This window comes from Lemur catta, chromosome 25 (assembly GCF_020740605.2).
Source record: "Lemur catta isolate mLemCat1 chromosome 25, mLemCat1.pri, whole genome shotgun sequence".
Lineage (NCBI taxonomy): Eukaryota > Metazoa > Chordata > Mammalia > Primates > Lemuridae > Lemur > Lemur catta.
The window spans coordinates 4,469,118-5,592,804 of record NC_059152.1 but is presented as its reverse complement, the minus strand read 5'-3'; the positions used below and the strand labels follow the sequence as shown (position 1 = coordinate 5,592,804).

General features: G+C 39.4%; 6 protein-coding genes, 2 long non-coding RNA genes and 1 pseudogene across 30 annotated transcripts; 3 read left to right on the top strand and 6 right to left on the bottom strand.

Moving 5' to 3' along the window:
- Positions 1–20,171: 20,171 nt before the first annotated feature.
- EXO1 (exonuclease 1) lies at positions 20,172–41,911 on the top strand. Of its 2 annotated transcripts, none has more exons than XM_045537019.1 (15): positions 20,172–20,263; positions 20,703–21,180; positions 22,116–22,289; positions 23,809–23,928; positions 24,559–24,682; positions 26,161–26,298; positions 26,761–26,973; positions 28,984–29,171; positions 29,879–29,975; positions 31,726–31,951; positions 34,503–34,746; positions 35,657–36,221; positions 38,273–38,374; positions 38,546–38,739; positions 41,633–41,911. In XM_045537019.1, exons 3-15 carry the CDS (start codon positions 22,129–22,131, stop codon positions 41,766–41,768), a joined length of 2,508 nt encoding a protein of 835 aa, XP_045392975.1. In that variant the 5' UTR covers positions 20,172–20,263; positions 20,703–21,180; positions 22,116–22,128; the 3' UTR covers positions 41,769–41,911. The 2 variants fall into 2 exon arrangements, with proteins under 2 accessions (XP_045392975.1, XP_045392974.1); XM_045537018.1 differs by having other exon boundaries at positions 34,500–34,746.
- LOC123627463 lies at positions 22,652–36,180 on the bottom strand. Its single transcript, XR_006731299.1, has 3 exons — positions 36,111–36,180; positions 35,628–35,733; positions 22,652–22,737 (listed from the first exon to the last, which is right to left on the bottom strand). It is a non-coding gene; the product is annotated as an uncharacterized LOC123627463 (long non-coding RNA).
- A 34,265-nt stretch (positions 41,912–76,176) lies between the features above and the next one.
- On the bottom strand, positions 76,177–84,901 carry MAP1LC3C (microtubule associated protein 1 light chain 3 gamma). Of its 2 annotated transcripts, XM_045537021.1 has the most exons (5): positions 84,876–84,901; positions 77,864–77,949; positions 77,707–77,762; positions 77,437–77,543; positions 76,277–76,499 (listed from the first exon to the last, which is right to left on the bottom strand). In XM_045537021.1, exons 2-5 carry the CDS (start codon positions 77,919–77,921, stop codon positions 76,277–76,279), a joined length of 444 nt encoding a protein of 147 aa, XP_045392977.1. In that variant the 5' UTR covers positions 77,922–77,949; positions 84,876–84,901. The 2 variants fall into 2 exon arrangements, with proteins under 2 accessions (XP_045392976.1, XP_045392977.1); XM_045537020.1 differs by lacking the exon at positions 84,876–84,901 and having other exon boundaries at positions 76,177–76,499; positions 77,864–77,993.
- A 19,942-nt stretch (positions 84,902–104,843) lies between these two features.
- Positions 104,844–298,645, bottom strand: PLD5 (phospholipase D family member 5). Of its 2 annotated transcripts, none has more exons than XM_045536959.1 (10): positions 252,706–252,834; positions 227,260–227,396; positions 189,643–189,811; positions 177,955–178,066; positions 164,383–164,510; positions 126,202–126,399; positions 117,843–117,979; positions 113,941–114,109; positions 111,339–111,453; positions 104,844–105,985 (listed from the first exon to the last, which is right to left on the bottom strand). In XM_045536959.1, exons 1-10 carry the CDS (start codon positions 252,706–252,708, stop codon positions 105,729–105,731), a joined length of 1,425 nt encoding a protein of 474 aa, XP_045392915.1. In that variant the 5' UTR covers positions 252,709–252,834; the 3' UTR covers positions 104,844–105,728. The 2 variants fall into 2 exon arrangements, with proteins under 2 accessions (XP_045392915.1, XP_045392914.1); XM_045536958.1 differs by lacking the exon at positions 252,706–252,834 and adding an exon at positions 298,457–298,645 and having other exon boundaries at positions 105,207–105,985.
- Positions 298,646–499,239: 200,594 nt separating this feature from the next.
- CEP170 (centrosomal protein 170) lies at positions 499,240–590,278 on the bottom strand. 16 transcript variants are annotated; one of them, XM_045537219.1, is made up of 20 exons: positions 589,934–590,215; positions 569,966–570,111; positions 566,757–566,846; positions 559,212–559,290; positions 554,981–555,039; positions 554,727–554,889; positions 552,905–553,039; positions 545,585–546,061; positions 540,618–541,261; positions 530,362–530,511; positions 527,786–527,912; positions 522,613–524,442; positions 515,239–515,473; positions 513,310–513,487; positions 510,966–511,136; positions 507,595–507,683; positions 504,569–504,662; positions 503,462–503,513; positions 501,421–501,546; positions 499,240–500,947 (listed from the first exon to the last, which is right to left on the bottom strand). In XM_045537219.1, the coding sequence occupies exons 2-20, from the start codon at positions 570,068–570,070 to the stop codon at positions 500,937–500,939; spliced, it is 4,815 nt and encodes a 1,604-aa protein (XP_045393175.1). In that variant the 5' UTR covers positions 570,071–570,111; positions 589,934–590,215; the 3' UTR covers positions 499,240–500,936. The 16 variants fall into 16 exon arrangements, with proteins under 16 accessions (XP_045393175.1, XP_045393176.1, XP_045393177.1 ...); XM_045537220.1 differs by having other exon boundaries at positions 499,240–501,546; positions 540,618–540,911; positions 541,098–541,261; positions 589,934–590,211; XM_045537221.1 differs by having other exon boundaries at positions 499,240–501,546; positions 513,340–513,487; positions 540,618–540,911; positions 541,098–541,261; positions 589,934–590,211.
- A 599-nt stretch (positions 590,279–590,877) lies between these two features.
- SDCCAG8 (SHH signaling and ciliogenesis regulator SDCCAG8) lies at positions 590,878–794,406 on the top strand. Of its 4 annotated transcripts, none has more exons than XM_045537208.1 (18): positions 590,886–591,116; positions 599,266–599,418; positions 600,148–600,233; positions 603,208–603,321; positions 607,241–607,366; positions 613,398–613,538; positions 621,097–621,161; positions 623,804–623,992; positions 629,093–629,231; positions 638,460–638,612; positions 646,245–646,379; positions 649,540–649,656; positions 680,510–680,652; positions 712,103–712,230; positions 714,342–714,450; positions 724,343–724,474; positions 779,255–779,381; positions 794,071–794,406. In XM_045537208.1, the coding sequence occupies exons 1-18, from the start codon at positions 591,050–591,052 to the stop codon at positions 794,098–794,100; spliced, it is 2,154 nt and encodes a 717-aa protein (XP_045393164.1). In that variant the 5' UTR covers positions 590,886–591,049; the 3' UTR covers positions 794,101–794,406. The 4 variants fall into 4 exon arrangements, with proteins under 4 accessions (XP_045393165.1, XP_045393166.1, XP_045393164.1 ...); XM_045537211.1 differs by having other exon boundaries at positions 591,060–591,116; positions 599,253–599,418; XM_045537210.1 differs by lacking the exons at positions 714,342–714,450; positions 779,255–779,381; positions 794,071–794,406 and having other exon boundaries at positions 590,881–591,116; positions 724,343–724,428.
- On the top strand, positions 614,768–616,612 carry LOC123627407 (annotated as a pseudogene).
- A 1,647-nt stretch (positions 794,407–796,053) lies between the features above and the next one.
- AKT3 (AKT serine/threonine kinase 3) lies at positions 796,054–1,011,157 on the bottom strand. Of its 2 annotated transcripts, XM_045537212.1 has the most exons (14): positions 1,010,957–1,011,157; positions 996,849–997,006; positions 887,077–887,202; positions 868,497–868,608; positions 864,869–865,013; positions 861,740–861,871; positions 853,482–853,547; positions 852,031–852,099; positions 839,618–839,740; positions 832,243–832,371; positions 821,237–821,451; positions 814,663–814,750; positions 806,020–806,122; positions 796,054–799,640 (listed from the first exon to the last, which is right to left on the bottom strand). In XM_045537212.1, exons 2-14 carry the CDS (start codon positions 996,892–996,894, stop codon positions 799,555–799,557), a joined length of 1,440 nt encoding a protein of 479 aa, XP_045393168.1. In that variant the 5' UTR covers positions 996,895–997,006; positions 1,010,957–1,011,157; the 3' UTR covers positions 796,054–799,554. The 2 variants fall into 2 exon arrangements, with proteins under 2 accessions (XP_045393168.1, XP_045393169.1); XM_045537213.1 differs by lacking the exons at positions 996,849–997,006; positions 1,010,957–1,011,157 and adding an exon at positions 949,383–949,433.
- Positions 1,011,158–1,096,136: 84,979 nt separating this feature from the next.
- LOC123627564 lies at positions 1,096,137–1,120,604 on the bottom strand. Its single transcript, XR_006731349.1, has 3 exons — positions 1,120,589–1,120,604; positions 1,108,067–1,108,516; positions 1,096,137–1,096,651 (listed from the first exon to the last, which is right to left on the bottom strand). It is a non-coding gene; the product is annotated as an uncharacterized LOC123627564 (long non-coding RNA).
- Positions 1,120,605–1,123,687: the final 3,083 nt, after the last annotated feature.

Below are 1,123,687 nucleotides of genomic sequence, written 5' to 3'. Positions count from 1 at the left end.
CAGTCATCTTAGTTTGGCCTAAGAAAACTATTGCCTAGACAAATGCATTTTCCCATACAAATATTCAACAAAAGTAGCCCACATTTTTATCTCAGGAATCCAGTTCATCTGTATGGATCATAGAATTGAGCTGTAAAGATAGGTTTTATTATTGTGCTTCCAGATTTGTTGCAGAATGATTCAACTGAGTTTGTAAAGACATATCTGCAGGATTAGTCATTTATTCAATAAACATTTTCTGAGCTCCTACTTTAGGCCAGATGCTATGCTAAAATAGAAAAAAATCTATTATAAACATTGAAGATAAGCTCTTTCATAGCTAATCAAGCAAAGAAGGCACAGAAGCATAAATAATAATTCTAATACATCAAGTGATAAGGGGGGAATCTAAAGGTGTTACAATATCACCACATACCAAGTAATAAACTCTTTGGGGGACGGGGTGGGGGGTGCTGAGCAAGGCAATGGGAAGAGGAGAGAGAAGCTATTGAGTTGAGATTGCAATGTCTTGAGACACCCATTGGGAGGTACTTTCAAGTGAAGGTCTGGAACTGGAGACATATTTAGGGAGCTGAGACTGTCAGGGAAAATAAATGGAATGGAATGAGAAAAAGAGAAGTGGGGGAAGTGAAGGGGGAGAGAACTCTATGGAATCCTCAACATGCAAGGGGCAGGTGAAACAAGAAGAGGTAGTCAGTGAAAGAGCCTGGGGATGAGGGGAGACAAGGCAGGGTGTTGGGCAGAAGAGAACCAGGAGAGACAAGAACTCGCAGGGAAAAGGAAGGAGAGGGTTTCAAGCAGGAAGGACTGGTTAACACCATGAATTTTCAAAGGTCAAATATTTAAGAGCAGAAAGGTGTCCTGTAAGTTCTGAGAACTAAGAGAAATTTAGGGATCTTAACAAGCAGAGCAGTGTGGGCAGAAGCAAACCGCAGGGACTGAGGAGCAGTGAGTAGGAGGTGAGGAAGCAGAGGAAAGGGAGGAAGGCAACTCCTTCAAGCTGCTTTACCAGAAAGAGAAAGAGGGAAAGGAGACTGCAAGAGTGATGGGCAGACAAGGTGCAGAGAGCGGGCTTTTTTGTTCTTGCTTTTGTTTTGGGATAGAGGGTTGAGGGTTGAGCAGTTCTATCTCATTGAAAGAACTGCTGCACGGAGATTCCAGAAAGTCTGGGCACCGTGAGGATGCTGAATACCAGTAAGGCATTGGGAATGGACATGCCAGAGAGCACAGGTTCGGAAAGACCTCATTTCAAATCCTGACTAGCTACTTTACCAGCTGTGTGACAAAGCAAACGATTCAAGACTCAGTTTACTGGCTTATATCCTATATCAACAGAATCTCCCTCACGGTTTGTGGGACAAGTAAATAAACTAAGGTACATAGAGTGCCTGCCATAGTCCCAGCCAGTTACAGATGTTTCCCTTCTTTTTCTTTTGTCCTAAGCAAAAGAAAGAAATATTTGTTTTAAGCCGAAGGAAAGCTATTCTCCAATTTTTATAGGAAAGACATATCACATTAAAAGCAGGAAGACAAAAATAGTGCATATAGGGGTCAGCAAGATTTAGAAATACAGATGGGTAGAGATGAAAGGAACCAGCTGAAAGGATTCATGTTTATATAACCAGTCCCAATTTTTCTATTATTAAATAATAGATGATTGCATGTTGTATCTGAGTCAAAATAAACTTTAATTTACAGCCATACCATCTGTACTACTTACTATTTCTATTATAGCAACTTCTTTGAAGAAGGCATTTGATTTTAAAAGGAATGTCATATCTACTTTTAGAAATTTTTTTCTAGAAAAAAAGGCCATAGATTGGAAGAAAGCGCAGAGGCACAGGTGGCTAAGTAAAATTTTTCAATGAATAGCAATGAGCTAAAAGTTTCTAACATTTCCTTAAAATGTCTTATGATGTCAGAACAAATTGAACGAATGAGTTTATATGTTGCTCATGCAGACACATAATTTATTTGTGGTATAATGACTCAGTTGCAGTGTTTGGCTAGTAAATTCCACTTTTGCATTTCTATTCACTGCCTAGAAATATTATTTTTTCTGCCATACTGACTTAATCATTCATGGATAAAAAGACATCGAGCACATCTGAAGAAGATAAAAATAAGAGGTTTCTGCTACATGAAATAAAAGATCTTTTTATTAGAACCACCTTATAGACAGCTAGCCATGTATGGGGAAAATTATATGCCAAAGCAATAATTAAAACAAAGGGGTTCATCAATTTTAGTACTTTACACCCTTCTGAAGATAATGGCAGAATGGTAAGGAATACTGCCAGCAGTTATTTGCAAAACTAGATCAGAAGTCAGATCAATAGAGAAAAATGTATGCTTCAAGTTCTCCTGTGCTGTATAATAATTTTATGGTGTCCACAAAATAGTCCAATTAATAGAATCCTCCTTCTCTTCAAATGGCTGGGCTAATTCAGTTCAAACCCAGAATTTCTTTTAGATCTGGGGTTCCAGAATTGTCTCTGGTTCTTCCATTAGTTCTTGCAGAGGGGACTGACCAACTGGAACTACTCTAATCTGAAGATCATACTGGCCACCCACACTTTCCTTGAGTGGCACCGAATCCTCAGGGAAACTCCCTAAACTCTCGCTCTTCACAATTCGCAAAGCTAAATCAGATTTATCTTTGTGGTGAAGAACACAGGCTCTGAAATTAGCCTCCCTAGATTCAAATCCTGGCTCCCTATATACATGGTTTGAGAAAGTTATTTAAATTCTCTGTGCACAAGTTAACTCATCTATAATATGAAAATTATAATACAACAGTACCTATATCATTGGGTTTTTACTGAAGATTAAATAGTGCATATAGAATACTTAGCAAAATATATATTACACATATATTTATTTAATGTATATTTGTGTATCTATAAATATAAATATATATATGCATTTGTATTTTTTCAGCTTCATTTCACCTAGGCATTTACCCCACTTTGTTCTTATCTTGCAAATGTTATAGAAAAAACATTTGCTGACATTTGCCCCATCCCTGTTCTCCATTCTATGCTGTCCTTTGCCAAATGAACACAACTAACCTAACCATAAAGAGAGAGGAAAAAAACCAAACCTTACATCCTAGCAACTTTCAAGTTTTCACCCATATCGGTTCTTCTGACATTTCCCCCACTGCTTACAATAACAGAAATATAAAATAAAAATTGCTTGGGCAACTGAAAATGTGCTTTCTCCATCATCAATTATTGCTCTTTTTTTAAGATACAGAAAAGTAAAATTTATTTTATCCTTTAGAAGGACAGAGATAGAAAGAGAGAGGGAGAGAAAAGGGGGGCTGTAGAGAGCAGGGAGATGGGCATGGTATCCCAAAGAAAGAGAAGGGAAATGCCAGCTACCACTTAATATTCTGAGACTCTGTCTAGGTCATATGGGAGGAGCAGCTTCAGATGTGTTTTCAGAAAACAGAAATAAACCTACATAGCACGCTGCCTGGAGAGAAAATCCTTTCTCCCATGAATACTGATTCAGTTCAAAGGCAAGCCTAACTCTAATCCAAAATAGAATAGGATGAAAAGTTCCTTAGAAGAGAATCTAAACAAGAGATTGGGAGGGGGAGAGGGAATAGTGACACACTAAAAGTTTATTCTTGCATGTGTCTTAACACCTTCCTAGGAAATAACTTAGGTAACAGACTTGAAGAAATGAACAATCACTAAGCTGAATAGGAAAGGCAGACATGGAACTGAACCTCAGGCCACCTAATTTTGCATTCAGTTCACCCAATCTCCACTGTAGCTACTTCCTACATCATCAAAGAGCACAGTAGGGCTGAAGATCCTTAGCAGGGTAGGACCTGCAATGTGATGTTTTAAGTAGGGTAAGCCTGCTGGCCATTTTGTTTGCTTATAGGCCTAGCTTCAAGAATGAGACAAGGACTGGATGTCTTAGGGCTAATTTCTGGTTCCAAAGCTAAAAGAGTCCCTCCAGGGCAGTTGGGAAATAAGAGCCCTCTCTCCCCACAGCATCAAGCCACCCAGATAGAAGAGCATCTAGAGCATTCCAGGAACAAAGAGGCTGGGGAGTCTGTGTGGAACTTTCCTAAACACTGCACATCCAGTGTTACTCAAATTGTCTCCCAGCCTAGCCCCAGCGAGAACATGATTCCTTGGTTCCTCCTTAGGGTTGCTGGGTAAAGAATCCATTTGCATGGATTCCAAAAGGCAAGTCTAGAGAAAGCTGTCGACCACCTACAAGTGCTATAGAAAACAGGGATCATGAGACTAAAGAAAATGATGGCAGAGTTTAGCACAGATGGGGAAAAGAATACTTCCCATTTTCTTCCCAGCACTTATTATGACTTCAACATGAAAATCTGCACTGGCTGATTCTACCTGCAAGCGTCCCATCAGGGTTTACTTCAAGGAACCATTGAAAGAGAAGCAATGGCACTCCATGGGAAAAGTAGTCTTATATTCACGTTTTTTTCACCTTCTTACTGGGGCTGGTGGTGAACCAGTGGTGCCAGGAGTTGCGATTTGAGGGAATGGAACTAAGATGTGACCTGCCTGAAGAAGCAAAAGTCAGGAAAGCACATAAGGGCAAGTCCAAGCCATTAAGAGTATCCAGCTTAGCGGAGACAAATACCATCAGGAGGCTAGAAGCACCACTGGAGCCAGAGTTCAAAGATGGGGTAAGAGAGCAAGGCAAGGGAGGATCAAATGAGAATGGGGCAGGGGGATTCCTAGGAAGTAGCTAAGCTCCCTTTCCAATCAAACAAGCTATTCAAGGCTTCCATGCCCAACAAAACTACAGAACTAGGAGAAAGGACATATGGGGGGGAGGGGCGCATACGTCCCTAGGTGGGCATATGGGAGAGGGATAGGGTCTATGCTTAGCCACAGGGTAGAAAGCCAGTAGAGACCCAGGAGTCAAAGACAATTTGAATGGAACATTAAATTCAAAGGGTGCATGAGATGATGCCTGGGGTTTGCTTCAAAATAATTGAAGGAGGATCCACAGTGCATAGATGAAACAAAACCGGCCCTTGAACTTCGAACAGTTCAGTATAAATAGCTATTTTTTTGATTCAGAACACTTCATTCTGAATGGAGATGACAGTGGCTAGAAATTGAAAACAACTTTCATGAAGAGTACCAGCTACTACTGTTAGTGAAGAAGGAAATGTCTCATCCTGTAACTCAAAATTTCCTTTCTATTTACATGTAAATAGGAATAGGAGAACATTCAAGAAAGAGGGATGTGTGAATGTCCTTTATGCAGTGTTTGAGAGCAAAATTAAATGATGTTTCTTTCCTAACGTTAACATTTTCAAATAAAGAACAATTCTACCCTTAAAAACTAAGGTCTCATTTTTACAGCTTTTGTTGTTAATATTTTATTTATATTATCTTATATTATCTAGAGAGGCAGAGCAATACTACTTACTATGCTTATTGTATTATTGATACTTGTCCAAACCCAACACCCTTCATTAATGAAAGAAAGAGTCAGGACTTTGAGTCTAGGTCTTCTAACTCCAAACTCAAACCCTTTTCACTATTTTGGGCTACTCAGCCCCATTTCCTGTGTGTCCTCTAGTTGCCAGTGTGGTATCCCAGCCTGGTAATTTGCCAGTCTTTCTGGCCTTGACTTAAAAAACAAATGAAATATAATTTTGCAGTACTTTGGTATTGCAGAATATTATGCTATTTTTAAAGAACCAAGTATTTTCTGATATTTTTCTTGGTATAATATCATTATTTCATTATTCCAAAAATTTACACTCTGAATTATGTGCATTGTGAGATATACTCAGAGAGTTAAATACTGCATTTAAATTTCACATCAAATAAAGCTGCTCTTGACTAGAAAGCATTCTGACTACATCACTTCCCTTTTAAAATTTGTTCAAAATGTATCTGGTATTAATTCCAATTTCCTAAATCACTAGTGAGGCTAAACATTCTTTTTCTTACAGCATTTTTATTTCCCCCAGAGTCAATCTGAACCCAGTTAATTTCCAGAAGTCCTTAATGGAATTTGAATGAGGTGGGGATAGTGGATTAGGAAGGGAACTCTAAGGAAAATGAAGTAGAACAGACATGTTAGGAAGAGGAAGGGAAGAAAAAAATGAAGAAGTTTCTAGATTAGTGGTTCTTCTTTCCTTATTTCCTGAGAGGACCAAATTCATTTTTTTAGAAATAGACCGTTCTCCCATAGGATAATCTATTTTAACTTCTTCCCCAAATTATCCCCGTTAGAGATATTTAGGCTAGAAGAGCAGAAGCACAACAGTCCTCGGCCTGGCTTTCTCTCAGTTTCACTATTTTCTCAGGAAAAACTGGAGAAGATGATAGCATCATGATCAAGGTAACTTTTTATAAAATACTGCTAGTAATATCAGCATTAGTGCCAGGACTTCAGGATTATGAAAATAAATAGAACCATTTTCGTCATTTTGTTCCAACGTTACAGTTACTAAATCTGACCATTTGAAGTTAAAAACCAACTACTGTGGCTTCTCTCCAGGCCTCCTCTTGTGTCAGCCCACTCACCAATGCCATCAAAGCCAGACTTTGATGGCCCTCATCACAGCTCCCAATCCAAATGCCACAGGGTGCATCCTGCTCCACTACGAGCTTTTCTAGCGCTGGGTAAGACACAGATTCTGGCGTTACTATCCTCATTCTGAATTCTGGCTACCTACCATAAGTTAAAGGGTGTTAAATATAATTCAATGAATTCCTTCCTTTCCAATTTGGATGGCTTTTATTTCTTTCTCTTGCCTAACTTCCCTGGCTAGGACTTCTAAAGTACTTTGTGGCTTTTATTTCTTTCTCTCGCCTAACTGCCCTAGCTAGGACTTCCAGTACTTTGTTGAATACAAGTGACAAACATGGGCATCCTTGTCTTGTTCCAGATCTTTATATAGGAGCTGTAGGTTTGTTGTACATGGCTTTTATTGTGTTGAGGTACATTCCCTTTATACCTAATTTGTTGAGAGTTTTTATCATGAAGGAATATTGAATTTTGTCAAAGCTTTTTCTGCAACTATTGAAATGATAATATGTTTTTTGTCCCTTACTCAGTTAATGTATTGCATCATATTAATTGATTTATGTATGTTGAAATATCCTTGCAACCCTGGGTTGAATTCCACTTGATGACAGTGAATGATCTTTTTAATGTGCTAAATAATTTGGTTTGTTTGCTAGTATTTTATTGAGGATTTTTGCATCTATGTTCATCAGGGAGATTGGCCTGTAGTTTTCCTTTTTTGTTGTGTGCTTATCTGGTTTTTTGGTATCAGGGTAATGCTGGCCTCACAAAATGAGTTTGGAAATATTACCCTTTTCTTCAATTTTTTGGAATAGTTTGAGAAGAATTGGTATTGGCTCTTCATTAAATGTTTGATAGAATTCAGCAGTGAACCCATCAGGTTCTTGGCAAAAGTTTGAGGGGAAAATTTTTATTACTTATTCAATCTCCTTAGTCATTATTGATCTGGTCAGATTTTCTTTGTCCTTTAATGATTCAATATTGGTAGGCTGTATGTGTGCAGGAATTTATCCATTTCTTCTAAGTTATCCCAATTTGTTGGCATATAATTGTTGCTCTTATCCTTTGTATTTCTGTGGTATCAATTGTAATGTCTCCTTTTTCATCTCTGATTTTACTTGAGTTTGTGCTCTTTTTGTTTTAATCTGGCTAAAGGTTTGTTAATTTTGTTTATCTTTTTAAAAAAGCAACTTTTAATTTCATTGACATTTTGTGTTTTTTTTTGGTCTCTTTCATTTATTTGTACTGTGATCTTTATTATTTCCTTCCTTCTACTAATTTTGGGTTTATTTTGTTTTTATTTTTCTAGTTCCTTGATGTGCAATGTTAGATTGTGTATAACTACAGGAAAAAAGAAAATACTTAGGAATAAATGTAACCAAAAACATGAAAGATCTCTACACTGAAAACTATAAAACATTGTTAAAAGAAATTGAAGAAGACACAAATAAATGGAAAGATATTCCTGGCTCATGGATTGGAAGATTTAATATTGTTAAAATGTCCATACTACCCAAAGCAATCTATGCATTCAATGCAATCCCTGTCAAAATTCCAATGATAGTTTTTACAGAAATTTTTTAAAAATCTAAAATTTATTTGGCACCACAAAAGATCCTGAATAGCCAAAGTAATCCTGAGCAAAAAGAACAAAGCTGGAGTATAACTGACTTCAACATATACTACGGAATAAAAGTAACCCAACCATGTAGTACTGGTATAAAAATAGACACATAGACTAATGGAACAGAATAGAAAGCCCAGAAATAAATTCATTCACCTATAGCCAGTTGATTTTCAAAACGTGCCAAGAACACACACTGGAGAATAGATAGTCTCTTCAATAAATGGTACTGGGAAAATTGGATATTCACATACAGAAGAATAAGACTGGACCTTTTCTCTCACCATATACAAAAATCAATTAAAAATGAATTAAAAAGTTAAATGTAAGACCTGAAATGATAAAACTAATAGAAGGAAACATAGAGGAATGCTTCATGAGATTGGTTTGGCAAGGATTTTTTCAATAAGATCCCAAAAGCACAGGTAACAAAAACAAATATAGACAAAGGAGACTATATCAAAGCTTCTGCACATCAAAAGAAACAATCAATAGAGTGAAAAGACCAGCTATAGAATGGGAGAAAATATTTGCAAACTATGCATCCAACAAGTGGTTAGTATCCAGAATATATAAGAAACTCAAACAGCCCAATAGTAAAAAAAAACAATCAGATTTAAAAATGGGCAAAAGACCTGAATAAACCTTTCTCAAAAGAATATATACGATTGGCTAACAGGTATATGAAAAAATACTCAACATCGTTAATCATTAGGGAAATGCAAGTCAAAACCACAATGTGATATTACCTCACCCCAATTAGAATCACTATAATAAAAAAGACAAAACATAATAAATGTTGGTGCAGATGTGGAAAAAGGTGAATGAACTCTTCCACACTGTTGGTGAAAATGTAAATTAGTACAGTCATTATGAAAAACAGTACAGCGTTTCCCCAAAAAATTAAAAACAGAACTGTCATACGATTCAGCAATCCCACTACTGGGTATATAGCCAAAGAAAATGAAATCAGTATGTTGAAGAGATATCTATCCTCCCATGTTTACTGCAGTACTATCCACAATAGTGAAGATAAGGAATCAACCTAAGTGTCCAACAACAGATGATGGAATAAAGAAAATGTAGTATATATACATAATAGAATACTATTTAGCCAAAAAAAATGAAATCCTTTCTTTTGTGGCAACTTGGATGAACCTAGAGGACATTACAGTAAGTGAAATAAGGTAGGCACAGAAAGACAACTACTACATTATCTCACTCAAGTGCGGAAACTAAAGAAGTTGATCTCATAGAAATAGAAGAGCAGAACAGAGGTTACCAGAGGCTGGGGAAGGTAGGAGGAAGGTGGGGGGATGGAGAGAGATTAGCCGAAGTGTACAAAGTTACAATTAGATAGGAGGAATAAGTTCTGATGTTCTATTGCTCAGGAGGATGACTACGATTAGCAATATTGTATTATTACTGTATATCTCAAAATATCTGGAAGAGAGGATTTCCAATGTTTCTACCACAAGGAAATGATAAATGTATGAGGTGATGGATATGCTAAATACTGATTTTATTTTTATACAATGTATATATGTATTGAAACATCATACTGTATCCCATAAATATGTACAATTATGTGTAAATTAAAAACAATAAAAATAAAATAACTTCAAAAAAGGGACAAGTCTGAACAATATTTCTTGTATGAGCCCATTTATGTAACTAAAATTCCATAAAACTGGTATCCGTCTGTCTTCTATCTAGTTGGTTGTCTCTACGTCTATATGAAAATGAATAAAAAGAGGTCTGGAGAATTTATTGGACTGACTAACAGAAAAGCTTAAATGCTCACAAAGTATAGTTAGCACTCAAATAGACATATTTAGCATCCAATTCTTTTAAGTGTAAAAATAAATTTGGAAGCAAAATGTGAATGGAATGCAAAATACTTTTGCAGGGAAAGAGGTGAGCAGGCTGCCTGCCAATGCGGTAATACCGATCTAAAGCAAGCCAGCTAAGCTGGGGGGCCCTCTCAAAGAGTGAGGCAAACTGCCTGGCCCATTAGAAGGTGATGCTTCCCAACAGTGATGAGACGCTCACCCTGACAATAGCAAAGCGGTTGTCATCTTCTGCTAACAGTCAGTCCATTACTGAGTCATATTCAGTTGAATTCAGCAGTGCTCACATACCTTTTTTTCCCTTCCTTTTATTAAGAGTCAGTGAGAGTCCTTTTATCTCTGGCTGCAGAGAAATAAGAAGCAGGCCAGAGTGATCACTGTTCATTAGCAGCAGCTTTGCTGGCAGAAAAGGGGACAGAGGTCCTCTCTTTTCATTAGCTGCTGCTGTAGCAGGTTCAACAGAAGTGACCACATAACTTGACTGTTGTCAGTTGCAATTTTAAGGAGATTTAGCCTGAAAGTTCATTGTGGGTACCATAATATAAAAGATTTAACAGATGCTAATGCCCATAATGTTCATGTTCACTCTATGAATTTGATTATTAACTAGGTTTTCTAATTTTCTTAATGACTGCCAAGAGTTCACCATTTTTTCTGGTAAATTCTCTCTCTCTCCCTCTCTCTCGCTCCTCTGGTTATTTTAAAATATATCCAACCAACCTTTACTCTATATTCCAGATGTTTATTTTGTAAATAACAGTTCTATGTCCAAAAATGATAAGTCGTGTAATTTTTTTTTTTTTAGTATATTCTTACTTTACTTCTTAAAAATGAAGACAGGAAGTTTTAAATGGTGTTATTCTCACATGATGTGATTGTGTACCTGGAAATCCCAAGAGAACTCAAAAGCCATTATAAACAAGAAGAAAATTGTTCAGCAAATTGGCTAGGTCCAAAATTAATGTAAAATAAAATCAATAGTTTTGCAATAGACAAATAATAAATATAATGTAAGAAAAGATATATACAACAATAGTTAAAATATTCTTAAGAATATATTTAATAAACATGTAAGATTTGTGTTAAACAATTTTAATGCTACATTAAAAAATTTTAAATCTGTATTAAAGATTTTTTTAATTTAAAAATTTAAACGGAGATATGTAAGACTTCAGTAAAACTTAATTTAGTTTTGGCTCAGAAGTTTCAGAATTACAATGACAAAAATGCTCCTTAAACTACTAGATAAATTTTAAATGATCAATAAAAATAGCAAACATTTTTTCTGAGTAAGCTGTTTTAAATTTCATGGGGGAAAAATAAAGATATTTATATGATTCAGAAAAAAATTCTAAAAAAAGAGGACTAGCCCTTTATTAAATATATTATATAATATAATATATTCATTATATATTATATATTATAAAATATAATATATTAAAACATATTATAATGCAGTAGTAATCAAAATAGTCTGGTACATGCACATAAAGAGATGTAGAGATCAATGAACAGAAGAGTCTAGAGACAGACAGACATGCATATGGGAAGGCAGGTTATGAGAAATGGCCCTTTCAAATTAATGGGCAAAGATGACATTTCAAACATAAATTGGAGACTGTTAAGGAGCCATCTGGGGAAAAAATAATACTAGATATCAACCTTATTTTTTTTTTTTTTTTAGATAGGGTCGCACTCTGTCACCCAGGCTGAAGTGCAGTGACACAATCATAACTCACTGAAGCCCAACTCCTGGGCTCAAGCCATCATCTTGCCTCAGCCTTCCAAGTAGCTAGGACTATATGGCTTGCATCTGTAGTCCCAGCTACTCAGGAGGTTGAGGCAGAAGGATTGTTTGAGCCCAGCAGTTCAAGAACCAGACTCAGCAATCTTCGCAATATAGTAAGACCTCATCTCTAAAAGAAAAAAAAAAAAAAATTAACTGACCTGAAATGAAGAGCAAATCATGTTATGTTAAGTGGTTATTGTTGTCGGTGGTGGTGTTTTGAAAAGCAAGATGTGGAACAATCTGCATGGCATACTACCATTCCCGTTAAAAAAAAAAAATGCGTGCATATCTATAATGGTAAGACACTGGCAATAATAGCTACCTCTGGATGGTGAGACCGGGAGACCAGGGGGTGGGGATGGAGATGGTAGAGCAGCATGCTTTTCAAAGAAAACCCCTTTGTCATATTGCATTTTCTACCTTGTGCACATATTACCTATATATAAATGTCAATTTAATTGATTAAAAGTTAAATAACTAAACTTTGTGAACTACTTTATGGTATTTCTTAGTCTGCATTTGTAAATGTGTTCTTTCTGATGTACGTACTCAAGTTTTTATAGGTACTAAGGTAAAATCCTGCAGAAAACATGCCAATTTGGAAGTTCTTTATAATGTAATTTGGAATGTTTAAGGTGGGCTTTAGTTGCTTTTGAAAAACTTTACCTTGTCGTATATACAAACGTAAACCTTTCATGCATTTGTTTCCATTGACGTCAAAATAATTTCTTTTTATAACATGGGCTTTTATGTTTGATATGATGTAGCTGCCCTACTTACGAAAGGGCACGCAAAAGTCAAGTTCCAAGCTGGTATTTGCACCTTTTTAACAATAATAGTATCTTGCCTTTTACAGTGTTTTGCCTGTGGGCTGTCATTTGATCTTGATCAGTTTTTTTCCAGGTCTAAATATAAGCAGCCATCTATATGTAAAGAACTGTTTTTAGTTGTCCTTTTGTGTTTTCAAAGATAAGAGAATTGTAGTCTTGCTGGTTGGTCCCGCCCTCCCTTCTTCTCTTCTTTCTTCCTTCTTCCTTCTTGCACCCTCCCTCCCTTTGTGGATCCCTCTGCGTTTGAATGATAAACATGATTTTAAAAATGTTACCATGACTCAGGGAGGGATAACGTTTCAGTAACTGTTTGGGGACCAGCATGGTCCTTTCCTACAGATTGCCTCATTTGAATTAAAACAACTGATTTTTTCAGTTTGCAAACTGTTTTCCACTCAATTATCTGCAGCAACTCTACAGAATATGGGAGGCAGGTTAGCCCCACCTCCTGGCCTTTTAGAGCAAAGCGGAAAACAGAGAAAAAGCCACGATTGCAGTTTCTTGTTATGTACTTCTTATTTAATGATGCTTTATGTGGATTTTGAGTAGAAGCTATTCCTTTTTTATTTCTATTTCAGTTTTCTCTTGCTTCTAAGTTAAATTTTTAAAAAATTTTAAACTGTTTTATTTGTATTTTCTGCTTACATTGTTTCCACTAAGAAACAACTTAGAATCCTCTTTATGTAACTTGTTGCCTTTAATAATGGCCTTTTATTTTTGTCTGGACTCTTCTGTATCATTGCCATTCATCTAATTTAAACGAAAATTACTTATTTTCAGTAAGGCTTCCTTCAGCCAGTTTATTCTCTTCCACAGAGGAAAAGATAGGCATTTTAGGAAGATACATCAGTTTCTTTCAAGCAAGTGTTGGCCCCTAGTGGATCCAAAGTGACAACACACTTTCTGTCAACTTTGGAGGACATTCTGGGTAGAAATCTTTATTTTGGGAAAGCAATAAAGCAAATTACTAGTGCAGAAGAAAAGAAAGGAAAACATTCATTTTGTCAAATAGCACACATGCATTGGATGAAATCACAAAATAATATTAACAGAATTGACTACATGATAACTTTAAAATTTAGAAATGAAAGAAAATATCTTTCATTATTGGGGAGGATATTTAAAGGGGCACTAATAAAGAGCTGCTAGTTTAAATTGGGAATCCTTTTCCGAAGGGCAATATCAAGATATAGATGATCAAGATAAAGATGATCAAACCCTTTAACTCTGCAATTCCTCTTCAAGGAATTTATCCTAAGTAGGTCATTGGATAAGAGGATAAAGATGTAAGTATGTCCACCATTCACAAAGATAAAAACTAAACATCCAACAATAGAAGAGTTAAATCATCATGATACATCCATAATGAAGGAATAAATAATACAACATGTTCAAAGAATATTTACTGCACAGGAAAACACTCGTGAAATAATGCTATATGAGAAAATATACAAAATTTTGTTTATATATACTATAAAGCCAAGTTTATTTTAAAAATTCATACCCACCCATGCACTAAAAATACATATCAATATTATGTTAATAGCAGTCACCTCTCAATAGTAGTATTGCAGTAATATTTCTGGGAATTTTTGTTTCTTCTTTATACATTTCTGTATTTTCCCACAGTCATTACACAAAGTATATATTTCTAATATGATTAGAAAATACATATTGATTTAGGAGGCACGGGGGCATCTTGACTTGCGATGAATGGGTAATTTGAGAAAGAAGGACGTGACATTTGGTCTCAGCAGAAATATTACCTAAGGATGACAAAGTAATTGCTAGGAGCATTAGGAGTCAGACCTTTACCAAATACACAGGAGACAAGAAAGGTGGGCAAGGCCCGGGTTTTACCAGGCTCCCACTGCTACAGCCTGATCCTGTAGAGCTGCAGCGTGGGAGCAAAACAGAAGCCATAGATGGTCTGAGTTCTGCTCACGTTCAATCTCAAAAGGTCACCTCAACCCGAGGAATTTTTGACGAATAGAGCCAGTGCCCTTTTCAAGCCTAAAGGAGCTTTATACAACTACAGCTTCCACCCAAGAAAGGGATTTCTGGGTAGTTCTGATAATTTCTAGGGAGCTCCATAGCAGCATTTCACCAGTTTCCGTTATCCATACACTTGAAGGTCCAAAGTTTCAGAAAAAGTCATTATACCATTTGAAGAGTTATTGAAGATAGGCTTATAAAGGTAAAATGGCATGGAGACGAAGGGACTTAAATTTGGGTTATGCAAGCCCAGAAATGCTTTTGCCAAAGAGGATTTACAGACCTCCACACGGCCTTATAGGAATTTTGATGTGGAAAACCTAAGTCCACGCCTGCTGGAGACAGACACACAGTGGAACGTGGTGGGTTCCCTGTGACTGAGACACTGCTGGGCCCAACCCTCTGTCGCTGAGGATCTAGTCTCCAGTGAGCAGAAACATCTCAGCCTAGAGAGACCAGCTATATAGATGGTATGTATGGAAAAGAAATACAACTCCTAAATAACTCTGATAGTTAATGAACTCAAATTTTAATTTTGGAAAAGTAACTGGGTTTGTGAGCATGGTGGTGAGCAAGGGTCTTACCAACAGGGATGCTGGACATCACAGAGGTACAGCTGAGTGGGGGGCATCTCTTAGATGAAAAAGAGAGAGTGCAGAAAGTAGGGGAGGGAAGAGCAAGGAACCCCGGAGGGGATTGGTGTGAAAACACGTCAGCCAATCTCACTTGTCTTGTGTTAAACTTGATCATCAAAAATCAGTATTAATAGAATAGAAATGAAAAATACACATCACATTATATAGACTGGGACCCAAAGATTTCTGGAAACCTACATATTTTATAAAATCATCACTTCTTTTTATTTCTGAAAACTAATCAATCAGAGCTCTATCATGACCTGGTAAGACTTTTTTGAAAGCTAAATGAAAGAAATGTTTAGAAAACAAATTTCTATTAATATAGGGAGATGATTCAAAATGAAACAGCTAAAAAGACCAGAAGAATGTTGTTCAAAGTTTAGAGGAAAAGACAGTGCAAACTTCAGAGCTACGAGTCCCCCCGTTTGTAAATGTGACGAAAGCAAGTGAAGTGGAACCTTGGATGTATTGACTGACCCTGGAAATGGACACAGAGCTGGAGGCCCAGGACCTGTGAAGCAAGACCACGTCCCAATGACATTTAGCCTCTTCAAACAAGACCCACTTTCACTCTTTTAATCACTCACTCCATAACTATTTAATAAACTTTCCATGTTCCAGGCTCTTTGCAAAGTTTAATAATATCACTATTTCCCAGTACTCTGATGTTCTAATTTGACACAAATGTAAGAAAGGCTTCAGTAAAGATTGTGAAAAAACCTTTCCCAAACCCCCTTTTGATAATGGGTCCCCCTTCCTGACAAAGCAGATTTAAATATTTTCATGGTATTATATTCCTATTTCATAGTAAGCTGTTTGGTGCTTTGAGTCTATCTCCCCACTGGTCTCTGAGCTCCTTGGACACAAAACAACATTCATCCTTGTATTTGTAGCAGTAGGGGGCATGTTGCATGCTGTAAGCACTCTGTAATTATTTGGTAATATTCAGCACTGCCAAGTCTTATGTCTCTTCACAAAATCGTCTTCTCTCTCTGTGTGGGTCTGTGTCCAAATGACTCCTTCATATCAGGACACCAGTCATATTGGATTAGGTCCCCCCTACTGATGACCTAATTTTAACTTGATTACCTCTATAAAGATCCTGTCTCCAAAGGGTCACATTCTGAGGTTCTGGGGTTGGGGACTCCCAGGTATTTTTAGAGGGGGTGGGAGATGAACACCATTCAACCTGTAACAGGGGGAACGAATTCTCTTTTTACAAAAGCCAATTTGAATTGGGTTTCTGTCCTTTACAACCAAGACTTCTGCTTAGTAAAATTTTATTTTCTTTCCTTAGGTAACTAAAATTTATTTTAAATCCCAGCAATCAATGATAACATGCATGGGCACAATTTTAATTTAATCAATCCCGTTCCTTCTGAGTCATTTCTGAGGGACAAGACAAGGGCTCTAATTTTGATTCTTCCGTTATGAATGAAGTTGGCCAAATCAATTACAAAAACAAGAAAAAAAAAAGGAATTTCATTTTAAAGGAAAGTAGCATGATATTGTGAAAAGGAGATTGTGTTAATCTAAGGATGAAAATAGCTATTTATATAAAAGATTCTGACTCTACCACTTGCTCTGTGATATTGAGTGAGCCACTGAATGGTGCTGGAGGTCTCATCTTTCCCATTTGTAACAAACTGGCCTGGCTCATTAGGTCCTTGTAAAGACCAAATGAAAAATGTGTGGGAAAGCTCTTGGCAAACCACAAATCACTATACTCAACTAAGTATTGTGGGCTTTTAGTCACTTAACTGATATTGAGTGTCACAATCCAAACACTGTATTATACATACAGTATCTAATTTAATCTTCACAATCCTATGAAGCAGTTCTGTTAGGTCTATTATTCATCCCAGTTTTCAGGTTAAAAAATGAAAAATAAAGAGATAAATTTTTTCTAAGGTCAGCAAATGAACAGACAGCTAATAAATTACATAGCCAAGATTTGAATCCAAGTAATGTATGTCCAAAGCTTAAGATCTTAACCAAGTGAGGTAGAAGATAAAGGAAAATAGAAGATATCTATGGAGACATAGATACAGATATGCAAATAGATGTACAAAAATAATGGAAAAACTGGCCACAGGCTTTTGGTAAAAATACTTATTAGATTTTAAATGGTGGGATTAAAGCATGTGCTTATCCTCTGCTTCTGAAAATAGAACTGCTGGCTGAGTAAGGTCCCCTGGAGGCCAAAAGACCAATAAGTGGACAGAAATTCATTACTCTTTGATTCTGACAGCAGCTGCTTCATGCAGAATCTGGCACTTATACACAAGGACCACTCTTTGGCTTACAATCAATGAGACTCCTTTGTTTAGCTAAGCCTCTTCATCTTGTATTTCTCCTCAGTAAGCATTCGGTTGCTGGTTGTTTTTCTCACTCGGTTGATGTATGAACGTCTGTTTCATTGTTCCAGGTTATATTTCACTGAGTTTTCAATAGAAATGTCCCTTCTAGCTAGCTATCTGCTGAGTGAATGTCCTTCCTCAGGCTTCCCACCTTGGAACTATAATTCTGATATCCTGTTGCAAGTCACGCTTTCCCAATACAGTCAAAAGAAATATATCTGTTTTATGCCAAGGACTAAGTCCCAAGAAAGTAGGTAGCATTCTCTGAAACTTTTTGTATTTGTAATTTTTCAAAACACCAAACCAAAAAATTGAAGCACTGATATGAATGAATTTCCTTGGACCATGAAAAAGTCATGGTCAGACCGAAAATTGTGAGAAATGCAAATGCCACTCCAACAGTAGAAAGAGGAATTTCTTCAGTCTGAACCACTGGGCCCAGGATGTATGATTTATTAATATAAAAGATCTCATACAAGAAGGAAACATGGGTCTGGCTATGTCTGCAAAGGCTCTCTCCCATTCATTTACCTTGAACTCACCTGAGGGTGAGCTTTGAAGGTCAGGGTCAGAAAAATGTGTCTGTGGACCCAGGAATTCTCAGTTGGGATTGTGTCTACTGTCCTCCTGATTCCACAACCCCTTAACAGCCTGCTACCAGCAGGAACTTTGTATTCCTCCTCCTCTCTGGATCTTCACTATTCACCGGGTAGCACCTGTTCTTCCCCCAGCCAGGTGTCATAGTGAAGAATACAGGCTTTGGGAGCCAGGTCTAGTTTGAATCACGTTTGAGTCACATCACATAGTAGTATTAGGACTATGAGAGCATTACCTATTTCTCTCTGCTTCAGTTTTTTTTTCCCCTTCTGTAAATGAGGTAATGATAGTTACCTTCCAGAGCTATTTGAGAGTGTATAAAAGTTATTCCTGGCCAGGTACAGTGGCTCATGCTTGTAATCCTAGCACTTTGGGATGCCAAGGAAAGAGGATCACTTGAGGATAGGAGTTCAAGACCAGCTTGAACAAGAGTGAGACCCCATCTCTACAAAAAAATAGAAAAAATTAGCCTGACATGATGGTACGCACCCGTAGTGCCAACTACTCAGGAGGCTGAGGCAGGAGGATCGCTTGAGCCCAGGAACTTGAGGTTGCAGTGAGCTACGATGATGTCACTGCACTCTTGCCCAGGCAACAGAGTGTGAGACCCTGTCTCAAAAAAAAAAGAAAAAAAAAAAACGAAAAAACAAACCAACTATAGGTTCTCTCAGTAATATGGATGAATCTCACAAACACAATGTTGAGTAAAAGAGGCCAAATGCTAAAGAATGAAAACTGCATGATTCCACCTGTAGAAATTTTAAAAACAAAGTAAATCCGATATACGCAGCAATAAGACAGAGTAATAGTTATCTTTGGGGGGACAGAGATCTGTATGATTGGAAAAAAGAGACAAAGGGTCTTCTGGGAGGACTGAGTAGAGGTAATACAGCATGTTCACTCTGTGATAACTCACTTAGCATTTGTGCACTTTTCTGTATGTACATTTTGTTTCAATTTAAAAAAAAGAAAAATTATACAATAGTAAATGGAAGAATTTAAGATTTTCCTTTTCCACAATTTTTAAGGTAATGTACTGGCGTGATGGATGTTAGACTGATCACGAAAAGACTTCAGAAGAAGCATGAAAGAAACACGTAGAGAAGATAATCAAACGGGGAACTGTCTGAATTATTAGGTCATCCCTGCTGATCTCTGGGTCCAGAGCGTACTTTGTGGTCTGGCCTAAGGTTCTTTCCAAATTTTTTTCACCACAACATTCCTATGAGAAGAGAACGGCAACAGGTCTAGGTATTATGAGGCCTAGAAACTCGGCCCCAAGTGGCCACCAAAGTCCACTCGAAGGCCCATTTCGTCAAGATTGTTACATAGGTAACATTTTCCCTGACTTCCGTCAAACATCAAACGAAGCCAGCTCCTGGGCAAAGCGGTAGGGACCGGTTTTAACCAATAATAAAGTTGCAATAGGACAAAGAGCCCAGCGTGAACTGAACTCCATTTCAAGTTGTGCAGAGATGACTGGTCTTAGGTTTTTAGGCAGAACGAGGGGACTGGGTGGAGCTGAGGGTGCCGAGCGGGACTAAGGGACGAATTCCAGCAGGGCTCCTTTGCCCGGCTTTAGAAACCTCAACACAAACACCTGACGGCGCTCGCGCGACTTCAGCCTCCGGGAGCGGAAGCTGCGGTCCGAGGGGAACTACAACTCCCGGCAGCCCTGGCGAGAGCGACACCTGCCAACTTCCGAGGCGTCACTGCCCGTCGACCTGCAGCACCGGCTCTGCCCGCGCCTTCACGAGGCTGCACAGCGCTCGTGCTGGCAGCTGCGACCGCAGTCGCAGCGCACCCGGCCGCTGTCACGCCAGCGAGGCGGAGGGCTCAGGGCCCCCGAGCTGACGAGCCGGAGGCCGCGGGGCGAGGGGGAGGAGCCAGCGGCGCCGGATGCGCGTGACGTCACATCCGGGGGCGGGACCGCGGGCGATCCCGCGCAAATTGAAGGCTCCGGCCCTTAGAGAGCGGCCGCAGCCGGGTTGCGGGTGTTCTGTGCCGCCGGCCTCGGTTGCTCCGGCCACAGTGAGTGGGGGGCGTCGGGGGCGGGTTTCGGAACCCCCGTCTGGCTGCCCTCGGGCCGACGGGGAGAGCCCTTCTCGGAAAGTGGGGGAGCGTGCTGTGCGGAGGCCGGTGGGTGGGTTCCCGCTGGTTCCCGCGGGGGGCGGCCTGCGGTCACCTGCGTCCCGCCCGTCGGGATTCAGGGTCTTCCGGGAAGGGGAGGGGAGGGTCCGACTTGGTCACTCCGAGCGCAGTGTGTGTCGTGTGGCCGGGCTAGAGCTGCAATTCGGAGAACGGAGGGGGCGTCCGCGCTCATTAAGCATCAGGCGGTTACCTGCTGCAGCTGGCGCCAGGGTTGCGGGACTTCTCCCGTGTGTCCGCACAAGCTGGCAGCCCGGTTTTTACATGCAATCCCCCCACTTTTGAATGTTGACAAGTACACTTTTCCCTTCATGTTGTGCAGGCCAAAGGAAACGTGTTGTCTGGAATGGGCTTACGGGTTACGCCTGCACGTCTCCGCGAGAAAGGAGTAAAGTGATGAAGTTGCTGCTGTTACTGTTACTTCTCGTGCCACATGTGACCTTGAGATATGTACCATAAGGCACTCGGTCATTCTTACTATGCTAAAGAGGAAATACTTATTCGAGGATGTATATTAATACCTGGCCTAGAAGAAACTTGTTTATGTAAGTTTCATGAACTGTTTATTACGTCCGTTTTCCTCAGAGTGAAAGAAAACACTTTTTAGACATTATCTGCAGAGTAAGAGAGTGATTGCTTTCTCAAACTGTGGCCTGAGGACCACCTGCATCGAATTAAATTTAAAATTGAGTCCCTAGCCTCACTCCAGAACTAGTGAATCACAAGTCACTGGGAGTGGAGTTGAGAATCTGCCAACTTCTGAAATTGGAGAACTGCTGGACTACAGCATTAGAGCTCCGGTAAGGGGTCAACAGGGTAAGGCTGACTTCTGATCCTCTACTTTCTTTCTTGCCTTTCTTCCAAGCTTGATGTTTGGTAGGAGAGGTTCCTGTTATGAAATGCTAAGCAACTGCTCGGTGCCCACTGCTGACTTTTTATCATAAAGAGTGGGGGGAAGTAGTTTCTTCAGAAAGGGCTTAGGTGGCTGCAACTTGAATGGAAGGGAGTGGGGTTAAAGTACTTGTCTTGAAGCTGTATTTGCAAAGTGGGCAGTTTCACATTTCTTTAGGGGTAGCTTTGGAGAGTCTGATGGAATTGCCCCTAGACACCACCACTACTTATGACCGTAATGTTTATTGCTTGGAATAATGCATTTTGGTGGCAGTGAATTTCAGTCCTAAAGAAGTACAGATTCATTTCTGTAATACTGTTTGATTATTTCATTTGTTTTATTTTTAATTGAAATGCCTACCTTTCTACAAAGTGTTTTGAGTTTCTGCTATGTGAATTTGCATGTTGGCTGGCCCTTGTAATGGCTTTTGTAGAGGTAGTGTGATGCCATAGCATGCACAGTTTTGTAGGTTTGAACGATGCCTTTCTGAAGAGAGGAGAGACTTTTTTGAGCACCTTCTGTGCACCTGGCACTGTATTAAGAGTTTGGAGCACATGTGATGATGCTAAGTGTGAAAGTACTTTGGAAAGAATAGCCATTAAGCACCTGTTAAGTGGCATTAGAGGTAGTGTTAGTGATTAATGTAAATTCTAGACTATGGAAATTGTTTGACAGGGAGGAGCCCAGTTAAAATATTGAAGAGCAATGATTGTCAAATATCTAAACAACAGCAGTTTCTATATCGAATTCTAAGTTTTTTCCTTTTATTTTTCTCCAACTTTCTGATAAATATATTTTGCTTTAAATATCGCTGTTTTCCCTTTCTCCTTTTATATCATGTAGTTAATTTGGCACTATGGGGATACAAGGATTGCTGCAATTTATCAAAGAAGCTTCTGAACCCATCCATGTGAGGAAGTATAAAGGGCAGGTAGTAGCTGTGGATACATATTGCTGGCTTCACAAAGGTGCTATTGCTTGTGCTGAAAAACTAGCCAAAGGTGAACCTACTGATAGGTAAGCTTGGCCCTTATATATTCTTTGATAGTTAAGAATGAGACTTACAGTGCTGTTTTTCCAGAAATAAATTGTTTTCACTCCGTGCAAGAATTTATCAAGAAGTGAGAGTGTGTGTCTTACAATATTGCGAAATCAGAGATGACTTCCACCTGTGAATAGGCCTACTTTTCATTCGTTGTAATAAGCAGATGGACAAAGACCAAAGATAGTTTCGTTTGTTCTTTATATAAGACAAACTTTTTAACAATGTTTTAAAAATCCATGATGATTTCAGGCATCCATTTTTGGGTACAGAAAACACACTGCTAATCCCTGTTAGCAAAGAAAAAATAAATGTCCTTTAAAATTTCATTACAATTGCATATTTGCTTTCTCCTAAATTTTCCTTGATAATCAGCAGGTCCCAATCACTGTTCTATGCCGGTGCAGGTTCATCGTCACTGATCTATAGCAAATAGAAAAATAAAGATAATATAGTGAGTCATTAAGAAGAGCGTATTTGATTTAAAAGGTTATCTTTTAAGATTATGTTTTTCCGTTTCTATTTTTTATTTTGAGCACATGTATATATATATATTTTTTTTTATTTCAGCATATTATGGGGTTACATAAGTTTAGGTTACGTATATTGCCCTTGCTCGCCTCCCCCCCACCCCCGTTTCTATTTTTGAACTAAAATATCCTTTATTAAATGATGGGTGTTATAAATGCAGCTGTTTTTGTTAATTGACTTGTCAGATTAAAAAAAAAAAACTGAATACAACATGTGATCCTTGATTAGATCCTGGATTTGGGAAAAATAGTAGCAGTGGCATGCTGGAGCCAGCTCGTATGAGCTCGCTATACACCATCTCTCCTCAACCTGGCTTTCATTGACTCCTTGTTGGTCACTTATCACCATTGTGGAATATTCATGTCAGGAAAATCAGGCATCCCTTCCCCCAGAACTACTTGTTAGACATTTACCAGGATACTATTGGATATAAGAAACATTACTGGGGCAATTGGGCAAATTTTAACACAGGCTGTGTATTAGATAGTATTGTGTCACTGTTAAATTTCCTAGGTGTGATATGGTACTGTTGGAGGAATCAGGTGACACTGATTCTTTCAACTTTTTGATACATTTGAAATTTTTTTATTGTACTATTCTTTCAACTTTTTGATACATTTGAAATTTTTTTAAATTAAAAAATGGGGGAAGAAGACCAGATTTGGAACCAGAAATGACAGAATTAGAAGAGATGTCAAAGCTCTTTAATCTGAAGATAAGGAAACCATGGCTTGGAGGGTCGAATAACCTACCGGACATTACATGGCTCATAATAATATCCAAGGCAGGATTTGAACCCAAGTCTAATAAATTAGAATTTCCATTTCCTTTGAAAACATTTACTTAAAAAACAAAATAAAAACCTCATTTGGAATTGTCTTATCTAGTTTAAAATAGAGCGAAAGTTATTACTTTAAGAAAGACAGAACATTTACATGCATTTTTCTTTTTTTTTTCCTGTAGGTATGTAGGATTTTGTATGAAATTTTTAAATATGTTACTATCTCATGGGATCAAGCCTATTCTCGTATTTGATGGCTGCACTTTACCTTCTAAAAAGGAAGTAGAAAAGTCCAGAAGAGAGTAAGTTAATTCTCTACTTAATCTCTAACTTAATTGCACTAAGGTCAGATGTTGTAGTCTGTAGGTTACCAATTTTTTTAAATTTTAAGCTGAGCATAGTGGTGCATGCCTTTAGTCCAAGGTACTCAGGAGGCTGAGGCAGGAGGATAGTTTGAGCCCAGGATTCAAGGCTGTAATGTGCTACGATGGCACCTGTAAATAGCCATTGCATTCCAGCCTGACATAGCGAGACCCTGTCTCTAAAAATAAATAAATAAAATTTTAATTTGTGGAGGCTTATTTTATAGCCTAGTACATGAACCAATTTCCTTGAATGTTTTGTGTGTACTAGATTGTTTTCACTAGTTTTAAAAATGTCTTAGTTACTGCATTTTCTTTTGACATAAAGCATTGCTGTGGAAAAATCTATCTTGTGTGTGTGTGCATGTGTGTATCATAAATCACTTGTTATTTTTGCCTAGAAGCCCAAAGCATCTGGATTAATATTCTCAAGGACCTGGTGTGCACTTTCAAATGAGCCAGACTTTTTTAATTCTAGGAAAATTTCTTGAATTACGGTTTTATTACAGTTTCTTGAGTCAGCCTCTTAATTTTTTTTTTTTATATTTAAAAAATGTTCTTGCCTTACAGAAGACGACAAGCGAATCTTCTTAAGGGAAAGCAGCTTCTTCGAGAGGGGAAAGTCTCAGAAGCCCGAGAATGTTTTACCCGATCTATCAATATCACACATGCGATGGCCCACAAAGTAATTAAAGTAAGTGAATAAAAAATGAAGCCAAAGGAACAAATGGCTTAGTTTTGTAAGTTGTTTATTAATAGGAGAGTGAGAAAATCAGAGGAGGAAAATTGTTCTAGACCTAACCTCAAGTAAAGGGCATGTGTCCAGGGAAGAAGGAAACAGTACCATTAGATAGTGGAGTCCAGCAATTTCCAATGCCGAAATCCTAAGGAATGAGTGAGGCTCTTCCTTTTGAGAAGAGTGACTTGAATAGATAAACTCTGTTGGCATGTTCCATAGAGACGAAAGGGACAAACTCCTGGAGGTTTCGGTTTCACCCCACTCTCATGTAGTCTTCAACACTTACTGTAACCTTCACCCTCAAATGAGGGTTAGAGATCTGTCGAACCATCCCCGTGGCCTCAGGAACCCTACTGCTGCATAGAAGCTTCTTTCTGTATCACTGTAAACCTTAATGTCAACACGCCCATAGTCCCAGCCCTCACTTTCTGCCTTTTAGAGCCTGTGTTCAAACTGCTTCGTAAAGACATGATGATAAAGGCTTTTTTTTTTTTTTTTTAGCTTACAGTTCTTCCATTTGGTTCCTGAGTTAAAAGAAGCATTAAAATTCATATTTGGGCTCTTTTTCATGTGGCTATTTCTTTGCTCTTTCTGTATGGGTCAAAGTCAAAGGAAAGGATGGGGTGCTGGAGGTGTGAAGTATGAGGGGAAACGTGTGCTCTGTTTAGCCGCAGGAAGAGAGGCTGCACCGTGTGCGGAAGGAGAGAAGAAACCCCAGTTGTACACAAATAGTGGTGTGAAGGGTGAGAGCAGGACACTCTGCTGGGCAAACAAAAACCGAGAAAAATAGCAGATTGCAAGTTGTCACCAGTATTGATAGTAGCAGGATCTTGATACCTCTTTCCCCATGTTTTGCTTCCCAAAGCCTCTCCTCAGGCCTTGGGAACTATTCCCCATGACTTGGGACAAGGAAATTCCTGTTCCAACTGCCTGGATTTTGAGACAGAGACTGATTTTCTCGGCAAGGTTATTTTAAAAGTATTTGCCCACGGTGCATTGGTTCAAGCATAGTGATTAGGGTCTGTAATTTTATGGATACGGTGTCAGACAGACTGACAGGACAACCTGTTAATTTTATGGGGAAAATATATTCAAAGCTCCTAACAAATATCTTGTATACTTTTGGAACGTAATCATTCTTAAGATGGAAGCTTTCTATAATATGAAATAATTTTGTAGCTTGTAGGGTTTTTTTTTCCCCTGAATGTGTAGCAATATTTCTTGTCTCCAAACTTATAAATGATTTTTTAATTTAATGGCTACAGGATTAGTTCAACATATACTAGAAAAACTCTACTTCAAAGGCAATGATTTTTTGAAAATAATATTAGCGTGTGTATGTTGAGGTTAGTAATGAAGTGGTTTTGAAACAGGAAGTTGTTTAGTGCTTTCCAGATGCTGAGCTGGAGATTCACTGTGATCCTCTCTGACAGGCTGCTCGGTCTCAGGGAGTAGACTGCCTCGTGGCTCCATATGAAGCTGATGCGCAGTTGGCCTATCTCAACAAAGCTGGCATTGTCCAAGCTATAATTACAGAGGACTCTGATCTCCTTGCCTTCGGCTGTAAAAAGGTAGTTAAGTGTAACCACTACATATTACTTTTCTATGTAGATAGAATTAGTATACATAAATCAAGGAACTGAAGTTTTTCCTCTCCTGGAATAATTATTAAATATCTATAATTACCGTCTGTTTTTATAATGTTAATTATTTTGTTTAAAATGAAAAGAATGGTTTTTGCTGCTTGACTTTTACATAATCTGTACATTTTTTCAGAGTAAGCCCCTAAGGGGCTTTCTTTATATCAGACTTGGGACAATCGAGTCCTGGCTGTATCTCCTTGTCCTAGTCATATTCTATGCTTTAGTTTAATTTATGTGCAAATTTAGTAATCATTAACATGCCAACCTATAACTCCTATCTCTCAGTGTTAACAGTGAAAAACAAGAAAGATTTCTTAGAATTATTGTCATGGATTAATGACAAATAAAAGTGGCCCTTCCAGGTAGTAACAATTTCCCTTCCTTTTGAAGGTGATTTTAAAAATGGACCAGTTTGGAAATGGACTAGAAATTGACCAGGCTCGGCTAGGAATGTGCAAACAGCTCGGGGATGTGTTCACAGAGGAGAAGTTCCGATACATGTGCATTCTTTCAGGTTGTGACTATCTGCCATCCCTGCGTGGAATTGGATTAGCAAAGGCATGCAAAGTACTAAGACTAGCCAATAATCCCGATATTACAAAGGTAAGGGTGATCTTTACTAATGGAATGAACCACTCAGAATATGGATTTTAAATATTCTGTTACGTCGATAGCCTATATTATGTCATTACAAGGAGCAAATGACTAAAACACCAGAACTGTGCTCCTAGCAACTAACAAACATTGGAAGAACCATGTATTCAGCAATCAACAAAAAAGTAGTAGTGATTTCTGAAATGAAAATGAGGATAAAGAGACATAAGGGCAAAAGATTCTGGGGTCAAATTAATGTTAAATTCAGTCCTTTGATTGGTTCTCAAACTTTTTGGTCTCAGGATTTACCGTTACACTCCTAAAAGCTCTTTGTGGTAATAATTTTTGTTTATGTGGGTTATAACTATTGATATTTACCAAATTAAAAGTTAAAACAAAAATTTAAATGATTATCAATTCACTTAAACTTTATAATAAACTCTTTACATATTAAGAGTTACATACTCTTAACATAGCATGTTTTTATGAAAAATAACTATTTTTCAAAACAAAAATTATGAGAGAGGAATTGTATATTTATGCAAATCTCTTTAATATGGCTTAATGGAAGACAGCTGGAGTCTCAAACAGGTTGAACATCCCTAATCTGAAAATCTGAAGTGCTCCAAAATCTGAAACTTTTTGAGCACCAGCATGATAAGTGGATGTGAAGGTTGTACAAAATTATTAAAAACATTGTATAAAATTATTTTCAAACTACGCGTATAAGATGTATATGAAACATAAATGAATTTTGTTTTTAGACTTGGGTCCCATCCCCAAGACATCTTATTATGCATATGCAAATATTTCAAAATTCAAAAAAAAATTCAAAACCTGAAACACTTCTGATCCCAAGCATTTTGGTGAAAGTATACTGAATGTGTATGTATCTACTTCCTCATTCAGTCTCATTTGATATCTTATGTCATATATCCTCTGGAAAATTCTGACACTCCATGTATCACTACTGTGTAGTTTTTCTTAAAAAATAAGTATACATTAATCCTAGCACTCTGGGAGGCCGAGGCAGGCGGATCGTTGGAGCTCAGGAGTTCGAGACCACCCTGAGCAAGAGCGAGACCCCGTCTCTACTAAAAATAGAAAGAAATTATATGGACAGCTAAAAATATATATAGAAAAAATTAGCCGGGCATGGTGGCGCATGCCTGTAGTCCCAGCTACCTGGGAGGCTGAGGCAGGAGGGTCGCTTAAGCCCAGGAGTTTGAGGTTGCTGTGACCTAGGCTGATGCCACGGCACTCATTCTAGCCCGGGCAACAGAGTGAGACTCTGTCTCAAAAAAAAAAATAAGCATACATTAAAGAAGCTCATTTTCCCCCTGGGTAGGTCTCTAACACCCTCAGAGTTTGCAGAGCAGAAATTCCATTTTCTATTTCTAAAAGTAGAAAGCATAAGTCCTCAGGGCTAAGGGTGATGTAATATGATGGAAAGATCTCTAGGTTGGGAGATAGTATCCCAGCTGGGAATATCGCCACATGCCCTAACTAGCCTGTGACTCCAGAATTACTTCAGTTCTCTGGGTCTTCCCTTCATGCATGAGTTTAATGTATAATATTTAAGATCCCTTCTAGCTTTAAGCGTCTGTGACTCATCGGAGTCAGAATGTCAACTTAGTTTAAAAATATGATCTAAGAATATTTGTGTTTTTTTAATTCTCAGGTTTTATATGTTTATTTTTTGCTTTCTGGATGAAAGGGACTTTGAGAATAAAGAATGTGTGTTAAAGTTACACCTAGGAACATAAACTTGATGTATAATTGAATTTTTGGTCCTTTGGATTAATAGTAGAAAAACCAAAGAAAATACTAGTTATGAGACTTAGAATTTTAAGTGACATGACATGATTGTGTTTGCTGGCAGAGTTTTTTAACGTTTATGAAAGCCATTAATTTTTCAGTCCCTCTTCATTGCTCCTTTAATGTAAACTGATTAGTCTTGAGGATAACATGTTCCCTGTTCTTTAGTTGCAGATAAAGTATTTTTGTATCCATTGTTAGATTATCAAGAAAATTGGACATTATCTCAAGATGAATATAACAGTACCGGAAGATTACATCCAAGGATTTATTCGAGCCAACAATACCTTCCTTTATCAGCTAGTTTTTGATCCCATCACAAGGAAACTAATCCCTCTGAATGCCTACGACGATGACATTGATCGTGAAACACTAAGCTACGCTGGGCGGTATCCTTTCTGAACCAGAAGGGTAGAATTTTGTGCTTCTTCAGTATTTTAATGGTGATATTTTTCATGAGACATTCAGGAAAAAGCTTGCAAATTGTTTTTTGCTATCTTTTTTATAGTGAAATATGTATTTTGTTCATTTTAATCACCATGGTAGTGAAAATTTAGAATAGCTTTTTGTTTATAAATCTGAGGCTCATCTTCTGCAGCATGCTGATTACTTAGATTGACTGAGAGGAGCATGCACAGGGTCTGTCACTTATGGTACACATTCCCAAGGTAGCATTTCAGAGAACCCCTTGTGGCTAGCAAGCTCGGTTTGTCAGGAAGAGCATTCTGGGTATGTGAATGTACGGCGAGAGGATGTCCTTCCTATAGCTGCTGGCCATGTGCACTCAGGCAGATGCAGAGCCCCGAGTCACTTGGATGGTGGCTGGGACTTTCCCCCCCACCTCCCTTGAAAGAGAGGGACTTAGTGATGACTTGGGGCTTTGCTTCACAAGCTGTTCAGCTCCTGCAGAGACAAATAGACACTAGCAAACTACGCCTGTGGTTTCCAGTAATGCCGATGTGGAAAGTAAATAGGATCCATTTAAGTCATAAACCTGAAGATTTTCTGTGACAATAGAAAACATTTTTCTATCTTAGTACAGTATCGTTTGATTAGTTGTTAATAAAGGCATTTTTCCTTAATCTTACCAACCTAGGTATGTTGATGATTGTGTAGCTCTTCAAATAGCACTTGGAAATAAAGATATAAATACTTTTGAACAGATCGATGACTACAATCCGGACACTGCCACGGTAACATTTTCATGACTGCTGTGTAAAATCATGCGTTAGTTATGTCTCAGGAACTGCGATTAAAGGCAAATCTTGATTTGCCAAACATCTTTTAAGCATTTCTATATCCAGGCACTATGCAGAGTGTACACTGAAAACAACTTGATCCTAGAGAAATTACATCTCTTAGAACATAGGTATACTGGTTAATTTTTTTTAATTAATAAGTAACCACATATATTATCAGACTTTTATACTTAAACATTTCATTTGAATGTACTAAACATGTGATGCTTTTTTTTCTCATCTCACCCCCTTCAGCCTCTGTGGCATTTGGCATTGTTGAAGGAATATTACCCTTTGGAGTAAAAGCTGTTTTTTACTCATTCACAATTTAGCAAATATTTTGTGCACCCCTGCTGTTTGTCTTTGATCCTTGGCTATTATCTTTTACTTTTTTTCCCAATTGTATATATCCCTTAAGATACTGTCTCCTGCCATTCTCTTCTTTCTCTTCGTTTTTCTTTTCACCCTCTGTTCTCTTTTTATATTTCTTCCTTAGATAAATCCTTAGGACTTTATCCCATTTATGCGGAGAACACACGTATCTCCATCTTTACCCCAGCCTCTCGCCTGTGCACCAACCACAGAATTTTCCATGTCTAACGTATCTCTACATAAAGGATTTCCTGTAGCCTCAAATCTACCCATAGTCAAAACCAAACTCTTCATTGTTTATCAGCTTTCCTTAATAACATTTCTTTTTCTTGTTTAGCACTTAATTACTATGAAACATTATGCTTTTATTTTATTATCTTCTGATACTTCCAAATAGAATGTAGTCTTCATAAAGGCAGGACTTTGTGATCATCACTGTTACATTTACCATGTTTCTCTGTTGAATGAGCGAATGTCAGTTACATGATCTCTTTCATTTTCTCTGACTAGAAAACTTAGAAATTAAAAAAACCTAAATTTTGCCTATTTGTTTTTTCAATTAAACAACATCAATGGGGTCTAATGCCATGAGCCGTACTGCTAAAACTTGATCATTGTCTTCCAAAATATGTCGTGATTGTGAGTAACTTACATTAGCATTAAAAGTGATTATTTTCCAATACTAACTGACATTAAGCCCTTTCTCAGAGCAACTTTTTTGCAAGACTCAGTATAGACCAAAGTAGATTTCTGTTTCTCTGTGTTGTCCCGTAAAGATGATACCAGGTATCAGTCTTAATAGAAACTAGTATTTTGTAACTTAAGATTGTTTTGCTTTGAACTCAACCAATTTCTAGACATAGAATAGTTGATTACTTTAAATGCATAATATTATGGTTTTAACTCAGGTACATTTTAAAGCATTTATAAATGATTATTTAGAGGCATACTGATAGATAATTAAGGTAATTAATATTGTCTGTAGAAGAAATACTCAAATTTTAAAGGCATTTTATTCCTAGCCACATTTCATTGATTGCAGTCTCCTTTCTCTGTTCATCTTAGGAAGATTTATTTTTTATTTCTTAGAAATAAACTGCCAAGGTTGCTTGACTTTCATTAGACGAGAAACAGGCCTAAGAATACAAGACACATTTAATGAAAAGTATAGGACCGACCAGCAAAGTAAGAAATGTTATTAGAGGACAGATATTTTACCAAATGCTTTTCTTTTTAAGAGTAACTTAGTATGTTTGTTTATAATTTATGTTGCTACACAGGGAAATGGATTATTTTCCTATTTAAAGTAACCTTTTTCTTTTTCCTTTTTTAGCCTGCCCAATTAAGAAGTCATAGTTGGAATGACAAAACATGTCAAAAGTCATCTAATGTTAATAGCATTTGGCATAGGAATTATTGTCCTAGACTAGAGTTGGATATTGTTTCAGATACTACACCATTGAAGAAAAATTCAAGTACTGTGGGAATTGAACAAGTCATTAGTACTAAAGGATTAAATCTTCCAAGGAAGCCATCCATTGTGAAAAGACCAAGAAGTGGTATGTATTTCATTTTTGCAAAATGCTACTTAGTATTGGTGATATTTAGGAAATCTTTCCCAAACCCAAGCTCACTAAGATTTTTCTCCTGTTTTCTTCTAGAAATTTTATAGTGTTAGCTCTTACATTTAGGCCTGTGGTCCATTTTGAGTTAGTTTTTTTCATATAATGTGAGGTATGGATCAAGCAAGGTTCCTTACCTTGCATGTGCCAATTCAGTTGTTCAGCACCATTTGCTAAAAGGTTTTCCTTTCCCCATTTAATCGCCTTGGGACATGTGAAAATGAGTTGACCACATGTACATGGGTCTTTTTCTGAACTCTGTTATTCTGGACCATTGCTCTCTTTATCAGTCTTTACGTCAGGCGCATTCTTGACTAATGCAGCTTTATAGTAAATCTTGAACTCAGGTAGTATAAATCCCCTTTGTTTTTTTTGAAAAGCTGTTTTGGATATTCTGTGTTCTTCACATTTACACATAAGATAACATATAAAAGTATCTGGCATATAACAAGTACAATATATGTGTTAGTTCCTTTTCTTCTACTACCATCAAGACATGCTGATCACCTTACGTAGAGAGCTCATTATCAGTAAGTTCTTTATGTCAGACTAAGTCTACTTTTTTATAACTACCACTTATCAATGGATTTTGTCCATGGGCACACAAGAACAAAAACAAAACCAAAAAAGCTAGATTAAATTTAATCCCTATTTTATATAACAGTCCTTCAGATGTTTAGAGACAGTCATTGTGACTCTCCTAAATTTCTCTTCCAGGTGATAGTTCCTTATCTATTTAGGTTGGGCTTTGTTTTTTACTAACTGTGTAATTGTTCCAGTGAGTATGATTGTTGAAATATGGTTTACTTAGCACAGAATGGAGTAAATATTTAGAACTGTGGCACTATTTCAGTCCTTCATCCAGAGACTGTGCTTTTATTTTTACAAACTAAGATTGCATTAGCTTTTATTAGCATTCGTGCCATTTTGCTGGCATTTGCTGAGTTGATAATTGAAATCTGCCAAGTTTATAATCGAAATTTGCCAGTTGCTGTTAAGTCAGGTACAGTTTATATTTTATATTTAAATGTGGGTTAATTTATCCCTGTTGCGGTAATCTTAATTCATTTTAGTTCATTGTTCTGCCTGTTAATTTTTTTTTTCTGTTTTGAATCTTTGTAATGTCTTCTAATAAGTGGGTATTATCTATGTCTTCTGGAAATTAAATTAGTATGGCTTCCTACATCTTAAAGTTTTGGTTAAAATGTTTTTGCTTATATAATATTTACCTGAATCAGAGCAAGTACAGAAATCTAGAGCACATGAGACAGACTTCCTTTCAGACTAACACTCACCAGTAGTCTTTGAGGGCTGTACAACTTGCTGCAAATCCACATAACTAATATGTGATAGATATTGCTCTGCATGGTCTGCTAGGATAATACGAGAGACACTGAAGCATCCTACTGAATTCAAGGTAGACTCAATGTGCGAATTCCCCTGAATGGCCATGCTAACCACCTCATCATTAAAAGAAAATGAGGTTAGTCTGGTGTGGCTTCTTGGAGAAGGCTTGCTGGGGATCCTAGAATACTTGTTTTTTCTTCTGTAAGGGTTCGCAGTTTTCCACATAATAAAACAGATTTAGTTTTTGCCAGGAATCAAAATCTAGTTTACTGATAGAGCTTTGTAAAAATCTGTGCCTTTTCAAAATGGAGACATCATCTTGTCTCTAGTATTCTTATACCCCCCACCTATCTCACCAACTCCTTAAAGATTTACAATAGTGTGCACTTATGCCTCTGCAGGTCTTACCAACTTAAAGATTACAATTGTGTGTGCCTATGCCTCTGCAGGTCTTACCAACTTAAAGATTACAATTGTGTGCACTTGTGCCTCTGTGCAGTGGAAGCTGTTCAGATTCAGAATTAGTTGAACTAATTTAAAGCACCTTAGTGTTCTTGCCTATCTCAAGCTTTAACCTTTTGTATTATTAATATTTACTTTTATGGTTTATTCTAATGCCATGGAATGCATTTGACACACAGCAATCTTGGGTCTAATAGTGAAGTAGTGATCAGAGCTAGAGCACAAATACTTTTGGCTACATGACAGTTACATATCAAAAACCATAACACATGGATAGTGTGTATAAATAGTTGCTGGGTTTATTGGAACATTTTAAAAATCAATCATTAATCACATATTTACATATAAATTTCCCTAAAATTTTTTACATTTGAAATTAGGCCTTTATTTTAATGAATATATAGCTATACAGAATGATTAGGCCCTGAAATTTTGATTTGGGTAATTTCATATAAAATTGCATAAATAATTGATATTGAATCTTAACTAATTCGTGAAATTATAAAACGTAGCAAAGGGAATTTTTTTTTTAGTCATCCCTTTGTTTCCTTTTATGAGGCATAGTTGAAAAAAGTAAGACTTTATCTTTAGGACAGTATGATATAGACTATGAGGTTAAGGCCAAATCTAACTACAAATGAAACAAAGATTTACAGATGATTTCGTTTTTATTTAGAAGAGCCGTCAGAAGATGATCTGTTGAGTCAGTATTCTTTTTCGTTTACAAAGAAGACCAAGAAGAATAGCTGTGAAGGTAATAAATCATTAAGCTTTTCTGAAATGTTCGTGCCTGACCTGGTAGAAGGAACTACCAACAAAAAAAGCTTAAGCACGCCACCGAGGACAAGAAATAAATTTGCAACATTTTTGCAGAGAAAAAATGAAGAAAGTGGTGCAGTTGTGGTTCCAGGAACCAGAAGCAGGTATAGTTATATCTGTAGAATGTTGATTATCTATTGTATTATGTACTGTTTTGATGTTTATTTTTGTCTTGAATAAACATTGAATCTAGAGGGAGGTGGGTGTAGGACCTTTTAATCTGATTACAGTTCTAGCACATATCACTTTAGTTCTGACCTAAATGCTTCACTGTTCCTTTAACCTCTATTACTTTTGTAATCTCTCCATACAGAATCAAAATAAAACAGGGTTGTAGCCCCTATTGTTACATTTTGCATTTATAGAAATTCTGTTATTTTGGGAGTTTCTTCCCTCTGCCTTTTTCGTTTCTACTCTATAGTTTCTCTGAGGCCTTATACGGTTTTGCAAAGTATTTTCAGAAATATATTCAACTATAGATGACTATAGAACTGTAATATTAATTGAGAACCTCAAAGCATGCTAGGTGCTATGGTCACAAAAAAGAGAAAGACCTAGTTTTATTTTTGAGAAGCTTGTAGTTGGAAAAATAAGTACATAAACCAAGTCTTTCCATACAGTGTGGTAAGTACAGTGGGAAAGCTGTGCATAGGGTGTTTTGAGGACAATCAAGGGGCATCTACTGCTGGGGCAATGGTTGGAAAGGGTGAGAGGGAAGGGACGAGTGTTGGGTGTCTCCCCCTAGTCTATAAATACATGTGTATATGGATGATGACTTTTAGAAAGTCCAGTCTAATAATTCATTGTGTAAATAATTTTTAAATGTGTGAATTTTGGCATAATCAAAATTTAAACTATGAATAAAATTCAAGATCTTTATGACTTTCTTTGTGAAATTATACATGTATGAGACTTTTTTCAAAAGAAACTGGACCATTCTATTTTGAATCTTGACACCCTTTTGAGAAAACTCTAAAATACTTACCTATTCCTTCTGTTGTTTCCTTCTATTAGGTTTTTTTGCAGTTCTCTGGATTCTGCTGACTGTGTATTAGTCAGTAAAGTGAGCAGCCAGCCTCTAGGTGAAACTGCTGTCAAGGATAAAGAGACCAGTCTGAATGAATCAGATCATCTAGGCCTAGAAGGCAAGAAACTGGTTGACACAAATGTAGCACATGACGCAAGTGATCAGATTCCAGATACCGGAACAGTGTTTGTTGATGAAGACTCTCAGTCTTTTAAGACCAGCAACTTCACAAGGACCATTTCACCACCCACTTTAGGGACACTACAAAGTTGTTTTAGTTGGTCTGGAGGTCTTGGAGAGTTTTCAAGAACTCCAAGCCCCTCTGCAAGTGCAGCATTGCAGCAGTTCCGAAGAAAAAGTGATTCCCCCACCTCCCTTCCTGAGACTAGCATGTCTGATCTATCTCAGCTGAAGAGTGATGAGTCAGGGGATGAATCTTACCCCTTCCATGAAGCGGGGTCTTCACAGTCCCAGGGAGGTGTAGAATTATCACTGCACAGCTTAAATGCATCGAAACTTTCTCAGTCTTCTAGTAAGGATTCCGATTCAGAGGTAAGTCAAGTTATGAAGACTTTGTTTTTAAATTCATGTGTAAAAGAAAATAGGGTGTTAAACAGGTAATTGAGGAAATCTTGCCTACATTATGGAAATGACTAGCTGTCTTAATTTTTCATTCTAAGTCCTGTGTAGAAAAGTTCACGTTTTATGCATGACGTCTGCACAAATGTCTTTATGAATGACTTCTCTCTTGCATATTTTAAACTCCTGTACATTAAATATCTAACTCTATACTTCCTGAATCACTGCATTCCATTAATATGTGTCTCAAGTTATGGCACAGTTAAGACCTAAGCAGAATGACAATCTGTGAAATGAAAAATTATTATAAATTTACTTTTTAAATCCTTAATATACTTTTGAATTCAGATAACATTGAAACCTTTTAAGGACATGGCTCTGTCAATGTGATGGCATCTGTCTTAAGTTTTAGGACTTCAGAAATACATTTTCATTTACTCTTTTTATTCCTGCTAAACTACAAAACAAAGTAGTAATACCAGTGATTTTATGTTATTCTGTTTTAAATTAATAAAAGCATCTGTAACCACTTTTTTCTCCCATATAAAATATCTTTTATTCTGACATAAAATCAAAACTCTAAATAAGTACAGTCATGCACCACTTAAAAACAGGGATACAATCTGGGAAATGTGTCATTAGGTGATTCCCTCATCGTGGGGACATCACAGAGTGGGCTTACACAAACCCAGATGGTGTGGCTTCCTACACACCTAGGCTGTATGGTTGGCCTGTTGCTCCTGGGCTACAAACCTGTACAGCATGTTACTGTGCTGAGTACTGTACGCAAGTGTAACACAATGGTAAGTGTTTGTGTATCTAAGCATAGAAAGGTACAGTAAAAATATGTTATAATCTTGCAGGACTACTGCTATATACGTGGTCCATTTTTGACCACAGTGTTGTTACGCAGCACATAACTGTACTGCTCATAAGATTCAGTAACATATTTAGAAATGACATGATGGCATAATAGCTTTCTTTAAATATTAGTTATCTCAAATATGCCAATATAACATACTTTACCAACCATAATTACCAAGTTGTAAGAACGATTATAACCACAGTAATATTTGACAGAACTTTGATGTCTGGTAATCCCAAATATTGAACAGCATCTAGTAAATCAGTATAGCTTGTATTTATCAAAAAGAAAATAGTTCATTCAAGTTCCCAAAGGAAACCTGAGTTGTTATCTTTTTCATTTTTCACCTCATACTGCATTTTTCTTGGTGCCATTTGGGTACCACCACAGTTGCTATCTCTTGAACATCTTTCATAAGAACATCACTGTCTATTTGTGAGGATATAAAGTCTTCTGAGCTCCTCTGGGGCATTCTGGATCCTTGAGGGCAGCCCCTCAACTGAATCCAAACTTCAGAGAACAAATCCCTAGAAGGATTTATTCTGTAAAATGTGGATTCAGTCAAAAGGTGGCATTCAAGGATCCAGAAGCCCCGATGTGGCCCCAGGGCTGCAGGTTCCCCACCCCTAACTGGGTAGAATCCCAAGATAAATATTTAAAAAGAAAGAAAACTCCTGGAAAAAATGCAGAAGTATAAAGTTTTCTGAATTTCCATTCAATATTGTCCTTTTTAATTTGACTTTCATGGGAATACAGAGTATAAGAGAACTCTCCATCTATAGAAAAATCTTACCTGATGGAATTAGAGGCAGAGGATAGCTCTTAAACTCATTGCTAAAGGTAAAAGGGCATTTGATATAATACTACGCCATTTCTTGAAAGTAGATGCCATTTTTCTCTTTAAAGTTGAACATGTTAAACAAATAAAGAGGGATGTGGAGCTGCACCGGCTCAATAATTACTTCTCCGGCTGAAACGTCTTGCCGGCTTCTTCAGCAAAACTGGCAAACGTTATCCTTTCTGTATTGGATTCTTTTTCTCTTATTAATTCTATCCCATGTTTTTACTCATTTTCCATTTTGTTGAATATTGTTTTGTTGTAAAAATTCGATAGCAAAAAATCTGATTTTATTTTATTTTTTTGATTTGGGGGATCTAGGGATCTGATTGCAATATTACATCACCTGATAATCAAGGTAATCAGGCCTCCAAGCTACATTTATCTCATTTTTCGAGAAAAGATCCAACTCTAAGGAACAAGGTAAAACACTTTAACATTTTTTTAATTTCAGAAGCAATGCATATTTATTATTAGACAATGAGAAATATAAGCAAAATTAAAATGCCTATATTTTCATTTATACAAAAATATCTATTTTCAGACTTCAGTTGTTTTAACAGAATGGTCTTAAAACAGGCATTTATTCTTCAGGTTCCTGGGCTATATAAATCTAGTTCTATGGATTCTCTTTCTACAACCAAGATCAAACCTCTAGCACCTGCCAGAGTCAGTGGGCTGAGCAAGAAGCCAGCAGGCATCCAGAAGAGAAAGCACCATAATGCTGAGAACAAGCCAGGATTGCAGATAAAGATCAATGAGCTCTGGAAAAATTTTGGATTTAAGAAGTGAGTTGCCTTTACCTTATTCTGAAATAGGATTAACTATTCTTTTCCATAATCTCTCTTTCTCCCAGCTATGAATCAATTTGTTTCTCTCACCAAAAGAGAATTATTTTTCTGTATTCCCTTTAGCCAACTCTTTTTTTTTTTTTGAGACAGAGTCTCATTCTGTTCCCTGGGCTAGAGTGCCATGGCGTCAAACTCCTGGGCTCAGGTGATCCTTCTGCCTCAGCCTCCCGAGTAGCTGAGACTACAGGCATGCACCACCATGCCTGGCTAAATTTTTTGTATATATTTTAGTTGTTTGGCTAATTTCTTTCTATTTTTAGTAGAGACGGAGTCTCGCTCTTGCTCAGGCTGGTCTCGAACTCCTGAGCTCAAACGATCCCCCCGCCTCGGCCTCCCAGAGTGCTAGGATTACAGGCTTGAGCCACCACGCCTGGCCAGCCAACTCTTTATAAGTATATTTAATTTCAATTTCTATATCTTGTTTTCATAAAAAGATGACAAACTAAAAAAAACAGTTTTCAGTCTGGCTTTGGGGTCTCTGTTGTTAAGCAAATTACTTTTCCAGGCTGGAAGTGTCTTAGCTTTCTTTTCTTCTTATCTTTCAGGATTGTAATAAGGATAAAGTTTTAAACAAGGGGTAGGAGCACAGTGCTATATCATATTCCCCTAAATTATCACATTTAAAATGGGGATTACAATTATGGTAAAGATAAAAAAAAATGGGGAGAATCATTGAGTTTATATGATGAATTTAGCAGATTTCTAATGTATGTGGCAACTGTTAATACTATTTTAAAAGAATTAATCCTCTATATAGCTACATTTTTTAAGCATAATACTTCCGTTAGACTGCATAATTAGCCACAGAGTAGCATTGGTTTATAGTTAGTTTATTTTCTTGTTCTACTCAGTAAAGCAAATGTGCTGAGTTTAATGAACGTGTTTTTTCTTTAAGTTATGTGGGGTGATAGGAAACCTTACCTAATAGAAATATTGTCCCAGTTTGATGAGATGGTATGAGTGGAAACACTTTGTAAGTAAGTAAGTGCTGGACAATTGTTTCTTAGTTTACATTGTGTAAAGTCCATCATTAAAGCATTTAGCAGCAGTTCTCAATCTTACTGTTTTCCGGAACCCTTTACACTCTTAATTATTGAGGGCCCAGACTACTTCGGTTTATGTGAGTTATACTTGTTAAGACTTAGCCATCATAGAAATTAAAATAGGCAATTGAAAATATGTACTTATTTTAAAATAACAATAAGTCCATAACATAGGAATGTAAGTAGTATATTTTTAAGAAAAATGGCTATATTTTCCAAAACCAAAAAAAGAAAAAAAAAAGGTAAGAAAAAGTGGCATTGTTTTTACATTTTGCAAATCTTTACTGTCTGGTGTAATAGAAGTCAGCTGGATTCTTATATCTGCTGCTACATTTGATCTCATGATTTAGTGTTTTGTTTGATGAAGGAAATGATGGAAATTTGGCTCTACACGTATTTGTAGTTAGAAAGTGTGTATTTTAATAACCTTTTTATATAATTGTAAATTTTATTCTTTGCTATTACTCCAAAATTCAACAAGTGGTAGTTTCTTAAGGTTAGTTACAATGTAGAATATGAAACCGTATCAACTGACCTTTCATACTCTGTGTTGTTATAATCCACTGATGCACTTTTAATGCATCTTTTACTTGTGCATGACAGCGTAACATCATGCATTGGTAATCTGGAAAATATTGCTTCATTGAGTTGTACTTCTTTTTCCAATGTTGACATATTTTATTATAGAATATAAGGAAAAAATCACAATGAGCAAAGCCTTAAATATTAGAAAGCTGTTGAGTAGCAGATACAGGTTTTTCAAAATTCTAATTTTCACTTGAAAGCTTGAATGTTATCATTGGCAACAAGTCTCAAAATACTGTTAGTATTTTAAAGTAACAGGCACTCTATTGATTTTTGAGAGGTCCTTTGCCAAATACCCAAATTTGAATGCCTGTAGTGTCACACGGGCTTTTCCTTGAGATGACTTTGATATGAAATATAAGTGCTTTACGTATACTTCCCATTTTGTCATAGAATATTAAGAAGTGTACCAAAGGGTTGGGATTTAATAAAATTAATGATTTACTGCTTCATCAGAAACATTGAGACTTTTTTTGTAACTGTAAGTGCATGGAGGTGGAAAATACCAGTGTGCTACTAGTTACTAGTTACAAATACCAGTTTGATGTCACTGCCCGGGTCCATGCTGACTCACCAGCAGTTCCACCCAGTTCTGCCTTACCATCATCAGAACAAATGTCAGCACAGCGGAAAAGGCAAATAAAGTCCAGATATTTTGTGAGAATAGTTTTTATCTTGGAAACTCCATGAAAGGGTCTTGGGAATCTCCAGAGGTCTGTGGAACATACTTTGAGAACTGTTGATAAAAAGAAATTAAGGATGCAACAGCATTCTTAAATGCCTTTTGGAAGATAGGACTTACGTTTAATTTTTGTTGACAGGAGATAGAATTACCTGTGATATTTTCATAATAGGATTAAATTTTTTAGAGTTTCCTTCCAGCAAAAAGGGGGGGGGGGAGAGGGAAGGAGGGAATAAAAGATAAGGCTTAATCATTTGCTTGTGCTTCATTTACATTGCTTCTTAGCCACCTGCATTGAAAGGTGATTTTGAAAGCAGGAAGGGGCACTAAAACGCAAGACTCAAAATTTACTGGGAGCACTCAGAGGAGAACCTGAATGTGTTGTATAATGAATTGAAACAGATTAGACAGTAAAGGATCTTATCCTCTTCACATACCTCTGTTTTGTCCAGGTAGATTATTTCCTCTATAATATCTAGTACTCTGAAAACATCAATTTTACTTTTATTATATTTTGCAGAGACTCTGAGAAGCTTCCTTCTTGTAAGAAGCCCCTGTCTCCAGTCAAAGATAACATCCAACTCACTCCAGAAGCAGAAGAGGATATATTTAACAAACCTGAATGTGTGCGTGTTCAGAGAGCAATATTCCAATAAACGCAGACGCTGAGAGGCCACTGTCCACGAGAGACTCTTATCAATTTGAAGTCCCTATTTGGGAATGAGGCAATTACCGGCCTGAAAGATTTGTTCTTAGATCTATACCATTTTTAAAATAGAATGCATTTTGTATATTAACTATCTAATTGTTTCTTTTGCTCAGCTTTTTATATTTTTGTAAGAAGCTAAATAGAAGAATAATTTTATCTTTGACAGTTTTTTGGAAGTTTTAATGTTAATTGGGCAAATCCCCTGACATTTATAAAAATCTACTCTGAAGATTTCTATATAATGTTGTCAGATAGAAGGGTAGTAAGTGGAAAACCACAATCCTAGGGGAAATCATTGTATTTCTCCAGGCTTTGAGTTTTCCATCTGCCTTCTCTATCGTTTAGGGTTGAATTGAAAATAAAGTTGCTGGGGTGGGAGGGATAGTTGGAAGGGTTAAAGATCATTACACAAATGGGGCAGTGCTCTGTTATTCCTGAAGAGTTTGGTTGCATTACAGGCTGACACTGAAGGAAAACTGTTTTCAGCCTCATATGAAAGGAACTACCTCTTATATCATTAATATTCTTAAACTTCAGAATAGCCTCAGTTTAAATATATATTTTTTGAAATGTGGGCTAAAAATTCCTTGAAATATAAAACTAGTGCCCTAAACACTACGTAAGATACTAAAGCTGCAGGGTCTGTGATATGTACACTTTGCAAGGAAGTAGGCAGATGTCTGGAAAGAGAAGTAGCTACACAAGTGAAGTTCCGAAGTGACAGGAAGTAGAGGAATTATAAAAGTATTTGTGATATAGAGGATGAAGGAAAGACAGCCAGAGTATTTTAATTTTTAAGTGAGACTTAGTGGTGGACCCTAGGAAAATTAGATTAGAATGGGAAAAAAAAAGAACATAAGCAAAACTGTAAAAAACAAACAAAACATAAAAACTGAAAAACAAAAAGGCCCAATCTGGAAAAGACCTAATCCAGTGAACAAAGCAGATGTGAATTCCCAATGAATGTTTTCTGTTATGAAACAAATTAGGAAGGTGAATCAAATATTATCTACAAATATTTATCCTCAGCCACTAAAAATGCCACTTAAATGGTGGGAAATGAATAAAACATATCCCCAAGGGATAACAGAATGGAAGAGGAGACATGAGGCAAGGAAACTGATCCCTGAGTGGTAAATGATTTAGCAAAGAAATATTAATATTTCTAGTGGCAGACGCCAACAAGAGGTAAAAGTCTAGATGGAAACATCATTGCAGGTTCCTCTGAAGCCAGAGGTGCAGAGTAAGGCTGAAATGGGATTGGTTTTGAAACCCTTTAAAAACGGTGGGAAAAGGGGAAGGTGGTAGAATTGCCATAGCGTTCAAATCTTCAAATCCCCACATAACAGCAACTGGACAGCAAAGTCAAAAATCTGTAACAATATTTACAACAAATTTGGGTGATTTTGTATCTTTAAATCCCAAAATATAAGTGGGTGAAGACAAGCCACCGACAGCTGCCAGAACACAAGATGGTATTGGCATGTGTTCAGGTGAAGCAGAAGAGAGGAAACAGGGCATCTAATGACCCGAGAACAGAGCTTCAGAATAACCGTCGAAACACAGCAGGCCAGGTTGCAGACAGCAGTTGACACTGCGAGAGGCTTTGCCCACTTCAGTGGTGGATCTGTGCGCAAGGCATGCACTGCTGTCTGCAGGACTGAAGCGCTAGCCCCTAGAAGTATTGATGCTTCACCAAGTTCATCCGGGCTCCCTTCCAACACAGCATCCAACAGAAGAGAAACTGCTGGGATGAAGCCAAATTGAGCAAGAGAGGAGCAGAAGGTTGAAATACAAGTAGAATAAGGAACAGTCAACAAAATCCTCAACAGAATACCTTTTTTTGAACACTTAAAAAAAAAAAACCTCCAAGAAGCTTCTATGAATCATGCTTCCTTTTCAAAGTTGAGGAAAACTAGTTTTCCTTAAAAAGAAACCCCAGAAAAGTTTTTAGATCAATCTTATACAAATTTACTTTAAAAAATCAAGAGCAGAAATAACATCTTTACAATGAAAATCTATCAGAAAGAGGCCCACAGAGCAGATCAAAACTAGTTCATTGGAAAATGTCCTAAAAGATATTAAGAAAATGATATAAAAATATGAAGGAAATTTAGAATTGGAAAAATTCAGAAATAAGATAAACTCGGGAAGGCATTGGAAATAAAAACATTTCAGAAATGACTAGAAAGAATGCAAATGAAGACTACAGATAATGCTTTAAATAAGAGGTAAAAATACAGATACGGGAAAATTTTTTAAAAATTAGGAATTGGCAAATAGGGAAAGAAGGTTCAACATGTAGATAATGGAAGTCTGAAACAACTATAGTTCCAGAAAACATTAATGTTAAAAAATAAATGAAACAATATTTTTAAAGTGCAATAAGGAAGCAAAGACAAATGATACATTAAAACATTAGGCAATCATCAGGCTTCCACAATTATGCTTTATGTCTGAAGAAAATGAAGTAACATTTCTAAGATAAGGAAAAATGTGAGCTGAGGTTTTTATATCCAACAAAATTAACTTTTAAGTATTAAGCACAAGCTTACCCAACAAACAAAAACTGGGGAAAAATATTGTTCCCTTTAGCTCTTCCTCAGTAATATACCAGAAAATGAGCTGCAAGTAACCAAAATAGCTAGAAAAATAGTGATTTAAAGACTGGTGGTGGGCATTAAGCATGTTGCTTATACAATTAAAAAGAGTATAGTATGCAAAAACATTTGGTTTAGCTGATGGTAGTCTGATATATTTATGGGATACTTTAATTCATTTTTTTTTTTTTTTTTGAGAACCAGCATTCTTAGTGTGGGAAAAAGGAGATACAGCCGTAAAACAGAACGTGTAAATTTTTTTTAAAATATCCTGGTAGTAATGAATTTGAATTGGACATGCTGGTATAAGTTCACGAATGTATACTAAATATACTTGTGTATATATGTGTATACGTGTTCATAAGTTTGTACCATTCATAATAGGATTGCTAGCACATCTGTTTGGTTTTAAAATGCCATTTTTTTTTCCACTAAAAGAAACCAGGACTTGGGAAACTAATCTGTGGCAGGAAACATAAAAGGTAAGCCTAGGTAGGACATCTTAACAGAACAAGTAGACATTGTCAAAAGCTGCTAGGTAATTTCAAAAAGATTCAAGAGCCAACTTAAAGGGGCTCCCACTGTCCAAACATTTGATCTTCAAAAAAGATAATTACAATTTATTAAAACCCATCATAAACATATTAAAAATGATTGGTCACCGTTGAAGGACGATGGAGTATTCATTATTTTGAAAACTGAAAAGGGAAAAAAGTATTTTTTTTTTCTCTTTCCTCTATTAACTGCCCAACTCTTTGAACTGTACAACTGAGCAACCAAATGGTAGATGAAGGGAGGAAGATGTCTCTTTTTAGCGTTTTAATAATAAATAAGATTATATTGCCATTTTGCAACCTCTAGTGGATTAATGGATTTAGACTGTGAGCATCAACTGCTATTAACATCACAGAAAGAGAGAAAACCAGACATTTTATGACTCCCAATGAAAGCACTCTACCTCACCTCTAGTTTTGCCGAAGGGCTTAGAGATGAGTCTGATCATGCCTCTGGGTCCAGCTGTCTGCCAAATTGCAGGAGATACAGGGGACATGTTGAACTGAAGCGTGAATGTGCAATTAGCAAAATCCAAACTATGGGAAACTACAGGTTACATGTGACAAAATTCAGACTCGGGAACTATAGGTTAAGTGCTCTGTGATTTTCAATAGATAAACTGTACGGAAAGGGATGGGAAGGAAGTTCCACATTATAAAATCGGCAAAACTAAACTAGATTATTTAGGGATGCACAGTCCGGTGATAATAAAGATATACAAGGAAGTGATAACTATAAAAGTCAGAATAGCAGAATAGTGTTTTACTCTGGGGGAGGAGGAGTGGGAGAGCATTGATATTGGTTAGGACAAGGCACTTGGAGGGGATTCTAGAGGTAGCTAGCAAAGTTTTTTTTATGATCTTGGTGGTGTTTATGGGATATCTGCCTTATGATAACATAATAACTTATTAAGCTATTATATTATCACCATATTATAAGACAGGTGTTGGCTTATCATGACTTCTTAAGCCATGTAGTGATTGTGTATAGTTTTCTGTATTGCCTGTTTTACAATATATTTTTTAAAGTATTAGTATTTTGGTACTCTATAATGCAACTTACAATCAATGACATCTTCAATTTAATGTAATTGATTGTAAGTTGCATTATCATTTTAGGTACCATTGAAAGAAAAGTCCATTTAATGACACTCCATCAACTTTAGCACATATTCTATTTTCAGAAATTGGAAAATGTTTACCTTAGAACAAATGATATGCAGTAAGTACACACCACAGATCCTGTTCCTTGTGCACAAAATCAGACAACTATCCTCACCCCCTAAAAACTGTAGTTTACTCCCTGAACAGTTGGCACCAAACAGCTGCTGACCTTAAAAGACATGAAACACCATGTAAGGAAGGATAAGGCACCAGGCTGAAAAGAAGGGATAAAATGAAAATATACTAAACAGTATGATTCCCAATCCCATTTCCCCATTTAACTCTTACTCTCTCTTCTTTCTGAGATTCCAATTATACATATGTCAGACAGTTCAAAATTGTCCCACGGCTTTTAGATACTGTTATGCTTACTTTCTACTCTTCTGTGTTTTTCAGTTTGGGTGATTTCTGTTGACTTATCTTCAAGTTTACTGATTCCTTCTCTCCGTTGCATCTAGTGATGAGATCATCAAAGGCATTTTTCACCTCTGTTGTATTTTGTTTTAATTTTTAATTACACATACTAGTTATACACATTTCAGGGGTACATGTGATATTTTGACACATGCATATAATATGTAATGATCAAATCAGGGTAATTGGGATATATGAAAAAATGCTCAACATCACTAATCATCTCTTACGTATTTTCTTTCTAGCATTTCTGTTTGACTGTCTCTTATAATTTCTGTCTCTCTACTAACATTCCCCCATCTGTTCATGCATATTGTCTGCTGCCTTTTCCACTAGACTTTTAACATATTAACTATAGTTGTTTGAAATTCCTCATCTGATAGTCCCAGTCCCAGTATATGAGTCTGGTTCTGGTTTTTTTGTTTGTTTGTTTGTTTTTCTTGGTGTTTTTTTTTTTTTTTTTTTTTTTTAAGACAGGGTGTTGCTCTGTTGTTCAGACTGGAGTGCAGTGGCACAATCACAGCTCACTGCAAGCTCCAGCTCTCAGGCTCAAGTGATCTTCTTGGTTCAGCCTCCCAAGTAGCTGAGACTACAAGTGCACACCACCACACCTGGCTAAATTTTTTTAATTTTTTGTAGAGATGGGGTCTCAATGTGTTGCCCAGGCTGGTCTCAAATTCCTGGCCTCAAGTGATCCTCCTACCTCTGCCTCCCAAAGTGCTGAGATTATAGGCATGAACCACTGTGCCTGGCCATGTCATGTAGTTTTTGATTGAGTGCCATACGTTGATGTAGAATAGTAGTGATTGAGGTAAATGATATTTCTGCCTAGAAGTGGACATGCCTCTTCCACTACTAAGTATTAATAGTTAGAGCAGAGCATCGGTAAGTCTAGTTAGGAGTTTAAGTGGATTTAGGTTTTGTTTCCATGATCATCATAACTCGGTTGTCTCCACCCAGTGTCATTCTTAGACATGCCCTGTGTCCCTGGCTTCTGGTGGTGGGGCTTTCTCAATTGCTCTGTTCCTTCTCTCTTGGTAGACTTCTACTGGTGTAGGCCTGTAACAGTTTCCTGCCCCTTTCCCACAGATAGATTTGTTCATTTATTTATTTTACTTTCCGTTTTTCCAGCTGCAATGAGTTTTCACTGTGTCCTGAAAAAAATGAGGTTTGCTGTTCTTCCCCCAGCAGTTTAAGGCTTTTGTTTTGCAGGGCAAAATAGTCCACTGTGCCTGCACCCCCAGAGAGGTTTTTCTGTTCTTCTGCCCTGCCCACAGTTTTTATTTTAAGTACCTGCTGAAGTTCCATGGAGAAGTCTGCAAGTGGGTGCAATTCCCCTTGTGCTATCCTTTAGCAATTCGTAAGAAACGTCAGCAGAATTTTTACTTTGTTGTGGGAAGGCCCCCTCTCCCTTCCATGCTCTGTCACAGGCAAGCCAGTGTTGGCACCTGCCCCTCCTGCAGTCTCCCGTCGGTCCTTGGAGTTCAGGATGCTTTTGCCCTGCAGTCTTAGCCCTCTGATGATTTAAAGAAAAGTAGATTATGCAGTTTCTCTTCTTATTAATGCAAAAGTGAATCTCTTTCCAGCTTCCCCCATCCTAGGCAGAAACAGAGCCCCAAATCTTTATTTTTTGACTGGTCATAGAGGACCTATTTCCTCCTCCCATTCATCCCCTGATCATCTCAGCCTAGACGTGTCTAGAGACAGAGCCATATCATGACCAGAAAAATTAACGGGGCCATTGCATAATTATATATTTAAAACAGCTGAGTCACTTGTGGCCAGAGGCAGATCGTAGTCACTCCCTGTTCCACCCCAATACTCAATCTGTTACATTGAGATACTGCTTTGTGACTAGATGCAACTTTGAGGGTAATGCTCTTATTAAATGTGTCAATTAGATTAAATGTTATAATCCACTGCACCATAAAAGCATTATCCATCCTTGTTTCTCAAACTCTCAGCAAGATCCTGGTGATATGGTCAGCCTTTCACATTCTTATTATTTTTGTTTGTTTTGTTTTGTTTTGTTTGAGACAGAGTCTCGCTCTGTTGCCCGGGCTAGAGTGCCATGGCGTGAAGCTCACAGCAACCTCAAACTCCTGGGCTTAAGTAATCCTTCTGCCTCAGCCCCCCGAGTAGCTGGGACTACAGGCATGCACCACCATGCCCGGCTAATTATATATATATATATATATATATATATATATATTTTTTTTTTTAGCTGTCCAGATCATTTCTATTTTTTTTTTTTTTTTTTTAGTAGAGACGGGGTCTCACTCTTGCTCAGGATGGTCTCGAACTCCTGACCTCGAGTGATCCTCCCACTTCAGCCTCCCAGAGTGCTAGGATTACAGGCGTGAGCCACCGCGCCTAGCCTCACATTCGTATTATTTAGTGACTTCTAAATGCCAGGTACTGTATGTTGTATAGCACCTGAAGTCTTTCTAAACACATTCCAGTGTTTACTTAGCGCTTCTTGGCTTTCCGTTTAGGAGAGGCAGAAGAATAGTGGAAAGTTGCCTAAAACTCTAAGTTATCTTGGGGAAGCCACTGAAAAAAATTGGTTGTCTTCTTTTTTCTCACAGGACAAACATGAGGGGTTGACCTCTAACTCTGAAATTGCCACTCCACAGTTTAGTGAATGAAATAGTAAATTCTTTGATTTACAACCATTTAAAGACTATTCCAAAAGCTCCACAAGAGGGCAGCTCCTCCACACTTTAATGGCTGAAGAGACGTTCCAAGCACCTTTGAGATTATTATGAAACCACCTTTTTATACAATATTTTATTTTTATTTCTTTTAATTATACAAGTAAGACACAAATATATTCCCATTTATAAAAAATTCCAACATTACAGATCAATTTCAAGTTTCTTTTGATTAGGATCCCTAATCCTAGTCCCTTCCACTATTATCAGATTGGAGAGTATTTTCTTTTTTCTTTTTCTTTCTTTTTTTTAAGACAGGGTCTCACTCTGTTGCCCACTCCAGAGTGCAGTGGCATCATCATAGCTCACTGCAGCCTCAAACTCCTCTGGGTTCAAGTGACTCTCCCACCTCAGCCTCCTAAGTAGCTGGGATTACAGGGAGGACTTGAACTCCTGGCCTCAGGGGATCCTCCAACTTTGGGCACCAAAAGTGCTAGGATTATGGGCGCGAGCTACTTGCGCCCGGCCTGTATTGTTTTTGTTATGAAGTTTTGTTTTCTGTGACTTTTTAAAAACAGGATTTCTGGCCAAGTGCAGTGGCTCATGCCTGCAATCCTACCACTCTGGGAGGCCAAGGTGGGAGGATCACTTGAGGTCAGGAGTTCGAGACCACCCTGAGCAAGAGCAAGACCCCGTCTCTATTTAAATAAATAAATAAATAAATAAATAAATAAAACGTGATTTCTGTAACTTTTTTATCCACATGTAATTTGAACCTCTTTTTCTGTTAATGCACATAGATTACACTCTTTAAAATGCATGTGTCATAATTTACTTGTTTCTTAATGACATTTAGATTATTTTCTATTTTTTTTTTCCAAAATTCAAACATGGCTGCGTTGAATATTTCAGTACTTCATTTTGAAAAAAACCAAAGAGCCTCACAAGATTTCATGGTAATTGAGATTTTAAAGCTAATTTATTAATCCAAAGTTGGAGAATAATTTATGTAGGCTGGGCACCAGTTCTCCTTTGTAGGTGTGGAAAAATTCAGGTGTGAACCCATCTGGTCCAGGGTTTTTCTTTTTGGGAAGGTTTTTTATTGCTGTTTCCATTTCAGTTCTTGATATTGGTCTGTTCAGGAATTTCATTTCTTCCTGGTTGAGCGTAGGAGGCTCTGACTCGGGGGGGGGGGATGGGAGGAGGCATGGGCACTATACATAACCTAGACTTTTGTACCCCCATAATAAGCTGAAATTTAAAAAATGCAGCTTGAAATTCCCCTCGATTCTTTATGTGAACCGTAAAGCCAGTGCCCTTGTCTTTGTGAGCGTCGCCTTCCCATCCAGGTGTGAGCCACATCTGGCCTGGAGGGTCCGGCCCCTGCCGCAGTGGCCGTCCTTCCTCAGACGCTCACATCTCTCACACCCGGCTCTGACACCAGTCAAGGTCTGCAGAGGTTTATAAAAAACACGAGACCTTCTGAGCTCCATAAGCCAGTGCAGCCTTGAGTTTTTTTTAAATTACGGTATGATATATATCACGCGAAGTTTACCATTTTACCCTTGTTTTTTTCAAGACAGAGTCTTGCTCTGTCCCCCGGGCTAGAGTGCCGTGGCGTCAGCCTAGCTCACAGCAACCTCAAACTCCTGGGCTCAAGCCATCCTCCTGCCTCAGCCTCCCTGGTAGCTGGGACTACAGGCATGCGCCACCATGCCCGGCTGATTTTTTTCTATTTTTAGTAGAGACGGGGTCTCGCTCTTGCTCAGGCTGGTCTCAAACTCCTGGCCTCAAGCAATCCTCCTGCCTTGGCCTCCCAGAGTGCTAGGATTACAGGCATGAGCCACTGCACCCGACCTATTTTACCCTTTTTAAGAGTACAGTACAGTGGCATTAAGTATGTTCACAGTGTTGTGCAACTGTATCACCATCCAGCCCCAGAACTTTTCATCTTCCCAAACTAAAACTCCGTACCTCTTAAACACTAATTCTTCCTCGCCTCAGCCCTTGGAAACTTCTACTTTCTGTCTGTCTCTGTGAATTTGACTAAGTACCTCATATAAGAGGAATCGTATGGTATTTATCATTTTGTGACTGATTTATTTTTCTAAGCATAATGTCTGTTGCGTTTTTTTTAAGAGGGTCTCACTCTGTTGCCCAGTCTGGAGTGCAGTGGTGCAATCATAGTTCACTGCTACCTCCAGCTCCTAGGCTCAAGGGATCCTCCTGCCTCAGCCTCCCTAGTAGCCAGAGCTACAGGCATGCACCACCACGCCTGACTAACTTTTCTTTCTTTTTAAAATTTTTTTTTTTTTAGAGATGGGATCTCACTATCTTGCCCAGTCTAGCCTAGAACTCCTGGCCTCAAGCAATCCTCCCACCTTGGCCTCCCAAAGTACTGGGATTATAGGCGTGAGCCACCACGCCCAGCCTGTCTTCCAGATTTATCCACAATGTACCTTCCTGGGACTGAATAATGTCCCATGGTATATATATACTACATTTTGTTTATCCATTTATCTGTTGATGAATATTTGGGTTGCTTTTACATTTGAGAGATAGTTGAATAATGCTACTATCAACATGGGCGTACACAGCCTTGACTTTGCTTCAGAAAAAGTCAGTCGTGCATATCAAAGGTAGATTTTTGTTATTGTTTAAATGTAAAGTCTCTTGGCCGGCTAAGGAGGAAGCGCCCACTGGGTAGAAATGGAAGGTCAAGACTTTGGGAGAAGCGCAGTGGCAACCCTCTGGACTCCAAATAAAGGTTCTTTTTTTCTTCTTTTAATGAGAGGATGACAGTCATTTCAAACGTTAAGGAATGAGAAGCAGACTGAGGAGATATGGGGAGGTGCTGTTGAGATTTCACTGCTGACTTTGACAAGAGCCACTTTAGTCCATTCATTGTGGGCACAGACGCCCGACTGCAAAGGTTTAAGGAGCGTGTGATGAGGATTTGGAGACAGTGAGTACAGGTTCTTCTTTCGAGAACTCTCAAGGAGCCTGAGAAGGAGCCAGCCCGGTGGCAGCCATGCAGGGGACAGGCAGAGTGAGGACACTGTTCTGTCTTCTCGACATCATCTTGCTGAACCACTAGGGCTATTTTTTAAACTTGGCTTCTGTCTCATTCATTCCCAAGTGAAGAATCTGAGCATCAAAGGATTAAGTCACTTGCTAATTAGGCAAGATTAGAACCCAAAACTGTCTGACTCCAAAACACTGTATCACACTCCTGGAAGAGCCAAGGGCAGGCAGTTTGCTTTAGGATGGGGGAGAGGAAAGACGATGGGCTGACGGGAGCAAGCCCTCCACTGTCTTCATGTCACATGTCCCCGCATCCCCACCACTTTCTGCAGTTACTCATCGGGCGTCCTGACACCCTCGCTCCAACAATCCTTCCATCCCACAGAAACCAAAGTGCATTGATCTGACCCTACTACCTTTTCCCTGTCTCCCCCACCCCGTCCTTTCTGCTCGGCAAGCATTGCAGGCAACTCCCTGGCCACCCCCCTGCACCATCCCCTCCCTCATCCCCCTGGTTCAGTCTTGCTTGCTTGGCAACACCCGTGCGGCTGACTGAGGCTGCACACCCAGTCCTGGCAGCGAGTGGCAGGGGGGCCTTTCCACCTGACCAGCAGTCGTCCCACTTATCTGGTCTCTTCCCTCTCCTGGGTGACTGTCACGGGCAGTCTCTTCTTACCCACCCTCATACTTGTAGCTGAAGTCCTTGCTTCCCGTTCCCTGAGATTAAGTATATTACAGCAACACAGATAGCATTGGTGACCTTGATAGGAGTTTCTAGGGAGTGGTGAGAATAGGATTAGGGTGGGTTTAAGAGAGAAGCGTGCAGAGGGATTGGGGACAGTGAGTGGAGACAAACCTTTCCCAGTGTTTGTGGCAAAGGAGCCCAGGGAGATGAGCAAGTTTGGGAAGAGAATTGAGGGTCAGGATAACCATCTAGATGCTGGTGCTACTGCAGTGCACAGAGCCCTGTGCCACACACTCCACTCCACAGAGCCCCCCGTCTCCGCCCCTCCTCTGTCCCCCGGCAGTGAGATCTGGGAATGGGAAACAGCTCCAGGCACAAGAAGGGATTTCCTTTCTGTCCGAGAGCCACACTCCCGCTCCACCTATTCCTCCACCGAAGAGGGGCTGCACGGAGGCACTGCGGAGTGCCCTGGAGGCGTTTGCAGTTGGAAAACCCAGCTTCTGACATAATTCCCACTCCCCTTGACCACTCTGCTCCCTTAGCCTGTCTGACACACGGTCCCCATGGGCTGCCTCAAACACAAAGCCAGGCGCGGCGTGGATTTTGTCAGGTTTTAGTGGAGAGGTCATTAGAATAAGGCACAGCCATTAGCAGGGAATTTACTTTGCCAGTCTACCCCTGCCCCAACAGATGAATCAGGAATCAAAAGTGACTGCGACACTTAAAGCAGTTCCAACCTCATTCTGCTGTTCTGCCTACTCCTCTGGAAGATGGGTAGAAAAGATAGATGTGAGGCCGGGCTTGGTGGCTCACGCCTGTAATCCCAGCACTCTGGGAGGCCGAGGTGGGCTGATAGTTTGAGCTCAGGAGTTCGAGACCAGCCTGAGCAAGAGCGAGACCCCGTCTCTACTAAAAATAGAAAGAAATGATCTTGACAGCTAAAACAGCTAAAATTATATATATAGAAAAAAATTAGCCGGGCATAGTGGTGCATGCCTGTAGTCCCAGCTACTCAGGAGGCTGAGGCAGGAGGATCGCTTAAGCCCAGGAGTTTGAGGTTGCTGTGAGCTAGGCTGACGCCACGGAACCCTAGCCCAGGCAACAGAGCAAGACTCTGTCTCAAAAAAAAAAAAAAAAAAAAAAAAAGAATACTACGGGAGCAAAAATACATTACTTTTGTACAGTTTGAGTCAAAGTTATAAGTGTGTCCATCCCCCAGATAGTGTGCACTGTACCCATTATATGTGAATTTACCCATCCCCTCCTCCCCCCTCCTCCCTGCTTGATTTTTGTTGACTTTTACTATCATATGTGCACATGAGTATTGATCATTTAGTTCCAATTTAAAAGAGAGTACACGTGGTATTTGTTTTTCCATTCTGCAATATTCCACTTAGAAGGACGATGGTCTCCAGTTCCATCCAGATTGTTACAAAAATTATTAGTTCACTATTTTTTATGGCTGTGTAGTACTCCAAGGTATACATATACCACATTTTATGAATCCACTCATGTATCAATGGGCACTTGGGTTGTTTCTACATCTTTGTGATTGTGAATTGTGCTCCTATAAACATTTGGGTGCAAGTGTCTTTTTTAGAAAATGTCTTTTTTTTCGGGGTGGTGGTGGTAAATACCCAGTAGTGGGATTGCTGGATCAAATGGTAGGTCTACTTTTAGTTATTTAAGGTACATCCATACTACTTCCCATAGAGCTTGTACTAGTTTGCAGTCCCACCAACAGTGTGTAAGTGCTATACATACGATAAAGGGCTAAAAACCACAATCTACAAAGAACTCAAGCAAATCAGCAAGAGGACGTCAAACAACCCCACATCAAAAAAGTGGGCAAAAGACTTGAACAGAAGTGTTTCAAAAGAACATAGACTAATGACCAATAAACATATGAAAAAAATCCTTAACATCTCTAATCACCAGGGAAATGCAAATCAAAACTACAGTAAGATATCACCTAACTCCATTGAGAATGGCTTTTATCCAAAAGTTCCAAAACAACAGATGCTGGCATGGATTTGGGGAGACAGGAACACCTCCCAGTGGTTTTTGAGGTTCAGATAGGATACTGGTAAGAGCTCACACACCATGAGGGTGACATGGGTTAAATGGTTGAAGCCTGCAGTGGAGGGTGACCAGTGGAAAATGTGTTTACTCAATACAGCCACGTTCCTCAGCATGTGGTCCAGAGTAACACAACAGCCTGATGTCCTTAAACTTGTGAGTGCAGGGCTATTCCCCATTGGGCAGTGGGTGCTATTGGCACGCTGCGTCCTGCTGGATTCTGGGGGAAGCAGGCTCTGTGACTTTCCACCCCTTATCGTGGTCTCCTGCTTAGCATGAGGAGTTGGGTCCTCTTGCATGAGTTTACTTTACACTCTACCCAGGAGGTCAATACTTGCAGGTTAGAAGCTCAGAGGTTTCTGCTTTAGAGCAAGTATCTCTGGCCAACACAGGTGCTTAATAGGGTAGTTGACCGATGGACATCAATGCATCTGTAAAGGTTTTTCTTCACTTTGTATTAATCTTATTATGAAGCCACACTTCTCAGCCTCTGGCTGAGCTGATGGTAAAATATATTGCTCCAAACTATTTTACTTTGATTCATTAATTAAACAAATATCTTTTTCATGTGTGCCCATTATGTTACTGTGTGATAAAGGGTATTAAGTGTGTCACAAGAGCAGAGAGCCTAAATTTGGAGGTCAGGGAAGGATTCCTGGAGGAAAAGACCTCTCCAAAACGTCCCTGAGTCAGTAACAGGAGCACCCTCCAGTTGACTGCAGTGCCCCCACGCCTTCCCCGGTGACTCAATATCCCCAGAACCTGTCGAGCAACCCAAATGTGAGAGGCGACCCTGCAGTCAGTCGGTAAGGAGACAGATCGATTGTTCAAAAAGCATAAAACAATAACCCTGTTTGCTATGAAGTTAGCAATGAGCCCAGCCCTAAAGGATGAGTACCAATTGGCCAGGTAAGGGGGGAAGGAGAATGTTCCAGTTAGAGGAAACACAGATGCGGAAGAGCTGAAATGCAGTTTTCCTGCAGGAACTCGGAGGGGCTCCGGGGGGAGGGCAGCAGGGAAATGGAGAGAGAAGCCGGATAGATGCCCCCGGGGCCTTGGTGCCCGGGTTAAGATGCTGAGACTTTATCTTAAGGTAAGACAAGGGCCTTACACATGTTAAAGGAGGGAAGAGCCATGATCAGATTTTAGTTTTACAAAGATTGCTCTTAAGGTGAGCCTTGGAAATGCTAAAGGAGGAAGGTGAGATGATCCGATTTTCCTTTCAGAGAGAACCTGAGTCCACTAGGGGCTAAAGGAGGTCTACAGGCAAAAAAGGAGGGTCCCACTCACTGCAGGGTTTTAAGTGGGAGAGTGACAAAACGAGATCTGCATTTTAAAAGAACCACCCTTCTAGAAAGAGCTTAAAAGGTATAAAATGGCAAGCATCTGGGGAGACGGAGGAAACTTAGACTCGAGGCAGGAGTCGAGTCCTCCGCCATGTCTTCCCTCCGCTTCCTTTGCCAGCGCTGCAGCCAGCCCCTGAGACCGAGACCCTCGGCGGAGCCCGAGGACGCCCCAGCGCAGGGGGAGCCGGGGGACCCCCAGGAGGCCAGTGCCATCTCCTGGGAGGGGACAGAGAGTGAAAAGCTACAGGACAGCGCCTCTAGCGCATCCCTCCTTGCAGATGACGAGACGCCCAAGGACAACGCCGACCATTTCACCCTGCTTGGGAAAATTGACCCCATGCGAACTCTCGGTACCATCCAGAAGGCGGCTGGGGACATTTTTGACATCCTCTCTGGCGAGAGGGTTGTGGACCACCCCCTGTGCGAGGAGTGCACCGACCGGCTTCTGGAGCAGCTGGACAGCTCGCTCTGCCGCACTGACCTGGACTGCGGGAACTACCGACGGCGTCTGCGGAGCGCGGAGCTGGCGGGCGAGGACGAGGGCCGGAGGGACGCGCTGCGGGCGGCGCTGCGGGACCTGGAGCAGGAGGAGGCCCGGCTGGCCCGGGAGCTGGAGGACGTGGACAGGGACCGCGCGCGGGTGGCGGCGGGTCTCGAGGCCGCCCGGGCCGAGACGGCGGGGCTGCAGGAGCGGGAGCGGCGGCACCGCAGGGACTACAGTGCGCTCAAGGGGCAGCAGCTGGAGCTGCTTGACGAGCTGGGGAGCGCGGAGAACCGGCTGCGGCGCGCCCGGGCCCAGCTGCACCGGCTGCAGGAAATCGACGTCTTCAGCACCGCGTTCGAGATCCAGGCCGAGGGCCCGCTGGGCGTCATCAACAACCTCAGGCTGGGCTGCCTGCCCAGCGTCCCCGTGGGCTGGAGCGAGATCGGCGCCGCCTGGGGACAGGTGGCTCTGCTGCTCCTGGCCCTGGCCAACGCCGCTGGGCTGGCGTTTCGGAGGTACCGCCTCGTCCCCCGCGGAAACCGCTCCTACCTCAAATCTTTAGCCGGCGACAACGCGGAGCTGCCACTGTATTACCAGGCCGGGCAGAAAGCTTTCTGCGATGACAAATTTGACAGCGCGATGGTGGCCTTCCTGGACTGCATGCAGCAGTTCGCGCGCGAAGCCGGGGAGGGCGCGCGGGGCCTCCGCCTGCCCTACCGGATCCACGCGGAGAGAGGCGTGCTGGAGGACGCGGGGGGCGGCCGGGAATGCTATTCCATCAGGACCCGATCGAACACCGAGGAGCGGTGGACCAAGGCGCTCAAGTTCATGCTTATGAATTTCACGTGGAGTCTCGCCTGGGCCTCCTTAAGGTATCGTCGAAAGTAACTTTTGGGCGGTAAGGTGGCTGCTGCCTGTAATCCCAGCGCTTTGGGAGGCCCAGGCGGGAGGATCGCTTGAGGCCAGGAGTTTGAGACCAGCCTGGGCAACACTCTGATCCCCTCTCTACAAAAACTTTTTGACAATTATTGGGCGTAGTGGTGCCAGCCTGTAGTCCCAGCTACTGGGGAGCCTGGGGTGGGGGGTGGGGAAATCCCTTGAGGCCAAGAATTGGAGGTTGCAGTGAGCTCTGATCCGTCCTGGGCAACAGAGCAAGACCCTGTGATGTAGAGTGTAAACCCCTCCTTCATCCCTGAGAAACTTTCAATAAATTTCTACACATTCTTTAATGTTTTAAAGTGAGAAGTGTGTCTTATTGGGCTGTTTATATTGAGGTTAACTTTGAGGTGAGCCAGGCGGAGTGGCTCACACCTATAACCCTAGCACTTTGGGAGGCCTAGGAGGGAGGATTGCTTGAGCCCAGGAGCTGGAGGCTGCAGTGAGCTATGATGACACCACTGCACTCCAGCCTGGGCAACAGAGCGAGACCCTATTAAAAAAAAAATCGGTGGGGAAAATTATGATTGTTCCATGACCCTTTTGAATATCTGCTGGTACCATAGAAATAGCTTTGAGATGAGGGGTTGGGGTGTCAAAAGAGTGGTTACATAGGCTGATAGATCAATTAAGGGGTCACAGAAAACTGAAGATTAAAAAAGAGCCAGCCAGAAGAATTTTCTAAAATGCAGGTTGTACCATGGCATTCCCCTATTCTCCATGACTCTCCAAATAAAATCCCAAGTCCTTACCCTGGCTGTCAGTCCTGGGTGATCCGTCCCTGCCTGCCTCTCCAGGCTCCCATTAGACCTCTCCCAGCTCTTTTCCGTTCTAAAACATGCAATTGCTATTTGCATATGGCATGACATGAAAAAATCAACAGATAAATGATTAGAATTAATAAGTGAATAAAGAAACTCATTGCAAAGTCAATGCAAAGATCAAATGTGTTTCTCTATATAAGCAACAATTAGAAGAAATTAAAAGCAGCTTAAATTATAAGAACAATCTGACAAAAAGCCCTTTGCACAGAAAATTGTTATCAATTGCCCCTAGATGAGTGGTTAGCAAACTTTCTATAAAAGGTCAAATAGTAAATATTAATTTTTGAAGAATGCAAATGTTTTATATATTCAAAAAATTTTAAAATACATAGAGTAAAAGCAAACCATAAAACAATAATGGAAACAAACCAAATATATCAAAATTTAATGTAATGGCATTTTTAAATGGATTATTTTAAATACTCTTAAAAATAGTAATCTTAGAAAATATATTCTAGGGTAAAAAGTACTACAATAAAATATTAAACATTGGTTAGTAGTTCTACCATTAGGAGTAACATGTATTTTTAATTTTTAATTATTTTATGCATATTATAGGATAAGGCTATCAACATTTGAATTAGAAATATTGGTATGGATTTTTACATGCAGTATGTGTAATTATTTGTTTTCTAGCTTTGTTTACTGAAAGGGCCTAGGAGCAATGACATTCCAGTAACTATAAACATCCCCAGTAATCAGATCTTGGTTTCTAAATACCACTCCCCACTTAAGAAGCTTCTTAGAGAAGTGGCTAATTCCAGATTTGGGTGGTGGGGTGGGGTGGGTGAAGTATAAGTGAGCTGACATTATGTTTTGCCATAAATTAAGGAATCTATTAAAGATTAATGTGGCATTTCAGGAGAAAACAATCATCAACTTGAAATAGCTCCCTGGTCAAATTTGGGGGACAATTTGAGTATCAAAAAGGATAATCATAACTGCTTATAAAACATTGAACAAACAAAAAAATCCATGAATCCACAGTGATACTAAGAATGGAGGACACAAAACATTGATTTGTCATGATAGAGGTGACTCATATGGCTAATTCTTACCTTAAAATTCAGCATTGAAAGGGGAAATTATGACGCCTGCCTTGCTTTTTTAGGATAAGCTACAGTTGATCCCCAGATGACAAGGAAAAATTCTCCTTTATAGAAAAATGCCACCTAATAAATACAGAAGGAACAATAGAAAGTAACCCTTTTGCAATCCCTGATGAAATGACTGATTTGGGTAAAGACCATCACAAGCAGCTGAAAGAGGACCTCAGGGAAGAGGATATTTATTTGCACAGTATCAAAATGTCCCACAGTTGAATGGCTGTCCCACTGACATTCCTTAATAATGAAGAGGTTTGCTGTCAATGCTTTAACCAGGTTAGCCAATTTAACATTACTGATAGTGAGACAATGTAACATTATATGCCTCCTGATATGATATATTAACCTCATGACATCACTTATAAAGTATTGCAAAAAAAATTAATTTAAATCTTACCAAGCCCTTAGACCTATTTTCCAGTTTACGAGAACAAGTTAAATGCCATCCCCCCAAAATAAAATAATAATCAGATTAATCCAGAATGTGAAATTTTCTATAAGAACTATAATAGTTTTCAAAAAGTCAGTTTGTTTTTTTTTTAAAGTAGGAGAAATGTATTAAGCAGACAAGACATAACAACCAAATAGAATGTGAACTTTGAGAAAGAAAAAAAGCAGCCCCTGACTTCTGTAGCTGAGCTGGCCCGGCTCAAAGAGCAGGATCATGGAGTCCTACTCAACATAAATCACGTCACAGAGCACTAGAATACAAGGTCACTCTGTGGCCTTTATGGAGCAAGACAAAAACAAGACCACTCTGTCATCCTGTCTAAGAACAGACAAAAACAAGGACATTGTCCAAACCACAAAAAAAGGCTAAACATTCCTCTTTCCTGCCTTGCTCCTTGTGCTTCTAGATAAAAATTAAGATAATCATAGAATTCTTGCTTTTTGACAGCAAGCAAGCCAGAGCAAAACCACTGCTTCCTTGCCTCTTCTCCCAAATCAACTAACACAAGCCAAAGTCCTATGACAAAGCCCCCGACACCTGAAGGAGAGGCCTCCTTCACCCCGTCCCCTAGGGTGTGTTCCTTCCCTCATTGCAAAGAGCCAACAAATCTCCCTTTGTTCAAAGGATGCTTCTGCAAAGTCTTTGGCTGGAGGGCATTAGCAACTTTAATTTAACCCTGATTTGAAAAAAGTAAAAGACAACCGTAAGAGACATTTTGGGGAGAATTATGGAAATTTAAATATAGTCTGGGATTGGGTGATATCAGGGAATTTTGAATTTTCTTAGGTGTGAATGGAACCTCTGAAGTACAGGCAGGCCCCTCTTGCCCGTGTTTAAGGGTTGTACCACGTTTATCCATTTATATTCTTTTAAAAAATTTTTTTCTTTTTTTTTAAGCATCAGTTTGGTCAAAAATCAATTTAATATTCTTATTAAAAGTGCCTGTTCCATCACATCGTACTTAACACTGGAGAGTATCAACATTTAAACATATTTACTAATCGACTACGTGAAAAAAATCTCAGTGTTGTTTCAACCTGCATTTCTATAAATACTGTTCAACATTTTTGTTCAACAGCTCTGAGGGCTCCACTTCCACCAACTACAATGAGCATAGACAACTCTGGAATTGTGCAACATGGCACCCCTGGATATGACATAGTGTTGGGGGAAAAGTAGCTAGGAAAATTAAGAATATTAACCAAAGGGCATCTGAATGGTTGGTCAGCTCAGAATGCTTAACCGCTGAGATGAGGAATGCAAAAAAAAGAATCTTCATAAAGGAAAACACAACCTCCAAACCCCTCATACTGCCATGGCAACGGGAGCTCGTGAATGATGTCATTGTAAAGGCAGCTGGAGACACACACATATGACTGTTGGGAGCTTGGGCTGGGGGCGGAGGGGGGAGTGAGGGCAAGATCCCACCATGAGGGAAATGGAAACCAGGCAAGGGAAAAATGTATGCTAATCCTGGTAACAAAAATAAAACCAGTCACAGCTGTTAGCTGTAAGAGAAGGGAAAAGGGAGTGAGCATATTTTACTTGTGCATGATGTCTTTCCTCAGATATTATTAAAACACACTTCACTATCATGAATTCATTTCCCCAGCACCACGCTGAGGGTGCAGTTACCCCATTTTATAGGCAATATGGTCAGCTCAGTGACTCATGGTTAGGAGGAAAAGGAATGGTAGAATAAAATGTTCCACAGCTTCTAGCCACAGTACTAAAACATTGCAAACTCATCTCGACTCCAGGTTCTTCTTGACCAAAATTTCTCTACCCTTGCTCATTAAAGTTTAACATTAAAAGAAAAATTTGCTCTCGGAATGGAGCAAACTGAAATCAATTAGTGAATCTTGGTAAAGGTCATGGAGAAGTTCCTTGGACTAATCTTGCAATTTATCTCGTTAGAAATTCCATCAAAATGCAAAATTACAACAAAATAATTAGAATCTATGTGGCAGGTGCTCTACGAGGGAGGGCTTTCTGGCTGTTGGGTTTGTTCATTGCTAGGGTCAGTGCCAAGCTCAGGGCACTGCCCACAATGGGTGCTCAATCAGTGCTTGTTGCGTGACAGCGGCACTCCGTGAATGGTGGCAGCTGTCAGCCACGCTGGCTGGTCAATTCCATTTCAGTTAAGTACCAGCTAAGCAACTCCAAGTCCTGTGTTGTGGGACATTCTCCCATGACTTCCTTGGTCAGTAATATTCTTTCATTCGTTCTGCATGTATTTTCCAAGTGCATTTAGGTGCCGGGGGCTGCACCAGACGCTGGTTGTCCGGACTTGTGGAATATCCAGCAAATGCACTTGTTGACTTTAGTCTGGTGGAAGAAACAGATGTCAAACAAACCACTCACAAGTGGGGATTAAATTTACAATGGTGATAAGGACCATGAGAGAGCCTGGGGCAGGGAAAAAAAAGAGAATAGGAAGAGTGAGCCCCAGGTACCGGAGCAAAGCAGACAGGGGTATAGAGAACCCAGAGAAGTGGGTGGAGACAGGCCATGCCAGGCCCTGTAGCTGGAGTTTTGGATTTGAGCTTCTTTTTTTTATTGTGTATATTTAAAGTATCCAACATGATGTCTTTATATACATATACATAGTTTAAATGATCGCTAGAGTCAAGCCAATTAATGTATCCATCATTTCACAGTTACCTTTATTGTGTGTGTGGTAAGAGCCACTCAAATCTACCCTCTTATCCAGTTTCCAGGATACAGTAGAGTATTATTAACTACAGTCTTCTATGTACATTAGATCTCTAGACTTATTCATCCTACATAACTGCAACTTTGTACCCTCTGACCTACATCTCCGCATTCTTCCCCTCACACCAACATCACCCCCACCTCTGGGAACCACCATTCTACTCTTTTTCTATATATTCAACTTTTTTTTAGATGTTACATATAAAAGAAATCAGCCAGTATTTTTATTTCTGTGTCTGGCTTATTTCACTTAGCATGACATCCTCTGGGTTCATTCGTGTTGTTACAAATGGCAGGATCTCCTTTTCAAAGGCTGAATAATATTCCATTTTCTTTAGTCATCTGTCAATGGACACTTGAGTTGTTTTTGTATCTTGGCTACTGTGAATAAGGCTGCCATAAACTTGGGTGTGCAGATATCTCTTTGAGATACTGATTTCATTTCCTCTGAGCACATGAGCTTTCATGTCAGAGCAGTGGAAACCACAATGGACCCCAGCCTGAGGAACAGACTCTTAGGCTATTGTCAAGGTCCCAGGTTTTTTTCCACATGCCACATTCTTTGAAGGAACAAGAGTGGAATTTTATAAAACTAACATCAAATAGGCTGGATGAGCGGTGGCTCACACCTGTAATCTTAGCACTTTGGGAGGCCAGTGTGGGAAGATCTCTTGAGGCCAGGAGTTCAAGACCAGCCTGGGCAACACAGCAAGACCCCATCTCTAAAAATTTTTTTTTTAAAAATTAGCCAGGCATAGTGGCATGCACCTATAGTCCTAGGTACTCGGGAGACTGAGGCAGGAGGATCACTTAAGCCTAGGAGTTTGAGGCTGCAGTGAGCTATGATCGCACTAGCACGCCCACTCCAGCCTGGGGAAAAGAGCCAGATCTTGCCTCTAAAAAAAAAAAAAAACCACTGATAGTAAATAAAAAATAGCCTCCATTTATAACAGCAGCATGAGTCAGTCATACATATGGAAACACTGCACATGCTAAGCACCTAACAATGGTGGCTAATGTTTATTTAGTGTTTAATCTGGGCAGGCATTATTTTAAGCTTATTACACATATTGACTCATTAAATCTCCAATAAGTCTACAAGATAGGTGCTATTTTTATCTCTATTTTTATAGATGGGGGTTGACAGAGAATTTTAAGTAACTTTACCAAAGTCACAGAGCAAGTGTGGGAAACACAATCACGTCCCGACAGGCTGGCCCCCAAACCAGTGACAGGAACTAGGATGTCACACCAAAATATGCCAGATTGGCATAAAGATTATTTTGAGTTGAAGCACTTGAGAATCAACAGATGCAGGATGAGTTCTTATGTGCCTACGAGCAGGGCATAAATTTCTCATTGCGAAGGTTCCCCGCCCCAGCCCTGGAGCTACTCTGACAGCCTTTATCTTTCACTAGTCTCCCTGTTTATTTCCTAGTCTCTTTCCACAATTTATTATCCTTCAAGCCCCAAACTCCTTTCTTTTGTTAAAATAGTAGTAACGGGAGTCTAGACCACAGAGGGATTGGTCAGGCCACGAGACTACATGGCTGCCCTAAGATTCAGATACATGGCATCCTGGATCCCAAACCACTATGAAAGCACTTTGGTGACAGAAAATGACCACCAAGTAAAGCAGACCTCAAACACAATTTAAAAACAATCCCCTTCAAAACCTACTTGCACTCTGTTCTCAACTCTAGTTTTTCTTTTTCTTTTTTCTTTTTTTTTAAATTTGAGATAGAGGCTCATCTGTTGCCCTGGCTAGAATGTAGTTGTGTCATCATAGCTCACTGCAACCTCAGACTCCTGAGCTCAAGTTATCCTCCTGCCTCAGCCTTCCAAGCAGCTAGGTCTATAGGTATGCGCCACCACACCCAGCTAATCTTTCTATTTTTTGTAGAAACGAGGTCTTGCTCTTGCTCAGGCTGGTCTGGCTGGAACTCCTGAGGCAAGCGATCCTCCCGCCACTGCACCCAGCCAACTCTAGTTTTTCTTGTCACTGGTGAAGAAAGGTCCTGCAGAGATCAAGGAGAGCTTGTTCCTGGCCCCCCACACACCCCGGATCCTCGTCCTTACAGGGCATGCCCCATGCCCTTCTGGCATGTTGAGCTGGCACAGCCTTGAATCCAGAGCCCAGGACCTAACCCCAGGCCAGGGTTAGTCCCTTCACTGGCACTCCCAGGAGTCCCAGCCTCCCCCAGAATCTGCTTCTTATTCTCTTTATGGACCTGCCGCTTGGCCTGATGTGAATACTTCTTTTTGTCTTGCCTGCCTTGTCCCGAGGCACCTCTGATGGAGCCCTGACTTTCTGTACCACAGTCACAGCTGATACAGGATGAAGAGAACACCTGTAAGTCATTATACCACAGTGATTGTCAACAGGGCTGAAACCTCAAGCTCTTGAATGAAACAATATGGCGGCCTCTATAGAGTTCTAGGCCAGCAGTTCTCCAAGTGTGGCCAGGCCTGCAAGGACAGGCCACCGGGGAACTCGTTAGAAATGTTCAGGCCCCACCCTAGACTTCCTGACTCAGAAACCTTTAGGGTGACCCCCCTAAGTGATGCTGCTGAGTGCTGATGTTTCAGCCACTGATCCAGCCAAGCTCTGCAAACGGTGGCCTAGGGGCCAAATCCAGCCTACCACTTGTTTTTGTACAGCATGCAAGCTAAGAATACCTTTTATATTTTCAAGTCATTGGGGAAAATCACAAGAAGAATAACACTTTGGGACATATGAAAATCTTTTTAAATTCAAATTTCGGTACCCATAAATAAAGTTTTATCCCACACCCATTTATTTACATATTGTCTCTGGCCCCTTTTGAACTACAATGTCAGAATTGGTGAGCTGTGGCAGACACCTTAGGGCCTAATATATTTATCATTTCTCTGGCCAGAGCTGTTTTGAAATTCACAATGTTGAGACTGGATGAGGAAGAGGAGACCTGACCAGAAGAGGAGGAGACTAGACGGGACAAGGACAAGGAGACCAGCCCAGAAAAGGAGGAGCAAACAAGACCGGAAGAGGAGGAGGAGATGAGACTGGCTGAGGGCGAGGAGACCAGACCGGAAAAGGACAAGGAGATGAGACCAGATGAGGAGATGAGATCTGATGAGGAAGAGACAGTACAGAAAAAATTAGACCAAATAATATTCATCTATGAATAAAGAGGTATTTATATTAGTGAAACATACGAGTACATTTCTAGCTCCACCATGAATCAGTTCACAGAAATTTGATGGTTCTCGAATCTCGAATTTCTTCCAGTGGTATTCATGCTGTCCTCATGATTTGTTTCATAAGAGTTCCACAAGTTATACTTTTTTTTTTTTTTACTTCCCATGTGAACCTGGGTGATTTATTAATCTGTGAATATAAGGTTCTTCATATACAAATCAAAGATAACATTTACCTTATAGGGTTGCTTAGAGGATTAAAAGAAATACATCTAGCAAAGAGAATTTCTCTCAGTGTACATTTAACAATGTCAGTTTCTTTTCTCTTATTCAATTTTTTTTCAGGGTATTACGGGGGTGCAAATGCTTTGGTTACATAAATTGCCTTTGCACCACCTGAGTCAAAGCTATAAACATGTCCATCCCCCAGAGAGTGTGCACTGCATATGTTAAATTTGAATTTACCCATACCTTCCACCTGCCTCCCACCTACTTGATACCCTATGAATGTTACTTCCCATATGTACACCTTAGTGTTGATCAATTGGTACCAATTTAATGCTGAGCACAGGTGATACTTATTTTTCCATTCATGTGCTACTTCACTTAGAAGAATGGACTCCAGCTGTATCCAGGATAATACAATAGGTAGTTCACCATTTTTTATGGCTGAGTAGTACTCCATGGTATATATATACCACATTTTATTAATCCACTCATGTATTGATGGGCACTTGGGTTGTTTCCATGTCTTTGCAATTGTGCATTGTGCTGCTATAAACATTTGAGTGCAGATGTCTTTTTTACAGAGTGTCTTTTTTCCTTTGAGTAAATACTGAGTAGTGGGATTGCTAGGTAAAACGGTAGTTCTGCTTTTAGTTCTTTGAGGTATATCCATACTACTTTTCATAGAGGTTGTACTAGTTTGCAGTACCACTAGTAGTGTGTGAGTATTTGTATCTCTCCACATCCACACCGACATTTGTTGTTTTGGGACTTTTTGATAAAAGCCATTCTCATGGGAGTTAAGTGATATCTCATTGTGGTTTTTATTTACATTTCCCTGGTGATCAGAGATGTTGAGCATTTTTTCATATGTTTGTTGGCTGTTAGTCTATCTTCTTTTGAAAAGTTTTTGTTCATATCCTTGGCCCACTTTTTAGTGGGGTGGTTTAATTTTTTCTTGCTGATTTCCTTGAGTTCTGTATAGATTCTAGTTATCAGCACTTTATTGGACATATAGCATGCAAATATTTTCTTCCATTCTGTAAGTTGTCTATTTGCTCTAATGATAGTTTCCTTGGCTGCCTAGAAGCTTTTTAATTTGATCAGGTCCTATTTATTAATTTTTATTGTTGCTGTGGTTGCTTTTGGGCCCTTATTCATAAATTCTTTGCCTAGGCTGATGTCTATTAGAATTTTTCAACATTTTCTTCTATTAATAGAATTTTTATGATTTCATGCCCTAGGTTTAAGTCTGTTATCCATCATGAATTGATTTTTGTGAGAGGTGAGAGGTGCAGATCCTGTTTCAATCTTCTACGTGTGGCTATCCAATTTTCCCAGCACCATTTATTGAACGGGAATTCTTTTCCCCAGTGTATGTTTTGTCTGCTTTGTCAAAGATCAGATGGCAGTATGAGGATGATTTTATATCCAGGTTTTCTGTTCTAATTTGTTGGTATGCTGTTTTGGTTACTATAGCCTTGTAGTATAGCTTGAAATCTGATAAATTGATACCTCCGAATTTATTATTTTTGCTTAAGGTTGCTTTGGCTATACAGGGTCTTCTCTGGTTCCATATGAACTGTAGAATTATTTTTTTCTAGATCTGCAGAAAATGACATTGGTATTTTAATAAGGATTGCATAGAATCTGTAGATCACTTTGGGTAGTATAGACATTTCTTAACTTTTCTCAGTTTCACTTTTGATTTTTATAAAATCTGAGTGGAGCATACCTAATTGACAGAGCTCTTTTAAGGATGGTGTGAGTTAATATATCGCAAATAAATAATAGCTGACATCTCTGCACCAGGATTTTACATATGCCAAGTCTCCAAAATCCTTTAAGGCAGATTGTATTATTATCCCCAATTTACAAAGGAGAAAATAAAAAAGAGGTCCTGAGAGAGAGGACTTTACCAGCCACCAGCAGTGGCATATTCTGTCATTGAGGCAATTTAAACTCCCTACTTAGTTAACTTTTTTTTTTTTTGAGACAGAGTCTCACTCTGTTGCCCGGGCTAGAGTGAGTGCTGTGGCGTCAGCCTAGCTCACAGCAACCTCAAACTCCTGGGCTCAAGTGATCCTCCTGCCTCAGCCTCCCAGGTAGCTGGGACAACAGGCACGTGCCACCATGCCCGGCTAATTTTTTCTATATATTTTTAGTTGGCCAGATAATTTCTTTCTATTTTTAGTAGAGACGGGGTCTTGCTCTTGCTCAGGCTGGTCTCGAACTCCTGAGCTCAAATGATCTACCTGCCTCGGCCTCCCAAGTGCTAGGATTACAGGCGTGAGCCACCACGCCTGGGCTTGCTTATTTTAATGAGCCTTATTTGTCATCCCTCACTTCCCCACATGGCACTTACTTTTCTCCTCGCAGAGTCATGGAGGTTCTGTCGCCCAGCAAAGGGTAAGGGAGCCAAGAATACAAAACCTGTGTCTCCCTTCCATCTGTGTTCTATTTGGCCATTCAATTTACTCATTCTTAACAGCTGTGTGGTCTGAGGCTGTGATTTCTAACCAGCCAGTATTAGAAGCTCTCTTAATCCCTTTTAATTGCCTATTCTTGGGAGGATGTGCATGGGAGTTACTAATAAGACTATTATTTTTCTACCTTTCTGTAGTGTTTTGTAATATAAATTTCAATTTCCACATGCCCTGCCATACACTGAAAATGAGCTAGGTAAGTATTATTATCCAGATTCACATACTGAGAAAGTTGGGTGTGAACGACTTTCTAAGATCTCCAGCTGGTAATTAATAATCAGCACTCAAACCTGAGTCTTCAAATGCCCCGTCCAGTGCTTTAGGCAACATATAACGATCAGAGAGAAATTACTATAGTTTTGTGTCATTTATTCTTTAGCTTCCCTAAATAATGTTTGAATAACTAATTTGTAAAGGAAAATAATCTCCTGGCATTCTCCTTAAAAAAAAAAAAAAAAAAAGGTAACCATAAGACAATGTTTTTATATTGTTTTATCTTAAATTTTAAAGCAAAATAAAATCAAAGGGTACTGTATAAATAAAAAAAGAAAAAAGAAATGCACAGTGTTCGCTGAGGTATGGCAGCTGTCAGCTGCGCTCCAAACACAGGCTAGTTACACAGAAGCAAACAGTCATCCCAGGCTTCGCTTCGTAGAATCCATTTCTGTGCTACCAAGTTAAATTATTTTGTGTCTCTCAAAGATGCTAAAAATGGCACTGGGATTTAGAAAAATTTCCAAAGGCCCATCTAGTCCCGTAGCCAAATAAATAAATCTCATTTCTGCAACCCACAACTTTTACTTTCATTGCTAGAAACTTTACCAGATGTGCCCGGCCGGTGTTTACCTATGTCTCTAGAGGGCAAAGACGGGCAGGGAGCTGAATTTTCTCAGGCTAATTGGGAGTGTCTTTGGGAGAGGACTTGCAAGAATGGGAATTCTCGGGGTTTCATCTGAGGAATGTTAAGCTTGGCTTGAGCTAGAAATGTACAACTTATCTACTGCTGTTTACACATATAAATTTAAGTGAATTCATGGAAAATTTGTTCTCACCCACCCCGCACTCAGAACTGCTTAGTTGATGGGATTAGAGGTAAGAGCTTAAATTCATGTTTCTTATACTCTGATCAAGATTCTGACCATATCTGACTCTTCTATTATTTATTTGATATTTGTATATAAACTCTATTTGTTTTTTCTGGGCAAACCGGGGTCTCAGGTTGGTGAAGCGTGTTAAGCCTGTGTGATCGCAGCAGCAAGCGGTGTGGCCATATGGGGGGGGGGGTCAAGCCCTGTGTCTGTCCCTCACTCACTCAACACCAGGGCCAGCTTTGGGCTCAAGGGAGATGAACAGGTCCCTCGTCCTTCTTTTAGGTGGAGGATCCTACTTCATCATCACAGGAAGTGAAAAATGGACTTAGTCACTCAATAAATATTTATTGAGTACGGACTATGTACCAAGCTCATACCTACAAGGAGAATTTACACAATGTTTCACATTAAAAGCTGAATTGCAAATTTCATTTCTTTGTGTTTTGGTTCCACTGAGTCTTGGGTATGCTACTTTCAACAGGACAATAGCAAGCTATCTGGATAGAGGAGGTTGGAGGTGGTTTTCTTGACAGAGCTATGATTCTCTTTTTATTTTATTTATTTTTGTTTTGAGACCAATTCTCACTCTGTTGCCCGGGCTAGAGTGCCGTGGCATCAGCTTAGCTCACAGCAATCTCAAACTCCTGGACTCAAGCGATCCTCCTGCCTCAGCCTCCCAAGTAGCTGGGACTACAGGCATGTGCCACCATACCCGGCTAATTTTTTCTATATATTTTTTAGTTGTCCAGCTAATTTCTTAACATTTTTAGTAGAGACAGGGTCTCGCTCTTGCTCAGGGTGGTCTCGAACTCCTGAGCTCAAACAATCCACCGGCCTCGGCCTCCCAGAGTGCTAGGATTACAGGCGTGAGCCACCGCGCCCGGCTGAGCTATGATTCTGGTTTCCACTTAAACTCAATCTGCTTTGTTAACCATGGGCAATATCACGGAGTAAGGAATAAAATTCTGTATCTTTCCAGTCTTTGCCCTTAAGGACTGCAGACTCCAGGTTAAAAATATCCCAGATAGCCTGAGCAAGAGCGAGGCTATCTCTACAAAAACATGGAAAAATTAGCCGGGCGTGATGACGTGCACCTGTAGTTCCAGCTACGTGGGAGGCTGAGGCAGGAGGATCACTTGAGCCCAGGAGTTTGAGATTGCAGTGAGCTGTGATGATGCCACTGCACTCTAGCCTGGGAGACAGAGTGAGAACCTGTCTGAATAAAAAAAAAAAATTAATATACACAGACACTTGCCTATAGGCTCTTTCCCTGGAAGAAAGCATCCCCCACTCAAGCCCGGGGGGCAGTTTCTGGTTGACTCCTGGAGGTTTCACTGAGAGCCTCAGTTTTCCCCAAAACTGCCTCTCTGTGTTACTATGGAGACCGGTGCCTGACCAGAGTTTCACTCACTCTCCTGCCCCTCCCACTTAGTCCATTTATCCAAGCTGAGTTCAGTGCAGGCTGGGTCAAAGCCTCTGAATGACCAGCCCATCCAGGCTAAAGTCCCCTAGTTCTTACAATAAAGCCACCAGGTATGGTCTAGGGACGACCTGACTGAATGTTTCTGGGCAATTTTTAGCTCCAGGTCAAACACCTGCTGGTTACAAAAAGAAGGATGCCGAACTGGCTGAAACAAAGTTAAACTAAATCCCATTTGTCTGAGTCAAGTAAAATGACAAACAGTACTTAAAATGGTCCCGAGATCTGGGAAATGCTTCCAAATTGTGTCCCAGATCATCCAGTCCCTTCTCTCTCTCGACTGAAACAAAATGACCCACTCAAGACTTTCACCACTGCTGGGGGCCCGGCTCTGGCCAGCTGGGGCATCTCTGTGGCCCTGGAGGGTGGCACTGGCAGAGAGATGACAGTGACTGAGCCGAGTGGCAGGAAGCATCGAGGCTGGGAGACGTTCGCAGCCGATTTGAGGGGAGCTGGAGTTTTCCTGAGGTTGAGGGTAAAGCGATAGATTTTAACCGCTGGGCCATTTAAGGAATGACAGGCCCATCTGGAACCTGGATTCAAAGGGCCCCTGAGACCCGCAGCTTCCTTTCTGATGTTTTCGTTCTGTTCAAAATCTCAGCAGTGCTTTCTCGTGGGCTAGTTAGAGTTCATGTCGAGAGGACACATTTAATGTTCTGTCTACTTTCCCCTGACATTTAAGTATGATCTTCCTTTTGGGTAGGGCTGGTCTTCTCAGAAGTTCCATTATGTGAACTAAAATAAAATTTTAAGGCTCACTGCCCACCCTCCACCCCCCCCCCCCCACTGGCTGACTAAATGGACCCCCTCGTGGCCAAAGGAATATCCTAAAACTAAGTTGCCTGCCAGGGGGAGGGAGGTCAGACAGGCCTCATCATGCCCCCCTCCCTTCTTGGGGACATCGTTTGTAACCCATTAACAAGCCTAAGGGTACGCAAGACAAACCTGCAGGTCCTCAATTTACACAACAAATCTAGGTCCCGTGGCTTATCTCTGATAAACAGTAACCATGCTAAAACATTTCAAGCCTTTAGACAAAGCTTCATGTCTTTAACCAATTACAAGCCAAAGAATCTTTAAACCCACCTATAACCTGTAAGCCCCCGCGTCGAGATGGCCCACCTTTTCGGGCCAAACCAATGTATGTCTCCCACGTATTGATTTATGACTTTACCTGTAACCCCTGTCTCCCTAAAATGTATAAAACCAAACTGTGACCCAGCCACACCGAGTCCACTTGCTCAAGGCCTCTTGGGCGTGGCTCCGGGTCATGGTCCTCAAATTTGGCTCAGAATAAACTTCTTTAAAATTGTTTTACAGAGTTTGGCTTTTTTCCGTTGACAATTAGGAACTTTAAAATTTGGGGAATTTGTGTTTACTGGGCAACAAAGTGCTTGGCTATTCCTAAACCCAAGGAAGCTACATTGTGGCCACCTGTTGGTATTCGTCTGCTCTGACTTAGATGTCACCTGAAAGCACTTGGGAACCAGAGGGTGGTTTCCCAGCCTGACCCAGTCACTGAAAACAGCCACTCATACCAAAATCCAATGCTTTATTTTCTCCCTCTGAGGTTGACATTCATTGTGGGTTCTCTAATTTATCACCAAGTATTAACTACCTAAGATGTACTTAGCATTGCTGGGAGCCAGGAGGATTTTTTTTTTTAAAAAGTCACAATCCATGTTCTTAAGGAGTTTTCTTGGTGTTATCATAGTGTAAAGACATAGATAGACACACAATCACAGAAAATTCAAACATCCGTGGAGAGATTATTCAGTAAATGCATGCGTGACAATAGGTTAGGCATTTGGAAAAAATATGGAAACTGTGTCCTATATTCTGTTACCAAAATAAATTCCAGTTGGTTCAAATACTTTAGTGCAAATATATTATAAGCGTGGTGTGAGAAGTATATACAGGATGAGGATATACTTTTTATAACCTTGGAGTTGAGAGAGTCTATTCAAAAACATGGACCTCAGAAACCACAAAGGAAACCACATAAAAATACAAAGCATCTATTAATCCATGAGAAAATCTGCCTTAAACAAGATCAAAAGGAACTGGGTGATTATTTTTCATACACATGGCATGCAATGAGTTAACTACTCAATAATCCATAAAAAATTATGAATAACCTAAAAGAGAAGTAGTCATAATTCGCAAAAGTACAAATCACCAATTAATTTTAAGTACCTAAGTAGATGTTAAAAAAAAAAAAAAAGACAAAAAATCCAGACTAAAAATGACTGAAGGCCAGGTCAGTGGCTCATGCCTGTAATTCTAGCATTTTGGGAGGCTGAGGTAGGAGGACGCTTTAGGCCAGGAGTTTGAGACCAGCTTGATCAAGAGCAAGATCCTGTCTCTACAAAATATTTAAAAATTAGCCAGGCATGGTGGTGCACACCTGTAGTCCCAGCTACTCAGGAGGCTGAGGCAGGAGGATCCCTTGAGCCCAGGAGTTTGAGGCTGCAGTGAGCTATGATGGTGCCACTGCACTCTAGCTTGGGAGACAGAGTGAGAACCTGCCTCAAAAAAAAGATTGGAATCCATCACCAATTGACACTTCAGCTTCTGTCCTGGTTTCTTGAGTCACGTGTTCTCCAGCTGCTCCTTCCAAGGAGCTCCCTGGAACCCAGCCGTCACTCTGAGAAGCCATTTGGAGTCCCGCCAGTCTTCCGTCCCAGCTGGGCCCAGGCTTGAGTCATCCCATCCCAGGTGCGAGACATGGGAATGAAGAAGCCTCCAGACGATCCCAGCCGTTCCAGTCACTCCCAGCCTTTCAGGTCTCCCCAGCGGAGTCCCCAGACACCACGGAGCAGAGACAGACTGTTGCCACTGTGCGTTTCCTGAAATCCCCTCACCCACAGGCTCCATGAGCATAAAAAAGTGGTTGTTTTAGGCACTGAGTTTTGGCTGGTTGTGGGACCAGCCCCACCCTAAACAAGGCAGCCGAAGAAGCCACTGTTAACCTCCCTGGTTAATGTACGAGGGGAAGCTGCATCGGGAAGGATCTTGGAGACCAACAGAGCACGAGCTCACCCAGCTACACACCCAGGGGAGGACCCCGTTCTTGCAGTGTGGTGACAGCCTTAGCCACCGTGAGCCAAGAAAGACCAAGCAAGCGGGGAAGGCAGAGAGCAGGAGGAACAGCGCCAGAGCATCCGCGGCCAAAGACTCTCCTTAAGTTCAAAGTCAATCCCAGGAAGCAGATGTATGTGGGGAGAATATTCATTGACCAAGGCGAAGCAACAAGGACCTATCTGGAGAACGAGTCCGGGAGACAAGGTTTTTGCTCAGTAGGTGGCAATGATGACTTGAAGGATGTGAGTTCGAGGAAGCAACGGGAGGTGGCAAGTCAGGAAGGGGAAGGACAGCCGCAGGCAGGAGAGGGGGCAGGCTGGCCCCAGGAGCAAGCCCAGGAGACCTGCCAGGGCCAGCACTGCTGAGGCACCTGAGGGACATCACGCCTTCTCGCAGCCTCACTTTCTTCCGCAAACGCTCTCTCCCCAACTAGAACGCCGCCTCTTTCCCGTCCTCTCCCTCCCCCTCACTGGCTGCACCCACTCTGCAATCCTGTTTGTAAAACTCTTACACCTTAGGAGCTTCTGCTCGGTCCCCTTTCGCCCTGGCTGGCACGTTCAGCCTCCACCACTCACTTCTTGTCATCGTTCTGGTCCAAGCGAAAGTAACTCCCCGTCTGACCACCCTGGAGAGTGGATTCTATCTGCCAACCACTCTGGATTTTTTTCCCTCTTCTTTTTTAATTATACTTAACAAGTATCTGAATATTGTCTTTCTTCTTTTGCTAGCGTTAAAGCGGGCTCCATAAGCATTGGGAACTTGCCTATCTCGTTCAGTGTTGTATTTTCAGGACCCCAAAGTAGACAGTAAGTGCCCAATTAATGTTTTCCGAATATGAATAGATAAAACTCCTTCCTGGACAAACTCTTATCCATACTTCAAAACCCAGCTCACATTCAACTTCCTGTAAAATCTTTTGTGACCAACGCCCTCCAAGCATGGCTGGAGTTCTTGCTCTTGTACTGCTGCTGAAACACCCCACTGTTAATGCATTCATGGGGTCCACTGCACCCCTAGTTTACATCTGTCCCCCTCAACACTGCAGCTCAGGGACCCAGTAGGTAGTCATTGAGCAGAGTTCCCCCTAGTTAGGGAACCTGGCAGGGCTTCTAAATCCAAAGTCCCCGATGTCAGGTCCTGGTAGCCCATGTTGTGTGAATCTGGAAAATGTCCCTTTCTGGGCCTCAGTTTCCTTATCTGCTACTCGGTAATAGAAGTTAACCCCAGAAAGCTGTGATGAGGAGCCAAATACACGTAGGTTGCTTAGAACAAATCTTGGCAGTGGTTTCAATGACTTTATGCTGAGAAGTCACAACTTTGGCACAAATGTGTGTGACATCGACAGATGAAAAGGGGATAAGAGGAAATAAGCAAGTAGAGTGAGTGCTGGAGAATTAGGATAGTCTCTCTAATGACACAGGTAAGGGCACCTCCAGGTGAGCTGACCGTGTGGTTCCACACGGATCAGCCTACAGGCCAGAGGTTCTGTAGGACCGAGCCATGGATGGGACCCCTGCCCACGTGCAGGGGGGTGACGCCAGCTCCTCAGGGTCCCGCCCACCCGCAACACGAAGGACACTTACCGTAGTATCTCCAGCTCATCACGCAAAACCATCACACAAGCTAACCATTTCTGATTCAGAAGAAAGTCACTAGGTACAAAACTTCCAAGAGCATTTTTCTTGGAGAACACAAGAGCGTGGAGCACAAAACAAGTAAAGCAGGACAAAGCCCAGCTTTGCTGTCCCCGGTTGGATCTGATCACCCCAGATATCCCTGCTTCCCCGGCACCTCCAGGGTCCACAGGAGAAAACCAGCCCCTTCTGCCAGTGTCTGACACATCCGTCAGAGGACAAGTTCTCCCTGACAAGGGCTAGAGATGATTGCAGGGTCTGTCCCCGAGGAGGCCCCCAGCCCGGGGGGCTGCCGACCCCATGCAGCCAAACATCTCCTGGGAGGCGTAGGTCATGTACACGAAGCCGTCCTCGTCCTTGTAGTCCCTGTAGATCTCCGCCATGGTCACACTCATGCTGACCAGGCTCTTGTTGTTCACCAGCAGGTACAAGGCCTCAGTGGCCCTCAGCACCATGCGGCTCCTGGGACGGGGAGGGGGGTGGTGAGGGGCCGGCCTGGGAGGCAGCCCAGGAATCTGCAGGACCCTGGTGCTCGGGGGAGCCTGGACTGCTCCCTCCTCCTTCCCTGGAGACTTGGGAACCTCAGGGCCTCCGAGTTAACTAGGAGACTCCGTTGTTAACTAGCAGCAGTTGCGCCAACACCAAAACGCTAAGCAAATAAGCCCCGGAGGAGAGGAAATCAGAATACTCTTAACTCATTAAAACAACATAAAAAGATAGACATGCATTCGTAGAGAATTTGCAGAGAAACAGTCTGCAGCAGCTACACAGCTTCCAACGGGACTTTTCAACCCTGTGAAGACATACCCACCGGGTCGCTTTGCTTTACTCCTAAATCATTTTTTACTGAATCCACACATCAAGTGACTCCCTTTAACCCTCTTAAGCTTTCAAATAGCGGCCTTTCCTTGGCGGTACCTCTGCCTGAACCCAGGGGAGCAGCGTGTTTGGGGGATGGCTTCCCTGTCTCTCCTCTCAGTGTTCTGAGCAGGGAGCTTTTGCTTTTTTGAAGAGGTCCCCACCCCCAGGTGTGCACACACTCAGAAAAGGTGCTGGTCACTCCGCTGAGGACAGACAGATGAGGTTTCAGGCAGGATCTTCTGCACTAGTTTTAGAGCTAAGACCACATTCAGAAATTCTTAGAAATGTTGGCAGCTCTTGCTCTCTTTTGATTTGCTGTCTGAGAGGTTCTTCTTACCAGTTTAAAATAGAAGAATTCTAACAGTGGGTGCTTACAGAATCTAAAAGATGAGTCACAAAAAAAAGTTCTCTTCCCTTTCTTCCCCTGGAATGCACCCACCCCCTCCTCCAAAAAAAAAAAAAACAAAACCACCAAAGAAAATAGAAGCCCAGGTACACGCAGCACACCTTCCCCCCCCAACGTGCTCGTGTCACCTACCGGATGATGCTCAGGAACTGAGTCATGGTGAGCTCCTGCGGGACCAGGAACTTGGTTTTGTCCAGCAGAGGCAGGAACTTCTCCCGGGGGTAGCGCTCCACTATCACCTGTCAAGAGTTCCCACCCTTAATAATGGGACTCAGAGTTCTGTCTTAGGAACTTGGAATAGAGAGAGGCAGGTTATTGGCTGGTCTTTTTTTTTTTTTTTTTTTGTCCCCCATAGAACAGGATCCCAGCCCTCCCCCCTAAGGAACTACAGTGGAGTCTTACCGGGATCTTGTTTGGGAACTTTGCCCGGATTCCAGCAACTTCCTCCTGTCTGGTTGCTGCGAATAGTGCAAGTCCAAAAGCATAAACAGACAATAAGAGAAGGCTATATCTTCTTCTCTCTCTCAAGTCACCCAGAAAGCTACCCCAAGGACTTTACCTAAGCTCTTCCTCTGCTTGAACGGTCTGAGACTTGGGATTTTCTGTGGAGGCGGCATTTTACTCAACAGCTGTGTCTGTGTCTGTCTTAAAAATGCAAAAAAGAAAAAAAAAAATCCCACAATCAGGACCTAACTCATTCCACCAGCTGCTTCAAACTGCCTGCAGGAGCCTAAAGGAGGCCCTTATGTAGGGCTGAGTGACATCAGGCCTCTCCCAACCCGCCCTTCTCCCCACTCCCCCTCCCTGGGCAGCAGGAGGTCAGTGCTGAGGATGGAAATGGAATAGCCACCTGCTTGTTGGTCAGAGAGAGTCACTCTGCTCATGAGCAGTTCAAGATTGTTTTTGCTAAAGAAATCAGGGTTCATAATGAAATCATTGGCTCTGTAACGGAGGGAAGGGCCTGAAGAAAAAAAAAATAAAGATTTTCCGTCTCTTTAAAACTTAACCCCACTCTTATTGGGACCTGTAGCCTGGCCTTAAGCCCTTTGTTAAAAGAGATAACTCCCAGGTGATGCCAGCCCCCCAGGTGGGTGGCTGGCAGAGTTCACGGGCTTTGTCTATGATTAAAGTAATTAACCACAATAGCCTAGAACTGAGGGGCCCTCCCTTTAAAAGTTCTGTATTTCTGCCTATGTGCAGGGAATTTGGATTTTGAGATGAGAAGTTCTGCCATTTTTCCTCCTTTGCTGGCAAAGTAATAAAAAAGTCTCTTTCTTCCTCCCCAAAACGCTCGTTCTTATTCTGATGTGGCCTCGAGGACAAGGGCCGAGTTTTTGGTAACAGCTATGCACTCCAACAGCCTAGATCTAGGCCAAGGATTTTGGAGACGTAAACACTGCCTGTGCTAAGGACGTTGTTGTACTTCTGCAACAAACCATCTTGAGGGAAGCTCGAGATGGATCCACTTCACCCTGGAACGTGCTGTATAATTCTCACAACAGGCCTTGCCATTTTTCACAGCAAGAAACCTATATTCAGAAAGGTTAAGTGATTTTGCCCAGGGTCACACAGCTAGTAAAAGAGACAGTTGGGATTAAAACCCAGAGGTGTCACAAGGTAGTGCAGGCACGACACTCTGGTATGTGCTAGAAAGAGGCAAGACGCAGCTCTGCTAGTTCCCAGGGTCCACGAGTGGCTTCCAGGTGCTTGTGCCCACCCAGGTCACCCTCCAGACTCTGAGCAAGCAGAAGGTTTACGTTTCCTGCATTGTTAACAGTACATACCATGATTTCCCAGCAGTCATTTAACAGCAAAGATTCTTGGAATGAATAAAGAACGATGTAGAAGAAGGAAGAGTGTGTTCTCCACATTTTCTGGTTGAATTGAAGGGTTTGGATCTCAAAGCTTTAGGTCGATGATCAGAGATGGCCATCAGGTGATTAAATGATGGCTCACTGAGGAGAGAAGTGGCCACATCCTCTTTCTGAAACAAGTGGGGTTGCCCTCAGGTGTGATGGATGCTCTGCAGTCCAGCGCCTTTCAAATCTGCAATCTCATTTAAACCTTCCCAGTTGCCTTGTGGGTGGGAAGGGCAGGTGGGATGTTTCCTTTGCAGAGGTCAAGGCCACTCAGCCAGAATGCGCTGAGTTGGGACCCATCCCAGACCGTCCCAGTCCCAGGGGTAGGGCCAGACTCCAGAACCAAGCAAAGCGGGTTCCAGGCCTGACCCTCCTACTTATTCACTTTGATCTTGGATAAATGACGTCACTTTACTAAGTATGAGGCTTTTATTCTTTTTTTAGAGGGCTTCTTGAAGGAAACTAAGTATGGTTTTTAATGGTTATGCTAATCCATAACTCAGAGTGGTTATGTGCAGCTTAAATGAACTGGTTTATGTAAGGCAGGCAGCACACTCCTTGCCACCAAATCTGGTCCTCACATATGCACTTCCCCCACGTCCCCAAGCCATGCCTCTGCGAAGTCCCCACAATCCCAGGAAACATTACGTGCATTCAGGTGTGGAGACTGAAGGCAGAGGTAGAAGGAAATAGCACTCAGCTGGGGCCAGGAGAAAATAAATTCCAGCTGCAGCTTAGGTCAATCATTACAAGGGCTTCGAGATGTTTCCCACCTGCCTTGCATTTGACTTTCTGAGCTGGGGTGTGGGGATTACTAGACCACGCTGGCTACCTCTCAGGATATAATGGAGGTGAGGGATTACAGCATAAAGCACTTGAAGAGACATGAAATGTAGCAATACTCACAGGACGCATCATCATTCAGGCAGAGGAACAGGCGACTATTTTGTTGAAAGGTGTCTCTTCAGGGGAGCAGAGTGTCTGGGGTGCCGTGTGACTCCATCATGCTCCTGGCGGTGGGGACCTTTTGGCTAGGAGGTGACCAAAGCCACACAATGTTGATGCCTTATGGATCGTGAGGAGGAGAGTCGGAACAGCTCTGTGCAAAATGGCTGGAATAAGCGTGCCCTCGCTTAACCCAGAGCCCCAGCTACTGATACTGTAACAAACAAAAAACTGACCCTGCTCACGATGTACATCAAACACGTAGGAAATATCGCACTTCGCAGAGCTTTACCTGTCCTGCAGACAAAGCATGTCAAACGAGAGCTGGCTGAGGTCATTTGGATTTCCACTGACCCACACTCTCACTCCACCCAGTCCCACCTCTGTCTTCTCAGACCCAAGCAAGCCCAAGAACCAGAGAGAGCAAGCTGCAAAGATCAGAAACGGCAGAGAGGAGGATGTATTTATTCCTTTCTGCTACCAACATGCTCAAACCTCCCTTTTCTTAAAATAACAACCAGTTAACCCTCCCTTGACTGTACTAGGCGTTTATCTGTCATGGAAAGAACTTTGGAAACAGACTTGGGTTCTAACTCTCGCTTGCCATGAACTTCTTTGAAACTCATTATTCATTAGCAGGATGGATATGCTTTCACTCGTCCCATGGAGTTGTGAGAGGATTAAGTGGGGACATCTATGTGATGCACACACACAGATGGGATGACTCTCACACTGCTCACGCCCCTGTAGCTGGGAGCGCAGCCCACTCTGCCCACACCTCCTGGAGCCTCTGAAAACGGTTGTCCCAGCTCACTCCGCTTAGCTCACCGCCTCTCCACAACTCCTGCCACCTGGCGTCTGTCCCAACACTCCTGCGATGCTCCTGGGAGGTCAGCAGTAACACACACAAGCACCTCTTGTTAGTCCTTATCTTATGTGATCTTTGATCCTTCAACATTTGCAGTTGACCATCTTCTGCAAACTTTCTTTTGGATTCCAGGATGCCACATTCTTCAGATTCTCCCCACTTCCCCTGACCTTCCGTCTTAGCCCCGACTGCCTCTTCCTCGTTCACAGAGCCACTGCTCCTTAGGGCCCCCAAGACAACCCAGTTTCAAAATTGACGTCCGACAGGTGCAATGAAGACATGTCCTCACTCTTCTGAAATGTGCACAGAAACCTTCACAAAGCTCCTCTGCATTTTCCTCCGCAGCGTGCAGTCTTGCATAAAAGCTGCAGACTTGGTATGCAAACGGAGTTGAAGATGAGGATCTTAAAGGATCATCATTTCTTCCAGCCTCATCGCTGCCCCAGCCCTTGCTAGGTCGAGATTTCAGCGCTGCGAACGCCTCTTCTCCTGCCTCTTGACGGTGGCACCGTCCCAGTTTCACCCCGATCCTCTTCTTGCTCTCTGTGCTCTCCTCCACTCCCGAGGAGTTTCCTCAGGTGACTCAGTTTTTGCAACGGGATTAAAAATAGGCCTGCCTCTTGGCAAGTGTGGGTGTTTGGGGCTGAGGGAGTGACTCGGATAGATCAGTTTTGCTCCCCGTGGCTGCTGTCATTCATTCTTCCTGGCTACAAGCTCTGATGACAGTGGGGAACAAGTGTGGAAAGTTCTAACACTGTGGAAGTGAAGTGCGTGCATCTAAAATAAGAGGCAGCTGCCGCTGAGGGCTGAGCAGAAGGAAGACTTCGCCAATGTGTCTGTTCCGGAAAGAGGGTCCCAAGGCCGCCGCGGGATGTTGCCTGACCATTAAACCTTCCCTGGTCCTTGTGGCTTCTCAGAGTGGGGGAGATTTGAGACGCAGAGGGGGATTCTGCTATTACAGAGAGGCCCTGGGACCTCCCGGCCTAGATGAGACTCTCAGGATGGGAAACGTAATGCTCACAAATTCAAGGTCGAAAGCTGAAACTCTGGCTGGGTGTGGTGGCTCACACCTGTAATCCTAGCACTTTGGGAGGCTGAGGTGGGAGGATCACTTGAGCCCAGGGGTTCGAGGCCAGCCTGGGCAACACAGCACATGATAGCTGTTAAGTGACTGCAGGTGAGACCCTTTCCTGTCTGTGCATCCCCAGTAGCTAGCACAGAGCCTGGCACATAGTACGTGATCTGTAAAAGTTAAATAGATTAATCTGCATGCAACTTGCTGAGGACGAAAACTGCCCAGCTACAGAGTAGTATTGCCTGAAACTCTGCAGCCAAGAAAGGCAAATTCAGATCCAGCATACATGTTGTTTACACTCAAAATGAATTGCAGCCCCTTCTGGGGGCAAAATGCCAGTGTTGCCTACTTGCCACTGAGTGGTCTCTTTGAGGACTGTGTTATATCAGGGCCTCAGCACTGGTCTCTGTGATTGGCCATCTGGCAACGGTGCTAGCCAGATCAGAGCTGGTGAGTCGGGGTCCATGCTGCTGAACCCACGCATAACCTCCATCCTCCGCCGTGCATATGTGTTCATGTACTCATCATTCCAGTCTTGAGAGAAGGAGGTGATCAGCTAGCCAGATCATTCTTTTGGGTTCTTTAGTGTCTCCTCAGTGTGCATGTTCTCTGGGGACATTAACATGGGATACATAGATCTTCACACTTCATGTCTACACTCGTAGATTCACACTCATGTCCCTTTCCCAGACTCTTTGGTCCCCTAGTATCAAGATTTTCTTCTATCAGCCCAGGACCACTCAGCCAAGACATTTGCGACTGCCCATGAGTCTGTGTTTACCCAAGCGAGTGACTGTGTGTGCTGCCCAGAGCTCTGCCCCATGGCAGGACTTCCCCTCGCCACTGTGTTTCAGGGCCACCTTGAGTGGGGCTACCATGCGGCCACAGCCCATTCCTGGCTGGCACCACATACTAAGCTTGCCCCTTTGTGGATTAAGTTCAGCCCTTTTCTTTCTCTGTTGGGTGATCACAAGGGACCCTTCCCTGCAATAGCCGTTAGTGAACAACGGAAGGGACTTGGGTGTGACAGTGGTGGGTTACATGGGTGTGTGGGCCACCTGATCATGCAGTCTGCCCTTGGGTTTGCACGTGTCCGATCCTACAAGTACCACTTGCATTTTGTGATGTATTGCCGCTGCTAATGACTTCATGGGTCTGACAAAATCTGGCTCACAACGGCCAGTTCTGGCCACATTGCCTCTTCATGGCCCAGGGTCAGTGAATTTCTGAAAGATGAATCATGCTCTGCTGCAAATGTCATGGCTTTGCTTCTGAACCCTGGGCATCTACGTTGTGATTCTTCGATTGAGGTTTGCCATAAACCCAACATGGCATCTGATACTTCTTTTTATTTTATTTTTATTTTATTTTATTTTATTTTATTTTATTTTATTTTATTTATTTATTTATTTATTTATTTATTTATTTATTTATTTATTTATTTATTTATTTATTTATTTAGAGACAGAGTCTCACTCTGTTGCCCAGGCTAGCTGGTGTCAGCCTAGCTCACAGCAACCTCAAACTCCTGGGCTCAAGGGATCCTCCTGCCTCAGCCTCCCGGGTAGCTGGGACTACAGGCATGCAAGCCCCTGAGTCATTGCAAGATTTCTGTCCCCTCTCTACGGTGCATGTGTCTTAGCAAGCTTTCCAATGGGCTTGTCACTTTTTGCTCATTTGATTGGATCAACGTGACATCATTAATAGAGTGGACTGATGCCATGCTATTTGGGATGTTCAGACAATCTATTTCTCTTTGGACTATAATACGACAGAGGGTGGGAGAATTAACATAGCCTTGGAGGAAGTCCATTAATTTATATCATTATCTGTCCGGAATAAATGCAAACTGTTTTTAGAGCTTTTTGAAAGGGATGAAAAAGAATGCATTTGCAAGATAAAGGGCCAGATGTCATGCATCTGAGGCTGTGTTACTATCTCTAGCAGATCCTACATCTGGCAGAAGCAGCTGCAACTGGGACTACAACTTGGTCGAGCTTCCAAGAGCCACCCTGGCATCATATTAGCAGCAGCATCGTCTAAACTCCTTGCCAGGACATAAAATCCATCTACTGGGAAAATGCTCCTATATCAAAAACTTCTCCCTTATCTAACTTTATGTTCCAGGCCTTCTCACTGTACTCATGCCTCCCATCTAGCACATTCAGAATCCGGATCCATATGTTCTCTCTTGGGTCCTCAGGGTGCATGTTGGCCCCCTCCTGTAGCTCCTCTGAGAGGAGGACAGGCCCCCTCTCTTCTACTGGCCATTATGCTAATGACCAGATTTAGATCACAGTTCACCCAGCTGGGATATGTCATAACCTAAACCTAGTTATTAGCAGAATGGCCAGCAGGAGAAGCAGGGCATGTCCTGAGCAGGAACACGTGTTATCTTGTAAGGCAAACACGTTTGCATGATCTTCAGTCAAGGTGGAAATACCAGCATTTACCTGGGAAGAACAGATCGGATCTTTCAAGGGGCTCAAGATTTTCAAGTGCATTGATCCAAACGTATCCATCCCAAATCGTAGGTTCCAATACTTCCCAACCAGGGCTCTGATCTTGACATAGCAAACATGCCTAGATTGAGAACCCGACCTTCTCTGGAGTTCTATTACTCCTAGAATTACAATCTGGCCCCTATCCTTAGCTTTTTCTGTCCTAGAGCCATAAGACATGAGAGTCTCTGCCAAGGAGGCCCTCCGGGTTTCATACTCAGCTTTTAATTGGTGATTAATCATTTTCAGGCTTTCATGGACTTTCTGGAAAGCATCAGTAGCCCCAAGCAATAGCTGTGAAATTCTATAATCCTTATAATTACCCTTTCCTCTATGGTTCTCAAGCCGCTAGTGACTTCCTTCCAGCGTTTACCACTCAGTTCACCAGTACCCCACAGCTGGGGGGATCAGCACTTCAGTCCTGGACAAGGCATATGGGCACCCCACTGGAACCATAATGGGTTTGTTGCCCAATGTGTGCTGCAACTCAGTACGCTCAATACCAGGTTGCAGCAGGGAAAGGTTTAATCCTAAGGCCGCTGAACAAGGAGACGGGAGAAAACCTCAAATCCACCTGCGGGAAGAGTTTGGGGCTGGGGATTTTAAGGGGTCTGGAGTGGGCTGAAGTGTGGAGGCTGTTGACGGGGTGCAGGGGGAAGTCATGGAACGGCGGTGGAGAAAGTGCATTCTCATGCTGACTCGCTTCCTCTGTGGGATCTTCCAGCTGTTTGGCGTCAGCCGGAATTAGGATCTGAAAAACATCTTGAGCAATTAATTCTTAAACAAAAGCCTCATGATTCTAACATCAGAAATCCTATCTATAGGAAAATGGAAATGTATCATCAGAATCTAGTTCTACTGGCCTTTCTTTTTTTTTTTTGAGACAGAGTCTTACTCTGTTGCCCCCATGGCGTCAGCCTAGCTCACAGCAGCCTCCAACTTCTGGGCTCAAGCAATCCTCCTGCCTCAGCCTCCCTAGTCGCTGGGATTACAGGCATGTGCCACCATGCCCGGCTAATTTTTTCTGTATATATTTTTAGTTTTCCATATAATTTCTTTCTATTTTTAGTAGAGATGGGGTCTCGCTCTTGCTCAGGCTGGTCTCGAACTCCTGACCTCGAATGATCCTCCTGCCTCGGCCTCCCAGAGTGCTAGGATTACACGCGTGAGCCACCGCGCCCGGCCTACATGCCTTTCAGTTACAAGGAAGTGGGCCAAAGTGCAGCCTGATTAATGCTTAATTATAACTATATTTCTGTCTAGAAGCCGCCATGTAATTCTTCTTAACCCTGTGAGGACGGTTTCACTAACTCAGCAGCCACCAGTCTTCATCATTGTCATCGTCTTCATTCGTTAAATTATGTCACGTGCAAGTCATTGCCTGGGGGTGGAAGCTAACACTGATGAAGTCCATATGCATGTTAGATACTGGGAAAATTAAGCCACTTTCTTATTTAATCCTTCTGGGGGGAAAAAAAAAGACACCTGAAACTCAGAGAGTTGATGTAATTTGCTCAGGATCCTCCAGGTGGTGCTATTTAAGCCTGTGACTATAGGCCACCAAAAGCCATTGTGATACAATGCTTTCCATTCTAGAATGTTAAAAGTTAGCTTAAAATAGAACCATCGTTGTCACAGGGAAAACACTTCCTGAAACATTACCGTAGCAGCTTGAGGGTTAGGGCTGTGCATGCACAGAACTTCTGTCCCTTACGCTGCAGGGATCCCCAAGTTCTGATCAAAACGGACTGTGCATCTGAGGTTCCCCCCAAAATACAAAGAGCCCAGTTCCTGACTAACCACCGTTCGCATAGGTGCAGACACTGGAAATAAAGGCAGAGCAGCCCGGCTGTGGCTGGGCAGGCTGTTTCCAGACCCTCTGCTGGCAGGAGAAATGAGCCGGGGGGCTGCTGCAGAGCCCCTGCAGCCCCCTGCCAGCAAGCCCAGCCCCTCCCTCTGCGTGACTCAACCTTGCAGGTGTTCGCCTCCCCCCCACGCCACACCCCCACCCGGGATGAAAAACGATGCGCTGGCATCTGGAGACATTCCATGGCTTACTAATCCCTTAGACACAGAAGAGGGGGAAAAAAATCTAACATGAAGGGGGAGGGAATCTGGCAGGTGTCTGGGGAAGGACCGCAGGCCTTCCTGGAGGCAGCCAAAGAAGGCGTTGTCAAGCTCCTTTTTCCAAGAGCCGGAGGCATTTCTTGTTTTCAGCATCTGTTGCGCTCAGGGTCTGCCTGGCCCCGAAGGAAACTGGGCACTGGTCCTGCTGTCTACTAGGAAAGCCACTTTCAGCATCTTGAGAGGTCGGAGGGGGACGTAACAGGGGCTTCCCACAAAGGTCTGCTGCTCAGGAGCCCTGGGGGTGCACCGGGTGTGACCCAGCCTCAGGACAAGATGAGTCAGCCGAGTCTCAGCACCCTGATTCTGGAAGTTTACTTTTTGTCAGCAAGCTTTAGTTTTCTTTTGTTTTTCTTTTTTATTTCTTTTTTTTGGGAGATAGAGTTTCGCTCTGTTGCCCAGGCTAGAGTGCCATGGCATCAGCCTAGCTCACAGCAACCTCAAACTCCTGGGCTTAAGCAATCCTCCTGCCTTGGCCTCCCAAAGTGCTAGTATTACAGGCATGAACCACTGCACCCAGCCTGGGCACTTTAGATATAGTATTCTTACCCCAGTTGACAAGGACCCAAGTACCTTCATGCCCCAATCTCTTTCTAACTCTTCTATTCCCGTGTGCCCTTCCTGACAGAACAAGCAGGTTCTCAACCTGCAGACTATGATGCAAGGAATAAAAGGTAACCCAGGCATGGAGAGAAAGGGGAGAGCAGGACAGTTTGGGGAAAAGGGTTTTTTTTTCAATTGTTGACATCACCACATCTGATTTGGCCTTGTCTGGTTCACCAGGAGCCTCCAAGATTCTCTCTATGACAAGGAAAGGATTAAATGTAAAGGAGGAATGGAGTGATTTAGAGATAGTTCCATCCTTGAAATATATTCTGTCTACTCAGTCCGGGCCATCACACCCACCACACTGGAACAGTAAAATGAGGGATAGCGAAGGGAGAAGAAACCTAATGAAAAAATAAATAAATAAACCAACCCCTAACTATGACTCCTTCCACCTAGGGTCAAGTGCAAACCCCGGGCAGGACCCTTCAGGGTCTGATCCCAATCCCTCCAACTCTCATCCTCGCCAGGAAACCCTCCAGCCCGGCTCCTCCCTGCCCACGAGCATCCATTCCTATTTCCTTCTCCAGGCTTTGCATGTTTATCCCCATATCTTAAACGCTCTTGGCATATTTCCTTTCAATCTTGCACTGACCACGCTCGAGGGAGTATCTTTTCTCCTAAAATATCTCCTGTAATTACAGTGTTGCCAGGTGCATTTATATTTAACTTCGAATGTGCTCACGGGCTCAGTAAATATGAATGGATTTGGCTTATTCCCAACCAACAGTTAGTGAGATTCTGGGAGCTACAAAGATGCGCTTGATAACAGCACTTTCCGCATGGGGAAGGTGAGAGTGGATCCCTTCTCTGTTTGTGTCCTCGAGTGTCCTCGTTTCCAAGCCTCAAGAGCTCTGTTTAAGCCAAGGACACAGCTGGGAATGTTCCCCTCCTGGGTAGAGAGCATCAGAGAATGATTCAGATCGTGGAATAGGGTGAACTTAAAACTGTCCAAGGGCTGCCAGTCCACCTTTATCTTTTTAAAACCTTAGCTTTGGTTTATATATTTTTAGCAAGTAAAATTACTAACACATCTACTTTGGACTGATACCTGAGATTAGAAATTTGAATTGCCTTGAAATTTGATGGGGCCATTCACTTACAAAAAAAAAATAGTACTTAAGTATTTAATATATGACTACTAAACTGCTCCTTTGTGCACAACCAGTGAGTAAAACCTGGCTATGCGGAGGCCATTGACTCTTTGTCGCCCTCTGCTGGTCCTCGCGATACGCACACCCAGTTACACGAATCAGTTTGAGAGCAAACTGCAAATTTATTAAATGGCAAATCACCACATGTATTAGTTATTATTCCCTGACTGTAGTTTTAACAGCATTGACATAAATGTTCAATTTTCAGTCATTGAAGATAAAATTCTGAACATTAAAGTTAATACATCTAAAAACTGCCACCCAAATTGGTAAAAGTTCTAAGAAGAAATTTGTTACGAAATGAAACATTTCCATTACATTTTCCAACCTAAAATTCGGCATTGAATATGATAGTATTAATTCCAAATATCCATTATTTCTTTTAGAATTTTTAAAGTATTTTTCCATTTTTTTTTTCAGAACACAAACATTTTTTAATATTATTTTGTCAACTTCTCAAATGTTAGGTTAGGCTTATATTTTTTAAAATTTTCCTGCAATACCAAGTTTAAAATAAAATAATTTTAAATTAATAATATACTCAAATTAAAATTTAAAATATATTCAAATTAAAAATTTGAATATATTTTAATTATTTTAAACGACTTGATTTAGATAAATCAAACTTTAATTTTTTTATTTAAAAGCCCCCTAAAGAAATCAGAATTTAAAATTAAATTTAATTTTAATTAAGCTAAAATTAGATTCAAAATTATTGAGGAAAAAAATATCAGAATTTGCTAAAACTATCTCATCACTTATAAAGTGGTGAAATTTGGTTTCAAGCAAGAAGCACATAAAATAGTACAGACTGGTCATTTTTGCACAAAGATTTTGATGAATCAGTAAAAATATTCAAAGAAGCATGAAGGAAAAGATCATAATAAACTCAAAGAGTAGTAACTCAAATTTGAAAAACAATAGCTATAAACATACCATTGAGAGAAGAACCCAAAATGATTAGGACCCAAAACTCACAGAAAACTTGCCCAAATATTGGTAAATCAGAAATTAACATAATGATGAATTTTAAATAATAACAAACTGAAAATTTTACGTCTGGAATGCTGAACTTACAAAAATGTATTAAAAATTCAGCAAGAAATATTTATAATTACCTGCAACCAAAACTGACAAGAGTTAAAGCCATTTTTGGTAAGTTGATATACTTGACCAGGAGGGTCTTCCTGTGCAGCCCCATAGCTAGCCGCAGTTCTGAGTTATGATTTGAGGAGTTTAAGCATTTTCTTTGTACACTATGCCTCATGGCTGCTCACTTAATACAGACACGTTATATGAGTATGGTAGTTGATGGCTTAAAAAATCTCTTTCTCACACATTATCTCAGTTAATCTGCACAGAATTTCTGAAAGGTGGTGTTTTTATCCTTAAACCAATTGGGCAAGCATCTCAAAGAAGATAATCAATTTTCTCAAAGGCGCCCAATTTAGAATGTTAGAAATACCCAAAGCTTATATTTCAGCCATAATAAAATGAATAATGGCACTCTAGTTGCATGATTGGCTAGCTCGCGGTACTTATAAAATGAATACTTGTTAGCACCTCTCATTTAACTCTTCATCAATTTGTCACACCCAAGAATTTCCATCCAGTAGTACTTGAGATTCTCCTGGGGTTCCTCCATTTGCTGTCACAGCATTTGACACTTCTGATTGAATGTTTTTGAATATTAGTGAATATTTATTGAGCAATTACTCTGTACCAATCACAGTGCTGTGTTCCTGTCCATTGTCCACACTCAAGTCTCTTTTTTCTTTTTTATTCTTTCTTTTTTTTTTTTTTTTTTGAGACAGAGTCTCATTCTGTTGTCCAGGCTAGAGTACCGTGGCGTCAGCCTAGCTCACAGCAACCTCAAACTCCTGGGCTCAAGTGATCCTCCTGCCTCAGGCTCCCGAGTAGCTGGGACTACAGGCATGCACCACCATGCCTGGCTAATTTTTTCTGTATATATTTTTAGTTGTGCATATAATTTCTTTCTATTTTTAGTAGAGACGGGGTCTTGCTCTTGCTCAGGCTGGTCTCGAACTCCTGAGCTCAAATAATCCACCCGCCTCGGCCTCCCAGAGTGCTAGGATTACCACAGTGAGCCACCACGCCCGGCCCCACACTCAAGTCTCAACAGTAACCTGCTCACTGATGAATCCCAAACCTACATCTCCAGCCCAGGCCTCCCTCATTTCCATCTGGTTGCCAAACACCCACTAGAAGGTGGAGGTAGTCATAGCGAGCCCTACGACCATCCGCCCAGTAGTAGAATATCTAAGCACTTGTTTTTCTTTCCATCCTCTACTGAGTCTGCAAGTCTGCTCCAAAAGGAACAGAGGCAGGACATTTTTCATCTTTGAATCCTCCTTCAGTCCTTTGCTTAACATTTTACACACAGTAGTTGCTCAACATTTATTGGCTTCAAGGTATCGTTGTATCTCTAGTTCGTCTAAATCAAGCCAAGCAGGAAGAAATGAAATTGGCAGCTTTGGCCACTAGATGTCACACCACACCTGAGGGTCAACAGAAAACTCCTGACCTGTTATTCCAGATTTCACTTAGATTTTAGGATGAAAGCAAATCTTGTTGCTCTAGTCACTCATCTCAACCATTTGAAACAAAGTAGCAACTACGCTTTTCTTGGTATTGGTGTCAACTATTAATTACTCATTTATATGGGAAGAGAGAACGTCTGGGGACAGTATGCAAATAATTTGTAGTCGATTTTAGAATTTATCATGTGATATTTTCCCAGTCTGTTTGCCTTTTTTGTTGTCTCTGGTTAATATTAATTTGCATTTCTTAGTATTGTGTGAGATAAATTAGGGTGGAGTGAGGTAGGGAACTAATCTGAAATGAATAATTGTATTTTAAGCAAAATTTTATCGATGCCATCCTCAGACTTAAGGTCTTAAGTGGATTCCCACTGCTTTTATTTTATTTTTATTTTTTTGAGACAGAGTCTTGCTCTGTTGCCCGGGCTAGAGTGCCGTGGCGTCAGCCTAGCTCAGGGCAACAGAGACTCTGTCTCAAAAAAAAAAAAAAATTGCTGACAGCCACTAAAAGCTGGGAGAGAGGCATGGAAAGGATTCACCCTCAGAGGCTCCAGAAGGAACTTAACCTGCCAACACCTTGATTTTGGACTTGTGGCCTCCAGAACTGTGAGAGAGTAAATTTCTGTAGTTTAAGCCACCCAGGTTGTAGTACTTAGGAAACTGATACACCTGCAGTCTATTCGCCTGACCGAGCAGGAAGGGATTTAATCAAGAGTGTCTCATGATCAGACTTGGAAATGTTAATTCAGCAAATACAAACTGCACAACTATTATAAGGCAGACGATGACCCTGGTAATGGAATCCAAGAGGGAATAAAACGCATTTGATGGGAAGAGAAGGCAGTAGGATGGGAAGAGCCAGGAGGTGTTGCACAGGCCAGATCTTGCATGGCCTTTGGAGCCATGTGAACATCTAAAATTTATCCTTAGAGTAGTTTATGGGGCCACTGAAGGTTTTATGCAGGGGAGTAACATAATTAGAGTTATGTTTTGGAAAGATCATTCTGGCTGTGGTATGGAGAATAAATCTGAAAGTCTAAGACGAGGGGCAGGGACCAGCTTAGAACTTGCTGGAAACGTCTGAGTGTTGGATGATGGTGGGATTACACTATGGTTGTAGAAGTAGGAAAGGAGAGACATGAGGAGATTGGAGAGAAATTGAGGAAGTGGAATCCATAGGTCCTAGTGACTGCAAGTTTGAGGGAGGGAAGAGAAAGGGCGAGGAGTGAGGAAGATACGCACATTTCTAGCCTCAATAATTAAGCAGAGATGATAACGAAGGAGTTGGTGATGAGGGGAGGGGGATTCACTTCTGGAGGTTTGAGGTGCAGATGAACATCCAAGTGGAAATACTCAAAAGGAAATGGAGGCCAGGCGCAGTGGCTCACGCCTGTAATCCTAACACTCTGGGAGGCCGAGGTGGGTGGATCACTCGAGGTCAGGAGTTGGAGACCAGCCTGAGCAAGAGTGAGACCCCATCTCTACTAAAATAGAAAGAAATTATCTGGCCAACTAAAATATACATATAGAAAAAATTAGCTGGGCATGGTGGCGCATGCCTGTAGTCCCAGCTACTCGGGAGGCTGAGGCAGGAGGATCGCTTGAGCCCAGGAGTTTGAGGTTGCTGTGAGCTGGGCTGACGCCACGGCACTCACTCTAGCCCGGGCAAAAGAGTGAGACTCTGTCTCAAAAAAAAAAAAAAAAAGGAAATGGCATATGAAGGCCTGGAAATATCGTTGAAACCAGGAGAGTGTATAAAACTGCCTAGAGAGAACGAGTCAAGTGAGGAGAGCTGGGAAGAGAAGAGCAAGCTGGGGGAGGAACCCTGAGAAGCATCAGTATCTTAGGGAGGGAGTAAATTCATCTTGTAAAGGAGCCTCAGTGGCAGATCAGCCACCGAGTTAGGAACATCCAGGGACTGGCAGTGTGGTGGAGACCAAGAGAACAAAGTGTTCCCAAGAAGAGAGTAGTGGATTTTGTCAATGCCATCAATAATTTGAGTAAGATAACACCTTTTAAAAAAAAAAGGGAGATGCTTTGTGAAACCGGTGGCAGCAGTTTCGGTGGAGTGGCCAAGATTGGAAAGCAGCGATACCGTGGGTGGAGAGTGAGTGGCCGCGGGGGACGTGTGTCCTTAGACATTCGGCTGGGAGAAAAGAGAAGAGCTAGAGCGATCGGTAGAGAGAAGATGGAATTGAGGCATGGGGTGAACCCGTGTGTGTCTACATGCCAAAGGCGGAGCCAGTGCAGAGGAGGAGGATGAAGAGAGAGGAGAGAGGGCAAATATTTAAGGCCCACCAGGAGGATGGGCAGAGTCCGGTGCACTGATGGAGGCTCGGCCTCAGTTAGCGTGAGGTGAAGAGGTGGGATTAGAGTTTTGGGAGGGTAGAGGAGGTTTGAAGTGGTCTCTGTGGAGAACAGGAGCAAGAGAACTACTAGGACCGTTGAGGCTGCAGCCAGCACCGCTCCTGTCCCAACCTGTGACCTATGTAGCTGCCTTGTACTAAACCTCCTTTGGGGTCCACTTCTTTCCTAGCTGTGTCTCAATCAGTTTGTGCTGCTATAACAAATACCAGACGCTAGGTGGCTTAAACAACAGACGTTTCTTTCTCATAGTTCTAGAGGCTGGAAGTCCAAGGTCAGGGTACCAATATGGCGGGGCTCTGGTGAGAGCGCTCTTCCTGGGTATGGAGAGGGGAGTAAGTGATGACTCAGAGGTCAGCCGGGGTCCCCTGGCAAAGGGCTCTCCAAGACTCCGGTGGATTCCCAGGGGCTCATATTCTCAAGGTCACCTCTGGCTTTAGGCTTCTGCTTTCCCTGAATTAGACTGTCTCAGCACACTCATCTATGAGTGTGGATGATTCACTGAAAACCTACGGCCACAGAGAGATTTATATCACAGCAACACAAACAACTGAAAATGCACTGTTAGCTATTTCTCTCTGGAAATCCTTCAGCCATATCTGAAATAGTAACCCTTGCCAATTTCCGTGCAGTCCAGCCCTCGTCTCTCAGATCTCCCTGTCACTCGCAAATTCCCACTTGTATCCCATATGCAGAGGTTTGGCGCTCTCTTTTGTTGTCTTGACTTCTGCTGAATTGTGTCATCAGGGTCCCATCTACCTCCTTGCTGCTCATTAAGGTATATTTTCCTAAACAAAAATGGTTCCCCCCAGAGGAGAAATTCTGGCTCCCGCTGCTAATATAATACATTTTTTATCCTGATGCACAGTTTTGAAAAAGACTAAATCCTCTGGACCCTGCTGTGTCACCATCAACCCGTGTCCTCTCCACATCCACCTGAAGGCATGATCAAGAGCAAAGACCACATCCACCGTCTGTAGGGAGAAGGGGACTCTTCTACCCTCCTGGCCCTGTGCAAACACGAGTGCCTTTTTTAAGCTTAATGGTGAATAACGTTTGTTTAGGATTTTCAAATGCATCATCTCGTTTGATTTTCACAAGAACTCCATGCCAGGCAACACAGGCATTAGTCCCTCTGTGCAAATGACGTAACTGGGGCTCAGAAAGAACTGACCTGCCATTTGGCACCCAGCTGGAAAAGCAGCTGGGAGAGTGTCAAAGGTGCATCTTGCCCGGCACGGCCTCTCCTCTTTCTGCCGTAGCAGGACGCCTGTTTGGTTTTCAGAGCTTTTATTTCCCAAGTCCAAGTCTTTTCCGATACTGTTGCTTAATTTTGACGATTTCATGGGCTCCTGCCCTCTGTAACCACATTGTGATGCTTGACTTCCTACCTGCAGTGGAATAATGCTTGCTCTCATGAGCTGTTTGGGTTGACTTTTTGGGTTTTCTAGATCTCCTACCTAAAATTCACAAACACCATGAAATAGCCACTGCTCTCCAGCTTGGGCAACGTAACGAGATGCTATCTCTAAAAGAAAACAAACAAAAACAAGCCACGAAAAATAAATAAATAAATAAAATTCACAGACGGTTCACCAATCTTGCACGCTCTACTTTAAAGGTTATTTTGTGGAGGGGGAGGCCTTAGAGGGTAGGAGGGTCTTCCCCTCAGTTCTCATTTCTGCAGTAGTGGATTTTCCAGGGCAGCACTGGTCAATACTGGCCGAGTTCAGAATCTGTTTTTCACCCAGCACAGATTTCCTTTGCCGACTCACTCTCAGAATGTATCACACAGACCCTAAGCGTCGTTTGCCATTTACAGAGTGGAGACTCCAAGGAGAGAAGCCAAGAGCATTTAAACATTTGTCTGCCAGCCCTAATGTACTGGCCTTTGTCTCATCCATCTTTGTTAGGGATCGGGCAGGACATCATAAATTGTTTCTGCTCTAATATTTTTTTCTTTAAATAACATAACATAATGAATATTGATGCAGCCAAAGAGTTCAGTGAGTAGGTGGGATGGATGGTTATTAGGAGAAAAAAAAAAATCAATGCAGTGTAACCTCAAGACTCACTTTGAATTCCACTTTGGGAACCTGTTTTGTGGTTTGGAAAGAAATGAATTCAACACCAGCTGTTTGTGACTTGACAAGAGAAAGAGATCTGACAGTTCTGTTCAAAGGGTGAAATTTCAGACAATGGAAGGTGGAAATAGTTCAATCTCCCTGAAGCCTGGATGGGGATGTGATAGCGTTTGAGACAGATGCTTCCTCCTGCAATGCCAGATCCTTCTAGCAATGAGAGAATTCACAGTGAGAAGCTGTGTTTTAGGGGACAAAGCACGGGCTTGGAAGTTAAAGCAGGATTTGAATCCAGCATTGTTGAACCGCTCTGAACCTTACTTTCTTATCTCAAAAGTAAGGGTACTAATGTCTACCTTGTAGCTAAAGATTAGCAATAAAGCCTGTGCAGTGTCTGACATGTGCATGTGCTTAAGAGCAGCAATTATTCTTATACTTCATACCATGGGATTGTTTTGTAGTTAAATAAGTTGTTACATCATTTTCTGTTTGTTTCACAAATATTCACCTGAATATTTTTGAGTATGATTTACTCCAGAGTGAATAGTGTTATTTAAAAAGTCTTCACATTCTTCCTCTTAATTAAATTCCCAGAGATCCCTGGTCTTAATCTATAAAACAGTAAGACTAATGCTAATAGTAACATCCTTCTTTAAATACATACCGTAGATTGCTAGGAGAACAATTGAGATAATATATGTAAAAATACTTTGCAAGATGTAAAATGTGTTGCAGTAGTATTTTTAGGCTTCTTTTCCCCAGTTGAATATTATTAGTATGCTTGGGAGACTCAACCTTCTGGAGCATGCAGCAAAGCAGATATGCCTTTTCCTACATATGTCCTGTGGAGCAAACCCCAAACCAGTATAGGTGAGGGACAGGAAAAGGCATTTCTTGAAGGAATTTGTCCTGTCTGACAAGCAGTCTTTCTTCCCTCATTTGTCTTCTAGTCATTCTAAGTACACAGCTGTTGCACACCATTAAGCAGTGGAAATACAAACCTCCCAGGAGAATAGCTAATAATAATTTGGGTTGCTGGTGATGGAGAAATGTCAAGCCAAAAATCACAGGAGCAGAGTGGGTACTTCCTTTTCCCTAAGCAGCATCTTACAGGTTTGGGGCTTTTGTTTTTAAGTGGTTATGGTGGTGGTGGGTACAAGTATCATATGCACGTGTTATAAGAAGCCAAATAATACAAACGTGCATAAGAAAAATAAATGCTCTTCCCTTCTCCGTCTTTTGTATTCCCAGCTTTCAGAGGTACAGAAAGTTGACAGTTTGATGTGGGTTCTTCCAGATACGAATGCATTTTCCAGCCATGAACAATGGGAGAAGCCATCAGTGGAATGACTTTGAAAGTCAAATCAATATCTGTATCCTTGAGAAATAGAACCTCCTGCTATCTGGCTTTCCAGACAGTCACAAGCAGGTTATCTTGAAGATAAATAAAGTCTTAGAAACTGTTTAAGAGAATGCAAATAATTCTTTTGCCAATGACATAGTCCCACTGATACACACGAATGGATAATATAATTTAGAACCTGATCATGGCACATTCCTTTGCCAGAAAAATGAGTAGAACATTCCCTACCCTAATGCCTAAAAAAGTCTTTACTCCTTAGCATTGAATTCAAGATTCTTCTGATTTAATCCAAGTCTCCTTTTCCAGTTTCATTTTCCCCCACACACAACACTCTGGGTTTAGAAACTTCAAAAATCATCCATCCACAGCAATGCTTCTCAAACTGTAACATTCGTTATCCCTGGGGACTTTGTTTGTTTATTTATTTGTTTGTTTATTGACACAGGGTCTCACTCCATTGCCTGGGCTAGAGTGCAGTGGTATGATCGTAGCTCACCGCAGCCTCAAATTCCTGAACTCAAGTGATCCTCCTGCCTCAGCCTCCTGAGTAGTTGGGACTACAGGCCTGCACCACCATTCCTGGCTAATTTTTAAAAAATTATTTTGTAGAGATGGGGTCCTGCTATGTTGCCCGGGCTGGTCTTGAACTCCTGGCCTCAAACAATCCTCCTGCCCTGGCCTCCCAAAGTGCTAGGATTACAGGCATGAGCCACCGAGTCTGGCCTAGGCATGTTGCTTAAGTGCAGATTTTGATTTAGTAGCTGGGATGGAGTCTGAGTTTCTTCATTTCTAGCAAGTTCCCAGGTCTACACTCCACATACTGAGTCATAAGGATCTCCTTATGACGTTGTCTTTATCAGTTCCCTGCCACATTTGTGTTCAGACTGTATCTGAAACTCTCTTAGGACAGGGCCTCTTACTTTTCATAATAGGCTTTACATTTTAGAGCGATTTTAGGTTCACGGCAGTATTGAGCAGAAGGTACAGAGATTTCCCTTGTAATCCCTGCCCGGACACATGCATAGTGTCCCCTATTATCAAAATGATGCACTAGAGTGGTACATTGTTACAGCTGATGAGCCTATATTGACACATCGTTATTACCCAAAGTCCATAGTTTACATTAAGGTTCACTCTTGATGTTGAACATTCAATCAATTGTCAATTGTTTTGACAAATTGCAGTATCATGCAGAGTAATTTCAATGCCCTAAAAATCCTGCATGTTCTGTCTATTCATCTCTCCCTCCCCGCAACCCCTGGCAACTACTGATCTTTTTACTGTCTCCATGGTTTTGCTCTTTCCAGAATGTCATATAGTTGGAATCACACAGTATGCAGCCTTTTCAGATTGGCTTCTTTCATTTTGTAATATGCATTTAAGATTTCCTCCATGTCTTTTCATGGCTTCATAGCTCATTTCTTTTTAGCACTGAATATAGCACAATTTACCCGTTCACCTACTGCAAAACATCTTGGCTGTTTCCAAGGTTTGGCAATTATAAGTAACGCTGCTATAAATATCCGTGTGCAGGTTTTTGGGGGACGTAAGTTTTCAACTACTCTGGGTGAATACTAAGGAGTACAGTTGTTGGATCATATGCGAAGAGTACGTTTAGTTTTCTAAGAAACTGCCAAACTGTCTTTCAAAGTAGATGAACCATTTTTCATTCCCACCAACAATGAATGACAGTTCTTGCTACTGCACAACATTGTCAGCATTTGGTGTCATCAGTGTTACAGATTGTGGCCAACTGAATAGGTGAACAGCGGTAGCTCATTGTTGTTTTAATTTGTATTTCCTTGATGGCATGTGATGTAGGGCATCTATATGTCTTCTTTGGCGAGGTGTTTGTTAAGGTCTTTGGCCCATTTTTCAGATGAGTTGCTTGTTTCCTTATAGTTGACTTTTAAGAGTTCTTTGTATATTTTGGATAATATTCTTTATCAGATGTGTCTTTTGCAAATATTTCCTCTAGTTTGTGGTTTGTCTTTTCATTCTCTCTCTCTCTCTTTTTTTTTTTAGAGATGGGGTCTCACTCTGTCACCCAGGTTAGAGTGCAGTGGCATCATCATAGCTCATTGCAACCTCAAACTCTTGTGTTGTAGTGATTCTCCTGCCTCAGCCTCCCAAGTACCTGAGACTATAGGTGCATGCCTACATGCCTGGCTAATTTTTCTATTTTCTGTAGAGACAGGGTCTTGTTCTTGCTCAGGCTGGTCTTGAATTCCTGGCCTTAAGTAATCCTCCCGCCTTGGCCTCCCAAAGTGTGAGGATTAGAGCTGTGAGTCACCGCGCCCAGCCTTCTTTTCATTGTCTTGACAGTGTCCTTCACAAAGCAGAAATTTTTCTTAATCAAGTATAGCTTATCAGTTCTTTCTTTCATGGATTGTGACTTCAGTGTTGTATTTAAAAAGTCATTACCAAACCCAAGGTCATCAAGATTTTCTCCTATATCATCTTCTAGGACCTTTATAGTTTTGCATTTTACATTTAGGTCTGTGATCTATTTTGAGTTAATTTTTGTGAAGAACGTAAGGTCTGTGTCTAGGTTCTTTTTTATTTTTATTTTCTTGCATGTGGATGTTCAGTTGTTCTAACACCATTTGTTGAAAAAAACTACCTTTTCTCCATTGTGCCTTTGTTCCTTTGTCAAAGATCATTTGGCTCTCTTCACATGGGTCTATTTCTGGGCTCTCTATTCTGTTCCATTGATTGATTTGTCTGCTTCTTCATAAATATCACAGAGTCTTGATTACTGTGGCTTTATAGTGAGTCTTGATGTCAGACATTGTCAGTCTTCCAACTTTGTTCTTCTCCTTCAATACTGTATTGGGTATTGTGAATCTTTTGCCTCTTCTTATAAACCTTAGAATCAGTTTGTTAATATCCACAAAATAACTTGCTGGGGTTTTGATTGACCAGCAACATTTGCTCTGTCGGTTTGGGCCCCTGAGTGTCCACAACAGCAGAGCACCCCTGCTAACCCGGGAGCACTGTGTAGTATGAGCAAAAAATAACCCTTCGTGGTCTATCAGGAAGGGTAGGTTGGAACTCTCAGGGCAGGAGCTGATACTTAGAGTCTACAGGTGGAATTTCTTTTTTATTTTAATTTTAATTTTAATTTTTGATATTATAATGATGAGTTTATATACTATAGGTCTGCATTTTTTTTCATTGAGGACAGCACAGCTATCTTTCTATGGTTATACACACGTTTACAATTACTTTCTCAACAGCTGCATAAAGAATTTCTTCTTCGGGGGGAGCCTCAGTTCTGCTCTGAAGGCCTTTCCGTTGATTGACACAGGCCCACGCAGATTATTGAGGATGATCTTCTGTACTTTAAAAAAATTGATGATAGACTTTAATCATCCACAAAATGCATTCACAGCAGCACCTGCGTTAGTGTGTTATTGAATAACTGGTGACAGTAGCCTGGACAAATTGACACATGCAACTCACCGTCACACTGTGGCATAAAATAATCAGGCTACCCGGAACGGTGTGAACATGTAACAATTCAGCAATGTATCACTGCAGTGTATATTCGTTGAGAGATAAGACTTTGCCTTAAATCCAAATGACTTTAGTGAATCAACAAAATTTTATCCTGTGTGCATATTGTAAAAGGCACTGTACTAAACACTCCAAATTGTTTAGCTTGAGTCAGTTGTCAACTTCTGAATGGCCACACAGGGAGGAAATGTGTGCATTTGGAAGAGCTGGTGTAGATGGCTGTTTAACTTATGCTCCACACCTGAGATTCAATGTGGGTTTGTTGAGAAGAGACCACCTGTATTTGATTATGGATTCAGCTATAGAACGTATTAAGCATGGTGGGTAAGTCCTAGAGGCAGTGCCTGGTATTCACAAATACTTTTTCTGTTACCAGGCCAAGGTGTACAGTGGGGTCTCTACAATTATTTCTTGCTTCACTAAAAAATGATCACTTATTTACTCAAAATCAACATATACTGGAAACAAATGTCTTTAACAGAGAGCTAGGAATAGTGCTTCAAAGATGCCTCCTTGTGTGAATATACAAAAGAGTGAGCCTGTAGCCCACTGGACCAGCAATTCACCTTCTCTGTCACTTATCATAGTACAGCTTGGCTACTGATGAGAGACTGGTTTGTTTCTGAAATCCAGTTGAGGAGAAAAAGAAATCCCTCATCTCACAGTGTGAAAAAGCCAGGTAATATTTACTTCTGAAAAAATCGAGCATCTGGTTCATATGAAAAGCTTGAGAATTTTAATGATTTCCCCAAATTCAGCCCTTGATCACACCAATTTATTTAGGGATCTTAAGGTTAGTAATATAGATAATGTCCAGGTACAAGTTTATCCTATTTACATAAAGGAATATTAAAAATTCAAGATACCCTTTGTAACAGAATTAGAAGTTTAGTAGTTGAACACAGCAAAAGAAAATGCATAATGGCCCATTAAATCTCACATTTCTTTTTGTCAAATTCCCAAAAGAAACATAAGTGATCAGTGAACTCTTAGAACTGTAAGTACAAGACAGCTAATGGGTCAAAAATAAGAAAATTCCATTTTTACAATTTCAAAAAACTTCTGAAGAATATTTATCTCATCACCATAAACAGCAATATATTCATAATTCAGCCAAATATGGGAATTCTCTCAAATGGGAAAGAGAGGCTATGAACTGGGGTTGACTTAAAGGCTATTAAACTTCCACCAATTTAAATCAATAAAGTAAAAATGGTAAACAGTTATTTTGTTAACAACATGTAGAAGGAAAAGGAAAGATGCTAATTCACATCAAATGAGAAAATGTTGAATATGGATTAATTTATCTAATTTACCTTGGGCCATGGAAGTTTTATTAATCTTTCCTTTAAAAGACTTACCATAAAGTGCACCAGTTTATTGGGAATAAGTACTGGGGAAAAAAAAAAAGAATGAAACATTCATTCACAATATCTGGGGCTGTTTGTAAGAGACTGAATTTGAATAACCAATAGCAAAGTATCTTTCATGACAGGAGATGACTGTCCTTTTGCAAATAATGGCAGCTTTTTACATTCCTTAAACATTGAAAACCATGGAATGAATTTTGAACAGAGAAATGCACACCAATGTTCATACATATGGAAAAAAAGGGGCAGATTTAGGATAGAATTCCTGAGACAGATGGACCCTGGATCTGATCTTATCAAGAAATTCTTATAGTCTTTCTCTCCCCCCACCCCCCGGAATTTAGGTCACTAAAAGTTTCTAAAAACAAACAAAAAACTCAGAATGAATTGAAGTCACTTGAGAATAGCCATAAGGTGATGGGAAATGAGGTTCTGTCAGTCCCAGGTTCATCGAGGCACTTTTAACAAACCAGTAACTGCGTTAACAAAACATTTTTCAAAGGGTGTGACCAACCGAAAATGTGATCAGACCCATCTCGCTAAAAGCAGAATCAGACACGAGACTAAGAACAGACACACCCCACATGGGGAAGGTGATGCCCAGAGTTAGACAGATGCAAAGTATTTCCACGGATATTTTGTTTCTTTAACCGAGTCTGCTTTGACTTTTTAAAGATAATAGTTTTCATTCTATGTTCCACAGGCCCTTGGAAGTCTGTGAAGCATCTCTTACAAGGTTTTTTAAAGTCAATGGGGACATTTTCAACGTGCCTTGCTTCTACCATTTTGAGGTACCCAAAGCATGATGTTTACAGAGCATTAATATAATCTCAGAATGTTCCACTTCCTTTCCAAAGGTTTTATAAGCTGTGATTCAATTATTTGATACACTGGTGGCCAGTGACAATGCAGTGGAGGCCAATAGTATTGATATTTGACAGTGTGTATCGCTGCTTTGATTTGGGGGTGATAGAAGTGACGTGTCTGGGGAAGAGAGCAGGCTGTCTAAAAACTGTTGATGCTCATATGCAAGTTTTCAACTGGGTAGGCCCATCGGAAGGTCATACTGGACTCCACAGGAAGCAGAAGTGTTCTCAGAGTGAATCGCTATTTAAAATCAACACTTGACAATAAAGAAGGCACTAGGGGTTAGTGTTAGCAGCACAGAAATCCAAAATATAGTCTCAAATTGTGTTTGTTTTCCTTTTTTGCCTCTTGGGAAATAATTCCTGGAATGTTTATGGGAAAATAAATGGAGGCTAGTAGTCGTCCCTCCCACCCATAATTTCTAGCATGGATAGCCATCAAATTAGAGTGTTTTTATTTTTTGTTCTTTTCCTCCTAAAAAATAATTCCTGGGATATTTTGGGCTGGGAGGAATGCAAGTTGGTAGTCTGTTTAGCGCAGACACAAAGTCTAAAAGAGAAGAAGGCCACCTTTAGAGAGGTCCATAAAATGTCCAAATGAAAGAGAAAGCTCTGCAGAATGAAATGTTCTCTTAGGAGATGGACTCGTTTATGACACTCTGCACAGGGGTCATTTTCCTGGCTGCCACAGAAGGACAGTGTTGCCTCATGGGGTCAACACTGCTGCCCAGGCTGCCCTGACGAGGTGACTTGCTGTGTCCAGCACAGCTCTGCTGCTGCTGGTGCTTGGCAGAAAAGCCTGGGACCCAGCTCCTGGTGCTACCTTTTTGATGGGGCTCAGAGGGAAGTGGCAACGATGGCCACTCCATAAAGGATGACATTGTCTTTACCTGCCATGTGCAAAAGACAGTGACAGTGAAGGGACTGTATGACACCAAGCCTACGCTTGTCCCATGGCTGTGGACAAATACTTCTGGAGACAACTTGAGAACTAACAAGGATGCAAACATTTTTTCTCCCTTTAGATGTTCTTTGCAAATTCAACCCATGTTGCTTTTACTTGTCCAAGGGTGACCTTAGCAGGTTTGTTGGTCTCCATCCCTATTCTTTCTTTCTTTCTTTTTTTATTATTTACTGAGATAAGTCCCAACTCAAACAAGGATTGGTTATATGGTAAACATTTAGTCTTACAGGTTGGCCGTTACTGATAAAGAATTTCACTGGGAATCCCCCATCCATCCTAATAGTGTACTACCCTTAAAAACTCAGCTCTCTTCCCGCTCTCTGGACGGAATGGTGAACTATCCAGTGAAGCAATACTTGGAAACAAGAAAGGAAGTTACCTGATCGCTCCCTGATCAACCACAGCCATTCCACATTAAGTAAATCCATTGAATAAGATTCATAAGTCCCTCCATCACTCTTTCTGGCATATTAAAAACCAAGTCTCTAGAAATGAAAAAGAAGAATTGAGATTGTCTTTAAAAACACATGTATATGCATTCTGGTCCTAAAGAACGAGCCCTAGCACAATGTCTAGCTTTGTGTTCATGTTATTTATGCCAAAGCAACCCAACAAAATGCTCGGCTGCCATGCTGATAATCCCGCTCTCCACAAGGCTTTCTGTGCTGGGTTCTTCTCATCCGCGTTTGTGACCAGAAGCTGTGCATTTTGTTTGCTCTTCTGGGTTCTCAGGGGGGACCTGGTGCCAACTCTATCAGGATACCACAAAGATTATTTCAAGAAAAAGATTATACATTATAATGCTTAGCATTTATATAGGTTCTTTTGATTTCAAAACAAGTTATAAATATTTCCTACCGTGACAACATTCTTGCGAGGTAGGTAAGTATTACTGTCTACATTACCAAGAGAAACCCAAGGCCAAAGAGCAAAGAACTTTGTTCTCAGCCACAGAGTCAGGAAGAGCATCGGAACCGGGCATCCTGGCCCCCTGCTCTGGGCTCTGAAGAGCTCATGCCTCTCTCTAGTGTAGCGACAGTCTCCACTAGTATAGGATTATATATCGTATAGATATAAAAACAACACACAATGACATTATAGAACAATAATTCAATATTTCTGTTTCTTAGTAAAATATGTTAAGCACAGTATTTAAATTGCATTTCTCTGAAAAGCATTTGGTATATTAAATAGCAGAAGGTATATTAAACAGCTCTATAAACGTTTGCTGGCCTACTCTTAACAGCACAATTATTCTAAAGAAATTAAAATCCACTGACGCAGAGAGATCTTTATAATACCATAAACTAAACAAAAAATGTGAAAAACTACTTTATTCTCAAAATGCAGACTTCATAGCTTGCTGGATATTAGCAGGTGGCTACATAATTTCTCTGAGTTTGAGACAAAGGATACATATTGCTGACTGTGATTTAAAAATACCAATCCGGCAGGGGAAAAGATGCAGTTGAAAGGTGAAAATTAAAGACCGCTATTTCCATTTTGCATCCATTCTGAGAAATTGATACCTTTTCAAAAGATGTTACCATACTTAGGGCTAATGTAGAGGTGAATATAGGCACGCTATCAAACAGGAACATTTTGTGAGACGAGAAAATGATACTAAATAAAATCTATGGTATTAGAAGAAAATGAACAAGATGACAGAAAAGGCTATTTTTCAAGAGTGTTAAAAGCTGGCATGAGATGTAAGCTGTTCATGCTTTGATGACTGCATAGGGCTTGGAGATAGTTTACAAGGATAAATACTTGGTTTATCAGTCTCTTCTCCAAGGCAAAACCCTCAAAACTTCCTTCTAAATCAGTTCTCAGAATGGCGTTGAAGAGCTCATCTCATGCTAAGCTTCCTAGGAACTGACCGGCTGGGGTCAGCAGAAAAAGTTCTAAAACTAGAAAAGAACAGGAATCGAAGTCTTAAAATTTGTATGCAAACGTAAAAACTAACTTCTCAGCCAGAATGAGATTCTCCGTCAGAAGTTAACAAATACAAAAGTTCTTACTTTTCAGTGTGCAGGACGCTAAGATAGTGTTGGATAGATATTATGTGTCGTTCGGAGAATATTTTTAGAAGTGTGCTTTTTCCCTAAAAAAAAAAAAGACATATTAAATTGGTTTTCTCTCCTCAAGTCCTTTATATATAAATATGAAATACGGAGCTGTCCCCATCAGTTTGTTTGATCACATTATACACTCCAGGGCTCCTTCCCATTCGCGTTGGAGGTGGCAGTTTTGTTGGCGAGGGGTCTGGGTTTGAACAGGCTGGAGCAGTTCGGCTGTTTGGTTGGCTGTAAGGTTTTGGCGTAAGGTGAATACCAGTCCCTTTCAAACACATCTTTCAGTTGCTTAATGATGCTCCTGTTGTTCCTCACATCTGCCTGGTTGATAACGAGGCCAGTGCCCGCGTTGTGGGTAAAATCATTCCCCACCCAATCAAAATTTCCTGTGCACAAACAAAGAAATAAAAAGGTGAGGCGTTAGGGTCCACTGGGAATAGTTCCAATAAAATGAAATACAGAGAAGATTTTATTAAAAAAAAATCATAAGCACCCAGGAATAACAACAGAGAGGCTGAATAGTTTTGACGGCTCCAAAAAAAAAAAAAAAAAAAAAATGGAAAAAGAAAAAAAAAATCCTTCCAAGAAACCTTGCATATGGCACATTAATATTTGCATATTATTTTGGCATTTTCTTCAGCTTTGCTCAAGTTGAAACTCAAAACAAGGAATCTGCTGTTCTTTTTTGTAAATGTTATTTCTTATTGACATTCACAAGGCACACTAAATACAGCAACATTTAAAACATATACGAAGATACTTAAAAGTCCTGTGAACAATTACTACCTTCTCTAAGAGACAACGTCTAATCCATATGTACAAATGAAGGATTCTAATTTTAATGATGTGAAGCTTTCATATCAAAGAAAAAGCGGAAGCCAGAGGAGAACCAGTTCCTGAATGAGTACCTAAACTGTCCTTGATTGGACTGTAATCATTTCCCAGTCCCAGGGCCAGGCTCCTTGGCCCGGGAATCAGGGCGGTTGCTGTGAGGACAGGCTCTCAAAGATGGCTGCCTGGTGGTAGGTGGTATATTTGTTTTCTAGAGCTGTTGTAACGAAGTGCCACAGACTCGGTGGCTGAAATGACAGAATTTTATTGTCTCACAGTTCTGGAGACAAAATCAATATGTCAGGAGGATTTGTTCCTTCTGAGGACTGTGAGGGGAGGCTCTGTTCTGGGCCTCCGTCCTTGGTTTGTAGGCCGCCATTTTCTCCCAGTGTCTCTTCACGTTGTCTTCCTTCGATGCATGTCTGTGTCCAAATTTCCCCTTTTTATAAGGACATCAGTCATACTTGGTTAGGGCCCACCCTAATCACCTCTTTTTAACTTGATTATCTCTGTAAAGACACTAATCTCCAAAGAAGGTCACCTTCTGAGGTACTGGGGTTAGGACTTCAACGTAGGAATTTTAGAGGGACAGTGCAGCCATGTCAAGTAGTAAGGCTGGGAATGGCCCTAGAAGAGGCTAATAATGTCTGCACCACTCTGTTGTAGTCCTTCATCAAGGTGAGAGTAGTTAAAGGGGCTGGACTACCCCAATCTCCCACATGAACCTCTTACCTTTGGCATCCAACAGGGACAAGGTTCCAGCAGGAGAACAAAGGTTTCTCCTCAGAAGGATACAGTAGTACCATTTGTGTGTTTGTTCTTCTTTGCTCTTCATTTGATGCATATCTATTGAGTGCCTGATGTTTACCAGGTGTTACATTAGGGGTTGTGAATATAACCCTGAAAATGGAAGTCCCTGCCTTCAAGGGGTCCAGGAGGGAATATTTACAATATTACAATACAAAGTGTATGAGATTCTACAAGAGATGTAGGTATACAACGCCACGAGGGCCGGGGAGAAGGAATTTCTAATTCTGGCTAGATGCATCAGAAAAGGAGCATTTCGTTGAGTAATGAGAGACGTATAGAAGCTTAGTTAAGAAAAGGGAGAGCCACATCCCAAACGGAGGCTGGCATCTTAGGGACAAAAGATATAGTTAGGATATTGAAACATGAAGGGGAGGAGCTGGGGGTGAGGTCTAAATATAAGGGCCTTTGCGGATAGAGAAATTATCATTTATTAAGTGCCCACTATTAACAAAGCATGATACTTGGTATTTACATACATTATTTCATATGGTTAAGATTTACCTCCATTTTACAGATGAGGAGTGGGAAGCTTAAAGAGGAGTAAATTTGCCCAGTGTCACATGGCTAATCAATGGTGCAGCCAGTTCCACCAGACTATCACAAATCAAGAATTATTCTCACCAAAAAATAATTAGCCACATCAAGACTTACAATATTATTTTGCAGATTGCTACCAGCTCAGGTATGATCTAGGCACTCAGTTCTGTTCTCCTCTTAGGTTAAGAGCTGGTTTCAGCCCTGGAACTGAGGGCTTTTTAAGTGTAGAGCTCAACTTTCTATTCCCTCATCAGTAAGACAGGTATCGCTGCAGAAATATTTGCTGAATGAGACGCTGAGACCATCTGTCCTTGGGCATCCTTGACCCAAAGCCCTGTAGCCATCTATGGGAGAAGTTGCTGGAAGAAGGCACATCCACAGAGAGAGCCTATATCCGTTCCTTTACAGCTTTCATCCCTTGGTCCCTGTTCTGCTCTCTGGAGCCCCCAAACTTATCCACTCCCTTTCCCTCATTGCACCCTCTGGAATATTGGAAGGCAGTTCCTTTGTCTCTTGTTTTACTCCTTAAGTTTACTCCTCACAGTGTAAGAATACCAAGTCCCTAAATCAAATATTATAGGCACAGAGAGGGATCTTCTCTCTTTCTCTCTCTCTCTCCTCTAAGACTTTTATATGTCTTAATCTCTGCGTGAGAAATCTTTCTCCACCGGCGCCCTGAGCACCTACCAGGCTTTCCACCCTAACACACACTGGGAAGGGGGATGACCCACCAGAGCCTTTCAGTGACTTTGGCAAACTCAGTGCCCCTTGTCAGCCCTCCACTGATTCAAACCATCTTCCAGACAAGTTCGTGGAGCTCAGGAGATTTTAAAATTACAGAGATGACATGGTTTGGGGATTCCTCTGTAGGTCTTGTGAAAATGTAATGGAGCTATATTTCCATGCAAGGTCTAGTGTGGATTTTTCTTAATTCTGCATTCTCAGTGAGTGTCTGAGAGATGACTTAGGAGATTCCAGAACATGCTGTTAATTATTTAAATTATCAATGAATTTTCTCTCGGTTTTTTTTTTTTTTTTTTTTTTTTAGACAGCCACAGAAGCTGCGATCCCTTGACGTTCTTTGAATATCTTTACACCAGAACTATGTTTCAGTTTAGGGAGTTAATGTTTTGCTAAAATGTTATGTTTAAAATGAACTCATTTAAAATGTACCACATAGGGAAGAGGAAGGGAGAGGGCAAGGAATCAATACTTTTTAAGGATAAAGATAGATCAGAGACAGCGTTCGGAGCTTTTCCTATGTTATCTTGTTTAATCCTCATAGCACCATTACAGGGCTGGTGCTACTATCCTCATTTCACAGATAAAAACCAGAGGGTTACAGATTATATGATGTTCTACCACTTCCCAGGCTGTACGTGCCAGAATAGGTTTGTCTGACTCCAAAACAACTTACTCAATTCATGGAAAGAACATCTGGATAGATGTACAAGTCACTGCCGGGTGTGCACACAACACCTTACTTTAAGTAAACCCTCCATGTAAAATATCCAGATTTGAGTCCCCAAATCCTGCTGCACCTGAAACCTGATCCATCCCTGGGTTTCCCAATAATTAAGCCAATATTTCCCATTTTTTTATTAAATGATTTTACGGCATTTCTTTTTTTTTCTTTGTCACTTTAGAAAAAAGCTGATTTCATTCCACTCTCTGTAAGTCGATGAACATGAGAAGATCCAAATAATCTTATCCTGGGTCACAGAGAGGGATGACAGGAATAAAATAATATGCTCGTATTCCAGAACAGCCAGAATTAAATATATTTTAAAATACCCCAATATTTTCTCCTAATCATGTGACAGTATAAACTATTAAAAGTGGAAAAAGGCACAATGCCTTCACACTGAGCCAGGAGTTAGTGACTGTCCACGTGGCCAATGGCAGCGTCTGCGGCTGAGGGTCGCGGGGGATGGGATGACCGGGTCGGTGCCCTGGATTCTAGATCTAGCTCCTTCCTCTTACATCTGCACGTCTCAGTCACAGGGCCCAAGATTCCTTATTTCTAAACTGCAGATGATTAAAGATGCCCTCCCCACGGGTGATGTTGCTAAGAGAACCATGCAAGATAAAGCAAATGCTTTCCAAAGCTAAAAGGGTATGCTTTTTGCTCACTCACTGAATTTGGAAAGAAGAAATTGATACACATTCCACATTCCTGCATTCCACAAACATGTGAAGGAGCTTAGGAAATTTCCCCCCAAAATATGACTCCTTGGTGTGAAGAGTATTTTGAATTCAAGGCTCTCAGAGATCAGCAGGCCTTGGAAGGGGCTTCCCCTCTATCTGCATAAACCAGACAGACCCATCAAAAGAACAACTGACTTCCCTTCCCCTCCCTGTTATCTCAATATATTGCAGGAAAGAAGATCAAGAATGCAACCAGACTTGGCCCAAATCATTTTAACCGTAATACCTGTCTCTCGGGTTACTTTACAAGTCAATCTGTTTTCCCCCATCCATTCATTCTGCCAAATATCTACTCATCCTCCCTAGCGACCATTTATTGCCCCAAACAGAATTACCCGTATTCCTCATCTCCCCATCCCCTCTAGAAGGAGGGTTTAAAAATATCTGGATCCCACTAGGATACTGGCTAATCACTTTGTGATTCTCCCAGTGAGAGCAGAGTAAATAAAACTCTTCCTCTTATTAATCTGTCTTAATTGTGAGTTGATCTTTCAGTTAACTTTGGGGGGAAAGGGAAGCTTTCCTTCACCCCCCCACTTCATCTGCACAATGTAACAACCACACTACTGCTTTCAGATTTGTCTTCTTTTTATAGGTAATTTCAACTCTGTCCGTGACGGTACCATTTAAAAGGTTACCCTGGACTCACAGACATCATGAAAAATTAGAATAGATTTGATACACTAGTGAATAATTCCACCAGTATATAGTGATATCGGCATCTGGAGTTCTATTGCCCTCATAAAGCAGCTCATATTAATTGGGTATTATCTATGTGCCGGGTGCTTTGCATATACTATTCCATTTAAACTTCGTCCAATAAAGTAGAAACTGTTATTAGCCCTATTTTACAGATGAGAAAACTGAGGTTTAGAGAGCTCAAAGGAATTGTCCAAAGTTGGACATTTGGGAAATGGCAGGGAAGGGACAATTGACCGGGCAGTGTGAGTTTTGGCACTGCACAACTCCAATGTCCGCCTCGCCGTCACCAACGTCCGGTTGGCTTGAGTTGCTGTGGGCAGGGGAACGAGTGCTGTGTTCGTTCCAGCGCCAGGACGCACCTTCGATGAGCCATTTACCTCCTTCCCTAGACAGTGAGGCAAACGGACCAGAGAATTTCCGCAAAACATTTATGAAAAGACATCTTATGTGGTCTCCTAGTATATGAAGCAGGTCATAGAGGAGATGTTTGGTTGAAAAGCTCTCTGCCCTCACTGTCCTGTTTCCTGACCTCCAAGTCCCCCCAATATCCAGCAGTGGCTCCTGAGACCCATGGTGCTCCGGGGGGTACCGTGGAGCACAGCTGAGCCACCTGCGTGACTCCCTAAGGAGACTTACAGCCCTGACACCTACCGATATAAGCTGCTCCATCTGTCACCATGTACTTGTTGCGATTTAATTTAGGAAAGGTATGATTCTTTTGTTCTTTTGTGGCACAAGCATTCTCTCTTTCCAGATCAAAAAATTTCTGTAAGACAAAAAAAAAAGGAAACAAAAAAAAAAAAAAGCAGGTGAATAGAGAACATTTTGGGTCTTGTTCGAGAGCACAAAAGAGTGTATTATCCAAATATCCACAATAGACCTCATATTGAGTTATTAAAACCACAATCTTGTTGCTTCGTATAGATGAAGCTATTTTTGCTCTCAAATCTATATAGGCAACAAGAGAGAAAATCAGCGTGCTCAACTGGGTCTATAATTAACACTTTTAAGCTTCAAAATGAACACAGAATTCATTCGTGCAACAGGGTGAGGGCCAGAAGGTTGTTTAATTTCATTGTCTTATTCACCAGGGTGCACTGGCATTTGAAGCATGCCTCAGGGTGCTTTCTGTCAAGCATGCCAATGAACTAAATGAATATTCTTAAATGTTGCATACATTATGTCAATGACTAGCTGATTAAACTGGGGATTTGCAAAGGTCAAAACAGATTTTGCCACAGGAACAAATACTTTCCATCTAAACACCTAAGTCTACAAGCACTTTTAAAAGGCAACTAAAAAAAAAAAAAAATCACAACGTTGAACCACGAATCCCGAATTTCAACCTTCATGTGACACAAAGAGCAGCATTCCAGTTCACCCAAGGGCAGGGATGGGGGGCTGGCCACAGGGGTGGCAGGCCTGTGTCCCAGGGGTCTGGGGAATCTGCTAAGTTCTTAAGTGAAGTTTAAGCTGTGGCTGAGCTCATAGGATTCCGTGACCGAGTTCTCAGGAAAACGTCAGTCAAAGGTGAAGCTGAAGGTCTCCTCCGCATTAGAAAATGCCAAACATTTTCACAACTGCGTGGACTCTTTCCAGAATGTCTTACAGCTGTGAAATCATGTGTGTTTAAAGGAAAGAAGAGGCAGAGAGGAAAATGGGATGATACCTAGAAAAGGAAGCATCGTTTATAGTTCCAAAACTGTAAGTGTTCACATTTGGTTTGGGGAAATAATGAGAGTTGGTCTTCCCCTCGCCCCCAGGGTGGGTGGGGGGAATGAACAAGGTGATCACTACACTGTACGCCCTCCCAGCCCCAAGAATTCTATTCTGATTTTTTTTTTTTTTTTTTGTAAAATTCTTGAGATCCATGGTACAGAGACCAAAATCTACTACCCAAGAACTACCTATTCCACAATACAAAGGAACATTCTCCCAGGTCCATGTCACCAAAATTATAGGCAAGGCTACCTGGTTGACATTTCCTTACTTCCTGTCTTCTGCAAAATCTGCATCAGTTGGCGGACTCTTCAAACTGACTTAATCCCCTGTGAATGCTCTTAAGTCATAGTTACACATTCATGAGGTCGTGTGAGTGCTGAGGGTGTCATCACTCGGTTATAGCCAGCAGTCAGCTCTCACAGACATTCTATCACAGCACACGTCCCCCATTTGACTGTTTCCTTTCCAGAAAGATACTCTTGTAGAATCAAGATGGATTTAAAAACAGATAAAATATACATCCTTAGTTAACTCAAAGATGGAGTCACAGCTTGAGGCTTTAGTAAGAACCCATTTGCTCTAGAAAAATCAAAGATGTCCCTAAGGAAGAGGGGAACAGCTTTCTCTGGGAGGCTAAAATGACAGCAGAAATCAGATTTTATTCAGTGGCATCACTAGACACCTGATATGCTATAGGTGACAGCAAAGACATTTTAAAAGTGATCCATTCATTTATGAAAAATAATAAAAACTCAGCCAACTGGGACAATCTCGTGAGTTGCAGGCTCTTCCCATGAGCCCTTCATGGCCATAACCCCCATCAGGGCTGGAGGTGAGAGTGCCCACGCCTCTAAGGGCAGAGTTTCCCCGTCTTGTTCCCAGGCCATCTGCTTTATCAGTGCTCTGAGGCCTCTGAACACATGCTGTGTGCAAGTTTCAAACGCCCACTTTCCTTGGAAGAGCTCGTGCACGGCCGCTATTTTACAAAATGGCCAGCAGTAAGCTATTCGTGTTTGGTGTATTTAAGAAAGGTGACCATCTGTGTTCAAAAAGAGGAAGCTGATTAAGTACCGTAAAGGTTAAAATGATGGATTCTACTTTCCTTGGAATTTTTTTGCAAGTCTCAAATGAGCATTTAACATTTCACACCCTGGAGATTTCAACCGTGGGTGCCTTAGTCGGAGGTGGGCTGTCAGGTTAGGAAGCCGTGGGTGGGCAGGGACTCCTGATTGGGCTGAGGGGCAGTTGAGAGAGGAGATAGGAACAAACCCACCACACCATGTGTCAAAGGCTCCAGACTCTCCTCTCTGCTCCTGCTAGACACTGCAGACCCTCAGGGTCCTACTCTCCCTTTCTGTGTGTGATTGTTCGGAAAAATGACTTACCCTACCTTTGGAAGTATTTTTCACTATCACAGATTGTTATTCTGGCTCTCGTCGCAAGTTTACGCGCATGTGTATGCTTACAGCTTTCACGGACACGCAGAGGGAATACATTTTTTATTTAATAACAGCGTAAATACAATACTTACAACTTTCAAACTGCAGTTGGCTATTTCAGTGCAAATAGCTTTAAGAGATGAAATAAAGTTAAATGTGAGGGGATCCGTTTCCTTCCAGAAGCTTATAAGGAGTCGGACTTTAACGCTTCGTAAAACTAAGGCTTCTCTTATTTTCCCGTCCAAGTCTGGCCAGTAAGTCCTGCAGAAATTACATCCATATAGATCGAAATAAAGAAACTGAGTTAGTTATGGAAAAGAAATTTAGATGACAGAGAACATTTGTATTACTCTGATCATTATTCTGTAATATATAAATAACCCTGCAGGACAAGCTGAAAAAAATGGAAACTTTTTGGGTTAGGGACCAAGAGATGATGCTTTACTGGGACGTGTCCCTGCCTAGAAGGAGGTTTCCTGCCATGAGGGCCTCCAGCTGCGTGGCTTAGGGAGTGGACAGACTGACCGCCGCCATGGGACACCCTCACTATACCTCTGTTCTCCCTGGGCCTTCGTCCATTCATGCACCAAGAATCAACTTTCCAATAGAACTTCAGTAGGAGCCCTGAGCACCTGCTCTGAACCCAAATGCCACTCAAACATCTCTTCTTTGGTAACTTCTGCTCTGGTCCTCTGAGCTTCCCCGCACTCTCATTCCCAGACTGTCCTTAGCGTCCTCTCTCCTAACCAAGCTTCCCAAGACTCCCCTGCCTCCCACCTTTTCTGCCGGGCAGTTGGAATCTCCCATACTTTTTTTTTTTTTGGGACAGGGTCTTGCTCTGTCACCCAGGCTGGAGTGCTTCCCAAGTAGCTAGGACTACAGGCACATGCCATCATGCCTGGCTAATTTTAAAAAATTTTTTGTAGTGACAAAGTCTCACTATGTTGTCCAGGCTGGTCTCAAACTCCTGGCCTCAACTGGCCCTCCTGCCTCCACCTGCCAAAGTGGAGGAGGGATCACAGGCATGAGCCACCACGCCTGGCTGCTTGGCGAGATCTAAACCATGGATCAGTGCTGTAATTCTCTTCGTCTACTTCTATACACACAAAGCTGAGGACTGTGGGGAAAAATCATCTCAGCCTTGTGCTCCACGTTGGTTTCTCTGTCCCCAGCCAAGTACATCCTCCATGACTCCCCAAAGCCACATGGCTCCTCAGTGGTCAGACCTTCCAGTTCCTGGTCCCTACCCATCTCCAGCTGGGTCTCTCACCACCTTCCCTTGGGCTCTATGGTTCAGCACTGAACCTGCTAGGCTATCTTTTTCTCCATCTGAAATTTTGCTCATGCTGTCTCTTCTACCTGGAAAATTCCCTTTCTCATTCTTTTCTCATTCCTGAATATTTGGAAATGTAATTCAGGTAACTTCTTCCCCATAAGTTTCCTCTAGCCCTGAAACGGTGCCATTGGTATTCCCTTACCAAGTGTCAATAATATTCTGTACATATATCTATTGTTCCATTGACATCACTGTGTCCTAATAATCCCCTCTGTGCCCATTTGCCGTTGCTGGATGGAGTTCCTGGGACTGTACACTGTTTATACTTTAATGACTGGCACACAGTGCTCAATAAATATTTGTTGAATGACTACATGAACGAAAAATACTAACACCTCGAAGACTAATCAGGCTACATTTTTATTAGTTCTCCATACATCTACTGACTTCCTTCTGAAATATATATTTGTGTGAATGAAGAAATAAATAATGAACAACTCAAAACTGAAACCTAAATAATTTAGTAACTTGATTAAAGAAAGAGAGCTTGATTGCAAAATCAGGAAGAAGTGAAATAGGGCTTGTGACTTTTTATTGCAGGATTTATTAAGTCACACATCCATTGTTTCATTCCCTTCCTACTACCTTGAAAGTAGAAGTTACTTCCAACACTATTACTAAATGGTAGAGTAGTATATATTTTTTACATGCTGTCAACTATTTCTATAATTTTTCTCTTTCATTTGGATGTTTGGCAATGTGTAGACTAAAAAGTTAAGTCTGTCAGATATTAATTAGTGCCATTAACACATTGAAATTTGATAGTACTTACTTGCTTGTTAAAGCTGAATTCATTCCTGAAAATCTTTTCCAAGACGTGATAAAGACGAGTAACCAGTCTGACTGTTTAAAAATAATTCATTCATGTGATTGAGAAGAACTTAATTATAACTGGTATGTTTGGACTACTTCTTGGGTCTCTTTGATGACTTTTCATTTAGAAAGCTAAGAGCATTTATAGGTTTGAAATTTTTAAAATACCATAAAAGAAATACTTTTTAAATTATAGCTGAAATGATAGATTAACAAACCAAAATGCAAAATTTCAGGTGAGGCTAAAGTTCTTTAACATTCTTTAAGTCTTCTCTAATTTAGATTTCTGATATATTTGAGATTCCCCCAAGCTAATTATTTTGCCCTTGACCATGACGGATCTCAATATTGTTCATGGGAATTCATGGAACAAAGGTTTTGTCAATCCTGAGAAATCATCACCCCATCCTAACATATAACTCCACAAACTTGACATTATTTTCCTCCTCAATAACAGGAAGACCAGGCAAAACCTATTATGTTTCAAAATCTTTTCAAAGTGAAGCTGAAGTGTAACACTAGATCTAAAACCAAATATATAACAAATGGGAGAAACATAAAAAGGAGAGAGAGAAAAGATGTGAAAGTGTGTGGAAAAATCTATGAATGTTCAAAGGATGCACAATATTTGAAAGTAAACACATTTTAATCATGTTCACCTTGCAGCTAACAATGCTTTTCCACTGCCTGTCATTGGCAGCAATCATTTTCTGGGAGAAAGACTCTTTTGTAATCGTATAGTCATTTGCATAAAGAAGTTGCATATTATGCATACATGGGGTTGGCAACACGAAAAATATTCAAGCAATATAGGACACACTTAATCATTTAATGTCAGTAGATGCTTATTCTGAAATTGTAATTTTCCAAATTAAAAAGGTCTTGGGTTGCATTCCCAGAAATATGCACTTTGAAAATATTTCCTGGGTTAAAATAATTATTCAACCACCTAAATCTCTGAATTCCCAGGAAGAAAACAAAAGTGGAACTACCTGAGCATGGCCATGCATTTATGCAGGCAATGATTTTCCAAAGAGTTTGTCATAAATTCCACCCCTAAATTTATTCCAAGGATTTGCATGCTTAAATAATGATGAATTATTGAAAAGGCATTCCATTTTTAAGATGTTCTCTTTGTCGCACAGAGGGATGGATCAACTGAAAATGTATATATTTTCAGTTTCTTTCTCCTTTACGTCGGGAAGATATTATGAGAATTTAGCATTTAGTGAAGATTGTTGGGCCGGGCACGGTGGCTCACGCCTGTAATCCTAGCACTCTGGGAGGCCGAGGCGGGTGGATCGCTCGAGGTCAGGAGTTCGAGACCAGCCTGAGCAAGAGCAAGATCCCGTGTCTACTAAAAATAGAAAGAAATTAGCTGGACAACTAAAAATATATACAGAAAAAATTAGCCGGGCATGGTGGCGCATGCCTGTAGTCCCAGCTACTTGGGAGGCTGAGGCAGGAGGATTGCTTGAGCCCAGGAGTTTGAGGTTGCTGTGAGCTAGGCTGACGCCATGGCACTCTAGCCCGGGCAACAGAGCTAGACTCTGTCTCAAAAAAAAAAAAAAAAAAAAAAGAAAGAAATAAAATAAAGAGTTTCTTTCCTCATGGGCTAGTGCCATGGTAGTGGCTTCTATGCGCATGGGGCAGCAAGCCCATTGATTGCTTGGTAACATGCATAATGGGTACATTGCAAATGCACACCAGGCAGAATTGAGAGTTGTGTTCTTCCCAATGTAACCTGATAGCATCTCGGTGTCTAAGCTGGCTTTTCCTGTGGTCCCCAGCTTAGTGCCTGGCCCCGGAGCCTGGGTTCTATCTAGAGGTTGGGCATTCACTCACCTTTTGGTGCTTGTGCTGGAGATGGGCAGGTAGTCCATGACGGCGATGTACACATACTGCTTGGCGTCATCGATCACACTGTAGATGGCGTCTATGTCAAAGCTTCTGTTTTTAGGGCAAAAGAGTTTGGGAGAATTCTGTGAAGATACAAAAGCCAAACTTTTAGAGTATTAATTTTTTGGCATCTGGGGATTTCTTTGTTTTCTTTATTTGTTTTCATGGGTCTAGGCTTGTAACTATACTTTTGCAAACCTACTTTCTGGTTCTTGGTCAAAGTAGACAAGGATATTTTCAGTCTTACCATAGCTGAGTAGAGAACAAGGTGTGGTGGGATGGATCTCAAGTCTGTTCCTAGCGTCTGTTTTAGGATAGAATCCTTGCTTTGGGTACTGACACCTCTGCTTTTTGGAGGACACCCAGCTCCAACCTTATGTGATTCTATTATACATCCCTGTCACTCATAGCTGTTAATTTTCTCAGGTATTAACCACATATATATACATGCATAGCAAAGCCATTTACCCCAGAACTCATTTCATTTGAAAGCTGATGTGGCTGTGAAAATGTTCAAGACACAAAATCTAAAAATCTTGGAGTTTTTTTTTCCCCCAAATCTCTCATTGAATCAGGAAGAGGAGTGTTGATTGTTGAGAAAGGGCCATTAATAATTCTACAGTAAAAACTGGGTGAGTTATTAACATGCCTGAATTCATTAAGGGAGTCAGAGAAGAAGGATGTTCTGAAAGACTTATGCAAAATGAAAAAGGAGGCAAATTCTGCTTGAGGTGGTTTTCATCTTATAAAAAATGATGTTTTTAGATGCAGTTGCCAAAAGGGAAAGAGGTGCTTGGTTTTCTTATTTTTCCACTGGACAGGACTGGAAACAGTGTTTCTCACAGTTCCTGTCTTACTTTGACAAGTGATACACTATGGCAAGTCTAGGAGCACAAATAATGCAAAGCTTGCTTAATACCAAAAGGCTGAATAGACAGTTTCTGGAACTGTCTGGAATGAATGGCAGTGTTGGGTGGTCAGAGTCCCTCCGTACCAAGTCCTGTTCTGGAATAACTTAGAGGGTAGTGAAATGAAGCTCTTGGGTTAGATGCCCACCTAGAAAACACAGGAGGTTAAGGAAGGAGCATGCTGAAAGAAACAAACCCTCCAGGTGTCCCTGCCCAGAAAGTCCTCTTGGCAGGGTAAGTTTTTGATCGTTTCTTTTCACTTTGGAATTAGGATGAGCTTCATTGCCTTATCTCCAGGATGTTTGAAAAATAAAGACGTGTCCCTTCCAGGATGAACTGAATCCTGGTCTCTCGGAATCCAGTCCGAACGCATTGGATCCCTCTGGTCCCCTGTCTTTGCCTGACTTATTTCCCGGCTACCATGCTGTCTTTGCCCCCAGACTGAAATAATCACTGGTCTCCGGCTGTTCCCTCATTTTGTCTGTCTCTGGGCATTTGCTTATGATGCTGGCCCCTGCGGCTGATACGTTCCCTTCCTTTTGCCTATCAATGTCCTATTCGTTCTGTCCTCTCAATTCCGGCTCAAACATTATCTCCTCCATGAAACTTTAGAAATATCTCCAACCAGAGGTCTCATCCCTGAATTCCCATACTATTTATTTCTTTTTCTTTTTTTCTTAACAAGTTTTAAGTGTACAGTTCAATGGCATTAAATACATTCCTATAGTCTTACAACCATCACCACCATCCGCCTCCAGGACTTGTTTATTTATTTTTAGCATTTCCAAATTTATTCTAATTACTTGCACAGGCCTCATCTCCTCAGTTAGACTGTTATGAGCTTGACTACAGGGGTCGTATTCTATTCATTTTCCGATACCATTAAAAAATTAAATATTCAAATTATTTAGTTATCTCAGTCTGTTGAGTCTGCTCTAAACATGCTTTGGGTTAATGCAGAGAAGATGAGGATCTTAGCTCTGGATGGTCTCTAGGGAGCCCAACTCTGAAACGTGTCCAATCGCTCACCTTTCGGTTTCACTTAGGAATTTCCTGAATCTCACTGCATGTTCCCAAACTGGATTTTGTTTTGGGGGAGGTACAAATTTCAGCAAAGAGTTGTTGGTGGCCTCTTTACATTTGCTACTGTCCTACCTGTTTGGACACCATGCCAGTAATCTATAGAAAAGAGCTGGGGTTTTAGTGACACAGGTCAGATTCCAGCTCTTGGAACCTGAGACGTCTAGGCATGCCCCTTACACTTTTGGAACCTCTGTTTCCTAATGGGGTTGATAACAATAACACACTTTTCACATTGGTTTGCTTTGGGGCTCAAATAAGAGAATGGCTTGTTCCCTGGCTGGATTCTGTGCCCTTCTTCTGTGCTTGCTTTCATTTAATCAGCAAATATTCCTAAGTGCCTGCCATGTCCAAGGCTCTGGTCTAGGCACTTGGCACACATAAGTGATCAAGACAAGATCTCTGCTTTGTGGAGCTTCATTCTAGCACATGTTATGTGGCATCACATTCATTTGTCTACGGTGTTTATCCACTTGATTGTGAGTTGCCTGGTGGTATATCTCTTGCATCTTATGCCAAAAACACATTATATGCTTAATAAATATTTGTGGAATGAATGTGAAAGTATGTCATAAATTCATAAGTGCTGGAGATTTCTTTGACCTTCGACCTCCACTTCTAGTTGGAGTTGCTTCAATCTAGGCATAGCCAAACATGTGTGAACAGATCTTTATTGGCACTTCCCTGCCTTGTTGTTTCCTATGTTCCCATTGCCTGCCCCAGTGCCTTGACCATGGCAACGAGCGCTCTGTGTTTACCAAGGAAATGAATGATTATCTGTAATAGTCCCCTTCTACCTGGGGACTTGCTGATACTTCACTATGTGTTTCAGAGTCCTCTACCTTTAAAAAACAGTGCCTAGACATACTAATGGCTTAAAAATGTTAGCTCAAAGTATAAATGAATGAATAATAACACAAAAGAATAATCTGGCAGAGGAAGTTAACTAGTTCCAACTATTTAATTAGAGAGGAAGCTGGTAAGTTTCCCTCTTAGCACTCCTGAATTAATTTTCTGAGCCTTGCACTGTGTACTTCTTCATTCCACAGTAAAGTAGGAGAGGGAAAATGTAGATCCTTTTCTATATTCCAACTCTGTGATAATCTTTTACCAGTCAAGAGCTCTTGAGGCACCTGGCTTCTAGGTTAATCTAGGTTTGTCTCTTAGATCCATAAGTACCTTATATATGCGTATAATTTGCTTTGCATACTCATTATATAGTTGCCTTGTAAAGACCTTAGCAGGTTTCTCATTCATTTCATAAGTTTCCTGGTTTTTAAAAAGTCTAAGTCCATATCCAATTTTTAGAATATACATGTTAAAATGCAATTAGATATGAAAAGACAACCCATGGAATGGGAGAAAGAAAATATTTGCAAATCATATATTTACACTGGGTGCTGTGGGCGTGCCTATAGTCCTAGATACTCAGGAGGCTGTAGCTAGAAGATCACCAGAGCCCAGGAGTTCAAGTTCAGCCTGGGCAATATAGCAAGACCCCATCTCTAAACAAAACAAAACAAAAAACCAAAACAAAAATGTCACATATATCTGATTAAGGGACTTGCATACAGAATGTATAAAGACCTCCTACAACTCAATTAAAAGAAACCCTAATTTAAAAATAGATAAAAGATTTGATAGATATTTCTCCAAAGAAGATATACAAATGGCCAATAAGTACATTAAAAAGATGCAAATCAAAACAACGATGAGATTCCATTTCACACACACGAGGAGGGCTAAAATAAGACAGAAAATAACAAACGTTGCCAAGGATGTGGAGAAATTGAAACTCATATATTGCTGGTGGGATCATAAAATTGTGTAACCAATTTGGAAAACGGTTCAATAGTTTCACAAAATATTCAACTTAGAGTTGCTACATTACCCAGACATTCCAATCCTAAGTATAAACCCAAAAGAATTTAAAAATAGATATTCAAATAAAAACCTGTACATGAATATTCATAGCAGCACGATTTACAATAGCTCAAAAGCAGAAACACTCAAATGTCCATCGACTGATACATAAGCAAAATGGGGCGTAGCCATACGATGGAATATTATTATATATGGCTATAAAAAGGAATGAAGGAAATAGTGATCCATGATACAAACACGGATGAACCTTGAAAACATTATGGTGGGTGGGAGAAGCCAGTCACAAAAGACTACATATTATATGATTCTATTTATATGAAATATCCAGAAAAAGGCAAATCCATAAAGAAAAAATAGATGAGCGGTTGCCAGGGACTGAAGGAAGGGAAAAATAGACAGTGACTGCTAATGAGTATGGGGTTTTTCTCTGTGTCCCAAAAAATGTTCTAAAATTATATAGTGGAGATGGTTGCAAAACTGTGATTATACTCAGCCGCACTGAAGGGTGAATTTTATGGTATGTAAATTGTATCTCAATAAAGCTGTTAAAAATATAATTAACAATATAGGCTGGATATTCTAATGAGGAACTCAATGTGGTATTTTTCCATAGCAGCACCAAGTTCTGTCCAATGTCTGCCCTCACTCACTAAATATATCAGTAAATATGACTGATGCGTGAATGGACTGAACAATGGACAACAAGAAAGGAAATCTGACACCCAGATCAATAAAAACAGACCTTGAACTAACCAATCTTTATCTTGGAAACCAAATGCACATCTTAAGGGCTCTTAAAAAGAAATCTACAAGACAGAAATTCTGACAACTGTTGTTCCCATCTTCTGATTTCAGTGGGAAGTGTAAGAAAATTAGAATTATTTGACCCTAAGTTACTAGAAATCACATACTTAAAAGTCTAACCAAGTGTCTATTTGTGTTCCAAGAGAAAATTAGAAATAATCTACATTTATATCATAAATTAAAATTCATATTTAACTATGGTAAGTTATTAATTTTCTATAATAAAATCTAATTTGGGGAATGGTTATTCTTTAAATATTCTTTTTGTATGTGCTCAGTTTAGTCTTGGGACTGTCAGCTTATAAAAATATAATATATTATTTTAAGATTTTTTACAACAAACATTGCGTTTAAATAAATTGGTCTTGTCATTTGTTTGGCATATATTACTGAAAAAGCTGTATGCATTCTGGAACTTTCTGTTAATATTACTGCTAATAAAACCAATCCAACATTTATTGCTGCTTTCAGAGAGCACTGAGTGAGGTGCTGGGAATACCAATGATGAAGAGAATATATTAATAGTATATGATCTCCAGAATCTAATAAAATAGTGGGAAAGATGATTATAAACAAATAGGTATAAAAATGTGATAAATGTTATAATAGAGGTGAGCTCAAGGAGCTCTTTCTTTCTTTTTTTTTTCTGAGACAGAGTCTCCTCTGTTGCCAGGGCTAGAGTGCTGTGGTGTCAGCCTAGCTCACAGCAACCTCAAACTCCTGGGCTCAAGCGATCCTCCTGCCTCAGCCTCCCAAGTAGCTGGGACTACAGGCATGCGCCAGCATGCCCGGCTAATTTTTTCTATATATTTTTAGTTGTCTGGTTAATTTCTTTCTATTTTTTAGTAGAGACGGGGTCTCGCTCTTGCTCAGGCTGGTCTTGAACTCCTGACCTGGAGTGATCCTCCCGCCTCGGCCTCCCAGAGTGCTAGGATTACAGGTGTGAGCCACCGCGCCCAGCCAAGGAGCTCCTTCTGAATGATACCAATATCCCAATAGCAGGGCTTTCTCCTTTTTTCTACTTACAAGATTTTATACCTCTTCAAAAATGGTGTTCAATCAGTATCTGCTGGATTGAAATTCAAAGGTAGGCTTGATATCATTAATAGGCAATAGAAAATAAAATAGTAAGTTAAAATAAATAAATAGCAAATGGCATTATGTAGTAAAAGGGACTCCTCTTTTTGGCCAGAGGGTCCCCAGAAATACCCTAATGCTGAGTTGCTGGCTGTGAGAAGGGAGGTCAGGCTTGCCTTGTCATGCCCCCTCCCTTCTTGGAGACCCCCTTTGTAACTCGTTAACAGGCTTAAAGCTATGAAACACAAAGCTTAAACCACACCTGCAGGCCAGCAATTTACTCAACAGATGACTCGTCATGTGCCTTGTCTCTAATTAACAGACATCCTTATCTTAAGTGAAAACATTCCAAGCCTGTAGGCAAAGCTTCATTTCTTTAACCAATTACAAATCACAGAATCTTTAGACACACCTATAACCTGTAATGCCTCGCTTCCAGATGTCCTGCCTTTTCAGACCAAACCAATTTGTATGATGTACGCCCTCCATATATTGACTTAGGGTCTTAACGTGTAATAACTGTCTCCGTGAATGTGTAACAGCAAAGTTAGCTGATGGGCACATTTTCTCAGGACCTCTTGAGGCCATGTGCTCCGGGCTGGTCACACACATTTGGGTCAGAATAAATCTCTTTAAATTATTTTACAGAGTTTGGGTTTTTTTTTTTTTCCATTAACATTTGTCTATTTCTTGCTGCTTCCAATTTATTCTACTGGACCTGCCTGACCAAGTGTCCTTTGCTTGGGGTGTCATGTTGCCCTGTTACCAGCTGGATTAAATGTTCTTTGGCAAATTTTCTGTCGCTGTTCATCTACCAGTTGGGAGTACTAGCTGATCTTCTGGTCTTACAGGGTCATTTCAAAATGAGATGAAAATGTACGTATGAAATAATTTTGTTAGGAAAAAGCCCTATGCAATATGCTACTTGTTACTTCATTCTACAAAAACCAAAGTTATTTTAGCTCTGCTTGATGAAAATCCTTCATAGTCTATTTTCTGTAATTCATGTTTATGTGATTCTCTTAAGACAAACAACTTCCTCTTTTCCTTCTATCATTACATTTCTAAATTTTCAGATTGTACTTTCCTTTAAATAGGCAAAAACGATACCATTCACTGTTCAATAAATGCTCTTTAGGGATGTAAAAGTTATTGGCATAAAAGCACTGATACCAATCAAGGGAGAAATAGTGATTTTAAATGGGAAGCCTGGTTTAGAGAAGTTTGTCTGACCATCCGGTTCAATTCAGAAGCTTGATTCAAATGAAAAATCTAAGGTCTCCTCCCAGATGCAGTGGATCAGATCCTGGGTGGGGCATGGGAGGATTTTAAATCTGCATTTCAAACAGGCTTCCTACCTGATTCTTATGTTTCTACAGTTTGAGGACTAGGGTTGTGGGTCCACATATTTATGTTGCCCGTTCCCAGTAACTGTGGATAGCTGTGCTGTGTGGGCAGCTGGGAGCTTAACTGGGGAGGTGAGGGTGGGTGTGGGCTGTGGCTGGTGGTTTTCAGAGGAGTCAGAGGCCTGGAAACCCTGCAAGGAGCCTTGTCCTGTTGGGTGGGCCTCTTGCCCTTCAGCCCCCATCAGGTACAGCAGCTCTGCTTTTGTCTGTTCTCTACCCTGGGATTCGCTCAGGTTTGTCTCATCCACAAGTTCTACTTTTAAAAACAAGTCTGCACAGCACAGTTCACAAATGCAAAGATGTGGAATCAACCTAAGTGCCCTTCGATTCATCAGTAAATAAAGAAAATGTGGTATATATATACCACGGAGTACTACTCAGCCATAAAAAGGAATGAAACAATGTCATGTGGATGGAAATGGAAACCGTTATCCTAAGTGATGTATCTCAGGAATGGAAAACCAAACCATATGTTCTCACCAACAAGTGGGAGCTAACAGATGGGTACACACGGGCACAAAGTGATATGAAGGACGCGAGAAACCAAGGAGGGAGGGTGGGGGGGGTACAGGATAAAAATTCACGTATTGGGTACAATGAACACCATTCTTATGATGGGCACACCAAAATCCCTGACCGAAGCATTATCTAAGATATCCATGCAATAAAAACACTTGTACCTCCTTAATTAATATTTTGAAATAACAAAAATATCTGAAATCATGGAGGTAGGGCCTCGATAGTAGGCTGATGTCCTATTTTTTGGTGTCAGATGACCTGGGTACCGGTGCTCTCTCGGCACGTCCCATCTGATGGACTTTGTGCTAGTGGGTGAGCTTCAATACCGCCATCTTTGAAAGGGTCACAGTCCCATGCCTGCCTCCCAGGGTGACTGGGGGAATCAAATCAGGTAACCCGAAGTATCTGACAAGAGGAACGATTATTAAGACTTATTATTGTTATTACTGGGAACAACGTATGATTGAACATAAGAGTGGATACATTTTCACTCTTCAAGGCATGGGATAGAACCAATCTAGTTCATCTTTCTCCAATACAAGATCATACTCAAACATTCCAACTTAATAAAGGGCCTTTGGAGGAGGAAGGAGAGGAAGAGGAGGAGAAAGAGGGCAAACAACTCACCGACACAAATGCTTGAGATTTGGTTTCATTCAGCTGAAGTTGCAATTTCTTTTCATTGTCATAGACTCCGTAGAGTCTCTTGGACCAGGTTTGAGGTACTCTACTCTTGAATTTTAATGAGCTATATAAAGCAAATATCCTCTGCAAATCTAGGACCAGGCAGCTGCAGTTGTAGAAGATGACACCAAGTTCTTTCATCTGTGAAATTAAAATTGAAACCATCAATGCCATGTGCTTCTGATGGTGTGATTTGCAGAGAGAGAGAGAGAGAGAGAGTAAAAAAGAATGCAGTAGTTACGACATCTTTCTTCTTGCATTTGTCGTTACACAGAAGTATGTAGAAAACAGTCACATCATGGAATGACAGCTCTTCCCTGCGCAGGAGGCTCAGGAAGGAGAGGGACCAACATGACCTAATTAGGACACAGCAATTCTCTCCCCTCCGTCTCCCGGAATAGGCTCTGGAGACAGATGAACTTCACCTCTTCACTTTTCCACGTGAACGTGGGCATACATCACGGGAATGCTACGAAGAACAGATGAAAAGGGGCAGGTGACATTAGCTCAGTGCCTGTCCCAAACTGCGTTAGCTAATGAAAAAACTGGAAGCATGACATCAAAATGCTTACTTAATGGCACCATAATTCTAAGTGATTTTTGTCCCTTTGGGTAGGCTCAGATGGAGGGAGGCATATTTATGGACACTCTCAGCATGTGTCATCCCCAAGGCTCTCCAGTGGACCATTTGTCACCGTCAAGACGCGAGTGGGCACCGTCTGTGAGCACTCTGTCTAGATTTTCTCCAGCTCTTTCTAATTTCTAGTAACTCTATTCTAAACAGAGATTTAGTGTTCCTCTCCCCCTCTTGTGTAAACTAAGCTGCTGACAACAAGCTTTTATTTACAATCCCTGACATCACTGGAGTCTGTGGCTGGTTGCAGCTTTAGTGTCTGAAGGCAGTGGAAGCAGCCAACCTCTGCTCTCTAGAGACAGAGAGAGAATTAAACTTCCTCTGAGTAGCATCCTCTCTACCCTAGCATGACTCAAGTCCATTTCTAGTGATACACTATTGGTTCAGCCTGCTGTTGGAGATGGAAAACAAACAACTGGATTTTGTTTTGCAGATTTTTCACCCAGAGCAAAAGATTCAGGGCAGCTTTATGATAAATCTTCCTAAAATGTTGGCAGTGAGAAAAATGACAGAAATTTGGGGTTCTGATGAGTTTCCATGTCCAGATTATCAAAGTGAAAAAAAAAAAAAAGGTAAAGGTCCAATTGATTAGCTAAGGCGTCCTTCAAGTTGCTTTAGCCGTAAGACAAGGTTAGCTGCCAGAGATCGCCCCTGCCTGGTCATGGGCTGCTCAGCCCTGCCCACCTGCAAGGGAAGGCCACAGGCCGCTGGCCATCCTGCTGGGCCACCCTGACTTTTTAGTTCAACCACACAGTTGATTTATATAATTGAAAATAAGTTAAATTGACTGATTGAATGGTCCAACTGTTTGAATAAAATCATCTTGCAAAAGTTGGAGATTTATCAGCTAATTATTATTTAGAAAAGATTGATTATTTTTTCCACAAAGTGGGCATAGTGTTAGCAATGACCCATGGAACTAAGAGAGGTGTAAGACCTCAAACAACTGGAGTAATCTGCCAAGGAGCTGTGATCAGGGTCATTATTTTATTTAAAACTCAAGTTATGTCCATGGCCCCATTTTGTCCCTTGCACGAGGACGTTATGAAGTGTGGGAGACTTTGCTAGGAGTGTTTGGGTTTCATACAATCCAGGAATGCTATCAACCTGCTTGGTAGGGAGAGAGAACAACAACAGCAATGCTAATTTATCAGAGTGCCCACTGTGCCCCAGGTACTGTTCTAAATGCTTTATATGTCTATGTGCATTTAAACATCACGACAACCCACTTCACAGGTAAGGAAACCGAGACACAAACAGGTACATTTGTACCAGCTGGGTATACATGCCTGGCTAGAAAGCAGGAAAGGTGGGATTAGGATACTCAAAGACCAGTTTAATATTTTATCATCAGGGAGGGTTACTTGCAAAGTGAAGTACTTATAAGAATGGAAGTTTCCTTTGGGCGAGGACCAAGTCCTACTGATTATGTGTATGTCCTGTTTTTTTCCGCATTAGTTGTTTCGGGTTTCAAAGCAAATTAACAATTAGGGGAAACATGTAATTACACCAGAAAAATCTTTTTATTTATTATTTTCTTAAAATTAGTGGAAGGTGGATACAGATGGGAATGAGGTGAGTAGGAAAAAATAAAGAATTTTTTTTTTTTTTTTTAGCTAGGTCGTGAGAGGCAGCAAGCAGGGAGACAGGCTTGCTTTGGTGGGTTTCTTTGGCGATGCAGAAGCCAGAGTGGGTGTCTGATGAATGCTCTTGTCAGCAGAGCAGGGAGACGAGAGACATTAACATCGTTCTTTGCTGTAATTCTCAGAATAATTAATACCAGTTAGCCTAACCACAGCTCAATTTATCATTTACAGATGTCCGGTTTGTTGTTTTCACGAGTTTATAGAAATGTGAACAAGTAATTCTTTAATTTTCTTGACAAAGACAAAGGAACCTGCAACTCTGGGGCAACCAACATGCGTCCAGTTAGCTGCTGATTTATATTCCGAGTTACTGCGGGGAAATTTAATTACCGGGAGCTCTAACTTGATTTTGCTTCTGCCCTCAAGGTGAAATTTTTGTTACTGGGGATAGGGAATAAAGAATTGAATCTGGGGAGCTCAAAGACATCCTCCTGCTCAGAAATGTGCTTACTCTCTCTCCCACAGTGGGTGGCTTACACCACTTAACTTCCTGATGTCTTACTTTCCTGTGTCTGAGAAGTGGGAAGAATGATGCTTGCCAGAAGGAACGTGGTTAACCGAAGAGATGGGAGAGAATGCAAGAATCTTACAGAACAGCTCCTTCAACCTTATTTCAAAATCAAGGACACTGAGACCCCAACAGGGGACATGACTTATAAGATCACAGAATAATGTCCTGTGATTTTGGGTCCTGGTCTCCTTCGCCCAATAAGGCTTTGCAAATAGCATATAGTGTTCGGTTGTAGGATGAATGAGGAATATTGCTTTTTTCTCCTTCCTTCCTTCCTTCCTTCCTCCCTCCCTCCCTCCCTCCCTCCCTCCCTCCCTCCCTCCTTCCTTCCTTCCTTCCTTCCTTCCTTCCTTCCTTCCTTCCTTCCTTCCTTCCTTCCTTCCATCCCTGCCTCCCTCCTTTCCTTCCCTTCTTCCCTCCCTTTGTTCCTTCCTTTTTTCCTTCCCTCCTTTCCTTTCTTCATTCCTTTCCCACTAATCAATGCTTCATCTTTTTATAAGGATCTGAAAACTTTCCAAAGTACCATTATTCCTTCCGCAGCTTTGACTTCTGGCTCTAGGGGATTCTCATAACAGTTTCTTGGTTTTATCAGGGCAAAGGGAAATCGATAGATAAAACCTTGACTAGAGAGATTAGAGAATATTAATGGGAGAGATCTTAAAGGAATGGGGCCTTTTAAGAGCCTGGAATGGGATGAAACAAATTGGAAACACATTTCAGGAATTTTTTTTTTTTTTGGAGTCCTGTAACTTCATCTTCCTTCTTCAGGGGAGTTGAAAATGATTGCAAAATGCCACCATGGCTCCTCCTATATGTATATGATCTGCTTGGGACCATGTCCACCACACAGAATGACAAGTGTTTGTTATTATCGTCATCAGCAGCAGAAGCATTATCATTACAACCAACCAGACATCAGAAGGAGTTACGCCGAGACACAGCAGTCAGAACACACGCTGCTGCCCCCTGACACTCTTCAGGAAAAGGCTCGAACACGCAGTGACCTGCCGCACCTTGCACAGGAAAATCACAAATGCACTTGCCAGGCTCTGCTGCTGCCTGCCTCAAACAGCTTTCCCTTCCCTCCCTTCCTAATTTCAAGCAGAGAACCTGCCCATCTACATAATGTCCCTTTCTCAGTTTATCAGTACTGCATGCTAGCAAGACAAGAACCTTGGAGAGGCGTCATAGGATTACCGAGGGAAAGATGCTGGAGGTATGAAGTTATCTTTACTTGCATTGGGATGGGCCATTGACATAAAATAGCTAATAAGGCTGTTCAAAATATAAACCAGAGTCACGACTGAATCTCAGACCATGAGCTCCACATTGCGAGCTGGTGTCCCTTGTCGCCATCATGACCTGGAAGTCCATCCTCTCCCTCTCCTGGGATTCCTACCTTGCCCAAGGCTTTGGTCCAAAGATTAAGAGCTTCCACCCATTTGGAAAGTATTGAAAAGTACAACTTCTACTTTCTTTCTACCTCTTATTCACTCACTCCTCTCATGGTGGAAAGACTGACCTCCCCTTAGTGAGACTAGAAAAGTGACTTCAGCATGCACACTGCTGGCTCTTCCTCTCATTCAGAGCTGCCTGGTGTGCAGATGTTTTGCTCCTGCCCTCCAATAGGAACGCACAGCCTGCAGATTTGCAGCTGCAATGCCTTTTAACTTGGCCAAGTTCAACTGTGGGGAAAGTAGTAGGAGGCCCAATTTTGACCACATATCTAAACTGCATTTTCCATTCTGACTTCATTATTAATTAACTGATAGTTTGTTCACTATCTATCCAATTCCCAGAGGTATTTTTAAAAATGCTTAATCACAAGCATCCTCATCGTTGGCTGCAGTAGACATCTGCTGTAATTGATTGACCGGGTTTCATGAAGGTAAGCTCATGAGGGTCAGAAAAGAATGTTATTTACTGACTTCCTGAAAGTCCAAGAGTGAAATCCCACATCGAACATTCTCAACCGTTGTCCTATGGCCGTCGCTATGGATCTGAATCAGGTATGAGCACTCTAAGCATTAGCCACCTGGCTTTCCATAAGCAAAACATTCAGTTAGCATTTTGAAAAGGTGCCATTCATCCTTGTGCTGTGCCATGATGTACTCTTGACTTACCCCTTAGATCTGGCGTATTTTTCATCTTAGTATTCACCACACCCTCCCCACCATTGTGCTTTAAATGCAACAGCTGCTCAAGGTATTCCAACGTTGCTTAAAAAGTTGATATCCTAGCCTCAAAGCATGGGCTGGACTATGAGAATACAACTGAGGTGAACCAACTCTTTGTCTGATGCTTTAGTTAGTCCTAGAGCTTAACTCCCACAAAATACTGAAAGTGCTCCTCTGTTGGGGTGTCATGTTTGTGTCCCTGAGGTGCATCTGACTCTTTTTAATACATAGCCAACCAACATCATTCTCAAGCTTGAGATGGGAATGCTAGAGAAAGTGTCAGTATCCAAAATTGGGTAACATTTGAAATCTGGGAACCTTATCATGTAACAATTTCACACTGATGGCATCAACGTTATTTGCAAAGTGTTTGTCTGAAATCAATTTTTCAACTCATGGAAGGACGTCATCTTAAGGATCTGGGGTAGGGAAACTCTCCCTGAGGGGGCGGGAGGTGGTCCAACAGCTGCTTGGTAAATAGTTGGCCAACAGCGGTAAAACAGGGAACATTTCACTGGGCTTGATCAAGGATAGGTGTGTGGGACTAGAAACATGTACTGCAAATCACTTAATATTGTTTCCCCATGAATATAACCAACATCGTATTTGAAAAAAACAGCCACAAAATAAAAATAGGTTTTAGAGGTATTTTAAATGGAACCAGACTGGCAATCTTATTGGGTGCAAATGCTTCCAACAATCTTATAGGAGCAAATGTCTTGAGGACTGTCCATGAGCCGGGTGTGGTCTGAACGTGCAGGACTCTTCAGTGCTGAGAACCAACACACAAAGAACAGCCAAGTCTAGCACGAGCAGGACAGCAACCGGATCCCATCAACCACTGGGCTCGGGCTGAGAGCATCTTCAAAAATGCATCAGAACCACAGAGACCACAAATACCAAGGGCAGAGAAAGCTGGTCATAAGTATCACCCGACTGAAGAAATTAAAGTAATACCACTGACCGGGGTTGGGGTGGGGGAAGGCCAGATGCTTTGTTTGCCAATTTCAAAATTCTCATTTAGACCTAAAATGAAAGTTGAATTATTCAATTCTTTCCCCATGTTTATGGGTTATTAAGACATGGCTGTCATCAATAATTCAAGTGAACTAGACGTCCGAGGGCAGTTATAGCACAGAAAACAGTTAAGCAATCAAACACTACTAGAAAAATGTGTTTGTCCCCTGTATAATTATGAGATTAATTCCCCTAATCTTATAAGCAATGCAATTTTTGTAAAAAGGTGACCACTGCATAGTGAGCTCATAGACTAGTATCCGTAATTTATAAATAATTCAATGCAAACTGATGATTAAATACTGAGCACCTCTTACATATAGGCTCTGTATTAAGAAGCAGGATACACTGTGAGCAAGTCCTGGCCCCTGATGTGTACAGATGTGCACAGGGTGGCCGGGGGAGGCAAGAGTGGTGGCAGTTGGGAGAGGAGAAAAAACAAGCATAAAATGAGCTCTGAGAAAAGGCAGGATCTGCAAATAGCACCAACGTTTTGTAGGATTCAAGTAAAGGAAATACTGCATCGGATTAGAATGGTTTATTTTTATTTCTTGAGTCACACTCTTTATTAGTAATAGAAGTACCCTCCAAGAACGCTGGAAAAAAATATATCATAAAAAACAGGTTTTCAGGTAGAATACTATTTATCACCAACTACAGCGATTGCAAGAGATTTTGCAAAGGTCTGACACAGAAACAAGGCATGTGTTTTCCTGTAAATGTATCACAGAATGCCAACAAATATGATTCAGGATTCAAATGATAAAATGAAACCTCTCCCAACTATAGTCCAGAAAAAGGCCAGTCTGCTCACCTGGGGGCTAGATCTCATGTACTCCAAGAATTAGCCCATTTGTGGAAATGCCAACATCCATTCCCCAGGGATGATGCTCTGGGGAAAGATTCCTCACACACAACGGAGGACCACACAGCTGTGCCTCTTACTTCTACCTGCCAAAAATGCCTGACAGTATTAAATCTCTCAGAACCACCCAGGCCTGTGTAAAATGTAAACGATTTGATATTATGAGCAAAGTTTGGTTTCCCCATCTCGAATATCATACTTTTTCTATTTTCCATGATAATCAGTTTAGACTTGCTGGTTTTAGCATCTCCTGTCAAATCTGACTCAAACAAACATCATTTTTTGCAGACCTAAATATTGCAGAGGGATAGTGCAACTCTCAGTCTTTAATAATTCACGTGACAGCACAGTGGAGGTTTCCTGATTTGCATACCTACTATGGATATGTTCAGTACCTGACGGTAACTCCACGTCAGTCTGCAAATCCTTCTCTGTTATTTCCCAAAGCAGATTTTTAAATGTGAAAATAGGGTCTGAAATTTGGCTTTTGTTTTCAGCTTGTTCTTTTTTTCCCCCCGCAACACCCTTCTCTTCAATTAGTAGCCTGGCATAAATTGCAACTTGTTCTTTTCTCAAGAAATGCTTCCAATTCAGAGAATAGGTCTCTCCTCCAGTTTTCTACCTTCTCAGTCACTTCAAAGGAGTTTGAAACGTGCATTTTACACTCCATTTCAGCAGCTCCACCTTGCTTTTCAAGGGCGCAGTGTAGCTTTTGGGCTTCCTCCTGTGACTAGTTGCAGCTTGCTCAGTGGGCATCAGGCGGTCATCCGGGGGCTGGAGGAGACCCCCACACTGGGGATGTAACAGCTCCAGGTCCTTGCCACAGAACAGGGCCAGCACCTGCTGTGCTCCTCACACAGTGGCTCCTCTTCCTGGCCTGTCCTCTTGCTCTCGTGGCGGGAAGCCGCTGACAGTATCAGTCATGCGGCATAACTGGGTGTTCCGCTTCAGGCTCTTGTCATGGCAGTGGTAGAGGCGGACAGGACAGGGGAAGACGGCCTATTAGAAATATATCTGGAACCCTGGATGATTTCTCAGTCAAGACTAAGGTCACCGAGGTGCCCGCACATAGGAAGTTGCAGCTGCCACAGCAAAGCAGAAGGACAGATTCCCACTTGGGTTTATGCCACGGGTCCTCGCAAGCTGAACGTCTCAGCTGCTCGACCTTGGCAGTGGAGGGAACACTGTCGTCTTCTGCACGTTTCAAAGGCTAGTTGTTGCCTACTTGGCAGGCAAGAAATAAACATTTGGCATAATTAAAAAATATGTATATGATAAAATGAATCGAGTCAAGAAGATGAGGGTATTTATTCAATTAATAAGTTGGGACTGGAAGCTAAATTCTCCTTTAAATATTATGCAAAATTAAATTTCCAAAGATTGACATCCCAGAATGAAGGAACCCGGAACACGGGAAGTGTGAATCTTTGTTTTTTATTCAATAGAAAGGAACATTTCTTTCTCCTCCAGAGAAACTGGATGCTCTTTGCTGAGCATTGTCACCACTAAAGTGCTTTTCCATTGTTATCCTCCATCAGTCGTTTTCCTTGGCAGGGTACTACTAATTTATCATTTGAAAAAGCCACGAGACAATGACTACAACCATTACCTAGGAAGCAGGTCAATATGATCATTGTCACTCGGTAACTGAGAAAACTAAAATGCAAAGAAAATTGTCTAGCCCCAAATCCTCAGGAAGCCAGTGTCTGCATTTATTTCCTAGACTTAGCTATTTCCTTTTCTTGGTCCTGTAGACACCTTTAATGGATGAGACCCTAGAGATCAGTTATATAGGATGTTACTGCATGTTGGTTTGAATGTTTCTAACAAACATTTAGTTATAGCTTCTCTTTTGGGATCCAGCCTGCAGTGCTAAAACTCTACAAGGAGCTTTTCTCTGGCTCACTTAGAGTAAAAAAACCTTGAAAAATAGGTTCTGCTACATTAGAAAGAATAGACAACTTAAGCAGTACCGGAATCATAAAGCATGTGCATTATTCTTAGGTTAGAAATATTTGCAGGGAGGTAGATGGTAGCATGGCAGCAAAATCCTCTCTAACCTGGCAAGATGAACAAAAGGCATCAATGTCCCTCATTTTTGTTCTGAATACAAAAGAATCGAGTCTAATACATGCAAAAAAGAATTGCGTTATCATTAATCAATACCATCCTTCCCCCAAATCATAGTCAGAAACCTTGCAGCTTTCTGACCCAACCCATCCTCATTCTTGTACCCACTGATGTTTATCAGATGTGTTTTGGTCTGAATGCCATAAACATCTTAGGACTATGCAAAGAATTCAGGAACCCATGGAAATATAAGCAAAGAAAAGGAAAGAGGAAAATACTTCACTCAAGTCTTAATCGTTGTCATTGAGAAGACAGAATCTTATGTGGATTTTATTTTAATTGAATTTGAATTCAAAGAATAAGAAAAGAAAGAAAGAGAGAGAAAGAGAAAAAGAAAAAAGAGAAAAAGAGGTAGTAAGGATACTCAATCAACATGTCAGAAAAGTAAGGAAATTCTTTCTCATAAATTTGAACTTGGACAATGACATCACTTACTCTTAGTATGTAAATAATAAGAAACTTGCAGTTCATTCATTCTTTCTCCCAGCATTTTTCCCGTGTTTTTTTTTTTTTTTGAGTGTGTGTGTGTGTATGTGTGTTTGTGCCTTAAGAACTTGGGCTGGGTTGAAATTGCATTCTTCATAACTCAGCAAAGGAAGGAGAGTAAGAAAAAGGTGAAAAAAGATGATAAAAAAAAAGAGAAAGAGGAAGGAAGTACAAGAGAAAATGACCAAAGAATGGAAGGAACAGGGAGAGGGGGACAAAAAGGGTCAGCTCTCTTCATTTAAGAAAATAAATAATATCTTTATTTCTTTTGGAACCTTCTAAAAATACTATATATATATATATGTATATATATATACACATACATATATAGTATTATATATTTATAGTATTATATATACGAAGTATATATATAAATTCCAGCAAATGTGAATAAGCCTCCAGCTGTCTGTGGGTAATTTCATCTTTCAATTCCTCAACGCTGGCAAAGCTTGCGGCTTTTCAGGGAGCCAACTGAGAAGACCACACATATGCTGAGGTTAAGAGATTGTCTGTAAGAGCCATTATTACTATTATTATTTTTAAACAGGCATTTGGGTAAAGGAAGTAAAACCCTCAATACCCACACATCGGCCATGCATCTGAAAGCAGGAAAAAAAAAAAAGAAATTCACGTAGTTATGGGCGATTATGGAAAGTATAGAAAAAACCATCTGTTCTTGGAAACAAAATCTCCCTCAACCCCACTGGATGTCAAAAACCTAAGTGAATGTGGGGGAAGTGAGTGTTAAGACTAATTTTGTACGTGAAAAGTGTCTATACTTTATGCAAATGAATCTATACACCCCTGGAAGGTTCTATGGAAGGTTTCCAGTGAGTTGGCAAATGTTTTAGAAATTAAAAACACTCTCCAGGATTGCCCTTGAGGCATGCCCACTCTCCAGATCCATGATGTCTTGCAAACATTGAGCCACGTCCATCATCAGTACATGGGTATTGCATTTGCAGACGGAATTCAAGGCAAGGGAAAAACTCTAGAAGCCCAAAAGGGGAGATTTAGAAATGGCTTTCTTGAGAACCCAAATACACATTCATTTCTCTGTTTTTAAATGTAGAAGCAAATCAAGCATCCGATGAGCTAATAAATCTATTTGACAGATACAGTGGATTTACGATGGGTGTGGCTAGAAAGATTCTTAACACCTCTATATTATTCCAGGAGGCCGTTCATTTCCAAAACCTTCATTATACTACTTTTGCGAAGCCCTGTGTGTGATCGTACTTGAGCCTCCAATTCTATCTACAACTTAGTATGCAGCTGCTTAGCACTTGTGTGCGTGATTTATACATGATTAATTTCCAGGTGTTTCTATGTTAACTGTATATCTTGGACAGCGCTTTTCTTTTACCCATGTCCTGCTGCTCTACCTACAAGGCCAATTCTGTTTATAACCTTCCAGAGATCCCATGTCTGGCTGTTTTACCACCTGCCGGCTTCAACCTAGCTTTAATAGAAGATTTATTTTCCTACAAAGGGCTCTTCCATAAGGAGGAATAAAAACTCCATAGGGGAGCGTATACTAGAGGTGAGAGGTCTTTCCCAGTTGAAATAGCTTTCCACCTCTTCGCATTCTCGCCTTCACTTATATTCCTTTCACGGAAGCATAATACTCTTTTTTTGAGAGGGAACAAGAACAGGGCTTGATACTTTACTTAAATAAGAAAAACAACAAATGGTGGTGGTCTGAACTGTGCCTGTCATTATGCAGCAATATTTCTAGGACAAGCTGCTTTCCCTATTTTGAGGCTCCAATGACCTTTTCCAAGAAGGTGCCCCCAGTGCAAGCCATAATTTTGATTTCTGGAAAATTAAGAAAAGTCTGTTCACATCCTTAGTCTGATAAATAGGTTATGTGTAGCCTTAAAGAAAGCAAGTGTCTGCCAGCAACCAGCTGGATGTGAAATATAGGCTGTGTGAAAAACCGTCCTTCAAATCTTCCCACCGGTAAACACTTGGGAACCAATGAGCGACCCTTAGATTCTTACCTGGCGTGTGATTAAGGAAAAGATTAAAGTGAATGCTATTTTAAAATATACTTGTAGTGAATTCTGATAATTTGAGGTTGCCTTGGCATCCATTTTGAATGCAAGTTTAACTTTCTCATACCAGAAAAAGTCACCCTGGGTACGGTCTCCAGTTCCATGCCACACCCAAGTGGCTCCAGCCAGTGGCCAGGGAGAACTTAGAGGTATCTCCCCTGCTTGCAGACTGGGCTCCCTGCTTTCCCAGAACTTCCTTTAAATGCACCATTCGGGCATTTGCCTGTGAACTCAAGTGACCAACACGCTATTCCCTTATGTACATTGCTGGTTGCCACACGTTCTCTGTCTCCCATGACTCTTCATTCCTTCCTCGAATGACCCAGGGACGGAGGACCACTCTCCTGAACCATCATGCTCTCTTTGCCTACGATCTGTAGTTGTATATCTTTGAACTTGCTTCCTGTTCTGGTGGTGTATTGAATTTGAAGAACCAGGGGCTACCCTAGGCCAGATTGTCCCCGGGAAGCAGGGGGAACACCAGGTCAGGCTGCTGGTGCCAGAGCGGTGGCCAGACAAGAGCCACGAGGGCGTCTGCCAGAATAAACAAGTTCTCTGTGTGAGGGACCCTCTGGTGGCGGGTTGGACCGTGGGGCATTTGCCATCCACCCCAGGAATGGCTATGGGATAGGCAAAAGAACTACCCCACAAAAGGCACGTGGTAAGCACCCATGTCCAGCTGCCCTTCCTTTCCCCTAAGGGCAGTGTTGCTAGCTGCTCTGGTATTGGAACCCCAATTCAGCTGGAGGCTCTCAGAACAACTCTTGCCTCTATTCACCCGTGCTCTGTACAAGTGCACACACACTTGCACATACATGTGAGCACACACTCGCACATACAGGCCTGGATGGGCGCTGAATACCACCAGGCTTTTCTCTTTGGTGCAGACGCGGCATTAAATCCTCAACCCCCCCATTCTCCCAAATCCCAAGATTATTAAAAGTGAACATGTCAGGGAAGATGCTGATTTTATTCAGCAAGTGATTTTCCACGTCTTCAGTTACTAAAGGATTTTTGAAACCCTTCCCCAGTTTCTTTTCAGATGGAGAGAGAAAATTCGTAAGGTTTCCTCAAGGAATACATTTCCCTTGAAGTTACTGACTAAATAGGTGTTGACTGATAACATGGCTATTCAGGAAGGAAGCTAACTTGGGGAAAAAAATGGAAGAATTCATCCTTCTTTAAAATTCGCAGCCCACTGGTATGTTTTATGAGCTACCGTGGCCAGCGGTCTGATGTGCTTGCATGTCCACTGAATTGTTAGTTGTACATATGACTCGTTGCTGATAAAATGAAAGTGCCAAAGAATGAAACATAATGTCGCTTTATAAATTAGAGTGGATTTACGATTATCCCTATTATAAAGTTGTGGTCACTCACTTGCTTTCTGGTAGCCTTCTGAGAGTGAGAGGCAAGCCAAGGTGGCTATACAACTAGTTGGCGAGAGCAGGGTCCTGGGTAGGTGCAGTGACAATAATAGTGGCACTCACGGTGACAACGGTAATAACTAATATTTGTGGAATCTTTAACAGGATTTCATTGAATCCTCTTAACACTGTGAGGTAGGTGGTGGGTTTTCATCCCCGTTTTACAGATGAGACAATCAAGGCACAGAAAGGTGCAGAAACTTACCCCAAATCACACATTCAGTAAATATACCCCTAGGTGTGGATTGCCTGTGTGAAAGCAATCTGTGAAGTGTATCGTGACAGAGATAAAAACAAAATATACTTTGTGTTTGTGCTTTTGTGAAAAAAAGAAAAAAAACAAAACCAAAAAATTTGGCATATATCAGACACCCATTTGTATAAATATTTAGGGGGGTAGTTTGCTCACACTTTTTTGCCAATCGGCAGTTTGACTTTGAAACATTCTAATAATTGTTTACCCAATCCCTACTGACGATAAGGAGGTAAAGTTTACATGAGTTTATGTTGCTACGTATAAATGTTGAATGTGTGTTTGAGGAGGAGGTGGTTCTTCACCAGGGTGCACAACAAAATACACTGATCAAGCATTTTCAAAATGCACATGCTAGGGCACAAACCCAAATAGATGGACCCAGAATCTCTGGCATTTGCAAAACCAAAATAGCCACCCAGTGATAAACGATGCAATCCTTAATTACGAACGGCTGGTCTTTTAATAATCTTACACATGTTTGTTTATCCATGTTATTATCATGGATAATTGAACAATAGCCTTTTAAAAAAGCGTTTGATTGAACACAAAAAATATATTAATTGGGGCAAAAAGTCAAATAATACCACTGTGATATGAACATGTCACTGATGAAAAGAAATTTCAATTTTTTTGTTTTTCACTTGATGAACAATTTTTTTTGCTGAGAATATAGTTTGTTGTCTATGAACATATCAAAGAAGATGAGAAAAGAAGCACTTTGAAGCTACAACTCCACTGCAGCCGACGTAGAGGTGAGACAATGAAAATACTTGGCCAAAATATAATAGTTTTGGGAATGAGAGCTTTTCAAGTCCAAGTTTATATCAGTAGGACATATGCAATAATTCCTTATTAATTTTAAACAACACAGATTTAAGATTACAGTAATTTGACTGGAATTACAGTCTATTTTTTTCACTATTTATGAAGTGAGAGGATTTTAAAGGTTTTGGGGAGCGCGTCTTTAATCTAGTTAAATGTACCGATGTATTTTGAGTACCGCTGATGAGGTGCAAACCAAGCTGGTTAAGAATGAGTTATTGGCTCATTAAAGCAACAATCTGCTGCTAAACATCTGCTTGACAATTGCATCTGTAGCTGGTTTGATGTGGCACAACATAAGTCATTAAAAATAATAAAATAGCACATCTTTAAATGTGTTCTATACATTAGACTTTACTCATTCACAGAGTCTTGAATTAATGAAGTTTTATAGAATAAACTTCTAGCTCTCTGCTACTTATAAAAGCCAAAGGGAGATGGGAAGAGGCCCTAATGAATTTAGACCCACAAAATGAGTGATAAAGAATTTCAAACCACTCCATGTGGCTGGAAGTGCTTTAAGTCCCTCATAAAAATGTGTATTAAGACTGGAGGGACTTTCCTAATAGACACCAAAGCTTCCTTTCTTGACCAACCATTAGCAGCTCCAAAACCAATAAATAATTCCAACTAAATGGTTTTAAACTAGAGCAGGTAAATCTAATCAGTTTCCTCTTTTTCTGACTGGTGACTCTTGAGAATCTCATAATTTTCCAGGAAATCTATGAATAAATATTCCTCTTTCAAGAATAGTCCAGACCCCCTCTACAGGAATCGAGAATCCAGTAGCTCATGAAGCCTCAGGACAGGCGATTTCCACTGATCCTTTGTTACTACTTAGCCCAAAAGAGCTTGGGCAGAGATTTATCACACAATCCTCCACAAAGAATATAGATCTGTCTAGAAGACATGACAGGAATCAATGAGGGACAGTCTGGCGCATACAAACATTTAGGCTCTGACACTGGGGATGCAGACAGGACCTGAATAGCTAGCTCTTTACCACCAAACTGGTGCCCATGTCTTGAAATTGATGCTAATCAACTGTATCTAGATAAAATGGGTTGAGGACAAATGTAGGTATTCTCTGAGCTTTCCCTGGTGCTGATCAATGCTTTGAACCAGGCTTTCAGGTTAAAGTTTATCCAGTGTCTAGACCTATCTTCCCCCGGTCTCTATGTACTGAAACGCTATTGTGGTTGCCCATGTTATAGACTTGCTGTATACATTCATTATAAATCCCCAAGTCTCCCACTTTGTGTGAATATTGGTATTATTGGTGCCCTAGCCTATCTGGTGTTCCAACTTCCAATGTTCAGCTGGAGGCAGAGCAGAACCTTCCCCATTTATCATAATTTTGTAAGTCCTAGTGCAACACACCTGCACTGCTCTTATCTCTGGGGTCCATCACTGTGTCTTGGAGAGAAATGAAGCTTGTAAAATGGGAATTTTTCTTCACTGACCCATCCTAGGGCCATCCTTTTCTTTCTAGATCCTTACTTTCGGATTACTGTAATACTATAGTCCTGAATTTCCCAGTCTATTTTTAACTCAGGTTTGCGGGAAGACAAAATGCTGTTGTTTCAATGATGCTCTCTGTTTAGAGAGTAGGATGTTCATATTCTGCCGCCAGCTACGAGTGCATTAATTATCACTCAAATCAAGACAGAATTACAAGCTGCTGCCATGCTGCAGAATGTGTTATTATAGAATGAAATAAAAATGACTGACTTTAGAAAATAAGTATTAAATCTGACTCTTATCAAGAAGCCACTGAACTGTCCATATGCGTAAAATGGATAGAAACATGTTATAATTAAGAAAAATGGCTTGCTTTGAGTCTTTACATTCTACTTCGGTGCAAAGATATTTTGCTGTGGGATTGAAAAAAATTGAGAGGATTTGTCAGAGTTCTCTTCAACACTTCAGTATATCCAGAAACTACCCAGGGAACGTGCAGACTGCTGCCAAGGTCGAGGCAGATATTCAGTGGACCCTGCCTTTGGCATCAGATTGACCTGGGCTGGATCCTGGCTCTGTTGCTGACCAGATGCAGAGCCTTGGGACCCTCACTGTGAGATGTGGGTATTCCTGCCTACTTGGCAGAGAGTTGGAAAGGGAGTCAGAAGGAATATGTATAAAATATCCTGTTTTTTAGCCCCATCTCTCTAAAATATTTCTTTGAGTCAAGGTCAAAAATCTTCAGTGACCTTCCACTGCTTAAAGAATAAAACCAAAACTTTTAAATTTAGCATTCCAGGCCATCCATAGTCTATCCAGTTTTCTTTTCCAACTTATGTATAATTGCTTCCCTAAAGACAAAGCTCAAAAAAAATTTGCTGTTTGATTAATGATGATTTTAATCAATATTGAAACAAGTGGATTTCTAAATCGGCCTTGCCTAACATCTGTCTCTCCTCTTACGCAGTGGCTCATCTGCCTGTCTTCTCTTGCAACTGCTCTAGTAGGTCAGAAAGCCCTAGAATTCTGGGAGCTAATGAATCCTCCTCCGGAGGCATGAAACTCAAAGCTGCTCTGTCATGCTGGTTAAACTCAAATAGCTGAACTTTTGACACTGGGCCATGGGTGTCCCTAAGACTCCAAAGAAATTTACTGAAGTTCCCTAAGGGAATTCTCCAAATGTGTGTTAAGTTTTAAGTATTTTTAAAAGTTGTTGACTTTTTAAATATGCTGAGATATCTATATCTGTATCATCTCCAGAGTTTATTCCTATCTTCCCTTCCACCCTTTGATTACACATCATCTTCACTTTGTGATGGTTTTTGTTCCCAAATTCTCAAACACAATCAAGGGCTAAGAGAAAGCAAACCACAGTACCATCTAAGTGGGAGGGATAGTGAAGATATTATTTTATTTTACCTTAACTTGGATCAGGAAAAATAGCAAAAGGAGAGTTGAATATTAATATAATGCCCATTAACTCCATCTCTAACTCAAGTATTCATTTTTAAACATAATTTGTAATCTTCCCCTATTAAGTACAGCTGGTGATAAATCATAGTATGTTTTGCTTTACTAGAGCTTGAATGTTTTATTAAGACATCATTCATTGTTAAATATTTTTAATGTTATCAAATGACTGTCTAGACTGGATGGACTAGTTGAACTCCAAGGAAGAGGTTCCCAAACTTTCTTGGATCATAGTACCCTTAGTGTCTCAATAATCATTTCATGGAACCCCCAAGCCAAAACAAACACCTAAGAGTTTGATTTATTAAGTACTTAGGTCCAAATGACTTTATATTTGCTTATATCCTAACAATTTAGTAGCTGTTTGAAAAAACTGTACATAAAAATTAAAAGAAAAAATTTCTTTTTCATTCCTAAAGAACCACAATTACTTACTAATGGGAGGTGTATTCCTGTTTGGCATTGTACAACCTCTCAAACTTTGTCATCAGATTGGACAATGCCTCATTTCCTGTCCCACAAAGATTTTGTCCAACATCTGCTTTTTATTACAGCAACCACTGAAAACCTAGTTTCACCAAGAACACTGAAATTATGAGCTACTTCAAGACAGTAGCTTCTGCGATAACCAGAGCAACAGATTTTGCTGTCTTTGCTTGGAAAATTTAAAATATCCTACAGCACTTCTGAGAATTTGCTGCCGTGCCCCAGGGTGCCTCAGTGCACAGTTTGGGAACCACAGCTGTAAGTTATCTTCTGACCCTGAGAAGTTAAGACTTAAGGGATTTTTGAACTTGAAGCTTGAAACTCCTTACTCTTTATTGTTGGGACTCAAGACTCATCACGCTGTCAGAGAAAAGCAAAGGTGTCAGAAAAGAGTATATAAAAGGGCAGGGAGCATTGAAGTGCTTAGCTATTCTTCCTGTGGGACAGGAGAAGTGGATTCCTGAGATGAAGGGCAATCAACAGATGCAATCCAAGAATCAGAACCCTGGGATGGACCACCAGAGCTTTCCTCCCCCAATTCCTACTTTTCCTTCTCCACCTTTTTGCAGGCTTCATAAGCAAGGGAGTTTCACTGACTTCCTCAGCATCACATTGCATGCAACAATGATTGAAGACTTGGGCAATGGTGGCTTACTAAGACAACTGGCTGTCTATGTGTAACTCATTTGGAATCCCCCTGGGAACACATTTGTCACAGTGAGTTCCTGAAATGAATGAGGCTAGATCCCAACTGGCCCCATATAATCAAAGCAGCTCAGCACCACATGGCTACCATAATGAATAACTCTTCATTTGCCAAATGCAGTGGGAACCTACCATGCTCCAGGGAGTTTGCAAAAAAAAAAAAAAAAAAGAACTAAAGAAAGAAAGGGAGAAAGAGACTGAGTAAAAGTAATTATCGATATATCAGACTGGAAACTTCTAAAATGGAATAACCAGATGCATGTATTATTTGAGAGAATTATGACCAGGAATATTAATAAAACTGTGAATAATGTGTATCCTTTTTCATAATTTTGATTTGGGGAGAGGAGAGCAAAAAATAACTGTAGCTATGTTCTAGATATGGCTATAAACAAGATTCTGTTTTATTTTCAGATAAGACAAGAACAATCATAGGACAGCCCGCAAGGCTTGCCTGGGGCATGGAGATATTACGGAAGGGAGACTGGTTATTTGTCAGGGAATCGTATTCATGATTTCCTTAGGGATCTCTTAACTCCCCTAATTGGAACTTTAATAGGTCTCTCTCTTCATTTTCCAGCATAAGTTTCACTGGCTATATCATAGAAATGCAGGAAAAAGCCTCTCTGCTAATTCTTTTTTAAAGGTTGGCATTTTAAATTTAACTTGAGAGTCTTTTTACTTTTTTTTTTTCTTGAAAAGAATGAAAAAGCTTCACAGCTTGTGGAGCTGACAGTATTCCAGAAGACCCAAGACCCCTGTGGCTTCTTGATGGCTATTGTGGAACCAGCATCTGTCAGCAAGACTCAGAGTGATTACCCATAAATAGGTGCTTGGCCACCATCCCAATTCGTTACCCACGTGATAACCCGGAGCGTGGAGGAAACAATGATATTTATCAGTTTCTCGGCAATTATTTTGTGAGGGATAATTCAAGTATTTTTCAGTAAAATTTCAATTCAATTTTAATATATTGGTTAGTCATATACTATGGGCTAGGCACCATTCTGTAAGGAATTAAAAAAAAATAAGATATAGTCACTGGCCTTTATAAGGAAAAGCTGAGAAATGAAAAACTACATAAACAGCTAAAATAAATGGCAAAATACAGGTAACATGAGAAAGATACAGTATTTCAAGAATTTGCAGGAGGAGAAAGAGAAGTAGTTGTTGACAAGAGGCTAAGTCCTGTCTATATTTTCTCATTCAATTTCATGTAATCTTCACAAAAGCCCCATAAGATACTACAATCACCATTTTATAGATCCAGAAACTGAGGTTTTCAAGGATTATGCAGTTTAGTCAGGGGCGCCCGAGGAATTTGATCTCATGGTTTTCCAACTCTAAAATCTATCCTCTTTCTACATACTATTTGAGGTAAACAAACAAACATATGATCCACTTATTAACATGAAGGCTTTAAAGAGGAGATAACATTTGTGATGAGACAGGTAGTTTCTTAAATTTTTCAATTTTTCACTGATATAAAAGTAACACATGTATATCATTCTAGTGTCAAAGGAGATGAAAATCAATCCTTAAATTAATTTCCCAGGCATATCCACTATGGCAGACAACATCGGTTGGTTGACTAGTGTCCAACTGCAACCTCTTCTTCCCAGCTAGGGATGCCAGGTGGCAGGCGATGAGAGGTAAGAGAAGTGCCCAGGGGCATGTCCTTTCTCCTAAATAAAGAGTCAAACCCTAAGCAGGAAAGATTGCTTTGCCCTCTGCCTTTTGTACTGTCATCCTTCCTACTCCTGCTATTTGGAACACAGATGCGAGAACTGTGGGTTTTCAGCCACTTTTCCATCACGCTGCAACAATCATGAGGATAAAGGCAGAGAGACAGAAAGACCCAGGGCCCTTAGTGGTATCATTGTGTCACCATATCAGTCCCAAACTGTTTACCCATAGACTTTTTGTTGTGTAAAACAACCAAACTGATCTATTTAAGCCAGTGTGAATTTTTGTTATTTGCAGAGAAGCATATTCACAACTGAAATATACATTCCTAATATGCATATATTAAACCACAAATAGAATTTGGCAACTTGCTTTTTTCATTAAATATTTCTTGAAGACATAATATTTATTGCCTGTGTCACAATTCATTAAATGCATGTAGCATAATTTTACCATTCTATTGTTAGATTTGTGAACTAAACTAAAATCCGAGGCAACCTCCCACCCCGATGACTGAAAAGACCCCCTCTTGGCTAAGGGGATCCCAAAGAAACCTTAAAACTGAGTTCCCAGCCATGATGGGACAGGTGGTCAGACATGCCTCATTATACCCCCTCCCTTGCTAACAGCCATCAGGCTTTTTTCCTTAAGGGCGAAATAGAAACCAATCTTGTGATCTACCCCTCCCTATTTGCGGTTTTGGCATTACAACTAACCAGAATTCTTTCCTGATAAGAGACCACCAACCACGGAGTGGCTTTACCCAGTCTATATAGTGTGCACAGAGAGGGTTTTCACGTCCTCTGCTTCGCTTTTTGACATCAGAGGGACACCATTTTCTGAACAGGGACCCTATAAAGGGACATAAAGCTCGACTGAGCATGCATATGTTTTCTCCTTTCATAAATATGCATGACTCCTCCTATAGCTCGATAAATATGCATCTCCATTGTCCCTCCCTCGAAGCATGTGTTTCTGGCTTCTGGCTCTGCTTCCCAGCCTGTTGGAATGGACACCCCCAGGCTGCAGCCCTTTCTGAGAAATAAAGCTCTCCTTTCCAAATTTATAAGCCTCATCATTTCTTCAGGGAACAGATTCACAGGTTGTTCCCCTTTCTTTCCTTTTCAGCCATGATAAACAAATCTTTCTCTGTTTTTCACTGTTTACCTCTCTGAGCATGTAATGGGTGGAAATGCCACCAGGTGACATGAGAGAGGAAAGCATTCCGTGTAGAGAGAAGAGTATGTGCCTCCTCCGAGCCATCACGCTTGGCGACCAATGCCTCCCTTTCCCCAGCCCAGGCACGCAGTGTCAGCGGGTCCTTCTGATGATGCTGCCGCCGAGGCAGGCTGCCAGCCCATTCTCTGTCCCCCCCATCCGCTGTCACCACGCTGGCGAGGTTCTCCTCACTGGTCACACCTCCTTCCCACTCTTGCCCCCTTCCCCATGCGGAGGCCAGAGTGATCTTCTCCCATGTGATTCTGACACTTCTTGACTCTGACTCAAACCCTTTGTTGCGCTTCCAATAAAAGCTCTAAGAAGGATGGCTTGGGGGGCGGGGAAATGAAGCTAATAAACCCCTACTGTGTCTGGGAAAAAAATTCCTCCAGAAAGTAGGAAAAGGTTCCTAAGGAGCCAGGCAAGTGAGAAAGGAGGGTGGCTTTAACTCTAGACCCCACACCGCAGACAGGAACACTTAGTGGAACAGAAAAGGCGATCCGATGTGTTGCCTGAAACACTGACTATGCTGAATTCCTTGAGCAGGAAGGACGGGATGGGATGAAAGCCACAGAATCGCAAAGAGGTAAAAGAATTCAGAAGAGGGAATGCATGAGATCTCTCCCTGCCCCTCCAGCCTGTTTATTGGTCTTAGCCACATGGGTCTTTTTTAATCAGTTCTGGGATAAGTCAAGCTGGGACATTTCTGTGGACCTTCTGCAAGCCATTTATGGATTCTTCCTGTCATCATTTATCACATCACCCTGTTTATTCTCTCAGCATCTACCATTGGACTTCTTTTCTCTATTTGTTTTGTAATCTGACTCTCCCTTCAAACTGTAAGCTCACTGAGGGCAGGAGCTTTATTTTCTTATTGGCATATTTTTATCTCCACGGTCTGGCACCGTCTAAATAAAACGCGTCAATAAATCAAGGAAGAGAATGTAGAGAAAAGTAGACATAATTTTTCATGACTTCTCCCTTCTAGAAATTCTCCTAAAACATCACATTGTTTTGGGAGAGTTTGAGAATTCAAGCAGGCTTTTTTGTTGGCTGGGTCCCTAGGATGGTGAGAGAGAAGTTGAAGGTTAAAAGTAGCTGCTAGAGAGCGAGACAAAAATCCCACGGAGGAGGGTGGCGCGGCCGGGGGGATCTCTCCACCGAGGGTCTCACCCTGCCAGCGGTGCATGGCTGGGGGCTGCAGCTACGCAGAGTGACAGCTTTGGGGCTTGGGACCAAAGGAGGTAATCGCCTCCCTGTTCATTCCTTGTAGACCATGTTCGGTCATCACAGCAGTAAATCACTACTCTAAGGGCCATTCATCGGGCTGTCGCCGGTATGAGGAGCACCAGGTTCATTTTCCATAGAGGAGACCAGAGCAGTCACCTTGGTTTAGTTACTTCCTAGCACCAGGTCCCTGGGCTGGGGATTCAGTGTTGCTGGATCTCAGTCCCACAGCTGTGGCCCCGGGAGCAGTAAAGGTCCCTGTCTCCTTCACAGGATAGAGGAGGATCAGATAAATTAATGCAAAAGAAAAGTATTTTATAAACCGAGTTTAGACCATTGACTGGGATCATTATCCTTCCACAGTCTTCACCGTCGGGATAGTTGCTGTAAAAGTATTTCACCTCCATAAAATGCGGGAGTTAACAAGCTGTGAAACTACTTAGAAAAACAAAATAAATCTCTTGACTATTTAACCAAAAATAGCTCCTCAACGTATCGTGCAGGGGGTTCTGGTCTTAGGGATAGAAGGCCGCACTCTGGACGTGGCAGGAGCAGGGAGGAGAGCAAGCTCCCGGTCCTGCCTGGTGTCCCCAACCTAGGGGGTCACCCTAGCAAAGCCTGGCCCCAAGGCTCAGGGTTCTCACATTTCTGTTTTCTGATGGAGTGGGCACTCGATACTCACACGTTTTTAAGTGTACGCTGACATCATTTTGCCAGGGCCTGTGAGCATGTGTGTTCCAGACCTTGGATCAATGGATGGAAGGTTTGGGAGGCAGATTTGGGATCAACATTGATGAAGACTTTTCTAATGAAATCGAAATTTAGGAACAAACTGCCTAGGCAGAAGTGAGCCTCCCATCACTTAACTGTGCTAGCGAACACTTGTCACTGGTGAGGGATGCTGTCCAGGACAGCTCTGCATCCGGAGTTTGTTCGTTCATTCATTCATTCACTCATTCATTCATTCATTCATTTCCTTTCCCACCTCTGAGAGATCTGTGCAGGGTTTTTGGTCCAAGGAGGCAAAGAGAGGGGAGCTCCCCAAAATGCATTTCTTTCCCTCAGAAAACGTTCCAAGGCCTTGCCCGCCTGTCCTTTAGTCTCTTCGACTTTGTTGCTTATACGATAATCGATGAAATACGTCTCGTCTTCAGCAATCGCTCCTACTTTTCCCTTAATGCTGCATGCAAACGTCAAGTGACACCGAGAAACTGACAATACCAACCAAAAATAACTTGAAAATAAAAACATGTAAGGCTGCCTTAATCATGGCATTTCCCATCTGTTGTAGAAGCAATCTCCGAGACTGTCTGGCAGGCAGTCTCAGAGTTAGAGAAGGATCCAGGGCCAGCTTCCCAGCGCCCCCACACCTGTGTCTCTGCATTTCCAGGAAGATTCCATTGGGGGACCCCGACCCAGCAGGGAGATCACAGGGACTCGTCTCTCCCACCAAGAAAAACGTCTCTGAGAAGATGACGGGAGGTGAAATAAAGGGAAGAAGAGTAATCATCTTGTTACAAGTCCTACCCTTTGCTCAAGGATTCTAGTTTAGAAATGGATAAATAAGGATTCAAAAGCAAGAGTTAACCCGTGTCACCCAAAGATGGGTCGAAACCCAAGTGACCAAGTCAAGAGGCCTAGAGAGAGGAAATTTGGAAAAGGAAATTTGTCTTTTGTGAGGGGGATGGACAGAAATAAATAAAAACCACATAAATAAGAAATAGTAAGAACCAAATAAATAAGCTTGAAGGTAGAGAATTAACATTCAGTAGATCGTGAAATGGTCCGGGCTGTTGCTGTTGCTATTTACTTGGTTTGGAGTGAGGGTTGGCAAAGGGCAAAAATGTTACCTGGACAGAAGGAAGTGAATGAAAGTGAATCTCACCCCCACATTTAAAAAGCAATAGCTAGAAGGCAAGTAAAACCATTTAATTTTTGTTAAGGAACAAATCTGAATATTTCGCGTCCGTGTTTATGTACAATGAAAGCATTGCAAGAATTCCCATGGAATCTTGTCCTCATGCACTGTCAGTAAGTTACAGAGGGTGGGGAGTGACGCTCTTTACAACTGACACCCAGTAGGTTCAGACCTGGGCAGAATTACTGGCATCTGTTATTTAGGGGCTCAAGAGATTAGAAAGATCTTTGATGATGGGCCCTAAAAACTTCTCATTGGCAAGTATAGTTTTGTCATGGTCTCTCTCTCTCTCTCTGTCATGCATACACACACACACACACACACACACGTATATGAGCACAAGTATACATACAACACACACATATAAATATATATATACACACAAACTATATATACATGTACTATACACACATATACTAAATACTTATTATGCTCTATATAATTTCAAATATAACTGCATTTAAATATCTATGTTTACTGTATGCTTACAAAGGAGTATTCAAGCAATGTGCTGTCTCTAGAGTAGAAAGTGGAAGCCCTTCTTCACCCTGTCTCTGCTCCCTGCTCCAGAGGTGCTGACTTTGAACCGTCTGCTGTGGATCCTCCCAGACTCTCTTCTGTGTGCAGCTGTGTACATGCACATGTGTGTGCGTGTGCTCCTATATTTAGGGGATGTCTTCGTTTACAGAAATGGGATGGGGTTATACCCCTGCAAGTGGAGGCACGTGGGCTACACTGATCCCCTCGCTCGGAGTCTTGGGTTCCTCTCAAAGGATATGGGACAATGAGGAACTTGAAGATGAGACCAGGCTATGGCATGGCCAGCCTGAGGGAGACTGTCCCTCCTGCCCTTCCTCACTGCCACTGACTTAGTTCAGGAGCTCACCCCCACCCCACCCCATTTCTGCAACAGTTTCCCAAGTGGTTCCCTTATTCTAGTCTCTGCCTGTTCCAATCCATTTCCCTACAGCTGTCTCTTTTCTGCCTAAATCTTTTCAAAGGTTTTCCAAGAACTTCAGGCTAAGTCCATGCTTGTCTGCATGACGCCAGATGCCCAAGACCTTGCTGTCTTCTCTCTCCACTCACAGCTGGCGTTGGATGTCCCAGCCACACACACAACTGACTGCCTTTCCTCTGAACCAGACATGCCTTCTCCCACCTTGGTACAAAGGAAAACATTTCTCCCCTTTCTTCGCCCAGCTTCTTTCCATGAATCCTTCAAGCTTCAGCTCAGGTATCACATCCTCTAAGAAACCATCCCTGATCACCCCCTGATCTGAGTTAATTACATACCCATCAGGTTGTATTATAAATATTTGTTTACTTGCTTATCTTCTTGGTATAAGACGAGCTCCTTAAGGAAAAAAGCCCAGCCTCTGCTTCAGGGTACACCTATTGTTTTCAGTAGAGCCTGGAACAAAGTAGCTGCTACACAAATCCTTGCTGAATGAATGAATGAACTAATGCAAATAACAGGGAAATGACACTTGTACTTTGCAGCAGGCCAAGTTTGTTTTAGAGATGTCCTCTGCTAAAACTTCTTGGCAGATACAGATGATGAGTATTTGATTTCTGAGAACGACGTCAAAATCATTTTATAGGGAGGCAGAGTCTAGTCTGTAAGTTTGGAAGTAAAAATAAGCAATTTACATCAGTGCCATTTCTTGAATGGCACGAAATGCTTTTGCAGCTTTCAAAGTCCTGAAACTCTTTGAGAACCACAGACACCTGACTTCTGCAGGGCAAGTAACTCTCCGCTGACCAGTCCTTCCTGCTATAAAACTTGCTGTTCAGAGTAAAAACCTTAACTCTTTGGGTTTGTGTGCTAAATTAGAAAAAAATATATATATAGTCTACTTCCTCCTGAGAGAGAGTAAGAGAGAGAGAGAGAAATAGAGACAGAGACAGAGACAGAGAGAGGAAGAGAGAGAGATGGATCCTAGACCTGTGCCAACAAGATTGCCACTCGTCACAGGTGGCTACTGAGCCCTTGAAATGTGGCCAGTCTGAACTGAGCAGTGCTGTTGAGTGTACAGTATCCGCTGGATTCTGAAAACTCATTACCAAAAAAAAAAAAAAAAAAAAAAGTAGACTATCTCATTATTAGGTGTTTTATATCAAAGGCGTGTTAAAATGATGATATTTGGGATATACTAGATTACACAAAGTATTATTAAAATGAATTTCACCTGTTTCGTTTTGCATTTTTATGTGGCTATTGGAAATTTTCAGATTACATATATGGCTCACATACTTCCATTGAACACATATTTCTATTGCCCTTGCATAGAAACAGGATCTTGCTCTGTTACCTAGGCTGGAGGGCAGTGGCACGATCACATCTCACTACAGCCTTGAACTCCTGGGCTCGAGGGATCCTCCTGCCTCAGCCTCCCAAGTAGCTGGGACTATAGGTATGTGTCACCGTACCTCGTAAATTTTTTTATTTTTTGTAGATATGGAGGTTTTACTATGTTCCCCAGGGTGCTTTCAAACTCTTGGGCTCAAGTGATCCTTCCACCTTGGCCTCCCGAAATGCTAGGGTTACAGGTGTGAGCCACCACACCTAGCCAATGTGTTTTGTTTACCTTATTCTTGCTTTATATTAATAATAAGGTGTGATTTTCCCCACAGGTTTCTGAGGATGAATTCAGACCCACCATATCTAGAACAAACATACCTAGCACCTCAGGCAGTTCAGAAGTAGAAGAGTATTTTTAGGCAGTTCTTAAGGTCCAAATATGGTACTTTCAACTTTGACTAAAACAACATAGAGATAATTTAGCGGGTTGTGGGTGGGGGTTAAGAAGGCCATGTTAAAACGGAGCAAGGCAATGAAGCTAATTTTCTGCACATAGTTTGCTGAGGGAATTAAAGCTTCAGAAAAGGTTTTAAAAAATATGACAGAACTGGTGTTGGTGAAACCCAACAATAAAGAACTGAAGTGACAGCTAATTATAATAATAGATGCTTGAGCTGTAACAGTTGACGAATGCAGAGTGATTTATGGATATAAGAGTAATATTCCTGCAAGTCATTGTATCAAAGATGATAGATTCCAATTTTTTCCAATTAAAATGTGAAAGCCATGAAGTAAGAAAAATAGGGCAATAAAAATTCACCTAAGTGCATCTTTGTTAATATCGCTGTTAAAATAAATGCATTTTCTGGTCTGACTGAGCCCTCAAAGAAATGCAGTTAAACGTTTTTAATAAACTTTTATTGAAGGAAACAAAATCTGTAGGTATGTATTCAACAAGCTTTGCCAATTAGAATTTTACCTCCACAGTATTAAAAAATTCCATGATATAAAGTGGTATTTTTCTGCATTATTTTCATCATGGATGGCGTGTTCTGAACCATCCTGAGGGCCATGTCAGACGTGTTACTAAATTGGTGTGGACCCGCTTTTAGGGGAGGTCACTGCTCTGTCACCAAGCCCAACGTAAAAAGAGTGAATGTGTGTGGCCAGGTTCTTTGATGTACGTACATCGACACTGTGGTCTCTAAGTCAAGGTGCGGAAATAGAGGTGTCCTGATCCCTCCCTGACACGCGCTAGCAGGTTGTGAATAATAGTGATGATGATGATGATAACGATGATGTTGGCTCACATTGATTGAACTTAGCAATGTGAAGCTTTGATGAAGAAACCGCAGCTACTTTAACTCTTGCATCTCTTCCTACCCTCAAACATACAGCCCAGTAATGCTGAGCCATTTTCAATGCAAGAACAGTCCCTTCTCGGATTCCCAGGGAGGTGACAATCCAGGCCATGCCTGTGACAGGGAACTAACTCTCTCACAAGGCTGGCCTGCCCATCGCTGGGTGGCTTTAGGTAGGCAAATTCTTGCTTACATTGATGCAAACCTTTTCTCTTGCAATTTCCAATCTTTAATTCCAGTTCTCATATGACATGACTTTGAGACTTACAAAGTTACTGAACACACTTTAGTTTGTTAATTCGTGCATTCATTTAATAAAAAATTTTAAAAACATCTAATATGCGCTAAGCACTGAAGCAAGCACTGGGATTTCATGTAATTAACCCAGAGTCGGGTGACACCCCATCCAGGTTCTTAATATGGGCTCCCAGACACCCAGCTGGGATTCTAAAACCAGGCTGTGGAAAACCAGGTGGGGGTGGGGTGGGGGAGGTTTAAGAGGAGGGCTTTGTTCACCCCTGAAAGGCTGAATACACAAATGGAAAACAGCCAGACCATATACGAAAACAGAACTCTGACCCGCAACCTACTATCTGCAGCAGTCATTCCAGGGAGCCAAACAATAACCCTTGCAGCAAACTGCCCCAAATGGCCAGGACTTGACTGATAACTTCCAGTGTCCCTCATATTTGTCCCTGCTTCTGCTCAGCCCACCTACAGCCTCCAATCGGGCCACACCTGAAGCCTTCCTTTTTTCCACTGTGAAGCTTTCCCACTCCCCTGCCTACCTCTGAGTCTCTGCCAAACTCAAGTGACAGTGGCTGACTCCCTTGCTATAGCAAGCTCTAAATAAATAGCCTTTGCTTGTTCTCACGTGAGTGGTCTTCATTTACTGTCACTCCTTTCAATTTCCTCTTGTTAGCATTGATCTGATTAATGCACTGAAATCTCTTTAAGTCTTGTTTGTAAAAACCAAAGTGTTAGTTCTCTCTCCCAGATTTATGTCACTTATAAATTTGGTCAATTGGCTTCAAGGTATCACCATTGATAACAGCAAGGTTTAGATCCAGAACTTAGTCTACATCTACAAGATACAGAAGAAAGCTCTACGGCAAGACATTAAAGACCTCCCTTCAGAGGGATATGGCCACTAGTCCATGCCCCTTGGGTGTCACTGTCCACCTTGCTATACTGTCAACCATGCCACGTGTTTGTGGGAAAACTAGGGGGACGTATGCAATTTTTGTCAAGGACAATAAATAAACATTCCCCTCATCCGTTGACCTAGACAATTTATTAAGGCAGGAAAAAGTTTCCTTGTCATCAACTTGAATGGCTACAATTTATCGAGTAGTAACCGTGCAGCAGGTATGATGCTAGGTGCAATTTTAGTATCTCATTTGCTCTCCTAACAATTGCACGAGGATGGTATTATTAGCCCAGTTGTAGAGATGAACAAATGGAACTCAGGGAGGTGACATAATGTGCCCATGGTCACAGAACCATAAGGTGTAGAAAAAAAATCGATTCAGTTCTGACTCCAACCACTATGTTAGATTGCCAAATAAAGAGCTTAGTAACAGACCAAAATGATAATAAAAATAATAAGACTGGAAAAACAGCCAATCTAGATTTAGCCTCTGTTTTCAGAAGTATGGTGTTCATATGACTTTTGAAGTATCATATTTGAATTTTGGGCATCATATTTTAAGAGAGACTTTGACCAAGTGGACTACTAATACATCTAGAAAAAAAAGTGACCAAGGTAGAGATCTTGAGACGAGTCACATAAACATGTTTCAGACTGTTATGTCATTTATAACAAATTCAGGAAGCACGGATTGGAGGGACAAATATGGGAATATTCTGGAAATAAGTTGCACTTGGGAATGACCTACTGACTAACTCTCATCTTTCAAAAGGTGAGCAGGAGAGGTTAAACGATGCTCTTATTTCTTCAGGGAATTGTATAAATTTAGACTACCACAGACAATAATCTGGCTTTGTAAGAACGTCTTCCATGGGAGACTAGGAAAGAGAATTTCTTATTTATGCCTATTTTTAGCAATATTATTTGCCAAATTGTCACTTTAAAAACTGTAGAAAATATGCATGACTTTGCTATTGAAAATGAGGCCTGCTAATACATGTTTTGTAAAAAATAGAGACTTTCACCCCCTCATTTATTTTAAGATGCATATGCAAACAAAAATGTCCTTTCTGAACAGCCCAGGTAATCTTCTAAATCAATACAGGGAGGATTAATCATTTGTTTTCCCTCCTTGCATGATTCCTAAGGAATATTAATTATCCTCTGTTGTATTTACAGTCGAATTGCCTTTTGCTTTGCTTCATTTTCATTTTAGTTCTGATATCTAGTTACCTGTGTTGCCAGTGAACCACTTCCCCGGGAGATAAAACATGTCTTCCGAAACTCATAAATTCTGAGAAAATGTCAGTTCAGTACTCGCAGTGCACAGCGATGATGGACGGGCCATGCAACGGTGACCTCCTCCTGCCCGCTGACACCCACCGGGTCTTCAAAACTCTACTTCAGTCTTCTGTTCTTTTAATTGAAAGAAAAGGGGACACGAAGAGGAAATCAAACACACTGGAAGCCTCAGTGCCCTTTCTCGTTGTTAATGTCGGGCTGTGACCTCAACCCACAGGGACCCCTGAAAGAAGGAACAGGGCTTGGGGAGGCAAAGAGACGGTGACTCCTGTTATTGTCCCACCAAATGGTTATTGTCAGAAATAGCAGCTACGAGGAAAGCGGTAGCTTCAGGTTCAGTAAAGAACCATCACTATGCAATGCTTGAGCTGTTAGATGAAAAACATCCACCATAATTTATCTCTTTGCTGTTTCTCCAGCTGTGCACGGGACATCAGAGCTGCCCCTTCCTCCTCACATTCTCTGTTTCTGGTGACAGGGTGGTCCTCCTGCCACTTGCTCCAGCTCCAGATGCTGCAAACAACGTCAACTGCTCCCTCTGGCTTGGTCCTCAGAGCCATCAGTCACTGTCACGCAGCTCTGCCAGGTCCCTTCCCTCCCGTCGTCCTTCCAGTTCTCACAGATCCTCTGTGTTAGTCAGGGGTCTTCAGAGGAACAGAACCAACGGGACACATATACACACATACAGCCGACCCTCGAACAGTGCAGGAGCTAAGCGTGTTCAAACTTCGCACAGTCAAAATCCCAAGTGTAACCTTTGATTTCCCCAAAACTGACCTACTCACAGCCCACTGTTGACTGGAAGGCTTACTGATGACATAAACAGTCAATTAACGTATATTTTGTACGTTATATGTGTAACATATTGCATTTTGACAATGAAGTAAGCGAGAGAAAAGAAAATGTTATTAAGAAAATCACAAGGAAGAGAAAACATATTTACTATTCGTTAAGTGGAGGTGAATCTGAATGATCATGAAGATCTTCATCCCTGTCTTCACATTGGGGTAGGCTGAGGAGGAGGAGGAAGAGGAAGGGTGGGTCTTGCTGTGTCAGGGGTGGCAGAGGCAGAAGAGGTGGAGGAGGGGGAAGGGCAGGCAGGAGAGGCAGGCTCACTCACTGGGTGTTACTTCTTTAGAAGAAAATCCACATATAAGTGCACCTGTGCAGTTCAGGCCTGCGTTGTTCAAGGATCAGCTGTATATATAAATATATACGTAAAGAGAGATTTGTTTTAAGAAATTGGCTCACACGATCGTGGGGCCTGGGAAGTCCAGAATCTGCAGGGTGGGGCAGGCAGACTGGAAACTGAGGCAGAGTTTCTATGTTGAGTCTTGAGAGAATTCCTTCTTCTTTGGGAAATCCCACGCTTTGCTCTTAAGATCTTCCACTGATTGGAGGAAGCACACTCCCATTATGGAGGAGAATCTGCCTTACTCAAACTCTCTTGATTTAAATATGAATCGCATCTAGAAAATACCTCCATAGAAACATCTAGACCCATGTTTGACCAAGTAACTGGACACCAGAATCTAGCCAAGTTGATCACATCATCATAGTTCATCCCTGTCACTTCCCTCTGTTGTCATGGCCACAGGCTCTCTGTCTCCCATCTTTCCTCACTCCTCACCTGTGCGCTTTCTCTAGGTTCGTTCCGGTGTTGTCAATTCCCATCTCTGGTTACAGATCGTCAGTGGTACCCGTGGCCTACAGGAATAAGTGAGCGCACACCCTGCCCAGACACTCCCATCCTTCCCAAGCTGATGCTGGCCTTCCCAAGGTTTATGTTCCAAGGTCCTCCAACTGGGACGTTTTGCTTCTGCAAGAAGTTGCTCACTGATCTTCCAACAAACCACGCGAGTCCCAAATATGTGTCTTTGCTTGCTCTGTTCTTTCCATTTAAAACACCTTCCTTTCTTCAGCTCATCCACACGGGTGAACTCCCCCAGCTCACTCATCCTTTAAGACTCAGCTCAAATTCCATCTTCTCACCGTGACTCCCACTCTTTAGTCTGCGGGGATTTTCCTCTTCCCAAGTCCCAAAGTACTTATTGCCGACGCCACATTTAGCACCAGCACCGGCTCCATGGACATGGGAGCTGTGTGGTGGCCCAGGACTCTGCACTCAGAAAGACCCCATGCTTGCCTTTATGCTCTGCTATCACCATCTTGAAATTCTTGGATTTTTTTTTTTTTTTTTTAACAAGAGGCCCCTGTCTTTTCATTTTGCATTGGGTCCTCCAAATCTTGTTACCAGTTCTACTGGGCACCTATTTTGCCTGGTCATGTTCACTTTAAAGACGGCTTGAAGATTTTCGTTTTCAAACTGGACTGTAAATTTTCCTGGGCTTTTGTCATTTTTTTTCCAAACCCTCTACCATGATTATAATGTGCAGTTCTCTGAAGATAGTAAATATGCAATAAATATCTTTTGATTATCTTTACCACATGAGACCAAGCCCTGGCCTGCCAATTGTCCAGTTGTTTTGTTGCTAAGGAGACAGAATCCTGTAATCACCGGCTTTGCAATCACATGTTTTTCTGAAGGCAGCATGTTGTGAGAAGAGCATCAACCCGAGAGTTCTGAAACCCGAGGGTCCTGACGCTGACATACAGGGATGATGAGGGGACGTGGCCCAGCGCCCCCTCCCCACACCCCCACTTCTGCCACAATGTTTGCATCTGCGAACAGGGAGGGCCTGGCTCAGATCAGCATTTGTGGGAAAAAGTAGGCTTCAAGGAGCACTTCACCCATAAAATTAACCATGCAGAGTATTTCATGGTTAACCAGGCTTGATGAATGCTGCCCATTCTCCACCTTCTTAGGGATTCACAAAGCACATTAGCATATTAAAGGCCCTGAGAAGTCCTGAGGTGAAAAAGCCCATTTAAATTAAACCAATAGTGTCCCAATCTTAGGCAATGTAAAGATTCCTTTCTCAGGGAATGGCCGTGACGATCTTGCTGAAATAGCATTTCATAAAACACACCTAGAAAAATACTACACTGCACTGGTCATTCTCTGATGGAATTTCCAGTTCAAGATTAAACGCATCAGTCATTCCAGATAACAAGCCCACCCGGGGTTGGCTGGTCAGTTTGTTCTTCCCACCCAGGTTGCAAGAAAAGGTCTGAGCTGGTTGCTATTCAGGAGCCACTGTGTCGCCCCAGCTGGGGTGGCCACACGATTTGATCATCACCATCGTGTCACCAGTGGGCTCATGCACCCCCAGATCTGGCCTGTTTGTATGTATACCTTTCAGTCCTTGTCACAATAAAGGCAAATTAAGATTAAAATACACATCAGCAGAGTTTAAACAGGCCTATTCCTCTTTGTTCTAATTATATTAAAAGACAACATTTTAAAAATCTCCACTCTCCAGAGTTGCCACATTCCTGAGACCAATGAACTGACTGAATCCCATCTTCCACTCCAGGCTAATTGCTCATTGTTCATTTAAGAGGATTTGTTCAAAAAATTATTAATGTAACTTCGTCTAAAACATGATTTTCACGGTTTCCTTCCAGCTTCTCCTATTTCAGCGTCTTGTCTCCAGAGCCCTGTGGTTTGAAGACCTCTGTGCCCCTTTCTCTTAGCTTCACGCATGGGCTCGTTTCTGTCTGCTTTGTTAGAGCTGCATTTTTTGTTCCCTCTGTTGTGTTTTCAGAAGCTCTCGAGATTCACAGATCCAGACCCCCGTGTGGAGAGCCTGTGGGGGTTTCTCTTTCTTCCCACAGGACTCCCTGCAGCCAGGAATTCTGGAGGAGCACCTGATTCGTTTTAGTGTGCTGTGCTTTACTGAGCTTGACAGATGTTGCAATTTTTACAAGTGGAAGGTTCGAGGCAACCTGCGTCAAGCACGTCCATTGGCACCATTTTTCCAACTGCATGTGCTCACCTTGTGTCTCTGCGACACATTTTGGTAATCCTCACAGTATTGCAAACATTTTCATTCTTATTATTTGTGACAGTATCTGTGATCAGTGACCTGTGTGATGTTACTATTATAATTGTTTTGAGATGCTACAAACTGCGTTCCTATGAGACGGCAAACTTAGTGGATAAATGTTGTGTGTTCTGATTTCTCCATCAACTGCCGGTTTACGCCCCAACCTTCTGGGTCTCCTTATTACCTGTGACGCACAATATTAAAATCAGGCCAAATAATAACCCTAGAATGGCCTCTAAATGTTCAAGTGAAAGGAAGAGTTGCACATCTCTCGCTTTAAATCGAAAGCTAGAAATGAGAAAGCTTAGTGAGGAAGGCATGTCAAATGCTAAAACAGGCCAAAAGCCAGGCCTCTTGCACCAAAGAGTTAGCTAAGTTGTGAATACAAAGGAAAAGTTCTTTAAGAAAATTAAAAGTGCTACTCCCGTGAACACATGAATGATAAGAGAGCGAAGCAGCCTATTACTGATACGGAGAAAGTTTTAGTGGTCTGGATAGAAGATCAAACCAGTCACACACTCCCGTAAGCCAAAGCCCAATCCAGACCAAGGCCTCACCTCACTTCAATTCTATGAAGGCTGAGACAGGTGAGGAAGTTGCAGGAGAAAAGTTGGAAGCTACCAGAGATTGGTTCATGAGGTTTAAGGAAAGAAGCCATCTCCATGAAAAGTGCAAGGTGAAGCAGCAAGAGCTGATGGAGAAGCTGCAGCAAGTTATCCAGAGAATCTAGCACAGTGTCTGGTACATAAATAATAGCCTATTGGTAAAGATTTCTTCCCTCTGCTTTGTCCCAATTCCCTGACCCCCAGAAATTTTAACTTACTATTAAATTTACAACCAACAGAAGAATGCAGATTTCTACAAAAACAGACCATATGGGAAGTCCCATATGGCTTGAAATCACTGATGATTTAAATGTTTCCCACCGATGTATGTGTTTTATTCAAGCCTTCTGCCTTTTCTCCACCAACCCCAGGTTACCCTCCCCCAAGCACAGTTTTCATTGATTAGCTGGTGAATATGACTCTTCACTTGTCTTCTGTTTAAGAGAATGTTTGGAGTGGTTAGCGCTTTTTCATGGTTTTCTTATTCATGAATTTACGATGAGTCATAAAATAAGTTTATTTTTAAATTCCTCTATTACACATACTCCATACTTAAGGAATAGTAGGTTTTTAAAAGTAAAACTTTGTTGATATATTCGAGCATAAGGAGAGAAACCTAAAAAAAAATCCACTCTGTTTATTATTCTCGTGTGTGGCTTGGCTAGACAGATCTGCAGGGACCAACTCCATGCTATGGCATAATCAAGAGGTTTAAATTCTCCAATTTCTATGGAGAATGAGGTTCAGTGACTCACAAGGAGTTGATTGGCTCTCAGGAAAGAAGCTTAACTGGTTGGGAAACAGAGAAATGGGTCCTGGTGCTTCCTCACTTCTTCCTTTGACTTGTAGACAACTCTGGTCTTCCCTATAATAGTGGGGAAACCAGCTAACATTTGGGCAGGTACAAGCAAAGACAGCAGAAGAGGGCTTCGATTCTTCATTTGAATAACAGGAAATAACTTGCAGCTTATGCTTACTCCGAATTTACCATGTTTATAGTGGGGGGAAAATGTCACACTTCACAACGAGGATCCATTAAAAAAATAATATCCAAATGACTATGTAGGTAAAGAATGAACATTTAAAAGATCAACCTACTTTTCTACAAAACAAACAACAACAAAAAGCAAACAGAAAGGAATAGTCTTCAAGCAGAGAAACCAACACTTGAATACATGTAGTGTGTCTGTCTAAGGAAAAGATTAATAAGAAATGAAGGAAATAAAGACAATTTGCTCCTGAATTTGGAGAAAAATGTCACAAAACCTCAATCATTCAAACCCCATTCAGATGGAATTCACAAAACTTTAGACCCTATCAATTAATATCAGTTAGTAATAACATAAATAAAATTTGGTGGTGGGAAAGTACATTTTCTTAAAAAAAAAAAACAAACTATTGCTCAAGTGAAAAAAATACTTGGCAGGATTTACATATAATCAATATTGTTATAGAACCAATTTTATGTATTTACTATGAGATCCAGCTGAAAATTAGTGGGTAGAAGATATCTACTGATGAGCTCTTTGTAAGTACAAAAAGAGCAAAGGATGAACTGAGATATTTCCGTTAGTTAGACTAGTTTCTCCTAAATACTTTAATGAGGCTTTATACTATTATTGCCTTACTTCTTGTTTCTGAAGCTGGCCAAAGTTGTTGTAATAAATATCTCTTATATGTATATTTGAAGGGCCATCAGACATGAGATGTACAGAGTCAAAATTTATATTTTTCACATCAAAATTAATATTAGAAGGTGCAAGCTTTAAAGAGTCAACATTGAAACTCAACTCTGGGCTCAAGTCTACTTATCTATCAAATGGAGATAATAATAGTATTTATCTCATAGGACCACTGTGAGGTCTGAAATAAGTAATTTAAATGGCTTAGAATAGCACCTGGCATTCAATATATGCTAGTTATTGCTACCATTATTGTTATTATTTTGTTCATGATCATTTTTTAATCTGGAGATAGCACTTTCTACTTTCCTTAGCAAATATAGAATAAACAATGTTTTTTCAATCATTGACAGTGTCTTTATCCCCAGAGAATCATAGAATTTTCTTTCACTGGTTCCCCCTCTTTGCTGGGGAGAGAGACTGTCTTATTAGAAACAACAAGTATTTGACCCTTGAGACTGGATTTGTCTACCCTTTAAATATCAAACTAGAAAAATACCACCTTGGGTTAAGTTTTACTTTTGCTCTACACCGTCTATTCAGTGGAGAGGGAAAGAATTGGATTTTTAGAATTTTAGTTTCCCCTTTGTATATTTCTTTTACCCTGAGCACTCTGACCTGCCTCACCATTAAAGAGGAAAAATAGATGAAGTAAGTGTGCCCAGAAGGGAGCACTTTAAGAAGAAAAAAAAAAAGTGGAAATTGGGAGGCAAACGGTTAAATGTATGATGCTAACATTGTGAATATGATGCTACCATCTTTCAGACTTTATCTAACATGGTGTTGTCCTTCTCTACAGGTTACAGTGGGAGATGTCTCTGCACATCAACGCCTTCTTTCTCATAAGAGATAAATGGAAGTGCAGCGTAACTCACTCGGTGAGCTCAGTGACCTTAATGTCAAAGAGCTCAGTTAGAACGGAGTGCTGATGAGCCCTGGAGCACGCACAACCGATTGGCCAGGCTGCCCAAGCACCCAAGGACCAGAAACTTCCCGCCACTGGTTGATCAATGGAAAGATGGTGATTTTGTAATCCTCTGCAGATTGCCTTTGGCACAAACAAATATATGAAAGTTAAAAGACTGTCTTCATGTATTTTCAAGACACATGAAGTTAATCATTTGCAAACAGAAAGATGATAACATCTTCATCTTAAGATTTACTAAAGAAATAACTCAAATGATGACTATCCTAAAACATGCTATCCTATACTGAAATTCTTTGTTTTCCTCTGTCTCATAAATTATGTGAAATCATCCTGAAAATTTAGGTCTGGGTAACATAAATTACGGACCAACCTGCTTTAAAGAATCTGGACGCAGCAGATGAATTACAAAAGCATTGAAACTTTTCTTGCAGCTTTTTCTTTTCTTTTTGGTAAGATGATTCTGACAACGAAAGGTTTATCACTCCCCAATAAATGAAAGTGAACTTCTCAAAACCACACAATTAAAAATAATAAATGCCATAAGTTTTAGTTCCTTCATCCACAGGAGAGGTGGCCGAGCACTTTATGAAGGCGGTCATTTGGATGCTGATAGAACTCTGAGTTTAGATAATGTGGAAAGGTTACCTGTCCCAGGGACTGCCAGTCCAAGCCGGCACTGCCGATATAGACGTGCTGTTTGTCCACAATCCAGAAGGAGGACTGCAGCCGGCCCTTGTTGTAGGCGGTCATGTTCATGTACGTCACCTCGGCTCCTAGGAGTTCAAGGAGATCCCGGTCAGCCTTTGCCTCAAGGCCCTGCACTGGCTATCAGTCACCTACCAGCAGCGGGACAAAGGGTTTGCCATTTGTCACAAGTGACATTTAAGGAAGTCAAATATTTACATTAGTTTGGTGTAGAAAAGGTACCCAAGGTGCTACTTTGTATCCCCCCTACACGCCATAAAAAAAAAAAAGACTACAAGAAAAAGAAAATGAAAAAGAAAGACTTTTCTTATGGACATGCAGGGAAGACTCTGTTCATAGTGACAAGACTGTGGCTTCCCAAGTCACAGATCTGCAGCAAAACCCTGGCTCTCCAACTGACCATCTGGATGGTGAGATAGGGACACCATACTCCTTTCTTTTTCTTTTGGAATAATTTTAATACAATTTTGCAATTAATAAAACGATCAGTCTTGTGTAGTCTTACAGCTCTCCTCAAAAAGCAATTGGCCTTCTTACGCTTTCTATACATTATTTCATCCTTTTACCCTTTCATTTGCCTTTATTGCTTCTTTTTCCACCTTTATTATTATGTTTGGATTTTGTCTCTTCTTGGCCTTTTCTGGTACTCTGCATCTTAGCAAATTTTTAGCACTGATTATTCAAGCTTTACTGAAATGCAACCTTGAATGGTTAACGAGGTCACGCGGACTATGGTCAATACCAAAAACACATTTGAAGAGCTGAATTTGACCAATGGTTTTAAGCTTCATGCGGTGGGATCCCCTGTCAAGCCTTCGTGTATTGCTGCCTCAAATGCAATCATGGCCTCAGAAGGAGCAGACAATTCATTCAATGCAAGGCCATTTAAATAAATTTCTGCTAAAGGTCCATTCTCTTTAAAAGAACATAACTATATTTAACAAACTAAGCTATTCTGTCATCAGAAACTCATTATTAATGGAGATAATAGATTCCAGTGGTATCTTCACTGTCAGATTCTTCATTATCAGAGGAATACACCACACTGTGTGCAGAAGGATACATTTTAGGGCATTAGAACGGACGGGGAATGATTAACACCCTGCACTTAACCCCTATTTCCTGGGATTGCGATGCGAACCATGAATCTGGGCTCCTGGTGGAGGAGGATGAAAAGAGAGGCTGTGGGGTTTACAGAGGCTCTGGGGGGAAGTGAGCACCGGGAAGATCTTCTCTGAGGGTGGAAAGTTTCTTTATGCTAGAAGTTAGGGCCACGTGTTGATCCCAGTGGAGGAATCACTGGGTATCGCAGAATCTGAATGTCCAAAGTGGGGAGTTACCACGGCAATTATGGAGAGACCTGAATCTGCGTGGAGGTGCAGTGGGTCCCAGAGGGGCAGCTGCATTTGGCCTTGGAGACTGTATTTATTAGTTCTCTAGGGCTGCCATGACAAAGGCCCACAAACAGGGAGACTTAAAACAGAAGAAACTTAAAATTCTCTTAGTTCTGGAGGTTAGAAGTCCAAAATCAAGGTGTCGACAGGGTCACACTTCCTCTGAAACCTGTAGTAGAGAATCTTTCCTTGCCTCCTCCAGTGGTGGCCGTCAATGTCTGGTGTTCCCTGTCTTGTAGCCCTCCAACCTCTGCCTCCGTTGTCACCTGGTGTCTTCTCCTCACGTCTTTGTTTTCTCTTCTTACCAGGATGCTACTCAGGTTGGATTAAGGGACCACCTGCTACAGAATGACCTCATCTTAACTAATTACATCTGCCACGGTCCTATTTCCAAATAAGACCACGTTCTGCAGTACTGGGGGTTAAGTCTTCAACATATCATTTTTGTTATTTTATCTTATTTTATTTTTTTGAGGCAGAGTCTCACTCTGTTGCCTGGACTAGAGTGCCGTGGCATCAGCCTAGCTCACAGCAACCTCAGACTCCTGGGCTCAAGCAATCCTCCTGCCTCAGCCTCCCAAATAGCTGGGACTACAGGCATGTGCCAGCATGCCCGGCTAATTTTTTTCTACATATAATTTTAGCTGTCCAAATCATTTCTTTCTATTTTTAGTAGAGACGGGGTCTCGCTCTTGCTCAGGCTGGTCTCGAACTCCTGACCTGGAGCGATACTCCCAGAGTGCTAGGATTACAGGTGTGAGCCACCGCGCCTGGCCAAGAACAATCTTTTATATGTGGGAGGTATGGTTAAATTAAACTTTAAAGATGGTCCTGTTCCAAGCCAAATTCATAACAAAAGGAAAAATTATGCAGTTAGACAGGACTTACTAACATGACTTAAACAAAACTCCCAAATGTTAACACACTTGTTCTTTCCTCTGAGAACCAATAATTTCAACATTTATTCAACATTTATTCTTCCTTTTCCAGAAAAAAAAAATGTTGCAATGTTGTCTTCTATTCCAAATGAGATAGGAATTCGTTTCTTGATTTACCAAGTTATCACAGAACTCAGAGGAGGGGAAAGAAGGAGGGTTTATTTTCAACGTCCATTATAGCCAAGCTCATATTCAATGACTCTAGGGCCCCTGAGTTCTTGCTAGCACTTCTTCAGTCTTAGGGTCCAGCAACTTTCCAACCCAACCAATGGCCATCAGATCTCACCACTCCTGCCAAGCCCTTGCTTCAGGGCAAGGACAATGGCATTGAACTTCTTTAGTGGGTAAAAGTTAGACCACACATGAGACAAGGACAAGGTAAAGAGGTAGGTACAGGTGTCACCAGGAATCACAGAGCTGAGTGGGACACAGAAGCCAAGTCCAGTATCTGCGGAGGCAGATGATGGAGCAGGAAGTGAGAACACAGGGAGAGGACTTGGTGGCCTGACCCAGCACCTGGAGATGCCATCTGCTGGGGAGTCACGGGTCCACTCAGGTTTTCCTGATTCTTGGTGGCACAGAGAGGCATGTGCTCATCTTCCTAGACATGCCAGCACCGGACAGTCCCTGATTCCTTCTCTGGTTTGGTCCCTTCTCAGCCTCCAATTCCACCGATAAACCCAACTGGGGATGGAAAGGGAGAAACAGAATGCAAGGAGGTAGAGGAAGGTTGAGAGGAAGGCTCCAAAAGAAAAATTCTATGGCAGGCATCTTTAATTAGTCTCTGGTGTAAACTTAAGGGTTTGAAGTCAGACTTCCTGGTTTAAATTCTGCATATGCCACTTCGTAGCTGAGTGTCCCTGAGCAAGTCATTTAGCTTCCTGTGCCACGGTTTTCTCCTTGATGACATGGGAATGAAATAAGAGAGGATGTAGGTTGCAGAGCTGCTGTGAGCTCTGAAGAAGTTAATAGATTGAGGCACCTACATGAGCAAAGTGCTCATGAACGTGAATCTCTGTGCAGTTCCCTTTTGTAATCACTCATCTCAGAGTTGGTTCTTATTTAGCATTTGTCCTTCCTGCTAGGTTATAAGCCTCATGAGGGCAACAACAGGGTTCTGACTTGGCCACACCCAGAGACATTCAATAAATACCTGTTAAATGCATGAACCACCCTCAGACATGGTTTTCCTTCTTAAGTTACCAAGAAATAAAACAACTCACTTAATAAGCGCATAGCAAATCAATCAGGTAATAGAACCAGAAGAAAGTCTTCAGTTTTGTAAAATTAAATTCTTCTTGATTAATGTTGGTGCTCTGTACCCAGCAGGAAACAAACGTGCGTAACCTAATGAGGCCCCTAAGTCTTCATTCAGCCTGAGAAACTCAGACATTCAAAATGGGAACTGCTCTCAGGCCATGGAAAGGAAGAGAATGGCAAGAAGAAGGTGACAGCATCAGGACTGAGGGGAGCGGGAGAGAGAGCACCTGTGAGTATGTTATGAAGGAAAACAGAGACACCTTAAGAGAAGCAGGTTCTCTAATTAACACGAGGAAAAGCTTCATGCCAGGATCACATAGGAAGCTAGAATAGCAACCTGCCATGCTGTTGGTGATCCTATTAATACTTTCTCTCAAGGAAGGGCTACGCTGGCCCAGAGATCCTTGTCACACCCCTTGCAGATAGGTGCGTTGTCAACAACACACTTTACCTGGGATAATATTTTAGTCCAGTTTCCCTTGTGGTTACCAGTGCAGAGAGTGGGAGCAAATTCTTCAGAAAACCCCTCCTGCCTCCCTGTTAACTGATTTGCATGGAAGAAGTATTTAAACTGAGCTTCCATGTTGCATAATCGTGACTTTCAGCTCGCACATGCCCAGGCGACCGTGGTGGGTCCCATGGTCTGAACGTGTGCGTTCACGAGAGGTGCAGAGCACTCATGAATGGGATCAGTGTCCACACAAAAAAGCCCTGAGAGAGAGACCCCTAATCCCTTCCCCCACATGAGGACGCAATGAGAAGACAGCTGTCTATGAACCAGAAAGTGGGTCTTCGCCAGACATAGAATCTTGCCAGCACCTTGATCTTGGACTGCCCAGCCTCCAGAACCGTGAGGAATAAATGCTATTTGTAAGCTACACAGTCTATGTTATTTTGTTACAGCAGCCTGAACAGACTAAGGCAGCAGGTTAAAAGAAATGCTTTTGAGGGCTTCCAGTCTAATCCAAGAGCTGCCAGGAACTACGACCTACCCTGAAAAACTGACTGAATTCTGTATCTATTTTCACAAGTTTCTCAATAGGCCTAAAGTTTTATGTAACTGTCTTTTATATCAAAGTCTGTCTAGTTAGTCAAGAATATAAGTGGTTTCTCCCCAGTGTCCAGCAGGAATTACTTTTGCTTTTGAAAAAAAGAAAAACTTACAAGGCTTATAGAAGCTGGTAAAATGTAAATACTATCGAGAGGTTATGTACCATGGGAAATCTTTTGTTCTGTAACAAAATAGAGTTTTTGAATAGTTTTCATAAACTGTTCTATCACGAAGATACAATACCCTGGAGGGAAAAAAAATCACCTGCTTCTAAACATATGGGTTCACCATCAGTAGGGAAAGGGGGAAGGTTTGGCTAAGCTAACCTGTACATATGTTCTGGGGGCCATTCCTTTTTCAACTTCAGAATTCTTCCATTTCTAACCTTTTTGTTAGAAAACTGTAATCACAGCTTAAATCGTCCTCTGGGTTGAAACCTGTCAAGAAAGAATTTACCTCACAACTGACTGAACTTTCAAGCTGACAGCTCTAATGCCCCAATTAAAAATAAAAAAGAACCCAGAATACTGAAAAGCTGTTGTTCTTGTTCCTTTCACAGAGACAGGCAATGGGTAAACAACCCTCGCCTTGGGTACGCCCTTACCCCTAGGGTAACATACAGACTTTTCTTAGAGTCACTTTTAAATCAGAGATAAGTAGTTCTTTATATTAAATTTCCCTCAGTTTAAGTTGCCATGTGGTTTCTACCTCCCGACTGGACACAGACTGGCACATTTCACATTCAGGAGAAAAGCTTTCTGCCAGGTACTTTGTTAGTGAAGAAATACTAGGCATGTCCAGGTATGATCACAAAAGAAATGTCTGATCGTGACAATACAGAATCCTGAAAATAACAAAGCATCTAATGCCAGCAGCTCTTCAAATTCAAGGGCTCAGGATTTGTAGCATGAAATACGTGCTACATTCCCTTCCTGCACTTCACAAATACTCCACCTCCATTGTGCCTTTGGCCCAGCTCTCCTGATTGTTGACTGCAGCGGCATCTTGCAGTTGGACAAAGGGCTGAGAATATGTCCCTTGTTAGAAGGGGGGCTGGCGGTCCTCCTTGGATAGTGACAAATCCACCTACATGGTACTATGGAGAGGTGTTCAAGACATGCTACAATCCATTTGGGGAGTTTCCGTGATCTAACTACAAGAATGGGAAGTTTGGGAAAAAAGAGATGAACTTTGGAGAGAACATTAGTAGTTGGAAACATTTTGTGTAGGAAACCAACATTTTTTTTTTTTTTTTGAGACAGAGTCTCGCTCTGTTGCCCGGGCTAGAGTGAGTGCCGTGGCATCAGCCTAGCTCACAGCAACCTCAGACTCCTGGGCTTAAGCGATCCTCCTGCCTCAGCCTCCCCAGTAGCTGGGACTACAGGCATGCGCCACCATGCCTGGCTAGGAAACCAACATTTGAGGGATTGAATTCTCTGGGGAAATAAAACTTTTTGAAGTCACAGAATCCTGATATTTTAAAACATCAATCCTTGAAACATGAGCAAGCACAAAAGTTGAATGATAAGGCTATTTGAGCCTTATATATACTGAAGATACGTTTTATTGTCTTGGTGAATATTTTGACAAGTAAAAGAACTTTTGGTAAATCATTTTATTACCTCTAGTTTGGAAATTTTATAGCAAGTTGATAGTTGAATACATATCCCATCTGTTGACATCTGTAGGCAGGTTTTCACAACTAGAGAGTCTGTGTCTTACCTCTCTCTTTAGTCCCTTAAAAGCCCCTTCCCCACTTCTTTCTGCCACAGCAAGGAATGAACATAAATGTAACAAAAATGGCTTCTCAGGCAATTTTATCTGAAGAACTAAACAGAGTCCTCAAATGGTAAAAAACGAGGAAAGGTGGCATCTGGGGCTGCCAAATAGACAGCTTGCTGTGCCACAAATGGTGGATTGGCACACATTTCACACATATGCCGGGGCCTGCTGTGACTTAGGAGCCTAAAGGCTGAGCTGAGGAGGTGAGGAGGGGGAGGCTTGGGAGGAAGAAGGCAGGGTAAGGAGAGTCCGACCAAAGTGGTCAGAGAAGAAAGGGCCTAGAGGGTGTACAACTCCTTCCTGGAATCCAGAGACAGACATGCCATTCTCAGTTTCTCCTTAAGGGAAAATAAAATGAAGTGGGTATAGAGGGCACACGGTAGGAAGAGCTTAGAAATGTACCAGAGGGCAAGAAATACCTATGCATAATTCAGGAGATGTGCATTACCAGAAGAGCCCACTCGCAGCTTAGGAGCGATAAAAATCCAGTCTCCTCTGGAAACTCAAGTCAGTAAATATTTATTGAGCACTGGTAGCTCTATGTACATAGCAGAGAATTCAATTCAATTGAACCAATGCAGTGCCTTCTAGTTCAGGGTACTGGGGAAGAGATGATGGAAGAGGGACATGGAGCTTGGGGAGCTCTTTTTGAGCTGGTTTATGTCCATCCTGGGTCTTCTACACACAGAGATCTCTCTGCTGCCCATGAAGTCAGGGTGCCCATGTCAGAGCTCGGCCTAACCTGCGGTTTAATGTGACGATGTATCCCTGCAGAAGAGCCTCACCACCAGGCACTTAAGCTGCTCCAAAGTACTCATGCTACGGCAGAGGTGATCCAGCAAGACTTAGCCCCTGCTCATGGGAACAGGTGACAAACACGGGGACAAGTGGGAGACAAAACAAAGCAGCGTCTAATTAAGTTGTAGAATACATGATGCACATTAGATACTGATAGAAATTTATTATTTAAAAATTCACTGACTACTTGAGCTAGGGGGAACAGATGCACCCAGCCAAGTGTTGGCTTTAAACGAGTGCGAAATACATAGAAGTCTCCTGCAGAGGCGTGAGTTCAGAGACGATTGAGAGGGCAGGTATAACCAGGGTGTGATTTCCACCTGCCATTAGGAAACAAAGCATTGGGAGACAGGGTTACTTCTTTGTGAAGAATGCACTACCAAAAATTCAGCATAGCTCACCATTGTTCTGCGATTTCAGGGGCCATGACCTCAGTTTCTCATGATGCCTTAGTAGGTGGTCAACGATTATCTGTTGAGTGTATATAAACTTCTGAGTCATGAGCAGTCCCTAGACAAAGACACCTTTTCCCAAGTGTGATCTCAGTAATAACCGATCAGAAAGTAAAGTCCCAGCTGAATTTCCAAGTTAGACTAAGATGAATGCCAAACTCAGAAATTCAAATGGAACTCAGAACCTTAATCAGCTCCAGATTACTTCTAAAATGCTATTGAGTTATTTTACAATCTTAAACTAAATCATGTAAAACTCCGCTCAGCTTAGGAACAAGTTTTGTCAATACTGATTATTTTAGGAGCCTCAGAAATTGTTCCAAGTCAATTACCACCATGCTGTTGTTTTTCCAATAATATATAAGACACTCCTGGTTTTCAAACTTGAACCACTATAATATTGACTTATGTAGGTTAGAAAAAAGAAACAAACAAACAAACAAAAAAAAAGAAGGCTTTTAGAGAATGTTGATTTGAAAGATAAGCATAATTTGCATTTAAGGAGACATAAAGCCAGAGTAAAGGTGCCACTCTTTCAATAACACCTTCCGCAAACTGAGGCTCGAACAAGCTTTACTCAGGCATAATTACAGGAAATTTGCTTAAGGGAACACAGCGGCATAGACTACATTTTCAAAGGCTGGCATTTGCCTTCTCATCAGCTTTGCTTTGTCAATAATTAGATTCATTCATCAGCCTCTTTGTTGACTGCCACAGCCTGAAATCAAGAGCTGCCTGCTCTGCACAGTGTGTGGGGACTCAGTGGGGCAGGCTCCCCGGGGAAAGCAGACGTTTGGCTTCATGGGGAAGCACAGACCCATTCTCAAGCCTGTGGGGATGGGTTGGACCCTGTCTCTGCACACCTCCCCCTCAGAACCGCATGAAAGATTGAGTCTCCATTGGCAGTTTTAACTCACTCTCATGCAATATTTATAAGTGTTGGCATTTTCAGCTGAGAAGCCCTTTGGGACGGAAGTGAGGGGGATTTCCTTGGGAGAATAGAAGGTAGGGATGGGAATTTGTTCTTTAGGCCACTTGACCCGAGTACGGACTAGCTGAACCAGGGAATCTGTTTCGGTCCCAGGGGTGCCTGGCACCGTGGCCCCTCACCATGCGGAGCCTGCTGCCGGGGCCTGTCTTAAGGCAGCATTTATGGAACGAACTAAATATCCCACCGCTTCCTTCCTCCCTCTTTCCTTGCTTTCTTCACAGCATTTCCTCCTTTAAAAACCATGCTCAAGTATTTTTGCAAAACGTTTTAAAGAACCTGTTATGTGCCAGGTACTATGTTAAATACTTTCTATGGATTAGCTCATTAATCTTCAGAATGACCCTATGCAGTAGCTACTACTACAGAAATAATATAGCCTATTGTAGAAATCAGGAGACTGAGGTTTCCAGAAGTTAAATAACTCACAGAGGTCACACAAGTGTCAAAGCCAGGGCCATATTCCCAACTGCATAATTTGAGCTTTTCATCTACATCCTATACTTGCATGGAAAAGATACTACAAATGCACATAAACACACAAACACACACAGAGAACAAAGAAAAATCAATATAATCTCATCACTTGAGGATGACCCCTATTAACACTTTAGAGTAGGTCTTTTCATGTACATAAAATTAGATTACTTTGCATGAAAATGAAACAACACAGCAGCTTTTATTTTGTAGCCTACTGCTTTTCACTTAGCAATATCATCTGAACATTTTATCCCACGTTGGTGGCTGCTCCCCCTCAACATGATTTTTGGAGGACAACTGGTATTCCATCGTATGGATGTTCCCTTGTTTACTCTTTTTAATTCTAGGAACTGTGCTGCAGTGCACAACTTTGTACATAATCGTTGTGAACCTAACTCTGAATAGCTGCTGGGGCAACCTGAGGGTTACGGACCTGGGGAAAAAGGGGTTGGTGGCTGCAGCAGGATCCCATCGCAGCTGAGTCCTGCCCCCCCAAATCCCATCCCAACTGAGTCCCACCTCCAGAAAATCCCATCCCAGCTGAGTCCCGCCTCCCTGAAATCCCATCTCAGCTGAGTCCCACCTCCACAAAATCCCATTCCAACTGAGTCCTGCCTCCACTAAATCCACCCCAGCTGAGTCCTGTCTCCACCAAAGCGATGACCATCCACTGGCACAAAGCCCACCATGACTCACAGCACCTCTGGTCTTGCTGCTTTTTATCAGGTTGGTATAACTATTGTTAAACCACACATTGAACTATTGTCTTTGGTTTCATACCGTTATATACTTATCAATGTTAGGCAGTTATTTTATACTTATTAGCTATTTTACATTTTTGTTTATAGTTACTTTGCATGTGCCCTTTGCTCAAGAGGAACCATAATTTATCATTTTCCTTAATAATTCTACAAAATCATGCATCTCTACAATTCCTCTGCTATGGTTTGAATATGTCCCCTACAAAATTCAGGTGTTAAAACTAAATGACCAACATGATAGTATTAATAGGTGGGGCCCTGAAGAGGTGATTAGACCACGGGGCTCCTCCATTGTGAACGGGATTAGGTACATTATATTAACTGAAGAAAATGACGAGGTTCTTAAAGTTGGAAAGGAGAGCTTCATTTCTCATGAAGGGCTGCAGCCTGTGGGTGGCCGTTCCAACAGGCTGGGAAGCAAGAGTTTTGGCCAAAAGCCAGGAACACGTGCTTTGAGGCAGGGACAACAGGATGAGGAATTTATGCTGAGCAGTATGGTCAAATATACATATTTAACAAGCTATAGGAGTCGTGAATATTTATGAAAGGAGAAATGTGCCCGCACAATCGAGCTTTATGCCCTTTTATGGGGTCTGTGTTCAGAAATGGCAGTCCTCTTATGTCAAAAGGTGAAGCAAGGACATGAAAAAACCCTCTTTGCACATGCTTTGTAGACTGGTTAAAACTACTGCATGGTTGGTGGTTTGTAACAAATGTTGGTTAGTTGTAGTGCCGAAACTGCAAATAGGGAGGAATAGATCATAAGATCGTTTTATGTTAAGCCCTTAAAGAAAAAAGCCTGATGGCTGTTAGCAAGGGAGGGGGTATAATGAGGTGTGTCTGACCTCCCATCCCATCGCGGCTGGGAACTCGGTTTTAAGGTTTCTCTGGGGTCCCATTGGCCAAGAGGGGGTCCGTTCAGTCAGCGGAGGACTTAGGATTTTATTTTAGCTCACACTTTATAAAGGGCTTGATGGAGGGAGTTGGTTCTTTCCTTTGTCCTTCTGCCTTCTGCCATGGAATGAAGCGACAAGAAGGCTCTCACCAAATGCCGGCACCTTGATCTTGGAATTCCCAGCCCCCGGAACTGCGAGAAGTAAATTTCTGTTCTTTATGAACTACCCAGTCCCAGATATTCTGCTATTGCAGCACAGAGCAGACTAAGACATCGTCAAACTCTCTTTCAAAGAGAGCTGAAAAAGAGTCAGCAAAAAAAAAGAGAGGGATAGTCAAACATTAATAGTCTTAACTTTCTGTCGAGAAGTAAATCACTTACTGTCTCTGCCTAAGTTTGGGTTAATTAGCCATATGGATGAAGGAAGAACTTAGAACACCTCAGCAAAGCACACAAGCTCTTCTAAGTACCACTCCCTACCCGCTCCTCCAACTGGGCAAATGACCATGTATAAAAGAACATTCAGAATAACGTTCCTACCTCTGATCGCCACAGGAGCTTATTAAAGGAACAGAAACACAAACCAACATATTTTGAATTATATCAACCCTTCATTGCCATTTTCAGTGCCATTTTCAAATGCTATTTTCTATTAGGAAAAAGGCATTATGTAAATTTCCATGAAAATTAGCATTTCTATGGCATTCCATACTTTCAAAATGCTTGCACCAGCGTTTACTGATTAACATAACATTTGAGAACCATCAAGTTTTAAATACGGGGAAATTCCTTTTTAGCACACAGCTCTCTTAGTACAGAGAAAGTTATCCCTTCGCCACCCTTGTCTTAACCAAGTCAGACAAAATTGTCCAGCTCCTCTAAATCTCCTGATTTTAAATTTAGCAACTTGCCACATTGCCTGGTCTCTTCCACAGAAAAATAGAATAATGTTATAAAAACCGAGACTCGATCTGAAATCCGGAAAATTTGGAACGTGCTCTATGTAATGCTTCAAAGCCCAGAGCTCCTGCTGTTTAGTCAACAAACATTTATTTATTGACTACAGGTGCCAGGCATCCAGTCTCCAATTTGCCCTCACTGAGGTTAAAGTTTAGAAGTAGAAGTGTGCATTACAGCGTGGTCAATGCTCAGAGAGAAGGAAGCCCTGGGGGCTGAGGGAGCTCAGAGGAGGGGCAGAGGGCTTTGTCTATAAATTTGTTAATATCTATTCCCTATTTAGGGAGCCAAATATTTATCAGTTCCTAAGAAAGTCTGGTCTATACCCTAATATCTCCCAGTTTTGACTTTTGGTTGAGTTTACAAGATTTGCACGGGCTATGGCAAGGAAGAGATTCGTGTATGTATAGCCAGGAAGGAAAAACTCTCAGGCTCCCTCACTCCCTTCCTAACCCAACTGCTTTTTATTCTTCCAAGATAATCAAACCCAAAGGAGATGCTGATAGACTCCATGAAAAAAATCATCTGCAAATACGGACACCCTCAGTCAACCAAAAGTCATCCATTCCTAAAAAAGGTATTGGCTGACAAATTCTCCGATAGTGGGAACCCAGTTTCACGTTTTTTTAAAATAGGAAAGGTAATAATATATTTCTAACCCATGATGTATCTGTCAATTTATTGAATAGATAACATCGAATTTGTCAAAAATATTATGCTGCACTGAAGTAGTATACTGCAGTTTTTTAGGCATACCAATATCTTGTACATTTTCTTTATTTTCCTATGCATAGAAAAACATAATACGCATGACGATAGGTACATGTGCATGGCCAAGCTCATGTCTTCTACATGTTTACGACTTTCAATATACTTTATCCTGTCCAACTTCTCTCCTTTAGGAGGAAAGGCTACTTGGGCTCACTTGTTTGTTTCGTAGTCTGTTCCATTTTTGGAAGGCATGTTGGTCACTTCAAAATATGGGGAAGAAGACAAGCAAAAACTCACAGTATGTTTAAACAGCACAATTGTGAGATATGATGATGGCTTCAGGTGAAACATGAGATCCACAGAGGCCAATGCCCCATCCCCTCCCCAGGACACTCGGCAGCTCCATTTCACCAGCTCAAATACGCAAATTCTTCATAGAGGCTTAGAGTTTGGATAGTAAATTCCAGGTAACAATTTTTACAAGTCAGTAAAAACTATATGGAGGTGAGAGTTCATTTCAGTTAAAGAAGATTACAACATAATAAAGTTATTTGAGAATTATTTTCAGCCTAATGAGATTGTGAGACAAATTGCAAAATGGCTATAGAAATGGTGTTCTCCCGTGGAACTAGACTTCTAGACTTGACTATATGATTCTAAAAAATATACAGCACGAGGAGGATTTTCACTTGATGGGCAAGAGAAAAACAGAGATCCAGTGTTTATTCTGATGAGAAGTGGCTCTTTAATCACATCATTGAAGTGTTCAGAGACGAAAGGATTCTTCTTTCTAGTTAATTATTATTTACTAGCCAGTGGATTATTTTGCATAAATCTATATGCAACAATACTATTAAAAAATCCCAGCAGTATTGACTAATTAGTTTTCTCATTTAAGAGCTTTAATCAGGCTATTTTTCAAAGGAGAAATAAGAAGTGTTCTAAGCAAAATGTATTGATTATAAAGAAATTATATATTAAGTGAAATTAAAGGTATCTTAACAGAATGCCCAGTGGTAGAGTAGCATATCAACCTTGGCCTTACCCTTTAATTTCAAGGCTTCTAATACCTTTGAATCAGCTGTTACATCACTCACTAGCTTGATTTCAATATCTTGCGAAGTCAGTTGGAGCAACTTTTCAAAAAGACGTTGACCCTGGAAAAAATATTCAGAGATAAGGAAATCAGAAAACCTACATGTTGGCTATTTTAAATAGCTATAAATGAGCTCATTAAAAATTAAAACTATTCATTCAAATTTTAAAAGGCAAGCACTTCAACAATTGGTATTCAGGGAAGATTAATGAAATTCTTTCAAAAGAATTTATATAAATAGGGTAGTAGCACAAACACAGATTCCATTATGTCTTTTTGAATACTGTGCAATTAAACAATTGTTGCAGTAATAATTTCATTGCAATCTACCCTTCTTTCACTTTTTACATCTGCAGTTATCTAAACACAAAGAGGCAACAGCAAAGATTAAACAGTTGCTAGTTGTAGCCCAGAGAGACCTGGAGTCCAGCCGGCTTTCCAGTTTACAAACTATGTTTGTTAACCTCACTAATCTCCAGTTTCTTCCTCTGCAAAATGTAGATAATGTTAATATTTACTTCCAAAGGTTTTTGTGAAATTGGAGGCATTAATAGTCGGTAAGTACCCTTTAAGTATTAGCTATTCCGAAGAAAATCACAGCTACTAATCAGTGACTTGTATGCATTCATCCTATTGTTTAAATTTATTGTACTGAATTCAATTAATGTTCTGCCTAAAAATAACTGAAATAAGAACAAAATCAAAAATAAAGGCTTTCCTCACAAGATTTTCAAAAGCCTACCATTTTTATAATAAGTTTTATTCTCAGAGAAACTGAATAATGGCGGGTCTGCAGTCCTTGCATTATCTACGGTAATTGGATTACAGCATCACCCTGTTTATTTTCCCTTGTGTGTTTTGATAGACTTCCTCTCCTTATTATCATAAAAGGGAAATAGTCTTCTTTTACTGATTTTTCCGTTTTTTTGCTATTGGGCCACAAACTTAAATGCCTTCAGGGGCCCGACAGACAATAAGACATTGGCCCCTATGGCCCCCAAGTGGCAAAATCTCATCTTGCTTTGACAAGAATGGACTGTGAATAATGATTATATGGAAAGGGTTTGGAGCGTTAGGTGTGGGGAGCTGGTGTGCCCATGCGTGGGTGACAGCTGATAGCAAGAAGGAGTGTCCTGCACAATCTAGCAGGGCTCTAGCCTGGAGCTGGTCAGCACAGCCAACGTCCCATAACCCCCGGGTGTTGGAGGGTGGAGTAGAGGCTACACCCCATGTCATGCATGGAGGCTCCTTTTCGTTTTAACTAAGTGTAGAAATAAAAGTGGCCCAAAGTGGAGCTCATCGAAAACAACCAAATTCCTCTGCACCCCCTAAGCCTAGAGGCAGCCTCACCACAAACCAGGTATTTCTGTGCAGCAGGTTGAGTGAGTGCATTGGACAGGTATAAACTGCTTCTTTAAAAAAGAGGAAGGAGGGGAAAGGGTGGGAGAGAGAAAGAGAGACAGACATACAGAAAGACAGAGATAAGGACGGGAAAGAAAAAAACAGGTGCTGATTTATTGACTTCAGTGTCTCTATCACAGCATCTATCTCAATTTTCAATTTACTATGGAGAGGTGCAGGCTTGGATGGTGAGAGGCTCAGGGCTTTGAGGTTCTTCCCCAGACAGAGTCAACACCAACATGACTTTTCTTGCCAGCTGTGGTACTCCTCCAGGACGGCCACTGTACCCTTACTCTGCGGAAGGTCTAGTGATGTCTGCACAGCCCAGATCTCTAGAGTCAAGACTTTGGTCATCACATATTCATTCGCTGTTTATATTTTTCCCTTTTAGGCAGAGCCATACTTTGTGTGTTTCATGAGACTCCCCCTCTCCTAGTTAGTGGGCCAGTATTTTTAAACAAATTCATTTATTTTTCCTCTTAGTTAACAGAATATATCTAGCCCAAATGAAATATAAGAGAACATCTAACCTATCTGTGTTTCTGGCTCCGTGCCTTAAATTGATTCCCGCTGTGTTATTTTTGTGGGGTTTAAGACAAAGAAGACCAGAACTCTCAAAATATGAATGAAAATAGAAACTGTGAAATGTACAGATACTGGGAGACTGTCATTAAATAAAGCTTATTTTTACTTTTAGTATGTGCCCATTGCTTACGCCAAGGAATCCTAAAGTTTTTAATCATAGCGCTCGCTGTAATGAACGTAGGCTTAGGTAGAACTTCCGTACCTGGGCTTGAGGTGGAACTTCTATTAAATCTCTCACGTTCAGCGTGTTACCTCCCCATCCAGTCATTTTCATTAAGATAGTCAAAATGTAATAATTTCCAAAGACATTAAACAACCTATTTTATGCCAAGTTCTGCAGTAAGGCCTAGTGCTTTCTGAGTTAAATTTTCTCATTATTTTTTAAATGAAGAAATAGGAAAAAGCCCCCTGGCTTTTAAACATCAGCAATTTAAAACCTTGCCCTTTCTGGTGAAAAACATTAGCCAATATTTCAAACTTAAATAAATCATCTCAAAGATAGTGTCTCAGGGATGCTGACCGACTTTAAGCCAATTTTTAATGAAGTCTGCGAAAACCTTATGACGGACAGTACAGTCCTGTGCAGGAAGCTGTACCCCAGGATAGGGGCTCAGCTCAGCCCCATGGCGACTTTGAAGAGGCCGTTGAATGCATGAGGCCCTTTTGATTTTGCAGGAAAGGAAAAAAACCTGTTTCTCTACTCTCCTAGGTTCATTGGCTGGGGGCCCATGAATCAAACTGATAAAAAACTAATAAGAGAAAAACCAAAGTTTTAATTATACACACACAAAGTTTTAATTACACGCAAACAACGGAGCTCCACAAAGAAATGAGGCTCAGGGTGGCCGGATGACTAAGGTTTATATCCCATCTCAGGCTAAACAGAGGAAAATGGGTTTGGAGCTTCTGGGTGAGGAAGGTAAAAGGAGAAACTTTATGGAAAATAAGGGCTGTCTTATCATGTAGCTAAGAGTCTTTCAAGTGGGAAGAGTTGCCTCCAGGAGTAGCTCTCTTCCTGGTATGGAGATGCCTTTTACTAATAGAAATTTCCTTTATAAATAGGAATTTCCTTTACAAAATGGGAAATTTATGCTCTATTTTTAGGTAATTAGAGAGTGGTAAAGAACTTTTCCTGCATCTGCTGGTTCTCAAGTGCCTTTAGCTCAAAATAATCCATATGCCAAAGAGGCATATTTTGTGTGGTATATTCATATTCTGGTACTGGGGATTATAAATACTGCTTGCTTCTGTTGACTGAAAACAACAGGATGAAATGCCCACATATCATATGAAGGAAATAAGCAAAAATGCTAAAGAGAAACCAAAAGAAAAGTCATGCTGGATGAACTTAATTCCGGGGATTATGTAGACTATGGTGGTGGTTTTCAAACTCATTTTAGCAGTGGAACTCTTTGTTCACATGAAAACTTAAGCTAAACATCTCCTCCAGTTCCTTCCTTCCTTCCTGTACAGAATCTGCCCCCACGCCCCCCGGGCTCCACAGAACATGTTGGAAAACCACTGAATTTTACTCCTCATCATAACAGGAACCTTCAGGATATTGAGATTTCCTACAAACTGAGAACCTGGGGCTGGGAGTATGAGGTATTGAGGGGACAGAAATTCTTTGGTTGCCTCAGAGGGGAACTGGTAAACCATCTAATGCTGCACCCCTAGTTTTCGCCTTCCTTCCCATGAAAGGAATAAGCCACCCATAGTCTGATAAAGTCAAGTATCAACACATTCTTGTGGGGACCCAACCACAAGAGGGAAGATGCTTGAACACCATGGGCACCTGCTGATACAGGCTAATGGAGAAGACAAGAACTGGGGCTAAAACACAGCATGAACACTCAAGGACAGTCACATGTGGCTGCTGCTAATACTTTATGATTTTACAACTAACTTCGAGGAGTAATTAAAGAACAGTATGGCCATTGTTGAGGCCTGAATTAGTGGCCTGAAGACAAAATGGAAGAAATTTATCTCAAAGCACACAATGCACACACACACACAGAGAAAGCATAAGAGGAATTAGAGGAAAGGCTGAAAGATAAATTGAGGAGCTATAACATGTGGCTGATAGAAGTACTGAAAGAGGAAAAGAAGCAAAAGAGAATAAGTTTGCAAATAATAGAAAAAAAATTATCCACATTGAGTGAGGAAAGACCTAAATCTACAAGTTGAAAAGATACCTGAAGATGGAGGTAAATTTCATGTTGAAAGACATATCTAGGCACATTCTATAAAATTGTTGAACATCAGGGAAAAAGACAAATTTTGGTCAAAAAATGAAAAAAGTAACCCATCCAGGAAAACGGAGCAGACAACTGGTATGGAACTAACTGTCTGCAAGGACATGGTGGCTACGGACTATAGGAGACAAAGACTGAAGTCAAAGAACCCTTTACCCACTCAAGGATGTTACCTGCCAGGGTGAAAAAAATATTTGCTGATACATATAACTTAGAGACCATATTGCCTACATCACCCATATGAGGAAGATGTTCAAAAAAGGACTTTAACTGAACAGTACATAACACTGAACACCATCAAAAAAAACAAAATGAAGGGGAAAAGAAAGAGTGAGGAACAATACAAGAAGTGTGTGTGTTTAATGCATTTGCTAAATATGGATTTTTGAAACAGAAAAGACACATTGTAGAAGGTCTACCGAGAATCTATTACAGGCATTCTCAATGGGGGTGATATTGCCCCGAAGGGGCTGAGATTGGTTCTTGGGGGAGGCTGAAATAATGTTACACTTTTTATGACTAATACACAGATACACACACAACACATATATAGTATATCTGTGCTATTAAAATTTCATGGAAGGGGCAGGATTAAGAAAAAAAAAAATCTAAAAATGCTCCTAAGTAAGATGATGATAAAAAACAAGATGAGAAATGCTGACCTACAACCAACCAGATAAACAATCTCAGTAAAAATTAAACTAAAAATGGGGGAGGGCTTAAACGCACTAGATGGGAAAAAGTAAGCCATTATTATGTAATGGCACAATTTGTGGAGCTATGATAGCTACAATCTGAGATATACCAAACAGCATAGCAGCTAAATACATAAAGCAAAAATGAATAGAAATGTAATTAATATACTATCACAATCTAATACTTCAAAATACATTTTTCAAAATTGGGCAGATCTAACAGAAAGCAAATGAGGACATATGAAAATTAAATATCATCAATCACCTTGATTATATTATGCATTTTTATATATTTCTCATTTTATATTAGCAAATCCCCTCAAAACAATTTTTGTTTGTTTGTAAATATCTGTGAAAATCTATTCTGTAGCTGCTGTTAAAAAAACCTGAACAAAAGTTATAATGGAATATTCTATAGGCTTCATTCTCTGATCATAACCTAATAAAATGAGTAACAGATCATTGAGGTATAATTCATAAAACAAGCCTTATCTATTTAGAAATTTTAAAACTCCCTCTTAGATTATCCTTACACCGAAGGAGAAAAGAACAGTAAATTTAAGTATTCTCTAGAAAGCTATGAATAGATGAGTGCCTTACAGCAAAACCACGAAATGAAGCAATATCTGGTGTCAGAGAGAAATTTATAACCATAAGTGCCTTCAGTATTATTAAAAAATACTATAAAGTCATAGTAATCATATTAATATGGTAGAGGCATAAGAATGGACAAATAGATAAGGGAATTTAGTAGCTAATCCAGAAATGGTAGGCGCAAGATTTTTTGATCAATAACAAAGATGATATTTCGATTCAGTTTGCAAACGTTAAAAAGGTTTAATCTGGCACAAGTGGAAGGACCCTTATATGATATCACATAGAAAACATTGTTCTCAGAATTAGTACTTACTAATACTTTCAAGAAAATCCAGGTCCCTACATGTACCATCTTGGAGTGGGGGAAACTTTAACCAAGTTGTAGTAGGAAAATAACAGCCCCAAAGCTATCAGGGCTAATCTCTAGAACCTGTCAATGTACCTTATTTGGAAATAGAATCTTTGCAAATATGATTAAATTAAAGATCTTATGGTGGGGAGATTATCCTGGGTTTTCTGAGGATAATCCTAAATGCAATCACAAGTGTACTTATAGGAGACAGGCAGAGCGGATTTGACAGAACTACAGGAACAGGCAATGTGGAGAGGGGGCAGGGAGAGATGTGTATTTGAAGCAAGACACATGCCTTGATTTTTTTGTTTTTAAATTTATGACTTAAGAGACAAGACCATATATACATATGAATCCCCTCTGGACTCAATTCATTAGTTTATTTAATTAACCAATTAGTTTCAATCTGCTATAAGAGTGACATCTCATCGATTTATGCTTTGCTGAATTTTCCAGTGTGTACGATACGCAAAGTTTGCCAGGGATATGTCAGTGTCAATGTTTATTCTCAAATATTCCCAGGACCATGTGAAGTGTCTTTTAAGCAAGGGACTTTACGTGTCAGGGACCTTGGAAAGTGCTGGAGATAGTGAGCAAACCATGCAGATGATAAATAAGCAAAGGGGACACAATGTGCCAAATTCCAGGATGGAGGATGTCCAGGTCTAGGGGGAAACATGCAGGGCACTAGGAACCATAGCCTAAGGCACTCAGGGAAAGTTCCCCAAAGGAAGGGAGGGAAGAAAGAACGTTCCAGGTGGAGACCTCCAGTGGAGAGTCCAGGAAGCAGGCAGGAGACAAGGCTGGGGAGATGGGTAGGGACACATCATGAAGGGTCTTGTAAGACAGGTGGGAGGGTTTGGATCTCATCCGGGAAGCAGTGTGGACCCTCTGAAGCATTTTCCGCAGGGAAGGATGCAATCAAATTTTCGTTCTACAAGAGAACTCTGCAAACCGGAGAACGACCGGTACAGGGCAAGATTGGAGGCTGAAGGAGCAATTAGAAGGTGTGGTTTGGTGGGAGATCACACACCCCGGGCTAGGGACGTGTCCATGGCCACGCAGGCCCCGCTCCTTAGTCGAGAATGCCCCCTTTTTGGCAACGAGCGACAAGGAACACGGCTTGACAGCAGCACAGATACGCGCTGCGGAAGCGTGCAGGCTGCCCACCCATTCATTACAATTGTAACAGGCACCGTCTCGTTACGGGATTTAATTATTCTGAACAGTTAATCATCGAGACTTTGCCTAATGATGGTTATCTCGATTATGCACCCCGTGGGCATGAACAGAGCCGTCCCTGTCAGGGGCAGATGAAGAGAGATGACTACGCTCATCATGCCAATAATGGGCCAGGAAACTGCAAGGGACTCATATTGGGAGAAGAGAGTTGGTCACCGAGCCCTGGGCAGATGGAATCCTGCAGTAGCTGAACGGAGCTGCCTGGCTGCCCAAGCGTCCGCTCCAGCTGCAAAGGGCAGGCGGACAACGCTACCCTGGCATGGCCATTTAGCAGGGTCTGGGAGACCACAGCATCCACAGCCCTGCCCCATCCCTTGGCTCCAGAGGAAAGTGAGATTGGGGCAAGACAGGAACACCAGGACCTGCCAGACCCCCAACGCTTCCACAACCCCTCATTCTGAGTGGGCAGAGGGTCCCACACAGAACAAAGCAAAATTCCTTCAAAATCTCACTCTGGGGGGGCTTCAGCAAAGCCAGGGAGTAACCATGAGAATGCTCCATGTGCCCCCTGAAGATCCCACAGCCTTAAGAAAGCAACTCAGACTCTTTAGTCCTCTTATTCTACATTTGAGAATTGATCTTGAGCAAATGAGTAAAAAGAAAAAAAAAACCATTTTGCACAAAGCTATTTACTGTAGCAGCATTTATGCAGAAAAAGGGGAAAAAAGAGATATAGCTTAAAAGTCCAACCAATAGAGAGAAATGGATACACGAATTTAATCTGGTGGATCCATTCCATTGCATATTTTGCAGCCAATTAAAAAAATGTTTGCCACAATTTCTAATAAAATGGAAAAGTGCTTATGTTGTAATGTTAAATTCAAAACGAAGATATAAATTTCTTTATATAATATGAGCCTATGTATGTAAATTATGCACAAAATATCAAACTGTCAAAACTTTTTTTTTGTTGATGGCCATATGGATGATTCGGTTTCTCTTCCATTTCTTTGTAGTTTCCAATTTTTTTATGGTGAGAGGCTACTACTATTATACTGAGAAAAAAAAATCCAATCTATTCTATTTAAATGAAAGTACCAAAACGACAGATGACCACAGGGAAATAGGAAGGCTAGAGATGAAAGTACAGAGAGAAAACAAACAAGCATACGAGCAAACAAAACTCAGACAAAACAATCTTGAAGAAAGTAATTATTTAATCCAAATAATTGGAAAGAATATCTTGGGATCATGATTTATTCATGTCTAGATGACTGGATTGAAAAGGAATCACAGAGGTCAAACTCTTGCTAATGACAGTGCTTATGAGTTTACATCAGAATAAGGATTTCCCTTGAAAATATATTGGAAAGCAAGCAAGAGCGTGCGCAGGATTACTCAACAGATGGGGAAATGGAAGCAGGATGAAGCAGCGGGAACTTACGAAGAAAGAAGAGGACTCAGGAAGTAACAGAATCCACCAGAGCCTGGGAGCCCCGAGCTCTGCTGAACAGCCAGGAGCGGAGGTAAACTCTACACCAGCCTGTCTGCTGACAGCTCCTTTCACTGTGGTTCTGCTACTCCGTATTCTGCTAAGTGGTTGGTCTGTCTCTCTCACTATGCTTTGAGCTCTATGGGGGTAGGGACCATAGCTTATTTGATTTTGTATCAGCACCTCAATAAATGTCTGTTCAATAAAGGCACCTTCGAAATCATTTTGTTGCCACAGTTTGAATGGGAGAATGTTAATTTAATAAATAAGCATTTTCTGAGTGTTCATTTTGTAGAGCAAGGAAAAGATGCTATTTTGAAACAGGGGACACTCTTTCCATAAGGTTATGCTATTTTTATGCTGACACTGCACCCGGAGTTCTACCGAAGTCCTATTTAGCCTGGAGAGGAGAAGAGCAATCTACTGTTTCAAATCAACAGGCGATCGCTGAGCTCCCTTCTCTTCCTGGTCACACCGGACAATAAAGTCACTAGAATAATACAACAGGGGTCTAGAGTCCAAGACTACGGGAAATACTCAAATACAAGCTGTTGCTCATTTATAGCACAGCTATGGGAAAAAACTGCAATAACAGGATTAAATTGAAACAGGCAAAATTAGGTTAACAAACCAGGTAGGGAAGATGGGGCAGGGGCCAACCTGGCCCTGTTTTTCAATATATGCAAACTGTACAGTGTTTATTAAACCGGGGTGGTTTATAGCAGTAATTCTCAATCCTGGCTGCTCCGTGGAATCCCATAGTCATTTTTAAAAAGTATCAAAGCCTGGGCCCCTTTCCAAGAATTCTAACTCAACTGGTGGTCTGGGGTGGGCATGGGCATCAGTATATTTTAAAAGCTCCTCAGGCTGGTTCGACTGTCAGGCACGGTTGAAAACCATCACATTGGCTTGGATCTCTGGGCCGTGGTCTCGAATATTTGGTTCAGAATAAACCTCTGTAAATTAATTCACAGGGTCTGGATTCCTTCCCATTGACATCTTTCTTGCACCAGAAAGTCTGAACACCTAGGAGGGTTTACTGAGTTCATAGAGCAAAGGGTCAGAATTGTTTAGTTCAACACTTTTCAGACTTTTTAAAGCAAGCCATAAAGATTCCTCTAGGAGGGGACCCTCCCCGTACCAAGCCCTTATCACCATGGACCGGAAACTGGGGGCTGCAAGGGACCTGCAGAAATATACTTAACAAAGTAACCCTTACTTTCCACTAGCTTTAACCCCCTACCCCTATAACTTCTAGTGATCCCCCTAGAAATTCGCTGCCCCTAGCCAGATCCCCTTTGTTCTGTCATTTCTTCTCAAATTTATCATTCTTTGTCTAGAAAGTATAAAAGCATTTTACTTTTTACCTTGGTGACTTCTTTGGACTTCACTCTCTTGTGAAGATCTCCATGTAAAACCAATAAAATTTGCATGCTTTCCTCTCGTTAATCTGCCTGGTGTGACTTTGGTTTCTAGATCCAGCCAAATAACCCACTAAGAGCTAAATAGGGTTGGAGCTTATCTCAGGCTTCCCCGCAGAGCCTTTGATGTAACGGGATTAAGTTTTAATGAACAAGGTGAATGTATTTGGCACGTAGAAGAGATGTGAATTACTATGGCCAGAGAGTGGCTTGTGCTATGTCATTTTGAAAGATGACTGTCAACAGTTCTTCTCATTCCTGTACAGGGACGCTACTCCTCCCACCCTGGACTTGTGACTTACTTCGAACAGTGGAATAGGCTGGAAGCAACATTCTGGGATTCCAGAGCCCGGGTCTTAACAGGCCTCATAGCTTCTGCTTCCGCCCTCTTAGGATCCAACCACCATGCAATGAGCTTGGGATACCTTACTAAGTGATGAAAGAAGCCACAAAAAGAGAGATCCAACCACCTCCAGATGGCCCAGCCACCCCAGTTGAGATACCAGATATGTGAGGAAAGCCATGTTGGGTCCAAACCACCCCAGACAACATTACGCCAATCAAAGATGAGTCCACCTGCCAAACTCTGCCCAGAATCATTCATAAATAAACGATTGTTACTTTTTAAACCACCAGTTACAGGATGATACATTATGCAGCAACAAATCCTGAAACACCTACTTAAACAGTAGAGATGGGCAAATGCCGAACACAATTAGAAAATTCATTCAATTCTTCTTTAGCATGGCTTTGTGTTTTTTTTTTTTTGGTTGGTTGTATTGTACCGATTTTCCAGTAACTTGACTTTAAAATAGTATAAATGAATAGAGTCAATTACATGTTGAATAGATTCAACAGATTTCAAAGTACCAATGAGATAATGGTTATGGGTTTAATGCCAACATATTTTGTCTACAAACAGACAAAACTGATTGTACCCATGATGCATATAGGACATACAAGCAGAGGCCAGTGGTCACATGCTTGCACAGGACAGCTCAATGCAAACTGTAATGGTTGTACCAATACCAAGAAAAACACACTAAAGATGACCAGGATCATTTTCCTACAACCAGAGCATTGCATTCAGAAATCATTTAGATCATTTAGTCAGTTTTTTAAAAGCTGTTCTCTGTAATAAGCACATTGCTTTTGCCCACACACCCAAATAGGATAGAGTCAAGAATAAATAATTAACCTGGGACGTTTGACTGCACTATTACAAAAATTGGGCTCTGGGGCCTAAAGGTGAATTATAACACAAATTAACCAAATCAATGCCTCAGCAAGCAGTTATGGGATTACAACTATGAACATGCACGTTGTGCAAAGCAGAATTCTGGGCCACGCCATTGACAGAGGTAGCATGTAAATGGCATCCCCCCTAAGTTGTTCAACACAGCAATGCTGTACAAAGAGCCTACTGCAGGCAAAGATGAAGAATGATTTTGCCCTTGAAAACTTGGCATTCTAGTAGGAGCTGAGCGACATATGATTAACAACGGCACATATACATAAACATAATGATATACATGTACGCTGGGTGAAGGTAGACTAAGAAAAATGAGCTTGAGCTTGAGAAGCACAGGACTAGAATGCTAAGGAGGGTAAAATGCACATAAGTAAAATCATCACACACAAAGAGGATGCAGCTTACCTGACATGCTGATGGATGAGTGTGGTTGAGATCCCAATGGGAAGACACTATGTCAATAGACTTTTTGGCCATGTTGAGTAAATTCATCCAGCCTTGGAAAAGTGATAAGTGAAATGGTGCATTTTCTGAATAGTTAAGGCCTTCAGGAATATTTTCCACCAGGGCAATTCTTAGAAAAGATTTTGAAAAACAAACAAACAAAATCTAGTCAAATTTGAAGCCACAGATCTTTTTTATACATGCATATAGAAACATCTGAAAAACACTCTGAAGGTATATCTCCCTCATAATTTACATTTTTCCACCAAATGCCTTTTACATCTCCCCTTTGCTAATCTATTGTGTTCTGAGAATTTATGCTCTGTTTTTCCATAGTTAGTATCTGTGTTTCAGAAAAATCATGGTAAATATCCCTAATGCCCAGTTTCAAACTAGTCTTGAAAAAAGTTCAAAACTTCCTATATAATTATCTTCTTCTAGTAATACATTTCCTTTATTTTTTCTCTGCAGCAATGCAATTCTTTTGTAAGATACTACTCTGCAAGTTACTTGAGACCATAAATTAAGTTTTGCACATCTCCAGTTTCTAATACAATGTTGGGCATATACTAGAACTCAATAAATGTGATTATTATTGCTTAACATCTCTATAATACTTTCCAGCCTAGGGTGGAAAGTATTTCTGGGAAGAAAGTTATAAAACCCGCCTGTGTAGAGCTTTATTAAAGTCAGAGGCAAGGAATTAAAATGACAGTAATAATCAAGCCCTAAAGTAACTGCAATCAGAATTATCCTAATAAGTTTGTTTTTATACTTTTTAAAAAATAGTGACAATGTATCCATTGTGACTGGCTTTCCTTGGCATTTCAGTGACGGCTGCATTTTTTCACTTTTGAGGTAGGTGACACATAACTTCCTAACAAAGGAATGAACAGTTTTTTCCCCCAGTCTAAAAAATGCATATCCTCCTGAAATTCTCGATGGAAAGACCCCAAACCCTTAAGAAAATACCTGTTAAACACTTCCCAAACAAAAATCTCTCTTGTTCATAGTTGAATGCCCAGAGTCATAATTAGAGCTCAATAAATGCTTATAGAATGAATTTCAGCTTTCATCGAAGAATTTAGCACTTCTCAATAATACTGTTAACTGTTACTCTTAATGATGCTTGTTTCATTTAGCTTGCTTTAGGAAAAAAAAAAACTACACTGCTGATAAAATGTTCTTGTGTATTTGAGGAACCTAGACTATTATAGTCAGAATGGAGTTTGGGTATGTGGCCCAGAGACATTTACAATTTTGGGGTCCAATCATACCACCACCACCAGCCCTTATAAGCACAGGACAACCAAATTACTATGACTATGACAAATCTCCCTAGTCCTCAGAAACTTATAACCAAGCGGAAAAGCCTGTCTTGTACATACTGATTCAAAAAGGAGGCAGAATCTAATAAATGGTGAAATAAGTAAAAATAATTAGATGGATAATTCATCACCTAAGAATCATTGGAACATGGCAAGAAAGGAAAACTTAATTGTGATTGGGAATATCTGGAATTGAAAAAAGCTGGACTTGAAACTAGTCTTCAAAGATAGAATTTTTTTTATGAGTGAGCTGAAAGAGAAAGATACTCTAGTTAAAAGGGAGGAGTTTATAAAACATGATGTGTGTAGATATTGGTGAGTAGGTAAGCCAAGGGGAGCATGAGGCAGGTGGTTGTGACAATGGGGAAACAGGCAGCATCTGTAGGGACCACACTGTGGAGGTCCTGAACCAGGGGAAGAGGTGGGCTTCATTCCGATGCATTTGGGAGCAACCAAGTGTGTTTTAGGGCAATAACTTTGACAGCACACCTGTATGCTAGTGGGATAGAGAAAAGGGAGATAAAAGATGAAAAGTCAAGAGAGAGTGGAGGCTGCTGCAATAGTCCAGGAAAGAAAAACAAAAAGTATGAATTAGGTCAATGAGAATAAAAAGAGGCAGCAATGGACATTTTAGAAACCAAATTTTAACCATTTAGTGCTTGACGGGTATGAGGAGCAAGAAAAGGAAACAACGAGGACTCTCAGATTTCCTTGCAGAGGCATCATTCTGTCTCTTAACTGGGCTCTATAACAACTTCCAATGGTCTCCTTGCATGGATTCTTGACCTTCTCCAAAACATTTTCCATGCTGCAGCTGGATTAATCTTTTAAAAATGTAAATCCTAACACTCTGCCTGCTGCCTAACTAAACCTTGCATGAACTTCCCCACCATCCTTACGATGACATGCCCTCATCCCACTCCAGCATGGCTGGCAAGCATTTACCCGTCTGTCCTGTCTGTCTGCAGCTTCACTGGCTCCAAATTCCCTCTTTGGATTTTACACCACAGCCACACTTGACATCTTTTCCTCCTTCCCTGCTATTCTCTCTAGACTTTGGCATTTCATGTGCATTTTCCCAAGCCCAATTCCTACACTGGTCATTGAGCTATCTCCCAACTAACTTTCAAAGTTCCAGTGAAAACATCAATTCCCCTGATAGGCTTCCCTGTGCCCCTAAACCGGGCGAGATCCACTTATTATCAATTTCCACAGTGACCAGCTCCTCCCTTTTCAACCAACTCATCACTCTTGAAATTCCTTGCTCAAGGTTGACTTTCCTTGATGGGTTTCAGGGTGTGTGAAGGCAGGAACCTACTCCATTGGCCCCAGATTTTATCCTCAGTGCCTAACATACTGCATAGTAAGTGCCCAAAGAATTTTTGCTGAGTTTCATTGAGATCAGAGCTGGGAAGATGGGGACTAATGCCCATTAAAACTGACAAGGAACATGGGAAAGATTGTAAATTGGGAATTGGGAGAGATTATTAAGGAAGAAAAGATGAAGACAAAACCCACCCAAAGCCTAATGTAGGGGAAATGCTTACATTTTTCAGGTTAGTAGGGTGGGAAACAGATCAGAAGATTCAGAAAGGACTATTACAGAAGAAGGAAGGCAAGAGAGGTTTAGGAGAAAGCAGGGTTCAGGATGCCAAAGTCAGAGAGGGTTAAAAGATAGAAAGGGGGGATTATTTTATCTCCTTCAAAACCTTCGAAGGCAATAGAGGCTGACATTGGATATTTTAATTCTGTCCACATTTAGAGCCTAATTATCTATGTTGATAGAAGCTAGACATAACACAAATAAATGACCCCAGATAATTAGCAGTTTCTTCCTCCCCTACCACCCATGAATATATTTAAAAACAATCTGACAAACAAACAAACAAAATTCTCCCCGACAAAACAAAACCAAAACACCACAGCTGCCAAGACATAGAAGAACTGACTTGTTTTAATTTCACTTTGATATAAAAGACATACTGAGAAAGACAAGAGGAGATTCAAGAAGCCCAGATAAACTAAACATATGAATCGAGGGGTTTGGAGAAACTGTACAATTATATTAATAGATGCCTCTGTACCAACCCTTTCTTCACGATCTCCCGTATGGCTTCTGCTGGGCACACAAATAAGCCAGAAGTCCCAATCTCCTTTGGAAATCTTTAGGCCAGGTGTTCTTAACCTTGAATCTATGGGTACAATTCAGGGGGATCTACGAGCTTGGCTTTTACATCTTTATTTTCCCTAATCTCTCACTAAAATTTAACATTCCCTTCAGTTATGAACATAGATAACAAACCACAGGAATATTAGCAGAACTCTCTATTTTGTCTCCATTAAGAATTTTTTTTTTTTTTTAAAAAGAAAAAGAAAACATAAATAAATCTTGTACTGTGGTACGGTTATAGCCAACATTTCCAAGTCTTCACCACTGTTTTGATATTGTTATTTCATGACTATGCTGGGCAAGATATACATGACCATATCATGAATTTGATTTTCAAAAAATATTTTGATAGCTTTAACATTTTTGGTTTCCTTTGCAATCTTTTCTGTTTTATAACAACTTATGGATTTAAAAACATTATTCAGGGAAGGATGCACAGGCTTCATCAGACTGTCGAAGGGGTCCACGGTAAGCAGCTTTCATCAGATGTATATTGCAACATCTGTTCCTTTTTCTTCCATTTCACACATACTCGTATGGATTTTAAAATAAGTTTTTTATTTTTAATTATTATGGGTACATAATTGTATATATTTACAGGGTACGTGTGTTTTGATACAGGCATACAATGTGTAACCATCAAATCAGGGTGACTGGGGTGTCCATCACCTCAAGCATTTATCTTTGTGTTAGGAACTTTCTAATTCTACTTTCTTAGCTATTGAAAAATACACAATAATTCATTGTTGACTATAGTCACCCTGTTGTGCTATCAAATACTAGATCTTGTTCATTCTATCTATATTTTTGCACCCTTTAACAATCCCCGCTTCATTCCCTGCTCCCCAATATCTTTCCCAGCCTCTGGTAACCATCATCCTACTCTATTTCCGTGAAATCAATTGTTTTAATTTTTAGTTCTTATGTATGAGTGAGAACACGTGAAATGGGTCTTTCTGTGGTTGGCATTTTTCACTTAACATAATGTTCTCCAGTTGCATCCATGTTGTTGCAAATGACAGAATTTCATTCTTTTTATTGCTGAATAATATTCCATTGTACATATGTATTTTCTTTATCCACTCGTCTGTTAATGGACACTTAAGTTGATTCCAAATCTTGGCTATTGTGAATAGTGCTGTGATAAACACTGGAGTGAAGATATCTTTTCAATATACTGGTTTCCTTTCTTTTGGATATATACACAGCAGTGGGATTGCTAGATCATATGGTAGTTCTATTACTAGGTTTTTGAGGAGACTCAATATTTTTTTCCATAGTGATGGTGCTAATTTACATTCCCACCAACAGTGTATGGGGGTCCCCTTTCTTCACATCGTCATCAGCATTCTTTATTGCCTGTCTTTTGGATAAGAGCCATTTTGACTGGGGCAAGATGATATCTCATTATAGTTTTGATTTGCATTTCTCTGATGTCCAATGATGTTGAGCATTTTTTCACATACCTGTTGGCCATTAGTATGTTTTCTTTTGAGACATGTCTGTTCAGATCTTTTGCCCATTTTTTAAATCAATTATTTGTTTTCCTATTTAGCTGTTTGAGCTTCTTACATGTTCTAGTTACTAAGCACTTGTCATATGAATAGTTTGCAAATATTTTCTCCCATTCTATAGGTTGTCTCTTCACTTTGTTGATTATTTCCTTTGCTGTGCAGAAGCTTTTTAGCTTGATATGACACCATCTGTCTGTGTTTGCTTTGGTTGTCTATGCTTTTGAGGTATCACTCAAGAAATCTTTGCTGAAACCAATGTCCTAGAGCGTTTCTCCTATGCTTTCTTTCAGTAGTTTCATAGTTTCAAGTCTTTTAATCCATTTTGATTTGATTTTTGTATACAGCAAGAGATGGGGGTCTAGTTTCATTCTTCTGTAAATGGAGATCCAGTTTTCCCAGCACCATTTATTGAAGAGACTATCCTTTTCCCAGTGTTTGTTCTTGGTACCTTTATGGAAAATGAATTCACTATGAATGTGAAGAATTTTTTTCCTTAGCAATTGAAGCCTTAGAAGTGGGTAGGATTATCAAGAAATCTTTCCAAAAAAATGAAAATTTGGTCAAAGTCAAATATGGGAAATATCCAATCATTTCTGGTTGGCAGAGAAAGTGGGGCAAGCAAAGAATACAGAGAAAAAAGTACTAGAGAAATTGGAAGAGAACGAAAGTGAAATTCCCTGGAAGCCAAGGAAGACCAAATTTATTTCAGTAGCTCCCCCTTAGCCTAGGTTTCCCTTTCCACGCCACGGTTTCAGTTACCTGCGGTCAACTGAGGTTTGAAAATATTACATTCAATAACGTATTTTGAGAGAGAGAGGGGGAGGGAGAGAGACCACATTCACATAACTTTTATTACAGTATTTGTTACAATCATTCTATTTTATTATTGTTTTTGTTATATCTCTCACTATGCCTGTTTTATTAATTAAACTTTATCATAGGTATGTATGTATAGGAAAAAATGTAGTACATATAGGGTTCAGTACTATCTGAGGGTTCAGGCATCCACTGGGGGCCTTAGAATGTATCCCCCGAGGATAAGGGGCGATTATTATATTGCTATTATTTGGTTCTTACTAAATATCAAAATAAACTATGAATTTATGGTACAAATAAAAATAGAGACAGCACTCATTTCTGGAGATCACATTTTTACTTGGGTAATGAATTCCGGGGAAGAGCCCCAGAATAATGTCCCTGCTTACCTGTTCACTTTCTTCCTCTCTTTCTTTACCTGGAGATTTTAATTGCTCCTTCTGCGACACACGGCTATTTTCTATGCTAGAAAAGGTCTCTAGGAATCAGCTTTGAAATGACTTGATTTATTCCCATGACCTATCCTTTTATTTCCTTTAACAGCTAACAGCTGGATACTCTATAGGGACCTGATCTAATTAGCATAGGAGCAGAACTCATTTACATGCCATCCCAGCCCTGGCTCTACTCTTACTTCCCAAGCTAGGAGAGAAAGCAGTCGGCAGATCTCATTAAAATTCACCTTTGGGCAAATCCCTGGAATGCCTACTTGCCATCTCTAAGAGAACTCTACCCAGAGGCTGGAGCACTATTTCTGACACCTAATAACTAGGGGAAAAGCTGAGTATACAGGGACACAATACAGCAAAAATCTCTTTATTCCTCTTTTCAGGGTACTTTAAGATAAATTACAAATGATCTGAACGGAGTCCAGGGAGCTTAGGGGGAATAAATAGAAGAAAAAGCTTTTTACATTGTTAATAGATTTTAAAATGGAATTCCAACTGTTCGTATTATTAGTATGTATTTATTCTTCAAACTTAATGTGATCAAGATTTCTCTTTCAATCCAGGAAAAATACTGCACCTCTGAAAGAAATATTTGTAATTTTCCTTTAATAAGCTACTGAACAATGAAGTCCATGCATTTGCGTGCTTTAAAAAGTGCTGTGTGTGTGTTCGTGTTTTGGTAAGTACAAGAAACTTTACAAAATATGATATTTTCACCCTTGATTTTGGTATTATTGTAGAGAAATGTTTAAAAGGAAAGAAATCGAAATAATCGGGACAAATCCCAGCTCTGCCAGTTAAGAGCTGTGTGACCTTTAGCAAATTACTAACCTCTTGAAACCTGTTCTTGCTTCTGAAAAGAGAAGAGGTTTTTACAAAGATTAGAGGAGAGAATCTCTGTGACGTGCTTTGTTCAATGCCTGTTTCGCGGTAAGTGCTACATACAAGACATTATTTTTAAAAGTAACTTACAGTCTGAAAACTTATAATTTAAAAACATTTTCTCCAGGTTTTCACATTGACACAGAACAGTTACTAAGAAGGTTCTACAAATATTGGCTAAATGGAGACACAAACTGGAACCTACATGTGAGTTTGCTTTTATAGCCTAATGCAATGGATTGGGTATTACGACTTGATCTTACAGAGGTGGCTGGCAGTCAATTCATTGACATTGATTCTCTAGATCTTGGTTCTCTGTTGGCATTAATCAACAAAGCTGAATGGATGACCTCAGCTCATCAATACAATTAGATTTTCATTTAAAGCAAAGTGATCGCTTTTGTATTTGTACCCTCATTGGGGCCATATGGCTAGAATTAAAGCCCAGGATTGACAAGACAAAGGTTAACCTTGCAGAAAGGATACTGGAATCTTGGACACTGAAGTAGAAGATGACTTGCTACTCCTGTGGCAGATTCACTAACCACCTCTGGACATGGAAACAGTTGACACAGACCTAATGACCTTGTTTTCATTCAGCTGAGATATGTGTTACATTTTTTCTCAAGAATTTGGGTCAGGTTGAGCTTACTTACGAAAGATAGCAGAAAGCATATCAGCAAGGCCTGGCTAGCTAATAGTAGCCTGATAATTCTTAATCTGGCATAGGGAGGAATATTGTTTTATATTAAAGTAATTAAGGATTTGCTTTAACCATTTTTTTTTAAATAGAGACAGGGTCTTGTTCTGTCACCCAGGCTGGAGTACAGTGGCCCAACCATAGCTCACTGCAGCCTCGGACTCCCAGGCTCAAGCGATCCTCCTGTCTCAGCCTCCCAAATAGCTGAGACTACAGGTGTGTGCCACCGTGCCTGGCTAAGTTTTGTAATTTTTTTATTTTTGGTAGAGACAGGGTCTGGCTATGTTGCCCAGGCTGGTCTCAAACTCCTGGCCACAAGCAATCCTGCCTAGGCAACCCAAAGTTGTAGGATTATAGGTGTGACCCACCCCACTGGGTCTTGTTTTTTTTTTTTTTTTTTTTTTTTGAGACAGAGTCTCACTTTGTTGCCCGGGCTAGAGTGAGTGCCGTGGCATCAGCCTAGCTCACAGCAACCTCAGACTCCTGGGCTTAAGCGATCCTACTGCCTCAGCCTCCCGAGTAGCTGGGACTACAGGCATGAGCCACCATGCCCGGCTAATTTTTTTGTATATATATTTTTAGTTGGCCAGATAATTTATTTCTATTTTTGGTAGAGACGGGGTCTCACTCTTGCTCAGGCTGGTCTCGAACTCCTGACCTCGAGCGATCCACCCGCCTCGGCCTCCCAGAGCTAGGATTACAGGCGTGAGCCACCGCGCCCGGCCTGGGTCTTGTTTTTTAATTCAAAATGTTATAATCTGCTATTGTCATTATTCATTATTCAAATTGTTCCATATATTGCCAGTAGGAGCCCTTGTAAATTGTATCTTGTGTTCTTTTGATATATTTCTTTCAATTTTTAATACATTCTTATTTTTCTGTCACCAGATGTTTCCTTTTTTTCATTTTCTTTTTTTGAGACAGAGTCTCACTCTGTTGCCCAGGCTAGAGTGCCGTGGCATCAGCCTAGCTCACAGAAACCTCAAACTCCTGGGCTCGAGCAATCCTCCTGCCTCAGCCTCCCGAGTAGCTGGGACTACAGGCATGCACCACCACGCCCGGCTAATTTTTTCTATATATTTTTAGTTGTCCAGATAATTTCTTTATTTTTAGTAGAGACAGGGTCTCACTCTTGCTCAGGCTGGTCTCGAACTCCTGAGCTCAAACGATCCACCCGCCTCGGCCTCCCAGAGTGCTAGGATTACAGGCGTGAGCCACCGCGCCCGGCCAAGATGTTTCCTTTTTATTAATTTATAAATTGACTTTTGTAGATAGCAGCTGCGGAGAACAAGACGGTGAGTTGGAGTTGGCAGGAGCAGATCTCTGTTTCTCTCCCCATACATGATTTAGGCAGACGAAGGCCTCATTCATTCCAGGTCTACAATTGTATTAAGTGAAGAACAGCTGTGGTTTTCTTTTTGGAGAGAGGCAATATGGCAGCAAAGGAAGTATTATAACTGTAACTATGATTCTTCGTTTGCATATTACAGTTTAAGAGTGAGTTTGCAGCTATTGTTACACAGCATTGTGAACAACCCTGTGAGAAGGGATGATCTCAGTGTGGCAGACCAACAGGGCAAGGCTCCCAGGGCCAAGTGTCCTCCAGCTAGAGAGAATGCTACAGAGCTGGGATTTTAGCTCAGGTTTCTCTGAGCTCATGTGCATTTGACAACAATAGATTCAGTCCAAGCCTTATCTTACAGGGTTTGCCACAAGCACACACTGGGTCCACGGAGGGACTAAGTAGAGTAACGTCAGACAGCAGAAACTGTTGCCCTGGAGGGGAAGGTCAGCTTGGACTGAGATTCCAATCATATCAGGACAAGAGGAGAAGGTACAAGTGGCAGCTCTCCCATCCTCCTCCTCCACACTGACCAGGAAATCTATGGGGACAGGAAGGCACATTTTTTTCTTGGCTTAATATTTCCAAATCCTGGCCCGGAAAGGAAGGAATAGTCAGAGGAGAAAGAAGTCCAAAGAGGATGAAGAAAAGAGAAGACGAAAACAGTGAAACTCAATGCTCCTACTTTGTGATAGTTTACTAGTGTAAGATATGAACAGAGAAACTGGGAACTCATTGATAAAAAGATTCTGACGCTATTCTCCAAGAGCTAAAACACATAGTAGGAAGGCAGGTGATTGGAAAACAAATGGTTAAAATTTACAAGGTCTAACGGACAAACAGATTTGCATTCAAGGTAGTTATCACCCTCTGACATCTGGCAAAATAGTAATTATACTATTACTGCTTTTGATGAGCATTTATTGAGTGCTTATTTTATGTCAGGCACTATGTTAAGTAGATTTACTGACTATATTAATTAATGGTTACAATAATTCTCAGAAGTAGTTACTGTTGTTATTCCCACTTTATGGATGAGGAAACTGAGGCATGAGGAGCTTACGTACCTTGCCCAAGGGCACAGACAGCTAGGGAGTGACAGAGCCCAGATTCAAGCCTAACAGTGTGACCCCAGAGTGTCACCTCTTAATCACCACACTCCCTTGCTTTTTGCAATTTTCAAAGCAAAATATTCAGGCAGGGGTACAAAATTCTGTTTTTTTCCCCAAGTCCTCTATATCGTCAATGAATAAGGTCCACGAACACCCTGGGCATTATGTCCATGACTATGAATTCTAGATTCACTAGCATAGTCACCTTCTGTTAAGATTTTTTTCTCTATCAGTTTTTTTTTTTTTTTTTAAGACACAATTGCTACTTCACGACACTTTTCCCCAGCCTGACCGTGACCTTACAGTCTCAGCCTAGAGCTCTAGGCAGCTACTAACAACTGAGGTTACCCATAGGATGAAATCGAAGTTACAACTTTGAGGCAAACGAGGAAATTGAGCTACGCGCATTTTCTAATTAACCTAGACTTACCCAGAAAAAAATTTCCATTTCGACTCTTGTTAAAAATATTTCTAAAATATACAAATAACTATTTTCTAAAATTTGAATTATGATTTCAGAGTTTGCCTTAGGCCCTCCAAACTCTATTGGGTAGAAGACACAGGAGGTTGGGTCTATCTGCAGATTCAGGATTTATTCTGGGACTTATTTATTTATTTATTTAAAAATAAATTCTTGACTCAAACATTTTTGGGGGGGGTTCAAGTTGTCTCTTTGAATGAAATTAAAGCACAGTGAAATTTCTGGTAATAGAGGACTTACCATCAACTATTGCTAGTATTTATTTTCAAAGTAAGGGGCAGGAAAAAGATAGGAGAGCTGACTCAAGTTCTTAGCAGCAGTTCTTACCCAGTAACTACAAAGCAATTGAGCTTTGCCCTGGCATTGGTCAGGGCTAGTGGTAAGTGTTTTTCCATGACCAGGAGATTATATGTGATTTTTCTTTTTTCTTTCCTTCCCTCCCCTGACTTGAATCTCAGCAATTCTCAGAATTTGAGGTTGCACTAATTAACAAATCCCACTGTTTGGCAAATTCTTTGCTGCCCACCATCGGCTATGTCAGACTGACGTGTACCCCACTGACACCAGCAAGATGAGCAGCTGATTGTGGCCACTGACAAGAGCCCAATACTTTGTTTGGGGTCACTTCTCTAAGCCTCAGTAAGACTCCTCAAAACCTTGAAAGAAACCAGATCCGGGAAGGACTCCTTGGAGGAAAATAGCAGCTTCTTGTTTAGGAAAGATGTACACAGCTGACACTACCTCCAGAACCAAAGAATGATTTTTCAAAAGCAGGGAAAGTGTCACCTAAGTGACCCAGCTGGAGCACAGTGACCGTAAATCACAAGGTGTCTCAGGGGTCCTCTACAGTGGGCTCTCCTCGCCCCAGACTGTGGCCACTCGGCTCAGAGGACAGTTTCTGCTGCTATATTTCAAGTCCACCAAGGCTGATCAGCATCATCTGGTAAAACATGTGCCGTTTCCAGAGGTTTAAAATAGTTTTGCTAAATGTGTCTTTTCACAGTCCGAATATGGCTTAAGTTTCTCCCGAACTGACACCGTGGAGGGGATGAGCCGATTCTGTAATGAGTGAATCTTGCTGGATAATCAAATAAATTCTGCACATTGATTCACCGGCAGACCCCCAAGAATACCACATAAGCCTGCATGGGAGTATCTCCCTTAATGCAGTAAATTCGTTGCTACAGGAAACATTCTATGCATACGGAATTTTAATCATTAAATTTCAATGTACTGTCAAAGTTTTAAAATCCAGCATTATTTCATTTTATTAGTTTCCTAATAAAAAAATATGAGGGAAAACTTCAAATGCTCTCGGTGGAACAAATTTCCAACAAACTCCTGGTCGCTGTGCGTTCCAGTTCTCTGCTCCAGAGTGGACAACTGGTACCAGTTGCTATTTTCTGGAGCCGAGGGGTTTCTAGTACACACATGCATTAGCTAATCTATTTTCTGCTTAAATACTTCCTGCACTCATTCATTAACTTGCCTACCTTCCACGTTTGGATCTTTCTAAAGCTTGCTGGATAATGTATGAAGATATGCATTTCCTTCATTTCTTCATCTCAAGGAAGACAGGACCTCAGAAGAGGTTTAGTTGAGCCAAAAGCAGCGACTGCCCACAAGTGGCTTCCATTTCTATATAATATTTTGTTTTCCAAGATCCTGAGCTATGCATGAGATGCCATGGGGTGTCTGGAGTGGAAGGAGAGACAGGAGTACCTTTAAGAAGCACCAAGGTAGACAAGAAAGAGTCCCCATGACTGGAGAGGGGGAGAAATCCATGGGTCTTGTGGGCAGCAAAGGCCCTGCCTGGGAAACGACAGACTCTCAGAGGTCAGAGGTCATGTGTTGCACCCAGGGGCCTACAGCTTTGCCAGTCTCAAGAATTCAAGGGACATGAGGCTGTAATGATGGATCTAGAGGTAACTAGCTCGGACAAACACACATAACCAGAGGGGCCTCTTGCTGCTGGGAAAGACTCCAGGGTTTTGTACAACCTTGGGCATCCGCTGAGACTGAATTCCTGCCAGCCATCATCTGGGCAAGTAAGTAAGGATTCAGAGTCTGATTTAAGCTGATTTAAAGCCAATGAATGGAATTTCTTTTCAATCTGAGTTTCTGGGCTGAGATTTATACCTGCCACACAAATGTGGTGCTTGGTCTTCTAAGGATAGGGCAGGTGAATACTGTGATCCTGAACCTCCACTCCTCTGCTCCAGCCCAGCGAGAGTACGACCGAGGAATTCCCTGTCATTCATACGGAACAGCCTCTGGCTGCAAGTGACTCATTCTGGCAGAGACCAGACACCAAGGTGCAAAACTGTTCCAGAAGCAGAAAGTGGTAGTCTCTAGCCAGTGTTATTTTTGAATATAACCTATGCCCGTCTGCCTGCACAAAGAAGCATTTGCTCCATTCTAAGACAAAGGAAAGAACATACAAAATCAAAATTCAGAGTTTTTCCAATAAACCAACTCACCCACCATGCAACAAACAGAAAACTCCACTCATATCACCAAAGAGGGCCATGCTGAGAAAGGGAATATGAATTTGTTAAAACATACAAACACTTACACAAGCATTTTTGAAGTATAGACCAAAAATGGGAAATCCATGTAAAGTGTAACCCATCCCAAGAATACATATGACATCACACACTCACTCCCATGCCAGGAAATGGCATTTTCCATTAATTTCTGATAGAGAAATTACACTAAGCTTTCCAGAGGAGGAGTCAGAGTTAAGAGATGCATGTCAGGCTATGCTATGGTTTGTTCATGTCATTTTATCAGTTTGTAGGGCAAAGTTCATGCAATGGCTTAGTCCTTGCTGGTGAGAGATTTAAAATGTCCCTGGAAAGGAAATCTCTGGGTGTTAATGATGCTTGAGGTCTGGACACAGAATATTAAGTTGGATTCTCCTATGTTAGCAGCATGCAGCACCGTGTGAAGCTGAACACGCTTCCAGATTATATAACTGATCTGTACCTGTCAAAGGACACTGTTGCTTAACTTAGAAGAGGGTGAAATCAGGAAATGGCAAAATCATGAACATCACAAACTATTCCTGAAAAACTGCACATAAATACGCCTGCAGCCATATACTTCAAAGTAGCAAAATAATGATAATGATGATAGTAATGGCTGCCATTTATTGAGATGGCCATGTGCCAACTACTTTGCAGACATGATCACGCTACCTTGTGACACATTCCAATTTTCAAGATGAAGACAATGAGGTCTGGGGCAATAGTGTAATGTAATAGACTTAAAGTCACAAGTTAGTAGCAAAGCCAGTTTTCAAATCTTGTTCTGTCTGGCACCAAAATCTGCCCCACTCAATACATCCCCCTTGGAAACGTCTCTGATTGTGCGTGTGTATATAACCACGTTAGGATGACAGTACAGAACCAGCCATAGTGTGGACCGGGTAAGGATACCATTGTGAGCACTAACACTAATAAACATTTGCAAGCCAGGTTTTCTCCTTTGTTCTCCTTTTGCTATATAATAAAACTTGTTTATTGCCTCCACCAATAATTATCTGCAGTCCATTAATATCTGGATGGATTTTTAATCATGAAAGGACCATATTAATTAGCCAAATCTAGCTTCGTTTTTCTCCAGCAGCTGTTATCAGTCCTTCAAAAGAGTGTTCAAAGCTCCAAGGGGTATAATTTCTCTACTCGATGTCTTGATGGATTTTGATATATTTTAAAACTTAGGAACTCTATTATACAATATAATAGAGTTATTAGGCATTATGCACAAGAAAAATTAACATCCAAATGCTTTCCATAAAGTTTCTTATAAATATGTAAATATTTTAAATAATGAGCAATAAACTTTTCATTCATATTCACATTATAATTAACTTTTTAATTTAAGTAGCATCCTAGGAGCTATAAATTTGGGCTGCTGATTCACTTCCAATCACCTTCTAATTTATATTTGCTCTCATTACAACTAGTCTATGAAAAACTTCAATCTTGCAATTCTCTAATCTTGGAAGTTTAAAAATTCATAAGATATAATTAGAATCTGCGTAGGAGACATTAGGGTTTAGTCAAAGGAAGGCTGAACTAGGAGTCACAGGAACTTGATTCCAGGCTAGAGTCTGTCTCCTACTGAAATCAAATAATTTCAAAGAAATCTTTGAAAACCACTTTACTCACCTATAAAATGATGAGGGTATAAAAGACCCTTTTCAAGGTGCCTTCTAAAGTTAAGATAATAAATTATACATTTTTTAACTCATAAAATTATTCAAACTCATTAAAATGATTACAAATCAAGCTGTATATATATATATATATATATATAGAGAGAGAGAGAGAGAGAGAGAGAGAGAGATGCATGGGAGCATTCACTTATGTCTGTATAGCTATTATATATATTAATAATATCAGAAATAATTTGCACATATAATGAAACCACAGTTAAATGTGAGCGATATGCTTTCAGTTTAAAATATATCAAATGAGAAAGAAGAACATTAAATTCTACACATCTTAATGTTTTCACACTATTACTACCGGGAGTCACATAATTAGTCTTTCTTAAGTATATAAAACTTTTTAACATACTGTTTAATCTTTATCCTAGGGGGAAATAGTAATAGTGTAATCACTCCAATTTGGGGAGAATAAAAGAGTCATTCTCATTCTCTCTTGCTTACCTCTGACCACCACTCTTAAGCTTGGACATGCTCTGTATCCTCTGCTGTATTTGTTATTTTGGGATGCAGGGGGGAGGAAGAGGAGGAAAGGGGAGAGAAGAGATGAAAATGCAACTGGGGGAATTGACGGAACACTGGGACGCCCATGAGAGGGGAGGACAACATTTAGCAAATGGAACCTTGAACCAAGGGAAAGGATTAATTAAGGAAGAAGAGTCTACAGAGAGCATCGTAGACTGTTTTCTATAATTCAAACTTTACCACAGGAGACACTTCCCCTCCCTCCAATTTTTCTCCCCTACATGATTCCCTAATTGGAATTCAATCAGTCATTTCTGGTCAAGTTTAAGGATGAAAATGGAAATTTTCAAGGCTTTTTAAATTGCTCAACATGGACATTTTGAGCAAGTTACTGTCTGAATGGAATAAATAATTTATTGGGTTTTTTTTTCATTATTCTTATACCATGGAACAATATTTTACCTGGAGGAGGTCAGAAAGAATACCTTGTCATAATAAAAGGCAAAAGGTGGCATGCAAAGTTTCAATCAGGATAACAACTCATTCAACAGCGGGCTCTTTCAGTCTTCACACTTAAATGCCAAAGCTTACTTGGTTATAGGATCAATTTTTTCTTTTTTTTCCAGCAAAAAGTCACCCTCAGCAGGGGCTCTACATGAAAATTATTCTTGCGTGGCTGGGGCATACGTCAGCAGCAGCGATTGTATAGCAAGATGCTATCAAGATGTAGAGACTCCATCCCAGGCAGGGTTTCAGCCCAACCCCATGTTCCCTAACACACATGCTGTGAGCAGATAGTCTATAGCGTTGGCTCCTGTTTCACTCCCTTTCTTCCACAGGCTGTGGACACACATACGTGACTCCTCTCTCTTGGATATCTTCCCAGAAAGACCAGTGGGATTCCTTTATTTCTCTTCCAGAATACTTAATGGAATCAAATCTTCTTGAACTTAATGAGTAGTAAAAAAAAATTGTCACATCTGTTCCTTAGGCTCCTCCATAACACAAATAACAATGATTGAGTCTTATGGGGGGAACGTTCCTTTTTTCAATTTGTATGAATAAATGAGGTCAGAACACGCAGATTCTTTGCGCCAAGACAAGGAGAGGCAGGTGGACAGCATCTTGTATAAAGTGAAGAGTAATTTGCAGATGAAATAATAGGATTAAGGAAAAGCATTAAGGCAAAGAGAGAGCTCATTGCTTTACGTGGGAGACTTGGGTCTGGCTTGAACTCCGACTTTTAGAATCGCAGCCCAGTGATCTTTATTTACTGAACTGATGCACAATCCTTTATGTGAGACTTTTAGGGCCATGCATGTTTATACTGCATATACTAGAAACAAAAAACCCTCAGCAGACTCTATAAACACATTAATATTTTTACTGTGAAACATGAATATTCACACTATGCAGGATAAATAAGACCCTGAGTAGCCAATTGTTAGTTTAGTAAGATTTTGGCACCACAAATGATTTATTTTATTTATTTTTTTTCGGTGTTCATGGCGTTTTGCATCTTCAGACTTGGAGATAATTGGTTGTGGTTTTACAGCTATGCTTCTCTTATAAGAAATAGGAGGAAAAATCCTCAAGCATTTTAAAGCAGTACATCCACTGCAGTATAATGGCTAAGAGGAGTTCAAACATCTAGAATCCTTAATCAAAGAAAGATTGCTGCACTCCCCCACCCAGTGCCTGATTCAGGAGGTCTGGGGTGGGGCCTGACAATTTTTTATTTCTAACCAGTTCCCAGGAGACCCTGATACTGTTCGCCCAGATAAAAAACGTACTTCTTTTCAGGCTTATTCAATTATCTAGTCTGGGGAGAGCCCTCGACACCCTGGAAGCTCTAGGATTCAGTGTTTCTATTATTGAACAATAATATGGTTCCATTGGAAACTGGGATTCTTGTGTCCTCCATTGTGGCTGCCTTGATAATTTATTGCAGGATCATTTAACCTTCTGATGTTCTCTGCCGCTTTCAGGTTGAGTTACTGCAGCACAAAGTGCAGGCTTTGGAGTCAGAGGGGTCTGCTCTAAGATTTCACTTACCTTGGGGAAATTACTGAGGTAAGAGAGCCTCAGTGCTTCTTTGGCTGTAGGGATTCAGCATGTACCTAATAGGGATGAACTGAAAACTACAACCAGTGGCTAAGAGCTTGGGCCCTGAAGTCACACGGGCCTAGGCTTGAATCCTGTTTCATTCACTTTCCACCAGGGTACGTTATTTAACTCCTCTAGGCCTGTTCCTTGCGTGTAAAAAGGGGAAAGAATCGTATTCCACAGAGTTTATGTAAGGAGTGAATGCCATAGTGGGTGTAAAGTGTTTAGCACAGTGCCTGGCACAGAGCAATCATGTCATATATACCAGCTACCATTAGCATTTGAGCATTAAATGATTTACTGCATTTTAAGCACACAGCACACTTAAAATCAGTGCCTACTTTTTTTAGTAGCAAATTCCAAAGATGCCATTTTGTCTTTAATATACTTTATAACACAGGCGTCCAACAGTGGAGCTGGGTCCTTCAGGAAACCGTGTGCTTTGTCACTGGAGGGACATTCTTGCCTTTCAGCCAAGCCTGGGGTACACCTAGGTCTCCTGCACTGGGAGGAAGGTTACACAGATGTCTCTGAAACTCCTCTTCAACGTTAGTTTTTCTTGCTTTATGCTTCGCATTTATCTCTAGTTAGAAACGCTACTGCTAATTAACATTGAGGCAACTTTAATACATTAACTGCCATGTGAGTTGTATTTAACTCACAGTTTTAGCCCAGGGCCTCGTGAAGCATATGTAACTCATGCGTCTCTTTTACCTTGGGAGCCACATGAACTATTTTTCAAACTGCATATAACTCACGCATGGAAAACAATAAAAAATAATAAATTTTTCATTAAATTAGAAAGGATCATTTTGTTTTCAAAGTTTTTATTCTGTTTTCTTAATAAAACCACCATGGCCCCAAAGAAAAAAAAATTTTTTTTCTAGTGTGGCAGTCAATGTGTTAAATTATTAATTATTTAACATAAAACCTTTATTTTTACAAAAGAATCTATAATTAGGAAATATTCAAGAATTTGTCAAATACTTTTTCTCCAGAAAAATACAAGTCCATCCTCCTTCCTACTTCTCTGATTGTAGCAATTACAAAGAGAAGTTCCAATCAAAGCCAGTTGTCTCGTCTCAGAATGAACTGTTATTTCCTTTTAAAGCCTTCATAGCCTATTACTTTTTCAATCTCTTGAAGCAAGAAGCATGTTCTGTGTTAGTTCTGCTTCTGGTGATAATATTATGAACTAGGTCAGAAAGTAGTTAGGAAAAGAAATAGGTCCATAGCTAAGAATCTCATTTCAAAAAAAAAAAAATCTTGACTCTGTTCCAGGTTCATGTTCAAAATAAACTCTATTCTCTATTCCAGGAAAATCATGCGATTTCTGAGAAAAATGCCAAAGGAATGTTCCGTGGAGAGAAAGAAGAGTTAAGAGCCTGACAACCCGACCACGGTGTCATCCCCTTCAATGGGGGTCAGTGGCAAGTCCCTTTCCTCTTGTCTCTCAATACTCTCAATCCTGTTGCTTGTGGGAACACAGTCCTGGGCACCTGGTCGGGAAGGCACAAAAAGGCTTTGCTTATACTGGTGCATTTATCTGCAGCCTGAAAGGGGAGGTAGCTTTGGAATGGGGACTTTGGAATAGTCTTGAAAAGTGGTTTGCCTCCGAAGAAAAACAAGAAAGGGAGCAACAGTGTCACTATGTAGGACAAAACAATGTGCCCTGGGGCTGCGAAGGAGAGTGTGAGTGAAGAGGAAAGGGTAGCTCAGACAGGCTGGGTTTGAAACCCTCATTTGCCCAGGTGACAAAGAGGACCAGGGCAGGGGCTCTACAGAGAGCACATTCTCCTACGAGGCTGCTCCCCGGAGTCCTCCCCGTCCGTGTTCCTCCTGGAGGAGGGAAGGTCAGCTTTGTTGTTTTGCAGACTCCTCTGCTGTCACACCTGCCAAATGCTGCCAGCAGGCACTGCCAGGCCCCGGACAACCCTGGGCCAGTTCCCAAACAAGTGTGCCGAGGGGCAGACAGAGAGAGCCGCCATCAGCCGCCCTCCTCTGTGTCAGGCAAAGCGCTTTATTACTTTGCAGTCTGGTTTACACGGAACTATTCTGTACATCGTGAACCCCAAGAGGGGTTGTGGGATTTGTAGGATCCCTGCCACAGGGAAGTGCGACGTGCACTAGTCAAGGAAAAAGAAGTCTGCAATTTTTTTTAAATTGTGGGAATGTTGGTTTTAATTAGAACAGGAGGAATTGGGCACCAAGAAAAGGGAAGAAAAGGATAAAGAAAAGTAATGTTTTTTAGCATAGAGGAAGGAGAGATTTAATTATGAAATCACACGTAGAGTCGGACGTCCTGGAAAAGGGGTGGAGGTGACTGACTCTGTCTTCTTGAGTCACCTGTTGTCCCTGAGGGGCTCAGACTATGACCTGAGGTGGGGCCAGGGGGCTCCAGAGAAACCCTCCTGCAACCTGGGAGTTTCCAGCCCTAACTTGGAGTCCCCACAGTTGTTTTCCTTATTGTTGTTGCTGTTTTTATATTTCACGGACCAGTAAAATTATAAAAAAAAAATACCTTGGGATAACATTGAATTGCCCATTTTTATTTTGCCAAGGGGAAAAAAATCCCACAATTTCAATTATAGCGTCATCAATATACCATCATTTTAAAATCCCTCACCCCCCAAAAAAGAACATAATCCCAGGATAAAAATAGTCTTTCTGAAGGAAGTTCAGCTGATCTTCAGACTGATTATTTGTAATGATTACGTAGAATCACTATAAATATACACTGATACATATAAATACATCTACATAAGTATATATGTAATGATTGTGTGTATCTATACACACACACTGATATGTATGGATATGTTTGTTAAAAAGGTAAATACAAAAAGATTTAGCATTTCATTTATTTATGGCATTTCATTGTAGGTTTTTGTTTTTTTGTTAGTATGAGTGGGTCAGTTAGGGGTAAACTTGTGGACATTTTTAATACACACCTGTACACAGGCCTCCTGGTGAAACCGGAAGCGTTAGGGTTAACTAACGTGAAGACAGCAGTGGGGGCAGCTGGGCAGAGCTGGCCAGGATGTCAGGAAAGGGCTGTCACTGCCTTGAAGAGTTACACGCAACCCTAATATTTATCCGGAATTATTTTGATAAAAAAGAGAACACAACAGATCGCTCTGGTCCCTTTTGTTGACAGAGCCTACAGCCTTTCCCAAATTCCTTAGGTGTGCTGGAACTGCTGTCCCCATTCAGAATTTTGCATGCAGGCCTGTAATCTCCAAAATCCTTACTTGGCAGGAAGCGCATTTAAACGTTTTATTTTCGCTCCCAGTGTAGCAGCAGAAAAAAAAATTTACATTTTTACAAGATTTCCCCTCTTTTTGCACTGAAATGTTTCAATGGACTCTGCACATAAGATCAGAGGTTTCCCGGAGGGTCAGAAGAAGTTGATTATGGTAGGCAAAGTGCAGGCAGAAAAGCCACAGATGACTTCGATGAAACAAGAAGTAAAGTTGACAAATGTAGTTTGCTGAAGGCAGGACACTGAAATCATTATATTTTCTACAAAGGGAGTAAGTACATCCCTGCAGAGTCAGATCTTTGCAGTCAAACATTAAAATCTTTATCTTCACCAGATGCATAAAATGGAAAATAAAAAATTTTGACAGAGAGAGAGGGAAACATGACCAACTTCGGTTTCACCCCCCACTTTACAACAAAGCAATTTAAAGAGGCAGCCCGTACCTCTACCTTTAGGCAAATGAGCATCAGTGAAGAGCTCTCAGTCCAAATCCAAGCTATGGGAAATAAATCTGGATAACGTCAAATCAAGTGAGTAAAAAGCAAGATGCTTTCATTAGAATGATCAAAGGCAGTATTGAATTTCTATTAAGAAACGAATTTGCATGCTGAGCAAAAGCGATTCAAATTGCTTTTTGCTAAAAACAAAGCAAGCGAATTTGTGGAGAACGTGCTCAGTGCTGATGAAATGTTTATTGAGCATAAAGTTACACCTCTAGGAAGTGCTCCTAAGTCATCCATAAAAATAAGCACAAACTCCAGTTTATTATTTTCCAACCTGCTCTATGTGTAATGGAGGAAAAGGTCTGAAAAAGGGCAACGAAACCTTTCACGACTTGTCTCTGAAGCCCCTCCCTTTCTGGGAATTAAAACCTGCAGTCCTTCCCCGGGCCAGTGCAAAGAAACAAAAAATGTTCTTTGCTGTTTGTTTCCTGTTATCCTAAACTACAGGAGATGGCTCAACAGAATTGTCCGGACAAGGGTCACAAGATCATTGTCACTGCAGATAAGGCCTCAATAACCCAAGTCCATAGCCACTGATTACAGGTAAGCAACAACAGCCCGAAGCTGTGACATGGGACACTGGTCACATGGTCACCTAGACCAGAACCCACCTGCTGAAACCCCCACCCCCTGTTTTTCTGCTTAAAGGGATGGTGGTCTTGGAGATGCCAGTCTACCACCCTCTTCATTTGCTGGCAAATTAATAAACTTCTTTTTCCTTTTTCCTCAAACCACTTGTTCTCATTCTTCATTTTCATTGATTCAACCTCAGGGACAAGTACTGAGCTTTCAGTAACAGATGTTCAGAATTAACTCTCTTTATACAGCAATTATAAAGCAGGGGTCTATGGGATGGCCTGCCGGATGGTATTTAAAAAAAAAACAAAAATGAGAAAACTCTGAATTTGAATCCTTTCATACTAGTAAGCACAGGCTTTGGTCCTCTATAAATTCCATCCCTTGCTCGGGCTGATACATTTCCTCAAGCCCGGACTCTGAGGCTTTTGTGACCTAGAGTCACCACAGTGACCCAGAGATCAGTGGGCGGAACACACCCCCACAGGCTTGCAGCTCCCGGCCTCCCTGCGGCTCTCAGAACTTACGAGCAGCTCTTCTGAAATTACTAATCAAAGTGTGGAAAGAGATTGTTTACTGAAAGTTCCTGACATGCACTTGAAGGAAATTAGAAATATTTCACCTCAGCATATGGCATTTTGACATACTTGATGGACAGAAGAAGCCTCAGGGTCTCTCCTACCTCCCCCAAACCCCACCATCGACTCTCCCCAAATCAAGGAAGTTTCTTTATCTGCCTGAGGTCCAGACCCATCTAGAAGAATATCTGTTCTTTTCTTTCTCTCCCTGTAAGACCAGGAGGAGTGTGACCACACCTGGACAGACTCTTTAAGATCACGTCCAGCATCTCAGACTCATTTAAATTCCAAAGAGAACTATTTACCAGTTAACCTTTGTTCCGCATCATTCATCCTCCCTACTAAGCCTTTATTGCCCCTCAACAGAATTCCTCGTTCCCCCCCCTGCCATAACCCATTTTATCAGAAACGCATATGAGCTTCTAAACTCGGTTGGGGAGTTGAATCTTCATCCTGAGCCTTCCCGTGTATCCACGTTAAATACCTTTGTGTCTTTTTCCTCCTGTTAATCAACTTGCCTCATATCAGTGATTTTTCAGTGAATTTTAGGGCGGCAAGGGACTTGCAACCTACACACTCATGTTAGATAAATGTTAGATCCTAACCCATCCCTTCTTCTGGCTTGAGGGAAAAAAAAACCAAAAACTAAAATATACATCCTATTCTCTGCTTGAAACTTTTACACTGTTGGAAAAAGAATCTTGACATTTGCTTATATTCTCTTTTGGTGATTAGCCCTTTCCATCTTTTATACAAGTTTTTTTTTTTAAAAAAAGACTGCATATAGCTCATTTGATACAAGTATTTTTTGAGTAAATAAGTGAGTAAATAGGATAATCTTTTGACAATATGAGCTAGAGTTCTTTGATATCTATCATTCTAAACCTGAAATACAGGGAATTGTAATTCCTTGTATTAGCCCTAGAACAGAGCAATGTGCTGCACAGTCCCTCGGTATTTAACAGCTTTAAACGGAGCTAATTCGGAATAATAAAACTCAGGACAGGAAATCGCAAACATGCTGACTCCTTGAAAATGTTACAACAAAGCTACACATTTCAAATCTACTAGGAGGCAAAAAAGATCACCCTCAAAATACAAAGTGCTGAGTTTTAACAAGCTGTGTAATTGTCATAGCCTCTGCGTGAAGTTCGGTGCACTTGAATTTTAACTTTTGCAATGTGAATTCCTTCATCCCCAAATGTTCTTACTCCAGAGAATAATACCTTTCCTCATATTAAAAACTCTATCAAAGGATAAAGATGTAGCTGGGTAGTCAATCATTAACAGCTAACTGGAAAGGAAACCATTAGGAGCAGGTGTTGGTTTCTGTACTAAAAACTGTATGACTCTCCCAAGCACACAACCTTTTCTAGATTATCAGTGATGTCAACTCTGGATAAAATAGTTCTTTAAAACAAGAGATACTTGGAAGTATTTAATACTCAAAGAGTAGTAAACAACCGCTTTCTGCCTCTGAAGCTTTATTGGGCATCTCAGGTGAGAATATAAAGCCAAACATAGCAACGTTTCTCCAGAATCAATCTACCATCCAACCACCTACCATGGCCACAGTACCCACCATGGGTAAGACAGGATTTCTGCTTTAAAGCAAGTCCAGTCTCAGCTGATTTTACTGTGGCATTTGACAGTCTCTTTTTAGTGTATTTAAAGTAAAACCCTCTCCTGGTTCTCTTCTTACTCCCATGTCTTTTCAATTTCCTTTGCTGGATTTTTTTTTTTTTTTTCCTGAAAAACTTTAAAATTTGGTGTCGACATGGAGGTGAGTCATGGGGCCTCTTTTTATCCTCCCTCTCCTGCCTGGGAGAGTATGCCTTTTTCACCTACCACTGTGACAGCTCCCTCTTTGTCACCACATCAGGCTTTATTCTAAGCCCTTGTCCACGTTCAGCACTGGCTTCTAGACATCTCCACCCAGAGGATCCACGGACACCACCATGTTCCACACAGAATGCTTCCTCCAGCCATGGTTTGATACAACCAGCCATCTGAATTAAAGCCTTAAAAATCACTTAGGCAATTGAATATTCTCTCTTTCAGAAATCTCTTAAATTTATCCTCTTTTTTTGTACCTTCACTGCCACCGTCTTAGGAGAAGGGGAGCTAACCTTTTGTGTAATTCCTACTGGTTTGGTTCCAGATCATCTGGGGAGTTTCTCAAGTCCTCTATACCCTATCCTAGAATCTTGGGGAGTACACAGTTTAAATAAGTTCTCCAGGTAATTCCATTGTGCCCCTAAATCTGGTAATACAATATTAGGTGCTTTATATATATTATCTTAATTAATCCTGACTGCAATCCATGGGGCAGGTACTTTTAAACCCATTTATAGAAGGGAAAACTCAGCCTCAGAGACACTGAATAACTTGGCTACGATGAAACAGCTGCTAAGGAACAGCACTAAGATTCAACGTTTACCTGACTTCAAAAATCTGTGTTCTCCAGAGTTTCCTGCCACTAACTCTCCACTCACTTGCCCCGTGGTTCCCACACTTTAAGCTGCATAAGTTGTAATAGAGTTGTTGTTGTTTTTTTTTAATGCAGATTTCTGAGCCAAACCCACAGAAATTCTGATTCTACTGAATTAGATTGAAACCCAGGCATGTGCATTTTAACAAGCACCTCGGGGGATGCTCAAACAGGCATCTAGGAATATGCTTTGAGAAAAAATTCATCAGCTATATTATTATTAACATTTTTTCCCTGAAATGCAAATAGAATCATGTCCATATTCTTGTGAACTATTAATATTTAATGGCTCCCAATCAGTGTCAAAATAAAGTCCAAATTTTTAAGCCTGATGTGAACAACCTTCACATGATGGTCACAGTCTTATCTATGTCATCTCTTTTCTCTCCCTCCTTTGCATTCTGTGACAAAGTCGAGCCTTTTCATATTGTCAAGTCTTTGTACGTGCTGTCGCCCTTACTTGGAGAGCCTGGAATTATTTAAATCCGGTCACCTGCTCTGTCATCCCCCCAACAGCGAGGCAGTGGCTCCTTCCTGTGACTCTCTAACACTAAGGACATCCCTCACTGTGGCATTTTTATGCTGCAGTGCAGCTGTTTGTTAACCCACCGATCTCGCATATTTTTTGTGGTCAACACTGATGGTCATTCCTCTTTGCATCTCTAGCTTTAGAACAGCCTTTATGCAAAGTAGACCCTTATTAAATATTGGCAGATTGAAAAAATATGCATCAGTCCATTGAACTTTGACGGATAATCCTAAAAGCTTAAACATTCTGTGGATATATCTGAGCATTTTTCATACATGTTAATGAAATATCATCACCTATTCACCCATCTCAATCTTTCGGCATTTCGTGGACTTAATATAACTTTTAGAGGAAGAAGGGATTTTGGAGGTCATCTTAGATAATCTCCTCATTTTGTAGATGGGAAATATAAACAGGGAGAAATTAAGTGAGTTTTCCAAGTTTACTCAGCGGGTTACGTGGAGATTTGAAAGCTTTTCTTTCCCTGGTCTAGTTCTCTTTGCTCTACCCCATACCACTTCGTTTTTCTTTTTCTTCCGTTATCCCAGTGTAACATTCATTTGGGTTCCCGCTCTGGCTGAGGCACTACTGGGCCAGATACGTCACCTCTGCATTACATTTCTTCATTCCTACTGTCATCAGCACTTGAGCAGGTGACATGCGCTGGCACTGTGCCAGCTGCCAGAAACGCAAATGTTAATAAGACAGAGTTCCCAGCCCCAACAAGCTTACAGCCCAGAAGAGAAGATAGTTTGCAGGCAGGAATTAAGATGTGGTTTCTCAAGTGTTTGCATTACTGGTCTAACCAAACGTACACCCCAAGACATCAGCAAAAGATCTTGCCCTTCATGGCATCCGGGGATTAAACACAGAATGGAAAACTTGATAATAATGTAAACAAAGGACAGATGTCACTGCTCCCTTCTTTACCAAAGTTGTCACAGGGAAGAAAGGCTCACTCAGGAAAAGGATAATAAAGCACACACTTGAGAAGGCTTGTCCTAACTCATCTGTCATGGAAATACCTCCCCCCACCCCAAAAAAAGAGTACCCTCTGGAAGGGTTCTTTAATATTCCCTGACTCCCAAGAGAGAATAAAAATTGAGGCCTCTGACAGCATAATTATTAACGCCCGAACCTGGAAAGAGATGCAGTAGATACAAAGCAACATAATTAACCTTTAATATCACATTTCCAGGCTAGGCCAAGTCACACATAAATAGCGTGTGTCTTAGATTGTTTAACATACCCTTTGATTCAACCTTCATTAATCTCAGACCAAAGTCCAAACTCAATACTTATTTGTCTATGAATATTTTGAGAGATATATGACATTTGATGTTAATGCAGCTCTAGAATGCCCCGTGCCCAATATTCCTGATATGTTAAAACTAGGGGGGTGGGTAAAGTCCCTCTCTTAGCTACGCCTCCCTTGCTTTGTAACAACACTATGCAAAGAAAGACAAGCAAACTCACAAGACGCCCTTACATAAAGTAGCTCAGCTCAGTATTATGGACCGAGTTAAAGTCTGAAGTGTTTATAGTCCACATGTCTAATGGGAATTCTCAACGACTTCAAGATAAACTAATTTTGTGAAATAAGCTTCCTGTGGAGGCTGGTTAAATTACTGGAAAAATACTTGGTTTTCACCAGTAGATAACAAGCATTGGAACAGGGGTCAGCTCTGGGCAGCGTAGTAGCACCCAGGACAGCGACCTTACAGTGGTCAAGGTGAGCAGAGCGGGCCTCCTGCAGGGCTGACTCAGGTAAAACCCAAGAGACAGAGACCAGAGGGAAGGTTGTGCCCTGCAGAGAAAGCGAGTGACACAAAGGCTCAGCCCTGGGAGAGCCTGGCACTTCTGGGGCCTAGGAAGACATGTGGACTCACTACAGCATAGGGTGGAAGTTGCTAATGGAAGGGACATCAGGAGATGGAGCTGTCCAGCCAGGCGGGGGACCTGAATCTCACATGCGCAGAATTCTGTGCATAACTACGCAAAGGCTCCCTCAGGGTCTCTAAGAAAGCCGACCTCTACCTCATGCAGAAAAACAATCATCTGATTCAAGCTTCAGATGAATTTGGGATAAAAAATAAATGCAGTACAAGGATGTATATCTTAAAGTTTTGCAAAGTTCAGAAACAGAATCTGTTTTTCTTTTGTTTGAGTTGCGAAATCAATGGAAAAGTGTCAACAGTCAGCGATACATTCACTGAAAAGGTCTCTGTCCTCCGGGTGACGCCTGTGACTGGCGGGTCCTGGGGGAAGCAGGAAGCCCGCTGAGACCCCAGAACCGTGGGCTCCCGGGAGGACGGGGCCAGGAGCGGACCAGGGGCTGCTGAGGGGAGAGTTTCAAGGTGGGGAAATCCAGAGGGAAGTCCAGCTATGGACTGGGACACAGTATCATGTGGGCAAGATTTGCGAGGGCTTGTAGGGATTTGGAATCCACATGTCTTTCTGAGGCTCATTTCTGAGACATGAGATACTTGGTCTAAAATGAGAAAACCTTAATCTAAGCCTACTGTACACTTCCTTCCCACCCAGCAGGCTTGGGAAACGAAGATGGATGTGCGCCAACAGCTGAAGGAGAGTGATGGAAGACGCTCATGTGCTGGCAAAAGCAGAGGCAGAGCATCGAGGCAGACGGGGTTGCAAGGCAGACACTAGAGGAAACACAGTGACACGGGCTCACGCAGACTGCAGAGGGGACAACGTAACAAATGTCATGCATGGCATTACTTCCTCCCCTTTGGTGGGCAGCCCTGACTTGGCCCCTCCCGGCATAAAAATAAGGAGAGTCAGCCACACCTGGATTTGAACTGAAAGGAATCAGAATGTCCCACCCCAAATAGGCCATTCTGGCATATGGACTATTTTGAGCTGACGGCCATTGAGAATCAACAGATGCAGAAAGAAACCTTCTTGGAACTCCCCTTATCTGCCCGTGAGCAGAAACTTCTGAGAGATGAGGACTGCCACGACTCCTTCTCCCTGGGGAATTTTATGGTCATGAACAATAAAGAAAGTTGGTGCTGAGATGGGCCTATAGAAATAAACTTTACTAAATAATATTTATCTTTTATCAGTTTCCCCCATATATTAACCTCCCCACAATTTACTGCCCCTAGAAGTTCAAAACCCTTTGTCTTTGTCTTGTCACTTCTCCAAAAATTTATTGTCCTTTTTTGAAATTGATATTTAAGTCTCTGGGTCTGATACCTCTCTGGGGTTTTTGTTTAATTCTGTGAGCCCCACCCATGTGCAAATGACAAAAACCCTTTTTCTCCTGTTCGTCTGTCTTCTGTCAGTTCAATTTTTGAGGCTTCAGCCACTGAAACGAAGAGGGTAGAGGAAAAAGTTTTTTCTTCTCCAATGAAACCCAGCTTGATCTCTTACTAAGTGGGTAGGTTATTTAATAATTTTCCACCTATCATTTTATCTGTAAAATAAGGATAACAACATTTGCCTTATTGTAAGAACCTTGAGAAAATGTTAGGTCCCGTATATGGTAACTGGCATATTATAGATACACAATAAATGACAGCTGCAATAACACCAAATAATAGCCAAAACTGGTCATTTGTCAGGGGCCACAGTACACTCCACCTGGAGATCTAGTTCTAGATCCTTCTGGTAGTAAGAATTGACTACTAGGATATACATGGAGACCAAATAATGTCATCATCAAATTAAAACACAACAGCCAACTTTAACTTCAGTTACTAGACATAGCTTCACTGAGAATTGCATGGTAAAGACAAGAAAGCATTTATGTGCATAATAGCTAGAAAGACAAATATCCCAGCCTGCAATATTTCCAAAAGAGTGCTCAGAATTAAGTACTTCATTTATAATAAAGGACAGGAAAGGCCAAACTTATATGGTGAATGTCACAATTATTGAAGCAAAGAAATCACAGTGAAAGTTCATCTTATAGATGCACAAATGATCAATGTTCTCTGGAAGTAAACACATTAATAATTACTTATGAATATCTCCTACAATTGGATATTTCTAATATGATGGAAAAGAAAGGCCCCCAAATCTCATTATACCTCTCTGATAAATTAGATTTGCTCTGTGTGATGTCATTTATTTTGTTGCTATTAATATTACAATTATTATTATGATCGCTGAATCAGTCTCAGATACTTTGTTGTGTTCTGCTGGATCCTCTATCAAGCCATGCTTGTCCTGACTATGTTACGAAGATGCAAGTCACAAAGAGGAAGACATGGCTCTTTAAAACATGTGGAGAGAGTTTCTGTATCACTCATAATTAAAAAATAAAATAATAAAATACCACTGTCTTTCTTTTATCAGATTAGCAAAGACAAATAATTTGATAATACTCAATGTTGGCAATAGTGGGGAAAGCAAATAATCTTCCATCTTAATGACACAGGCTCTTTGTAATACAATTTGTACTATCTATACAAACTTAAAATGCATCTGCGCTTTGGCCTAGAAATTCAATATTTAGGAATTTAAAGATGTTCTACTACTTATGGCTAAATGTGTTTATATAAGGATGTCCATTGGCAGCACTGCTTGTTACTATAACAATAAAACAGTGTCAAGAAAAACCCCAAGGTACCTAAATGTCCTACAGGTCAGTAAAGGACTAGTGAAATTAATTATATTACATTCATACGATGAGTGCTATGCAATCACCATGGATCTATATGTCTTAATATGTAAAGATGTCTGGAAAAAATTGTTCATGGTACAAAATCATGTCTATATGCTCCCATTTGTAAGAAAAAAATTACAGATATGTAGATACACAGAATACAAATATCCATGCCCATATATACATATATAAGGTCATAGTTCTGAAGGATATACAAGAATGTGTCAACAGCATTTGCCTCTGGGCTAGGGGACCCACGGTCTGCAATGGGAAAGGGGTCATGTTCCATTGTAAGACTGCATTGGTTATATTATTGTCATCTGCATATATTAGTTTTTCAATCGCATAAACACTTGTTTTAAAAGGCAAGGATCTAATGGAGTAACTTGGAAATACAAGTGTGATAAAATAAGCAAAGTTAAATGAGGTAAATCTAAGACGAAAGATTAATCTTGAGGGAACCTGTATGTTTTTCCCTTTTAGTCAAACAAGTTACACATTTTAATTCATTTATTTTTTACAAAACGCTATAGAATATGTACTAATATGGTCACCATCCTTCTACACATGAACCCAGACAGGCCAAACAGCCAAGTTCACACAGGCGGCAGCCGGGCTGAGATGCACACTCAGTTCTCTCGGGCATTTCTCACACACTGCACCTTGACCTCTGCTGCCCAGTGAGGGCCGGGGCTCCAAACCCTCTCCGTGGCTTGTTAGGGCTCTGGCAAACTGCAATTTCTATTTTCGTAAAAATGTAAGCCTTATGAGGCTGTGGTTTATATTTTTAAAAAGTGACATTTCTGGCACTGGACGATATCAGTCTTTGGTGAGCGTGGTTCAAAAATTAAGTGAATCATATAATACCTCCCTTTGTAAAGAAGTTTGCAATAGTCTACCAATGCATTATCTTATTGTCTTCTCACAACAGCATGGAAGGAAGAGTGCCATCAATTTATAAATGAAAATACTGAGGCTGCGTTTAGATGACTTCCTCAGCTGTCCCTGTGAAGGCAGACAGGAGACCGACTCTAGGTCTTCTGAAACTAAGCGATGTTCCAGACACACCCCTGTACCAAGTGCAAGTGACATCTGAAAACTAGCTCCAGATTTGCAGCTGCGGTTTGTCTGTGGAAACCTGTATTGCTCGCAGCCATGGCTTTTAGACTCACAGTCTAAAGTTTCTCCTCTGAAACATGACCCCATTCTCAAGCACTGCATTCCAAATCTGCAAGCTGTTCTAAATTTCCAGGTTCTACGGTTTTGGAAGCTGAGCTCCCATGAATTCTTTAATAAATTTTTCTTTTAAAAACTTTCTTTTTCTCGCTGATTTTCCTGAGTTCTATATAGATTCTAGTTATCAACGCTTGATCGGATGTGTAGCATGTCGGGCAGGTGGGAGGCGGAGGAGGGGATGGGTATATACACACCTAATGGGCGCAGCGTGCACCGTCTGGGGGATGGACATGCTTGAAGCTCTGACTCAGATGGGACAAAGGCAATATATATAACCTAAACATTTGTACCCCTGTAATATACTGAAATGAAAAAAAAAAACCTCGTTTTTCTCAATATAGTCTTTGTGATCATGGCAATTATTTTAACTGAAAGTTCTAATTAGAAACAGTTTCTAATTAGATGTCTAGAAACAAAATACAAGAATATCTGGGGGCACATCAGCCTAGGATTTCTTTCTGTTTTTCTCCCCTTGGTCACTGTTCCCACTGCATCAGGTTAAGGGGTGGGCTGTCCTCTGTTACAAGGAGAATGATCATCACAGGACCCTTCCCGACAAGGTGGCTGACACAGGCTGTCTGTACCTTCTGTCCCCAACACAATCCCTGATTATCAGATATAGCTGTGCCAGTAAGGGCTTGATGAACTTTTCGAAAAATATATATCACATTCAAATGATCTTTTGGAGGATAAACGTGGCAACAGGAAATGTCAACATCATTAATCGTATATTAAGTTTCATTAAGATCAGAACTTTGAAATAATTAGCTTCTGCTGCTTCGCGAAGTAGCAATCACAGACCATCAGGAAGTGTTACCCTCTCCCAGATTTCCTCCTACGAACATTGAATTCTACAGACAAAACATTATTTTTAAAATAACCTTTGAGATTTTTTAGTTGTGGGACTATAAACAATACTTTGTGGGTAAATCTTTCCTAATTCAGGAAATTTGAATTTTACTGAACTCAACGGTGAAATGAAAATGTCAGTAAGCCCTTGCGGTTTCACACGAGTAGACTCAGAAGCATAAAAATATCTGTATTTCAACGTGTTTGGGGATGTCTCTTTTTCTTCATTTAAAATTAAGCTATCTTCCATTCTCAATTATTTTTAAAAGTTATTTATTCGATGCTAGTGATAAAAAATATAGTAGGAGATTATTCTACTTTAAGCAATTCCTCTGCAAATTGCTTTTTGTAACTTATTTCCATGTGATAGTCTTGAGATAAATACTCTATAAACTTTTGTATCTTTTCTCATAATCTTCGGTTATTGCCCCAAAGCAAATTATACTATGAAGAAATAATAAAGTGATCTAGTAGTACACAGTATCTACCCCAACAAACAGTATTATTCCTGTAATTTATACTTGTGCTTACATGGAAATTACTGCCTACTGAAAAACAGTAGCTACTCAGTCCGCAAGTGTGAGACACTGTGCAAGACACAAAGAGAGAAAGACGATGGGTTCCTGGTTCTCAGGGAGTTTTTGATCTAGTCAGGAAAACAATGCAAACATTGAAATACTGAGAACATTGATAAAAAGCCAAAGTTGCCCTTACAGAAATGGCCTGTGTTTGTAGAAAAGGGGTAGAGAAGTGACAAATCGAAGAGGGCTGACCATCATCTCAGGTCTCTGGGAGAATGCAGACTTCTTTAAAAAAAAAGCAGAGGCTCAAGAGAGAAGGAAACAGGTCGTGTTCATTTTTCTCCACTATAAAACGTTCCCAACTCCTCTGCCAGCCCTTGAGTCTCAGCCAGAACCCGAGTGACGGGGGTTGAGTGCTTTGCTGCAGCAAGCTCAGAATAAATAACCTTTGCTTTTCTCGTGGGGTTGGTCTTCACTTATTTCCGTGGGATCCGGCACATAGCCAGTGGGGTTAGCTTTGGAAAGGGCTTGGGACATCTCTCCCTCTGAGATAAACATGGGAAGAAAGAAGGACGGATGAAGATACTTTGGCGATTCCCAGTTGGGAAGAAAGCCGAAGGGGTTATATCTGGAGGATGCCATCTTCTTAACTAACGCAGTCTCCAAACAGAGGCTCGGGGGAAGTCAGGTTAGGGTTATAGGAAAGCGGAAGGAATTTAGAACTGGGGAAAGGCAAGAGGAAGCCAGTAAGAAGTAAAGCAAATGGCTCACTGATGTTTACTAGAGTGGATTAAACACAAGTGTTTATCTCTTCTCTTTCTTCAGATCCTAGAAAATTCTGGAAGAAATAGATACTGGCACTGATAAAAGAAACAATACATTAAGAAAATTACAAAGCAAATAGGTTTATTATTGGCTCAAATGGAGCAAATGGGAGATGATGTAAAATAAAAGGCTCTAGAGCCAGTTTTTGCCTTTATTCTACCTTTCATCAATATTATTCATTTAGTGCATTAGAAATCTATTTGTAGTATCCGGTACTCTAGGCTTTTAGATTCTTTGGTGTTCCAACGGGAGTGAGGGGTGTAGGTTAGAGCTTCTCTTTCTCTTTAGTCAGAAAAGTACGCAGATATCAAAGAGCCAAAAACCAAATGAAGTCTTCTAAATTTTGGAGCAACACTCTAATTTAAAAACAGGGTTGTGTTTGTCAATATAAAGCATAGTAGATCAAAGTTAATGTAGATAAAGGGAAAAATACATAGTTTAAGAAAACGATGAGAAATGATCATAAGCTCTTCCTCATTTTGGAGCAAAGTAAGATGAAACCCAGAAGGAAACTGCAAATGCCTGCAACGAACTTATGTCCCTTAATGAAAAGAACAGCTAAGATGTATTGAACATTTATTGTACAACAGACATTATTGCATTAACACATTTAGTCCTTACAGATATCTTTCAAGTAAGACACAATAATTGTCTTCATTATACAGATGAAAAAAAAATACGGCACAGTAAAATCAAGAAATTTGACCAAGATTGCAAAGCTCCTAAGCGGTATGGCCAGATTCAAACCCAGGTAATATGGCCCTGCAGTCTGTGCTCTTACATCTATAGTATGAAAGAATGAAGGGAGAGATGGAGGAGGCAGAAAGAGAGGGAAGGAGGGAGAAGTATTATTCAATCATAAAAGTATTGTAGTTTAAAGAACCTCTCCTCTGGTATCATTGTGTCTATCACCAATACCCTTGAGGGACAATGTAAGGACACCCTTAGAACTTAGATTTCGGTCTTTAATATTAATAGAAGTCTCCATGAAAAGGAACCAGAGCTCATTGGAGAGTAAATAATACCACGTCCCAAAGCAAGAAAATTTACGATGTCACTAGAATAGCTTGTTGTTGCCAGAAATCAAGGCTGCTCTCAGAGATATATAGAATAGTGTCAAAAAGTACAAAAGGTGGCTCCCACTGGTCAAGTAGTGACAATTTGGGCATTAAAAGGGAAAACAATAATTATAGTCTATTGGAGCAAGTTGAGTCTGTTAAGACAGCTCTAAGGTCATAGCACTAAAGGGAAAAGTGACAAAACACTAGGTCTACGCAGGTCATTGTCCCTGCATAAAGAGGTCTCCCCAGGCACTCCTCTAGGAAGGGCATAGATTGATGAATCAAATTATACATGTCCTACATCGAAGCTGCAGCTGAGTTATTAATACAAATATAGATATGTCTGCAGATCGAGTTTTTATCTTAAGTAAGAAAATGATGGGACAGAGGGAGAGATTCAGAAAACAAAGGATGTGACAAATATAGAGAAGTCAGTTATTTAACAGAGAAATCTGAATATTTAGAAAGGAAACATAAAAAGTCTGTGTGTGAAGGGGTGGCACATTACAAGGTGAATTTGGCTCTTGCTATACTTTCTGGGACCAAATTTTGGTAGTCCAGGCAAATCCTTACTGGAGAACCATCATGGTAACTTACACATTGGTATAATATATAATGCCAGCCTGTGATGTTACATGGGTCCCCTTTTGTACAGACCCAAGTCCACTCATTTTAGGATGAAAGAAAATTCCTGGATTCAGGAATAATGGGAACTAGATAGATATAGATATGGATATCAATATAGATATACACTGAGTTGGTCCCTTCCCTTCATGCTTCAGATCAAGCGAAAATGGATATGAAGATTTGTGGGAAAGAGACAAACCAGACCAGCAGCCGCTCAGCCATGGTGGCTGATTCAGGAGGAGGAGGGGCAGGAATATAATGACCCAGATAAAATGGGTGGCACATGCCCACCAATACGATTATATGGCAATGCTAAGCCACCCAAGATTGTATGTTTACTCAGCTTATTTAATGATATTTTTGCAAAAATTCATCCTCCCATTGTCATGAGAATTGGGCCTGGGGCGGGGGAGGAGCAGGATGCTGAGGGGTTCTGTGTGCATTTAAGGTAACAAAAGTCCCTCTTCTGGTGGGGGCCAAAGAGTGTCGCTGATAAGTGGGCAAGTAGGAACGAGAAACGACTGGTAGAGGATCGATCACCCCAGTAGTAGGGCTGGGTGGGGCGGCTGGTGAGACAGGTGCAGCTACACACACAGCCTCTCACCTGAAAGGGTGAAAGCTCCGTGCGAGAGCAGGTGTTCTGCACACAAACCGCACCCGGAGGTTGGCTCCAACGTCTCTGCTGGTCCCCGAGGACATGACGTGTAGGAAACTTCACAGCATGTTACAAGACTGGGGTGCAATGATAACCACTACTGAATCACAGCTAGCCAGGTCACAGGATGTGTGCACCCTGAGCTGGCAGTTGAAGCTTTCCCCACCTGGTCAGTGATTCCCCAGAGCCCATGGAGATGTAGTTTCCTAGCAAAGCTAGAAAACTTGCCGTTCACTCCCTCAGGTCGTCAAGTGACACAGAGGTTTAAAGTTATAGGGGCTGAATCAACAATTAAAAGCACATTGGAAAATGCACAGAAATCCAGTACAAAGAGACAAAGAAACAGGTCACAGTTGTTCACTGAGGTCAAAAGATCTTATTTCTGGACCTAACAATTGAGGTTGGTGTTTTGTTTTGTTCTGTTTTGTTTGAGACAGGGTCTCCCTCTGTTGCCCAGGCTACAGTGCAGTGGTGTCATCATAGCTCATTGCAGCCTCAAATTCCTGGGCTTGAGAGATCCTACTGCCTCAGCCTCCCGAGTAGCTGGGACTACAGGTATGGGCCACCAAGTCTGACTAATTTTTCTATTTTTTGTAGAGATAGAGTCTCACCCTTGCTCAGGCTCATCTTGAACTCCTGGCCTCAACCCATCCTCCCACCTTGGCCTCCCAAAGTGCCAGGATTACAGGTGCGAGCCACTGTGCCCAGCCTGAGACAAAATATCCAGGGGAAAGCTCATAGACACACGACCAGGTTGCTGATTTTAAGCTGGAAAAGAGAGGCTCTTAGCCTAATGCTTTCCACAGGAAAAACAATTACAATTTAAATTCATTATAAGCTCTAATTCATAATTACTGCTGTAATTTTGTGGCCCTACTTCAGCTTTGCAGCAATGCATATGTAAAAATAGATGTCTTGTCTACCTGCTTTCTCTTGGTATTTTTCTACATTTTCCTCCTATCCTCCCCGCCCCCAAAAAGTAGCAGCTCAGGGAAGAATTTGATAAGGAGATTTATGGGGTTGACACCATGCTGTGATGGCTCTGCCAGTCAGGAATGGCCCCAGGGAAATGTCATTTAATGGAACTGAAGCAACATAATTCATAAATATAATGGTAAAGCTGTCAGCATTTCTAGATTAAAAACTGTGTGCTAAATTGAGACAGAATGAGGAGGCCTATGTCTTCTCACAGACTTGCCTACTTCTTTAATCCCTAACTTTAAGTTGGAATTTTTCCTGAGATGTGCTTCTTTCAGCTTCCATTTGATACAACAACCAGCACGGTGCTCTTTGTCCACCGGGACACTCATTTTTGCCAGGCTCATCCTGGACCAAACCCAAATCTCACGTACAGTGGCCTCCAGATGCACAGATTGCTACAAAATTTCATTTTGTTGACTACCCCTCTGTATAAAATATGACCAAGCTGTACAGGGAATTCAATCAGCACTCATTTGCATCCCCTTGGGCTAATAGCAAACACACCTGGGGACACAGAGTCATGCCTCAGCTTAAGCCCGGGGGCAGCTGGATGACGACATATAGTTATGACAGTTTTCTCTCCACCGTCCAGAGCCCTCTTTGGATCTCTTGCCCACCCCCTAAAAGAGAATTTTTGTTTGTTACCTCTTACCGACATTTATTTTGGCAATTTTTTTCTGAGAGTCCATCCTCATCCTCTCCCATGATGTCCACGGCGGAAAATATCAACGCAACTAGAATGGCAAAGCAGCACACCAGGGCGAAGATCACGATGCACTTCTGCTGGGACTGAAAGAGGGAGAGAAAACAAGGCGAAGTAAGTGCAGCCACTTTCACATAGGAAAAGCAAGATCCAACAGCTTTTCCAAATTCCAGGAAAAATTTTGGGAGATATAATGACTTTGATCACTGCCAGAGAGGGAAGAGCTGTTCTCTGGGTGGAAAAGCCCAAGAACTTTATGCTTCTTTCTCAACACAGCCTCAGAGTACAGATGACAGAGAAAGATATAATCAAGCTCCCACTAAACATGGTAGAACCTATTGGATAATTCAAATGCAGCATCCAGAATTCTTCATGAGTTCACGCTTCTTCTTTCTACTCAAAAGCAGTCCAGAAAAGATCACTGTGAGATCTATCATTTCAAATTAAAAATGAAACACCGATGCTAGCTTCATGGGTTATTTAACTGACATTATTCGTCTCCAAATGCTGAACACAAACATAACCAATCTCCATACTCTTGATATGATGTTCACTTAAAAACACAAGCTGAAGGTCCAGGGAATCAGAATCACTCAGGTCTCTATCTTTAGGCCCAAGTATTGCAATCTGAGACATCCCTGTCTCTGGGGCCTCGTAGGTGAAGTTGGCAAAAGACGGGGCCATGATAACCAGGCAGGAGCCACGACCACCGAGACAAACAATCTCGCATGTTTTCTATCTGCTACGATCTGAATATTGGTGTCCTCAAAAGACTAATTCATTTTCAAATTCTTAACAGATCATTTCAGAAATCAATTGGAACCTCACTTTTTCTGTTTTTATTGAGTTGAATCAGGGGAAGAAAAGTTTTAAGGAGAACCTATAAACATGATTGCAGTCTAAACTTTACTGATGAGTTCAACTTACTTAGAGAAAAGAAAATTTGAAATGCTATTTTATATCTAGCATCAGCAAATCTGTACTTTTCACTGAACCCCCCTCTCACCTGCCCAACACCCTATGAACGTTATTTCTTATTACACTGGCTGTGTGATCTTGAGCTTAGTCATTTGACTCTAAAATCTATTGTCCTCACCCGTAAAATGGGGAGAATAATACCTACCCCTATGATTACAATAAGAAAATATGCAGAAGCCCTTTGCAAATTTCCAGCATTGCACAAATGCTAGTTATTAAAACATAAGACGTTAGAAATCTTCCAATTTTCTGTAGACGCGGCACATACCAGAAAAGTTCCAGATATAAGCCACAGAGATCTGTATATAATACCAGAATATATAAAATCCTACTTGTTGATGTTCATATTGTTACCATTAATATTGCTAATTGCATTCTAAAAAAATATAGATGAAATGAATAGAAGTCAATAAATTTCGCTTTTCTATTTATGTTTACCTTTAAATTACACTTGAAGTTTTTATTCTATTTTTGCAATAAAATACTGTGGCTCCAAGGAAGAGTTTCTGATTTTCTTGTGTGACTGTCAATGTGTTAAGGATCTAGGTTGTCCAAAATTCTAACAGAGGACCTAGGGAGGTGGTGAGCACTCTCACCGACAGGAATGGAGCCGGGGAAGATGTCACACTGGTGGAAGCTGTACAGAAGGTCACGTGGGTTGAGAAAGAGGTGAAGTGATCGCATCCAGAGCTTCCTTCCCATTCTAAGTTTCTGTGAGCATTTTCCTTTCTCACGGAGCTAACCCTTCTCTCAATAATTAATTCACAAGCAATAGGACTGCGTGCGTGATACTTATTTGCATGTAGTAGGGGCTCAATAAATATTGGTGAACTGATTGAGAAAAGCTATAATAAGTGTCATTGTACCAGAGGTTTTCTCAGCATGAGTAGAGAAAATTTACAGGAAAACAAATAACTAAATTACATACATTCAACATAAACATGATCAAATCCAATTTGTGCTTGAAAAAGACGTTGGCACTCACTTTTTACATGTCTTGGGAATGCTTCCAAATTAAATGCATTCTGGACAAAAGCACATGACACAATGAAGAAAATGCCGGATATGTAAAATTAACCAGGCCTATTCACTCTTTCCTAGAAGTAGCAGCAGTGCTTCTAAGAATAAAGCCATGTTTCATCTCAAAAACATTTTTGGCCACCATGAAATAGGAAGGATTCTTCTTGATTATTTTTAACTGTTGCCTCTAGACCTTGGCAGGGAAGGAAACAGAGGCTAAGCATTAAAAATAAAAAAAGAAAAGAAAGAAAAATACCCACTAGCTAATTCTATAGCTTGTCCAACCCACACCGAATGTCCAACTATTCAGGTTTAACAAAGGACAGAATGAAGAAACTCATGGCACCTGCCTCTGATGAAAAACAAGCTTTTCAGAAGGCCTCAATTGTGGAAAGAGTAAATGTAGTCCCTGAGATCAGGGACCTACACTCCAGATAAAGTTAAAAATTCAGTTTTAAATACATTTATTGAGCACCTATGATATACCGAGTCTATGTATGCATTTATACACAAAAGTCTCATATCACCCCATGAGTTGAATACTATTATCACTACTATATTCTAAAACCTCCTATATTAAAATAATATAAGGCCATAAGGCAAGAACTGTGGCAAAAGTCTAATTTCTGTGGAAATATAGACATATCTAAAAGTTAACCAGCCATTATTTCCTAACTTCCTGTAACTGCTCACTGCTGTAACTGCTCACTGCTTAAGTGTCCCGTATCCTTGACAAGTGCAAGACTTGTGACTTCCCCAATTGCTTCTGCAGATAACATCACTACCATAAAACCTAAGGCTAGTCTTGGAGATACTTCTGGACTCTACATTGCGGGGGACCAACTGACATCAGTCAGACCAGTGGTCACATGTGGGAACTGACCCAACAGGTCCTGTGACCCTCTACCCAGGAACTGTCTCAGCCAAGAAGACAATTTCTGTGTCTGTAACCCTATGAGTTCCTCCCCAGCCAGCCGGCAGATCCAATTCCCTAACCATTTGTTCGCCGAACTACCTTTACAAACTTTAGCCCCCAAATTCTCAAGGAGATGGATCTGAGAAATTTCTCCCACTTCCTCGCTTGGCATCTTGTGATATTAAACTCTTTCTCTGCCACAAGCCCTGCTGTCTCAGTGTACTGGCCTCCTCCCGGGAAGTGGGCAAAAGACCCAGCTGGGCAATAACATTTCCAGAGAAGAAACTTGACGCTGGGGCAGGAGTGGCCCAGCATGGACCTAAAGCCAAGATTCTTCTATTCCAAATTCCAGGATCTTTCCCCTACACCAGGCTGCTCTTCCTGCCCCTTGGGAACCTCCTGGCAATTACGTTTCCATGTGCAAAAGCCTTTTCTGCACATGTTATTGGGAAGAAAGATAGACTCAACTCAAGCATGACCCTTGAGGGAACCCACATTCATGGAGCAGAAGGAAATCCAGGCATTAGCAGAAGCTGCAGAGTATGGGCACAGTGAAGTCTTGCAGCTTTAAGTATCATCTACATGCCGATGATACCTAAATTTTTATTGCTGGCCCTGCCTCCTCCCCTGAGCTCCAGACTGCTCTCTTCAACTGCTCACCCGACATCGCCACTCCGATGTCCAACGAGCATCTCAAATACATGGCAACGTACAATTCTTGCTACTTCCCCAAAGTCTGCTCCACCCTGCAATGTCTCCATCCCAGTTAATGGGGTCCCAGTTCTGGGTGTGATCTTTGATCCTTCTCTGTCTCTTCTGCTCACATCAGCTCCATCGCTGATCCCCATCAGCAGTACCTCCAAAATACATCCCAAAATTGGTCACGATCTCTCCATTCCCCCAGCTCAGGCTCAGCCAAGCCACCCTCGCTTGTGGCCTAGACAGCTGCAACAGCCTTCTGCATCCACTCTTGCTGCCCACCCAGCAGCCAGGGTGGTCTTCTGTGACCACAAAAGAGTCATGTTGACCCTCTCCTCCTCGGCAGACTTCCCATCACATGGGGGATTAAACACAGATTCCTTCCCACGGCCTGTGAGGACCACCATGACCCGGCCTCTGCTGCCTCTGCAACCCCATGTCCCCCATCCCATTTCCCCCTCTTAGCGCTCTCCAGCCACACGGGGGGCGTGATGTGCTGTGACTCCACCTTGGGCCCTTCATGCATCATGTTCCCTCTGTCTGGAATTCTCTTTTCAGACCCTTGCACTTTCTCATTCTCTGCTCAAATGCTATCCTCAGAGAACCCACCCTTGACAGTTCTAGCCAAAAAGATGTCCTTGCACTCTCTGTCCCTGATCTGCTTTATTTCCTCCTTGGCTATTGCTGATTTGAATGCTGGGATTGTCCCATCCACCCCTGCTCGTAGATGCCACAAGGGCGGGACCCTGCCTGTCCTGTTCACCTGGGCTTTCCCAATGCCTACAGCAGTTCCTGGCACGGAAGGGTGGTCAGTAAACATCTGTTGAATGAATGAATGAATCAGGTTGGATTCATGTTCTAAGGTCAAGGGAAAAGGACATATTTGTTTTCCACGTAGAACAGTCTCCAGCCTAGGCTTCAGTCTGTGTTACACTTCTGTTCCCCCAAGGCCTTAGAACTCTCCCTACCGTCAACGTTGCTGAGAAAATGACTAAGAGATTGCAAGACCATTCATGCTGAGAGAATGGTGTGGAATACATTTCAGGCTCAAGGTTAGTCAATTGTGTTTGTGACGGGATAACTGTAAGACATAATTTATATAAACCGGAGAATAAATGGAACGAATAAGATTATTCATAGTTTCATCGCTCCCACTATGAAAACAGAACAATACAAAATTAGACACATTTTTTTGCACAAATCTTCACCACCCTGACCTTCACTGCATTAATGAAAAGTTTTCCAAAGAGGTATTTTTTATTTAAAATGTCTTGTGCATTGTTAAAAGATGGAAAAATCGTTATAAGGAGAATGGTTATAGATGTCAAGGTAGTTCTATCTGTATAACACAAAAGGAGATAACTTAAAGTGTGAATAATCAAACAAATTACACAGTTGCCTACTTGATATAACATTTACTAATTTATTGGAAGCTTCATAGTATTAACTTATTACTTAGCTGGCTACAGAGAATTGTATACATATATATTGTGGGTACTATCCTATAAAATGTGGATTTAATGTCTAAGAAAGATCTAGTTTTATTTACTAGAATTCTTCATAAACTAGTACGTTTGTTTTTTAATGTCCAAATTAATTTTTTTCTTGTAGGAAAGTGTTCAAAAGGAAGTTTCCCTTAAAAGTGAAGAACAGCACCACGTATAGTAAGCAAAGAATGTGGCAGAGACTGGAAAACGTGTGCGTGAACGAAATTCCTGAACGTGAACTCATAAAGCTCTACTGTGATTGGCAAGTGGAGGCCGAGTCCTTGAAGATCCAAACACAACGCTAGGAGCTACGAGCAATTTCCTACAGTAATACATCACATGGTGATAAATAAAAACAACGGGAGAAAAACTGAAAGGCTCCATTTCCCCACCATTTCTGTAGCAGTGTCTTTTGGAAACCTCCCCTCCTCTTACCTAGTCAACGCTTTTAGCACCAGCCTAAGAAACAGAAAACCCATGGAGATAGATGCTCAATCACCCCCATCTAGGGAAAGTAAGGCAGTCCCTTTGGCACAGTTCAGCACCTGACGGTTCCCTGGCCAGAAAACCATTTCTCAGAGGTATAGAATTCTCTAAGGCCCTGTCTCACCGGCTCCCTGTCCCTGGTTTTGGCTGTGACCACTGAGGCCAGGGCTGCGTGGACTTTGACTCTCTTCCGGCTGACGGCACCTACCATCAAGCACGCCAAGTACCTTTCGCTTTCTTCCCAGACAGCCTGCCCTGCGAGCACCCAGGCACAAGCCAGAAGTGAGGGCACATTAATGTCCCCAGGGACAGTTCTCTGCCCAAGGAGACAGGAGGTGGTGGGTTCAGGCTTGTCCCCGTCAGTTCTTGGCTAGGCAGTTCTGAGAGGCATCCTACATGTCTGGAAGCTGCTGGGTGGGCAGGAGCCCCATTTGCCCACAGGGGACCTGAATAACATACTCTGGATCGCTTTTCCTCCTTTTCTCCCAGTCCTCGGTCCCTCACGCAGTGGTAGATTAAGTGAAATAGCAAGGGAGAATTGTATGGCCTCTCCTGCACACGATTTCTTCACACAATTTCATTGCCAAATTGAGCATGTGATGCTCTTTAAACACCACCTACTGCCCTGTATTCCACTCCTTCCAGAAACAGTTCTGCGGTATCTGAAGCTATAGCCACGTGCTCTTGACTGAGGGTCCAAAGAGGAGGACACATAGTCATGTGTTGCTTAATGAGGCATATATTCTGAGAAATGTCTCGCTAGGCAATTTCGTCCTTATCTGAACATCATGGAGTGACTTACGCAAAACTAGATGGTATAGCCTACTACACACCCATTGCTCCTAGGCTACACACCTGTACGGCATGTTACTGTACTGAATACCGCAGGCAACTGTAACAAAATGATAAGTATTCATGCATCTGAACATATCAAAACATAAAAAACACACAGTAAAAATACAATATAAAAGATAACAAACAATACATCTGCATAGGGCACTGACCATGCATGGAGCTAGCAGGACTGGGAGTTGCTCTGGGCAAGTGGTGAGTGAGTGGTGAGTGAATGTGAAAGCCTAGGACATCCCTGTACACTACTGTAGACTTTATAAGCACTGCACACTTAGGCTACACTAAATTTATAAAAAAATTTCTTTCTTCAACAATAAAATAACCCTAGCTAACAGCAACTAATTTTTCTTTATAAACTTTCTAATTGTTTAACTTTTTGACTCTTTTGTAATAACACTTAGCTTAAAACACACATTGTACAGCTATACAACAATATTTTCTTTCTTTATATCCTTACGCCATAAGCTTATTTCTATTTCTAATTTTTTTTTATTTTTAAATGTTTTACTTTTTAAGCTTTTTTTTTTTTTTTGCTAAAAACTAAGACACAAATATGCACAGTAGCCTAGTCCTACGCAGGGTCAGGACCATCAATATCACTGTCTTGCACCTCCATATCTTGTCCCACTGCAAGGTCTTCAGGGGCAATAACACGCATGGAGTTGTTATCTGCTATGATAACAATGCCTTCTTCTGGAATGCCTCTTGAAGGACCTGCATTAGGCTGTTTGACAGTTAACTTTTATATATATATATATATATACAAGTAGAAATACACTCTAAAATAATGCTAAAAAGTATAGTAAATATATCAGTAACAGAGTCATTTATTGTCATTATCAGGTTTTAGGTACTACACATAATTGTATGTTCCAGACTTTCATACGACTGGCAGGTTAGCAGGTTGTTTACACCAGCATCACCACAAACACGTCAGCAGTGCACTGCACTTGCTCTGTGACATTACGATGGCTATGACTTTACTTGGCGATAGGAATTTTTCAGATCCACTATAATCTTGTAGGACCATTGTCATATATGCAGTCCCTCATTGACCAAAACATCACTGTGCAGTGCCTCTCCGTAACTATGTATGTGAAGCAAATCTCTTCAATTTAAAATTTAGGAAATGCAATAAAAGCAATAACAACAAAAAAGTACACTTTAATAGCTCACATAAATCTGTTCTTGGATTATTGGGATGGAGACTGACTAATTGTTAACCAAACCTATTTCCTCTTCTTGGGAACACAGGCTGCATTTCCCAGCCTTCCTGGTAGTTAGGTGTGGCCCTATGCCTGAGTTCCAGCCAAAGGAATGTGAGCAGGAGTGATGCGCACCAGGCCTAGTCAGTAAGAACTTCCCATGCACGACCTGCCATGCTTTTTACCCTTCCACAGCTTGGCTTATAAAGATAGGCACCTTGGAAGGCACACGTTGAAAGAGGCAGAGGAACAAGATGGAAAGAGCCCAGGTTCTTGAATCACCACTTAGAGAAAAGCCACTTGCCAATCAGGAACATCATTTTGAACTTTAATTGAGCAAGAAATAAACTTTTACTCTCCAAACTCACTAATATTTTGAGTTTTATGTGCTACAACAGCTCGAATTACCCTAACACATAATTAGGAATTAGAATTGTTATCATCTAGTACATTGTCATTTATTTTGCGAATCAAAAGGATACTATAGAAAGTTTCTAGAACTCAACTCCAGAGGATATCATTTACATTAATAATATTGTTACTAATAACTAAATAATTAATATCACTAATACTGTCACTTTTGTGCCTTTCTTTATACTTTCATCAGATGGGAGAAATGTCTGCTAAACTATCCCAACAAGCATAAAAATCTTGTCCGGGTTAATCCCACACTGATTAAATAACTACTCTCATGTCATGTTAACTTTAGGAAAAGTAAAAAGCACAATGATGGCAGATGGGGTCATAAAAGGCTTTCTAGTTCATCTTAATACTTTTGAATCAGCAGGTCCTAAACTCTTGGAAATTTTACAAAGCAGAAATTCCATCATCCCATATGGAAAGCTAATTGCTTTCCTTTTTAACATATTTATTCTTAGACCAGTCTGTGCATCATTTCGAGCAGATTGATGATTAGCTGACAAAACTGTTTTATCTTGCCTACTGGCACCAATAGACAGCAGAGAGCCTTTGAAAGATGCCTTTAATGACCACTGCACACCACAAACAGATGTGTGTTTGTAAAGACAGTTGTCTTTTTCTCCATTTTAATGGGAAGATATGATTAACAGACTTTCTTCAATGTTCTTGACAAACAGTATTTCTCTAGCCTAAACAGCAAAAATATGAGATGTTTAGATGGGAGGAGCAGGGAGGGAAAAACATTGTAATCAGACTGAAACAGAGCTGAATCCCATATTAACTTATTGAGAGCTAAAATGGTAGAAGTTTCATCCTAGAAAATTTCCAGAAACTTCCAAATCCACATCTACAATATTTTTCCATCAGTGTATTGTCTCCATTTTAAGCAGGCACACTGAATTCTAACAGACTGTTAGGGAAGAGTAGGTACCACTAAAACCTCCTCCAAGAAACAACTATTTTAGACTCTTTGATACAGTGAGCACTTAGAATAAATGAAAATACACTCCACTGAAATCTGGTGGATGACAGAAACGAAAGCCAAAATCACTTCCTATTCTGCTTTCAACTGCCTTGGCTTATAATCCAATTGTAGAGTCTCACAGTTTTGTTCTATATGAGGAAATATTTATTCTCTGGCTAGAAAAATAGCTCAGCTGCTCTTCCAATATTTACTCTAAAACAAAAATTGTTTTACTAGGTACAGAGTTACCAGTGAACAGTGGTTGGAAAAAAACGGATGACAGCTGTAGCTAACCAGGCAAGCAAGCCTCCTCTCTTTGCCAAATGACAGGTTACCTTTATTTATTTTTTATTTCAAAATATTACAGGGGTACAAATGTTTTTGGTTACATGTATCAATTTTGTTATGCTTGAGTCAGGGTTATAAGTGTGCCCATCACCCAGATAGTATTCACTGTACCCGTTAGGTAGGTTTTCTCCCAACCCTCCCTCCCCCTTCCCCTTCCCCCCTGCTTGACCTTCATCAAGTTTTACTTCCCTCTGTGCACGTGTGTGCTCATTGGTTAGTTCCAATTTAATAGCAAGTACATGTGGTGTTCATTTTCCATTCCATTCTTTACATACTTCACTACAAAGAGAACTATGAAATACTAAGGAAAGAAATCGCAGATGGCACAAATGGAAAAACATATCATGCTCGTGGATCAGTAGAATTAACATTGTTAAAATGTGCATACTACCCAAAGTGATTTACAGATTCAATGAAATCCTCATCAAAATACCAACACCATATTTCACAGATCTAGAAAAAGATAATTATACACTTCCTTTAGAGCTAGAAAAGAGCCCGAATAGCCAAAGCAATCTTAAGCAAAAAGAACAAATCTGGAGGCATCACATTATCAGACTTCAAACTATACTACAAGGCTATGGTAACCAAAACAGCATGGTATTGGCACAAAAATAGAGACACAGACCAATGGAACAGAACAGAGAACCCAGATATAAAACCATCCACATTCAGTCAACTAATCCTTGACAAAGCAGACAACAATATATACTGGGGAAAGAATCCCTATTCAATAAATGGTGCAGTGAGAATTGCATAGCCACAAGCAGAAGAATGAAACAGAATCCATCTCTCACCACTCATAAAAATTAATTCAAGATAGATAAAGGACCTATATGTAAGGCATGAAGCCATAAGAATGCTAAAAGAAAGTGTTGGAAAAACTCTTCTAGACATTGGCCCAGGAAAATAATTTCTGAATAAGACTCCAATGGCAATCACAGCAATAATAAAAATAAATAAATGGGACTTGATTAAATTAAAAAGCTTCTGGACAGCTAAGGAAATAATCAACAGAGCAAATAGACAATGTACAGAATGGGAGAAAATATTTGCAAGTTATACATCTAATAAAGAGCTAATAACCAGAATCTACAAAAAACTCAAGCAAATCAGCAAGGAAAAACAAATAACCCCATTAAAAAGTGGGCAAAAGACATGAACAGAAGCTTTTCAAAATATGATAAATAAACGGCGGATAAACAAGTGAAAAAATGCTCAACGTCACTAACTATCAGGGAAATGCAAATAAAACCACAATGAGATACCACCTTACCCCTGTTAGAATGGCTTTTATTAAAAAGTCCAAAAACAATAGATGCTGGCGTGGATGCAGAGACAAAAGAAAGAATGCTTATACACTGTTGGTGGGACTGCAAATTAGTACAACAACCTCTATGGAAAACAGGATTGAGATTCTGCACAGAACTAAAAATTGACCTACGATTTGATCCAGCAATCCCACTATGGGGTATTTACCCAAAGGAAAAGAAGTCATTTTATCAAAAAGACACCCACACTTGAATGTTTATTGCAGCACAATTCACAACTGCAAAGATGTGGAATCAACCCAAGTGCCCATCAATTCATGACTGGGCTAACAAACTGTGGCATGTGTGTAATACGGAATACTACGCCATCCCATGAAGAAGGAAGACTAAGTGCCTTTTGCAACAATCTGGATGGAACTGGAGACCATTATCCTAGTTTACCTTTAAAATTCAGAAACATGATCTCAATTAGCTCAGTTCTCTGCTGCAGGTTACCTATTCATCAAATGTCACATTTAACCCAAGCAGCTGTTTCCATAACCCAATGCTCTCTATGCTATATTTTCCCAGTAAAAACTTACTCTGGTAAAACAGGTGGAAAAATGTTTAAGGTATGACAAAGAAAAGACAAAATTGTCCATTTAGTTAGGGTGAGCGATCATAGTCCACAATGATGAATATCGAGGCTTCCAGGCAAGGGTTCTCAGCTCTGACTCAGGCATAGACAGCCACACCCCTCTGAAGATGGACATGGTCCTGCCAGGCTAGATGACATTTCACGGTCCCTTCAAGCTTCATGATGCCATGGTTCTGTGAACAGCAAGCTACGGTTCAAAGGTGAATGACTACAAAAAAAGTCATCCGATGGGAAATCAGATGCCACAAATAATATTAAAATGAACAGGAAAACTTGATCTTGAAAAAGTTCACATAACCCTCAAAGCCAAACACAATTTCCTTGGATGCTGATCCAACTTTGAAGTCTGCCAAAAGCAGTTGAACTTCACTTTGGCAGAAAACTTTTGCATCTAACTCAGGGGCGAGAACACAAGCTTACCAGAAATAATTTAATCCACAGAAAAGAAAAACAGCAGCCTTAGATTAACTGCAGAGACTGTAAACAACAATGGAAATATTCTTCATGCATTTATTAGCACGGCTCCAGCCATCCCTAACCACCCAGGAAAATCGTATGAAATAGTTTAATTGTTTTTCTTACTGATTACTATTTTTACTTATTATGAGTATATTCCCAATGGCATCTAAATCATTGTTTCCTTTCTATGTTCAAGATTACTCACTCCTTCTGCATGTTTAAATCACCATGAGGATCTGGCCATGAAGCCAAAAGAGAAATCTGAATTCATGGATTATAATGTTCATCGACTCCACTCCTCCTCCAATCAGATAAAATTCATAGATGCAATAATGAGTGAAAATATTTATGATACGCATGTGATTTTTTTCCCTAGGGCAAATTCAGAATTCATTTTTAGATAGTTCTTTTTTAGCCAACTCATCCCTCTATGACTACTTCTCCAAACTGCACCTCACAACACACACACAAGCTTTGCCATAGAAAGCATTATCTGTGCCTCAGGCCAAGCTGCTTAGGATTATTTTAGTGGCCTCTTTGTCACCTTAGGCTCCATGAGTCTCTAAGGGGCCAGGAATCCAGGAACAACACTGGAATCCCACGTGGTTTCCCCAGACCCCTCCACAGATGTGAGACCTAGCACATGGCATCCCCAGTGTCTCAGATGCTTGGGCTGTCATAACAAAATTCCACAGCCCAGGTGGCTGAAACAACAGAAATTTATTTCTCACAGTTCTGGAGGCTGAGACGTCTAAGAGCAAGGTGCTGTCTGGTTCAGTTCCTCAGTGAGGCCCTCTTCCTGGCTTGCAAAGGGCCACTTTCTCCATGTGTCCTCACATGGGAGAGAGAAGAGCTCTGGTCTCTCTTCCTCCTCATGGAAGGGCACTAATTTCATCATGGGGGCCCCACCCTCATGACTTCATCTAAACCTAATTAACCTCTCAAATATCTCACCTCCTTAACCTCACTCTGGGATTAAGGTTTCAATATATAAATTTTGGGGGAATACAGAAATGACTACAGATCACACATGGACTTGCCATACGCCCCAACTCCTACTCCCAGTGGCTGTCTGGTTTCTCCGTGTAGGCCATCTGTCCCTTCCAACAATAAAGTCCCTGTCCTCAAGTGCCCAGGACCCAAAGCCCAGCTTTCTACCTGCTGTCTTCCTCCTCTGACTGTAGCCTGATCTTCAGTTGGTGGTGGCAGTCACTCACAGGCATGTGTCTAACTTGCTGGCTCAGAGTTCTGAGTTGGGTGCTGGGTTCCCCATAATTGGGCTCAAATCAGTCACTGGGTCTCAACGAGCTCTGAGAATGGCTGGAGCCAGGAGCACCACGCCCCCATGCCTGTCACACAGCACCTCCAGAGTAAGACCCTGGAGCTGGGTCTCTGCTCATTTCTCATCACCTGGTCCTAAGCCTAGTACCTCTTCTGGTCCTGCCTTCCCTGTGTTCCCTTAAGGTGACCACAAGCCTCATGTCCAAAAGCTGAGTAATTCTAAATGTCTCCAAAGAAACACTTTTTTTATTATGGTGAAATACACATAACATAAAATATCCCATCTTAACCATTTCCAAGTGCCCAGTTTAGTAGCATTAAGTACATTAACACTGTTGTGCAACCATCACCATCATCCAGAATTCTTTTGTCTTGCAAAATGGTAACTCTGGATGTTTTAAACAGTAATTCCCCATTTCCCCTTCCCCCCAAAGAAATATAATTTTGATTTAAAAGTTGTTGCATAAAACAAGCCTGGGTCAACCCAGAGGCTTTGAAGAGCACAGATGTTTGGTAAGGGTTTATGTAAATATGATCTCTTTTAAAAGAGAAAAGAGACCCCCTTGGATAATCTTTTCTAGGGAATGAAGATAAGAGATGATTGAGTCCCATATGATAATTAAATCTATCATCCACATCACCCCACCTAAGCCCTTCCTATTTCACTCTTACTCGGATCTCAAACGATGAAATGTGTGGTGTGTCACCTGCTCTTAGCACACCATGATCCTGCTGTATTTCTCATCCAGGGATCATTTACACATCTTTTGTTTTAGCTACTTTGACAGGAAACAAACACAACAGGAAGAGCAATAACATTCATCAACTCTGTCTGTCACCTGCCTAACAGACACATTTAACTCTGTCACCAGGGTAATAGAAATTTAAGTCACACAGATCCAAATAGCCAAGCATCTGGTTATTTTGGAGGTAACCTTTATCACTTCATCCGTGTTAACTCTGGTTCCAAATGACTCTAAAAAACCAGATGTCTTAAGTATTCTTTTTTCACTCTGTGCCACTGAAAGTTAGACCACTTAGTTGTAACTGTGTGAGAAGATGATAAAGTTAGGGGAGTTGCAAGTCAGGAGGCTCAGGGAAGCTCTCTGTACCACTTGGTGCTTAGGCTCACTTGAGTATCCCAGTCCCACTCTCAGAGGTAAGTCAATGACAGTCCTACAAGCGAATCTGAGAAGCCACCGTTCTGCTCACCCATACGCTAAAGTGACATGATCCAACCTCACCAGCAATGTGAAAGCGGGCATAATGGAAGTGGGGGAGTGTGGAGTGATGAAAGTGATGAAGCTACATATTCCGCTTAGTTCTGCATTGTGATGGGCAAACATTTGTTAGGCATCCACTTCCTGTGTGTGAACGATGGGGCAGCAGGTGGTTACTTTACATCATAATATTTTTGTTTTGTTTTACTCTTTCCACCAAGATTCCAGGGACTACTGGGCAGGACGGGAGGAAGGAAATGGAGCAACAGAAATGGGAAATTCTGACATTACCAAGGACAAAATATTAGAGGACGGCTATTCATCTGCATTGGAAATCAAAAGAGAAAATTAGCTTGGACAAGGCCACAATGGGAGCTGCCAATTTAGGGGACTCTCGTGAAGTCTAAGGGACTATATAGGAGGGGCCTTTACCCAACACCTCTGTGGCCTGTGTCTCTGCTCAGTGTTCATAAATGAAGGGTGTGTCTTCAGAAATCTGCCCTCTAAAGCTGAGGCTAAAGGCCACTGAGAGATTTTTGAGATCTTTATTCACAAGATATGCAGGTTTCAGTACAACCACAAAAGAGCAAATGAAATTCTCCTCCTTACCCAAGACAAGCCTGGGAAGACTCACCTGGCAGAAAGCCCAGCAGGCTGTTGAGTGTTTGAGGTCACATGGGCGCGCACCACAGCAAAAGAGAGAGAATAGGGCACCAACAAAAACCATCCTCCTGGGCATTTCTGTCCATTTTTCCCAATTAGATTTGTGATGCAGGAAGCCCAAATGGAGAACCATAGAAGGAAAGCCACAGGAAAGAAAAAAAACAAACAAAAAAGCTAAATAGACAAAAGATGGACTTTCACAGGAAACTGTGGTCATTTAAAATGAGACTGAGCTACAGAGATGGGATTTTTCAGATTGAAAATCACACTCTGAATGCTGCCAACTTGACATGGTGCCTCGCTCATTCCCATGTCAAGGTTTCTGTGGCAGATGGCAAAGAGCAAAATGACCCAAAAATGTCAACTCTTTTTTCTTATAATAAAGAGAAGCTATCAAAAATACACAAAAACAGTGGAGGAAAAAAAAAAAAAAGCAAAAAGAAACTGTAGGAGAGCCCTTATTCTGCAGGAAGGCAGCAATACAACCTGGTTCCCCGAAGTTCTGATTCTTCCACCAAATACAGCTAATGCTCAATAGAGGGTTTTCAACTAAAATGTTCTGTAACTTGTTCAATTGTTGTTTTGGGGGAAGATGTTACTCACACATTGCAAAAAAACACACAAGCATAGAGTGAGACAGTTCTCCTTCTCAGAACAGCCATTCTTACCGGGGTTTTGTGTGCCCTGGGAATTCATATTTAATCCTAGGACAGAGATGTGCTCTCTCCCTTTTTATGCAAATACAGCCATCTTATTTTTTCTCCTTAATGTACTGACGTTATTGTTGTATGTCTATTCTTTCATTTATTCATTCATTCAACAAATATTTATTGACCACCCACTATGGGCAAGGCACTGATGCAGGCATTTGCTATAGCAATGAACAAACTAATATCCTTACTCTGAAGGAGCATATACTTAGTAGAGGGAATCATAGAACAAATCAGTGTCCAGTAGATATATACTATATCAGATAGTAAGAATTATCTAAAAAATTAAAACAGGGTATGAGCAGTGAGTAACAGTGGCTGTGATAGGGGAGGGGGTTTGTTTGTTTGTTTATGAGACAGGGTCTCGCCTTGTTGCCTGAGCTAGAACACAGCGGTGTCAGCCTAGCTCACAGCAACTTTAAACTCCTGGGCTCAAGCGATCCTCTTGCCTCAGCTTCCCTAGTAGCTGGGACTACAGGCATGTGCCACCACGCCCAGCTAAATTTTATATTTTTTGTAGAGACAGGGTCTTGCTATATTGCCAATACTGGTCTTGAACTCCTAGCCTCAAGGGATCCTCCTGCCTTGATGTCCCACAATGCCGGCCTTGAAAAAAATATTTCTTATAGTTTGGACCATCAAGAAGTTGTACCACATTTTGCACATCACCACATGGTCAAATATTTTTATTATATTTAATTATTTTAAGAAATTTTCTAAAAATTAGTCTAGAAATTTAAAAGAACAAAGAGAAGCCTCTTTGGATTATGAAGTATTTAAACCACTAGAAAACATATGGTTGGACAACGCAAGAGAGAATGAGGTATCAGGGTACCAAACTAGGAGTCCTGAAAATTGAGCCACTTTGCTGGAAGGTTACACATGACCTCAGAGTAGTCACTAGACCTTCTGGGATCTAAGTGTCCTCATGAAGGAGAGGTACCAGATGAGCTCTAAGATCTCTACTGTTCGAAAATTCTGTTCTTAAAGACCCAGAAGTTGGGGCTGGAGGAAGATCACTGATGGCACAAATCACACACATGGTTAAATGTACATTAATTGGGGTGGACGTGGCATTACATTTGCATGTCCCACACATGCCTCTCCTGAGGGTCTACCGAGTGACCTGTAGGACATCAAATGTCACACCCAAGTCTGCTGACAAATTCTTAGCTTGCTTCAAACAATGTGTTGTGTCATTTTCCAACAATTCAAATACATCATTCCAACACTAATTCTCCAATGCTACCTGGATGTCCTACGATTCAGCTCAATTCTGACACTCACAACCCAGAGTTAAGACAGACCCCACAGGTTAAGGAGGCAGCCCCCACAAGACCACCCCTGCCCCACCACGTAGATGCCTGCTTTAATTGGGGTCCCCAGACTACCGGCATGTCTGCTCAGCCAACTCTCAATCAGGGGCTCCACGATTCCCCCACCCCTCAAGTCTCAATAATTCTCTACAATGACTCACAGAACTCAAGACAGCACTATACTTAGAATCACAGTTTTATCATAAAGGATGCAACTCAGGGATAGCCAAATGAAAGAGACGCATAGGATGAGGTGTCAGGAGGGGGTTATGCACAGCCCCCACCCCCTCTCCAGGCAGGCTACCTTCAAGCACACCCACATGTACACCAACCTGGGAGCTCCCTCAGCCTTGTTTCAGAGTTGTTTTTAATCAAAGCTCCATCACACAGACATAAATGATTACATGCCTGGCCATTGGTAGCTGAACTCAATGTCCGGCCCCCTCTCCTTCCCAGAGGTGGTGAGGGTGAGACGGGGAGGTCTGAACCCTCTATGTCATCTAATGGATGCTGCTTTGAGTCATCTCAGAACCACAGATGTTTTCCCTGCAAGGAATCTGAGATCCCACCTTGCCAGACTCATCCACATGCTTCTTTTCCTCAACTTCCCAGCCTTCCTCTCAACTCACAGACTGACACAATCCGCACACCGCACATAGAACACTGTGTTCTTTCTGAAAATACGATCTCATTTCTCCCTCTCCCTCTCTGCCTGCTTCCACTGCTTTGTCCATTACTCCACATCGTACTTTCAAAGTTAGGTCATTTACCCCCTTGATGTTGTATGAATAAAATACCGAAAGAACTGGATCAGGCAATTGCTTAAACTTGCATATACAAAGATGCTCATTCAGCATTGTGATAAATAATGATTTTGAAGGAAAACTGGAGAAACATCCATGTCTATTAAAATGATGATGTAGAGCTATATTTATTGGTATGGAATGATAGCTAAAACAAATTATATAAAAATCATGACTAAACAGTATGTATAATATTCCTTTTTTTGTTGTTTCAATAAATATTTAACATGCCATGCACTGTTGTAGCCATCAAGATTACGATAGGAAACGTGGTTCTTACCAATGGGAGTTGAGTCTCTGGGGGATGGAGACATTAATGAAATAATAATACAAATAGATACATAATTTAAAATAGTGATAAGTACTATGAAGCAAAATGCTTCATATAATTGAAGAAAGACAACCTACTGCAATTAGTAAAAATGGTGTGTGTGGTGTGTGTGTATATGTGTGTGCATATATATATATATCAGAAAAAGGCTAAAATTATGTATATAAAAAAACCCAGCAGTTATTGGCCCTGAATGATCTCACTTTCTTCTTTTCAGCATGTTATTAATCTTCTGCAATTACCATGTGTTTCTTTGGTAACAAGAAGAAAACAAGCTGTATTTTAAAAAATTAATTTGGTTTACTAAAGCTTGTTTTATTAAGTTTTCTCAGTTGTACGTCAGGCTACCTTTAGATTTAGAGTTATCAGCTCATTTCCATCTTCCCTTATGATAAAATAAGAATTTATATTCCTGACTTCAGAGTGCATAAGGGTATATCACTCTGACATATTTGAAAGGAATAGTAACAGAAAGCCTTGAGGAAAAATGAGCCAGGCAGACACCCTTTTCCCAGCGGACATGGTTGGCCACCCAAGGCAGGGGATCCCACCTTCTGCCAGGGCCCAGGGGAGCTCACGGCTGGACTTGGCAACTCTTTATATAACTGATTCTCTGCCAAAGTTGAAGCATCAGTTATATCCCAATACCAAAATTCTAGAAAGGCTCTTAAATTATTTCTGATTAGATTCATTCCTCAAAAAGATAGACCAAATATTAACTTGTGAGATATTTTTAATCTTTGCTATTATGATTTATCTCTATTTATAACCATTTCCTGTTCTTTCAGTAGCTCAATCTTAAGCTTCAGTATAAAGCAAGAGTGAAGCACTCTGCCTGCCACCTCCTGCTGACAATTTATAGAGCCTCTGGTGGGACCACAGAACTCTTCCCCACTAGGGGCACAAAGCGTCTAAAGGCACGACTCATTCTCCAGGTGATTTAAAAGATGCCCTGAAGCTCTGATTTGAGGGGGGAGTGGCAAGGGCAATATACATAACCTAAATTTTATACCCCCATAATATGCTGAAACAAAAAAAAGAAAAAGATGCCCTGGCCAATGCCCATCAAAAAATATTCTAAAGGCTCACTCTAAAGCATCATAGTTCCTTTAAAAAATTGCCTATGCTTTTTGTAAACAGCATATACTGATTATCCGAAAGAACACTGTTTAAATAAGGAAAAAACAAACCAAGAAGAAAGTTCTAAAACATCTCCCAGCCTCCACAGCTACTTGTGTGCTGAGCACACACCTCCATATCTGTACTCATGTGTAATGAGCCACTGATGTAATTTTACATAAATAGGATTACTTGCTTCTTTTTAAAAACAGAAATGAAGAAGGGCATTCATAGCTTAAAAATAAGTAGATCTCAATTTAGGGGTTATAAATCAGGATCATAAAATACCACATGATGGCTTCGAGGAGCCAGCGATTTCTATTCTTTGAGCTGGGTGCTAATTACAAGATTGTGTTCATTTTGCAAAAATGTGAGTTGCACATTTATGATTTGTGCTCTTTTCCAATTTTTATGTTATCTTTGAAAGTTCTTAACTTAAAAACCTCTGATTATGTAAATCACCACTCCAGACAAATAAAGAAGAGGGGCAGAGACAGGAAACATATAATCCTAGAACCAGTAAAGTCCATTTTTATACAGTAATTTTCAGTATCTTAAAAATATTCGTCCATTTGTTAATGCATTTTCACACAAATTTAATAGGCAATTCTTCTAAGTCCTAGATTGGATAAATGGGTATTTGTTTTTCTTCAATAGTATTAAAGCTAAGTTATAAACACAGTTTTGCAAAGAATCCACGCCAAATGAATAAAAGTTGGGGAAGTCGTAGGTGTAGCGACATACTGCAATATAGTCAGCCTTTGATATGACGAAACAGCTAAGCTGATGAGCCCTGCTTTCTATGGACTGATTAATCAGCCATAGCATCTGTCAGAAACTTTAAAACCAAATGGAGACAGCAGAAGTTATTTATACTCAAAGAGTGAGATTTAAGGCTGGGTGTGGTGGCTCATACCTGCAATCCTAGCACTGTGGGAGGCCAAGGCACGAGGATCACTTTGAGCTCAGGAGTTTGATACCAGCCCGAGCCAAAGTGAGACCCCCATCTCTACAAAAAATAGAAAAATTAGCCAGGTATGGTGGCGTGTGCCTGGAGTCTCATACTTGGGAGGCTGAGACAGAAGGATTGCTTGAGCCTAGGAGTTTGAGGTTGCTGTGATCTATGATTATATCACTGCAGTCTAGCCTGGTGACAGAGTGAGACCTTGTTTTAAGAAAAAGAACATGAAGATTTAAGTATATATGGGTGTAATTTCTCCCCTTTTATCCTATCAAAGATTCTTCTCCATCTCTTAAAACTCTTTTGTACATGTTTTATTATATTTTGAATTCATTATTGAAACCAAAATAAGCACAGTAATGATATAAATGAGGAAATTAACCCAGTACTTTCGCAACACAAGCTATGATCCAAACCCTGCAAACTTCAGAATCCAAATATCAAAATTTTCCAAATAGATTTGCTCTCCCTTCCAAGGTGGGGCCACATCTAGGTAGCTGACTCAGGGTGGTGGGTTTCAGGGAGTCTGGGCACTTCGAGAGCCAAGAAGCAGATACCGTGAGCTGAGTCCTTAGGGGTCTATAATGTAAATTGGGAAGATTATCTGCCTACTGGGTTGATAAGTCCAAAACGTAAGACAGGAAGTCAGATGAGGTACAAAGACAGACACTCATAGGAGCCTGCAAGTGCTGATGAATGAGAAGCGTCAGAGCAAGAGAATGCAAGGGAAGAAAGTGAGAACTTGGACTGTATCATAAGCTCGGCCTACAGTCCCCAAGGAAGTTTGGATGTTGTTCCTGTGTCCACATTCACAGGAAGGCATTTAAAGTTACAGTCAAGGCCAGCAACATGACCTGCACCATTTCTCTTGCAATTCTTTGAGCATCTCTCCAGAGACTTTCTCAGTCTTGAACCTATTTAATTTCTAGGCCATCCAGCTAATTAGTTTCTTTCTTCTAGGTCTTCCATCTGTCACATTGATTTTACGATCAACATTAGGCTTAGTCAGCAACCATTTCGATGGTATTTTTCCCTCACCCCATGTATAGCTGCTCTTGTGTCCTCTCTCCCAATGGGATCTGAGCAGCATCCGTCGTAAATCATCAATATCCACGAGGCAGACCAACAGGATGAAAATTTGAACAGAACTCATATTTGTTTGTTTTTAGCTTTGTACTTTCTTTAGCCCTGCGGCCCCCAAGCCCTGGGCTACAGATCAGTACCTATCTGTAGCCTGTTAGGAATCGGCCCAAACAGCAGGAGGTGAGCAGCGGGAAGCTAGCAAAACTTCATCTGTATTTACAGCTGCTCCCCATCGCTCACATCACTGCTGGAGCTCCGCCTCCTGCCAGATCAGTGGTGGCATCAGATTCTCATAGAAGCACGAGCCCTACTGCAAACCACACATGTGAGGGATCTAGGTTGCGGCTCCTTGTGAGAATCTAATGCCTGATGATCTGAGGTGGAGCTGAGGCGGGGATGCTAGCACTGGGGAGCAACTGCAAATACACCCTGGGAGGCCAAGGCAAGAGGATGGCTTGAGGTCAGGAGTTCAAGATCAGCTTGAGCAAGAGATCCCATGTATAGAAAAAATTAGCTGGGCTTGGTGGTGGTGCCCATAGTCCCCAGGAGGCCGAGGCAGGAGGATCACTTGAGCCCTGGAGTCTGAGGTTACAGTGAGCTGTGCTATGATGATGCCACTGCACTCTACCCAGGACAACCGAGACTGTGTCTCTAAATTAATTAACTAATTAATAAAAATCACACCCAGGAGTGGAGATTTAAAATGCTAATACTATATACAATGCATGAAGAAGCATGTAAAGCTACTGTGCAGTTGCTAGAAACTTCCCCCTCCCACAATACATGCTTGGACATAATAACTCTTCCCTTTAGAAAAGCCAATTAATAAAACCAATTCCCACACTATCCTCAGGGAGCAGCCCAAACGTTTCCTTTCTCGGTGCCGACGCCCTTGTGCACAAGCTAAATAAACCTTTTTTCTTCATTGCTACGTCAGATGGTCTCTCTTGATTTCTATCCTGGGAGATTACAAGAACTGAGGGGCATTGGTAACACAATGAGGGGATTTTTATTTACCTTTCTTGAGCTACTTTCTTCAAATGCCCGGGTCTTAGCTTTTTTCTTTCACATTTCACCTCTAATCGGTGGCCAGTGCAGGTGAATTTTCCTTCCCATCATCTCCTGTTTTGACTTCTTTCTCATTGTCTCTCTACCACCCTAATTTAAATCCATACCATCTTATACCTAGTTCATTTCAAAAGCTTCCTTCTAATTTGTTTCCCTGCCATGGTCTCCAGCCTCATTAAACATCCTATTTTACACAAACGTAGGAATGTAATCCCCACAATGACCCCAGTGGAGGTTAGAATCATTATTCCCATTTTTCAGATAAGAAAGCTAAGGATTAAAGATTTAAAACATAAATACTGTCTAAAATCACACAACTAATAAGAGGTGACATAGAAATTTAACTGCCTGTCTGAGCAAATTTCAATCCTCTTTCCATAACACTAGGCTGTCTGCCAGTTAGACAGATGTTTAAGGAAGATTGACCAGAGTGGGAGCAAAAGGCATGAATGATGGTGTTGGTATCCAAATGACAGGAGACTGAAACAGGTGGCATTGGGAAGGAAGAACAGAGGAAAAGGGAAATGTCAAAGATTAGTTGAAGTTTTGAGACTGAGTCATTGAAGGTCTGTGTAACTTACTACCAGGTGCTCACCTGGGCCTGGCTCCCTTCCTCCCCAGCTCGACAGGCCGTGTGGTGACATGGTGAGGACTGAGGGCCCCGCGGCCAGTCTGCATTTGTTCCTACCCTGGCACGACCCCTTACTAGCTGTGCACCCTTGACAGTGCACTTAATGTCTGTATGCCTTACCGCAATACACCAGGAATATTAATTTTAAAATATCTACTTAAAAGGAAGAAGGAGGATGACTAAAGGGTTTAAAACACTTAGCATGCAGCACATTATAGTCTCAATATTTATAAAATATTATTTGAGAACCTCCATGCATTTTCCTTGCTTTGACATAACTTAAAATTGTTTGCAGTTGCATAGTATGGATTTGCTTAAATGCATCTCCTTTATATTTTTGTAAATAAACAAAAAGAAGTCATCAGAGCCCAGAGCCCAAGCGGGGCTGGCCTATTTGATGTAACTTCCAGCAAGCCCTGACATGCTCCTGATCTAATGAGGTCAAGGAGAGTGTTTTAAGCACAGTGTCTTTTTTCTTGGATAACTAAGACAACTGATCGCATTTGCATGATGAGAACCATAATTGGTTTCCTTTTTCATCATGGAGGGGACTTAATGAAAATCTAATCTATAGGTTCACTCCCCTTCCAATCAATGCTCTCTTACACAGTTCTCACTAAAATGAAAGGTGAAATACAGTTCCCTTGGCAAAAGCTAGCTGGTTAGGCTATCTTTCCTATAAAACTGCTGCCATTTTCCTGTCTGCCATTAAGAAGAGCTCATTTAGACCGAATCTTTTATTTTAACGTACAATTGGGTAATTTTTTCCAACCCTCTAAATAGCGATTAACCACATATCTAGAGGATGGCCTGGATGCAAACAGCTTACAGTCACTCTTGGCTCCCACCAAGCCCTCCCCCAACTCCAAAGGAAAGTTCACTCTCCTTGTAAGTCTATATCCTTCCATCAGGTTGTACTATGATTGCATTTAAATAATCTCAGCCCCTGACCTGCTCTTATTTTCTCCCAGAATGCTGTATGAGCCTGTCACTATGTTTATTTTATACCCACGCTCAAAGTGTGCTGTCAGGTGACTCTATCTGCATTTCAGCCTGGCCCCTTTTAATCCTGAAAGGAATGTTCTCAGGCTAATCAAGAGAAGAAAAACATGATTATAGCTCAAGAATTCAGGCAAAACATGCCAAAGCACTAAGAGTCCCATTTAACTCTCACACCAGATATGCTGTTTGTTTTACCCATCTTGCTGGTTAAGGAGAAATATTACATGGGTGAGTCTTTAAAATTGTGACTTCTCGACAGGTAAGAAGAACTGCTAAAATGGACGAGATGATAAATGGTACCAGATGGCAGCTACGGAGGGAAGAATCTGACCCTTGTCTTTGCAGCTTTACTTCTGTGGTCTGCTTGCTTATGAGTGATCTAGGGATGGAGGGTGAAGGCAGGGAATGAAATGAAATATTCTCATAAGTCTGGTTTCCAACTGTCTCCTTTCTGTGTTTTTGGAAAGGCAGATCCAGTCCCCAAAATTCCTAACCTGCCTTCATCACCAGTGTCTTCATCCCTCTGGATAATAAACAGAAAAATCATTTCCCACACATCAGCTGTGCAGTCAGATAAGTACATTTCAGGTGTCTTCTCTATACAGTAATTGGTTTTATTTTCTTCTCAATGGTATGTAATCTTATTATTACCAAATGTCCTTCACCCCTTAACTCTTTCAAGAAAACACTTAGCGTCTTTATAGTTTCCTCCCCTGTATCCTGGGTGATTGAGAGGAGGCTTTTGAAAAGGTGCCCAGAGAGCAGAGAGCGGGGGATAAGCACGCTGCCATTCCCAGGGTGAATCCTAAAGATCTTGTGTTTACAGTAAGGCTCACCTCACCCTGCCAATGTTTGCTTTACGGGAGTGAATCAAACAAACTTCCTCCAAAGTCACATAATATTTTCTTTTAAAATATGGGTTCCTGTTGTCACTGCCTGCATACAATAGTTTTAAAAGAAAAAAAAAATCACTTAGAAGTTTGCTCTGATAATGCTCAATGCCCCCAGGAAAGAGCGAAGCTCACAGAACTGTGACAATTCATTAGTCAGAAAAGAACACTGCTTTGGTATGAATGGGTTTGTACCCCGACCTGAAAATATCGAGAAAACAGGCAATTATTTCTTTGAAGAAGCCTCGGGGAAATAACAATTACTTTCAGAGGAAAGAGCGCACTTCAGAGACTGCATTAATCAGAGTTTTACGTTGGAGGTCACCGTGGGACTGTTCTTCCCCTGGCAGAGCCCAGCAAATGGTCCTTATTAATTACGAGGCACCATTCATTACCCCTGAAAGGAAAGGAATCATTTTTCAAAAATCAGTGCTCTGGTGGCAAGGGTGCTCTTGCCCTTCTAGTTAAACACTGCTCAGTCTCAAGCTACCAACAGCCATATTTTCACCAGCAGCTGCTAAGTATTCTTTCCCAGGTAACAAACTAGGTCCGTAGAAAACTCCAGAGTTTCTTACCATTGCGGCCAATCTTCCTTCCCTCCCTGCGGAGTCCAGCAGCCAGGAGCTGTTGCTGATGAGCTGCCTCCCTCAGCCACTGGCGCCTTTGGAAGCAGAGACTGTTTCATGTGGCACAAACGTATCACCACCGATTACATTTCAGTCCCTCAACTGCTGGCCTCGATGCTTTGGAAATCAGCCAAACCGAGCACGAAGAGAAAGGGCTGCAGCTTGCAATTTCAGAATTTCCCCTAGAATGTGCTCTTAAAAACAGAGGGCCCCTCATTTAGCATTTTAGCAAACACCGAGGACTGCTACGTTCAATTATGTTTCTCTCTCTCTTTTCCTTGGAACTGAGAGGAGTTGTATTGCTGGGGGAATGAAATTATAGCAAGATCTCAAACTAACCCAGGGGACGGCAGGCACCGTGCCGGGGTCCACACAACCTCCAGCCCGAACAGAAACAGCTGCTATTCCGGTGAGAGAAGAGGAGAATCCTGCTAGAATCCCCTGAGATGAGGGAAGAGGGGCAACGCTGTCAAGCACTCCGTGGTTACAGCAGCTCGGTCATCGGAGGGTGTTTGCAAAGTCCAGGCTAAATCACGTGGTGTAACACCATCAAATCTGAACAGGTGGAAAGAAAAGTTCTTTCCTCATCAGTGTTGTCTGGGCAGCATAGCCTTATCTTGAAGAATAAACTCTAAGTTCTTCAAATGCAGGGATCCTATCTTCTAAGATGCTTTAAATGTAGCCTGTGCTGCTCAATCATATTAAACTATTGGGCTCTTTGCTTTTCCTATGCTTTGGCCACATTTTGTCACATAAAACTTGTGAAGGATTCAGTCACACAACTAGCACCCAACACTGGCTGGACCTTATCCAGAGCTCAGGCCAGGATCCTTTAGAATAATAGTACACACGCAGAAACATCTAATGATTGTCAAACTGTTTACCTGCCTTTCCGTCTCCACTTGTAAATTTCAGGTTAGTTACTATGTTTATTTTATTTACTCCCATATCCCCAGGACAGCATCTATTCCATTGTATCCATTGTAGGATATTTACTAGCTAAGTTAATTAATTAATTTCCCCAAATTGTCACAAATGTTGGCAGAGTCCCACAAATGGGTAACATTCCTTTTGCTTGGAGCCTGATGTGTTTGGGCTTGGGTTGAGTTCCTTTCAGGATTGCTTTTTCCCAGTATCAAAAAGGAAAAGTTCGTGTCTCCTCATATGTTTAGCTAAGCCTAGAAAGGGCAGCAATAACTTCCAGAAAAGCTAAATACCTGTTCCAGAGCAAATTCATCCCCAGGAATACAATTCATGTTGATGGCTGAGGGTTTTGATTTCTTACCGGGCTTGATGGCAACAAGAAATAGCTGTGAATCAACAGAGTCCACGAAAACGACTCATGTTTTCTCTCCCTGTAGGCAATGAATGGTCTTTTAAAGCACAGAAGCTGATATGTCAGGCAAATCAGGTGCCCAGGTGAGACATCCGGATGTAGCTCAATGCTTGCATATGGTAGGTTCTAGACGCTTACTGAATTCATATAATCCATTTAAAGACTGCTCTGTAGCTCTGGCGTGTCAGACACTTGTCCCCAAGCTGAGATGAGACGACATTGCCTAATGTGGGTCCTCAGCTCATAATCCCATCCCTAGGTCCTTTCTCTAGGGCGCTCAGCCACACTGCTTTGACTGTTCCTTAGACGTACCCAGTTACACTCCTCCTCTTATGGAAAGAGGTGGCAATGTCTACTGCAACGTTACCAGGACTAAAGCATTATACGCCTTTTTGCACTAGCCTTTGTCTTTGTGAACAATGAAAATCCCCTACTACAGCATCAAAGAAGTGTCTCCCCTTTCTTCTACCTGTTCTTCAAGGGGCAACATTATTCCTTTATCCTCAGGAAGATCCCTGACGGCTTCAACCATGGCAATTTCTCCTCTCTCTGAGTGGCACTCAACCATTTCACACTGAATCATTCACCATCTTCCGATACTTCTCGGATGCCACTGGTTTTATTTTATTTGTGATTTTTAGGTATACCATACCATCTAGCCAGATTGTCAACATATTATTCCTGCATAAAATTCCTGAATGGCATCCTACTGACTGTAAGATAAAACTAAGACTAATCTCCGTGGCATTTAAGGTTCTCCATGAAGGAGCTCCTTAAAGTTTACTCCCCCACCATGTCCTTACTGGTTCATACCTTACCCTTTAGTCACAAAGAACTCTTTGCAGTGCCCTCAAATTGCTGTGTTCCCAGGTCTCCTCCAGGAATGGTTTTAATAGCTTTCCCCCATAGGGACTCCTGCTCAGTTCTATATCTGTGTTGTCTCTCCTGATCCTCCCAAAAGGACTGAATGGCAAGGCTGGGGGTGCATTAATCATCAGTGTGCACCATCCTTATGTCTATGTCAGACGCCTGCACAAACTAAGGAGATTTAGCATCAGTGCTTTTTCTGCAATGAGAAATGCTCACACAGTGCATTGGCATTTTTTCCCCAAGAAAAATGGACTTTTTTTTCCCAAATAAGTTTTAACTTATTAGAAACAACAAGGGACTAGGAAGAAGGATTTCTGAATAATCATCTGCTTGTTGACTGAAACACGATTCTATTGATGTGAAAAATTGCTTGGACACTTGTGTTAATCGGAATTATTAGACTTCTCAGCTTGATTTTGTCAGAACACACTGAATCACTGACGCCAAGCCCCATGCACCATCAGCAAGAGAGTCATTCTGGAATTTCTGGAGAGGGAAAGGAGAAAATAATTTGGAATTTTCTATAAAACAGTAGTTTATATATTTTCATTAAAAAAATGTGGACATCCAGGTCAGGCGCAGTAGCTCACTCCTGTAATCCTAGCACTTTGGGAAGCTGAAGGAGGAGGATTGATCACTTAAGGCCAGGAGTTTGAGACCAGCCTAAGCAACAGCGAGACCCCATCTCTATAAAGGACAGAAAAATTAGCCATTGGGACACATGCCTGTAGTCCCAGCTACTCTGGAGGCTGATGTGAGAGAATTGCTTGAGCTCAGGAGTTTGAGGTTACAATGAGCTATGATCACATCACTGCACTCTAGCCCGGGTGACACAGCAAGATCCTGTCTCAAAACAAAACAGAACAAAAAAATGTGGACATCCAAAAACCCAGTCCCTTCCTCTGCACAGCCGCCCCCCCACTCCGCCCCCCACCCAGGCCCCGTCCTCCCACACACTCTTAACAGCTAGAATATCCAGGTACAGCAAGGAAAAGTCTGAGACCAAGGGAACAAAGGACCCCGTGGAGAGCTGTTCCCACCCCTTTGAACTTGGAAGGGGGAAAGGAAAAAGAAATCCTTTTACAAATGTGCTGTGGTCTGAATGCTTGTGTTCCCCTCAAAATTCGTATGTTGAAACCTAACCCACAACGTGATGGTATTAGGAGGTGGGGTATTTAGGAGTTGACCAAATTATGAGGGTGGAGCCCTCATGAACGGCATTAGTGCCCTCATAAAAAGACCCAACAGAGCCTGTTTGCCCCTCCAGCCATATGGGAACACAAGGAGAAGGCACCATCTACGGACCAGAACGTGGGCCCTCGCCAGACGTTGAATCTGCTAGTGAGTGTCTTGATCTTGGATTCCTCGGCCTCCAGAACTGTGAGAAATAAGTTTCTGTTGTTTATAAGCTACACAGTTTGTGGTATTTTTGTTACAGCAGCCTGAATGGACTAAGACAAAATATCTATAAATAACATCAGTTTCATGTAGTGTTTTCTTATAAGCAAATCCATTTTATCTTTTCTCACGAAATCTTTATTGCATCTTGAAGAGATCTTTTAAACGTATTTGAGAAGCCCAACAAGACAGGATTACCTCCCTCCACACCCTGCTCCTGATTCACCTATTCAATATTTCCAAATATCGGTCCTGCATTAATGAAAAATGTATCTGGCATTCTGAAAAGGTAGAATAGAGACTGGAAGCTCCCTAGGACCACAGTGAGACCCATGCCCTGCTACCACAATCCATGGCTGCCCTGGGGACAGGATTCTAGAAGAAATGAAGAAAAGTAGACTCCTAATTATTTCATAGCAGCAACACGACACCTGTCCAACCCCTCAACCCCCAGCACAAAAAAAGGAAAGTGTTAAGAATTGCTTATCTTCCCCTGTTTCTCCCATCTCCAGTTTTAACCCCAAACCCCATTTTCCAGTATTGCCTATATATTTTTCTCTGCCATTGGATATGTTTAGCCTCACCCATCCCTTCCCAGCCCTACAGTGGCAGCCAAATCAGGTGACAGGGCAACAAGAGCTCACATGGACCAGTGATTACAGAGTCCCTTTGAAAGAGCCACCCAGGCAAGATGGCACTTTAATTCAATCTCAGGCAAACCCACTCAGTCTGAGAATTACAAAGCATGTAGGGATGTCTTTCGATTTCTAATAATGTTTCAAAGATTTCTGTTTCTATAGACTTAAATTGATGTTGGCAGAGGAAAAATTAGGTCAGGGCACCGAGAAAAAGAAACCATCACTTTTTAAAATCGCCCCAAGATTGCCCAAGCATTTGCATATGTGAAAAGAGATCCCGGAGAAAACGTATTTCAGCAGTAAAATATTTACATTAATTTCAGTTATAGTATCATTTATGGGACATGAAATCCACAATACAGTCTCTAAGCCTGAGAAGTGGCTACAATAAGAAGGAAACTAAGGGAAGAGCAGTAAAATGCCTGTGCCTTTAGATAGGGAGGCAGTAATCACATATTAGAGTGTGTTGCAGCGGCTGAAATATCTAGCACAAAGCGTGGAGTCTGTTTCCTAGCCAGTCCTGAATTACAGGCAGAACTGACTGGAGGTCCTGCATCTTTGCAGACCATTGCAATTTACCCTTTCTGGTGCCATCTCTGGGACTACCTAGTTCTTCACTTCAACTCTCAAAAATTATGTATGTTCCTGTTCTTCGTTTTGACCACAGGAGGGAGCCGCAGCGCAGTACGGGTAGAGTCCTCCAGCTTTCTCTCCATGCTGACGAAATGACTTTCATTACCAGTTACGATAGTGGGGTAAATGCCTCCAACTAGAAAATAATGTGATAAATCACATTGTTCAAAATAAGCTTCCGAAGCTGTCCTTCAACTGAAACTGCTCAAATTTTTCACGTGCACATATGTGTGCAGAGAGTGTGACTACTGTATTTTATTTCACTCCTTTACCTACTGTAATACCAGAATTTATCAATCATTTCAAAGGTTTTATTTAGATGAGCATAATCCACACGCACATCCTAAGCACTGAGATACTTAATTTTTTAACTGATGACCCCAATCACACGGAACTCACTGGACTGATGTACACATGACTTAAAAGCAATCTGTCATTTATCTTCCGCTCCCCGATTCTGTTGGCACCAACGATCGCCCCAGGTGAGAGGCCTCTTCTGAGGCATATTGCCGAAGACAATTTGGTGATGGTGAACAGGCGGCTTAACGAAGTGAATTCTCCTTATTAACCTTTGGCCAAAGTCACGTCTGTACCCAATCCTTGTTTCAGCTCTTAAATTCTTTAAAAGCGACAGCCAAGTTCAGTTCTAATTTGCCTCCAAAAAATTCAGCACAAGCCCATTTAGAAAAGTGATTATCCCTCAATTTGTAGGCAATGAAGTAGGTGCTTACATGGGGTCCCAGAAGGGATCAATCAGATTGTAGTGCTTGTCCCAGAGGGGAGCTTTATGTCCCGATCAATACAGGAGCTCACTGGATAGGGCAATTCTACAAAGCTGTGTAAGGGGTCCTCACATCAAATGCAGCCGCAGCCATGAGGGAGAAAAAGACAGAACACGCCATGGGATCCGCAGAAGCATCCCAAAGATGGTCCTTGAGCTCAAGGCATGTAAAGTTCTACTCTATCCATTTGTGGTGCAGGCTGCAGCGGGGGTGAGGGACAGACCACCCAGACCCCTCCATGCCACTGTGCTCCAGGGCAGAGAGCACTAGGAGACCAGGAATTCTAAATTTGAACTTGGCCTTCCAGGACTTAAGAAGGAATACTTTGTAGGCAGGAGGTAGGAAGATGGAACTTATTTTATTTAAGAGTGCGTCAGTTTGATTTATACGTTCCATGAAACTCTGTCCTGACCCCCACAAATGATGGAGTGGATTTGTTCCTTTCCTTCCTTACTACGCTTTGCAATCACAGGTATACACTGGTTTGATTCAATTCAGTAACTCTTGCTGGGTTTCCATGGGGATGAGAATGTGCAGAGACCCACAGGTAAGGCTTGCTAGCCACTGGCTATGTGTGACTATTTAAATTGAAGTTTAAATTAATTCACATTAAATACAATTGAAGATCCAATTCTTCAGTCACACTGGCTGCATCTCAAGTGCATCTCAAGAGTCTCATGTGCTGGTGGTGACCGTGCTGGGGAGTACACATTTAGAACACGTTCGTCACTGCAGAATGTTCTGCTGGACAATGCTGCCCTAGAGATCTCTAAACAGAGGAAACATAACGTGGGGAAGACTGGAACATCTGCAGACTGAGTGCACAGATCAGCATGTAAGTTTGCATATTTAGAATTACAGTCTCTGTGTGTGTGTGTGATTGCTATTAAACATTATAAATGGTGCCATTTGTTTGGTGATGGTCTATATCGGAGATTGCACGCTGGCCACCTGTGGAATGAATATTTTATTTGGTTTCTGCTGTGTTGTGAACATAGTAGAATTAGCTCCAAACATTTTAGAAAAAAATGGGATCTTGTTAAAATCTAGCTTTCAGATATCTCTTGAAAAATCAGCAGATCTGGCCCTTCTGGGGACGCAACCCCACCGGAAGACAGACCTGGTGTTCAGAGATGCTGTCTGTTCAGAAGGAACAAGTGTCCTTGGCTTTACCAAAATGCCCACTGGTCACTGCATCCATGACAGTTATTTCCTGTCTAATTCCTCCTGTATGCGCATTTGAATGGGAACAAAAATAAATATCCATAATAAAATATCACAAAAGCCACACAGAACTGTCTTGCTTATTCTTTCTGTTACTCTAAGTCAATTCCATTATTCACATATCCAAATGATACTCTTTGATCTATAGAAATAGAATTAGTGAATGACAAGATAAAAAGATTAAACTTCATTATTTCTCATAAGGCCATACTTAACACTCTAGGCTTTCAAACTTGATGGGACCAGGAGACCAAGAACAGAGAGATGAGAAAGATGTCATTCTCCCCTCTCTTATCCACTGCCCTGCTCCTCCATACACACACACACACACACACACACACACACGTACTCCTTCTGTGTGACAGGGCTGTAGAAAGGTCTAGCTATGCATAAATAATGAGCACACTTCTGAATAAGATTTAAGTAATATTTAGGAGCCTAGGGCAAAACAATCCCAATCGTGCACAAGTCTCTTTGTTCAAAAATCTAGTCTTAAGTCCATGAATCATATCCATTTAAGTTTAAGTTCCTTAAATAAAGCAGGGACTTCATCTGCCCTGTTCCACATCAGCATGTGTCAGGTACTCAGTTCTCAATAAGTATTTTGTTAAACAGAACAGAGTCCTTATACGGAAGAGAAAATTTCCTTAGAAATTCTAAGCCTCTGCTATAGTCCCCTGTCTCAACCTAACGCAATGATATTTTACATTAATTTATTCAACACACAGCTATGAAACCCTTCCACGTGCTGAGACCCTGTTGGAGGTGTATTATAACAGGCAGCTGTTGATTCTCTAAGTCACAGGTCACATGTTTAGGAAAGGCATTGCAATCATGTCAGAAGAATTTGACTTTAAATACTACGTTGCCTTTTAAAAAAAATGTCACACCAACACAAAACAATACTGTAATTTATCCATTAGTATTAATATTTACTCCTCAACCTTCCTTACTCCTTCCTGACTCTCCCCTGTGGCCACTGCTTTGCCTGTAGCTCTCACAGTCATCTGAGCCCACCCTAGTTTACACACACACAGTCTTCCTTATCTTAGCTATGGCAACTTTATCATTGTAAGCTTAAAACTTAGGAACCACACTCACTAGGGTGGCTATAATAAACTTTTAAAAACATAATGGAAAATGACAAATGATGGTGAGGATGGAGAGAAATTGAAATATCACATACATTGCTTGTGAGACTATAAAATGGTGCAGCCACTGTGGAAAACAGTTTGGTAGTTCCTCAAAAAGTTAAACACAGAATTATTATCCTAAATGATCCACCAATTCCACTCCTAGGTATATGCCCAAAAGAACTGAAAACAGGTATTCAAACAAATGCTTGAACATGAATGTTCATAGCAATACTATCACAACAGTCAAAGATGGAAACCGCCTAAAAGTTTACCAATGTGTACATAGATAAGCACAATATGGTATATATCCGTACAATGAAGTGTTATCCAGTCATAAAAAAGAATGAAGTACTAAAATATTTTACAACATGAACTCTGAAAACATTATGCTAAGTGAAAGAAGTCAGACACATAAAGTCACATACGCATCATTTCTTTTTGTGGTGAGGACACTGAAAATGGACTCGTCTTACAATTTTGAAATATGCAATACATTAACTATAGTCACCATGCGGTGCAATAGATCTTTAAAACTTAATCTTCCTGTCTAACTGAAATTTTGTATTCTTTGAATGACATCTTCCTGTTCCCCATCCCCCTCAACCCCCAGCCTCTGGTAACCACCACTCTATTTTCTACTTCTGTGAGTTCCACTATTTAAAATTCTACATATGAGTGAAATCATGCAGTATTTGTTGTTCTGTGCCTGGTTTATTTCACTTAGCAAAATGTCCTCCAGGTTCGTCCATGTTGTCACAAATGACAGAATTTTATAACTCTTGGCAATCCAACCTTTGCTTTGCTGTGAAATGTTTGAAAAGGAAATGAGGGTGCACACTGCAAATGTGAGGTGATGGATACGTTAATTAGGCTGATTTAATCATTCCCCAATGTAAACATACGTCAAAACATCATATTGTCACAACTGTCATTTGTTAATTAAAAATACAATTTAAAAAATAAAGTAAGTATTTTTCAATAAAAGACACTTCACCTTTATCTGAAATGTTTTGTTTCTTTTTAATTAAAAATGACCAAGTATATTTAATATTATAAAATGTTACCACTAGTCAATTCTGGATATTCTGTAGATACTGGTTATAGTATTCTGTGCAATTTTTTTTTACTGCTTCAATTTCTCAACATTTTAAATACAAGAAAAAAAAATCGTGACTTTGATAGCAAAGGATTCCTTTGTTCTTCCCAAAAGAATAAAAGTAGTCTTCTTGGAATTCCTGTAGCAATCTCCTTTATTGATCAAGTATAGCCATTTGGCAACTACCTCATCCATCTGTTATCACTGGAGAGATGAACTAGCAAAGTTACAAATGTAGAAATACGATCTTCTTCATTAACTTGACCTCAACACTACTTGATGACGGGAAAATCCAAGTTGCGACACGACTGACCATCCAGACACAATTATTGCAGTTACCGCCAACGTCCACCAGGTGGCGCAAGCGCACGGGCATCGCCCGCACTGAACAAGGGCTCCCACGCGTCCCCAAAGCGCATCCTTCTCCAAACGCCCTCGGTTAGAGAGTTTAGAAGCTATTTCAGTCCATCTGTGACCTGGGTACTCCTGCTGAAGTTTGGGGTTCCCGAGAAAGCCCCTCTCCCCATGCACCCCTGTACCCCCCTTCCAAGCAATAGCTTGACACCGCGGAGCCCTACGATCTCCAGGCAGAAATAAAAGTGTTATTTATTTTGGAAAATAAAACGCAGTGTGTACACTCGTTTCCTTTTAGAGCATCTCACAGCAAAACAAAGGTTGCATTGCCAAGAGTTATAAAATTCGAGCGGAAATGAAAATCTGTTATTTTCATGACAAGGTCTTATAAATTAGCCAGAGTATTCTGCGTTCCAAAACAAATTCACACCCCCCAATGGTAGAGTTTTCAGAGTGATTTTTTGATTTTAGGCATTTGTGGTGAGCTCTAACCTTTAACCAAGTTTTGAACACAGCCGTTTTTAAGCTATGCTGGGAGCTACTAGGTAACTTTTCCAATATTATGATTCGATCAGCATCCCATATACAGACAAACTATCATATGCACGTATATAGAAACTATATAATATGCATGCATAATATACTGGCTAGATAGGTAAATGATCTTTTTTCCATTGCAAAAGTGATATAAACTTGCAGTAAGCAAAATGCAAGTAATTTAGAGGCATATAAAATAGAACAGGACAGCCTTCCTTTACTTTTTACCACATTGTGTCCCATTCCCCAAATTACTTAAATGACTTAACTCCTTAAATTACTGAGAATAGTTTTGTGCATATATTTGCAGGCCTTTAAAAATAGGATTTTATTTTTTATTTTACTAAATGGGATTTTTACCACACACGTTGTTCTGAAGCATTCTACTATTCATTCAACACTTTTTATGGTGGAATATTCCAGGTCAGTATCAGTATATACATAGAATATTATTTTTGTTCATCATTATGACTGAAAGGTATTTCACAGAATACTAACAACAATAACAACAACAGCACACACTTCTATAATGCTGACTATGTATCGGGCTCTAGATGTTTCATGTGTTTTAATTCAATCACTACTCACAACAACCCTGTAAGGTAGGTACTATTCATTATCCCCTTTACTGATGAGGAAACTGAGACATGGAGATGAAAATAACTTCCTTAAGGTCCCAGAGATGGTGAGAAGAGGTGCTGTGATTCAGACTTAGTCTGGTTCCAAAGTCCATGGTCTTGACCCCCTGCATTAGAGTGATTATGCTGTAAATTGCTTAACAATCTCCCTGGAAACAGACATTTGGATTGTTTGTTATTTTTAACATTGTCAGAATAAATATCTTAAAAAAATGCATCAGTATTTCCTGAAGGTGCATTTCTGGAAGTGGGATTGCTTGCTCCAGGTATTTAAAATTTTGACCACCAAAGAAGCTATATCCATCTACATTCCCCCAAACAGGGTTCTTTTCTTACCTTTCACTGAGTTTAGATGTTACCAAATCATTTTTCTTTTTTGATAAGCCAAAAGACATAGAACAGAATCACACAGTTTCTTTAATTTGTATGGCCCTAATCACGTGTGAGTTTCAGCAGCATTCCAAGTATTTACTGCCAGCTTGTATGTATTGGTCTCGGAATTTTGCCTTGTCACATTTTGGCCCGTTATTCTACTGAGTTGCCTGTTCATATGGATTTGTAGAAGTGCTTCATTCCACACCTCTGCTTTGCCACTCAGTAAACATGCACGGAGCCCTGCCACAATCTCCAGCCAGCACCTGGAGCTGCAGCTGCACAGTCAGGACAGGCTCCTGTGTGGGTCCAGAGGTGAAGAGCTGAGAACAGAACCCATAAAATCAGAGTTGCTTCCCCAAAGCAAAATCACCAGCATAGTAGATAGATATCGAAGTTTGCATGAGACTATAGCTCATGAGCTGTCCATGTCAAATCATTTCCCTTTGTGATAGATACTGTACTGATCCAACTAGATGCACCAGGAAAAGCAAACCAGATGGCTGCCAAGAACATCCAGGAGGGATATAGAATCAGACTGGTCTGGGTTTTAAATTTTGGAGCGATCACTTATTTATCTGGGTGGCTTCAGGCAAGCTGGTTAACTTTTCCCAGCTCCAAACTTCCAGAAAATAAGAATCATAAAATCTGCCATTCAGAGATGTAAGAATTAAAGAAAATGTCTGTAGGCATTTATTAGACTACATAATAGGTATCCAATTATTAATACTGAATAATAATATATATTAGCATTACCATTAACAACTAATATTAACATTGTTGCAGGTGATTAGGAAAGGCAAAATTCTGACTTGTCAAATGTGATTGACATGCTGGCTTTGCTAGCTTAGGTGTGGATAAAACTCAGTGACATTCTTTTACTTCTTCAAATTAAAACTCATGTCTACTGCCATTTACCCGATGAGTAAGAAATTTGTCTTCCTTTTCTGCCTTTGTCTTCTCGTTCCGTGTCCAGGAAACTCAGCTATGCTCAGAGGGTGCTTGTCCCTATCTTGCAGCACTGGCACCAGACTCAGACACTCCCCTTGCAGGTCAGTGGGCTCCTGTGTCACCAGTCCTTGTCCAAGACAATGTGGCCAGACCTCTGGCACCGCCAATAGTACACATCCCCTTCCAGGCCACAGTGGTTCTTCAAGCAGCGAGAGAGTCCAAGCGCATCATGACACAGGACTAAACTCATCCAAGCGCTCTCCGCTTTTCATCTCCTTGGACTCATTCCCAGGGGAGCTATGCCACAGAGTGTCCGCCACCTCCCACACCCAGCTGCACCTGCCCGTTAGGCCTCTCGGCTCCTGCCCTAAATCTGCAAATCTCTCCGTCTCTGCCCCAGCTCATGTCCTTGTTCTGTTGCAGAATGCAAGAAATTATTTCAGAAAGAAAGCCAATGCTGGTTACTCTAGGATGTCTTTTTCTCTTCTTATTTTACAAGAGATCCTCCTCAAAGTGAGGCAGCGCCTGAGGATTCGATCCCATGCCAGTTGCAAGGAAGCAGGAAGTGAAGGACATGAAGGCCCATGACTGACTCACCTTGGAGCTTGGGAAGGTAGTTCCTGAGAAAAATGGATATAAAACAGACCACCTACCTTGCTGGAACTGTTTTGGTGAGACGATTCACTAGGAACAAAATGTGTTCTGGACTTTGAAGCCAATCAAGTTTGTTACGTAATGGGCTGGAGAAAACCCGAGATTATGATTTTTCTTCACGTTCTTACTGTTGGCCATCCCAGTTTATGGAGTATTTGAAAGCAATTTGCTTTAATTAAGTCAGTGAAGTGATGGCAACTTCACTCGAAATCATTTACTCGGCCACTTTCCCAGATCATCCTTTCTGAAATCAAAGGACTCTGAGAGACCAACTTGTTGGATTTCAATAACCCACAAGATTGTGTATTTTCCTCGGTGTTGCAAAAATATCTAAGCACGTTGAACTTAGAATTACGGAGAAAGAAACGAAAGCACTGCTGATTTGTTCTCTTTTATACCCATTTTGCTCAGGAAGGGCAGGTGCTCATATTTAAATTTGACGTGTTCATAGAGCAGAAAATGGAAAACAGAACCTGCACTCATTTCCCACTGCCGAACTGCTAGGGGCTCAGGGAATCATGGATTTTGATAAACTGTAGATGTCTGGGCTCAATAACTTCACAGTTTCCAAAGATACTCTCAGATGGCTGATGCACAGGGAGCACACTTTGTTTGTTTGGATGCCTTTGGATGTGTCTGCATGACAAGGCATCTGGGTTCAATGTCAAGGTGGGCTGATAGAGCAGACGGCGGAACCTCTTCTCTATCCCTAGGAGTTTGGAGAGGAATTCTAGAACTATCCTGCAATGCCTGTCTCTGCAGCCAAATGCTGGGCAAGGTCTGGTTACATCTCACTATGTAAAAGTATATTCTTGTTCACAAGGCTGTTGGAGTTAAAATGCAGTACTGCTTTCAGCTGTGTAAACTTGGAGTCCACATACGATGCTCTAGACTTGATACTTTCAATTACATACTGGTTTGGTCTGTTAAATGCAGCAGTCTCTTTGGCTTGAATAGAACTTATCAGTACTTTTGGCCGGGCGCGGTGGCTCACGCCTGTAATCCTAGCTCTGGGAGGCCGAGGCGGGTGGATCGCTCGAGGTCAGGAGTTCGAGACCAGCCTGAGCAAGAGTGAGACCCCGTCTCTACTAAAAATAGAAAGAAATTATCTGGCCAACTAAAAATATATATACAAAAAAATTAGCCGGGCATGGTGGCTCATGCCTGTAGTCCCAGCTACTCGGGAGGCTGAGGTTGCTGTGAGCTAGGCTGATGCCACGGCACTCACTCTAGCCCGGGCAACAAAGTGACACTCTGTCTCAAAAAAAAAAAAAAAAAAAAAGAACTTATCAGTACTTTTATTTGATCAAATGACTAACCTTGTAACTTTTTGGACAAAATTTAAGTTAATTAAGTTAATTATATATATATATTTTTAAATCTAAAATATTTTATTTTTCTTGTTCAACAGTCTCCACTTTACCAAATGCATGTGTTCCATGCATGGATTCTAGATTATTGGAGCCCTTCAAATGAACAACTTAGTTGTACCCAAGCTAAACACTTTTAAAAACCAAAACAGCAGAATCATTTGAGTTTTAAAGAATATTTTTCAAAGAAATTTGGAGAAGAGAGAGGATGTTTCACTGTATTTTCTTAATCCACAAATACCTTGAGATTTTATGAGAAAAGAGAAATGAAGAGCACAGAAAAAGAAAACAAAAAAATGATAAGAGAGTATAAAGAAGTAAGAATGTTCAAGTATAGGCTAAAATATAAGTCTGAAATAGCATGTTAGCATTCAGCAGTACAATGACGATTAATCAAAGCCCCCAGAAGGATATTTCAATTAGCAATAATACATTCTCCTGCTGTCGGAGTTCCCAAGTCTAGATTTAAAGAGTGAGATATCTTCTGGGTTAAAAATAACCAAAAATGGTAGAAGTAGGTAGATATAAATAGAATTGAGAAGACAAAAGAAACTGTCGTCTGGGCTCTACATCAATACAAATTTGCAGTATGTCCTTGAGTAAATCTCAACTGCTCCATTTTGGTTCAATTTCCAAATGGAAATAACACTTATTCCCTTACACAGGGCCAGTGTGAAGACAAATGAGACAATACGCAGTAGGTACAAAGAATATAAAAGTAGATCAATGTTACACAGGTTAGTTGTAACCGAATGCTTTTAGGAAAAAAAAATGGGTTTGTATCACCAGTATTATTAAATACGAGTATAGGTATGTTCTATAACATAGCATGGGGCCTATTGAAAAAAATAAAGATAAAAATCATACGGAAGTTTTTCTCCCCAAAGGCAAAATAATCTTGGAGAGTATATGCATGAAGGATTGTTACTAAAAGCGATAGATTAGTTCTAGTAATTAGGATACCAGCAAGAATGTCTATAATCTTCCTGGTAACATCAAGGGAAGAAAATAGAAAGGTTGCTTGCGTGCATTAAAAGGATTTAGTGGGCTAACACAAGCTGGCATTAAATCAAAGTGCTGAAAAACAATCCCATGAAATGGTAAAAACTTGAAAAAGGCCACTATAGAAACTAATGAGTACTGTTGGGTTTCGTTTTTTTTTTTTTTTTTTTAAATGACTTTCAACTACTGGGGAACATTCCACTTCCCGATAAATAATTTTGTGGAGTGTAATTGTCTGTAAATCTGTTGAGTTTCAAATACAAATAAACCCAGCACCAAATGGACTATTAACCCATGTGATAATGGCTTTATTATTTAGGCATTACAAAATTAATTCCAAAGAGACACTTTTCTAGAATTAGCACCCCAAGGAAAGTAAAGCTGAGCTGGGAAATCAATGAGGGATACAAGCTTCAATCTCTCCTTCCAGTGCCACTGGCCATCCTACTTGGACCCCTGCAGATCCTTAAAGTCAACATGAGTAACAGAATTCATCATCCGAAAGCTCTTGATTTTCTGTGCTCCTCTCTTGATTTTCTGTGCTCAGCTGGTGGTGCTGGACCCAAGAGAGAAACCTGGATTACTCCCCAAAACCGCCTCATTTTCAAACAGTTGCCAAGTCCCTCCAAAATTACTTCTTAAATATTCTTCAATTATGTCCCTTTCTCTCAATTTCCACTGCCAGGGTTTTAATTGAGCTTCTCATTATCCCTTATCTAAAATATTGCAATGGAGCTTTAACTGGTCTCCCTGTCATTTTCCTACATCCGTCTCCACTTGGTCACAAAAGCCGAAAAAGAGAAAACCAACTCTGCTGGCACCTGAATCTCAGGCTTCAACCTCCAGAACTGTGAGAAAATACATTTCTGTTGTTTAAGTGATGCAGTCTGTGGTTATGGTCCAGCAAACGAATGCATATACAACCCCCTCCATAGGAGGTTTAGTAAGATTAAAAGAAAACCTGGGGGAAGAGTGGTAAGAGAACTGCCTTATTTGAAAGGCTGGCAGATGAAAAAGAAATCACAGACCTCCTAGGATTACTATATTCCAGCTCAGAATAAGTAAAGGACTAATGTCAAGATTGGTTAACCTTAAGGATGCCTTCTAGTCATGGTGTTCTGTGATCATTACAAAAGACTTTCCTCTTAAAAGGATGTTCAGTTACACACAGGACTAAGATCTGCCTTTAAGAGCTCAAAACACTTCCAGAAATGACTGGTATTTTAGGTGATACTGCATCCAAAATATCATAGTATGGCAGAGATCTAGCCAAGACCACAACTGGAATTCAGAAACTCTACTACCCTTCCTGGTCTCTCCCCATTCCAGATGTATTTTGTTCCACTGATTGGCATGCAGGTTGAAGGACTTCCTGGGAAAAGAATTCACACCTGTCCACAATCAGGGTTCACACATACACGGGCAGGTATGAACACTAGTGTGGCGTGTATTGGAGAGTAACAGAACAAACAGCCTAAGGAAGGAGTGAGGGATCCCCAGGAAAGACATTCCAGTCGGAGGCAGAGCGAAGGAAAATGCTGGTCTTGGATACTACATGGTGGCTGTTGGCTGAGTCTTAGAATCGTGGTGTCCCGCACCGATCACATTCATGTCATGGGAAGAGCAGGATATGTGTGACATCAGTAAAGCTGCCTTCCTGTATTCTGCACAGCTTTTGGACCCAGCAACAAGGCATTGGACCACTCTACAACAAGGAGTACAGCAGAGGAATGATGTCCCCATAACTTTGGGGAAGCATATTAGGCACCAATATCCCCTTCGCCCAGAGTACTGCACTGTAGCCACAGTTGAGGCAAAAGGGAGAAAATGGCACCCTGGTGGGGGATAGTAGCAGCTCAAATGCGAGGTGGGCAGAGATCAAGCAGCGGAGTGTTAAGGACAGTCCAGGCTGAGTATTAACTGGTGGTGGAGAGAGTGGCCGGGGACAGGGTGAGCCAAGGCTCAGGCCATCCATCAGGTTTGGTACAGGCAAAGAGCGGTGCTGGAGCAAGTGGTGGCCCAGCTGGAACATTAAGATTAGCCTGGAGCAAAGGGACAGCAGTATGAATTCGACCTTGGAACAATCTGTTCCAAGAGCATGTGAGCTGGACCCTGAGTGCAGAGTTCTACTAGAAGACGTGAGGAGTGTCGAAATGTGCTCTGACTTCCCTCTACCACGCGGGTGAACAGGATAAAGCTCTGGATATTGAGCTTTCAGTGTAAAGGTGTCCTTATTGATAGCCACCGCTGGTGAGATGCCGGAGCACTTACTGTGCAAAAGCTCTACATTAAGAATATTTTCTTTAAAGTACATTTCAAAGCATATAGTTACAAAGCGGCCCTTGTGGGATGCCATTAAATCTGGGCACGATGCCAAATGGAACAGGACGGAGGATAGGGGTCTGGAGATACTCAAGGGCAGCCAGAGCATTTCCACTAATCACCACTGGCAGGCTTTGGAGACGGCTCTGACCCCTAAACCCAGATTCCCAGAGGAGAGCTATGGCATAAGAAGGCCTTCAGAAGCTTGCTGTGTTCTGCTGTTATTTGAAAAGGAACGTGCAGCCCAAGAGGCCAGAAATTCAGAAGACCTCTGGGTGGCTGTCTGGGATCAGAGAATCTAGAGCAAGCTGGCAGAAAAGGCACAGGAATAGGAGTGAGATGATGAAGAGCCCGGTCCTGCCACTGCTTGTGACCAGCTGCTTGAGCGTCGATGTCTAACACACCAACCTCCCAGTAATGTGAGAATCAAATGAGATAGTAGGTATTTCTTGAAAAGGCTCAAGCTTACAGAAATAAGACTATTTATCTTGTTGGGTCATCTTTCAAAAATTACCAAGTCCCACAGGAAATTTACTGAGTGTGTATTATATCACATGGACTGCTAGGCGCAAGGCAGATGTAAAGAATTATAATTTATTGTTCTACTCAGGGAGAAACTCATGAAAAAAATATAAGGAGAGAATTACTATACCAAAAATAAGCACAAAGTCTCAGGAATACAAAAAGAGGACATAGGAAGGTTTGCTATAGTAATATTTGAACTAATGAGAATAACCTAAGAGTCTGATTATAAAGGACTAATTGAATAAACTGCAGAACATTCATATGATAGAAAACCAAAGGGCAATTAAATGGAAGTTTTTGTGATGATGTTTTTAATGATATGAGGAAATTGTAATGACAATGTTTAATGAAAAAGTAGGATACAAAGTAAGATTTGTGGAATAAGATAAGCTCCACTAAAATTAATCTCAGAAACTCCATCTTCTGGCTCTGACGAATTACTATACTGGACTTGCCCTTCCATGGTAAACAATTAGGAAACTAGAAAAAATATATGAAAAATATATGAATATTTTCTTTGGGGTAAGCAAATATTTCTTAGGACAAAAACAACACTAATCATTTTTTAAAAAGCCAATAAATCAGATGTCATGAAAATTGAAAACTTCTGCTCTACAAAAAAACCATTAAAAAAAATCACAAACCAAAGAACTAGAAAAAATATTTGCAATACATATAACTGACAAAAGGTTCATATCTAAATATAAAAAGATCTCTTAAAATTAATGATAAGAAAACCCATAAAATATATGCAAAAGATCTGAACAGACACTTCACAAAAGTAGATACATAAATGGTGAATAACCACATGAAAAAATGCTCAGTGTCATTACCCACTAGGCAAATGCAAGTTAAAAACCACAATGAGATGCAACCACACATATATTAGAATGTTTAAAATTAATGAAGGCTAAACATACTAACTGTTGGCAAAAAATGTGTAGAAAATAGAACTCTCCTACATTGACAGCAGGGGTGTAAAATGGTGCAATCACTTTTAAAAATAGTCTGGCAGGGTTTTTAAAAATTTTAATAAAATAAAAGTACACTTGGTACATTTTTAAGATGGCTTAGTACCCAGTTGTTCTGATCCTAGATTTTTACCTATGAGAAATAAAAACATAAGTCCATATAAAGACTTCTACATAAATGTCCACAGCAGCTTTATTCACAATAGCCAAAAATCAATAGGAATGTCTGTCAACAGGTGAATGATAAGCAAAATGTAGTACGTTAATAATAGAATATACCATTTGGTAGTACTCCTCAGCAATAAAAAGGAATAAACATCACATGTAAATAGAACCCCCCCAAAAAACAAACAAATAGATAAAAAGGAATCTAGACAGAGATCTATCTTTCACAAAAATTAACTCAAAATGTGTCATAGATTAAAATGCAAACCACAAAACAATAAAACCCCTAGAAGAGAACAGGAGAAAATCCACATGATCTTGGGTTTGGTGATGACTTTTTAGATACAATGTCAAAAGCATGATCCACAGAAGTAATTGACAAGTTAGACTTCATTTAAATTAAAAACTTCTGTTCTGTGACAGACACTATCAAGAGAAAGAAAAAACAAGCCACAGACTGGGAAAAGAATCTTTCAAAAACTCTTATGGACTGGTATCCAAAATACATGAAGAATTCTCAAAACTCAACAATAAGAAAACAAAAAACCAAATTAAAAAATGAGCAAAAGATCTGAGCAGACGCTTCACCAAAGAAGATACACAGATGGCAAATAAGCATACGAAAAGATGTTCAACATCTTATGTCACCAGAGAATTACAAATTAAAACGACAGTGAGATACCACTACACACCTATTAGAAAGGCTAAAATCCAAGACATTGACATTACCAAAAGCATTCGACAATTCAGAGCAATAAGAACTCTCATTCATTGCCGGTGGGAATGCGAAATGGTGCAGCCACTTGGGGAAACAATTCGTCAGCTTCTTACAAAACTAAAGATCCTCTTACCATACGATACAGCAAATCCTCCCTTTGGTATTTACCCCAAATGAGTTGAAAACTTATATCCACACAAAAACCTATACACTAATGTTTATAGCAGCTTTATTTATAATCACCCAAACTTGGAAATTTCAAGATGTCCTGCAATAGACAATGGGTAAACTGGTATATGCATACAATAGAATATCATTCAGCACTAAAAAGAAATGAGCTATCATGCCACGAAAAGACATGGAAGCACTTTAAATGCATATTGCTAAGTGAAAGACGGCAATCCAAAGAGATTCCAATGGCATTCTGTAAAAGGCAAAACTATGGAGACAATAAAAGGATCAATCAGTGGTTGTCAAGCGTTTGAGGGAGAAGGGGATGAATAGGTGAAACACAAGGGATATTTGGGACAGGTCAATGAAACCATTGTGTATGACATTGTAATAGTGGATACATGCCATTATACATTTGTCAAAACCCATAGAATGTACAACACAGTGAGTGAAACTTAATGTAAGCTCTGGACTTTAGTTAATAATAATGCTGTATCAATATTGGCTCATCAGTTACAACAAACGTAACACACTTATGCAAGATGTTAATAATAGGGGAAACTGTGTCAGGGGTAGGGGAGTATTTGGGAATTTTCTCTACTGCCTGCTCAATTTTTCTGTAAACCTAAAAGTGGTCTCAAAATAAAGTCTAGTCAAAAAGAAAATATAGTATTGATAAAAATTTGAATGTGAATTCCAGTAACAAGCAATAAGAATACAAAAGCAATCAAATATTTGTGAAAGTAAACCTCTTTAGGAAATGAAAGAAATCAACTACCAACATCTGCAACAATATGGATCTAGTTCAAAACTCTTATGCCAAGGGAAAGAAGCCAGGCAAAAAAGAGTCCATGCTGTGTGATCCCATTTATTCAAAGTCCTAAAACAGGCAAAACTAACCTCCAGTGACAAACCAGATCAATGGTTCTCTGTGGCAGGGAACTGGGAGAAGATTTACTGCAGAAAAGCATGAGTCCATCACCCATTATGTTTTGGGGGGATGGAGATATCTTGAGTGAGGTATCGGTTATACAAAGCACACACTTGTCAAAACTCTCATCTAACTGTGCACTAAAGATAGTTGTATTTTGTTGAATGTAAGTCCTACCTTGATACATTTGATTTTTTAAAAAAACTAGAGAAAAAAAAAAAACAGAGAAGCTCCAACCAGAGAGAGGGAAGGAGGGAAAGGGAAAGAAAGAGAGAAACAGAAGAAGGGAGGGAGGGTGGAAGTGAAAAAAAGGCAGAGGCAGAGATAGATGACTAGATAGAATATAATAAAATATTAGTAATGATTCCTTTAGGAAATGGAATTGTAGGTAATTTTTGTTTTCTTCCAAAGACTTTTCTATATTTCCATTCTTTAATATTGAATAGGTATTCCTTCTCTAATAAAAATGTTACATTAAAAAACAATAATCACACTATTGTAAGAAGACAGGAAGGAGGGAGGGTGAGGAAGGATAGTTCAATGTGACAGTCCAGAAACTATTCACGGAGGAGGTGATACTTGTGTTGGATCTTACAGCATCATCAGAATTCCATAGGATGTCACCAAGCATAGACAAGAAGAGAGATTATTCCACGCAGAACAAACAACTGCAGAACAGCACGTGGAGGACACACTGGTAACATGCAGAAATGAGCTTTCTCAAGATAATGACATTTAAGTTGTAAGGTCGAAAGGATGAAGCTTCTTTGTCACCAGATTCTTGACTGAAGCAGAGAGAAAGGTTCCACTAAAGTCGGGCGTTCCATGCATCACTAATGGAGGGACCATTCAGAACTTTCAAAAAAAGAGACCCGCTGGGATGGGACTGGCTGCCAGCACCTCTGCAAGGAGCACCATCTGCAGCCTCCTCTGCACGTGGGAACTGGGGGTTGGCGAGTCCCGATACCCTGAGGTCCATCACTGAAGAATGATGATAACGACCTTAGTGAGAACCACAGCTCCAGAAGCGGTCTCAGGCCTGGGCGGTGATTTCGCACCATCTGTTACTAGAAGTTCACTTCTTACCTCAGGGCTTTCGTGTTTTCATTTGTAATAAATCTAGAAATCCGAAGTCAGCAAGCTGTTTCATGGCTCTTTAGAGACCATCGCTTTGCTAAAGTGCTCTAAAATAAACCAAATACCATTTTTTTTCCTTGCATTGCACTTATGTGTACACATACAAATTTTCTTTTCTTTTTAATTTTTTTTATGTCAGCATATTACAGGGGTGCAAATGTTTAGGTTGCATATATTGCAACATACAAATTTTCTTTCAGTCTTTCATTTAAATATAAAATTTCAAAACTGTACCTTTAACACGGGATTACTAATCTTTGACCCTCTTCGGTTTTGTTCAGTTACACAATTTCTTAATTATATATATATCTCTTTAACTGATAGTCTAGCTTCCTCATTTGCTGCATGGAATAGCTCATTTATTGTATCAACTTTGTTTCTAAAATGCTCAACATTGGCACTATGTAGTGATGCCTCGGTTCCCAGCAACCTTCTGTCTAGAGCCCACATCTGCATTATACAATTGTCTCACTGCTCATTTCTTCATCAATCTTGAGGATTTCAACATCTTTTGAATTGGGCTCTGTTTCACAAAGAAAACTTTCCAGGTAGCTCACTGTTTTACTGTGCTCTCAACTTTCTCTAGTCTCATTTGCTGGGTTTATGCTGCCTCATTCTTTCCTGAAACTCTGCCCTCGGGTTTTATACGTCCTTGTTCTGCAGCAATGTGCCCCCATTTTGAAAATTTACTTCTGGCCATCCCTGGGTGCTCCGGTACTTCCCCTGATATTAATAGGACTCTGTCTCCATGAAATTGCTGGAGTACGTTTCCATAGATATTGTTAAAACTTGGCTCATCTGTCTTCCCTTTCCACCCCCATTCTTATAGCTCTGCAATTATCAAAATTTTATAAACCTTGGAGCTCAAGGACTTTAGATATTTATCACAGGCTTAAAATTCAGAATCCATCTCTTTGCTAGTCACTATCATTTTTATCCATGTAAGCAATATATCAAGCTCAATATGCCTATTTATTTCTCACCATTTTCATAGTCTACTGGTTTTCAATATACCAAACAGTCTCTCATGAGGGTGCCTGTTGTCAATGCATACAGCCAAGACTTCTACAAATACCCCCACTCTATTCTGACGCTTTGTCTCTGCTCCCCAGGCACCAATGTGAAAGCATAGTACAGGAACAGTCTGGACAGTATATTTATTACTATAGTATTACATGGTACAGTATTGTATAGTATGGTAATCCCATGTATTTGATAATTTGCAAAGCAACCTACGTGTTTACTATGTGTCTTAGTTCAGGCTGTTTTAACAGAATACTGAGTGGTTTTAGCAGCAGATATTTATTTCTCACCGTTCTGGAGGCTGGGAAGTCTAAGATCAAGGCACCGTAGATCCAGTGCCTGGTGGGGGTTCTCTTCCTGATTTGCAGACAGCCACCTTCTCCTTGTATCAGCACATGGCTGAGAGAGAAAAATCATCTCCCACGTTTCTTCTTATAGGGGCACCAATCTCATTCATGAACGTGCCGCTTCATGACTTAATCACTCCAAAAGGTCCTGCCTCCTAACACCAACACACTGAGGGGTTAGGATTTCAACATATGAATTTGGGGAGTAGGGGCACAAACATTCAGCCCATAACACTATGTTTTAGATAGATGGCAAAACATTCTACTAAGTAAAGTATCACAAGAATGGAAAAACAAACACCACATACATTCACCATTAAATTGGTACTAATCGATCAATACTTATGTGCACATATGGAAGTAACATTCATCAGGTGTCGGGCAGGTGGGAGGGGAGAGGTGGGGATGGGTAAATTCACACCTAATGGGTGGGGGTGTGGGAGATGGGCATGCTTGTAGCTCTGACTTGGGCAGTGCAAAGGCAACTTATGTAACCAAAGTGTTTGGAACTCCGTAATATGCTGAAATAAACACACACACACACACACACCCCATATCAGGTCTGATTTGAAATAAGTAATACCATTCCATTGCCATATTGCAAGCTTGAGTTCATTTATGCAATGTATAGTGTCATATTTATCCACTTATGTCAGGTGTACTGGTTACTATCCGTAATCTGAGTTGAAAGTATTGTTCCATTTTAGTTTCCAATTTCCTCTCATATGAAGTATTGGGCACCTTTCAACTGTTTTTACTCTTTTGCCCAGGTGATGTTTTCTGTCTGCTTTAATACCAAGTTTTGGAATGCATCTAGCTATTTTATCTGCCCTCATTTATATTAAACCTAACACTTTCATATTCAGAAAAATTTAAAAAAATAAAAATAAATAAATGGCAAAAGAAAAACCAACCTGACCTACATAAATTTCTATCTAAGGCTCACTAGAAAAAGAATAAATACTCTAATTCTTACTATCTTAGAATATCTCCCCATTACCTAAAACTTAGCAATGTTCCTAAATTTTATTGCGAATCTCTTGCTTGGCCAGTTCCCATTACTGTCATACACACTGTGACACTGGTCACACACGACACTCTTCCTGAAATGAGAGGAAAGAGCAACCTGTGGACTTGACTAGGAAAAAGGAAAAGTTGGCAAACCCCACAGGATAAAGGGGTTGCCCCCGCCCCTTTGCCCAAAGCTCACATCCAATGTCACAAGCCCAGAGGACAGCCAGCAACCCGGAGTTCAGCCCAAGCATCAGCATGCAAGGGTCAAAGCAGGAGGAGTACAGAGGGGAACACACGACGTCAGATTTGCCTCTCCACCTCCAAAGCTGAAGATGGCCACGTGGCTGCCTGGGACAGCTGGAGACAGGAAGGACTTGTCTACAAAGCCGCCCCAGGGAGCTGCCAGGATGGGCCCCAGGGGACCCAGGGCTCATTGCTCTCACCGGGGAACACTCCCTCTGGCGCCTCCAGCATAGGACAGTCACAGACTGCTCACGCTGAGCCTCCCCTGATGCAGAAAGGGAGCCCCTGGCTGCAGCGCCAGGCGGAGCCATCCCCGTGGGAGCGGCCCCCAGAGCAGTGCTCCAGCAGAGAGAAACCCCTAACGTGCAGGAGTCAACATAGTACCCTCGACGGCTCTGTTCTCAGCACTCCCGACTGCAGAAGCCTCATTCACATGGAGAAGCTCTGCCAAAAAGGAATTAAGCAATGAGTTCTTCTAACTTAAAATGCGGTCTTTAAGAGTGAGCTCAGGTATCTCGGGGAAACTTCCTTTTTATCTTTCATCCTCTCTAATAATTACACTTGCCTCTGCATGGGTGTACCTCGTGCTTCTCTCTCTCTCTCTCTCTCTCTCTCTGGATTCTAAGGTTAGGTGTCCTTCCCGACTTTTCTTCCTTCCCAATTCCAACTCGGTCCAAATGGCACTCACACACCCCTTTCCCTGGCTATGCAAGATGCTTTCCTCCCCCATGCCCTAGAGAGCCCTTAGCTGTACACCCGCCACACTTTGATGTGTGACAGGCCCTATTTAAATGTTCCACAGATCTCCGTGAGCCACCTGCTACGTGCCTCTGCAGTAGCCTCCCTGTGCTTTCAGATAACAGGCTTTAGTCCAGTTTCTGTGGACATGGTTTTCCCATCACTACTGCCATGTCCCCTCCCTGCTCCCAGTGGGTCCCCACTGCCCGATCACGCACGGCGTGCGTCCTGAAGCACACACCTCCCACCTCTAGCCAGAGGGCTGCCTCTGCACCAGGCTTTGCAGAGCAGAATGTTTGCAGCTGTTTGCCGGATACTACCTCAAGCTCCAGCCAAGGTTTATTTTATGTCCCCAAATGACCACAAACTGTCCCAAACCCATCTCTGACTCTCTCATCCACAGAATCTCAATAGCTGAAAAAGAACATCATACCATCACCAATTACCTTTATGAGCTTCTTACATAATAACCTCGGTATGTCTCCTAGTCTCTGTTTTTCTTTCTGCAAACCTTCCTTTTATCAAACTATTTGAAAATCAGCTAACACAACCATCAATTTCCTTCTTTCTTTCTCTCTCTCTCTTTCTTTACTTTTATGGGTAAATAAACACAAGTTGCCCTTCCTTGCCTTCCTTATAAAAATAAAGATCTTTCAATCCCGCCCCCCTCCAAAAAAAAACTTTCAATCTTTTATCTTTCCTCATATCAACTCCTCCTGAGCTGTGATGTACTTTCGCATCTCTGTCAAGCCTGAAGTGAGGGGACAGTCTCAGGATGAAGTGTACCCCCTCGCCAGCCCTCCCTCGTCACTCCCTCGCCACTCCACTGCATTCCTGGGTTGCCCTTGAACACTCTTTGTTTTGTCCTATGTCAGTTTTCTCTTCCTTAATCATGTCCTGCAATAGGTCCCCAAGTCCCCCCTTGAAAGCGGGCGCCTGTATTGTCACCTAAGTGATTGCATTCCTCAGAGGCAGCGGGAAATAGTGCCATTATTCCATCTTATTTATAAAATGCTCATGCTCACAAGCGCATCACTCAACCATGTCAACAATTTTGCCTCAACAGACATAGCAGAAAATGAGACAAACTGAATTTTGTCTCTTACCTCGAGAAGCAGAAACTAAAGCTCTCCATTATCTAATTTACAAGGCCCTCTCCGACCTCTCCCAGCAGATGCTCAACAAATGCCTGTTCGCCAGCACCTAGTAGGCACCAGCCCAGCAGGGAGAGCTGGTTGTACTAACACCACTTCCCCCAGTAGGAAGTCCATTGATATTAATACACTTTTTTTTTTTTTATTTTCCAGGCAGAGAAAAGGAGATTGTTGAGCAGAACTGGATTCCAAACAAGTTCATGAATGAAAACAGCAGGGAGGACACAATCTAGCTATGAACAGTATTCCCAGGGAGAAACACAAGCAAAGACATAGCAACTGTTCTAAAATTAGAGAGGAAATAATACGTTCAATGTTACTGAGATGTTATTTCTATTTTAGAATGTCTTTAACATAATTTTGTTACAGACATATTAGTGGGCAAGGAAAGCTGCTGAATGAATAAGTGGGTGAGGAATAAAAATGGGGAAAAAATGGGGATGTTAATAAGAAGAGATGAGACTTGGAGCACAGAATGTGATTAGCTTGATTTCCAGTCTCCAACAATCACTGGTTAAAAATCAAATACAAACTCATCTGGGGTCAGGCTACTCATGGCACAGAGAACACTGATTCAAAGCAACAATGTTCTGATTATCCATTCGAATTTTAGAGACTACCAAACTGCCAAATACGTCATTTATAATCAGACCCCTATGGAAACTTAATGTGTTCTTATAAAATGCAGATGAAATATTAACAGGAGGTCCTAATCTTCCACGTTTTGTCATGTTTTACATTTAATTATATAGTTGTAATACCCCATTAATTTTTGGCATCAAATTAGTGTCATGTAAATAAGAAATTATTACCAGTACTGACATTCAAATGTTCTCTTTTGTTTTTGCAATTATCACTGGCAGAGAAAGCATTTTTTTCTTTAATGTTTCTATTGTACAACCATGGACACTTCTCAGACCGCAAAAATATCTGAGAACAGTGGATTATGTTCCAACCAGAAAATGTTTGCAATGGGGAAAAAAATCAGAGAACTAAAATAAGCTTAATTCTCTTTTAAACTGCATAAGGAAGATAAAGCCAGAAGAAAAAAAAAGAAAAAAAGGAAAAAAACCTGTCTTTCTTGAATTTTTGCTCTCCTAAGATGGAAAGCAGCTTTGAAAAAATAATGCTCCATGCAGTTACTCTTGAAAAAGTCAGTTTCGACTTCAGTAGGCACAGATTGACACCCCTTTCAATAATTTTTTTAACTGGAGGTTTTTGCTATTTAATGTCATATAAGGTAAGGATTTAATAGCTTCTACTGCCGCATTATCAAACATCACTTGATTATGTTCCTACTGGCAGTTTTTTAAAAAGCATTTCTGGATGGATTAACTTTCTTTTCACTTCATCAGACTTTGCAAGATTGTTTCCATATGAGGACTAAGTGAAATGGCGATTTAAAAATTACCAATATTGTCATTTACAATTCTTTTTCATTTTTCCCCTTCATGCACATAACGCAAACAACAAAATAATTTATAAGACTGATGTTTTTAGGTATACCTAAAGAATCCAAGAATGCTAGAACAGTCCTTAAAAGATTGTGTATAGATTCCTAAGCGTCCCCCAGTACCCCGCTCTCCCAAAACACCCTTGGTTGTGTGGGCACCCATGGTTGCCCAGGGTATGGATTACATGCGTCAGCCTCCCTTGCAGCTAGGGGTGGCATGGGACTAAGTTTTAGACAACAGGATGGGTGGGAATGTGATGGTGCAACTTCTAGAATATGTTCTAAAGGGGAGGACGGATACCCCTTCCTGCCTTTCCTCCATCCTGCAGCTGGGAAAGTGCTCTGGACTCTGAGGGGGAGAACCAGACACTACAGAGGCCAGAGTAGACAGCTAGAAGGGGTCCCAGTTGCCTACGTCTGGATTTTCATGTAAGAGAGAAATGAAGTTCTATCTTCCTGCCAGAGCAGACAGCTGCAAGGGGTCCCAGGAGACTGTGGACACTTCAGACAAACCCATCAGTTTCCCACGTCTGGATTTTCATGTAAGAGACAAATGAAGTTCTATCCTCCTAAACCACCATTTTGAGAACTCTGTTACATGCAACCAAGACTATACTTAATGCATAAAGATGTCACAGATGAAGAACCCAAACCTGGATGAAAATCTAGACATATTTAATCCCAAAAAATCCAGTGTTCTTTCAACTCTACCAGATAATCTTACCAGATATTGTCGTCATACATTTAAAAACTATGAATAATGTCTCAGTATTTTACCATAGTCCAAATAGACCTCATTCTTAATTGCTTATACTCTTGCTAATAAAGGAGAATATGACCTCTAGGAGGCAAAACACCTGCCTAAAAAGACCTTTCTCTCTTTCTAAATTTTCTTTATGTATGGGCCACATCCTTTGTGTACATGTAGCGGGGTGGGGACAGGGGGATGAAATGGAGATGGCAATACAGTGGAGACTCAGCCATCCAATACTGCAGGCCTGTGCCTGAACACCTGGTCTCCGCATTACAGCTGTTTAACTTCCCTAAGCCACTGGTTTCTAGTGATGCCAAAGAGACCTCATCTTCCCTCACACTATTGCTGCAGAAATTAATTGAGATAACTAAAAATGTACCTAGCATTGTACCTGGCACATACGAACTGCTCAATAAATACAGCTGTTTGCTTTCTTTCATGTTTCTGCATATTTACTCATTCAAGAACTATTTATAAAGTACCCATATACTATGTGTCAGGCACTATGCCAACCACTGGGGAAGGACGTAAGCAAGTCAAAAAAAAGATGACTGCCCTCCTGCAGCTTTCCTGGTAGATGGCAAAAAAATACAGTAGTAGCAGAGGAAAGGTAGTTTCAAAGAATGAGTTTTTTTTTATTTTTAAATTTCTTTTCATAGGATGAATTAACGCCTTTTGCAACAATTTGGATGGAACTGGAGACCATTATCCTGAGTGAAGTATCTAAAGAATGGAAAAACAAACACCACATGTACTCGCTATTAAATTGCAACTGACCAATGAGCATACATGTGCACAGAGGGAAGTAAAACTCAGTGGAAATCAAGCAGAGGGGAGTTGGAGATGGGTGAAAACCTACCTAACAGGTGCAATGAACCCTATTTGTGTGTTCTCAAGGATTACAAAATTCTGTGACAAAAGCGATCCATGTAACCAAAAACATTTGTGGGCCCTTAATATTTTGAAATTAAAAAGAAACGTACAAAAATAAATAAAGAAATTTCTTTTCACAAGGCAATGAATGCTGATTGTAGAGCATTTACAAAATATAGATAAGCAAAAGTAGAGAATGGAAGTTATTCCTAGTCCCACTAATCAGAAATAATCACTGTTAATATTTTGGAATATATTCTCCTTACCTTTCATTCTATCTCTGTGATACACATTCCTCTATTATAAACATAGAGGTTACAGAAAATATACAAAATATATTATAAATTGCTTTTTGTAAAGGTCTTTTCTCACTTGAAATTCATGAAAAAAATGTATGTCACTACCATTTCAATTGCTGTATAGTATTCTCTTGCCTGGATGTACCAGAATTTATTTAACAGTCCCTATTTTGGGATATTTATTTTTTCTATTAAAATTAACACTGAATGCTATCTTCTTAGAGAGACTTTCCCAATTGCTCACAACTAAATAGCTCCCACTCCTCACAACTGTTCCTTGCTTCATTTTTCTTCACTAGATTTAAAATTTTAAAATTATATCATATGTGGATTGGTTTATTTCCTATTTTCCCACCAGAATCAAAGCCCAACACAACCACTGACTTTGTCTTTTTCAATGGAGAACTTCCAAAGTCAAGAACTCTTCCTGGCCTAGAGCAGATGTCAATAATTATTTACTGAATAAATGAATGAAAAGGTAAATGTTGTGATGAGCATTCTCAACGGAAATATTTATACCTATAAAACAATTGTCTTAAAATGAATTCATTTTTAAAAATCTGGGTCAAGGGTATTAACATTGTCAACTCTTTTGATGTGTGTTGCCAAAATATTAATATTAGACAAAAAGGTTTTTATAATTTACTCTCTCCAAAAGAGAAAGAGTTCATTTCTCTGCATCCTCACCAGTATTTGGTAGTATCATCTTTAAAACATTAAACGTTTTACTATTCTTTTAATCTTCATCTATTTGATTATTAATGAGCCTTTTCATGTATTTATTGCTCATTAATATCTGAGAGAAGATAAGTAAGGGAAAAGTTTGGAAATAGTTGCTTCTTTGTTCAGGCTTAATATGTGACAAGTAAGTTCCATCAAGAAACAAAAATGAACAGAAAGAGTACTTATTGCAGCAGAGGATTTAACCAAGTAGATTTAGTGTTATGAAGAATTTGGCACCACTTGCGTTTTAAAAAATTATTTAAAAATTATATATTTTAAACTTCTATCTAAATTCATGTATATGCATATATGAGATAATATTCTAGAAAAATTTACATCAAAATATAAACAGTGCTTCTCTCTAGGCTGTAAGATTATGGATCATTTTTTATGTTTTTCTCACCACTAATCTGTATTTTCTAAAAGTAACATGTGTTATTTAGGTATTTAAAAATAACACAAATTATAAAATATAAAAATCACTTAGCTTGGGATCTATGATTTAATATTATTTAGGACTTCTTTAATTCTATTAAAATAGATTTAGAAGTACCCACTCCAGTGTTTTGTGGTTGTGGTTCAAGGTTTATTTCTGAAAGAAAATGGTATATTTTGCACCCAAATCTGAAACTGTTTAGGTATATTTTCACAGCCAGCCCATGTATAAGACCATCCTAATTGTACAAATCACAAACTCACTTCCAGAACCCTAGAGGTAAAATGCTAGTCCAGACAGAAGCAGGTGTTCATTACTAAAGTGGAACAAAGAATTTCTCCCTTATTTGGAAAAGGTGAGGCAGTGTATTATATATTTACAGATAGATTCTCCTTAAATTTAAAGGCTGGGACTAGAGTTAGGAGGAAAAGAGTCACATAAGCTCTTCTAATTGACGCTTTGTAGATTAAAGGATAAACAAACAAAATCTAATAAAATAGTTTAGAGAAAAAATTGGAGACCAGCAGATGCTACAGTGTAATGGTAAACAAACAACATGAGCTCTAGAACCAGACTTCCTTGTTCCAAATCCTGCTCTATAAGCTGTGTAAGTTATTTAACTTGTCCTGTGTCTCAGTTTCCCTATTTGCCAAATGGGGATAATAGTAGCTACCTCTAAGGATACTCACTAGGATTAGATTCAGTAAATTATAGCTGATAATAGTTTCATAGAGAAGAAATACAGAATGATATTTACGAGCCCAGCCTTGAGTTGATGATCTGTGTGACTCAGGTCAAATTAATTAAACCCATTATGTTTCAACTTCTAATCAGCAAAATGGGTCTAATAAAATATTCTCTATGGTGTTATAAGAATTAAAGGAAATATTTTAGGTTGGTGCAAAAGTAATTGCAGTTTGAGCACTGTTGAAATTTGTTGTTTGATATTGGAATACATTCTTAAATGAATGCTGTTATGTTATACATCATTTTAATGCGTATTTCTTGCTTTATGCTTTTTTGCTAATGACTTGTTACTTGCTCTTTATTTTATATTTATTTTAGACTGCGGAAATCATGTTAGACAAAAGCAAATTCGAATGATTTTCTTATTCAAGTTCAAAATGGATCGTAAAGCAGCAGAGACAACTCACAACATCAACAACGCATTTGGCCCAGGAACTGCTAAGGAACTTACAGTGCAGTGGTGGTTCAGGAAGTTTTGCAAAGGAGACGAGAGCCTTGAAGATGAGGAGCACAGTGGCGGGCCATTGGAAGTTGACAATGACCAATTGAGAGCAGTCATTGAAGCTGATCCTCTCACAACTCCATGAGAAGTTGCCGAAGAACTCAGGGCCGACCATTCTATGGGTCATTCGGCATTTGAAGCAAATTGGAAAGGTGAAAAAGCTCGATAAGTGGGTGCCTCATGAGCTGACCGAAAATAAAAAAAAAAAATCTGTTTTGAAGTGTCTTTTCTATTATCATACACAACAACAAACCATTTCTCAATCCATTGTGACATGCAACGAAAAATGGATTTTATACGATAACCAGTGACAATCAGCTCAGTGGTTGGACTGAGAAGAAGCTGCACAGCACTTCCCAAAGCCAAACTTGCACCAAGAAATGGTCACAGTCACTATTTGTTGGTCTGCTGCCGGCCTGATCCACCACAGCTGTCTGAATCCTGGCAAAACCATTCCATCTGAGAAGTCTGCTCAGCAAATCAATGAGATGCACCAAAAACTGCAACGCCTGCGGCCAGCATTGGTCAACAGAAAGGGCCCAATTCTTCTCCATGACAACGCCCCACAGCACATTGCACAACCAACGCTTCAAAAGTTGAACGAATTGGACTATGAAGTTTTGGCTCATCTGCCATATTCACCTGACCTCTCGCCAACCAACTACCACTTCTTCAAAGAACTTCTTCAAGCATCTCAACAACTTTTTGCAGTGAAAACCCTTCCACAACCAGGAGGATGCAGAGAATGCTTTCCAAGAGTTCGTCAAATCCTGAAGCATGGATATTCACGCTACAGGAATAAAAAAACTTGCACTGGCAAAAATGTGTTGATTGTAATGGTTCCTATTTTGATTAATACAGGTGTGTTTGAGCCTAGTTATAATGTTTAAAATTCAGTTTGAAACTGCAATTACTTTTGCACCAACCCAATAATATATGTAAAGAGCCAGGCACATCATACATGTTAAGTAAGTAGAACTGACGTGTTTGCAGCCCTGGATTCATCCTTTACTGTTCTCTGTCTGGCTCTCTGCCTCAGGAGGCTGATCCGTGTGGACTGTATCCTTGAAATCCCCTGACCTATAGCTTTCAGCTGGGTTCAGCCATAGGGAACCAGCAAAAGACCAGAGGGAGAGAAGAGAGTGAAGTTAGGATATTTATTCTTCCAGCTCCCTTCTTATGAGGTTTTAATCTGGCTGTGCCTCTAAAAGAGAATGTAAATGCTCTTAAAGCAGCTGGATTTACATAAATCTCTCTCCTTTTGAGGTTCATTAAGCACTGTCTCTCTCTCTCTCAGAACTAGACATAGCAACAATGTCAACTTCTCTCGGTTCTTACGCTATATCTTATGGTCCTTCGTGGAACCAATGCAGTGCAGACAGCTCGAAATACCAATGAAGTGTTTGGGAAGGATGTGGCTGATGAATACACAGTACATCGATGGTTTGAGAAGTTCCATTCTGGTGATTTTAATCTTGAACATAAGCCACATGGGCAACCTGAGAATAAGGTAGATAATGATGAGCTGAAAGCTGTAGTGGAAGGGAATCCATCTCAACCTATGTGAGAATTAGCAGCAAGGTTTGATGTTACTATTCCAACAATATTGGACCATTTGAAACAAATGGGCAAGGTAAAGAGGCTGGACAGATGGGTTCCACATGAATTAAACAAAATCGTCTGGAAGTTTGCCTTTCTTTACTGTCACGACATAAAGGCAAACCGTTTCTACACCATATTGTTACGTGTGATGAAAAATGGATTCTTTTTGACAATTGCAAGCATTCAGCACAATGGTTGGATAAAGACGAAGTGCCGAAACACAGTCGAAAACCGAATATTCATCCAGAAAAGCTAATGGTGTCTGTTTGGTGGTCCAGTGCTGGTATTATCCACTACAGCTTCATGAAACCTGATCAATCAATTACAGAGGATGTCTACTGCAACCAACTGGATGAAATGATGAGGATGCTTGTGATTAATTAAGCAGCCAAGTTTGGTCAACAGAGACAGGCCAATCCTCTTGCAAAACAATGCTTGATCACATATTGCACAAACAACACTGCTCAAACTATAGAGGCTGGACTTGGAAACTCTCTGTCATCCACTGTATTCACCAGACCTTGCATCAACTGGCTACCACTTCTTCCAGGCTTTGGACCACTTCTTGCAAGGAAAAATATTCAATTCTCAATGAGCTGTGGAAAACGACTTTTGTGATTTCCTTGCCACTCGCTCTCCAGTCTTCTTCGCTGCTGGCATAAACACGCCACCGTTAAGATGGCAATACTGTGTCAATAATTTAGGTACTGCTTCTTCTTGGAGATATAATAAACTACATTTTTTTATTCAAAATTGGACAATTCATATTTAATGACCTAATACTTCTAACTCCTACGTCTCTGTCCATTACTTAGATGTTCCCCTGAATTTCAGACATACACCTAACTCTACTGGACATCTCCATCATGATATCTCACAAGAAACTCAAATCTAACATACTCAAAATATAATTCATTGTCTTTCTCCACAAACTCTGTGCTTGCCCCTGGGTTTGCAATGTTGGTGGCCACCACCTAGAACATTACCCAAGAGGAAACTGAGTGACCCAGGACTTGTCCCCTTGATCACTCTCCATACCTAATCAGCAGCCAAGCACACATATTGCCCTTTTTCAGGAATTCATGTAACAGATATTTTTAACAGTCTCTTGTTTATGTAGAATAGTAACAGAAGAGAATTATATAATCAAATACCTATTCTGATTAAGTTACCGAGAGTGCTAATTTTCAAATAATTAGAGTATAACAAAACATACAATACAAACATAAGGAAAAGATAATCTTTCTTATACTTTTTTTATTATTTAAGAAAAGTCTGAGCAAAATTATAAATAATCAGTTAAGTCATACTTAACTACGTGTTTCTGGGTGCTTACGTGAGAACATGTGCATGTATGTGTGGGTGAGCATGAGTGCATAAGTGTGTCCGTGTGTGTGTGATAAAAACTAAACATGAGTGTTTTCTAGTTTTTGTTTTGTTTTAATATTACAAAGTACATGTTTATCCTTTCTTCTCTCATAAAAGAAAGCTACAGGAAATAACTTTATGTATTAATATTTTTTTCCCTTTTGGATATAAAATAAACAGAAGTTAGATGCACCAAGGAAAGTAGGAGAGGAAGCTCCAACTGACTTAAAGAAAAAGGTCAAAGAAATAGCATGTTTAAGTGTCTTTCAAAATGTATTGTTTGCATCGCTCTGGTCCTTAAGAGTTTTGTCAAAATCAGCTAGTTGATTTGTCTTCAATTGACTTAATGCTGGGACTTTTCAAAGTAAAAAAATGGACAAATGTAAGTGTCAACTACTATCATTCAAGGTCCTACTAAATTACATGTCTGAGATTCCAACCTGTAGGACTCTGCAATCCACTGGGCCAACTTAGGAGTCATCATCCTTGAATAAAGCCAGGAAGGTTACGCAATTCATTTTCAAACTAAACAAATCGAATCTTTAATCACAGGGCAATTATCAGCAAGCTGTTCTTTTGCAATTACTGCCTCCATCCATGGAAGTATTTATTATACTGTGACATCTAAAAATAAATTCTAAAGTCTCCCCCAAACAAATCTGTACCTTAAGTTTACTTCTTAGCATATGTGTTTATTCATCTCCACTTCAGAAACCTATATCTCTAAAAAATCCATTTCAAATATTTAGGGAAAAGGTGGTTTCTGCCTGGGTGAAACATGATTTTCCCCATCTTAACTTAAAACAGTCCAATGCTTTGGACAAAAGCTTTATTTCTTTAACCAATTACAAATCAAAGAATCTTTGAATCTACCCATAACCCAAAAGCTCCCCTTTCCTTGAGATGTCCTGCCTTTTCAGGCCAAAACACTTTACACCTTCCATGGACTGATTTATGACTTCAAGTGTAATTCCTGTCCCCATGAATGTATAAAATCGAACTCTAACCTGGCCTCCTTGGGCACATCTTCTCAGGTCTTCTTGATGCCATGTGCTGGGGGCCAGCGGTCATGCACATTCAGCTCAGAATAAACCTTTTAACTTATTTTACAGAGTTTGGGTTTTTTTCCGTTAACAATTCCCAGCCATTGCAACAGAGGTAAAGGTCAGAAAAAGGGCAAGGAAATGTTTTATGTGTTGTCTCTTTAAAATCCCCCACCATTTTGGGGAATTAAAACCTGTGATTCCTTCCCTGGGGCCAGTAATCAAAGGGGCAGAAAAATGTCCTTTGCTGTGTTTTCTAGTATCATAAACCACAGGAGATGGCTCAACAGAATTGTCCAGAGAAGGTCACGAGATCATCTTCACCAGAGATAAGGTGACCTAAAGCACCAATTATAGTTAAACAACAATGGCCTGAAGCCACAACATATGACACTGGTCACATAGACTGGAGCCCAACTGCCGAAACCTTCCCTTTAAAAAACCCTGTATTTCTGCTCAAAGACAGGATGGTGGTCTTTTAAGACATTAGTCTGCCGCCTTCCTCATTTGCAGGCAAATTAATAAACTTCTCTTTCCTTTTCCTCAAACCACTTATCCTTGTTCTTTCTCACTGATTCAGTCTCAGGGACAAATATCAAACTTTTGGTAACACCATGACAGAAAGGGAGATCAGACATACCTTGTTATACCTCCTCCCTTTGGGAATTTACACAACAATTGGCCAACATTAATGTTAAAATAGAAAACATAAGACTGGCAAAACAGATTCTTTGTGGCAATAAGATAACAAATTATAAATAAGACCTAAGGCCATGCAAGGCAAAGGTTAAGGTGCATCCTATAATCCATAAAATCTAGTTAAACAGGTCTCTGTTTTTGCTGGCAGGGTATCACATGGTATGTTAGCTTAGACATTTCTTCCTACTGACTCCATTGTTTTAGACAGAGCTTAACTCTCTCGACCAACTGCAAATAAAGAATAGCTAAAGCCGCCTATGACTTGTAAGTCCCCGCTTCAAGATATCCTCCTGCCTTTTGGGGCTGAACCAATGTATACCTTCCATGTATTGATTTATGTCTTTGCCTGTATCTCCTGCCTCCCTGAAATGTATAAAACCAAACTGTAATCTGACCTCCTATGAACCACTTACTCAAGGCTTTTTGGGCTTGTGCATCCTTGGACCACAGTCATTCATATGCTCAGAATAAACCTCTTTAAATTATTTTACAGAGTTTGGTTTTTCCATTAACATGTTCATGATTTTTTTATATCCCACAGGTACCATGGCAAGGTTCTGCCACATCATCTCATTGGAGCTTAGGGTTCCATATAATGGACCAGAGAAAGGGAGATCCACCCTCTGCACTGTGAATTAAAAACAACATGGTCAGACCTCAAGATGAAAGACAAGGGCAGACCTCAAGTTGTCCCAGGAGCTCGGAGGTGATGGAGGTGGATATTCTCTCCATAATTATACTGCTAAATCACGTCCACATCCACAGACCAACTAGCCTGCTGGGAAAACATTACCTTCCTCCTCCTCTGCCACCAGCACCTCTAAGCAGAATGATGGTGTAATAAAAGCAGTGCAAACACAAGCATAGGAGTCTAAAATGGAAAGTCATAAAAAGGCTGGAATAAAAAACGATAAGTGAAAAACAAATAGATAAAACACTTGCCAGAGACAGTATAAAAGTTATCATTTTTTTTTCTCCAGAATCTAAGAGAAATGCTGTTACCATTCATATAAAAGTAGTAAAGTTCTGGTACACATTAGAATCATTTCCTAAACAACTAATACGTGGCAAGTACCTACATATAAAATTTGAATGCTAGGAGGAACCTCTGGAAGTTCAATGCTCTCTTTGGTAAGTTAATAATCCTCTCTACTCCCTCAATATATATATGATAAACCAGCTGTAATTAAGGCAGAGCCTATATATATATCTTAGTTATCTATATCTAGAAATTGACTCTAAATAATATGTTATCTATTCCCTGAGAACAACTGGACTGTGATGCTCTCACTTTCCTGAGCCATCCACGTGTGCTGCCCATGAAGGCTTCACTCAAGGAAGGGGACGGATGTCCCAGACAGAGGCATGAGAGGTTCAGGATTGAGTCCAGGCAGACTCTGAAATTTATACATACTAGGGAAAGGGTCAAGGGCTGGAGATTGAGGAATAACGAGCTTCCCAGGAAGGAATGTATCCTAAAAGGGAAAGTAAATAATCAGGATATGCCCCAGGCACTGGAGGGGAGGGACAATTGTGAGAAAGATACATTTCCTATCCCTCAATTCCCTCAAAGCTTTGCCTCCATAAAGTAATAGGGTGCTAGGAAAAGAAAGGGAGCCCAGTCACGATAAAGCCGGTTTCCACAGAAAAATCTCAGCGGCACTAGACACAATCAGTATTACTTTGAAACGAAGAGGTCAGTGTGGAGAGCAGTATCGGATGGGAAGAGATTCTGCCCAATTCAGCAGAGTGGCTTTAGTGCACGGGCACAGTTCAACTTCAAAGCTGTTGGACTCAGCAACAGTCCCCGCGTCAACATCTGCAATCGCCTCTGACTGCGGCAGAAAAGCATCACAGGACCAAAGGTGATCAGGGGTCACGCCGAGGGTGAGAGGTGGCCCCAGCAGCTTTGCAGGCAGCAGGAAGCAGCATTTTTGGCAAGGGCACTGTTTCCCAGACACAAGAGTCTATCTCTGGACTTAGTCGGTTAAACTACTTAGAAGAGTCATCTTTAGCTAAACTAATATCTAGAAATTCTCCTGATCCCCGATCACCACAAATTTTAAAACAAAACAAAACAAAAAAAAATTGTTTCTGGTTAAGAAAAGCTGCAAGAAAAGCAGACCTGTGACATTTAAGGATTTAATATATTGGTTCTAAATTTTTCATAAGCAGCCCTGAAATTCAACTTAATGTAGTAATTTGTGAATTTTTGAGACACAAATCTGAACCCTGGGTGTTGTGCAGAAGGGACTGAAGCCAGGTGGCCACATTTCAGCGCAGACTTGCTGAAACTCCCAATTCTGCTTAGGAAAGTATTGCACTCGGAAGACCCTCCCTTGTTAGAATGATGGTCCTTTCACTATAGCAACAGTGACAGTGACTAAAATGTTAAATTATCTGTGTGACTGTCTATACCTTGTTGATGACTACCCTGAGCTATGGAATTAAATGTCAATGCAAGGATAAATCCATTCACCTAATATTCTACTGAAACTGGACAACAAATCTTGGAATTAAAGCTGGCAAGGATTATATTAAGTCCCTTTCTGCTTTGAACAAGTCCATTGACTAAAACAACACAATCCCAGATGTAACTAGAAATCTACTCAGTTCATAATAGAAAGGAAATGTTTCTCCAGATTAATGGCACAAACAGCAACTCAACAAATTATCCTAAAGCCCATTTATCTTATAGTTTTTTAGTGTGGAAACATGCAAACAAGAGATTTGGAATAGGTGCTAGGATGGGTACTGGCCTACTCATTTTAATGGGAATTAAATATAATGACTGGTTAGAAGAGTTATTATTCTCTCTCCATGAAAGATGTTAAATTTTTCTTTTAAGTCATTTTCTCAATAAAGACTTTTTTTAATCCATTTTTTTTTCAGTGTTGACCAGCAATTCTATTCAAATAGCTTTTCACCAATAGCATGTTTCTAAGCTAAAGAACTTATGTTTATTCTCGCAAAATCTTTGTTAGGTGACCAAATGGAAATGATCAATATCACCTGAACCACCTAATCCGAAACCCAGAGACTCGTTAATTGCCATGTTGGTGAGCTCCTCACCATGTTCCGTTCCCTTGGAACCCATCCTCCCCTTCCTAAAAACAGGAAAGAAATAAAAGACTACACTAAGCCAAAAACGTTTACCATGCCCAGCAGCTCATCTATGTCTGCAAACTTTTTTGCCTGGATATGTTCTCTTTAACACTCACATTCTGCCAACGTATATCAACTTTCTTTCCTTGATCTCAATACTCATTCTGTGACAGTTATTCTGAAACCAATACAAAATCAAGTAAAGTTATGTATCCAAATGGGAAAAAAATAGCCTAATAAAATAAGAAAGGTGACCGTATAAAAGCCATAGAGAGCAAACACCGGCCTCTTTTGAATGCCTCCCGTATGCTGCTCATTCCTGATGTTCTGTCAATATTAATGCCAGCCATCAGGTGCTGTATTGCACCTGCTCCACGAAGCCCCTGAGCACCTGCCCTTCTTTCTTCCACCTTTACACTCAGAGAATATTTGGCCTTCCAATTCATCTGTAGTCCCAGCCTCAGCAACAGAACAAGACTCTGTCTCTTTAAAAAAAAGAGTGTACTTAGTTGAGACTAAAAATGAATCATCCTTTTCAATATACTTATGAGAAAACATCTTTAAGAACATGTCCAAGGGACACAGGAGCCCATCTGAAAGACCTTCTAACAGCCAAAGCAAGAACAACTTGAAGAACAAAATAAATAACACAGAACTGGATTACACATGCAGTATAAGATAAATATCCAAGAGTTTTACTGACACAAAGAAAGGATTGAACAAACAGATAGTAGGGGAGAAGAGACAAATCTTATGAAGAATTACAAATAATAAATGCAGCTACTCCCCAGTCCAAGAGCTGTTGAATGTGGGGATGTGGGACTGAGGAAATGATGTCCCAGAAGTTGAAAGATTCATCAGATTTCTTGATCTTTAGAGCTAAAAGAGAAGAACTAAAAACTGTTATATAGGTTTAAATCTGAGATGGATACAGAAGTCTGTAAAGAGAAGTAAAAACTTTTAGAGAAACTAGCCAGAAATTGGTACGTAACTACTATATGGAAGAAAGGAAGAAAACGAAATCTTAAGTCCAATAATCTTCACCTTCTCAAATTAAATACATTAAATATGGTATGTCACTGACTATGGTTATGTTACAAAGAAACCAGATTCTTCAAAAAAAAGTGCAATGTCAACCCACAGTGACAGAAGTCCATTTACTATAAATATACATGAACGGTAGTAGTGCCGAGTACAATAACCGACATGACAGAGATCCATGAGAAGACACAAAACATCTAAACTTTCATTTCTTGACTGATGAGTTAGAGAAGCAGAGAATCCTGCCTCAGCCTAGAGCTTCTCTGTTTTGTACATCTAAAATCACAGGAAATCATCCTGGTAAATATTAATGTTCTTAAGCATTTGCTGGACTGTTTGTTTATTTGTTTGATTTTCAATAGAACATTTTAAAGATTTATTGCCTTGGGTTGAACTTTGTCTTTCAGCGCTTTACTGATCTGCTCTGTGGGGTACAGCACTTCCGTGGATCTGCTCTGTGGGACAAAAATGGCATTGCACAATATGAGCTCAGACCACTGTGACCACGTTTGCTCCAATCCATTTATTCTTTGCTCATCATGTGAATAATTTATTCCAGGAGGCAACTGTGTTCATGGCATTTATTTACTATGCGCTGGTAATATAAACTCTATTTAAATAGGTGCAAATTCACACTTAGAGGAAATGATGTTTTTTTCTTTTTTTTTTTTTGAGACAGGGTCTCACTCTATTCCCTGGGCTAGAGTACAGTGGCATCATCATAGCTCACCGAACCCTCAAACTCCTGGCTCAAGGGATCCTTCTGCCTCAGCCTCCTGAGTAGCTCAGACTACAGAAATGCACCACTACGCCTGGCTGATTTTTGTTTTTTTAGAGATAGGGTCTCACTATGTTGCTCAGGCTGGTCTCAAATTCCTGGGCTCAAGTGACCCTCCCACCTTGGACTCCCAAAGTGCTAGGATTACAGGCGTGAGCCACTGCACACATCTAAAATGATCTTTTCTTTTCTTTCTTTTTTTTTTTTTTTAATGTGAGGCACTTACTAAATAAACCAAGATACTATGGCTCACTACAAGTGTGAACATTAAGGATTCTTCTTTTATTCTTTACTAATTCTCTCTTTTGCTTTCTCTTTCCATTTTTAAATAGGGTTTCTGAGCCAAATGAAACACTGCTTGACTTAATTCCACCATCACAAGCTGGGCAGGGAAACAGTTTGGAGACGGGGCAAGGAGAGCTTGTCTCTGCTGCGGGGGTGGGGGACCAGCTCAGAGTGAGAACCAGGAGAGTCAGCCTCAGAATGGCCAGAAAGGGAGCAAGCCAGGGTCCACTGGCCGGGAAGAGTCAGGCCCCCAGAGGATGGAGTGGAAGCCAGGCAAAGAAACAGAATCACAGGCCCAAGACAGTGAGATGGCCTTGCTGGCCAAAGTGCCCACATGCTTTGAGTCCAGGACTGTAATGCAGGCAGGCTGACCTCAAACGTGAAGTCTGGAAGCTCTCTGGGGGCAGTGGGATGGCTTTTTTTTTTGCCTTCCAAAAGCCCTAGGGATTATGAGGCAGAATAGGAAGCTAAAGATTCTAAGAACGAAGAGCTTTTTTTGTAGCTAGTAAGACAACATTCTGTTTGTGCCGAGCAATTTCACTTTTTCATGACATTTCCAAGTGGAGTTCAAAGTCCAGAATCACAGTTCAAAACATAACGGCCTTGTAGCTTCTAATCATGATTTCGAAATGGGGAAAAATTCCCTACATACATTTGGGGTGGTTTGATGGGTGGGTGTGCAAAGTACATATACTCCTTATTAAGCATTCATCTTAAGTATCAACCAACCAGGGACAGGGATCAAATTTAAAGACTGATTGAAAGTATTCTAATCATCAATCAATTCATGTCACTTTTCTCTTGTCCAACCTTGGGATTAGTACAATAGCCTTTAAAGTAGAAAAGGGGAGATAAATTATTCTCCCTTTTAGCAAAGTGGGTGGAAATATATTCTTTAGCTGTCCATTTTACAATGTGTTATTGACTTTCAGATTAATTCATCCCTCTGAAGTCTGGACAGAGTCCATACACTGTCACACTTCATTTCAGGGAATTCCGTTATTGTGATGACCAAATGCATGTGTCATTTGAAGTCATAACTTATTTATTACCTTAATACTTAGATTGGCTTTTAAAGCACCAGCAAAATAACTGAGTAGGCTGTTTTCAGGCATATGATCTCCATCATAATTATTAATTCATTTTTTCAACATAATAAAAATGGTAGCCATTCATTTGATTAGACAGATCGGAAGGGTGTTTTTAAACTACATCACCTTTGAATTTCATACGACACACTCATCCTAATACCTGTGACATTTGAACTAGAAGGTACCACATGTGTTCAGAACATTGTCTCTAATGAAGTCAACATTACATTTTCATGCTTTCTGTAGCAATGATATACCAGGTTCCATTTGTCATAGGTTTTTAAAATCTCAAATATCGAATTAGAAATTAACATCAAACTACCTGAAACATCACAGTATATGCAACACGTCACATACTATCACCCAGTGCTTGAATTCAAATAAAATTTACACTTTTATACTAATTTAATTTTCATAGCACTTTCATAAATATTAATTCATTAGAAATGTTTGTGAATGTTTCAGAAGCAAGAGAATAGCACCAAAAAATTCACTTGAAGCAAAGTCCTCTTTCTAATTGAAAGAATGTATGTAGGAAAACATCGGAACAGAATATACATCTCCCATTAAATGTAGCTGAAAAAGCAAAACAAGTGCTAAGCTACACTGATTTACATAACAAACGAGGTGATTGATTTTTTTTCTTCTTAATAAATGCAGTGCTCTCTTTTGGAGTATCTGAGTGAAGAAGAAAGCATAGATGTTCACATGCTCACAAACAACCAGATCTTCCTTTCCTTGAGCTTCAATCCTCAGGAGAGTCTGAGCGTCCTATACTCATGCAGAAAGGTGAGGCTGCCACAGCCCACATGGTATGACTTGATACTTTCAATGAAAATCCAAAAGTGAGGAAGCATTTAAGTATAATGCGTGCAGCGTTGGTGACTCAAGAAGACATAGTCACAGAAGGTTGCACTATTGATTTTCAGTAAGAGAATAATGGAAATAGATCAGCTAAAAGCACAAGCTATAAATGAACACATATTCAGAGTGCAACTAAAATGAAGATATGTTCTATCATCATTCTAAGGCTAGACCATTTTCCCCGGTACTAAAATCAGCATCAAGAGCCAAACTACAGGAAGATGCTATTTGCCTCCGATAAACTAATTAACACCACCCAGTCCCTTCGCTAATTCTGGAGTGTGCCTTTGCACACTGTTGCCTTTCAAACAACTTGCCATCCTAGAAATTTCCTTCAATTGTTTCCATGGTCTTAAGGATGTAACGATGTAACGGCTGTCTACACACGAGACAGAGCCTGTTACCCAACTCAAAGCTTTATATTAGAGCTTTTAATGATTCCAACAGGCCCTCAGAAAAAAGGTGTAGATCTTCCTTTCAGATCGTAATAGCGAAACACCCCTTGGCATGCTTCCTCCTGGGAAGCCTATTGGCGCTGCAAAGCCCAGGAGTAGCTCTTGTGGACAGATGGGGCTCAGGATGGGGCAGTGGTTAGAGATGTCTGAGTTCCAGGAGTTCTCGGTCTTATCTTCTTTCTATCAGTATTGGAGTTCTGACCCAAATACAAGGAAACCTCCACATTTCACTAACAGACAGGATTTGGATCCTGCAGCTCCGCGGGAAGAAACAGCATCTTCTCCTTAGCTAGTTGTGCTGCACTCTTGAGATAATTCTCCTAGTTTAATTTTAACATTTGGTTAAGAAGGCGCTGATGGGTCAGATTTGAAACTGTGGATCCACTAAACGCCTTTTTAGAAGGACTTTTTCCTTTCAGAATGGCAAGCCTTAGTGGCTCGACCCCAGAGCCAACAACGCTTTGCGCGAAGCCCACACTCACTGGAAGTGCAGGTTCCCGCTCGGGGCTCCCACCCTGCAGACTGGCAGGTTCCCGGGGAGCGGGGCGATCGTTCTTGAGCCGTTCTCCTTGCAACGCTCAAATCGCTCCCTAGTTGGGCTCAAGTAGAGAGGATCGCCAACTGCGCATCCCAGCGGACACTCTGCAGAAAACTCTAATGGCTCGTGCACCGGCCCAGGCCGGGTCGCCAGCGGCGCCAACTTTATGGATTCGTTCATTTTTTTAGTTTCTGGGCTGAGTAAAATAGCCCTCAAAGATCCAGGCAAACGCCCCTCTCAAGTCCACTACCGTGCAATGCCCGGTTGCTCTAAGCCGCGTTTGTAGCACCCGCACTTCTCGCTCATCCCGCACACGCACCCCAAGAACGGTGCAAATGCACCCCGCAGGGTGACGCCAGTGGAGAGGTGCGGGGGAGCAGGGGCCAGGCGGTGCGTGAAAGAGAACCCCCTCCCTCCTCTCCCCTCCCCTCTGCTCGGTCGTTAAAGCGAGAAAGTGCAGCAGAAGCCCCCGGGTCGGACGGAGGCCGCGGACGCCTGCCCGGACCCCCAGCCCGCGCGCTCCTGTCACCTCCGCGGGGCAGGGCGCGTGCGGCAGGTGCCCGGCCGAGGCCCCGAGGAGCGAGCCGCCCTTACGTGCTCCAGCTTGTCTTTCCTCCGGAGCCAGACGCTGGCGCTGTAGTCCTGCTGCTTGACGCTGCTGTAGAAGTTCGCGCCCACTCGGGTCAGGCTCGGCGCGGGCTCCTTGGGGCGGCTTTTGAGCCTCATCTGCTCGAAGCCCTCGTGGGGGGAGGCCGAGAGCCACTCGTGCTGCCGGATCTCCATCCTGACATGACCAGGCGGCGGCCGGCGCGCAGCGGGCTCGGGACGGGCGCGCGGGAGGCCGGGCAGGATCCGGGATCGGGGATCGGGGATCGGGGATCGGGGATCCGGGAGCGGGGAGCGGGGATCCGGGAGCGGGGAGCGGGGAGCGGGGAGCGCGCGGCCCGGCGGGAGGGGGCGTTCGCGGGAGCAGAGGCGCGGAAGGAGGAAGGGAGGGCGGCGTCGGGGCTGGGGGAGGAGGAGCGGGGACCGCCGGGGAGGAGGACAGCAGGGAGACAGGGACGGAGGGGAGCCTGTTCCAGGGGGGGAAGTGCCCGGGGTGCGGCGGCCGCGACGTCGCCCGGCTGCTGCGGTCCCGGTCCCGGGCGGGCGCTCCGGTCGCCGGCTCCCTGCGGCACCGACTGGGACCCGGGCCGGCTCCCGGGCGGGCGGCGCGGGAGGGGTGCGGTGGGAGGGGCCGCCGCCCGCCCGCGCCCGCAGGTTGGTGCAGTGAGGAGCCGCCGCCGCCGCCCCGCGCGCCCTGCCCAGGCCCGGCCGGGCGGCTCCCGCTGCGGAGCGCCCTTCTCCGAGCCCGCTACCCCTCGCCTTCGCCGGTCGTTACTGGAGAGCCAGGGAGCAAGCGGGGAAGGGAGCGCCGTCTCCGCGCCGCCGTCCTCCCGCTTGCTGAGCGCGGGGACCGCTCGGGAGCGCGGCGCTCGGAACCCACCGCCCCTCCCCCACCCGCCCCCGCACCCCGCCCCCGCCTCGCTGGGGCTTTACACTCCTCCTTCCCAAAGTTCTGCTAACTTCGCACCTCAAGAGCCCATTTGTCCCACCCCAAGGGACTTAGAGCAGGGGATGCCCAGGACCCCCCAGAAAATGGCCAGGAGGACATGTGTTCTCTTGAGCCTCGCACGCTACTTTCACCCGAGGGTGCAGCGATGCAACTGCGCCCGAGGGCAGTAGCTGGGCAGCAGGCTGGCTGCACCCGCTGCACCCGCCGCTCCAGCCCCCGGTCCACAGGGAACAAGGCTCCCAGAGGCCCCCCTCCCATCCTGGGAGAGGGACCCGGGCTCCTCTACGACGCTCCGCCTTGTGCCTGGACTGTCCATTAGGTGTGCGTGGCGTATACAACTGTGCCCTTGTTTCTTTTCTGTGTTTTTAGGCCCCCAGCACCAGGTTTACTCCCCGCCCCAGGCCTTTGACATCTGCTTTCCCCCCCGGGGCCCATTCTAAAACAGCCAAGCCTGAAGATTATTAGGAATAGGGTGGCATGTTAATCATTAAATCGTAAATCTCTTTATCTTTTGTTTTCTTTGGAGTCAGCATCTCGCAACAGTTTTTGGTTTTATTGGAAAGCTAAACAACTAGTGGTGAGGGTTTCTCAGGTCCGTGTAAAAGCCTGGGCACCGTGTGAAAGCTCGAGAGCATACTGGGAGTTTTGATGGGTGGGTGTGCAAAGTAAACTGAAGTCTCTCTGGCCTTTGGCAGAACTGCTCCCAGGAACTGTCCTGCTTGGATGATGGTTTTAAAGAAATTCTGGATTGGAATTTGAAAAACTTTTGTGAAGACAGGGATTGCGTCTCACGTCTTTTCAAAGTCTCCATTTTAAAAGAATGCATTGCAAAAAGAATGGGTTGTAAAATGTATTGAAATATGGAGATGAAGCCACTAAATACAAGTAGCACACACTGTACGTTTTGGTCATGCTATTAATTGTTTTTCTTAGGAGCTGAATTGTGTTGTATGATATCTACCAGACCTGTGGGTTAGCTCTAAATCTAACAGGTGTTCTGCAAGATAAATATTATTAACCCCATTTTCCAGCGAGGGAACTGAGGCACAAATTACACTTCAAAACAAGGACTTGAAACCAGGTTTAAAAGCCTGTGAACACTATACATTCCATTTTATAGCATCTCCCATTTTTGACCATTACAAGTTATCCTACTATCCTACCGTCTCCCAGTTTTTACTCTTACAATTTAGCTTTCACAGCTTTTGCTTTTTTTAAAAAAAGTATAACCACACACCTTAATTGACTACCAACAATTATGTTGTCCTTTATAATGTTGTTAGAAAGACTTCATGGCCCTTCTGCAAAGAATACCTCTGCTTTCGCTCTATGAGGTTATACTGAAGGTAATGTGATACATGCAAACCTTGAAAAGTGATAGATACCCAATTCAGGGTAATAATGAACTGTTCTACTACAGAAGCATTTAAACACATGGTTTCCATATTGAGCCAGATTTTCAAATTGCATAGATTTTTTTTTAAACTATACCTTTATAGGAGAAAACACTACAGTAGTGGCTACCATCTTCATTTTTGGAAAAGAGTGTACTGGTAGCATATATGTTACAGCAAACTACTGAAATGAGTGTTATAACCAACTCATAGATAATGTCTACTATGATCAAAAATATCAAAGTGTAAATTTTTACTGTTTTGTACTTAACCACCTTAGTATATAGTGGCTGACATTAACATGGATGCAACAAGTTCAAAAAACCTCCGTGAAGTCTTGTTCACGATTTTTTGCTGTGTTGGATTCTTGTCCAAGTTCATTATTTATGACAGTAATATGGAACTTGCTTGTTGACCTTCAGAAAAGAACATTTTATATAAAATTGAACTCAATTCAAACTGTTGTAAGGAAGAAAAATAGTATTTCTGAACATGGCCAATTACAATATGTGAATGTAGCACCAAAAATATTATCGAAATGTATAAATTAACTCCCATAACACTTTTCCTGGTACATTTTCATAGCCCTTACATTTTCTGAATACAGTAGAGGGGTTATGAATGATTTGTCCTACTAGTCCATTGGCTTCTTGGGCACTGGGGCCATTGCTGATCCTTTACTATGCTGATAGAGCCTTACACATAATGAACACCCAATAAACCATGGTGAATAAATAACTGAATGGATGCTAATGTTTCACAACACATTTTTGATGCTTTATCTTGAAAAGCGCTAGATTTCACATTAAAATATCTAGATTTTAGCACCAGATTATTTAATTACTCAATTGTGACTTTCTTGGTTTTCATTTCATTTCCATAGCCTTCAAGTTCATCCAATAAATGGGAAGTAATCATTGCTACCTCAAATGATTGCTACAGGGATGAAATAATATAATACATGAGAAATTTTCTTTACATTATTCTAATAAGTTATTATTTTCATTGGAGTTATATCATTTAATCTTGATTGCTTATAACTAATTATAGAAACTGCACTTAGCTACAAATTTGCATCTCATTGATGTTTATGTTTATTCTAAATACTTCACCTAAGTTGCTACTGGTATGTTATATAATACCTTCAAACTATATAGAATATTTGAGTAAAACCCATATAAGCCATCAATATCTATTGATTTCAAACCTAAACTTAACATATCATTGACCAGGAATTGTTAATATTGTCTGAATTATGCACTTTGTATTGGCATAAAACTTAAGGCTAAAAGTATCAAGAAGTAACTGGGAGTATTTTATGAAACCTTTCATAATAAAAATAGTATCTCACATTTCCATAATATTTACATTAGTAGCATGTATTACATTTACTTCATGGAAAAATTATCTGGAAGTAGTCTTGGTAGTTGCCACCAACTCCATTTTTCAAAAGGAAGAAACCAAAGTTCATGGAGGTTAAATGACCTGCCCAAAGCCATGTGTCTAGTAAGTCACATTGCCTGGTCTAAAAATCAGCTTCATTGACTCTAAATAAAGGACTTTTCTTTTTTTACAACCTGATCAAAAAAAGTTGTATGAATACCTCTTAGTAATTATATGTTTTATTTTTCGCATGTGTACTTTTACCAAGTATTACTAGGTTTTTGTCAAAGTTTTATTACTGATGAATAAAACATTTCAATAATTAGACCTTCCCCAACAGTATGAATTATGTCCTTCTTAATTACTCTTACACTGTGCAAGACCATATTAAAACATTGACCCAAGAATAGCTCTATTCTTTGTTGTCAAGACACAGATGCAGCAGCTAAAAACAGTATAACTTTTCTAACAACATGTTAAGAGTTTTCAAAATGTTATGTTACGTTTTTAAGAAAGTGAATTTCTCTATGTACTAACTTATTTTAGGCCAACAATTCTAATTTTTTGAGCACCTACTTCAGTTACTGTGTTGGCTGGATCATCAAAGGCATTCTATCATTTGTTTCTTAGAAAATCTTGCAAAGTAAATAGAACCATCCCCATGTTACAGATGAGGAAACAGAGATCCAGAAAGAGTAATTCGCCCAAGAGACACAAGGAACAAGAGGCACCACCGTGGCTGGAACTCAGGATGGCTCAACTCTAAATGCCTTGTCACAACATCAAACTCCCTGGCCTTGCTTGGGTTCTTTGCATCTCTTCTGAGCTGAAAGCCCCACAGGGACCTGAGAGAACTGGGGAGTAGTGGGAGAGGTCAACTAGCCCCCAGGGTGAGACCCTAATCGAGTGAGTTTATACTGTCATACAGAAGCTCCCATTGTATTTTCTCAAGGACAGTCAAATCACATAGCATTGCACTGGTTCTAGCGTCAGCTCAGTTGACAACCAACAGTGGGGGACTGGACCAAGCTGCTTTACCTGATTGAATCTGTCATGTTGCTGTGGTCACGAAGTTTGGCTTTGCAGCGAAGCACCGGACAGAGCCACCACATCAACACAGAGAATGAGACCATGGCTATCCTAAAAGTAATATATAAATAGGATATTGGAAATAGCTTAGCACAACTAAAAACAAAAAATCTGAATTCTCCCAACTCATACCTAATTTAGTAATTAAATTAATCAGACAATGGCCTAAATTAGCACTTCATTTGGCCTTTGCGCCATAGCCTTAGAACTGTGAAATAATATTTCAAAATCACCGTGATAGTCTAAATTCTGCTTTGATTATCTGGGATGACCTTTTATGTACCATTCGTGGTACCTACTATTAAGGATGTCCAACTCAAAAGTAAAAAAAAGGAAATATCTAATAACAATATAATTCTTACTCATCTCTACATTCTCCAAACTGAAATCTAACTTTAAATCAGGTGATATGAGAATAATGTGTATTTACTGCATTTGGGCACCCAGGTAACATGGACTTTAACTGTAATAGTGGTCATGGCTTTCTTTTACTTTGCATTCTTTTTAAAGAACCCATGGTTGGTATTTTTGTATGTAAATATCATATGCTGGAGAGGAATTTACTGACTCTTTAGAGATCTTCAGTATAGCTGATAACTGGAGTAAATTTTTTCTACAGTTAATCACTTAAGCAAATATAAGCCAATATGCACCATCTCAATGTTTGTCTAAGATCACTATTGATGGCTTCTGTACATTATGCAATAGCTTTTGAACTCAGAATGTGACATATTTATATCCCAACAATGAAATTCAGAAAGCTCAGAGTTCATTTTTATGCTCACAGTTGCCTGTAGCTGTCCTTGGTTATAGGTTTTGTAGGTCAGTGATCTCTCCCCTACCCTCCTGATTATGTCGTTCTAGCTGTTTACCCTCATCTTAATGATGTTATTCTTCTGGTCTTTGTTTTTACCTTAATCTGCTCCAATGACTGTTCTTAATGTAGGCAGAGTATAAATAATAGATGAAGAATTAGTTAATCTGTCATGAACCAAGACTTCCTGACAACATGTCAACCTGATGGATTGGTTTCAAGTTATAAAAACTATTAAACTGATATACAAAGTTGGCAGAGGCACATTAAATATCTTTCATTTACCTCTTTTAACATTTCCCCTCCAGCTATGTTCAAGCCACTCCTATTCTTTCCAAAATCATTCATTTTGGCAATTGATGTTTGCTAGGCTGTAGAGACACAAGATAAATAAAACAAAACAAGATTAAAAATCATTTCAACTTGATCTGGTTGGAGAAGCAGACAAGTAAATGTACTAGAGCTACAGGTAGAGGGGAACCAACCTGGGGTGGAGGTACCAGAGCAAATTACCCAAATGAGAATAAGATTCTAAAAAGAAAATATGGCTAAACATTTAGATGATCTTCATAAAGAGACACATTTTGACTCTGCTAACTAGAAACTCAAAATTTCAACTTGACAAACACATATATTGAGTTTCTAGTGTATTTAAGAAGCACTGTGGAGATTCAAAATTCTGAGAAACCATAAATGCTAACTGAGGGGAATTTACAATTTTATAAATAAACGAACTCTAATGAAACCAGAAATAACATAAGATTATGATCAAATGTTAAGATTCATGGAACAGAAAATAAATGCTAAATCAATAGTTCCCAATTGAGACAGCATTTTATGCTATTTAAAAATATACATTCCCAGAATTTAGGGTACGCAACCTGCTTTGAGAAGGCAGGTCCAAGTGGTTGGAAAAAGCAAGTAATTACAAGCAGGAGGTTGGTTCTTATAGTTGGCTAACAGAATTAAACATAAATAAAAAAGCTTTCTTTAGAAAAGAGATACTTGATGTAGCTGAGGGATCTCTGTGGAATAAGATACACGCTCAGGGCATTTTCTACAAAACTAACCAACTGGGCTTGATACTCACCTAGACTTATGGCTATAATTTAATAGTATTCCCACCTTCAGAATGATAAAGTAATTTCTGCAGGCTTTCATCTCTTTATTATGAATGGATATGTGAGGAATATGTTATATTTAACACTATAGTAAAAGGTACATGCAGTTTCCCTTTTTAAATTTGTTAGTCAATTGGCCAATTATTTGTTTGACTACTATAGATACATAAGTAAAATTCTAGTACAATAAACCATGAGTGTACTTAAGATTATTCCAAAAGATCGTGTAGTTTGAATTTTATTGACACCAATAAATTGAATTATCCTAAACTATTTGCTAAAATTTATGATTACTCCTGAACATGTGCACTCCCTATAGTTTTGACACAAGAGTATCAAAGTCAATGTATTTATCATGAGGGAATGTCAATCAAAAGCTTTAGGCTCTGTAAGAAGGAAGCCGCCTGACTTACACTTGTCAGAGATCTCTGAGTTCACCTGCAAGTGGAGGATAGCCTAGCCTATAAGTTCCAGCAGAGGAAACACAGCGAAAGGAAGGGAGGAGAATCCAATGGAGTAGGAACAGGTTATAACTAGAAAACCTGGTCAAGAGGTCCTTTAGAGTGCAGGAGAGATAGGGGGATGCACATAGCTCCAGACCAAGAACTCAGGTGGGAAAGGAAGGGAGGATAAGAAACAAGTCAACAAAATGTTCACACCCCAACCTGGTCAGGGAGCAGCAGCCAGGTAAGAATCTGCCAAGCAGTTGCAGGAGAAAAGCTGGTTTTGCTGATAAGTGGGTTTAGTAAATGGAATACAAATTGTCTTGAGACAGTTTCAAAAAAGATATGATTGCAACAAGCCAATTGAAGCTGCAAAGAATCATTGCCTCCATTTACAATTTTAGTGTGAGAAATAAAACAGTATGAGATTTATGTAAACTCCGTGATTTACCCTCTTGTACTCCTCATGTGTGAAGAGAGATAAGAGTCTGGCCTGAGATATCACTTTTTGCACATTTCCTGTTCCAGGGGATCCTTGCGTGGACAGAAACCACAGAAGCTACCCCGGAGAGGAGCGAGTCTGAATACTTACTCTGTGCCAGGCCCTGTGCTAAAAGCTTTGTGTATATTCTCATTTAATCCTCACAGCCATCTATTATCATCTCCATTTCATAGTTTAGAAACTGTGATTTCAAGGGGTTGAGTGAACTGCTCAAGGTCACGTACAAGTAAGTGACAGAACTTGGATTCTAACCCAGGACTGATTTCCAAACCCGGCTTCTTAAAAGGTATGCTACTGTCAGCAGTTCATTAAATTGACAGGACGCAGTTGTACACATGCTCCCCGTTGAACTCACGTTGTGGACTTGTTCTTTCCTGCTCGTGAAGGATGCATCTGGCCCGTTAGGTAGTTTATTCCGGTCAATCTTTAATTCTAAAAGGTCCCTCTGAGAATCACATGCGAGTGAAAGGTCCCCCCTCGCCCTGGGGAGGTCCGCTTTAGGCTTAGAAGCCTGCGGTGGGGGAGGGAGGCACCCCGTCTCCTCTTCCCTTTGCTAAGGGCTGCCTGTGGCCCCCGCGGACCAGGTGCAGGACGAGGAGTGTTGCAGGCTGCGTTCCCCAGCCGCAGACTCCGAGATGGGGACACACATGCCAGGGACACTTTGGGATCAACACCTGTGGACAGGATGGGACGCAGGGAGAACAGGAGCAACCTCAACAATGTCTTCTCTCTGATGATCCCACGGAGAGCTTTGGGGCTGCGGAGGGTCCTCCATACTTGTCCTGAGTCGAAGTGAAGAGCTGGGAATTCATCTGTACTCCACACTGATCGGTCACTGCATGGGCTGCTCCCTCTCCCGCTGAGACAATCCCCTAAAGAAAGCTGATGGCTGGGGGCCTTCTCCCTGCAGCTCTCCTAAAAGCTGAGCGAATAAGCCTTTCTTTCCTGAAGGGGGATCTCGTTGCACACCACGCATTCACCGTAGGCGGCAAAGGTAAGAGGGAGAAAAGTCTTCTTCAGCCAGAGGCTTACCTAGCCCTGATGCTTTTTGAGTATAGCAGATACCAAAGGCTGACTTTTTTTCTCCTCATGGGATACTTTTGGGGTGCTTAGGAGGCCTTCCCATCACTGAGGTCCTCTCTCCTACAGTTCTTCTTAGGCTGGTGACGTCCCCTCAGGTTAGCTGCTTACAACTTCCCTGTCACCACCCTCCATTCTGGTTTCCTTGGGTCTCTCCCTCTGCTGGGTCACTTCCCCCTCCAAGCAGGCTCCTTGGGTGGTCCCTGCAAGATGACCCCTTCCGGAAGCCCTCTACCAGGAGCACATCTAGCCCGTGAGGTCAGATATATTTGCCCCTCAAACCCCAGACCTTTTCAGTGTAGCCCCGACTGTTTGTTCTCCAAGAGGACGAATGCCCTTCCTTCCACCTGTTCCCCAGGAATGCACTGGTCCACCAGGCCCAGCGTGCCCCAAACTTCAGGGATCACCAGTCAAGTTCCCAAACTGGTTCTCCAGAAGACCCCTCCCTTGGTGTGTGATGAACACAGAAAACATCCTTTCCCCTGATAAAGCCTTACTAGCCGGTCTCTTTAATCTCTCAATGAATTTTCTGCCTTTTCTGACCCAGTTCAGAAGTAGGTTACGGGCTAATACCGGACGAACAGGTTTTGAAATAAGTTGTTGCAAGGGCGGTCTGGCACCTCAAGAGTACTTGGCATCTACGGTATTAACCTCTAACAGTGTCTTTGTCGGCATTCTGAGACCTTAAGGTGGCCTGTAACGTGTAGTCTTACTAGACTGCCTCTCACGCTTACACGCCCACGCTGGCCTGAAACCCTCTGTGGTTCTAATGTAAAGAGAAGTGTTTAAAGGTTACCCATGGCATAGCAAGTTCCTCTCCACAGCAGAGAGCCATCAAGGTAAGGACCGAAAAAAGAAAAGAAGGGAGAAAAGGAGAGAGGAAGGGAAAAAAGGAAGGAAGCAAAGAAGGAAGGAAGGAAGGAAAGAAGATGTACATGGTAAGTATAGAAAATGTATTCCCAGCAGGCAGATTTTATTTCAAGGGATATTCCTGCCAAAACTAATGTTACACCTCCTAACCAGCAGGATCTTACCAAAGTAGTGACTGCTAGGACACGACCCAAATGACCCACGCTGAATGTATTCCGTCTGTACAAGCCATAACTTATTTGATTTAGAGTGGACCCCAGCTGTCAAAGACTGCCCAAATTGCTTGTTTACTAAAGCACAGGTCTGACAGAAGTTCCTGTCCACATCACGCTTCATCTAACCACTGGCCTCTAGTGTTGGCTTTGGCAATTAATCCCTGTGTAATATTTACTTTATTTAATTTATCCTGAATGGTTTCACATTTTTACAACTCATTAACTCAGTGCAGAAAAAAAAGGCGTCAGTGTCTATTTTTCTAACAAACCACATCCAAATGGTCTAATAGTGACTTTTTTCAGTTAACAGAAGGAGGAGCTCGAACTGTGAGCAGCATAAATACGTGCACTGTCACGTGTGCTTTTAGTGTAAGTCCAGCTCCGTCCTCCTCCAGTGTCTCCTCTTGGAATGTACCTGGTTGTGTTCTTGTTTTCCACTGGAATCTGCTGAGGAATGCTTTCATCCTCTGGCTTGATCCTAGAAATCTTGTGGGAAGACCTGGTAAAGATGACAGCCACAGCCATGCAAGCATTTCCTGTGGTGCAGCAAAGACAGAGAGCCCATCTATTCCATGACAAAGTGGGCAGGATTTGCAAAAGACGTGGACCACATAATCCCTGCATTGAATTCATCTACCTCCTTATCCAATCAATCAATCTATCTATCTACCTACCTATCTATCTATCTATCTATCTATCTATCTATTTTTTTTATATGTCACGCTATCTATCTATCTATCTATCTATTTTATATGTCAGGCTTTGAAGGTGAGAACCTGAGCAATCTCCCTGACCAAGGATATCAGCTACTATGTTTTCTTTTCATCTGATGATTTGTCCTCAATCATTTGGGTCTTGCCTTCACTTAGGCATTTTGGGAACAGATGTGATCTGCTCTGTATTTTCCCTGGCTGTGAAAGCCAATCTTCACAAGGTTACACAGTCCATACAAGGGTAGTATAATCAGCACCATAACCCTGTACAGACACATAAATCTTAAATGTACTAGTGAGAGTGGCAATCCAACTAGTAAGGATGAAAATGGCTTTGAATACCGAGTGTCTCTTACTGTTACCAAGGAGTATCTGTGTGTTTGTAGTCTCCATTCAATTCTAATAATTTCTGTGGGACTTAGTAGAGAATCAGTCCAATTCTCACTCTGTAAGTCAGTGTGTTAGGAACACCTAAGCTGTTGCCCTCAACCTTCTGCCACAAGCAGGTGTAAAGTCAACAAGGATATTGGGCAACATCCTTTATATATTAGAAGAAAAAAGACCTTAAATGGAGTACAAGACATATTGTGTTATAATCATCATTAAAAGCCATGTGGATAGTGACATATATCACTCCACAATGCACAACTGGGCAGGTCAATCAGATATGCTAGAAATCCCCTCTCCCCAATATTAATAAATAAATTATTGGGCAAAGTATGTAGGGACAACTGGCCCCACTGTATACCCCTGGACAAAATGTCTGACTGTACACTGACCCCACCCAGCTGAGAGTCCCAAATAATCTCAATCTGAACAGAGAAACCCAGTCTCAATTCTACTGCGGCTCTCCTCCCATCCAGCAGGAGGAGATATTCATTCCCTGACCAAGGCTTCCTTTTGTTAAATCAGCCTTGGTTACAAAAGCACAGGTATTTTTATTGATCCACTCATTTCCTTGGCTATAAGGAAATAGCAAATGGTAAAGTAAGGGGAAGATACACATGGCCAGGCTGGGCTAACATATTAGTAGCGTCAAGAAACAATCAGGCGGTTTGCAATTGTCAAATACCCTGAATTCCAAAAACATTAAACCAAAGAGCAAATATAGGCACAAGCAGTGATCACACGCAAGTCATAAAAGGCATCTAGAAGTCACAGAAAGCAGATCCTGTCTTCTGCCTGCTCCTTTAACACAAAGGAGAAGCAGAGAAAGTCTCTCTGTGTGACAGCCCGGAGATTGATTTCAGGAGGTAAAGCTGGAAAACTTGACCATTTGATTAATTGACTCAGGAGGCACATTTTTACCAAGCAGCTACTCTGTGCAAGGTCCCAGGAATCTCATAGTGCTTTAAGTCACTGGAAAGCAATGCAAAGGACAGTTTGGGAATTCTCTCCTCTGGCTTTATCTTCAAGTGCTCCACTTCCTGTTATATTTCTTCAAAGTATGAACTGACCAGGAAGAAAAAGAACAGTGAACATTGACTTTTGTGCTCTTCAAATAGAAAGATCCTTATTGTTCCCAAGAGGTGTGATAGAACAATCTAGACTGAGAATGATGTACTCTAGAACTGGTAGGCAAAGTGGCAATTAGATGTCTATGCCTACAGAATCAGGAGATGGCAGGATTATAAACTTTACTGACTGAGTGTGATCAAGAATTAAGGAACAGAAAGACATCGCTATCTTACAAAGACAGAGCTCCTTACAAAGTGCCACCTTGTCACCCTGCCATGCACCTTCTTCCCCTGCCTGTGCACCTCATTCCTCTCAGGAGACAGAAGCGTCAGAGTGTTTGTGCACTTTATGTCTCACACTGCACCTCTCGTGCCCTTAGAGCTAAGAAAGGAGAAAACAATCATCACTGTGAGAGCCCCCGTGCCGAAGCAGAGAGGAAAGTGAAAGTTCCCAGCTGGTAGGGATGGTAGAGAGTGCAATCCTTCTATTTTAAATAGCTGCATAAATCATGACTCAGTGTGAAGATAAGTGACTGTTGTATGTCCTGTTCCCCATAGGAGGTGAAACATGCAGGAGAAGAGGAGGAGAGAAAAAGGTGAGAAGAGACGTCGGAATCTCACGATTGATAGCATATGATGTTTTACATTATGTTATGTTGACCAAAAGGAATAATAGATTCTGCTTTAACTTCCTAGAAATAGCTCAGGGGATGCACGTGGCTGTCTACGAGCAAAAGGAAAAGGCAACAAAGATAAGACTATATGCCTGGAACTAGCTTATCACTTAGAGTTACTCAGTCTCTCTGAGTATCTTTCTCAGATCTTTCTCTCTCTCTCTCTTTCTCCTTTTTTTTTTTTGTATTATTATAACTATTCAAAGAATCTGTGGATTTTCAGCCTCAAGACTTTCATTGTCTCTTTCAAGTCTCAAAGCTTAGAATAATTTTTGCAGATCTTCTTTCTTTTTATTTATAAATCCTTTCTTTTTATTTGCCTCTTCCTATTTTCTTATCTCCATTCGCGGACCTTCAGGTAAACTCCATGGGCAGGCCATCCAGAGAAAAGGAGATGCAATTATTTTAAGACACACAACAAAAATACTCTGGTAAAAAATACTTCAAAAGGGATTCCCTGCTAGATTATATTACTTTCGTCCCGGAGTCCCCCTGGGGTTTCAAATGACACCTAAGAAATTACAGTCATTTACCAAAAGAGGCTACACAAACATCTAATTTTATGACTTGCCAGGAAAGCACAGAGCAATATGTGAATATAGGCAGCGTGAAGTCAGCTTTAAGTGGTAGCACTTATTTTTAGAGTCAATCGTCGTGTTATGGTCTACTTGGACAGGAAATACATATCAAAAATTCAATACTCACTATGATGATATCATAGTAAGTAATTCGTTTATCTTAGTTTGAGTGTAATAGTTGGCCAAGTCAGGACTCAGTCATGAAGAGTGCTTGAGTTCCAGCTCTAGGGGTAAGTTTTACTTGTAGATTCTTACTCACTTACTTTAGTATATGGCGTAGGCAGTGTTGTGCTGGAGCCAGTGCCTGCCGCCTTGCAAGAGCCAGTTGTGCACATCTCTTTCCAATGCCATGTTCACTGACTTTAGTGTGGCAGCTTGAAATCAGCAATGACGAGAGTATTTACACCATGGAAATCAGCAAACACTACAAATCAGGGCTTCCCCCGCACCAGCCCCCAGAGCCAGTTGTTAAAGATTGACCAGACACTAGTACACACAGCAGCAGAAAGAAGAGATAAATGTGGCTCATTTTCCTAATTCATTACAATGTCACAGTCCTATTTCATCAAAATATTAGTTTATGTTTTGCATAGATGTGGGTAAAAACCAGAAAATTGTTTATCTAGCTAAAACATTTGCTCCTGATGAACAAGAGAACAGATACTCTCTGGGATATCATCCTGTCGATAAGGGTATTAGATAGCTATAGCATTTTCCTTGCCTGTCTCTATGCAGGGGGATCGGTCAAAGAGAGGAGAAAATGTAACTGTTGCAACCAGTGACACCTATGCCTCCTGAGAGCTGACATTTTCCCATCCCTGTGGGTACACAAGATGCCGTTTCTCAAGACCCTGTGTCACTGCATTGCATGCTAGCTTCACACTATTTGCACCTTGGTTTTTATCTCTTCCGTTTTCTTTGAAAATAAATTCAGAGACTCACAGATGCCACGTCTCTCCTGTTAGCATACATCACATTAACAATCTTTAGAAATACTCCAGTCTTTTAGCTTTCTTACACAAAAATATGAAGGCATTTGGAAACGATAGAGACAAGAGATCAGAATCTTGGGATAGAATGGCCAAAATAAATCAGAATTCACCAGAGCTTTAAGAGTTATCTGTAAACAAAAGAAAATACAACTGTATTTGGCTTCCAAATTAAACAAATTGCCCTTGAACAGAGTGACTAGGAAGGTTGAGGGCAGGTTACGGTTTGGAGGCCATAGGGAAGCTAGCAATTGAGGTTTATTTGACTAGGACACAGCTATCAGTAAAGGAAAACCTGATGTCATATATGCACTTTGAAGTTCAACAAGCCACTCTCCATCCTATAAATCCCACTGGAAACAAGTACAAGCAGTGTGTCTTCCCAGATGGCTCCCAAAGGACCCCTCTGGCTTAGTTATCATTAGTCATTGCAGTGGGTAGTTTTAGACTTGTTTTACGTGCAAGAACAAAAGGGTTTTTTTTTCCCCTTTCGATTTTGCAAAGCTTTGCTTTGAAAGTCAAGGACAGTAAAATAGCTCCCCTCTAGTCTCCTCCTTTATGTAAAACCTGCTTCTCTCCATTTTTTTCTCATTTGTCTACTCATGTGTGATACATAGCATATGCCATCTTATGTAGATTCAAATATATACCTTGTCTTGTGTGTGTATGAAAAGGGGTACTGTGTCATATTCATTTTATTAATATAGTCCCACTTGCACCAGCATAGAAGCCTGTTGGGTGCTCATAAGCAGTGATAATTTAACCTTCCTTGACCTTTTTTTTTGTAAGTGTCATCCATCTACTATTAATTAGATAAACATATTAGACACATGGATTAGAATGAGGCCTATGTGTACGTTGAATTCAATAAAATTATTCCCCTATCGGTCCTATGATGGGGAACTTTTAGTTTTTAAAGGAAGGTTTATTAGTTACTTTACTATATCTATTATTACATGGTTTATTATTCTCTTATGTTGCTAGCACTCTGCCTGGCATATAGTTTATTCTCAGTAAATGCTCATCTCTTTCTATTCCCCTAATGGCTTCAGATTATTTAGTTAGGTTTGTTCTCTGACCTTCAGTGTTCTCTAGTCCACCTTAGTTGCACGTGTCCACAGGCAGAATAGGCTGAAGATACCGTACACACGCGCACTTGATACCTACACCCACCATGGCTGTCACCACCACTCCTTCAGGACCATGGAGAGCTCCAGCAGAGCGGCCTTGCAACATGGGGTCTCCAGTCAAACAGATCTTGGTTGAATCCTGACTCTCTTACTAAGTTGCTTTACTTTCAGCACGCTATTTATCTGTCTGAGCCTTAGTTTCCACATCTGTAAAATGAGGATAACTCAAGAGGGGGACTACAGGATTAGCATAGATGATGTAAGGAAAAGCTTTAGCACTTTATTACAAATGGTAAATTGTTATTAGCATTGTTTTCAGATGTTTTTCTGTGCAGCCAGCTCACTGAGGATGGCCCATTTCCTTGTCCCCTTACCTTAGTGCTCCAGTGAGGAATAAGGAATGGATTGGGCCTTGAGGTCGGGGATCCTATAGAAAATCTAGGGCATTTGAAATCTGAACTCAAAATCTTTTTCATGTTCATGTTCTGTGCCCCCTTCCTGGCTCCCAGAGGCCCCCCTGCCTTGGAATTTATTTCCTCCTCTGTCCTCTAACTAATTGCCCTCCCATATTCACCATACTCATGCCCAGGTTACCCCAACCCATTCTGTTCTATCCCATCAGTTCTATGGGGTTTAAAAATACTTCTGCCATATTTCCAAGAAAACCATATTTTATCTACCTCTGACAACCCCTAAATCTGTGTCTGGCTAAGGTCCAGTGTCTCAAGGCTCCTGGGTCAGCCTGGGAGGTAGGTAGATCTGGAGAGGTAGGAAATAGGGTCCCGCTTCATGCAAACTTTAATGGAAAACTGTAGCTCATTAGCTGTTTCCCTTATAAATAATGTTTATGACTAGAAGGTATGGGGAGACAGTCTTCAGCTCAAGATAAGGAGAACTTTTTACATTTAGAGACTGATTAGCGGGTAGGGTGTGGTAGGTTCCCCAGCACTGAAAACATTCAAACACAGGCTGAGAGCCACTACTATACAGATTCCAATACCGGGAGGAGGAATCAATGAGATGACAGGCCCAAGATACCATGATTCTACTAAAAATTCATGTTATTTTGGTGTTATGATTAGTACAAGATTTTAAAGTTAAAACATTTTAGACAAAAGTCAGTCTGTCTTATATACAACACACTTCATCCATACTTGGCAATCATCATAGTTTGCATAAGAGTGCAACGAGAAAACCCCAGCGACATCAGGGCCTTCCAATTTTATTTTCAAAAAGAGCACTTCAGAACAACCAGGGTGAACTCAGAGATTAGCTGCAAGTTCTTCATTTAGTTAATCCTCTTTATCATGAGAAAACAGCTCTGCCTCTTCCTTTGGAGACCGAACAGGGACATTTGCTAATATAAATCTACTTTGCATGTTCCTATTGCATAAGTCCGTCACTGTAGGCCAACTTGATTTGAATGACAGGAATCTGCCTGTGTTGTGAATGGACCCAATAAATTGGAACACTCTTACCTTGGAGAAAATAGAACCCCTGATGTTGAGTGCATATCTGGAAACAGGCTGGTCTCCTGAGAATAGCGTAGATACTTTATTTTCTGTCTTCAATTGAAAACTCATCTTTCATTTGACACTTGACTCTTTATTCCCAGGGATTCTTAGGTCTTCTAAAATTTCCATGCAAAATATGATTCAGCAACACTCATTGAGTACTTGCTAGGTACAAGTTACTGTGGTGGGCCTTGGGGGAAAGAGAAATATCAGAAATAGAAAGTTGAGTAAGACATGATTCCTGCCTCAAGGAATTTAAAATTCACTGGGGGAGGAAGTAAGGGCTAATACTGTCAGGTAGACTATTGAGTTATTTTATGGATTTAAAATGCTTTACCCAAGAGTTGTAAAGAAAAGAATATTGAAGAGAAAAAATCTTAAGGAAGGAACATGAAAGAAATGACACCAAATGCCAATGGTCATTGTATTGGGCATTCAGATTCAAAGTGATTAATTTTTCCTTTTGGGGTTTTCACATTTTCTTCAATAAGATTATAATTGTTAATAATGAATAAAAATACATATCAATTTGAAAATTCTTCTACAGTACTTTTTGCTCCCTAAAAACATAGCTATTTATCTTTAGTATAAGAATTTGCCTTGTGAGACAAGGAAATATAGAGTTGAAATCAACATCAATATGAATAGAATTTACAAGAATAGTGGGCCTCCACATGATTTTATAGTTATATACATGTATACATGCATGGATACATACATAAGTGGATATATAGATATATACGAAACCTATGCTCATTTCACATACATGTATGCATATGAACATGCATATATATGTACATACATACATTCATTGCCAACCCTAGAATGTTCACGAAATGATGATGAGTATTTTGGTTTTCTGTTCCTTGAGTCTTTTGTTATTTTAATAATTGGGAAGACAGAACGTGACTGACTACCCCAGTCCACTTTCTTTTAGTATTAGCAGCTGTGGTGGAGAGTAAAGAGCACTCGACTGGTGCACCCGGGCTCTGGGTTCCAATCCTGACTCCATCGCTCATTACTTCTCGCTCCCCGTGAGTGTATGGAAGCTTCTCAGCACCCTGCCTGAATATTCTCTAGAAAAATGGATGAGTCTATCCTATTCTTGCCAATATCAGTAAAAGCCAGTCAGTTGTCTGGGTTAAACATGAAAAGAAAAAGTAGAGAAGAAGCACTTAGACTTCTCTTGACCTTAGAGAAAGTCTTTGGATACCTAGTCCATCCCCCTCCCAGCCCCTTGTCCTAGTCCTCTTCCACATGCATGAGAGCCTACGGAGATCAAGGTTGCTGTGAATGTCAAAATAGAACATTAGCTGATATAAAATCACTTTAAAAATGTAAGAGTAGAGGAGGGCATAGGAGAATGAAATTTGAAGAATTTTTTTAAAAAGGAGGTCACATCTCCATTGGTTTATGAAGTGGTGAGTCCTGTCATCTATGCTTTCTCAGGGCTAAGAGAGGCTACAACAAGCACAGAGGCAAAATGGCATAATGCCCTACAGGGAAGCTCAATAGTGAGCCACAGGGACCTTGCAGGGAGTGCTCCCCTCGACACACCCACAGTAAAGTGGTGAGTGGAGGCTGCATCTCCAGATACTGACTGATCATCACAATATGATGGGTTGGACTTCTGTGCTTAATCCCTTTGGTTCTCACTCCATAAACCATCAATCCCCCCCAAGTGCAAGGGTCCAGATGGTTGCATTACCTTTTCAGTCCTACTATTCTGTGTTCAGAGTCCCTCTCCCGCCGACCAAATCATTAAAGTATCCAAGCTGACTCAGGACCTGCAGGGAATAAAATTTCTGGAATGTGATGCATTGGAGATATAAGGGACGGAGAATGATATCCACCTCCCAGTGCTACAAAGATGATAGACCACTTACCTTGCATGGAAGATCTCTAGGTTTATTTCTGTTAAAATGAATTGGTTAGCCCATAAATTGAAATGATCAAATGAAGAGACTTTTTTTTTCCTTCTTATCTTTCCACCCCTTCTTGAGTATATTGGTGGAAGTAATGAGATTAGTCAGGTCCTAACTGTCACGGTGAAAGATTGGTGACCTTATCCAACATTCCGATTATTCCCTTTATCCCACAGCGGACGAGAACCTGTGCCTCATTATCTGCCCAGTGGACGACAAGGGGACATAAATAAACTTTTCATTTCCATTTTTGCCACTTTAATATTGGTAAATGTAAGTTTCACTCTGAACCAGGGAGTTAACAGTCAATAAATACATTGTAATTTGTGGAGGTAATCATAGTGGAAAAGACTATGAAAATGCTTACCTTTGAAGTTTAATTTTTCATAAGAAACAATCTATTTTTTGAGTCAAAATGTTATATTTGGATTACAATTCTTTTTCTAACTTGAAAAATATATCATGCATAAGATCATATTTTTTGAAAAAGTTCAAATGTACAGAGATAGAGAATAAACCAGTGGTTACCAGGGGTGGGCAGGTGAGGAAGGAAATGAAGAAACATGGATCAGAGAATACAAAATGGCAGATATGTAGGATGAACAAATCTAGAGATCCTATGAGGATTACAGGGAATAACATTGTACTGTATTTGGCATCCCTGCTAAAGGTACAGATTTTGGCTGCTCTTGCCACACACACAAAACAGTAACAATGTAAGATGATGGATTTTTTAATTGGCTTCACAATACTAACCAATTTACTATCTATATGTATCCCATCACATTATGTTGTATCCCTTAAGTATACAAAAATTTTATTTTAAAACACATATATGCATATTTAAAGAATAAACAATAAAGGAAATGCCCATGTCAGCACCACCCCTGTTATAAAACAGAACACTGTATTCCCCAGGTAGAGAGGATCACCTTCCCTCCCCTCCACCCAGTCATCACCCTCACTCTGTGACCATCTTTCCCTGCTTTACTCCATATTTGTATTGTTATCTATGCTTAAATAAATATTGCTTAGTCTCGCTGATTTATGGATGTGATGTTAGAGGCAGTGGCTTTTGAATGCAAATCGATTTCCAAAGCCTGTATTCCTTCCATCACTCTAAAACGGGGTGCACAGTTTTTAAAGGTAAGAATGATTACAAAACGATAAAGGAGATAAAGAACGGGAATAACTCAAATCCCCAATAACAAAGGTGTTTTGTAATGAAGTTGGTTTGGGGGGAAAAAAAAAAACAAAAAAATCACTTGAAGCCAGGTTACTCTGTTATATGTGGGCAATGTTCCACTCAAGAGTAACGTACAGAAATACCTCCCAGTGGAGACCATAGAGCTATGCTAGTGGAAGGTAAGGAGGGAGGGACAGTTGTGGACAGGATCAAGAGGCCCAGAGGCCGGTGAGTGTTTCCACCTTCTCTAATGATACCTCTACTCTATCAGGAGCAGCATCTTCCTTCTCTGCTCAGGGTCCTGAACTTGCTTCCCAGCTCCCGTTTCCTCTTTGAAGAGAACCCAACGTCTGCCATCAGCTGTTTTCTCCATTTTTTTAGTGGCTACCAGCTTCCTTTTCGTGGCATCTTCCTCCTCTGAGACAACCCCATGGACTTTGGCCCCCTGGCTCCCTAACTCGCTGCCCCCAGCAGGGCGAGAGTTACTTGATATCAGTCAGGCATGAATGCTGACTCATGCCACATTTGCTTTAAGATCCATGTGATACCTCAACAGGCACCAGCATTTTATGTTACATTTGTCAAATTGTAGATCTCAACAACCACCTAACAAATACTTGTTGCTCTTCTAGAAATACCAGACATCAGTGAATGAGCAGAATTTGAGGGGAATTAGGCAGGTGCTTACATTCACAATGCCAACTTCCTTCAGACCTCAGGGGGTGTGAGTGGGAGGGTCATGGCAGTATTGAAAAGGGAGAGGGTAGATTAAAAATAAACAGTCCTTGGTAACCCCAAGCTTGATTTCTCCAGAGGAGCATGGGTTAGGAAATGGGACCTGAGTGGCCAGAGCTCTGGGAGCTGTAGATGTGGAGAAGGCATCTCAGAATTATCCAGAGTTGAAACTGACGTCTAATTTAGCACAGGTCTAACCAAAGGCCCCACCCTCTTAGACCTCCCATACAAAATGAGGGGCTACTCTAACTCCAATGGTCCCTTCTAGACTTAACATCTTCTGATCCTGCCTAAGGAGAAGATTGGCCACCACCCCTGATGTTCTTCTGCCCCACGAGTCTCACTGGCAGGCAGGAGACATTTCAGAGCACTGCCAGAGTGATGCAGAGGAGATCACACCTTCCTTTATTGTTTGTCCTTAACTTCTCACCCCACCCTGACTCAAAGTTGTACTGGCTGGAACTTTCCTTCAGGTTTGGAGGTCTCAGCTAGCAAGTGGGGCTGGAGCAAGAAGAGCAGAGCACAGGACAGGGGACAACGTAAAATCCGGACACTGCACTTGTGGAAATTTCCTCAGATAGCCCCTTTCTCTCTGGAAATTTCTCTCTGGCCAGCCTTTCTCCTCAGTCTCTTCCCTGTTGTCATGTGGTTGGCCCCTCTCTCCCTTGTGACCTTCCTCAAATGCCCTATTTCTGAGTTATTGGAAATATAAGAGCCATTCTCCTTGGTCCTCAATCTGGAAGTATTTAGAGGCAGCATCCATAACTCAGCCCATATAGCTGAGCCTACAACCAACACCTGTCCACTGAGCAAACCAAAGCCAAAGTTTGAACAAAACTGTGTCATTACATATGATCCCCATGGTGTAATCCAAGATATAGTAATAGTTCATGAAGGATTCGTCTGACCTAAAGTCACCCACACCTTATAAAAACAGAAGCCCAATAAGTCTAGACTTCAATTTGTGACAAAGACCTCACACCTCTTATAAATGGAATGTCTAGTAAGCCACAAGATCTATCGTGGAGGGTGAGGGCAGAGAAATGCTTCCTAAAATAATTGGTTTGACCACACTGTGCTTCCAACCAGATGTGAATATACCCATAGACTTCATGGGGAGAAGCGATTTGTCAAGGCTTGAAGTTCACTACTTAGCATGATTAATGTATGACCCATTTAGAGAAAGAAAATCTTTGTTGGGTTCTTGATTTCTTTTGTACTTCTAAACCAGGACCTTGACTGCCAGATTCAAACAGATGGTAACGACGCCCCCCCCTACTCTACCAACATCACAGGGTCTGAGAACATAACTCAGGGCGTGACATTGTCAGTGAGCAGGAAGGTATAAGGATATTAAAGGCTCCAGGGTAGAGGTATAGGTAAAGTTTTCCCAAGATTTATGGTACTCACTACATTCCGCACTACTAGGGATCACTTGTCTATAAATCTGGTACAGAAATTGCCATCCCTGTTGACAAACACATCCCTCAAGGAATGGGCCGCAGGAAAGCAATGGTAGCACCCATCAATTGTGTTGCCAGTCTTGGCATTTGGGACCCCAGAAATAATGAATTCCACTTCACAAATACATAGCATAAATAAAGGCTAAAATTAATCAAAATGTGACCAGGGTTTCAACCAGGCAGCCCAGGAAATTGACAAGAGGGATGTAAATGTTGTTGTAAGTCAGCAAACCTGTCAGCAAATTAAATCAGAATCCAGAGAAACCGATTTCTGTCCCAGCAGCCAGAAGCCTGGGGAGGACCCCCGAGATTGAAAAGCTAAGGGTGGTCAGTCTGTCCACCTTCACCTTTGCCAAGATGTTCAGTGAGAAAAAAAAAAAGTCAAATTTTTGATGGTCTGGAACTATTTTTTTTTTAATTCTTACAAATATATAATGTTATAATCTTTCAAAGGATTTATCTTTGTGGTCCCTGCCCACCATATGACAGCAAAGAAATCGTAGATGTTACAAAAGTACATAACAGTATCCATTCTAAGGGCTGGGACGACAGTGTCCCGTTTGCCCTTGGAGCTCGCTGCCACACACACAGGAGTGCTTGACTCATGACTGGGAAATAAATGAACTGGTTCAAGGACTTCGTACGTCGTAGAAAGGTTCCTCAAACATAGAACATTTTGTTAGGTTCTGCAGACAAGCTATCAGCTCATTAGAATTGCACGGCACTGGAGCGGATGAAAAATATTGAGCTTGAGAGTTAAATCTGCTCGTTAAAATGAGGATAAGCAGAGCTAACGAACGCGTGTATACAGACACACCACCGGCTTAACAACCAGACCGTTTCAGTTCTCAACATGAGATGGTTTTGCTGGTTTCGACTACTTCCCCCAGGCTTGCTGAACTTTCCTACACGTGGAAGGTTACTTAATTACTCCTGCCCTCTCCACCTTCTCCCTCTCTCTTTCCTTCATCTGGGATCAGACTGCTTCATTTGGCGTCTGACCATTCTTGCAGCTTCTCTGACTCCCTTTCTCTTTTCCTTCCCACAGACATTTTCTCTAATAAAATCCTTGCATGTTTAATCCCACTTTGGCATCTGGGCTAACACACCGGGATGAAAAGAGGATTTTGGGGGGGGGGTAGTACAGCAGGCATAGAGCATGAGTCTTTTCTCTGACTCGGATAAATTTAAGACATCAGGTACCCAGTCTTCCACACACCCCGCCGTCCGTATAGAAATACCAGTTGCTCTTTGATAAACGAAGATCTATTGCTTTGAGATAAAGGCAGTAACAATATGATAATTATAATATACAAAATGTGTTATATATAAATATATATAAATTATATTTAAATATATAATACATAATATGTGTAATATACATACGTAGGGCAGAAAATAATTAAATTTACTTAAAGGAAAAACTCTGAGCACTACCATCTAAAATAAGAGAGGAAATATCTTACATTTAAAAAGGCTTATCTTTAAAATGATAATTAGAAAGTAACATTCATTGCACTCTCTCCGTGTCACTGTGCTAAGTCGTGAAAGTACTCAGAACTATTTCGCTGAATCCTCCCATCTTCTAAGATTTACTGTGATCATCACCTCATGTTTACAGGTGAAGAAACTGAAATACAGACAGGTTAAGTGACTTGCCCAGAGTCATGCGCGGCCTATAACTTTGCACTCAACAGTAGTGACCTTAGAAGTTGCACTCTGACCCGCTGTGCTCTACAGCCTCCTGGTTTATAGCCTTCTGTGTTGCATCTGGTATACCTCATATGTGCACCTGAAGAACTCTCCAATTCCAGATCTTGCCTTGCTTATCCAATTTCCATTTCCTGATTGGCCCTGGTCATTTATGGCTTAAGATCTGCCTCTCACGGCTTATTTCAATTGTTAAACTCAGAAAGAACGAATTTCAGGGGTATTCTGCCTTCAGGAGTACCTGCAATTTTGTTGCATAACAAGTAGGTGTGTGTGCGTGTGTGGAGTAGGTACTTTTTAATACATTTCTGGGCTTGTAGGATATGAGGAAACATTTCAAATGCCACCTCCCAGAATAAAAACAAATCAAAGCAGGACTGAGTGGCCTTTCCTTTGTAACCTGAATGACTTTGGCATTAATTTCTGAATAAAAAAATAATGAGGATTAGAGATACTGCTGTCTGCAGGAAGAGCATTCAGCAGAAGAAACTACCAGGGCAAAGGCCCTGAGGGAGGGCATGCCTTTGCCCAGCCACCCTCCATTCTCAGCATAGCAGCCAAGGAGATCCTGTTAAAACGTAAGTTAGATCATCTCTCTCCTCTGTTCACAACCCCCCTGAGACTGGGCATCTCATTCATAATAAAATCCAAAGTACTTCCTGTGGCTTACAAGACCCTACATTATTATCTTGCTCCCCAAACCCCCCTACTTCCCCATTCCACCTCCCTCTCTGTCTTAGTTTGTTTTGTGTTACTATAAAGGAATTACTTAAACTGGGTAATTCATAAAGAAAAGAGGTGTGTGTAGCTCATGGTTCTGCAGGCTGTACAAGAAGCGTGGCATCAGCATCTTCTGGGCTTCTGATGAGGGCCTAAGGCTGCTTCCGTTCATGATGGAAGGCACAGGGGACCTAGCTGTGCAGAGATCACATGGCAAGAGAGGAAGCAGGCTTTCCCCTTAATCTCATGTTCTTCTGGGAGATACTAAAAATAATCATTAAATAAAAGCTCACATGCATAGTAATATTTTAGTTTCTGAAAGTATCACAATAATTGACTTTCATGAAATCTTTATTTTGCCTATAATTCAATAAATGCTCTACCGCATGGTGATTCAACTTGAAAACAGTACTCGTACATGGTAGATGCTAACTTGATTGCTGGATGTGTGCATGGATTAATAATCCTTCTCTCGAGGTTGGAGTAAGTGGAGTGTATATCATGACTGACAATAGCACAGTTCCTGCCAGGCGAGGTGGCTCATGCCTGCAATCCTAGCACTCTGGGAGGCCAAGGCGGGAGGATCACCTGAGGTCAGGAGTTTGAAACCAGCTAGCCAGATGTGGTGATGTATGCCTGTAGTAGTTCCATCTACTTGGGAGGCTGAGGCAGGAGGATCACTTGAGCCCAGGAGTTTGAGGTTGCTGTGAGCTATGATGACCACACGGCACTCTAGCCTGGGCAACAGAGGGAGACTCTGTCTCAAAAAAAAAAAAAAAAAAAAAAAAGCACAGCTCCTTGGAAAGTCTTAATTTTTAATTTGACTTAAGATATTTGATGCAATTTATTAGACTATTAAAATTATCTCTGCATCATCATATTTTGGGATTTTGAAGTGAGCATGTTTTGTGTGCCCAAAGGGAAAGGAGATAGAGCTTTAACAAAATAAGGTTCACTGACATACAACTGACTAATCTTGCATATTAACCCTGGATTTGTGTTAGCATCGTGATTGTTCGCTCTGGGCCTGCATTGGAGTTCCATATTAAACCTGACACATGGGGCACAGTTCCACAGTGAGGCCTAGTTCTGCGCACAGTCCTGCCCTCCTCAAGGTGCTGCATGCCGCAAAGCACACCCTAGGAAGCAACGCAGACACTCTGCCTCATCATCCACATCATGCAGCCCCGTAACCCGAATTTGTAAAAGTGCCGCTGACCTTTCGGTCATGTGACTTTGAGCAAAAATCTCTTTCTTGTGTACTGGGGACAGTAATAGAACCTACTTGAGAGGTTTTTTATGAGATATAAATAAAGTGCAATGTACCTAAAGTGCTGGTGCAGGATAGACATAGTGAGTGCTCAAAAAGTGGGGAGCGTTTCTGTCTTTTTAGAGAAGTCAGGGACCGGCTGGCTTGTGTTTTCGCTCATGACTAGCGATCAACTACAGAGCCACTCTTTGAGAGCCTACTGTGTACAAGCCCTGTGCTTTGTTTTCCTCTCCTGAATCCTGCCCACGGGGAAGAAGTAGACATTAAACGGATGCTTCACATCAAAGGAAGCCATGAGGGGAACTTAAGACAACCAGTGTCTTGTTAACTGGTGAAATATGTTTTTCTCTGTTAAGAAAGCCTAGGAGTGAATTCTACCTGCATGGTTTCTTATTGTGCTCAGGGGGACCATTTTCTTCAAGCAAATGTGTTGGCAAATCAGCATTTGCCAATTCACTTTATTCTCAGCTCTTGGGAATTCAAGAAACAGATTTCTTCTAGGAAAATTTTCAGTATAATGCTCAGAATTCCTCGAACAAACAAATAGTGGCCGGGAAAGTGTGTGTCTTAAATTTATTTATCTACTTAATCTATCTTATCCTTGAAAATAAGAACAACAATTTATCAGCATATATTTCACTTGTTTAAGTCAGCCTAGCCTTTGATGCCAGGAGTTTCCAAGAAGTAAAACACACGGCACAAGCATATCGGGCATATATTGCTATTTAACTTCAGTGAAGGAAAAATATTCTTTACAGTAAAAAAAGTCTTATTTCTATATACTAAATATTATTAAGAAAGTTGGGAAACTGTTTGCATGTGCTGGTTTCACTTTGGGTAGTGCATTTGTAGAACTGACTCCTGCAGATAAAGAATAGTATTTCTTAAAGAAAAATGGAATTTAGAACGATAGACATTATCTTGGTACTAGCTATGAGAAATGTGTAAACGTCTTTGCTCCAGTGAATTTTAGCAAATGAAAATGTATGCTTCCATCTGTACTATTCCATGATTCAGTGCAGAAAATGGAAGTCCCTCAAAGTAGGAAGAGATTGGATATAGGGAGGTAGGCCCTAACAAAAGTTTGGAAGGGCTGAAGGAACTGATTCCATGTGGGTTTTCATGAATATTATATATACTGCTGCTGCAACTGTTTCTCAACAGCTAAACAGACGGATAACAGACATACAATCTAATCCAGGGACCAGGCAGCCAGATCATGAAACTGCTGCTGCCTCCACAACTTCCTGACACCCAGGAAACAGGGGAATGGACACTAGAGGGTTACTGCTAAAGGAAGCCTTCCATGTCCTTGGTCTCACGTGCCAGCAGAAAGCGTCAATAATTGCCAAAGAGGGCCCCATCTCCATTCTGTCTTCTGTATCTCATGACTGCATCTAATTGAAAGACTAATTTATTTTACATAACTAATACGGTATAGATACCATACATTCTATAGCAATCCCAGTAGTGTCGAGGCAGCTCCTATAATTAAACAGTTTTGCAATGAAACATATACATAGTAACCCTAAGTGGAATAATTAGACCATAAATGGGGTTATGTCAGTTCAGCTGAGGTTTTACTAGGCAAATTTTAAAACTTAGTTGTTAGAGCTAATCCTTGGGAACCCAAATGCATGTGGAACAAAAGAGTTGTAGAAATGAGAATAACTCTAATGATCATTTTTATAACTTCTCCAATTTGAATGATGAGGAAAAACTAAGACCCAGAGATGTCAGATAACTTTTCCAAGATCATATAGCTAGTTTCTAGCAGTACTGGAGACTGACTTTCAGTTTAATGTGCTCTTTGCTACGCTATAACTTAAAAATTATAAGATCATTTTATTTCAGACTTGAAACTAGAACTAACTGATCTTTCTTGGGGTCCCTTCTAATCTTTAAATTGTTAAATATGGACTGACTTTCTCATGATTGGTGAATAATCCTTTTGATCACCCAAAAGTATGAGCTTCCTATAATAGAAGGTGATCACAAGAAGAAATTATGTTGCATCAAAGGCACCTAGAGGATAGTGAAGATGTATATTAAAAAAAGAGCAGCAAATAAGAGATACATGTGAAGCTTTCTAATAGATACTAAATATTATAATTTATCATTATTTTGTGTTGTAGAAGAAATTATAATGGGCTAATAGGGAATCAGAGTTGTGTATACGGATATCTGTAGACTACTCCCCTTTTCAAAATGAAAAAAGATCTCTCAGTTTTATTACTCCTATTTTTCATATTCTGAAAAATGTGTACAATTAAATGACATATACTTTAACTACTGAGAATTGAGTCATTATTAGTAGTGGCATATGAAATACTAGGTCATCTTCATTCAATAAAAATACTAAAATTGCCAGTTGGGAAAGTGAGTGTATGCTTTTACAAAGATAGGTGTGAATCTTAATTTACTTACAAAAGTTTCAAAGTCTACCATTTTACAGGGAAGGATTTTAAAGCTAAACCCAAAATAGTATTTCACAGCACAGACATGGGATTGCAACCTCTGACATGGTAGGAGCCGAGTCACAGCAGGATTGAAGCACAAATGCCACAGAGACTGCCAACACGTTTTTCTCTTGGATCATTTACAGGCAGAAAATTCTCTGAAGGCAGAGCACCACATACACAGTGACGGGATGTGTCTGCAGCAGCTGTTCAGGGAAGCTGTCAGCAAAAATAAGGGGCAGCAGAGTTACAGAATGACACTGCAATTAAAGAGGACAAGTGGATGCAAATCTCTCCCTACAGGTACACACTTTTCCTCCTGAAATAATCCAAGAGACCTTCCAAAGGCCTCTGGGCTTAGGTCATGTGCACATTTGCTGGCATGGAAGCCTAGTTTCTTGAAGCATAAAATTTCACATCTTTGTAAGTGTAACCGAAGACATATTTTCAGTCTCCCCAATGAGCTATGGAATATGAAACAGCAGGAGCGTCTCATAATTTACAATTTACAAGTAGTTTGGCTAAATCCAAGTTTACTTTCTTTCTCTTCTTGATAGAAGTCTCTTTATTACAAAAAATCCATACAAGTTTAAATTGAAGGTAACCAAGGTAACCATTGTCTACATTTTGATGTACCTTCCAGATTTTCCTATGTACATATTTGTGATTTTTCAAATAACATTTATTAATAATATACTAGGCAAAGAGTTTTGAGGCTTCTTTTTCATTCAGAATCATAAAGTGAGCCCCCTTCCATGTTAGTAGTTTTTGCATAGCTTAATGGCTGAAAAGATAACAATAATAGAGTGTTTTCTAGAACCAGCTGTGTGCTAAGTACTTCACATTCTCTTTTAAAAATTTAATCTTCATAATAACCTTTTAGGGGTGGGGAACCTGCAGCCTTGAGGCCACATGGGGCCTTCTATGTCCTTTTAGTGCAGCCTTTTGATAAGAATCCAAATTTTACAGAACAAATCCTTTGATTAAAAGGGGTGCATTGGAGAAAGATGAAGCTTTTCTTGCCTCCATTGGTGCTTAAAAAAGAATAATCTTGAAATCAGAAGGCCACAGGTTCCCCTTCTTTCCTTCCTGCCTTCCTCCCTTCTTTGCTTCCTTCCTTCCTTCTTTCTTTCCTTTCTGTTATAAATGGCTCTCTGATGAATGTCTGCTAGCAAAATCTCGGTACGTGACCTCAAAGATTAAATGGCTGGGCATAGCAACTGCTCACCAAATTCTGACTCCTTGCAGTTCAGCAGGTTCATGTGACAAGTTCTGGTCAATGGGCTATGAGCAGACGTAACTGATCTATGTCACTTGTGGATGGGGCATAGAAGACTGGCTGAGTTTCCCATGAGCTCTTTTCCCACTGGGTGCAACTTGAGTGTTGAGATGGCAGCATCATGAAGCATGAAGCCCCCATCAGCCTGGGTCCCTGAATGACTAACTAGCCCAGCACTTCACCTAAACATGCAGCTGGAATGACAAAACAAAAACTTCTTCATGTTAAGTCATTGAGCTATGAGGTTTAAGCTGTTAGCACACGCCACGGTTATTTATGGGAATGAGGCAGTATCTAGCAAAAATCATATCCATTTACCCTCTGACTCAGCATCCCATTTTCAAGAATCTTCCCCAGTCACACTGGCAAAAAAAAAAAAAAAAAAAGAAAAGAAAAAAAAGCAAGCAAGAAAGAAGAAAACAACATATGCACAAGACTATTAATTGCAGAAGAAATGACTTCTGAGTATTTTTAAACAAACACACATGAAGGACATTACATCATCTTTTACTTTTTAGAGATTGCTCTGTTCTGTACTTAAAACATGAAAATAACATCTATTGACTTTGGATTTATGTCCTTGCAATATTTGTGTGTTTATTTGCTCATCTTTTTCCTTCATTCACGCATACATGCATGCATCCTTCTGATTCAGAGAGCAATCGAAGCGGTTTCCTATGTTTACACCTTGATGTCTAGGTGCGGCAAGGCTAGCTGCATAAGTAGGTAGGATCCTCAGTTATCTGTGGGAAAAGCAGGTTTTCTATTTGGGAACCAAGTTAAAGTCCTCAAGAGGACACAAGAGATTGTGGAGGACTGTGGGTTTTGGTTTTTAACACTAAGTAAGATCCTTTTAGTTTTTATGTACACATTGTGTAGTATCTTAATTTCCTCATGGGATTTGGCTTCATTTGCATTTGAGAGAGTGCACTTTTACAAGATCTCTTTTCCTCTTTCCCTTTGGGAAATAGTCAATGCTAGCGCATTTCTTGCCAACCTTCTGAAAGACAAAGTGCTTTTCGTGTTTTCTCTCCAGGCCTCACTAAATGGAACATCTGAGCAAATGGGAATCTATAATGACACCCACCTCCTCCTAACACGCGTGTATGTCTGAATATTTTTCAGTGAACTACCTCTGTCAGGGTGACACTCCCACCTCAGCGCCCCCGCCCCAGCCTCGTACCACATTCGGAAGGAGACCTGTGACAGGCACGCAGGATTGGAAAAGTCGCTGGTGTGATGAGAATGCCTAATGGACCCGGAGCAGCCAGCTGCGAAAGGAGCCTGCCCTGACAAATCAAAACGCCGCTCTGCTGTGCACGGTGACGTGGAAAGTTTTTGAAGAGGGAATCTCTGCCCTACGCAGTTAGCAGCTGGGCGTGACCACAATGCATAATGAACAGGCAGCTGCAGAGCCCGGGGTGATGCGAGCTGCCCTGTGATCCACAGGACTGTTCATCTTTTCCCGGGGAAAGGCTGGTAGCTGAACTGGTAGCCCCAGGGCGATGAGCTAGATGCAGAATGAAAACAATAACGCTGCTACTACCCCATGCATTGGTAATAAACACGCACTGCACTATCTAATGCCAGCCATGGAAATGTTGTAGAAATGGGGATGAACGGAACAGGGGAAACTGCCACCCTGGAAATAGCTGTGGAAGGGGCCATTTGCAGAGAATGAGGCAAGAGAGATTTCTAAAGAGAAGTTTTACTGGTAGAGGAGCCTTTGGTCACTGAATCACATCATATTGCAGTCAGTACTTTTTCTAGTGGCGACAGAAAAGGTGGTGGGGAAAGCTATATTTCTTTGCCCCTGCCATATTTCTGGCCAAGCTAATGATTTGCAGATAGAGGAGGAAGGCACAGGGTTAGTGTTGGTTGATGTGTAGGGTCCTGGGCCATTCTAAGGTTTGAAGCCAAGTGGATGAGAGCATCGTTCATGGAGGTGAGGAAAGTAGGAAGGAGGAATTAGTAATGAGCACCATTTTGGACGTGTCTGCTTTGAACTTGTACCAGGACATTCCAATGGGATGCTCAAGTCATTTTGCTTCTTGGCCTTCTGGAGGGCCAAAGAATGATAATGTATTAAGACAGTGTTTTGAGAAAGCCAAAGCTTAACAGGAAAACACCTGGGAAAGCTTCACCAGAGTCTTTCCCTATGATGCTCCTGCTCATCAAACAAGGGCATATTGGGAGAGTTTCAACGGGAAATCATCAGGCAGTCCTGATATGGCTCCTTCTGGCTTCTTTTTATTTCCTATTCTTAAAAAAAAAAAAAAAAAAAAAAAAAAGCTTTAAAGGGCACCCATTTTTCTTCAGTTAATGATGTAAAAAAGACTGCACTGCCATGGCTAAATTTCCAGAACCCTCTCAGTTCTTTGGATGAACGAAATGGCTGGTATCATTGCTTATAAAAGTGTCTTGACTTTGATGGAGCTTATGTTGAAAAATAAAGTTTATAATTTTTATTTTTCTTTTAATTCCATTTTCCATGAACTTTTTTGAAGTATTACCGATAAATACTAGGCAATAGGAATTTTTCAGCTCCATTATAATCTTATGGGATCACTTCTATACATATGGTCCATGGTTGACTAAAACATCACTATATGGTGGTGACAGCATATATATTTTTATTATACCATACCTGGTGATAAAACTTTTACAAACATGTTGTTCAGAAGGGCTTTTCTTGTTTGATTCACCATAAAATTCTTGTCTCTCATCCTTGTCAGTGTTCTAGACTTGATCCTAGTCAGGGAGACTCACTTCTACCTGTGACACTCACAAGCACTGAAGGATACAAACTAGACAAGCCACATATTAATTTTCAGAAGAACATGTTCTTTTCCTGTCACTGGGATGCTCATGTCTTCCATCCTGGTTCCAGCTTCTAGTATCAGAATATGTGGAAAGCCAAAATAGCAGTAAAAAGACTATTTTGTTAGCATGAAATAGGAGCTAAGGAGATTGATAGCCTAGAGGGATATTGTACCTGGCTCTGGTGATACCCAGAGAATTGCCTCTGCTCCATAATAGTGCTATTTTCCAGTGACAGAAAATTTATGTATCCAAAGTTTATTGTCTCTCTTTCTAAGTAAATATGGCCAACATCAGGCTTTTGAACTTTATTCTTCTGGGCTGTCTACCTACACCTTCTCTTCATACACTCTCCAAACAGGATGACTTATAATTGGTGTTTCTGATCAAGAAATCACAATCTTATTTCATCATGCTCTCCTTAGAGTTTCGAGAGCTCCTAAACTATTAAACTGCACATTTAAACAGTTTCTTGGAATTCCTCTTCAGTTGTCTAACCATATCCCATTTCCTATATTTGTGGGTTTTACTGATTTAATTCATGGAAGCTCATACATCTTCAAGTTAACAATAATAGCCATGGTTTACTGAGGGTCTCCTATGTGCTTGGATTTCAGTTAGACTCGTTCAGCTGCAAGAAACAGAGACTCATACGGATTAGATCAAGAAACGAAGGGGATGTGGGGAGGAGAAGGAATATTATAGATAAGGGATGGAAGACCTGCATGGGAAACCAAGAACAGAAACCAGATTTTGACCCAGCCTCTTAAAGTGGCTGCTCTAGAAAAGTCAGTGGCAAAATTTTGTGGATCTTTTCTCAAATATTCCACCATTAAAGAAACTAAAATGCTTTCAAATATTTGCTCTATTCTCTTCTTGCTGGTGTTCTTTGCTTCTATTTTGTATATCTTTTTTTTTTTTTTTTTTTTTTTTGAGACAGAGTCTCGCTTTGTTGCCCGGGCTAGAGTGGGTGCCATGGTGTCAGCCTAGCTCACAGCAACCTCAAACTCCTGGGCTTAAGTGATTCTCCTGCCTCAGCCTCCCGAGTAGCTGGGACTACAGGCATGCGCCACCATGCCCAGCTAATTTTTTCTATATATTTTTAGTTGTCCAGATAATTTCTTTCTATTTTTAGTAGAGACGGGGTCTCCCTCTTGCTCAGGCTGGTCTCGAACTCCTGACCTCGAGCGATCCACCCGCCTCGGCCTCCCAGAGTGCTAGGATTACAGGCATGAGCCACCACGCCCAGCCTATTTTGTGTATCTTTTTTCATGATCATAGCTTTTGCTTATTCATAATTGAAATTTGTGATGCGCCCTCATGATCTAGACTGTATTTCATTATCTCTCTCAGCTTTCTTATTCAGCAGCTGACAGCTAATTCTCTTGGTATTTTCCCAATTCAAATTTCCAAAAGTAAGTAACAGACGCTCCTTGATTTTTGATAGGATTACATCCTGAGAAACCCATTGTAAATTGAAAAAATTGTAAGTCAAACATGCATTTAATACACCTAACCTACTGAACATCATATCTTAGCCTAGCCTAACTCAAATGTGCTCAGAACACTTACATTAGCCTACAGTTGGGTAAGATCATCTAACACAAAGCCTATTTTATAATAAGATCTCACACCAGGTCCTGAGATGTTACTGTGCCTCATCCAAACTGCCATGTTATTTGCTCCCCTCAGTGGTCCAGGATACTTCTCCAGGCTAAACTGCCCCAGTTCCTTCAATGATACTTACAGGACAAGAAATGAGCATTTACTGAATACTTTGTGCTAGGCACACAGTGCTTTAAGCGAATTACTCATTTAATCCTAAGAACAATTCCGTAGTTTGAGAAATGAAAAAATGTGTATGTGTATGTATTAATATATAATTATATATGTATATATGCATATATTGCATATATTTTATATGTATATGTGTGTTTTATTTCTTTCTCCGTTTTAGCTGATTGCCTCTAAATATGCTCCTATTGGTATATTCCTTTTAAAGTGGGATATTAATACTTTTTTTATTGTACTTCAGTGACTATCAGTGTCCTGAATGTCGTGACAATAATATGTTGGTATTATTGTTATTGTTGATGACAATGAAGACAATGAGGAAGCCATAGTAGGTCACTCAGAATTCCTAGGGTGTGTCCTTCCCAGTTTTAAGACTTACAACACGAATGAACCACTGATTGCAGTCAACTCTGCGACTATGTCATAACTATTTTGAACTACTGTGGAAAGTCTTCTTGCTGTCTATGCAAAAGTAGAAGGTTGGTTAAGGACTTTCTCCATTCGGGTCTCCCCATTGCTGCCTGTCCACAGTGTCCACTGCTTTATTCATGGAGGATTTGCCTTGACGAACAGATAGTAACTTCAACGGATATCTAAATTATGCCTTTGCTTGGTGGCTGTGTTCTCCTCTACCCACAACCACCCCCTTCACCATTGCACACACAGGTTTGCATTAAGTAGAGACATTTCTCTTGGAGGGAAGGGTAGTGGCCATATATCAGCCCCAGTCGCTGACTCTATGATTATGCCCAGGTCCTACAGCAAAGCACAGCTCCATGCTAACTAGCTAGACAGACATGGAAAAACATTTCCCCCTACCCCTCTACTTTTTGTTGCTAAATGAGCACAGAGCCAGCCAGCATGCATTCATACAAGCTCACTGTCACTTCACATTAACATTTGGAGAAATCTGCTCAGTATTACTTCACACGTTGAAAGATAGCACACTCCGAAATCTATCCAAATATGGGAAGCTATTGCTAACTCCAGGGTAAATAAGTTTACCCACTGCAGATGACATTAAATAGTAAATACCTGATTTGAGTGGGTTCTTTTTCAGATTGTGTGTGTGTTTGTTGTTTGCTTTGTTTCCAAGGCATATCCCCAGCAGCTCCAACAAACATGGTATCTAGCGAACAGAGCTAGGCTACAGTTTCAAATTGAAATAAATATTGCACTTAACTCTCCATATTCTAGCCCCTACTTCCTGATGTTGAGGTTTATGCAATGTTTTGGGGCAACTGCTGTTATTTTCAGGCAGAATAGACTCTCGGCAAAATTGTGAAGCAGGCGAAATGTCTCTGTAAAATTCTTTCAGAGGCCCTGTTCTTGCTTTTGAAGTTCCAGGATCTGGCTACCCTCTGTCACTTTACAGTCATGGGTCCCTATGATAGTGCCCTACTGGGCTTTACTTAACGTTATCCCAGGCTTGAGACAGTCTTGATATTTCCTGCTCCTGCTCCATCAAATTCTCCTCCTAGGGACCTGCCTCATTCCTGGCTAATTAATTTGATAAAGTAAATGGAGCAGAGGTATTAATGGCTGGGATAACCTAAATTAACCTTCGCAGGTAATTTTGTACATTTTTACAACATCCTTGTTGATTCTAGAAGCAAGAAACGTGCACTCCCCAAACATGATTCTGGATGGGAAAGAGTGCATTTTGCTCAGGGAGACTTTCTAACATTCTTCAGACCATACCAGGTGGATGTCCTCATGCCATCCAGGTGGAAGGTATCTCAGAGTAGGTCAACACCTTAATTTTATTCCAAGGCCACAGGCCACAGTTTTAAATTAAGCTGCCTTTTGGACAGATGTCCATTGTGCATCACAAGAGGGAGGGATGGTACAAGTAGATGAAGGGGCACAAATGCATCATCACGAACACAAAATGTAACTGAAGCACAAACTCTCTGTCAACAAGCTAGTGGCATGCTCTTCATATATCAACATACCTCTTCACTTAGCATTCACAAGAAAAGAGGGAAAATGATAAACACGTCAAACTTTAGTTCTGGGAAATATGTCAAAATAAGCAATGTTGAAAAGGAAAGTATCATTGTGCCTGCACTGCCTGGCTGCTTTTTCTAAGGAACACACCATTTGCACAGGCAATGAGTTACACCACAATACAGATGTTCTGACCTTAAAGCTTTCTACAAGGCACTGGGAGAGGAATCAAAGAGCTCCATTTGGAGAAGAAATAACTTCCCTGTCAAGATAATCAAGAAGAGCCACAGAATTAAAAGAAAGAGAATTAAGAAATAACATCCCCCCCCGCCCCCGACAAATCTAGTTCAAGCCACTTACCCCAAATTCTCTAGGCATGTCAAAATATTTATACGTCATGTTTTCTTTTACTAGTCTAGAAAGACTGGTGCAACTTTCAGATGTTTTAGCTCAGTCATTCAGCAGCAATCATCCCGGCTTGCAGGGAGGCAGGTCCACTTGCATTTATTTTCTTCCCTTAGAGGTTGGAAGCAGGAATATTAACCCAGGTATAGCACATTTAAGGCCTTGGATGTACAGGATGCTGGGCTTTGCTGTCAGGGTCAGGGGCTGTGGGTGGACTATAAATATGAAGAAGACAGTTCTTACTTTTGGGGAAGGATGACCATAAACAAAGAGTTCTAACACAATGAGGCGGGGGTCACGTTAAGCATGGGTACAGTATGAATGGGAATACAGGAGAGGAACAGGGAGTCTGTAGGAAAATGACTCCGGTGATTCAGTGACCAACCAGGCCTGAAGTGCAATCTCTAGAGAAGCGTTATGTAATGGCATGACCTCCTTTTATCCACCTTAAATAAATTTCATTTGGAACACTGAGAGGGAGGTGAAAGCCAATTGGCAAGACATAACCAGCACTCTATTGGTTAACTGGGGAAGAGTTAATTAAGTAAATTAATTTATTTTCATTATACTACCTATTTTTTTTAATAATCAGATAAAAATAGCTCAAATAAGTAATTTCTAAGTCTCCTTTTTTAGGACTAGTGTTCCCAAATGGGTAGCCCCGGAATCATGCTTTTCTTGAAAGTCTGCTACCCAAGTAAAAGAAGTAAACACTAGAACTAATAAGTAGAAGTTACAAAAATACAGCAGATTTTCATCCAAATATAAGAAAAACTGTTCATATATTGTATTGTCTGCATGGAATGGATGGACTCTCCAGGAAGTGAGCATCCTTTTGTTAGACATGCCCAAGCATGTTTCCTTTGGTGTGTGGGAGTTTGAACTTGCTAGTCTTTAAAGACTCTTCCAACTTTTAAGCTCACTAAGTCAGTCTCTAAGTTTGTGTCTCTGACAGCCTGGGTTCCATAGAAAACAAAGCCTGAGACAAAGCCCATTTGGTAAGGCTTTCTTGGAAGGTATATTTTCAGGACAGCAGAGTGAGGGAAAAAGGGACATAACACAAGAAAGAGGAAAAAGCAAACTGAGGCGGTCTCTATCGAGCTGAGCATAGCTTCACAAGAAACACAGCTGGGGCTTGAGCGGAAGTCTTCCAAAGAGGCTGGGCAGAAATACCACGCCTCACTGCACTCTGATCCAGAGGGGAAGGAAGAATTTATCTGCAGGCTTCTTCTCACCCCCTCTTTCTGACTGGCTGAAGTTTGACCCATGGGACGCTGATTCTCCTGCATTTCTAGGCTGTGTTGCCTGGCCCTGGTAGTTGCTAAAAAAGCTAATTGCTACACCTTGCAGTGTGGTTCTTTGTAAGCATCTGGAAGTCGTTGGGGGAGCCACAGTCTGTCTGGTCAAGTGAGGTCATGGTGTCGGGTTGCAGTCTGAAATGGCATGTCGGTTCTCTGTGCTCTCATGGCCAAAGAATGACCAGACACACCAAAGTAAGGCAAGCACGAAAATGAGGTTTATTGAGGAGAGAAAGATAGGATTATAGAGCAAGAGCAAGATACAGGTTTACAGAGCATGATACCTACACCACAGTCAATGATGGGATCCACTTTCACAACAAAAAGACAGCAAAAAAATAAAAAGGGCTTGGCAGTGTCTGGATTGGGACCTCCCTCGTGGCTCAGACATCATCATGCAACCACTTTGATTGGACAGTTCAGAGTTTTACGTCCTGAATCTTATTGGGCATGCAGATCTCCCATGAGCCTCTCTGGAAGCCCATTTGAGGGCAATGAACCACAATGACACCCACTTTTGTCCCTAGGAGACCTAGACGATCCAGAATCCCTGGCCATCAACCCACCTGCTTGGTTTCCACCGGGTTTTACTTCCCTCTGTGCACATGTGTGCTCATCAGTTAGTTCCAATTTAATGGTGAGTACATGTGGCATTTGTTTTTCCATTCTTTAGATGCTTCACCTAAGATAATGGTCTCCAGTTCCATCCAAATTGTTGCAAAAGGCCTTAATTCATCCTTCTTCGTGGCTGTGTAGTATTCCGTAGCAAACTTTTTATTCAACATTAAAACTTAGGCCGTATGTTGTAAAGGTAGAAGCGGAAGTGAAAAATGAAGACTGAATTCACTGAACCTAAAGGACTACTGAATAGAAAGATGGCCATAAGACAGAAACGGAAAAATATTTAGAGCAAAAAGCAGTTTTGCAAGTACAGCTTTATCTAAATGCTTTCTTGTCATTTTTGCTCATTCTCTCAGAAATGTCAAGTTGACATGATTCCATGGGAAATGCATTTTTCATGTGCCTGGTGGCCGTGACCTTTAGCTCCTGGAGTTGGAGGGCAGCAGCCCAAGGCATCTGCAGGGGAGCCTAATTGTGATTCCAGGACTGCAGCGTGTGATCCGCATGCCTGAGTCGGGCAGGGATTTCCCTTTGCAGGGACTGTTTGAGTTGCTATTTGCACAATTATGGCCGAGCAGGAAGGCTAGTTAACTATCTAAGATCTTACTTTATCACTTTTTTTTAAAGCTTCTAGGCCACCTGTGCCTCACAGTTGGGAGACGCTTCTTTTTTTCTGACAGGTGCACAATTCACTTCTGCAGTCCAAACAGAAGGAGTAAAAATCACTCTGAGTGTTCAGTGTGGAGAAGGAAATCACAGGGTAAAAAGCTTGTGTTGCAAGCATCTGGCCTCTAACATCTCACCTCCTGCTCACCCCTGAACCCAATGTCACTTAGCTCTATCCTCATTCACCACAGATTGAAATATTCTGTCAAAGTCCACCATCTAGAACCACCAAACTGCCCCGTCTATTGGCCCATTCCTATTACTCATCCACTTCGACTCTCTGCTGTCCTTAGTATCTCCAACCATTCTCTCTTTTTTTTCAAATATAGTTTTTCTTGTTTGGACATTACCTCTGACTTCAGATTCTCCTCTTTTCCATTGGAGCCTTGGTTTCCCCTTATCCAATAGCTTCTCCAGGATTAGTTCTCCAGAGATTGTCTCTGGCCTCCTTTTCCTTATCCATGATCATGACCTTAACAACCAATTACGTGCTCGTGGCTCCCAGATCTGCATTTCTACCTGTGGCCCGCTCACGTGAGCTCTGGACACTTATTTCAAATATTTACTTGACATTATCTCCTGGATGGCTTAGTAGGCATCTCACACATTAAGCTCAACTCTGTCTGCATCTTGCCTCCCGGATGTGTTCCCTCTCTTTCACTGTGTAGTTCAATCAGTGATATCATCACTCACCCAACTGCCCACAAGACTTGAAGGTCATTCTAGACTTTTCTGTCTCCTTCACTCACATACCCTCTGACCCGAGAGATAATGGAATCACCTCCCCCTGCCCCGGTCCCCATACTGTTAACGCTCTGATCCAGGCCCTCACCACCTCCCAAATCTATTGTCCTTGTACCTTCCTCTTTGCTAAAATTTGTCCAACTTCCATCATCCTTAGATCTCCTTCTGGAACACAAATCTCTTCACTGTGTTCCCCAGTGTCTTTAGTCAGGTTCTCTAGAAACAGAGCCTAAGACAGGAATTGGGATGTTTATGATTTACAGAAGGGAGTCCTCTCAGGAAAAACCTGCAAAGGAGGGAGTGATGAGGATAGGGAAGAGGAAAGGATGGGGTGTCAGGGGAAGTCTAGCCTTGGCCCGATCCCCAGGAGCAGGGCTCTCCAGCATAAACCACAACACAGTCATTTCCCCTGAAGGTAAAGGGCCTCAGATAACTCCATCACGGGCTGTGGATTGCCCAAGATGTTGGTGTGGAAGAGGAGTAACTTCCTAGGCAAAGTGGCTCCTGTTAGCAGAGAACAATTCTCCAAAGGAGAGAAGCAGTTGTGAGCCTTTGACAGCCAACCTGTATACTAGTTGGAGAGAGTATACATTGGCTTAGTAAAGGGGACCTAGGCATGGCCCCCAAGTAGCTACTATACCATGCTTGAAGTCCTGTTTTAGTTCTGCGTTCAAGTAGAATAAAATAAAAACCACTCGGCCTGGCCCTTCTCTGCTTGACCCTTGCCAGCCTTATATCTTGCCATTGTCTCCCATCTTCCTTGAAATTTCCCTATATGCTCAATCTCCTGTGCATGCTCACACGTCCATTCATCTGCTCCTCCTGTTCCCTCTGCATGAAACTCTCTTCCTTCCTGCTCACCTGAAAAACTCCAGCTCGAATGTCACACTTGTAGGGCCATCACTGAAATTCCTAGGCTGAATTAATTACTCCTACATCTGGTTGCCATTGCATTCTATATATAGCTCTATTATAACAATCTTTGGATTGTAGATATTGCCAGATTGCTTGTTTCTCCATTAGATCATTTGAGGACAAGCATTGTACGTCTTTGAACTGCAAAGACCCAGCAAAAGGTCTAGTACTTTGTAAAGACTCCATAAATGTTGAATTAACTTGTATATCTATGTCCTTTATAGAAGCAGCAATTGGTACATCTCTGAGGCATCCAGTAACTCACAAGGTCTTCAACTTTGAGGCAGTTGCTTATCTGAATGCACTTTAGCTGACTGCTATAAATATCTTTGATTTTGCAATGCTTGTTGCATTTCCTTGCCCTTTTATTCAACCCCTATTTCTTTTGTTGTTTTCACACCACAAATATTGAAAATAGATGGCTCAGGTTCTCTGAAAAAGACTTGAGTGCTCTGTAGGATATTGGCTATGTGAATCCAAAGACAAATCGAAAATGACTGATCAAAGCAAAGCAGTGTCTTTCCTGAACGTCCTCTATCAGAGGTGACATTGATGCTAAAAAGGTGATGAAACCTCCCTTTGATTCTATGACTTCGGCATGGTCAAGGCATCCAAAAAATATCTCTTTTTCTTATGGTAATTTTCATTATTTTTTTCCCACTTTCTTCCAGCTTATTCAGGCTTAACTTATATACAATAAAATTCAGGCTTTTTAAGTGTACAGTTTTTTACACAGTCATGTAACCACTACGCTTTTCCATGCCACACCCCAATCACTCTCTGACCTGCCTTTTCTAGTATTTACATAAATTCAGTCATACAATGTAATCTTGTATGTTTGACCTCTTTCACTTAGCACAGCTTTTTTTAGATTCATTCATGTTGCTGTGTGCTTATCATTTTGCTACTTTTTTATGAGTATTCCACAATTTGTTTCACCAGTTGATAGATATTTAATTATTTTCATTTTTGACTATTATGAATAATGATAAACATTCATGTATAAGTCTTTTTGTGAGCATATGTCTTCATTTATCTTGGGATGAGATTGCTTAGTTACAGGACTAATGTGCATTTATTTAACTTTATAAGATATTGCCAAATTGATTTCTGAGGTGGTTGTATGGAGAACATTTTATGTTCTCCATACCAACGTAGGAGAGTTTCAGTTGCTTCCCATTTCCACCAACACTTGGTATAGTCAGGTTTTTAAATTTGGTCATTCTAGTAGGCATATAATGGTAATTCTGTGGTTTTAATTTGCACTTCTCTGGTGACTAAATTTTTCATGTGCTTAATGGCTGAATTTATCAGGATTCTCTGGAGAAATAGAACCAATAGGGAACACATACACACACACACACACACACACACACACACACACACAGACACACACACACACGGTGGGGACAGGGGGATTTATTATAAGAAATTAACCCAGAGGTCCCAAGATCTGCAGTTGGCAAGCTGGAGACCCAGGATAGCCAGTAGTGTAGATCCAATCTGAGTCCAAAGGCCCGAGAGTCAGGAAAGCTGGTGGTGTAACTTCCCCAAGGGTGGGAGAAGACCAGTGTCCCAGCTCTGCAGTCAGGCAGGTGGAGTTCCCTTTTACTCAGTCTTTTTGTTCTATTCAGGTCTTCAGTTGATTGGAGGAGGCCCATGGACATGAGGGAAAGCGATCTGCTTTACTCAGTCCACTGATTCAAATGTTAACCTTGCCCAGAAACACCCTCACAGACTCACACAAAATAATGTGTGACCAAACGTCTGGGCACCCCATGGCCCATTGACACAGAAAATCAATCATCACAATGGCTATTCACACATCCTGTCTTGTGAAGTGTTTGTTCAAATATTTTGTCCAGTATTTTTGGGGGTAGAGGGGCTATTTGTCTTCTTCTGAGTATTTTTTAAAGATATATTTTAGAAAAAGGCTCTTTGTCAGATATCTATTTACCAAGATTTTTTAATTTTGATGAAGTCCATTGTTTTTGTTTGGTTTGGTTCATGTTTTTTGTGTCCTGCTTAAGAAAACTTTGCCTAACCCAACATCACAAAGATTTTTGCCTACGTTTTCTATTAAAATTTTATGGTTTTAGTCAAACAACAGTCTTCTTTTTTATGGTAATTTTCATTTATTTATTTCCAGTTTTAAATGTAGTGTCTTTCAGAGGTGCCTATGATATGATCAAAAACAATATGATATAGATATAAAGGAGATAATTTACCATTTGCTTTATGGTTAGCATAGTTATAAAGTGATATGTAAAATAAGATCAGACTTTTGGAAAGAGTCTAGGAAAGGTATACGCCAAAATGGAAGAGTGTTCATCTCTCAGCGGTAAAATCGATATTTATTTTCTTACTTTTGCTTACCTATACTTCTTCTGATTGTTTTCAAGAATATTTATATAATTTGTATATTTTTAAAATACTCTCAATATGCATAAATAGTAATAATAAATAGTAATAAGCAGGGCAGGGCAAGTTTACAGAATTGAACTCATTTCTCATTATGTCTTATTTGTCTGGTAAATTCAAGAAAAACAAAAAATTGTCTATAGAGCTGGAGCTTTCATCTGAATATACCCATTTTTTGACATGTGCATAGTTTCTACAGTGTTTTTATTTGTATTTTATTCCAAATATCTAAAATATCTTTTTAATTGACTTTGCCTTAAGCTTTAAATTTTTATTCAAGTCATTATGTCATATAGGAGTGAAATAAGGAGATTATGTTACCCCTGAAGCCCTCTTTAAGCTACTGTTCCCCCTCTGCTTGGGCTCACCCTCCTCGGAAGCAGGAAAGGGCAATGATGGTGATTGAGGTTGTAAGTGACCACAACGGTAAGAATTCAAGCCATTTAAAAGCCACCGTACCAGGGGAATGAGCTCTACTCTTGTTTATGAATTTCCTTCTCTGGAGACATGGCCCCCACTAGGACAGGTGAGGCAATGTGATTCCTTGAACACTTGGTTCATCTACTCTACAAACACACCTGGAGGAAGGTACCTACAGTACCAGAGAATGTCCTCATCTCAACGCAATTTCTTTCTGAAGACAAACCCTGCGTGATCACATCCTTTCTCTATTGCAAATATTTGTTCTAAACTTTCATCAAACCTTCTTCCAATGTCCATCTGATTAGAATGCAGCCCCAAAGTATTATTTTCTTCATTTACATGTGGCTTTTCTCCTTATAATGGTAATGTAAGTAACAGACCCTAAGTCTGACAACCAGCTACAGGGCCTGCCCAGTTTGGTCTCGAATGGGAAGTTCACACCACTACTTGGACCCCAACTCTACTTTGAGGTTTCAGACAGGTAACCACTGTGTAGCATCTGCCTCCTTGTCTCGCCCATATCTCCCCAATATCTTTACTGAATCAAAACCTATTTCTACTAACTAAACATAGTCCATTTTCCTCTAATTCAATGATTTTCCATTCGGGCCAATGCTAAACGATAGTTTCTACAGGGAGGCAGAGAGAAGTTGGGGATCATGATGAGCCCCTACCTCTTGCAGTTCTGTAGCAGCTGTCTACAGGCTCCCCCCATTGCCGGAGGCGGCAAAGGAGAAGGACCCCTGGATTCCTTCATGGAAAATAGCCCTTGGCTCATTCCGCCTCTTGGTTTCAGTCCCCTGGGACAGTTCTCACAAAGCCTGGCCTTGGCTCTTCAAAAATGCATACTTAAATTGCAGACAGTGGTCTATTTTCAAATCATTCATTCAGTGGCAATGAGTATCACTTATTATGAAGGCAACCTCTAACTGCCCGAAACACACATTAAAGCGTACAGCAAGTATTCATCAAATCAAACAAATTACTCTTTCTTTCTGTTCTGCTCTACTTCTTTAAGTGGATATAAGCAAAGCTCATTAAAACTTCTTGAAGTTGCTTATCACCTGCCTTTCTCTTTAGTTTGGAACTAATGTTTTGGTTCTGGGGATCAAGTTACTTTTTTTTTTTTGAAAGCACACACAGGTGTCCTTGAGAGAATTCAGCTACCCAGGTGGTCCTTGTCCTCAGGGACAGAGTCAGCAGCCACCGTGTGGATACCCTGGCCACAGAATGGGCACCATTGACATCATTCCAACCCATGCACATCCGACCCCGTCACTGGCTCTGCTCCTGTTTTCTCCAGAGAACTTACGGTCTTTAAATACACTCTATGTTTTACTTGTATATTACACAGCCAGTGCTGTGTCTCCCGTACAACACAAGTTCCAGAAGGGCAGGGATCTTTGTCTTGTTCACTGACATAAGCCAAGTGCCTAGAACAGTGCCTGCCATGTGGCAGGATCTCAGTAAATATTTTTCAAATGGACAGACTGGTGATTCAAAGTCCCCCAGAAAGTCTCCTTTGCCCTCCAAAGTATCTCTACCACCCAGGTGTCACAGTGTTTGAAATCCCACTTTTAGAGATTTCTGCTTTGGGATTTCTTTGAGACTTTCTCTGGGTTATGGTGCATACACACACTTCTACAGGGAACATTTATCTATCCATCCAATGACTACTTTTCTGATTACTCAGTATGCACAACACACTGTGCTAGATATTTTGGGGGCACAGAACTGAGTCAGAGTCATCCAGCCTTCAAGGCAGGCTTGCGTTTACTGTCGATGTGGCATCATACCCTCAGGGGAGACATACAAAGTGCTTCGCGAAGGCCCACACCCGATGGCAGCAGTTAGCGCCGTCCCGGGGGGGCTCAGATCCTTGGCAGCCAGGTGGCTCTCCGACCCTGACAATGTACTTCTAAAAAGAGAGAGTGATAAATGGGCCGTTCATCTACTCATTATTCACCTCTTCATTAATTTAGCATAGATCGAGTTTCTTCTCTGTGCCAGGGATTTGCTAAGTCCTGGGCATATGGCACTGAACAGGCACAATAGAGTCCTCGGCTTCTCAGAGGTCACCGTGAGTTGGTAGAGAAGTCGGATACTAAACAAGAAATGGTTTCTTTTAAATGTGACAAGAGTTCTCATAGGGAATACAGAGGGGAGCTATGGAAGCACACAGAAAGGTCCCCAACTCTGCTCTCGCCTGAAGGTAGGGACTGGTCGTACCATACGATGCCTCCAAGGGATCCCCAAGGAACTGGGCAAGTGTGCACCTGAGCCCCGGATTATACTGGGAGGATGCGTAGACAGACGTGTGAGCAAACTGTAGCTCCAGAGGGCAGGCACAAACTGTTGAAGTTGTAAAGAGATAGATTTTGGCTTAATCATCCTTATTTTGGATAAAATAACTGTCGTGACTAACATGGGTTTGATGCACGCTCTCCGTCAGACACTGTGCTAAGTGCTCAACAAACATCACCCCATTTACCCCCTGGAACAATCCTATGAACTATAAGCCCCTCGTGAACTTGTTTTCCCTCTCCCGTACATAGGTCATGCCTAGAAAGTTATCTGAGACTTAGAAAAAGAGATTCATTGCCTTATACAAGCGACTGAAAGTGACTATAACAGACATTATCATCATTTCTCTGCAGGGTGTTGTCACTTCCTGGAAAAAACGTGTATCTGCAGAAGTGCCACCAACTTTTTCAAACAGAACTACTTTGCGTTTCTGTGAGCTCACTAGCGACAACCCTGATAGTAGTTAACCATGAACTTTAGCTGGCTCTTAGACTCATGTAGAACTTGGAATTAAACAAGAGACAGCTAATTGCATTAGGCCTTCAGAGTCAAGGATTTGCTATCACCCACTTCCGACAGATAGACTGCAAGAAGAATATTTATATCTGTGTATCCCGCTGGAAAAATTTCAAAAATAATTTAAAACTACTTTTCATAAATTACATTATGAAAGATTAGGTGAGCCAAGAAGTATCACGACCAGGAAAGGTAATGAGTAGTTTTTGATTTGTCAACCTTTAGGCACGATGTAGATTTAAGGTATGATGAGTACAAGCTGCAAATGCAGGTAAAATGCAGAAGACTTTTAAACTGAGCATGGCATGTCATGGAAGAGAAGCTTCCCCCATATCCCTGTCACCAGGACAAACTGCAACCCAAGAAGCCAGAGGGGGTGGAGGTGGGGGTGTGGAAGCTGCTTCAGGAAGGTTCCCAATCATCAGTTTCAGCGAGTTGACTCCTTTATGTTGAGCAATAAGACATCCTGACAGTTAATACCATTGAAACAGCCAGAAATAACTAGCATGAGAGAGATAGGTATATGTGTGTGTGTATGTTTACTAGAACACGCATTCTAAATAAACTATATAGATAATGTTGACAAATAGATTGTGAGTTTAAATAATTTGTCAGGTAAATACACAAATTTTTATTCCTCAGCTCCCATCAACTTTAAAATGTTCTTGCAAAAGCTTGGCGAAAACGTAGGGATTCACTAACTATTCCAGTTAGTTCAGAATTTGAGTTACTTACATAATGGCAAAGAGTTTAATATTATTTTATGAATATGATGTTTATATGGCATTGCATATTTTAGGAGTTCATGGCTATTATCATTGGACATTGATGGTCCTTTGTAAAAGACCTTAGAGAACAAGACGGCGTTTCCCCTGGGAGGGAAGCTTTCACTGCCAAGGCCAGCTGGTCTTACCTGAAATGGGAAATTCCTGAGTGCTCACAACAGCGGGTCCTGGGCACATGTGGAGATCCATTCATTTTGTTTCTTCAGAAACATCCAACACTTTACTTTCACTGCAAGAGTAATGCAAAGATCTTATTGTCTCTGATGTGAACCGAGCAAAATAACTCTCTCAATGAAACAATTAAAATGTTTCCCATTGATTTTGAAATATAGCAGAAACCATTCTTTATAAGGCAGAGATGATTTTCATTATGCTTAGCTAAAGCAAGTGCTAAAAGCTTTAATGGTTTTGAATTGCCAAGTGGACGCTATTTGAAAGAGTCCACCTGACTATTCTACTGACATTTGTCTATAGATTTCTTTATGCTGTTAAAACATATCCCATCTTCTGATGAGTAAGTCAATAGATGCAGAAAGAAATTGAGTTACTTTTCTAAAGTAACATAGTATCTCAGTATGAAGTCAGACTTGAGTGAAATAGGACCCTGGAGGAGCCTTGATCTGCTTTTCCTAAGTGATCCCGGGCCTGAGTTGGCCAGGAGCACTGGGAATAGCATTTGTTCTGTTGCCTTCCATCCTCCATGCTTCCTTCTCAATGCCTCTTCCCCCAAATACATGCTTTTTGTGTACTTTGATCTCCTGCTTTTAAATTGGGTCAGCCCAGCCCAACATCACACAGCTGGGAACCAAGACTCACTTGGTGGGGAGTCATTTAGCCCACTGCTTACATTCACTCGGGGATTTAGATTTAGACTTTGGCCATTATTTTTTTTTAATAAAATCTATAATCATCTTGCAAATATCACACACATTGCATTAATTTTTGTCAAATATTGGTTTGTTAAATATAAACACTTGAAATACATCATTGTTGTCATAACCTTATTTTGGCTTTTCTTGATTTGTGTGATTTATTGGGAGCCTGAAAAAATGGAAGTAGCCCAGGCTCCTGGGGCATCCGAGAGGCTCTGCTGATGGCCAAGGCAAGTGAGTCTCAGGCCAGCCCCTGTTCCCTGAGAGCATCCCAAACCTCTGTATTTTTCATCTGCCCTCACCCTTGGCTCCTTACTCTGTTCTTGTATCATCCTAGCTCTGGGTCTTCACTTGATCTCTCACTTCCAGGCTCACCCTCTCCCTGCTGACCAGACAATGGGTCGGGCTTTCTGCTTTGGCCTCTCAGCTTGCCTTACGTCACAGATTGAACGCATCCTTAGATCTCTCTGCTCCTCCCACCCACGCAGTCCCGATGCTTCTGAAGCCTTGCCAAGGTTTTTCCAGCCCTCTCTTCCACCTATCTCAGACATTGCTGGACACTCTTACTTCAAACTTAGTAACCAAACATGCCCATTACTATGGCAACACTGATGCTCTGGTAGTTACTACAGCAATCACTTCACCTGGGAAACACAGTGCCCAGGAGAGAAACTGGCAGCCTTTGTGTGGAGAATCCACTGACAGGACCGAGGGGACCTCAGGGCACCCTTCACTCAAGGCTCTGCCTTCCACAGTCTCTATGAATCCTTCTGGACTAGTTTAGCTCCTGCCCATAGGACATTTAAGAAAAACCTAATACAGCTTCCAGACTTTGTCATGTAGCTTTGAACCTGTACAGAATATTAGCCCTTGAGATGTGGGTGAGTAGCTAGAAGGGTGTCATGTTCTACTAAAAAGATGCATCAGTTCTCTATTGATGTGCAACAAATCACCTCAACATTTAGAGGCTTAATATGACAAAAATATCATCTCACAGCTCCTATGGGTAAGAAATTTGGGAGAGTCAGTGTCTTAACTGGGTGGTTCTAGCTCAGGGTTTCCCATGACATTGTAGTCAAGATATCAGCTGGGGCTCTGGTCATCCGAAGGCTGGGCTGGAATTGGGGATCTGCTTCCACGCTGCTCGCTCACATGGTTGGCAAGGTAGTAAGTTAGCACTGGCTGTTGGTGGGAGGGCTTTGGATCTTCAGCATGTGCCTCTCTCCAGGGAGCTGCTGAAGAGTCCTCACAACACAATGCATGGCTTCCCCAGGTGAGAGATTCAAAAAGAGAGCAAGGTGGAAGGTGCAATGCCTCCGAAGTCACACTTGGTCGTTGCTGCAATATCTTTCTGGTGACACAGGTCATCCCTTGTCATTGTGGGAGGGGACTACACAGGGGAATGAACATGAAGAGGGGGTGTCACTGGGGCCATCTTGGAATCTAGTTACTACAAAAGGAGAGGTATAAAGAAGGATTATAGCTCAGCAACTCATTTTAGGGTTTTCTGGATGAAACACAGAATATGAATTTTCAGTAACCTGTCACCACACCCTGGCATAAAGTCCTGAACTCCTCCACACTTAAAACCCCCAAGAATCCTCTATGCCATAGCTTCCCAGCTGTGCTGTGCACAATGACAGGCCCTGAATGAGTTAACAGTACTCTGAGATATTGCACTTCTCAGCACTTGGGCAGCTGAGCAGGGCCTGAGGTAGATGGAGCAAGTGAGAAGACACTATTATTTTCTACATTCTGTGACTATATACAAACCACACACACACACACACACACACACACACACACACACACACACACACACACACCAGGTTATTAAGTATGAAGTGTCCTATTTCCTTAAGTACTAAGTTTGACAGTTGACATCTCTGACATTTCACTTTGACACTTCCTGTTTTATTTTTATTGTGAAGCTACATCCTCAGTCTTTCAAATGCATGTTTTGGCTTGTGATTACTTTTTTAGAGCAATTTTTGTGAAAGCATGGATAAGTCAAAAATTCATGTTATTTCCAAGCATGAGTTCTGTCATGGAACCAATGCAGTGCAGACAACTTGAAGTATCAACTATTTGGGAAAGACGTGGCTAATGAACGCACAGTATGTGGATGGTTTGAGAAGTTTCATTCTGGTGATTTTAATCTTGAAAGTGAGCCACATGGGTGACCTGAGACCAAGGTGGATAATGATGAGCTGAAAGGTGTAGTGAGGTGAATCCATCTCAACCTATGTGCGAATTAGCAGCAAGGTTTGATGTTACTGTTCCCACAATATTGGACCATTTGAACCAAATCAGCAAGAAAGAAGCTGGATAGATGGGTTCTGCATGAATTAAATGAGCATCAGAAGAGAAACTGTCTCAAAGCTTGCCTTTATTTGCTGTCCCAACATAAAGGAGAACCATTTCTACACAATATTGTTATGTGTGATGAAAAATGGATTCTTTTTGACAATCACAAGTGTTAGGCACAATGGTTAGATAAAGATGAAATGCAAAAACACAGTCCAAAAATGAACATTCATCAAAAAATAAGTAATGGTGTTTGGTGGTCCAGTGCTGGTATTATCCACTACAGCTTCATGAAACCCGGTCAGTCTGTTACAGCAGATGTCTACTGCAACCAGTTGGATGAAATGCTGAGGATGCTTGCGATTAAGCAGCTGAGATCTGTCAATAGAGACAGGCCAGTCCTCTTGCAAGACAACGCTCAACCACAGCTTACACAAACAACACTGCTCAAACTACTGAAGGTGGACTTGGAAACTCTCTGTCATCCACCATTCACCAGACCTTGCACCAACTGACTACCACTTCTTCCAGGCTTTGGACCACTTCTTGCAAGGAAAAATATTCAATTTTCAACAAGCTGTGGAACATGCCTTTTGTCATTTCATCTCCACAAGCTATCCAGGCTTCTTCATTGCAGACATAAACAAGCTACTGTTAAGATGGCAAAACTGTGCCCATAGTTTAGGTGCATACTTTGATTAACTGCACAGCTTCTTGTTTGAGACTTGATAAACTACACTTTTGATTAGAAATCAAACATCTCATATTTAATGACCAAATATATACATAATATCTACCCTTGATTGTTAGGAAAATTCCCTAGCCAGTTTGCCAGAAAGAGTGTTAGGCCCCAGCTATGTAGAAAGTCTCTAAGCACTAGGAAGTTGAGGTGTGCAATGTTTAACATATGTCCATAAAGTCAGTATATTAAGAGTTCTGTTCAAATCTTTTACAATTTAGTAATCTTTTTTCTGCCTATATTATAACATACTTGCAGATGTGTCTTTTAATTACTTACTATGGTTATGGATTTACTACTTGTTTTTAGTTCTGTCAATTTTTTCTATTTATATTTTGAGGCTATGTTATTTGATGCTAATAAATTCAAAATTATATCTTCATGGAAAACAGAAACTTTTACCCTTATGAAGTGAACCTCTTTAGTAGTGGCAATGTTCTTTGACTGTAAGTTTAGCTTCACCAAATCCTCTTTAGTGTTTTTGTTGATCATCTTTTTCTATATTTTTAAATTTAACTTTTCTGAATGTATCTGTTTAAAATTGTCTCTTATAAACAGCACATTGTTAGATTTTATTATGTTATGCTTTGCTTTAAAATACTATCTGGCAATAATAGTTTTTTAATATAACATTCTATTTACACATAATTAATGATAAATCTGTTTATTTTGCCATTCTATTTCATATTTTCTATTTGCTCCATCTGTTTCTTTAACTGTTCTTTCTGGGCTTTTTTGGATTGAATAAGTATGTTTTATTATGCAATTTTTATTTCCACTAATTTGGAATTTTCATTCCGTTTCTATTATTGAGTGGTTACCCTAGAAACTACAATATGTTTACTTAATCTACCCAAATCTAAAATCAGTACAGACCTTTACCACCCTCTGAGACAATGCAAGTGCATAAGAACATTTCAATTCTTTTTACCTTCCTTTTGACTTACATGTTATTTATTCCTGATATTCTTAATCTACATTATTTTTGTTGTGTCTTTTAACCTCATTAGACATTATTATTTACTGTCTTATTAGTATGTAACTTGTGAGAAGGCAGAGGCCTGAAGCCACACAATTTCTCAGGAACATTTTATTTTCTTTTTTTTTTTTCTTCTTTTCTTCCTCCTGCTTTGCTCAGCCCCAGTGCAGCCTCGGTGGTTGGGAGTGTGGGTGGGGGCTGGGTGAGCTCTGGTTTGCCCTTACCCTAGGACTTCCAAGTGAGCCCCGGTGAGCCTTGGGCCTTGGCTTCTGCCCTGGCTCTGCACAGCTCAGGAGCCAGATCCCACGTTTGCTGCATCAGCAGATGAATTCAGGCCGTGTGCAGCTTTGGTGCTCCAATATTCTGCTCATCTACCAGTATGGGCCTTCATCCAAAAATTAATTAGCCTGGGAGTTCTCTGTCTTTTAAACTCTTCAAACTAATAATCACTTTAAGATGCTCATGTTTGCTTGTTTATTACATGGACTTGCATACAGTTGTTTTTTAGAAGATATAGTAATCCAAATAATTCACCATTATTAAATCTGAAATCTCAGTAATTATTACATTTAATTTCAAGATACTCAATTGGACTTAAAGGACCTGAATCTCACCTGAGGGTGAGAACCTTGGCTATAAATTTACTCTAGAGACCCTGTGGTCATTGGTCATTAGTTCCAGCACCCAAGACAAGGCAATAAAGATTGCCTAGATTTCTCTTAATAATAAAATAATAATTTAATAATAAAATATGTTGCTCATTTACATATGCCAGACAATGGCATACATGTTTTACATGTATTAATTTATCTAGTTTTCATAATTTAGAATGATGCCTACCATATATTATGTATTCAATGAGTACTAGTTACTATAGTTGTCTTTATACTCACTTCTCAGTTGAAAATTTTTTCACTTCTGCCCTCCAGTGGCATAAAAGCACTGTCCAAAGTCCTGTTCTCCCAGAGCTTGCTAGAGTTCTTTATTAGATTACTTCTGTTGATAAAATATGCTACAGTGTTATAGCATAGGTGATTAATATGCTGCCTCCCAAATCAGAAATTTTAATTTTTATAGGGTCTTTGACATCTTCGTGTGTGGAGTGTGATGTGGAGGATTGTGCACCATGTGTCACTAGCCCACAGGAAATGTCACCCTTTTTGATGCCTCCCCAAAGAAGGAAGGCTTCTTTCCAGCCCTTACTTTTCTCCCTTCTCCCTCTGCAGACCAAATCAAATTCATCATTGGATTAGAATGCGGAGTTCCTTGTTTCCATTTCTACCATGAACTCTTGCAGGCATCTTAAAATTTAATTTTAACAGGTACAACCGAGAGAAGTAAGAAAACACATCCTTGATTTCAATTCTGTTTGTTTAAGCTAAATCTCAATGTCATTTTAACAGACTTGAACTCTAAATAGTTTAAGTTCTGGTGCCAAGAACCAATTATATACAGCAAGCAAACACCAAATGATTTTATGCAGAATGAATCATGCAGGGAGCTGCCAAATCTCAGCAGGAAACTTGGTTCAGATAAGATGTAATACTGTTGCTTGATTAGAGATGAAGCCACCAACTTAAGGTGGCTGCTTTTACGGACTGAAGGGGATATAAATTGAATAATATTTATGTGAAGTTTCCCCAAATTTCATCATGATGCAGGGATTCTGTGTGCTTCACTGCATTGTCTGGGACTGAAGATCAAAAATTATATTCGCAAACAAACAATAGATATTTCTTCTGAATTTATAACTCCAACAATCCAATCAGTTAGGAGCCTTCACTGGTTCGTTTTCATTAACTTTCTGGATTTACATACAAAAAAAATTCTATACAATGTGGTTGTAAAACTTACTAGAATCATAAACTTGTTTAGAAGCTGATGAAAACTATGACCTATCTCCTAGGAAATTCTCTCTCATGACATTATACAAATCTACACATTCATATACAATTTTGCATAGAGTTTTAGGACGCTCACAGCTTTCTGTGAAGCTCAGTTGGACTTAAAAAGCACTTGAATCTGACAGTGAGAAACTTTGCTTTAAATTTACTCTAGAAATCCTAGGATTCTTGGTCTTTAATTCCAGGACCTAGGACAGTGAAGTGATAGATTTCAAATAAATAAGCATTTAGCTTAGAAAAGCGGTCTAAACCATTGATGATAATCACTGAATTAACAGCATTAGAAATTAATGTAGCCAAGGAGTTCTCCACTTTATCCAGTCCATGAATTATCTGAGGACTTGGTAGAATACACTAGAGTTTCTTCCCCCACCCCCCACCCCCATTCAACTCTCTAACAGACCAGCCACTTTTTATATACACACGTACTAGCTTCTCCCATTTCATTTCTTTTGGGTTTTGTACTATGTCTATCTACCTCACATTGGCTGTCTAGTTGACATTTAGCTGACAAAACCAGACAACTATGATGGGACACTTTCAGAGCCTACTAAAATGGCAAACTGGGAATACATCACAATAGAAAACATTGGTCTCAGCATAGTCCTTAAGCATGCTCAAGGTTACTATTCACAGCTAATTAAGATGGCATCTAGATTTAATTAATCAATACATATTTTTGAAAGACATTTTAAGCGTTTTGGTCAATTCGTTAGCTCTATATTTGCTTATCTCTCAGTCACTTCAGTCTTATCAATAATTGGAAGCATTGATTTTCTGCAAAGAATATTATTTCTGATTCCTGAAATATGTGTCATGTGACTTAGGTTTTTCATCCAAGAAGATAATTTTAATTTAACATGGAACATAGTAGTCCCTGTGTTTCAACTTTTCTGTATGGCTCTTAAACATGGCTCTATCCAGCTTCTGTGTAAAGCTCCACAGCTCTGAGGTGTTATGGGTTATGGTTCTACCATAGGATCATGGATGTTTTCTACTAAGGTTTTGCTAAGAAACAAAAGGTTGATACTGGCATTCTCCTCAGCAACAAGGCTGCTCTAGCAGCAGGCCAGGCTGGTCCTTCCCGTAGAAAAGCCTCATGGAACTTGCTAACACGACACCTAAGGCTTGGTTTCAGGTTGTCTAACTGAACATGAATCTACAGTAACTGAAATCAAGCACGTTTACACTGAGAAAGCAAGCACTTTTCTTTCTACTTCTCTTTAAGCTAACTTAGTAGAAGATTGGACAGGCTAACAGGTTTTTGTCATCATCTTGAAAGCTGCAGCATTCCATTACCCAGGAGACATTTGTTCATAAAAGTTAAATGCCCCGCACTCCATTTTAGTATGTCCAAAGGAGGTTGTTGACTGTGACTCAGAATGGTTATGAGAGCAATTGAAAAATGCTGCCCGTCTAATAAGCTGGCCTCCAAAATTGTCTGAAGGAGAAAACCTCTAAACTCACAAGTGAAAACCTAGAAAACAAGGCAGAGTCTGATCATCTTTAGTTATCCATAGTTTTCATTTGGCCTTAATGGAGCTAATCTTCTTTCTCATGCTGTTAATATTTGATGATCTGAGGTTTCCTTAAGTCAGTCCTGGCTGAAGGACCTAAACTAGTATTTAGTTAAACTGAATTTTCTCCAGTCATAAAGAGAAATGTCTTGCTCAGACACGTGCTTTGGAGTTGGACAGATCTGGGTTTCCTTTCCAGCCTGCTCTTTGCAAGCTATGTGACAAAATACTTAACACTTGAGCCTCCATTTCCTCGTCTGTGAAAATCCATTTACAAGATTTCTGTGAAGATTACCTAAGATAATGCATAGAGAGTCCAAGGCACAGCGCCTGGCACATGTGGTGTTGGATGATGGCCGTCACTGTCAGAGGATTAGTGCCTTTTGGCCAAATTGTAGGTGAGATCAATAGGCGGATCTGGGTGGGTAAAATCCTTGAGCTTAGAACCAAGAGATCCTGAGAACCCTTCTAATGCTTCAGTATATGCCATTTGTGCCCGAGAAAGACCCAAATTTAGTGCAACTTAATCCATTTTTATGCCTGAGAAATAGACAATGAGACAGAGAAAAATTCTTTACTGCAGGGCAATAAGATCTTTACTTCCTCATTGTTTTCCACTTGGGGTGCTTGGTGATGAGTGAAAGAACAGAATTTCTTGACTCTTCCTCATGTTTCAGGGAGGGTTTTAGTAGCAAGTGAATTGAACCCAAAGGAATGATTAATCTCGTTGCCAGTTAATATTTTCTGAGCACCCTGTGGTTTGATTTACACATGAAAAGTGAATTGGAGTCATTATTAAGAGGTACTCTAATCAAAGAATTTTTTTTAGCTCAATTAAGATAGCATTTTTGTGCCTGTGATTAATCTAATGTTAAAATAAGGTAAAATAAGGATGACTCTCACACGCTTCCCCTAATTTAATCCATTTCTTTGCAACACTATTAGTTACTTCGAAGATCATGCCTTTTTCTTAGAAAAGCATCAAAGATTCATTAGTGAATGTTTACATAGTTACACACACACACACACACACACACACACACACAGGCTGATGTTCATGATAAGAAAACAATCAGTAAGCTTAAAATTTAGGGCTCTGCTTATATACATGATATCAAGGCAAATCACTTTGTTTTTATTAAAAGTAAATGATGATGATAATGTATGAGGGCTTTTTCCGATCTCTTCTTATAGTAAAATCCCAGTATTAATTAAGTCTTTAGATACTGACATTAGCAACGGAGGCAACGGATGTGCTTGCTTGTAAGATAAAATACAGTTGTAATGGTAGAAATGTTTTCCTTCATTTTTTAAGGACAAATACAAATTTAAAATAAGAGGTTTAATTCTCCCTATTGAAAATAAGATATCACCCTCCCCTTTTCTTAGAGCATTTGCCTTAGAAAACTTGTATTTTCTCCCTTCTGAAATGTGGATGTGTGTGTGTGTGTGTGTGTGTGTGTGTGTGTGTGTGTGTGTGTACTCTCCTTTTGAAGACTAGGTAGGCCTTTTGTCAGCTTTATGACCTAGGGATGTCTTTCTCAAGGATCTGGAAGCCAGCTCTTTGGAATGTAAACATCAAAGGAGCTAGCATCCTCATCTCCCAGTTGCTGTGAAAGAGTGGGAGCCTAACTTCAGTGAGCTCCTTGCTCCACTGTGCAAAACTACCTTCCCACAAAGATATGCGAAATTTGCTTTTTCCTCTCGATAAAGACAATTAACTAACACAAATAGTCACCCCAAATACCAGGTAAGGTTAGGATGAACTATGTGTGACAAATAGTGCTATCAAGTCCTCTTACTTGAAGACTAGTTATTGTTTATCTTCAGAACGTGTATGCCGTGGCTTATATCTGCTTGGCTACATAAAAGGAAGGGATTTCTTTCTGTTATTGTGGATCTCTTAGTGGAGCAAGTGTGATAAGTATCACATTCTGGTTTAATGCTTATTCAATAATAACGAGAGTGTTTTCTTTTTCTGTCACCTTTGCAGAGAGGATTTCTGGATTGGGAGAAGGTTTTGGTTTTAATTTTATTTCCCCAACAATTTAACAAATGTTTCCTAGATGCCTACTATTCTTGGGTACTCTTTTAGACATTAGGGGATTGGTAAGTGACCAAAATAAACAAAACCCTCCCATGATGAAACTTATATTCTAGCGATAGCTTTTCCACAAATCAGTTATTTTTTATTAGATAATGTTATTCTCTTGCATATATATCAGTAGATGTGAGTTTGCTTTTAGCTTTTATTATCGAAATAAATGAAATCTGTCACCCTTTCTCAAGTTTTTGATATGTGATCTAAACTGCCATGGAACTGGGATACAGTGCCCATCTAAATGACCACTGCCACTTTATGTTGTGATTAGTGACCTGGAATGATAGGAATCAACTAGTTCACAATTTTCAGTACGATTTAGTTTATACAGCTCAAAGGTTTTTTTTTGAAGAGTTTTTATAGTTCTGAGAAATTGAAAACCTAGGGTGCCTTCTGAATATGCCCCAAATTGAAAGCAATCAGGAGAAAAAACCTTGTGAAATTTCAAGTAATTTAAGGCCACATGTAGAACAGCCACCAAAAGAGTAACTTTTTAAATGAGAACTCTCACTTTATGAATTAATTTAAAAAACAAAAAAAGTTTTCTAGTGAATGTTAAAGATGTATTCTGTGAAATAAAATGAAATATATCTAAAACATCAGTAATTTAGGAAACACCTGTCACACACACTCCCCCCGCCCCAATACCCACTCTCATCCTTAGCAATTCATTAAGAATTAGTTTAGATTTTAAAAAATTATCTTTTTGGAAATTTCTTTTCTTGTGCAATGTGAAAACATGCATCATTGTGAATTTCTTGACGTTGTTCTTCTAAAATGGTCTCAAGTTCTTTGAAAGTGTTTTCAAGTTTACCTAAGAAATATTTGCATGATCTTAATATATACCTGTATTTTATGAAAATAGATCATAAGAAAAGATCTTAAGAAAAATAAATTATAAGAGGCGCACTGTGGAAGATCATTTATGAATCCTGTTCTAAATTCTAATTTTAAGAATGTATTTGTGCTATTTTAGAAGATTCTCTTGAATCTTTCTTGAATTTCTGATGGTATACTGGCCCATATCATACATTTACATTTTTTACATGAAATTTATCAGTGCATAAATTTACCCATCTTTTCCATTTATTTTCTCTAAAACGAAGATGAAGACCAAATTTTACTTGATTTACTCCCACATCAAATGAGAATAAGCTTAACATCCCAAGGGAATCATGTTGATGATCTCTTGGGAAGTTTCGACAGTTATTGGTTATCAGTAAAGAGTATTATAAAGCATATAAATGCTCTCTCTCTATATAAAGCATTTTATGTATAGCCTTATTTTCCATCCCTGGCATTATTAGGAAGTAAATGCTATTATTATTTTGTTCTATAGACAGAAAAACAGGTTGTTCAGGGTGAAATAGCTAGTAAGCATGGACAGGGATGGGAGCTGAATCCAGGGAACCTGTCTCCAAAACCTGTACTCACTACAGAAGGCATGTGCATGTGTGTGCTTGCCCTATCTCAACTGAATCCTTTTTAAAACAAAAAAGAACACAATCATACAGCTGAAGAATCATATTTATCACTAGCTATAAAGACATAATAACTGAACTATTTTGGGCAAAAGGAAAGTCTTAAATGATGCTAGTGAGGTTTGTGAACTAAAATAAAATTTTAAGGCTCACCTCCCGACCGGCTGACTAAATGGACCCCCTCGTGGCCAAAGGAATATCCTAAAACTAAATTGTCTGCCAGGAGGAAGGAGGTCAGACATGCTTTATCATGCCCCCCTCCCTCCTTAGGGACATCCTTCATAATGCATTAACAGGCCTAAGGGTACGCAAGACAAACCTACAGGTCTTCAATTTACACAACAAATCTATGTCCAGTGGCTTATCTCTGATACACAGCAACTATGTTAAAAGATTCCAAGCCTTTAGACAAAGCTCCATGTCTTCAACCAATTACAAGTCAAAGAATCTTTAAACCCACCTACAACCTGTAAGTGACCCCCCCACCCTGCCGCCTCCACCCCCTCAAGATGGCCCACCTTTTTGGGCCAAATCAATGTATGATTTCCACGTATTGATTTATGACTTTACCTGTAACCCCTGTCTCCCTGAAATGTATAAAACCCACTGTAACCCAGCCACACCGAGTCCACTTGCTCAAGGCCTCTTGGGCATGGCTCCAGGTCATGATCCTCAAATTTGGCTCAGAATAAATCTCTTTAAAATTATTTTACAGAGTTTGGTTTTTTTTCCGTTGACAGGTTGTAAGAAATAAGAAATGGGTGAATGTACAGACAGGATAAATAAGTCATAAAAGGGTCTGTAGAGCTTTTGACATCCTCACTACTGAATAATCATGCCAGACAGATTCCTGAAAATAAGAAATACTCCATAGACTTGACTTCCCCCATGTTTAAGCTCATCCTTCAGTATAAACTAATGCTTGGCCTTTCAGGAAAATCCTACAGAGTTGTTCTAATTCCAGATACAATGCAAACACTTCTTCCTCCTCCTTCTGTAAACATTCTCCTAATATGGTAGAATCTTAGGCTGGACGGACCTTGGGGGCCGTCTTGTTTAGTCCTTCAATCTATGCTTCAATTTCACACACCACAGATTGCATTATAGATAGATACAATGTCAGATTAAGGCTTCCCTTGCTTCATTTCCCACATAAAGTGAATTACCACTGGTTTCCCACTCACCAAATATTAGAAGTATTCGTGCATATTTTGACTTTTCTAAACATGAGGATCTAACCATCCCCTAACATCCATAGCTCATGCTTTTCTGTCTAAAAGCCCTTGTGGACAGTATTTTACAGCATTTGTTCTCTTTCTAGAAGAAGAAACTGCTGATTGCCTTCTGATTCCAAGAAAATGTTGCCTTTAAAGCCCTTGCAATCATTTCTTTGAGCAGTTTCTGACTATCCTGTCCAGTTGCATTCTTCTAGAGATGGCAAGGAGAGAAGAAACTAATTTCAAGGTGATGCTCCTGACGAGTATTCCACATCTTTAGTCAGTTTGGATTCAGCTGACTGAAGTGGAGTCCTGGAGTTACCTCCTCAGCTCTTGTTCCCCAGGTAGGGGCTCAGAGCTGCCCTCTTGTTGAAACTGATAGCACATTAAGTCTCAGCCCAAATGTCAGACTGAGTTCCATACACTGTCTGGAAAAGGAGGGGCATAAGGTTTCCTTCCCAGTCATTACTTTCTGCATGGGGGCTCAGAAACCCCTGCTACATCTGATGGCCAACATACTAAGTTCGAGCCCTGGTATTCAATTTCTATCCTCTTTCTAAGCCAAGTGAGTATGATAGGGATTTGGTTGTAAAAGATCAACCTTCTTCTAGACAAAGAGGTATGTATGAGAGAAAAGATGTAGTATGCGAGGTGGAGAAAGGTGGTAACTGTCTTAATGCAATGGACATGTGGCCTATTGGATGGTACCTCATCCACTGCAAAGCTTTCATGGTGTCCTCTCTGCATGGCCAAACTGGTGTAGAGCTGTTCCTAATAGGACCACTGGAACGGTCACAGGGGAAGGCCTGCCTTAGGTACCTGGAGGATAGACATTTTATGACCTCCTAAGGAGAAATGACTCTAAGTATTCAGAAGTTTGCAAGAGACTATACCTGAGCTATACAGGTAAGTGGACACAGATATATCCATGCAACAATCACTGAATATCCCTTCAGAATTCCTCTGTGCACATATGGAATACTTAAACATTTTCTGCAAAGGGGATGTAAGAAAATAATAGAATCAGTTTGCTGCTCATCAGAACAGTTTGTGACTATATTTTACAATCAGTGATTTTCCTGACAGTTTCTAAATTGCTTCCGGTTCTCCTCTTCCATCTATTTCTAGCTGTTAGATGTTTACTGATTAAGTAGCATTGCCTATAATTTGTCTTAAGAGTCCTAAAGCTAAAAGAAGAACACAGGCTCTGGAGTTTTCCAATCACTGGTTTGGTAATCTGGAACAAGTCATTAAAATACCCTAACTTTAGTATTTTTACCTGTAAAATGGGGATAATCGGCTCAGCCTATCCTTCTAGGGTTGGTGAGCCAATGACACACAATAACTTAAAAAAAAAATGCCTTATGCTATGGTTTGAATGTTTGTCTCCTCCAAAACTCGTGTTGAAGTTTAATTGCCATTGTCACAGTATTAAGAGGTAGGACCTCTAGGAGATGATCAGGTCATAAAGGCTCCACCCTAATGGATGGATGGATGTCATTATCTCTGGAGGGCGTTCATTAAAAGAGGGTGAGTTCTACCCCCTTTTCTCTCTGTCTCTCTCTTGCCTTCTCTCATCCTCTCACCTTCCATCATGTGATGATGCAGCAAAAATGCCCTCACCAAATGCCGGCAACTTGCTATTGAACTTCCCTGCCTCCAGAACTGTGAGCCAATACATATCTATTCATTATAAATTACTCAGTCTCAGGTATTCTGTTATAGCAGCAAAAATGGACTAGGGCACCTTTAAACAGAATGTAAGAATATGATAGCAAGGACAGAGAATAGTTCTTTGCAGATCAATAAAAAGTAATTTTATAAAAGATAGGTGCAACTAGGCCAAATTCTTTAACTTTCCAAAAATTTGCATTTTAGTAATTTATGTATTCATTAACAAATATTAGAGGAATGTCCACTACATGCCAGATCGTGTATTAGATGCTTAGATTAAAATTGTAGAAGATACATTCTCTCCTATAAAATTATTTTTAAAATGCAAAAAACAAGCCAATAACGGGTTCTGTGTGAGAAGCATTTCATTCAGAAAGTTGGGGAGAGACAGAATACACAGGCCAGGATTCTAAGTAATCCTATCCAAAATATGCATACTGACAAATTAATTCTTATTAAACCTACAGTGTAGGCAGCAATGCTGTAGCCACAGCTGCTGTGCCTAATTGAGCTATATTTGCATTTCAAAAATCAACACCTGAGGCCACATTCAATTTATTCTGCCAGAGGTTACTGTAGGCAATTTGAACTTTGGAGATAATTTACAATATAATTTTTTTATCACTTTATCCACAGGGAAGTTTACAGCAAATTAAGTAGTATTATTTAAAATTATATGTGAATGTGTTGTATAATCATTCTCAATCTATACATATTTTTACATTATGAGCTACCCTAGAAATAAAGTTTGAATATTTGAGCATGGGAACAATCACAATAAAGAAATATCCCATCAAACCTCAAACTGATGATGTTGTAAAAATTGTTTTAATAAGTGATTTCAGTTTAAAATAGATTCAGTTTATACACACAAAGGTGACAAATCATCTAGATTAGTTGTTAATTTGTGTCTAAGTTGTATCCATGAATGATGTCTAATTCATGTCTAATAAACTTCTAGGGAAGTTAGCTGGAGTTAGTTTGCACTAAGCCTTCTGAGATGCCTGGAAAAGAAAATAAATCTTCAAGGATAATACCAGCTAAACCTGATACAGCCTCACCATGTATCAGCCCTGTTCCTCGCACATTCTGTGTGTTAGCTCACAATGACTCCATGAGCTGGGTGCCATCATAATCCCCATTTTACAGATGGGAAAACTGATGTTCAGATAGGTTAAGCAAGTTGCCCAATGTTACACAGCTAACAGATGGGGCCCAGATTGAATTCCAGCAGTCTGGCATCAAAGTTTTGCGTTTAACGACCACACTGTAAGGTACCGAGCTTGAGTCAATAACAAAGCCTGAGTCATCACAGGAAAGAAGCATTCCTCAGGATGGAAGGATGCTCCCTCAAGGGCAGGAATTTTTGTTGGCTGTGGTCACATAAGACATAGGATTACACATTGGATTAGATTTCAATTTAGACGCAGGAACTTATCCCGTATCAAGATTTGCTAATTATTTCAAAGACACAGTTAGCCAAGAAGCACAAAGCATGAGAGATTAGGAACACTCACTGAACTTTCCTGGTCCAGAATTGGACACGTGCTCTCTAGCTCAGAATAATAGATAAGCTCAAATACAGAAGTTCTGCAGGGTTCCCACACATAGTAGGCAGCACATTTAAGTGACAGCCCAGAGAGGTATAGACCATGAGTGAGATCCTCCAGGTTCTGTTAGGTTCTTGGTTTACACACTCTAAAGTAATCTGTTAGCTCAGGATGTCCTCTAAGATCATCCAATAGTTAAAGTCTCTTTCTCCTAGCAAATATCATTAGTCCATTTATGCAGATGCTTAGCTGACAAGGAGATTAGAAGGATCACGCCTTCTTTTCTTTCCCTTGGAGGTGCTCCCCCAGTAAAGGGAGTAGATGAGCCCCAGCCAGATTTTACAATTCCTTCCTCCCCGATCACTGATGCAGCTCAGCTCCTAAAACATAACCTGACACGTAGAAGGAACTGTGTGCATATGTGTTGAATGAATTACAACAGTACATGTCTGTCACTTAGACTTTCTGTACCATGATACTCACTCTACCCTGATCCCTGACCCATGCCTGGAGCCAAAGGACAGTATGCAAGTTGTGGGTAAAGAATAAAAGAGCAATTTGCAGTCAAGATTTCATAACATTCACAACTTTGTAAGACACTGGGGCATAAGGTGGTATTGCTTTGGTATAATTCTAATAGACTGGAACACAAAAAAGAGGAAAAGTCATTTCCACCAATTTCTCTAAACATCATACAGTTTTGGAACCCCCTAGACATCATGGTAGCTACGTGAGGGACATTAGTGCCATGGAAGGTGGCAGAGATTACTGGTGGGGGTGCAATTCCCAGCAGAGGCTACTGTCCCAGCCCAAGTCCTTGCAGAGCCAAGCAGAGAACTGACAATGAATATAACTGACACGTACTGAGTGCCAGGCACTGTTCCCATTGCTTTTACGTGCATTAACTCATTTACCCCTCACATTAAAACCTATAAGGTAGGTTATAATATTATTATTCCCTCACAGTGTGAGATATATGGCCCTATATTGAATAACCAGGGCTGACCAAAGAAATGAAATAAAAGAGGATGGAGAACCAGAGACCACCTGGTATCCAGGTGCCCTTGTCCTCTCTGACCTTGTCGTAGATTAGACACTTCCCTTTCACCCTTCTGACAACAGAGGGCAGGAAGAGAAGAGCTCTGATTTATACCTTACATTGAAGACCTGAAGGCTCTACCAAAAAAAAACGCTGGGGAAAAGCCCTGCCAGGGAGGGGATTAAAAGGACTTGGGTACCAGGAGAAATGGAAAAGAGGGAGCATAAGGAAGAAAGAGGGGTATGTAAAGGATGCCTTCCAGACCTGGGCCTTGAAACTCCAGGCTCACGGGCAAGGCAGTGCTGATAGCTAAATTGATACCTGAAAGCTAATAATAGCAGCTTTTTACCACCGCTCACCATTAAAAACACACTGTATACTATCTGAGTAGTCTGGAGTCCATTTACAAGGGGGAAAGACTGAAAGGAGTACACAGCTCCCCAACCTGGAGAGGATACATATATATATATCAGCAGGAGCAGATGCCAGCGACAAGCCCAGGATGAGAGACAGAAGATCATGTGAGTCCATCAGAGGGATCTCTGACCAAATAGCCAATGGTACTGATTTTTCTGTCTTCCTGTTCTTTATTTCCAAAAGCCACTGTGGGACACAGGAGGAAGTGACAGTTCACTGTTTGAGCCAGTCCAGGCAGGCTCCCAGGCTGAGTAAACAGACATTCCAATTCCTCCATCACACTTTTAGGCCTAGCTCAAATATCTCCTCTCTGAAGCTTTCCAAAGAACCTTCCACTTCTAGCATATCTAGGCAGAATTCCATCTCATCCTCTCATTGTATTTATTTATGCTTTTTATTATTTATCTAAGCAACATAACCAGTACATTATAATCTTTCAGAAAGCTGATAGGAAATACATCATCTGGTTGATCTATTTTTATTCCATTTTAATTAATGTTCTAAATTAATTTTGGGGAGATAACTAAAATCCCAGTCTCAAGTTTTACAAAGATAACAAAGATTTATTGTACTGATTTATCTCATACTGTGTGGATGGCCCTGGACCCTCAATGTTAAAGAGATAATGCAGTTTCTTTCCTGTATTTGTGCATTTCTCCAGCTGCAGGGATTATTCTTCTCCTTGATACCCAGTCCCTTCCACCTCCCATCGTTAAATCTCAGTTCGAGTGTAACCTCTTCAATCAATGCTCCCAGGCACAGTCAGTGATAGTTATGTGCTAGTGCAGCATTTGGGATCGACCTCTGATGACTCTTCTCTTAATACACGTACTCCCAGAATTACACAGTAATGGGCCAAGTGGTAGCCAAAGTCAGTGGATCACATAGCATACCTTTCTTCAGTGCCAGTTTTACTTAAAGATTTAAGAAACAATTTTTTTTAAATCTCTTAAAAATTTTCCATGCAGCTGTACTTAATATACATTAATAGAATTCCACTTTTTCCATATTGGCCTACCTCATGTTTGTTTGTATGTATATGTTTAGATGTGAATGTATATGAATGCAAAGTAGCCTGCAAAGATAGCTATACATTCTTCTGCTCTCTTTATCTACACTCCTGCAATGTGACCTCATAGTTCTTCCCATCAAAAGCTAGAGTATTCTTTCATCCCTTGAATCTAGGAGAACTCTAATATTTGTATAATGTGATGCCAGCAGAGATTTGAAGAGTACCATGCATTGAGCTTGCTGCTCCTAGAATATTACTACCTTGTGAAGAAGCTGAGGCTAGCCTGCTGGAGAAGGAAAGGCCATGTGAAGGACTAAGGCTCCCCTAACTGATAGTCAGATAACCCCAAAATATCTGTCAGCTGATGAATACATATGAGTGAGCCCCAGGAGGGATCAGCCTAGCCCATAACAGAAGAACTACCCAGCAGAGCCCAGCCCAAATTGCTGACCTACAGAATTGTGAGCTAAATCAAAGATTTGGTTTTAAACCTCTACATTTGGGGGTGGTTTGTCACTCAACAAAAATTAACTGGTATAGTAAATAACAAAGGAAGGGGAAAAGTCCAAGAAGTAAACCATTTTTATTGGAAAGAAAAGACTGGAAAGTATGTACTTTGGGGTATTCAAAAAAGGCAGTGTTCTTTTTCATTTTACCAGTGCTCCTCTATTTTATAAAACACTCTGAGCAAGTGCCGCATGAAGCTTTCACTATTGTGGAGCTATTTTCAAATTAACCATGCGGAATTTTAAAGATAACTACAAGAATGTTTGCAATTAAAAAGAATCAGGTCTTGGCCGGGAACAATATGTAAAACACAATTGAACAAGCACATTAGAAATGACTTGAGGCTTCCTGCAAAGTCAATTTCAGATAGACTTTGCAGAGTCAAGAAATGATGACGCTGGGTAACTGGTTTAAGCTGTTTTCGTCTCAAAAAGTGACAAGGTATAAAAGGTACCCTGAGAACTACAAAATGATCAGTTTTGCTGTTCTCCAAAGACGTGTACACTGGTACATTTGCACATTTCCAATGCTAGTTGGAAAACAAATGTAACACAGTTGTTGGTATTACATTTGAATGAGCACATTGATGTAATGAGCTGGCCCCTTTTATTGGTCTCTTTGTTCTCTAATGTTTATAAAGATGGTTTTAAGAAGTGCTTGTGTGTGTTCAATGAGGTGGTCAAAAAGATAAATTTTATGAAGAAATAGTGCTTTGAATAATGATCTTGTAGCCAAGCTGCAAATGCAATGAATAATCATCTTGTAGCCAAGCTCTAATACAATGGGAAGTGACTCTAAGAGTTACCCATTCCATATAGCACGGACTGCTTAAATTGGGAGCTATCTGTCCTGGAAATAAGCAACGAGGAGGTGCATTTTCCATAGAGAATTTAAAAACAAATCACAAAGCCCATTAAAATCAGGTCTGCTTTTTATTATCACCACATGTTCTGGCAGTTATAGATCACTTCAGTGCTAATATAATATATATGTCCTCCTCCCCACAGGCATGGACAGCTTTGTCTGCACCCTCCCCAGCCAGCTCTGCTGCCACGCACCACCGCTGTGCAGATGAGTGCTGCCTTTGCTAGCAGGATGTGCTACTCAGAATTTATATACTCAAAGTCCTATTGTTATTTTTCATCATGAAAAATATCGTTTATTCTTTCCTAGTTGTAGCACAAGCAAAATAGTGAGTTGTTGCTGGAAGCTCAGCCTAAAGCCTATTCCTCCAGCCTTGTCAATGATTTTATAAGCTTTCTACACTGTTGGTGGGACTGCAAATTAGTATAACCTTTAAGGAAAGTAGTGTGGAGATACCTCAAAGAACTAAAAGTAGACCTACCATTTGATCCAGCAAGCCCACTACTGGGTATTCATCTAAAGAGAAAAAGATGTTTTACGGAAAAGACACCCACACTTGAATGTTTATAGCAGCACAGTTCACAATTGCAAAGATGTGGAAACAACCCAAGTGCCCATCAGTACATGAGTGGATTAATGAAGTGTGGTATATGTCTACCATGGAGTATTACTCAGCCATAAAAAATGGTGAACTAATACCTTTTGTAACAACCTGGATGGAACTGGAGACCATTCTTTTAAGTGAAGTATCACAAGAATGGAAAAACAAACACCACATGTATTCACTACTAAATTGGAACTAACAGATCAACACTCATATGCACATATGGTAGTAAAATTCAACGGAAATCAAGTGAGGGCAGGGGGAGGAGATAGGTAAATTCATACCTAATGGGTACAATGCACATTATCTGGGTGATGGACACACTTATAACTTTAATGCAAATTTTATAAAAGCAATTCATGTAACCAAAACCAATTTAAGTGTACAGTTCTGTGGCATTATGTGTATCGCATTGTTGTGTATAATAATTGCACTTTAGTATGCCACTTTATGGTTTACAAAGCACTTTGAGATAGATTGTTTCATTTTGATCTCATTACAACTTATGGGAAAGAGAGACTGCGTGTTATCGAGCCCATTTTACTGATGATAAGAAGCACACTGGGGAAATTAAATGCTGGTATTGTCAGAGCCAGGATTTAAGTTCGGATCTCTTGAATCTTCCTGAAACACTCTTCGTGAAAGTATGAAGTATTTTCTTCGTACTTTTGCCCAAACCAGACATATGTAATAGCCTGAAACTTTCTTCTAAATTCCCTTGGACCCCCAGATTTACCTGATATGGAACACAATCATCTGTGGCATTTATGTCTGAGATGCAGAAATACTCAAGGTTGCAAAAGATAATAGGATCACAAGACGAAAGAGCCCCTGCTTTACCAGTTATTAATAGCAAAACTATCCTAAAGCTAACCCAACACACATCTCCAACACTGCCAGCCCCTCACACCAACAGCCTTCAGAGACAACGGGATGTGGGGAGGAAAAGGCCTCAGCACACTCCCCGCACGTGGCGAGCTTAGGGTTACGGTGCAAGTCAAAGCTTTCCCTTCCCTGAGCATGCGCACAGCCTCGTACCTCTGCTCCCTCTCTCCCTCCCTCACCTGGCACTCACCTTCTTCCAGCCACGGCTCAAGGTCACGTCTTTTGAGTGGGCTTGGTTCAAGGCCATCTTGGACTAAAGGCCCTTCCTCTGAACTCCCTGAGACTGTCCCTTTGTTTACCCAGGCGCAGCACCGGTGGTCTCATTTCACAATTCTACAATTTCTGTTTTCGGCACCGTCCTGGAGGAGCCGAGCACGGAGCCGGGCTATGGAGCGGAGCCCGGTGACAGTGCTGAGCGGATGATGGAATCCATTCATTTGTATCCGCTGGGGTTAAGCTTCCGGCTCCTGTGGTAGTTGGGGCATTTCAATCTCTTCAAACCCTAAAAATCTAGGGTATTCTCAGAGCCCAGCGTGAGGGGGAGGTAATTATGAGAGTGAAAGCTTATTCAGAAATAGCAGCTGTGGGTTCAGTTATTCAATTTGGACTCTCTGGGCTCAGTTGAACCCCTTAAAATAGCCTCTAAGTCTTCTCCCAAGCCTGAGGCAAGGAGAATTTTTTTCCATGAGTTTCCAAAAGCCCAAGTCTCTCCTTGTCCCCCTGTGTATCTCGGCATGGAGCCCAGCGGGTGGGACCCACGGACAGGCCTATGCCAACAGCTGCTGGGCGCGCTTCTATCAGCATTGGGAGGCTCAGGCTTCAAGCATTTGGAGCAAAAAACTGGGCTGATTCAGGGGCTGGGCTTGGTTCTTCAGAAGCTGCCATCTGGACATGCTCCACCTCAGAGAAAAATGCCAAGCTCAGGCGTTCTTTAGGAAGGAGGGGCTCCAGGTGCACCTTTGAGATGCCTCACTCACTAGTTTATTCTCACCGGACCACGGCAAGAGTAGGGAATCAGAAGCAATCCACCTGCCATAAATGCCCTAGCTGGGCAAACAGTGACGTTGTCTGGCCATCACCCTGGTGGCTACCTGCAAGGGGCAAAGTGAAAGTGTACAGGGTCCTGTGGTGAGAGGCCAAGTTCAAGGTCAAAGTCAGTGGAGTCAAGGTGAGTGGTAGAAGGTTCATTTCTCTAACTGCCTGCCGAATGCCATAGGCCTGCTCTTCTCCCTGCTAGAAAGTCCTCTCTTCTCTATTTATACAAACAAACAAACAAAACCCAACAATAACAAGCAGGCTTATAGACAGAGGGTGAGCACCAAACAAAAACAATAAAGGGAACAAGTTACTGAATGAATGGAAATTTTAAAATAGGAAAGTTCCCTTTACCTCGAGCCACAAACACTTAGAATTATTTACATTTTGGCTTAAATCAATGCATTAATAAATGAGCTATCACTTTTGCAAAAAAAAAAAAAAAAGTATTTGCTTCCTCAGAACCTAACTGCCAAGATATGTTGGCTCTCATACAAAAATTAGGTTTTGCCTCAACCGCCGTTATTTCAGACCTTGCATGGTTGGCTGTTGAGTAAATGTAATCTCAGGAACAGCCCATCTGACTTGTGTTATGCCTTAGTTTCCGAAGTTTTGCTGAATATCACGCTCACTACACCTCTTTGAAGCCAAGGGATAATTACAGAAGAAAGCCACAGAGAAGGTAAGTCTAGTTTATGATCTGAGATTCCAGTCCCAAGTATTAACAACTCCCTCCTCTTCCTACCTCTGTCTTGCATGGTGTTCATGAGACTGTCAGGAAAGGAAGAGTTAACTTTTGTTTATCCCCAAATTTTCCTCATTCCCAGCTCATTCCGAGCCCCTGGCTGTGACCCAGGAGCACAAACAACATAAACAACATGTTCAGATCTTCATCTTTTCTTTTCCCCCTCAACTTACTGATGCTTCAAAAGTAGCCAGCGTATGGTCATTGATGGTTTTACATAACTCATGACTTACTGTATTAAGCTTAGACAATAGGAAGGGAGAATAAATAAAAGAATGTGCTAATTAACACACTCTGAAGTACAGCCCTGGCAACTAGTGGCTTAAGAGCCTACCCTGATTTGTTAATTACACTGACTCATTTTCCTGAGATGTAAGAGTTTCTGGTAATGCAGGGGGCAGGATCCGGTCCAACTCTTCCGCATTACCACTGAGCAGCCTCTCTCCACTGACTTCTCCTGCTTTATCTCAGGGTTGTACACAGTAATGCCTTTCTTTCAAAGCCAAGTCCACTGCCAACACTCCATCTTCCCCCCCACCCACTGGTGAGCACAGGTGTGTGCACAGAGAACCATCAGAGGCATTCTGCCCTGGACCCCCCAGGGTGGCAGTTAAGCTACTAGAGCAGTTATTCATTAGCAGCAGCATCTCAGGCATTTATTCGGAGAGTTCCTCTCTCTCTACTCAGTAACACAGAGAGAGGCAGAAGGAACACAGTGATAATTAAGTGTTAATTTCTAACATTTTTCTATGCTATCAGATTATCTTTTCTATGAGTAATCTAATTACTGAAAGGGGGTAATAGAGCAAGGAAAAACTATTAATAAATAGTGTAGATGGAGGAAACATTTTAAATTATTTCAAAATAAAATGGAGTTGGTGAGGTGATGAGATGAATAAAATCCTCTTTTGGGTGAAATCTTTGGCTCAGAATGACACACACACAGCGGGAGAATGTGGTTGTGATGACATAGCAAAGGCTTCTGGAAAAGTCCAGAAGACAGTCTGTGATGTTTGTGTGGATGAGACAAAACAGGGGAGAGGAGAAAGAAGGTTAGAGTAAAAGTTAATACTCCTAGGACAGGACTCAGTAGGCACAACCAAGGACAAAGGTTTGGGATTGACTTTTATCCCCAGTTCTGGCCTTGGCCTGACACTTTTCTCCTCTTGTCTTATCATTACCAAAATCCTGCCATTCATAGACCGAGGCCCAGCAATGGCTCTGCTTCCTTTCATCAACCTTCCTAGCCCACCCGGCCTTCACTGTTACCACCTTCATCTGAACTCCCAAAGCGTGCCTTGTTTCTAACCACTCATCGGCTTCCCCTCTCAGTATGATGTGTTCTTGATATGTGTATGTACATACATGTACACATGCACACACAATCTTCTTCATGCATTTATTTCATCCACAAGTATTTTTTGAATCTCTATTACATACGATGCTAAAGACACAGTGGAAAATAAGAGTCAATGTTTACCCTCAATATGTAGGTCAGAAAAGGAAATAAATAATGTCAATGTAGTAGGATACATAACCTGAAGAGACAAAGGCAAAACTCAATGGGAGACACAAGTTTCTAAAAGGATCTAGTCTAAAAGGATCAGAAACCTCTTTCTGGGAAAAGTGAAATTTTATGCTAAAACATGAGTTTTCCAGAGAAGAATTTCTCCATTCTGACATGATGGGTGGTCTTGACCCACTGATAACTCTCTGATCACCAAGGAATAAGCATCTCTTTTGTCTCATCTCCTCCCTTCCTGAGCCCAGCCATCAGCACGTAGTCAAGAGTTTCTATGTAAATGATAGATTACTGCTAGAAAACCCCAGTAAACTTTAATTCTCCACTGTCAATTTGTTACATTAAATAGTTTAGCCATAAAACCATCTTTCTGTGCAGTCAGCATGTTTTTTAAGTAACATACTTTTTGCTTCTGTCCATGTTTATTAAGATGAAAGCTCTGGCTGTATCTCCACTTATTTGTTTCCTTCTGGTTTGAAAGTAAAGATTCTGATATATAAAAAGTGAGACCCAATCAATAGGTTCTTGGATTCCTTCCAACAAAAAAAGCTTTCAACAATCTCTCCTGCTGTAGGGGCTCATACTGAAAGGACAAAAGAGATCACTGATGTCTTTAAATTCTGTTCATAAATTTGGAGTCATAAATTTGGAGTTTTACCCCAATATTGAATCCCTCATCTTTTTCAAAATGTATTCCTATTTCCAAAATTTTATTTTTGAATTTAACTATGATACTGATATACAGTGAATTCAAATAGATTAATCAAGAACATATTTATGTTTCATTCTCCTATATACAGTACATATGGGCCATTGTCAAACCCAAGTGGGAAATGTCAAACAGTCAGCAAATACCTGTAATTCCAGAGGCTCCCCTGGCTCAATCATATGCTTATTAATCCTTGGCATGTCCCTGAAGCATGTAGTTAACCTGAAAACTTCCCCTCTTGAATCTCCATGTACCGTGAGGCCAAATTCATCAGCACATATATGGTATGTCTCACCAGATTGATTCTTCCTCTAGGAATGGATTCTGAGAATCAATAGTCATTTAAAAAGTGACAACAGGGCAAGACATTGTGTATAAATCCACATGTGTCTAACAAAAGACATATCCCAGGTTCTTCAGTTCAGAACATACTCAAGAGTCTACATGTCAGCACCGTGGGCTAGAAATCAAAACACCGCTAACTGGTTACATGACCTTGGCAAACCTGAACCTCAGATTATCTGTCTATAATAGAGACATTAGAACTGGAAACAACCTAGGTGTCTTTCAGTGTATGAATGGATAAATAAAATGTGGTCTATATACACAACGGAATATTATTCAGCCTTAGAAAAGGAGATCTTGACATTTGCCACAACATGGATGGGCTTAGAGGACATTTTGCTAAGTGATTAGCAGATTAAGCCAGATACAGAAAGACAAATATTGCATTATCTCACTTACATGTAAAATCTAAAAAAAAAAAAAAATCAAATATACAGAGATAGAGGATAAAACAGTGCTTACCATGGGGAAGAATGGCGGATGTAGGTTGTTTGTATCCACTTCTTCCTGAAAAAAATTGATATAATGAGATCTGCCATGACAACTTCACTAAGTTATAAGAATCAAAGCTTAAGATATACTATATGTGATATATACATGTGAAATGAGATATAAGATACGTGAAATTACAAACTACAAACCATTAGTCAAATATAAATGCTTCTTGCTATTGTTGTAACCGAGCCACAGAAAGTTTTGGTTAATTGTCTGAGATGATACCACTAGCAAGTGGTACTTCCTCACTTCTCAAAACAGAGTCCAATTCATCATAGGAACTAAAAAATATATTAACAAAGTACGTGAGCAAGAGTTTAAACCCAGGATGTCTGGCTTAGGACCTGGAAGCTTAACCACTATTCCATATTGTGCTACATTTGCCATCAAAGATAAATTAAAGTCAGCTGTGGAGAGGAGATGTAGTAATTCTATAACATTGGTAGCAATTTAATGTAGAATAATGGAAGCATTGAGCACAGGAATAAGCAAGCCACAAGGCACTACACTACTGGGGAGATACTTTGCAAAGAGAATAATTTTAATGGGTTGAATATTTTTGAGGCATTGGACAATTCCAAAAAGTTCCCTTGTGGTAATGTTACTCCTTTCCCCTAGAAAAGGGAAAAAATACACAGATTAAACTACAGTTATTTCCTCAAATACACTGACCCATCCCTGAGGGGGCAGTGTATTTACAGGAGGGAAAACCATGCCAGGGTCTGTGCCCCGTACAAGACAGGCCAAGGTAACAGTAGGACTCAATAATGAACAATCAAAGGAAGTTCCATTTCATCTGACTCCCAGAGCTCGTACCAAACTTGCTGAAAAGGCCAATATGATCCTTGTTCTCCTGCCACACTGCTTACACATACAGTCTGTCCCTGTGCCAGTGGCATGAGATACTGAAAGCTGACCTCTCCCCTAGGAGTCAGCCAGTTGTCTTTAGCCCAGTCCAAACTAAACTTTTTCTGGCCCCAGGTCGTCTTCTGCGAATAAAAATGTCTAGTAATTTAACTTTCCCTTAGGCTTTTAAATATACTTCACAAAAGCATTTATTTTTAAAATAACGTCTTTTTTATGCTGCAAAAGTAAAGCATTGCAGAAAATTTGGAAAACATCAAAAGCTATCGAAAAACTAAGTATAATTTCTTTACCTAGAATCAACCACTATGATGTATTTCTTTCACATGTGTATATGTGTATAATCCCAATCTTATATTCAATATATATGTATCATGTCTATATAATTTATTTCACATATTTAGAAAATAAAATTGGCTGGGCGTGGTGGCTCATGCCTGTAATCCTAGCACTCTGGGAGGCCGAAGTGGGTGGATTGCTCGAGGTCAGGAGTTCAAGACCAGCCTCAGCAAGAGCGAGACCCCGTCTCTACTAAAAATAGAAAGAAATTATCTAGCCAACTGAAATATATATATAGAAAAAATTAGCCGGGCATGGTGGCACATGCCTTTAGTCCCAGCTAATCAGGAGGCTGAGGCAGTAGGATCGCTGAAGCCCAGGAGTTTGAGGTTGCTGTGAGCTAGGCTGACGCCATGGCACTCACTCTAGCCTGGGCAACACAGTGAGACTCTGTCACATTTTTATTAAAAAAAAAAGAAGAAGAAAACAAAATTGCAACTATTGAAAGACATCATTTAATATGGTATCGTTTAAATTTAATGTTATACTGGGAGCACTTTCCTATAGGATGAAATGTTTGAAAACATGGATTTTCAGGAACTTCAGGCTGTAATAAACTAGTAATTCAAATCAATCTTTTGTAGAAAGCAGTTATCAATTCTGGATAAAATACCAGAAACACACGTATATGAAGGTACTGGAGGACGACCAAGGCAGCCAGGCCTTGAGGGCCAGTATCCCAGAGAGAAGGGAAATGTATTGTTGTGATATCAGTGTTTCCCTGTATTTCCCCTTGAGGCATTTCTCTATCCAATAGCACCTCAGGGCCTACAGGCCAAGCAGGGAAACAAAAATTACTATGCTCCAGGACTTCAGGATTAAGAAAAAATAAAGATGAAAAGGGAAAGTTTGTGAGGTAATGGATATATTGTTGATTTAGCCATTCTATGAGGTATATATATATATCAACACATCATGTTGTATATCACAAATATATACAATTTTTATTTTTCAATTATAAATAAGTATATTAAAAAGTAACAATAAAGAAATAGGAAGGTGGAGAGAAGCCCTATACTCTGCACTGCTTTTACTGCAAGGCATAAGTCACTCCTTAAGTTGTGAGTAGTGAGAGGCCAAGAAGCCAAGCAGGAAGTAGTTAATGAAAACATAAAAAAAAATAAATAAAATAAATTAAAAAAAAGAAAAGAAAGAAAACATAAAAACCCTTGAGGATATAATCCCTGGAGGAAGATGATGAGCGTGTATCAACTCCAGATTACATGATTTTAAAAGGCTTGCGGGCCTAAACTCTTTGGAGTTAGTGGGAAATTTCTCCTAAATGCTCTATCAGACTGAAGCAAAGCTGAAAACAAAGCGCCGTTCACTTATCTGGGCCATGCAGTTTAGCTGCAGCTGAGACGGCTGGGACCTCTCTCCATACTTCTGCGATTGATCAGAAAACCTTCTTGTAGGAAAGGCAAAAGGAGACGGGGTTGGAATATTTAAACATAATTCTCTGAAGAGTGCTCTTTCATAATCAAAGATTGTATTTGATAATTGCCTTTCTCTGAGGCTCCTGTTCCTACAGGGAAGCTTTATCTCTTACTTGCTTTTTAAATTTCCAGCTAAAAAGAACAGTCTCTGGACTCATGGGGTTCAGAATGTATAGGCAAAGCCAAGTACCCGGGCAGTCTTACAACTGTAAGATTAAAGGGCATAAATTTGAGAGCATCACACAGCAAGAGGTAGAGTCCTCAGTCTGTGGCCTGGTCCCTTCATCCAGGTGTGGAACCGCAGAACCAACACGGACTGGTCCTTCATCCCAACAGACAAGACAGGAAGCTGTTCATCCCTGTGCAGACTTAATGCATCTCTTGGAGTAGAAATGGAGCCTAATAGGGGGATGAGGAGTACTTCAAAATGTGAGAGGGAAAAAGACATCAAAACACAGGGAGGATCTATGCAAACACAAAGTTGGTGAAACAATAGCATTTCTTTGTCCCTACTATGTTCCTTTAACCCACCCTCTACACCACACGAATACCAATACACTTTCAGGAGAGACGGATCCCAGCCACTTTCCTTTCAGAGCAAACTCAAGCCAAAGCCTTTCCTCTCCAGGGGTCAGTTGCATGTGAAAGCTTCAACCTTATTGAGAATTATGACTGACATCTTCATGAAGGGACTTGAAGTGTCAGGGGGAAGGAGAGGGAGAACCTGTGGTGCCACCTTTCCCAGCCTGGGTAGGCAATGGCTTATTCTGCTAGGACTGACGCAAGACTGTCTTCCCAGGACAACTCCATCCTTTCTCACGTGTGTCCCGATATGCCCTCTGGGCAGGCTCTTTCACTGTATCTTACAGAAATGCTTTCTCGGATTCCACCATTTCAAACAACATCTACAAGGTCAAATACTCTGAATCAGCTGTGAATATTTTGTCATAAGTTATTCACCAAACTCTGTCAGAAAAACATTTCATTCATTCATTGATTTAATCCACATTTACTGAGGGCATTAACTATTTGCCGGGTGCTAGGCTAGATGCTGGCAACTAATACCTACCATCCCCTGACACCTGTTAGATTTTAATGTTACTTCTCTTTTGAATAGATTAAAAGGAGTATAACATTGATTAAGTATTCAGCATTCAGCATTACCTGGTTCACTCTTAAACTATCTTGCTTTATTTATTCATTTGAACATTTAATAACTTTCTGCCATGTGCCAGGCACATAGAAACTGATCGAATAGCCCAGACCACCAAACCAAAGAATCCACTAAAAGCTCTCTATACTTAAGTCTGACTCAACCACCTACTACCTATCGCTTAAATCTTCTAACCCTCAGTTCCCCATCTTTCAATCAGGCATAACAGTAACATCTATTTCATAGGGTTACATTGAGTATTTAATGAGAAAATCCAAGCAAGATGCTTAGCACATGATAAAAGCTCAATAAACATGAGCTATTGAGCTGGACATGGGGAGTAATGTCTGCAGTCATTTGGAAGAACAACCCTGGCAGACAATTTATATATCAGATCTAGAGACATATATTATATTTCAGGAAGAGGTGAAGCCATTAGAGGTCCATGTATGTAGAGTAACAGAAGATGAGCTCCAGATGAGCTCCAGTGGATGTCCCCAGGGGAGCTAAGTGATAGCAGCAGTACCACTGCACTTGAGAATGAGCATCACCACCAGAACTGCCACCTCCATCACTACCACCACCTCCATCACTACTACCCGACTGCTTCTACTGTCTCCAACCAACACCATCATCTTCTCCACCACCACCATGAGTACCAATGCCAGGACTATCACCACCACCACCATACCGTTATGATCACCGCTACCATGACCACTTCTACTTCCACTGTCTCCAAACACTACTGTCATCACTGCCACTGGCACCACCCCTGCACCACCCCCAACATTATGATTATCACCACCATGCATCTTGGTGTTCCATCACCATCTGACTCAGAATCCTCTGAGGCCCTTATTAAAATGATAGCATCCTGGGCCTCACCTCAAACTTATTGACTCCCAAATCTGAGGATCTTCTCTAGAAATCTGCATTTATGCAAGTTTCAGGTGATTTGTGGGGAACTAAAACAGAAAATCACTGATTTGAGGACATGTGTCTCTAGTGAACCCAGGTGCCTTTATCCACAGACTGGGATCCCTTAAGTGTCTAAGGAAGCCTGGACTGCATGTTCACTTGATTAGGGCCTGTGGAGTGTCAACTGCAGAATACGGCCATCAATGCAGAAAACTAGGGTGAATTTAAAAATATAAATAAAGACTACGTTGTGTCCAGACCAAGTGCTTGTGCATTTTAGGAAGCTGTAGCTGAATTTCATCTCTCTGGCCCTGGGATCTCTCACTCATAAAATGAGAAAATGCCACAAGTCACATGTTTACAAATAGCAGAGCCAGTGCTAGGAACAACATCTTCCGACTCTCAGGCTGGGTTGACTGGTTTTCCAAGAAGCTGGTCCAGGAAAAAGGAGGCAAGGCAAACTTTAGCAAAAGCAGACTGATTCGAGGCCAGCTGTGCCTCAGCCCACGGGCAAGGTTGAGTGTGTGACATTATGGGAGATGACGGGTAGCAAGGGACCAGTCCTGGATAGAAAAACATGAGAGAGGAGAAAGCTGTCCTTGGACACTCTGATTTCTCTCTTCCAGTCCTGCTCTTCCTTTTACTGTATCCACCTCTCTCGCCTTTTCTATCTAGTGTCCACCAGCTAGTTACACCAGGGTCCATCCTCTTGTTCACATCTACTGGTGTATTTTCCAACACGAGCTGCCCTCTGCTACCTCTCAAACGTCATCTGCTCCAGTGACTTCTGGGATCTCCTTGCTCCAGCCACGCTGGACTCTTTGCCGTATTCCTGGGTCTCATCACAAGCCCCTCCCACCTCAGGGCCTTGGCACTCCCTGTTCCTTCTGCCCACGTTGCTGTTTGTCCCTCTCCCTCACTTTATGTCTTTCCAGTCCTTATTCAAATACCATCTTATTAAAAAGCTCCTTCCTGATAACCTTGTGTAAAAGTAGTCTTGTCCCACCCTCATCCCTCCCTGTCCCTTCACCTGGCTTTCTCACGATCTGACACACCATCCAGGTATGTGTTAGTCCGTTGCTCTTTCTCCTCTCAGCAAAACTGTAAATTTCTGAGAGCAGGAAATTAATGTCTGTTTCGTTCAAACAGTGCCTGCCACATACTGGGTGCTCCATAGGCGTTATCTAAATAGGCAACTGCTGATTCTGTTGGAAGTCTAAGCTCGGCCAACCCACGTAATGGTTAATACCTTATCCTTTTCCAGGCGATCCATTTGCATTTGACAAGGACGTTTGGGAGAAAATGTTCTAGCACAAAGAAACGATCACAATGGTGGATACTGCAGCATTCCTGTCAGTCAACTGAAGTTGGCATTGTGAAGCACACACTCAGCCAGCCTATAATTACCCAGCATCGCTATTCATCACTGTAAACTCAGCACCTTGTCCAAGGCCTCGTACATGGTGGTTGTTCAATAAGAGCTTGTTGAACTTGAGCGTGTGGAAGCTCTGTTTAGCCCGCACAGAAGTAATAATTCGATCGCCACAGCCATGAGGCTGTCCAGTTGGTTGCTGCTCCCTCTGTCGCTTACAAAACTGTAACTTCACAGCCAGCCTAACAGTCAGGCACAAACCCAGGTCTTGCTTCTCCTTAGTTGGCAACTTTGTGGTCTGTTATTGTGGTTTTACTCTGGGTGACTTACAGACAACATAAGGTAGTCTCACAAAGAAGCCAGACTTTTTTTTTTTTAAGAGGGCAAATAATTGCCTAAGTTAATGGACAATTAAGCAGTTTGAGCCCAAATTGTATGTTTTGCACCAGGCTTTCTTAGTAAGCTGTTTCCCTGAGAGGGAAAGGAAAACAGTTGTGCTAAGCAATTGTACCTTAACCCGTCTTACAGCTCAAGGATTCCGTTTTTAATCAGTGCTAAATTTATCAGATCTCTCCTGGATTTGCAATGGAACAGCTGCCGAGTAAACTGTGAAGGAACAGAATGCATGAACATTCAGCAGAAAGCGGCAAGGAAATCCTTCCTAATCAAAACCAGCAGTCACCGTCAGAACGAGAACACCCTGAGTGATTGTTGCTGACAGATGCAACGCCCCGTGTTCAAAGCTTCTGCAAAACACCCTGAACACATGGCCGTGAGCAATTTTTCTCCTATGCAAAGAATTTCTGTTCTCTGGACAAAGATGCCAATGTGGGGAATCCATTTTTTAATGCATCTTAAGTCAAATTAATGTTTACTGTAACAATTGCCTATAAGTTTTATCCACTAGAAAGGCTTGCTTTTGAGATTTTGTTTGCTTTACTGTTTACCTCATTTAATTAATACAATTTAATTTATTAATACAATTTAATAACTTCCAATTTAACAGCAAATTCTTTCATTTGACCCAAGGGTGTTTTACTTTTCAAATCTAGCTAAAATATCCTAGTACTCACCTTCTCAATGAGGCCTCTACTGACTCTACTTATATTTTTAACCCCCCTAATATTCTCTATTATCCTTTTCTACTTTATTGTCTGTCAGAACATTTATTTATCACCATCGAACATACTATTTCTTTTTTTTTTTTTTTTTTTTTGAGACAGAGTCTCGCTCTGTTGCCCGGGCTAGAGTGAGTGCCGTGGCGTCAGCCTCGCTCACAGCAACCTCAGACTCCTGGGCTTCAGCAATCCTCCTGCCTCAGCCTCCCGAGTAGCTGGGACTACAGGCATGCGCCACCATGCCCGGCTAATCTTTTCTATATATATTTTTAGTTGTCCAGATAATTTCTTTCTATTTTTAGTAGAGATGGGGTTTTGCTCTTGCTCAGGCTGTTCTTGAACTCCTGACCTCGAGCGATCCACCCGCCTTGGCCTCCCAGAGTGCTAGGATTACAGGCGTGAGCCACCACGCCTGGCCAATACTATTTCTTATTTGATTTACTATCTATATCCTATCCATCCACTTTCCCAAACTAAACTGTCAAGTCCACAAGGGCAGAAATTTTCGCTTGTTTTGTTCATGTAGAGCATGCCTGACGTATGGGAAATGCTCAATAAATATTTGTTGAATGAATGAATGAACAATGGTTAAGAATGTTGGCTTCAGAGCTAGACTAGCAAGAGTTAAATCCAGGCTCTAGCACCTAAAGGAGATGTTTAAACTTTTTAAGCCTCAGTTTGCTTTTCTGTAGAATGGGGATGATGATATTAATACTGCAACTAATACCAATAATAACTCTTCTAATGTTATGAATAGCAAAAGAACAATGCATATAAAAAGTTAGCAACATTCTGTTACACAAACAACACCCTTGGGTAGAGGTGACTGGTATTGATTGCTTTTGTGCTCCACTGAATATGCCGGAGTCTCTCAGGACGCGGGGAGAATGTGCCTGAAGGTCTTGTTGAGTTAGGGATCTAGGCTCATCACAAACCCCTTTAATCAGAATAGCACCTCTGCTTTGTTAAGGTTTTTATTTCTTTTTCCTTTGTTTGCTATCCCACATAAGACTTCATTTGAAAAAAGTGTGCTGTGCTTTTTAAAAGTTTGAGATCCATTGTCATCAGTAATTAGAAGGGGGAAAGTCCTTTAAGCGAATGTTTAACTTCCACTCATCTAGGACTGGGCACCTGTGCGTTAACATCACAGCTCTGCATCTGGCCCCTGGGTCTTGTTGTCTAGTCCAGTCCAGGGGACAGAAAGGGACTTGAAAAGTCGACTGCATGGAGAAGGAAGAGAATCAAAGGAGTACAATACCTGGCACCCGGCAAGTACTCAGGAAAGAGGCTCTCACCTCTTTCCTTGTGGATGCAGAAGGCAGACAACAAACCCACCTCCAAAAGAGCAGCAAACTTATTCTAAATCTCAATCCTTACGATGTGAGCGCCTGTCATTTGGATCACGCATACAGTAGCTCCCACGCATAGTAGGAGCTAAAAAGACCTTGTGATGTCTTAAAGAGATTTCAGGAACTGCAGCCTGGTCTTTATATCCATTTTTTTCCCTGTGTTCACTACCACAGAAGTGGGTCCCTTATTGCCAGAGGCAGCTCAACCATTGTCCCAAGAAGAGCCCACCTGTTAGCCCACCTGTCCAGCACAGGGCTGGCCATTCATCCACAGGAAAACACCTAAAATCCCCTCCTAAGTGCTTCGACAGAAGAAGTCAGGAGTATAAACATGCTTGCCGTAGAAAGCCCCTCTTGTGCTCAGCCACCTTGGGAAAAGATGCCAACAGGATCCTAGGCTGACCTCTCTCTCCCTGCTTTGCCTCCTGACTGCTGTATTTTGGGATTCTAGACGAAGACCTCTCCCTTGGCCCGCAATAGACAGGGAGGGAGGGATGGAGGGAGGGACTGGCGCAGGGCTAGCACGCTAGGACAGGAAGCAGGACTTAGAGAGACTGAGCACACCGCCCTGCGGGAGATGGGTCCTGTACCTGATTGACAAAGAATGCAATTCAGGAAATCACTCAGGACTCCTTCCTGCCACTGGGCCTGACTCAGGATTAGGCTGGCGAGAGAGGAGCACTGAGAGGGAGTCTGCAAATGTGAGGAGAGGCAAGGAAGGGGAGAGAAGGGAGGAGAGAGGGTCGTGTGGAGGGAGGCCGCCATGTACCTCATGGACAAAGTGTGGTCAGGGCCTTCAAACAGGGTTACGTAAACTGCATGCCGATGGCTCCAGGTGCTTTATGGTCCTCTGCAAAACAGAGAACCCACCTTTGCTAGCCTTAATAACAACAGCACATTGCTGCAGCTCCAAAAACAAATAAAATGAAATCTCAGCTTCAAGGGGAAGACCCTGAAGAGAAGAAACCCTTTGGGTTTTTCTCCAATACACATTTAAAGTGACAATTACCACATTACCTGTTATCACTACAGATTGAGTTTTAATTGTGTTTTATTTTCTAGTTTCTCATTAAGGTCTTTTTTTTCCAATTTTTTTTTAATCTAACATATAATAACTGCACATCTTTATAAGGGTACATAGTGATGTTTCCATACATATAATGTATAATGATCAGAGCAGTGAAATTAGCATATCCATCATCTCAAACATTTACTATTTCTTTGTGTTGGGAACATTCAGTATCCTTCTAGCCATTTGAAACTACATAATGTATAAGGTCTTCTTATTCTGCTTACATGCTTCCATTTACTGTGCAGGCTTTTAATTACAAAGCATTTAGTTTTCTGTCATTTCTGAGACATGACAATGATTTTTGCTTTTTTCCTTTGCAGTCACTGTTTGAAGTGAATGAATAAATTCCATGCATTACTTATCGTCTGGATGGATAGACAGCAGACCAAAGAACACACTGGTGCCTGCGCCAAACCAGGGAGGGAAATCAAACCTCTCCTCCATCCTTCTCTGCCCCTTATACCAGAACTTAACTGCAGCAAGGTCTTCATCCAAGTATTCCCAGGACTTCTACCTCCTGGACTTCCTTGGAATATAGAAAATAAACCAATAAAAGCAAAAGCATGTAAGCGCTTTTTGCAGAACGTTTGAGCTCACTGCCGATGTCTGCCTGAGAGCAGATTAAATATTTCCTACTCATTAAAATCTTCAGGAAGACTTTCCTGCTGCTAAAGGAGCAATATTTTAATACAACAGTCTATAGGCTTTTATGCGCCCGTCTGTCTATGATTTACAGAGACATAAATCTAAAGCAACTTCCATTTCAGTGCAGCCTGAGGTTTTCCAACTTCCCAGAATTTAAATTCCAGCTTTGAAGGAACAAAATCAATCACGGCAGTTTTAACAGTGTGGAGTCTCCCTATCTCAACTTAAGGTGCTCATTGTTCTGCAGAAATAGTGCAGACAGGGTCGGAGAAACCAAGCTTCTAAAAGGCAAGAACAGCTACTCAACTGCTTGCCTTGGCTACCAAGAACCTGTAATCATCTCAAACAAGGTCATTTAGAATATCCGTATATGGTCTTCCAGAATCTCCGCATGATGGCGGAGCTGCGACGTGCAGAGGCCAGGGGAGAGGGGAGTTGTGGAGGCAGCACGAGCCTTCCCGCGTTACACGTCCACCTTGAACAAAAACAAATCTCTCAGGTGCTCAATGAGGAATCCGTCACTACACTGATCAGAAACTATAACAACATGGGATTTGCAATCATTCCTTTCTCTAATTCCTTTTTTAAGATCAGAATGCTTTTGCCAAACAATTGTGTGGCTTCTTTTGCAGACTTTACCATCTAATGACGGTGACTATGGAGAGAGTCTCCATCCGTCCCTGGTTTACTCTTTCAGGCTCAGTCTGCAGTCCAGTGTCAGTTTTCTTGCCCAACGACTGATTTCCTGAAGGAATCACAGGATAGGACCAGGAGGCCGTGTGGAATAGAGGCCCTTCTGACCTGTGCTTCCCATGGAAGAGCCCGAGGAAGACGGTTTAGGGTCCAGAAACCTGCTGTTGCCATAGCCCAGAGGAGAGAAACATGGCCCTATCTGAGCAGGCCAAGGGCATTTGACTATAGCAGGTAGTAAAGGAGGACATGGAATGGGCCTAGCTTTGTGTTGCTATCAACTAGAGTTGACAGATTTAGCAGGAGGAGGAGGAGGAGGAAGAAGAAGAGAAGCAGGAGGAAGAAGAGCAGGGAAAAGAAAAAAGCAAAACGATATCATGGGATATACTTATACTAGAAAATTATCCATTGTTTATCTGAAATTCAAACGCAGCTGGGCATTCTATATCTTGCCTGGCCACCCTATCCCCAACTCATGACTCTCTCTGCCTTCCCTCTGGAGCAGCTCCACCATTATCCATTTCACAAATTGAGGTCTACATAAAATCACTTTAAAAGGGGGTTCCGATGCTTTAAAAATACTAAAAAAGGAAGGAACAGTTGAAAATAACCTCTACGTTGCAGCTAGTAGATTTTATCCCTGCATAAAGGAAAGAAAAGGGTGTTCTTATGCTATAAATTCACAATAAGACATTTTAAATTTTATTTCATTATCATTTGACATATTCTAAGAGAAGCTGCATGTGGTAGATTGAATTTAGGGCTCTAATTCTTTGCCCTGTCCTATATCCATACATGTTGCCCTGTGGTTTTTGCAGTTTCTTCTACTACCGGCAGAATACATTTCTCTACCCCTCTGGGTTTAGCCATATGTCTGCTTTGGCCAATAGGTTGTTATTCAATGGACTTGCATGATTAGGTTTGTCCTCTTGCACCCAAACATCAATACAAGAAGAACGTACCTTGGGGAGTTTCCCACTTGTCTTAGAAAAATGGGATACTTGAAACAGATTTAAATTGAACCCACAGCTGGAGCCAAGTCTAGATGAGCCAGGCAAGCTGACTCATATATTCATGAGCTAGAAATAAATGCTTTTTGTTGTATGGCTCAGATTTTGGGGGTGGTTTGTTATGCTGCATTATGGTGGTAAACACTGACTGATACATTCCACCTCATCACTCTCAGGATATCTATTAAGGCTGCCAGTTCCTACAAGAGCTCCAATTCACACGAGTGTACATGACACAGACTTTTCCATTTAGGTAAGACATTTTTGAGCAGAAAGTTTAGTGATAATGAATTCTCAGGATTTCCCAAGATTCACAGAGAAACCACATACTAAATGAAATTTTCCGCCCAGATTGCTAATGAGATTATCACTAATCTGCTCAATTTAAAAACTAAATGTTCTTTCCAGGATTTTAAAAATAGCATTTCAAAGATGAAAATGAGGACCAGCCACCATGAGAAATTATAACACTGAACATCTGTGCAGGCAACTCATTTGTTAGAGTAAACATTTAACTGGGCAGGAGTTGGTGATTGTTATTCTCCCTTCAGCATATTTTACATTCAGGATGTATGTTTCATTAAGCTTGGTATTTGCAAGAGAAATCCAGCATGTAACTGATGGGGAAATTGGACAACAGTTTTTAAAAATAATTTTAGTCAATGGTGTTCTCCAGAGATCCCTGCCACTATACCTCCTTCTAGCCCCCTTCTTGAAAAATAAGTCAAAATACTAATTTCTATGCTATTCGCCTCCTACAACAACACCTTTCAATATTTGTGCTAATATTTCTAAACACTACTAGAAGGAATGAGACTCTCCAAAAATCACACTGTAAACTGCATTACGTGACTGCCAACATATGGAAACCAAAATCAACTCTTCAATGGGATCCTTGTGCTAGAGATTGCATCAGGAAGTATAACGAAGCAGGCAGAGCAAATGAGGCTACCTGATATATATTTTTTTAAACATGAACTGTAAAAATCACTTACTGAGAAAGAACATCCAGTTACATCAAGCAAAAACACAGTGCAGTTCCAAAAATACAACGCGGTTTTCAGGAATTAGTGTCCAGGAGCTTAAAATCTTGCTTAAACATGATCAAGTTAGGGATGGTAGGTTGGCTGATTAGAACCCTGCTTGTCAAATATTTCTACCAAAAATATATTTCAGGCAGAGAGGAAAGGACCTCAATAGGTCTGATGTCAGTCTAGATTAAATGGTTTACTGCAGGTTGGGTCTTTTATCTTCAAAACTCATAATTTTTACATTCTATTTCATGATATATGCACATTTCTTAACATCAAAATAGCACTTTCGATTTCCTTCAGGAAATACAAACAGGTTTCTTCAAGGCTTATTGGTTAGTAGCAAAAGATCTATATGGTACTGAATCAATCATACATGGGAGATTGGACTGCATTCAAGAGCCCTAAATCTGCATAATGGTGAAAACATCTCTGACTTGGTGTCACAAGATTTTGAGGATTCAGAATCACCTAAATACCAAGATATTAACATAAGCAGAAGCAGTTTCTTCACTCCTTTAAAAGCCCCTTGGAATGAAGAGTTAATGACAACAGGTTGGATCTGATGGGCCTCGAGCATTTACCCTTTCACTCACCCTACTGGAGCCCCCTGGAGTTCATAAATCCGACCTATGGAGACTACCCTTTCCAATGCACATCTCTCTGGGACACGAAAGATGAAGCCCTGACTTGAAGAGCTACATGGTGGGGTGAGAGGAAATCAGAATGATAACTGTGGATTTAGGTGCATGTGGCTCTCATCCCTAGTGATTCCTCTCCTTAAACTAAGCAGAGACGACACAAACTCACAAATCAGTTTTTTCTTAATGCATTCGTTAGGATTTTTTTTTTTTGTACCTGCTTAGGATTTTTCATATACAAGATGATCGTGTCATCTATAAATAGAGAACATTTTACTTCTTTCTTTCTAATTCTGAGACCTTTTATTTCATTTTATTAACAAAATGTGCTTGTTATAACCTCCAGTAAGATGTTGATCAGAAGTGATAATAATGAACATCCTTGTCCTGTTTTCTAATGTTAGAGGAAAAGTATCCAGTCTTTCGCCATTAAGTATGTTAGCTGTGGGCTTTTCATAGATACCCTTCAGCAGGTGAGAAAGTTCCCTTCTATTCCTACTATTTTGAGCATTTTTAGCATGAAAAGGTGTTGGATTTTGTCAAATGCTTTTTCTGTGCCTATTGATACTGTTAGCAGCCTCCAAGTGGAAGTTTTTCCAGGTTCTTGGTGATTGTCAGGAGAAAAGTATTTCAGGATGTACCATGTAAGCCAAGCAAACGACTGCTTTATTTCATTTATTTTATTTTATTTTATTTTTGAAAGCAAAAGTACACTCTCGAGAGAGAATAGACAAGCTCAAAAAGAGCAGCTGCACTGGGAAGAAATAGTCTTTGGTCTTTTGAAGTCTTACTAATTGAGGGGAGGAATATTCAAAGCTAAGGGGTTGGCTTTTACTAACAGTTTGGGTAGTAATTTCTAGAATTGCGTTCTCTCCCACTTTCATACTTTATATGGTTGTTTGGAACTGTTATGGTACTTTCAAGGGAGAAGAAATTTTAAAACCATGATGTAAATGATATTGTAATTAGCCAAAGTTCATGTAAGGTGACAGAAATAGCTGACAGGCCTTTGAAGTTCTTGTCTGGGGTTATCAGCCCCCCTAGTTAGCTTCTGCCTGAGGGTTGTTTACTTTAACACCTGCAACCGATCTTCAAGTCCCAGCATCAGATCTCAGCCCTGTCTCCTGGTCTCCCACTCCAGCAATACGAGCATGGGGTTTTTGCCCCTTTTTAAAAATTAATATGGTATATTACCGTGACTGATTTTCAGTTGTTGAAACAGCCTTGCATTGCTAGGATAAATTCCACTTCATCATGGTGCATAAGTATTTTTGTATATTGTTGGATATGGTTTGCTGGTATTTTGTAGAGAATTTTTGCATCTGTACTCATAAGGAGTATTGGTCTCTCACTTTCTTTTCTTGTAATGTTTTTGTCTAGTTTTGGTATCAGGGTAATGCTGGCCTCATTGGGAGGGAGAATGAGTTGGGATATATTCCTGCCTCTCCTATCTTTTTGGAAGGCAGAAATCAATTTTTAAAAATAAGATGGAATTGATGTACTTTTCTGTATTTCTTCTGCTAAGTACAACTAAAAATTCTGGATATTATACATAAAACAAACATAAGAAGATTCTGAGGCAGAGAGGGACCTCACTGTCAAAGGAATGACACAGTGGTGCGTTCCCTGGTCTTTCTTTCTTTTTCTTCATACAGCCCATATTTGGAGCTGGAAAAGCCAGAAACCTGGAAATGCCAATGGACACGGACAAAATAGCCACAAGGAAAGCCCGATCTCTGAAACTGAAAGGTGCAATACATCAAGCCAAAAAGCTTTTACACAATAATTACTCTACTCCAGCCAAAAACCACAGGAAAAAATTTGTGGCCTCATCCCTACCCACCCCAGCAAAGGCTTAGTGGGGAGCCTAGACTTTCACTCTTTTGAGACTGTCAATGGGCTCTTCACTCCCCCTGCAGGTGGTGTCAGAGAAAACCAAATAAGCACATGAAAATGGCAAGTAACCATATGAAAATATATTTAACATTAGTAACCATTAGCAAAATGAAAATTGAAAGCACCATGAGCTATTGCTACACACATAACACACTGGCTGAAATGAAAAAATGGCGACAGCACAAAATGCTATCAAGGATATGGAGAAATTATATATCACTCGTCATTGCTCATGGGAATGCAAAATATTACAGGCACCCTGGAAAATATTTTAGCAGATTCTTTAAAAACTTAATATGCAACCATTCTATGACCCAGCAATTGCACTGTTGGGTGTTTATATCAGAGAAATTAAAACTTACGTTCACACAAAAGCCTATAAACAAATGTTTACAGTATCTTTATTCATAATCATGAAAAACTGGAAATAATCCAGATGTCTTTCAATAGGTGAATGGTGAAACTGTGATACCTACATACTATGGAATATTACTCAGCAAAAAAAAGGAATGGACTACCATTATATGCAATTTGGATGAATCTCCAGAGAATTGTATATAATATTCTTGAAATGACAAAGTCATAAAAATGGAGAAAAGATCAGTGGTAGCCAGAGGTTAGGGTTGGCGGAGGGTGGGAGAGAGGTGGATGTAGCTATAGAAGGCAACATTAGGAATCCCTTTGGTGATGGAAATGTTCCGTGTTTTGACTGTATCAATGTCAATAAGGATGTTGCTATTATAGCATAGTTTTCAAGATGTTACCATAGGGGGAAACCGGGTAAAGAGTACATGGCACCTCTCTGTTTTACTTCTTACATGTGAATCTACAATAATCTCAAACAAAAGTTTAATTTTAAAAAAGAAGGAATACTCTACAACTCATTTAATTACTTTGATACCAAAACCATACAAGGACAGCCTAGAAAAAAAAATCATTGGCATGTTCAACTAATGAATATATATCAATAAAGTAAATCCAGTAGTGTATAAAGAAGATATTATATCCTGAACAAATTGGATTTATCCCATGAATTTGAGTATTGCTGCGAGTTAGAAAAACCTATAAATTTTATTTACCATTTTAATATTAAAGTAGAAAATACAAATGCAATCTCTAACAGATACTGGAAATACATCTGATAAAGTTTAGCACCAATGAAAGTTTAAGAAGCCCAGAAGTAAAAAGAAATACCTTTCATGGAAGAATTGAAGGGATGATATCACCTCCAAGAGGGCGAAAAAAAATGGTTCCGAGATAGTGGTGTGAAAAAAACTTGCTCTTTTAATGTATGAAGCCCAGATGTATTTATACTAAATAAAGAGATAAACAGTATATTTCTGGCATTAAAATGTCATGGAGAGAGGCAATCAGGAATAAAATGTCTAAAAATGCTCTTTACAGGGGTCAATAATTAAAAAAAGTTAGACAATTACTGATTCAATCTGATAAAGTATATCTGTAAAAACCTATAATAAAGTACATAGTCAACTGGGAAACTTTAGAGTCTTCCTCTTAAAATTAGAAACAAGAGCAAGATGCCTACTGTCACACTTCAATCTTGAACTCAAAGTCCTAACTAGCAAATAAGGCCAAAAATTAATTACTTAAAAATTTACAGTTAAGAGCTTGAGGACTGGAAGGGAGTAAATAAAGCTTCAAGTATTTAATTATTTGCAGTCATGATGGTTTGCACAGAAAACCCAAAAGAATTTACAGGTATATTATTAGAAACGATAAGATGCATTAGCAAGGTGACTGGATATAAGATTAACATAAAAATGCCAAGTCAATTTTATCATTATGAGCTAGTGATAATCACTTTGGCTGAGCCAGCTTACATCTGTGCATGACAGTCAGCTTTCAAAGACATTTCTGGTATTCTGACAAATTTGTTTTTAAAAGATGAGAAATTTTAAGCAATTATGTTTTTGTTTGTTTGTTTGTTTTAGAGAAGTCATGGAACTTCAGAGATGCCCAAATGAACCCACTGAGCCACTGACAAACTTTCTCAGTTGAGGAGTCTTGGTAAAAGATCTAGTGGCTGCTGGTCTTTTCCTGGGTGGACTAACAGTGTTGGTGTGAGGTATTCCTCTTCTCAGCTTTGCCTTTCCAGATTTAGCTCCATCTGTGCACATGGCTGTGCATTTTTTGTAATTGATACAGTGCCTGCTGAATACCTCATGTATCTTGCTGAGAATGCCTTCACCAGTGCTTTTGCCAAAAGTCCTTTTTAAGTTAATGTCTTCACAGCTAACATCATTATCAATACAGCAACCTGACACCAATAAAACAAGCATATTATTCCTGCCCTTGCTTTTGGCCATCTGCAATAGAAAGAACCAGATTGACCTCAGCCTCTCAGCCAGCTGTTTAAATATGTCGTTGAGCACATATAAATGTATCATATAAAAATATCATTTAATAGTTGTCTTCTTTCAGCCTGACAGCCACTTGAGACCCAAAACACATTCAAGATTTCATCCAATGGTCTCCTTTTAGTGAGAGCAACCTAGAAAGCACTGCTGTACCTAACCTTATATGAGGTTAGTTCAATATACTTTAAAAATTGTTTATTTAATGGTACTTCTCATTGTATGGTCCTAACTAAGACTCACCTCTTTTCAGTTATAAGTACTGTATTCTAAATTAACATTTTACTAATTTTTAAATCATGGGTTTCATGTAGATAGCGCCATAGGCTCATAGGCTTTTTCATGTGTCTTGGTCTCCGTAGCATCACCACCAAAATTTAAAACAACATCTTAAACAAGTATCTAAGTACATCCTCTGCTTTGGCATCAACTGCAGCCATGACCACTGATTCTCCAGGGGTGGCTGAGGGCTGCTCCCACCTGCATTACCTGGGCAGGTCCTCTGATGACGTCTGATCCGGTGTGATCTTGAGCGTTCCCTCTGGGTTCAAGTAAAGGCTTCTAACTCCTTGTGTTTTAGCCATAATTGTGTGTTCCCATTTGAAAATAGAAGTTTGAAAGATATTTCCTTTTTAAAACGTAAAGGATGACACTAATTTGTGGGGGCAAAAACAAATTTGCAGGTAAGAGGGCATTAAGCTATTGGTAAAATCTGTGCAATAGAAGTAGGTTAAAATACAGTTGCAAGCTTGTCGCCTAAACAGTTTATCATTATCAAGGCAAGAAGGCTGGCCTGATTGATGATAGCCAATGGCTTTTTGGTCTAATTATATGCTTTAAAAAATTACTTGTTTGTATGTTGCAAAGCTCATTAAGACAAACAAGCATAAACCAATCTCTGTCTGTGCCAACCTCTAATATCTCTGGGAATGCTGACATTGCAGCCCCTCCTTCCTGGCATGTCACAGCAGCCTGCACCAGACAAGCGTCATTTGTCCTCATAACTCTTCTGTTACCAGCAGGGTTAGGAGCACCAGATTTCCTGAGAATCAAAACAACCAAATTTTCCATTCACTCACTGACTCCTCATGAGTTGTCTAACACATGTAAGTTGTGATCTTCTCAATTTACTCGCATATGCATGTTTCAAAATATTTTAATGTCATAAGAATTCAAATCTGCATTTCTCCAAATTTTCAGGTAAAATTAATTCTCCAGGACCATATACACCCATCCTGGTACTCTCAGTTACCCTTGAGCGACCAGTATGAGATGTGCAAGATTAAAGAATCAGGCTTGTAGAACTCCATATCCTTTCTAAAAAAACACCTTGAAAAAATGAATAAAATGGAAATTTCTGAAGAGATAATACTTTTTAAATCGCTGCAAATCCTGAGGTTTAGATCTGAAGGCAAGTGTATTTCACCTTGTACCTTGTATACACATAAGGGAAGAATTTTAATTTTTTTCAGGAGTGTTCTTTCAATACCTACAACTGTATTTGGCTCATGTTAGATACTCAATGCACTTTGTTGAATGGTGACTAAATGTAGAGCCCTATAAGATGTGATAAGGTGTTCATATTTTAACTAGTAGAAATAGGAAGCCAAAGAAGGATTTCAACTAAGCAGGGAAATGACAGCATTATATTTAGGTTTTAAACAAAGTTACTGTGGTTGTTTTGTGGAAAATGGTTTGAAGATGTCAAGGCTTGAAGTAAGTTGAGGAAACAGGTCTCTTTTCATAGTCCAGATAAGAGATAACAGTGGCTAGACCAAGGATTGCAGCAATGTGGATGGTGAGAAGTTGTTAGATTTGGGTATAAGTTGAGGAAATGCTGAGCAAACTTGCTGATAGGTCAGATATTCGGTATGAAAAAAAGAATGGAACCAAAGACGACACCTTGATTTTTGACAAAAGAGATCAATGAGGAGAAAACTGAGACATAGGAGGAACACCAGAAAACTGTGAAGCTTAAAGAAGAAAGTATTTTAAAGAAGAAGAGAGTGATCAACTGCATCAGTCATGTCCATGGGATGTAGAGTCAGAAGAACAGAAATTTGACATTGGAGTCCATTAAGATGGAACTTATTGGGGACGTTGGTAAAGGATATTCCAAGGACATGATGATTGGAGTCAACAGCTCTATTGCAATGGAATGAGACAGGGATATAAAAGAGGTGAGATAGCAGTTCAGTTTTGTTATAAGTAAAAAACTGGGTGCTGGGTGGGAAAACACATCAGATTACATAAGTATCTTTTTAATGGGAGATAGGAAGGCACGTTTATCTGCTGATAGCAAAGATCAAGAAGAGAGAAAAAACTGATGGCACGGAAGTGGGTGAGGGAAATTGCAGAAATGAATCTGGAGAATGGGAAGGTAAAGGGATCCAGAGTAAGAGTGGGGGCTCTGGCTTTCCATAGGTGCAGTCTGCAACTCGCCACGCGGCAGGCGTGAATGTGAACCGCAGGGATACAGGTGCCGGTGGGCTGCTAGAATACTTGGTGCCAAGACAAAGGATTTCTCATCTGAGTGCTTCTATTTTGAAAATGGGGAAGAGACTTAGAGACTTAAGGAGAGCAGGGGAAAGGTGTGAAATAGTGATGTAGGAGAGGGAGGGTGGGATTTTCTGGGAGCGTGGGATATCTGTATAACATTTATGATACTAAATTAAAATTTGACCTGTTGGCCTGGTTTTGTGGTTTTCTTGTGAAATATTGAGCTGCTCAGGTGCAGGCAGCAGAGTAAGGACTTGGTTAGACAAACCCAGAATGAGAGTGTTTCTGAGAAAGTTACACAGAGAGTGAAAGAGCCGGGGCTAGAGAACAGGTGTCAGGAGTCTCCATCGCTGAGTCGTAGCATCTAACAGGGGAAGGAAGCAAAGCGAGGACACAGAGGGGGAGAGGTGGCGAAAAATCAGTGGGTTCATGAATTGGAGGTCGCTGTGCTTGGAAGATGTCTGGGGCAGGGATTCTAGAGGATGCAGACAGAGTGATTAAGTGGTAGCAGTCAGAGAATAGGATGCTTGATATTAAGATAACTCACCTGGAGTGTCTGTTAAAATATATAGATTCTTGGTCCAAACCTTAGAGAATCTAACTCTGTGGATCTGGGGTGGGACCTGACGATCTCTATTTTTCATAAGTGACCACAGTAATTCTGATACAGTCTGCCCAAAGAAAGGCATTTAGGAATGATTGAGAGGTAATAAACATGAGAGTGCCCATAAAAGGGTTTGATCGCTTAGGGCTCAAGTGGTGAAAAGGGCCTTTGAAGAAGAGGTGGGACGTGAGGACAGTGACACATTAGCTGACTGGTTCATTTATTCTGGAGCAAACTAGCTGATTTTCCCGGAAACAAGGCTATCTGAACACATAAGTTTCTTCAGGTCTAGGGAGAAAAAATTCAGAACAATGGATGAGAAAAACATATTAAATGATCCGCCCAGACACCCTGATGGAGAGGACAATGACCCCCTAAATACCACTTCACAAATATTACGCAGGAGTCAAAATATCTCAGTGGACATCGGGACTTTGTCCAGTCTGGGATGTGTCAGGTAAGGAAAAAGGCTTTCCTCTCCATGAAGTAATTTCCTCCCTCAAAATTCAGATGTCATGAAACCTTTACCAGGTCTCTGGCTGTTCTGCCTTACACTAGATTTATAGTTTTGGTGGTGAAATGTGTGTATAGGACATTGAGAAAACAGAATATTAGCAGCTTTTTATTCTCTGCCAGGTGAAGCTGGGAAATTATTTTTTTTAGCTCTATGTATATACACTTAAAAAGAACTGCCAGTTTGTCAGAAGGGCCAGGTCAATCTGAGAAAACTGTTTGGTGCAGAGTGCTGACTTAATAGTGTCTAAAAGAGGAAAGCAGCATGCCAGCAGGGTTTGAAAGAAACAAACAGGTGTTGTCACTGCAGGAAGGCATTAACCCTGGAGTTATCAATATTGGCCATTTCAGGCTATGAATGGGTGTGCAAAATTCCAGAGGGACTAGATAATATGAGAGACACAAAAGAAAATGAGTAAGTCAGTTAGAGATGGGTCTACACTCAAATTTTCTCTAACTGTGGCTAGAGCACAGATTTTTCCAGTGATGATAGGGGCAGGATACAGCAAGGAAGGTGGTAGAACATAACAAGACACTCAGCATATCTGAGTTCAATTCAGTCTCTGAAACTTCCTCGCTTTATAACTTTGGTCCAATTATCTATTTTATGTCTCAGTTTCTTTATCCAAAGATAAATTTTGTTTAGGTTTTTCTTTCTTTCTTTTTTTTTTTTTTTAAGAGACAGGGTGTCACTCTGTCACCTAGATTGCAGTGGCATGGTTTAGTTCACTGTAACTTCCAACTTCTGAGCTCAAGTGATCCTCCTGCCTCAGCCTCCTGAATAGCTGTGACTACAGGTACATGCCTCTATGTTCAGTTAATTTTTTTTATATTTTGTAGAGATGGCATCTTGCTGTGTTGCCCAGGCTGGTCTCAAACTCCTGGCCTCAAGTGATCCTCTCACCTCAGCCTCCCAAAGTGCTGAGATTATAAGTGTGAGCCAACACACTCAACCTAAAGAAAATTGATAATAATAGTATGTGGCCCATAAGATTGTGTTAAGAATTTGATGAGATAATACAAGATAAGCTCTTAGCCTATAGCCTGGTTCATAGTAAATGTTGAATACATTCTAAGTATCATGAGGTTATTGTTCAGCTTACTAACACTCTCACAAATTAATACCAAACACATGATAGCAAATTTTAACATCAATATGGTACATTAACATGAGAAAGACAAAGAAATGTAGATAAATGGTTTATCTAAGGCTCTTCAAGAAAAAACTGTGTTTGAGCTGGAATCCAGCAAGACTGAGATGGAAGGGTGAGTAGCATGCCATTTAGGGGAGAGAAGGATTTTTTAAACAGATGACATGAGAACAAATACACTCTAGACTTTTTGACCCAGCAAGTGTCCATATCACTGACTATAACTCAATGACTTAGAGTTTTCACAAGCAAATGTTCATCTGCTCATCTAATTCAACTCAGGAAGCATTTTTCCTACTCTCCCTGATATTATGCCAAAAATTGAAGAGATGATATCTCATTGTGGCTTTAATTTGCATTTCCCTGATGATTAGTGATGCTGAGCATTTCTTCATATGTTTGTTGGTCATTTGTCTATCTTCTTTTGAAAAACTTCATTCATGTCTTCTGCTCACTCTTTAATGGGGTTGTTTGTTGTTTTCTTGCTGATTTGTTTGATAATGTTTCCCCTCTCAAGTTAGGTGGTAGGAATAGAATTTTCTGTTTAATTATCATGATTTATAATTGCATTATTTATTATATTCTATGGTTTGGGTTTTTTTTACTTTTAGGGGTAACTGATAGTATACAAATCTTAAGTGTACAGCTTGGTTAATTTTCACATATGTATATATCCATATCATATTCTTTTTGAATCAAATATTTCACAATACAAATGAGAATAAAACTGATTTTGAAGTTTACCTGGAATTTGGACTTTTTTTAATTACCAAATTTATCAGCAGTAAGTCCATTACCACTTTATTCTTTGCTCTAAGGATGCAGCTGTTCCAAAGAGAAATCCAATATTGCTAAAATTCCAGTGTCACTTAAAGGTTATAAGCTCAAAAGTGACTTTCTCAGAAAGGAAATCTTTTTCATTCTAAAATTAAAAGTTGTTTACAAAATACATCTTTAAAAAAAATGATCTCTCTCCAAGACTGATGTAGCACGTGTTGTAGAAAGGCTACACCACAGCCCCCATGAGGAAAAGCACTCACGCAACAGAATCCAGTGGTCTTTGCAGGGACTACTGAATTTCAATTTCCTCCCACATGCTTCACACACCCTCTGTGGGTGAGCAGGAAGGCTTTCTAAATCTCACACCATTCTAAGTCAAACACATAACCGTTTTTAAAAATTGCTTACCCATTTAAAGTATACAGAATTCAGCATAAACTTAACTTTTAATATTTTAATCTGTTCTCTGAGGAAAAATTAACTAAACTTTTCCCCAAATCATCCATGCATATTAAACTTGGATTGCGTAATTATCTTAATTTTACTAGTTCACCTGAATAATAGGCTGTAACTCAAGGACTAGGATGGCCAACAAGACTTGAAGGAAGACTTGGGATGACTGATGTGGAGGTTCTCGGCAGCTGGTGGAGGCCACGTTACAGAATCAGCAGGAAGAAAGAATACGTGGTTCGTTTTTCCAGGGAAATGCTTGTCACCATATGTTAATTGATTCTACACATGCATAAGCCCATCCAACCTTGGAAATGTTTATCATGGAGAAAAAGATATTTTTGTCCAGATGCAGAAGAGTGAAATGTGTCTCCTTTATCTTGCTACACTGAAATGAACACAGACCTCCTGGAAGCTTTCAGATCATGTGCTATTCATACCTCTAATTTAGGACATTTTTATATACAGCCTTTCCTATGAAATTAAGCAGTTTCGTATGTTTAAGTTATAATTTGTAAATACTGTGAGTTCAAGCTCATATTTCTTCGTATCTTTCACAACACATAGAAAACTACTTTTAACATAGCGTGTGCTTAATAAAACACCTTGTTAATGTATTAGAAGACAGCACTTATAAATGATGTCTGCTGAGAGATAAAACTCTAGTCCCATATTGTCTCAAGGGAAAAACACAGGGCAAGAGGTTAGGGGGAAAGAGAGGAAGCTGACTCGTACAGTCAGAAATAGGCACTGGATCAGGCGTTTTTGTATTCCTTGCAATTAATTCATACGAACACAATATGATATGAATATAGTTCCACTTGCTGTCATTGTTATGACTCTCATTCTTGTTTTATCTGGCGAATAAACAGCTGTTCATGTTGCTTGTTAATTACTGGAGGTCATATAACCACTAAATTGACAGGATTCAAACCATAAATTTCTGGCTGCAAACTTCATGCCTTTGTTTTGTTTTGTTTTGTTTTGCTTTCCCCACTAAAATGTTTCCTATTTGTTGTTTATTTATATCAAAAAGTCTGCATCAGACAACTAAACTAAAATTCTATTCTTCTCTTGTTTCACCCAGATAGCTTAAGAGTTGGAGATGGTGCAGTTTGATGGCTAGGTTTTAGGATTTGTGTGTTATGATAAAGTCCTTCATATCCAACTGTGAAAAAGGACTTCACACAGCTCCAACCAGCCAGGGCTCAGAGACTTGACTATAAAAGCCTGCTCTGTCTGGAAGGGATATCCCGGGAGGACAGTGCCTAGGATGTGGTTCAGTTCCTGGTTGATGGATTTCGCCACGATAATGAGAACAGCTACTAAGACAGAGGACTCATTTTATCTATCTCTTTTCTAGGGTTGAAGATGATTATTGATCATTAAAGCATGAGTAAAAGCAGGAAAAAGGCATTAACCCAGGATCACAAAATCCCATCCGTAAGAGTTGATCTGCTTCCATCAGTGCATCTGGCTTACATGAAGTTTTCAGTGATGTCAGAAAGTGCCTGGAAGTAGTGAGTGGTCTAATGAATTTGCTCAAAGATTAAACTACATGTGATTAGACCCAAAGAGCAGAGTCAGACTTAGGGAGGTCAAAAGATGAGGATTGCTAAGGAGCCTTACTCCCCTCCTTTCCTCTCCTGATGTACGAAATTACTGCATTAGAGACTCATTTGTCTGTGTTGGAGCCTATCTTTTCCCATTAGGTCTGTTGTAAAATATAATTATCTTCTGAGAGACTGTACACTAAGTTCCTTAGAATGAGGATGAGTTTGTCAGATCTGTTCCTTAACTGGAGGGACAGTCATCGGTTCCAGATCATAAAAGTGGAGAAAATAGCGGGGAAAAAGCGCCGGCTGGCAGGATAACTGATTTCCCTGACTTTCCCATTTTATTTAGGGCAGCACCAAAGAACAAGTCCTTGGTGGTGGTTGCTGCCAGCGAAGTTCACAGCCTAACAGAGCCAGTGTAAGGGAGGATGGCTGTGCGCATTCAAGGAGGCTCAGGTCCTGGAATAGGGTCAGGAAGAAATGGTTCTAGTCAGGTAGGCTTTTCAGCAGACTCTCCATCACCCTGGGACCTAGCTGTAGGGGACCTCAAAGGTGTCCCTGCTGCCACGTGGTAGGTTTGCACCCAGGTATCATCAGTGGAAAGAAACGGTGGTTACACCAGACTCCGGTCTCCCATCCCCTTGTGGTGGCTTTTCTTCTCCAGAGAATAACATGTTCTATTACATCGCTTGGAAAAATTTAAAGATCGTAAAAGTCACCACAAATTAAATTAACCTTGGATGCACTTTCTGAAAATTGCAATTTTTTTCCCCAATCACAGAATTTTAGAGCAGAAAATAACCTCAAGAGATTACCTGGTCCAGCTGTTCTCATTTCACAAATGAGGTAACCAGCAAAATATTTTAGACCTGTAACCAATTTTCTGACCTTTGAACAGAAACACACATGCAAAATTTTTGCGCCCTGTTTTAAACCTCTTACAAGAAAAACAGGCAGGTAGGTGGGATAAAAATCCTGCATATTCTTACAGAAAAACTTAATTAGAAAAAAAGTCATTGTGCCTCTGACCAACATTTCATTTTGTATAGTGAAAATCTCAATTAAAAGGACTGTTAATGTTAAGTACTTGTTTTTCCTAGGCATTTAGGAGTACACTAACACACAACATGCATCTCAGCCTTTATGTGGGTTGTTGAAATTTGATTCAGTCTCTAAATCAAGCTGATTCAAGGTAGAGGACGCTGACTTGTATTTTGCTTAAGAAACTAAGGGTCTGTGTGGTAGTAATGAAGGCAATAATTTCCAATAATTGATCTCAGTAAAGTAAGCACTCCTTCTCTTTTCTCTGTGTCTGTCTCTGTCTCTCTCTCTCTGGATATATATATACATGTATCTTTCTCTATGGATATGTATAAATCTATAGCACAGAGATGGAGATTTTTAGGCTAACATGGTTAGCCCAAACCTATTATGCATCTCTTATCTGCTACCATAAGAGCAAAATCCCTAATTATGAGAGAAATCCAAATGAAAACTACAATGAAACATCAACATCACCTCACACCTATTAGAATGGCCATTATAAAAGACAAAGATCACAAGTGTTATAGATGGTATAGAGAAAAAGGAACCCTTACACACTGTTGGTGGGAATGTAAATTAGTACAGTCCTTATGGAAAACAGTATGGAGTTTCCTAAAATAAATGAAAAATAGAACTGCCATATGATTCAGTAATCTCACTATTTGGTATATATAAGAAGGAAATGAAATAAGTGTATCGGTTTCTATACTCCCATGCTTATTGCAACATTATTCACAATAGCCAAAATATGTTATCAACCTTAGTGTCCATCAAAGGATGAACGGATAGAGAAAATGTACTATATATACACAATGGAATACTATACAGTCATAAAAAGAATCCTCTCACTTGCAATGATGTGAGTGAACCTGGAAGATAATTATGTTAAGTGAAATGAACCAGGCACAGAAAGACAAATACCACATGATCTCACTCATATGTGGAATCTAAAACGTTGACCTAGAAGTAAAGAGTAGAATGGTGGTTACCAGGGGCTGGGGTAGTTGGAGGGGGAGATGTTGGGGCAAAGATACAAAATTTCAGTTAGATAGGAAGAGTAAGTTCTAGAGATCTATTATACGACATGGTGACTGTAGTTAACAATATATCGATATACTGTATTCTTGAAAAATGCTAAGAGAGTGAACGTAAAGTGGTCCCATCACAAAAATGATAACCATGCAAGGTAATGGATATATTAATTAGCTAGACTTAGTCATTCCACAATGTTTATATAACTGGAAATATCATGATGTACACCATAAATATATACGATTTTATCTGCCAATTTTAAAATAATAAAATTAAAAACAAAAAGATAAGTTCAAAAAAATAAAATCAGATATATAACCTTTTTGTTTGTTCTGTTGGAGATTGAAGACTGGAGAAAGCCACTTGAAAATGACTTAAGTGTTTTAAAGATCTTAAAGAGCCACTTCGGGGTCTATACATGCCCTAGAAAAGCTTGTAATCCTCAGAAAAGGTCTAAGGTAAGTTATTTTCTCTCAAATCTGGCATGAAACTATCAGCAAATGAAGAACGTTGGTATTTTGGGCGGCTTCCCACTCAGCATCAATGCTTTTTTCCCATCTTTTCTTGGCTAAGACAGTAATTTTGTGCAAGCCAGCCATGGAAGTTCACTGATAATGAAAATTACCAACTGGCAGCTCTAGTGTGTCTCCTGACAAAGGTGTTTGCTGGGCCCTGGCCTTATGAACAGGACAGAGAATTGAGGAGAACCCTGGTCTTGGGTTTCATCCAAATTCACAAAGTGACAGCAAGAAGCACAGCCTTCCAACTGTGTAGGGAAATGGTATGAGGTATTATTTCTCAGATCCTCTGTTAGTTCAACTTCAGTGAGGTTTTGGCAGGACAGGACTGAATAAGATTGAAGAAATTCAGTTTGTCAATAAAAATAATTGCAGTTAAACTAAAGGCTGTACAAGCCTTAGCTTGGTTTTCTTATTTGTGTGAAGAAGAATGTGTATGTGTAGAGAACTGGGGAACAGGAGACATGAACAATTTGGAGCTCTTCTGCCTCCTCTTCCAAAGTGAGATCTTTACAATCCTTCCTTCAAACAAATCACTACATTTTTATTTCGTCCGTTAGTGATTTTTCACATGTAATGTCTCATCAGAGGAAACCTTTTGCCAATTTGTCTAATAATCCCTAATCCTCCCCCAGAATCAGATCCATGTCTTTTTCCAAGGAAGCCTTCCCTGACCCCCTACAGTAAGTCACATTCTGTCCTCAGCCTTCAAGGGACCCCACACACTTTGCCTTTGTGGCACTTAGAGTATCTGTCATGAAGCAATTCATTTTGTGATGTGCTGCAGAATGAAATCCTAAGAGGGCAACCACACTCTCTGGGTTATTTGCCATTGAATCCTAATATCTGGCACATAATAGAAACTTAATAAATATTTAGTAATCTCGAGTGTAAACCCAACCTCTTAACGAAGTTAAATGCTATATGTAAAACATTTAGCTTTCAGGCTGGGATGTAGTAAATCCTCCATAAACGTTAATTTATTGCATTTTTAAGCCTTAGATCAACCCTAGGAAACAGCTAGGATAGGTATCACATACAATTCTCAATTTTCAAGTAAGGAAATATGCTCAGAGGGGATGTGACTTGCCCAAGGTCACATCTTCGGTAATAAATGGAGGCCACGCTCCAATCACGGTCTTCTCAATCCCTCTTTCCAATAAAGTGAACTTTAAAGAGATCACACCTGGGAAGCTGAAGGAGCCCGTGCTCCTGGAACATCTGCTAAATGGAGAAAATCCATCCTAAATATCCTCACTGTCTGATCCAGAAGTAGATATCAGTGCAACTTAACTTCTTCATTGTTGTGCCAGAGGCTACTATTTCCTATCCAATATTCATTCTCCTTGTCTTCAAGATAGGACTACAATGAAGGCAATATTGAACCAATATGGAAAATCTATTTTTCTCAGGCTCCCTTGCATCCAGGCGGAGCCATTTCATTCAGTTCTGGCCAATGAGATGCGAGTGCAAGTGCTCTGTGAGCATTCCAGGGAAGCTGCTCAAAAAGAGCTAACTCGCCTGCGAAGAGTCCCCTTTTATCCCGAAATGCAGGCATGGTGACCAGCAGCCGTACTGGACCACGAGGGGGACGTGAGTTTGGACATGATGTGCTGAGGATGGCAAAGCAGCGCCAGAGATGCCTGTTGACCGACTATTCATCCCTGGTGACTGCAGAGCCACCATTCCAGCCTGAACTGCCTACACCTCAGCATCTCTGTGTATGGAAAAGAAATATACTTGTAATTTAAGCTTCTGTTATGATTTTTTATGCAAACATAACATTCACTCATAGGATCATTCACAAAGCTATGGGAAAAAGTGGTGGGAGAACCTGAAAAAAATGCCTACTTTTATGAAATGTATTTTAAAGCAGTACCCTGAGATATTCCAACCTGGCAGCGTCACTAAGTATGCCCATTTCAGAACTCATCAGAGTAAGATTTATGAGATAATTTTGGATCACATTGATCTGTTTCAAGCTTTTAATCAGCTGCATTTTGGGGGAAAAGTTCTTTAACAGAACAGTAAGAGACAGAATTTCAAAACAGTTGCTTCATTTGTAAATGCTATGAATATAGAATTTTATAGCAACAAGGTGCCTTACAAATCACTTAGTCCATCTTTATCTCACAGATAAGAAAACTGAAGAATAGTTATTATAGGGAGACTTTCTATTGCTTTCTCCCAGCTTCACTTTGCCTTCCTCCCAACCCACAAATACACATAGAAGGAAAAGCTCCTAATTTAACTGATCAAGAGTCCAAATCATTGATGTGGCCCTGTCATTGGTGGATGGGGCCACTGTCCACTAACGGCCAGCCACAGAGCAGTAAAGGCCATCGTGAACTATTCCATCGCACTGTTCTGTGCACCTATGTAGATAAATTATGCCATGCCTGGCCCAGCAGGGCAGGTCAAGAGGCCGTTTCTTCCTTCCTTGTCTTTGAATTTCTCTTTCTGATGAGGCTGTATGTCAATGACCTTGGAACCTGCCCTCTGCTTGTGGGTGGTGTGGCCTGCAGGTACACCTGACTACTGGCGTGTAACAGCTTCCTCTACCACGGGGCCACCCTGAAAGTGGTAAGATCCCAAAGTTTCCATTTAGGCTTAGGGCAACGTACATGGTGCCCAGTTAGGCCACCAGTGTAAACTTTTCCTCTAATCCTGTTTTTATCAGTCGGTACCAGAAACATTGGGTGCTGGATAAGCACCTCAATTCTAACTTGGCCACTGTTCTTGAGTGCAGCCAGAGGTGAAACAGGTGGGGATGGGGGGAGAGTAGAGCAACACTTATTAGCTGGCCAAGGTTTGGGCTCTAATCTCAGTATCATGAAACACTTTAAAAACTCTGTATTACCCCTCAAATTATGGTCAACTCAACTGACTGCAAGATATATGATAATTTGAACAGATATTTCCTGGAATAGAGTTGTCTTTGTAAACAATGCATATTTTCCTCCCCCTTGCTCTGATCACCCTTTCCCCAATTAATGTAATGGTGATTAAGAAAACTTTACCAGACTCTACTGCTCTCTTCAATATCCACCTCTTTCTTTCCTCATCCCACACATCATCTCTCCCATTCATGATTCTTTCCTGGGCTCTTAGTTCTCCCCCATCCATGCTGCAGGGAGTACTCGAGGCAGTCTTCCAAGTTGGGCACATTAAACACTCATGGACCACTCGTGGACCACGATAAACACTCATGAAGCTCCAGGACCAGCTACCATGGTCCACGTTCCACCACCCTCCTGGTTCCTTCTTCCAATCAAACAGCTAAACCTTGCCTGCCATGTTGCTGCCACCCCATCCCAGTGACTCAGTCACAGTCAAGCTGTCACGGGATGGGGGGAAGCAGGTCAGGTGCTCATCCAGGCCCTCCTTACTCAAATCCTTCCTCATGAAGGAAATATTTCAAAATGATCCACAGCAAGGGTCAGCAAACATTTACTTGTGCAGAGCCAGACAGTAAATATGTCAACATTTCTCGCCATCCAGTCTCTGTCGCAACTACTCAACTCTAGAATTATGGCGTGAGCATCATACCTTAGATCATATGTAAGTCAATGAGAGTGGCTGTGTTCCGATGACACTTTGATGTGGACACTAAAATTTGTATTTCATACAATGACATGCGTCACAAAATATTCTTTTTTTCATTTAAAACTATTTAAAAAATGTAAATTAAAAAAACAACTCTTTTTAGCTTCCAGGATGTACATAAACAGGGCCAGATTTGGCCTGTAGGCCATAGTTTGCTGATTCCTGCTATATGTAGTATCCATTGGTAGTCTGTTTGAATGCATTTTTCCTTTTTGCTTATAAAACATATTTTAGATGGTCACCTATATTATCGTTACCTTTTTATTCAGACTATAATATCAAATAATTCAATTACCTTATATGCTCCAGCTCAAATCAGTTCTACAACAAGAGGGAGAATATATAAAATAATATAAATAATTTTATTTTGTGAAGAAAAGTTACTACATTTTTTAGTTTCCCTTATGTAAATTTTATGCACAAACATTCACCTTGAGGATTTCCATTAACCAAACTGAGGCATATATCGGTTATAGCACACTACTGGCTTGCTCCCTGCAAATGCTAATCCAGGTGGTATCCTTTAGTTACCTTTAAAATGCTATTTGATTTTTGACATGTCAAAATCTTTATGAGCTTCAATATATCTCTTCCTTCCCACCTTCTTCCTAGTAATAAAGCAATGCAAAGCAGTGCTCAGAGCTCTTTAGAGAAATGTCCTGTGGAAACAGACTGTATAGTACAGCATTGGCAATCATTAAAACCACTTCCCAAGGCCTTCAAATATTCCAAATACACAAATACCACTAGAGCATATAGTTTCTCATAAGATGTAATAATACACAGCTGAGAAATCTGTCACTCTTTTCGGATCCTTTATAAATAATAAATATGGTGCCAAAGTAATTTATAAAGCTATGTACTCCTTTCATGAGAGTTACTGTGACCATAAAGAGGAGAAAAAAAATCAAAAGTGAATGCTAACGTTCTGGAAAGGTCCACTCACTAGTTAGTGACTCAATTATACACATCAGCCTGACATTAAAACTTAATGTTGAGGCAAGATGGCCACCCAGAGATACCAGCTGCCGAGCATCTCAGTAAGAAGGAGAAGTTTTAGATGAAAGAGAAAAAAAATGAACAGACAAACATAGATGGGGTGTGGGGCTGAGGGAAGGGTGCCAGAACCTTCAGGAGACTCCATGGGGAGAAGCTGTGGAGCAGAACAGGAAGGAGCAAGGTATCAGCAGAGGTCAACCCCCTAAGAGGACCGGAGTCAAGTGAGAAGAGTAGGTGGAGCGGTTTGTTTCTCCCTACATCACATCTCTGACGGCGGATTCCCGAGCTTCTAGAGAGTCTTTCTGTCCACACAAGCCCAGAGGCTGCTGTCACTAGTGAGCTGGGAGTTTCTTGTGGACAGAGCACCAAGCTTCCAACCCCCCTGGGGCACTTCCTGCCCCCACAGACCTGAGGCAGGACAGCAGGCGCCATATTGCTTTTCCACCCACCGTGTGCCTTTGTCCTCCCCAGGGGGCTTCAACGCCTCAGGTTTCATCTTGCTCGTTCCCACACAGACATTTCCCATCTCTGGCCCAGATTGCAGGAGCCACAGGGGTCCAGGGTCCAGTGGGTCCTGGGTGATCTGCGTGACTCCAATACTGGGACATCCTGGGCGGGCAGCCTCCCAGAGAGAAGGATAGACATGACCAGAGTGTGAGCTTTCCCCCATCCAGACTCTTTTTCTCCCCTTTACCTCCCCCTACCCCATGGCTGCCAAGAGAGACAATTGAGCCACCACACCGAGACACCCACAGAGAGTGTGGCTCAGACCTTTGCTCTTAGAGTCCTGTAGCAGACTGTGGGGTGCTTAGACTGAGAGCTCGCTGCCTGCGGCCTGCCCTGGTGCTGCTTGCCCAGCACCTCCGTCAGAGCAGGGCAAGCCCTAAGACAGACGGACATCAAGCCTGCTTGGGCATCCCACGGGCAACTTGGGACCAGCATGCTTCTCCCTATCATGGTCAGGGATTGATCTTCGGGGATCCGGGGATGGGCCTGCAGGCCAGATCCTATACCCCCAGTTCTCTATTGCATTGCTTGGGGAAGTGGAGGGAGGTCTGTAAATTAGTCTTGGGAGGCGCGGGTGCCCGCGTGGACAGATCAAGGGGGAGAGTGCAGTGTGGACGGCAGCTGCAGTGTGCTCACAGGAGAGCCTCACTCCTAGCTCAGACCAGGATCCTGAGACTTGGGGGTACGGCCAGCAGGAATGGAGGGAGTTGTGTGTTAACAAGATGGGGGCCTAGGGATTGGGACCCATGAGGAAGGGTGAGTATGACCATTGCATCCAGGAACGTTAAAAAAGTGAAAACAAAATGAGCTGCTTATTCAGCAGCCACAAATTATAGTACTGGAGTCCACCAGAGCAAAGATGTCATCACAGAGAAGACAAAATAAACAGAAAAAGGATATTAGACCCATTTGCAGCCTCTTTTTCATCACCACCATGAAGACAGAGCAACTTGCCTCAAACACCCAGACCCCATCTTGGGGAAAATAAAAGGAACAGGGGTAGATCTCCAAACAACTGTGTTTTGTTTTTTTTCTTTCCCTGGAGAAACTAAAACACTCTCAAGACACTATTTATATTGTTAGATTGGAATAAATTGCACTGAATGTTCAAAGTTAATACAGTGTTTTTGCTGTTAACTAGCAAGCAGGAAAACCAGGTCAACTATGGGCAGAATAAAGAAACTACATTTTCTCTGAGAAATAAGTGGCAAGATGATATAAATTTTATAACCTCATGCCAGTCCACCAAGAAACTGCAAGATAATCAACTGGAAAATTGTTTTAGAGCAAAGAAGACAGTCAAGTAAGGTAGCCAGATAAAGAGCTATATATAAAAATCAGAAGGTTTAGTATATACTAAAAAAAAAAAATTACAATTTTTAAAAAGATCCCACTCATGATACAACAAAAACTCTCATCATGAGATGTGCCAGATAGTATTAAAGAAAAATCTAAAAAATATTACTTTAGAGTGTGAAAGAAAACCTTAAATAAAGAGAAATAGGGATTTTTAGTTAAAATTAGCAAAATGATCTTGAAGTTTATCTGCAAGATTAGTCAATAAACTATACCACTTCCCCAGAGCAATGATGAGGAATTTCTGTTACCATGGGGAAATGAGATATGCACTCCCACCCATCCCAGTCGGCCTTCCATTCCACCTATCTCCTGCTCTCCCCCAGATTCAGCACCTCTCCCTCAGTCCTGCCAAGATCCAACAAGCAGAGCTGTGGAGTCAAACAGATCACAGTGACCTTGGGGAAGGTCAAACTTGCAAACCTCTCTGAGCCTTAGTTTTCTCATTTGAAAGACAAGACCACCTGGATTGCTGGGCTAATAACTGAATACATGTAAGTCCATAATTTCAGTGTCTAGTGAGATCTCTGGCAAATAACATGCAATAAACAAACAGATATAGCAGTTGTAATTATTGTTATTATTCTCATTATTACTACTATTATTAAATATTTGGTCAATATTGTTACAGACTTGCAATAGAGAAGGATTTACTGAGAATGAGACCAAAAGTAGAATTCATAAAAAACAAAAGTTGTAGATTAAACTTTCTATACAGCAAAGAGCATGATAAACAAGGTTAATACTCAGAGAAAAATGTTGTGACACATACAAAACACAAGGTTACTATCTTTAATACATAATTTTAAAGCCTGACAAATCAGTAGAAAAAAAAAAGAATGTAAAGAGAAAAAAAGACAAAAGATCTAAAATGGCAATTCACAATAAAACAATGAAATAAAACAACAAAAACAAATAAAAATAAAAACTTTAGTCTCACTAGAAATTAAAATTTAAGTCTCAAAATACAAACAACAATGATAGTCACGTCCACACCAATTTGGCAAACATTGTAAAAAAGTTGAACTAGGGATACATCCAATTTCTTTATATTTATGTTCTTTGCAGACACTTTCAGGTATAGCTGAGTTTTCTTGCTAGACATACCTGGGTGGCTGTTTCCCAGGGATAATCCTAAAGTCTTTGAGACAATCCAACCACATCTCGACATGAACACTTTCATACCTGGTCAGTGAGTGTCACCAATCCAGAACACTCAAGAAGAGTTATTGAACAAGAAAATTGAAACTCTCTGAAATCTTGATGCTCATATATGGAAGAAATTTTATAGGATTTTCCCCCCAAATTTGACAATAATTCTAAAAAATTTGTTAGACATTGTCAAGAGTTGTGAATCTGAAAGAAAATTTCTAAACTACCAATACTATTTTCAATTTTTAAAATTACACATGCTAGAGGAATGACTGCATTGTCTTTCTATTCTCTCTGTAGAAATATTATAAAATTGTCCTATAAAGAGGTAACGATAGAGAATGCAGATTTAAAATACTGAAAAGAAATGTTATAGGAGTATCGGGCATTCAACAGCCATGTTTGTTGAATATTTGAATATCATCTCTAATATTCCTAGGGCAGGAAAATGTGGAGCAGGGAATCCAAATGGTGCTGCTTTGGGCAAGGAGTTTCCATCATCTTTTTCCAAATCTGACTCATTTTTCCACCCACATTTTGAGTGCTAACATTCGCACTGCCGTGACTAGCAAATGGCTCCATGAAAAAGGAACCAAGAACTCAGATTATTTGTCTTGGTGTTACATCAGAGGGGCAAAAGTGTTCCTCAGACTTCCTCAGCCTAGGAGACCACCAGGAATGCAGGGTCGAATGCCTAGGCAGGTGGAAAGTGTACCTTCCCTTGGATCATCACCTTGGCATTGGGCCCTTAGAATTGAGGAATTCAATTATACTGATGCTCAGTACATCTTAGCATATTTAGTAGTCCTGAAGGCAATTCTCCTAGGACAAGAAATAGAAATTCAGCTTCTACTTTCAGTTTAGCCTAATCTTTGGCCACGAAGTTCAGCCAAATCACTTTTGGAAGCCATGACAGTTTGTCATTGGAGATCTAGGGCATCAAAGAGAGCTCACTTCCAAACCCATCAGAGTGAAAATGCTATTTCTTGCGCAACTGCCAGCAGATGAGGTACGTTCAAGACTTTAACAGAATTGGAAGAGAAACTTGCCACACACAATTTATCTTTGCCAATTGTCTTAACTGTTTTTTTCTATAGTTGAGAGAAAAGTACCTAGCCTATTCTAACCCACTGGAGCTCAATAAATAACATATAAACGACCAAGGCAGAAAGTCCATTTCATTCCCAGGTTATCTGAGGATGCCTATATTCTTATATGTGTGATGGATAGAGGAGGATATGATTTTTTTTAAACTCTTTATTTTGAAATAATTATAGACATATAGGAAATTGCAAAAATAGTACCTGGAGTCTCAAGTCTTCTTCATCCAACTTCCCTAATAGTGACATTGTTAATAACTGTAGTCTAATGAGGATTGCCAGATAAAATACAGGATATTCATTTAAATTTGAATTTCAGATAGCAAGTAATTTTTAGTATAACTATGTCCTGTTATTATTCACTGTTTATCTGAATTTCACATTTAACTGAGCATCCTGTATTTTTATTTGCTAAATCTGGCAACCCTAAGTAATGTCAAAACCAGGAAATTGGCAATGGTACAATATTGATAACAAGAATACAGACCTCATTCAGTGTTCACCATTTTTACATGCATTCATGTATATATGTTGTTTGCAATTCTTTTAATTTCAAAAACAAGAACTGAAAGAATCTGAGGATTTTGCAATGCAGAGCCCACCATGGCTGCATTTCATCACTGCCTGACTTGCCACGGAATTGGTGGCTCACCCAAGAGCCTGACCAGATTAACAGGCTGTGAGCAGCAGGACTGGTGGAAACCAATAGATTTGAGTTTTGCTCTTGTCTAAAGAAGTCAGTTAGCATCTCGCCTGCCTGGGAAGGTCTTCCGCTTGAATTTCCTTTGTTTTTATTGTCCCTAGACCATGATTTCCTGTGTGAATAGTCACTTTCATGCTTTGGAACAAGAGGCTGAGTCAAATTCCTTCGCTTGGGCTATAATTTATTTTCTACAACCCACAATTCGATATTCAATCTCTTGGATGATTATCTTTATTTTCTTTGTGAATGGTGATGCTAAAAATAAGAAAAGTGCTGTGGGAAAAACAAATCCGACCTCACGCTCTGCCTAAACCATGCTGATCGGGCGGCTTTCATCAAGGACTTAATGTGTTAGAGAAACCGGTACATCATTCTGAGAATCTGAAGTCAGATCACTACCTAATGCTACAAACAAAGGCAGATGCTAGAAGGATCAAAGACCTAAAATTGAAAGGTAAAACTATAAAGTTGATATAATAAAACACAAGGGACTATCTCCATGACCTAGGGGCAGTGGGCAACTTCTTCAAACAAAATTCAGAAACAATACCATGGGCAAAACATGAATTATTAAATTGATAACATCAAAAACAGGAATTTCTACCTAATGAAGGATGCTAAGGACAGGTGTCAATGGGAGAACGTATTTTTAATTTCTAAAACCAATAATGACATCTGGAATATCAAAGGAACTCTTTCCAATCAGCAAGAAGTAGACAGCAACCGCCCACACCCTTTTGCCTACGCCAGAGCATCTCTGTAGCAAGTACACACTTTCCCTCCTGCACCGTTGACGTGGCCCTCTCTGCTAGATCATTTCCGTCAGCAGACACACAGCCTCTTCTTTATCTGATTTTTAGAGCACCCTCTGTTGGCCCCACTTCAACCCAATACCCCTGCTCCCCTTCATGGAAGCACCCCTCAAAATCGCTGTCCATACTCCATGTTTCCAATTGCTCTCATCCTCTTTGTAAATTTTTTATCATGTATGGCTTGATGAATGCAAGAAAATATATGCAAATTATGAAACATAATAAAATGAACCCTGATGAACCTTCTACTCCACTTAAAAATTGCAACATCACCCATTTCATTGCATCAACCTATGCGTCCCCTCCCTACCCCTTCCACTCTGCCTTTTCTCCTCCGAGTGGAGAAGAAGCCACGACCTTGAATTTTGTATTTATCATTTCCTTCCATTTTATAAAGTTTTATCATATGTATCGGCATTTCTGAACAATATATATTAAAATCTGAAGGGGGTGCAGGTTTCGTTCGTTTTTCCTCCATGCTTTGAAGACGTTTTGTATTCATCATGTCCAGAAACTCCTAACCTTTTCCTTTGCACCTCCCACTGTCTTCTCAGCCCTTCTACTTGCTCAGACAGAATTATTTTATTCATTCATGATTCCCTTCTTTATCCTGTAACACATATCCAATCTATCAGCAAAGCCCGTTGGTTCTCTCTTTCAAAATATACTTAGAATCCAACCACACCTCACCTCACCTCTACTGCTTTTGCCCAGGTTCCAGCCACCATCATCTCTCATCTTGATTATTAAAAGATCCACATCTCCATGGGCCTGCTTTGCCCTTGCCCCTGACCCCCTGCCTCCACCAACAATCTCTTCTCAACACAGGAACCAGAGTGATGCTTTGGAAATCCACATCAGAGCACATTACACTTCAACTTGGCACTCTGCAGTGGCTTCTGTCTCAGGTAGAGTGAGAAGCTATAGGGCGCTACGTCGTGCTCTGGACAGCACCCCAGCCCGCACACGACTTTGCAGTCTCCTCTCCTGCAGCCTCCCTAGCTTCACTCCCTCCAAACATCTGCTTCCTTGAGCAACCTGCACACTCCTGTCGCAGGGCCTTTGCTCATGCTATTTTTCCTCCACCTGGGAGGCGCTGTTCCTTCCTAGTTTGCAGGCTCTTCCTCACTGCTAAAATATCTTAAACATCACCTTATCAGTGAGCCCCCGCCCTCCACCACTCTGTTTAAAACAGCATGTTTATCCCTACCACCATTCTTCATCCCATTTTCTAGCTTTGTTTTTCTCTATAACACTTATCCCACTATGACATCCTGTATCTTTTGCTTGTTTCTTTGTTTAGTGTTTAACCTACTTCACTGAAATATAAACTCCTTGAAGGCAAGGGGTTTTTGTCTGTATTATTGACTGCTCTATCCTCAGCAATGTCTAGAAAATACTAAGTTCAATAAACATCAGATGAATGATGGATGGATGGATACTCGAATGAATGAATGCATACCAATAATCTCACTTCCCTCACTTTTGCCGGCTGCCAGTATCTCGTTCCTGACCACAGGTCACGCTGCCTTTCCTAACCATACCCCGGGGCAAATCAAAATGATGGTTATCATCTGGCCCCAGTATTTCTAGATAGTAATTACAGTGTCTCTTGGTCTTTTCTCAGAACCCCAGGAGATGTGCTCCAAATTTTTGCCTCTTTCTCCTTCAGCATCCCTGAAGCCTGTGTCAAAGCCCTGGAAGCTTTAAAGTGTGTTCCTGCACGCTGAGGGTAAAACGCTATTCTCCAGAAGTCCTTACCTATTTGTCTTCCATTACTGACATAAGCCCACTGTCGATTATCAGGATATTAAAACCTGAAGCCTGAAGGCCTATGAGTGAAACATCCTATTTTTCAATTTTATTTTGTTTTTTAAGAGCCTGTGTGACATATTGGGGTTTAATATTACACTTGGGAAAATAAAAAGCAAAAGGCCAGATTCCTTTTACTCTACATCTTTCCTCTTTCTCTGAAAAATATCACATTAGATCAGAAAAACCTAAATCACATGAAGTTTACAAAATTAATTGCCTCATGAATAAATGGATTTATTATTTAAGATGCTGAGAAGCACACTTTATTATTCAGTATCCTTGGAACAAAATATTTGAAATGTGGGGTGTAATATTTTCAGGCTGTTTCATTTAAATGAGGCGAGCCAAAAAGAACACTTGTGCATTAACATAAAACATTCATCAGGAGATCTGCCGGCAACGTGACAAAGGGAAATGGCTACATTTTTTAAAAATTGCTAATAATTCCCATTAAGGGGGTGGTTTGTGGCCATTTTTACTGTACTGCACTTTGGAACTTACCCCAGGTCAGAGGGGCTGTATTGAAAGATTTTCTAAACTACTCACTACAAAGAACTAGAACCTTCCAGAAATGTTTTTAATGCTTAGGAATATATGAATGACCAAACAACTGAAAAAAATCAATTAATTTCATTATATGTTTTGTTCAAGAATGGAAGTTCAATATTTCTATAACCCATGAGCTTTTAACAAATACAGCAAGTGAGAAAAACTGTTTTCAATTTTTAATTATCTTGCTCAATTCATATTTCCTGACTTATCTCTGAGTTCCTCTCATCTCCTCCCTCTGAGTCTGTTTGTGATGCATGGTTTTATCAAGGTCAAATTCCAAAGGCGAGTCATCCTGCCTCAGCATTTGCCTCATAACATTTTCAATAAATGTTAGACCCTTGGGGTCTTAACAGCAATGTGATATATTTTTTTTTTTTAAGTTTACTTTAGAGAAAAATAGCAGGGGGTTCGTGTTACACTGGTTTTAGAACCAACTATCATGAAGGAAAAAAAGCTTAGAATAATAGGATTTTCAAACTATAAGAAACTTTCGATTTTTCCTGCTGACTCCTTCTTTTAATAAACGAACTCAGAAAGGTAAAGTTGTTTTCCTTGTGTCACACAGCTGATTTGTTGCAGCACTAGAACTGGAACCGAGGTCTTCTACTTCCAGCCCTGGTTTTTATCATCATCTTTTGAAGTCATGATCTGCATAATTTGCCTACATCTTCCTTATCCCTGCAGAGTCAGGCATCAAATCTGCAACCTGAGAAATGTACTTATTTTCTGCCTTCCCTCGCCATTGCTGTTGTCACTGCCTGCTCCAGCCCCTCACTGTCCCCTGCCTGGACAAATGCAGGTATCCGCTGCCCAGCTGTCCTGCCACGGACTGCCTGCACACCACCTTGTTCTCCATGAGGCTGCAAAACCACTCTGTCTAAAATAACAACTCAGATCACACCTGCTTGAAAACCTCATTTGGCTTCCTGTTGTCCTTGAAATCAAATCCAAGGTCTTTACCGTCATGTACAAAGGTCTTTGCAATCGTCTGGTGCCCCGGCTCCCCCCATGCCATCCCCGTGAACTCTACTGTAGTTCCAGGGAATACTTCACGTCCCTTTCCTCTGTCCACAGTGGTTTCTGACATTCCTTACCCACCTGGCAATAAATCTTGTTTGGTTGATTACTGGGAAACCTCTAGTCATCCTTAAGCTGCAATTCAAATGTCACTTCCTCTCAGCTTTTTTAACACTTTAGCAAAGTGTCAAACCCACTTTCGTCCTCTTCCCACTCCCCAGCGTGGCTCACTGGGCCATGTCTGACCTGCCCTGACCTTGGCATCAGTGGATCCGTCTCCTCCATCCCCCACTCAAACTCTGGCTTCTCTAATCCTGCTTCTGCCAGACTTGAGACTTTTTGGTTTCTTAATTCTCACAGCTACCTTTTTTCCCGAAATAGGGTCTCTACAGACTAATGAATCATGTGTTATGATCTCTCTCTGTTTTGCCACCTGAGACCCTGACCATTTGCACCCCACAATGACTTCTCACACCAGGATTCTGTCCCCAAAGGCAGCTCACAGCAAGCATGACCCACTCACCCAGGTGGACAGAATACTGAAAAGATTTATATGGAATTTCTCATACTGCAATGATCCAAGGCACTTACATGTTCATCCACCTCTTCAGACAGTGAATTCCTTAAGATCAGAGACTATGTCTTCTTAACCTAAATGCCAGTGCCTAAAACGGTGCCTGATATGTAGTTTGCATTCCATAAATGTATGAATTGGCACAAGTGATAATGATAACAATAGAGCCCAAAGAAAACAGAAATTTAGACAGGGAGTCATCACAATGTTAGACCAAAGGGGTGATGAATAAAGAGTTGTGTAATATTATGATTTAGATAACAGAAATTAAAGTCAGATACTTAAAATACAGCTCAGTTGACCCTTGAACAATGCAGGCATTGGGGCATCCAGTCAGATTTCTTTATCAGGTTGCAAGTAAATTGACTACAGCGCACCTAAACCTTCAGTTAGAAGGATAAGATGACTTTCTTCCAAGGTCATCTTAATGGTAAGTGGGGAGACTGAGAGTTTCGAATCCTAATTGAACAGCTCTGCAGATGAGCCTGACAGCCCCGAGAGTTTGACCTTGATCCAATTCCTGTTAGAGATATAGCTATCTCCTGTTGTCCCATCTTAACTCACTTCCTGCATTTAATACATCAATATTAAGTATTTTTAATGAATATCTATCATGTGCCAAGGACAGTGCTAGACACCACAAATATGGCAGCAAAAGACCATGGTCCCTTGCCCTCAACAGTAGAAGGAAATGACTCAATCCTCCAATTCTGAGATGATAAATTCAAATGCCTGCCAGGCAGGTGCCTTGACAAGAGTTCTAAAGGAGATGGGGAGACCAGAGAGAGAATAACTTAGCAGGCACTGTGTAAGGTGATGCCATTGTTCATCTCTAGCAAATTGGTTTCATGCTTGAATGTGATATCAGTGTTTCCACATCTGCAATTTTTCAAAGGAAGCCAGATATTCATATTTTATAAGAAATGTCCCAATTCTTAATGATAAAAGTTATTCAAATGTATTTTTTAGTAATACTGTGTAACTCAATAAAATGCATCTTAAGGGCAGCTAGGCTCTACAGGCCATGAATCTGCAACCTTTGCTCTCCTTGGTTTTGTGGTCTTTCACCAAAGAACTTGATACATCTCCCTGGGTGCAAATTTGAATGATTTCTCCAAAGTAAGTTGGAACAAACTCCCAGGACTCTGGGCTACCAGGTCAGTTTCCAGAGGCAACAGATAAACACTGCTACCTCTTCCTCATTTCAAAGTACACACACACACACACACACACACACACACACACACAAGTTCTTCACTTGTTGACGAGGTCCTGCATAACCCAGCCACCTCACTGACAATTTCCCTATTCACACTCTGCCTTCCAGTCAAAGAAGCCATGCTCCTTCTCAGTTCATGATCTTTGGGTAAAATAATCTTCTGCCTGGAATAGTTCCTCTCCCCTAAATCTGATTAATCCCTACCCATCCCTCAGATCTCAGCTCAAATGTCCATTCAGTAAGAAAGCCTTTCCTAGCTCCCCAGGTCAGATCATGTTGCTCTATGATACAGCTCATGGTAGCTGGGTATAGGGGGTTCAAAGGATGTCAAGACCAATCAAGAAGAAAGATACGACCATGAGGGCAGTAATGCACAGCAAGTTTTATCAGGGCAGGGCTGCATGAGAGGTAAAGTTCTGACGGCATGAGACTGCCCAGAGGCTTATAGTGAGGGAGTCGGCATGCAGGGAGGAGGGCAAGTGAATTCCCAGGGGTGGGAAAGTCAAGAATGTCGCACCAAACCCAAAAGCTGTGTGGCACCAGGGACAAATGCCTGGTGCTGTTTTATTCTATGGCACCAGAGTGCCACTAAATGGTCTTGTTACTTAAAATATGACTGCACATCATGCAGGCCAAAGGCTAAGCTTCTCTGCTCAGTAATAATCTGTGTTGCCATGGGATGCTTATGAGTCACTGTTGATCCAGAGGAGTCTGAAATATCTCTTCTGTGATGAGATAATAAGGGCTGGAAGGACTGTTCTACTTTTTACCTTACAAAGCTTTCTTTCCAACTCTTTCTTTTCTTATTTTTATAGATTTATGGGGTACACATGCAGATTGGTTGCATGGATATATCGCGTAGTGGTGAAGTCTGAGCTTTTTGTATAACCCGCACCCTAATAGGGTACAGAGTTCCTGTTAGGTGATTTCTCATTCCATACCCCTTCCCGCTCCTGCTCTTTCAAGTCCCCAGTGTCTATTATTCTACTCTCCACGTCCACGTGTACTCATTATTTAGCTCCCACGTATAAGTGAGAACATTATTTGGGTATTTGACTTTGTGTTTCCGAGTTGTTTCATTTAAGAATTAACTTAATTCTTGAGCATCCAGTTCCATCTACATTGCTGTCCTTCGAACTCTTTACATGGAATAGTGAGGGATAATCTAGCAAAAGTTAAGTCAGAAGGTTCTAGCCACATTTTGCCCCATGTGTCCCACACATTAAACAAACATTGATTGTTTCCTATCTATTATACTCTCTGAGGTGATAAAGACTAAGACCATTTTATGGCAATTATAATAAGAAGAATGCATTATTAATTACCAAATGATGTATCACTTATCCATCAAATCGAGTCATGCGTTCACCCACCTCATTTCCTATAAACAGCGAAGGAGGAAGGTGCTTTTGGTGCAGCCAAGGCACAGCTCAATTCATAACAATATTTTTGAACTCTTCTTGTATTCTTCTGCCTTGAGCTAGGTCTGTAAGCTCCTGATCTCCGTAAGTTTTAAGTCTTCATTTTAAAACTGTAAACCTGGCACTCCTCTCCTTTGTCAAACACAATGAGAATGCATAAGCCTCAAAAAATGATAACACAGAAATAGCTGACGTCTTGCCTAATTAATTACAACCTTTTCTTGAGACGGGGAGAAGAAATTAAACAGTAGTGGAACATGAGAAACTAGGCAGACATTGAATAAACGTGCTAAGGAACGCTTTAGATACTGGAATAAACAGACCAGTATTTAGAGTTGGTTAGCCAATCGTAAAAGTAAAAATAAGAATAGAGTGGTTTTTTAATCACCTAATGTTGGTTTTTGCATTTCACTACAAGTTTGCATTCAGTATCTCTTTTCTAAGGTGCAACTCACTAAATAATATAATCTTAATTAGGCACAATGATAGCCCAGAGAGCGTGTTTCCATCTCCTCATTACCAAGCAAGTGCTATCTCCTATGGGTAGTAAGTCATCAACCCCAACATGTCATTAGCTTCATCATTTTAGCAAATCAGTTCTGGCTAATAGCTGAAAATTGGTTAAATGGGATGTTCTCTGACATGCAGCCCTGGGAGTGAGGAGGAAATAATGGTCTCTTCTTTAGGCAGGAGAATAATTAGCAATAAGGAGTTGCCCAAGTTCAATTAATTAATGATTTGCCAACACAATGAGTGAAGCATTAGAATACAGACAGTCTAGTTCGGGATTGATCTGAAACAAAATGAGTATGCAAACTCAAACAAAAGGATACCCATTAGCTGTTTCTTTTTCTTTTATTTAGTCTGTCCTCAAGGCATTTGTCAATCAAAAATCATACCTCCCTGAGCAAGCAATAATGAAAAATTTCCTTTGCCTTAACAGGTGGATCTTTAGATCTTTATAGAGTTTGCAAATTTCACAGATTTATTACTACTTACCAAAATATTTTATCAATAAAATATACCCTTGAAACACTGGATCAAGAAGCATCCTAACCAATTTGAAACATTTTAGAAATTTTAGGTGTGGCTTAGCTGGCAAAGAAGCTGACTTCCAGGCTAGGCTTTCTGGAAGGTTTTATCTCTCTCAAATCTGTCCTCAAACCTTTCCTAAAGCCCAATCCAACTTCTACCTTCAACTTGCCCCAGTGTGAGGGCACTGGATCCCAGGGCAATGTGCTCCCAGAGATCCCTGTGTCAATGTTACACCTAATTTAAACCAGGAAGTATGAGCATATTTAAATCCACTAGTGCCCATTAAATCTGAGGCATTAGTCTTACATACATAGAGTGGGTTGAGACATTGTAGGGAAAATTAGAGTCCTAGGAAGAAAGCTAAAGAGCCCCAACATACAGTTAAAGAACCCCAAAATATATAGTTGAGTCTAGCACCACACCTGAGAACTAATTCAGTTCACAAATATTAAGCAATAACATCTGCCAGATTTAGCTAAACATGAATACTTAAAAGGTAGATTAGACACGAGCCCTGCCCTGCACAGACATCTGGATTCAAATCTCCGCTCTCTCACTTAATAGTATAGGACTAAATTTGGCAAATACGTTGTATGAATTGTTCACTTATTTTTCTGGGATTTGTAAGAGGTTCTGCTCAATGAATATTTGACCAGAAATTTAGAAGACTATCTAAGCTTTTAGGTGAGCAACCCTTAGTATGTAAGGACCGTGCATAGTTCACACAGTGTGCTTAGCATAGCATTGTGTACAAAGAAGACATTTGTGCCTACTCGTGCCCAGTGCAAGATCATGCCTGCTTCAAACTCCACCGCATTTCCTAAGAGGGGACACAGTCTTCAAGTGCAGTGAGTGCTTTTACAATGAGGACCCTCAGAATGGAGGAACACTCCATAGAGCTGCAAGTGGGAAACATGTGTGGCCATTTCCCACATAAGTGTGTGGCAGGGTGATGAGAGACTGTGGGACACTTGAATGAACCACACAGTGAGAGAGGACATTGAGCTCTATTAATCCGAAAAAAAAATCCCCTAAGCCCAAGTGTTTAGGTTTCTCAAAAACATTTAGAGGGGAGGCAAATAGAATAGTGCTTAAGAACATGAACTGATGTGATACAGTTATATTGAACATAAATTAAATCATCTATATAAAACACTTAGTACAGCACCCAGGACAGAGTAAGTACTCAATAGATCATAGCTGTACTTTATTTATTTCCTTTTAAAAAGTTATATTCAGTTATTTTAAAGCATACCCTAACTTGTTGTTGATTATAGTCACTTTGTTGTGTTATCAAATATTATTCATTCTAACTATGTTTTTGCACCCATTAACCACCCCCACTTTATTTCCCCTTTCTTGCTACCCTTCCCGATCTCTGGTAACTATCATTCTACTCTCTGTCACTATGAGATCAATTGTTTTCAATATTTAGCTCTCACATATTAATGATAACATGCAAGATTTGCCTTTCTGTGCTTGGCTTATTTCACTTAACATAATGTTCTTCAGTTCCATCCATGTTGTTGCAAATGGCAGGATTTCATTCTTTTTCACGGCTATATAATATTCCATTGTGTATATGTAACACAATTTCTTTATCCATTCATCCACTGATGGACACTTAAGTTGATTCCATATCTTGGCTATTATAAATAGTGCTACAATAAACATATGAGTGCAGATATCTTTTGGATATATTGAATTTCCATCCTTTGGATATACACCCAGTAATGGGATTGCTGGATCATATGGTAGTTCTATTTTTAGTTTTTTTGAGGAATCTCCATATTATATATTTTAACTAAAAGAGTGCAAATGGAATGTTCCTAACACAAAGAAATGATAAACGCCTGAGGTGATGGATACCTCAATTACTGTGATTTGATTAATTCACATTGTATGCCTGTATGAAAACATCACATGTACCCTATAAAGATATACAACTATTATGTACCCCTCATAATTAAAAAGAAATTTTTTAATAAAAAGGTACATTCAATATTAAGAGGGAAAGGCTAACGTAAGCAATGCAAAAGGAGGTCAAATTCAGTCCTTTGCCCCAATCCTAGTAAGGACAAATATGCTTAGTACCCGACATCTCAATACCTCAGGGCTTTAGATTTATAAATGTTCATGTTCCTGACTCAAGAACACCTTGCTTTATCCATCAAAACCTGGTGGCAGATTAACTGAGTGTGAATGATCTATAACAAACAGAATCTGAGCTATGAACTAGAAGCAAAAGCAAGAAGTAAATTGCTAAATTGTGAAAAGCATTCAGATGATCTAATATGCTATTCAATGCAGCACTGTTGAGGAAAAGTGTCTCACTGTAGGCTCACCTCTTCCTGTTTTTGAGACAAAACACCTTACATTTATATGCACATCTGAATTTATATACCAATCATGGATCAATATACTCAAGCCTAAATTTTAGATACGGCAACAATTTTATGCAAGTACGTAGACCTAGACCCCACACCATGTTTCCTCCTGATTTGTCAAGGGTTTTTGATGTATTTTTCTATTTATGAATGCATCAGAGCCAATCATTTTTCACCATGAAAACTGTACATTTTTTTACTTTATTTCAGATTACCTTTCCCAAGTGGCAGTGAGAATTAGGATTAATTTAATTCAACACAAGTAATTAAAAGTCTGCCATATGGCAGCAATGTGCTAGGTATTCCCCAGGCAGAGAAAATGAAAAGCCCAGCAGATTACCAGTGCTTCCCATTTCTTAACCAAGAGCTCCAGTGCAATGGTCAAAGAGGCACTGAGGCTGCATCAGTTTGGGAAAAAGAGTAACACTGAGGAACAGAATTCCCACGGGTATATACTGACCTTACTTTGGATGCATTGTTATTTGACTCTGAAAGCTCAGTTTCCCCCCAGGTGAGGTGAGGCGGCTCTGTGCTTGGATAGCCTGGATTCTGAGGCTAAATTCTGACTCCTGTGCAGATACCAGTATAAGCCCTATCTGTGGCCTAATAGCATTAAGCCTTGCAAAACAAGCCCTCAGACATTAGGAACCTACAGTCATATGCCCCTCTATGAAGTTTATGAATCATGGTATTTGTTCCACGAACTGTGATTTGAAATGTTCAATCTGTAGGACAATAACAAGAAAGTCAGCCAGCAGGAAACAACACTAAAATCAGGTTTGAACTTGGCATACATGAGTAAGTAACTCTGGGACACCCAGGTGGGAACGTTCAGTAAGCAATGGGATATCTGGTCAGGAGCAAGGTCTTGACTAAAAGCACTAATCTGGGAATTATCAACCTAGTTGAAGACTTGGACGTGGATAAGAAGAGAAGAGAGCTGAAGTGAAACCCAGGGAACCACCCACCTTGGGGGAGGGGGACAGGAAGGATAAGAGCCCCAGAAAGAAGTAGGAAGTAGCCATTTAAATGTAGGAAGTAGCAATTTAAATGTAGGAAGTAGGAAGTAGTAATGTAAACGTAGGAAGCAGGAAGTAGCCATTTAAATGTAGGAAGTAGTAATTTAAATATAGGAAGTAGCAATTTAAATGTGGGAGATACACGAGAAGCTTCCATTCTGAAAATATGGTGGAGAAGATCACTCAAAAGCTTTCTGTAACAAAACACTTAGATAAGCTATATAAAATACAACCAAAATATTTCTAATATATAGCTGAACTTCTAATAAATTAGGGAAAATTCAAGCATAGACATGAAGAAGATGAAAATGAGAGGAGTGAGCAAACGGCCATGGTCTCCCAGGTTTTCCTCTCCTCTGAGGTGTAGCACATGCTATTTCCCCACACCTGGACTCATGCTCTAAAGAATAAAGTATGTTATAAAAAAAAAAAAGAAAAGAAAAGAAATGAGGTTCTGGGTTTCCCAGCAGAAGCAGATGCAGAATCTCTCCAGAAGACAGACATAGACAGTACAGAATTCTCACAAACATGCACGTGCTTGCAATCACAAAATCATAGATATGAACAAACAAGCTGCATGAGAATCAACACACATAACAACCAGTAAAATTAGAGCCTCAGAACTTCTAAAAATGTAACTATTTAGTAAAGAGTAGGAAATAAGTTTTATATTATTATGAAATAAAATGAATCAAAATCATAAGAGCTATTTGCTTTTTAACTTAAAAAAGCATATTTTAAAGGAAATAACTATAACTTCCAGAAACAGAAACACTCAGGAAAAAACAAATAAATAAAAACAGAAAAAAAATCCATCATGAGTTAAAAAGCAGATTAGAAACAGCCAAACTGATAATTTTTCCACCTCAACAATGGAAGATCTGTAGAAATTATCCAAGAAATAGCACAGGGACACAAAGACCTAGAATTGTGGGAAGGAAGAAGAGCAATCAAAATTCTCATATATCACAGACGGGAGCAGAGCGTGGCGCAACCAATTTGAAAAACAATTTGGCGAAATCTAGTAAAACTGAAGATGCACACACTCTACTACCCAGCATTTTCTTCTTAAATATGACAGTGGATTCTGGGGACACCAGCACATGGACCCTGCTCCTCAGGAATTGTTCTTACTGAAGGGAACTGCTGTGTGCAAGAACAAACAGGTCCTTTCCTGGGGGCTGCCTATATCCAACATGGAGTCACGACGGCCAAACTTCCTTGCCCTGATTTGGGACAAATGGAAGGACCCTCCAGCTCCAGAGCTGAGGCTTCTTATGTAACAACATCCCAGTTTAGTTTCTCCTTCTACCCAACTCTGCAATGCTCAGATCCTTACAGGTGTGGTTCCAAAGAGCACTGTCTAGTCAACATCCTATATATGCAAACCTCAGAATCTTCCTTCTAAGGAACCAAATCTAGACAATGCCCTAGAGTGAAACCCATCCAAATTGCACCAAGATCCATATACATATTCATTGCAGCAACAGCAAAAACTTGGAAACAAAAAAAATGGTCATCAACAGGAAAATGGGCAAGTAAACTTGATATATTTATACACTGACATAGTGCAAAATATTACACTAGATGTTACCTTCTAGGTATATATCAGTGAACAAAACAAATAAAAAATCCCTGCCTAGAAGGAACTTAATTCCAGCGGGGAGAGGAAAAAACATAAATAGAGAGGTAGATTAGATAGATAGAATATTCTAAGTGCTTTGGGAAAAAAAAGATAAAAATGGGGGTTATGGTTTTAAGTAGTGTGGTCAGGACAAGCCTCACTAAGAAGGTAACAAATGAGCAAAATTTGATGAAAGTAAAGGATTGGTCATAAGGCAATCAAGGGAGAGAACAGTCCAGGCAGAAGGAATCTCAGGTACAAAGATCTTGAGAAAGGGCCCTACCTGGTATGTTGGAGGAACAGTACGAGGCCAGAGCGGCTGGAGTAGAGGAAGTAAGGGAGAAATGAGTGGAAGCTGGGGGAGACTAGATCATGTAAGAACTTGGGCTTTACTCTGAGCGAGGTGGGAGCAGCGTAAGCGTTTTGAACAGATGAGTAGCATGATGCAGCTCAGGTTTGGAAAGAGATCATTCTAGTCATCATGCTGCAAACACACTGCAAGAGATGGTGGTGAAATCAGGGATAACAGCTAGGAGATTACTGCAATAATCTAGGCAAGAGGCGGAGGCTCACTCAAGGCTGGTAGCAGTGGAAATGGTGAGAAGAGCTGGAGTCTGTACATACACCGAAGGTAGAACCTCAGGATGTATTGGTTACACAGGGTGGGAGGTGAGGAAAAAGACTCCAGGAATCATACCAAAGTGGTCAGCCTGATGAACCAAAACTCTGAGGTTACCATTAACTGATGTGGCAAAGGCTGTGGGAGGCACAGGGTTAGAAGGAAAAATTCCAAAGTTTGACTTTGAACATGGTAAATGTGAGATTCCTATTATGCATCCAAGAAGATGTGTCTAATATGCAATTGGACATATGAGTCTGAAGTTCAGGGAGAAGTCTGGGCTAATCACATAAACTGAGGCTTCATCAGTATATAGAAGGCATTTTAAGTCACGAGGCTTGATGTGCTTAGCTAAAAGAAGAGAAAAGGAGTAAAGAACTGGGCCCTAGAGACAATTATATATATATGAACAAGTAACTGTCATTTTCATAGTTGCACTCTTGTTACCAGAACATTGAGTGCTTATTGAGTAGGCACTCAATAAATTAGTGAATAAATAAATTAATGAAAGAATGAATATTGGGCTTCTGCATAAATTTTCATTGGAAGAAAATGCTTTTATCATTTTTTTTAAGTTTGCAAACCACTATATATACTGATAGACACTGAACTGTATACTGAGGGTAATTCTAGTTTTATTTGAAGTGTTATGATTTAATGAAATTTTACTCATGTATTAATTAGAACTAATTAGGACAAAAATATGTTGAAAAGAAAAAATAATACCATGGGACTAGAGAACCAGATCAAAATAAGGCATGTGTAACCTTGCAAATGTCACCAAGAGTTCAAAATAAGAACTGAAAAATGTTTCCCTGAATTAGATGGCTGGAAGTTCATTGATAATCTCAGCAAGACATATTTCCAATTAAGTAAATGAGAACTCCTAAGAGTAAACTGAAATTGGGAGACTCTTGGCTGTAAATGTAAAGACAGAAATCAGTTCGAAGCTATGCGAAAGAGAAAGATCACGTCTGTGTGCTGATGGAAATGAACTAGGAGAAAGAGGCTAACACCAGAGGAGAAGAAATAATTGATGCCATTATTGACTGTTGATGTCAGAGGGGATAGATTCAGGGGAAATTTGCTTCAGATGAGAGAAGGAAAGAATAAATTATAAATGTAGATTTCGGTACATTTCTTTAAAGAGATGATCAGGAACTTAGGGTGTAATTTTCTCTGTGATGTAGGAGGTGTCTGATACAAGTCAGAAGGGAGTAGAAGAGGGGTTTGAAGAGAACGGTGACTATTTTAAACAGATTGTATAGGGAATTATGCGAGAACTCCCCCGATGGGTTATGACACATTGCTGAGGGCTTACCTGTGATCAGAGACAATGACATCATAATGTCACATATTTGAATAATTTTGTGATTTTTCCTTAGAAATCCTTAGCAACATGGATGTAGGAGCAGAGATGACTATGGGCTGGATTGGTCCTCAGGATTGGGGGTTACACCAAGGATGGTAGAAGATCAAAGGGATAAGAGGGTGGTGGAGCTGATAAGCCATTGGATCTAAACAAAAGTGAAGATTTAAAAATGTTTATTAACCAGGAGAAAAATGTCTATAGAATTAAAATTTGGATGAGATTAACAAGAAGATAGGGTGGGAAATGAGATGGAGAGAGCTGGAAATTTGTAAGATTGCCTTCAGAAAAGGTGACATTGCAGTTCAGATCGTCAGTGATGGAAAAGTTCTGGGCAATGACAGAACACAGGGATCCCTCAGGTGGGCTGCTGTGGATCGGAAACAAAGGATATTGATGCTGAAGGGGTCAAATATCTGCAAGGATATTTGATGAGTCATTTAGTTCCGATACCCACATTCACATGAGTAAGGGCAGGGCCAGAAGGATGGAGGAAATTGTTGCTAGGGAGGGTAACAGTGGAAGGATGAGTCAGGAACTAGAAAGTGTCAAGTTATTGGGACTTGCCTATATAGAGAGAGAAGGTTGCAAATGTTTAATGTAGTCGGGAAGGCAAGGCACATAGAGTTATCTGGTCTCGAAGATCAGAATGGAATCTCTGGTAAAGTTGTTCATTACTAGCACATGCTGACGTCCGGGTTTCTGTCGGAGGCCTACTGAGGGAGCTAACACCAGCAAGTGGAACTAAGAGATGGAGGGAGGAAAAGGAGGTCTTGGTTCATATTCTTTGAATCATAGATTAAGCCTTTCTTGAAGTCTACATCTTACCAGTTATGTGAGACAATAAATTCCTTTCTTTTTGTTTAAGCCAGTTTTGATCAGGATTCCTAACTGATTCAATCCCAAAATATAAAATGTAAGCATTTGCAAACAATCCAAGGCCTTCGGGAAACATGTAAAGAGCAAAACCTGCTTGGAGTACACACCTACCTCCCTTTTGGTATCTCGTTCTTGGTTTCCCATCCACCTACTCTGGTAATGTCTAAAGCTTCTCTAGGTAGTCCTATTCTTGTCTCAGGAATAGGGATATATCCATAAAACCTAGCAGTCTTCTCATTTTCCTCTTTGTCCAGGCCCTCCTCCCTAGACATTCTTGAAAGTCGAAGAGTGAAACCAAGATGAATTCAGAAGGGGTTTCTCCTTGTTCCTGAGTTGACTCCATGTCAATACATTCATATCTCTCCAAAAATTTAATTTTATCACACAGACACAGAGGTTGCTTATCTATAATAATAATAATGAAGAAAATAATAAAGCTAATATATGGGCTGGTGTAGGGTGCAAAAGTTAGCTTCATTTGGTGCAATGTGTGTTTAAATATATTGTCGGTCTTAAATTTAAAAAAAGGAGGAAGAAAAATCAAGAAAAACAGGAATTTCTCTAGAAGAAGGATGTTTTACTCTTACATGATATTTCTTAAAATAGATAAGCTAAAGAAGTTTTTGAGATATTCTAAATATTTTATCACTTTTGAAAATTCCTATAAATACAGAAATATACCTATCCAAAATTCTGATTTTGAAAAACTGGGTATTTATTACTGATTCTTATATTATCTGCTAGACAATAAGAATGTCTGAGCTGTGCCCTGTTTAGTTCACAGGGTAAGAGATGGAGTCCTTCCTCTAAACTGCTTTATATTATAATGGAGTGACGGGGCCTAAACTACATATAACCGTTAGAAATGCAAGAACTATGGTAACAAGGAGAGAATTATATAGCAGGTCAGGAGCTGCTTGGCAAATGGGAGGTAGAGATAAGTTAATTTTAGGGAGATAAGACTTGAGCTTATAGTTGAAGGAGGAGGAAGTGCTATGACAATCAGAAGGAAAAAGGACATTTGAGCCAGTTGTCACCTTGAAGTGCAGGCCCAGAGGTCCTGGAGATGCAGGCAGAACTAGGGTTTGCTACCCGGTCTGCAATGGCTCTCATACTTAGTGCTCATCTTGCCTTCCCCCTTCCACCACTCTCACACACAGCATCTTTTTCTAATGCCCAGGTGACCATGCTGAACTCCACGATGGCCCCCGGCCGTACAATCCACTCAAGCAACATCACAGCAAGTGCAGGAGAGGCATCAGAAAGGTGACAGATTGACAAGATCCCTGAGGCTCTGACACTTAGTAATATAAATATTTATGAAGGTAATAAGGACAGAGATACGCTGATTCGGATAACAAGGTGCCTGGAAGGAATGGCAAGACCAGCTTTCAAAAATGGGGCTCCCTCCCCAGAGCCTCCCAAATCCACAGACTTCTCTGCCAACAGCCTGCATCCAATGCAAGCGCTGGGAGGCTGGCTATTTTTACCACCCCAGCTCGTTGATGGTTGGCGAATGCTTGCTACTGTGTGAGTTTCCTCGCAGAATTTATGAATCATTTTCCCCAGTCACAATTCTGAAACAAACATTCTCCCACGCATTTGTGCCAGACAGAAATTTCATTAGAAGTCTATCCTCGGGGGATGTGCTTCGGACCGGCGTTCCTTACAAGCTCAGATCTGAAGTCAGAACCCTGAGTTCTGGTCCCTGCCTCCCCTCTTTTTAGCTTTTTATAAAAGCTGTCTCTGCTCCTCTCTCCCCCCAGGCAGCAAGAGCATATGTCTGACTCAAAAGAGCAGCAACAGACCTAGAGAAAAGGAACTATCTCTTTCTCTCATTATATGTATTTTCACATGTTTAAATATTTATAAACACACACCTACACCCACACACACCCCAACAGAAACAAAAACAAAACAGACTAACGTCCGTTATAAAAACCCTGGCTATGCACTTCCATTTGCTTGCCTGGAAGACATCTTTGGGAGGTTTCAAACTCTAATGGAAATTTGGTTAAATTCACAATTAAAGTCTGTTTTAAGCTGCCTGTCTTGTCTTTGCTCTAAGGATGACTATATGCTTATTGAGATGCCTACTGTCCCAGAAGACTAGGAAAACATACATTAAATCATTTCTTGTTTTCTTTAAATATTTATCGAACACGTAACCATGTTCATAAAATGCTTTTAAAGCGTTTTATGAGCATTTCAAATATGAGGGTTTTATCTTCTTTTTACAGATGGGATGCCTCTACACAGAGGAGTTGAGATAGGCTAACTTACTTCTATGCCAATTCCTTGACTAAAGTCCTCATCAAAAAAAAAAAAAAAAAACCAGATGGAGTTCCAGATTTTATCTACAGAAAATAGTTCTGTTGCTACAGACAAAGCCTCAGCATGGAAAATACCAAGCTGTCCCATTCTCTAAGACTCTCTATCACTTTTGTTTTCCAGGTTTGGGTGTGACTAACACACATAACACTCAGAAAGATACAAGGCAGACATTGACAGGCACACAGTTTAGCTTTAGATACAGGTACGCATGCGCAGAAAAAGAAGAGAAAGAAAGTCCAGCAGAACATAAATCACTGCATTATCACTGACGTGTCTCTGCATGTTGTGATCAGTTTGTGTTGTCTATCTTTTGCTTTTTCTGTGATTACATAATTTCAGTAAATATAATCAAACTGTTTTAAGTGCTTTCCTCTTTTCCTTTCCTTCCTGTTCCTTCCTGAGCAACTCATCCTGAAGCTAGTAGTTAAGGCAGATAATACAGGCTGGTAGGGGTGGGATGGGCCACCGTGCCCCAGAGCAGGGTATCAAAGCCTCAATGAGGGTGAGGAGGGCATGGACGTGAGGAGGAAGGCTGGCATGGGGTGCTGGAGCCCAAGCAGGGTGGAGAGGCCGTCCAGGAGCGGAGTGGCATGAGAGAAGGAGCCAGAGTCTCGGGGAGGTGGGAAGGGCGTGTCTGCAGAGGGCCACCTAGAACTGGAGGTCAGAGACCAGTGGGGTGAGGAGGGTATCCACGCTGGCGGGCTGGACTTGTGTGGATGGGAGAGCAGGCAGAATTAGGAGGGCATCCACCCAAAATGACAGCCTGGCATGCAGTGTGGGAGCCCACGCAGAGTGAGGAGGGTGGTCATGCATGGGTGAAGCCCGACAAACGGTGCCTTAAAATCCAAGGGGCCAAGAAAAATGCCCTTGAGGATGAGTGGGGGACAGCTGGCACATCGACTGAGTGTCAGGAACCAAGTGCAGTGAGGAAGGCTCCACATGGGTTGTTCTCTCTGTCCCTGTCAACCACACGGTGTTTTGATAATGCTCATATTTCAGCAGCTAGATTATATTTCCCACCAAAGAGAGAAAGGAGATCTGGGTTCATGTCACTAGGGTGATGCTGATGACACTGAAAAAAAAGAAAATCTGCCGCGAAAGCCATACAGTTTTTTAAAGTTGTTTGAAAAAATGTCTGTCACTTTCCACCCAGTTTTCTCGGTCACAGTCTCTTGCTTGTCTCCCTGAGCTTGAAGCCAAGACGCCTGGGTTGTATCTGTGTCACCAAGCCCGTGAGCTCAGCTGAACGGCTCTTGGCATTCACGCTCGGGCAGGGCAAAGGCAATTCTGACGGCTGATTCACCTCCCAGGGCTCTAACAAAGGAGTCTGGCCCTGGAAAATAGTAAAAATGCAGCAGACACAGACAAGCATGCTATCCCGCCTCCACGCTCACGTCCTCACGAGATAACGCATAGTCAGGCCAATACCTTTCTCACCAGGAACCAATGCCTCGGAATCATTTTCAACACAGGACTCCAATTCTCCATGACCAATCAATAGAAGTTAGTACAAAGGATGAAATGTATTTGCCAACCTTGGTATAAAAATCATTGACGTTTTTGCTTAACAGGAGCTATGACATATTGAGGAAAAGAAAGTGTAGCAAGATAGCAAAATTTGCTCAAGACCTGTGGGGAAGAGCAAGATAGAGACTGACCACCATGGAAACCTTTTCAAATCCTAGAATTTGCAGGATTCAACTCTTACATCAAATTCAACATTAGCCCTCCCCTGCCCCTAGAAACTCTTTCAGTGGCCATGTGGCTTACATTGCAGGAATGTAATAATCAGGGGAATTGGAATCACCTGAAAGTTTCACATTATGTCAAGAGCAAAGCCCACACCACTTCCCCAGGGGTATATTGGCCTTTTCCGAAACCAATGATTTGGTAACTATGCAACATCCAATGAGGGAGCTCCTTCTAGCACAGCCATTGCTTTCAAAGCCCCAGGGAGGCACAGGAGGATGCAGGAGGGAGAAAGGAAAAGTGTATAAAATTACATGATAGTTCTTTTTGTGCAGTGCAAGAAAATGTATGTTAATAACATTAAAGTTCGGGGTAATAATGGTAATAGCTGCTAATAGTCTGAGTACTTTAGGAGCATCAGGTCATTGAATGCACAAACAACCTTTGAGGTGGGCAGTTTTAGCTCCCTTTTATAAACAAAGCACTGCAGTTTACAGCCACAAGAAATTGCTCCACATCACACAGAGCTGGGATTCAAACTCCAGCTTGCCTGGCTTAGAAGCCTGAGTCCTTAATTGTATGTAAAATTGTCCCTCCACTCCATGCAAAAATGCAGGAAAGAGAAGGGATGTTTTAAAGGAGGCAAATGCAGATGACACGTGGAAGATTAAAACTCCATTGCTCACAAAATCGGGCATTTCCTTGGCAGGCCTTTTTTCTCCCTATTGGAAATTAAATAGTAATTCATGTGAGCCTGTCAGGTGGGCAAAGAGAATGACAAACACTGTCTTCAGGAGGGCAAATGCTCTTATGGGGAAATGGAAAGGGTGCGCAGCTAACTAAAGCACCTGAGAGGTAGGAGCAACAAAGGAAGCTTCAAGATCGGCTGCAGCTCCCTGTTGACTCTCCGTCAGTCGTAGGCAGCACTTGTAAGCAGAACTCCCCAGAACCGTGGGAGAAGTACCCGACGCCGCCTCTTCCACTGACTTATAACTAGTCAGAGGAATCTAACAGAGGGAGCAACAGAAGAATAAAATGGCATGGTGAGAAGAACAAAAGAATAAATACCGCCATAAGCCTAACTCGAGTTCTGATAGATGCTGATCAAAGACATGGTTAGTCACGCTGTGTTTCCAAAAGAAGAGAAGTTTAAGAGGGATTACATTATAGGATAGACTTACATAAAGACTGGAGCAGAAAATGCAAGAATAGGAAAGAGGAATGAGCAAAGGCATGAAGAAGGGAACCGGGCCATTAAGGGCAATGATGACCAGCAGTCCGAGAAGAGGGGTTCCAGCGAGGGAGGTGACAGTGGAGAATAATGAGGAGAGAAGTGGCAGATTAGAGAAAAAAGGAAAGAAAGGATGGGTGCGGTGACTTTAATGCAGCCGTATGTTGAAGAGGAACTGGGAGTGAAGACCGCAGGGGCCTTTTGGAGCAGGAGGGCTTTATGTTAAGTTTTTCAAGATACTATAAATTCTGCACTTCTTCCAAGAAGCATTCTAAGTGCTTTACAAATATTAACCCATTGAATCCTCACAATCATTCGATGCTATAAGTTAGGAAGTATTATTAACCCCATTTCACAGGTTAGAAAACTGAAACGCAGAGTTGAACTAACTTGCCAGGGCCACACAGGTGGAGCACGGTGACGATCAGAGTCACACGCCGGTAGGCAGGGGACAGAATGAGCTGGTCCTCACCACTGCCCTTTGTTGTCTTTCTGGTTTATTACCCATCAGAAACAGACAGGGCACAAATATTTGATACTGAGGGGTTACATTTTTAGGTACCATATCATGGGATTTTTTGGTTATTATTTAAAACTGTCCATCAAGATCAGAGAGAATCTGTTGTCAGCGGAATTGTGTTGCCCCTTCCTCCAAAAATTCCCATGTTGAATTCCTAACCATAAGGACCTCAGAATGGGAACATATTAGGAGGTAAGGCCCTTAGAGAGGTAATTAACTTAAAAATGAGGTCGTTAGGGTGGATCCTAATCCAATGTGACTGGTGTTCTTATAAGGAGAGGAGATTCGGACACAGACACACACAGAGGGAAGACTCCGTGAAGAACTTAGACAGGGAGAAGCCGGCTATCTGCAAGCCAAGTAGAGAGGCCTCAAAGACAACCAACCCTGCCAACACCTGATCTCAGGCTTCCAGCCTCCAGAATTGTGAAAAAACACATTTCTGTTGTTTAAGCCACCCAGTCTGCGATACTTTGTTATGGCAGCCCTGGCGAACGAATAGAGTGTCTAACAATCTGAACTACTAATTGCTGTGATTTATGCTGACCACAAAGGGTCTCTGAAAAAGGTAAATTCCGTCATGTACAAAACAGATTTAGAAGTATTCAGGTTAGTAGTTGGAAGAATTATTTATCCTCTTGTACGTATGTGAACTAGGACAGTAATAGCTCAGAGGTAGAGAGAGGATAAATGGAGTGTAAGAATGTTATATTCTTTAGGAAATGGTAAAAGTAATAACTGAAAGTTTATGGAATGAAGTCAAAGATGCATGTTGTAATCTATAGTAGTTGCTAAAAGGATAATTCAAAAATGGTATAATTTAAAAGCTGATAAATGAGACAAAGATAAACAATTTTAAAAGAAAACACTAACTTATTACAAAGGAAGGCAAAAGAAAGCAACAAACGAACAAAGAACAAATGGGACAAATAAAAACCAAACAGCAATGTGGTAGACCTAAATATAACTATCAGCAATTATATTAATAATTACACTGAGATGGACTAAATATTTTAATTAAAAAAGAGTAATTTTCAGGCTAGACAAAAAACCAAAACCCAATTATATTTTGCTTATAAAATAGCCTTGAATTAATTTTAAAATAAGAATATCCCTCAATTAAAAGAATGGAAGAATATACACCATTAAAACATTAGCTAAAAGACAGCTGGTGCAACTATGTTGACAACAAAGTACACCTGAAGTCACAAGGCACTACAAGAGAGAAAGAGGGATATGGCATAGTGATAAAAGGATCATGGCATGAAGCTCTAGTCCTAAAACTGTATGCACCTAATAACATAGATTCCAAATATATAAACCAAAAATTGACAAATAGAAAGAGGCCAATTCAAAATCATAGTTGGGAATGTAAACATATCCCTCTCAAAAACTTAGAGAACATAGACAAAATATCGGTAAGGATAGAAGATATTTCAAAAATAAAAATAATCAATTTGACCTAACATTTATAAAACACTGTATCCAACAGCAGAACACATATCTCTTTCAAGTTATGTGAAAAAGTGAACACATAACTTTTTCTCACCAGTTCCTAAGTTCACTCCCGTTTATTCAACCACAATTTATTGTGTAGAATGTGCCAAGCACCATGCTAGGTGCTGGCTGGGAGGATACGGGCTAAAGGGCATGGTTTCTGCTGCCCTTTATGCTCAAAGACTGACATCTGAGCCGTGTTACCTTCTATCTGCTTAACCTACTCCTACCTCCTTTTGAAAGGCCCGTCCCTACTTATGTTTCGGGTCGCAACATAAATTCACTTCTAAAGGGAACTTTGACATGATCTCACGAGACAGACTAGATGCCCATCCTCTGTCTCTGTCATAAGAGCAATGCGATGTTCTATTAATTCTACCCACTAGATCTGTCCGCCTCCCGCCGTCTCCAGCACCAGCACTCTGGTCCACATGACTTTTATCTCTTGCCTGCACTTCTGCAATCATCTCCTAACTATTCTCCCTACATCCTCTTTTGCTCCTCAAATCTATTAGCTACCCTACAGCCAGAGAGATCTTTTCAAAAATCAGACATGATCCAATTCCTGTGATTCAATATGCCACAGCAAGCACTCGCCCTATAAAACCTTTTACTGTCTTCCCGCTGCTCCCAGGACAGAGATCAAAACCTTCATGTGACAAAATGGCTGGCTTTAAACATTTCCTCCCCTATAAGCACCGGTCACACTGACTTTCTTTTCTCCAACAGGCCCTGCTCCCTCGCGGAAGGGGCCTTTTTATCCAGTGTTCAGTCTGCCTAGGAGGCTCTCACACCGGCCGCACCTTCACCCGGCTTAATCCTCATCTTTTAATCATCACTTCCTGGAGGAAGCCTTCCCTGGGAAGATCGGGTCCTCTGATAAAAGTTCACATAGCCTGTGCACCTCTCTTTAGCAGTCATCTGTTGTGATTTTACCTTTTATAAGAAATTGTACAATTCTTCGATTCATGTCTTTCCTCCCCCTTCTCCCACGCCCTACTTCCAGGCTGAGCTCTACGGGCTCAAGGACTGTGTCTTTTTCTTTGTTCCTTCCAGCTCATGACAGTGTAGGAGCTCAGTAAATATGTGACTAAATCGGTAGAAGCAATTGAAGCATTTTAAGTGACTTGGGGTCTGCAGGAAGGTAGGATAGAATCCCATTTATCCAGGATACAGCGGATTAGAGGCTTCAGAACAGAGCAAGAAGAAATAAGAAGAGCCCAGTCAGGATGTTATTACAACCCTACAAACGGGAGATGATGATAGCCCATCTGGAGGATGGTGTCAGTCAAGAGAAGTGTATGGATTTGACAGCTATTTAGAAACAAAAACGACAGCATCTGGTAATGGCGGGTGGATCGCTCAAGGTCAGGAGTTCGAGATCAGCCTGAGCAAGAGCGAGACCTCGTCTCTACTAAAAATAGAAAGAAATTATCTGGCTGACTAAAATATATATATATAAAAAAAAAATTTAGCCGGGCATGGTGGCGCATGCCTGTAGTCCCAGCTACCCGGGAGGCTGAGGCAGGAGGATCGCTTAAGCCCAGGAGTTTGAGGTTGCTGTGAGCCAGGCTGATGCCACGGCACTCACTCTAGCCTGGGCAACAAAGCGAGACTCTATCTCAAAAAAAAAAAAAAAAAATTAAAAGTATTTGAAAGTATTTATTGTGATCCTCATATGGTAGGAAAAAATCTCATTATATTTTTGCAATAAAAGTCATAGAGATAAATGAGCTCTCCACTACAGTTTCAATAAGATAGAATAAAATGGCTGGTTTCTGCACTAATATATATATGCTTGGGGAGCTGGCAATCGAAGTGGGACTTCAGATTTGGCCTGCAAGAAGGACTATGTACCAGTAGCACTGCGTGTGCGCCATCTTGTAACAAATTCTGTATTCAGAGTTGCAAAGAACTAGTGCTCTTTTTCCACACGCTAGCTCCAGAATGCACTTTGGAAACACTAAAATCGTAATCCCAGAGCCTGGAGGAGTGATCCAGCGCTCTCTTACCCCTCTGTGCTGATATCCCTTTGCTGCCAAACATCCTCAAAGCAGGACCTGATGCCTCAGTACCACTTCGGAGAGCCAGGCTGAAATATCATCCCTGAGCCAATTTGCTGTGAGAGTCTACATGACAGGACCCCTTTCTGACATTCAGGAGGAAGAAGGCATAGGCAAGGAAGGATATCCAGGCACCAAACAGTTATCATAAAATTTATCTGTTGTTGCCCTATTAAATATCAGTAAGAAGTAGGGTGAGAGATTGGAGGAAAAAGTTACTCAGGCAACTAGGGCTTTGAGCACATGCTGACTTGTGAACCTTATACATATACTCCTGATTTTTTTGGCTTAACACTTTCCTAGGCACAGAAAGAACCCAAATACCATAGTTCTGTGTCCCAAAAGGAATGAGGTTTCTTAATTGCACATCATAAACTTTATAGGCTCCATATCATTCATAAAATAAATAATACTTGAGTTGAAATTAAAGAGAAACTATAAAACTCAAATTTTGCTATTTGATGAAAACCTTGAAAAGAAAAATGGTTGTAACCCAAGGTCTTTTGAGAATGTAGCAATGAGGCAGTCATGACTTTTTCTTGTACAGGTTAAAGAAGAAGGCTGGAGAGTTCTTCCCAAAGTGAACTTGGACTTCAAAAGCTCAGTATCAACCTGAGGGAGAAGCTTGGTGTAATCACAACTCTGAGGGATGGAGCTCTGTACATATTGAGGCATAAGGCTGTATTATATCAATCCTGTACCAATGCACCAATTAATTCAGACAAAACATTAAAAATGAACGTTGAGCAGATTGTTTCATTCCTCATAGCCAAAATAATTAGCTTGCTGAATTTTGCATATTAGCTAGCGGCAGGTACATTGTTCTATGCTTGGATTCTCAATAGATTTGCTAATGATCATGATGTCACCTAGTGTACCCTCTTTTATCCCCAATGACAAAGACTTTTCTGACATTCTGCACCTGACATATTGTTTTCCAGTTCCAAATTCAGGACACAAAATATTCTGCTTTGAATCCCACTGTGCATTCAAATGGCCCATTCAGTATATAGTACATCTCTCCTCTACTAAAAATTTAATTAATCCAGATGCTCACAGCATTTTGGCTAATTTAATGTTCTGCTTAATTCTGAATTAACCGAAACCTGTGTTGTTAAAAAACATTACTAAACTGTGTTATTTCACATTCTGGCTTTAATACCAAGACTTATAAAAGCTCTGTCCTGGAAATAATCTTTCTTTTTGGTATCCCGGAAAGAGAAAGTTCCAATTCAGACTTCAACAGGATAAACTCCTTTTCTGAAGTCCTATTTTTGAGTACAGGAGCTGTCTGGTGCTGAAATCTTGAAAGCCTTCATCCAAGACTTTATTCAGTTTTAAATATAAATCTAAAGTTTATTAATTTGATCTCCCTACTCCCTTCCCAGCATAACACTCTGGTTATCGTTTTTATTCCTATCTCTTCTGGCTGTATGTATTAAATGGTCGGGCCTGAAATAATGTCTATATGGGAAAATCAAATCAGACAAATTTGACCTTTTGAGTTTATCCTGTCCATAAACCTAGGATTAGGTTTATCAGACTATGTGCAAGGGAGAGAGTGGAGTTTCCTGAAGTTCATGAGGAGACAGATTACTCTAACTTTTTTAAGTGAAGAATAAATAACTGGGGGAAGACAATGAATATAATGATAAGAGACTTAGTTTCTTGTTCCAGCTATTTATTAGGTTTGGGAGTCTGGACAAGTTATGTAACCTCGATATCTAGGCTTTCTGATTTATTTTTAAAAAGAAGGGATTTATCATTATCTTGAAGATCTTTTCTTATTCTACCCTTCCATGAACCCATGACCTTCCTCAGCAGCATTCTATCAAATATTGATTGATAACTAAGAGAAATTTCTGGTAATGATTGCAATCTTTTTTAAACCCGTATCTTATCTGACACACCAAGCACATTATGATTTTTATTCCTCTCTTATAATCTTACTTTAACCAATGGCATCTTGTCAACTAAACTTTATGAAGTGCAACTCTACAAATCCTAGTGATCAGAGAGATAATTTTTCCATAAAGTAAAACTTGGATCATTTCATCCTTCATGTATGAAACAGCCTATAAATTTGACAAAAGCATAATTGCATTTGAAAGGAGCCTATTTGGCAGATTTCACTGAATGCTAAATTGAGAAGCTGAAATCATTTATACCCCAATCTGCCATCAAAACTTGGAAGAATCAATAGACAAAACGAAGCTCCATTATTAAGCTACTGATCAGCAAAGATCATTAGAAATTATTCTGGATCAAATATATGAAGTTACTATTTTTCAGTCCCATCCACGTGTTAGAAAAATCACAAATCAGAAGCAAATAAGAAATAGCATTATTAGTCACGTGGTATGTATAATAACGCAGTGTCATTTTTTAATATCCCTTAGAAAAAAATTACAATTACTTTCATCTTCTATATTCTCATATTTGAATTTGTTATTAGCTAACTGCAATAATAAAGACACCAAGAGAATGACACCATATGGAGTAAAATGAGTAAATTCTAGAAAGCCTGTCTTTGCAATCATCATGATTTTTCTGGTTACTATCTTGAGTCTTTTTGGTCTAAATCCTCAAATTTAATAGTATTTACATTGTGGTTATCTTTACAATGTTACACAATGATTTGTTGACCAGAGTTCAACATTATACTCTTCCTAAGGGTATTAACATTTCTTTCAAAGAAGACTTCTGAAAATAAAATCTCACTTCAATCTTTAATCTCACACACACACATACATACACATGCAACTAATTACTCTTATAACCACCCTTCCACATATGAGTAAAGAAGAGGTTTACCTCAAGGAAAATATTACTCGTCTATGATTTCAAGTCACTCTAATAAGCAGAAAAAGCATGAAATGTCTTTCATGTGACTTCAATTTGTACTCAGCTTCCTTCTTTAGAATACTACACATCATCTCATTTTGTTTTACAACTCCCTTAATGTCTTTCAAAATGAAAAAGCTCAAATCTCCTTTTCCATTAATAGATATTTCTTTATTTAGATATCTGCCTGTTCCTTTCTTCGCCCTCAAACATGATCTTTTATATAAAAGTGGGTCACAGAAAGCTGTTACTGTCAAGTCATTCAAGATCCATTAATCCACCTTCCAGGGCTTAGGAAGCAATAAATGACATTACCAGGAAGCAATTTCAGGTGGAAAACACTAGTATTTCTAGCATATTTCTCTAAGGAAATGTCTTTGTTAGAAGAAAATGCGTAATTTTCAATATTGCACTTGTTTCTAGTGGCTTAAAAATCCCAAAATTTTAGGCTCCAAAGATTAAACCAAAGTAAAACTTTATTGTATTACATGTTATCTGATTAGCAGTTTTGCAAAATACTCTTTTAAAACTCTTCAGACCCAGAGCAGTATAAGGAAACACAACATCCACTGAGCTTGGAGTCAGAAAATCTAGGTTTGATCTCTGACCTGCCACCAATAAGCTGTGGCAGGTCACACATAAAGTTTGCAATGGTGGTGGACCTCATCAAATCCCCCACTTAATTCCACAGTCTGGCCACTTGAATAAACAGATGGGTTATGGTGGAAGATGGTAGACTGCCACAAGCTTAATTGAGAAGTAGCCCAACTGTGGCTTCTGTGCTGGAAGTGTTGTCCTTTCTAGAACAAATCAACACAGCATCTTATGTGTGGTGTGGTGTTTGATCTGGTAATTTCGTTCTTTTCAACACCCCAACAGGAAAGGGAGCCAAGAGCAGTTCACACCCACCGAGGATGGACAGCAATGCACATTCAGTCTTGTACCAGGGCTGTCAACACTCCTGTTTTCTTTTTAATATTGTCTGAAGAAAACTTTATTGTCCACGCATTCCACAGAGCAGCACACTGGCCTGCCATGTTGATGACATCAGGTTAATTGAATGGAATAGGCAGAAAGTGACAGGTTCTCGGGTGTCCTAAAAAGACATATGCAATCCAGAGAGTGGGAAGTAAACCCTGCAAAGATCGGGGACTGACCACATTGATGAAGCTTCGGGGATCCAATGGTCTGGGAAATTCCAGGATATTTTCTCCTCCAAGATAAAGAACAACTATGACATCTTGTACCTCCAACCGCTGAGAAAGAAGTGCCACTCTTGGCAGGCCTCTTCAGATTTTCAGGTAGCATATACCAAAATTGACAATATTCCTCCAGCTCCCTGATTAGTAGATTCAGAAATCCAACAGTTTTGCATGGAGCCCACAGCAAGACAGAGCATTTTAAAAGGCATCACGCCAACAGGGACCAGATGTTTACAGACTGCCCCTAAACAGATAAGGGTGTTAGCCTTTATATCAGTCCTCACCAGACGACTCAAGGGCCGAAAAAGGAACAAGACTTCTCCGGCCGGGTGCGGTCATTTCCATAGTGGCTGCCTTGCTGTCCCTTGTGATAAGTGATCTGCCACCGAAGGCCCAGCCAGAATCAAGGACTTCCTTGCAAGATGCTGGAAGCTTGCCCATGTCGCTTTCCTCGGACTGGTTCGTTGACCCCGTTTTCTGCTGATGTTAAATGTTACTTTGTTTAAAGTGGAAATCTCAATCTATAATACTTATGCATTGATTAAAGTAAACTACTATGTATGGTTTGCAATACCCACCGACTCGTGCAGTGGCTTGAGTCCGTGTGTTAGTGGTGCTGACCACTGAGTGAACAGGTAGCTCTAAGGAGAATTGTCTCCTTGGGAACTCCACGTAGCTCATGGACAGACACGTGTGCACGTGGTTATCTCTGCCCTGGCCCCACTTGTGACCCAGAGCAAGGAAGGGAGATGCAACTTATCATTTCTTTTTAAAATTATATGCCTAAAAAGGAAACTCTCTCACCAGAGAAAACGGATATATCAATATAACTGTGATTGCTGCCAAAGAAAAAATGAGCCAAAAACATACCCCATTTTCAGAGATTTAGCCATCAGAGACAATGAGGTGAATACAGAGTATGCACTGACAGGTTTTCTCGATCAATTGATCTGGGGAGAAAAAAAAAAAAAAGAAGAAGAAGAGCCGATATGGGGAGCCTATTTATGTCAGATGGAAATGGCAGCTCCTCTTTCGCTCCCAGAGACGATCCTGGCCAAGGCCAGGTGCTAAGAATCCCCCTTTGGTGCCAAGCGCTGGGGGCTCTCGTATAAACAATGTGCTCCTCCTAGCAGTTATCTCCAATTTGTTAACTTCTCTTTCCTCAAAATCTTTCAGTTCCCTTATCTCTAAAATAAACCATTCTGGCTATTTTCTATTTAGAAAGTGAGAGGAAGGAGGATGGCTTATCTTTATTTATTTGAAGATTTATAGGCTCTGTGCTGGCAGAAGGACCCGAGGCCAGCTCACGGTTTCAATACACAGCACAAACGCACACTAAACAGGGAGCAAAAAGGAGTCCAAGGGGAGGGAGAAGAAACAGTTGGTGCTAGAAGATGCCACGGCAGAACAAATCCCTACACCTGGGCCATGATTATGGCTCAAACTTTTCTAGGCATTAAAGGAAAAAAGAGAAACATGTCTTCATTGCCTGGCTTTGATTTCATAACACTCTAAAGCTCACAGTTTCTCTTTAGAAATGCAATTATCCTTGAAACAACAGATTTCCCTCTGCAAACAATGCTTCCCTCTGTCAAAGCCACCTTGAAATCCGGAAGAGTCCAAGATCCTCAGAATCGTCTGCAGTGAGAGCCAAGGAGAGGATGGCAGTGGCTATTGCCACCCTCCCTTTGCTGGCCTGGAACAGCCTGGCCACCCAGGGCCAGGGGAAGAGAAAGCCAGCCCTTCAGTGTGTGGCCACCAGGTCACTGGGAAGGACACTGTCCCCAGGCAGAAGACTGTGCCCAGCTCACCAAAATGAAGAAAACAAGAGAATGGCTGGCAGAGGTATGCTAGAGGAGAAACTCCAAACCACAGGCTATTTTTCCATCTCTGTATTTTCCCAACTCTGCTCACAAAGTGCCTGACGACCAAGCATGTTGTTGAAACACACCTTCCCATTCGTTGACTTAGTAACAAAAGCAACCAATGCCTCTTGGAGGGGCCGCCTACCCTATGATCATTTTCACTTCTGTGGGGGCAGCCCTTTCACAGCCGCGAGACCTCCAACAGCTTCTTCTGTGCTCTCTAATGTGAACACACAGGTTGGCTAATCACATTTCCTTTCTTGTGAATTGAAAACTCGGAATGGAGAATCGTAATGTTGGAAGTCGTACTAATGGCAGCACCTTGAGGGTTAAAAGGTTTATAAACTCTTGTTTCTGAAAACCCTAGTGCCCCACCCCCCACCCCAGGATCATTCCTTCCCTCCTGCATCCAGTTGACCATCTTTTTTTTTTTATTCTGGAGGCCACACCAGAGTCTTTCAAATTTTTCTCTCCTTTTTCCCCCTTTTCCTTTAGTTGGCCAGAATTTGTTTCTATTGTATAACTAATAATATTCATATGAATCCTTGCACAAGATACTTGTAAGGGACATTCTTGCATAAGCTTATTGCAAAGAGGTACAGGAGAAAAAGCCAATGATGGTGAGTGAGAAACACAGTCGTACACAGTAAAATGAGAAGGCACAGAACAAAAATGGAGGGTGGGTGGAGTATGGAATTAGCCAGTGTCAAAACAGCTCCAAATTCAAACAGGTGCTGCGACACAGGTGGAGCTACCCAGAAGCAGGTGTGGACAAAGAGTTTGGGTGCGCGGCGTTTATAACAGATCAGCACTGTGAACAGAATGGGGATGAAGCAGGACTGTGCAAAGAGAGAAATCGAACGGTGCTATCTATCCAAGAAATAAACCCCAGAGCAAGAGTACTGAGGGACCCTGGGAGGAACAGACACCTGGAGGCTGCCTGCTGGCCACTCCGCCCACAGGCGTCCTCCCTTGAAGGCAGATACAGGTAGCGCATCTCTGTGTCTATCGGAGTCCACCCCGTTATCTCCCAAGCTGTCTTTGAGTGATGTTATAGAGCCACTTTTGTAAACCAAGAGTGGCCCTTTCCCCTCCCTGCAGCTGGTTATGTAGGATGCCCCCAACAGCCACTGGCATGAGCTAAGGGACAGGTGCTGCTACAACAGCGGTGGGTGCCGTGGGGACCTGGACTACTTGCTCAGGAAGCTCACTTGTGCCCTGCGGTCCTGCTCATGCTTGACCCCAGACAGACCACTTTCGTCTCACAATATGTTGCTGCTGGACCCACCCACCAGCAATGTATCATGACATGTAACTTGACTGTGACTTGATGGGCCTGGTAGGATCTTGATCAATTGAACAAAGACACATCCTCCACAGCCTTAAACTTGATACTAACCTCTTCCATCCCCTACCCCAAGAAGGCGATATTGTTTTTTATTTACTTTCTTATCCAGGGACAGTAGTTTCAAAGATCTCCACTTGGTTTTTGCCACTAATAAAGCACTTAGTACAGATCCAGTAAGGCCTCACCTAACCCGTAGGGAGCTCCAGAGCCAGTGGTGGCCATTAGAACAGTCCCACGTTGGGCCATTGTAACCCCAGGTCATTCCGTCCCCAGACGCAGGCTGCCCTGGGAAAGGGCAATCTCAGACAAGGTGGGTCAGAGCGGCTGAGCAAACCCTGAAGGCGCTGACCACTGGAGGCTGCCTGCTAACCACACTCCCCACAGCTGGGACAAGAAAGATCCCTGCCAGAAGTGGAGTCTGGGCAAAGTCACGCCTGGCCTGCCATGTATGCTATGAGCCAAGCTGCTCTAGAATCCTAGTGTCACTTGTCATCTATCTGGGGGGGGCCCTTTCTAGGGTGGGGTGGGATGGTGGAAGGGCCACTTGTAAATTTCATCCCAACAACTGCTAAAACTTTTCTGGTCCGTAGCAGAAGGTGCAGCGTCCATTCATCGAGCACTGTTCAATGCACCACGAGCCAGGCACTGTTCTGAGCTTTGTGCATGAGTTATTTCATTTGACTCTCCCAACACCCGATAGAGTGAGTTCCCTCACTATCTCCAAGCTACACACGAGGAAGTGAGGCTTACAAAGGGGAAGCAACTTGCCCGATTTCATGCAGCTATTAAAGGTAGAGCCGGAACACCTTTTCTCTTACTGCCTTTGTAGCATCGTAGAAAATAATTACATTTGTCTGCAAAGCCCAAAAATAAATGAGCAAGTGCATGGTGATGTAGGAAATAACTATGTTGCTTTATATTTGCTTCTTGCGTCTGCTTTATCATTTTTATTATTTTCATTATCAGTTAATTATTCTTCATATTTTCTAATGTTTAAGAATGGTCCTGAAAATCGTTTCTTATTATCATTATCCAATTAGAAACTATGCCCCAGTTTCCATCCTTCAATAAATCCTGGAGTGGTGTCTGCTGAGTACGTGTATGGGTAAGAGAATGATAAGACAGTGTCTTGTTCTAAAAATACATTGAAGCAGGAGAAATAGGCTGTGCATTAATTTTTTTTTTCCTGAAGCAGCTCAAGATGGCATCTCTCCCAGCTCGTTAATTCTAGAAACATCCCCATGAAGATGGCTACCAAGGAGCTCTCCTATGTTTCAGAATAAAGGGGAAGCAAGTGGGTGGAAAGAAAAGAAATCAAAATACCACGAAGAGCTTATCTTATTAGAAATGAAGTGTCTGCCCGTGTGAGAGCCAAAACCAGGTCTTAATTCAAAGCTGTAGCCAGGACATAATTCCTCTCTTTCGTGGGACAAGTGGGAAAGAAAAGGCGTGGGAAAAGGAGAACTTGTTTTTAATCTAGAGAAGTTGTGGTACGTGAGTATTAATTATATTGATATCTGTACTTTCCTGTATTTTTTTCAAGCCTTTAATACAGAAAAAAAAATTGGAGAAATCTGAAATAGAGAGAGAGGGAAGAAGGAAGGGAGGGAAGGAGACAAGAAAGATTATTTTTTCTACACACAGATATCTCTTTCTCCTGAAAGGAAGAAACAATTTTCTGAATCAATTTATAAAAATAACCACCCCTAGCTTTTCTTCCTCTGCTTCCTTCCCAATTTGAAATAAAACATGAAAAGCAATATTCCCCCAAAGCAGATTAATAAACTTTAAGGAAAACCTTGCCCTGCTCCTCTTGTTCTTTGAGTAGTTCCTTCTTACTAAACCGACTGGCAGCAAAGCAGGGAGGAATACTGTGCATTTGGGGAATGTGCCAACAACCACGAAGCAAAGGCAGTGACACAGGATGGAAAGGATGGCCTTTGGCCCCAAAGTGACCTGTGTCAATCTGCGGCTGTATCATTTGCTAGTGGTGTGTCTTGGACAAGTCATTTAACCTCTCAGTCTTTTACTTTTCTAACGGCATCATGGGGATAGGAAATCCCAGCTCCCAGAATTTTGTCAGGACCAAATGAGATGATTTACATATAGCATCTGACATAAAGTGACAAACATTAGTAAATCCTCCTGCTTACTCATTGTTGTATTAAGGAGGCCTTTTCTGCATGCGAAGCTGAGCGTCTCAGGTCATTCTCCGGTGCAGCACCTTCCAGGTGAATGCTTCTGCAAAGGAGCCAGGGTGGTTTATCTCGATGGTAAGACTCATTGCCGGTGTCCAGGAATAACCAGGCATCTCTCCTCTCCTTGTTGGAGAAGCAAGATACACACTATGGTCTAACTCTCTAGCAACCCTCTAATTTGCTTGTCTCTGGACCTGTCTGTGGTCTCTGATCTGATGGTCCCGGAAGCAGCTCCAATGAGGCTTCTTTGACTTTCAGACTCTCTTACGGTGTTAAAGTCTCATTTGCTTATAGTTGTTCATGGTCAGATACAAACCTTGACCAACCAGAACATAAACTACTTGAGGGTCTGATTTATTCATCTTTTCATCCCAGCAATGAAAGAGTCATGCTGATGACATGTTGGTGGAATTGATGGAGGCTGATGCTAATCCCCTGATAGGAGATGATCACAAGAGAGAATCACTCTCAGACTGGGTTCTTCCTCATTTTTCTGGCAGCTATTCTTTCACATTTCTTCCATGTTGTTGGTAAGGAAAGTGAAGCAATGCCACCAGAAAGGTAAATCAGAGACTGCCAAGATGGGAGCTCAATCCTCATAGTCTGAATGAGGCTCTTGAATGAGGCTGTTGGGTGATTTAGGAACCTCATGAGCCTGTTCCAGGGTAGGAAGCTGCAAGTTCAAGACAAATCATTGACCATTTATGCCATCCTCTACAGCACTCCAGAGACAGGGACACAACTGAATTTCTTCTTCAGTCCATTTTGCATATTTCTACTTCCTCAAAAATATTCCCTCTCATGTGATCACAAATTTAATAGCATGATGTTTCTTATAATTATTTTCATTTCTTCTTCTATAACTGCAGTATTTCTTCTCTCACTTCTAGTTGTATATGTTTGTGTTTTATCTTTTTTTTAAAGATTAGGGTAAGAAGAGTTTTCACTATTTTTATGGTTGTTCTATTTTGCTCTTGGGATTACTTCTCAAATCTGTAGACATTTTATTTGTTTGTTTTATAATTCATTAATTTCTGTATTTATTGACATTATTTCCTTCCTTCTACTTTACTTATGTTAGTCTTTTGCTAAACTTGTGAATTGAATGGTTAATTAACTCACTTCTGCTCTTTCTTTTTTAAAAAGAGAAAGCGTTTAAGGCTACAGAATTTTAGCCATATCTATAGATTCTGATATTCAGTATTCTCATCATTATTTTCTGGCTCTTTTGGAATTGACATTTTTATTTCTTCTTTAATCCACAAATTATTTAGGAAAGGGTGTTTAAATTTGTGATGGAGCTATGGATTCTACTTTCTTTATGTATTTCTAATTTCAATTAATTAAGCTCAAACTGCACAGCCTATACTATTTTTACTTTGAGGAACTTAACAGTTGTATCTAATATGCAGTCAATGTAAAAAATTAATGAGTGGTAGAAAAAAATGTGTATTTTCTGTTAGTAACAAGAAGATTCAGTATATTTCTTTAAAATCAGTATCAATAATCATTTCGTTCATATTCTGCATTTTCTTTTGTCTGCATGATCTATGAAAGTCTGGGAAATGTATTAACATCTGCCACAACTATTGTGCTGTCAATCTTTACTTATATTTCCAAAGACATTTGCTTTGTGTATTAATATTTCAAAACTCTGTTATCTGATTTGCAGAATCTCATTATTTTAATGTCCTCATTAAGAACTGAACCCCTCATTTTCAATATCCCTCTCAACTATTTAATACCTTTACTTATTATTTATCTGACAAACTTGCATTCATTATATCCTTTGAAAGTTTCTGAGTTGTTTCATTTTAGCTATGCCTCCTTTAGATGATACATTGCTAGATGTTTGTTTCTAAATTCATTCTGGGGGCTTTTTCTTTCCAGTAGGCCAGTTCACTCCCTTCTGCTGTTAAAACAACCAAGTTTAGCCTTATTATTCATCTCATTTTGTTTTTTATATTTCTGATGTCTCTTTTACTCTCTTTGTATTTTATTTTTTGTTTATATTATTCTATATTTTCTTTGATTTTTTTTCTTTCTTTAGAATGTTGATAGGTTTATAGCCTGGGCTTAGCTTTATAAATTTCAGTAAGCGTGAAGCTGCATTACTCAGTATCTCAACTTCTGACATAGGAGTAAAAGCAAGGAAATAATTAACACAAAATTCAGCCCTTAAGTGAGGCCTTTTGACTGATCAAATTTTGCAGAACAAATCCTTTTATTAAAAGGGGTGCAGCAGAGAAAGATGAAGGTTTTCTTGCCTCCTTTGGTGCTTTACAAAGAACAATCTTGAAATCAGAAGGCCACAGGATCCCCACCCCTTTTAAATTGTCAAAAAAATTAATATTATTAATTAAATTTCTTCTATCAGCAGCCCCTTTCCAATTCCCAGCATACCAGTTTTTATTGTCATACTATTAACTTCTCACCCTGCATTCTGAGTAAACTACTGTTTTTATAATGTGGCCTTTTGTTAAAGAATATCAAAAACAAAATGGGATGCACACAATGATTTCGACACTACTAAAACAAACAAACAAAAAACCTTATGTGGCATGTAAACAAGAACTATAGGGTCAAACACAAAATGGAAATATTTTGCATTAGTGTTGTGAGATTATGTGACAATTTTTCCCTGGAATTGTTCTTTGCTACCTTATCATTTAAATTAAAATGTAAAAAAAAATAAATAAATATGGCAGTATAAGCCTACTTATAAATGCCATGATGAAAATATCACACTATACAATTTTTTATATTTTGTATATTGCGTTACATTCAGAAGTGTTTTCAATTTTCAGAAGAAAGTAGGAAATAGTCTCCTTAGATGAATGGTTTTGGCAGATTATAAAAGCCTAACATTGTTGGCAAACTTGCACCTGAAAGAAGTAATTTGATGCTAATTAGCTATTTAAACATGCAGAAGATAAGTGAAGTGAAAGAAAGGAATAAAAGAGAAAGTCAGACCTATCTAAATAGTAACACCACTCAGGAATACAGAATTCTGCAGAGCTGGGGAATTAAAATAATCCTTGTCTCCTTACAGAACAAAAGGCAAAAAATACTCTGAAGTCTTTGTCTTGTCACTATAGTGTGGAAAACTCGCGTTTGAAAGAGCTCATCTACCAAAGAAATTGCATTTTTAAAATTAGTTCACAGTTTAGCAATCAACTTCAAATTAGCATAAGAGTGCTCCCACAGGGAGTGGACCCAATGCGACCCTAGAGCAAAAACACCTGACATTTTAGTTAGCCTCAGCAAGCTGTCAGGGATAACCCTGCGAGTGCCTTCAGGAGTTTTGAGGTGTGAAAAACAGCTCTAGACCCCAGAGTCCGAGGTTGGAACCGGAGCTGAAAGCAGGCTTTGCAGATCAAACCTCCACCAGCAATAGCAAATGTTAGGCAGAGCTTGAGACCACTGGGAAAGCTGAGTGCATGTGACTGACATTATTTTTATCTGAACCCCCCTCTCCAAATACCAGCGGCTCCCTGGGGTTGCCAAAATAACTTTAATGCTCCTGATAGGAAAAGCTGAGGTCATTTCTGTCAGTGTGTTCAACGTATGAAATGCAAAACTCTCCGTACTGCCTGGCCTCTTGGTCTTCCTTAAAACTCAGGGTCACGTTCTTTGTCTTCCCAGAATAACTCAGTTCCAGCACAGAGTAGAACAGAACAGGACATTGGGATTTCACTCCTTCGCTCTTTTTCACACCTTCCTCTCCCTCCCCAAGGGCAGGAATGTGTCCAAGCCCTGACGTTTCTCATGCAACCTCTTTCGGGTTGACTCAGCACTTTTTCTTCTAGGTCTTAGTTGTGGAAACACTGCCTCAGCCTGACATTCGTCATGCCTCTCTGTGTGCTCCTTTGTCCCACCTCTTTGTCTCTCTTGGTGCAATCCGTGGCCGCTAGAACCACGGGCATTTGTAGCATTCACTCAGCAATGACTCACACGGGGCACCTATTAGACACAAGGCACTGTGCTGGGGCAGACAGCAGATTTTAAGGGTACATAATAAACAAAAAATAATAATCTCAACATGAAGTAGAAAATGAGGAGAAGATTGTAGAATGTTCTTTGGGCTGATAGAAACAGGAAGAGATCACTCCATAGGAAAATAGCACAAGTTCCATGCAGAAACCTATAATTTAGAACGGGCAGGATTCAGAGAAATTGAATGCTAATGGATGTTTTCCAAGGAAAGGCAACCTTATGGATTTAAAAGCATAGAAATGAGAATGCTCAGAGTATGACTAGGAAGGAATGAGTAGTCCAAGCTTGCTAAAATGTAGGGGGTTCAACAGGAAAAATTGAGGAGGGGTATAGCATAAATTTTGCAATGACATATGTTTTCTGCATCTTCCAAGGAATACATTTAGACAGTTGGTCCCAAGGAAATTTGAAGCTACTCTTTTCCCCTTTATCTAATCAGAGCCACTTTCCTAGGGTTTAATTTTGATTCTCCTCTCAAAAAAAAAAAAAAAAAAGACAACCGTGGAAATGATTACTCACTCTGTAGGGGCGCTGCATGATTCTCTCTCTCAATGGACTTGACCTAATTGGATTTGGTACCCTTTTCCCTGGTCACTCTCCAGCTCTGATGGATTAAATTGACCCCTTTATTGGAGGTAATTCAATGTGCAGGGCTGTACTCCAGAACGATTACATTATTGACTGCCATCACAACCAAGACCAAAAGACAGCCCAGTCAAAAGGAAGAGCTATGGTGTAGGCAGACCTGTGGAAACATTCAACACACATGAGAATGGAATGTCATTTAAAGTGACAACAAATGATGTGCTAGAAAAAACACTGGTCCTGCAAAAACAGCGAAGGGGGCAGGGAGGGTGATACAAAAATGAAAAGCAATAAAAGTGGCTCAATGAAAAACAGCAGGATACTTTAAAATGAGATACGTGAATGGGCTGCAAATCCACAAGCATCTAATTGAGAGAAAAATATGGTTTATGCTTATTGTCCTATAGACATGGAAAATGCATGGAATTTTTTACATTATCAAAAAAATGTTTAAAAAGAAACCACTTGTATTGCATTAATTCCACCTCTTACACTGAAAATATATCATAGAAATCGATTAAATCCTTTCCATGTATTCATCTACTGGGCATTTATAAAGCATTCATAACAGTGAAACTTTTTTTATTTTCTCTAGAGAAAGATAAGAGGAATGCTGACAGTTTTTTTAAATGCTTTCCTATTATAAGGATTATGATGACCCATTTATTCATTCCACCAGGATTTATTGAGACTATTTTTTCCAAGCATCAAAAACACAAAACTAAATTAAAAATGTCACTTCCCTACTATATAGTAGGAACACTCTTACATTAAAAAATAAAATATCATACAATACAGAGTGCTAAGTACCATGACAAAAGTATATATAAGACACTATGGGAGCATGAGAAATATTTAATCTAGGGAGGAGAGAAAGTGGTGTGAGGCTTCCAAATGAGGTATGTCGTAGGCCAGTGTTAGGTGGTGAGCAGAAATTATCCAAGCAAAGATGAAAAGAAAGTACTTTTCAGGCAAGTGGTTGTAAAAGACACCTGTACCACTCTTGTGGAACTACCAGTAGTTGACTAAGCCTGGGGAAATTGGGCAAGGACAGCATGGAGGCTGTTATGGCTGGGGGCCCACGTGCTAAAAGACCTTATATGTCATAGCCAGAGTTTGGACCTTTTGAAGCCCAGGAAGAACCGACGAACAACTGTGGAAAGGTGAACATCGCGTGGAGGAATGTATTAGAGAGTCAAACACATATTAGAAAAACATGGTAGGAGCAAAACTGTAATTCTAACAAGAGATGATGAACTCAGTTAGTGGCAATGAAGATAGAGAGAAAAGGGTACATTTAAGAAATACGGGCCAGGCACAGTGGCTCACACCTGTAATCCTAGCACTCTGGGAGGCCGAGGCGGGAGGATTACTCGAGGTCAGGAGTTCCAGACCAGCCTGAGCAAGAGCAAGACCCCGTCTCTACTAAAACATAGAAAGAAATGATCTGGACAGCTAAAAAGATATAGAAAAAATTAGCCGGGCATGGTGGCACATGCCTGCAGTCCCCCAACAAAGAAAAGCCTGGGACCAGACGGCTTCACCTATGAATCTTATCAAACATTTAAGAAAACCAATCTTTCTCAAACTCTTCCAAAAAACTTGAAGAAGAGGATTAATTTCTAACTCATTCTATGAGGCCAGGGTTATCCTGATACTAAAGCCAAAGAAAGTCAGTCAGTACAAGAAAACTATAGATCAATATCCCTAATGAATATTGATACAAAAATTCTCAGTAAAATACTAGCAAGCAGAAATCAGAAGCATATTAAAAGAATTATACATCATGATCAAGTGGGATTTATTCCAGGAACATACAAATGTTCAATATATGTAAAACAATCCAGGTAATATATCACATTAACAGAGGAGAGGAAGAAAGCACGATCATTGCAATTTATGCAGAGAAAGCATTTGACAAAATTCAACACCACCTCACGATAAAAACACTCAATAAACTGGAAGTAGAAGGAAACATGATAAAGACCATGTATTAAAAGCTCACAGCTAATGTCACACTCAATGGTGAAAGACTGAAAGCTTTTCTCCTAAGATCGGGAAAAGACAAGGATGCATGCCTTCACCATTTATATTCCACATAATATTGGATGTTCCAAGCAGAGCAATTAGGGGGAAAAAAGAGGAAATAAACAGCATCAAAACTGGAAAGGAAGAAATAAAATTATCTTTGTTTGCAGATGACATGATGTGTTGAAAACTCTAAAGCCTCCACAAAAAAAGCTAATAAATTCAGCAAAAATGCATGATACAAATTCAACATGCCAAAAATCAGTTGCATTTCTATATACTAACAATAAACAACCTACAAAGGAAATTAAGAAAACAATTCCATTTACAGTAACACCAAAAAGAAAAAAACACTCAGGAATAAATTTAACCAAGTAGTCAAAAGACTTGTACAATGAAAATTACGAAACACTGCTGAAAGAAATTAAAGAGATAAATGAATGGAACGACATCTCCTGTATATGAATTGGAAGACTTAATATTGTTAAGATGACCATACTACCCAAAGCAATCTGTGGATTCAACACAATCACTATCAAAGCACCAATGGTATTTTGCAGAAACAGAAAAACCCACCCTAAAATTCACATAGAATCTCAAGGACCTTGAAAAGCTAAAACAATCTGGAAAAAGAAGAAAAAAAAAATTGGAGGACTCATACCTCCTGATTTCAAAACTTATTGCAGAGCTATGATTACCAAAACAGTGTTGTTTTGGCATAAGAACAGACATAATAGAATCAAACGCAAAGTCCAGCAATAAATGCTCACATATATAGCCAACTGATTTTCACAACAATACAAAGACTATTTAATGGGAAATGACAGTCTTTTGAACAAATGATGCTCGGAAAACTGAATATTCAAATGCAAAAGAATGAAGTTAGACCCCTATAACACATACACAAAAATTAACTCAAAATGGATCAAACTCCTAAATGTAAGAGCTAAAACTATACAACTTTGAAAGAGAAGAAGATTAACATCCAGAACATATTTTAAAAACTCAAAACACTCAACAACAACAAAAACAACCCAGCTGGGCAGAAGACTTCAATAGCTATTTCTCCAAAGAAGACACACAAATTGTCAAAAAGCACATGAAAGATGCTGAACATCACAGTGAGGTACCATTTCATACCCATTAAGATGACTATTACCCATTTAAAAAAGGAAAATGACAAGTGTTGGTGAGAATGTGGAGAAGCTGGAACCCTTGTGCATTGCCGTTGGGAATATAAAATCGTGCAGCTGCTGTGGAAAACTGTTTGGCAGTTCCATAAAAGTTAAATATGTGAGTAAGTTAAATTAATATGATCCAGCAATTCCACTTCTAGGTAGACACCCCCCCAAATCGAAACAATGACTCAAACAGATACTTGTATAACAATGTTCATAGTAACATTGTATGAACATTATTGTTTATAGCAACAATGTTCTAGCCAAAAGGTAGAAACAACCCAAATGTCTATTAACAAGTGAATGGATAAATAAAACATGGTGTGTGTGTGTGTGTGTGTACACATACACACATACCTCATGGAAGATTATTCGGTCTTAAAAAAGAATGAGATTCTGATAGATACTACAATATGAATGAATCTCGAAAACGTTGTGCTAAGTGAAATAAGCCAGACACAACAGGACAAATACTATATGATTCCACTTACATGAGGAACCTAGAGTAGGGAAATTCAAAGAGACAAAAAGTATAATGAGGATGCCAGGTGCTGGAGGGTAGGGGGAATGAGGAGTTATTGCTTAACAAAACACAGTTTGTGTGTCAGATGATGAACAAGTTCTGGAAATGGATAGTGGTGATGGTTGCACAGCATAGTGAATGCATTTACTGCTACTGAATTGTACACTTAAAAATGGTTAAAATGGTAAATTTTATGATAGGTATATTTCACCACAATAAAAATAAAAAAAATCTTAAAAAACAGAGTGGTCTTTTTTATCTGCATCAAACCCCTGATTGACATACAAGTCAACCAGTTGATAGCCTTAATTTAACAAACAAACCATCATTTATTTCATTTAAAAAAAAAATCTATCAATAGCCTGACTAGTAAGTTTATTCAAAATACTTGATCCAGTAATTTCTGTGTACACAAACTCTGCATGCAGTAGCAAAATGCTACCAAGATCCAGGGACAAATATCTTCAAATAAGATGACTATCAATGACCTATACCACTGCAGGACTCAAATCTCAAATAGGTCACATGCTACTTGTAACAGTTTCTATAGCACCACTGACAAATCACAGCCCAACAGCTTCAAATGCCAACTCTTCATGTGATGCGAATCAAGGAGTAGCCCTCCTGCCTGCTTCATGGTCAACACTTTGTATCTTTAGAAGTACTCTGAGGTCATGTGCATTTTGAGTTCCATTAGAGCCTCATGCTTCTCTGAGTATATGGAAATTGTTTTATTAAGGTATAACTACTCACTAACACATGGCACCATGCAGGTACCTAAGGACTTGGGCAAGTAAAATCTGTTTCCCAGAGGTAGAAACAAACACAGAGGAACCCAGAAGTACCACCAGAGAGAGGTTTCCTGGGAAGGGCATCCAGCTAGAAGGGGACATGAGAAAGTACCTATGAAAAACTTTGCCTGAGATACCAAAAAAAATAATCAGGATTTGAATGCTAGTTCTACCTCTTACTGGATTTGTGAACATGAGCAACACCTTCAACTGTGGGGATGAATATAAGCTCAGAGGTCTCGGTTCAACCGCAGACTCACTGTTGAGGTTTCCTGTTCATCATTCCTGATGGGAATGAATCTATTTCCCAGCATTGGAGGCCTGCTGGTGCCACGCACCGTTCCAGAGGTTGAGGGTTCAATAATGATCAAAAGAAAGCCCCTGCTCTTGTGGAGCACACAGTCTAGCAGGGAAACAAGGAAAACTAGCTGTCACATACTTAGCACGTCGGGTAGTGATGGGTGTAGAGAGGGAAAATTGATACATGACACAGAATGACAGGAGTCGTAAGCTGAGCAGAGACTTGAAGACGTGGCAAGCCACACACAGTTATTTGCTGAGACGGTTATTGAGACAGTGACTTGTCTCGCTGAAGCAGGTATGGCGCTGAGTTCTTTACCCATATGGATTAATTAACTCCTTCAATTGTGTTTACCCCCCATAGTGTGCCAGCTCTCTGAGGGCAGATCACTTCGGGTAGGGGGACCCCAAGTCCAGCCAAAGGCCCTGCAGTGGGGAGAGGGCTTCATGTGTCTGAGGGACAGTGACAGAGCCAGAGAGGGAAGACTTACAGAGCTCTGGTCAGAGAGGTGGCAGAGCCAGATCTCACAGGGTCCCCAGGGCCACTGTAGGACTTTGCAGTATCCAGAGTGAGACTGATGCCACTGGAGGGCTTGGGACAGAAAAATAACATAAATTTTCCAAAGTTTTAAAAAGTCCCCTCTGGTTGTTGGGTGGAGAATGACGAAGGTGAGTGCATTCATTTTCTATTGCTGTTATAACAAATTACCAAAAACTCAGTGGTTTGAAAGAGCACAAATGCATTATCTTACAGTTTTGTAAGTTAAAATTTCTACATTGATCTTAAATTAGGGTGTTGGCAGGGCTGCATTCCTTTCTGAAGGCTCCAGGGGAAAATACGTTTCCTTGTCTTTTCTGGCTTCCAGAGGCCACCTGCCATCGCTGGACCCCAGTGACCTTTCTCCATCCGCAGGGACGAGGGACGGCAGGGTTGGGGGCAGTCCTCACATCTTGGCATTCAGACTCTCTCTTCCACTTTTAAGGACTCAAGTGATTACACTGGACCCACTCAAATAATGTAGAATAACCTCCCCATCCCAAGATTCTTAATCACCTCTGTAAAGTCCCTCTTGCCATGTAAAATAACATATTCATGAGTTCTAGGGAGCATAAGCTATGGCAATAGTGCAGGTGACTGTTGTCTGAATAATTAGACATTTCTTCTTGAATAATGCACGTGCCGCATTTTACACATATGATTTAACACTTCATTTAAATCTTATAAAAACAGTTCTGGGTAGGCATTGCCGTCATCTCTGCTTTCTAGCTGAAGAATCTGAGACTTACAAATTTCCCAAAAATCACACAGCTTCTGTGCAAGAGAGCTGGACTTTGTACCCAGTCCTGCTTGGCACCAAGGCTCTTTCCTGTCTACGGCACTAACCTACTGCAATACTAGAAGCAATGACAAAATTGCTGTTTTTTTAAAAGGTTTTTTCAAACTGTTGGGATATTAGAGGTATGGGAGGTATGCGTGGTAAGAGGCAGGAAAGCTTATGATTCTTCCCCGATGAGTTGATCTTTCAGCAGGGACTTGCAGGGCAACCTAACGATCCCTGCAGAGAAATTAGCCTGACTTCCCAGCACACTCTGCTTCCAGACAATTCTGTCATGTTGAAAGCCATTATCTGCAAACATCATTGTTATTCCTGTTAATGCCCTAATGGTAACAGACCACAGAATTAAAGCTTTCTGGACAGCAAGCCGGACACAAACGATAGATGGAGAATGAATATATAAATATTTAGTTTCCCTTGACCTAGTTCTAACAAGCTATTTATCGGTTATTTATTTGAATAGAAAACTCATCAAAGATTTTCCTCCCCGACACAGACTCTTCCCGTTTCTTTCTTTCCGCCTCACCTGCTCTCTGTCTCTAATTCACCCTTGTTTGCTGCATTCGGGCTTAGACTGTAGAGCTACCCAAACCAGATGAATGATGCCCCAATCACTCATGTCAGAGCCTTCCTGGTTAAGACACCTATCTCCTCTCTGCAGAAATGCACCAGTAACGGGCTTGTTTCTCTTCCCATCAGGGAGGCGACCCAGGTGGGTTTGTGGGCAACGTGGCCAGAGCCTGGGCCATGATGGCCCCCCAGGTGCAGGGCAAAGCAGATGGTAGTTTGGGGGACTGTGGGGCTGGTGGGTGAGGTGGGTGTCATTCTGCCTTGTTTTGCTTGTGGCATGATATTGCTTATGCTGTGGGTATAGAGCAAAGTTTCTAGAAAGCCCCACCTGATGCTGCTGTTCATTTCCTTATTTCCATCCACCCCGAGGGGAGTTTGAGGTGAAGAGAGAACGAGGTAGATCTCTAAGTCTCAGGGACTGGGGTTCCGTAGTTTGAAAAATCACTACGGATGTTTTTGAAAGCCCTCCATTGCTGCTATAGAGTAATTATCACTCTTGAAAATTCGAGGCCAACCTGACTGAGTTCATGGGAAGGGAGCCTTTAGGGAGGGAGGGGCTTAGTCATCACCCTCCCTGATGTTCTCATGGGAGGACAACTTTTGTAGACCTTCCCAGTCACAGACAGAAGTAGGCAGAGTGTTCCCAGTGCCAGCACAGAGTGGCCAAGCAGAAGTCACAGCTCTGTCACCCTGGGCTGCTTCCTTCCTTGGTCAGAGAAGACACCTCTGATGCTCCAGGTGTGGGGGCAACACTGAAATTCATACCTCCTCCCTGAGGTCAACTCGGTGCTGGGAGAGAGATCAGCCTTCCACATCTGACTCACACCAAACTGTAAACAAACTTTCCTAAAAGACCTCTGCTTTCCATTCTAAGAAAACAGACAGAAAACCTCAACTTAATAGAAATTTAGGAGACAGAGAAGTTCCATTTTCCATGTCTTTTTTTTTTTATTTCAGCTCATTATGGGGGTACAAAAGTTCAGGTTATATATATTGCCCATGCCCCCCCCATCCCCCCGAGTCTGAGCTTCAAGCGTGTCCATTCCCTAGACAGTGCTCATCGCACTCACACGTAGGTATGAGCCCTAGACTCGACACTCCCTAAAATACAACGGACTGATTCTGGTCTTCTCTTATCGTGTTCACTGGACCGAAAGAGTGAAAAGAAAAGGTAATTGCCTCACTGGAGCCTGTGCGTTAAAGGACAGAACTATGTCACCTTAGGTCTGGCAGGAGCCAGTAGCAGGCTGCATCTATTAACATATCTTATTTAAAGGAGATTCCTTCCTAGAGGGACAGCCGGTGGAAAGGTGTTTTAACTTTTCATTTTTAATACGCTACCAGTTTCCATGGAAACCAAGGTAAAGCTGCTGCACAGATTTTTCTTATAGAAGCCAGAGTGACATCATTGTGCCTGAGGGGGTACTCCTGCCTCTGTCTTCCTGCCTCCTATTCAGTCTACTGCCCTTGGTTCAGCCCGTCCCAGGGGGCGACAGGCGCCCTGCTGGAAGCTGAGAATGCAGGCACCACTGGAGTGGGGCCAGCTACATAATTTGCAGGACCTACTGCAAATGAAAATGCAGGCTTCCCGTTCAAAGAGGACAAAAGTCCTGTTAAAGGTGCTAACATATAAAGCTTTGCCCTTCCTTCCGCAGTCTCTCTCTCTCTCAACTTGTCATTGTGCCTTTTATTTGCAATTGAATGTTGTTCTAAGTAAAGCAAAATTGAAATTTTAAATTAACAGGATGAATGTTACCGTTCACCTTTATACTGTTCATTACAGAATGCCAGTTTTAAATGAAAACATGAGAGCGTTTAATTAAGGCAGAATTGCAGAAATTACCCAATTCCTATTTCATAGCTCACAGATGCGTAGGTATTTTGTCTTAGCAGCAAGGTGGAAATGTTACACAGAACTAACTTGGCTGTCTCTTTTGTTCACCTCTTGATTGTGCATATATTCTACCAATGCTCTGCCTCCAACTTACTGATAGGTAAGGAAGAACTGAAAGGAAAAGGAACAGTGGGTTTCCCTATATTTCTCTTTCCTCCCATGTCATCATTTTCAACCTAAGTGCTTGGCTAATACAGGGAAGTAGCACTAGCAAGATAGACATGATAGGGCTCCTTCATTATGCATGTTTTCAAAAATGCCATTTCCTTTCTATGTTGGTAGCAAATTCTGGTTCAAATGGAAAGCATGGCCTTTCACAGCTCTCAATCTTGAACCTTCACACTCACCTTTTACTTGTTACCAAGCAATCAATGGGGTTGCTGCCCAATGTGCATGGAAGCCAATACAGTGGCACCAGCCTTTGAGAAAAGAAAAGACGTTATTGCAAGTCAACCAGCAAGGAGATACAAGACAGTGCTAAGGTCTGTCTCCCTGAGCTGGGGGCTCGGTGGGGTTTGTTATAAGCATAGGGTGATGAGGTGTGATCTGATTGCATCTTGCAATGAGGTGATGCCAGGAGGTATAATCTCACTGGATCCTGCCATGGGGTGACACCAGGGCTCGATCTGATTGCGTTCCGGATCCTGCCATGCAGTATCTGCTTAATTCAATCCCTCATCCTCTGTCAGAGCACTCAGCTTCCCCCCCCACCCCAGTTGCACTCTTGATCCATCTGGGCATGCTCAGTTTATATGACCTTCAACATGGGAGTTCACAGCAAACAACACACAACTTTGTTACCTAGAAGTTGAGCCGGATTGGTCTGGTGCAGTTGCATATTCACTTTGAGTCTCACAGATTCCTGAGAATCTATGAAAACATCTCTGATCTTTTTCTTTCACCCAAATTCCTTTCTAAGGGGGTCTGGTGAGTCAGGCCTACAAATGATAAAATCTCACTAGACAGGTTTTGTTAACCCGGTATATTGTGGTTTACTTCCCAGCCTGATTCCAGTATAGCATCTCATGCAAGATAGAAGAATCTTAACTCAAGCGTTCCTTTCTGTTGAAAGCCTAACTCTTTCAGCCGATAGTCAACTAAAGAATCCCTATGACTTGTAAGCCCCTGCTTTGACATGTTCTGCCTTTTCAGGCCAAACCCAGGTAGGCCCTCCGTGTATTGATCTATGACTTTACCTGTAATTCCCATCTCCCTAAAATGTATAAAACCAAACTGTAACCCAACCACAGTCCACTTGCTTATGGATTCTGGGGTGTGGCTCTGGGCCATGGTCCTCCAATTTGGCTCAGAATAAGCCTCTTTAGATTATTTTACAGAGTTTGGCTTCTTTTCCATGGATGCTCCCATGCTGAATCCTGTGCTCATGCAGTGTTGGGAACACTATCTGTCCACGGAGCGGTGCCGCATGGTGCACACGCACGTTACTCCCCTCTCCCCAGCTCATGCACACGGTCCCTGTCCCATCGGACTTCTCTTACCAAACGCAAGATCAAATTATGAAGACAGCAGCAGAGCATCAGACTCCGCACTCAGAGCTCTTCAGAGCACCAGGCCTGTGTGACTATATAGGTCCATAAAACCACCCTAAGTCGGGTGACCGGGGCAGTAACTTTGATTCTTCCCCTGATGCTTTCTAAAGTACCTGTTGAAAATTCAGTGTACTCCTCTGTAAAATGACGGTGGATCATTAGCTCCAAGTTATTTTCAGTGTAAAAACCTTATGCGTCTGGACTGACGACTAACCCAAGCCCTGAGAACTGGTTCAGACGGCCCAGCACCCAGGCGCTGAGGGAGACAGGAGAAGCCTTAAGGAGTTTTACCAGCTGGACGTGGAAACTGAAGTGGGCGGCCTTGCAAACATAGCAGGAAAATGCCTAATCCCACACCTTCCCCAGTAGCAGTTACGGGTCAATCCTATGAGTTCTCTCACTGACAGGCACCCTGCACGAGTTCCATTTTGCACAACTTCTGAAAAGAGCTGAATAGACAGAAAAGAGATGTAAACTCTCTCCTTCAAAGCTGTTTTTTGAGCATCTGCTTTTTTACAGTCTAAAGAGTTCCTGAGCTGAACAGCAGGGTGCGAGGTCCAGGCCTCAGCCATATCTCAGGGACAGAGTCACATCTGCAATAATCCCTTCTCCAGGGAAAGGCAGGAGAGCCAACTCTCGGACTTTGACACCCTCGCAGTTTTTGTTACCTACTTGCCACCAAGAAGAAAGGAAGGAGCGGAGGCAGCAGTTTCTTGACTGTACCTGCCCTTCTAAAATCCCCTTTAAAAAGCCTGAAAAGCTGGTTTTCCAGGGGCCAGCACACCCTTCCTTTTCCACCTCCATGCTGCCCCCCGCACCATCTCCCAGGGAAAGTTAAATAAACCTCTTTCTATCCCAATCTCTGCCTGAGAAATCTTTCTCCATGTAACTCACACCTGTGCTCTTTCTACCCCACCCCATGCCCAGTGTAGCTCTGCTTGACAAACTTGCTCACATAAGAACTCTCTGAGAGATTAGTTTACAAGAGGATCCTGAGCCCCTTCCCTCACCCCCTATGCCCTCAGAATCACATTCAATAACTATTCTTATCTTCAGGCAACTTTCAGAAACCTGGTCTTCTAATTTTAAAACTCTTACCATGAGCAATAGGGAATTCTTTAGAGGATGCCCATTTTAACCAGAAGCTGACATCTCTTCTAACCAAGAGACTGAGAATTCAGAGTAACATTCACAAGGCCCCCACGATCTATGCAAGGCATAGCACAAAGGGAGGTGGGCTTAGGGTACGCAAAGGCACTGTGGTAGAAATGAGCAGAGGGGATTAATAGGACCGTAAAGAGACCACCTGCCTAAAGAGGAGGTTCAAGGTGAAGAATAAATAACCTCAAACAGCAGTGACAAAGGACATATCAAACCATGCTGTCACCCAAACTAGCCTCTGGCATTAGCAGCTTAAGAGCCTGGAAGGTTTTCTTACTTTTAATCAAAACAAAACTCAAGTGAAGTTTCTCATAGGTAAACACACTACACAATCTAATCGCTCAATTTCTTCTCCCCTCTCCTTGATTTGCAATGTAGGCAAAAGCTGCTCTGTCTTAAACCCACTGCTCGATTCAGGCAAAATTTAAGATCTTCCGTGGAGCAAAGTCAGTAAAGTGGGTTGTTTGGTTGTTGCCTCTACAGATAGAGGCTGCTTGACCAAATGTTTCACTTTGAAACCAATTGTAAAGACCTCATGTAGACATGGCTTAAGATTGTTCTTTGCTACGACTGGTGATGCCTCCGGAATACTGAAACCTGTTTCCAAGAAATCAATATTGAAAAATGAAAAGAACAGGGATAGAGTAGAATGCATTCCTCTCGCATAGTGCCTGATCGAAGCACAGATAGACTTGGAACTTGATCAGGGCCTGAAATAGGATCTGTGGCCGCCCAGCTTCCCCAGATAATGATCCCATTTGAAGTCTTGTCACAGAAAGCCCTGTGAGAATACTTTTTACCAATTCGACTACAGAGATGTTGTTTGTTCCTTACATGAAAAAGAGCTATGTTGTCTGCCCAAATCTATGCTACATGAGTTAAGAAATGAGTTGGTGGGTCATAAAAACTTTGCTGATGGGGTAAAAGAGACAGCTAGGCAAACTTTTTCTGCGTGTGCGTTGTGAGGATAAAACTCATGAAGATAAAATTCACCCAGTGAAATTCTAATTATGTTTTTATTAGCCTAGCTTTAACTTTTGCATGGAATGATAACTCCCTTTGCACCTCTGTGCTTTTTCTTAGAGAAGAGAAAATTAGTAATTGGCTGTCAAAATTATAGCTATTATAGTAGTTTTGGTCATTTATGCCATAAGGTTTGACCTTCATGCACCTATCTACTGACTCAGAGCTAAAATTTATGCGAAGCAGGAACTTACAATAAAAAGAGAAGCTTATTTTTATAGCTTGGCTTTACTATATTCCCCAAAGGATGAAGTTATTATCTCAGTAGATTTCTGCAGTTTGGTTTTAGTATTAAATATTAAATAAATATTATGAATTTACAAATACTGATTTTTGGCAGAAACTTACACAGCCTCAGACCTTGCTTACATTGAAATCTGCTGATTTTGCTATGAGTTTGTTCTCTTGGAGAATAATGTTACATTACTGCATCTATTCTATTTCTGGGCTTGTAGTAGCAGCTTAAATCCTTAACATAATTAAAGTTTAAGGTGCCTTGCCAACAGCTGTAGGATGGTTTCACCCACTCAATGCTTGAATTTTATCTCAAGTCCTAACCCAGTCTCCTACCCCTGCCATGGTTTTCTTGACAATAGAGAGATCTTGTTGTTTTAACAAATATTGAGCACCTACTATGTGGCAGGTGCCATTTTAAACACTGCAGGATGTATAAGGATGAACAAAATAGATAAAGTCTGTTACATTCAGTGAAGGAAGGTGAAATAAACAAGCAACAAATTGGTTAATCTCAGACAGTGAAAACGCTATGAAAAAAGTAATACAGGTGATGCCAGCAGTGATTCTCAAACATGTCCACGTGATGATGATGTGCATAAAAACTGATGGTGTCTGCAGAGTACTGGAGTAGAGAGACAAGGCTGTTGAGTAGCTGAAGGACTCTGGCTACCCCAAGCCTTCTCTAGGGCTGGGGGTCACTATGGCAGCACCCTTTTTTCCATTAACACCACACCAATGTCCCAAAGTGTGCTGTCTGGGAAGCTAGGCTACAGCTGTGACTAAGGTGGGGAGCAGGTGGATAGGGCCATCAAGGGAGGCCTTCCTGAGGAGGTGACATTTGAGCTGAGACCCAAAGGATGAGAAGGAGCCTGCCATATGTGGGTCTGGGGGAAGAAGCAACCCAGGCAAAGGAAACAGCACGTGCAAAAGCCCTGAGGCAGGAAAGCCCTTGGCATGTTTGGGATATTTCCCAATATTTCCTCCATTCACCCAATATTTCCAAGAAATCAATATATGCAGAACTTTCTTAGTCAGAAAAGTAAACATTTCAATTAAGAATTCACATGACTGGTCTCTTAACAACCAAAATCCACCAGCGTAAAGAAATAATCTGGTAGTCAGAAAGAAGTTCATGAGGACTTGTCCTAGTTCTGCCACTAAACCAAGCCCAAGGTTCATTCATCTGCAAATTCATTCTTTCAACCAACATATAAGTCAGTGCCCATCTTGGGCACAGTGTTTTCTCATTTAATTTCCATATCACCCTGTGAAGTCATTGCCATTTCTGCCATTTTACACATGAAAACCTAAGGCATTGAGGAGCAAATGACTTACAGAAGTATACTACTAGTTAGTAGGAACGTGGAGAGCACCCAAAGCCCAACTCCAGTGTGCAGCCCTCCCTATGGTCTAGACCAGCGGTCCCCAACCTTTTTGGCACCAGGGAACAGTTTCATGGAAGACAATTTTTCCACAGACCAGGGATGGGGGGATGGTTTTAGGATGATTCAAGTGCATTACATTTGTTACATTTGCGGCTGCTCCCCAGAGCTAGCATCACCACCTCAGCTCCACCTCAGATCATCAGGCATTAGATTCTCATATGGAGTGCACGACCTAGATCACTTGCACGTGCAGTTTACAGTAGGGTTTGCACTCCCATGAGAATCTATTGCCACTGTTGATCTGACAGGAGGTGGGGCTTATGTGGTGATGCAGGTGATGGGGAGTGGCTGTAAATTCAGATGAAGCTTCCTTAGCCCATCCTCCACTCATCTCTGGCTGTGCAGCCAGGTTCCTGACAGGCCACAGACCAGTACCTGTCCACGGCCTGGTGCCAGTCCAGGGCCCAGGGTCTGGGGACCACAGGTCTAGACTACAGTCCCTCTGCTGCTTCTCACTGCTGCTGGCGGGAGGAGGCAGGCAGCAGGGAGTAACAAAGACAAGAATTTCAAAACAAAGGAAAAATCCAGACCAGAGGAAAACTAAGATAAAAGAGTTAGTCGTTTTGAAAAACATTGATATATATTTCTCCCCCGATGTGCAGAGGTGACTGCAACAATCTGAAAATGGATCAAACACAGTTGCTCAGTGATAAAGAAAATGTAATTTACTTTGTTTCCTGCACTCCCATTTCCAAGTGAGTGGGCTTGGGCACAGCTTAACAAAACAATCCTGTGCAATTCGATTTGAAATGGTGGGTGGGTATTAACACAACTCTCTCCACAAAGGGGAGGCTCTGCCAGCCCAACCCCACCCCCACCCTCATCTTCTGGCCTGTCTTTTGCTCGCGCTGTTGGTCTTGCTGTCATATCCAGCTATCTGGAGGGAGAAGCCCACAGGCACAAAGCCAGGTCAAGAAGTAGTAATGTCCAAGTTAATCAGAGGAAAGGATCGCGAACTCATTCAAAGAGAGGCATCAATGGCATTATTACCTAAAATATGAGGCCTCAGCAAACTGCCTTGCTCAGTGGTCTTTTGCTCACTCAGGAAGCAGAACCTTTAGGGAAATGTCCTGTTTGACTAATGTGAGGAAGAGGGATTGGTCGGCATCACTGGACTCTGAGAAGAGCCCTGGGAATGTGCCTGTTAAAGCAGCTGTACAAGATGGCTTGGACTTAGCCTTCCGGTTACTCACAAACCAGTAACCCAGCAGCCAGCCCTGCTGGAGACACCTGTTCAGGGCAACAATTCCAGGATGACAGAACCCTCACAGCTCTTCCTAACATCTGCCTAAATCTGCCTGTACAGTGCGCTCCCTCTGGCCTTAGGGGAAACAGAGAACAATTCTTCCCATCCCTCTTCTCCTTCCTCTTCCCCGCCAGCCACACAACACCATGGGCCTTACACATCCCTCAATCTGTCCTTCTCCAAATCCAAGACACCTAAATACTTTTCTCCAAAGAAGAGGAGAAACACAGCAAACCATCTCCATTTGTTTTCTTCCCTCCTAGATTACACACGTAGATATTTTGTAAACTCACAAGCCCCTGAAGGCAGCGTTCACCACTCCCGGCCTGCCAGGAGAATTATTTCAGCCATTTAGAAGGCTGGGTCAACGCTGTCTTCTGAAGTTCACCACACTAAGTTCTTGTTTCTGACCCACCCTTTGTCACTAAGCACTTACAGAGGCCGTGAAAAGTCAAAATAACTGCCAAGACCTGCGAGATTGATAACTTGGCTGTTTAGCAGTCATGCGTCGGCCTGGAGACTAACTCTCTCTATGGCTTGCCCAGGTCATTTAAAAGGACACGTCTCTCAGTGACAAAATACGCCACGAGTTATGTCACCTGAGACAATGATGTGAAGGCTGTGCATCCTATTTGTGTCACTCATGTGACAAATGTTTCTGTGCAATGGAGATGACCCCTGGGATTCCTCCCCTCCCTCTCTCATGCTATTCCGGCATAGAAGAGACTCACAGAAAAGCCCTCACGACTAATGTGTCCTCGAGTTGCATTCATTCACTTTCATCAGCACCTAAGAGCCCATTTGCATGATACATACTTTCCCCTCTGGTCCCATCATTTTTCAAAATAAAGTTTCAACCAGAACCATATGCCCCTAGCTACTCGGACGCTGTCTCTCCAAGCCCTCCTCCTTACCCACACCTCCCTCCCTGCTTGGCTGACGCTTCATTCATTTAGCCCGTCGTTCCAAGAAGCATTCCAGTGGGCACCTCCCCTGTGGTAGACACTGGGCATACTCTGGGCTCTGAAGATGAATCATCTCTGCCCACTCGGAGCTCAGAGCTTAGCTGGAGGGACAGATACGAAACGACTAGAATAACACAACACCTGTGAAAGAAGAAGGTATCACAGGGTGCTATGGAAACAGAAGGATGGAGAAATTAATAGCCTGAGTGAGTCAGGAAAGGCCTCTCAGAGAAGGTGCTAAGAGAAGATGGTATTTACTATGGGACTGAGAAAAGCATAGATGTTTGCCAGGTGGAAACACAGGGAGGGTGCAGGGAAAAAACACTGATCAATAACTACTGCAGTCAGGCACTAGGCATTCTCACCCCACGTTCCAGAATCAGAGCAAGCTCCAAGGGGCCACCCCAAGTCTCTACACTCGGCTCAGTCTCTGTACATTGAGAACTGTGAATCTGCCCTTTCAGGAAACCCTTCACTTAAGCAGAAATGGACTGCCTCTTGTTTTCTGTTCTTCCCTATTCTTCCTCAGAATAAAACAAACTCTTTCTAAGAGCATCCTGATTCCTCATGTTAATGTTTCCCTTGCTGAAAGAAAAGCACCCAAATGCCAAAGACGTGTAGGAAACAATACAGAAACCTCATCTCCGCCAGCAGTGTGTGTGTGAGCCATTACTAGCTCTCATGATGGTGATCACACTGGCATTACAGAAACAAGTAAAACTTAAATGTGAAAGATATGGCTCTTTTTCTTCCCAGAATCACCAGTACACGCTCAGTGGCCAACTAATATCATCCAGGAGACCACAGGGTAGAATATTCCACCCAAGCCTGGAAAGTGAAGGCTTAGGACGGTAGTATTCAGCATCAACTCCACATTAAAACCACCACGGGAGCTCTTCATGTAAGAACTCACACCACAGAGCAATGGAAACCAGCGTCTAGAGGTGAGGCCTGTGGTTCTCCCCACGTAGAGCTGGCCCTCAGGCAAGTGGACAGCCAAGGGTCTTAGAGAAACTGGCCCAGGAGGAAGAAGGACAGCGAGGCACTGCTAATGGAATGACACTGGACAGACCAGTCCCCTCCGCTGAGTACTGGTTCCTGATCTACAAAAGGGGGAGAAACCTGATTGTTTACAAGGTTGTTGTCCGAGTCACAAGAGAGAGTTTGGGTAGAAATGCTTTATAACTGTCAAGAATCCTTTAGAGAAAAGGGAACACCGTCAATCCGTAGCAACCCTCTTAACTGATGTATCGGGTTATGGGCGCATGAATTGTCAGGTTGCTATTTCTAGTAGTTGTTAACCTCAAATGCCTTGGGAGGAAATGGAACATTAATAAAAATGAGCAACAGATAGGAGCATGTCTGTAGGGGAGAGACACCAACCTCAATTTTCATGTGTTAATTTTGAGATGCAGTTAGAGAGGTCCACCAGGCAGTTGAACAGGCAGACTGCAGCTTCAGAGAGATTAGAACCAAAAGCATAGAATAGGTAAATCACCTGTGTGGAACCTGGATGAAACTACTACTTGCAACTCACAAGTCTGCTGCCTACATATCTTCTAAGCCTTCCAGCCTTTCCTTTCATAGTTAAATAAAATGGCTCAAGTTTCTATCTCATATACTACGGGAAACCCAGTGCTTTCAGTAACATTGCTGTAGATTTCCAAAGAATGAGAGGTGCAGGGTGCAGCTTAAACCCTTTATTACACCTTGTTTTTCCACTGAATCTTCTATGATGTTCCTAATTGGTTCATTTCAACTCCCCAAAGCCCCACTAACACAATGTTCCAGACTTTTATTAGGCATGGCAGTAATGGAGGAAAATAAAGCCAAAACCAGCAATAACTTCACCTTGGAAGTTGGACATCCCCCCGCCCCACCCCACTGTGCACAATTTCTCCCTGAATGGATTTCTCTTCTGTCCTCATCTGCTTCCGTGTTAGTAATCCCCGCTGCAAGACTCCACTCAGAGCTCTCCAATTCTCCCCAAGTTTCTGCCTTTGCTCTCAGCCCTACTGCCTGAATTGCCCATGGAATCTCAAAATTCTTCCCCCTTTATTATGCAGATGAAGTCAGTTCTGTCTTGTACTTAATGTCACCTAAATAGGCTGTGTCAAGAGGCTTCACTTTTGTGTCCATAAGAGGTCCCTTAAGCTCTAACAAGGCATACTCTTAAACAATGGGAATACCTACCCATGAAACAAAGTGTGCTATCTTTGTAGATGACAATAGCAGTCCCAGCTACCTCTGAAAAGACATGTTTTCTTCCTACTACATAAAGAAGGCTGGAGTCATTAACGATCATAATAGCCATCATTTTCTTAAGCACATGCCATATGATGACATAAGAATTGTGATGTATCTTATATGCATTCTGCTCTTCCATTCTCACAAAATATCCGTTTTAAAGACAAGGAAACTAAAGGTCAGTCAGATTAGGCATCTTGCCCAAGGTGACAGTTGTTTAAGAGAGACCCAGAGCCTGCCATATCGTCCTCTAATGGCTGTACCCTTGCCACTGCACTCAGTGCTGTGCTGGCAAACATTTAACAACTGGGTCTACAAAGGCAAAATTCCTTCTTTGTACAGTTTGTCAATCTCCATGGGGAAAATACGTGCACCACGGCCAATGGTAAGCTTCCAATGTGACATAGAGTGATTCCACCATATGGATACAATGGACAACAAACCCAAGAGCATAGAGAATAGCAAAATGTAGTAAAATAACTAGTAAGTAACGAGTTTTACATACCTATTACCTGTTTCTAATATGTTAAATAACACAACAAACATATTTAAATAATATATAAACATTGCAAGTTTAAACAGTTTCAACTTTTTATAATGGCTATGTTCAACAATCAGCTTGCAAAATTCCTGAAAATGTAACAGTTGGCTCCAGCCATTTCTAGCCCACACACAACTGCTTCTTGAGTATGCCTTAAATATAATCCACATTTACAGGAATTACGGAAGGAAATAACATCAAGATGAAAAAAAATCAGTAATGTGTTCTGCGAAGAAGACAAAACATTTCAAAAAGCTGGAGCTAGAGATTGGGGAGGGCAAACATTTTTTCAAACAATATGATAATAATGTTTGGACTTTGGATACATTTGTCATGAGTTTCAGAATTTGGTTCAATAGACAAAATGGTTGGGGGAACCGTGTGGTCACTGGACATTGATTATGAAGATATAAACAAAACATGAGCCTAATGACTTCTTGTAAAGAAAAAAAAACATGAAATAATAATGAATGTCATTACTCTGGATTTAGGAAACGTAGGCTTGGTTTGGGGAGCTAGATATCTTAATCACCTCTAAGTATCTTTTAATTTGTTATCAATTTGTAAATATTTTCATATTGGAACATTCATACGAGGATTTCATCGAGGCTAAAGACAGTAATTTTTCAACATTTTTTGCATCGGTCTCTTCCAATGAGAGGACTGGAACAAAGCACCACACATGGAACTCCTGCTGCCAGAAATGGGGAAACTGAGGCCAAGAGGGGCTGGTACTTCCTTATAGAATTAGGACAGGCTCAGAGACACAAGCCCTGGATTCCAGACTCTGTTTTTTCACTTATTGGCTTTGTAATTTAGGGACACATCAGTTGACTTTTTTCAGCATCAGTTTACATGCCCCCAAAATACTGACAATCACACTTGGCCATCCTGGCTTCTCCCCAGCATGACAGTGATTACGGTAGTAATGGAAGCCAAAGTTCCTGGAATCCAATTTGCTCTGAGAAATATTGACTGAGCACGTAACTTTTTGCCATGCACGGGGGCTGCAATAATGAATAAGAGAGACAAGGTCCCTGCCCATGAGGAATGTTCAGACTGCTAGTGGAGCGAAGGTTGTATGCAGAAGCACAAATCTATATACAACACATGCATTTCTGTTGTCATTTGCTGTTCAAGAACACTCACTGGCAAACTTGAGAATTAAAAAATAATCCCTGGGCATCCAGAACTCACAGGCTCTTAAAAATCCATTCAATGTGACACTATCAGGCTGGATGAGCTGTGTTTTGTGTAATTAAAAGAAAAGAACCGAGTTACACTGAGATAATTTTCATAATAAAAAGGAACCATCATTAGCGCCAGCTCCAAAGCCAAGAAAACTTCTACATCTTGACAATTCTTTTTATTTTAAGAAACTAAATAGACGGTTTTATTACCAATAGACAGCATATAGAAGATAATTACATGATGAGAAAAAGCCAAGATGAATGTCTAAGAGTCTTTTCCATCCTCTCTTACATGACTAATGTTGGCGACAAGGTTAAGTTTTAAGTTGGACCCTGGGTATTTCACCTTGAACGGCTGGTTTTCATTTGCATAACAATAAGTTCTGGCTATTGTACATTCTGTCCAGAAATCTAAAATAATCTATTATTACTGGCTTAACGGCCTGTGTAACCTAATTTAAAATAAGATAGTGAACTTCAGGTTTTCTCTTTTCAGTTTACTGCGAAGTAAGTATTGGTGTATCATTGCCTTCTTGCAAACATTTATCCTTCACTGCTTCTTCCGGTGAGAAGAACCTGCCACATCAAGAGTTTGGCTCAAAGATACCTGGTTAGGATGGCTTAGAAGGACATAGGGAACACAGTAGGCTGTTGATGGAGAGGTTGTGGACTTTAAAATGCAAGGAAATTGACATTTCCATCTAGAATCTACATTCTGACAGCAACAGATAGCATCTGTGGGGGCTCCCTTCTCTGCAAACACAGTGGAACGTGTCCCCGTGGGCCACGTCTGTGCCACACCCAACCACATGCCACAACCAACTCATCCCAAGGTGACACCTGACTCAATATAAGGCAACCTGATTCCACTTCCTGGAAATCGGATGTTTGTACAGAGAGACAGAAACCTGGGAGTCGCCGGTGCTAAAAATAATGATCATGCAAACACAGAGAGGGTTTACTGTGTACCAAACACTGTTCTAAGCACTCTCTCGATACTAACTTGTTTACATCCTCAGAAGCAATCTAGGTACTCTGCGCTATGCTACTATCACTTCTGGTGAACAGATTAGGCCACTGAGACCAGAGAGGGGTCGACGAAGTCACATTAGCAGTAACCTTCTGGGGAGAAGACGTACAAAGTCCCATTGCTCTGGCCCTTGGGGCTGCCCAGGCTCTGACCCCTTCTGAATCTTCACGGCCCAACTCTTTGGATTTTATGGGAGCCCTCGACGCTCCCTAAAAAAAATCCCTCTGGCGAAAGCCGGCCAGAGGCAGGTTGTTTGCAAACATAAAACATTGCTTGCCAGCAAAAAAAAGAAAAAAACCCCAAATCGTTATGAATGCAATATTTAGCATTAGGGTTTTTAGAAAGACCTTAAGTAAAGCAGCTAACAAAGGGCCTAGCACAGTCACAAGAGAGGTTCTAGAAGAATCTGAACCATCTCAACTACCCAAGCTCCTCTAGCCTCCAGAGATTAGACCCTCAGGAAACAGCTCTACTACTCCTAGTAACTACTGAAAGATGGTTCTGTGCGGGGCGTTGCGCTACGGGCTTGGCTTGCGCTCCGTCATTTGATTTTTGCAAAGTTCCCGGGAGGCAAGTACCTGCATTATCTCTGTTTTACGTGTGTTAGAACGCAGTTGTGGCCCCTCACCGCCCCCTTCCTCCCCTTTCTTACCCGAGTGGAAGGAGGGTCTGCCTTCATGTCAACTGACGGCTCTGGGGCGGGAAACGCTGGTTGCCCGGCGGACGCCACAGTTCACGGCTTGGAGACCACTCTGACCGACGGTATCTAGACCAGCCAGACCGGAGACACTCACCACAGGGCGCTGAGGCCCCGAAGGGGACGGAGGGGATCGAGGAGGAGGAGGAGGAGGAGGAGGAGGAGGGGTGGCAGAGGCAGAATGGGAGCCCGGCTGCCCGACTCCGCAGTCCCTGTCCCTAACCCGCTACTCCGCACGGCGTCCCCTTGGGCTATTCAGAACTACGGGTCGGCTCTGGGGTCACACCTCGCAGCTTTTCCTGGCCCGCGTTTGCTTATGTCGATCCCCAAAGCCTCCTCCAAACCTGGCTCAGCCTTCAAGGCCGTGCTCAAAAGCCACCTCTTCGTCCCATGCTGAGCTTTTCCCACTCCCTGGTGCCTCGGCACCCTTCTCTCTTCCCGACCCCCGGCCAAGGACGGAATGGTTTCATGTCCCCAAAACTCATCTGTTGAAACACTAAGCCCCCCCCAACGTGATGGCATTAGAAGGTGGGGCCTTCGGGGAGGTGATTAGGTCTTAAGGGAACAGCCCCCATGAATGGGATGAGTGCTCTTACAAAAAAAGACCCCAGAGAGACCCCTCACCCCTTGCACCGTATAAGGACACAGTGAGAAAGTGTCACCTAGGAACCAAACACCAAACCTGCCCCCACCTTGATCTTGGAGTTGGAATTGTGAGTGATAAATTTCTGTCCTTAGTAAAGTACCCAGATTAAGGTGTTATTGTTACAGCAGCCCAGAAGATCTGAGACATGCTCACAGTGCCACACCTCTGTACCTGCACAAAATGAATCTGCTGGGCATGACAGCTGGGCAGGAGTGTCCCATCTCCTCTACTCATTGAGATCCTCGAGGGCAAAGATATTTTATACATTTTCTAGTTTTGCCCACCCTTTCCCAACACACGCACCAGCACCACCAGGACAGTTCCTTGCACTTAGCACTCAAGAAATGAGTATTGAAAGAGGCAGACATTCGGAGGGTTCAGACAACCCCAGACACACTACAGCCCTGGAGAAATGCCGGCGGAATCTGCCCCAGCTCCATCCCTCAGCTTGGGGGGCCAGCATGAGTCTCAACATGGTGTCTTATGAATAAATCATCGTTCACTCTTGATACATGAACAGTTAATGTATCTAATTTAAATGAACAAAAGAAGAGACCAGAAGGAAGCTCTCCTGGTGAAATCCATAGAATTCATGTCCCTGCGGCTTCTCCAGTGGCCACACTCTGAACATCAAACCCTCAGAAGCAATCTACTGTCTTCGGGAGGTAAAATATCTTGCAGAGGGAGTGTGGGAGAAGAGAGGACACTATAAGTAAAGGCCATATTAGAACCTGTTAACTCAAACCACCACAGAGGAATGTCAATGGGCCGTGAGGATGGAGCCTCTGAGAGAGAAACTGTCCCCCAAAGCCTGATTGAAAACCAGCTGGGGGAGCAGCCTCAGCTTCAGCCTGTACCTTTAATTGTGCTGCTGGTAAATGTACATACCCATTTGTAGCGGTAATTGCAAACTAAGGGAGAAGCTAAGAAGTGGGGTAAGCCTTCTCCCTGGTAGTCAGGTCTCAATTTTGCAAGAGCAAGATAGTCCAAAGGTAAGTCAGGACTGGTCTGACAGGTGGGTCCATCCTTGTCCTGCAAACCTCCCCAGTCAGCAGACTACACGTGAAATGCCTTGTTGAAGTTGTTTTCTAAGAGCTTAGTGAAATATTTCTGTGTGCAAAGTTCTTGAATTGGATTGCAATATTTTACTTTTCTCCCAGTTAACCTGGCAGCTCTCTCATCCTCTTAATGTGCCTGGAGGTTTCAGGGGATAAGCTGCCCTCTTCAGCTCACGAGGGGTGTTAGCCTGTGGCTAGTTCACAGGCTCCAAATAAACCAGCTTTTTACTTTATATCTCTTTTTGAGCTCTATCCAAAAAAAATCGTCCCAAAGCCTAGCAGCTGGAATTCTATTTCCTTGAAAGAACAATTTTAAAGCCCATTCTCAGCATCAGCCAGAAACTACCCCTAAAACCTAGGATTGGCTGTTTGCAATGGTTCTGAGTAAATGCTCTAAAATACAAATTTATTTTTATTATGTATCAGCCATGTGCCTAGCCCCCTGCTAAGAAGGAAAGCAAACTCCACATGCAATGATGAAGGTGTTTGATTCAAGTCAGCCCCAAGGAAGGGCTAAGCTGTAGGCTCTAGGGGCTGCAGAATTCAGAGGAGAAAGGGAAATAAATGAAGTCTAGTAAGGACACCTAGACAGAAAATTGGACGGGCTGTAAATCAGTGTAACAGCAAGAGGGGAGAGCATTCTAGAAGAGGGGAGCCTTGAAGATGGAAACAAACCCAGTGAGCTCATGCTCAATAAGACCCAAAGAGACTGTTGCCCCACTGTAGGGAATATGCTTTGGAAAAGGAGCAAGATTGCAGAGAATGTTGAAAGAATCTTGACACTGTGCTTGCTTGGTGATTTAAAGTAGACATAGGGACTTTTCAAAGACACCTCACTTCTCTACTCAAGTCGACTAGCTGCTTTCCACCTTTTAAAATATACTTTTTACTTAAATACCTGACACCTAACTGAAGCTTCAGTAAATGTTTACTGAGTGTCGGCTCTGCCAGGCGCCCTGCCGGAGGTGGCTGGAAAATCATAAATGAAAACTTCTGATCTCATCCACAAGGAGTTCTCATGCGTATAAAGAGGCTGACAACCACCCAGTTACAAGCAATCATTGTCTTCAGGCAGTGGAACTTGGTGGCTTTTATTTTCTTATTCGTAATTTTCTAATGTGTTCCAATTTTATGCAAAGAAAAAATATTATGAAAATAACACTAAAGTCTATATAAAATATCTGATGTGAAAAATACTATGATCGAGTGAAGAAACAGGATATTTGGGAAGAGGGATGAGATTTCCCTTGTGTCAAGAAAAAAAAAATAAAAGCTGAAAAATATAAACCAAACTACTTTTAGGATGAGATTATCTTCAAATATATTCATAGAGAGAAACTATACAGGAAGGTTATGAATTTCCGCAAACGACAAGTGCAGGTGTGCTAAATATACTAAATATACAATTTGAGACAGTGCCCCAGGGACAGGCCATTTGAAATATGCAACTCTTCAGCCCTTTTCTCTCCCTCTGAGAAGGTGGCATTTGAAGCCAGGGACTCGGTCCTACTTCTCTTTCTTTTCTTAGTGGCTCTGGAAGTGCCTGTCAAGGTCAGCTTGAACCATGGCTCTCTCGATTCATCCACTTTCCTACAGCGGTCTGTGAGCAGAGAGCTCTTTAAATCATAGCAGCTTCAAGGTCTCTTGAGCAACAAACTTCAGAGAACCCCTAATGTTCCCTCAGGCCTATCACCCACTTGCCTTCACCCTTCCTCTCATTCATTCTTCTAAAGGCGGCAGAGGAGAGTGATCAGGGTCCTGGGTTTTTGAGTTGGACTGCTTCCACTCGCTTTCTGGCTCCTCCCTCTGCTGGCTGTGACCCGGGACCATTGATTAACCTCTCTAAGCCTCATTTTCACCTTCTGTAAAATGGGTTTGTGGATAGATGAATGGATTGATAGACAGATGGCTGGATGGATGAACAGATAGATGGATGGATGGGTGGATGGATGGGTGGATAGATGGGGATTATAAGTTTGGCTGTCAATTTTCTAGGCACTTGTGTAGTATGTAAACTTTCATTCAATTGCCCTGCTTTCATTCTGGTACCTCTTCTCTCATCCATGCCTGCATAACCCCAGTCCAGAGACCCTCAGTTGTTACCCTCTTCAGAGAATGAATCATCAGTCTGCTCTAGGGTCACCAACTGCATGGAACAGGGGAGTCAATTTGAAGATCTATTTGCCTCTTAAACTGACCTGCGGCCAATGCTTCTGGTTTTGTTTTTTTTTTTTGTTTTTTTTGCCTTGACCTCAGTGGTACATAATCCTGGTGATTCCTGAGCCTTTGCAGGAACTTTGGAGGAGAGGGGGCTGAAGTATGAATCAGATGTTTCACTGATTCCTCCGTTGTCACCTTCCACCTGACCAGTCAGATACTTTCTCATAGCTGATAAATCAGATACCACTCAGGCATCTGTTTTTCAGCTTCCAAATTAGTGTTGCTGTCATGTCCTCCTCCATTCTTACTATACTTGTGGCTTTTGCCTTTTATTTAAATTTCTTTATAGTCATTTTGGTGGGGTGCTTGGGAAGAAGCAGAGATTAATGAGCAAATAAATGGAACATGCCATCATTTGGAAAGTCCCATGATTCATTCTTTACACAGCAGCCAGAATGATCTTTCAAAAATTCAGATCAGATCCTATGAATACCTGGAACCCAAATTGTCAATGGCTTTTCATTGTCATAATAATAAAAATTCAAACTCTTTCTCTGGCTCCTAGTTTGTGAGCCCTGCATTACCTGGGCTCTGACAAATCATTGACCTCATTTTCTAACTCCTTGCCTCTAATTCACTAGGTCCTACTCATTTTGGCCTTTATTATTCATGCCATGCCTGTTCCCACCTCAGGGCCTTTGCACTTACTGTTCTGTCCTTTGGGAAAGTCTTCTTTTGGGCTGTTTTGTTTTCTCATTCAAATCTCAGTATAAATGTCACCCCCTTAGAAAGACGTTTCATGACCACCCAATCTAAAAAAACCATCCAGTTATCATCACAGTTCAGTCCAGGGCTGGACTTTGAAATGTTGACCCAGTTCTTGGGCTCTTAAGCTTGGAAGAATCACAAGCCTTGGCCCGCGTGTTGGAGAGAGATGACAGACACTCACCAAGTGTGCGTGAAGAATTTATTGCAAGTAAAGTTTAAGGGTGCAAAGCAAAAGTACATTTCCCAGGGGGAGTGGGTCTGTTTCCCCAAGTGGAGAAGACACTGTCTACTTGAATGCTTTTATATGCTAGTAGTTTAGGTAAAGATTAGTTATAATTATTCATAACTGTATGTCACTGTTTTGGGGACTGAATTCTTTCCAGGTATGGACATGATTTAAAGGTTATGGTTCAGTCATTCTTTCTGATATACAAATGGTAAGGAAAATGCCATAACCTGTTTATGGTGTTTTTTCCATTCTCTGACTGTGGTCAGTGTTCCAAGGCCAAGTACCCCATTCTTTAAGACTGAAATAACTGTTTCCTCTTTTTCTTTTTCTGCAGCCATTTCCTCCTTATTGTTTTTCTATAACTGCTTTCTCCTCTCTGTTTTTCTGATTTCCATTACCTCTCACTGTTTTTCTTTTCTGTCCCTAACATAGTCACTCACTACCACGTCATCTTGTTTAAATTCTCTACATAGGTTCGAGCATTATTTGATATCATTTTTGTTCACTTGTTTGCTTTGTTAATTAGCTGTTTCACCCAATGAGAATGTAAGATCAGTGAGAACAAGGGCCTTATTTTCTTGTTCACTACTTTATTTTGGTTCCTAGAATAATTCTTGTATTAGTCAGGGTCCTTCTGAGAAAAGAGAGCCAATAGGCTGTGTGTATATGTGTGTATGTGGAGAGAGAGGGAAAGAGAGAGATTTATTATAAGAAAGTGGCTCACATGATTATAGAGACTGAGGAGTCCAGACCCAGGAGGGCCCATGGTATAGTTCCAGTCTGAGCCAGAGTCTGAAGGCAGGAGGAAGATCGATATTTCAGCTGGAAGACAATCAGGCAGAGAGAAAGAATTCTTTCGTACTCAGCCTTTTGTTCCATTTAGGCTTTCAGAGGATTAGAAAAGGCCCACCCATGTTAGGGAGGGCAATCTGCTTTCCTCAGTCCACCCATTCAAATGCCAGTCTCATCCACAAACAGCCTCGCAGACACGTCCAAAATATGGTCTAACCTAGTATCTGAGCACCCTGTGGCCCTGGTCAAGTTGATGCATAAAATTAACCATCACACTACCTGACATTGTTCGATAAATATTTTTTGAGAGAACAAGTAAATATATAAATTCTCTGCTCTTAGTAGTGGTAGACCCTGTTCATATGTACTTGAAAGTGAATGGAGTTTTTCTCTTTGTGTCCCCAGCAGCCTCCCCTTGGACATGATGCTTCTACCCACCGTCCCCAACTGTTTGCAAACAACTCTAAGCCTCTGCTTGGCACAGGGGCTGAAGCCAGTCTTCTCCCAGGCTTGCATCCTCTGCCTTGGCACTGCCATCATGCTGAGCCTTTGAGAACATGTCCCAGATCCTGGCTTAACTAGAAACTGCCAGTTTGAGCTCAGTAATCCTCTGTCCACACTAGGCATAGCCCACAGCACTGGGGAAGACAAGAATATGGAGGAAGAGTTTGGTGCCTTTGAGTTTCAGAAGGGGTCTTTTACAGGAATGGAAGGAAAGCTTCTGAAAATAGGAAGTTTAGAAGGATTGAATATGCTGCCTCCATGTTACTGTGGACCAGAGCATGACCTTGGACACCCAGCCCCATAGCCCTTCCCAGAACTACCACCATAAGTATCCCCCTCCCTGATCCATGGGGAAGGTGGGCACCTCTAGAAAAGCCTCTGATTGACAGGGCAACTCTCCCACGATGGTTTCCAATTGATGCATCACATATTAGTCCCTTTCTCCCAGCATCTATGTATGAAATGCCAGCTCCGCAGGCTGTGTGAGCACTGATCAAAGCAGCACCATCTAGTTATAGCCATGATACTACAGGAGAAATAAAACAGCATCTCCAGCTGCAAGATCCTAACTCTCCGATTTGGCAGGATACAACCCATTTCCAAAGCAGTGGTAGAGTATGTGCCCAGTATTTGATTTGTTAGCCCACGGTGGCTGGAAATGAGGAGAATGGAAGATTCTGGAGTACAGAGAGAACTTCTTGCCTGTGGTTAGTGTATCTAAGAAACATCTATGTAAATAATTGGTGATTCAGCATCTTTTAGGTTCTCGAAACTGAGTCACTGTGGTAGCCCTTTGTAAGGAAGCTAGGATTCTAGCATTTTGTTCCCTGACATGGAAATATTCTTTCCTGACAAGCCAGGTATTCCCACATGGTTGTTTTCTACAGAGGACTCCTGTCCTTACACCTCCTAGGAAAAAAGGTATCAGGGAATCTCCTCCTCTGTGCCTTTGACCTTGAGTAGTACTTTGTTCACAAGCCCGGCCAAGCATGTGCTCCAACCCTTTATGGTTAATTGTCTTTTTGTTTGCTTCCTCTGCTAGGCTACCAGCTCCTGAGGACACAGGCTTTGCCTAATTCATTGTTAATATCACAAATAAATGTTTAAGAAGGAAAAACCAGTGGCCACAGTGAATGTAGGGAATAACCGTAATAAAACTGAGAAGAATAAAGTTTGGGGCAGCCTAGAAAGAAAGTGGTAGTAGATACCACTTAGGTATAATAAGTAGCTATTAAGCAATGTTAGCAGTCATGTGCTAAGCACAGAATGGAAAATTACTACAGCATTTGTCAGAAACAGTATGCTTTATTCAAAATTGCTTTAGAACATTCAGGAACTACTGGTGATGGTGGGAATGGGACATAACAAGGAGGCAGTCGTGATTACGGGGAAGTTCTGCTCCTCTACCAGCCTCCCAGGGGTTTGCGTTTGAACCACGGTGAGCAGCATCTGAAAGGCCTACAACCATTTCATAATCTCTTCCCACCTTGCCTCCTTTTTCCCCTCCCAACACACGAAGTAATTAGAGGGAATAATCCTCACCTTGGCAACATCCGATACTGTGCAATGATTGTAGTACGCTTTATGGTTACGCTGTTGCTATCCCACTGGGTGTAGAATGAATTCCTGTGCAAACTTTCCCAGGTAACTCTCGATTCAGAGCATCCTTTTTTCAGTTGCCAGTAGTAAAAATGTTTTTTGTTTTTAAAATCTAAGAAGTTTCCTCTTTTAGAATCATCGCATTTCACAAATAAATTGCTGATAGCCATTCAAAAAGAATGCCCTGTTTCCCCAGTTATTTATTTCCTACAGCACCTACTTTTTCGGACCTGAAGACAATGCCATTCGTTTGTTAGATGCGTATCCAATCTAGCTGAAAATCCACAGCAATGTTAGAAAAGTGCAAGATACCAGTCCCAATCTTGCAGTTTACAAATATACAGAATCTTATCTTGTTAAGGTAGCTGAGGAGTTTCAAAGGCATGATTTAACTTGATATCTAGACTGCAGTTGTGAATCCTGCCTATAAAGCCAGTCTCTCTTTTGGATTGCAGATAAGGCTTCACCTTCTATTTTGACAAGAAAATAAGACTACCAAAGTTGAACATCAGAGGGATGATGGAGACTCTGGCTCAGAAAGTCATGCTGAGGGGAGCATGCCTTCCTAAAGCCAGCCAAGGCCGAGCAGTGTGCATTTCAACTTACAAAGAAGACACCGAACCTCAGTGCTGAAGAGATTTCCTGAAAGGAATATCCGGGCAGTGTGCAAGTGGTGACTCTCCCACAGTGGGGAAGTCAGACTTCTGTCTTGCTACTTGTTACCAGTCTTCATTATCCAAACACATCACCCATGGAAGTCACAGATTCTTTTTTTAAAACTCTATTTTTTTCATATCATACTCCTCAAAACATTTCACCTGAGTATGACTAAACAAGACTTGCTGTTCTTCTCCTCTTCCTTCACCCTTACTCGCTGATGCTAACAAATTCAAAAATAGTGAAAAGGTGAGCTGGGAGAAGAAAATAGAGGTGAAAAAAAAAGGGTTCAAATGAGAGTAGCTGGTCCCCTGCCCCTCGAAAGAATTGTTCTGTCAGTGGATGTATATGCCAAATGACCTTCAGTTCATTAACTCATTGCACCTCACTGGCATCTTCCCTTAGAGAACTCAGCTGATGATACCCACCGTGATACCCACATGTCTGCACAGGATGCCTATTGTTGTCCTTTCTCAGAGAAAGACAACAAGAGAGAAAGATATCTGTTATGAAACGTAAGACATAGATGGCAGATCAGAAAATCATCTTCAATCAAGCAAATATTCTAAAGTCAGTCTAGACTGTCCCAGTGTGGATTGGAACTTTGGCTCAAATGTTCTTACCAAGTTAGAGGACAGTAAGCAGGAACCAAGGAGAACAGTCTACCTCCTCTATTTCTGTGAAATTAGAGCATCAACCTCTTTAGCTCTTGTTCAGAGGCTCCCAAAATGCCACAGAACACCCAGAAAGAGTTCATTTGCAGAGAAAGATATACTTATCTTGGCCAAGGGGTAAGGGAAAGTTCTCTTTGCAGAGCATGCAATTTAAAGGCTAATTTGGTGCTTGATACACAGAGGACAGTCACTCAATAAGTGGTATTGACTGGCAAATAACTTGAAAAGCAGTCTGAACACTCCTGGAATTGATGATTCCTTAACCCCTTTTAGCCTGTTTTCATGTTGACATTTGAAGCATCATCCTCAGGCCTCTGTTTTAAAGAACAGGGCCATTTTGGATTCTTTTAGATCTTTAAGAGGCCTCATAATGTCATTGATCTCAAAGGTTTGGGGTCAATCCACCTAATATGATTAATGTAAATGTAGGAGTCATGCCTTCTAAGATTTAAAACAACCCTCCTTCAAAATGGGTTTACAGTTACAGAGTATACAGAGAGCTAAGCCATCCTTCTCTTACTTCCAACTGATGTTCTGGCTGCCCCGGTAAGTAGAACATTCCAGAAAGCACAGAGTGATGCCCATTTTCACTTCCAACAGCTGCCACTACCTCCAGTCTTGACCTGTCACCTGTAATTTGTAGCTGTGTTGGGTGGCATCACCAGAAAAATAACATTATAGCCGCTTCCCCTCTTTTGCCTGTGAGTCGAATCGATCTACGCTGGAAATGGCGGAGAAGTTTTGGCCTTTGAGTACAGCTGGACACAGAAGATGAGATGGCCACCAGGTCAGGGTGAGAAAGAGTTTTATGGGAGAAGAAGGAGGGAAAGTTCAGACAAGTGAGGAGAGAGCTGTAAGGTAACTGTCTTGTTCACGAGTCACTGAGAAAGAGAGGCAAGTGGGAAAAAGATTTTAATAAGCTTGTGCTGTACTGAGAATGACCTGGGGAATCATACCTAGTACTAAAATTGCTTTTCAAATATTGTTGAACGTCAGGTTGCCGTTCCTGTGAGTGCCACACCGTGCTAAGCCTGGGCCACCGGGGAGCCCAGCTTTATATGAATTAAAGAGGTTGTCACAGTTTTGCCCAAGTCTGCTTACCAGTTGGAAGTATATTTAAATGCATCAGGTTATTTTTTTTTTTTTTGTCTCAACATTGCCTGATAAGAAGCTCCTCCTTAAAACATAGTTCCACAGAATCTGAGAGTTGGGCAGGACTTCAGAGTAAATCTAATCCAATCCTGATGAACTGGACTTTTTAAAAAGAAATAAAGTTGAAACCTTTTGTGATTTCTGAAGATTTTATTAATTAATTTTAACTTAGAGGTGTACTTTATATATTTATTTCCTTATACAATAGACTCTATTCAAATATTTATTAGTTTTTGGTAACAGCTCTATTAAGCTATTTAATTCACATACTGTATAATTCACCCATCTAAAGTATGTAATTAAATATTTCTGTTAAGTTATTAAGTATGAAATGTCTGATTTCCTTAAGTACTAAGTTTGACAGTTGGTATCTCTGACATTTCACTTTGGCACTTCTTATTTTATTTTTATTGTGAAGGTACATCCTTAGTCTTGCAAATGTACATTTTGGCTTGTGATTATCTTTGAAAAAGTTTTTGGAGCAATTTTTTTTAAACTATGGATAAGTCAAAAACCCATGTTATTTTTTAATATGAGTTCCATTGTGGAAACAATGCAGCACAGACAGCGTGAAATATCAATGAAGTGTTTGGGAAGGATGTGGCTAATGAACGCACAGTATGTTGATGATTTGAGAAGTTCCATTCTGGTGATTTTGATCTTGAAAATGAGCCACAGAGCAGGGGACCTGAGACCAAAGTGGATAATGATGAGCTGAAATTGTCCAACTCATAATGGGATCTTCTCATAGTGGAAGCGAATCCATCTCAACCTACATGTGAATTAGCAGCAAGGTTTGACATTAGTATTCCAACAATATTGGACCATTTGAAACAAATAGACAAGGTAAAGAAGCTGGATAGATGGGTTCTGCATGAATTAAACAAGTGTCAGAAGAGAAATCTCTGGAAGCTTGCTTTTCTTTGCTGTCACGACATAAAAGCGCACCATTTCTACACCATATTGTTACATGTGATGAAAAATGGATTCTTTGTGACAATCGTGAGCATTCAGCACAATGGTTGGATAAAGATAAAGTGCCAAAACACAGTCCAAAACCGAATATTCATCAAAAGAAAGCTAATAATGTCTGTTTGGTGGTCCAGTGCTGGTATTATCCACTAAGGCTTCATGAAACCTGGTCAACTGATTATAGCGGATGTCTACTGCAACCAGCTAAACAAAATGATGAGGATGCTTGTGATTAAGCAGCTGAGGTCTGTCAATAGAGGCAGACCAATCCTCTTACAAGACAATGCTCAACCACATGTGGCACAAACAACACTGCTCAAACTACAGAAGCTGGATTTGGAAACTCTCTTCATCCCCCATGTTCACCAGACTGTGCACCAACTGACTACCACTTCTTCCAGGCTTTGGACTGCTTCTTGCAAGGAAAAATATTCAATTCTCAACAAGCTGCAAAAAAGGCCTTTTGCAATTTCATCGCCACTCACTCTCCAGGCTGGCATAAAACAAACTACCATTAAGATGGAAAAACTGTGTCAATAATATAGGTACATACTTTGATTAATTATACTGATTCTTGTTTGAGATATAATAAAGTACATGTTTGATTCAAAATCAGACATTTCATATTTAATGGCAATTTTTTTGGTTTCTATTTAGATAACTAAAACTTGAATAATCAGTTTATTTGTGCCCTTTCACACATTAGCTTAAGATTTAACAACAAAAAACAATGAGATAAGGATAGAAGTAAATTTAGTATTCTGATTCCCGTGGGCTCCACGTAGCGTTTAGCATAAAATGACCTCTCTCTCTCTCTCTCTCTCTCTCCCTCCCTTTCTCTCCACCCTAATTCTAAGCTCTACCCCCCCCATCACTACCCTAACTCCCTGTTGACATCTACTCTCTCAATCTAATGCAGAATTGTTTTAAAAAATATGGGTACATTACCTAAAATAATCCCTGCTACTCTGTAAACTAGCAAATGTGTCATCTTTCTTGGACTTCTCAGTCTTTGAGAAGTGATGAGAACTGCAGGTTCCGTGCAGAGGGAAGTATTCCTGGGTGCATGGGAAATGTCAAGGGCTTTCTTTATCACTCTAATCACAGCATCTTGACAGTTCTGGCTACAAACACGACTTGTTCTGACCTTGCCTATAAAGTTTTCCCTGGGGGTTGTAGGAACTGGTTTGTATTCAAAGCAAGACAGCTGGATCCCTGCCACAGGGTCTGGGGATAGCTGAGGCTACCTGAGATCACCGAGGCAGTGAGCAACCTTTTGAATTGCATCTCCGGCAGAAGACCACGCTCCATCCCCATTTAAGGAGAAGAGAGTTCAACACCAGGCAGCCACCATGATCCCCTTTGACAGGTTGATTTAATGCTCTAAGGAAGATTCTTCTAGACAGTCTTATCATCCGTGCCTAACCACAGCACAGATACTGAAATCTTTAGACGCTGACTCTAAGGGAGAAGCACTTCTCTGCCGAATTGGCTACTCACTGCTCTAGTGATCACAGTCGTAGAAGTGATACAGTTCCCTTTCTGGTACTGCATCATTCATGGCCTCCCACAAACGTTTGTTGACCACTTGCTCTATACCAAGGAGTGCGCCAAATAATTATGAAGCTAAGTAAGAAGAGACAAGAGACTCTGTCCACTGAGAGTCCAGGCTTTGCGGGGAACCCCCAGCCCAGCGGATTATGCAGGACAGAGTAATTGCTCCCAGTTTAAACTCCTCATGCCTCAGGGGAGCTAGATAAGACCTTACGATGGCCTGAAGTTATAGTTACATTTAAAGCTTCAACACAATGCAACCAACATAATAATTTAAATAGGAACATTTCCAGGAAGCATCTACATACTCCAGAATTCCATAACAAAGAGAATAAATATCTATATGCCAGCCACTGTGCCGAGTATTGGAATACAACATTGACTAAGACACAATCCTTTTCCTTAGAACTGAATACATTTAGTTCAGTAACTCAAATAAGACAGCAACTCTGTCAAAAGTGATAAAATTCTGAAAGAGCCAAAGAAAACTATAAACCAAAGCAATTACTGTTACAAAACACACTAAGCCTCCTGTAAGGCACAGCTTGTTAATTAACAACGTTCCATAAAGACTCAAGATCTCCGGCAATCTCCAAACCAAGTGTCAGATTACCTCCTTAATTGATCTGTTTCCTTTTTAACCAAAAACATGACTAGAAAGACACCTTTCGCAGATCTCTGTTGCACAAGCTATTCAATATCTTTAATAAGGCAGAAAATGATGTAAAATGAAACCTGCTCTAGGCCAAAATGCATCCTTAACATGGTTCTGTGTGTTTTTTTCCTGATTTCCACGATTAGTCCCAACGTCTGCCTTGTCCCCACTCTGCAGCGATTGTTCAGCAGAGCTGAGGGCTTGGTAAGAGCAAGGGGAACAGCCAAGTGATGCGATCCCAGCCTTAGGGCTGGGGCTGGGGGATACTGGGAGTGAGTCAGCCCTGGATCCTGCCCCAGGAGTTTAGTCTCCAAAGGGAGTGAAGACACAGCCATAATATTTAGGTGAAAAGCAAAGTCCTGTTTTAAAGTCTGTTAGGACAGGGAACGAACAAAGGAAGAAATGAGGTGTGACTAAAACCATAGGACTGATCTTCATATGTAAATGTATCCTTATTAGTTGAGAATCTCATCTCCTATGTCAGGAGGCTACATGAAAAAAAAGAAAAAGAGAAAAGATACTAGGACATACAAGATTATCTACTCGGGGGTGTAGACACCAGTCTTAGGGCTGCTGGAAGGACTGTCCCATCTGAGCTCACACCAGGCACAAAGCTTGGCAGGAGAGGGGCTCAGAGAGGATATTTGGAGCAGAAACCACATCCTGTAAGGAAGAATAGGTGAAACCAGAGGGAAAAAAAAATCAGCAATGCTAATGATCATTCCAAGTGCATAAAACCCCACTGCTCACACCCTCCCCTTGCTCAACACCCCCCCACACACATACACCCCACCACCCCAGGCCTGTCCCCAACCCCAGCCACACAGGGGCCTTCTGGTCCTGGACATGACAACTCCCACTTCAGGGTCTCCATATATGCTGCACCCGCTAATGGAATATTCTTTCCCTTTCTCTCCCCTGGCTAATGGCTAGCTCATTCGTCTGGTCTCAGTTTAAATGTCACTTTTTCCAAACTCCCTTCTCTGAGTCTTCATTCTAAACAAAAAGCTTCTGTTGGTCTCTCTCATGGCATCTTACATGCATTCGCTTCAGAACATTGGTCACAGTCTGTGTTTATGCATTTGAAATTACGGATGTTAATCTGTCCTCAGTACTGGACAACCTAAATGAGAGTGAGAGCCACATCTGTCACTGCTGTATTCCCAGGGCCTAATGCATTGTGGGATTCCAAAAGGCATGTGGTGACTAAATGGATAGGCCAAAGCTAAGACCATTGGGAAGAAGATTGTACCAAGACTCTAAATAAGAAACTTCTATTTCTTTATTAGTATCTTAACCTACATTGTATTTGTACTATAAATTAATATAATGTATATCTCCTAGATTATATGTCCTAATCATTATGCTAAATAGGGAACTTGCTGCACTAATAAGTAATGTGCTCTCAGTCACCGGAAGTGTTTGAGAGGAAGCAAGGTGATCCTCTATAATTTTGAAAACAAGATTTGTTGTGCATTGCCTATGTGCCAGGTACTTTGCTAGATGTTGAAGATACATAAATGAATAAGATAAAATTGCTGATGTCAAGGAGCTCCTCACTGACAATCATTCTTAAAGAAAGCATTTAGACTAGAAGATCCAGAATAATCTAGATGGAAATTTGTTAATCAGATTATAGTAGTGACCTGGCAACTCCAGTGGGACTGAGCTACAGAGAGGATCTTGAAACAGCATCTTCCCTGCGCCTGGGCCAGAACCAGCACCTCACGTGGTGTGAGTTGAGAGATGATCTCTGGATTGAATTAAAGACGCGCGTCTGGAACTTGGGGTGCTGGAAGTAGAGATAGCCTCAGACAAAGCAGTTTTGTAGGGAGAACTGGGAGGTCCAAGATAGTAAGGTATCCCCAGTTGGGGAAGGCGAGGAGTGAAGAGAAGTTTCCAGAAAGAGTGTATGAGTGCACTGGAGCTGCCAGAACAAAGCACGACAGACTGCGGGGCTTAAGCAGCAGACGTGTATTTTTCTCATAATTCTGGAGGCCGGAAGTCGGAGATCAAGGAGTTGGCAAGGCTGGTTTCTTCCAAGGCCTCTCTCATTGGCTGGCAGAGGGTGTCTTCTCCCTCTGTCTTCATGTAGTCTTCCTTCTGTGTGTGGGCATGTCCCAATCTTCTCTTCTTAAGAGGATACCATCTATTGAATGGTGTCATATTGAATTAGGGCTCACCCTAATGACCTCATTTAACCTTAATTACCTCTTTGAAGACCCTATATTCAAATATAGTCACATTCTGAGGCACTAGAGATTAGGACTTCAACATATGAATCTGTAGGGGGACACAATTTAACCCATAACAGCAAAGAAACAGAATATTGGAGACAAATCTCGTTTATATCACAGTTTTCACGTTAAAATCAACGTGGCCCCTTCTCCTTAGTCCCGTGCATATTAAAATACCACTGCCAGAAAAAAGCAAAGAAACCCAGAGCAAGGCTGAGCTCATACTTACACTCACTAGGAAGGTGAAACACATTGGACCAGTAGCTCCCAAAACCCAGCTCATCAACTTAAAATCTTAGGATAGATTTTTGTTTTTTTAATTCCAATTGCTGGGACCCATCCCCAACCAATGAATTAGGAATATCTAGGATTTACAAGGAATTGGCATTTCTTTAAATCTCCCCAAATTGTGTCTAGTGATTAGTTAGGTTTGAGACCCACTGCTTCTGATGTCCTGGCAAAACTAAAGATTGTTCCTATAGTAAAAACGGCGTCATGCCATTTCCATATTACTCTTCCCCACCTCCACCCCAAGGAAATTCTGCAGGTAAGAATAGGTAACGTAATTATTTGGATTGAGCTTTACCAGTAAACTTGCAAATAAACTTGAGGCTAAAACCCAAAGAATTTACATTCATTCACCTAATCATTTACTAGAGTCCTTTATCTATCAGCTGTTGGTGGGTACTTACTACATGCCAGGCTCGGTGCTAGATGCTGGGGATGGAATGGTGAACACAACTTGCTAAATGGTTCCTCTACTCCTTCTCCCTGCTTTGGGTCCAAACTGTTTAAATGACAGCCCTAGATTTTTTTTTTTTTTTAATGCTCACTGGCATCTGCAGATACATCCAGCTCAGGTCTAAGGGTAACGAACAGGCCTAAGACTAACAACCAGTGCATGGCATTTAGCCAAGCTTCTTTCCCGTGCTTGGTCTCTGCCTCTGGTGTCCACATTGCAGCTCTCTTTGCTCCTTTCTGAATAATTGGCAAGTTAAATACAATCATGCCAACAGCCAAGGACACTAAGATATTCTTGGTCCTTAAAGACAACAATTAAGTACTGCAGGGATGATGAAACCCAAGTTAGCCTCATCTGGGATATTGCTCTTTAGTTGGGTGGGTATAAATTACTTCATGGTTTGAGACTTGTTCTATCCAGTCCAGCTGGTGCCCACAATGACGAGATTCTTTGGGACTAAATAAATAGGATTGGCTCACTCTTATCTTGGCTTCACGTTTATGCCTCGGCTCTTCCTTTGTCATATAAAGTAGATCCTATTTTTCTAGGACAATATTCCAACCTGCCTCTGCTTTAGAACTTACTAAATGTATCTCCTTCTCCCTCCACTCCTTGCAATGGTTTTTCTTGCCTCTCTAATGGACATACCCCCTTCAATTATTTGACTGGACCAAAACAATAAATCTATGTAGCCTTAGGCCAATGTCCCCAGACGATCAGATATAAACACCAGAAATGCTGAGGTCTGTCCTTGCATTGGCTGAGAGTTCTTTATTTTTAGGTGCTCAAAGGACCAGGGGAAAATGGATTTCCATTAGAGCCTGGAAGAGTATGAGTGTGACTATAGTTCCTTGATGATCAGATCCCGCTGTGTTCTCAATGAGAGGCTTGTTCTCCTCTCTCTGACCCTAATTTGATTCAAACACTTTCATGTTCTAGTTCAGCTGTTTGAATAAATGTCAGTTCCCTATACCTGGGGAGAGAACTAGGGCCCTGAGATAGGCTTGGGTATTCAGCGCTCACCCCGGCAGGTTCTGACAATGCTGCACCATCAGATATAAACTACTTTGAACTCCCACGTGTTCCCTGCAGAACCTGCCTCTCAGCAGTAAATTACGGCATAAAGAGCTGTCCTCTAAAAGCATGAAATGAGGGATTGATAACAATTGGAGAGCACAGAGACTAGTTAAATTTATTTATTTTGCATCTAAGTGTTCCTTTTATTATCCGATTTTGGGCTCAGGAGAATGAGTAAGCCAAGAGGTAAAGAGTGTACACGTGGCTGAGATTATATAATACCATTCTAACAAAGTAATAAAATCGTGCCATAAACTCCCTGGCATTTAATATCCAAAAGGACAGCTAGCAATCCCAAGGACTAAATAGCTTAGGAAATGTGCTTTAGAGAAGATGAGCGTGTCCCCATCACAGGGCCGTGCACCTGGGCACTCATTCACATTTTATGATGACATACGACGCTTTGCTTATAAATGGAGAAAACAAACCATGTCCGTAGGTGCCAGCTACAGGGTAAAACTGGGAAAACAAATCTACCTACATTGGCCATTTTGAGTGACATGAAAGCTTTCTGATTAGATTTTGTGGATTCTTTGTTTTAATCACAAAGTAAAGAGAAAGGGAAAGAAGGGAAGAAAAGCAAAGCCCGCTGCTCTTCGAGAGAAATCACGAATCCCTCTGGACCATCTTTTTCTTGGATACATCCATTTTTATACAACTAAGCACTCTTTGATTTGGACTCTGCTAGGAAATACATCCAACAACCTGGTCACTAGCCAGAAAGCACAGGGTGAATGTTGAAGAACCTGACCCATATATTTTCAAGGGACCTCTAAGAGAAATCTCCTTATAGATGCTCAGTTCTCGTGGTGACTCACCTAGCTGGGCAATGGTCCAATGTAGCTGTCTAATATCCTTTCCATGAACCATCTCTCAGCAGTGGTCAGGGGAGTAGCACCCAGCAGTGTTTGAGAGCCCGACAGGGCCTCCATTTTGGTTTGGGATGTAGGAAGTCACAAGAGAATGTTACCCCCACCCCAACCACAAGAACAAGCAGTAGAACCTACAAAACAATAACAATTTTCAGCTCTTCAGAAAGCTGAGGTTGTAAAGTAACCTAATGAATTCAAATCATTAATGGTGCTCCAAGGACAGAGAAACACAGAACTATTTCATTTCCGACTGGCAGGCCGGAAGTAGAGATGTCTCCAAAGGAAGAAGAAGAGACCCCAACAGGTTTTTAGTCAACACTTCAAAACTTCCTATCAAGCTAAACCACTTTTTAAAATACCTATTAGTCACTTACCAATTGTCCATAGATAATGAACAATAACGACTAGCATTTGGCATGTCATGATGCTAAACTTTACGTATTTTATACTGTTCAATTCTGGAAGCAAATACTGCAGTAGGTAAACATTTTTAGAGATAAGGAGAACAAAGCTTAGCAAACATAAACAAAATCTGGTCAGTGGAAACTATTTTACAAGCCTTTGGCCCAGACCATGCCACTCTTCCGTGGCTGTTCATGATCAGAATCAAAATCAGAGGGTGCTTACATTGCTAAAGTTTTCTAAATATCTGAGACATATTTTAAGTCCCAACAAATCATTGTGACAGTCCCAGTGAAACAAAAAAACATGAAGTTTTTAAACATATGCATGCTTCCAACTTAACTGCCTCAAATCATCTGAACTGATTATTTAAATTCTCAAAGGAATTGTGCAGGAAAATTAAAGATACATGAAGACTAAATGTTGCTTGAAAGGAGTATTTGGATGCCTAATCTCCTCATTGCATAGCCACTCTTGACTTTTTTTTTCCTGAGGCATTATATTTCTGAAACTATTATAAAAATTATCATGAAAGTTAGTAAAAGTTAAAATGTAAATATTCACTCCATGCATGCTTTTTGTTCAGGCATGTTGCAAACATTTAAAACAAAAATAAGCTATATCATCAATGGTACTTAATACACCACTGATAAAGGTTTAATATTTAAGATTTAACCCAATTTCTATCTCAATAAACTAGATTGAGGTAGTATCACTTGCCCTGCCCATTTAAATACGCTGTAATAAAGACTGTTCAAAACAGGAAAATGTATTTCCTAACATAGATAAAGAAGTATTTTGTGTCACTTTTAAACCACTGGGATTGCCTAGCAGCTACATATTTCCTTTAGTTCTGTAACTTCTTCCCATTGTGTATTCGGAAACAAAGGCTCAGAGAATTTAACTAGGAGTTACTCAGAACATGAGCCATCCTTGCCACTAACTAGCTAGAAAGACGATGTTGATGGCAATGATGATGATGATAGATAATTCATTATTAAATAATCACTAAGTGCTTTACATTAGATTATCTGATTTAATAGTCACAAAAGCTTTATAAGGAGAATATTCTTGTTGTTGTTATTTCAATTTTATAAGAGAAGAAACAGAGCAAAAAGAATGTCAGTGCCTTGCCCAAAACCACATAGCCAGGGAGTGGTGATACTTAGGGACGGACTCCAGAGCTTTGTCCTTTGCTCTGTTGAGCCACTGAGTCACCAGGGTCCACTAGGCTGCATAAAATCTCTGGAATTCCTTGTCACAACTTGTTAAACAAGATCTGTAGACTACCGGCTTAGGATTTCAGGATTCTCACAAATCTGCCCCATGGAAATAAAGTATAATAAACTCCCTTTAAACTAGAGCCTGACCCTTTTAATTATTTTAGGTTGACAGTATTAATCATCAAGTGCTTCTTGCATTGTGGCAAGCCTTTAGCTGGATGCTGAGGAATGTTCCCGGTTCAGGTCTTTAGCAGCTGCTTAGAAATAATTACCTTACTATTATTCTATAAATTAGAAGGTTCTTGGAGATACTTTCTGAACTAAGTACATGTCATCAAGATAATACTCAGGCACGCAGATCTCCAGTGTTAGAAAAGAATTTTTTTAAAAAGGGATCATGTTCTTAAAAAAAAAAATCACTTGAATAGTTATCAACTGATGTTTGATGTCAATTAATGCAGCCACCTACTCTAAATTGCCCCCTCTGGATTATTTTGAAGCAAACCGCAGATACTAAATCATGTCATTTGTAAATATCTCAGCATGTGTTAAACAATCAAGAAAAAAATCCCACAGAACCAGAATCTCATTATTATACTTTAAAAATAACAGTAACTGATCACTACCATCAAATATTCAATCAGTATTCAAATTCCTCTGATTGTCGCCTCATTTTTTCTGTACTTTATTTGAAAATCATGTTGTTCTTTGTGGTAATAAAAGTTTACCATTTCCCAAAGTGCCTTCCCTGAGACATTAATTGATGTTATGTAATTTTTTAAAATATCTTATGGGCCAATAAATTTAGGGAACACTGAATTAAACAGAATTAAACAGATCTCTTTACTGCAGGACTTTCCTTAAGTCTTCAATCAGTTAATGTTCATTGAGACCCTCCAACAGAGAGACCTGGAATACAGTTTTTCCCAAATCTCTTTGTACATTGATCCTTTTTCCTGAAACATACCTTACAAAAATTGCCATAGACAAGTAACTTAATTTTTGTCTCAGTTTTCTTTCCCCTGTGTGAAATTTAATGGAGTTGCTTCTGTCCTCCTAGAAATCTTAATAGGGATCAGTTTCATCTCTGGAAAGCCTGAATTCTGTTAACTGAGATGTTCTTTCAGAACCATGGAGAGCAATGACCACCATACTTTTGGGAACAAACGTTTAGTATATGTTGAACTGATACATGGTTTGAATACATGACTTAGCAAAAAAATGCATAATATTTAAATCAGCACTGTTCTTAGAATTCAGAGCACGTGATCAGACTTTTGGACAAAATGAAGATGTTCTCGACCAGGGAAACATCCCGTTTTTGCTGCACAACAACTTAACATTTCTAAAGCCATACGGCTAGTCATTCAAAACTAGTTCTATCTACTCCAAAGTCTATTTTTCCTCGTGATACTATACTGCCTCTCCGTGGATAGAGATAGAGATCACATATTAATAAAATTCACACACAGTTGGCAAATTGTTAGGAAAAGGTGCTAAGATGATTAATAAAATCAAGAGCCAAATGATCTCAACAACCTGAAATAACTGGCTGACACCAACTTGAATAGCTCCCTGAGGGCAAAGTTCAAAGTACTATATTTGGGAGTTTTAGAAAAAATTAGTTTTACGTTTTCAGAATCAAGGAGATTTGTTCTGGTGCAGTTTATTTGAAACATTCCTTAGCATTTTAGTGGTCAGTGTGTTCCCTGTATCTCTCAGGGTCCTGGCAGGAATTGGTTGCACTCTCAAAGGGCTGACTAGGAAGAGTTTAATGAAGGCTCTGTGTATAGAGTTAGGGGAACCAGCTTGAAATGGTGAAGCACCCAGGGACTGGCACCATGGCTTCCCGACAGGAGCCTGAGGCCATGGGTAGAAAGAAACGCTCATTATTTTTTTAAATAATTCAGTACCTCTTTGCTGTTACTTTCAAAATTTCTGCTGGGGCCTCCTATTGGCCAAACTCAACCAGAATCTAGAGAGCAGGGAAACCTGAATGGTACATTCAGTAGAGGTCAGCCTCCTAGGGGATTTTGCAAGAAGGACAAAGGTGGAGAATTTATCTGGTGGGGAAGCAAATGAATACCCATCACATTGACTTTCCTCCAACAGAGTGACTCTGATGCTACAATAACAACACTAATTCAGGCTCAGGGTCTATTACAGGTGAACAAATTCTAGGTCTTAATCATCAGAAATCACAGTCCTATTGTCTTCGGTACAGGCCAGAACACACTTGGATTTCATGCTCAATATGAATACCTCACAGAGAAGGAAGGAAACTTACACCCAAGAAGCACATCCTGAGAAAGCCAGCTGGTATGTCGACTATTACAAAATCTAGGGTAGAGAAGATTGAGGAAGACAAGGATGAAGGCTAATCTGTGTTGGTCCAGAGCAGACATTGGACACATGCAACAGAGTTACTGGGAAGCAGAATTTATCTCAATATAAGCAATACGTTCCTGATCTCTAGAACTATCCATCAGTGAAATGGATTGCAAATGGAAAGAGTAATCCTGTCACTTAAAGAATTCAATTGTAGGTGAGGATGCCACCTGCCGTTGGGGCTACTGTAGAAGAAATTCCTGCCTTTAGCATAACATTGGGTGGGAGAGAACTTCATGCCCCCTACAGCTCTGTAGTTCTGACTCAACCAGTACCAAACACACCAAGACCCACTTAAGCAAACGACTGTCCTTCACATTAGACCCATATAGACGGGACCTGGAATTCTGAAATTGCTCCAATGTCTTCCCTGCTACTGACACATTAAATGATTAATCCCTTCATAATCAATCTTTGAATTTTGCTACTTCTCAAAGAGACTAATGGATGGTAACCAAATATCCTGAAGCAGTCCTCATTCCAGAAGATCTTCAAGAAAAAAATGCTGTGGTGATAACACAGATAACTGATCATAATCTACTCAGTGAAAAAAGTTCATGAAAGTATGTGTGTGTGTATAAACAGTCTACAAAGAGAGTTGAGAATATATATACCCAAATAAATAACAGTTATCTCTAACTAGTGGAATTAATAGCTGCCTTCTAGTTTCTTCTTTTTGTTTACTATATTTTCTACAATAAACATGTGTGCTTAACAAGACAAACATCTCTTCTGTGGTGCTTTTAAGTTTTCTATAAGAGTGTGGGAGACTACATAACTACACGGCTAGGTAGACTTCTAGAAAACTTGACTGCTTTGGAAGGGTGACACATCCTTATTGCCTCCGCAGTTTGGAGTCTGACCTAGAGGAGGACATAAAAGCGTTGATTTGAACCCTGGCTTGGGGTTGACATTTTCACTGCTGAGGCAGTTTCATGCATCATGAATTGAAGAAATGACTTCAGCAATGCAGGCATTAAAAACAGAAAGCACAAGTGATCCAAGACAGATGATGGAGAACAAAGAGCAAATCGGGAGAAGCAGTGGCCTTTACAAAACACACAAATTAATTACCTTTTGAAATGAAGCTGCACTCTGCTCTGCTCCCCAAACTCCCTTATGCAATTAAAACTTAAAATGGCTCATTTTATAAAACCCCAGGGTTCCAAGTTTTGTGCCAAGGGCAGGGTGGAGGGAGCGTTCAGTCCCCATGGAAGCCAGAAGGCATTGTCTGAAAAAAATTTAAAAACAATAATCAAACTGGATAAAATTTTGTCTGCTTTTTGAAAATCACTGTGCATTAACAATGAAGCCCACCCTTGGCATGTTGCTGGGGCCATCATACATGCCCTGTTGGAGAATTTGCTGATGGAACAGGGATTTCTTCTCCAATCTTGAAGAAAGTAAACTTTTATGATCTTTAATATATTAAATATATCCTCCACTCCTCTTACTTTTGCCTTTTCCTCCCTCTCTTAACTCCTCTTCCTCTCTTTTTGCTTTTGTTTGATAGTTGGGTTGGGGGAAGAATATGTATTCCTTTCACTAGAAATAGAGTCAATGCGTCACCCTGACAAGGAAGGGACAGATTTTGAGACTGGGCAATTTCTGTTAGCACAACATTCCATCTTAACTGGATTTTAGGGTCATATTGCCTTTTTGTTCTTCACTTAAAACATATGCACCCCAAGTTTTCTCAGTTCTTTGAAGAGCTAGTTTATATTTTTCCTTTATTCACGCCTACATTTATATGCAACTTTTCTCGATCCCCCAAGGACAAACATTCTTCCTGTCCCCTGCAATAATTATAGACATACCTTTTTCAACTTTGCAGCACTCCTCTGCGGAGTGGGATTTTCAAGACACTCCAGCTGATAAAAGCAGCCTAGCGACGGAGGTGTGCTGAGCACCACTGTGTGATGGAATAGGCCCAGGTCATCACCCGGCATCCAGCAAGAATCACAGGCAGCCCGCCTCTTAAGCACCATTACGGGCTGGAGACTTGCACTTAAGCTATGCAACGAGCGTTCTGCCTGTTGACATAATTGCCTTGGCCCAGAGAGGACTAATGCTGCTCAGGATGAGGAAACGGGAGTAAGATGTGAGGCGCCGGTTTGTGGCTAATCGAAGATTAATGAAGTTTTAGTGCCATTCACTAAGTGTTAAATCACAAATGGGTAATTTACAGGCATAACTACATCCGTGCTTGGATTTCACTCCAGTTCCCAGGCGAAATGTGTGATTATGGGCAGCCTTGCTTTGCGCTGCTCAGACAAATCCCAGAGAGTTGCAAAATGTGAGGGCTAAGAATGCTCTTTTTCCCCCCCTCACTGCTTAAAACTACAATTGGCCCTTGATATTCTTATATTCTTATATTTGGCTTATTAAAGAATGTCAAATGTTATGAATTACCAGTAACAGTCTCCTTGCTCCATTTTTCAACACCGTCTCACCTTGTTTCCCGATCCCTGCCCGAACCCTGGATATCGCCGTGCCGGCTGGAGTGTGGATGGTTGTCCTCCCAGATCTCGCGTTGAAATTCGGTCCCAGTGTCGGAGGTGGGGCGTAATGGGAGGTGTTTGCGTCATGGGGGCAGGATCCCTCGTGAGTAGACTGACGCCCTCCCTGGGATGGCGGGAGCGAGTGGGCTCTCACCTTGTTAATGCCCACGAGAGCTGGTTGTTGAAAGGAGCCCGGGGCCTCCCGACTTTCTTGCTCCTTCTCTTGCCACGTGATCTCGGCACACGCCAGCTCTCCTTCACCTTCCACCACGAGTGGAAGCAGCCTGAGGCTTTCACCAGATGCCCAGTCTTCCAGCCAGCAGAATTAGGAGCCAAATACCCAGCCTCAGGTATTCCTTTAGAGCGAATGAACTGAGACAGTGCCCTATGAATGTTTTCTGAATACACTGATAAGCTTGTCACCACCAGATCTGAGCACTGGCCCCGTTCTGCGAGCCGGCTGCCCTTAGCCGTCTACATCCAGGTTCTGAATCCTCCTCATTCCTTCCTCCCCCAGCCCACCTGTCTGTGTCTGGTTCCCTGACACTCAGAGCTGACATTCTGAGCTGCGTGTTCACGAGGATCTACAGCCAGTGGGACATCAGATCCCAGACCAGCTCTTTTGCTATTAGTGAGGCTGGTCTGAATTCTCACCGCTTCAGTGCATCGTAAACACATCTTAAGGAGGAAGGGAGGTGGGAGGTTTCCATTTGTAAATAGGGACTGGCCATCTGTGAATAGGCCAGGACAAAAAAGAATCAAACGCCATCCCAGAAAAGTCGACAGTCACAGTGCAGCCGACGTGTTTACAATGAAGATCTGAGTCACTTATAATTACTGATGTGTAGTCCGGAATATGGAGCTGCTGGCTGTTTAATAGGGATCAATAAATAATTTCAGTGCATAGTGAAATTAAAACTCTGCGTTGCCATCTGGAACTCCGTGTTCACAGACTGATTAGAAACCAGCTAGCTGATTCTTAATTATATTTCTCCACTGCCTATTTTAAAACAATTCCACAATATCTGAGGCACAAAAGGACTTTTTTTTTTTTAAAAAAGACACATAAGAGAGAATGAGGTTCAAGCCTGATTTGCGTGTAGAGGAGTTGCTCTCGGATATACAACAGGAATAATTTGTTTTATGTTGTTTTCGTAAATGGAATTTTCTGTTTACTGACCTCTCTTAAATCTGGGATTCTGCCTTTTTGGATGCTGCTTGACATTATCACTTACATTCAAATAAAAGGAGGTTATTGAGGGACATCCTTTACCAAGAACATACATGAGCAAAGAGCCGCGTGTACGTCCAGTGGTAGTAGATCAAATGGCAGTGTTAATTCAGTCAGGAAGGTTGTCATTTAGAGGAATCCTATGACAAAATTCTCTTGAAAAATCCTCTTAAAATGTATAAATGATAATAATCCTTTATATTTCATGGTAAATACAAGTTTCATATGGATGCACATAATTTTCTGTATCTCTCTAATGGCACATGTAAGTTTCTATTTGTTCTAGCACTTGTATGTAGCTTTGTTATATCTCTGGCCCATCCATTCACTCTTCCAGTGATAATTGAATTCCATCAACACCTTTCCAATGCCTTGAGCAAAGCAGGCACTTGTTTTTGTTATGAGTGACTATCTGGAGGGTACAATTCATTTTGTTTAATACAGAAGCCAGGGGACATAGGCTTCTCTTTGGTACCAAGAGGTGACACCAACTGAAAACATGAATCAACTTTGAAAAGGGTTTACCTGTGTTGAAGAGTGACAGATCTATTGACGGTATTGTCTAAATGCCTGACGCATTAGGCACTTACTACACCTTTGATGAACAGATCTGATCTGGGCTATCACTGGGTACAGGGGGTTATGAGAACACAGTGAGAGGAAGATTTTATGTGACAAAGAATCACAGCCATCTTTCTGAAGGAGAACGATTTCATATAGCCACAGGCCACTTGGACTGGGATTTGGAAAATAAGGATGATGCCCTAATTTTGCAAATCAGAAGATGGAGGAACAGTAATAGCTAATAGGGTGTGGGTCTGGATCTCAACTTTCCAGGTATAGTTTTCTTTCCAAAAGTTAGAACTCTGTCAACCAGATATATAGGAAGAAAATCTAAGGGCAGAGGAAGGAAGCAGAATGGCACAGATGTTTGAAAGCACAGGGTCTATCCAGGAACTGAAGATTAGTGACTAGGAGGGAAGAAACGTGTGCATGTTGTGGGGAAAGGGAAGAGGAAATGGAGATTGGTGGCACAGCCCTTGCTGTGGTGCAGTCAAGTGAGGGACACTCTATGAAGAGGTGAGTGGGGCCCTGAAGAATGGACGGCTGTGGACCAGCAGGAAGGGGAGGAAGACACAGCACGGCGAGGGATGAACAGCTCATGATGGCCCAGAAACTCGTAAACGGTGGTAGCGATTGTACTGGGGTCCACGGATACGTGAGAACAGGGCCAGATTACGGCAGCTCTCCCAAGGTCAAGCTGTGAAACCTGGAATGCTGAATAGGGAGACGTTCAAGATTCTTGAGCTTGAATGATACGATGAAAAAAATCAGTACAAATTGATAGTTCTCAAATTTAAGATATCAAACACATTTTAAATTTCTGCTTTGTTCCCAAAATATATCACTGTCATAAAGCTTTCTCATGATCCAAGACCTGCTAAAAATAAAGACCTTGTATGTACACATTGAGCATTAAACTAAGTGAATTATATTTATCATAATTTGCTCATATTTTTTCTTTAGATACTCAATATGAGGTATCACAATGATCACATACTAATTAGAACTGGAGGACTCTTTGTTTTTGCTAAGCCTTGGAAAATGGTTTATAAATAGTTATTTGGTAAGCTGATGAAATATTAGCATGCCAGATGGTGGAAGAAATAAAATATACAATCATTGCATAAAGTTCCAGAAACACTTTATTTAAAAATGGAATTGTAAATGCATAACAAAATAACATAAGTAATAAATGTAACAAAAATAAATAAGGAGAATAATGTATTCATACAAAATAAAAATAACATAGTAAAGGCCAAATGTTTATAATTGAACAAAAACCGTGTAAACACTTAAACAATAATGTAAGTAGAGTAGATTCTAATATTTTCCTAAACTCCTTACCTTCTACTTCCATGTGGATATAATCAGTACCCAAATATTAAGTAAAAGAGGGAACAGTGGTGATTATTTTCTTCAACTTTTTCTTCAAATGGATTGACCCTGTTTTAATGTTTCATTTGTTCCTTCAAAGCATTTATGTCTTTCCATTTATGTTCTTTAAAACCTTTTTTTCAGTCTTCCTTTATTAGATAGAATGGGGAATTTAACTTTACAGGGAGAATAGTTCGTTTACCTTTTTTTTAATTTAAAGAAAAATATGAGATCCATTATACAACAGACTTTTGTTTTTACATCTCTACAAATTTTTTTTTTCCATCTTTATTAACTGGTTCAACAGTACAGGATTTTAAAAATCCTGAAAAGTTTTGAAGTGTAGAGTTACTTTGTTTCTTAAAATAAATGCAGCAGAGGATATTGCTGAAATATTAAAGACCATTTCATAAAAGTTGGAAAAGTTGCAGTCTAACCATTGCAGACTGAAGGGGGCATGTGAAAAACCCAGGTCTATTAATATTATTTAATTGAATTAAGGTACACCCAAATTATAGTGTTCTGGAAACACAAAGATAATTACTTTCTTTTAAAACTCATCCAAATGTGAACTTACTGGAAAGAGAAAAAAACAAGTTTAAAGAAGGTGTTTTTCATAGGCTTCCTGTTTAGTAGCACAGGCCCAAGGCCTTCGTTGTCGTGTTGCAGGGTCCTTATAAATGTCTAAGACTGAAACAGGATTTACTATTGGGTCCTACAGGGAAACACACAGAAGCAATTCATTGCTTGGGAGTGAAACTATCAACTAATCTAATGACTACTAGTTCTCCAAGTTTCCTAACGAAGAAAATTTTAACCTCATGATCCTTTCAAGGGAAAAATTTTTTTCAACTGTCACATATAAACGTGGTAACACGGGATCAATATACATGTTCTTAGTTTTAAAAATATACTCCACCTAAACTATCTGTCTAGCTTAATCTTTCTAGTTATTGTTTAACCTAAAATGAGCGACAAAATCTTATTTCCATTAAAAAAAACTTGGGAAAAAAGTGCCAAATTGATCTTTTTGAAAGTGGAGTAAAACAAATACAGTATTATCAATCTCCTATGTACAAAAAAAGACAGTTAGTCCTTATCGATATATAGATATGTCCACCTACCACTCCCAGCAAATCTTAGTGCAAACATAATAGTTAATTTCCGTAAACCCCAAGACAATTTACGTAGCAACAAAGTTATATAAATCACATCTATGTTGGAAAATTTTAGGACACAGAATGACTACTGTGAAAGTTCTGCCTTACTGTGGAGAGTACTATGTCACTGTGTCCAGCGGTAATGAGTACTAATAGAAACCCTATTAAGAAGCAAATAGAATGGTTTAAGAAATCTGTACAGATGAAGAGGAAGTCCGTTTCAGGGAGCAGCTTGGCACAGGAGACATGGGGGTTCAGAAATGTTGGGTATTTAGTTTGCTTGTAGGTCACAGCATGGCTTAAAAAAAAAACAAAGATCTATGAAGGGAAAGGATGCAATGATAAAATTCAACTTGAAAATCATAAAACCATGAAAGGCAAAGCTGCCACAATCTGCTTTTTCCTATGTGTGTTATCAAGTGGTTATCTAAACTGATTTGACACTACTACATTATAGGTAAAAAAATAAATAAATAAAATTAAGACAACAGGGATAACAAGATTGCAGTTGACCAAGCTATCTTGTTTTGTATAAGTCAACACTGTGCTGCTTCCAATATTCCTAGTCATTCCACAGGTTAAGTATTTTTTAACAATCAAGAGAAAGTCATTCATGTACTGTGACATCTTCCTCTTCCCCATCAGGGTTGAATCTATTGAAATGTATACTGAAATCAGCCTCAGATTCAGCATTTTCAAACTCAGCTGAGACTGAGGTAGCAGCAGGATGGAGAACCCTAGCTTCTGCTTGGCAAAGTGTCGGTGTCTGACCCGGGCTGCTGTGGTTATTCACAGGACTGGACTTCTGTGTGGGCGGAGACGGCAGGATAGCACTGGGAAACCCCATGTTGTTCAGAGCCTCCAAAGTTCCATCTGGGTCAATCATAGCATTGATCGCTGAAGGGGGGGCAAAACAGGAGTTGGGGGGGGAGAAAGGATATAATTTTAGATATAGTTACATTCAGATCTGAACATTAACATTGTTTGTGATCTGGATAATATTTCAACTATCTGTCTATATGTGATCTTAAATGTGGCTAATCCTTCCAATACTGTATTTAAAACCCCACTCTCAGTATAATAATTCTGTGGTTGATCTACATTGTAGGTTACACAGACCTAAATGCTTTCTCTGGGTCTCTTGATAGGTCATTTATAGGCACTTCAGAGACTATAAAGTCTAGTATTTGAAGATGAGGAATTCAAGAAAGATTGTTTTGAAATTTGCTTTCATTATCACAATAGGATAGTGAAAATATTGCTGGTGGTTTTTTTTTTTTTTTTTTTTTAGAGACAGGGTCTTGCTCCGTTGCCTCGGCTCTGGCGTATAGTGGCGTCATCGCAGTTCACTGCAAACTCAAACTACTGGGCTCAAGAGACTCTCCCGCCTCAGCCTCCTGAGTAGTTGGGACTATAGGTACATACCACCATACCCAGCTAATTTTTAAGTTTTTTTTGTAGAGATGGGGTCTTGCTATATTGCCCAGACTGGTCTCAAATTCCTGGCCTCAAGCAATCCTCCTGCCCTAGCCTCCCAAAGTGCTAGGATTATAGGCATGATCCATCACGCCCGGCCTGGTTGTGATTCTTAACACTCCTACCCCTATTTATCACTCAGAGAACTGGGAGTTAGTTGCTAATACAGGGTTCAGAGTAATCTCAGGGCTGGGGAGAAGAGGAGAACCATCAGCACACTCTGAATGCTACCACAGCATGTTGTCGTTCACCCTGGTGAGAGTGCTAGGATACAGCACAACATGTGAGCTATACTGGTCCTCACAGCCTAGACACTAATATCCAACAGCAGCCCTCAAAAGCCAAACAGACTTTGCTACCTCTGCAAGAGGGTCCAGTTACAGACCAGTTTTTCAATCTGAAAGATCTTTGGGTAGACAAGGGAAGTGCTCAGGCAGTGATTTTCAAGTTGGAATTGGGCAGAGTAGGGAATTGGAAGAAGACTCATTTACCAGGTTCTTTTAAAAGTATACCTCCATTCTACCAGCTAACAATCACTGTGTTAGCAAGCCGCTTGCACTCATGGGGGTATATCATAACTCTTCGGTGTGCTGGGGCTGAATACAGGTTAAGAATCACTTAGGTAGGATACACATATCATGCTTATCATTATTCAATAAATAAAAGACTGAGCAGAATTAGCAGTTGACTCTGGAAACTGCTTGTTGTACCACTGGGAACTTTTAGGTCAAGACCTACATAGGCATTAATGCATAATCTAGATTTGACACAAACCACCAAAACAATATCTTTGTCAAAGTTCAGGTGGCAAAACAGAGTCTCTTTCATTTTCTTTACTCCTTTCTCTTCTGGTCCCTATGGCCAATATGTATACATTTCTTGTGGTCTATCCAAGCAACTATTATTTGTATTAGAATATAAGTTCATCTGAAGTTATACCACCCATATAATTTAACAATTGGCAAATCAAATAATTCTAATTATCAATAAGCATCTTCAGCTGCATATACACTTTAATATAATGTTTTAATATATTTTACATATAATTTATATATAATCTATATAATACTGTAAATAGTTTACAACATCTAGCCTATTATTAAATCTAAGCACTAAAATATGCACAAGATTTAACTTTATTATATCTTACATTTTTTATACTGAGTTTTAAAACTTCCTTTTTATGAGTAATGTGAATATGTAGAACTGCATATACATGTCATCACATTTAACCAAATAATGTCCTAATAATAAGAATATTTTAAGAAATACTACTTAGAATGCACTTATTCTAAATTATTAGTTCTTTATGCCTAAAATTCAGTAGTAAATTTACCTTGTAGCTGCTTTTCAACTCTTTTCAGTTCCTGTAAGATAGAAGAAATCTCCTGCAAGGAAACCAGTAACAAAAATTAGCTTACTTTAGTTAAATAGTTTTCGCTTGACAAGCAAAGAATTTCACTTTCATTTTATTTGGAACACGTAATAATATTATTTATATGGTACTACACTAATAGCAACATGATATGAAATAATTATGATATCCATTAAACAAGATTCATATTAAAATCTTTAATAATGAAATAGAACAATTTTTCAATTAGATAATAACAGTAGAAGATGAAAAGTTTAAGGTAATTCACTACTGTATAAACAAAGCTTTTTTTTTTTTTTTTTTTGAGACAGTCTCCCTTTGTTGCCCAGGCTAGAGGGCAGTGGCCTACGTACGCTCACTGCAACCTCACACTCCTGCGCTTGAGCGATCCTCCTATCTCAGTCTCCTGATTAGCTGGGAACACAGGCGTGTGCCACCACACCCAGATAATTTTTCTATTTTTTTGTAGAGACAGGGTTTCACTATATTGCTTGGGCTGGTCTTGAATCCCTGGCCTAAATCCTCCTGCCTTGGCCTCCCAAAGTGCTAGGATTATAGGCATAAGCAACTGCCCCGGCCAAAAAAATTTTTAAAAATTTGTGTCAATCACCCTTGCAACAACTTTGTAAAAGAGCCAATGGATTTTTCTTTTTTGCAAAATGTATAAAGCACAACCTCAATTACAGGATTACACTTTGAGCAATGAAAATCTATACAAATTCTTAATAAAAAAAGGAGACAAGCATTGTATTAAGTAAATGGAAATAACTCATGTCAACTTAGTATTAATATTTAAGTTTGGTTCTTATTTCAAAATTGCATATCTATAATGTATAATCAATTAGAAGAACAAGAACACAAGATTCTTCCTTCTTACCCTCTGCAACTTTAAAACACTCAATATTTTAAAACCTGGTGAGAGTCAGTTGAAGAATAAAATTTCCCACATCTGTGCATTTATATCTTCTTTTACATAGGTAAATCAACAAGATAGCTCAAAAATAAGTGTTATCTTTCCCTTAAGATAAAATATTTTTATGTTTTAATCTTCAAGAAAAATTACCATACCATGCTTGAGGTTTTCACAATAGGGACTTCACTCTCAGCTCTTAACTTGCTTTCTATGTCATCCCAATTCCGATCTTTGTCTTTAAATAATATTCTATAAATCAAAAAACATAAGCATTTTACTTCTCATCTTTTAAAAACTTACATTTTTGTTAATAATACCAAAAATAATGTATTGTTTCAAAGATACACAAGGGAATAAAAAAAACCCATCGCACGAACTGAGAATTAAACAATGAGCCAATAGTACAACTAATTCATGTATGTGAAAGATCTGTATTCAAAAAGTAACTGACTGGTTATTAATACATACATAAACTCTTAATTTTATCTCATTCTTTATTGAAAACCAAACATAAAATGTAAATAATGATATTACCCCAAAATGATAACTAGCATTTGTAATCAACAATACAGTCATACCCCCTTATTTGTGGTTTCAGTTACTTGCAGTCAACTATGGTCTGAAAACATTATAGTATTTTGAGAAAGAGAGAGAGAGAGATCACATCCACATAATTTTTATTATAGTATACTGCTACCATTGTTCTATTTTTAGTTGTTGTTAATCTCCTCTTGTGCCTAATTTATAAATTAAACTTTATCATAGGTGTGTATAGGAAAAAACATAGTATGTATAGGTTTCTGTACTATCCATGGGGTGGGGGTGGGGGGTCCTGGAACAGACATATCTCCCCTGCAGATGAGGGAAAACTACTGTGTAACTGCTACTTATAAAGAAAATGCAACTTTGTGCAGATATGCAGTAGAAAAGTAAGATGAAATTAAGATGAAAATAGGCTGAATTAGGTATAAACAACTATCTGTTAAGACCTCTTTATATAGGAATAGGCATTTTATTGATCAAGCAAAGTATGAAGATTATTTTAAAAACTGAAAATTGGAGTAGTTACTGTGCTTTTCTTTAAAAATCTTAGTTCACATTAGTATATCTGTACATTTATGTTCCTCTTAGAAATTCAGACACTATGCTTTTGATAAAAACAATTCCCAATAAAGATAATTATCCTGTATTAGAAACTAAATTCAAACATCTTAACTTTTCAAGTACCACAAAATTTTGATTTGTCTTTCAAATGTAGTATATTCCTCTTCCTAATAAGTTATAATCTATGAGACATGATTCAGCAGTTTTAAAAATACTGGCCACTTTTTGGTTTCTTTTTAAATTTCTCCATTGAGCTTGGAAATCTAGTTGAACTGCCTTATATAAACATCAATGCTGTCAACATTAAGTAAGTAAATTATTACTACCAGAAGCTAGCTTATCAGTATTTAGGTAGCCAACTAAATTAATATTCTTATTGGTATTTCTTTCAAGGTCAATATGCCAGGCTCACTTTAAAAATATGAAATTCATTAACTTCAAGTCAAGCCTGGAACATCTGCAATTACATGTAACTATGTTTAAGAAGGCAATAATAGGTCTAGAATCTGGCATAAGAATATTACTCTGACCTACTATTAAATTTTCTAAACTCAAAGATTGAACATCCTTGCCATCCATCTTTCATGATGCCTATGATATTACAGCATAAGTATGTTATTATGGTCTTGTAAAAGAGTCCTTACAACATTAGGACTGATGAGAAATAAGAAAATAATGACTATTTTGTGGACCAACTTAGAACTGCAGTAGAGGCCGGGCACGATGGCTCATGCCTTGAGCCCGGGAGTTTGAGGTTGCAGTGAGCTACGATGACACCACTGTACTCTACCTAGGGCAAGAGTGTGGAATACAATTCACAAGCCAGTTCAGACATGGTTTCATTTGATTTTAAATTTTAATTACAGGAATTATAAATAAATTGATTTCCAGCATCAGTGGATTTCTGAAGTATTATGTAATAAGTCTGTGTTTTGAATTACTAGTGAATTTAAAGTTGTGAAATAGTACTCGATAGATATTTACTTTGGGACAAATTTTTCCCAAGGTAAATACATTATTCATTCTAAAGATGGAAATTTAACTTTGAGAAAAAGCAAAAAAAAAAGTAAAGCAAGGTGATATATTGTTAAGAAAATAAACTCTCTCTATATATGATAAATAATTTTATTTTCTTCTCCTCACAACCACCCTGTAAGCGGACAGTGAAAGTATATTTATTCCTATATAAGATGATGACATTGGGGCTGGGAGACAACCAGGTGGCTTGTTCAAGGTTGCACAGCAAGTGGCAAAGCTGAAACATGCCCTCCAGTCTTCTGCCTATTAGGCTGGTCCTCTTCTCTCTACATTTTATTAGATTCTTCTTCCCCCGCCACGCTTTTACCCTTCAAAAGCTCATTAATAAAGTCCTTACTTTTGCCAGCTTTCTTTTCAATGCCTTTTCTAGGAGTAGTCAAGCTAAAAAGAAACAAAGCTATTTCTTTCAACTATTCATTTCAACAAATATGTATGGAGTACATACTTCATGGAAAGGAACTGAAGTATATAATGTTCAACAAAACATAGGCATGATGCACAAGATTCAGGACAGTGGAAAGGCCAGATATTGAAAAACTTATAATTCAACATAAATACATACCAAAGGTATTTAAAAATGTGGAACTAAAAATTACACGGTCCATATAGCACTGTAATTTTCAAGGGACAGTTACATAAATTTCCTGAGTCTTACAAGAGTTCATGTACTGTCCTCTTCACAGATGAGGAAGATGAAACTAGAGTCAAGTCTGAGGTCTTACAAAAGCAGTTCTCAAACTCTGTTCATTTAAAATATTTAGTATTATTTTGTGGAAAAGCAAACTGGTTCTGGTTGCTAATAAAATTAATCTAAGCGATTATAGTAGTTAATTCTCAATTATAAAGGGGCTGATTATCTAGGACATTTATTTCTCTTTTTGTCCCCTTTCTGGTTATTGCAAGTAAGGAACACAGTAGTGGCAGGGTAAGATTCCATTCCACTGACTTCACTAGCTCCTAACGGCTGTGGTAGCAGGCTTGAAAAAGTGGAACAGGGATTTGTTAATGATAGCAAGGAGGTTGGAGTAACAAAAAGTACCTGATCTTTCCAGCTGTTTTATCTATAGATTGTCTTATCTTCTTAGAGAACTGAAAGACGGATGACAGCAGCAGATTATCGCCCATGACCTGAAACACCCAAAGAAAAAAACAGATATTAAAATATCACCATGTTTTGTATAATTAGTCACAACTCACTATATTTAGGGGCATTTGGAATTTATGCTAACTTTAATTTTAAAAAAAAACAATGAAAAATATAATTAATGTGTAAATAAAATGAAAAAGTAAAAGAAACATTATTAACAAAGGAGTCCCTTTGTTAAATAACTTGTCAAGTTTCCATATTATCTTGGTCATATCACTTTCAAAAAATAATCCATTTATCCTATCTTCAGTTACTACCATAACCCTATCTCTCATAGTTCCAATTCAAATTATAAAAGGGAAGATATAAATAACTCAGAGTGCTAAATTTATCATTCACCAAGTAATATGAATACAGAAATCAAGAGGAATATAACCTTTGTTCCTCAGAACAGAGTCTAGTAAGAGAGATAATTTTTTAAAGTTTATTCAAAATAATTAGTTTTTATGACAGGGGCTGGTACCACCCTAGTTGAGATTTACGGGGAAAACCAGGGTCAGCACAGTTCTTTAAAGAGCCAGAGAATAAAGATTTTAGTATTTGGGGTACATAGGGTCTCTGCCACAACTCAACTCTACCTTTGCAGAGTAAAAGCAGCCATAGATAATATGCAAATGAACGGGCGTGGCAGTGTGTAATAAAACTCTGTTTACAAAACAGGTGGCAGGCTGGATTTGGCCTGTGGGCTGCGTAGTTTGCCAAGCCCTGGGCTAGACAATGAAAGGCAAAGCTAATGCACTACGCTAGAAAAAGACTAAATTTGAATCCAGATGTGGGTTTCAAAATCAGCTCTTACACTGTTAGTATTATATCCAGACTCTGTAAGAAAATCCAGAAAGTAAGATAAGGCTTTGGAAGTCAAGAACCAGTGGAGGAGATAAAGTACTAGACAGGCGTTAGTCAGTTCCTGATGTCAATCATCAATCTAGATGTTTCCATCTTCTTTAAAAATATATACTTTCTCCACATAGTTATATTGGAAAAGTTTGTCTTCCAAGACCTCAGGACAGAATGAGTACGGGTACGATCAGAGAATGGGCTCTTTTCCTGATCCCAAGAACAAATCAACTATCAGGCCAGGACAGAAGAACTGTGTTGTAAACTATTTAGTATATTGCAAATGTACCTTTATATTTGGTTACATGCTTTTTTCCTTCAGGTGTATCTTTTTCTACCCAGTACTATTGCAAACATACATATTCTTACATACTAATTTCAGATCCTAATACCTGAACCCAGGAATTCACAAATATTAACCTATGATCAATGTCTTTGTGTCAACTATTCCTCTCTATACTCTTCCTCTACCGACCTGCTAGGCCTGTACCACCTCTGTGTGTTGTTCTTCAATCAGTTCTTTCCATGGTGGTATTTGAAACAACCATTCTTGGTGAAGAACTCCTTTGTATCTTTGAAATTTTCCCTAAACTCCTTTCATGTACTTTTCATTAACATGAACTTTTTCAATAAATCTCTCTTTCCTTGATTTCTCACTGCCACATTCATTTTTTAAAAAGAAAATTTAATAATTTTTATCTATGCTGGTCTGCAGGTACACAGAATTAACCATAATTCTTGGTTCATGACATGGTCCAACTTAGACCATTTTTTCTTTCTTTCCCTTTAATAATGTAATAATGAATCTATCACCCAAAACAATAGCTAGGACCTACCAATAATCAATGTGGCAGAGCAGATACTGTTTAAAATATTCACTCTGTTCCTTGGTGTTTGGTCTCAGTCATGTGACTTGCTTTGGCCAATGGAATGACAGTAGACATGATACAAGCAAAGATTTAAAATGTGCTTGCATGATGGGGTTTGTTCTTTTGTGTTTCTAATATTACCATAACAAAAAACAAACCTAGTTATTAGCACATTGATCCAAGCATTATGAGAGATAAATGGAGCAAATCTGGATCCAACTTGCAACTTTTAATTATCTAGCTGAGCCTCACTGAGCAGTACCAGTCAATCTACAGGTGTGTCATAAATAAATGCTTAGTGCTCTATGCCACTGAGATTTTTGTGGTTGTCCGTTATGCAGAAAAAGCCAACTAATGTATCTACCTCTATTATATGGTTTCTCCATCCTATCTCCCTGCTCCCCCTAAAAATAAACATTATCCTGAATTCCATTCATCATTCCCTTGCTTTCCTTCTTATATCATTTCTGTTCTAAGTATATATTTCAATTTTTTAAAATTTATGACAAGGACCTTATTATCTTTTGAGACTTACTGTTTTCATATTGTTGTGTATTATAGTTCACTTTGATTATAATTATTCAATTTATGAATATATCATTTTATACATTGACTTTTCTGCCAGTATAAACACTTAGTTTCTAAGCTTTGTTATTATTAGCAATACTGCTATAAATAAAAGTCATTCTTTTGTATGACTTGTTTTCAATGGTAAAAGACTTCTCTTGCACATCCACTAGCAGGAAAGCTACTAGTTCATGTGTTATCTTTATATTCAACTTTAGGAGATAATGTCAAACTGTTTCCAGAAAGACTGTACCAATTTAACCTCCACCAACAACACATAAGAAAGCCTATGTATAGGCTGTGCACAGTGGCTCACATCTATAATCCTAACACTTTGGGAGGCAGAGGCGGGAGGATCGCTTGAGGTTAGGAGTTTAAGAGCAGCCTGGGCAACATAGAGACCCCCTGTCTCCACAAAATAAAAAGAAAGCCTAGTATCTACATCTTCTCTAATACTTAACTAACATTTTAAGACTTTTTAATTGTCAAAAATCAAATGATTATAATTTCACTGTAGTCTTGAAATGCATTCTCTGAACACTCACGAAGTTAAACATCTCTTCATATTTTGTAGGCCTTAGGTATTTCCTCTTTGGTGAAATGTTGCTCATGTCTTTTGCAGATTTTTCCATTGGGTTTTGTCCTTTTTACTGATGGGTAGGAGTTCCTTATATACCGATTATTAATCCTTTGTAGGCTATATGTTTTGTAAAGGTCGTAACTTATCTTTTCACATTCTTTAAAGTATCTTTTGAAAACAAAAGTTCTTAATTTTAATATATTCAAATTTATTAATCTTGTAAAGTTAGACTTTGTGCCTTTTAAGAAATCATTCTCTAAGACATATTTTTTTTTTTTTACTGAAAGTTTTATAGTTTTGTGTTCACCATTTAGAAATTTTATTTATTTGGAATTATTTGTACATGATGTGCTATCAGCATGAAATTTTATTGTTCCTCTGCCATATGTTAAAGTGTATGGTTTACTTACTTCATCCCTACTCCAGGTTCTTCGCCTCGTAATTGTTAAGTTATCAGGAGGCTCTGTTGGTTGAGGTCTTGTATCACCAGACCGACCGTTGTTTCCTTCTGGTGTTTTAGAATGAACTAATGGAGGGATCTTTCGAAAGTTGAGGCTTTCATCGAAAACACGATCAACCAACTAATAGGACAAAAGCAAACTCTTATGAGAATAGAGTAATTTGAAAAAGTACAGATATTGGCATTATAATTTTTATGATTAGACAGAAGTTATTCCATTCTCAAGTAGTAATAAAAGCATGACATCTTCAATAAACCAATTATTCTTTCTTTTTATAAGCATTTCAAAGGTATTTTCTTTATAAAATAGATGTTCATCTACATAGACTTTATTTTCAAAATTCTGAAATATGTAACTATGTTAAATTCAGTTTTTCCATGGATAAGATTTTCTCCCAGTGCAATACAGGTGGTAAATAGATAAAAGCTGAGCCATGTAGATGGACAATGAGTTCATTTTACTCACATTGCCTTACCAGTGTAAAATAATGTTTCTTTTTCTTTTAGTTTCCTATCTTGTTTTTTCCTTTTTTTCTCCCCAAATCCAGGTGCCAAATTTCTTCACAAGATACACAAATTGCAATTCCAATTAAGTTTACAAAAGGAAAAAGAATTTTAAATTCACAAAATAAATATTTTGGTCTTAGTCAAACTTTTAACAATGCTATAGAAATCACATATTCTAGTAAAGATGATATACTGCCATCTACCGTGCAAATTACAGACATACAATACTAAGTAACTCAGGTTTACTGAAGAGGGAATAAATTTGAGTACAAAATTCTGAAGTAAAACAAAAAAGGAAAAATGGAGTCTATTCAATGAAATGTTTGAGTAATTTTACTGGGTCTGAGTGAATGTATAATCATGTTAGGTAAAGTTTAGTTAGAAAGCTGAGAAAATAACATCTTCATCATTTTAAATATACGAGAAGAATTGTGTATGTCTTGCCACCAAGAAGATCCTTTTGTTTTTCACCAATAAGGATGATTTTATAGATAGTTACAATTGATCAATGTGGTAACAAAACTCTACACAGATTGATGAAACATCATTTATTAAATTAGACAACACATGAAGCGAAAACAAAAAAGGTGACCATTAAAGAATCAGATTAAAGAAGGAATGTGACAAAAAGCAACCAAAGAAAATATTATCAGCACACATTACCAGAATTAAATTTGTCAAAAAGGCCAACCATTTTGGGCTACTATTTAGAACTATTTTATAAAATTAAAGAAGTGGAATCATCAATATCAGGACTGGAAAACTTTTTCTGTAAAAGGACAGACAATAAATATTTTATACTTCACAGCCACACAGTTTCTGTTGCATCTGCTCAATTCTGACACTGCAGCACAGAAACTGCCATAGAGGACAATTAAACAAATGAATTTGGCTGTGTTCTAATAAAACTTTATGAACACAGAAATTTGAATTTCATATAATTTTCATGTTATGAATTATTATTCTGGTTTTTCAACCATTCAAAAATGTAAAATCATCCCCATGTTTAGGTCCTTATAAACAGGCAACAAGGCCATAGTTTGCCAACTCCTGAACACAGAAATTCATTCTTTTCAATGCCAATCCTTTGTTTGCATTTCTGCTCCAGATCAAAACAGCCAACATGGAGAGAAAACACCATTAATTTTATATTATATGTTAAAGGTACCTCAACATACCTTCTGGAGCAATGTTATGCAAATGGTGCCCCGTGGAGTTGTACTGTAGGAGGCCTTGGTTTTAGATGGGCAATAGTCTGTATATGGTAGCTTAAGTTCCAGAGTTTATAAGAATGTTTTGAATTTTTCTGTGTATATATTATATATTTCAGTTTTCAAAATATCCTTGTGTGTGTGTATTCATCAACAGAATTATTAAAGTAACGAAAATGTAGACTTCTTCTCTTTCTTTGCTATCAGAGATATCGCCTAATTAACTAGCAAGGAAAATACCTTTTTAATTGGAGTGTTTTCATAGTCAAACTCTATAGAAACTTCATAAAATCATTTATCAGATTTTGATTTGCTTTTCAGATACCATTTATAGTCACATTTCAAGTGAAGCTATGGACCAGGAATTAGCAGGCCAAATGCTCATTCTAAATGAGTTTCCATCTTCACCCTGTTAGTGTAGACCAAATGTTTAGCCTTTATGAGTTTTGTTACAAAAAAGAAATTTGTTAAAGCAAAGTTGGAAAATGCAGAGCTTCATGCAATAGGGAGGGTAGACATAACTAAAATAAACTAAGCAAAAAGCTAAAAGCAAAAGAAATAAAGAAAAGAAAGAACCTTATGCATTTCTCCATGAAGATCTCCTACCTCTTCTCTAGTGTCTATGGCAGAGCCAGGGGTGGTGGCAGCAGTGCTTACTGTGGTACTAGGGGCAGTGCCTGACGAAGTCACTGAATCTATCTCTCCTGCTACATCGTTGATCTCCCGAGCAATGAGAGCAAGATCTTGGCTGATCCTGGTAATAATTTTAGAAAAGAATTTTAATCCCATTTAAATAACAGCTCTAGAAACAATCATTTATGATAGAATCAGTTGTATACGTTGTATATCTAAAAACTTATACTAAAAACTTAAGATTCTTTGGAAATGCTATTAACTATTTTGATAATCAAAGTCTTAAAGTTTAATTCCAAAAATTAGTATTAATGAAACTAAATTCCAAATAATCTATATCACCTTGAAAAAGATACTTTAAACACCCTGAAGTACAGATATATCTTTAAAATATGCTATTAATGTTAATGACTAGCATTAATATATCAGAGGGGTTCTTACACTTAGGAGTGATGGATAGAATTCAAGTAGTCCTTGAACTTGGATGAGAAGAAAACAATTACAATGTTATTTTCATTAACTTCTAACTGACGCTTAACATTTCTTACAATCATAAATACAGGAAAAAACCCATAGTGGTATTAGTAATACTGGTGATTTCTGTCACCAACAGAAATCACATTATAGTTGCTATAGGTATCTCAAAACATCATTTACAGTCATCACTACTTCAAAATTACTGCAGTCATTAAACCCACAACAATAACCTTTTATTTAATATGTTAATAAAGAATTATATATTCCTATATCACTTTAAAGTATTTTAACAACTGTATTTCAGTATAATAGGATTTCTTTGTAATTCTAAGTATTTTATGTTTTTGTATTTAGAAACATTTTGAGAAAGGTTCCATAAGTTTCACAAGATGGCTGAAGAGGTCTATAGTAGCAAGAAGTTGAGAACTCTGACATAATACTTTATGCTTTGCATAGTACTTCCTAGTATACATTACATCATTTGAAGCTCACAAAGTTCTTTCAAGGTAGGACTTATCTGATTTTATTAATGAGGTGAAAGACCTCTACAGGTAAAACTAAGAAACTCTGAAGAAGGAAATTCCAGAGGAGGTAAACAAACGGAAAAGCACACCATGCTCATGGGTCCAATGCTGTTAAAATGTCTATACTACCCAAAGTGATTTACAGAGTCAATGCAATCCCCATTAAAATACCAACATTTTTTTGCAGATCTAGAAAAAATAATTCTGTACTTCATATGGAACCATTAAAGACCCCAAATAGCCAAAGCAACCTTATGCAAAAAGAACAAATCAGGAGGCATCTCCTTACCAGACTTCAAGCTATCCTACAAGAATTTTACTTTTTTGTATATAATCTGAAGGTTATAATAAAAAGTTATCTAATATTCAAAAATAATATTTTGATTTAATTTTTAAAGAGTTTAACTGTAAGGAACTCACGAAAATATGAATGAAAATCTGCTTGCTATAATTCTCTCTAGAGAACATTAGCAACATATCTCTAACAGGTTTACTATTACTGCTTTGAAGTTTAAAGTAATCAGTAAATTGCCTACAAAATTCTCAATTATGTAGATCTGATATTGACTACCTTTCAAAAGTTATACTTACACAGCATTTCTACTAGAAATTTTTTAAAAAGGGAAGAGGGACAGGGAAAAGACCAAATAAACTAATTCTACAATATGTTAGTAGCACTGGCATTAAAAACAAAACAAAAAAAAGGAAAAAAGCTGGATGGAAAGTAGCACTACTGACAAAACTGAATTCACAGCTGTCTGTGGATTTCAGTTCTTTAATTAGTACAGACCAACTAAAAGCTAAACTTTGTTACCAAGTTGAAATGTTCGTGGCAATTTTCAATTCTTAACAATAACTCCTTAAAACCAACCTGGCTATCTCTTCTCGATGAGCAGTCCAATCTCGGATGTAATCTTCCTGTTCTTTGATCCGGTGCTTGAATGAAGAACTAGTAGCCATTGCTGATCCAGCGCTCTGCAAGCGAGTGGTTTTCAGGGCTGGAGAAGTACGTAGACGGGTATGTTTAGGGGAATTACGGTTTGATCCAAATTCATCTTCTGAGGTGGAAGCATAATCAGTAGGAAATCGCCTCCATCTTGAATTTACTAAATTAGTTTAATTATTAAAAAAAGAATTATTATGTTATCATTTAAAGGAGGTAAAATAAAAATCATGACTTCAAAAACACCACGAGTGTACACACAGCACAATTTTCAATAACTGACGTACACATACCTCACAAAAACCATAAATCTACTAATCCTTACAGATAGAAACATTACACTTTGGTGAATTAAAAACAATGAATAATTAAAAACAATCAAAAGACCATGTTTTCTGGAGTGTGGTGAATAAACATTCAGATGAAAAATTTCACTAATGATAAACAACTATGCAAGCTCTATTCATAAATGTTTAACTCGGGTACTTTTCAATTGCAAATATTTCTCATTTGAGTGAAGATAAAATGAAAGCAACATCAACAACAACAAAAATAAAAACAGGGGAAAAGATTTCCTCATGCCACATGGACTTTCAACATGGAGATGGTAAAATCCCTCTTTTCCCAACATACAGATGAGCATAATTCCTGCTGTGGAAATTATGCCTTTATGGCAGAAAAAAGACATTACCTCTGTCATTCAACATCCTGTTATGCTATGGTTGGAAAAAGTCTTTTTACATGGTAAAAAACACAACAAAGCATCTTCAGTACAACTCTGCTGCTTTGACACTGAAAGCATACGGTGAAAATAGACAATGGCATAAAATCTACAAAGAGTGAAACTCTACAAGCTGTTTTCACAACCATCGACATTTAAGGCACAGGAGATACTGTGAATAGTCACGTTAAAGAAAGTGGCAATCACTTTCTTATTTATGGTTAGTAAAGACATTTAAAGAATGGTATAGCTGACACATTTAAAAAATCAGAAAACAAATTAATGCAGACACTTTACTTCTGTTAATATGAGAATCGAACATACAAATAATTTGAAGCATAAGTAGAGGTAAAAAAACAGGGAGATAAGGCTAATTCATGGTAAACTTCACAAGGGCAAGAACCATGTCTGTTTAACCCACTAATGTATACCTAACACTTAGGAGAGTGTTTGGCTAGCAAATGTTTAATAAATATTTTTGAATAAATGAAAGAATTTCCGGATATAAATCATTTGCTTTTTTCAAACCTGGTAAAAAGCATGTATGTGCTTGGTGTTTAAAGTGACAAAACCTGGGCACCTGCTATCAACTTTCTTTCTCTCTTTAACAGAAACTGACCCTAAGCTACACAGACTGGTGAAGTACAGAATTCCTTCATCCTTTTCTCTAGAATTTTATACCTTTTCTGTGTTTTCCTCCAAAAACTACATTTCTGCCTGGGGCTCTCTAAGGGTGAGTTGGCTCTTAGATAAAACTGACATACATTACAACCAGCACTAGCTTAAGGAACAGATACACCTATAATCAGGAATATGCCATGAATTAGAGCCTACCCATTTGTCCTTATTCACACTCCTATTTGGAGCTCCTGATGTTTGGAATTAGATCCACTGGTATGAGAGAATGAACATATGTAGAAAGTTCATGGCTCTCTGTAAAAGTGTGTGTAAATACATATACAGAACTCTAAGTAACTAATCCAATTTTTGAAAGGAGCTTTAAATATAATTCTGATTTTAACATTGGAAGATAATTTATTAACATAGATAATACTTTTGCCACAGTACAAATTTACTCATTCCTAGACATATGAAAACTCCCATGAATTGATATGACCCTGAGACTTAAAACTAATTTTGGAAAAGTTTAGGAACAAGAGCAAAGAAGTTTTAGAAAAAAATTAGAAATACGGCAAACAAAATCAGAAATATGACAAATTAGTACTTCTCAATAAAGGTATTTCATTAATTGCCAATTTATGTTTATTTTTATATCTTATACTAGTATTCATAAATAAGAAAAAGATTTGTTAGATCAAATTTCCCCACTTTTGATTGGGAAACCATGGTCACCAAACCTATATAATTAAAAATTATTTGGAGAGAAAATAAAAGTAATAACAAAGAGCTTTAATAAACTGCAGAATATCTGAAAACATAAGTATGATGACAGCAAGGTAGTTAATTTAAAAGAATGGCCTCAATGGCTGATGTATTTCATGAGTGGGAGAGTGCATGAAAACAGAATGAGAAATTGAGTATCAAGCGCTACTAATGTATGTTAAATGTCAGGTGACAATATATAAGTAGAGCCATATTAGAATGAACTTTTTTTTTCAGTGACAGGGTCTTGCAGAGAAATGAAAATACAATTAATAAATCTTCAAGTGATTAAGGGCTATTTTTTGCCAATGGAAAACATAGCACACATGGTGTACTATGAAGAAAGGCTCAAGTTCCTCCGGACACCATTAGCCTGTGTAACAGCAAAGACCGGAGTTCAGACTGAGAGAGATGATAACTATTGTTGGAAAAGGGACTGGGAAAGGAGTTTAATGCCAGGACCTCTGAACTGTTACTTCTCACAGAACTTCTTTTAAAACTTTTTGCTTTCTTAACCTTTGCTTCCAAAGTATAGCAGCTATACATTTCATCTGAAAAAAATTCCCTAAAATCTAATTAACACAGAAGAAACTTCAAGTTAGAATGTTTTTATTAATAACTCTCCCCCAAACCTACTTATTTCATAGAATTTTAGAACAGAATGACCTTAGACATTAGCCTAAATTCTTCAATTTGCAGGCCCAGAGAGGTCTTGCTTTGCTTAAAGTGTAAGGCAGGTCTACTGACTGCCAGAGTTCAAAACTCACTCCTTACTATTCCAAGTGCTTTACAATTAAATGAGAGAAAAGCCTCTTTTTAAAAAATTTCCAGTAAGTTTTTTTTTAAAAGACACCCTCAATTTCTCATGGAATGATGTTTTTTCTGATTTCTACCTGTGCTGAAGAAAACTTTTACTTCTTTGTCTTAAATTTTATTCTGCTTAGGTAATAATTTATAAAAATAAATTTGATTTTATATAATTAGGTTTGTTTCGCAGATCAATATTACTAACGTATTTAATGACAGATCATTAAATTGAAAATTTGTACTGAGGGCGTTTGAAATGCCAATCTCTAATGATTAGTGAAATGCTAGATAGCATAGATATTAAAATGAGAGAAAGACCCAAGATGCACTTAATTAATCTTGTAGCTCATCTGAAACTTATTTTAATTACATTAATTATAAAATTAATTTTAGTTATAAAATGTGCAACACTCCCTCTTGTGGAAGTAATAAAATAAACTACTGTATTCACTATAAAAACATACTATCATCCATGATGTCTAGAGAATTAGAAAGAAAAAAGTTATTGGCATGATGTTTCTGTGAACGCTCTCATCTCTTTGTTGGCATTAAAACGTACAACTATAGATTTAGCAAACACGTTTCAGAAAACACATACTGCATCTTCATACAAATCAGAATATTATAGGGGGAAATTAAACCACAAACATTTTGCATGTATATTTATGATCATGCAGCAATAAGACCATTCAGGGAAAAAAAGCCCTGACAGTACAGTTTGGCCTTTGACTTGGAAGAAGAATTAATTCAAACCATGATGCATGACCAACAGTTAATTTTTACTGTCTATAAATTTTGAGGATTAGAATAAAAAAGGGAAAGCAAATAGTCTAAAATAAAATTCTAAAGGTATTAACAAAATATTTTTATTTTCTAAAATGGATACTTAAAATATAATGAAAACCAATTATTTTGATAATTCAGGGCCCTTAATTTTAAATGCCTCTTATCAAAATACATCTGGATATTTCAATTACAACTTGATACTGAAGAAATTTTGGGGAAGAACACTATTTAAACTTCTAGGAGCAAATTACATCAGAGAAGCATAAAAAAACTCTTACCCTTAATGTTGCTAAATTAGAGATACCCAATCTTCTATTTTTATCATACACATTTCTTTAAAAACTTTTTAAAGACACAGTCTAAAACATGAAATCTGAAATATTACAGAATTATTTTTATATAAGCTAATTTGGACAATATCACAGATCCTGGGTTCAGATATTTCCAAGATCTTTAAAGTTTACACTGCACATAGCAGCAACCCTCACAGAATTTTAAATCGTATTTCAAAAGATATTTTTATTTTCTTTTTCCATTCAAGATAATCTAATTGTTTCAAATAGAAATGTCATAACATCAAAGACATCTCAATTAGCAAAATCAAACAGGTATATCTGATTGTTTTTACTACCTTCTCCATATAATTATTTTAGTTTATGTTCCCACTGACTCAAAGATCCTCGCCACTGTCCTAGGTAAGATATAATACCATAAAATGGGCACCTAGAGAGAATCTGAATATACAATCCTAGATCACAATGTGGCCTTAGGCCCATAAGGTGGAAAAGAGAATATGAACTAGGTAAAACATCTAAATTGCAAAAATTTTAGTAAATAATACCAAAACCTAGAAATTGTATACTGACCTAGTATATACTCCTAATAATAATTCAATAGATTCTAGCTGTCTTCTGCAAGCTTGCATAAAGTAAATCCTCAAGACTATTTCCTAGTGCTAGAATTAATATGGTATAAAAGCAACACACTGGGAATTAAAAGCCTTGGATTCACATCCTTCCCCTGTCATACCAATGTGACCAGGGCAGGTTATTTCATGTTGGCTTCAATTCCTTAAATGAATAACTCTTTTAGTTCTTAAATTCCATGATTTTAATTATTTAAAATACTGCTAGTAAGTACGAAGAAGGCCAAAATCATGTACCTCAATTTGCCCTGGGGAATTTCATTTAACAATTCAAGGTTCTTTTGTCTTGTCTTTTTTCTTTTTTTTTTAGAATTTGAATAATCTACTTGTGGGATTTTTAAAAATTTTTAATTATTATGGGTACAGAATAGTTGTATATATTTATAGGTACATGTAATGTTTTGATACAGGCATACAATGTCGATTAATCAAATCAGAATAACTGGGGTATCTGTCAGCTCAGGCATTTATCAATTCTTTGTGTTAAGAACATTCTAATTCCACTCTTTTAAAGTACACCCTAGCTTCTTATTGCTTATAGTCACTTTATTATGTTATCAAATATTGTTCATTCTATTTAACTATCTAACTATATTTTTACACCCATCAACCATCCCCACTTTATCCGCCCCCCCTTCCCCTCTACCCTTCCCAGTCTCTGGTAACCAGCATTCTACTCTCTGTCTCCATGAGATCAGTTGTTTTTAATATTTAGTTCCCACATTATGAGTGAGTACCTGTGAGATCTATCCTTCTGTGCTTGGCTTATTAACTTAACATAATGTTCTCCAGTTCCATCCATGTTGTTGCAAATGGCAGGATTTCATTCTTTTCACAACTATATAATATTCCATTGTTTACATGTACCAAAAGGTTCTTTTTGGACATAGAAAAACTGAATGTTTATCAAGTTCAGTATTCAAAGGAGAAAATGAAATTTATCTTTATATATATATACACACACATATATATAAATATAATCTTATTTTTTATTTTATTTGTATCTTGGACTGGGTGAATTAATCACATTTGGTTTGTATCTCAAATAAGTCCCTCATGCTAAACTTTGAGGAATAAAACCAGATCATGTTTTAAGAGGTAGTCAACCAGCACAGAAGAGTTGTTCCACGCTACCTGGTAACATACAATTTATGTTAAGATAGGCAGATACTTGAATATGTTCATGTACTTATATGGAGATGAGGTGATAAAACAAGCAGTGTAGCAGAAGAAATTTTATCAGGAAATGCAGCACAAAAGAAATGTGAATTGAAGAGGTAGAGCCATAAGAAACAACAGAATAACAATACTGGGTAAACATAAACCAAAAAGGTAATAGTTAGTTTTAAAATATTTGGCAATAAATTTACAAACCAGCAACCAAAGCTCGAAACCTGGAAATGAGGACTGAAATAATAAGGAAAATGCCATCTGTTCTTTTTGGAACCATGATTACAAGTTATCTAGCCCACATCCACTCCTACCACAGACGGTGACTGTTATTACCACACCCACTGACCAGCAGAGAAAGAAATGGATAGGTGAACGGAGCAGAGGAAAGTAGCAATGAAGAGAAGAATTAAAAGTGAAAAAAATAACATATGCAAAGTACTGTTAGTTTGGGGTCTTGTAGGACATAGAGTGGTAGACATTAACCAACCAAAAATAAAAAGATGAGAATGCACACCAACTTCCCCTCCACTATTAACTGGAGACTTGGGGGTCACTTAGACACTTGCTGACTGATCATAATCACAAATCTTCAAGTCTTACAACCGTTGGTCTCTCCCATTGGCCTTTGTGGCCACGCCCATACATGAGGCTGATTATGAAGTACTAAGAGCATGCTTACAGGATACACACAAATATCACCTCATTACTCTGGTCACACGGGTATTCTCAATGGCTTAAGCTCTGAATATGAAGTACATAAATAGACAAATAGGCCAAAAGCAGTTATATTCTGGTAGGGAATACGTAGATTTTATAGTTATATTCAATCATACCTAAATACTACAATTAAAAAATACAACCAATTAAATTTCTACAGCCTAGTTTGGCCCATATGTGCTTAGTGATTGCTTCATGAAGCCATCTTTTTCCACTGAAATAAAGGGTTAGTTTTCACCTGATCCAACCATAAAAAGATTTAACTTTAAAAAGTGTAAATAAAGTATGAGACATTTCAAATCAAGTGAGGGATAAAAAGAGCAAAAAATATCAATTACTTCATTTATCTCTGAAAGGAATAATAGAGGACATCCTGCTTTTCATCAGGTTCATAAGGGCTCTGAATTATAAGAGGATATTTAAAGGTTAAATACATGCTTTTGGAAGCATGATGTTAATTCCTATTATATAAACCAGATGATTTCTAATTTTGAAACACAAATCCAGAAATACCACCAACTGGAAAATTAAAATTCCTAAATGAGTTCAATAAATGTCTAATTTTAAAATCACTATGTTGCCCCAGGACTTTAATTGGAAGTATGTATAACTTCTGAGTTTTCCATTTACAGCTAACTAAAATTATTTTTATAGGAAAAAACCCCATTCTATATCATAAGCTTTCTCATGAATATTTTGGGAAGACGACAACTAAAAGTTTAATTTTTCAAGAAAGGAGCCCCCAAACATAGAACATGCTAATGTTACTAAAAATCTGGATCCAATTTACCTGAAGGAGAGCCATGAGTTGAGGTCATACTTTTGACCTTGGAGTCTGACAGTCGAGAGATACTGTTAGCTCTAATTCTAGGAGAAAATTTATCTGATGGTACTAATCTGGCTCCACTTCTAATGATGGCTTCCGCGGTGCGTGAAGAGGCACTACTTCTAGATATCGTCGCCTCAGAGTCACTACGAGCTGACAGTGAGCCCAGTCTTGTTCTACGAGGCTGAGCCAATAAATCAATCCTAGAGATGTTACGCCTTCCCGTGGGAGGTTTTGATGTAGAACTTGTTGTGGATACTTCAGAAGCAACGGATGCTTTGTCAGCGTCAGCCAGTTCACTGTCTGAAGCTTCACCAAGTCGTGCTCTGCGCAAAAGGGAAGTCCTGGTAGGTCGTGGCCTTGGAAGAGTGGTTGATTTACTGGATGAACCAGATGCTACAGGAGAAGACTTGGATTTTGTTACTTTACTTCCTTCCAGTTTGGAATGTACATGCTCATCAGTTGAGGTAAGTGGAGTCCTTCCATGAGATTTACAAGAGTAAGTTTCCTGATCAGATGACATAATATCAGAGATAGCAGAATGAGGTACACTAGAGGTTTGGTCATCATCTGTTAAGTCTACTGAAGGCTGTCTTATTCTCCCACTGGATTGTACAAATTTACGACCATCTGCTCTTGAACCTACATCTGTGGAACGACTTTTTTTCTTTTCAATTTTTTCCCTAGCACCTGAAGATGATGATTTTGTAGCCTCTTTGGAAGGAGAACCCGTGGAACACCTATCTTTATAGAGGCTAGTGAAACTCTTACGCTTTTGGGTCGACTTTCTTTCAGTCTCTCCAGTAACCAGACTGATTGTACTAGCTGTATCCACATCAGATTCTGGTGAAATAGAATTGTCTCTATTATAACTGGGAGTATCTGGGCCTTCATCAGTTTTATTATCTTCACGCAGTTTAGCTTCTAGAAAAGCCATTACTGCCTCAGTGTCTTTTAGAATAAGGGTTGTGTCCATACTAGAATCAGTATCCAAAGACTCATTTCTTTCTCTTATTCTACTTGCAGACGTTAATGTTAAAGAAGGGGGAGTAGATGACGTCTGTTTGTTTATATGGGGAATAAGTTCTATGGGTATGTTTGGGCTAGGTTTTTCTATAGTGAAGCTCCCTTGTCGCACTAAGGACTTGGAGGATTCCTTCTTGTCTCCTCCCTTCGAAGTCTGACTTTTCAGAATTTCCTCAGCTTTTCTTCTCTTGCTCTCATTTGGTATAACCCTGTCTCCTTTGCTAGAAGGATGTCCTGAAATTTTTTCTGGAGGTTGTGACTCTTGCTTAAAGGATTCCTCCCTACATTTATCTATCTGACCTGAAACATTTTTTGAAGACAATTTAGTAGCTGCCCACTGTGCCTCCTCCTTTTGTTCTGGTTGGTGCTGAATTTTTGCTAATGTTTGCTTTACCAAAGAAGCTTCCTTGTCAGTTTCATTTTTCTCCTTTCCAGAAGAGCTGCCTAAGTGAAGTAAGGTTTTATTATCTCCACCAGTTTTAAGAGTCTCACCATTTACTGCCCTATTCATTTTACTCAGGGCTCTGTCAGCATCCTGCTTATCTTTTTGGTATACCTGTGTAGGAGTTTCTTTCTCCTGAAGTTCTGTGTCTTGTTTTTCTCCTATCTCTGACCTCGGTGTTATAACCTTTGCTCTGGAGCTCTCAAGAGACTTTTCTTCATTTGGAAGTTGGGGAAGGGTTCGTCTCCTCCTTTCTCCCTGACTAGCCAAAGAAGTTGCAGAGCCAGTACTTCTCACTGAAATGCCAGATTCACTGATATCTGTATCTACAACATAAAAACCACAAAGGAGAAAATTAATTAGGGCAAAAAATTAAAAATAAAAGGAATATTATAGTCATTCCTTGGTATTTGTGGAGATTAGTTCCAGGACCCCCCACGGATACCAAATTCTGTGGATGCTCAAGTCACTTATAATAAAATGGTGCAGTATTTGCATAGAACTACGCACATCCTCCGGTACACTTTAAATCATCTCTAGATTACTTAAAATTACCTAATACAATGTAAATGCTATGTAAAGAGGTGATATACTGTATTGTTTAGAGAATAAGGATTAGAAAATGAAGTCTGTATATGCTCAGTGTGAAAAAAATCATATTTTGCTCCTGAATATTTTTGATTTGTGGTTGACTCTATGATGTAAAACCCGTGGATACAGAGGACCAACTGTATTACATTATATTTTGAAGTTTAAGTTAAGAAATGACTTAAGTATAAAAAATAAATGAGCCAGCATTGTGACTAGTAGTTTAAAAATTTAAGTACAGTTTCAGGCTGTACAAATAATTAATAGAGGAGTCAGGAAAGTAAATTGTATGAGATAAAAATTAGAGTCATCTGATCTCTTTTTCTTTCATATATTTTTTCTTTTCTACTTATTTTTAATTATTAAAATTGTATTTATGGTATATAACATGATATTTTGATATACGTATACATTATGGAATGGCTAAATGAAGCTCACATATCCATTACCTCACATACGTATCATCTTCTTAATGGTGAAAACATATAAAATCCTCTCTCTTGGCAATTTCCAAATATGTAATACATTGTTATTAACTATAGTCACCATACTGTACAAGGGTCATTTGATCTTAAACCTACATCTGTTGTTCTTTTTCTCTCAATGTATTTTATAGCAGAGAAGTCCACTGTGTTCGTTCCTGCTTTTGTCACTTTCCATACTTAAGGTCTGGTCAAGAAAACAGAATCTAACTAGTATATCACAGGATTGTACAGTCGATACCTAACACATACTGTTAATTTGCTATACTTTCAATTACATAGTAGAGAAGAATAACATACCTAGTTTTTAGTAAGCATTATTATGTACTTGAAAGAATGACAATTTTGGATTTCCTAAGTAAATTTTTTTTAAATTACTTTTTTTTAAATCCAAAGCTGATTAAAAAATCGTTAAGTATGAAATGTCATATTTTTCACACTTAGGATGTGTCATAATTTGATAAACTGAGGATTTTTAAATTGTAGTCTTCTGGTAGATATTAAGGCCACATATGAAAATACACAATCCCTTTTGTTTCTTCAAATAAGTAGAAGCCAGTGAGATAATATATACTTTAATTTTTCCAAGTGAGAGAATCTGAGACTACTTAAGGAGAATTTTTCTGACTGTTAAAAATGGAATGTATTTCTGAGAAAAGGGAAACATCTTTTCAGGGAAATATAAATTAACATATAAAGTATTATAACCTTTTAGGGATAAATGGGAAAAAGACACTAGATATAGCTTCTGTGGGTCTTTTTTTTCCCTTTTATACTCCTAAAAGTTTAGTATTTAAATAACTTAGCAATACAATGGTTATGATGCAGGGAAACACTTCTCAAACTGACTGATGAAACTAATTTAGCAATTAACCATGTTATATCTTATGTTGTTTATTCTTGCATGAATATATGTCTTATCTTCTTAGTGCTAACTGAATGAACTACCTTTAATGAAATCGCTATTTTATCTTTTTATATTTTTCTAGTATTTCTTACACTCTCCTGTTCCTAACACACACTCATTGTATGTTCAACAAGAACATTTTAGGATTTAAGTGGATTTATCAGCTTATCTAAATAAATTCATTTAGAATATTATGAAACAGAAATGAGATCATGAAAGCTAAGTGGTCTATTATTTTTTATAATAAGGCTAGAATATTGTTTCACAACTAAAACTTAATAATTTACAATAGATTTTTGGAAATACTAGCAATTACTTCTATGATAAATAACTTTTCCAGTACACTGCTATATGGCATCCTCAAATATTTGCTGACTAATTTTCACAAAATTCTTAAGACAGATTTTGGGGTGCGACAAACAGAAAGAAAACAAATTTCCATTTTCAACAAGAATAAAATTAAGAATACAGATAAAAAGCTACATATAAATTCTCCTTGTGGGTCTTTTTTTGACTGTGAACAAGTCTTTATTTTTCATCTTGGATAAGTTTTTAATTTTAATTTTAATTTTTTATTGTAAATTGGCAATTCATAATCATATATTTATGGGGTACAAAGCAATGTTATAATCTATGAAAATAATATGCAATAATTAAATCAAACTAGTTAACATATCCATCGCCTCAAATACTTAACCTGTTTTGTGATGAGAACATTTGAAACTTACTCTCTTAGCAATTTTAAAATGTACAATACTCTAACACTATATTCACCACACTGTGCAATTAATCTCAAAAAAATCCACCAGATATCTCTTGTCTCAGATTTTGTGCCTTTTGACATCACCTCCTCATCCCCTACCCTTGAGCATCTTATTTTTAATTAAGAATGTAATTAACTGAACCTAATAATGAAAATCATTAGAGACATACAATTTTATTTTTTTAAAGAAACTTTATATTTGTCCTCAGAGAAATATAATTAAAAGGTAATAAAAATCACACTACACAGATGTGTAAGATGCATTAAGTAACTTCTTTTTCACTGAATATATGGCATAAAGTAGCCTCAAAAATATTTTTTGTATTTATGAATGGATCTTAGTCTTATCTTTAAATTTTCATTCATTTATTTAATCTATATAAATTCCTATATACATATAAATGCATCATCTACAAATTATCTCCTTATCTTCAGTTAGGATTATACTTTTATGATATCTGCATTATTAGTCAAAATAAAATATTATCCTAAGATATCAGTGTATCAAAAAGGGTAGGAAGAATTTTCATTTAAAAGTAAAAACATAAGGTTTTAAAACCAGACTTGAAATGTATTTGCAACTAAAAGGAAAAGTGCCTCAGAATCAACTACTAAATCCTTCATCTGTCCTGTACTTTCAACTTATGAAGTACATATTTTTTCAAAAGAGAAAAAGTTTTATCACTTGAAATTTTTTCCCTGCTTAAAATCCCTTAAAATACAAAATTTCTAATAAATATCAGATTTTTACCTGTTACAAAAAAATCACTTATGTAGTGTGAGCATGAGAATATTTGAATATGTTTATTTAGGTTTAATTTACTTCTCACTATATAGATTTAGCTTGTTTTTAGCAACTGATAATATGATTCACAAAAAGAGAAAGAGAAGAAGAGAGGAAGAAAGAGAGGAAGAAAGAAAGAAAATACCATTCTCTAAAGGAACAGTTGCAGACAATTCCATTATCCTTTCTGCTTGATCATGCCTTGTATGATTGGCAGCCAAACTGGCCCACTGTGAAACCCAACGTTTGTTTCCAGATGAAGATGTGCCTTCCTAAAGGAGAAAAATAAGAGAATGAAATAATGTAGCCTGTCCAAATCTGAGTTGCATGAAAGAAAATTTCATTTAGTCACATTAACCTGTCATACAAAAGCATAATTAAATCTCACCTTGATATACTTTCACTTATTAAATTTTCTCATACATAAAATGAAAATTCTCTAGAAAATGAAGATTTACTCTGAAAAAAATTATGTCACTAAAAATGACACCTCTTACTAAAAATCCAAGCCAGGGCTTCATACTGAAACTGTAATAACAGCTAGGAAATGGAAAGCTATTTGCACTACTCAAAACAAATATTTAATTAAAAGTGTCAGATTTCCTGTATTAATGATGACAGGATAAATACTGATGAAGTGACCAGGCGTGGTGGCTTGCGCCTGTAATCCCAGGACTTCAGAAGGTCAAGGCAGGAGGACTGCTTGAGCCCAGGAGTTCAAGACCAGCCTGGGCAACAGAGTGAGAACCCATCCCTATAAAACATAAAATAATTAGCTGGGCATGGTGGCATGTGCCCATAGTCCCAGCTACTAAGGAGGCTGATGCAGGAGAATTGCTCGAGCCCAGGAGTTTGAGGTTGCAGTGAGCTATGATCGTGTCATTGCACTACAGTCTGGGTGACAGAGAAAGACCCTGTTCTAAAAAAAAAAAAAAAAAAATACTGATGATGTAAAGATTTCATGCAGATTATACACTCTATGATTTCAAAAACAGTAGGGTAAAATAGTAAATACAGAGAATGACATATACAGAGTGAAACCTAAGCATACCAAAGCCTAGTGAATCCTAGGATCCCTTCCAAGGTTTTGTGGTACCTGCCTACATTTCTGAGTACTGAAGGTGGTACCAGAGCCATTTGGACCATGCTAAGAATACCCAAAACAGCATGGGTTTGTTTCACTGACACATACTTATGTAAAAAGATTCTGTGAAGAGTGTTCTAATGGCCCGTCAGGTAACTCCTACAAAGGCAGGGACATACTGGGGCTCTATAAATTTTACCTGGCATGGGTTGTGGGAATAGAGAAGAGAGGAGGGAATATATTTAAATTCACATTCAATACAGTCCTTCCTGGATTAATCAGAATATCAAAATATTGCCTCAAATAGCTTTTACCTGCTTTCAGTAAGTAAATTAACATCTCATAAAACAGAAACCAGAATAAAAATTTTCCAAATCAAGGGAGAATGAAGAACACTAACATATGGTAAATTGCTTTGACAGTACTCAGGAAATAGCAGACCATGAAGAGGTAATTTTAACATTAATAAACAAACACATAGAGCTATTTACCTGTCTATAAAAATATTTATATTTCATACAAATGCAACATTTTATTTATATTTTCTTTTATTTATACTTTAAGATTTTCTTTTATTTATATTTTATACTTATTTATAACTTGTATAGTAGAAATTTCCTGAGAGGTAATATAGCATAAGTCAAAGAATGAGTTAAGAAATCAAGGGTGCTAAAGGTTCAGATTCTGGCTCCACAAACCACTAGTTGTAAGACCTTGGTCAAGTTAATCTCTATGTACTTCAGTTTCCTTATTTGTAAAATTGCATACAGAAAGCTTCCATTGAATGTTATCTCTTATTATCAGAATATATACATTTTTACATTATATCAATGTGCAATGAAAATTCTAGTATCATTTCAGATGAGGGAAAAAACATTTGTTAAGTGCATAAATCTCAGGCAAGTACTATGCTGGGTGCTTGATAGACTTTATTAGAATTGTCTGTAATGGGCTTTACCAAAAACACCATTTGTGTAGATGAGACAACTGAAGATAAGAGAGAAGTGACTGCATCAAAGGCACTCAGCTACAAATGGCAGCTCTGAGATTTGTACTCAGGCCTTTCTAGCTCTACTGTCCCATATTGATTCCCTAACTATCTTAACCAAGCTAACCTTAACTAATTTCACATTATTCTAATTATATCTAACCTAAACATTTGTACCCCCATAATACGCTGAAACAAAAAAAAAATAATTATATCCTGGGCTGTACTGCACTGGCACTTATTGAGGTACATAAGTTGTATGCAAGGTAGTATCTTGCACAATGGTTCTTGGCATGATATCAAGGTCTTCCAATTCTAAAAATACTTCCTATAAATTATAGGTGGTGTATGTTTCTTGTTTTATCTCATAATGCCAATCAGAACCATGAGCAGAGCATACAGCTCATGAACTGCTTCCTGAAATGTAATATTTTCCTCACTTGCAAAAGAATATTAACTTAAACAAAAGCTAAAACTGAATTACTGTAAAATTGCATTAGGCTTTTATTAGAAACAAAAAATTGTTGAAATTTTACTTTTTAGAAGTATTTTACAAGGAGATAATATGAATTACTTAATCTAATGTACAAATGATAAAAATTTACACTCTATGCATGTAAGAAGTTAAGTATATGGAAGAGATGTATACCCCTGAGGTGTAAAATCCAGGTGTAGTCAGTGGTTTTCTTTCTTCCATTACTACTGCAGCAGAATTAAGAGCCCAATCTTTTATTAGATCTTTCTGTTTTTCATTGATAATAGGCCTATTATAATCCTGATTGTCATCTACTCCAAACACCTACGAGGAAAAAATTATTTTATAAGAGAAAATGAAAAGTTTGTACCAGATTAATATGTAAATGTTATCATTAACTTCAGAGGCAAATATTCTAAATTAATTTCAATAGGCAATTTAAAAAATGATGAAAACTTGTTTAATGACAGAGTTACATTCATTTGGAGTGATGGGGAAGAATAAAAGAGTAGTCACAGCTTATGTAAAAGTAACTATCCTTTTTTAATGTTTAGCAAATGTCCTATTTGATGAAAAATAACAATGTTCAGGATATATTTGATTTGTTAAAAGATTTAATAATGCTGTTAAACACTACAATAATGCAAAGAGTTAGAAGAGTACCTTTTCAGTTTGTTTCTTTGCTCTGTTATTTTTGAGAAGCACGTTAAAAAACTATAAACATATGGCTCATTTTATCTGTTCCTTCTCTATCAAATGTTAATGTTTACATAGATGAGTTAAATTTATACATACAATTTTCTAAGGTGCCAAATAACAGATTTTATTGTATGATCTAGCATAATTCTCCAACTTTATTTGCCTAACAATCATTTAAAGACCTTTGAAATACAGATTCCTGGGCCTACACACACAGATCAACTTTTTCAAAAAGCAGGTTGTCAACGGTCAACACTTTTGAAAAGTTCTAAATACAGAAACAATCATGTGCTTTTCTTATGAGCAGGACCTGAGTCTTATTCATTTCCTGGCCCTGGATGTTGCTGAAGAGACTGGAAAAGTTTTAACCATATAAACTTTAATATTCCATGTTATTATTAAGTCTCTACTTTGTTTCCAATACTTACTTTATTCTTTATAGCTATTGTTGTGGCTTTGATTAGTACAATCAAGAAAAATATTATACATTTGAAGGAGCAATTTGTAAAAGAAGATCTTTAGAACATAACCAAAGAAAGCCTTCAATTTCTATAAGGGAAAAATACCTTGGGCTTAACTATTTTCTAGCAAAGTTTTTAATTTAATTTCTAATAGTACAGTTATTCGATAAACTCTGAAGTTCATATTTAGTGAAAGAGGTATCAGATTTTCAAATTCACTAAAACTTGAAAATTTTACCACTAGATGGCCTTATTATTTAATATTTCATTCAAATATAACTACAGTTTTTAAGATTATGATTTAATATTCTGTTGAACAACTCAATATTCACATTACCTTCGTTTTAAGAGCAAATCATATATTATTAACTTTAAATCAAATATAAATTTTAGTAATACCTGAAAGTATAATGTACAGAAAGAAAAAACAAAAACTGTTTAATTTTGCTAAACATTAGAATGAGTTCAATTTAATCACAGGAGTACAAAACCCTGAGTATCCCTGTGTCCTTTGCCTTTAATCTCACTTGTAAAGAAAGAAAATTAGAGCTATTGAAGTTGTGTCTGTCTTTAAAAAAATTAAAAATCATTTCTAACTCAAGTCACTGAACTCAAAATTTACCGAAGTTTACTTCCTTATTTTTATAATTACTAGAAAAAAATATAACTCAAGTTTGGAATTAGGAAGTAAAAAAAATCCACATATAATTACTTGCACTTTTGCATCTTTCTGCATTTTAATTTAGGAATTACCTTATGTAATTTTCTGATTCATTGATATTTAATTCTAATCCATACTAAAAACATGATTTCCTCAAACATCTAAGCACTAGCAGTTTCAAGTAAAATATAATAAACCTCTCCAAATCACTTCTTACACTATCTAGAAATGATAACAAAAGACATACAAGGAACCAATGTTTGAGGAAGGGGTGCTGAAGTTGGACAGAAAGTGCTCAGATGACTTTTGACAAGATTCCTTTTAAAGCATTAGAGACAGCCATGTTTATATTGTTAGAGAAATAACCATTATTTCTTTTCCAAACAAGTGGTAGGGCCTAAAGTACTACTGCATGGGAAAAGAAGCTTTCAAATTTCACACCTGTATTTTTGATAGAGTTTTGAAAAATTAATGATATAATAACAATGACTAGTCCATACTGAAATCCTTATCTATCCATTTCTGTGCCTAAGTAGAAAAACATCCACTTGTGACCAATTTTGTGTGAAAACAAACGGGATATAAACAGTTTATATACACTTTAAAGCTATTATACTTTTCGAATTTAATAAGTATACACAATCTGATGTAAGATTGGAGAGAACTTGAGAGCTCCTCAAAGCCAAGACGAAGTTTGCTAGGTTTTCTCATCTTTCATTCCAGAATCTGTTCATCTACACACAAGGCTTCATTTCAATTACCAGCTATAGACAGCTGCTTACCTGTCATCCCTCCTCCTGGATGGCTCAAAGGTATTTCACATGCAGTATGTTAGCCCTAGTTCATGATTCTCTTCCCTTCCCCACTCTGACCTGTTCTCAACCAAAGCCCAAACATGACATAGTACAAAATCTGCGTCTCTCATCCGGCAAGGGACTTCTTTAGGCTGGAAGTCTATAGGGGGGAATGGGGATGAAATCAGATACCTGTCTAATTTTTATGCTTCCTCTCTAACAGCACGTTGCACTCCAAGTTTGCTAGTCAGTTCCTGATTCTTCCAGGGTAGGAGCAAAGGAAGGAGGAATGGTACAGGAAAAGAAAACTTTGCGAACTTGCACTATCAGAGCTCTCCGGGCCTGGTACATGCTTAAAAACAACTTATTTATCTTGGGGGTGGGGAGTGGCTTTCATGTGCCCTCTCTTACAGTTCCCTTGATCCAAGTAGATGCATCTCTATTTGGAGAGTGACCCATGAACCCTATCTCATGGCCTCTAGGCTTGTGTTAAGAAGATAGCACCTCTCTCCCTATCCTGCTGAAACAATTATGAAACATGTTCTCAATCTTTTCTTTTTGAATATATGCATATGATATCTGGCATCTCACTTTGAGATTTCACATCTATAGCTTGGTGGCTACTCTAAACAATTTATCAACCTGTTACTGAGGTGTGGTATTTACTATCCATAGGCTACTCAGTTAGCCACTATAGGGGATTTAAAAATCTATATGACTTAGCCTTTGCTCTTGAGGAGGTTAGGTCTAATAAAAGAGCTTGTACAAAATAGAGAATGTCACCTGGAAGAGCCAAGCAGGGGCACTCTGTAATTAAAACCAAATTTATGTAAGAATCCGACTTATTTTTAGATTTTAGTTTTAAATTCAAAGAGACTAAACATTCTCCAGATAACAAATTAGTATGTCCAATACAAACTAAGCCTATGAAAAGTTTGACATTGATTTTATTCACTAGCACATTATCATTATTGTCATTATTATTTAAAACCTCAGTCTGTACAGAAAAAGTCTGAAGTTTCCAATTCTAAAATTGGAATGGTGGGCAGGGCAGAATAGTGGTGTAACTTTCATTGGAGTAAATATCCCACCTATTGAATACTTACAGAGAGGTCAAAATTACATTTAATAACATCAGATATAGGAGGCTTGCTTATTGTGACAAAAGATAGAGACCAGTGTCAAAGAGGTGAGGGCCGTGGGAGAAGACTTGGGCATATCAATAAACTAGTTTCAGCACATTAAAATATAGAAAAACTTCTCTATAGGAGGCTGGTTGGATTTAATTAACCTATAAATTCATTGAAATAAATTGCTAATATATAGTTAATCACATACAAATACTAATATAAATAAAAAAGCATGTCACAAATTTTTCTTTCTCATTCATTCAAAAGATTTTCGAATGTCTACTACATGCCAGGCATTGTTCTAGGCACAAGGAATACAGAAGTGAACAAGACAAATAAGATCATTCTAGAGAAGAGGGACAGAAAATAAACCAGATAGAAGTGAGTTCTATAAAGAAAGTAAAACATGATAATCTGATGAAAAGATACAAGAGGTGAATGCTGGGGTTACTTTAAACAGGGTAGTTAGAGAAAGCCTTATCAAAGTGAATTATGAGGTGAGTACAGTTTCCATTTTATAAGACAAAGAGTTACAGAGATGCATGGTGGTGACGCTTGTACAACATTCTGAATGCATTTAATAACACTGTACAGTTAAAAATTGCTAAGGTGGTAAATTTTATGTTATGTGTATTTTACCACAATGAAAAATTAAATGAATAAATAAAGTGAATTATGAGGAGCTAGGCAGGACAAACACAAGAAAAGAGCTTCCTCGACTGAAGGCACAGTAAGTGGAAAGCTCCTCAGGCAGGAAAATATGTAAGATTTCATACAATAATAGCAAAAGGAAAATGAGGGCAAACCTATTAAATGCTAGGCTTCCCACTGAAAAAAAAAGGTAAGGCTTCCCTTGTGAAGCTTTGGGTTGAACAGAATCAATCAGAGAGACCAAAAATAAATTCTCCTGATAGAATTTTTTTTTTAAATTGCTCAGTGAAGAAAGAAATGTTAAGTCAAAATCAAAATGCTGACTGTTATCAAGGGCCTTTCTTATTGCTCAAGGTTCTTATTTGATCTCTCACTCCTTTCGTTCCCACACACATCTGATTTTACATCTGAGTGGACTTGGGACACACTGCCTTCCTCTGTGTTGTACCTGGCCCTGTCTACATATATTTCGACTTGGTTTATCACGGTCTCCCAGGCTCTAACTTGGACTTAATCTAAAATCTTGCTGTGACCTTCAGAGTTTGGACTATTACCCCAGATTCAGATTCTCAGCACTAACTTTCTCGGGCTGTTTACTCACTGCTATACTTGTTCTTCATTTTCCAGTCTTTTTATAGTTCTCCTGGATCTGGATTCTTCCCTACCACCTGTTGCCTACAGAACCAGCAGTGCCCTGGCCCTAAGAGGGAAGAAAATATGCTAATGAGAGGCGTATGGAGGGACGTATGTTGACACAATGGATAGGCATCAAAACTCAGGACAGGAAAAGTATTTGGCAGAGTTGGTCTATGGTATGAAATTTAGGAGGAGGAGAAATCTTTCCTTCAAAAAGACAGATCCTGAACCCCTCTACCAATTTTTTTCTTGTTCATTTAGTGTTTAGCTTTCTTTCACAAGTTTTTCTCATTTAACTTAGGTTAGGAAATAGCCCTGACATGATCTTCCTCTTGCCTCAGTAGTACTTGTTTTGATGGAGAAGGAAGGAGGAGAAACTGGTACCGTAATGGGTTCCCTGGGAAGGCTGCTTCAGAGAGGTCAAGGGGCACACAGCTCAGAGAGATTACTACTACTATGGGAGATAACTGCCTTCAATCCAGGCTGTAAACAGCACTTTCTTATACTGCATCTCCATGTTACCTTAGATGTAAAATTTAAGAGGTCTTTATAAATATCAGGCATTTATGTTAACATGGTAAAAGGTAATTTGGGGACTTGCATAAAATAAGGTTTATCTATCGATACACACGGCACAAATCTATGAACCAAAATGCTGTAATCCCATCAACTGGGGGGAGGGGAACAGGTTATCTCTCTCAGTACCTTTTAAATACTATCAGCACAGGAAAACAAGGATGTGATATTTCAGTTTGGTCATATCTTTAAAGAAATCTTATTTTAATCCTATACAACTTCTCTCAAGTTAAGATGCAAATACCTGTTATGCTTATCTTTTTTAGACCAAGGAATACAATGTATTTTGGAGAAAAACTTAAAAGACATTCAGTGCTTATCATACTTAACATTAGTGTATCATGTGATACTTTTGCTTACTTCTTTCTGACTCTGCTTTTGATTCCAAGATGCTATGTTCTCTTGGTTTGCTCTATTCCTGTTTGATTATTTTCAGTCTTCCCTGATCACTCATTCCTTTGCCCACCAATGTTGGTGATGCTAAGAATTTCATGCTTTTTCTCCTCTTACTATATACATTATCTCTCGTTGATCTCATCTCTTATTTTGCATTCAAATATGGCTATGCTTTGGGTGTGAATTGTCCCTGCCAAAACTCACACTGAAGTTTAATGGCCAGTGAGCAGTGTGGGGAGGTAGGGCCTAGTGAGAAGTGTTTGGGTCATAGGGGTGGATCCCTCATGAATAGATTAATGCTGTCTCAAGAGTAAGTTCTGGTTCTCACGGAAATGGATTAGTTCCCTTAATAGTGGGCTGTTATAAGGCAAGGCTGTTCTCACATTTTGCCCCTTTGCAAGCGTTCATTTCCCCTGTGACCTCTGTCATCTTTTGACCCAGTGTGTGGCCCTCAACAGAAGCTGTCCAGATACAGAGCTACCTTCTTGAACTTCCCAGTCTGCAGAACTGTGTGCTAAATAAACCTCTTTTCTTTATAAACAACCCCATCTCAGGTATAGCAACACAAAATGGCCTAAGACAACTACCCTCTATTCCCAAGTAATTCCCAAATCTGTATTTTCATCCCTGACCTCTTAGACCCTACTTATAAATTTTCAATGATTTCTGACTGCCTTCAGCATTAAAAAATCTAAAGTCCTTAGTATGATACACAAGGAACTTCAATATCTAGTCCAATTCCATCTCTCTAAAAGTCACTGTGGTCCTCTGAACAAGTTCTGCTTGCTCCTGTGCTTTTGAACAGGTTGTTCTATATTTCTGGAAAACCCTACCTACCGTGCCCGCTATGGTATTAATTACATATGTTTCAAAACTAGCTCAGTTAGTAATTAAATTCAATATATATTGAGGAAATTTCGTATGCTGGCACTAGGTTCCTGCAGTCATGGAGCTTACATTCGCGTGTGTGTCTCTCCAGGGGGAGGGGAAAGGCAAATAAATAAACAGGGAACTAGTGAAGTAGTGAAACAGCTTATGGCTAAAATGAAACAAGTAGATGACAGTGACTAGGGGAGTTTCTTTAGACCAACTGGCTAAAGACTTCTCTGAGAAACAGATGTTTTCTGAGGAAGACTGATGATCTCCTCCTGGAAACTTATGTCTATCAAAGCATTCGACACGCTATTTTGAATTTATTTGTTTTCACCTGCGTATATCTACCCCACCACATATTTATTTCTTAAGAACTCAGTTGTTTCAATCTGAATAGTCCTCTCCTAACATGAAGAGTGGCACATAGTTGATGTTAGCACATTAACTGCCATGTGAGTTGTATTTAACTCATGCTAGTTTTGAGCCCGGGGCCTTGTGAAGCATGTGTAACTCACACGTCTTTTCACCTTGGGATCCGCATGAACTGTTTTTCAAGTTGCATATAACTCACACACAGAAAACAATAAAAACAACAAATTTTTCATTAAATTAGAAAGGATAGTTTTGTTTTAGAAGTTTTTATTCAATTTTCTTAATAAAACACCATGGCCCCAAGGAAAACAAATTTTTTTCTAGTGTGGCAGTCAATGTGTTAAATAAAAGTTGCTAAATGAATGAATCAATGAAATAAACCAGCTCTTAGATGATGGGGTAAAATAGAAAAGAGGCCACATGAAAATTTTCAGGACCAAAGAATATTTAAATTCAGACAGACAACAACAGCTGATGGCCCCAACTTCCATCACACACTCTCAAACTTCACAAGGGGGAAACTGGACGACAGAGCTCATCCAAGCAATTCGATATGATGCCCGTATCTACTTCTATCCTCTCAAAGTGCTTCTGATGCCTTCATTCTGGCTATTCTTGGCCTTTGTCACTTCATTGTCTTCAGACATTTGATTCCTGAATCACTGCTTTAGTTTCCCAGAGCCTGACTTTCATCAGCCTGAATATGATTTCCTACTTTAACCACAGCTAATGGAATCGCAGGTCGTTTTCTTTAGTAGTCCCAAGATAATGTAGTGACCCTTGTTTTTCCCTGCAGTACAGTCTCAGCTTTGTTTTCTAAGAATGACTCTGAATTATCAGTCATATACTGTCATTACTCCCCTTAACTAAATCTTGTTCTAAAATCCTAGGGTTTCCATCTATAGTGTGACAATATAATTTGCTGTGAAAACTGAGACTCTCTTTGAGAATGAAAAAAGGATGCTCATGATAATTACAGGCAACAGGTGTAAACCAGGTTTTGTGCTCATCCTCTCTATCCAGCAGTTTCCTAAAGAGCCTCATCTGCAACCATGATTTCTTTCTCGGCTTTCTGCTCCCCTGGCCAGGCAGGTCCCTCACAGTGTGACTTCCACTTTGGCAAATGTATGTGACCCTTTCTGTGACAAAAGAACTTTCCAGGATTTGTCAGTGCTTGTGTAGAGCTTCATATGTGGAAACTCCTAATTACAATAAAAATAAACAGAGCTAATATTTATAAACTCTTATAATAAGATAGGAAATTTATATGTTTTATTGAATTGAATTCTTTTCATAGAATTCAAAAAATTCTGGTGAAATTCCCTCCATTTTAGAGATAAAAGAAACTGAGGCTTAAAGAGGTTTAATTTACCTAAGGGCATATTATTAGTACATGCAGAGTTTAAACTTAATCCCAGATCCGTCTCCCTGCAAGTGTACATGTTCTTAAGTACTATAATATATACAATCCCTCACTGTAAAACAATCTTTTAATGGAAAAAAAATCAATCATTACGACTGAAATCTCTAATGTTTCTTAAACCCTGTATTTCTCTTATTATCAACTATAATAATATTGCTCACATAACACCGATTTCCTAGGCTTATGGGTCTCTAAAGTGTTTGGAGTTATGCATCCCAACAGGAAAAAATTTTGAGCATGTACTCCTCAACAAATGTATGTTTAGAAATTATTTATGTATACTAATGTAGTAATCGATTATATATACCACAGAACATATCTCAAAATAAAAATAAAAAATATGAAATTAAAGCCAACTTAAGTTTTAATATTTTTCCTGCATCCCAAAGGGTTATCCTTCTCACTCCCTGAGAGAATATTCTGAAAACTTAGCATCTAAACTGGTGCCATCTCAAATGTTAATATGCATACTAGTCACCTGGAGATCTTGGGGCTTTATTGTTTTTTAAAAATTTTTATTGACACATATTTATGGGGTACATGTGTTATTTTGTTACATGCATAGATTGTGCGATGATCAAGTCAGGATATTTAGGGTATCCATCACCTCAAGTATTTATTATTTCTATATGTTGGGAACATCAAGTCCTCTCTTGTAGCTATGCTGAAATACACAATACATTGTTGTTAGCTATAGTCACCCAATTCTGCTATTGAACATTAGAACTTATTCTTTCTATCTAACTTTATGTTTGTGCCCATTAACCAACCTCTCTTCATCTCCTCTCCCATACATATGCCCCTTCCCAGCCTCTGGAGATCTTGTTTTAATGCAGATTCTGATTCAGTATGTTTATGATGGGCCTAAGAGTCTATTTCTAACAAGCTCCCAAGTAATGTTAATGCTGCTCACCCATGGAGCACACTTCGAGTAATAAGCATGTAAATAAGAGATTAATGGTTAGCCAAACTTAGCTGCTAATTTCCAGGAGGTAAAATAAATAGCTAATTCTAAAGGTCAACTTTCCATTGCTATGGGCAAATTGAAAAAGACTACCTTTTAAACCATACAACAATCATTAGACGTACTAATCAATAACATCAATGAACATATTAGAAACGTAGACAATCATCACAACTGGGCATATACTTGCCTAAACTGACATTACCATAAGAAAAAACTGATTTTGTTTTCATACACTTCTTTTCCATTACCAAAGACAGAAGTGAATAGAAATTAAGAAAATAAAATGAGGACAAGAACAAAATTAACTAAAACATGTATTTTCATCTGTTTCCAACATGAAATCAGTAGGTAGGAAACCTACAGTTAGCTATTATTGGCTAACACTTATATTTATGTTAACAGGGTTATAACAACGTTTGGTTTTTTTTTTTCGTTTTAGTTTTTAAATAAATGCAAGGCAAGAATGTCCTTAAATATTTTTTTTAAATGCAAGGCAAGAATGTCCAAAGAATACTATTTTTAAAACCTATTTTAAATTCACACAAATTTAAAAGGTTCAAACAGCTGAAATGTACAGGACTTTACATATGAAATGCAGGCAAATTTGGAATATAAGCAAAATGAAATCAGAAAGCATTTTGGTTTTACTTTTAGTCTTGTAGTTCCCTAACAAAACCCTAAAGTTCCAATACCACTGACTGCATGAGAACATCTCATGTTGACTCTCTAATAATTTCCAACAGTCAAATATACCACAGAACTAACATCATACTCAAATTTCAATTATTTACCTTGTCAATCATTTTTCTTGCTTCCACTTCCTCACTGTTGGGATTCTCTAACTCAATGGTATAAGTACCCTTGTCACTTTGGTCATCATCATTATCCTTTTCAGAAGTGGCAGAAGTTGCTTGATTTTTTAACATTTTATCCATTTCCTGGCTTGGTCTGTGCCCAAGACTCCCTGAACTTCTTAATAATGCAGTTTGTAGGAAGGGTATTGACACCGATGGCTCCTCTGATTTCTGTTTTAACAATTTCCCATGTGGAAGACCATGCCCCCCTCTGTGATGCGCAGAGCTAGTCTGTAAAGACAAAGAAACCACTTTGGCATCTGCTGTTGGAGACTTTGCTTTCTCAAGTTTTGTATGTGTTGTTGAATATGTAGTATCCTGACACAAGATTCCCGCACTTTGAGAAAAAGAATACGACCTTCTCTTTCTGGGATTGTCTTCATCAAAGAATGCAATCATAAAAGCAGTTTGACTTACAACAGCTTGGTCTTGATGCTTTTCAGTAGCCTGGACCTTCTGTAGCTTTTTCTGTTCTGAGTGGTGGCGCCTTAAGTGTTCCTCAAGAGTTGCACGTTTGCTACAGCGCCTGTGAGCCCCAGCATTTTCTGAATCACTTTGGGTACCATCATCATGTTTATTTCCTAGACACGAAAAAGAAACCGCACAATGGGGAAGAAAAAAATCCCATGTAGAAAATCAGAAGCATATACAAAAGTGCTATTTGTCTTGCCCCCCTCCCCCTTTCAATCCAAAGTCATATGTTCTGTTCAGTAACAGGCTCTGCAAACTTCCCTCAACTGCAATGGTTACATTCAAATTTTATCAACTAACAATGAGGTCTTTTATAAACAGCTGAATAGGATTGCCTTTCTTTCTCCAAATTTTAACTTTATAATGGTTCATCAATGCCTTAACAGATAAGCAATGCTCTGTCATCTATGATAGTTTATAATCATAACAGCAATAAACATTAATTCTGCCTTTCAGTCTTACAACTTATTTAACAATCAAAATTTGACTCTAGCATCAGAGAGGAAGAAAGATAAGAAAAGGGTGACACCACTAAAATGCTTACTGTTACAGAGAAAGAGAACACAAATACCATAAAAGTGTGATGAATCTTAACTTTCACTGATGTTCAATACTTTCGGAAGTTCAGCATATAGCTCCTCCTTAATAAAAAGATTCAAATTTGTAGTTTCCACTAATTACTGTACAATATTTCCAAATATCTTTCTAGCTATGAGAATTTTTGGAAATTACATTTGTGCTCTAAACTCCAGTGGCTTCAAAGAGTTAAATAAAGCATGCTAAGAGACCTATGAAGGAAAAGAAGAGTCTATGAAATCCCTACATAAATCCAGGCACCTATTGGGCAAATAGCACGGTGCTAAATATAACCAGATGTTTTCTCCATAAAGTAAATAGAGCTGAGGTAGAATATATGTGAATTTTGAAAAACCAACTCCCTAACAAAGGTTCTTCTATATTAGAGCAAGTGAAAACCACTAAGTAGTTACCTTTCATAGTTCTGTTAAGCATTAGATATGTAAGTACAACTTGATTTTTCACTGATTTAAAATTCTCATTACCTAAATAATAAGTACTTTAGAAGAAATAATCAAATGAAAATTACATTATTATAGCACAAAATTACTGGAAAGTCAAGAGTTATTCTATGCATATTTTAGATGAAATCACAAATCAGGGCTTAAATGATGGCTTCTTTAGAAGCTATAAATGAATTTAATCAACCAGGGACATTACAATACTTCCTGGACTAAATCTGATTTTTAAATTTCCTGGGCTACAAATTTTAATGTGAACACCTGCTGAATAACGTGGTACCAAACAAGATAATTATCAGAAATGAAAGACGTGGGGGTGGGAGGAGCAAAGGATATATGTATGCGGAAAAAGTTGAGTTTTAATGCTCATAGGTTTGTTCCTAATGAATTTAGAGGTTAACAGCTGCTGCTTATGATTTAACACGAAACGACTGGCGGTAAAAAATGTGGTACATAAAGGAAGCGAGAAGATTCAGAAGAGAGAATGACAGAACACACAGAAAAGGATGAAGTTTTGGAAAGGCAATAAAAGTAAGGGAAACGGAGTGAACAAGACTAAAATGAAGGGTGTTTGGGAGTATTCCCATCAAAGTGATAGTGATCAATACTATAAAACTCAGATAGAACAACAAATCTGAAGATCTTTCTTCAAATTACTGACTATTCAAAATGCAATCTGAAAAGAAAAAAAACAGGTGCTTAATTAATAGAATCCCTGCCTCAGGCAGTTAAGCAAGGAATCATGGATAGCAGATAAAAGACAAAACTCAAACAAAACCACTAGTTGAAATATAAAATTCATTAAAAACATTAAACAACCTATTTCATCATTGTACAGGCTCTATTGAAAAGGAATCCAGTTTGTAAAGAGATAGAAAAAACTAAATTCCAATATTTCCTGTATAATAAGAAAAAATAACCCGTATCAGATACACACTCAAACATTTTAACGAAAATATCATCTTTACAGAATTTAATTCTTGTTCCAATGTATAAAATTTGGCTCTTAGTGGTGTCAGGCCCTTTGAAATATCTTTCCTATAACTTATAGTTTAAAACTTCTCTTATGGATTCATCATTTTCTTTTCTGGAAAATTATTATATCTTCCTGCATTTCTCAGTGTTACACAAGGTGAAACAACTAATCAGAGCTGCAATTTTCCATTTTTGTGCAACAAAAGATCACTAGAAAACTCCTCACTAAGTTTCTTACTTTCCTTTTTGCCTATTATTAATCATGTCTAAATATGTTGGCGTTCTTTTAATATTTTTTAGGGTAGATTAGCTGTACCAAGTCAGTAGCTGTGGCCAAAAGAAGCTGCAACTCTCCCAAAGGGTGAAAGTGTATGGGCTTTGTGAACATTATTTTCCTCACTGTCCCAAAGCGCATGCACTTTACTCTTGTAGGAGCAAGATTTTTGTTTTTGTTTTGTTTTGCCTACTTTCAATTTTTTGACTGATCTAAACAGTTGCCGAAAGTCTAATTTTTATACAATTATTACTAATTGCTATAATTACATTTATTTAGAGTCTGCGTATATACTTTTGATATACTAAATCCTAGAAAATTGTTATCTAATGATGGAAGCTGACTTTTGAAAAAAGTCTCATGTCATTTATAAATATGTCTAGAGAAATAAAATGGATCTGTCTTGGATCAAAAATGAGTTATATTCACAAAAACCTTTTCTTGGATGGCTTGCAAAATGGTCTAAAGACAAATCAAAAAGAAGAGTTCTCAGCAATGGCACCATATTGGAATGTATGTCTATCTACAAATCAACTTTGAAGGACAATGTAATTTGATTATATAGCTTCTGATAAAATTTTTAAATTTCTAATCATGAAAGTATCGATACACTGATATGGACATTAATGCCTCTATTTGGAATCAGGTTCACAAATGAGCCTTGTTCAAGAGCAGAGAATGTCTTAAAAATAACAGTTAACACAGAAAATAGTTATAATGACTAAAATGAGTTATAATATAAAAGGGTTTAATAAAGGTTATTTTAAAATGGTATCTTTTAAAAGGATCTAACTCACTGTTTGTTTATTAAGAGTGGTTTAAAAAAGACTGTTATTTCTAAAAGGATCATGCTGCTACCTCTTAAATTATACCAAGGATATCAGCATTATTTCTCCAATTCATATAAATGGTCAGTTAACAAATGTGTAGCTTTTATTTGTGAGCTTTAACCTTTACATACATATATAGGTCTCAATTATGTATTAAAATTATCTAGTAGAAGTAAAAGTTCACTATCATATCTCAAAAGTACATGTGCCAGGTAAGTGCTGAAAATTATAACTAAATATTGTAATAGGCCCCAACAAAGAATTAGGTAATCACATCATCTCACTATCCTGAAATGTCTTAGAAGCAAATCAGAAATACGTATATGAATATTATTTCTTCATTACTTGACCAGAATGCCAGGGCATAAGTACAGATTAAATCAGAGTCAGTCTTGTCATAGAGAAGTCGTTTATTGTTTATTCAATTTACCGAGTACCTATTGCATGTTCAAGTACCAAATGAAGTGTTGGGTAAATAATATATGGTCTCTGATCTCAAAGAGCATCTTTTTTAAATCTATTAACTCCTAATACAGTAAAAGAACAGTCAGATTAACATGCAATTGTAATTTATTCAATATTGTTTTCCTTACAGATACCTTGTTAAATAAAAATAGGACTAACATAAATCTGTATTAAATCAATTGTAAGATAAATTTAATTGACAAAACCAATGGGAAAAAACTGATCAGCTGATATCTCAATGTATAGGCATAAAAATTTTATTAATTTTGGCCAAGTGCTACACTAATACAGCACATATAACTACTTCACAAATGAACATTCATCTGTGAGTTTTACAAAGTCTTAATATTGAAAAATTTTTAAATTAATAGATTCCTAGTATTTCTAAACCAAAAATTTCTGTTTTATGAGGAACCACCGAGAACAATTTGAAGCATTCCATCAATATGACTATATTACCCAAGTAGAACTGCTGGCCCATACCAAACGGCTTGAAATTTCCTTCAAAATATAGATATTGATATATCTTTTCATTAAATCAAGAAAATGATGAGAATTGTCTTCCAGGAAATTCCACTGGTGAAATGAATAAATTTTATATTTCCACAGGAAAAGGAAACATTTAATGGCATAAATATAAATTCACAAAACCAAACTGGTTTTGGCAAGAAAATGAAGAAAGACTATTTTGAATAAGTTGGACATGGCAGTCTGGCTCGCTTTTGAGCTTTAAAATTAAACTTTGAAAAAGCAGACTTTTCTGCCATATAATTATCTAATAGAAGTAGGGTAACTGTGAAGACTGTCCTTTATCACAAAATAGGAAGTTCTGAAATGATCAATTCACTTTACCTTTCAACCTTTTCAAGTACACTGGAACATCACTTTTAATACTTTTGGAATCCTCTTCTGTTCTTTCCCATATCATTTGAGGAGGGTTGTTTTGTGCTAGCCAATCAGCTACTTTGTTTTCTGGAGCCATCATTCCTGTTTGAATTCCCGGCAAGTCTTGAGATCCAGGAGAAGACTTCTTTGACTTGTGGCGCTGATCAGAAGTAAATTTTGTCACATGGTCTCTAATAGTTACCTTCCCTGGGGTACTGTCATCAAACTCAATGGTAAATGAAGCATGCCCTGCACCTGTTGTATGGGAACTTGGTGTGTCTTTTGTTGGGATTTCATGAATAGTGTTCTCTGTTATTTGTGATAGTTGCTGAAATTCTTTTGTAGGGATTTCAAAATAACTTGGTTCCCTACAGAAAGGAAAAAGTACTTCTTCATTTGCAGCTGCAGATTGTTCCTCAACTTGCTTGGCATCTATGCTGCACCCTAATGAGAAAAATAAGAGAAAATTCAAAGTATTTGAGAACTTCTGGCACTTAACGGCATCTGGTAACGGCCATTTGTATTACTCCTTGAGAATCAGAAGGCAGATCACAGTCTGGATGAAAAACAACGGCATTTATATCACAGAACAAACATCACAGAGAAGAAAGAATCTTGATTATAAACATGCCATTCAATTACCAATAGGAGTTGCAAGATAAGAGCAGCAATGGCAAAGGACAGCCAAGCAGTTAAGAGATGGATCTTGCATGGCTAGGTCCATGATTTTTCCAACCTGGATCTAGAAATCATCAAGGTGCAAAAGAACTGAAATCAAATATAGATGGATATGCATGTTCATTGTATATATGTAGAGTGATAAAAAAACATGAATTTCCTTATCAAGTCACGAGGATGAAATATCTGAAATATCTATGAACACGCTTCGAGCTCCAAAGGAGAACATGTGCTCAAATGAGGATACAAACATGCAGTAAATATGCAAGTGATGTTCTGGAAGTAATGATTCCACTTACCATTCTTCATTACATTCAGAAACATTACTTTAAGAATGACAAAAATAACATCACTGATGTGTCAAAGATAATTTTATAAAGACCAAAAGAGTGGTTAAAGATAAAACATGTGGTTTTCTTGCAGCATTGCAATCCAAGCAGCAGTATGAAAGAAATAAGGTAAAAATAGAAAATTTAGTTGCCAGCCAGTAACTCCAGAAGAAAATGAGTTTACATTTCTACAAAGCAGAATGTGCACAAGAGCTGGGAGAAGGAGCAAGCAATACTGGGATACTATTACTATTCTTCTGTGCTTCAAAAACAAATTTAAAGATATAAAAATAGATGCACTTATAAATAAAACACACAAAAGTATATAAATTAAAATAACTAAAATGCTCTTTTAAGTATGTTAAGAAAGAAATTGTTTTAAAAATTAAAGATTATACTGCCCTGTTGTTGAGGAAGTAAAAGAACTACATCTATTTTAAAGATCGTGAAGAGCAAGTTCAAATAAAATATATTTCCTTAAAGCTCAAGAATCTATTTGTTTATAAATGGATTGATAGAAAAATCATTTACAGACAATTTATCAGGAGGAAAAGGCAATAATTTTCTAATTAAGCAAAGCATTTGATCTTCTGAAACACTGTTCAAATACCAAATCTTGGTGGGAGTCATCAGATGCTAAAATTAATATCTTGAAAGTACTCTGAATGACAATCATAAAACTGCTTTTAAGTTATAGAAGAATGGTACAGTAACATCCTATAATCAAATGTGCAGGATAGGGCATAGAAGACATCAAGATCCATTTCTAAAATAATATTATAATAATAATAAATTGTCCACAAAAATCTAAACAGAAGGCAGAAAGAATATGTAACACAACTTTCAATGTAAAAATTATCCTTTTCAAAATCAACTATTTTTTCTTATCATTAAAATTGAAAGAAGAGTATTGGAAAAACTCCTCATTAGCAGAGCAATAATTATACAGGGTATTTGGCAGAATACGTTATACAATATGACTCAATAATGTAAAGTCAAGTTTTTAAAATTTCTTTATTAAAGAGTTAATTTATCTTTTTTAAAAAATAAAATGTCCACCTAAACTTTGAATGTTTACTCTGAAGTCATGTCACTTAAAATTACCATGAGAATAAAATGTATTTATTCTCTCTGTATTAATACTCATTAATGTTATTCTTCTACTTTTTAGACACTGATTTATTTACTATGTACAATGTACAGTACTTGGCCAAGTCCATATAATTGGCTTATAAATCTATCCTTCCTCTCTCTTTCATACACATATATTTTGTTTGTTTGTTTTTGCTTTTTCCATCCTTCAGGTGACAGAGTAACACTGGGGGTGGTAGTTTTCTACTCATACTACTACATGAATAGCCAAGTATTTAATAAAAGTGATGTGGCTAAGCTATGAAGTAAAAACTACAAAAAGCTAGTCCAGGGATGTAGCATGTATCATCCACTTGTCACTCACAGTTCAAAAGAATATTTTCCCAGTTTTCCTCTCTTGTAAAAGAAAAGTTCACAGTTAATACTGACATGTTTTCAATATGTTTTCCCATGATAACACATTAAAACAGCAGTGGTCAACAACTGCACATCACTGTTTTGAAGGTTACCATTCCCTAAGCCATTCCCTACTTTAAATTATCTTTACTCAAAGAACTAGAAACTTGAAATTTATACAAGTTAATACCTAATTTATCTAGAAATCAGTCATCTAACAATATCAAGTGGCATAGCAGAGTGGAGAGGGACCATGCTATGATCTGATGATCATAAAGGCTGCCTGGTTTAGTGGAAAACTGGGACAAGATTTGAAATCAGAAAAATCCTGTCTCTATCAATCTTTAATCCTCATTTGCTTCATCGTAAAATCAGAAAACAATATTTATCCATAAAACTGTTGCAAAGATTTAGTGAGATGAGCATTTAGTGAGATAATATGTGACCCAGAACAAAGGCTTGGCACAAAGTAGGCACACAAATAAATGTTTCTTTTTCTTTTCCTCCTCTAACTCTGCAACACAGCCAAGAATCAGGAAGACAAAAAAAACTAACACCAAAAACTAACTCTAAAAAACCCAAGACAGATATGACAATGCCTATACTCTAATATTCATAAACTTTACTAAGTTCCTCACATACAGTCTTTTTACAATCTACTAAGATCACATGGCAAATCTGGAGGGGCCACAGAAATGAGGATTAAGGCCAGACTTACTGCACTAAAAAGTAAGAGTCAAGTGGTAGAGAAAAGATGAAAAACAATCAAGAACAGACAAATGGCCTCAAAAACACAGTAGTCCAGTACCACTCAGTATATAGGGCCAACAGTCTTACATACTTCAAAGTCTCCTGAGGACATCACTGCAAGGTTCACAGTTCATTGATTCTGAGTTATAAAGAAAAAATTAATTTATACTCAGCCTTTTCTTAAGAAGGCGCTGATATGGGTAATATATTAAATAGAAAGGCAGGAAATGGTTAAACTTTTTTTAAAAAGTGTCAATTATAAAAGTAAAGCTCAATCATCTTGTGGAGGGATTCATTTCCCTGAAGATGATAAAAACAGATGCAATGTGGTTCTATTACTACACTTGGGAAGTGCCTACTAGAAAAATTATTAGGGGTCTACTAAATCGATATAGAAAAATAAAACAACTTCCTCACTCAGAACACTGACAGAACAACTCGGGAATTTAGAAATTCAACATTCATTTACCTTCAAAACTCATTTTGTTAATATCAAATTAAACTAAATAATATACTGAATATGTATTTATATTAATATTATTAATCATTATTAGATTGTAAAATTATTTAATGACTGATTATGCTAGAATTAATTCTGTATATCTAAATCAGAAGAGCAATTGGTGATAATCTGCTTATGTTCTTAAAGTATTTTATGATTACATGACCTTTCAGGGATAGTTATGCTTAACCCAGAATAAATGGTCCTTTCACTCTTCTGTACTAAATTAAATATTAAACTAATTTGAGATGACAAAGACTATAGTTATCATGGCACATTCTGCTTAAGACATCTAACCAACCTAGCCTGTTTGTTCAAGTACTTCAAATTACAAAGACTGGGAAACCCCATTTGCTGAAAAGGGGCTACAACTTCAAAGTTTCCAAATTTAGTTTCATTTGATTAAAAATCAATATAAAAGAGCTAAGAATCTACTAATCACAGTTGCACATGCCTTTTCAAAACGTGTACAACATTTAAAGGCCTTTAATTATAATCTAAATTAATGCTGAGACCAAGTTAACAGGTAGAAGAGCATAACTATAGCTAAACTGAGGACACATTTTCCTTTTTAATAGGATTCAAAATATTCACACAATTTCAGAAGAACTAATTGCTCTAATGTAAATATTTGCTTTAGGATTTCAGCAGATTCGGAATACATGTGGATTCACAAAGAGGGATATAAACAATTACTATTATTGGTGGATGCTTCACAGTTTGAAATTTATTTTATTATGCTGAGGTCTGAGGGATCAATTTTTTATGCCTATTTGTTTTTGGAGTGTTTAAATCTTTGCACCCTATGAAGTCTATCCTTTTGCACTGATTGTGTGTATATGTGTGTGTGTTTACAACAGTAATGATCACTGAAATACTAACTGTTTGAGCTAAGAGCTTGTAGTGTGGAGTCAGGCTACACAAGCTGAAATTCCAGCTTCATTGTTTGTTTGCTAACTAGGTGACTTTGGCAAGTAAGTAAACATTACTATGCCTGAATTCCCTTATTTATAAAATGGACAAGCTAATGGTAACTACCTTTAGGCGCTGCTCTGACGAGTACATAATTAAGTGCATACAAAGCACTTAGAAGAGTATCTGGATTAAGTGCCATTGACGGGTCAGCTATTATTATAAGTCATGGTTGTGTCTCCTATACAAAAATCACACATATAGTTCATTGCATTTTAAAAGTTATATGTTTCAGATTTCAGAAGTTGTTCTCTGGGTGGTGGGGGTGGGCTAAATTTTTAAGGCCCAAACAAAATCGCTATCACAATTACTTTCAGAATTTGGCAATAGTTACATTCAGCTGTGTTTTCTTAACCACCTAATTGGTATGTTTTCTTCTCTCTACTAGGTGGCTCCAGTGCACAATAAAAGTATAATATGTGGCACTTTAAATAAGGCATTTATAGTTTAGTTGTGGAGAAAACACATACACACAAAACAATGAATGAAAGAATGTTACATTATGGCAATATATACAGATACATCATTTAGAATTTTATATCGTCTGATGTATGTGTGTATATGTGTCCTGGGAGAGAAGCAGGTATGAATTAGCATAATTTATGTGGAGATGCATTGAGAGAGAATGCTAAAGCAACTGGTAATGGGACATAAGGCTCACTATGGAAACGGACAAAATTAGAGAACTTTTGACATATAAGACTTACATAGTTTAAAATCTACTTGGCAGGCAAAAGGCAATTTCTTGACTCTAGTTTCTTGAACAAAGGAAATAAAGATCAACTTAGATTTGTTATGCAAAATGAACAGCAAGGAGTTGAAATGGGAGGTGAGTAGTTCAACTACGATTCAGTGAGGGGCAACAGAAATAGATAATACATTAGACAAGGAGAAGGGAAGACAAAATTTTCAAATAAAGCAGACATTCTTGATTGCCTTCCCGTATCTTTCCCCTGTTCCTCCCTCCTAAAAGGACTCCAATATTCTCCAGTATCCACTCTTCCCTGACACAGCTTATGTGGCTTAGGAGAAAATTAACCCCACACTCAGCTTCAAGGTGAGCAAGATGGGTTTCAGGATAATCTCATATGCTTTGCCAGGGACACCAGTTCAGAAAGCAGGTGGCCCACTCCAGAACCTGTGAGAGGCCAATGAGAAGAGAGATGTGTTGAGAACTTTGGGGAAAGTTCATCTTCCAAATTCTAGGAAGTATTCTGGAATAACCTTTGTTCTTTTCTGCTGGATGTGATCAAAGTAGCACGCACCCCTGCCGGCTGCTGGCAGGCAGCCTATGAGTGTGAGGGGAAACCCCCTCAGTATGCAACCACTGAAGACAGGAAGGCTGAGATGGAAAGACACTAGCTAGCTGACATCTACACTGCTGAGATGCTGCACTGAACAACGCCTGGGGGTTCAGTTATGCGAGCCAGTAAATCTCCTTCCTGTTTAGTCTCAGGTTATTTAGTTCTGGTATTTATATCTGAAAACATGCTAAATAATACTAAGTTTCTGAGCTTGGGCATGAAGAAAATTGTGTTGGTGACAGAAAAAAGATAGCTGTGAATGGGAATTTACTTGGCGAGTTGACCGATTCAGCTTCGGGCACTGTGAAGATCAAGTTGACAATGCCAGCTTTCTTAGACTCGTATCCTTGTAAATTAGTGCATATCTAAAAAACCAGTGTTCTTATTTTCCAGCTAAGAAAAATGTCTTACTTATCTTTTGGAACTAGGTCAAAGGTAAGAAATTGAGAAGAGTTCTGATGGAATTCATCCTTGCCTCAGAGTCAGACTCAGTCTTCCACACTGATCCCTGGTGCCTGTACTTAATTCCTCCAGTTCTGGATCCTCATCTGCTGTTATCAGGAAAACTGGCTGCTCCATCCTGCTGATGTCTTTGCAAGGTCTTTATGTGACAGACAATTGATGCCTCCATTTATTTCCTGGAAGTCTTGATTTTCTGGCTTATGGATAAAACCACTCCATGAACAGCATCAACAATGTCAAGAATATGTTCCTTGACTACTAATCTGAGAATCTGACCGAGAACTATTTCTTCATTCTGGCTGCTGAATTCAACTAATCTTGTTGCCACCATATCCCAACAAATTGGGCACACTGAGGTTTAAAAAAAATTGTAAGTTCATACCACATATCTGAACACAATAGAAACTGTTCATTTAAAATATGATTATATGCTTGTGAATCTAATGAAAACACAAAATTAGTTTGTACCTGCTATTTTGGTATAATTGATACATTTTAACAATTATTTTAAAGTACTTAAAATGCCCAGTCTTATCATTAATCTATTTTCCAAGTTTGTTAAATCCGATAAAATAAAAGTATTTTAAATAAAAGTGCTTTACAAAGATACTGAAATTAATGCTTTATGTGAAAATCACTCATAATTTAAAAATTTACATTAAAATAACAAGGCCAATTAAAACATTCATCAACTATTTTTTGTCAATAGATCATCTCTTTTCAGGGTAGATAGCTGTTTGCTTAGATTATAAATGCTTCCCAAAATACACATTTAATGTCACAGTCATTGAGATTTTTTTACCTGATGTTCCAGTTTCATGATTTTTTTCTTCAGATTTGCCATTGGTCTTGAAAGCTCTTTGTTCATCCACCTCACCATCCCCCCACCATGATGGCTGCCCATATAATGGAGTACCACGGGGCATAGCAGAAATATCTGGAAAGAGGTGGGAAAAATCTGTCTAAAGCAGATGAAACTGAAAAAAGAAATACGCTTTTGCAGAATCTACAATTGCCTGGTTGATTGATTAAATGAAAAAACAAAGTATAGTCTAGATAGCTAAAAAGTATTCCACGTTCAATAACTTTGTATAAGACCTTATAGGATGATGGACATGACTAAATAAAAATTTGCACTGGCTAGTATCTAAGTAACACAACATACTATACATCCCAGTAGTTTTTTGTTAAAGTGTGAAACTGGTATATAAGTGAACAACTTGTAACAAATGGCATTTGACTTGAATATTTAGACAGGAAGTGGCCTCAGCAGAACAAATTTCCTGAAACTAGGCAATGATCAACTACAGAAGAATGAAACCAGTCTGATCAGAAATGGCTCATTAAGGCTAAATATAAAAGAAGTACTCATTTTCTAATTTTTTTTAAAGCCTAAGGGCATTGTACAGTAACTAAATTTAAACTACCTGTTAGCAAAACTAACATTTTTATTTGAGCAAATATGGTAATGTCTATTAATTTTAAAAATTGTTGCTGTTTGAATGGGATTATTTATGTAAGGCATATTTTTTACAGTCTCTACAACTGTAAATTATATGATGATGTAGCATTATTGGATTTAAAAAAATTTTCCTTTTAATTCATTTTTGTTGTTAATTCAGAAGAAAATGCAGAAAAAACATGAAATAAAAATATTATTAGGTAAACTCCACTGTAAACTATATAGTCAACTCTCCATACCTGTGAGTTCCACACTCATGAATTCAACCAACTGCAGATCAAAAATATTCAGGGGAGGCCAGGCGTGGTGGCTCATGCCTGTAATCCTAGCACTCTGGGAGGCCGAGGCAGGTGGATCGCTCGAGGTCAGGAGTTAGAGACCAGCCTGAGCAAGAGCGAGACCTCGTCTCTACTAAAAATAGAAAGAAATTATCTGGCCAACTAAAACATATATAGAAAAAATTAGCCAGGCATGGTGGCGCATGCCTGTAGTCCCAGCTACTCGGGAGGCTGAGGCAGTAGGATCGCTTAAGCCCAGGAGTTTGAGGTTGCTGTGAGTTAGGCTGACGCCATGGCACTCACTCTAGCCAGGGCAACAAAGTGACACTCTGTCTCAAAAAAAAAAAAAAAAAAAAATTCAGGGGAAAAAATTCCACAAAGTTCCAAAAAGCAAAGCTTACATTTGCCTCATGCAAAGTATTATGTTGCATCTACATGAACGAAGTAATGGGTAGGTATCATATTAGTTATTAGTAACCTATACATGATTTCAAGTATATGGGAGGATATGCATATGTTATATGCAAGTAATACATCATTTTATATAAGGAACTTGAGCATCCATCAATTTTAGTATTCAAGGGGGTCCTTAAAACTAACTCCCTACTGATACCAAGGGATGAATATATTTATTTCCTTCAAACATTTAAACTATAATTACTTCCCTCAAATATCTAAACAGACTAAGCACACCTATATACAACTGCCATGCACAATTACGTGTTTTATAATGCTTTCTAATGAAAGCACTAGCTGCATTAAAACACACTCTGAAGTCAACATTATAAATTATTTTTATATGGACATGCCCAACTTTTTGAGAACAGCATGCAATGTCTTCAAAATCAAGTAGAAATATGGTACTTTCAAAGAGGTTGGCTTACCCATGGCTTTTTCCTCAGATTTCAGTGCTTCTGTAGCTTTGTGCTGAATTTCCGTAGCAGCCTCTGCTCCCTTTGAATCTATGCTTTTGGCACTTGCAGATTTTGATAATTCTGATTCTGAAGATTTTTGGGACAACTGAAGTTGAATGGTAAACTTCTCATGCTATAAAACATTTAAAAATGGAAGTGAAACATCAATGAGTAAAATGAAACCTAGTGAATGGGAGATTTGGACAAAAAGTAAAAACTTTTACCTTAAGAGCTTCTTCAGGGACCCTCATTTCTCCTCGTACTACAGTGAAAAGATTTGTATGTAAAGAGGGCTAAGGAAGAATATAACTTCAAAATTTTGGTAATCAAGCTTAAAATGGTCAACAAATATAACATAATTTAGAAACTGTCCTGTTTCAAAAGGCAAATTACAGCAGAATAATTACATTCCTCTTAATAGTTAAATGTTAAAACATGCTCACAAATGTAAAAATTTTCATTTTTAAATACTGAAAATCTTAAAATCCAGCAAGTATTTCTAACTTTAAGTAAAGGTGGCCTTCAAGAAGCAAATAACTGGATAATTAATCAGAGGACAAAGACATTTTCGGTTTTCACTAACAATATGACGCAACTACGATGGGAAAAAAACACCTGGATCAAATTATATTGATAGCTAATCACAAAAATGTAACAGGAAATATCTCATCAGTAATTACTCAACAGCAAATCCTGAAGAAATTTGATTACGCAGACTTCATAAGCTTTGATAAAAATGAAGTTCATTCTGTAAGTGCAAAAGAAATGCTATAATTAGGGTCCTTACAGCAACCACAACCACCCTTCTCTCCCATGAATTGCAATCAAGGTCATATAACATTAGCAAACAACTAATTCTATACCAAAATTAGATTAGAACCAAGTGCTAGATATAATGAATGCTTTCATTATTATGCCATAAAGAACAATGCCTCTGTATATTAAAAAGATCTATTCACTAAAGAGTAGAGGTCACATTTCCCACCATTACCTAACCCTGTAATGAAAGGACTTTTATAATCATGTACTAAATTCTATTCTTCTTTACCAATTCAGAGCACTCATGACTTCAAGGGTAGAAAGCTATAATTATCATGACTACTTGGGGAAAAAGATTTCAAAGCATAAGGGAAGCAGTAAACTTTTTAAGGAGTATTTAATCTGTTTCTGCTCCTTAAAATAATAAAAAACTCAGAATTTTTAAGAATCGGAAAGAGCTCTGGGAACTACCCTGTTCAATTTCATTAATTTTTCTTCCTGTTCTATAAATAAAGAACTTGGGGATTGGCTAAACAAACCAAAACAAAAATCTAATTAACCTAATCCCAGTACAGGGCTTTCCTATCACTTTATATTGCTTCCTATACCTTTAAAATATTAAAATTTTCCTTTTTTGTCATGTACATATGCTGACACATAATTCCTGGTATATATGGAAATATACATCTTATAACCAAGTATATATTTAAGGAAAAATAATGTATAGTAACTTTGTTTTATCCCCAAGAAATTCATGAACAGCTGGAGAAGATTCACAGCATTCCTACTTTTTCAATGGAAAATACAGCATTTAAAAAAAATTAACAGTCATTTCTTTTTTTTCAATGGCAAACACAATTTTAGCCTGCGGTGAGGGTTTTCTGATGCTTCAGGCTTACCTCCTGGGAGTGCCTGAGGGCCATTCCCCAGGGCCAGTCTGGGGTATTCTCTTTAGACCTAGACACATTTCAGGTTAGGGAGAACTTGAGAGGGGCCATCTTTCTCAGGTTATAACATTTTATCTTCCAAAAAGGTTTATGTGTGTGGTGAAGAAGGCATCAAGGATTCTCTTGTTTAGGTCATGAATTCACCTGAGAACCCTGGTATAACTATGAGATTTTTGAGACTGTTCTAGCCCCAGCTTTTACCTCCAAAGCTACCACCTTCTTAGTGGTGCAAACCTAGGTAGCTGTTTTTAACTTGCTCACCAAGAAAAGTGACAAACTGAGGTACAATTACTCTTGGTGTCATTAAGTTACAAAAAGTTTAAATTTTTGCTTATTAAATATAATAATTTTATAGGTCACTTCCTCAGTTCTTTATGTAAGACTATATATAAAAGACTGCCACGTTTTTGGCCACTTGAAGATTTATTAGCTGCTTCCAAGGTTTACCTTTATTACTGTAGCATGTCTGTACCCCTCATGAGTTTACTGTCATCTTTAAAAGTTGGCTATTTCACTATGTGCTTTCCCAAATCATCTAATTTCTCTAGTTAGAAAAAAAGACTTCTGGCAGATAAATTATGTTTCCTAGTTCTAGTCTCAATCCATGTTAAAATGTTCTTTCTATTGCTGTGGCATTTTAATCATTAGTTTTCTACTCCAACGTACAGCAATTTGTAGACTAGCTATTAAGATTAAATCTAATAAGAATAAAACACAACAATCTCTTCAATTTAAATGAGTAAATATATGATATCTGTTTTTAAAATTTATCCTATATAATAAAATTTCTGCCACTGTGACATACGCTACTTTAAAATAATAAACTTAAGTGAGCTCACCCTGGGCGTTTAGACAGTAGTTCCAGCTCAACGCTGACCGTACAACCCTAAGAAAGTCCTTTGGGACAAAACTTTTATCCTGGCAATTTGAAACAAACATATTATAAGTTGGTATATAAAAGAGAAATGTTAGTTTGCTATTAAGAAATTAGTGTATAATCTGTAAAATCATGAGTTTTTTCTCAACAGTTTCTTCTTGATTTAAAGATTCAAAGTTAACTAACTCTATAGAGTTTTATTAAAACCTGAATTTTCTAGTATTTTCTCATGTTTTAAAACAGCTGATGTCAAATGAATTAAAGGATGTACTTAAATTAAAAAAATACTTGTATTTGTTTTTTGATGAAACGTAGGCTGGTGGAAAATGACCTAGTCATCAAGGCTTTAATGCTAATTCTTAATCATTTTTATGTGAGACATACTTTTTAAAGATTTAAAACATACAACAAATAAGTATTAATATTTAATGGTTTGATTTTTTGTATACTGACTTTTTGAATATTCTTTTTGTATATTTCTTTGGCTCAAGTGTGAGCACTGTAAGATATGTCACAAAACTTTTTTATTTTAAATTTTGAAATTTAAAAATTTCATATATTTTAAGGAACAATTTTTATAGTGTTAGTACATTTACTTTGAGCATCAACTATACTTAGCTGAAATTACAGTTTTCTGTTAGAGTGACAAAAGTCCACCTAAATTGCCAATGTTTAATACATTCTTTATCATTAAGTCCAGATATATATAGTATTAATAATTAAAAAAACTAAAACTCAAGAAACATTCAGCATAATACAGAATATCTGTGTTTTGATTAAATATAAATAAGTACTTTTTGTAAAACTTTTTGCCCTGTATAAATAAAAATGTTTTTATTCTTCAATCATGTTCCTTCTCTTCACTAGTGATTCTTCATGCTATCCTATGTAGTATAATACAGTCATGTCCCTATTCAGCTATTAGACTCCTATTTTTTTTTTTTTTTGAGACAGAGTCTCACTTTGTTGCCCGGGCTAGAGTGAGTGCCATGGCGTCAGCCTAGCTCACAGCAACCTCAAACTCCTGGGCCTAAGCGATCCTCCTGCCTCAGCCTCCTGAGTAGCTGGGACTACAGGCATGTGCCACCATGCCCAGCTAATTTTTTTTCTACATATATTTTTAGTTGGCCAGATAATTTCTTTCTATTTTTAGTAGAGATGGGGTCTCGCTCAGGCTGGTCTTGAACTCCTGACCTCAAGCGATCCACCCGCCTCGGCCTCCCAGAGGGCTAGGATTACAGGCATGAGCCACTGCGCCTGGCCCAGACTCCTATTTTTTAAACAAAAGAATTTTAAATACACATTAAATGCATACCGTGTATTATCGAAGAGTATTGGCCTTGGAAGACACACGATATTGAAAAGTTTGAATTAAATAGGCAATACAGATATAATATATAAAACATGAAGGGAAGGGATGGAAGAAAAAGGTAGGTTTAAATTCTTACATTCCTCCCAGGAGGTTGATTTGTGCATTACGATCCACTTGCACATTATGATCCACTTGAAAACAATCCCTGGGCTGGACTAAAATAATCCCCTGTCCCCTCCTCAGTTATATTCTTTGATACCCAAATTACATATCCAACAGCACTGCAGGAAGACTGTTGCTGAAACTATATGGACAGGGTAAGAGAGATGGAAAAGAAGTTGAGTCCATCAACTTTTCCAGGGTGACTTTCATGAATAGGCATAATAACAAAGAAAAAAATACTGTTTTTTTAGCATGTGTTTTAGTATGGAAAGACATTATAAACTGAGATTCCTAGCATACCTACATTGTGAATTCTTATGTTTCAAGAAATATTATTTTAAACCAGAGTAAATATTTTTGAATAAATTTAATAAATGCACAAAATCATATAAGGATATCATATCCAAATCTCAGCTTATCTTCAAGTTTCAAGGTGATATAAGTCTGTTCTGGAATCCTTACATCATTCACAAAAGTCTATGAGGAAAAAAAGATCTCAGGTTACATATGAAGTATTATATTTCAGACAAGCAAATTCTCAAATCTAATACTTAGAAGTACATATCATATGGTGACTAACACAGCCTCTGCATCATAATATGTGTCATGCATCCTGTAGGGTGATAAATAATTTCAAACTAATCTTTTTATCATTATCACACAAAGAACCTGGTGCTGCCAAGATGAATTTAGGCATTTAGTATAGTTCCTAAAAATCATGCCAAGAAAAGCTCCTACTCTGAAGCTGGCAATTGTAAAGGATAAAACACTAAACTCTTAATATACTATCAGGTTTCAATGGACCCAATTTTAACTTTTTTGAAAAATTCTAATTTGTGAGGAGTCATATTTCATTGGTTTTATTCTTAAAATTGTTCCAAAGAACAAAAATAAAATTTACTTTTTTTAAAAAAACAAAACAGAATAAGTCTTACTCTTTTTTGCACCTGTCATACGGGTTCTATTGGATCCTTTTGTGAATCTGAGATATATTATGGGGTCTTAGTGATCTTACTTTTCCTATATGTTGAAACTGTTCTATTTCATCATCCTAGTAACTATTTCCTCTTTATTCATCAATTGCTTCTTTTTTTTCGGGGGGCGGGGGAGGGGGGCATGATCATAGCTCACTATAACCTTGAACTCCTGGGCCCAAGTAATGCTCCCACCTGAGCTTTCTGAGTAGGTACTACTACAGGCATGTGCCATCACACCAGGCTGATTTTCAAATTTGTTGTAGAGATGGAGCTCTCGCTATGTTTGTTGCCCAGGCTGGTCTTGAACTCCTGGGCTCAAGTAATCCTCCTGTCTCAGCCTCCCAAAGTGCTGGGATTACAGGCCAAAGCCACTGTGCCAGCCAATTATTTCTAATAATACTGAAAATGACCAAAATATTAAGACAAAAGAATAACAGAAATACTTAGAACAGTGCTATCCAACAGAAATATACTGCAATCCACAAATCAAGCCACACATAATATTAAATTTTCTAGTGGGCACATAAAAAAAGTCACAAAAAGAGAGATGAAATTAGTTTTAATAATATATTTTTAATTTAGCCCCATATATCCAAAATAGTAACATTCCAATAAATAATATAAAAACTAAGAAGATAGTTTACACTCTTTTTTTGGTAATGTGCCTTTGAAATTTAGATGCCACATTTCAAGTGCTCAACAGGCACAGACGGCTAGTGGTTACTGCAGTGAAAAGCACAGACCTAGAAGGATGATGCAATAGTGAAATAAATCATCACTATTTTATCATTCTTCAGTTTTCTTACTGCAATGCCCAAAATATTGCATCATCTTTCCAAGAAAATATAAAAGACATCTGGAGACACTATCTTTATACATGTTGGGTTTTGTGGGGCTTTTTAGGTATTAAAGAACATAGTTGAAAATTCAGACTTTCTAATTTAACATCCATAAAGGCAAAGAGGAGAAAACAGAAAGATACTTCATAATTTTATGATAAATACAAAGAGACAAATAGCAGCACTCTAGACTATGGTAATAATGATAAAGCTGACTGCATAAGCAAAATTATCAGACCATGTGTCTTCAGATGCAGATAATCCTAGATGAATTTTCTAATGCAATAATCAATGAGAAAAGAATGTTTCTGAGAAAAAAAGAAAATAAGGTATTTCCATCCAGTTAGTCATTCAATAAGAATCATGCAATATTTTTCAACAAGAATCTAAACCATTTTGTATTTTAAAAGAAATTTTGACAGTATTCCTTTTTTAAAATTGATGTTTGTGTTCCAACACTTATTTGATACAGTAAGTGGACAAATGCAAGTATTTATACAAAGATGACAAAAAGGAAAGAGATGATGTAGAAATAAAATTACTGGATTGATCTTCTAATTATTGTTTATAATTCTAAAAATAAAAAATGTTTTGCAATTACCAAAGAAAGATGATGGCTATCCTCTTAATAAAATGACAAGCTGCTAAGGTTTAAAAACACTGTGTTTTGATCCTGCACAAACAAGAAGAACCACAAATAATATGCTAGAACCAACCAGAAATGTATAGTACTTGAGATCTGGAATCAACATTTATAAAACAGTTGTATGTCCCAGGTGAATACATGTAAGTTGTCAAGCAGTTAGTTGCATTCAAAGAGCATTGTCCATTTTGTGGATTATATACATTTAAAAACCAGGAAAATATGAAATAAAATTTGAGTTTGTGATGTCTAAGTTTTTAATTACAATTTCAAGTTGTTTTAATTAACCTTTTATTCTTATTTTTAAAAATTATTTGTAAAAAGACCAATGTTACATATATATTAAAAAATAAAAAGGGTCCACTGGACAGAGATGATAAATGGTGATGACTATTTTTCCTGGCATTCTGGGAGTTAAAGGCTGAGAATTTGCTAGATTTATAGATGATAGAACAAATGTTATACTTAATTGCCTGAATGCAGACATCATATAAATACCTACTAAGTTTTTCTTTGATAAGTTGAAATTTTAAAAATTACTATACTCTTTCCTTTTTAATTTTATTTTTTCTACCTCCTATTTTATTGGATTTGAGATGGCCATAATAGCTTGTTTGAGAAGAATCCCTTCATGGTGAGGAAGTTTTGAAGGACCCTTAATGATGTACAGTAAAACACATCCCCCAAGTTTTTATGGATAATTAGCTCTTTGTAATATGTCATAAAATACCAGTTTCTAAGTCTACAAAAGAAATTAGAAAAGCTGCAATTTTTATTCTAAGGACAAATATATGGAGACAGTAAAATACTGCTAAAACTCCAGATCACACCTTTGTATGATTTATGAGTAATCCTAAATCATAAGCTTCCAACATGCTTTACAGAAAGGTTGAAATGATAATTAAAAAAAATTCAAAGGCTTCTGGGATTTATAGACTCTAATTTCAGGTTTCTTTCCAAACTAAATATTTCAGAGTATTTTAATGACACTTATGTCTTAAGTTTACCAAAGTATTCCAAATATACAGTCATGAATCAGCTTAGTGACAGAGATACGTTCTTCTGAGAAATGTGTTGTTAGGCAATTTTCTTCATTGTATAAACATGACAGAATGTACAGCACTTACACAAACCTAGATGGTATAGTCTACTACACACCTAGGCTAGGTTATCTGGTATACCCTACTGCTCCTAGGCTACAAACCTGTACAGCATGTTACTGTACTGAATACTATAGGCAATTGTAACAAATCATTAGGGGATAGGAATTTTTTAGCTCCATTATAATGTTATGGGACCATGATTACCCAGTCCACGACTGAGCAAAATGTTATTAAGGGGTGCATGACTGTAACTACAAAACAGAAAAGCTGAGGAAAATGATGGAAAAGAGAAGAATAAAAGAGAGTATTAAATTCACTGATGTCTGGTATGCAGAAGATAAAGAACTAGGTATACTGCATAAGGAGAATGCTATGGTTCTGAGCCAATTTTATTTAAAACTGTCTCTAATAACTTAAAACATCATATTTACTCAAAAGGCCTAAGATGACCTATAAGATGTATTTAAGGTTTAAGACTGACTGCTCAACTCTGTTAAATATTAAGCACCTGCTGGGTGTTTAACATATGTACTAGGCACTTTCAGAGATCAGGAAACATAATTTTAACGCGCAGCCATTTATGACAGAAATATTCCCAAAGGTCTAAAAAGGCTTAGGAAATATGAGCCAGACACAAAGTTTCAGCTCACAAAAATGCAAGTAAAAACATCTGGCAGAAAATAGTCTCCTAAAGGTCTAAAATTACCAAAGGAATATAGAAAATTTCAAAGAGCAATGGGAAAAAAATCATTTTAGTAGATCAAATATGAAGTATTTTAATAAATTAGATACAGAAAGCAAGACAAGTTTTGTTTCTAAGTCAGTGCCATTTGACCACACCTCTACCAGCAAGGCAGGATAGATGAATAAAATGAGGCACAGAGAGCAAAGTAACAGTCAAGTTCTCAGAGTTCAAGTGGTAATTACTGGGACTCAAACTCGGGTCTCTCAACTACAAATCCCATGTGCTCTCCAGATTGAGAAAGGTTAGGTGCCCAAGCTAAACTATCTCCAAAAACTCCCCTGTCCAAACCACTAACCCCACAGAAGCAAACCAAACTAAATAAATACCTATTTAAATTACATACAATTAAACTGCACAATTGATAGTACAAAAGCACATAACCACCATATATTATATTGATGATCTCGAAAACTGGACAAAGTGGCCACAAGCACAACCACCTCAATCACTGTGCCAGCTACAAAAGCTTCCTCTTCTTCTCCAACTCTTCCTTTCATACCTTTAGCGAGGGCCACTCTCCATTCTATGCCACACAGGTCTGATGGTGGCAGGAACACCAGTGAAAAAGGGGGACACAGTGGGGACTGCTGAGGTGGCACTCTAGTAACAAAAGGCAGGGTTGGAACGGGAGAGGAGTGGTACAGCAGGGGCCCTGGTGGCTGTAAGAGAGGCGAGTGTTCCAGTGGGAGGAGGCAGCAGGAGGAACTGAAGGCAAACAAGGGTTTCCATAGAAAGACACCCTTTCACGGCCTCGCAGGAAAACGGCCCACTAAAACACCAGTGACAGAACCAGTCCCAGCTTCCTCAAGCAGAGCAACCTCATTTCTGGTGGCAAGTACGTAAATTGTAGATCTAGGTCCCTTGAGAGTGCACTTTAGGGTAGGGTGAAAGGGAGTAGGCATGGAAGTGATCATTTTTAAGTTGAATTTAGTTGGTTAAGTGATTTTTAAAAAATATTAACAGTGTATTCTTTGAAAAGTATAGAGGCCTGTAGGGTGGCTAAACTTGTCTTAACTGCTTTTCTCACACCTATTGAATGTTTACTATATACTGTCCTAAGTGTTTAAAATTATCGACTTATTTATATTTTCCCAACAACCTGTGAGGTGAGTAAAATTTTATTATTTCAATTTTTTAAAATTGAGGAACAGAGAAATCAAGTATCATCCAAACTTACATCACTCAAGCTGGGCTCATAACCACTACACTGTATCTATCCCCCACCTGTGAAATTACTACTTTTAACCTGATGCTCAAGTTTCCAGAATAATATGAATATTAAAAGTAAATAGGCTGTAAATAATAGTCTACAAGTTCTCTTTTAAATAAAATGCACGACAGTTGGTAGTTCATAGATTTTTGATGTTATTTGGCTACCAAAGTCCTTTGCAAAGGCATGTTTCTTAGGCTATTATTTCCGGTAATGGTACATTTATCATTTGTGTAATGCTTTAAAGTTCTGTAATAGGTACACATTCACATGTATTGTCCAATTTAATCCTCATAACAGTACTATAGAGCAGGAATTATCATTTCACTATTTTATAACTGAAAAAAGATTTTGCATTGTATCTTTATATTTACATACTTCAACTCTATATTTTCACATACTTTGGGAGACAATACAAATATATATGAGAAAACTGAATTTCAGAGAGATTAAGTGATTTATCCCAGGTTACAATGCTGGTAAATTACAGATATGAGATTCAAATCCAGGTCCTGATTTCAAGTTCAAATTGCAGATGTTATTCTCTATGAGTTATTATCTTTCATAAAATTGAGAAAGGCCAACCCAGAGAAATGTGGTTCATATTTCATCTGATATTTTTTATAACATCAAATAATTTTCATATTTGATCACAGTCTTTTAAAAAACTGAAACACTGATGTAATTCTTGCTTATTATTGTCCATGATAATAAGGTAAAGACACATAAGAATAGTATTGTGGTCAAGATGAAACTTTTTAAAGACAGAATATAACATTACTAAAATATTTCACATACAGAAATAGATTAAAATTTTTCTCTATAATATTCTTCAAACAGAAAAAGTTAATTCAATTTTCTACTCCAAAAACATTTACTGGGTTCATGTGCTGTGCAGAGCCCTGTGCTAGGCACCATGGTCACAGAAGCGGAATCAGGAGCTCATAATCCAGCACAGCAAAAAAGATGTGAAAATAGATTTAATAAAAGGCCGATAAAGCACCCAAAAGCTTATAGTTGTGTAGAAGGAAGAGTAATTCTAGCAAACAGGAGCTGGGAATCAAAATCGTTCACTTACATGCCTCATGTTAATGACAGTGTTTACCTACTTTGCCCATCTCCTTTTATTTCAATCCTTTCATCATGTTAAAGCAAGATAATATTCCTAAATACAAGAGTTTTCTCTTTGATCCCCTCAGGAAGATGTGGAATTTGAATTTTACTTTTAAATATAAATAAAACTTCTATGAATGGCAAGGGAGATGGGGGAACTACTAGGCTGAAGAAAACCTAATAAATCATTTGGAGAAGGAGACAGTAGAGTAGAAGACTGCTGTTTTGGAGGTACGGCAAGGGAAAATGTGATGGAGGATGAATCTGGAAAAGTGGGTGATGTCAAATGTAAGGACGTTCAGTGCAAACATGAAGAATGTAGACTTAATTCTGTATGTGCTATGAGAAAGAAAGAAAGGCTTGAATAAAACCAACAGAAAAACATGCCTACAATAAAGGTATCTCAAAGAATAAATATAAAAGTTCTTCAGTAAAAGGTCAATCCAGAAAGCGTTAAAAAAAAAAAAAGGTTTCACCATATTTGCCAAATTTCTGCATGCTTTTTCATTTAATGTTTAATGTATATTCTGAAAAGCAGTAGTAGTTTGAAGCAGTTGGGATACATTTAGTTTCTGTTAAATTCGCCTTAAGAATTTCCATAGCACAGATATGAACAATATCATATTTGCCTGTGTTAACAGAGCCTTAAGAAAATTAAGAAATTGAAAGAAGATAAATCATTCAATACTTCAGCATTCTCTTATAGTCTGTGGCTACTTATATTCTGCCAAATATAGAAAGACTAGATAAAGAAATAAGAAAAAATTCACTGCAGTGACACAAAAATATCTTCAAAGTATGAATTCAAAGAAGCAATAGTGAACACTGGGGTTTAGATAATGTACCGTATTTGTTGATGGCTGTTTCACTTTTTTTTTTTAGCCTAGTAGATAAGGTCATCCACTAACTGGCACCAAACCACCTTTCCATCTTTATTTTCTAAAGTTAACCCATACTTCTCAGTTCCCAAGAACGCATTTTTGCTGTTTTTCCACATATAAATTCCAGCCATATAATAAAGTCAAGCTTAGGTCTCAACTCCTTAAGGAAGTCTTCTTTAACCATTACAGATAATAATAATCAACCACTTTTGAGTTCTTATAAGTATATTTTGCTTATACAGTTTCTTGGGAACATGAGCTAGGTTCATATTCTACTGTATGGTCCCCAAAGTGCTATGTACCTAGTAAGCATTTAAAAGTAAAATATAAACTAAAGAAAAAAGAAATATAAATAGGAAATGTAATCTGGTTAGTCCTCTTATAATATTAAACAAATATTCAAATAAGACACAAAATACACTCTTAACTCACCCCATTTAGGCTGCCCAAATCTTTCACCAAATGTTCATCCGTAGAGGCATCATAATTGATTACAGCATGTTGCTTATCCACACTACGAGACTGAAAGGAATTTTTTAAGTTAATAAATATTAAAAAATACCAGAATAAATATCAATCAAAAGATTTTGGCTAGATATCTAATATTAATAGGACAGTAGATAAATATGGGGAAACATCAAAGTAAAATTGGATTAAATAAAATTTAAATTGTGCTACTCTATGGTACAAATTTGGCATCACTCCCCAAAGAGGAAAACAGCCACATTTTTAAGAGCATCTTTTCTACTAAATTTACGTGTTCTACTTTTGAGGGAAATTTTATCGGCTGACCTTGGTAAATATATCAAACTACAATTTTTTTTTTAAATTTGGAAATGTTATAAAGAAATCATGAATTATAATTTTATAATGTTTTATGAATCTTATTGTATTTAATAAAAAAATTATATGTAGGTTTTCTTCTTTCAATACTGAAAACAATAATATAAATTGTACAAGAAGTCCAAAGATTTAGAGAAAATGGGACACAATGTGCCATGTTTCTGAACAAAATTATCCTTACTTAAAATATGGGTTCTAAAACTGGAATTCATGGGACAGCTCTAAGAGGTAAAGAGAGAAAGAAGTACAAAAAAGAATTATAGTGGCAAACTGTGGTTTTTGAAAATTGCTTTTAGGTCGCTTTCAAAGTGTACACACACACACACACACACACACACACACACACTCTCTCTCTCTCTCTCTCTCTCTCTCTCTCTCTCTCTCTCTCTCTCTCCAGAGCTTAGTGATCTGACCCGAGGAACAGGTCAAAACTGTTTTGTTCTTGCCTGATCATGCTCTATATTTCTATTTAAATATATATGTAATATATTTATATATCTTAGATATTCTATTTAAAAGTAAAGCATAAATTAAAAAATAGTCACAAAAGAAGATACACATATGAGAAATGATCGTCAAATTAAAATGAACCATTTTTAAGTATTCAGTAGCATAAATTCATCACCCCAAACAGAAACTCTATAACTATTAAGCAATAAATCCTCATTCCTCCCTTCCATCAGTTCCTGGCAACCACTAATCTATTTTTCTGTCTCTATGAATTGGTATATTCCATATACATGAATTCATATAACATTTGTTTTTGTGTCTGGCTTATTTCACTTAGGGTGATGTTTTCAAGATTCATGTATGTTGTAGCATGTATCAGAACTTCATTTCCTTTTATGGCTAATATTCCATTGTATGTATATACCATATTTTATCCATTCTTCTGTTGATGGATACATAGCTCTTATATTTAGGTCACTGATTCATTCTGAGTTAATTTTTGTATATGGTGTGAGGTAGGGGCCCAACTTCATTCTTTTCCATATGCAAATCCAGTTGTCCCAGCCCTATCGGTTGAAGAGACTTTTCTTTCCTCCACTGAATGCACTTGGCACCACTGTCTAAAATCGACTGCCATTGTAGTAGTTTCCTAGGGCTGCCATAACAAAGTAATACAACTGGATGGCTTTAAACAACAGAAACTTTATTCTTTCATTGTTATGGAAGATAAAAGTTCAAAATTCAGGTAGTGGCAGGGTCATATTCACTCTGAAACCTAGGAAGGATCCTTACTTGCCTCTTCTAGCTTCTAGTAGCCCCAACTGGTTGTTAGCTGGTGATGTCATAACTTTAAGCTCTGTCTCTATCTTCACTTGGCCAATTTCCTTCTCTGTGTGTTCTTTTCCTCTTTTTATAAGGATACAAGTCATACTGGATTAGGGCCTACCCTAACGATGTCATCTTAATTTGATTATATACTCAAAGACTCCATTTCCAAATAAGGTCACATTCATAAGTAAGAGAGATTAGGACTTTGAGATATCTTTTTGGGGGACACAATTCAACCCATAAAAGCCACAAATGTATGAATTTATTTCTGGTGTCTCAATGTTATTCCAATGGTCTAAATGGCTACCCTTATGTCAGTATCACTAGCCTTCTAATAAATTTTGAAATTGGGAAGTGGGAAGTCTCCAAATTTGTTCTTTTTCAAGACACAGACACCTTACCAATCATGTCTCTTAATAGTGCAATAGTACATAGCTGCGTAAGACTTATCCTGCAAGCTCCTAAACAAAGGGCCAGCCATTCTCAGTATTTTTCTTGGGATACTGCTCTGCTGGTGATACAACTGCCACTCAGAAAGCACCTTTTCCACTTCCCCATGAATGAGCTGTTCCCGTATGACCCTAAGCTATGGACCAGTTCCAATAAGCTTATACCCAAACACACATCATTACTATGTTTTTCTCAGTTGCTATTCTCACTGCTCTATCACTGAGGAGACCAGAAAATCTCTGTACTATTTATTTCCCTTATTGGTTTAATTAAGTTGTCACTGTACACGCAACTTACTCCTACAGCTGTACGGTATCTTTACTTATATTGTCTAAAAACAATAAAATATGTTCTTTAATTATAAAGTCAAAATGCATACAAATATGCAAAAATCTGATTTTTCTTGGGATAATGCAGGATTTCTCAATCTAGGCACTATTGACATTATGGGCCAGATCATGGGTGGAGAACCTTTCATGTTGGAGGGCTGCATTAACTTAGCTGTAATCAAATAAGGCCACATTCAAGAAACTTCAATTAGATATACTTAAAAATATACATTATTTTTTAAAAATCTAGCTACTATGGATATCTTTATGAGGTGGAGATTTCATTTCCCTTGGGTATTTTAAAAAAATACCAACAATCTTCCATTATACTCAAACTACTGGTAGGCATCATAATGAACATCTCCAAAAGAAGCAATGAAACTAATTTCAGTATCACTGAAGTAGCCACCATTAAAATTCAGTTTTTACTCCATGATATGCTAATTTTAAGAATTATTTACAAGCTTTTATTTTAAAAGTGTATAATGTGAAACTTCTTACTTAAGAATAAAACTTCTTTATTCTGAGCCCTCATTCTTCAAAATATAATCCCTAAGACTTAGAATATTTTCTTAGGTGATTCAAGGGGATGAAAATGATCAATTAAACTGACAGCTAGAGCTAAAAGGAGAAACAGAAAGTTCAAATCTAAATAGTGTTGTTCTCTAAAGAAGTAGAAAATTATTTTACAGTAATTCCAAGTTCTGAATGTACACACATAGAGAAGGCTGACACAATTACCTGCAACATGAGCTCGCAGTCATCTCTTCCAACAAAAATCATTTCTCGTGGCAGCCTGTGGCGAGTGCCTCCACTGCTCACCAAAAACCACGATGTTAAGCTCATTTTCTGCTTAGCTTCTAAGTCTTTGGCAAAGCTACGTCATCCTAAAGAGAGATATGAAGAAAAACATACATTCAGATATTTTTAGCTTTAGTATCTATTCCCCAAACTCTGTAAGTAGGCCTAAGAATAGAACTTCATTCACCAAAATTCACACCTAATTAAATGTACCGTCCACAGGTCCCAGGCAATGAAAAATATACTAAATTCTCGTCAGTGAAGTAAGCCCACAGACTCCTCTAAGACTCCAATTTAAAAGAAAAAGATTAAGGTAAGTAAATAGGTGGTCAACTAGCAAACTGTTATTATGCTCCTAAAAGGCTTTTAGCATAGTTTATACAGGTCTATAATCCTCAAGTAAATGCTCAGATTAGCACCATGTTAATATCAGAAAATAACAGCAATATTATACAAATAAACATTTAATATACAAATGGTTTGAGAAGGAAAGACTGAATTCAAAATGAGTGTATTTGATAGCTGATTAAGAACCATGGAGACAAAAGAAATTGCTTCTTTGTCTACCACATGTAAACCATGCAATGCAATTTTTAAAAAATGTAATTTCAATTTCTCTTTTCTCATATGTACTTTACTTTCTTAATACATTCTCTGAGAGCAGTGAGTCTTAAACTTTTTGTTTTTGGAAACTTTTAACACTCTTTAAAAAAAATGAACTCCCATTTGTTTACCTGGAAGAAATACAGATATATATTACTTATCATATTAGAAACAAAAACTTAGGAACTGGTATTTATTTATTAATTCATTTGAAATAACAATAAACCAATTTCATTTAAAAATTGCTAACATTTCTATGAAAAAGTAACTGTTTTCCAAAACAAAAACAGTGAGAAGAGTAGTACTATTTTATATTATGTAAATCTCTTTAATGTCTGGTTTAGTAAAAAAAAATTCTAATATCAGATTTGCATTTAATCCATTGCCAAATATTGTTTAACTTGAAATATATAAAGAAAACTTGGCTTCACACAGATAATTGGGTGGAAAAGGGAGATGAATTTTAATAGGCTTTTCAAATAATTGTAGATAGTTTTCTTTGATACTACATCAAAACTATACAAATGATAGTTTCTTGAAAGTTATCTGCAATATGGTATCTAAAATCAAAATCAGTAAACCTTTCACATTATGTTATATGAAAATCTATCTTCCATTTAAATGGAAGCTATGATTAGCTTTAAAAACTGACTTTGCTGCTAGATCAGAGTTCATTTCAGAATTTAATGGGCTAAAATTTTAACACTTAAGCTTTAAATTCTAAAAAAACAAGAAAAAACAAAAAACCTCTGTAGTTGATCAGAGCACACAGTTTTACTTACACTCTATGTTTTAAATTGTGTATATTTTACTGCTTTTATTTATTTATACTAAAAATGTTTCTACCAGTCTCATATAATTCAAATTGAGCAATGATGACAAGATCTGAGTGGTCTTAATTACTATGATAGAGTTAAGAGGTAGGCAACAATAAATGGTGCACTTGATATATGACAGCATTACAACAGAACTACAAAATAGTGTATCACATAACCTACAGCAAAAAACTACTTGGATTAAGTTTGAGGGGAAAAAAAAATCTATTATATAAATGATAATCAGTGTATGCAATTACTTGAGCTAAAACACATGTTAAGTGTAGTCTATCCTTATGCCGTGGCAATTGGCTGGCTGATTCATCACCAGATGGCTTTATAGGGAATAAACCTCCTCTTACCCCACAACTCTTGCTGGCCTCATATTAGTACTATCAATCTACAAAGCAAAAATGATTCCCTTTAACCTGTGTATTTCTCATTTTAATAAAATATTATCTACTTATATACCCATGTAGCAACTTTTCTTTTGGTTATCAGGAGGCATGAAAGGATGACAATTATCTCCATGAGCTTGGCCCAGTGCCTACCTCTGTTTCCTGAATGAATAAATAGCAGGAGAAAGATGATGTGGTTTTCCTAACAAAATTAATGAAAATTTAAACAAAGAGGAAAAAGTGATAAACTTCACCTTTCAAAACTGTAATATGAACCAGCAGTAAAGCTTATAAACTAAAATCAATTCAACAAGCCACTGCATCAGCTGGCGTATAGGCTTCTATTACTTGTATCATGTCTTTTTACTGCATCATACCAAGTACCTAAAAGAGTGAAAACATTTTTAACAAATGTATAAATTCAGGATTCCTACTTCACATTTCCCCCTAATAGAAAACATCCAACACTAAAAGTCGTCTTTTGATGATTTCTGAATATAAAAGAAATTAGGGTTGCCTTTCAGCTAAGGACTCAGGAGCAATTAAAGTACAAATATATGTTATGTTAATAATAACTCAGGATCAAATAAGGTGCAGATCATGTTATAAATGCAAACAGACATAATTTTCTATAATCTTTGTATTTATAATAGGTACCATTACTATGTGCCAGACAGTATTCTAAGAATGCCACATAAATATATATAATTGTTTTTAACTACAAAAATTCTGCAAGTTCTAGAAAATGGACATAAACACTGATGACAAAAGAGGAGTCCATTTTATAGATTACTATAAAATAATGAATTTTTTTTCTTCATTCTCAAATACTAACCACTGTAAGATACTAAGGAGAAAGTGGGGTTCAAGATAGAAAAAGTTCCTAATCTCATAAAAACAAAAACAGACAAATGGCTAAATAAATTACTAGGACAACTTCAGTGACAGTGGGAAGGAAGAAACATGAAAAAAACAAAGAAAACAGAAAATTAGGGTGGTGCTCGTTTGGATGGGTGGTCCAGGAAAATATCTCCAAGTAAGTGATGCATACATAGAACATATTAAAAATTCAGCTCTGCAGTATAATTCACCTAATCTGGGATAGATAATGAAATACACTCTAGGGAAAATTTATTTAAGTCCCCACCCTCATTTGTACAGTTACTCCAAAAAAATAAATCCACAGCTGTGCTTTTTTTGGATACCTACCAAGATACTTGTTCTATACTCATGTGAACAAACTTCATTACTGGGAAAATTTTTGCTTTCATATATTCATGATTATCTTGGAATGAGTATTCCAAATCTTACCTTTATCATATGCCATATACATTATGAATTCTGTTTTAAACGGTAATTGAAGCAAACATGTATGGAGGAAAAATGTAATTAACAACTTAAATCTGAAATGCCATTAAAGCTACGAAAAAAAAACTCTCATAAAAATAAGTGAAGACAACATTCTAGATACCAAGCCACATATGTGAAATCTGAGTTTATTATATATTTTCAAAAGAAGACTTAGATTTGATGGGAAAAGCCAGTGATTTAATAAACAGCTCTTCATAAAAATCATTTTATAAAATGCTTAAAGAAAATATCTAAGAAAAAATAAGTTAACTTTTCCATAAATTATCTAAGCATTAAAAATTCTTGCCAGGTTTTCTATGCTCCATGAAATAGAACTGTACAACTCTTGTTAAAACATAATTTTGTTGTTTTTACACCAACAAATCAATTAAGACTTAGATTCAAACATATATCAAGTACCTCCTTTGTGCCAGTAACTGTTAGGTACTTACACTTGCATTGTTTGATTTAACTCCTAAAATAAGCATGCAAGAAACATTTTTCCCTTAAGAAAGCTGAAGTTAAAGGCTTATTCAAAGTCACAAAACTACTAATAGTAAACAGGAACCATCTAGATTCAAACCTGGGCCTTCAGATACCAAGTACTGGGCTTTTTCCACAAACCACTATCTCCTTTGTATTTTTCCTAATTAAACCTTTAAAATGAGGTGGGTGATACCAATTCCTACAGTCTCAGATTTGGCTAAAGAGTTTGAGTATGACTGATAAACGATATATTTTTACTTAACAACATGTTCTCTGGCACTCTCTTTTTGAGGAATAAATTCTGACTGTTTTTGCAAAATTCAGTCTATTTTCAATCTACCTCTTAGCTTCCTGCTTGACCACCAACACGGTTTAAGATTCTCACCCTGAGAAGACCATAAACAAGAATCAATCAGTTATTAAAATCAGAGACCAAAAATCAGCTGATCAATCTAGAATAAGAAGGCAATTTTAGTAAATTGGAGTACAGCATGGATCAGAAATCTAAATCTGCAAGAACAGTAATCTATCTCTAGGTTCACTGAACAACTATGAATCTAAAAAACTCTGTCAAGTCTTAGAGCATAAGGTGTACAAAGCTTCTTAATGAAATGAAAAGATGAAAACAGTCTACAGGAGGGAGTAACAATGGGAAGAAAGTACTATGAGTTAAGACCCTAAAAGCCAAATGTTTTCAGTTCACTGTTCTTGATGATAACAATTTCATTTCTGTTATTTCTCTGCAATTAATTTTAGCTTATCACCAACTCGTATGCCTTTTAAAAATGGTTTCTGTTCAATACCTTTTTTCTTGTCTTTTCTTTTTTTTTTTGAGTCAGGGTCTCGCTCTGCCACCTGGGCTAGAGTACAGTGGCATCATCACAGCTCACTGCAACCTTAAACTCCTGAGCTCAAGAGATCCTTCTGCCTCTGCCTTCCTAGTAGCTGGGACTACAGGTGCACAACACCACCCTGCCCAATTATTCTATTTTTTGTGGCAATAGAGTCTTGGGAGGTAAGTATAAGTCATTTCCATCATAGTGTCAGTATAACATGTGAAAACTGAATTGAAACTTCAAAGTGTAGAATAACTAAAAAGTCTCAGGGTATGTTTTAAGTAAGAATGTATTTTATAAATATATCACTAATACACTTTATTATATACAATAAGTTGCTAATTACTAGCCTAAATTATATAATTTTTCTTACCTTCACGTTAAATTATAATATATTAAATTATAATGCTTATCTCTACAACAGACTGTGCAATAGCCAATGATGATAGAAACATTCTATAACTACATTGTCCAGCATGTTAGCCACCAGCCATGTGTCAACTGTTGGGCACTTGAAATATAGCAAATGCAAATGTAGGGATTAATTTTTTATTTTAATTAATTTAAATTTGCATATTCACACTCCTAGTAGCTACTCTAGCTAGTTCAGCTCCAAACAAACATAAATCACATGATCAGGTACATTAAAAATGGTTTTAGTGGCTCACGCCTGTAATCCTAGCACTCTGGGAGGCCGAGGTGGGCGGATTGTTTGAGCTCAGGAGTTCGAGACCAGCCTGAGCAAGAGCGAGACCCCATCTCTACTAAACATACAGCTAAAAATATATATATATAGAAAAATTAACCGGGCATGGTGGTGCATGCCTATAGTCCCAGCTACTCGGGAGGCTGAGGCAGAAGGATCGCTTGAGCCCAGGAGTTTGAGGTTGCTGTGAGCTAGGCTGATGCCACGGCACTCATTCTAGCCTGGGCAACACAGTGAGACTCTGTCTCAAAAAAAAAAAAAAAAAAAAAGGTTTTAGTTAAATACTTCATATCTAGAGTATATATATATACAGAATAAGCTGATAAATAATTTATGTTGGAAAGAAAAATGCTTATTCAATCAAAAGAGCATAAAAAACTTTATATTTTCATTTATAGAGACAGCATCATTGTGGCCTTCATATGAATTAGTAAATTACTTAAGTCTACATTTTGGATAAAATTTTTCAATAATCATTTCAACTGCTAATGAATCTGTAAATCTATTCTTTCATATACTGTAATTCTTTAGGATATCAAGTTAAAGTGATTAGGTTCATCATTACCAGAATGCAGTGAGGTATATAACAGTTCAATGCAAATATTTTGTAGTGTGATTATTTCTAAGAAGATAACATACAGGAATTCTGTTAAGGGACAGAATCTCCAGGCATAGCCAGCCGAAAGAATATTGACATATTATTTCATTTGGAGAAAAGCTTCTGCAATTCTGAGGGTAAAAGGCAGCTAAAATAGATAAAATATTATTGGTACTAATAGCTAACACAAGCAAGCAATGCAAATCCTTATGGTAGATACATTTTTTAAAGTAATTTTGATTATACTTGAATTTTGTCATATAGTAAACTTATTTTTTTTAGAGTGTCATTTGTGTGTATATATATATATATAAATCAATAACAACTTAAATTATCTAATCAGAAAGTAATTTTGTCATAGAACTAAGTCCACTTATTAGTAAATATGAATTTCCAAAGTCAAAGTAACTTTGAATTTTGAACTATGGTCTTAATGGTTCATGATCAAAAATGGTGAAAAACATCCTCCTAATTGATAAATTCAACCTTTAATATTCCTATCCTATATTACCACTCCTTATCTTTGACCACTCCTGTCTTTGCCTTCTAGAAACATCACTTTCCTTTCCTCTCACCTCTGTGGCCACTTCTCATTTGATAGTGTCCACTTTTTCTTTAAATTCTGTTTTTAAGGGGGTTACTTCCTTATACATGATCCCCTTGGGATTTCTGAAGGCACTGGGCTTCTGATATTGCTTATTACATTTAAAATCACACATATAAATTTCAAGTCAAAACCTCTTTTACAGGATCCAGACCTTACCTCTAATTGTTTACAAGTCATTTTTAGTTCAATGTCCCCTTTCACTCCTCAGATTTAATTTGAAAAAATCGGAACCCTTTCATAGAAGAAAATGTATCTTTTTTCCTGTTTTCTTTGTCTTAGTGAATAACATCACCAACTGCCCGGATTCTCTCTCTCACTCCTCCTTTATTTAGGTAAGTCATTATGTCCCTTGATTCCACCTTCTTGGCACTTATCCATTAATCCCATTGGTACTTCCCAATAAATTACTGCAAACCTCTTTCACCTGAATCCCTTTCCTCTAGTCTCCTACCTCCAAATCCTTTCTCTATCCTGGTATCAAAAATTATCTGTATGTATAAAAGTAAATCTAACAATTTTACTCCCCAATCTTCAATAGTTCCCTGTAGAGTTCAAGCTAGAACTCAAACTTTTCAGAGTTTTTGTTTGTTGGCTTTTAGAGACAGGGTCTGGCTCTACCACTCAGGCTGGAGTGCAGTGGCACAATCATAGCTCACTGCAGCCTCAATTAATGAGCCTTTACCTTAACAGAATTTCATGCACTACTTCAAAAAGAAAATATATATCAATCACTTTGGATGAATCAACTGATTCATCTTACTGACTAGGCGCAGGTTGTATACTTCATTCAGTTCATAACAAAAGATTCTTTGCTACGAATAGTTACTTGCTTTGGGCATTCTTGTGAGCAGAACATGGGGAATAGATATCTCCAATGCCTTTCAAGATAAATGTCATTAAGTTGGACTGAATTTGGTAAATTTAGTGAGTGTTATGTACAGATGGTGCACCTTCCATGACAGGAAAACAAGAAGGGTTTATTGCACAGATAACAAGAAGTATTAACAGATCCAGATGCTCTCATTTCTTTTCATTGTATCTTGCATCAGCAAAATCTCTGTGCTAAAGCTACTATTTTAAGTGACACTTTGCAACAAGTTATAAGTATTGTTAATTATATTCGAGCAAATGCAACTCAGCATCATCAGTTTCGTAACATGCTAAAGTTGAACAATGAGGTATTCACTGTGGACTTGGCATTCTAAAATGTGTTGGCTATAGGAGGGACAGGTGTCAGCCAAAATTTTATCTCTGTGAGAACAGATAGGTATATTTTATGAAGAACAGAATCAGCAATCAGAAATATTGAACAAAGATTGCTATAAGAATGCAGCATTTCTGTGTGATATCATGTCAAATCAAAATGACATAAATATTTCTCTGCAAGGTAAAACTGAGTCTATATATGATACACAGCAAAAAGTCCAAGAATTTCAAATAAAGCTATCTTTTTTCAAAACACTTCTTCAAAAGGAAATTTTGGAGAACATTTTCCCCGGTTAGCAAAGGTCACTGACGAGCAGGATGATATATGCAAATCATCTGAAGTATATGCAGCTGTTACAGACCTATTAATTGGAGAATACAATGAAAGGTTCATTGACTTTGAGAATCATGACATCACACTCAAATTAGCATTTCAGCCTCACCTAGTGAATATCATCAAATCACCTAAAGAACTACAGATGGAATTGATTGAGGTCTCAGTAGATAACATTTTTAAAGTCATTTCTTAACACTGATGCTACGAAAGATCCAATTGAAATATGGAAAAATGTAGTAGAATACCCATGCCTTTGGCAACCTGAAAAATGCTTCCATGCTTTTCAACTACTTATTGCTGTGAATCTACATTCTCCTACCTAACCCAAATCAAGATGCCCTGGAGGTCACAAATGACTGATACCCGTCTAGAGGATCAACTGAAACTGTGGACCTCCATGCTGCAACCAAATATTCAAATGCTTTCCAAGAAAAAGCAGATATAACAAAGTCATTAAAAGGTTAGTTAACTTTAAAATAATTTTCTTTTTTTGAAATTATTAAGAACATAGTAGTTAGATTTTTACAAAACGATGTACATTTTTAAGTACATCTAATTGAAGTTTCCTGAATGTGGCCTTATTGGATTACAGCTAAATTAATGCAGTCTGCCAACATGAAAAGGTTCCCCAACCCTACCTACAAAGAGTTCAAAGTTTTTTAATAAGGTCTAAATGAACAGAGAATTGCAGAAGGTAAAATTTATTTTGTGTAAGAGAGAGCCTCTGAACATAAAAATGAAAAGAAAGTTCATGAGGAAGCACAACTTTTTGAGTGAGTTATTTATAAGTATTAAGGAATATGGCTACTTTGAATCACAGATTCAGTTTAGATCAAGTATTGCAAACTACAGGTGTGCTCCACATTAAGACTACAAAACCATAAAGTACAAAACAGAAAAAGTCGGCACTAGTTTAATCACCTTATAAAACAATATTAGCAACATCCCTGCCTTTACAGAAATGTCATTATAACTGAAATGACTGCTTTGTGGATTAAACATGCTTCACTTTAAAACACTTAATGTGAACTGAATTATGGTTAAAATGTAATGTAAAGGTATTTTAGAAAATAAATGATGGTAATGATATAAGAGCTATAAGGAGATTATCTTAACTGTATCACAAAAATGTGTATTTTCTATACTAATCAACCCCCGCAGCTTGGATTAGATGGGCTGACAATACAGCAGGGTAAGGGTAGAGGGAGTGGGCTGTGACTATGAAGATTAAAGAGAACAAAACAGGAAAGATAGTAGGGCACAGTGTGCTGATTTAGAATGCAGAGACTGGAGGAGGAGTCTACAAACTGGGCCCAAGAACAAGAGAGAAAGGAAAGAACAAGAGAGACATTAGAAATCCTAGAGACAAAAACAGACACCTGAGAAGTAGATGAAAGAACTGGTTGTCAAGACAGCATTCTTTGATGAAATGTTCCTATCCCTCATCTTAGTATATTTGAGGGGCAGAAGGTATTAACTTGGAATTAACCTAACACCCACTAGCAAAAAGGTGCCAGATTCTATTAATGAACTATGTTCTAAATGCTATTCACAGTAATCACAAGACTTGCTTCTGCTAGACACCAAACAGGACCATCCCCTTGTCCCCAGGTTATCGTCATCAAATTCTAAATTTTACTTTATTCATGCTTCCTTTAATTGCATTCTATTTGTTCCTACTTCTTCAATTTATAAATTTTCAATTCTCACTTTGGAATTTGTTAGGTACCACTCAGAATCATAGGGTCAAACCATGTTCTCTCCCTTCAAGCAAAAGCTCTTATTTTTAATGAATAGCCCAACACAGAATTCCTCACATAGGTGAGGGGGTAGCGGAATAATGGAAATGGAAGGTAGTGAGATACAAAATTTAAAACAAATATTTCATTCCTGGATTTGCTACCAAAGTCAACAGTAGAACCTACAGATTAGAGAAATGGGGTATGTTTCCTAAAATAGCTCTTCAGCTTAAACAAAAAACAAAACTCTTAATTTACCATTCTTTCAAAGTAGACACACTCACACACAAGAAAATTACCCCTCCCCCAAAGGTATAATTCAACATCATCAGTGTCAATTTTGTCAGCTACCTATTTACAAAAACACCGAGTTCACCAATACTACTGGAACAGAAAGCTGTACATCCCATTTTCTGTTGTTTGTTTAATATAACAGTGGTTAGGTGGAAAATATTTCAATAGCACATTCAGAAAACTTAAGACTGGCAGAGAATTAGCCTCAAGTAATTTAAGAGCACTTTTTTAAAACACATACACTCGAATACTAGTATCTGCACTCTACTTTGAAATGCATCAAACTATAAGATGGACTAGTGAATAGAATAATGGATAAACGGCTAGATACGTGACTAGCATCATGTTAGTGGCAGAAACAAGATGACAGGTATATGAGGAGTTACTATGAAATTCTTCCAACTTTCCTGTATGTTTCAGAATTTTCATTAAAAAAGAAAAAAACTAGAACAATAACAACCCCCCCACAGCTTTTATAAAATAAATAAACAAAAAATTTATCTCCAAATCTCCCAGATTAGGTTTAGTGAAAAGAGAGAATGAAACAAGAAATAGTAGAGAATAAAAACTCTATGAACACAATAAAATCTAAGGGATGTGCCCAAAGCTGTACTGAGAAAAACATTTATGGCATCATAGATGTTTTCTAGTAAACTGGAAAAATAAACAATTAGTCAACAAACTAGTAGAGAAAAATAGTAAAGATGTTAACAGAAATTCAAAATATAAAACAAAAAGGATTAAAAAGTTTACATTTTAATAAAGTACTATAAACCCCTGGCATGTTTTTTTCTTATTCATAAATATTTAGCTTTATAATAAAAGGATATAACCATGTGACAAACCATGATTTTTTGATGTATAAAATAATACCTACAATCTGTGCTTCTAAATTTGAGATTCTCAATTAAGTGAATAATCTTATAGGATAATGAACATGACATAACTGACGTAAAAGGAGTTAAGAACCAAAAACACTATCAAAAGGTAATAAGACCCAAAACCTCCTCCAGAGTCCCCTTATCATCTTTCAGATCATAAATAAATCAATAAGCTCACTGCAATCTCAATCAAAACCCCAAAAGGATTTTTTCAAATGACCTTAACAAAATAATTCTAAAACACATCTGGAAAATAAGCATACAATAACTAAAGTCTGTAAAATCAACATAGAGAGACACCCCATCCATTTATGAACAGACATTGTAAACCTACATTATAAAAACATGGTAATAATATAGCAGAGCAAAAAAAGACAGGTAAATGGAATAAAATTAAAAATCCAGAAATAAATCTATTAAAGATGACATTTCAAATAGTGACAGAAAATGAAGAGTTATGCAATAAATGATACTGACACAATAAGTCAGCTATGCCAAAATGCATTTTAGATAAACTTTTACATGTACAAATTCAAATTATATATATAAGAAAAAAATATAGGCATGTATTTAAAAAAATTTTGTGCAGTGGGATTACTTTAGAAGGAAATGAGAAATTTGGCTACATACATGTTAAAATTTTTGTTGGGTAAAAACAAAAAATTTAAAAGGCAAATGACAATCTGGGGAAAAAAATTTTACATCTATCACAAGGAAGTTGTTACAAATGAGGGCACAGAGTAGGTGCAATAGCAGCTGGTGGGCCCAGAAGTTGTTACAAACGATTATAATGAACATTCCTTTAGAAAAAATGAATAAGGGCACACACACCCATAATTCAGATTAGAAATACAATGGCCAACAGGCATATTTTTAAAAAATGTTCTTAAGTGTTACTGATAAGAGAATTTTAAATAAGGTTCTTTGTTTATCAAGTTGGCAAAAATTTTTAAAAGATGTAATAATATTCAGCATTGATGAAGGGTTCAAGAAACACACAATTTCGTTTATCAGTGGAAGAAATATATATTTGGTAGAGACTGGGGGGTGGGGATTATTTCATTAAAAAATCAGAAGAGGCTTTAGAATTCTGCATTGTATCTTTGACACAACTCATTTCTTGATATCAAAGAAAAACACTGATTTGCACAGAAATTTAGAGTTAGAAATGTCCACTGCAGTACTGTTTACAATTTTTAAAACACTCTTAATTCCATAAATTATAAGTAAATTACAAGTTTGATAAGATGGATTCCTATATATAATTCGTATATTCCTATAAGATGTACCTATACCACCACTAAAAATTAGAGTCAGAAAGTTAAGCTTCATGATAAAATGTTACCTAGTTAAACCAGAATAGATAAGAATATGTAACAGTGGTGTTATCGACTAGTGAGATTATAAGACTGTGTTCTTCTTGACTCAATGGTATTTTCTAAATTTTCTATAATGTACAAGGACTAGTTTTGTATTAAAAAAATTAAACAGTATTAAAAAATAAAGTGGCCTCCAATTTGCAATGCATTATTTACCCAATGAGAAGTATTTATTGAGCAACAATGGCAAATAATATTTGCCTCAAGATACCTATATATTTTGAAGTTATACTCCTATTGCCTCAAAAAGCTTGTCACAGAAAGTCCTCTATTTGCAATGTTCCTTTTTCACCAAAATAAGTATTTTATACTTCACTCCTATATCATCAAGTAGGCTTATTCCCCTATCCTCCTGTTTCCTTAAATCAGTTTTTAGTTGGATTCCTGGAGTTCAAAACCCCTAACCAGCCCCCAAGGTTTTTGCAGTTTTTCTATTCCATGTATTATAACATGTGACCAACCTTCATCCAACAGACACATTCCAGAAAAAAAAGGTAGTTAAAAGAGGAGAGTGTTCCTTGCTGGTCTGGGAAAGAAGTAACTGGACCTACTTACTCGAGTACTTACTTCTTCTACCTAAATTCTCATTATTTGGACACTCTGTTTAGAAATTAAAGAATGAGTTTAGGATTGGAAAAAGCTATAATCTCAAATTCTGGCTATTCTTTTCCTCTTCCTAGCATCAAACCCTTTTCTCCACCCCCAAGAATATTATAAAATGATGTGTAAAACTACCTAGGGGGATGGACTGTACAGGAAGCAAAAAACTATTCCTACAGAGTCACAAAAAAATATATATTTTTGTCATCCCAGCAATTTATTTCTTCAAATACAGAACTATCGAGTTGTTACCACACTTGGGGCAACAAGGGAAGGAGATCCCTACCTGGAATTATATCTTTCATTTGTTTTTTTACATCTACCTCATTTGGTTATCACAATATACCTCTTAGGTAGGACTATCACTAGCTTCCTGATAACAAATTGCTCTAACTGAACAGCATTGGCTTTCCTCTTCAAACCTCAGTAGCTACAGCAGCAGCAGCAGCCGCCGCCATACTCATCCACCTAGGAAACAGCAGTGGCCTGTTTATGAGTCACATTTTGTTCAGGATTTTAGATTTAGTAGTTTCTGGGGAAGAATAATTGTGGACACTCCTGTTGATAAACAAGTATGAAGAGAGGGCTAATGAAAGTGTTTTCTCAGAGAATTGTTTACAAGCAAAGAGGCGATTATCTGATTTCTTGAGAAGTATTTAGGTGATTAAAGATGATATAGATGATTGATTAGTCATCTCTTGGAGAGTATCAGGTCTCAATCCTTGGACCTCTTCTTAATTTAACTCCCTACCCAAGTAATCTCTTTCAGTCTACTAATGATGGTTAGACTTCAAATAACTTTTGCGCAAACCTCTCCTATGAATTCCAGACTTATATATCCAACTGCCTACTTGACATGTCCACTTGGATGTTTAATAGACATTTCAAACTTAACATGTCCAAAATGCTTGATTTTTAAAAACCAGAATCTGATAACTTTCACTATCACCACCACTGTAACTCTTCTAGTCTAAACTACTAACATCTTAGTCTAGATTATGCCAACTGTTTCTTAGCTCATCTCCCCATTCCCATTCTTGCTCCCCACTCCCCTCCAGTCTATTAGCCACAAAATAGCCAAAGCCATTCTTTTAAAATATAACCCGATTTTTTGTGACTCCCCTGCTCAAAATCCTCTAATGAACTCCCACAGCACTTAACTAAAATGAACCAATAAAATCTCTATTCAACTTCATTTCCTCCTATTCTTCCCTTTGCTCAGTCATCTCCAGCCCCAGTGGCCTCTTTGTTCTCCAAATTCACCCAACCCACTCCTGTCTCAGAACCACTGCACCTGAGTAGAATACTCTCCACCCACATACCTACATGGCTTGCTTCCTTATCTAATGCAATTCTCTGCTAAATGTCACCTTCTCAGAAGGAGGGATTCCCCAACCACACTAAAATAGCAGCCCTCAAGGTGTAGAATCCTGTACAAAGAAGCTATTTTTTGCGTCAAAGAGGAGAAACAAATATATACGTTTGTATTTGCTTAAATTGAAACAAATTCACTGGAAGATAGATAAGAAATAATAAAAATTGTTACAACAGTTATTGAATTGGGGAAAGTGGCAACTCAGCAGATAAGGTATGGGTTGAAAAGGCTTTTCACATTATGACTTTTTAAAATATTATTTGATTTTTGAACCATTTGAATGTATTGACCACTTGAAAATAAAAAAATAGCAGTCCTCCACCATTCACTATCCCCTTACCCTGATTAATTTTTCTTCATAGCACCTATCCTTACCTGACTTTATATAATTACATAATTATCCATATCCCCCACCAAAATGTAAGCTTCACCCAGATCCCTTACTACTGGAGGATATAGTTATTTTCTCCTTAATTAAAACCAAACCCATCCATCCAAATGGTTTTCATTATCTTTGTGTCACCTTTCCCCCAAGCATATTTATGTAACATTTATTCTATTTATAAATCTGCATAGCTTTGTCCTTGGCTATATCCAGTGCATGGCCAGGATGGAGACATGAGAGGTCTGGCTTGTTAAATATATAAATGTCAAAAAGCCAGGAAGGAAAGCTAATCCCTTAGATGACAGAATCATGATTCAAGAAGATCTCAAGTTTTAACTATGGTTACATTCAAGGAGATGAAATTTAATAGGGGGTAAGGGTAAAATATTGCTTCAAAAACATCATCTATGTGTATATACAGAATGGGAGAGATCTAGCTAAATATAAAAATGTTGATTTATGTTAAATACATCAGTGGTTTCTAGACAAATTTTTCAAAAAAAAAAAAATGAGGACCAATATAAGGCTGTCAACTTTTTATTGGTTAATTAAGAACACTAAAACAGAACAAAAACCCTCAACCAATATCAAAAGAAACTTACAACCTACTGACGCATCATTTCATAAAGGCCATTTTTAACATTACAAAAGGAGAAGTACAGAATCTCAAAAAATAATACTTTGAATTACATAAATATAACTTGAAAAGCCAAATAACATTTTTCTCTCTTTTTTTATTTTTGCTTAAAACTGGAAAAGAGATTTCTGTTGTTAAAGAGTTCACACAATTTTAGACTGCAAACATAGTGTACGGCTTGAAATAAGGAAAGGGATTCATTCAGACCATAACTACAGAATTAAATATGAAAACTAAATCAGAAAAACATAGCATAGGCCGGGCGCGGTGGCTCACGCCTGTAATCCTAGCTCTGGGAGGCCGAGGCGGGTGGATCGCTCGAGGTCAGGAGTTCGAGACCAGCCTGAGCAAGAGTGAGACCCCGTCTCTACTAAAATAGAAAGAAATTATCTGGCCAACTAAAAATATACATACAAAAAAAATTAGCCGGGCATGGTGGCTCATGCCTGTAGTCCCAGCTACTCGGGAGGCTGAGGCAGTAGGATCGCTTAAGCCCAGGAGTCTGAGGTTGCTGTGAGCTAGGCTGATGCCACGGCACTCACTCTAGCCCGGGCAACAAAGTGAGACTCTGTCTCAAAAAAAAAAAAAAAAAAAAAAAGAAAAACATAGCACTGACAAAATTGACAGAATCTAGTTGACAGAGATGAGAACAGTAAAGGAAACCATATAATACGAAGTTGTAAACACTGTAACATTTAATTTAGAAAAGAGAAAATCTAGCAGAGACCTAATATAAGAAATCTTACACCTGAAGGCAAAACTGCAACAAATGGGAAGAAATTAGATAGTAAAGCAGAAACTAGCTCAACGTAAGTAAGATCTTTCTATTAAACTTTCTGAAAGCTAAATGGGCTTTCCTATGTCCATGAAAGGGTTTGTGGAGAAGCTAGATTCAATTACATCTCAGGGATATTAGTAGTGGGTGGCACATTGTATGAGCTGCCTGCCTTCTAAAGTTCCCTCCAAATCTAAAATTTTATGAATCAGAGTAAAGGAATAAATAGTACGCTTTTAACTTACTAAAAAAGATGAGTGGAAAGAAATTTGGGTTCAGTCAAAAAGATAAAGGCTCAGTTATAGGCTCTACTACTTAGTAATATGGGAAACAGAGGCAAAGTTATGCATTAACCCTAAGCCTCAAATTTTTTTTAGCTTTAAATATGTAAAATAATACCTTCACTTAGAAGACTGTTGCATCAATTAAATACACACACACACACACACACACACACACACACACAGAGCCTGGTACTAAGTGGTAGATACATGGTAGATATTATTCATTTATTCAATAAAAATATGTCCCAATGGGTAACATTTTCTATATCATCTATTAATTATTGATATACTGAAATAATGACTCAGTCTCTACTATATCTCATGTTTCTCAAACCTAAGTAATGCATGCTTGTGATTCTTTTCCACTTCTATGCTTTGTCCAATCCCTATTCGTTTATATGTAATTTTTATGAGGTTTTCTTTAACCTTGCTTTTATTGGTTTCTTTTCCACCTTTGTTTGACAAAACAGCTGGCTTTACCTGTAATACACATTGGCTATGTCATTCACTTTGCTTAAAAAAATTTCTACTGCTACACAATCATTTCAACTAAACTGGACAATATATCCAATTTAATTAACCACACTAGCAGATGGATGTTTTTTATTCTCTTTATCCCTCACATCTAACTCATTGATGAACACATCCTTCAAGAAATATCTGAGTAAATAAATCAAAACTCACTTCACCAAGGGTAGCTGATTAGAAATCTTGGTTATTAACAAAAGTTTAATAAATTGAAGAGGCCTGAGATTTCTATTAAGAGTAAACACAATTCTTATTGAAACAGATCAACATTAAATGCTCCAGTCAACATTATCTATTCACCAAGTATTTTTCAGATGGTATGTAACTGTTCTTTTGTTATATGTCCAGAATAATTTGCAAATATAGATACTTTAGTTGGCAATTAAATATCATACTGTCTGTTAGATTCCTAGTAGAGTATCACACTGCTTAACACCCAAGTGTTTAAGATAGAGAAGAAAAAAAATCACCACATTTTAATTATAATAGTAACAAGTATTTTTCAGGGATGGAATTTTTTTGAGTAAAAATCATGTTGACAAGAAGCTTAAACATACACAGTATTTAGTACTAGATAAGCATTATCTGATTACCATCAGATAGAACAATAAAACTAGTTTTTTTTTTCCAGTAGATAAAAGGGAGCAAGAAACTGATAGTTGGAACAAATAACACAAATCACTAAGCATAGAATTTTAAACAGCACTATAATATGCAGAAGGTATGTTAATGTTTTAGGTGTAAAGTTCACTATGCTAATGCTAAAATAGGAAACATGCATATTATTTCCATACAAAATAATTTAGAACACAATGAAATTTACCAGTAAAATACATTTAAATATGATTAAATATAATTCCACACACTGAATTTAATTATAGATCATTTTTTAAGTTGAAATTTAAGGGAAATGATAAGTTCTAAAGAAAATGTCTATTAAAATGTGATCTAAAATTAAAGAATTAAAATTATAAGGTAATAAAAAAGCACTTAATGGCAAAATCAACCCAATAAGAAGCATTACATTAATATTTCTCAAAAGGTAAATTCTATTTTAAGTTGAAAGTAATAAAGTTCATTAATCATAGCAAAGTAAACTTCATAAGTTTTTATTATGTGGAAATTTTATTTTTAACACAGCTTACAGAGTTGATCATACTCTTATAAAATACTACTGAATTTCAAGAAATAATATTAAAATATGGTTACCATTAAGTAGTAGGGAAAACATTCCAACAGTTTGTTTTTATGAAAGGCACATGTTAAGGTATCTTTCCTTAAGTAGCAAGATACTTTATAAAACTAAAGTTCCATTTCAGTAGAAATATTACTTTTACATCACAAAACAAGGACTGGAATCAAGTTCACTGACAGTGACAGAAAATTCAAAGAGCATGTAGAGAAGTTTTCCATACATTTTCACAGGGTAAGAGGACTAGGGGACACAGGAAAGATTGCTCTACAGAATGGACCTAGCTTTACTTGGCTATGCCTCCCATTAGCAGTTTGGCCTGGGCAGGCAAGTCAGTTAACTTTCCAAGTTTTAGTGTCTTTCTCTGTCACTGTCAGTGCACTTAGACTTTTCCATTTTCTACACTATCTATGAAGTTAGGAAGAGCTAAAAGCATCACTGGTTTTACTTTTTTTAAAAATAATGGCAGAAAAACACAAAATGGTTTGTAACTTGCTATTCATCAATGTACTATTTCCATAGCCTAATTCTCAAGTCTTTGAAGCATACCCAGTTAGGGTTGTGGCATGTAAAGATTTAGATACTGTAATCACAGTGCAACTCTGTCTTGTCACATTATTCCTCCGCCTGCTCCTCCCCATCCTGCTTCATTCTCTCTTCTGCTTGTTTTAAGCAGACGCGCCAGCAAACGGTTTTAAGCATTGTTAAGTTTAAGGGCCAAATCATTTAAAGGGATGCATTTTCAATCAAATGCATCATCTGCTTCAAATTCCTCCCAAATGGCTGAATTTTCATTGAAAGAGCAAAAATGCGTAAACCACTTCAAAAAAAGAAAAATACCAGGCCTGATATTAATACTCCTGCTTTGTTTTGACTGCTTAGAAAATAAAACAGAAAGATGCATCCTAACCTATTCCCTTAGGAACATGAATGCATTACCCACCCAACGAAAAAACAATTCTGCTGGTTCATTTTTCCCTGCTGCACAACAGCGTCGTTGTCAGGCCCTTCCTAACCCAGCCTTCGTCGTCACCAAATAATTTCATATTGACCACCTTGGCAGTGCCTGGACTCAGCAGACATGGTCCCTGTCTTCCTTACATTCTTCAAAAAAAAATAGCTAAAACTCTACGAAACACCACAAAACAGAGATTCTGTGACTTAGGATACAAATCCCATCTCTTCCCGCCCTGTGTCAGGCAGCTGCTGCTACGTTTTGTTTTTTTTCCCCCTTGCATAAAATGGAAGGGGACCACACCAAAACCCTGCGTTTGAATCCTAGGACAATGAAGCCCACGGGAAGCCACCCTCTCCTCTCCCGGGCTTACTACGGAGCCGGAGCCCGCGCGGGGGCGGTCGCCTGGCAGGGTGCGTGACACCGCGTCTTCCACGCCCTCCCAGCGCGTCCGAGGGGCTCCTCGCCCGGCCTCCCCCAAGGGCCCCACACCCCAAAACCAACCACACAAAAGGGATCGGCCCTAGTCAGTGGCTGCTCCAATCGGGGGTTAAAAAATCCCTTCCCCGGCGGCAGCGCAGCCGTTCCCTCCCATGCTCCGCCCGCGCCCCTCGAACTGCCACGGCGCAGGGGGCGGGCGGGCCGCACAAAGCCGGGAGGGGACCGAAGACGACTCAACACGCCGAGGGGAAGCGGGGGCGGCGGCGGCGGCCGGGGAAGGCCCGGGGGCGGCGGTGGGGGAGGGGAGGGCCCGCCCCGCCGAGCCCCGCGTCCCGCGCGGAGCATCCGGGAAGCGCCCCCTGCGCGGCCAGCCCCGCACCCCGCCCCGCTACGGGCCGCGCCGCGAGTCTCCGCCACCAACCTCAGGGGAAGGCGGAGGAGAAAGATGAGGAAAGGCGGCGGCGGCGGCACCGACCGCGACCAGCCGAGCGCATCACTTACCCCTCGCGGTGGAGAGAGGGACCGGACGGAGGAGGCGGGGCGCGTCGCGTCCCGTGAGTCTCTCGCACGCCGTCCTCCCCCCACCCCGTTGCGGTTGTCGCCGCTGCGGTCGAGCTCCGGGGCCCGCGACGCCGCTGGGCAATAACGTTATTCCACACACGCCCCACACATAGCGGTAACGGCAGAGAGCGGCTGCCTAGTGCGCAGGCGCCTCGGCAAAGGGCGAGGAGCCGGGCCCTCGCCCCTCCTCCCGCCCAGGCTCAACGATCTCTCACTGCGCAGGCGCCAAGCGCAGACAATGAAAAGGGGCTGTGCGGAGGGTCTCTCCCCCACGCTCTGCCAGCTGCGCACTGCGCAGGCGTGCCTCCGAGGACCGGCTCGAACAATGAAGACGACCCTGGCTTTAGCCGGGACCGCAGCCCCCAAGGACTACAGCTCCCAGCGGGCAGTGCGCCAACTCCGAGTGGAGGTGGGGCTGCTGGGCAGGCGAGGAGTTGTAGAGGCGGCCGCCTTGACAGTCTAGGCTTTTGGGAAGATTTAGGGCATTTTTTTCTTGAGGATTTATTGGATCGTTTTGACAAACGTAGCAACTGAAACAAGGCTCAGAGTTTTATCATTTGCGTCCCTGAGTAGCCGCAGGAATCAACTGCATATTCGAAAATTTCCAAGCCTCAAGGCCTTCAGGGAGCCCTTTCTGTCAGCTGGGTGGTCCAGGCAGCAGCAGGATGGGAGGAAGGCGGGACTAAGCCAGGCGGGGCTGGATGAAAAGGGCGGAGCCTCCAGGCCTGTCTCTTGGCAACCGGCTCTGGCAGCCAAACCGCCAAGCCAGCGCCGGGAGCGTGGTTGCTTCTGGGAGTTGTAGTGCAGCTGGAAGGCTCTTAGGGTTCTCGAGCTGGCAGGCTCTGAACCTGTGGACTACAACTCCCGACGTCCACCAGGACGGCCAGGGTGTGAGAAAGTCCTCCTCCCCAGCTCTGTCCGGGGTTCCTGGCTCCCCAGTGACAGCGGCGGCTGGAAGCAGGCGGAAGCTCCCCGGCCTTAGGCCTGTTGTTCTTGGAGGGGAGGACGCTGGACATTTCCTCACTTAACTCCCATCTCTGGGCCCAGCGTCTGTGCATGACGAATTCCCCAGGGAACTCTACCCTGGAGGAGATTCTGGGGCAATATCAACGGAGTCTCCGGGGTGAGTTGCTCCGAACCTCTGTGCCTTAGCCCCTAGGTGCCCAGGGCCTAGTGGGCGGGATCTGACCAGGTGCGTTTCCTAACACCTGGGTTTGGCCTCAGCCGGGCTGCAGAGGAAGAAGATGGTTGTTGCTGTGATCTTTGAGGAGAATGAAATCGTTTGATTTTGTTTTTAAGGTTAAGCAGCGTTGTTTCTTTAGATTCCCGTAGTTACCTGAACCAAATCCCTGATCTTAAGTTGGGCATCTTTCTCAACGAGCGCCAGCAGAAACTCTTGGATGGCTCCATGCCACTTTTGCCCAGTTCCCATACTTTGCTGTTTAACCCAATAAATGCCTAATTCACACTTTTTACACCCTCAAATTATGGTGTAGTAGATTGAATTCTGATCTTTAGGGCCAGGAAAAAAAAACTAGTAATTATTTTAGTCACAATAGCTTCTATTTATTGATTTAGGCGGTTTACTTACATACAGTAAATCATTTAAAACTTACAACAATCTTATGAATATGTCTGTTTCACACATGGGGAAATCAAAGCTCAGAGAGAGAGGTTAAATTTCAAGCGATAGTCCACACAGCTGGTTAGTGGCAGACCCAGGTATATGAGGCCTGTCTGCCTTCAAAGCCTATGTTTTTCTTTATTAATCGAGTCATAATTACTACAATTGAAACCTTTTTTAGTTAATTCAAATTTTCTTAGTACCCGAAGAGTGATTATCTGTAGATGTGATGTTGGCATTTGTAGATGGCTGTGTCATCTTGTACAACATATATAACCTCTAGAAATTTCAGTTCTGTTATAGTGGAAATTATGGAATTGTCTACAGAGTTATTGTGAGGAGCAAATGAAATAATCCTCATAAAGCAGTGATATTTAGACTTTTAAAATTGATACCTATAATAAATACATTTATATGGGCATATATGTACAAATAAACTAAAAAGTTTTACTGAAGAATTTTTAGTCTACTAAATGTAATACACACTATTTTCTATTCTGTTGCATTTTCATAACCCTCTAGGTCATGACCATTTAAAACATTTAAAACAGTAATTTATGTTGCAAATATTAATTCAGTGCGTACTATTAGTTAAGCATACTATGTGCTGGGGATGCAATAAGGAACAAGACAAATTTCCTGTCCCCATGGAGCCTCTGGATTAGTGGTGGTGAAAGACAATAGACAAAATAATTACAGATTAGTATGATAGAAAATAAGGGTAAAGATCAGTGCTTGGCACATAAGCACTCACTAATGTTAGCTGCTATTTATTCTTGTTACTTTCAGCAAAGTGAAGGCTTTTCAGGATTGGCAAATTTATCCTCTCATGACTCTAGACTTTGTAAAGGTTATTATTTTTTGTCTACATCTGTCAATAGTGTTACAAACTGTCAACAGTCTCAGTATTCAGACTGCAGGAGTAAAAGAATTGTTCTTAACAAACACCTTCATCAGCCCACTCATGATGTTTCAAGACTTGTTAGATAGAAAATAACCACTTCTAACTTTTCATTTGGAAGCAAGAAAAATACTGTGCATAACGATATAAATGATTCTGTTTAATTTTTGAGATTGGCAAACATTTTTTGTTTTTATTACAAGTTTATCTTTAATGCTTCTCTTTCTTTGATCTTATTTTGGGCCTTTATGTAAAGGCTGGAAGCTATTTAATATTAGGCATTTTGACGCAGTGAAGGGGTTAATTTCAAACTAATGTTATAATAATATGTTTAATACCAATAGTACTGCTTTCAGTAATTAGGCTCTGGTTTAAGTTCTGCACACTTGAGTGTAGGAATATGTTATTAGAAAGGAGAAAATTGCTGGAAATGCAGTGTTCTAGCCTTAACAGAATCATGTCTCATCTATTGCTGTAATATTGGGTATGGATATGGTTTTGTCAACAATACTATATACATGACTTGCCTATTCACCTAGTTCCTAACCATCTTTCATTGGGTGGGCATAAAGAAAAATGAAACAAATTTGTAGTGTGACAGGAACACATAATTTCTTTTTTATATACATTTTATATGCTGGTTTTCTCCTTTTCTTGAAACATTTTGATGTTTCAGAGTCTAGATGAATTTGTGGGGAACAGTGTGATAGAGTCAGGTGAGAATGTGGAACTAGGACCCAGTTCATTGAACTTACTGTTGCTTTGTTGATAACCATCTGTGTGACCTTAGGCAAATTAATAAACTATTCTTGAATTCTATTTCTCCATTTGTAAAATGAAACATTTGGACTAAATGTGAGAATTATTGCCTTTCGGAGCCAAACTGATGACAAAATGTGATAAAGTCAAAAGAAGACACTAGGGAATGATGAGGCTTATGGCCAAACTGGGCAGTTTATGCTTTTTCTGAAAACATTTTAATTTCTTACTCTCTCCCTCTTCCTTCCCCCTCTTTTTATTTTCCTTCTTTTTCTCCCTTCCTCCCTCCCTCTTTTTGTGAGAAGAGAGCCTGGCAAAACACACCCAGAGCCTGATTCCCACTTCAGATACCACCACTCCCTGATCCCTGGATCACTACTGTTCCTTCCATCAACGCTAGCTGGACCACATGAATGATAAAGACTGTGTCTCTATATTATAGAAATGAGAATAAGGAGTCGAACTAGGTACATAGAAAGTGAGAGGGTGATTATGGGAAGAAATTATATAATCTTGAGTATGGTCCTTTTCTTTGTAATTGATCTAGTTCAAGAAAACCAAAGATAATATTGATTCTGTGTTTTACTTGAATACAATTGGCACATCTCTCCAGATCCTACAAAGTGTTCTTCTCTTGCAAGGAAAGAACTCACATCTGTAAAAGGGCTGTGTTCATCCTGCTAGCCAATAATTTGGTCAGTGTATTAGCCAGCAGTGATATCATCTGGACCTTTGGCAGACTTAAGAGAACATGTGTGTAACTTAAATAAAAGTTTTATTTTTCTTATATTTTCTCATAAAACTTGTATTTCTTTATCTTTTTCCTTTCCTCAAATGTTTTCTGGATTTTCAAATGTTCTTTGCCATATATAGTATATATGCATATACACATAAACATAGGGGATTTTTGCTAATAAAGTTTAAATTGTATCTTTTTTGTTTTGTTTACTCATACGGCTTTTCTTAGTAGTTTTAACTTGTATGACTTTGTCTTTTACCAGAATAAAAAAGTACAATCTTGATTTTCCTTCCCTACAACTGATGAGATAAAAGAGACAAAAGACAGGATTTAGCAGCCAGAAAAGAATACTTTACAAGTAAATGGTCATCCTGGGAATAATCTAGAATTAAAACTATGGTTCAGTATTAGGAAACTATAAGGGCACTTTCACATGTTCTTGGCCAGAAAAAGGCATAGATTAAGTTGTTCTCAAGCTATTGAGATAATGAGAATAATTATGTTCTGTCTTGGGATGTTTAAAGACTTAAACTCCAGTCACATCACCAGTTTGTGCTAAGGCTTTCACCTTTTTACTTGGTGATAACTCTTCTCAGAGTTCAAAGGTAGAGCAGGTAGCTTGAAACACACTTGTGCACATGCTAAAGCAAGTTATGGTGGAACTTCATCAAAGCCCACTGGAATATTTGAAGGAATGGCCTGAAGACAAATATTGCATGATGTTTTAGGCCTTAAAACAAAATTAAGCTAAATATGAACTCTGAGCTCTTGCTTACAATGGATATAACACCTATTCCTGACACCTGCATCAGAAGTGTTCCACCATGTCAGTGAAAGTCTTGGGCTGTGCCCTGCCCATCACCACTATTGTGACAGAACAGCTCACTGTCATGCTCATTTAAATCAAGAGGCCACATTTTTAATGTAGTAATGTGACAGGAAGTTGCTCCTCAAGACTGAACACTGTCTATCTTGTTTTATTGATCTAAACCAGCAGTTCTCAGCCAGAGTGTTTTTTCTGCCAAGGAGTTATTTAGCAATGTCTAGAGACATTTTTGATTGTCATAGTTGGGGGTGGAAGGGAGTGCTACTGGTATCTAGTACGTAGAAGCCAGGGATGCAGGTAAACTTGCACAACACGGCCCCTTACAACAGAGAATTATCAGTTCCAAAATGCCAGTATTGCTGAGGCTGAGAAACCATGACGTAGAAGTAGCAAGGCTTTGCTCATTGCCCTTGCTCTGCAAGAATCATACTTCAGAGTAATTACATTTAAGGATACACAGATTGTATTTGCTGATGATTCTACTTACATTCTTCTGCTAGCCTGGCTAGAATTACTTCTTTATCAGTGGAAAGTGACAGGTGCATAAGTCTTCTCAGTGCCAAAGAAATACCAGGTGTATTTCTCAGAATGCATATAGCCAATCTCCTGAATTTGCCCACACCCATGCATCATTAATGATCTTCCAGACACTGCTTTCTTAAGATGTTTACATTCTTGATTGGATTATCTTTTACTTCTGGCGCCATCCACTTTAGCACGTTTTCCAGCTATTAGAATCTTAGGATAGTATGTTCTTTGAGATTTGTTTGTTTCTGCACAGTACTTTTAATCTCTTTCAATATTGTAATTGCCATCTACAAAGCGGGCTTTGTCTCACTTTGGATTATGCTGTTTTTTCTTGGTTGTGCTACCTGTTGGTCCCCTAGTAAACAGTGACAGTGATCTTCTGAACTAAGCTGAGGCCCAGTCAAGTGTGGACAGACACATGTATCTCTTATCTCACCGTGGTTTCCTTTTTCTGCCTGTCTGCCCTAGTCTAAGCTTGTGTTGGGAGCCTGCAGTGCATATCTTGTCTTGGCCTAGGGAGGTGTGGCTCACTGCATATTTTCTCAGAGACAGCTGAGAGCTTCACAGGGAGTGGTCCCCCCTCCCTGTTACCAGGGCAATTCTCTTTCACATCTCCAGGACAGATGGAGAATGTAGAAATTAATAATTCACAGTATGTTTATAAGTGGTGATCCTTCCTAGACTGCGACATACTTGCATTTAGTTCAAAAATATGTTGACATCTTGATGAAGAGAGGTCCAGTGGTGAGCTAGGAGCTACAATGTGGGGAGTAGGGAAACTGGACTAAGAAAATGAACAAGACAGACTTAAATTTGTCAACAGTCATCAGCTCAAAAACTTTTTGCGTGCTCACTGTACTGAATGGTGTTTGCTTAGTGGACTAGCAGAGATATTATTTACTTGCATTTATGTTCATGTGATCTGTGGGACTCAGAGGTTCTCTTTGTGTTTGTATTCATAGTTATTATTTAGTTTGTGGTTGGTGCTGGAGAAAAGACATCAGGATGCATTGTGAAATACCCTTACTGTCCTTTCAGGAGAGAAGAGGAAATTAGTGTTCTTTCTGTCTCTTGGTTAGAGACAGATAAAGCTGTGCCCTATTAGCAATGGAATAGGAAATGATAACTGGAACCTCCTGTCCAACCTGATTTCTTTAAGTGTAATGAGTAGATAACTGCATCTGGCGAGTAATGTTCTTAATAAGAATTATGGAGGCTTCAGTTAAAGGCTCCAATTGAAGAGAGATGGGATTTCATCTGTCTTGAATCATCTGAGTGGTGTTATTCTTCAAGATTAACCCTGTTCTTTACAGTGTATAATTAGGTTGCTCTGTATATATTTGAAAAGCACTTAGCATGTTTTGAAATGTAGCATTGAAATGACTTCAAAATATCACTTACCTTCTTAGTTTTAGTTTTAGGACATGGTCCTTGCAAATTCCTTCTCTTCCTTTCTGATTCTAGTAACTCTGAAGTCAGTAGTTGCAAAGAAAAAAAAAAAAAAAAAACCCCAGAAAAACAAACAACCAAAAAACCCAAAGCCTTGTGTATCACTTTTCTATGGGGATAGTTGTTGAATTCAATATCTCAGTATTTTACATAATATTATTTTCATAGTACAATTTAACATGTAGTCTTTGAATGTTACAAATTCTAAAAGATTAAACAAGAATATTAGAAAAGGGATTAAGAGGGCTCTTAAAATCCTGCGATCATTGTAATTTGATGAAAGAACTCTACCATAGGGATTTTTAACAATGCAATTTTTTTTTACATTTCCTTTTTCCTAATATAGCTTATTAGCTTTTACTGAGACTAGATAAATAAATAATTAGCCTTCATCTTAGAGGTGAAATCATTTGAGAGTTCCATGGAACACGCTTTTATGTTATTCAAACCCTCTGTTTCCTTTCTAATGGATGCAGTAAAGATAAGTGCTTTAGTCACAGATTTAAGGGCATACATCTAAAGCTCTGTGAACTAAATTGCTTATGTAATACTTTGATTTTCCTTTTCCATTAACAAATCTCTTTAGACAGTACTAAATTATGGGACAATTATTACTGCTCCTTATATTGCTAAAACCAGGAATAGTTTTAGACTTTCTGGAACTCATGATGAGTAAGAGTAGTCCAGGCTTGGTTAGCAATCAGCACTGAATTCGTCTCAAAGAATGATCTGTGTGGAAATAGGATTGGTATGGAGAAAAATGTAGTGATAAATTCACTGAGTCTCTTATGGAGTTGAGTAATAGAATTTCATTGTTGAACTCTGACCTGAAAGACCTGTTCTCTTAAGTTCAATGAGGTAGAAAATGGGTTGCTGTAAGTAAAGGAACTGTATTAGATATTTTGTAACATAGGGTATTTTTTTTTCTATAAAGTAATATGGTTATTTTTTTCTGTTCCAAACTTAGAAAAAATGGAAACTGTTTTTCAAGGTCCTGTAGAATGTATGTTTTTAAGACATTGACTGCCACGCTAGAAAAAAGAAATTTTCCTTGGGGCCATTGTGTTTTATTACAAAAGTAGAATAAAAACATTGAAAACAAAATGATCCTAATTTAGTAAAAATTGGTTATTTTTTATTGTTTTCTGCGTGTGAACTATACGCAACTTGAAAAATAGTTCTCACAGCTCCCGAGGTAATGAGACGTATGAATTACACATGCTTCACAAGGCCCTGGGTTCAAAACTAGTGTGAGTTAAAGACAACTCCCATGGCAGTTAAAATGTTAAATATATTTTCATACATGACTGGTAATGATTCAACTCTTTCATGCCATGGCAGTCAGCTGGCCTGTGGCTCTGGAGTCCCCTGAGGTTACACTGGGCCAGTGGGGTGGAGGGTAGGAGTGGAGGGGGGTGGGCTTCTTTCTTTCTCCATGTGGTCCCAGGGCCTTTCCTCTCCACGTAGCCTCTTTACATGTCTCTCCAGCAGGGTAGCAGACTTCCTACATAGTGGTTTAGGGGTCCCAAGAGCAAGCATTTCAAGAGAGAGGAAGCAGAAACTGCCAGTCCTTTTTAAAGATGAGGCCAAGATCTGGCGTGGTGGAAGTTCTACTGCATTCTGTTGGTTAATGTAAGTCCATTAACCAATGAACTTGGTTAACGCAGGCCCACTCAGTTTCAAATTAGGGGAGGACAAAGGCCTGAGGCTGGGCTCGTTGGGGCTATTTTTAGAGATGAACTATCACAGTAATATGCCTTAAAATACTTCATTTTAAACAGTTTATGTTATGTGTGTGCTAGTTAGTTTTAAGTTTCAATTCTAAGGATGGTCAGTTGTCCTAACCAAGAATCTATACATGACATATAGTTACCCAGCAGTATATAAAAAGGACTGTACTACCGGGGCTGTCACTATAAGCACATCAGCTATTCAAATTTTGATCAAAAGTAGGCCAGGCAGTTGGATGTCTCTTGGTGGGGGAGGGGAGGAGTGTCCTGTCCCCGGGGCTACTAAGGCTTCCCTAGGTCGGAGCTTGGTGTGACTGAGTCCCTCTTACTGGTCTGCTCACCCATTCCAGTGTTTCCAGGTGGGGTAGGGGACTCTGAGGGGAAGGAAAGCCTTTCCTATGTCAGCTATTGTTTGAGGGGGCTGGTGAGGGTAGCTGTGCCATTTAATCCTCCTTGCTGGTGGTGCTATATATAGTGCATATCAACCACTGCAGTGACAGGGACCTCAGAGATCATAAAGTCTAACCACTAATCCATGAACTTAATCCTCTCTCTTCCTCTGGCACATTCCTCAGCAAGCTAGAAACAGAACTCTGCTTTTTCCCAGAAAGTACCAGACATAATGGATTCTCCTTTAGAGACTGCCTTGTCGACCAAGTGTCGACATGCTCACCCAGATTTCCCTGGCCCTGACTTTCATCAGGTTGTTGTTGCAGAGCGTGCCAATGGAAGCATTCGCCAGCTGAAAGGTGCCCTAAGAGAAGGTGATGTCACCCCCGAAGAAGATACACTGGATCCTTCTCGTACCTCCGGTGTGGGCAATGAGGGCCCTGAGCTGGCCTGGCATGAACTACAACACAGCCATGCCGGTGAGTGTGAATGTCAGTCTTAGCCTGAATGATGCACATGAGTTTTTTAAATTCCATAGAATAATGACTCCATTTCATCCTCCAATCTGCTGCTAGGATGTTATTCCTGAAACACAAATCAACAAATCAGATAAGATAATTCCCCTGCTTAATCTGTTTTTTTTTTTTTTTTTTACTTCCCAATGCCTATAGACTGAAGTCCAAAATCCTTAGTAAGAGAATAATATTTTCCTAAGATAGCTCCAGCCTACTTCTCTAGCCTCAGTTTTCTATCCTTCTCATCCTAACCATCCATCTTACGGACCACGTTCTAGTCATACCAACCTCCTGGCCATGCTTCTGTGCCTTTACATGTGCAATGCCTTCTAACTGGAATTGTTCTCACCCTTTTCTGCTTGGTGAACTCGTGTTCAGCATCACAGTGTTATCCCTCTGTGAAAACAGGCACAATTAGGGGCTTCCTATTCTCGTAGCACTAAGCATAGCTCTAGATCTACATACATACTCATTGTGTTACATCTATTAGTGTCTTTTGCTCACTGCATTCTTAGCTCTTATAGGGTAGAGATTTTGTTTTTTGTTTGTCTTTCTAGCCCTAGTCAATAGCACTGTTACTGATGCATAACATACATTTCAGCAACTTTTGTTGGAGGGATAGAAAGATGGATAGGTGGTAATAAACCACGGATCTCAAATAAGGTTAATAAACCCCTTGCTTTTGCTCTGTAGTCAATCAGCTCAAAGCTTTGTTGCGCCAACAAGCCACTAAGGAAAATGAGGTATCTCCATCAAGAAGACAGAAAATGTCCCCTGTGGTAAGTTCCAACTTTTGCAACCTGACAAAGTATTAGTTTTCTGTTTTACTTTACAGTGTCATTTTAGTAACACATGCTATAGACAAATTATAAGCAGAACCTGTTGACTGTGTAAAGCATTAAAAGAAATTCTCTTCTGTCTGATTATTTTGGCTGAAGAAAAGAGATTTCCATGGCACAGGGAATCTTGACAATTTTAATTTGTTACTAACTTGAAAAATGAGAGCAAGAAAACAGTTTGAAAAATTTATTTTGCAACTGTTAGCGAATATATAAAAAGAAACAATATATATAAAAGATAATGTTTTAGTAATATCTTTTTTAGAGGGTCATGTCTATATTTGATCAGTTTTAGAAGTTACTTGATTATAATTCTAGCCTTCCTCTGCAATACTTTATTTTGAATGTCCAAACTGAAGTATGTAATATTCTACATGTTAAAATATGTAGTTGTAAAGTAGTGTGATGTATAAAAAGTAATGCTCTATTTCTTCTGAGATTGTATTTTTATTGCTTTGACAGAATTTATTTCTCCATATTGAACCATTTTATATGCTAAAGGCTGTGACAGATTGAAGGGAAGAACTCCGGACAGGTTTAAATGGCCAAAATAGTAGTCAAGGCCTTAGGTCTATCTAGGGTCTATCACATGTTCTCTAAAGGATATTGTGCCTATTTCACAGAGTTTTTGCAATAATAAGATAAGATTACATACTTAAAATTCTTTAGAAATCTACTAAGTATGCACAAACATAATGTGTCATAGCAGCGGTAACCACCTTGCATTTTCCATATGTATGGTAGTTGATTACAAAGCCTACATGTGGGAACTGTGTTGACAAGTCACTTTCTTTTATTCACAGCTTAAATGCAATGATAGTACCCCCCCATAGTAACATTTTATTCCAGCATACTTTTATGCTTAATTCTCACTTTAGAAAAACATACTTCATATGCATATTCAATATTTATAGATATAGATTATAATTTTAATAAAACAGTTCATCATTTAATGAATTTATTGTTGACATCTGGTTTCTAAAATGCTCTGAAGTACAAACTGGGTGGAATGTATTTAAGTCTATTTACTGGTCCTCAACCCCGTTGGCATCAGGGACCAGTTTCATGGAACATAATTTTTCCACAGATGGGTGGGGGCGGGCGGGGGAGGCAGAGCTCAGGTGGTGACGCTCAGCTCCTGCTGTGAGGCCCCCCCCCCCCCCAAGGTTCCTAAGTTTCCTGGAAGACAGTTTTTCCACGGATGGCCTGGGGGTGGGGTGGGGCGTGCAGAGCTCTGCAGCCCAGTCCCTAACAGGTCAAGGCCCAGGGCTTGGGGACCACAGTGTGAAGTTGCTGTATCTGTTGAATGCTCAGACTTGCTTATTAGTTTTTTAAAAACTAAACAGTGATATTATGGAGCTTATTGGATCAATATAGGCAGGAAGACCTTCTTCAAGAGCATCAGTTTAGTATATACAATGTATGCTTTGTACAAGTCTCGTCACATGGAGCTATGTAAAGGAGTGGAACTTAGACTCTAACTATATATAGCCTACATGTAATAATTGTCAGCCATAACAATAATAATAACAATTACCTTTTTAAGATTATTCCCTTAAAATGCATTTTGACAGCCAATATGACATATCAGAAATATGTGGATATATTTAGAGTGCAACTGAGGCACCATTAAGATGGAAAATATATCTAGGTATTAACTTATTATTTTAAAAGGTAGATACCCAAACTATAACAAGCCCTTCAAAGTATACACAAATGATTTCAGGTGAACATTTTTTTCACACAGTGTTAGCTTGAGTTTTTTTATTTTTCATATTGACTTAAGTCAATAGGGGGTATTATTAACTATGAGCGGCCGCAGTAATAATTTATATTTGCCTACCTTCTAGACTCATTTCTATTCATGTAAAATGACTATAATTAATTGATTTCTACTCACTAAAGATAATTCATTTAATTAAAGTTACTTTGGTTTTTAAATTTCTTAAATATGCCAAAAAGCAGAGCTCTATTTAATTATGCTGACCTAAAAAGCTTCATCATTATTTAGAACTTCTGCTGGGCTGAGAAACAAAATGACTGAGAAACTGAGACTGTGTCTCATCTCAAGCTTTCCTCTGGATTTGTTTAATTAGTTGACCCTCATTTTCCCTTTTCCTGATTTCCTCATCTTTTTTTAAAAAAATATGGTGGGATTTATAATTTTATGAACGATTTTTTTAAATGTCACGGTATGGTATATGATTTTATAAACCATTTCACAATCATTTTAAGATAAGGTAAGACATACATTAAAAGTCAGTTCCAGGAATGCTCCAGAGCTAAATAGCATTAGCACTTTTTCTGAAATCTCTTCGTTAGCCTCCTCGGTGCAGTCTGTCTCTGCTTTAGGGCTCTAGTCTTGGGGGTTCTGTGCTCTAGCACAGCATACTCTTGGATTGCTTTGAATACTAGGGTCAAAATCAAAAACTACATTTTGCTAATGTACCCTTTCAGTGGTGGAATTTTACCTCATTGATACACACTTGGCATCAAATACTTTTCTAAAGAATCTGTTCTTTGAGGAGCTGATTTGCAGTTTTGCTGGCAATCCTCTTCCATGGCAGTTTCTTGGAGAGAGTTGTTCCTTGTATCTCAGCATTACTGAATGCAATGTCACATTTTCAGATAGTTTAAATAGGCAGTTCATTCCAAGTCACTTATACTACTCCAGCATTTTCCCATTTGTTATGTGCTTTTTATAACCACTTTCACTGTCCATCTTTAAAAAATGATATTCACATCCTGGAATCTTGTATATTGGTAGAATTTATAGGATAGGGAAATGAATACTATTAGCAACATTGTAATCTAGTCTGTGTTTATATCACATCAATGCTAACCTGAGTATGCAGAAGGTACCAAATGATTCCTTGCTAAATGAAAGCATGCTTAATTTGGCTTTTTCCCTTAGGAGTCATCAGAATATGAGGAAACCAATATGCCTACTGTGCACAACCTTGTTCCTATTATTAATGACCAGTCTCAATATATTCATCATTTAGAGGCAGAAGTCAAGTTCTGCAAGGTAAGTTTCTTAAGAACTTAAACCTAAATAAAATTAAAGTCTATATTAATTATACCTTGTACAAAAATTTGCTATTGTTAGTCTTCATATGTGTAGCGATACATTGACAATTGTTATTCTCATATGCTTGAGAGACTGATGTGTTACAGGAGCTTGTCAGACTTGGGAATGATATCCTTGACCATGCCATTTCTGATTGCTTGTAGTCCATTACCATGTCTAGTAATTCATAATATGTTCTCATATTTTGGAATGTTTCCTACCTATCCCATTTACTTTAGCCCAGTGGATGGCAAATGCTTTGGAATACAAATACCGATCATTCTCCCACACTTGTTAACCTATTGGAGCTGTGGCACAATTATCAGGGATTCTAAACTGAAAGACCGGATCTTCTCCATTTTCAGTATTAAGACTCTGACCTTGACTTTGAATGCTAAGAATGGTTTATAGGTTATTATTGATATTAATAATCAAGAAACCAAATACATCACCTGTAGCTTGAGATAGTGGGAGGTTATATGCTGAACTATATGCAGTTTATTAATGTCATTAATGCCATTGGAGCCTTTCTGCCTTCCCAAAGTATGTCAGTGTTTTGGTCTTTCTTTTCTTTTCTTTCTTCCTTCCTCCCTCCCTTTCTTTCTTCCTTCCTTCTAGTATCAGTGTATCAGATCATATGATATTTTTATAGGAATTACTGGTATCTTTTGTAGCATATATTATATTTTTAACATTGTGGGTACTCTTTTAAGGTGCAAGGCTACTATGTAACTTAAGGAGCCTTTAGATGTTTCATTGTCTTGATTTTATGAGGGAGTCCCTGATCTTAACTGGTGGTTTTCTGTTTTATCTTAGAAGATACAATTATTAATATATAGGTATTCTTGGATTATTAGTAAAACTGAAATAATACCCTAGGAACAGTTCTGTTAATGAGAATCTATTAATCCCTAAGATACTATGGATAAAACTTAAAAGATATAAAGCAGAATAACTACACTATTTAGTTGAGAAGACAGACTATTACCTAAGAACAGCACAATAGAGAATGGAGTATAGGCCTTTACTCTGTGGTATAAACTATAATAAGAGGAGAAGGTTATGGAAAGCTAGTGTTTTGGGGGATGGCTTTATGGGAGAGGAAAATCTTAAACCGGTCTTGAAAGAATATGATCATTTAGATCAGCAGACGGGAAATGATTTTCATAAAGAGAATAGCAACAATGAAAGGATATATTCAAGATGAATATGGTTTGTTTGTGGGGGCCAGAAGGCATCTATTTTATCTTCCTACAATGCAGAATGTCTTGCAGAAATCATGCAAATAATGCTGAACTGGTAAAATGGAAGATTAGAGAAACTTGAAAGTCAGAGTATAAATAGAATACATTTTAACAAGGGAGGAATGGAATGAAAGTAACATTTAAGTGGCTTAGAAAGATTTTGTTTGTTTAATTAGTGGACTATTTCTTATATACATTTTAGGTTTACAGAAATATTGAATGGAAAATACATAGAGTTCCCATATACTCCTCTCAATTGCATTCCCCACCCCATAGTTTCCCTGTTATTATCTTGCATCAATGTCATACATTTGTTATAATTGATGAACCAATATTGTCACATTATTATCTAAATCCTCCAGTTTACATTAGAGTTCATGGTTTGTGTTGTACATTCTATGAATTCTGATGAATGCATAGTGACATGTATGTACCGTTCCAGTATCGTACAGAGTAGTTTCACTGCCCTAGCATTGCCTGTGCTCTGCCTGTTCCTCCCTATTCCCCCAAGCCCCTGGCAACCTCTGATATTTTTACTATCACCATAGTTTTACCTTTTCCTGAATGTCATACAGTTGGAATCATATAGTGTGTAGCCTTTTCGGGTTAGCTTCTTTTACTTAGTAATGTAAATTTAATGTTCCTCTGTCTTTTCATAACTTGATGGCTTATTTCTTTTTATTACTGAACAATATTCCATTGTATGGATATACCATAACTTGTTTATCCATGCACCTATTGAAGTAGATTTTGATTGCTTCCAAGTTTTGGCAATTATAAGTAAAGATGCTATAAGCATTTGTATGTCAGTTTTTGTGTGGACATAAGTTTTTTAACTCATTTGGGTAAATACCAAGAAGCTTGATTGCTGGATCATATGGTAAGAGTCTGTTTAGCTTTGTAAGAAACTGCCGGTTTTCCAAAGTGGCTGTACCATTATGCATTCTCACCAACAATGAATGAGAGTTCCTGATAGTCCATATCCTTGTCAACATTTGGTGTTGTGTTTTAGATTTTAGATGTGTAGTGGAAGAAAATATTTGCATGTGACATATCTGATAAAGGGCTGATAACTAGAATCTATATAGAACTCAGGAAAATCAGCAAGAAAAAAATCAAACAACCCTATCAAAAAGTGGGCCAAAGGCTGGGCGCGGTGGCTCACGCCTGTAATCCTAGCCCTCTGGGAGGCCGAGGCGGGTGGATCGCTCGAGGCCAGGAGTTCGAGACCAGCCTGAGCGAGACCCCGTCTCTACTAAAAATAGAAATAAAAATTATTTGGACAACTAAAAATATATATAGAAAAACTTAGCCGGGCATGGTGGCACATGCCTGTAGTCCCAGCTACTCGGGAGGCTGAGGCAGTAGGATCGCTGAAGCCCAGGAGTTTGAGGTTGCTGTGAGCTAGGCTGACGCCACGGCACTCACTTAGCCCGGGCAACAAAGTGAGACTCTGTCTCAAAAAAAAAAAAAAAAAAAAAAAGTGGGCCAAGGACATGAACAGAAACTTTTCAAAAGAAGATACAACAAACATATGAAAAAATGCTCAACCTCTCTAATCATCAGGGAAATGCAAATGAAAACCACAATGAGATATCACTTAACTCCAGTGAGAATGGCTTTTATCAAAAAGTCCCCGAACAATAAATGTTGGTGTGGATGCGGAGAGATAGGAACACTCCTACACTGCTGGTGGGACTGCAAACTAGTGCACCCTCTATGGAAAGTAATATGCAGGCATCTCAAAAAGCTAAAAGTAGAACCACCATTTGATCTAGCAATCCCATTACTGGTCATCTACCCAAAGGAAAAAAAGACATTCTATAAAACATATATCTGCTCTAGAATGTTTATAGCAGCACAATTCACAATTGCAAAGATGTGAAAATAACCCAAGTGCCCATCAATACATGAGTGGATTAAGAAAATGTGGTATATGTATACCACGGAGTTCTAACAAAAAACAATGGTGAACTAGCACCTCTTGTAATTATCCTGGATAGAGCTAGAGCCTGGTTTACTAAGTGAAGTATTACAAGAATGGAAAAACAAGCACCACATGTACTCACCATCAAATTGGTATTAACTGATCAACACTTATGTGCACATATAGTAGTAATGTTCATCAGGTGTTGGGCAGGTGGGGGGGGGAGGAGGGAATGGGTATATTCACACCTAATGGGTGTGGTACACACTGTCTGGGGAATGGACATGCTTGAAGCTCTGACTCAGGTGGGGCAAAGGCAGTATACATAACCTAAACATTCATACCCCCATAATATGCTGAAATAAAAACAAATAAATAAAATCTCTGAATATAAAGTAAATAAATAAAATAAGATAAATAACTCTTTTAATTAAGGCCTTTCTATGAGCCTTGATTTCTTGGAGAAAAAAATTGTCAAAAACTACACACTTTTGTGATATGGACATCAGCAGGCCCTTTCTTGTATACTTCCAGCCTTCTCTTTGTTAGCTAATGTTCACATTGCCTTGTTTGTCTAAACAGGATTATAATGTCTCAGGAGATAGATGGAGAACTTTTCTTCTATATCATGCTGGATCCTTTAATAATTGGCAAATGAAAGCATTGTTTAAAAATGCTTAATTTATTTGTTTTCTGCTTTCTATAGGAGGAGCTCTCTGGAATGAAAAATAGAGTACAAGTAGTTGTGCTTGAAAATGAAAGGCTCCAGCAACAGCTCAAATCTCAAATACAAGAGGAGACAATGAGGGAACAAACACTTCCGGATGCATCTGTAAGCATTTTTTAAAAACCACCAATTTCATTTTAGTTGGAATGCTCCCTCCTTCCCTCTCCTCCAACCTTCTAAACTGATTAGATTTTTTTTCCTTGAAGTCTGGCCAAAGTACTATGCTGGTATTTGCTTGAGGCCTCAAAAATCAAAATTCACTGTGGTGGAATGAATCCTCAAAGGAAATGATGTAGTGATGCCTAATGTTCACTCTGGTTTCCTCTCTGAGCATACCATGCATGCTTTTGCCATATGGAAGGAGCAGATCTGAAAGCGGGAAGTGTGTTATATAGCAAGGACTTTGTTTAATCTAGAAACTGTCTAGAACACTGGCTTAGTTTAGATTCCCATTGGTTTTCTCTAAATTTTCCTTGAGCTCTGAAATCTAACAAGTCTAATTAGCAGCATGGTATTGCAGAAAAAAGGTTGGCCTGAGGGTCCAAGAATCAAAATGTTAGTCTTTCCATTGTCCCTAAGAAGCTGGGTGTTTAGCAAGTAATTTCACAGGGCTTTGTATGGCTTAATCCTATGTGTCCTCTATTTCTTCATTGGTAATTTCAAAGATTAACCTGTATCAGGAGTTGACCATGCAAATTCCTGGGCTCTATTCCGTGAGAGTCTGATTTAGTTAGTCTTGTTGGGTCCTAGGAATATGACATTTTATCAAGTTGCCTAAGTGATCCTAATTATCAGTGGCTCACAGTTTGAAGAACAGTGGTTCAGATGATCTCTATAATTCTGTGACACAAAATCATTGTGGTGATATTTAAATTGTATCCAAACTTACTATCTTCTTATGACTTCTCAGAGTACTTTTGTCTTAAAAATTTTTCATTCTTTTGCTGTAAGAGATAGCTAATCACAGTTTGTTCTGCTTTTTGAGACTAATTTAAATTTCCATGGGGAAGTTTTAAAATTTGCCTGTTCCAGTTTTACTTTGAAATTTACTGTGGTGGTTTTGATGTAGTTGTTATAAGTAAATCAGTTATTGAGAAAAAGTATGAAAGTCTTGATGTTGTACTTAGGAATTCTCAAATCTTTGTTTTTGAAGTCTTTTTTTTTAATTTGGCTTGGTATTTTATTTGTAATCCTTGAGTTATACGTGTTAGAATTTGCTATTGAGAAGTATCTGGTTGTGTTAACTCTGAAAAAGAAAATGGGCTGAATAGCTCTTTAGTTTATGGTTCTGTAATTACATTTAAGATTGTAATCAGTTATTTTCCCCTCACAAGATAAGTTTTTTCTGAAGATTTATATAATTGTGTATATTAGTGGTTAAAAATCTATCTTCATTGCTCATTATTTTAATGTCAGTTTGAAGAAGATATTACCATATAGAAAGTACTTAGAAGTACCTCATTTATAAGATAAATATGTTCTTTTGCTTTTCTTCCAAATGTGTAGTAACTTAGCAAGCTGTGAATCAATTATTCATAGTCTTCAATATTTATACGATGGCAAAGAAGTGGAAGAAGGGGAAGTGAAGTGAGAAAGGAAATTAGGCAGACAAGTAAATCAGAGGGCAAGAGAAATGAGTAATGCAAAAGAGGAAGGAAATGATGGTAAAAGCACACGTCTTGCAGTATGAGCAAAAAAATTTGCTAAAGAAAACTGCAGTCCTAGTAGAAAGGACAAGGTTATAGAGAGGTTTTTTTTTTTTTTTTTAAACATTCACATGAGCTAAAATGTGATGCAAATATTGAAATTATTATTGTGGATGTGTCAGGTGACCTTGACAGCTATTTTAATGTTGGTCTTCCATTATTTGTTGTTATAGAATAGTTACCCCCACTTTTTAACCTGTGTAGGTGAATTAAGGCATTTCTGCAATGCACGAATGGTACTACTGTACTAGGAGTTTTCATGTGAATAAAATTTTTTAGAATATCTTAAATATAAACAGATCAATACATAGTATCTTCTTTTTTGGGAAGGGGGCTTTTTTAATGAGTCAATTAAAATGGTGGTGCTAGATCTTGTCAAAACTATTTGCTGATTTGAATATAGATTTTTCAGTGCTTCATAATGCCTTCTTTTAAAAAAATAGTTGAAACCATTAAATGGTAATAACTAACATTTATTGATGACTATACAGTTATACAGTGCCAGGCACTGCATCAAGCACTTCATTTCTATCATATTATTTCAGTTTTACAATACAAGGCGGGTGTTGTTATCTCTGTTGTTGGAGAAATAAATTAAGGTACACAGCAGTTACGTAACCTAAATAACTGGTCTATTATCCCAGAGCTAGAAAATGGCAAAGCAATGACTCAAACCCAAGATTGTTTAGCTCCCCAAATCCATCCACCTAACTTTAAATTATACTGCCTTTCTGCATAAGTTAGGAAGAGCTTGTCAATATTGAACTAAGCCATCTTTGTTTGCAGGGGATAGAAGTTTTCCCCAGCAGAAAAGAGAAGAACCTCCTTTTCGTCGTCTGTCAGTTTTAGCCCTGGACTTGGATGGTAGCCTGCATGCAAGACTTCCAGCTTTTGGCCTAGTTTATAACCTATAAGTTGAAGAAGCAAGCAGATGATTTTTTAAGAACTAAAACCGTTCAAAGTATATTTCACTTCTGTCTTCATTTTTCATCACTTTTCCTTCTTTTAAAATTTCTCTTCATGGAAAGCTTTTCTCTAGAGTTCAAAAAATTATGATGGTATTAAAACACTATTAGAAATTTTGACCTATGTACTCATTTCAGAGATCTAGGAGTTTTTTCAAGAAGAGAGCCATGTCTTTCCCTGTTTGTTCTCATCCCCTCTATCAACCTTCCCTTCATTGAAGAAAGCAAAGGTTTTGAATGATCTTTAGGGTTTTTTTGAAATCTTGGTTAAATACCATTTAAGTTGGGTTTGTTTGTTTGTTTGAGACAGAGTCTCACTCTGTCACCCAAGCTAGAGTACAGTGGTGTTGTCATAGCTCACTGCAGCCTCAAATTCCTGGGCTCAAGCAATCCTCTTATCTCTCAGCCTCTTGAGTAGCTGGAACTACAGGAATGTGCCAGGACCCTCAGCTAATTTTCTTCTATTTTAAGTAGAGATGGGGTCTCACTCTTGCTTATGCTGGTCTTGAACTCCTAGGCTCAAGCACTCAGCTTCCCAGAGTGTTAGGATTACAGGCGTCAGCCACCGTGCCTGGCCACCATTTAAGTTTTTTAAAGCTATCTGAAAAAGCAAAATATCCACTAAACTAGCACTTCTTTCCAAAGAATGATACATCTTACATCAGAGATCTGTGGTCTGAATGCTTTCTCTAAATTCTCCATAGGAAATTAGTACCACTCTGCTTCATTGATCTCAAAAGTAACTTCAAATGCAGTCAGATATGGGGAGACTTGGCCCTACCTAGAGAATCAAGTACAAGCTCATTAGCGTGGCATGCTATACTTTCAAGTCTCGTATTTGATTCTCAACCCAATTCTGACATTAGCTACCCAGAATTAGAAAATCTCTGACATGCATTGCCTTGTACTTTCAGCTCTAGTAATGTTGAATTGCCTAAGATCCTGCTGCAGGCACCATGCTATTAATGTTTCACACTTCTGTGACTTTTCTCGTGAGGTTCCCTCTTCTTAGAATGCCTTTCCCGTAACCCTTATGGATCCTTCAAGATATCACACAGGTATCAAAACTTCTCCAGATAACCTTCCTTGAATTTCTGGTTGCTCTTAGTATCCCTCCTCTATTCTGGCATAGTCTCCCATGCACTCCTCTGGCCTAGCACTTACCTTATTAAATTGAAATTATTTGCCTGAATGTGTTTCTCCCTCATTAGACTGTAAATTCCTTGGAACTATGGTTGATTCTGCTATTTTTGTCCTCCAAGCTTTCAGCACAGCATCTGAACATAGTAGGTGCTACACAAATGCTTGCACTAAACTGGACTTCCAGAAGGATATGGGATAGCATCTCAGAATACTACTTTGAATTGATATATGATATGACACTGTGATGTAGTTCTATGTTTGGAGACCTGTCCTCCCTTTTGAGTACTACCATACCCTTTGGCCCTTTGCAAGAGCTCAATAATTATTTGTTAAATTAAATTAATATAAGTATTACCCAGATCTTTGGGCTGCTTATTACCTTGACTGTTGAGAGGGAGAACAGAGATCATGAAATGACAATTGGGTACACGGAATTCAACCCACAGACATGTTTGATTTGTTTGACAACTTTGGAGCCAATATGTAACAATATTTCAAATGAAGAACAAGATATCTGTCTTATCGTTTTTTAAAAAATCAAAAGATTTTTTAGTAATATGAATTTTTATTCGCACATGTCAGTGATTGACTAGAACTGAGTAGAGGCTGCTTCCTTTGGATGGGACACATTTCTATGGTTTGTCATGGTCCCTACCATTCCTTTTTGAATCCCTGACATGCAGGTTGCATGTCAGCTCTATTTACCACCACATATGTACTGCTTTTCTTGTTGAAGATAAATATTTTTCTGGAAAAAACAGAAGATCATAATGGTATAGAGCATTAAAGAAAAGAAAAACTGTTCCTTTTTCTCTAATCATAACACTTCTCACACCAAATGTTTGGGATTTTTTCCCCCACACCAAGCCACTCTCCATTTCTCTGTGGATGCCAACTGGGTATCCAATGATCCAACTCAATTCTGACACTAGCTACGCAGACTTAGTCTCAGACCCACGGGTTAAGGGCTCAGTCCCACAAGACTGCCCACACTTCAGATCTCAATCACAAGTTCTGGGTCTCCAGGTGACCCACAATTCTATCTGACTTGGCTACAAATTGGGGGTTCCCACAACCCCTTTCTCATATTTGATAATTTGTTAAAATGGCTCACAAAATTCAGGGAAACACTTTACTTGGTATTACCAGTTTATTATAAAGGATATTATACAAGATACAGATGAACAGCCAAATAAATGAAGAGGTACATAGGGCAAGGTCCAGGATGGTCCCAAGTACAGGAGCTTCTGTTTGTGGAGTTGGGGTGTATGGGGATGCATTCAGCAACCCAGGAATTCTCTGGACTCCATCAGAAAGGACTTTTGTGGAGGCTCCATTACATAGGCATGATTGATTAAATCATTGGCAATTGGTGATTGTCAATCTCTAGTCCTTCTCTCCTCCCTGCAGGTTGGGGAGTGGGGCTAAAAGTTCCAGTCCTGTAGTCATGCCTTCATCTTTCTGGTGACCAGCTCCCATCCAGAAGTTGTCTAGGGACCCCTGCCACCAGTCATCTCATTAGCATAAAAAAGATACTCTTATCACTGTGGAGATTCGAAGGGTCTTAGAAGCTCTTATGCCAGGAACCAGGGACTAAGACCAAATATAACAAAAGATGCTCCTACAACCCCTGCCCCTCAGGAAATTACAAGAGTTATGGGAGCTCTGTGGCAGGAACTGAGGCAGAGATCAAACATATGTTTCTTATTATTTCATAGGCATGGATTCTGAAGCCAGATTGCCAGGGTTCAAATCCTAGTTCTGCCACTTACGAGCTGCTTCCTACCTCTGTGATCCTTAGCTAGTTACTCTGTGTGACTCAGTTTCCTCATGTATAAAATGGAGGTAACAATGGAACCTAACTCATAGAATTGTTGTAAGGATTAAATGAGTTAATATATGCAAAACACAAATAAAACCATGTCTGGCACATAGAAAGTACTATATGTGTTAATAGTTATTATTATTATTAGCCATGCCTCTATGAAATGTAGAAAATGAAAGACAAACTAAGGGACGGCTATGTTATTTCAACAGTCTATCTCTTTAGAGGAGTAAGGGATAATGCCATTAATACATTGATATCCAGCCCTCTTTGCTCATATTAAATTATTGCCTGTACTTGTAGGAATTTGATTTTGTAGTACCAGTTGTAGAATATGACTCTAATAGTCTGAAAATGTAAAATGATTCTTGACTTATAGTTTGGAAGCATATGTTTTTTTTTCCGATCATGGGTAAGAATCAGTATTTTATTTGTAAAGCATGCATGTTTATTTAAAGTTGAATATCAATTGCAATTACTGGCACATTTTGTTTTAGGGAAACATGCAGAATTCTTGGATTATAACAGCTGAAGATTCTGAAGTGGATGAAGCTGCCAAGAAACCATTTTCCCACGGCAATGCAGACATTGGCAAAGATGCATCTGCTGGTGAAGTTGAAAAATGGAAGCTAGAACTGGTGAGTATCTGGGTACTTTTGTGCATCTTTTTTTTCTTTTCTGTACTTTTTAAAAATTCTGGTAAAATGTACATAACATAAAATTTGCCATTTTAACCATTTTTAAGTGTAAAATTAAGTATATTCACAATGTCATACAATCATCAACACTATCCATTTTCAGAACTTTTTCATCATCCCAGACAAAAACTCTGTTCCTATTAAACAATAACTTCCTATTCTCCTTTCTCCTCACCCCCTGGAAACCTCTATTCTGCTTTTTGTCTCTAGGAATTTGCCTATTCTAGGTACCTCAGATAAGTGGAATTAAACAGTATTTGGTTTCTGTATCTGGCTTATTTCACTTAGCGTAATGTTTTCAAGGTTCATCCAAGTCATAGCATGTAACCAAATTTCATTTCTTTTTAAGGCTGAAAATAATATTGTATGTATGCACCATACTTTGTTTATCCATTCATCTGTTGATGGATATGTGCGATGTGTTCACCTTTTGGCAATTATACTGTGAACATTGGTGTACAAGTATTTGTTTGAGTCTGTACTTTCAATTCTTTTGAGTATATACCCAGAAATGGAGTTGTTGGGTCATATGATAATTTTTCATTCTTTTTTCTTTCTGCTCCTCAGGCTTGATAATTTCAATTGTCCTTCCTCCAAGTTCACTGATTCTTTGTTCTGCCTGCTCAAATCTGCTCAAATGTGCTCTTGAGCCCCTCTAGTAAATTTTTTATTTCTGTTATTGTACTTTTCTGGTTCAGAATTTCTCTTTGGTCCCCTTTATAATTTGTTTTCCTGATTTCTTTTAGTTCTTTGCCTACGTTTTTCTCTTAGCTCTTCAAGAGTATTTAAGACTGTGTTTGTTTTGTTTTGCTTTTCAATTTATTTTATTCTATTTTTCATTTTTTGAGAAAGGGTCTCACTCTCTTGCCTGGGCTAGAGAGCAGAGGTGTCATCATATCTCACTGCAACCTCAAACTCCTGGGCTTGAGGGATCCTCCTGCCTTAGCCTCTCAAGTTGCTGGGACAACAGGTGCGCACTACCATGCCCAGCTAAGTTTTTTCCTATTTTTTGTAGAGACAGGGGTCTCGCCATGTTGCTCATGTTGGTATCGAGCTCCTGGCCTCAAGCAATCCTCCTGCTAGGCCTTCCAGAGTCTAAGGTTACAGGCGTGAGCCACTTCACCTGGCCAAGACAGTTGATTTAAAGTCTTTGCCTAGGAGAGGGCGAAATGCTTTATTCAGGAATGGATTTTAGAGTTTCTGGGTGCTGAAGAAATAGGGCCCTTTTGCCTGCAGGCCCAGGTAATTGACACCATGGAACCTCGCCAGACCCAGGACCTACCACTGAATAAATCCAGTCCAAAGTGCGGCAACTCACCGGTTTCTTAGGTCACAGCAGCCGCTGGGGTCTCCGCTGTCTTGTGAGGAGGGTGAAGTGCCCCCGCCTGCTCCCGCTTCTGAGGGTAGGCGGAGAAGTTACTGGGTACAACTTCGTGGATCCTGCTGCCACCGACCTAGCTTTTTGGGCTTTCAGGAGTTTGCCACGAGGCCCCAGGAGCGCCTCCTCCGGCATCCTCTGAATTAATAGCATCTGCCAGCAAATTTAAAATGGACAACTTTTCACTTAAAGCTGGCACTAGCAAATTGCAACAGACAGTACCAGCTGATGCATCTTCTGATTCCAAGTGTCCTATATGCCTGGGTGGATTTGATAATGTGTCTTACTTAGAACGGTGCTTACATAAGTTGTTTTCACTGTGTATAGGAATGATCAAAAAAACAAAGCTGAATTTCCACTATGTAAACAGCCTTTTGATTCTATGATATGTGAGGGCAGCAGATGACTTCAAGGAGTATGTCCTAAGGCTTCCATATAACGCTTCTTTTGCCACCCAAGATGTTCCACAATTTTGCTACCCTACAACTATGACAAGGGAATGGAATGCTTCTCTTTGTTCACCTAGTAGGACTATGAATGGAAGAACAACTCTTCCACCAGATTGTGGAGAATTGTTTGAAGGGTTAGGCATTTCAATACGACCTAGAAATGTTGAAAATCCTCAGCTTATGAGACAAATTGCAATAAGGAGGCCAACTACTGCAGATGAAAGAGCTTTGCAGAAAATTCAACAACAAGATATTATCAATTTTAGATGAATTCTCTATCGTGCTGGGGCTCGAGTTAGTAATATTAAAGATGGTGGCCATTATGTGAATATTTCAGCTGAATTTTTCCATAGAAGTCCAGCTTAGCTTCACAGATTAGTTCTCTGGTTAAAATGTGAATTTACAGTTCTTTTTGGAGTTTGTGGATCTTTAGTGAATATCATCCAGCACATCATCATGAGTAATGTTACTCATTATGATTTCAAGAGTCAGGCATTTGTGTCTGATTTAAGTCTATTTTTATTTAATCAAACTGAGCATTTTATACATGAATTTATCAGTTTTTCTGGATCTCCATTTAACCTGGCAGCCTTTGGCCAGCATGCTGATAATGATTGCCCTGCCCTTTCATATGGAGAAGGCAGGCATCTGATTCTTCAGCCATAACAATATCTCTGGATGAGGTTGAGACCCAAGAGCTGGATATTAATGTAGCCACTGTTAGCCAGGCACCATGGAATGTTGAAACTCCAGGACCATCTTACTCAAGCTCAGAGCAGGTACACGTTGCTATGTTTTCCTTTGTAAATACTTCCAACAGTTCATATGAAGAACTTGTCACAGAGGGAGCCATCCATGTTTCAGATACAAAGAGTACAAACCGATAAGGGCTTAAATAAAGACAGTGATTCTTCTTCAGAAAACTGTGTCACTGTTTGGTTTGTTAAACCACTAGCTGAGAGGACCCCAGAACTTGTTGAACTGTCCTCTGATTCTGAGGAGTTAGGCACTTATGAGAAAATGGAGATAGTAAAGACACAAGAACAAGACCAATCTTACAGTTCTGGTGATAGCGATGTTAGTAGATGTTCATCTCCTTGCTCTGTCCTTGGAAAGGGTGAGCAAATAAATAAAGAAGAAACACAAAAAGAAGCACGAGAAACATGATGGAAATAATACTGCACTTTCCCCAGTTGTAATTACCATTGATAGTGATAGTGATAAGGATTGTAAAGTAAGAGAAGATGCAGAATAAGACAATAATGAGCCTCCAGACCCTCTGTAAAATGAGTTTTTGGCCCCTTCCTTGGAACCACTTGAAACTAAAGATGTAGTTACAACAGAAGATGAATTTGGTGTCCTGGACTAGGAGTGTGATATTACCACACTTACTAGCAACTTGAATAATGCCAACAAAACTGTAGATAATATTCCACCCCAAGCAGCTTCAGTTGAACAGTCTTGATGTAGGAGAAGAGAGCACCTTTGCCTCTGATTTGGCGAACCAGCCCAGTAATGTATCTGTTTAAACGGAGCCACCAAGGCAGTTGCTATCACCATGGACACCACTAATGTCAGTGTCTCTTGGTAGAGACTGTGACATGTCTTAAAACTACCAAAGCATCTCACTGAGAATTCTGATGGTATAAAAGCAAACAAACAAAAAAAGGAGCAAGGTCATGTACTATAGTCTATTTAAATATCAGTTTTGGTGAAAACACTTTTCCCTTTAAGATTCTTTAAGCGAATTTTTGTGTGTTAATTTGTAAAAATCTTTATTTTTTTCAAAAAGCATAAGTCCTACCCTCAAAGATATGTACTTTTAAGTGAAGAAAATGATATTGCTAGCAGTTTATTTAAAACTTGGAATCCTTTTTAAATTAAAAAAATAAATTTTAGAATTTATTTCATAAACCCATATGGTATTGACATATTTTTAAGGTAATTAATGAGTATTTTTTTAATTTTTTAGGGGGAGAATTTTTTAAGAGTTATTTTGGGAATATGTTATAAGCTAGGAGAATCCCTTTGGACAGTCTCTATTTTTCTCCTTAAAAATTTGTATGACTCAAAACCATTTCTTCAGGTTAATCTGCACAGTTTATCTTGACTTCTGCCAAAAGAAAAATTTAATATTTCCTTTATATACTCGTTTATACAGATGACCAGTAAAACAATGTTTTTACCTAATAAGTCTGATGTCTGTGGTTTCTCAAGGATAGTTTCTCTCAACTTGTCCTGTTCCTTTGAGTGGCCATGATTTCCATTCCTTGTATTCTATGTGATTTTTTGTTGTTGAAAATTGAGCATTTCACTATTATACTATGGTGATCAGATACCTGGAAATCAGATACCTGTTCTTTCCCAGGATTTGCTGTCTTTTGTTGTTGTTGTTGAAGGCTACAGTAGTCCTTTTGGTTTTGAGAATTTTCCAAATTATTTTTGCAGACTATTCCATGTCATGTGTGATTACTGAAGTTTCTGTTTTATTAGCTCATGTTCAGCTAATGTTCAACAGAGATTTCCTTGAATGCCAGGAGCTGAAACAAAGAAACAAACACCCCCTTCCCCCCAACAGAGAGAGAGAGAGAGAGAGGAAACAAGAGAGAGAAGGAACAACCACCTCTCCCAGTCTGCAGATGGGCTCTGTGCTGGAGCATTCTTTCACCATTTGGCTAGGCTTGCTGTGAACCTAGGGATCAGCCGTATGTGAAAGCTTAAGGTCTTCTCAGGAATTTTCTGAGCATGAATCCTCCCTAGGCATGCTTGTGTCTTTCTAAATTCCACTATATACACAGCTGCTTTGGAATGTCCTAATTTCCTCAAGAGTTTAAAATATTCTATTTTAAGACCAAATGATACTTTTAAATCCTTTGATCTGTATAACAGCCCTTTTTTCTTTTCTTGCTAACTGGAAGTCTTCTTTGCATTAAATTTGACATGTCAGAGTTGATCAACAGTGATGAAAGCGTAAGAATAACACTGTAAGGAGTGTTCCAGGGGAAGATAGAATGAATCATACTTCAGGTTCTCATTATCATCCACAGATGTTATTGTTACAGTTTTCTAAAGGTTTTTTCTGCCCCCAGTTTCCCTCCCCTTTCTCAGTCCCTAATCCCAACTTTATTTAGGAAAGAGTACCTTTCTTTTAAAAAATTTTTTAAAGACTAAATGAATTGTATCTCTTTTTCTCTGTCTGAATAATTTATGGAGTTACTTAACACCCACAAGATAAAGACCAGTTTCCCAAACCATCCACAATTCATCTCACACTACCTTTTCCAGACTTATTTCTCACTCTTCTCCTGTCACTCTTACAAATATTACCTGTAGGCACACAAACCACTCACTAGTTGCTACTTCATAAACTTGTTACCCACTTTCTTTTTTCTTTGCAGAGCTAGCTTTGGTTTATGTAATCTTCCCTACCTAAAACGTTTCCTTCTTATCCTCTACCTATTGAAATATTTCCAGTCTGCAAGGCTTACTTCAAATGCCCTCTTTCATTCTACTTTCCCTGACTGCGTGTTTCCTCTCTTCCTTTTCCTGCATCATAATTCCTTTTTCTTTTATGTCTTCCCTAATATTGTATTTATAATGGTTATAGATTCATCCTTTTTCCCTGTTTATGTCAAAGGTCCATCTCTGCATTTGTGTGCTCTACATCCCAAATGTTTGTTACTTTTTCCAAGGGTTTCTATCTGGCACTTATCTCTTCTTTCTCTTGTATCTTTTCTTCCTCTTGGCTGGCTTATTCTTAACAGAATATATTCTTTAAAAGCTCCTATCTTAAAGCGAATAAACACAAAATATATTCTTTTAACTGTATATTCTCTTCCAACTGTCACCCTACATCTTTGCTCTTCTTTACACCAAACAGTTGTCTATGTTCTTGTCTCCATTTCTCTCCCATTATTGCTTTAATATGCTTCATTTGAGCCTCAACCCCCTATAGTTCACTCAAACTGATCATTTTAAGGTCATTAATGACCTCCACATATCAGTCTTCATCTTCCTAAAGCTTGCAGCAACTTTCTACAACATGTACATTAGTTGATCATACCTTCCTCCTTTACATTTTCTAATGACACAATGTAACATGCATTCAGTAAAGTGGAAATCTGGAAAGCCATCAAGTCCAAAACAATGAATTCCTGCTGGACAAAACTTTGTCCATGACTGGACATGACTTCATAGGATTTACAACTGGGTCAATCAAAGAAATCATGAAAGAGATCATGGATATGGCAAAAAAAGGGTGAGGGGGGTGGTGAAGGGTTTCAAGATATAGATCTTGGAGAAATTCAAGAGCTAATAGACACTACACCAAAGGAATTAGCAGAAGATGACTTGATGGAGGCGAGTGCTTCTAAACTAATGCCAGGCAATGAGGAAGAAGACATAGAAGAAGCAATGCCAGAAAACAAACGGACATTAGACAATCTGGCAGAAGGGTTCCAAGTATTCAAGACTGCTTTGACTTGTGTTACAACATAGACCCTTCTGTGATATGGGTACGGAAACTAAAGCAAGTGGTGGAAGAAGGATTGGTACCATATATTAATAGAAACATTCTAGGAGAAATGAAAAGGCAAAAAAAGACAGCAATTACGACGTGTTTCCATAAAGTTACACTGGGTATGCCTGCCTCCCCTTCCACCTCCAGCACTTCTTCTGCCTCCACCACTCCTGAGACAGCAAGACCAAGCCCTCTTCTTCCCCTTTCTCCTCAGCCTCCTCAACGTGAAGACAGCAAAGATGAAGACCTTTATGATAATCCACTTTCACTTAATAAATAGTAAATATATTTTCTGTTTCTTATGGTTTTCTTAACATTTTCTTTTCTCTAGCTTACTTTATTATAAAAAATATAGTATATAATGCACATAACATACAAAATATGTGTTAATCAACTGTTTAATGTTATCAGTAAGGCTTCCAGTCAACAGTAGGCAATTAGTCATTAAGTTTTGGGGGTGTCAAAGGTTATACATGGATTTTCAACTGTGTGGGGGTAAGTACCCTGAACCCCTGTGTTATAAAAGTGTCAATTATAATTGAAATTATTCATCTCTCTCTCTATTCCTTTCTGGAATATTGTGTAAGTTCCAAGGTTCAAGGCACCTTCATCTTAGATATTCAATAAATATTTGTTGAATGGGAGGGAGGAGGATGAGGGCCAAAAAAAAAAAAATTGTTGAATGAAAGAATAGATACCAGCGAAGACTTTAGTTTATCAGTTTGGTCTATCATCATATGATTCAAAACTTCACTTTTTATCATTCATCCAACACATATTAATCGTATGTCAAATATGTAGCAGCCATAATGGGGGATTTTAATAAGATGTGATCTTTGTCCTTGTGGACCTTATAGATTATAATTGTTTTTTCCCAGAATCACCCGTTTAGGGGTAAGAACCAATGTATACAATTTTGAAAGAAAAAAAATTGTTAGTTATCACCATTTTATGACTCAGTAGTTTTTTGCAGGCATTCATCCAGTAAAAATAGAAAATTTGGGGTAGACTAGGGAAAATGTTTCCTGAGAAGACACATTGTTTTTTTCTCTTGGGTAAACGGAAAATAATAAGTTTAATATTAACAATTAAAATTAGCTTATAAAGCACAAAACATGGACAAAATGTACTTTTTTTTTTTCTTTTCTATAGGAGAGGTTAAAACTTACCTATGAAGAAAAGAGTGAAATCCTGGAATCTCAGTTAAAGTTTTTGAGGTAAAGAGAGCTCATCCATTTGTAGTCATACCAAATCCATAGTAATCTTGAAATATATTTGAATGTTTGCTGAACTGCCAGTTTTAATCAATATCAGAATTACTTGATGACATTTTATATGCAACATAAAAAATTTCCTCAGGTTATTAAAGATTAAAGGAGCATAAGATTTTGAATCCTTTTCCAAATCCCATTTCTATGAGCTAATTTATAAATTTTATCTCTTCAACACTTGTGACATGTTTGTGTTTTCTCATAGAAATAAGAATCACTAGCTGCTCTTATAGAAAATTATGTTTCTAAAGTAAAATAAATCGTGAAAATAAAGCAGTCCAGTTTTCAAATTACAAGCAAGGTTTTTTCTCTATAAATGTTCTTCACCTAATTTTAAAATTGCAACAATGATAGAATACTTTGAGTATTTGTATGCCTGATGAATTAGAGTTTATATGATGAGTGTTCATGTACTTTTTATAAAATCTATACATTGTAGATTCCAATAAAACTTATATATTATGGATTAACCATTAGTGATTTATGTATAATGAGTAGAAAATGACATGAGGAATTAATAAACTTTTTTGTTAAAGGTTATTTTAATAGTGGCAATAAAGTATTTTCAAATCAAATAAACTTGAAAATACTTTTATAATTTTATTTTAATAAGTCCAATTTGAAATAAGTGTTAAAATCTTGCAGGCCACATGTCATTTAGAGATATAACTAGAGTAATACTAAGAACCAGAACTCATGGCTTTCACTACATATGTTGTTGTTCATTTATTTTAAAAATACTTTTTATGCTTTTCTGATAGATTACCCTGACTAGTTTTAGAATTTCTTAGAGCTGTACTTTTTCACAAAGAAATTTAACATTTTTAAATGGTCTTGCTTTCTTCCTTTTTATCTTACTTCATTTCTATTGTGATTTGATTCTTTAGTTTTTGAAGTAATGTATTTCTAGGTCATTATACTTATCGGAATGTGACTTATTTTGTCTCATTCATAAGTTAAATATGCCATCTTAAATTATATTAAAATTACAACTTGCAATGAACTCTAAGCTTTGTTCCCTGCATCCTTCTGTTTCTTCATTTTCTTTTAGCATAATTTAGGATTATTTAAAGAGGCATTTTCTTAAAGAAAGAAATAAAATCATTCTTCTCAGACTCTCTGGCTGTGTGGTAGCTATTTCTTTTTGACTTTCTCTTTTTCCATTTCCAAAAACCAAATGTACTTGAGTGTTTTGAGTTTGGACCTGACAGATACTAGTAATAAGGACCCTTTGACTTTGGAATGCGCTTCCAAAGTTCTTTTTATAAAGCCTTGGAAAGTCAGACTTTCTCCACATGTTGTTGAAAAACACTTACTATGTTGGAGATATTATTTTAGAGATAGGACAAAAATAGCTCCTCGGCTCTTCCCCTCCCCAACCACCCTCACCCCTCAACTTCAGACTGTCATTAGATTAGCTTTTTTTTTTTTTTAACACTTAGATGGGCTATGGATCTTTTCCACCTCCCCTGTGCTGCTTGAAAATCCCAACCGTTGAAGTAGTGTATGATAGGGAGGCGTCTTGGTCGTGGGCTGCCTCTCTGTGACAGTGAGCAAGTTAAGATAGCTGTGGACCCCTGAACATAGAAACTCTGACAACAGGGAGTAGACTGGGCTGGAGATAAAGTACCTGCATTCAGTAATCTCCTTTTTGAGCCAGAAGTTGATTTTTTAAATATATGCAGTAGGAAAGGGACGTCTAGGCAAGGAAGCTCAGTTGCCAAGTTGACTATACCACAGTTTTAATGGGGAGGCAGAAAATACAACCTGTATATTGGTCACTTCACACTTAAAAAGTCAACTTGGAGAAAAACCTCATCCAGGGGCAAGCCCATAAAGTAATAACAAACAAACAAAAACTACACACACACACACACACACACACACACACACACACACACAAATGGACAGGATCCTCCAGCCCTTCCTTTAGCAAGCTACATATTTCCAGCTTATAGCTGCTACTTTTGAAAAAGTATGGTTGACAAGTTCTATATAACTTCTTTCTGTAGCTTACTTTCTTTTGAAACAGTACTTGTAGAACTTTGTGGTTAGGTAATGTTTTGTGTTTTCTGCCTTAAGAAAACTGGACAATAATAATAACTTGGTCATGGATAAAAGCCATGTTCTTTATGTGAACTTGTACATTCTATACATTTTAAGGCATTAATATAGGGTATTTTCTTCATTTCAAGTATGTTGTATTATATCCCCCCATCCCTTTATTAAGAGAAACTATTTAGGATTTGTATTTGGACTTTCATTTTTGTTTTGGGGATAATATGATGTTAATGAAGGTCAGATCTTGTGAAAAGAGAACTAGTATCAGAGGCAGACTCTAATCTGTATTAAAATATTACAAGAACCTGAGTTAATTATTTAATATATTCAAGTCTCACTATATTCAACCTGTCAATTAGGATAATCACATCTAAGTTTCAGGGTCGTGGTAAATTAATAAGGTATTGTATGTAAAACATAAGGTAAACATCCATAAATGATAGTAATAGTTATCATTATGATGATTTATTTGAAAGTAGTACACTTTTACCTGGCCATTTCCTGGAATTTTTTTCCCTTCTTTTTAGGAAAGATTTAGCTGAATATCAGAAAACTTGTGAAGATCTTAAAGGGCAACTAAAGCATAAAGAATCTCTTCTTGCTGCTAATATTTCTAACCGTGTTGGTGGTCTCTGTTTGAAATGTGCTCAGCATGAAGCTGTTCTTTCCCAAACCCACAGTAATGTTCACATCCAGACCATTGAAAGACTGACTAAGTAAGTATACTCCTCTGCGCAGTCTCTGGCAACATGGAAAATCGTGTCTTTAAAGGGGCATTGTGTTCTTTTATCCCCATGCCAAATAACATGTGATTAATGTTAAGCTTCAAATACAATGGATTTTAGAAGATCCCTTCATTATAGCTTCCTCAAAGACAAAAAATGGGTAGATTCTGCCAACTGTGGGTAACCGTGTCACTTTAAACAAATAATTTTATCTCTTGGTTTCAGTTTCATCTTCAAGTGAGAGAATTGAACTAGATAGTCTCTATAGATCTGTCCAGTTCTAGGACAAATTACAAATACAGCATTATTCTTAACAAAACAGTGTGGTAGGAATTCCTTTGATTTTGCCATATCTTTGATTTCCCTGCTGTAGTTTAGGTAGAGTGAGTTATTACCACGTCTTTATCACGCGTCTGTTGTAAGAAATATTGTGAGCGTACTGGAAGAAAGACCCACTGTCTCCTGGTATTAATATTTGAGAGTTAACTAGGGACAAGTTACAAATGAGCTTTTATGTTGTTGAAGTTTTTATCTAGGCTGAAATGCTACAATTCTCTGTGTATATCTCTTTTGTTCTGTTTTCACTATTCCAGAGGAAGCCTTTTCCTGTGAAAATTTTATTTAGTGGAAGTTGAGAATTATTATTTAGTATAGAATTCAGAGGTGGTTTATAGTGTGTGTTCTTCCATGTCCCCTACTTTTCTCTGTGTTCAAGGTCACCTCTCTCTGTCTGCTGTGCTCATTTAAATAATGTTGATTCCAACTCTGGCAGTCATTTAGAAATTAGATTCTTGCTCAGTTATGTATTCCTTTGTCTTTATCCTATATTTGAGCTCTTAGCCTCTTAAATGTCAACCCACTTAGTTCAATTTTCTGCTTTGTCAGCATATCATATCCTATTCTGCTTTAATATAGAAAACAGTAAAGGATTTTTGCTTTTACTGTCAATGAAAATTTTTGTCTCTATGATTCTGTTGCCCTAAGCTGGTATTCAGTTTCTTTCAATTTATTAATGCAGCATGCTGAATATTGAGTGTTTTGCTGACTTTAAAGAGTATCTATCACTTTTTAGGTTTGGATTTCTAGTTTTGTGTATAGTTAGAAGCCTGACCCCTCAAAAAGCCATTATCATAATATTTCCTGCATGATTTTAATGTAGAATTTAAAAATATATATACCTTTAAATATGATAAGTCAAACATTTTCCTGGACTATTTTGAAATGTGGTATTGTTGGCACCAGCTTTAAGCTCCCTTGTTACATCCTTTTTCATGTACTGTTTTGAATATATGACACAGAAATGACTTGTGCAGTTGACAAGAAGATCAGGCATGATTTGGAGACCACACTACCTATGTGTTTGTGATGTTTTATTAGGACCTCAAGGACTTTGGAGAGTATACTTAACAACCATTGATGACATTTGATACATTTTTACAGTTGATTTGAAATCTTCTTATTGTTTTTGAATTTCTGCCTTTCACTTGGGCCTCTTTATGCCATGGGGTAGGTAAGAGTAACAGTAACCTCTTTTTCCTGCTTAAGAATCAAAATACCTTCTAATGGTGGCCATGATGGTACTGCTTTATATTAAATTCCTTTCCGTAGCTCACAGGACCTTGGAGAAGTTGCAGTGTTCTTTTCAAAAAAGAGAAATGGTTACCAGGGTACTATTCTGGGACTTTAGTCCAGCTTGTGATTTAGGGGTGGGTCACTGGCAGTGCTCTGTATGGTTGGCTTTGAAAGACTACAGCAGGAACTTCCCAGAAATGAGGAACAAAGAAATGTTGTAGTCAGCCTTCCAGGCGTTCTTTTTAAAAACAGTAGTAATAATGCTTATAAATTAGAATTAATAATGCTTAAAATTGATAATAACTCTGGAATAATTTAGGAATTATAAGGCATTTCTTAGGCACTGCATATTTAAAGGTAAAGCTCATGCATATATATCAGACCAACTCTCTCTTTTGCTTATTGTAAACACTTGGCTGAAATTGTTCAGGGACTTTCTCAGTCCTTTTGGCTCCGATTGTTGCACTAAGTTCCTTAAATATTGCTTGCTCATGAGTGTGTGTAAGTACGTGGTTTTTCATCCTAGAACTGTCTTCATACTCTTTATGTCACCTTTCTGCCTGAGCTGCTCCTTCATCTGGATCCTGGGATGCTGGGTTAATGCTTTGCTGCTGGCTTTGCTTCAAGAAACTCCTTGATTACTCTCATTAAAATATTCACATGGCGTTTTCAAGCACTCGCAGAATTTTTGCCATGGAAGATGGTAATTTGGAGAACTGCCCTCCCACCCTGACACTGATATGTCACTTGTGTCTGTACAACTTCACCTTGTGAGAGCCTCATTCAGGCCTGGCTCTAGGCTGGCCCTGTGGACTCGGGGCCTAAGCAGGACCACAGCTGACTGGGCAGTTAACTCTGGGTGGCTGGAATTGACTGCATTTAATGGGAAGATCATGAGTAGCACTGTTAGACCCAGGGGACAAGTGTGGGGCTGTAATATGGGAGATAAGTCAAGAAAGTGACAGACAGATGAACATTGGAATGGAGCAGGGAGCAAGGCCTTGTGTTGAGAGAAGGGACTACCAGCCCGGGGCCTAGCTAGCTAGCTGTTTATTTGTTTGTTTATTTATTAATTTATTTAGTTAGTTAGTTTTAATGCTTGCTATTTGGTATATTGGCTGGCTGAGTTAAAACAAAACCATCAAAATATAGCAACTATGTAGGTAATCCTAAATTGCTAAAATAGCTACCTGCAGACTTCCCAGATGGGCTGAGGGCCACCTTGAAGCACGCAGTGCATTTATTTGTCTTATAGAAAGTTGGAGTGTATCAGTTCATTGGTGATACAGATTTTTAGTATAATCATTTTGTGGTTTCACTGTGAATGATGAGCTTAACAAGACATCTATATTTTGGAGTTTGTCTTTGCTGACTTTCTGTGGTTCAGTAGTCTAAAAGTTGGGGAGCTTATATTCTGAAAACTTTTTGAACCAGAGCAACTATTTATTTTTGAATTCTAAATAGTCAGATGGCCTTTCAGTTTAGACCATCAAATATTAGAACTAGGAGGGAGCTTTATGTCCCCATTTTTGACATCTTCCTATAGCAAATTCCTTATTTATTCATTTGTTCTTTTGTTGTTTATTTCATTGAGCTTCTGTTATGTGACAAACACTACTCTGGGCAAGAGGATAACCTGAAAAGAGATTAAGTGTATTAAACATAAGTCTCAAATAAAAAGCAAATTTGTTAGATTTTGATCCTGTTGTGATTTGTTTGCATACTAGTAAATACTGAGCTTTTTTGTTCATTCTTTTTATTTGGAACTTTGGTTTTGGTGATGGCGTGACATCAGAAAAAGATAAGAATATCAAAGAATAGTAACTTATGCTTTTCTGTAGGTCTTAGAAATTTAAGAAAGATGACTATATGAAGTCTGTATTGACTTGCTATCCTTAAAGAGTGATTTTTTCTTTTCTTCTAGAATCTCAGGTCCTAGTTGGATTACATATCCTCAATAGAGCTAGTCCCCTTTTATGTTATAGGGCATTTTTGAAAATGCAAATAAATACAAATTCAATTTTGTTTGCATTTAATTTATTTTTTTACTTTACTAGAATAATTTAATCTTGCTTTGATTCTTCTGTTTCACATAATCATTGTGCTTGATTATATTTGATCAAAACAATTTACTTCTTTTTTCATTTCCTTTAGAATAAAAAAATTAAAGTAAATTATTTTTATCAATTTAAAACAAATCAGGAAATTCTAAAGTGAATATCACCATGTTCCCATGAATTTTAAGATACTTGGTGGCGATTTCTTCTTATTTTAAACAAAAGGAGCTTTTATGAAACTGCTAATAATTGTAGCTTTGTTCAGTATTAAATATTTCTTAAAATGTGGCTGCTTTCCAAATATCACAAATAGTTTAAATTATTTTACCTTTAAGAGATTTTTTTAATAGAGTCATTGGTTAATTCTGAAAGTAATTCAGACTCAGAGTTTATAATCTTCTAAATTATGACTCTTTAAAACTTGCTTTTTAAAAAAAAATCACATTTGGCTCTTTTCTGATAGTTTAGAACTTGGCAATGAAAAGGAAACTGCAAGCATTTATTTCAAATGCATTTGAAACCACAGTTTAAAACTTGAGCTCTTTAACAAAGCATGGAACAGCATGTGTGACCATCCAACAAACATTTTTTTGCTTTGCCTATATAGAAAGTTTCCCACCTCACTTTCTCTTTGGTCTACTGAACATTTTTATTTGGTCGATAACTTCCAAATATCCTGGAATATTTTATGCGGGATCTATTTAACCTAATGAGATTGGATCCTCGCTATTTTACATGCCAGAGCGTTTTGGCAAGGAGGTTACTTCTACCCCCAATAAACAGCTTAGCTTAGGGTACTTTTGAGAATTGCTGAGAAGGAGGTGGGGTTTGGCAGTGATTAACCCCAGTGGAATAAGAGTGTGTTAAATTGTGAATGTTACATGGGGAACCAAGGGATCTGAGGTGTTCAGAGTGCTACCCATTGAAAGGAAAGAATGTGTTCCTAAGTAGGTGAAAGAATTCAGTTGAAAGAGAAGGACAGGGAAAAAAGGATTGCAGAGAAAGGCAAAAAGGAAAGGACATATATTTGTTCAAGTAAGTGAGAGAAGAATCAACAGCGTGAACAAAGCCTTAGTTCCTTACTAAAATGTTGACTTCTACTTTGGGGAGCAATCCCTACCTTCCCTACTTGGTTGCATTTTCCCTTTTCAGCATCCCTTTCCTCCCTTTTTAAAACTAATTTGCTCTTTTCTGGGATTTACTCTGCAGCCCTCTCCACAATAGGTTATTGTCCCACACAGATGCAGTCCTGCCATGAATGCTCTCAGCCTTGCTGGCTGCTCTGCTTGCTGCTCTCCAAGTAAGGACAGAGGGTCTTTCTCTGGAGCATGCTTTATTTAGTACATGCTGAGCTGGCCCACCCTGGCTCTTCTAACACATACGAATACTCTTTTCTTCCTGACTTATGAGTACACGATCGTTTGATCATTCCTTGTTTTGAATGTTCTTTTTGTGCTGACAGAGAAAGAGATGACTTGATGTCTGTGCTCGTTTCCGTAAGAAGCAGCTTGGCCGATGTGCAGCAAAGAGAAGCAAGTGCTTACGAACAGGTGAAACAAGCTGTGCAAATGACCGAGGAAGCCAATTTTGAAAAAACCAAGGCAAGTCTAATAACATGCAAATAAAGACATTGGAGAATCACTCTTTTTTTTTTTTCTTCCTAGTATTTCTTTGGTTATTCTTCCGTAACTAAACTCTCTTTTCCAAACACAAAGTGAATACCAATCTGTTAATGTTGACTTTTCTAAGTTAAACAAATTTGCTATTTGGAAAATTCTTACTCCTCTGCAAATACTCTTGTTACATCACTGTTCAGAGAATGTGGTATCATATGGTAACATACTTTGAGAGACTTGTGTGCTTAATCTTTTTATTTGCCGATAATTTTCAATGCCATGAAAATCTTAACACCCAGTCATTAGTTTTTATCTGTTCATATGACTAAAGACAAATATTTTCCGCTATACATGGGAAATTTTGAGAACATTCAGAAATGCAAAAGACAATAATATATGTGTATTTAATAGCATCTTCATCTATGAGTGTGGATTCCTTATAAGCTAACTCAAACATCCTTAATAATAATAACAATAATTAGTACCAGTGATCAGTGTTCTAGGCACTTTGAATAATAGTTTATTGTTGATGCCTTGCTGTGTTTGGGGGCCACACCTTAATCCATTAAAGTTGCTATGTGTCTTCCCTACACACACTAGCCATACTTCAGGTGCTTAAAGACCACATGTAACTAGGAAGATTACCATATTAGATACAGGAGATATGTTAATAGAACATTTTCATTATCATGAAAAGTTCTGTTGGATAGCAGTGGTCTATGCCTTATAGCAATGTCAGTGTTTTACTAAAACATTGCAGCTGTTCAATTTTATATTAAGCCTCTCATCAGCCATGGCCTTATCCGTTTGTCTCTACCCAGTGCATCCCCAACTCTTCCCAGACCGTTCGACCCTCTTTCATCACTAGTGCCTCTCTGCCTTCTGAAACTTAGGTTCAGTTCTGACCAAACTCCCTAACATACTTTGTTTCCTCAAACACTCCTGCTCTTTCTTCATTTGTTTTGAACCCTGGTAGTCCGTTGATGACATTTATGACCCTTAAAACCTCCAGCGAAGGCCCTGTGGCATTCATGCCACCTCATGTGGCTGTGATGGAGGAGTCAGCACTCACTTCACTCCTTACTGCGCTTTCCAGGGCTTTCTTTTGGCACCACTTTCAGTTATCGTTGAAACCAGTGTTGCCTCTCTTTTTCCTGATCTGAGATCAATAAAAACTCTCAATCGAGAAGGCATGTGACCCTTCCCCCTCCGCCCTGTCTCCTTTCATCATCCTCAAAGGTTTCAACATCCATGTTGTTAATTTGCGCAGCACCCACACTCCTTGGCCTCCTTAACTCAAGTACCCCCTACTCTAGTGTTACTCCCATGTGAACTGAAGTGCCGCTAGGATCTCAAACTCCGAAGATGCTCGCTCTCTCTCTCACGAGAGCCTTTTCTCTTCTTCCCTATGAAAGGTAAATCTGCTCTGTGTCCTCCTTTGGGCCTCTTCAGCATTCTCTCTTTCCGTCTCTCATTTTATCTGTTGTCTCCATCGTTGTCTTCTTTTCTTCCCACTTGAGTGTGAATTTTCCCGTCTCAACCTGAACTCATGATACCCACTCCCCCAAATCTGCCGCCCCTGCTGTGTTCTCTAACTCACTGAATGGCACCTTTGTCCACCAACATGCTCTGATCGGACACCTGGGTGTCATTTTCTCTTCACCCCTAACTTTTAACCAGTTCCTCAGTGCAAATCTGAGGTTTTCTGGAATTTTTTTCTCACTAACACTTGTTCAGGCTACAGCAATCTCTGGATTTATGTATTGCAACAGCCTCCTAACTTGCCTCCCTTCCTTCACTCCTTCCTCTATACTGCAGCCAGAAGTGCTCTTTCTTAAAGATAGATTTGATCATTTGATTCTCTGATTTAAAACCCTTCTGTGAATTTCCACTGCCTTGAGGACGATCTCCAGATTCCTTCACATGCTCACGAGGTCTGTCAGAATGTGGCTTCCTTCTCCCCTGCAGTGTTGCCTCTTACTCTCACCTCTCACACCCTGTCCCCCAGTGACTCCACCATCATCAAAGGCAGGAGAGTTTAGTGAGTGAGCATGGGCTTGTCACAGCCAGCCAGACCTAGATTCAACTTCCAGCCCCACCATTCCCTGGCCACCTGACCTTGGACAAGTTACTTAGCTTCTCTGTGCCTCAGTTTTTCCTCATCTGTAAAATGGAGAAATATCTGACTCACAGGATCGTTAATGAGAACTCCATTTTAAAATGTGTATCAGTTATCTTGTAGAAAGCCTGGCGCAAAATATTTCCTCAATAAAAAATGGTGGTGGTGGTGATGATTATGGTACTGCTGATTATCCTATGTTCTTTCCGGCTTCCAGCTTTGTACATGCCGTGCAAATTTTTCCAGCTCTGTACATGCTTTCCAGCTTTACATATGCTTTCCAGCTTTGTACATGCCATGCAAATTTTTCCAGCTTTGTACACGCTTTCCAGCTTTACATATGCTTTCCAGCTTTGTACATGCCATGCAAATTTTTTTCCACTCCACTGCCTGCATGTTTTCTCCATCCTTACATTTCTTAGCTTATATGGTACTCTCGCTAGAAAATCTCTCATCTCCTATGTCTAGACTTGATGTGCCTGTTATGTGCCTTTATAGCAGGATTTCTCGACCTTGGCACTGTTGACATTTTGGGATACATAATTCTTTATCTTGGAGGCTTTCCTTCACATTGTAGGATGTTTAGCAGCATTCCTGGCCTCTACCTACCAGATGCCAATAGCACCCCTCAAGTTATGACAGCCAAAGATGTCTCCAGACACAATTGCTCTGGAGGGCAAATTTTCCCCATAATACATAGTTGAGAACCACTATGTATTATGGTATTTATCAAAATGTATTATTATGGCTTATTTGTCTGTATCCTTCATTAAACTTTAAAATCTATGACAGTAAGGGACTTATTTAGCATCTTGCACAGTGCTTGGCACATAATAGGTACTCAGTAAACATCTGTTGATGAAGGGAATTGCAATTCTATTCTCACTAGCATCAGAGAATTCCTTTATTCTTATCTTTCCAGTTTACCTACTTTGCCAGCGCTCAGTGAAAATTCAGCCCAATCATACATTTTTTTCCTATTGCTACTTTTAGCCTACCAAGGATTGCTGAAGAAAGTCACTTAAGAGAGCCACTGAATGATTTCCACTGGAGTAATACTGGTCACCTTCAGTGGTTACGAGTCCAGTTGAACATATCTTTTCTCTGCAGTTTACTACCTTATGTACTCCACTCAGGAACTCCACTTTCCTCACTCCCCCAACTCCACTGCTAGTACTCCTCTCAGGTGACCCACTTCTCTCTTGACTGAGATTAGGACCAACTGACCACAGCCTCCTCAACATCTTTTCCTCTTCAAATATCTCTTCTAATCAAATTTTTTTCCTTGCTTTTCTGGCCTTCTAATTTCCCAAGATGAATCTCGTCCTCTGGGTTCTTGATATCACCTACTTCTAGGGTTTCAGGGACCCTGAGCTATTTGCCGTCACATCTCTCTTGCATCCTCTGTCCTTCCTTTCCTCTCCACTCTTTCCCCACCCCCCTCATCCCATCTATAGCTGTTATTCCTGTTTAAACAAAAAGCAGCCCTCACACAATCATCTTCCACTCAATTTACTACCTTCTGTCCATCATTTCACTGGCAGACTTTTCCAAACAGTTGTCTACCCTGGTAGCTTTCCTTTTGCTTCTGAACACATCACAGTCAGGCTTTGAACAGATTGTAATGTGATTTCACGATACTGAATTGCTCGCTTAATGATCACCATTCACTTCCTGATTACCAAACCCTGTGACTTCATCTCAATCCACATTTGACTCAAACTGTAGTTTTGGAAGCCATTAACTGTCCTATCCTAACATATCATCCCTTTCCCTTGATTTAGCTGATATTTTACTCTCATAGGTCCACGTTGTGTTGCTCCTCTTAAGTTTCCTTTAACTCATTTCACACGAGCATTAAATGCAGACATTGCTCAGAGTCGGTTCCTAGCCATGTTGCCCTGATCTCCTGGGATTCGTGTGTCCTTTCGTGGCTAAATATTAGCATCATTTGTAACACCCCACCTTGCACCTATGGCTCTAACTGCTCCCCTGAGCTTCAGTCCTACATTTCTTGCTGCTACGAGATCTCTATGTGGATGATATTCTACTAGCATCTGAAACTCTTTACCACCAAATTATTAATTCACTCTACTACTCCTTTTCCATCTACCATTTTCTGTATTAACTTCTCAGATAATGGCATCACCATTTTAACAACAGCCCTGGCTTGCATTCTTTAAATACCTTGGCTCTTCCCCATCACTCGCTCTTTGACATCCAATCAGTTGCCAAGCTCTCTCTCTCTCTCTCTTTAGAGTCTCCTGGTTAGTTACGCCCACCTTTCCATTCCTATAGCACTGCCCTGGTTTACGTCTTCACATACTCTCACGCAGCCTGTGCAGACTACTGCAATAGCTTTCTGATTGATTTCTATCAGATTTCTCCCAGTTGCAATATATCTTTCACAAGGTGCTATAGTCTTCCTGAATTATAAATCTCTCTATTCGCTTAGCTCCCCTCTTGCAGTAGAATAAAAGACAAATTCCTTAGCATAACCTTTCAGATCTTTCACAATCTGGCCCCACTCTGACTTTCCTAGACTTACCTTTTACGACACACTTTCATATAATTGTGTTGCTTCCAGAACAGGACCTATTATACGATTGACCATTTTCATGAATTTGATTGTGCTGTACTTTTCTGCCCTGTATTCAGCTGTGAAGTATCTATCTATTCAACCGATGAGGCTCAGCTCAGGTGGCAGTCTTCCCAGAAGTTTTCCCCAGCCCCTTCTTGTTTGAATTAATCTCTTTTTCCTCTATATTCCTGTTGATGTTGTGTATAATTGTGGTGGCTGTTTACATAGACCTTGAAAGTCAGGTCTGTGACATCTATCATTGTATTCCCCACATGACAATTTACATCTTAATTGCACAATAAATGTTTGTTGAATTGAATTAAGTCAATTATTAGTTTTAAATATGAATGTGAAGTTTCATAATTAATGCTTTTTAAGATTTAACAGTTGAGAACAAGCAAGGCTATTGTGTATTATGAATCTATAGCATTATCCCTAAATTAGGAATAATCAATGCAAGGATTTTTTATTAAAGACTTTACAAAATGTAATGCGAGTTTAGTAGTTTTTATCTAAAAGCTGTGTTAAAACACATTAGGATTTTTGCCTTGTAAGAGTATTAAAAAGTCAGATGGTATACATATTTTAATTTTAAAACCAACTGCTTTTATTACTGAACTATGGAATGGGTACTTTGATCTTTAGTTCCTTGGCATTTGTTGCCATCTAGTGTTCCTTTTGTATATTGCATGCTAAGTAAATGGAATTATTTTATGTATTTACATTCATGGTGGCAGTGAAAATGCCTGAGGATTTTATAAGAAAAGAAATATGTGATATCAGAAAAGCTCAATGCCATGCAGAGATTCTAGTATGGAACTACCTTGGATCAACCCCTTACTCTTCCACTTTCTAGGTCTGTGATTTGGGCAAGTTACTCAATGTCTCAGAAGCTCAGTTTTTTCCACTGAGTGATAAGAACCACTTAAAAATTATTGAGGGAGTTAAATAAATTCATCCAAGTAAGCCACTTAGCAAAATATCTAGCACATAGTAAGTAAGTGCTCAATAAATGTTTTTGTTTGAAAATTGTAAGTTATTACAACTGGGGATAATTTTAAAGAAAAAAAAATTAACCTGGGAATAAATAAGGGTGGAAAAGTAGAGGCTTTTGCAGTGACACCCTGGTAATGCTACAAGAAGCAGGTGAAAAGGTTAACTAGGCCTTAGACCTGCCTGCTTGTATGGCAAAGGAAATTATTAAAAGGTATGTGGGAGGGCTTAAGGGACAGGCTTTGGGATGAAGTTACCATGAACATATCCGTAAAGAGATTACCCTCTAAAGGAAGATTTTTTTAAAAAAAAAAATACCAACCCAGTAGGTTAAATAAATGTTTGCAAAAACTTTTGCACCCCTTTTCAAATATTAAAATATTCTGTTTCTTGGATTACAGTCAATCAGAAAGGCCGTAATTAGAAACCTGGAGTAAAAAGAAAATCAGAAAAGCATTGAGCATTTGGTTGTAGTCACAGGCATAGAAAATAATGCTTCTTGATATGCACATTATCTGCTGCAGCACAAAAAGAAATTATAAATATCTTGAAAATGACAGATAGGGATAGACTGATAAGTTTCTGGTAAGCAAGGGTTTATAAACCAAAATCAATAGTTTGCATTATTTATAAGTTAAATGTTTAAAATATGTTAATTTGTATTTTATGGGCTTTATTTCATAAAAATGAAAACATGTTCATAAGTTTTAAAGTTCATGTTCAAAAGTGTGAACTCTATATTTCTCATAAGATTTTTTTTAGCAACCTTGAAATGCTCCAAAACCTCATCTGATCTTAATTATTTAGTCATAATTACTTCTATCACAAGGATTTCTAGAAAACTCACCCTAGCAGTTAAGAAGGACTTTTATATGTCCTACAACATGTTTCCTATTTTAATAGTTTAGTTGACTAGATAAAAATTTTGTTTTGGAAAATGTTTTGACTCTATTAAGGTAGCAGTGCGTAATACCCTTTGGCTTAACAAAACCAGAACTTGGAATATCAAGTTCAATAAATTATGTTTTGAAAAAGGCGTTAATGTGGTCAGCATACAATGACCACAAATGAAATTCCCCAGAAAAGAAAAAGCCCCTTGAGGATTGAGTCTGCTGGGTGGGAGGAAGGTGTAATTCACCAACTCCCCAAGACCTACAGCCGATTCCACCAAGGAAGGGGTTGTGCTCGGGGAAAGGGAGACGCCATGACCTTGGTAACTGGGAGAAACAACACCTGGGAGAAGCAGCAGCTGCAGGCCCCACATTAACTTGGTAAACTAAGAAGGTCTGTCATTAATCCTATTTGACTGTTCACTGACCCCGCCTTTGAGAATTCAGGTGTTATGCCTTTACTGAGTGGTTAGGTGAGTATAAACAGAGGGTACCCAAATCAGCTGGGATTCTGGAAACTAGGAGAGGGAACCCTAGAATTAAAAGAGAAAGCTTTAATGGAAATAGTGTATACATATTTATTTAGTAGACCCAAATCTTTTAGTATGTGAGGTCCATTGTAAGAGAGATTATCTTTAGAAAGATTAAATCACTTTTCTAATTCCAAGTGTTGCTAAGCCTTGATGTTTTTTTCATTGTGACCAGGCATATATGTTCAATTAAAACAAATAAAAGTGAAAGCTATTATATAATGTGTAATTATTGGCTCCACAGCAAGAGACATCAATAACCAGTTGTTATCCTAATATTTTCACTCAGTGTCTCATTACTCCTTTCATACTTACTCATCACCCATGGGTGGTGGCTAGTCTTGATCGAAGGCCATCCGTAAAACCAAGGCTTCTGCAATGGCTTACACCTTGCTTTATGCTTTTTGCTGTATCATCTTCTCTTGGCACTAGGCCTCTTATCCTGTCAGGATCATTTAGTGTCCCCTGTTCCTGAGTTGATTGAGTTCTTTGAATTGATTCTTTAGTTGCTCTTCACGGTAGCCTGATTTTTTATCTTCAACAGTCTCTTCCACTATTCCTGTATGTAATGATGTTGACTCCTGCGTTTTTGTTCAATTGGAAACCTTCTGATTGGTTTATAGTCAATAATCATTTTATTCATACACACCAGTGGTATTAATTATATCAGCAAGTTATGGATGTTTTTATTAGATTCATATAAAATATTTTTCACAAGAGCAATTGCATCTTGAAGCACAAAAGTCACTAATTCATAGTATTTCAACTTCCAAGGGCTTAAATTATAGAAAAATTATACTTTTACATTCCTTTTAAAATCTAATTTAAAATTTCCCTTTCCAGGCATTCTCAACTAGAATTGGACTTGGGGCTAGCTCCCTAAGAGGATCATTGTTTAGTTGTCATATTTGTTTATCAGTTAATCTAAGACAATTGAATTTTTCCCTCATATGTTATGCCTGGGAGTACAGAAACTTTTCAGAAGAGACCAAAAGAAATTGAAGTTTAATCCTTTCAAGATGAAGAGAGGAAAATTCATATATCCTAGATATTTATTGTCTGTATTTATTGTAGCTTTCACCAGAGGGAAGCATAACTATGCATAAAACTTACAGTGCTTACTGAGACCATTTCCATCTCCATTAGCATCAAGTGTGGCTATCAAATTTATCATCATCCAAGACCTGGGTTCCTTTCTACCAATTCAGAGGAAAAGAGAGGGTGGGTAAGGTGGATATTGTAGATAAAAGCCCCTGGGAAAAGACTAAGATACCATAGCAACTTAATTTTATTTGGATTTTTAAAAATTGAGGTTTTGAAGTCATATTTTATTATTGGGTATCATGAATAAAGATATTGTAAATGTGGCCAAAAGGAACTTAGAGAGCTTTTATTTCTGGAAATGCAGAGTGGGAAATTTTAAACTAAAGGACAATTATGGACTTTTACTAGAACTGGAGGATGATGATCCTCATAAAACTAGGTGAATTCTGTTTTGAGTCTTTCCTTATTTTAACTTTTGATTATTATATAATTTTTACTTCACTTTGTAAGAGGAGTGAACTAAACCTTATTTTACTTATATTTAAGGACACGATTATTATATAGCACTAAACAATAGATGCCTATATGTAATGATATATTAGCATCTCATTTTAAAATTTTGATCTGTTTATCATTTAAAGTATTCAAATAATTTTTAACCATGAGCAAATAAGAAATTAGTTAAATCAGATACTTATATATTTCATGTAGTATAAATATACTATATAATTGAGAATACTAGAGCACTTGGTTTTTCTGATCCCCTTTTACAAAATTCTGACTCATCTGTGGCCCTCATCAAGGTTCATAACCTGAATTTTATAGTTGATTAGCTAATGTAGCCTTAATTACAAAAATTGAAATATGTGAATAAATATAACATTTAGATACTATTTTAGATGAGTAAGTGGTATTGATAAATAAATACAAAATTATTCCAATGGACTTAATAGTGAGTTTTAACTATTCTAAATAAAATTAAAGCTTACTTATATAATTTTCCCCTTATTTTTTCCAAATTCTAAACTCCCCTTTTATTCTGTTTTATCTTGGCAGGCTTTAATCCAGTGTGAGCAGTTGAAGGGTGAGCTGGAGAGGCAGAGAGAGCGACTTGAAAAAGAACTTGCATCTCAGCAAGAGAAAAGGGCCTTTGCAAAAGAGATGATGAGAAAAGAAATAACAAAAGAAAGGGAGGACATGGGCTCAAAGGTACTCAAGGACTCTGCTTTTATCCACATGGCAGAAGAAATGTTTGTTGTGATATCATTGATGGTTCTATAAGCCATAGTTCTTAAGTGAACTTTAAATTTTAGAACCTTTATTATAAGTAGTCAAATTTCTTACAATTTAGAGTTTGTAAAAATATTCTATTTTTTCCGTATATTTCTCAATGAAGTTTATTCTCTGACCTTTTCAAATAGAATAGTCAATCAGATTCCATATTATGAAACTATGAGATTTACTTTAATCCTGCCAGTCTGCTGGATTCCCTCTCCTCACGTTTACCAGAGGGGAGCAGATGCTCTGAAGAGACCTGGATTTTATTTCAACCTTGGCTAAATCAAGGAGAGATAACACCCCAACTTTCTCCCCTATCTCCCAATTTTTTTTTTTTTTTTGAGACGGGGTCTTGCTCTGTCACCTGGTCTAGAGTGCAGTAGTATGATAATAGCTCACTGCGACCTCAAACTCCTGGGCTCAAGACATCCTCCCACAGCCTCCTGAGTAGCTGGGACTACAAGTGCGTTTCACCACACCTGGCTAATTTTTCTGTTTTTTTGTAGAGATGGGGTCTCGCTATGTTGCTCAGGCCCCTACCCCCAAATTAAACATGCAGAAGTTAAAACACTTGTAAGAAACCAAGTAACAACAACAACAAACTAATAATTATACACTCCGTATGAAATCACTTCTGACAGATTGGTGAATAATGACTACAGCCAGATGAAGGGAGAAATTAAAGGCAAAAGGAACAGATAAGGTAAAGTAGGCAGGGTTTGAAAAAACAGTAACACACTGGAATACAGAGTTTAGTGGAACCTTGCTTTAAATTTGCAAACAGAGTCAAATGAAGCAAGATGTGGTCCATGAAGTATTCAAAACAACTGTGTTACAAGTTTTCTTTAAGAAGTTGACTCATAGCTTGTACTCCAAATGCTGTGTTGTTATAATATTCCAATGTGAGATAATTAACTCATTCGGCAAATATCTGCTGAGTATCTGCAGTGTGCAAGGCAAAGCTTACAGACTAGTAGGAGAGGCAGACATTAAACAAATATTTTCATAAATGAGTTTTTAATTATCACTGTGATAAAACCATAAAGGTTCAGTATAGGGCACCATGAGAATGTGTAACAGGGGAGTTGGACCTAAGTCTAGCCAGTCCTGAAAGACTTTCCTCAGAAAGAGACTTGAAAAATGAGACCTGAATGTGTTGAGAAGGAATGGTCAAGTGAAGAGTCGAGGGGAAGAGAGTCTCAGGCCCAGGAAAGCAACATACCCAAGACTCTGACGCTGGAAAACATCATATTATACTTCCTAGGAATACAGAGAAGGCCCCGATGGCTGGAGCACAGGGAATGAGGGACAGGGTACCGGGGGATGAGTTTGGAGAAGTATGCTGGGACCAAATTAAGAATGGCTTTAAAATCTATGTGAAGGATTTTATCCAAAAAGCAATGGAAAGGCATTGAATAACGTTAAATTGGACAGTGTCACATTGCCATTTATATTTGAGAAAAATCATTTTTTCAATAGAATGGAAGGAGAACCAGAATAGATGCCTGGAGATCAGGTGGGAGGTAATTATAGTTGTTCAGGTGGGAAGTGATGGTATCTTGGACCCATTTTCCAAAGACTATTTCAAATCACTTTATTCCTCTCAAATTCTCTACCCTACCACTTTACCCCCCATTCTCTTGATCTTCCTACTAATCTAGTGGTTCCTAATCTCATTCTCAGGGGAGAGTGTTACTTACCTAACAAAGAAAACTGAAGCCATTAGGTGATAGATAACCACCTCAACTATTTATCTTCCCCCTCCGCCTTAAAATAAATTTCACCTCCATCTCAACCCAGTCAGAATGGGAAAGGTTTAATCCTAATCCTTTCTGCTTCCCACGGGTCCCATTTCCTCTCGCCACCTCAAGGATCTGGTTCCTTTTGTCCTCTGCCCCCCCAACCCCCCCAATCTTCAACCTTTCCTTCACTACAGCCTCTTTCTTGTTGTCAGGAAAATACCTCACATTTCTCTCACCTGTTGAAAGAAACAATCTTTCCACTAATCTGGTGGTTCTCAATCTTTGCTACCTAAGAATTCTAAAAATCTCATTGCCCAAACTGCACCTCAAACCAAAAAAAACAAAAAACATCTGAGAGTAGGGTCCAGGTGTCAGTACTTTTTAAAGTTCCCCAGGTGCTTCCAATGTGCAGCCAAGGTTGCCGCTTCAGTAATCCCATATCCCTCCTCAATCTTTCTCTTACTGGTCAAGTTTCCTGAAGGATTTGTCCGTACACATCTCTATTTTGTCACAGCCCATTTACTCTTTAGCCCACTGCATTTCAGCTCCTATGCCCACAGCCAGTGAAATTACTATTGCTATTGTTGGCCGAAGACCTGCTTGTGCTATATTTAATGAATTCTTTTAGTTCTTAGTCTCCTCAAAATGTTCTCTTTCCTTGATTTCTTTGACTCTGTATTCTTGATTTGGGAGAATGATGATGTGTGTCTTTTAGGTTACTATGAGTTTAAAATGCCTTTAGGACAATGAAGGAGCTATCCAGGAAGCAGGTTGGCTTGATAGAAGGTTCTAGAGTTTAGCATAGAACTATAGATTTAGGTGTCTTTAGCACTACTCTGGCTTTAATTCCGTATATATGGTATTGATTCCTAAATCTTTATCTGCTGAGCTCCCAAACCGGATTTACTTTCCATCTTCCCTATCCCAGTGGACTCACTACTCATCCACTTGCCTAACACGAAAAATCCTGTCATCCTTTTCTCCTCCCTCCTCCTCACTCCACACATCTCATTGTCACCAAGTTCTAGAGCTTTAGGCCCCTAAGCATTTTACATCTCCCTGTCTCTCCATCCCACTACCATCCACATCTCACCCGTGGATGATTTCTACAGCCCCTGTGGTGTCCTTGCCTCCAGTCTCACCTCCTTGCCCTCTGTTCTCTAAACCATGGGCAGGATGGTCTTTCTAAAATGTCAGTCTCTTGCTTTAAAATCCTTTATGTCTGCCTGCAACCTTGGATAAAATGTAGGATCCCTTAGCACAGCATGAAGCCTCTACAACAGTCTTCCTCTCTTTGGCTCACCAGTCTTAACCACCCTTTGTGTTTCTTCCTTGCACCCCCATTGTACGGATGGACCGATCTGTGCTTCCTCAAGCATGCAGACATGTCAGTCTGCCTTACTGTCTTTTTTTTTTTTTTTTGAGACAGAGTCTCACTCTGTTGCCCGGGCTAGAGTGCTGTGGCATCAGCCTAGCCCACAGCAGCCTCAAACTCCTGGACTCAAACGATCCTCCTGCCTCAGCCTCCCAAGTAGCTGAGACTACAGGCATGTGCCCCCATGCCTGGCTAATTTTTTCTATATATTTTTAGTTGTCTGGTTAATTTCTTTCTATTTTTTAGTAGAGACGGGGTCTCACTCTTGCTCAGGCTGGTCTCGAACTCCTGAGCTCAAACAGTCCACCTACCTCGGCCTCCCAGAGTGCTAGGATTACAGGTGTGAGCCACCGTGCCTGGCCCTTACTGTCTTTTCATTTCAGAATATTGTGTGTGCTTTGCTCCCTGCCTGGAGCGATCTTCCTCTTCCCTCTCTGATCCTTTAGAGTTCTTGATATCACCTCCTCTCAGAGCCTCCCACAGCTGAATTGGGATCCTCCCCTGTGGTCTCCATAACTCAGTTTATTGCAGATGCTTGTTGAATAGTTTGCTCCCCCTAATGCAATATGAGTCCCTCGCTTGTATGGTCTATTATCCTCCTTATTGCTTGGTATATTCCTCTCACATAAAATGTGCTAAATATGTATTTGATGAATGAATGAAATACAAGGAAAAGAAAAAAGTCTCTGTGGCATTGGAAAGGTATGACTAAATTGCTGAGAGTTCAGAGGATCAGCACTGATTCCCTGTCTGCAAGAGCTCATGGAAGGCTTTGTGAAGAAGACGGCATTTTAACTGAGTTTGGAAGAATAGGTAGGACTGAGAAATGCAGGGTATAACTGCCTATAGCCAACATGATTAAGGCATGGAGGCAGATGAAGTTGTGAATTGAGTGCTGCGTGTGACAGAGAGTGGTGTCCATGGCAAAGACCAGCTATTGTTCACACCTAGGAGATTTTTATTTTTGGTTTGTTCAGTGGAAACCATTTGCCTTGCTGAGTAGTTCTATCATATAAAAGTATGTTGAGAATTCATGATAAGAAAGGAAAAAGAAAGACTGGCAGTATTCAAGGTATTTTCATATGTAACAGAACCCTCTCTTATATTGAAGGTATTTCATGAATAAAGGTGATGCCGGAAATATGGAAATACAGTACATTTCTCAGCCTTAGTCATTTAAGTTTATTTTGTCCCCAGTAAGCCGTGGCTGACATTTGATCTCAAGGTCCTGTCCTAAATAAAGATGTACGAATAAAGAGCTGACAGTGGTCCTAGCACTGAGCCGATGGCTCTCACCAGGAAATGGCAGAAAGTGGCGTTTAAAAGCGTTTAGGGTTGGCTCCAACTTGACCTTTCTGTGACTTTAAACCATTCACTTAACCTCTAAATTTCAGAGGAATACAGAATAAAGATGATACTTTAAGGATTAAATTAGTCTTAATTAAATTAATAGATAGGATTAAATTAGTTAATGTTTTAAAAATACCTAATATAATGCCTGGCTTACTGTAAGCATTTAATAAATTTTAGCTCATGGCTATTATCATTATTATTTTAGAGAAAGAAAGAAATATTTTTACAGCTTAGATTTCTTGGACCTTCAAGGCACATAGGTTTGAACTATAAAGCCCAGCTTGAATTTGGGCCAGTTACTTAGTTTTCTGAATCTCGTTTTTTTCAACTGAAAATTGATTCAGTGTAATTTTTCCTCCAAAGGAATTTAAAGAGATAACACATACCACAGTGCCTAGCACAAGGACCTAGTCTAATAGAGAGACCGACCAATTAGTCGCAACATCATGAGTTGCTAGAGCAAGCATCCCGGCTTTCCTATCAGTTGGAATTCTTGTGAGACTTACAGATTGTGTTTCTTTCTTTTTACGTTTTTTTCTTCTTTCCTTCTTCTGCATTTTTAAAAAATTCAATTTGTGTGGGAGGCTGTAGGAGAGCAGATGCCGTCTACCTAGACGGGTTTGAATCATTCCCTCCTGAGCAGCGCTTGCTGTGAGTTTGTTTGCTGTCTTCAGTAATGGTCCTGGGTCGCACTGAGTCACTCAGGTTTGTTAGCTCATTCGGTCATTGATCATATATTTAGTGAGCTCCCCTACGGGCCACATGTTTTCTCAGTTGCTTTCCTTGATAATTGCCCATCGCTAGAATCCTTAATTCTTATACATCTTGAACAGGTAATGCTGCTTCATACTATGGTCAGTACACTAGGGACCATACTGCAGAAATTTCTATCGAGCTCTCCCACCCTGGGTGTCCTTGTCTCCTCCTTGCCCCTGTCAAAGTTTAAAGGACTCACCTGATGTCAACGTCCTGGACATCCAGCCGCGTTGCAGCTGTGTCTGTGTTACTTCTGGCTCTGCAACAGATGTGGATGGAGAAGCCCCTGCCGTGTAATGTTGACTTCCAGATGGTGGGCGTGGGGGAAAGAAGGTGTGACAACAGGAGGGGAGACCTCAGAAAGTGGGTGACAGGAGGTAGCAGACAGGTAGTGGGCAAAGGAAGGAAGTGATGGGTGGCAGAGGGAGGGAAACATAAGGAAGGGGAGAGATTTGTTACATGCCTTATAATAGAAATGGACTGGAATTTACAATTAGCCAAAGATATGTCTGCATATTTACTTCGAAAACCATGCAATGTTAATGTTTACCGTAAGATATATCAACACGTAAATAATATATGACTTTTAGGAGCTGGTAATTAAAGTTTGTTGCTGCTATATAGTTCCAGAAAAGCTATAATTATACATTAATAATATATATACTCATGATCTTGAATTTTTAAATACAGGAAGTTCAATTGACATTTTTGATTTTTTATATTTAACTTTTTTTGACCGTTAGTTTTAGGTTCAGATTGTAATGTGCACAAGGATACTTTGTCATTTATTAGTAAAACTAATTTTATGTGCAAATTAGATTTGTAGACAATCTTTTAATAATAGGGACATGTAAACAACCATAAGTCAAATACATAATTCTCCACAATCTTCAGAAAAGTTAATTAATGTGCCTGCCTAAATTAGAAAATAGATACCTGGGCTCACTATTTTCACATGGGTCAACTTTAGCTAGCTATATAATTCAAAGGCAGACGCCTATCTTGGTTTTACTGATGTAAGGTTCTTAATTTACCAAAACTTTGGTTCGATGTTTATTTTTATCATAAAATTTTAGTTACTGATTTCAGTTATAAAACTGAATTCACACACGTTAGTGTACAACGGTAAATTTCAAATATCATTATTTGAAATTTGTTACCAGTTCTTGTTTTAACAGATAAAAACTGATAGATATTCCTGTATGTTTTGCTCTGTTTTAAGGCAGCACTTCCTCGTTGTAAAACTGCTACTACAGGTAAAAGAGTAAGAGCCTAGAAAAGTTTGACTTTGTCAGAGCAGAGCAAAACAAAATTGCAAACAAAAAACTATAAAAGATGAGGCTAAGATCTAGAAAGCATTTCTAATCCTGAGAAGGAAAAGTGGGAACCTAATATCCCTAGAGTTCCTCAGAAAAGCCATTTGTTCTAATTATTCATTCATTCATCAAATGTTTGGTACTTCTTGAGGAACACACACTTGAGGAACTTCCAGTCTAATGAGGACACAACGAGACAACTAAAAACAGTGGAATACGTGCTGTGACAGAAGCATACAGAGGTTGAGGTGTGATGATGGTATCTACTGAGGTTGTTATAGGAGCACATGCCAAAGTGGTATTCAAAATGTTAAATGGATGAGGGCTACAAACTACAGGCAGGCCTGTCCCAGCAGACAATAGCTCAATATTAACCCTGAATATGTGAAGGGGCAGCTATTTTGTGCTGGGGAGTGGAGGTCAAGGAAGACTTCCTGGAGGAGGGAGATAATGGCTGAGCTGAATCCTATGGGAGAAATAGGGGAGAACTAGATAGTGGGAGAGCAAGTGGTATTTGGCCAACACAAGGGAACTGCACAGAGCCTCCTTTCTGCTGGTGTTGGGAGAAGGGGAGTGGGAGTCGAACCAGACCAGTAGCTCCCTCTAAGCATATCTTTCTAACTCTCCTTGTATGCCCTCTGTCTGGGAGAAGGCTTCAGAGTTGTCTGATTCCCTCACACCTCCCCTGAAGCTCATTTATGGCAGTCCATTCCATAACTTACTTGGGTATCTGATATCTGTCACCTTAGGATTTCAACTAAAACTTTCATTTTATCATCTTGTCATACATTTTCCAAAATGAAGTTAGAGACCAGGGGAATGAAGAGGAGGTGAGTACATATGTCACGTCATGAGGGATAGATGAGTCAAAGAGGTAGAGAAATGGACATACCCAATCCAGAGAGAAATGACTTCCAGACAGAGCCCAGTGACTATACCGAGAATCTGTTAATTCAAGAAAGATTAAAGATGTATCTTGTCAAATGGCATTATTGTTTAGGACTTTTATTTCCTTTTACAGATGTTGATGCTGTCTGAGAATATTGCCCAACTGGAGGCCCAGGTGGAAAAAGTTACAAGGGAGAAGATTTCAGCCATTAATCAACTAGAAGAAATTCAAAAACAGCTTGCTTCTCAGGAAGTGGATGTCTCAAAGGTAGAAAAAGAGCTTTTAGTTTAATAGTTACTTAAATAAATATTGTCTTTGAAAAATATTTTAGTGTACAGCTCTTACTATTCTCAGAAAGAAGTTTAAAATACAAAAGTTTTGGTATTTCAAGAATAATAAAAGTCTACCCAATGGTCATTGAGCAACCATTCACTTACTACACGCAGCCCTTTGCTGGGTACTGCAAATACAAAGATGAATCAGACACAAATAATATCTTTGAAGAGCTTAAGGGTTAAGTGGCAGAGACAGACCTGTAAATTAGAGTTAACATTACTTTAATCACTGAATATTTGATAAAGCTTGTATCTCTAAATTAGTTAATTAGGAGTGATTTTTTTTTTGCCATAGATAACAGAGTTAGGCTTTATAATAATTATCGAAGACATATATTTGCAACTTGAAAAGTATACTTAACACAAAAAATTTCTCCACCTCCCATTCCTTTTCAGAGTTAGTTGCTAAAGTAAAGATTCTAATTCTATAAGCTCTTGTTTTATTGGTACTTATATTTATTCTTTAAAATACTGCATTGTCTGTGCTGTGGCCATCACTAACTTGTGAAGCAAGAACTAAAATGATTAATAGTCTTTACTAGCTCTGGTTAATAAGTAAGGTACATATTTTAAGAAATACTAGAAGTCTATCTAGATGTCAATAATCAATTGCTTTAAAACTAAGGAACTGGGGGCTTGCATTATGTAATAAATGAAATCAATTCATTTTTCACTACTAAATACAGATAATTTTTTTAAAATATTAATATATACCCATTCTATATTACCTCTTACTCATCAATCTATTTTCCTAAATTTTCACACATTATAATGCTATTTTTACTGTATAATTCAGTAATAAAAATTAATTTTAACTTATATATTAGGAAAGGAAGCAATTTTTCCCTTTTTTCTTGAATTTCCATAATTCTCCATTTGCTTTCTAAAATTTGAGCTAGCTAATGTAGAAGTTTAAGAAGTTCATATTTGCCAATATACTTGATGTGTTTGTGTGGAGACAGGAGAGGCAGTAAGGGAATAAGTGCAGAGGGATGGAAATGCTTAACTTAGATTTATGAGTGAAAGCTATGGTGAGATACTTTCGATTTATTATAGGGAGAAAACTTTTTGTTGAAATGTGGTACAGTAAACAATGAGTTCTCTGTCTCTGGAACTATCCAAAAGGATTCAAGCATCATATGAGTGATTAGACTAAGAGATTACTTCCAACCCTGAGATAATATAATTCCAATTCAATTTAATTTAATTTATTTTAAATGAAACTTAAGTGGTATGGATAAACTCAGCAAGTGCAAAACTGAAAGTAGTAAGGCAAAGGAACTTCAGAAGTAAAATTAAGGAATAAAATAATTTTAAATAGAACCTGATGTTCTAGTCATCTGTTATATAGTAAATTTGTATTGGTGTTAGAGTTTAAACATGATAGTTGTGTAATTATTAGTTTTGTAGTTGCGTAATTATTAGATAGTTGCGTAATTATTATAGTTGTGTAATTATTAGATATTATCAATTTGAATTTTTTCTATCTTATTCATAGATATAAATAGATTGGCATCTTGAAGAATTAAGAAAGAAAATAAATTAGAGTCCCTCTCATTCTTTTCCAGTCATTCTTAATTTTCAAATTGCATTTACCTTAAAAAATAGCTTTTGTAAATCTATAATTTTTTGAAATGGGAAGAATCAGCTCTCACACACTGAAGGTATTTGAATTTCAAGTAGAATTTTTAGCAATTTAGTAATTCTTGTTCTAGTTTTCTCATACGGCCACTGGGGAGAAGCTTATTTACTTTTTCTTCTGGCTTGTCACTATAACTGTAACCCCAGATTAATTTATTTTTTAAAGTATTTTTTAGATTCAGTTTTGATTATTTGTTTGTTTGTTAGAGATGGAGTCTCACTGTCTTGCCCAGGCTGCAGTGCAGTTGCTATTCACAGATGTGGTTATAAGCAGCCTGCAGCCTCAGATTCCTGGGCTCAAGCAGTTCTCCTGACTCAGCTTCCTCAGTAGCTGGGACCACATGCACACATTACTATGCCTGGCTTAAATGCATATTGGTTTTATAACTTAGTATATTCTAATAGCTCAGTAATAATAAAGCTAATTTTTAATGTTTCCAAAATTGTTACTTTTGGAGAAATACCAAAATTACAATCTTTTAAGCAAATAAAACCATTAGATAATATATGATTTTTAAAAACTTGTATTTGTAAATTAGAAGCAGACTTAGCAGACTTGTATATTAATTGATCTGTCTACAGATTGTTATCTCAGAAGGCCCATAATTTCCTTGCTTAGATTTATCTGCTAACTACATTTTCCAAATGTAGTTCTATATCTGTAGTGGCCCTGGATTGGAAAAAATAAAATAAAATAAAGTTCTTAGTGTCAAGTATAAAGGATGATATGCATCACTTTTATGATACTATGTATATTTATTATTTAATGATATATTAAAACTATTTCACTTCAAAGCATATTTTCCTTTTATATTAAATGTTACAGTTATAAGTGCAGAACGTGCTTAGTTCCAGTCTATAAATTTTGCCAGAAAAATCTTCCTTAACTTGCATAGATAGCATTGTGCATGATAAGAGTGATGTTATCTATAAAGCTTACAGTAAATACTGGATATTATATACCTGAATATCAGTAACATGTCTATTAGCTGAGAGGAAAATTCCTTTGTAAATTACCTTTAATAAAAGCTTAACTGATGAAATTCTTAAAGGAAAATTTTACAGTGTAGAGTGAACAAATAACCATAGCAATTTGAATGAATAATAACATAGCTTAATATTTTAATTACTATTTTTACTCAGTTAAAATTTAGATGATAATATGCAATTGAAACTGTTATTTTACATAAAATAATCTTGGGCATGTTACTTAAATTCCTCCTTTATATATATTTCTTTATCTCCAATTTGAGACTGTTAGACTCAGTAATCCCTGATGTTGCTTCCGAATCTTAACTGGCTGTATTGAATATTCTAATGAAAAATGCCATTCTTAGAAAAGCTCTATTGTATTTTATCTATCTTACCTCTAGGGGGCACCAAAAGATCTAATTGCAGGCATTGCCTGGTAGATTCCAGCAGCTATTGATCTAGTTTTTACAATCTAACAGGTGTGTGGAGAAATGCGCTACCAGCTGAATAAAACCCAAAGGCAGAAGGATGAGGCAGAAAAGGAGCACAAAGAGTACAGAGCAAAAACTAACAGGGATCTTGAAATTAAAGATCAGGTAAGAGACACAGAGGCAAAACTGCAGCGATTGAAGGTATAACTGACGTTCTTTCTGAAGTTGATGTAGTTTTATTCCTAAGTTACTTATTTTCATTATATTGTTTCTAACTAATGGAATGATCCAGTTTATACTATTAAAAGAATTTCATTTTTAGTTGCCTAAAATTATCACCTTTCACATGAAGTGGTGAGAATACAACAGCATGCATATAAAATTCCAGTCTGACAGGTCATAAATATACATTTGGATATGTGGATCTATTACTTACAAAAGTAAAAAAAAAATGTTCTAATGCACAGTTTGAACCTAAAATATACATACATGAGGTTCTTGAAAGATGCCAACTTGAATCCAATTTTAAATGAAAAAGTTTAAAATTCGTAAGATGAGATGAGTTGATATGTAAATATGTCAATCAAATTGATTGTTGGCAGAGTGAAACCAGTGTTAACTAAGATAACCATGAATACGTTTGCTCACGAAGCCTAAATACAGTGACATTAGAAATGTTTGGGGGAGAAAAGCTGCTTACTTCAATTTCAGTTTGAGCAGATGTTTTATATCTTTGTTGAGATCAAGTAGATACTTCAATTTTAATTGACAACATGGATAGTTTTTTAGAGCGGCAGTCCTCATGGGCTGACTTTTGATTTTCTATTTTTACCTGACAGTACAGGACCTCAAAGGCTCACATTCTTTATATTCCATGAAAGCAGATTGTTTAGTTTAATTCAATTAAAATAATAACACTGAATTCATAGTGTCAATATTTTAAAGAAATCACTTTAGAATTTAGAAGTAGGTAGCGCCAAGTAACTTTTTTTTCAAATATACTTCTAGTTCAAGGCTTTTTATTGTATTTTCCAACATATTTTCCTCTTCAACCCAATGAACTCTTTATGACAAATGACACAAAGACAATTGGGAAAAGTATTGAAAATGAAAGTAATATGAAATTTAGTACAAAAAGTTTTTGAAGTCATAACTGAAATCCTTAGTGTTAAATTAAAATCCTGACAGCCAAAGTAAAATTCTGCTTTTGTATCACTATATTCAAAGTGTTATAAGTTTTAAATTTTCAGAAGATTTTTCATTATTAATGTGTGCAAATAATGAAACTATTTTATTTCATCCAGTTGGGGGCGTGCCTGATAGTAGAATGGAAAAATAGAAAATTCTTTCTATCAGGGACTCAAGGCTTTGGACTACTAAGTCAATCACAGATAACTTTCCTTTATGTATTATAATTTTTTTAAAAAGGTATCATATGGGCATACTCACTAGAATTATTATATCCCTTTTATATTATTTTGTAGCATTCTGCCAGCATAATATTTTGGACTAACTGGAAAAATATAGCAGGAAAGAGACTCTGAATTATTTAAAATTTCATTATAATGTTCTAGAGGAAAAAAATATAGGAACAAGTAGAGTATAATATCACTTATAAGTGAACTTGTTTAGAAGTGTTTGCAGTATTTTTCTTTCAGCACTATATCTCATTTTAATTAACCTCTCATGGTATGGAAGCTAAAGTTGGAGAATTTTTAAAGAAATTTTCATTTGTGAACATTTCCTTATAACAGTGAATCATTAACAATTATCATCATAATTTTTAGTGATTAGTTTTTAGATAGAGATGTACCTTTTTAGGAGATCATAGTTTAGGAATAAAACCTCTGAGCATTTACAAGATGTTTGTGATGTGATGTGCTTGTTACCATTTTTTCTTGGACAGAATGTGAGGAAATCTTATAGGTACTCTTTGTAACTCTTTTGTATTGAACAGACAGTTTCAGAAAAGAGAGTAGTGGTGTCTCATTCCATGGATGATTTGGAGTAGCAAAGCAGCAATTGTTCTTTGGTCTTTCAGCCATGACCTGACCTTCTGTCTATAAGACCAAAGAGCTGCTTTGCTTGACCACCATCTGCACTCAAGAGAGAAATTTACATTTAACTTTTAAAAGCTGGGCATGTTGAGCATTTATCTGAAATGCCTACAATAATATAAAGTATATTAATTTTTCAAGTGTTATATATACCACTTTAAAAATTCAGCATCACAAGAAAGTTATCTCTTGGTTTGCAAACAAGGTGCTTTTCATAATATAGCCATTTTATTCGTGTTTTATTTAAGATGACCACTTGATATATTTTTAAAGTAGGTGGGAAACTGGGAGATTGGAATGCGGTGAGAACAAGAGCTTTTTTGATGTATACAAAATAGGGCAAATGGTGGGCCACCAAAATCATTTTCCTCATGACCTGAGCCTTGACTCTGGCATAATTAGAAGGGAAGGTTAGGAGAGTAACAATGACACTCTCTTCCACCCACTTTCTTCTTTTCTTCTTTATATTGTGTCAGGAACCGATGGGCGGATTATCCTTCCCATCAACTCCTTTGTATCTCTTCAGCTTAGAGGACTCCTGTCAGCCTCAGAAGATGCTTCTTGCACCAAAAAAAAAAAAAAAAAAGAAAGAAAGAAAAGCATTCGGAATAGAAGCTAATGTGAAATCTGTGCCTTGATTTTTATTAAATTTTTTGTAGGCAGTAGGTACACACGCACACACACACACACACATACACTGCATCATGGGAATTTAAAAACACATGAGGGTAAAGGAAATATTATCATGAATCCCCATGTTTCTATCACCTATGTGCATCATTTTGCCAATCCCATTCCATCATCACATTTTTTTCCTTCTCAACTCCTCTGTCTTCAGTTGTCACCTTCTTTATCTTCTTTGTCACCTTTTTCTTCTCCATCTCCTCTTCTTCATCTTCCTCGTCCTCTTCTTATCTGTCTTCTTCCTCCACTTCTGTTTCTCCTTTTGCAGAATTATTTACAGCAAATTTCAGACATTCTATTATTTCACCCATAAATACCCATGTGGATCCATGAAGGATATTTTTATACAATTACTATGTCATTATCATACTTAATAATATTAACAATAATTCTTTAACATCAAATGATGCCTGGCCTATATTCAAATTTCTTTGTCTCAAAAACCTTTGTTTTACTGTGGGTTTATTCAAATGAGGAAAACAGATATGTTTTTGTATGTTAAAATGCTCTGGCATTACTCTTTTTAATAGGACATACAGGGAAATCTTAGTGAAATTTCATCTTCCTTTGTTGTTGTCTATTAAATTTCATATATAATGTTTTGACTGTGCTTTCCATGCATAAAATTCCTTATCATCATTCTAAACAAATATGAATTAATCCTGTAGCAAATTGTTTGAGGGACGTGGCTACCACACTGCATTCCTGATCATCATATCCCAACAGGACCTTCCTAGAATCTGAAACCCAAAAGACATAATTAATGTGAGAGCCGTCTATTTAAGATCGAGAAATGCTGCCGGAAGCCCTGGCATTACAAGGGTTAGCCGACCACAAGTGACTAATGCATAAGTGGCGTTTTCTTTGTCAACCCCCATTTTGGTAGACTAATCTCAGAAGATAATTCTCCACAGGCCCTAACCTTTGATCAGGGCCCAGGGCAAAGTGAAAATATAAGACCCTTTGTTCAGAAAGCAGGAAAGAAGTGATGTTACAGGTCCTAAAATAGAAAACTTTTTCCTTCTTCAGTCTGTCTGGCTGTCCCCTCCCCCAGATGGGTTGTAGTGTTTTTTATTTGCTCTTTGGTGTCAGGCCTCCTCCAGCACAAGGACACTTACGGGGGAGTGCAGACCCCACAGGTGCCCGTGACTGGGCGTGCACATGCTGTGTCCCAGCATGAAGTGGGGGGTCAGTCTCCCCCGTCCCAAGGAGGTAAGACAGGCAATCCCCAAGAGATTGCAACGTCCACACTGAACACATTTGGTACCCGGATCAGGGGTGCACAAGAGGCTCCACACCAGTCCACTGAATGTGCGGTGGTGCTGCCAGCTGGGGGCAGGGATGGTCACCTCCCCTGTCCTGCCCTGAGACTCACACCCAACCCTCCCTAGACTCACATCCAGGATCCCGCCTGAAGCAAAGGACAACAGCAGAACACACACCTCTGCCGCTGCCATGACCTGGTCCCACCCTGGGTGGAAGGCGGCAACAGCAGCAAGGCAGGGTCAGGAAGGAGGAGGCTGGAGGGGAGCACATTTCTGAGAACCGCCCCAAGGCTGCAGTGGGGCCGTGGAAAGACAGCACCAGGCTCCATGGGTCCATCAGACTGTGCTTGCAAAACACAAAGTCCAAGATGGAATCATTAAGAATTTCATGACGTTGACCACAGAGCTTTAAACTGTAAGTGCAGGGCCCTTCTAAACACCACGTGTGTGACCCCACTGATCATGTGCCTGTAAAACTGCCATGACTATGGGGACAGGCAAACAGAGGTTTGCTGTGCTGATGCCCATATGCGCTCCCACTTGCATATATAGCTATGCAGGCATATTTAATGTGCCCATGTCCCCTATATCTGTAAGAGAGGGTTAGCCAACTGTAGTCCGTGGGCCAAATCTGGCAAATAAAGTTTTATTAGAACACAGCCATACCCATTTGTTTATATATTGCCTACTGCTGCTCTCCTGTTAACAACAGCACAGTTGAGGAACAGTGGCAGAGACCATATAACCCACAAAACCTAAAATCTTTACCATCTGACTCTATAGAAAAAGTTTGCCAAACCCTACCCAGTGTACAGAAACGCAACAGTAGTTTTAAAGTTTCCTCTGCCTTACTAGAATGTACAGCTTTGAGTTTAAAGACCCATCAATCTTAAATTATAACGTAATGGTTTTTGAGTATTTTGCAGTGCAACAAAAGTGCCACATCCTTGGTCTCTAAATCATCTAATGGCATTGCCAAGTGAGTATGTCACTGGCTATCATGTCATTGTCTTTTTAGTGGTGCATGACTTAATGAGAATAATAATGGCTTAGATGAGAGTATAAATACAATATTATTTTATGTTTACAATTTAGTTTTTAGGTTGGAACCAATTTTATTGTTCAGAGATAAGAAGACTGATATGGAAAGCTTTTCTTACCAGTATTGTATAAGTTATAACTTTGGAGTTGTGGCTACTATCGAGTAGGAAGCAGTGAGGTTCAAAATGACCTTAATGAAGTAATCAAAACAAATATTTAGGGTGGAGCACATATACAAAAGAAATAGATCAGAAAATTCTGGCTAGAAAAATTAAGGCAAAAAAGCATTTGAAGGTTGCTCATGTCTACAGCCATATGATTCAGCACTTGAATACTAACATTAAGTATGGAGTATATCAAAGCAGGAATTATTTTCTAAATTCAATTGACTTGATTAGACTGTTGGAAGAAGTGTATCTATTTTGTATGGCTTCATGTAAATATGAGAGGAAGCCTTGCAAGTCCTAAAAGTCTGTCCTGTTCAATGCCAGAGAAATATAAAAGCAGTAAAGAAAAGTTTTGAATAATTGTACCTTTTTTACTTAGAGAAGACTGAAATATTGCTTTTCTGTCTTCAGGGATTTGACAGATTAGTTCAAGGAGAAAGTTAAACACCTCATTTGAATCTTCAATATGGAAAGAACAAGAACAAAGCGATTTAATTACAGCAACTAGAAATCACAATAGCCTGAAATGAGAATTTTCTGACAGTAAGAAAATTGCAATAGATTGCTGCAACAGGCCGTGGAAATTTCTCCCTGAAATTTTTCATTTAAAATAGTAGCAGCAGCATCATGATTTACCTGAAGACCCAGCTAAGGGACCTCTGAGGTCCACTGTCTTCTATTTGATTCTGGAAACATCCTAGAAATACAGCGCTGTATCTGTTAAAAGTGGATAACAGCAGTGTTAGTCTTTTCTACTTGAAACCTAGCACCTACAGATTAAAGTAAAACCCTGTTCAGATCTATTCTCTGCTTTTATGTCTATAAAGCTATGTGCTTTCTTCAAAAGGCTTTTGGGGAATATGCTAAGATAATGGATGACTTCTCAAGAGCCAGACTTCAGGGACGTCTCCAACTACCACCTGCAGTCTCACTTCTTTCTCTAAAAAATGACTGGGAGAGGGGCCATTTGGGCACGCCTTTGGCACATGTAATCACTTGGTCCTGGTGATGACAGAGTTGCTCTCCGATGTTCTTCACACCCTCTTTCGGAGCTGCAGGCTTAGCACTTTCCCGTCCCTGCTCCTCACTGAGACAACAGCAGTTCCCAAGGGGTTGGCTTAGCCAGACCAGCATCCTAGACGCTGTGGGGGTAATAACTAGAAGACCCAGGTCCTGCCCTTAGGGAGTTTATATTCTAGTTGAGGAGTCAGAGTACACATTTGAACATGCCTTAAGAACACTTGCAAAGCAGCATATCGACAAGTGCAAATTAATGTAGTGTGAACTTCATGCTGGCTACAGCCCATGAGAGGGAGAATCTGGTTCCATGTGTGTGATGCAATAAAGCTTTTTTTATAGTCTCTTCTCTAAGTATGCCCTAAAGCATTGTTCAGCATACTTAGATAAATTTGTGTTCTTATCACAGCCTAACCAAGGATTCTGAGAAAATTCTTCAGCCTTGCATATGTCTAATAAATCAGCCTCTTTTGTTCTTGTCCTGGGCGATGCTTGGATGGGACAAATAGGATTTATTGGATTACGCAAATAATTTAAAATATCTCCATTGAATAAGTCTGAAGTTATTGCTCGAACTTATTATTTTTCTAAAATACCATGCCAAATCACTTTCTTCATTTTAAATCTTCATTATGTTGGTAAAGTCACAAAATTAGCAGTCAAAAGTAAATTCAATATTTTGGCATAAAGGAACAGTTCCAAACCAATCCAGTGAATGATACCAAGTCAGAGATCCTTGGGGCATTTAGCGTTTAGTGACTTTGTTAATGATTTGGACAGTTGTTTTCTGTGACAGTATATATATACTTCATTCATAGAAACACTGTGAATTAAATTCCTATGCTCAAAAAAGAGCCTATTAATTTTTACTTGTCATTTGATTTTCCAACATAGATGACAATGCTATTCGCCATACTTATTTTAAAAAATCACATGTGTAAGCAGAAACAATATATCTGAAGATAGCAATACAGGGCTATTTAAAAGATAAGGGTACAAATAGGAAATAAAACAAGCTCTCTTAGAAATAATATGCCTTATGGGATAAACATTTAGATATACATGTTTGCATTTGGATAGGAGTATAAAACTGTAAATGGAATTCAAGGAATATTTTTGTGTTTTAAGAAACTCATAAGGCTCATCTGCTACTAGTCCTAAAGAAATATAATTTTTTCTATATTTTCATTTTCAGGAAATATATTTTGGTTCTTTAAAAAATTTTTGCATGCTTATTTTGCCTCTAAGAACTGACTCCACCAGGCCAAGCTGCCAGCCTTGCAAAGTGTCTTCCCAGGTACCATGTCGGCAGTTCTGGAAGCTACCAGGTGGAAGCAGTTCTTTGGACATGTCCGTGCAGACTAGCAAGCTGAGAGGCATTAGACATAAGACAGCTACATATGCTTTTTTTTAATAGTCCAGAAATATTAGTACCAATATCCAGCGTGAATATTACTAATTACTACATGTGTCTACACTTTTAAACAATGTTTATTGTATAAACATAAGCACATTAGCAGAAGCCAATAATTCCATCACCCAACAGAGCGAATTGTTTTCATTATTCTGTCTTACCTTCCACTTTTTGTCCATATGCATATATAATATTTGCAAGTAGTAAAAATACTCAAGATATAATTTTGGCTTTTCTCACTTAACATTATGTAAGCATTTTTCTGTGTTTCCCCTGATTCTTCATAGTGATCACTTTAATATGGCCATTTACATGTACTTTAAAAGGAAAATGACAGTGTGTCAGATTTTGAAGAAAACAGCCACTCTTACAAATTTTGTCCTGTACTTGTTGCTTTAATTCAATAACCATATATTGTGTCACCATAGTGACCTACAGTGAATTTTTGTCAAAAGGGAGTGTGTAGGACAGGTATGCAAATAAACATATGTCAAAGAGAACACAGTAGCTATCAGTGAACTGCAAAAGTGTGGGGATTTAGAAGAGGGAAAGATGACGCTCTTGTAGGATGGGGAGGATGTTGCCCAGCATGGATGGGAGAGGAAGGCATTTGGTGGGAAGGTCCAACATGGCAGTTTGAGCAAAGGAATAGGGGTGAGAAAGGAGGATCCATTCAACATATGTGTTTTGATTCCATAGCATTTTTATATAACTGACCTCAATATTTCAAGTGCCACTTCTCTGTTATCATAGATTGCCCAAAGAAAACGAGCTTCTGTAACACTCAGAGTCCCAGTATAATTTCCTACTTAGAACATACTGCATGCCCTGCAGTCAGGCACAGAAGTCATATTTTGGGAGTGTTTGCATATGTTTTTCATTTCCTTTGTAGTATTTTCTATGTAATGGAAAAATTTCAAGATTTTCAAATTTCAGATAAGGTAGGATAAAATGTCACTTTATTAATGGTGTTAGAGTCAAGTAAGATTAGTTTCCTAGACATAAAGAATTTACAGTTGTCTTGCTGATTTATGGAGGTTTATCACATGACTTGTGATGAAAGGTGAAACAGAGAATACATAGGGTACTACTTTACCTAAGGACTCTGAGAGCAAAGACTGGACTTCTTGATCTAGCTTTTCAGCTGATTTCCTAAGCAAACCTCTCGGATCCTCAGTCTCTTTCCCGTGCAGTGAGAAGCTTGGATAAGTGAGAGCTAAGGTTTTCTCTAGCTCTAAATTCTTGTATTTCTCAAAACATAGGGAATATTTCTGTGCCCCTCTTAATTCTGAATTAAGTGTTATAAAAGCGATAAAAATTATATGGAGTTTCAAGTTTCATTCCATATTTTCCAGTTATTCACTTTCGTTTTATAAAAATGACACTAATGTTAAGATTATAAAAATGAATTTTTACTGTCATCAGCAATTTTAGATATTTTCATTATGATTAGTAATAGAACAATAAAGTGTCTAGCCTTTTAAACAGTTGAATTTAATTACAAAGACAGACATCATTTAATTTGCAATAAGGATTAAAGCCCCACTGTGAATTAAAATTTCAGTTCTTCTGGAAAGATTTTAGGTACCAGCAAACTGTCAAAGGTAGTATTTTGGGGGAGTAGCCAGCTTTTACAAAACCTGTGAAATTAAATATCCTTGGCCAGAGTTTTTCTGTGTGTGAACTCATGATCATTGGGAATACGTTGGTGGATTCCTGTCTGAGAAACCCAGCATTAATAGTTAATGCTTTCACTTTCTGTTTCCACTTGGTGCCCTCCTAAATGCAGCTATGAAATGAAATGCTGTGGCAGTTGGGGACACAGGTGACCCAGAATATGATCATATTAAGTTTTTGGTTTTGAAGGGTTTTTTTTAAATCATCAAAATGAAAACTAAAAATTTTTAAATTCTCATAAGAGATTTCACAGATCTCCAGCATATTTCTCTGACCCTCATTGGAGTCCAGTGTGGGGCAGACTGCCCTCGACTGCTATTCTAGAGCTAACTCTAGGCTGCTTCTGATTGTTAATACGTTGCAAGGTGTTTAGATTTTCATATTACTCTTCTTAACAGATGGCCAAGTTAATTTAACCCTTTTTAACATCTGTACTTAAGTGGATTAGCTGTACTATAATAACATTTAGGGAAAAGACAAGAAAGCTGCAGGGTCTTTATTTCTGGCCTGCCTTCTGCCATCCTGAGAATTTCTGTAGTTCCCTAGGGGAATGGAAAATACTTCTTTCAATAGAATCTTTTTACTTACAACTGAAGTTCTGATATCATCTCTTTCTCTATGGTAATAAATCATGCAAGTAGCATTAACCTGTCTTCATAAGTCAAGCTCTCACTGAAAGTTCCCATTAAAGTACAAGGGAAGACTCATCTCTTTTTTCTAGAGAGAGTGGCAGCCAAGGAAAATGGGGAGGTAAAAATAAACTGTTAGGGAAATCTTAAGAAAATGGAAGAGGAAGAATTGTTCTATTTGAATATTGTCCCATCATGGCAAGTGATACGTTTACTACTGGACTCCTATTTAGCTTGCTTAGAATTTTCTGCATAGAAATCTGAATTCACTCACACTTAGAAGTGATTGTCATATCCTAGTTTGCGTTAGACATTTAGGGTATCATTTTCAACTTGTCTCTACAACTTAGTTTATCACAGAATAATAAAACTGTCAGGGGGTCAATGTTTCTTCCCTCATTTGCTGAAGGCCCACTATGCGTGCAGGGATTTAAGCCACACAAGGGTTTATATAACAAGAACCAAACATGTTTTACTTTAAAGGAGGAGTCAACACAGACTAATGAATGGATCAAGTATCTATTTATATCTACATTTTAAAACCTATATGTGGATCTATATCTTACTAATTTATAAACTGAGTGGGACTTAGTGATGATTTTTCTGGATCAGAGCCTGAACTATCTAATTTAGCATACCTCAGACTTACCTCAGTGGCCAGGGGAGCAAAAAAGATTCTAGAATTGTCCTAACTATAAAAAAAATAAGAGAAAAGAAGAGTAGAGGAAAAGAAAAGTATTATAGGAAGAGAAAATGGGAAATAGTTTAGAATACATTCTAAACGCATTTACACTAAGAAGATTTGGGCTTTTGCCTCTATTTACACAGCACACTTTAAACTATAACGCAGAGGAGGCAACAGGATCACAAATCCATCAGTATAATGCATCAGTATTTTCAGAAGCGAACCACAATACTGTGTTTTTAAACTACGATTGGTATGATAATCCCTTCCTCCCCTATAACCATTGCTAATTGTTAAGAATAACTTCACGTAGCTTGGCATTTTTCAGAAGATGCTCTTTAAACACATGGCAATAAAATTTATGAAGGCAACTTTTATCTTTAGTCTCTCTTTTTTCCATGGCCACATATGGAGGATCAAAGGGAGGGGCTCAGATATAATAAAAAGCAATGGCTTGGTGGGCTCCAAGAGCCAAAAAGACTTCAATGACTTAAGTCCTCCCCCTTCATTTTGTAGATAATTAGGCTGTGAATGAGCTGAGAGTAACCACTTTATTCTATGCATATATTTATTTAGCTAATAGTTATTAATAACCTATTATGTGTCACAAACATAATGGGCACAGGGGTTGCAGTGAAAAATAAAATATATTTACTGCTCTTACAACTCTTATAGTCTGATAAGGAAGTTAAATGTGATGTGGGCTCAGTGGTGGGAGGGAGTGACCTACTGTGGTGGGAGAAGGTCCAAAAAGATTCTACACATTTACAGTCAGTTGATTTTCAGCAAGGATAGTAAGAAAATTCAATAGGGAAAGAACAGTCTTTTCAACAAATGGTGCTGGGAAAACTGGACGCCCACATATAAAAGAATGACACTTGGTTTCTACCTTATACCACAGACAAAAATGAACCCAAAATGGATGAAAGACCTAAATAAATGTAAGAGCTGAACTTATAAAACTCTTAGAAGAAAACATAGGCATAAATCTTCATGACCTGGGATTAGGTAATGGTTTCTTAAATATGACACCAAAAACACAAGGAACAATAGAAAAAGATAAATAGATTGAACATCATTGCAATTAAAAACTTTTGAGCTTCAAAGAACACTATCAGGAAAGTGAAAAGATAACCCACAGGGACCAGGCATGGTGGCTCATGCCTGTAATCCTAGCACTCTGGGAGGCCAAGGCAGGTGGATCGCTCTAGGTCAGGAGTTTGAGACCAGCCTGAGCAAGAACGAGACCTCATCTCCACTAAAAATAGAAAATATTAGCCAAGCATGGTGGTTCAGGCCTGTAGTACCAGCTACACAGGAGGCTGAGGCAGGGGGATCACTTAAACCCAGGAGTTTGAGGTTATAGTGAGCTATGATGATGCCACTGCACTCTAGCACAGGCGACAGAGCAAGACCTTGTCTCAGGAAAAAAAAAAAAGACAGCCCACAGAATGGGAGAAAAATTTTTGTAAGTCATGTATCTGGTAAGGGACTTGTATCTAGGATATAAAAAGTACACTTAAGATTTAATAGTAAAAAGTCTGGGCACAGTGGCTCACGCCTGTAATGCTAGCACTTTGGGAGGCTGAGGCAGGAGGATCACTTGAGGCTAGGAGTTTGAGACCAGCCTGAGCGAGACCCCGTCTCTACAAAAAATAGAAAAATTAGTGAGGTGTGGTGGTGCACACAGGTAGTCCCAACTACCTTAGGAGGCTGAGGCAGGAGGATTGCTTGAGCCCAGGAGTTTGCAGTGCAGTGAGCTATGATGACACTGCTGCACTCCAGCCCAGGCGACAGAGAGAGAGCCTGTCTTGAAGAAAAAAAAAATTAATAGTAAAAGACTCTTCAGTTTTAAAATGGGAAAAGATCTGAATAGACATTTTTTTCGAAGAATATATACAAATGGTGAATAAGCACATGGAAACATGCTCAATATCATTGGCTATCAGGGAAATGCAAACCAAAACCAAAAAGAAATACTGCTTCACACCTACTAGGATGACTATAATCAAAAAGATAGATAATAACAAGTGTTAGCAAGGATGTGCAGAAACTGGAACCCCCATACATTGCTGGTAACCTTGTAAAGTAGTACAGTGTGGAAAACAAGCAGTTTCTCAAAATGTTCTACTTTGAATTATCATACGATCCTAGCAATTCCACTCTTAGGTATATACTGAAGATAAATGAAAACATGCCCACGCAAAAAACTGTACAAGAATTTTCATAGCAGCATTATTCATACGAGCCAAAACCTGGCAACTAACCCAAATGTCTATCAACCAATGAATGGATAAAAAAATGTGGTGTGTGTGTATATAATAGATGGCAATAAAAAAGAATGAAGTACTGATACATACTACAGCATAGATGAACCTTGAAAACAGCATGCTAAGCAAAAGAGGCCAGTCACAAAAGGCCACGTATTGTACAATTCTATGATTTATATGAAACATCCAGAATAGGCAAATCTATCGAAACAGAAACATTAGTGATTTCCTGGGGCTGACGGAAGTGGCTGTAAAGTGCTTGCAGTCAGGGTGCATTCTTACTCTCCTCATTGTATCTCCAGAACTCAGAACAGAGAAGGCCTATTTCAATGTTGATTGAATGAATGAATGATTGAATGAATGAGCGAGCGAGGTCATGGTGAGCTAAAGAATGCACTTTGAACAATTAGTAATAGTACCTAAACTAGATGACAGATCTGACTCCTCGTTTAATCTCTGTTGTGCTTTGTCAGACAGAAAGTTTTACAGTCAAGATGAAAATAACTTCTTGTGTAATGATATTCATCTTTTAGCAATTATATTTGTTGAGAATGTTTGATCGGTGTTTTTTATATTTAGCCATTCTAATAACTATGTAATGGTATCTCATTGTGGTTTTAATTTTCATGTCCCTAGTGATGAATGATATTAAATAGCTTTTCAGGTGCTTAGTTGCTGTCCGTATATCTTCTTCATGTATATCCACTGCTACCATTGAGTTCAAGGTACTGTCATCGTCACTGTGTTATTGCAGCAGTCCCTTAATTAAGCGGCCTCCCTGCTCCCTGCTTTTCCCGTTTTAGCCCCTTCTCAGCATAAGAGCCAGGAGGATCCATTAGACCCATGTCAGAGCTTGTCACTCTTCTGAGTGAAATGATCCAGTGGTTCCTACCTCATTCAAGGTCAAAAGCAAAGTCCTTACAGTGATTTGCAAGGTGCTAAACAGTCTGGCCCTGCCGTGACCTCCCTGCCCTCACCTCCCATCTCTCCCACCATCGCTCTGCTCCGGCCACACTGGCTTGCTTGCTGGTCCTCCAGCACCCCAGCTGCTCTCCCACTTCTGGGCCTTTGGACTCGCTGTTCTCTCTGCCTGGAACACTGTTGCCCAGTGTCCTCATGGATCACCAGATTGATGCTTCATCATCGCTCAAATATCCTCTCTTCTCAACCCTTGCCTGACTGCTTTGTTTTAAATCGTACCCATCTCCCCAGTATTTCCTATCCCTTTTCTGCTTCATCTTACTCCATATTTTGCTCATTTACTTTGTTCATACTCTGTCTTCCCTCATCACAATATTAGCTTCATGGAGGCATGTCCTCTTTAGTCCATACTTGACACGTTAGCAAAAGCAAAAAATGAATTGAATGGCATTGTTCTTCCATTTAACAACTTGGAATGGCTTCCCCTTTGTATTTAGAAAGGCAAATCCAAACTCCTTTCCATAGTTTATGAGGCCCCGTATAATCTGCCCACTGCCTGTCTTTCCACCCTCTCTCTCTCACCCACTCTTCCTCTGTTTCTATTCCCTGGAGCCTCCGTGGTTTGCCTTTAACTTCTCAGACATGCCAGGGCCTTTGGACAAGCATCTACCTTGTATGTAGGTGGGTATGTGTGTTCTTTCTATCTTCCCCACTCTTCCTTTGCTTACCCAGCGCTTTCTCTTTCTTTTGGTTTCCACTTCAGTGTCTCTACTTTCCTAACATATATATTCCACCTCCGTTATTCTCTTATAGTACCTTGTTTCTTTCCTTTGTGTAACTTACTGTAATTTTTTATTATATCATTATTTGTTTACTTTTAAAATCTGTCTCTTCCACTGGAATGTAAGTTATCTGAGGGCACAGACTTAATTGTCCTATTCACTTTGGTATCCAGTGCTCCAGTGCCCAACATGCAGTTAGGGTCTTGGTAACTGGATAGACAGGTAGGTGAACAGGCGGCCAAGAGTTCAGGCTCTGAAAGTAGACTGCCTGAAGTAAAATTCTCATTTTACTACCTACTACCTGGTGAACTTGAACAAGTTATTTAATATGTTCAAGCCTCAGTGTTCTCTTCTGTAAAATGAGGATAGATACCAATTCCTGCTTTCTAGAGTTTTGTAAAATTTGAGGTAATCTACGTTAACCTCGTAGCATAATGCACGACATATAATAATTCTTCAATAACTGTTAATAACTATTCTTTTACTAATGTTATGATTCTTATTCAAGTTCTCCATCCTCATTTCTCTCTCTCCTGACTGTGTTTCATTTTATCTAGTCCCTTTCCAGAGTCATGATGATAACTGAATATGATACTTCTGACCAGCGCATAGAAGTGAGGCTATCAGCTAAGGTTATGTGAATCTACCTTCAGAGCCAGTTATTGTTTGGGTTATTATTTATCAAATATGAATCATTGTGAATTCTTATTGAGCTTAAATTCAATTAAAATCCCTAATGGCACATATCTGCTGACCTACCATTGGACAGTAAACATAGATATTTGCATCTACCTCTCTGAAACTTGCTCATTTTGGTTTGGGCCTATTTTGTGTCAGCTTGTCCGAACCCTTTTGGATTCCGTTTATGACATACCACCATAAAAAATTATTCATCTCAGGTTTATGTCACAAGCAAATTTGTTTAGCACATCAGTGGTGTCCTTGTTGAAGTCAGTGATTTAAAAAGTATGGCACAAAGAACATCCCAGAGTCCTGTGATCTGCAGCTGAAGACCTCCTTATAGCTTGGTATTCTCTATTCTGTCCTCCATATCTGAGGTCCCAGCCCTGAGGCCGCAGATCCATGCTGATTGGGCCGCAGAGCTCCGCTGCCTCCCCAACCCCCCATCCTTCTCCCCCAACCCCTGTCCGTGGCAAAATTGTCTTCCATGAAACCAGTCCCTGGTGCCAAAAAAGTTGGGGACTTCCATTCCATATGATTTGTTTTAACTGATGTTTAAGAACCAGACATCTTTGTTTTCCTGTTTAAGAACCAGACCACTTTTCTTCTACAAAATAATTCTATTAATAGTCAACTCAAAAAACATTTATTTTTGTACCTACTGTGTATAAGTAGTGTGCTTAGGTACCATTTGAGCTGCGTGAGAGAAGCTTACATTGATGGCAGATAATGAAGAAATTAGGCATGGATGACTAAGAAATCAACGTGCCTCTGTAAAGACGGAGCGGATTTGTAGTTGGCAGGATTCAAATCTATGTTGGGAAACTCCCAGTGGACAGGGCAAATTGAAATGGGCCTGCCTGAAATTCCAATTTGTTCATCTAAATAATCTGGATAAATGGGCTAAATTGGAAATTTGAGTAATCAGAGTCTATAAAAAACATTTTTGCAGATTTCTCCTATTCATTCTATTGACCTACTTCCCATTTAAAAGTGTTTTCTCCTAATCATTACCCTATATCTATCTGTCCTATGGCTTTTTTTTTTTTTTTTTTTTTTACGAAAATGGGTGAAAGCAAGAATTATGTTAGTTTTCTAGTTGTCACAGCATATAAATTCAGTAATATATATGGAAGCGTTTTCTAAACTATGAAAAACTGCGTACATACATAGGACTGTTAGGATCGAATAGATAGTCAATAGATCGAAGAGATGAATTTACTCCTTTGTATGTGGAAGCTGTTAATTTAAAAGAACTACACTCAGATATTTATTAACTAACACATCTATTTCACATTTGGGAGCTGCTTGCTAAAATTAGATAGAAAATATAGGTTGTTTTTGAGTTAAAATGAAGTACAATAAACTCTTAAGTTCCTCAAATAGAATTTTACAGAAATATTTATATAACCCACAGCTAAAGTGAATTTTCTAAAAACTCCCCATAAGGTGAGATCACGTACATCATGTCTCAGTACAGAAGGATTTTTTTTTTCAATCAGTTATGTCTCTATAAATAAACCTAGTTTTGTTGTTAAAATTTGCTGTTTCCTCTTCACATAAGAACATCTCATTAATTTTGGTGAAAACCTTCTAAGAAAATAAGGTTAAATTGTCCAGTTTGCCAGTGGAAGAGGAACCATTTTGTGTTACCAACGAGCAGAATAACAGCTAAGAGGTAAGTTGAACACAGACATGCTGTTTAGGTGGTCGGAATATTTTGAATCCAAGCATAAGGCTTGTGACGTTAGGTAACAGCCTGTAGATGTGAATGCTTTAGGTATACTTTTAGTGATTCTCTACTCTCCTACTTTCTTTAGGACTTTACAGCCAGAGCATTGATATTGATGTTCTTTGTAGTCAGGTACACCAAGGAGTAACAGAAACTGGGTAGGTGGGAAGGTAGAAACACAGGTGACCTCAGAGAGTTCCAGTACATTTGTATAGGGAAGAAGAGGAGGTGTATTCCATTGTTTGCACTGTTGAGTGACCCGGACTGTATAGATGAGGTTTACTTTTCTCAGTTGTTTGAAGTTGATTGAGTGAAAAATTAAAATATGATTTCCTATAAAATAAAATCATTCAGTTTGAAGTGAAAGGCTGGGAGATCTTGAATGAATACAAACATTTGGGTTTTCTTGGTTTGAGAGAAGAAAAATATTTTATTTTGCCCCAGCATCTGTACGAAACAGTAATATTTATAAATATCAAACCTAAGAAGATGTATTTTTTTCCTCTAAATTAAGAGATAATACGTGTGATCTTAGGATGCTAGTTATAAAAAAAGGAGTCTGAGTCTTAAATTTGTTCTGATTGTCAAAGATTGACAGAGTGTAACTAACCAGAGAATATACAGAGTATAAAGAAAAACTTCTTGTTGAGTAACAGTTGTCAGAGGAGAAACAGATGATGTGTTTTCTTTACTGCATTTAAAAATTAATTATTGCCAATAGAAGCTCGTTTTTGCTTGTAACCGAGTTAGCGTTGTGCTTTGGCATTATTCCACATTTGAAGGGAAGTAAATATCGGCGAAGAGTCTGGAGCCTGGGTTCCAGGACACAGCTGGGTGGGCTTCGGTGAGCAGTTTAATGTCATCAGTTCCAGTGTTCTCATCTGCAAAGTGGGGGGGGGTAGATTAAGATGACAACTAGGATGTCATCTATCTCTAACTCTGTGGCCTGTGTTTTTTTTTTAAACAAAGAAAATCTTGAAATACACAGGGGAGTTTACTCCCAAACGTTTTTGGACCTTTTAGATGGGCGCACACTTCAGAAAAAATAAAACCAGCACAATGTTTATGGAAGAGGAATTATATTTGCTAAATTAAAAAAATGTACACTGAAGTCTTAAAAGTTAGGTACAAAATAAGGCATAAGTTTCCTCGTATATTCCTTTTAGGAATCAGAAGATTTAACTGATTATTTTCCAGACAACTTCTAAAAAAGTAATACTGAGTATAAGAGTTTTAATTTGTGGTAGTAGAAAAGGAATAAAAATTTGTGCACTATGTAAGAGACAGAATAGTTTTGCCAAAATCGCCTATTGTTCTAGTTGAGAATAAATGGGTTTACACAATAACTTTTAATAGTTATTACTGTAAAATTATGCCTACTATTGGAGTAGTAGCAGACTGTCTAAAACTTTGGAAATTGTAATTTCATAGTTATCAGTGCTTTTATATCTACACTAACAATTTTTTTGGCTTTGAAGAGTATACCTATATATATATAATATCTGTGAAAATATTACATTTGAAGCATAAGTGGAAAATACAGGAGATTTTTAAAAATTCCATATTGCAATGCCCTTTAGGCTGCTCTTCATTTAAGGAAATAGTGTCAATTTTGAGCAAACTTTCTCAAAAACTATTTATTTAATTTAGGATTATGAAGAGTACTTTGTTATATTTTAAATATTTTCAATCTCATAATGAGAACTTGAAAGCATTGTAAGTACATTTAATAATAAAAAATGTATTTTCTAAACTGAAAATAAATAATAAACTGCATATGTTTAAATTTACTTATAAAGTTTTTCCAAGGCAAAATTAGTTATAACTTTAGGAAGAACAAAATTTGCAGTTAATTTAAATTTATTTTGTTTTTATATATAGTGAAAACATCTTTACCTTACGTGAAAATGCTTTTTAGTCTCTCATTTATTAGGATTGTTTTAGTGTGGTTTTTATATTTAGTCTTGTTTCTTATTGGTGTTTAGTCATATTTCTACAAATAGGAAATGCTGCAGTAGTACCAATGCTGTAATTAGTAGTAGGCAATGGGGCCAAAGTTATTTTATATTTTGACATATTTTCAATTGAATTGTTCTATTGGCAAATGTTAATAGCTTTAATGTACGGAGATAAAATGAACAAAATTATTCCAAAATAGAGTAATGTAATGTGAACAAGGTGGTTAGACTTCATTTAACATGAATCCTGGAGCCCTAATATAAGGCATTCCCTGCTATAAATTTTTATAAGAACTAAATAAGAGTATTGTAATAATTTCTGTTATTTACTGTAGCCCAGATGATTATAAATTTGAGGGGGAAATAATGGGATAAATTAGATGAATTGCTCCCTCTTTCCCTTCCCCTCTCTCTCCTTCCCCAAAAATAAATAAATAAATAACTATAAAAGAAATTAGATGAATCATTGGACTTGCTTTATTATCTAAATGATAGGGAATCAGTTTATACCTTCATAGTTGTGAAGGACAAGAAAGCCAGTGAGGAGAAGAATGAGATAGATTGGGTATTATACATATATAGTGTACGTGTGTATATGTGTATATAAATATAAAATTATCTGGCCATCTGGATTATATATGTGTGTGTATGTGTGTATGTAATGTCTGGCATATAGCAGGAATATAGCATGTACTCAAAAATATTTATTTTGTTGAATTGAGGGCTTGGAAAGGAATTGTTTAAGGGAATAAATTAAGTTTTCTTCCCTAAATTAGAATAACTGTATTATATTTTATTTTTGCTTTGGATGATTTTTCTTAGCTGATAATAAAACTCTTTGCAAATGATGATAAAATTCAACAACTGTAATAAGCATTCCATTTATTATGCTGTGCTATGTTTTCTTGTGTTTGGGGTAACTATTTATAGATTATTTTTCTTTAATAATTCTTCTATCTACCAGCTCTTGTAGTTATTAGACTGTTCTTCTTTAGTAAGAGAGAAAAATATATTAAACAATTTCTTAGCCTTTGAAAAGACCACTCTTTTTATATGTGGATGTCCCATCAGAAAAGAGATCTTCCTGTTTTTATTGCAGTTCATTTTGAGAGAAACAACTCCAGGTTTATTTTTCTTTTGAATGTGGTTATGGTAGCAAACAAAATACTTTCGAAGTGACTTCAAAAAGATTAGGTCAGGGTTAGGTGTAACTTTTTTTTTTTTTTTTGACGTGAAGTAAATTTAGAGTTGCTATAAAAATTTTAAAAAGAGTTATGCTAATTTGTTGACAAACACAGGTCAAAGACTCCTTTGCATTGGTGACTCTTACCCCAGAAAGAGTGGGGTTATCTTCACCAGCCACTCTCGGCTGCCTGTCTGCCGGAGGATCATGGCTCATTCTCAGCGAAGAATGGAAGGAGTCAGTTTCTTCTCCGCAGGTTTTTTAACTAATATCCCAAGGGCTATTTCATTATATAGCATTAGAAGTTAATTTGAATATATTACATATATATTTAATATATGTATGCATAGATATAAAATGTATTATCATATTAATATATTGCAAAATATATGTATATATTTAAATATTATATATAAATATACATGTATATAAAGTTAATCTTATATATTAACATTTTAAGTGGAAAATGATTTCTTCTTTTATTAAATTGGAATGTCAAGTATATTGCTGACATAAATTTCCTTCTAGAAACTAAGTAGCCAAATGTTAACTTCTTTGAGCCTTTCTTTGTTTTAAAAGTTATAACATAAGGTGGTTATAGCACATTAAAGGATTCGCTTTATGTACACTGAGCAAGGGAATATAGGTCTACATTAGTCTTTTTAGTTATATTCTCTCCACAAACAGTGTTATTAGACCATCATATTTAAATGTCCCAATATAGCATTTTATAATATGTGCAGAGTGAATGCCTTAGGACTACCAGTTTTGTAAAACGAGGAACTGCCAAAGATCCAAAGTGTTTTGAGTTCATTAACTCCATTAACATAGCTTTTGTTATATAGCGATAAACAAAATATAGAAATATTCTCTTGAATGATAATTCATTTAGGTGGATTTGTAAATGATTGAGCACCATTCCTGGGACGTTTTTACTTGTAGATTTTAGTAGTCTTCCAGTAGTCAGTAATTACAGATACAGTCAACCCGCAGTTGGGTGAGAGGAAGAAAGAGGTGGTGTTAAGAAGCTCTTTTCACATCTTTGCAGTTGCATCAGACCTTTGACATTTGTGGGGACAAAACTAAGATCTTCACAAATGATAGCAAAAGCAATTAATTCATCACACTAAATGTAATAAAGTATAACTGACCCCTTCAACCTCTACAATGTTTATAAATATAGAACAAAAATTATTTGTGATATTTGTGAAGCTATTGAAATAAATCCTACCACTAAAATAAACTCAATATATTTCATTCCAGTAGGGTGACATTTCAGGAGGGGTTATGTTCTAATGCAGCTTGAAAGGCAAATATTCCATATGATTAAAATTATCAAAATTACTCTTGAGAATTTCATAAATTGTTCATAATTTAAGAGTATACGTGGATTTATATGTATTGATTTTTTTTTCTTTCTGAGTCAGGCTCTTGCTCTGTTGCCCTGGCTAGAGTGCCGTGGCGTCAGCCTAGCTCACTGCAACCTCAAACTCCTGGGCTCAAGCGATCCTCCTGCCTCAGCCTCCCAAGTAGCTGGGACTACAGGCACGTGCCATCACACCTGGCTGATTTTTCTGTTTTTTGTAGAGACAGGGTCTGACTCTTGCTCAGACTGGTCTTGAACTCCTGACCTCAAGCTATCCTCCTGCCTCAGCCTCCCAGAGTGCTAGGATTCCAGGCATGAGTATTCATTTAGACCCATTACTCTACCACATTGGAGACATTCATATACTTTCTCAAAAATTTTAACTTATATCATATTTTCCTTCCATTATTGGGATAGATTGCTGCTTATTTGGACAGGGACTAAATAAATAAATTGGCTTGTGTCTGGGAGTGCTTTCGTTTGAAACATACACCTGTTTCTTAGATGAAATTACACATAATGTGGTAGAATGTTCGTACCTTGAGAGGTACACACGTATTGTGACTTACCAAGAGCTCTGTAGATTCACTTCTCACTCTTCGTATTCTCCAAGGTGTCACTCATTGAGTTGGGTGGAGTCACCCACACTTCTTCCATTTTTCTCTTGCTGTTACACGTTGCGACTCCATTATATAGTCCTGTTGCAGTAATAGTAACTGTGAACCATCTGATTCTGTGATCATAATGACTTGAAGACAGGAATGAAATGTACCACATAGCAGGGTGATATGATATTGCATCTCCTGAGGGCCACTGGCATCTAACTCTAGAGCAGAAACAGAGGACCTTCAAGGTAGAAAACAAAGGATACAACCCAGGCAGGAGGCAGGTGTGCTTCGGAAGTGGTAGATTCTTGATTAACCTTGTGATTCATGGCCATCATTGATAGTTCAGCCATTGATACATTTTCTGGTGTTGAACCAATGCAAAATTTATTCTCAATTTTAAAACTCCACACCATTGACAGATGATAACTGGTGTGGTCAACAACTAGGAGATTTATATATTTCACTCCATTATTTTAAGAATTTTCTATTTATTTTAGCATTGTCCTCTTTAGCTCTTCCTCTTTTTACTCACAATTTTGGGTTGTCTTTATCCATTTCAATCTGTGATCTGAACTTGCCTTTCCCAATCACTCTTAGTCATGTTCACAATACCTTAACAACTCTTTCGCAATGCATCGTTTGAAAAATGTATCACTTCTTTTTTTATGACTCTCTAACAATCACATCTTATTTCAGATTTTCCCTTATCCAGGATTATCTTAATGTTCGTTTATATTGCCAACAATACTAAAATCCTAACACTAGCAGACATAAAAGGTCAAGATCTTCTATCCATGTTGTTTACAGTGTGAATGTGTAAGCATACAATGCCTTGAACATGGTTAGTATTTTACCCTTTTAGAGCACTGAAAGAGTATGATAGATTTAGGGGCAAAAATGTTACTTCAATATTTTAAAGGAAAAAATTGCTTCCTTTATGAATGGCCTGAAAGCAAGCCCTTTCTCCATGTTTAGCAAACATAAAGTATTTACTAAACCAATCTAAAAAAGTAGCGATATCACCTGAATTACTTTTTGTAAACTGACCACAGAGCTACAATGATTCTTATTTTTGTCCCTGAATCTCCTGGCATGACGGAACAGTGATGTAAGTTTGGCTTAACCAAAAAGTCTGCTGTATTTTCACAGTGTAATAGAATCAGCTTGAGATCAAATGTCTCAAATTCTTCTCTTCTTTAGACACATCCTTGTAGAAAAGCACTTCTTCCCTATCATAGTCCCATCTCATCTGTTTTGAACACTTGTTTTGGCTGAGAGCTACTTTAGCTCTGAGGAAGTGCTTCTGAATTTAAGTGATCAGTTGATGCCACTTCTCTTAGCATTGTGTAAAGGAAAAAAAGTTTCTTAAAATCCTTTAAAGAGTATTTGCTTAGAGTAAGGATTGATTCAATAGCCACATTAGAAGCAACTGGAAAACTGAAAACTTTCACAAAAATGTTCTATATTTTATTGGGAAGGTTGAAAGGTCAAGTCCCACATTGATTCTTATGCTGGAGCTGATCATATTGTAAAAGATACAGACTGTGGGACTTGAGGCTAAGCAAATCCAAGCATAAGAATTTTTTCAAGTCCCTAATCCTGAAGTCTCATGGAGAAATGCTTCTTCAGACGGAATGATGCCCAGGGTTTTGCAAATTGAGATCCTTGTGTTCGCCAATATGATACTTGATCCATGTCATCTGAGTTATATCTTCTCCTGTCTCTGTCTTATTTATGTCTTCTATTTATGTCAAATTGTAGGGAGGTTATAGAAAACAGACTGTGTCATTTCTTTATTACCTGTTACATCTAGGTTTGTTTAGAGAGATGATATGATATAGTGGAAAGATTATGGGACTCGAAATCAGACTGATTTCATTTTGAATCCCAGCTCTGCCACTGTATAATCTTATACAAGTTGCTTAACATCTGTGAGCTTCAGTTTTCTCATCTGTAAAGCAGGAATAGGATATTTATTTTTACAAGGTTGTCACGAACACAAAATGAAATTTTAAAATACAAAATGCGAAGACAGTGCCTGGCACATGGTAAAGCACTCAAAAATGATAGCTGGTGTCAGTGTTACTATTAGGCCCACAATAAAAACATATTAAATCAATGTTATGTGCCATCAACAATAACAACCATGAAAAGGATTTCTAGAATGGTATCAGCAGTTTTCTGCATCTGCCACAGTAAAGAGGACAATCATTTTTGGCCGTTTCTAAAATTACTTACTACTTATAATAGCCTTTTATTCACATAGGCTGGTTCCCCAAGAGTCTAGTTTGGAGAGTGAGACTTATAAATAATTTTGTTGTATTCTATACCAGTGCCATCCAATAGAATTTTCTGTGACAATAAAAATATTTTATATCTGTACTGTCCAATATGGTAGCCATGATCACCATGGCTATTGAGCATTTATACTATGACTAATGCAGTCGAGGAACTAAATTTTCCATTTTACTTAGCTTAAATTTAAGTAGCCAAAGGTAGCTAGTGTAGCTCTAGGAAAAAATTTATCAATGATTTGATAAAATCAATCTTAATATCTACAAGTTAATAAAAGTATCTACTGGTGAATACTACATGTCCAATGAGTACATTTTTTATACACACAGAACTTGATAGAAACTATTATTTCCCTCTTCAGTGATAGATTGTTGTTTTGCTTCAATTTTCAGTATTATATATTACCTTACTTTTCATAATATATTCTACAAATTTTGTCATTGGTTTCTGAGTGATAAATCCTCATTGTCAAAATCTGTCAGCTTCAAAACCACAAGTTCTTCCTCCTAATTTGCAAAGACAACCATTGAGTTATTGAATTAATAGTTTCTGTATGCTTCTTTTCCTTTCCAGGCAAAGTTATCATTTTGAATTAAGATGATATATAATTTTTGAAACGGGTTTTGCATTCATTTGTTTGGATATATTTTTTAGGAAGTCAAAAGAAATGTGTAATAGAATTTCTCTTAAAGAAACTATTTGGTTCTACTTAATTTTTATAAAAATATATATTTTTTAATTATCTGAAGTAAAGAATGCTTTTCCAATTGTAGGACTGTGAAATCAATTTTCTAGATTCAAGCCAGAAATTTTTTTAAAAAAGTAAAATAGAATGAGAAGAAATAGGAAATATTATAGTGCATCACACATAGTAAGGATTAATATTGTTTCATGAAGTGATTGTTACATCTGTACATGTATATGTAAGAGTGTGTGTGTGTCTCTGAATTGGGATGTAAAATGGATTTCTTACTATGGATTTTGCTAAAAACAAAAAAAGTTTGAAAGCCATTTCATAATTCAAGGTATGGTGTGGAGGAAGCAGTAAAGTCAAAAGATCTGGTTCAAGGCTTGGATATTCTCCTCTGGACAATTATTTAATGTCCTTGACCCTCAATTTCTTATAAGTATATAAGGGATACCTGCCCTGTATGTTTCATGCAGTTGTTTCAAAGATGAATTAAAATCTAAGGTAATATATAGTTGTAATACTCCTTATTCCTTTAAAGTCAATAATTTTATACTGACAAAACTCAGTGTCTTACATCAGCAATCATTTATGTTCATGTTTATGATTCTGCAGGTCAAATGACATTTGGCTGATCTGTGCTGTATTTGACTGGGTATTTCTACCTCAGGTTTTAGGTTGTTTGGGCTGTGGTGTGGGCATGGTTTTGTTCCACGTGTATTCTTTCTGTCACCTAGGCTGAAGGGGCAGCAGCTACCCAGGGCATTCTTTACTCATGGAGAATCAATAGAACATCAAAGCAAAGCCATACTACATAAACATATTTGTGATTGCTGCTTATATTATAGCCATGCAAATTCCATTGGCCAAATGAAATCATATGCCTAAACCCACAGTCAATGGGGAGAGACAGTGTATTCCACTCTCAGTGGAAGATGGATAGGAGTGAATTGTTGCTGAACAATAATCTAAGCTATCATGTTACCCCCAAACCATTAGATCCACAGTTTTGTTAACAGCCTCATTCTCAAATATAAAAGGACAGCCAAGTATTAGCATGTGTTTGAGGAACTCCTACGACATAATGAAACATCTAAAACAGACAAACAGAAAAAAACAAGGAAACTGGCGTAAACTGAGGCAACATATTACAAGCAGAGAACATTTAAAATACTATATATTCTAATATTAATAGATGAGATATTGTATCCATAAAATGAAATTAGCATGCTGCTTAAAAGGGTCAGTGGAAATAAGAAATGGTTCATAGAAATGGTAGATATTTTTTTCTTAAATTCAATAGGCTTAAAAGATGAAGTAAAGGAAATCTACCAGAAGTTAGAATCAGAAGATAAAGAGATGGAAAATATAAGAAAATTAGGTAATCAATCCAACAGAGCCAACAACCAAGGTCCAAGAGTTCCAGGAAGAGGAAGTACTAAAATGTATGGCATCAAAATATTTTAAAATAGTAATATAAGAAAATATCCTCAAACTAAAGAAAACAAGCCTCCAGATTGAAAAGGGCTCACTGAACACTCGGCATAAAGAATTTTAAAAGGTCCCATTCTAAGGTCCAACATTATAAAATTTTTAAATGACAGAGAAAAAGACATGATTATAAAAATTTCCAGAAAGAAAGAAGCAAATCATAAACCAAGTATTAGGAATCAGAATGGCATAGGGCTTTTCAGTTGTAATATTAGAACCTTGAAGTCAGTGGAGTAGTCCCTTAGAAATTCTGAGTGAAAATGAATTTCAAAATAGAATTTTATACCCAGCCAAATTATTGAGCGTATGCATAGAATAACAGCATTTTCAGACATGCCAGTACTAAAACAATATGTTTTCCACGTACTGTTTCTTGTGAATGCTACTTGGAGATTATACTTGAACCAAAAATAGGAACAAATTGAGAAACAGGATGACTTATGCCCCCGAAAAAGGGAACTATAAAGGACCACAAGAAAGGCTTGCCACAAGACAGAGATCAACCAGGTGAGGCACCAAGAAGGATATATACAGGAAGAAACATTTTTAAGGAACTTATAACTTATCTGATGTGTTTGGTTATTTGAAGCAATATTATTGATGGGTGTTTGACAGATCTGTTTGAATACCTGGGATAAATTGTCAGTTACCTAGAAAAATAAACTGTTAAAAATCAAACAATTCTAGAAATAATAAAATAGTGTAAAAAAATTAATTTGAAGAAGATATTGCTTGTCTCAGTCGTGAACAAATTTTCCATACTCATTATAATGTAAATGGATTACTGACTAGTGATTTAACCAAAATTATTATATGGGAGCGTGAGGTGAGTGTGTAGGGTGAGTGGTGTAAGAGACCTAAATCGTTACCTGTCTTAACGTAGGAAGTCCATGTATAAAGTTTAACATTGCAAAATCAGGAAATAGGAATATAAGTTTGTCATTTAAAAATATGAAGATACACATCAGAAGAGTTGATAGTGTGTGCCATTAGCAGGGATGGGTTTGGAGATGAATGAATGGCAGAGCGGGGCACTACTCTTCCTTATCATGAGCCATTTAGTACTATTTGGCTTAAATTAGGTGCGTTACTTTGACAAAAAAAAAAAAACAACTTAATCAGTAATAAAAATAAAGTTGCATATGTCCATGATAAAGAAAAGTGTTTCCTCCAGTGTAGAGGGATATAAATGAACAGCAACAAGTCTGCCTTTCCCGATATTCCAGCCCTAGCACTATTCCCTGGAGGTAACCACTTTTAACAGTTTCTACCTTTGGTTGTTCTGGCCGTTGTACTCATGACTTGAAGCATATCTTTTGGTAAGGTGTAAAGCTATCTGGACCTGCTTTTGCCTCGCTAGCCAAAAGATGGCCGCTTCAAACCGCACTGTGGACATGCAGGTTAACAGTGTACTTTGAGAATAATGTACCATTGGCCTAGGATTGTTGTTGGTCTTTCATCCCTGAGCCACTTGTACAGCCAAGGAAGCAGCCCTGACCTACTTGGGTGAGGCAAAGGGTTATCCTGCCAGTGGGAGCATGACATTTCTGGCAAGAGATTTCTCTTCTAACTGTTGGACTTGGTGCCATGGCAGATTTTCCTGACTCAGGGAGTAAGTGTGGCACCCTGGGCCAGCTGGTTAGATTATTTGTTGATTTTGATTATCTGCACCAATAAGCTCTTTTGCTGGCACGGATAATCAGAAGCAGGCAGTAATTTTCCATCTTCCTAACAAAAAGGCTTTGCACATTTTTATGTTACAATTGATAAAGTTTGAGTCGGTTTTCACCAAGATGCTGCTTTATTGAGAAGGGGGGAAATTTTACTGAATTAAATCGAGAACTCTTTAGGGATAGTCATATATTCTTAGGTCATTTTCTCTTATCACTTTGCTGTTCTTAAAAGATAGAGGGGAAAAAAATCAGTGATAATAATGATACTAGCTATCTTTTATTCAGCTCTTACGATGCGCTAGACACTCTGCTAAGTACTCATCATCTAATGTAATCTTCACAAAAGTCTTAGCAGCTTGCTACAGTCATCACTCCCATTTTAGACTAAAGAAACTGTATAATAGTTCAGTGACCTGTCCAAGGTCACAGAAAAATGTCAGAGCTGTGTCTGAAGTCCTGATCTTAGACCCATGTTCTTCTTTACCTCTATGCTTGTCTTTCAGTGCAACCTCTGACTTTTTATTATGTGAAAATAAAAAAGTAGCTGATTTATACTTAAAACTGAATTAACAGGGTAAGGTACATATGTTATTGTTGCATAGTGCTTATAAAAAAATTTTATCTTTTCTTTTAAAAAAAAGTTTGGAATTTACTTTCTATTTCTGTCATTCTTTTGTAATCTCTCAATTCAAAATTCTGGAGTCATCTTTGGTCTTCTGATTCTTCTTTTATTTCCATAAAACCATCATGTTCTCTATATTTCTGTTTTAAGTCCCTCCACCCCTCATGTCTAGAATACTGCAACTATCTTTTCACAGTCTGCCTTCTGCCATTCTTTGCCACCTTAAATTGATTGTGCACATTGACCCAGTTTTTGTAACCCCAACTTCTCTTATATTACATACCTGTTTAAAGTGTTAATGTCTCCCCATTATCTATAAGGAAAGTGCAGCTTTATTAATCTACAATTCAAGACCTTTCATAATGTGATCTAATCTATCATTCCATGAGTTTCTGTGTCCTTACCTTCTTTTTTACTTTTCTTGCCCAGGATAATATATCTCTCATCTGGCTACTGAGGCATGAATTTTCTCTGCAACTCATTTGGTATTTTTATGTGCTTTGCATTTTGATAGTCTTTTTGTGTGTATATATATCATTTACCAAGATGAATTGTTAACTCCTAAGTGTAGAGATGGACACTCTCTGAGTCCATAATATTACTTAGCACAGTTTCCTGATATAGCACTTTGTAAAAAAAAAAAAAAAAAAAGAATGAATTTTTGAAGTTTTAAAGTCAACATGTAATTCTAATTCTATACTTCTTTGTTTTTGTAAATTTTATAAGAAAAATTTAATAGACTTTTCTATTATGTTTTTCATCTCTTAGTCATATTTAATTATGATATTGTAAATATATTGGTATAACTTAATAACTTAATATAGTTTAAAGAAATAAGTCAGTTTTACTTAGTATTCCAATCTGAAAGATATAGCATATTTACTCTAAATGAAAGTGATATGCTTATTATTATATAGGTTTAAAAAAACAATATTTGAGAACTCATAATCAGTTATGTTGTTAATGTACAGTTTTGATAAATTGAATATTTATAGTGTTATGAATATAAGAAAAATATAAATGAATTATTTATCTTGCATGATATAAATATAACTGGAGATTGTTCAGAATATCAAGTAATGACATGAGGAAATCTGAAATATGTTTAACTTTAAAGCACTCTACTTAGGTATGATTTTGTTTTTCAAACAGATTGCATTTTTGTGTATCAAAATTGCTTCTTGCTTTCTGCTGAATTTAAAATGTTTCTGCCATTTCTTCTTTTTGTTTTTCTTATTTTAATAGCCTAAATATTTTATAAATGTTTATCTTTTTATTTTCATTACTTAATTTTATAGATTTTCTGTGACAAATAACTATTTCTACTTTAATATATAAATTATTTAAAACTATGTTCTATATAGGGCATTTTTGCTTTGAAATATTTGAGTTTCAGTAAGATAAGGATAATTTCATCCTGAAACCACAGAATAAACTATCATAGATTTCATATATTTTAGATGTTCATATTTTTTAGTCTTAGAGGGCTTTTGTTGTTTTTTTAAATTGCAAATTTTAATGTAATATTATTTTAGCTCAGAAATCTCATACACTCTTAATGCTTAAAGAAAGATTCTATGCTGTATTTTTTCCTGTATTATTCTTTCCAAATAATATTGAACATTATAATGATGCCATATTTTATACCTCATATTTTTCTAAAAGATATCTCAAGTTATTTTAACCTTTAATTTGGTTTTCAAAACATCTAAATGGAACCATAATCTATCTTTCAGAATAAGAAGTCACAGACTTGATGTAAATCACTACGTGTGTCTGTCTGATTGAATCTCAAACAAAAACGTTACATGTTTAAGGTAGTGGCATTTTAAAGGGAATGAGCCTCAGATTGAAAGTGCAATTATCCATTTTGACTACTCTCATGTAATCATTTTATTTTTAAAATTAGATTTAATTTTACAATCCAAAAAACCCTCACTCATGTGCATTTTTGGATGTGCTAATTCCCTTTGTCATAAAATGGAAGCTAGCCTAAATTTTCTAATAATTTTTCATCAGATTAAAATTCATGGCAGAAATAAAAATGAGCTGATTTTGAATTCAAGTGCATATATTTTATATGGATGCTTTCTTCCCCTCTCTCTACCTAAGGAAATAGAGAAATTGAGGATGGAACTGAGTGCAAGCAAGCAGCACTTGGAACAGGCGCAGCAAAAGGCAGCCCGGGCCAGAGAGGAGTGCCTGAAACTAACAGAACTGCTGGGCGAATCTGAGCACCAACTGCACCTCACCAGGTACTCCCTAATCCCATTATGCACCGTGGCACCCATTTCATTCCACTGATTTTTGCCACAGGCTTCCAAACAGTTGTTAGAGTTAGTCTTAGTCATTCAATTCACACACAGCTTTCAGGCATATTAGGAAAAGTGGAGATGCGGTAAGCAAAACACGCAGACATGGGAATGATAAGTGTGGCAGGGAATTACTGATGTATTACAGAACCTTTCATCTACAATGCTCAAATATTTAGGTGATTCTCTATCACTATAAGCAAAATGACATATTTCTCCTACCATCACCTCTACCTCTCCTGTTAATTCTATGTCTAATAAAAATGTTGAACTGACGGATCTGAGGAATTTACTTAGGAAAATAATAAAAAACTGTTCAGTTCTTAAAGAGACAAAATTAAAAAAAAAAAAAAAACCTAAGATGCAAATTGAAATGGAACTGATACAAAATAAAGAATCTGCGTCCTAAGGAGGTGTAAAATTTAGAGATGAAATTGATTGGCACCGTTCATGTTCAAATCATTATTAGAACCAGGTTTACACCACTAAAGTTCAAATTAGTTTGTTTTCATAATGAGATACTGTGATGTGATTATCAATGTCATAAACTTTAGTAAACATATAGCTAAGCCCTAAATTACAGTAAGACTCTTTAGGTTACCAGTATTGTGAATTTGCTGTATTGGAAACACACACACACACAAATACATACATACAGAGAAAAATTCAAATAGAGATAGTAGATATTTCACTTTACCACTTATAGTCACTTATAAGCGATTTCTTCTCATTTTGAATTTTAGTACGATTTTTCAATTTCAGATCAAGCCTTTGAGTTTTTCCAGTACTTAGAGTTTTTTAGAGAGAACTTTGTCTAAATAAACACGTAAGTGTATGATATTTGGTTTGGTTTATAAATTAGAAAAACACTGGGCTACCAATCAGAGTAATATGTTGCGTTTAAACTATGAAAGGGGACTGATCCCTTTTACATTAAATATGACAATGTAATTCTGAGCACGGTATGATAACAGATGGAGAAAAGCACCACTTGAACAGCCTGCATTTGGGAAAAAAATATTCTGGAGGTTGGTGAACCTCCCAAAGTTTTGGGTTAGTGTTAAGATGCCTCTGGTTCTGTTAAAATCAAACTTTGTTAAAAAACATTTTGTTGTGATGATATTCCGAACGATTTGACACCATCCCTTTTAAACAATGAAAGAAAAACAGAGGAAAGAAAGAGAGGAAAAGGAAAGGAAGAAAATAAATCATTTATACATGTATGATATCTGGAAAAAATCCCAGTAGATGAAACACTTTCAGGAGGAAAAAAATGCTTAATACTGCAGAATAATAGCTGTTCTTTTAATGCCCAGTGATTGTAATTGTAGAACTGAGAACAATGTTAACATAGTTCCTGTGGTTATTGAATCTCAGAAGTTTCACAATTTAGCTTCATCATGGTAATGTTAATAGTCTTTCTTTTCGGTCAGACTTTTCTATTGAGAACTAACCGTTTGTGTGCTAAGCACCACCACACCATAGAAATAGGGCAGCTTTGAATGTCTCAGTGTGGCTGAGCTTCAGTAAATAAATATTAACGCTGGTTTGGCCCCTTTTGCCATTCTGTCTTATTCAGAGAGTTAATTTCCGAAGTCAAAGTCTGCAGAGAGTTTTCCTGTGCAGCATCAATTTGTAGTGTTTGACAAGATCAATTTCTTACAAGCAGAGCATATTAAGATGCAGTAACTGCTGAAAATGGACGAGTGGTAACTAATTCCTTTGTTCTTAAGAAAAACAGTTTTGCTTGGTTCTGTAGAAAGCTTTTTTTGTGTGTTAAGCTTTATTTACACCAATTCTATGAAAATTTAAACCGAGTTTTATAGGAAATAAAACTTAATTACCTATTTGCTAAGTGCAGTACTCTTTTGTAAGCAATTTATGCTTAGTCTATGTTTGTATTTTATAAAATCTACATCCATAAATTTAAAGATGACAATTAGAAATGCAAGGAACTGTGCATACCTCTCTTTTGTACTGAAAATGTGACTTGGTTGTTGGGCTTACTATTTCTGATATACATTACTTTTTTTTTTTTTAAGTTTGCCACCCCTCACCATTCTTTGTTGATTCAGTGTACTCAGGTGTGTGACTAAAAAACATCGTGTCTTTCTTTTTCAGTGTAGATCAGCTGAAATACATAACTCCCACATGATAGCACCTTACCATTCAGTCTCAACTTAAAAATTTCAAATGGCATATTCTAAACACAGTTTAAAATTGAATGTGCAAACTGTGTTATAAAGTAATGATGAAATAAGGATCCAAACCTTCAGGGGCAAAGAAAATTTAAAAACTGGAGTGGAAATCAGTAGATCAATTTGAAAGAAAAATAGTCTACCACTTTTTTTGGTGTTTCTCCTTATTGAATTTAAATTGGATTTAAAAATGGAAAACAGAAATTCAGCATTTGTTGAAGGGCCCAACTGGTGAGTGTAACATTCCCTTAGTCAACAAATATTTATTAAACTCTGACTATCTTTTAATTACTTTGCTTGGCCCTAGGCATAGAGAGAAAATTAAGACTCAGTTTCTACCCTTAGGTTGCTTGCACTTTACTAAAGAAGCAAGATCTATAGATGCAATTATAATAGAGAGTGACAATGGTGCAATGATAGAAGATCACCACAGGAGCACAGAGAAAGGAGAATTGGCTCACTCTGCACTGGAGGTGAGGGTGATAGTCAGGGAAAGCCGATCATTGAAAGGGGATAGTGGAAGGGGATAGTCAAGGAAGAGGAGACGTTTGGCAGCAATCTTGATTAATGAGTTCATGAATAGGAGTTCTCAAAGTGGAAAATGGTAGGGTGGGTACCCTAGGGAGAGGGACCAATATATGCAAAGACATAAAGATGGGAGAAAACATAAACTCTACAGATAAGTTAGGTGTTTGATAGCCAAGAACACTGGAAAGGGCAGCGGGGACCAGAGGAAGAGCCTCGTGGGCCATACTCTGGAGCCTGGGTCATTCTGAGAGTAATGGGTCACTCGTGATGCATTTTAAGCAGGGCTGTCAACATAATCGACTTTCCGGGTTGGGACCCTGACTCAGACAGCAGTGTGGAGAGTGAACTTTGAGAGGTGGTATAGGACACAGGGACGCCAGTTAGGGCAGGGCCAGCAGTTACAGCCCCTGGGTCTAATCTGGCCCATCATCTGTTTTTGTATGACCCCTGAGCTAAGAAAGGTTGTTTATATTTTTTATGGTTAAAAAAAAGGAAAAATAGTATTTTGTGACACATAAATCTTATACATCCTAAATAAAGTTTTATAGACATAGCCACAGTTATCCTTTATGTATTCTGTATGGTACTACCACACCTGAGCTGAATGTGATCCTCAAAACCTAAAATATCTACTCTCTGGCCCTTTCCAGAAAAAGCTTACCAACCCCTCAGATAGGAGGCCGTTCGAGTAAGAAGTCAAGAGAGCTTGAACTATGACAGATGCAAGCGTGTATTTAAAGAAAGTAATTGAAAGGCATCGTGCAAATGGATGGGCTGAGGAAGAAATGACTGACAGGGACCCCAATTAGCATATAAGCACGGTAATCCAGGGGGACAGTAACAAAGTCCTGGGCTATGGCTGTCCCAGTAAAATGGAAAGGAAGTAGCATCTTCAAGAGGCATTTAGAGTAGTAAATAAAAGGACAGAATTAAAGGTGACTCCAAGGTTTCTAGCCTAAGTTGACTAGAGGATCCATTATGACAACTAGGAACCTTAAAATAGGTAGCAGAGGAAAATAATTCATTTTATGTTGGAACTCAAGCAGAGATGTCCAATGTGGACTTGGTGTCAGGAGAAAGGTCATGACCGTAGGCTTAGATCTGGGTGCTTACCTACCTGTAAAATGAGGGGAGACTAGATGATTTGTAAGTTTCCTTCCAACTCTGATAGTCAATCGTTCTAACAATGATTTAAGACAATCCATTAAGTTCCTATTTATGGACAATGGGCATTTAAATTGCTTGGATGATCCTTTGATTACAATGTTTCCTTAGTCTGAACTTCAGAGATTTCATTGAAACGTCCTTCATACCCACCACTTCAATTCATTGTCTCTTAGGTTCTGTTGATTTCTCACAAGGTTGTGAAAACTGTCTCCTAATACCCTTCCCATCTCTTTTGCTAACTACTGCCCAGTGAATATTCATAAGCGACTGCCTTAACTCTAACCATTGCCCCGTAGACATTTATCAGCCATTGCCTTGACTCTGCCGCCCTACTTGCAGAACCTTCCATGGTGCCACACTGACTATTAGAAAAGGTCCAGATCACTCGACATGGAATTTTAGGTCGTCCCGAAAGGCTGTCAATCTTCCAGTCTTATTTCATCCCTACCAATCTTGTCACGTGCTGACTTCCAGCCAAATGTAAGTGCACGCAGCTCCTCTTGCACTTTTGGGGGGATTTTCTCTCGTTTTTCAGTTCTCTACACTTTAGAATACCCCCCTCGACCTTCTCTGGCCCTATTATAATCTTACCTTCTTTTCAAGGTCTTCTTGAAATCCTGATTTTCCTACTGGAGCCCTCCCTGATGACGCCTGTCAGAAGGGAGCACTTCTCCCTCTGAATCCTTCTTCCCACTTTGAGCTGATGGCATTTGCTACATACTAAATCAGTAACTCAAAGGAGAAAAAAGCAAAATCTGAAAACAAACGAATTAATACATGAAGTTTTTTGTATATTTACTAATGTTTCCCTTCTGGAATGTATTATTCTTCAAGTAGAAGGGGAGGTATAATTAATATTATATTTCTCAGAGCACCTAGCTCTGCATTTTGCAAAGAGTTGGAGCTCAATAAGTCATTATTGTAGAAATGGTTAATATATTACAAATTTATGATGGTTGTTTCAAACCCAGTACTGCTATATAAATAAATATATGGGCCGGGCGTGGTGGCTCATGTCTGTAATTCCATTGCCTTAAGAGGAGGAGGTGGTTGGATTGCTTGAGCCCAGTTTTAGACTAGCCTGGGCAACATAGCAAGACCCCATCTCTATAAAATAAAAAAATAATAGGGTGTAGTGGCACACACCTCTAGTCCTAGGTTCTTGGGAGGCTGAGGTAGCAGAATTGCTTGAGCCCAGGAATTCAAGGTTATTGTGAGCTATGATCACACCACTGCACTCCAGCCTGGGCAACAGAGTGAGACCCTGTCTCTATAAAAATTAAAAAGAGAAAAAAAAAATATATATATACTCACACATATCAGGGTAAAAAGTATCAGAGGGACATAAGGCTGAATTTTTTTATTGAGAATTTTACATGTCCATGTGATACTATATATTATCATCTTGTAATAGCTTTTTTTTCATTTTTAACTTTGTATACACATATATGTTTAAGTATAGCAGAATCAAATGATAATCTAACAATGCAGATAGGTTTGGTAAAATGCAACATGCATGTCACTTAAATGGACTCATTTAAAACTACACACACACACACACACACACACACACACACACACACACACGCACAGAGGTTTTTTTCTTTTTTGTTGAGACAGAGTCTCACTCTGTTGCCCAGCTAGAGTAAGTGCCGTGGCGTCAGTCTAGCTCACAGCAACCTCAAACTCCTGGGCTTAAGCGATCCTCCTGCCTCAGCCTCCCGAGTAGCTGGGACTACAGGCATGCGCCACCATGCCGGGCTAATTTTTTCTATATATATTTTTAGTTGGCCAGATAATTTCTTTCTATTTTTAGTAGAGACGGGGTTTTGCTCTTGCTCAGGCTGTTCTTGAACTCCTGACGTCGAGCGATCCATCTGCCTCGGCCTCCCAGAGTGCTAGGATTACAGGCATGAGCCACCGCGCCCGGCCACACACAGAGTTTTAAACTAGAGTTCTCCATAATAAAAGATGGCAGTGAAAGCCGGGTACAGTGGTACATGCCTGTAGTCCCAGCTACTCAGGAGGCTGAGGCAGGAGGATCACTTGAATCCAGCAGTTCAAGGCCAGCCTAGACAACATTTCAAGATCCTATCTCTTAAAAAAATATATATGGCACTGTTTGAAACCAATGCCTAGTAATCGGCATGGAGGTTAAGAACATATTCGTCTTAGTATCTGCCTGGTACAGTGCTGCATGTCGGTAGCTCTTTAAAAAATAATAAAGGCAGTAGCTAACAGTAGTGGCTGACATTTACTGAGCCCTTACTGTGTTCTAGGAATTGAGCTGGGTGTTTTCTTTTAGTCCTCCCAATAGCTCTACAGACTCTATTCTCTCTATTTTACAGCTGAGAAAGCTAAGGCACAGAGAAATAAACTGAGTCCTCTAAGGTCACACAGCTGACATGTTATAGAAGCAGGTTTTGAACCTCAGTAATTTGCCTGCAAAGCTTATACCCTTATCCATTAGGCTGTAATGCTATGTAAATTACTAGGGAAATGGACTAATGCAATTGTTCCCCAAGAGACAACTTAGAAAATCAGTACCATGAATTTATAATAGAAATAACTATTATCTGCTTCCTTATGCACTGATATCAGTACATGTCAGTGGATTTTAGTTTTGGCTTGGCCTTTTCCTAAGAAACATTGTTTCTCTGGCCCACTATTTGCCTTACTCATTTAAACATTTTATAAGACAAGTGTCATTCTCTTTTATTTCTTCACTTCATGTTTACCCAAGAGGAAAGAGAGGCTTTTATAAAAAAAAAAAATGTAGAAATTCCTTCGCATATTTGTTTTTGACATATCCAAACATCTTTAAAGAGCTATAGAATTTAAATCCCTCTCATAAGACTACCATTTGCATACATGTGGAAAGGTTCGTTTATGATAGGACTTATTAAAGCAACCACTTCTGAATGTTTACATGGCTGTTATTAACACTTCCCAGGGCAGTCTTCCCCATACCTTTTGTCCACGTGTTGAAACACATTCTTTCAAATCCTGCATCTTTTTCTTGTATCTGATCTGGAGGGGAACTGTTGCAGGAAGCCTTCTTTTGTTTATTTTCCATAGAATTGAGAACTTGAATTGCCCTAAATACAAAAGGGAGACCCACTTGCCATTAAACTTGCAGACTCCAGCTTATGGCAGCGTGGCATAGGCTTTAACGTTGTTATTTCTGTTATCACATAAATGTTGTTTTCAATGATATGTATGTACTGCAAAGAATTTCTCAGAGCAGGAATCTAAGTGAGTGTCCATAAAACAGATATGATACTGTGACCTACTTTTTTGTTCCAAATGGGAAGATCTGACCTGTGACCTAGAAAGATAGCAACTTGAACTATAGAATTTGTATCTTTTTGATGGTGAGAAAGGGTACAACAGAGCCATCACCAGGTTATTCCATGATGATGGACAGATCACTTGGGAGGAGGTCGTTAAGGCTTCCTTTCCATGGCATTCCATTTCCACGTAGTAACCAGTGCAAGTATTTTCTTGAATTTAATTGCTTGACCTCTGAGACTACCAATATGAGTCAGGACTTTCTGGTTCAGTTGACAGAAACCCAGAAAAGGGAATCGATTCATTTTTTATAGCCAGACCATGTACAGACCAGGTGCAAATGGCCTCGGGGTTTCTTGCAGCGAGAACTCAAGGCGGCAGCAGTAATCTATCACAGTCTAACTTTCCATAGCAGGGCTCAACTTCTGTCCAAATTTTGGCTTATTCTTTCCGATTCTTCCACGCCATGGAGTCACGTCCTTCAGTGTGAAACTGAAGGTAAAGGAGAGACTCCCAATCTCAAACTGTAAGAATGTGACTTCCTAGCTCCTCCGCTTCCAATTGCAAAACCTTCAGTTTAGGATCACCCTTTGGAGACAGAGTGAGTCACGTTTCGGATGCTGTGGCTGCAGCCCCAGCAGAGCCACACGCAGTGAGGAAGAGAGGGGCACTGAGCGAGGGAAGGTGCTCTTGCTAGGAGAGGGTGTCAGGAATCCTGGGCAAGTAAGACACTCGGTGTCTGCTCTGATGCCCCTATTGTCTTTTTCAAAATACAACCTCTAATTTTTCCTTTGAGAAATGGTTTGAAGTAGAAAGAGGGGAAAGAAGAGTATATGAGAGTTCATGGTGGTTTGAGCGTGATATTCTCCATTGCCAACATCTTCAAGTTCAAGGAGGCATCATCAGTTCTTCACAGGGTCTCTCTGTTGTTTTGTTTGGAGAACTCCTCGAATATGGAAAAGAGAGATGTAAAGGATGCAGAGATGACTGTCTAGCACATGCCGTGCACTGTATGCCCCTACAGCAGGGCTGCACCAACTGTGGTCTGTGGCGGGCTCCTTGTCACTAGTCTGTGACAATAGAAGTCCAAAAATGGAGAATGAGTGTTTGGAAACCTTTACGTCAATTTTAAATGGCTACAGTCTCCAAAAGCATGATCAGTGAGCCTTTTAAAAATTTTTCTAATAATTCATTTTTATTATATTTTACAAAACCAATGCCTTGCAAAGGATTAGAAAGTAAAACAAACACGTGGATCTGTGACCACAAGAAGTTTGAGATGCTCTGCTGCTCAAACCTTACAGCCAGCATAAGGAAGAACAGTCCTTCGCAGATGAGGAAGGGAGTCTCACAAGCTGAATCTTGAAATCCTGCAGCCAGGAGGAAGGAAGGAGTTGGGACCATCGGATGCCATAGTCACAAATAAGGGCAAATACATATTTTAAAGCTCGATAGAAATACTTTCTGGGCTGTAAGATCTCAGCTCACCAACCAGGCCTCTCTCATCTCTGTATCCCCAGCACCAAGCCTGGCATCAGGCATTTAGCAGGTTCCTTATAAACATTGCATGAAGTTGCCTCTGCTCTTTATTGTCGGGAAAAATTAAGAAGGAATCACACTTATCTTAAGGTGATAGCAAGCTTAGGTCAGAAAACCAAACTTTCACCCTCTGTTCAATTGAAGAGGATAGTAAAACATTGATGTATCTTCTTGCTATTTTACAGTGAACTTTATCTTTTTTTTTTTCCTCCTGAGTTTTATTCAAGAATTTTTAGCCTAAAAGTTCCCATTTAAAAGTTAAGCTCATTTTTTTTTCTTGTACTCCTTTCATGAATAAATTAAGCAGAGAATGTGTCAAAAATAATTTTAAATGGATATATGTGCAACCAACATCTTCAAGGCTTGAAATAGATGGCCTTGGTGCTGTTTTAAATTGCGCCCTCTTTTCCTTCCCCCACCCGGTATCAGAGAAAAACAGGCTGTCAGGGAGCCAGGGAAGAAAAGGCATTGCATTTTGCTCTGGTGGACACCACGCTGCCTCTGCCTCTCCGCTCCACCTGTTTGAAGGACTGAGAACCCTGGTCTCAGTGTGGCCCGGGGCGGGAGAGGTTAGAGTGTCAGACGCTGCCAGGAAATGTGTGTTTGCAGGTTCTGCTTAACGTTCCCTGGCTGGCTCCTCTGAGTTCTGCGAAGCCCAAATGTGCGTGCAATGAAAATCTACACTGGGGATGCACTCTTCTCCCCTGCCACACGGGCCCGCAGCCTGGAGCATGGTGGCAGCCGCAGCCAACTCATTTTCTGAAGAAGCCCAGAGGAAACCGAGAATGTATTGCCCACACCGCTTGCTCGACTCAACAGCGAGCATCAAGTTCAATGAAAATAGGAGGGGAGCAAAAGCAAAAACAGAGAATTGTTATCCTAGTAGCCCTAGGTCAGAGTGTTTTGCTAAAAGAGAAGTTCTGGTCTCCAATATTATTTTCAAGTAAAAGGTGTATGGAAGAAAACCCCATCAACTTGATGTTTAGTTTCTTCTTAAATGCCTCCTCTTAATCAGAGGTGTTCGTTAGGTCAGTTATTAGGCATGACTCGCTTGTTATTTCATGTTTCCCTGATACCTGCAAGTATGTTATAAGGTGATTCATTGATTGATAAATCCTGGACTCTCAGCTCATTTTAAGGAGCCTGAGAAAGTAAGAGGCTTGGAGAATATTCCTTCTCCTCAATGCCCCTCTCAAGCCGTGTCTCATGGGGGACCAGGGCCCTCTTGAAGGAAACACGTTTTTACTATGCTAATGCTCTCTTAGATTTGCTAAGCGGAGGATACACTTTCAGGAACTCAGAGTAGGCACCAAATAGGTCAGAAAGTGTTTGGAAGCAGCCTGTAAAGCCAACATCGAGCTAAGGGGGGACTGCTGCTCTACCTTGGCCCTGCGTGGCCCTGACCCCAGCAGGCACAGGGGCTCCCGTGAGCAGGCCGAGCCTCTGCTGTCTTGACCAAGCTGTGGGGCTGGTGGGGGTGCGGATGGGGTGCACCATAGGAGGTGGGGGAGCCACACGCTGCTTGGGCTGCAGTGTAGGGAAGGGATTCCTTCCCCAGGGCAGGCGTCGGCGAATAAGGGGTACATCCCTCTGACACCTTGACTGTCTACCTTCAAGAAGCCCATTTCTGACCAGGAGATTTACCAAAAGAATGTACCCAGTGTTGAGGAAGTAACTGCTATAAATGGAACTATACCAATGAAAGAAGTACGCAGAATGAAAAGTAACAAGTCACTACTGGAATATATGCAGGGGGTGGAGGTGGAGGGTGTTCAAAATGAGGCCTTAAAAGCGGGTTTGGGCATTGTTCAAGCTTTGCCCATTTTCCAGGAGCTGATCTGAAGTGCGGTTCCCCAGGTTGGGCATTGCTCGAGCTTGACACCCGCCCTAGTTCTGTTTCTGATTGTTTTTGTCACCTTGGGAAACATCTCCTGTACTTTATTTCCTGCAGATCTTAACTGGGATTTTGTGAGGATATTTAGGAGCATACAGAATCATTTTAACTCATCCGGGCTTTTGTAACTCTGAGTTGTTGCTCATCTATTCAAGGACTCCAATGCTTTTAAATATGAATTCACGTAAAATAAATTAATTAGCAGTCACAATGCATCGATCAATTTAGACTACTTCAGGGCAATTGAGGGCATGATCAAATTACTAAAGCCCTTTTTGGCAAGGTTGTGGTGTTGCCAATTAGGGGCACAGAGAATATATTGTTAAATACATTACTTCCGACTTTCTAAATCTTAAAAGATCCTCCTAGTCTTTAGAGGGCAAACCATCTTGCCATTCCTGATATCAACTCTTTGTCAGAACAGTATCTAATGGAAGCAGCTCTGTAATGTAGGGGCTTTTTAAGTTCTGCTTTGTTGAATTAATGGCAATTCTCCATTCTTAACCTGTCTCTGAAATATCAGGCATTCATTCAGCATCATTTGCTGTTGAATCAGTCAACAACATTTGGTTTGAGGAAAGATGGTAATTGTATTAAGGAATAATAAAATTCATCTACAGTGAAAATAGAGCCCATTTCAGCACGGCCGAGGAACCCACACTCAGACTGCACTCAAACTGATTTGCACAAAGAATTATCCGTTAAAAGTGGAAGAGAGAATGACAGCACGAGACTACTCATGTAACTAATAAACTTTTTAGATGCCGTTTCATATGTTTGCTTTTCATTAAATTCAGGAATGGTTGCGACTATGTTGTTGTGATTCAGTCAACATTTATTCCTATCTGTTTTTCATATACAAAGGCTTCGGGATGCCAGAAAATAAACTGTTAACGGAGAATTAACTTCTTTGGCACGATTTCATACTTATCTTCCAAATTAAAGAAAATGAAATGGGCAGAAACAGAGTGTAGATTACCTCCTTTTTGTCAAAAATGGTGGGAATTTGAAAATTAATAATAAAAAAGGGAACAGATGCAGTAACATGCCAGAGGGAGATTAATGTGGAGAGTGAAATCTGTGAGCAACAAAACTGAAGCAAACTGAATCAGTGGGAGGTGGTTGTACAATCAAAATCAGGATAAAAGAGAAATTACAAACAACCCTGCACTTGTCAAAGTAGTAGTAATGAAATCCTGACTCTGCCAGCAGTGAGAACCTGTGTTAGCACTTTGGGGTAAGGATGGTAGCCGGGTGCCAGGTAGGAGGGCAGTGTTAGGTTGCTGGGCAGCAGCCATCTTGTGTAGAACAGATGGCACCGAAAGCTGGCAGGGGAGGGGCTCCTTAGCAGAACTAATCAGACAGTAACAGATAGGGCAGCTGGGAAGACTGACCACAGAGAGAGAGTCTGCGGGGTAGCTGAGTGCCATGATGTTTGCAGTGGTGTGCCCATTGGTCTGAGATAAGACCTTGCAACGTCTTTCCCATCTACGGGAGAACTGAAACTTTGTTCGAAAAGGAAAATCGAGCCTGCATTGTGTCAAACTTGGAGGGTGGGAGTGGGTGTTGGGGTAGAGGTGAAGAAAGGAGATATTGTCCATCTCTGCATTTGTCGTCTGAGTTTTCAGTCCCAGCCTCCATTGGACTTTGATTTCTGCCGTTTGCATGGTTCTGCCGTCCTAATGTATACAGTGTGCCACATGGAATGATCATTTTATATATTTTATGCATCAAAGAGTTTGCAATATCAAAGCTATAGTTAAACTTAGAAAAGACTTTCTTGATAACGATTTCTACCACATATGTCTTTCACAAAATGAAAACTAAAAACAACCACGTGATGCATGCATTTCTACTTAATAATTTTTTATAACCTAATTTAAGCTAGGTTTGATTCAGAACCACTTGCCCTTCTTTTTTGCCCCAAGTAACTGTGGATTGAACATCAAAATAGAAGCATGATTCAGAGCCAAAAACCTTGAAAACAAAAATCAAATTAAATCATTCTGCGAGAAATGAAAGAAAACTGACCTGTTAAATTTGCTAACTTATTAAGGAGTCGTGGATCTTTAAATATAGAGTTGGGACATCCGTGTTAAAACTATGACTTTAACAAAGAAATCCAGATCTCCTACATCTGCTTTTGAACTTGTATATTTCTTTTTTTGCAGAAGGTTTATAGCTTGGCTCAATTTATTCATTTTGAAGGGGGAGGGGGAAACATTACCAGGATTTGAAATAGGTGGTATAACATAGCCATATGCTATTTATGCAGCAGTTTCTGCAATAAATCTAATTTGGTGCTGTCAAAAAATTAGACTTATTTGATATAGCAGCACATTAGTAAATGATCGTGGCAGATTTAAAGTTGTCATTTAGTCTCTTCTTACTCCTAACAGAATCTCGCAAATCCATTTTTCCCCCTTGATCAACTCTATGAAAATATCTCAATTCTTTGTCCTGCAGTCCTGCAAATATGTCCACATCTGAAAGAAGGTCTTGCCTTAAGGTAATTGAGGAAGGGGGTGGAAAAATGAATATCCTCTGTTGTTAAACGACTTCATAAATATATAGGCAGGAAAAAAAAATCAATAAACCAGAGAAAAATAATAGTATTTTCATCATTTGCAGTTCTTAGAAAAGCAGAAAGACTGTTAGTCTCATTCAGAATGTAGATAAATTAAGGTCAGTTCTTTATTAAGGAGTTTAAATATTTTACCTTCCATCCTACGTCCGTATGCTGTTTTAAGAAAACTGATATTAAAGAATGTGAACGACACCAGCTCTTCATCTTCACCTAGCAGTGCCCTTAGAAACAAACGGCTTTACTCTTCTGCAGTGTAACCTGGCAACATTGCTTCAGTTCCTCTTTTTTTTTGTTGTTCTGTAAAATTTGTGTTTCAGGTGTTGGTATCAAACCATCTAAACTTTTTCCTTGTTTTTCTATCTAAAAGATAAAATAAGCATATTACGCATTAAGCAGGTAAATATTAACAGTATTCTCTGATTTCCTAAATTAGCCAATTTGTAAAACTAATCATAATATCATTTCCTTTTTCTATTTGTGGAAGGGAAAAGCGTGTGTGTGCATTTATGCATCTGTGTGTGACTGTAAGTGATGTTAAAACTGTTTTTTCATTTGTCTAGGTTCTTACCATACAAATTTTGCAAAAGAAGGCTACTAGTGTGTTTTCGAAATGCCGTTTTGTAAGAATGAAGAGTTCCTTCACGGTGATTTAAGCAGCCTCTATTAACCTAGCGTCTTGCTAATGCCTTTTTCTTTTATATAGCAAATCAGACCATGGAAGTGATCAAATTACCAGTACTCTTTCAGTGCTATTCAGAAGCAGGGATCCGGTGACCAAACTACTATCAAGCACAGATTACACTAAAGGGAAAAAGTATCCAGAAAAGTATGAACAAACTTGCTAGGTAAACGTAGATAATATTTTTGAAATTTTCTCCACATGAAGAGAAATTATTTAGAAATTATATTTTAGGGAGATGAAAAAGAAAATGCTTCTTAGAATTCATATTTTGAGCTCAAAACCCATATATTAAATTACATTATATATTACATAGGAATGATTTATGTGATACTGAGTATTTTGAAGGTTAGGAATAAAAATTGAAATTATAGCTAAAAAGAATGACTCTGCACTTAGATTTTAAGCTGTCTTTTTTGTTTTCATTTTTATATTTAGCCTCATAATAATTTTCTTTAACATGTCAAAAATTGCTTTGATAAAGTCTTTTTATAAATTATAAATATTTATATTATTTGTATTTTACAAATATAAATCTGATTAATCAATCAGAACTTTAAGATTTAAAATTTAAATTCCATGTTTTCTGGACTGCCTGTATTAATAAAACCTGCTTTCAATTTTATGTCAATGAAAACAGTTTTAATTTATATTTTTTCTAAAAAAGATTTCCAACATTTTACAGACTTGATTGATTTTAGTTAATGTAAGCATATGCAATGAGATTAAATCTTGGGATAATCCTTCAAAATATTAAAGCAGTCGTATGAATAAAATGCCATTTAGGTTTACATTTGTAACAGTGGGTATTTTTTTTTTTTGGTCATGTATTTTCTCCTAAAGAAATGGTCTTTCTTTTTCTAAGAAATTTGAATTGAGTCATTGGTTTGCCCTTTTCCTAAAGAATATGATTATCTAAAATACTGGTAAATAACTCAACATTAAGTGATTTCCTGTCCGACTTCTAAAGCGAGTGTAAATACTACATAGCTATAGATGACACAATACATTCAAGTGAGAGCATAATTTTCACCTAATTTCTGTGAGATTATTTTTTTCACAGAACTAGTCTATTCATGCAGCTTATATTCCTCTAGATAGATTGTGCTTGTTTGACAGCATATATTTGAAGATTATTTAAACAGAACTTTATTTTTTAAATGATGGAATTGAAAGTATACATGAATTGATTTGTATATTATGGGTTAAGTTTTTCAAAGCAGTAATAGAGCTGTGTGTTAATATGTAGCTTATAATTGAAATGGTACGTATTTGTACATTTTAAGCCTTTCAGTGTAAAATTTCTTAATTGGAATACTCTCTCCCTTGGCTAATTCATTAGTGAAAATATTTATTCCTCAAGTTAATGCTATATAGTATGAAGCAATTTTTACATAGTGTAAACTTGTTTGTGATATTTTGATTTCACTTTAAAACTTTTATTTTGCTTCTTGCAACATATAGTTCATACTCAATATAATGAGAAGTGCAGACACACATGAAGAAAATACATATCAGCTGTCTGGTTTTACAAATGATCATTAAAGCACCATGTCTTACTACTTTGACTCCAAATGATTGTCTTCCCGAACCCAAAAGTAATTTTCACAAGTACATTACACAACAGAACTTCATCTTCTGCTGGTTAGCAGCAGAGGATTTAAATCCATGCCGACAGTTCATTTGACAATGACCTTGAGGGGCTTTGCTTCTTGAAGAAGAAAGCAGAAGCTTGCGGTAAACAAAGTTCACTTCTGACAGATGGATTGAATGACAGAAAGGTTGCGAGTGCCAGAATAGCCCTGGCAGAGGAGGAAATGTTCAGTGGAATCCAACAGGAGAGGAGGTGTGAACAGGTGCAGGGTTGCTGACGGAAGGGGAACCAGATGGAAGGAGCCAGAGCCAGTTTATTTAAAGGAAAAGGCAGAAAACATTGAAAGGCTGTGTGATCAGTGGCTAAAAGTGTTCATAGAGGAAGGTAAAAATTCACAAAGCAAAACTGCACAGTGGGGTAGCTAACACTTAGCATAATGGTAGTAATTTGTGAGTTTAGTTTGGAAGTTGCAATTGAAATACATTCATCTTGGCTCTTGACACCATCAAGTATAGATATTTGAAAGTTGTTTATTTTTTTTTTAAGTTTCTAAGCTTTTTTAAATCCATCCATTAATTTAATTTTTTTTTCCAGCCAGAAGCTCCGTTATGATAATACTAAAATTGTGTCGTCAGCGAGGAAAAGAAAAAAATTTAAAGTGAAGGTTAACATTCCATTCAAATTTATCTTGCGATGCCTCAGTTTTGTTCACATATGGAAAGCGAATACATGGCACTGTTGGATGACATCTGTAATATCTGAGAAATTTGCAGTGTTAGAATAGATGCTGTTGCTTGCTTTTGTTGTTTTGAGTCTCTGTTCATTTTGGGAAGTCCAGTTTGATTGTTTCAGTAGGAATACTACTCTTTAAAATATCCATTCGCCTGCCGTGATCTGCAGGTTAATTTCTGCTGCTGAGGTTGTCCTGATTTTCGCTGACTTTCAGTGACCTGCCTTCGGGCAGACACCTGCAAACTCAAGTACCATTTACAACCGGAACAGCATACATAGAGTGGGACAAGAAAAGAGGACTTTCTCGTTTTCTTAAACCCATTAAAATTAAACTTTCTCCTCTGCAAACCAAAGACATGCTTGCTAATAATGTCTGGTCACATCCTACATGGGCCTTATGTGGGCCCTTGTCTGCCACAGTTATCCTTGAAAAGTGCCCTATATTCCGTTATCAACAAAGAGACACCAAAAGAGGAGGAGCTGTTAGGAAGCAATCACTAGGAAAAATGATGAAAATGTACAATTATCTTGAGGTTTTAAAAATCTAATAATTCATCCATAAAAGTTTCTGCACACTTTTCACAAAGATTAAATACACAGAGTAAATTAAATGAATATTGTATTCACGTGCCCTGAATTAGAGCAACCTGGATCAGATAGATTACATTTGAGTAAGGCTAGATGTTTTGGCACATTTTGAACTTAGAGAGAATATCTATGATCCATGGCATGTTTTTGTCAGTAAGTATAAAGAACTGAAATTTGATTAGTAATTACAGAATACGTTTATTGACTCCTGTGTTGTTTATGGAGATCAAGACTTTTGGTCATTTTTGTTGTTGTTATTTGGGTGAAGCTATATACAACTATATTTTGAAGGGAAAATAGTAAATGAATTCTTCTAATAAAGGCAAATTCATAACCTGTATTTTAAAATCACCTCTAAAATGTGCCTTTTCTCCTACTTGTTAAGAAATTTTCATCCAATAACTATTGTAATTAATCTAAGATTTTACTTAAAATCGATTAGAGCATACTTGCTTTAGTTGTAATGTAATGTACTGATTTTGCCATCTCTTCCATCATAGTTACTGAATGCATTTATATAATCATGCTACTAGCCTGGTGCTGCTGTGTAAAATAATAACATAAAACTCACCTGAACTAGGGGATTTTAGTCGAAAGATAGTATAAAGAAACTGCAACGATTAGTGTCATCATTTAACATTCACACCACAAATTAAATTGCAGGCTCTTTACAGGTAGAACTAATAGCTTCCCAGAAATATGTAAACTTAGTTGTACTCAGTATAGTGTCTTTTATTATAGGGGTTGTGAATTCTCTTGAATGAAGGAATAATGAGTTGATTGCTCTTAAGCAGATATTCATTCACTTATCGAGCACATGTCCTGTTCCAGCTGTGCTAGACACTATGTAAATTTTAAAAATGAAGGGGCCATGATCTTTCTTTACAGGTATTCTACAACCTAGCAGATAAGGCTTATGTAATTACGTACATACGTGTGTGTAGGTCTGAGTGTGTATAAAATCCAGAAAACAACGTACAGATTTATCCACTTTCTTTAACTCAAGATCATCTTACATGAATGAATTAATGAAACTATTCATCTAGTCCAACACTCATCACAATACATGTGAAGCTAAGTGACTTGCCCAAAGCAACAGTTGTTTAATAACAACAAAAAGTAGAATCTCTATCTTTCCCGTGGCCCACATTCTACTCCTTTGTACTCATTGATAATATGACTTGTCTGAGTAACTCCAGTAAAATCCTTCAGTACAAGTTATTTCACAACCTGTTGCAGAAAGGAAAAATATTTTTCCTTTTGGATTTTGGCACACAGTTACTATTAATAGTCCTTGAAAGAAAAGAAAGCAAATGTGCTTTAGCTTACAAACAGCAATTACCAAATGCACTCCTTAGAACACTCTTCTGGAAGTGGTTAGTAAAGACAACCCCTTGCATATACTGCCTGCTCTGTGATAGGCACATTACACACATTAACTCACTTAATCCCCACGTGACCCTGCCAGGTAGATTCTGCCATGAGCCCCATTTTACAGACAAGGAAACTGAGATATGCAGAGGTTAATACCTTGACCGAGGTCACAGCGCTACTATAATAAGTGGTGGAGTGGGACTCAAGCCTAAACAGTTTTATCCATCATACTATATGGCCTCTGAGGGTGGATGCTGTCAAAAATAGGTTCTGTGGCCAATTTCCTGGAGAAAGTTGTATTAAACAACTCAAGCTGAACAGGGTTCTCGACAGTAGGGCTTCTCAGAACCTTTTATATGTTAGTGCATATTGTGAATCTCACAGAAAGGAATTTAGTTTTCAGTTTCCCAAATTGACATGACTTATGGAAACATTTCTATTAAACCTGCACACATCTCTCAGGAGTCAGATTTTTAGGAATACACTTGGGGAAAAACTGACCTCAATCAGTTTGTGGTAGGACAACTGAAAATTATCATATGGGGATTATTTTTGTTGTGATGTGCCTCTGAAATATCACACTGCCTCCCTCCCTCACCTGTTTTCACTATAACACATGGGGTTCACGAAGAGAGTAGGTAGGTAGGTAAACTTTCAATTTAGATTTCGTCCATCGTCTGAAATAGGAGTATGGGGTGGAGGCGTATTACTTCAAGAGTAGCTGAACAGTTGCCGGGACACGGTCACCATCACAATAAGTTCTTCCATACCTTACTGTCCCCACTTTGCCTTTATGTGTTAATGGTTCCTGAAAATGAATCTGACAATTAAATAACTAGACACCAGTCAGTTAGTTGACATTAGACATCATTTAAAGCATGGCGCTTTGAATAAGATTTCATAGAATAAGATGTTATTATAGATGCTTCTGTATATAAACTTTTTAGACAATCTTCCGCCAGGAATTATTGGCACAGATGAAAGTATGGGCCCCATACTCTGCAATAGATTTCATTTTCCTTCAACCCTTGGTTTGCCAATACCCACCCTTCTATGTGTTTCCTCTCCTGTGCTGCGAAGAAATGGAGCAACTCATGGGCAGTAAGCTCTAGGAGTCGAGAAGTTTAGCACTCATAATGTGTTAATTTTTCTGTAAATATACTTGGAGGTGCCTATAGTTTGTAATTATTTCAAGCCGTTTCTACCGGTGAGATTTTCTATAAATAACAATCTTGTGATGATAACGATGACTGCAATTGTGATTCTCCTGGAGACTTAGTCTGTGTAGTCCTTAGCTTTCCTACTCTTCCTTCTTTCAGGGTGCTCGAATTATATTTTTTCCAACAAATCAACCCCAGCAATTGTTACAGAAGTTTGAAACCATTCACTGGCTCCTTTGTATTCCTCAAGGTGCAGAAAATGTTTTGGAATAAGTGAAAACTACAAAGGCAACAGATTAACTCACCAGGCAGTGGGATAGTTTACTAAACCGGCTGACAGATTGATAGACTGACTAATATGACTACATGATCCTTTTGGTTAACTTTGAAAGTGTTAGTTTCTTAGTAGAAACAAGTAATGAATGATATGAGGATGATTGCTGGAGATTGAGGAAAGAAATCCATGGGGGAAATCTCAGTGAATCTATTTCCCATTTTAAAATTATGTTATAGAAAGACTATCAAGTGATGAAGATTTTTCAATTAAATGTACATTAACTTATTAGGAGTCTGCAATCCATGTACATAACTGGAATATTTTTTTTAATAATTTGCCAGCTTGGCTATATGGATTTACTTTTTCATATGCTTTGTAATTTAATTTTAAATGTGAATCTGTGTTTTGGGAGTTGCTTCAAACCAGATCTGATTTGCCAAAAAAAGAAAAAAAAAAAACAGGAAGAAGGTATCACGGTGACTACTTGTTCAATATTCTATCAGAATTCTTCTCTTTTGTTTTTCCTTTCAAATAATAATGAGTGGCTGGCGTAAATGAAAAACTCATCAAGGTTAAAAGATCATTTTAATAGTTTCTGAAAATTATGAGCTTTGCTATCTTCATAAGACATTTCTATTTAGTACTTTTTTGCCAATATGGTTATTTTTGTTTGTGGAATCAGGATTAGAAATGATGCTTTGCTGTAGGGAGGCAGATAAAGGAGTGATGCTCACACCAGTGCTATCCAATAGAAATGTAATGGGAGCCACAAAAGGTAAACCATACATGTATTTTAAAAATTAAAAGAAAACAGGTGAAATTAATTTTTATAACATAGTTTCACCCTATATGTGGAAAATGGTATCATTTCAACATGTAATAAATATAACAAATTATTAATGAGATATTTTGGCTTTTTCCCCCTAAGTCTTCACACACACAGTGTGTATTTTACACTCACTGCACATGTTGATGCACTCTATCCATGTTTCAAATGCTCCCTAGCCACGTGTGCCAGTGACCGCCATGCCTGACGTCATGGCCCTAGACTTCCGTTCCTCAGTTTCCCAGCTTTCCCACAATGACCAGTGTAGATGTAGTTAGATTCTCATGAGTGTAAACCTTGAATTCTATTTCTGTAATAATGAGAATAATTTTATTAAAACAAGAAGATCATGTCAGCTTTTTCTTTAATTCTGGGGACAGTAACCAGGACTCACTTGGGTCAGTCCTTTTCTGTAGAGCTGCCACTCTGAGGGGGAGGACGAGGAGGACAGAAGAAACCGTACTAGTCATTCTTGAAAAGCAGATGCACCATTAGCCGTGCCAGCGTCACACTGTAATAAGTTCTTCTGCATCTTACTATCTCCTTTCTGCCTTTACATGTTGAGTTGCTGGAAATAAATTTCACAATTAAATGACTAGATGCCAATCTGTTAATTGAATTTAGACACCTTTCAAATGTGGTCTGGGCTGGACATTACTGGTTGCTTTATGTGCAGCTTCTCCCATAATCCTGACAATCTCATCAATGAGAAGACTGAGGCTTAGACTGAGCTGAAGTTCCGCCACGACATTACACAGCTAGCACATGGTGGAGCCAGAGCTCAAGTCCAGCCACACACGTGTCCAAAGCCCAAGCTCACACCCGCTGTGCGATACCACCTCCTACTGTATAACCTTTATTAGTAAATTGAGGCAAAATTTCATTCTTTTCTGAAGGTTGTTTGTCTTTGAGTTCATTATATTGATTGTTTCACTTTGACTAGTCATCTTCTAGGAAATAATGATCCTAATAATAATGGTACTAATTCATGTTTTTGAACTTACTATGTGTCAGTACTATACTAAGAATGCTTCACCTACAATATCCTCAGAATCCTATAAGGAGAGGTACTATTAGTAACTCTATTTTTCATTCAAGAAAATCTGGCTTGTAGGGTCTGTGACTCACGTGGGCATACAGCTAGGGATGGAGGAATTGGGACTTTGATGCCAAGTCAAGTGTACTCCAAAGCCTATGCTCTCAACTTCAGCCTCCTGGGATACAACTGGATGGCCCTGCCCTGCTGGCAGTGGAACTTATGTGCTAAGGGATAAAGGCTGAAAGTGCACCATTGTTTTTGGAGTTACTTTAGGATTTATTTATATTTATAAATATATTTATTTGCTCAGAGAATGACTTCCTCTGGTTTGGGTAGGCTCAGGACAGGCTACCTTATGGAAATGAGTCTGAAGATAGATTTAGAATAAAGGGAAAAGCAGGTCTTCAGGAAGGGAAAGGGCAGGTAGGTAACTATCAGGAATGGCGAGGGCAAAGACTGAGAAATGGCTAGAGGAAGAGGAAGATGCCACTTGTGTTACTGAAGCAGAGGAAACAGTCAAGGATGAGATAAGAATAGGTACAAGCAAGTGTTACAAAGTCAAATAGAAATAATGTTCAATCATAACATGATTAAAAAGCAAAATGTTTCGATGAAGGATGTGATCTAATTACTGTGGCAAGAGCAATGATTTTCTTATCTTAGAAGAGTGAGGATACTGGAGTAGAAATCTGAAAAATTGGGCTCAGGTCAGTTTTCTCTTCTATAAATTTCAGCTCCAGAACTGTGTGCAAAGATGGAGAAGTTACAGAGATCTCAGCAAAGCCTTAAAAATGAACTATTTCACTTATATTCATGTGTAATTATAAAAATGATCTACTGTGATTTTGTTACCAGGCCAAGGTTAGTAGTTGATAGACCACAATCCTAATTTCTGTGAACACGCACACTGGGTGTCTGACCAAAGCCACACCATCTCAGCAATAATGAAAATTCTACTGTCTTTATTACAGCAGTTCCCCACTTACTCAGACTTCTGGCTAGTTCAGCCATTTGAAACACAGCTATAAACAGATATAAATTTAAAAGCACTTTTAAGAAGCAAATAACTATCACAAAGCCCTTGCATTTTTTTTTTCTTTTTTTTTTGTGCAGGATCAATGAAACTATCCTAAGGCATCACTTTAAGCTGTTGAAAAATGAAAAACATTAAAAACAAACAAAAAAATATGACAGCACATCATAGCAAAATAACCAATAAAAAATTATAAGAAGCAGATCAATTTGCTTTTTGGTTCTTTAGAATGACATCTGGGATCTTTCTTGCAATAAATGTCATTGAGTGCCTTCTGTCTCCAGCCACTGTGTCAGGCACTTAAAGATACAGCAATGAGCAATGATCCCTAGCAGCTTCCTAGCAGAGGGAATAGCAGCAGTAAGTAGAGGCCCACCTTATTGGAAATTATGATCCATAATTATCAAGAAGAGTTTGTTGTATTTGGTATGGTTTGCTAAGAATGCAGTGCCATAATTAAGATATTATAGATGTATTTCTACTGCAAATGGTCAGAATTCTATGGATCTAATACCTGGAAAATTCTCTTATGTGGAACACCTCTTCTCCCAACATGCCAGATAAATGAAGCATTACTCCATCATACTTGAAAAATAAGATATTACAAAGATATATTGAATAGTTATAATTCCTTTATTTTTTTTTAAATTTTTTTTTTTTTTTTTTTTTTTGAGACAGAGTCTCTCTTTGTTTCCCGGGCTAGAGTGAGTGCCATGGCATCACACTAGCTCACAGCAACCTCAAACTCCTGGGCTCAAGCGATCCTCCTGCCTTGGCCTCCCGAGTAGCTGGGACTACAGGCATGCGCCACCATGCCCGGCTAATTTTTTCTATATATATATTTTAGTTGGCCAGATAATTTCTTTCTGTTTTTAGTAGAGACGGGGTCTTGCTCTTGCTCAGGCTGGTCTCGAACTCCTGACCTTGAGCGATCCACCCGCCTCGGCCTCCCAGAGTGCTAGGATTACAGGCATGAGCCACCGCGCCCAGCCTATTTTTTAAATTTTTTAAAAACTTCTTGCTACTATAGCATATTTCTAAATAAATTTTATAGCCACCAAGGAACCAACATGTTCCCCATTTTATAATAGATCCTAGAAATTAATTTCTAAAGCATTTTAGTAATAGAATAGAAGCTCTTCAATCGGTTGTACCACAATTTGATAATGTTGCATACCCATTGAAGGTTATAGAAATGCCCTTATCATATATATTAACCCTACTGATACCTGATTTGAAGTTACTCATCACAGGGATTAATCATTGAGAATATGTAGACAACCATACTTTTCAGCGAAGAAAAGTGAGAATGAATCAAAGTTATTAGTTGACACAGATAAATCAGAAATGGAAAATACGAATTTTTGAGAATATGAAGAGGCAAAATCATGATCTGATTTATTAATAATAGCAAAATTGTCTTTATTCTTTAGTCCGGTGGATTTGGCACATGATATTATAAAATAGGTGAGGGAATGCTTTCCTATCTCTCAGGAACTTTGCCCCCTACAGTCACTTAATGTCATCAGGCCCCCCTGAGCTACTGAAAACATTTTAAGGCTGAAAATTAGTGAAATGTGCATTTGATGGGCCTGTTCAGTCAATGTCAGTACCTACCTGTGGTATCTGCTGTATCTGAAGACACCATTACAGAAATTGCTCTTACTATTGCTGTAGTAATAAGTGCTTTCCCTGCTTCTAATGTTGTCCCTTCCCCATCTGTTCCCCACTCTGCAGCCAGAGTGATCTTTCTAAAGCACGAGTGTGATCACAACACTCCCCTGCTTAAAACCCTACGTTGGCTCCCTAAGTCCCTCAGGACGAGGGCCTTAAAAATAGCTCCATGTTCTGGCTCTTGCCTACATCTTTAGTCTCATCTTTCTTCAGTCATCTCCCCTCCACCAACTGCTCACTGCTACTCCACAACACAAGCACTCCAGCCTCCAGTCGTGTCAAGACTGTTTGCAGTTTTCCAAAGGCACCTGGTTATCTCTCCTCCCTAGATCTTCGCACACACTGTCCACTTCACTTGTAACAACCTTCTTCTCATTCTTTGCATGGCTGAGTACTACTCATGTTAAGCTTCTAATTTTTTAAGCTTCCTGAAATCCTTCCTCAATGTCCCTAGCCACTCCCTAACTCCTGTCCTATCCACCTGTATGATAGCAGGAATTTAGCCCTATTTTAATGTTTGTCATACTATTTTAGTTCTTTTTTTGTCAGTCTTGTTTATTTTGTTTACTAGACCATAAACTCTTTGAGGGCAAAGTCCGTGTCTATGTACTGATGCATTCCCATACTTTTGTGCTTGGTACAAAGTAGTTGCTCAACTATTTGTTGAATGTATGAGCAATACATTGTTTGAGTATATAAACCCCTCACGTGAGGTGGTACCATGGAATAGAAAGAACACTGGACTCCTTGGAATGAGAAGATAAGGTTCTGGTTCCATCTTTACCACTTATTAGCTGCGTGGCTTTGAGAAAGATCTCTTAATTCCCTGGGCTTGAGATGCCTTATCAGTTAAACAGGAATATCTGCTCCATCTCCCTGCCTTACAGAGTTGTTATGAAGAACAGAGAGGTCAATGCTTTTGAGTGTGCCTTGCAAAATAGAAAACACAGACATGCAAAGGATGATGCCATAGTTAAGAGTCTGTGGTTTTGTTTTAAGTAAATAAAAGTTGTGCAGGTGTAATAGAAGCAGGCAATATCTAGTTGAGCATACCCTCTTTTGCCTTGAAGGTAAGTTTTCAAATTATTTTGTAGATATTGTAAGAAGATTTTTGGAGGGAAAATTATTTTCAGGGATGTCCCTGTTAAATATTTCATTTCCTTTGTGTATATTTCTTTGAAAGAAGGTCCCCTCCTTTCTCTTTCTGCTTTCTTTCCCAGAAGTGACTCATGCTCTGATTTGATAAGTTATCTCTCAATATTGCACTGGAAGTTCTACCATACTTTGCAGTGAAGGAAATAGAAGTAAATTTTTCTAGGAAATATGTATGATGCCTTTAAGTTTTTTGCATACTCAAGGAAGTAGGGGTTGCAGAATCCTATTCTTCCACATTTTCTACATTTGCTCAAATATGAGAACATAGCCCTATTGCCCCCATAAACAAGCATAAGATTTTTGTTTCTTCTTAAACATGGAAGATATCATGCTGTCTACTTACTTTATTATTGTTTTGGTTTTGTTATTATTGTCAATAATAATAATAAAACTAAATTAAATTCTTGACCACACCGGGCGCGGTGGCTCACGCCTGTAATCCTAGCACTCTGGGAGGCCGAGGCGGGTGGATCGCTCGAGGTCAGGAGTTTGAGACCAGCCTGAGAAAGAGAGAGACCCCGTCTCTACCAAAAATAGAAAGAAATGATTTGGACAGCTAAAAATCTATATAGAAAAAATTAGCTGGGCATGGTGGCGCATGCCTGTAGTCCCAGCTACTCGGGAGGCTGAGGCAGTAGGATCACTTAAGCCCAGGAGTTTGAGGTTGCTGTGAGCTAGGCTGATGCCACGGCACTCACTCTAGCCCAGGTGACAAAGCGAGACTCTGTCTCAAAAAAAAAAAAAAAAAAATTCTTGACCAAAATAGGGATTATTGTATCACATTTTCTTCTTCTAGTCAGTAGACAGGACGATACCTACACCTGTGAGGACATTTAGTACTTTCTACCTCTTAACAGTTCATTCATTCATTCATACATCATTTGTTTATTCCTTCATCAAATATCTGTTGACCACACAACTGTATACTAGGTACTATTCCAGGTTTGAGGAATAAATTAGTGAGTAAAAGAAAGGTTCCTATTCTCCATGGATTTCCATTCCAGATAGATGTACGTGTCTTATCTTTCCTAGGAGTCTGTAACCAGCTTGAGACAGGAGATGTGTTTGTGGTGTTCAATGTTTTTGCAAAGGTCAATATATATATATATATATATATGTATATATATATATATATATATACACATATATATATATGTGTGTGTTTTTTGAGGAGGATACAACTAATTGATGGTGTCATAGGAGGAAGTGATTCAGTAGCATATGGGACAACTGAGAAAGGAGAAGGAGAACTAGCTTGGGATTTGATTGTCAAGATGGATAATATAAGTATTAAATGACATGTACACATATGGATAATTGAAATAAGACTCTTGTTATCCTTTCAACCTTCTCCCATTTATCTCTTATCCTTTATAAAATAAGAGATTGAAGCAGAGTGATTCACTGTGGGCTTTAGTGTCAGGTAGCCCTGGATTTCCTGGCTATACCCTTTAATAACTGGAGAGCTTGGACAAATTGTGTAACCTCCCTAGGCCCCAATTTCCTCATTTGTAAAGTGAAGATAATAAGAGAATCTATTTTATAGGGTTGATATGAGGATTAAATAAAAGAATATATGTAAAGAGCTTAGTTTGTGGTAAACATTAATAAATAGTGGCTTCCTAAAATGATTAATCCTTCAAAGTTGGATTTTTTTGCCCTGTTTGAATGAAGAACCCCAGGATTAAAAGAATAAAATTACTTGTCCATAGTCACAAAGGTAATAAGGAGGTAGATGCCATACTCTGACTCTGTAGTTCTGCAAGTTTACTACTATGCTCCACTGCTCAAGATAAACCAAAACAGGCATGGATGCATTTGTTTAAAAAAACAAAGCAAAACAGAACAAAATGTAAGCAAATATTTAATTCTAGTTACTAGTAGATTTGCTTTCCATAGTAGATTAGCAATTTTGAAACTATTTTCTGTGTACTCCAAGTTTGGAAAAATGAGTAAATATGTTGAGGATAATAGGAACCAAGTTTCTCACTATTGAGGAAGAAACTTTATAGTTATGGAAAGAAGGGAGACAAGGTTCTATCTATGTTGTTGGATTATAGTTGGAAATATCAGTATGAATTATATGTATATATTCATATAGACACATATAGGCAAATATTTATATTTCTATTCATTTATGTTTTATGTATATTCATATCCTGACTCTGTCTACTAAGGTGACCTGGAATCAATGACTGGGCAGTAGCAATGAGCACCATGTAGTGACAGATCTTGGTTTCTAAACACCCTTCTCCACTAAAAGGCATGAAAAGGGCCGCTAGACAAATGCTGATTCTAAGACTGGTAGGAGGACAGTCCAAGATGAACCTGCAACATCTTGTGGGGATAGAAAGGCAAGAAGTGCCCAAGACTAGTGGAGACATGTCACACAGCAGCCACAGTAAGGAGTCCCCACTGGCCTAAACCAAGATGAGTTAAGCATAAAAATAATGATCATAAGGTATTATAACCCAATGAATAAAATAAGAATCCATGACTCCATGCTGACATCAATAAATTAATAAATGAGAGAGAGAAGGGAAAACTCTTCCTTACAACAGCTCCATTTTAATAACTACTAAGAAATTCTTCTTCACCACCATTGCTTTAATCCAATTTATAAAAATAGGCCTAACTGCAAGTTTAGTTAAAGGAGATCATCAATGTTTTGAATGGGAACTGAAAGGAAACCAGCTGGGGAGACTGGCTTGACTATCCTTCACGAGGCTCTCGCACCCAGCTGGAAGTGACCTCTGTTTTTTATGCTTTGGTCATTTTTTTCCCTTTGTACCTTTCTTATGAAATATTTTACCATCTACCATCTTTTTTTCCATTTTGAACTCCGTATTAGGGTCAAGGACTATGTCTTATTTATTTGACCCAGTGCCTAGGAGAGTGTCTTTCACATGATAGAATTATGATAAATATTTAATGAATTGATTTGGATTTTTCCCTAGTTCCTTCTTGGATACCTAAGTGGTTTTTATGAATTCTTTCAATCCATTATTGCATTACCTCTAGAGTGTTACAAAATAAGTTTCCCTAAATAAAAATATTTTTAATCCTACCTCTGCATTTAAATCATTTACTATGTAACCTATGAGCAGATTCCAAATTCTTTGTGACCCCCCAGGGTTTTTTTGTGGGTTTTTTTTTCCCAGCCATAAAACGAGAGGGTTTGATGAAAGACGTTTGAGATTCCCTTTCAGTTCCAACATTCTGAGATTTGAGAAAAAGCCTACCAAGTCAGAAAGAACCTGCAAGAGGAGAAGGCAACACAGGAAAGGAGAAGGGGGAAGGAGGTAGGAAAGAAAGAATATACCATGTTTTTATGCAATGAAAAATAATACGTGTAGTTTCTCAAGTAGAGTGAAATTTGGGAAAGACTCAAGAAACATAAGTTGATGTGTAACTCAACATTTGTTGATAGAGTTCTTTTAAATTGTTTTACTTTATAAGGATGTCTACAATTAAGACAGTAGTTCTTTTCTGTAGTCAATTTAGAATATCAATAAATAGCTTCTCATTCTAAAAGTTGATGGTGAGATTGGCAACCCCTTTACGTTGGGGAACTGTAAGTCCCAGTTTGCAATGGGTAGTCTCAGTCATGACTATTATCTTGGTATAATTATTATTTTAAAAAATAGTTTTTTAGAGACAAAGTCTCACTCTGTTGCTCAGACTGGAGTGCAGAGGCATGATCATAGTTCACTGCAGCTTTGAACTCCTGGGCTCAAGAGATCCTTCTGCCTTAGTCTCCCCAGTAGCTGGGGCTACAGGTGTGTGCCACCATGCCTGACGAAGTTTTCTTATTTTTTATAGAGACGGGGTTTTACTATGTTGCCCAAGCTGGGCTTGAACTCCTGGACTCAAGTGATCCTCCCACCTTGGCCTTCCAAAGTGCTGAGGTTACAGGTGTGAGCCACTGCACCTGGCCTATCATGCTATAATTATTAGTAGTGTACCTTTTCACCCCCAAGTGGATATTGGTTTTGGACAATGCATTTATAGTCACTGAATTGTTAGGGATCTTAGAGCCCCAGGTCTCCGTACCTGTATCTCCCGCTCTAGCTGGGGGTCTGACTTGGGGATGGTTACTCAGTGCAAGACTCCACAGGGCTCTTTCCAAGCTGGCTCCTTCAGCAGCTTGGTCTCCAGCTGGCAAAGCGTTGGAGTCATTCTTTTCCAGGCATGTTTTCTAACATGTATGAAAAGTTTTTGCCTCCTCATATAAGACTTAAGTAGATTCTCCAGCTATACTTAAAGATTGCAGCCTTCCTTTTCCTTAGGGCAAGGATATAAGCACATCCAATCATTAAACATTCCCTGCCCACTTCCTATGTGCCAAGTACTGTGCTGGGCCCAGGGTATAAAGAGACAAAGATCACAAAAGGAGGCATGCACGTAAAACAATAAAGTGTGATAAATGCTATCTTTGTAGGATGTATGCAACATATGTTGGGGTCATTGAAGAAAGAATAGTTAATGCAGGAGAGAGGGAGGAAGGAGAGGAGGAGAATTTTGAGCTAGGCCTTACAGAAGTAGTGTACGTCTTGCAGAGGGGTTGGGGGGGAGGGAGGCATTCTAGGAAGAGGAAGAGACATGTGCAAGGATCCATGGCCAGAAAGTGTGCGGTGTGACTGGAGAGGCAAAAAGTAGCCTCGTCTGACTCGCCATGTGTTGCAATATACTAGTTTGGAATTGAGTGTAAGGCAAGACCTTGGCCCACAGCCAGAGGGGGTGTTGTTATTAGAAGTACCAGAAGGGACTTTATTTCACATTTAGCATGGACCCCTGATGATTCCATTTGAGGGAGGTGTGGGTGTATTTTCATTCCGGAATGTTACACTACAACATTACCACATGCATTGACCAATTTTAATACAGGCTTTCCTTATGTTGCTTTATAATTAGAAGCCAGTGAATTGAAGTTCCACAGCGGTACATAGACTAGTAGTGATAGCTTTATGGAATTGTTTATTTTTAGTTTGGCAAAGGCTAGGCAGTAAGTATCTCAATTAGTAAACTAAAGCAGCATGGATGAGAAATGCCCACAAGGGGATCAGGAGTTGGAAATAACTAAGTCAGTTAATTGAAGGAAATCCTCATATCACTCACCTATATTTAGAGTTTGAAGAACCAACTGAGTGTGTGTGTGTGTGTGTGTGTGTGTGTGTGTGTGTGTACGTATGTGTGGGGGGAGGGCACACACACAAAGTGTCAGTATCCATAATGCTGCCAACAATGGGGTCCTTCGCATTCCTCAGGTTCTAATTGTTTAGGAAGTTCCTCTCTTTAGGAGCCACTGTAATTGGCTACCCAATGGGACGGACAGGTCAATGTCCTGTCACAGTGGGTAGGATGTTGTCTTTGACTACGGAAGTTTCTCATCCTACAATTTCTTTCAACGTGACCCAAGAGAGGTTTTATTATGAAGTGCTGGGGGAAGTTATTAATTTTCATATTCACATTTATATTCACATTATACAGCCTGATGTGTGAAAATATTTAATGAAAAATGTATGTGACGCCGCAGACCAATTTTCTTGCCTCTAGATAAGTCTCCTTCGTCATATCTGAGATTCCATTTTAAGTTTTGGAGGGGAAACAGAGACGGTCTACAAAGCTTATTTTTAAGAATTTAAGCATTGTTTAATTTAAGAATTATGTCTTGCTGTTCTGAGAATTCCAGTATCTTTAGGAAATATTGACCATTGAGAAGATGGAAGATTAATTGGTAGTGCAAAACATTAAGAGTGTCATAGAAAAAAAAGTGTCTGTGCTTTAAAGTTGCAAAATACCATGATTTAGCCATCGTGATTTTTTTGATTTGTAGAGCTGCATACTTCAGTCCGTTTGGATTTATGGCACGTATTTAGCATTGTATGAAAGGTCCTTTGGATTTTGCCCCGAAGGTGGGGAGTGTCTGTAGAAAGATTGCCGCCTTCTTACGCTTAACAATTTAGTACATATCAGCTCTCTGTGGCCTGTAGGGGAAATAACGGGGGTCCATGCCTCTGCAGACTCGATTTCTGTCTGTCTCCTCTCTGTTTTGCAGACTGGAAAAAGATAGCATTCAGCAGAGCTTCAGCAACGAAGCAAAGGCCCAAGCCCTTCAGGCCCAGCAAAGAGAGCAGGAGCTGACACAGAAGATACAGCAAATGGAGGCCCAGCATGACAAAACTGGTAGGTGGTAGGGAAAGATTAGAGCCTGGGCACTTACTCACAAGCCAGGCCCACGCCTTACTGTGAAATGACATCAGGAACACCTGTAACCTTTGGCTGGCCGAAGGGAGCAGATGCTAACTACACCGGAGATTCCGAATTACATATTAGTTAGCGTTTAAAAGAGAAAATGGAAAGTATCGCCCACTGTCTGTTGATTTCGGAGTGCTGCTCTCACATCTGTTGCACCATCTGGATTATGAGTTTATTTACCTGTGTTCAAGAAACGTAAAGCTGAGAGAGACCACAACAAAGTAGAAAAACAAAGGGCTTGTTTTTGGCTGGGTTTTCAGGCACACATGTTATATAAAGAAAATAGCATCAGAAGCTCTGCGGGAAATGCTCTGAGCTTACAGTTAGAGTCTCCTGAATAGCATTGAACAGTTCCCACAGTACACACATTATAGCTACTCTAAAAGCCTAATGAGTTTGCTTCAGCATCCAAACTGGAGAAAAGCTTTAACCATTAATCGGTTCTTAATTCACTGTCGCAGCTGGATGTAATTCAGTGGCTCCAAATTGATATGTTCCTTTATTTAATCTTTGCAGCTTCGAACATTTTTAGCATTTGTATGATTTCCCCACCTCCCCCCCAACCCAATCTAGAGTGATGTTTAATCCTTTGCATTCTTCAAGTTCTCACAACTGCTGTTAAAATTCACTAATACAAGGCATTGACCACAGCTGGCAGCTTGGCTAAAAATTGCCATCTTTCATCACATTGGCACTATTCTGCAGACTGAGTTGGCCAGTAACTCTTTACCTTTAATTTGAAAGTAAAATGCACTTTGAAAATAGGCAGTTTGATTTGTTCAGTCAGAGCATTATGTAGTTTCTTTCACTTTTGAGTTGTGTGTTCACAGACAGTGTTAGTCAAAACAAGACAGTGTCAGTCATTATAATTCCACACCACACACTCCACGCTGATTGTACTATTAAAACAAAAGTTTAATTGATCCTGTCTCTTCCAGAAAAATGTTGCTTCATTTTAGTGCGTTGATTTATTTTGATTTGTATGCTATCTGCTTTTTGCCAATCATTAGCTAAAATTGAAAAGATATAAAGGGCCTGTTAAAATTTAGAGGTAATTTGCACATGATTTAATGTACATTGTATTCGATGACACAGTGAAAAATGATTTCTTATCCTATAGGTGAAAAATTACTAACACGAAATTCATTAAAAAAATGTACTTAGAAAGAGGCAAATCCCCATATTGACTCACATAATTCCCTCCAGCACTTTCAGTAGAGATTTTTCTTCTAACAGCATTTAGCCAGGAGAAATGAAAATTCACCAGGTTTAGAAGATACTTTTCCACTAACAAAAAGAGGAAGTTATAGGATAAATTATCGTTTGCCTGCACCGCTAGCAGGATCCTACAGATGAGAGAGTCTTAGGCAGAATCTGAGCGCCAGATTACTTAATTGTTAAAACCATCTTAAGAACAGTTCCTTTTATTTTGCGCACACACACACACACATCACACTCTTCAATTTCTTTGACCAAATATCCAGTGAAGTTCATGCTGTTGACAGTGAAATCAAAAGTCTAAGGAAAATCATGCATTTCATCTTCCTAATTAGAGAAGTGTATGCAGGATTGGGGGGCGTGGTAGTAAACTATGTGCTCAGATATGAAACAAAGCATGGATTACAGTGTGGAAGAGAATTCCTCGATTTCAGTTTTGAATTATCTGGTTGTGAGCATTTTTGACACTCTGTTTATAGTAAAATTGTCAAAATAAAAGTAGAATATCTTGCATATTACAAAGATATAAGCATCTATGACTCCACTTGAGGTATCTGACAACTTATTAAAATGTTAAAACATTACACCAAGCTGCTATGATCAAAAATGTTTCTGGTAGATAATGATTATGAAAATAAATGACTCACAAGATGTAGTGTTTTGCCAGTTGAGAGGTTCTTTGACTTAGGACATTGAAAGTGACCTAGTGGCTTATAGGAAACGTGTAGTGGTCTGAGCACTTTACCACTCTACGTATGGAAGCACTGCACAGCTAAAACTATAAACATCTTACATTGGTGGGCGTTTATTGTTATTTCTAGAAAATGAACAGTATTCATTGCTGAACTCCCAGAATACATTTTTGACAAAATTAAAAGAAGAATACTGTACGTTAGCCAAGAAACTGGAACAAATCTCTCAAAAAAGCAGGTAGGTAATGTTATACAATACTTTTAGAGCACTGTTTGTGTAATTACTGTAATTTGTCCTTTAAAAATGGCATTTATACTATTTTATGGTCTGATATCAAAATTAGGTATCTGTGGATATAAGTTTTCTCTGAAAATATTTTCTCTGTATGGACATTTTCTTAATTGCCCATACAGACACTTTTATGTTTGTTTATGACTATGTGTATGTATTATTATTTTTTAATGTTTAGAATTGAAAACTGTAACATTTCAGAAAACAAAAGTCAAAATGACAATAATATGAGGATGCATATAAATAGTTTTAAAATTTTATTAACACATTTTAATCTATCATCACAGTTCTCCGTGAACACATAAAAGCTATCTTTAGCTCAAATGATAATACATGAAATTTGTATATATAAAAATGAAAGTAGATGATACTTTGAGATAAATAAACCAAAACAATCCTTTCCTTCTCCTAAAATTGTTTGGTTTTAATAGAACAGCCATCCTTTATTTTATAGGAATACTGATCTTTTATAAATCCACTTATTGGAATCTTAATGACTTTTTTCCTGCACATTTTATAGTCAGATTATCTCAATGAATAAATTATTTTATATTCTAAATTGCAAGAAGCCCGGGGTCCTCATCTCAGCTCTGACAGTAACTGCGTAATCTTGCACAAATTTATCTGACCTACTTGGATTATAGTTTCTTCTTTTATAAATAAATGCCATTGGACATAATTACTTTGAACTAAACTATAAAAGACAATATTCACGTAACTATCTAGATGTCAAATGTCACTTGACATCTACACAGACCAAGAAATATGGCTCAGCAAACAAACTACTGACTTAGGTGTTTCATTCGGGAAGGATTTCTGGAAGGATCAGAGCGTATCTGATTACTCTGAGCTCCATCTTGGGTTCCCGCATCAACCAGCTGTGTAGCTGATGGAATCCTCATCCCTGAATCTTTTGAGGAATCAGAGGGGTTATGAGTCCAATTCTTTCTGCTCACAGGAAGACAGGGGCTCTTAAAACCAACCAGGATGTCCTCCGATACGCACACCTTCTTAGAATATACTAATTAAATAACTTATTTCGGTGGAGGAAAACCTCAGGGTGCCAAAATACCAGATTATTTTCAGGAAATTTGACCAAGAAAACCAAATGATTTTGTCACGAAAGAAACTCGTATAGAATGTCCACGATGACTATTCCTAACAGGAAATATTCAGTTTGCCCCACATAAATCCAAAAGCAAATAATTTGTTAAAAGCCAACTAGATTTATATAATATAGGGAAAATGATATTAATCTGGAATTTATATTATTGGGTTATGGGTCTAAGATTGGTTTGTGGATTATTACTGATGAATGATCTTGCTGTCTAAGGTGGCAAGATAATTGAAGTACATGAAAGAGACAAAGAGCTGGGCACAGTGGCCCCCGCCTGTAATCTGAGCACTTTGGGAGACTGAGGCAGAAGGATCACCTGAGGCCAAAAGTTGATCATGCCGCCACACTCTAGCCTGGGCAACAGAGTGAAACTCTGTCTAAAAAAAAGGGGGGGGGGAGAGAGAGAGAGAGAGAGAGAGAGAGAGACAAAGGTGCTTGCTATATATTATTTAATTCCCACAACAACTTGAGACAGGAATTAGAATCTTCATTTACAGCTGAGGAAATCAAAACTGTTTAACTCACTGGTAAGTGGGAGAGCCAGGGTTCTAACCTAGGTACTTTTGGTTCCAAATAATTACAATATTTTATTTCTACTACTAAAGAAAATTCAGGCCACAGTATGGGATATACGTATAGGTGATATATGTAACTTTCAGGATGGGAAAGTTTGGGAAGGAAAATTTAAGTTTTAAATTCACTTGGAAAAGTGTACTTGGCCTGTGAGCGTTAACCTGCAAGGCCGGGTTAACCAGCACTCTGTGCCCATAGACCTTCTTTTTCTTCCTCTAGACCTATCAGCCTACCCTGTACTTGTCTAGTGAACTTGAAATTCACCACCTCTCCAGCTCCTCTTGCTTCTGATTCCTCCAGCTCCTGACCACTCATTTGTAAACTGAATGTGTTCCTTTGTCTCGGACACAGAGCTGGCACTTAATACTTATTTATTGAAAGAATGGATGATGAATGAATGAAACAAGTGTGGTGCTACCCCCACATCCTGATCTGACTTCTGATTCCAGGCTGTTCCTTCGGTGAAGACAGACAGTGTGCACTAAGGAAGACTTCCGAATTCTAAATGAAATGGGTTTGAATCTCCTTCCGCCACTTAGCTACGGTGACCCTGGGCATATCGCCTTAGCTCCCCAAATCTCGTACTGCTGTTGTTATTGACGGCATTGCGTTCAGGTGTTGACTGGTGATGTGGGCCTCACTTCATCAAGCTATTATTGTGTTTGCCTGGGAAGGTCTGACTGCCATTTTCTGATACACGTAAAGTCTGCGCCCCAGTGAAAGCCTTTTTAAGGGCAAAGCAGGATCAGGACGGTGCGGATCTGGCTGAGTTTTACAAGTCTGCAGGATGAAAATGGGAACCTACCGTAACATGACAACTTGATTCACAACTGAGGCCTGGCAAGTAGTAAACACTCAGTAAATTGTTACTTATTATTTTTAAAACTTTTAAGAGCTCCTAAAGTTTACTTAAAGCTGCATTTATGTGCCTCCCAAGAGAGTACCAGATAGGACACATTGTGACTTTAGGGTTGTTTGTTTGTATGGGATCCAGTCTCATTTCTCCTTGATTTCCTACTAGGACATTTTCAACAATTCATTCATGCCAAAGTTAACATCCCATTTTGATGTTACCTTCTGCTTTGAAACCACCTGTAAAACTCAAAGGGCTTAGACTGTTTCTTTTTAAATAAAAATTATAAACATAGTAAAACCCGTAGAAACTCTCCAGGAGTTTGCCTCCGCTCACCCTCTGCTAAATTTGGGGGATAAATAATTTCCCCTGTGCTTGGAGGTGAGGGAAGTCTTGGAGATTCTGAAGTTTTGTCATTGTGCAAACTCAGTCTCCAAAACAATTATGTAATCCATATGGTAATTTTGGTGCGGATTTTTCTCAGAGTATCACAGTAAAAATTTTTTCCTGAAAGTAAGTGTATTTATTTTGCATTGATCAATAATCAAAACACGTTTTGTTGTTTTTTTTTTTTTGCTCTCCTGCCTTTCCTAGCAATATTTCTCAAAGAGTTTTATGTTATTTAAAATGCCAAACTAAACAAATGGATGCCTACCGTTTAAAAAAAGCTTTTTCACTCACAGATCTAGTTGTTTGACGAGAGCCCGAGGAGAATCACGAGGAAAGCTGACAATCTGGGCGCGCTGTGCCCGTATCCTCTTCCTCCCTGCCCCAGCCTCCTGCGAGGCTGCTCTGTGAAACTGTTTTGAAATGGTACCTCTGTGTGTATGTGTCTGTCGTGTGTGTTTTCTCCCCAAGTAGACCGTGAGTCGCGCCATGGCAGTGACGACGACTGCTTCTGCTCTCTGGAAACCTCCACAGAGACGAGCACTGTGTGTAGCCCACACTGCACGCAGTGGCGTCTGTAACCCCAGGCTTTGTGAATGGCACGTCCCATTTGAAACCTAAAAATGAACTGCCGCTTCCGTGCATTTCACATAGCTTGTTTCTGACCATCAGGCGGGAGAATTAATTCCATTTTGCTTTTAATTGGCACCAGGCAGACATTCTGGCTGATTTCAGTCGAAGCTCACATCAACTTTCGCTCCCCTTCCTTCTGCATTCCCCAGTACTCTGAGAGCTTATTACAGTCATGGGGTTGTTTCTGAGGGAGGTAAATGGAGATATTTAAATATCGTTGGAACAACTGTGACTTCTCTTTATCAAAGTAAAGGAAGTGCTCGATCTCCCCAGAGGCTTAGATGAATCAGCAGTGAAACCTTGCAGCGCAGTCTGCAGTGTTCTCTGACACCTGGCCTGGGAGGCGCGGGGACAGGTGGGCCCTGGCTGGGAGAGGGTCTCAGGCCAGCACAGGGTGCGGATCTCCTATGTGCTGGGTTTTAGCCTCTCACCACTTGCACTTTGAAAAGAACAGGACAGAGCACAGAACCCTGGTCTATGTGGTTTTGCTTCTCTTCTGTCTCTTCTGTCATTGTCCCTTTCTGGGTTGCTAGGCTTGTGGATTGATGTCTACCACTGCCCATTGTGTATTTGTGATTTGCGTTTTGTAATTAAGAGGAACAATGGGAGTCTGTGGGGTCTCGTTATATATAATGGTTGGTTTAATTTGTTTCACTTCTATCTTGTTAATTGTAAATTGATCATTAAGATTTGAATTCTAATCTGTCACCAGGGTTGTGAGTATGGAGGCTGGAGCAATGATCCTGGTTTTAATCACTGATGATGAGAAACAAATTTTATAATTTTGGTACATATTGCAGTTCATATATTTTAACACTGTATTTTATGGTGTTATAAATATTGTTAAATGACTTTTAGTGTAGTTTTACTGTGTGGACTATAATGTATAAATTATATTACTGCTTTGGCAACAGTAGGTATCCAACTGTGTGAGTTTAATTGAAGTGAAGAACACACACCCGGTTGAACTATTTTTTTTTTCCTCTTGCATGTTTAGATGATGTTAGGTTGGGATACTACAAACATTATATTCTATAAGAGGAGACTGATATTGGCCTCTGCTAATAGTTATAAAAAGTCAAACTAGAATCTAAAAGAATAAAAAAATTAAAGTGTCATGTTTTCCCTTAAAAAGCAATCATTTTAATCTGAATTATAGTAGTAAAATATCTTCCATTTCATGTAAATGCAATTACACAATATAACTGGTATATAAAAATGCAGGGGAAAGTTGGTGCTTTTGTAAAGCCAGAAATTACCCAAATTTTCTATGAAGATGGATTAGAGTCAATTATCCTTTTATATGACACTAGGATAAACATGCCACAAATGTATCTCTAAACTAATATAGAAACTTGTAAGTTTACTCTTTGAGCTTTGCAAACTACTGGTTCTATGAATATATTGTGAGCTCCAGACAGAAAAACGATGATGTGCGTGCACATGTGCCCAATTTTTATTGAACAATGGAAGTTGGCAGCAAACTACCATTACAAATAAAGAAAAAACCAAAAATATGCAAAGCAGAAAACAAAGATTGGTATAATAACACACTTGGTAGTAGCATGTACTTCACAAATAACATTAACATTTTTGTAATTATGTAACAGATCCTCAATGTACGGAATTTGAAAAATACAAAGAAGAATTAAGGAAAAAACTTTTCTGAGACATTATCATCCAGAGATACCTATTGTTACCTTTTACATATTTCAATCATTTTTCCATATGTATGTATGCATCCATTTATATTGTGACTGAGATTGTAGCATACATACAGTTTTGTATCTGCTTTTCCACTTAATATCATCTCATCTAATGAACATTTTTCTACATTAGTAAATACTCTGGAAATAAAATTTTAATTGAATCCTTTATGTGCATAATCATTCATTAGACATTTAAGATGTTTCCAATTTTTAACCATTATGAATAATAATATGACAATAACTGTGTACATAAATCTGAATTTTTAATGATTCCCTTAGAAGAGATCGATAAAAGGGGGTTGCTGGTCCAAACACTATGAATCCTTTTAATGTGTTTTACTTCACTTAAGTACTATACTAAATTCTGCTCAATATGTATACATATACCCCCGTATCAGTATATAACATTAAAAAGAAGTGGGAAATAAAAGAACAAAAGGGGGAGGCAATATTGCACAGTGGGTGGAACTACCCCTTAAGAATTGGACACAATAGTATTAGTATCTGGGCTTGACCACTCACCATTTGGGTGATCTTAGGAAAATCATTAAACTTCATATTTATCTCACAGAGAAAAAGAAACAAACACAGATACCTTGCAGGATTGAGATCATTAATGTAGAGGACGGATTCCACTATTTGTTATAGAGTGGGCATGCAAGAAACATTTGATAGTAGTATCTGGTTTCGTTATGCATTTCTTTGAATAATAGTGAAACTGAATATTTTATAAATGTTTATTGACCATTTCTGTTTCTTCTGTGGATATTTTTCATATTCCTTGTACTTTTCTTAATGGGAATGTTGATGGAAAGTGTAGTTAGTGCTTTATTTAATGATGCTTTTAATCTTTATCAATCCTATTTTTTATAATGTTTTCCTAGTTCTGTACATTTTTTTAATTATTAAACTTTACCGTTAGAATACTTTTAGATTCACAGCAAAACTTATTAGAAAGTACTGAGAGTTCCTGTATATTCCCTGTCCCCTCCCCAAATCTCCCCCACCATTGACTTCTCCATTTTGTTTTATTATGAATTTTTTTTTTGAAGACAGAGTCTCGCTCTGTTGCCCGGACTAGAGTGAATGCCATGGCATCAGCCTAGCTCACAGCAACCTCAAACTCCTGGGCTCAAGCAATCCTACTGCCTCAGCCTCCCGAGTAGCTGGGACTACAGGCATGTACCACCATGCCCAGCTAATTTTTTCTATATATATATATTTTTTAGCTGTCTAAATCATTTCTTTCTATTTTTAGTAGAGATGGGATCTCGCTCTTGATCAGGCTGTTCTTGAACTCCTGACCTCGAGCGATCCTCCTGCCTCGGCCTCCCAGAGTGCTAGAATTACAGGTGTGAGCAACCGCGCCTGGCCTATTATGAATTTTTTCAAAATCAAAATGATTTTCTTTTTTAAAAAAATACTATATATGTCCATTTAAAACATTTATAGAGTGTGGGAAAGGATGAATAAAGAAAAGAAAAAACACTCATCCTACCACTCAGAAATAATCGATATTAATATTTGGTATACATGTCAAAATATTTTTTAACTGTGAAATGGAATCACATGCACGCTGATTTTTAGTGTTTTCTTATCAATATGTCATAGTTTTAGGTCAATAAAGAACATTAATAAATAGCCACGTTTTCAGAATAATATTTTGATAGTCCATCGAATAAGTAACGTAACCAATCTCCTGTTGATAGATTTCTGGGTTAAATTTCCAGATACTGGGTTGCAGAGCAAAGGTATTTCTAGAAATGATGCTGTAATGAATATTTTCACCTGAATGTATAATTTTTTCCAAACATGATTTGTAAGTATAGAAATTTTTTAAAAATCTTTTTCCTTTGAGATTGTTTCTTTTGAAAAGTTCCTTTTGCTTGAGTTCCTGAGAATAGATAAATGTTCTCCTGCATTTTTTTCTAACATGGTTTAAGGATATTTTTTTCTTTTTTTGGAATTTATTTTAGTGCATGGTATGATAGGAGACACTCATCTCGGAAGGAGTACTAAATTAAAAATTTATTATAACCACCTCTAATTTCTTTTATATTATATGTAATTTTGAAAGAAGAAACATAAGGTATTACCAAATGGTTTTGGACTATTTCAAATATAGGTAAATTCTTATTTGGAGGAGCAAATGTAGATTGAGCACTTGATCTGAGCTTGAAAATGAGATAATTCACGCTCTCATGTATAAAGGAATAGAGCACTATTCAAATGAATAAATTACAAGCTAATATATGCATAAAGGCTAGAGGTAGTTGTGTAAATATGCTGCCATATTGAGAACTCCAAGGTATTAATCAAGGCAAGCTTCCTTTGAGATGATACTTGAACCAAAACAAAAACAAAATGAGGAATCAGGTGAACTAAAGAGATTGCTCCAAACATATGAGCAGCGTGGTTCTTGGGAGGAATGATTTGGAAGGTAAGAGATCCCTTAGCAAATCCAAATCCTTTCCTAACCAGGAAGAAAAGTCTATCTTGCCTAATGGAAGAAACCTTTCTTTGGAGGGAATTAATTTTACAGCTAGAGTCTTCGTTAAACTTCAGGAAAGAAACCAATCATTGACCTGGAAGCTACTCATATTATGATCTGCAAGAATTCTAAGCTTTCAGTCGTAACTGATGGGGCAGTAGGGCATGAGGAGATGGGGGCGGTGGGCAAGAGTTTAGAGTTTAATTGAAACAAGGACAGGGAAACAACTTTTCTTGGATAGACATGTTTCTGATCTTCAAATTTTGAGACTTGAGCTTATCATCTAAGACCCTAAAGCCAGCGTATTTCCTGAGAGACATCAGCCATCACCAAAGGAGCTATCTGTGATCCCAAGTGAAATATTTGAAGACAGAAAGAAGGTTGGGGAAATGGTACCTGACTTAGCAGAGTGGAGAACAGTTCATCTTAAGCGTCCAGACTGGGGTGTGGATATGTGAAGCAAAGCTGATCTGTTCTCAGAATTCCAGAAAAACTTGGAAGAAAAATTGAAGATTCCTACTCTGCCCTTTGCAGCCCGGTAACTGCCAGGGAATTGAAGTTAGAACGGAGGGATTAAGAGAAAGGCTGCAGTCTGAAAGATAAGATCCTCGCCTCCTGTTTCCACCCGGCTTCTGGGTTGCTGACAGTCAGCATTGCACACAACAGCAGGAAGCTGAAAGATCCTTCTCCAGAGCACCAGAATCTCGATAGACAAAATGTTAACAGAGACTGATATTTGAGGATCTCCCATCAGAAAGGATGGCTTGCCACCCAATCGTCCTATGCTAAAGCCCACTAGTTTGGAGGAAATGAATGTACACAAGTGCAAATGTAATCATAATATACTGCTTGGGTAATCAAGGACCAATATTTAAGTAGCCATTATAAAGCAAATAGTAACTGAACCCCAAACTGCAATACTGGTAATTATATTGACAAGCTAGAGAAGAAAGAAGGGGAATGAGGCATATAGAAGAGTTTAATCTTCATCTACCATAATGAGTCAGTAGAAATTTCTTAATTGATGGAACAAGGTATAGTGGATGAACTTATTTAAAAATATGGAGGTAAATACCAGAAGAAATGGCCTTATAAAAATTGAAAGTGTTTGTCACTGTTTAGCTGGATTGGGGGTCAGGGGACAGGAGACTGCTGCTTTAGATTATTATGAGTTTTAGAACTTGTGTAATTATTAAGGGTTCTTCAGAGAAACAGAACCAACAGGATATCTATGTGTCGACCTATTGACCTATATGGGTCTGGATAGACAGAGATAGACACAGAGATTTATTTTAAGGAATCAGCTACTGCGATTGTGGAGGCTTGGTAAGTCCAAAATCTTCAGGGTAGTCGGGCTGGATAACCAGGGAAGAGTTGCAGTTTAAATTCAAAGGCAGTCTGGAGGCAGAAATCCTTCTTGCTCAGGGAGGTCAGTCTTTGTTCTATTAAAGCCTTCAACTGATTAGACGAGGCCCACCCACACAAGGGGCAATCTGCTTTACTCAGAGTCCACCGACTTAATGTTAATCTCATCTAAAAAACACCTTCACAGAAACATCCAGAATAATGTTTGGCCAAATATCTGGGCACTGTGGCCCAGCCAAGTTGACATATAAAATTAACTATCACAGAGCTGTTTGATTTTAACCATGTGCCATTAAATTGGCTTTGTTAATTGAAAGAAATTCTCTGCTACAGAGGGTAGGTCTGGGGTTGTTTCTTTAAAACATGGTGACTGGCCTATAATGAATGCTCAGTAACTATTTGTCAAATGAATGATAGTGTTTTAAAAAAGAGATTTGATCATTACCATTTTTGTCTTGTTCCTTAGAAAAGCTATTTCTATTAGAGCAAGTTGTTATTCGTTTATTTAACACTTGAGTCTCTACAGTGCATATCTGTCTCTAGGTATTTTGCAATTTCTGTAATATTTTCTTTTACATAATAAAATAATTTTTGTTCTACTGTTACATTTAAGTATGGAGCTTAAGATAAGGTTATGGTTATACAGTAAAAATATACTCTAATAATAAGAACCTGTAACGTCTATTATTTCTGTGTTTTCACCTCTCTAGATCTGAAATAGCTCAGCTCAGTCAAGAAAAAAGGTATACATATGACAAGCTGGAAAAGTTACAGAGAAGAAACGATGAATTGGAGCAACAGTGTGTCCAGCACGGGCGAGTACATGAGACAATGAAGCAAAGGTAATAGAGATTTAGTGATCACCTGATACGCTATATATTGAATGTGTTTGGTTAATCAACAGAAGGGGAATTGCTGTGAAATAAAAAGAATTCGTGATCATTGTGCAACTCCAGGGACATGCTCACAACCTAATACTTTTAGGTCGTTGTTATTATTATATACAAAAGGACAGCACACCCCCTTTTTGCTATTCTCTAAGGACAGAGAATTTGATTTAATCGAGAACATCGGAAGAAAACCATCCTCCTTTAAGTTATAAATTGGTTGTATTGTAATGTGGAGGAACTTCACAATTTATTTTGTAGAGATTAGACTTTTTGTGCCTTTTTTAGGATAAAACATGTAGTAGGCCTAAAGAAATTAAATACCTATCAGAGATTGCACAGAATACTATTGCTAGAGTCACAAGCATTGATAAATAACAGTATAATGCTACAAATGTATTTTTTCTTCCTTATGATTGTCTCAAAAACATTTTTTTCTCTAGCTTACTTTATTGTAAGAATATAGTACATGATACATAAAACATACAAAACATGTTAATCAAGTGTTTATGTTATCAGTCAGGCTTCTAGTTAACAGTAATCTGTTAGCAGTTAAGTTTTGTGCCCTAACCCCCACACTGTTCAGCTGTACAGTACTGATCAGTTCTAGGAAAGAGACATACACCTTGTGGTATAAGTACATTGAATGAGGGGATTTATCGTGATCAGGAAAAGCTTCAGTGAGAACATGGCACTTGAATCTGTGAGCGACGGGGTTAGGGATTATTAGCCGTCTAGAGCTGGAGTTGGCAGACTGTGCCCCAGTCCACAGCCCATTTTTTTATGACCCAGGAACGTAGTCTCGCTCATTTGTTTACATATCGTCTGCGGCTGCTTTCGTGCCACAGTGCCAGAGTCTGACCCGGAGCAGCTGGGTCAGAGACTGTGGCCTCTATCTAGTGGCTGGCCCTCTCCTAAAAAAGTTCGCCGACTTCTGTTCTAGAGAAAGGAAAACTGTATAGTTGATGCTCTTGAGGTAGAAAAGCATGGTAGTTTTGAGGGAGAGAAGAACTGTGTGTTTACCACGAAGACAAGGGAAAGAGTGGCATGTGAGGTTGGAGAGGAAGGCAAGAGCCGGACCTAAAGGCTCAGGGTCTTTAAGTTTTTATTATGGACCTTTTATTTTACCCTGTTATTAATGGGAAGATATCAAAAGGTTTTTTTAAAAACAGAGGAGTGATGTGATGAGATTTCATTAAAAATAGCATCCTACCCAGGTGCAGTGACTCATGCCTGTCATACTAGCACTTTGGGAGGCTGCGGTGGGAGGAGTGCTTGAGGCCAGGAGTTCAAGACCAGCCTGGGCAACGTAGTGAGACCCTGTCTCTAAAAAAACATTAAAAATTAGCTGGGTGTGGTGGAGTGTGCTTGTAGTCTTAGCTTCTCAGGAGGCTGAGTCAGGAGGCTTGCTTGAGCCTGGGAGTTGGAGGTTGCAGTGAGCTATGATCATGCTACTGCACTCCAGTCTGAGGACAGAGTAAGATTCCTTAATCTTAAACTTCATCTTCCTCACTTCCTCACTTTCTTCATCTGCAAAATGCTACCTTGTAGAGTTGTGAAAATTGCCTAAAATAATCCAGAAGAAGTCTTTAAAACAGTGCCTGGCACAGAGTTAGTGCTCAACAAATGTTTCACACTGCTGTTCATTCAATATCCTCCATTCAGCGTGTTTCTGCTGGCTCTGGTCTAGATTCTGGGGGTGCAGCGGGAACTTCAGAGGCTTACATTCTAGATGCTTGTTTAATTGCGTTATGGGTTCGATCGACCCTTGTGAGTTAGTCTGTGAACCAAAATGCCGTGTTTACATAATGCTGTGTCTAAGGGAAGATGCTTTTTGAACTGTCACCAACTGATCTATGGAACAGCAGTTTGGACCATAACTTGGGAGACGCCTATGATGTTCTAAGTGTTTGTGAGTGCATGAGTGTGTGTGTGTGTGTGTGTGTGTGTGGCGGAAAGTTTTCACTATGAGCCACAAATAAAGTTTCAAGAGGGATATATTTACCGAGTTGTTTTGAAAAAATTGTATTTTTGGCATAGTTAGAAATGAAGAACACTTTTTTTTTTTTTGAAGACTTTATTTTTTTTTAAGGAAGTTTTAGGTCCACAGCAAAATTGAGAGGAAGGCACAGAGATTTCTCATGTACCCCATATCTGCTCCCCATGCATGGCCTCCCCCATTATCAACATCCCCCACCAGCGTGGTGCAATTGTTACAATTGATAAACCTGCATTAGTACATCATAATCACCCAACGTATATAGTTTACATCAGGTTACATATAGTTCAATCTTGATTTTGTACATTCTATGGGTGTGGATAAATGTATGATGACATATATCAATCATTATAGTATCACACAGAGCATTTTCACTGCCCTAAAATTTCTCTGTTCTTGGCCTGTTCATCCCCCCCTTACCCAAACCCCTGACAACTGCTGATCTTTTTACTGTCTTCATAGTTTTGCCTTTTTGAAACTGCCGTATAGTTAGAATCATACAGCAGGTAGCCTTCTCAGACTCAGTTCTTTCACTTAGTAATAGGCATTTATGGTTCCTCCATGTCTTTTCGTGGCTTGGTAGGCTCATTTCTTTTTAGCGCTGAATAATAATATCCTATTGTCTGGATGTGCCACAGTTTATTTCTCTGTTGACCTACTGAAGGACATTTTGGTTGTTTCCAAGTTTTGGTAATTTTGAATAAAGCTGCTAAACATCTATGTGCAAGTTTTATTGTGTATGTAAGTTTTCAACTTTTTCATGTTCTTTCCAAAGAGCATGATTGCTGGATCATATGTTAAGAGCATGTTTAGTTTTGTAAGAAACCACCAAACTGTCTTCCAAAGTCGCTGTTCCATTTTGCATTCCTGCCAGCACTGAATGAGAGTTGCTGTTGCTCCACATCCTTGTCAACTTTTGGTGTTGTCGGTGTTGTGCATTTTGGCTATTCTAGTAGGTGTTTTAATTTGCATTTCCCTAATGACATATGATGTGGAACATCCTTTCTTTTTTTTTTTTCAATGCTGACTTAACAGCATATATTTCTTTGGTGAGGTATCTGTTAAGGTCTTTGCCCATCTTTTAATCAAGTTTTGTTTTCTTACTGTTGAGTTTTAAGAGTTTCTTTTTTTTTTTTTTTTTGTATAATGGGTAACAGTCCTTTATCAGATGTGTCCTTTGCAAATATTTTCTCCCAGTCTGTGGCTTTTCTTCTCATTCTCTTTACATTAACTTTTGCAGAACAGAAATTTTTAATTTTAATGGAATCCAGTTTATCAATTATTTTTTTTATGGCTCATGCCTTTGGTGTTGCATCTACAAAGTTATTGCCTTACCCGTGGTCATCTAGGCTTTCTCCTATGTTATCTTCTATGAGTTTCATAGTTTTATGTTTTACATTTAGGTCTACTATCCATTTTGAGTTAATTTTTGTGAAGGGTGTAGGGTCTGTGTCTAGGTTCATTTTTTTGCACATAGATGTCCAGTTGTTCTAGCACCATGTGTCAAAAAGACTATCTTAGCTCTATTGCCTTACCTTTGCTCTTTATCAAAGATCAATTGACTATACTTATGTGGAAGGAGCACTCTTTTTTAATTCCCAATTCTAACTTTATCCATTAAGGTTTTTCTTTAGAAACAAACAAATAAAATGGCTAACTGTTTAACTTCCATTCCTGAGAAGGAAAATATTATGATATTTAAAAATTAAAAAGAAAAAACTTTGTAAGTTACTAGGAAATAACTAATACCTATTTGTAGGCAAACATTCTAAAAAATCATCTATAACCAGCCAATTTTAATATTGTTATAATGTTTATTATTTTTTTTCTACAATTAAGTCTGGATAATAAAAATAGTCAATTAATAATAATTGCTAAACATATGTTAGAATTGTACAAAGAACCACAAGAGGCTATGCGCATTGAATTATCTATCTGTAGAAAGATCTTTTGCTAAAAAGACAAAGCAGGTCAATTTCTGTTCTTATATTAGAAGAGAAAAAGTATATTTCTGTGCTGAAAATCCCTGAAAAATTTCTTCCATCTATTCAGTGTAAACCTCTTTCAGTCAATTCACTCTTTAAAGCTAAATTTCTCTCTTTGGTTTATATTTAGCTAGATTCTCATTATCTCAACCCTTAAAATTTAAAATTTAACTTAGCACTTTTAAATGAAATAAGGTTTATTTTTCATTTCTGTAATCATGTTTGTTGCTTTGCCTTAGACTCTCTATAATTTTAAACGTTGAATATTAAATGTGAAAACCTAAACTAGATTGCCTGGCTTGTGCTCTATTTTGCATCTTCTAGCCTATTAATATATCCCTATATTTATTAACATGTTTTAAGCACTGGGAACAAAAGGAAAAAGCCATACTATCTACCCTTAAGAAGCTTTTATTCAGTTGGCGAGGTCCATAGTAATCATATAGGCATAATATACTATGTTACGAGTAAACCCGGGATGCTCTGGGTATATATCACACCAGCACCTTACCCAGGTTTGGAGGTACAGGGTACAATTCTTTAGAGAAATAGTACCTAATCAAACCATGAAAAGAATTAGAAGAAGTCTTAATAGGAAAAAAAGAAATACATGTTTGAAGGTCTGGAGATCAAGGGGAACATTATCCCTTCAAGAACTGATGCTATGGCTTTAAAATAAAAAGGGAGATAGACAAGCAGGAGTTTGATCTTCCCTATTCTCTTTCATTCTGTTCTCCTTCTGGAACTCCAGTTATGCATCGGTTAGACCACATGGTGTTGACCTACAGCTCTTAGTCGTATCTGTTCTAGTCTTTTCCCTGTCCCTACCCCACCTTTTTTTCTCTTCTTTGTATTTCATGTTGAATAATTTCTATTGGCCAATCTTCAAATTTACTATTTCCCCCATCTGCTAGGTACCTTCTGCTGATAGACTTATTAAACGAGTTTTTTTATTTCTGATGTTGTGTGTGTGTTTTTTTTTTTATTTCTAGCATTTCCATTTGATTCTCATTATGGCTTATGATGGGGTTGCGGGTGGGATTTCCTGCTGCTTCCTTCACATCAGATGCCATGGTGTGCTGGAGCTGATTATTAAATGTTTAGAAATGTTGAGCTGTTTGACATCACGTTGGTAGTTTAAAACTGGCCATGGAAGAAGTATGTACATCACAGAAAGTGGAGACACTGTGAATCAGGACTTCTTTTTCCCTGGAGAGCTGATGTTTAAACATTTACCGTCACACCTCTGATGGATTTTGATTTTGCTTCTACCCTTCCCTCAGTAAAGGTTTACCTTTTCCTACAACTGGGGGCAAGAGGTTTCCACCCATCTCCTGGAGGAAGACAGCTTTGCTTCTCACCTTCCCCCAAAGGCAGTGAGCCTTTCCCTGGCAAGGTTTCTTGTTCCTCCTCCAGAAGCTTGAGGCTTTTACTTCATGTGAAAAAATAGTCTAGTAAGTGTGCAGGGTTTTGTGCCGTGCCCCACCTCGGGGTAGAGGATCTACTCTCAGGTTTCTTACCCTGTGTGATCTTTCTTGTGAGCATCCAGTGGAAGGAAGCCCACGGAAAGGTGCTTAGGAATGAGTGCAGATTTGTCTTATCCTCTTGTCTGCAGCTCCCAGGGATTCTAGACTGGCACACACTCTAAGAATCCATTAAAATTTTGGCTACTTTCCTCTTATCTACTTTTATAGTGGCCCTTTCTCCTTTCCTTGCTCTGCCGAAGTGTTCTGTCTCTGTTCAGAGAGGAACAACAACTTTTGAAATTTGGTTTACCAGGTTGCCTTGCAACCTTAGCTCTCTGGCTCAAGAAAAATTATGATTTTGGAGATTATCTGGCTTTTTTCCATTATTAGGGTGGGAGTGGTGTGTGTGTGTGTGTGTGTGTGTGTGTGTGTGTATATCCTAATAGGAGCTGGAACTCTCAGAAATTAGAACTGAAAGAGTCTTTCTCTTGAATCATGTAAGAATTCTTAGGATTTATGACATGAAGGGAGCCTTTGAAGGGTTTCAGGCAGGGAAGAGACATGTCTGTGACGTTAGCCTTTCTAATACCATGATGCTTTTCTCATCCTTGGCGAGCCAGACTGGGTCCCTGATAGCTTTCGACTTATCACATCCCAACTTCTAACTTTGTGGTTTGTTTCAATCCCTTGGTTTACTGACTTTTTCACCAGCCATTTTGCTTGCATTTTCATTCTACTTCCATTCCTATAACTTATTTCTCTGGTTTGTATCTTTCTGTATCTGTTTTAAGATATGTTAATTAACCAACTGGGTGATTTCAGAGAAGATTTTGCCAATCCTTCATCCCCATTGTTTTAGAACCTCAGCAAGGATTAAGCACTAATGTTTATTTTGGCTGCTGTCCCAGGGTAGCCAGAGTGAGGGGAAGGAAAGTGAGGCCTGGAAGAATGTGAGATACTGTGTTAGTTACCATACTGGCTGCTGTTTCCTGCTAAGCTGCAGTAACACAGCCACACAGATGTTTCTGGACAGGCTGTACAAGCAGTTGTGCCTCTAAATAGCTCACTGGAGGGAGAAAAGGAGAAGGAATTTATCTGCCCAGCTTCCTCTCATCTCATGGGTCCCAAATTTTCTCCATGGAAGGTAATTCCCCTGCATTCCAGATTACATTAACCAGTTGTTTCAGTACCTGCTTCAGAAGCCAAAGCCTACATTCCAGTGTTTGGCGTGTCATTGAACTCCAAGTGGCAGGAAGAGCCTAAGACTTGAAGTATGTGCAATGAGCCTCAGGTGGCAGAACCAACAAGGCCACCGTGGAGCCAGTGAGCTCAACAGCAGCAGCAAAGAATTGAGGACCCAAGAGAGAGGATGGCACTGAGTGACTCTGATACACGTGACATGTCACATGTCATGGTAATAACATTAAGTGTCAGCCCCATATACTTCATTATATGCATCCCTGATCCTCACTACTCTACACTTGTTTTCCCTTCCAAAGCTGTCGATTATCCTTCATTGGTTCTGAGCATTTCCGCACATGTGTCTTTAGCACATGTTTCCCTATTTCATTTTCTTCATTCTCCTCCTGGATTCTCTGCCTTGGCTGCTTCTCATCTCCAAGCATGGGTGCTGCACTCCGTGCCTGAGATTCCCCATCGGTATAGCTGCCTGACACACCCCAAGCAGAGCCAGCCTCTCCATTCTGTACAAGATCTCCGAGAAATCAGTATTTATTTCTATTTTTTATATTATTCTACTTCCTCTACTTATGTTGTAAGCTTACTGCAAGCAGGTACCATGTCTTTTGTGGAAACACAGACAGTTATTATAAGGAAAGAACTTCGGATAGGGAACAAAAGCTCAGGGTTTGTGGAACAACCATGTCACCTGCTAACCATATTATCTTGGGCAGGCCAAAGAAACTCATTCAGCCTCAATTTTCTTATCTATGAAATGGGGATTAAATGCCATGTAGAATAGTTACGAGGATCAAATCAGCTGTGTGCGAAAAATCTTGGAAAAACGTGTTATATAAATACAGTACAATATTATTATTATTATAATCAACTGTCTAAAAGTCATAGCATCATGGAATCACAATGTTTTTTGGGTAAATGGGACCTTGTAATCTCTAACACAAGACTGCACTTTTATAGGTGAATAATCTGTAGCAGAGAAGCCATTTTAATCATCAGAGGAATTCTATTGAGGTACTATTATTATCTTATGGTTTTAGAGGGGGAAACTGAGGCTCCAAGCGGTTATGTAACTTACCCAAGGTCACATAGCTAATATTAACATGTGGCATTGCAAGTCAAATTCTCTGCTGGGTTTTGTGCGATAGCGATCTTCCCAGGTTCTAGCAAGACTAAATGAGCTTTAAAAAAGACTTCCTAATTGCTAATGGAGATGGTGTGCAGTGCTTAAGAATATGCAGTTTCTGGGGCCTTTCTGCCTGGGTTCTAATCTGAGCCCCACCACTAAACCTGCTGTTGACCTTGGGCAAGTTACTTCCCCCTTCAATGAGTTAGCCACTTCATGTACAGAAGGAGGAAAAGAATAATCCCCACCTCCTAGGGTTATTATGAGGTTTAAACAAGCTTAGAGTCTGCCTAAACAGGCTCTAAGAAACAGAAAACAATGTATGTTTTGTTAAATAAAACAATAAGTTCTTGGGTTTGATTTTGCAATTCAAACTTAATGGAATATCATTATTAAATAAGAAATAAACCAAAAGAAAAGAAAAACACAACATGGCGGAATTTCCTTTAAAACTAAATAAGCTTCATTGATAGGATTGCAAAATCCTCACTTTTCTCTTGAGAAATACTCAGTTTTAGGGTGCTTTTGTGGAGTTTTGCTCCGAGGGAGACCTTTTTCATCTGACTTGGGAAGGGCAGTTCAGTTTGCCCATTAGAGAGACTATTGGTCGGTTCCAGGAAGAATCCCCAGAATTCTGGGCATGTCTAGAAGGCGCTTGACATGGTGGAAGCTGTGTGCATGGCCCTGTGGGCAGCCGTGCTCCGTGTGCACTTTGGGCCTTCGATGTCGCACAAGGATTGAAATCTAGACTCAACCAACAATAATAAAGTAACTACTTTGTGGGATATCGTGGGCTTTTGACATTTCTGTAGTAATTTGGAACAAAGTAACTTCTGAGGCGATTACATGAGAGCAAGGCCTTTATTTCTTTTTAAAACTGTTTTCCTTTGCTTAGTTGAATGCATATAGTTAGGGGAAAAAAGAAATTCCATGCATTGTTTGGGCCATGTGGATAGCATGTGGTCGGTCTGCTGGTGATGGAAGATAACAGATTACAGAGAATGATGAGTTTTGTGATACTATCTTGATGATGTACAATGATAGTTTCTAGGCTTTTGTTTTCTAGAAATGAATTGGTTTTAAAATGGCCATTATCCATGAAGTAATTATTTTGTGTACGAATATAGGCTGAACCATTTTCTCCTTATCATACATGGAAAATATACAGCAGTTTAAAGAGCAGGTATTTTAAAGGCATTTTGTATAAATACAGAAAAACAGCATCAAAGCGGCTTTTGAGTCACTCTTTTCCACTAAATGTAAGTTTTAATGTTTATATGCTAGGCAAATGTCATTAAAGGAAAGTAGACATTCATCTAGCTGATATATTGCTGACTCCCGCTGCTGAGTGAAGCTCAGACAGTCCTCTGCGAATGTGGGTGCAGGGGGCGGACGGGTATTACGATGCCAAATGTGCTGCTCATGCTGAATTGTTTTCTAGCCAGCCTGTACTACTTGCCTGCTATTCCTTCATCTTCTCCTTCTTTGTCTGATACTCTCCTCATTTCTACATTACTTTCCCTCTCCCTTTTCATGATTCCGTTGCTTTGGCTCTTCATTTCTAGAATACCCACTTCATTTCTAGGTTGAAATCTGTGGTCAGATGTCATACTCTTCTACAGTCAAATGTTGTGCCTTGGGAGTAGCGTTTTATTAAAATTCACACTATTTGGCTTCATTATCCAAAATCTGAGACTTACTAATTATGAAACATAGAATTTAAACAAACATCTAATGCCAGAAAACTCTGGGTTCTTTAAAAAAATATCTATATAAAATATAGATATAGATATATATCGTGTAGACTTTGAACTATCTTAGCACTGAGGTTGTTTTATATAAGCCAGATCAGCACTTAGAAAGAAATTAATCACAACTGTCACTGATCATAATTTACAGCTCTTTCTAGACATTCTGAATATTGTTATAGAAAGAAATGCCTTATATTCAGTTTGATTCTTGAGCATCATAAAAATTCATTCAGGAAAGTTTGATGAATAACAGAAGAAATCTTTATTTGCTGCCCCAAATCTTAATTTATACTCTGTCCATAATACTTATACGTATGTCTAAGTTAATACTGTCAGTTTTCCATGGCAAAAAGAGGCTATTTCAAGATTGAAATTATAAAAACTTCTTATTTTCAATTCTTAAATATCTCAAATTGATAACAATTAATATAAATTCATAATGGTAAATAGCTAAAGTATAAATTTGGCTGTGTCGTAAATAGATCATCATATTATACCCAGAGGTGATTTTTACATCTATATCAACCATCTTTCTTGAGACTGAGGGATTGGGGAAAAAGATCTCCGTAGAAGGCTGGCAATTTGGGGCAGATGTGTATCTATACCTCCAGCAACACTGATTGTAATTTAACTATAAAAATGTTGCAGCCATCTGGGTAACAAAACGACGAAAGTCTGCTCTTGCCTGTGATTAAGTGTGGAGGAGATTTGTTTGACTTCATAGACACTGGATTTATGAAAAGGAGATATGTCAAGCAGTAGCGACGTGGCATGCAGCCGGGACGCCTCTACAGCCAACTTCCTGGGATGGCCTCCCAAAGGCACTCGAGTGTAGCCCTCAAGTGTGTCTTAGTGCTTGTGTGACATGGTACTACGACTGGATTTCATGTCAGTTCTACCTTCAGACTAAAGCTGTGATTGTCATAGACAATCTAATCTGTAGAAAGAAAGAACATTTTTTTAAAAAGTGTAGCCACAAAAGTCCTTTCTATATTAATCTGCACATTAATATAGAATTTAGCAATTGGTAAAATTGCTAAATTCTTACCAATTTTTCAGAGAGAAATCAAATCACAGCCTCAGAGGCACGGAATCTTCTCACATTGAAAGTTAAAGCCGATCTCTTCATGGAGAAAAACTTACCAACCTTTCAGACTCTTTTAGAATCAATTCTTGAGACCACATCTTCTTCCTGATTTCTATAAATGTTTGGCTGTTGTACCTCCAGTTACAGCGATTAGAGTTTTTGCTGATTTGCTTGGCATATCTCCAGCAAAGTAGTCCATTAGCATTCAAATCCTTTCCCAATAATTGAGACAATCAATTTACATTAAACAAGGCACAAATACAATTTTACGTACAATTTAAACTCTATAGAAAATAATCAGCAAGCACTAAAGAGGGACACTTATTTGGATGCAAAGGGGTGTTTTTATAGTCTGCATTACACAGATCTTTCATATTTTCAAAATAGTTCCCTCATTATCTTTGGTGTTGAAGAGCTCTATTGTGTTTTATTTTGATGTAGAAACAAATGTGTGTCCTTGGCTGCATGTTGGATAAGCAATGTGACTTTCTCCCAGTGGCATTTAAATTGGAAGGGTTGAGGTAGAATAAGGTATGTACTGACTTGCTATTTAGCATGGAATAATTCTTACAAAAAGGGCAAACAAAGAGGTTGCATGTTGAGTTCATTGCCTTGGTGCCAGCATTAGAAATGGGCATCATTCATTCATCTTTACTTTTTTGTACTAGACCAGGTACCTATTTCTCTGTCAGACATTGTGTGTTGGATCCTAGGACAATGGCCCAGAGGGATTTGGGAAGGATGCATAGGATGGGGGCGAAGTTGCCGTGGTTGTGTGCCTTTGTGCTCAAGAGTTCCTGGGAAAACTTCAAACCCCCAGTGAGTTGAGGCAGCCGGACTCCATGAATGTGCCTGAGTCCTCCACCATTCTCATTTGCAAGCTCTGAGTGAGACTGGTATTGTCGGTCAGGAAATCTAGAACACTGGAGCAATATTATTAGGAAGACTATAGTAAAAATAATGACAAGATAGAAAACAAATCCTGTCAGAGCCCGAGAATATATTTGGCTTCCTCTGGCTGTGTCTGTCTGTTTCCATAATGGTCCAGAATAGAAACCGGATGTTTAAAATCTCTCTCCCTCACATGCTCCCTCCCCTCCTGTCTTCCTTCCTCTTCAGTATTAGTAGACTTACTATTTTTATTATTTTTTATTTATATTCCTAGTTTTCAATATTTGCCATTTGTGTGGATAACACATTAATTTTTAATGAAATATTTTCAGACTCTTGGAACTCTTGGAATAGCTGAATCATAAAAGAAAACTTGAAATTGATATAGACTCCAAGGAAGCATATAAACTGAATATTATGCTTGTGTTATTTTTCCCACTGACAAATGGCAAGTGGTTGTTTTAAAAGATGATATGTAGTTAGATTTAAATCTTTCACCTTTGTGTACGAGCCTGGTTTGTATAATTTTTGTGGCACAGAAGGTAATTGAGATACCATTTTAATTAATTAAAATGAAAGAAGTATCAAAATAATGTTAAGCAGTGTGCTCCAATAATTTCCTTTTTATCTAGAAACATGTATTTCTGACAAGCCACATTACTGGTAAAGCAATTCAGGTGTGACTTAAACTAAGTCTTGGGCTTAACTTTATTTTACTTCTGTTGCAGAGCTAAAGATTTTTAAAGAAGGTAGCATTTGTTTCTTTGGGTCATTTATTTTCTCCAGTCAGTAATTGTTTTTAGTTTGCATTTGTGAAATTAAAATTAATACTGGAAATTATTTAATTTTGTATTGCATGCTATTCCCAGAACTACAGCTTTGTTTATAATCCACTTTGGAACTATACATCAGTAAGAATGGTTTTTTCCAAGAGTATTTTTATTATAGAAAACATGGATATTTAAGGTATAACATCTTGTAGGTCTTTTCTCATTCTCAAATTATAAGGCTACCAATTATCAGTTTTGTTCACTTAAATCTCATTTCATCAGAAAATCATAACAAGTGACATATATGTTGGGCTGCGACGTTTCCTTTGTGTGCGGATCACCTGGCTTGGAGTGCCATGTTGTTTTCCGTGGGTAAACCACACCCCAGATGGATCTTTGGGTTTCACTAAACCAGTTGAGCACATAGACACTTAGGAAGCAGCCTCCACTCAGAATTTGCTATTTTTAATGACCCTCTCCCCACCAAATCTTTTACATGTATTTCAGGCACACCTCATTTGACAGACTTAGGGGTGGTGAGGGGGCGAGGTTTCAGCTTTGTTGAATCTTCCAAAAATCATTCCTCTTTGTTTTCATGGAATCAGCAACTCTTTTTTTTTTTTTTAAACAATTAAACTTCTGAGTTCACTAAACATTAAATTACATTTATTTAAGCAGCATCAACAGGCCTGGGAAGAAACACAGCTGACTTTGGGAAGTGTAACACAACTGGTGGGGGCAGAAGTGCCCACTGGTGCTGGAGAGCAGCCGCCGTTGGCCGCGGTACTGCGCATGCTGTGCTCGTCATCCACTGCGTTTGACAGAGGGAAAAGGGAAGTCTTGGTTCATTAGGTGATGAGGGTCAGTGGCCGTCCATTCAGAGAGCGTTTAGGGTACTTTGGAAGGAACGCCAGGAGTGAAGATGGACAACATATCTGGTTTTAATAAGAATCTGCATTGCGTTCTCCACGCACAATCTTTGCTTTGGCATCAGAGAGAGGCCAACCTGGAGGCAGAAGAAAGAGAACTTTATCTGTCCCCTTCCTGCTTTCTCTGTCCCTGGGTTAAGAATGCCAGCCTCACCCCACCTAGAAACTGGGCCAGTGGAGCATTCCGATCCCAAACAAACTCCCCAGCTGCAGTAAAAGCAGCGGCCACTGCTCAGCGCAGAGAATGCCTTTCTGTGCAGGGTTGCAGGTGACCTGCCGCCCGCTGGGGCTGCTTGGGCTGCCGTCCCGCTTGCTCAGATCTGGAGCTGAACTCACTCCTCGCATACATGCATGGAAGGACTACTTTCTTAGGAGCTTGTCCTGCAAAAAAAATACAAATGCTTTCAAAACGGGTTTAGATAAATTCTTGGATTAAGAACCCACGTCTTGTTCTTAAAGGGTCTTACGAATACATTACATCTCATCCCTATGTAATGAATGAGCAAATCTATAGGTAATGAACAACTATTCTCTCTCTAAATTGAGTGACTATAATCCTTCCACTTTTCTTTTTATTTGGGGGGAGGGGAAGAATCTGAACATCCAAAACATTTTTCTTCCTTAATTAGGTCTTAGTATTTCTCAAGATGATGATTATAGCACACAGCTGCTTCACAAAAAAAAAAAAAAAAAAAAAAAAGTGCTGTGCTGCTGCCTTTGCTGTGTGCTGTGGCCCAGAGCGGTGGGGCGGTGTTTTTCCAAAGATGTTCTGTGAACACTCAGTCCTTCAGAGATGGTCTTTGAAAGAAAGAGTTACGTGGTTTTTTAGTTTAGGGACATATTGCATGAACTATCCACTTTTTAGAGAGTAAAAATGTACATTAGCATATTAAAAGCCTTGATAAGTCTTAGGAATTATTAACTACTTTTACAGTTTAAATTAGTTTGAGTTAAAATAATAGTATAAATTTAAATGTTTGTGACAATTTAAAACTTTACAGAGAAGGATGAGCGGCTATGGCATAAACGGCAACCAACTGCCCTGTGGGGCTGTCGCTGGGGAAATGTCACCATACTGAGTGCAAATGGTACCGGGTGGCATTTCTTAGAGGAGCTGACTAGTTACTGCCTGACTTTGTGACCGTCCTCCACCCTTGTATCCCAACCCAGGCTTTAATTTTCACTTTATTTCTTGTATACTGTAGTGTGCGGCACGATCACCACGTCGTTGCTTTCTAACTCCGGGGCTGGAAGAGCCGCTCCTGGCTGTAGCCGGTGTGCACACTCGCACTGCCAAACACTGGGAGCCTGGGGTCCCCAGCCTGTGACAAATCCAGGCTACTGGGACTGTATCAAGGCACAGATTTAGGCAGAAATGGGTCCTGGAGAACCCAATCATCGCTCTTACCACCGATCTGGCCGTCATGAACAAGGAGTTCATGGGCTCTCAAAAGGGATTTTTCTGTTGTTGCTACATTCCTCCTCCTTATAGGGAATCAAGAATCATTTCTGAATATAGAGAGAAGATTGGTGTTTTTTCATTTATTAATTTGTTCTTTCACTACTTATACATACCCTTCAGATATTTACCGAGCTCCAACAATGGTAACAGGGACCCGTGGTTGGCCCGGGGGTTGAAACGGTGCACAAGACTTCGTCCTTGTCTTTGAGAAGGCACGGTCCAGGTGCTCTTGCCTGTGCTCCCCACAACGGGAAGGCCTTTTCCTTCACTCCCAGAAACGTCTTACTGCTCGAGAGCCGGCTCAGTGTCATCTCCAGTAGTGCCTGCCTTAGCTCCGCTTTCTGCATTGCTCAGCCCTTTCTTCAGACAACAGTTTGATCAGACATACAGGACATTATAATTATTCTCTGAATGTTTGACTCATTAGACGATGAATTCCATAGAATAGGAACCGTACCCTAGTCATCTTTCCATCTCTTTCATGTAGCACAGTGCCTGGCACTTAGAAGGCACTCACTAAATGAATTTATAGTCTTTTTTTAAACTTCTTTTTTATCATCTTTTATCATCATTTTTAACCTCCCAAAATTGTATGAGACAAAGGCAGAACTTGATGTGTATGTGCAACATTTTAAAAATATTTTATTGCCTCTCCCCAAATCCTCACATTTGGAAAACCTACTCCATATATGTGTGTCTAATTACTATCATTAAGTAATATAAATCTGAAGTTTTATTGTATAATGATGTGCATCCAGTGGGCACTCAATAAATATTAATCACAACTATCAAATATGCTTTGATCTCATTAAAACTAGAATGGCTCCCCTGTTCTATTTAGGCCATTGAACAACTCATTGTGTCATTAGTTGGTCCTTAGTTTTCAAGGTTTGTAGGTCATGTTTAATGGAGCTACTTGCTAAGGTTGTTAGTAGTTACAAGATGACTTTGGCTTTACAAATTTTACGATAGCCATTTGGAATGAGTTATGTATTTTCCAAGCTTTTGGTTTCCTCAGTGATATATTAAAGAATGATTAAGTTGCAAAATTTGTGACAGTTCTTTTTTAATCAGCTACATTTGGCTTTTTGTATAATGTTAGTGATTTCTGTATCATAGATGAAGGAGATAAGACAGAATTGAGGCTGGGAAACACTTCTCTTCTTTCACATAGCCAGGTAGAACAGCGTCTGGAAGGTTATCCTTGGAAAGAGATTACCATTTCTTGTTCAAACCAAATATACTTAATTTCTGTATATCTTACACTGTAAAATAATTGTGTTTGTGACTGATGTCTGCAAGTTGCTCCATTTTTCCCTCCTGGCCCTTCACCCATAGTGTTAGTGTTGCGTTTCATATTTCTCATTTTGAATTATGCCACTGTGTTCACCGGCAGGGTTATCTCCTAGCTTTCCTGACTGGCCTAGGGGGTCCTGGGCTCCTTTTGGCTTTCTGCCTACAGCAGGGAGCCTCAGCGACTGCAAACGGGGCAGCACAGGCAGCCCCTCGGCCCTTTACCCATAGGACCACGCTCCCCTCTTGGGATTCTAGATCTCCATGTCAATTAATGACTCCATGGAAAGGCTTGAAATCGTGTTTGGACTTGATCGTCAAATATCTCCCATGAGAACTACTCTCTCAGGGTGGGATTTTTGAGGTTGGGTAGGGGCAGGGTTAACAAATGCTTGGGCTCTCTCTAGAGGCCAACATTCCCCGAATCTAAGCAGTTAGGCACTCCCTCTTGTTTCCATTGTAAACGTCTCCATTGTCTCGCTTAGCGCATGGCATTTGATGTCGTTCTCTACTCAGTAGATTGTGGTCTTCAGTATGAACCATGCGTTTTCAATCTCTGAGGTCCCAGCATATAAAAATATGTTGAATTAGTGAATAATTCTCCAGGAGCTGACATTGTTTTAATTTAAAAGTTGTTAGGTAATGGTTAGGATTAATATAGGCTGATTTCGTATGTGTCCTCAGTTCTTTCCACCAGGCCTTTAGGAATGGAACTCACTTGGCTTTATTCGCTATTTAAGCTACAGTATAGCTTGGTCCATTAAAAAAAAAAAAAAAAACAAGCAAAAAACCCAAAAGTGATTGAATACCTGCTACATGATAAGATCTCTGCAGGCCTTGGATATATAGAAGATAAATAATCACTGACTTCCAAGGATTATTGATCTGGCAGGGGAAACAGAGGTGGAAAGCCTTCACTCTAGCCCCACTGGCCCCTCCTTTACTAGAGATACACGTAGAACAGCCCAGGGTCAATAAAGACAGGCACAAACCCAGCCTGGGAGATGATGGGGAACTTCCTGGAGGAAGGAATGCCAGAATTTAACTTTAGAGGATGTGCAAGGATGCGTGCCTGGCAGAGAGGAAAACTGGAGAACAGCTCTGGAGGAGAGAGCTGGCATCAGGCGGGGGAGGAAGTCCACAGGTCAGAGCTGGTGGAGTGGAAGGAGGGAAGCAGAAATGCATTGGGGTCCGTAGCAGGCATCTGGCTCTTGCTCCTGTGGGTGTGGAGGAGCCAAGGAAGGGTTTTAAACAGGGTATAATGGCAGGTTCACGTTTCAAATAGCTCACCCTGGAGCAGCATGAAGGATGGATTTTAGGGAACCAGACAGGGAAACTAGATAGGAAAGGAGGGATGCCTAAAACAGGGATGAAGTGGAAGGGATGAGATGGATGGGAGAAAGATTTAAGGGGTAAAATTGGCTCACAAGTGATGGGCTGTGAGAGGGGGAGGAAAAGGGAGGAATCAGTGATATTTTTTTTTTCCTAACTAGTACTGCTAGTACCTGTGTCTTTGGTCTAATGCCTAGTGACATTCTTAATGTCCCCGGGAACGAGCCTGCAGAGTGTCTTTAAAGTTAAGAATTTTTAAATGACAAGGATTTTAAAATGGCATTTGTTGGTCATGTCTTCATTTGGTGTAAATTTCCCTGAAGCAAGTCTGCGTTTTTATTTTTAAATTTATATATCCCTTATTTCTATGACCATTCAAACGTGATTTATAGTTTCTACAGTAAGTATTTTAAACCCCAAGAGATGGGTGTCAAGAATTGTATCAGCAGAGGGGTGGCATCTGAGTCACTGTGCTACCTCTGACTCACTGCACTGCCCACAGATAGCCTTCCCTCACCACCCAGTAGGGCTGATCTCTCCTCCTGCCTGGGATGGTGTTTTTCATCTGCTCAATTCACTATGCTATAATACACTTACGCTATGCCTCGCACTGTCTTTGGTCCTAGGTAAGAGAGTCCTACTTCATAGGACAGACACCTAAAAATTTACCCATTTAGATGTCTGCGCTGTAAAGAATAGGACTTCTCTTTGGCCAGTCCTACTAATTATGACTGCAAGCAGTAGTGTTATTTCTAAAGGAAAAACATTGAAAATAACTCAAAATATTAAATCAAGTAATCAAAATATCCAGCATCAGGAGATAAGTTACTTAAACAGATTATGTAAATTCCCTACAATGGAATTCTAAAATGCCACTAAAATCACTTATTGACAAAAAGAGGGTTTATTATGACAAAATATATTTCCAAGGGGAAATAGGATAAAGGCAGTATGTATTATATAATTCCATCTTTTACACACACGAAGTGTGTATAGATATAAGTATAGATAGATGTGTACCCAAAATATGATTTTTATACTCTAACTTATATATCTCACATACATAGACTCAAATTTTTCCTCATGACAGTTTGCACGTAAAACTCAGCATCTTCTTGAGTCCCCCAAAGACTTCATATGCACAAAAGTGCTTCTGACCAGGATTTTACTGAAGGTATCGTAAGAAGATGGGGAACAATGACACCACCCATCCCTTAGAAACAGCACAACAATCTCCACTGTTCTTAGTTCCCTCCTGCATAGTCGTTTCCAGGGGCTCTGAATGTTTTTATCTACCTCTTGCTCCCCCCACCCCCTATAACCTTCTAATTCTTTGTCTTCTCATATTCCTGGAAACCACAAATTCCCTGCTTTCTCTGTGATGCAGAATAATCCAACTTTGCCACAGCTCTCGCATCAAATGTGCATGTATTCAAATTAGCCTGGCTCTCGAGTAAGAAATAAATTTACATGGCAACTTTGTATGATGCACATACACACATACACGTATGTCCTAAAAGAACATTTAATGAAACAGTACTTATCTTTACTATGGACTCTGCAATCTCTATTTTCCAATTTTTCTTTTATTTTTTAAAAAGTTGATTGTGGCCCACAAAATTAATCTTATGACCTACTAATGGGTCATGACCCAGAGTTTGAAAAAGTCTTCCATAGAAAGCTCTCTGGCAACCACAAAACTTCAGCATGCCCCCTTGGAATCTCAATTCTCAGATTATCAAATTCTTCCTTCAGACACCTGCTGAATAAAATTATCTCCATCTTGTTAGACCTGAGGTACATACACATGGACATACAGACATGCGCATGTGTACACACACATACAATAGGACATACACCAGAATGTAACACATTAGCTGTCTCTAGGCAGTGCGATTATTGGTATGTTTTCTTCCAATGCACTTTCCAATAATCTCTAAGTTTTCTGCACTGAGCTTGTATTACTTTTATAAAGGGAAATATATAAACACTGAAAAACAGGCTCAGATCAGGTTTTGCCTCTTCTAAGAAACCTTCTCTGATTAACCCTTGCAAACAGGATTAGATCCCACTGTCTGTTTCTTCATTTGGCCCTCGTGTCTTCTCTGTAGTCCTGAATTTGTATCGTTGCCTTATGATGATCTGTTTTTATCATGTTTTCCTCCCGACTCTCAGACCCTCCTCAGTTTGTTCGGTTCATCACTGTCCTAGGCCTCTTCTCCTTTCTCTCTGCAGCAGGATTCTTAAGCTGAAATCCGCAGACGGGCTGTGAACCTTCAGGAAATGTCTGCAAACTTTAGCCTGACATGGTGACTTACATCTATAATCCCAGCACTTTGGGAGGCTGAGGCAGGAGGATCACTGGAGCCCAGGAGTTTGAGGTTACAGTGAGCTGTGATTATGCCGCTGTACTCCAGCCTGGGCAGTAGAGTGAGACCTCATCTCAAAAAAAAAAAAAAAGGACAGAAAGGAAAATGTGTGCAAAACTTCATGTTTATTCATCTTTTCTGGTAAGCAGATCCAGTTGTTTTGTGAGTACCTCCATTGTGCCAGAGAAGGTTCTCGATCTGATCCTTCATCGGCCTCTCAAAACACTTAAGAATTCCTGAACCACTGTTCTATAGAGAACGCAACCCTTTTGTTTTCCTTCTCTAGAATGCAAGTACCACGAGGGAAGGACCTTGTCTATCTTGCTCATCACCCATTTCCTAGTGCCTGGAACATAGTAGACACTCAAAAAATGTAGTGTTTTGAATGATTAGGCATTATCAGGTGGTAGAAAATGCATTTATTTTATTACTCCCATTTTCCAGAGTTGATTAAATATCATTCTGTTACTTGAGGGAGCCAGACAGTAATCAAAAGTATTCTAAGACTCTGGGAATTCAGACTGGGAATCGCAAAATTGGTCTTGGAGCAGGTTTCATTCTGGCACCCGAGTGGGCGTCTGTCTCCTTGTCCCGCAGGCTGTACTCTGTGGTCAGCCGGCCCCTTTCTGACTCAGAATTACACTGTTCTCGGTTGGCTCAAGTCTGCAGGGTCAGGGCAGTATAAAAGCCCAGGTCTCCTGACTCTTGGAGTAGAGACTGTGGCAGCACTCCTGAGTTTGACTTTCCCTGTGGCTTCACTTTATATGGTTCATTTTGTTTTTGAAGGTAGTTTGTTCCATAGAAACCAGACAGGGTGTTGTTTAAATAGTAGGCTGATGTCTCAATGTAACATATTGGGCCACTGAGCTCTACAAGAGTGTGAATCACAAACCCGCCTCTGTACATTTCTGATATAGTGTGAATGTTCTGGATGTAAGAAAATCCTGTTAAGAATGATCAGGTTATCTCATTTTGCCATCAATCGTATTCTGAAATGTTAAGTTGGTAGAATAACTGCTGTTCCTGGCTAAATAGAGTCTCTCAACGACAGCAAAATATTTTTAAAATCAGGTACTGCCGTCTCTAATCCAAATTGTATTTGGTTTCTTTTCCTCAGACTATATATACGACTGGGACGGTGTGTTTAAAGTTCAGCTTTGTGTGCGGTATTCCTGTGATAATTTCAGCACGTAAAATAAGATGTTTACAAAAGCCAACCTGAGACCGATACTATACAGCAGTTTAGCAGCAAATTCCTACTCTGGGTATTTAACAATAATTGGGATCTTTCTATTGGCTTTACATATACTCAGATTAGTAGTAAAATCTAAGTACCGTCCCATTTGGCAAACTCTTACACTTCAAGCAGTCACAAATTTGCTTCTGATTGTGCTTTTCATTCGCACCTAGCTCAGATTTTTGCCTGATGCTTTTTTAAATCCTCTAATTTACATACTGTGGTAAATTTAAAATGAGAACAGATGAATGCTGCTAAACTTTTCTATTTCACTGATGAATATGGTATTTTGCTTTAACTATCTAGCTGTTATATATTCAATGACCTTTAAAACATGAAATAGATACTTCTTTTCATATATACTGTGCAAGATGGATTATTAGTATTGTCTTCCTTTCAAAACGATGAATCTGACACACAGATTCAAGCGAAGCATCTGGGAACTCATTTCCATGGGACTAAATAAAATTCAGAGTTGCCTGTTCGCAGGGCTCACACCTGGTCAGCTGGGCAGAGGGGCCTCGCTCATGTTTGGTTATCTTGGCACCATGGGAGGTGATGCACCTACTCCAAATGCATTTCTGCTTATCCTGTAGGCCCAGTGCACCGCTGTCTACATTACTGTACCCACTGGGGGAGGGGGGTAAAACAAGCATGAGTATGAAAAGAGGTAGTATTTTTTGAGTGCCTAATATATGGATTTTGGCTCCAGCTAAGTATAGTATGGAATCTCCTTTATTGTTATTATTAATAATAATCATGTTCTCCAAAGGAGCAAAGTGAGACTTGGAGAAGTTACATTATTCAACAACTTGAGATATCTAAAGCCCATGTTCTTTCTATAGCCCACACCATCTTCCTGGTTACACACCTGTGTTCCCAACTTGACTATGAGCAGCCAAAGAGAAGAATCTTTTCATTTGTCCCTACGTCTTGCACAGTGAACAACATAGCACTTCACATTGGGCAGGCCATTCATCTAGTTAAAATCTCAGTAAACATGCCAAATGTGCCATCCACCGTGCTAGGTGTCTGGGGTGGTCCGAGAAAAGTTCTTAGATGAGGTGGAAATAAAATGCTTGATAAAATGAATAGAATCCACCATCACGTAACTTGCTAACTGTTCCCTTTGGTTTCAATAACAAAATCAAGATTAATTTTAAAATTACATACGCTACTTAGGATAAAAATGCCATAATTCATAAGACAAGCAAAATCTAGGGCACATTTTAAGAGACAAGGACAACAGTTTTAAAAGGAGGGAATCTATTTCAGAATGAAGGAAAGAAAAGTTCTAAAAGGTTTAACAAAAAAATTCCCAGGGAATCTTGAGGTTTTATTTCACCCTAACATGAAAAAGTGGGCCAGTTGCTAAACTTAATTGCTTTACTTCCCTCTATCTCAATCACACGCGATGGTACTAAGAGACTGGAGGCTCTGAAATTTAATAAATGACCCTAATTCAAAATGTCTTACTCCAAATCCAGCTTGATAGAAAGCCAAGCTGTCGTCACTGTATCTCACTTTAGGCAAACCCAATATATTAAACCCATATTTACAAAATGGATTAGTTAAGTGGTCCTTCTTCACTTAGCAACATAATTTCATGTATTAAGGTCCCCTTGTAATGTGTGTAAATGCGATTCAGTTTATTAGAACCCTCTCTGTGTGCCACATTTCATGTGCAAAGTACACTTGATAATGTTGCCCAACACACCAGCAGTTTCTCTTTTGTCCCAGTAGTTGGTTGGGCACTGCCCTGGTCCCTGTACAAACAAATGGGTCAGAATGGTCTCTACACTCAAGGGAGGCATGTTCCAGGAGCTAGGGCTGGTGGTGTGGGGTGGTCGCTGTGCTAGGGGGCCGAGCGATCTCAGAGCATGGGTTCCCTTCATCTTTATTTATTTATTGATTGATTGATTGATTGATTGACAGAGTCTCCCTCTGTCGCCCGGGCTAGAGTGCAGCGGCATCAGCCTAGCTCACAGCAACCTCAAACTCCTGAGCTCAAGCAATCCTCCTGCCTCAGCCTCCCAGGTAGCTGGGACTACAGGCATGCACCACCATGCCTGGCTAATTTTTTCTATATATATTTTAGCTGTCCATAAAATTTCTTTCTATTTTTAGGAGAGACGGGGTCCTGCTCTTGCTCAGGCTGGTCTCAAACTCCTGAGCTCAAACAATCTGCCCGCCTTGGCCTCCCAGAGTGCTAGGATGATAGGCGTGAGCCACCGCGCCTGGCCTAGTCTTCATCATTCTATTAATACTTTTCTGTGTCTTCCAACTCCCCGTTCACTGATTGAATCAGAAGCGTGCAGAATTTACCTCGGTACAAAGCCCTGCTCCTCAGCTTCCTCTCTTTGGTGTGGTTCACCGAAAGCAAAGCCTGACATAATCAGATCTTGAGAAGAGTCATCAGGTTCTGTTCTCATCCTTGATCCTGCCCTGGCCACCGGGGAAACTCATTTATTTACCCCTGTGGCTGGCCAGGGTCATGCAGATGACCCGACGTCACTGGGCTGTTCAGGTTATTGAAAGCTAAAAGACATGGGATACTTAAGGGGATTAGTTTAATGAAGCTGTACAAATATAGTCACATGACAAATTTGGGGATATAGTGATAGAGCAAATAGTATTTTTTTTAAAATGGATGCCTCCAAATGTAATGAGAAACCAGTATGAGAGAATCTGTTTAGCAAAAACGTGGTAAGAGAAAGTGGTATTAGCTGTGCCTATAGTTATTTTCATATGAATACATAAGGCAAACGAGTCTCTTAGCTTTTATTTTTATACCAATATGCCTAGGTCAAAGTGGATCATCCCTAGCATGAAAAGGGCAGGGGGATAATTTGCTTGCTTTTGGTGGTGGTTAGGTTTCTGTTTCTCTTTCTTTAGAGGCAATCTTCCATCCTTGTCTCTTCTTTCGTATTGTGCTTTTCCTGGACCTTGTATTCTGGTCATATTTAACTTTCTATTGTAGAATTGGTCCGGAAGAGCTAGAGTTCGGCTTGAAAATCTTTTGGTAGATGTTATATCTTTAATAAATGTTAAATGCACTCATCACACTGTCTTTTAAAGAACATTTGTTTTGTAAGGGTCTTTGTGCATTCATCTGAGAAAAAAGCAACCAAATCTGTTTTATTCAAATTCCAAATTCGAGGGGAGCAGATTGTCACAGAATATACAGCGACGAACTTCCAAAAAGGAAAATGGGTGGAAGAATCATAGGTATTTATCATACATGCTAGAAACATTAATGCTTTGCGAGTAATAAATGGATCTTCTATTCTCTTTTGATCAGATGCATCCTACTTTGTTAAAACGTATTGATTATTTTATAATTTTTCTTCGTGGAAAAAAATCTTATAAATATTCATATTCAGAATACCATGTGTCTATTCTGTTGATCCTGAAGCCATAAAAGAAATTTTATTTCACTGTTCATATGAACAGTGAAAATTATCACAAAACCAAAAATAATTCATTGAAGTGTCCACATTGTTTAATCATTGGTTTTTAGATCCAAAGCATAGTTCTTGCTTTTATATTGATCATTCAGAACTGATCATTTTAAATGACTATAGGAGTCCTGTAGAAGATATACAGGAAGAATCCATCCTTTAAGAAAACATACATTGCTTTGCTTGGCCTCTCAGTTTCCATATTTGTAATGGCTCCCACTATTAACTGGCATCATGCATTGAGAATTAGTTTTTCAAATGCAGTGCATTTATTTCTGAACTCTCTGCTGGTAACAGTCCTTGTGCAAATGTGACATTTGTATGGTGATGGTTGATGTCAAAGTATACTATCTAAATCCAATTTGTCATTAGTTTATAAAGCTTTTGTCCTTAACACATTGATTTAAGTCACTCAAAATGGGCTCTTAAAAGAGAGATCGTTTCTGTGTTTACATAATTGCAACCTCAAGTATGCTGTACGAATTTCACTTGGCACTCTCCAACCCCTCTGCTAAGTGGTTGTCAAGGGTGGTTATTACCGTTTGTGATATGAGTAAACCAAGAGACAGGGATTTTCTTGACTTACACCGTGAGACAGCATTGCTGCTAGTCTGTTGTTATGTGTTCTCTTCTTTTTTCTAAACATATGAAAAAATGTGGCCGCAATACCCAAGGTTCTCTCTGTCAGAAACATAATCATCAAATGTCCTGGTATGGCTAGAGACCCTGCAGGAAACTTCAGGACCCATCCAGGAATGAAGGCTCAGGAGGCACAAGACAAAGTTTTCTCTGATCTTGACTTTTGTCTGGGTCAGAGCAAGTTACTAATTTTAGGAGCATTTTTATGAAGATGTCTGACTATTCAGCACACATGATCTTGAGATCTTTGCTGTAAGAGGCACTTGGCTATAAGTACCTTCAGCCTCCCTGGCCCAGGACCATGGCCTGCTCTCATTTTGTACTTCAAGGCTTCTTGGTTCCTGGGTTTTTTCTTGATTCCCTAGTTTCCATGGTTTGATGGCATTGAACACTGTGTTAAACCTCTTGCTACCATGTAAAAATTCCCTGACACCCCTAACAATAACAATTATTGCATGACATACAATTATATATCATATAATATATAATTATGACATAATTATATATCATACAATAAATATATAATAGTATAATTATTACCATTATTATAGCACAGCTAACTTTAGAGAGTGCTTACTGTGTATCAGACACTATTCTAAGCACTTAGCTTTTAAAACCATTTAATTCTTATAACAACCCTATGAGGCGAGCACACCAGCATTATCCCCATATTACCAATGAGGAAATTGAGGCACAGTGAGGTTAAGTAATTGGCTCAAGGTCACCCAGCTGCTACATGACAGACACTGAACTTGAACCCAAGTCTATGAAGAAGATGCTGATGTGAAGAATCGGAATATTTCAGCTTCCATGGTAGTCAATTTCTTTTTTTGAAAGCTCCTCCTGTAGTTCCGATCAGATGTGGCCTTGTTAGATATTCCCATTCTCTGTACTCTCCGAGCTTCAGTCCCACCACTAAACCACTGCCGTTGTCCTACCTATAAGGAGCATCTGATCAGTTTCTGATTTGAGTCCCGACATATGAGCCTTAAGCTGTCACATACATACCTTAAGCATGAGCATTCCCTACATGTGAAATTGTTATGTTCTGATAGATGGAGTAAAATGTGGTGGAGGTAGTAAAATATTAACAGTTCAAATATGTTTATGTTACCTTAAATGTGAGGCGGATCAATGGAGAATGAGAGGAAAAAGAAGAGAAGCAATAATTTGAAATAAAAGAATGTCAGAAATGGCAATTCAGTAAAATCTTTTCCTCCCATAATGAATAAAGTAATCCTTAGTTGCTGACAATGCACTGTGACATTATACTAGCTGCTCTACTACAGTGCTCCAAGGTTGACTGCAGCTTGCAATGGAGGAAACTGAGGCTCAGGGGAAGGAAATGGGACCACAGCTGTGCAGTCCGTAAGAGGTGAAGCTAAAATTTAAACAGGTTTGCCTGACTCCAAAGCTCGTGCTCTCGCTGCAACACCATACTATCTTTCTGCCTCTGAAGAGAAGTGGCTATCGTAGGGCTTGTCAGGGCACAATCAGATGTTGCCAGGAACAAGTCAATGCACTATTAGAGGAGCATCACAGAAAGGCTTGGGGGAAGCCAGGCACGGTGGCTTGTGCCTGTAATCCCAGCTACTCGGGAGGCCGAGGTGGGAGGATCACTTGAGGCCAAGAGTTTGAGACCAGCCTGGGCAACATAGCAACACCTTATCTCTAAAACATAAAATAAAATAATAGAAAAGAAAGGCTAAGTGGGAAAAATAATTGTACATAAATGGAAAGAAAACATACAAGCTTTTGAAAGAGTGGGAATGGAAGGGGATAGTAAAATATTTAGGAAGCTAATAAGTTTCTAATGAATTTGCACGTGCTTTTGAGTATGCTAGTGCTTTTCATGTATTACCACTCAATGGTGATACCAAACCGTTTAGAAAAACTTTGTACTACCAAACTGTCGCATGAGGGTTTATTGTATATATGTCTTATTTTGTTTATTCTTTTTCAAGGCTTTACTTGCCTTTCTTCTTTCTGTTACCATGGCAATATTAATGTTATTGATCTGGGTAGAACATGTTGTTACTTTCCAGTGTAGCATAAATTAGATTTATAAAGAATCTATTTAGTAGAGCAATTTATTAGGTGTTAGTAATGCTCATACATTTTATTATTATTATTTTTTGGTCACTCAATATAGAGGTCTCTACTTAAAGTAATTAATAAAGAGGCATAATTTTTTTTTTTGACGAGGTGGATGTTTTCTTATTTTGAACACAAAGTATGTATAGCGAGCACTTTGATCTAGGAGGATAGACGGAAGGATTCCAGTGGTGTGTTTGTCTGTTTTCTCGGATGCAACCTGCAAGAATGGAATTGGTGCCAGCCAGGAATGGTCACTCGGAGGGCACCTCACTGGCAAAGCGATTGATCACCAGCTCAACGGTGTAAAAACTGGACATTTCCTGTTCTCAGAACGTTGAAATGGGTCGGTCCTGAAGGACATGCAGCTGGACGTTTTAACATGTATGAAGGTGATTCAGGAGATGAAAAGCCCGGTTTGTAATCTGCGAGAGCTAAGGATGCTGCAGCTCCAGGCGACTGGGGTGAAGTGTGAATCAATGAGGCATGTTTATTATTAAGAAAGGCAAAGATGCTGGAGGTGGGTGGGCACGCACTTAACTTTTTTTCCAGTAATGTTATGGTCACACAAATAAGTCCCCCAACTCCCAGTGTCCCTGGATACTTTTTCTCCTCCTTCCCATTTGTGTGCGCCCCCGCGCAGCGTGTTGGGCGGGCTCCGTTCCTCGGATGGGCGAAGTCCACAGCCCCTTAGCCTGCGCCGCCCAGCACACCTGAAGGGAACTGCTATTCCCAGCAAGGCACCGACTGTTGCATTTTATTGCTTAATTATTATACCTATTTAATGCTACTTAGAACATTGTCAGCTGTTGAGAAAAGGTAATTATCACTAGTCAAATGAAAAACACTTTTTTGGCTGCTTCCCGGATACACATTTTACTGGTACCTTGATACATAATGAAGCCTGATAGCAAAACTTTTGCTTGTCTCTTCTTCAAGCCACAGCTGTTTCCCTGCTAAATTCATCCCATCTGTCTTCCCTTCCGTAAAGCTGTAGGCAGTATAGCATAAGTACAGAAGCAGTTCAGTGCTATTTTGGATAAACATAGCTGAAATTTGAATCTTTGCCATTTGCGATGCACACATTTTGTTTTACTGCTGTAAAGAGAGCTGTCAAAATACAACTACATGGATAATTTACTAAAATACAGTCAAATATAAGGTTGATCAAAGAGAAAGTACATTGGGTCAGTCTGACTATTCTAGTATGTGCTCTGAAAGATGTCTCTGACCTCAGGGTCCCCATGAGTTCTGTTTGGGGAGAGTGGCATCTGAAGTCTTTGTGTTAATCCTGTAGCATGGTTTTCAAGAGTTAGCAGTTCCTTGTAACTGTCTGTGGCATGACTTGCAGAGTCTTTAAGAGGCTTTAGAAGTCCACCTTCTTAATCTCCAAAAAAAATTGCATTAATGGGCAGCGTTTTGTCTTTTTTGGCACAGCCAGAGTTGAGCTACGTTACCATTTTGCTGAGTTTTGCAATTTATCGCATTGAACCTTTGTTACCAATGCCACAGTTTGTTTCACTTTCATCCCCTTGTTTATTTCTGGACTATTGGGGCATCAAAATGTACCACGGTACTTTTTTTAAAATCAATAATACATAAGGCTTTAGAATCAATGAAGATGTTTTCTTGACTGAATTTCTCTTCTGAATTGTAAGACCACTCACTCCCACCTGGACCACTCCCCTCACCCAGGTATTTACTGCTTTCTTTTTCCACGTGCAAGGTCTTTTCTAGGTCCAAATAGGTGGTGACCTCTTTGAGGGGAGGGGCCAATATCTAATATATTTTAGTGGCCACTGTGGCCAGAGTGCATTAAATGCACTTGGGCTTCTGTTTAAACAAAGGTGACTGAAACACACCATCTTTGGGATAAGGTCTTATCCCATTAATGATTCCTTAGTCTAAGGCTTAGCTTTACCTTCCCTCCTCTCCACCACTTCTCAGCCAGGCATCAGTGAGCAAAGAGGGAACGAAGAGGATGGTAGGAGGGCTTTGAAGGCCAGGCAAGGAGTGGGGCCCACCACCCACTGTCTGCCCTTCTCCGCTTGCCAGAACTCAGCCACATGGCTCCACCCACTGCACAGGGCTGGGATGCATGATCTAGAAGAGGAGAAGCCTGCAAAGTGATGAGCTGCAGCATTCTCTGCCCCGTCACCTCTGCCTCCAGAAACAACCCTCAGTAAACAAACGATAGCAAAAGACAACTCAGGCACATAGAGGCGCAACCGAAGGCATTAGTGAGGCTAGTGGCCAGTGAGATTTCTCTCCTAACACTTCATAGATGCGTCTCTGCAAAATCACCACAAATGTGGATCCTCAGCAACTACACAACCTCCTTGGAGTGAAATCTTGTCTACCTTGTTCTCCACTGTATCCCAATATCCAGTAGAGAAGTAGGTGCTCAGAAAATATTTGTTGAACACATGAATAAGTGAATAATAGAACAAATGAATATTGTATTTACTTCACATGCCTTAAAATTCCTGCCTTTTGGTCAGCTAGAAAACACCAGCGTCCATGTGTGTATTGCATATAAACAGCTTTAGCAAAATCATACAGTGCTACTGGGTCCCCAGCTGCTGCCAATGAAATTATTCTCCTAGAAAGTCCCCAAGGCCTTTTCTGCACCAAGGCATTGCCCTCTCTCATCTAGTTTTCTTTTAGCAAAAAAAAAAAAAAATTCCAGCCTCTTTGTGTTTTTTTGTTTTTATTTTTGAGACAGGGTCTTGCTCTGTCACCCAGGCTTGGTGCAGTGGCACCATCATAACTCACTGGAAAATCAAACTCCTGGGCTCAAGCAATTTTCCTGCCTCAGCCTCCTGAGTAGTTGGGACTACAGGTGTGCGCCACCATGCCTGGCTAATTTTTTAAAGTTTTTTGTAGAGACGTGGTCTCTATGTTGCCCAGGCTGGTCTCAAACTCCTGGGCTCAAGCAATCCTCCTGCCTCGGCCTCCCAAAGTGCTGGGATTACAGGCGGGAGCCACTGTGCCTGGCTGGCTCAGGCTACTTGGAAAGCAAAAGTATATATCTGCCACAAATGCCACCAACTGTATTTCAGCCAAAGGTGGACGTGGCAGCTTCTGTCAGTGGTTCTTTGAAAGGCATCTATGTAAAAAAGATAAACAAATCTTTACATTTCCCCTGTGATGCTATCGGATCTAGTAGATGCTTTAGAAGCATGGTCAAGTCCACTGATGCTGCCATTAAAATTTATTCGTTCATTCAACACATGAATGTGTCAGACCCTGCGCTGGATGCTGTGGGTACCGGCAAGTCCAGCCCCTTGCTCTGAAGGAGGAACGTTTTAGTGCAGGAGGCGGATGGTCAGGATGCACTGTGATAAGAGCTGTAATGTGGAACACAGAAGAAGGAACAAGCCAGTAGGAGGAGACCAAAAAAAGCTCTGTAGAAGAATGACACTTGACTCCTAAGGAGATAAGAGTGTATGCAGAATAGAATAAGGCATTTTCTCTTATAATATTGTTTGGATGGTACATTTTAGAAAACCATTTTAGACTTAAGACCCAAGATGAGAAGAAGCACATGACTTCTGGCCGACAGTTCTCATAATATATCCCTAATATCACGGTGTGGTTCTGTGCCTTGTTGGACCTCTGACTGCCCAGCCAGCCAGCCCGGAGTGGCCCTGTGGCTGTCCAGCTTCCAGACCATCCTGACTCAAGCCACTCCTCATAATGCCTGTACAGCATAAGCCGATCACAGTGTGGGTCTGTAGGCAGATTTCTTTTTATCTTGGGAGGGAAAAATGATGTACATTATAAAAAAAGTTATCTATGGTAATGTTACTCTTTAAATTCACCATTTGATTAGTTTTTCAATAATTCACTGACACCTTCTCCCCGTCTTTATGCTACGTCTAGAGCCCCTGCCTTTGACTCTATTTGCGTGGGAAGTACTCTGACCGTCCTGCCGGATGGGTGCATGCCCACCTAGGCTACTTAGGTAATGGTTGCCTGGAAATACCTGCACAAGTAATTGACGTGGGCACTCAGTGTCCCTGCGACCCTTTATCCGAGCCTTGTGTAGAAAGTTAGGTTGCCGTGGTCAGGTCCTCTTGGCCCAAAATTATTAACATGTTGGTGTTATAGAGGGTTGGTATTTATAGAGGGGAACAAGAGTGGCTACCAAGAGCAAATATGAGTCCAGGCATGGTGGCTCACGCCTGTAATCCTAGCACTCTGGGAGGATGGGGTGGGAGGATCGCTTGAGTCTGGGAGTTTGAGACCAGCCTGAGCAAGAGCAAGACCCCGTCTCTACTGAAAATAGAAAAATTAGTCGGGCGTGGTGGTGTGTGCCTGTTGTCCCAGCTACTCGGGAGGCTGAGGCAGGAGGATCACTTGAGACCAGGAGTTTGAGGTTGCAATGAGCACAGCACTGTGTTCTAGCCCAGGCAACAGAGTGAGACTGTCTCAAAAAAAAAAAAAAAAAAATTATGGGTGTTGTACACTTAGGCTTTTCAGTTATGCTAATTGCTTACAGGGAGCTTACACACTTGTTCCAGTCCCCTGGGGTGGGCTAGTTGCTCCGTTGTGAACTTTAACCTTTGCATCTGCCTCTGTTTATGTTCGTGGGAGGTCACGACTTAGAGACTCTGTCTAGTAGTCAAGCAAATGATTCCAAGTGCTTGGTGGACTAAACTAGCTAGCATTTGATTTGAAAGGGGCAAAGACCAATTAATAGCTGTCTGAGACTATAGTTAATATTTCATTGTGCAAGTCTGGCTGCTACCACTTCAGTTAACTGGGGTTCCAAGGAATTACTAAAAAAATCAAATTAATACACATCATTAAATGTATTAATATTTACACACATTGAACTATTTCGAACCAGTAATGCTGGAATAAAGACAAAATAATACTGTGTATTTACATAACACCATAACACCTTTCATTAGAAAAATCTCAAGCCTTCGCAAACTAACTAAGCTGCACAACACCCTGTGAGGTGTGTAGGAAGGAAGGTAGAACAATAAACAAGAAGTTGACGAAGGCAGAAAGGCAGTGTGCTTGCACAGGGGGAGCAAGACTCCTGCTGGATGACCCCTTGGCGTTCGAGTTCATGTTACCCCATAGTGAGGAAACATAGACTCACAGCACCACTGTGTTGCACATGTGATTATGGACTTTAGGATTCTTCTTTATGTTGCTTCTCCTATCTGAAATCTGTATTTTACTTAGAATCGAATGGGTTGGACAAAGATACAGAGTTAAGTCCACACTGGGCTATGACAGTGACTCCGAATGTGGCCGTGTGATCCATTGTTCAACTTTTCCTAGGCCCACCAATATACAGTTTTCTTTCTCTTTCCTTAGCGAGAATTTTTTACTGAAGTGTGACAGTTTATTCTTTGGAAATGCCTAGAGATAGTGAGGTACGTGCTAGTCATTGGGAAAGACGTGGGTGAGCCCTGGTCTCTTCTGGGAGGGTCAGTGCTGGGGGGAACAAGTTGGTGCCCAGACTTGCTTCAGGGGCTGCCGGGCCCAGCACCTCCCGTGGTCGGCCCGGCCTGGCCAGTGGGCACAGAGAACCGACCAGCACTTCTGCAAGGCACCTGGGGCAGGCCTGGAGCTTGGGGCAGTAAAGTGCCAGGACAACCAGCGTGAACACAAGAACATCCACAGGCCACCGGGAGTAGTGAACTTTGCATTTAGAATTTCAAAGTAGCATATATTAACATCTTTGAATAAATTTTGAACTTGCTATTCTACTGGATTTCCAAAAAGTTGAGTTGTAGAACTTAGTACTCATTGGGTTATGCTACACAAAGGCTTTATTCACCTGATCCTTTGAGGAAAAAGAACTCTCTCTATGTGAGTCTTTGTCACAATAAAGTCTCTATTTTAGTTTAACCTTTCAGATTTTCAGATAATTTAGGTGTCACAGTTACCCATGATAGGATAGTTTTCAGACACTATAATTTAAATGTCTCTGAAATGTAATAAATAGAGCTTTGTCTGGGTTTTGGAAATAATGTTTTCTTCCCAAACAGCTGTTCAATTGTATCAACAATTTTCTCTGTCGCCAGAAGAAAGGCAGCGTTTCTTTCTTATCTATAAACCTCATCTCCCTTTTCATCCTGTTAGTGTGTCTAGTCTGCTGTGGTGGTGTTATTTTTAACACCCTGTGCGCCATGGGCAGATGACAAGCTCGACTGCAGGGGCTTCTGGAAGAGACGATGCCACTCGTTTAGCCCTAGACTGTTCTAGGTCAGACCGTCACTGCCTGTCTGGCTGGCTAACTTCGCTGCCTTTTCAATCTGAGACCACTTCGGTAAAGGCATTTAAACACCAAATGCAGTGCGAATAAGTCCTTGCCCCTGTCTTAATTGACAAAGCAAAGAACCCTTAGTGTTTCATTTTGGGGGCCCCAATTAGCACCCCAACGATGGCAATTTATGAGGCTGATGAAGATGGTGGTAACCAGCATTTGATATCGATGACACATATGATCTTCTAACAACCTTGTGAGATAGGTGGGAGAAGTATTGTTAAAATTTCATTTTGCTTTGAACAAATTCAGGCCCAGGGAAGCTAAATGTCAGAAATTCCCATGGCCAGCAGGCTGGGCCTCACTCCCTTCCCTACTTAGCGATTCTCAGATTCAATGGAGGGGAGAGTAGGTAAGAGTGTGGGTTCTGAGCCCAGATGGTTTGGATTCAAATCCAGGCTCTGCCACTTCTGTGCTGTGCGATTTGGGGCAGGCTACTTAACATGGGCCTAAACGTCCCCATCTGCAAAATTTTAACAATTGTGTTATCTACGTCCCAGGGTTCTCAAGAGGGTTGAGTGAGTTATTACACAGGCATGTTCAGAGCAGCGCCTGGCACGTAGTAAGTACTCAGCAGACACTAGCTATGGGAGTTGTGTAAAGTGCTCAGCACAGGAAATGACGTGCAACAGGAAATCAGCATTCGTATTTTGCTCCAGGAGGTGAATATTAAACAGATCCTATTCAGAGCGGACGAGGTGGCTAAGGAAAGCACACTCAAGGCTTAGGGAACATCCACTCTACCCAGACTATTAGCAAAGTTAGAATAAAACAGTCTTGCAGCTCTCATGGTACAACCCAGGACTACTCCAGCCTCTGAAATTCATGAAAGACAAATAATTTAAAATGTGTGTTACTGGGGAACTGAGTCTCACTCTCAGTGCAACAGTTAGTAAGCAGGTCTCCACTCCTGATAGGTAAGAGTGCTGCTTCATAACGATGCATTCCAGAATACTCTCTAGAAGCCTTCAAGATTTGTACCCTTAAAGTTCTGAACCCGTGGGGCACCTTGTACTTAAACAGCACTACATGCGAAGTAACACATCACACCTCCATTCACACTCTCTTGTGCTTAGAGCCTCCTGCAAAGTGCTGTTGACCATTGACTGATAATGTGATCGAAGATTTATGAATCTGGAAGCATTGGAGGGATAGCCAAGGTTTTCATTTGTTTGTTGGTCTCTTTGTTTTAAATCCTGTTCCGCGTCCCACTCTGAGCTGGACTGAAGTCAGCAGTGACATCAGGGGGCTGCAAGCTGTGGTACAGAGGGGACCACCAGCGAGAGGGACTTGGCTTGCGGAAATCAGTCCAGCTTCAATCAGCTAAGGGAGCTGCAGGGAAGGAGAAAACACGGTGATAGAGAAAAACCCACCTGAGATTACAGCATCTCTGCCTCCCTGCATCAGAAGCAAGAGGAGAGTTCACAAGAGAAGCTCAGTGGCTTTATTCCGAGAGCGTTGTCTGGTGAAGCGCATATGCGCACCACAAATCCAGATTTTAGTTCCACCCGTTTACATTTCTTCGTGTCAGCATCTGATCAGCAACCTCCAAATGTTCTAGCATCCCTTGCAAATAATTTTGATGTGGAAGCCTTCCATTGATAGTTCATTTCTTATTGAAAGACTATTCTCTTGATAAGAAATTTCTGACAATTTTAGTGATGTTACATCAGATTCCAAATAGATAATGACAGCTTTGTTGGTGTGTATTTATGTGTGTGATACATTCAAATGCATATGCTGTGTCCTGCCATCTTATAAAGAACACTGCCTTAATTTTTAACTATGCTACGGGAGCACCCAGCATCCAGGCTACATATGAGTATGTATAAACGTACATACGATGCTTGGATGATGGGACTCTATAGAATTTGGTAGCATACACAGGAATTCGGTAAGGGCAAGGATTTTGTGCTAGGAAACTTTCTTGTCAGATGCCCAGTAGCTTCAGGTAAGTTCTACCTAAGGGCAATGTGGTCTAGACAAAAAGGCACAGGATTTTAAACAGAGAAATCTGCCTTTTTGTCTTGTCTTCACTATTTTACAGCCATTGCTAGATCATGGATTTAGGAGACAGACCTGGGATTATGTTCCAGCTTTGCCGCTTACTACCTATGTGCACTTGACAAGATACTGGTAGCATCTTGTAGCCTCAGTTTCCTTGTCCATAAAAAGAAGATCATAATAGTATCAATAATACATTTTTCAAAGGGTTGATGTTAAGATTTAAAAATGGCTGGAAAAGTGCTCAGTATAATAACTGCACATAGAAAGGACTCAATACATATTGTTTATTGGTGTAGTTATTTGTATTATTGAAACTCAATTACCTCATTTGTTAGATAGAAGAAACACTCTCTACATTACAGAGCTGTGTTCCAGAGTTGAATGAGCTAATGTATGTGAAAAGCACTTCATACATGCTCTTAAGCACTCCATTAAAATATAATGATTGTATGTTCATTTACTGAGGACCTACTAAGTGCTCGTCACTTTACATATTATCTCTAGTTCTCCCAACAATCCTGTGAGGTGGGTAGTATGATTTTATATTGCATCTGAAGAAACGGGCTTACAAAAATTTACTGAGGATAATGTTCAGATTTCAACCCAGATCTGTTTTATTTTAAATTCAAATTTGCCATTCTGCATGGCCACATCTCAATGATGATAACCTTGAGAATCTTTAGTGATAGTTTGTAGACTTAGGATAGAATTGGGCTCATAGTATCTAGTTTGGACTGACATGTCATCTTCGAGTAGTATAGCATCCACTGCATGTATTTTATATTAAAATGTGTGATTTTGATGAAATGCACTTAATACGTACTCATTCACAAACTTGTGTGTGTATCTACACACAAAAGGCAGATATTTGCATCACTAAGCCCTAAGCTACGAAGGCAGATTCCCCCCAAAAAAGAACATGGCAGCAGTGTCCTAGGCAAAGGCAGTGTGGTTGATATACATGTTGCTCAAGGTGAATAATTTGAAAGGCATACTCTTTTGAATGGATAAATTCTGATTTTTTATTATAATTTCCAATGCTTTTTAAGTCACTCCTCATGTTTTTACATTTCAGTTACATGAATTTTCATTCATATTGTGGATTACAAGTAAACTGAATTCACAATGTGATGCCCCTGCCTGCATACTAATGATAACTAGCTTATTGCTCTCCAGCTAACAGTGATCTGCTCAGATTGGCATATTGGACCCTGGGCATATTCATGAAGTAACGTAACTGAGTACAATGTATGTGTGCATCTGGAACCTACTGTACTGTGGGGAGATGGTCGTGGGCCTTTCAGTTTAGCCCCTTCCTAGCTGCAAGGCTTTGCTAAAGCTTTTTTTTCTTAACCTTTAAGCCTTAGTCTCCTCATCTATTGACTTGGAATAATAGTAGCCATCTCTCAGAGTTTCTGGACAAGTAAAGGGATATTTCGGACAATGTGCACAATACTCCAAACGTGTAACTTTCCTTTCCACCCTTCTTTGTCTTTAAAAAAAAAAAAAAGTCTACTTTTGCCATAGTAGAATATTTGCTTTGCGTTTTTACTGTACCATATTTCCACACTTGGGGAAAACCAAGTCTGGTTAACCGGCACAAGGTACAAACAAATTCGCGAGGAGATCAGACACTTAGCTTTTCACCTGTGACTGAGATGAGACCACCCATGAGGCTGTCCCACCTGCAGAGTGCTGTCAGCCCAGATGTGGAGCAAATGTCCCAGCTGTCCCCAATGTGGCTGAGGCCATAATAATCCCCCCACCCCACCTTTTGGGGTTCTGCTCTTGAAGCCAGCATCCCGGCCTCACCGCTCACGTGTGTCTACCAGGTTTAATTTTTAGTCTTTCTCGTGTGTAAGAAATCCATAATGTTCACCTGTGTCTTTTTGACCGGTGGCCCGATCATTTTTCTCTTGCCCCCCCCAACCCCCAACTGCTCTAAGTGAAAATGGCCAGATTTCAGTCATCAGGGGAGTAGAAGGAATTTTTTTTTTGCAGCCTGTCTCACTGGGGGCCAGATTCCAAGGAGCCCGTGTGCTCACAGGCCAGGAGAGCCAGGATTTCAACCGTGTCAACAATCTTTGCTCATCATACCAAAAAAGCCCTGTGTTGGTGCCGACTCATTAGCATACAGCCGTGCTGTGCTTGCTAACAAAGCAGGCTCCGGTATCTGCTAGTTTCTCAGCTTGTCTGTCTTCCCTGACCGAAAAGAGGAGAAGAAATTGCTTCAGGCCAGGGTGCTGTCCCTCTCCTGTGGCAAGACAGCAGCACAAGGATTCCCAGAGAGAGAGCTCGAAGTGGTGTTAATCATCTTTTGGGAAAAGGAGACTGTCCCCCCTTTGTTTTTCTAATCCTGTTTGAAATCAACAAGCAAAAAAAAAATCATCATGTTGCCTAGTTAAAAAATGATCGAGCCCTGAGTAATTCGCAGTCAGCCGTTTAATCGTTTTGTTTTGTTCGCAGAAATAGATAGCTGTACAGGCAGGGGTGTGCAAGCTTGCTCTCCTCTCCCTCTCGGCCTGTCTCTCTATCCCTCTTTTGTTGGGGGGATGGAGGGAAGAAGAAACGTACAAGCAGATGTGCTGCTAGATCTACAGGCTTCTGCCAACCATATGGCATCTTAAGGAAAGATGGTTGGAGCGTCTGGATTAGCAAAGAGTCGGGATGGGAAGCCATGTGTCGTGTTGGTACAGGCAGTTGTTTGAGCTCTCTCTAAATGGCTTCAGGAGATTGTGTAATGGAACAAATGGTCCTGTGAGCCCGGGAACAGCCTTGCCGCTGCTGGAGAGGCAATTGGCCCTCGGGCGGGTACTGCTTCCCTTTTCCCCCCAGGATTATGTATTCTTCTTTTAATGTTCTTCAGACTCAGAGACTTGACTCAGAACTTTGCAACTTACAATTATGCTCATGGTTTCTGTCTGCATGAACTCTCTCCTCTCTCTCCCTAACCTGCTAGTGGATAATGCTGGGGTCCTCCACAGGGGGCCAGGCTCAGCACACCAACCTTCCCTGCCTCCAGACAAAGGCCTTTTTCCTTGTTCAAGAAGGTTGCCGAGCTATTTAGGGGGATGTGTCCACCCACCGTAACTCCCAGAAACCCCGGGAGATGGAAAATCTTTGATTTCTTAGTGAATCAGCTGAGAGTTTTATGTGGTCCCAGGTGTTGAGCACATGAGAGATACGTCCCTTCATTATTTTAGACCTCCTATGTGGCATAAAAAATACACACACACATACACACACACACACTAAATCCATAGCAGTGAACTATGAGGTAACACACACCATTTACCAGCAATTTAAGATCTCAGGATTCTACTCTCTACAAAATTTAAATACTATCTATAGAAGTTTAAGGCTTGAAACACTGTGATACCAGCAGCACGTTGGCAATATTTCAGCTGTGGTCAAGTTCTCAGACTATTACTGTTGTGAGAGGCTGGAGGCAGAAGAAGTGGTCAGACCTCCCAGCTAGAACAGATCTGGCAAGTTTATTCTCTTAGGAAAGCTCTTTGGACATCGCAGCTACATTTTAGGGCAAACAGATATTACGTTGTTTTAGGGCCATGGCACATGCAATGCAATATCTTTAGCTGCTAGAAAAGTTAGGTCCGCCTCCTCACTGGGAAAGATACGATCTCTGAGGCTCCAGGTGTATGGTAAATTGTGGTTAACGGAAGATAAAATGGCTAGTTGATTCAGTCAAAGAACAGGTCAATTTATCTGACCAAATCATCAAACTGGTTTGAATTAAGGAGTCAGTGAGAGGAGCTGATCCTTACCTGGTGTGTTTGTTTGTTTGTTTTTAAGTGTAGGCAGACGTCAGTGTCTGGTCTATGCTGCACACTAGGGGAGCATCCGAGTTATTACCTCCCTTCTCATAGGCAGTGATCCCAACTGCCCACACTCCCAAATGGGATCAAGAATTGCAGCATCCAGGTTAAAAATTAGTTACCTGTGGTCACCTGTAGGAAACAGGAAGCCATCCCACCAGTTACAACTTCTATCACAGGTACTTTGGGCAATGAAAATACATTTTAATTTGTTTGCTGTGTAACAATGCAAAGTCTTTCTTAAAAGGAGAAATGAAACCTAGAGAATGTGTTACCGGGCTCAAGTAGGAGAAAAGGGCACCGAGGCTAGAAATCTGAATGTCTTCAAACTGTCATCATTTTATGGACTTGTGGCTCAGGCAAACAATTTTTACTCTCTTAAACAAGGTCACCATTTGAAGACGGTCACCAACTTCCTTCATAAATAACTATTTTCTACAAGGATAAGATGTGACCCAGAAATTTCAGATAAAGTCCTATTTCATTTTTGTGAATCCTTTGTATTTGTACTGCAAATTTTATTCTTATCTCATACACATAGGTTTAAAACACTTTTTATTTTTTTTTTTCAGAGCTCATTTCATGCTGAACATGTTAAGCGTTAGGATATTCTTACTTTGTCTTCTGAGTTTAGGATCTGTGTGTGTTGTGGAGTGTTGCGGAAAACATAATTTTGATTGTTATCTACCAAGTGGGAAGAAATTACCACTTGAATCCCTTTTACCTTCCAAGTGTACATGGTCCTAAAATTTGTCAGCCTTAGAATTTCTTGAAACAATGCAATTAAACTGTAACATATTTCCTAACATTCTTAATTAAGACAGTGACTGAAAAATGTAGATTAACAGAAGTTACTGTTTTTATCAACATATTTTCTCTCTCTTTCCCGCCACCATCACATCCCCCTCCCCCTCCCCCTTTTTGCTTTAAATGTCTGATGTCAGTTTCATCCACATGTACATTATGCACATGGCACCGAAGAAACAAAGTAAAAAATTCTCTTTTAATTCTGAGCTGCATGCCCAGCACCACATGCACTGTCTGTTACTTGTCGCTTCTTATGAGGTTCATGCTGGGAGTTGCTTTTTAAAGGCAAAGTGTTTCTGAAGGAAAGAGTTCAGGTTGGGCAGATTGTGTTAGAAAAATCTCACTGTCTCCGAGTGGAATTAATATACTGATTATTCTGTGCAGGCTCAAACTGGCAGCATGTGCAAAAGTTCAAGAGTGTCTGGGAATTGAAATATGGAGGCGAAATCGGGAGAGTGAGCAGAGACAAAGCCTTGGAAGTGGGGTTTAGAATGAAACTAATGGCAACTTTGTAAAGAGGGGGAGGGCATTCCAGTACGAACAACTGAGTGAGGAAATATTTTTATGGCATCCGGAAGGCCTGTTTTCCATGGCACCTTTTAGGATGGATCTTAAAAATCGGTTTGGTTATGGGGGGGCAGGGGGTCCAGCATCTTTTTATGTTCACTTCTTAGAGTTCTTAAGATCCTTGCCAGTTCCAATTAAGTCCCATAAGAAGCTTAATCACTAACATAGAAATTAAAACGGGTGGCAATATTTCTTTGGCCTTATTAGCCAAGGGTTTTTTTTTTCCTGTTTAATTAAAATGTGAGTCCTCCATGATCATCAACAAACAATGATTCATTTATTTGTTTACCTATAAGGAATTAAAAGGTAAGGAAAGCAAATACAGTCAGGCAGCACCTTGCGCGTCGTGGGGAGATCAACCTTTTTTCTGCCTGTTTCTCGGGGGAAAGAACTTGGGACGTGAGCATGGAGTTAATGAAGCTTTCACCCATCTCCTCCTCTCAACCGCCATCCCGGTTTAATCCCCTCCTTCTGCCCAAGTCCGGAGCCCCCGCGAGCCCCCGCGGAGGGTCCCGAGCCAGATGCCCTCCGGGTGCGGGGCTCCGGCCCCCGCGGCGCTGCGGGAAGCTCGACCCAGCCGGGCCGTGTCCACAGGCGACGCCGCGGGGGGCTCGGGGTGGCCGGGGAGGCGACATCAGAGCTGGCGCCGAGGCCACCCTGCCCGCCGAGGGAAAGGGAGCGCGCTCCGAGGTGGCCGGGAGAGCAGGGGCTGGCGTGCGGGAGGCGCACGTGCGCGGAGCCCTGTCGCCGGCGCGGGTCCCACCTGCACGGGAGGGACACGGGGCGGGCCCGGGCGCGGCACTGCGGGGCGCTGCGTGCGGAGCTCTCCGAACCGCCGAGCCCGGAGAGCAGCAGTCGCTCCCTAACCCCGACGACAGCGGAATTTCGCTAAAACTAAGACTGAAGCATTTTATTGGCAACATGTAGGAAACGGGGGAGGGGGGCATCTACCTTCCGTTTGGCAGTTTGCTCGTTTCTGAAGCAGAAAGTTACCTCCGGGGTGACTTAGGACACAGGGTGCACCCATTGATTGCCATGTGGGTCAGGGGTTGGGAAAAGGTCAGAAAGAGGTGGCATTCGGTCTGGCAGGAGGGGGCTGGCAGGGTCGGCTGCCTCCGAATACACACAGGCCCTCAGGCCTCTGCCCTAGAGCCTCTCTCCCACTGCCATTTGCTATCAGGGCACTTGTGTCCCCTGCTGCTGGGCTTTGCTTCCCCCAACACAAGCACCCAGGGACTGGCATCTAGGGATTAAACACCCACCGTGTGGATGCTTTAGAATGTCTGGGCGTTTTCTCTTTACAGTCTGGGCACTGTTGCCTGGCAGGGGTTTCCTTGTCTACACAGCAGGTGCCCACTAGGCGTTGGGGCCATGACTTAGACCTGCCTGTGCTGTGAGGGGCTCCGGGCAGCTGCGTGCTGCCTGCTGTCACCCAGAGCAGCCCCCAAAAGGTCCCTCCTTCCTTTTCCCTTCCAGCCCTCTTATTCAGGAAATCTTAACTTGGGAAAGGTGTGCATCTGCTCTGTAAGGAACACTCCCCAAGTCCTGCGGAGAGAGAAAGCCCTTGCCCCTCTCTGAGGCTGTGCTGCAGTGCCGCTCTGGGCTCTCTGAGCTGAACGCGTTGCGTTCCAAGCTCTCCCCTGCTCTTTCTAGGACTGCAAGCCTCACGCACATAGATGGTTTCTGGTTGGAACCCCTGAAAGTTGATTGATGACAGAGCGATGTGTTAAACTGGCATACTCCAGAACAATCTTAATATTTTTCCTGTGCCACCTTCCTCAAGGCCACGACGGTTTCCTGGGCCACATGAGGCATCCTGTTAACTCGTGCCACTTTGAAAAAATCGAGGAAGGAGAGTGTTGGAAGCCTAGACTGGTTCTCTTGCCACTCCTTAAAAATCAAGATTTTGCAGCCCAAATATTAAAAAATTGACTTAGGCTCATTCCTTCTCCCCCACGGTGGTGCACAGCTGGGCAGGCCCCGTCTCTCCTGCTGCTGGAGCCCACTCGACACCAAACGAGCCCTCCAGCAGGTCTAATCACTCTGGTCTGTCATGCACCTTCTCGCTGGAAGAGTTATGCCATCATATTATCCCAACACTCATCACTGCGTGGAGGACCCCCTTTTACTAAATGATTTATTACTCTTTGCAGAATTCCTTTGGCTGCAGATTTTATTTCTGAGTCACTCTGTTCAGCTCAATTGGTCGCCTTCAGTTACCGTGGCAACCAGCAGATGGGGTTCTTTGACAAGGGTCAGCAGGGAGGCTGCCTTGGTATAGACAGAAGAGGAACTAAATAAAAAGCTTTCGGCATTGACAGTTCTGTAGTGGATGGCCAGGAGTTGTTATCAAATTACTTGCATTAAAACCTAATTAAGACGTGTGCCAATAAGTACGCGTAGCGATTGAATCTGGTTACTTAGCTGCCGTGGTCTCGCTCCTATTCCATCACACCTCCGCGGCCAATGTGGCTACCCCAAGGTTGGTCAAATGTGAAGGAAATTGAGGGAGGACCTCACTACAGCGTGGAACCTGATATACTCCAGGACCACACCAGGCAGGTTTTAGTCCTGGGAGCACCGGGAGGACCTCATTAAAACAGAATCTTATGAAAACACAACAATGTGCGCTCAAAGCCCAAGATGGCAACTGAGGAAGACCCCGCCATGCACCTGATAGTTCCGTGTCTTTCTTTAAGAATGTGTCGGTTCTTTCATTGCAAATAGCCTTCATCAAAGTAAAACTGGTCTTTAATGGTTCCACATTAAATATTAATAAATCTGAAGAGACATGACAATTAAGTGCAAAGGATCTGTTCTGGAGGGGGCAAAAAGGGACATTACTGGGTCAATTGACAAATTGGAATTCAGTAGGTTAGATGAAGTTGTTACATTAATATTAAATTTACTGTGGTTGATAATACACTGCGGTTCTATAAGAGAATATCTGTATCTTTAGGAAATGTACACTGCAGCATATAGGGGAAAAGGGCAAGGTGCATGCAACTTATTATCGAACAGTCTAGCAAAAATATATATACAGAGAGAGAGAATATGTGTGATAATTCAAATGGGGCAAAATTATCATAGTCGATGAATATGGTAGTATTCTTTGTAGTATTCTTGTACCTTTTGTAAGTCTGAAATTATTCCCAAATAAACCATTTTGTCAAAGAAGGGTTCTTAAGTTTTGGGTGAGGTAGGATCTGGTATGGGAGGCCGTGTGGGTTTTCCTGCTAGTGCTTCTGTCTGGCCTTTAGCCGGATGCAGCCCGGATTCTACTCTGCAAAGCTTCCGATTTTCAACCATTTTCATTTCTCTGTCCCATTTTCTTTGCACAGTGGGGCTGCACTCACCAGGGCTCTGCTTTGGATTAAAAAAGAGCTGGTTAAGCTAACTCAGGCTTGAGGCAAATGGTCTTTCTAGGTTCTTCAGAGTCTTAGATTCTTGTCATATCAACTCCTGTCCCTGTGGTTTCAGTGTCAGGATCCTGTATTCATGCCCAGTCTGTCAGTGGTTACAAGCTGAGCCTTGGCCAGAGAGAACTTGCATTTTTAAGGAGGTTATAAGGTAGCGATGCAACAGGTAGCGCTAATTGCCTTAAGATGAAACTGGGCCCCCTTTCTGGTAGAAACACTGTTTTAAGCAGGCGGTCTGCGAAGAGCCCTGGTGACATTCATTGTCAGAGGCTTCAGGGTCCTGCCTGAGGCAGTGGCACTGCAGCCTGAAGAGCCAAACGTGTGGCCTTGGCCATTCTTCCATTTGCTGAGGGTTCACTGAGGGCCCCTGGGGCACCATGGGGGCCCACCAGTCAGTTTCCCCAAGGTGGTCTTTGGAGCTTCCGGCCTCCTGGCTTTGCATCCTTCATGCCAACACCAGTCTGTGGACTTAATGCTGCTCCCAGTGTGGTTTCCAGACTATGGCCAGTCTTCAAGCTGTTTGCTCCAGGTCTGTGACAAGAACTGAAATTGAGAGTATTTAGAAACTTTTATAGCAATTAGACAATGCTACCTCATTTTTATTGTGCTTCACAAAACCATCAGTCTGCGATAGATTAGAAATTGAAAAAGAATCAAAACAAAACCAAATCTGGTTCTCTTCACTGAGCTAGCTGGAGAAGCACGGGTCTAGAGATTTCCTCCTCTTTTCTCACGCCCCCAGGCCTCAGAAAATGAGCCTGTGTCAGCTGTTTCCCAGAAAGTGGCCTAGTGTGTCAGCTTTCTCAAGATCCTTCCCTTAAATTCTTATGTTCTAGTACGGAATAGAAGACGTTTTGGGACCTTTTAAGAAAGGAGTTTGAAATGCTGCAAAGATCATTGGATTTGGAGTCAGGAGACGTGGGGTCCAGTCCTAGATTAACCAGACAGGCTAACTGACCTTGGGCAAGTCACTTGTACTCTCTGGGCCTCAGTGTCACCATAATGGGCTGAACTGAATAATCTCGAAGGTGCCCCTGAGCTCTAACATGACAGAATTCTTTTGTCAACAAGGGCATGGGTCTCTTAGAACATAAGGGGATTTAAGGGAAAAAAATCTTAAATTAACAAAAAAAACAGCAACAAAAAAGAAGAGCAAGGATCTTTCCCATCACTGCCCCCATCCACCTCTGCAGGAATCCAAGGCTAACGGGGAATTTGAGAGAAAGAGAAATGGAAGGGCCAGTACAGGAACATAAATTTAAATTTTCTTTACTGAAGGTGTAAACTCTCCCCAGAACTGCATGATCCTCAGGAATAATGAAGGAATAATCCTGCATTATTGAAAATGGTGAATTTGGGCAAAGGAAAGTTAAATGGCAAACCAGCCATTAAAACTGCCTTAACTGGCCAGGTGCAGTGGCTCACACCTGTAATCCCAGCACTTTGGGAGGCCGAGGTGGGAGGATCCCTTGAAACCAGGAGTTCAAGACCAGTCTGAGCAACATAGTGAGACCCCCATCTCTACAAAAAAAAAAAAAAAAAAAGAAAGAAATAGCCAGGTGTAGGGATGTGTACCTATAGTCCCAGCACCTTGGGAGGCTGAGGCAGGAGGATCCCTTGAGCCCAGGGGTTTGAAGTTACAGTGAGCTATGATCGTGTCATTGCACACTCCAACCTGAGTGACAGAGCAAGACCCTGTCTCTGAAAAAAAAATGCCTTAACTTTCTGAGTAAGGATAACAAGCTAGAATGTGTCCCAGATTCCTAAGCACACTGTTTATTCTCGCTGATTCAGTATGACCACGTTAATGAGATGGAATTATGCAAAATGCAGCCGCAATTTTTAAGTACTAGAAGTATACAACTTCACATGAACATGGTTTATTCACCAAAATTAATTACCTAGAGCTGTCATTAAGGTAATCGGGTTTTCAAAACTCCACCTTGGGTGACCCAGGGATATTGTTGTCACTATATAGCTGGCGGTGTTTGGAGACAGGAACATAGTAAAATTCTGTAGAGTGATAGTATTGTAGAAATGCGGAGCTGGAAGAGAACTTAGTCATCCTCTAGCCCCAAGGCTGGCAAACTTTAAAAGGTCAGGTAATAAATATTTTAGGCTCCGTGGCCATATGGTCTCTGTCGCAGCTACTCGGCCGTTACAGTTGCAAAAGCAGCTGCAGACAGCACGTGAATGAACGGGCATGGCTGTGTTTCAATGGGAGTTTATTTAGGGGCCCTGCAAGTTGCATATCATACAGCGTTCACGTATTATTCTCCTTTTGATTTTTTTTCAATCATTTCAAAAAACCATTCTCAATGGCAGGTTGCACGGAAGCAGGCAGTGGGCCAGGCCGGATTTGGCCCGTGGTCTGCAGTTTCCTGCCCTCACCTCCAGCTCCATCCTCCCATTTCACATGTGAGGACGCTGAGATTCAAAGCGATCATGGGATTTGCTTAAGTTCCTGTGCCTGACGCCAGAACATTTTAGGAGGAGACTGGGATAGTTGTCATTTAGACAGTTGGTTGTCTTGATGATCAAAAGTGAAGACACACACAAATTATTCTCCGGAAGAACCCTTTATGTATGTGTGATTAATACTGTGAATTATAACATACCAGCGGTTCTTACACATGAAAACTCATCGGAATCACCCAGAGGGCTTATTAAAACACACACTGCAGGGCCCCACCCTCAGAGTTTCTGATTTAGGAGTCCTGGGTGTTTTATTTTCTCAGTTTTACAAATGGAGAACCTGAGGTTGAGAGAGATCAAGCTTCCGCTCCAGGCAAAACATCTGGTTTGTGATAGGATTTTGAACCCACGTCCTCACTTCTGAGTCAGGCCCTCATTCACTGCTTCTAGTATTCTTTTAATTAAATGGCAAATTCCAATAGCGTGCTTAAAATTATTGTATAGGTTATACTTGTTCAGTAACAAAGTTATTACACATTAAAGCATATTTATGCTAGGATGAAATTACAGGTTTTATATTTGGCATGAACACTGTGCATTGGTAAGCGGTGTGCTCATTCTAACAGCGTGCATGTCAGACACATGTACACTGAGAGCTGAGCAAGGTCCCACGCCTGCCCGAGGAAGTGCAGAGCTCAGGGGCAGAGGCAAACGGGCAGTAACAGTGGCATGTGTGGGTGGCTGCTCTGGAGGAAGATGCATGACGTCAGGGACATGCAGAAGAGGGGTGTGGGGAACGTTGCAAGGATGGGACAATCAGGACGGAGAGAAGCCAGCCACAAGGGCTAGGAGAGAAGGCATGACAGATAGAGGGTACAACATGAGCATGGTGGCAGGAGGTGGTGGGGCATTTCTGCAGAGTGGTTTAGAGCAGCTGGGATATGGGATGTCGGGGGTGGGGGGGTGGGGAGGGGACTGTCCAGGGCCAACAGTGAAGGGCCTTGTCACCACTGCAAAGGAGTTTGGCTTTAGGATTAGAGCCACAGGTGGCCATAAAAGAGACAGCCATGATGAGAGTTTTGTTTCAGAAAGATCCTTCTAGTCTAGCTGTTGTGGGGAACATGGATTTGAGAGGGCCAAGTGGAAGCAGACAACCCCGTGAAAAGGCCTTGAAGGAACTTGGACGAGGAACGCTGACAATCCCATGTGGATGAGCGAAGGTGGAACGGGAGGGACCGGGCTGGGGAAAGGTTTGGAGGCTTAGAGGGCTGATCGGGGGGTGGTCCCACCCACGTGAGAGGGACACAGGGGGAGCAGCACTGGCAGATGAGTCCAATGTGCCACGTGGTGAGTTTGGGGGGCGGGGAAATGCTGGGGAGAGGCCTGAGGCCAGATCAAGTGCTGAGCGTCCTCGGCCTTGGCCTCTCCACTTGGAGCCACGAGTGCAGGTTTAAAAACTCACGCGGGCAGAATGTTTCAAGTACAGAGAGAGCTGAGGCCAGCCTTGGCTCGCTCACACCAGCATGTGAAGGTCTGATAGAAGAGAAGGTGGGGCAGAGGATGGGGAAGTGAGAGACCAGGACAGAGTCAAAGAGGGAGAGTGATGAGTTGCACTGAGGACCCCTGGTTGTCCTTGGTGGCTCCGGTAACCCTGGTTCCCCCTTTAGCTGTGTGAGCCCGGGCAGATGACTCACTTCTCTGTGCCTTGCTTTTTCTTAGGCACAAAATACAGATGATAACGACACCTTCTGTGTAGTATTGTTACAAAGATTAAATTAGTTCATGAATGTCAAATGCTTACAAACCTGGGCATTTAGTAAATGCTCAGTAAATATCAGAGCGTACAACTGGGCATAGCAGAGAAGTGAGGGCATATTTCACAGTTAACATATTTGTACCTTTTCGATCCATATGTTGTTTGAAAAATGTTCTTCATCTCCACGGATAGGCCGCCTCTCCCAGGGAAATTGTGGGGCTTCGCTGTAGTCAAGAATGACCACACAGAAGGGGCTCTGGTCTGAAAACATTTCAGAACAAAAGACGTTTTACTACCACTGCTGAAGAAAAAAAAAAAACAAAACAAAAAACCCAAACACAAAAACCCCACAGTAGGCTGTAGGAAGCTCCCAGGTGAAATTGTTGAGTGAAACTAAAACCTTGAATTGAAAAACGTGTGTGCACGAGGCTACCAGCCACCCCTGGGGAAGAATGGAGCTGGCCTGAAGAAGAAATCCACTGGCCGTAGCCCCGTGGGTACTGGTGCTAGGTTGACAAGTGCTCATTTGGTGATTATACCTCATAACTTATTTATACATTGCATATATTTTGTATGTATCACATACAACATTAAAAAATTTAAATATATGTATTCACTGGCTTTCACAGTATTCATAGCAAATGGGTGTCTGAAGCACAGGACCAGAGCTGGCAGCTTGCACCGCTTCTGTTTTGCATAAGATATTTTCCCCAGCCCACTCAGCGCTAGAAAGTTGTTTTGTATTTCACCACTTGCTCCATCTTATCTTGAAGTCTTGCATATTTTTAAAGAATGCTGGTTCTGATAATGCGTCCAGGGTGTGGCCGGGAGGATCGCTGTGGGACCAATAGAGATCTGCCCGGGCCCAGCACACTTAGGAGTCCCTGGGGATTTTAGCTGCTTCTGTGCCCTAACAAACCTGGGCCTGTGTGTTCCCATGGTAACTGCTGCCCCTTGCATGCCTGAAATTCCTGGTGACGCCTTTGCATGGAAGGGGAGCCCGTGCTGACCACTCTACCCCAGCGTGGGACAGCTGCTCTTCACCCTCCAAAACCCCCAGTCCTGCCCAGGGTGGCGGGTGTGCACCTGCAGGTCCTGAAGGCCATGGGCCCTGTGCCCGAGATTAAAAGGTGACACCAGCCTGGGCTCAGTGCTTCCTGGACGTGTCCTTCCTCCTGGACCGGCTGACCCCACCATGCTTGTGGGGGAGGGAGCACAGGTGCTTCGTGGGACAGGACATGGCTTTCTGCCCCTGACAGGGCCTCAGCACAGCACGATGCAGATACCAAGCACATCCTAGGGGTCTGGGGGACAGGACAGAATCCCTGCCAGTTGCAGAGATGAGATATAGGCCTGGGGAGAAAAAGGGTAGGAATTTTAGGGGTGAGCTCTGAAATCTGGCGACTCTGTTTCCTGCTGCGTGGACCCTCGTGTGCTTTGCGGGCTGCGGGGGCTGCTTCCTGCAGGCCCCGGGGCGGCAGCCCCCACCTTGCTCCTTTCGTTATTTAATGCCTTGTAGAGGCACTGGCTAAAAACAAGAGCCTGAAACAGAACAAGACATTGCGCTGTCTCAAAACAACGGTTACCCTGAGACCTGACACTGACTGAGAAGGTTTCCCAGCCTGGGGAAGAGTAAGTGCCTTACTGCCACAGGCCGGGGCAGGCAGGGACAGGGACAGGGAGGGGCTGAGCCTGAGCCCTGGCCGGCAGGGAGGGGGAGGGGTCACCCAAAGTTGAGGTCAGGGCCTGTGTCTTCCTCAGAGGCCCCTCAGCTTGGCTGACGTCCCCTGCCCCAGCCAGCGCCCTGGTCCTCTGCAGCAGCTCTAGTGCCACCGCCCCGCTGCCCCTTCTCTCAGCAAACAGTCGTGCCCTCGACCTGGCACCTGCCCTCCAAGGCTCACCCTCGCCCCGCTTCCCTCTGGCCTCAGGGAGGAAGGTCCCAGTCTCCTGCCCCTCGCCTGCCTTGAGGATGCCCCCCCTTTCTCCTTTGGGGCCTCCTCCCCAGTGGCCAAAGTCGCTCCCATCCCCTGCCCTCCTTCTAGCCACCGTCCCTTCACCCTCATAGCCACCCTCTTCCAGTCCCTCCAAGCAGACTCCTGCCCTAGCCAGGGACCTCCCGTGCATGCCGGGTGGCATGTCACACAAGCTGGCCACTCCCCCTTGACCCCTCTGCTCCCTGGGCCGCCAGGCTCCTCTTCCCTCCTGCTCTTCCCCTGCGTCCAGGATCGTCCTCTCAGTGTTCTGCTGGCTCCTCGTGCCCTGCCTGCTGTTGCTTGTGGCTGTTCCCGCCCAGGCCCTGTCCTGGGGGCTCTTCCCTTCCCACTGCAGCACAGGTTCCCAGTCAGTAGGTCACGGGGGCTTGGACAGCTGCATTTTTAACAAACTGCCCCAGTGGCAAATCTCCACCAGTCTCTTCCTGGCAAATCTTGCCCCGTGCTCCTTCACGGCCTCACCTCTCGGCAGGGTTGGCTTGCACAGCTGGGGCTCCGGCCCTGCCCGTGTCAGCCCCCAGCTGCACCACTGCTTAGTGGGTGCATGTCCCGGGGACCTCAGACTCACCCTGACCACAGACCTTCTCTTCTACCCCAGGCCTGTCCCTCCTGCCATCGTCTCTTGGTAAATGGCATCACCACTGCCTGCAGGACAAAGTCTGTATTTGTTAGTTTGGCTACAAAGCTTTACTGGGTCCAGTGTTAGCTCCCTCTGAGCAGCCTGCAGCCTCTGGTCCAGCCACCCTGCACAGATTGCAGTTTCCAGACACACCGTGGCCTTTGCCATGCCGCCCGCACGTGGAAGGCCCTGCCCCTGGGCCTGGCCTGACCAGCACCCACTCACCTTCCCACACCCAGCTTGCTCGCTGTGTGATTGTACCACTCATTGATCCTGTCTGTGCCTCAGTGTCCTCATCCTTAAAGGGTCATAATACTTAGTTCCTGCCTCACTTGTTGCGTAGAATTGTTGTGAACACTAAAGTTAATAAATGATAAGCACTTAGCACAGTGCCTGGCACAGAGTCAGTGCTCAGTATGTGACAATGATAAGCTAGCTCCTAAATAGGCACAAACCTTCCCAGACCTCTCATCCGCATAGTGACCGCGGCACTTGTCCTTATGCCTTCAGTGTCCGGTTTGAGGTGAGCACCTGTTTCCGAGTCAGTCTCTCTGCAGTTGGCTGGGGACCCCCTGAGGGCACGGACCATTTGTCACCCTGATGTAGCCCCAGGATCTACCTTAGGACTTGGCTCTTAAGACGTGTTCACTAAGGGTTGGTTGGTTTGGTGAATTAACTCAGTAAGTTAACCAGCCATTAACAATGGTTAAGAACACCTGGGTACAGCCGGGATTTGACTCCAAGCTTTACCAGTTACTTGTGTGACTTTGTGCAAGTTGATTAACCTCCCACCTTCAGTTTTCTCATCTGTAAAATGGGGATGATAATACGAGAAAGTACCTCCTAGGATTGCAATAATATATAATCTATATTACTCTAATAATAGAAACTTTTTATTAGATTATCTTCTTGATTCATTTAATCAGTTATCCGTTTAACTAGATAATTGTGGTTGTTAACCGTTGTCAGTGGTGACAGATATAGCTGGTGGCTGAAGAGAGGACAGCAAAAATGAGAGCAGTAACCATGAAGGACAAAATACAGCTTATGTGTCTATAGGACACCCCGAGAAATCTCTAATTGATGGCAATGAAATATCCATTAACAGAGTGTAGGCTGGGTTGTGCAATGTTTGGGGCTCTTCCAAAAATATCTTTTTAATGAAAAAAAAAAATCTGTTTTCCCAATATTCATAATAGCCCTTGAAAGAGCTGCCACAGAAATGTATTTCCGTAACAAAGTCCCTTCTATCTAAATTCTGGGTTGTTTTTAAACAAATGTGGGTTTAGGCTTGTCATTTTCTCTTTTCCAAGCTTGTGATGGACTTCATTGCTGTATGTGGGGTGACAATAGAGGCTGACCCCCAAAAAGAGGGGCATATTTTTTACAGGGAGGAAAACAATTCTGAGAGGAGCTGCTTGGAGCGTTCAAGTTGATTTGACAAATGAGTCAGTTTGACCCACGGGCAGGGCTTGGGCTGTGAGGGAAGGCGGACTTTCTGGGGTCTCGCTGCTCTCAGCAGGGGTGCCTTTGTGGAAACCTGAGCAGCTGGTCTGGGTGGGGGCTCCGTCCACACTGCCCCCTCCCAGTAACTGGGGCCCCCAGTTTGCAAAACTCCCCAGACTGCGCCTCGTCCAGGTTCTGAGGACTCCACAGGAGGAAGGTCTAGGCAGGAGCTGGCCCTGGCCCCATCTCTGGAGGCTGAGCCAGGGTGGCCTGCCCATGGCCGGCTTTGTGTGCTGTGACAGCAGGCTTTGGCTCTGCCTGTCGCCCTGGATGGGGCAGCCGTCCCTTTTCGGGAGTTCCAAAACACATACTGAACCCATCAGTCTGCAGGACCCGGAGTCCATTTGATTCAAGCACAGGGCAAGGGACCCCATGGACAATGTCAACTCCTGGCACCTTCTTGCCATGCACCTTATTTATCACGTTTCTGTTCCATTCCTTTCCGGCTAGCGGGCAGCCAACGAGCTCTTAGCCCGTGGCTCTCTGCACACCCAGGACTTAATTGGCTTTTCACCTGTCTAATACAAATATGGACGCAGCAAATGGCTTCTCTAGGAAAGAGGCTGTTGTCATGTGTCTCTCCGACGGGACCCTGTCGAGTGCTCTGCTCCAGAGTGGGCGGTCCGGTGAGTGGCGGTCGGTTGCACGTGCCTGTGGCTTGGCCCGGGCGTCCCTGCCTCTCCCTGCAGGGAAGCTTGTTGGTCCGGCCCAGGGGGGTGGCTTTGAGACTGGCACTCGGGAGCAACTGGCCGCGGGTGTGCGTGTGGCGGAGGTGGGGTGAGGGCAGGTGACGCTTCCCAAAGCAGAAGGAAACCTCTTCCTCCAAGATCAGAGGGAGGGTGGGGGGCACCGTTCTTACTGATACAGCACAGACCGGGAAAGCGCTCGCACTCGGGCGGGCCATCTCTGCTGACCTGTTCAGTCCGGCCTGACCCGGGAGGCCGGGCAGGGCCGTGGAAAGTGGCGCTGGGTCGCACCCACGAGTCCTTCCACGTCAGCCAGAACCAGCAGGAAGCAGAGGCCATTGGGGGCGTGGTCAGGCGGGGCGGGGCGGCCGACCCAAGGGGCGGGGCGGCCGACCCAAGGGGCGGGGCGGCCCGTGTGAGCATGCGCAGTGCCGGCTCCGCCTCCTCTGAGGCCTCAGCCCCCGCTTTGCGCCTGCGCAGGCAGGGCCGGCCGGGGATGGGTGGCTTGAGGCGGGGTGTCACTGGGAACGGGGAGGCCGCGGAGTGTTCTGAGGTGAGCACGGGACTAGCGCTTAGGCCCCTTGAGCAGAGACTCCAGCCAGACCCACCGGAGGCAGAGAAAGGCCGGTGGGCGAAGGCAGGAGGCGCGGTCTGGGCAGCGCCCAGGGCTGCGCTTTGCAGAGGACGGGGCGGGGGAGCGCGAGGAAAGTACTAGAATACGGCCGAGTCTCGCACGGTGCGGCTTTACCAGGGCCCAAGTGCTGCGTCATTGTTTTCTTTTTTGTAAAGCAACGTGCCTCAACCTTAAGGCCCGAATCTGTGGCCTCGTATTATTAAATGTCTGTGCTCAGAGCTCATCGGAGATGCCGCCCGGGAGAGCTTCAGCCCAGGGCAGCCAAGGCCGGTGTCTGCAGGGCCTTTGACCCGGTAGCTGGAGCTTGAAATGCACCTGAACTTTTACAATTTTTCCCTGGTGAGAATGTGAGTTAATTTGCTGTTGGTGCTTTTGGTTGGTGAGGATGGTGAGGAAGGGCACACTTCTAACTGGTTTTTCCCCAGAACAGTTCTGGGTAGTCCGACTCTAAATTTAATCCAAAGCCACCATTTCCACCCGGTGAGTGCGCTGCTGGCTGTAGGAAGCCGGCCGTGGACAGATGAGGATAATAGTTGGAGTGAATTAGCAAGCCTGTAGAGGAGGGCCCATCAGCAGAATGACAAATTTAGGATCTTTAAAGACATCTGGTCAGCGATGCCAGAGCTCGTGATTGACTGAGTGATTAATAATGGAAAAGCCTTAGTTCAGTGTTTCCACGTCCCTTACCCACTTCCCCAGCCAGGGCGGCCGTCTGCTTGGCCTGCCAGAGACGGTTCCAGCTGAACAATGGAGGCATTTAGGCCCCTTGTCTTTGACCTCCGCTTGTGAGTTTAAGGTTTCCGTTTTCCTTCTATTTGCCCAACTTATCTGCGTGTGTTCTCACTGGCAGCGTACTGAGAAGGCCCCCAGTCCCCATGTACACTTGATGCGGTGCCAGTCACCTTTACAGATGCATACTAAGGGCCACTGCTAGCCAGACCTTTGCACCCCAGGGCCACCCTGGACTTCCAGCTCGGAGTTCACTTTCAGGAGCTGCCCTCAGGTAGGCAGGGCAATGGAGCAGGTTGAAAGGCTAAAGTCTGCTGTTGTCACCTCTGCAGCCCCCCACTTCCCTGGCCCCATCTCTAATGCTGCGGTGGGTTTTCCTGCAGGCTACGGCAGCTGGATAAACACAGCCAGGCCACGGCCCAGCAACTGGTGCAGCTCCTCAACAAGCAGAACGAGCTTCTCCTGGAAAGACAGAGCCTGTCGGAAGAGGTGGACCGTCTGCGAATCCAGGTACCGTGCAAAACCCAGTGCTGCAAGGGCGGGCTGAGCCCCCAGAGGACGCTGGGCACTCTGCACAGGGGTCTGTTTCGGGTGTCTTAACAGGCTAAAATGTCTACTGATCACATTGGCCAGCCAGTAAGCCGGGAGGGAGATCCCGAAGACTGTGCCAGGCACAGTGGGGCGAGCAGAGAATGTGAGCTGTGGGCTTGGCCTCCTGATTGATGGAGCTAAGTGCACGCAGCTGAACCCACCCATGCCCCTGAGTCCACAAGTCACACCAAGTGCCGGGCCCCACCATGCAGCTGCGTTGCTGAGGCAGCCGGAGCAGGGAGGATGCCAGTAGTTGGGGCAGGCTTTTTGGAGGAGGGCAGGCTTGAACTTCCTGGGAAGGATGTGTATGGTTTGAATTGGTTGAGGAAACACATGTTCCCAATTAGGGAAGTCGTAGTGAATGGAACACAAGCGCCTTGTCCTAAATTAGCGGACTGATAATCGGGCAAATATCTGGAGTGCTTGCAGAGCGCCTGGCAGTGGGAAACTTCTTTACCCTTGAACAAGCTGGCAAGGTTGACGTTATTTTCTGCAGTTTACAGATAGGGAAACTGAGGCTTAAACAAGTGTATATAGCTAGCAAGGAGTGGGCACCTCAAATGGAACCTAAGTCTGACTCCATAGCCCAGGCTTTCCCGGGTTAGATCTGGGGCCACCAGCAGGGATGAGGAGGAAAGAAAGCGTACAGGTGAGTTTGCGGTATGGGATGAAACATTTTTTCTAAATTGCTTCGCTTCCTGTCGGAGAGGCTGTGCTTTTTGCCCCATCAAGCAATTTGTTAGGATAATGAGGTGCTTCGTGGCTGGCCGTGGCCTCCGTCTTTAATTAGGTTTGCACCCAGGTGCTCCGTGAGCGCCCGGGGGACTTCACGCCGTAAGTGCTTGGAATGAGTAATAGGAAAAATGCATCTGGAAATGAAAATGCAGAATTGTCTCTCAGTCTCGTTTCCAAATGGCCCTGTGCTGAAGGGTTATCAAAGAACCTGTGACTACTGGCTTTTCCCACTCAGCCCACCAAATCCCTCTGCCAAACATCCATGTTTTTTCCAATTAAGTGAGCACCACTGGGTGCTGTCACTGAGCTAGGGCTGGGGATGAAAACCTGCCTCCGCTGTCCCCCTGTGCTCCCGAGACTGCCCATGGGGAAGGTGGGGGGCACCACGTGCCACATGGACACGGTCATCGGGGAGGCCAGGGCCTCGCTGCACATTCCAGGACAGTGTGGGGGAGCAGGGCCTGGGAACCCACCTTTCCACAAGCCGTGGAGTGATTCTGGAGGACAGTAAAGTTTAAGAACCTGCAGGTTTGGGGCCAGAAAGAACAGAGAATGATTCCAGGCTGTGTCACTGTGGTGAAGCCTTGGACAAGTCACTGAAGTCTCTTCTCAGCCTCAGTTTCTCCATCTGCACAGTGGGCATTTTGCCCACCTAAATAGAGGAGATATTGGAAGCAGTAAATGAGTGCAGCTGGAGGTGCTTGGCAGGCTGAAGAAATGTCAGCGTCTTTCTTTTCCTTTCTCCCTTCATCTTGAAGTGGTCCTGGGAGGTGGCCGCCCGGCGAGAAACGCAGGGAGGGCGGCAGTCATAGGACCAGCTTCACTCCTCGCTGCCCCGCCTCTTGGATGAGCCGCTCCTGCCCCACCGGGCACAGCCAGGAACCCAGCTGTGCGAGCTGTAGGCCTCCCCAGCCACAGGTCAGGGCCTCTGGGGATGCAGGTGACTATGCTGCTGCCACCTGTGCTGGAGAGGCCGTGACTTCATGGCATGAGTGAATCTTTTGGCCTCTCAACCCAAAAACTCTTTCAGAACTCGGGTCGTGGAGAGTCTTCCGTGGGAGCGCAGAGCACGTGGCAGTTTGCTCTGAGCTCTGAACTGGATCGTGGTAACGTGGGCTTTGCCTTTTCACTCCCCGTCTGCTTCCTCTGCGGCACACTCAGATCCCAACACGGGCCATCGAGGCTTAGAAGCCTCTTCCAGGCCTTTAAAACTCCGGTCATTGCCAAATGCATTGCAAAATTTTCACAAAATGAATTAAAAAGCCCCAAACCTCAAAAAATCCTCAGAAAAACTAGCGGGTCTTTCTTCCCTTGCCTGAAGCAATAGAAACGATTTGCCCAACCTGTGCTATCTGATACCGGCCCATCTGGCTCCTCTCTAAAGAGGCCTTTCAGATTCAAATGTTACACTTGGAGTTATTTTAATACGAACACGACAAAAGAAATTTGGTAGAGGAAGTGTTGGCTTTCGGTAGCAAGTGCCAGTGGTCACGGGGGAGGCAGGGATTCAGTTTTGCAAGCTCGCTGCTGAGCGTCTAAACCGCGAGCCTGCTCTGTCTTCCTACGTGTTGCCTTAGCCTCTGGGTAGGGGCTCTCGGTGGACTTGGACCTGTGCGATGCGTTTCTGCCGCTGAATAAACTTGACCTGTGAGTTAGGCAGCTTCAGCTGAGCCCAGAAGTCAGGCTGCTTTTGACCCTGAGCAGGTATTTTGGAGGACGCTGCCTCCTGAGGCTTCTGGAGTGATCAACCACCCTGTGTTTCCCTGGACAGAATCTTCTAGGCCCAGCTCACAGGCATCCGAGGATGCGAGCTGCCTTCATCTCTGGTTTAGGGGTGGTTTAGCTAAAGGCTTCCATTTTTCTCAGCCTGGAGGAATTGAGTCTAACTTAATTGGGCACGTCAAACTCTAAAAATCTCTGTCCACTTAATGCCCAAAAGAGAATGGCTATTTTCTGGTCCAGGCAGCTGCGCTGAGCTGAGTCATATCCCTCCGGTTTGCTCCCGTGTTCCGAGGCCTGCTGCCCCGCAGCAGGTGACAGACGATGGGGCCCAGGGTTGGCCTGTGGCCTCTGACAGGAAACGTCTAGGCTGTGCAGAGGGCTGTATTACTCCAAATTGTTTCTGCTTAAATTCTGAAACACGCACAACACGTCTGGCAGAGGGAGCTAATCGTAACGGTCACCGTGCCTCAGTGGTGATTTTGCAGCCCGTCGTCCCCGCAGGGGGCAGTGGTGCTGTGAGCCCAGGCTCCGGGGCAGACCGCTAAGCCCCAGGCTCGTTTCCTGGCTTGTGTTGAGTTTAGGACTCGCTAAAAACAACAGCTTGGTCAGTCCCCTGCCTCATTCTAGAAAGTGGCTTTCTCAGTGTGATGGCTTGGCCATGCTGGTCCTTGTGGAGATATGGGGACATTGAAGCACTAACCCAGCTCGGGCCAGACACAGTTCCCCTCCCTTCTCTGTGCGGGTACCGTGCGTCTGCAGACAGACTTGTCGCCTGCCTTTTGTTGGAGGCCTGGACCAGGCAGTAGCGCTCTCCCCTCTTGTTGGGAGGCCAGCCTTGGCCGGGGGAGGCTGAAACCTCGGTAGCCGTGGCATGGGGGTGGCATCTGGTGCGAGGGACGTGGGTCCCAGGGGAGTCTGGGCAGGGCCTGACAGCTGGGAGCAGGTCAGGGGTCTGCAGCCCGGAGCCCGGAGGCTCTAACATCTGGCCAGGACCGGGGGAGCCAGCTGGTGGGGAAACAGGAGTCTCGTCTGGGGAGAACGGCATCTGGGAGAGGGAGGCACGGGCGTGAGCTGTCCCCTGGGAGGAGTAGCCCCACCACCAAGATGACTGCGTGTGTCTGTGCACCTGTTCGCTAATGGACGTGGTTTCCGCAGACCCGCGTCCCCCGATAGCCGGGACGCCCGGCAGGCTGTTGTTTAGGTCCTCGGCGCTCAGTCTGGAGAGCGATTCCCTTTTAGTCCCTTCGTATGAATCACTTACAGTTTAGAAAACAGAGTCGGAAACTGACTTGTCAGTGGTTAATCAGTTGGCCCTATGACTTTTAAGCATTCTTGGCAGTGAATTTACTTTCTAATTTGATTTAAACTGGTGCACGGATCCAGCAGCCATATGTGATTACGTTCAGGATCATCGACATTATCTCGTTGCACCAAAGGACTCAGGGAAGGAAGCTGCAAACAAGCACGGGGAGTGGGGACGCAGACGAGGACACGGGGAGGAGAGGCCTGGTGGGACCGGAAGCGAAGGGAGGAGGGACCCCTAGAAAGGTGGCAGCCCCGGGGGCGGGCCGGGCTCCCCGCTCAGCCGTCGGTGTGGGTCACCCAAGTGGGGACGTGGAGGTGGTCACCCAGCTCGCACTGTGGTCCTGCCTGGGAGCCCTGGGGGCTTCGCCCGGCTGACTTAGGCGCCTCCACAAGTTAGCTACCTGCAAGGCAGATGGTGCTTGAATAGAACAGCAAATACACTGAATAAAATAAATTAAAAAAGCCTCCTCCGGAACCAAGATTTTTTTGGAAAGAATTCTAAATAGATGAAAACAAACAATTTGATTTCAACCAAATTGTTGTTTTTTTGTTTTTATCCTGATTTTCACCCGAATTGTCAGTCTCAAAAATAAACACTGATACATTCCCAGAAAATATTTTTCAAATAAAAACTGACTCTGTTAAAGTTTGCCCTGATTCTTTCAAAACTGTGTACAAGACACTGTCAACCGAAGTGACTTGCATATTTTTTTAAATAAACTTGAACATATGCAGCTAAAATGTCATTAACTCCCTGCTGCCTGAGTGTTTTCAAGGAATGACATAAGACCCCGGGTGCTGCATTTCCAACAGAAGCGTCTTACGGCCCTCAGAGAAACTTCCCCAAGGAACTCCAACAGCCTGCAGTTTAACTTTCCGTTTTGTAACTGAGCTCTCTGTGCGCAATTAATATTGAAAAGCACATAGAGCTTCATTTAAGCCAGATTCACTCTTCCGTTAACAGTTTGATTTGTCCAAGAGTGAATACTTTCAGACTGAAGAATCGGGGAAGAAAAATAAATTGAATTTTATATTGCTTCAGATACATTTGCTCTACTTATTGCTTCCTGAGTCAGACATTACATTTTGCAATATAAATTCACAATCAAGATTTTAAAGGGAGCTAAATATTTTAATCCAATTAGACAAGTGAACAAAACACTGAATATTACATGTAGTGTAGATAAGTGGTTCTTGCCTTTAAAAGACTGTAATTCCGTCACATTACAACCCCAAATGTCAATGTTGTCTTTATTTTTAACGCTTTCAAACATGAGGCAGCCAGAGGCTCCACTCTCTGCTGTTGGTGACACTGTGTCTGTCCTTTGGAAATTCTTAAAATCTATTTACCATGGAAACATGGTTCATACACAACACAGACCTGCCCATGTGCAGAGGAAGTTCTCGTGACTTAGGAGACTCAGAAAGCTGGAAGATGACAAGCTCGGATCCCACAGGTTTTGGAAGGGACACTGTGCTTTGGGTGTGTTCTGGGAGGACAGAGGGCCCCACAGACGCCAGGCCCTCCACCCTGAGCCTTCCCGCGTGCACCCGGGTGTCCCAGGACCCCTCGAGGTGCGTTGTACAGAAAGCCCCATCCTGCCTGTTGCCTTGTGCTCCGGTTTTCCCTGGCGTCTACGGTTCTGTTCCTTTCTCGGAGCCCAGAGACAGCAAGGCCAGGCCCCACGGCAGAAGGGGACCAGGGCTTTGAACTCTGCGTGCTGCAGGACTGCCGCGCTCAGAGGCCCAGCGGGCAGCTGGGAGGGAGGAACGGCTGCGGTGACCTTGCTGTGAACTCCCGCCCCGCTCTGCAGCTGGCGAGGCCAGACGCCCAGGAGGGGCCGAGACCCCGTGCTAGAGCGTCGCTGGCTGTGCTGGGGAGGGCCAGGGCCGCAGGCGGCCACTGCCCGTCGGCTCTGCAGAGGAGCACGACTTGCTGCCAGGTGAGCAGTCACGCCTGCAGGCCGCATTGTCACCACGCTCTGCAGAGCAGCGTGAGGGTGCCTCTCTCTTCGTGTCTTGTTCACGCCAGGCTGCCCTGCACGTCCGGCTTCCTAACTCCACAGGGAGCACACGGGCTGCGCAGGAGCCTTGCAGGGATCTGGCCGGAACGGGCACGTGAGCCCAGCACGAGAAAGGCTGGGCTTTGAGGTCAAACTGCCTGGGTTCAAATCTCAGCTCTGGGCCACTTCAGGTCGGTTTTTCAGTTTCCATATCACTCGCTTCTGGTTCAAAACAAAACAAAAACTGCTTCCCTTTAGAAGGGAACTCCTCAAATTACACAGAGCCCAGCACAAATGCTTATGAAACCAACAGGATTAGTGCTGAGATCACTGGGGGCTTGAAAGGGCCATGTGCGACGAGTCTCTGTTGTGTACGGATGGGAAAGTAAGGCTGAGGAAGGGAAGAATGAAGGGAATGGACCTGGGAACCCGACGGGCAGGGAAATTAACTTCTTGGAAGGCCGGAGCCACTGGCCGGGGCGAGGGGGCAGCTGTTCTCGGGGTGAGGAGGGAGGGTCCGGGCCCTGGCTCCCAGGGCAGAGGTGACCTCTGTCAGTCTGGGGCAAGCTTTGAAATGCCCCCGATGGAGGCGGGGAGGGCTCTGCTTTATTGCCAGAGCTACAGGAACAGGACCATTTGCTGACCTGGCCACACAGATGCTGCACGTGAGCAAGGTAGAGTGGGTTGGACGGGGGTGTTGCCTCAGGCTGCAGGTGCACGTGGAAAGAGCCAGCTGGAAACTCAGGGCAGACCTGAGGCTTTGAGCACGCAGGGCTCCCGTGAGCGGGGACAAGGTGGTGCCACCATCTCCCGAGCATCAGGCTGGCTTGGGGACAAAGCGGCAGCAAAGGCTGGCTGGACCCCACAGCCTGGGGAACCCAGAGGTCACCCAAAGAAACTCATTTTCTAAACGCAAAATTTAAAGTCAGGGTTTGGGGAGAGAAGGCTCTGTTAGGATTTAAAATGAGACCAAAGGAAATGGGTGAGTGCCAGTGGGCTTGCAGGGGGAGTGTTTGTCTGTGGACAGGGTGGCAGCAGCCAGGGTGCCCTGTGGGCCGTCTTCTGCTCCAGAGGGCGGCCGGAGCCAACTGCAGATGTGGTCACAACTGCCTCCCACCGGCACATGCACGCGTGTCTGTCCGGGACAGCGAGACCACAGCCACTGCGGGGTAAGTGATGGGAATGATTTTCTGGAACTAAGCATGAGTGATGGCAGAGGAGCCAGATCTGGGCAGTAACTAAAGTCTCTGGGTCTCTGGCCGTGCCGTCGGGTCAGAGCGGGAGAAGCACCGGGAAATGGGTGTCACTGAAGACTCCGCCCACTGAAGTGATGCGGCAGTGATGTCACAGGGTGACTTGTTCATTCTGTCAAACATCTGTTGAATGCTTCCCGTGGGTCGGGCACTGGGGACCCGGCCATGAACAGTGAGTACTATCCTGTAAAAGTGAGGATGAAGATAGGGCTCCCCACGTAAAATATAAAAACAGTGTGGACAGTGGCAGCTGATTTGCCACAGGGATGGGATTCCAGTTGACTTCCATTTGTTCATGCTGAGGACCTCACATCTGTGTGGGCCCCCAGAAGTAGGAGGTCACCGGTTCCGGCAGAGCGGTCTGAGTGCTGGCAGGGAATGGCTCAGATGACAAATTGTTACATTAGATGGCCTTGGAGCCAGCGTGCACTGCAGAGCCTCGTTATGAGAAATGCCGGTTTCCTAGAGCTTGGTTAAAAGAAAAATTCTATAACACATTGTACTTCTACTTCAGGGCTTTGCCACTGTTCTGTACTGTGTGTGGATAGGTAAGGGTGTTTTTAACCTAAAGTTTAGCTAAATTTTTCTTTTGCAATGTGCCTGTTGTAGTTTATGCTTATTCTTGCATTCTAAGTCATCCTAGAATTTCTAACGTTAGGAAGTAAGCCACTGTCTTGAGAATATCCAAGCTGCTGGCCAATCCATGGAGTGGGAAGGGGGGAGGGTCATTCAGTCTAGCCACTTGGCAGAACCGTGCCGGGTCAGTTCAGTCAAGACTAGAAGGCAGAGAGGACAGGACTCTCGTCCTTCCACAATCTATAGTCAATGAGCCAGCCCGTTTTGATGGGTGAATTCTGAATACTTCCCCTGTCATGTGAGGCTAACACCTGTAGGACTTACAGGCTCTAGGCCTACTGGGGCACCACCCCTCCCCCAGCCGGCAACTTTCGTGCTGAAAGAGGTAGGCTCTACCCCTGGAGGTAGGGAGAGATAAGAAAAGCCACTTTTCCTGTGTGACTAGCGTGACTCCATGGGGCCTTGGCACAGATCAATAGTGGACAGCCCAGTGACTTTGCTCGTCAGACCAGTTTAGGCCATCCCGTAGGAACATAACTCTGGGGCTGGAATCTGCGTCCAGTCGGCTGCCAACAGTGGGGTCCGCAGTCAGGGAAGGAAAATCCTGGCAAGAGGCCACAACAGGCTACTCCAGTAACCCCTCCCCTCAGGAGCAACCTCCCAACTGTGGTAGGAAAACCCTGAACAACATTAGTGGCTCCCCCTCGTAGAGGATCAAGCAACTATATAAGCACACACATCCAGGCTGGTAGGCAGCAGCTGCGATCTGCCTTGCTCCTAAACAGCAGCTACTGGTGCAGAGCCTAAGATGTGTTATTTTCCAAAGTTGGGAAACAATAGCTAATCCAGATGGGAAGGAGTCAGGGAAAAAGCTCTGGATGTATGAAGAATCAAACACAAAGCACAGCCCCAAAGGGGAACACCAGCTCTCCAGCAATGGACATTAACCAAATTCAGAAGAATAATTTCAAACATGGATTGTAAGAAAACTCAATGATGTGCAAGAAAAAATGGATAACCAACACAAATCACACCAAAAAAAAAAAAAAAAAAAATCCAGGACGTGGAAGAAAAATTCACTAAAGAAATTGAAATATTAAAGAAAAATCAAACCAAACTCCTGGAAATGAAGAATTTATTCAAGGAACTACAAAACACAGTGGAAAGACTCGAGAATAGGGTAGATCAAACAGAAGAAAAAATCTCAGGGATTGAAGGTAACACCTTTCAATTAAATAAGTCAGTCACAGAGATAGAGCAGAGAAATAAGAGAAAAGAGCAAAATGTGGGATTAGGTGAAGAGGCCTAAAGTGAGAATCATAGATATCCCTGAGAGTGAAGAAGAAAATGCACAAGAGTTGGATAAGGTATTTGAGGATATAATAGAGGACAATTTCCCAGGCCTTGCTAAAAATCTAGATATCCAGGTACAAGAAACTCAAAGGACTCCTGTGAGATTCACTGCAGACAGGAAGACAACATGACATACAGTCATCAGATTGACCAAAATAACCACCCGAGTCCCTCCTACAAGCTGTAAGGCAGGCAAAAGAAGCAGGTAACATACAAAGGAAAGCCCATCAGAATAATGCCAGATTTCTTAACTGAAACCTTACAAGCAAGAAGAGACTGGGGCCCCATTCTCACTCTTCTCAAACAGAATGATGTCCAGCCTAGAATCTTGTACACCCTGCAAAACCAAGTTTTGTATGTGAAGGAGAAATAAAGAAATTCTCAGATAAGCAAAGACTGAGGGAATTCACCAAGACAGCCCTCTAGGAAGTACTCAAAATAGTGTTACATACAGACCAGCACAATAAACACTCAAGAATGTAAAATCACCCAAAAGGTAAAGATCAAAGGCCAGATTCCACAATGGCTCAAGGGAGAACACAAAGCAATAAAGTTCAACTCAACAGGATGAACAGAGATTTGCCCCACTTACCAGTTCTCTCAATAAATGTGAATGGCTTGAATTGCCCACTAAAGAGACAGAGGCTGGCCAAATGGATAAATACACACAAGTCAAGGATCTGCTGTCTTCAGGAAGCACATTTAACCTGCAAGGATGCATTGAGACTCAACGTGAAGGGGTGGAAAACAATATGTCAAGCAAACAGAAGCAAAAACAAGGCTTGTCTTTCATTACTTTTGTTGACTTAAAGACTAAGAGGATCACTATATAATGGTGAAGGGTATAGTTCCACAAGAAGAAGTAACAATTCTAAATATTTATGCACCCAACTCAGGTGCACTCAGATTCAAAAAGCAAATCCTACTTGATCTAAACAAAATGATAATAGCCGGAGACTTCAACATCCCTCTCACAGCGCAGGACAGATCCTCAAAACAGAAAATTAACAAACAATGGACTTAAACAGAACTCTAGAACAAACGGGCCTGACATTTACAGAACATTCTACTCAAAAACCACTGAATATACGTTTTTCTCATGAGCTCATGGGACATTCTCTAAGATTGACCATATCCCTAGAACACAAAGCATGTCTCAAAAAATTTTAAAGAATAGAAATTATACCATGTATCTTCTCAGACCACAGTGGAATAAAGTTAGAAATCAACTCCAACAGAAACTCTAATCTCTACACAAAATTGTGGAAACTAAACAACTTTCTGCTAAACAATTATTTCATTAACAAGGAGATCAAGATAGAAATCTGAACTAAATGACAGAGGAGACACAAGTTATCAAAATCTGTGGGACACAGTTAAAGCAGTCCTGAGAGGAAAATTTCCATAAATTCCTACATCCAAAAGACAAAAAGATCACAAATAAACAATCTAATGAATCGTCTCAGAAAACTGGAAAACGATGAACAGACTGACCGCAAACCCAGCAGAAGTGAAATAAATAAGATCAGAGCAGAAATAAATGATATTGACAACAAAAAAAAACTATACAGAAGATTAATAAAAAGTTGGTTCTTTGAAAAAATAAAATTGACATGCCTTTGACTAGATTAACAAAAAGCAGAAAAGAAACAACTCTAATAAGCTATCAGGACTGAAAAAGGAGAAATTACAACTGAGGCCACAGAGAGACAAAATACCATCTATGAATATTATAAAAACTATGCACATAAACTGCAAGATGTGGAGGAAATGGACAAATTCTTAGAAACACACAGCCTCCCTAGGATCAATCAGGAAGAAATAGAATTCCTGAACAGACCAATATCAAGTACTGAAATTGAAACAGCAATAAAAAACCTTCCCCAAAAGACAAGTCCCAGACCAGATGGCTTCACACCTGAATTTTACCAGACCTACAAAGAACCTGGTGCCTATCCTGCAGAAATTATTCCACATCGAGAAGGAAGGAATTCTCCCCAACCCATTTTATGAAGCCCTGATACCAAAACCAGGAAAGGATGCACGAAAACTACAGACCAATACCCTTGTAAACATAGATGCAAACCAAATTCAGGTGCTTATCAAAAAAATAATCCATCATGACCAAGTGGGCCTCATCCCAGAGATGCAGGGGAGGGTTCAACATACACAAAACTATAAATGTAATTAAATAGAAGCAAAGCAAAGACCATGTGATCCTCTCAATAGATGTAGGAAAAGCATTTGACAAAATTCAGCACCCTTTTATGATAAGAATTGCTTAACAAAATAGGCATAGACGGGGCTCACCTAAAAATGATATAAGCCATATATGACAAACCCACGGCCAGCATCACACTGAATGGGGAAACATTGAAAGCATTTCTACTTAGAACTGGAACCAGACAAGGTTGCCCTCTATCACCGCTTCTATTCAATATAGTGCTGAAAATCCTAGCCGGAGCAATCAGACAAGAGAAGCAAATCAAGGGCAGAAGAGGTCAAACTATCTCTCTTTGCTGATGGTATGAGTTTATGCCTAGAAAACCGCAAAGATTCTGCCATGAGACTACTGGAATTGATAAACAAATTCAGCAAAGTCTCAGGTTACAAAATCAATGTACAGAAATAAATAGCATTCCTATACACCAACAGCAGTCAAACTGTTCAGAACCAAATCAAAGACTCAATACCCTTTCACAATAGCAACAAAGAAAATAAAGTACCCAGGAATATATTTAAGCAAGTAAAAGACCTCTTAGGGAGAACTGTGAAACACTGAGGAAGGAAATAGCAGAGGACGTAAACAGGTGGAAAACCATGCCATGCTCATGGGTTGGCAGAATCAACATTGTTAAAAGCTCTATACTGCCCAAAGTGATCTACAGATTCAATGCAATCCCTATTAAAACACCAACATCATTTTTCACAGATACAGAAAAAATAATTTTACGCTTCATATGGAACCAGAGAAGATCCCGTATAGCAAAAGCAATCTTAGGCCAAAAGAACAAATGGGGAGGCATCAATTTACCAGACTTCAAACCATACTACAAGGCTATAGTAACTAAAACAGCATGGTACTGGCACAAGAACAGGGACATAGACCAATGGGAACAGAACTGAGAACCCAGATATAAAACCATCCTCATATAGCCATCTAAGAGTTGACAAAGCAGACAAAAACATACACTGGGGAAAAGAATGCTTATTCAATAAATGGTGCTTGGAAAACTGGATAGCCACATGTAGAAGACTGAAACAGGATCCGTACCTCTCACAAAAATCAACTCATGGTGGATAACAGACTTAAACCTAAGGCGTGAAACTATAAGAATTCTAGAAGAAAATGTTGGCAAAGCTCTTCTAGACATTGGCCTAGGCAAAGAATTTATGAAGAAGACCCCGAAGGCAATCACAGCAACAGCAAAAATAAATAAATGGGACCTGATCAAATTAAAAAGCTTCTGCACAGCCAAGGAAACTATCATGAGAGCAAACAGACAACCTACAGAATGGGAGAAAATATTCACATATTACATATCTGATAAAGGGATAACTAGAATCTATATAGAACTCAGGATTGATTTTTTTCTTGCTGATTTTCTTATCAAAAAGTGGGCAAAGGACATGAACAGAAACTTTTCAAAAGTAGACAGACTAATGGCCAACAAACATGAAAAAATGCTCAACATCTCTAATCATTAGGGAAATGCAAATCAAAACCACAATGAGATACCACTTATCCCAAGTGAGAATGGCCTTTATCAAAAAAGGCCCAACACAATAAATATTGGCAGGGATGTGGAGAGATAGGAACACTCATACACTGCTGGTGGGACTGCAAACTAGCACAACCTCTGTGGAAAGCAATATGGAGATAACTCAAAGAGATACAAGTAGATCTACCATTTGATCCAGCAATCCCATTACTGGGCATCTACCCAAAAGAACAAAAGACATTCTATAAAGACATCTCCACGCAAATGTTTATAGCAGCACAATTCACAATTGCAAAGATGCAGAAACAACCCAAGTGCCCATCAGTCCATGAGTGGATTAATAAAATGTGGTGTATGTCTACCATGGAGTACTTACTATTCAGCCACAAAAAACAATGGTGATCTAGCACCTCTTGTATTATCCTGGAGAGAGCTGGAGCCTATTCTACCAAGTATCACAAGAATGGAAAAATAAGCACCACGTGTACTCACCATCAACTTGGTATGAACTGATCAATAGCTAAGTGCACATATAGGTGTAACATTCATCGGGTGTCAGGCAGATGGGAGGGAGGAGGAAGGGACGGGCACATACATACATAATGACTGTGATGCACACCACCTGGGGGTGGACACGCTTGAAGCTCTGACTCGGGTGGGGCAAGGGCAATATATGTAACCTGAACATTTGTACCTCCATAATATGCTGAAATTAAGGAAAAAAAGACTGGAAGGCAGGTCAGGTCTAGGTGGAAACCTGCGTTTGATGTGACTTGGAGTTGGTGGCAGCCTCTCTGCAGGGGTGTTCCGCTGAGGACAGAAGGAAGCCCCTGCTGCAAGGGCAGGGCTGCAGGGCCCACCCTGAGGGCTGTGCACATGGAACCCTGAGCTTACTCAGGAAGGAGGGCAGCTTCCTGCCGCGGCCTCCACCTGCATTCTGCGCGAGGTCAGGCTGCGCACACGATACTCTCGTTACCAACCTGCATTCGGCGCGAGGTCAGGCTGCGCACACGATACTCTCGTTACCAACCTGCATTCTGCGTGAGGTCAGGCTGCGCACACACGATGCTCTCGTTACCCTGGCAAAACCATTCTAGTGCTCACAGACCTATCCATTACAGTCATCATCAGTGTCTCTCACACGCCGAGAAATCTACTTGAAATGTAAACATTACCTTTTCTCACTTTTTAAAAAAGGCAACAGATTGATGTATTTCTCTTGTGTGAATTCTGATTTTGGTTTCACTCATTGTCCTGTCTTGGGAATCTCAGCAGGTAAATATGGCTCCAACGGGGTTGACAAGAGCCCTCCTTGGAGTCCAGCTTAGCAAGTCTGCACGGGGAGGGCCAGGTTCTCTTCTCTTTGGTGAAGACGGTTCCCTGGCCCTGTGCCACATTCTGGTTTATCTGTTGACGTGAAAACTGGGGTTTGGAAAATAACACCTTGGCTCTCCTCTGGCCTTTACACTCCTAGAGGGCAAGGACTGTGTTTTAGTCATCTGCCCACACTTGGCCTAACACCTGTTTTTGTTCTAGATTTTCCTACCCACCGTAAGGTCATATGAATTTTCCATAAGCGGATTCTGGCACAAGTCAGTGTCCCCTTTCCTGGACGGTAGACGAGATGGCTCTCTGGCCATGTCCTAACATCAGACTGTCCTTATTGAAGAGGCACACAGATGTCTGGTTACACGTTGTTTTCACATTTAAAGCATTAAAACAGCCTTATATTCGTTGTGACAAGGGCTTTGATGTCTGGGCAAGATAAGGCACAGCTTTTCCTACAACGGGTTACATGTCACTTCCACATTTTTAGCAAGGGAAACTTCATCTCCAAAAATCTAGTCATGAAAGGTAACTAAATGAGCAATGAGAAGAAAAATCACATTGAAGAACATGATCTATTTAAACTTACTTTTTTATTATCATTTTTTTCCAGTTACCCAGCATGCCACAATCTGATTGCTGACCTGGATGGAACAGAGTGAAATAAATGATTTACAAAGAGATATTTACATTCATCTGATTTATACGTGATATGCCACAATGCACCGCGACCTTCCCGGGCCAACCACCTCAGACTGCAGGGGGCTCTTCCTCACCTCCACATCGGGGTCCCGGCCCCGTGGATGGGCTGCAGCTGGAGTCGGACGCCACATGAGGAGAGCTCCTGGGGTATGTTTTCGGAAATGGCTCGAAGTTACTATGTTTCTAAATCTGCTCGTTTGTATGCTAGGTGGTACATATGAATTTCAATAAATGAAGTTTTTAAAGACTTGAATTGTAATGTTTCCTTGATACCTTGTAGTGATGAACAGAACACACTGAAAAGGCACATATTTTAACTAGGCCAAAGTGTATTAAGGAGGAAATTTTTCCCTGCCATTCATTTTTCTTTCTCTTTTCTGAGCTAGATAGCATCTTTCAGCTTTATTTGCCTTTAATCAACATCCTATAAGACTCCATTGTTATTTAGCATCTTACCAATTTGTGTACAATCAGGAGACACCAGGAAGCGCTACGCATTATTCTTTCCATTCTGTTAACAACAAAAACAGACAAAAAAAGCATCTTTGGCTTGGTGGTGTCAGGTTTTTTTCTTCAGTCTGCAGGATTTGAGAGGAGCCTAAAAACATACTTAGTGAAATTAGAAAATTTACTTAGAGTATATCAAACACCTGTACACAGATCAGTATTTTAGTCTAAAATAGTATTTCTACTATACACAGTTAAGCCCTCAAATGCTTTAAAGTAATAAAAATGGACACTGGAAGTTTTGTGTTGTATTTGAGAATGACAATGAAACACTGAACGCAAGGCTGCAGCTGGACAAGGCCCTGACCTCCGGCTGTTCTCCCGGCCAGTGACCCTGGCCATGGCCATCTCGACACAGATCGAAGGCCACCGATGTTCAGCCTTGCCTCCGAATCGATGCAGAATAGGCTTTGGAGGCGGCAACACAGACACACACAAGAGACCACTCAAGTCTCTTGAGCATGTAAAAGGTTCAAGCCTGAAATAGTAGAACTTCTACTCAGATTCAGAAAGTTTTTGATTTTGTCAAATGTGCTAGACATAAAGGCTGTCACATCAGATTTTACTTGTCCTTAATTCTGTTTTAGGTATACTGTGAATAAATTATACGATACTCTAAAAATAGCACCTTTAAAGAATTATAGAGGTCACTTTATTTTAGCCTCCTGGATCTGCCAAGCCCAGTGGTTCTGAGAGAAGAGCACGTGTGAGAATGCCCTCAGATGTGGCTGTGTGACACACATGTCCATGCTCGACTAACTCTGGTCCCAAAAGCCATTCCTCTGTCTGGCTTAGTCGTAGGAGCAAAGCCCAGTTTCTACAACAGTAGCTTTATGAGGTAAAATCAGAGAAAGGCCCCATCCAAAATGATTCCACACAAACCAGATTCAGTCCAGCCCTCCTACTCTATCACCTGTGTCTAAGTTTGTTAATTTGCCACGAAGTGTTAAAAATACACCCTAGGAAAGGAAGTACGCAGAGCAGCACATTGTCAGGAAGACACTGATGACGACCTACACTCCTTAAGACTTCTGGGTCCAAAGCGTTGGTTGTAAAGATTATCAGATCTGAATGATCTCCAGGGCCCGAGACCTACTCCGTGCCTGGCTTCACAGATCTGCCCTGAACCCAGTGCCGGGAAGGGAGGTCTCCCCCATGCAAGGGGCCTTTCATCCGAGTTTGCACAACTGCACGGTTTCCATTTTATGGACGTAAAAATAATCCCGTGTGTGTTTTGAGTTCTAAGGAGTTTACAGATTTTCCTATCACATTTTATACAGGGTAGGTTAGATTAATGCCAGGTGGGGCTATTAAAAATTTGTTTTTTTCAGAAAAGAGTAATTTTCTGAGATTACAGAACCACATCCAACAACAACAAACAGAGAAGTAGCAGATTGACATAGTGCTTTATTTAAGCTGTCTGTACGAAGGAAAATAATGTGCACCCCTATCATATACGTGTAAAAATACTAAGGATGTACAGTGTACAAAAACAGTTTCTTGTAGTTATTTCACATCCTTGTGGGTCATATACTTAAGGAAATAAACAGTTTTAGTATGACCAACAGTAATAGTAATACAGTTTCTTGGGTTCATATTTGCGTCTGCTTAAAATCCTTAACCAGGTGACTAGATCTTGCATGGATCTAATGAAAGAACTAGCAAGGTCAAGAAATGTCACAAACCATAAAGCTACAGGGAGGTAATTCAATTACCAATTTAGAGGTTTTTCTTTTTATTTAAATAAATACTTTACATTTCATGCTTGCCTGTAATGCACTACCAGGAGCAAGATAAGGAAATTCTACTGTAGACAGTACAAACAGTAGCAGCAAAGTGTGTACATTGAGGTGTAATATATAGACCCTGCAGTTAGTAAGGAAGGCCCTTACCTTTGTACTCTAGGAGAAGCAAGTGGCCCCTGCAAGAACAGTCAGCTGTAAGAAGCCGGAAATCAGGTATGGGAAATGGAAAACAATACTGGAATAATGCTACGTAATTAGTGTAGAAAGCAAAGCTGAGAGCGACCCTGCCAACCATCCAAGCAGAAATGGCCAATGTCCTCCAAGATGGCTGCCTCATGACAAGAGTTAAACCTCACAACAGTGCCAGCTGGAGTCCCCAGGGTCTGCACTGCATTCTCGCACAACGATTCCAGCTTCCAGGCTGTTCCACCTGCCAGAACCCAGAACTACGGCTACGGGCAACGCAAGGGAGGTCTCAGAACTCTCCCTCTCTGCACACTTCTGTCTCTCTACTGTTCCTCCGTGTTAGCTGACAGATCTGAGAGTGAAAGAAAGGGATTCTCAAAATTGAAGCCAAGAAAACACCTTGTGAGATACCAACTGCGTCCCGCAAGGGAGAGGTGACTGAGCCCCGGGCATGGCGGGGGGCTGAGCGCCAGCTGTGAGGAGTGGCCAGCCTGGGGCACTGTCAGTGCTGGTCATTCATCTTTAGGAAGCGTCCTCGGCCAAGGTCATGGAAATCACCTTAAGATTTGGGGGAAAAAACCAAAACAACAAACAGCTATGTGCTTAGTGGACGGTGTCTGCTCTCCCTCCGAAGGAGTAAGTGCTCCGAATATCAGCCTTTCAGCTTTCTCCTCTTCCTCTCACCAGTTTCTGATACAGTGGATGCAAGACAACTTAAAAGACATACCTTCTAGTCTACTTTCTTGTCAGTGAAACATTCAACATAATTCCAAGTGGGGAAAAAAAAAAAAAAAGGTAAGCTATGTGTATGAGTCAGAATAAACTACCATTTAACTGTAACTTCCTAGTCAGTACTAAGGATGAACTTCACTCAGGTAGAAATATGAAAAATTAGGACAAAATCTATGTCTAAATATGTCTTAGCTGCCTTAGTAAAATGCCCTTTAACCCCCGTCAGTCCCAGTGGCCTGCCCACCGCCAGCAGTGGTTTCACAGCTAGAGATCCACACTTCCAGCGTCAAGAGGCTAAGACATCTGCCTATGAATATGATTCATCCTACTTAGAAAGTCACTTGCTCTTTCATACGATGCAATCGTAATACTACGTCATGCTGTAGTCTTCCATTTGGGAGCTGTCAGATAGTTGAACTAAAATACATTTCCATGATCACTCCACGGAGCGGGGAGGCCTGTTTGCCGTAAGAATGGCCCCCAGCCCCTTGGACTTCATAGACTGCTTTGGAAAATGTCAGCTCCTAGCACCAAAGGGTTTAATCTGAAGATCATCATTAATGAAGGAGAAAGATGAGGTTTGCATACACGTCCCCTTTCAGTGAGAAATGTTGGAATTTCGGGACATGAGTATATACAGAAAAAGAAAAGCTGGAGGTGTTCTCTTTTTGTTTTGTTTGTTTGTTTTTTTCCCTGATGGCTTAATTCAGTGATAAGTGTACCATGATCACAATAAACACACCAGGTTCTTAACCTTTACTGCCTACTTCCTAAATACTCAAGATGTGTTCATTTTGCCAAGTAAAGTTCATTTCTTATCATCATTCAGGTTTCAGTTTTCTTCATTACATTAAGTGGCCAGGCTGTTGCTACGTTGCAATTCTCCAACGAGCAAACGAGTTTTGCTCAACATCAACTGGTTTCATTAACCCCTTGGCATGGGTAGTTGGGGATTTTCTCATTTTTAGCACCAAGGGGTTGAATGATAGCATCTCTTCTCCCAAAGCCAAATTCTAACGTATATACCATTTCAGAGCCTTATCAATTTTTTTTTTACATAGGAGAAAAAGTGCATGATTCTCATCAGCGTGTACATTCCTTGCACATGGGTCAAAAGAAACTGCAGTTAAGTCTATTTTGTGTAAGTCGGAGCTGCATTTGCTAACATGACATACAATTCTCATCACTAAAAAATAAATACTACTGTAATATAAACAAATCGTAAAAGGACATTCAAAGTTTTAACATCTGAATTTTAAAAGCTAATTCACGTAGAACTGAAAGTAAAAAAATTAGAACAAATAAGGCAAACACCTGTTTACCTTGGTGTACGAATTTTGGTGAAAAGCAGGATCGTTATGCCTGTCTACATTCTTCAGCCATCAGAGGTGATAAATATCGAGAAGGAGAAAGGTTTCCAAGCACAGGGGGAAAATGCTCTCTGGCGCAAATTGTATCATCTTTAAGTGACTGACTGTGCATATGCCTTCGTTTCTTGGCAGAACAATGTTCATTTGCCCACAATTTGCCCGTGAAGTCTCGACGTCCACCTGTGATACCGGGCTTCCTCTGTAGTATCCACCAGGAATTAAAAATATCTATGTATCTCAACAGTTGTTCAGTCCTTCTCTCAAATGCTTCCTACTAAATTCCAGCCAAATCTTAGTGATCTACGCCTACTTTATGCCTTGGTCTGATATGCTTTACTAAAGCTTTGCATATGCACATCGCCACCCCTCCACAATTGCTTGTTCTGAATTATAAACTAAATCTTCTTAGTCTAATTAGTTTTTGATTTATCTTCTAGAAAGTTAAAAAATGTACCTAGAATCAGTGTATCTCATTTAGCCTTCACTGTTAGGGAAAAACCAAAATGAAAAGGTCAAAAGATGACTATTGGTGCACAAATGAACAATGGTGGGCTCATGACTTCCAAAGATTGTAAAATTACTTCTTAAAGTTGCTATAATAGTAAGACAGTAGCAGCAACAGCATGAGACCTTAGACTGAGATACAATTTCATGCAAAAACAAAAATCGGAGTGTGTTTGCGTATACGTGTGTTTTCATGTGGGTGAAAGGTGGTGAGGGGTGAAGACCCTTGGCTGGTCCGGGATGTCGGAAGGTGCCCCTGCTACCTGTAAGAGCTAGGACTGGTGGTGATGTCCAGGAATCATTTTCAGGAACAAATCTAAGATGACAGTGAAGTAGCAGAATGAAAGAGACTTATTCTCGTCCACTTGCAGAGTAGGAAAATTGAGGGAAATGCGGTCGCCTCTCATTGTCCATGCAGTCCATACCATCCTCATCATCTGTGGGCGGAAACAGCTATTTTAATTTTATACTTTTTGCATCATTATCTCTGCAAAAGTCTTTTTTTTTTTTAACTCCAAAGATAGGAAAGATTAACACAGAGGCAAGTAACTCCCATAAACCTGTGTTTATCAGAAAACATGTAGTAATTATACTTCAAAAATTATCTGATTTTCATAAACGCATGGTCTATGAAGAAACAATACTATAAAATCATCTTCAAGACATCAAAATTTCAAGGCTTGCCGAAATTAGGAAAAATACTATTAAAGACATCAGATTTTTTTTAACGCAAAGGAATAATCTTCAATGGCCTTTCATTCCATTTCATGACACCAAGTATGTCAAAATCACAGAAGTCAGTGAAACCTACAGCAGCCAAAGTGTCTATATAGCCTCCATTATCAATCGTCCTCAAGTGCGCGTGTTTTTTCTTCACAGCGCTTCAGGGTGATGACAAAATAAAGCTCCCTACGAAACTTTATTCACCATGTAACTTCTGGCTTTACTCACTGTGCCCAACTTTCCTCTGATAAAACTTTAAACTAGAATAAGGAGACTAAGTGGCAAAAAAAAAAGCGGGAAAGATGTCAGCATCTAAGTCCTGGTGCATCAAGAAACACGCAGGGAGAGGACGTCTGCCAGGCGTGGGCCGAGGCTGCGGACCACGGCAGGGCTGCCTGCGGCGTCCGGCCTCCTGTGGGTAGGGGGTCGCAGAGGATCACGTGCCCCCTTCTCCCCACGCTCAGTGGCTGCGGTCCCGCACTGTCACCATACGCTTCCCCGCACGCGGCCCTGTGTTCAGTCACGTGACCCGCACGCATGTGGCCCCCGTGGCCCTCGGCTCACGGTCTCCTGGGGGGCGGGGGGGACAGTCCATTTCCAATGCCCCCTGCTCTGCTCTAAGCCCATTTCATCCTATGCCGTCCTGCCATCCAAATACACCAGTCTTCCAAATATTCAACCTTTTTTTCCTTCAAAAAACAAAAAAAATTCATTTCCTCTCATCCACATTGGAAGCAAATCACCAATGTTTTTATTTAATAATTCTCTAGCCTCTCCGGGGAGCATCAGCCGCGTGTGATGGAAGAAAGTCCACAGGCAGGTCCCGCCGCACTGGGGCCCTGACCTGTCACCCAGCAGCGAGGACGCTTTGCCTTCCCCTGTGTCTGAGGAAGAAGAAGCGTTTCTTTCCTCACTGTTCTTTTTAGTATTGGATTCCTAATGCAGAAGGTTTTCAGAAATGGGATCAAGGGCCATTAATGAAAATCTCTGACCTCTCATTTACCAGAAATATCCCTGTTCTAGGTAGGAATCCAGCCATCAAGACACACGTGTGGCTCCCTGGTCCCTGTCAGACACCGAACTGAGGGCCTCTCTCCCTCTGCGAACCAGTCAGCACTTCTGGAGACTGCGGAAGTTTCCGGAAATCTCTGCCTCCTTAGAAAATGCTGGTTCCAGCGTTTGGACCAAGCAAGTCCCATGCGTCTCAGACAAATGCCTTCCGCGGTCATTTTCAGCTACACTGAGGACGGAGGGGGCTGGGCAGCGGGTGAAGGCGGATCCGCTGCTGAGCCGCAGAGCTTAAAGACGCTCCAGAGAAAGGGCAGCTGCAATCCTGCTGTTCGGATTCTGACACGTGTCAATCACGATTCAAAGAAACAGTTTTCCCCACTAACAGCTTTGTTTTGCTGAGTGTTTCTGCACAGCCAGCGTGGGAAAGCCGGGCTGTCCTGCCTCAGCCACTGAGGGACAGACGCCGCCCTGGGCCCTGGGCCGGGAGCCTGGGGCCCGGGTGAGCCCGGCTCTCCACGGGGGCAGGTGCCGGACCTCCTTTTGGAGGAGCAGGCGCTCTTGCCGGCTGTCAGCTGAGAATTAAAAGAGAGCTTTCACCTGTCACTTCAGTAGCGAATTCATCCCATTTCTGAATATAAAGAAGTCTAAGTTGCACACACAACCCTGTGAGGGCCCCACACCTTGACATTCTTTAAAGCCAATGATCTCTCCACCACCCTCGATCACTCTGGCTCCCTTCTGTCGTCAGGCTTGGTAACAGCGAGGTGCACATATCTGATCACAGCCTGAACAGGAGCTGCCAGCCCGGGCGGGGCCTGCGCGGGGAGGGGCTGGGGGAGGTGGCAGCTGACGCCGAGTCAGAGCCTGTCACCCAGAGTCAGCCTGCACAGGTCAGTTCCTGCTAGGAAAGCACGTTCATAGCATCCAAAGATGATAATGAACATGAACTATGTTTAAAAAAAAAAACCACATCTGGAAAAAGAAAACTAAAGGATTAACCCTACATGTTACATCTGAAGCCACAGATCCAAGGAGCATCGGTTGCCTGATTTTCTTAGAGCATTTAACAAATGTAATTATATGGCAGCAAGAGCTACCAGATCTCAAAGAAAATCTCTCTTTCTGTAAGAGGAAGGCAGAGGACCATTAATGGATAGAACGAAAGACGGCACGTTCCAAAATCTGTTCAATTAATTAACACCAGTGAGGACAATCTGGCATGTTATTGCAGCTGTTTGTAGAAAATGGAACATTTTGCCTTTCTAACTGCTGATCTGTTCTAAAAAAAAAATAACTCCATTCTGTTTTATACGGCAAGGTGGCAAGTGGGAAGACAATTGCTAACGAGTGGTACTACTGTGGCTACTGTAGGAACAAAACCTCTGTGCGAGCAGTTAGGGAGCTGCAACGATTTCTTCCCAGCACCACTCTCAAAGCTGCAAGGAGAAAAGATGATGTTAAATGTCATCACACTCCTAGGTTTCACTGAGTCTCCTGTTATCTGCCCCTTAAGGGAATCTAGGGTATATCCAAGGACTGTCAAACTACAAACACCGGCCCTGTGTCCTGAAAGAACCCAGGAGCTGCCACGCACAGTGCATGCCACCCTGCTGAGCGACGCACCCGCAGCCCTGCCTGTGCCCTGCCACGTCCTGCCACGTCCCGCGGGGCTTTCATCCGACTTCCCTTCCAGACACCCTGAGCAGGGACGCAAGACAGCAAGCCCACGGCGCCCTCCCGACCCTAGACTGTGGCGTGCCCTCTCGGACACAGACGACGTTGCTGGGCCCTTGTTTCTGTACCACCCGGGGGCCAGTGGCAGGGCAGGGCCACACCCCACTTTTGACACCCACAAAAGCCAGCCTTTGACGGGCCCACAGTTGCAGGTGGACTGATAACCGTATCTTGGAAGCGACCTCTCACCCTGTAAAGGCACCGAGGTCTTGGGCTTCCACGGCACGACCCACGTTTGAAAGGACATATGTTCTCTGAAGAACACAGCTGCTGTTAGTGATAAAATATGACATGCCAGGAAAAACATTCTTGGTGGCTTTCATATTGTTGATCAGTGAAGCTGAGGAACTGGATCAAATTATGTTCTAGAAACTGTGCTGGGGTACTTAAAACACCTGACATTTCAGCCTCATTACAGAAGTTCTAGAAATCCAGCCGTAAAAGGCACACTAGTGGCAGATTCTCATCGGGACAGGGGGTGGAGTTAGGGCTGAGGCAGGAAGGTGAGTTTTGAAGAGATCCTGGTCCCTGGCAGCTCAGGCTTTGAAATTCAAGCCAATTGTGAGAAAACGACTGACAGGTGAGGAGACGTGTGTAACCGTTTCTAATCTACCCGACTTAGCACCGAATCCGTCTGCAACCGTTTCCCTGGGGCCTTGGTGGCCTCGCGTTTCCGGGCCCCACATCCAGCCAGCCCTGGCCCCCACGCGCGCCCACTCCTTTCAGCTAGGCTGGGTGCTCACTGCGCTGGGCCTGTTGTCACCCATCACGGAGTGGGTCCCAGCCCCAAGCATCACCACGGAAGGGTTAATCTGGTGCTAGAATAAAACTGAGCAGGGAGATTCGAACCCGCAGCACTCCGGGTGCCTGTCCTGAAGAGACGGCTTCTCAGGCACAGCCGGGCAAGATGGGCCCCCAGAGAATACCCAGCCTCGCACTCCCTTCTCCAGGGGACAAGTGGCCTGCCATGTCCCAGAGCTGGTAAGTACGTGGTAGACGCAGGTTCCCCAGGTCTGAGTCTCTGTCTCCCAAACTGGGACTTTGCGTGTAGGGCTCTGAAGTGAGATTTCTCCTCGCGGCTTTGCGTTTACAGAGCCGACCTGTTTCCATGACTTGCAAGGTAACACGGTTAGTGTCCTAAAGAGAGTCTACAATGCCAGAGGCTCTATTGAAGAAGAAAACCGGGCCGGGTGCGGTGGCTCACGCCTGTAATGCCAGCACATTGGGAGGCCGAGACAGGAGGATTGGGTGAAGCCAGGAGGATTGGGTGAAGCCAGGAGTTCAAGACCAGCCTGGGCCACACAGTGAAACCTTGTCTCTACAAAAAAGTAAGAAAAATTAGCCACGCCATGTAGTGACACGTGCCTGCAGTCCCAGCTACTTGGGAGGCTGAGGCAGGAGGAGTGCCTAAGCCCAGGCATTTGAGCAAGGCTGTGGTGAGCTATGATCATGCCACAGTACTCCAGGCTGGACAACAGAGCAAGACCCTATCTTTAAAAAAAAAATACAAAGTAAATAAAAGAAAGAGGGGGACAGAGGTATGTTCAGGACCCTCCTATCCCAGTGCCACTGTGGCTCCCGAGCAGGGAGGCCGGCCTCAGCCTCCTCTTGGCCCTGAAGCCCCAGGTCCTCGCCATATTCTGCTTTTTCATTCCTCTAGAATTACTGAATGCCTGCACCAGGCAGACAGCGAGCTGGGAGCCGGGGCTGGCAGTGAATGAGACAAGCGAGATCCTTCCTCTCGGAGCTACAGTACGTTCTTGTGGCAGAAACAAGATGGTAAACAAAGAAACGACACCTGGGCTCGAATCCGAGGAATAAGAGCGAGCCATTCATGCAGGTACCTGCGAAGAAGACCCTCCTAGGCAGAGAGAGGAGGAAACGCACCCAGTCCCCGGGCACGGGGAAGCCTGGTGTGTTCAAGGCACGGCTGGACACGGGGACGGGGACAGCGGGGGAAGACGGAGCAGGAAGAAGCCAGAGAGGCGGAAGGGCCCGGGTCCGACGGGGCTGTGCCAGCCGGTGTGAGCACTGTGGGTTGACAGTGCAATGGAAGCCACTGGAAGCTTTTAAGCAGAGGAATGACAGGGTCTGATTCCAATTAGGGTTATCACCAAATGGCGGGCATGGTGGGGACTGCTCGCGGGCCGCTCCAACACCTCGCTGCTGTCACAGCGGCTCGGCCAGTCACAGTCCTAACAGACGGTCCACGCGGGGGCCGGAGGTCAAGGCTGGTGCCCACCGTTCCCACCACCCAGCCCTTAGCGACTTGCCCACGACTCCACGGGCTTTCTGTTGACTCTCAGTGGTTCTAAAGTGCCAGCGGTGGCACAAGACAGAGGGGACGCTCGCTGCCCCCCACAGTGGACACGCTGTGAGTGGCCCACTCAGCCCAGCGATATCTCACAGCTAGCCGGGGCGTCCGCCAAGCTGCGAGCCTGCCCCGGGCCGGGCCGAGGGGGACACTAAGTGCAGGACCTCGCGCGACCTTAACCCCTCTCTGGGCTTCAGTTTCGTCACTTATGGAATGAACGTTAGGAGGCTCTTAACTTCTTGCCAATTTAAAGGAAGAAAATGCATATATGCACACATAATCATATGTCTAATTTCAGGGTATTGCAGTCCCTTTGCTACCAGGCCATGAAGCCCAGATTGACGTTTTGTCCCAGATGACTCCTGCTTTGCCATCAACTAACATCTGTTGACGGCCACCACAGCCGGAATCTCACTTAACTCCCCCCTTCCCTCTCAGGGACCCTCAGTGTCCACGAGCACCGTCAGCTACCTGCCTTTTAGAGAGAGATGGGAAGAGAGGAAATGTAGGAAAGGAAATAAAGGAAAAAAAAAAAAAGAGAGAGAAAAACTAACATGACACTGTTGTGTCAACCAAAAGATGTGTGACTTGGAGAATTCTTTAAGGTATCCGAATATTGTCCCAAACTGAATCTCATCCTCCTTCCTAAATTAATGACAACAGATGCAGACCTTGGTCAGCATGAGAATGTCTCCCAGACCTTGATCATTCATATCATTACCTTCATAATTTTGCTAATTCTGGGCTCCTACTTACTTAATAGCTTTAAAATTCACTGTTGCAGAACAGTAAAGAAATAAATGCTAGTCTGTAATTTCATCTCAAATTTCTCTCTATAATTTTTCTTACCCAGAAAAGCTTTCTCGCAGCTACCTGTCTTTTGATATTTCCTACATTGGAAACTCTGCATTTTAAAATGGAATGGAATAAAGTCACTGTAGAATTTGATCTTGAAAGTATGAAATTACTTTCAAAAAAGACTGTTTTCTTCAGCCATATTAGAATGTCATCAACTGCCTTCTAGGTGTACTTACATTTTTCAGGCGGTGTTATTGTGATGGTCTGAGCTGTGAATTCTTCATCAAAATACCTGGTGTCTGTTTCAGATGTTACTTGAGGCTTAAAAGGAGGTACAAGCTGTGAGAAGAAAGAAAAAGAATTACGTTAACTGATTTCAATTTAGGAACGTTCATTTTTAGGACAAAACTAGAGAACAAGGAACTAAATGAACAGTACGGAAATCTCCAATGCTGAGTCACCGTGTGAGGTGTGTGTGGTATTTGGCGTCCCAGTCAACGGTCTGAACACAACGTGGTCCTTAGTTGCTCTGGGTAAAATTTGATAGATCACATGAAACAGCAGAGGAGAATCACAGAACAGGGCAGGGGGGAGATATTTAAAAATCTGTCCTATCTTTTTCCCAATAACAAACGTACATGCAAAACCCTATGCATGGAAAGCACTGTGACAAGATGTCCTAGTGCCTCGCTGAAGAGGTTATTGTTAAAAATACAACTTAATAATAAAGGTATTCTCTAGGTCACGGATAGATGCTGCCTTGATGCTTTGCAGAGAACTCTGCTTATTTGAGACAGGCATTAATACCTGCCCCTCCCCTGGAACAGGGATTCGTAGCAGCCTCTGAAGTTACGTGCAAAATTTTGTCCACAGCTTTCACCGGATCTTCAAAAGAGGTTAAGAGTAACTGCTCCAGGATTGGCAGGGCTGGACTCATGCATGCGGGTCCCGCCTTGGGCGTGGGGTGGGAGGGGTGCTGGGGTGCTGCAGACTGAGCCCCCTGAACCTCCTCCGCCGGGAGGGAGCGGGTGCGGGGAAGGTGCTTCTCAGGGCCCAGGCCCAGGGCCGGGACACAGAGCACACGCTCTGAGGAGTATCAGTCGAACGGGAGATGCCGCTTTTGGAATGCAATTCCCACAGGGATAAGAAGTGGAAAACAGAATGACAGAAATTAGCATGTTTTATAAAAATTTTTACAGAAACAGAAACACGCAATTGGCTTTAGATCAATACATTTCTCCACTCTTACGGTCACCAAATTATGTTAAATAATAAAGGCAAAAATCTTTAAATTATTGTCTAGACGCACTCCATTTTTAAAAGCCAGGGAATGAGCAGAGTTAAATGCATGTTGTCAAAATAAAGGAACACAGAGCAGTTTGCAGCACCTGACACAAAGCATTTCCAATCTCCCTTTATCGTTCCTTCTGTTTGTCCCCAGTACACAGCTACTCTGAGGTCTCCATTACTAGCAAATACTCCTTTGGAGATGAACCAAGTCTAAGTTCCATTTATCAGCTGAGAATGGCTGCTAAAGAACAATATGGCTCCCTCTCGGCCTCTTTAATCCCCTACCTGGAGCAAGTTCCTCTGCCAGCGGTGAGGAGAAACCTCTAGCTGCTGTTAGGGTCACTGGACATAAGCAGCCACTCCCCCGGGGGGACTCCTCCCTCTTCCACTCAGGGTCAGGCTGTTCCTTCGCCGGCATCACGCACGTGCACACAGAACACCCCAGGTGACACAGCCGGGAACAGTCGTGGTTTCCCTTTTAGGAAACTTAGGGGGTAATTTCCTTCCTACCTGGCAGGAAATTGGGAAACTGGTTGGGATGTTGGGATTTTCCTTCTGACTCACTAGTCTACAGATGTTCACAAAATGGGTCTTCATTTTTCCAATCAAAAGTTAACCACAAGAAATTCCTTTGGCCCAAATGGGCTTCTCTTGGGCACTGGGAGGAGGGTTTGCTCACTTCGGCCCTTGTCATCCGCTTCCAGAAATTTAACTCTGCCTTCAAGTTAGGGGGAAACCCCTGTCCTTGCAGATGAGACAGACGGTGGTCATCTGTAACTTCAAAAAACTGAAACATATCTTAAAGCAGTTTTCAAAAGATTACAGGTGAGCTTAAAATAGTCTCTGTTTCAAAGGTCACTTTATTACCAAGGTCTTTCGTGACCTTCCTGCATCAAACAGTTTCCCTCCCCCATCACCTTCCATTCTCACACTGTTTTCCTTCAAAGACTTTTCAACATCTGATTCACAGACACGTACGCATACTCAGACATGTAACACACATGTATTTGTTTACTGTCACCATCATTATACCTCACCCCCAATATAAGTTCCATGGGGGCAAGGACTTTTTTCAAAAATAGAGTTTTTTATTAAGAGATAGGGTCTCACTCTGTCACCCAGGCTAGAGAGTTCAGTGGTGTGAGCACAACAACTCACCCTGACCTCAAACACCTGGGGCTCAAATGATCCTCCTGCCACAGCCTCCCGAGTAGCTGGGACTGCAGGCATGCAACTTACTGCTGTTACAGTCACTTTGTTGTGCTGCCAAATATTGTTCATTCTACCTAACTAGATTTCTGCACCTGTTAGCCACCCCCCATCTTCAGTTTTTGTAATGTGGTATCATTCTCTAAATATGATTTGTGTGTCTGTATTTCTGAGATTTATCACTCTTGATATATATTAATCCGAGTTATTTTTTACTCTTGAATAGTATTCTACTGTAAGACAGAGAAAAAATTTTGCATTTAATCTATATTATCATTTTGAGTAGTACACCACCATCCTAACAATCTTAAGTATCCAGTCCATAAACATGAGATGTCTTTTCATTTATTTATGTCCTAATTTCTTTCAGCAATGTTTTGTATAGTCTACAGCGTACAAATCTTATGCTTCTTTGGTTAAATTTATTCTTAAACATTTTATTCTTTTTGATGCTATTAATATTTTAAATGCAATTGTTTTTCTTACGTTCCTTTTTGGAGTGTTTATAGCTAATATACAGAAATACAATGTATTTTCTATGTTGATTTCACATTCTACAACTTTCCTGAATTTATTAGCTCTAAGAGTTCTGTGTGTGTGTGTTGCCTTAAAATCTGTGGTTATTTCTACCTCTGTGTTGGCATATATGAATCAAAATATTGGAACATAGATATTTGCAATAAAAATTGTCAGCACTATTAAGTGCTTATATTTGCCACAGAGAGTAATCCCCTGGTATAATTTTTACTTCTTTGAAACATGAGAGAGTAGCCAGGCTTAGGTGGGGATTCCGGTTTGTTGAATACTGGCTTCATGCTTTGTGTGTATTTGCATGTTTTGGAAAAGCAGGAGTATACAAAGAGGATTTCTAACTAATAGATATATGGCATATACATATTATTACTTTATATGCTAAGCTTTACAATACCAGTGAATCCTTCTTGACATAAAACCAGAAACTAAAATTCCTGTATTTCATTTTTACAAAACCACACAGCAGTAATTGAAGTTCATACTATTAACCTTGATCCTATAAAAAATACACCAACAGACCCAAGGCATGTGCCACATTAATACACAACTATTGTTTCATAAATTGAACCTGCAAATATGAATATTTTAGCTATAACAAACATTAAATGTTCAATTAGTACATCTGCTTTCCCTGTAGGAATTTTGAAGGGCTTGTTAACACATGATATGAGTGATTTGCACTGGTTTACAAGTAATCCCCAGAAATTTGAACTCATTTTTCCTTGATACATTTTCTCATTTAAAAAGACCTTCACAAGCACCCGTCGTTCCACTGGCTGTAGGTGTGTGGACAGGTGATGCTACTCATTTGCCTGAAGGTGGGCCCCTGCTACGTAGGGCAAAAAAAACCTTAAATTAGAATTCCACAGTCCTACTGCCGTGAAGAAGCAGAGGACAGAATCTGGACAAGCACAGCAGCTTTAATACCAGAAAAGAGAATGCCCGAGACAGGGAGCCCTAAATCCTACACCTAAAGTCTGCCCAGATCTCGGCTGACTCCTGGACCACCCACGCACAGGGCAGACGCCAGAGCCCTGGTGAAGGCTAAATAAACTGACCGGAAACTTTAACCCACTGGGGAGAAGACAGAGTTTGCAGGTGGAGTTCACCCATGATAACTTGCCTGCTAAAACAAAACCATGTAATATTCTTTGCTGTAACTTAACCGAATTCAGAGGCACAACAACGTATCTGTCACAATATCCAGGACATGTTCCAAAATGACTCAGAATTAAAAAATAAAATAAAATAAAAAGGGAGAGAGTCCATGCACCTGAAAAAGAGACCCATGGTCACTGATGCCGGGATGGGCTGATGCTGGAATTTGCAGATGAGGATTTTAAAGCAGCTTTGTAACTGCGATCCGTGATGCAAAGTAAAACATGTTCATAATGAGAAGAACAGGTGAGAAGGCTCGGCAGGGGAACAGAAACTATTAATAAAAGGACCAAATGGAAAATCTAAAATGGAAAAAAATATATTTGAAACAAGAAATTCACCGTATGGGTTTACAGCCGATTGGAGATTATATACAAGAGTCAGTAAACCTGAAGATACAGCAGTAGAGATTATCGGATCTGAGTGTCATGGAAAAAAGGAGAACTTCAAGGGAGCTGTGGGACGGTATCTAAGGCTAACGTACATGTACTTGGAATTACAGAAGGAGAGGAGTCCGACAATAAGGTGGAAAATACAGTTCAAGAAATAATGGCTAAAAATTTTCCAAAGTTAATAAAGGATATGAAGGCAACTCAAAAAGCTCGGAGAACCCCAAGAAGAATAATGACAAAGAAGATCTCACCTACACACACTTTATAGTCGAGAGGCTGAAAACCAAAGTCTGCCGGGGTTCCATCAGACAAGCAAAACTGCGTGTGTGTGTGTGTGTGTGTGTGTGTGAGTGTGTGTGTGAGTGTGTGTGTGTGTGTGAGTGTGTGTGTGTGAGTGTGTGTGTGTGTGTGTGTGAGTGTGTGAGTGTGTGTGTGTGAGTGTGTGAGTGTGTGTGTGTGAGTGTGTGTGTGTGTGTGTGAGTGTGTGTGTGTGTGTGTGAGTGTGTGTGTGTGAGTGTGTGTGTGTGTGAGTGTGTGTGTGAGTGTGTGTGTGAGTGTGAGTGTGAGAGTGTGTGTGTGTGACAGTGTGTGTAAAGGGGTCACACGGATGTGAACTTATTCTATTCCAATCCCCGTGGGAGCTGGCTATGCAGTCTCGGGAAGGCTGTTGACTTCAAGTTTCCCGCTGGGCCTTCGTGGCCACAGGACAGTAAGTTGAGAAGGAAAGATACGAGTAAAGTGGGGAGAGAAAAGCGAAACAGATCCCAGAAGCACAAGCTGGAGCCCACGAGGAGAGACTGAAGCACGTCAGTTCTTGCTGTCTCTGACCTGGCAGGTGTGGATGTCCTGCAACACCTGGGGACCTTCGTCACACAGCTACACACGCAGCCCGGCCAGTGGCAGGAAAGGCTAAAAGAGGATCCGGGGAGGTGGAATAGACACAGGCCTGATCCCTGCCTCACACCCACAAGCACGAATGAGCTGCGAAGTGCCTGCTGCTTCACCTCTATCCTCATCCCCCATGAGAGCCTCATACAGCAAAGGGAAATGTAGCTGAGCCTGTCAACTGCCATATCACAAAGCCACACACACAAATATCTTGAAAACAGCCAGTGAAACATAACACATACCTTAAAAGGGAATAAATACTTAAACTCACTAAACTCTCAACTCACAATTTTATATTCAGTGAAAACGTCCTTCAAGAATGAAGGCAAAATAAAGACATCGTCCCATAAGAAATTTCTTTTTGCCAGCTGCATGACAAGAAATGATACAGGAAATTCTTTAGCTGAAGGGGAATGACCCCAGAAAGAAACCTGGATCTTCAAGTAGAAGAATTCTGAAATTACACAGCGGTGATGGTTGTACAAGTCTGCAAATATCCTAAAAACCACTGAGGTGTATACTTTAAAGGGTGAATTGTATCTCAGTAAAAGATTAATTTAAAAAAGAAGAGCATTGGAAATGGTAAATATGTGGGAAAAGAATGAATACTGAAAGTCCTAAGTTGGAATCTGGGACAGAGATGAAGATTAATCTTCAAATAGAAACACAGATGTTTAATGAATAAACTGAAAGACTTAAAATTAATATAGTAAGGTCTAGAAGATTCACTCAGGCCCTTTCAGAGGAGATATTATTTCATTGAGGCCTCTCTGCATGTGATAGGCTATTACATATTTAATCAGTTGTCCTCCCACGGAAATGAGTATCAACCAAGTGACCAAAATAAACTATCAAGTACCCAAATCACTCTCTAGAAGCAACTTTTTTCTTCTTTTCTGAGGGAAATCTCTGAGAAACCAGTAGAAATGTAGTAAGTATTGAGATCCATCTCAAAAGAAGCCAAAAATTCCAAGTCAACCACCACTAAATGCTTCTTGCTCTTCAACTGTTTTATGTTGTTTTATAATTAGTATATAATTATGTTTTACAAGGGTTATTATTTGTTTCTCCTTGAGGAACAAAGCTTCGTCAGCACTAAGTGGGCCTCTGCGGTCTCCCTCAGGTGGGCCCTTTATAGGTCCCCAGGTGGGTTTCTCCCAGCCCCGACACCTCTCCCTACGTAAGGCCGTCATCTCCTCAAGCTTCTGCCATCAACCACACATTTTCCTCCCACTCTGAGAAAGAAGGCAGGACTCCTAACATAAAGAAAGGGCCCTCAGGCACAAACTGCCCTAACTTCCTGCCCAAATGGCTACAAATACGTTTGCTTTGGGGAACATCTTCTTTCTTTCCAATCGATGTCACTACAAGGGTACCCACCTCTGATCTTGCTTTTTTCCTACATTTATTGACCTTACATCTTACTATCGATATGTTTTAATTGTAACTATTACTTTTTTCTATGTATCTCCACTTTCATACTCCTCACTGGATCTTTACCCTAAGTATATAAGCAAAACAAACAAATATCACCCATTCTAAAGTCTGTGTCCATCTCAACTATTCTTTTTTTTCCTCTTCAATTTTCTTGAGTAGTCTAAGGCTTGGTGTTTCCATTTCTTTTACCTTTGACTTGACTTAAAAATAAAAAAAAAAACTATTTTAAGCATTAAGAATAGAAAATATAAAAAAGACAACCAGACCTAACTCATCTTAACATTGTGCCATATGTACTTTCAAACTTTTGTTTTTCTAAGATATAAACTTGATATAGCTAAATATCTATTCCTTTCCCCCTCACTAATGTTCAACCATTTTCAACCTGTGAGAATGACAATTATGTAAGATTCAAGCAAATATTGTCCTGGAGTTACTTTGTATGATTTGCATGCAAGTTTTTACATTTTCCTCCCACATATGTGGTCATAAATTTAATGGTTTCTTTAGTTTATTGTGTTTTTAAAAAGTTTTTTAGTTATTATGGGTACATAATGGTTGTATATCTTTACAGGGTACATGTGATATTTTGATACATGCACACAATGTGAATTAATCAAATCAGTGTAACTGCAGTATCCATCAGCTCAGACATTTATTACTTCTTTGTGTTAGGAATATTCCAATACTACTCTTTCAGTTATTTTAAAGTATACGCTAACTTATTGTTGATTATAGTCATTTTGTTGTGCCATCAAATATTGTTCATTCTAACTGTCTGACTATATTTTTGCATCCATTAGCCACCCCTCATTTTCAGTTTTTGTAATGTGGTATCATTCTCTAAATATCCTTAGTAACCTGTTTCTGTGTTTATATTTCTGAGATTTATCACTCTTGATCTACATAAATCCAAGTTATTCATTTTTTACTGTTGAATAGTATTCCACTGTAAGACCGAGAAAAAATTTTGCATTTAATATCTATATTATCATTTTGAGTAGTACCACCATCCTAACAATCTTAAGTATCCGGTCCATAACCATGAGATGTCTTTGCATTTATTTATGTCTTTTGACGGTTTTGATCTAGCAATCCCACTACTGGGTATCTTGCTTTGGGATACTCTTTTCCTTAGGGTATTAACGGAAAAGAAACCAATATATGAAAAAGATACCTGCACTCATGTTTATCACATCACTATCCACAATAGCAAAGACATGGAATCAATCTAAGTGTCCATCAATGGAGGAGCGGATAAACAAAAGTGGTACATTTACACGAGGGAATACCATTCAGCCATTAAAAAGAATGAAATCAGGTCTTTTGCAGCAATGTGGAAGGAACTGAAGGCCATTATCTTAAGTGAAACAAGCCAGGCACAGACAGTCAAATGTTGCCTGTCCTCACTTGCAAGTGGGTGCCAAAAAAATGTGTACATGTGGACACAGAGAGCAGGACAGACAATGAAGATTCACAAAGGTAAAGGGGTGCGGGGGTGGAGGACGAGAAATTAGTTAATGAGTACAATATATGGTATTTGGGTGACATATTTCCTAAAAGCCTTGACCACTAAACAATCTATACAATAAAATGGCACATGTACCCCATAAATTTGCACATAAATAAAAATAAAAGATAAAAATTATGATTTTTTTCACTAGATTCCCTAAATAAAAGCATAATATTGGGTGTCTTTTTTTTTTCAATTAAAGAAGACAAACTAACAAATTATTATGGAAAAAAATAAATTTTTTGATCATGTTGAATAAAATTTCAAGACGAATTTGGAGAGTCAAGATTATACACAAAATTTTGTGTCCAGAAGTTCAATAATCACATAAATGTCACAGTAAAATGGAAAATATCATTACATCATTAAATTTTATTCATGTTAAAATTGTTTTGCCATAAATTCCTTTTAGCAGAGTAGCCAAAATGTATACATATTATCCCATAAAGATATCCTACCTTTTTATCATATACATCTTGCCAGTTTATTCCAGAAAAGAAACTGTGTCTCATAATTTCTTTTGCATCATCTGGTCCTCCACCAAGGCTATGAGGACAGAAATAAAATTAAATGAGTATAAAACATTTACCCAAAGCATAACAAAAAAATGTTTTTGTCAAAGTATAATTTTCTAAGTAATACATAGTTCTTCAGATAAATAGCCATAAACACAAAAAGCTTTTCTGTAAGATCTAATTTTCCCAGTATGCTAGTAGTAAGAACTAGCTTCAGAACAGCAGTATTTGGAAAAGATCAGAGACTTTGGAGACAGACCTGGAAGAGATACTTAGAAGATGTGTGAAAAAAAAAATGGCTTAACCTCAGTTTGCTAATCTGTAGAGTGGGGACACTACTTGACTGGTGAGTTATTGCAAGGGATAGAAATAACACAGGCAAGTGCCTAGCACAATAAATGGTAAATATTATCATTGTCAATTCTCTCTTTTTAATTTTTTTTATTTTTATTTTTTAGAGGCAGGGGTTTGCTCAGTCACCCAGGCTAGTGTGCAGTGGCATGATCATAGCTCACTATAATCCTGAATTCCTGGGCTCAAGCGACCCTCCCACCTCAGCCTCCCAGTAGCTAGGACCACAGGTGCACATCACCATGGCTGGTGCCCATCTGGGAGTCCCACATGTCCTTTTCCTTTTTCTCTAAGTCCTGCACCAAATGAGTCAGGAAGCAGGGCACACAGCATTGCTTTGAATGTGATTATGCATCATAAACTTAACATCAGAATGCAAATGAAGCTGTTTTGATTTTGATGTTTCTTTAAAACCCTTCCTCTGTCCACCCTACCTGCCCCCCCAATAGCTAAAGTCTCTTATGAAACAGAGAAGAGTTGTTGATGTCTAACTTCTTCCATTAAATTGATAAGTACTGACCTCCTGATAATTTAAGTGGTTACTATCTACTGCTGTAAAGTTTTCTATAATTTGTAAACTTTTCCCCCAAAATAGTAGATATCTAAAATCCTTGTACATCTGATTCTTTCATATTCCATTGATCAGCACACAGTGTGGCTTTTATTTAGAATAAAAAAAATTTGAAATGGGGAAAAAAAAAGAGGAAAGAAAGATGAAAAGAAAGTAAAGTAAACCTATTTAAATCTGTATTTAACATAGCAACCTTTATTTGAACTTGTTCATGGTTAGAAACGATGTGTGCCAGTAAAAGCTCAACAAACAGCTCTCTGGGGGAGATCGTGTGTGTGTGTGTCTGTGTGTGTGTGTGTGTGTGTGTGTGTAAGTTTGTTGTAAGTTTTACTAATCTAAAGGATGTGAAGCATAACATTTACAAATATACAATATTCTCTTTTGTAAATTAGCCAAGTGATTCCCAGAGAAAACTTAAGTTTTGCTGAACTTCAAAGCTGCCTATGTATGCAAATGACTTACAATTTTTTCTGACATGAATATTGGTTGACATTTTTGTTCACGTTAAAGTCAAAGATGAAAGTGATACAACAGAGACATACATCTGAACTTCATTTGACAGTTATGTGACTTCTTCGCTGAATGGTTAATAGTTTTGGAAAAATGAAATATTTACTCCATTTTTTGCGCTATTTACAATGTAATGGATGCAGACAACAAACTTTTAAATTTAATCTACATTATTAACATTTTCTCCATCACTGTCTTAAGTCTAAACAATCAAAAAAATGTTAAGTCAAACCCTAACATAATATTTGCCAATTTTGGTAGTATACTCCCACCATGGCCAATTTCAAGCTACCAGTACGATGTCCCTCAACATAGAAGTAACATGCACAGTAGCAAACCATTATATGTTATTTCCATACAGATACAACAGACATAAATAACCTCAAAAACCCACATAATGGTAAAGCATAACAAAATTATTAGGGAGTGATGAGTTCTGAGTATTTATTACCTTTGCTTGCCCTATTCTTGATTGAATTTGTAAATTTATATTAAATTTTTAATAATGACTATATTAAACAACCATCTCACAAAGTTGCTGAAAATTTAACATCTGGTTCTTGTGAGCTGGTTATGTGCCAATTCCAACACATCACTGGGTGGGAAGAAAACCAAGTAGGTCACAGAAAACAAATACAGATGCTCATAGACTTAACAACAGGCTTACCTCCAGATAAACCCATATTTGATATTTCAATTTAATATGGGTTTATTCAGACATAGCCTATGGTAACTCAAGGAGCATACTGAATACTACCATTTTCACATAATCATAAATTCAAACCAACATATATCTGGGACCATCTATAATGTCTGTAAGTGTATACATATATAATTTTTTTTTTTTAAGAGATGGGGTTTTGCTCTGTCACCCAGGCAGGAATACAGTGGTGCATTCATAATTCACTGCAGCTTCAGACCACTCCTGGGCTCAAGCGATCCTCCTGCCTCAGCCTCCTGAGTAGCTAGGACTACAGGCACATGCCACCATGCCTGGCTTGTAATTATACCATTCTAATGAATTCTGATTATCAGGTATAAGAAACACATGATTTGAGAAGGACACAGGATCCTCTGACACATTGTCAGAAAGGAAAATAAAACAATTAGCTGATACCTGAACATCTTTAGTGATGATAAATGGTTCCTACCACTGGGTCTCCTATCCCCAGATCCACAGAAAATTCTCTAAATGAACCACATCCCAGAGAAGGGACTTCAAGATTGGATCAGATCACAACAGCAATGCTGGATGCTTGCATTTGGGAGCCTGAGATTGGAAGTTCTGTATTTAGTGAAGCCTCAGGACTCCAATCCCTGCCCTCACTCTTTCTCACTCTATTTCAAGTTGCGTACATCTCTCTCCCAGGAGACTGCAAACTCCTTTGAGGGCAGAGATCAGTACTGGAAACCAGAAACTCAAAAGCATCAAAAACACGTTTCTGAAAAGAATTTAATATTTCAAAGTATGCATCAAAGTAGTCTGCATGAGAAAAATCAGAACTCCATGGTATTTTCTTACACTTATGTTATAGTTTATTTCAATACTGTTTTCATTTGAATTGTACTTGAGATTACATATGAGGCAGGAGTTGGAATGAAGAATCATAATCATTTTGTAAATAAAAGGTTTTAATCCAGCTTTGGTTACTCATTTTCATGTAACCCCTCAAGTTCTCTAGCAATAGCTTGGCTTTGGACATAGCCAGCATTTATTCTATATTTATCAAATATATATAAAACTAAAATATCAGCCATGACTACTATGCAAAGTCTAAGAATACAATCTTAGACTGCCATTTTAGAAGCTGGGAGAAATTCTTTAACACAAGCTTCCTCAGAGTGTGAAACTGTCAAAAATTTCAATGTCAATGACTGTCTAATGTACAATTTAAGACTTCAAAATAATAACAAAATATGCTTTGAACTGAGATATTTATGTCTAGAGTACTAAACTCCAGTATCAGAATGCCAAAGTAAATCCTCAGTTACTAGGAATTCTTTACTATTAGGAACAGCACAGAATTCCTATTTTCCTAGCGTTACTGAATGTAAACCAGGTCATGCTTTTCCTATAAACGCTCCACAGGAGTATAAAGGAAGGACTAACAGAATGATTATAAAGTAACAGAGAGTAAGAAATGAAAACAAAATGATAGTTGACCCTTTGACAGAACTGACAGCAATTCAATAAAGGATACCAGCAAAATTCAGGCAGTGGTTATAATAGCCGAATAGAAAAAATAAGAGATATATTATAATGCTATCCTTGATTATGTTTCCAAAGACTTTTCAGGGTCCTTTGTTGGTTTTTCTTCTTCCTACCTCTTAAATTAGTAAATATAATGTTTCCCAGGTTCCTGTCCTAGGCCTTCGTCTCTTCATACTCTACCTTCGCCACCACTGTCCTGGCTCTATGTCCCAGATGGCTATGGCTCCCAATCCATACATTGAGATCCCGTGTTTCTAACGACACTAGTATTATTACTTCCAGTTGCTTACTTGACATTTCCATTTTGGTTATCTATAGAAACCTCAGACTCAATATATCCAACGTTAATATCCACATCGAGCCCCCCCGTTACGTTGCTCATATTCCCTGTTAGTAATCCCCCATTCTTTAATCCAGTCACCCTCGCTGGAAACCTCAGGGGCATCCCTGACTCCACCTACTTCCTCACCATTTCTATTTAATCATTTACAAAGCTCTACTTACAGCTTGCTCACCAATGCCTTGGGAAGGACCCTTCTCTTACCTGGACAATTCCAATAAACATTCTTAATTGCTCTGCTTGCCTGCTCCTGGCTCTTTTGCTCTTCTAATCTGTCCACGACAAAGCTGCCAGAGTTACCTTCTCACAACACAAATCTGATTCTACCATCTCTTGCTTTAAATGTTCATCCCCTTCTGACCAACAATTAAATATTTTCTAAGAAACGTAAGATCCTTACAATCCAACAGGTCATCTTTCATTCCCCAATGTTACCCAACTCATATTCTACACTCTCGTCATTGAACTTCTCAAATACCACGTTCATCTGCCATTTTAGCTGTATTTTACATGTAAATTTCTCTGAGTGCCACTGCAAACTCCAACTCCTTTATGAGCCAACTCGAGTCCTCCAATCTCCCAGACAGGGCTAATAATTTCAACAGCACTGTGTATGCAGTGTGGCCTGAGCATCTGTGAGTAAATACATTGTGCCCCACATTGTTCTGTTAACATCTACAGCACAGATTTGTTCATCTTGTTCATCCTCACATTCCCAATATTTTAATGCAACAGTGGAGGTGCCTGGTCCATCTAGTGTAAAATAAAGTATCCGATAATTGAAAATATGCGCCTTCTTTTTGGATCAATAGCAACCTCTGGGTGAACAAACCATAAAGAGTTGTCCTATACACCAGGCCACTAACATTCTAAAAATTTACTTTACATTCGTTCAACAGTTCCTAAGTACCTACTATATGCTATCCATGGGGTAGAGTAGGCTGAAAAAAATGAATGAGACATAAACATGAAAACTCCAAGTACAATTTTGTTCTACCAGCCACTATAGAGAGGGCCACACACACAAAAATGGGTGGTCACGGTTAACCTGCAGGAATCAGAAAAGGATAAAATTCACTGCCCTTGAAACCAAGCCAAATAGTAGATCCCAAAATCAAATGAAGTGGAAGTCATAGCTCTATTTAAAGATTACCTATCACCAAGTGCTACTCACCACATGATTATAAAATAATCATATTGAATGGAACACATTTCAAAACCTGAACTGAGAAATTGTTGCACTGTAAGTAAGATAGGTAAGAAATAGGAAATAGGCATTGAGAAACTTGATTTCTACTCTTGTTCTGCATGAATTTTCTGTGAGACCTAGAATAAATCACCTAACCCTCCTGAGCCTTTGTTTTCATCTCACTCGATGGAAATGAGAATATCTACCTTCCGTACACTACAAGGCTACTGAAAAAGGGAGAAAACAGATGTGAAAATGTTCTGAAAAAATAAAACAAAATCACTTTACAAATACAAAGTAATATCTGCTACTAAGAGTACAAAATATATTTTGGAATGGTTCTTCACAAAGCAAAAAGATAGTATCCTTTTTGTTATGTTTGCTTATTTCTGCTGAAGATGAAAATCATGTTCCTTACAAATTTAAAAGCTATAAGCATGTAATGGGAACCATTTCTAAGGTAGACAAAGCTCAAATTTTAGGAGTCACTTATTCCTTCACTTATTAAACCAGTCTGTCAATAAATACACACTGAGCATCAACTATAAATAAAACATTACAACAAAACATTATGTGAGATGTTACAAAAGACTCAACAATATATGAAATAATCTAACCTCCAGGTACTTAAGAATCTAATAGACTTTCAGAGAAATACTGATACGCACAGGCACCTAGAAGGATGGATATATACACATATAAGGAACATTTAAAAATTAATAGTCATTTCATGTATGATTTATAAAATGTACGTGTGAATGAATATGTAAACATGAACAAAAAATACTGTGGCTCATTGAGCAAAGCAGCCAGGGCTACAGGACTCTTCAGGTCATAGCTATAGCTACAAAAACAGAAATACAAAATGTATGATGGTATTTTTTTTGGCCATCAACCCTTTCAGCTATGCATAGAAAAGAAAATTTTCAAATTACAAACAGTTAGTACGTTAACACAGGTTGGGGTGGGCGGAGAGCATAGAGAAACAGCTCTATTCTTTTTACAAGAAATACAAAGGCCCAGAGACTGAAAGGAAAAGGGATCCTCCCCTCCCCACAATATCAAGCAACAGGGCAATTAAGAAATTGTTCACTTATAATATAGATAATGGAACTCTCAAAATCCTTATTTGGTAAAACTACATACAGTGTCCAAGTTAGGAAAGAGTTGAGGAAATTTTAAAATGTTCTATATTATGCAGTTAAAAATAAGTCAGTTGCTCAGTGAAAAGATGTCTATACCAAATACGTTGCTTCTTGGAGTTAGTTATATTTGAATTAATTTCCATATCACAATTTTTAACCACATTCATCACTAACTCACTGAGCTCAAGCAGAAGCTTACCGTTTATTTGGATCCTTTATCAAGAGCCCTGAAAGCAATGATTTTGCATCTGAAGAGAGTGTTCGAGGGAATTTAATGTCTTCCATTAGTATTAGTTCAAAAAGTTTCTCGTGATCCTGGTTGTAGAAAGGCAACCGCCCGCACATCATTTCGTACATGACGACCCCGAGGCCCCACCAGTCCACCGCTCGGCCATAGTCGTTATCTTCTAACACCTAAAAGTGAAACCAGCAAGGAGATGATTTATTACACATTCACTTTAAAAGCATAATTCATAAAACATTCAGATTTTTACATAAAAATGAATCTTAACTTTCAAAGCCTAGGTGGTCTATTCTGAGATCTTGATATTTAAACCATAAAACATCCTAACAAAAGATATAAATCACATCCAGTATGTGGAATACTCAATATAGGATGTTATCCAGAAATGGTCAGTATACAAAAAAGGGGATAGATCGTGCAAAAAAATCCCTAGTAAATGAATGTATATAAGGATCAAGTGAAAAATATGAGCGAGCATATTTGCATATTTCTCTTAGGCCTACTTACTTTTTCATTCTGGTTCTACCAATGTGGACTTTAAGTAACAACTTAGAGCTAAGGCCATGCTGATTATGGAGTCTATAATGTGCTTTACACATTCTTGCTTTAAGAATAACTAAGTAATTGAACAGTGAAAGAGAAGAGTAAACAGCTCAATGTAATGGTTGTTAGGAAATGACAACCATCAAAATAAATTTGAAAGCTTTTGGGAGTCCCTATATACGTTTAAACTCTTTCTGGAAATATTTAATTAACGAAGTGAATATAAAGGTTTATTGTTTGAGTTGTAATCAATTTTAGTATCCAAAGCTTTAGTACCTCACAACAAAAATTTCTGTTAAACACAGCAAAAATCATGGCCTTTTTATCTCTGGATGGTATATGTCCTTAAATATGTTTCCCGAAATACATTACATGCAAAATAAATTTAGTAAGAAATGATATGAAAGTATCAGTTTGGCTATGTTAGAACAACCTGTTCAAACTGGAACGTGGTAACTTACCATTTGTCCCAGGAAAAATTTTGTCTTATCTTTTTATCAGATTCTTTCCTCATCCAATAAAATATTCTCCATCTATATGCAACTTTCAATATTTTAAATAACTATATTTGAATAATCATAAGGCTTATTTCATTTGATCCTCTCAGGTTTGGGAAAAGCAGATCAAGAAAACCATATTACATGAATTTTATCAATTAAACAAAAAACTTATAGTTGTTTACATAAAAGAAAATTTGGTAAGAACAAAGTAGTACTCACATCCCAAACTTTCTTGGTTTGAAATAATTAACTATTTTGTTGAGGATCACTCCTATATGACTTTTATTTAAAATTTCCCAATAATTTCACAGAATTGCAGATGGTATTTTTGCAGTTATCTTATGATTATCTATAAGTACTATGAAAGGGACTTTGGTAGACAGGGTATTTAAAGATGAACGATATAGTTTCAAGAAAAAATTGTGTTACTTAAAGATCTATTCAGTGTTTTGGGGATACCATAAAAGATTTTTTCATTCAATTATATCCATGTTTGTTTCATAGCTAAAGAACACTGAAAACTTCATTGGTAAGACATGAGCACAAATCTAGTTTGTATGATTTTTTCAGAAATCTTTTGTAAATCATAAACTAAGGAAAATATTTCCAGAAGAATAAATCCTGGTTTTCATCGTTAGCCAAAAAGAAAAATTTCAAATGTCTATGGCTTGCTGGAAATGAGTAATATGAGAAAAAACAGAAAATAAGAAATAACCTAAAGAAGCAGAGGGAATTCTACTTACATACATACTTAAGTTTAAAGAAATGCTGTATACATAATTTTAAAATACCAGTGACTTCTGATGATTCAAGGATCATCTATCTTTTAGGCAATTAGTAGAATGCACTATTAGTGGGGCCTTTATCTGACACGGGATTTTACCTAATAACAAAAAATTTTTAAATCTAAGAACCTTTAACTGCATTCCTACAACACCAACAAAACAGTGGGATACACGAAAAGGAGCCAAATGTGGTTTTTAACCTCTTTTTTCATAAAACCATAAAAAGCATAAAAGCTGGATTAACTGCCTCCTGAACCCACATTTCACCAGCCGGGTTCTCATCCCCAGCTGGCAAAACTGGCAATCCTTTATTTTTGTTTAAATACCTGGTTTGCAGCCAGAAGGGAAAGTGAGTACATAAAAAGAGGATTTTTATTTTTGAAGAGAAATAAGCAAGTGAAAAACTGCATTGTAAAAAAATCTGTTTGATAAAATAAAATATATTTTATTTAGCTTTGTAAAATGAATACTGATTCTCATAATAAGTGGTTTTGCTTCTGAACATACGTGTTTTAATTGATATACAGATATATAATGCTATAATTAGAACTGTTTCCTGTATCACTTTGTGCTGAACAAAATTGATGTAATATATTGTCTTCTCGACATGTAAACTTAAGCAATGCTGAGACAACACTCCAGCAACTAAGCCATCCCTCTTTACCTAAGAGACTTCACTATCATTTAAAAAGAAAGATTTCTGTTCAACTCCTACCTCCAAATAGCTATAAGATCAAACACACAAGAAATAAAAATCAAAATAGTTGCAGCATTCTGCATGTGGATGTATAACGTAAAACATGTTACTACTATTCAAACAATATCCTTTTTCTCTCTTTAAATCTAAATTATTTCAAAACACGATACTTTGAAATACTCTGGAAATCCCAAAATCAAATTAAATAATTCAAATCCAACAGCCTCTTTGAGATTATTTTTGGAAGACAATTTTTCTCCCTTACTTAAAGTACTTATTATTCTAAAATTACAGTAACCTATAAAATTTACATTCTTTAATCTAAGGGTTGCAAAATTCTTTCTGGCTACTTCTGCTAAGTTTTTTTCCTGGCAAAAGGCTAATTCATTTCGTGGTTATTGTGAGGGCTGATCCAAGCGTATGATAAATGCTGATGTAAAGTGCAGGTACAACAGTGGTCAAAGTACATTTCAACTCCGTTAAAATGTCATTTCTTACGTAACTTGGATATAAATGTAGATCAAAACATGCTCCTGAAATAATCCAGTAAAACAATTATCTTGAAGAATTAATCTAAAATGTATTTTTTCCATAAAATCAATGTTACTGACTTTTACATGAAACTCAAAGTTTAAATATGAATGCAGACATTTGTCATTTCCCTCTATCCCCATAGTCTCCCTTATAAACATAGATGCAGGTGCACTTTGTACCTACATTTAACACAAATGCCGAAACAGACGCAAAGGACAAAAAGAGATCTGGAATATTACAAGAACGTAAATGCTAAAAAATGATGAAAGGTCACGTCAAATCAAAACTCAAACAGAGCACAAGCTCTAGGAGGCAAGGCTTAGTTTCAATTTTTCTGCCCAGAGCCAGAGATTACTTGACTTTCTGATATAATAAAACCTAAGACTCAAGGAAGTCACAGCAGGTATGAATTCATGTTAAATATTCTGGTAACATTTGATTAATATTTGGGTAATATTTGATGAGGATGCTTGCATTTATAAAACAACTGGATGGGTTTAAAAAACACCATCAATAGCTCTTGGGTTATTAATTTCAAAGAATGATGCTAAATAAGAAACTATTTTAAAATAATACTATCAATTAAAATTCCCAATGTAAATATTTATGTGGCCAGTGGGCATTATCAGAGCACATATTCATTCCAATATTCTTTTACCAGTTACGATTGACTGGGAGGTGAAAGGGACATCTCTCCTCTTGTCACCCAGGCCACACAATGCACCCAGGCTCTGTGTGCCCTGGAGTGGCTTACTGCTCAATCAATAATCCCCACAGAACAGATGGGGGGAAAAATTAAACATCTAAACAAACTGTCTGCACACCTATGTTGTGAAAGTAAACTGCGAACATGGATGAACCAATTTACCGCTAATTCAAAAAAAAAAAAAAAATTTTTTTCTGGTAGCCTTACACTTCAAGTGACAGATATACACGTGTTTTATAACCAAAAGGGAGCCCTTTATATATTTTTAACATCACAGGTATTTGCTAGGAAAAAAAAAAAAAAAGACCTATAAATCTTCACATTTTAAAATGAATTGCAGCTTTAGAAATGTACATTTCAATGTACAATAATCATGAATTCCATGGTTTCTTGGTATTTTCCTCATAAGTGTATATTTTAAAACTAGTTCTTAAATGCTCTAATCATTGTCATGCGACAGCAGCTGTAAATGCCATTTGCTATGAACTACAGTGCTGTAAACCTCATGGCCACCTCCTAGCACACACACACAAGTACTTGCAGACAGCTAACGTCGTACGTTCAGAAGCAAACTCCGGCTAGCACAGGAAAAACCTTTCAACAAAAGAAGAGCTAACTGGATTCAATAACGGTGATTAAATCATACTTACACATATCTTTCGAGAGATTTCTATACTTCCTTTTTATTCTGAAGCAATAGACACTATGGGATTCCAAGAATCTGAGTCTTTGTCACCCAAATAACAATAGCCATAGTAAAATACTGCAGGTAATCACTAGTGTCTTAGTTAGAGTTAGTTTTATATATATTCTCATGCTTTAGAGATTTTAAAATTAAACTGCTTGAACTAGAATCATACCGAAGTACTGAATGCAAATATTCTGTTAAAGCCACAAAAACCATATGACACTGGAAAGAAGTTCAGGTGAAAAACAGCTAGTGTAAGGACTGACGGACCTCAAAGTAGGTAAAAGGCACCACTTGTAAACACTGAGAGGCATTAATTCCATTTTAGTTCAAGTGTAAACAGTATCCAATTATGGGACAAAATGGGATGGCTTTTTATATCACCCAGAAACAGTGTAAAATAGCTCCACAGTACAGAAAGAAATTAAACATATTCAATTAAATAATAAACCAATGCACATGACGGAAATTCTTAAATATGAATTCTAACTGTAGAGCCGACAGCTTCTATCTGAATGAGGCACTGCGCTCCTTTACTTAATTTTCCCCTTCATATGGTGATGAGACCCTTTCAGGACTACCAGGAAGATAACAGTTTTCAAAAATACCTAATGAGGATAGGTGTTATATGAATTATTAATAAATAAAATGAAATGTTTTAGAAAGCCTACTAAAACAACTCTCTTTTCACAAGATGCTTAAAAGTTCTAAGACGGGTTTTACAGTCTGTTGGAACACAGTAGAACTTTGTCCAAGGGCTAATCAGAATGGAACTGCATGTGCTACTATTTCTACCTATAGATTAAATGTGCCAACATATGTAACTTTAGCCTCATTCATTTCTCATACGATCGTCTAAAAACAATATTGACGGAACCCACAGAATGACATCTTTTACATTTATTCTTTGTTGGATTTAAAATAAATAAATGAAATTCCATTTAATACATTTCATTCAGGTTAGTTTCTACTTCCCCCACCTACACTACTCCATGCTAGGACTGCCCTTACTACAGCCCTTACTAACTTCTTTGCAAATCAATGTAAACTTCGACTTTAAATTTATATAGAATTTAATTTCCATCTGTGCAACGGTCTATCACAATAATTTTGAACAAACCTTGGTATCAAAATAGTTATCAAACTGATCTATTTCAGCTGTTTTCAAAATGTTACGCTATATATAAGAGATATTAAAGATAGTAGGTTTCAAAAGAAAAATAAGTAAAATTACAGCAAGTGACTGTTTCATAAAATGAAAACTAAGAAGAATGCATCAAAAACTGCATTTTCAGCCACTTGGAAAAAATCACTTTACACTTAGATGAAATAAAAATTGTATACTTCTCTCCCTCAATAGCAACCACACCACAGCTAAACATATTTCCAAACAATCAAGTCACATTTTTTGTAATCTTTTTGTTAGTTCTAACTTGATTATCAAATAATTTTTATTTTTACACTATTACAGAAGTGCATTTCTCTAGGTTTCCAAAACCACCTTATTCAACCTTCCCCATCTGTCACCATCTGCTTCTTTTTAGCATGTACTTTTTGTGTGATCACATAAGCATGTGAAAAATAACTAACATTCAGATGATTATCTGCTGGTACATTTGAGGACTGGGCATAATAAAAGTGAACTGCCAAAACGCACTTAACACTTTTAATTTTGTTGGGTCTTGCATGTAAGCTACATTTGATTTTCAAACTGTTTTACAGTTGGAAAGTTGATCAGGTACTGCTAACTCAAGAGCAAAGCTGAGACTCTAAATAATTAGCACTGCATAAAACGGTTTGGATTCAATAGGAGCCAAATCAAATAATAAAATTTAACAGTAAGAGTTTATATGCGATTTCTAATTTCTTTTATAATTTCTAGGTGTGAAAATACAGTACATATTACAAAACCCAAATCCCCTCAAGATATCTTACAGTCCATAATTTACTCCAAGTTTATTTCTTTCTAATGTAAGAAAGAGCAAAACCACACTCATTTAAAACTACATACAAATGCATTTTTAGAGTTGTAGCATACTAAATGCAGTTTATATGCCTTCTAGGACTGTATCCTTGTAATCTCTTAAAAAAACAAAACAAAAAATCTGATTTTTTTCTTTAACAATATTCTCAAATGCTTCCCAAGTTGGCAAATTACACTATAGCCCCATTCTTCATCAAAGAGGTAAGAGAATACTTTTTAAAATATCCTTTTGTCAAAGAATAGCATACTTATACTATAAAACTTATCTTTTCTGATCTCTTTGCTACAGAAACAAATTAAGTTCACTGAAATCTTAAGTTTATTTAAAAACCTGCTATGAGTCTGACATGTAGAACATTTAATAAACTGGCCTTGAATTGATTTCTAACACTTTTTAAAGTACCTTTAAAATATTCTTCATCTATCTTTGAATAGCAAACCATTCCTACCAGATTAAAACATTTAAAAAACAAAAGGAATACCACTGCTGAATGAAGTACAGGTTGCCACAAGATCTCTATATAATGTGTAAACAAGTCTACAAGAACAGGAGAAGGGAAAATATTGACAGTCATTCACAAGAGAAGTAGTAGTCAAGAATGTATTATAGATCTAATATGCAACTGCTACTTATATTACTATAAAGAAAAGACTAGCATTAATAATGGTATATACTAGAAATTCTAAGGTTCAGAAAGAGAGGCACTGCCTGAAATAAAAGGAAGAAGCTGGTTTCAGCTTGTGCTAATCCCTCCCTAACACTGACCATGTAAACCTGATCACATTACCACCTTGCTCTTGATTCACAGGTGACTTTCCCTCACCACGAGTCAGACCTAAACTCCTTTGCATTCCAGCCTCTACCCATGTGTCCAGCCTCCTCTCTCCCTGCTTCCTCTTTCCGCCTGCTGGACCCTCCCTGCAGGCTCCAGCACTTTTCCTTCCACTCCACTGTGTGTAACTCCAGTAATGTAGTTATTTTCTTGCATGTAATTATTTTCCATCTCTTATCACTTTAGTAAACAGCAAGCTGTCTGAGGATAAAAACCATTTCTTACTATCTTTGTATTCCCAGCACCTAATATAATGCCTGGTACCTAATAAAATATTCAATAAATATTTCTTTAATGAATAAATGATTGTTCTTTGGTGAAATGGTCCACAGTGGAGACCAGAATAAAGAAATTAAATTCTTATTTTTTAAAATAAGGGTAAACACAAAGTTACAAATGTGCGGTATATGACACAAATATTTAAAATATAAGAATTAAAATTTCATGAGAAGTTAGTTGTTTTGAGATTTGTCACACTCAAACACTAACTACAATAAATCACCTTCCCCTATAAAAATAAGATGTCAAGATTTTAATGATGAATCATCACACATCAACTATAGATGGGTATATAAACTAGTTTTAGAGACTAGATTCTTGAAATATTTAAAAAGGTATCCAGAAATGTTTTCTTGTCTTCAAAAAGAAATTGATACTTTCTTGTGAACTGTAAGCTTTTTATTTAGAAACAAATAAACTCTTCTTGCATTAATCTTGGTTTTGTGTTTCAGTTGATGACATCTGCCTAGAAAACAATATCTTTGTTTCTTAGGAGATCATCTGCTTCTGAAATGAGATGTATTTATCTTCTTCAGAAATAATTTCCCCTAATTGTGACTCAGCTGATTTTGTTATGCTAAATATGGGATATCATCTTCCATGGCAAATGTATAGCAGGGGTAATTGAACTCTAGAGAAATAAAGAATTTGTTTTCCATGGCATTCACAAAAACAATCCTATTCTAGAAAATATGATTTTTATTTGAATAAACAAGAAACAGTGTTTCTAAAATTTTATCAAATTCACTCACAAAAAGAGAATTTAAAACTCCAGATTTTGTAACAAAAAATGATATTGTTGGCAAGAAAATAATCCTTGGAAATTTACTGTACTTTAAATTTTAGCACTTATTTACAATAACCCAACATTTTTAAAATGTAAATTGAATCCCTAGTTGAAAAGAACTATTATAATAATAAACCAGCATGAGTTACTATACGTATAAGGAATGCTAGTATCATTGTGAATTTATTATACTTCCTAATTTCCTTTGATTATCTTTCCTGTTGAGCATTTACAAAGTATCCATTTAAAAAATTATAATTATTTACATCTACAAGTAGTTGTTAAACTGTGACTTTTGGGGGCCATAATATATGTACTTAAAAAAGCAAAAGTGGGCTTTGTAGGCAGATAACCTAGTCAGAATCCTGATTATATCTTCACCACCTCCTAGCTACGTATAGATTACATTAATACATCTTAGTTCTATGTCCCCTCACCTTTAAAAAAAAAAATCAGGTTTGCTATCTATTACCAAAGATTATTCCAAATAGTAAATAAAGTAACAGACACAATGCACTTATATAGCATGTGGCACACAGTAGATGCTCATTAAATAGTAATCTTCACCCAAGAAAGATTAATGCCTCCCTGTTTGGCTCCAGCCACGGTAACCTTATTACAGTTTTGAGGGGAAAACTGAGCTTATTCTTGCCTCAGGGTTTTCATACCAGCTGTTCTCAGTGTTTGGAAAGCTCTTTCCCTACATTTTGCAACAGCTACCCACTTCTTATCATTCAGATCTTTGGACAAACATCACTTTCCCTGAATATCCTCTCTGCAGAAGATGTCATTTTCCAAAGATGCCTGTCATACTATCTCCCATCGCAGATGCTCTTCTATAAAGGAGAGATGGGGTAGTGCCCCTTAAATCCGTGCAGGCTACAACTGCTTCAAGGAATAAGTATGTGACAGTAACAATGTTGTGTGACTACTGAAACTAGGCCATAGAAGGAGATGCACAAATGCTCACAGCAGCATTATTCATAATAGCCCAAAAATGGATGCAACCCCCATGTCCATCAGCTGCTGAATGAAAAAACAAAATGTGGTCTATCCATACAATGGAATACTATCCAGCCATAAAAAGGAACGAAGTAGCAATAACATGCTAAAACATGGATGGACGTTGAAAACATTATGTTAAGTGAAAGAAGCCAGTCACGGAGACTCCGTATTGTCTGATTTCATTTGTATGAAAATGTCCCGAATAGGTAACTCTACAGAGACAGAAAGTAGATTAGTAACCGCCTGGGAGGAAGGGAAATGGTGAGCTAATGGGTATGTGGTTTCTTGTCGGGGAGATGAAAATATTTTGCCATTTTCAAAGTAGCTGTAACGATTGCACAATTCTGTGAACATACTAAAAACCACTGAATCGCACACTTTAAAAGGGTGAATTTTATAATATGTGAATTACGTTCCAATTATAAAAAATATACTATGAAAATACATTTTTTAAAAATTAATAAACTTCTGATGGTTAACCAGGTGGAAGAAAAGCAAAAAGCAATGCAGCTTCTAACTTGTTCCCTAAGCCCGACTACTCTGAAGTTGTCATTCTGAGGAAGCCCAAGCCATGGAGAAGGTAAATATAAGAGCTCCTGCCAACCGCCCTGATAAGGCACCAGTGGACAGCAAGCAGGACTGTCAGACATATGTGAAGATGCTCCCGGGGACTCCAGCCTCCAGCCACAGAATCAGCCCTCACTATAAAGTCCCTCTGGCTGAGGCCTCACACACAGTGTGGCATGAATTAGCCTTCCCTGTTCTCCCATCCACATTCCTGCTTCAGAAAATCCACAATCATACCAAATGGTCGTTTTTCACCACTAAGTACTGGGGGTAGTTGGTTACGCATCAAGAGTAACTGGAACCCTATCTACAACAGCCACACCACGCTCTTCCCTTTATTTTGCTTTTTTTCCTTCATGTAATTTAACATAAGACATTATGCTATTTATTTATTTTTATTCTGTCTCCCTCCACTAGAAGTAAATCCCCTGAGAGCAGGATCCTTTTTCTGTCTTGGTCCTACAACCGTATCGCCCAGAAAACACCCAATACATAGTAGATACACAAAAAATATCAGTATTTATTGAATAAGCAGATTAGTTAATTATTATAGAACCCTCAGCACGAGGTCACCAGTTTGAAGCTTCGTTTGACATAAATTCCAAAATGTAGCTACTGTCATTTCAACAGCTTTCTCAATAAAATAATTTTCTTTAATTAAGTACAAAAACCCACAATACTCTAACTTCAATAATCACAGTGTTTCTAAAGAAAGTCCAAGATGGTTTATAAAAATGTAAATATTCTTGAAGTATTCTATTTTAAATAAATCAATCAAAACTGATATAATAAAATGTATACAGCCAAGAAATAAAAATTGATTTAATCTACTTTTGTTAGCACCTTTGTGCTTATAAAGTTTACAAAATTTGATTCCTGTATGTTCTCAGCTCTACAATACCACATTAAAATCAGTGAGAGCAAAATAAATTTGGTTCAGGTTGAAATACAGGTAAAAGTAGTAGGTATTGCAATGATTTTTAATGCTTAAATGGTTTACCTTGGAAGACATTACGTCAGTGTTATTTTTCCCATGAACAGAACCGGGCCTACCTCTGGTGCAAGATATTCGGGTGTTCCACAGAACGTCTTCATGGTGGCTGCATCTGTGATCCCTTCTTTGCAAAGCCCGAAATCTGTAATTTTTATGTGGCCATCTTTATCCAGCATCAAATTCTCCAACTGTGTATTAAGAAAAAAATGACACAATTTGTTATACAGTCTCCAACAATAGGAAAATACTGTTTTGAAAAATTATTGATTGCTGAGTAAGGCATTTTGGAAAGACGACAAGAGTTGTAGTTAACAGCATTTTCAATACTTACATACCCTGTAGCTTCATGTGTAAAAAGAAACATGTTTTATAAAATACTTCATGATGATAAAATTATTGATTTTTAAACCAATGGCAAAGTGTGCTATAGCTTTAAGAGCCATTATGGTGTAAGTTCTGAGAATTAAAGCCTAATTAACTTTTCAAAGCAATTCATCAATCCTCTTTTAAAAAAAAAAAATAAAATGTGATCTAAACAATCCCAAAGAGATGAGCATCTTCTTCTAGCTATATACAGATGGTTTTCAACAAGTTCTCTTGGGAATCTATTGCTATTATAAAATATTCACTTACAGAAATGTTTTTTGGTGGTGGTTGTAAATCAAACCTAAATCTTATTTTGTAAGGTAAGGCGATATCCTCTTTTGCAGTTCTTTGTAATAAAGAAATACCAACCCTTTTAAACATAAAAAGAAAAAGAATATCAAAGTCAAACATTCAACAGTTAATAAAAATATATAGCACAAACGTTATAAAGTTGGAATCTCTTTGAACCCATTAATTAAGAAACACCAAAGAGAAACTTAGACTTTTAACATGATCATCTGTCTCGAGTGAAAATTATGAAATGTAAGGAGGGGAGGAATTTGTGCAAAGCCAACACAATTAAAAATAGCAACAATGTAACTGACCAATCCCTCCCCCCTCATTTTGAACCCAAGGCTATATGATTATCATCACACAAAGATACACATGAGTTCTGAATTGTGAACATACAGCCTTATATAGTTGGGGCCATAATCACCCAGTGTGTAGACAACCTAAAGGTGCCTCTCTTGTCACACAGAAGAAATACACAAGACGTGGAAAATATATTAGCAGGATGAATGAGAACAAACTTTTATTTAAGGAGTAGATACTTACTCTACTCCTTAATGCGATGACATTTGACAGGGCTTACCTGCATTCTGAAGTTAACATCAAATTTCAAACAGAACTCCACGTTAGAACAGGTACTAATCATATAAAATGTAATGACATCAAACCCTCTGCCCTATTATCAAATGTCTTATGAACAACACACTTAATAGAGTTAAGCAAGTCGTGTTCACTGAAGCAAAGATCAGAACAGATGTAAGTCCTGTCATAGTACTTCACTGTGCTACACAACTAAGTGTTCAATACCTGTTTCGTGTATATTTCACAGATGTAAGTCTGTCTTCAACTGGTCTACAGAAAGCTCAATGAACCATAAATATATTGAACCTTTTTCAAATAGAAGTTGTAATTTTACCCGAATTCAGATATCTTGCATCTTCCTAATGCTTCTCTACAATCCAGACCCTAGACATCAAGCCTAATTTGCAAATGACAAGTTAGTCCCAAATACTGAAACCAATCAGGAACATCAAGGAAAAGTCTGTCTCTCTACATCTCTTTTTTCTTATTATCTCTTTATCTCTGCTTTGGTCCTTCTCTCCTACATGCCTCTAGCAGTTTCTCTCTTTTCTCCATTTCTTTCAAAAAAAAAAAAAAAACCCTCTTCTTCCTCCCTCCTCTAACTTGCCATAATGAGAAAGAGACGTATCTATCAAAAACATCTGGATATCACAACCCTGGTTCACTCAACACTAACATGATATGAGTAGTATATAGTCATGCATTTTTAGGACTCCGTCTACTGTGTAAAGGAGGAAGAAAACTATTTACAAATGATCTTTCTTCGGTTTTCTCTTCCACGTCACTTTTCTTCTTCCCTTTGTTAGCCGCAAAATGCGAGATGCGTACTGTCACTGACGGTTCAGGTACCCTGAATTTATAGAACCCTCCACATGTATCTGTTTTATCTTCACAGTCAGTCTCAGTCTCCAAGACTGAGGCGGGGCCAGTGTGCTTACGATTAACAGCCACATCCGCTGGCAAACGCAGTGATGAAGTCAAATGGGAGCTTATAAGGAGAAAGACTATATATTAAAACTCTGGCTAATGCTTACTATTTGTGTCAATTAGAATGGTTGTTATCTAAAAGTTCATGCTTTCAAGGAGAGAAGAAGAATATTAGACATAACAGCTCACAGAATTGCCACAAAAAAAAGAGCAACATTTTTTGCCCAGCTGAATTGGACAGGCATTATCATTATCATTATTATTATTTAGCTTCCTCGCTCCTCAGAGAGTAAGGACAGGCGTTATTTGACAGAGGGTCTTGATACAGCGTGTGTATGAAGAGATGGCAGACTCTGAAATCCTTTCTCCTCTGTGCTTTGTGGACACAAAATCATTAACAACAAAGTACTGTATTCCTTCCTGCTCTTGTTGGTGCCTAGAGTAAAACTGAACTCTAAAAATCCTAGCTGTCTTTAATTCATTACTTCCCACCGTTTTCCATCTATTGTAAAATAAAATAAATGCAGTTTGTAGGGTGTGCTGGGATCAGTGGACAGGCTCCTTGAGGCTGGAACACCCCAGCCTGGATGCTCCTCTGACCGCTTTGCAGGCGGAGGGAGGCCCTGGCTTAGGCATGCCTGGGACCCATCTGCAGTACGCAGTAGAGGAACTCTGCTCTGATACAGGCCAGCTACCCAGCAGGAAGTTTAAAAACATTGTGGATATATACATGGGATCATTTTAATTAAATGATTGACACTGTGATCAAACAAAGGAGCAAAGACAGCAGTTCCCAGGGCTCTGATGACTATTGCAACAGTAGCAATAAACAATTCCTGTCACCCTCTTAAGCACAGACACATCAAACTCAGTCTTAGGCACTGAGACAGTCTCAGGCTCAAGCAGGTAGTAAGGAATTTCTACTCTGCACATGGCAGATTTAGGTTTATGGGAGTCAAAGTGCCAAAATGTCCCAAGCTGACCTGCAGAGATTGCATGACCATGGAATTAAAAGAGTGTGCTGAATACTGAAAGGAAAACATTTCTTCACTTTTGACTCCTAATCTAGAAAAAGGATTCATCATGTACAATAGTGGAGACCCCAACTAGGTTGCAAGGCTATGTAAGAATTTATTACAAATAAGGCACATAGTCCAATATTAGTACAGTGTCATTTCAGAGGTGGAAGGGATTCTTAATAGCAGTGGTTTAAGATTTCCATAAAGGAGGAAATCCAGTGACAGGCTGGTTAGAAGTGGGAGTTGGGGGCCGTGTCTTGAGACTCAGCAGGCAAAGACTGGGAGGGCGGTGGTGGTAAGAGACTCTGAAGCATCCCTTTGTGCATTCATTCAGTCTTAGGAATTATTTAAATTTATTTGGTGGTTTCTCATATTAATAATATAAATGGTTAAATACTCTCTGATTAGATAGAAAAGATGATCAGATGTTCCACAAATAGAATCTGGAGCATTTTATGTATTATTGTCTCCCACTCATAATTCTGTTTTTTTCTTTTATTTCAAAGTATTAAGGGGGTACAAATGTTTTTGTTACATGGATAGCTTTTGTAATGTCTGAGCGAGGGCTACTCGTGTGCCCATCAAAAGAGATTAATTCTTAATGAATTCCAGTAGCATTACATTCCAGTAGCGATACAAATAGGTGTTCAGCCCATTCTGTACGTGGACGGCCATGCTCACTGAAAATAAAGGTTGTACTTGCAAAATAAGATCTCAGCAGAAAAGAAGTTTGTAAAATATAATTTGCGCTCGTGAAGAAGTCTGAAAAGATTTCTTAGAATTTTCATGCTATCATGAAGAAAAATCAGTTTTTCCTAAGTAATCACAAGGAACTTGGGTCCTTAAAAATACAAAATTTCATACCATGATGTGTACTGATAAACTAAGCAAACTTTCTAATGTGAAGCAAAAGTTTCAATCATTTATCTGTTGCTATGAACAGTGGGTTGTTAATAGGAATCAATAGAATATCTTAAGTAAATCTGCACAGGAAATAAGGCTCTGCCTCTAACACAGCACGCTCTTATCAATTTGAGAAGTGCAGCTATCATAGGCATCCCAAATGGATTTGCATTTGAATAAAATTTGTCATTAGTTATGAGACCAGAAACAAATCTAAGACTGATCAATCAAAGAACTAAATCAGTTCTTGATGGTGCTGTTTTAATATATCCGGTATAAATATATTTGAAATGTTCGTTCTCATATCTTTCCACAGCTTAATTTGAATTTTAGGTTTACAAAGATCTCTGAGAGTTAATCCAATGCATCCCCCATCTGGATTTCATTTCAATTTTAGAAGGCAGAATGGTGTAGTGACAAGAACATTATACAAGGAGCTAGGATTCATGAGTTCCGATAATCTTACTATGTTAACAATCTAGTCCATTACTTTTAGTAAGTCACTGGGCTTCTAGGCTTGAAAGACATCACCTATAAAATATGGACCAGCTCTACATTTCTATCCTACCTAAAATATCTCATTCTATTATACATAATCCTGTATACTATAGATACAAGTTAACACGTAAGTTTTGAATATTTAGTTTCTTACATTATATAGATTTTTCTTGTTGTACAATCACATACTTTCTGTCCTGTGCTATATATTCACTTAGACCTTTAAGTTAAGGCTATATTTAAAAAAATAAACTTAGAGAGCAGAGACCACTTAACTGTCTTGTAGAGTTAGTGGTCTCTGCATATGGTAACCATGTGGCTGGTATTCATGTATAAAGCAGGTACTTTACATTGCAGTTTAATAAATTTAGTCTAATTACATCATCAGAAAGGATGGGGCAGTAGAACTCATTTAAGGAGCTTCAATATACCAATATGTTGAATCATTTGGTGAGAAATAATTAAGGGCAAATGGTGACCAAGACCACCCTAATTATATCATTCCAAAAATCAAGGCTGAAATCAACTGAACTTTTTTTCTTTAGGTTTCCTTAAAGCTAATGATTCATTCTTCTGGCTTTAGGCATTCTAGATGTTACCTATTACTTCAAAATTATTCTCATTTCCTTAAACCCAGGCCTCTCCTCTCTGTTCCTCCCCTCCTTCCTCCCTACAATTGGACTCATAAAACATGAAGTGGGAGCAGAAGGAATGCACTCAGAAAGAGAAGAGCTAACTATTTCTAAGTATATTTGGAAAGTGGATACATATTTTGTCATGTCATATATAACTAATTTATTTAAAAAACATCTATGTGGAAGACATTTAAATATAGAATTATTTGGCCATGCAGACATCAGACAAGAATGCCGGATTCTGTCACATTCCTAGTTATAAAAAAAAGATTCAGTCCTGATACATTTAACAACATGGATGAATCTCACAAGGTATCATGCTGAGCGAAAGAAGTCATTTACAAAAGAAAACATACTTTATTACTCCTTGTATATGAAATTTTAGAACAGACTAAACTAATTATGGTGATAGAAACCACACTAGGAGTGGCCTGGGGTACGGAGTGGGGGGAGATTGATAGTAAGGGGCACACGGAAGCTCTGGGGCTGATGGAAAAGCTTTATACTGTGGTTGCGGCAACAAAAGTTACACCATGTACACACGCATGCACACACACACACACACACACACAAAACCATATATATATATATACACACATATATATATAGTGTAACTGCTGAAATATATACTTTTCTTGCCAAAAGTCAACTATATTTAAAATGTATGAACCATATATTTAGAAATATACTTTAATAAAAGTATAATTTGGTGTAAAAAAAAGATTCAGGCTAAATACAATCACACTGTTCATTTATACTAATCTCTAGTTCATTTTGACACTTAGATAGTTGGTCATCTCTGATCTAGATGTTTTGTAGTTGCATAATGTTTTCCTAAATACAGTATCATACGGCTTCTTTTAAATAAGTATAACATACTCTAAACACACATAATACACTTCACTGTCATTGTGTAAAATAATATTTTATGAGAGTAGTTACTCATTAGGGTTATTTATTACCTAAAGGCACATAATACAAACATCTTTAAATAATCTAGACAACTGCTTAAATAATTAGATAATTTACGAATCATAGGTTTGAAATGGAGTGAGAAGGGAGTGAGGTGATAATTGCGATTTCTTCTACACATATACAATATACATATACCTACCTATTTCATACATACAAAACAGAATTTCATGAAAGCCTCATGTAACTTCTATTACTACAAATCAAATTATATCTTAAATGAAGTAGTACTTGATCAGTAAAACAATTCCGTGTCAAATTTTAATAGGTCAAGATTACTACATGATTTACTTTTTAAGGAAATACGATTGTAACATTTGGAAGCTCTTCAAAATGTTTCATAGTACAAATCTCCTCAATATAGCCAACCTAATTCACAACAGTGCCATGAGAATCAGAATTACTACTACCTTGTATGAGCTACTCCAGGAATCAGCAAACTATTATCTGTGGGCCAAATTGAGTCCACTGCCTGCTTTTGTAAATAAAGTTTTATTGGAATACAGGCAAACACATCCATTTACAGATTGTCTGGGCCTGCTTTTACCCTACAAACGTGGAGTTGTGGAGTTTGCAACAGAGACTATAGGGGCAGCAAAGCCTAACGTACTTACTATCTGCCCTTTACAGAAAGTTTGCCAATTCCGACCTATCCTACGAGTCTCACCATAAAGGAATTTAGGGAAGTCAAGGCACTGCTACCAATAAAACGAATGTAGTGCTTTCACAAAAGGAAAACTAAACAATAAAAAACTATGTTAAAACACTTCATCTATTTAAACCCACCAGAAAGTTAATACTAAAATCAAAATGAATGTTCTCCTTCCAACAGTCTTATTTTACTATAAAAGTTTCTTCATAAAACATTATGTTAGAATACAATAAAACTTGTTTTACAATGTCATTTGTGAGATTTGACTTTGAATCAGATGTTTAACATTTTTCTAATTATAACATTTATAGAAAAATTAAACAATTATTGGTAGATATTTGATCAGCATCATCAAGCAGAAATTACCATACATATCAAAAACTCAGACATAAAGCAACTGCAGACACATTAGTGAATGAAATTTCCTTTCAAATGCAGTGAACTATATAGTCTTAAACAGAGTACCTTTTTTACCCAACTAAATCTGCTTTTCTCAAAACTGTGTAAGTTTGTAATTACTTTGTGTTTGTCCCTATAGTCTCTGCAAAAACAAATTTTGATTACTTTTTTTTTTTTTTTTTTTTTTTACCTTGAGATCACGGTACACAATCTTTCCGGAATGTAGATAGTCCAAGGCAGAGACAATTTCTGCACCATAGAAACGTGTACGGTCCTCAGAGAACACCCGCTCTCTCGACAAATGGAAAAACAGCTGCAGGGTAAACAGCAGGGACAGGATTGTAATAATTACTGATTTAGTGGGGGAAATTAACACAAACATAAAACACCTCTCATCACCATATTGTGATGATAGATAGTCTACTCTCAGTGGACGCTGCGCACTCTTAGACAGCAGCTGGCTTATCTTTTCCAGGTTTCCAAGGGGAAACCGCGAGCTGTTAAATCAGCGTTTTAATCAATATACCAATCTTGTTTAAGGCATTCTGCTTGCTACCCATTTAACCTTCAGTTACCAGAGGAAAAAAGTAGGCACCATCAGATTGCGATTTCCCCCTTACTACGCTGCCACTTCGCTCTTCCACGGATTAAGTATGGGGACGTTACTAAAATAGATGAACACAAGCATAGATGGAACATTCTTACTAAATTATTTACCTTTGATATCAAAGAAAGGACCACTGATTTGCTGAAACTGATTTATTTAAGCTTGTTACATTCTATAATACAATTTTGATCCGTCATGATATCACCAGAAATATTTTCAAAGTTCAAATCAATATTTTCTACAGTGAGAAAATTTAAGGCTTTAAAATTTTCATTTATTTTACTAATGCCCAAAATGGACTGAGAAGCTTCCATTATTCCTTTTATAGTTCTCAATGTATATTCTTTCCATTTTCAATAATAAACTACGATGCCAACTTTTTCTCATATAATCACTTAAAACGATAAGCCTATCCATTTCCTAATTAACCACTTAAAAGATACACCATTCAATAGTCAGCAAATATTTACTAAGATTTACCGCCACCAACCACCCAGCTCTCCAATAGGCCAGCTCTTCATTTTAAAAAACTACAAATCTTCTCTCTCTTAAACAACATACAAGGAGGAGGGGCAGGTTTCAGGCGCTAAGAATTGACTATTGACCTTTGTTGTTGAAATCCACCAAGAACAATGAGAGATTATTTACAGTGCTGAGCACATTGCCAGGTATCTCAGTAGATACTCAGTGTATGTGTGTGATGAAAGAAAGGAACCAACCAGTCAATGTGCCCTTGACTGCAAGATCAGAAATCATTCCTCCACATCTTCGCATGGATCACTGACTCTTAATGCTTCTACAAGATTGGTGAGAATTATGGTTAACCGAGATTTGTTCCGCACACAACAAATCATAATCTCCAGTAACATAAAATGGGTTCCCTACAGATTCCTCCTTCCCCTTTCCCACCCCCACTTAACAGTCTATTATTGTTTTAAGATAAATGTTATGCATGACCCATGTTATGGGGGCGATGAGGAAAGGAGGGAGAGGGGGAGAGAGAGTGCACACGCGAGCGAGAAGAGAAATATCATCTATTGTCAAACACAAAGACTAGCACAATACTAATAATACTAAAACTAAAATATTTTGCAGAGTCTCTAAACTTTAATGTTCCCTAGCATATTGTCACATTTTATCAAATCTAAGATGCTACTCATTGGGACTGTATCATCATTTTATGTAACACCAAGAAAGAAAAGAAAGTTGTTAATTATTAAGAGAACTATGACACATCATCTACCATAAAAGGCATTCTGATTACAGAAATACTGAATGCATCTTACAAATGATCAAATACAGTATGTCGAAATCTAATCAATTTATATAATTACTCAGAGATATTTCTGAAAATGCTTTCATTTTATGTAGGCAGATACATATTAAACACTATTAATGCATCACCATCCTAACAAGGACAGGGAGGAGAAAGAAATACGGATCCATCAGGAAAACCATTCTGAAAAATTTCCAAGTCAAAATAATTTCTGCCAGGCAAAATATCACTAACTGTGAGGAAGGAATCCTGAGATCTCTGTGTGGAGTTATGGTAGTCTTCTATGCAATGAAAACAGTGATTAGGTTTCTAAGTTTTCTTAAAAGAATGTCAAGCCTCCCACTCACTCATCTACTTTACAAGAGATATGGATCCTCCCTAAATCAATATAATATATGCAGGATTCTAGATCTTTATTTAGACCATATATATCTTCAACTTGTCTGCCAGCCAATTTCTATAAAAATATGAGCTAAAAATTATATTTAAGGGGAAGAATTCTATTTATTTCTCAATCTGCTGTTATCTGATGTGTACCCTTACTACTTTATAGAACTTACTCTCATTAAGTTAACCAACAACCTCTTAACTGACAGATCCAGTAATCTATTTAAAGTCTGTGCCCCTTTTTCCTGTTCAGGAGCTTAGGACATCACCTACTGCCCTCTCTTTCCTGAAACGTGTTCCTTGGCTTTGGTACACAAGTCTCTCCTAATTTTCTTCCTAACTCTCTAGTTAGTCCTTCTCAGTTTCCAGTTGGCTCTGAACCAACTTTCTAATTCACTATTCATTTAGTGAGCAACAATTATTTTAAAGTCACTGTGTTGGGAACTGGGAAAAGAAAAAGAGGGCATACAATGATTAAGACATAATCTCTTATGTTTACAGCACTGATTGTGGTGATGTTCTCATGAGAGTACGCTCATCTCCAAACTCATCAAGTTGTGCCTATTAAAAATGTACAGCATTTTGTGTATCCATCATACCTCAATGAAGTAGTTTTTAAAAAAGGAATCTCTGCCACTAAGCAATTCTAACCCAATGAAGGGGACACATACATTGACAAAAAAAAAAAAAAAGAGGGCTGTGATAAACTTTATAATTAAGACATTAAAAATATTTTTGAAGATAAAGAGCGATTAATCTGCACTGGGATGATCTGGGGAGACTTCAGAGATAAGGTAATATTTCACTTAAGTTTGAAAGAATGGGATTTTCCACAAATGAAAAGTGTAAGGGAAAACTACAAAAAATCGGTACCCAAACTTTATCCATCTCTGTAATTCTAACACAGCCTAGCATAGTATCTGTATACTGTAGGTAATTAGCATCTGTAGAAAGCATTAGTAGTGGAGAAAAAGGGCAGTTGAAAAACAATACACATTCAGAGCAGTGATAGAATTTAAGCAAAGAAAAAGATGAGGCCAGATTCTTCAGGACCTTGACTGCCATGACATGAATTAGGAGTGTGAAAGAGTTTAGCTATACAACACAATGTCCTGAGAATTATCACCGCAACCTAATGTTTTAAACTCAATTATCTTTTTTTCCTACAAATAATGCTTATAAAATTTTAGTCATTCTTTTGTAATTGTAAAAGATTGGCTATCTGGAGAATAATAAAATATGTTTAATACGGGTCTCATTAATTTCAATGATTAGATTCATTATCATAATATTTATGGAGCTTGGAATCTGAATAACCTAAAGACAATGAATTAATTAAGCAAGAGGACATGGCACTCTATGCAATAATGCTGATTAACACACCCCATGGGTATACAAAAAGACCCACGAGAAAAAGAATGGCTCTAGCTCACCTACAGGGCAATTAATCAAAAATATCGTGCCATGCAATTGAAATAGTATGAGTTATACTATAAAATGAGCATTATTAACCTAACTCTTATAGAATTAAGGTATTTATTCTTACATGTATCAGTAATTCTTATTAATCATCTTCCAGATAATGCTTATCTTTTTCACAATTTTCACTCAGTGTGCATTTCACACAGAAAAGTTAATGCAAAGCTAATTACATTTAGTTTTCAAAGGTTGTTTCAGAATGAGTGATATAGACATGAGATGCAAATATGAAAATGCCGTATCTTAATGACATGGTTCAAAATAAAATTTCTTTAAAATACAAATTAAACCCCTAAGATGCTACAAGAGAACTGAAAAGCATTTAAAATAAATGTTGCTCTCAAACAGCTGTTTGGTGGTAAGTGTGTCAGCTATAAATTATAGGCTAAATGCCTCAAGCCCTATTTCTCTACTTCTCTCTTTTAACAAGTCTGAAAATGTAACCAGAATTCTAGATCACCAGCTAAGTGCCTGATACTAGAAAAACTAGTCTGTAAGCTAGCAATTTTTAAGGAAGTAATGCAAGGCAAGAAAACTTAAGTACATTTTCTGGGATTAAAATATCACCTAACAAAAACATTTAATAATGTGGTAAATATAAAAAAGTTGTTTTAAAGAAAATAACTGTTGCGATTTTATTTTTAAAAAACTCAGCAAGCTAGGAATACAACAGAACTTCTTCCACTTGATAAAGGGCATCTACGAAAAACCTATAGCTGACAACATATTAATAGTTAGTAGTGAAAGTGTGAATGCTTTTGCTCTAAAATCTGGTATAAAGCAAGGATATCTGCTTTCACCTGCCTTTTAGCATTGTTCTAAAGGTCCTAGACAGTTTAGTAGAGCAAGAAAATGCATACCAACTACAAAAGAGGGAGCAAAACCATCTTTGTTCTTACACGACATGATCATCCACACAGAGAAACCCGCCATATTTATAAAAGACTACTCAAACCAATAAATGAGTTTAGCAAGGATGCATGATGCATGGCTAACAAGTAAACATCAATTGTATATGTATTAGCAAGAAACCATTAGAAATTGAATTTTTAACAATGATAAACCATTTATAACAAAATAATTATGAAAAATAATTACAAATTTTCAAGGATAAATGCAACAAAAATGTTCAAGACTATACAATAAAAACTATATAATATTGTTGAAAGAATCTAAAGTCCTAAATAATGGGAAAAGATATACCATGCTCATGGATCAGAAGATAACATTAACATATCAATTCTTCCCAAATTGATCAACAGATTTAACACAATCACAATGAAAATCCAGTAGGACTTTACGTAAAAAATCAACAGTCTTATTCTATAATTTATATGGAAATGCAAAAGAAACCAAAGATATCTGATTTTAATACTCTAAAGCAAAAGTGTAATAAACTGAAGGCAGTGTGGTACAACTGTAAGGATGGATAGAAATATTTATAGATCAATGTAACAAAATAGAATCAAAAGTCAACCTACACATACATAGTTGATTTTTGACAAGGTGTCACGGTAATTCAATGGGAGAAAGACAGTTTTTCAAAAAACATGCTGGAACAATTAAATATCCATTTGCTTTTTTTATTTCAGTATATCATGGGGGTACAAATTATAAATGTTTAGGTTACATATTTTGCCCATGCCCCACCCAAGTCAGAGCTTTAAGCACGTCCATCCCCAGAAGGTGCACACTATATCCATTAGGTGTGAATATACCCATCCCCTCCTCCCTCCTCCCACCTGCCCGATGCCCGATAAATGTTACTACTATATGTGGATGTAAGCGTTGATCAGTTAATATCAATTTGATGGTGAGTACATGTGGTGCTTATTTTTCCATTCTTGGGATATGTCACTTAGGAGAAGGGCTCCAGCTCTATCCAGGATGATACAAGAGGTGCTAGTTCACCATTGTTTTTCTGCAGCTGAGCAGAACACTCCATGGTATACATATATCATTTTGCTAATCCACTCATGTATTGATGGGCACTTGGGTTGTTTCCACATCTTTGCAATTGTGAATTGTGCTGCTATAAACATTCCAGTACAGATGTCTTTTTTATAAAATGTCTTTTTTTCCTTGGGTAGATCCCCAGTAATGGGATTGCTGGCTCAAATGGTAGGTCTACTTGTAGCTCTTTGAGGTATGTCCATATTGCTTTCCATATAGGTTGTACTAGTTTGCAGTCCCACCAACAGTGTATGAGTGTTCCTATCTCTCTGCATCCACACCAACATTTATTGTTTTGGGACTTTTTGATAAAAGCCATTCTCACTGGAGTTAAGTGATATCTCGTTGTAGTTTCGATTTGCATTTCCCTGATGATTAGAGATGTTGAGCATTTTTTCATGTGTATTAGCCATCAGTCTGTCTTCTTTTGAAAAGTTTCTGTTCATGTCCTTTGCCCACTTTTTAATGGGGTTGTTCACAAAAAAAAAAAACTACTTTGACCCTTATATAACCCCTATATATGAAAATTAACTTGAAATGGGTCACAGATGCAAATGTAAGAGTGAAAACCACTAACACTTCTAGAAGAAAGCTCAGGAGAAAATCTTAATAAATGAGTTAGGAAAAGATGTTTTTAAATTAAACACAAAATTTATAAATCATAATAGAAAAATTGATAAATTGTATTAATAGTTCACCGAATTTAAAAGTCTGCCCTTCAGATGATACTGGTTACAAAGCCTATCAGTAGTTTCCCAGGTGGGGGTGACAGGAGAGAACCTGCTGTCAAGGGGCAGGAGAGACTTGTGATAGAAACATTCTATACCATGACTGTGGCGATGGTAACTAGTTTTATACAGCTGTCAAAACTCACTGAATTGTATACTCAAAATTGATCGATTTTATTGAATGTAAATTATGCATAACAATGCTGATTATAATAGATTAAAACAGAAATATATACAAGAAAAAAAATCCCGCTTATGAAATGGAAAGGCAAACTACAAAATGGGAGAAAAAACTTACAAAACATATATATGATTAAGTACTTATATAAAATATATAAAGTCTAATAACTCAACATTAAGAAGAAAACTAATTTGAAAAGCAGACAAAAGATTTTTAACAGATACTTTAAAAAAGAAGATATACAAATGGAAAATTAGAACAAGAAAAGATGTCCAGTATCACTAGTTATTTGAGAAATTCAAATTAAAGCTGTAAGATACTACTATATAGCCACTAGAATGGGCAAAATTTAAAAATACCACCATGCCAAGTGCAGTGATGATTTTGCATTCCCGGGAATGCAAAAATGGAATAGTCAATTTGGAAAACAGTTTGGCAGTTTCTTATGAAGTTGAACATACCAATGACACAGAAATTGCATTTCTAGGTATCTACCCAAGATAATTAAAGAATATATGTTCACACAAAGATCTGTACTGAAATATTCACTAGAGCTTTTTTCCTAATAAGCCGAAGTTGCAAAGAACCCAAATGTCTGTCTGGTGGTACCCGTATAAAACATTTATGGCACATCCATACCATGGAGCAAAGCCACAGAAACAAGCTACTGATATACGCAATGATATGGATTAAATTAAAAAGTATTATGCTAATTGAAAGATGCAGAACACAAAAGACTATATCTTGTGTTTTTCTATTGTAGTTTTTAAATATTGTTTTGTATCATTGTCCTGTTTTTCTTCCTTAGGGTCTTGAATCACATAATATATTACTTCCTCGGTTTTTACCCTCTTGAAAAGCTCACTCTGGGGTAAGCCGGCCTTGGTGTAAGAAGTCCGACTGCCCTGGAATTGCCATGCTGCGCCATGAGCACATGGAGAGGAATCACCGAAACAGACAGATGCCTGGTCAACCCCTGCGGCTCTAGTCACCTCTCCTGAGATTTCAGATTTATAAGCAAGCATTGTAGATGTTGACGCTAGTCAAGTCTTCTGATGATTACTTTAGATGCAGTGAGACGTTCATTTAATGATTCACTTTAGGAAACTGGCCTTGAAATCCTATAAAATTATACACTAAAATACTCTCGACTCTCTCTTACCTCCCACCCCACTCCTGCACAAAAAAGAAAAAAGAAAAAATACTCTCAACTTTATTTTCCCTGAACTTTAGATGCTAATGTGAATAATGAAATGTATTTTTACTGGCTTGGGAATCTTTGAAAAAGCTTTGGGTGAAAGCAATGGAATTCTGATACCACCTGTATATTAATAAGTAAAATAGCAAAGAAATTAGCTTGTCAGACTCCTTACAATAAAGTTATCTATACTTCATTAAATTAAATCATTATGAATATGAAATGATACTTTTAATTTAAAAATTACCCAAATCACAACTCCACAAATTAGTAAGGAGAACTAGAATGCTGACTGGTGGTACTTTTGTCTTATATGAATTTAAAATGAGATGATTTGGGTTCCAAAATGCCAGACAAATACGAAGAAATCTGAATAAGTATGATAGGATCTAAAGAATAGCATGAAACTGAAAGTGATATGCAAAAAATAAATTTTATAAAAGAAATAAATATAGAATGCACAATGAACTTAGTATGGACAAAAATAATAAACTGAAACTGTTATCGGTACCTACATAAACAGAGGAATGTGAAGAATTTATCAGATGAATAGCATTTTTACATGATAATTTTGCTTTACTCCCCTAATGAATCTCTAACTTCCAGGAAATTTCAGCCATGTGAGAAATTTCAGAGGTCCAAGTTACAGGCCTGAATGAAATAAAGCTATGAGTAAGATTTTGGGTGAGAGTCCCAAGACTCTGTAACCAGACTGAACAACAACACCTTCATCAATTTTCAGTTTACTTTTTTCCCCAGGATGTTTTCCTACTTCTCATGTAAATTTACTAACACCTAAGGTATGAAAGGAGGGTGGCTTGGATATATTAGCAGCAGTGTTATGGTCACATTATTAGAGAGATTTTACAATCAGTTCTACTAATGCTAACTTCCTGTCCACCAAAGTTGCGCTGAACTCACTCTCATAACCTTGCTCTACTGGGCTCCAAACCAACTCTTGTATCTTCTGTATTACAACCCAGGTGCACACCTTGCACGAATCCGAAAAAGGGAAGATCCGTGGTGCTCTGCTTAGGAACTTCCAGATGTCAGATCCAATGGGCGTTTCTCAGTCATCTAACAGGATTTGCTCTCCTCTCTTATACTTAATCTCTCCTTAACTTCTAAGCCTTCTCTGGTCTGGCTCCTGCTGCCTAGGTCCTTCCTCAGGCTTCTCTTATCACCAACATGTCTTATTGTCAACATCTCCAGGCACTACTCTTGGCCGCTGATGTTCCAATCCCACATACTTTTCTCACACTGGGCCTTTTTTCACGTCTTTGGTTTCAGCATTGCTGGTGACCCCAATCTGTATCTCTGACCCACCTCTCCCACCTCCTTGACATTCCCACTAGGCACCTCAAAAAAGGATGGTCCCCAAGAGCAACTTCTTCATGTGTTTCCTATTTTCATGAACAGCCCAGTGTCCACAATTCCCTAAGCAGCAAATCAAAAATTAAATGGTATTTCTCTGTATATTTAGTCATTAGATCCTAGTGATTTTAGAATCTAAGTATCACTAGAATTTAATTCCTTCTTACTTGAACTACCTCAATTAACGACCTCATCATTTTTATAACTGAAAGACTGAAAACCTCCTGACTATAGCAGCCTCCCAAGTATTTTCCTTGCTCTCACCTCTGTCCTCTCTAATTCAAGCTCTGCACGGCTGGAAAGCATTGTTTCTAACATTTCTTCATGGAAATTCTTCCATGATGCTCCACTGCCTTCAGAACAAAATCTACATGTCTTGGGAAAGAAGATGTGTCCTAATGTGCCCTGACGACCTGTTGAGACTCTCTCTCCTTCTGCAGAACTTCAGACGTCATCCACACTGTGCTGTACTGGGGGTGGGACTTACATACTCCAGCACATTCTCCATGTTCTATTTTATTTGTGTAGGAATTGCCCCCTTTCCAATCCTTACTGACGTAACGTATCCTTAAGTTACAGTTATCCTTAAGTCTTAGCTTAGCAATCACTTTAAGAGTTTCCTACCCTGCCTCTTCTGCTTTCCCTTCCTCTCTTCCTTCTAGATTCAAGTGCTCGCTCTGTGTCCTATCACCAGTATTATCACAGCAATAATGGTACTATGATGTATCACTGCTCTCATCTTGAGGTCATTCTGTGAATACACTCATTGAGAAGGGCAGAATGATATTATTTAAATCAATTAATGAATCTATCTCAGCTATATCTTGCTGAGCCCATTTTTTTGAATTTATATAAATTATATGCAATTATGATGCGAATCCATTGCACCAATATGCCCATAAGAAGGCAGTGTTGGTTTTTCACAACCAGTATTTCTCTTACAATCCACCCCCATCGACATTTTTTTAGTACTTTAAATACCATCATGTGTTGCATAATGACAAAGACACGTTCTGAGAAATGTGTCACTAGGTGATTTCATCATTGTGCAAACATCATAGAGTGTATTTACGCAAACCTGTACAGCCTGCTACACACCCAGGCTACATGGTCTACCCTATTGCCCCGAGGCCACAAACCTGTATAGCACGTCACTGCCTTACAGGACCACTGTCGTATGTGCTATTTGTCACTGACAGAAATGTTATGCAGCACGTGAATGTCATATTGGCAAACACACAGCAAGCACGGCCAAGAGCATGCTAACTCCTATCTCAACTGTTACATTTATATTTTCATGATAAACATCCCAGAGCACAGACTAAAAGGATGCTATTGCTAATTAAAAATCAATGGACAATAAGTGTGAATTGAGTAAAAACTAGTCATTTCAATGGGCCCCCTAAAGAAGCCTATCTCAGGGCAAAAACTGGATATAGAGAGATTTGACTGTGCTTCAGTTCGGTTGAGCACTATCAGTCTCCCAGAGCTCGCTTACAACAGGCCAGCATTCATGTGCTCACGTCTCCTAGACATCACAGACACTACCCGGTGGTAAGTTATGGTGTATGTGTGGTTCTGCAAGTGTGGATTGTTTGTGTGTGTTTATAGCTTCCCTCACTTTAATTCTCTCCCTCCATTTCAATCTTATTTCAAAAATATAACTACTATGTTTAGTATTTGCTCTACAGCAATTAAGTTTTCTGCATTTCTAGGAAGCATCCCTGGGTAGACTAAATGGCAAGGTGAATCTAAAGCAAAACCAAAATTAAGTAAGTCACCATAAGGATATACATAGTGATCATAGATTTCCTCCCCAGCAATGATAAATCATAACTACATGGCGAGTGCGTTGCGCACCGTCTATGGAATGGTCATGTTTGAATGTTCTGACTCGGGGGGACAGGGGGTTGGGAGGAGGGGATGGGGTAGAACTACATGATGAGTGCAATGCGCACTATCTGGGGAATGGACACGCTTGAAGTTCTGACTCAGGGGATGGGCGGGACATGGGCAGTGTATGTGGCCTGAACTTTTGTACCCCCCATGACGATAAGCTGAAATAAATAAATAAATAAAAAGTGAAATAGCCCTATTATGTTTCAAGAACTAAATCACTATTTTAAAGTACATTTGATAATCTACAAGAATAAAACATAGGGATAGTAACTACATAAAAACTCCATTTTTTATTAAAATTGCTAAATATAAATAATTAATTTTCACTTTTGCTTTCTCCATAGATATAGCAATGTTGTAATTACCTATGCATTTTAAAATTATATATATCACATATAGAATCAATCTACCTGCAACATTAAATTTAGTACTTACCTATAAGCCCAATTCTAAAACAAAAATTATGGGGGGAAAAAAAAAGATGACTTGCCAAACAAGAGAGATAGTGTAGGAGTAGTATTAATGCTAAAGAAAACCATCTGGTTAATCTGAAAATCTGCTTTTGTGTGTCAAATTTTTTCAACAATCATCAATTAATCTCAAATTCTCTTGGTTTAGAATAAAAGTGCAGATGCCAGTTAGCGCCTTCTAGGAAGCTTTTCTTCATTTCGCCATGCAGAAGTCTCCTCTCTCCCCTCTGAAGTCCCACAGCCCTTCAGCTTACTTCTGATACAAGTGATAATTATCACTTTACACTTAGTATAATTTTTGTATCTTATTTTCCCAACTAGACAATAAACTCTTTGAGGGTAAGATCTATGTTTAATCCAGATTTGTATGCCCTACAATATCTATCACAGTGCTTTGCACAAGGACTTATTAAACATGTATTTTATTTTATAAATACAAAGATACATTCTCCTGAATTTACATTATCAGTTTTTCCAAAAGGAACTATTTACTAAATTATAATTTCTATTTTTCTTCCAAAATGAACTATTCACTAAATTGTAATTTCTATTTTTATTTTCTTGATTAAATTTCAAAACTATAAAACTACAGTCATGTTACTCTACTATGTAAAAGAGAAGAAAACTCAGCCACAATGTACCTATGGACTATTGCTCAATTGAATTTAAAATGGATAAAATAACTTTTCACAAGTTTCACAGAAAGCCTACTGGAGGAAGAACTTTGTAAACATAATAAATCTTATATTTGTGGTTTTCAAAATTTAACAACATGACTTCAAAAACATACTTGGGGTAAAACTTTTACATTTAAACATATAGAAAAAGGAGAATATGATTATGCTGTCCAATCTATAAAAGGAGTTATATAAAAACAATCATTACATCTCATTAGAAATTATTCAGTTCCCATCTATTCAAGAGTTGAAAGAGCTATACAAATACCTATGAGGAAATGGAGAACTGCTGTATTATAACTTGTATTTTTAAGGAATGTCTTTAAAACAATGAAAACACTACCATGCAAATGCAGGGTTTCGGCTTGACTCACCTCTCCCCCATTAACATATTCCATCACAAAACACAAACGGTCTTTTGTCTGGAAGGAATATTTCAAGGACTTGAAATGAAAAAGAAAAAATGTTATATTACAACCCTACATTCTTATCGCTATAATGGTACCAAAAATAGAACATTTAGAAATAGTAAGCATGACTGATAAAATGAATTGTTATTGTTCCTTAAGAGTCTATTTTCTTTACTCAAGAATGCTTAAGAGTTTATGAGAAACGTAAAACAAATTTTATGTAGCTCAGCAATAGGTATTATGATGAGAAAAATGAAAATGAAAATTTCAAATAAAAGTAAACTTAGTGATTCTGATGAGTACTCTCAATCTATTGTTCCATCTACTGAAACTGTGTTTGGTCCTCAAAGTTCTAATCCATGCAACCTCAAAGTATGGCCTACAAATTATTCTAGTTGAAGTTCCTTAGGATACAGTTACAGTTATTACATTCATATTTCTAATATAATTTCAATATCACTTTTTGCATACTGGGTGCATAACATGACCCAACCCAACAGAGTTGGTTCATGTAATTTTATAGGTTATAAAAAGATATAAAAATGCTATCTTATTACTAGACAATAAACACAAAAAGTAACAAAGTAAGTCTAAGTATTATATGTAGTGGTAACTCTAAAAATGTCTACTTTAGACAATCTTAACAATTTAAACAGTTCCACTTTTGAAAATCTAGCTATTATATTTAGTATCTATATACTTTTAATATCCAGGAACATACAGAAACTTTACAAATTATTCCTCTATTACAAGGAATCTAAGAACAGGACTAAAAAAATCAGTTTGTTTCAAAATAACTAAATTACATACATATAAATCACAGTTTGTACTTTGTCTAGTGAAAAAATATATCATGACTTATTCTATCTCCAATATATTCAGCATTCCTGTATTTCTTATAGTGCTGTCCCTCTAAGAAGTCTCATTTCTATAATGAGTCTCATAAAATATATAAAGATTTCTTTCTTTCATATTGAAAAAACACTGCCTGATCTATTACTATTTATCAGAAGCCAGTAAACAAAAGAAACATAACATCTTCACATTTAATATTAAGAAACTTTTAAAAACCTATCATTTTTTCCATGGTTTCCTTAAAATGCCACAGGTAATCTATTAGTTCTATGATTTATTTTTATTTTTTTAATGGCAATGAGATTCATGGGAGCAAAAAAGAAAAAAGTCTCAAAAAGGTAACATATGTATAATGGGAGTGATTATGAATTCATACATACTGTAGAAATCCATACATTCCAATAATTTCAAAGAAATTTGACTTATGGTCTTTCCACAAAGAAAATGGCTATTTTAAACAGTATCTAAATGAATGTTATTTAAGATGTAATTTTTCACATAACAGAATTCCCTTAAATTTAAAATGTTATGATTATAACATCCGTCCTCTAGTCACTTACTGTCAGAAAGGGATGTCTAGTGTTCTTTAACACTCTGCTTTCAGTTAGTGTGTGCGCCACTTCATCCTACAAAAGAAAAAAGCAAACCTTTAACATATGTTCTGAGCCCTGATAATACAAAAATTTCACTATTTCTCTAAAATCAGAAGAGATTAAACCCAGAGGTAGAAAAGGATTTAAAAACATAGTGGCTTTCCCTCTCCCCAAAAACACAACAAAACAAAAATCAAAATAATGATTTAATTCAGATAGCTGTAAGGTATGAACTCACATAAACTCACTCATACTTAATCAAAGTATATCAATAATGATACATAAAAATCAACCAAAAATTATCAGGAACACAGAAAATTAAATACTAAGATTTTCCCCTAAAAGGGAATGCCTTATCAGCTAATATTTCAGCTTAAGTAGTGTTTCCATGTTTGTAATAAATTTTATTCAGTGGGATATAAAGAATATAATTCACAAATAAAGACCATAGAATCTGTAAGTCTCCTACTTTAAAAAATCAGTTATTAAAGAGAAAAACAGAATACACATATAATATTTACTTCTCAATTATACATTTTAAAAATAGAAAGGAACAGAGTATAAAAATTTATTTTTTGCTTGTGGCTTTTTAATGTGCTTCTTTAATTAAAAAACAATTATTTCTTTATTTATTTAGAGACAGAGTCTTTCTCTGTTACCAAGGCTGGCCTCGAACTCCTGGGCTCAAGCAATCCTCCTGCCTCAGCCTCCCGAGCAGCTAAGACTACAGGTTTAATGTGCTTCTTTACAAAAAGGTCATGACTCTAATACTCTTGGTGACAATTACAAAATGTGGCTTTATTTCAAACCCAAAATAAACTAAGAATGTATTTCCCCAGTTTTGTACATAAATCTTGACATCAAAAGCAAACTAGGAAATATTTTCTTCAACATACAAAGACGTGGAAAAAATGTTTCATATTTCAGAAGTAACACCATCTTAAAGAAAAGAAAGGAAACTGCTAAAACTAACATAGTATCTCTGTTCTTTGCTTCCAGCAAGATTCTAAACAAAGCCCTTGCTGGATGTTTCCTAACACTGTCAGCAAATCAAAATTAGATTATAAGACAGACGCGAAGAGCAAAACATCAGGACACTGCAATGTATTTGTTATCTTTATAAAATCCTTTGACCTTAGTTAGACCTAGAAAATAAATGAGAAATAAATTAACCAAAGAAGTGAAGTTCCCAAAACTGTTCCAAGAGGGTCAGGCCAATTAATTATGCCTGAACAGAAAGTAAAGTGTAATTAACAACACAGTATGTAAAATAGTGAAGCAAAGCATAACCATGAGACCACTACAGACTTGTTTTATAGGAGCCAGTTTTAAGTGCTCAAACAATTTGAAAGCCACTGTTATATACTATAATTCCTAAATAAGAGTAATAGCAAACATTTTAAAACAAATTAAATCAGAAGAAATGATACCAGAAGTGATTTCTATACCCATAGTGCCCAGCATAGTGGTTAGCACATAGCAGATACTTAATAAATGTCTGTTGAACTGAACTGCTTATCACAGGAATGAATTCCATGTCGTCAGGTGTGTGGGAGTTCATTCATTCATTCATTCATTCATTCACTCATCCTTCACACGTGCAACAAATACACTTTGGTTACTGTTCTACACATCAGAGACAAGGCGCTGAACAAAACAGACAAATGTCACTGCTCTCACGGAGCTTTCGTTCTAGTTAGATGATCAGTGTTAATCGAAAAAAAAAAACAAAACAAAGAAGGGGACATTGCACTTAATGTGCATCATATAATGAATAGAAATACATTATTAAGCATTACAAAAGTAGTTATTTTGTGATATTCAGAACCAAAACCACTCATTAAAAAAAAATAAAATCACTGACGTGCACTTACTAAACTAAGAATGGCACAGGTATAACGTGGTTTAATAAAAAAGATAAGATCCCTTTGATCATGGAATTTACAGGTGAGTAGACAAGTAAATAGCCAACATAAATGGTTATACTATTTATGATTCTGATAAGTGGTTTTAAGGAAAAAATGGAGGTTATGCACTTTGGAAATGAGGTTGTGAAGGGAAACCAATGCTGCTGGAAGAGTGTAAGTTTGGTAACGGGATGGAGACGGAGATGGGGGGAGTGGGAAGTATCACAATTTGATTTGTTTTAAAAGTCTACTCACGTTCTTCTGAACAGAACAGCAAAAATCAGGAGACTACTACAGTATCCAGAAGAAAAATGGCTTTAACTACAATGGTGGCAGCAGGAACAGGAAAAAGGGGGATAGTTTTGGGATATAAAATTAACAGTAATAACATAAAAGTTCTATGCCTCCAGTGTGAAGGTGAGCCAAATGAAATATTTCTTTATAGGCAGCCAGAAAGATAATCACAGAAGAGAGAACATTTGTTATGGTTTAAGATGTTAAGTGATCTGGGTCAGGAAATCAGGAACAGACTAAAGTATGAAAATCATTTGGGGCCAGAAAAGATATTTTAGTGCTTTGAATAATATTTCTGGGGGGTATTACATTTTTTTTAAAAACAATCCCATCACATATAATGGTTATTTTTCTAAATCACTTAATAAGTTTCATGAGAGAAGACTGGTTTTTTTTAGAAAAAAAAAAATCTGTGATCTGAACACATCAAAGGAACCTAGTAAAGATGGATGGAGACAAAAGCTAAAACAATATTTCTTTAAGAATGAAACTGGAATACCATGTACATATCTTTCAGATATTGAAATATATTTTCTACCACATTTTACATCTGATCAGACGCAATTTTTTCCCATTAATGCATATTTAATAGTACTGTATTTCACATACTAATTAGTTTCTGCTTTGAAGATAAGGTATGCACAAGCTAAAAAGTAAACACAGATGCCAGTAATTTTTAATTACAGTTAAAAGCAACATGTCAAAACAAAAAGTTAAAAATAACAGCGATAAAACTTAGTGGCTAAAACAATTGGATACTTTTTAAAACTCCATTCGTTGATCATGATTATAAATGAAGAGTTCTAGAAATGCCTGGGTATATAATGTAAGTATAATAATTTCTTTCACGAGAAAGCTTTTGAAATACAGATTCACATATATTCACCCATGGTGAAGTATGAAATAGAGAGTTTTAAAATCTTGTTTCTTTCACAGAAAGAAGCTTTAGGGAAAGTGGGATTTTATTTCTTGAGGACCCACACGAGGCAGAAGAACAGTCCTCTCCAATTATCACTCGGCCTCTTCCACACACGACCGAATTCTCCTTTCATGTGCCCCACTCACTATACTGCGGCAATGAGGTTATTTGAGGGGGACGAGGCAGAGGAGATGGCAAAGAGGACGAGAAAGAGAACATCTCCACATCTCAGTGAAGCACACTGAGGGTGGATCCTCTTTCATTCCTGAACCAACTTGGCAAGTTTCATTATTCCCATTTAACATGAGGAATCTGAGGTTCCCAGATGTTAAATTCCTCAAGATGCAGGTGAAAAAGTCAGTACTGATTTCACATCTAAGTCCAACATGAAAGGTCATTTCCACGTCACGAGACTGGCCCCCATCTTCAAACAACTTAGCATGTACTTAACTTAGGTACTATGGCTCTGTTCACTTTATTTTCTCCATCTTGACCAAAAGTCCACAGTGACGGACTCTACCAGAAGCTAGGTGAAATCAAGACACACTGTCGAAAGCATTTCCTTCATCCATCCAGCATGCAATGCTGTTTGACAGCACTTTACCTACAGAACTTCCTTCAAAATTGGAGTCAGTCCTCTCAAATCCTGCTGCTTTATCAATTATGTTCATTTAATATTCTACATCCTTTGTCATTTCAATAAGGTTCACACATTCTTCATCAGCAGATTTCATCTCAAGAACCTTTTTTTTTTTTTTTTGCTCATCCTTAAGAATTAACTCCTCATCCATTAATGTTTTATCATGTGGCTGCTGCAATGCAGTCTCATCCTCGGGCGCCACTTCTAATTTTAGGTCACTTGCTATTTCTACCACATCTGTAGTTACTTCCTCCACTGAAAGTTTGAGCCCCTCAAAGTCATCCGAAAGGGTTGGAATCAGCTTCTGCCAAACTCCTGTTCTTGTTAATATTCTAACTGCCTCCCATGAATCATGAATGTTCTTAATGGCATCTAGAATGGTGAATGATTTCCAGAAGGTTTTCGATTGACTTTGCCCAGATCCATTAAAGGAATCATTACCTACAGCAGCCATAGGCTCACCACATGTGTTTCTTAAATAGTAAGACTTGAAAGTCAAAACTACTCCTTGCTCTACGGGACTGCAGAACGAACGTTGTGTTAGCATGAAAACAACATTAATCTCTTGGGATATCTCTATCAGAGCTCTTGGGTGACCAGATGCATTGTCAGTGAGCAGTATTATTTTTAAAGGAATTATTTTTATGAGCAGTAGGTCTCCATAGTGGACTTAAAATATTCAGTGAACCATGCTGTAAACAGATGTGCTGTCGTCCAGGCTTTATTATTCCATTTCTAGAACACAGGCAAAGTAGATTTAGCATCATTCTTAACACCCCTAGATTTTCAGAATGGTAAATGAGCATTGGCTTCCAACAAGAGAGTTGTCCTATCCTTTGAAGCCAGGCACTGACTTCTCCTGTCCAGCTATGAAAAGTCCTAGTTGGCATCTTCTTCTGATATGAAACTGCTTCCTTTACATGGAAAAATCTGTTTAATGTGGCTACTTTCGTCAATTATCTTAGATCTTCTGGATAATTTGCAGCAGATTCTAAAGCAGCACCTGCTGCTTCACCTTGCATTTCTTTGTTAGGGAGACAGGTTCTTTCCTTAAACCTCGTGAACCAACCTCTGCTGGTTTCCAGCTATTCTTCTGCAGCTTCTGCAAATCTCTCTGCTTTTACAGAATTGAAGAGATTTAGGGGCTTGCTCTTAATCAGGCTCTGGCATAAGGGATTGTTGTGGCTGGTTCAATCTTCTATTTGGACCACTCAAATCTTCTCCACATCAGCAATAAGGCTGTTTCGCTTTCTTACCATTCGTGTGTTCACTGGAGTAGCACTTTTCATTTCCTCCAAGAAATTCTCCTTTGCATTCATAACCTGGCTAAATGTTTGGCACAGCTTTTAGCCTGTCTCAGCTTTGGACATGCCTTCCTCAGTAAGCTTAATCATTTCTAGCTCTTGATTTAAAGTGAGACGCATGCAACTCTTCCTTTTATGTGAACACTTAGAGGACAAATTGTTAAGATTATTAATTGGCCTTTCGATATTGTGTTTCAGTAAACAGGGAAGCCTGAGAGGAGGGGAAGAGGGGTACGGATGGTTGGTGATGCAGTCAAAACACACACGGTATTCATCTTACACAGGTGCCATTTGTGGTGCCCCAGAACAATTACTATACAATAGCAACTACGAAGATGACTGATCACAGATCAACATAAAAGATATAATGATGAAAAAGTTTGAAATACTGCAAGAATCACCAAAATGTGACACAAGAGACAAAAGTGACCACATCCACAAAAGTGACCATTTGAAAATGGCATTGACGGGTTTGCCTTATGCAGTGTTGCTACAGGCTGTCAGTTTATAAAAATGCAGTATCTGCAACGTGCAGTGAGGTTGCCTGTACTCCATTCCTTGCTCATAATCACTCCATTTCACTTTGTTTCATGTATGGACTGTGTCTTTCCTGAACAAATATTTGTTTTCTTGAAGTTTCTAAATTATTTTTCCTTCCTCCTTTATTCTACCATTAGTCAACTTAAGCCAAATAATCTGATGGGAACTGTTTGTTTATTACTCATCTGTCAAGTTGGGATTTCTTTTCATTGCACTGAGTTTTAGTTCTATCATTTCATGGATCCCATCTCTGACTCTTTCTTGAATTTCCTTCTACATTTTGCTAAAAATAAGTGTCACACAGTTTGGTTGTCATTCCTCTATTGGGAGAGGCAATCTGTTCTTGCTGTCTGAAAGCTTTTAAGCTCATCTTTCTAGACTTGATGTTCAGAAATTTCCTAGCTAGAGTAGGGGAAATACAGGAGGAGCACAAAAAAAATCATAAGACACACCAAAGAAACAGGAAATTAAGATCCATTCACAGGGGAAAAAAAATCAATAGAAACTGTCCCTGTGAAAGACCAGATGGAGGACTCACTAGACAAAGACATCAACAAAAATCTTAAAGGTGGTCAAAGAGCTAGAAGAGGATGTCGACAAAGCCAGGAAAACAATATATGAGCAAAATGGAAATATAAATAAAGAGAAAACATCAAAAGAAACCAAAACAATCCTAGAGCTAAAAAGTATAATAACCGAAATTTAAAGTTCACTAGAAGTGATCAGTTAATGTCACCAATAAAAAGACCTATGAACACCAGGTCTCTGATCATCCGGATCCAAACCCCTGGTCTTGTCAGACTCCAAAATGTCACAGTGTTAATCATTTTACTACAAACAAGCATACTTTCTTTTTTTAAAATTTAGGTTTTTTCTCTCTCATTGTCAAAGTTCTTCTCAACCAGCATATTATCTTTCAAGAAATTAATAAATGGATTTGTTGGAGGAAAGCAAAATGAACTACATCAATCAGAATATTCCATCATTTGTGAAATATACCAAATTCTGTACAATTACTCAGGAAAGTATAAGTAATTAGTGAGATAAAAACAGTGTCTAATAAAATATTCAAGTCTGAAGAATAGAAAATAAATAATGGGGTCCAACTGAAGCTAGTATATAAAAGGAGAAATAGAATGGACCTGGTATATATACCGATGCTTGATATATAGTGGACGGTAATAATAATAGCAGCAAATATTTATAACAATAATATATTTCCATTTAATACTATTTTAATTTTAATGTAATTTTATTCAATATGTAATTTAATTTGTTAAATTTATTTAATAATGATGACAAATATTATTACGTTTATCTATTCATTTAACACTGACAATAATCCTATGAGGTGGGTACTATTATTAGCCCCATTTTGCAGATGAGAAAATAAAGGCATAAAAAGTTGGGTAATTTATTTGGGATCATTTCCTAAGTGGCAGAGCCTACTGTACTGTACTACCTCCCAGAAAACATCAGTTAAATAAATAATAAGTGCCAGGTGCTATGCTAAATACTTTATATATCCTATTCTTCAAAATATTCCTGTCCAAAGGTTTTATTCTACCAGTTTCGCAAATGAAAAAAACTGAGGCTTGGATAGGCTTTCCAATACACTGCAGGATATTTAGCATGTTTGGCTCCTACCCAGTAACTGTCAGAAGGGCCTCTCCCCCTGAGTCACTGTGATAAGCAAATATCACCCCCCAAAACATTTTCAAATGCTTTGGGGGAACAGTACTCCCCCAAAAACTGGTTGTTAAAGGTTATTAGGTGGGATGGGAACTTAGGCTTGTTTGACTCCAAACTCAATGTTCTTTCCAGTAGGAGACACTGACTTGTGAAGGAACTGAAATTGACACAAATGTCCAAAGATGGGGAACATACTTCAGATGACGAAACTATGGTAGCAAATAGCTGAAAGTTACAGTAATCTATAAAGCATAATGACAACATTATGTGTTATTTAATGAATTAAGTAGAACATAAAGCACAGACCAATTGTAAAGTATATCAAATTTGTCTACTGAGAAACTTGAGATTCAATTCAGAACTCTGAGTGAGAACTGGCATCATTAATATGTTAATAATTTGTAAACATCTAAGCTGGATGAAGGAATGGGGGTGGGGGTTAAAGCCTCCTAAAAGAATCTCAAAGACATTTCTTTTAGTTTCACCATTCCAGTATTTTCAAATCTATTTAGGATGCTTTTCCATGCAATGTTATATAAACTTTATAATTTATGAGTATAAAATCATCTACACTATTCTAATCAATCTTTTATTTGATAAGAAATTTAGAACACTGGGAGAAAATATTAAAAAGCAATCCTAGTATAACTGATAGAGATTACAAATATAAAGTAAAATCATTGTCCCAAACATATAGAGTAAATATCTCTATTCCCTCCAGAGAACAAAATAGTTTTAATATTTAATATTTAGATATTATAAACTTTTAAAAAGTTTTAACATTATAAATATTAATACACAAATTACTGTAGCAGTAGCCTACAATCATATTTTGGTTGTTTAATGAAATTTCTACACTTCAGCATGTAAATGCATACACACACGCACACTGCACATAAAATTCAGTAATCAGCTCTAGCATCAGTTACCTTCGCAATAATGACTTCTTTCTTCAGAATCTTCATAGCATAATATTTCCCACTTGCCTTCTCTCGAACCAAAATAACTTTCCCAAAAGTGCCTTTACCTAGTAGTTTCAAATAGTCAAAATCATTCATTGTCTGAAAAATACAAATTAAAACATATAATATGAAGTATTAGATGCAATTTATTTGTTAGCATATATGTATGTTTGCAACAGTCATTCAAAAAAAAAATTTTACAAATTTCTAAGCACTCTTACATGAAAAAGAATAAGACTGGCTCTGGCTGTCTCATCGGCAATCACAGATGCTGAAAATAATTTAAGCAGTTCTCAGATACTGGAGAGAATGATTTTGAACCTAGAATTCCTCAGCCAGTCAAATTATCAGTCAAGTGACATGGCAAAGGGGGAAAATCACTTTCACTCACTCTACCCTGGTTGTGAGGCCCTTGCCTCTTCCTCCACCACCCAATATTCTTCCTTCTCCAAGAGAGTTTTTAACTGGCAGAGCAGATACTATGGCATTGCCCTACCAAGGGAGGGTAACCACTTCTCTGCTCCATGCAAGAGACAGCAGGTCAGACCACTCTAACTTTAGCTACCACAGTCAGTACTTATTCTCTTAACCCTATTGCCTATTTTTGCAAAAAGTGAAGAAAGAAGAAGATGCATTCAGTAAACTATGAGAAGGCTATTCTTACTTCAGAATGTGTGTGTTTACAGTCTTAAATTAAAAATATTTCAAGCTTCTGCAATTCTTTTAATAAGTGATATAAAGGATACAATTCTGGAGTCATTTATCTTACACAAGTAATGGAAATATTTAACCATTTTTAACTAAGCCATTAGGACCATTATGGAGTAAGTAGTGGTACAAATGTTTGTTTTCTGCACTGATTTCTGCAACAACTTAAAACTATTTTAAATTATTTCAAAAGAGATACTAGGACCTCAAACATAATAAGATCTTCTTCTAATTGTATACTGCACAACTTAAATATGCAACTTATTTCTTTTCCTTAGTTCATGTATCTTGAGCCTCTATAATCTCTATAACTGTTACACTCACAACCAAGTTATATTAGAAACAAAATTAAGCAGATATTCTCTCTTATAATTATACTCTTCTCAAAAACATTATGGCAAACTGTTGCACTTACACAATGCTTGGATATTAATTTCATTTTATAATAAAGCACTCTTGGAAAAATAAGCAGAATTTTAGTATTATAAAACAGTGCTAAAATGTGAAGACTTTGGAGGCCTACTGCCCAAGTCCTAGCTCCCACCATGCGTGTAACTGTGGGGAAAGTTTCTTAATCCTCCCATTCTTTAGTCCCCATACCTACAAAAGGGGGATAATACTGGTCCTTAATCCATAAAGTTTTGAGTCTCAAAATGAGGGAATATGAGTAAAGTTCTTACACAAATGCTCAACAAATATTAGCTGTTAATGTAAGCTAATATTCTACTTTGCCCACATAAAGATAATTAAACATAAACATCACTCTAAAGTAGATTCTCTTAGAATTCTTTACTGAAACTAAGTGTCCAAAATGAAAAACTGATCGAAGCATTCTGAATTTATTTAGGGTTCAATGTTTTAACCATATCTGATTTACACTGTTCTTGATTTCATTTTAAATACAGTAATTTACACACATGCAAAAGGAGCTTTCTTATCTCTGAGTGAGTGGGTAAAGCTACACTGTTTCTCTCTTTGCAATGACTCAGGAACAAGGCAGGTCAAACTGTCCTAAAAGAAAAGAGGGATTCAGTTCAACCCACAAATAGAGAATAAGTCTACAGTGAAGACAGAAAGGGTTTTCAGACACTGGTACAAATCAAGCACATATTATTATTAGAACAGAAACTTCACATAAGGAGAGGATGTAAGCTGTGACTGGGTAACTTTACCAGGTTCACATGTTCCACATGTGCAAAAGGGAGGATTTGAACACAGGCAGCCTGACTTCAAAGAGTTCTTAACGACTGTGCTCACACCGAATTTCACAGGTAACACCTTGAAAAGGTGTGTTTTCCTACCTGAAGGTTAACTGACAACCTATTACACCAAATATATTCTAAAATGATAAACGGTATGTTCATCTCTTTTCAACACCTCTATCTTTAGATTCATCTTAAAATATCATTGTTTACATAAAGAAGTTGCTTTTCAATTTTCTGTATCAGTGAAAAACATAATGTATAATTCCCACAAAAATATAAATTGGTACTTATTACTCTGGAGCACTGAGGGAAGGAAAAGTCTGTTTCCTTCATTGGCTCAGGAGCAGCCATTAAAATAAAAGCCATTATTTCCAAGATTGTTCACTTTCCTACTGACTTGAGTGAGGCCGAGAGCACCAACCAGGAAGTACACTGAGCCATTTCTGCCTCTGCTGTCTGGAGAACATGGAATGCCGAATGGAAACTGACCAGATCATTGCGGAAAATATTTTATTTCCAAATTTCTAAAATGGTATTAAAAACAATAAGGGAGGCCAGGCGCGGTGGCTCACGCCTGTAATCCTAGCACTCTGGGAGGCCGAGGCGGGTGGATCACTGGAGCTCAGGAGTTCGAGACCAGCCCTGAGCAAGAGCGAGACGCCGTCTCTACTAAAAATAGAAAGAAATGATCTGGCCAACTAAAAATACATATGCAAAAAATTAGCCAGGCATGGTGGCGCATCTCTGTAGTCCGGGCTACTCGGGAGGCTGAGGCAGGAGGATCGCTTAAGCACAGGAGTTTGAGGTTGCTGTGAGCTCGGCTGATGCCACGGCACTCACTCTAGCCCGGGCAACAGAGTGAGACTCTGTCTCCAAAAAAAAAAAAAAAACAATAAGGGAAAAATCCAAATGATAACGTAGTCTGATGGTCCATCAGTGACAACTCCCTCATGAGCCCCAGCAGCGGTCAGTGGGAAAGTGCTGAACCACTGACATGAAGTGACATTCAACTATTTGGTTTTAAACTACAACAGGTATTTCAGATTCACACGGATAATGCCCACCAGTGTATTTACGTATCACAGGGAAATTGGCTGATTATCTTTCTCTGAATGGCAGTTTTTAGTAAATTTCTCCCAAATAAATGTTGTGCTGAGGAGGAGATTAAGTTATTATTTTCTACCTTTCTTTTATGATGGGTTGTGGAAGCGTCCATCTCTTCTTCCCCTATGTTGTCAATTTGTGAAGTTGGACTACAATTCATTCTCTCCTCTTCTTGTCTCTGCAGTCTGTCTGCGACAGCCTGGATAGCTTCTGTCCATTCTTCCCTGTAAAAATGAGTTCAATTTCCCATTAATAGAAGATTGTAAATGATTCAGGTATTTTCCTTTTATAAAATATGAAATCAATACGAATGTCATCTATTCCGGGGGCAAAACAACAGACACACACTCTTCCACCATCACCTCGAGGTAAAAATAATCCTAAAAGCATTTCATTGTGGGCCTTTAGGTAGCATTTATTTGGAGGTATGTTAAAGAAAAAAAAAAAAAACACGAAAGAAAAATTACTGCAAACCTCAGGTGAAATCATTTAAATGTATAGTTAAATTTTGTCTGTACACATCCTACCAAGTAAATCAACCCCCAAAGGTTTACTGCAGTTTTTAAAATGTTTTGTTTAGCCACTTTAAGTCCATTATTGACATTATTTTATGCGATCCAACAAAGTTCCAAAAAAAGATTTTCAAAGCCAGAACTTTTCCTTGGTCCCATATCATGGAGAATTTCTTTAAAAAAATAAAATGATAAGCACAGCTTGTAGTTTAAAGAATAAGTCCCAGGATCACCTGTATCAAGCTTTTATTTTTTGACATTTGTGCTATCAGATCAAGGATCCTTTTTTTCCTACATAGGTTTTAAAATCAGCTTGTCTAGTTCTTAAAATAAAGTCTGTTAGAATTTTAATTGGAATTGCATTTAATCTATAGATCAATTTTGGGGGAAAAAAACAAAAACGTGGGGCCAGGTGTGGTGGTATGTGCCTATAGTCCCAGCTACTCAGGAGGCTGAAGCAGGAGGATCACTTGAGCCCAGGAGTTGGAGGTTGCAGTGAGCTACAATGATGCCACCGCACTCTACCCAGGGCAACAGAGAGAGACACTGTCGCAAAAAAAAAAAAAAAAAAGTGGCATATATGATACATACAATGGAATGTTCTTCAGCCCTAAAAAGGAAAAAAAGTCCTGTCATGTACTACAACATGGATTAACTTTGAGGACATTATGCTAACTGGAATAAGCCAGTAACAGGACAAATATTGCAGAATTCCACTTATATGAGGTATCTAAAGTAGATGAACTCATACAGGCAGACAGTAGAATGGCGGTTGCCAGTAGCTGGGGGAGGAGGAAATGGAGTTGCTGTTCATGGGATCAGAGTTTCAGTCATGCAAGATGGAAAAGTTCTAGAGATATGCTGTAGAACAATGTGCATATAGTTAACAATACTGTATTATATACTTAAATATTTAAGAGGACAGACTTCATGTTCTATGTTTTTCTACTACAATTTATTTAAAAAAGAATGCACTAAAATACCTAAGAAAATTTTTATTAAAATATAAGGGAAATATTGCTACATTAGAAGTTAAAAGTTTTATAAAGTATCTCTAATTAAAGCCATGTGGTATTAGTGCCAGAATACAGAAAGATCAAGGGGAAAAAAACAAGATGAAAACCCAAAAGCCCGAGTATGTATGTATATGTTCTATCCACGATCAGTGAGAAAGGAAAGAATTTTCTAATAAGTGAAGCGGAGACAACAGGCTTGTCATTTTGGAAAAAAAAAAAAAAATCGAGCCCAACCTTATATCATGCACTGAAATAAATAATAAGATATATTTGAGACATATATTTAGTTTACAACAGCTAAGGATTTTAAACTAGGGGCAGAGTATAAAAATAAAAAGTTTTCCTAACTCTTACTGAGCCTCCCTAATTCTTCAATGATATTAAAGTCATATAAAATCTCCAAACACCAGATTCTAGCTGAATATAGAAAAGCACATTTCAATAACAAATGTGAGTATATTGTTTTTCATTTTTACTGTTTTTTCTTACAGTCATAAATGCACATGAAAACTGATTGTTCGGTAGAGTAGTGCGACACTATTGCAGGAACAGCAAAGGATTTCACAGTCTTAAGATCTGGCTTCAATCCAGCTTTGTAAACACAAATGGCAAAATGAATCATGCTTCAAAGAGATGTTATAAATCCATGAAGAATAATATTTTCAAAGGATATATATTGACATGGGAAAAGTTCCAATCATTCAGCCAGTCAACAAATACTGCGTTGGACCCTGGACTACGATTTCAATAATGAGAGAGGAAGACATGATCCTTGCTGACAAGCATCTTGTAGTTCAGTGGGAAAGGCACACAGGATTACAATCATGATACACTTGATGTAAACAATACAAAGAGATATAAGTATACAGCAGAGGAACCAGCTAGTCTAGAAGAATAACAGAAGGTTTTGTAGGAAAAGTGACATTTCAACCTCAGATCTGAAAGATACATAGGAATCAGCCTATGGTGATGGGAGCAGGTATAAACAGACTGAGAATTCAGTGTAAGTTCTCAGGGAGAAAAGGCCCTGGGGAGGCAGGGCTGGGTGGGGGGGCAGAGTAGGAATGTGGAGAAGGACACATAAAATTGTATGTATACTAAATACCTACATAGAATAAGACTGGAAGCATATAAAAGAATATTATTATCAGTGTTTAAATCTGGTTATAGAATTAGAATTATGAGTAATTTCTAGTTCTTTATATTTTTCTTTCTTTTCTATATTGCCTGAAGTAATCACACATTACCATCTACTCTACTGATAAAAGAAATTTTTCTTTTTTTGGTCAGGGTCTCACTATATCACCCAGGCTGGTCTTGAATACCTATGTTCAAGTGATCCTCTTGCCTCAGTCTCCCAAGTAGCTGAGACTAGAGGTACACACCACCACACTCGGTTCAAAAATATTACTGAGATAGTACTTTACCATTTTTTAAATAAAATATTAGATAAGCCTGTTAAAAGTTAATTTATTCACTTGAAAAATAAGGTTAATAACATTTAACTTCACAAAGTTGCTGATTAGGATCAAATATGTTAACATATGTGCAGGAAAATGATTTTGTGATTATGGTCACTGGACCTAAATCAGTATTAGAGACACCAGATAAAAGAGAATTAAGATAGAATTGGAGGCGTGGAGCCAGGTGCAAAAATTAACAGATCAGGAGATGTAACTGTGGCTCTGATGAAACTGGTGAGCTGGTTACTAAAGTGTTGCCACTACCCTCTTTGGCAATGACAATAGTCACCACCACCACCCCTTGAGCTTAGACCCAATCTCAGAATCCTCATCAATATAATATTCCAGGCCACCATTTGCAATTAATCTATAATGGCACACTACTTGAAACTTGTTGCTATCACTAGCCTCGGAATTTCAAATATGAATACACTCTATTATTCTACCATTTCGAAAAAAAGGTAGTTTGGTTATAAAAATGTCTCGTTAAATTCATATTTTAACCTTTAAACGTTCTGTTTTCTCTGAAGAAGTATATATCTTATAGCATGCCTAGAGGTTCTGATTTGTTATTTTGCAAGCTCCCATTATTCACATATACCAGAAACAGAACAATGAAGACTATAGATTTTATAAATATATTTTTATCTATTTACAAATGATACAATCAGGATCAATCTTTAGATTGACTGCTGCTTTTTAAATAAATTTCTTACCTTTCCTCTGGAGTATCTACATGAAATGTTCTCTCTATAACAGTGGTCCACTGTAGACATCTGATTATAAATGTGTTTGGCTTTGGTCGTTCTGTTTTCATTAACTGGCATTCTAGAAATAAAACAAAATGTATCTTTAAATATACATATATTTAAACCAAGAAGTAAATAGCAGAAAACTAGAGAATTTTAAACAAAACCCACTATAACCTCACAGCTTTCTACCGATCTCCACACGAGGTTATTCACAACCTGACCTTAGAATTTCTTTCCAATCCTTCCCTTCACCCGTTCTGGCCACATTAACCAGCTAAACTACACTATTTTATTTTCCCCAAAATGCATCTTGCTCTTTCCTATATTTATACGCTTCCTCCAGCTATTCTTGCTATCTGTAATGCCTGCCATTTATTTTACCCCTATCCATGTGCATCACCAACAGTCAAAATAATTTTAAAACAACGAGAATCTGCATTAGATCAAAAATTCTCTGAGGATAAGGTCTATATAATATTTGATTACCTAGTATTATCCCTAAACAGAGCTAGTCTCAAATAAATAAACAGAATGACTAACATTATCCCAATTTAATAATAAATATGTGCCTTGGCTAATTAAAATCACATTTTTTAAAAACAGCTAAAAGATAATCTATCCCTAATGCAATAACTGATTCAGGCAAGGATCATCAATGAATGCTAAACTCATTAGATAAATAACTGATAAAGAACTAACTCCTGCAGAGTGCCAACATGTCAAACCATAGATTATCTGCCAGACATGGCGTGGGGGTTGGGGGTGTGGGGTGGAGGGGCAGTGGGGAACTTAACTTTATAATGAAGAGATGAAGCTGCTGCCACCTTAACCCAGTAAGCAGTGACAGCATCACTAACAGTTGGGCAACCAAATATGAGGCACCTCCTGACATGATCTAACATGGAGTACACAGACTTACCAAAGAAACAGTCTGAATAAAAATACTGAACGTGAATCTAACGGAATCTTTAGATCTAATTTTGATTTCACAGCAAATATAGAGGTAAAGGAAAAAGTTAAACAATATCCAGTAGAAATAATCAGAATTCCAGAAGAGAGGACTTTCTGTAGGACAAATGGCCTGGCCTCTTTATTAAGTGAATGCACCAAAAGTGGAGAAGTCAGTCAGACAGGGGACACAACCCTGCTGGACTAGAAGAGACATAACAATGTGTGGTCCTTAATGTATTCTGGTTTAAACAAACCAGTTTAGGCAACAACTGGGAAATGTGAGTATCAATTTGTATTAGATAATACTGAAGAGTTATAAGTTTTATTAGGTGTTATTGTCGTACTGTTAATTATGTAGGAAAATGTCCTTACCTTTCAGAGATTCATATGGAAGAATTGTGGGATAAAGCTGTCATGATATCATAATTTTAAATATTTTAACAAAAAGGTGATGCAAATATGATAAAATGTTAACTGTTAAATCTAGGTATTGGGCATACGAGACTGCAATAAGCTATTTTCTCCATTTCTCTCTGTGTTTGAAAATTTTCATTATTTAAAAAGTCAAAAATAGAAACCCCCTCCTAAATATTAAATTCTTTCCTCAAAGTGTATACCAAAATAAAGAAGGCTTGAACCATTGGATGTGGAAATTATTTTTTAAAAATAAAATGTATCGACTAAGAGATACTTCTAGTTAATAAAACTCATTTAAGTCAAGTTAAGCTTCAGAATATTTCATTGATCACTGAACCTGAAAGGTATCACTCCTGGAAGAATTAGTTTATTTTAGATCAACTCGAATTTACAACTTAAATGTTTCAAGTTTCCTGTATTAATGGGACAATTCCTGCTCATGTATCTTCAAAGTTGCTTATCGGTGCACACCAGAGTGAAACAAACAATATACACATGGATCAAGAGGCGGACTCCAAGTCCATCTCCAAAGCACCTGCACCGAATGCTGTCCCGCCCCCCACACTGTCCTTCTTCCTCGCCTTCATTTCACTAGTAAATTACCCAAAGTCATCATCTCCAAGAGTGGCCTTTGTTCCCTATTCCTCAGCCATTTAGCTAAATTGTGGTTTCTATCACTCTCCTGAAATATCCTTCTCATCAGATATTTTTTCCTTGTTCTCATTTTCATTTCTAGGCTGCACTTGATGTTCCTGGCTCCCTGTCCTTTGAGTCCCTCTCCCTTGACTTCCACCACACTGACTTGCCTGGTTTTCCACCATCTCTGACCTAAGTCTGTCTCAGGGCCTCTTCTCCTAAATGGAGGTGGCTCCTTTAGGCTCAGATCTTTGTGTTATGCTTTTACTTTCTAATTTTGCCCTTAGTAAATGTAGACTTTCATTAAACTATATTTATTATGCACCTGCACTATGCCAGGCAACAACTTAGGCACTGGGAATGCAGCAGTTAACAAAACAAAGTCCCTACTTTCATAAAGCTTTTATTTTTTCAAGGGGATGAGTGGTCTAGCCATCAGCAAGCAAAACAATTGCATAACGTAGTAGGTGCTTCTAAGTACTATGAAGAAAAATTAGGCTGGGCAACAAGGTAGAGTGACAGTGAAGTGGCACTGTTTTAGAAAGAATAGCTAGAAAGCTTGTCCCTTAATGAAATGAGAGGCCAATGCAGATATCTGTGAGAAGAGTGATGCAGGTGGAAAGAACAGCAAGTGCAAAGCCCCACAGCTGGTGGGAGTCCACAGACAGGTTTGCAGAACAGCAAGCAGCCCAGTGGGACTGGAACAGAGAGAGTTAGGGAAATGGTAACAGACGAGATTAGATATAGCCTCAAGGAGTTGGTAAGGACTCCTTTAATTAATTATAAGGAGGCTCTCTAGTCAATCATCACCTGTTGCCTGATGACTCTCAAACCTGCTCCTCCAAGTTCCAGCCCTTCTCATCAAGCTCCACCCCCATATGGCCAAACTGGCATCTCTCTTCGGAGACCCTATTATTGCCTCATTTACAACATATCCACAAGGGTTTTGTTTTTTTGTGTGTTATCTTCCAACCGGAAAACTGCTATACCAGTACAGGTTTTGTATTCGTTTTATTTCTGTATCGCTTTCCTAATCACCCAAGAAACACTTCCTCAGTTATCTTTGACTCACCCCTCTCTTTCAACCCTTATGGCTAAGCCAGCGACAGCGACAGTCAGTTAACTTACAACCACCCCTTCTTCTCGCTGTTGACAGCCAACCCAGGAACTTAACAACCAAAACTTCCACCCCTGAAACGGCCTCCGAGGTGGTCTCCCTTTCTCCAGGTTTCTCCTTCTCTAAGTTGTCCTACATCCTACTGGCCAGATTAGTCTTACTCAAATTCTTATTCTGTATGTCATTCTTCTCAAAAATATTCTATACTCTACAGGACAACGGTTACATTTCTTAGGCTGACTTTCAAAGCTATTCATAAGCAAGCCCCATTCTTTAAAAAAAAAAAAAAACTTTGAACATCTATTCCTCCCATTAAAACTATCAGTACCTTCTCCTGATAAATATGCCTCTTCGTTGTCCCCTAAACATTCCCTGATCATTATTAATTCAGGATTTAACTCATGCTGTTTTGCTCACCTGAAACACTTCCTTCCATTTTACCCAGAGTTCCAGTCATTCAGGATCTTTTCTAATTATTCCAATCCATACTCCATACCCCTGAAGATCTACAATCCTTAATATTTGTATCGTTTATGCTAGTACTTTATCATATGTTGTGATTTGACTGTTACAAATGAATCTCCTCAACTATATTGTAAGCTTCAGGAAATTCGGAGTATTTCTCATAGTTCTTTTCTATTCATCACAATCTAAGCACATACAGACTGAATTTTAAGAAAAGCTTCAGGAAACATTTCAGACACAATATAAATTTATCACAAAGTAATTTTCTTTTTCTTATAAAAAAAACTTCAATATTTGAAAGTTCACGCTCTTTTAGAAACCAAATTTACTTTATGATCTCTTTCCACCCAAAACCTGAGATACTTATATCTTGAAAACCTAAATTTTCCAGTTTAGACCACTTCTAAGAACTTTAGTAATAAATATTCTAGAAGAAAAATATGTGCTTTTAAGCACATACATATATATGTTTAAATGAATCCTAATAACATCAATTTGAAAAAAATTATGTATTTAAACCCTAGTCACATTTTTAATTTCAGAGCAACAGTTCTAACACTTAAGAGATAACCATCTTTACCTATGGAAAGAAAGTAGTAGAAAGGATTAAGTTTATAGAATAAAGGATTTTTTTTTCCCTTGGAGAAAAAAAGCAAAAAGTAAAACTACCGATCCAGAGTAAAGCACAGAATTGTCCAAATAAACAATGAATTCTGGAAGATTATAAACAACTAAACCCAGTAATTTCATTAAAATCATACATGAAGATAGCCAAACAGTCATTATGAGAATCTGATCTCTCTGGAAAGCACCCTCTAACTTCTCGAAACTAGAGAGAGGGTACAGATGTTTTTTCTTTCCACTCAGGAATTCTAACTTCAAATAAGGTATCCCGGCCTTAAAACGTGCCATAAAGAGGTCTCTGGGTCTTTACTATACCAAAAAAATACTTAATTTTAAAATCTGGTTTAAGTGATGCATAGTAAGCCAAATGAAAAACCTATTAATCAGTTCATTCATTCATTTCTAGAAGAACAGGAAAAATAAGTCTCATCTTAAATCTTGGCCAATTCAAGTTAGTAGAAAAACTTCACTGCCCATTATATCCTTATCCAAATTTTTTTTAAATCATTAACTACTAAGTAATTATTTTTGCATGTTATCAGTTGCTTAAGGTTTCATGTAACACTATTTCTCACTTAATCCTCCCAGTAAAGTCCTAAAGTATTTTCATCATTTCTAGTTAACAAATTTATAAAAGGAAGCTGTTTGATTTTTAAGTCACGTGTTCAAAATCATCAAGCCATTAAAGTGGTAAAACTGAGTCTCAAATCCAGGTTTTCTAGCTCTAAATTCTTGGCTCTTCTTTTTATATCACATACTGTTTTAAGGAATATTGGTTGCTTATAAGAGAGGAAGTGAAGTTTTATTTCCTTATAATAAGCTTCATATAGAGTTGACCATTGAACATGGGTTTGAACTACCTGGGTCCACTTATACATGGATTTTTGTCAACAAAAGGTACACAAGTGTGCCTGCCTCCCCTTCCACTACCTCCGCCAGCCCAAAGTAGCAAGATCAGCCCCTCTTCCTCCACCTCCTCTTCAGCCTACTAAATCTGAAGATGAGGATGAAGATCTTTACAAAAACCCACTTCCACTTAATGGAGAGTAAATATATTTTCTCTTAGTTATAATTTTCTTAATATTTTTCTCTAACTTACATTATTGTAAGAATACAGTATATAATACATGTAACATACAAAATATGTGCCAGTTGACCGTTTGTCATCAGTAGGCTATTTGTAGTTAAATTTGTGGGGAGTCAAAAGTTATACACAGATTTTGGACTGCTTGGGGGCTGGCAACCCAACCCTTGTGGTGTTCAAGGATCAACTGAACTTTACTTCTAGTCTTATGGAAATAAACTGGATAGAAACAAGTGACATACAGAGATTGAAATACACACCCCTGAAAAAAATTGACCAATCTTGTTATTTAGTATTCATGCTTTAAAAATAATTGCCACCTATGTCAAGGATATTACATTTAAAAGCACCAATGAACTCTGATCATAGGATTATAAGATAGTAAAAATTCTAAGTGATAAACTGCCAAGTGTTACTATACTGCTTCAGGATTTCATTGTAGAAATTACATTTGTAAAATGTCTTTCTGTCAATATCAGATTATTGGAACAAAGTTGGGAGCATATTTAAAATATTTATTAGCCAAAATGTTAAAAATCAACATGAATTAACATGTAACCGAAGTTGCCCAGGGTCTAATATCAGAACTTGTTCAGGCTTGTCAGTTTAAGTCAACTTTGCTGATTTCCTTGCCACAATAATCTATATATGAGAATAAAGAGCCACTATGAGGAAAAGAATAGAGATGTAACTTCCTAAAGTCATAGAAATTTCAAAGAATTTGAGGTAACAGTAAATCTGTAAATAATACAGTTTAACAAAAATATTTTAACAAAAGGTCTGTTTTCACAGGACTATTGTAAAGTTCAAAGGAAACGATGTATATAAAATAATGCTATAAAGAGAGGATAATCTGCTTATTTTTAATTACCTTATAAGAACATTCTCCAGAGACAGAAACTTTACCAGTGTGCTTTTGGAAGCAGTAACTGTTGCTGGTTGGATCATTCAATTATCATGAACTATTCTGGCAGGTTTCAAAAGCATTGCCATTTTAAAACATAAAAAATGTCTAAAAATGCAACCATAGTAATAGATTCTGAGTGCATGGGTTGGGGGGTGAGGGAGAAAGACAATGACAAATTGGTCCAAAAGGACACTGAGACTTCATAGTTGGAGGACTATTGTGCTGACAATTAGCAACAGAGGAAGCAGAGCACAAAACAAATGAATGAAAAAAGCTGAACTTGCAATGAAAGACCTTATTATAGTGCAGAAACATTATTGTAATAAAGGGGCAATGTACTCTCCTCTACAAAACTTCCAAACAGGCACCCTAGGCTCTTTTCTCTTCCCCTGCATTTCATTTTTTCATTAGCATCTGCTTGATTATGTATTATTTCCAACCCAAAAGAATGCTTCTGTATCTTTCCTAAATTCCAAGGCTTAAAGGTCCTTCCCCCCACTGTGGCCTTAGGCCTCATTTAACTTTACTCAAAATAAATGCTTTTAAATTAACATAAAGATACGGGATGCGGGACCAGAAGGGCAGTAATTTAGTAAGTAACAACTCAGGGGAAGCCACAAAACATGTGTCCCTCAAGTCCAATTTGTTAAAAATGCAATGATTATATAATTTATAGCAAATATCCAGATTATTTTATACTAAAACTTAGTATCTCCCCTGTGACTTCTAAGACATAATTAGAAGAGCAATACTGAAATCGTCACATACTAGTGACTCCTCTGCATGAATTAAGCTGCAGTTACCTTAAATGGAAGTATCCAAAAGCTCTGAAACATACCTTCATGTACTAGTGAAAAATGACCAGATTTGATCCATGATGCTGAAAAACTAGTCTAGAGGCATGGAAAGCTCATACCTTCTGAACTGCCCACACTAGAAAACCTCTCACCTACCCAAGGCCCTAAGGTAGTCAGAGATGCTTCAGTTAGGTAGAAGTCTGGAAAAATCATTGGTCTCGAAACCTGAAAGCTATGGGCTTATCTCCCAGCTGTATCAGTTAAGAGATACCTTACCACTGGGAAATCCCATGAGCCTAATTTTCCCAGCTATAAAATAGAAAAAGTATTTATCCTACAAGGACATTAGCAGGATTAATAATATAAATACGTAGCACGTATGTGCTCAACAGGTGGTAGTTTATTATTATTGATTCTTAATAGACCCAATGTTTCAAAAAATCATCTGTTGCTGATAGGCCAATCACTGAATTTAGACAAAAGGACTTTAGAGATCCCTCGCTCTACAGATGACAAAACTTTGAGGCCGGGGATGGTTATGTGATCGGCTCAATATTACATAATAAATGACTTTCACATAATCAGCCACCTGGCTACGATGTTTATATTTGTCCCTCTGCTCTAGCACAAACAAGTATCACTGTCAAACAAAATGCACCTCTTGACAACAGTGAAAGTCCGCTGTTAAACCACTGTGTGTAACACTTGGCATATCGCAAAGTTTCTAAGGGATCTGACTGAACCTTACTTGAAGAGAGTTGTCCTCTCTGAATCTCACTTATGATTAACCGCATTCAAGCCAGGTGTTAGACCAGAGTTCAAATCACAGTTCTGCCATTTACTCGCTTTGAGACTCTGGGAAAGTTTTTTAATCTTCCTAGGTCTCAGATTATCTAGTCTTTTTTTAAAAAAAAAATAGTGTTAATATTTATTTCATGTTGTTCTTGTAATGACAAATGCAATTACATAAAGCACCGAGACCACAGTAGGCTCTTTGAAAGCGTCGGTTCTCTTCCCTTCCTTTAAACTCTGATCCCCCCAATTCTCTGTGTATTAGTTGTAAGACGGGATTAAAGCACCAAATATCATGGGCATGCCATCATTTTTCTAATTACAATTTCAGAAGCTAATCACATACAATTTTCTTTCTGGAAACTAAAAATTTAAGTTAAAAAAAAAAGGCATGCCAAAATAAATATTCAACAAATAAATCAGGTGGGTATCTACATTTAACTTAAACAAAAATGATCTATAAATGCAATTCGGTCATCAATGAATGTTGTCAGAAAGGCAAGCAAAAAGGGTTATTTTTACCCTTCAAATATGGAAGGGTGTCATGGAGAATACTGGGAACAGTAATGAGATAAGAACAACAGTCAAGGATCCTTAGCTCAGCATCAAAGGCTGGCTGGGGTTGGGTGGTGTCACACTCAGTAAATTTTTACCTGAAAAACAGATATACTGACCTATTAATTTAATTCAAAAAAATTCTACACGAAATCTACCACACTCATCCCACACTGCAGGTGGTGATCCTCCCTGCCCACTTTTACCCTCCACTTCCCATCCACACCACCCCAACCTTTGCCACATAAAAGAGGCACATTTTTTAAATAAACATATTAAGAGATAATATAGTCTTTTCTGAGCTAAAAGCTATAGTTTAAAACCTTTTTAGCTAAAAAGAAAAAACGCTCTTAAGGTGGGTTTTTAAAATGAAGTATTTATTTACATGAATAAAATTATTTTATATTCTACTGGAAGAGATGAACAGCAAAGTTACTATGGCAACTGCACATAAAACACCGAGTAAGCTAACAGGGTACCCAGTGCCTAACGGAGACCCCGAGAAAACAAGGGCTGGTGTGATTAGGGCGTTCTGCTAAATATTTCAAGTGCCATATTTAATCCTATCATTTATCCTTTTTTCCTCGTTTGATATTTTTCGCTCTATACAGGGATAGGGAAATAACATACCATCTGGAGCTTTCATTCATTGCTGAGGATTTCATCCCCATCTAGTTCAACAAGGAGAAACTCAGCCAAAGTTTCTCAGAAATAACTTTTCAAATTAATGCTATTCTTGTTACCTGGAATGTACTTTAGCTTTGGAAATCTCACTGTTTCTCCGAACAATTTCCATTTCCAAGGAGGTTTTTTCTTGATGATCCAGTCTTTAATGATACCTCCTTTTCGTAAACTCTAACTGCATATACCAATTGCAAAACTTGCTTCAGAACTTAGCCACGAAACATCTCAAAGCACCAGTTCCAGGAGTTTGTGGCCGATTTTTGCTACCAGACTACAAATTCTTCAAAGCCAAAAGCTACATCACATATCCGTGGAATGATGAAATGAACCCAGGATTCTAAAGTAGCATTATGTTAGATATGGGATCATACTCGGCCTCTGCCATTGGCCAGATAAGTGACCTAAAGCAAGTCACGTAACTTCTCTGAGTCTCTTTAAAATGGGGAACGCGATACTTACCTCACACTGTTGTTGTGAAGATTAAATGAGATAACATAAGTGAAAGGGCCTGGTACACAGTAACGCTCAAAGAAAGCTTGGTTTCCTTTCTGATTGCCTTTAAGCCCCTCAGTACCTGGCACAATGTTGAGAACATAATAACCCTCAATAAAAACTTTCTAAATTGTCATTAGAATTTAGACTGCCTAAAATATATTTAAATATTAATTCTGATAACTCCCAGGTTTCCCAATTGTGTTACATTAAGTCATACACAAACGCACACGCGGTAGGAAAATTTCAAAGCAGAGTTAAAGCGTGCAAGGTTGTTATCTCAGATAACTAGAAAAGAAAGTCAAGGAGGAGTCAGAGGTAATGGTATTTAAAAATGGTTGAGTGACAGTAATTATATGTAAGCCGTTCTCTTACTTAAGTGTCCATGGATAAGTGATATTGACTCTTGTTGACCTTAGGAAAAGATGAGTGAGGAAGAGAGGCAGAGAAGGAAGGAGGGAGGGAAAAGGAAGGGAATAAAGGAAGGCTGATTACACTGGAATCTCTTTTATATGCTATCACTTGATATAAACTATTGAAGCTGATCACTACCTGCCTGCCTTCCCCTAAAAACAATCCCCATTGCATTCTCCACCTTGCAAAAAAGCAGTAATCTAGAAGCAAATTAATTTTAATTTTTACTCCAATGGATGGTAAATAATGGGTCCTCTTGGATTTGAGGATTTTATTTTTTTTAAAAAACAAAAGCAACATCTTACTGAAAAAGGAGATAACAACAGTCACACGGGCCTTCCTCAGCTCAGCCTGCAGAAGGCTTTGTCTTTCAACGGCCAGGTTCAGAGAATTTGGTCTGTACCCAGTTCCTCTATTTCTCACCCAAAGCCTCAAGTCCGATCCACTGGTGCTGCCTTTGGAGCCACAGTGATGTCCTCTTTTTTGGCCAGAAGGAGGTCACGAGCAGGGCTTGGGAATCTCTCTCTCTGTTTAGTCCTAAGAAGGACTAACCCCTACTAATCAAAGTCCTTGGCATTAAACTAAACCAGGATTTTTTCCCCCAACCAAGCAAGAGCAGCTGGCCTCCACTGCAAGACACTGTTGTGAACAGGTTCTTTAAGGAAATTCATTAAAGCAGTTTCCTCCCCACTCCTATGTAATTTAGCCAAAGGAGGAAGAATGACTGCCAGTTAACTCAATTCAGCAATTATTAATGAGCATCTTCTATCTCACGTTAATATTTTTACTTGCATAGAATTTAAGAATTTACAAAGTGTTTTCGCATATATTATCTCATTTAATCCTCACTGTAAGCCTGAGAAGTAGGTATTGTTAGCCCCATTGTTCAAAGTTGAGAAAAGTGAAGATCAGAGAAGTTATGTGATTTGCCCGCAGTCACACAGCCAGTTAGTAAAGTAGCAGAACCAAGACTCAAACCCAAGTCTTCTGTTCCAAGTCCAATAATCTTCCAGTATACCAGATATTGTAATAAATGCTACATGATATTCTAAAAGTGAATATACATAGTCAAATTGTCTTCTAGAAGTTTATCATTTCCTTTGAGTCTACATAAGCCCCCATATTCCTTTATATTCTGATGTATGGGGCCCAGAAAATAAAGACTGCAACTAGGAAGACTGACTTCAGAGTACACCAGGAAAGACGGGTGGGAGAGCACAGAAGCTACTAGAAGAAATCTGAGTAGATCACCTACAGTGTTATAATGAAGGAGGTATTAAAAATAGCATATAAATAATTTAGTAGGAAATTCAAAGGACACACACATACATTTATATTTGTAAAAGGTGTAAAACTGATGAAATCTTTCAGAGACGCAGAGGGCTGCTTTCACCCCTGGGAGCTAGACTTGATACTCTGGACTGCCACAGTCATTTCCATTAAAATGGGATTATACTTTCCCCCTTTTTTTTTTTGCCCATTTGTTGTGTAATGGGGGTGGGGGAAGTAGGGAATAGTGAAAATTCTGGGGAAATTTTTTTCTTGTCAAATTGGAGTGTGATTTGAATTCGAGTGTGAGGAAGGAAATATGTGACTAAATATGGCATTGTTACCCTGTAATGTTCTAAAAAACTATCTCCTTTTAAAATGATTTTTACAAAGGTTTTCTCCATTCCCAATTCTAAACTTGGTTTGTGAGTTAAATTTTGCACATATATGAACATAACACCCCCTCTGATAATGGAGGCTAGAAGAAAAATTTGATTAAATTTATGATTCACTTTATGACAGATTTTTAAATTAGGCATCTATTAGTGAGATACAGCTATTATCAGACATACCTTTCCATTTGTCTAAAAATCTAATGGGGTAAAGATAAATATTTAAGGTGATAAATATCCCAATTACCCTGATTTCATTATATAAATAAATTATCACATGTACCCTGAAAATATGTACCTCTAATATATGTCAATAAAACATAAATAAAGTAAATTTTTAAAAAGCACCAAATCTTCAAATGATCAAGTACATTAAACAGTTTAAAAATCACTCAAAACAAGAGGGTTAGGAATTTTGTATGTAATTAAACCTAACAGAATGTAGCAATTCAAGTCAAAAAGAAAATGTATGTCACACAAAGGAGTAATAGGGAAGAAAACTGAAAAGAATTAGGGTATAAAAATCATTATAATTTTGGCAAGTGTTTGATTGTGGATATATAATATACCAAAATAAAACAATTCAGCTTGCCCTTGTGAAAAATGGGGAGCATCTGAGATTTTTCTGAACAAGGAGATAGTATTTGCAAAGAAACTATTTTTAAAGATAAATCTATCCTATGTATTGCTTCCAAATATTCCAGAAAAAGAGAATATTTGTAGGCAAGATACTGATTAGGAAACTTAAGATAATCCAGCAGGGATTATTTTAATAAATTCTGATGAAGAACAGAGCTAGGATGGTAGCGGTGAGATTGAAATTAGAGTAGACAATACTTGCTGGTTGACTCGTGCTGTTTATCGAAGGATGTATCCCTTCCACTACACAGTAACAGATAGGTCTTTTTTTCTTTTAATCGAATACTGATTTGGAAACCCAATGTTCAAAAAATTCTAATGGTTTTCAACTGTTTTCTATTAAAAACATCACACTGGAATTCAAGACCTTCCACAAACGATCTAATCTTAGCTTTTTTTTTCTCCAACATAAATTCTCTATCCATCTACGATATTGTCTACACAGTTCACAAAACAAGCTACTCCTTAATTTCTGACTCATTTGTTTGCTTATTTTGTTAACCTCACTGAGAATGTCCTCCAACTCAAAACTTCATCAAATCCTATCCTTCAGGGCTCATGTTAACTTCATTTCAAGAATAAATTCTTAGTCACCCTAGTTAAACTTTACCTATTGCTTCTCTCAACTTCTACAGCATTTGTTTTCTATAAAATTCATTTTGCCAATTAATTCCATTTTCCTCCCATTGCTATATGTTCTACGTGAATGTCCTCCAGAGTCAATGATAGATTTTTACATATAAAAAATTATATACTCCTTTTACTGGCTAGTATGGGTATAATGATCAACCCTTCAAAAGTAAATTTTCTGATCTCTCATAATCCATGTATATTTATGTAGTATATATTTACACAGTTTGTTTTTCTAGATTTATAGGGTTATTATTCTAGAGTGTATAATCTATTACGCAAGACTAAGAATCAAGTTATAAGCTTTTTTCCTATCCCCACTTATGTCCAGTAGAAGGTCAGTAGGATTATCCCTAATCATTAATAAAGAGTCATGATTTTTCTACTTCTTTAAAATCTCTGACTCTAGTATTTATTCAGAGATAAAGACGGTTTTTGATAATTTTAAGCCCCATAATTTCCTTCTTTCTTTCAAAGGGATAGAAAAATAGGTTAGAGAGAAAACATGTCATTTCATTTTTTTAAAATTGGGATAAAAAACCGCAGACTGACCTACATTTTATAGAAGAGATTAAGGGAAAGTTTCAGACAAGAAAGGGATATTGTCAGGATGGATCAATATTCACAGCATAGAATAAGGTAGAATTCTAGGAGGTGCTTCTTGGGACACAGAGAGTAAGAAGGAACCAGTCAGACGTAGGATGAGTCCCAAGACGTGTGAAATTCTCGCATCCTCCATTGAGGAGTCATTTCCACCGTAGGATTGAGCAAGCTACTGAATATGAGAGAAGCTGGTAATTGTCCAAATGTTAGAGATCATGACTATTGGATGGACAAACTATTTTACACAAAGTATCTGTTAAATGCAGCCCTGCAATAATGTGTGTATCCTGTATTATTTTTTCAGTCAAAATGTTTGTGTCTATGTACAGATGATCTCAATCTACAATGATCAGAAATCCATCAAACCATAACTGAACTTCACATATAGTTCATATTTGATTGAACCAAAGAAGGATGAAGGTCAAATATTATCTACATTCTATTGTGCATGCCAAAGGATACCCAGCAATTTCAGTGTTGGAACTGGGGCCCCAAATCATGTCTCGTCACTCTAAATCTAGGGAAAATGTCACAGTGTAGGGGTGGAGGAGGAGAATAACATTTAAATGATAGTGGCGGGATTCCAGTTTTAATCTTGATACTTAACTACCACTACCTAGTAAGGCAATCCAACAGATCACTGAATGTCTAAAGGCCTCATTTTTCTCATCTAAAAAAGGAGAAATCTAGACTAGATGTTTTTAGACATTCTGTCAAAAATGTTATTAATATTAAGCCATAAAATGTAATCACAAGGAGATACAAAGTAAATAAAACTAAGCTCTTTTCCTGAAAATAACTCGAAGATTAGTGGATGAGACACGTATAACATCCAGAAACAACGTCTTAACAGCAAAAGGTAACAGCTTTGAGAAGGGCAGAGAGAAGTAATTTAGCAAGGAATGGGGATGGGAATTTAAATCTCAACTAAGTCTTAGATGAAAGAAAAGTATCCAGGCAAATAGAGGACCAAAGAACATTCCAATCAGAGGGAATAGCATCAGCAAAGGCTCCAAGTTAAAAGGCAGCGTAGGTTGTATAGGAGATTATAAATAGTTTAGTACTGTTGAACCATCATTGCAGTGCAGAAGAGAGATGAAGCAAGAGTTGAAATCAGAGGCCAGACTGAAGAGATCTTTGTGTGATATATTAAGGAAGATGGACTTTATCCAGTAGGCAATGGGGATTCAAGGCAGGGCTTTGACAGGGGAATGGCAAGTTAGGATGCACTTTTAGAAAGACCACATACAGACGTGTGAAGGAAGAATATAAATGAAACAAACTAGAGGCAGAGAATCTAGTTAGGATCTACAGTAGAGATGATGAGGACTCATTCTAGGGTGACAATAGGAAAGGAGAATAGGTTCAAGAAGAAGCAAAACCAGCAGGACTAGAGCAGACTGGGATCAGGGTGAAGATGTGAAAGGGGAAAAAGGCACGGAATGATCCAGATTTCTGCTCAGAGACAGAGACAGCACTGAGATATTGAATATAAAGGAAGAAACAGACCAAATTATCTTGAGTTCAGCTTAGGACATGTTGAGTCCAAGAAGTACCTAGGTAGAGATGTCCAGCAGCCAACTGAGAAAGTAACCAAATGCTCAGGAAAGAGGCCCGGCCTGAAGAGATTTGAGTATGGGAATTAAGCTACATACAAGTTGTAACTGAAGTGCGTGTACAAAGTGTGAAGAACCCTCAGCCAGACCCTGTTAAATACCAAAATTATGTCCTAGGCAAAGGAATAAAAAACAGGAGAGTCATCCCAGTGTGACCACAATTGGAGTGGTCACCCTAAGAAAGAGAGGGTGCTCAACAGTACAAAATACAGCTCGGATGCAAATCCAGGAAAAAATAAGAGCTGAGAAATGTCTACTAGACTTAATGATGGGGTTCAGAACATGCTTCCCCAAAACATGGAAGCTTGGCATTTGAGTAAACAGCAGGAGGAGGAAGATCACTCTCATCCTCCTCCTCCTCCTCTCCTGAGGCAGGTCGTAAAACTTAGGAAGAATTTTCTGACCTCCCCCTGAAAGAGGTCATAAGATCCTCATTCTAAATGTGCCCACCCTACACCTAGAGGAAACGAACAAATCCACTGAACCCTCTGAAGACACAGGGACAGGACACAGAAGGACCTGAACAAACAGGCCTTGCTACGTTTGGACAGTTGATTACCATTAGATCATACCCATGCTTTGTCCAATCACACTTTCTCATGACTACCTCCGCATCAAACCCTAAGCATAAAAATACACAAGTTTACGAGTTTCTTTGAGTATCCATTTCTGAAGGCTCCCATATCACTTAAATTTTATATTAAATAAATTTGTATGTTTCTCTCTTGTTAATCTTCCTTTTGTTATAGGGGCCTCAGCCAGAAACCTAAGATGGAAAGAAGAGAGACTTCTTTTCCTCTACTTTAGCAATTAAGTGGTCACTGGAGAATTTATTAAAAGTGGTTTCATCCAAGTGAGGAAGGGAGGAAGCTAGCCTGCAGTGGATTACAAAGTGTTAACAATGAGTATAAAACTCTCTTTTTGAAAAATTTAAATCAAAATGGAAGGATTCGAAATTTAATGAAGATTGGAAAGATCAATCTCAAAGTCCCAGTTCTCATACTCTATTTTTTTCAATAGGGATAAAAAGCCTATTTTAGTAAAACTTTATTAAACTCTCATATATTAAATTTGAAGTAACATTTTAATTATCTGAAAAATAGGGGATTCATACTGTAGCTATCGAGGGGCTATATGTATATATAACATTTCCCAACATACCTTAGAAATAGCCTGTAAAACAATCTTTTTAAAATATACCTAAAGAAGGCCAGGGTAAAATGGAAACTATTGGTAAAGTAACCCTCTCTTGCTCCAACTGTTTCTTCTCTTAATGCCTCATAAAAAACACTTTTGTCACCCTTGGCCTGCAATACCCTTCTCCTCTGTTTTAATTTGCTTAACTCCTACTCACTCTTCAAGGGCCTGCTCAAAGTCCCCCTCACAGAATCACAGAATGTTAGGGACAAAAGGGCCTTCCAAATCCACTGAACCAAAGTGTTTCCACTGTGGGGATAACAGAACAAAATAAAGATCAGAGCGTTCTAGAGAATAACCTGCCCAAGGGAATGCTGCTCACAGGCTGTGGCAAAGCTGAAATTTGAACCATTTCTTCAACTAATGCCCATTTCACGAGACTCATTATTTCTCTAGGTAACTATCATTTATAGAATTTAAGACCGCAGTAAGTCAAGCTTTAAGAATAATCAATTGCAAATAATTTATTGAGTCGAAGATCCAAGTTAATCAATCACACTTCTGAAAACGAAGGAGCTGGTTTACAACTTTACTTGTTACTTTGAATCAACTACCTACAACTACTCGATTATGTGAGTGAGGATTACAGATGTCGAATAATATTTATTGCATGGATAAATAAGCTGACTGTCAGTCACTAAATAGGATCTCTCCCCAAGAGTGCAGCATTTATTTCAGCCTCTGCCAGTGGAAGTGTTGGAGCAGATGTTGGCAGACTGTGACATACAGTATGTCTTTAAAACTTGTTGGGGTGTGAAATTTCATAAGGTCAAAAAATGCTGCATTTTGATCAGCAGATACTAGGAATTCTGTACTTTTATAAATTACTTCAGACAAACCAATAGCATTTGCTAGTAAAACGGACAAACTCAGAAACTACACTAGGTTTAGGCAGGGCATGATAATACATGCTGCTTATGTTTTAAAATCTAATTTCTATCACTTTAAAGCAAATGTTCACCCAAAGGATTTTAGAATGAAAATGTGTTAAGTCAATATAAAACACAAAATATTATTTCAATTGACAATAGGATTTAATAAAAAATTTTCTACTGAAAGAAAGCCATTATTATTTAATAAGCATTTTGATAGGGGAAAAAGACATTTCCCTTACCTAATACATACATATATAGTGATCTCATCTTTAAAAAATAAAATAAAATCCTTACATAAGAATCCACTGATATAAACAGAGAGGGCTTTTTTTTTTTTTAAGTTAGTATCGTTATCATTCATATGACTTCACAAACCCTTATCCCTTTGGTTTACTGTTTTATCTTTTTCTTTAAAAAAAATACAATATCCATTCTAACCTACTTAGAAGGGTTAATCTGAATAAAAGAATAGGGGCAAAAAAGGCTGGGGTTCTTCTAATGGTAAAATGAATTTTATAACATTCAAGGATTTTTGTTTTCCTGGATTTTTTGTTATTTTATTTCATTTTTTAGCTTCAATTTTCCCTCATATTTTTTCCAAATGTGGCTGATAACATATAACCAAAATCAAAATTAAAGATATCATCTAGTTAAAGATTTATACCTCAATAATACAGACTAGGTACCTCTTATAGTTCAACTTACCGTAAACTCAAAATGCTTGACTTCTAAATTAACACAGAAAGCCTCTTTTATTAATTAATCAGTAAATTTGAACAGTCTGAAGAGCCTACTCATAACACAACTGTCATTATCAACATCATCATCTTTCACTTTATTTTGTGCTGTTCAAGCAAATACATAATTTCTAGGTAAGTTATAATCATGTTTGTTAGATATTTGTAAGGAAGAAAAATTTAACTACAAACATAAAATCTTCCCAGAAAAATTATTTCTAATGTAAATCATTTGTTTCCCCTCATCATAGAATCAATCAAAAGAGCTCAGATTCTGATAGAAAACTTTGACTGGAAATGCACTAAATACTGCAGCATCTTACAGCCAAGTTCAATCTAGCAATCAAGTTCAAACGGCTTTGTTTACATTTTATAAAGGAAAAACCTGAGGTACGTATTTGGGGAATTGTATTCGTCACCTTCTAGTTCTAAATACAAAAAATATTAAACTATACTGCACTGTATAAGACCGCATATTATTGATAATCCCTATGCCCAGGAACTGAAATTCTATCAAAGCTGAAAATTTCTCTGCTATTCAACATAAACCCAAACTTTTTCACAGGATTCTCATATATCCTAAGATGTCTGACACATAAAATGACACAAATAAATAAATACAAGGTCAATCAACAATTATAATTAACTTACTTGCCACTGAAAAGTTGTTGAGGGGGTAAGGTAAATCCACATCTTGAGGTTTCTCTTTATATCCTATGAATGAGCCATCTGTCTTCAAAAGGAAATATCTTGGCCTCCAGTTTTTTATATATTCTCCTACATGAGGAAAGCACGCATGTTAATGCTGAAAAAAAAAAAATGAACAGCAGCTTTTATGCGAAAAATAAATTGTGGTACAATGTATGTCCTACAACACTGGTCTCCAAAAATTGAGTTAGGCAATTTTCTTTTAACTTAGCTTACAAAAGAAAATACATAAGCCTACAATTAAGATTCAATAAAAACCCAAACATGTTTTGTTTTTAATGATTTCACACTTTGATAATTCATTTGCACCATTATTCCTTCGGAGAATCATTCATCTGAGTACACATTTTGTTCAGTTTTTCATTTTATCAGACGGTTGTTAGAGCATATTTTCAGCCGTTTTAAAAAGCCTTGGTAAATCATCCACACAGTATCAATGGGTTTCGATGAAAAACACTTATCCTAGGAGGGGTATGAAATAGATATTTCTCTTCCATGTATCAAGTACTAATTGTGTCATTTTCTTAAGAAAAGAAAGTATTTTCATTATTGAATCTTGACTATAACTTGTTTAAACAGCATTTTATTGTTCACAGGAAAATAACCTTTTGTACAAGGCTGTTAATAAGTCAAGAAAATGAAAGAACATGGGTTAACAGGGTTTAAATCCATACACAGACTCACACATACACACACAAACGTAAGAATTGTTAAGAACATCTGGTACCGTACCAAGTACATGATAGTCAATAAATGTATGCTTTATTGGACTTTGAGATAAGCTATCACCTAAACACCGAAGTACACATTTTTAGCAACCGGATTAGCATTTGCTTACCTACTAAAGGACTCTTCCCAATTGTAAGCAACAGAAATGCTCCATGATACCCCTAGAGCTGGAAAGCTATCTGGTCTCATTTTTCAGTCCTCTTCTGGATGTTTCTACCTGCTTATTAAATCTCAAATGCTTAGTCATATAACTAGAAACAACTGAAAACGGATTAAGTTTCCTTACAAATCAGCTTCTTCTCTTGACTCAAGCTCAAACCTAACTAACACCTGACAGCTCCCTCTCCTTGTCCTATCAGCAGCTGGGACACTACTGCCTTCACAGGTGTCTCTGGTGGAGCCTAACCTAAACTGGGCCCTTCATACCTTCCATGTGCCCTTCTGCTGATACTCAGCAACTGCTTTCCCCCATTCCATTCAATCAAGTCCTGTCCATCCTAATCTATCCATCACCTCCAGATTAATCTTATGTGCAACACTTTCACTTTACCACTTTTCTGCTCAAAAATATTATGACTCTTTACTGTTTACAGTCTACTCTTACCATAAAATATAAGGTCCAAGTCTCTTACTATAAAAGGCAATCTCACCCCAACAGATATTTCAGATGTGGAATCATCCCTCCAAATCAGCAAATCTCAGAACTTCTTTACACCCTTAAATACTACTGAGAACCCCAGTATAGATTGTATCTATGATGTTTACTATATTAAAAATTGAAAATGAGAAAATTTAAAATTTTCCATAAATTCCTTTCAAAATAAAAATAAACTCATTGCATGTAACACAAATAACGTATTTTTATAAAAAATAAAAATTTTCTAAAACAAAAAAACAGTGAGGAAAGCAGCATTGCTTTGCATGCTTGCAAATCTTTTTAATGTCTGGCTTAATACAAGACAGCTGGATTTTCTTTTCTGCTCTTGCTTTCAAACTGCTGCAGAATGTTATTTTGGTTGAATTACAGGGGGGAAAAAATCTGGCTCAAAACAGGTAGCTGGAAAAGGGAAAAATACTCATATAGCCATGGATAACCTTCTTTGATACTACACCAAAATTTGACAAGGGATAATTTCTCAAGGGGTAGTTGCAATGTGGAACAGAGACAAGAGGGCTGACCAGCAACACCAGCTGCCAGATCATCTCAGAAGGAAGAAAAAGTTTTAGATGAAAAAGAAAAATCAATCAATCATAGATCGGGTGTAATTCTGAGGGAGAAGTGCCAGAACCTACCAGGGCTCCATGGGCAGAAGCTGCAGAGCAGAGCAAGGGGAACAAGCGGAGCTGACGAGACCCCAGAGAGGCCGAGGGTCCGGCGCGCAGGTCGGCGGGGCAGCCCGCTTCTCCCATCCGCAGGCGCCCGAGCTCCCGAGGCGCCTTTCTACCCCCACGAGCCCCGCAGCTGCTGCCAGTGAACTGAGAGCTTCTTGAGGACAAAGGACCACCCTGCCAGCCCCTTTCGGGCGCGTCCTGTGACCACAGACCTAAGCCGAGATGGCAGGTGCCATGTTGCTTCTCCACCCACGGTGCGCTTTTGTCCTACCCGGGGGGCGTCAGCCACACAGTTTTTGTCTTGCTTGTTCCCATCCAAATATTTCCCATCTCTGGCCCAGACAGCTGGAGCCACAGGGGGCCGGTGGGTTTCGGGGGACCTGAATGACCCCAGAGCCTAAAATTTCAGAGCAGGCTGCCTTCCGGAGAGAGGGACAGAGGTGACCCTAGCTTTCTATCCAGACACTTTTCCTCCCGTTCCCCCCCGGCGAAGAGAGAGGAATGAGCCGGGCTCTGGGGAGCTGCTGCCCCCCCGCTGGTGCACACGCCACACCTGGGCTTCCAGAGGGGGGGGGGGCTCACACCTTTCCTCCTGAACACCTGCAGGGCACCAAGGGCTGCGTGCGCTCTGAGCTCCCTGTTCACCAGCCCTCCCCGCTGCTGCCTGGCTGGCTGCACCCCCAGAGCAGGGCACACCCCGAAGTGGAGGGACATCACCCCATAGGCAATTTGGGACCAGCAAGCTTCTCCCTGGCATGGTCAGGTACTGATACTCAGGGACCCGAGGACAGGCCCGCAGGCCAGAACCGGCACCCCCAGGACTCAATCATATTGCTCGGGGGCACAGAGGGGAGATCTGTGAACTCATCTCGAGAGGCACGGGAGCCCGGGTGGGCAGAACTTAGAAGAGAGCGCAGTGTGGGTCCCAGCCGCAGGGCACTCGCGGGGCACCCCTCCACCCACAGGAAAGCCATGCTCCCGGCCCACAGGCCCACCGTGGAGGAGCTCAGCTGGTTTGAGCTCCTGCCTGCTGGCAGACGCCAGAGGGAGAACTTGGGGCAGGGGAGGTGGGAGAAGACTGAAACCCTCTCCTGACAGCCAGACAGTGGCCCCACCGCCACAAGTGCACTTTCTAGCTTGGTGGGGCCACTTCAGCCCCTCCCTAGCATCTTTCCCCAGGAGCTGGGAACAGACCTGTGATCCCTGCCAAAACAGCTACCTTACCAGGTTTTGTAGAGCCCGAGGGCAGGCCGACCCAACCTACCCCGCCAAGCCTCACTCCTGCACGCACCTCTGCTGTCAGGGGGAATAAGGACTCACCTGAAGTTCCAAGGCCCCACCCACCACCTGGGGCATTCAAGAGCTTCCCCTGAGGGGCTAGAGCTGGGCAGAGATCTCAAAAACAACACTGCAGCCCGTTCCTTCTGGCAAGCACCACCTACTGACAGGGAGGTCAGTTTGCACAGCCCTTTACAGCACTTACTGACTCAGTCATACAGGGCGGGGTTGATTCTTACCCACAAGCACCACCTGCTGTCTCAGAGGGTACACTGAGCAGGCCAAAACAATTCACGCTGTTAAGAAGACCACGGGGCTTCAAAGACCTCCACCCTCCCTCATCAAAGAGAAACAGGGAATCTGCCCACACACACAGCTCACCACTGCTACAGGTGACAAACAACTAGCAGCTGAGAAAACCATCACACGAAGGATATCCATAACCAAGGCATCCATCCAGAACCTAGATTGACATCAAAGCCCCACTAAACAAAGCCAAAGGTTCTTACCCCACATACGCTACAGTCCTTTACAAGTATGTGGGGTAGGAAGCACCACCTAAACAAAAGAAAATCCAAAAATAAGAAGTGATAGCTTCCCCAGATGAGAGGAAATAAGTGAAAGAATTCCAAAAGTATGAAAACTCAGAGCGAAAAGACACCCCCAAAAGGAAACACCAGCCCTCAAGCAATGGATACCAACCAAAATGAAAATACTGAAATGACAGATAAAAAATTCCAAATATGGATTGTAAGGAAGCTCAATGAAATCCAAGAGAAAATGGAAAACCAACTCCAAAAAACCAGAAAAACAATTCAGGAAATGAATGAAAAATTCACTAATGAGATTGACATATTAAGAAAAAAAGAACAAATAGAAATTGTGGAAATGAAAAATTCATTTAAGGAAATACAAAATACAGTGGAAGGTTTTAAGAATAGACTAGACCAGGCAGGAGAAAGAATCTCAGAGCTTGAGGACAACTCTTTCAAATTAAATCAGTCAAAAATAAAGGACAGAGAGAACTAAGAGGAATGAACAAAGCCTAAAAGAAATATGGGACTATGTAAAATGGCCAAATGTAAGAATCACAGGCAAACCTGAGGGTAAAGAAGAAAATGCACAGGGCTGGAAAAACGACTTGAGGGAATAAATGAGGCAAACTTCCTTGCTCTTGCTAGACTTTTAGACATCCAGTTACAAAAGCTCAATGAACACCTGGGAGATTCATTGCAAAGAGTCAATCACCAAAACACATAGTGAACAGACTAGCCAAAGTCAACACAAGGAGAACTCCAGCGAGGTGTGAGGCAAAAACATCAAGTAACACACAAAGGAAAACCCATCACGGTAACTGCAGACTTCTCAGCTGAGACCTTACAAGACAGAAGGGAGAGACTCTGAGGCCTCAGCAACACTTAAGTTGCATCCACAGAGTGCACCTGCGCAGCTAAGAGCGCCACAGGTTTTTGAAACACAAATCCTTCACTCTTCCTGGCTGCCTTTTGCTTGGGAATAGCCTCAGCTGCTCCAAAACTTGATCAAAATTTAGATACACAGGGGTACCAGTGGAAGGCTATGCACAGGGAACTATATGGCACAAATGAAGAAGGATGGAGGAGAGCAGTGTGGGAGAAGACTATGAAAATGACTGAACTGCACAATGGAGAACGCAGCCAAGGGAAACCCGGCTTCTCCATGGCAATGAACGCCTTTGGTGACCACTGAAGAATTCAGCCAGGAGACGAACGGCTTTCGAAACCAGAAGCACAAGAAGGAGAAAGTGTTCCAAGAGCCTCTGTTTCATGAAGTCCCCAAATCTGTGGATTGGAGAGAGAAAGGCTAACACATCTAACCCACAAGGACTCACACAGACTCAATGAAGGGATGAAAAAAATATTCCATGCAAATGGGAACCAAAAGAAAGCAGGTATAGCCATTCTCATATCAGATAAAACTGACTTTAAATCAAAAATAGTAACGAAACACAAAGATGGTCATTATATAGCAGTAAAGGGAGCAATTCAACAAGAAAATATAAGAATCTTAAATGTTTATGCACCTAACACAGGACCGCCCGGGTTCATAAAGCAAACCCTACTAGATCTAAGCAAAAACATTAAACAGCAGCATCATAAATGCCTGGGACCTCAACACCCCACTTATAGAACTGGACAGATGATTCAAGCAGAAAATAAAGAAACACTGGACTTAAATTAAATGGACCTAACAAACATTTACAGAACATTTTACCCCAAAACTACTGAATATACGTTTGTTTTCATCAGCACATGGAACATTCTAAAAGATTGATCATATCTTAGCCCACAAAACATGTCTCACAAATTCAAAAAACAGAAATCATACAATGTATCTTTATAGCCCAGAATGGGATAAAACTAGAAATCAACTCCAAGAGAAACACTGAATTCCACATAAAGTCATGGAAATTAAACAACCTGCTGCTGAACAATTATTGGGTCAATAATGAAATTAAGATGGAAATCAAAAGATTCCTCAGACTGAATGACAAAGGAATGCAAGCTATCACAATGTACGGTATTCAGCAAAAGCAGCCCTAAGGGAAAATTCATAGCCTTAAATGCCTACATCAAAAAGACAGACAGATCACAAATCAGTAATCTGTTGACATGACTCAAGGAGCCAGAAAAAGAAGAGCAAACAAAACCCAAAGCCAGCAGAAGAAAAAAAATAACTAAGGTCAAAGCAGAACTAAACAAAATGGAAAATAAAACAAAACAAAAAAACAATACAAAGGATGAATGAAACAAGAAGTTGGTTCTTTGAAAAGATAAATATAATTAATAGACCTCTCGCTAGGTTAACCAGGAATAGAAGTGAAAGGACCCAAAGAAGCTGAATCAGAAAGGAAAAAGGGGATATTACAGCTGGTACCACAGAAATACAAAATATTGTCTGTGAATACTATGAAAATCTCTATGCATATAACCTTGAGAATGTAAAGGAAATGGACAAATCCCTGGAAACACACTACCTCCCAACACTCAATCGGGAAGCAATAGAACTCCTGAACAGACCAATAATGAGCAAAAAGAGTGAAACAGTAATAAAAAACCTTCCAACAAAAAAAGCCCTGGACCAGATGGATTCACAGCCGAATTTTGCCAAACCTACAAAGAAGAGCTGGTATCCATACTGTCGAAATCATTCCATAACATCTGAAGGAGGGAATTCTCCCTAATTCATCCCACGAAGCCTGTATCACCTTGATACCAAAGCCAGGAAAGAACACAACAACAAAAAAGGAAACTATAGACCAATATCTCTTTATAAATATAAATGCAAAAATCCTCAATGCTAGCAAACCAAATTCAGTAGGACATTTAAAAAAATAATCCACCATGATCAAGTGGGTTTCATCCCAGGGATACAAGGATGGTTCAACATACAGAAATCAATAAATGTGATTTACCATGTAAACACAAGCAAAAACAAAGACCATATGATATCTTACTTAATAGATGCAGAAAAAGCATTTGACAAAATTTCACACCCTTTCATGACAAAAACCCTCAACAAACTAGGCATAGAAGGAACATGTCTCAAAATTATAAAGGCCATATATGACAAACCCACAGCCAACATCATACCGAATGGGGAAAAGTTGAAAGCATTCCCACTAAGAAATAGAACACAAGACAAGGGTGCCTGCTGTCACCACGTCTATTCAACATAGTCATGGAAGTCTTAGCTAGAGCAATCAGGCAAGAGAAAGAAATAAACGGTATTCAAATCAAGAAAGAGAAGGTCAAACTATCACTTTTTGCTGATGATACGATTTTATATCTAGAAAACTCCAAAGACACCTCAAAGAGACTCCTAGAATTGATAAATAATTCAGCAAAGTCTCGGGTTACAAATCAATGTACACAAATCAGAAGCATTTCTATGCACCAATAATGGTCAAGCTGAGAGTCAAATTAAAGACTCAATACCATTCACAATAGCCACAAAGAAAAAAAAATACCTAGGAATATACTTAACCAAGAAGGTGAAAGATCTCTGCAAAAAAACCAAAACACTTAGGAAAGAAATCGCAGATGATATGAACAAATGGAAAAACCTGTTATGTTCATGAATCAGCAGAATCAACATTGTTAAAATGTACATACTATCTGAAGTGATTTATAGATTCAATGCAATCCCCATCAGAATACCAACGTCATTATTTCACAGATCTAGAAAAAACATCTTCCCCACAAGTATATAAGCGCATAAGAGAAACTTAAAGAGAAAGAAAAAAGATGTGATGCTCCTCCTCACTTTTGTTTTACTGTCAAAAATATGGCCCCAATGTTACCAAACATATGACTTAACAAGCGAAATATAAAAAACTAGATTTGTAAAAAAGGAAATAGTTCCTTGCTTGATTGCCCTTATTATTTTATTTTTCCATTTTACTTACATATTTGTATATGAAATTTAAAATCATTAGGTATTAATTCTCCTACTAATGACAAATATTTAGATTTAAAATGTTGTAAAGAAGTAAGAGATTTACATTGGTACAATATGCTGTATTTCTGTCAAGCTACATAAGTAATAGTGGCCGGGTGCAATGGCTCACGCCTGTAATCCTAGCACTCTGGGAGGCTGAGGCAGGAGGATCGCTCGAGCTCAGGAGTTTGAGACCAGCCTGAGCAAGAGCGAGACCCCATCTCTACTAAAAATAGAAAGAAATGACCTAGACAGCTAAAAACATATATATAGAAAAAATTAGCCAGGCATGGTGGCGCATGCCTGTAGTCCCAGCTACTCGGGAGGCTGAGGCAGGAGGATCGCTTAGACCCAGGAGTTTGACGTTGCTGTGAGCTAGGCTGACGCCACGGCACTCTAGCCATGGCAAAAAGAGCGAGACTCTGTCTCCAAAAATAATAATAAATAAATAAAATAATAGTTTAATAATAATGTATATAATGAAACAAATCCATTTGAAAAATATAAAAGAAGAAAATATGGAATAACACCATTTCTTCTTATTTTAAAGTAGTACTAAATACACTTATTCAAGAAATGTGAAATCAAAACATATAAAAATCAAATTTTCATTTCTAAGCATAATTTCCCTTTAGCCTATAAGCATTAATATTTACACCCTCAGATGAAAGACATAAAAACATTATCACATAAATCTTTTTTACTAAACAAATCTTAGAAAGTTTAAAATATTTTATGTGGTCTACAGCAGGACTTCTGGTTGCCAAAAAGCTCTTTAAAAATAAATTATGCATCCCTTAAAAATAATAGATTATATACCAACAGGGAGAGACTTGTTCACACAGAAGAAACATTTAAAAAATAAAAATTTCCTTTCTTGGTAAAAAAGGTACTATTTCTCACAAAATTTTATTAATAATTTTCAATTAATTCAGTTAATCAATATTTCCACTGTCATACTAAACTAGAAGTGGATCTCAAACTTTTAATGAAGACTCCTGAATTCATTTTCTGTTTTCTTGGCATTTTTCACCTATAATATGAATAGATTTTCTAAGAAGATGCTTAAATTCATTAACGTATTTTGTCTAGATGCTGGGGACTCAACAGTGGACCCCAACAGGGGAACAAGTCTCTAATTTCATAGAATTGACTCCAGTATTACATCAGACTTTAGGCGCCCGACAAACATTTGGAGAAGGGCACTGAATATTTCCTTAAAGAAGAACCTCTCTTATAGGTTCCCATTAAAATTCTGAAGTTCATGTAATAGCTGATGTGTTGGCCTAATTGAATACTCATTTTCTAGTTCCAAAAGTGGAATGAGGAAGTTGTTTTACCTCTAAAGGAACTGGTCTTACAGAGGACACAATCTGACAAGCTACAAACAAAAAAAAAATAATAATAATTCAAAAAGCAAGCTTTATTGCCAGGATGGGAGGAGGACGAGATTCCTAGCCAGCCCAAAAAACTTATAGTTTTTCATGACACTGTGCCAGGACGTTGTGTATTCTGATGGCAAAGTAAGGGGGTAGAACTATTCTACAGCCTATGGGCTCCCAATTAGAACTTGCCCAGCTGGGCACAGAAAAGGAACTGAAGAGTTTCGTCACTAGCTCGTAGTTGAGGCAGTGAGAGTTGAGATAAGGCACATGTTCTTAGGGTGTTCTAAAGATATGGACAAAAAAGTCCTGGCTTTTATGGGGCTAAGTGCCCAGAACAAAGGTACCCTCCCTACCACCAATCCTTTGAAGACTGACTCCTAAATGTCAACCGCAATCTTACATTTTAAACATAGCATTTGTACCTAAGTTTATATCTGATGCATTAAAACCAAACTGCATCATACTTTTATATTTATGGGCCATAGATTTCTACTATTATAATTTAAAACACAGCCTAGTTATAATAACAAGTCTTGTCAAAAAAGAAATAGTAGGCCCGGCATGGTGGCCCACACCTGTGAATCCCAACACTTTGGGAGGCTGAGGCAGAAGGATCGCTTGAGACCAGGAGTAAGAGACCAGCCTGGGCAACCTAGTGAGACCCTGTCTCTACAAAAAAATAGAAAAATTAGCTGGGTGTGGTAGCGCACGCCTGTAGTCTCAGTTACCAAGGAGGCTGAGGCAGGAGCAACGCTTGAGCCCAGGAGGTCAAGGCTGCAGTAAGCTATGACAGTGTCACTGCACTCCAGTCCAGGCAACACATTGAGACCCCATCTCTTAAAAAAAAAAAAAAAAAAAAATTATGGGCTACCGTGTCTTCCAAAGTGATTGTTCTATGGACACCCACCAATATATATATCCCAAACTTGTATGCCTTATCATGAAAAACCTTCAGCAAGCCCTGTAATCCCAACTGGTTAAGATTTCCAACGCAACCCTTTACCAACTTTTTACTTACCTCAATGGGTGCTTCTATTTCTTTCCTCACACTGTTTGGCTAAAGGCTGCATCTACTTTGAAGTATGCTGTTACCAACACCACAACACATATATTCCCAACCAAGAATTCTGGTATTTTGACTTCTGTAGTGAGCTGAATGGTGGACCCTCAAATGATGTATATACCCTAATCCCAGGAACCTGGGAATATGACCTTATGTGGTTAAAAAAAAAAAAAGAAAAAGAATGAATATAACCTTATATGGCAAAACATGTGATTGATAATTAAGGCCTTTGAGAAAAGGAGCTTCTCCAGTCACCGAGGTGAGCCCTAAATCCAATTACCAATGTCCTTATTTTATCAGAGTGAACTGGACATAGAGAAGAGAGGAGGTAATGTGACCAGGGAGGTAAAAAATGAAATTAAGCACCAAGAGCCAAGAACACCTGGGATAACAGGAAGAGGTAGAAAACGGATTCTCCCCTAGAACCTTCCAAAGGAGTGTGAACCTGCTGACACCTTGATCTCTAACTTCTGGCCTCCAGAACTGTGAGAGAATACATTTTTGTTGTTTTAAGCCACGCACTTTGTTGTAATTTGTTATAGCAGCCCTAAGAAACCAATACAGCTTCTAAGCACTATAACCAATGGCTTGTTTACAGACTCAAAAAATACTAGCGATTCATTAAGCTCTTGGCACGGGAGGTGTACAGACTCACAGTTGATACCTTCTGAATGCAAATGGAAAAAGCCACATCACTCCTATAAAGGGTCAAGAATCCTATTTGTGAATTGTGAGGTTGGAAGTAGCTGTTTAGTACTGGAGTTCACAGTTTTACTTAGTTATAACAACTTCAGATTCTGTACCTTTGTCAACTTTCTTATTTTACCTAATAATTTATTTCCTATAACTTGTTAAAACAAATAACCTCAATGGTTTTGAATGAATATGTTGGCCACAGAAAACATTTTGAACTTCTGCAGCTGAGTATAAATATTTTACTTTGGTTCTCAAGCTTGTACTTTAATAACAACCTGAGATGGGGAATGTATGAGTTTAGATTCATACTCGCTTTCCACCTAAAAAATGCTGACAGGATATTCAAATGGACCATCTTTATCAGGGATGACAGGTATTAATTCAGGATTCCCCAACAAAGTTGGCAGGGCTCATTTCCTACTGTTTAATGTCAAACTGCATTTTTATTTAATAATCTTCAAAATAAACTATTAATAGTCCCTATATATATTATTTCATTACTCATTAACACTTTATTGAGAAGCACATTTTGATTTTTTAAAAGCTGAAGTCATGTTTTGTCTATGGACTAAAAATTGATTGATTAAACATACAAATGGTCTTTCATCTAAAATAACTAGAGAATGTCTGTAATAGATTTGTTCAGACATGCAAACAGAAAAGACCTTTAGAAATAATTCAGCCTTGTGGCCTCACAAACGGATTATGTTGATGAATATTTGATTCCATTTTAGGGCTAGGCTGTGTTCTAAAACCTGGTCCTAATTCTAACTTCATGAGAGGTAGAAAGTTAGCATGTGAAGTTAAGCGGCTTCTGGTTAATATTACTGCAGAAATATTCATTTATCTATTGGAAGGAAACCTTCAACTGCCATGTATTATGGTAAAAACACAATTAGCTGCATTAACTGGGATGTTATTAAGACAAATACAGACACAATCCAATTAAAAAGAAATCTATATAACCGTGGCACTGTTTTTTACAAATCCCATAAAACCATGATCATTAAGAATTTAACTAGAAACAACACTTAATCACCATTTTTAAAATATGCTACTTACCTAAGATAAAACACAAAGAAAATAAAAGACCCTACTTGCCAACAGTTGTACTGCAAACAAACTGAAATTCTGATTTTTCTAACAGGAACAGATGATACAGCTTTTTAAGTTACGAATGGCCACTCATACTTGTTACACCATAAGCTTCAAAGCTAATCACTCCACAAGGAAGAGGATGGAAACATTCTCACGTGTGTCAGGAACAAACACTACAGTTTTATCACAAAGCTAAAACATTTATAAGCTTAGCTTTCCTGAGAATACCAAGTGTTTTATATGTTATTTCCATGTTTAATCACAATCCAAGTTTTTAACAGGTATTATTATCTGTACATCTCTGGAGGGAAAAAAAGAATAGATGGCATCTACACTTAATGCATATATTAATGGAAAAAACCCATCTTTTACAACTTTCATTATTTACAAAAGAGAGCCATTAGTATTTATACAAAAAGGAAGCTGGCCATACTGTCACCGTGATAAGGCACATTGCCACATTTTCAGAACAAATGAAACTTTATTTCAAACAAATGCTGTGTTGTGTAATAAAAGGTAAAACAAATAATTGTGATCAATATATTCAATATGTGGTCCACAAACTTCTCAAGTTAGTCTTCAGCTTCTCTCCTACTCTACCTCATCATTACAATCCTCAAGTAAAACAATGCAATGGTTCAGAGGAAGGATTCCAAAGCCAAACAGATTGAGTTCAAATCCTGTATCTCAGTTTTCCCGATCTGAAAAATGGAAACAACAGTACCCACTTAAAGGGCTTTTGTAAGGATATGATGTAAAAGCACTTAGAACATTACTTGGCATATATCAAGTGTTAGATTTTGGTATTATTACATGGAACCATTACCATTTGTGATAATATAATTTATAATCCATCTATAAACCATGCATTAAATTTTCTACTAATCACTATTATACTTATTCAGAAACATTTACATCAATGAGGCCATACTTAATAATAAATTTACCATGTCAGGAAAAAAAGGTCTCTTTGGCTATTTATTGTGTCAGACAATTGTTTATATAAAGAAATGTAAAGGCTATCTAATATCTAAACATAGAATTAATCTGATTAATACTTTTACTTCTTTTTTAAGAAGGCAGGCTATCAGAGGGGTAACTAGTCTTCCAAAGAAAGAGCAGAAGTCTTGATCTCTTTGAATTATGATGATGATGATGATGATTTTAGAGACAGCATCTCACTCTGTCACCCAGGCTGGAGTGCAGTAGCGCAATCATGGCTCACTGTAGTCTTGAACTCCTGGGCTCAAGTGTGCCTCCCACCTCAACCTCCTGAACAACTAGGACTACAGGTATGGGCCACCATGCCACCACACCTGGCTATTTTTTTCATCTTTTGTAGAGACAGGGTCTCACTATGTTGCCCAGACTGGTCTTGAACTTCTGGACTCAAATGATTCTCCCACCTCAGCCTCCCAAAGTGCTGGGATTACAGGTGTGAGCCACCACACCTAGCCTTATTTTTACACATGATATACCCAAAGGTATATCATAAAATACAAATATTTAAAGAATTTTCAAAGCATAGTTTAAAGCCAAATGGCAGCTGGCAGTAAAAATAAATTTAAATACTTTAAGAAACTATCTTTAGCAATACTCTTAAAAGTCTTCATGGATCAATTTTTATAAGGCAAAAAGCAGTTTAATGTTATTTTCAGTATAATGTCTATTTCACTTCATGATTCACAATACAGTAAATATTTAGTTGCTTGTTGACAGATGCCAACCAAATTCATACATATGAACTACCTAAAAGAACAGAATCTTAGTGGATTTCATAAATAAATATTAGCACCACCAAATACTGAACATATAATTCATAATTGTGTGATATGTCTTAAATACCTTAAAACCAAATATAGTTACTGAAGAAGCGCATGAGGATAAATCTAATACATCTGCAGTCTTTAAAACTGCCTGTTACATTTTTACATAGAGAAGCCCAATTGGTTCTAAGTGAAAGCCTAATAATGTCTCCCAGGGGAGTAAAAGCTATGTATTTCTCACTGAACTTGTGATGATCCTATTTTATAAATGTCTTAAAAATAACCCTGAAGAATTTTGTTTATATTAGCTACATTACAATGAACTAGCATAATAATTTTCAACTGCACAGGGACAATATGAAGTGTAATTTTTTAAAAAGTAAAGTGTTTTTGCATATTGCAGGTGCTTATTAAATATACATTGATTAGATTTTCCAGCTCCTGCAAACCTAGATTTTTAGGTTGTCATATCCCTTTTATTAAATCTTTCAAATATGCTATTTCCTTGCCCTCAGGAAAATTAAAAGTGTTAAATTCTATGTGATGTCTGAGGAATGTTTTTGACCATTTGTCATCAACCAGCTTTGGATGTATGTTTACAGTCTCTGAAAATTGGCCAATGTCTACAAAATATACCAAAAGCATTACGAAGTCCTGGCCAGCTCTTTCACTTTCAGGGCTGCTCAAGAGCACTGCAGATGGAAGAATAAGCTGCTATAAACATTTTTATTTCTTTTAGAATTAGGGAAAATGGACTTCTAAAAGATTCATTCATTCAAAAGTACTTAGTGAGTGCCCAGATGCAGCACAAATCGTACAAATCTATCCCTGCCCTCATGGATCTTTAAGTCTAGTGGGCACCTGTGAGAAGGGAGAATTGGAGAAAAGCAGATGAGGTGAGGGATTAAAATTCAAGATGAAAAAAACTCCCCCATTTCTGTAAACATTCTCAGTGATCCAGAATGTCATACTGAGGGAATGGCAACATCTCCTATTCCTTGGCATTTCCAAATAGCATCAGATGTAACTTGAGAAAAAGGTGCTCAATACTATTTGATGGTTTGATGCACAACTGGGGGGAAGGGACTGGGAGGAACATCAGCATAGGATTCCTCCATATTGCATATGGGAGAACTCTCGTTTGCTGCTACGTTGATTCCAGGCTGAGGCACTGCACCGTTCCTCTTCGAAGCCTCCCGACAACACAAGCAGAAGCACAGTAACAGAGTTTCCGGTGCTACTTTCAGCTAAAATAGCATTAATATACATAACACACCTTCGCCTTTCTGATCCTATGATACTGCCCATTCTTGTCTTTCTCTCTCACTGATCTCTGCATAGTATTGATTGAGGTCGTATTTCAAAACATTCAAATTTCTCTTTATGATGATTGCACCTGGGTCATAGCAAAGGTGGCTGAGATAGTTGTCTGCTCTGGGACTGGTCAGGGTCACCACCGCAACTGGCCACGTGGAAGGTGCTTATAATGTTAGTGATGCGTTGTGTTTCCAAGATGCCTTAAAAGCTTTCCAGATGTACCCACATTCCTCGGCTTTACCACATATGCTCCTTCAGGATTATTTTGAAAAGTATATTATAGTAAAGAAATTCTTCTTCCACTGCATAATGCATGAACTTGTCATTTTTATATTAAGTATAGTTTTCATATCTCCTTCCTAAAGAAAGCTGGGGTCCATGCTTTGCTTTGAAGCTGAAGCAATGATGAGAAAAATACCTATGCACTGAATACCACAAGATGTTAAAATGCCAGCTTCTCTAAGATCTCAGTATGGCTGTTCTGTTAGTACTTTATCTGCTTTATAATTTTCTTTTGTTTCCCAAAAAACTGCATAATTACCATCTACCTTTAAGCATTCTGGTATTTGTTTCAGGATATTCTTTAAATTAGTTAATCAAATCCTAGTTCCCTTTGTTTTTAGGAAACATTATACTTTAAACCAAAGAGTGATTGATACTTTAGAATTATTCTTCTAAACACAAGAACATCTGAATAGAGTTATAGCATCAAGTTTTATTCTAAGAGAAAAGGTGAGTTGGCAGGGAGGGAAGGGAGGAAGGAGGGAGGAGGGAGGAAAGAAGGGAGAGAGGGAAGGAGAGAAAGAGAGAAAAAACAAAACATCTAAACAAACTAGCCAACAGAAAAATAGCATCTTGGCAATTTAGTGAAGAATAAACCGTGAGATTAGTTTACACAGCAGTAGATCTGTTGTGGAGAATTACTCAAATTACTCAATCTGTACTCTGCTTCCTGCTGGGTTAAATGTGAGCTAAATTATTATTTTGCTTACATTTACATCCTTGTAGATTGTGAAAGTAGAGCTTTCTTTTTAATCTGCTTTCTGCATTATAGCAAAGTCTCCAATTCCACATACTGCATTCAACACAAAGTCATTCTTGTCCTATTTTCACAAAGTGTAGCCATAGAATTTTAAACTAATACAAAGAAATAGACCAATTTAAGAAGATAATTTCATTAGAAATTGTATAACTTCCTTACTCCAAGTATTTTCCATTTTATCACACCATATTATCTAAACATTTAAATTAATGCAATATCCTACATTATATATACACTGTAGCCAATAAAAGCATCAAACATGAAAGCAGTGAGTCTATATCATCATGCAAACCTATTTACCACGTATCTCTGGTGACTATCACAGAACAGGTGGGCAATAACCATTAATTGAATGGATAAACAAACCTACCACTATTCAAAATAAAGACTACTCATGTCAGAAAAGCTCTCTCAAGCAGAGACATCTCAACTGTCACACAACCTTGTACGGCTCCATCCATTTCTCTGGGAGAACACGCCCGGTGAGTATGACACATAGTAACAGTGTCTCACTATGGCAGTCACTGGGAATTTGCAGAGAAGGCTGTAGTTCTTGCTCATCAGGAGGCCTGTGCCATTTGAGAAAACTCTCAGATGGTTCAACCTACCCATCCCATCCCTATGTTAAAATCAATGCCTTACAGGAAAAAAATGATAAAATAAAATAGGGTTTTATCTTAGACTCTCACCAATGAGTCTTTCCTACAATGAAGTTCCAATAGTGTGTGACCCTAAAATAACAGTGCATCGAACCATAAACTCTGTTGTTCTGAGGGTGAATCCATGCCTTTCAAAACTTCACTCTTCCTCTTTGGTATTTCTAGACAACGTACTGATTGCATCTTGTATCAAAGCATGCAAGTGGTCAAAGGAAGTGGTAAAAGCCAGGAAGAAGGAGAATGTCCTTAGCCAAGCACTGTGCTCAGCACCCCTCCCCCACAAGGGACCTCTTCACAGCAACACTGAGGCTGGTGCTGCAGTATCTCACTTGTCACAGACAGCCATGCTGAGGCTCTGACTCACTGGGGACAGCAAGTACAGGGCAGCTTAGATTCCAACAGAGATGTACTCAAATGGACAAAATCCTACTATCCCACAGTGGTCAGGCTTTCAGAATGAGGTGGTATATCACAGTGGTTGGGAGCACACACTCTGAAGCTAGACTGCCCAGAGTCAAACGCCAGTTCTGTCACTCAGTAGCTATGTGAATCACAGAGGGGCATGTCGCTTCATCTCTCTGTGCCTCGGCCTCCTCTTCTGGAAGATGGGGACAGTAATTACGAAGAAATAAATTAGTACTTGAAAAGCACATAGAACATCTGGCTCACAGTAAGCATTTCCCAAGTATTCGTTAACTGAATAAATCATCTTAGAGGATAGCTAAGGAAACCAATTAAAAGAGATTTAGTTGAGTGCCTAATATATACAATATGTTAGACTACACAAAAGTAAATAAGATGTTTAAAATAAAATAGCATTTGTTAATTTCATTTGTCCAGATTATCACTATTCCATGTAAATTGAGCAAAGTAGGTGCTGATTTTTTGTGGATAAAATTTAAATTTTTGCTTAGGACCTGCTATTATCCCCATTACTATTGTTAATAATGAATCACTTATGCTTAACCAATTGAAATCTCTAGTTAAAAACTGACAATACTGTCAAAAACATCATCTTACTTAATTCAATATTAAGTAACTCTAAGGGGAAAAAATCAAGATACTCCACTGAATTTACTGGTGAACATTTCAATGTTTCTTTCAAATTATCTCATAAGAAAGTTACTACATACAAAAAGAAAAAAAAGGAAAGGACATACCTCATCACTCTGACATCATGCCTTTCCCATTCTTCTCTTCTTATTACACAAGTTAATCATCATTTAATCTCAAATACTCTGAATTCAGAGAGGTTAAACCACACACCAATATTAGGCTTTTATGAGTGCCTAGGATAATAGTATATTTCAACTTCTGGTATATTTATATTCATATATAACCACTGCATAGTCAGTGAAGTAAATTATTCTTGATTTTTATATTTAAAGATGTAATTATGCTTAAATTTGTAAAACTGAGGAGAATATATGCTTCCACTTCAATGAATGCTGCTCTCTATTCCAAAGTGTAGCTTCAAATAATTTTGAATACTAGAAAATCTGCTATCAAAGACACAAAAAGTAAAACACACCCAAGAGTAAAATCATCTTAACTTCCCAGGTAATTTTCTTATCCTCTTTGTAAACCAATCTAATTTGGCAATTTGTGGCCAGTCATCTGTTATCATTTTCTCAGAAAAGAACTGAATGTGTTTAAATGTTGTCATCAAATTGAAATGCACAGATACATCTAACATTTTAAAAGAGCAGGACAAATCAGAGAAATGCAACACAAATCAAATATTATTCAATTATTCAAATAAGTCCATTCTCCGCCTGAAAGCAAGCTTACAGATCAGATAAATACCAGAATAGCTCCTTCTTAATGTTAAAAATGAATTTACTTACCTTGGCCCTCTGAGGGCAGTATTACCTAACACATAGACAGAAATTTCAGAAAACACTCTTCACCTACCATTCTAATAAAAATAACATTTAAAAAATGAAATGGGCATATTTGCTCATTATACCCAAATATTTCTTTCCTCATCATTATCTGTACCTCTACAAGCATAATAATCTGTTTTCAAATGTTTCCAGTAACTTTAAAAGGAAAAATTTTCTTAAAACTAAGGCATCAGGAAGAAAAATACCTTGAAACCTCAGTATCATAGAAGTCATCCAAAATACAGTAAAATAAAAAATTATGTAATGATTCTACATTGTGTAAATACTCTATTAAGTTCCTAATGTAATGTTTTCTGTAGAGTAATTTTTTTTTTTAAACTGCAGGACATCAAACCATACAAACTTTCAGTAAAGACAAAGTCATTCAAAGAAATTAACATCCATTCAGAAGATTTTTTCATAAAAGCGGTCAATATCAATAGCCTCATTTTTTACAAATCACTCATTTTTTAACAAAATATAATACAAATTGACAACTTGGCAATATAGGCTCAAATCACCCACTTAGTTTTCATAACTGATTCTGAAACTGTAAAAATCTTTCCATAGCATAATGATTATCAATTCTAGAATATAAGTCAATGTGCACTGGGTGTTTTATTCCTTTTCCTATTTCACAAAAAGTAGGGGGAAAGTTTTCTGGTATTCACTTATAAAAGGTTTTTTTGGATGTACAAAACACTGAGTAACCCTGTATAATCCAGTGATATGACAGACTTCTAACTTAAGAATAAGTGTTAATCTTCATGTCAGAGTTTTAAGTTTCACGTGTAAGTTAATTAATGATTATCCAAGTCTAAACTTCACATCACTCACCCTGCCCAACCCCCAAAAGAAAACCTAAAAAAGAGCTATCTGTAGTGAGTGACCTATTGAAGGGAGATGAAAACTATTACGAGTAGGTAAATAGCAAATCTACTTATACACAGCAAGATCTCCCGTGGTTGAAACCGGTTGCCATTTAGCAAAAATGTTCTTTTATTTAGATTTTGTGTTTACTTTTAAGAAAAGTTCTTGTTTTTATAACTTAAGGTATAATTCTCTACTCATGAAGTATGCCATTTATCTGGTATAACTTTGAGTAAATTAGATTTTTAAAATTTGTACTATTAAACAGTTTTATTCTTTCTAAAGTATATAATGCCATGGATATTTTTAAGGTCAGAGAAAAAAATTTAAGTTATATTTTAAATCCTTTTTTACTAAAACAAAAAGGACAATGAATCATCTTAACAGAGTCAGTTGAACATACTTCAAATGCAGAGAAGGGAAAGAAGGTCATTTTATAAAATTCTTTTCTATAATAAATATATATACTTAAGTTTAAATATCCTTCAGAAAGATGCCAGGAAACAACAGCTGCTGTTCTATGCGCTTTCACTTAAAAGTATAAAATACGAACTTTGATGCTATGTTCCAGTCTCAAGCAAATAAGTGACTTGCTTAGCCAAAAAAATACACGAACTTCACGGTTTATGCCTTCCCTGCCTTTGTATCTTAATCATCTTCTGTTCTAAAAAGTGCTACCAAGTTTACTAACATCTTTAATCAGATTTTCTCGAAACTAAAACACATTAAAAATTTTAAGCCAAAACATTTAGCAAGATGCCTTAAAGAATATGTCAGACAGCAAAATACTCTTCTGTTTTCAACATACTGGCCAATATTTTTAAAAATTACTATTCATGCAGGATTTTTATGAGGCATAATTCAAATACATATTAAAGCTAGAAGTTCCTAAAGTTTTCTGAATTATTCTGAAAATATACCAAGTAGAGTTTTATTCACTTGTGAAAATGTCCTCATAATTAAAGAGTTTCATCCTCATCTGTGACATCACTATGGATATTTCCACCTATTTGGTACTGTAAGTTGTTTTTGGTAAATACATCATTAAAAAAATTAGACTGTTAACACTTAACTATCTGTGTATGAATACTGGCATGCATCACCATGTGCTATTAAGCATTAAAATATCCTTATATGAAGTTAGCATTGCATGCTTGCATTCAAACAGAGGTTTATTTTTCTAGTGTAATCAATTTATTCTTTCAAAGCAAAACAGAAGTCCTCAGTCACTATACCCAGTCCCATGACCCTCTCTTAGACACTGAATTAGGCAGCTCTCCCAGGTGCAACGTCCCTTGACTCCTTGTCCAAAATTACTGCAAAATATTTAATTCAGTGAATACCGACAGAAACGACAATTTGCAAAGAAAAACTTTAAAGAACCACCCACCTAGATCTGTGTGGGAGTTAATCACACTCTACTGAATTTACTGACTCCCTCAAGCCAACAAAAGCCATTTCCTCTTTACTGCTCTGAGAAAACACTTAGGCTTCTCTCACCACACTCATCCCTGTATGAACCTGATCAGTTTCTTCATCTGCAAAATAAAGAGTCATGACAATCAAATAATGCTTTAAAACTCCATGAGGAGATGAAACATTATTTTCAATGCTGTTTGGGCATTAGAATCATTTATTTATTAACCGTAAGTGTTCCAAAATATTATTTTTAAAATAATTCTAACTAAAATACAGCTTAAGTATTAGCCATAGCACAGAAAAATTTAGCTCCAAAATAATTTGATTAAAGGCATGAATTAACATGAATTAATAATTTGAATTAAAGGCATGTATAACAATTCTTCAGCAATGTCATACTAAATTTTTAAGTAGAAATATATTGTAGAGAATAAAATATGAAGTCATCACTGAATAACCACTAATATCATACCTCCAAAATATTTATATTCAACAGTCTTCTTTACATTCTCTTTAAACAACTGGTTTCCCTCTACATTTATGAAACAATCATAAATCACTAAATAAATATAAGGTTCTAGGAAAACAACCTTATATCTGTGACCATTCTCTTAAACAGCCTCTAGAACTTTGTACTCTCAATTAGCAATAGTCAGAGCATTATATAAATACCCCAATTGAAATACCTACAGACCTCTAGAACTTGCATATAACACCTATGGCAAATCAAACATTACTAACAGCTACTACTGAATTCCTTCAGGACATTCTAAATATATTATCTCATTCAGTCCTCACAAGATCCTTGAATAGCAGTTATTGTTTGTTGTTGTTTCCTTCTATTAACAGATGAAGAAATTCACATTTAAATAGTTGAAGTGACTTTCATAAATTCACTCATCTAAGTTAAATCTGGTCTGTATAACTTCAAAGACACTCTGCCTTTAATATTTCAATCCCCTTAATGTGTGTATATACTTGTGTGTACGAATAAGGTTTAGCAAATGACTCTGAAGAAATAAGAAGTGATACATGATTAACAAAGCACAGACCTGAAGCTTGCTTTTGTCAGTCACTCACGACCATCCTGACTGCTGGCAAACCACACTCTCACTTTAATAATGCCTCTACCTGGAAAATGACATGTTGTTTGCCCTGTAAACAGAGTAGGGATATTAAGATTGACTATGAAACTATAAATATATGTACATAATTCTACATGAAAAATATGGACACATTCATGACCATCCATATACAAGGAAAATAAATACAAAAGACAAAGGAAAGGTCCAGTGTAGCTGGTCATGCTCTATACCTTTTCAAGCAAATACAAATTAGAGTCACTTGAGGAAAAATTGATAGTGAGATAGAAAGTTTTTCGAGATAGACCTGACCTCTATTTCTTCATGAAGAGTAGAAAACAACAGATAACCTTCCTTTAATCCTTTCATGAAGACGTTACTCTAGACACAAAGATCTGTCAGTACAATAGCCTATCAACCATGCTTTTGGCATTTCTGCTTAATAATTATGCAACAAACCTTAAATGTTTTAGGAAAGCATGAGTTTACCAAGAGTCAAAATAAACACTCTTTAAAATTCTCCATATATATTTTTGTAATATAAATCCAAATGACAAAAAAAAAAGGAAAAAGGAAAGAAAAGTCAGGGCTTTTCTTTTCGTTTCGTAGTCTTTCCATTCATACTGTGATCAGTTTTGAAATTTTACAAAAATTTTCGGTGTTCTAGAATATAAGTGCCACTGAAAAATTTTACCTAACCTCACTATTTCTTTTCAATTATTTAAGGTCAAAGTAATAAAATAGACATTTAAATAAATATACTTACTTCTACCTAAATATGAATGTTATCACGGCATTTGAAAACATTCCAGATATATCAAATCTCTAATACCTAATGACAAGAATGGATCAGAAGGAAATATACAACCAACTCTTTAATATTTGATGAAAATACATGCCTGTCATTTATAGAATCAACAACAACCAAGAGGAAAAAAAAAGTATTAGTCAAAAAATGCCGGGTTACTATATAACTTTGTTTCACAACTAGGAACATACAAGTTCAAAGTACTATGGAATTACTTAGTAAAACAAATTCTCTATCTCACCCCTAGTGGCAGGCTATAAAATCAATTCAGTTTCAAATAATAGTTTAAGTACTAACTAGTATTAAACTGTTAATGTATGCATTAAGATCACAGCAATTCACCTGAATGATTTCTTAATCAAATGATTTCTTAATCAAATCCTGTTGTCAGTTAGCCCTAACATTAACCAAACAGGTTAGCTATCATCTGCGGAGAAGTAAGAAAAAGTTTGTATTGCCATTTAAAGAAGGAGTTGCTTTCTAAAACTAGACATGAACAAGGGAGGGAAGAGGAAGTATTGAACCCCTAAACTAATTAACAAAATAAGGGGAGGGGGCATGCAGGAAAACAATGATAATTAGGATGTACCCTCGGTTAACCAAATCCACACATACATTCATTCTGTATATGCACAAACATCAGCAGCATCATAAACCGTCTCAAGTTCTAGCCATTATTCAGTTCGACATCTGCACATGTTTATGCGTCTCTCCAAACAACCTCTTGAACACCCTGCTGGAGCTGTCATTTTTTTCTTCTCCCTATCTGGCAGATGGCAAGTCAACAATCGGCATCAACAGCAGCCGAATATCTCCCCCTCCATCCTACCCCCCTAAACAGACACAATAATAACTTCTTTGTGCTTCCCTACAATGCAGCTGCTTAAACCATTTCGCTACAAGGCTGCTTTGCCTTAATAAAAAAAAAAAAAAATCCCTTCTGTCAAGTCTAAAAAGCAGCATAATGTTAAGCAAGCTAAAGCCACAGCACAGCTGCAAACGGGCAGACACATTGACAGCTCCTCCCTTAACAAAGCCCTGTGAATTGAAGGGGGTTCATCTGAGGCTCACACAGTAATTAGTATAAAAAAGTCCGACAGCCTCTATTATGCTAAGGGAAAAAAAAAACTGGACAGAACTGGGCTGCTGTTTTGCGTCAAGAGTTCTGCTGCAGAGTAGATAAATCATGTTGGGTTTTTTCCTCTCTTTTTAAAGACAGTAATAAGGAGGATGAGAGAAGCTAATTTGAAAACTTGGACACAGTAATTGTACCATATGGTGAGCATTTATCCTTTCTGAAATGCATGCTAACAGTCACTTACATGCACACTGCTTTGTTTTACAGTTGTTATTCTCTCTACCATATTCATAAAATGGATTTGAATATCTGATACTCAAGAGAAGTTGTGTGTAATTAGCAACAGAATTGCCTAGGTTTAATTTATTGGCCTTGCACTACAATCTAGCAAAATGCAAAACAAAATTAAACATCGTGTCCACTTTGTGAAATGTTTTTTCTTTAACTCAATAAAAAACTAATTTATTATTGAGTATTTCTAAGTTAAGGTACAGTGTATTTTGGAAATTCCAACAGAATAAACTATGGCTGTTGATAAGATTTCTACTGACCAGTTTCAAAGATACTGTATCATACTGAGAATGACCTTTCATTAAGATCATCTCGTTTAAATCTATATTTCACTGAAGTAGATGTAACTCTTCTTCATCAGCAAACCTAGATGCAACAGAATCTCCTCGTGCCTTAAAATTTTTCCAAGAAATTCTGTCAATTATTAAATAGTTATTAGGTACTACGTGCCAAGCACCATACTACGCACCAGGAGAGAATATAATACGGAAAAGTTCTCACATTTGTTCAAAAAAAAAATCTAAGCATAGACTAACAATATTTTTGTTTGTCTACTTCAAAATTCTAAAAAACTCTGCCTACTATTTGAAAAAAGGACTTCAATAACCTTAGTGCATTGCTTATCAAGGAATAATATACATCAAAATGATATTTTTCTGACCAAAATAACTGTATAGAAAAAATTGTAAGATTAGTTTAATCAGAAGTAGATTTGTTTTAATGCCAGCTCTTATGTCTCTTTAAGATAAAAACATTGTGTTTACCTGCTATAAACTATTTTGTAAACACTCTGATATGCTCTACTGGGACTCTAATGAGTCCTTGAAATTTTAGGTGGAGTAATATTATTGCTCTGAATTTCTACAATTTACATGTGGCCGCAAGTATACTTCTGAACAATATTTTTGGGACATGAAAAAGCAAAATATTTTAAGGAATTATTAGCTTAACACAGATCTCAAAGTCCCTACTAAAGCTTAAAATAATTTGTATATTTAAGAAACATATATCAATGGTAATAATTTCCCAATATTACTCTAGAAGATTGTGAACCCCACCCAGGAAATTAGGCATAATTACATTCAGAATGAATGGCCCCATCAAAGTACCAAGAATAATTTTCCATACTAAATCTCTATCTTGGCTTAAAAGAAATAAACTTTATCACCCACTACTAACATAGTAGCTTCCCTTTACGCTACTAGTATTGGGCCATATGACCAGTTTATCTTAGATAAAAATACTCACTTTTCCATGCTGCTTTACAGTTTACTAAACATTTTCAAATATTAACATGGGTCTTAACAGCTCGTTATGCTAGATCAGGTTTGATCTGACATATGCAGATGTTTTGAGAAATATCCCAGCAACACATGTCTGATTCTGTATATTTTCAAACCAGGTGAATACTATTTTATTAACAAGGTCATGACACTATCTGATGTTAAACAAAAAAAGGATCAATCTACAGAGAGAGAAAAATCATTCTTTTTCTAAAAACGTGCTGAGAAACAATATATAATAACTATTCTTGTTAGTTAAATGGGGAAAAGAAAAAAGAGAATGGCATTATTTAGAAAATAGGTTCAAAGGTGACCAAATGTCTGATCTCTTCGTCATACAATGATAAAAAGCCAGGCTTAGTGGACAAACAAGAACTTGTTTCTATTCAGGAAGATCAAGTTGAAGATATGTCTGTAAGCTAAATGCTCCATTTAGCTATAATACTTAGGGTGAATGGGATGTGACTATAAGATCTGAAAATAGAATAGAATAATGATTGGCTTGACTTCAGAAAAAATGTTATGGCATTTGATCAACAGTTTTTCTTAGCTAAATGTATCAACAATTTATAAACTATCTGAAACCATTTTGTATTTATGTCAATAAAAACAATGCAAAAAATTTAACTATGAAAAAAGTGACTGTTTTAAAAGCTTCTAATAAGCATTTGCCAAAAATACAAAGTTCTTAAAAAAAATTTTATTCCGAATATTACAGAGGTACAAATGTTTTGATTACATGAGTTGCTTATGTACTGCTTGAGTCAAAGTTATAAATGTGCCCATCGCCCAGATAGTGTGCATCGTACTCATTAGGTATGATTTCACCCATCCCCTCTTCCCTCCTCCCACCTGCTTGATTTCCATTGAGATTTACTTCCATCTGTGCACATGAGTGCTGTTTGGCTAGCTCCAATTTAATAGTGAGTACATGTGGTGTTCGTTTTTCCATTCTTGGGATACTTCACTAAGGAGAATGGTCTCCAGTTCCATCCAGATTGTTATAAAAGAAATTAATTCATTTTTTACAGCTCAGTAGTACTCCATGGTACATATATACCACATTTTATTAATCCATTCATGAAATGATGGGCACTTGGGTTGATTCCACATCTTTGCAATTATGAATTATGCTGCTATAAACATTTGAGTGCAAGTGTCTTTTTAATAAAATGATTTTTCCCCTTTGGGTAAATACCCAGTAGTGGGACTGCTGGATCAAATGGTAGGTCTACTTTTAGTTCTTTAAGGAATCTTTTTAAGAAAAATACTTCCTATGTGTAATCATAATTCTGATATCCTTAACCTAAGGGAGGATGGGGAGAACTAAATTCAGATTATAGAATAAAGTTGTAAGAAAATGTTTATAAATTAGAATTAAAGAGCCAAATGATACTAGTAGGTCTGCTAAGTGTTCTTATTTTGATTTACCTACAATGTATATTTTAATAGCTCATATATGTCACAAAAGTAACAAGTTGATGTTTTCTTATTAAATGTGAATAACTGAAGTTCTCACGAAAGGTTTAGCAGGTACCAAATATAACTTATAATGTATGGGGTACCTTTAAATTCTTGCAAATATTTGGTCAAAGGATGACATACCACTAAGGAAATACTGCAATGGTCTACCGATGCACTAATCAAAGATGGTAAAACCTGATCCAAGACATCGAAATGCAAACAAAAAAAAAAACCCCATCATATTCATAAGAACTTCCTCAGCAGAAATTCAGGCAATGCATTAGTTTACAGCAAACTTTTCATTTCTATCATAAAAGCAAATCAAGCAGTAAGAATACCCATCATAGAATTTCAAATGGAGAGAGCCAAGAAATTAAAAATAAAATAATTACTTGAGTATTTTATACTGATGATGTGGAAAAGAATGGAAAGAGGACAGGTCATGTCTAGAACGGTGTTCAGAAGCAGGCCTCAGCCAAAGATGTACCCCTGATACGTGTCTTCAACCTTAGCACTCTATTAGAGCTCTTTCAGTTGCAAGGAACAAAGACCCACTGAAGCTAATAAAAGTAAAGGTTGTTCATTGTAATAACACCAACACCTCATCCAAAGAAACGCACTGTACAGGCAGACCTTGTGAAAGTTACATCTGGAAAGTGATAAAATCACTGCCCTTTGTCTTGTACAGCGATTGTGGGAGGTTTGACGTCTGCCTCTTGTCTTTCCCATTCCCCCTCCCAAACCTGGATGCATCTCTCTCAGCATGTCTGCTGACAGGCTCACAAGTTTTGTTCCCTTATAAACTCAGCCTGCCATTACCCCTTAGAGGCAATTCTACACCTGACACAATGTTATGGCTTCACTTCTCCATCTCTTTGCTGCTTCAGCCTTTCACCTCCCCAGTTCCAGGGGCTCTCGAGTCAGGTGTCCACCAATCAGCTTTACCAGAGGCAGGGGTGTCTATCCCAAACAAGAGAGGAAGGTAGACCAGTGTCCCTTAGAAAGGGCTACAGAGGGAGCAATAAATCACTGGCATCTCCAGTACATGTAGCCATGCTGGGGGACAGGGAGGGGGAGGGGGACTGAGATTCAAGAATCAGATTTCTAGTTTACTAGATTAACCTTAAGCAAGTGGGAAAACTACTAATAATTAAAAGCTTTGCGGAATGAGTCACTAAATATGTTAAAAAAAATAACTTACAAAAATTGACTGTTTTGTATGACCCCTAGACAGAACCATTAAGGCATCCAGGCGGAAGTCATCTGAGTCTGCCACTCACTGTTAGTACATAAAACATGTCATGTTTTTATATTGGTAAATAGTTTTGACATATTTGAGAATAAAGCTAATCCTGTGGTTTAGCGTTATTCCAGAAGTGTATACATGACTTCCCTATAATTTCAATTTGTATTAAAGTCTTTTTGTTATGACTGTCGTACCCTAAGTAATCTAAATGTCTTCCCAATAAAAGTGTTTTTCTTGGGTTTTTGGATTGTGGGTCAAGATTTTTAATTTTCAAGGACTAGGTATTATAAAAAGTACTGGAAGCACAGGCAGATTCCACCTGGCAAACAGATGGGGTTCCAAAGGTTATTCACTTTGTCAGAGATTTAAAATTTATTGTAGTTTATCATAGAAAAATATTAATACAAATGATAGCTAATTGCTACAGAAGTCATTAGTTTATAAAGCACTACCCAGCAACGAAAATACTATTTGATATTTTTACAATAAATATATCAGGTTGCTTTCACTCCCCTTACTTCGTCTGATCTTCCTCATAACCAAGGGGATAGACAAGTCAGGTATTAATATTCCCGCCAGTATTCAATGATCAGGTAGATGGCACAATCTACAAAGAATAATGGGGAGATGTTTTGTCCAAGAGTTTCAAAGCTGTAAGTACCCGGTGAAAGAAATGAGATATTGAGCTTCCTATCATTGGATAGCCATGTATCAAAGATACTATAAAAGATATTTGAGTTTTGAGTGAAAGGTGGGTCCAAATCACACCTTTGGTCACTTTCAACACTGAGATTCTAGGATTCTGTGATTAGGAAACCAAGATTTAGAGTTGTTAAGAGAGATGCCCATGGACCAGTTCTTTTGATTTTCAGTCCAGTGCTGCTCCAGCTAATTTAGGTCATAAAGACATACATTCCACATCATACTTGTAAGAAATCTGGGAATCTCAAGTCACTTTAATAGCACTTCTATTTTTTAAATGAATTATAAATTAGAATACAGTTATGCTGAATAGACAACACATCTACGATTCTCTACACCCAGTAAAGCATGAGAGTAAGCTAGGGTAAAAGAAGAGAGCTATGTTCTTTTTATACCAGATGCTATGCTCAGGAAGATAGAGGACATTTCCTCTTCCAAATAGTGGTAGAAATAGCTTCCAGAACAACCACCAAGGTTCAGTTGAGATGGTCTCTTACCACAAAAAGGAATTTCATCTGCAATTGAAGCAGTTATGTACAGGGGGTAAGAAAATCTCCACACCTTATAGCCACTGCCAACACACACACAACTTGACACAGGAGTATTCGTAAGTCAATGATTGGACACATTCTCATTATCATTTACATAGGCGATGAAAATTGGAAACGTCATGTTCGTCATGTAGTATATTTTAAATTTCTAGCTATTATTAATCCATTTTAAAAGCTTTTCAAAAAAACCTATCTAAAACCACAAACATTTTGCCTATCTACTTTTTTTATTGTCTGATAAAATTCAATTTTGAGGCCCAAAAGGTGAAATGATATCATTTTCAAATATGAAGAGTAAATGCTAGCAAAACAAATTGACAAATTTTTCCTTCTTAAATATTCTACCCAATATTTTACATGGCTAAAACACAAGGTAAATTTCACCTATTTTTAGGCACTTTAGAAATACAATACACTGGATCTTATATATGCACAAAGCATAACCATAGCCCAACTATTTTCATGCACCTACGAGAATGACTCATTAGAGAAACAATTCAAGTAATAAATCTAACTCCCAGTGCACTCGAGACATGTAGGTTTGCAACTCTGTTCATTTAAACAATCCCCCCTTTTCTGAATATCACATATATCAAGACAGCCATTGCAATAAGCAAAAAACATACTTGCAGACTGCATGGGTAATGTGGCAAAATTCCTCTTTAAAAAACCAATAGTGTTTAAAATCCTCACTAACTCGGGCTGGGTGCAATGGCTCAGGCCTGTAATCCTAGCACTCTGGGAGGCAGAGGCAGGAGGATCACTTAAGGGGAAGAGGTTGAGACCAGCCTGAGCAACGCAGTGAGACCCCACCTCTACAAAAAATAGAAAAATTAGCCAGGCATGGTGGCATGCCCCTGCAGACCCAGCTACTTGCTACTTGGTTGAGGCAGGAGGATTCTTGAGCCCAAGAGTTTGAGGTTGCAGTGAGCCAATACGGCGCCACTGCATTTTAGCCCAGGCAAGAGAGAGAGACCCTGTCTCAAAACAAATAAATAAATAAATTTCTATCCAACTCTCAAAAGACTTGATTTTCTTATTTCAGATGAGATCAGGTGCATTCAGGATGGTATAGCCATAGACTTGATTTTTTTATTTCATAGTGCCCCCATCTTCCAACTCCCAAGAATTGTTCTAATTTGTTTACACTGTAACTTCCTGCTATCTGCAAGATTTTTGTATCAGTTCCCTAAAACAACATTCCAAATTTTTCTCAGTATCCTTTATTCATCTCCTCTCATTGAGTTCCACACTGACTCCTCCTCCGATTGGAGTCACACCCAATTTCTCAATCTCCTGTTCAACTTTAATTTTCTTAATTCCAATTCCTCATAAATGAGAATTAACTTTCAAGTAAACCAAATTATTTAATCATTGTTGAATATATTAGTGAAGGTAATGCTAGCTGCTGAAAGAGATAAATCATGAGATCTTAGCTGTTCTGCATAATAACAATTTTATTTTTGGCTCATGTAAAGTCAAAACAAATGTTCCTTTTCAGTGAGTGGTTCTCCTCCAGGCAGTGATTCAGGGACCCCCTACCCCCAGACTCTTTCCTTCTAGATGCTCTGCTGTCTCCTTGGTTTCATGACTGCCATCAGAAGGAAAAATAGAGGGCTGAACACAGATGTTTATGAGCCAAGCCTAGAAGTGGCATGCATTACTTCTGTTCATATTTCAGTGGCCAGAACTTAGTCTTATGGCCATATATCACTTCAAGGCAGCTGGGAAATATAGTCTAGATTAGTGCTGGGGCAGGGATGTGGGTAGGGATGACATATACAAATGGATTTAGTATACAACTAGCCAATCTCTGCTATATTGAACACCTATTTTAGGTTCTTAAATAAATTCTTACTTGACTGTCTTGGTGTTATGGGAGACACATAAGAAATGAAAGCAACTTACATTTAAAAAGGGTTAAAATGGTAATTGTATGTTATGTATATTTTACCAAAATAGAAAAAAAAAAAAAGGTTGAAATCTTTTTGGTGAGACCAAATATAGAGACATATGAAAGAAGTAGTAAAAAACATTTTCAATATAATAAAATACTAAATCAAATATGAGCAAGTATCAAAAGGTAAGTATAATTGTCATGTCCTTTATCATACTCTATAGAGTTCTGATTTTTATTCTAAATAGGGTCTTGGCCTGGCTTGCCCTGGTTGCTCTGGTCTAAAAGATGTTAGGAGAAAAAAACATATTTGGTAATATCACAATATTGCCTTAATGCAAGTGTTAAACCAGTTAAAGAGGTACTCTCGTCAAACATGAGTATCTTTTAAAATTATAAAGTAGATAATCATTAAGAGTCAAATGCAATTTGGGGCCAATCAAACTGCAATCACCTCTTGACTTTCTCCTTTTTATTTTTTACATCTTCCTGGATGTTCCAACTATTCCCAGGAGCTCATGGTATATCTTTCAAAAAAATAAGCATATCAACCATTCTTTTCAAGTATGTGCTACAGTGCGTTCTGCTGGCAAACACGGTTAAAGTTGGGGTTCAGGAAACAATACCCAAAGTATGGCACTTTGGCTTGCTGAGCACTTTGAACTAAAGGTCATTAGAAGGCCTCAGAAGTAGCCTCAAAGCCAAGGTCTCTCTGACCTTCTCCTGACCTCCTGTCTCTTACCCCTCGTTCACCTCTGAAGCGAGTCAAAGAAACCAGAATTCTTCTTTCCCAAGGCAGTTCATAAAAACTAGAACTTCTCTTCCCCAAAGCCAGCCATAAAAACTAGAATCATTACTCTAACTTTCTCCCACCTTTTTGTCTAGGAACTGGCCATAAAGACATTCTCTCGCCTCCCCGTGTCTGATGGTAGGTTATAAGACCCTCATTCCAGAGGGGTCCTGCCCCACAACTGGGAGGAAGGAATGTTACAACAGAGAGGCCAAGAAGAATCTGCACATGTCGACAGGCCTTGCTGGGTTTCTCCACCCAGTCTATCAGCATTAGATCATACCCTTTTAGTCCAATCATATTTCTACATGGCTGTCCAGTCTTCATTGAACCTAAGCATAAACATGCATGGTTGTTGTCCCTGTATCTTTGGTATCTTCATTCTGAAGATTCTCATATCATGTAACACTATGATTAATTTGCTTTGCTTTTCTCTTGTTAACCCGTATTATGTTATAAACGTGCTGGCCATAACCCTTATAACAGGGAGGAAAGGGATTACCTGCTTTCTGGCCATATACCCCAAATGTAACTATTATAAGTAATACCCTTATAATTCTTATATTTTCTTACTACTTTTTACATCATGGAGAGAAAAGGGAATTAATCACCCTGCGAAATTTATTATTACAGTGTAATCCTATCTATCTGATGCCTTATTTAAGAAGGCATCAATATATTCATAGAATTAAAGAATGGTTCTGCTAAAAAGAAACTGATATTAGTGTAGTATTAGATAATGCTTCTATTATTCCCATACAAGGCACATCAGAGGTGAGACTATTTTTTTAAAAAGACAAAAGTAACCTGAGCATTATAATTTTCAATTTGTATATCAGATTTAAATTTCTACATATTATATAATAAAATCTCTAAAAGAACCAAGCATAAAACATTCCAAATAATTTCTAAACACATTTTGGAAATGAATACATTTCAATTTTAGAGTCACTAAAGTTTAAACAGCTTAAAAGGTCACAGTAGGTGTTACGTTATTCTAACGAACAAAATATTTACCATTAAGAATAATTCATATATTTTGATGCATCTGCTATATTCATGTTACAAATACTAGACTGCAGGCTTAAGTTTTTGTTTTTATTATGCTTACATTTGAATTGGTTATCATAAAAGAGAAACACTATAATACAAAACTTTAGAGAAAAAGATACTAAAATAGCAACAACCTAAATTTATAACATAAAGTCATAATTCCATTGAAGCAGTCCCATCAAAATTTTAAGATTTCTAAAACACATTCCATGCATGCTTATAAATAAAATGCTAAGGAGAAAAATAAACAATTACAAAAATTTGTTTTACAAAAGGCATTCTCCCATCATATAACTTCATCATTTTCACTGCCAAACCAAAGCCTAAATAAAGTCAAAAAAGGTCCTTACACGACATATAGGAAGTCAACAAATTCTCTCAGACTAACAGGAAGAACAAAGTCCAAACTGGATAACTCTGGATGTGAATGACCTGCCCAATCCCCACTGGAAAAGATGGAAAATTTCCTCCAGAATGCAGAGAAATGATGTAAAGATTCATGTCTTCAATAAAACATCGGCTAACTCAGAAAAAGAAATATCATGGTAAATTATACTTCAAATATTGTATTGGACACAAGCAATATAAAAACAAACATCACTATAGGTACCTTGTCCAAGAAGGAAGTAATCTTTCTCAAGAAAGGGACACCCATTTTCAAAATTATCACTTTTCCTTTAACATTTATTATTTTCATTTAAAATAGTCATCATGAAATTTTTAATATGTATTGTTCTTTTCTCTAATATATTAGCTTATAAGTAACAATAGGTTCTGAAAAATAATTTGTAAAAATGACTAGATGTCCTTATGCTCAAAATAACCCATAAATATTTTACCCAGCTCTTACCGGGTCCTTTACCAAGACGCATCACTACAAAGTGTTAGGGTGGAAAGCCCAGCAGGGACTCAGGTGGAGAAAGATTTCTCCCGCAGAAATTAGGATATATAAAAGTAAGGAAGTTTATTTTATCCTTCTTAGAGGGCAGAGGGGGAGGAGGGAAGGGGGCGGGGAGGAGAGCAGGGAGAGGGCATGGCATCCCAAAGGAAGAGGAGGGAGATGTCAGCGGTGAGGCCAAGTGGCTCCCTGATTTTAAGGGGGACAAAGAGAAGGGGAAAAAATAGTGATAGTTGTCAGCAGTAGGGTAGCAGGTAGATAACCAAAACTGCAGGGATGTCAAAGTCCAAGACATGGTTTCCTGCCTTTCCTTGGAGAAGGGATTATCACAGGAGATGTGACCCTGTCCTCGAGATCTGATTAACGCTGTGGTCCGTTCTCCTGCTGTTCACTCAGGAACTCTGTAAAAGCAGATTCTCAAAAACCAATTTTGAAAGACAGAGATTTACATCTCTTTTCTGTCCATTCAGCTCCTTTCAGAAGTTGTGCAAAACAGAACTCCTGCAGGGTACCTGTTAGCGAGAGAACTCATAGGATTGATCTTTAACCATTACTGGGGAAATCAGGGGCTTAGGTATTTCCCTGTGATTTTTGCAAGGCCGCCCCTTTCACAAAGCAACTGAAAACTCAATCACAATATAACGAAAATAATGTTCGCTGGCACAGGAGAGTGTTTTGAAGTGCTTTCTGAATACCTCAGTCTCACACTCAAATCAGGAGCATCTGTCCACCAACTGTCAAGATAATGTCTAGCCTAGGAGTTTTCCTGAATTCATCACTATTCATAGATGCCTGTCACTATTCAGAAAAAAGGAAAGAAAGAAAGAAAAGAAAGAAAGAGCCATATTTTTAAAGCTATTTTGTTTTTTCTGTATGTCCTGGTAGAGGTGAATCTAGAATTTATCACTTTGAGCCAGTCGACTCTCAGTCAACTGCCCCTCCATCTCCAGATCTGAGAATGCAATTCAAACGTTCTCTAGAAATTATGGATACCTCACTATGTCATATTATATTACCACTGATTCAAGGGTCTGATCAAAGCCTCTACCTCGCCATTACTAACGACTAGAAAGTACAATCCAGTCATCAGACCCTGTGGACATTGGCAGGAGAAGGGATAGCAGGTTTCCATTGGCTTCTTTTTAGATAACACTGAAAAATTTAAGTTAAAGTTGTCTCTCTTCATAAATTTCATTTAAAATTGATTCCTATGAAATGTACATCGTTATTTTTAAAGTCAGATACAATAAATTCCATTTTTTAACAAACATATAAAGAACCCAGCCGGGTGTGGTGGCTCATACCTGCGATCCTAGCACTCTGGGAAGCTGAGGGAGGAGGACCGCTTGAGGTCAGGAGTTCAAGACCAGCCTGAGCAAGAGTCAGACCCTGTCTCTACTAAAAAAATAGAAAAATTAGTAGGGCATGGTGGTGCGCACCTGTAGTCCCAGCTACATAGGAGGCTGAGGCAGGAAGATCACTTGAGCCAGGAGTTTGAGGCTGGAGTGAGCCATGATGATGCCACTGCACTCTACCTGGGGCAATGGAGTAAGACTGTATCAAAAAAAAGAATCCTCAGATTACTCAGAAATGCTCTTCTGAGCCACTGTGACAATGCTATATGAGACAGGAGAGGAAGAAGCCAGGGCCCTAGGTCCTGACATCCTCAAAAGAAAAAGTAAGCAACTGAGACAATACAAAGCAGGACAAAAATCAAGAAAAAATAAGGGCCAAAAAAATACCCAAAGAATTCACAGAAAGGTAAGACTACCCCTCACTGATTATTCAGTTGTACTATTATATTTTCTACTTTACATAGTAACAAGTTCAATTGGCTATATCTCTATTTTTAGTTTTATAAACCAACATACATTAGAGGACTATTATGTGTGCAAATCAGTAATCAAGACCAAAAATTGAGAATCAATAAGGAAATTAGTTTCTCAAGACATACATAATTTTTTCAAATGCAAAAGTGAAGAAAATTTTTCTACAGTATATAACTTATGATATCTTAATCCTAATTATATTTTTGAAAAAATTATGTATAATCACTTCTATGCTAAAATACATTCTTATTAATTTCCATCCTAATTTAAGAGATCGGTCTTAAATTTTAGTGTAAATATGACTTACCAGGGGTATTTAATACAAATGTATCCATATTCCAGAATCTCAGACCTAAAAATTCTAATCCAGTTTCTAGAAAATTGTATTTTTAACAAGCATCTCAAGGGATTCTAATACAGGTACTACAGCCCATCCTTTAAGAAATACTAACTTAACAGCTAAATTCCTCCTGGGAGAAGCTTGAATTTTAAGTTAAAATCCATGCTTATATAATTCAGCAAATCTCTGGCCAACAAAATATTTATAAGGTGCTGGGGGGGAAAAAAGATGAAGAAAAGGCAACTACTGTTCTAAAACATCTTACAATATAGAAGAGGAGATCACGTACACAAGTAACAAACTGTACTAAGTACAATAAGAAAAGTTCTGGAAAAGTGCTGACAGAGTTCCAGAAGGAAGAGCGTATTTGCATATGGAGGCAAGAGAAGCCGGAATAAAAGCGGTGGAACTTGAGCTGCACACTGAAGGACCGACGGGTGGGATTTCACCAGTGACCAGAATGAAGGAAGCACTAACTCCACGAGGGCACAGTGATATTGCACAGGTGCAGGGCCAAGAAATGACATGCCCCTCGGTGAGAACAGGTGGTCAATCTAGCTGGATGACAGGGAAGCAGAACTCAGCCTTTTCTGTGTCTCTACTGCAGAGACAAGAATAAACTCCAGACAGCAACACTGCTCATTGCACACACGAGATTTGTAAAGACTGAGGGTGGGGATACATCCACCAAAATAAGGTCCTTGTGGCACATAAACAAGATAAAATAATATGGTGGTTAAGAAACCGCGTATCTTTACAATCCTTCTGAAGGTCACGTAGGCTTATTCAACATACACTCCAAATATATTTACCTCTTCTAAAACACTACTGCCAAGAAAAATTACTAAAAGTGGTAACTGGCTTATATGATTTGGGTACATTAAGGAAAAGGATATATATCCACATATATGTGTCACAATGGCTTCAAACTGGATAAGCAATAGACACTTTACTGTAATTTTCAAAGTAACAGATAAAAGTATGGGTAGAAAGGTGTTTGTGTCATTCACCCATTTATCAGGCACTCAGCAGAACACTGGGAAAGCGATGGCCCTTTTTAAAAGGTCAGAGGTCATAAAGGCCTAGTACCAGGCAGATCAGGAGTTTAGCACCCCCAACATTAATGTGCGTTACGCTGGTGAGCACTAACAGTCTTTTCAAGTCTGTCTGGATTACTCTATTGCCAGGCATTTGGTAAATCTACAGTTCCAACTGAAGGATAGCCCACTCCCCAGTACACACTGAATAGCCAAATCCATTTCAATTATTTATGAAAGGCAGAAAATAACAGAAGATTGATTATATATGTGTTAGAGAATCTTTAAGTAAATTTCAGTAGTAAAATCTGGAAAAATTCCATGGATTAAGAGTAATTTTTTTTTAATCTATGAAAAAAAAAAGTGGAGTTAATATCATTTGACCTGCCTACTGAATGTAAAAATATTTTACATCTACAGAGTGAACACAATGCAGGGAACAACCTAAAAATATAGAAAATATTGATATGGTCATATAGTAATATTTGAGTTCAGTTTCTATAATAAACAAGAGTAATTTCTCAAATTATTTTAGACAGACGTAGCTGACTGCCATATAGTTAGGTCAATTCTTACAAAATGTCAGCATCCCCAAATAGCTAACTATCAAAGCAGTATTATAATTCTCTTTTTTTCCTACCAATTTTCCTTAAAAACTTAGTCTGTGGTGGCTCAACTTATTAACCAATATTCCCTTTCTCAACCCAAGAGAAAGTTCTTTATCTGTGAACACGCACTCAGTCCCAGCCAAACAGGAGCTGCCCAAAGGACATAGCAGAAAAACGGACCAAGGGTGGAAGGTTGAAAATGGGTCAGAATGCTCACATTAGGAGTCAAATTTGTCCTCTTTTATTGTTCTCACAGCCCTAAAAAGCCAGGGCATCCCCATAAAAAAGCACGTGAGGATTTGGTAGGAATAGGGATAGAAAGGAAGGCAAAAAGGAACCTGTGCTACCCAAACACCTGGCATCCTGGGACAAACTCTAGCAATATGAAGTCAAAGCAAAGCCCGTGTGACCCTGCCAGTCACCTCCTATTTAGGCAGCTGCAATAGGTGGCCCAGCCAAGGCTCCCTGCCTGAGCTGAGAAGCGAGATGTCAGTATTGTGGTAAAACCTGCCTCCTCAGTCTTCAACAGACTCCTTCCACACCCCCAGGTTATGACAGAGAATGAGCAATTCACACAAGTATAAATGTGAACACATTAACATTTAAAAGGAGCCCAACCTACATAATATGTACTGAGGCTGAATACACATTACTGGTCAAAATGAGGACAAGGCAGCTCAACCTGACATCTGTTAAGGCAAGAAAAATAAAGGGCAGACAACGGTCAACGTTTAATCCTAGGGTCAGTCTTCATAAATCAGCCCACAATACCAAAAGTTTATTATTATAAGGATGCCTGCTCTTATTTGTAATTTATAGGTTGAAACATGCAAAGTTGAAAACCCTATTCTTCTTGAAACAATAGCTTAGGGGTATTTAGAACTCCTGAAACCAAGTTTCACATCCTCTTAGTCTACAGAAAAGAAACTCCACCCTTACATTTCAAAGTATTTCTAGCAAAGAAACAAAAAAGCACACACAAAAAATAAAGCGTCATAACTAGTTAACTATTTTATAAGCATCAAACTCAAAAATGTAATAGATCTGATCTGAGTAGTTAAAAAGATAAGAGAATTGTAACACTGCTTTGACAGTTAGCCATGGGGGGTGTTGACACTTTGTAAGAATTGATCTACCTATATGGCACTCAGCTACATCTCTCTAAAATAAATGTACAATCGCCATTCCAACAGCTTGAAGTAAAATGTTGTAATCCCATGACATTAATAGCTTAATGGAAAACACACACAACTTGAAACTACCAATTGCCTAAACGACTGTGTACATTAACATGATTTTACTATTCCAAGAGACCCTGATTCCTGGCAAATGCTTTCATTATTCATTGCAGCAACTTCCTAAAACACCCATCAACTATTCAATGGGAAGTATCAACAGTTGTTTGTCAGATTCTTTAAATCCCTTGCTGCTGTATCATGATCCTTATCCAATCCTAATCAAACACACACACACACCCGTTTGTACTGACTCACCCCCAACCAGACTTTGGTTCTCAGTACACGCTGACCTCGCCTTCCTCCCTCTAAGACACGGCCAAAGCTCTGTCCAGGTGCTGCTCTCCCTTTCTGTGACAGGCAATAAACTCAGCTTTGTCTTATCTACAGGTCATGAGGGAAGGATTTAGGGAGGCAGTACTTGGCACAGTGCCAATTATAAATTCTGATCATTCAGGAAAAAATTTAAGGGGTTCTTATGAACTTGCAGCTGGCTAATGCATCATACCAGCAATTGTGAATTTAGATCATAAAACCTCTTAGTTCACTTAAAATAGATAGGACTAGATAGGCAATCACAATGCTCTTCTGGAAAAACTGTTCTCGCCCTATGCTGTCAGTTCTTCAAGATTTCAGAGGATAACCAGTTGAAAGAAAACTTTAGAACAACTAAAACCTTAAAGCTAAGGTCAATAAGTTTAAAGTATATGTCACTAAAACTCCAAACCCATTTATAGTCCACAGACTCTAAGGCAAGAGTCATTTGCCAGACTTCCAAGAAGAAAGGAGTTACTATGGAAAAAAGCTTCTAAGGGAAATCTAGTTTTTCTCTAGACAAAAGGGTCCTAGATTGAGTCACCCAGCCCTCCAATATTTAGGAACAGGTAGTAAGTGTATCAAGTGTCAATAAAAGGGCCGGGCACAGTGGCTCACGCCTGTAATCCTAGCCCTCTGGGAGGCCGAGGCGGGTGGATCGCTCGAGGTCAGGAGTTCGAGACCAGCCTGAGTGAGACCCCGTCTCTACTAAAAATAGAAATAAAAAAAATTATCTGGACAACTAAAAATATATGTAGAAAAAATTAGCCGGGCACAGTGGCGCATGCCTGTAGTCCCAGCTACTCGGGAGGCTGAGGCAGGAGGATCGCTTAAGCCCAGGAGTTTGAGGTTGCTGTGAGCTAGGCTGACGCCACGGCACTCACTCTAGCCTGGGCAACAGAGTGACACTCTGTCTCAAAAAAAAAAAAAAAAGAAAGAAAGTGTCAATAAAAGATCAGAAAGGAATAGCCCATGAGTTAGGAAAAACCAAGATAAGATTTCAAGAAGTCAGTTGCTAATTGTGCTGAATGATATTAAAAGATGTAGGAAGATAGAGAGAAAACGTTCACAGGGATGTCATTAGTGATTTTGAATAGAGTCTTGTCGGTGGAATAGTAAGAAATGCAAGTAAACTATAATTCAGAAAGTAGAAAAGTAACTACAAGGTGAGAAAATGTAAGTTGCCAGTGTGGATCAATCATTCAATAAATTTTATTAAAAGAGTAAGCAGAAACAGAGGCAGTAGCGGAACGGGAAGCAAGGTAACAGTGAGGGCTTTCCTTTTTAGGACGGAAGACACTAGTGCAAGTTTACATGCCAATGTGAACGATAAAGGAGTGAGGGAGAGCCTGGTGATACAAGAGAGGGAATGACTAAAATTGATTTGTCTCTAAGAAGATAAGAAGCAACAGAATCCAAAATACAAGGGAGAAGAAGAACATATGCACTGAATTTAAAGCAGGAGAATATAGTGGAAACGTAAAATGGTATCACCTTTCCAGAAAAAAAACCACGTGCCTTATAGAGTATTAAGAGTCACGAAAGTAATCATATCCTTTGAACCAGTAATTTCACTTGTAAAAATCTACCTAAAAAAAAATCTGAAATCTATCCTAACTACCTAATGATTAAAGAGGACTATTAAGTACATAATTATAAAGTGCTTATGAAAAGCTCTTAATGATATGGGAAAATGTTTATAGTATTATGAGAAAAAAGCAGGATACAAAATTCCAAATGTTGAATTTCAAATACATAAAAATATGTACATAGACAGAAGATGAAGGAAACACAAAATATTCGTAACTTATCTCTGGATCATAAAATTGTAGACTATAATTTTCTTCTTTATGTATACTTTTCCTTTTCCCCAAAGAGAATGAGTCATTTTTAATGTAATTTAAATTTTTAAAGTAATTTACTTCCATCTTGCCTATACTCTCAATGTCTCCCTCTAAACTGACTCATTCCTAAGAGTATTAAATATTTGTATGTTTCAGAGATATCTTTGGATTATTTCTTTTTACAGCATAAAAATTTATATGTATCTGGGACATTAAAAGCTAACCACCACAACCCAAAATGAAAGCAGAAGAATGTAATACTCTGCTATACATACATATTTAACATGTAGTTACAGCAGTTCATTCATGTTTTCTACCATCCATACTTTTAAGTAAGATGGCATGACAGTATCTCCAATAATAGCACAATAGAGAACACACAAGTCTACAAGAATTTAGAGAACACTTGCTTTGATGTAGCGACAAGAAGAATTGAGGGGGCAAGAAGTGCTGACAGGCATGATCTGAGTTGCTCTTACTGGATGATCACAGTAGAGCAAGAGTAACAAGAGTGAGCCAAAGTTTCCTCTACGCACATATCAAGGGCAACTTCAAATAAGGAAGTACAGGCTTGGAAAGTAGCAGCCACAGCTATTTTAAAATCAATAGAGCAATTATTTTTAAAGCCTTCTTTATCTACAAAGGGTATTCTGTGAAGAAGAGAAAAAAGAAGGTACTGGAAGTGAAACACTGAAAGATAATTTTTACATAGCCAATATCTCAGCTCATGGAATTGTGCCTCTCTTTAGAGTAACATCTTTTGAATCAGAGGCTCAGGTTAGAATTCTAGCCCCTCTGTTCACTAACTGTGCAACCACAAACCAATTACTTCACTAACCCTCAGGATCCTCATTTTTAATTTTGGGATTATAATAACCTCCCTGTAGGCTGGGTGCAGTGGTTCACACCTATAATCCCTGCACTTTGGGAGGCCAAGGTGGGAGGATTACTTGAGGTCAGGAGTTTGAGACTAGCCTGGGCAACAGCAAGACCCCATCTCTACAAAAAATTTTAAAAATTAGCTGTGTATGGTGGAACATGCCTATGGTTCCAGCTACTCAGGAGGCTGAGGTGGGAGGATCGCTTGAGCCCAAGAGTTGGTGGCTGCAGTGAGCTATGAACAAACCACTGCACTACAGCCTGGGCAGCAGAGTGACACTTTGTCTCTTAACAAAATTAAAAAATTATAATTAAAATTAAAAATTAAAAAATACATACTATCCTACTTATAGAGCTGTTAAAAGGATGAAATGAAATTGGAAAACACCTAGTGAAATGCATGATACGTAATTATAATTTAACAGTTTTTACTTTCCTCCCCCTAATTTCATTCACTTACCACCTGCATAATTCTTGTCATATTGACATGCCATCTGAATTATTTACTTAATACCCTCTCTTCATATAGGTTTACATATTTTTTTCCTACATAAATTTAGCTTCATCTTAACAACACTACCCAGTGGGGGGCTGAATATAATAACAGACAACAGTAAGACCATATATAATCACAAAGTTCTGACTCACAACTTTGCAACCAGCCCAGGATGCCAAACCAAAAGCTCTGCAGCAAACAGCCCAGAACAGTCAGGACTTCAGCAACGATGACCAGCTTCCCTAATTTTTGCCCCTGCTTCCAACCCAGGACCAACTAGGGAAAGCTAAGGACGCTCCCCAATCAGTCACATAAAATACGACCTCCAGCTTCCCCAGGCCAACAGCCTCCGACCAGAGTACACCTGAAGTATTCCCTTTCTTCCATTGTGAAGCTTTCCCGCTCCCCTGCTTACCTTTGAGTCTACCAAAAGGGAGTCATGCTGGTTGGTTGGCTCCCTTGCTACGCAAGCTCTGAATACACAGTCCCTGTCCTCATTTGGGCCTGCTGTGGTCATTTCCACACCATGGAAGGCCACGTTTGACAGGCTCGTCATACTCTTCTAATACATAAAAATAAATAACTGGAAAACTTAAAAATGTCACCCCACCTAAAATCATCTCCAATGTCACACTTCAGGAAATGCTGCATTCCACTAGGGTTACAGACAAGATGCTGGCTGGCCACTTGCAGGATTCTCAGTGAAATGAGCCAACAATACTACCTCCTAGAGAGATAAAGTTAGCAAGCTTCCTTTCTCATCTATATAAAAAGTGCCTTCTTTATTGACACTTCTAAATCAGAATTTCTGAAGTCTGATAGTGCTAGCAGAATGTTTTCCAGAGGAAAGAAAACCACACTTAGACCTCTACAGTGCTAAGTTAGTGAGTAACCGTCTGAGCATAACTTTATCGGGGTCAGGCACGGAAGCCTGAGTGGATCTAAGTGTGGTGGCGAGGGGGAAAAGGCAACAACGACAACCTAACAGCTTTTATGGAAAACCGTGAACACCATTTGCATCCACATTTCAAAATGCAAAGTTTGAGGTCTAAATAGCCCTGCAACTGGGCCATTCAACAACCTGGTATAAAGCTAAAACATTAGGAAATAAGAAAATGTAATTTGTGTCTTTGCTTATATGAGAGATCTATAAATCCTAAACTTACAGGTTTTTAAAAAATTTAGTTCATCTATACATCCTCCAGTGTGGATTGCATTGAGCCATTCAATAAGCTTGGATGTTTCTTAATCTTTGGAATTACTAAATATGTCCAATGTGTTTTTAAATGATAACCTCAGATTCTAGTTAGTCTAGAAATTTGCAACACTACTTCTTAGTGGTAACTTTAAAGAGTTGTTATATAACTGACACTGGTTCATTTAAAAGAACAGGAAAAGAGTTTATGTACTGATAATAAAAACTTAACTCAAGTTCAGAAAAAAAAGAATAAACAACAAGTACTCTCAACAACTATATGGTGACACATCTATTGTTACGTGCATTTGCCCATCAGTATTGTTACAGTTCCACAAAGAATCCAGTGCACCAGACTGTAGCTAATTATGTATATTCAAGTGATTAGCAAGCACTTGTTGCCTCTTTCACACCACCCTCCAAACAGCAGCCTTTGAGAGGAGAATAGACTGCAAATTTATTGAGAGAACACTGTTAATCCTTTGGGGAGAATGTAAATGTAAACAGGACTACTCTACATCAAGGTGCTTTGACAACAACAATCATCTGCATAAACACATGCTCAACAACAAACAGGTGTTCTATTTCACAACTAGCACCCATTTGATGCTTTCAAGTAAGCGTTATGCACAAACTGTTAGAAGTACTTTGAAACCAGCTGCAATTACTATAATTAGCTACTTTCCTGTAGTTGGTTTCCTTTTACCTGTTCAGTACTGGACTATGCCAGTTCATACACTCTTAAGTACCATGACCAGTTCAGGACGTTAACTCTTAAGGTATGAATGAAAAGCAGGCAAACTAGACTCAGTTTAAACTAATTTAACTGGAACTTTCTGCAAAACAGCTCAATCAAAAATACAAACGACAAAACACAATATTTGTTTTAAAACATACATTAGTGAGACAAAAGATAATTATTTTTCAAAAGTTGTTTAAAGTTTTGACTCATAAAAGACCCAAATTATTGTGGTACTGACCGAATGGAAAAGCAAAAGGGAAAATATTCTAAAAATCCATCAACCAGCCTAGGCAACATAGCAAGACCTCATCTCTAAAAAAAAAAAAAAAAAAAAAAGGAATAAATAAAATGTGGTGCTATATATTCAAATGGAGTACTATACAGCAGTTTAAAATGCATGGCCTACCAACAGCTGTAGCTGTAACCACACTGTTACGGACAGAGCACAAAAACATAATACTAAGTAAAAAACAGGAAATTTCAAAATGCCAAGAAGTAAAAGCTAACCATCATAAAAAAATATGTACTAACCAAATCAAAATCTATATACAGGCATTCAAGGTTCAGTTATAGATCACCACAGTAAAGTGAATGTTGCAATAAAGTGAGTTACATGAATCTGTTTTGGTTTCCCAATACATATGAATGTTTACACTATACTAGTCTATTAAGTGTGCAATAGCATCATGTCTAAAAAACAATGCACATATCTTAATTTAAAAATACTTTATTCTTAAAAAATGTTACTGAAGTTAATGCTATGGGATAAATGGTGCTGACAGACTTGCTCAACACAGGATTGCCATAAACCTTCAATTTGTAAAAATGCAGTATGTGTGAAGTGCAGAAAAGCAAAGCACAATAAAATAAGGTATGTCTGTAACCATAAACACAATTCTAATGTCAAGATTTTCAAATGCACTAATATAAAGCCCAGAAAATATAAAAGTCAAATGCAGCAGGATCTCTCAACAGGAAAAATTTGGCTGGGCTGATGCTCTAAAATCCAATCCGGTCACAGATACGCTGTCAAGTGCAGGATGGCCATGCCATGACTGTGTCAGCCCTGTTTGCCACTATATGTCCTGTTCCTAGCCAGCACCTCGAGTAAACAGTATTCGATCAATAAAGAATGAGTGAATGAATGAATGTATGAGTGTGTGAATGAGTGCACAAATCAAAATTCACAACCAAACTGCAACGCTGCAATACTGATTGTGGACAAAAATACAGTGAAATATAGTGTGAACTATAAAAAGAAAAAAAAACAGTCATGTGTCGCTTAACAATGGGAATGCATTTTGAGAAATTCGTTGTTAGGCTACTTCCTCGTTATGTAACATCAGACAGTGTACTCACACAAACCTAGATGGTACAGGCTACTACACACCTATGCTATATGATATAGCCTATTGCCCCCAGGCTACAAATCTGTGTCTACAGTATGCTACTGTACTGAATACTGTAGGCAACTGTAACACAATGGTATTTGTGTATCTAAATATATCTACAAATAGAAAAGGTACAGTAAAAATACAGTAAAAAAGTTTTTTTCTTAATGGTACACCTATATAGGGGACTCACCATGAATAGAACTCGCAGGACTGGAAGTTGCTCAGGATGAATCAGTGAGTGAGTGGTGAGTGAATGTGAAGGCCCAGGACAATACTGTACACTACAATAGACTTTATAAACACTGGACACTTAAGGCTGCACTAAATGCATAAAAAACATTTTCCTTTCTTCAGTAATAAATTAACCTTAGCTTACTGTAACTTTTTTATTTATAAACTTAATAATTTTTAAAAACTTTTTGACTCTTTTGTAACACTTCGCTTAAAACACAAACACATTAAAAAATATATTCTGTCCAAAGTATTTTTTCTCTATATCCTTATTTTATAAGCTTTTTTCTATTTTTACAATTTTTGATTTTTGATTTTTTTTTACTTTTTAAACTTTTTTGTCAAAAGCTGAGACACAAACACACACATTAGCCTAGGCCTACACAGGGTCAGGACCATCGATGTCACTATCTTCCAACCCCACATCTTGTCCCACTGGAGTGTCTTCAGGGGCAGGGACATGCATGGAGCTGCCACCTCCTACGATAACACTGCCTTCCTCTGAAACGCCTCCTGGAGGACCTGCCTGAGGCTGTTGTACAGTTAACTTTTTTGAAGTAGAAAGAGCACACTCTAAAATAACTAGTATAGTAAATACATAAACCAGTCACAGTCACTGACAATCATTATCAAGTTATTACACACCACACATAATTGCATGTGCTACACTTACATACGACAGGCAGTGCAGCGGGTCTGTACACTCCAGCGTCATCAGAACACGTGCTGTGCTGTAACACTACGATGGCACTGGGCAACAGGAATTTTCCTGCTCCATTATAATGCTACGGGACCACTGTCATATATGTGGTCCATCATTGACCAAAATGTCATTCTTGGACATGTGACTGTATTATAAAAATATCACTTTAATAAGAGATTTGAAACTTTAATAATAGGCTACGGGAAATAAGTAGAATGGGAGAATGAATCTGAGATTGAAAGTAAATATTGCAAACATTATTAAAAAGCGAAATTACTTCCTTTCATTAGTGCTAAACACAAAATATGCCCTAAATAAATATTAGGTATAGTTGTAAGTAATTTAGGGGAAGATGTATTTAGCTTCAGTTATATTTAGCCTAAACCATCTGCCACATATTTAAAAAAAAAAAAATCTGTAGAAATAAGAAAATGCAAGTGCCAGACAGAAGGCTTGAGGTGGGGGTAAAAAGTGTGTGTTTTGTAGTCAGATACCTGGATTCAAATCCTGCCTCTGCCACTTATTATCCATGTAACCTCAATGACATTAATCCCTCTGAAACTCCACTTATGTCACTGTAAGATTGGGTAATAATATAATAATGTCCACCACACACAAAGTTGTTATAAGGTGTAAGTTATTTTACACACACACACACAGACAGAACAAGCTCAATTAGCATAGTGCCTGGCACATAGTGTAGTGAGCAATCAACTTATGCTAGAAATTACAATCACCAATCGTTATCAGCTATAATAATCAATGTTCAAATTCCAAATAATTGAGGTCAAGGAAACAACAAAAGGCCTCCAATGGCTGTACTTGATGCACAATGTAAACAGAATTTACTAGAAAAGAAAGGTACTAAAAAAAGGCTGAAGGAAGCATAGTTCTGGGAGAAAATGAAAGGCAAGAATCAGGAAGAAAATGGCTCTACATATAAAGGTTTAAAAGTCAGGAAAACAACAGCTATAGAGCTATTTTGTTCTTAAAGCTATTTCAAAGGCAAAAGAAAACAAGAATGGAGAATACAGTATTATAGGACAATCTAAGAGAAATTAGGAGTGTTGGAAAACACTAAGTGCTAAGACAAAGAAATGGAAACTTAACTACAAAATGAGAAAGTCAGGGCATATACCAGTGTAAAACAAAACAAAACAGAGAGGTGTACCCAGACTTTGCTCAAGATGCATTTACTCTAGAAAACGTCAAAGTCCATCTAATTCCATCCAGACAGATGCCACCCATATTTTGCTATTTTCTTTCCACCTTCCCAATAGGTAACATTCGTGTAACTGGCACTTCATAGACACTTACCAGTATTTGCCAAATAAATGAACTATGACACATACAAATAGCACATGTAAAATATTATCTGAACACAGAGTAATCTCTTCAGCATCATTTCTCACCAGTCCCTTTCTCACAGACTACCTCCAGCCCTACAGATCCACCTTTGCTTCCAGAAAGGTGTGAGGTTCCTTTTTGTCACACTTTTCTGGTCCCTCTCCCGATAACCTGCTTCCATTTGCATTGTACTAGGTGACTCTTACTTTACACCTTCAGAGGTCTCAGCTTCACCTTCACAACCTCTAGAAAGACTTTCTTGGTTCTACCGTATACAAAATGTATGAGCTTGGACAAGTCACCTTCTTTCTCTGTGTTTCAGTATACTAATCTGCAAAACAGGGATAATAATAGTGCTCACCGCATAAAGTTGTTGCGAGAATTAAATGAGATAATTCATGTAAAGCACCTGAAACAGTGCTTGGCATGTAGTAACTGCTCAATAAAGCACAGTTATCATTGTTATTCCTCGATCCCTAAATCCAAGTTAAGAGCCCCTTTTACTGCTCCTCCTCCTCACTATTATTGGTCTTTCCCTTTCCCTAGCACAGCACTTACCACAAGTGTGGATTCTATCATGTTTTGCTAAGGAAGATGAAAAGTAGAAAGAGAAAAATAAGAGCTAAGAAAAAAGTAGAAAGCAAAAGGAAAAGTGTTTATCTCAAAACAGCGATGAGCAACAACAACAACAAAAAAAAAAAAAAAAACAAGAAGTGAAAAAGAGAAAAGGGAAAGGGTAGATTTCCTGAAGACATTAGTGAAATAAAACTTAACTCTTGTTTTAAGGGTTTCAACAGCTTTCTTCTTGAGCCTACAAAGGTTCTATACTAAATAAAACAACTATGAGAGTCCACTAGGAGAAGTCATTGGATGACAATGATGAGAACAATATTGTTTTATAAATCAGATGAAATAAAATCAAGGGCAACAAGGAGTCCTCATCTAATTTGGGAATAAAAATCACACATAAAACTGACCTAGGCTAAAGTAGGACACACTTGTAAATCATGAAAAGATTCACAAACACTGAAGTACTTTGGTTTCTTTCTATAAATTAACTGCTCATTTTAAACCAATATAGAGTAGCATTATGACCAGAGATTAAGATAACTAATATACTCAAATTGCACCAACTACATCTGCAGCCCAGAGAAGTTAAATATTAGTAGAAGAAAGTAACAATGATTAGACTCTCCACCCAAAAAGAAATGTTTGTTTTTGCAGGTTAGCTCCACCATTTTTTTCACATTTGCATCCTAATAGTTCTACTTGGTCTCCCCATTATGCAACAGTTCTTTACAATACAGCCAGCTACCCTGACAACTGAGTTCCTCTGCCAGAGTGGCTTTGTCTAAATCCTAAAGCTGTGCTTGGCTTTGCACGGAGCCCAGTGGCTGCCTGTGATCTGAATGCCAATGAAGAGTACAGACCTTGTTGTCTAACAAGCCAGAGACTAAAAGGTCTCTTTGGGGTCAACAAACTGTCTCGACTACTTTCATAAGCTTAAGAGACTGGAAAATGAAGCTAGAAATGCATCTTATTTCTTTGGAGGACAATAGTGGAAAAGTATTAAACATTTAACATGCACCAGATACTTCAAGGCTTCAACTTCAGGGAGGGATAAACCTTCACATGTAAATAAACTACTTGTTCTTTTAAGTAGGAATAAGTTTAATCCTCAAGAAAAAATGTAAATAAATTTTATATTATCAAATTTGAAAATGTTTAGAGAATTTCTATGCTCAAAAGTATATAAAAGCATCTGGTCCCACTTCTCACTTGGTAACTGTCTGAAGGAGAGAGAGGAATAGATAATGACAAGGAAATTGTAAAATTTAGTGCTCAGCTACAATCTAAGAAATGCAAAATTACATAACTCTAAAGAAGTAATTAGTAGGTGATACCTACTAAACAGCAAATATTAGAAATGCTAAAAAAAATCCAATGGTAGAAGCAGAATAATACAGTTTTAACTACATAATTTGTTAAACTGTTAATGAAAAATAACATACATAGTTTTTGTGTACATGTTTGAATTTGCTGTTCAGCCACTACACATTTCCTTATATTTGTGTGTTTGGAGGCTCCCTTTTTCTTCCTTATCACTAATTCTCCAACTTTCTTATTTAATCAAATGCCAAAGCCTATCTGTTTTACCTCCTAGATAGCTCTCAAATTCATCCACCTTACAACCCCAGCTCAGACCACAATGATCTCTCATCTGGATTTCTGTGAGGGCCTAGCCTCTTAACTGACTTCTCCAGAGTAGCCCAATAAGATAATGTGATACATCCGTGCAATTTTAAATTTTCTAAAACTCACACTTAAAATGGGGGGGAGGGAAGGCCAGCCATGGTGGCTCACAGTTGTAATCCCAGCAATTTGAGAGGCCAACGTGGGAGGATTGCTTGAGCACAGGAATTCAAGACCAGCCTGGGCAACATAGTAAGATCCCGTCTCTACAAAAAATTTTTTTAATTAACCAGGTGTGGTGGTGTACACCTGCAGTCCCAGCTACCCGGGAGGCTGAGGTAGAAAGATCACGCAAGCCCAGGAGTCCCAAGGCTGCAATGACTTGCTAGTACCACTGCATTCTAGGCTGGGTGACAAAGCGAGATCTTGTCTCAAAAAAAAAAAAAAGGTTAAAAATAAGTAAAATTAATTTGGATAATATATTTTAATTAACCAAATATATCTTTAAAAACCCCTGTAATCAACAGAAAAAAACTGAGATACTTTACAGTCTTTTTTTTCATATCATGAATTCAAAATCCAGGGTGTATTTTATACCTACAGTACAACTCAATTTGGACTCTGAATTTTCAACAGCTTAAGTGGAATGTAGTCCTACAAAACGACAAATGCAAAAGGAAAAATATTTTATATTACTTCAATTTTTAAATTAAAATTAAACAAAATATAAGACTTGTTCCTCAGTCACAGTAGCTACATTTCAAGTGCTCAACAATCACATTAGTTCTTGGCTACCTGGGCTGGACAGCACAATTGTGGTTCTTCAATTTTTGCCTCTTCTAACCCAAACTCAGCATATTCCAAAATGCAAATCATTCATGTCACCCTACCCTCAGACCAGTCCTCGCTCGTCTCCTGACAAGCCCCAAGCTCTTACGGAGGTCTTGCAACATTGCCTTCCCCTACTATTCCCAGCCTCCTCTCTCTCCACTTTTCCCCTTACACCCCGTACTCCAGGCAAACAATAATTCTTGCAGATCCTAGAACAGGCCAAGCTGTGTCCCCTCAGCTACCAGTCCTTCAGGTTTCAACTCAGAGATCACTATTTCTTCTTAAAGCCCTTTCTGTTACCACGCAAGGTCTTGTGAGGGCAGGAACCATGTCACTCTTGTTGTACCCTCAGCATTTATCAAAATACCTGGCACTTCGCAGGCTCTCAAAAATATGAATGCACAGAGTGATCCGAGCCACCCTGAGTGTGCTAAAGGCAAGTCTCCATGTAGCCACACGTGGCAGGAAGACAAGGGTCCTGCCGGGAGCTCATTACGTGGCTTTCCTATCACTAACCAAAAATAGACTGACCCTAAGGGAAACTAGGCCAAAATTAACACTGAAACTCTGAGACTCTGGAAGTTGGAAAACGCACTATAAAGTAACACTTTGAGCTTCTAGATTCTTGTGGGCCCCCCGGAAGGGCAGAGTATCTGAAGATCAGAGTGAACTCTAAGGACAAGGGACTGGTGAGGAAGGCTTTTCTCCCAGTGCTTTAGCTCATTTATATAATTTCAGGTTTCTTCCTCTCCATTTACTACGCTAATAATGGTGAAATGGAGTATTTCATCTGGTGAATAAATTGAGGGGGAAAACCTTGGTGTGTAGAATTCAGCTCAGCTCCTATCCTTCCTTTTGAAGCTAGTACACTGCAAAAAATGCAAATCTGCCTTTGTTCCTCTATGCAAGAGAGCTGCAAACTACCCAAGGCTGCAGCCTCTTTTTCTAAATAAAGTTTTATTGGAACACAGCCATGTCCATTAGTCTATGTGTTACCTACGGCTGCTTTCTGGCACCACAATCACGGTTGAACAGGTGCATTCCAATGAAGATCATATAGCCTGCAAGGATATTTACTGTCTGGCCCTTTACAGAAAAAGACCCCTGTTTTATGGCATTGTCTTACTCACACTGCCTGAAACAAGCTTGGGAAAGTCCAGCTAACTCTGCAATTCAATTCCTATGTCCTTTGGCTCACAGACTCAGACCCCCAGTCTAACCTTCATCGTTAGAAGATGTATTTTGGCCTCCATCTTTATTCATCATTTTGTATCTAATATTGTAAAGAAGGGCAGGCAGGAAAGAGTGATTATTTACACCATGTCCTCTAGAAATCCAACACTTTTACCTGTGTAAAATTTCCAGGCGTATTTATTAAGTTCTAGGGTATGAAATTTGAGGGGAGAGGTCTCGGTCAAATATTTGTTCAAATTGTGAAGTATCTGGAAATCTATTTTTTGAAGGAAATGTTAGACCTGCATCTAAGAAATTTACACCAATGTTAACTTCATCACATATATACCGTAAGTTCCTTATATCACCAATAAAGAACATTAGCAGTATAAACTCCAGCCTAGTTCTTCAAAGACTTATTAGTGTTTTTATGTTAGGCCCTTTGTTTCATGAAAACATGTACCTTTATTTTTGCAGAAATTTGTTAGTCTTCGGACATTAGTGATTTTTGTCTCCTTGAATACTTCTCTGTCTTATATCTTTCTTTCTCTCAAAACAAATATTATGCAAAAGGTGGCACTAAATCATCTATTTCCAGTAACACTAATAAGAAATTACTCAAATAATTTATTAAGGAGCATTCATCTTTTTTCTCAAGCTGACATTTTTTAAACTAAAACTTTTTTTTTGGAGACAGGGTCTGACTGTTGCCTGGGCTGGAGTGCAGTGGCGTCATCGTGGCTGCCAGGCACGGTGGTAATCCTAGCACTCTGGAAGACTGAGGTGGGAGGATCCCTTGGGGCCAGGAGTTCCAAATCCGCATGAGCAACAGGGAGACCCCATTTCTACTACAAATAGAAAAATTAGCTGGGTATTGCAAAGTGCCTGTAGTCCCAGCTGCTTGGGAGGCTGAGGCAGGAGGATCACTTGAACCCAGGAGTTTGAGGTTGCAGTGAGCTATGATGATGCCACTGCACTCATGTAACTACATGGAAAGAGCACATGGAAAAGTTGGTCTCTACGTCAGAAACATTAAGCAAGCTCTAAATTATTGCTCAAGTGAATTCCAAACTCTGTGTTCAAAGATAAGGTTGTAATCTACCACTAAAATTAAAATTACTTAGGGAGATCAACTTTAAATTATACTCTCTACAATGCCTAATAATTTTTTTCCTGGCCAAAAAAAAAAAAATAGTATTTATTTAAACTAATTCATTTTGATGATTTTGTTTCTAAGAAATATCAATAATTACTATTAATAACACTTAAAAGGTAACATTTGAAATCACTTTTATAATTTGAAATACAGAGAGTGGTTTCATTCATTTCTTTAAGAAAAGATTTTCAAGGAATTTCACAATTTATCTAACACAGAGATAGAACAAGTGATTATTCCAAATGTTTTAGATAATATCTAATTTACAATGTTCTTTTCTTAAGGAATTTGTTAAAATGCAAGTGTCATAAAAAATTATTTCAGTACCCCAAATGAGCAGCAAATATATGAGAAATGCTCAACCTCATTACTTATGAGGAGAATGCAAATTAAAATCACAATGCCATATCATTACACACACACCTGAATAGCTAATGAAAAAGACAATCTCAAATGTTGGTGAAGATATAAAACAAACGAAATTCCTAAACTGCTGGTAGAAACGTAGAGAACCAACAACACTTCAGGAATGCATCTAGCAGTATCTACAAAACTGAACATATACACATTCTATGATCCAGCAGTACCACTCCTAGGTATACAGAAATGTCTGTGTACACACATCCAAAGACATATAGTCAAAAAGTAAAACCAACCCAAATATCAAACAGTAGAACAAATAAATAAACTGTGGTCTAGTCAAAGAATGGAAATATAATATAGCAATGGGCATGAATGAATTATTAGTACACGCAACATCAACAAATCTCACAAACATAATGTTGGGAAAAAAGCCCTATGATTCTATGTTCAAAAGCAGGCGAAACAAATGTATGATGTAGAAGCCATCCTGTTAGCTTAGTGGAACACAGTGATTGGAGGGGTAGAGGAGGTGAAGGCTTATAAAGTAGTGGTAATACTCTAGCATTTTTTAATCTATAGGTGTTAGTTAGATATTGTGCTCACTTTGTGAAAATTCACAGAGCTGTATTCTTATGATTCTTTTACTTTTTTTGTATGTATCTAATACTTAAAGGAAAAGTTTACCTTAAAAAATTTATTACTGGTAACAGAAACAGAATCTCTTAATTTATCATGTTTTGCACCACAATCTATTAGTTCCAGTATTCTTTACTATGTTCAATGGTAATTTTTTGAGTGGCTATTCTCATCGCCCTGAGGGAATCTCATTTGTGATAACTGTGCTCTTGAGTCCTTGTTCATTAAAAAATAACTTTTTCATTAATTTCTCAAGATCTTCTTTTACAATTAATGAGGGAGGTTTTAAAATTTCTTGTAATGATCTTTTTGAAGATCTCAGTTCTAAAATAAAAGTATCGGGCATATCAACTTTTAAGAAAATGAAATATGACATCAAAATCATTGATCTTTAAAATATCACAGCATTCTAAAACATGCAGGGATTTTAGAGATAATTTAGGTTAATCCCTCTTATTTTACAAAAAAAAAAAAACCAGATAAAGTGATTTGCCTAGGGTCACAAAACTAGCTGATAATAAACATGAGTACTCAGCTCTCCAGAACAAGAATTTATCACTCCTCCCTGTAAACCATTCTGCCGCCCATTTCATCACTGGCACTAGGAATGGGGATTTTACTATGCAAAGGAATTTCCTACAATATGCCTTTGAAGTTGGATTTAATTAATTCAAGACACATAGTTATATAAAGTGAGTGTCTACAGTGCCAATGGTATTCATCTTGAAAATAGTTTCCAAAAATCAACGCATTCAGAACTTCAAAAAAATTAATTTAGCAAAATCTGCATTAACTCTAGACACAACTTTAATGCAATCATCAACAAACATCAAAAACACAACTTCCCTATGCAGAATCAAAATGAAAAGATGTTCCAAGTACATTAGACAACTTTTTACTTTGTTTTGTTTTTATTTCCATTTAACTCTATTTCGATAATTATTTTACTAAACTCAAATATTGGTAGTACTTTTATTTTCTAACATGTTTCTCTATATGTACTTTTGCAGTAATTTAACATCCATATCTAACTTGGTCTATCAGTTTCCGCTCTTTTCAGATCTTCTTTACAGTTGTTTTTTATTTTCATAGTATCTATATCATATCCTTCTTAATAGTTCCACTAAAATGTATTCTATCTTTATGTTTCAATGAGCTCAACATGCTTTATCTAGAGTAAATCTTTTTTCCTTTAAATAATACCAATATAAACCTCTAATAGGTAATGCTAAACTTAAAATGAAAACTTCAGAGAAAATTTCTTGTAAACCAATGTGTCACTGAGTTAACAAATCATTAATTTCCATTTGCTTGGGTTATGTGTACCCCTTTTTTATTAACAGAGAGCATAGTAAGAGATGAAGGAACTTCCAAGTTTGAAGAACTAGATCATAACTAGAACTGCAGACTGAACCTCTGGTTTCCAGTCTACCTAAAACTAACATGCTCTACAGAAAAGACGAGGAGTCCTATAACCTCTGCAAATTTAATGCTTTGATATTCAAAAAGTTTGTTTTGCTTTTTAAGAAATGAGTTTTATCAGAGATGGTGAAGCATGGAGGGGGAGAGAGAATCTTTCCCTTGATAATCTCTCGTAAGCTTTATGAATACGCTTAGAATGGAAATGAAATAGGAGGAGCAGAGGACGAAGAAGGCATCAGAAATCTTCAGCCCTGTGTTTTACCTCTGGAGAATTCTTATTGTGAAGAACATGAACGTGGGGGTGGGGTGGGCCGGTACAGGAAAGCAACAACTGCAAGCTGCCATGCTGAGTTTAACAACAATCATCAAAAGGGGCTTTGGGAGCTCACCAGCTGCAAAAGTTTTTGTATTAGACTGTGATTCCATTGGGAGGATGGGAGTCCCTAAATAATGATGTCAAAAGGGTTTTTACATGCCCAGGAAGCTTTCTGAAGCAAACAAAAATCTACATTTGTTACTAATGGAGGTTAAGGCCTTTGGGGATTAGAGATAGAGAGTGTAGATGGCTATTATCTAAATAAACTTATTGTTCCTAGCACCACAAAGGAATATATTCCTAAAAAGAAATACATAATATTTTCACTATAAAACTGCAAACAAAGAAATGAAATGAACACTTTTTCTAGAAACAAAAAAAAAGAAAGAAGCTTTAGTTTGAAAGTAATATGGCAAAGTGAATCTGAGCATAAAAAGAATTACAGAATAATTTCAAGAGAAGCTTCATTAATAAGGCAGTTTTGCATCATATTTTAATGCTTTATATCATCGAGTCTGTAATTCATAAAGACTGCTTCAAAACAATTTTGGGAAAGTAGAATCATGATGCCAATGCTGGGCATTGTGACTGACCTACCTCTTTTGATTCAGTATTCTACCCAATACACCTCAGCCAGTGCAGCACGTTCATGTTTACTTGTCCAAAGCAAAATTATTTTTTCCCAAGAGATAAGGAAGAGATTAAAAGAAGAGATCTTCAATGAATAGATCAAAAATATTACCTAACAACATGCAGTCTTAAAAAACAATACAAAGTTTTTTCCCAGGGAAGGAAAGTCTTAAAATTCTCAAAGCAAGTTGCAGTGGCATCTTCTGCCAGTTATTCCAAATAATAATAGTTTTTCCTTCATTGTGGCTCACCAAGTTTGTGCCACAGGGTCTGTTTCTAGCCACTTAATGCAAAGAGCTTTCCTGAATTGCGTTTGTTTTTATATAGATTATAATGACATGAGCGAACAGGGTACCTTTCCAAATGAAAGTGTTAGTTTACATGGGAGGTACCACTGAAAACCACATTAAAATATAAACTGACTTTGTCCATAAACACAATAAAATTCAAAAGGGATAAATTTAAGACAGTTAATTTAAGACATAGTATAGATTTCTTGCAAACAAAGCTAAAAGTGATTTAAGATCATGATGAATCTCACAAGCTAAGTAAGAGTTCGCAATGAAATGAGGTCTGTGGAAAGCAATGGGATTATACAGTGAGGCATATCACATGCAAAAAATGTGATGCTACGCTTTTTCCACTGTAACGATCTGCAAATTATCTTACGTTGAGATCCAACGGTTCGAGCAAGGCTGTATAATCTTACAGCTTTCTGTCAAATGAAGAAAAATGAACATAAATGAAAACATACAAATGTAAATATATCTTATAAAATACATAGCGTGCCTGGGTATTGTTTATGTACGTTTATAAGGAAGTCAATATGGCTTATTTGTTTGGTTTTTCTGCTTTTTGCATGCTTGTTTAATAAATATATTACCTAGCTATACAAAATTGTTCAGAAGTTTTGAAAGAAACAAGTTGGAAAAAGTTGTGGATAGGCAGGAAGTCTGACAAGCTTTCTAAACATGACCTACTTGAACATGAAAATAAAGAAGCAAAACTATACTCATTAGGACAGAACACAAGAATGGGAGTGGGAAGAAAAAAGCTGGATAGATACCATGTTCTTCCTTCTAGTTGAGGACAGAGAGGTCACATAGAGTAAAACTTTACACTCACAGCTTTGGAGTTGACACACACAATCCTGACCACTTAGAAATAAGCAGCTTTATTAGTGCTTATAAAAATTCATTAGTCCCTGTGAAACAAGAACCAATTTAACAGACAAATAACTAAAATACTATTAAGGAAAGAAAACAACTTCACAAATTTTGATGTAGAATTTCGGAATATTTGAAAGCTCACTGGAGGAATACTATTTAGTGTAATTAACACAGTACAAATAAATCAACAATGCAAAGACAGTCTTAATCACATGCACTTTTCAACTTCGAGGGTATGCTTTTGTTCTAATGCAGATATTTTCTCAAAAGTAATTATATGAATAAGATGTCTGGATAATAAACAATTCATCTGCATAGGCCCTTAAAGACTGACTGCCTGTTTATATATGTCTGACTTTGAAAGCCCTGAATCTTGAGTTCGTGTCAAGGCTAGCGTTACCATATGAGTCAGAGTGACATCTAGTGGCAACTGCACTGAACAATATGTGCTTGGTACTTCATCCGATGTAAATACAAATGAAGAGTACTTAGCACACCATAGGCCCTCAAATATTGTTGCACAGATAAGCTAACTTCAATATTTTAAGCAAATATTCCAATTTCCTCACTCCTACTGAACTTTCTCCTTCCTTTTCCTTACCATCTCTAGTCCTTCATTACTTCCTGTTTTTTCAATCCAAAAGTTCCCTTCCACTTGTCTCATTCTCTATGGAATCCACAGCCTATACTTTTCTCATCTATTTCTTCTTCCATTGCACATATTTTATCGGTCTCTATTCCAGGTATATTATATATTTTATGTGTAACTATTCTGAGTATTGCTATATTAATCATAAAACTAAGCCAAATGCATCTATCATAATTCATGCAACCCTGGGAAATTATTTCATTCATCTCTAGTTGACTTGATCATATGATTATTTTCCAAAGCAGTCATGTGACATCTTCTTTACCCTGTTCAAACCCCTCTTCCCCAAACCCCATCTCTCATTTTATAATAACTTTACTTCCTAGAAAACATGGAAACCATGAAATGTGAATAACCTTACCTTCCCAGCTCTCCATTTGAAAATCTCTTCATTTGGAATACCCCTTTTTCCTTATATCAAAGGAAGACACATACATCCTCCTTTTCAAGAGCCCCTTTTCTTGTATCCTGTCTTTATTGTTATCTCTATGACTTGGTTAATTCAATGATTATACCTCTCTTGAATCCCCCTCTGCATTTTGACTCCTTGCCTTCAACCTATGAACATGCTCACCACACCCCATCTAAAAATCATCTGTCTTTGGCCTGCTGCAATCTATTTTCTTTTCATTTATCAAAAAATAACTCAAAAGAAAAAACTATAATGACTTTCTCCATTTCTTCAATATCCATTCACTCTTCAATTCTCAACAATTTGCTTTTTGTCATTACTACTCTGCTGGAACTGATCCCTAGAAAGTCACCAGTGAGGCTGTCAGTGGCCTCTTTACCAGCCTCATTCCCCTTAAAACCTTCTAGGATACTGTGATAACTGCTGTCACTGGGCTTCTATAGTGCAGTGATCTTTTTATCCTCTTCCTATCTCCTTCTCCGACTATTTCTCTTTCTCACGCAGCCTAAATGCAACATGGCCTCATACATACTTCAGTAAAATAAAAAGGCAAAAGTTCTGTTTCTATGGAAGAAAGTGGTTCAGTTAGTAAGTGGAAACTGATTTGCCTGTGAATTTACCCCAAATTTACATTCTACTAATCTACCTTCCCCCTTCCTTCAAAATAATGCTTTAAACCTACTTTTTTTAAACTTCCCAATTATTTCCAATCATAATTCACTGTCTGTAATGAATGAAATTTTATATTGTTTCCTCTTCCCTCTCCGTCTCCTCCTCTCTCTCTCACTCACAAACACACACACTGTATTTTACAAGGACAGCAAGCTCAATACCTCAGGTCCTCCAATTCTGGTTATTTCTTTAAAAGGCTTTGAATCTGAACATACGACTCTTAACACAGTAGGTTCTTAGTAAATGTTTCTTGGTTGAGGCTACCTAATACATGAGTAACTGTTAATTCATTAAAAAGAAATGATAAAATCATATTTTTTAAAAAGAAAGCTGATTTCAGCTGTTGGTACTGATACTACTGGGCTATAAACACATATAGGAAGTGAGACAATGCTTTGGAAAAAGATTAATTTTCTAATTCTGAGCTACCTGGCCTAATTTTACTTATGAAAATTGCTCTATAATATAATTTATGCCAATTATTTAAAATGCTTTTTAAAAAAAAGAAGACTATAAAAGGGAAGAACTTCTAGAAAGGTATCAGCACAAAATCACGAAGCACATTTTAAGCATCTACAGAAGTCTTATAATATGAAGACATTTGCCACTAGTTTCAGTGTGTGCAAAAATCCATTCGCAGACCAGCTGTGACAGACTCTTTAAAGCACATCCAAGGCAATGATAAATGAAGTGGACATTCTTGCCAAATGCTTTGATTTGGATTTAAGTATTAAGACAGCTTTAATGAGTAATCCTGTATGAAATGCAATTGTATCTAAATTTTATGTATGAAATAGTCTCTCATTACTTTTGGAGGGGCGGGGAAGAATGCTATATTCTTCTTTTAAAATGATAAATTCTTTGTTCTGATTTTGTTGTCTTCTTTTTCCTCCTTAGTCTAGTGAAGAGAGGGTCAAGATATTCTGCTGTAAGGCCCTGGCAAATCTTGTCCACGGTGGTCGCGGAGAGGCACTTTGATCTGGGAGGTCCACGGAGACTCTCATTCATAAATGCAAAATGGAGAAGGCACAAACATTTATTGTTGAATGACCTTTGTCTGCGGGAATAGGCCTGGGACATGCCTGGAAGAGCTGAAACAGGACCCAGTCCACAGGGGGACAGGGCGGTGGGGGAGAGAGACAGAGAAGCACGACATAGCTATTCAAGGCTGAGTGCTTAGCTATCAGGGGTGTCGGGAGATTGGACAGCCTCCAGGAACTTCAGCTCTGGAGGCTCCAACTGTCTAAAACCACTTTAGTTACCAATTTGCTATTCACATTGATACCCCATCCAACCAAAATTCTACTAGCTCCAGGGAAACGTGGGGGAGACTACAGAGGTCCGGCCAGTCAGTCCCAGTCAGCTGCTGAGCTGGGTTAATGCTGTCTACACGGTCCAAAACAGTGCAGGCTGGGAGACCTCTGTTTTTATTATTTAACATAACTGAAAGTTTCTTTACTTTTGATACAAAACCAAAAGTCATCGGATGAAAGAACATTTTTAACTAAAAAAAAAAAAAAAAAAAAAAACCTCAATATTGAAAAATACAAGTATGATATCTATCCAAAATCAAGCATATGGGTATCTGGAAGGTATGTCTATTAAACTGCTATGACGTAGCAATTTTAAATAGTCTCGAAATGTTGAATTATAGTAACCATGAGCAGCGCTTTCCGAACAGCTCTAATTCTGAAATGAACATTCTTTGTATTTGATGACACTAATTCAGCCTTTTTTGTGGTTGATGCTATAAATGTTACGGAAATTATGTACTGCCCATGTTCATTACCTAAATTTCACATAATAATAGGTTTGTTAAATTAATTTTTCCCTAAAATAGATAAACAATTACTCCTTTTTAAGGATTAATCACTTGCCAAATTCCATTTTACACAAGTCTTAGATTTGGTATTTTTCAACTTTTCATTTTAGTTTCTCATACTCAAATAGATTTTAAATTTTTAAATAACAAACGCTTTTCAGGTAGTCCCTTGGTTTATAAGTGGTCTGTACTCTTTAAGCTCACTAGTAACTTTTGGGTACTCTGAATGCTTTGTTCCAGAGAATAACGCTATAAATAGTTAAATTTGAGGATGTCATCATGAAGGTCTATTACCTCAGTTAAACAGTACTAGTTAGTACCAGCTAAACCAGCTCTAACTCTAGGCCCTTGAAAAGGAAGTTAAAGTTTTCATCTCTCTTCCCAGGCACAGAATTGGCCCAGAGTAGATATCCAAAATGGGCAAATGGACCTTTGGCATAATTCCTACCTCCTTTCCCAATATATGCTCCTTTTGTTATTTCTACCAGTTTTAAGGTCTTCTTGCTTCTTCCATTGTGTCATACCATCTTGATCTGCCTTAACTTCCCCAAATGTCCCATATTTCAAAATTTAAGATCTTCCCTCCACCACCATCTGCTCTCAGCAGGCAACAAGAAGAATGTAACCTGTTTCAAAGAAATAAGTAAAACAACATTTCTAAACCTTTTTAAAGGTAATTAAAATTTTTAAACAGAACGATCACTAACAAATAAATGTTTGATTTATGGGAGCTTAAGTAGTATACGAAATTAAAATAAAAGCAACATTTTTAAAAGAAAGGCAGGGAATATAAGAAAAGCATAAGGCGCCCACATAAGCAGACTAGCACTGACCTGAAAGCAGTGAGCTTTTTTGCTTTCCTATAGCTTCTTCCCTTCTTTCTTCCTAAACATACAGATTCTTAAAATCTCCTGGTAACTTCATAATTGATCCTAAAAATTGCAAGAGAAATTTGCAACAATATCCACTTAGGTATATGAATGATCCTAGGAAATCAGTTTTGGATAAGAGACTTATATACCTTTGGTTTAATTTAAGAAAGAAATTTTCTTTTAGTATATATACTTGATAGCTGCATAATATTGTTCTTTTGTAACCTAATGTTGCTAGTATCACATTTGGGGTAGAAATTAATGGTTTCTTCCAGAACATGTAACCCTTTCAATATGACATATTCCTCATCAAGATTCTCCAGTGGTTCTCTATTGTCTGTTACATCAAGTTTAAACTCTTCAGTGGACTAGGTGGTTAAGCAGTACAGTGTAATAACTGAACAGGAACACTGAGACAGTTTATGGTAAACATCCAGAACTAGACTGAAGAGCTGGAAGGCCATCTTTCTCCATGAAGCCCTCTATAAAGTCAAGATGAATAAATAACAATAAACTCTTTCTCGTACTAATAATGTGACATAGTTTAGCACTTAATTTACATGCTTTCTTGAATTATTCTCTATATACAGTTTCATACACTGGTCTTGTTCCCTGAGTAGACAATAGAAACACAGAAGTAGATTATGGAAGTCCTTAGGTAGGATTTGCCTCATTTCTGCCTAGTATCCCAGCTTATTAACAGAGCACTCTTACATTAACAATAGGGTACTGGTTTGCATACTATCTTATACAGTCAGTCTGTCCTTAAAGTATAAGGCCATGTCTTAAGTTTCTTTGCTCACATCAAGTACCTACTATGTACTCAATAAGAACTTTGATGTGTTTAACTGAACTCCAAATTCATTATGGAGTCATTATTTTCTTGGTTACAGTCTCATGGCTCTCTGTACTTTTCATAATTAGCATTTATCACAGTTGATAATTATACTGAATGATTAGCTGTTGAATGTCTATACCTGCATTTGATTTTACTGTGTGCAGTGGTACTCAATCAGGAGTGCTGATTTTGCTCCTGACTCCCGGTGGACATTTGACAATATATGGAGACATTTTCGGTTACTGCAGATGGAGGTGGGGGAGTGGGTGCTGCTGTCATCAAGTAAGTGGAAGTCAGGGATGCTGCTAAAGATCTTAAAATGCACAGGACACCCTCCTATGACAAAGAATTATCTGGTTCAAAATGCTGAGGTTAAGAAATTCTATTCCATGAGGACAAGAACCCTATCTATTTTGACTCACAGTCTTCCTAGCAGAACAGCTTAATGTGTGTGAAATAATCAATAAATATTTGCTAAATTAACAAATAAATACATCACTCAAGATCCTTTAATTCTTCTCATACTGCGCCTTCTTGCTCCTTGCCTGCCTGCTGTCCCATTTGCAAACCCACCTGAAACATCAGAAATTAAGAGTTAAAAGTGTATCTTTGAAATGTTCCAGTTACTAGCATGTTGATAGATTCGCTAGTCAGAGAGCAAAACACTATTAGCTAAGTGAGCTTCATGTTAATCATGTTCTCTGTGTTAACAGAGTTTTAAATTAAATTACAAAGAAAACTCTTAGGATTCTCCAAACTGTTTTCTTATATAACAAAATTTTATTATAATGAGTTTTGCTTTAAGTTAGCCATTAGATAAGCTCAGAACACAGCAAACCATGTTCATAAAAAGACGAGAATAAAAGTCTAAGACTTACCCACATCATCAAAAATGGATAGTTACTAAAACACAAAAAGAACCCCTTAGTATAAGGCATTTTCACCTAAAAGCTCAAAGCATGAGGCTAAAGAATCCTAAACTATACATTAAAATGTGGAGGCCCTTCTTTTCTTCCTTAAGTCATCAGGCATGGCCAAAGGAGTTACGAATGCAGGCCCTTTAGGGGGCAGCTAGGTGAAAGGGTCAAATCTAATCAAGGACGTGGCCACAAGGAGTAGTGGCCGGCATGACTGAAAGACTGGTTACAGGCCAGGCGCGGTGGCTCACGCCTGTCATCCTAGTACTCTGGGAGGCAGAGGCGGGTGGATCGTTTGAGCTCAGGAGATTGAGACCAGCCTGAGCAAGAGTGAGACCCCATCTCTACTAAAAATAGAAAGAAATTAGCTGGACAACTAAAAATATATATAGAAAAAATCAGCTGGGCATGGTGGTGGATGCCTGTAGTCCCAGCTACTCAGGAGGCTGAGACAGGAGGATCGCTTGAGCCCAGGAGTTTGAGGTTGCTGTGGGCTAGGCTGACACCATGGCACTCTAGCCCAGGCAACAGAGTAAGACTCTGTCTCAAAAAAAAAAAAAAAGACTGGTTACATACAGGAGACTGATCATATATGTAATATATTGTAGATAATTGGGCCCCATTTTCTCACTGGAAGTTACAAACACAGAAAGGGTCAGGCTAAAGTGAACCCTCTGGTGTTAGGAGTGGAGATATCAGTGCAAACTCAGTTTTCAATATATAGATGCAAAAATTAATGTAAGTATAAATGTGTACATACATACATATATTTCCCAATGCTTTTTACTGACAGGGCCTGAGAATAGTGACACTCAATACAAGGAACACAATTAGTATCCAGATTTTGGGTTCTAAATATCATTCTCCACATAAAATGGAATCATGATTTCTTGGAAAATAAAGGATTCCAGGGGTGGGGCAGGGATAGTGCAAGATAAACCTGAACATCTTATTATGCCTGAGACAGAAGGTGCTCAAAGAATGATAAGAGGCATGTTAAAGTACACAGAAATTTGAAAAGAATCCCACTTGCCAAATCTGAGACAATCTGCATACCAAACTACATAACACTAAAGAACTATGACTCAGTCACTGAGTAAAACAAGAATTCATAAGCCCATACTGACATAAATATTAATAAATAAATAAATCTATGAATGGGGAGGTTTCTTATAGCACAATCCCAACTAATGAATGTAGAAAAAATAACAAATTAGAAAATCATCACTTGACTCCCATCTCAGTTATAATTAAACCAGGCAAGAAACATCAATGAATGCTAAAACTAATGGGTAAAAGTTTGAGGGAGCATAACAGTCACATGGTTTCAAACTATCTCCTTAGAAAACAATAACAAATGGGAAAAGAGTGCCTTTACAGTGGAGAAAACCAGCAGTCACTACCTTCATCAAGTGATCAAAGTTAACGTCAGTAGTAATGGTATAAACTAAAAGTGAGTACCAACTTATAGAATAAGAACAAAGCATCCTTTCTGTGATATTACTGCCAAAAATGTACAACCTACATCTAATCGTGAAGAAACATCAGACAAACCCAAATTACGGTACATTCTACAAAATAACTGGCATGTAATCTTCAAAAGCATCAAGGTCATAAAAGTAAAGAGTGTGAAGCCATTCCAGACAAAAAGAGATAAAAGAGCCCTGAAGACCAAATGTGATGCAAGATCCTGGATTAGAATTTTGCGATAAAAGACATTATTGGAAGAACTGGCAAAATCTAAATGGAGTCTGAAGATTAGATGGTAGTAATTGATGTATCAATATTAATTTCTTGATATAACAGTTAACACTCTTCTTATAGAAGAAAATGTCCTTGGTTCGTCAGAAAAACGTGCCAAAGTATTTGGGGGTAATGGAACATCTAACTCTCAAATGAATCATGAGAAAAAGCATTACTCTTACAATTTTTCTGTAAATTTGAATTATTTCAAAATAAAAATTGAAAATAAATACAATGTAAAAGTTTTTACATTTATGTTCTCTATTTGCACTTTGATACAGATTTATCTAATTTACAATTAAGGCTCTTAATTAAATAGCTTTTGGTAACAAATTTTGTTCATTCGTTATTCAGTCAATAATTATGCCCTTTTCTTTGACAAGCATTGGGAGCACAGTAGGGAAAAGTAGATAAAAATCCCTGTTTTCATGGAGTTTATATTTTGATGGGGGGGAGGTAGAGCATATAGTATGATAACTGCTAAGGAGAAAAACAAAACAGGAAAGGAAGAAATACAATGCTTTGGGAGGAGGACTAAAGTTTTAGACAAGATAATCAAGGGAAATCTCATTAAGAAGGCAACTTTTAAGGAAAATTAAAATGACATAAGGAAGCTAGATGCAGATATCTGGGGGGAAGAGCTTTCTTGACATAGAGAACATCAAGGCTTGAAGATGGAAAAATGCATGACATGTTCCAGGAAGACAAAAAGCTGAATGATTAGGGCATGAAGAACAGGCAGTGACTAGCAGAAAACTGCGTCAGAAAGGTCATGAGAAGCCCCAGATCATCTAGACCCTAAAGATCCCAAAAAGTACTTTGGCTTTTACTGAATGAAATGGGAAGTTATAGGAGGTTTCTCACCAAAGAAGCCAAATCATCTGACTTAAGTTGTAACAGGATCACTGGGGCTGCCATCTAGTAAATAGAATAAAGGGGGACAAGGGCAGATTTGATAAGAAAAGAGGATAATATCCATCAAATTTAACTTCTCCATGATAGCCAATCCCCTATTATAAAATATAAGTGAAAAGCTAAATTAAGAAATCATGTTTTATCCTATACTTTTCTAAAATAATATGAAGGCTAATGAATAACTTTATGAATTAAAAAGAAAAAACACAATAAAAAAGTTCAGGGTCTTGTTCCAACTTCTAGGTTTCCTTTTTTTAAGAAAAAAATCCATGAATTTTACTGAATAATATTAGTAATATTACTAAAGTAATCTGAAGGCTACATCTTAGTTTAAGTCTAAGAAATGTACTTTATTGAGAAAAATTATTTTATAACAATTACAGTAAATGCTTCAAAAACCAAAGGAAAAAAGGAAGGAAAGAGAGGGGATAGGAATGTGAGAATCATGAGAAGGCAGAAAGCAGTAAAATTAAGAAGAGAAAAAGGAAGAAAGGTTCTACTTCTGTAAGAACTGTCAGGTTAGATAACTCAGATGGCTGCTCCACTGAGAACAATTTAAAATGTTAGACGAAACGAGGACTTTGATAAACCAACTCCCACATTAAGCTGGAATCACAACATTCTCTAATGTTAATGAGGAACCAAAAAATAACTAAATCTTACATAGATCTGCAGCCTAGATTCATGGCAGGGGATCAGGAAACCTCAGGCTTTAAACTTGGATTGGGGTACTCGGGATTGCTAATGCCTCCAAGGCATCTGGCAGATACAAAAAATAAAATCCCTTCAGAGGAAGATAACTTTGTCCAAGGCTTCATATTTCTACAAATAATTTTCAAATACCATGTCCAGCATACATATTCAATTCTCATTTTTCAGAGATTCTGTATTTTCAAATTCACCTATTCACTAAAAATTATTTGTAACCAGGAATCAATACTGCGGGTGCTTTTGCAGTCATTTTCAGACCTGGGCAGAATGGCAAAAAATTTTAATCACCTGACACCTAATGTTCCCAAATGAGTCCGAGCAAGGTTTTGTTCAGCCTTCTTGCTTCAGCTTGCCTGCTATAAACAACGGCCTTTTCTCCGGTGTATTTAGTGCCATGTTGTTTTTCACATTTTTGTGCTTTCTATTGGTGATTTCTTAGGCCCCCAAGTGGAGTGCTGTCCAGTGGTCCTCAGCACAAGGCGGCTACAATGTGCCTTACAGGGAGTATCATTCAGGCTTGAGTTATAGTGCTGTTGGCCAGGAGTTCAGTGTTCATGAATAAATAATATTTATTAAGGCCTGCTGTGGTGGCTCACACCTGTAATCCCAGCACTTTGGGAGGCCGAGGCGGGAGGATTGCTTGAGGCCAAGAGCAGCATAGCAAGACCCTGTCTCTACATGCAACAACAAAAAAAATTACCTGGGTCGTGCTGGTGTGTACCTGTAGTCCCAGCTAATCAGGAGGCTAAGGTGGGAATATCACCTGAGCCCAGGAGTTCAAGGCTGCAGTGAGCTATGACTGCCCCATCGCACTCCAGGTTGGGGGATAGAACGAGACTCTATCTCTAAAAATAATAATAATATTTATTAAATAAGGTGTCTTTAAACAAAAACACAAGATTACAAGACAAGATTATGTACTGATCAGCTGATGAAAATGTTGTGACCATAGTCTTGCATGAACCTAACCCTGTATTTCCCCAGAAGCAAAGGTTCAGTATTTGTGGCCACTTTATGTGATGTAGCTGCCATGAATAACAAGAATCAACAGTATTTATAACCAGCACCTGATGAGCCAAGACACCAGAAGCAAGGACTGACGGAAACAACAAATTATAGAAACAGACATACAGGGATTTCAGATACTGAAAAGGAACAGACATAAAGCATAAACCAAACTATGTTCACTCTATGTTCGAGAAAATAGAAGTCACACCTGGAATTTTCATCAGTGAAATATAAAACTATGAAAGACAAACAAACAGAAATTTGAGAACTGACAAATATGATAACCAACAACAAGAACTCAACGGACAAGTTTAATATCATATTGGAGACCAAGAAAGAGAAAAGGTGAACTGGGAGACTGTCAAAAGAAACTGCCTAGAACAAAGCACCAAAAAAAAAAAAAAAAAAAAAAGACAAAAGGATGAAGAATACAGAAAGGGGTAAGATACACAGAATACATATATAGAAGATTTTTTAAGTTGGTAATTGGCATCCTAGAAGATGGGAGAGAACAAAGGTCAGAGGAATTATCAGAAGGGTTAATGGCTAAGAATTTTCCTGAACTGATGAAAGACATTAATCTATATATCAAGATAGCTAATGAATACTGAGTCAGGATAAATAAAAAGAAACCTTCACCTATGCAAAAAACAAAGAAAAAAATCTTATAAGTATCCAGAGGAAAAAAGAGATTACCTGCCAAGATGTAATATTAATAGTTACACTAACAGTGAACATTTCAGTAGTTATAGTGGAAGCTCAAAGAGGAACGGCATCTTCGGTGAGTAAAAGAAAATAAACCCCAAACTAGAACTCTCCTGCTCAATAAAAATATCCTTTAAAAATGTAGCAAAATAAATACATTTTCAGACAAATAAAAACTAGAAGACATCAACAGATGAACGCAAAAACAAAATGTGGTATATGCATACAACACAACATTACATAGCCTTAAAAATAAAATTCTGACACATGCTACAACATGGGTGAGCCTTGAAAACATTATGCCAAGTGAAAAAGGCCAGTCACAAAACAACAAATACTGTTTAATTCCACTTATATGAGGTACGTTACCCTTAACCATTTAAACACATTAAATGACAACTATATGCAAAGCACATAGCACTCTGTCTGATGTAAAGAATAAGTGTTAGCTGGGAAGAAATACCACTTAACTTAAAGACATTAATTTTAAGAAAAATATGGGTGTACTTAAAAAAATACAGTATGCATGCATTTTTAAAAATGTAGTAAGTATTTTGTTGTTGAAGGAAAAATGTACAGAAATTTTGGTTCCTTTATCCTGGAATCTCTCTTGTTGTCTCAACTACTGTCACTAACCTAAATCCAGTATCTCATAAGAAATTATGATGCTAGGACAGTTTCTAAAAGTCAAAATGACAGATTTTGGTTGGGATACCTGGCAACTGTAAACGTACAAAAGCAAACATACAAAAGTTACCCTCAAATTTCTGAAGAATAAGTTTAATATCTTCATAGTCATTATGAGTGTCTGAGAAATTTGGACATGTTATTTAGTGACTAAATCATGTGAAATGGATAGATTTAAAATATGTTTATTAAAATTAATTTTTCATTACTAGACGGGAAAAATAATCATTTATGCTCAGGCTAGATTGCTGATCATCTGTTCTTAAAATTTTTTATGTCAACAGAAAATACTAAAATAAAATCAGATAATAAATTTACCATGTAATACATTTATTAATTGCCCCCTTTGAAACTCCTTTATAATGATTGGATCAAGCTAACACAACATTTTATAGAAGCAAGGTATTATTTAGGGAAAGAAAGATAATGTCAAAATTATCTTTTTTATCTGACTGATGTATAATCAATGATCCACCCTCTACAGATGGCTCTGAAAGCATCCAAAAAACTGTTTCTATGTGACAGAGTGCATCATGCTCCACAAAATGGACTGTTTTCCATACTATTAATAAGACTATTAACATACTCTCTCTCAAACCCTTCTTTTCAAGCATAAGTCCCTTCAAGACTTACTAAGTAATTTCAAAAAATAAGTAAGATGCGTATGGTTAAAACACTGACCTTGGCACATCTGGCGATGCAAATTATGCATGGCAAGGTCCAGATTATTGACACTGTATTTAAAATGTAAATCTTCTAATCTTCCAAAATCATTTACTCACTGTTCCAGAAACATTTCTAGAATGAACCATAGCTTTCCGGCTTGGGGCCAAGCATATTATAGTGAATTTTAATGTTGGCTTATAGATCTGATATCTGTCATTTACTTACTATATGACATAAAGACAGACTTATCTGAGTAGAAAATATTTTAACAACTTATGAAAGCAAAAAAATGATATTTCTAAGTATAATTACCCAACTATGAAATCAAATACCAAATTTTCCTACTGAACGAAAAATTATCTTTCCATTCTTCTTTAAATACTGCCTACTAGCTGCACAGAACTGTATGGCTTATTACTCTAATAAAAATAATACAATTTAAAGTTTATTACTGTTGATAATAAAGTAAAACCAGCCAACTTCAAAATCATCATTGTACTCTATGGAAACTCCTATAAGTTTTTAAAAAGTGAAGAAGGAAGCTATTCAGCAAGATTTTTGCTTCTGAAGATTTTAATCATCAGAAAAACCTTATTAAAAATTATTTAAAGTTTATATCCTCAGAATAAACCCCTAAAGTCATTTTTCAAACTGGTAATAAGCTCTATTTCCAAGAATCCTGCTATCTTTAAAACTGAGAATTAATAGATAATTATGTAATGATCCAAATTTTACAAATCTTATTAAATGATGAAGCTAGTGCTTTACTGTCAATCACTTGAAAGTTCACCTTACTTATTTATCTTAAGGATGGAATTCAAAGTCCACTCAGGACAAAATATACTACCGGCCCCTCATGGATATTTGTCTTTATCACTATTGGCTAAAAGCATGTCAACTGATACGGGAAATTTTGCAACAGATTTAAAATAACGAAGGATTCACAGAACAGATACACATATCAAAATTCTTCATAGGATATTCAAATTTAAATGAAAATTACAGTAATATCAAAAAAGTTTGGTAAATTAATTTGGGACCTTTCTGGAATTGTTAGAGCCTCATAACTGCATACAAAATTTTTAAGTATATTCAGAAATACAGTAATAGTCTGACTAGTGTCATAGAGTAGAAACCAAAGGAACATTAGTTATTTGCTTACTAATTCTAGAATTTACATATTTTTCCTTGAAGGTTTAAAATTATATTCCCTTCCCCATTTATTTCAATTTTAGACATAAATACTACTTTTGCTTTGATTTAATTTCAGATGACTTATAAACGCTCAGCCTTCACTCACTTTTTCATTTCATCAATCTAATCAGCAGAATACTGAGACCAACAGAAGTTTAAACACCCTCCAGTGGCTGGCTCTGCAGCACAATGGAAACATTTTCACCCTGAACTCCTATTTCACTGTGGATATTTTTGAATGATAAACAGAAAATTTTAGACTTATACACCAGATTACAATCATGTAAATTTTGGTAAAAATCTAATCTTTAAAACATGGAAAGAGAAACTGTAAGTCAGTACTTTATGCCTCTATTTGCAAAATTTTTATTTCAAAATTTCCTCTACCAAGGAGGCAGATACTATTTTAATAAAAGAATGGCATAAAAGGAATTTTAATTCCTTTTTTAATCTGTTATCATTACCAAAGAATATTCAGAAACTGAGACTGTAACTCTATAAAGGAAAAGGGACTGGAAGAAAATTAGTCAAAATGCAAATAATGAATCCTTACAAAAGAAAAATACATTTGTGCTGTATAACAAAGATAACATTTTTTAAGTCCTCATTCAAGGGTAATCTGAGTGAAACTGTGTACTGAGAGTATAATTCTCTGTACATTTGATTTATTTAATGAAATAAATGTAATACACAGGTGCCCTGGGGAAAATAGCTGTATTCTTAATAACTTTTACTAAAATTCATGCCAATTTAGAAGAGCATTACATATTCATATTAACATTTTAAATATAAATTGTTAAATCCTGAATACTGACCTCTAGAAAACAAAATTAGTTTAAAAATACACAGTAACAAAGAATGGTAATGAAAGAAAAGAAACTAAAAAAGTCTATATTTAACAGGCTGCTCAGTCATTAGAAAGGTGCCCCATAACCACCATATGTTACTCAAATATGTTATCACACCTACAATTTCATCATATGTCTCCCAAGAAATTAATTAGCTCTAACTTTTTCAACTTTGACAAAAACGTCTGCATCAGTCAGATTACTAGCTGTTGCAAACATTTCAAAATTCAAAGCTTTCTTCAGCTTATATTTAACCTTTTAATCACTATTAAATCATTTAGCAACATTTAGAACAGCATTCATTAGACAGATGTCTAATTCTAGAATTTTGAATAATGTAAACTCATTTACACAGATATTTACTTTTGGTGCTTATTTGCTTAGTAACTTTTAAAAGTAAAATTAATCAAAGGTCTAAAACTACTTACTGATACATCATTTAACAGCTGTATTTAGGTTAAAAGAGGAAAATACTTAAAATTTTTACTCTTTCTAAAAATCTAAAAAGTCTTAGGTAGTTGTGACTGTATGACTTATTGTAATAAATTTAATGATTCTAGAAATTATTTAAATTTATAAAAAGAAACCTAAGAGTGTATGTTGATTTTAAAAGACTTCATAAGCTACCAGCAGTAAAAAGAAACAAAAGTGACTAAGAGCATTTTCATAAATATCCTCTTTACCATCAAAGTTTTCAAAAAGGAAAAAAAAGCAAACGATTCCTATTGATTTTGAATCACAAGCCCAGGCTATCCTCAACCATGTAAACCAGCAAAGCAGTTTCTATCTCTAGCATTTTATTTAAACTACTCTATTAAGACTACCAATGACTTTCTAAATATTCATTCCATAAATACTTATTGAGCAATGAACAACACAGACTAAAATCCTGCTCTTATAGAGCTTATATTCTAGTTGTAATGAAAGAGGAAATGTGATAAATAAGTTATATAGTATATTAGTTGTGCTAAGTACTAATGTCTCCTGATTCCCTTGCTAATCAAACAAAAATCAAATCATAAAGCTTGTACTGGCTTCAGTAAAGCCATGTAGAACACACTACTGAATTCTCTTTTCAATTATCTCAGCTAACAAAATAATGGATAATCTAAAAATAATCTCTATCTAGTAAGGAATTAGATTTAAATTCCAAAGTTACTACTCAGGCTGAAGTAAATGTTCAAATTAATCAGAATGGGGGCAGCCTCAGGAACAGCCAAAAATACCCTGCTGGTAAGTACCAGTCCTGTCTTTGCAGCTACTTAGATTTTTGCCTACTGCCACAGAAATGGCACCTGTGAATTATATAATCTTATGGCTGAAAAGAACCTTAAAGATACCAGATGTCTCTAGGAAGCTTTTCTTGGCCTGTCCAAGGAAACTTAAGAATTTCTTCATTTCTAAATTCCATAAAAAGCAGGAATGATATTCTTATTTATCTTTGTATTCCCCAAACCTATCATAAATCTGGCACAGGAGTTTGACTGGACGTTAATAAAAGTACTATTTTAAAAAGATCAGTCTGGTAGCAATAGAGCAAAGACTCAAAATCTAAGGTTTGCAACAGTTGTGAAATTATTTGTATTATGTATATGTGCATTGCTCTCAACTGAGGAGGTGGAGGAGTACCCCTTCATATCCAATAAATATTTTTAAGGCCCTACTGTGTATAAGGCTACCATCACAGAGCTTATATTTTAGAGGGAGAAACCAATGTAAAAAAGAAAATAAATAATAATTTTAAATTGCAACGAGTTTTATGATAGAAATGTACAGGGTACTTTAATGGAGACTCTATTGCCTTCATTAGATTCTCAAAGGGTTAAGATTCCTTTAAATAGGATGTACTACAAGGGAAAGGCAAGACCTTAGGTAGATATTGCAGTGATACAGGTAAAGAGATTAGGAGTTCAATTCATTTAACACCTAATGAATATCGCAATGTCTTATGTACTGTGGTGCAAACATTAACATAACCCAATCTCAACCACTCAAGAGCTTCAATTCTAAGGAGGGAAAGACATGTCAACACATCATCTTGACTGTGTAAAACACATGGGGTTTATGGAATCACAGAAAAGGACACTTAGCCAACCCAGGAGTGAGGAAAAGTTTCCTAGAAGAAGAAAATGCCTAGAATAGACAATAATGAAAATGCAAATAATATATATTTTGAAGGAATCTTTAACAATACAAGATAATAGCATGTGCACAGGGGACTGAAGGAGGTGGAAAACATAAGTATTTCTAGCCTAGTGATTTAAAGCAGCAGCCTAGTGATTTGTCAGAAGAGGAAAGCTGAAGGGGAATTGGTATTCATCAAAAAGAAGATGGCCTCCATTTTAAAGATCTGAATTTATGATGACAACAGGATATCCACGGGGAAGTTTTAAATATTTAACTAGAACAATAAGGAAAAGTTCTTTCATATGCTAGTTTAATAAACATTTGGAATTCACTGATACATAGGTAAGATCTGTAGCCATGACAGCAGAAGAGGTAAGAATTTGCAGAGGGCAGAAGAGGCTTAAGAACAGAGCAAGGAGGGGATATAGCCACATTTTGGGGGTAGGGAAGCCAAGGGAGATGTATGTTTCAGTGAGGAGTGGGTAATTGATAATAATAAATAAGACACACCTAGAACGTAAAACAGAGTAAAGGCCACTGGATATGGTAAAAACAGATAATTACTAGCTGTAGAGAAGAGTTTCATTATGCCTAAGTCCCAGTTAATCATAATTAATAACAAAGATGAACACAAAGGCTAATATATGAACTAGAGTCTCATAGTATCAATTTTATTTTGTAAGCATACCTAATATCAGAAGAAATGGATATATAAGCAAATAAAAATTATATAAATGGGTGACTTTACTTCCATTAATAACTTTTTAAATATTCTTAGTTTCGTAAGAAAAAAAGTCCAAGTTAAAACCAAATAGTATATATTTTTGTCATTAAATATCAAGCGTACGATTTTGAATCAGAAGTTTAGTTTATTACATCTCAAATAAGAAGCAGTACAATTAACCAAAGTATGTGTCTAAACTATCGACACAGTTTTGTTATCCTAACGGTACTTGTTCATACCAGCAGCAAAGAAGCCTGGAGAGCGAGTGGCGATAAAATCATGAAAGGCGTTTTCCACAGCTTGTTGAGAATTGAATTATTTTTTCTTGTAAGAAGTGGTCCAAAGCCTGGAAGAAGTGGTAGTCAGCTGGTGCAAGGTCTGGTGAATACGGTGGATGACAGAGAGTTTCTAAGTCCAGTCTCTGTAGTTTGAGCAGTGCTATTTGTATGACATGTGGTTGAGCACTGTCTTGTAAGAAATCGGCCTGTCTCTATTCACCAATCTCAGCGGCTTAACTGGAACCATCCTCATCATTTTGCCCAGTGGGTTGCAGTAGACATCCACTGTAATCAACTGACTAGGTTTTATGAAGCTGTAGTGGATACTACCAGCGCTGGACCACCAAACAGATGCCATTAGCTTTTCTTGATGAATATTTGGTTTGGGACCGTATTTCAGCACTTTATCTTTATCCACTCATTGTGCCGAATGCTTGTGATTGTTAAAGACTCTATTTTTTATCACACATAACAATATGGGTAGAAATGGTTCTCCTTTATGTCATGACAGCAAAGAAAGGCAAGCTTCAAGATGATTTTTCTTTTGACATTTGTTTAATTTATGTAGTACCCATCTATCCAGTTTCTTTACCTTCTTGATTTGTTTTAAATGGTCTAACATTGTTGGAATAGTAACATCAAACCTTGTTGTTAATTTATGTGTAGGTTGAGATGGATTCGTTTCCACTGCAGTTTCTAGTTTATCATTATCCACCTTGGTCTCAGGTCATCCATGTGGCTCATTTTTAAGATCAAAATTACCAGAACGGAACTTTTTAAACCATTGACATACCATGTGTTCATAAGCCAGATCCTTCGCAAACACTTTGTTCATATTTTGAGCTGTGCTGTACTGGTTTTACAAAAGAACTCATATTTGAAAATAATATGAATTTTTGACTTATCTATGGTTGTACAAAAAATGTTCTAAAAAAATTAGAAAGATAATCAAGTCAAAATGTGTGTTTGAAAGGATGAGATGTACCTTTACAATAAAAATAAAGCAAGAAATGTCAAAGTGAAATGTCACAGATATTAACTGTCAAACAGTACTTAAGGAAATCGGACATTTCATATTTAATAACCTAATGGAAAGTATTATTATCATTTAGAAAGAAGTAAAACACATACGAAATGATACAATGTCTGAGGTTTGCTTCAAAATAATTCAGGGCATAACGGAGTAGGTGGATACATACATAAAATAAGACTGAGCGTGAGATGAAAATTTTTGAAACTGGTGACAATTACATGGATGTTGATTATACTATTCTCTCTACTTTTGTATATTTTCAAATTTTTTTCTTAATAAAATGTTTTATAACCTAACAGCTAACAGAAATAAATGTTTTTGAATTTTTCCTAATTCATAGTAATTATTAATATTTACTGCATTTGCTTACACGGTTCTGAAATTAACTTCTATTTGTCAAAAGGACTGAAAATAGTAGACTTTCTGTAAGACAAAAGGTTAGAAACTTGGTTTCTAAAATATAAAAAAGAGAATGGGGAGAAAAATATCTAGTATAAACAAATTCTAGAATTTAGCTCTGGTTTCATGCAAATTTAAAACTATAAAATACCACAGACTAAAATTTTAAAATATTCAGAATCAAATAATGAAAAATAAATGTTCTGTTCTACTCAGAAGCTGGGTTATATATATTTTTTTCACAATAAACATTATTATATTGCTTTGGTTCTCCATGGGATAGATAATTAAATTACTTAAGGCTAAAGGTCTTATTTACAATCTTAATGACAGAAGTAGGAGCTTATACATGCTATAGCTAAAATTCACTAAGCTTTTAATTTTTAATTAATATATTCATCTATGTTTCTTCATTTTCACTGCGAACAGTTAAGTGCCATGTTTTTTTTTAAACCGAGACACAATTCACATACCATAAAAACCACCATTTCAAAGTCCAGGCCATGGTATTTAGTATATTCACAAGGCTGGACAAACATAACCACTAATTTCAGAACTTTTCATCACCCCAAAAAGAAACCCTGAACTTGTGAGCAGTCACTCCCCATTCCCAACCCCCCTCAACCCCTGGCAACTACCAAACCACTTTCTGTCCCTACAGATTTGCCTATTTTGGACATTTCATATAAACGAAATCATACAATATGTGGTCTTTTTCATTTAGCATGAGGTTTTCAAGGTTACATGTTACAGCATGTGTCTGTATTTTCTTTCTTTTCTGGCTGAATAATCTTCCATTTTATGAATATACCATAATTTGTCCATTCAACAGTTGATTGGACATTTGAGTTTTGGGGGACTATTATGAATAATGTTACTGTGAATATTCACATACAAGTTTTGTACAAACATAAGATTTGATTCTCTGGGATATATACCTAGGTATGGAATGAGTCACGTAACTCCATGTTTAAGTTTTTGAGACTGTCAAACGGTTTTCCAAAGCAGCTGCACCATTTTACAATCCCACTAGCAGTATATGAGGATTCCAATTTCTCTGTATCCTAATCCAAACTTTTTATTATCTGTCTTTTTGATTATAGCCATCCTAGTGGGTGTGAATCGATATCTCACATGATTTTGATTTGCATTTCTCTGATGGCTTATGATGTTAAACATCTTTTGATGTGTTACATGGCTATTTGGGTATCTTCTTTGAAGAAATGTCTATTCAGATTTTCTGCCCATTTTTAAATTGGGTTATTTGTCTTTTCATCGTTGAGTTATAAGAATTAACAACATATTCTAGATATGATTTGCAAATATGTTCTCCCATTCTGTGGGTATTCTTTTCACTTTCTTGACAGTGTTCTTTGACACAAAAGTTTTAAATTCTGATGAAGTCCACTTTATTTTTCATTGATTACCTGTGCTTTTAGTGTCAAATCTGATAAACCACTGTCTAATTCAAAGTCACAAAGATGTACCCCTATATTTTCTTCTAAATTTTATATTAATAGTTTTAGACCTTATATTCAGGTCTTTGATTCATTTTGCATTAATTTTTGTACATAGTATGAAGCAGAGGTCCAAATTCATTTTTTTGCATGTGAAAATCCAGTTGTCCCATCATTTGTTGAAAAGATTATTCTTCCCATTGAATAGCCTTGCCACCCTTGTCCCAAATCAATTGGCCATGGATGCATAGTTTTATTTCTGGAGTCCTAATTCCATTCCATTATTCGCTGTCCCCCTGCCACCCAGGTTAGACTGCAGTGGCACAATAATGGCTCCGTAACCTCCAACTCCTGAGCTCAAGTGATCCTCCCACCTTGGCATCCTGAATAGCTAGGACTATAGGCACGCACCACCATACCCAGCTAATTTTATTTGTTTATTATTATTATTTTTTTTTTTGTAGAGACAGGGTCTCTCCATGTTGCCCAGGCTAGTCTCAAACTCCTGGCCTCAAGTGATCCTCCTGTTCCAGCTTCCCAAAATACTGGGATTACAAGCGTGATCCTTGATAAATTATCTTTAAAAAGATGAACAGACAGATACACTAAAGTATTGATGGATTATTTTACATTTAATTGGGGCTCTTGAAAATGCAAACAGAATTTCCTTATGGTAAAACATCAAACATTGACATCTGCTGGGGGAGATATTTTTAGAGAAGTTTTTTGAGTCAGCCTCTTAAATCACAACCTGTTGCCAGGTAGGAAGGGAATTAACATTGTTACAGACTAGCATTGTTATATTCTAGTGTCTAGGGATATGCGCTAGGGCCTTTATCTACAAAATATCATTTGATTCTCACAGTGAGCTTGTGAGACTGACATTCTTAGTTACGTTCTATAAGTGATGAACTAAAAGGCACAAAGAGATAAAGTGATCTTCACAAAGAGGTCACCGTGGAGGCACATCTTCAAATCAGGATGTTCAGACTCCAAAGCCTTTGCCTTTATCACTAAGCCAGTATCTCATAGTCATTTTATTCTTCTGTTTTACTCATACTCAATGAACACAGTCATATCTTTACTTACCCTCAAGAGTTCCTTTACATGTCTCTAGGGAAATGATTCTCCAGTTCCTTTGTGAATCACCACACTAGATCATGATGCTTGTTGATTAGTCTTACTTGAACTTTTTGTTGTGTTTTTGGCTAGGAGTACAGAAATGCCCTTTTAGCAGAGATGAACGATAACTACAGCATTTAGTTCTAAATATTATATCTTGAGTTAGTTTTTTGTGTGCATTTTTTGTTTCTGTTTTTTTAGCAGATTAGCTAACTCTGAAGTTTGTACTTAGAGTAAGAAAGTATTGGCGAGTTATGTGTGAACTGTAATGTTTGGGAATTATCACAGCAAGAATTAACAAATTTCTTGCTATTGACACTTTTGAACAGATGTATTCAGTATCGCAAACAGTTTGAAAATATTCATTCAACAAAGACATATAAAGTCAACAAAGACATATAAAGTGCTTACCACATGCCAGGGTTCTATTAGATTCTGCACTGAATACAACACTGAAAACACACACTCTCTGCCCTCAACAAGACGACAGTTTAGAAGGCAGACAAACATGAGGTAACTATTCAAATACACGATAACTATTGTAGTAATGGAGGTGTGGAGAAGGAAGAGTACATAAATATACAGAAAACCCACAAATTCATTAGTAAATCAATATATCAATTTCAGTTTATTTTTACATTGTGAAATATGAACGCCTGCCATAGATACAGCCACCATAGACTTCTTTTTTTTTACATGGTTCCACTTTTATAGGCTCCACTCCTTTCATGACTATGATTTACTACCTTTTTTCCTTTGTTTTTACCATTGCTGCAACACTAACTTTGTTGTATAAAATCACCACTCTGAGTTTATATAATGTATAATAAAGTTGACCTTGGCACAGATCATTTTTCTCCTGAATAAAAATGCTTGTCATTTGATGATTATACTGTCTCTCTGTAATTGTTTGTATTTTATTTCTCTCAAGTTTGATGTCTATGGTTCCAGAAACATATCTGTTTATTACAATTAAAACAGTATTTATTGTTGAGCTGAAATTTTTGTCATTAAAACAAAAAAGAAAAGCCCCAAACCACAATTTAATGATACATCTTAGACTATTGCCAAGGAAAGATCTACTTTGGGATATACTATTTGCTCTATGTTTCCCCAAACTGTCAACTGTATGCCGAGTCACTGTGTGAATTTTGATAACATCCTAGTACAGATGGCATGACAGCTATGCCATGTAAATTATTAATAAAATTTACATAAAGAAAAAACGAGACCCATCATACTGTCTTTATAGACCTCACCAAGACAACGTAATGTCCAAACTTATACTTTACATTTTGTTACAATTATTAAGGAGCAACAACTACCACTTTTTTCTGGCAAGTTCTAGCCCAAATTCTTAATCACTCACCCGCCCTCCATCTTATGAATCTTGTGCTTCCTTTCCGCCTGTGGGATCCACCAAAGAGGACTCTATAAAGTAAATGTGGAGATAATTATTGCCAAAAATGAAAGAATGAGGATTGTTAATAGTTCCAGAAAGGATAGTAAAATGAGTCCTGGATTAACTTGAAGAGAAGAAAGTCTAAATCCAAAGGCTAGAGAGTAGGAATAGTTTATACTCTAGTTTTAAAATATCAAAATATGTTTAAGCTCTAAAATGTCTGAAACGGAACTTTGCAAAATCTAGCATAATAAATTTATTATTATTTACAGATAAAGATCTAATGCTTTCCCAGGCTCACAGAAAAACCCAACCTATCAATGAAATCTAAGAAAATAAAAATTTGAATAAAAACAAATTAAAGAACTGTATTTTAAAGGACACATACATATAAAATACATTAAAATGTCTCTTTTCTTCTACTCTTAGCACAGTTAGGCTCCACCTGTAAACCTGACGTTGGCATCCTTCTTCTCCACTGATACAGTGAAGAAAGCTTCTCTCCACAGCATGCCTGTAACTGCTCTTCTTCTACATTCCTCTTCTTAATTAATGTTATCACATATTCTCCCCATCAATGAAGAACAAAATCACCAAATGAATTCTAATTTTCCTCTATATCCCATCTGCAAAATTTATGCCAAGTTGATATAATGATGATGATGACACGTTAAATAAATAAAACACTTTTTATTGTATGTTAGAGGCACAGTGCTGAACGATTTCCAAAAATTATTTAATTCCCACAACTGCAATATAAGATAGTATTGTGGACCAAATGTTTATGTTCCCCCAAATTCTATGTTGAAGTCTGACCCCCAGTGTGATGATATTTGGAGATGAGGCCTTGGGAGGAGATTAGGGTTAGATAAAGCCAAGAGGATGGGGTCCTCACCCCGATGGGCTTAGGTGCCTTTAAGAAGAGCCCCAAGAGAGCTTGTCTTCTGTCTCCACCATGTGAGGACACAGCAAGAAGCCAGAAAGACAGCCCTCACCGGAACCCCACCATGCCAGCACCTTAATCTTGGACATCCAGCCTCCAGAACTGTGAGAAAACAAGTTGCTGCTGCTTAAGCCACCTAGTCTGTGGAATTTTGTTATGGTAGCCTGAGTAGACAAATACGGATAAGTATGATTATTTCCCCATTTTACAGATGAGAAAATTATAGCTTAGATAGGCTAAATAACCTCTCTGCAGTGGATCCAGGAGACAGCGGTAGAGGTAAGATTTAAACACAACTTTTAACCAGTACTGTTCAACTGGTATCTCTTATATGACTGAGTGCCTAATGTATCACCAATTATGCTAATGGCAAGAAATAAAAATAAGGTACCCTTAAGGAATTCATACATTTAATCATATAATACAGACAAACACATGAACTGCCAAAGAATGACTTCCTTGCGGTCTGGCACCTAAGAAATATTTACGGATATAAACAGAAAAACTATCAAACAATAATACATAATATTATAAGTGTTATATGAGTGGGTCAAACAAATTAAAACAAGGGTTTTGGGGAGGAAACAATTGTGGGGGCAACTGAGGCAACCGCTGTAAGACAGGTAGAGTATAAGAAAAACTGTAAAAGAAATAAATGTCATGCAGTCAGAATAGGGTACAGTTATTTACACTTAGAAGGAATATAAATAGATATAGGATCATATTGTCAGTGAAGAGCAATAGCTTGACCTCTTCTTTCCTGATTTGGATACTCTTAATATTCTTGTCTTGCCTGACCGCCCTGGCTAAAACTTCCAGCACTATGGTGAATAGCAGTGGTGACAGTGGATATCCTTGTCTTGTTCCCGTTCTTAAGGTGAATGCTTTCAACTTTTCCCCATTCAGTACGATGTTGGCTGTGGGTTTGTCTTACATGGCTTTTATAATTTTGAGACATGTTCCTTCTATCCCTAGTTTGTTGAGGGTTGGACAGCCGTAAGATTCTTGGGAGGTGTCAAGAATCTTGACACTGGGTCAGCAATAACTAAACTGAAAGTGACTGCATGTCACATAAGTGTACCCACCCATCCTCTCCTTAGGACTCTAAAATTGCCTGTGTCCGATCCAACACAACCTGAAAGGACAGGATGTGTGGCAGGCAAGAAGTCCAAGTGGAAAACTACAGTGGCCTTCACCAATTTAGATCAAGCTTCAGAAAGGTCTTGTGCAAGTGAGAGGCCTTCACCTTTATTAGCTTCATGGTAAATCTACCTGTCAAGATCACTCTGAACCTCACAGATCATCAAGAACAGTATGGATTTTTTTCTTTTACGTAAGACAAGAAGCCCCTGGAGGGTTTTAATCAAGAAATCTGAACTAAGTTTTAACACACTGAGAAATGCCCTGACCCAAGGCTATCCTCTAACTCTGTTCAAAAAGGAGTATTTGAAACAAAGTTACACTTTCACCTCCTGAAAATCTGGGTTTTTCCTTTTTCTCCCTTTCTCTGGATTTAAAATCCAAAGATGTACAAATTCAATCATTCCCTCATATTCCTCCCCATGACCTCTACTTAAAAATAAAAGTGATAATTTCCCAACCTACAAGTATATCATTAAAGAGTATAACAGCAAAATTAATATAATAAAGAAAAGCAGGATACTCAGTTACTGAGTGTTCTTCTATGGCTATTTTAGAAATAGAGATACTAGTCCTAGCTGTGTAGCCCCAATTTTGATAGCTTGGCCTTTCCACAGATTCCACAGAGAGATCCCCAATATCTCCGATTAATCTCCTTTCTGCTTAAATTAGCAAAATTTAACCAGTAACTTCATTTTTACAAATAATTAAGAACTTTAAATCTACCAAGTAAGTATGCAACAAGCAAATAATAGTAAACCAGTCAATCATGACCCCTGAATTTATTAAAAGCGTTAGGGGTGGAGATGCCAAAAATGATTCAAAGCTGCTGAACCAGAAATGCTGGAGGGTGACGGCATTCCTCAGCCCTGCAACTCACCCACAGGTCTCCTGTCCTGCTGTATCCATGCCTGAGAAGAGGTGATATGAGAGAAACACAGCAGCTTCTTACCACAAAAAGTTATCCCTGCTACTGAAATGCTAAAGAAAAGAAGCTACAAAGAAAAGGAAATTAAAGGTGGCAAAAAAAAACAGAGGTCCATATAAGAATTGATTTGTGAACACATCATAATGTAACATGCACAGAAAAGCATGATACAGATAGAATATTTAAATTTAGGAACGAGGACACAAAATAAAAGAACTGTAGCTGAGTGCAGTGGCACACACCTGTAGTCCCAGCTACTCAGGAGGCTGAGGTAGGAGGATCATGAGTTTAATCCCAGCCTGGGCAAAATATCAAGACCCCATTTTTAATTTAAAAAAAAAGAAAGGAAGAAAAGAAAGAAAGAAAAGAGAGGAAGGGGAAGGGGAAAAACATTGTAGGATTAATCTGGGAAACCTTGGTCCTAGAACTGCCATCCATCAATTCATCCATAAGTAAGATCTCTATAGCTAAATAATAAAGACAACAAGGTGAATATATATGTTTCAAAGCCAATTACACAGTATCAAAACTTTAACCTAGTAAGACATTTAAGTGAGCTAAAACAATCGGAAAAAAAATCCTGATCTAGGGAAAAAAAAGTCTGCTAAAGGTAAAAATAAATGTTACACATGTACAGAGTTTTTAAAAATCAGCTAGATCTACAAGGTTTGTTAAGAAAACCTAGTCTCCAGCCCCCTCTCCAATATTTCCTTTTCCCAAAAGCTTTCTTTATCCAGTTGAGGAAGTTTAAGATGTAGCTCTGTTTCCTAGTTCTGGCTCTCTCCACACTTCCCACCCCTAACATCTCAACAGAGTTTTACCCTAACTCTGGTTAGATCAATATTTAAGGCTCATATCGCTACGACCACATAAGGGATTCAGAGCTGAGCCAAGCAGTAAACAATAATTACCTTCCTTTTCCTGCATAATATTTTGTTTTCCTTGGAATTAATAATTGCTTTCTCATTTACTTAGTTTTCTACATACTTATCCCTATATATTTATCTACCATATATTTATCCCTAATTCACCCCAGACTCTCCAGTCTTACAAAGCTCCACTGAATATATTCATTCGGCTCAGGTTTCTATCAATTTCGTCTTCTGGAAGAAGTCTCTCCTGTCTTCAGACTTGTTACCCTCAAGACTGAGAAGCCTGGGCCAGGTGCACAGCTACCGTCCTGGGTGTTCCTCTCACCTCACTCTGAAGTCCTCTTTGGTCTCTCCCAGATATTCCACTCCTTTTGCCGGACTACATTCCCTAGCTTCCTGAGGGAGGGTTTACGGGAGATGAATTTTTTGAGACCTTGCGTCTCTGAAAACATCTTTATTCTATTCTCAAACTTCATTAATAGTTGAGTTAGATTGGTTTGGATGCAATTTTTCCTCAGAATCTTGGAGGCACTGCAGCTCCATTGACCTCCTGCTCCTACTGTTGTTGAGAAGTCTGTAAGCATTCGGATTCCCGATCCTTTTTATGTGGGTCGAGTCCTGAAATTTCACGAAGATGTGCCTCCTTGTGGGTCAACAACCATTGTGCAGGGTACCTCATGTGCCCTTTCAATTTAAAAATCATGTCCTTCCGTTCCAGAACATTCTGATTTATTAGTGATCTTTGCCCCCATTTCTTCTGATTTCTTTCTGAAAGTCTGTAATTCTTATATTGAAAACTTCTAAACCTATCTCCTAATTTTCTTGCCTTTTTCCCCTCCTATTTTCTCTTTCTTTTTACTCTACCTCCTGGGAGAGTTTCAACTTTATCTAATCTGGCCAAAAGTACTGTTTGTTCTCTTTGAAAAGTATATTTATGAAATACTGAATTTGGTAAGATAAACTAATGTAGTATAATAAAATTTATAAGTTATGGTATAGATAGATTTCTTCATAGTTCTCACATATCAACAAAAGAAAAGGAATTAAGACACAATAAACTCCTTCAAGCAGCTATGTTTACTTTCATTTAACATTTAATTAATATGCATCTATGCAACAAAAGTACAAGGTATGTCACTGAGGATGATGACAATAGCTAACACTGAGAACTTACTATATGCCAAGTACTCTACCTGCATTTATTGCTTAAATCTCACACAAGAGAAGATAAGTAACTTGTTCAAGATCACATCACTGGTAAGTAGTAAAAGCCAGAATTAAAATCCAGGTTAATCCAGAATTAAAATTCAGGGTGCAAGTTTCTAACCACTTGGACAAACTGCAATGTGCTCACAAAAACCTCTCCCCAAGCGCACGCTTCCCAGTCTCCCCTGCAGTGAAATATGGCCATTTGACTGACCTCTAGCTAATGAAATGTGAGAAATGAGGAGTGCCACTTTCAGTCCTAGCCCACTAAAAACATCCCCTGTTCTTCTATGTTCTTTCTCTCTCTAGCTTCCTGTGACTGAGCACATGTTGATAGGAACCATTTAATGAAGATGGTGGAGCCACAAGATAGAACAAGTCTACCAATTAGGAATACTGTGCTTGGTTTGAACTTTACTGAGCAAGAAACAAAATTCAAATTATATTAATCCACTGAGATGTGGAGCTTACAGCAGTCAACCTCAATACCATACTGCCTCAAGAAACATACAACCTTAGAGGAGAAAGCCAAGGATATGAGTATCTGTCATAACATACATGAACAGCACCAAAAGAGCAGTAGAAAGTTATATTTACAGAGAAAAGTTTATGTTCAGAGAAAAATAATAGCACTCTCAGCTGGAGATTATGGAGGTATTAGCATTTAAGTGAATTTTGTTGATGGCTGAGATTTAGGTAATTAATTATGTGGCAAAAAAAAAAAAACCATTACAAGTGGAAGGGATGACAGACACATGGCACCAGACCAGTGTCCTTTACTTCTCTTTGTGCCCATCATTTAACTCCCAATCATTAATGAGTACGTGCAGTGTTTGTCTTTCCATTCCTGAGATACTTCACTTAGGATAACAGTCTTCCACCACTTCCATTCAAGTTGCTGCAAAAGACACTATTTCATTCCTTCTTGTGGCTGAGTAGTACTCCATGGTATATATATACCATATTTTCTTTATCCACTCCTGAATTGATGGGCACTGAGGTTGATTTCACATCTTTGTGATTGTGAATTGTGCTGCAATAAACATTCGAGGGCAGGTGTCTTTTTGATAAAATGACTTCTTTTCCTTTGGGTAGATACTCAGTAGTGGGATTGCCTGATCAAATGGTTAAGTCTACATTTATTTCTTTGAAGAATCTCCATGTTTTCCATAGAGGTTGTACTAATTTATAGTCCCATCAACAGTATATATGCATTCCTTTCTCTCTGCATCCATGCCAGCATCTATTGGGTTTTGTTTTGTTTCCGATTTATTTTTTTTTACTTTGTAATAATGGTCATTCTGACAGTGGTAAGGTGGTATTTCATTGTGGCTTTAATTTGCATTTGTCTGATGATTAGTGATGCTGAGCATTTTTTGATATGTTTGTTGGCCATCTGTCTATCTTCTTTTGAAAAACGTCTGTTCATGTCTTTTACCCACTTTTTAATGGGGTTGTTTGTTTTTCTCTTGATGATTTGAGTTCCTTGTAGATTCTGGACATTAGCCCTTTATCAGATGTATAGTTTGCAAATATTTTCTCCCATTCTGCAGGTTGTCTATTTATTCTGTTGATTATTTCCTTCATTCTGTAGAAGCTTTTTAATTTAATTAAGTCCCATTTATTTATGTTATTGCTGTATTTGCCTTTGGGGTCTTAGTCATAAATTCTTTGCCTAGGCCAATGTCTAGAAGAGTTTTTCCTAATGCCTTACATTTAAGTCTTTTAGCCATCTTGAATTAATTTTTGTATATGTCAAGAGATAGGGGTCCTGTTTCATTCTTCTACTAGTGGCTATCCAGTTTTCCCAGCACCATTTATTGAATAGGGCTTCCCTTTCCCCAGTGTATGCTATTATATGCTTTGTTGAAGATCAGTTGGTTGTAGATAGATAGTTTTATTTCTGTGTTCTCTGTTCTAGTTCATTGGTCTATGTCTCTACTTTTACACCAGTTCTATGCTGTTTGGGTTACTATACCCTTGTAATGTAATTTGAAGTCAGGTAATGTGATGCCTCTAGATTTGTTCTTTTTGCTTAGGATTGCTTTAGCTATTAATATTAGGGCTCTTTTTTGGTTCCATATGAAGCATAGAATTATTTTTTTCTAGATCTTTTGACATATGACTTTGATATTTTGATGAGAACTGCACTGAATCTATAAATCACTTTAGACAGTATGGACATTTTAATGATGTTGAGTCTACCAATCCATGAGCATGGGATGTTTTTCCATTTGTTTATATCATCTGTGATTTCTTTCATCAGTGTCTTATAGTTCTTCTTGGTTAAGTATATTCCTCGGTATTTTATTTTCTTCGTAGCTATTGTAAATGGTATTAAGACCCTGAATTGACTCTCAGCTTGCCATTATTAGTATATAGAAATGCTATTGATTTGTGTACATTGATTTTGCCACCTTTTTAGGGTTTTCTGGATACGAGATCACATTGTCAGCAAACAGGCACAGTTGGACCTCCTCTTTCCCAGTATGGATACCCTTTATTTCTTTCTCTTGCCACATTGCTCTGGCTAGGACGTCCAGCACTATGTTGAATAGAAGTGGTGACAATGGGCACCCTTGTCTTATTATTATTATCATTTTTTAATATTTTCGATCCACTGCTGGTTGAATCCATGGATGCGGAAACCACGAATGGATATGAAGGGCCAATTGTATATCTATTACCTCAACTCCACCGGATATAGCATATTTCTCATTGCTTCCAAAATTAAGTGCATACTCAAAATGCAACACACCTGAAGAAACCTCTGACTTATTATGCCTTTAAATAACAGATTACTCAAAACAGAGCATTACATAAAATGGCTTTGTAAAAACTGTGGATATATAACAAATTAATAATAACACGTGCATTACAGTATGAGTACATATGATTTATATTAATGATGAGAATTGAAAGACAAAGGATAAGTAAATGGTGGAGAAATCTTTTTCCCTTCCCTCCTTAAACAATTCAGGCGAACCTAAATCAGGGGAGTCACTTATTCCAGTCCCCTTCCCTCAATAGGCAGAAGAGGAAGAAAAACATTTGCCACTGGGTGGGGTAAAGAACAAACTGTGCCCCTCCAGGCTTCATTCAGCAGCTTTGGGCAGAATGAATCAACATGTTTATCTGCTAATACAGCTGAGCTCATTTTACAGTGTTATGTACTTGAAAGGAAACAAAACTTTTAAAAAATGGAGCTAGTAAAAATTAGAAAGTTTTTGGTTTTTTTAGCAAATTTTGTTAGGCTCTTTGTTTATGCAGACCAAAAATTAATAGAATAAATTTTCCATTGTATCAAAATGTTTATACTCAAATGAAGAAGATTTAAGGAAACTCAGGCTCTAAAACATTTGATCTAAGGGTCAAGGACAGTCTGACTTCTTAGTTCTGCCAGCAGTTTTTAAAAGTTGCTTCCTGTACTAAGGATTGTTCACTGTTCTTGCACAAACAATAATAAAAGTCATTTATACAACCACCTTGATTACGCTTTCCTTTTAAATTCACTGTTTGGTAATAGCAAAGGCTACGATCATAACTCTACTAAGCATTTTGAGCTTTAATTTACCATTGTATTTCTATTCATTTATTAGTTGTGCGGAAACAATATTAATTTATGAATTTATTCAAAAATATATCCTGAATGCCAATTATGTGCCAGACATTATAGATAAAAGTTAGCAAAAGAGATGTAGTCACTGCCCTCCCAGAGTTTTCAATCTAGCTGAAACTATACATATATATAATCCTAACTCTGCAAAGAGAAACACACCATGAAAGCAAATAACATGATCTAGCCTGGGGGTCAGAGAAGGATTCCTTTAGCAGTGACAACTGAGCTGATATTTGCTTTACAATCATTAAACATGATTTAAAACACATACACACTCCAAATCATCCTAGTAATAAGAATGTTTACAACTATGGGGGGTGGGAGAAGGGTTTATAAGAGCAAGGGTGAAATCTACATGAATTTGAAAATAAAGGTGATAGGTTTATGTGAATAACAGCAAGAGATCACTTATCTCTGTAGGAAGAAAAGCAATGGCCACTCCTAGTATATTTCCACTCAAAAATAGGTTTCATAGCTAGAACTATTTTCCAATGAGAAAGCCAAACATTAGCTATCAGTCTTGTAGTCTCCGATCAACTCAAGTCCTCCAAACACACTAAGCTGAATTTATAACAGCAAATGTATCACAAGCCTCAACACCCCATATAACCCACGTCACAAAAAAAATGTCTTCAGATCCCAAGATCAGATAATGTTAGAATGGAAACAACCTTTTAGAAATCATGTTGTAATAAAACACTTTTACTTTGCAAATCAGGAATGAGACTCAAAGTGTAGCACATACAACATCATATACCTAGTTTGTAGCAGAACAGTCTGGATCACCTTAGTCTACTCCCTATGCTCTTTCTACCAGCATTCAGCGGCAAATATATCAAATGACAAGGAGTACATACAGTGCAAACAAATAAAGTAGAATTTTAAAACACAGGAATTCCATTTCAAAAATTTTATACACCTTCAACTGAACTGTGCTTGGCTTTGGCTCTAGTTCAGGGTTCTCTCCTTTGACAATGCTCCCTCTTACCACATACATACCACAGAAGGGTAAAATTGAAGAAAATTAACATTTATTGACTCCATTGGGTCCAGAAGCTAAATTGACATGTGTATCTGTATATGTCTCTGTGTGTGGATATGTGTGTATTTTTCTCTCTGTGTGTGTGTGTGTGTGTGTGTGTGTGTGTGTGTGTGTGCGCGCGCGCAGTTATGGTTGCTTTGTTTCTTTTTGTTTGTTTGTGTTAGCTACTACTGAAATTGACTGCTGTACAGTTGCTCCATTTTTGTGAGGGTCTAAAAATATCGTGATATGTACACAGAAAACACTTTTACTTATGGGGCGGAAAAAGGCTTATAAAGTTATCTTTATAAACCATAAACTCAAAAAGCCATTAAGACTCATTTATATAAGCGACCAAAGGCTAATTCCTTCCTAAGGAATGTGATTTCAACACAAGGCTTTCATTAGACTACTTGGTTTGTTATACAATATGTATTAATACAAACACACAATACATGTACACACACAGACAGACATGCATAGATAGGTCTGGAAGGAAATGTGCCAAAATTTTAAAGAGCCACCAGTCCTCCAAACTCACAACCATGGTGACCCTCCTTTAAGAAAGGAGCCTATAATCCAGGCCCTATGCTACCAGAGTATGTTGTGCCCCTGGCTACAGGGATAGATTAGGGATGGAAAAAGGACACAAGGAGGAACACAGAGTCTTCTCTGATAGTTACTATATGGCCAGTGGGAAGGAGTCTATCTTCCTTTCACACAGTGGGCCTCAGTGATGCTGCCCGAGGCTGTCGGCAACCACAGAGCAGAAGTCAGCTTGAGAATGCGGCATCATCAATGGAAGCTGAGTGAACCAACCCCTGACATCACCACTAGGGCTCCTACCTCCAGGCACACCTGAGATCCGGCTATCTTGGAGTTCCATTTACTTAATCGAATAAATCCGCCCTCTCTTTTAATGTTTGCTTCGTTGCTTAAGCTTGAGCTGTGTTCTTATTGCTTAAAATTTTAAGAGTCCTGACTATTCCCACAGAAAGAGTCCTCAGTTAAAAACTAATACACTGCAAAATTTTAAACATCTAAAAACTAGGTCAATTAATAATTTTACCTTTATAAAATATATTTTTTATTTTATATAATAACAAAACTTTTAAAATTAAACCCAGCAATACATTTAGTGTTCCTAAATAAGATTATTTTAAATCTTTACACACTAGCAATAAGTGCATTTATTTTATTTTTTTAGATGAAAGATAAAATTGCATGCCTTTATGAAGCACAATGTGATGTCCTTAAGTATATACACATTCTGGAATAGTTAAATCTGGCTAACTAACAAATACATTACCTAACATAGTTATCATTTTTATGGTGAGAATACCTAACATCTACTACCTTTGCATTTTACAAAAATACAATATATAATCATTAACTATAGTCACCATGCTGTATAATAATTACATTTTTAAATAATAATATTTTGGTGTTTGATATTTTGTTTGTATTAAAATTTTTCTAACAGAAGAACATACTGTGTTCTCTACTTCCTAGCCCTTTCAGCCTTTGGCCATGTCGCTCCTCAACTATAGATTACGCTGGATGGGTGGGGACTTCCTCCATTCATGTTCCCGGGATATATAAATAGAAGAGGAAGTTCTAACCACGATGATTTTGCTCTCTCCTAATTCACAGGGAACATCACAGCCATCATACATAAGCTCCTGCTTTCCTCTTTAACAATTCTTCCTTCCCTCTGCTCTTTCCTCATGCTCACCTCCCCTCTGGACTAACTAGAAGTTTGCCTTTCCTCCTTTCAAAGACTGACCCCTTCACCTATGTTCTCTTCTCCCAACTCTTTGCTCCATCAATTATTCTTTCTTTCTATGTACCTGGCAAAATTCTAAGCCTTTTATAACTTAACTCAGTTAATTCTTACAATAATCTTCATGAGGTAGGTAAGTAATATCATTACCCCAATTCTACAGATAAGGAAATGACTCATCTTAAAGAGGCTTTTTTCTCTCACTAGATTCTAGACTCCATGAGGGCAGGTGACTTGCCTCTTCATCTTAGTATCCTCCCCAGTTTCTGGCACATAATATATTTCTCTATAAGTAAACAAAGAAATTAGTTTCCCCAAACACTAGATATGAACATGCTCATTTACTTTACAAGAATAATTTTTCACTCCTCAAAAGTATAAGTCAGTTTTCTTTTGCTTGAAGAAAAAATGGTTTGGTGCTAAACACACAGTATCTCTAACTGGTAAGAAAAATTAACATAAAAGTTCACCAATTAAATGATAAACACAGTCATTACGATCTAACTTTTGTCAGAAGTCTAATTTGACAAACTTACCCTATCACTATCACTTCAGAGTACCAAATTGTCCCCTTGGTAAGAACAGAGTATAAACCTAGCGCTCCTAGAACCAGACAAAATGGCTGCATTTTATAATAATTTCCACACAAGTAAATTTTAGAGAATGTTTATGTGCCAAATTTTCAATCTGATCTCTAGAAAGGTTATTGTCTCTCTGGAAATCTGACTGAAAACTGAAGTACAAACATAGTTACATTTACCAAAACTTTTTGTGGCAGACACTGTTGGTTGGTGAACATATCAATCACCAAACCCCTTTACTCTCGCCATCTCCCACTACAGAAATTGAAAGCCAAATACTCGCTTTCTCACAGCTAGGGGTGGCATATAATCCAGTTCTAGACAAAACGACATAAAAAAAAAATCTGATAGTGAGCTTCTGGGCAAGCTTTTTCTTTCTTAATATAAGGGACAGTGTGGCTCATACCAGTCATCTCCCATCTGTCTGCTTTGAACAGAGATGTAATTCTTGTTACTACTACAGCCATCTTGAAACCTTGAAGCAACAAGTATATGAATGAAAAGCGAACAAGTTAAAGGTGATGAACCAGAAAGAGTGAGCTTGAATCTTTGATGATTCTATCCTGATCTGCTAACTGACCAATAACTACCCACCTTTACCCTTAAGTGGAGGAAAAAAAAAAAAAGACAGTATTTTCTTTGGTTTTTTTGTTACTGTTGGCTGAGTTTCTGTTATTTTCAGCAGACTGCCAACTTTGCTAATACATTTATTATACAAACATTCAAAGAATATACTGTATAATTCTTTTAATTAAAAAAAGTTTTGGTACTTTTTTTATGTAAATAAAAAGTAAAGTCACACTGATGCCAAATAAGTGTGACAAATTAAATCCAAGAGGTACTAAACATTTTCTGTTAATTTTTTTCTTTAAAATATATTAATAAAAGTAGTATATTCACTTTAGAAATTTTACAATATACAAAATAATACAATGAAGAAAAAAAATCTCACTACCCAGACATAACCATCTTTAATATTTTGATATATTTCCATCCAATCGATTCTTATACATATATCAATATAAAAAATTATGCTTATCTTCATAAATTGGGACTATGTAGGATATATTTTATTAATATATACATAAAGAAGTAACTCCGTACTACATGAAAGCATACCAGAGTCAAAAATAAAAGTGTCTCTTCCACCATTCCCACACACACATGTGCATATGTAAACCCTCATTTCTCCATCCCACTTCTCAAAAACAACTGATTTTAATACTTTTGGCATTATGCCTGTTTCTTGATTTATCACCTATAACCACATCAACTGACTTCCCACTATAAAAGTTGAGAAATTAGACTCCCCTCTGCCCTCTCTTCCTAATTTTTGTTACTTTTATTTTCATCTTTAGTTTTTCTATTGGTTGACAGTTTACCTTAAAAAACACACTTAAAGGCCGGGCGCGGTGGCTCACGCCTGTAATCCTAGCACTCTGGGAGGCCGAGGCGGGTGGATTGCTTGAGGTCAGGAGTTCGAGACCACCCTGAGCAAGAGCGAGACCCCGTCTCTACTAAAAATAGAAAGAAATGATCTGGCCAACTAAAATATATATAGAAAAAATTAGCCAGGCATGGTGGCGCATGCATGTAGTCCCAGCTACTCGGGAGGCTGAGGCAGGAGGATCGCTTAAGCCCAGGAGTTTGAGGTTGCTGTGAGCTAGGCTGACGCCACGGCACTCACTCTAGCCGGGGCAACAGAGTGAGACTCTGTCTCAAAAAAAAAAAAAAAAAAAACAAAACACACTTAAGCATCTACTTCTCAACCTGTGAATTTTAGATAAAATGTCTTTACTCCAAACTGTGTAAGCTTACCCAATCCTGAATGAGGAACAAAAATGTATGTATATAGTTGTTGCTATAACATTAATTCATTTAATTTAAGAAAAAGTGTTGGAAAAGATAAAGTATCATAATGATGAACAAATACAGAAAACAACTATCAGAACTTGGAAATCCTATCATGAATTTAAAAAGAAATTGCTATAAACATGAATCTTAAAATTACAAAAGATGAAGCCTGAGGAAGAGGGCACAACATTCAGGCCAGATGACAGAAAAGGAATACTGATTAACTCCTGTTTTACACTAGTATTCTCAAAAGACAAACATCATAATGAAAACACTGATGCCAAAGTTGCTGAGGAGGAGTCCCTCCATGCCTCCCTCCATTATCCCCTTCGGGGAAGAAAAAAAGTTGCTGAGAAGATAGTTAACAAGTGACTGATCACTTTGAGTTCCAGTTAGCATCAATAATCTCTGAGCAATGTAAATCATCAGAAGGGTGTTTAAAAAAAAACCCTAAAAGTGCAAGTTATCTTGACTGTCCTATATACAAGAAAACAATGGGTGAGTCTAAATACTAAATATTAGTAAACTTGATGTCAAACCTAGTAATATTCTGTAACAGATTATTAAATAATAACAGCTACTGTTTACTATTTAATGTCCTATGCACTGTGATAAGAGCTAATCACATATTATGATCACTGATTCTTATATAAAACAGACATTACTATCATCTCCATTTTACAAATGAGAAATTTAAAGTAGATTAAGTATTTTTCCCATAGACACTAATGAATAGCAAAGCCAGGACTTCAAGTTCCATCCACTTAACCACTGCACTAAACTAACACATACAAATACAGTCGTCCTTTGAACAAAATGGGTTTAAACTGCATAGGTCCACTTACACATGGATTTTCTTCCATCTCTGCCACCCCTGAAACAGCAAGACCAACCCCCTTCCTCTTCCTCCTCCTCAGCCTACTCAATGTGAAGATGACAAGGATAAAGACCTTTATGATAATCTACTTCTACTTATTGAATAATAAATATATTTTCTATTGCTTATGACTTTCTTAAATAACATTTTCTTTTCTCTAGTTACTTTATTGTAAAAATACAGTGTATAATACATATAACTTACAAAATATGTGTTAATCGATTGCTTCTTATCAGTAAGGCTTCTGGTCAACAGTAGGCTATTAGTAGTTGACTCTCAGGAGTCAAAAGTTTCCTGTGGATTTCTGACTACACAAGGTGTCAGTGTCCCTAACTCCCATGTTGTTCAAGGGTCAACTATACTTAAAAATTTTTTAAGTAGATGGACGAGAAGTAACAGATTCACTAAGAGCAAGTTAAGTCAAACTAGTCATTTTTTCTTTTCTGAGTTGCCTTTCTGCAATATCATGGACAAATCTCTAAGACATATTAAGTGATTACGATGTCATTTATATAATGTGAGATAAAACAGAAAAGATAAATATTTATATAGAATAAAGTATAAAAGTCTTATTTCTCTAGTTATCCCCATTCCTAATTTCTCCAATCCCAATCTCTTGACAACAGGTAAATACTACTTATCCTGTGGTGTATATTTTTCTGGTTCTTAAATACTTAAGAAAAATTTTGGCTTCATATTGGCATATCACACTCGACAGTAGTTATTTCTGAGAAGGAAAACTGGAGTGGAGGAATAACATCATAGGCTATATATTTATTGCTTGAATCTTGTACAAGGGGAATTCATATATTACTCAGATAATATAAATCTTATTAAACATAATTAAGCTCAAAGAAAACAGGAAAAGAGTTTCTAAGTATGATATCATGGCCTCCTTGGGAGGGAAAGTTTGATATATTAAACTATATAACAACTAAAAAGTTTTGCAAGGCAAAAAAATACCATAATGTTAAAAGGTATATTCAAGCTAAAAAAATATTTACAATAAAAAAGAGTAACCAAATAAAGGTATTCTCAGCATACAAAGAGCTCTTACAAATAAATAAGAACATATGAAATTTGTAAACTTGTCTAAGGACAGGCCTCATATATAAAAATTGCCTAAGAATAAGAGCAATTAATTTAAACAAAATTAAACCTCAATAACAAAGAAATTTAAAATAAAACAGCAACATAACCTCAAAAACTAAAAAGAATAACACGCAGTGGTAGCTATGGTATAAGAAAGCAGAAGCCTAGCATACTAGTGCTAGGAATGTAAGTTGATAACATATGGACAACAAATTGACCTACATTAAATGTCTGCTATAATCAAAATATAATAAAAGTTCCTCTAAAGGACAAAACTGAAAAATGTGACTGCAACCTTCAATGGCACTAATTGCCCCTACAGTGATGAACTGTAAGAAGCCCAACAGTCCCCTCACACTCTGCCCTGCACTGACCACATCTGCAGCACTACATTCACTTCTGGGCATGACATTGTAAGAGAAACACCGACAAACAGGTATTTCCACAGTACGGACGACAACACAGTCAGCATTCATATCCATGGGTTCCACAACTGCAGATTCAGCCAACTGCAGACCAAAAGTATTTTTTTAAAAAGCATCTGTATTCAACATGTACAGACTTTTTTTCTTGTCATTCCCTAAACAATACAGTAAAACAAGTGTTAACATAGCATTTACATTGTATTAGGTATCACAAGTAAGTTTTAATTGATTTAAAATTATGGGAGGATACGTGTATGTTATATGCAAATACCAAATACTACACCATTTCATATGAGATTTGAGCATTAGCAGATTTTGGTTATCTGCGAGGAGTCCTGGAACCAATCTCCTATGAATACCAACGGACAACTGTACTGTGTATGAGAGGGCTAGAAACCATGTTTTATAATAAACAAATTAAAGAATTGAAAACATTTTGTTTAAAAGAGGATTTGAGGGAAGACATCATAGCAATGTTGAAATATCTGAAACATATACCTAGCAGAGTTCCACTTTCAGTAGTATACAGTAAGCTGTTTAAGGCTAACCCTCCTATATATAAAATTATAAACTCTGTGCAAAATATAAAGAACAACTATTTGAAGGCAGTAGAAAGCAGCAAAAGAAGGTGGAAACTTAAAGGAAGTTGACCTCTGAAAGAGGGCAGCTATACTGGGTGAGATTGCATTTATAAGGCTTTTTGCATGAGGGGCTCTATTCCTTGGGATTAGGGTAGGAGGGCTAGAACTCAGAAAGCCGCAGACCTTACTATCTTGAACAATCAGATGATGGAGTTTAGAGCTGCCAAAATACCTGGGAAGTAAGAGAGATACCCGACAAAAGAAGAAGACAGAAAAATGGAGCCATAAAATCTACACATAAATTCTGTCCAAATCTTGGCTAACCCCTGAAATGTGCACGCATAGGAAAGACTCCAGTGAGCCCAAAACAGAAAGCAGAATGTGGAGGAAAACACAGACATTTGAGCTGCTCTTCAGTACAGGGGAAACAAAGTACGGAATATGAATAGAATCAAGGTAAGTACCAACTAGAACAAAAACTAAATCTTGTCCACAAATTCAGAATCTGCACAATATATCCTCACAATGAACTGCATATGGCTGAAAATTACCATACATGTGACAAAAAAGGAAAATGTAATCAGAGGCAAAGAAAAAAAGCAGTCAACAAAAATCAAGTCCAAGAGAATCCTAATGTTGGAATTAGCAGACAAGGACTTTAAAGCAGCTAATACAAAAATAACCAAGGACTTAACAAAAACATATGGTCATAATAAATGAAGAGATGGAGAATCTCAGCAAAGAAACAGAACCTATGAAGAACCAAATAGACAAATTCACTAAGGGCTAAAGGTTAACAGTCTAGAGATGGCAGAAGAGTCAGTGAATTTAACAGATTAATAGAAATTATACAGTCTGAAGAAATAAGAGAAAAAAGATTTTAAAGAATGAACAGAGCCCCATTGATGTGTGGGACATTATCAAATGATCTACAAAGGCGTTAACAGTAGTCCCAGAAGCAGAGGAGAGAAAAGAGCAAAATATGTTCTGAAAAAATAATGACCAACAAATTCCCAAGTTTGGTAAAAAACATAAAGTTATACATCAAAAAAGATTAGCACATCCCCAACAGGATAAATACAAAAAAAAACACAAAAAACCAACACCTAGACACATCATACTCCTGCTAAAAATCAAAGATAGAAAAATCTTGCAAGCATCCAGAGAGAAATGACATAGACAGTCATGCATCACTAATGACAGGTGTATCTTCTGAGAAATGCATCATTTGGTGATTTCGTTATTGTGCAAACATCATAGAGTGTATTTACACACAAAATCAGTTGGTGCAGCCTATTACACACCTAGGCTACATGGGATAGCCTATTGCCCCTGAGCTACAAACCTGTACAGCATATTACAGGCAATTGTAACATAAAGATAAGTATTTGTGTATCTAAACATAGAAAAAGTACAGTAAAAATACAGTATTATAATCTCACAGGACCACCATCCTGTGGAGGCAATCTGTCATTAACCAAATGGTCATTATGTGGCAAACAACAGCACAAAATAACAGCTGACTTCTCATCAGAAACAATGGTGACCAGAAGAAAATGAAATGGCATTGTCAAAGTGATGAACGAAACAAAACTATCAAATCATAATTCTATATACAAGGAAAAATCCTTCAAAAATGAAGATGAAGACATTTTAAGATAAACAAAAAATAAGTATATTGATGACCAACAGATATGATCTAAAAGAAATGCTAAGGAAATTTCTTCAGGCAGAAGGAAAATAATATAGGACAGAAACTGAAATTTATAGGAAGAAATTTTAAAAACTGTAAATAAGTATATAAATATGAAAGACCACAATTTTCCTGCTCTTCTTTAAAAGACATATGACTAAAGCAAAAAAAAAAAATAACATTATATCATGGAGTTTATAACATATATAGATATAATATACATGAGAACAACAGTACAAGGCATTCAGGGGTGGGGATAAATACAACTATACTATTGCAAGGTCCTATATTTTACATAGAGTAGTAAAATATTAACCCTATATAGACTGTGATAAATTAAGAATGAATATTGGAATCTCAGGAGCAGAGTTTCCTCAACTTCAGCACTACTAGCATTTGAAATGGGAACATTCTTTGTTGCGGGGGACTGTCCTGTGCATTATAGAACATGCAGCAGCATCCGCAGCCTCTACCTACTAGATGCCAGTAGCAATCCCACCCCCATACCATGTCAATCAAAAATGTCTCCAGACATTGCCAAATGTCCCCTGGGGACCAAAATCACCCTGCTTGAAAACCACTCTGCTACAACAACCCCTAAAAAAGTAATTCAAGCTAAAATGATGGCAGGGCTATGTTTCTCAAAGTCTCTTCCTTGGCCCACCTAAAAAGCCTCTAGATTTTCTGCTTGAATCACTCCACTCTCCCATGAAATTTTAATACCACAGATATACTTAGATCAGTTTATATAATGTGGCCCATTGGAGAGCCACAAATAATTGTAATATCTAAGGATTTTTGTACCCTCCTCCAAGTACCAATTATTGATTGCCCTTTGGGGGAACTATCACCTCCACTGACAATGTATACTGACAGAGAATTTAAATACAATACTAAAAAAAAAAAATCAGTTTACTCAGAACAAGGCAAGAAGGTAGGAACAGAGAAACTTTTTAAAGGAACAAATGGGAAATAAATAACAAAAGACCTAAATTCAACCATACCCACAATAACATCAACTATAAATTTAAAAATTGTTTTTAAATATTAATAAGAAACATAACTAACAAGCCAATAGTGGACATAAAATAGAATATTAAAAAGATACAAAATTCAAAAGGCAAGAAAATAGGGAAAAGGAACAAAGAATACATGGCACAAATGGAAAACTCAGTATCAATAATTATATTAAATATGAATGGTCTAATAAACCCTAAATAAAAGGTATAGGTTGTCAAATTGGATTTAAAATAAATAAAAAGCAAGCTCCCAAACATTTGCTGTCTACAAGACAGGCAGTTTAAATACAAAACATACACAGACTAAATGTAAAAGGATGTTTTATATATACATATTTATATATATACACACATATATATCTAATGCCAACATATTAACAAATCATAAAAAATTGGAGTGGTTATATGACACACACTGAATTCTAAGACAAAAAATATTACCTGAAATAAAGAAGAACATTTCATAAGGATAAGAAACAATACATCAAGAAGATGTAATAATCATAAATGTGGATACATCTAATAACAGAGCTTCAAAATATATAAAACCAAACAGAACGAAAGAAATATAAATACATAATCATAGCTGGATACTGTAGCACCCTCTCAGTAAGTGACAGAACTAGAGAAAAAAAAAATCAGTCAGTGAAGATATAGAAGATATGATTCACTGTCAATCATCTTGACCAGATATTTATAAAATACTATAAGCACAATAGCAAAAAAAAAAAAAAATCAAGATAGACCATATGGTGAGCCATAAAAAAATCATAAAAGATTATTGAAATCTTACAAAATATTTTATAATTATAATCAACTATAAAATAGAAATCAATAATAGTAAGATAACTAGAAAACCCACCCCTATATAGTTTGAAATTAAACAACATTCTTCTAAATAACCCATAGCTCAAATAAGAAATCAAAAGGTAAGTTAGAAAACATTTTACACTAACTGATAATGAAAATAACAATATATTAAAACTTGTGACCAGGCATGGTGGCTCACACCTATAAGCCTAGCACTCTGGGAGGCCAAGGTAGGAGGATCCCTTGAGGCCAGGAGTTGGAGACAAGCCTGAGCAAAAGCCAGACCCCATCTCTACCAAAACCAGAAAAAATTAGCCAGGTATGGTGGTGTGCACCTGTAGTCCCAGCTACTGGGGAGGCTGAGGCAGAGGACCCCTTGACCAAAGAGCTTGAGGGTGCAGTGAGCTATGATGATGCCACTGCAATCTAACCCAGGTGACAGAGGGAGGCTGCGTTTCAAAAAAAAAAAAAAAAACTTGTGGGATAGTTAAGCACTATAATAAACTTTAAGTGCTTATATTTTTTTAAAAATAAAAGTTCAAAATTAATCATTTAAGTTTCTACTTTAGGAAGTCAGAAAAAGACACCCAAATTAAAATAACAAAGAACAAAAGCAATGACACAGAAAACAAAGGATAAAGAAAATTAACAAAGCAAAAAGTTGGCCCTTGGAAAAAATTATTAAAATGAACAGACTCCTAACAAGATTATCAAAAGAAAAAAGAGAGAAAGAACATAATTTACCAGTATCAGGACATAATAAGGGGATATCATAAGTTCCTGCAGACATTAAAAGGTAAGTGAATATTAAAAACGACTTTACACCCAGTAACTTAGATGAACAACCTGGATGAAATGGACAATCCTTAAAAAATACAGTTTACCAAAACTGATATAAGATGAAATAGAAAACATGAATAGCCCTATACCAACTAATGAAATTGAATTTATTATCAAAAATCTTTCCACAAAGAAAGCTCCAACCCACACAGCTACACTGATGCATTTAATCAAACATTTAAGGAAGAAACACAACGCATTTCATGCAAATTCCTTCAAAAATAAAAGAACAAACAAATATTTCCCAATCTATTTTATGAATCCAGCATACCCCATAATACCAAAACCTGAAATGAAAATTACATATCAATACTCCTATAAACGCAAAAGAAGATCCTTAGCCAAATATTAATAAATCCAAACTGCTAATATATTAAAAAAATACATCATGACCAAATGAGATTTATTCCAGAAATGAAAAGTAATTCATCATATTAACAGAATAAAAAGAAAAATCAAATGGTCATTTCAGTAAATGCAGTAAAATCTTTTGAAAACACTGAACAATCACTCATGATAAAAACTCTCAGCAAACGAGGAATAGAAGGAACTTTCTCAACCTCAATGGAAAAGTAACAACTCATACAACATTCAATGGCAAAATTAATGCTTTCCCAATAAGACAAGCAATAAGGCAAAAATATCACTCATCACTTTTACTCAACATTGGACTGTAGGTCCTATCCAGTGAAATAAGACTGGAAAAAGAAATTAAAGGCATAAAGATTGGATAGAAAGAAGCAGAATTGTGGCTCTTTGCATGGTGACTACCATCTAAGTAGAAAATACTTAAAACTAACATTACTAAGTGAATTTAAGGAGGCTGCGGTTTACAAAGCCAATATACAAAACTGAAACTGTTGATCAGGAAAGGGCAAGTATGTGTGTGTAACAGCAACTTTACAATTCTATGAATGACTCTAGAATGTATACGAAAGCTTATCATTTGACGGTTCTCTCCATTTGGTTCTACTGGTTAAAATTTTGAAAAGAAATATACTGAAACTATAAGAAAAACAAATTTCACATTAGTTAAATCTCAGAGTTTTAATGCCAGTAGAAAATAAATTTAATTTTCCTACGTTTATTCCCTATTTATAACATCAACAGTCAAAGTGAGCTTCTCTAATCTACCATGTGGTTTACACAGTCATAACTCTTTACTCACAGCTCTTTACTCTCTATGGAAAAAGCTTGCTGCTAGGTAGTAAACAGGAAATCATACTGTCCTTTTCTTTCTCCTTAATCACTTCATAATTTATTTCTAAAGTCACTTTGTAAATAAAACATGAACAAAAAGAAGCACGAGTACATCCTAAGTAAAGAAGAAAAGGCCTCTGGATTTAGATAAGCACCCAAAAAACTGTGTTTTGTTTTCTATAACAACTTGTTAAATTTGACTAGATCACAACAATCACACATTACAACATAAGCCAGCTCCCAATCTTTATGTTACTAAAGTATATTTTGCATAGCAGGATTAAGCTATCTTGTGAGATAACTCACAGACACAAAATTTTTAGCTTGGAACTACCAAATACTAACACTGTAGTTCATCTAAATAAACCATTTCACGGAATATGAGATAAATATCATTCAAAGGACAAAGTTTATGGATATCCCTCAAGTGAAACTGAGGGAAAAAGTTATTAAAAGTACAAAAAACTGGTTACACACAAAAAACAATAAAGTTCAATTTGTTAGATATTAATACACAAAAAGTATAAGAAATTAACACAAGCATGTAGCATTTTCATCAATGAAAATTTTTTTAATGATAAAACCACCTCTTAGATTTGTACCAATGTCAAAACAGTAACATTATGAATTAACTAATCATACATTAGATTTTAATTTATTAGCAAGGAACTGACTTTCTACATTTATAAGAGACTACTTAGGTTTTTAAAAAACAGTATTATTAAGCAAATGAAATTTTATAAAATACAATAAGCCCTTGATTAATATTATTGCAATTTACTTAATTCTATAATTTAGACCTTTTAAACTGGTTAAATTTCCTACTTTATTAACACACTAAGTTTCTTCACAGTAAGTATTACCACTAGCCATAATGGAACAAACTAAAACAAAACTTTTGAAATCTACTTTAGAGATTTAGAGTCACCTAGAACATAACTACAGGCTGGTTTTTGAACAAGATAATTTAATAAGTGTTTAAAATATATATAGATTCTTATGCTCATATGCAACTAAACTATAAGGAGCTCTCCTAGGTCCATCAAGAAGGAAAATGCAGACGATACACTCCATGGTTGCTAAATGGTATTTCATTTATTGTCATTTCTAACACCAACAAAATTATGCTAATGTGTTATTCTCAATATCATCGTTTTTCAAACATACAGAAAAGTACCCGGAAAAAAATGGTTTTACTATTGATATGCCACTAATAACCAAGATTAAGAAACCATTTATCCTACATAATACCAATATTTACCTTTAAGTCCTTTATTTTTCCTTTTCTAAGAAGAAATTTACTGAAAAGCAACTTATTCACCTTAAAAGTACAAATCAGGTTATATCTGGGAAGGAGCTAACAAAAACTGATCCATAAATACAAACTTGAGAAAAAAGACTAATATTCAAAGTAATGACTATAACTTTTTATATCAATACCTTTTATCAATAGAGTACATAATTTTAAAACATACCCTACGCAAATTTTCTCATAATGCTTGCAACCACACTGTGAGATAGAGAAAGCAGATATTGTATTTATGTTCAAATGAGTACATCAAAGATCTGGTAATAATATTTTGCCCAGGGTAAACAGGCAGTAAATAATATTGCTCTTTTGGAAGAAATTCGTTGAACCAGAATACAGTCAACAACAACAGACTATATGATGAAATTTACTTGACTAAAACACAAAATTATCATTAAAATAATATTGAAAATCTCTAAAGGAATAAATTAAGACTAGTGGAAGAAAAAATGCTAAATTTGGTTTCCCCTAGTATTTCAACTACTTCTTTCAAGAGTACAGCTAATTACTACCATCACAAACTCTCATTCAGTGAATCTAATGCATCATAAAGAAAGGGAGAAATAATACAGGGTACTCCCAGTGAATCCAGTCCTTTCCTAAATGTACAGGCAAACACGATCAAACAGAGATCACCAAACACCTGAAGAAAACTAACATCACCAAAAAACAACCATAATAAACAAACTGAAAGAGTTATTCAAAGAGGAGACAAACTTAGAGATAAAATTTATTTAGTGTCCTAAGATTGCTATCTATAAAAGCAGATGACTGTGAACTAGAAAAAGGTCCCAGAAATATAAAATAATAGCTGAAGTAAATAATTCAATAAAGGGTTCGGTAAAAAAGTCAAGCAGATGTCCCAGGAAAAAAAGACACAGAAAATGAAAAGAAAAATTTTGATACAGAAGATTGATATAGAAGCTCTAGAAAGTAAATTAAAAAAATGAATGAGTGAATGCAGAAAATATACAAGGGAAGAAATAATCAAAGCAATACAATTTCCCAGAACAAAAGAAAGATCTAAACCTTCATATTCAAAGGATTCACCAAACGTTGTACAGGGTTAATAAAAACGGACTACACAGCCTGTAGTCCCAGCTACTCAGGAGGCTTAGGTGGGAGGATTACTAGAACCCAGGAGTTTGAATACAGCCTGGGCAATATAAGGAGAGCATGTCTCTAAAAAAATAAAAATAAAAATTTAAAGAACTATAACTCATCCTCCTTAAATTTCCTAATTCCAAGGATAAAAAGATATTACTAACACAAAAGGCTTCCAGAGAACAACAACAGGCTGCCTACAAAGAAATGACTGATCCTAGCATCAAACCTTTCTTATCAGTAAGGCTGGTTACTAAAAGGCACTGGAACGCAACCTTCCAAACTCTGAAGGAAAATGATTTTAAATTTGAATTCTATCCCCAGCCAACATAAGTTATCAGGTGTGAAAGTGAAAACTACACTTTCAAACATGCTGACAAACAGCCACGCACAATTCTGAAAAAATTACTTCAGGAGGTATTCTAAAAAACTGTAAAGTAAATCTAAAACAAAAAGAGGAAAGACATGAGATCTAAGAAAGCATAGAATCTGTCTGAGAATTAAATCAAATAACATGATCTCAGCTGAGAATCATACCCAGAAAGAAGTCACTTCACATTAGAACTGAAACAGTATGATTAAAACACTGGATAACCAAGCCGTATGATGAAGGCGGCATGCACTCTTCTCCCAATGTGGGGGGGCGGGAACATAGCAATTAGAAAATCCAGGAATAAACAGTCATTGTCCAAACTAAAAGCCAAATTAAAGTATGACAGGATCTTCAGTACCAACAGAGTGTTAAGAAATCCACTTGTTCTTTAGGGAATCCCACCACTTTATTTAGCAGTAAGTATTATTTACATAATCATAATATTGTTTGCTGCTTTCAGAATCAACAATTTATTATAAGCCTTGACAATATAAAATAAATGTTATAGTTGACATAAATGGGGAAGGGAATATGAGAAATTCAAGGGCAAGATGGTGAGGGGTGCTAATTTTTCACGACTTATAAAGTGACAAGTTTAAACAAAATGTCTAAGTACTTTCTAAAGTTAACTGTCCAACAGTTTAACCATAAAGGCAACCAAAAAAAAAATACTGAACACAGTAGAATAGGTATTAAAAGTTCTTCCATTTTTCACAATGAGGAGATACCAGATTACTTAAGATTGGTTAGCCATAAAAGAAGGTTTAGTGTATTATATATAAAACAGGGATAATGATCAGAAAAATAAAAACAGAAAAGGTCTAAAATGATAAACCTCTGAGGAGAGAAACTAGTTTAACGAGGTAGAGGGGTGGAAAGATTTTTACTTTAATTTTATACCTTTTGTGTACCATTCAAATTCTTATGTTTTATGACTATTACTTCTCAAAATAAACACATACACACACACAATCATTAGAACCTTCCTTCCCTGACCATTGTGAGGAAAACACTAAGAAATTCTTATTCATTTTTTTTTCTGTATTTCATGCACAAATATTAACCTGCCATTATGGTATTTCAGAGAAAATACAACTTATTAAACAATCAAGAACCACTCTGAAGCCGTGATGAACATGTGGAGACAGCAACAGCTTACGTTTGTGTTAAAACTATCAAAATACATCCACTCTACTGCCTCATTTAATCCTCACAACAACATTGTTTTAAAGATTAGTAAAGTAAAACTCCAAAAGGTTCAAGTGATTTGCCATCCCCCGAAAAAACAATGTAGAGAAGATGATACAAATATAATAAGTGAAAAAACAAAAAACATTTGCCTTCATAAAGCACTGAAATCTGAAAATGCTATCCAAATTTATAACATGAGAATAACATGAAAGAAATTAAACTTAACTATACAAATGGTCAGCCACTTTGGAAAACAGTTGAGCAGGTTTTAGAAAGTTAAACACGTACTTCTTATAAAGTTAAATATACACTTACCATATGACCCAGCAATCTCATTCCTAGGTTATTACCCAAGACAAATGAAAACGCAGCATACAAAAATATGCACTCAGATGTTCACAGTAGCTTTATTCATATTAGCCAAAAACTATAAACAGCCCAAATTTCCATCAACTGTTGAACAGATAAACTATGATATATCCAGACCATGGACTCAATAATAAAAAGGAACTAATGATACACACAACAATATTAATGAATCTTAAACGTATTACACTATATCAAAGAAACCAGACACAAAACACTACGTATTGTATGATTTCATTTACATGAAATTGTAGAAAAGCTAAATTATAGTAACAGCAGGTAAGTGGTTGCCAGGGTTGAAGGACAAGGACTGGACTGCAAAGGGGCACAAAGGAACTTTTTGGGGTAGAGAAAATGTTCTGTGTATCACAATCGTAGTGTTTGTTACACCACTGTATGTACTTGGCAAAATTCACCAAATTGTAACTTAAAATTGCTTAATTTTATTGTATGTAAATTACAACTTGATAAGTCTGATCTAAAAACTCAATAATGCATAATCACATTTAACTACTGACAACAGCTTTTCTGCATAGATATTAACTATAGAACTTTAAGGAATATTAAAAATCAATATTTAAGAGGTAACTCTTAACCAGAAAGTAGATATACAGGAATTGAAAAGTCCTGAGATTGGGAGGAACAGTCCTCATCCTACTCAACTTGGCCATGTGGGTACACAGCAGTTGCCTAGCAATTAGTCTAAACTCTGCATTTCTAATAAACACATTGACCACATAAGCAGATGATCTCACAGATGATAAACTAAGCTTTACATTGAAGAGTTCTTCCTTTAATAATAAAAAATAATAATGCATTTATTTATCTAAAGAAGGAGTGAACAAGAAATACTAAAAGTATATAATGAAAATATGAAATTAAACAAACATATACACAAAAAAATTCCTTGTCTTCCTTTTGGCCTTTTACATCAGCCCTTTACTTACCCAATAATTTATGGGATTAATCCATGAGTTTGTGGGTGAACCCTTTCCCCCTTTACTACTTTAAGCTCTTCCCTTGCCACCATCCAAACTGGCTTTATTGAATTCTTTTTTTTTTTTTACATATTTACATGTTATTAAATGCATACAAGATAGAACTCTTCTAGATATTAAATGATTCTAAAGACATCTCTCCAAAGTATAGAACCTGTGGACACCAGAGAAAAATACACTAACTTTCTGTAACATGCATACACACAACGAAACAGAAAGTTAAACCTAACTTCATAACTATAAATGATCAAAATCAAGAATTATAAAGAAATTCCTAAATAGCAAGAAAATTCCTAACACATTAAATATTATTTCTCTCCTACTAGACATAGCATGTCACAGTTTATTTTAACAGCATCAGAAAAAAGATCAACTTCCAAGACACCACTCACTGTTCAGCACTCTTACCAATCATATTATTTTCAGTTTTGTGAAGCACTTACCCCTCTTCTGAACCCAACCTTCTTTCACAATGGTAACATCACTCATGATGGCTCCCCTCTGAGCCCCCAACTTGGAGAAATGGTACTTTGTGATATCAGCTTTAGGGTTTGGATTCTCTGCTGCTGCTGCCCTTCCCACTCTCTAGTGATGACTCAGCCTGGAAGGAAGTATTGAAGAAAGAATTTCTTTTTTTTCCATTCTTGCAACTCACATAGCAATAACAAACAACTAATTCTTTGTAAATGTCTTCAACTGGCCTGACCTCACATAAAAGTCTAGCTCTTCAAACTGGGGAACTTATTTATTAAATAGTTCCATAATGAATGCTTTTCCCCGGTCTTATGACAGATTTCAAATGATAGTGAAACTTTTAACCTAAAAGGTTGCAACAAAAAAATGTCTTAAGAAAACCAGTCACACCTACCTAAATAATATAGAAAATTTGTTCAGTAATGTTTGTTTGAAGTGAAAAGGGAAGAAAATGAAAGTTAAGTGACCTAAATCCCTGCAATTTCAGAAATAGCTATGGCAAAGCCATTGTGAATATTTTTAATTGCTATATTTTAGGTAAAATACAATGTGACAAAAAAACCAACATTTATGTATTCTTACGCTTTTTCCACTAAGTATTTTAGGATATTATTGTATATTATTATATTAGTATATTATGTACTTATTTTAAGGAAATAAGTACATAATATAAAATCCATTAATTTTTAAAGTAGATAAAGAAATTGAAACAAAGGAAATATGAAAGTAGAAAAAACTGAGTATTCAAGATGTGCCAAGAACTGTTATAGGTGTTTACATCTATTATTCTTAAGCAATCTTCACTACAACCCTATCAGGGTACTCTTAACTCCAACTTGTAGATGGGGAAACTGAGATTCACAGAGATCAAGCAACTTGCCTGATTTTAACACAGCTAATAAATGATGGAGACAAGATCTGAACCTAGATTGTCTGACTCCAGATCCTGCATTCTTAATCCCAAAACTATACTGCCTTAAGATAAAAAGAAACAGAGTAAAAGTCTGCATGTTTATGAAAGATGAGCCACAAATTTGGCACAAATCTTTCAAGAAGACAATGTAAATAACGAAATAAGTTTTAATATTTACAATATCCATAAATCTTTTTTAAAAAAGAAAAAAAAGAAGTTGCTCAGAAGAGATGCAACTCTTCCCGGGACAAAAATCAAATCTATCCCATGGGTCTTCATAAAACAACTTGTAGTGTAATAAAGTCCTCAAAAAACACCCTTATAGATACAGCCAATGAGTTTTACAGAGTTATTTCTTATTGTCCCTCTCAACCTATAAAGGAAAATGACAATGTAAAATTAAGTAAAAAAGCACTTGCACAGAAAGGGACCAAAATATGTGGTCCAGAAACACAGGTAAAAATTTTAGATAACCAGAAAAATGGGACTACACAACCATACTCTCTCAGCTTCAGTCTTGATAAATAATACATAGCAGTAAATTCAAGGTTAGACTCCCTAACTAGTACTGAACTAGATTACAGGTCTTGCTCCAATGCAAATTAAGTACAGAGCCTAATCATTTACCAGTCAGGAGTGAAGACTAAACATCTTCTTAACAGCCTGATAAAGGCTATGTGGCTGGATAGAAGACCACCCCCTCACGTATCATGGAGCTGACAGCAACAAATACATAAATCCTAGACATAAATCCGAGACTCCTCAAAATCATAATCATAAGCCTCTGCCGCTGTAGAGAGTCAAAAAGGGACATTAGCATGGGGATGTATTTTCCCAAAATATGTTTGACAGAATACTAAATTAGAGAAATTCAGGGAAAATAATGAAAAGGTTTTAAAAAAAAATTCTATGGCCAAATAAGCTTGGGAAATTCTATAAACCATGTCCTTCTCTTGAAATGTCGCTATGAGCATATTAAAGATTCTAAAATAAAGAAATATGTGTAACTTGTTTATCTCAGCAAAGCCTAAACTTGTTACTGCCATAGGAAATGGCCATGTAATTCAAGGCAAGACCCATCTTGTCATTAAAAACAGGCAAAACAAAAACAAAAAAAAAAAAAACCTTTAGTAAAGATTCCTAACATCATTTTATTTTGATTGATACAACATCCTGAAGAACCCAATATGGTCAACTGGCTGCATTATATAGAACTTGGTAACTGACAAGGTTAACTCCTTGTAGTACATAAAGAATTGTAAGTTAAATACTGGGGCACACTGAATGCAAGAGCTGCACTTAGGTAGTACTTTTAGCAAGGGGCTAAACATCTATTAAAGCCCTTCTTGGTTTCTTACTCTAAAACTATATAATCTCAGGAAAAGAGAATTCGTATCTTAATTTTCCTAGGAGTGGAAATGGAAGAGAGACCAGGATAATCATGATTAGTAAAAACAAAAAACAATACATAGCCAATAAACATATATAAAATATATACTTTCCCATTAAAATAATTTATATCACAATATCCCTATAAAGAACACTAGAAAAACAAAAGTATTTTCAAAACTGATTCTGTTTTTAGATGTGGACATTTTATTATCAGAATCTTTTTTTATTTCAAAATATTATGGGAGTACAAATATTTTTGGTTACATGGATCACTTATACTATGCTTGAGTGAGGGTTATAAGTGTGCCCATCACCCAGATAGTGTTCATTGTACCCATCAGGTAGGTTTTTGCCCATGCCCTCCTCCCCCCGCCCCCTGCTTGATTTCCACTGAGTTTTACTTCCCTCTGTGCACATGTGTGCTCATTGGTTAGTTCCAATTTAATAGCAAGTACATGTGGTGCTTGTTTTTCCATTCCTTAGATACTTCACTTAGAATAACGGTCTCCAGTTTCATCCAACATTTGATAGCTTACGTCCCCTTTGTCGTTCAGTTCAAAGAATCTTTTGATTTCTATCCTAATTTCAATATTGACCCAATAATTGTTCAGCAGCAGGCTGATTTCCATGACTTTGTGTAGAATTGAGTGTTTCTCTTGGAGTTGATTTCTAGTTTTATTCCACTGCAGTCTGAGAAGATACATGGTATGACTTCTATTTTTTTTTAATTTATCGGAGCATGTTTTGTGGCCTAAGATATGATCAATCTTGGAGAATGTTCCATGTGCTGATGAAAACAATGCATATTCAGTAGTTTTTGGGTAAAACATGCTGTAAATGTTAGGCCCATTTGTTCTAGAGTCCCATTCAAGTCCTGTGTTTCTTTCTTTATTTTCTGCTTGGATGATCTGTCCAGTTCCGTCAGTGGGGTTTATAAGGCTCCAGAAATTACAATGCTGCTGTTTATCTCTTTGCTCAGATCTAGTAGGGTTTGCTTTATGAATCTGGGCCCTCCTGTGTTAGATGCATAAATATTTAGGATATTTATGTCTTCTTGTTGAATTGCTCCTTTTACCGCTATATAATGACCATCATTGTCAATTTTATCTGATATGAGAATAGCTACATATGCTTTCTTTTGGTTCCCATTTGCATGGAATTTTTTTTTTCCCATTCCTTCACCTTGAGTCTGTGTGAGTCCTTGCGTGTTGATGTGTTTGCTGGATACTTGGGTTGTATTTTCTCATCCATTCAACCAGCCTATGTCTCTTGAGTGAGGCATTCAGACCATACATGTTGATTAATGAATTGTTATGGGGGACGCCGTTCTGTTCATCCTGTTGGGTAGTACCTTTACTGTTTTGTTTTACCCCTTGTGCTATTGTTTTACATGAGCTCTGAGATTTAGCTTTTGGGTGGTTTTACTCTGGTGGTTGTCTACTGTGCCGATCCATGCATAATGCGGTTCTGAGTATATCCTACAGAGCAGTCTGGTCTTGACAAATTCCCTCAGTGTTTGCTTATCTGAAAAAGTCTTTATGTCTCCTTCATATATGAAACTTAGTTTTGCAGGATACAAAATTCCAGGCTGGCAGTTGTTCTGTTTATGAAGACTGAAGATGGGGCCCCAATCCCTTCTGCCTTGTAAGGTCTCAGTTGAGAAGTCTGCAGTTACCCTGATGGGTTTGCCTTTATAAGTTACTTGGCATTTTCATCTCACGGCTCACGGGAGTTCCTCCCTTGTGTTGACTTTGGCCAGTCTGATGACTATGCATCTGGGTGATTGCCTCTTTGCAATGAATCTCCCAGGTGTACTTTGAGCTTCTTGTACCTGGATGTCTATATCTCAGGCAAGACCAGGGAAGTCTTCCTCAATTTCCAGCCTTTGTACGTTTTTTTCTTCACCCTCAGGGATGCCTATGATTCTTATATTTGGCCGTTTTATATAATACCACATTTCTTGCAGGATTCATTCATTCCTCTTAATTCTGTTCTTTATTTTTGACTAATTTATTTTGAAAGATAATACAATCCATATTTGGAATTCTTTACCTGTCATTTCAATTTTTTCATTTTGGTTGGTATCCATTGCTGGAGAGCTGGTGTTTCCTTTTAGGTGTGTCCTTTTGCTCTGATTTTTCATTCTTCTGGAGTGCTTTCACTGATTCCTTCTCATCTGGGACAGCTGTCACTTCTAAATTTTTGGATTTTCTTTTGTTTAGATGGTGCTTCCTCCTGCCACACACTTATAAAGTACTGTCTGTAGCATATGTTGGGTAAGAACCTTGGCTTTGTTAGTGGGTGCTTTGATGGCAACCTAGGTTCTGGATGGATGCCTCGGTTATGGACATCCTTAGTGTGACGGTTTTCTCAGCTGCTGGTTGTCTGTAGGTGGCAGCTGTGGTGAACTGTGTGTGGGCAAATTCCCTGTCTCTCTTTGATGAGGGAGGATGGGGATCTTTGAAATCCTTTCTCACCCTCTGGTCTTGAGTGTGAACTGTGCTCGCACACCCAGTTTAACCTCTGAGACAGCAGGTGGTGCTTGTGGGTAAGAATCAACCACCCTTTGTATGACTGAGTCAGTAAATGCTGTAAAGGGCTGTGCAAGTTGATCTCCCTGTCAGGAGGTGGCACTTGCTGGAAGGAACAAGCTGCAGTGTTGTTTCTGGGACCTGCGACCAGCTCTAAGCCCTCAAGAGAAGCACTCAAACGCCCTGGCTGGTGGATGTGGCCCTGGAACTTCCAGGTTAGTCCTTGTTCTCCCCCACAGCAGAGGTGGGTGGGGGAGTGAGGCTGGGCAGGGCTGGGTTCGGTGAGCTTGCCCTCAGGTTCCACAAAACCTGGTAAGGTAACCGTTTTGGCAGGGGTCAAAGGTCTGCTCCCAGGTTCCGGGGAAAGTCGCCAGGGAGGGGCTAAAGTGGCCACATCTAGCCAGAAAGTCTGCTTATGGAGGTGGGGCCGCTTGAGATTCACAATCCAGGTGTCAGGAGAGGGTTTCGCTCTTCTCGCTCGGCCCCTGCTCCGCATTCTCCCTCTGGCCTCCACCTGCAGGCAGGAGCTCAAACTAGCTGAGCTCTCCGATGATGGGCCTGTGAGCTGGGAGCTTCCCTGTCCAGGATCCCACCCTGGGCTGACAGCATGGCTTTCCTGAGGGTGGACAGGTGCCCTGCGAGTGCCCTGCAGCTAGGACCCACACTGCACTCTCTTGTAAGTTCTGCCCATGCCCGCTCCCTCGCCTCTCGAGATTAGTTAACAAATCTCCTCTCCGTGCCCCTGAGCAACATGATAGAGTCCTGGGGGTATAGGATCTGGCCTGTGGGCCTGTCCTCAGGTCCCTGAAGATCAATCCCTGGCCATGCCAGGAGAAGCATGCTGGTCCCCAGTTGCCTATGGGGTGATCAGGCAGGTTTGATGTCCCTCCGCTTCGGAGTGTGCCCTGTCCTGACGGAGCCGGTGGGCAAGCGGCACCGGGGAGGGCCGGTGAGAAGGGAGTTCACAGTCCCAGCACCCCTTAGTCCTCTGCAGGTCTTTAAAAGGTTTGAGCCCCTCTCTCTGTGGAAGCCCTGGTGTGGTGTACACACCAACGGTGGGACGCAGCAGCTCCTCGGAACCCTGCCTCAATCATCTCTCTCAGCAGCCACTGGCAGCAGAGGGGAAGGGAAGAAAAGAGTCTGGACGGAGGAAAGCCGGCACTCTGGTTGTCTCCGTTCCTCTCTCCAGAAGGCAGCCCACCTGGAACGTCCAGGCTCAGGAGTCACGACGATCCCCCGGGACCCACCAGCCCCTGTAGCTCCTGCAGTCTGGGCTGGAGTTGGGAAATGTTTACGTGGCATCAAGCTGGATGAAAACTGAGGGGCTGAACCCCCCTGGGGAAGACAAAAGCACAAAGGCACACAGTGGGTAGAGAAGCAATATGGTTCCTGCCATCTCAGCTCATGTCCATGGTGACAGGAAGCAACCCCAAGGGGGCTGGCAGGCTGGTGCTTTGTCCTCAAGAAGCTCCCAGTTCCCCTGCAGCAGCAGCTTTTGGGCTGGTGAGGGTAGAAAGGCTCTTCTCCAGCAGCTCGGGAGCCTGCTGCCTGCCAGCGACGTGAGGGAGGGAGAAATAAACCACTCCACCCATCCTTTTTGCTCAACTCCAAGCCTCTCGGGGGTGTCCTCTGCTGATACCTTGCTGCTTCTTGTTCTGCTCCCCAACTTCTTCCTGTGGATTCTCTTGTAGGTTCTGGCACTTTTCCCTCAGAATTACACCAGATCTATGATTGTTTTTTCTTTTTCATCTAAAACTTTTCCTTCTTTCTGAGATGATCTGGCAGCTGGTGTCTCTGGTCAGCCATCTTGGCTCTCCCTGCCCATTATCAGAACCTGAGAGCTGGAGAGACCCTTCATTCTATGGTTGAAGAAACGGAGGCCAAGACAGGGGAACTAACTTGTCCAAGATCACACAGCCACACTATGGTAGAACCAAGACCACACAGCCAAGCATATGCTCTTCCACTAGCACTGCCTCTTCAGTAGAAAACACTGAAATATCCAGACAACCCACAAATCAATGACTTTTGTTTTATAATAAAGTTTCTAAAAACTAGTTTTTTAGATAAAAACTTTTTATCAGTGCTCATATGTTTAAGATTAATCTGTTAAAATGTATGTTAAATCAATAGAACAAAATGTACAATCTTCATTAGGACCAGTGAACCCAAGCATCATACAGATGGCTTTATCCATTTGCACTTGAACTATTATCAATTGCTACCCATAATCCTAACTTTCAGCTTTAAATATTGCTCCTGGGTCTCTACCGGCTAAAATGATATATTCTTTGAACATCGGTCATAGGTATATTACCCTAGAATTATGATCAGTAAGTTAGAAAAAATGCTGTCTTTTGTATACAAAAACAATACTGGTGACTGTTTTAAACAATAAACCATGTTCTTTGATTTAACTTTCCCACAGAACCATGCTCTTGCACCAAGGCATCTACACTTTCCCACTCAAGCCTTCCAGATTACTAAAAACACTAATCCACAAGATAAGCCGGAACTCATCTGTTTCCTAGGGTAGACAAATTTCACCTCCTTCTACCGCCCTAACTTTTCTAGAAATGTGTTCTATCCAATGAGCTACAACAGACAAAATTTGGTTTATTTTTCAAGCCTACTGCATTAAACATTTCATTGCTGAAAAATCTGATTTTTCCCATTCTTAAAAAAAAGTTTCACACAAAATTCTTGACAGATTCAATTTAGGATTTACACAAAGCAGTTACACTAAATGTATCTTCATTCAGAACTGACTACTTGAGAATTTGATTATAATCATTGCATGTGAATGTCATTTTACAATTTATAACATTTCGCATCTTTTACTTCATTCAATCATATTACAATTTAGTAAAGCAATTTGACAGTGACTAGCACTTACGAGATGCTCAAGAAATATGGAATAAATGAATGAGTGGATGAATGAAGAAATGAAGATGTAGCTTTAGATATCTAATAAAGAATACACTAAACAAATAAATATCATAGGCCAACAGAGAATTGTATTAAGCCATCTTAAAAACCAAACTGAATTAAAACATTACAGAAGCACCTATATATAATTAAAATTTAATAAATACTCATCCCTATTCGTTACAGTATGTTTCCAACAGACCTCCATTAATTGCAAGGACTAGAACACATTAAAATTATCCTTTTCTTCTTGACAGTTTGTGATAATTTTTGTTGAGATTATCAAGTTTCAACTCCAAACAAAACAAACAACAATACTACCCAAATTTATCATTATGGGGGAAAAAAAAGGGAAAGAATGGCATATTTTCTTAATACTACTTTTAAGAATCTGTAAAAGATATTTGTTTACTTACAGTAACTAGACATTCAATTTTAAGCAATAATTAAACTTCAAACATCTTTTAAAAATATTGACTCAAATATATAATATATATTTATTCAGTCAATAAATAGGTATTGTCTACTCTGTAACAAGAACTATATTGAGTTACAGGGAGGCAAGTAAAACAAAATTATTTTTTTACATCTTTTCCAAACTTATAATTTGTTATCAAAGAGCTTTCATATATATCACCTCAATAGACTCTAAAAAACAAATCTGTGTAGTACCTTTACGTTCACAATTTTGAACCTAAGAAAACTGATGAACCAATAATGATAACATTCATTATTTCCCTAAAGTTACCATAGTAAGTTAGCGACAAGTAACACGATGACTACCTACTATTTAGGTCTTCTATCAGTCTGGTATGCTTTCTATCAAAAAACACAATATCAACTCTCAAAAGTATGTAATTAACATTTGCAAATAGTTCTGAACACTTTTTCAGTATCAAATTCCTTTCCAAAAGTCCAATAAAGCAAAATCTTTTAAATTTAAAATAACGTAAGGTTTAAAAGGCACACAGTAATTCTCTTTTTTACAAATAAGAAAATCCATAGTTAATAATTTCCTACATGTTAATTTCTAAGTTAAAAAGCCAGAATACAATTCAATAATACAACCTTCTCTATAGATAAACTTTGACTGTAATTAATCCTGTGTAGAATGTATTTGCTTCACACCACAAATTTTTTATACACCTTATATATGCTGGCCAAACTAAATTAATAAAGGACAACTAAAATTCAGATACAATAACAGAATGCAACTACTCTGAAATACAAATAATGGTTAAGAGTAACCACAATATAATTCTGGGGCATTTTCTGATTTCAAGAAATAGGTGAAACTAATATATACCATAATAAATACATAGGGCTATATGATACTTTTAAAAGGATTTGAGGGAGAGAAAACATACTCAAGTGGGAAGGAAATTCAAGGCAACGTACTCTATACTTCAATAATTCAAAGGCAACTGTCCCTACTTTAAAAGTAGTTTTCCTGTTAAAAAACACATTATATAGAATAGTGAGCCACATAAACTGTGTATTTTGGATACTTTTCTCTCTTCACAGTACAATAATACATTTTGTGGGATTTTCTAAAGCCCTTTCTATAGGTACATTCACTGAGTTTCAGAATATGGCAAAACACCTGAATAAATATCCGCGAAATTTCTAACTTTCAGACAAAGTATCAGTTCTTCCAAACTGCCAATTCTTAAAACCAACTCTATAAACTTTAAAACTTATCCACAAAAACAAGAAGCATTTTTCTCCTTTTCCCTACCCCAGTTGAAGGCCAACACATCCATCATTAAAAACAAAAAAGAAGCTTGTGCTGGGTGATATATTTAATATTCTAATTTGAAACTACTAGGAGATGTGCTTATTAGATTACTCTGTGTTACCTAAACCACTGAACAAGCTATTGACAAATTATCCCCTCCATTTCTCATGTAAAGTGTGAGTTGTCTCTATGGAAAGGCGTCCATAATAACATGGAAAGGTTGAAGACTGCTACCAATTGCACAATTGGCCACATTTTTCTAATACACATGTAAAAATCCTTCTAAAATCTGTCTTGGAGACCTTCTTAATTATAAAATTCTAAAACTCCATACATACACATAAAATACAATGGATATATGGTCCATCAAATGCCAAGAATCAGCTTGATTGACTTTACCCGAGATTAAACTGAGAGCTAACCAACAGGGATGGAATCCTACAACAAAGTTCATCACACGGGTGAATTAGAAAGAGTACAGGACAGACCAAACAACTTAGGTCTCTGTTCCCAACTCTGCCCACCCAGAGTAATGCTATATAAGGTCACTTTAATTCTGTGCCTCAGTTTCCTTAGCCATAAAAATAAAAGCATTATAGCTTTATAGCTCTTCCAGAGCTATTTTTTATGATTCTTCAAGTGAAAAATCTACTGAGTGTCCACTTCATAGATAGATGGCACCAGAAGAGACAGTTATCATGATAATACATAGTTCATGCCCTCAGAAGTTTAATATATAGTTGGGAAGATAAAACATTCAAACAGCAATTCAACTAAGATAAAATTTGGGCTAAGCTCTGTTATTGACAAAATGCTATCTTCCTTACCCTCCCATCCCCCAAGCCCCCAAATATAGTCAGAGGCTTTCTTAATATGGGGAGGAAAAAAAGAAAAATTCTCATTTGAAAAATCTTCTAGTGTTTTCTTCTAGTAAGTCTTTTTTACTTTCCCTTTGGAATATTTAGAAATGTGAAATCCATGCAGTTGGTGATAAATAAATATGAACAGTATTGAAATGAAACAGAACTAAAAAACACATCTACATGTCAAGAAGCATACATTAATTTATATATTAATCTACCAACTAGTATTTGAAGATTACCTGGCAGAGGAAATAAGTTTACACGTAATTTGATGAAAGACTATGACATCAAAATTATATAAACATTTGAAACAAATGAAATGTAAAGCAATGTTAATGGGTCAGTCAACACTCTTTTTTTATTTAATTTGATTCTGTGGAGATTATTGCACTTTATTATCCAAATTTAGCATTGTCCCTGTGAACTCTAATAATAGGTACAAATAAGTTAGGGAAAACCCTAAAAGTACTGCAGAATTAGGAAAATTAAAACGAAACATTTTTATAATGTCAGTTTTTCTCGTGTGGAAATCACTTTGAAAAGTGTAGCAGGGATTGTTGTGAAGATTAAGTGAAATAATACACGTAAGGCACATGTAACAGTGCCTGGCACATGGCAAGTGCTCACCAGGCACTGGTTAACATTAAGTCTAGACTGAATCTAGTGCCATCATATGTAAAAGACCATGACAAAATATTTATTAACATCAGATGATTCAGGGTCAGCTTTCTAAAAAAGTGCATGTTGTGTGAAACTAGGATTTAAAATACCGATGCACATGCTGGAACCTGGAATTAAGAATGGAGCTACTTTAAATAACTTAAATATGTTAACACAAATCTTCTACAAAATTAATTATGTACATAATTAATTCATATTAACTTTAAAATGCAAGTCAAATTACAAGACTGATTTGGGGAAAATAAAACAGTCTGGTTTTCTGTTCTTGCATTTTGTTGTTCAAATCTAAAATGGTTTTAAATTACTTTTTTAATGTTTTAAACAATCACACTATGAAGACATGCTCCTATCAAATCATGCTAAAAATCCAATTAACACGTTATTAACAGTAATTGCCTTATTTTCCCAAGGACAAATTCTTGAACTGAAAAGGATAACAACAAAAGAAAGTGTAGCATGTTTTCACAAAAATATGCAAAGTTTAAGCAAAGGCTAAAACTTCCACTAAATCAATTTGTAAAACAGGTTCCCCATTTTAAAGAAACCCAGATGACTGGAAATTTCTGTTAAAGTTTTGTAAGAAAATTTCTTGTGTATTTAAATCAAAAGCCAGTGTTTAAAAAAATCCTAAGTCCCTACTTTCCACAAGACTCTATGCTAAGTATATTTGTTCCCTGATAAGTTTAATAAACATGTTTATTTAGATTTGCAGTAATTCTGAAAACAAATTCTCTAATGATAGTAATCTTTCAAATGAAATGTAAATATTAAAAGTTTTTAATCAAACCAAGACACAGTTCAACACTCTACTATTTGTCAAATGAATGAAACCTTATTTAAAATATTATAGCTATAAAATCACACAAACAAGGTCCAAAGCAGAACCTTAAAGTACTCTGACATCTATCTACAACTTTACAAGTCAATGTCAAGATTATCAAACTAAAAGTTAAAGTAATTTTAAGCTGGACAACAATTCACTAATCATTATGGAAATGGAACAAAATGAATATGAATAAGTTTCATAATTCTTTTTGCAGAATTATTTCAGACTAGGTATTTTTAAAATACTATAAAAATACTACTGCAAATACACAATACCAACATACAAGCAAAAACTAAAACCCTACATTCATCTAAATTCCAACGTTTGTCTCATTCATGTAATATATGTACTCCCTCACTTTAAAATTAGAAGTTCAAGCCAATTAAAGATATTGGGGTCAACCCTAGTAAGAAAAACAAAAAGCAGATCTTCAAGTACAATCTTCTTGGTAAACTTTCAAAGTCAAGATTATATATTGGCAAAACAGGAAAAAATTTACAATCCTGTTATATATCTTCCATAGATATTCAGGCATATACTTTGGAAAACCAGTTATTTACTAATATGTAGATATTTTAATTTAAAAATATTTTCATGTTTTAGATAACTATCTCTTGAATATTCATATTTATTTGTACGTATTTTACAAGTGATAATCAAGTTCTGAAAACTAATCTTCACTTCCTAAACCATTTTTATTGCACTCTTTCACCTTTGGCTTTTCCAACTATTTCCTAAAGTGAATACATGACCTAATCTAATGAGTTTCTACCAAAAACCCTGTGGTTGTCTAGTGATAATAGTTCCACTAAAAGATATAATATGACGATGCTTTACCAAGTATGGAACATATGTCTAAACTGATGATTTCAGACAACTGGCAATGTATTAACTGCAAAAAGTCCTATTTTATCCTCAAGATGAACGCAAAACAAAGTGTGAACATTGTGTTAGAACTAAAAATTAATCAATATAAACACATAGATTTCATCGCTGAATTTCGACTTTGAAACTTTATCAATTGCAACCTAATACCACAACTGCTGAAATGAACCGATTTTATTTTCACAACAACACTGTTTTGATGGAAGAAATGTCAGCATCCCAGCTTTGACTTATGGGTAAGCCTCTCCTCTGCCTTCCAGAAGATAAACAGTAAATAACCGGTATTGGCAAAACCTGGCCCCAAAGAGCTTCGGCATCTCCAGCCTGACTGTCGAATCTCGGGAAATCCCAAACAAGGGGTGACCCCGCCTGGGCGACAGGGTGGATACAGCGACCCGCTAAGCTTCAACTTTGGGCACCGAGGGCCCCGCCAGCATCATGGCTGATGCAGACCGATGCGCAGGAGGAGGAAGAGGAGGAGGAGGAGGTGGACGAGGAAGAGGCTGGTTTGTTTACTTGCAGCCAGAGCCGCCGCCGCCGCCGGCAGCAGCGACAGCATCACTGGATCAGCCAAACCCAGCATCTTCCGCACGTTTCTATTCTTAGCACACAACTCCCAAGCGGATCAAAACCCCACTACTATTAAAAACACAGACGAGCACGTTACCCACCTCCCACCCCCCCCCCCACCCCACCAGCGCAGTCTCTGCCCGTGCGCGGGTGGCGGGGCGGGCTGGGGGAGGAAGGGGACCCCGGGGACGCCCGTGCATCCTCGCCTTCACCCCACCCCGCGGCAGACGGCCCCTCCCCCGCACCCAAACACGCGGCCACCGGGCGCTCCACGCGTTATGTAACCTCGCCGCCCCCCCCCGGGCCAGGCGGGCGCCCCCTCCCCACGCCGCGCGGCCCGGGTGGGGAGGGCCGAGGGGAAGGGGCGACAGTCGCGCGGAGACCGGAGGCGCCGGGCCGGGGCAGCCCAGACGCAGACGGTACCGCTAGGCCGGGAACACCCCTCCCCCGGCCCCCTGCGCCCCGCCGCCCCCCGGCTCCCCCCGGCGAGTAGGGGGGTGTCGCTGTCACCAGGGCCGGGCATCCCCCGGCCTCCACACCCACACCCACAGCCTCCGGTGACCCAGCCCCCGCCCACGCCCCCGGCGCGGTGACAACCCAGAAGCCCCCGCCTCACACACCCCCCCCCGCCGCCACCCCACCCCCGCCGGAGGGAGGGAGGGAGAGAGGCAGGGAGGGCCGGGGCCGGGGGCCGCAGGGAGAGGAGGCGAGGCCGGGAGGGGGACGAGAGTGGGGGGCGGCGGCTGTTACCTGCAAAGGCGACGGCGGCGGCTGCCCCGCAGCTGCTCGGGCGGCGGCGGCGGAGGATGGAGCTGGGGGGGCGGGGGGAGGAGAGGGGGCGACTCGGGGGTCCCCCCTCCCTCCTCCTCCCCTCCTGTCCTCCCCCCACCCCGCAGAGCCTCTGGCCCCCGGAGCCCGGCGCGGCCGGCGGGAGGGCAGGCGAAGGGCCGCAGGGGCGGCGGGAGGGAGCCGGCCGGGCCGGGCCGCGGAGCTGGAGCGGGAGGCGGCGGCGGCGGCGGCGGGCGGGGAGGAGGAGGGAGGGCGGCGGCGGCGGCGGGAGGAGGCGGAGACTCTACATGGGAATCGGATATCGGCTACAAATTCAATTCATCGCCAGAAAGCACCGCTCGGGCGGGAGCCGGTCACGCCGGCGGGGCGGCGGCTCTGGGCCCCGGGGCGCGCCCGGCGCGGGGCGGGGGTCTGCGGCCTCCTCTCGCCCGGGGGACCCCCGCGCCGCCTGCCCGCGCCCCCCGCCTCCCTCCGGGGCCGCCGCCGCTCGGTTCTCGCCGCCGCCGCCGCGGGGCTTGTTGTTGACTTTGAGGAAAACTCCTGACGTCAGGGGCTGGCTCCCGGCGACTGGCGGGAGCGGCTTCCCCGCGTCCCGGCCCTGCCCGCCGCCTCTGCTCCCCGCCCCGCCGGGCCCTCGTCCTCGGGCTTCCCCGCGCCCCCAGCCCCGCGGCGCCCCGCGCCCCCTCTGCTCTCGCGAGAACATCCCCCCCCCCCAGCCGGCCGGAGCCGGGAGCGCGGGCCGCCGTCCCCGGGCGGGAAGTTCTGGGTGTCCCCCGCGCCCGCCGGCACCCGAGGCCCGGGAGCGCAGGCTCCGCTGCGGGCCGCCCCTCCCGCGCCCCACCCGGCCGGGCCCCGCGCGCCCCCCGCACCGGGAAGCCCCCGAGGTGGGCGGTGCCCACCGAGGAAGGAACCCGCGAGCCGGAGACGGGCGGGGACGGACCCCACCCCCCTGCGCCTCGCGGAAGAGGGGTCCGGGTCCACGCAAAACACGCACCGTTCCCGATTATCCCGGGAGACGGCCGTCCACACCGCCGGCCGTGAGCGTCCATCCACGCGCGGCCCGCAGATCGCGGGGGGATCCGAACGCACCTTCCAATGACACCCCCCGTGGGATGTTACTTGTCAGTGACTCTGGGGAAGCCGTGGAGGATTGCATCCACGACGAAGATACCGTTTCTTTCTTTCGAAGTTCCTGGCTCCTGAGAATATTTGAAATGGAGGCAGTTTTTGCACAATGACCATGTTTTTACCACACATCCCACTCCAGAAAGTTACAAAAGAAGTTTACTTTTTCTGAGACCATTTTGTCGCTTCTGGAAACACCCGGCAAACACCAGAATTGTTCTGCCACGCGTCTCTAGCCTTGTTGATATACCTGTTAATTTCGCCCATTTGGCTTCTTGCTATGGAAGAGTTCCTACTGATAAGGCGCTTCGTGCCCTGACAACTCTCTAATGTTAGCCATCTTTTGTGCTATATCCCACTGATAGTTATATGGTTTGTTATAGGTATACATCTGTGTTCACATCTTTTATGAAATGCACATCTCTTGGAATTGTGGACAGGCGTAGGAAATGTAATAAGAAAGAAGAGGGGTGTTTTTTTTTTTAATTCAATTTTCTTCATTTGTAGAAGAAACTTGTTTCCTGACCATCCTGCATTTTAAAATACACAGTCCATCTGAGAGTAAAGTCCTCCATTGCTTCCTCCTTTCCCCGTATTTCCCAGCATGCCATGAGCTGTCATAAACATCGACTAAACATAGACTGAGTCCTAATTCCATTAAGTGTATGTATGTATCAAATATACATAATTTATTCCCATGATTATCAGATCTCTAATAGGCACTGTTGGCAAAATCATTGTTACAGGTTTCTTGCTGTAAACCACAAAAATGGGTCAGATTTTTATTCCATAGTAGCTAGCCCAACCCACTTTTTATTTTTTAAAAAAATGTGTCCTTTATGACACCAGCAATAAAAAGAGTGTCTCGAGCTTTTTTGAATACTTTCAGAGTTTTGGTATTTGGAATTACTGAATTACTGGATATCTCCTGCCCATGAAATTTTTTTTTTGTTTCCTAGTTTTATAGCAACACATTTAAGAGAACCGAAGTTGTCTTATGAGCCGTACTACCTCAAAATATTTCTCCTGGACTCATCAGATGTATTAAATCTTAGATTAAACCCTAAAATTAAATATTGTAGAAACTAGAATGGATTACATACTCTGGGCTTCATGTATCTGAAAAATTGTAAACTTTTATGTCTGTTCTATTTTTGCTTTTCCACTACAGTAGTTGAATAAATTTCTACAACAAAAGCATGTTAGTTTTTATGACAGAATTATTATTTAGAACTATTATTTATTTCAGTAGCATTGTTCTTTCTCTTAGACTGTACTATTACGAATTTGGAAGAATCTACCGATTGTGTCATGGTACTCCATGCAAAGTGCATGATAGATTTCTCCCCTCCACTGTTACCACATCCCAACAATACAGAGCACAGCCAGCATGTTCATCCATAGGTATGTCCCTACTAAATTTTGGAGAGAAAGCCCTTGTTCTTTATTAAGCCAGATATTCTGAAGACTAATATTTCTCAGTAGTAGTTATTTATGCATTTTAAGAAAAATGTTCACGCTTCTTTATTACCAATGAGTACATTACTGAGAGAGCTATTTCTTAGTACTTTTACAGTTTCTTGGGAGTTACTTAAACGGGAAGGACATTTAGAATTTCAGGACATCAGATGTTTTGGTCTGTTCAGACTGCTATAACAAAATACCATAGACTAGATAGCTTATAAACAACAGAAATTTATCTCTCACAGTTCTGGAGACTGGAAAGTAAGTGCAAGATCAAGGCACAGGCAAATTTGGTGTCTGGTGAGGGTCCAGTTTCCTGGTTCAGAGATGGTACCTTCTCACTATGTCTTCACATGTTGAAAGGAGCGAAGGAGCTCTCTTGAGCCTCTTTTAGCAGGACACTAATTCCATTCTTGAGGGCTTCACCCCCATGACTTAATCACCTCCCAAAGGCCCCACCCCCCTAAAATACCTTGGGGGTTAGGATTTCAACATATGAATGTGGGGGGAACACGAACATTCAGACCAGAGTATCAGGTAACAAAAATTAAGTTACTATTTGTCTACCTTAATAGAATGGGTGTCTTGTCCTAGGATAGGACATGGAACAAAATGGGCACCAAATAAATATTTGTTGAATAAATTAATGAATGAAAAAAATGCACAAATAAATCTGTGCACTGTGCGCAGTTTATACATTATTTTCCTCTTGGGATGCACAATGGTTTATTGAAAAGAACATAAACACTCTCTGGAGACTTGCAGATCTGAGTTCAAATCCTCTCTCTGTGTAGTTTGTCTCATCTCAGGCAAGTGGCTTAATTTTTTCTAAGCCTTAATTTCCTCATTTGTAAAATGGCAATCGCAACTACTTCAACAACTTATGCAAATTAAAGTTTATGAACTATTAGTGCCCAAAACATATTAGTCGGCAAGCTAAAATTCCTTTACCATAAATTTTAATATATTTATGTTAATGGATCACTAGCCACTACATAGCTGCTATAAACAAACTCAAAAATCTACTTGGGCACAAAACAATAGAAGTAAATTTCTCATCTTTGTAAAGTCCTGAATAGCGGGCAAGATTCTGCTGAGCTTTAATTTATGGGCTCAAGTTTCCTCCATGTTAGAGCTCTGACCTGTTCCCTATATAGTCAACAAAATCAGGGTGGCAGCAAAAGGAAAAGCGTGGTAGATCTCTCAAGGAAGGTTTTATGCACATCACTTTTACTTACATTCCACTAGTTAAAACTCTCCCAAGCCATTTAACCATAAGGCAGCCCACGAAAGAGAGTCTGGCTCAGGAAGAAAAAGAAATAGTTTTGATGAGCGGCCAGCCACACTCTGCCACAGTTGGTTTCTGAAATCACCATGTTAATTCTACAGTTGTAATTAGTGAATGTCCTAGATGATTAATAGAGCAATTTATAAAAGAGTAAACTTAAGTAGAGGTATAAGTAATATACTATGGACTGAATGTATCCCCCCAAAATTCATATATCAAAATCCTCACCTCCAGAGTGATGATATTAGGAGGTGGGGCCTTTGGGAAGTAAATAGGTATGGGGATGGAGCCCTCAGGAATGGGATTAGTGCCTTCATAAGAAGAGCCACAAGAGCTTGCTTCCTCTCTTTCTGCTCTCCACCATGGGAAGATATGACAAGAAGATAGACATCTGCAAACCAGGCAGTGGATGAGCCAGCAACTTGATCTTGGACTTCCTAGCCTCTAGAACTGTGAGAAATGAATATCTGTTGGCTAAGCCTTCCAGTCTGCAGTATCTTTGTTATAATAGCCTGAACGAGGACACAGAGTCTGTTGCATTAGTCATCAGTACTAATTGTCTTTTTCTCCTTTTCACACATGTCTGTCTTAAGGCATAGACCAGGTGCCTGTATAGGAACATACGACCATACCCAAGGACTGGAGATATCACCAATTTGGTGCCACGTGAAACTGGGATACTTAAAGCCCTGTGGAAACTTCCCTCTTATTTCATTGTCAGATTTTTTTGCCTGCTATGTTATTACAGTATGAATGAAAATTTTTTTCATTCATATTCTCACCCTGTCTCTGACAGCTAAATCTGTTAGCATCTTAAGCAAGCTCTGGACATTACATTTAATATTTCAGGACACTCGGGTCACAGAAAGTTACTGATCACAATTAAATAATTGCTTATGGGGCATCAAGCTAGAATTCTTGTTCTAATTCCAAAGCAACAGGCATACATAATTATTATTCCTGGCTGTGCGGGAGAATCATGGTATGCAATAAAACTAATACATACATATTGTAATTCCGGAGTCTCATTTTAGTGTATAATTTTAACTTCCTGAGGTGGTGTGCATTTCTAGTTGTTTCAGAATCTGCTCTGTCGGGATTGAACTTTCCAAAACAACAGCTAGCAGTGACAATAATAACGGTAAATTTCCAAACTTCACTCGGATAATTACTTCAACTCCTTCCTCAGTTATCTTATGTACATGCAGTCCTGTTCCAGAAAGTTTCCCCGTCCATTTTAAAACACAATTTCTTCTGCTAATGAAAATACTTTGAAAATCAACTGGAAAGTTTCAAATCTACACCTCATTTTTTTTAACCCTGAATTGTTGATTCTGTACTATTTCACTAAATAACATTGGTTTGCTTTTTATCCTAGGCAGAAATCCAGTCTCAGAATTTTTCTGTTAACTAGACAGAACTATGATCATTTTACGTTGCAAACACTATCCTGATTCAGTAATAAGATTTTAATCAAAGCTCTGAATTGGGTTTAAAATTCAAACCTTCTTTAGGCTGAAGGGGAGAAAGCACACAGAGCTCAGCTGCCATCTTACTTGCCTCTCCCAATCTATAATTCAGTCTCGGGGTGAAGGACAAAACAGTTCTCACCCAGCTGGTACCATTGTCAGCCAACTTTGCACTCTCTCAGCCGAGCACAAGAACCAGCTATACAATTGGCAGGGCCCAGTACATAATGAAAATGCCAGTCCCCTTGTTGGAGAAGAATTAAGAATTTCAAGACTATGAGATTAGGGCATTAAACCAAGTACAAGACCCTGTACTCTGTACAGGTCACATGCCCATGTGCCTGCTGGCATATGCTTCAGGCTAGCTGTCCAGGGGCTCTTTGGAGAGTTGCTTCTTGGTTACTCTAACTGCAACCCCCATAACATGGGTGCTGCGCCTTCGCCTTCAGCCGGCTACTCCTGATCACCCTCCCTTCAGCTTCCGTTTCCTGAGCCCCATTGGAGTCTCCCTATTGGAGTCCTCTCACCCTCTGGCAGACGGTCTCCTAGGCAGAACTCCAGATGGCCCCCAGCCAGTTCTCTCTCTCCCATGGGACTTTATCTGGGCCACAGGAAACATTCAAACATCCTTTGCCTGGCAAACCATTCTGTCCCTCTTGGTTCTGCCACGGAAGCAGTCGGGCAGGCTGTTGCCCAATTTTCTGAATGGGAGTCAGAACCCAGTCCACAGAACTGAGATCTGACTCCCCACCCACACATTCCATGGAACTTTCCAAGCGCTCCACGTGATCCTGTGGAAGCCACCTGGAACCAGCAGAAGTAGCATCCTCACCTCCTCCCTATTGGAGGGGGCGAGCACAACTCTCCCCTTCCCAAATCTCCTCTATCACCAATTTTCTCCACTATTTTATATTTTTTAAGTCGATTAGAGCATTTGAGTCCTAGACCAGATTTTGAACTGTTTCTTTATAATAGTGACCTGGCTTGAAATTTCATATTTTTTTGTATCTTGGGATCTCATTTGAAACTTCAATTTTAAATTCCTATTAAAAAAGCATATCCTGTCTGTGGCATAACTCTTTTCTCTGTTTCTTATTTAGATGTGTGCTTACATGGATAAAAAAAATTATCAGTTATTACCAAATAAAATATATTTAGGTTTAACAGGTGTTCAAGGCACAAAATTAATTAAAATAGTATCTTCTCTACATTTGTTTGTTTTTCTGTTTGACAAGTATGTTCCAACAAATTGCCTTTTTCATACATTGTTACCTACATTAATATTCAATATTTTTAGAGACTCTTGCCCTTGGTTAATTTCTCAAAATATTTTCTTAAAAAATTTAAAGTTGAACACTTGGGAATTTTATCTCTGAAGATCTTATGATGTAGATATCACGAAATCAAGAATAAAAAGTTAGAAGTACAATTTGTATGAGAGTCAGTCACTTGGACAGAAGAAGGTTATGTTGAGCCATGAAAACCCCTAGATATAGGCATGAGTCACAGATCAGATGGATTTCTTTTTAAACAATGTTAGACTCCCTCGATTTTCCTTTAATATCTATGATTACCAAAGAGGAGTTGCCTTCCTTGGTTCTATATCAAGGTGTTAAAAATTCAGAAAATGATTGGACTTTGGTGTCTAGTTTAAACTCCTTAACTTTTTCTTGCTCCATTCAAAGGGATCATTGAGTATACAATGTTCAAAGAATAACAATTTGCTAAACACACACCTCATGTTATGTTTGCCTACATTAGGTCTCTTTTCACCCCTCATCTTCTGATAAGTTACTTCCTTACAGCTGTCTTCTTCTTCCAAGTATCTGAGAAAGTCCTTGAGTTATATGAAATCTTATTTATGAACAGAAGCTGCTTCAGATAGTCCATTAGGGAAAACTTACAAAGAGTGAGAAAAAGGGCAGTCTCCAACTTTTGTTACTCTTCTTGCACTTTCTCCTTAATGATAGGTTATCATAACCTCTTTTTCTTAAATCTCCAGTCAGGATTTCATACAACTTATTTACATAGTTACCTAGTCCTATTGTCTTCCCTGATAAAATGTTTTAAACCTCAGATCATACAGTTCACAATTTAACATTCACTTCAACTTGATTCCATAAACATTTGTTGACTCTACACAGACAAAGGTCTAGAGAGAGATACAAGTTCAACAACGGTGCCTCCTTTCAAGACCATCCATCTGAACCAACATAAACAACCAAACATAATATAAATAAGTGCTACAACAGAAATACATATAAAGGGATATGAGAACACACAATGGGGAGCAATTAATAGTGGAGCGAAGCCTGAGTCAGGTCAGCCTACAGAGAGGTTAATGACATTTTAGCTGAGTGTCAAAATGAGATCAGAAGTGGATCAGACGGGGGAGGAGAACATTCCAGGCAGGAAATAAAAGCACCCAAAAACAGCAAGAGTAACATCCGGGAGTCATAGAAAAGAAAATGGGTGCAGGGAAGGTTTCCGTGACATGAAGACCTTTGAATTAGACTTGAAGAATAATTGTGAGAGAAGAGAAGATTCTATATGAGTGCAGAAACAATGGAGAGGAAAAGGAAGGATGAGTCTCCAGAATAATTCATGATGTAGAATCAACAGGAATGCGTGATCAGACGGTGGGCAGACGGTGGTGTATAGGAGAAGGAATGAAGGATGATGCCCAGGATTCTTCCCTCCTGGCACTGGGAGGAAGTGTGGAGTGCCGTGTGTGTGCGTGCGCGCGTGTGTGTGTGTGTGTGTGTGTGTGTGTATGTGAACATGTGTGAGCATGCACACACTCTAGTTGTTATTACTTATTTTGGAACAAAGTGTTGTCAAGAGGCAGGGTTATGAAGAGAAAAGAAGGTGAGCTATTTTGGACAGTTTAAAATGCAAGTACACGTGTGAGACTTGCAGGTAGATACAGTAATAAACATAATAGCTAACACGATTGAGTTCTCACTCTGTGCCAAGCATGCCACCAACTTGACAGCAGAGGCATTTTAGGATATGTAAAAAAGGAGGTCTGAACAAAAGATTTGGTCTGAAGATATAGGTCCACATCAGAGCCTGGGGTAAGTGGCTCCAAGCAGCAATGTGATGTAAAACCAAACCTTGGAGGGCAGAAAGAAATGAAGAAAAAATAGCCAAATGGATAAGGAGAGACACAGAACGAGTTATGAAAGTCAAGGTAGGAGAGAGCTTCAAAGAGGGGGGCAGTGTTTGGCAGTGTGAATGCTGCACAGAGGTAAAATAAAAGATAAAATCTGGTAATTGCCTACTGAATTTCACAATTGGGACTGCTGGGACTGTTGGCCACTCACACCGCTCAAGTGTCGTTTCTAGGAATTGCCCTCCACTGAGGGAGCCACTTTACAGCAGATCATGCCTCCTTCCCAATGACTGCACCATGTGGGGGTGTAAGGTCCAGCTCCCTTGCTTCAGTTCTGGAGGAGTCTGCAGGCCCATTTATGCCCCTACACTGTGACCCTCTGTCCCAGCCCCCCAAACCCACCGCCAGCAGGGGATCAGCTGAGGTCTTGGTTGTGATTGTGCTGCACTTTCTCCCTGCCCAATCCTGCCTCCTTCACTCCTGCACAGGTGTTTATCCTGAGAGCCCTCCTCACAAATTTTCTGTAGCCCAACCTCCATCTGGGAGTCTGTCTCACTGGGAATTCGACTTGAGAAAACACATCCACCTTACGAGAGCACAAGTCCCTTGGAAGATGGTCACTGCTGTAGGAAGGAATGCTAGCAGGCCTTGGGAAAACCCACATTTAGGCAATGGACAGCTCTGTGGTGGGACAACTTCCTTTCTTCCTGCCCTCTGTTTCCCTGTGGATTAAAGTTACACTCCTGACCTCCCCTTACACTCCTGACCTTCCCTCCTCCCCAGAGACTTATCAGAGTAGGGAGTCGGGGTGGGGAGTACAGGGCATTTAGCAAAGTCTAGGGTCCTCCTGTTTGGAAGACAAGTTGGCCCAATGCTCCCCCATACCAAAAGAGGCCTTCCCCCTGGCATGGCTTATGGTTTTCTGATTCAAGTGTTCGCAAGCTCACTTGTCTGCAGGCCTAGTGCACATCCTCCAATCCAGCTCCTACAAATGTAAAGCTGATATTTTCTCTTGGATTGCATTTCTCAATTGGGATCTACATTTATAAGAGGGAGAGAAGGGAGGTATTTTACTCTCTGAAACATTTACCCCATAAGGTTTGGAAAGGGGGAAAAACACTATTTAGTGTTTGGGTGGCTCTTTAGAGTGAGAAATGCCAAGTAAAAAGTGACAAGGAATGTGAAAAATAAACATGATGTGGAATGTAAGATAAAGCAAAATACAGTAGTTTCAACATTTAGAAAATGTCCATGAACTCTAGTCCACCATGCAAAGCGGTTCCTGCCCAAGAAGGAGGAAATCACAAAAGGAATCTACCCAGGCTCCTAGTCATTTGATTTAAATCATTGTTCCTTTATTCTCCAACTTTTTGGCTTAGTTCAAAAGATTCATAAAGAACCAAGAGTGTTGGCTCTGCTACAAAGAAAATCTGCATCAGCTCTTTGCTAAAATCAGTTTTACCATTGGCTTAATTACATCTTATTACCAAGACATGAGTACGTTCAATGAATCCACATATCAAAACATCTATTATAGGTTTGCAGAAGTGATGGTAAGGATGACACTATTTTTATTAATGCCTATTTTTAAATTACCTTAATTTGACCTCATTGTACCCCTCAATTACCCTTTGAGATAATTTTTCAGGTTTAGTCCCAAGTTAAGGATGGCTCCAAAATTTTTCTGTAGCAGGAAGTTAGATAAGGTTTGGTTTGGTTTTGAGAATAAACAAGATTAAGAAAAATTTACAGTTTAGACCAACAGTATATTTTAAGTGTCACCTTTTACAGATGTCACATGTAATATAATTCTACTTCTGATATTAATTTTTATTACTCCACAAACTAACCAGAAGTAACAAGTTTTCAAGAGCTAGAAAACATGTATTTGGCTTTACTCATCCGTTTGGGTCAACGTTAGAATTTTTAAGGCTCCATTAGGTATTGATGAAATGAATCCATAAATCATTTGTTGCTTGCCAGTTAGATTGCTGATCAATAATGCTATTATTAGTGTCCTCTAAAGCATGCAGATTTTGTACAAAAATAGAAGCTATGCAACTGTCATTTTTCAACTTTTATAATAAGATCGTGGGGTGCAGGAAGTGGGGGGAAAGAGGAGCCTTCAACTTCTCCACCCTGCTGTGCTATTCTCTGGCATATCTGAGATGAAGGATGTATGAGATAACAGGACGGCTCAGCTCTCAGAGGTGATGATGGGTTTGTGCTGAGCTATCGACACTCATACCTGGGCCTCTTGTGATCAATGACACTCAATTTGGAGACGGCTGACTGGGGTTAATGGTGCAATCTGTGGCTTTGGAACAGAGTTCTTCTCTATGTGAAACTAATTGGCCCATATGGGGTTTAAACTGGTAACAGTGTCCTCATTTGTCAACCCATCTATTCAGCATTTGAATCTGGTTGTGTTTGAGGACTGCCCCAGATTCAATCAACGTCTTTTCAGATCATACTATCATGACTCCAGAAACAGGAAGAGGTCATTTTTTAAAATATACCAGTTATTTGTCAACTCAAATCACTGTAATAAAATCATTATAAATTAAATAATAATTATTCTATTGCCAATTATTCTTAACTGAATATCCTTGTGCCATGGAAACAACAGGAGGGGAGTCTGTTTCCCATTAAGTACCTTACTGTGAATTCCAGAATTACCTTCAACATGGTCAAGACATGCCTTCAGACCCCTGCTCCTGACTGCCTAATGACTGCCTAGAGGGTTGCCACCTAAGTACCCTCAGTCCCTTCTCATAGTTTCATATTCACAACGGGGACTGGGTTCTTCCCCTCACTTGATCTTTCTTTGTTTCCGTGTTCACCAAAAGCCTTTCCTTAATTCTGACCCCAGAATATTTTTTAAAGCCAGTTGCCAATGACATGGTTAATGTCCTGACTTTGAAAACAAAACAAAACACTATTTTCCACAAAATAGAGGCCCATCCTCCAATTCAGAATTAAAGGACACATCTCAACAATACAACATATTCAAATTCAAAGCTTCTTTTTAGATCAACTCACATTTTCTCTCTCAATTTTCTTCATAAGTAACCTCATGCTTTTCGTCAATTCAATTGATACATAATATCTGACTAATACATGTAAAAATAAGCCCCAAATTATTAGTTAAGTCTGCTGTGATAAAGCCAACAACATACTGGAAATGAAAAGGTGACCTAGGAAGCCTCATGGAGATGGGTAATGATGGGCCAGGATGTCATGGTGACAACATTTCCAGCCAATGGAAAAGTATTTTCTTTACCTAACAAACCATTTTTTTTCCTGCCAGAAAGATTTTTAAAGTGAGTGATCTTTGAGCAGTTACAAAAATAGGGAGCATTTCCCACAAAGAGTAACAAAGACCCAAGCATAACAAAGTGATGGAGATGCAGACCACTAAGAGTGTGGGACATTAGAAGAGGATCAGCAGAACCTGGACACAAAGAGAAGAGTTATGCAGACTGAACTCTAAAAAATGATTTTACTTTAGCCCTACTGGCTAAGAGTTTTCACCAACCCCCTAGTGAAAAGAAATTGGAATTTAACATCAAAACTCTACTGTTTGCAATTTATAGTAATATTTATATTTGCTTAAATTGACTTGATTCTTTCATTGTCTTCTTAAACTTTTAATTAAAAGGACTGCCTTCAATAAACATATGATTAGGATATATGCTACCTTATTACGGCAATCAAAGTTCTAATTCCAAGAAGAGACAAAATCAGCCCCACTGCTGTGATAATTTTATGTGTCAACTTGACTGGGCTAAGGGATGCCCAGATATCTAGTAAACATTACTTCTGGGTGTGAGGGTGTTTCTGGAAGAGATTAGCATTTGAATCAGTAGACTGAGTAAGGCAAATGGCCTTTCCCAATAAAGGTGGGCATTGTCCAACCCACTGAAGGTTTCAATAGAACAAAAAGGTGGAGGAAAGGAGGAATCTCTCACCCCCTTCCTGACTGATATACTGGAACTGCCCTTGACACTCCTGGTTCTCAGGCCTTCAGACTAGGACTGGAATCTACATCATCAGCTCTTCATTCTCAGGCCTTCAAACTATACACCACTGGCCTTCCTGGGTCTCCAGCTGGTGGAGGGCAAATTGTGGGTTGTCTAGGTCTCCATAATTGTATAAGTTAACACCATAGAAAAGAATGCTTCATTTAGTTAGTGTGCAACAAATTATATATGAGAGAGAGAGAAATAAAGAATAAATATGAATATGTGTGAAATGAGCTGGGCATGGTGGCACATGTCTGTAGTTCCAGCTACTTGTGAAGCTGAGGCTCACTTAAGCCCAGGAGGATCACTTAAGCCCAGGAGTTTGAGACCAGCCTGGGCAACATAGCAAGACCCCATCTCTAAAAAAAAAAAAAAAAAAATGTGTGAAATGACAAATGCACACATAACTTTCTTTTTAGTCCATATTGATTTTTATCATCATTTTTTAAATTGTGAAATATAATATTTATGTGGAAAGAACATAAAACATATATGTAGATTGACTAATAATTTTAAAGGAAACATCTATGTCATACTATACTGGTCCAGAAAACAGAACATAAGCTACACCCCAGAATCCAGTGTGTTCTCCAATCATAGCCCCTCTTCCCTCCAGAGTAACCACTGCCCTGTCTTTTGGGATAATCATTTCCTTGGTTTTCATTATGTTGCTTCCTCCAATGTATCCATCCATAAATAAGTTTATTTTTGTTTGACTTTCTCCTTGTTCTCAGTAATGTATATTTAAGATTCACACATATTGTTGTGATTAGCTATATTTTTTCATTTTACTGCTATAAGATATTCCATTGCATGAATACATCATGATTATTTTAGGAGTTTTTCTATTTCATCTAAACTCAAATTTATTAACATAAAGTCTTTATAATATGTCCTTATTTTCTTTTTAATGTCTAAGAATCTATAATATCCTGTTTTTCATTCCTGATATTGGTTATTTGTGCTCTGTCTCTCTGTCTCTCTCTCTCTTTCTCCCTCTCCTTTTCCTGGTTGAGTCTCACCAGAGGTTTGCCAATTTTACCAATGTTTTCAAAAATACAACTTCGGGGTTAGTTGATTATCTTTATTTTATACTTATTTTGTAATTCGTTAATTGTTGCTATTTCTATTATTTTCTTTTTTCTACTTTCTTTCATTTTATTTTGCTGTTCTTTTTCTAACTTGTTGAGATGGATGTATAGCTCATTCACATTCGGCCTTTCTTCCTTTTCAATATATGTATGTACATCTATACATTTTTCTCTGATGAGATCTTTAGTGATATCTCATATGTTGAGATGTCATATTTTCATTATCTTTTCATTCAAAATCATTTGTATGTTATGATTTCTCCTTAGAATTGTATTTCTCAATTCCCCAAAATATGAGGATATACTTTGTATGATTTTAATCCTTTAAAATGTATTAAGACTTGCTTTATGTCCCAGTTTTTCATCAATTTTCACAAACGTTCCACATGTGCACTTGAAAAGAATATGCATTCTGCAGTTGCTGGGTGTTCTATATACATCCATTGTGACATTATTAAAAATCATGTTGTTAAAATCTTTTATATCTTCACTGATTATTTTTTGGTCTCCATAGTCTATCAGTTACTGAGAGAGGAATGAGAAAAATCTCCTACTCTGATAGGAATTTGTGTATTTTTCTTGAAGTTTTGTCGATTTTTCACCCACAAATTTTAAGTCTATGTTGTTAGAAACATACTAGAGACCCTCTTTCTCTCGAATAATTCTTTTGACCATAATATCTACTTTGTCTCATATAAAAACTGCCTATCAGTCACATGCCACATAATGACATTTGGTCAACAATAGACCACATATATGATAATGCTCTCATAAGATTATAATACTGTATTTTTACTATACCTTTTCTATGTTTAGGTATGTTTAGATACACAAATACTTACCATTGTGTTACAATTGCCTTCAGTACTCAGTGCAGTAACACGCTGTATGGGTTTGTAGCCTAGGAGCAATAGGCTATACCTCATAGCCTTGGTGTGCAGTAGGCTATACCATCTAGGTTTGGGTAAATATAATCTATGATGTTTGCACAATGACAAAATCGCCTAATGATATATTTCTCAGAACACATCCCTGTCGTTAAGCAATGTATGCCCTTATGTATTTGTGTGTGTGTGTGTGTGTGTGTGTGTGTGTGTGTGTGTGTAAAGAGAGAGAAGGGACAGAAGGCACAATAGAGCTATACACATGTATGGTTATATGTGTATACATATATACACCATACGGTTATATGTGTATATATATACACCATATGTGCATATATGTGTAATGTACACATATATCCGTGTGTCTGTGTGTATGTGGCTATATCAGCTTTCTTTCGGTTGGTATTTACATAAAGCATCCTTTTTTATCCTTTTATTTTAATCTTCTTATACACTTATGCTTTGTGTGGATTTTTTTAAGTGAAGTCTAACAATTTTGTCTTCCTACTGGAGGATTTAGTTCATTTACATTTAATATAACAATTGACAAAATTGTGTTTTTAAAAAACTACTATTCTTTTTGATAGTTTCTATTTGTTTTTTTGTTCTTGACTTCCTTGTCTCTCCTTTTAAAAGAGATGGCCCTGATTCCCACCTTCACTTTCTGTAGCTTAACAAGAAGCTCATTTGGACGATCCTAGGTCAGTGGAAAAACATAAAGCTTCTTTTGATGAGCCATTTTCTTGATCAGGAAGTTCCTCCGTCCAAGTCCCTCATAAACATACAGAATCATATGGGACAGGAGCCTTCCACTGGACCTCTGCTCCTCAGGCAGGCCTCTCTGTGTGATAATGAGAAATGGGGCCTGGGTGGTATTTCCAGCTGTTCTCTGCCTTCAAGTTAATAAAGCTGACATTACATTTTGTGTCCTGTCATGCTAGTGGCATATGTGCACATGCCCCTTAGCCCGACACCTTTCTTACCTTCTTTTGGACTAATTACTTTTCATCATTTTTTTGTCCTCTACGATTTTGGCAATTAATCACTTTGTCCTTTATTTTAGCAATTACTTTGGAATTACAACATATAAAATAAAATTTCAAAGCCTAAAGTTAATCAATACCTTTACCCTTCTCCTAGAGTGATGGGAGGGACAAAACAACATCAACAACAAAAACAACCTTGTAAGAGAGTTAGAACTTTCAGCCCCTCCCCCCAACCTTCGGGGAGGGGAAAGAGGCTGAAGGTTAAGTTGATTACCAATAGCAGATGATGTAGTCAATATGGCTTACAAAATGAGGCCTCCATTAAAACCCACACAACTGAGTTCAGAGACCTTTCTGGTTGGTGAACGCATTCGCATGCCAGGAGAGCGATGGTCCCCAACTTGACAGGGACAGAAACTCCTGCCCTCAAGAGCCTTCCAGACCTTGCTCTATGTACCTCCTCATCTTGCTGTTCATCTGCATGCTTGATTATACCCTTTGCTAATGAACCAGTAACAGGAAGTATTTTCCTGTGTTCTGTGAACTGCTCCCGCATCAGATTGGCATCTGAAGTCAGGGGCAGACTTACAGGACTGAGCCCTCAACCTATGGGATCAGATGCTATCTCCAGGTAGATCGTGTCAGAATTGAATTAAACTAGAGGGCACCCAGCTGTTGTCCACTGGAGAATCCACTGAGGACTGCTTGGTGGGGCATCCCGACACATTTCGATGACCAGAGGTCACAGAAATATTCTGTGTTGACTGTTGAGTGAGAGAATAAGAAAAACGCTTTGGTTTTTCCTATATCACAACAATTAGAAACTAGAGCTTCTGTCATCACTTTGTATTTTGTAGCAGGAAAGTCTCTTATTCTAGGGTGATTAATAATTCTTAATTAGAAATATATTCGGAACTTCAATATAAATTTTGTTAAGCTGCAGATTTGTTTGGAGTACAGTAACTCGGCAGCACATATGTGTATGCATATTTATGAGCAAAACAATTTATAGATAAATTGTTACATTTGTCTTATTAATGAATATTATTTTGCCTTATTTTGCAAATAAGTTGATAAATACGTCCTTTTCCAGTAGCTGACCTTCATGGGTGTAGTATGGAGGAACAGGGTTTTTTTTTCCATGAAGATAAAGTACTAATTAATTATATAATATTTTGTTTCTTTATTCATTAATGAAATCATGGAAGGTAGAACCTGGTCTGCCATGTTACCCTTGTTAGCAGTATGTGATATAAAAGACTAAGAGACTCTAATCCTGGGAGCACAAAATGAGGGAAGTCATAAGAGAGTCCTAAAGAGAGAAACTTGGACTGGGGAAAGAGATAATGCGAAGAACCATTAAATACGCACCAAATAAGTTAAGGACCCAAGGGAGGTGTGCTCATACCAACCAAACACAGTTTTAGGACTATTTCTGTTGAATAGAAAAAAAGAAAATTAGATGTAGCTTGAGGTCACTTGCGCATTTTGTCAGAGTATTAAGGAAGAAGAGATTTAGGTTATTAGTATGTTTTCCAGAAAAGCCTGTAAATAGGCTGGGCATGGTGGCTCACTCCTGTAATCCCAGCACTTTGGGAGGCCAAAGTGGGAGGATCACTCAAGCCCAGGAGTTCAAGATCCACCTGGGCAAAATAGCAAGACTCTGTCTCTACAAAAAATTAAAAAAAAAAAAAAATTAGCTGAGTGTGGTGGTATGCGCCTGTAGTCCTAGCTATTTGGGAGGCTGGGGCAGGAGGATCGCTTAAGCCCAGGAGTTGGAGGTTCCAGTGAGCTATGATCACACCACTGCACTTTAGCCTGTGTGACAGAGCGAGACCTTGTCTCTAAAAAATAAAAAAGAAGAAAGGCCTATAAATAACTATATATATTGTTCAATACTAGTCCTTGTTTTGATGTCTCTCTAGTCTTTTGATTCTTTGAAGCTCTGGTAAAATTTCCTGGAAGTCCTTATGGGAGTTCTTGCTTTTTTTTTTTTTTTTTTCCGAGACAGGGTCTTGCTCTGTCACCCAGGCTAGAGTGCAGTGGCTCCATCATACCTCACAGCAACCTCAAACTCTTGGGCTCAAGTCATCCGCTCACCTCAGCTTCCCAAGTAGCTGGGACTACAGGTGCATGCCACTATGTTCAGCTAATTTTTCCATTTTTTGTAGAGACAATGATCTGACTCAGGCTAGTCTCAAAATCCTGGCCTCCGGAGATCCTCCAGCCTCAGCCTCCCAAAGTGCCGGGATTACAGGCATGAGCCACAGGCACCCGGCTAAAGTTCTTGCATTTTTATAAGAGTTCTTGTTACCTTCCTGCTTAAAACTAATTTTGTTTGGATTTTAAATCCATGATTTACATTTTCTGCTGTAGAAATTCTGATGACAATCTGCCTTTTATTCTTCTTTACAAGAGTCTTAGTTCCTTGCTAGATGTCCTAAGGACTAAGTATTATTTTTTTCAAAAAAGTCCAATATTTTTATTACAATGTATTTTAGTATGCCCATGGGGGTTGGTTTGCCCAGAATGTAGTGTCCTTTTACCATATATAGTTTCACAGAATCTTTTATTTCAAGAAAGTTGTCTTGAATTATAATTTTTAATATTTGTTCTGTTCCATTGTTTTGGTTTTCTCCTTTGGGTTCCTATTATATGTATGTTGGCTATTTTTTATTTGTTTGTTTTTTGTCTATCTTCCATATCTATCACTTTCTTTCAAATCTTTATTATTTTTTCCTTAAGGTCTTTTTTTTTTATAAAACTTCCATGTTTCCATTTTCTATTTCTCTTAAAGCATTATCCATTGTGTGTTCCTTCTGGTTTTGTTTTTATTTCTAAAACTATTTTTATTTTTCCGATATTTTTTAGTTTTTTCATCTGTCTTTTAAAATGTTTATTTTCAATAATCACTTGATTTCTGAATTTTTTAAAAATTTTTATAAGAGATGGGATCTCATGATGTTGCCCAGGCCTCCAGTAATTCTCCTGCCTCAGCTTCCCAAATAGCTGGGACTACAGGTATGAGCTATTGCACCCAGCTGAATTTTTCTAATTTTGATACATGTTGTTATCTCATAATTTCTACCATGCTTTTAGTTTTTTAGTTTTTAACAAATATTAAATCATAATTTTCATGGGTTTTTTATGGGCTTATTTTTCTGGTATGATTTTATTGTCTGTAGGGATGTTATTCTATTCTTATTCTTTTACAATAACTTGGTATGAAATTCAACTATAATCTTTTTTCCTGTACTTTCAGGAGCAGTGCAGAAGAGATTTTCTTGCTTTATAGATCTAGAAAATCTGTAGTGGGTTTTTTTTTTCCCCCTTCCAACGTGACTAAAAGTAATTTCTGAGATTTGTCTCCTTATTTTCCATCCCAACTTTTACTTAGATCTTCTCTTTATTTGCCCTCATAGGTCAAATGCTGCTCGATTTAGATTTCTCCTTTCAGCAGTTTATCCTCTTTGGGGGACTCTGTCTTGCAGGGGAGATTTGGTTTGTTAATTTTGAGAGTTTATAGGCCCCTGACTGCTCCATTAGACCTTATTATTTAATATATCATTTGACCTTATTACAACATGATCCCTTTGAACTCACCCATGAATTTTATCCTCCAGAACCTCCTCCCAAGTTCAGCTGTTGTTCTCAGATTGGCCTGTGCTTGGCAGTGAGCACCACGTGGTGATTTTTGCGGTTGTCATGATCTCAGGGCCATCAGAGGCTCATTTGTCATTACCCTTTGTCCCCCAGCGCAAATGCTGATAGTGCCCAGGTCTCGTAGGTGAGGGTGTTGTGTACTTGAGAGATCATGGGAACACTTGTCACCTAAATTTATTGTTAGAGATCACCCAAAGGGTCTTTCGTTTTGCTATTCCAGTTGTTCTTTATGGTTTTAGGGGAATTTAGGGGCAATAAAACTATACTGCCTCGACTGCCTCCTTCTCATTCATTCTTTCTGATGCTCAGTTTGTGCCATTTTAGACCAGTGAAAGTGCATTCAGTTTGGTTCCTGTTTCCTTTAGACATGATCCCACTAGTTCTTGATAATTTTCTTACTGTATGGAACAAAAAGACATTCAAAGCTTATCTCAGACATCTCCTGCCCCAGACTTTGAATTAACTTTTTGCAAAGAGCTTTAATCCCTTTTATCTATAGGATTTTTACGTTAAGCTTACCTGTCTAGGCTATGGATTATTATCTTTAAAAACCTAAGCAAGTCCTTTCCAAGGAGGTTCAAAATTATAGAAACTCTCTTAGTAAGTCCGCCGTATCCTGATCAAAGAAATATATTGGAGAAAAGAGGAACAGTATATATAATGGAGCCAGAGTTGTACTCGAACCCCACTGAAAAAAAAGGATTCATAGACTAGTGTAATATGCAGTGTAAGGAAAGCAAGAAGGGAGGAAAGAAATTAATGTTTACTGAGTGTCTGTGATTGTCAGGTAGTGAGTTAGGTTTTCACATGTCACCTTATTTGATCCTTAGAAAAACCCAGTGGGCATGTGGAGTAAATATATTTATTCCAAGTTTATAACGACAGAAACAGAGATTCAGAGAGTTTACTCAAGGTCATCCCACCAATACACAGACTAGGTAACAGGGTAGAGGTGTGGAAATATTCCTGTCCTAAATCAGTGGCTTTAAAAATTGCTAAAAAATAAAACAGAGCATCTGAAAATTATAGTGATTTTACCAGTAAATATATATATATATACACATATATATATATACACACACACACACATATATATATACATATATATTTTCAAATTTTGAAACTTTTTATTTTGGAATAATTGTAGAGTCCCAGCAAATCGCAATGATAATACAGAGAGGTCCTCTGTATTCTTCCCCCAGTTTTCCCCATTGGTGACATCTTATGTAATAATAGCACAGTATCAACCAGGAAATTGACACTGTCATCATGGGCATCTATAGTTCTATGTCATTTGATCAAATGTGTAGATTCATATAACCACCATCACAATCAAGATACAGATCTATTCCATTGTGCTACCTGTTTATTGTCACATAAACACCCCATCCTCCCTATCCATAAGCCTGTCAACCCTTAATTTGTTCTTCATCTCTAATTGTTTTTCATTTTGACCATATGACATAAACGGAATCATGAAGTATGTGACCTTTGGAGATCAGCTTTGTTCACTCAGCATAACGCTTTTGAGATCTACCCAAGTTGTTGCATGTATTAACAGTTTGTTCTTTTTATTGCTGCATAGTATCGCACGGTATGGGTGTATCACAGTTTATTTGAACTCTTCACCTGTTGTAGGACATTTTGGTTCTTTCCAGTTTGGGGCTATTACAAATAAAGCAGCTATGAATAATCATGCATAGGTCTTTGTGTGGACATAAATTTTATTTCTCTGGGACAAATGCCCAGGAATGCAATTGCTGAGTCACAGAGCAAATGTATGCTTAGTTTTTTAAAGAATTGCCAAACTGTTTTCCAGAATGGTTGTTATTCTACATTCCTATCAGCAAAGTACAAAAGATCCACCTTCTCTGTATCCTCATTGGCATTTGATGTTGTCACTACTTTTAATTTTAGCCAGTCTAATAGGTGTATAGTAAGAGCTCCTTGTGGTCTCAATTTGCATTTCTTTATTAGTGATATTGACCATCTTTCCATGTGCATAATGCCACCCATATATCCTCTTCAGTGAAATGTCTGATCTTTTGCCCACTTTCTAATTGGATTTTTTTGTTGTTGTTTTGTTTTTAACAATTGAGTTTTTAAAGAACTGAGAGCTCTTTATATACTCTAGATACTAGTCCTTTGTAATCAATCAGATATGTGATTTGAAAATATTTTCTTCTAGTCTGTAACTTATCTTTTCATCCTCTTAACAGTGGCAAAAAATAAATAATTTTAATTTTGATAAAGTATGAACTCTAAAGACATATTAAATATTAAGTCTTTTATTATAGTCCCACAGGTCCTCGAGGCTGTGTTTATTTTTTGGTATTTCAGTATATGTTCTCTTCATTGCTCAGAGTGGTTAATTTTTATTGTTCTATGTTTGAGTTCACTAATTCATTCCTGTGTCTCCTCCATTCTCTTGTTGAGCCCATCACTTATTTTACTTCAGTAATTGTATTTTTTAGTTCAAAAATCTCTATTTGTTTCTTCTCTATATTTTTAATTTATTTCTTTTCTGGGTTTTTTTTTTTTTTTTTTTTTTGAGAGAGAGAATCTTGTTCTGTTGCCTAGGCTAGAGTGCAGTGGCATCAGCCTAACTCACAGCAACCTCAAACTCCTGGGCTCAAGCGATCCTCCTGCCTCAGCCTCCCAAGTAGCTGGGACTACAGGCATGCGCTACCATGCCCGGCTAATTTTTTCTATTTTTAGAAAAATAGAGACAGAGGTCTTGCTCTTGCTCAGGCTTATCTCAAACTCCTGACCTCAAGTGATCCTCCTGCCTTGGACTCCCAAAGAGCTGGGATTACAGGTGCGAGCCACTGCGTCTGGCCTATATTTTTAATTTCTTTCCTGAGATTTTTCAATGTCTTTGCTGAGACTTCCTATTCCTTTCATTTGTTAGGGGAGGGGTTCCTCATTTCTCCTGAGTTGAGGTGGAACTCCCCACCCCACTAGGCCACTCTGAGGCACATGGCGAGGTGGGGCAGGGGTGGCCCACCATTGCTCCCCATCTGGCTTCCACTGACACCACAGGGTGGGAACTTGGCTTGTTACTGACATGTCTTAGTCTGCTTGGGCTGCCATAACAACACGCCATAACCTGGGAGGCTTAAACAGCAGAAACTTATTTTCTCCCAGTTCTGGAGGCTAGAAGTTTAAGATTAAGGTTCTGGCAGGGCTTGGGCTCTGGCGAGGGCTCTCCTCATGACTCACAGGTGGCTGCTTTCTCGCTGTGTCCTCGCATGGCCAGGGCAAAGAAGAAGGAGGCAGACGGAGAGAGAGAGAGAATGCTCAACCTCTCTAGTGTCCGTTTTTATAAAGATGCTAATCCTATCCTACCGGGCACCTGCCCTATGACCTCACTGAACCTTAATCACCGTCTTATAGACCCTTTCTCCAAATATGGTCACAGTGGGCATTAAGGCTTCAATGAGTGAATTTTGGGGGGACACGATTCAGTCCAGAGCATGATGGATGGTCGTGGATGTCCTGGATATCTTCTAGACCCCACCCTGACATACCCCAGAGGAGAAAGGGCGGAGCATCTCGTTCCACCGAGTAGGAGTGGTCTCCTTTACTCCCAGCAGCTACTCTTGTGACAATGTTAGTTTCTATGGGACTCTGCCTTGTCAGCGAGGATGAGATTGCCCTGCTGCCCTTGAGAGCCAAAGTATCATGTCACAAGAGGGCCTGTGAGGGGGCCACGTGGCCAGGAACTGTACATCATCTCTAGGAATCAAGGGTGGCCTTGCTGAAAGCCAGCAAAAGAACGGGGACCTCAGTCCCATAAGCTGTAGGGAATTGAATTCTGCCAACAACCAAAGGAACATAGAAGAGGACCCTGACGTCCAGAAAAGAATGCACCCCAAGTGATACTTTGCTGCCTTATGAGACCCTGAGCACAGGACTCAGCTGAGCTATGCCCAGACTCCTGACCTAGAGAAATAAATACATGTTGTTTTAAGCCACCGTTTGCGGTAATTTGTTATAGTGCAATAGAAAACCAATACAGTGCTCCGACTTGCATGACTATTTCCGTGATGTACTTCTCCCCCACCCCACACACTGCACCAATGACATAAACAAGTGGTAAATATAAACATTTTTGGACCTGCTTAATAATCTGCCTCTAGCAGAGAGCTGACAAAAACTTGATACATTTCTTGCCATATGAAGTAAGTGGGCTTATTGGCGAATAGTCTCTTCTGCCAAAAGTTGGAGGAAACAACAAAGGGTAATAAAATTTAATATCTGAGGAGATGGTAACAGATGGACTGTAGGCTTTTAAAAAAATGAATATTGGAATCTCTAAGGTGAATGAATCTTTTATGACTAAATATGGAAGACAGGTTTTATAAGTATACAGGAAGAAAAAAAACTTAGCAAAGTTGAAGTATCATGCAAAAGATTGAAAATAAAAAGTTAAAAGGCACCGATCTATGATTAGCATCAAAGAGTGCATCTGTGCCAAGAAGTTAATCAAAGAATACAATAAACAATTTTAATAAGGAAGACAGTAGTAATGAAATGTCTCATATTGAGAAACACGGGAGTCAAGGCAAAATCACCACGGAACAAATACCGATCACACTGGCACGGGTGCGAAAATATCACCAAAGAAACAAGTTTTCAGTCCAGAAGCACAAACATGTCAGTCATTTCTTGCCCATTTCAAAATTCCAAAAGAAGTTGGGTCCAAGATACAGCATGAGTCTCCCACAAGCCAAACATCATATTATTTTCTCCTCAATTAAATCTTCTCCGGGAGCAGCAAATGTTTCTTTTGTCACTAGCCACTCCAGGTGGGCCTTGTTAGCTCCCAGTTTATTGCCAGATTGCTGAGCCCACTGCTCAACTGAGTGCTGTCATTTCCTCCTCTTCTCACATTTGCTACCTCCACTCTCCTAAATCACAACTGCTTAGCACTCCCACTCTTCCCTTAGACTTCCACCTCCTCACGCGCGTCCACATGGCCCGATATGGTGGAAGCAAAATTCTCTTATCCATCTGACATCACCTTTTTCCTACGTATTCCTTCAAAACAGCTTGCCCCTTCTGGGAAGGTGATTCTGAAACTATTTTAACGACCAATTTAAGCAGCACAGAAATCTGCTAATCAAGATAATCTCTCTTTGATCTCAAAGACATCCAGACTTCCCTCCTTAAGCACAATCTCCTCTTTTCCATATGTCCCTGAGTCTTGACTGCTAAGCACATGTGAATTATGAGACCAAGAGGTAAAGACAAAGCCCATGAGAATATGTGCTAGGTAGCGTCTCTCCTGTTGTTAGAGAACAGCAAACATAATTCTCAGTCGACCGGTTAAAAAAAAATTATTGAGAACGTGGCCTCTAGTTTTGAAAATATTATTTAATTGATTCAATTGCTAATTCAATAAATGCTTCCTGCTGGCTGATTGTGTGCTAGGCATTGCTTTGTGCTATATGTACATTGGGGGAAAACAGACTTTCTAGTGTGGGAGACCATGAGATTAAAAACAAAGAAAAAATACAGACTGCAAGAAGTGTTTTGAATGAAATAAAGAGAATTCAGTGATGGGGAGCAAGATGAGAAGGGAGCAAAGTGGTCATGGAATGAAATGGTTAATTTTTATGTGTCAACTGAGCTAAAGAATGCCCAGATACCTGGTAAAATATTATGTCTGGGTGTGTCTATGAGGATGCATCTGGAAAAGATTAGCATTTGAATCAGTAGACTGAGTAAAGAAGATTCACCCTCCACAATGTGAGTGAGCAACATTCAATCTGTTGAAAACCCAATAGAACAAAAAGATGGAGGAAGGGCAAATTCACTCTCTTCTTGGGCTGAGACATCCTTCTTCTCCTGCCCTTGGACATTGGAGCTCCTGATTCTTTGGCCCTGGGGCTTGGACTGGGACTTACAAACGTTGGCTGCCCTGGTTCTCAGGCCTTTGGGTTTGGATCGGAACTATACCACCCAGTTTTCTGCAGACGGCAGACTGTGGGACTTGTCAGCCCCCGTAACTGATGGAACAAATCCCTCATAATAAATCTCTATCTAGATATCTGTCTATCTAAACTATCACTCATCTATCTCCTATGGGTTCTGTTTCTTTAAAGAACCCTAACACAGGGAAGTCCTCACTAAAATTATTGTTAGTGACATTTTCGCTATGTGCGTTTTTTGCTCTCTGTTCTTCACAACTTTCATTTATATTTCACTTTCGTGCTCCTAACCCATACCAGTTTTCTCTCTCTTTTGCTCTTCAGGAGACTGTCCCTCTTTGCTGCTTACACGTCTAAGAAGGAGACACGTTTGCACTGTGTGATGCTGGACAGAATGAGCTCTGGGATCAGATCTCCTCTGGCCTGAAATTCTGGCTTTGCTGTTTGCCAACTGTGCAAACTCGTGCAAATTTCCTCTTAGTCTCCCCTTCATATATAAGATGGTGATAATTATGGTTCCTACATTCTGAGCTAGTTGAGAGAATTAATATACAACATCAAAAATAGTTAATATAGTGCCTGCTATATACCCCAAATCAGCAGATGTTAGCTGTTCCTATTATTTCATCTTGCCTGAATTTAAGATAAGCTCCCTTTACAGGTGTTTGTGTGTGGAGCGGGGACAGACTTATGGCTCTCCAGCCTCCAAAGATCCAAGTATCCCATAAGCATAATTAATTGAGTTAAAAAATATTATTAATTTTAGTTACATATATTTTTATACAATTTTTTTAATTGCAGTGGCTTTGAATACATGTTAAAGAACAGTATGGTCAATAGGACCACACTAGAGTAAAATTTAAAGAAATAGGCCAGGTGCAGTGGCTCACACTTGTAATCCCAGCACTTTAAGAGGATGAAATGGGAGGATCACTTGAGGCTGGGAGTTCAAGACCAGTCTAGGCAACAAGGAGAGATACTATCTCTATGAAAAAATAAAAATAAAAAAATTAGTTGTGCGTGGTGACATGAGCCTGTAGTCCCAGCTACTCAGGAGGCTCAGGTGGGAGGATCCCTTGAGCCCAGCAATTTGAGGCTGCAGGGAGTTATGGTGGCACCACTGCATGCTAGCCTGGGTGACAGAGTGAGAGATAAATACCCAGGCAAATATAGCACTTTTATAAGTAACCTATTTGTAATCACTATTTCTTTTAGCACGAATTTTCCTTTAGAATTTAACAACAACCAATAGAAGGAACGAAAGCAAGCTCATTATCAATTTCTTCTGGAGTCAGAACACTTCTACAAGAGTTCTGAGACTTGAAGCCGGGTTGGCCTTTGAAAGTTCATGGGCTACAAGACTCAGCTATCCTAATTATCGTTCTCTTTGATTCCACTGCACTTGTCACTTAGGGCAGTGCTGAATATACTTGGGCATTTACACAGCTCCTGAACTTGGGTGTTGAAGTCCCTACAGACTCTTTCACAGCACTTCTTATATGCACTCAGCCCCTATATATCATTTTGCTACTAAAGTGATTCCCTGAGGATTTTTAGCATCTTTCCCTTCAAATCTCAACTTTTCTCTGCAAGAAAAGATCGTGGCCACACTGTTGGTCTCCACATGCCAGTCACAAGAATCTTGGTGCTTTTCTTTTACATTGAAAGGACATTTCTCATTGGCCCCTATGCTTCTCATGATCTTAACTCTTTGCCCTTTAAAACGAGAGCCTTGTAATTTCTAGTTTGTGCCCAAGTCACTCAGTGGCTGTTCCTTCATAGTTTTAGAAAGCCTTTCCCATGATGCCTCCGTATCACACTTGTTTATGTGGCCCCTTCTGTATTGAGGGCAGAGACTGCATGTTTCTCGTCAGTCACCACAGCACCCAGGACAGTGCCAGACAGGCAGTGGGTGCCCATGACAGTTTGCTGAATAGATAAAGAAGCAATGCTTAAGTATATTCATACACTTGCTGCCACCTATAAGGCTACTTCCTTAACATAGGGGAAGACCTGCTGCACAAATCTGTAAATTACCTGTCAAATTTCACAAGGTCTAAAATAAATACATAAATGGCTCCATCACCGCATTTAACGTTGAGTGGATGGTATTCAGATGAGCAGCATAGACTATCTTTCTGCCTTAAAGCTTGTGGGAAATATTGAAAGGGTCCTCAAGTTTGGCAACAGAAGTTGGTTGCCTGTGTGTAGTTCCGAGTGAGTCAAAATATACTGTACTGTTTGTGTGTCTGTATTATCTATCAAAGTTTATCCGATGTCGGTGATTTAGTATTGGATTGTGCACATATAAACACTATAGCATACTGAAGAGTTGAAACGCATATGGAGAAAAGCTTTTAACAAAATTCAGGCACGAAAAACTAATACATCTTAATAAATATTTAAAAAATACAGTCCATCTGGGAGAAGCATAAGTTTTATTTTTATTCATTAGGGCGATCCACTCACTGACTCATAGTTCTAACTTCCTTTACTAATTTGAAAAAATTAGTCACTCTGGGGGGTGATGTGAACATCGCAACGAAAGGTTTCTTATATTTTCGATTTGCTTAATTTGTGAATGCTATCTATAAATACTAGTATTTTCCTCAAAGTTGGAAATTACGTAATGATAAAAGAAAACTATTAGTGTGATGTGTATAAATTTCCTTCAAAGAACTTAAAGACAGTTTTATTTGAAATAAATTCAAGAATAAGAAAGCAACTTGTTGACTAAGCAATGTTTTCCTTAATAACTTTTTGTATCAACATCCATTCTTTTAGGAAAAATTTTAGCTCCTCCCCTTACTTGCCCTCCCCCAAATAGACTTACTAGGGAAAAGAGTGTTCTAGAAAAACCCTGCCCTTTTCAAATTTCCCAGTGGTTGCTATCTTCTTCTTCCAGCTGTAATCGTGTTCTAACAGGCAGTGATTATTCCAGGACAGAAGCATTCATTTCCCATATACTTATTTTTCTTCTGAACAGGTATTCCCCTTAATGGAAGCTTACTTGGGAGTGAGATGGAGTAGAGTGGGGTGGGGTGGGATCCGGTTAAGCTCTTCCTATAGAAGTTATAATGATTGAAATATTTTTCCTTAAACTTTCTATCATGAAGGTTCCAGAATACTCTTCCTGAAAAATTTACTAAAGCTATCCAGTGCTACTGCCTCTCAGAAGCACTTACTGTCCAAAATAATTGCGATGGGAGGGAGCAGAGAGAAATAGAACAACGAGGCAGGTTTCACAGTGTAACTAGGGACCCAGAAATTGGATTTCTAGCAGCAAAAGGAACAGATGAAAATCCCAGGTACATCACTGCCTTGTGTCGGAGGATTTGGTGCAACACGTAAGAGCCTGCTTGGTTGGTGCATCCTCATTTCTCTCCACGGGGCCTAACAGAATAATGCTTTTTTGACTCCTTGCATGTAGAGTGGTAGTATTACAGAGTCTGCAGCAAAGGACTTGTTTACAAATCTCCTTTTGATAGCGTTCTGGGTTTGCAGTGAGTTGCACTGTAATTGTCCACGAGGGGACTTTAAGGATATAGAACCGAACTCCTGAGTGAATTTTTCAATGGTAACTGCCTTGCTCTGCGAGGAGAGATAACATATTGCAGAGCCATGGTAGGAGTTACAGCAGCTGAAAGGTCAATTGCCAAGAGGCGACCTGCTCCAGACTCCCTGGTTTCAGATTCTAGGACAGAGAGGAACGCTTGAGAACACATGAGTCACGATGTGCTCTTAGTAATTTTGCGAGAACATCAGGGAAGAGGTGCTTGGTGTTGCATGCTGCTTGCATCTGGGTAGAATTAGAGCTTTTAGTTTTTCCTCAAGAAGGACTTATTAATAGCAGAGGACTAAAGTAATAAGTGTGTTCCATGTATAGCATTTGAGGAAATGAGCAATGCTGGAGAAGGTTTATCAGGACTCGCTGTTTATTCTTTCCCTACCCCTGGGGAAACAGATGTATTGATCAGATTTTTAAAGAAAAACAGCCTGGAATGGGTTTACTGCTCTGAGATATCATAGACCGGGAGTATCTTTTATGATAGCCCAAGAAATATCCTGCCAGGAAGACTTGGAGGGCTGCTGACCTCCGGGGCCAAGGGAAAGTTGTAATACACAGGGAAAGTAAGAGATATTGGGATTGATTCCCAGTTTAAATTCTCTTAGCCAAGGCCAGGCACAGTGGCTCCTGCCTGTAATCCCGGCACTTTGACAAGCCGAGGCAGGAGGATCACTTGAACCCAGGAGTTTGAGACCAGCCTGGGCAACAAAGCGAGACCCCATCTCTCCAAAAAAAAAATGAAGAAAATATCTGGGTGTGGTGGCGTGTGCCTGTAGTCCTAGCTACTTGGGAGGCCGAGACAAGAGGACTGCTTGAGCTCAGAAGTTCAAGGTTGCAACAAGCTGTGATCATGCCACTACTGCACTCCAGTCTGGGCAACAGAGCAACACTCTGTCTCTAAAATAAAATAAAATTTTTCTCATTGGTTTATAGTTACATAACATTTGTTCATGAAATATCCAACAATATCAAATAGATTAAATAGATTAGGATTCTTCCCTACCATTTGAGAAAAAAATATTCAAAACACTGTGCAAAACAATGCAAATGAAAATTCCAACAATGGAATTTTACAAATGATCTAAATAGAAACATTATTGGATTAAGAATTGAATCTCCAAAGCACCTATTTTGAGAGGGACAATAATCATTTGTGTAATAAGCCATCCTAAGGTAGGGTCTTTGCCCTTAAAGAAAGCTTGGCTTTATCGTGGTTCTAACTGTAGGTACAAAAGGAGACAGAACTTTTACAAGCCTGTTTCTAAGATGGAGTTTCTTCCTGTGTACTTGGAAGATGGAATGGTTAAATATCAAAGAGCAACTTGTCTACCAGCATAAGCATCAAAAGTACGATGCTCCCCCATCCTCAATAATGCCAAGATTTGAGGAGGGTGCTCCTCGGCAGATGGTCTGACAGACTAAAGCATTAGTTTGCTGAGCCTCCGTGCTTGCTAATTAATTCTTCAGTTTACTAGGATTTAAAATGATTGTTCAAAACAAGACATCCCTTAAAATAAATGCTAGGTGAAAGTCTCAACACGGTATTGATTATTAAGCTGGTTATTCTAAACAGCTGAGGGTTGTCATTAAATAACAGAATTGCCTTACCTGCCCTGTGGGTTTGATGAAGCTGTTACCAATTTGTAAAACGATTATCTATGGTTTTAATATTTGTGTTCTCCCTGATTGTATTTTTCACTTTTCCAGTTAAAACAGTAAACAGAATTCTATGGTAGATTTCGTTTTACAATTCAGATATGTAATATCATTGACATTTATTGCTGGGAAAGCAGACTTTGCAGGACTGTGGCTTGAATACCCTGGGTATTGAGAATTAAAAGTTGTAAATTCTAGTTTTGACACAGCTGCTTACTGTGTTACCACATATCACATAACTTCTGTGTCTTCCTTCTTCCCTGAAAATATAGAACTGAATACTGACCTATCTCATGCAGAGTGGTGAGAGTTAACTATCTATTATGAAGGATATCGAGATCATGTAATACTTCCCCTCCACAAAAGATTATACGAGGAAACCTAAGGCTTAAGATTTTTATTGTACAGAATTTTAAAAATGTATCGAAGGGTTTTTTGGGGGTGGGTTTTTTTTAAATTGGAATCCTCATATTGAAACTGGGTATGTGCAAATACAAACCATGCAACTGTTTATTTAGAGCAGTCAAGGAAATCTTGAGAGCATTTTTGGTAATAAAACAGGTGCTCCACGTGTATATTTTTTTCCCTTAGAATAACGAGCACATTTTGAAAAATGTAATAATTCGGACAGGTTGTTAAGCTATTGTTGTCATTTGAAAAAGGAGCACCAGAAACCAAAGGCCTGAGATTGAAAAGAATTCAAGGCACAACCAATTAAAAAAAAAAATGGCCTCAGACACACAGGACAAAAATAGGTTAGTAGGCGCGGGGAATGGGGACATGTTGGTTGAAGAGTACAAAGTTTCGGTGTTTCAGTTAGACAGAAGAATAAGGTCTGGGCATCTATTGTACAGTATGGTGACTCTAGTTAATAATAATATACTGTATACTTCAACATTGCTGAAAGAGTAGATTTTAAATATACTCAACACAAAAAAAGATAAGTATGTGAGGTGAGGGATATGTTAATTAGCTTGATGTAATCATTCCACAATGTGTACATACAGAAAATATCACGTTGTACACTGTAAATATATGCGTTTTTTTATTTGTCAATTTAAAAAGCAAATGAATTTTAATGGGGAAAAAATAGGTTAGTGAGTATAAATGCAGTCAAGACACATTCTCCTCTCCTTACTCCATTTTTCACGGTCAAGAGCGTCTCTCTTTGGGAGAGATCTTCGGAGGACATTTGTAGAAGCAGATTCTTGTGTTCTGTTTATCTGGGAAAGTGGTAGGGGGAATGCGATGAGAATACCAAAGGTCTAATTAGAGCTAGAGAGGAAAATATTATCTTTGTTAAATGTAAAAGTTGATATAACTTTTATAGGTTTCATAAAACTTGTGTTCTAGCAATTTAGGGAAACTATTAGAAAGTTGAGTTATCCACAAGCAACTCGCAAACCACATGCTATTATTATGTTCTAAAACACTAAATTTGCTTCTTAACTATTCAACATTTTTCATGTTTACTATATTTTGAACAAGAAGGAAACCTGATGCTTTAGAGTTTTATTGTTCAGGATTCTTAAAATGCATTAAAGAGGCTTTTGGTTGGGTTCTTTTTACTTTGAAATTCTGTTATTGCAACTGGGTATGTTTGCTGCTGTTTGCTTAAGTGTCAAACTTAGACCTGGCTTGTTCGATGACTTGTTGAAGGTCTTGCATCTACCTTGAACTTGACGTGTCTAAAACTTGCATTCTTCATCTTTCCCTCAAATCTGTTCTTCACTGAGGATTCCTATTTCTCAGAATAATATCACCATCCACCCAGTTGCCCAAGTCTGAAATCTAGAAATCATTCTTGAGGCCCATCTATCAACCCTACTGTATCAGCCTGAGCTCGATCAGAGAACAGAACCCCCAGAAAATCTGTGTATTTGCCTATATTACATATATCATGATCTATAGGTAGATATTAAGTAGACAGACATACACATACATACACATACACATATTGAAGGACTTGGTGCGAGGATTTGATCTTACACAGTGCTATGGTTATACAGCCTCTGAAACACTATTCTCTTTGTGTTTGACATTGGAGCTTCAAGTCCTGTGGACAGGCAGTCAGGGCGGAAAGGTGGAGGTAAAGAGAAGGACAACGAAGGCCAGGTGCGGTGGCTCACATCTATAATTCTAGCGCTTTGGGAGGTCGGGGCGGGAGGATCGCTTGAGGCCAGGAGTTCAAGAAGAGCCTGAGCAAGAGCGAGACGTGTGTGCCTGTCGTGTCCCGGCTACTCGGGAGGCTGAGGCAGGAGGACTGATTGAGCCCAGGAGGTTGAGGTTATAGTAAGATATGATGACACCATTGCATTATAGCCTGGATGATGGAGTGAGACCCTGTAAAAAGAAAAGGAAAGAAAAGAAAGAAAGAAAGAGAGAGAGAGAGAGAGAGAGAGAGAGAAAGAGAGAGAGAGAGAGAGAAAGAAAGAGAGAGAGAGGAAGGAAGGAAGGAAGGAAGGAAGGAAGGAAGGAAGGAAGGAAGGAAGGAAGGAAAGGAAAGGAAAGGAAAGGAAAGAAGGAAGGAAGGAAGGAAGGAAGGAAGGAAGGAAGGAAGGAAGGAAGGAAGGAAAAGAGAGAGACAATGGGAATAGTTTGAACCCCATGAGCATGAGCTGGAGCCCCCAGGACAGCATGAAACCAATCAGGTCTTGGTGCCTCTGACCTTGGTGCTGTGGGTGCCCTGCCCAGGCCAGAGCGCCGACACCCTCAGCTGGACCAGGAGCGGGAGAAGCTGCAGGAGGGTCCGGGGAGGATGGAGCACCAGCAGGCGTGGCTGCTGCCTCGCACCAGCGGGGTGCGAGAGAGCTATAAAGTGGCTGTCACTTCCCTTCCATCCTCCAAATCTCCCACCAGAATCTCCCTTGTGGCTCACCCCAGCAGGGGACAGGAAGGGAATTCTAGCACAGGGAGTTCAGCGCAGCCCAGAGACACATTAGAAAGCCACCACACCTGCCCTGAATCAGTCACCACGTCCTGATCATTCAACCCCTCGTCTCCCAGTACTGTCTGCTTCTCTCGCCCCCCTACAGTCTTCAGCGTTGAGGAGAAAGCTCAGAGCGAGAGAATGCGCATCACCTAAAGAGAATAGTGAAATGAAAAGAAGGACAATCGGGGAAGAAGCCAAGGTAGATAATCCAATGGAGACCCAGAGAGAGAATAAGCAGACATTATATACGAGAAAAATATGGCACAGTTAAAGCATGAATAGTTGAGACATTTGACGTAATTTTTCAAGAAGTCTCTGAATGTATTTAATAATTAGCATATGTATGTCTCAGATTTTCCTCTGCTGCTTTTTGCAAGATTTGGATGTATGTCTGAAAACTTCTAACGATATCATGTATTTGCACCACCTTGATCTTCTCTCTAGACTGTAAAAGACAGTATGCAAATGTGGTGGATGGAATTAGAACAGGAGATTAAATTCAAGTAATTTTTATCTATCCTTTTTTTTTTTTTTTACATATTTACCACCACTTGCTACATAATAAAGGCCTTAAATTTAAATTTACTACCCTTTATAAAGTGGGACTTAAGTAGATCTAAGCTGACCACTTCCAGGTCAAAGAATGTCCTGTATTTTTCTGTGGGTGATACCATAAGGTAAATCGGCCTAAGTACTCTGACATTAGCTTAGTAATGTCTTTTGTTTTTATTTCCAATATCCTTCTTGACAATTTTTTGGATATTTTTAGGTTCATACTGAGCTGTAGCAAAAGATTTCCAGACCACTGTTTTTCAAATTGCAAATCGTGACCCATTAGTGGGCTGTGAGATCAATTTAGTCAGCCATGTAGTCTTTGAAAAACTTCAGTGAAATAGAATAGAAAATATTACCGTGTATCACATGTAGAAAGACTAAGTTTGGGCCAGGCACAGTGGCTCACATCTGTAATCACAGCATTGTGGGAGGCTGAGGCAGGAGGACGGCTTGAGGCCAGGAACAAGCCTACGCAACATAGCAAAACCCCATTGTTATCAAAAAATTAGACAGGTGTGGTGTTATATGCCTGTAGTCCCAGCTACTCAGGAGGTTGAAGTGGGAGGATCGATTGAGCCCCCTAGGAGTTTGAACTTGCAGTGAGCTGTGGTTGTACCACTGCACTCCAGCCTGGGCAACAGAGTAAGACTCTGTCTCTTAAAAAAAAAAAAAAAAAACAGAGTAAGTTTGCTTTGTGAATATTTTGTTTCAGTTGAGTGTTGGGTGCCTGCATGTTTATTCATGTATGTGTACATGGAGGTGTGTACATGTGTGTATATGAGTACCAGGTTAGGATGATAAAGTTTCTTACTGTAGAAAAAAAAAAAAACTGATTGTGAGAAACCCTGGCCCAATCACTTTTGGGCTGATAACATGCTCACTTAGATTCCATCACACTGTGAAATCTTTTTTTTCCATCTTGGTAATCCCAGAATTTAGCATAGTACCTTGTATGGGGCAGACATTTAGCAAATGCTCATAGAATAAAAGAGTAAATGAACGTATGAGTATTAGTGTAGTATGGGTTAGTTTTCCCTGAGCTCATTATCCTACATGTGCTGATGTTCAGGATAGGCTATGACACAGGCAGGAAATAAGGACAAGAAATCAACTCGGTCCCTCCAGGAGCTTTAAAAAAGGAAACCTGATTTAGACAGAAACAATTATTCTGCATTTCAGCCACTCGACTGGGCAGAGAATGCCTGAAACCCTAAATGAAAACGCTATGTATAGCACCTTTATAAAGTTTTGAAATATTATCACACAGCCATTATCTTGTTCATTCTGTTCACAGGAAACGCCTCAGCTGTTTAAAAAAAAATTCTTTGTTCTGTTAAGAAACAATTTATCCTGATTCTTGTGCTTCCATATAAAACAGTTCAGCTTAGTAAATATCTGATGATGGTTAGGGAAAACAAAGTCAGATATTTTAATACATTTTTTTCTCTTTCCTAATGAACACCACTGCAGAGACGGCATTTCTTAGACACCTAGGTCGTGAGACTTTCTCCAGTGACACCTTCCCGGTGTGAGCTGTTCTCTCTGGAGTGAGCTAAGTTTAGTCGGGTTCTCAGATGGAACCTGAACGCAGAGAAACCTGCAGCTAATAGAAATAGAAAACAGCAGATGAATCCCACACCCCGGCAAAGAGCAACTCAAATCACTGGTGCAACATCCTGAGAAATTGAACCTGCCACCTCCTTGCACCTGGGGGAAAATGTCAAATGTCCTCTGTTGCAGTAGCTGAACAGCTTGTGCAATTTTATCAATAGAGAAAATCTGCAACAGATTTTTTTCCCCCTAGTTTATTTTCTTTTCCTACTTTTTCCTGTCAGCTATTTAAGTGCATTCATTGTATGACGGTGCATGGTCAGAGTTAAGTGATGGAAGAATCAAACCACTTTTCATCCGAACTCTAAACGATAGCAGAGGCTCTCACAATTTGAAATTACGCAGCCTCACGAATAGCTGCTCACATACTCTCACTGAAAAGTATCATTTTGTGCTAGGAGAATAAATAATTTCGTTTAAATGTGTTTACGTGATGGTAGTATCTCCAGGGTGAAAGATCTTCTAGACTACTACCAAGTATTGGCCCAACAGTAATTGGTGCTGGCCTCCGAGGAAGTTCTTGTGGTTCACAGTCAAATGAGAACTCTTGAAGACAATGCAGTCAGTTCTTCAATAAGCTAAATGGTTATGCAGATGCTCCTTGACTTATGATGGTTTCCATTGTGATAAAGCCATTGTAAGTTGAAAATATTTTAAGTTGAAAATGCATTTAATACACCCAACAACTGAATATTATAAGACAGCCTAGCCTGCCTTAAACATGCTCAGAGCACTTACGTTAGCCTACAGTTGGGCAAAATCATCTAACACAAAGCCTGTTTTATAATAAAGTGTTGAATAACTCATGCAATTTACTGAAAACTATACAGAAAGTAAAAACCAGAATAGTTATATGAATACTCAAAGTAAGATTTCTACTGGATGAGCATCACTTTCATATCATTGTAAATGATCCATCATGAATCAGGGACTGCCTGTATTTGCAGGACTGTTCTGGATCCTGAGATTAGAGCTATCCCAATTTTTTGGTGTTAAGATAACCCCCTTCGTTTTTTAAAAATGAGATTATGGTGATGGTTGATTTTTTTTTTAACTTGGGGAGAAAGTTGGGAGAACTAAAATTGGGGGAGAAGGTTGGAAACTACTGTTCTAGCTCAAATCTCTATTTAGCATTTGAATCCCCTTCTCAGTTCTTCTGGTAAATTCGTTTAGGCTTTGCCAGGAACAGGGAACATGCCATCTCCTGGAGAGAGTGCATATGTGGAGAACGCTCTCAGAATGCTCTTTCATGTCTCTTAGAACATTCGAGTGCTCTCTCTTCATCGAGGAGTCTCTCTCTAGAAATCCCCCTGATGGTTCTATTACGAATTTGGTACCTGGGAGGAAGTAATTAACCAGAAAATATGCAGAACTATTTCATTTTTCTGTGAGGCTTTTTCAGATATAGTCTAGATGATTCTAATGATCCCCTTTATAGTACGTGCATTATAAAGAATATTGTTAAAATGAAAAGATCTTTGTTGAACCAAATTCCTTCCTTCCCCTTCTAAATGATGTTTTCAGTTTTGAACGATTCATCCAATGGAATGAATTCCCAGCAGGACAAAATTGAAGCGTATTTGGAATTTATTATAACAGTATTAACCGGTGCTTGGGAAAATATTAACAGGTTGACAATGATTTAAAGCGGCCATCCTCTGAACTGTGACCTTTAATCTTGACAGCTCGTGCCATTTCATAGCCACTGTGAAATTATTATCATAGTTACTAATCCCTTACATTGTAGAGCAGTCTACAGTTTACAAAGCTAGTTCACATTATGATGTCATTTAATCCTTATGAGAATCCTATGATAAAGGGCAGCGTTTTTACCTTTATTTTGGAGATGGTAAACTAGAACTCAAAAATAGTACGTGGCTTGCTTATGATCCAGAAATCTGCAAGTAGCAGGGCCAGGGTTCAATCCTAGGTCTCCTGATTCCAAATCCATAGCTTTCCCCTCAACCCAGGAAAAAAAAAAAAAAACCTTTCTCCAGGTACAAGAATTAATATTTTTCCTCTTCCCTTCAAGTTTGCTAACATCTGATGTTAAATCCACTACAGAGAAGGTGTATCAAAGAATACATGATCAGTGGTGAATCCCTGGTAAACAGACTTGTAAGGTCAATTTGTTCTGTCTAAATAGAGTCAGACAAACAGTAAGATCAGCTTCTACTGTTCTGTGTACACACGAGCCCTCAGTCAATAACGTCGACAGACGGCTGCGACAAAGTTAGCACACAAAACTTAAACGATAATCAGAAAGTCGTGATACTTCTGACTTGGTACAAACCCAAAAGCATCTCACACAAAAATTCCGGAGATATGTGTGCATGTGTGTATGTGTATGTGTGTGTGTGTGTGTGTGTGTGTGTGTACACATATATTTATATTTACATTTGTATGTGTATATATATACATTAGTGGCACATACAATTTCTCCCAACTCAGCTTATGATTTTGAGTGACCAACCCCACATAAGCTTTTTCTCTCATATTTTTTCTTTCACATGAGAGATCCGTTCAGAATAGTAATAGCAATTAGTATTCTGTAAGCAGCCACCCATCTTCAGCTGCAATGGCAGGATCCAAACAGCCTAAGCCAGAATCCATATGACAGGAGCTCAGTTCGTTTTATTTATTTATTCTAAACACATGTGGTCTCTGCAACTCAGTGGCTTGGGATGGTGATTATAAGGGCAGGATGACAATTTCTGCAGAGGAAAATGGTTATTTGCGTAGCTAAAGTTTAAGGCTGCTCCGTAGAACGACTGTGAAATATACAATTAGCTTATGCTTTTTACCTGCTGGTTCTAGCAAGTCAAGCTACGTTCAACAGTTTCTCAAGGACAAGGGAGAATTCGTGTTGGCTTTCTCTCAAGAAGCTAAACTCCAAATAGACACGAGAAACAAAAGCAAGAGCAGGACCAATAGATAAAAGAGCCCTTGTTAGTGGACTAAAGCGGTTGCCACAAATAGGACAGCGGAAGGAGAGTTGGGAGGGGGAGGAGTGAAGCAAGGTCAAAGAAGGATGATATCAATAGAATATCTCCAAATAGCACAGAATGCAGCAAGAAGTAGCAGCAGATGTCAGTCCAGCCCAATGTCAACCCCCGTGGAGCTATGTAGAAAGACTTGGAAAGAAACGGCATCGCTGCAGTTGGTATTGGGAGTAAAGAGACAGCAGATGATACCTTTCTCCCCATGAATTGAAAGCCACCACTTGCCACTGGCCACAGCCCTCACCTCCTTTCTGACTGCCCCCTCTTCAAACTTCCAGTGTTTTTTCTCTTTATTTCACATCTTTACTCCCCTCCTTTCCTTTGGATTCCTTTTCTTATTCCAGACTCTCTGCCTGCCAATTCTGATTCCGATCCTCACCCCACTGGCTGTTTCTCGCCTATGCCACCAGGTACCCCCGGTTCCAGATGCTTACTCTGGCCTCAGCCACGTTCCGGGACTGATGATGCGTATCTAGGAGAATATATTTGCTGCGGCGCTCAAAAAATTCCCATCGTGATTTTAGACATTACTGGCATGGATCGACTTTCATAACTGTGGAGGAAAGCCAAAAATGTATAAAGGAAGTCTGTTTTCAGAGTTCATCTCCCTTAATTTTAGTGAATGGATGTGGGTGTGTTGAAAACTTAAGTTTCTTAAGAACTGCCTAAATTTCATAATTATTTCATTTTCATCCGCTCACAGATGGCTTTGCCCTGGGTGTAAAAATTGAAGAGCCAATATAAAATGATGCTACCTTTACTCTGGCAGTTAAATTTTAAATTTCAAACGTTGGTTTTTCAGAACCTTGGAGAGCATCAAGCTCAGCCCTCCATTTCCCTCCCTGGAGCCAGCTCAAGTGTAGGCTGATTTCTCCTGTAAAAATGTGGAATAAGAAATAATGAGATAAGTTGACAGGGAAGCTCGTAAATCCATAACAGAAATGTCTTCCTCAGTGACCTATTTTTGTAGTTTAAGTTTCCGTTGTACAGTGTCGTGTAGGGCTTAAGAGGATGGATGCAGAGACAGTTAAGACATGGTTCAAAGACAGATTCTGCCAATCCCTAGTTATATAACCTTGGGCAAGCCCAGCTCCCTGAGCCTTAGCTCTTCTCATCTGTAAAATGGAGCTACAAATAGTAGCTACTTCATGGGGTGGAAGTTCTGATTGCATGAGATAATGTCTGTAAAACCTTTAACACTTAGCAAGCACTCACTGCTTTCTCTGTGCTTTCAAATGAGTAGTTTCTGACCTAGTTGGCAATAGCTGTAGTCACCATAGTGGGGTGGGGGGAACTCTTTAGATTTGTCTTCTTCCTGTGGGCGGGGTTGAGGGAAGATCTGGAACCCCAGGGGAGATAACATGCCCAGGAAGTGAGGCAGCAGCCTACTCCTACCTTGTCAGTTTCAGCTTCACGCTCCGGAGTGGGGGCTCCACTCGAACTCATGCCCTCTGCAGAACTGCCACGTGAGTGTGGTTTCCCTCCCTGTTTGCACATGTCGATAGTGTTATCGGCTCTTGGTAGTGTTTTCCTGTTTTTCCTTCTGCCCTTCCCGGAGACAAATGGATCTTACTTTCATTTGTTCATCTCACATATATTAATTAAACAATGACTTAGTGTTAAGGCTTGAGATATGGTGATGAACAAAATGACACGGTCTTTTTCTTCTTAGGAAGAGAATTTTCACCTTGGGAATCTTGGTGCAAATTGGAGCCCACCTCTCACCATTGAGAAGCTAAAGGGGTCATACTACTCACTTTTTTGTCTTCCTTGCAGCTAGCGCCCAGGCATGGGACCTAGACTCAGTCAATTAGACTCAACTGCCTCAGACTTCTGATCCGGACCTCGTGATCCAAAGAAGCAGGCAAAGCCAAAGATTCTTTCTGGTGGCAGCAGTGGTAGCTGCAACTTTCAAAACTCCAGGAGCAATGGTGCTGCCATCAATGGCGAGCACTCAAGGCCTCAAGGCCACATGTGACCCTCCAGATTCCCAAGTGCAGCCCCTTGACCAAGTCCAAACTTCCCAGAACAAATCCCTTTATTTAAATAGCCTTTGCTCAAATTAACCTCTTTTGCATCACTAACCACCAAACCAAAAAAAGCTTGATTACTAAAAGCCCTAATATGGACAAACAAAACTAGAGCATGGAGACTTTACCAGCCGCAGGAATGGGTTGCTTGGAATGAAAGTCCTGGCTTATTGCCCACGTGAAGGTGTTTCTAATAGGAAAGGTAATTTATTCTCTAGGGCAGGGAGAAGGAATGTGGAACAGTGTTCACAACAGAACAAAACACTGAGAAGGAGAATGGCAAGTGGTTTTTTAAAAAGTGAGAGACTTCAGAATACAATCACATAAACTACGAAGAAGGGGTGTTAAGTTCTGGGGAAAAAGGGTTTCCATTTAATTAAGAAACTCGTTTCAGGGGCTTTGCTCAACAAGAAACTCCCTTCTAAAGTCAACAGCTGTTTGGGGGTCTTTAACAAAATTCTATTGTCGAGAAAAAAAGTTTGCAGGTCAAAATTGTGTAGGAATAATTGTGGTGGGGCTTATGATTTTTACCTTTGAGCACCAGCAAATTATTTGGCACTTCACTGAACAGAATGTCTTAGTAGTTTTGGTACAGTTGGGCTTTAGACTATAACTTGACCTCTTATCTAGATTTATTTGAAGTTGTCATAATTTTTATTAAAATTACTAATGGAAAATCACCTACAATGAAGGATGCGTGTCTGTGTCTTTAACTACAGCAATTGGTTCTCATTATCCTGAAATTCTAAAAAAAGAGTTTTTCAAAGGGTGAAGCCACTGGTTTGAAATATTGCTTTTCCTGTTTCGTGAACATTTTCATGTCATTGAAACAACTGGATTCGAATGCCGTTACACTTTCATTTGCCACTTCTCATCAATGTTTAGATTCCTATTTTCTTTTTCATGTTATCATCTCTTGATCTTTTTATTCTTTTTATATTGAGCTCTCTTTTATCCAGATGCTATCTCTTTTACTCCAAAGCTCATTTCTTCCTTTATTCCTGTTATGTGACATTCTTTTTAGAAGTGTCGTTTGAAAATACCCTCTTCCTTTAGACAAATTACTTTTCTTAAACACAAAAACTTCTTCGGGGTGTTGATCTGTCAAAATAGCATGCAGGAGGTGAAAGCACCGAGGCTGTTATTTATCAATGGGAACCGCGTGTCGACTTGTGTAGAAAGATTTGAAAATTACCCCTAAAGAACAGCGGGAGTCTAAGCTGAATACAGATAGGAATCCAAGTCAGTGTGATTGCTGGGGAAAGGATTCATTCAAATGCGATGCTGGCAAGAAAGAAAAAAAATTTTTATGGCATAAAGAAATACTTGGTAAATTCTCCTTGTTTGCACAACCCATTCTGTGAAGTGTATGGATTAAAAAAAAATCTTCATCATGTCTGACATTAAATACCATAAAATAAGATGAAATGGGAGCTCCGTAAGGTTCCTTGCAACTCTTAAGTGCTTGTTTTTTTTTTTAGGGGATTTGCTATATTGGCAAATGAAAATCATACCATAGAAAAAGTCTGCTATGTGGCCAATACTCTAAGTCTGTTGTCTCATCCAGCTGTCACAGCCTGTGAGGTAGAAAACGTTACCCTTGTGTGCAGCTAAGGACATTGAGCCTCAGAGATATTGCATAAATCCCACATACACTGCTAGGAAGGAATGGAATAAGGACTTGACCCCAGGCAGGATGACCTCCCTCCAAAATCTGTACTCTTCCTGGCTTACATTTAATTAATTAATCCATTTATTTATTTATTATTTATTTAGAGATAGGGTCTCACTCTGTCACCCAGGCTGAAGTGCAGTGGTACGAGTATAGCTCACTGCAATCTCAAACTCCTGGGCTCAAGTGATCCTCCCACCTCAGCCTCCCAAGAAGCTGGGACTATAGGCATGTGTCACCACAACTGGCTAATTTTTAAAAATTTTTTTGTAGAGATGGAATCTTGCTATGTTGCCCAGGCTGGTCTCAAACTCCTGGCCTCAAGAGATCCTCCCACCTTGTCCTCCCAAAGTGCTAGGATTACAAGCATGAGGCATCATGCCTGGCCTGGCATTTATTTTAATAAATGGACCCTGCATTTAATTTCATTTTGCCAAAAGGCATTTCTATTTGTGTAGGCAGTGTCCTTTTCTGTGACTTAAACTGAATTCCAGCTTCATATTTGTGTCATCAGGAGAACGCATTTGTGAGACCAACCTTGAATCATCTCCGCAGTGGTGGTGGCATGAGAAAGTGAAGGCTTCACGGGAGGTAAACTGAGCACTTCCTACAAGGTGGGAGAGTTCTAAGAGATGAACTTGCATTATTTTAATTACTCTTCAAAAGAATATTAAATGGTTGGTTAAGCATTTATTCATTCAATACATTTTTATTGATCTGTTATATGGTCCATGAATGAGACAGACAAGATCGTTGCCCCCAGGGCGCTCACTTTCTAGTGGGGGAGACACCCAATAAACAAGCAGGAAGGATGGAAGTGTGAGTCTCAGGTCATACGCTGTCGATGACATTTGAACAGAGAGGCCCAGAGGGTAAGGAAGTGAAAGCCACGTGAGAACTGGGAGAGACCAAGGGAAGCAGCCGTGAGTGCAACGACCCCAAAAGGAGAGCATGTCTGGAGTGTTCAGGGACAGAAAGAAGTCCTGTGAGTCTGGATGGAGTGATCAGGGCCAGAGCAGGGGGTGGACTGAGAGGTTGGCAGGTGTAACTTACAGAGCTTGGTACTAGCGGTTGAGAGATAGGGAGGAAGGAATGAAGAACTCCTAAGTTTTGTTGTAAAGCAACTGAGTGGATGATGGAACCATCTCCTGAGATATGGGTGACTAAGGGAGCAACAGGTTTGGGGAAGAAAATCCAGAACTCTGTTTCCGATATATTAACTTTGAGATATTTATTAGACACTCAGCTAGAGCTGATGGGAGGCAGTTGGCTGTATGAATATGGAGCTTGGGGGCGGGCGGAGATTGATAGTAAAATAGCAAAAGGTAAAGAAAGAGATAAGTTTATCAGGTTGTAATATGTATGGGAATGTATGGGTCGTCAACTACTGTATTAGCAGTGGGTCTAATAACTGCTGTGATGTTGAAATTGTGATGAAGCATAAATGGTTTCTGGAGATGTCTGCAACACTGTAGTGTAATATCGAAACATCCGTGATTTCTTTTCCTGATAGAGGTAAAAGTCTTGTTAATACAACAGTGGTTTGTTGGATTAGTGAAAATAGAGATGGAATATTTTTCCCATCTAAGTTAACAAAACTTCGGAATTCTCTCCATGAACTAGCTCCTCGTGCATCTGTGGACCCCAGGTTAAAAATCTGTGTTTTATAAGAGCAAAGAAAGAGACTTCTTCCATTGTAACTGGGGAAATGGAAATTATAGATTGGGTGGCTTCTGGTTTCTCTAGGAAAGCGAGGTCATTAGGTGGTAGTAGGGAGGTGGGGGGAATAAAACACTCAGCTCTGATAGAGGGAAGCCAACTTTCAGGGAAGAACAGTAGGCTTGCCGGGTCGTGTAGGACTGCCAGTAAGCACGTACGTGGGTTCAGAGGGCAGTCATCTGTGGTTTGACCCCAGCCTCTGTCATTTCTCACTGTGTGACCTAGAAAATGCTACTTGATGTCTATGTGCTTTCACGTCCTCATCTTTAGAATCAGGATAATAAGTGTACCTACAACATAGAGTTGTAGTCAGATTTTAAAATGTTAATACAAATAAAACACTTGAATGGTGCTTGAGATAAGCGAAGTGCGCCCTGAATGTGAATCTTTATTTTTAATACCAGGGTCGCAGCGGTAGTTATGGAAATGAGCGCATGGGTTCCAAAGATACAAACCAGGGAGAAGCGGCAAGTCTTGGAGATTAATTTGAGAGGCGGGACGGAGAGGAAGGAGTCAAGATTGATTTGTTTGAGTAACCGACGAGGTGGTGGTGCCATGTGCTGTCAAGGAGAAGAGTGGAAGAGCAGGTTTGTGCTGGGAGATGGGGAAGAAAATGAGAAAGAATTGTGGCTTTGCCCAGTGAGCCATCAGATGGATAAACCATGGACTCTAACCATGGCCCCTGTGTGCACAGCCGTGGCTTTGGAGTTTCTTTTAATGGAGTCATTGGAAGCACACTCTTCCTTTGTTTTCTTTCTCTTATTCTAGCCCATCTCTGTCCACATGAGACATGAGGAAACCAAACATTGATTTCGAAAGATTAACAGCTTGGGGATGCCAGTTATCATTTACCAACAATCCCTTCTTGAATTGTCCCTTCCTTTCCTAATCTCTTCTTCTCATTTCTCCTTCATTGTCCTTAAGGTGTTAATTTATCCATTTTAACAGAATTAAAGGTAATTTTCAATAAATATAATGGAGAGTCCATAGGCACAGGGAGCGTGTCTGTTTCATTCATGACTGTTTCCTTTGTACCTAGCACAGTATTTTTGTCTATCCAATTAACAGGGTTCCTAAAAAAGATTAAAAAAGTAAAAATTAGGTAGCAGGGGAAAAAACTGTATAGATTAAGACCCAAAGCCAAGAGTCCAGGATTATTCTCACACTTAAAAAAGTTAGAATCCTTTTTCAAGTGAAATATCACCTCAATGTATATTGTAAATGAGGGGATCCTGAATATTTAAAACAGAATAATAATCTAGACCATGTGCTTTTTCAACCTCACCCATACTGAGAAATAATTGTATCCAAACTCAAATGAATTTTTAATATTAGTGTCATCATCGAATAGAGCTACTTTGTTGAGTCATCCCCAACATTTCTTTCAAAGAATATTGTCTTTTCATCCAATTTATTTAGGATAGAGCAGTTTTTGAATCTATGTAGGTGTGATGTAATCACTGGAATTTTATCTCAAGACACAGATATCATTTACACAAGATCAGACAGTTGGTTTCAAAAAGTGAGTTCTGTAGGTATATGTTATGGGTTGAATTATGTCCCCCCAAAAGATATGCTGAAGTCCTAATCCCTACTCCCTCAGAATGTGACCTTCCTTGGAGTAGGGTCCTTGCAGTTGTAATTAGTTAAGATGACGTCATACTGTAGTAGGATAGGCCCTTAATTCAATATGACTGGTGTCCTTATGAGAAAAGCAGAGAAACACACGAGGAAATGGCAGTCACGTGGTGACGAAGGCAGAGATTGAAATGAAGCATCTACAAGCTGAGGAGTGCCAAGGACTGCCAACCCACACTGGAAGCTAGAGGAGGCAAGGAAGGGTCCTCCCCTGTGGGTTTCAGGGGAGCCTGGCCTTGCCAACACCCTAATCAGATTTCTAGCCTCCTCAATCTTGAGAAGGTACATGTCTGCGTTTTTAAGCCACTCAGTTTGTGGTGCTTTGTTACAACAGTCCTGGGAAACAAATATCAGTATATATTTGTGTGATCTTTATAGTATCATTTATTTTATTGCTTTTTTAAAAATGCCCTTTAAAAAGCTTACTTCAATGGCATCCAGAAACTTCCAATGGTAGGTCCTACCTCCCAAAACAGAGACTCATCTTTGCTGATGATATGATATGATATCTAGAAAACCCCAAGGATTCAACCAAGGGACTCCTGGAACAGATAAATGAATTCAGTAGCATCTCAGGATACAAAATCAATACACACAAATCAGAGGCATTCATATATGCCAATAACAGTCAAACTGAGAACCAAATCAAAGACTCAATACCCTTCACAATAGCAACAAAGAAAATAAAGTACCTAGGAATACATTTAACTAAGGAGGTAAAAGATCTCTACAGGGAGAACTATGAAACACTGAGGAAGGAAATCGCAGAGCACGTAAACAGGTGGAAAACCATACCATGCTCATGGATCAGAAGAATCAACATTGTTAAAATGTCTATACTACCCAAAGTGATCTACAGATTCAATGCAATCCCTATTAAATTACCAACATCATTTTTCACAGATATAGAGAAAATAATTTTACACTTTGTATGGAACCAGAGAAGACACCGTTTAGCAAAAGCAATTTTAAGCAATAAGAAAAAAATGGGAGGTATTAATTTACCAGACTTCAAACTATACTACAAGGCTGTGGTTATTAAAACTGCATGGTATTGGCACAAGTGCAGGGACACAGACCAGTGGAACAGAACAGAAAATCCAGATACAAAACCATCCTCATATAGCCATCTAATCTTCGACAAAGCAGACAAAAACATACTCTGGGGAAAAGAATCCTTATTCAATAAATGGTGCTGGGAAAACTGGATAGCCACATGTAGAAGACTGAAATAGGACCCACACCTTTCACCTCTCACAAAAATCAAATCACAGTGGATAACAGACTTAAACTTTAGGTGTGAAACTATTAGAATTCTAGAAGAATATGTGGGAAAGACTCTTACAGAGTCTTTGCCTAGGCAAAGAATTTATGAAGAAGACCCCAAAGGCAATCACAGCAACAACAAAAATAAATAAATGAGACCTGATTAAATTAAAAAGCTTCTGCACAGCCAAAGAAACAGTCATGAGAGCAAACAGACAACCTACAGAATGGGAAAAAATTTTTGCATGCTACACATCCAATAAAGGACTGATAACTAGAATCTATTTAGAACTCAGAAAAATCAGCAAGAAAAAAAATCACACAACCCTATCAAAAAGTGGGCAAAGGACATGAATAGAAAATTTTCAAAAGAAGATAGAAGAATGGCCAACAAACATATGAAAAAATGCTCAACATCTCTAATCATCAGGGAAATGCAAATCAAAACCACAATGAGATATCACTTAACTCCAGTGAGAATGGCCTTTATCAAAAAGTCCCAAAACAATACATGTTGGTGTGGATGCGGAGAGACAGGAACACTCATACACTGCTGGTGGGACTGCAAACTAGTGCAGCCCCTGTGGAAAGCAATATGGAGATACCTCAAACAGATACAAGTAGACCTACCATTCGATCCAGCAATCCCATTATTGGGCATCTACCCAAAAGAACAAAAGACATTCTATAAAAAAGACATCTGCACCTGAATGTTTATAGCAGCACAATTCACAATTGCAAAGATGTGGAAACAACCCAAATGCCCATCAATACATGAGTGGATTAGTAAAATGTGGTATATGTATACCATGGAGTATTACTCAGCTATGAGACATAACGGTGATATAGAATCTCTTATGTTCTCCTGGATAGAATTGGAACCCATTCTACTAAGTGAAGCATCCCAAGAATGGAAAAATAAGCACCACATGTACTCACCAGCAAACTGGTTTCCCTGATCATCACCTAAGTGCGCATTTGGGAATAACACCAACTGGGTGTCGGGCAGATGTGGGGGGGGAAGGGATGGGTGTATATCTACATAATGAGTGCAATGCGCACCATCTGGGGAATGAACACGCTTGAAGCTCGGACTTGGGGGGGGTGGGGGGGCATGGGCAATATACATAACCTAAACTTTTGTACCCCCATAATACGCTGAAATAAAAAGAAAACAACAACAACAACAAAAAAAAAACCCAGAGACTTAAATCTGCATCCCAAACCAGCTTTGATTGAGGTGGTGTCAGACTGCGTCTTTCCTAAATAGTACTTTGTAGTTCAAAGTAATTTGTTCAATACCTTGTAATATGAGGGAGTTTTTTAAGGGCTCAAATACAAGAGGAATTCTTCTTTCCTGGGGGTTCATTGTGGAGGAGGGTGAAATGTCCACATATTTGGCATCTTTGGTAGAACATGTAAAAGCAGAGTTCTCTGGTGGAAAGGGGGGCTGGTCTCTGAGCCCCTCAGCAGCTCTGGGGAGCTCAGTTTAAACACCACCGCTCTGGAGGGCTTTTATCCAGGAAGTCAGTACGCAGAGATAGTACATAACATAAAAAAATCTGCAGCAAAGGATTTATAGGAAAGGTAGTCTTCCTATGATCACTTCATTTTAAGACCCGAAAAAAAGTCAAGAGTAAAACACAAAAACATAATTCAGTAAAGGCATTTCTGTGGAGTGCTCGTTGAATGAGGTTTTGCAGAGCTAATGGTCTACCTGCTGTGCAGTAATATCACACTAAGCATACCGACAGGAGCGAGCCTCTTGGACAGTCTTCTTTGAATGTCACTTCTCTTGGATGGGCATTTGCCAAGCGCTGAGCAACAACACTTTTCAGTTAAATTCCCTGGTGAGAATCTAAGACCTGTGTACTCCGTGTTGTTGACTGAAAGCCATGCTCACACTTGGGCACCAGACACCCATGTGGAAAGACTCACATTCCATTATGAAAGTCACAAAGCCTGATGAGTCTTCTCGCCTACTCACCTACTGTCCCACCTTTGAGTCAGAGGCTACTCTCATTTTAGCATTAAGGGGAAAGAAAGAGATTTGGTTTTTTTCCTTAAAAATAAATGTTTTTCTTTTCTTTATTTCTCATATAATAAGTATTCATTGAGGATACATTAGAAAATATGAAAAAACAGGAGAACATGAAACTCATTCACAACCATCGAACATTAAGCAGAGCTAACACTTCGTATGTCCTTCCAATGATGGTTCTATATGTTTTTTTTTTTTTCCAAAAAGCCACTGTGATATGCGGACTGTTTTAAAGTTTGCTCTGTTTCCATTATGAATACGTTATGAATGGTTTTCCTTTGTGTGGATTAGCATAACTTACTAAGCAGTCTCTTACTGATAGACATTTATTTCTGTTTCCATTCTTTTGGTATTACAAATAATATCATATTGACTCTTCGTCTATCCAAATTATTTGGCATACTTTACATTAGTACCTTAAGATAAAACTCTACAAGTAGAACTGTTAGGGCAAAAATATACATTTTTTTAACGCTGTTGGTAAGTATTTCCCAATCATTTCTTACAAGGGTGGCCCAATTTGCACTCCCACTTGCAATATAGGGGATGGAACATTCTATATGATTAGGTAGTATCTTTTTCTCCCCCAATATGAGAGGTAAAATTCAGCATCCCTTTGGGGTTTAATTTCATTTCTTTAATCACTAATGAAGCCGAAACTCCCCCCCCGCCCCCTGCCCGGCCCCAACATATTCAGCACAGTTTTCTAACTGCTATGCTCCAAAATCTTAACAAATCTGCCAGGACTTTCTGGACGTTGTTAACTGCCTTGTTTTCTGAATTATTATATTATTCCCAGGTACATAGTGTACTATTTCAGGCACTTTCCAAGATACCAGGGAGATCACTTGTCACCTTTCATCCATCTCACTGAAAAATGGCTGAGACAGACAATCCGTGCTTTTTACAGCTTGGTTTTTAAACCCCCTTCTCCGAGGTAGAGACTCTTCTTCAACTCCTGTAGGGGAAACTGAGGCTGGCGGGGGTGGGAGCGCTCATTGAACCCGCACGCTCGCAGAAGCAAGAGAACTTCCATCGGGGCCAGGCTTTGCTGGTGCAAAACGCTTTGATAAACTGTGACTCGTCTTTTCCATGCGACAAGCATGCGAATCCTCGCTGTCTCCAAATGAGGCGGCTGAGATGGGAACACAGAGGCGTTTATGTCGGGGTGACGCCCAGCGCAGGTTCCAGAGAAGTCCTGCACAAGTGACAGCAGCAACCTGTAGCTTCGTGGTAACGAATGCGCGCTCTGCAAGCCTGGTTCCACGCCCAGGGCCCCCTGGGCTCGCTTGTGCCTCAGTTTCCTCATCTGTAAAATGTACCTACTTCACAGGGTTGCCATGACATTTCAGTCGCTCCCCGTTAAGGCTCTCAAATCCTGGCTCATTGGAAGTGCCAAGAGAATGGAAAAGGAGAGGGGAGCGGGGGAGGAAGGGTTTTAAAAGTGGGGGGAATCCTGTGTAGAACAGAGGCGAAGTGAGCAAGAACTGCTTGGAGGAAAAGACCAACTTGATCTGTCTTGTTTTTCTCTTTTGCCCATGCAGCCAGCACTTTGCTTTTCTTTCTGGCTTTCCCGCACCCCCACCCCCAGCCCCTTCTGCACGGGGGGACCTCGAGGCGTGCACGCACGTGGAGGGGGAGGTCGGGCAGGCGGAGCCGGGGCCCGCGGGCCCCATGAGGGCCCCGGCCGGGAGCTCAGGCGGCGCATTGTGCAAGCGAGCTGAATGGAGCCGAGATGTGTGCGCGCGGGCTTGCACGGATTAGCCGTGCTTTCCCATGGACTACAAAAGAATGCCCGAATCTGGGACATTTGTCATCAAGGGGCAGGCTGCTCGGGATGCAAGGTAACCAGAGCTTTCCCCGGACCGCTTCGGTCCTTTGGGGACGTGGGGTCACTCTAATCCTTCCTGTTTATATTGTGAACGCGTAGGCAGCCAGGCTTAAGCTCTGCAATGGTAAATAAGAATCGGGACACAGGCATTCCTAAACAGCTACGTCCTCTGGTTGCTTTTGCATTTTGTGTTTTCCTTTCTTTTTCTTTTTTTTTTTTTGGAAGGGGCAGTGTTGCCTCCCATTATTCAGTCAAGAGCTGCTGCAGAAGAGCAGCCAAGCCTGCTTTTCCCTGTTTTATTTCTTCTTTCTTCATTCAGCCACTGTGCCCTCCTGTTATCGTGAGGATGGCCGAAGATTGTTGATACATAATTGTCCAGACACGTCTGATTGAACAGTTAATTCTCAGAAAATGACAGGTTTATTATGGCGTTGGTGGGAGCCAGGAGATAAGTTAATTGGCAAGACCCTACTAAAATTTACTCAGCATTCTCCCACCAATCACACGTTTCTCTTTCATTCAAATCTGATACCTTTCAGAATCCGGAATCTCAAGTCTGCAATTTGTGCAATGCAATGTTCCAATTTGTGCAATGCAATGTTCGTCGTTGGCAAAGTTTAACGATGTAACCCCACTCCCAGTCAAAGGAAAGAAAAACCATTCTGGACTCGAGCCTTAAGCGAGAGCTCACAGAAGGGCCATGACCATGGGATGGCAGGGAAATGACCCTGGACATGAGTGTAAGGCTGGTGGCGGGCACCCCTCCCCTCCCTAATGGAAAAAGAAGAAGCCCATGAGACCTGCCAAGGACAATGCCTGCAGGGCCCAGCTAAGTTAACGGACGGCCACACCTGGATGGTTACCCTGGTCAGAGTCACGGTTCCTGGAGTCCACACATACCACCAGCCCCTCCTATTTCTCAATACCGGCCCTAAAACTGCAACGGAATATTCCTTGCTCTCCCCACTGTAAATCTTCCCGCCAAAGAAACCCCTACCCCCCAGCCCTAAAAACATATACAAGCCCATTCGAAACTTCTGGGTGATGCGACTTACCGGGCCTCTCTCTCTCTTGGGCCCCTGAACCTCGCCCGGGAGCGCCCCAGTAAAGCCTTGTTGCTTACCCCTTTCCACTCTGCTCGTCTTTCTTTCTCTGGCATGGGCCAATCCAAAAAACCTTACAATGAGAGCCCCTCAGAAAGGAGGAATGCAGAATGTTCTAGCAGCCGCACCTGAGCACGGAAGGACCAGCTCTCCTCCTAACCTTTTTATCCTCAAAACACAATGAACACGTTTTTCGTGATTTGTTCGTTTATTGATTCAGTCCACAACCACGGATGAATGACTAGAAGATTCTGAGCTTTGCGCTAGGGATAGGAAAGAGTAATATGGTGGGGGTCCTGCTTTGGAGGGGTGGGGAGGGGACAGGGGGGAGGGCCAGGGAAGCACCTGGATTAAGCAAGGCTTCCAAGAGCAGGTGGCATTTGAAGAGAGTGTCACCAGTAGGTTCCCAATACACCCATGCTTTGGAATGACTTAGGGAAGGGACAAGAATTCACATTCCCTGTCTCCCCTCCCCTTCTGAGTTAGAGTCTCTGAGAGTGTGGCAGGGAACCTGTATTTTAACAAGCTACTTAGCTGTTCCTATGGTGGTCAGCTGAGCCCACAGTCCCTTTTAAAGCCTGAATAACAGTGGGTAGGGAGGTGCTTCAGGGCTCATGGAACAGCATGTGCAAAATAACAGAGGTGCGACAGACCTTATTTGGGCAATGGTGAGCAGCTAAACCATTTGTTCCAAAAGCACAGAGTTGGTATTTCTGCAACACCTACGTAGAAAGCCGTTACTTCTAGAATTTTTCTGTTCCCTTAGCCTGACATTTTTATTACCCTCCTAGAAATCAAGGGGTGACAAAAACATGTAGTATAGTTAAGTCCTCACTGAACGTCATCACTAGGTTTTTGGAAACTGTGGCTTTAAGTGACACAATGTATAGTGAAACCAGTTTTCCCATAGGTTAACTGATACAAACAAGAGTTAAGTTCCTATGGCATATTTCCGGTCACAAAAACATCACCAAACTTCTAAAGAAAGACCAAAACACCTCTAATAGTAAACACCGAAATAAATGTGTGCTATACACGCCCTTAAGAAGGATGAATCAAAACAAGTAAGATAATTATTTACCTGCTTATTCCACTTGCAGGTGGCCAGGGTCCATCCTGGCAGCCGAGGGCTCCGGCTGGGAACGAGCTGTGGACGGAGCCCCCATCCCATCCCAGGGCACACTCACACCTACACCCGCACTCCGACCGGGACCGTGTAGACACGCCACTTCACCCAACGGGCACAGCTTTGGGATGTGGGAGGAAACCAGAGTCCCTGGGAATGCCCATGGGGAGAACTTGCAAACTCCACAGACTGTGGCCCTGTTGTGATTCGAGGACCCGGCTATACTAGATGGAGGATCCTCCGTTAGCAACACCTGCGAGATTAAAGCTCACGTGGGCACGCACGCACCTTCCCCGCTGAAATGCATCTGGTTACTAGAATGAGAGACACTTGTTTTTCTGAGCATTGTGAACTATCTGATGCACAGTCTTAGCTAAAAGGCAAACTCTTATTTTTAAAAACTAGACTCATATGTGAAAATTCCTAAGTAAATAATTGTTTTGCAGATACATTATAAAACATGTAGAGCACAAAGGTTCTTCAGTTAGTCGGCAGTGACAGAAAAAGCCTTCAAGATGCTTGTGGGAAAACTGGATTGTAAACAACTGACCCATTCTATTTTAAGCCTCGTAACTAGCCCGTGATATGGGGTGTTGAAGGATAAGAATGAAGTGATTTATTAAATTTTCTCAACTAAGGAGATATTCAAACTTGATTTTCTGTTTCACAATGAAAGCTTCAAGTCTTCTGACAAATACTTCGGCAATATATGTCACCTCTGGTTGTTTTTCTCTTCCTTATCCTTAATTCACTGCTAAATGTTTTAAATAAGTCATTCCTTCTGTCTGCATTAACATTTAACTCCACACCTGCATGCAAAGATCTCCTTAAATCTAATCTTCCAGGGGGAAAACTTTTGCTAATTTAATTAAGGGAACTTCCACTCCCTCTTCAGCTGTTAGGTTGAATAGCCCTTTCTCAGCAAAGCTTTTCCAGTCCTTGGACCAACTAGGCTTTCCTGGATCCTGGCTTCCATTCCCACTTGCAATTCTTCTCCTGAGTTACCCACCAAAATAGTGTTTATTTGTTTAATGCCTATTTTTTCACCCCCTTAAACTTCTGAGGACGGGGACCATATGCATCACGTTCAGCAGTGTATCCCCAGAATCTAGCACATAGTAATTGCTCAATAATATTTGTCAAATTAGTGACTACACATGGATTTCCATAAATTGAAAATACCATCCTTCCATAGACCAATAACTTTCTGCATTAAAATTTCTAAATTTTTTCACTTGGGTGCCACACAAAATGATCCAATTACCTTCTAGTTTCTGGTGTTAGATCATCTCCTTGCAAAAGGCCAAGAGATACGCATTTCTACCAAAGGATGTTGGAGAGCTCAGCAGACATTTGCTATCTGTGATTAGTAGTCAGGGGTATACCTGTGCCTTTAAAATCTTTTACACTAGCCTGTTGCTTTGGCATGGCTCTGTGCTTGGCTATTTCAACTGTCATCTATTGAACAGATATTAAGTGCTCTGTCCTCTGCTAAGCGAAATTACAGCATTAGATTTGGTCCCTGCCCTCAGGGAGATGTGATTGTGAGTGTGTAGCAGACACAATTGTTGGTCTACTCATTCTCCAGTGCCCTTGTCCTCAGGGAAGAGGCCCCACCTCATTCCTGGGGTGAATCTTGACTGGTCCAAGCCATTCCCGCTGGTTTCATTCCCCTCAGTAGTGATTGGTTAAACGTGGGCACGCCATACATTTCCCAGTTCTGGCCAATTAGATGTGGGAGGAAAACTGCTGAATAGTGAGTGATCTGTGAAAGGACTTTTTGTTTTTCACACGAAAACATTAGAGAAACTCATTTTCCTACTTCTGTATGTTATTGTATAAGGATAAGATGCTTGGAGCTACTGCAGCCATCTTGGGACCATGAGGCAATAATCCTGAAGACAAAACTCACTACACTTCATGGGAAAGCAGAAAGAAGGAAAGATTCTGGATCCCTGATTGCATAGATCTGGGTCCAGTTACTGAGTAACCCTACAGCTGTTCCACCTATAGTCTTGTTATATGAGATCATAAATGCTCTATGGTTTTTGGTACACTTACTTGGGCTTTCTGTTCTTGTAACTGAAAGCATCCTAACAGACACATGTAGCCCTGGGAAGCACTGTCACATTAGTCTGGTGATAGGAGCAGAAAGAGTCTTATAATTTTTTTCTATAAGAGCCAAAGTAGAATTAGAGAAAAATCCTATTTGTTGCAATTTCACAGTTTCCATTTTGGGTCACATCCACATATACAGAAGGCTCACATTTATTGAACACCTATTCTGTGCTAAGTGCTGTATTTTTATTAATGCCCATAACAACTGTAGACCTACTTTACAGGTGAAAAACCTGAAGCACAAAGACTTCAAGGGCAAGGCCCTGCCCGTCAGTAGTAGAGCCAGGATTTGAAATCAGGTCAAGATTCTTTTTAATAGCCCACATGGCTCTCAACTGTCGGATTGTTGATATCTGTTGTACAGCATATCCATAAGCAGCTTGTTACTAATAACAAAGCACCAAAATTAAAAAGAAATGTGTAGGGGCGGATTCAAGGCTATGCCTATACAATGTCACTCTCATGAACTTTACCTTCCAGCGTAGTCACTTTCTGCTGTGGCAGGGAAAATGCTGGTGCTCTCTGCAGTCCCCAGAAAATCGTGCCCACCTACAACTTACCTTATCTGTGCTGCGGCCCTAATGTGGGAGCAGGTACAGGAATAGGCGAGGCAGATGAAGGGTTTTGAACCAGAATGTGTTGGGGGAAAGTATTGGGAACTGCAGCCATAGGGATGAGACACAGGGCTCTGCTTTGCCACTGTGTAAGTTAGGTATTCTTGATTCCACACCCTCTAACTACAAGGGGTTCTGGTATTATTGTGACTTTGAAAGTACAGCTGTTACATGGGTTAAAACTTATAGAACTACACACCAAAAAAAAAAAAAAAGATAGTCTATTTTACTTTATGTACAGAGAAAGCCAAGCTGGGTCATTGCAAAGGGGTGTGTGCTACTCTACAAGTATGAATACCAGGCTTGCCAGGCTATACTAGAATACAGTTGTCCTGCTGAGTCCAGACAGCAAGGTCTCCGCCCCGGGAAAAGAAATGTGGTTTTTCTCCCTCTTAGCTCGACACCACCAGTGACAAGTATCCAAGGACATGCAAGTCCTGGTCACAAATTAGAGCTCAGAAAACAGGTGGGAGGCCAGCAGCAGAGGAATGCTTGGAGTCTGGGGTATTGTCAAGTGGCAGGAAGTTGAAGAGAAGTAACTGGGCAATATAGCAAGACCCCATCTCTACAAAAAATAAATAAATAAATAAATTAGGTGGCTGTGATGGTGCACACCTGTAGTCCCAGCTACTTGGGAGGCTGAGATAAGAGGATTGCTTGAGCCCAGGAGTTTGAGGCTGCAGTGAGCTATGATGAGGCCCCTGCACTCTAGCTGGAGCAAAACAGTGAGACTTTATCTCAAAAAAAAAAAAAAAAAGTTTAAAATGGTAAATTTTAGGTTATGCATATTTTACCACAATTTTTAAAAATATTGGAAACAACATATAACTATCAAGTTTATATGATCTGGCTAAGATTTCTTCCAAAGGGCAAGGAAGAGAGAGGCCGTAGAGTAAGTTTAATGGGGTCACTGGCAGGTGTTGGTGGCCACACTCGGGCCTTGGGGTGGGAGTGTAGCCCCCTCTGCTGACCTGCCCTGGCAAGGCCAGCCTTGGTTGTGGAGGGCTGGTCATTCGTGAGCTTTCACGGGGAACGACAATTGGGCTTCCAATCCCACTGCCTCTTCGTACAGGGAGAATCTCCCTTCTTTGTCAACCGAGACACATTTGCATGTCTTTCCTTATTCTGTTCTGTTTTACTTTTTATTATTTTTTTAAGGAAACCAGCAGTGTTCTGTTAGAGTTGGACAAGCAATAGGAGCCAGAGTGTGGGAGTGTAGATGTTTGAGCATGTCCCGCTTCAGGTCACGTCTGTCCCTGAGACCCGGTGTGGAGCTGGGCCCTGCCCTGGGGGAGAACAGAAGGCAGCTGCTGGTGACTGGTCAGTGTGACAGGAACCCTTCTTTCAAAGAACAGCGTGTGCACATGTGTGTGTTTCCACGAAATGCACCTGGTGGTTGCTCATGGAAGATAAATGAGGAAGGACACGTGCAGCTAAGGGGCTTGCAGACTGCACAACCCAGTCCCAAGACCCTCAGTGTGTCCTGATCCCTGGCCTCCTGCCTTCCTCTCTGTTGCTGTCGCGAGCACTTACTTGCCCTGGGAACTTGACCTGCTGTTGGCAGCGCTGACCCCAGAGACTGAAGTCACAGCTTTCACAATATAACCCTGAATATCGGATCTACAAGCAGCCTCACCTACCTTTTTTTATTTGTAGTGAAACAGATGAGGATGAGGAGATGTGCAAGCACAAGGTTATTCAGGCACGGGAGGTGACACGAGAGGATGCTCAGAGACAAACATAAGATAATCGACAGATGCTTGCAGAAGAAACATTACATACAACAGACCAACAGAAGGATAAAAAATAATAGAGAAATGCCTGGAAAGACATAAAGGAAACTGAGTTGGAATATAATATCCCGTCTGGTGTGCAGCTAGTTCACATGGGCCATTCTTGATAAGGTACAAGGAAGTTCCATGTGACGGTAGAGGTTTTAGAGAATGGGGCGGAGGATGAGATCCGGCCTACTGGGACAGACATTGGGATACCCAGTGACAGAGTATGATGCCTGAAGCTTTGTTAGCTAACTTTGGACTCTGAGCGGACAAATATTAGAATGAAAAAACAATCCACAGAGCCTGGTGGAACCGAGGACTGGGAAGAGTTTGGGCCCAGGAGGGTCCCCTCGAGCTGCTGAACTACCCCACACCCACCCAGCCACCCACACTTAATTGTTTTCTTCCTCATGATCTAACACACAGGAAGGGAATATACCAACCAACTCCTATGTTACGCGTTTCCTATTTCTTTAAACAGTTCTGTTAAACCAAGTTCTTAGGAACTGACATACATTTTTCTTAAGAAAAAAAAATAACTTTAAAAAAAAAATCCTGAGAGCTAAGTAAAAGATTATGGAAAAACAGAATTCTTTACCAAAATAACACAACTGCATACATATTTGATATTGTGAGAACCGCTCGGGCTTAGAGCAACATTGGACGATGTCTGGTGGTGTTGATCTTGGACGTGGTTATCTTGCTCTCTGTCAAATGACGGAGTCCCACTGAGAGGCAGCCGCTTACTTACTCGCCCCTCCTTTTTTTTTGTTTTGTTTTGATGATTCTAAGGATCCCTTGTGTGACAGACACAGGAAAGAATGCAGGAGAGGAGTGGGGGAACCACTCGATTCACATAAGAATGCAATGAGTCAATCCAGACTGCAAACCCTCACTGGCAAGGTTGTATCTCTGTGGCCATTTGTCCTCACCTACTCCTAGGAGCGTTTACTTTCTCTATGACAACAAGAGTAGTCACAGCTTAGAGTGACCATGGCTGTTTGTCAATAGAGGTTTAGTGGCCTTAGGTTTGGACCTGTGGCTTTTGTTCCAGCTAGATATCTTCATGCAGTTTAAATTAATAAAACATGAAGGAATTTCTAGCATAATGCATGTGCCTTGCTTTGCTCTTTGATTGCATATTAATTATATGCATACATCTTCCTTCTAAGAAAATAGAATCGCACAGCTCTAAGCTCTAACTTGCTGTCCGGGCTCCTGTGGATTCTTCTATTTTTTTTTGAAGGAGAAACTATGTAATAAAACCAGGGACAAGCACTTCGGTTTGTGTTGTTATAACAGAAAATTATCAGAGCAGCTCTTTCTCTCATCCTTCATCGTGGGGAAAAGCCATCCTAGCAACGCCGGGGACTGAAGGTCACGCTGCCTGGCTTTGTGGGGACAGATGGCCATGGCTCATCATGTTAGCAAGAAGCTTGATGCTCACTTCTGGACATCAGCTGCCCACTATGTATATTAAGTGATAATTTAGCTTCAGGTGGCACCAGCTCTGGTGCTGTCTGATCTCCTGCCACCTTAATGGAAAATACCTGGACAGCAGTACCTTGCTTTCCCGCCCTCCACCATGAAATAGCAGCAGACTCTGCAAAATATCGCATCGTGATAATGGTAAACACCATCGTGTCTTATCATTTGGATTTTGCTTTGCCACCTAAGGTATCCGAATTCAGAACCCCCAAGGGATAATTTTGTAAGTTATCTGAAAAACAAATAAACAAGGAAACAAACCAAAAACAACCTCAGCTCCCAGGGTGGGGTGGGTGGGAAGGAACAGAGTGGGGCGGGGGTTGGGGGAAGACAGTATTCGTTGAGAGCTGGACCATTACTTGGTTTTAGAAGAGTGTGAACTTTCTTGGTGCTTGTGGCTTTGATAAATTCTCTGCCTCCGAAGTAGCTTAAGGTTCTCCGGAGCAGCTCTGTCATCAATTCTCATTGGATTCCTATAAGTCGGTGGCATCCCAGGTAAATGGAAGGGCCAGGCTCACAGCACCAGGCGGCTCTTCTTCAGGTGTTTGTTAGTGCTCGGGTCCCAGGTAAAGGGTTTTAGAAAAAAATGTATTTATTTATTTATATTCCTTACCATGCTCCGCGATGGACGGGATACAGTCCCTAGGATATATGTTGTATAAGAACAGAGGAAATATTGAATCAGGGCTACAGGAAATATGGATAGGATCGGAAGACCACAATCCAAGAATCATAAAATCTCACACCTTCTGCTAAAGCAGACTGACAGATTCCGATCGAAGTTTCCTGGTTACCGGAGGAAAACGGGAAATATGGTAAATTGTCAAATGAAGACAAATATTCTCCATGTCAGAATTCACATTTTCATAGAGAGAAAAGCATGCCACTTTTTAAAAGATGCAAATTTTTCCTGACTCTCAGGCTTTGCTAAGAGGTCTGGCATGTATCTTCATGGGCCACGGATACTTGTGTGACAGGCAACAGGCAACAGCCTCACTAATAACACAATAACAGGCTTCCTATAATTCCTTGCATAGAGCAATAGCCACAAGTAACAGAAGTATACGGGAGTGTATGCTACAGGGGGTGTAACCTCTTTGCGGAAGCCGTTTCTTCCAGAAGGACTCTATTGTTAGGGGTCAGATCTTTGCTTGTCAGAGAGTTCTAGGCAAGCATTTGCTTTCAACTGTGTTCAGGGGACACACCCCATTTTCAGACCAGCTACGTGCAGAATTTTGCATGCCCCCTTTTCCTTTCCAGAAAAATCTCCACCAAACTTTCCCATCTGATTTTTTTTTTTCAGACACTCCCTCCTACAGGATTTAAAAAGGAGGGGTGGGCCTGAGAAAACCTCAGCACAGTAATTGTGGAGATGTGACCTGGGCAGGGAATAAAGACATAGCTAGTGGCTTCCCTCGCTCAGCCCCCAGGCTAAAAAGAGAAACCAGGCTTTTTTTTTCCTCCCAACTAGACCAGATTATTAACCATATAACCAACATGATGCCTAGTAATTTGTTTCTAAGTTACAAGGAAATATCTGTGGGAAGAAACCTAAATTCAGTGGCATATTCAACATCCTCAGGAAACAATTCTGTTAAAGAAGAAAGCTACCGTCTTGGAATGGAGGCTTTTCCAATGTCCATATAATAGTAAAGCTGGAAATTTCTCTGAGGGGTGACAGTGCATGGGGCACCCTTCTTAGCAGGTATGTTTAAGGCTTTCCCTCCAGGGGCGGACTAGGACAATGGGAAATTGCTTTCTGCTTTGCAAAGTTTATGCAAACCCCTTATCTCACTGGATTTTTCACAACATTCCTGAAAAGTCAACAAGTCTTGCCCTCATTGCTGATAAAGTAACTGGAGCTCAGAGACATTAAGCGACTTGTCCAAGCTATGGAGCTAGAATTTACCTAAAACCAGGTAAATTCCCAAGGGGCTGCCAACTAGCCTGGTTTTGCAAAACAGAAAAGGGGCCTCAGGGGAGAGTTCCTGCATTCAGTGCCAGGTTTGTTTAATACCTCTGCGCTTTAGTGTCCTTATCTGCAAGATGGGGAATAACCTTACCTACCTCCTACTCAGAGAATCGTGGTGAGATCCAATGATACATTGTGTTCCAGCAGTTTAGAACAGTCCCGGCATCTCCATAGTGTTCAATGCAGGTTTGTCACCGTTTTTTTTCCCTCACTAGTTGGGGACCTCTACCTTCCTCGGAATCTCTGTTTCTCCTTCTTTTTTGCATGCATTTTCCTCTTCTAAATCTTACCCTGTAGCATCGTAAGGAACATTAGAGACCAAGAGTCAGCGCAGGGATAGAAAATTCTATCTCAGCTCCCCCATGTTACTCCTATCCCTGGAATTTGGGACCAATTCCTAGCATCCTGAGCAAGAAGTGAATCTGAAAGAGAGAGCTGAGTCTAACTCTTTCCCCTGGGACCTCTTAGCATGGGTTATTTTATTTTATTGTATTTGAGCAGAGCCACTTTGCCTTTGAAGGGGCTGCGGACTCATTTTCCTTAGGGGACTTGGGGGAGAGATGTCAGTTCCCCTTTCAGGCCCCAGGCCCCGGCCACTTGCTCCCCTCATCGGAATGTGTCGCCACTGCGGGGTCGCAGAGTGTGGGCAGAGCTGCCCGGGGCTCTGTGGGCCGAGGAACTCTCTGGAATCTCTGCCACCCGGCTCAGAGCCACCCAGCGCACGACAGACAGGGCCTCAGGGGACGAGGCTGGTCCCCCCCAGCGCCTTTGGGCCCGGAAAAGGGAGAGGAATGACAAATGCCTGCGGCCCGCTGAGAGCACAAAGAGGGGATTATGGCCCCCGGCCCTGCTGCTAATGCCCCGCTGTGACCTCGGCTCATTCCTCTCGTGCCTTTGAAGATTGCCGCGCAGCCGGCAGCAGCGCAGGACACGACCGCCATCCAGGGACCCCCACCTGCGGCCCCCACGCCCTTCCCCAAAGCCTGGAGGCCCACCCAGTCCGGCCTCCAGGGTTGGCGACTGCGCAGCACCTCGCACTGTAGCGGCCTCGGGCCCTTCTCGGGATCCCAAGTCGAGGGGAGTGCTGTGCTCACCCCTGGTTTCTTTCTGATGCCACTGTCCCCGCCAGATACACAGCGCATCGCCAAACTGCTGTGGCTAAAGAGAGGCTGTTTCTAAAAAAGGTGGATGATTTGCAAAGGAAGAAACTCCCAGCATATATTTGAGTTTTCTTACAAGGCAGATTCAGGTCTGATGAGATCGTGGTTGCGCTCTCTTGCAGACCTTCCAATGCCTTATCTTAGAATGGGAGCGACATTCCGGGCGTGGCCTTGTGGATGTAATTTACCTGTGGGTTTGCAGGAAAGAGGACTGAAGGTGAGAAAATAACTGCAAGGAGGACCAGGATGAGAACCCGGGTCTCTGCTTTCTGTTATGCCTCGTGTGAAGGCTGGTCACTCTGAGCCACCTGACCTCGGATTCTTTTGTGCTTCTGTCAATGGAGCCTTTGGTCATTCAGAATGCTGGAGTGGGATTTTGAACTCCACATGTAGGAGAATGTAGGAGTGGATGGGAGAGAGAAAAGCAGGGTGTGTGTGTGTGTGTGTGTGAGGAATACGGTTCTTAGCTTGATATTTTAAATGTCTGTGAGTGGAATGAAGAATGATAAGTTGGTAACTTCCAACTGCGGCTGCATTCCAGTGGGTCTTGGAATTTCAAATTCCCTTTGGCTAGAAGAGGGTAGGGCAGTAGGGAGTGGCTGAGACTGAACTGTTTAGGGCTGGACGTGTAACCCCTCCCCCTGTCCTGTAGAACATGAACCTCAGTCCTCACCCAAACATCTCTGTCCCAAGCCCACAGGCAAGGAGTAGAACACTCCTACTACTAAAGGCCAGGGTTCCAAATGGGCAGTGATGATATTATTTCCTGCAATAAAACCAGCCGAACCAAACAGAAGTCAGAAAGTCATCCTTTAGGTCTTGCAGATATGGGAATCTATTCTTTATTATAGCCACGAATAAAATACGATTTTGTGGAAGCTCCTTTCTAATGAACTTTCTCTTGTTGAACATTAGTGCAGAAGAATCAGCAGAAGGCTTAGTTCCAAACCTTAGTCCTGCCTCTTCCTCTCACCATAACCTTGGACCAGGCACCAACCTCCCTAGTCTTGGGTTCTTTACATGGAATATAAGGAAAGTTCATGGATCAATAAGAATTGAAAACCTACAATGCAGCAGCTATTAAGCCTGAAGGTACAGTACGCCCATGGAACTTATATTCAAATGGAGGAAACACAATAAACAAGAAACATAACGAGAATTACATATTATGGTAAGTATGATGTTGAAAGAGCTGCAACCAAAGGAGACCCTTTTGGAAAGAGCAGCAGTTCTCAAAATGTGTTCTGCAGACCCTTGGCAGGAAGTGAAGGTAGGGGCTGAAACCCTTTCAGGGAGTCCACAAAGTCAAGATCATTTTCATGATAATATTAAGATGTTATTTTCCTGTTTTCATCGTATTGACATTTACACTGATCAGGTAAAATCCCTGGTGGGCAAAACTGACTGGATCTCAGCAAATATCAAGCAATAACACCAAACCACACTAGCAGTGATTGTGTTCTGTACCACCGCACACTTGCAAAAATAAATAAATAGTATGCCAGTTTCACATATGAGTGTTCTTGATGAAGTGGTAAAAATTATTAACTTTATTAAATCTCAACCTTTGAATACACATTTTTAAAATAGTTTGTAGGAAAGTGGGAATTATGTGTAAAGCACTCCTGCTATATATCACAATACTCTAGTTATCCTGAGGAAAAGCATTTGTGCAATGGTTTGAGTTGCTAGCTAAACTAGCTGCTGTTTTCATGGAATACCACTTTGACTTAAGAGATGATTGACAAAAAAATTATTGTTATATAGACTTGGATAATTGGTAGACATTTTCTCCAAAAAAAAAAAAAAAAAAAGGAGTGAAGTGAGTCTGTCACTTCAAGAAAAATAACTGACAGTATTTGTTGCCAGTAATAAAGTTTGAAGTCTCAAGTGAAAATTAGAATGTTGGAAAACTTGTATCTTCCACCTTGAGCTTGACAGATTCTTGGTGCTTAAACACTTTCATGATGAGATCATTGTTGATATTAACGAATGGGATTTTTTGACTTTGTGTAATGAAATGTGTTGACATTTGAGAGATCTCGGTGAACCACTGTTTCTCAAATCATAAGTGCACAATGTTACAAAATCATGAATGCGTAAAAGATCCTTTCTAAGTGCATGTGTGCCAATGAATTTTAATGTCATAGAATAGAAAAGTTCACTGATACAATTTCATATTCTGCATTGCCACTAGTTTGGAAACTACCACATATCAAATGTGGGTATAATATCAAAGAATATGTACATAACTATGTGAAAAGGCTATTAACATACTCCTTCTTTTTACAACTACATAGCTACACAAGGCCAAATTTTCTTCATTTCACTTCAACCAAAACAATATATGCCAACAGATTGAATGATGAAAGAGATTCTGTATGGGAATCTAATTGTTTTCTCTTAGGCTACACATTAAAGAGAGCTGCAAAACTATAAACCAACACCACTCTAATTGTTCTGGACAAGTCTAGTCATTTTCCATAAAAATAAGTGATTAATGTTGGCACATAATGAATTTGTTATTATTTTAAGTGAAATTAACATTATAAAAACTTCTCAGTTTTCATTCCTAATATGGAAATACTGATGAATATAACCCACACAAACAAAATCTCTCTCTCTCTCCTCTCCCTTTCTCTCTTATTTTTTTTAAGACTAAAATATTCAAAATATTGAGACTCTTGAAATAAGCTATTCAGGGAGAGCTTTTCTGAGGAGGTGTTATCTGCTGAGACACAGAGGAAGGGTATTCTGCAAAAGGGAACATGAGAACAAAAGTCTAAAGGTGGGAAAAGGCTTGAGACGTTCAAGGGAAAGAAAGGAAAGCCACATGGGTTTATAGAGATTATTAGTTTCAATTAAAAAAGGCACATGAAACTCCTTGGTATCGTGCCTGGCACACAGCATGTGATGAACTACCAAGTAGAATTAGATTCTGGAAGGGCTGCATGGCTAATGGCTGGAGATTTGCAAGTGAGTACACACATTTTGCACTCATGACAGCTCTTCTAGATCATTCGGTAGCTAGATCACTTAAGTACAGTTCTGCATTCTTTGCTTTTTTCTTCTAAGAACGGACTATGTGTCAGAAGATCCACCTTTCAATCCTGGTGCATTAACTTTGGACAAGGTAGTTAACCCTGCGGGATCTCAGTTCCTCCTTCTGGAAAATGGTGATAATAATCCATGCTTCCTTCACAGGCTTTGATGATGATCAGATGAGAAGGAATAAAACATAACGCAGAAAATACAGAGACCAAGAGCCCCGCTCTGGGCTTGCACTCCCCAAAGGCTCAATAAGCATTTGTTACGTGAATTGTGTTTGAACAAAACAAACTAGAGTCATCGGTCAGTATCCAAGGGGGACTGGTTCCAAGACCTCCTGCAATACCACAATCTATGGATGCTCAAGTCCCCCGATATAAAATGTGTAGGATTTGCATGTAACCTATACACATCCTCCCGTATACTTTAGTCTCTAGATTATGTATAATACCTAATACAATGTAAATGTTATGTAAACAGTTGTTATACTGTATTGTTTAGGGACTAATGACACGAAAAAAAGTCTGTACGTGTTCGGTACAGATGAAATTTCTTTTTAGAAATATTTTTGACCCTCAGTTGGTTGAATCCACAGATGCAGAACCCATGAATCTGGAAGGCCAACAGTACTCTGTTTCACTGGGTGAATATATTTGAAAACACAATCTCATGAAGCAAAAGCCTTACCACTCCCAAGCCACCCATGCTCTGTACAGAGCAATACACGGGGTACAATTCCCTCTTCGACCCGTTGAGTGTCCTCGGGGTTCATGATGGCTTTCTAGAGCCCACAAACATGTAGTCAGGAATATCATCATTGCCCTCAAATTTTATGATTTGACTTGTAACAAATCAGGTGATAAGATATCTTAACAATTATTTACTGTGGTTGTATGTTACTTACTAACATATTCTTTCCCTTTCTTTGGCAAGGTTTCTCAATCTCCCAAACATATTCTTTTAAATTACTGTAGTGGAAAGGTCAATCAGCTAAGTAGGTTCTATTTAATTCCTTTCCAAACAAACAAAAACAAATGAACAGAAACATGCATGGATTGCTTACTATGCACCAGGCAATTCCTCCTCTGGCCTCTTTATAGAAGGTATTTTGGAAGCGTTGAAATTTGCTCTCTGCTTTGAGATTAGGAGGCAAAACTCCAGGATGCTGGCCATTTGCATATTGATAATCCTTGCTATCTCTTGCTTTATTTATCACGTATCTTTTTAGGGTTATTCCTGAGGAGTGCCATGTGTGGGAGTGAGCTCAGAACATCTCAGGCTTTGGTGCTGCTTGTGGGAAAGGTCATTCTGCTCTAAGCTAAGATCAGTATGTACAAAAGGATTCAGTCAACCAGGCAGAAGACTGATGGGCCTCTCACCTACACACCGCCTCATGCCACAATGCAAAACAGCAGAGAGAGAGTAGTTGTCACAGAAGAGACAGGAAGGTGGTGCTTCTTTTTTAAACAGTCTTCTACTTTAATAGGTCCTATTTCCTATTTTACAACAAGATTATTGTCACCTATTTGACTCTAAATTTTCCTTAATCCATTCCTTGACATAATTCTTATACAGTTTGCTTCCCTCTTTCTAGAAATTTTTGTTCCAATTTAATTTTTGTTTTGCAGGAGTACTTCCTTGAGTAAGTTTTTCAGAAAGAGAATAAAGTGGAATACGTTTAGAATCCTTGCATTAAAAAAATATGTTGAGTTTGCTCTCATGGATGAAGAATTTATTGTCAGGTATAGAAATCTGGAATCAGACAGCTCTTTTTCTAGAAAGCCTGAAAACAGTGCTCACTGATTTTAGGGTTGAGTATGGGATGGTTCCAGAATGATTTTGTTTGTTTTAAAAGGGGAGTGCCGTCTTGTCTGAGAGTTGTAAGATTTTCACTCTAAAGGAAAAATTGTCCCAAACCTGGCCTGGAGAAAACTTTTGGCATGATGTATTTCTCAACTTTCTTCTGGGAAGAAATGAATATTTCTGATAAAATGCTTAAGCAATTTAAAAATAAACTTTAATGAGCCTAAAGAGAGCCCACCTCTGGGAAATTAGCTTCCCACCCACCCAGTTGACTGTCAGTCAAAAATCTAATGATCTTTAACCAGGTCTTTCCTAGATAGAGCCTCCTTTTCCCCTATAAATGTGTCTACCAAGAGAGGAATCTCTAAGTTGGTCTGTTCCTTTGAATCATGTTTGAAGAAAAAACTTTGACAAGTACGCATAACTCAGTTTTCTGAAAAGTTTTTCTTTTTAATCTTCACTTTTGGAGTTCAGAAATTTCTCTGGGACATGTCTAAGTGTGAAGATGGCACTGCTGTTGATGAGTCACAAATAGGGCAAGCGTAAGAGAGCCACTAATTTGTTCCAGGATTTTTTACCTGCAGGGAATGGGGGAAGCCGTTGGTTGTGGACGGAGGGTTTGGGGAAGACGGTTGAGGTGATGGTGAGCAGAGACATGCTCACATCATCAAAAGCACCCTAGCAAGTGCTTGCCAAAACTCTGTGCACTTGAAGAGTCAATAAATAGTAAGTGCCAATTTGAACCATGCCTTTACCTCTTCTAGTGACCCCAACCCTGAGCCCCAGTGCAGACCAGCTGAATAACAATTTCTTGGGGTGAGGTTTAAGCATCGTGGCTGGGGTGATTCTAAGGACAACCAGGGTTGAGAACCACTAGTATAAATATTTTCCTGCTACACTGCTACATTATTCTTTTTAGGCAGAATCCCCACTGCTCTTACCTTTATTCAATTTCCCCTAAAGTGTCTTCACTTGGCATACAGTATCTTCACTCACTTAGATTTTGTTGTTTGTTTTTTTTTTTTTTTGATAGGGTCTTGCTCTATCACCCAGACTAGAGTGCAGTGGTGTCATCATAGCTCACAGCAGCCTCCAACTCCTGGGGCTCAAGTGATCTTCTTGCTTTAGCCTCCTGAGTAGCTGAGACTACAGGCGCACGCCACCACACCAGGCTAATTTTTCTATTTTTTGTAGAGACAGGGTCTTGCTCTTGCTCAGGCCGGTCTCGAACTCCTGGCCTCAAGTGATCTTCCCACCTCAGCCTCCCAGAGTGCTAGGATTACAGGTGTGAGCCACCACAGATTTTTTTTTTTTAATTTAGTCATCAATGCAACAACTGTTTGTAGAACTTCTCTTTATGCCAGAACCGTGCTAATGATGGGGGCCTCGGTAGGGGATCCCAGGCAGGGTGAGTAAGCATCCTCTTCCCTTTCTGATCTGAGACCCAAAGGCACTGCTCCCAAGCTCTCACTGCTGTCACTACCTGGGACATTGAATGCTTTGCTTGTCCCTGGGTTCTTAAGCATAATGTTCCCTTGTTCTTACCCCCCAAATTGACTGCCACCCAATTACATGTGCTCATATTTCTTCAGTGTATCCCTCTCTTGTTGGAGGCAGTAGGTAGGTAGAGGCAGGGGCCTCCCTGAACATTCTTTATTGGGGCAAAACTACTCTGGGCTGCAACAGTCCTTGGTCACTGCAGCACACGGTAACTGGAGACTCCAAATGAACAAACATCCACAGAAAGGTGGAAGGAAAAAAAATGACTCAAAGATCGACTCTCAGAGCCTCTTGACCTATATACACCCCTTCTTTCTCCAATCATTCCAGCGTTTCCTGCTGTCCTTTTCTCATGAATAAGGCATCGGGGCCTTTTCTCCTTCTCTTCTCCGGGTAGACGTCACCAGGAGCAGCAGTGGAACGACTGGGAATTTAGTGTATATTTGGCTGAGTATAAAAAGGAATATACGATTTTGTGGACAATTTATTTTCACCTCATTCATTCTCAGGGGCCCCTGGCTTTCGCCTCATTGGTTTTCTGTGCTCATTGACTTGACGCCTGCTGTTTATGGGATGTCGCCCCACGTCTTCTCAAGCCATCTTTTTTTACGGCCTTGGCAACTGTCTGCTCTTGGCTTGAACCAGTCTGAGCTAATCTCAGTGGTTTACCTATTTAGTTCGACACTGGTTTTTTTAGAAGTATGAGACTGTGTAATCTTTTGATTATAAATGGGAGCGTCGGAAGGGATCTCACAGATCATTCTAGTCCAGCTCCTGCATTGCATGTGAGGATACCAAAGGCCGGGAAGTTGGAGGATTTGGCCAAGGTCACAGAGCTGGCAAAGCTGCACAACTAGACTGCCTTTTTTAGAAAGAAAGAAGGAAAAGAAGGAAGGAAGGAAGTCAGACCAGATGTGTCAGTTAGGAAACTTTTGGCTGCAAGTGACATTCGACTCAAACTGGCATTTATCACCTCGGCTATCAAGAAGTCCCGAGGCAGGGCAGGCTCCAGGTGTAGGTGATTAGGCCTCTGGCTCTGCTTCTCGGTGACTCCTTGCCCACCTGTCCCCGTGTGTCAGCTGTGTTCTCAGAGCGGCTTCCCTCGGGCACCAAGATGACTCCCAGCGGCAGCAGAGGCAACATGCTTCTTTGCTCACATCCAGACGGAAAGAGAGCGAGAGGGAAAGAATGCACTGGAAGTCTCCCCCTTCGGGCCGACTGGCCCCATGCGTGGCTCCAGGCCGGAAACGGTTGGGAGAGGACGGCCATAAGCTTGTGTCTGCATTCCCGAGCCCTCTCTGGCAAGGGGAATGGGATCACTATGGTTCACCTGGGGCGCTCGGCACCCAGCTCTGGAGAGGGGGTAGAGTCAATTTCCCACGTGAGTTTCATGGAGGAGAGGGGTATCGGGGTTCCCTTAGGGTGCAGGAAGGGAGGACTGGGTGGGTTGGGTAGGCAACAAATGCATCCCCCGCGCCAGAAACCATCAGGTGGTAACTTGCATAGGTAAAGCACGTGGCACAGCGCCCGCTTTGTGGCAGGTAGTAAGTGACCAGCTCTGGGTGCTGTTCTTGTCACTATTTATTAAGCCCTAGTGACTTACGGGATGAAATACACCTTTTCAACTTTACCTGCGTTGGGGAGAGAAGGGATGAAGTGGGAAGTGGACGGGCCTGGATGCCTCCTGCTTGTGGAAACTGTCCTAGGATGACAGTCGCCAGAGGGAAAGAAAATAAGGAGGCTCCCCCATCTGATTTGCAGAGGAAGTGCTGGTGTCGGGGTCACCATGGAACCAAGTGCCTATGTTGAGGCACGAGCTGTATGGAAACCCAGCCTGAGTAGGAATCCTTGCTGCTTCAAAGGGACTTTTGAGCTAGTGCAGAAAAGAAGGAAGATTACAGCCTTCACCTGAAAATTCCCTCTTGAATTAACTACAATCCTCTCTTGCCAAAAAGTCACCTTTTTCAGGCAGGGTTGGCAGTATGAGTGACACATCAGAGTCGTAATGAGACCCCCAACCAGCTATGTGCTTGCCTTTCTCCTGGGTCGTGCTTTTTCCTTCTTACTGAAGTTTTTCTATTTATTTCCATACATGAATTCTCAGGGCAGAATTCCCCCCACGCCACAATGCATTGTTTTGACTTTAGGCCATTCCTCCAACTTTTTACTATTCCGAACACTCCTCCATCCATGGTCCCGGCCTTCGGGGGCTGCTCCCTGGGGTGTGTGTTCGATACGGGGAGTGCTTGGGAGGTTTGTGCAAAGCTTTTTTCGAGAAACTTGCAGTTAGATAACATCCCTGGGTCTCAGGGATCCTTTTTTAAGCATCACCATCATCTACATTAATCATCCTGTTTTCGATGCAGAGATAAAGGATGTGGAACTGTTTCTGTGGGGATTGGGGAGAGAGAGGGCTGTTTCTAGGAGCTGTTTCTCCCAGCCTGGAGAGGCAGCTTCAGTCTGAGTTGTGGGGGCGTTGTGGAAACGCTTCTGGCTCCTGAATTACAATAAGGATTTGAATCAAGAGAGCCCACAAAGATTCTGCCCATAAAGCTGTTTCACTCTCATTTTCTTTTTTTGGAAGTGAGGCCCCCAAGTATTAATGTTTTCCCCCCCCCACCGAATGCAATTATGGATGTGGAGTGCAAAAAGAGAGGGGACTCTCAGAAATTATTCTATGTCTCTATTTTTTTTTTTTTTTTCCTGAATAACTTACTTGAGTTCTCAGAATCTTCTGGAGTGTGTGCTGCTGTTTTGTGGGTCGGGGTGATGTTGCTTTATGCGGCTGGGGTGTTCTGTCTTTTTCCCAGGCTTGTCAGCTGCAGTGAGTGCCCTGTTGCCTGTGACGCTGCTGTCTTCGGGCACCCTGGCTGGATGTCCTGGCGCCCTCGCTGGCTGGCACAGTCTGGCCCCGGGTCCTAGAACGAGTCCTGATAGAAAGACGTCTGCAGTCGCAGCCCTCTCCACCATCCAGTGGCGCTGAGGACTAAATCAAATGCCCCTGCAGACTCAGAATGCCACGCTGTGTCACGTCTGCTAACTTTCTGTGCCTGCCAATGTCCTTTGCTGCCAACCAGCTCCAAGGGTAAGCCCTGATCTCCTGCCTGCCCCGAGAACTGCGGCATCGCACTTTGCCCTGCAACGGCCATCCCTCGAAGGCTGCCTGCCTTGTTCTAGCACTCCTGCCTCTGCTGGCCTCTCCCGAGCCGAGTCTGGCCCTGAGCCCCAGCCTGCCGGGTGGATTTCTCCCACTGCACGTGGCTCTCGCTAACCTTCCTCCCTGAAGCTGATCCGTGCCCTGTGCTTCCCTCCACGTGGTCAAAAGTCTCAACCTCTGCCTGGTTTCTGATTCCCGAGGGCATTTCTACTGCCTGGGTTTGTCACCTCCTGGAACAAACCATACTGATGCAGTCTGCATCATGACTGATGGGGCCAGGCCCTTGGACATGATATCGTAGCCCAGTGGTTAGAAGATGAGGGCTGGACAGTGCTGGGATGTTGCAAAGGATCCAGGCATCCATGCGTCTACCGAGCCTTATGCGTGGAATGTCTTACTGAAATACATTCATTATGTTTTGCAAATGTGTATTGATGCCTCTGCATCTAATTTAATTAGATGCAGATCCATTTAAAAAGCATGACTGTATTCACAGCATCTTCTTTTTTTTGTCACTGTATATCTTCTCAATCAATCAGCGGATGACAAAAATACAACACAGGACAATGTCAAAGCCCCAGAAAGCCCTCTTTTGCAGTCATTTTCTGCACTAACCTGCTCTCACTGATCTGCTAACTCCCTTGGGTTGCAGTACTCTGCCTGCAGTAGCAAAACTCCTAAGAAACAGCTCATTCTGCATTAAATATGAACCTTTGCTGGAAGCTTGTGCTGCCAGCTACAATAGGCAGGGGTGTCAGGGTTCACCCCTCCTGACCGATCTATATAACTGTCTCCAGGCACGTTGACTGCAGAGTTGTACTGGCCTCAGAACAATTAACGATGTCATGTTCCAGAAGGAACAGTCCCTGGTCCTGAGCCTTGTTTTCACTGTGAGTCTCTGAGGATGTCCACATCCTTAAAGGCTAACAGAGGGTGGAGTCTTAGAGATTTCCAAAACATATGAGAACCCAACTTGGCTCCCATTAATCTTAGAAACAAGTTCCAGCTTCTAAGATACCCTGAACCAGCACTCATGTAAATATCTCATTCTGCAGGAATGGATAAAAGGAAAAGGAAGCAAGAACAAGTAACTTCCAAGTTAATATTTTGCCAAGACTAACCCAGGGTGGACCGGACTGGAAGTTTCTGATGGAAGAAGCTGGGATTCCTTCCCCCCCCATCCTCCTACCCGACCTATGCCATATTCTCCGTGTACTCGGGTGTAAGTCTCAGATATTGGATTCCAAGGGTAAGTCCCTGATCGCTGGGGCTGAGCGAAGCCTGGCCTTGAACCCGATATCACCTTCTAACGGCCCCTCTGAACCTTGGAGGTTATTACAGAGGAAAGGAGGCTCAAAGCCATAACAGAAGAAGGGATGGGGCCGAGTGCCGATTCCCAAAAAGCTTGTTCAGCACCAGGGTGGAAGAAGAAGTCTCCCTGCCTCCCTCCGGCCCAGAAGAGCTGTCCTTGTTGTTGAAGTGAAACATCCCCCACCGGTCTCCTCTGTTGGGGAGAGTTATGTAAATAATGTGTGTGTCTCCGGGAACTCCATTGTCCTAAGTGGAGGGGAGCCCCAATGGAACCTGGTAAGACTATTCAGTCCAATAATGGTGGGCATTGACCCCACCCCGCCCTTTCTGAGTCAGCGCACGCATGCTGGAGAGCTAACCTGTTGGGCAAGTTGTGGGCAGGAGAGAAGATGGAGGCCTTGGAGATGCCACACCAACACCAGTGACCCCCACAAAGGAAAACTGAACTCTGAAAGCGAGGATGATGATAACCAAGCTCCCTTGATCCTGCCTGTTTAGGGAGAGCTCTGCCACCAGCCTGGGACAAACGTTCTAGGCCTCTCTTGTCTGGACCGTGAGAAGAACCAGGACCAGTGAAGGGACCTGGGCTATTGCCATGGCAATAGCAGCCCTTCCTCAGATATGGATGGGGAGTGCTCATCCTGGACCAGGGGCTGGGCTTTGTGCTGCGGGCACAATGCGGAAAAAGGTGCCCATGGTTCTTACCTTCATGGAGCTTAGAGTTTGCAGAAAGACTCAGAAAAAGAAAGCGAGAAACAAATACATATATAATTACATATTCTGAGCAGGAAACAAATGTGCACATAGAGAATGAGAGCAAATTTCCTTTTCATAGGGAAGGCTGCTTTTGCGAGGTGACGTTTAACACTGAGTTATAAAAGAAGAGAAGGAATCAGCCTGTGGGATCAGAGTCCTTTGGGTTGGGGGAAAAGTCAGTTCAAATGTCCTGGGGCAGGAAAGAACTTACTCCTTTGACGAACTTAAAGAAGGTTTCTCTGAGATGAAGTCATAAGAACCGTTTTCCTAATATCACTCGGTGGCAGGAGAAATGCCCACGTGAAGATGGACTCATTGAGAAACTGCAGTTAACTCGTAATCTGGAGTTTAATCCCAGTTATCATTTCAAAGGGAGGTAAAAATGCCCAGAAATCTGTCTTAACACACTGACCTCGAATGCTGCTGCCTAGTTTTGCACGAAGACTTTCAGTAGTGCTGTGATTTCTACCACCAACTGGAGTTCAATTTTGTATCATGACATGTGCCTTTAAAAACAGGAGACGACTGTATTCTCGGTGGCAAAAAGAAACCCCCCCCAAATCACCCAAAACAATATGACTAGAAAGAGGAAGTCTTAGAAAAAGCGAAGAAGGGAGCCAAGACAGAGACAAAGCTCTTATCTGCACAACCCCAGATGCTGGTCAAGAAAAGCTCAGGGAGATCAGAGACAAGTCGCAATCTGTGATAAACAGATGGGGAGACCCAGAGGGCTGTCCTCAGTGGTGGGGCCTGCGAAAGCCTAAGGGATTGGATGTGGGGAATGGAATTTTCTAGGCCAGGTCAGGCTGTCTGGCAGTGTAGTTAGTCCGAGGAGAGCTTTCCTGCGGGACCAGGGACAGATCCAGGTGTGGGGGCCAAAGTTTACAGAATGTGTGTATATGTATGTGTGTCTGTGTTTGCACATCTGTGAGGATCATCACACAGTGACAAACACAAGGACCCTTCCTGAGCTTCAGCAGAGTCCTGGGCAAACGTGGGAGCCCGAATCCTAAACTTCATTCACTTCTCAATCCCTCTGCCCATGTTCAAGACCCCTCATTCAAGGCCATGTGACTTAACTTTACTCGACATCGGAAAGAGGCACCAAACTTGGGTCACACGTCGAGTCCCTGCTGTGGGGGTGGAGAGAGGGGGGGAGAAAGGAGAGCCAGACAGGTCGGAGTTGACCGTCAGGGAGGCCATGGGGGCAAAACTGGGAGATGGCTGCCATATAGAAAGGGTGACAAGAGTGGACAAGCCTGGCAAGTGGCGGGTCTTCTTCCTCCTCTGCTAAGTGGCAGCGAGGATGCTTTCTTGACATAGGGTCTTTGATTAGCTTCACCCTGAAACGGGATTGTCATCACTGTTGGTAATTAACAGGTGATAGACATGCCTTCGGCTCTGCAAAGTGCAATGCGGGTTAAAATCCCTTCATCGTGAGCTAGCCTGACCTGCTGAGAAGAGCAATAGTGGAAATGGACTCAAGTCACTTATGAAAACGGAGAAAGGCTTGTTGTCAGGGCCCCCCACTTTCCAGGTCCCCAGTGCCCTCAGTTGGCCCCAGCAGTCAGCCACCCCCACCCCAACCCTTCGTCCTACCCTGTTGGTGATTAGAATTCGCCATCAAACCTACGATTCCCTAAATAGATCCCTAAACTTTAATTCCACCCTGTCTGCTGTCCCTGTGAAAACGTGAGCACACAAATGACCCCAAACTGCCTTAGGGGCTTGTGATATAAGTGCTCTGATCAACTTCAACACAATGAATTTATGCTCAGATTGGAATGGCAGGCCTCACGTACTGTCTTTCCAAGAAATATTTCTTTTTCATTGAGCAAAAACTTACTGAGCATTTCCTATGTATCAGACACTGAATCAGGCCTTGAGGGTCCAGGGAGTGACTATGAGAAGGTCCCTGCCTGGAGGAGTCTGTCGCCCAGCAGGGGAAAAGAGACACAGTGATCCATGCAGAGCACAATCGGGGCATTTGGAAAGAACATTCTGTAAAAAGAAAACCAGGATGATTGTTAAATGTTGAGAACTCAAATGCTGGTTCCAGCGTGCACGGGATATACTCAAGGACAGAGAAGTCTTAGCATGTCCTTTATGTGACAATCTGTGGAAAGTCACCCCGTAGGGTAGCTTGACCCATCAAGATGGCGGCCACTGACTTGGGGGTCTTGGTTCACAAGTCCCAAGTCTTTTCTGCCCTGGACCAAATGATCTCTGAGGTCTCTTCCTGCTCTCGGGTGGGTAGAACGTAGACTGGAGCTATTTCACAGGAGCCCAGATGAGTGGCAGGAAAAATGACTGCTACTTTATTTTTGAGCCCTACCTTCGTGGAGAGGATTGCACAGTGCGAAAGCCAAAGATTGACTTCTTATGGTCCAAGTTTTGCTTTTGGACAGTCATGTTACTCTTTCTATTTGCAATGGTTTTAGAAGTTATTAGCTGGGGTGCCAGAGCGTACCTGCAATTTTAGAGTGGCTACAAATCTATTTGTTCCAGATTCTGGTATCCCGGGGCTAATCCTCACCTGACTATAAAAGTAACTGTCCAGGCAGGGTGTGGTCGAGAGAAACAAAAGGCTGTAAATCGCTTTGAAGACATTTTGTTGGGGGATCTGAATTGAAGGGTGATAGAACAATTTGGTCGTGCTGAAAGAGATGATCATATAAAAGTATAACCTTTGGTAATTCGTTTCAAGGAAGTATGGCGTGCTGTCTTTGCTAATTCAGAGCACAGATCTGGTCTGCCCAGGGTTTGGTTACGTGGGACACATACTGCATTTCTCATGCTTGACACTAGGACAGTTACTAGGTTGCAAATATCTATATAACCTTAGTTTCCTGACTCTATGTGCCAGGTTCCTGCCATGGGAGTCTTAAATGTTTATAATGACTGATAGATGCATATGGAGGTGCTAAAAGCATTACTACCAATTGCTAATATTTGGGGGCCCAAAGAATTGTTCTTATTTCCACTTTCATGTCTGCACAGTTATCTACCCAACTGCTACCAGGGAGTGTTTCCGTCTCTGCAACTCTTCATCTGTCCTATTCGCATGTTTGATTCACATGCTGAAAGTTCCACATAAAATCAAATAATGCTAATAACATTTTCATATTTATAAATCTTTTAATTTTTAGCATGTATCTTAAAGTTATAGTAGAAATACCTCTGTATTTCATATAACTTTAAAACAGTTTTAAAAGAAAATTTGTAATATCTCGGATTTGTTTAAAAAAAAAACCACATTTTTATGTCTCCTTTTATTACAAAGAACAAAGGCTGAAAAGCTGCAGTTTCTTTCTACTGTGGGTTGAAATGTATCCCCCAAAGAGCTGTGTTCAAAGCCTAACTCCTGATACCTGTGAGTGTGACCTTATTTGGAAGTTGGGTCTTTGCAAATATAATAAAGTTAAGATGAGGTTGTACTGGATTGAGGTGGGCTCTAACCCGGTGACTGGTGTCCTTATAAGAAGAAGGAAATTTGGACACACAGACACACAAGGCCACAAACCAAGGAATGCCAAGGATTGCTGGAAACTTCCAGAAGCTAGGAAGGCAGGGGAGGATCCTGCCTTAGAGCCTTCAGAAGAAGCATGGCCCTGCAGACACCTGCAGGTTAGGAGTTGGCCCTTCAAGCTTCCAGAACCGTGAGGGATACATCTCTGTTGTTTTCAGCCACCCAGTTTGTGGTGCTTTATTTCAGCCGCCCTGGGAAACGGATGCACCTTCCTTCCCCTAAACTTGCACGTTAGCCATTGGGTCCCTCGTGCAGTGTTTGCCTTTTGAAGGGTTTATCAACACCTGTGCTTGTTTCTGAGCCAGTTGGATCTTACAAATGACTTCTTGTCTTATGGGGCACACAGAGTCCCAGAGGAATTTTAGCAGCCAAAAAAAGCCAAAGTCTCCGTTTCCTGGGCCTTAGTGAAACAGCCTAAGGGATGAGTCAGGGAAGATGGCAAAGGTTGTTTGTCACCAGAGTCGAGAACTTAGGCTCAGAAAGTTGTGCTGCTGTGTTGATAAGACCTCAGGGATTTCCATTACCAGGGATCTGATCATCTTGGGATCCCAGCAAAGGATTTGGATTCAATTAAATAATGACAACAAAGTTTTATCTTCAACACGTGTAGCTCCTTGATTTGACCATGGCTTTAATAAGTTCTATAAAGGAGATGGTGGCACTTGATATAATTTTATTATTTTATAATTTGTGGTTTTCAAGTTTGAACAGTCAGGAGACTTCTTGTGTACTCCCTGGTCCCCAGGAAATTTCCCTGCAGTTAGGATAGGCTACCACGTGATGGCCGGTGGTATCTTGTCTCACCACTGAAATGTAACCCATGTGTTTTGTCCAAAAGCTAGATGACAGCCATATTTTATTTTATTTTGCAAAATTAGCCATTATTAAAACAGATAAGCATACTGCCATGAAGTAGCACCGTGAATAATCTTATAGCAGCTGATAAGAAAGAAAACGAGTTTCTCTGTGTAGTTGGATCTTTTTGTAGAGCAGATTGTTAAGCATTATGTATTTATTTAAGTCTCAATCTTGTAATGAGACTCTGTTTTGTTTTGTTTTAACCTGTTATGAATTTGGAGAGTATATAGGCTGGGATGGAAGGACAGCTCTGGAACTCAGAACACAAATTATAATAAGATGCATACTTTCTCCCAGGCCCACCGACAGGGGCTACCCAATGACCTAAAATGCTAAATAAATATACAGCAACCCAGCCAAAGAGACAATGTGTCCACAGAAAGGATATAGTCAAAATAGAAAATAGGGTTCAAAGAAGCAGAGTTTGCTCCCAGGAGGAACACTGATGTCTCCTTATAGCTAACTATAGCCTCAGTTGCTCTTTTGAGCTCGATTCCCATTTAAAATGAGTTAAATTATAGTGACATTTCACCTAGGTATTCTCATGGAACCTCAAAACCAATATGTCCCCAACTAGCACAGTTCCCAGCATACAGCAGGTGCTAAAGCAATATTTTTGAAAGATAAATGAATAAATGGCTCTCTTAGTGCATCCAGGGCATTAAAAAAAAAAAAGAAGAAGAAATTGCTCAGAATTTCTTTTATTAATTAATGTCACCAACGTTAGATTAAGTTGTCAAGCCAGAAACCGCTAAGTCGATTGACTCTTCCCTCTGAGGCTGTCCCCAGCCCATGCATCACCAACCCAAGGCAATTATCTGCTTGCGGCTCCCTGAAGAAAGCACACAGCTTCTCGTCTGCGGGACACCTGGAGGCCTGGTGGCTCTTAAGCGCGTGGCCTGGCCGGGAGAAGCCTGGCCACCTCCTCCAGGCAGCTCAAATTCCTCCCCTTGTTAAAACACTGGCAAACTTCTGTGTCATTGTTGTACGTCTCCCAGCCTGATTAAAACCTGCCCCGCCAGAAGCCCTGTCTTACCTCTAAACACCAGGCGTTCGGTCTCCATCCTGTTGGGACCCGGTGGAGGAGGACATGCTGGTGAAGTGCATGGAAGGACCCGGTGCCAGGCGAGCGGAGGGCGACGGACACGCCGTCTGCGCTGGCTCTGGTCGGGAGAAGCGCTGGGTTCAGGGAGGCCGCAAAGCAGGCGCAGGGGCGGATCGCTGAGCGCAGCGGTGCGTGCTGGAATCCGCAACGAGCAGCAGCTGAGGGCCCACTGAAGCGCAATTGGTAGCTGAGTTGCGACACCTGGGTGTGCACCGTCCTTGTCGTATCCTCTGCGGTCCACACGCATCCCCAGGGTGGAGGGGCAGATTCAGGAGTGCAGTGGGGTGACCAGCCATTAAAGGACAAGCAGCTCCGACTCTTTCTTCTTCCCGGAACACTAAATGCAACTCGTAGGGTGGAGGGAAGGTTCCAGATGGAGTGGAGAGCAGCACCCCGAGGACCGTTGTGAGCCCAGTCCTGCGAGAAAGACAACTGGCACCCCGCAAGTACTGGTGGCCGGGCCTAACGCCCTGTGACCGCAGGAGGAACAGTGGCCCTGCCTGGGGTCTGTCTCTGTCCCGGGCTCTGTGGTCGTGCGCTGTACTCCTTCCTCATCAGCATCACTAAAGAGGTCCCTTGATGAAAGTCAGGGCCCCAGGATGGAGCTTTGCTCATGCTTGAATGTGCTTCTGTTTCATCGTCCAGGACTGGAAAGTTCTGCGAGCAATGGGGCGAGTGATAATTCGCACATGCCTGGCACCGAGCAAGTTCACGGAGCAGGCGGTGGGCGACGCCGCGTGCTGAGCCCCCTGCCCTGCCACGCTCGCAAGCCTTGCTCCGGTCCTCCGGAGCGTCCCCGCGCCTTGGGACATCATCAGAGCACGGGGCTCCTCCACAAGTCAGCGGACGCGGCACTCTAGGCCCTTTTTGTTAACTGTTTAGCAGACCTTGAGCCTCAGCGTATTTCCCTTTGATCACAGACAACATCCAGGGTAAGATAAGACCATTTCAGCCTCATGAATTGATTGGAAGGATCAACTGCCCCAGCGCCTGTATAAGTGAACCCTGGCAAAATCTTAGGCCGGTCCTCTGGGGACCTGGGTGTTTATTGCAGCGACACCACTGGTTGGAAGACGGACTGTGGTGGGATCATTTCTGTTCTCCAGGATGGTGGCTCCCGGATGATGGTGGCTGGAAAGTGCCATTCTGCGACTAAGTTGTTGACAGTCCATAGCAAATGTAATAGCGATTATGGAGGGAATTTTTCCACTAAATTCAATGTATTCACTTAGTCTGAGATTGTATCTGAACTCTGTATTCTAGAGTTAAAAAAAAAAAAATGCCCTTTCTACCTGAATCTAAGCATGAGTAAACAGACGAATCCAGAATGTAGAACATTCCACAACAAAAGAGTCGATGTTATGAAAAACAAATTTTTAACAAACTGTATGAGAATGATTCTAGATTAAAGATACCTAAGAGACATAACAACCAAGTTTAATGAATGCAACTGGATTAAATCTTGGATGGAAAAAAGGTCCATAAAGGACATTTTTGAAACAACTGGAGAAATTCAAATATAAACTGTTTATTAGGTTATTAGAATTTATGCTGATTTTCTTTGCTAGGTCAGTGGTACTGCAGTGGTTTTGAAGAAGTTTTCCCCCTTAGGGATGCATAAGAAAGTATTTAAGGGGGAAGTTGCATGATGTCTGCGACTTTTGAATGGCTCTGCAGAAAGAAAAGTTTGAGATAAAGCAAATGCGGTCAGATGTAAACAATTTGCGAATATAGGTAAAGGAGATGTTGGTATTTATTGTGATATTATTTCAGCTTTTCAATAGGATGGACATTTTTCAAAATAAAAAGCAGGAAGAAAAGATTCAATTTCTCTTGCTAAAATATTTTGTTGGTACTATATGTTTGGGATGTACTCTTTTGCGTGGTGCAAACAATTTTAAAATGAAAGCATTTTAGAAACAGCGTAACAATCCCCTTTCTTTTACAAAATTATAGTCACAGGTGATACTTGCTTTGTATTAATATCCAAAATAAAAACTTGGGAACCCCACGTTGCTGCTGTTTCCTCCTCCTCCTCTTCTTCCTCCTCCTCCTTTTAAGAATGTTACTGGTCTAGAAATCTAGATGCTTGGAGAGTGCTGCTCCAGGGTTTGGCTTGTGCTATTCAGTGTTCTCCAACATTCTTCATGGCATGGCAGGTACAAAAGATGGTAATATTTGTATGGCCATGAGACGAGGCTGCTGATGTCTGAAGGTGACTAGCCCAGTAGCTCTGACTGCCCCCACGATGAAGGGGTCACATTCCTGGCACCTCTCTCCCCCATGAGCCACGTGGACCACGAAAGTGTGCCATGATCCACAGATTAGGAAACTCGACTTCCATGCACCAGAGTGCAGAGACCTGCTTTAATCATGATTTGAAACATTTGCTTGAAAAAAATCTATCTAGGATATGTCCAACATGGTATGGGTTCATACGTTGATACTATGAATGAGGTTTAGGTATCACTGTGTATTTGCGACAGCACTAAATGCCAGCACGGTGACCCATCTCCCGAATGTGTTTCCGTCTGTGTCATCACTCATCACAACACTTGTTATGATGGATCTCGAGTTGTAGCAAGGTTAACCGGGAGGCAAACTCCTACAGGACCATATGGAGCAAACTCAGGAGCTAATGTTCTATCTCTGGCTTTTGTGATTCAGCCCAACGTGAATGGATTGAAATGAGGCAAGAAATTGACACTGAAGACAGAAGACTAGAAAGGAAGACTTAACCCAGCTGGATCCAGACTGTTCTAATGAAGTAACATTTCATGTTTGAAGTTCAAAATTCTGTAATTCTAAATAATTTATTTAAATGTATTTAAATTTCTCTAGCAGGAGGCTGCTCTAATAAAGAGGAAAGAGTGATGACTGGGCTTTAAAAAAGAGGTCTCTTAACCACCTACTACATCAGAATAGCCTGGTGAGTTTCTTAAAAACACAGATACCTGGTCTTCATCCCCAAGAGTTTTGACTCAGTTGGTCTGGCATTCTATTTGTGTCACCAAATACCAAGGCCTAGAATCAACGTAATCATTTATCAGTCTAGATTTATCGTGCCTTTGAGCCTCTAATCGGGCACTTCAGAGCTCTCTACGTTGATTGAATGTCTGCATTGTGCACCAGGGAGTATGCAAAAAGTCAAATCACTGGGCCATTGCTTAATTCCAGACTCACATTCCAACTTCTTTTTTCAGAAGAGAAATTTGATAGTCAAAATAAAATCATGGGAATAACATGATCCTACAGCCCGGGATAAATGTAAGACTTTAAACTGATGCTGAGAATTGCAAGATTCAGTTAATGTGATTAAAATCACACAGGTCTGAGCATCCCAGTCACAATGGTGATGATTACAACTGTGATGATGATAGGTAACTCATAGTATTTACTCTCTGTCAGACCCTAGTCTAAGTGCTTTACCCCCATTAACTCATTTAATCTTCACAACAACTCTATGGGTTATATACTATTATTATCATCCTCCTTTTATAGATGAAATCAAGGGACAGAGACATTGGTTCTAGACTTGATCTCATCATTAATTAGCTGTGTGGGTTTGAATACACCATGTACCCCTTCAGGATCTCAGTTGTCTGGCTGGATTAGTGAATCTTTACAGCTCCTTTCTACTTGACGGTTCAGTAACTTTGTGATTCATTCATTCCTAATGATCTCTGATCTCTTTGTTTCATTTAACCAAAACAACCCACTTCTGCCTGTCTATCTTATTGATTTGGTGCAGTGGTTCATTCTTTTAATGTCCTTGCCGTACTTTGTTTTCTATTAACCTCTGTTCCCGCTCCCTCAAATTCATCTACCTTTTGACAGACGTCACTTCTAGAGGTAGTATCATCAATGCTGGAGTTTGAGGACTGCCATTTAGGAGTCAAATACAAATCCTGGAACATCAGTTAGTCAAGTAGTGTCATTTTCCTGAAAATAACACAGTATAGAAATGAGTGACAAAATGATGAAAATGACAACCATAGTAACTGAAGTACCAGCTGGATCATGACACCTCAGTGAAAGTTATTGTCACCTTTTATGCCATTTTCATGAATGTTAATCATACAGCTGCTACTATCCTTGTGATTTAAAGAACAGTATTTATAGTACACTAATATACCCGATAATGATGCAACTAAGAAGATAAAAATTTCCATTCTCCTTCCAAATTTGAAAGTGTGGATAATGAGATTAGGGAAAGAGGTAGAAAAATACTCAAGAAACTTAAGAGGACAGAGGTTCTCTGTTTGTTCCAAATGGACAGTATTTTTCTCTAAGGTGAATTCTTCATTCCAGAAAAACAGCTATCTAAAGAGATGATATCAATGACATCAATGTAATGATAGAAAATTTCTAAAACACCCAGACCTTTTTCTCTGCTTTGCATTGGAACTTTGAAATGTGCAGTTTTCTACTTTGTTTGCAAATCTGCAGGTTCTCATGGTCACCATATTAAGAAGTTATCTGAAAGAGGCCAGAGAGATGAAAAACATCCTCAGTGATGGGGGCCTACCTGGCACTTCCAACACTCGATTCTGCATTTCACATGAAACCATGAAGTTTGTGATTCCTCCAAGTATTCAAATGACTCACATCCATGAAGGCGGTAAATATGTTGGGCCAAAACACCATCGGAAACATCTTTGTCAGCAGGGAGCAGAAGTTATATTAATTAAAATGTACCGAGAAGGTACAGGGTGCACTCCCAACGAGTCACAAAACTATTTTAATCCTAATTAAGGATGTTCCCTCCTGGCATCTTGCAACACAGGGAATTAGAATCAAAAAGTCTGTGGCATTTCAAGAAGCAGGGTCAGCAGACTCAGCTTGGATCCCTCCAGCGAGGAGCAGGGCGTGTTTTGATAGCAAGCCACCATTTTAATTAATTGATAGTTACTCAATCTCCTTTCCATGTTCGGAGAAGATCATGACTTTTCTTAACCAGAGTGAAAGGATCAGAAACAGATAAAACTTGGGTAGAAGAGTGCAGGACTGGGGGTATTAAGAGATAATCGCTGACCCTACAGGGGAAGAGTATGATTGACTGGAAGGTGTTGTTTGTATGATGCACGAGTACTGACAGGCACCCAGACCATTGCCCTGAGGTCTTGGGGCCTCAGCATGCAGACCCTTGTCTGGGAAGATAAGATATCATCAGGAATTTTGGCCTAACACCTAGACCAATTCATTAGTTTTAAGGTAATTTTAGTGATCCACTGTGGAAGTTAACTGTTTTCTGTGTGGATTTTGAAAACCTAATAAAGCTGTTGAGACGTTTCCTCACTCTTATCTCCTAACATGCGTAGACTGAGTGCAAATTTCTGGACATGATTGTGAGCTGACGTATTGTCCACAATCAAGCATTTCATCATTAACACTTTCAAGCACTAGTGCACAGGTAAAACTTTCATCTTTGGAAAGGGCAAGTTAAATAATCCAGGCTGAATACCTGGGAGGTAGCCTCATGTCCTCTGGACCTCACATTCCTGATAAGCCATCAGTTTTCAAATGACAAATGCCGGGCTCATTCCCCACATCTGAAAATGATTTCAGAGGAAAGAATTTGGGTTAAGATGTAGAGATTAAGTGTTAGAGCTCCTTAAAAAGCCTTTGCTGAATGAGAAAAGAAAAGAGAAAAAATACTGGTTTTTGGTTTGCGGTGATGTAGGATATTAAGGTTGTGAGTATGAGATACTTTTTTTTTTTTTCAACTTGAAAGCTGGAAGAGCATATGATTGAGAAGGGTTCGTGCTGGCAGCGGCAGAACTGACATTTGGGAGAGGAGAGAGAAGCGAGCTTCTCGCCGGAGGACCAGATCCTGAGCTTGCTTAGTTCTCCCAGGAAGCAAGTGCAGGAGGTTTGGCCCCACTCTCCGGGTGCACCCTTGGTTAACACTCTTTAGAGCAGAACCCAGAAAATGGGAGTATATGACATAAACATTAATCCGCATGTATAACTCTGTCAATTAAAAGACCAGTAAACAAGCAGCTTAATAGGACATTATGCCATAGATTACTCTAATCGGCTCAACATACTGATTTCCGAGCATTCTCAATTTGTTTATCAGAACCAAGTTTATTCTTTTTTAATGACTTCCCCAAAATATTGCTGTATTTCAACAGCCTTTGAAATATATATTTTCACGTTGTAGGAAACGCTCTACCACAAATTAATACTGTGCTGGTTATCGTGAGTTGGTTTAATAGGCTCAAAATGACATCGACCAACTTCGCGTTGTCAGATAGAAAGTTGGGGCCGCAAAAAGATGGATGGAGAGATGCAAAATGGTTGTAAGGGGGGATTTAGCCTGGATTTGATCTAAATACGTCTCAAAAAATTGTAAAATAGAATCTACCAGCTAAAACTAATGAGCACAAAACTGCATTGATTTGGCCCAGGGTGGACAAATAGAACATCTGGCGTATTTGGCACCAACGACACAGCTGGCATTGTTGGAAACGTTTCTGCAGAAGGTACAGATGCAGAAATGGGAGAATTGGTACAAACAGTGCAGATGGAACAGTTGGAACAGATGACAGTGGGCAGAGCTGGCGACGCTGGCACAGGTGTCATAACCTCCACAGCTGGCACGAGTTGTGACAATCCTGGGATTTCTTAGTACAAGGCACATGTTCATTTTGGCTTTGGCTGCAGGGAGATAAGAGCATTTTATAATTAGTAAATGTGCCATTTAAAAAAGAACTTTTTCCCCTCCATCCTTAAGGACATCCACCTCCAACTGTTAAAGCTTGGAATATGGAGCATTTTTGCAAATTAGAATTTCCCCGAGAAAGTCGTAATGGATAAATACAGATTTTCATAGAAGAGGCAATTCGGTATTTTTGTTCTGATATAGATAAAATTCATGAATGGAATTTCTTCATAGGAGTTTTGTGGCAAATAAAGGTCAGATGTTTTGGAAATGAAAGTAGGGTTTGCATTCAAACCAAAATTTATTTGTTATCGAATTAGAGGGTTATTTGCTTCTAAAGTATCATGAATATTTCCCAATTGTATAAAATTTCCTGTGGAATCACACTTGAAGATATGGTACAGAATTGGAAACTTGTCTATGGAACAGGTTGGGAAAAGAGAAAAAATGCTGGAATACAAAATATGGAGAAATCATGATATTGCCACTTTCAAATACCAATGGGACTTGGCTCTATTATGATTTCATCTAAAATGCTATAATTCGGGCTTGAATTAAAAATACAATATAGTATAATCTTTTGGGCAACGACATGTAATACCAGATGAAAAGTTAAAAGAACAATGCAACTGGTTTGCTAGGGGCTAGAAACCATTATTTTCTTCTATATTTTTGTGGTAATTAAAGACTGTTCATATCGTGAGAAAGCCAAAAAACTTACCCAGTTAAAACATAATGAAAACATCACAAAGCATTAAATAATGGATTCTTAAATCTATGAGCACATTCTCTCAAACCTAATAAGTGTTCTGTAAATTCTTGTTGTAAAAATGAACCTATGGTCTAAGAAATATCAATATTCAGAATTTTTTAAAAACCAATGATCACCCTCAGTATTAATAACTAATCTTCTATTAGGAGGAAACAAAGCAAATCAAGCCTCAGTCTTCCTTAAAGCCTTGCATTTTATGTATACATTTTAGCCAACTTCTTTCTCCCAAGGGAAATTATAGGTGAAAAAAACGAGTTCAATATCACCTACTCTATGTCCCCAAGTAAATCCAAAATTGTTTAGGTTTTCCAGTTTATATTGAACTAATATCAGCATCATAAACCAGCTTCTATTCATAATCAACGCAACACAGTGGACGTTTTAGATGTGTTTTCAGACTTTTGGGAAACCACTACAATAGGGTTAATTAATTCTCACCGGAGGTCAAGTTCATGACCATTAAAAACATGCTGTCTTTGTTTCCAGATGGCCTTGCATATTGTTACCTATGTTTAATAAAAACAACAGTTTAAACCTATCTGATTTCAATTTCTCCCTTACTTCTACTTTGTTACAACCTCATGTTGAACCCAGCAAAACTATTATTATTCAGAACTTCAGTTCTTTCATTTCACTTTAGTTCATTTCTTGACTGAGCTGACAAAAATGATTCTGCTTAAAACAGAGAAAACACAATAATTTGTTAACGGTACCTTTGTGACAGAGAGCAACTAAGAGATGGAGGAGGAGGTAAGAGGACTTCCTGTTCCCTTTGGGCACAAAGACAATGACAGATGAATCAGTTTCAATGAATAGGCTGGAAATGTCCACCCTGTACACCTTCACTCGGTCTGGAATACCACTTTGTAGCTGAAACTCAAATGAGCATTGCTTCTAATCAATAAGTACTTTATGGGAAATGATCAGTTCGGGGGAGTAACAAATAAAGGTATTTTTAGGCCTTGGCATTTGAGGGGTCAGCCAAAGTTTTTCTCAAGAATGAGGATGAGGGTGAGTCATTCCTTTGAGCCTCTGCCTTCCTGGGGAATTAAATGAAAATTAAACATGAACGATGCAATCTGCTGCAGCAATTTCATTCCTCTATCATTGTCCCAGCCTCTGTCTATTTCTAAGCACATTGAACTTTCCAATTGATTGGCGTCTCATCTTATGTAAATGTCCTTTTCCTTCTCTTAGCTCCGAGACATCAGGATGTGCTTTTCTTCCACCCTTCAAACAGTTGTTCCACATTATGCCTCTCTGCCGTCCCTGGAGGGCTTTGCAGTGCTGTGCGGGCTGGAACTAGTGGGGATGGGGTGTGAACAGGGCGCTTTCAGCCTCTCCTCTCTGCACGTGGCAACCTGGGATACATTATTTTCCTAGGCTTAAAAAAATATCTGTTATGTTGGAGAGGTAATGAACAAAAATAAAGCCTATCCACCTAAAAGAAAGCCATTTACAAGTGCAAAACAAAAACTGAAGGAAAATTTATATATTAATTTCAAGATGTCATCTCCTTCCATCTTCTCTGCATTCTCCTGACGCATCAGCTGCAGACCCCTAGTAAGACCCCAGCTCCTCTCGGCAGTGATACGCATCAACTTGTGCATTGGATACAGCACCAAGGTGTATTAGCAATGAACCGGTTTGTGTGCAGGTGATGTTTTCCCTCCCCATCCCCACCATGGAGGGCTGTGTGTTGATCACCAAGATGCAATCATGTAGCTGTAAAACAACCCGTTCTTGTTAGTCTGTTGGAAATGGGCAAAGAGAAAAGGCAAGACAGATAAGGATTAGCGTTTTGCCTTTTTTCCTAATGAAAACCAGGGCAGTCTTATATGGAGGTTATTGTGCTATTGTTTCATTGCATCTTAGAATTGAGCTTATTATTGGTGATCCGTGATTTAGAACTTGCAAGCAAATCAAGATTTATGCTGTTATCTGTTCTTCAAAACTGTTGTGCTGATATCAATCCCTGTGTTATGTAAATAATTAAATGAAGTGTAGAAGAAACATTTACTTTTTAAAAGATATTTCAGTGTGAAAAAATTTAAAACATACAAAAGAAGTAGATAGTAGACTTAGGTGTTCATCACTTAGGTTCAATAATTATTAACATTTTGCTAATTTTGTTTCGTCTTTCCCCTTCCATACAAACCTACACTTTCTCTCCCCTTCCCTGGATGATTTTAAAGCAAATTCAAAATGTCATTTTACCCTGAAATACTTCCATATTTATTCCTAACAGAAAGAGCAATTTTTAAAAACACGATGACCTAAAGTAACAATAGTTCTTCAACATCATCTAATTCCTAGTTCATTTTCAGAGTTCTGTTTGTTTCAGAGGTGTGTTTATACACTTGGTTTGTTCAAATCAGAACCCAAGCAAGGTAGTCTCTTTGGTTTATTTTGTTTTTGTCCTTTTCTCATTTCACTGATTAGTTGGATAAACCATGTCATTTACCCTTACGATGTCCTACATTCTGAGTTTGGCCCATTGTTTGCTTGCAAAGACATTTAAGCTGGCCTTCCATCCCCTGTATTTCCTGTAATTTGGTATTTAGATGCCTAAGCTTGATTGGATTCAGATTCAATTTTTAGGCAAGACCACTTCATAGTTGGTGCTGGGCACTTACATTCTATTATATCACATTATGGGGCACATAATATCTGGGATAGTGCAAAGACTGCTGAGTAAGTTTGGGTGGTATATATTCTTGATCCTTAAGACTGTGTTCATTTGTTTTCATTCTTTTCACATATGGATATTGTTAATTTTATCTGAGTATCTTTGTCTAATCACCAGGGAGTCCTTCAATTGTCAATAAATATTCTTGAATATTCATTTTATTAGCCAACTGCCAATGAGCAATATCAACTTTCCATATATACACATACACGCATACGCACATTCACATATATCTGTAATTTTCCATAGCGTATTGTACATATATTTTTCTTGCCTATACATCATTGGAAACTATATCTAAATTACAACATGCTTTGTATATCCAAATCGCAGGTTATTGTTATTTGCAGGTTGAGCAATGAATAATAGGTTGGATCAGTGAATGATCACTTAGCAATTGCAGTAATCAAAGTAAAATATTTATAATCTGGTTAGTTTCAGTCATATTTGCAACCAAATTGGGTCAATTGTTTGTGCTATGTAACCAATCTACAAATGGTTGATCCAGTATCTGCAATTCATCAACTATGATTATCAAATGCTTGGTAATTTCAATATGGTATATATTACATGACTTGCTTTTTACTTCACACCACTGGTAAAGAAATAGAATGAGTGGAAATATGGCAAGATATTTAGAAGTAGTCAAATAATAGAATAATTCTAAAATATAAACATTCAAAGTTGAAATCCTATGAAAAAATGCATACTGGATTTGATTGCTTCAACTAGATTGTTACTGAATAAATAGAATCAGGATTATATGCAATTAAGTATTTAATAGACATTTCAAATATTTTAATATTTTAAATTCTTATCTGTTTCCTTGTCTGTTTGAAAAGTGTTAATTATCACTGGTCTAGGATTAATGAACAGAAAATGGAATGTTTTCCCAGTGGTGATTAATGGTAACCATAAACATTTCAAGGCTTTGTGAAATCTTAATTAGGAGAAATGTCTTATTTCTGTATGAAGTTTGAGGTTTCACTTCTGTCATTTCATTTGATCACCACTACAATCTGATGGGAGAGGATATCTGAACAGATGAGAAAGCTGAGATGGGGAGAGATCAAATATCTTGTGCAAGGCCACAAAACCAAGAAAGGACAAAGCTAGTGGCAGGGTCAGTGCTTCCTCCAATTTGGACTTAACCACATTTTATTCCTGAGAAAATACTTAACTTACTTTCACTTACAGATATTCTGAAGGCTGAGCCTGTCCTAGGCATTGTGGAAGCTTCCAGTTTGAGCACACTCCACCTACTGCAGGGTTCCAGAAAGCTTTGGTGTCAAAACCTTTCCACGACCTACGTCCAATTTACCTGACAGAGAACATTTGGTTGCCTTCATAATCCTCATCTCTCTCGGGCATCTCCATCTATAGCCCTTTTCCTCCTTTCTGTACTCACAGGAAAGCTGGATTCCTATGTAGTTTCCCATTTCATTTTCCTTCTTTTATGAGAACAGAAAAAAGTTGGAGAGAGGCAAGTTTAGAAGACTTATGTAAAATATTCGTTAGATCCTCTAATGTGATTCTCTCCCCCCAAAAGATGAAAAAGTTTTCCCTGGCAACCATCCTTTTCGTTCGTTTCTCTCTCCTTCCTGATGTTTGTACAGTCTATGTTGGGAAGAATTTCTTTATTAAGCTCCACAAGTTTCCAACATGACTTCTGCCAGAGACCCGATTTTTTTCAAAAACATACTGCCTTTCTTGTTCTCCTCCTTCTGTATTAAAAAATACATTGAATTAGAAAGCATTCAAATTAAATACATATTTAAATGGAGATACATATTGTTTTTCTTATGATGTTTTTCTAATGTTATGATAAGACTATGACCATCAAGACTGGGAAATAATGGTTTCTCACTGATTAATACCCTATTTTGGGGTCTTTTCACTGGATATGGCGAGAGTATATGGTGCTTTTGAGACAGGTGATTGCTAAAGGGAATTTAGGGGAAGATCAAGAACTTGGAATTACTGAGCCCAAAGAAGAAACTGTGAAAGGACATCTCTTCAAAGCCCCATGTTTTGTGATCATTATAAAACAAACCTTGCCAGTCATTTTATTCACTTTAAAAAATAAAGTGAAATATATTTAAATTATAACCAAAAAATCAGAGAGGTACAAGGAAATACCTCCAAAATATCAGAGCATGATTTTAAGAAACACTTGGAATCTTTTAAGAACAGTAAAAACAACAAAAAGCAATCCTTGGTCTTTGATTTCTAGAAGTCTGAGAGATGACTGGAGGTTTGAATCTTTTAAGAACAATAAAAACAACAAAAAGCAATCCTTGGTCTTTGATTTCTAGAAGTCTGAGAGACGGGCTGGAGGTTTGCTGGGAAAGCAGGTCTGTGTTTTTACCTCTCTGAATCCAGAAATCTCTGCTTTTCAGAGTCCTGCATTTGGTCCACTCTTGTCTCAATAGGGTTGAGATCTTTCTAGCATCTAACTCTAAATTTGGGCCGTTTCTTCTTTCCTCTTCCTCCTCTCACCCTCCGTCTTCACCATGACAGACTGCATCCAGTAATTGCTGTCTTTTGTAATTGTTCTATCTCCAAATTGGCTGATTAGGGGAGAGACACAGCTGTCCATCAAAATGGTGTAAAGTGGCTGCAACAGCCATCCCCTGAGCTGGGGAAAGTTAATTGCACTTTCTGAAGCTATCCCAGTAGGAGAGGCCCTGAGAGGGGCCCCAGGAATCCCTGTTAGTGCTTTTTTTTTTTTTTTTCCTGAGCATGTCCATTTGTAACCTGGAAGAAAATGTAGTAAACAGCATGTTAATTAGATTTGCAGATGAAATTAAATCAGGAAGCACTGGAAACACACCAGTGAATAAAGAGAAATGCTACCCGGGGTTTCTGAGGTTAAAAATACGGAAAGGATCAAACGAAATGAGAATTAAGTCAGACAGGTTTAACCTCCATGCTGTGGAGGGGGGGCCAGAAAGCTATAAAAGGAAGCAGCAAGAGGGAAAAATCTAGAAAGCAGTCATGCCAGAGAGACCAGGGGGACAGTGGACGACAAATTAGACGTGTTTGCAATATGCCATGGAAGCTAATGTGATTTGGGGCTGCATGTGTGGAGACATCACGTCATGAGGGAGAGGTGCAGTAATTTAGTGCATTTGGCAAAAACACACCTGGAACATTGTGTTCAGGTTTGCATATCCTGGGAGCAGACAGACATGGAGCAACTAGAGGGAAATCAGCGTAAAGCAACAAAAGTGATTACCAATAGATGGGCTGATTTATGAGAAAAATGGGCCGTGTGATTTGGCTAAAAAGAATAACCAGAATGGACCATTTGAATGTAAGAGTATTTTCCTGACCTTTTATTGATAAGACTCAAGACTTCTTAAAGTGTAGTCAGCATAAAAGTATGGACTATAGTTTAAAATGGAGGACTAACATTTACAAGAAGGAAAACTTTTAAAGAATAAAAAATAGGAGATTATGAAAGTATCTCTGTAGAGGAGTGAAAGAAGGGCCCATGGTTGGAATATGCTTTTACATTGTTATCATACTTTTCATTCCAAAGCCTTTACATTTACCCTGACCACGACCCTTCCACACTGAAGAATTAGGTGGGACTGCACCTCTGCTAGAACCCTAGAAATCTTCCTGGACGCTTCTCCTCTGCAAAGCTCCACTCAGAAGTGACCATTTCAAAATTTGGATTGAGTATATTCCCCAGACAAATGCATGTGTCAGATGACATAGCTTTTCCTTTTGTGGTGCTCGAGTATCTGCAAAGGCGGTGACCAAAAGCAACAATTGATCTGCCGTGTGATCGTTAGGTGTGGCCAGAGGCTGTTGTTTAATCCGAGGCTTGGCTTCTGATGGCAAAGGAAAGATAAATCTAATTTTTAAGGATCTCAAAATGATCGCTGGAGGAGCAGCATGTTGTACTAACTAATGAGGCTAATTTGTTCTTAAAATACAAGTTGCCGTGCTTCTTAAATTAAAATTCACTTCTGATGTAAATACAGAAGATATAAATACAGAGAAGAGATATACGCTGTAATTTTTATTTTGCAATTTGGAGCCTGTTCGAAGAGGAACTGTTAGTAAAGTGATATTATTCTCTAAATTTGGGGAGCTTTTTACTTCCTGGCTTCCAATACAGGGAAGGACAATGATGAACATTAGTTTTATAAGAAAGACAAGAAAGTGAGATGTTTAATTAGATCTGCCTGAGAGAAAGTTCTCCTTCCTAAATCAGGTTTCTCTTTTTCCTCTGCTCACTGTGGTTGGGCAAGTGAACACTCTCTGGTGGTCTTCCGGTAGAAGAAGCTTTTCTTGTTTTTTTCATTTTGAATGTTACAAAGAGCAGAGCAGGGTCTTAAGATAAATTAAAGCAAATAGTTAAAGAACAGACCTTAAAAACTAAATGGTGTTAATTTTCTGGGTACTGCTTCATCAGCTATTTAAAATAACAGTTTGGATCCACATTCTAGAAGAAATAGATACTCTCTTAATGGGGCAATAACTTTTAATGCTACACTAACAAATCATACAGAGCTAAAGCATTTAATATCTAGTTTATTTAAGGGATTTATGCCATCTTTTTGCTCTAGGTTTTGCTCTTTAACACTGGACTCTGATTTTTCAGCACATAACAGAGAAATTAGCTGCCACGGCCCTATCTCAATTGAAGTTCAAATTATGGAACAAGGAAAAAGTATGTTGTTTATATGAAAGAATTGATGAATTACGTCTGGGATTTTGAATGAGTCTGTAACAGATAAACTTTTCCCTTCCTGATACCGATAATTCACATTGAAGCAATTAAATCTGTTACTCAAAGAAACTTCCACTGCTGCCCACTGACCCATCTTTGTCTTCTTAACACACCAGATGAGAGCCACCACAGCTTTAAAAATAGGAGCACTGGGACTAAAGATTTATTTTTTCCCCCTTTCCATCTAGATTGGCAAAGTTTCTTTAAAACTTGCTTCCTTCCTCTGCTTTTTCTTCTTTAATTTAGCATTGTTGAAAAATTCTGGTGTGGCCAATTGTTGTGAAAGGTGGAGGAAGCGTCTGCCACAGGAAAGCAAGGGAGGCTCTCTGTGCAGCGCCCAGCCTGCCACACAAGTTGCTAACACGTTCGACGTTTTCATCTTGCAATTCAAACTCCTTCCCAGGGCGCCCAAGGCCCTGCCTGATGTGACAGCTGTCCACGTGTCTGCTCTCATGCCCTTCCCTTATCCTCCTAGGTTCAGTCACACCGGCATGCTGTCTCTGGCTTGAATACCGTGCTCTTTTCTGCTTCAGGAATTTTGTACTTGTCCTTCCTACTACCTGGAATGCACTTCCCCTACCTCTTAAGTGCTGGTTCTCTCCTCTCTTCCAACTTAAAATACCACTGCTTCCGAAAGGACTTACCGCGTGCGCGATCTCAACCAGCCACGGTGCTGCCCCGGTCTCTACAGCTCATTCTCTGTCACGTCACCCTGTTCCTCCCCTCTCCGGTGTGCTCCTCTGCCTCCTCCTCCTCCTTCCTCCCCTGTGGCACTTGCCACAAATGATCCTGCCTGTTTGGTCACCTGTTTACAGGTGTTTCCTCCTCTAGAATGCACGTTCCCTGAGAGCAGAGGACTTGTCTGCTCTGTTCTTCACATCCTCTCCAGTGCTAAGAACAATGCTTGTCCCCAAAGGAGGGGCCAGTAGTTCTTAAATGTTGGACAAGATTTTAAAGAAACATCTCATTAGTCAGTCTTCAAACATTTCTACTTGTAGTCATGGCAAGAAAAGAGACGTTAAAAACAATGGTTTTAGAATACACGCAGGCATGTTTCTCAACTACAACTACATTAAGCTACCAGGATAAAACAAACATTGCCCACTTTAGCAAGCTTGTCTGAATATATACATGGATGCTAGGCTGCTACTATCAGAAATACAACAAGTCAATAGGTTGGGTTCTTGTAGATGCAAGGAAATTGAAGGACTAACAAAAGGATACAGGCTGGAAGGTCCTTGAGGCCAAGAGCCTTCATTTCAATAACTCTTTTGGATGTTCTAACACAATTATAGGACATAGAACATGTGCACGGCCTAGGAGATGGGGTGAAATGAAATTGTCAAGACAGCTGCCAGGGAGGGGCCAATGGAAGGATGTGATGTAGGTTCCATTCTCAGCCACAGAGCGGGACCAGCACCAGGCACCAGGAATGGCCCCCTTGCCTTTCCCAAATAACAGAAGTCTAGAAGGAGGAATAAATCCATGGATACAAAGGAAAGAACCTAAACCAAAAACTGCATATCCCAAGCCCAGTAAGTCTAAGTGCTCACAAGAACTCCTGGTCAGCCTTGCCATGGTTCTAGAGGGACCCAAGAAATCTCTCCCAGGGTCACTGCCACAAGGACAAGGGAGAAAAATCCACCAAGGGCAGCAATGGCTACCAGGCCCTTTCTTCCTTTTTTGGAGAATTTGAGATCTTAGTTGCAAGGAGGAATGATTTTTTTTGCACCCCTCTGAGGTATATCCTGTTATCTCCAGAAGCAGGAAAACCAGAGTCAAATATTAGGGAGCAAGTTAAGGCTAATCATGCCTTAAACTGCCTGAGAACTTGCTAGAAAGAATGTGTGGTGAGCCAGCTGTACCTCAGCTGCCTGCAAAGGGGTTTGATGGAGGGGAGGCTGGCTTTTACTGAGTGCCACAGCATCGCGTGCAGGGCTGGATGAAATGCACAGGGTCTACTTGGCTTCTTCTCTTGCTGCACTCCGGTGACGCTTGGTCTCAGCACCTGCACTCACCGGGAGCGGCCGCAGAGCAGAGCAGAAAGGACGTGGCCACGGCAAGAGGCGGTCCTGGATTGAAATCCTGGCTCTGCCACTTACTAGCTGCAGGACAACTGGCAAGTAATTTCACCTGTCTACGCCTCCATTCTCTCATCCACAAGATAAGGTTAGCAAGACTCACCTGTCGTGGGCATAATTTGAAATAAGACCTGAGAAAATGTCTAGCACATGGAAAGCACTCAATAAACGTTGGCACTCCCTCTCCCAAGCCACACCAAGCCCTTACCTGTAGACAATCGAAATTATGTTTAAGATCTTGCAAGGTGCCTGAGTGCTTTTCAGCAGGGGCTATGGAACATGCCAAATTTGTTTACTAATTTGCATTTGTATGATAGCAATGGAGAACACTGAGCACAATTTGAATTCTAAGTCGTTGAAATCCATGCCAATTTTTTTTTAATTTTTAATTTTTAATTATTATGGGCACGTAAGGGTTGTGCACTGTCATCACACCGGTTTTATTACTGAAGGTACAGACTCAGGTTTAGCGATACAGACATTTGACGAGGGGTGAGGGGGAACAAGGCTTACCCTGATGGCTACAAGAGAGTTAAGGCAATTAAACTGGGTTTTATCTTCCAGAGTCCAACACTTGCTTCTCCAAGTACAGTGAGTTACAGAGATAGCACATAATGTACCAATAATGAAAATAACTCTGTGAACAGCACGGAAGTAAGTTGGGGCTACTTCCACCCACACAGAGAGGAATTTTATGTGCAGAAGCCCAGTGGAATATAAATGAACTGCTGTATATGAGAAACAGGAAACAAGAGGCTGAGACTCTGGGACAGACCTCAAGAAGAAACTTGTACGTTTTTTTTCTTACCTCTCTCTCCCCAGCGAAAGAGCATGGAAACAAGGATTCTCTCCTTGCAGGGGCATAAGTGCACAGGGCCAGCGAAAGCCTGCGTTTGGAAGCTCTCAATGCCCAAAGCCTCTGATTCTCATCACAAACTATCCAGAGGCTCTTCTGTGTGTCCTTATTCAAGGCACAAGTCTCAGGCAGCAGGTGATCGCTCATTTTGATAAACGTCAGCTTCTTAACATTCGCTTTGGAGAGGGAAGAGGGACAGACATTGATCCTACCCTGGCTGAACGAAGGCCTTTCCACAGAGCATGCTGGGGGGGCAAGCGACTTACATGCGTCAGAGCCACGTGGGCTGGAGCTGGCTCCACCCTCCTCTCCCCTTGTCAGTGTCGGGACGACTCGGCACCAGCAGACATGCTCCAGATGTCCCGCCATCATCTGGCTGGTGTAGACTCTGGGGAGCCCCCGGCCTCCCACGATACACGAGGAGTCAGGAAGTCTGAGACTTCCAAGCCGTGCCCTGGGGCTTTCCGAAGTGCACTAATGCACTAATTGAGTATCGCTGTTTCGCTGTCTTTCATGCGGCTTCCATCCCTGCCCACTCCTCCTCCTTGTTTGCTTTCTGAGCACTCAATCAAATATCCCACTCAGTCAGTCCAACGAGTGTGGAATCAATGTGCCGAGGCGCTGTCCAAGGTATCCGAGTTAGTTACTGCACATTGCTGTTTACTACCAGAGGGTATGCTCTACTTTTGCTCCTGTGAAATCTCCTCCTTACAGATCTGAAGGATAACGACAGATAAAGAATAAAGTGGTTAAGTAGTAGTAATTGAGAGTTCTGAGATACAATGTAGTAAAGTGAGATTTTGTGACTGTCCATGAGGCTGCCTTCCCATGGTTATTTAAAATTTTAAGGGAAGCATCAAATGGAAGTGTGTTTAACTACATGAAAATTCTTTTTTTTTTTTTTTTGAGACAGAGTCTCACTCTGTTGCCCGGGCTAGAGTGCCGTGGCGTCAGCCTAGCTCACAGCAACCTCAAACTCCTGGGCTCAAGCAATCCTCCTGCCTCAGCCTCCCAAGTAGCTGGGACTACAGGCATGCGCCACCATGCCCGGCTAATTTTTTCTATATATGCCCGGGCTAGAGTGCCGTGGCGTCAGCCTAGCTCACAGCAACCTCAAACTCCTGGGCTCAAGCAATCCTCCTGCCTCAGCCTTCCGAGTAGCTGGGACTACAGGCATGTACCACCATGCCCAGCTAATTTTTTCTCTATATATATGTTTTTAGCGTCCGTATAATTTCTTTCTATTTTTTTTAGTAGAGACAGGGTCTCGCTCTTGCTCAGGCTGGTCTCGAGCTCCTGAGCTCAAACAATCTGCCCGCCTCGGCCTCCCAGAGTGCTAGGATTACAGGCATGAGCCACCGCGCCCGGCCCTGAAAATTCTTCTTAATCAATCAGTAATGACTGATGGATGATCTGCTGTGTCAAGGCACTGTAATTAGTACTGTTGTAAATCTTGAGGGGGCCTTAGAAAAGGTTTAGACGTGGTTTAAGCTTTCAGGAAGTTTCCATCAATCTAGTTGGGAAGCCTGATGCCCACATATGAGGCAATCCAAGCAATGTACAGTTAAGTGGTGCACTTTTTAAGGGAAAAAATAACATAGATGCTTTGTTTTTAAGCTCTTTAGACTTAAGCATGGCCTTGATTAAAATAAACCCATAGATATTTTTCTAATTTTTTTTGTTGGAGTAAGTATACATATAAAATTTACCACAAAACTTTGCCATTTTTAAGGGTACAGTTCTGTGGCATAACTGGTAAATTTTGTAGTGCAGACTAGCATGGATGAAGAAACTGGGAAAGGGAAAAGTCCAGAGAAGTCCAATGCTCTCCAAGGAGTTGTGATTTGAGCTCTTATTCAAAGGTTGGCTAGGACTGGGGTAGACAGAGGGGCAAGGTGAAGGTATGTTCACGGCACACCAACAAGATTTATCCAAATGTCCACATCTAGGTTGAAATTTATGCAAAATATTTGCTCTTTTGTGGCTGCTTGAATGAGAAATAATGAATTAAAAAACAACACTTCTGATAAATGTGGCAATTTAGAATCAAAAACCTTATTTTAATCAAATTAAGAACTTGAAGGTCATTTTGCATCCTGGTTACAGCTTTTGTTTCAATAGATGGAGTAAAAAAAATTTCCTTAATGGCTATCTCAAAGAATAGCTCATTATATATTGCTATTATGCAAAACTGGTTTTAATGTTTTTATTTTTCTGTGTAATAAGTGACCCACTTCTATAAAGGTGACAGTTGCTCTATCATCTATTTGCAATTGGCATGGCTATTGGAAACTTCTGATTTTTTTCAAAACTAGAATTTCCACAGACGTTATATTTCTAACAGCAGAGATGACCTGCTGAAGAATATGCTATAATACATCAAAATGTATGTAGATATCATCCTAAGGGAAATGCAAAGCAAAACAAAATAGAACAAAGATAAAAATGAATTCCATGACCATATTGGGAAATTCTGATCAGAGTTTATTTTAAAGAGTGCTAAGGCCAGGCATGGTGGCTTGTGCCTGTAATCCCAGCACTTTAGGAGGCTGAGGCAGGACGATTGCTTGAGCCCAGGAACTTGAGACCAGCATGGGCAACATAGTGAGACCCTGTCTGCACAGAAAATTAAAAAAAATTAGTCCACAGTGGAGGCACATGTCTGTAGTCCCAGCTACTCAGGACGCTGAGGCAGGAGGATTGCATGAGCTCAGGAATTGGAGGTTGCAGTGAGCTACTATCACACCATTGCACCCTTGCCTGGGTGACAAAGCCAGACCCTGTCTCTTAAAAAAAAAAAAAAGCACAAAGGAACAAGAATCAGAATATCTGAGTTCTAGTCCAGATTCTAGCACTGAATCACCTTGGCAAAGTAACCCAGTCACCCTAGTGAACTTCCACCTCCTTCTCTCCATTAAACATCCAGAGAACTTAAATAAAATGGAGATGATGCCTGCTCTTCCTAATTTGCAGGATTTGGTTGAGTATCAGAATGCATCGTGGTATAATAACAAGATGGAAAATTTTGTTATTAATACAAGAAGCCATCCGGAGAGGGAACACGCAAATAGCACCTTCAGAGTTATTCCTGAGGCACATTTGGAACTCAGAGGTGGAGACTGGACTCATTTTTGATACTGGGAACGATTTAAAAAGGGCTACCCATGAGACATCGGACTTATTTTTCAAAATCTTCTAGATAAGCTTGTTTACGTGTCTGTTTTAACCACAACTTCCCCATTCTCTTTCTTCTTACGAGGGCCCTCAGGTGGCATTTGCATTGACTGGAGTGATTTTTGTTTTCGAAGAGGGAAATTTTACAAATTGTGCTTCACTTTTATTTCAGCTTGAGCTGTTTTCTCCTGGGAAAACAGCTTTTTGCTTGGCAAAAATGGATGTGAAGCATTGGCGAAAACGAAAGGCCGTTTTCATTGCAAAGAAAACTGCCTTTTGCTTTTGCCAAAAAAAGCAAAACATATGAGACAAAAACCACAAATATTTCCCTGTTTGCAAACCCTGTGAAAACGTGATTTTTCACCAGTGGTGAGAATATTTTTCTCACATTACTCTTCCCATTTCTATAAATTATGGTTTCAATGGTGAAAGTCATAAGTTATACCCACAACACCTCATTACTAGGATCGAATATCATGAATATTGTTATTAAACATGTTGGATATAATTCCCACCAAATGGGATATTGGAGGAGGTGTCGCCCTTACCCGGTAAGATTATGGTCTCAACAAAGTAGAATGAAAAAGAAAGGGAGCTCTGGTGGACCACTGACACTGACCAACAAAGCTCAGAAAGGAAAGGGGCTTGGGGTTCAGATGGGTTTAATACAGAGGACGCAGCTGAATGAATAACGACTTAAAAGAACAGCCACAAAGGAGAATAAAAGGGTGGTAATAATACAATGTGGTAGAGAGAACTCTTCTGTCTGGGCAACCTTTGCCAAATCACCTCAAGCCCTGGGATCTCAGACTCCACCTGTGAAAATGACAGGATTCAATGAAAGGACCATTCAGATCCCTTTGCATCCTGAAAATTTGCAATAACCAGACTGAAAGTGCATTTGTAAAATATAAGAATCGTGAATACCAGCGATCTCCACTAATTGACTCCCTTGATTCCGAAATAGCCTGCTAAAGTCAGAGGGCTATTTTGGTGTCTTTAATGATTTATGTGAAACTATTCACGTAACAAATCTAATTGGGGATTTCTTTGTGTTTGTGGCTGCCCTTAATATCAATATGCTTTTCTTCATGCCTACACTCAGCCCTTTCTACTGTAATTAAGCTAATTTCTTCTCATTTTCCCCAGTGAAGTAGTAAGCATTCATTCACCATTTTTCATATTATTAAAATATTAATACAGCAGTGACTCACTCCAAGTAATAGATTTGCTCAGGGAAGTGGGGGATAAGTATATTTGTGAGATGTGGAATGATATTTTGAAAAAGATTGACTTTTTGAAGCAAGTCTATATGATAAATATTTTATCAAGTAAGGATCCACTTTATCAAATAAAGAGATTCCCCAAATGAATTTATTTTATACAAATTTATTCTTATGCATGTTGTTGAGAACCCTCCGCAGTTCCTCGCTGTCCTTGGCCCTCCTGTTTCAAACCTGTGTCTTCTGTCTCTCTCGTCCCCTCAGAGCTGCCTTCAACTGAGTGACAACCATGAGTCAGACACTGGACGAGGCGCATCACTTCTTTGTCCATTTTCCAGTTGTTTATTGACGGCTGGCAACATGGCAGGCACCTTTGGGCACTTTAAATATGTTTGTCATCCATCCCTCTAGCAAGCCCTGGGATGGAGTCCCTATTGCCCTGGTGTAAGCAAGGCTGTCTTCTGCTCGGCTGGAGCTGTGGATAAAGTACTGCCACTCAGTCCCCAGAGGCTGTGATGTATCTGAGTCCCCTACCCTCAACACGCTGATCTGTTTGTCTCCACGCTCTAACCCTCTCAGTAGGGTTTTGACAGCAATTTTTATGCAGACGGGATGGGGCTGAGCTCGGGGGAATCTGGACGTGCCTTCCACCCAGGGGAACGGGCTTAGTCGGAAGAGACCACTCATTCAAAGCTGGTGAAGCCCACAGCTCCTGTCGCAGCTGCTGGTTCCAAAGTGGCTGCTTCTGTGCAGTACTGGTAAGGTTTTGGGAAACGGTTGCCCCCTCCTTGTAATTCTATTTCATGGAAGGACTCTGGCCACCATGCCATTTATAAATATATTTCATGTAAATTTATAAATAGAAAATAAAAATAAAATACTTGAAATTTATATATAAGAGATATATTAATGGATATATACATTTATATGTATAAAATATATTTTGTTTATATACTGTATATTTATTTATATATTAAATATACACATTTATTAAATATAAAAAGAACATAAAAGGAAAATAATTTATCAAAGAATAACATGTATTGTAATATGTAAAAAATGCTTGGGCACAACCCTACCAGATACTGCTATTTCTCTGGTGGTTACTGTCGGCTTTACTTAGATTTCCACTTCCGTTTATTTTTCCCTATCAATACTTAAAGCTAAAGCTTATGCAAATTTATGTCGTCCGTCTGAAAAAGAAAAAACTCTTAATATGTGCTATGGTTTGAACGTCCCCTCTCAAACTCATGCTGAAACTTAAGCCACACTGTGGCAATACTGAGAGCTGGAGCCTTTAAGAGGCCAGTGGATCACACCAGGGCTCTGCCTTCATGAATGGATTCATCCATTTGTGGATTAATGGGTTAATGGGTTATCGTGGGAGTGGAGCTAGTGGCTTTACAAGAGAGAGACCTGAGCTAGCATGTTAATAGCATGTTAGCACACTCCGCCCCCCTCCCCCCACCGTGTGATGACAACTTGCACCTCCTTGGGACTCTGTAGAGAGTCCCCACCACAAGAAGGCTCTCACCAGATGTGGCCCCTTGACCTTGGGCTTCTCAGCCTCTAGAACTATGAGAAACAAATTCTTTTTCTTTATAAATTACCCAGTTTCAGATATTCTGTTATAAGCATCAGAAAATGGACTAAGACAGTGTGGGTTTTTTTTGTTTTTTTTTTTTCTCTTCTTCCTCCACCCTCCTTCCTGGCATGTTTCTACTGTTGGAGTTCTAAGTTTGATTTGTTATAGATATTTTTGGTGGTTGGGGAGGTGGAAGGGAAAATCATGGCTTATCTCTTTTTTTTATATATTGACTTTCCTAATATCTTTTTTCCTGTTTCTTTAAAAATTATTTTTCAAGTGTACAATTCAGGGGTTTTTAGATATTCACAAAGTTGCGCAATCATCACTGCTATCTAATTCCAGAACATTTTTATCATCCCACAAAAGACACCCCACATGTATTCGTAGTCATTACCCACTTTTTCCCCTTGGCCTCTGGCAACCACTAATATGCCTTATATCTCTATGTATTTCCTACCCTGGACATTTCGTATAAATAGAATTGTATATGTGGCCTTTTGTGACTAGCTTCTTTCACTTAGCATCTTGTTGTATCATGTATCAGTACTTTACTTTTTTTACTTGCCTAATATCTTGTTGCTTCTTTCTGGATTAATTTCCCTTCTGGAAGTGTATGCCCCAAGGATTCTTTCCAAGAGGCATGGAATAGTGACATAAGTTTTCCTCAGACACAGCATGCTTAAGGACATCTTCATTTTGCACTCAGTTCAATAAAAGATTGGCTGAATATAAAGGTTTAGGTTCAAAATTCCTTATCTTCCCAACTTTGAAGATGTTTTTCCACTTGCTGTCAAGAATCAATCTGATTCTGGCTCCTTTTAAGGGGATCTGCTTCTTCCCTCTGTAAGCTTTTAGAATTTTCTCTTTAGCGTTGATGTTCTTACATTTCACTATGAAGTACCTAATATGTTTTTCCCCACCCTTTTTGATCTTGTTTAACATTTGAGATCTTTCAATCTGAAGCGTTCTACCCCTAATTCTGAAAAATCATTTCTTCAAGTATTTTCCTACATATTTACTTTTTTCTCTCCTTTGGGGAATCCTATTATGCAGAGAGTGACAGCTTTGCTTCTGTTTTCCCTACCCCTTAACTTTTCTCTCATATCTTCCTCTTCTGATGCTTTCTCTGAGAGTTCTCTGACTTGATCTTCCAGTTCATTCAATCTTTCTTCATCTCTTTCCATTCTCCCTGCCATGTTTCCTACTCCAGCCGACACTGACATTGCCCTCATGTGACCTTTCCAGCTCCACCTTTCCCAGGTGCCAGGCTAGTGTTCCTGCACAAAATGAGCTACCCAGGCAGATGCAACAGAGAGAAAAGGAAAGAATAAAGAGAAGGAATCCAATGACTCTGGCTGCCTCTCACTCCAGACCACACTCCACCATGTTAGTTGCTGAGCTTGACTCTGTGGTCCTCCAACCTCGGCCTCCCACCTCTTCTCCGGTGTCTCCAGGTTAGATTCAGGGGAGGGAGTTGGCATTTCATGCTACTTTGCTATTTTTCAGTCCTAATATATTATCATTTGTCTTTCCCAATATGAAAGAAGTATTATTAATAATTTGACTTAAACCAAGGCTATTCCAACATTTGATTGGTAGAGCATTCAGAGTTGAATGTGAAAGGCATGGAATGGTAAGTGTACTTCAGTAGCTTTTATATACAAAAAGAGACAGTTTCAAAACACAATCGATGGCCTGATAAATATTTCATCTCAGTAGAAGCCAAGACACTGAGCCCAGCCAGTAACTATGCTTTCAGTCAGAGAGGATTCAGTTGTTGGTGTTTGACCCTCAATTTCCAAATACAGAAAATGGGAAAGTACTCTGAGGACACCGTCTGTACAATTGCCAGCCCTGATTTCAAAGGCAACCCATTCACGTAACTATTAGAGAGGGTGTTTTTTGGTGGGGGAGAGTAAATCTGAATCATTTCTTCATTCAAAGAATATTTAGTGAGCACCTGTACTGTGCCAGAATTTATGCTAACATCGTCATAAGATAATTCTTTTATGCGAGGGATACTGACAAAGTATAAACTGACCACATGTTTCATAATAACAAGCAAACAGTCTGAAGCAAGAGTCCCATTGTCTTCTTGTTCTATTAAAACTCTGGTCCTGAATAAAATTCAGACTGTGTTATTCATGCAACTGTCGTTCAACAGTACTTTGATGGTTCTAGAAATACTGTATTTCTAGAGAGGCCTATTTCTTTAGGCTATCCCTTTCAGACTATGGTGTAGAAAAGACCATCTGGCCTGCCGACGCGGGGAGCTGAGAGCAGAGAATCAGCAAAGGGCAGTCCTAGGCAAACACCTGGGGTAGGTGCTATGGCCCAGACACAGCATAACACATGCTCTGAAGAGCTAGTTAAAGTGCAGATTCTGGAATCCTTCCAAGAGACATTGAACTAGTGGTGTCTCTGGAGTTAAGGGTCCAGACATCTGAAAAGTTCAGGGCTTTGGCTATGTGTGAGTCTTTCCTGTGAGTCTACGGAGGGCAAGATGGGGGCTGCCCACGTGGGAGAAAGGAAAGGAGGGCTCCAAGGGGTGGGCAACACTGCAGCAGCACTAGAGCCATAATAGATAATAAAAACATATGGAGAAGACAGCTGAAGTCCTAAGTCCTGAGAAATCAGGTCATATATCAAGAGAAATAAATGAGGTGATAAAATTATTGCCAGGATGGGTTATGAAAAGGAATCCAGGAGTTAGGTAAGACGTGTGAAGGGGGTGCTTTGTGAACTGGACCACAATGGCACTTGACTTTTAATTAGAGCCTCGTGTCTACTGTTATGGCATGAAGACCCCTTCAAGAGTCCATTGGTGCCTGGAAAGATTTTGCAGAGTTCTATGGGGAAGTCCTAAGGCATCCTCATTCATCCACTTATTCATTTAATCAACAGCTAGATGTGGCATATTCATGACTCTGCAAGTGTTGAGTGTCTGCTGCATACCAGACACTGTGTCCACAGTAAGATGCAGAGGTAGGCAGAGGCCAGACTGTCCAGGGTCAAGTGAAGTTTTGTCTGTATCCTAAAAGCAAATGGAAGTCACTGAACGATTTTAGAAGAGATATAACACAGTCAGATGGCATGTGGAAAGGCGAATCGGCCACAGTGTGGAGGAGAACTTGTAGGGGATGGGCATGGCCATGGGGGGCCGGAAGGGAGGCCATCACGGTTCCCAGATGTGGGGCCATGGCTTGGACTGGGGTGGTGCGGAAGTAATAGAAAATAGACAGGTGTGAGAGATATTTAAGTGGTCAGTTGTGGGAATGTGGAGATGTAGGAAACTGAATAAGAGTTTGTTACTCAGTGGGGAAAACACACATGCAAGCAAGACCCCACAATACCACTCTGGGAGATGTCTGGTTCCCTGACTTCTCGTTCACAGTCCACCATGACACCCTGGCTTTCCAGTGTTGGCAGAGGTGTCGCCCATCACTGTATCAGTCCACTCCACTCATGTCCCTGCAAGTGTGCTCTTGAATTAGCACACCTGCAAGGAGAGTCCGGTGGGCGGGGGGGGGGGGGAGGGGGGAAGGTCCTCAACAGCAGCATTATTGACAGTTTGGATCTGACAGTTCTTTGCTGAGGGCAGGGGGACTGTCCTTTGTACTGCAGAATGCACAGCAGCATCCCTGGCCTCTACCCACCAGACGCTAGTAGCACCCCCCTTCCAGTTGTGACAACCAAACATGCCTTTAGACATTACCAAATGTCCCTGGGGGCCGAAATCAACTTCATTTGAGAACCCCTGGGGTAGACCCATGAGCCATCTCTTTTACAAGGTGTGCTGTGGATGCTGACAGAGAACTAGTACAAGTTCTCAAGGACGAGTCAGAGCTTTTCTCTCTGGGATACTGGCTCTTCCCACAGGTTCCCAGCTCATGCAGGGGTTGGACTTAGGTCTTGGTGGAAACACACATATTATTCTTAAACTTCCACAACAGAATAACAGCTTTGCCGCCCTCACATCTGGTTTTAAGGCCTACCTATGGTTCTCATTCTACCCAATACCACCAAATCTTTGCATCAAGTCAGTGGTTAGAAATTTATTTAAGAACTAATGAAAATTAGGAACCACCAGGGTTCCCTACAAACCTCTGATATTTGAGAGGCAAGTTAATCAGCATGTTTACATCCTCATGCACGTTGTTACGCACAAACTCTACTTAGCATCAGAAACATTTGGGGAGTTTGTACAAAGGCATGTTTTAGCCCCATTTCCAGAGATTCTGATTCAGTAGTTTTGAGTTTATGTTAATGAGGTGACTTCTAGAAAACCTTTAAAAATGGGGGAATTAACCATGTGATTAGAGGTTAGAGCTTTTGGTCCTACCCACCCCTCCCCCCAGGAAAAGCAGAAGAACTAGAGATTGACTTAATCACCAATGGACAGCGATTTCATCAATCATTCCTACAATAATGGAGGTAAATGAACATTCGTAAAAACCCTAAACCTAGGGATTTGGAGAGCTTCCAGGGTGGGGAATACATGGAGGTGCCGAGAGGATGGTGTGCCCAGAGAGGACATGAGAGTTCTGTGCCCTTCTCCCCATACCTTGCCCTGTGCATCTCTTCCACCTGGCTATTCTTGAGTTTCATCCTTTATCACAAGCCAGTGAACATAAGTGACTGTTTCCCTGACTTTTTTGAACTATTCTAGCAAATTACAAAGCCTAAGGAGGGAGGTCATGGGAATGTATAGCCAGTCAGTCAGAAGTTTGGTAGGCCCAGACAGGTCTAGCGATTGTCATCAACAGTGGGGGAAGTCTTGTAGGACTGAGCCCTTAAACTATGGGGTCTGTGCTAACTCTAGGCAGTTAGTGTCAGAATTGAATTAAGTTGTAGCACAAACAGTCAGTGTTCACCAATAATTGGAGAATTGGTTGGCGTGGGAAAATTCCCCTCTTATTTGGTGTTAGAAGTGTGAATATAGTGGTAACAGAGTAGTTTTCTTTTTACTGTGGCTCTCAGTGCCCTCCTTTCCAATTCTAGCTTTAATAGCCCCCCCACTCACACATCGCCCCCAAGTTTTTCACACACTATCTCTGACCCATGTGCCTTGAGTTTCAAATGTGACTGCCCAACACTTGTGCTGACTGTACAGAATGTATGAAATCTATACATGATTCTGCTGGTATCCAAATATCATCTATTGGATTCATAAAATGCTACCACACATCTCTGTGGAGGGAAAAGAGGAATAAGGCTGAGACTTAGAGATTCGAGGAGAATCCTACTCACCCCGCCCCCTTCCCTTTGGGTCCAGTGTAGGCACATCCTGCCTCTCAAAGGCCATAATGATCATGTTGTCTCAGTGGCCGTGACCTTCCATTATTTTTAAGTAGCTGTGGCTGAACAAAAGACAAATGAAAACTTTCTCTGCTTGACATTGAAAAAATTACTGGCATGTCACATGGTAATTCATTAAAGAATTCTCATTCATCAAAACAATTCATTTTTGTTTGAAGAGGCTGAATAAGCAGTTTCTTGCTGATTTCACTGTCAGCCTCTCTGGCCACATGTGGCTCCAGTTCATTTGCAATAATTTTATTCTAAAATATTAAGAGCTTTGGGGGCATATGCAGAATATTTTAAATCAAATTATGCTGTTTTACTTAGATGCCTCCATATATGCTCATTCCCCCCTTTACTTTTTTCTTTTATAACTCTGATACCCAGGACTTGCATTTGGTCACTGTTTTTAAAGATGGGGAATACACACCAAATGGATTCTTTCTTCTTTCAGAAGTTGAAATACAGTCAATTGATTTGAATCTACTGCTGAACTGTGCATAGGAAAACAGTCTCAGAGAAATTTTAAAAGACTTTTTTATAATATCCCAAAGTAAGAGGAATTGTTGTTCCAGAATTTCTCAGAATTCTGAGCTGTAATTAAATGTTGTAAATGTGTGTTTTACAAAATCCTTCATTATAAAGCACATCTAGTTGATTGTCTACAGCAGCTATGTTTAAGCAATACAGAAAGACGTCTGTTGGATTTCCCAAAATTTTTTCTCAAAAATCTTTAGTTGAGATTATTTCCCAATATCTAGTTTGCATTATATACCCAATAGATTTTATCTTTTAAAAGACTGTTTTCCTTTCTTTAGCCATTCATCTTATTCTTTTGTAAGCCCATTCCCCTTAGTGAACTCTCTTAGTACCTCTTCCTTTGACCTCTCACCATTGTTTTCTTTCCTCTCCTCCTTAGAAAAGGGGTTGTAAGCTCAAAACCAGAAAACCCAACTGAATATAACTTTAAAAAAATATCTCCCAATGGCCAACGATGGAACAATTGTAATAACATAATAACAAAATAAACAAAGTAGTATCAATCGGATTATAACACAAAGTATAAAATAAATATCCATGGGTCCACACAGACATAAATAAATGATTGAACAAATAAATAAATGAGAGAGAAGAGATAAATCTCTCTTGTGGAAGAATTCCAAATTTATGTAAATACTCTTCCCTAAAGGAGGTGGAGCATAGCACTCCACTTTTTGAGTGTGGGCTGCCCATGGTGACTTCTTTCCAAAGAGTGCAGTATAAAAAGGGGGGAAAGGAATAAACGTATAGTGGAGAAACCTGACACACACCACCTCAGGCAAGAGGTCAGGTCCGTATCAACAGTGATAAATCAGGTTGAAAGTGTGTATCCTTGATTTAATATGATGAAAATGTCACTTTACCTCTGTGGTCTTCTTCCCCCAAACCCTCTAACCCCAGTATAACCATGAGAAAAGCATCAGATAAATCCCAGTAGAGGGGTATCCTACAAAATACTTTACCAATACTCCTCAAAACTGTCAATATAAATCCGAGAAACCGTCACAGCCCAGAAGAGCCTAATGACTTGTGACAACCAAATGTAACGTGGTCTCCTAGATGGAATCCTGGAACAGAAAAAGGACATTCAGTAAAACTAAGGCCATCTGAATAAACTCTGGACTTTAGTTGGTAATAATATATCAATATTGGTTCACTAATTGCAACAAATGTACCATACTAATGCAAGACGTTAATAACAAGGGAAACTGGGGGAGGGACATATGGGAACTCTCTATACTATCTTCTCAATTTTTGCATATATCTAAAACTGTTTAAAAAAAAAGTCTATTCTTTAAAAAGTCTCATCTCACCTTAAAAGAGGACAGGTTGGACAGGTCCAAAGTTGGATGATTCAGTAGATCGGCAACATTGGCAGAACTCAGGTTCTGCCCATCTGGCTGCTCTGCCCAGCTGGTGTGGGCTGACCTCGACCAGTCGGTGTCATGGTTGTAAGAGGACCGCTGCAGTATTTGTGACACAGGCAGCCACGACAACATTCAGCAGGAGGAAAGGAACCATTTTTCATTATGTTTCTTAGTAAGTGTAAAGGTCCTTTCCCTTGAAGCCCCCAGGAGATCCCTTGGAGACCATCGGCCAGACCTGGTGACATATCTTCTCCTGAGCCAATCGCCGACAAGGGAATGAGATGACCACAAGGGCCCACCGGGAACGGGGACTTCCCCTGAGTCTCATGGTGGGGGCATCTAAACCAACTGGCTCCTCCAGGCCCTAAGAAGAGGTCGAGCAGCTAGGTCATGCTGCTTTACACGCTGAAGCGGAGCTGATGACTTTCCTTACTTGGGTTGGGTCGTGTCTGCTTTCCCAGGTTGAACACAGCACTCTGGTCCCTATTAAACTCCATCCTCTTTGTGTGTCCATTTCTCCAATTGGTACAAGTCATTTTGAAGGTTAATCCTTAAATATTCTATATTAAACTGCCAGCAGATTATTTTTGTGGTTTCTTTTCAGTGGTTGCTTAATGGCTTTACTACTCACTATAACTCTGCTCGTCTCAAACTATTTGAATAGGGAAAGCTGCTTGGCTCAGTTTCCCGCTTTGGGGTAGTTTAGAGACACTTCTTTGCAGCGCTCTCCTATCTGTACTCTGTTTTCAGGGCTGGCATGGAGCTCTGACAGGGAAAACATTTTCCCTCTGCTTTTCATCAGAAAAATGTAGATGACTTGTGCATATAACAGATCCTGCATCAGAGTCCCTAAACATCTTCCCAACGCCTCAATCCTATGACGCCACTGCAGCCCGTCAATTTCAGGGTCTCCAAATGGTGGCAAATGTCACTAAGCTAAGAAGCTGGATTTTCTGTTTGTAGTAATGTGGTTTCTAATAGCTTGTCGAATAATTGTTATAAGTAAGTATAATCGGTAATCTGAGTTCCACAGTCTTTTTGTAGACGTGGGGTAGGAGAAAAATCCTTAAAATGGGTAAATCTTTGATATATTCAAATGAGGATGAACATGGACAGAAACCACAGCTGCCTTGTCTCCTAAAACCAAAAAAAGGCAAGAAAGGGTGAGAAAGAGAGTGAGTTCAAGAGCTACATTCTGCGAGTGTACTTGTCGGAGAGCGCCAAGTCCCACGGCAAAATGAACCCACCAGATTTTGAAGGCAGGTTACACGCCTGAGAAAGAGGGCTCTGTTCAGAGAAGACTGTGCTCAGGAGCAAAAACAAAGCAAAAACAGGCACTGAAAACCGTGTCATTTCCTGGTGAAGCGTGTAAATCGGACTCGGTGAAGCAACACGGACTCGAGAAACCTCTGGCGTAAAGTTGCCGCCTCCTCCCGGCCCCCAGCCCCTCTTACGTCTCCACTTTACCTGTCTACGCAGACAATAAGCGAAAAATAAAACAAATTCTCTAACGAACGTTTCTGAGCCTGCTATACGTCTTTCTCTTACCCAAGTCTGTAGAGAGACAATGGCGCGGGCACGAGTTATGGCAGCTGAGGGCCTTGTTCTGAGACGGCGTGTGCGCACGCGTGCGTGCGTGTGTGCGCATGCGTGCGTACGTGCGTACGTGCGTGCGCGTGCCCATGTGCGTACGTCCGTGCTTATGTGTGTGCCTGAAGGGGCAGGAGAGACGGAGAGAAACTGCCGGACGCCTGTACTTACCTGATTTGAAAGGAGAATGTTTTAAGCCAAAATGATGTGACCCCAGCTCGTTTAGAAGCCACTTCAAAACCACAGGAGCCCGGATCGGCCCTACAAGGGTGCGCGATGGAGATGTCAGGACGTCTTAAAGATACCGGAAGTGCTAGGGATCGGCGTGTGCCAGATGACCAAGGAGCCGCGGAGATGAAGACCATCCTGCCCTCCTCTCCATCCCTCCCAGGCGCTGTTCTTGGGGCCTAAACTTCTTGCACGTGAACGTGCCTCGGAGTCTATTACCTGATCCAAGACAGTTAGTGCCAGGATGCAGGTCTAAGCGCACCTACTCGAAAATGGGCTTGGCCATCCCCTGGCACAGTGTAGTGGGCAGTTGTTCAAGTTGTCCCCAGTGGTGAGTTGGGATGTTCTCGGGTGTTTGAAGGGTTTAGGGGGTGGGGGAGAGTAGGAATTAAAAGCACAGTGACATCAGACAGCTCTTGCTGAGGGCCCCCGGCGCATGGGGGAATGACAGTGAAAGGCTGTGTGTGAATAATCAGCAATTTATGGCAAAGTGTGAAAGCTGGAGGATTTCGCTGGGAGCATATGAAGAGTTCTCACCTCCCACGGTCAAGAGGCAAATAACAATAATAAAAATAAAATAAATAAAAAATAAGATGTTAAAAGTCAGGCCTAGGACTTAGTTATAAGGTCAGTGGAGCTCCAAAGAAGATGGAATTCTCAATGCCAGCAAGTTTTCTGCACCCAAATCATGGCCCCGGTTGGGAGGAAGTGGGAATCTGAGACTTGGGCTGGGGATATCTGGGTTGATCGCTCTCGAGTGAGCCCTAAAAACCTGGATTCCCCTGAATCGTAGGGCCTGCAGAAGTGGCCCACTCCTCCCTGTTAGAAGCTGGTACTTCTTGCTTCCGTGAGGATGATGGAGAGTATTCACCCTGC

Coding starts and splice junctions, on each gene's coding strand:
- EXO1 (XM_045537018.1), top strand. CDS start 22,129: ATGGGGATACAAGGATTGCTGCAATTTATCAAAGAAGCTTCTGAACCC. Junction 23,929..24,558: donor GTAGAAAAGTCCAGAAGAGA/GTAAGTTAATTC, acceptor CTTGCCTTACAG/AAGACGACAAGCGAATCTTC. Junction 26,299..26,760: donor TTGCCTTCGGCTGTAAAAAG/GTAGTTAAGTGT, acceptor TTCCTTTTGAAG/GTGATTTTAAAAATGGACCA.
- CEP170 (XM_045537214.1), bottom strand. CDS start 570,070: ATGAGCTTAACATCGTGGTTTTTGGTGAGCAGTGGAGGCACTCGCCAC. Junction 513,488..515,238: donor CATCGAGAAGAGATAGCCAG/GTTGGTTTTAAG, acceptor AATTATTACCAG/GATCAGCCAAGATCTTGCTC. Junction 503,514..504,568: donor TTGTGAAAACCTCAAGCATG/GTATGGTAATTT, acceptor GTTTCCTTGCAG/GAGATTTCTTCTATCTTACA.
- AKT3 (XM_045537212.1), bottom strand. CDS start 996,894: ATGAGTGATGTTACCATTGTGAAAGAAGGTTGGGTTCAGAAGAGGG. Junction 868,609..887,076: donor CAACAACTTTTCAGTGGCAA/GTAAGTTAATTA, acceptor TTTTATTTCTAG/AATGCCAGTTAATGAAAACA. Junction 814,751..821,236: donor ATAAAGGATCCAAATAAACG/GTAAGCTTCTGC, acceptor CTGTCCTCATAG/CCTTGGTGGAGGACCAGATG.
- MAP1LC3C (XM_045537021.1), bottom strand. CDS start 77,921: ATGCCGCCTCCACAGAAAATCCCAAGTCTCAGACCGTTCAAGCAGAGG. Junction 77,544..77,706: donor AGTTCCCAAACAAGATCCCG/GTAAGACTCCAC, acceptor AACTCTTGACAG/GTGATAGTGGAGCGCTACCC. Junction 76,500..77,436: donor CAGTTCCTGAGCATCATCCG/GTAGGTGACACG, acceptor TCCCCGTCCCAG/GAGCCGCATGGTGCTGAGGG.
- SDCCAG8 (XM_045537208.1), top strand. CDS start 591,050: ATGACGAATTCCCCAGGGAACTCTACCCTGGAGGAGATTCTGGGGCAA. Junction 629,232..638,459: donor CCAATTTTGAAAAAACCAAG/GCAAGTCTAATA, acceptor TTATCTTGGCAG/GCTTTAATCCAGTGTGAGCA. Junction 680,653..712,102: donor CACCAACTGCACCTCACCAG/GTACTCCCTAAT, acceptor TCTGTTTTGCAG/ACTGGAAAAAGATAGCATTC.
- PLD5 (XM_045536958.1), bottom strand. CDS start 298,645: ATGGAGATCCGGCAGCACGAGTGGCTCTCGGCCTCCCCCCACGAGGGC. Junction 117,980..126,201: donor AATCTCAAGCATTTGTGTCG/GTGAGTTGTTTG, acceptor GTATCTTCACAG/AATTCTCCCAAACTCTTTTG. Junction 114,110..117,842: donor TCCAGCACAAGCACCAAAAG/GTGAGTGAATGC, acceptor TAATTTCTGCAG/GACTTACTGGCCAGACTTGG.